Source organism: Cataglyphis hispanica, chromosome 2 (assembly GCF_021464435.1).
Source record: "Cataglyphis hispanica isolate Lineage 1 chromosome 2, ULB_Chis1_1.0, whole genome shotgun sequence".
Lineage (NCBI taxonomy): Eukaryota > Metazoa > Arthropoda > Insecta > Hymenoptera > Formicidae > Cataglyphis > Cataglyphis hispanica.
In genome coordinates, this window is record NC_065955.1 from 8216758 (window position 1) to 9340732 (window position 1123975).

The 1123975-nt window shown below is 33.6% G+C and overlaps 70 protein-coding genes, 1 long non-coding RNA gene and 3 other non-coding genes across 171 annotated transcripts in view; 31 read left to right on the forward strand and 43 right to left on the reverse strand.

Annotated features, from left to right (window-relative positions):
- Positions 1-10513, reverse strand: part of LOC126858737 (uncharacterized) — an 18390-nt gene extending 7877 nt beyond the window's left edge. Inside the window, exons 1-6 of one of the 3 annotated variants that reach the window (XM_050609242.1) lie at positions 10187-10513; positions 8254-8601; positions 5652-6774; positions 4623-4957; positions 3382-3920; positions 2402-2553 (exon numbers count right to left, since the gene is read on the reverse strand). In XM_050609242.1, coding sequence (XP_050465199.1) covers positions 2402-2553; positions 3382-3920; positions 4623-4957; positions 5652-6774; positions 8254-8490 — 2386 coding nt within the window. In that variant the 5' untranslated portion in view covers positions 8491-8601; positions 10187-10513. Of the gene's footprint in view, positions 1-2401; positions 2554-3381; positions 3921-4622; positions 4958-5651; positions 6775-8253; positions 8602-10080 lie in introns of all 3 variants that reach the window. The other 2 variants (XM_050609241.1, XM_050609243.1) reach the window with 2 other exon arrangements.
- A 3108-nt stretch (positions 10514-13621) lies between these two features.
- LOC126858807 (acyl-CoA-binding protein homolog) lies at positions 13622-17319 on the forward strand. 2 transcript variants are annotated; one of them, XM_050609405.1, is made up of 3 exons: positions 13622-13768; positions 16436-16550; positions 16812-17319. In XM_050609405.1, the coding sequence occupies exons 1-3, from the start codon at positions 13754-13756 to the stop codon at positions 16943-16945; spliced, it is 264 nt and encodes an 87-aa protein (XP_050465362.1). In that variant the 5' UTR covers positions 13622-13753; the 3' UTR covers positions 16946-17319. The 2 variants fall into 2 exon arrangements, with proteins under 2 accessions (XP_050465362.1, XP_050465361.1); XM_050609404.1 differs by lacking the exon at positions 13622-13768 and adding an exon at positions 15517-15654.
- A 492-nt stretch (positions 17320-17811) lies between these two features.
- On the reverse strand, positions 17812-24170 carry LOC126858762 (cationic amino acid transporter 2). Of its 2 annotated transcripts, none has more exons than XM_050609303.1 (11): positions 23754-24170; positions 22011-22254; positions 20626-20910; positions 20327-20431; positions 19639-20017; positions 19337-19476; positions 19171-19273; positions 18821-18969; positions 18575-18741; positions 18105-18213; positions 17812-18023 (listed from the first exon to the last, which is right to left on the reverse strand). In XM_050609303.1, the coding sequence occupies exons 2-11, from the start codon at positions 22243-22245 to the stop codon at positions 17902-17904; spliced, it is 1794 nt and encodes a 597-aa protein (XP_050465260.1). In that variant the 5' UTR covers positions 22246-22254; positions 23754-24170; the 3' UTR covers positions 17812-17901. The 2 variants fall into 2 exon arrangements, with proteins under 2 accessions (XP_050465260.1, XP_050465259.1); XM_050609302.1 differs by lacking the exon at positions 23754-24170 and adding an exon at positions 22662-22804.
- Positions 24171-24401: 231 nt separating this feature from the next.
- Positions 24402-25844, reverse strand: LOC126858801 (prostate stem cell antigen). The gene is made up of 4 exons (XM_050609397.1): positions 25685-25844; positions 25498-25617; positions 24946-25124; positions 24402-24867 (listed from the first exon to the last, which is right to left on the reverse strand). Exons 1-4 carry the CDS (start codon positions 25740-25742, stop codon positions 24784-24786), a joined length of 441 nt encoding a protein of 146 aa, XP_050465354.1. The 5' UTR covers positions 25743-25844; the 3' UTR covers positions 24402-24783.
- A 5894-nt stretch (positions 25845-31738) lies between these two features.
- LOC126859080 (protein kinase C, brain isozyme) lies at positions 31739-91325 on the forward strand. Of its 3 annotated transcripts, XM_050610010.1 has the most exons (15): positions 31739-32304; positions 32429-32650; positions 58762-58793; positions 58886-58968; positions 64708-64819; positions 77123-77251; positions 81856-82009; positions 82600-82828; positions 83125-83256; positions 83334-83507; positions 84044-84135; positions 84570-84771; positions 85260-85448; positions 85813-85953; positions 86041-91325. In XM_050610010.1, exons 2-15 carry the CDS (start codon positions 32454-32456, stop codon positions 86191-86193), a joined length of 2019 nt encoding a protein of 672 aa, XP_050465967.1. In that variant the 5' UTR covers positions 31739-32304; positions 32429-32453; the 3' UTR covers positions 86194-91325. The 3 variants fall into 3 exon arrangements, with proteins under 3 accessions (XP_050465967.1, XP_050465966.1, XP_050465969.1); XM_050610009.1 differs by having other exon boundaries at positions 31739-32650; XM_050610012.1 differs by lacking the exon at positions 64708-64819 and adding an exon at positions 70720-70828 and having other exon boundaries at positions 31740-32650.
- Positions 91326-94089: 2764 nt separating this feature from the next.
- LOC126859116 (BMP-binding endothelial regulator protein) lies at positions 94090-129081 on the reverse strand. The gene is made up of 11 exons (XM_050610088.1): positions 128655-129081; positions 109177-109311; positions 103394-103479; positions 100810-100909; positions 100008-100184; positions 99339-99524; positions 98153-98412; positions 97443-97602; positions 97173-97360; positions 96388-96800; positions 94090-96020 (listed from the first exon to the last, which is right to left on the reverse strand). Exons 2-11 carry the CDS (start codon positions 109286-109288, stop codon positions 95762-95764), a joined length of 1941 nt encoding a protein of 646 aa, XP_050466045.1. The 5' UTR covers positions 109289-109311; positions 128655-129081; the 3' UTR covers positions 94090-95761.
- A 17344-nt stretch (positions 129082-146425) lies between these two features.
- Positions 146426-161168, reverse strand: LOC126859078 (protein PTHB1). The gene is made up of 12 exons (XM_050610006.1): positions 160834-161168; positions 160097-160185; positions 155726-155990; positions 154909-155159; positions 154488-154618; positions 152296-152473; positions 151867-152112; positions 151304-151546; positions 149802-150085; positions 149106-149276; positions 147459-147596; positions 146426-146977 (listed from the first exon to the last, which is right to left on the reverse strand). Exons 1-12 carry the CDS (start codon positions 161106-161108, stop codon positions 146747-146749), a joined length of 2502 nt encoding a protein of 833 aa, XP_050465963.1. The 5' UTR covers positions 161109-161168; the 3' UTR covers positions 146426-146746.
- A 1240-nt stretch (positions 161169-162408) lies between these two features.
- Positions 162409-171120, reverse strand: LOC126856989 (uncharacterized). Its single transcript, XM_050606053.1, has 16 exons — positions 170782-171120; positions 170480-170595; positions 170022-170192; positions 169583-169836; positions 169142-169350; positions 168728-169002; positions 168302-168496; positions 166199-166343; positions 165572-165925; positions 165316-165431; positions 164452-164622; positions 163995-164248; positions 163570-163778; positions 163125-163399; positions 162773-162967; positions 162409-162705 (listed from the first exon to the last, which is right to left on the reverse strand). The coding sequence occupies exons 1-16, from the start codon at positions 171118-171120 to the stop codon at positions 162645-162647; spliced, it is 3339 nt and encodes a 1112-aa protein (XP_050462010.1). The 3' UTR covers positions 162409-162644.
- A 2503-nt stretch (positions 171121-173623) lies between these two features.
- Positions 173624-175278, forward strand: LOC126859108 (dynactin subunit 5-like). Its single transcript, XM_050610073.1, has 4 exons — positions 173624-173830; positions 174035-174222; positions 174437-174548; positions 174620-175278. The coding sequence occupies exons 1-4, from the start codon at positions 173783-173785 to the stop codon at positions 174815-174817; spliced, it is 546 nt and encodes a 181-aa protein (XP_050466030.1). The 5' UTR covers positions 173624-173782; the 3' UTR covers positions 174818-175278.
- Positions 174079-227325, forward strand: LOC126859086 (putative inorganic phosphate cotransporter). Of its 5 annotated transcripts, none has more exons than XM_050610029.1 (8): positions 174079-174222; positions 217324-217520; positions 217638-217877; positions 218359-218446; positions 218798-219024; positions 219113-219265; positions 219358-219732; positions 219830-221945. In XM_050610029.1, exons 1-8 carry the CDS (start codon positions 174183-174185, stop codon positions 220013-220015), a joined length of 1506 nt encoding a protein of 501 aa, XP_050465986.1. In that variant the 5' UTR covers positions 174079-174182; the 3' UTR covers positions 220016-221945. The 5 variants fall into 5 exon arrangements, with proteins under 5 accessions (XP_050465986.1, XP_050465985.1, XP_050465984.1 ...); XM_050610028.1 differs by lacking the exon at positions 174079-174222 and adding an exon at positions 188014-188243; XM_050610027.1 differs by lacking the exon at positions 174079-174222 and adding an exon at positions 204893-205399.
- Positions 175477-179584, reverse strand: LOC126859087 (glutamate receptor ionotropic, kainate 5-like). 2 transcript variants are annotated; one of them, XM_050610033.1, is made up of 9 exons: positions 179426-179584; positions 178606-178953; positions 178346-178461; positions 177388-177558; positions 176932-177188; positions 176450-176658; positions 176028-176302; positions 175689-175886; positions 175477-175621 (listed from the first exon to the last, which is right to left on the reverse strand). In XM_050610033.1, exons 1-9 carry the CDS (start codon positions 179543-179545, stop codon positions 175582-175584), a joined length of 1734 nt encoding a protein of 577 aa, XP_050465990.1. In that variant the 5' UTR covers positions 179546-179584; the 3' UTR covers positions 175477-175581. The 2 variants fall into 2 exon arrangements, with proteins under 2 accessions (XP_050465990.1, XP_050465989.1); XM_050610032.1 differs by having other exon boundaries at positions 175727-175886; positions 179426-179574.
- On the reverse strand, positions 226266-229161 carry LOC126859099 (cyclin-dependent kinase 5). The gene is made up of 7 exons (XM_050610056.1): positions 229000-229161; positions 228692-228780; positions 228239-228432; positions 228077-228164; positions 227773-227944; positions 227321-227532; positions 226266-226790 (listed from the first exon to the last, which is right to left on the reverse strand). The coding sequence occupies exons 1-7, from the start codon at positions 229034-229036 to the stop codon at positions 226683-226685; spliced, it is 900 nt and encodes a 299-aa protein (XP_050466013.1). The 5' UTR covers positions 229037-229161; the 3' UTR covers positions 226266-226682.
- Positions 229162-229234: 73 nt separating this feature from the next.
- Positions 229235-232305, forward strand: LOC126859117 (uncharacterized). Its single transcript, XM_050610089.1, has 5 exons — positions 229235-229253; positions 230964-231026; positions 231166-231228; positions 231310-231423; positions 231921-232305. Exons 2-5 carry the CDS (start codon positions 230976-230978, stop codon positions 232302-232304), a joined length of 612 nt encoding a protein of 203 aa, XP_050466046.1. The 5' UTR covers positions 229235-229253; positions 230964-230975; the 3' UTR covers position 232305.
- A 526-nt stretch (positions 232306-232831) lies between these two features.
- On the reverse strand, positions 232832-247615 carry LOC126859102 (orcokinin peptides-like). 2 transcript variants are annotated; one of them, XM_050610062.1, is made up of 4 exons: positions 247414-247615; positions 241376-241457; positions 236398-236506; positions 232832-234416 (listed from the first exon to the last, which is right to left on the reverse strand). In XM_050610062.1, the coding sequence occupies exons 1-4, from the start codon at positions 247486-247488 to the stop codon at positions 234209-234211; spliced, it is 474 nt and encodes a 157-aa protein (XP_050466019.1). In that variant the 5' UTR covers positions 247489-247615; the 3' UTR covers positions 232832-234208. The 2 variants fall into 2 exon arrangements, with proteins under 2 accessions (XP_050466019.1, XP_050466018.1); XM_050610061.1 differs by lacking the exons at positions 232832-234416; positions 236398-236506 and adding an exon at positions 237290-238124.
- A 4798-nt stretch (positions 247616-252413) lies between these two features.
- Positions 252414-256900, forward strand: LOC126859107 (prothoracicotropic hormone). The gene is made up of 4 exons (XM_050610072.1): positions 252414-252494; positions 252923-253159; positions 254877-255017; positions 256513-256900. Exons 1-4 carry the CDS (start codon positions 252414-252416, stop codon positions 256669-256671), a joined length of 618 nt encoding a protein of 205 aa, XP_050466029.1. The 3' UTR covers positions 256672-256900.
- An 8932-nt stretch (positions 256901-265832) lies between these two features.
- LOC126859095 (uncharacterized) lies at positions 265833-268333 on the forward strand. The gene is made up of 7 exons (XM_050610051.1): positions 265833-265993; positions 266384-266670; positions 266776-266895; positions 267212-267267; positions 267352-267430; positions 267510-267638; positions 267844-268333. The coding sequence occupies exons 1-7, from the start codon at positions 265909-265911 to the stop codon at positions 268042-268044; spliced, it is 957 nt and encodes a 318-aa protein (XP_050466008.1). The 5' UTR covers positions 265833-265908; the 3' UTR covers positions 268045-268333.
- A 537-nt stretch (positions 268334-268870) lies between these two features.
- On the reverse strand, positions 268871-341099 carry LOC126859097 (syntaxin-1A). 6 transcript variants are annotated; one of them, XR_007688754.1, is made up of 12 exons: positions 340815-341099; positions 333164-333250; positions 325521-325620; positions 289111-289185; positions 288821-289003; positions 288062-288135; positions 287777-287914; positions 284881-284991; positions 278278-278781; positions 277570-277625; positions 277245-277338; positions 268871-276630 (listed from the first exon to the last, which is right to left on the reverse strand). XR_007688754.1 is itself a non-coding variant. In XM_050610054.1 (10 exons), exons 1-9 carry the CDS (start codon positions 340845-340847, stop codon positions 277258-277260), a joined length of 882 nt encoding a protein of 293 aa, XP_050466011.1. In that variant the 5' UTR covers positions 340848-341091; the 3' UTR covers positions 268871-276630; positions 277245-277257. The 6 variants fall into 6 exon arrangements, 2 of the variants coding, with proteins under 2 accessions (XP_050466011.1, XP_050466012.1); XR_007688753.1 differs by having other exon boundaries at positions 277245-277625; XR_007688756.1 differs by having other exon boundaries at positions 277245-277625; positions 278278-281009; positions 340815-341095.
- A 1003-nt stretch (positions 341100-342102) lies between these two features.
- LOC126859104 (GTP-binding nuclear protein Ran) lies at positions 342103-344948 on the forward strand. Of its 3 annotated transcripts, none has more exons than XM_050610067.1 (3): positions 342103-342365; positions 342929-343414; positions 343630-344948. In XM_050610067.1, exons 2-3 carry the CDS (start codon positions 342983-342985, stop codon positions 343843-343845), a joined length of 648 nt encoding a protein of 215 aa, XP_050466024.1. In that variant the 5' UTR covers positions 342103-342365; positions 342929-342982; the 3' UTR covers positions 343846-344948. The 3 variants fall into 3 exon arrangements, with proteins under 3 accessions (XP_050466024.1, XP_050466023.1, XP_050466025.1); XM_050610066.1 differs by having other exon boundaries at positions 342104-342264; XM_050610068.1 differs by lacking the exon at positions 342103-342365 and adding an exon at positions 342390-342631.
- Positions 344949-345077: 129 nt separating this feature from the next.
- LOC126859091 (elongation factor Tu, mitochondrial-like) lies at positions 345078-347850 on the reverse strand. Its single transcript, XM_050610043.1, has 6 exons — positions 347672-347850; positions 347418-347470; positions 346813-346978; positions 346417-346724; positions 345664-346325; positions 345078-345584 (listed from the first exon to the last, which is right to left on the reverse strand). The coding sequence occupies exons 1-6, from the start codon at positions 347706-347708 to the stop codon at positions 345392-345394; spliced, it is 1419 nt and encodes a 472-aa protein (XP_050466000.1). The 5' UTR covers positions 347709-347850; the 3' UTR covers positions 345078-345391.
- Positions 347851-348000: 150 nt separating this feature from the next.
- On the forward strand, positions 348001-374904 carry LOC126859081 (uncharacterized). Of its 3 annotated transcripts, none has more exons than XM_050610013.1 (13): positions 348001-348397; positions 348860-349143; positions 349218-349465; positions 349543-350213; positions 350745-350850; positions 355700-356291; positions 367138-367300; positions 367641-367772; positions 369067-369357; positions 370503-370721; positions 370901-371311; positions 371857-372111; positions 373608-374904. In XM_050610013.1, the coding sequence occupies exons 6-13, from the start codon at positions 355806-355808 to the stop codon at positions 373622-373624; spliced, it is 1974 nt and encodes a 657-aa protein (XP_050465970.1). In that variant the 5' UTR covers positions 348001-348397; positions 348860-349143; positions 349218-349465; positions 349543-350213; positions 350745-350850; positions 355700-355805; the 3' UTR covers positions 373625-374904. The 3 variants fall into 3 exon arrangements, with proteins under 3 accessions (XP_050465970.1, XP_050465972.1, XP_050465971.1); XM_050610015.1 differs by having other exon boundaries at positions 349672-350213; XM_050610014.1 differs by having other exon boundaries at positions 348860-350213.
- Positions 374905-377844: 2940 nt separating this feature from the next.
- On the forward strand, positions 377845-387563 carry LOC126859083 (uncharacterized). Of its 4 annotated transcripts, none has more exons than XM_050610016.1 (5): positions 377845-378149; positions 380853-381329; positions 383411-383681; positions 383882-384463; positions 384550-387563. In XM_050610016.1, exons 2-5 carry the CDS (start codon positions 381155-381157, stop codon positions 385472-385474), a joined length of 1953 nt encoding a protein of 650 aa, XP_050465973.1. In that variant the 5' UTR covers positions 377845-378149; positions 380853-381154; the 3' UTR covers positions 385475-387563. The 4 variants fall into 4 exon arrangements, with proteins under 4 accessions (XP_050465973.1, XP_050465974.1, XP_050465975.1 ...); XM_050610017.1 differs by lacking the exon at positions 377845-378149 and adding an exon at positions 378968-379240; XM_050610018.1 differs by lacking the exon at positions 377845-378149 and adding an exon at positions 379334-379384.
- On the reverse strand, positions 387174-394957 carry LOC126859073 (uncharacterized). 2 transcript variants are annotated; one of them, XM_050609991.1, is made up of 11 exons: positions 394904-394957; positions 394345-394672; positions 393553-393722; positions 393004-393227; positions 392235-392589; positions 391794-392000; positions 391571-391690; positions 390815-391045; positions 389728-389875; positions 388906-389373; positions 387174-388835 (listed from the first exon to the last, which is right to left on the reverse strand). In XM_050609991.1, exons 1-11 carry the CDS (start codon positions 394920-394922, stop codon positions 388061-388063), a joined length of 3045 nt encoding a protein of 1014 aa, XP_050465948.1. In that variant the 5' UTR covers positions 394923-394957; the 3' UTR covers positions 387174-388060. The 2 variants fall into 2 exon arrangements, with proteins under 2 accessions (XP_050465948.1, XP_050465947.1); XM_050609990.1 differs by having other exon boundaries at positions 389728-389890.
- A 903-nt stretch (positions 394958-395860) lies between these two features.
- On the forward strand, positions 395861-397059 carry LOC126859105 (transmembrane protein 222). Its single transcript, XM_050610070.1, has 4 exons — positions 395861-396067; positions 396306-396516; positions 396591-396718; positions 396820-397059. Exons 1-4 carry the CDS (start codon positions 395865-395867, stop codon positions 396899-396901), a joined length of 624 nt encoding a protein of 207 aa, XP_050466027.1. The 5' UTR covers positions 395861-395864; the 3' UTR covers positions 396902-397059.
- Positions 397060-397523: 464 nt separating this feature from the next.
- On the reverse strand, positions 397524-398943 carry LOC126859113 (uncharacterized). 5 transcript variants are annotated; one of them, XM_050610081.1, is made up of 2 exons: positions 398695-398943; positions 397524-398093 (listed from the first exon to the last, which is right to left on the reverse strand). In XM_050610081.1, exons 1-2 carry the CDS (start codon positions 398695-398697, stop codon positions 397647-397649), a joined length of 450 nt encoding a protein of 149 aa, XP_050466038.1. In that variant the 5' UTR covers positions 398698-398943; the 3' UTR covers positions 397524-397646. The 5 variants fall into 5 exon arrangements, with proteins under 5 accessions (XP_050466038.1, XP_050466036.1, XP_050466040.1 ...); XM_050610079.1 differs by having other exon boundaries at positions 397524-398096; positions 398695-398940; XM_050610083.1 differs by having other exon boundaries at positions 398621-398940.
- A 1686-nt stretch (positions 398944-400629) lies between these two features.
- On the forward strand, positions 400630-499584 carry LOC126859072 (histone deacetylase 4). 11 transcript variants are annotated; one of them, XM_050609983.1, is made up of 20 exons: positions 400630-400924; positions 407457-407580; positions 438825-438899; positions 454456-454765; positions 467297-467356; positions 476068-476234; positions 482117-482221; positions 486130-486252; positions 486750-486832; positions 488129-488238; positions 490115-490252; positions 490978-491075; positions 491185-491322; positions 491640-491964; positions 492188-492622; positions 492931-493200; positions 493593-493939; positions 494208-494762; positions 494891-495030; positions 495158-499584. In XM_050609983.1, the coding sequence occupies exons 4-20, from the start codon at positions 454711-454713 to the stop codon at positions 495219-495221; spliced, it is 3213 nt and encodes a 1070-aa protein (XP_050465940.1). In that variant the 5' UTR covers positions 400630-400924; positions 407457-407580; positions 438825-438899; positions 454456-454710; the 3' UTR covers positions 495222-499584. The 11 variants fall into 11 exon arrangements, with proteins under 11 accessions (XP_050465940.1, XP_050465941.1, XP_050465938.1 ...); XM_050609984.1 differs by lacking the exon at positions 438825-438899; XM_050609981.1 differs by lacking the exons at positions 400630-400924; positions 407457-407580; positions 438825-438899 and adding an exon at positions 442975-443410.
- LOC126859096 (uncharacterized) lies at positions 417828-435183 on the reverse strand. 3 transcript variants are annotated; one of them, XR_007688752.1, is made up of 5 exons: positions 427511-427540; positions 420269-420742; positions 419047-419325; positions 418067-418396; positions 417828-417980 (listed from the first exon to the last, which is right to left on the reverse strand). XR_007688752.1 is itself a non-coding variant. In XM_050610053.1 (4 exons), the coding sequence occupies exons 2-4, from the start codon at positions 420683-420685 to the stop codon at positions 418154-418156; spliced, it is 939 nt and encodes a 312-aa protein (XP_050466010.1). In that variant the 5' UTR covers positions 420686-420742; positions 435009-435183; the 3' UTR covers positions 417828-418153. The 3 variants fall into 3 exon arrangements, 2 of the variants coding, with proteins under 2 accessions (XP_050466010.1, XP_050466009.1); XM_050610053.1 differs by lacking the exon at positions 427511-427540 and adding an exon at positions 435009-435183 and having other exon boundaries at positions 417828-418396; XM_050610052.1 differs by having other exon boundaries at positions 417828-418396.
- On the reverse strand, positions 479777-480880 carry LOC126859109 (uncharacterized). Its single transcript, XM_050610074.1, has 2 exons — positions 480636-480880; positions 479777-480209 (listed from the first exon to the last, which is right to left on the reverse strand). Exons 1-2 carry the CDS (start codon positions 480878-480880, stop codon positions 479930-479932), a joined length of 525 nt encoding a protein of 174 aa, XP_050466031.1. The 3' UTR covers positions 479777-479929.
- Positions 499585-499886: 302 nt separating the features above from the next.
- Positions 499887-502884, reverse strand: LOC126859094 (transcription elongation factor S-II). Of its 3 annotated transcripts, XM_050610047.1 has the most exons (5): positions 502435-502884; positions 502044-502083; positions 501644-501821; positions 501217-501572; positions 499887-501102 (listed from the first exon to the last, which is right to left on the reverse strand). In XM_050610047.1, the coding sequence occupies exons 1-5, from the start codon at positions 502509-502511 to the stop codon at positions 500767-500769; spliced, it is 987 nt and encodes a 328-aa protein (XP_050466004.1). In that variant the 5' UTR covers positions 502512-502884; the 3' UTR covers positions 499887-500766. The 3 variants fall into 3 exon arrangements, with proteins under 3 accessions (XP_050466004.1, XP_050466006.1, XP_050466007.1); XM_050610049.1 differs by lacking the exon at positions 502044-502083 and having other exon boundaries at positions 502443-502878; XM_050610050.1 differs by lacking the exon at positions 502044-502083 and having other exon boundaries at positions 502435-502878.
- Positions 502885-502891: 7 nt separating this feature from the next.
- On the forward strand, positions 502892-507965 carry LOC126859075 (probable RNA-binding protein 19). The gene is made up of 11 exons (XM_050609995.1): positions 502892-503146; positions 503504-503708; positions 503794-504002; positions 504119-504361; positions 504455-504728; positions 504869-505989; positions 506075-506277; positions 506354-506470; positions 506550-506655; positions 506813-506936; positions 507044-507965. Exons 1-11 carry the CDS (start codon positions 503111-503113, stop codon positions 507121-507123), a joined length of 2718 nt encoding a protein of 905 aa, XP_050465952.1. The 5' UTR covers positions 502892-503110; the 3' UTR covers positions 507124-507965.
- A 768-nt stretch (positions 507966-508733) lies between these two features.
- LOC126859115 (serine-rich adhesin for platelets-like) lies at positions 508734-543075 on the forward strand. The gene is made up of 20 exons (XM_050610087.1): positions 508734-509074; positions 521174-521234; positions 524453-524635; positions 525132-525391; positions 525619-525873; positions 525953-526138; positions 526315-526580; positions 526907-527358; positions 527501-527623; positions 527937-528356; positions 528628-528916; positions 529161-529352; positions 529428-529502; positions 529581-529646; positions 529849-529929; positions 530010-530499; positions 534196-538575; positions 539886-540066; positions 540180-540311; positions 541326-543075. Exons 1-20 carry the CDS (start codon positions 509066-509068, stop codon positions 541778-541780), a joined length of 8556 nt encoding a protein of 2851 aa, XP_050466044.1. The 5' UTR covers positions 508734-509065; the 3' UTR covers positions 541781-543075.
- Positions 543076-543306: 231 nt separating this feature from the next.
- LOC126859076 (alpha-actinin, sarcomeric) lies at positions 543307-562956 on the reverse strand. 8 transcript variants are annotated; one of them, XM_050610004.1, is made up of 15 exons: positions 562225-562354; positions 561636-561766; positions 550400-550634; positions 549725-550060; positions 549398-549487; positions 548847-548932; positions 548228-548573; positions 547870-548146; positions 547617-547788; positions 547299-547535; positions 547133-547217; positions 546819-546922; positions 546500-546739; positions 546083-546379; positions 543307-545992 (listed from the first exon to the last, which is right to left on the reverse strand). In XM_050610004.1, the coding sequence occupies exons 2-15, from the start codon at positions 561735-561737 to the stop codon at positions 545834-545836; spliced, it is 2766 nt and encodes a 921-aa protein (XP_050465961.1). In that variant the 5' UTR covers positions 561738-561766; positions 562225-562354; the 3' UTR covers positions 543307-545833. The 8 variants fall into 8 exon arrangements, with proteins under 8 accessions (XP_050465961.1, XP_050465960.1, XP_050465957.1 ...); XM_050610003.1 differs by lacking the exons at positions 548847-548932; positions 562225-562354 and adding an exon at positions 562812-562956 and having other exon boundaries at positions 549402-549487; XM_050610000.1 differs by lacking the exons at positions 548847-548932; positions 562225-562354 and adding an exon at positions 562812-562956 and having other exon boundaries at positions 549402-549487; positions 561636-561845.
- Positions 562957-563082: 126 nt separating this feature from the next.
- LOC126859093 (uncharacterized protein C19orf47) lies at positions 563083-566243 on the reverse strand. The gene is made up of 3 exons (XM_050610046.1): positions 565921-566243; positions 564636-565685; positions 563083-564553 (listed from the first exon to the last, which is right to left on the reverse strand). Exons 1-3 carry the CDS (start codon positions 565937-565939, stop codon positions 564423-564425), a joined length of 1200 nt encoding a protein of 399 aa, XP_050466003.1. The 5' UTR covers positions 565940-566243; the 3' UTR covers positions 563083-564422.
- Positions 566244-566833: 590 nt separating this feature from the next.
- LOC126859088 (RNA-binding protein 39) lies at positions 566834-577739 on the forward strand. 3 transcript variants are annotated; one of them, XM_050610036.1, is made up of 9 exons: positions 566834-567173; positions 567529-567602; positions 570483-570547; positions 572252-572632; positions 573225-573429; positions 573582-573848; positions 574009-574184; positions 574329-574499; positions 574844-577739. In XM_050610036.1, exons 2-9 carry the CDS (start codon positions 567585-567587, stop codon positions 575139-575141), a joined length of 1581 nt encoding a protein of 526 aa, XP_050465993.1. In that variant the 5' UTR covers positions 566834-567173; positions 567529-567584; the 3' UTR covers positions 575142-577739. The 3 variants fall into 3 exon arrangements, with proteins under 3 accessions (XP_050465993.1, XP_050465991.1, XP_050465992.1); XM_050610034.1 differs by lacking the exon at positions 567529-567602; XM_050610035.1 differs by lacking the exon at positions 567529-567602 and having other exon boundaries at positions 570486-570547.
- On the reverse strand, positions 575265-602073 carry LOC126859085 (2',5'-phosphodiesterase 12). 4 transcript variants are annotated; one of them, XM_050610025.1, is made up of 8 exons: positions 601951-602073; positions 581315-581567; positions 580140-580690; positions 579844-579983; positions 579397-579683; positions 579164-579319; positions 578887-579007; positions 575265-578773 (listed from the first exon to the last, which is right to left on the reverse strand). In XM_050610025.1, exons 2-8 carry the CDS (start codon positions 581492-581494, stop codon positions 578511-578513), a joined length of 1698 nt encoding a protein of 565 aa, XP_050465982.1. In that variant the 5' UTR covers positions 581495-581567; positions 601951-602073; the 3' UTR covers positions 575265-578510. The 4 variants fall into 4 exon arrangements, with proteins under 4 accessions (XP_050465982.1, XP_050465981.1, XP_050465980.1 ...); XM_050610024.1 differs by lacking the exon at positions 601951-602073 and adding an exon at positions 581765-581824; XM_050610023.1 differs by lacking the exon at positions 601951-602073 and adding an exon at positions 581765-581805 and having other exon boundaries at positions 581315-581664.
- LOC126857000 (uncharacterized) lies at positions 582194-583640 on the reverse strand. Its single transcript, XM_050606060.1, has 3 exons — positions 583495-583640; positions 582858-582987; positions 582194-582799 (listed from the first exon to the last, which is right to left on the reverse strand). The coding sequence occupies exons 1-3, from the start codon at positions 583638-583640 to the stop codon at positions 582194-582196; spliced, it is 882 nt and encodes a 293-aa protein (XP_050462017.1).
- On the forward strand, positions 583715-656594 carry LOC126859114 (uncharacterized). 2 transcript variants are annotated; one of them, XM_050610085.1, is made up of 4 exons: positions 583715-583931; positions 653606-653742; positions 655981-656096; positions 656188-656594. In XM_050610085.1, exons 1-4 carry the CDS (start codon positions 583907-583909, stop codon positions 656357-656359), a joined length of 450 nt encoding a protein of 149 aa, XP_050466042.1. In that variant the 5' UTR covers positions 583715-583906; the 3' UTR covers positions 656360-656594. The 2 variants fall into 2 exon arrangements, with proteins under 2 accessions (XP_050466042.1, XP_050466043.1); XM_050610086.1 differs by lacking the exon at positions 583715-583931 and adding an exon at positions 602197-602596.
- On the reverse strand, positions 620638-647012 carry LOC126859077 (uncharacterized). The gene is made up of 4 exons (XM_050610005.1): positions 644719-647012; positions 629217-630245; positions 624005-624670; positions 620638-623580 (listed from the first exon to the last, which is right to left on the reverse strand). Exons 1-4 carry the CDS (start codon positions 644884-644886, stop codon positions 622804-622806), a joined length of 2640 nt encoding a protein of 879 aa, XP_050465962.1. The 5' UTR covers positions 644887-647012; the 3' UTR covers positions 620638-622803.
- LOC126859111 (M-phase phosphoprotein 6) lies at positions 653731-660098 on the reverse strand. 5 transcript variants are annotated; one of them, XR_007688757.1, is made up of 6 exons: positions 659761-659963; positions 659580-659680; positions 658854-659189; positions 655249-655403; positions 654946-655068; positions 653731-654732 (listed from the first exon to the last, which is right to left on the reverse strand). XR_007688757.1 is itself a non-coding variant. In XM_050610077.1 (4 exons), the coding sequence occupies exons 1-3, from the start codon at positions 659806-659808 to the stop codon at positions 658868-658870; spliced, it is 471 nt and encodes a 156-aa protein (XP_050466034.1). In that variant the 5' UTR covers positions 659809-659963; the 3' UTR covers positions 653731-654732; positions 658854-658867. The 5 variants fall into 5 exon arrangements, 3 of the variants coding, with proteins under 3 accessions (XP_050466034.1, XP_050466033.1, XP_050466035.1); XR_007688758.1 differs by lacking the exon at positions 654946-655068; XM_050610077.1 differs by lacking the exons at positions 654946-655068; positions 655249-655403.
- A 68-nt stretch (positions 660099-660166) lies between these two features.
- LOC126859074 (E3 ubiquitin-protein ligase Bre1) lies at positions 660167-668931 on the forward strand. Of its 2 annotated transcripts, none has more exons than XM_050609993.1 (16): positions 660167-660356; positions 661567-661734; positions 661947-662133; positions 662223-662411; positions 662630-662751; positions 662891-663127; positions 663223-663348; positions 663477-663650; positions 663738-663995; positions 664232-664363; positions 664658-664929; positions 665054-665207; positions 665422-665535; positions 665816-666218; positions 666570-666664; positions 666797-668931. In XM_050609993.1, the coding sequence occupies exons 2-16, from the start codon at positions 661585-661587 to the stop codon at positions 667076-667078; spliced, it is 2895 nt and encodes a 964-aa protein (XP_050465950.1). In that variant the 5' UTR covers positions 660167-660356; positions 661567-661584; the 3' UTR covers positions 667079-668931. The 2 variants fall into 2 exon arrangements, with proteins under 2 accessions (XP_050465950.1, XP_050465951.1); XM_050609994.1 differs by having other exon boundaries at positions 660168-660356; positions 665834-666218.
- Positions 668932-671183: 2252 nt separating this feature from the next.
- Positions 671184-708433, reverse strand: LOC126859070 (cholesterol transporter ABCA5-like). 2 transcript variants are annotated; one of them, XM_050609976.1, is made up of 26 exons: positions 707965-708433; positions 699555-699735; positions 698321-698618; positions 696636-696757; positions 689194-689367; positions 688501-688682; positions 687729-687933; positions 687146-687221; positions 686912-687065; positions 686573-686759; positions 686179-686322; positions 685770-685920; positions 685480-685553; positions 684801-685253; positions 684116-684465; positions 683395-683801; positions 682852-683109; positions 682113-682380; positions 681687-681861; positions 681079-681415; positions 680518-680792; positions 680185-680331; positions 679449-679831; positions 678962-679169; positions 678348-678687; positions 671184-677797 (listed from the first exon to the last, which is right to left on the reverse strand). In XM_050609976.1, exons 4-26 carry the CDS (start codon positions 696726-696728, stop codon positions 677694-677696), a joined length of 5145 nt encoding a protein of 1714 aa, XP_050465933.1. In that variant the 5' UTR covers positions 696729-696757; positions 698321-698618; positions 699555-699735; positions 707965-708433; the 3' UTR covers positions 671184-677693. The 2 variants fall into 2 exon arrangements, with proteins under 2 accessions (XP_050465933.1, XP_050465932.1); XM_050609975.1 differs by lacking the exons at positions 698321-698618; positions 699555-699735; positions 707965-708433 and adding an exon at positions 697396-697523.
- LOC126859100 (tubulin polyglutamylase complex subunit 2) lies at positions 691339-693130 on the forward strand. Its single transcript, XM_050610057.1, has 2 exons — positions 691339-691590; positions 692571-693130. Exons 1-2 carry the CDS (start codon positions 691347-691349, stop codon positions 693128-693130), a joined length of 804 nt encoding a protein of 267 aa, XP_050466014.1. The 5' UTR covers positions 691339-691346.
- Positions 708434-711861: 3428 nt separating the features above from the next.
- Positions 711862-711955, reverse strand: Trnay-gua (transfer RNA tyrosine (anticodon GUA)). Its single transcript has 2 exons — positions 711919-711955; positions 711862-711897 (listed from the first exon to the last, which is right to left on the reverse strand). It is a non-coding gene; the product is annotated as a tRNA-Tyr (tRNA).
- Positions 711956-712959: 1004 nt separating this feature from the next.
- Positions 712960-713032, reverse strand: Trnar-ucg (transfer RNA arginine (anticodon UCG)). The gene has a single exon. It is a non-coding gene; the product is annotated as a tRNA-Arg (tRNA).
- Positions 713033-713439: 407 nt separating this feature from the next.
- On the forward strand, positions 713440-714611 carry LOC126859106 (COMM domain-containing protein 5). The gene is made up of 4 exons (XM_050610071.1): positions 713440-713630; positions 713781-713973; positions 714057-714203; positions 714339-714611. Exons 1-4 carry the CDS (start codon positions 713531-713533, stop codon positions 714520-714522), a joined length of 624 nt encoding a protein of 207 aa, XP_050466028.1. The 5' UTR covers positions 713440-713530; the 3' UTR covers positions 714523-714611.
- A 292-nt stretch (positions 714612-714903) lies between these two features.
- On the forward strand, positions 714904-716623 carry LOC126859101 (NADH dehydrogenase [ubiquinone] iron-sulfur protein 3, mitochondrial). Its single transcript, XM_050610058.1, has 5 exons — positions 714904-715069; positions 715137-715226; positions 715445-715692; positions 715850-716095; positions 716309-716623. Exons 1-5 carry the CDS (start codon positions 715006-715008, stop codon positions 716459-716461), a joined length of 801 nt encoding a protein of 266 aa, XP_050466015.1. The 5' UTR covers positions 714904-715005; the 3' UTR covers positions 716462-716623.
- Positions 716624-716907: 284 nt separating this feature from the next.
- On the reverse strand, positions 716908-727171 carry LOC126859084 (monocarboxylate transporter 14). The gene is made up of 5 exons (XM_050610021.1): positions 726115-727171; positions 722250-722462; positions 721431-721557; positions 720522-720701; positions 716908-720288 (listed from the first exon to the last, which is right to left on the reverse strand). The coding sequence occupies exons 1-5, from the start codon at positions 726254-726256 to the stop codon at positions 719049-719051; spliced, it is 1902 nt and encodes a 633-aa protein (XP_050465978.1). The 5' UTR covers positions 726257-727171; the 3' UTR covers positions 716908-719048.
- A 5229-nt stretch (positions 727172-732400) lies between these two features.
- On the reverse strand, positions 732401-734369 carry LOC126859110 (iron-sulfur cluster assembly scaffold protein IscU). Its single transcript, XM_050610075.1, has 4 exons — positions 734184-734369; positions 733214-733438; positions 732948-733026; positions 732401-732757 (listed from the first exon to the last, which is right to left on the reverse strand). The coding sequence occupies exons 1-4, from the start codon at positions 734271-734273 to the stop codon at positions 732657-732659; spliced, it is 495 nt and encodes a 164-aa protein (XP_050466032.1). The 5' UTR covers positions 734274-734369; the 3' UTR covers positions 732401-732656.
- A 385-nt stretch (positions 734370-734754) lies between these two features.
- On the forward strand, positions 734755-736453 carry LOC126859103 (uncharacterized). 3 transcript variants are annotated; one of them, XM_050610063.1, is made up of 5 exons: positions 734755-734882; positions 735249-735433; positions 735524-735715; positions 735872-736062; positions 736156-736453. In XM_050610063.1, the coding sequence occupies exons 2-5, from the start codon at positions 735266-735268 to the stop codon at positions 736337-736339; spliced, it is 735 nt and encodes a 244-aa protein (XP_050466020.1). In that variant the 5' UTR covers positions 734755-734882; positions 735249-735265; the 3' UTR covers positions 736340-736453. The 3 variants fall into 3 exon arrangements, with proteins under 3 accessions (XP_050466020.1, XP_050466021.1, XP_050466022.1); XM_050610064.1 differs by having other exon boundaries at positions 734760-734882; positions 735265-735433; XM_050610065.1 differs by having other exon boundaries at positions 734765-734882; positions 735249-735347.
- A 1952-nt stretch (positions 736454-738405) lies between these two features.
- On the reverse strand, positions 738406-742357 carry LOC126859079 (zinc finger protein 665-like). Of its 2 annotated transcripts, none has more exons than XM_050610007.1 (3): positions 741694-742357; positions 740898-741245; positions 738406-740787 (listed from the first exon to the last, which is right to left on the reverse strand). In XM_050610007.1, the coding sequence occupies exons 2-3, from the start codon at positions 741234-741236 to the stop codon at positions 738805-738807; spliced, it is 2322 nt and encodes a 773-aa protein (XP_050465964.1). In that variant the 5' UTR covers positions 741237-741245; positions 741694-742357; the 3' UTR covers positions 738406-738804. The 2 variants fall into 2 exon arrangements, with proteins under 2 accessions (XP_050465964.1, XP_050465965.1); XM_050610008.1 differs by lacking the exon at positions 741694-742357 and adding an exon at positions 741353-741687.
- Positions 742358-742943: 586 nt separating this feature from the next.
- LOC126859071 (AP-3 complex subunit delta-1) lies at positions 742944-749528 on the forward strand. The gene is made up of 14 exons (XM_050609977.1): positions 742944-743391; positions 743524-743619; positions 743700-743828; positions 744212-744622; positions 745210-745283; positions 745519-745962; positions 746039-746266; positions 746364-746526; positions 746677-746859; positions 747018-747432; positions 747515-747780; positions 747950-748522; positions 748607-749032; positions 749252-749528. The coding sequence occupies exons 1-14, from the start codon at positions 743296-743298 to the stop codon at positions 749342-749344; spliced, it is 3597 nt and encodes a 1198-aa protein (XP_050465934.1). The 5' UTR covers positions 742944-743295; the 3' UTR covers positions 749345-749528.
- A 4644-nt stretch (positions 749529-754172) lies between these two features.
- LOC126859090 (proton-coupled amino acid transporter-like protein CG1139) lies at positions 754173-774006 on the forward strand. The gene is made up of 8 exons (XM_050610042.1): positions 754173-754531; positions 763820-763872; positions 764129-764254; positions 765520-765792; positions 766299-766383; positions 772011-772280; positions 772677-773031; positions 773307-774006. Exons 1-8 carry the CDS (start codon positions 754496-754498, stop codon positions 773549-773551), a joined length of 1443 nt encoding a protein of 480 aa, XP_050465999.1. The 5' UTR covers positions 754173-754495; the 3' UTR covers positions 773552-774006.
- Positions 774007-774972: 966 nt separating this feature from the next.
- On the forward strand, positions 774973-788562 carry LOC126859089 (proton-coupled amino acid transporter-like protein CG1139). 4 transcript variants are annotated; one of them, XM_050610039.1, is made up of 11 exons: positions 777888-778036; positions 780283-780473; positions 780758-780828; positions 782616-782718; positions 782937-783092; positions 783473-783745; positions 784301-784385; positions 784567-784839; positions 785302-785480; positions 785725-785894; positions 786160-788562. In XM_050610039.1, the coding sequence occupies exons 4-11, from the start codon at positions 782648-782650 to the stop codon at positions 786402-786404; spliced, it is 1452 nt and encodes a 483-aa protein (XP_050465996.1). In that variant the 5' UTR covers positions 777888-778036; positions 780283-780473; positions 780758-780828; positions 782616-782647; the 3' UTR covers positions 786405-788562. The 4 variants fall into 4 exon arrangements, with proteins under 4 accessions (XP_050465998.1, XP_050465995.1, XP_050465996.1 ...); XM_050610041.1 differs by lacking the exons at positions 777888-778036; positions 780283-780473 and adding an exon at positions 774973-775225; XM_050610038.1 differs by lacking the exon at positions 780283-780473 and having other exon boundaries at positions 777881-778036.
- A 1177-nt stretch (positions 788563-789739) lies between these two features.
- Positions 789740-796051, reverse strand: LOC126859092 (LIM homeobox transcription factor 1-beta). 2 transcript variants are annotated; one of them, XM_050610044.1, is made up of 5 exons: positions 795934-796051; positions 794690-795112; positions 791983-792288; positions 791528-791626; positions 789740-790292 (listed from the first exon to the last, which is right to left on the reverse strand). In XM_050610044.1, exons 1-5 carry the CDS (start codon positions 796049-796051, stop codon positions 790036-790038), a joined length of 1203 nt encoding a protein of 400 aa, XP_050466001.1. In that variant the 3' UTR covers positions 789740-790035. The 2 variants fall into 2 exon arrangements, with proteins under 2 accessions (XP_050466001.1, XP_050466002.1); XM_050610045.1 differs by lacking the exon at positions 791528-791626.
- A 21439-nt stretch (positions 796052-817490) lies between these two features.
- LOC126855762 (protein tramtrack, alpha isoform) lies at positions 817491-827977 on the reverse strand. Of its 3 annotated transcripts, none has more exons than XM_050603660.1 (6): positions 827196-827552; positions 826451-826800; positions 826004-826357; positions 825749-825881; positions 820379-820956; positions 817491-819994 (listed from the first exon to the last, which is right to left on the reverse strand). In XM_050603660.1, the coding sequence occupies exons 1-6, from the start codon at positions 827254-827256 to the stop codon at positions 819725-819727; spliced, it is 1746 nt and encodes a 581-aa protein (XP_050459617.1). In that variant the 5' UTR covers positions 827257-827552; the 3' UTR covers positions 817491-819724. The 3 variants fall into 3 exon arrangements, with proteins under 3 accessions (XP_050459617.1, XP_050459637.1, XP_050459627.1); XM_050603680.1 differs by lacking the exon at positions 827196-827552 and adding an exon at positions 827560-827977 and having other exon boundaries at positions 817493-819994; XM_050603670.1 differs by lacking the exons at positions 817491-819994; positions 820379-820956 and adding an exon at positions 821343-823774 and having other exon boundaries at positions 827196-827551.
- Positions 827978-828845: 868 nt separating this feature from the next.
- LOC126855725 (polypeptide N-acetylgalactosaminyltransferase 5) lies at positions 828846-849700 on the forward strand. 3 transcript variants are annotated; one of them, XM_050603599.1, is made up of 8 exons: positions 828846-829561; positions 842454-843237; positions 843429-843747; positions 844368-844545; positions 846373-846553; positions 847321-847559; positions 847667-847801; positions 847905-849700. In XM_050603599.1, the coding sequence occupies exons 2-8, from the start codon at positions 842616-842618 to the stop codon at positions 848052-848054; spliced, it is 1824 nt and encodes a 607-aa protein (XP_050459556.1). In that variant the 5' UTR covers positions 828846-829561; positions 842454-842615; the 3' UTR covers positions 848055-849700. The 3 variants fall into 3 exon arrangements, with proteins under 3 accessions (XP_050459556.1, XP_050459563.1, XP_050459549.1); XM_050603606.1 differs by lacking the exon at positions 846373-846553 and adding an exon at positions 845002-845182 and having other exon boundaries at positions 828850-829009; XM_050603592.1 differs by lacking the exon at positions 846373-846553 and adding an exon at positions 845002-845182 and having other exon boundaries at positions 828851-829561.
- A 796-nt stretch (positions 849701-850496) lies between these two features.
- On the reverse strand, positions 850497-852245 carry LOC126855917 (60S ribosomal protein L37a). The gene is made up of 4 exons (XM_050603999.1): positions 852201-852245; positions 851304-851429; positions 850922-851050; positions 850497-850673 (listed from the first exon to the last, which is right to left on the reverse strand). Exons 1-4 carry the CDS (start codon positions 852228-852230, stop codon positions 850527-850529), a joined length of 432 nt encoding a protein of 143 aa, XP_050459956.1. The 5' UTR covers positions 852231-852245; the 3' UTR covers positions 850497-850526.
- Positions 852246-852288: 43 nt separating this feature from the next.
- LOC126855893 (SH3 domain-binding glutamic acid-rich protein homolog) lies at positions 852289-856308 on the forward strand. 3 transcript variants are annotated; one of them, XR_007688294.1, is made up of 6 exons: positions 852289-852610; positions 853448-853630; positions 853798-853947; positions 854530-854570; positions 854647-854930; positions 855033-856308. XR_007688294.1 is itself a non-coding variant. In XM_050603961.1 (5 exons), the coding sequence occupies exons 1-5, from the start codon at positions 852566-852568 to the stop codon at positions 854813-854815; spliced, it is 588 nt and encodes a 195-aa protein (XP_050459918.1). In that variant the 5' UTR covers positions 852289-852565; the 3' UTR covers positions 854816-856308. The 3 variants fall into 3 exon arrangements, 2 of the variants coding, with proteins under 2 accessions (XP_050459918.1, XP_050459930.1); XM_050603961.1 differs by having other exon boundaries at positions 854647-856308; XM_050603973.1 differs by lacking the exon at positions 852289-852610 and adding an exon at positions 852686-853004 and having other exon boundaries at positions 854647-856308.
- Positions 856309-856706: 398 nt separating this feature from the next.
- On the reverse strand, positions 856707-862147 carry LOC126855883 (uracil phosphoribosyltransferase homolog). The gene is made up of 7 exons (XM_050603949.1): positions 861868-862147; positions 861574-861616; positions 861136-861285; positions 860866-861010; positions 860641-860771; positions 860466-860529; positions 856707-857200 (listed from the first exon to the last, which is right to left on the reverse strand). Exons 1-7 carry the CDS (start codon positions 861993-861995, stop codon positions 857148-857150), a joined length of 714 nt encoding a protein of 237 aa, XP_050459906.1. The 5' UTR covers positions 861996-862147; the 3' UTR covers positions 856707-857147.
- Positions 862148-866418: 4271 nt separating this feature from the next.
- Positions 866419-887373, reverse strand: LOC126855650 (nuclear hormone receptor FTZ-F1 beta). 4 transcript variants are annotated; one of them, XM_050603504.1, is made up of 7 exons: positions 886928-887373; positions 871474-871986; positions 870907-871325; positions 870228-870569; positions 868527-870146; positions 867952-868244; positions 866419-867818 (listed from the first exon to the last, which is right to left on the reverse strand). In XM_050603504.1, exons 2-6 carry the CDS (start codon positions 871817-871819, stop codon positions 867978-867980), a joined length of 2994 nt encoding a protein of 997 aa, XP_050459461.1. In that variant the 5' UTR covers positions 871820-871986; positions 886928-887373; the 3' UTR covers positions 866419-867818; positions 867952-867977. The 4 variants fall into 4 exon arrangements, with proteins under 4 accessions (XP_050459461.1, XP_050459451.1, XP_050459441.1 ...); XM_050603494.1 differs by having other exon boundaries at positions 871474-871992; XM_050603484.1 differs by having other exon boundaries at positions 886404-887373.
- Positions 882579-1009555, forward strand: LOC126855923 (uncharacterized). 2 transcript variants are annotated; one of them, XR_007688300.1, is made up of 4 exons: positions 882579-882657; positions 926661-926727; positions 1002572-1002665; positions 1005249-1009555. It is a non-coding gene; the product is annotated as an uncharacterized LOC126855923 (long non-coding RNA). The 2 variants fall into 2 exon arrangements; XR_007688298.1 differs by lacking the exons at positions 882579-882657; positions 926661-926727 and adding exons at positions 939213-939720; positions 940273-940312.
- Positions 888215-914062, reverse strand: LOC126855605 (GTPase-activating Rap/Ran-GAP domain-like protein 3). 7 transcript variants are annotated; one of them, XM_050603430.1, is made up of 18 exons: positions 903296-903417; positions 899828-900726; positions 898195-898261; positions 897247-897330; positions 896980-897061; positions 896447-896565; positions 895939-896003; positions 895797-895863; positions 895605-895707; positions 895387-895485; positions 894731-894943; positions 893981-894252; positions 893062-893347; positions 892411-892874; positions 891057-891393; positions 890591-890677; positions 890176-890448; positions 888215-890032 (listed from the first exon to the last, which is right to left on the reverse strand). In XM_050603430.1, exons 2-18 carry the CDS (start codon positions 900133-900135, stop codon positions 889785-889787), a joined length of 3174 nt encoding a protein of 1057 aa, XP_050459387.1. In that variant the 5' UTR covers positions 900136-900726; positions 903296-903417; the 3' UTR covers positions 888215-889784. The 7 variants fall into 7 exon arrangements, with proteins under 7 accessions (XP_050459387.1, XP_050459395.1, XP_050459379.1 ...); XM_050603438.1 differs by having other exon boundaries at positions 899828-900626; positions 903260-903400; XM_050603422.1 differs by having other exon boundaries at positions 903260-903393.
- Positions 918584-945332, reverse strand: LOC126855664 (uncharacterized). 2 transcript variants are annotated; one of them, XM_050603517.1, is made up of 6 exons: positions 945209-945332; positions 931644-931736; positions 925513-925849; positions 924900-925056; positions 923809-924178; positions 918584-923406 (listed from the first exon to the last, which is right to left on the reverse strand). In XM_050603517.1, the coding sequence occupies exons 3-6, from the start codon at positions 925847-925849 to the stop codon at positions 921280-921282; spliced, it is 2991 nt and encodes a 996-aa protein (XP_050459474.1). In that variant the 5' UTR covers positions 931644-931736; positions 945209-945332; the 3' UTR covers positions 918584-921279. The 2 variants fall into 2 exon arrangements, with proteins under 2 accessions (XP_050459474.1, XP_050459483.1); XM_050603526.1 differs by lacking the exon at positions 931644-931736 and having other exon boundaries at positions 945209-945316.
- LOC126855791 (innexin shaking-B) lies at positions 950464-974234 on the reverse strand. 7 transcript variants are annotated; one of them, XM_050603762.1, is made up of 6 exons: positions 973593-974234; positions 965947-967326; positions 956312-956531; positions 954127-954411; positions 953175-953428; positions 950464-952357 (listed from the first exon to the last, which is right to left on the reverse strand). In XM_050603762.1, exons 2-6 carry the CDS (start codon positions 966307-966309, stop codon positions 951989-951991), a joined length of 1491 nt encoding a protein of 496 aa, XP_050459719.1. In that variant the 5' UTR covers positions 966310-967326; positions 973593-974234; the 3' UTR covers positions 950464-951988. The 7 variants fall into 7 exon arrangements, with proteins under 7 accessions (XP_050459719.1, XP_050459710.1, XP_050459729.1 ...); XM_050603753.1 differs by having other exon boundaries at positions 973575-974234; XM_050603772.1 differs by lacking the exon at positions 973593-974234 and adding an exon at positions 970377-970494.
- On the reverse strand, positions 977821-986417 carry LOC126855834 (innexin inx1). Its single transcript, XM_050603836.1, has 4 exons — positions 984810-986417; positions 982416-982523; positions 981369-981524; positions 977821-980676 (listed from the first exon to the last, which is right to left on the reverse strand). The coding sequence occupies exons 1-4, from the start codon at positions 985056-985058 to the stop codon at positions 980098-980100; spliced, it is 1092 nt and encodes a 363-aa protein (XP_050459793.1). The 5' UTR covers positions 985059-986417; the 3' UTR covers positions 977821-980097.
- Positions 993441-998678, reverse strand: LOC126855826 (innexin inx7). The gene is made up of 7 exons (XM_050603808.1): positions 998349-998678; positions 998065-998155; positions 997919-997991; positions 997303-997480; positions 996657-996994; positions 996083-996273; positions 993441-995366 (listed from the first exon to the last, which is right to left on the reverse strand). Exons 1-7 carry the CDS (start codon positions 998437-998439, stop codon positions 995081-995083), a joined length of 1248 nt encoding a protein of 415 aa, XP_050459765.1. The 5' UTR covers positions 998440-998678; the 3' UTR covers positions 993441-995080.
- A 169-nt stretch (positions 1009556-1009724) lies between the features above and the next one.
- Positions 1009725-1012187, reverse strand: LOC126855840 (innexin inx2). The gene has a single exon (XM_050603850.1). The coding sequence runs from the start codon at positions 1011378-1011380 to the stop codon at positions 1010304-1010306; it is 1077 nt and encodes a 358-aa protein (XP_050459807.1). The 5' UTR covers positions 1011381-1012187; the 3' UTR covers positions 1009725-1010303.
- A 3178-nt stretch (positions 1012188-1015365) lies between these two features.
- Trnar-acg (transfer RNA arginine (anticodon ACG)) lies at positions 1015366-1015438 on the forward strand. Its single transcript has one exon. It is a non-coding gene; the product is annotated as a tRNA-Arg (tRNA).
- A 3826-nt stretch (positions 1015439-1019264) lies between these two features.
- On the forward strand, positions 1019265-1021816 carry LOC126855866 (kynurenine formamidase). The gene is made up of 8 exons (XM_050603908.1): positions 1019265-1019395; positions 1019498-1019588; positions 1019746-1019847; positions 1020368-1020502; positions 1020808-1020886; positions 1020999-1021190; positions 1021271-1021406; positions 1021490-1021816. The coding sequence occupies exons 1-8, from the start codon at positions 1019384-1019386 to the stop codon at positions 1021637-1021639; spliced, it is 897 nt and encodes a 298-aa protein (XP_050459865.1). The 5' UTR covers positions 1019265-1019383; the 3' UTR covers positions 1021640-1021816.
- On the reverse strand, positions 1019310-1025541 carry LOC126855686 (uncharacterized). Of its 4 annotated transcripts, none has more exons than XM_050603569.1 (6): positions 1025358-1025541; positions 1024884-1025027; positions 1023542-1024688; positions 1022737-1023405; positions 1021966-1022664; positions 1019310-1019443 (listed from the first exon to the last, which is right to left on the reverse strand). In XM_050603569.1, the coding sequence occupies exons 2-6, from the start codon at positions 1024935-1024937 to the stop codon at positions 1019388-1019390; spliced, it is 2625 nt and encodes an 874-aa protein (XP_050459526.1). In that variant the 5' UTR covers positions 1024938-1025027; positions 1025358-1025541; the 3' UTR covers positions 1019310-1019387. The 4 variants fall into 4 exon arrangements, with proteins under 4 accessions (XP_050459526.1, XP_050459529.1, XP_050459522.1 ...); XM_050603572.1 differs by lacking the exon at positions 1019310-1019443 and adding an exon at positions 1021525-1021651 and having other exon boundaries at positions 1025358-1025540; XM_050603565.1 differs by lacking the exon at positions 1019310-1019443 and having other exon boundaries at positions 1021870-1022664; positions 1024884-1025024; positions 1025358-1025540.
- A 507-nt stretch (positions 1025542-1026048) lies between these two features.
- LOC126855908 (40S ribosomal protein S23) lies at positions 1026049-1027066 on the forward strand. The gene is made up of 3 exons (XM_050603985.1): positions 1026049-1026150; positions 1026505-1026664; positions 1026743-1027066. The coding sequence occupies exons 1-3, from the start codon at positions 1026147-1026149 to the stop codon at positions 1027008-1027010; spliced, it is 432 nt and encodes a 143-aa protein (XP_050459942.1). The 5' UTR covers positions 1026049-1026146; the 3' UTR covers positions 1027011-1027066.
- LOC126855871 (uncharacterized) lies at positions 1027056-1028835 on the reverse strand. The gene is made up of 6 exons (XM_050603923.1): positions 1028415-1028835; positions 1028222-1028280; positions 1028010-1028135; positions 1027757-1027915; positions 1027490-1027675; positions 1027056-1027405 (listed from the first exon to the last, which is right to left on the reverse strand). The coding sequence occupies exons 1-6, from the start codon at positions 1028620-1028622 to the stop codon at positions 1027256-1027258; spliced, it is 888 nt and encodes a 295-aa protein (XP_050459880.1). The 5' UTR covers positions 1028623-1028835; the 3' UTR covers positions 1027056-1027255.
- A 356-nt stretch (positions 1028836-1029191) lies between these two features.
- Positions 1029192-1030503, reverse strand: LOC126855876 (replication protein A 32 kDa subunit). The gene is made up of 2 exons (XM_050603936.1): positions 1030144-1030503; positions 1029192-1029909 (listed from the first exon to the last, which is right to left on the reverse strand). The coding sequence occupies exons 1-2, from the start codon at positions 1030391-1030393 to the stop codon at positions 1029443-1029445; spliced, it is 717 nt and encodes a 238-aa protein (XP_050459893.1). The 5' UTR covers positions 1030394-1030503; the 3' UTR covers positions 1029192-1029442.
- Positions 1030504-1031039: 536 nt separating this feature from the next.
- On the forward strand, positions 1031040-1035323 carry LOC126855676 (N-alpha-acetyltransferase 25, NatB auxiliary subunit). 2 transcript variants are annotated; one of them, XM_050603546.1, is made up of 11 exons: positions 1031040-1031379; positions 1031521-1031745; positions 1031841-1032094; positions 1032227-1032450; positions 1032568-1032877; positions 1033053-1033357; positions 1033463-1033721; positions 1033804-1034049; positions 1034142-1034207; positions 1034544-1034753; positions 1034939-1035323. In XM_050603546.1, the coding sequence occupies exons 1-11, from the start codon at positions 1031319-1031321 to the stop codon at positions 1035158-1035160; spliced, it is 2382 nt and encodes a 793-aa protein (XP_050459503.1). In that variant the 5' UTR covers positions 1031040-1031318; the 3' UTR covers positions 1035161-1035323. The 2 variants fall into 2 exon arrangements, with proteins under 2 accessions (XP_050459503.1, XP_050459494.1); XM_050603537.1 differs by having other exon boundaries at positions 1034142-1034753.
- A 694-nt stretch (positions 1035324-1036017) lies between these two features.
- LOC126855593 (pre-mRNA-splicing factor ATP-dependent RNA helicase PRP16) lies at positions 1036018-1040710 on the reverse strand. Of its 2 annotated transcripts, none has more exons than XM_050603411.1 (4): positions 1040596-1040710; positions 1038604-1040216; positions 1038357-1038500; positions 1036018-1038268 (listed from the first exon to the last, which is right to left on the reverse strand). In XM_050603411.1, the coding sequence occupies exons 2-4, from the start codon at positions 1040170-1040172 to the stop codon at positions 1036598-1036600; spliced, it is 3384 nt and encodes a 1127-aa protein (XP_050459368.1). In that variant the 5' UTR covers positions 1040173-1040216; positions 1040596-1040710; the 3' UTR covers positions 1036018-1036597. The 2 variants fall into 2 exon arrangements, with proteins under 2 accessions (XP_050459368.1, XP_050459360.1); XM_050603403.1 differs by having other exon boundaries at positions 1040384-1040661.
- Positions 1040711-1123975: the final 83265 nt, after the last annotated feature.

Consider the following 1123975-nt stretch of genomic DNA (forward strand, 5'->3'; position numbering starts at 1 on the left):
TAAGTTACATAACACGCCAATAGAATGCTGATTCTTTCGATATATGTAAATATAATTAGCTAAGATAGGAAAAACAAAATTTAATTTTTTTTCTCTATGCATTCTCAATATAAATATTAGTTATTTAAAATAACTTAATGCACGCATATAAATTATATCATATTATTACTTTTCAGCGATAAATGAAAATATATTAAATAATTTATAAAAATTACAATAAAATTAATCTCTTTAAAAAAAAAATGGTACTAATACTATTCTTTTTTAAATAATTGATTAAAAAAGTTGATTGGTAAAATTATTTTCTTAAAAATTTCTGTGATGATAATTTTATTTGTATTCATAAATAATTATTTTATACAAAATAAGCGAATTAAAAAAAATTGATATTGTCAATAAACGTATTCATTCTATAAAATTTAATTCTTACGTTTCAAAATAACAAAAAATTCTCTTCATATTTTAATCTTTCCAAAATATCCATCTTTAATAATAATTGAAATAGACATAAGAAAAAATATGAAAAAGTGTAGCAATTAAGAATTTAATTCAAATGCAATTTTTAAGAATTTTTTCCCATATTTTTAATTTTTGTAGGATAATTGCAACTTGCAAATATGAAAATTATTGTCGTTGAGGACCATCCATGCGTCTGTTAAAATGCGCGCACGCGGTTGCGTAGACATTCCGATCACGTGGCGATGTGCAGCGGAACTCGGAATTAATGGAGAGTAGGTGCTTTGTCGCGGCACCTCGACCTAGCGCGGCCTTGTCTTTCAATTATATTATAAAGGCGATACGCGCGGTGCTATATACACGTCAAGTCAATTATCAAATCCGCCCACTGTCCTTCGAGTACGACGTTGTGAACAATCATGATTGCGGATTATTTCAACTTATTTACTTCTTAAGCAAAACCACATTAGAATCGTGGCCGTAATATTTAAAATATATTGCATCTACACCGTTAAAATAACCGATTGGAATAATGGTCGTTTGGATAAAGTTCTGGCATATCAATTCCCGGACGATGCCAATTCGCAAGCGATGGGAATCCCGAAGACGTGACAACCGCTCTGATGAATGTCTCGCGATATTGGAAAATCAGTATCGTCATCGAGACTTTCTCGAGTATAATTATGGATCTGTCAGAACACAGCGTTTCCAGAAAGTGAAATTCTCATGTTCAATTTACAATCATCAATTCGCTATAATATCCCGCTTGTATATCCGCGATATTAGGATCTTGAAAAGAAGATTGTTATGATACTTTACTTTCAAATAGATGTATGAGCATATCAATATATCGATACATTATATTATTTATCATATTTTTAAAACACACAATAAATAATCTTGAATTTGGAATTGATTTAAAGCGTTATTTCATCTTTCAAATCTATAGGATTAATATATCTTAATAGACTTCTCATACATTTTTATTAATAGGATTCCGATAATTGAGAATTCAATAATAAGATCTTGAGATATTAATAGTTTCACGGTAAGCAATCCATGAATATCTATTGTCGTATATACTAGTATTTGCTACTTTAACACGATTATCTTGATAAATCGATCTATCTTTTATTCGAATGTTTACGGATATGATATTTTATTCTTCTTGAGAAATACGTGTTACGGGCGAATGGCAAAATGCTTGTGCAAATCTTGTCACGTGCGACATGCTCACGCAGACTACATCATCGAGCGATGTCGAAAGTACGAATTGTCGAAACAGTTAGAGAACGTAGCTACTCAAGGATGGAAAGTCATCGGATAGTTTTGTGACGAATCTGTGCGTAATCTGCTTATAAATATCGACGTTGACGATTTTATATCACTAAAGATATTTCTAACATTTTATCTCGCAGTAGCACGATTATTTTTGTTATCTATCAGCAGACTGCCAGCAGACAGTATGTTTCCAGGAAAAATGTTATAAATATGTAATGATCGCAAGGAATCATATACATATAGTACAATTAAAATTTCAAAAAGTATGACACAACGTTTGATATATTATTAAAATGTAAAAATTATTAACTATAGTATTTTTATAAAAAAAAAAAAATAAAATAAAATTATCGTCATATATCGAGGTTTTGGTCACTCAAATTTTTGCAAGCTTTCATTTATGCACGCGCGCGTGTGCGCTGCGTAATAAAATTAATGCACATTGTGCGTGAATTCGGTAGAACCAGTCTCACACGAAAATCTTACATCGAGTCACACACATATGTACGAACGTACACGCGATATTTGTGAAATGCCGGCGATTATAGCGGGAATTCTTCAAGGAGAGGTAGTATATTCTTAGCAAGACGTTATATTACCTGCACACACGCAACATGTGGCGAGCGTTACCTAATAGTAAAATTTCCTCTTTGCCAGTACTCACCGTCAACTGCAGTGTCGTGGGTCGTTCTTGTCATCACAGTCGCCTTGATACTTCTGCGAGATCTCCTGGACCGTTGTCTCCTGGCATTCCGCGACCATCGCTGAGCAAATTTCTTCTTGCTCCATGCGCTTTGCCCATCGGTCCCCTTTTCGCTAGAATTTCACATTTTCCAATTTATAGAAAGAAAAAAAGAGAGGGGGAGAGAAAAAGAGAGAGAGATTTGTAATTACATAAAATTTTTTTTATCTATCAAACATTTTCAATTTGCCTCATTTTCGCGTCAGCGCTATAATTATCTAAGATATGAGAGCATTGTATTCAGCGTGAGTTAACGATTTGTTCATCCTCAGGCGGAATGCAGTGATAACGATCACGATATTAATACGCTGACGTTGCTTTTATTCTTGCCACGCTATATACACTATACATATATATATATATCTCAGCGATGTTGGTCCCCGTCCATATATGTTTTTGAAACACTTGCGTTCATCATATGTATATATTAACCTCACTGATCTAATAATGATTAATCGTTCTTCGCCCGAAGGGAAGGCAATAGCCGCACTGTTTTCGATTCTACTCCGTTATCGCTATAATGAAGCCGTGGAAAAAAAATATGTAGTTTTGAAACAAGTCTTATCTCCTTCACGCGCGCGCGAGCGAATTCCAGCTCACATCAACAATACTTGCGTATTACTTAAATAAAATTTTTCAAAACATGCCCTATTTTTCTTATTACAATGTAAAAGTATTAATATATCACACTTTGCACTTGTTTTCTTAAAACAGCGAATTCTTAAATCGAATAATGCAATTATAATATTTAGTTTACCCTTTCTTGTTATTTCATTAAAATATCTCTTTTTTATCCTTGATTGAAAAAGGTTAAAATATCTAAATATGTCTTTGTTTCCATTTTTAAAATTCGCAAACGTCTCAAGTTCCCCTATTATTATTCTTCCCATTTCCATGCTTACCATGGATCATTGGTCTGACAAGGGCACTGCGAGGCGCTCGAGACTTCTTCCAGGTCCTCCCACTCGGATTCCTTGCCGTTCATCGAGGTCAATCCTAAGACAGAGCCGGGTGCGGAGCCAGCGTAAAGGCTATTGACACGTTCCTCGCTTGGCGGCAGGCCGACGTCGTCATACACACCCAGCTCGTCCCGCTCCTCCTCGCTCAGATGACTCTCGCAGTCTACGCTGGAATATTCATTGTTTATCGACGTGAAATACTGATCGTCCTCGGTTGTCGAAGCGAAACATTGCGACGCATTTGCCGCGCGATCCTTGTACGTCGCTCGCAATTCCATGAGCGGCTTCCTGCTCGATACTCCTTCTTCATCAACCTCCGGAATCAGATAATTGCTCTCGTCGATGACTGTTGTACCGTTCTGTTTAAAGCTAAGCGGCACCACGTCGTCATAAATCTCGTCGCAGTCTTTGGCATCAGCGGTGTTAATTTCTTCTATCTCGGAGCGAGCCATTGGGGGACCCACGTCGTCATAATCGGACTCCTGATAAGAGATTTATTGCTTTACATTCTTTTAATTTGAAGAAGCAAATGATTGTCGCACCTGCCGACAAATCAATATCGTCGTTAATTTTTGTTGCAATATAATACAAGGCGCAAGGATAGTCTTGACAACGAAATTTGAGGAAAAACGAATCAAATTACGCATCATTCGTGATGCCGCATTTCCGTCTCTAATTTGCTAGCACGCAGCGCGCGAATCGATTATTCAACATTCCGTTTCACTTTTGCTGACGGTTGCCAATTTAATGCACGAAATAGCATTTAGCAATTGCAGATGCACGCGGTTCAATTCGCGCATCAATTTTCACAATTTCTTTCACTTAAAAATGAACTCGAGCGAGAATTAAATCGAGAATATTTAAATATCATGTGTGTTTTCTTTCTCGATAAAATTTCTTTTTAACCAACTTCTAGATTTATTTATATACGCATTCAATTTTAATTTTAATAAAAATAATTTCCGTTACTTACTCTGCATCTAATGAAAAACAAATTCTCATTATTCTTTTTCGATATAATTTTCAATGTAATCGGACTTTCCCAAACTGAAACTATCATATAGCTATTATATAGTATACTCGCTTATACATATCGCTTCGCTATTTGCACCGATTACATTAGCGCGTAGATTCCATTTCAGGTTTATGATAACGGAATCGTTGTGCATACGGTTAATTCGTACCGCTTGAGCGGCGAAGTTAGACGGTCCGACATCATCGTATTCCTCGCTATCAACGCCCTCGTCGTTTTCCTTCAAGGCATGGCACGTAGCGGATACGTCGCGCTTATCCGGAAAAGTCTTGGCACGATGATTGCTCCACAGAAAGCTGCAGTTGGCCCGCGGCGGTGCCCGAGGAGAAGTCTCACAGACGGGTTCGTACATTTCGCCTTCTAGCGAATCGGCCTGATTTTCAATCGCGATTTTCACCACCTGGCCAGACTCCAAAACTTTCGCCGCCTGCAAGTCTCTCGAGAAGTTGCTCTTTATCTCGGCGTAGTTGATTCGATCGCTCTTATCTGCAAGGGAATCCATCGTCAGGACCTTATTTCAAACAGAAAGATATCACTGGATGCCTCCGGATATACTTTGTGTGGATAGAAAGATAGTGCCTGCTCGTACCATTCATGTATTATGAAAAGATCATACTATTTATTAATTTTATCATTTTCTATATTTTATGTTTCTAAGAGAAAAAAACATAACGTTATTTAATCGAGCCTAATAAAACCTAATTATTCAAGCTTAATAAAAGAAGCTCTGCTAAAATAGTTATTCTTTTTAAATTCTTTTTAAAGAAATTATGACTCAATTATGAGAAAACTTCTTGTTCTGTATCACAAAATGACATATTTTATCGCAATAACTTGTTTGTATAAAATATATAATAACTATAGAAATATGTATATAATATAAAAACTATGATAAAAACTATGATAATGCAAGAAATTATAAAATGACATTAATGATTACTATTTTTAATTATTGTACAATGTTTTAATAATTTTAAAATTTGTAAAGTAACTATTAATTTTATTATTAAAAAATATTATGTTTCTCATTTATTCAATGCTTTCAATTACTCAATTCGGCATATACAGTTTGAAAGATATGCAAATCGTGCAAATCAGATTGTATTTGTGCAAGACTACATTTGCATAAATTCTTTCACTATTATTAAATTCGACAAAGAAATCCGATTATGTCTCATACCTGTGACACTTTCGAAAGCTGATTGGTTTTCTTTGGATTGCTTGGAAATCACATCGGGAGACATTCCTGCGGTAACCTTGGGCCGTTCAGCGTTCTCGTTCTCAGACTTGCGTCGCTCGTCCTTTCCAACGAGTAGAGGCAAAGATGCACATATCTGCTGATGAGTAATCACAACCTGCTCCAAGCCGAACCCGACGTTGGTGTCGCGAACCAGACTGGGATTCGTGGCGGATGCCACATGGACAAAGTTTGTAGGCGACGAGATGATCACGCCCTTCAGTTCCTCCCTCGATAAGTTTCTGATCCCGGTGCAGGTGCCCTGAGTCTTTGAGAAGGACGTCATTTGCAACGAACTCAGCGAGCTGCCCAGAGCGTACTTCTTTTTCGACTTCTTCTTTTTCTTTGGCTGCTTTACCAAGTGCCGCGGTACATAGTGGAATACGTTTCTGGTAAATCGTCTCTTCTTTTTCTTATATCTCGAGAACGCGTTATCATCCTCATCGCTCGTACTTGATTCCATGTTCTGCAAATATTCCGAAGGATTTTCGTACGTGGACTCTCTGATAGCCAGATCATTTACGGACTGCGACTTTCCGGCTATCTTAGAAGTGATTGGAATATTTTTCTCGATTTTGTAAATATGCGTTAGGGGCTCAAGAATTGTTTCATTTGGTATTGCAGGATCAATTTTAGGTGTCCCATCAAATGTAGATGTTTTATAATCTATTATATCCATTTTTTCGTAATCGCTGGATGAATTAGAGTCTTTTCTTTTGATACAGTATTTTTTTTTCTCGCGTTGATTTTCAGTAATCTTGATATACATACAAGGATTTTTTGGTTCTATCTGCGGATATTTTAAATCATCGTTATTATCACTCTGCAAATCTTGAGTGCAAGATTCTTCTTTTATAAATGGACTTGTAAAGGATAAACTTTCCATAGTCGCTTCAATGGCTTCCGTTTGGGTCTGAATTTCCTCTTTTGGGATATTCTCAATATTGCTTTTGGTACCGGAATCTGATATCCTGGTGGCACAAGTCGACTGGTTCTCCGACTTGGTTAAAGAGAAGGCCTGGCACTTGGAGTAACTTTTCCACTGATGACTCGCTCCGGATTTCACCTAACGACGAGACGGGCGTAATTAAATGACTAATTGAATCGGCTGCTGCAGATGTTATAAGAGAGAAAGTTTTTTACGAGTAAAGAAAAATTCTTGCAACAATCTATTCTTTTTCGTTTCGTTTTTTTTTTATTCTTTCATTAATGCTACTATATATGTGTTTTTTAAATATAATACAATGCTTTTCTAAAAAAAAAAAAAATAACTTTCTGACTGACTCTTCTTACAATGGCCAATTACATTGCAACTGTGATGGTTTGTGTTACATGGGAATATCATTTGTCTAATCAGAGATTTAGAAATCATAAAAGGATGAAAATTCATTCTTAAGATGCAAATTTTTTTTTCACTAATTAATACATTAAAAACCACTGTATTCTGTAACAAAGAAACATAAATAATGTAGATTTTTATAGATTGATACCTTGATAAAAGTCTGTAAAATTTTTTCTTTTAGAAACATACATAGAAAAATGGAATTGAGAAACATAATTCAAAGATTTACAGACATAGAATTAATTCTAAAGAATTTTTGAAAAATAATAAAAACAAAACAATGAAATATTTTTATGAGACACGATTACTGATCGTGACTAAGGTAGAATTTTGCGATTTTATGGAAATCGACACATGTATCGGCTATAAATCGGTTGCTTTTTTCCTCCATCACTCGCATTCCTCATCCGATGGAATGTCAGTGATACGAGGAAATCGTAATTGACCAGCAATAAAACAATATCGTGCAATAAAAGGCGCTCGATGTCGCTTCAGAAAAGTTTTGTTAAGTTTTCGGCAATCTGTGCTTCTTGACATAACGGTATCATGATAATACATATGGTAAACATCAAGTGATGTTCCGTCTTCACGATTCTTATCTCCAATGTGGCCTAGCATCATAAGATACTAACGAGCCACTCCTCCAACTTTAGCATCCTTTTGCTCGCGTATCCGCATGTGCGTATCTCGACTTACGCACATAAGAGACAACATCTTACTCGTCTTACGCAGGCAGTCACGTAAACTCTTGTTTTTAAATGTACATCCGGATTATTTACGAGAATAACTGGAGTCTATCTTTGAGATGATTTTAGCAAACTCATTCTTTTTTTGTATAATAGAATCATTCTCGAGAATGATTCTATTATACAATATAAATCAACAATAATAAAAACTATTAATTTTTTTATCTCTTTAACAATTATTAACAATTTTTATAAAATTGTAGAGATTTAAAGAAGAAAAAGTTTTAAACATTCTAAAATTACTTTTTAAAACAAAAAATAAATATTTGCATCAAATTTTCTAGAATATTTGTATTAAATATTGTAAATATTATAATTAATTATTGTAAATTGGCATTAAATTATTATGTAAGTTTTTAAAATAGAGATCAGATAATCGAACTTTTTTGTGAATAAAATTTATGTTCACTGAAATGATCAGAACAAAGGTGAACGTATGATGCCTATATCGACGTACCTTATAAGTTGGTCGTTTGTTGGGCAAAGTCTTTCCATTGACGAATCGCTTTTCTTTGTCTGATTTTTCCGTGTTGTCTGCAATATTATCGCTGTCCACGGGAAGCAATTGAAGAGGCAATCTCGTTCGCTTCAGAGCTAAGCTGTCAAGTGTGGCGTAAACGACTTTGTCGGAGATCAGGGCAGTCTTGCCGTTCCCATGCAGGAAACTCCGATTTGCCGTAGGCGAAGGACTCATCTCGTAGGGCTCTTTTTTTATCGTTCGATCATTTATGATTCATTCAAGCCCCGTGCGATTTCACATATTACTATTTTATATTCTTGTTTATTGTTTTCGTGTTTAAAATTTCTGTAATTTTGATGAAAAATTGAATAATAATTCACAATTACATTATATTATTTTTCATGTTTTATTCTATATGATATTCTACATAATATCCTTATTGTTATATTTTTTTATACACACGTTTTTTTTCATATCCAAAATTTTAATAAAAAAAATTTAATAAGGGAATTGTTTTGTATTAGATATGTATTATTAAAAATTGTATATCTCCTACAATATTTTTTTTCTATTTTATATATTATATGTTATTGATCGATTAGATGTAGAACGTAAATCGAATATAGGCTTTATATTACTATATTCATAATAAGTATCAAGTTACAATGTGTATTACTGAATGTATATGTTCAGATCGCAGCATAATTTGGTCCAACAATAAAAAATAATTCATTGTCGCGCCAATCATAAGCAGAAGAGGATATAAAGAACCGCAGTTTCAAACGTTTTTCCGCGAAAATGCTGATAAGAGGTTTTAATGTGTGCCCTTATCACGAATACTGCGTGATCGTTGATCACGATGCGATGCTGTCATTGACAATTATAGCAGTTGTTTATTATATAATTACATGGATTATTATTTAATTATATACGATGAATATGTACACGCACATTATATTTATTATGAATATATATAATTTACAGTTTTATATAATTAATTAAATAATTATTTGCTTTTATGAGATACAAAGTTATGAATCAATCGGAGAAACAATGGACAGATAAGTCTATCGCAACTTCCATTGAGACTTTATACTGTATTATAAAAAAAAGAAAAAACAAGAAGACAACAAAAATTACACTATTCGTCTTTGTTTTTCTGAGATGTAATCAAACTCTATTTTTATATTGAAAATTATTATTAGTTTTTTATTATAATCACTTGATAAGAGATAAAAAACTGTTAATTTTATCGATTTTACAAATGTAAAATCTTCTATAATAAATAAATTTCTGCTTTTTTTTATTTAATTTCTCTGCGAATCAATTAAATAAATTATTTTCAATCGATTGAACATACTTTATTATCACTATAGTTTACTTTTGTTAAATTTATTTTATGGCTCTAGCTTGTATATTCAATGATAAAATCGATTTCTGTTTTCATCAATTAAGTAAGTTCATTAAAATCATTGCGTAATTGTGATAATGCAATAAAATTCCAGTAAAGAAAAATAATAATAGTTCCTTTTTTTTTAAATTTTATGATATTTAAATTTTTTAATGCACGATTTAACAATATAATAATTGTTGATCATATGTATATCGATGTAAATAAATATATATAAGATATTAACAATCACGATTAATAGATAATTTTTAAATATATGAAAATGTTGTCAGAAATTATTAATATATATAAATTCATATTTATCAATCATTTTTACTTAATTTTCAAAATTAAACTATATATATATATATATATATATATATATATATATATATATATAAGATATCTTTAAAATATATATCAAGAGTTTTTACGTTTTCTCGTGCAACCAATGATGTGAAATATCATATTCGATCCCGTTTCAAAGTCATGAAGCATTAATATTGCAGTCGCGAAGACGAGCTCGTCGACAAAACATACCGCTTTTCGCACGAAACTGTTATTGATGGCAGAGACAGATTATCGCCGTGCCGTATTTCAACTCGTCAGTCACGTCACGTCGCGCGAAACTTTTAACTTTGCGAAAAAGATCGACTCGTTCCGCGTGGTCTTCCGCTTGAGATCCCGTTGACACTTTGGCGAGATCGTCTCGAAGGCACAATCGTTCGCGTATTCGTATCTCGCGCACTCTTGTCGCATCGCACGTGTACGTCGTGATGACGAGTACGACGAGTGCGACGAAACGCACGATCACGCGGCGCGAAATGCACTGACGCGACGCCGCTAATGATCATCGATCGACGTTGATGGATCGAGAGGCGCGCGCGCCAGCGGCGACAAATCACGCACCACGCTCGCGCCGGATTTTCGGAGCAACTTCACTGCGCATTCGCGCAAGCGGACACGCGTAGTCGACTCCGAAGATCGTCGGATCCGCTCGGGAATACTCGGCGATCCTCGACGGGACTCACATCAGTCAGTGCCGTAGCGCGCGAATCAGCGGATTTTTGTATTGCTCCGCTTTTTTACAACAGATTTATTTTTATTGAGATTTATAAATTACATTGTTATTTTTAAATTTAGTTTACAAAGTTTTAAGAAAAAAGTATTAATAAGTGTAATTTAAATATGATGATAATGATTAGGAATTAATAATTAATAGTAAGATTCTCCCCATTATTTTTCTTTGGAATATGTGTTGTAAGATTTTAATGAAATAGTATTATTACAATCGCAAAGTAAGCTTATACCATAATGATATCAAGTGAATATATTAAAATAAATTTCTAATTATATTTATGAATGTAATTTGTTTCGTAACTTCTCTTATTTTTCTTCAATTAATTCTTTCTGTATTAGTAACGATTGTTCATGATCGAGTGTGTTTTTTGCAAAATATTTACATATCTTAAAATGTTTGTAAAAATTTTACGTTGTTATTATTGATAAGGATTGAATGACATTTTTTGTTTTATTGTTTATTTAATACATGCACATACATAAACACATATCTATATGTGTTTCTAGCGTTCAAGTAGCACTTTACTATTAAAAAAAAAAGTCAATTTCTTCACGTTCTTAGATAAGATAAATTGAACTTTATCTATTTAAAAACTGGGTACTCTAATCTGGTCAGCACCTGTACGCATATTTTCGTTAGTATCAATTAATAATTTCCTACATTGAAAAAATATCAATGAAATTTCTCGTTGCTGTTTATATAGATTTACAAAGTTTGAAATCTTTGGCTTTTATTAGTTTTGTATGTATATATTAATGTAATTTGATGTTAAAACGCGTATTATTTAATTGCTTGCATAAATTAATTGTATATATATATATATATATATGTTATTTAAAGCACATAATCTTTAATTATATTATTAATTATATTAATTATATTAAATATTTAAATATGTATATTTATTGGATATTTAATATATATTCAATAAATATATTTATTATATATATTATACTATATATTTATGCAAATGCAATTATATTTTTTAAATATTTCTTTGATATTTATGTCGGTCTTGTAGCAATGTATCATATATGTATCATTTTGTAGTAAAGAAACAAGGAAATTGTGTATAGCTTTAACAGCATGTTCAACACCTTTGAAAGTTTGGCAGAAAGTTTCCGCATTCTTTTTCCATGGATTTCTCCGTTTTGTTTTCTCCTCTAGTTTTCATAATCAAGTTTTATCTCCTGTGTGCCACGCAACGTGACAATTCCTTTGTGTATTATGCGCTTGCCGCAACATTTTATAATTAGTATAAGCATTATAAATTTTAAGATTAAAATTATTTTTATAAATTAATAAAAAAACAGCTAATTAAATAGATAATATGCAACGTTAGATTGAAACATAATTCTGGACATAGTATACCTAATTATTGCTACAATTCAATCGCACTGATGAAAAATATTGCAATTGCGACATAACTGCGTGATCGTTTGAAGAAGGAAAGAAATCACTTGTATAATAGTTGTTTATTAGCAAAATTTTTTGCTTATCGATTAGAATACAATAACATATTATGTAAACATGATAATTATATGGATTAAAATTGCTATATAAGAAATATTTTTTTGCGATATTTTTTTACAATCAAATAACAATTAAAATAATTATCAGCATAAACGCTCATACAAAATAATTCAGTCATAATATTTTTTTAATGGTGTTGTTTATTCATGTAAATATTGAAAAAAATATTTATGCGACTTGCGCAACGAATAAAATTCATTGCGAAAATCATTTTATCGTATAGAATTGCAAGGACTGTTTGTAATAGTCTCATAAACAGAATTGATCGTGTTTCTTGTAAAGCGTCGTGAGCGCATATATGTATACATACAGGTGTGCACGTAAGATAGTGGTAAAACCATGTGCGTCAGAGGTAACCAAGAATTCCTACATTCCTGCGCAGGTGAGTCTGGGATGCTGATGTGGCACATTGGCCCCGTTCGCTTTTCGCCGAACATACAGCGTGTGCGAAAATCGGCGAAATTATTATTTAGGTTTTTTCGCGTGCAAAATAATGCACGATGAAATATAATACATTCACTATCAATTTATCAGTTGCAGAAAAAAAATGAAATATAAACAAAACAGATAATAAAAGCGTTTATAATTTAATAGTTGCTAATTATTGTGTTATGCAATTTTTTTTAATTTATTGGAAATAAGTAAAAAACTGCAATCTTTAATCATTATATTGTGTATTAATTATAAATTCATATGTATGGCATATCATTTTATGTAAATACAATCTAAGGCACGTATTTGCTATCCACGCATTTTTTCTGCGTCACAAAAAATTCTTAAATATTCTTCTAAATTGAATGTAGGTATTTCTCTAGTCGCAAGTTTATCATACATGCAATCATTATATCGCTTGCATACATTCTTAGATTACTTTAGTTAGCTTGCTCGTCCGTTATCACGTAATAGCTAATTTGGCAGTTAATTTGAGAAACAACTTAAATTGCAATTATGCCTCTGTTTCTTTTTTAATTACATGATTAAATTGCATCAAATCAAATAAAAACTTATTTTTTTAAAGACAATAAGACAGAATGCAATTATTGTAATATATATTTCAAACATAAATATATCATTCTTTTGTTTTTTTTAACTGCTTAAGTTACACATAATTATACACATAATTATCTTTTAAAATAAATTCTTATCTATTTATTACATATAATTTTTATTTTATTTTATCTCGATGTTTACATTTATTGTTAGACTCCTTTAAAAAAATATTTATATATATTTAATTTACAAGAAAGAAAAAGAGAGAGGGAAAGAGAGAGAGAGAGAGAGAAATCAGAATCATTTGCGAATATATGTATTGTATAATGTGTGTAATGTATTCGCGGTAACTTAGAAGTATCGAAATCACTTCTAGATGCGCGCATTCCCCACCTAGTTCATGCTAGAGCAATAAACTCTAAACGATCAGGAAACGTGGAATCATGCTTGCTATGTACTGCCAGTAGACTATCAGCTCGTATTCGAAGCGGATTCACATCGAAATGTCGCTCGATCAGGTATCGTGTTTTATTTATAACAGCTAAATAAAAGGATTAATCTACAGAAATTTATTTTGCAAAATTAATTTCTACAGAATCAATTAATCTACAAATAATCATGGATTATCTGAATGTATCATAATGTTTTAAAAAAGGTATTTAATTTTGTTAGAAGAATTAAAGTATAAACAGAATAATATAAAATAGAAAGAGATTATTAATCAATTTCCAATTTTGAAGATTAAAATTTACGAATTTGTGAAGTAAAAAAGAGACGATTTCTAAGGTTTAATTCTTCTAATTTATTTAATTTGTTACACATACAGTATTTTTTATTAACATATAAAATAACTGTTCAACGTTATTCAGCGTTGATTTTTTCGACCTGTTACACTGAGACAAAAAAGTTGTTGATTTGACTAAATGTGTTCAACTGATTATTATTTTTTTAATTGAAATATTTAAGTATTTAAATCAAATACGTCATGTTAAATTTAATATGTCGTATTTAACTTAAATACTTAAATATTTCAATTAAAGAAACAATAATCACATTTACATGAACACATTTAATCAAATCAACAACTTTTTTTTCTCAGTGTACATAAAGTTTGCAAGGTCGCGGAAATATTTTATAGTTTTTGTAGAATATCATTTTCTCTAACGGAGTTTTTTACGGTTGATCTTAGAACCGTTACACGGTATTGCATATTTATTTAAGTACTCTAGATCTGTACCAAACTAATTTTTATTTTCATATCCTTTCTAAAGTTCCAAGTTAAAGTTAACAAAAGTACTGAAAAAAAGTATATTTAAATTATATATAACTGGAAATATAAAATATATTATTTAGAAAAATTAAGAAATATATAAATAGAGAATAAATTGTTTTTAAATTAATTTCAAATTTTATCAAGTTTATAATACAAAAAAAATTCTAACAAAAATATTAATTTAATTTATGGAAAATTTTGCAAATTGTGCAAATTATAATTCTTCCCGATATCTTCATTTAGAAGAAATTGATGCAAAATTGGGAATATTCACAAATAAGGGTTTGGGATGCTGATGTATATTATATAAATAGATGTTATAGCTACAAAAAAAAATAATATACGAATACATGACAGATATTTTGTGTACTCAGCAAATCGTATCATTCAATTTCGTTTCATAATAACTTCGTGCGTACATACTATATCATATATCATGTGTTGTGGTTTTTATATAGATAAGAAATTTTTTTTATTTTTATTAAATAAAAAAGGGCATTGATTACTCTCTTATTTATAGTTTGTCGCACTCATCAGATATTTACAAATAATATAATATTATTTCAATTAAAACAACATAACTTTTTATAAAAGTATCTGTTGTTTTATAATTTATTAATAATTAAAAATGTTAAAATGATTATTTATGATTTTAGTTTTTGGATCATTAAATATTGATATAAATATTTATATTATATATTTACATTATATATATTATACACATTATATGATCAAAATTATTACACGTCTATTTTATTTCATCAAATCGTGTCAATCTACAATATCTTCAATTTTTATTTTGTCTTGTATTTTTTCTTTAACTGTAAGAACAGTAAACAAATGTATTACGATGCATTAGTTTTCCTTAGGCAATGTTTATTGTTACAACACTATTACAAAATTGTAATGAAAAACACTCGTGAAATAATTATACATATATATGTGCATAAATCAAAAATGTTAATGTTTAGAAAAAAAAGAGGTTTATATCATTCGACTCTGGCTCGCGCGATGAATTTCACGAGGTGGGGATAAACGTTTTTAAGTTGTGGATACATTCGATCATTGGTCACAAAGTACAGTGCTTACAAAGAAATCAGACGTTTTATTATAAGGATGTCTCTCGATCAGGTAATGCAAATATCTCTTTTTTTGTTTCTGCTCTGCTTATCGCAACAGACGTATCTCGACTTTTGCATTTTTACCGTTTTGCATCAATTTTTTCGGAAGTACATTATAGGCAAGTCAATATATCGATAAATTAATTTTAAAGCGGAAATAAGCGGCGAAAATCGGTCAACGACATAGCATACTAATTTCGTTGGTCTCATATTGCGATCGTGCACAATATTATCATATGCATTTCTCCGAAGAGAAATTTGGGGCACTTGATAAATCATTATTTAATCGAAAATGAACTCGTCTGAGGAAAGTTTGGAAGTTATGGTGTGATGGCAAGAAATTTTAAAATTGAGTTCACATTCATTGACTTGAGTGTGAAAATTTTTCAGTATTACTTACAGATTTGTGTGTTCTTCCTCTTTCTTTTTAAAAAATTTATAATTAAGAATTTTAAACTAGCACATATAATATTTAAATTCATAATTTTAAATATAAGATTTTGATTTGTGATTTTGAAATTTGTTAACCGTTTCAAAAACCTTTTTCTTTTAAGATTTTAACGCAAAGTCATCTACTGACTCAAAGGTCACTATTACGACATCTTTTGAGATTATCCATATTTATAAACAGACATAATACGTCGTTGAAATATAAATTAGTGTGCTTAATAATCGTATTTTTTTAATAAATAAAATTTATGTAATATTTTTTTTTTAATAAATTAGAAATTAATGGAATATTTCAAAATTTTTGAATATTATGAAATAATGAGATTGTATTTTTCTTTTAGCAATTTGAAGCAGCTGCTGCAGCTATAAAGGAGCTTACAATACGTCCTACTAATGAGGAGCTTTTGGAACTTTACGCTTTATTTAAACAAGCTACAATTGGCGATAATAATACATGTAAGTTCCTATCAAAATAAATTTCAAAAATTTGATATAAGATATTTAATTTCGCGCATATATTGTACGTGTTTGACATAATATTATATAAAAATTTTATTATATTTGTGAGCGTTAAATTGTTATAAAATATATCAGAAATTATACGTTACATATATATGGAAATAATTATTTATTTATTTAATCAATTTAATCTTATTAAGCCGTATATAAAAAATTAATTATATTATTATATTATATAGTAATATCACAATTTTTCAGCTAAACCTGGTATGCTGGATTTGAAAGGAAAAGCAAAGTGGGATGCCTGGAATAAGAAAAAAGACACTTCGCAAGAAATAGCGAAGCAAACGTACATCGATTATGTCAATCAATTGCTCGAAAAATATAAATAAATTTATCCGTCTTCTGGGTAGTTGTGTTCCTGTCATAGTTATAAGCCAAATACATTCTCATGTATATGATACAGGCCTCATTCGTCTAGACGTTAACATAAATGCTGAAAACTTTGATGATCAAAGTTGGAACAAAAATTATTTATATATATACATCATATATATATATATATGTATATATATATATATATATATGTATATATATATATATGTATATATATATATATATATATATATATATATACATAAAATATATATATTTATAAATATATACTTTTGAGTACACAGACACACTTATTCTTATAGTGCTTTCCTCAATATACCAAGCATCAATGAAAACAATGTAGATACAAAATAAAAATATAATCATGTTACTTTTATCGTTGTTCATTTTATGTTATTTTTTTATAAATTGCAACTAGTATGACAATAAACAATTTATTGTATAAAATATTTCTATTTTATTTTATTTAAACGTATAAAACATTTCTATATGCTACATAATTAATGTTCATGTATGGAATATATTTTTATTTTACTGAGATAGCTTTCTGCAATACTAAATTAATTCTTTATATACATGATATTATGATTTTCTTTCTGTTATAAATTTTATTTATTTTACTTATCAGTATATTCTACTATTTGATTATTTTCATTTTTTTTACTTTGATTATTGATACATATGTTTTACATATGTTTTATATCTCTGATAAAATTTTACTGATATATTGATAATGAGATGTATAGTATATGTATAGTGAAATGATATTTTTGTGATTAATATAAAAAAAGCTAACATTAATTTACTTTGAAATCATATCGCACCAGAGAGTTAATACTTTGCAGGTATTTTAAATGTAACATTATGTTACTTTAAAAGCGTTTATCTCATTGGCAAACTCTATTAATTAATAAATTAAAATAAAACAAGATATTATTGCAAGAAACTTTTTTCATGTGGCATGAGAAAAGTCAGCGTCTTTCCATGAATTATCGTTATCGCTTGATCTCGCTGGCAACTTTAATTGTCGAATTTTACTGTGCCGCACGCCGTACACAAAATATATACCCAAACCTGCGGTAAAACACGTAATATAATTAGATACATTCAATACACTAAGAAATTCATTCATTTATCTCCCTGTAATATACTTACCAACTACCATCCACACAGCAAATCGTACCCATGTCATTTTATCCAACATCGTCATAAGATAAATGTTGATAAGTATACTGATCGCCGGCAAGAATGGTACTAACGGCACCTAATGTAATAAGCATGTAATGATTGCTTAATGAATGTTATGGTCCCATAATAATATTTGCTATTTAACTATTAATTCGTAATATTATCCCCCTCCATATATTAATATAAAAAATGTTGAAAAACATTGATAATATTATTAATTAAGATACGACAATTTTTGAGATAAGATAAGATTAATCTTATTAATTTGAAACTTTGATATATTCATAAATAATATTCAATAACATTGAAAATATAAAAGACATGCACGGCTCTAGATATTGACGTAGCGGATTAATATGTATGATGAAAAATATTAATACAATATTAACATAAAAATCATATGGGTATAAGAAATAGATATAAAAAATATATCATACCGAAAATGTGAGTTTCTTGCCGGAAACCGGTTGGAAATAAATGAAACAGAGAGTAAGCACGAGTGCGCCAGATAAAACAGTGAGTGGTACTATGAAAGTTGGTTTTCCATCATTGATTTCGGTTATATACATTGATAACAAAATAGCGATTCCAAAACAAAGAACGACTGCAAAAGAATTTAGAGAGTAGTGTGCATTAGATATTTTAAGGTATAATAAAATCTATAAAAATACAACGAATCTTACTGTAACAAAATACGAGAGAGGTAACGATCTGCGCCGTAAGTTTCGTGGAATGATTTAATTTGTTCGCGTTCACCAGTTGTTTCATAACAAATATAAAAGTCCTTGGATCACGATCGCCTTTCTTCTCGTATGCATCGCTTTCTTCGTATCTACAAAAAAAAGGTTTTAATTATTTTTGTTAATCAGTGAAAGAGTATAATCTAATTCCTATGCTGGCTAATCTAATTATTATGCTGGTCAATTTACTTCAATTTTAGTTTAATTAATATTTTATCAATTTTCAGTTTTAATTCATGAAAAATCAGTTAAACTCTGAACGTGAAATTAGCCGAATTGTTGTGATTTCTCACCGTAAAATAAGTACGCAAGAAGCCACAATCGAATATGCCAGCAGCGTGCCGATGCTCATCATATTGACTAATTGCGTGAGTTCAAATATCGCCGCTAAAATGCCTGTAATAATTAAACAATTATATCATTTGGTTGATCATATGAAGATAAGATATATGGACGAACCTGTAAGAAGCCCGGCGGAAAGCGTGCCCATGATCGGAGTCTGGAATCGTGAGCTTACTTTGCCCATCCACTTAAAGATTAATCCGTCTGAAGCCATGGCGTAGATCACTCGCGGTAGCGGAAACATCGCGCCTAAGAGACTGAAATAATTGATATATTTAAAATATTTATAGATATCTTTAAAATATTTTAATAATATATGTCTTATTTCTAGTTTCTTTAGAATAGCGTATGTACGATCAATATGCGAGATACATTTTCCTCATTCACTTTTTAATTTAAAGTGTAACAAAGGGCAACACCTGGCACATAGTCCGCAAATCGCTCCGATTGACACGAGCCACTTAGCCCATTCCCACCCTATCGTTTTGAACAAATGGGGAAACGGTGCTTCAGGATCCTGCTCATAGTACGGTAACACAGTGGTGAGTACTACCGAGACGCCAAAGTACGCCAAGAAGACGATCGTCAGAGACGCGACAATCGCTATGGGGATGGATCGTTGTGGATATTTGGCCTCTTCCCCCGTAGTGGCCACGCAATCGAAGCCGATGAATCCGTAAAAGCACGTGGCTGCGCCACTAATGACGCCTGATATGCCATAAGGCATGAATCCGCCGGTTCCAAATTTGCAATCCGTCTCGGTGCACTTGGTCTCCGTTTTCCAATTGCTAATATTAGCTATAAATTATTGCAAATTTTATACATTTTTGTCTATCATTATATATAGTTTAACTTATGAGTTGTATAACAATTTTTCAACCGTTTTATAATACAATATATTAGTATTTTGTTATTTCATTAACATTATTAAATAATACTATGCAGTTATTCGTGCGTTAAGCTACAAATTATTATCGAAAAATATCGCCAGCCTTGTGTGTAAAGTAATCTATAGAGATAATACGTAATTAGTTCTACTTATTATTATTAGCTCAACAATTTTCCAAGACATATAGAAAGAAAAAATAAATTTAAAAGAGCGCTTACCTTTAAAAGAACCGGCAATTATGACGAAAAGTACGACAGAGAGATTCACCAACGTGAAAAAATTGTTTGCTAGCGAAGATTCCTTGGCTCCAAAAGCAAGCGCGACTACGAAAAAAATTGCAAATTGCTTCAGCCATTTTTATTATTGCTATGCGATTGCATAACAAATTGGCAAATTAATAATAGAGATTGTTGAGAAATACGCATTTGAATTATAAGAGGGGACCTCAGGGCTATTTCGCTGATAAAATACACATTTAATTGGATCGATTGGAGATTTAAGAGTGTTTTCTTATCACCTGAGAATAGCAGGGTAATGCCAAACGCGAAAAAGTCTGGATACGACGATAGATGATTAATGTCGATATGCGCCGCCGACTCAAAGGCATTCCTCATGCTATTGTTGAAAAGCGCGTCGACATACGTGCTGAGACCGCGTACCACGCTAGCAGAACCGATGACGTACTCCAATATTAACGTCCAGCCGATGAGAAATGCTACAAATTCACCCATTGTGACATAGCTGTAAACGTATGCGGATCCGGCACGCGGCACTCGTGCACCGAATTCGGCATAACAGAGTCCTAGGAAGAAAAAAGAACGAGTGCATTTAATAGAAACACAAATAATTTAAATAGTAAATACATTGCAAAAGAATAGAAAACGTAGCTCTATTTGTTTTAAAAAATAAATCCAATTTTTTATGAATGAATATTAAAAGCCGATATATGAGCATCGTTTTGAGTCAAGTAAATTTCCTTTCTCTGTTTTTATTATGCATGATAATGTTAACTATAATTTAATCATAATATATTTGATTGATAAAAAATTTTTTTTATTGTATTTATAAAAAAATATAGAATATCGAAGACAAAATTACAACTGGTATTAGTAATTATTAGCAACTAGCTATTATGTTACCATTTTCGTAACATATTCTTCTATCTTTATGTAGAAAAAACTTTTACAAAAAATCGGACTTTATATAAACTTTATATAAAAAAAATTTTATGCATTACTTTTGCATTAAAAAAAATGTAATATAATTCAAATTATGTTTAATTTAATATGAGACTATGAATTGTTCAAACTCTTTGTTTTTTTATACCGATATTTTTTGATAATATATTTAATAAAAGAGATTATATAATTAGATACACGTTTTCTTTAAAAATAAGCTTATGTCAAATTGTATAATAAAATATAACTTTTATTAAAATGATATGTACATACGACATAATTATTTGTCGAATATACGAAATGATTAAATACCAAACTTATCTTAAGATTATCGATTATTTCGTTAAATGGAATATTTTTTTTCCCAAGAATCCTTAAACTAGACGTGTTAATAAATTTATCTCTGTCTTGCAAAGCAAAATGCTGGGCTATTTTTCTGCGTATCATTTTCTGCGAAGATTGCATCATTTCAAGCGCCGGGATTGAGGTTTGCTTAGACAGCAATGGGCGTGGAAATAAGATCGGAAGATAGACACGCTTATTATTTATTCAATATTTAATCTCTTCTCTGCGAGATCCTTTCCCTTATCAAAGTTCTTAAGAAAGGAATAAAGAAATATTCGATATGCTATAATAATTAGATGATTTATAATAGGAGGGAAAAAAATCGATAAAGTTCGTCGAATGGACCCCTTATCACCGTCGAGACGATATAAGTGCATACCTGCGAACATCGATGCTATCGCGGCGATAGCAAATGAAATGACCACGGCAGGACCAGCGGTGGATCTTGCAACAGTTCCTGCGAGAACATATACACCTACTCCCAGAGTAGAGCCAATTCCTAAGGCTGTGAGATCGAGAGTCGACAAAACTCTCGCCAGTTTAGAGTCTTGAGTAATGTCCACTACCTTTTTACGACTAAACACTTTGTACACATCACGGAGTTTCCACTTCATGTTATACAACTGAAAAAAGAATGTGCAATTAGTAATTTAAACAGACACCAGTAATATTTATAAGTTGATTGCTGGAGATGAGATTCTTTGGAATTTTATAATCTTTTCGATAAAATAAAAGGAAATATTAAAATTCACATTATTCACTCTCATTGTAATAATTGGCACGCTTTGAAATAACCGTATTATATAAATAGCTGCACTTATTTAACAAAATATAAATTATTTCCACGAAAAACCACGAACTGTTAATAAGTAATACAAAAAAAAACCTCCTTATATTCTTAATTCTAATTTATTTATATTATTCCAAATAAATACGTTCTCGCTTCGAGAATCGATATTTTTGTAAATGTGTAATATTGTAATATTGATCGGGATAATTCGCGAGACAAATTGCGTAATTGACGACTTACCATGACGAGTTTTGTTAAAGCACAATCCATCTTTTTGCAAGGAAAATATGAGAACGTTCACAAAATGAATTCTATGAAACTGTCCGTCGAACAGTTCGCGCGCGACTAAAGAGACCTAATTAAAGAACTTATATATATAAATCACGTGGCGACGTGCCGCACGTCGGGGCGCCTACTCAATTGGTCGAATTGTCTCGTTACTAGTACAGAACGGCAGCATTATCTCTACAAGTAAAGCAACTGCTTATTGCGAATAAACGCAAATATCTCTTTCTTCACTTCACTTAAACGTTTTCAAGAATCGAATTAAACGCTCCCTAATCTCGATTGGATCCATTCAAATGATTAATATATTTAGATTTTAGTTAAGATAGTATTGGATTTTTAAGCAATTCGATTTATTAAAAATCTGATCGCCGAATGTTAATTAGAAGGTTTAGCCGCAAATTATTTTACTTAATTATTATAAGATATAAAGTTGAAAAAAGATCTGATATCGAGAATGAAATCTCATCAACAATGTTTCTCATAACTTTTTCATTGTCTGACATTGAAAATGATAACTATTATCTTAAAAAAAGTTTCTATTAAGTCGTGAGTGCGATGCGTTATATAAATATCAGATTATTGTGATGAGCATTAACGAAGAAGATAAGGACAGATATACATATCTATTGTGAAGTTTACGCACGCTAAGCAGACTTTATCCTAAATTTGCTAACACATTATTCATTTTTTAATGTGTCTTTGTTCCATGTATCTTTTAAGTATAACACACATATAAAGTTTATATTGTTGTACGCATAGTAATACTACAAGTCTCTTAATTTTAAAAAGTTCATAATACAAAACACCTTTTCATCACAAAATATTTTTCTTAAACTTATTTTAAACCATCTATAATTCACAATAAAATAGAAATCAGAAATTTATTTTTTATTTTATAGGCCGCATAATATTTTAATACTATAATATGTTTAATATTATAATACATATTTTCTGTATCCTAAAATCGCAACGGTAAATTTTATTCTAAATTATAGATCGTCTAAAATAAGCTTAATATGTGATAACATTCATGGTAATACGTACTTATTTGACCGGATCAAAGTGATTCTCTCAGCTGTACGCGAAACCGCTTCCCTGCAATTACTGCAATCGCACCTGAACATCACTCTCAAATATACTGAGAATGTACGGGGTGACGCGACGATCTTGAAATTGTTTTGACGTATGTAATAACTACTCTCTTTATTTTGCTTATCTTTCCGCAGATACTGATTATCCTCTACACATGATAATACGATCAATCATAAAGCAGACACGTCGATATTTTCTTGAGTTCAGCGTCCTCTATTTATTCGTGTATATATTTCGCTTATATGAGTTTTGCTAAATTGTAAAAACAAAAGATTACCCAAATTGATAAGAGTGAATACAATTTCAATATCAGTATATTACTTCTCAATTTCAATATCAGTTGCTACTTCTAAATTTTTATTTCTATAAGATTAAACACTTAGTTGTTAGCTATAAATATAATTTTATTGAAAAATGGACGGATCCTGTATTATGTATATATAACAAATAATATTTGTTAAAAAATGCATAAATTTTTTTACACACACACACACACACACACACACACACATATATATAGACATATATATATATATATATATATATATATATATATATATATATATATAGTATATTATATTATATAACAAATGGAACATATTGTTCCAAATGGACGGATTATATATCTTACAATACAATTAAGAACACATAGAGATTTAAACTTGATAAACATATTTGTGGAATAATTAACTACTATAAAGCCTTTACATTTGGGTGAGTAATTTACATGAATCTAAACATTATTATAAATCTATTATTACAAAACATAATATTCTGAGACAAAGCTGTACATTATAAAAAAAATCATATTTTTGAAACATAATGCATTCAAACATATTAGAAAAATATAAAACTATCTTGTATGTGTAATATTCATTATCGTAAAAAAGAGATTTTATATATTCAGTCTGCAATACTGAGATTAATTTTTTGTCAGCTGACTAAAACGTCAACCCTAATCATTTCTGCAGGATCAATGTCATTAAAACCTTGATGCGCCTAACAACAAGATCAGAGTTGTTATAGCAAATATTCCATAATGTAGTTTTGTTTTGTTTCCACCAGACTGAAATAAGTATAAAGTATATTTAGTTATATTATATATTGTTTCAAATTACTATAATCACAGAAGGACAATACTTACAATAACATAATAGTTACACCTGTCACCTTGACAGCAAGAAGAACACTTCCAATCCTGGTACCAGAGGTGAATACAATCGGGCATGGTGCTTCGTTGCAATCTTTCGCATTCCTTTTTAGTGGCGCATCTTTTAGATACATAAAACTGTTTTTTGGCACCCTGAGTCCAATATGGAGTACCTATAATAAATATCAAACTTGTCATATTACAATATTATTATATATGTAAAAATTCAATATCATACACATTATATCACATATTATATTCAAAAATAATTCTTTAACTTGGCTATTCTCTTGATTAAAAACTTACAAATAAAAATAAAATACTCATATTGTTTGTTATTCTTCACATTGCTATTTAAAGTATCAATATTAATATTTCAATTAATTAAATACTTATTTATTGATTTCAATAAAAAATTAAATAATTTGTTGAAAATAATCAATAGTAATTGATTTAAATTAAAAGACACAAATGAAAAACATTGAGCGACAACGCACATAACCTCAAAAAAAGACTGCGTGTAGAGAGTATAGACAATGAACTTACTGCCCCACTTAATCTCCGTAAGGCAAGAATCCTGTCCCTGTTCGCAAGTTTTAATAGTATTGAGACACTTATCCCGATTACCGTCCTGATCCGTGCAAACGTAGCATTCCAGGGCGTGGCCTGTGATAAAGATCATAGAGAATAACAAAGAGGGAGAAAATGGAGTGATCGAAATTTTATCACTTACCGAACGACACGCACGAGATAACGAGTAGCACGAAATGATATTTCGTGAAATTCGGCATTTCGGAGAACCGAATAGCGCGATTTATATATTGTGGAGCAACGAACGACTCACGATGTCACGATCCGCCACTTTGAACACAGCTGACAGATCTTCGAATCAGTGACGGATTATCGCAGAGGAGCATAAAGAGACCTGTTTCAGGATTTTTGCTGAGAACACGCAATTTAAAAATATTTGTTGTCATTTTATGTAATAGTTTATTAATTATTAAAAAATACTCAAATATAATATTTAATTATTTTGAAATTTTTTTACTTCTGAATTTTTAATAGTATATTAAACGGAAAGCTGATTTGTGAGAGATTTAAACGTAAGGTGATTAAATATTTTATCCCGCCACTGTTGGAAGTTGTCATAGCATATAAAATATATAGATGGAGTCTATTCTATGATAAGGATGAGAATCTGTGGTAAGGAAGAGTACCAACAATTCAATGTGTATATCAGTTCGAAATATTACCTATCAATTACAAATATATATATATATATATATATATATATATATATATATATATATATATATATATATCAAATATAGATAGAGTTTTATCTTTTTTTTTTCTTAAGATATAAAACTTGCGCATGGGTTTTCGAGCGTCGGCCATTTTACTCTTCTTATACACACACTTATAATATATATAATATTATCCATTAGACGCACATATCATCTTGGTAGGAACCTTATAATTCTATTAATCTTTTTCTCTCTAATAATAATCCGCATAAAAATCTGTTGTAAGTCGCGTTGGAGTGACGTACAAATATTAAAAAAAATAAATACAAAATTGAAGACAGATTGAGATTTTTTATATTAATAGCTTATAATGAAAAAAATTATAAATTGCGTTTTATCTTCTTATTTAATTTGAAAAATTAAGAATAATGCTGCCTTGTACAACTTACATTAAAATAAATTTTTATTCTTTCTGCAAAATGACTACGTACATATATTGTTTTGCTGTTATATTACGTGGTATATAAGTTCTTGTACAAACATTCACGTTAAGAGGAGCGATAAATTTCTGGTAAGAACGAATACCTGTGGCAAAATATCTTAAAGTAAGAGATAATCTCTCTGGCGGGATACTTTTTCAAAGATAAATATTTTATTTTATAATTAAAAATGCAATTTTATGAAGAAATTCCCCAAAGTATTAGCGTTCATTCTCAGACATCTATTCACGTCTACTTTTTTAAATAATATTTGATAATGCTTAGTTTTTTAATTTCGAAATATCTGCGAAATTTATTTGGATCTTCAAAATTTAACAAAAAGATTGGGATGTACACTTTATTCTTACCTCTACATTATCATGACTTTACTCACAATCTTGGCTTCTTGAATCGCTAGATCTCTTCTATCAAAAACAATAAACATAAAGCAGCAATTTTTTTTGCTTTTTCAAATTTTGCACATTGAGAGGAATACTTTCTTTTCGTTAATATTGATATTGTATATTCCCTTTAATTTGTTTAATGCAATTAATTGACGGCAAACATTGGCAAATATGATTTATCGATTAGATTCGATAGTCGTGGTCGGTTTGATTATGAATTACATTTTATTTTTATAGGGTCAATGACAGTCGTTTCTCACGTCCAAGCGTCCAAGCTCACATCGGGCGGCATCGTGCACCTAATTGGTTGTTGTCTGTGGTTTGGATTTTCGATATTCTCGATTCTCGATCGTCTTTGAGTCAGTTCGATCCTAGCGAATCGCGTATAACTATTATCGAACGTCTGACGCGCTTTCAAAAACAACGTCGAAATGATGCACCTTGCAGGAATATTCTTGCTGATTTGCCTGCACGTTACGGGTAAGAGAATATAAAATCATTTAATTTGAGAAACTGACCGAAAGAACGAAGGGGAGTGATGTGTATACAACACACGTTCAACAAAAAAAAAAAATTTTGCTTTCGTAGCCGCGGTACATTATATTTTTTGCGAAATGATACATGTAGTCGGATATGTATGTTGGAGAAAAAATGAGAAAAGAAAAAAATTTTGAAAGATAATGATAAATAGATAAAAAAGAAAGAGCGAAAAAAAGGTTGTCTCATTGTGCACGCACACATGTGCGCCGCGATGGACGAGGGCAGAAAAACAAAAATTCTTCTAATAGAAAATAAAATTATCAGCGTCATATATATCATCATACATATCGCTAATTTTTGCAGCGCGCTTCGAATTTTATAGTAAAAATTTAATTATTCTTAATTGTTATAATTTTTATGTTAATGTATAAGCAAAACATAAAATTGTAAAAGATTACAAAAATTAGCACGTAGGAAAGTATGTAGATGAATTTTTGAATTTAAACTAAATAATTTTTCGCTAATCGTTTCTTTTTCAAGCTTTACGAAATCCAATCTCGCTAAATCGCGCACGGTATTTCAGACATATAATCAAATACATACGTGAAAAAACGGATATCATTAATAAATGATCCACCAATCTTTAAATTAGGTCGTAGATTGATAATAAATGCTTATAAGTTATTTAAATCCGTTTAATTGGAATCTTGTTTGAATTCTTCGACGGCTATTGTGAGTTGAATAATGTGTTCCTTTTCTAATTTTTTTACCAATTATTCTAGTACACTTTCTTCTTTATAAAATACATTTAAAATAATTTTAAAATTTTCTTTTTTTAATAGCTTGAATATCTTTTAGATATAATTTCATTATTTTTCGATATTCATCATATATAAAGAGATGGTTTATAATCGTGTCATTACCTGTTATATTATTGTAACAAACAGTGTTTACTGGGATAAATGAGATGTTTTGAAATAATTTTACTGAACTACTTTTTAGCTTTAAAGCGATTCTTTTACTCTTTCTGTATGTATTTCTTTATTCTTTAAAAAGCCATTTAAAATATATGTGCATTTAATGTTGTTATTTTTAACAGATATTTCCTCAAGATATTTTTGATAGAATGCTATAAGATTTGTTTTGTTACATTAACGTAAACATGCAACTCATTGTTTAGCCGTTTCTAATTAATCTGAAATCTGTAATTTGATAAGCTGTATTATTATCGCGTATGAGTAATAGAGAATTGACGAGGAATACAGATGACCGTAGAAGCGCGTATTATATGGCATGCAAATATCTGTCGAGCGAGTTATACAATACAATTGGTAATGTGCTCGATCGAATCACTCGCTATAATCCGCGGAAATTCGTGGAATGAGGATTTTAATGGACGCAGAAAAATGACTGAATCATTTCATGTCGTTATAAATCTATCCCGAAAATCCCTTCATCTCGCAGGATCGCATAATATCATATGGCTTTCGCATGACATAACAGCCATTTTCTTCCTCGTATAAATTCCAGAAGGAAGAATGCGCAAACACTTCTAATCGTTGAATCGGGTGCATGATAAAAATGTCATTACGTTAATGGAACATTTAAATGTCAAGTTTTGGAAATATCCAAAATTAATTTGTTGCTCTCAGTAACTTTAAAAATTCCAACGCATTTAATTACGACATAATTGTTAATATTTTAATTTAATGTTAATTAATATTTATTGTCACAGAGAGAGAAAGAGAGAGGAAGAGAGAGGAAGAGAGAGAGAGAGAGAGAGAGAGAGAGAGAGAGAGAGAGAAGAAGAGAGAGAGAAAGCAAGAAATACGTATTTGTCGGACAATTTTCTAGACGATGACTTGATTTGTGTAAGAAGTATGTCCTTAATTGAAGATGATCTTTTACGCTCGGTAGTTGCGCGATCCTGTAGGATGTCCCTCGGACATTCCGGGACACAGGGCGCGCATGCTTTCCACACGAGTGTATGTGCTATGTGAGCATCCGTGCTCACACAATTTTCTCTCTCTCTCTCTCTCTCTCTCTCTCCGTGCATGGTCAAGTTATTAAAAATAGCTTAGAGGTATTATTGACCCGCGCGTCACAACTTGGGTTACAGTCTTTCCAGTTGATCGGCTTAGAATCAAGCTATAGCTCGTCTCTAACGCGAAGAACATTACAAGCTGCGAGATGGCGACTACTAGCTATACCGACTTCTATCCCATTTTTCTGCGGTAGCTTCCTCTCCTAAACGCGGCTTAGTCCATATTTCTGTGTTTTCCGCAGGGAAAACCGCGATCGATGGGGTGAATGAGTATGGTCGGTTCTCGAGCAAGCTACTCGTCGATGCGAATGAAACTCGGCAGATGAAGCCCTCATGAATCCGTTGCATTATCGTCAAATATGATCGCATGACATTGTTCCATCATTGTAACACGCACGGCCAATCCTCCCTTAGTGAAATTCCGTGTCATCGATTTTATTATAATTCTGTCATTCGTATGTAAAGTCTTTATCTAAACATAGATTTTCCTTAATTTTTTTAAAAATATGTTTCAGGCACGCGTTCAAGAAATAAATACAGTTCTTGAAAATTGCGTCATTGACAATTGTAAAATTATGTACTTATAATTTTTGTGGCTGCATATATACATTTTTATATTCAAGAAAATATTTGAAGAAATTACTATCAAAGTTAGACGTTAATAAAATTAATAATAATAATTAATTAAATGTATAAAAAACATTTTAAATGCATAATAAAAATTGTTAAAGAAGCAATTAAAATATCGGAAAACAAATGAATGATAATGAAGGATATCGCGGTTAAAATAACATGGATGAATAAAGTTTTTAATTAAAATATAAATATTTATAAGATCTATATGTATGTCTCAAGGAAATTAAATATAAATAGTGCGCAACTTTCATAGCCCATCCCCTTGAAAGCCGCGACTGTAGCAAGCTGTGACGTATCAAGAACGTCCGACACCGTCTGACACTGGACGGCGTCTGAGACTTGGACCACCGTTCGTGGCGAACAGCTGACCAACGAACGAGCGCGTCGTGCATTTCCGCGGGCGAGTCGAAAAGGGCCGAGTGATGCGAGGTGATGCTATTCCGAAACAGCGTAAAGTTGCCCGCGTATGCATATTAAACCGCGGATAGAATCGTCCACCCGCAGGGTTTGATCTTCATCTCGTCCCGCGTCCCGGTTATCGGTCCGGCGCGATCCAGCATCCGTGCTACATAGATAAGGGAGAAGAAAGGAGAAAGGGAAAGAGACAGGCGCGCAAAAGTCTGGTTAAACGGGAGGGGTAGCCGCCATCATCTCCCCTTTCCCTCCCATCCTTGAGTATTTCTCACAGGAAAGAGAATAAGGAAGGAATACGATCTGGACACCTTCAGGAAGGAAGGAAGGAAGGAAGGAAGGAAGTGCGCAAGAAAGGGGAAATATATTGTACGCGCTTTTTTTTTCCATCTACCGCCACCCTCCTCGTCGATCTCGCCGCCAGCCGCCACCGCCGCGTGCGGCTCGCGGGTCTCGTGGCCGCCGCCGCCACCGTCGTTGGTCGTATGTCGATATTCGAGTGCGCGGCGCAGGCTGAGCAGTGCCGAGCCGCTGCGCCGAGAGTCTAAAATTATCAGGTAGTCCGCGCGCGCGGCTTTGACGTTACAAGGTGGGGAAAGGGAGAGAGAAGGGAAAGAACAGAGAGGCGCAACGTTCATGACGTTTGTCCCCGCGAAACGGACAAGGATAGTCCGCGACATGAGAAAGGGAGGGCAGATCGCGGGATAGAGCGATACGTCGCGCGACAGCTAATCCAACGCAGGGACGACGGACGGAACAGTGGCGACGAGGAAAACGTGAGGTGATAGAGATAGAGGGAGCGAGCAAGTAGGGGAAGGCAGAGGGAGAAAGAAAATCGTTGAGAAGCGAGAGAAAGAAGAGTGTCGAGAGAGAGAGAGAGAGAAAGAGAAAACTAGCGTGAAAGGAGAGAAGTGGGCGTCGGACAAGAAGTTCTCGGCCGACAGAGGGAGCGAGCAAGCGGAAGAGAGACAGCGTGACGCGCGGTATAATCGGTAGTAATCGTCAAAGTAGAATAGAAGGAGAGGGGAGAGAACAGAAGGAGAAACTAGAGAAAGATAGAGACGAGGTCGGAGAAACAAGCACGGTGTGCGCGAGAGAGAAAGGTAACATAACATGCGCTAAATAAAGTGAGCGATATATTGAAAGAGAGAGAGAGAGATTCCCGCGTGAAGTTGGAGCGAGACGCGATAAATCGGAGCGAGAGCGCAGCGTCTGGTGGAACTGCGAGAGGGAGAGACGACGTCGCCGTGAGATCAAGTGCGGGAGGAGAACCGCCACACAGTGTAGCAGGAGAGTACGCTACCTAGCCTAGCACCTAGGCTCGCGTTGGACGTCGTGGGGCACGCTGGACAGCTCGAGCGAACCGCGCGCGCTGACGTCGACAGAGAGCGTTAGATCGTTCCGTCATCTTTCTCGCTCTCTCTGTCCCCTCCATTCCACCTCATCCTCCCCTTGCTCCCTTCTCCGTCGTCCGTCAAGCATCGCGCGCGCGAGACATACCGTCGTCGGTCGGTGCGCCGTGTGACAGCTTCCGCGCGCGGTCTTCTCTCTGTGCGAGTTCGATCGTCGTCTGTCGTAGTTCTTGTCATCGGCAGCGTTCCGCATTTCTCGAAAGCGGAATCGCGCGCGCGGGCAACCAAGTACCAAGAGAGGTAAGAGACGCGGACTCTGATCCAGATTCCGGAGAGGCCGGCGTCCCCGGCGACGAGCCGCTCGCGTGCAGCTCGGGGCACCCATCGACATCGATTGATTGTCGATCGGTCGTTCGGTATCTAGTAGCAGCATCAGCAGCGGCGGCACCATGGCGGACGATCCGGAGAACAACACGTGCGAGGACTCCCCCGGGACCGGCGATGGCAACACCTATTTTGCCAACAAGTTGCGGGGCCGGAAGGGCGCTCTCAAGAAGAAGAATGTCTACATGGTTAAGAATCACAGCTTCATGCCAAGGTTCTTCAAGCAGCCCACCTTCTGCAGCCACTGCAAGGACTTCATATGGTGAGTGGTATATATGTATGACACTATATTGTTGACTCTTCGTAAACTTCAGTCGTCCTGCGCGACGCGTCAATTTGCTTCCTGTTGCTTAATATCGAATGCATCAGGATGCATTGACTGGCTCGTTGAATTTTTGCCTCTATTTTTGCCTCTACGATACATTGTTCTACGCAATAAATCATGATTGATTAGAATCGATTAATCTATAAAAGAGAGGCGAAACATCATTTCTAAAAGATATTATTGCATTAATTCGAAAAAAAAATTTATACTGAGATGCAAAAAAAAATTCTGTTGCAAAGATATCACTTTAAACAATAAGACAATTCAACTATAATTCGCCGAATTTGCATCTTTCCCGGATTCACCGCGTAACCATGCTTGCACGCTACTATTCGTATTTTCGGCTTTGACTCTGTTATGACTCGTTACTATCATTAGCCTCTTATTATTCGCAAGCGCATTTCCTCAAAGATACAGAGCTGGCATGGAGCTGTTATTCTCCATACGTAAACGTATCCATGCGTCGGATGCGTTCTAGTAACGATCGAGTTTGCATCCCCGGGAGAAGAGCAGGTGAACGCCTCGGGGGGGAAGCTCATCAGGAGGGAATGGCTTGGATAAGCCTGTTTGACTAATAAGAAATGTTTATAAATCCTTCCTTTCTTTCCTGTTGATTTTGTGATATTGGATAATCGACATATTTATAATTTCGACATGACGTTATTTTTAATGTTTAAATTTACGGGTTAAGGAAGGTTAAATTTTTTCAAATTATTCCCAGTCGAAACTATAAAAATTTAATAGTAGCTACAAATATTTTTATAAAATATGAAAATTAAAATTATTTTTTTTTAATTTTGAGTGGTTGGTCGTTTTTATATATATTTTTATATATTTATTTTAATATTAAACAACCAATCATTCAAAATTTGAAAAAATAATTTTAATTTCTTTATTTTATAAAAATATTTGTAGCTACTATTAAATTTTAACTGATTTTAATCGATATGTCATTTTTTTAATATTTGATGCTGATTGTAATGTGATCAAGAATGATCAGTTACGTGTTGACATTATCAATGGCGCTCTAATCTCGTTTATTTATTCTTCTTTGGCTGTGTCAGTCATAAGTTTTCAAACCATGAGTTTTTATGTTCACGGTATTATATGCAATGAAAGATTAATAATCTCTGTCGAATGGCATATAGAAGGATATGCTACCCTCATTCAACAATTAACTGACAATGAGTATCCCTACTTAACATCGATGTACAGTTTGTGTAGGAAGCTTAGTATCTCGTTTTTTTTTCTGATATTATCACGCTGTGTGCGTTAGATAGAATTCTCTCTGTTGTCAAAATCGCGTGAAAATTTTCAGTGTCGTAAAATCGTATCCAGGATGTTCATGATGTAACGAAGGAAAAATGCAGAAGAGTTCTCACTTCGCTGTCTCTCTCTCTCTCTCTCTCTCTCTCACACACACACACACACACTCACTCTCATTCTCTCTCTTTCTCTCTTCGTTAATCTGCTTTTGTGCATGCCGCTTCTATCTTCGGACCTTTGGTGGCATATTGATAATGGAGTTTGGGGTTAATTATAAGTAGAGACACTCAACTCTCTCAGGGCACCGCGGCTTTTTTCCGGCAACCTCGCCCATATTTTGCAACTTAATAAAATTAACGCGTACTGTTTGTTTTTTTTTTTCAATTGCGATCTTTAACAAAATATATACACATATATTGTTTATTAATTAAAAAAAAACCAAAAAAACAGAAAATAATTTTCTTTCGCGAATTCCTTAAAGATGAAATAATTTTTTATATATAGATATTGATTTCTGCATCGCGATTCATCGTGTGAGGAATCGGCTCGTCAAAGGCTCCCTGTTTACCCGAAACTTCGTTGATCTTTTTGTAAATGTTTACGGAATTAATGGGGCCGATGTGTGTGTGTGTGTGTGTGTCGTAACAGCTCTTTCCACGTCACGACGAGATACCGGTCATCTTCGTTTCCCTGTCATGTGGCGAACACAGATCCATAAATTCAGTCAATAATCCAGCTCTCCGGGTCGGCCGGTCGGTCGAGCGGAGCGGCCAATAGTTAAACGCTCCGGCCTTGACGCACTCGCGCCGTTCTTCCTCTATCCGTCCGAATTAGAAACCACTCTACCGTGATACGAGAAGCGGGGACGCCGTTGGGTGGGAAGTGCGCGCGCGTGCATCTTTACGGATGCGTGTGTGCGTGCGTGCGTGCGTGCGTGCATGCGTGCGTGCCGACCTCCCATGAAACGCCCGCGTTTCGGTAGAGAAACCCTCAAACTCACCCTCTTTCGATATCGTACTGATGAGAAAATGTGGGGTCCGTTTCGGTGACGAGGTACAATTGGGTCGTTCGGTGCACGATTGGTGTGAAATTTATCCCTGCCGCTTTCGGAAATGGAACATTTCTCATTTAGTCATAATCGTGAATTTCCCAGCGCTCTATTAAAGTAATTTTCAACTCGCTGCAGAATTATAATAGTGGCGTAATTTTACAATGAGACTCTTATTATTACGCCACTTTAATTAATGTGCAGAGAATACAATACTAAAGAGCGATTTATCTCGCGTATATCTGACTTTTCGAATTTATGAATGTCTAGTTTATGGATTTTTGAATTTTGAAATTTTGTATATTATTTAAATAGCTCACACACATTTTTGTAACATCCATTATTTTGTAACGCTATTAATTGAATCCTTAATTTTTATCCTATATTCTATGCTATCATGCCATGATACTCTCATATTTAATTTTAATGTAGTTTTATTCAGCATATGGCAAATGTTTCTAGGTTTTTTTTGGCGTTGTGTTTTATTTTTTTTTTATATATGTAAAGGAAAAAAGAAGAATGGCACAAATAACATGAAGCAAGAATAATTTGCAGGCGTATCATCGAAATATATTCGTATGAGCAATTTGAAATTTCGTTGACATGATCACAATCGATCTCAGAATTCTCTCTTTTAAAACAGAAATTGTAAAGGATTAAAAACGATTGACACACTTGATTTATTCTTTTAAATCCTTTTTATTTCAAATATCTATAGAACATTGGTGACATCCATGACATTGGGTTCAAGGTATTCGTTTCATGATATCATATATTACGCGTTGACGTCTGCGACGTCAAAACAGATAGAAAATATCCATTTGAACATTCTATATCATATCAATATTCGTAATGACAGCGACCAAAACTATTCATCGTATCTTGCGGATAGAAAAATTGATGATCGACTATTTTTGTTATATTATCGACATTTTTTATTCATAAAATTTTATATACAGGGTGAAGCAGTAAAGATGTTACAGGCTAATATTTCTAAAACTAAACGAAATATGAAATTTTTATTTTAAAATCATTAATTTTGCATGTTAATTGCAGTATAAAATTCCATTTTTGCGTTGATTGTCCGTGCGTTGAATTCATACCAAACAGTTGCTCGAAAATAAGAATTTTATTTCTTGTTTAGTTTCAGAATTATTAGCCTATAATATCTTTAGTGATTCACCGTATATATCTACATATGCTCGCATAAACTTATTAATCATTTTTTAAATTGTAATATATGATGATTTTTATTAAATAACATATGATTGATAGAATATATGATTGATTTTTATTAAGAATAATGATTGATTGATAAGAATACATGATTGATTTTTATTGACAAAGTTCTTACTGAATTTACATAATACACAAAACATTGGAATAATTTTTAACTTTATCATCATCGTTTAGATTATACTTTTAATCACAAGATATTGATTCTCAAAAGATATCGATTGATGCTTTTCATCTGCGATTAATTTTAATCACTGATTTTTCGAATTCACGAAATATCTTCCTTTATCCGAAACAAGGATATCAACTGGACGTCTCGATTCGTACGTGAAGACATGTTGCGACAAAAAATCATGACGTTGCATTCGGCATATATCAACGTTTGTCAATGACAGTTTGTGACCAACGAATCTAATGAATAATGACTCGCAGCGTCAAATTTGTCACATGGCGTTCCGGGATCGCGAGGCGCGCGTGCATCACGATAGCGAGATGCATTTTGCGACGGTGCAACATATCCCGGGTCGCTGTCGTCGTATGCTTGCACCCCTGCGTCGGTCTTTTCGACCAGTCTGCACTATCATTTGTATGTGTGCCTGGTCCATGCTCGGGTCAGGCATGCGTTATTGATATTGGGATCAAAATATAATTTCAAAATAAAAAAAAGTAAAAATATATTTTTGCACGTATACACACATCTGTCTTTTCGAGGATAATTTTAAATAAAGAAGAAAAATGTTATTGTAAAGAGTTTTTCTATTAAAGTAAAAAATATTTTGGTTGTATCAGTGTAGTTAATACAAAGAATCTTGCAAATTTTCTTTTTTTTTTGTAACATTATTTTAAAAAATATTTTTTTTTTATCTACTGTATATTAATATTGAAAACTAAATATAGAGTTTATCAGAATTCTCAATTGTAATTTGTCTCCTTTTTTTCTGGGTGATTGTCCTTTTGGGACATAATATATGTGCCTTTCTTTCTTTTCCTTTTCTTTTCAATATTTTATTTCAATTTTCGCGGAAACTTTAAAAAATTGCTATAGTCGATATTTCATATTGTCGTGTCTTAACTATTTATATTTATTACATTATTAAGATCGAAGTCAGTAATTTTATACTATTTTATGTATAGGATAAAAAAAATAATTAAAAAAAATTAAATGATTGTTTTATTACTTATTTAACATTTTATTCTACATTGCGATTAACACTCTAATAAAAATTAAAGTAAACAAATTTATAATTATTGTGATCGATTTTTTTTCGATATTAGCGAATTCCGTAAAGTTCGCGAATCGTTATTGTGAAAAAAATATTTTGACGATGACTTATTAACTTTATTCATAGATCTTATTTTTATCTTTTCTACCTCTCACTGACATGAGATGAGTAATTCTAATTAGACGCATTGTAACGAAAGGTAATAACGAAGTTCGCGATATCGCGTGTGCGGAGCAGAGCTACGTGGCTAGGATTAATTCTTTGTCGACGTTGCGTAACATTTCGCTAACGAAGCTACGGATATTGGCAAGGAGAAGCGGACTATGCATTACGTAAAAAAGGGAATGGCAGATTAATAGAACCAGTCTGGGCAGATTTATGCCGGTAACCTTCTATACGGATCCAGCGTCTCTGGCCAATTTCTTATTTCTCGGAGCTTGCGAATCTTATTATCTCGACGCCAAGACGGTACAAGAAAAAAATCAATGCCATTTTGTCAGGGAGACGTTTCCCGCGTTCTATCATTCAACGAAGAAACTGTATATGCACACATACATACTTTATACGTACAGCTTTGTACTGCTGACAAGAATGAGCTATTTTTATATCGTACTTTTATTATATGTTACGTATATGTTATATTCCTAAAGTCGGAATATTGAAAAATTAAGGATCATATATATTAGTAAATTTTTATACTGAGTTATAATCAAAATTGACATATGATTGCTATAACAAAGTAATTATTTTAAAAAGACTCCGTTTTTTCAATTAAATTCGAAATATTACGGCAATGAAGCTCTAATAATATTAAATCGTATTATATCATTATTTCATATTTTAGTATCATTAAACGTAATTATTAAATGTAAGAATTTATATTTTTTAATTTAAAACGCTAGTTCTTGAAGCATTTACAATTCTGTGTGAGAGAAAAATATATTCAGTTGACATTTTTCTTTCGGGATATAGAAATTACATTGGTTGTTTTCATTTGCGCGTATTGATCTAATCGCACGTATACAGCTTTCGTACGTACGAGCGCACGATTACGGCGCAAATAAGATTTATTTCCACAGGTTTTCTGGTTTTGTATAGTGTGCTTCACATGTGTCACAACATGCTGCAACGATCGCTTTTCAGCTCGTAAATCGTTATCGAGTCCTGCGGTTTTCGCCGGTCACTTTATCGAAGAGGAAGTCCATATGTATCGTTTGGTCCGCTCTTTCATATCTTGGTTATCGGCGCGAAGCAAAAACTACATGTATTGACACTGTTACGCCAATATTATCTCGCGCGCAATTAATTTTGCTGAATCGTCGTTAACCATCTGCTGTAAATGATTCACGGAAGGAATGGCGCAAAATTAAGTGACGTAACGTAAATAAAACCGATTGAGATAAATGAGGCAATCGTACAGTGACTTTTGAGAAATAAAAATTTTTGTATTTTTATTTAATATCACATTATGAACATTGCGTCATAAAAATAATAATAAAAAAAAATAATAGAAAAATATTTCCAAGTTATTATTTAAACTACTTTTTTCTTTATCTTTTATATATATATATATATATATATATATATATATATAATTTTATTTATTATATTTAAATATACAAAATATCTCATTAGATATGAGATCTGTCATAAAGTGAAGGAAGATGCTTGGTTACCATAATAGTAAAATTATCAAAATATAACTGTAAACTTATTGGAAATTTATTATGCATTGATCTATTTATAGTGATCTATTACGATTAAAGCACTTAACAAAGCTAAGTTGACACTATTATATAGTAGCTCTCTTTTTTTTTCTTTCTCTTTTTTTCTGCACTGAAATATAATTCCTAGTCATTGTTTTTATATTACACCAATAATTCGATATGTATATATACTAGCAAATTAATAATAATTAATTACTAAAATAATAAAATTTCGCAAATATTTTTTTCTTTTTTGATATTTCATTTAAAAAAAAAGTTAATAAAATATCACTCTTTTATATGGCTTTGAGATCTGTATTGGCACAAATTTGTCTCTTTTTTCCCTCTCTTAGATTGCTAGAAAATTAAATTTTCTTTATTTTTCACTTACGTGGTTTTCTTTTCGAGAAGAGATCTCGTTTTCCGCGCTGGTCGTTCCGTCTCTGGTCGTTCATCGTCACTGCATCTATTCTTTCTAACGCTGCTCGCGATAGTTTAAATGCAACCCTGAGGAGTCTCAAACTTTAACGTGCACTTCGCGAAAATATATCGGATATACTGTATAAGTATGAGTATGTATCCACACACACACACACACACACACATATATATATATATATATACATACACAAATACATTTGTATATACCAAGCGCGTCCGTACATATAGGCCTATAAATCGTCGCACAAAACATCTGACCCTTCCGTCCACTTGCCGCTGACAGACTGTCTCATATTTCACGTATATACACGCGGGTATACACTCGGATGCACACGCATACACATACACATATATAACGTTCTATATGATACAAGTAACGAGTTCGCAGTGAGCATAATGTTGACCCACCCTTGTATCTGCCTTTCTGTGATGGAAAATGGTAACGGGAAAATAGGCCGGTGTTTCTCGGCATGCAGCAAAATATGAAATAGAATTTTTGAAAATTTCAACTTATGGTTGAGTTAAATTAATTTTGAGTGCAGAAATCAGAACATTTTTGAGATTGTAAAAGTATTTAAGCACGAATTAATTTCGAATTAAACTTATTTAAATTGAAATTATACGTCCACTGTTTTTGTTCGAACTTCTTTTTCAAAATCTGCAGAGCACGTTTGCGGTTTGAATATTACATTGCAAACTTTGATATAATGAGTTTTCTCACGGCGAGAAGTAGTCGACTTCTCTTGAAGATGAAGATGCTGTTACTATTCTCGTCTTGATGTTGAAATTGACGAAAGTCATTTCCATCGACAACTTTATAGCGGTTTCAGATTCTTCGCATTATTCTCATTAAAATTGAAACAGCCGAGCGATCTGGCGACCATTCAGAAACTTTCAATCTTAAGTATAGAAAAAGCTGACAATTCCTTACAAAAAAGGATACATATACTATTCATTTATAATTTTTGTAGTACTAATTAGAGATCTATAAAGTGATATAAACTTTTTATGATTACCGGTTTTGCTATCGAATGTAATTTCGTGATAATGGCGTTAGCGATAAAAATGAGTTAAGAACGAGGAAATATCTTCGAGAAAAGGAGAAACGTTTTGCGGATACTGTTGATTTATCGGCGCATTTTTCCTTCGACGTATCGGACATGAAATGGGACGTGAAAGAACCGGGTCGCCGCGTGTCCTATCGACGCGAAATAAAATAAAGTCGCTCTCTTTCGATTTATATTGTATTGAGAATTGAGAATTGTCTAAAATTAAGCGAGTTTCATTAGCTGTGCAGATCGCATTTGATCGGAACTCGGGATTAGCGACGCGTGATTGATGATTGGATGATATGAGTGAATTATCCAGGTCGGAGCGTGTTGATGTTTCATCACCAAACATATGCGAACGACACTTCGGCACTCACGTCACGATCCGTTTCGATCGTGGTAAATCGCTAATAACCGTGACGTCGTTATACTCTCGAACCGGATATTGTCTCATTAATATTTGATTAATATAAGAAAGAAAACGTTCTGCGAGACGCGGTCGTTTGGTGCTTTGTGACTGCAAGCGTCGCGTAATTAAGGGGCTCGTTAATTTTTCGTGTATCTCGATTAATTATTTGTAACAATTTTCTTTTTTTACAGATAAATAACATATATGCATTAGCTGATATCTTAAAACAAGTACCATTTTTATATTCATGTTTACGAGATAGAACCTTCAAAATTATACGGAAATCTTGGGAAAATATTTTGTTTCAGAATGTTTTTTTTCTTTCTTCTCAGTAATATATGTATATACAGATGCTAAAACGCGATTAATCGACAGCAACTGATGTTCTAAAAATATATGTTCAGAGAGAAGTATTTTTTTTGCAAAATATTAATGCATAAGCAAGTAACCAGTTTGTATTCAACTGTTGAGTCACACATTGTATTTGATTATCCGTGTAAGATATGAAATTAGCATATTTTATCTTAAATTTATTTAAGCGAAGAAGGCGAGTTAAATCATCGGCAGAATATAAAAATTTCATTCATTCAGAAAAAGAAACAAAAAAAAAAGAAAGAGAGAATATATATAGTAATATATATTTTCTATAATAAAAGTTAAAATAAAACAATAAAATTTTTTACATTTATTTATTCAAAATTTTTTTCTTCTCTTTTTATTATTTTATTTTTTTAGAGTGAAATATATCAATATGTCTCTTTAATCGCACTTATGCAGGGTTAGTTTGTTTGCCTCTCTTTTAAGTTTTTGCTTAAAATTTTAAGCTACAATTTGCATCTAATTCATTATTTATTTTATTGTCGAAAAGAGCGCTTTTACACTCATTATGAAAAATGGTTTACTGTTACATTTCCAATTGCTGCATGCCTCTGAAATTCGCTTGGGAGGATATTTCATTATGTTATAATGTGATGCTGTAACATGTGTGTACTTGTAGGACATGTCGTAAATGTAGTACATGTTTTTGAGTATTATATTTATCTTTGTAACTCGTGTTTTATGCACTCTTTTTCGGGGTTGATAAAATGTATAATACGGAAAGATAATGTGAGTATGAGTAAATATCTAGAGCAGCACATACAACAGGAAACTCCCATTTTACAATAAATTTTTCTAAATTGTTTCGAAAAAATGATTGCGATGTGTGTTCATTCTTAAAAGAAACCTAAAAAGAAATTTGCATGAAAGAAATTTATTTGAAAGTTCTATACCGATATATTTTAAATAATGTACTAGAATAATATACGGAAAATATATAAAGTCTACACATACACACATCAACATAAATTTCGTCGAAAAGTACATTTTTTACAAATGTATATCTTTTTGCGCGCTTAAATGAGTGAACGAGACTGACGTCAATGAAACACGTCAATGCGCAATAAACCTAGACATGAATATTGAAGGGATTAATAACGCGTAAGGCTAAGAAAACAGATGGCTATCAGGTTATCCCTTCTTTCTTTCTTTCCGATAAAAGTTCACGGCCGTAGGAGCTTTGCGGTGCTTCGTCCAACGATTCATCCGTAACGAGATTACGTCGCAACGTTACGCAATTCTAGTAGCTATGACGTTGATCTCCGGCTATTATATTAAGGACTTTTTACGCTGAATTCTTGAGGCTCGTTACATACAACGACGTTGTCACGAAATTGTCGAGAAACGCGACGATGAGCTCCTCGAAGACTTCGCGACTGTAATCGCGTTTTTATCATTCGCGTTATATAAGCAATTATTCAAAATATTTTCTTTGCTCACGGTATATTTGCTGATACTTCAAATACATATCTGAGATACGGATTATATATCGTATTTTATACATATTTTGAATCTAATTTGCAAATGTATACTTGTGAATATCGTATGATATTCAATTGTATCTTGGATTTCGTATTTAAAGAATATCTTCTCGAATATTTTACAATTTAATATTTTGTTTATGTATATGTGTCGAGAGAACATATATTACAATGGTCTCTTATCCAATAATGTTTATCGTGAAAAATCGCGACGTGCTCTGTAAAGAAATACGGAAAGATCGAATATTATATATAATATGTTGTGATTACTTAAAGTTTATACATTAAGCAAGATTATTTATAAATTTTCATTGTACGCGGTAGCACAGTACCCAAAATTTTGTGTTTAACTTACAGTGCATATTCCTAAATTAATTCCCGTTAATTGTGTATATACAGCTGGCATAGGTAAATTCAAATTGCGACAATATTATTGTTATCGTACTATTATTTGTCTTTAATGGCAATAACGAAGAACGTAATCTTGAAGATTTAATTCTTTAATGCCTTTTATATCGAATGGAAGATTGTCGTAATCACAGTTTATGCGCAATCAAATTGATTTATATCACTCAATTTCGCACATTCCTCGATATATGGATATAGGATTTCGTTGCAAGCATCGACGACATGTGTCGCGCGGCGACATTATGACGGAGACAACGCCTAGATGACGGGTCTGCTGCAATTGCGCGCACATTTATCGTCCGCGTCGTAATAATGAAATTAGATTGCCCTGGATAGAGTTACGAGTCGTCTCGAGTGACGATAAATGAATGATCCACTTGCATATCGGTACAATGCAGGTAATCGCGTTGCGTTGGCTCGATCAAAAAAAGAAAGAGGCGCACAATGAGGGTATTAGAAACTCATATAGAAACACACGCAATCTTCAATTTTTTCAATATTGAGCTGTGCAATTGATTTATTATTTCGTAATCATATATTACTTTTAGATAGAAAAATGTATTAAAGCGATATTCAATATCAACTCAACTTATAATACAATTTTGATGGGGATGAAATTCAGAAAAAAATTTTTTCCAATTTGATCATGTAATGTGTTTCGGAGGAAAAAATTTTTTCTTTTATATTTTTAATTGAAATGCTTATACATTTAGGATATATAGTAAAAATTGAAACTTTTGAATGAATAGAATCTGAAAGTTTATAAAAAAAATTTATTATTTTATTTTACGATTTTGAGATGATTACTATAAATAAATAAATATTTTCAATTTTTTTATATGGGAAATTTTTCATTGATAATTGTATCCTTTTGTATTTTTTCACATACATCATCTCAATTTTTGCATATACTAGATGATATATTGCGACATATATTTAAATGTTACTATATATTTATATATCTAGATATTTTTTGCTACATATGCATAACTAGTATAGAAGAAATTTACCTAAAGGAAAGATGAGAGAGAAAAATGGAGAGAGACGAGCATATTCTTATCGAAATTTTATTGTGTTTTTTTTCAAGTCGCAAGATCGCGTCAAAATCTGCCATAGGATTACGTCTTACTGACCAAATGTGTTAATATTTGAAAAGCGTGGGCGAACGAGAGAAAGAGCTCCAGCTCTTGCAACAGTCGATAGTTTGGAGTGACAGGTCTTTAACCCGACGATAGACTCGAGTGGAAATAATATAGTAAAGCGAGAGAAAGAGAGAGAGAGAGAGAGAGAGAGAGAGAGAGAGAGAGAGAAGAGAGAGGCCCTACCGCTGGGCTTCACGGCAATAGGGCGGAACGAAAGGGCGCTTCGTTTGCTTTCAATAAACACACTAGCCTGCCGACCTACAGCTGGCCGTATGAAAGTCGACGCTTCCGATGAGGTAAAATGGAAGCGGCGCTATACGTGTACATCCGTTGCAGCATCCGACACACATAGATACGCGGCTATGTGTAAGTATATATGTGTGTGCGCGATATCTCCTCTCGGATCCGAAAGATCGTACGCGAATCGGCGCAATTCTCTCGAAATTGGCCGTCATTAAGTACAACCTGATAAAAACTGGACGATCTTGTTCGCGCAATTTGTCCGACTGATTGATATATGGTACGCGGGATGTACCGGCGGTAACTCGAATTTGCATAGAAATCTGTACGGAATTGTGTGGAAACTTAATCTCTTTTCCCATCTCTGAAACGAAAGCGGAATAATTTGTTTCAGAACTACTTGGCAGTTTCTTGAATTTATACATTGGGAAGGAGCATGAATTCGGGGTTGGTTTACTCGAGTGCTTTTGCTGGAGGTGTTTCAGAAAATTGTCAAACTCTGAAATATCGCGCCTCGCGGATAGTGATATGCGCTCAACGGAGAATACAAATAGCTTACTTTACAGAACGTTCGTCCGTATTTGCTCTCACTTGATCGTTTAATTTTATTTCGATAATTCCATTACTTGTAACTTGCCATCTGCAATTGTGATATATTTTCGTGATCGCATATTTTCTTGCAAATCGCGATATCATAATACGTGTTTACAAAATTTTTTTTGCCGAACAATGTTGGAATCGGGATTATAATTTTTTTTTTCTTCTTTTACTGTCAGCCTCGTTATTTTCGCAAACAGCGACTGGATTAGCGGGGCAAAAGCCACGGGTCGCTTTTTTCCCACTCTTATTTTCTTTCTTTCTCTTTCTCTCCCTTTCTCTTTCTTTCTCGCTGCTTGCTTTTGTCGACTCGCAGATACACATAAGAGCGGTTTTACCGTGTGGCGTGTCACAGGCTGGCTGCTTTGTGGCGAGGCCACAAGAGGGATGCGGAAGGAGGGCTGCGAATCGATGAGAATCAAGGGTGAGAGGAGCGAGGGGGAAGAGGAAGGGAGAAAGAGTGGCCGAACTCGGGATGAAAATAGCCAGCCAAACTCCGACTTTCGTTGCACTCGTTGCAATACGATATTGTACGTTGCAGCACACGCGGCATCCTCACTCGCTCGTATTATTGGTCCTAAAGTCAGACACAGAGTGTCTCGAAAGATTTACACATTTTCAACTTTTATTAAATATTCGCGTTTTAAATAATTTTCATAGTGAAGAAAGGAATATTACGTTGTGGGAAAAATTTTGTTGAATGCGAATTTTGTAATTTTGAATTTTTAGAACTTGGCTCTTTATGTAAAAAATGCTTCTTTATTTATGAGCAATAAAAATTTTTATTGCGATTATGAGATATTATCTATATTTATTTTTTTTTTATATTATGTATGTATAAATTAAAAAATAAATAATAAATTAAATGTTTTAAATGTCTATTGTACTTATTTATTCAATAATATTTAAAGATTATTTCATTTATTTAATTTTTGTTCAAGAATTAAATTAAAGATCAATGAATTGTTAAATTCATAAAATTATGATTCGTCAAATAGTGATCGATTCTAATTGATTATTTACTTGAAATATTCTCAGTGATGTATTTGCGCAGCGCAAGAATTTTTATTTTATGAATATTTGTTCCTTTTGAAGTACAGCTTCTTCGCTTTTTCTCTTCTTCGCCATTTCTTCAATATTTTACTTTAGTTTCTATAGAAATTCTGAAGAATTGTAACTCGCAATATTTCATATTGCGTCACATCTAAAATATAGGAATTTTTCCAATATGATCGTTATTGACAACCAAAGAACTTGTGACTAACTAAAATATTAATGGACAACGAAAGCCGATCACCGAAGTTTTAAAACGGTTTCTGTGTCCACCGATCGACGACTCTTCGTGTTCCCAGATCATCATCGATTATCGTCAAGTATAGTTCGTGTCAGTCCATTTAGCGAATGGGACGAGAGCGCTTGTGACGGAGAGTGCGATAGCCAGACGGGAAAAAATTGAAACGCTCGCGCAAAGTAAATTATATGGTGTGTTCTCGTCGATGCGCCCTTTTCTAGCTGATTGTAAATTCTCTCGTATATAGACCGCACAACCATGTCGTGGAATCGACATAAAAATCGACATGAAGTGTCATCGATTATTAAACATTTCATCGACCATGGAAATGTGCGACTTAACTTTGTACCTCTTGTATCTGACTTTTATCTCTCGGTAATTACTCGGTGTGACTTTATAGATAGAAAAGTCGACTTTCATTTCTTTCTATCTTTTCGCAAGATTCATAATAGAATCGGCCAGAAGCTGAGGCTTATCCGCACATCGAAACAAAGTTTCTTTGATGAACGTGAGCAGATTCTTATTGGCTTTTGCATAGGCTAATAAATTCGAAAGAAAGAGAGAATTCAATTTTAGGAAAACATGCAATATTTCTTTATGTAATTCAATCGACTACTGAGAAAATTTTATATATTGAAAAAATAGATAAAATTTATATTACAATCTATATGAAATATATATACACTTTATAATATATTTATTGTAAAAGATATTTTTTCTTTTTGTAGAATCGTAAAAACTCATAATAAATGATAATATAATTAAATTTTATATCTAAAACTTTTCATAAAATTTTCTTTTATATATGAAAATAAAGAATTTAACAAGAAATTGCAAGTCTAAAGAGAATAGAGATTCAACTAATAAAGTTGACAAACTCATGCTGAATCTACAGCATATCTAGAACTTATCTTTTTCTTATTCATTATTCAGAACAATTAAAAATTTTAATTAAAAATATAAAAACGTAATAAATTAGACAATAATAAAAATTTTAGTTAATTTTTAAATAGTTAAATTTTAAATTTATAATGGTTTTTAAAAATGTTTTTCTATATTCTTTTTAACAATTCATCTATTCGTTTTTCACATGTACACGTATATATTACTTAAAATTCCATATTATTATAAGATAAAATGGGGATTTCTTTGGTGCCGGTAACTCTACGCAAAAACGTTTTTTATCTCCGCTATGTGGATCTCAGCATCGTGATGAACCGACAGCTACTTTCACCTTTTCGGACGCGAGGATGTATAAAAGACGGATGCTGGATACCGGAAGACGGCTTGTCAGCGTAAAAGGTAAATCGCGGAAAATCGAAGTTCCCTAAGATGACGCCTTCTTCGGCGCAAATGTGTGCAAGCTCAGTCACGGTCAAAAGGTCAAGTCTTTGCTCGTTGGCGTATCGAGATGATATCGTGTTATCCTGCTGGGAGAAGATGCAAGACTACAGCTTGACAATTCGAAGTGTGTCTCGCGGAAAGCTCGAGGGATTTTTTCCTCGTTAAACAAATCTTTAACAATGATTCATCATCATCGGATAAGTCCCCAAATTGTCACCTCTACATAGCAGACCTTTCGAAAGAGATTTGCGTTTATGTTTATCAATGAATGACGTGTATGTTTGATATAAAGTTGAGTGGAATGATTGATATCATTGGGTAAATATTTAATGGCAAAGTTAAAATGTAATAAAATCGTTGAAAGATCGTTTAATATCGACATTTAACAGCACATTTTCCGGAAGAAAAACCTAATTTCATTAATTTTAATTAGATATCATATTGTCCATTGTTTCATTTACATAAAAATTTTAATTATAAATAATGGATGGACAGAAAAAGTAAGGTATGTTGCGCGAGTATAAATTATTATACATTTGCATGTTATGGTTTAGATTCTTGCAATCTTTTATTGAAACATCTCGAAAACTTTTAATATTTATATAATTTACGTATGTTTATACGTCTTTTTAAAATTCATTATTATAATTATTTTCTATATACTTTCTAAAAATTTTATTTATCGCCAAAGATATAAAAATATATTTTTGTCACCTTTGTGAGTTTTATCAAAAATTTATTTTTCTTTATATATTTTTACAAAGTTTGAGATTTCGCGTTCGAATTATCTACTTAAGAAAGTACGCAAAAGAAAGTACGAAAAATGACAGTACTTTAAATGGAACGATGTCTTTCTCTAAACAGATCGCTCGTCGTGTCACTGTTATTCCCGACGGTAACGATAAACGATGAAACATTTTACCGCATCTGATGTACGTCGCAATGAAAGAAGCCCGCTTTATGCTTATATGCATATAAACAAAGCGCAACGACGAGTAACCGTCGTGTCTCACATCATTCGTAAATAGCAAAGCTTATCATCCGCGCATTAGTTTTATCTATGAGGAACGTTGCGTTCCTCCAGGCGTCTTGCTTTCAAACTGCTTACCGAAGAAAAACGAATGTTCGTTATTATGATAATACTCAGATGCATATATATATATATATATATATGGCATCTTTACGTATTCGCTTGTATTCAGAATTATTGGATATCAGGATATGGATTCCCGTAATCCCGGCCATACCTCAGAAATTCGTGAGAATCCTGTCATGTCGCTCTTGTCCTCCTCCGCTCTGGTTTATGTATATGCCGCTCGGCTGGCTGCCGCCAGGATTTCCTCCTGCGCTTGCATAAAGGGAATGGGAAGCAATGCACCGGGGATGCACTCGAGGCTGCCGTCTTCCGCGTTCGAATGACTTTCCAAGATCCCTTGGCCGGGTTTCCGCCTCTTTATATTAATTCAGATATATTTTACATCACGGGCGACGAGCCACTTACATTGCCATATATATTTTCAGAGAGAAATCGGAGAAATCAAATGCTTGGGTTATATTTGTATAATTTGATAGTCGTATCTGGATGTATGAATAATATTCGATCGTGAAATGTAATAATTTTTGACACAGATAACGTAGATTTATATTACCTGAATATCTTAAATGAAACTCAGTTAGAGTTAAAGATTCTGCATTTCTCTAAAGTCCCAAGTTCGAGAATTAATTATTAGCGTGTTTGAGTTATTTTGAATACTTAGAGAAAGATAAGTATTTATTATTTGTGTTAGAAATTATTTATGACTCTTTCAGTCGAATGTAGAGTATATTTTTTGTGGTATTAAATTGAAATGCGATACATATGTCACACATACATATAGTGATATAAATAAAAATATACGTATTTTTAGTTTCTCAATTCGATTTTGATTTCTTTATATTATGAAAAGTTATGAACAGATAATGTACAATATAGTGCATAATATCAAAAATTAAAATAAAAAATTGCAAGAAAAATTTAAAATGTTAACTTTATCTCAATAATTTTTATTTTATTAATTTTAAATTATAAATATAGAATAAAGTTTATGAAATAGAGTCGAAACGACAAGATGTAAAAGATGGAAAAATTTATTTCATTTTGATAAAATTTCTTCAATTGAAAAGGGCTTCCGCCTTTTTCCGATCTATCAACCATGAACTATCGAATATTCCATCAGACCCTTTTGTTATTTTGAAGCCCTTTTGAAATAACGTGAAATCGACATTTTACTGGTTGCAGTGAAATTTCACCGTTATTCTCATCTTTCAATTCGCCGACACGTTTTCGATCTGTTTCCGGGATAATGTTCGGCATACCGTGGTGATTAATAATTTCTTAATTAGAAAGCAGGAAATATTATTTCGGCATAAATATTCGCGTGTTGGCGTTAGGCCAACGAACTGCCTGTTGAGCCCTCGGTTTCCTCGAGAAATTTCACTCAACCATTCATTGTTTTCGTGACTCCGAAGACAGCGCGCGAGTTGGTTGAATCGATGATATTTATATCGTTGAACGAAGGCCAACCTGTGTTATTTCCCGCTTCACCTCGCTGCTATCCAGACTCTTACTCGCGGTTCGCGCGGTATCGATGTTTCGAGTTTACGTCGTATTATTTTCTACAATACGGCTACGTCGCCAGCACTGCACAATGCGAACGATAAATATTTGCGATGAAGTGTATGAAATATATTTGTTACGTTATGTGTTTTAACTGTAATTAAATCACGTGCGCATAAACCGAGTGTAGATGGTGTAATAATTATCGTGAGATGCGTGTTTTTGAGTTTCTAATAAATCTAACATTACTGTTTCACGTATGCAAATACTGGTTAATCAAATTTATTTTTATGTATATAGAAGCATTCTTTCCCTTGCATATACATGTACGTGTATTTTTCAATCTCTGATACTTTTTAATATATGCAACTGGGTCACTTTCTATGCAATACTTTATAAAAGAACTAAATATAACTTGAGTATTACTGATAACCGTTTTTTCTCTCCCTTTCTCGCTGTTTATAAATTTTATAAAACTACAACATTAAATATATTAATTAACATTAACATTAACGTTATATGATATGAACGAATAAGTGAATAAATAATAATTTCGATAATTATTTATGCGTACGTGCTACATGTGGAACAGATGGAAAGAAAAACGCTTGTATTTCAAAGTTAAAATGTTACTATAGCTATAATCACATTTGTATCGTCGGCAATTAGTCTCTTATCGCCATCTTCATTAACTTCACCTCTCACTCTCGCTACTCATGTATCAAGAATCCCAGTATCAGAAGGAAACGAGATATGCCGAACGAGATATAGATGATTAATGCGCGGAGTTTTGGTTTAAAAACAAATTAAAGTAAAGTCCTCTAATTAGACTATCTTATTTTTACTGTTTATTGATTCCTTCTCAACAGAATAACGTAGTAAAAATATCGATATTTTTAATATTTTATTTGAAGTTTGAATCAGAATAGAGAAGAAGCAATTTTCTTGCAGACTCTAATGGCAATATTTTTTTTTTTTTCTTTTTTTTTTTAATAGGAGTAAGTAAATGCTATCATTAAAATATCTCACAATATATTTTGATATGATTTTAATCCAAGTTTGTTTAATTTAATTTATATATAATTATCTCTCTATATAAACTTTATTGCAAAAATCCAAGAGAAAGTAAAGAACATTCTCATTTGCATTATCGAAAAAAAGAGTTTGCATATGTTCGCATTTTTTTGCTAGTATTGGCACAATATAAGCGCGTACTTTGTCTTTTTTATTTATCATACTTTTTGCGTTTTTTATTTTTACTCTATTTAGTTCGTTCGCGCTTTTATTGTCTCTCTTAATCTTTCGCTTTTTCGTGCATCTATCGAGAAATGGGTAGCGGATAATTGCCGCGAGTATCTGGCAGACGGCCAAACCTAACCAACCGCCTGTTGGACCGTCTACTAGACGTTTCGATCTACCGCATTAACGCGAAAACACGAGATTGACGAGTTTAAATCATGTACTACTGGACCGTGCATTTATAATATCCGTTGTTTCCACAACAATAAGACGAAATAATCCCCTGTAAAAGAGAGAGATTTTAATTTTGAAAGAAATCACGCGCGAAACTTCAACATTATTAATGTTCAGGATATTTATCTTCTTTTAGTGTTTAAAAAATACCAAACTTGTGGTTCACAAACGTAATGTTTAAAAAGCAGAGCACATTAAAAATAGAAATGTTTATTAATAAGGAAAAGTAAAGTTTTCCTTGTTTGCATTTTATACTTTATACAATTAATTGATTTCTTTATATAATTGGCGATTAAGTTTATATTTTTTTTTATTTATGATGGTTATAAATATATATATGAGTATAATTTAATAATATTGCGGATATATTATTGATTAACATATTTTTGATGTAACTAACTTATTTGCGAGAAGTTAATATTTTTTAAATATATAATTTTTAAATATTTTTTAAATATTTACATCTTTATGATTTAAAATATATTATACAGGTAAGAAACTCTAAAATAACAGACGTGCGATTACGACCAAATGCTATTAGTTTCGATGGCAAATTAATAGATATGCCCGAGAGAAGATTTCCTCGTGGCCTTAGATAGATAATTACGCAAATCGTTTCATCCTTATTGTTAGTGATTCAATATTGTGATGCGTTTATCCTCAAGCAATAAATATTATGTCGAACGTGACTTGGCAAGGTAGTGTTTATGGAAATTTATTGTCGATTGACGTAAATGATTCTTTTTATACTCGGCGCTCATCGTGCTACGTATCATTAACGGCATAATTAATAAACGTCCGCGAATAATCGGGTTTGCGATGCGGAACGTGGATTGAAGTATAGACCATGCGTGTAGCAAATTTGAATTTCTGCATCCATCGCAGCTATTGTTGCAACGCGATTGCATTCAATCTATGACGAATTATGCATGTACGTTCTATATACGAAAGAATTGAAGATTTTTTTTGAAAACGATTTGTACTATGCATTTTTATCTGTTTGAATGGCAAATTGAACATTTATGAAATTCATCTGTTGTCGGTATTTTGTCGGAAAAAAATAGAGACCAAAAAAATATATCTTTCTATCAACTGACGCGTTTTTATTCTCACGAGTAAACATAGAAATCATTTCTTTAACAATGAGTTGTTTAAAAAAATTGCATCTTTCAAAAAACAATCTCTTCTTAAAAAATAAAAAAGAAAGAAATAGACAAATTTTTTTAAAAATTCTGTTAACTTATTGGAATGACTATAGAGTAACGTCGAAATTTCACCGAAGATAATATTGATTGCAATCCGTTAAAATGGCAGTTAGTCGAAGGTACTCTGTCTACAGAATCTCTGCGTATTATGTATGACCTGGAGTGAATTTTTTCCGGGCGATTCGACGACCGATTTGCCATCCATTTCCCGTGACTCCTCGATTGATTTCCTCCTGGAAATTCGACTACGCTTCGTTCATTTCCCACAAGGCTTTTTCCCGAATGAGAAAGAGTTGCTATGTCTGAATTTACTAGCAAGTACATATTGAAACCGATACAATCTTGCTCAGTTTATATCTCTTTTTGCTGTAAACATACAAAAAGTAATTCTCTCTATTACTTGTGATTACAGAATATGTGTGATAGTTGGCGTAAGAGAATCGGAAAAAAATTTTATTGGTTTTAATTTTTAACTTTTAGTATTCTGAAAATTGAATGCAAACATTTGCAGAAAATTAATAAAACTTTGGCGTCCGCGCGCGGTTATTGATATAAAAATATTAAAGTTAACCGAGATATTGATTCTCAATATCTAATAATATAAATTTGAGCAAAAATCATTGTTTCTCTTGTTTAATTTTCTTTCATATTCCACTCTTTTTTTTTTATATATCGCTACAAATGCAATTTTGAATACGCACACATAATACGACGAAGCCATTTCCGCGCTGAGCTATGTTTGCATTTCGATTTAAGCTCCGCAGCAATGTAGGCTAATCACAGATTTGCCATTCTCATTCCGCCTCGTTTCGTCATTGTCGGCACTTTTCTTTCGGCCCCGACAATAGGGCCTCTGCAACCCCTGGCTCTTTATCTTGCGTGGCTTCCATCTTTCCCTTGTACGAGTTCCACCCTTAACCCTTGACGTCGCGACGCCTGCCTATTGCGTTCCCGCGTTGCATCCCGACGTGCGTCATCGATGTCGTCCATCGTGAAATCGTTTATTTTTGGTACAACATCGTTATCGTACCGTAACTATGCCTCGCGTGATTGTCATCAGCGACACAAAACAATGATTAGATGATCGATGATGAAGTTTAAGTTTGCATTTGAGTATAAATGTAATTTTGATAAATTTGAAGCATTTTGATAAATAATTTTGCAAAATATATAGATACAATATTATATATATAATATAAATGTGTGATATACAATACGTATATGTTTTAAAACACACAATAAATTTTAAATTAATTTTTTTTTTTTTTTTTTTTTTTCACGTCAAATAATTTACTCCCATCATCCGAAATTTTAGACAAAATTATTAAATTTAATAAATATGTAATCAATATGAGTATGTATTTAATTATTTATCAGTAAGAGATTGAAAATAAATCATGATTAATCCTATCAAGTACCGCCTTTAGATCCTTTTGAGCTTTACGTCAAATGAAATATAAATTTTTTCGTGGCGCGCAGATGTGTAATACATTACACGTTTATTTTTATCGCGGATAATACAAGCATATGGGTTCGGTCTCGAGACTACCAATATCCGCGTTAAAAAATTCATATGTATTTCCTTTGGAGGAAAACCGACGCGCAATGAGAAATGCAAAGAACGCGCATGCGATTACATGTTTATGAGGTATAATTTTTCTCTGAATTGACTATATTTATACGATTCGTCGAAGTGCGACTTAATTGAGAGACCAGCAACGACTATGTATCGTCAAATGCACTTGTAACGATTCTTGTCGGTACGAGTGAGACCTTGAAATATTGATTTGTTCGTTGAAGCTGATTTAATTGGCGGTCCAGCATAGAGTCCTCACCCGTTAGTGGCCGTAAACAATGGCCGACATTAAAATGCACTTTTATCCGTCGTTGGAAAAAAAGAAGCATTCTATTATTTTCTGAAAGACCTATCATGTACCATAATTTCGGCATTATTGCGTAGTTGAATTGCCATAATGTTGTTATATCATATAATTTGTTAAAATTAAACGCATGTAAGAGACGGGATAAAGCAGATGTGCTCGTACGTGCGGCTCGTGTTTGATGTATATATTAGATAAGGATAGTAAATGAGACAATGCGTATATTGCAATGTGACAGAGAATTTATGATTGAGATAAATGAGACAAGATGTGAATACACGCCACGTAAGAGATCTGTGTCTACGTAATCACGATATGAAAACATGACATTTTCTTTACTTTGCATGCTATACATACATACACGGAGAAATTTTCATAAAAGTTTAATCAATTTAATTTCGTAAAAGGAGCTGTATATATACGATACAAATATACAGAGAGAGAGAGAGAGAGAGAGAGAGGGAGAGACGTAAAAAATTATGGATATTCAATTAATATACGCGATATAAAAAGCTATTTGCTCGGAAAGAAATCGCTTTATCGACGTTGTATCGATTTTTGAAAATGCGGTGCTAACTTCACACCGGTACGTTGTATAGCTTTCCGGGGATTTCCAGTATCCCAGCCGTTTTGATTTATCGCATTCATAGCGTCCAGTCGTTTCTCGACCAAACATTTCAAATTTACAGCTCGCCCGTATAATTAAGAGCTTCTGGTTGAACGTACGGCTGATATTCTACCGGCCTTTAATTGCGTGCGTGTGTACATGGAACACACACTCGTATATTCGCAGGTGCGGAGAATCGGGTAAATAACAAACTCGCGATAATGCGTAATTCATAGGGCGCGTTCGCGATTGCAAATGTAATATAAATTTTTCCATTAATATATTCAGTTGTTTCAATTTGATGCGCTCTTCACGTTTGATTCGCAGATTAATCAACTCTCTAATTAGCAATTTTCTTTTCACATCATAATCGCAGTTATAACATGGTAACAAGAAAATTTAATATTGAGCGAATTTTGAGAGGGATATATTATAGGCACTATTTCATTTATTTAAAGGTTTCTTATTGTGAGTGATTAATTTAGATTAATTTTAACATACGTAAAATAACAATTGATTTTTAAATTGTCAAATATTAATATATAAATCCAAATATTTTCTTTAGTATTCTTGAAATAATTTTTGCAAAATAAAAGAATTGTATATAATAATAAAAGAATTATTATTTTAATAGATTATAACAATTTAATTAATTTTATTGTTAAGTCAATACTAATAAATAATATTCTCGATATCATAATACACTGCTGCGAGGTAATCGGTCTACGTATAGAGTTTTTCATGTAAGAAGATTGAACGCGGACCTTTCAGCGCATCTACTTGACACTGCAAATATTTACGCACATTATATAATCTATACTCGTAGGTCGCTGCTGCAAAAAATATTGTACACAATATGTATGTAAAGTACATATTGCGTGACTTGATAAGCTGTAGATTATTTACGATTTGATATCGGTTAAAATTACATCGGCTAAAATTACATTGCGATTACAGTGGATGTAATGAATATTAATAGAGACCGAAATTCTTGCAATAATTTAAATAAATTTAATTATACGTATAACAATACTTTTAAATATTAAATTATATCGACATTTTATAATAGATTTTGAAAATAATTTTTAATACCGAAAATAAAAAGATCTGAAAATATAAACTTTATCTTTTTAAATTATATTTTTTTTTTTTCATTTTCAAAAAGCACAATAACACCTTTTGGTGCATCATAAATAATTTTTCAGAAAATTTCTTACAAAATCTTTTACAGTAGTACTGGCCTTGACATAAAAAATCAGTCTTTTCCAATGTAAATACTATTTCGAAGGACATTACTTATAGTCTTTTTACTTGTCAATCTTTTTTCAATTACGTCCAGAAGATCCCGAAGATAACTTGTCGTTCCACTGTATACCAATAGATTAAAATCTTACTAGCTATATACGTCAAAGTCGCGGCAGATTGTCGAAGAAAATGGAATTTTGAATAAACGTCGAAGTAATCACGAAGAATTAGCGGAGACGCCAAGTGCCATTAAAATTCCGCTTCCCACGATAAAGTAACTGTTTTCGCAGGAAGTTTGAATCCTCGTGACTGGCGATTTTCAAGAAGGGAGATCCTTGATGTTATACAGCATCGAGAAACCTAAAATAATTTCTGAGTTTTGAACGATTAAATCGCTATTTCGAGAATCCCTTTGCCAAAGTTTCATGAGAGTTAATCGATAGATGTCGTCTATAGAAACTTCGTCCTGCATTGATATAGATTAGGGAAATCTGTCGGTGAAACCGAGAGAATTATCACTTGTAAACTCTCGTAAACCTTTTTCCGCGTCACTTATCTCCGCTAGAAGAGAAATTTCTAATTCTTAATAACTATATTTACACACAAAAAATTCTTGCTAATTAATATAAACTCGATGCTAGCGACAAAAATGTCATTTACCCGCCATGGTTATTAATATTCTAATGGTTGAATCAATTAAAATATTAAAATAGTCAAAGAATTCAAATGAAGAAAAAAGATAAGGTACAGAAAATATAAGATACATTATACACAATTCCGCTTTTTATTAGATTTACTGTCGAAAAATAATTTATCAAACTTATATATATAAATTTTGTATTTGTCTTTTAATTTAACGTAAGATTATATTATATTTAAATCTGTTTTTTTTTCCTTAAATGCATTATTTTTAAGATGCATTTTTTACAATTAAAATTAGCCAACTTGATACTTTATTACTAATATACATAAAATGTGATATTTTTTTGTAAACATAATTTGTATACATAAAATATGATTTTTTTTTCTAAATTGTCAATTTCAGGATTGTTGTAGAACATTATCTGTGACCACCTAATACACCGCTCTCAAATTCTCATTATTGCGCGCGGCACTAAAAGTGTCGCGTTACATAGTACTGCACTTAATTCGAGGCACATACACTTGGATAATTCTGAAATTATTTTGGCAGTCGACGACAAAATCACGCAAACTCTTCTCGACATATAAATTGCAAAACGAAATTACATTGTGCTCTGTGACTATGCCAATTTTCGCCTTGTAATCCAAAGCATAACATCCATTCTATAATATTTTTCATATTTTTGCTAATAAATCTAAAAGGCTCTTACGACAATAAATATTATATTATTTATTTACTTTAATCTAGTATGTATCTTAATTATATAACTCTAATATATCTATAATTTCTTTTGACATTTGAACATTTTAATAATTTTTAAGTTGTCTGTATATATATATATATATATATATATATATATATATATATATATATTATATATGTATTTAATAATTTAATAATTTTAATATCCATTTTCTTAAAATTGTCTCGAAATCGTGTTGAGTATAAAAAAGAAATTACGAGGAATAATTACTCTTTTTTTTCCGTTAGACTGCGTTATCTACAAGAATCCTATTTGTTTTTCATAAATATAGATTGTTAGTAATAGTTAGTAATACAACAAGATGTCCGTGACACGCGATTGATTCTTTCGCTTATCCAAGATATCCGCTGATGAGTTTATTTCATTTGTTATTGCAGGGGCTTCGGGAAACAGGGATATCAGTGCCAAGGTAAGAGGGTCAGACTGATCTCATCGGCTCTACTACTTGCTCAAGATGTGACCATGAGGAGGAACTTGGGCCACATTTTGCTTGTGTTTCAGTATGTAGTTTCGTCGTTCACAAACGATGTCACGAATACGTGACCTTCACGTGTCCTGGAGCTGACAAAGGAGCCGACTCGGATGTGAGTATCGATATTATATGTAATGCCGATTATGGCTTCTATCTCTCTCTATCTTTCTCTCCCTTTCCTATATCCTTTTTAGTGCGCAGACTATTTTCCCTTTTTTCTTCGTCCTCAGCCAAGGATTCTCCCTTGGAAGCTTTTAATGAGAATAAAATTTCGCGAGTTTTCATAATTCACGCACGAAGCATATTTGTTATAACAACTCAGTTTTACATTTGATTGTACTTGATGAACGTGCACCATAAAATTTAATAAGTAACTTGTTAAATATGCTATAATTTTATTATATATGCAAGAAAGACTTTTACTTCATAAATTTTATGATAAAATTTTCACACTTAAAATTCACATACGTCAAAAGTGAAAATTGAATACAAATTTGAATAGAGAAAGTTTTTAATTCTTTAACCATATCAAAACCGAGAAAACTTTTTAATCTATATTTCTTTTGTTTTTCTTAAGTGTTTTTGAATTTTTTGGTACTAATTATTTATAATTTTCTGATACAATGCTAATTTATCTTCTACAAAAGTTGTTTTAATCAAGATGTATGCTACGCTTCTGCATTAACAAACATTCCGAGGCTGGGTCAGAGGTATAAGAAAAGTCTCTTTATAGCAGAAATAGGTCACCGAGAGTAGCTTGAGGGCTGGTCAAGCTGAAGCCAGAAGAGTCAAATAACTGTTTGACACGTCAGTTATTAAAGCTTCATGCCTCGAGTGGGCACGTAGCTTATCATCACGGCTCTTTGATCTTCGAAAAGTCGAGGGTGTTTCGTAAACAAGAGGGAACGTCCATTGCAATATATCAAATATTAATGTCATTTTAATAAAAAGATGTAACTAAAGCTCGTTGATGGACTGTGATAGATGATGATGTAAAAGATATTCTTGTGTAAGATATCGCACGTCAAAATTTCTTGAAAACGATCCGAGAACAAAATCAAATAGCAGCCAAAGTCTTAATGCTTTTGTGGAATTTATTATATTTTATATTTTATAAAATCAAGTCATTTATCATCATTTTCAAATGTCATAAAGATTGCAATTGAAGCGAGATTATTTGATTATCTCTCTGCCGTAATATGTGATTAATAAAAGCACTAATTTTCTTCGCGCGGATTTAATAAAATAAAACTTTTTACGATGGAGTTAATAGTATAAAAATATATAATAAATTATAATTATAATTTATAATTTTTGGTGACAAAATTAGAAATTAGAAATTATTATTAAAAGAAAGCTAATTACTTAACTTACATATATATCTCTTTCTGTTGTCCGTTTGTTCTTTCTGAATTTCGATAATTATAAACAAGAGTTTGTAATTAAAAAAAAAATTTATTAATTTAATGAAAAGTAAATAAAATTAGCGTAATGCTTGAATTTTTGCATATATATATAACAACCTTGAACTACATTTGTACTAATAAGAGTAATAAAAAGAGAGCAAAAAATGTGTGTTCACATGATAGAGGAATTTTCATTACACGGGTTTGAGTCGCAAAGGAGGATTAAGTTCCGTGAATGTGGGAGAATGAAATAAGTACGGTACGTGACGGCGGTTTCACAAGCGTGGCGTTCAGCTGAGCGTGCGTTAATTAGTTGCTGTACGGACGTTGCTAAACAAGTGTGAGACACTGTCCACTGTCCCGTCGTCGCGTAAGGTGCTAAAGAGTTGATGAAGCTTCGACGGCACTTATAATCAATATCGAGGTCATTTTCGAAGGCTGCGATAAATCGCGCGCCATCACCTTGTAAATGGATAATAATAACGCATATGTAGTGCGCGTTAGTAATTCGTTCGGTCTGCCCCTAAGAGAAGATAGCCTTTACTTAGGCCGACAGAAGCAGATTAATTAGGCTATAAAATCACGAAGAGTGCCTCTTGGCAATTACGGCCTTGCGTCTTTTACATCATCATTTATAACAACACCCGAGAACTTTGTTTCGTTATGAACTGTAGCATTCTTATCTGAAGTTATTAACGAGAATTAGGGGAGATTAATAAAGCTGTAAAATTACGAAGAGAAAGAGTGACCCCTCCTCGGAATTATAATGATATATTTGACAAGTTACGTAAAAATATATTAGATCAAATTACCTTGTTACGAGATACAGTCTATCTTTTAGATTCTAATAGGAATTTTAATGATGGAGTTAATAAATCACAAAGAACACTTAATACTTTTAATTAAAGAGTTTCTGCAAACATACTTAAATATTTTCTCTCTTGTAACATCTTATTTATATTTTCAGCGCGTTCACCATATTTAAATAAAGTTATTTTAATCGTTAATAAAAAATTAGTTTACAAACAAGTTGTTATTCTTGGATAAGAATTTTTGCATCAATATGATGAAAATGACTTTAAAATGCGGAATTTATTCTGTCATCTCTTATTTTCTTTATCACCGAAATACGAAAGGTAAAATTTCCTGTAAGGAGAGCGCAGTGAAATTTATTACGACACATACCGGATAAGTCGTTATTGTATCCTTTTTATCTCTTGGCTAACGGTACTCGCATTAAAGGAGCAACGAGATCGGGACGTTGAGAGATAAGGGGATAATGAAACAAGAAGAGATGCTTGGCTGGGGTAAAAAGGAGGGTATGGGAAGTACATCCATACCTGGCGGCTAAAAGCTGTATTTTCTTCTATCACATTTGTCTGGCACAATGCTCATGCGTCGATCGGCCTAAAGCCACCAGGTCTCCTTTTGCGCTTCGTTTAACTACGCTTGTAACCACGTCCGTGCGACGATCATTGAAGCGATTGGTCGATCTAAATACATCAGGATATTGTTTCCGATGTATTTATCTGGAAAGGCAAAGCGTTTCTAGCTCGAAGCAATTTCTACAAAAAGACAGAGTCACATCCTTTCTATATTGTTCAATGATTTGGGAAATCAATAATAAAATTTTTGTGAAGATAAAATATATATTTTTTACACCTGGATAAAAATATATATTTACGAATATATGTTAATGTATGCTACATCGTGTTCTCTCATAATTGGAGAATTCGAAATTTGACATTTTATTTTATTTTTACAATTTCAAAGCATTATTTAAAAAAATAAAATTTCAAAGCATTGTTTTAAAAAATAAAAAAATATTTATGTTAGAGAAAAAACGAAAACTATTTGTTAACACAGGGTCCAAGTTGAAACTCCATAGTCGAGATCAATGACCCGGAACGGTGTCCAAGCTGTTGTATTTCACGCCGAACAAACGCGAAGTTTTTTATAGAAGATTCTAAAAAGACTTCGACATTCGAGCTGTGAACGTTTTCTGCTTTGAAAAAAGATTTTTACCTATCCCGGGGAATTTCTGACGAATTAATCGAGAGTCCCCGCTGTTTTTCTTTGATCCTGGACGCTGATTCCTCGTTCCACCTTCCCTCTATGCTTCTGCGCTTCAAAGGTAATCCTTTCCACGCCTATTGATCCGCGCGAATATCGGCGATCGTGGATTTCCCTATAAAGCGCGCATATAATGGCTTTTCATTGTTGGACGCGGGTTGCAACAAAAGAGAAAAAACTCGCGCATGAGCGAGTACAGATAGTTTCTTTTTTTCTTCTTTATTCTTCTGGCACGCAGGAAGTCGCGGAGTTAACGAAGGCGGAAATATAAAATCTGCGCGTATTATGTAGTATTTTCGTATAATGTATTATAAATTAGCTTAAGTCTCAAATTTGAACAGCATTCACGCAGTAACGTTTCGTGACATATGATATTATGTGAATATCCGACGAGGCACACATTTGAATCTTTCAGAATCGTATTTTTGTTTAAGGGAGAGATATTTGAATTTTTCCTGAGTTGTTACTTATCACTGTACAGAGTTCAATAATTTAACTTTTGGATGAAACAAAAGAATCGATTCAATATGAATATAGCTTAAAAAATTCTAGGGAAAGTATTTTTCTATTTGTAAATTTTATCGAGTAAAATATGTTCGCATTATGATTATAAAGAGAATATAATAAAATTATATAAAAAAATGATAATATATTTATTAGTAGCTATATCGTTTTAAAATTGTTACAATTTATCTTTTCTTTTTGCTTATTATTTTTCTTAGAGAAAGAAGGAATCAGAAGTAAACGATTCCGCGATCCTGTTCCAATTTCATATAACTAAGCGAGAAGCTACATTTCTTTGCTATAAAATGATTACAATACAAAATACCTATAAGCTGTCGACGACATTATTTACTGCTTCTCGGTCTTCCTACGTCTTTAATGACTAAAAATGACAAGATGTTGTTTCCGTTGTTTGTAAGTCGCCGGACCAGCCGCGTAATTACAACATGATAATGAGTTAGCGAAGACTGGATTAATCGAGTTTCTCATCAGCCGAACTTGTCGCTTCCGAGGTGACAGGAAACACCGGAAGGCTTAATGCACGTTACGAGCCGCGTGGACTCGCAGCAACCACCGCGAACCTAGGCCGCGAAACTTCCTAGGAGCTTGTTTCGGTTTCCGCTCAAACGTTAAACGGAAAGGAGCAGCAGTGCAGAAGCAGCTGCCGCTGTCAGTGGTTTCGGAAAGTTGCCGGAAACATTGGCCGGGCTGCAGTTTGATCCTATTTTGAATTTGAGTTTCGCCACCGCGATTCACAGCTTGCTTTCCGCAAGTTTCAAGAATACTATCGGTCTTTAAATCGCCGTCTCGAGCACGACGTTCGACCTCGTTTTTGCCTAACGATAATAATTAACAGAATGTCAGAGAAACACGTTTAATCATTAAATTTTAAAGAATTGACAGACGTTATAACATTTTCAAAGTAGTACATATATTATTTCAGGGGAAAAGAGAGAACGTACTAAATTGGAAATTTTTTTTCCTATTGGAAAGTTTGCAAACTTTAGAGGAGATTGATGGATATATCGAAAGATCAACGTTTTCGAATTTAAAGAACGATACTTTATCTTATTGAATTAAGAATAAAAATGAATAAAGAAATTCTTGCAACTCTTAACCTTTCAATCCCAAAGGAAATTTCTTATTCTAATTAGATTAAATATTCTCGCAGCGATAAGTACGCTTGCGTAAGTTCGAGATGATGCTTAACCTTTATTCTTTTCTTGAAATATTCGATTAAAATTTAAAATTTGATCACTCTTCAAAAATTTCAATTTAATATATCCTGCATCATTGTTGTTTTGATAATATTTTTATTTTATTATTTTAAAAGCCTAAACTAACACATTTATAAAATATTTATGAATATATTTTAATATATATTTTGTGTCACTATAATTTTTTTTTTTTTTTTAATTAAAAATTGAATACTATATGTTTACAATTAAAACATATTTAGAAATGATAAATAATTTTTTTTCTCAATAGTATTTTTATTAATATTGTTTATGAAATTATATATGCATGTACACATTATGTTATATAAAAATGTGAAAAATTTTAATTTACTTTTAAATGTCATATAATGAAGAATAACTAGTATTCTTCATTTTATCGCAAATGGCAGATCACTGTCACGACAGACTCAGCAAATTTTTCATTTACTATCATTTTTACTTTGTCAAATGTCATTGCTCGAGCAAATCGCGTTGCGTCTAACTTAAGCGGGAAATCCAGCGATGTATGGCCGATCAATCCCTATCAACCACTACATATCTTATCCTTTTCCGCATCACTGTCATTATCATCAGACTCGAGAGTCTGTGTGTGTGTGTGTGTGTGCACGGTGTAATGGTGTAATAACGCAGGACACGCGGACGAAGCACCATTTCAAGCAACACACCTACAACAGCCCCACCTTCTGTGACCACTGCGGTAGTCTTCTCTATGGTGTCATCCACCAGGGCATGAAGTGCCAAGGTATCATATGACGAACGAAAAAGAAAACGAAACGGAGAATCAAGCAATACAGTAACACAGCTCACAATCAAATAACACGCACTCCACTTATATGCATCTGCGGGATGGAATACACTCTGTATAGACATATACATATATATATATATATATATATATATATATATATATATATATATACACTCACGCGATGTACAGAGTACACGTTTTTTCTTTTTCTTTCTGTTTTTTCTTGGCCCAGCGTGGTGTTGCTTTGTCTTCATATTCCTATATTGGTCTATCTTTGTCTTTTTCTCTCTCTCTCTCTCTCCTGCCTCTCTGTAAATAACACTCGTTGTAAATATCCTATAGTGCTAGAGCAGTTTTACAACGTAAAACTCATCCGCCGTCATGGCGCGGAGACTACAATTCCGATTAATCGCGTTAACAATGATCGCAGATGAACGCGACAGTGGATGATCGTCTTCCTTATCCGCGCGCGTTCTGACGTACCTGCTAATGCGATTAGCGGCGCTTTTAATTATATACATGCTATATCCCTCGACGTGGATTATGCACTGATGTTGCACACTGCCGGCTGGCTTTTGTGCGTATTAACTGCGTCTCTCTTTCTGTCAGTGGGGACGCAATTCACACCTGGCTGCGTATGTGTGCGCGTGTGTGTTTTGTGTGTATCATGTGTGGACAGTTATTTTGCATATAATGATGCACCTGCGACAAGAAAGGGCAAGGAGAGATACAGAACGGGGAAAGGGAGAGCTCGCAAACGAATATAAAACTTTTGACGAAAGTAAATCCGAATGATATCCTGAAGAAAATTTTCGACCGAGTTTAGCATTTTTCTATAATCTCATTCTTTCACTTTTGCTCTCTCCTTGTCCATTACATAAAGGGCTACACTTTAACAGTTTTATATAGCCCTTTCATGTATCTTTTTTTTGTTGCCTCTTACAGATATCCTATGGTATAAAAGGATCCTTTGCAGTCTTTTAATATTTTTAGTTTAATATTCGGATTACTTATTCTAGACGATTGTGCTCGATTTAAAACGTTGGCGTTTGAAAAGAATGTCTTTTGTCGATAATTGGATGAACTCACCTTTGAGTATTTAGACCGGTAACATCGACTGTTCTGGACGACACAAAAAAAAAGAGAAAAACGAGTTTGCTTTGACAATTAGTCCGCGAGCCGCTCTAGATATCTCGAGAGCACATATGTAGTCGCTGATATAACGTCACCGAATACACGAGTTATATTTTTTTCTTTGTCAAGTCCATTTCCATCTCCCTTCACAAACTCAACGAAACTGTAAATAATCCTTGTACAGTTATGGCATCGAATTATGGTACCGAAAATATATCGGATCAGATTCTCTGGTTATCGGAATTGTATGCCAATCAAGTTTGCGTTTGTAAATAATATCTGTGCAGTTGTTGTATGATTTGTTCATGATGTGTGTGTGTGTGTGTGTGTGTGTGTGTGTGTGTGTGTTGTGTGTATGTATGTATGTGTGTGTGGGTTCTACGTATATATGTCGGACGATATAAAGTTCTATATATGCCTAAGGAAAAAGATAACCAGAAATCAAATTATACGAATAATTTAAATTATAAATATAATTTTTAAAAATTATAATATATTTGTATGTGAATATAAATTACATAATTATTATTGAAAAGAATATCTGAAATACTTCAAAATTTTTATGGAGTCGAAATAGTGTGATACTTGATTTTCTGTATTTTCTTAGGCGCATGTAGACTTTTGAGATTGATGGATTTTTTTTTTTACGATTGTATATCTTTTTTATTATCACAAGTTTCTGCCGTTGCACCTCAACCGCATAAAAGTCATATTTTTTCGTTGTATTTGCTCGATGTGATTCTCGTTGTATTTTCTCGATGTGATTTTCTTCAATGTACTTCTACGACGTTTCATTGACGTGATCCTCTGTTTTTGTCGTCTATCTCTTTCCTGCTGTTGTATGTTGCGTTTTTATTCTAAGAACCTTTTCACGTGAATCTCGCAATTTCTTACTTTTCGTTTATGTTCTTCGAAGGTCTTTGTTTCCTGGCAGTTTGTGACATTTTTGTGTATCTTTTTAATGTATTCGCTTTGATTCAACTCGGTGAATCATCAATTTCTTTATTATCCGCGATTTATCGGCGTTTTAATTTCGAATTTGATTGTTGCTCAGTTTATATTTGCGATCGATCGTTTGTAATAAGAAATTCGCAACGTATATTCAATTTTAAATATATTTCATCGAAAGAACGCTTTACTACTATTCGCGAATTTAATTTATCATTTGTTTGCAAAAAATTTCGCGATATTTTTCTCCTGTATTAACAATAAGAGATTTAATATAACAGCGTATTGATTTTATGATATATTAATTGTACATTGAAAACTTCTCAATTTTAATTTATTATTAAACAATAAATTTTTCAAGATCGAAGTTTATTTATAGTCTTTTTATTTTATGGTTCTTTTATATATAAAAGAGATATAAAAGCGAAAAGGTAATTAAATCCATTTATATAACAAAACAAAAAAAGCTTGTGTAACATGTAATGGGCATTTCATATTTCTAGTTTATTCTTTACAGATTATTTCATTCGATTCGCTTTTGTACTCCTCGAGTATGTTTATCATTTCTTCATCATGTCGAGTAAAGACATCGCGTTCCGCTAATCTTTTCGCGACAATCAACGACACGCGAGCGGCAATTTTACACGCCATTGATGCAGCGATAAAAGCGACATAGTTAACTTGGCCGTCAAGAGACGCGTGAGCTTAAAGGAGCGCGTTTCGCGACAGCGATGGTTCGATTAGATCTGATATTAGCATAAGCGTGACGACGAGTTGGCGCGCTCGCTCGTTCAACCATCGATGTAATCATCCATCCTTTCCGTCGAAGAGGGAAGAGAGCAGACCGGAAATATAGATGGCACAGTTCCAATATATAAGATATCGCGATGTATCGTTTAATCCCTTCATGTCTGGCTGGCTAGATTTCCAAGTTTTCAGTAACGTTTCATATATATATTGTCGCTCTCTTATTGTTGTCCAGAGAAAAGTGAGAACAATGGCTTTTCTGAAAGTCTCTCTTAAGCGCGCTTATGTCCCATATTTCTCTCTCCTCTACTGGGTTTTAGAGATTGCTGTAAGTGCTCGTGCTCGTGATTGGACTCTTGACAATCATTTCTGTCGCGAAAATTTCTACATTATTTTCCCCAATTGGCAATCAATCTTTCACATCGGTTTTCAGATAATTTTCGTGATTGCGATAAATCAATTTAACTATCCTAATATTTAAATATCAAATATACTTGCACTTCTCTTATACGTGATGTATTATAAAGATTAAATAGATCCAGGTCAGTCGTATTTTTATCAGATCTGGCAAAATAAATTATTTATAAATGATTATAAATATAAAAATTTTCTATATACAATATATGCGTGTCTATATTGTGAAAATTGAATATTCAATAAAAAATATTATATGCGTGAGAAAACTTCATTATTCGAGATAATTTCATTTTTGATGTTACACAGAATTTTGTCTGTCAGATTTAGAGATGTATTATTCATGCGGTTAAAGCGGGTGAGGTCGATTAAAGAGCGCAAAGTTCCTAATGAAGTTAGAAAGCAGTTGTAGCGTATACGTTCGCTATTACATCGCGCTACTTCAACCATTAATCTAATTTTCGCGGTCTATAATTTTGAAACGCTATAATCTCCAACTGTCCCTTTATGCTGTCACGCTGATTTTCGTAGAGATATGTTTGCTCCATTCTATCGAGCATCCGATTTTATCACATTACACAATGGCTAAAGATATAATACGGATTGTATAAATTTCATCTAGGGTTTCACGTTTTTTGCGCTCATCATTTTATTTTTGAGTCGGACCAGAATTTGCGAGCAAAGGAACAAAAGGGATGGAAGGTAAAGCTATAACGAAGATGTACAGGTGCGTTTAGATGATGTTCACGTCAGATGCACTCGTAGAGCCATGACAAAGGTCTATTCTTTTGCGGAAAATAATGATAAAGAGAGAGAGGAGGTTCTCTCTGCAGAGACGAGCTGGCGCCCAAGATGTGAAGCGGGAAAGGGGGGAAGGAGAAGGGCAAAAGACTGGTCTGGAAATTAATTAGATGGTCGGAGTCCGGAAGAAAAGGCTGGAGAAGAGGAGAAGCCTGGCGTTGTGCAAGGATTCTTTGTGCGTCGCGCAAAAGGGAGAGATTCTCAGTTACAAGATGCCTTCGAACAGGTGCTATTCAATTAAATATCGTAGGTATTACTTTGAGGGATTTAGTTCGACAGCTTACAAGAATTCTTGTGTCTTTGATGGTATTTCTACTCGCATTGTTTTCGCTTTATAAGAGAGGTTATAGAAAATCTCGCCGCTTAATGTATATTCCAAAGATAATAATTTACATTTACTTTTTTTGCAAAGAAAAAAGAAGGAGAGTGTTATTTAATTTTATTCAATTTAAATTCATTTATATTTGAGGTATATTAAGTTTTATTGTGATTAGAAATACTCTTTGAAAATCACAAAGTGTGATGCGCAAGTAATCATTCTTGATGAAAATTATTTTGAAAGTCGGAGGCTCTCTTCTCTCTCTCTCTCTCTCTCTTTCTCATTTTGTGACGTAATAGAAGGGTGAAAATTGATCAAGATTTTATAGATTTTATCATCGATATTTGCGCAGTTGACACTGCGTTTTTCTGCTGACGTTCTTTTAAGCACTTTGAGTGAAAGCCTTTCCTACGTCGTCCCTAAGAATAACGTTGGTATTGACCATACTCGACTCGATAATAACTGATGATACTCTACCCACCTTCAAGTCTCGTGAAATAGATTTTTTATAGTCTTTTATGCGAAGGAAAATATTCATAGTAACGACCGGAAATTTCCAATCGACCGTCGCACGCGATCTCGAACCGTAGCGCAACCTTTCAAGTGACTTCACAAGTGACATCTCGTTAGAGAATTTTTGTCTGCTATTGTGTGTTATTCTGCTGTTTTGATTCTCTTTTTCTTGCATACTTTGTCACGAATCTGCATTTTTCTTTGTGCATCGGAAAAATGGATTGAAGTCATTTGCATTCACGATATATTTGATTTAAAGGGAGAGTTATTTTCAGCATCTTCTTGGATGTTCAATCCCAATACATTCAAGAATTCAACTCTGTAAAATATATTCTCTGAGATTGTACGTATATGTCAATGTCATTCTTTATTTATGAGACATTATCGTGTCATAATAATTATCTCGTTGGAGAGATAATTATGACATAATTAAAGGATCTATTTTATGACTGCAACACAAAACACAGAAACATATTTTATATCATTGTTAATAGACGTCTTTGCAATAAAGCAAAAGTTCTCTTTTAATTTATCCAATTGCAAATTTAGCAAATCTTACCTCGAAAAACAAAACAAAAATTATTCTGTGTTTCTGGTTAGAAACTTTGCGCAAACATATCTAGATAGGTCATATCGACATTCACAACGCGCGAAACAGACTCTGTAAAAGGAGTTCAAGTTGCACCTGTGCGACACACTCATCAATGACGTTTCATCGTGATCGTGCGCCACCTTGTTCCTTTACGTTCATCATCGCGTAATCTACGCGCACGTATATACTTCCCTTGTTGCTTCTACCTCACTTCAGCTTTTGGGTTGATGCAGAAAGATTGTAACGAAAAAAAAATAGAGGGAAAGGGGCACAGAATAGGCTTAATGCTTTTTCCTCCGGAAACTGAATTCCCCTCCATTCTTTTGGGATATCGATCGACGTTACTGTTCGTCTCGATCTTCTCATGCGAGATCAGACTGCAAATAAAGGACCGGGCTTTCCCGGGTCTTTATTTCTTGTTCCCAGGCGAGCCAAAAGCACAAATGGGATGTGTTCACGTACCTGACGCCGACCTTCTGCGACCACTGCGGCTCGATGCTTCACGGTATCGCCCATCAGGGACTCAAGTGTTCAGGTAGAGTTAGAAAGCTAAGTCGAAAAAGTCAAGTCCGCGTTGCGCGCGTCAACGAACACACGTCGTCAAATCCATCAAACGGTCTCAGATATCTCAGCACATCAATCCCGACCTATCATTATCACCACCACCACTACCACCAATCACTTTCGTGGTTCCACAGGAATGCGTTTCCCATCTGGGTCGCCTGAATGCCTCTGTCCCGGTAAAATGATCGATTTGACAGCCGATGTCAAAATTTCGGACATTGAATTTGATTATGGAATATTAAACGGCAGTGATTTTCTCCTTGACATAATGTAAAAGCGATAATTATCTTAATATAAAACGATAGTTTGGAAAAACAGTTTTTTTTTTTACTGAAGAATAATAAAATAATTATTTTTTAAGAAAAAGAATTAAACTTTTCATTTGCCGTAGCTATAATATAACAAAGTACGTTAAAATAGCATAATATTGTATCTTTACAAATATAATCTCTCAATTTTCACAAAATTATAGAGCATTTTGAACTCTAAAATTGCATTTAACATCACAAAAATTAAAAGAAATATTAATTTTTATTCTTGTATTTTTTTTATACTATACAATTCACGAATATTACAAGGCAGTAAAGCCGGTTTTGTATTATTGACAATGCGTTACAGTGAAAACACGTAAACATCATGTTACGTTTTCGTTAAAGTATTTTGTGAATGATATTTATTGAAGTCTTTAATGCTATACATATATATTATTATTACAAGAGCAAAGTGAGAAATAAGCCGATAAAAAAGAATATCGAAAATCCATCGACAGTTCAAACAGGTAATTCGTTATATCGCTATTAATAGCTAACATCGATATCGCGCTTCATCGTTGCGCTCGTTTCGCGCGCTTATTCGGAGACCCAGTTAGAGGCTTTTCAGATTACGAGGCCACGCGTGTACATAAACAGTCGGTATATAAAAATACTAGGCAATTAAGTTTTTCTTTGTAGCTTCTATCTCACGGTGCATTAAATTGCTTTAAAATTATCGTGGCTAATTAAAGCATAATTAAAAAAAAAATAAATATTTTTATTTTGTAACAATAAACTGATCGATTAATTTAGCGTTAAGCTGTAAGGGTTCAATACTTATGCCATAGTTAGCATAAATGTTTATTCATTTTTGATTTATAATGTATTTTAAATGAGAGATATAAATATAAAAATGTTTACTAATAAAATATATTCAAGTATTTTTTAATCCACTTAGGCAATATTACTTAAACTCATTTATTTAATAAAATAATGAGAATAAATTAAAAGACGTTTTAGAAACATATATCTTTTTAAATTTTTGTCAGGACATATTGTTTCGAAAGTATATCACATTTCATTCACATTTTGAAAAGAAAGATAGATTATTTGTCGACACATAACACATTTTTTAAACAGAATCTGAATAACTATAAATTTGCTAAATACTTTATAAGAACAAATGTATTATACATTTTTTATTAGAAGTGTGATAAATTTGATTACGAACACGCATCAAGCAAAAGTGTTAACAATTGCCGGACAGAAATAGATCGGGCTGAACCCAGATGGGGCGGTATCGACCTTAGGAATAACAAATGTTCCATAGACTTTCTTCGTCGTTCGTGAAATCCTCGGGAGAGCATCTCGGAAATGCATAGATCAGGTGACTCGAAACTCCGTATCTCCCGTAGTCGCGCGCGCATCTGTTTCGATTCAGGATCGTGTGTCCGAGGATATTTTGCTTCGCCAAGCATTTTAGTCTGATCGTCCGAGCGAACGGATGCCTCGAAGCGTAGATTTTACATGAGCTTACGAACCGACAACTTCCGGTCACCGATTCCTGGAAGGAGCCAACGCAAAGTTATATAACAAATCTTAGTGCTTTAAATTTGAAGAATTTGTCAAGAATCATAAATTATTTGAACGTGACTTCAACAAGAAACCTTATAAAGCTTGTAAAATTAAAAAAAAATATATATTTTTTGTCGTAATAATCGATTCAAATAATTATTTTGTAATTTTGCTTTGCATTTATCTCGTCTTATTAAATATTTTTGATGTAAAAAGTGATTATGGCTAAGTTATATATATATATATATATATATATATATATATATATATATTTATAAACAGGTTCCTCCCAGGATAATCATTTTGGTTATACAAGGTAGTGCCACTCATGCCGCTTTCTAGTTTCGTAATGTTTCTCATTTTCGTTTATACGATAGCCTTCGCATTTTTATGATCATCGAAGGTCAAATAATTCCACGGAACGAATATGATATCATTTAGATAATGCCTCAAGGCGATAACCATCATCAAATTTCTCGGCTAAAAAACAACTATGTTTCTTTCACAATCAAACAGTCAGTTTGTCACGTTTGCTGGCGAATGAAGTCGTTAAACAAACCATCCAGAAATTGCGATTTCACATTTTTTGAAAACAAAATGCATGACCGTTAAGCAAGCAAATTTATACGCATATTAATATCGCTGTTATCAATAATAATTTGGCATAAAAGTAGACCCATGTTTTTGTATTTAACAAATGAGAAACTCCGTATGGGTATAAAACGCGAAATTTATTATAGCGATCGATTTAATTACAAATATTTAATTACGGAATACGAGCGCGGAAGCCCAACGAATATTGTCAGTCATTTCTATGTCATTAACTTCGTTAACAGAAGCCATACAAGAGTCATCGGTAAAGAGGCACAAGTTATCATAACATTATAGAATAAATATATTATAATATATATACATTTTTCTGATAAAAATTATATATTTTTCTATAAATATGCATGAAAATGAAATTATATCTTTTAATTGACAAAAACGATATGATAACATCTTTTCATCAAACTATCTGTTTATTCAAAAACTTGAGAAATTATTTATTTAGATTTCTTGCTCTTTATTAATAGGATTGGAGTAAAGTTATTAATACTTTAACTACTGAATCTAATTTACGAAAAAATTTACTATTTTTACGAATATAAAATTTTTATCTATACATTATTTTTAATAAATATTTGTAATAATAAAAAAATAAATATGTAATATTTTAAATGTGTAATATGTATTTTACAATTCGGAAACTTTTTTATTCAAATTTTTTCAATCAGAGATTGAAATAGATGCGATTTCGGCGGATTTAATTTTCCCTGCTACGGGTACACCAATTATCACGAAAAGCATAGAAATCAATTTCTATAGTATTGCTCATCTCTATAGTACGGAAATGTGAGCTTACCAAAATTAAGCCGCTTTCAGCCTCGATCGGAATAATGAGAAACGTTTCGATTCAAAAATTTGAAAATGTTATAGAAAAAAAAAAGAGATGTGAAATTCTATCGTGATTTTCATCGTATCATTCGGCATTCGCAAAAGGTCTCACTTTAAAATTCAGATCCTTGACACGAGTGTAATTCACTTTTCACGCTCCGACGTCCTCGCCGCGGATTTTACGCGGGATTTAGATCGCGTAATCATCCCCCTGTTGCATCGAAAAGAAGCATTTTTCACCTTCTCCGACCCGGAGACTCGCCATCCTACATTCGGAGCGCTAAATCTCACCACCTCCCCGTCTCTTGCGAGCTCCGTGGAGAAGTTTCCGGACGACGAGATGCGCGATTACACGTCAACTGACACAGAAAATTGTATACCGGGTCGATTGACGATATCCATCTATGTATGAATTTTTGCAATGCGGCAAGAGTGGCACACAGAGATGTATCCCGAGCGGTGATACGAGATTATTAATTTATTTCATGCTTTTGGAAAAATGAGGCGAAACACCTCCGCGCTCTTTGGATTTCTCTTTTCCACTAAATCGTCTTTAAATATAAAACATTATCCGTACGATCGCTGAATTGTAAGGAAAGCCAAGACTACGATCTGCTCGTGATTTGAATGAATGACGCGTATGTTATTTGAGATACATATAATAACACATTATCCACAACGTTAATACAGAGTATTAACGTGACTGGTCTTACGTAGGTATACTTTACTTTCAGCCTTGATACATTTTTAATTGTGTTATCACGAGTATATTGTATTGTGTTGTTGCATCTAGCTCTCTTCTCCTCGTTCTCTCTGTCGTATGGACGACCGTCTCTACCGTACCTATGTTCGACGACAAAGCGCGCGAGCAGAAGCGTATATTTTAATATACCATTCTCCATTCTTTGCCTATTCACCTGCCGCTTATTCACACCGGCGCATTCTAACCCCGCGTCGTATCTATCTCGTCGAGTGTTCAACATCCACCGATGCGTCATCATACGCATCTCTAAATCAGTGTATTGTACATATGTATAGATTATATATATTATCGATTTAATGCATCATCACCCTCTACACACACTCGAATGGAGGAATATTATTATTATAATTATTCAAATAGAATAATTATGTAATAATGTTTATTAATGTTTATGTTCTGCGACTGTACATACAGCGAAATTCTCGTTAGAATAATATTTAATTGGATTTAATTATTAATTAAATTTATTTCTATTTTAAAGAGAATGTCTTCGATCTTAATTTTAATGACAATTTTTTGGATCAAGTTATTTGTAGGAGAAATTTTTAAGGAAGCTATAATTTTTAATTTTTTCAGTTGCGTATAACTTTTAATTTCTTTTTTAAAATACTTTGATATTTATAATTAAATCTTGAATTAAAACACTTTGTGTGAAAAGATAAGGTACGCTTAAGCGAGCAGTGAAGTTTTATGGAATCGCGTTCTATTTATTATTGAAGAATTTTTATATGTGGCTTAGTACTTTTAAGTATTTAATACTCTAAGAATTATGTAGGTATATAATCTGTATATAAATAAATCTGTATATAAATAATAATTTCACTGTATGTATCCATTTAGATCATACGCATTGACGCACGAGATATGAGAATTCACTGTACATATGTATATACACACACACACAAACAATGTTCGTCATGCATGTACGTAAACGTTATATATCTATTACGTTCGTAGATTTATAGCGTCCATTTATCAAAGCGCGTGAAATCAAGTAACCGTATAATATCTTCCTTTTAACGGACATGCGAATCCCTGATTGCATACTGTGTGTTGATCACTTGCGTGATTTTATCATTCGTGTTACTCGCAGTTTAGCTTTCTGTTGACATGTATTTATACACAATCACACAGATCACTATCTGCCATTTGTGTGTCGAACCTTTCGTTATCGTTACACATGTCTACGCGCACTAGGTGGCGAAAAATATTTTGACATATGTACGCGTGGGAATGTATCATTGCCAAACGAGAACCTTTGTTTTGCTATTCAAAATTGTTCTTTTTTTTTTTTTAATTTTTTGTAAAATACAATGCGTTAAATAATTTTATTTTAATATTGGATTATTAAATCCGAATTTAATTTATTAAATAGAATTGGAGAGCGAATCGCATTTTAAAGGCTCATTTATCCAGATATCCATTTACTGCACCATTTTCCATTAACTCTCTTTAGATCGACAAAAAGCAGTTATTCTCATACTGCCTTATCAATGTGCTTCCTTTGAACTGTTAATTTTGAACTCGATTCGTTCTACAATCCCATTCAGTCGCCGTCTCAGTCACGGTGTTGATGTTTTTGTATTGTTTGTATAATATGTATTACATTTTTATCAGCATGTAAAAAAGCAAATATTCTTTTCATATTTTAAAACATTATTTTTTTTTCTGGTATTCAGCATCTGTATAATATGTTCGGGCAATTTATTTTGAAAGTGATACAAACAGGAATATGTATCATCGAAATATGATATTTTAAATAATAAAAAATATAGACATATGCTGATTGTTGCATTTTTATTGTGACAAATAAGAAATAATTTTTTATAATAAACATTTTTTAGATCTTAGTTTATTTAACATAAGAGAATATATATAGTTTATACATGCTTAATTATATTTGAAACCTATCTTTAAGATAGATTACTTTCGAAATAAATGTCTCATTTATATTCTCGAGCCATAATTTAATTATTTTATTAATTTATTTCCCACGCGTATATATGCGCGTGATCGCAGCTGCAGGAGAATTATTTTAGTTTTAAGACATCAGATGTTGATTTAAAAATATTTAAAACGGCGAAGGAGCCTGCTTTTTCCCATAGTTCATGATACAAACAACAGCTGCGGTTTTGCTTGAAATTAATCACACTAAGGATAGATCTGGTCACGATAAAGAGAAAAAGAAAGATTAATTATAGTCGACGATGATATAATCGATAATGATCTAATGACGCAGCATGCGACATGAACGTACACAAGAGGTGCGAGGAGAGCGTGCCGAATCTATGCGGATGCGATCACACCGAAAGACGTGGTCGTATACACCTGCACATCACGTGTTCCGGTAACAAGCTCACCGTAGAGGGTAAGTAGAAAATTATCGATTTATACTTTATTTCGATATGGCTCTCGTTTTTTTTTTTTTTTCCTTTTTCCGATCTTATTGTATCTCAGAATTCACGTTTCAGAAAGCGTTTCTAGTATTTTTTGATATTTTAATCTCACGAATCAGTCAGTTATATTATACTATTATGCTAATATATTTGACACTTACGTTATCGCGATTCTTGATATATTTTGAAATTATATTCTATTTTTGCAGTTATATTGCTATCAGTTCCTCGTTCTTTCTCAAATTCTTAAATTAAAAAGTGGATTATTATATCCCTTAAGAGTTATCTTTCATAATACTATTATTACTAATATTACATGAATTCATGACAGAATATTTTGCTTCTATGATTATTTGCAGCAATTTATAACAATATTTTATGGCGATATAAATTATGTGTTTTCTAAAATATAAGATAGAAGATTAGTCGATTGCAGCAATAAGATAAGAGATTTAGGAATGCGAGAAAATAAGAACATTTAACATAAAACATAATCACTTTTTTAAATATCTTTTTATGGTTCTAGAATTAAAAAATTTAGAGTTTTACATGCTATCTCAAAAAAATAAATCATGCATGAAAGCTAATGTACATCAAAATTTCATTTTTATCGATTTATACCAATAATATTTCAATGATTAAACATATTCAACCTGTTTTTTACATTTTCTATGCTAGTTAAATAATGTTGAAAAATTTAAAAAAAAATTGTTTTCATAATGCTCTAGCCTCGCGTTTTAATATTGCAATATCAAGTTTTTAATTCAATTAACTTTTCTAAACTCTAATAATTTAATTGTGTCACGGAAAAAGTTTTCGATTTAAATTTTTGTACAGTATTTATGTCGAAAGGCCGTTTCATATCGAATCTGTGCAATGATTGTGATGTAATTTTGCAGCGAAATTTTTTGAACGATGGAAAAGCGTTCGTTATTTCCTTTTTAATGAGGTACTGTTGTGAACAAGCAACAACTAGGATTGATTTGTCGATTGCAGCAAACGAGTGGTTCGAAATTCAACGAATTTCTAACGAGCTTGAATTAGAGATAAAGGAAGGGAGAGAGAAACGATCATAATATAAATGGCGCAATATTAACATTATAGTTTATTAATGATTATTCATCGGCTGGACTTACGAAAGTTATTCATTCATTAATATTAATTAGGCAGCTTTCTCTTTTCTTCATTCCGCGATTTAATAAAGCAGGATGATATGTCATCGTTATCCTTTTTGAAGTCCGTCGAGATCGTTCCGGATAAGTAAGGATGGTGTAACCATACGGCGCGCTAGAGTTCTTATTAGTCGTATCATTAATCGCGAGTATGGTAACAATAGACAGTGTAAGGCGTTATTACCGTAAGGACGTAATGGCTCTGAATATCGTTATAACCTGAGAGCGTAATTATTCGCAGCCGGTACTGACAGGCCTATATATATTCGCCGCAACCCTCTAAATTTGCTATGTCTGGAGTGCATTAAATTTTCCACGATTCTCATCAAATCAGTTTATCGAGGCTGCTATGAGTGCCCTCGGCTTAACTTGTCTTAACTTCATCCGATATTAGGTTGAGATTGCACGTTTCGTAATACATTATTATATTTGTCGTCTACATGAATCATTTTGCATTAGAGATATCTTAAAGCGACTGCTCAGATTACAACAATTCGATAAATAACAAGCGATTGTTGACAATTTTCTTTTAGCATCATTACATTTTTAACTAAAAAAATATTAGAGAAGAAAAATATGTTTTAGTTTCTTTTTTTTTTTAAAGAATTTTTGTTTTTACATTTTAATCTTTGTTTAGTTTGATATTCTAACTGGACATATATATATATATTATTGTATCTGATGTCATTTTATTTTGTTTCAAGTCGTATAAAGTCAAATTATAATATGGACTACAAAAAAGGAGAAAATTATGTGAAGTATATAATATTGTAACATATTTCTTATCATTATACATCTGCGAATTTAAATTTTGCATAAATTTCAAACGATTTGTATGCCTTGTAATTAATATTCTGTTTTGTAATAAAATACTAAAATGTGCCCGAGTGAATTATCAAAACAGTCAATAATACACTGATAATAATGAGCTTTATTTTGTAAGCTAGCCAGCTTTGTACACACATATGTGTTTGCACAATAAATCAACGAACGGTTATATTTCAAGATTAAATATTTATATACAAATTTGTCTTAGCTTATTTTGAGACAATTTATCAACGAGAATTATAATTATTTATAACATTTCCATCAATTTTTTTAATAATTATTTTAATTTTCTAATATAATAATGATTAATATAATATTTCTGATATAATAATATAATAGATATAAAAAAAATTATATATAAAGTAACTTTTTTTTATAAATATAAAATTCTTTTGATTTTACATCTGATATTATAGATCCATTAGCTCAAGGTTAAAATAAACAATAATTTAACACTCATTAGTACAATTTGACTTAAACATACATTGACTTGGAAAATGGCAAATTATATATAATTATATTTTTATTAATTACAGAAATAAATGAGCAATTAATTTTATTAAGAATAAATAATAAATTAAATAAGTTAAAAGTTGCTTACCTATAGTTGCTCCATCGCTGTACAATGTCTTCTGGGGCTTCTACTATTTTTCTTCGTTCTTTGCTATTTCTTTGTCACTTACACTCGCGAAAAAAAAAACCATTAATTATGATCGCGCTTGCATTAATTACATAAAATAGAACAATCGTGTAACACTTTGCACGGCACTTGCGACATTAATTGCACGCGACGCTCGCTTTATTAAATTACGATGGGAGAAAAACGCGAAAACTTTGCTCGCACGAAAAGAAGATTCGCTTAGCATACAAATATTATATTAAATTCACTCACTGATATATATTCATAAATATATATTCATTTCAAAATGATTACTATCTTGTATTATATCATGAATAAACGAGTTAAAGCTAAATATTGGCGGATGCTATAATTGGCCGAAAATACATTGTCATGCTGACTATTTACGTGGTAGATCAAATAAATCACATGAAATACGCATTTTAATGAAAATCATCGATATATAAATGCCGAATTTTTATTACACTACTTGTTGAAAAGTATTAAAATATATTTGATTAAATATGATTCTGTTTAATTAAATGCATCGCTCGACTTGAAATCGATTCAATATATCCGCAATATTTTGACCGATTAAAGACCGAGAAATTCGATGATATCGATAATTTTACTTTGATATATCATGCGATATGATATCTGTATGAATCGAAATAATCACTAGTTAAAAAACGCAATAATTGAAAAAATTAATTGATCGCACAGATTGATAATCACTAATTGTAATGATTGTAGGAAATGTTTGCGTTTGGCATGATTTTAATGTTTGTACATTTATATTTCGAGAGATAATACGACGATAGTAATCATTTCAAAACGAAACGACTCGCGTGACTACCTTTTTGCTCGAATCTCACCATGCGAATGACAACAAGGTACATAACATTGTTGTTTATATAATTATTTCTCTCTCTCTCTCTCAGCGGAGTATTATCCTTATATATAGATATAATAATATATTCTTGAATTTAAAATCTGCGTGTGTACTTCATTATTGTTTCTTTACAATATAAACGTTTTGTCCCATGTCTTATCAATTAATTTCGTTGGTCATGGAAGGGAATAAGATTTATCTTTGATATATAATTATTGTTTAGGCGCGGGAGGGTGGCGAAATCTTGCAATAAATTTAGAAAATATTTGCGGCACCCGCTGCGATAACGTTCTTGCCGCGTATCGCAATATTTTCATCTCACTATAAATGGCTTGACAAGCATTGCGGAGAAACGGCGTGTCTGTTCCCTCGAGGCTCTTATCACCTGTCGATTATCTTGAAAATTAGGTTTCTTCAAACTCATTCGCGGCGCACCCGAATGGGCTACCAGGATATTACACTGTCCTCGACGTTTAATCAAAGTTATCGATAAAATCTATTAAAGATTCCTTCGCGCGAAACAAAGCGCGACTTTTCTTCACTTAATTAAATTTTTCTGAGCCATGTTTCATTTCTCTAGCTAATAGAGTATTAATTAATTATTAGATAAAATGTTAGAAACATATTTAGCATTAAACTATTTATTATATATATATATATATATATATATATATATATATATATATTTATTTATTGTAAGGAAAAGTTTTTACAAGTTTCATCTAATTTTTAATAGCTTTAGAATTATATGATGAATTAAAACGATGCATAAAGAATATATAAATATATGTGATTATTAATAGAAAAAATTAATTGGTAATGAATGTTTTTAAAAAAATGTATGGTTAACATTCGATAATCTACGTATTTGTATAGATTGTTTTTAATACGCGAAAATTTATTCATTTGTAATAATATCGATACTAGCATATTTTTCGAAGTATCCTACTACGTAAAACTTGTTTTCCGTATCTAAATATCTGTCCCGGAGCTTACTTGAAAATATACGTATGTCTATTTTCTTCGTGAATTCTTTCCGAAAGAAATTGATTTGTTCGTTCGCAGTGCGAGAAGGACGAAATCTTATTCCGATGGATCCGAACGGACTATCGGATCCTTACGTTAAGCTGAAGTTAATCCCGGACTCGGACAACGTAAAGAAGAAAACAAAGACAATCAAGTCGAGCTTAAATCCAGAATGGAATGAGACACTCGTCTTGTAAGTCGCTTCGTTCGCTTGCCGAGTCAAATTTACGCTGGACAATTAGATATTTATTCTTAGAAATTAAGACGTGTGTTTTTTTTTTACGATTAATCGTTTCAAGATGTTTCCTTCTAATTGAGCTTCATGAATGTTAAATTGCAAAAAACTTAAAATAATACACATTTTTCCTTATTTATTTAATAATTTGGACACACAAACTGTAATTTCGTCCGAAGTGAGTTCAATGCGCGCTATTTAATCTTGATCAAATATTTTTAAAGTTCTAAAAAATATCAAATTATGTAAAAAAATTTAAATATTTTTTTTTTTTATAACTTTACAAAATTTTAATTTTTTCTATTAAAGAATTATAATGACATTTTGTTGACCAACATTATTTGATAAGTCATACACTAACAAGTTAATTGATTTTTCAAATAAATCAAATCTTTATCCTCTCAAGCTCTCTATCTTATGACATATCAAAGAATCAATTACTCAAGTAGGAAGAGAGCGCATCTTGAAATTGAATTATAAAAGAGATTACGAGAATTGCTATCTTTGTGAGATAAAGCAGCGCTTAGCAATCTGGCTTTTATTATTAGTGACCTGAAACCTGAAGATAAAGATAGGCGACTATTGATCGAGGTATGGGATTGGGATCGAACGTCCAGAAACGATTTCATGGGATCCCTATCTTTTGGCATATCGGAGCTTATTAAAGCGCCCGCGAGTGGTTGGTTCAAGCTCCTCACTCAAGAGGAGGGTGAGTTCTACAATGTACCTGTACCTGAGGAAGGCGTCGACCTCGCCGAGCTTAAAACCAAAATGCGGGTATTTACTTACTTGGCAATTTATATTTAAAAAATAAAAGCAGAAATATAAATATTCATTTTTAAATATGAAATGACTGAACATTAATGAAGAGTCTGCTTTTGAAATAATCCTGTGTTTGAAGCTGTGAAATTATTTTTTCGATAAATATAACGAAATGATTTCAAAACAACTCATTAAAATGTTGCATATATGTACTTTCTATTTCGAGCAATAGAATTGCTTCGTATCTATTGTATCTATAGTATCTATAGTATGTGATTCATACGCGAATATATTGCGCGGACTTTATTTAGAAAACTTCGGTGACGAAGAAGACACATACGACCCAGGATAAGGATGTGCCGCACAATATGGGTAAAAGCGATTTAATACGAGCTAGCGACTTTAATTTCTTAATGGTACTCGGCAAAGGCAGCTTTGGCAAGGTGAGTTTTGATGATCTTGAAAGATGGCTACTCGAATTCGACTGCATCTTGACTTCGGGATCAATAATTAATTCAAGGTCTTGCTGGCGGAGAGAAAGGGTACCGACGAGCTGTATGCTATCAAAATCTTGAAGAAGGACATTATTATCCAAGACGACGATGTGGAATGCACGATGGTTGAGAAACGTGTACTCGCGCTCTCGAATAAACCGCCCTTCCTCGTGCAATTGCACTCTTGCTTTCAAACAATGGTACGGATAGTACTTTTTTTGCTAGTCTAGATTACGTAAATTTGTTTACTTATTGCTCGATTATAAATTAAAAAATTAAACATAAATGAAATTTAATTATTTTATATAATCATTATATAAATATAAATTATATATACGAATATTTAGTTTATTTATTTTTATCTTGTAACGTAAGAATTTTATTTGTATATTGTAAATTTTAAGATAAATATTAAAATATTTTGAGCACATTAAAAATTTTCTCTCTCCAAAATAGAAAGTTAAAAAAATTCTGTTGGAGGGCAAAATCCACTTGAAATGTGTAAAAAAAAGTATGTGACATTCTCGTTTATTCACTTTTCAAAATTTGATTCAAACGTTATCAGAATGGAATAATCTGCTTATTAAGTTTTCTATTAAATTTTCTCAAAGAGGGGAACGTTGAGTGAAAAGCACATAAGCTCTCTTATATGCGGGCGATGTGAAACACGAATGAAAGATTAACTGAAACACTTGCTTGCGGCTTACAAAGATCCGCTTTCTGCTTTCCACCTCAGGATCGTCTATACTTCGTAATGGAATACGTGAACGGCGGCGATCTGATGTACCAAATACAGCAGTGTGGCAAATTTAAAGAGCCGGTGGCAGTGTGAGTATTTTGACGTCCGTGAACATGCTCCGCTTTAACTTGCGGATCGATATCCTTAACTCTATTAAAGCGCCGTGAGACGATGACGACGACGCGACAACTCTCGAGCGATTCACGTTGTCGAACTTTCTCAGCGCATACGAAATGAGTACGAAATGAAAACCGATTGTGTCCGTGAGATGTGTCTCGTCAAGGCAGGCGTGCTCGCACATCGTGTCGCTTCGTCGTCGTCATCATTGTCGTCGTGACCTTAAGTTTTGCTCATTAATCATAACTATACAACCGTAACAAAGCCTCGATTATTTGATCTTATGTCCATGGCACGTTTCCACCAAGTTTCATACAAATCTCATTCTGAAAGCTCCGCGATTGATCTCGACACAACGAGTATATCGCTCTCGCATCGATTTACGTGTCTCTCTCCACATTTGCAGATTCTATTCGGCTGAGATAGCGATCGGCCTGTTCTTCTTGCACGCGCGCGGCATCGTCTACCGTGATCTCAAGCTCGATAACGTTCTGCTGGATCAGGACGGCCATATAAAGATTGCTGACTTTGGCATGTGCAAGGAAGGCATTACCGGCGATAAAACTACCAAAACCTTTTGCGGCACGCCCGATTACATAGCGCCGGAGGTGAATGTTTAAACAAAACTTGTAATAACATTGTCTTGTGTGTGTGTGTGTGTGTGTGTGTGTGTGTATGAAATAGTAACGAATGACGGATATACTTTGTTAGTTCTCTAATCTCAAATCTCAAAATCAATTTTCTTTTGCACAAGTAAGTGATGAGATATCATCACTTTTTACAATTTTTTTTAAAATTTTAATTTTTTATATTTCGATAACACAAATTTCAAATTAAAGATGTCTTAAAGTCAATTTTAAGTTATAAGTAATTCTCTTTATTGCTATTTTAGAAGCTTAATTTTTGGTAATTAATTTTTTATTTATAAAAATCATTAACATCTCGCAATTTTTACTACGAAAAATCAATTCTGAATTTTCCAAGAGAAATAGTATCATACATTTTAGCCAATTCAGGAGGATATCCAATAAAATTGAGCTGAAATTTCGGGACTACCTTACCTGTCAGAATTACGCTGTTCTTTATCTCTGCGCAGATTATCCTATATCAACCTTATGGCAAATCCGTGGATTGGTGGGCTTACGGTGTATTGCTCTACGAAATGTTAGTGGGCCAGCCACCGTTCGATGGCGAAGACGAGGACGAACTTTTCTCCGCGATTACGGACCATAATGTCAGTTATCCGAAGAGTCTATCCAAAGAGGCCAAAGAAGTTTGTAAAGCGGTAAGCATGTCTTCTATACCCCAATATTACCTCGATAGCTTCCTGGAATTTAAATAAGTTTAAACGGAGTTTTAGACTTATTTAAACATGTTCTAAAGAGAATAATCTTCCTTAAACTAGCGTAAACTTTTGCATCGTCGATATTAAATAATTAAATAAAATTTCTATTTTTAGCTGAACATTTCATAAATTTGTAAACGATTTCTGATGCGTAATATGACAGAAGTGACATGACCAGCTGAAATTTAATCTACACGCAGAAATATGTATATAGATAACTTATTATTAATCTGTTGTTAAAAAAAGATGTATAAATTTTAAAGACCTATGAATTTTTAATTTGCATGAAAATTACTTGTTATAGTTTCTCACAAAGAATCCAAGCAAGAGATTAGGATGCGGAATGCGCGGCGAGGAGGATGTGCGGATCCATGCGTTCTTCCGGCGTATCGACTGGGAGAAGATAGAGAATCGCGAGGTGCAACCACCCTTCAAGCCAAAGATTGTAAGTATTTGTCGCAGACAAACATTTTCGAATTTATTTGAAACAAAAATGCTTTTATGCTATTGTTTTTATTTTTTTTTTTTTCAGCAACATCGTAAAGACGTGAGTAATTTCGACAAGCAGTTCACCTCAGAGAAAACAGATCTGACTCCCACGGATAAGCTGTTCATGATGAACTTGGACCAGACGGAATTTATGGGTTTCTCATATCTCAATCCAGAGTTTGTGCAACATGTTTAAGCGGAATACTTTATCTCAGGCTCGTACCTATCCTTCACTTCATTCCTCGCCGTTCATCTTTCTCTTTGTCACTCAGGGCTCTCTCATCCCTCTCTTGCTCTCTATCCGTTTTTTCTCTTTCTCTCTCTCTCTCTCTCTCTCTTTCTTTCTCTCTATCTCTGACTCTCGCTGTAGCATTTTCGTGATAAAACGAGCGAGAATTTGGTGCGCTGTCGTTTTTGAATTTCATTAAGAATTCACGCGAGAATCTCAGATGTATTTTTAAGCAATCGCGCGATAGTCGATTGTATATCACTACGCTGTAAGAAAGAAAAAAACAAGCGAAAGAAATACGGCGTAGATGCTGAAGATTCAATCCAAATAATTATCGCGAGAAAAAAAACGAACGAACGGAGAAATAGCACGTAAAGAAGAAATAACACGATAAGACGGAAATTTCAAAGCGATGTCTTCGTTCTCTGCGTATATTATTATGCATTTACTTCAGTAGTCTCTCTACTGTCGCCTTCCAGAGTATATATAATATATATATATATATATATATATATATATATATATATATATGGGACGAATGAATGAATATATATGTGATTATATATACATATACATAATATATATATATATACATAAAGTCATTACGATATATATTACATATATACATAAATAATAATATATATTATACATTATAAATTTCTATCGATATTTCGTTAACGTTGCACTTCTCGTCGGTTTAATCTTCTTAAGTAGCTGATCTTTAGAAAGTTGAGTCCTTAGATTCTCCGGACTCACGACGGGTTAAGAATTTATTAGTGCTACGTTGAGATCAATTCTTATATTGACACATATACACATATATATACACACACATATGCAGATACATACGCACACGTACATGTATACATATAGAAGTACACTCATAAACATTCACAAAAATACACTCGTAAACATTCAGAAACATACAAGTATACTCACACGAACACAAGTGATACATGTATGATATTTTTTCCTTTCTCCCTTGTTCGTTGCGGAAGCACGAGTCTGAAGTGTCTTTTCTAGTTTTTCTCCGTCGTTCTTCGATAGGAACGCGGACACGACTACAGGAACCATGCTCGATAAACTCTCGTATGTATACATTATATCAATAAGTAATGACACAGAAAGCGATTTTGATGCGGGGATGCGCTGAGTCGATCGCGGCCTGTTAACAATAAGTGAAAAGCTCATCGCGTCGAATAATAACAGAGGACGAGATCTTATAACACAACAGTCTCGCATTTGAAGGAGAAAGAGGGGGCAGAATATAGTCGACAATATAAACACCTGCGTGTGCGCCAGCGTGTAAAGTTTTATGTATTCTTCGTTGATGTAATAATACGCCGTGGCGATATTATTCGACACGATAATATTTTACATGCGGGATGCGCGAGAATATACAATTCTCTGCGAACACAGTCTCTCTGCGATTACGTAAAATTTTTTATCGCCCCGTTATATGCGGATTCTCTGATTTTACGTGTGATATTATTATAGATACGACGCGAATAATTTATTCTCGTGTGGTACAATTATATAAGGAGATAAAAATTTTATATTAAAATAATGATAAGCATATTTATCGCTTATGAATATGTTTATCATTATTATGAATAATGTTTCTCATGCGAGCGAAGGATTATTAATTTTGCATTGTCTTGACAATCGAAAGGATCAAGAACAGGGTCTTGGTCCACTTAGCGCTTTCCTTGCGCTTTCCTTTGTAATTACATCGGTGCGCTCGCTTTTCTCGCCGAGTCTCTTTGATTTGTCTCGTCGAGAAGGGCACAATTATCGGAGGGAGCTTAGTGAAACTTAGTACAAGCGAGTATATAACAAAAAGAAAGGCATACTTATGCAATGTTTTTCTCCTCTGTTTCTTCAATGATCATAATCCGCGCGTGCGATCAATAGTGTTGTTAATAATTATAATTGATTAATGCGCATATATAATTATATTGTAGACGTAGTTGATGAGCTCACAACGCGAGTTTCTCTTCATTTTTGTACATCCGGTATTGGCAAATTGACGAGCGATTATTCGTCGAGTTTATTTGTACGATGCAGCTACAATTGTTGTAATTACGGCGAAATATAAGATTGCCAAAGCAGAAAAATAATGACAGAGATTTTTTTGCACTTCGAAGATCAAATCGTTACAAGAGAATAATTGCAATTGCTCGTCGAGTTGCCGCATAAAATATAAAATTCTTAAGGATGAGCTCGTATCCTTTTTTCCGTCTCGTATTTGTATTCTTTTTATGTATAAGCGATGTCTCTTCAGAATTTAATCGCGTATTGATTAAATGATTCACAATTTAATTACGGCAGGATTCAAACTCGCTTCACGATTTTCTCGATATAACGGAATCATGAAATTGCGCTCAATGAGTAATGAAATTTTTTTGTATAAAAGTTATATGTCCCGATATCATTAAGTTAAAAAATATATTATATTTTTTGTTACTATGTAAACATACGCTTTTTTGAGCATCACCATGGTAAAAGGATACGAATTCGCGTTTCTTTACAATTCTGAGAGTATCACTTATTTTATTGAGCGTGTTCCGATAATATAAAAGATTTAATAAAACTCTTTCGCCCTTTTTCTCAACGGGTGATTCTTGTTCTTCGATCGGACGTCTTCGCGCAGTCTCGCCGCGAAATAATATTCTCTTTTTAACGTCGGGCTATCTGATATTATTTCGAGGAATCGTAACTCGCAAATTTATCAGTTGTACCAGCAGAATTTTGTTTTTTCTTATATCGTATATATATATATATATATATATATATATATATATAAATCGATATAGTAATTGGCACACACTAGTTCTCTGCATATTTTGTGTTCTCCGCATTCATTCGTTCGTACCTTTGAATATTACAATATATTTTTTGCTTATCTATGATATTATAGCAACTTTAAGTAATGTAATAAAAAAATTATTGCGCCTGTTAAAATAAAATAATCATTCCACGTTTGTAGTCATAAAAATCTGATGATTTTTGTGAAAGACGCTCGACGATAACATTTGTTGTTAAAAACGGACCTCGAACATCTTTGCAGGAGGCTGCGCGATCTGCGTTCGAAATCTATTTTTGTACTAAAAAAGATGAAATTCAAGGGAGGCTATGTCGCTTCTCTTCTTTTCCTATGTGCGTCTATCTAGTAGATATCTTGTTGTCACATTTGTGGCACTTGTGGCTTTCTAGTCTGTACGTTGATTCAGGCGTTGTTCGTGTAATGATGCAGAAGGCATCATTAAAGATAACTGATAAGTCACAATCGCTGATGCGTCTATGCAGGAGAAAGAGAAGATGCGTGTGGGCTGCAAATTTTGACAAGAGCAAAAATACTATTTTGCTCCATGGTATTTTTTTCATTTTAATCAACTGTAAACTTATCTATAAAATTACGTTATAAAAATTTAATTTTAGACACTTTATTTTATATAAAATCTTTATTTCTGACATTATCTTTCTCTCTATTTTCTTTACTATTTCTTTTCTTATAAAATTGCTGTTTTATTCAGAAGTGTAGACGCTGTTCTTTTCGAAAAATAAGGATGCAGCTAATTGCATAATACATACGAGCACGACATGTTTTTATTTTTACAAATAAAATTCTTTTGTATTGTTTAGAATTAAATGTACAGACGGTGCATTGCGTTTATGTGAAAGACCGACACTCTCAATTTTGGCAATCCGCTCTCGCTTCTGCGTGACTAATCAGCAGCAAGAATTGGTTTGATGATATACTTGAAAAGTGGCAAAATCTTTAATGAGGAACATCAAATAAGCGATAGTGATTTTATAACAATTATGCTGGTTTATTTTTCTTAATAGAGACAGCGTGAGATATCAGTTTCCGCGACAGTCTCTATTGTCGATTTCTCTGTCTATCTCTCTTTCCCTTCCTTTCACTCAATCTTCCTTTGTATTATTCTGTCTGTCTCTTTTTTCGAAACTCTAGTTCTAGGTGTTCAATCTTTTTCGGAAGGTAAGGAGTATATAGAATATATATATTCTTATTGATATATATTATAGTTTCAAGGGAATCGACTACGCGTGTTCGTCTATCGTGGTTCTGAACAAGAAAATCCGGAAAAATTATGTCGAGTCTTTTGGAGATGAAAATCGAAAAAGTGGATATATTAACAAGCAATAAGGGAAATTGATAATTAATTTAAATATTAATATTTTCTTGCATATGTTAGTTTATTATGCATAAAGTAATTAATTATTTTTCCAGCGAGAAAAAAGATAAAATGTAACGATATTGAAGATACGCAAGACGAGATATTTTTCCTTCAGAACCATGGACCGTGAACAATGTTCGTATACGTAACGTATTTGCGGCGATATTAAATTTTAAGACATTTTATGCGAAATGTCTTTGTAGTAAAATGCCAACAACATCTGATTTTAATGAATTACAAGGATTTATTTCACAACTATTAATATAAAATAATATTCTTATAACTTTGTCTTTGTAACGTATATTTATTTTTCCGTAGAGATTTTAACAAATTTTTGAAAAACACATTTACGTACGTCTATAATTACTCGATACATTTTCTAATTTCATTAATAACGTTCCAAATGCGTACGTACCACGCACATAATCGCAGAGCGTAATCGAGCGTTGTCTAGCGCGTTATATTTAGCTCCTAAGTTAAATGAGAAGAGTAGCGAATAAAAAAAAAGAACAAAAAAAAATAAATAAATAAGAAGATAGATAATATATAGAGAGACGTAGAGTAATATATATATAGAAGAGAATAATCGCGCGTAGAGCTCTATTTCATCCTACCATACTGTAATTAAATCTGTCGTTCTCCTGATTACACCCATTAATACACTTATTTACACACATATACGCATATTTTTAAGATGTTTTTGTGCATTTATAATGTCGTAATAAAAGTTCCGAATCTCTCTCGTGACAAGATTTGTTAGAGCCCCTGTGCGACAAAATGTCTTGTCTCTGTGTATCAAATAACTTTCGATATTTATTTAATATTTGGATTCTATTGAAATCTTTTGATATTCAGATGAAATATTCTTAAAGTATAATACATTATTTTACAAATTTATCTTGTTTATTTTATTATATCCATTTGCGAAAATCTAAAATATTATTATACAATATAAAATCCTTCTATTGAAAAAAAATGAAATCAAAAAGTTTGCTAACGAAATGTTTCGAAGGATTGATCGATTGTCAAAGAAAAATTTTTTTTTATAATGAACACATTTTCGCAATAAATTTTTTCTTTCTTCTTCATCGCAGAAATTCGAATAAGTTGATAGACATAAAAATATGACTACGTGTATCTTAACCATAAGAGCGGTGTGTGCAACAAAATTAGAAGAAGATAATAAATAAGAAGAGAATAAAATAGTTGATGAGAAAATTTATTTATCTTTGCAAGTAGCATAATATTTATTTCTTTCAACAAAAAAATTGACTAAATTTTTTACGGTTTTTCAACATTTGTCTCTCTCTCTCTCTCTCTCTCTCTCTCTCTCTTTCTCCATGTCTCTTTCAGTCTTACATTTGAGAAAGAGATGTAGACCCAACAAAGTTTTCTTTCTCTTTCTAAACGTGGCGCAGCGTTTGATTGGCTACGCGCAGTCTGTTATTACGTCTTTGAATTTTCGCAGTTGGCACCACTGGAGAGGACGCCATGTTCGTTTTTCCTTTCCGCAGCCGCTCAAACGCGCGAACGTTCGTCGGTCGATTTTGCGTAAAGTTTCACGGGATTAACGTGATAAAGTGCATCACGCGAGTGAAATAACGATTCGTACTAGTTTCCGGGAACGTGAGATCGCCGTGGAATCGATCAAACATACGCGATCGCTACGATATTTCGCGATCGCGCGTCTACGTCGTCCGCGGCTACGCTTGCTTTTCAAACATACTTTAACGAATTTTCCTCAGGAGCTTCTCGCGGAGTGTGTTGTGTTTTTCGGCGACAACAACTAATGTTAGAGCGATCTCACTTACTTTCTTCTCTTTGGTAAGTGACAACACAAATATTGTTCTCGTAAAAAAAGCGAAATTACAATGAAATATTGAAATCGTATTTGTAGTGGAAAAAGAATTTATATGCGATGTTTAAAAATCAAAATGGCGTGCACGATAATATTGATCTACTTGAATTATCTAATTACGCAAAATATTTACTTCGTATCAAGGCGATTAATTTTTTTTTTTTTTAATTAAAAGCTAAATTTGGCGATGACATTTATATAATTTCTTGATATGTGATATATTTTTAAATTAGAAAGAGAGAGAGAGAGAGAGAGAGAGAGAGGAGAAATAAATTTTTTTTATATAGATAAAACATATTTATGAATATATAATTGATTTATTGTATTATTTATGTTCATACTCGCGTGTGTTCTACGTTATATTTCTACGCTAGAATCAACAAAAATTGGCTAACACTTTGGACTACCCGGTATACAAAGTTGGTTTGATTCCTCTCGCCGAAACTCGTCGGTGATTAGTTATTACAGTATATTTTTCAGCTATGTACAATTTCACTATGTTAAAAAGTCGCCGCGAAAATAGCTCTATTTGAAAATTTCTTCACAAAATTTTTGTAACAATTTGATAAAAGGGAAATAGATAAGAACACAAGAGAAAGGGAGAATCGGACGAAGAAATGGAATAAAAAAAGAGTATAAATGATGAGCTATTAAAAATCGTGGCACGTTATTAGAAATCGTGATTAGTACTCGCTTAATAATCGTGTCTTTCTATGTACAATTTGTGAATGTGTCGCTAAAATTAATATAAACGTCTACGCGTTATGTAAATATAATATAATGTAAAAAAAAGTATACTCGTCGTCGAAGACGAAGCGGGAAAATATTCCCTCCTAATTCTACATGATGAAAATGTAAGAGTCTAACAAACCGCGGATCTCCGTGCATCCAAAGATCTGTGAAAATAGGAATCTATACGGATTCTAAGAATTCGATATCATGTGAATTTACAGATTTCAAATATTCGTGCGATCATACATTTTATATATTTGAAAGATCTGTGAAAATGTGAATTCGTAAATTGAAGAACTTACGAATCCAGCGATCTATAGATTTACGATTTACGGATTGAAGAATCTCGAAGAATAAGAATTTATGAAAACACGAATCTGTGGATTCTGTGACGATGATCGAAACACGGATTTTGAGAATCCGAGAGCCCTATGAAAAATATATGAAGCCACGGATATATGTACTATGAATGCGCGATTAGATCTATGGATTCCAAAGATCCGCGCGGGTCTATACATGTTTATCTATATGTATGTACGTGTATACATATATAATTGATTGATTGCGTTAAATTGGGATGTACATGCTATGTGCCGCGAGCCTGCTCATCGGCCGAAATACTGCACGGTGCTCCGAAACATTACATCGCCACTTGCTGCTACTTACAAAGTCGTTCTCACGATTCCGAGCATACTGATCTCGTTTCATTAATATAAGCCTATTGCTCGATAGGATTCTATTCTTGGAGATACGCGTTTAATTAATCGCATATGCTTCAGTGAAGTGTATATAAAATTCATGAGGCAGCAGTCGCATAATTATTAAGAGTAAAAATTTCTATCTTTCTCTAATAAGACTCGTCGGATTATAATGTAATTAACGATACTTATAATACACTTTGTCAGTTACAATATGTCACATTAATTTTGTTCGCAATAATAATTCAATATTTCACACGAGAAAAGACCTAGCATTAAATGTGTCATTCTCAATTTATGATACACCAACTTACACCTATATAAGATTCAGAAAATTACGCCAATTATTAATTCAGCGCTAAATATAAAATACAATTTTTTTTTTCATTTCGCGACACAAGATCATCCATTTTCCGCTCTACGCACGACCCTGTTAGTTGATTCGCGATGCTCTTTGTCGGATCTATAGGATTCCGCGTGAAATCGTGATACACACACGTGAGATCCATATTTCCAGGCGTCATGGCTGCTGTGACCCGCATGAGATTTTCGTGTGAACGAAATCTAGAGACGAATTACTAGAGATACCCGAGTCAAAGTCTAACTGGAAAAATGAATTATAGAAAATAATTTCTAGATATAGAAACAATTCAAAATGATAATTACAAATCGAAAAATACTTAACGAATTTAAATTCCAAATTGTGTCAACTTTAACGAGCTTAAAATTAAATTATTTACACATTTAGTCCAAAAATACCAAAAAGCTATTTTATTGCATTAAAAGAATAATTCTTTATATTTTGTATTTTGTAAAACAAATTTGTGAAAAAATATTTAATTTCCAAATAAATTTATTTATATTATAGCTTTTAAAGGAACTAGTCCAATGTGAAAAAAATATATTTTGCTTTGTAGTTTTTTGAATTAATATTACAAAAATAAAATAAAATAATCATACACAGCATTAAACTAGATATTGTCAGTGTTTTGTTCTTTTTTTGTAAAAAATATGCAATTTTAAAATTAACATAATTTGCAATTCAAATTCTGTCAATCAACAGGTAAGACATAATTTTTATATAATAGTTTTTTTGGTATATAATTATTATTGGCATAATACGAAACTTGAAATTTTTGATCTTGACAAAATCATGAGAAACTACTACTCTGGCTCGAGTATTTCTCTAGTCATTAATCGACATTACTAACACGGGGGCACAGGAACTCACCAACCTTAATGCATATTGATACGAAGTGGTGACTAGTAGATTTTTGCCGTGCACTCCGCCGCGTCCGGTCTGTATGTTCCCGCCAACAGAAGGAATTTCTCAGGGATAGAAGAAGATTATAGTATCGCGAAAAATATCGAAGAGAAAACTTGCAAAAAAAGATAAAAAATTTCAACGATTTTACACTATATTGAAATAACAGCGATTATTTTCCAATGGCGTTCCAGACATATTTCATTGCGTTGTATTCTTAATATATATAGTGAAATATTTTCTACCGCATTAATAGTCTCATCGTTTCTCATTATGGATGACAGACTTATAAGTACCGCGTGCATATTATATACGAATAAATAAACGTTTATGAATATTTATCCCGAATTAATCCATTGAGATATCTATCAGAGACTGCTAAGAAGTGTGCTTCGTTCCTCGTGTTACTTATGTTTGCTCTTATCGAATATTTAAGTATCGGAAGCTTTATCTCGCTTAATGGAAACATGAAGTTTGATTTCGAGGATCGATTCTGAAAATTCCTGAGAAATCATTTTTTCTTTAATTACTCTGCGCGATCTTTAGAGATATATACATCACACGCGAATTATTTCACAACATCGTATTTCCTTTTCTGTATTATTCGCGATTACTAATATGTTATCTCGGAAAAAAGATAAGAAGGAAGGGATTGCGTATAGAGTCTCTCTACATGCGTACAAAATGTACGGGGAGTTTCATGCTCACATGTGAATTTCTCTGCATATCGCGCGAATTAGAGTTTTTAAAAGCCGGACACGGCGGCGGATAATGTGCGCGATTAATTAAATCTGCGGCAAGTGAAATTCGTCGAATTCGCCAACTGATCCCAAACTGTTCGACATCTCGTAGACTTTCTCCAGTGCGGTAGCTGAATGCCGAGCCGCTTGCACTCGTGCGCATATGCCATGAAGGACTGACAATAACAATGTTCGGTCGGGCACTCGCACATGTCCTGAAGGCAGGCTTTGTAGTACATCATCGGATTCACCTTCTTATGACAAGGATCGAAGATTTGCGATCTCAGTCGATTGCACAGTCTAAAATCGTGGAGAAATAAAATATAGCATCGTAAAAAATAATTTACAAGTTGTTTATTTTAAAAGAGATAGAAGTGAAATTTTCAAAATGTTGTAATGATACCGGGAATGAAAGAATAAAAAGAGAATAATAATTATCAGCCGAATCATATGTATTGAGAATTATTAGTTTTGTAGCAATTTCGCATCACATTTAATATTATTTTCTACAATTGCAAATATTATGAGAATAATAGAATCTTAGAGAAATTATTTTATAGCTGTTGTATAAAACGTGATAATAATTTTTTTTTTATTCTTTTTATATTTTAATTTGAAAAAAAATATATAATATATAAAGAAAAAATTGAAAATTCATAAAAATTACCGGTGATCCTTTCTTCCTCGACAACGTCTCTCCTTATCGATTTCCTGATCTTTGATATTTCCTGTTCTTGCAATTCGAGTGCATGTTTTCTTGGCACCCACGGCCCAAGATTGGCCGAATTTCTGCACATCCTGCAGGAATCGGCCGCGTCGCGTCGTGAAATCGTCCTTGGTCTGGGAATTGAAGTTACCGCAGAGACCGCACAATCGACCTCTGTACGATGTAGGCACGGACACCTCGAGAAAGCTGATACCGTCCCAGAGAACCTTGATCCCGATGTGCGTGTTAACGATCACGCTGTCAGTCGTACAGTTAATATCCAATCGGTTAGCGATGCGATAAGGAAGATCCACCTTCTTCCCGTTTACCTTCACCCTCATTTTTTGACCAAGGTTTACTTTTAAGTCGCTGATCTGTAACATGAGACACGATTAGAACAAAAATTTCTTTTTTCTGCTTGATACGATTGCTTTTGATAGAACAAGAAAGCCTTGCCTCAGGGTAGACTTCGCAAGGTTATTAATCAAGCAGATCGGCAGTCAGAATTTGTACTTTCGGTACATATCATTCGACATCATTAATTATATGTATTTTCAAAAGGTTTGAAAACATTAGTTGTAATATTATTTGAAAATTTGAATGAGATAATGATATGATTTTCCAATTTTTTAAAAATATTTTTAAACATATATTCTATCCCCAATTAAAAAAAAAAAAAAGTAATGTTTAAATTTATTCCACATTATAATTGTACTGACATTTTGGCATTGATTTAATGCACTCACTTTCAAAGCGATGGTTTTAGTCCATGCTGAAGATTTTGTTTTTCTTGCATCGTTCGTCACACGTATGCTAAATGTATGAGTGGCGCAATCATTGACCAATTGATATTTGCATGCCCCCTTGAAGCTGTAGAATTTACCGTCGAATGTACGATAGTGCGGGTCTCCAAAGACCGTGCAAATCCCATCACCTGGAAGAATCGATAATTTTTAGTTCTAAATATCAATCGCATGTGCGATAGCATAATTAAATAATGTATTAAGAATGTTTACTTTCAACGCATCGCGGACAGCATTGACCTTCCGGATGTTCCAATTTTGAGTACGGTGGGCAAGGTAGATTCAACTGCGGACACATAGGCATCGCGCAGCGTACTTTGCCCTGCTTGCAGGTGCACGTCTTGCAGGAATCAAGCTTCCAATCTTCGCCATCCTGCCTAGGACAAAAAAGAACGTTTAAACCAGAACAAGACAAAGGTTTAATCCCGTGAAAAAAATTTACAAAACTTATTTTTACTTAAAAAAAAAAATAGAGAAAAATTGAAACACGATATCGTCGATATTTACTAGAGATCATCGCTCTTATCAGATTTTATCACAATTTTGATAAGAAGTGTTTTTAAATTTTATTTCTCAAACAATTTTTTTTAAAGCGAGAAAAAACAAATTAATTAACAATTGAGGTCTACGTCATTGATCCTTAAAATCAACATATTAAAAATATGCAGAAATTTTTTTATGTAATAAAATGTGAAAATCGTATTTAAAGACTATCCTTGATTTTTTACTAATTGTAAATCATTTATTTTATATATATATATATATATATATATATATATATATATATATATATATGATAAATCAAAATTCTATCATTCTATTCATCATTTTAGTCCGTTTATCGTCGATAATTCTTCGGTCCGTTTGCGTTGCGTTCGCAGAATAATATCATTTGTCACAATGAAGAAAAGTGTGATACTCGCCTGGTAGATTCTTCCGCCATAAGAGCAGGAGGCCCTGCTCTCCTGGATGGCCGGACATTGGGGGCAACAGCGGTTAGGTAGAGTAGTCTGAAGCTCGCTGGGGCATTCCAGTACCGGACAGGTATCCCTGACACACGAGAGCGTCGAATTGGTGCAGGTGCAGCACGTGCATGGATCCGTGCAAAACTGGGTGCCCGACTTGATCATGTGCGTGCCGAGTATGCAAGCGCCTTTCGGAGGCGGAAGGAATCTTCCAATGCCTGCGCAAAAAAAAAGTGCTTTTAACTTGGACATACGCTGTGTCGTGTAAGCGAACGCGCATTATAAGCTCTGACGAATCATTCTCTTTTCACGCGTGATAGTCATATAATTTTTTTTTTACGATTAACTACTTTCATTAACTACTTTCGATTTTAATTTACTTTCATTCTTGATTTAATAAAGTATAAAATAAATAAGGATATTTAAATAAGTATGATACTCTTAAATTTTATGTCAATTTTAGCATTCAGTTATATCTAGAACAAATGCTTGTTTCTTGATGTTATATTTTTATTCGATGCATTTATCGCACGATGCATTTTATGCATCGCATTATATTTGATCGTAAAATTTGAAAGTCGCAGAGAGTAAGATATTATTACAGTTAAATGACAATAGCTATTCTCTCGGATGGCTAGATCATAATGTTATATGATGACAATCGTAATATTACAGTTGGTTTTTGCGCAATTGCGACATTGGAAAATAATCAGATCGCATAAAACCGGTTCGCGCCTCTGGTATTATGCCAGAGAGAGATAGCGGAATGACCTATAAATTCAAAGTGACTTTAATTGTTTGTGCAATATGATCTACTGAAAATAATTCTTTTGAAAAATGATCTCGCGGAATGAAAATCTGATCGTTATTAATCTGCGTATGCCTGGCATTGCAATACTTGCGTAATAAAACAATCTCATATCTTTATGTAATATTACGCCCACGTACAATTATCAAGTATGTCGTAAAGGAACAATAAAATTATCACATGTGGAATGTAAATTGAAAAATACGCGTTTAAACAAATAAGAAAATGGAACAAATAGATTTCTTTTTTCCACGCATCGATTCGAGCGCGCTAAAGTCAGATAATTTCGCGCGCGATATTCATCTGGAATAATGAAAATTATATAATTCCTTTCACCTTGACAGCGTGGACAACACTTGCCAGGATCGCGAACAATCTTCCCGGTAGGACAATTGAGCATCGGACAGGCTAACTTTGCGCAGGTGAGTTGTTTATTGTTGTTGCATCTACAAGTGACGCAAGGATCCTCCGTCGTCGTCACCGACCTATCCGCGGTGACCTTTTGCCCATTCACTAAGCATCCTGTAAAACGATGGAATCGATCATTTTTGCGCGCTTGGCTTATTCTCTTTCTATAATCGGATATGAAAAATTGTCGGTTTAACCGTATATTATATAATAATTTATTTGAAACATATATATATATATATAAAGAAAAATATGAGAAAATATACAAAGAGATTGCAATTATACGATTCGAAGAAGAATGCAAATTCTTACGACATTGTATTACAATATTAAGTTTATGGGAATATATTTTGTAGGAAAAAAAAAAACGTCACAATACAAGCATTATCATCCGTTTGTTTTTCGTCGGACGTGTAGAAGCGACGTTGTAATTTTCAATCATTATCGTTCTTTCCTTACATCGGGGGGAAACATTCCAGAGCCTTAATTGCGCGGCGGGATGCATTGAGGGGGATCGTGAGAAATATTTGTGAGATTGGCGGTGGGGTAATTAACAGCAGCATCGGTGCGCGAGGAAAAAAGAAAAATGTTACGCACCATCGCATATGGGGCAGCATTGACCGGGTGGGGCCGGTTTCGGGTTGGAGCAGGGCGTGTAACACTCTAGCTTTGCTTTGGTTACGACGCTCGCTTTACAGGTGAATACGTAGCACGGATCGTTCTCCTCCGTCCATTCCGTGTCAGATGCGTGATAAACGCCGTCCAGTACGCATCCTGCAATTTACAAAAGCAAAACGTCGATCCTCAAAGTATATAATTGAAATTTTGTAATTCTGGGGAATAGCTCGCACGCGCGTATATATAATTGAATTAGAAATATGTTGATATTTTTAGACGTTATTATTCGTATAATTACATATTTGAGAATAAACGATAAGATAATATGATTATTCCTCGATATAGAAATTGATATTATATATGATTTAATATTATTTTTATATTTTAACCTTTTCTATCAATCTATGTTTTCCAGACAGATTTTATCGAGCAAGTACTACGCGCGAGCAAGCTTACGTCACCATTAACATAATTAATAGGGTACGATAATGGGTAGCGCGCGTGAGCATCTGTCAGCTACGTGTCGTAAACAGAGACAGTCGCGAGAGTGTGATGCTAGAGTTCCTCGGGTTTATCACCGTGTCCGCAAACAGAAGCGTCTTTGTGCCCCGAGAACAATGCTCCGCCGACTGAGCATTCCGCGAGTTCCCGGCCTTTCCTCCTGACCGCCAACATATTCGCTCCATCTTCTTTCTCTTTATCTACCTCTCTCTCTCATTGCTCGAGTCAATTAGGACGATTAGGATAATTAGTCGAATTAGCGGACGGACAAACGTTTTACCTGTGCACTTGTGACAACACTCGTCCTCGCGCGGGTATTGCAACGCGAAGCAGCCATCGATGTTCGGGCACTGTTGCTTCAAACACTCGACGAATCCGTTCTGGAAAAAACGAACCGGGAAAAATTTATTAATTTTTTCTCGCACATTTTTTCTCCATTGGCTCTTTCTCTCTCTCTCTCTCTCTCTTTTGATATCTTATTATTAGACAAAGTGCCAACTTCTAAGACAATCTGTAAAGGAAGAGAAAAATTCTAATGTCGCTTGCAATGTTGTATAAGGAGAGTGGAGGGGAAAACATTCTTCGCTATAAATATGATTTATTATTCACACTATTGGAACATACAATTCGTCACACTTTGTATGAAATAGCGTTCAAAGATGATGATGAGATTTACTGAGATTATCACTCGCGAGATTTCGTCGAGGAAGTAATTTCGTCACGCTTTCGGCACGAAGAAAAAGCGCGCGACGCGTGAGGAATGTGGATACTCTAAATAAAACGCATTATGAATGGGGAATTTGGACGGCGATTGAGTCACGCAGTGACAGTGAAATTCCGGCTTGACTTTTTTTTTCCGGACACGCCGTCTTCCGATTGGAGATCCACGTTCGCGTTATCGCTGTTCCAGTAATCATTCCTCCGGTTTCGTTATCCGGGTTCTATAATTAAGCCTCTTTGCGGATTTATCTTGTGTCAGAATTATGTAAAGTAATTTCAAACGTGTGGATCATACTATCTCTCCCATATATATATCGAACGCGCGAGATGGGCCTAATTAGGCACGCCGAGAGGAAGCTCTCTGTTTTTTCTTTCTTTTTTTAGATCCCCTTGTCTATAACGGATATTTTCACGCAACGCGCTTGATAATTAATTAATTTCTGTAATTGATATACGAACCGAAACAAGCAGTACATCAAAACGGCCGGAGATACGCAAACTTAGAAAAAATAACTAAAAGAACTCGGTAAAGGGAAGATATCTTACGTGACAATTAAAAATTTTTTTTTTTTTTTTTTTCAAAAATATGAGACACGTATTTTTCTAATATTTATATAAACTTGATTTTTGTTTTATTGTTTAATTATTATTTGGTTATCTATTTTAATAATTATTTGTTATTAATATCACATATATATTTTTTTTATATTATCTAGAATGTTAATTATATACTGCAAACTTTATTTTTGTTATACAATATAAATATAAATAAGTGAATTACTTTGCAATAGGAGAAGAGAGATCACATAATTTTTTCTATAAATAGATTAAATAAATAATAAAATAAATTAAATAAATCATATAATAATACTAAAAATAAAGAATATATTTCTAAAATAAGAGAGTAAATAAATACGACGCGTCAGTCAATTCTCTTGCTTATAGTCAGCAAATATTCGTTCGTCCGAGCGACTTATGATTGTCTCGTAAATTGCGGATGATTGATCGCGGCCGATCGCTTCGACGCAACAAACAAATAATTATGTCACACGCTGGCATGCCACTCACATTGCTGCAACAGCATCAACGGCGGTAGCAACGGCAGTGGCAGCGAAGCGAAAACAAGAAGCCTCATCTCGGTCGGCCACGAGTCGACGAGTCAATGAACCAAACGCGCAGATAAATCGCCGCGGTCGCACTAAGATCACTCGTTGATGCAGCCGGGAGAGATGCATCGAGGCTACACGGCGGCGCATCATAAGACGCACACGAGAACGAGCATACGTGCGTGCGTGTGGGTTGCAGACACGAATACGCACGAATCGATCGCGTCGAACGGATCGAAGTGGAAATTCCTCTGTTTGACCTCCCGAACCAGGCCAGGCTACTTTAACCCCTTTAAACATTCCGTCACCACATGGCGATGCCTCGTCGCGTGATAACGACATAATCTGCGAATTGGACTAGGACAACGGTATAGCTTTCCATCTCCCTCGCTCTCTATTCTTTTCTCCCTCGCTCTCTATTCTTTTCTCCCTCGCTCTCTATTCTTTTCTCCCTCGCTCTCTATTCTTTTCTCCCTCGCTCTCTATTCTTTTCTCCCTCGCTCTCTATTCTTTTCTCCCTCGCTCTCTATTCTTTTCTCCCTCGCGATCTTTTTTTTTCTCTAGAGAGAAACACCGTATCGGATTTAATGACAGACGGATTTTTTTTCGCGATTCTCTCGATAAGTCTTGTCGATGTCCCATCAATGAATGTACGCCCTTCTCTTTTGCATTGAAATACTTCTTACAAAGTATAAAACATCTAGGTTTATTGTCTGTATTTATATGAATGAATTCTTGAAAATCCAACTTGAAACCGATTTGTTAAAATCTTGATTTTTAATTAACTTTATTTATTTATATACTTTAATTAATAACAGTCATAAAATGAATTAATGAGCTGCAAACGTAATAAAGAAATATAAGAAAGTCTTGTTTTTCGGCTTCACGAATATTTTAATTCGCAATTTAATGCAAATTATGAAGATATATAATATTGTTTGGAAAGATAGAGTTTATAATACTAGTACAATAAATCTACAATAAATAAAAATATATACACACTATGTCGATTAGTGTCTTCGGATGCACAAGATTTACCTTACAAATGCAGTGAAAGCACCTCGTATTCGGAATCTTGTCGAGGGTAACGTCATCCCCCTCGATGTCGCAGGTCTCTCGGCTTCCTGCAAACGAATAGTAACAGATATGAAGTGAAAAGGACGAATGATCAGAGCGCATTCGCTCTCGCACGCGATACCGGCTTTAAATCAAGTCGCAATATGCGCGATAGAGACGCTGCTACACAATGCAGCACATTCCAATCGATTGATCGACTTTTGTATGCTAGAGGCTTCCTCGTCGGAGCATAACACGTAGAACCGAGTGCTCAAGAATTTACTGTTACGTTTCAGATAGCGATTATGTACAATCACGGATGGAAATCGAAACGGTTCAATAACAACCAGTTTTAATAAGATGCATTTGTTGTTAAATAAACGCAATAAACTGAAATAGCGTGGAAATTATGAATGAAAATAAGTTTATATAATACATATAGTTATATAAAGAGGCGGTAATAATTACTTTCATCCGTATTTTTTTTTCGTAATAATCTTTTGTACGATTGGAAAATATTACAGAAAAAAACAAGCTTACTAATAGTGTTTATATACTTTTTTAAATTTAAGATAATTAGACTTCATTTTTTTTAATTTTCAACGGACAGACTTTGTTTTTCTTTGTTCTCTTTTGCTTTCGTCGCAAGAGTTAAGCGCGACATGGACGTCGTGAACGTACCTTAGGACGCACCTCAGTCGCGTTAAACTCTCCATTTTCCAGCAAAAGTCGCGCTCTGCTGCTAGGTCGTTAGGAGCCACCATCAACGTCCCTCTCCCGGTTCCCTTGCACACGTATTCCTGCACACTTTAAGCAACTTTTCTATAAAATTTTGTTTCTCGCGTTTCTCTCTCTCTCTCTCTCTCTCTCTTCTTTCTATTTACACTTTCGAAGCATAATCCGCCAGACTTTTAAATTTCTAAACGTCGAGTAACGCTCGTTTTCTATTTTCGAATCTTCATTAGAGTGCGTAAGAGACATCACGTAATTGTTTTATGTTACTATATTGCTTATGATTTTATTTTTTTTTTTTTTTGTACTTTTGTTTTTTCAAAAGAAATATCACACACACGTTTTAGGGCAAAAGAGAATATCGCCTTTTTCACTTTTCTTTTTATTTGTTCCTGTCAGTAGAGACGACAAGTTTGTCGTTTTTCTCCTTGAGAAAGCGCTTGGTCTACTCTGTCACTGCTCTCAGAGATTTAACGCATGTGACGTACAGCTTTCGAGGCGGCTTCGCTTCATTTATCTCATCGACCCATTTATATTTCTCCACAAGAGTCGCGAGAGAGAGGAGCAATCGATTGTTCGTTGATGACTTCTCAGACAAACGATTACGCAACTACGAATATTGCCACTTTCTTTCGGAAATGCTTAAAGGCCAATATTTTCATCGCATATTCAAGATTAAATGTAATTATATTTGTTTTACTCTTAATTCCTGTTGATAGAAAACAGACTCCGATATTATAGATTATGGTGTCAAGAATTTTTACAAATACAATAAAGTATGTAGATTTAAAACATTCCTAAAATATTATCATAATAACATATCCTGAAATTATCATAATAAAATTTAATATGCGCGCAACTCTAATAATAACATCAAAATATTTCTGTAAAATATGTACAAGAGAAAAATAATAAATTCTCAACAGCTTTTTTTATAATTTTTATAAAATTATTTAAAATACTAAGATTTATTTTTATGTGAAATTAAAATCTAGAAATTAAACGAGTTCATATGAAATATAATTGCAAAAATCAGACAGATACCAATAAAAATGGAAATTTAATTCATTTCAATCATAACTATTCTAACTTTTTTCCTGAAAATGCATCAAGTATTGATTATCGAAGCGAAGGAGATTAGTTTTGTAACTGTTATCAATGATATCAAGAAATCGCGAAAGTAAGTGGCAATAGACAATCAGAAATTATTCGTTCATTTTCCAAACGAGTTAATTTTGATATTTTTAATATCAATATATTAATTAATATTTTCATGTGTGTTGCTTTTGCTAACTATTTGAAAAGTGTCGACGCATTAATTCGAAGTGCGCAGGAATGCGTGTGCAAGAAAGGACGGAATGTTGGCGCATTAGCGTTTCGTTTTTCCCTCAAATTTCCTTCTTTTTTTTTTCAATTTATCGATATATATTTTTTTCTTTCGTTCATTTTGCCCGCGATTTTTTACGAAAAGACGGTGAAATGCACGTGATAAAACGCGAGATATTTGTACTCATCACAATAAGTTTCAAATAGTCTCGCAAAACAGCTTTTCTCTCTCTTTTCACAATCATTATCTTCGATCACCTTTCGTCATATATCTCTTTTCTTTTTTTTCTATCTCTATTCCATCTTCTCCCATATGCTTCCCTTTTTCTCTCTCTGATACTCCTCGAGCTGGTTGCACGGTTAAAAACTCGGAGAGCAGTCTGAAGAGAGTGCGCTATAAAAGCGGTACAAACCTCGCGCCACTCGTCAAATATATTATGCGTGCAATACATATATGTAGATGATCAGAATATAATCTGCTATTTATACATTCGAGAAAATTAACACTTTGCCTGTCATAGTGATTGCACATGGGCGTAAGTATTTTCTTGGTGAAATATGACAGTCGAAACATTTAATCAAATATTGAAATTGAGTTTCAACAAATTGAACTTAATTCTCTCTAATATATTTTCGATGCTAATAAGGACATTAGAAGACTTTAATGAGACAAAATAATGGCATTAATCTTTGTTCGGTGAATATTTATAGATACAGTTTGCAAAAATTTACATATTTTGGATGCTACGAATAATGTTACTTTCAAACTCTATTTATAATTAAGTTTTTCGAATTTAATTTCAATCAAATTTTATAATGAAAAATCATTAAAAATAGGAAATTTTTACCAAGGAAAACCGTCTCTAAATTCATCTACTATTAAAAGACTTCCAAGCATATATATATATATATATATACATATACATATATATATATCTAAGCATACTTTACAATTAGATTACATTCTAACAATGTCATGTTTTTCTTGACAATTGGCTCTCACTGCCAACTGCGACAGCAGAAAATTAGCTGTTATGGAACGCGATGCATCAATCTATTTTTTGGCATAAAGCTGAAAAAGACACATCATCAATCCTAAACTTGGCAACTACTTGGGAAATAAGCTTATAATAAGAAAATATGTAAAATAGACATCTAACGAGAGGGCGAGAGAGAGAGAGAGAGAGAGAGAGAGAGAGAGAGATAATTTAAATAATAAAAATAAATCAAAATCTTTTATATATATTTATATATATTTCTCTTTTCATTTAAGTTTCTTATCGTATATCGTCCGTATTTTGTAGAATAAAGAGATTTTTATGATACTATATAGATTAAAAAAGATACTCAAATATGAGAAAATTACATAAATATGTATATATTAAATATCAATGTAATATATTAAATCTTTAAAATTACACATTTCAACCGCGAACAAGAACCTACGAGTGCACTTGATAACAAAACACACATACAGTGATATATAATGCTGCCAAGTTTAGAATTAATTATCGGATAAGCCGCAGCGAACTTAATCGATCCCGGACGGCGCTAAGACGGCTGCTCTCGGTCTGAGGCGTCGGCGTGGCGCGGTATCGGAAGCGTTCGAGGAATCGTACTTTGCTCTCGCGATTTCTGCGAAACGGCAAGTCGGTCGTTGATTAGTCTCGAGCATACGGCAACGGGGAATGTGCAGCAATTTCCTGAAAGGCGCGGAGCTCGCCGTCGCGTCGCGTCCTCGATTAACGTTCCGCCGAGGGTAGGAATCACCTCTGCTCGACAATTTCTGCGATGCAATAAGGCTGCCATCCATCGTAGCGCGCTATATACGGTGCATCATTTTTTGAAAAAGGATAAGAAGGGCAGAAATTTACGTATTCTCGGCTTAAGTGGCTGTTTGGGCCGAACTTCAGATTACGCCCGATGCAATTTCCGACGAAGATTGCACGTGTGTAAAAGCATGAGATTATCGGTCTACATTGGACTTTAACAGACTGATTTTGTGCGAAATTGAATTTTTTACTCTGAAGCAGATTATTTTTATTTTCTACGATATGCTATAAAGCGCTATAAGCGATCGTAAATCGCGCAGAAATAAATCGATCGTCAACAGAAGACATCGCGATACGAAAACAAAAATATTATACAAAGATGATTGCGAATTATTGGGATAATTTGCAAAAATTGAACTTCGATTATCGTTCTATGGATTATGCAGCAAAGTTTCGCCTGATCTTAGTCCGTGGTTAAAGTTCGATCTTTTTAATTATCGATTATAAATCCCTCTCTTTGTCGCAAAAATTAAAATATTCAAAGCATTTCATTATAAATACATGAATTTATAAATGAGTGAAACGGAAGTATTAACCTGACACAATCTATTCTGTTTACTACGTGCTGTTCTTGAGACTAAAAAAAATCTATATTTTGCTTTATAGACTTTTTCATTATACATGTACAACAATTAAAAAATTTAACTAGTATTTTTTTTATATACATATTTTATGTACGAATAATATAGATAAAGCAAAAAGATTAAATCTAATAAGATATTAAAACTTAAATCCAACATTTTTCATAAAAGTTTGATCAAGGTCATTGATTGTCGGAGCTTTATTGAATATCAAAATCAATTCAATTAGAAAATGGAGGGAATGCTTTTCTAGGAAAGCATAATTATATTTTTTTCTTTCATATACGAGTTTTCCTTGTACATTCTTCAGATAACTTGCACGAATAAGCTAAAGTGCTAAGATGCACGCACAAAATCCTTAAGAAAATGATCGCGAAAACAGCGAAAATCAGAGATTCGCTTTAAAAGGAATTTGCCTGATTAAATTTATTTCGTCGATATATTGCGCAAATTGACAGACAAATAAAGCGAATCTGGGAAGGATGTATAGCGAGACGGTAATTATTCCGCACGAGCCGCCAGATTCGCGATTCGACTTTGGCGCAAATAGAACAGCAGAGATAATAGAGATAGACTAAGAATAGAATATTTAAAAGAGGTAAATGGAATGCGCGACGGGTCCGCGCATATAGATAACAAACCAGCTGAAATCGGGAATTCAATCGCTTCGGCAACAATATTTCTTGCGCCGCTTTGATAGCACGAATATTCTCACTCATTCGATATCGTGTAAGTATTACTCGGAACAACTGTCATGAAATCTGTGGCGAATAAAAGCGAGATGAGAGTGCTTTTACGTTTTTAACGCGATATTCGCGACATTCCTGATTTATATTGTTTTTTCTTGATTTTCGCATTTTATGTCAAAGTCGAACATCATATGATTATTTTAAAGAAAAACTAAAAAAATAAGAGCTTCTTTTTCTTCTAATATAAAATATATATAAATGTTATTTTTACAAATTTATAAACATTTAAAGAATCTTATAAAGATTAAAAAGAAAAAAAAATAAAGATAAAAACGATGATATTTTTGAATAATGATACTTTTTTTGAGTTTCTTTTTCATTTGATGCAATCGAAAATTGCAACAATAAATTTTTGTCATAGAACAAATGCAATAATGTTATATTACAATTTCAGAGTGCTCTCGTTGATATCCGAATGCATTCAAATGACATCGATCGAGTTTCGATGTTGGCACACTCTTCGCTAAGTCCGATAAGTAGTCAGCTATCAAAATAACACAATCGGTGCGTCGCGCGCGTGCTGCTGCTGCTCTTGTAGTACTCACCTCTTATACTTTCCGAGACGGCACTGCAATGACACGTCGAGAGGAAGGCCACGGCCAAAGCCAAAGTCAATGGTATCGAAAGTAACCGTGTCAACTCCATGTTTAGGTGCATCTTCTCTCTGTCGCAATAATTTGCTGAAGGAACAAACGATAAGATAGCGTCGTTAGTCACGTGCTTCCGAGATGCTGTTTGTCATAATACAAAGTCTTAAAATATAAACAAATTTTTTATCCGATAGAGAAAAACAAGAGTTCCAATATTTATTTATGTATTAAAAATAATTTGTAATTCATGTATATATGTAATTTTCAAACGTAAAGCAAATATTATAGCGAGTCTTATTAGTTGCAGGATCGCAAACAATTTTGAAAAAAGTATTTTGTTTCAATTTAATAAATCCAAGTTTTCAGGATAATTCTAGGAGCAAACATTAATCTTAAGGATTAAACATTCTACTCATAACGAAACGTTTAAAGAGTAGTTTTACGATAGATTTAAAGATATTATTAAACGTATTAACCATCATTAACATTGACACGTAATAGTCTGCTGTATTTCCGCGATTTTCGCACGCTTATTGTTAGACACATAAATAATGTAAAATGTATGCGATATATGTATTCAATCTTTGTTGAGATCGCGCGACTCACGTTTTTATTTAAAGTTGCAATCATTTAATCACGATTTTTTTTCAAACGCATGACGAGAAAAATTGAGGAGGAAAATTGACCGATAGGATAACACTGCGTAACGGAATATGTATAATATATTCGAGAAAACGCCGCCACTTAATGCATTATTCAATTTATTACATGCGTAATGTCCAAATGCATCGGATGAGAACCTAACTAGTTGGCGCATTTGATTAATGGAAATTCTAATGCATTTTCGCGATCGTTACATCGATTCCCGCGGCCGATTGCCGGAGGCGTCTATCCTTAATTCGATTACGAGGTCGATATTTATGCAGGTCGTATCTTTTGTATGCAACGCGAGCGTCGTTACACCCACGAAATGTCTCTACGCCGATAAGGTGACTCGACAAATCTATTAACACGCGGACACCAAGAAGGAGCGCACACCGGCATATCGATAGATGTAATCGTAAAAAAAAAAATGAATATTATACAGCCGGACCGGCAGGATCGAGAAATTTATGAGCCGATTCACTCTCGATCAAGCCGGTCGACACTTCGATGAATATTCTTGCAACGCTTGAGCGAATAGATTGCGTCAAGTGCGCGAAGAGAAGTGTATTAATCATGCTCAGTTTTAGTTACTCGAGATGTTTATTTCGAAAGTCGTCTAGGTCGGCTGAGATATTTGAATCGCTATGCAAGACCACGCCGTGTTTTCATCGCGCTTTTATACAATACGGTAATAAATGGCAAGTTAATGTACGGAAAATGGATATATTAATTATACATTTTTCGCCTTTCGATTATATTTTCACAAAATCTACTTCGACTCTCTCATTATTTGTTGCTTGTCATTTAAGGAAGTTTTATAGATGCTTTATTGATAGATTTTATCAATTTATTGTAATATTCTTTCCAAATTTTTGCTACGAAATTAAAAAATATCCGACTCTCCTTCTTTCTCATTCGTGATAGAGAAAGATGATTAAATTTTGAGGAATATTATCGGCCGATAAATGTTCGCACCTTCTTTGATACAAAAGGAAGGTTCGTTCTGCTTTGCTTTGCGTAATGACGCGCCAACATGATATCGTTTATAATCGCGCGGATTGTTTGCACGAACGAAGGCGCGAATAAATAATGCTCGCGCGACGCTTGTTTACGAAAGGCAATGAGGGAAAAGAGCACGTAGTCTACGTAGCAGGCTGTTTACACACAGACTCGCAGATCTAATCCAAATCGCAGATGCCGACAATGTAATTGGACTACATTTCGCGCGATTACACAGGTTAATTTGTAGCGTGACTTGCCCGAAATACAAGTAGAAACTCTGACACTGTATAAATCCAATTTAAGAAGTTTTTATTTCAACAATGATTTAAACATGATTTTCGAAATTTTTACATATCAATCGAGTTTTGTGCTACGAATTACTTATTTGAGTATGCTACTTTATACAAATTTTAATAAACTGAACATGAATATTAAAAATATAATAAATCCAAAAATTATATTGAAAAATATATGGCTAATATTATCTATCAAAAATAATCTTTTTCATGTTTATGTGTTACATATATGTTGCTTATATCACATTAGAGACGGAAAAGTAACTTCGCGATTTACGCCATATAAACTTGTAAAGAACATAAGCCTCCCAGGGAGATAATACGAGCAGATTGGATTACGCGGGTACACATAGCAGCACGGAAAGTTGCGGGAAGAACACAGAAATTAATGTCACAATAGACACTAAATTAATAATCACGAGAGCTATTCTCAAATTTACAAAAATAAATACGCATAAATTGAATACAAGAAAGTTGGATTTTTATGTACTATTTAGAGAAAATAATTTGCAAAAAGATTTAGTTTTGATTTAAATTAAATGCATAGTGAATATATTTGTACTTTCAAATAATATATGTCACATAATAAATAGTAAACAAAGAGAGGGATAAACAGAATTAAATAAATAATAAAAAAATTATAATAATGTTATTAGGAATATATATATATATATATATATAGAAATAATTTGATTCTTTTTTTATCGCATTTAATAATATTCGTGACAAAATCAGCGAGAGCATTTTATTAGCACATAAACGTTTGCACATATACGGTAGCACATATACGTTTTGAGTATTTCGCGCGATTATTCTCGTACGCATTCGAGCAAGCAGGCAGGCAGGCAGGCAGGCAGGCAGACAGTCGTAAAACATCGGCATGGAAAATTTTCCCGGTGCACACGCACACCGGTGTGTGCATGAAAGTATATCAAATTCATGAGTGGAGTGGAGTCTTAAGTGGAACAGCTCTATTATGGGGAGTGATTAATAAATATTCGCACGTACATGTGCACGCAGGTAGAGGCCGGGGGTCCACCTGATCTGCCAGCTGTGCGTGTACCAACGCGACGACAAATCGCGCCGCCGCTTGTCATTGATGTATTTAGCGGCGACAATGTTGAGCAACATTTAATCAGAGAGAGACAAGAAGAGAGAGAAAGAGTGTCTTGTTCACATATACTATTTTAAGCGTTTATTCAGGAAGGAAACGCGCTCGGCGTGACGGCGCTTGCTCGTACATACAGCCGCGGCTTGTACTCTTGCATACGCACGAGCGTTTAATTACGCATATTTAAATTAGAAATTATGACTCATCGCCACACTGTACATCTCTTCGATGTCTTTTTACCATCGTCGATCCTCTTGGCTCCCTTATTTTCTCGATGCAGTTTTATATTTCTCGACGTTATTCCACGCGCTATCGAATATGATGACATATAATAATATATCAATCGTCATTCAATAGAAAAAAAATTAATATGGCAAAATAAATGTGTTTTATATTGGATAATTTTTTCATCTTCTTCAAAAAGGAACAAAATTTACATCGCCAATAATTTAATTATCGATTGTATGTAAATCTTCTTTTTATTCTGTCATGTTTATTATTATTTCTTATTATTAGTTTTTTAGCTTTATATATTTCTTTATTTCTTTTTTTTGTATCAATTGTGTTCTCAACAAAAGTGCAATATTTACTTCTTTCAGTTCTTCGTGAAATTTTAGTCCATAAAGGAAGCAATATACTATGGCCGTAGATTTTCGCTGTCGTCCTCTTTATGTTCCTTATACTTTATTATATTCAACTATTAATAGTCATTATCATTTTTATTCAGTGCTATTATTACTGTTCCTCCTCTTCGTTAAGAGCAGTGTTTTCCGGCGGGATCGTTCTCATTTTGCTTTGGACTTTAATTAGGATTCCGTCATGATGCGAGCTCCGGACTCCAGCTGCTTCGAATACGTTTTTTTCTGAGCGCATCGCTAATTCGCCGACTAAGCGTTCCGATCGAATCTCGACAGCGGCGAATAAACTCGTATCAAGCGGCGCTCCAAAGGGAAGTTCTAGGCTCGTTGCACCGTAATGCGCTAAATTAGATCGTAAGCACCGTAAAAAGGCAAAGAGGCGTTCGTTAGTAGGTTCCAACAGTTAATAGCGACATTATTATTTTGATAATTGAACGTATATTTTTTTTCAATTATTTGGAGGATATTAAGTGTGATAATAACATTGATATAGATTTCATCGTTTTATTTAAAAACTGACTTAAACAATTGATACCAACATGCAGTTTCTCCTCCATACATGTTATATTTTATAAATTTTATAAAACATATTATATTTTATAAATTTTAAAAACTGTCATTTTTTATTTTCAATTTTTATAACCAATTAATACGATTAATAAAAGATTAGTAAAAGAGTATTGGTTTTTATTATATTCTTCGAGGCATAAATATCACGATAAAAATATCGATACTTTTTTTTTTAAATGGTCATCTCCATGATGCGCCGATACACGGCGGCGACTAAATTATCCATGGTATGCGCCCCGTTATTGGCCAGCCGGACTTGTGCGTGAGTAGACAAAATGTCAAGATTTGATTTACGAGGCGGCCCGATGCGCCAACTCTCGGGGAAATTAAGCGAAGCAGCGCTCGATTAGCCTGGTTCATCCGCCCGGCAGCTTCTTCACTGCCGCTGAATTATCTTCGACTCGAAATGTCTGTGTAATCGTCCATTAACGAGGCAACAAAGTTCATACGGTGAACATATTTGAACATTGGTGAACGCGACGGCGCGCGGAACACGAGTAGCAGATTTCCTCAACCCGCGCCATTTCGATTTTGATGTCGCGTATAATTTATGCGAATTAAAAGCTCGATCAAGCTAATAAATAACGGTATTGACACGTATTGCCATAAGATGTTTGTATGCAACGATTATGGCCTGACAGCGAATTATGTGACAGCGAAACGATGCGCTACCAGCACGGTATAAAAACTCCCGCTTTTTTTTACGCGCTCTTAGAAACTTCTACTTTTGTTTTTATCAACATGATATTACACGTGTTTTATAATAAATTAACCCGTGATAATTAACGGCGCGATAATTGAAAGCCGGATATTCTTCTGACGCAATGCGACACGATTGGTCGCCTCGATTTGCATACCTATTTCTCTTTCGAAGCATTTCTCTTTCTTCGGTCCCGAAAGGCCGCGGCAATTATTCTTATCGATAAACGATATCTTTTTCTCCGCGCGGTTGCTATCTAAAATCAATATTTATAATGGAGGTCCGCGCGTAAGGTGCTAATCGTTGTTAATTGAAGGCGCTAATTGCACAAGTTCCATATCTTTATTACTGCATACGTATGTATGCTAAATTTAAACAACACATGGAAAACGCGAGATAAGAGTCACGCCGCCTAATATTATACCGTCTCACGTGCAAAACGTTACTTGTATTCTTTATGGGCGCTTCTTTCGAGCCGGAGCAAGGAATTATCTGTGCCCCATAGCACAGGGTATCTCTCTCTCTCTCTCTCTCAATGGCATTCCCTCTCGCAGCCCTTCATCTTTTTCCACTCTTCTGCCACATGCCGCTCACAGACACGTGCTCGTGTTTATGTGCCCTCCGCCGCCTCTCTCTGCCTCCGTGTACTTCTCCCATCGTATCTCTTTTTCTCTCTCGCTCTCCATTACGCATCGTTGCACGGTGTACTCATTTGCGCGTCCGTGCGTGCGTGCGTGCATGCATGCTATGTTTCTGTGTGTGAAAAAAACGCAGTAGCTTGCGCAAAAGCGCGGAGCGAGCAATGCGGTGCACGTGCACGTGCAACGGACGGGTGAGAGTAAGGGGGAGGGAGGGGGTGGGGGAAGCAACCGGCAGGTAGCTCGGTCGCGCTTGGGTTTACGAGAAGTGTATCGCGCGGTGGAAACACCTGCACGAGGCTGATTTAAATGGATGTTGGGGATACCCCAACCGTGCGCACCGTCATTTATACACGGATTTATGATTGATCGTCCGACGACGATTTCGAATCACGGAGCGCTCTTCTAATGCAATTAATTATTATATCGATAATGAATGATTATATAAAAAATAAATATCAAAATAGATGTTAAATAAAAATGATTAGTAAATAAGATTAATTTTGTTGTCATTATTAATTAATTTGAAATTAATTGTTAGACGCGAGATAACGTTCTCGAAAGGTAATAGATGTCAGACGTGGAGAGAGAAAGAGAGAGAAATATATATTGTGTATAACCCATGAAACTTTGTATATTTTTTTTTACGATCGTGCGCGCATTCATTGGGACGTTGTTCCGCGCGCGCAACGCAGAATATTGCTGCGATCTTTTCGGTATATTTTTATTACGGCTATATATTTTGCCGAGCGTGCCACGTATCCCCGAGTCAAACTTTGTCGAGAAAATTACGATTCTCTTGCACGTTATTCTAGGAAAGACAGTTACGATGCGCCGCGGGATTGTTCACGCGACTTGTAACTCTTAATCTAAACAGCTTTCGAAGCGCGAGAGAGGAAAAAATTGTACTGCTGGAGAAATCACAATGAAAATGAAGAACGCGCGAGCAAATGTTTGTGTACACGATTTAAAAAAAAGGCAAAGAGAAAAGAGAGAAAAAGAAAGATGAAACTTTTTTACAATTATTATAATCTGATTCAAATAAATTTTGATAAAAAATGTACAAAATCGACAATGTATATTCAAATATTTTTTAAAATCAAGAATATTGATTCCTTCAGAAAGAATATTGAACACAAAGTATACTTCACCTCTTATAGGTGCGTGAATTTTATTTTGATAAATGTTTAAACACACTGTTTTGAAAAAAAAATGTAAACACTAACAGAAAAGCACACATCGTAAAAGTGAGAATATGTATCATTCTACGAATACTTCAGAACCTCCTTAAAAGTTTAATAAAAATTGACAGTATATTTTAAATTATAGATCATTTAAAATAAATAATTCTTTTATAAAATAGGGAATTTTAAAAGTCTCTCTCTCTCTCTCTCTCTCTCTCTTGTTTCTCCCTCTCGTTGGATAAAAATTAATATTTTAACTAATTATCATAAAATTAATTCGCATTTTTTTTCACAATAGATATATTTTTTATTACTCTACATTATGCATCATTGTTTACTATCACGTATGAGGCAATATGCGTTTAATATCTCCGCCTTGAACCATTTGAATTGTGTACAGTACAGCATAGCGCGAGAGAGAAGAGGGAGGAAAAAGAGGCTCGTCGGAGAAGTAAGAGTGCGCGCGATTATATCGCGCCACTTTTTCTCTGCGTTCGGGCACAAGGATGAGCGCGTAAAGTTACGGGATTGAAAATAGAGACTGACGCGCGCATTATTCACGTCGTGACTTTCCAGCGTCGACCGTGTTACGTGCATCGCCGGGCAGTTCACCTTTTTTTTTTTCCAGCCACGGCCCTTCTAAGCCCAACCTTTCTCGTTGTATTTCATTATTTCGACGACAGTGATCATTACTCAGAAGTTAGTCGGTTAGCAGAGTCTTCTTTTATCGTGGTAAAGTATATACATTAAGATTGATTATACGCGTTCGTCTAAGTTTAAGCAAAAGTTTATCTTCTCAGTATTCTAATTCTGTCTCATCCAAGTCTTATCAATATATTTAACATGGATTATATATAAAAAAAATATCTAAACGAGAAAGAAAAGATTAGTACGCTAAGCTGAAAGATGATTATTAAAATTAAGATCCTTTTACTTTGACAATCCTTACATAATGTCTTACATAATGGAATTCGTGGAGAGAGCACTGGAGAGTACGACTAAAAGATGTTTTTCCCTCAGGCTCTCCTCCTTTATTTTTGGATTTAATAAGACGTAACAAAAATTACGTGTCAAAATGTAGCAGATGTGCTTTCAATTGGATCGAGATCAGAGTACTTACTGATAACGAACGATTTGTATCTTTTTGTACCTTTGCGAATCAATTAATCGGCGCATTAGCTATGCCAGCGCGATATATTTTCGGGCGGGCTGTATATTTTCGCGCGCCAATTCGCACAAAAAGAAGAAACGCGCGCCGCGGAGAAGAGAGAAAGATTGTAATTTTTGCGGATTGTTATTCCAAGAAAGTTACGAGGCCTCTGTAAAATCGTTCGAATGAATTATAATTCTCTATTTAAGCGTGCTTGTATTTCGATTCAATAAACAGAGAGGGAAAAAGGTAAGGAGGAGACGATTCAGCAAGATGGCCACGAAAACTTCTTCGTGAACTATGTCTCATAAAAACTAATAACTATTAATGAGGTGATATAACTATTAATAAGAAACAAAAAAGAGAAAACTCAATTTAAAAAAAATTCATTAGGTAAACTCTCTCTCTCTCTCTTTTTCAATAAAAGAAAAGGAAATTTGGAATGTCGTGCGAAATATGAGATTATACAGCAGATGCACGATAGATTCTTTCGAGAGAGAGGTATTTATCATTAGATTGTAGTTACATTACTATGTCGCTAAATCGAGGAACTATGTATATTAGACTTTCATTTATATTTGAATATTGGGTTGTTCGAGGAATTCGATTTTCAATAAATAATAGTCCGACATATATGTCAAAGTTATTAAAAATACGTGATGAGAATTAAGATGACATCTTAACGTGTTTTTAATTAAGAAATTGTTCAAATCAGTTGAAATTTAGCAATGATCTGATGAAAGTAAGATGTAACATCTACGTTCCATTTCTCTCATTTTATTTTTATGTTTAACACTGAATGCATGCGATAAGGTTTATATTTCTTTGCGATTTGATAGAATATTAAATCGGTGATTGTCATAGATTTTCCACATACATACGTCCTATTAAATATGATAAATTTTCAAGCAGTAGTGAAGAAGTTTCATTGAAAAAATTGCATCGAATATTAAACAATAAATAATATCTTGAATAAATGTCTCATCGAACATTATTAATGACAGAAATATTTTTTACTTTACGTGAAAGTGAAATAAAATAAAATAAATGAGCATATATAACAAGATTTTTTTCTAAATTTTATAGGCAATAATGTCGATCGATCGCATTCGCGAATTTTATTAAGTCATGGAATTAATAAAATAAGTCTCCTCGTTAGCTCATGCTATTAATGATAATTATAGTCACTGTTTATATCGAAACGCCGATAGTTTTTTTAGTGAAAGTATCTCATCAGAGAGAGGAAGATATATTACGTCGCGGCGTATACGTCAGGCAATCGACTTTCTTCGTTTATTCCGGCAGTAAAATCCGACGAGTATCAGACATTAAATTAATTAATCGAGAGACCATTTAACTCGGTAATTGCTTCTTGTTTAACAATAATATCGACATGTTTTTATATCAAAGCGGCGAGGAGGAAGGGGGGAGGGGAATAGAAGCGCACAACACATGTAGGAGACTATGTTAGTCACGTACTTAACGCGAACCTATAATAATGAATTATCGTTCGCTAAGCGGTAATAACCGCTTGTCCGATGGTAATTATTGGCCGCGAACGGCGACGGTAATCGCTCATTTAGCAATCGTTTGTTGTAGGCTAATGCAATGCAACATTAAGCCCACCGATATTGTCGATCTTTATCGCGTGTGGCGTTTACGATCTCTCTTCGCAATTGGTATATGGGCGTTCCTCATCGGCCGATAAGACATACGTTTCGGATTTTCCGCCATGCGGTGCGGCAACGGCGTGGCGTTTACGCGCCTGCTATAATTATCGATTATTGTTACGCGACCGCCGGCCGCGATCGTGTTTACGTAGGGATAATGCGCACTTGGGATAATTGACGAGCAATCGTCGTTGGGAAAACGATCGATCGATATCGACAGCCGCTCGTTATGATCATTCCTTATTCCGATCGCGTCTTTTATTTATTTATTTTTTTTTTTTTTCAAAGTTTCAAGACGATCGCAAGCGAAATTAATCAAATTTGAATAGAGTACGCAAGAGTATCCGCGGGATATTTTTCTTTGAAAATAGTTTTATAATACTTGTCAAATTTTCAAAGTCCATCCGCCTCCGGATAATTGGAGATGATTAAGAGCGGCATTTCGAAGACCCCTTTTTGCGCCGTGTATGTAATAATTTATGCACATACAGAAACGCATGGAGCTCCGAACCAGCTCTCTCTCTCTCTCTCTCTCTCTCTGTCGAAGAATCAATATTGAAATTTCAATATTTGAACCGCTTGAGTGCTCGAAGACTGTCATGCCGCTCGTCGATGTCACTTTTTGCAAAGCGCACGGCTCTCACTTATCGCCACGTGTAATAAGAGATTTATAGGATCGTATGGTATTTCATATCTAGGCTTACTTATTGTTAGAAGGCATCTCAATATGACTTGTTTACAAGCATGTCTTTCGAATTCAAAGAATATCTATATCCCGCTGTCATCACGCATTCGAATTAAACGAGCCTTTTTCAATCATATCGTTTCATGTAACAAAATGATATCATGGTATAATAAAATTTTGTCGGAATGTTGTTACAAGAGCAGAGAAATTCTTAAACCGTTATCTTGGAATTAAAATTTCAATACTATAGAATATAATTATAAAGACACAGAAAACAAAATATTTATCTATAATAAAAACAAGTTATATCTTTCTCCTCCTCTCCCATGATATAATTTCCTCTGAAAATATATTAATAATTATGCACCAACCACATACAAAAAACAGGCGAAGAATCAGTTAACCGAAATGCGAAACTGCGACATTGAAGCCGAATCTTAATCGGCGAACAAAACGACGAGTACGCGATCGCGGAGATGTGAAAGAAGATTAGGATAGTGGAGCAGAAAACGGTACAAAGCGATGAGAGATAATTTCGATCTGGGCGCGCCGTATTAATATCCGAAATTCCCTCATCTCCGTTCGCCAGAGAATCGCGTATGAATGGAGCCGCGAGAGAATCGAGCGAGAGTCTCGCGATATCGTGTTTGCGATCGTATATTCGTGCCGGGCGCAGCTGTAGCCGCAGCATCCGCCACTTGTCGATGCGCGGAATTTTTCCTCGACCTCTCGCCACTCTGATCACGCTCGCGTTATAATCATGTTACAATGGCGCTTATATTTTCTCACCACCAGTGAACGAGAACGATCATTTTCGCATAGCATTATAATATGTCGATCGCCACGATTTTCGACACGTCTTGATCTGACAGATCGATCTTATTGAGTAGGATAACCGAGATATTTGATGATTATTCGATAATAAAATTTCTTCTCGATAATAATTTCATATAATTTAATTTTTATTGTTGAAAAATCGATTTATTTTGTGCCTTTATTTATCTCATGATTTTTTTATCAAGTTTCTGATTTGATTTATGATATAAATTTATCTTCTTCGATGAAAATTAGATGAAATGTCATTTTTTTAAATAATTTTCTAAGATTTTCTATATTAATTATTTCGCTGATTACTTCATATATTAAAATTCTTAAAATGCTGTTCGCGTTATATAAGCGGATAAGAAACATACTTTTCTCGCCAGTATATCTCACTTACAAGGATTCCTGGGACGTGATCCGGGGGCGAATCACGGCACTGCCGAGGAGGCATTGAATGATAGAAATAAAACTCGTCGTAAAGTACGCATTACACACGGCGGAAAAATGTTAGAAATGCGAACGGCGAACGTGGAATATATATTTATGTAGGAACGGCAGTTTGCGAAATTTAGTTTCTAATCCTTCGGCGAATTGTATAATTTCAATTTATATTTACGTGAAAATGACTTATTCTATTCACAACTTATCGTAAACTTTTTAAACTGATAAGGCGATCGCTAATTTTAAACGATGACCATTATTTGCCGAACGATCAATGCAATTTAAATCCACACTCGGCTGCCATGAATATTTGTGGAAAAATTCAATCGAAAAATACTTTAGTGTTGATAATTTGTCGAAAAAAAAATCGCGAGAATGACCATTACTTGTCTTTGATGAGCAAGCGAGAGAATTTCGAAAAAATAAAGCTCACGTATATTTATGCAAATAATAAACTTTGTGTTTAATTACATTTATATTTAAAAAAAAAAATAAATTTTATAAACGCGCTTCCAATTTAAAAGTTATTTCAAGTCTCGATATTCGGCTGCAAATTAATCATAAAATTTGTCGTATTAAAACTAAAGACAAAGTTTTATTTTGTACTTTTTCATCTTTTAAATTTGATTATCACAGCAGATAATCTTATTTGATTTACAAGAATTCGGCGAGCAATGTAGTCTTCATCTTCTCCTCGTAAGATGACTTAGAGATTCATGTATTTAGGCTGCTGTTGTACACGCATTATGCGTGCAATCCGTTATCTCGGCCTTCCACGCCCGGCCAAACACTATCTTATGCATCCTTCGCCCTTAATGGACGAGACGAGTCCCGCTTATCTCTGATTTAAAACGGAGGATAATACTTTCCATCGTTTCGTCGTCGTATAAGAATGCATCTGGCGGTCGGTGTGAGTTCGGTGCACGAATAAGAATTCGACCTTAGGTCCGCGTTGCCTTCTTTCGTTTTTTTTTCTTTCTTTCTTTCTCTTAGTCCGCTGTCTGGATGTATAATAAAACGATCGAGGGAAAGCAAATGAATATTAAGACGATTACTTTAATGGATTTTGATTGAGGCGATTTTATCGGGGCAATGAAAGTAAATATCCGCGCCCTCCCTCCCCTTGTCGAATTACGACTTCAACGATTGCATCTTTAAGTTGCACCTTTGGTCATTTATTTAAATTAAATTCATTCGCAAGATGGCAATTACAAAAACAGATATCTCGCTCGCCGAAATACTCGTAAAAGATAATCGCAGAGTAATATTTATTCCTTTTGCTTTTTATTAATTGTAATATAGCTTTAATCTTTATTTATATTAATCTTTTGTTTTATTTTATTTTTTTTTTTTTTTTAATTGAAGGTTATTCGGTCTTTAGAAAAATATTCATGTTCTATACAACTTATGGAAAATTTACTTTTTTCATTATCAATTATTATATCAAGTTACACAATTCAGAAAACCTTTGGCGTTGAAAAAATTTCAATTAAAAATTACATGACGCGACAAGATTTGCATGCTATGGATGTTGTTAAAATGTTGAAATTTATCGCGCACGATGAAACTCATCTAAACTCGCTACGACACGACGACGATGAGGCACGGTGTTGCCGGCAGGTTCAATTTACTTTTAAAAGTCATTAATTCTTGCAAAATTCAATTTCGTAATCCGCTTCGCAAGAAGGCGGGACTTAATTTTCGAAGCGGCATCCGATTATTATCCAGTGCCCATTCAACGTGAGTAAAACGAGACTATATGGACGACACGACGAAGATAAAGCGCGCGCGTTACATGAATTCAATCGAGCCGTGAAAGTTCGACTCTAAGAATTCGTTTATGAAATCGAGAAGTGGAACTAACGGGCCCATCGTGTCATCGTCGATGTGATACGCGACGATAAGTGACATCGTTGATTATTTGAAATATTTAACGTAGTTATATTAGCAGTATAATAATACAATAGAATGAGACATAATATTTCTCCATCCTATAAAAATTGAAATGTTAACTTGAATTATATTTCCTCGATGAAGTTATTGGATTAATTTATGAATAAGTTCATTTTTTTACTTGACTAAATAGTTTTAGTTAAAGTATTTTTACATTTGAAAAGCATTACAATAAATTAAATATATCAATAGATAAAATAATTAGATATCATAGTTAGTAGTATTAGTTTCTCAGAAGAATTAATTAATTCAGTAATTATCTTATGAACTTATTTATGAATCAACCCAATATAATTGAGTAGGTAATATTGTATAACTGAGAAAGATATAAATTACGCAAAATAAAAAAACTAAAAATGTAAACAATATAGATCCGTTCGCTTCTAGTACACTTTCTCTTGCCTGTCTTAAAATTAAGATCAAATAAATCCGGACACTAAATGAAATAATAATCGCGGATTAACAATTAGTGAAACTCATCTCGTCTCTGGCGTTCCATTTTTTTAAATACTTTTCTTAATTGATCGTTGCTGAACTCGATGATCAGCGGGATACGCTGTCGACGATTACGATCGTCGAAGACACGATGACAATGGGGATCGAATTGGAAGTTGTATACAGCGATTATAGATGTGAAATAAAAGATTCCGATAAGCCGCACGAATTTCTTCGCGCAACAATAGGTTGACGACGATAGGTTCGCTTCGCCTTAAGATATAGGTCTCGCTACTGGCTTAATTGAAGTCTAGATTAAAATGCAAATGTCCATTATATATGCGAACTGATGTGACGGCATGCGGCTCTTGACCGATCGAAAAATATCAACGATAGATATCAAGAAGCAATATCGCGTCTTTCTCGAATTATCGATCCCCCCCTCCCCCTCCCCCCGCCACAACCAGTCAATTCCGAAAGAGAAACTACTTTTTATTTCAATTTGAATTTCCCTCTTGTCCCTCTTTTCCATCATTATGTCAAACAATCATTATAATATAGTGTCATATTGATGTTTTAAACGTCGTCACTTTAAATTGTAAAATAAATATGAAGTTTCAGCGAAATGTTAAGATTAATATTTTCAGCTGCAGCAGAAAACATTAAAAATTTTTTGCAGTATTGTTTATTAAGCTTTAATATTATATTTTAATTATAGCGTTTTATCTGTCCACTCTGTGTTTTTTTATAGTATTTTTGAAATTAAACGATCGTATTGAAATATATGTTAAAACATCCTCAATATCGCTGTCGATGATTACGATTTGCGTGCGATGCCACGACCCGGGGTAATTTCGCAAAAAAGAGAGCCAATTCCGCGAAGGGACGTGGAGAATGGACGGTATAATGTATGGAGACAACGATCCGCTTCCTTTTTTACGTCAGTGTCGGGGATTTACGAACATCAAGATCGTAATTTCTCGTACTTGTTGCGGTTGCTTGGCCCTTAAGCGCATCCGGTTGTGCCCGTCGACGGAGTCATTGACGTGTATACGCGACTTGCGACGTTGAAAAATCGGACAAAGCGAGTCAATATAAAATCGCAATTACTTCGAAGCCATACAAAATAAGATATACCGCGACGCAGATGTACGCGTTTTGTTTCTAAATTTTCCTAAAGAAATTTTTTTAGTGAATATGTCCGATCTCTTAAGTATAAATAAGGCTACATTCTTCAAGATAGCATAATTAAATCTTAAATATTTTCTCGATTTTTATTAGACTTATCTCGCACTTTATCATTCATCTTTACGCTTTTCAAAAAAATCTGGCAGTCGATCAAAGTCGCCGCGAATCTGTCTTTGCCGCACAAAAGCGTGCACTCGAGAAGAGACGCGCGCGTGCGATGCAAGCCGGAGAGAGAAACCGTATGTAAGTTGAAAAGCGTGCAGAGAAGGAGATAGATAGATAGAGAAAGAAAGAGAGAGAGAGAGAGAAAGAGAGGCGAAAGAAAGAAAGATAGAACGGCAGGTTCCTTTCGAGAGAGCGGGATGAAGACGGCGAGAGCGAGAGAGGGAAGGCCTCGACCTCGCATGCTCGCTCGCGCGGCTTTACCGGAGTAAAGTGCTCGGAGGCCTCCGAGGAAGAAGCTACTCTCGCGAGATCGTCCTCGGAAGACCGCCATCTCTTTCCTCTCGATCCTTTTCTTCTTTGTATGGTCTTTCAGTGCATTCTTTAGATATTATTCGTGTATTTCCATAGTTATGAATATTAAAATACTTTTCGTATATTCAACATTCGAGGATCCGGATTTATTTTATCTTAATTTTAAGACGGAGAGATAGTGCACTAGAAGCGAACAAACATATATTGTTTACGTTTTTAATTTTTTGTATTTCAATTAGAAATATTTTATATTTAAAGTAATAAAGAATAAATATGCTAAAGAGTCTACGCTAAGCCTCTCCGTGCTCTTTAGCTTATTATATTCGTCTTTTATTATTTCGAAAACAAGAAAGCCTGTGATTATAAATGATAATTATTTTTATTTTATGATCAAATCTATTTATATATGTACTAAGATTATTTATATGCGTTATTGTCAGTTTCTGTGTCCAATATTTGTACATGTTACAAAAATTACGATTGATAATTTTTTAAATGCCGCTTTGTTAAAAAAATCAAATGATGTGATTTTTATTTGCGTTATTTTCTCAAATAACATGTTAGTTTTTCATGTGATTTATACGATTCTTTAAATGATTGATTATATCTATCTTTTATTTCAAATTGTACTATTAACGCTCGTTAAAAAATTCGCACAAAGAGAGAGAGAGAGAGAGAGAGAGAGAGGGTTTCAAACTTCATAATATATAATATTTCTTCCTTCGTTCTCTTACCTCGAGAAGGACCTACTCCCGAAACCCGTAATAAGATCGATACCCCGGATCCGAAAGTAATGTCGCTCTACGACTTCGAAATCGAAGAAGAGAAGCGGCAGATCGAGTTACACTCGCGCGCTACATCTTTTTTTTCGCGTTATTCGTGCGGGATTGACATTTATTTATTCCAGATTGCAGCAGAGATAATTTGCAAAACAAAGAGAGAGAGAGAGAGAGAGAGAGAGAGAGAGAGAGAGAGAAGGAGAGGGAAGTGAGACACACACACACACACACACACACACACACACAGAGGAAGGCAGAGGATGTAATAATTCTACATATTCTATTGTCGCGTTTCACTACTCTACCTGGATCTCTCGGCGGGCTCCGGTCTCGCGAACGGAATATCACGATCGATCAATCTCTCCCCATGCTCGAGGTTCGCGAGCCGGGTCGGCGGGCGAGAAATAGCAAGGTGACGCTACGGCACGCACTGCCGAGAGGTAACTGGAAGTAAGTGGCACGAGCTGTCGCGTGCAGCCACGCCGCGGCGAAACAACAACACAACGTAACAGGTGCGTGCTGGCGAGGAAGGGCCCGATCTGTATACACACAAGCGTGTGTATATACATGTAGACGCTCACGCACGAATAAGCTACAGGGATTGAGCCTGGCTATCGTGCACTGATCTTTCTCTCTCTTCTCTCTCTCTCTCTCTTTCTTTCTTTCTGTCGACATTTGCCTGCATTTTAAATCACTGAGAAATATCTCTTGTGATAATTACAGCAACGGTCCATGTGATCCCGTATATATCGAATAATCGGCAGTTGCACATGAATATCTCCAACTTGTGTTGTGTCCTTATTATGTGCGCAATGTTTCTTTGATAAATGAAATACCGCAAGAAATATTCATTAAGGAAATATAACGTGTGAAACGCGCGATTTCTCTGATATCAATTAATCGTAGTTTGACTAATTCCTTGAATATTTTTCTAGATTGTTACACTTATTATGATATATAGATAATATATAGATAATGTGAAAAAAAATTTTAGTTGACCATGATTAACATTAATTGATTATTGGTAGAGTTGAGTTTATGAAAGATTGAAAATTTCTAATTCGATTTTAATTGTTCTATCTGCAAACGCAGGTAATATAATTTTATTTTTTCCTACTGACGTATTCCTGAAAAAAATTACGTCTGTTTATCTTATTATTTTATTTTTAATGAGTAAAATATTGAATAGCACTGTTATAAGAATTAATATTCTTCAATCTAAATAGCTATTTTAATAAATGATTATTCATATTACATATATTAGTTTCGAAATTATAATATTTCATTATGTGGTTTGTATTGTTCGAGCGATCAAGTGGTCGCGCGAGATTTATCGATTAAATTGTTATCCGCATATCGATTTTGCTTGATTAATTGATTGAATCTCGGTGGTTTATGCCTTTATCGATTAATCGGTCCGTTCCCATTGATCGAATAAACGATTAAATCAATAATTTCTTATAGATTCAATCGGTTAATTGCGTTCGATCAAGTTTTTTCATCTCATTATTAGCTTTGTCTTTATATAGAAAACAAAATGGTTCTCCATTTTTATATTTTTCTGCAAAGAATTATCATAGATATCCTATAGAATATGAATTCGAATATCTTCTAAATCCACAAATTATTATTCATATTCGTAAATTTCTTTCTAGATATTGATAACAAAAACATTCCAAGCCGCCCACGAAGCGGTTCAACACGTCACAAAAATCGATTATACCGATATAGATCGCAACGTCACGAATCGCTGAATTTAATTTTGTAACTGACAAATCTACGTGTTTTTCTTTCTACTCGCACCCACGGGGGCATTTCTTCAGGTGATGAACAGCTGACGCTGATAATCCCACGAATTTCTCCATCGCTCGATTATAGTCTCCACGAGTTCGCACGGATGACGTTAAACGTTATTTTGTTTAGATCTAAACCTCATCGAGATGGAACGCGCGCTGGACGTAAATAAAAATTGTGACTGATACTTTCAACCCACATTTTGCTAAACGTGACTCACAGATCTGACATTTCCAAGACTATCGTCTATCACAAAATATCTAAATACGCGCTTTATTTCTTTTTTTCTATCATCATCATATCAAGTGCTATTTTTGAGAAACAGAAAATTCAGAACACCTGTATTATATTTAAAAAATAACAATATAATTGGCGATAAGTGTCTAACAAAAATATGCATCCTAGAGAGGCAGATTCGCGTTCAATGTGTCAAACAAACGAATCGAAATCTCACGAAGAAGAATCATTATCACCGAATGGAAATCATATCGCCTTCGGCACGTGTCTACTGGCAAGATCCGGCACTCTCGCTAGGCGAATATGTTATGCGGCTCTCGGTGATATCACGTGGTAAAAATCCGCTCGCTAGGCCGATCCATCCATCACGCGTCGTAATCCGCATTCTCCGTCTCGTCATTTCCTCTCTCTCTCTCTCTCTCTCTCTCTCTCTCTTTCTCTTTCTCTTCTTTCATCCATACATTATAATCTCTCATCCCGATACTTTAATTATCCCTATATGTCGCGTTGAACTCCGCGGCAGATCCTTCAAGTATTACGCGACTGATTTATGGAGGAAAATTTCTTCGAACATCCAGATTGTATTCTTAACAATTTTAAATGTTAACTCTTTAATTTTTATTAAATGTTAATAAAGAAAGTAAATTTTCAATATTAAAATATAGAATCGATCAGATAATTATGATATATTCCACGACACGACCGATAATCGTAATTTTTTAATATATTAAATAATATTGTCAATAAAATGATCATAACTATTAATTGCTAATATTACATGTATTTTATAAATTTCTTTTCTTTTCTCTGTATTCCTGTATCCCTATATTATGTAATTATCTTTTTTCTTAGATCTTTAGCTAAATATATTTTTACGTTATTTTTTTACGGGATTTTTCTTGGAATACAATCACGGTTTCTCTTTGACGATCGTCCGTCAATCTGCATCGTATTCTTGAGAATCTCGTCTCTTCGTGAGACGTGAATATGCCACAGTAAACAGATCTTTTGCACTCACCTGCGAGTATTCCCTCGTCAACCTTTTACAGGCTCCTTTCTCAGCAGCCGCCTCGGCTCGCCGTGGCCGCGAAACAGCCAGTGATACACCTCGCCGCGAATCCGCGTGATGACGATAACGATATGCGACGACACACCGCACTGATTGACAATGAGATGCAGCCACAACAGCCGGTAGCAGAAGAGTTCTCGCACGCGCGACGCGAGTTTATTTGCGATACGAGATACGGAGGCAGGCACGCGCGGGCGAATCTCGGCGAAGCTGTCTGGTCCAGCACTGACAATGAGGCGCGTGTATCCGCCGATGGCACTGCGTGTCGCGTCTCGTCTCCTCGTGTCGTGCAGTATCGCGTACGCGGCGCGAACTCTACTGCGGATCTGAATGATTCCGCGTCAGCTGCTCGCCGCAGCTGCACTGAAGTTCCGTTGCGATTTCCACCACCGTGCGCGAGTAACGAAGATCGCGCGCCCGGTCGCCGAGAGAATGAGGGAAGGGGTAGGGAAGACGGAAAGTGGCGATGGTAGTAGTAGTGGTGGTGGTGGTGGCGGTGGTGGCGGTGGCGGTGGTGGTTGCGGTAGAGGAGAAGGAGGATGTTGCGAGTAGTAAGTAGTAGTGGTTTTCCTCTTTGAGAGAGGCGGAGGAGGCAACGTGCGCACCGAGACAGGACAAGACGAGACAAGAGAAAACGGGAGAAGAGCGCGTATGCACGTGCGACGCGCGAGAGTCGACGGCTGATGCAGGTGACATCGTGCCGGAGAAGAAAAGAGAGGAAAAATATATAAAGGTTGAATGCTGAGTGATAGAGAGATACATATATTTTCCTTTCAATCGATATCTCCGTAAGGAAGAAGAGTAAAGTTCCGCAAAATTTCTATGAGAATTTTTTATGTAATTTTAATTATCTTAATTTTTGAAAAAAAAAAAACTACATCCTAGAATTATTATACAATTAATGATGTGACGGATGTTTGTATAAAAAGGTTGAACAAATTTTGAAAGATAAATGTTTAATAAATTATATATATGAATTATATATATTTAAATAATATATTAATAAAGATTGAAATCATTCCTTTTATAAATAATTGACATTTCTATATCCTGATAATTTAATAAATAATTAAATCTATATAATCGCGCGTTTTTTCCCTTTATATTCTTCCCGAGATTATTTTCCAAAAGAATTTTCGATTTATCAAATAGATAACAATAATAAGACAATAATAGTCTAAAATTATGAAAATGTAATCGTTTTGATCTCAAGGTACGATTTAAAAATATACTGCATAATAAACGAGAAATTGCGAGCGTAAGCAGCGGAAAACTAATGTGCGTCTCTTATAAGATATACATATGTATCGCCAAGTTTAGATCGAAGCATCTTGAGACACGATCGGAATGCCACGTGCGGGTCGCACGCGCGCCGATGCAACTCGTTTAGCGATGCCGACATATCCGTAGAAGTATGTATGTACTTGGTGAGCTTTCACGATCCTTGTGTAAGGCGGAGGACAACGGAGATTGTTAGTGGGTTACCCACAAGGAGCTCGGTAAACTCTTTCGCCTCTTCCTCAGAGCCGCAAGAGAGCTGCGCTTCGCTTCGAAGAGAGCGAGACGGAAAGGGTAGCTGGGTCGAGTTAAATGAACAGGAGGAGAAGCAGGAGTACGAAGGGGAGGGATGGTAACCGGGGACATCCGCGTATATACCGGGTGGGAAAGAGAAAAGCTTTATCTTCCACTTTTCGCGAATGGAAAGAGGAAGATAAAGAATAAAGAAGAGAAAGAATAAATATATATATATATATATATGTGTGTGTATGTGTGTGTGTGTGTGTGCGTGTATGAGTACGTCGTAAAGGAATATATCACATACACGCGCGTATTGAACGGAATCACTGATAAATACGAGAGGCCTATCGCACTGGCATGCGTGTGCGTGTTTGACAGTAGCGCACCGCGGGGGAGAGGAGCATTGAGTGTTGTTTCGTTCGTCGAACCGAACGCGTTCGGCATATGGCCACTTTCACGAGGAACATGGATGGATAGTTCATCCCACCTTCGAACTCGCTCCATCGTGATTAGGTAAAAAAACTAGCAACTTGGCTTTCTATACTTTCAGCTCTTGACATCGTATCGTAAGGATAAGTGGCGGTGACAATAAGAGAGATGCAATATATGTATCTCTTGTATTTTTCTTATATTAGTGAAATTAATTGAACGAGTTGCAAATGTAGATTTTGTAAATGTAATATATTTTTCGATATTTTAAATTTTATGTTAAGAGTCAAGGAGATTTTTTAAGATTGAAAATTCTATAATATTATCTCCTGACAATAATTAAACAATTGGTATAGACAATAATTAGAAATATTTTTATTAAATTTCTTTAAGTCTTCAAATATATATAAATCTGTATATAAATCTGAGGAATAATCTCAGAAATTTCTGATGATTCATGAAGCATTAAGTCAATTGACGTATCTAAGTGATAGTGCTTTTATTGATGATAATAAACTGGTTTCATATATTGATAATAAATCGATAATAATATATATATATATATATATATATATATATATATATATATGTTTTGATATGTAAAATATAAAATCTTACTATTGAAAGTGAGAAACAAAATCTCTCTCTCTCTCTCTCTATTCTGTCGCGAGTTGAAATTTATTATTATTAATAAAAACTATATCATTTAAACTTTGATATGTCGGTTGACTCAATGCTCCATGAATTATCAGATTTTTCATTTACCTAATCGGCATGAATCTTTGAAAAATTTTGCAAGCAGATCTCCGCGTTCGGCCCTTGAGCGATGAGATGTGGAAATAAACTGTTTAATGATTGAGAGGTTGCAGCAGAGAGATGTCTGACCATGCAAGGTCAAGTGGTTCCTCGCAGCGGCGATGTCTGAACCTTCTAGAAGTTCATTGATCCGACGATTTGGTTGATGATCGATGAGGTATTCCAATAAGTGTACTGTCTCTAGCAAATCTATGACAAAGTAAATTGACTGTCATGAGATGAGTGAAGATTTCACCAGCAAGCTTAAGCATTCTTTCCATTAGGTTGATCAATCTGAATTGATAAAAGCGCTCCAATTTAAAATATTTATTTATAATTATTTTATGGTTATATATATATATATATATATATATATATATATATATATAATATCGATAATTTTTAAGTTAAAAATTTATTTCGCGAGCATGTTTGACTTTCTCTGGCGAATTACGTATAATATAATTTAAACAATAATAGCATTATATCCTTTTTGATTATTTACGTTATTCTACATCTTTATAAATATTTAAATTTAATTTATATCTATTTTTTACTTTTTTTATATATACCATGTAATTTTTACTATACTTTCATAATTTTTATTTAATGCATCGATTTGGGGACCGATTTCTTAAATTTCTATTTGCGTTCGTATTTAAAAACAATTGCCTAAAAAACAGCTCGAAATAATGTTATCAAAAATTTGAGAAAATTTGATAAGGCATTTACTAAATGTCTGTGTTACTACGAATTTTCATTGAAATCTTTCAATTAGGAACTAAATGGTGTATTTTGGTACCTTTACGAGTCCGATTTACATAGGTATTTGGGTAGAATATTTATGGAATTTAATACAATATGTACAGAGAGAGAGAGAGAGAGAGAGAGAGAGAGAGAGAGAGAGAATCTCTCACATCAGATCGCTAGCGATCGAACCCATCTCAGAACACAGGCCGCTAACAGGATTAGGTAACACGCAGGTCGAAGCGCGGTCTCTCTCGCGATGAAAGATCGAGCTGCGACCAACTCGCCCGGTTATTGTACAACATAACGAAGATACTTATCGAAGGGGACGGCATCCACCGTCTCCGCTCTGTCTCCCCCGTCGAGCTGCTCCCCGCGCGGCTGTTAGCGATCCGAGTATCTACCTGACCGTCTCGTTAGCTCTCTTCGTGGAAGTGCGCCCCTGCTCTCGTCGTAGTAAGAAATCGAAGACAGCCTGAGGAAGGAGGGGAGAAGGGACTTCTTGATCTTTCTCTTTCCCATCTTCTCTTGTCGCGCGGCTATTAAATACGCGACCATTACCGCTCAAAGGTCGGCGTTATGTCTTGTCGAATCGCTTTTATCGCTTTATTATTATATAATAATCGTCGCGTATTCTATTCAACGCGATTAAGAACGATACGAATCGAATCAATTTCGTATAGTAAATCATTTGGGAATGTGTCACGTGCGAGAAACAAAGACAATGTCGATCTCTAACTCTCTTTCAATCGCCGTCGCATATATCTTGGAAATGCTAATTCGTTCGTTCGAGAAAAAAACCTGTTTACTTTTTACTCGCGATGCTGTAACTGTTAAAGAGATGGAAAAAAAAAAAAGATCTTTTATGTCACCTTAAATTAATCACACCTGACACATCGAGAGATCTCGTTACTCCTCGCTTGTGCTGTCCAACGCACTAGACTCAAATGTCAAATTTTGTATAGATCGAGCGACGAAATTCGAGAGACGGGATACGCCGTGATCTCGGCCTCCGAGGTATGGAAAACACGTGAGCTTTCGGAATCTATGTTGCCGTGCTCGCTTTTGCTTTCTTTTCGCGGCTAATGGGCGCAAGGTCGCACGGATTCCGCGCGCGCGTTGTCCCTCGGCTGTGTCACGCGTGTCCGAAACGAAGAGAGGAATTTCACGAGCGTGTCCGTGCCACATTTGTGTGAAAGGGGCCCCCCGCCTGGCCTTTCTTTTTCTCTTCCCAGCGAGAGGTCGCGGTCCCCTCCTCTTTTTTTCTTCTTCCTGACGGAACGAGTGGAGGGTGGTGGGAGGGAGGGAGGGAGGGCGGGGAGGAAGAGATCCCTCTCTCCGTCTCCCTTTCTCTTTCTCTTTCTCGCGGTCGGAAACCGACATTCGGTCGCGCGTGTGCGCGTGTGTGGCCCGGATAATTAATCGCGATTTATTCGCCCCGACATTGTTAATTTTAACGAGCGGCGAAATATTTTTATTGGGTGCTTGAGCATCGCCGTACGGGGATAATTTGTACGCAAATGCGCGTTTAATTTAATTTATTTACGACGCGGAATGCCGGGCGCCGTAATGTCCCGACGTGCTGCACTTTTTTTTCTGCAATTGAAACGTGCGCATCGTAAACCGCGATTCGCCGCCGATTTCATTGCGAGTCGCGCATAAACGCCACGAGGGGATCTCTCTTCTCCGAGAAGATTTCATTGCGATCCTAAACCTTGAGAGAATTACAGGAATTGTGCTATTCTCTGTACTTAAGATTTAGCGTTTTGCTTGACTGTATTTCATACAAAAACAATCTTGTTTTTGATAAGAAATATACTTGACAAGTATCGCTCTCTCTCATATTTGTCTTTTTTTTTCTTCCAGAGTGATGCAATATATTCGACGAGAGTACTTCAGCTGATTTGCGTTCATCGTTAACGCGGTAAGTGATGATTAAGATTTTCCACGGATAGAAAAATAGGGGGAAGGGGAGAGAGCTGATAGTTGAATCAATTATTTCGAAAAAATAGCACATTTAATAATAATCGTATTAATAATAATTAATAATGAAATAATAATCGACGCAAGTGGAATAGCCTCGTCGCTTTATTAAAAAGTGAAGTAATACATCGAAGAATATAAATTTCTCAGAAGAAAGGCAGAGAAGAGAGAGAGAGAAACTTGTTCGCTCGAAGGAATATCAAATTCTCGATTATATAATCTTAATATACGTAGTGAATTTTTGAAACTTTGCGCACGTGGGGAAAGAGATTTATCTTTATTTACTGCGTCCGCCCGTATCTTTTCGATGTAACCAGTTTAATTTTTACCGCACTTAATCTTTCGCGCTTTCACCATTTTTCGCACGCAATGATCTCATATACGCATGCAAATGATTCAGAATATATTCCACGAACAACTATCGTATAATGCCTACGAAAGCGTAATCGTCTTACGTCGAGATGTCCGTTCCGTTCGCATTAACCGCGCAATCTCTGGCGGAATGTGCGCGTGTCACGTAAATAGTTAGATTATTAAAAAGGAATGATATGCGCGACCGGAAGTGATTCACGGCGTCGTCGTCGTCGTGGAGTGACTTAAAAGGAAATCGTCATTAGTTCTAAGGCTTGTTGACAGGTCTCTAACGTCGCAATATGTTTGCGACATATCGATAGTAACGATGCTAATAATAATTGATAATAGCATAGTAACAGCATCTTAATTTTTAAGAGGATAGATGCAAGGAAGGAATTATTACATTTACTGTTAATTATACTCTTTATTTCTTTATTTAATTAATTGATTTTCTATTATCAATTTTTTATTATTAATTATAAATTTATTATATTTATCATCCTTTTTGACCCGATTTTATTATAATTTTGTTGTAATTTTTATATTATTAATTACATAAATATCGTGAAATATTAGATTTAAAAATAGTGTTAAAGTATAACAATAATAGATCGTGGAAATGTCCGAAACTAAATTAAAAAGATTAGATTGATTTATTTTAAAAATTTGCAATCTCGGAATATTGGATCCCGCGAACGATGAATGTGCAGTTGTGTATATACGATATCAATCCTCCAGCTCTCCCCTCCCCTATCCATATGTACGCAATACGTGTACCGCGTACCTTGCTTATGGCAAGGTCGTTTCGGGATATATTTCGCACGTGCCAAACACCTTTCGCAGTCCTCAAAAGGCGAAATCTCGCCTCGGATCATTCGCTTTCGATTCTTCGAGCGTGCTCTTCTACGCCGTTAACCCTAAACTTGGCAGTGGTTTTTTTTATCGAGATGCGCATGGCTATTATTCTATTTTCTATTAATTAAAAAAATTACGTATTTTTTTAGCTCGTTACAGTTTAAGATATATGTAAAGTTTTTTTTTTTATATTCTATCTAAATAATTCCACTGTATTAGTCACATTTTTCAATAATTTTAATTATAAACGACTGCGAACTAATTTAGGAGGAATCAATGACGTCGGAAGAAAACATCGGGATCTCTTTTCCGCATCGTGAAATCTTTTTGAGAAAACAAACTTTTCACATGAGTTATTAAGTATCATAAATATTTACATATATGATCTTTGCCTTGCCTAAACAAAGTAAGATGATGATTAACAGATTCAAGTACTGGAAATTATCAATTATGTTATTTATATATCCTCGAAACAATGGAAATTATCTAGCTCACGTCACAGAGAAGCATTCATTTCACAACAAGTCTTTATCAATTAGAAATAAAACGTGATTCGCATAATTTTATCACGCGACTTTAATTTCCGGGGAAAAATCAAAAAGAGAGAAAAAAAAAAGAGAGAGAAATATCGTGCTGTAATTTTTCGATAGAGATGAAGCACGTGCGCCGCGCGAGAAAAGCGCGCCAGTCTTGCGACTGTAAACGCTAATTTGTTTAAGCGAGAGAAAAAATAAACGGCAGCGCGCGGATAACGTTGCGCAGATACGCGGCGCGAAGCGTAATAGCGTTTCGCTGCCATTGGTGCTTCTTTGAAAAACCTTGTCTCACCGATTACATGTAATAGACGTTACGCCGTTCGATCGCTCGTTGTCTCATACATGGCGCTCGTCATTAACGATCTTCCGCGATGACTCGAGAGTGCCGCGCGACCTGTTCTTTAGCTCCAATCTTCTTTATCGGATAAAAATTTTCGTTATCTCTTAATCTTCACCGAGAGAATCTGCTGTGTAATTAATGGACACTAATAATTTGTTGTCGCGCGCGCTTTCATCATCCGTAATCAATTTTCTTTACACACGGAGGAATATTCGTACACAGCTTATAAAGTTCTTAGATTTAATTAAAGTCGATGAAGTAAGTAATTGAATGAGGAAAATTAAATTAATAGAAACTAATCATCAATTGCTGGTGCGTAAATTTCTGCAAATGAGTCATATAGCGTCTTTTGTAACAACCGATTCAATTTCTGTTCTTGTGTGTGGGACGAAACTCCCGTGTTTACGAAAATAGATAGATGTTCTAGATTTATAGAAAGAAGCGAATACACACATAATTAGCTTGGGTAGATGGATAGCTTTATCCATTATTACGATCGTGATTGCAGTAATTTAGGCAACCGCTCTGACAAAGATAATAGCGGCAATTGCAATTCTATTTTCCTGCGCGTCTCCCGGGCGGAGAAAGAGAGAGAAGGGGGAGAGGTTTAACGAAAGAAATTAGGAGCGCGGTTACTCATCTGTTTACGCGATTCGCGGAATCGCTCGCTAATTTTTTTCAGCGATTAACAGACACCATGCCGTATGTGTTCTCGCAATTACGATCGACTTCCCTGAATAAGTTATTGCCGTCGAGATTTGTTTTCCCGACTGAATCTCTCTCTTGGTACGCAGCGTGCGGTCCGCGTGCGTCGTAGTGCGAAAACACATAATGCATCGCGCGTCGAGGCAACGTCTATTTTCGGTTTAATTGGTTACATTAAGCCAAAAGGCAGGCCAGTTAATTTAACGCAATGGTGGCGACGTTAGTCCGCGCTCATTATTGCGCGGCGATCGAGCGCATAATTCCACGTGCGCGTTTAATTCCGCTCGCGTGTATAGAATTTTTCTTCGATCGACCGAGGGCGACCATAAAAGCCTCGTCGCTTTTGTCCGTTCGCGCTCGGGCGAACGTCTTCGCGGCGAATTGTAAATTTTGCGAGGGTCGCGGAAGTGAGTCACTAGCTCATCTCGTCCACCTCCACGTCTCCACATCTCGCCGACCCTCGTCTTCACAATTTTCGTCCTTCTTGTTCGGCTCTAGCGAATTGAGCGAGCCGCGGCATTTACGAGCCAGATTTACAGGTCATTAAGGCGAAAATGATCTTTTCCTTGAGAACGCTCGGTCAATAAACGCGGATTTCCTCGCCAAGTCGGCCTTGTTCAGACGCAATTCTCTCGCGACACATTTCATAGATGCGCGATCATCGACGCAAATGAGTTTATTTCTTTTACATTCATAGTAATTCATTTAAGATTGTTTATTAGCGACAATAAGCAAAAGATGAAAATATGTAACAATAAATTAATAGACCGAGAAAAATATTTAGAAAAATCAGAATTTTTTTAATTATTAAAAAAACAAAAAAAACATACATTGCTTTTTAAACGAGATAATAAAAATAAGGCAAAAAAATTTTTTTAAATCAGGACAATTTTTATTTTATAATATTATCTGAAAATATATTGAAATTCGCAATCCGCGGATTATTATCTAACTCGTAATGACCGCATCGAGACTGCAGAAAAAAAAGGAAAAAGAAAACGGCCGCTAATCTCGGAAAACCGATCTTCGCTCGTAGAGTTTCCGCGATGAGTAGATGACTTGACAAGCGCGCGCATTCTTATGTTAGTCGTTTCTATTCATCGTTCGGCTTTTTGCATCCAGTTAGGCGGCAAAAAGCGCAACACGATCAGGTTTTTTCCTCACTGAATGATTCAGCAAATTCGAGCAATTAAGTAGACAAACCTTTTAGAATCAATTTTACGGCGCGCCATTGACGGCAGCATCGCCGCTGCGCCACCAATTGCGACTCTTAATCGAATATTATCTATGCGCGAGGGAAAAAAATGCTCGTCGATTTTTTCACATTATGCTTCTCTCGATTGCGCCGCCTGTCGTCATTTTAAAAATTGCAAAAACGTGACGCCAGATCGATGGCTATAAACTGTTTTTTTGCAATTCGCTATTTGTTGCGTACAATAAAGCTGTGCAAAAAGATATCTGTTATGTACAAGCCAAGAGAAAATTTTTTTACATCAAAATTTTTTATTCTTTTTTGTATTTTTAATTTATCATAATGTTTAAACATGTCTATAAATTAAATATTTGAATAAAGGATCAATTGCAAATATAATCATCTAATGTTAACAGAATATATCTTTTTGATACCTGTTGATGATCTATATATAATCTATTTTTTGACATTTTATTTTAATAAAAAATATAGATATTTTATATATCATAAAGAACTTCAATATATTTTTCTCTAAAAGAAAAAGGAAATCTTTATGATAAACAAAATAGGAAAAAGAGGAAAGATAAAGAGCTACGCGAAAACTTTTATCACCATGAAAATTCCATTTATCGCCAAACAGAGTGCCGAAAATTTGGACAAAGATATCAGTCTTGAAATATCTTTTTCGGTTCCAGGTTGACAGGTAAAGAGATAGTTATCGAGGAAGGATCGAGGCGGTCCCGATTCAGATCTTTCTGTAAGTATCGGCTTGCCGTCGATAGGCATATGTTTAGAGTAGGAGTGAAGGAGCGCGGTAATTGGACGGAAGCTATCAATTATCGAAGGACGAGGGAGTCCTGGGAGAGAGAAGTCTCGGCCATTTTCGGTCATTCCCCGTCCTCTTTTTCTACCTCGTTATCCGCTGATTACCGATCTCTCTTTCTTTCTTTCTCTCTCTCTCTCTCTCTCTCTCTCTCTCTCTCTCTCTCTCATGGTGGCTTAAATCCTCAAACATCGCTATTGGTGGTCCCAAGGGTTGCGGGTTTAGCAAGGTGGTCCGGTATTAAATCATAAATGCCAGCAGGAGAATGGCGGGTGGGCAAGGAAAGGCATGGAAGAGCGCATCCTTCCGTCGAAATTTTATTGCAGTGGTAACTGACGTGCGCCGCTGAGGCTCTCTCATGTTTCGCCGCTCTGCGCTTGCCCGAACAATCGACACGATTATTCACGCGGAATGATATTTGATTAAAGTAGCATCTTAATTTTCAGCCGCTCGTAAATCATCCGCTGCTGCGGTATAATTTGTGTTCTTGAGTATATATGTCGTCGAGTTTCTAAGAGAGAGATACATATTCATAAAATGCACTATACATTATCTGAAGATAATCTTGTAAAAGATATGCACATGCGAACGAGAGAGAGAGAGAGAGATCATTTCTTTGAAATTAAATGTCAAAGTTTCGAATTAAAATTCAAAATCAAGTGGGTTTTAATTTTTGGATTTTTTTCTATTTCTTCTTGTTTGTCTTAATCTGTTGACATTTTTAATAACATAAATATAAACATAGAATAGGAAAATAAATTTGTTTTAATTTATTTTATATTGTATACATACAGGGTATTTCCTAAGTAAGTACACAAACTTGAAGGGGATATTCCTTGGCTTATTTTAAGAAGAAAAGGTCCTATAAACATGTATTCTAAAGTGCTTCGTTATCAAAATACAGGGTGTCAAATTTCGAAAATTTGGAAAACATTTAAAGATATTTTATTCAAATTTGGTATGCATGATACTAATGTGATGTAGCCTCACTTTTTATTAGAGAACAGTCTGTATGTAATAATAAAAAAAATGTGATATGTAATAATATCATTTAATCACGCATATTAAATTTGAACAAAATATCTTTAAATGTTTTCCAGATTTTTGAAATTTTCATTTTCTTTGCACAACTTTGACACTTTGTATTTTGAAAACAAAGCAGTTTAGGACACATGTTTACAGGACCTTTTCTCTTAAAATAAACCAAGGAATCTTCAAGTCATCCCCTTCAAGTTTGTGTACTTACTTAAGAAACACTTTGTATAATTGAAAATTGTGTCTCGTGTATATAAGAGACATAATTAGAAAGAGGCATAATTATATAAATGATAAGAAATATACAAAAACAAATTATAGGCAATTATCAAATTTTTGTAATTTTTTTTAAAATTAAAATTTGGTATTATTAACAATCAATATCAAAATTTAATTTTTGATATTGATTGTTAATAATACCAAATTATGTAGATGAAAATTTATACATTTATAAAGAAATAAATATAGCTATATATGAATATTGATTGCAGTCACGTAATATATAAAAAATGCTCCAAACTTGAAATGATTTCTTCAAAGTTGCTGGGCAATGTTTTGTTGTCTTTCTCCACGTTCCTTATTTTATCGCGCGATCTCTCAAATGTTTACGTAATAGTTATTTGTCGGGCGATACAATTTCGATTATGGAGAGGAAGGAACGCTGCGGCTTGTACTTGTCGTACAATCTTGAATCCGTTTCCGGTGTAATGGCGTATTTTGCGGTAGATTTCGAGTAGCTATCGATTTAGAACGAGACGCAAAATTCCTGTCGTGCGAGCTTCACATATAATTAATTAAATTATGTTTAACCGCAAATCGCAACTTTATTGTGCAATCATATACATACACACAATTTGATTATATATACATATATGTGTATGTATGTTTTTTTTAGATTGCAAATTTATATATAACAAGACAAATTTTTACATAGCGTGACTTATTTCTGAGAAACTTAGTTATTTGAATCTTTAAACAGTATATATGTACAACAAATTAATAAATAAACCAATTGCAAATATATTAGAGATTTTTTTTAATTGCGGCTTTTTTTTTAAATACTAAAAAAGTTGCAGAAATAATTTGAATATTTTCAAAGGACAAGGGTAGTTATTTTGTTTTTGATAAAACACTAATAAAATTATTTAAAGTGTCAAGAAAGTATTTGCCATATTGTTTAAGCTGCATTTTCTTGGTCTTTACCTGAAAACATTTTCTTTTTTTATCAGTGATGGATTGTCACGCAAATACAATAGTATCAGGGCGGAAAATTTAAAGATACTGAATGATTTTACCGGAAAGATATCCAAAATCGACCTGAGAACGTCGGGATGTTTTGTAAAAGATTTCGGAGAAAGAGACTCATCACATTATCGAGGAATTAGTAAACGCATATTTTAAGAGCTAAAGATATTGGGTGCTTTGACATTTTAAATAATGGACGGGAGATTTTACAGATGAATGAGTACAAAAAAAATAAGATAAATCTTCTACATCCTATACTCTATACTTTACAATACACGATTCATTTTCTTAAGAGATATAAAGATGACGCTTTTTGCGTCACACAAGCTTTTACGCAAATGGAATTTTTTTTAATAACACCTTAGCTATATGTACGGATTCTAAAAGTCGACTCGAGCCTTTAAGTATCTCGGTGCAATGGCGTTTTTGCGCCCGATGTATTAACTTTCCGATAGACGGCCGCGCGTATCCGCGATTCCGCCTTGTATGCGCCCCATACAATATGCATCTTCATTCGGAACCAGTTTTTCTGCGAGCGAACACGAGCGCGCGCGTGCATTTTAAAGAGTCACCCATCTGGATCGGCGACGGCGGCGGCGCACATTTGCAAGCCGGGGCATAAAAGAATCCTATCCGTAATCGCGCGGCTCCTCTAGGGGCCGCCGTGTTCTCATACCGCGCAGGAAACCGTCCTGTCGGTCGGCTCTCTCTCCAGGTTTCTTCCGGGAAGGTCGATCGCGCAGAGCCGCAGGCAAGTTTCCACGTAATTCCAGCGGGATGCGAACCAGAGGAAGGGATCGCATGCTCTTGTTCGGAATTTAATGCCACCTCTCCTCCCCTATATAAGCGAAGATGCTCGCCCTCGCCGCGCGACATTCGTCTTTTTGCGCTAGCAAAAATCGTTTATTCATGAAGCCTGCTTAAGTTGCGTCATAAGAGCACTGAGAGAGTAAGTTTGTTTTTTTGCAAGCTAAAAATTTAAAAGCTTTGTTTGAACTTTTTTTTTTTTTTGGACCAGAAAATTATCAGAATTATTGCATCTCTCGCTGATTTTATTTATTTTTTTTTTGTCATTTAAGTATGTCATTGTTGAATTTATGAATTTTATATTTCTTTATATTAATTACAACTAAAATCATTATATGACAATTGATAAATATGTAGCATTTTTATTCATTAATTACAAATTTAAAAAAATGCAGATAAATCGAATTAAAGGCTTTGATAAGCCTTTTTCATATAGATTTTCCAGAGATAATATGTAGTAAAACAAAAAACTTGTTTTTTCAAATTATATTTTTATGAGATAAATAATTGATTTTATCATTTACATTCAATCAGTTTAAATATATTATTTTTTTCATTTGCTTGCGCTTTCTTTATATTCATTCTTTAGTATTTTTCTAAAAAAAGATTTTTTGACCTGCGTTTTTCCTTCTTGCCTATCTTTTTCCTTTGAAGTTCATATATCGTTGAATAGATTTTTGTCAAAGATGAACCCATCGGAATAGACTATTTTTCGCTGATTATAGATGTATAAGTCAAACTGCCGATATTGCACGCTCGCTCTTGTTGTTTTTATATTCTCATTTATATTGTCATTTAGTAGTAGTTTAAAGAAAGAGGAAATGTAGAGTTGAAACATTTCTGTGCTTTATCTTGTCAACCTGATTTCCGCCCCAACAGTCTGTTTTTGGATTTATTTTTTGAAAATATTATTTTTTAAATTTCCCATCTACAAATCTATTTTGTATTCTTATTCTTGTAAAAATATTGATTGATACTTTTTCATAAAGACAAACTGTTATGATTGGTCAGCGCTACTCTTTCTTATCTTTTTCATTCATCCCGAGCGTAACGGTCTTTGTCCAAGACAGTTCGCTCTCTCGTGTGTGGCATCGGGTGACAAATACGTGAAACACTCTCTTCAGCACTTCTTCTCAGGTATGTTTCTCGGATTCTCATCTGTCTCTTTCATCGTCTTTTTAACTCATCCGTTTTTCTTTTAAGCGTCTATCGAAGCGGGCGGCGCATTTACACAAAGCCAGCGGGAAGTCAAATGGCTTTTTCAGCAAATAGCAATAAAAGTTGTAAGCGATTAACTTATTATTTGTCTGGCTATTAGCTGTGTGTATTCATGGCATAATGGTGACACAGGCAGCGTTGTTGAATCCTGTTTTCAATAACAATTCTTACATAGATCTAATCTTAAAGTCAAGTGCCTACCGGTGGCTATCAGTTGAAATATTAAAAATTTTTTGGATGTTACTGACAATGAGAATTTTTAATTTTTTAGATTTTCTGTTGAATAATTTATTTGAAATTTTTTTTTTTTTTTAGTGAAGAGATCCATGTAGCAATGTAAAGAGTTTTACAAATGTCAATTTATAAATTTTATTTTTCTTTTTTTTTTATTTCGAGAAAACTTCATTTCAACAAAGATTTATTTGTAGCTTCATTTACAATAGAGTTGCATATAATTTAATGTTACAAAAAGACGATACAATTTTTGTTATAGAAAAATTGATTTCAGATTGAAAAAAATCCACAGATAAAGTTTCTAAATATATTTATTAATACACTGTGTAAAAGTGAAAGTAATTGCTTCCAATAAATTTCTTCAAAACGTCTCTGAACAAAACATCATAGATGCGCAGGATCTATCGATTTTGCATTTCTTGATTGATAGCAAGAGAGATAATCTTTAGCATACTTGCGAGAATAGTATAGCGTTTTCGAGTAAAGTAAATTTTATCGCTCTCAGAGCGATTAAATTCAATTTGCCATAAACATTGTTCGACCGAAAATGAGTTTTGAATCTAATGTAAATAATGCATTAATAACATATAAATAATATAAAATACATCCCGTTTGACGCAATTTTAATTTTAAAGGACAAGGTTTTTTGCCCTGATTAATCAATCAAAAGCTCGAATTATTTCATTGATTAATCTAATAATCCAAATATCTAAAGTAACTCAAGATGGAATTGATGACGTCATTAATCGCTGTTTGAGCGATCAAATTTGCTTCATTCGAAAACGCTATTAGATCCAGCGTCCTTCGTCAGGTAATAAGAAGGAATGTAACTTACGCTCTTCGTTGTTTATGTCGTCGTTCAGAAAACTGGAAACAGCAATATAATGCATCGGACCCTGACCTCCTCGGTGAACTCTCTTCCTTTTTCTCGATGATGGTGACGGCGACGGCGATATTGATGGTGGTGGCGAAATACAAGATAGCTTATACCGTTTTCTTTTCTCCTTCACATTTCCTCCGGCAAAGAAGCGATAATAAGCGATATAATAGTACGGTTCGTAATTTTCCGATGCACTTCCGGAGGTGTCGCCGATTTATTCCGCACGGTTATCGATTTGTCGTTCCTCTTTTTTTCTTCTTCAGTCTGTAACGCGCCTCGGGCGATCGATTGATCGATCGTTTCGTCTGACACGGGAATATTCTATTGAACGGCATCTTTCTGCATCTATGCATCTCTTCGCGTTGCTACGCGAGATAATTGGCCAAAGCCGACAGGCGATCGTTCTCTTCGGATTTTCCGAGGAAGTCTCAAAGATGATATCTGTGTTGAAGATTACTATAAATCGTACTCCTCTTGAGAAACGTGCACAGTCAGGAGATTTATAAAATGTCTTAGACTTTTATTTTTATGACAGATTACTTTAATCAATTTAAATTTCTTCTTATAATTTAAAAACAAAATTAATAAAGTATCTTTGAACTCGTAAGTAAGAGACTCTTAAGCATAAATAGTATATTTAAATTTAAATTTTAATTTCTCAAAAGTTTTTAATTTTATCATCAAAATATTATCAACGATATTTTTAATATTAGATATCGCAAGAAATGATAACGAATGAGAGAGATAAAAATTATTCCCATTTCGTTAGAACTGAAGTAAAGGATTCTAGAGAGAACCTCTCGCTCGCGATCCATATTGACTCTATGCCAATATAATTAAACATCATGCTCGTAAAAGCTTACATCATTGCAACATTGTAGGCTGCATTGTTTACGCGTCGATCGTTCGCGGTTATCCGCCAATGTTACCGCGGGACGTTTATCGGAACCGCAAAGCTTTGCGGCCGCAAATATTTCAATCTGTTACATCAGTGGTCGGCAACGGAAAAGTGCTGCCGTCTAAATATTTGCCGAGCACTTGGACGATGGTTACTCGGGCCGCGTGACTATTTGTTTCTTCACGCTCGTGGGAAGCCGCGCGTACGCATCAGCAGAAGTATCTTTTAGTTTTGTGCGTATCGACTCGACACGCATGTGTGCCACAGAGCGCGATACGAAGTATACAAAGTATCAAACGATCGGGGGAGGGGAAAAAGGTATAAATCACCGTTGAAAAGATCAATAATAAATACAAAATCTATTCTAGTAGATAAATACTTCTAGCTTTTGCGATCCAACGCTATTAAATGATATAAATCTACTGCAAACGCAGAAACATATTCCGAGGAAAACTCGTCGGTTTAGTTTATGAGATAATTTTATTACGATCCTTGGTACAGTGGAAGAGAATCAACAGAGGCGCGTTTTGTAACAATCGCAGTATATAATCGTTCAATGTATGTTGCGTATCTCTTCATTGTCGCGATTGTGGGTATGCTTGCGGAGTCTGAAAAATTCTTACGATCCTTTCCATTTTACGAGGCAGGCACTTTGCATACATTACATAGCGCGCGAACGCTCTCGTAAGAAAATTATCGCGAACAAAGCGCGTGACTGTTATTGCTCCCGCCGAGTTAAACATATATATATATATATATATATATATATATATATATATATATATATATACCCTCCCCCGTCCCCCGTACATTCTTCCCATTAATTAGCTTCGAAAAAGCGGAATCGTGGCGCCAGCCAGTGAATCACTCAAACTACACGTTACGCCGTTCAACTTTGCCTATTTCGATAATATGCCGCAGGCATATGGAATGAAATTATCGCGCCGCAGCGCCGGCGCGTACAGATGCACTTACGTAAACCACGTTTGACTTGATCGTGTTCGTGCATAATATAATACGCAAGCGTCGCACCTGCGTAGTGGCGTATCGATACGTATTACGTGCAATCACACAAGTCGAGATATGCCTGATATATATATGCGCAGGTAATTCTCGAGATTCTCTTTTTTGTGAAGGATAATGAAGCGATCAATCGCGTGTCGATGGAGTCTTTTTGAGAACCGATCTGACAGAATTCAACTTCTGTTTTGTTGTGTATTTAAAATTCCATTTCATCTTTTTCAATAAAATAAAATAAAATGCCATTAAAATGTATTAAAATATCTTTTTTTTTTTTTTTTTAAGGAGACAAGTAATTTTATGAATTGGAATTTTATTTTTTGAAAAAAAAAAAAAAGAATTTTATTCAGGATGTAATGGCTTATGACATGACTTTTTTTTATTTCAAGCACTTAAAGTAATAAATTAGAATTTGATACAAAGATGTCTAAGAAGAAGTGCCAGCTTCCAATTGTTCATTTTCAGCAATATTGGTACTTTCTTGATAACTGTCGAGACGTTCGATCGCGTGAATTAGACGCTTCTTTAATTTTGCGAATTCTTTGGCGGACGTCATCTTGCTCAGTGTCGCGGGCTTCGCGTCTAGATGACCGATGGATTTTTTAGACATAGACCGTAGGAAAGCGCTCAGACTAGCATCGGCGATCTCTTCCCAATCCTGTGGAATCGATCGATCGTACGCTTATCGGAAAAGAAATAGTAGAAGGGAATGGCAGCGACACGGTCAATCAAACGCGCGACAACGATAACGAAATCTCGGTACGATGATGGCGAACATTGGCCAATCTAGCTCTTATAATTGAAGATATATCTCTGCATTTGTATTTCTAATTATGTGCAAAATATGCGATTTTATCATAAATTTTGTACATATAATATATAGATGCATTAAAACAGATTTTGTAATATATAATTTATTTATTATTAACTTTGATATGAAATTTATATATATTATATATGAAAAATTAATGTACATATCTAGAAAATTGATGTCACAGAATTAATAGAAATAAATTAAACGTGTACATTGAAAATTGTTTAAATAATATATTTTTTAAATTAAAATTATGTTTTAGACGCATGTGCCGAGTGTGAATTTTTTTCCGCTTACAGCGGAAAGATTGACCGATAGTACTTACGAGTTCGTCGCGCAGCTGCGGCTCGAATCCGATCGCGGCTTCGAGCATCGTGTACTTATCATCGTTTACATTGAGCCGCAACAGCAGGAGCAGTAACCTCACGGCACACCGCAAACCGTGGCCGGTACGTTCTCGTTCCTGTAACAGTCCAATTATCGTGTTCTGCGTTACGTCAAACGAACACTGGCGGACTGCATATCGTCGATCTGTCTATGCTACTCGTTTTGACGATGCCAGCCAAAATTTGAGTTTTTTCAGAAATTGATATTCAGGTATCGATATGGTATCATTTTGTCAAAAAGTCGGGGATTTTCGATACTTTCTTTTTCTAATTTTTTTCAATTAATTTTTGTCTTTTATAATGTGTAGTATTTTCAGGATGAAGTCCATCATCGAAATTATACCGATTTTAATTCCTCTCAGAATAATCCTCGAGGCAAGATTGATTCTAGAATGAAACTAAAAACTATATTTGTTCGTTAATTCACTTTTTTTCGCCTCTACATATTCTCTCGATGGAAGTAGCGATTATTCTCGCGCTCCGTTTGCTTTCTCTCCAATATAAGAGTTATTAATTTTAATTTGATTCTCCATCGCATCCGCCAATTATACACAGATTAATTTCTGATTGTACTTCCTAAGAATTCAATTGTATAGATGGGATAGAAAAAATTTCAACAATAGTAGCCAGCTTCTTATTACGAAGTCGCAAAAATGCATCGATTACACATGGATTATTTTTAATTTGCCTTGATATCTCGCGCTTTCAAGTCGTTCACAATGATGACGAAACGATATTCTTCTCGTTATTTCTCTCTTCATTATCTGTCTAAACACGGCTCGCGTCCTTTCCCGGGAGTGCCATAAATCTCGCAAATAATAAGCCATTCGAGCGCGACGAGAGGAATCGAGTAACGATCATATGGCAGCAGGTTCAGGCGCGCTGATATGGTTTCGCGAAACCGCGTTGGCGTGATCGCCATCTCCGCTTGCAGATCGGTGGGCGATAAAGCGTGTGGCATACTGTATCGCGATAGCGATCGATGCGGCTCTCTCGCGTATTTTATACGATCGAGATTACGGTCACCGCTCCCACCGTTCGCTGCCAGCATCGAATGAATATAAGCACGAGCAACTATACAGGCCCAATTATCGTGCATAACTTGCGAGCAATATCGATACATTTTTAATTCTAGGATTATAGTTTTAATTATTATAGAAGAATTATTCATCTTTCCGACAAAAATTATATAAAAGTTGTAGATGAAAATATTTTGCAGTTGATCGGTTACGGAAAAATAAAAAAGATTTTCACATATGTACATCGCAAATATTATTTCGACACAAAAATTATAAAAATTTTGATACCAAAGTTAAATCTTATATATAAAAAAGGAGAATTTCTATTGTTAAAATATTAGAACCAGTGCTAACAAAATATATGATACGGTTTTAGTAGTTGCATTAAATATGCAATATGAAAATTTGGTGATGAGAATCAAATTATTGCTTCCACAATTTTATGATAAAACAAAATTGGAATCGTTGAACATATTTAGGTCAAATGATGGTAAGGTCATCAAATCGATTATTCATATATAACGAGTTGCTTGTACAAGGAGAAGAAGATGAAATTCGGTCAATTACCGCTCGTGCGATCGCGAGATCATCCAGAAGCGCGAAGATCGCATGATAGGTCGATTCCAAGAGGAACGGCAGTCCGGTCGCGGCCAGAGATCGGGTGTTTCGCTCCCTCACGGCGCGCAGCATCCTCCTCTCGATGTTTCTCAATTGGGTCGATAGCAGCCCGATCTCGTTCTGTACTTGCGAACAAAAAAGAACATGCCGAGAAGGAGAGATGGGGAGGGTAATTAATCGACGGCGACGGCGATGTTAATGAATCGGACGCCGCCGACGTCGTCATCATCGTCGTCGTCGTGATTGCGAGAGAAGTTGATCTTTAATCTTACGGTAGTGGTGAAAGCATAAGCTTTTGAAGAAAGAGAAAGAAAGAGAAGTAAAAAATAAAATATTTTTTCGAAATCTAACTCAATCAATATACATATATATAATTTTGCGAAAATTTTTAATTTATTAACGCTTTAAATTTGTCGTGCGATGAAAAATGAAATAGAAATTGAAATTAATAATAACAGTGAGAAAAGGATAAAAATGTTAGGATTGATAAGAACACAATTTTAAATTAAAAAAATCAAAATTAAAATTACATTAAAAGTCTCGTCTGAAGGACATAAATGTTTTTTTTTTTTTTAATCAAGCACTATTTGATCATTGCGTATCAATATTAGACGTTTGCATTAAACTCTCATTTAAATGAATTACCGCGATTTTGTCAGCCTCCTGGCGACTACGAAAGTGAGCCTCCATTTGAGACTGAACCAGCTGTATGTGATTTTGCGCGATGGTGGTCGTCAAGTTTCCGGTGGCCTTATCTTTGAGTCTATTCACCAACTGCTGAATCACCAAGGCCATCGAGAGCCCGTCGTTTGATTGCACTCGATATCGGTTGCTGGTAGCACCGGAAACGATTGTCACCACGCTACCAGTTTGCACGTGTTGCAAGCCGAGCGTATTCCAATTTTGTCTCTGCACGTCTCCTGTAAGCTCTATGAAGAATTATTGTAAATTAAGAGTTTTTCTTAGCGAGCTAATTTTTTAGAAAACAATTAGACTAAAAAAATCTCACTGCTCAGATGTACTTTCAAGCATACTTTACTTTTATTACGTATTTGATGTTCAAAAGATATTAATTTTTCTTGAAATTTTTTTTAAGAAAAAAAGATTTGAGAATTCTAGATAGTTGAACAAGCTTGCAATTAAAATTATAATTGCAAACTATAACTATAATTAAAATTATATTCTCCCAGTCTTTGTATTTTATATTTGACATATTGAAACTGGAGAAAGAACGTAGTTGACATTTTTATAATTGATATTTTTGAACGATCGCAGAGAAGGGAAGAAATTCACTTAACGAGTATTTTATCGACTTTAAATTACGAATCTACCAGGTATGCGAGGCTTAAAGTCGAGTGGCCGATAAAAGGAAGAAAATGCGCCGTGATTGAAGAGGTCCGGGTAAGATTCCCGGGGTCCCGCGCGACGTCTGATTATCGTATTAGGTGGGCCGAGGGTCCGCGCATTTAAAGTCTTGGAACGAGAGAGAAAAAGAGCGAGAAAGAACAGGAGAAATAAACAGAGAGAGAGAGAGAGAGAGAGAGAGAGAGAGAGCGAGAGAGAGAGACTGGATTCTTTAATATCGCCGTTCGCAAACGAGACATCCTAATTCTCTTAGCCACAATTTCCTGGCCCGTAATTTCGAAGACGAAGAACAGGGAAGGGGAGGGGGAGAGCGAAATACCGAGGCAATGGGAGTAAAAAAAATTCGTGACTTTTTAGAGAATTCTTGTACGGCGATTGTGGGATCAGGGCGGTATCGCAAAAGCCGCGAAATATAAGAGTCAATCAAGTCATCAGTCTATACAAACAATCAGTTTCTTTTTGATCGTTAATATTCGGGATTTTATCTTTATAAATTTTAAATTACTCGCGCATTTTTATTGCATTAAAAATATTAAACTGCAATGTTACGTGGCTTATGCATTACGTACATATTTCGCTTCTTGCGATAAAAAGGAAATTTTATTGTGAAATTCGTTGCGATATATTTCTCGTTATGATAAATACAAACAAAATCTAAATCTCGAGAAAAGATTTTCGAGGACATGTTTGAAGATATAGTTTTTTTATCACGGTTGCTGCCCTGGTCGCGAGACACGGGGAGAGAAAAGGGAAGGAGAGAGCATTATAAACGATGGATTTACCGGGAAACAGCTGACTAAAAGCGACGAGGGGCTCGCTGCACTTGATGGTCGCCGTGAAGGTGGACGTGTTCTCCGGCGGGCAGACCCTCAGCATCATCTTCAGGGGCAGCTGGGCCATCTTCTGAAGTACGCGCAGGCTCCCACGATCCGCCGTCTCGTAGCTCGCCGTGATTCTCACGACTGATGACAACGCCGGCAGATCCGCGCTCGCGTAGATCATCGTGCGCAGAATGTGCCGGTCACCTTCGCATTCGCGTTTTCGGTTAATTGGCCGAGAATTAGCAGCGATTGCATCGACATTCCAGCAATTAAATCGTATCGATAAAAAATAAGTAAAGAAGCGAAGAAGAACACGCATATAACATATAATAAATTAGTATAAAAAAATATAAGATTTATTATATATATTGTTTTTTTAATATTACATTATACATCGTTTAATTTCTCTCTTTCTTTTTGTATTTTTAGCGATGACGATTTTTTTCAACATTGTTCTGGAATGTCCATTTTCTTTATTTAGACTTGGCGCGTCGTAAATATATAATTCTATGTGACTCGCTTACAAAGATTGGTAATAACGTGGCAATTTTTCTCGGCGACAAACGGCTTCGAAACGTCCACGCACACCTGAACGTCGCGTAACGTCGTGTACGTGGATAATTCTATAGTGATTCTGCACATTAAATTACGACTCTCCGTGTCGTCCTTAGAGTCTTCTCGGTTGCCGCGAGAACAGGGTTCCAGATCCGGAGACACTGTCACAGATATTATCAGCTCGGCGTCCATGGTGACGTTGGTCAGTTGATTGCCTTATAATTTCAATTATAAGATAATTAACGTTTAATAAAAGTTTAATTATATAAAATTCAATTATGCGAAACGCGACGATTTGGAGACTTCGAAGAAATTTAATTATAGATTATTATTCCTTACATGCGTCATCATTGATGATGACACATATTATGGGTATATTGATTCACGTTTATCCATACCGGAAATCTTATTTCTCTTTGCCAATTTGCGGAGCTCCATGAGTTCATCTTCGGCGGCCACGTAATCGTAACCGCGTCGATGAAGAGGAGGCGCGATAAATAACGACGGCTCCGAGCCCAAGTAGCAAGCCTCCAGCTGGCCCTCTTCGGAGAGAACGACGATCACTCCGTCTAAGTGCTAAAAAGAGATATAACAAACTCCGGATTACAAATTGATCAAAGAAACTGGATAAAAAAGAACTGCGAGAAACCTGCAATAGTCTGTGTGTAATACCATAGTTATTATCTTGCAGAATGGCGGAAGAAACTAAAGAGAGCTAAATTAAAGACTTGTCCGTACAAAAAATCGTCTGTCCTTTAAAATTAAAAATTGCAGTTATCTCTGAATTATAGCTATATGCATTTTGATCAAGACTAACTGTAAGGTCTGTCTATTTCAATTTTCAAGAATCTAATGCTAGATTATTTATTTTCATTTGAACGTTTATATAGAAAATTCTTTTCATATATTGACAAGCTGAAAGGCTGTTGACGAATCTTTCTGCTTTTGCAAAATAAAATAAAACTAATCATTCGTCGCTATTTTTCCGCGGCAGATTTAGGCATTTTCCAAGCCTCCATTATATACACGCGAAACAATTCTAGCTGTCACGACGACAGCTTACTGATTAACGAAGCGGAGTTCTCGGTATTAAGCTAATTAGCCAGCAATTCGCGCGCTAGTGTGTCCTCCGGAAAGACAACAATGGCAACCTTGCTGGACGCGCGCTAGCTCTGCGTGTGTGTGTGTGTGTGTGTGGCAGGACGATAAGATAAAACTAGGGTGATAATTGCCGGCTTCTCTCGTCCTTTCCTGCACTCTTGCGATCATTTTTCTCTTTCCCGGTCGGTTCATTGCCGATGTTTCGAGCCTCGAGCGTTTCTCTCGATCGTCTTCACCGCGCGCATTCCTCCCTTTTATCTTTACTCATTTTTCTCTTTTCTGTCTCTCGAATATTCGTTTTGAATGTTTTTAAAAATGAATAAGCAAAGGGAACAATTTATAATTAAACACTATCACTATAAACGATCTTGATTATCTCATCTTACGTGAGCAATTTATGTTCAACAAATAAAAATTGACAGTGGACGCAAGTAGCGTTAAAATCTACATTAAAAATACGGATCTCTCGATATCTCTCATAAAATTTTTAACGAAAAATTTATATTTTTATATCACAAATTCCTCCGAGATATACTTTTTTATGATAGATAAAATAAGATTTTTGTACGATTTTTTCATCTTAAAATTAGAGGATCAAGGATGCTCTTTTTTCTTTAAGACATGATATAGGTATACTATATTGAAGAAGCAAGGATACGATAGATCCGAGTCTGTCACAACGTTGTCGCAGAAACGACGACTGGCGGTGCCGATAGTGCGACACGGAAGAGGAACACCGATATGACGAAGGTCCCGCTCGTTCCTTTGTCAAATGTCATCGGCTCTGATTGCGGACTATCGTGACGAATGTAGATACGCGCGCCATTGAGAGGTTTCCTTTCTCTCTCTCTCTCTCTCTCTCTCTCTCTCTTTTTAAAGAGCAGTTCTGCCGTTTTTCTCTCTTATTACTTACGACATCGTTATCCGGATAAGACAACTTCTCGTTGGTCGATAATCCTTTTTTATCTCCGCCTATTCTCATCTCGGCGAAGATTGATAGGCGCCTTCAGATATAACATTTCAATCATCGTTAAACTTACTATTCTTACCAAGGACGAGGTGATAAAATAAAATCTATAAAATTTGCATGATGGGTTATCAATATGAATTTAACCTTGTAGATGAGGCATTCTTTCTCTGAAAAAATATGTTAACTCCACGCGTTGCAAAAAAGTTGATATATCTTATCTTTATATAATGCTTTTTTTCATATTGTGGCAGATTGTAGTACGTCAAAATCGTAGCACAAATTGTTGTATGTTTAATATATAATATACAATATATATATATATATATATATATATATATATATAATATCAGATATTATTTCTTTATTTTTCACATAACGCACACAACTTGCTATTTCAAAAAGACAAAAATTAAGAAAAAGAGTTAAGCCTTTTTCTCGATGACAAGTTATGACAATTTTTACGAAATAACATCGTGTCGTGTGACAATACGGAAGTTTCAGAATTATGCAATTGCTTACCTGAAAATGCGCTCGAGTTACGGCGACCGGAGTAAGAGGCAGCTGAGCCGACCACTTAAGAGTCGTACCCTCGTAAATCATCATGGTACTCGTGTCAGCGATTACGAGCACCATCAGCTTGCCATCCGGTTCTGTAAGCATCACGCTCAATTAGTACACTTATTTTCTATCCGTTAAAAGTAATTAGACGTGTCGCATCGTGCATCAGTCGTACGAGCACAATTCTCTGTCCTCTCCAACTTGTTTGCTTCTTCTCCCTTTTTTTTTTTCGTGAGAAAAAAAATAGAGAGAAAGAGATATGTAGAAGAAATTAAAATACCGAAACAACGATAACAAGATGAATTGATTCGTCTTTTTTCTTCTCTATTTCTTTTTCTTTTGATAAATTTACAAGATTAATACTGTCAATTAAAATATATACCTATCACGTAGGCTTGAAAGCAGAGAGCCTTATACTCGAATCTTTTCGCGTATTTTAAAGAGACGCAATTGTCCTTTAAACAGTAGAGATTCTTTTCACCAAGCACGAGGATCCCGACCTCGAAACTGCTCAAGGTAACGGCGTCGATATCGAGAACGGCTTCCCCGATATTGTAACTCCAGTCCGGCTCCAGGTTCCTCGGCTTCCCTTCCGAGCGATCCTTACTTCCGAATTCCGCCATACTCTTATATCTGCAAAACGGCGCATATATATATATCTGCGATAATTTTATTTTATTAACATTAAATTCCCGTAATGTGATATAAATAATTCACACACGCGTCAGAGATTTTTCGAGAATGTGAGAAAATACATTTGCAAATTTTTTTGTATATGTTTTAAGAGAGATATTTTGCTTCCCTCTCTCTTTTTCTTTCATTTTGTTATTACCATTTTTTTGCAATGTTATTATTTGCATTAATTTAATTGCTTTAATGTACACAAACGCGCTAAATCAGAATTTTTTTATAGAATTAGAAATAGTTTTAAAAACATCATAATTATATATCTCTTTTCATATATCGAGCTTTGAAGCGATCTTCAGATCTTTGGCTAATTAGAAATTTTTTTCTCATCACACTGCTACGAGACTGTAGTGACTGTCCTATATATCGTTTCATTCGTCCTCTCGGCTCACACAATCCCGAAAGACGAGGCTGCAATCTGATACATCGCGGCCACATTATCTCTATATGCACCGGCAGGTGTTCATTGACAGGTTACTGGGAAAAACGGGTACACGGGTGGAACAACCTGCCTGTAGCATTCGAGGCTCCACGAGGAGCTCGACGTCACGAAGACGTCGTTCCGCGAAATGTAGACAATCGGCTCCGGCAGCAGTCGATTCCCAAGAACCAGGCTGAAGGTGGGAGTTTCCTGCTCATAAAAGAGAAGCGTACTGTCCAGGCACTGGACACAGAGGAAGTCCCGGCCCCGCACGCCGCCGAACGGCCCCGTCGTCAAAGATGCCGGAAATCGCGGCAGTAAATGCTCGTAAACGGCTTCCAGATCGCAACGATCTCCTGTAAAAAAAAAAAAAAACGCGATTTAAAAAGATTTCTAAATTTTCCTTTCTCTCTCTCTCTCTCTTTCTCTCTTATAAGTTGGTATTATAAATTTATTCTATTCTCTCGCGATTTATTATAATTAAATAAATTTGCGTTTTCCGGAGTTTCAGATTATTTCTTAGATTCTGATCTCATATGGACGATGTGAAACGATTTCTCTTATATTATTTTATTTATTGAAATCGATTGTTCGAGAGTGAAGCGATGCAATAGCATGTTTTGCCTTATTTTCGCCAAAAATGATTCGACCAATTGATGATACAATTATAATATATTATGTGCAGTGTATATTTTATAAAGATTTTAACAAGATATATATATATATATATATATATATATATATATATATATGATATATTGATTATACGAATTATTCTCTTTTATTCCATCTATGTCCACTTATTCGATCAATGTGGAGATTTCAATAACAAATTTTTTAAATTCAGAACTTTTATTTGTTTTAATACACTGTAACAATTTCTTTATATTTATTGGGAGTTTTTTTATTAGTCTCGCTTTTGTTAAACGATGAAATGTCGAGATTATTTATTGCGCAATTTATTAAGGTATTCGAAAAAAAAAAAAATACATTGGATTTCTTTAATCGCAACAACGAGAATCGCTGCGCTTTTTATTTCGACATTAAATCAGGTCGACATTATGTATACATGGACATATACAGTCCATAGACACATACGTTGCTGTTAATCGAGGAAATAAATACGCGAGATTGATGTACGAGCTCGGGCAGCGTTAGACAAGCGGCTCGAGCCGGCGAACAATCGTGATTCCTGTCCGTATATAGGTCAAGCCGCAATTCATCGTGGCCGCGTTTAAGCATCCAGACGAGAGTGATCGGTGATTTGCGTATTACATATATCATGACGTCAATGTTGTAATGAGCAAGTGAGAAAAAAGTTGAGAGCGAGATAAATATGGTTTCTTGATTCGAATAACAATACGGAGAGAAAAAAGAGAGAGATGGAAAAATTAAAGATATTAAAAATAAAAAGGGATAATTATTGCTGAATATTATTCTTATATACCTTATTAATGTATTATATAAAAATTATATTTTTACAAATATCTTTATTAATTTTGAATATTAAAATTAAAATCGTGGATTTTTCTCCTTAAAATCTCTGTATTAAATGAAGAGAAAATATCAGAGAAGAAAATTAAAGATATTAAAAATCTTTGACGGAAGATTTTTATTTTTAAACAAACAAGAAATATATCATTTAATGATTTTCATTTCTTGCTTGAATAAGGACATTGTACAATAAAAAGTCTCGGTGGCGTCTACGTGGTGTCGCAGGAAGTAGGCGTTGACTGTTTTCAACGCGATCTCGCAAAAGAAGTCAATCACAGACGACCGTCAATTTACGTGCACGCGAATACAACTCGCACGCAATTTGCGCTCTCCCCGCGAGCATGCAATCGGAACGGAACGGGAATCGGCGTGGATGTTTATTTTCTGTTTTTTTTTTCATCGCGAGGAAGATAATCGGAGCTCTCTCTCGCTTCCCGCTCCACGCCCGTCTAGGGCGCATGAAAGAGATATATACATGCACCACGACGACGTAACGGCGCTCGCGAGTTATTACGAAACGCTCGATGGTCGTGCGTTGTTGTTGCTTGCGTCTAATATCGGCTGGATTTAACGAGATATTAGCTCGAGGCGCCTCTCGATTCCGGATCACAGCGCGAGAGCAATCTTAAACACGAACGATCAAACCGATCATTTGGATCAGTAAATACTTTATCATTTTAAAGAAAAAATTTGAATTTAATAAAATCGTATATTTATACATATAGATTTATTTTGTTTCAATTAATACTAGTGATGGAAATCGTGAAAGATGAGATTTCTCGCGAAGAAAACACAAAGTTCGAGCTCATAAAGTGCTTGCGGAGAGAATAATTTCGGAGGCAAAATTATTATAGTATAAAATATGATTAGGTATCTTTTTATGAGATGTAACATAAAGATTATTTTTTAATATACTGTTGCGTTATTATTTTTTAATATATTGCTACATAATAGTGTTGTATATTATAGACACGATTTGTTTAAGTCTTCTAATGATCAACACTATATCACGATGCATATTCCCCTGCGGTTATATACATAATTTCTCGCATCGCTTGTGTAGAACTGCATTAATCATTACTATTAAGCGGTAAACATTTCTCACGTATTACGGCGTTTTAAGATAAGACTCTTTTCCTTGATTTCTTAAAAAGAAATATTTTTACTTCAAATCGCGCAAGGAATACGTCTAATCAAACGGATTGTGGACAGTTAAAATAGTTTTCCCAGTGTTACGTAAATAATGAGAAAAGGAAAAAAAGAGACTTGTTGCAACGACGTGTAATAAAATTTTCAATCGATTCACGATCGTAATGAGCGAGACTGCGCGACGCGTTTCTCCGTTCTTTGATACGCAGTATCGCGTGACTAAACGATCAGCATAAACATGTAAGATCCGCATTTATACTTCATATTTAGCATTAAATACGATCATCAGCATCATTTGCTGATATGAAGATCATACTCGATTTTATAATCAATGAAAAATCAGGCGATTACATATATATGGGATGTAGATATGGATAAAAAATTGATCGATCGATCGATCGATTTTCCATGTATGTAGCATAAAAATTTTAATTGTAATTAAAAATTCTTTAAAATAATTATAATAATTTCAGCAGCAAGATAAAACAATCGGATGTTTAAATGAGGTGAGGTTTCATTGTTTTAGGTGTCGCAAATTTGGAATATTATATTTTATAATTTGCAAATCTAAAATTAATCTGTTATCTATTGGAGCAAAAAAAACAATCTTTACAAGATATTGAATAAGCTATGAAACTCGTAATTTAATTTTAATGTCACATAACATATCGATATTACGATCGATGTAAAAAAACATTTTCTCATCGTTCTACAAATTTTAAAGCGTCAATGACAGCCTCAATAATTGTTTCTTAGACCATCATATGTACGTAACATGTTTTGTTGCAAGAGAATCCGATATGATATCGCGAAGTGATATCGGTTTTACGACTTGTGTGACGACACACACCGTCAGATGAAAATCATTCTGTCGTAATAGGCATCGACGCATCGCGAGATATTGCCGTAGCGACGTTCTCATTTATATCATTCGCTGTCGAAGAATTATTCGCGAATAATTTAGCGCTCTCGTGATGCGTAACGTTGCGCGGCTCGTTAACGGCGCAGCGCTCGCGGACATTTTATCTGCGTTGCCAGGACCGGCTCTGGAAAGATTTGGCTCAGGTTCTGAATTCTTCAAAAGATCCAGCAAAAAGTCATCATTTTACGTATTCTCTCTTCAAACAACTCATCTCAAACCTAAAATTTATAATAATACAGTAATAATATAATAACGAGATAATATGTAGTTTATAAAAATAATAAGGACAGCACTGATACTATATGTATAAATGGAATCAATGTAATATTTAATAATAATTGCGATAATAACGGCAGTAATAACAATAATGACAATAATGATAATGTCAATAATAAAAACAAAGATATTAAGATAATTGCAAAGTATATCACAAAGTAAAAAGATGTGTAATGATTCATATGTGATGATTCACGTATTATTACGTGTATTTTATCTACGTAGAATATATTTTATTTATGCAGATTTTCGTTTTTATAAATAATTTTTTTCATTTTCTTTTTGGTAAGTTCTTATTGATAAATTATGTTTATTGTTAAATCAGGCATGAGAAATCCAGTCGATCTTTCCAATCAAAGGCTTCATGATAATTTGATCTTATTAATGCCTATCTCTTTTCAAGATTGTCCTTTTGCAAATTTTTATTCAAATTAAGATCGTTAAAAGAACGATTTGTTTATTAAGTACATCCTGCCATTTATTAAATTGAATAGAGAGATCTCTAAAATTAGTCAAAAAGAGATAAAAGAAGTAAGTAAATTGTAAAAAAATCGATGTGTCAAGTTGCTTTTTAATTGGTTATTTTAGAACTTAATGTGGATATCATGTTACGTTACAAACCGTGCTCGTCGGAACCCTCGTTTAAGACAATGCTGTAAATGATGAGTTTTGTTGATGTCAATACCGCAAGTCGGGTATCTTGCGAGCCTCTGAAACAGATAAAAATATAGAATTTGAACAAAGAAATATTTATTGCAAAGTGCATTAATTAAAGATAAAGACATTAGTATTATGTTATTAATTATTTAAATACAGACACAATAAGTATAATTAACAAAAAATATTTATATAGATATAAATCTAAATATATAAAATAAATATTCAGCTATTTCAATATTTGATTCCTTGAAAGTAATATTGGGAACACAAGATTGCTAAAATAAATTATAGACCAAAGTAAAAATTTTTGCACTTTATCTTATTTATATGAAATAATGATTTAAAACTTGAAACTTATTTAAATAATACTCTAAAATTTTTATATATAGAGGGTATTAAAAATAAGTAATTTATTTTATATTTTAGCATGTATTTAATTTACTATTCGCAATTCGCTATTAGGTTTATTCGTGATTATACATAGTTTTATTATTTACCAATTTTTATTTTTATAATTTTTCAACAAAATTTGAAATTTGAGTTTTTCTCTGCATTAATTGATTTTAATGTTTTAAAATTATTTCCCTGACTTTCGCAAATTTTCCTCACAAAAGATCATGCATTTCGGAATTAAAAACGCGCAATTCTTCTCGTCACCGATAATCCTTTCACTTTGCAAGCATCGTGTCTTCACTTACGAGACAAATTTTCCCGCTTTTATGTCGACGATACAATCGCCTATTTGCGTCTCGATGAGCAGATCCGTGGACTTGTAGCCGCTCGGCATTTTCGTCTCGTCTATCCATTGCGATGACGAGCTATACATCCGCAGGAATCCACTGTGGCTACCGACAACGACGATATCTTTCCGGTCGGGGCCGAACAACGGCGCGACCAGGAGACTGCGCCTGTCGAAGGACTCGTCCACTCCGCACTGCGTTCTCCACCACTCTTTCGTCTTAAACAACGACATTTTTTTCGGGCCAAAATCAAGAATTTGGCATCGCGACACACGATGGAGGGTGCATTTATTTACAACTACTGCCGCAACTTTGTCTTATGCCGGGTTTATGTCAGGTTGCTATGACGCCGCGCTACCACAACATATAGTCGTCGATTACATAGGCGGTGCTTATCGAAGCTAAAGCTAATTAAAGATGCATAACGAAATCGCAGTGTAATTCCGCATTATTGCATTAAGTATCGAAGATAGGTATGCATTTTTCGAGGAAACGTTTGCATATTGCGCATCAGCCACGAAATTGTTGCACAGGCGCACAATGCTTCGTAAAAAAATTTGCGTACAAAAAATTACTAATTGCTTAATAATTGTGCTATAATTTATCAAAATTTAGAACTCTTGAATTATTAGGGTTTTAAAGATAGAGCACATTAAGTTTGTTTTGTTTTTTCTGCTGCAGATATATAGTATAGTTAATTGTTAATTGTCGATAAGTTAATATATGTTTGTCAAGAATATTCTTAAAACAAATTTCAGAAGAAAAAGGGTTTGACGTGAAGACATAAATTTCATTTTTTTAAATGTTATAATTTATTTTAATATTATAATTTATCATACTCTTATTATATAGATACGTTATAATATACATATTATGTATGTTATAATATATATACATATATTAACAAACTGTTTAATATAAAAGTAATTAAAAATAATTTTGATAAAAAAAATCTATTTGTTATATATTATGTAATTAATATACAGATTATTAATTATGCAGATTCGCATTTTCATATATCACCGCATTTTTTACATCGTGTAAATTAATGTGTAATTTCATCAGCAGATGGCAGTACATAGTAATCAATATACAAATTAACAGCAGTTGGAATGATAGATTTCTTTACTTGTTATTCTAGAAATTTTGTAATAAATAACCATCGAGAATTATATAACCTGGGTAATTTTGTTTTTTTTTTTTTTGTTTTTAGGATAATTTTCAATGTATAAATAAATTACCAAATATAAATAAAAAAATTGTATTAAATAGAAATGTATTAATAAAATTAGTATATTTTTTGCAACGTTTTGGTATAATCATAATAATATGAACATATAAGAATATACCATAATAATATGAACAATAATCTTTATTAGCATCTACGTGTGATTACAAGTTAATTAATCATTGTATTGTAAAACATAAGACAAGAATTTTATATATTTCAAGAAAAGAGCAATACTTTTTTTCAAGCTGAAATGTGCGATATATCGAGAAAGATTTACCAGGTTTTCTTTTAAACAAGTAGAATTGTGTATGTACCTCCCACTTTTAATTATCATACATTAATATTGATTATCAATTTTTCTTCGCGCGCGCATCGACCCATGAGATTCGCTGTTGCTGCAAAAATATGGATTGAACGAAAAATAAAATTTCTCAATAAATTTCTAAAATCACATTTTAATTTAAAATAAAAAAATTTAGTAAATATTGGTTTATTTTTTGGTTTATTTTTTTTTACGAATGTATATTTCTGCTGGTATTTAAACAGAGAAATCTATGATTGTTGCATCGGACATTTCTTCTCTCGCACGTGCGTTTTGCCTGTAAAGAAAGTGCAACAATAATATACTTAAAGGCACACATTAAGAAAATTTCTATTATACTTTACTTTTTATGCCATAAAAACTCAAGTGCAAATATGATTACGGTGAGAAGTATTCCGTAGCCCATTATGACCAAAGCGAAGTAACATTCCGTGATACCGATAGTGATGAAGCTAGTCTGACTCGAGCATACCGGTTTTCTCATATATAAACGATGCTCCTCGCGATATTTGAGTCCGTTTTCCTCTAATTTTAGAGCTCTGAAAACATTTTTTCTCAATATCGAATTATAGAAGATCACGAAGATCACAATCATATTATATTAAAGTTTAATTAAGAATTTAAGAAATTTTTATGCCAAGTAATTAAAATTTTAACAAACTTTTATTTGCGTAACGATAATTCGAGATATTTTACCCATTTTTTATTATCTCTAAATATGGCGACTGCATTTGTATGACGAGAAGCGGATATACGACTTTTAAGAAATCGATTTCAGTCAGGCCGCACTTCTCCTCTTCCTGATATGTATCTTCCATTAATTGGTAGACCGAACCGAACTCGCCGTGGAATGCGAAGAGTTCGTTTTTTATTCGACTTACACCTTCTTCAATGGACATCCAGTTGGATTTGCGTCCCTTTGGTTCGATTCGCTGTTCCACAATCGCTTTTCTAACAGGATCTTGAAATGACTGCCATTTCACAAAATATTTTTTTATTTTTTGCAATTATTTCTCGTTAATATAACATCGATAACGTAATAAACCTTAGAATATTTAATAATAATAATATAGTTTGCATTATTAATTACCACGGTTTCGACGCAGTTTATTTTACTAAATAAAAAAAAAAAAATACGAACCTTGAAATAATATCGGTTATACACGACATCCATCGCACCCAGCTTTAACGGGCTGTTGAGAAGATCCGAAAGAGTTTTGATAGAATCCGTGGTAGATTGCAGCAGGCCTACGATGTTTGCTGTGTAAGCCGCATAAAGACTGAGCGAAGAGAATAATAACATTAAAGTAACGATTCGAGGCGAGACTCTATACGGTTCGTATGCATATCCTATAAAAGAAAAATTTATAAATTTCATGTTGAACAAAATAAAATGAAAACATTTTATTTGTATATTTGCGAAATAAATATTTTCATCAAAATGTTTGAGTAATGAAATTTAATCTATTTTATCAGAGTTAATTTATCTTAACAAGTTTTTATTATTTTCAAATAATATTCGAAAATCAAAGTCAATGATAATATTGTCAAAAATTAATATTCTACCTTGTTGGGCAAATGCGCCTAAGATAATAAGTAAATTATCGCTGAATGTTTGCTTGCTTGGATTTAGTTGCTTCCAGTAATCTGCTGATTTTGCATTTTTATTTCGATGATATTCCAATTTGATGGACAAATAGAGTAAACAAAGAACCAAAATAAGAAACACAGCGATAGCTGTCCAGACGTTACGTTGAAAAGGTAGGATGAATATATTGCTCACGCTCGATAATAATGGTCGTCGAAATATGAAACGTGAGCTATATAAATATTATTATAAAACATATAATATAATTAGTAGTTTATATATAACTGATTTTTTTTAGTTTGCATAAATATCTATTAGGTTTATTCAAGTAATAAAGGTGATTTCCCGGCTTTTCTTCTAGATCTCTTTTTAGAGAGAGATAGAAAATCGATAAAATGATATTTAAGTTTAATAAATGGTGTTTACCTATCTTACCCAGTCTGCGTGTACAATTGGATATATTGTACAACACCGAGACGCTCTGCCACAAGAAATGTAGCGGTGCCACCGATATCGATCTCGCGTCGCTCCAGCATCCCGATCATTCCGCTCCAAGAGCCATTCTCTGTGCGATATCCCCAACTATTGCTAATTTCGAAACTTATACTGTAACGTGTAAAACGAAACTATGGAGAATTTCGAGTTAGCGATATGTCTAAAAGTATTTTATACATAGTGTATAATTAATAGAAAAAATTTGGAATTATTAGTAGTTTTTTGAAAACTTATTTTTAAATTCGTGTAAAAAGAAATATTTGATATATAGGATAAATATTTCGAAAAAAAACTACAATGATAAAAGTTCATTTTTCATTGAATGTTTCTAATGTGTATTTATATAAATATATTGAAAAAAGTAAAGAGAATTCAGAAATGTCATGATGTTTACGAGTTTGGTGATTAATTCAATATCAGATGAGGTTCAGATTTTTAAGCAGTCGATTAGATATAAGATGACATGGTGATTATGCAATTTTTTGTGGATTGTGTGGACGTTAATTAATTAACAAATATGTCATGATTTATTTAATAATGCGAACGGTTTTATTGTTTATTATTAAAATGATTTATAATTCTTTTTGACATATTATAATCGCTTGGTCTCTTCACTGTGTGACCTCGTTAATTAATTTTAATCGGATTGCGACTTTATTACGTTCTTCTGAATCTTGAATCCACAATTTAAGATTTTGCGAGAATATTCGTCAATTATTGCCATTAACTTTCATTGGCATTCTAACGTAAACGAGTCATTAAAATATTTTGACGTTTTTACGATAATGTCGAGATGAAACTCACGTTGCATTCATTTGATTCGCTAAATGAAGCATCCATGGATATCCAGCTTTCGTTACAGGATCTATTAGTTTATCTTCGAAATCAGTTAGATGATTGATCGTATTGGGATCAGTCATCTGTAATCGCAATAAATTTGGGAAAAATATATTTTTACATTCAAAAACATTTTAGTACAATGTGTTTGACATTTTGAAGCATTACAGTGATACAAAAGTGCCTTGCATGGCAGATGAATACGATAGTATTTATAAAGTACCACGAGAGCAGATTTAAGAGCCGTCTGTTGAAGATTTCTTCTTCGTGCCGAAGCCACGTCGAAAGTTTTCATTCGTAAACCATTTTCGACCGTCCAATTTCCGCGATTTTCCCATATCACTCCTCGCTGTGGACTCGGTCGATATACGGATGTTAGTTGGAATAAATCACCATCGAATCTTTTTGCTAGAACCACATCGCTATCAGGATAGACGGCTAAGTTCTCGAAAATCTCTAATATTGAATCATCATATGTAAAAGTTTTATTGGCATTATTATTGTTATCGTTTAGCGTCCTTCGATCTTGAAGGAGCAGCCATCTCATTGGGGCGACGAACATTCTATTCAAATTCACCTATGCCAGATAACAATCATAATTATTTTGCTTATCGAGAAACAAAGCGAGAGAATTCTTTGCGGCTGCTTAATACTAAAGATTTTATTTTTCATGATAATTGAATGTAATTTAAATTTATTATATATTGTATACATTATTTTGGATGAGATTATTAATATTGATTAACGATGAGAATCGCGGTTTTAATTCTTTTTTTTTCATTTGAGAGCTGATGGCGATATAATTGTTCTCGCGTCATATTCACGAGATGTACGAAAATGTACTTAGTACCTGTCGTAAAATTTCAATAGCGTAATCGCAATCCATATCCAATACGTATAGATTTTGATGTTCCAAATCATTGTAAATTCTCCGGTCGAAACTTGGGATGACATTATTACAGATGCTGTGTGTCAAGTGAAGACTCGACAATTTCCTAGATAATTTAATCGTCTCATCTGAGAAAAGAGGAAAAGTGAAAACCATTAAAATTCTTTTAATTTATTTTACTCTTTCAATCTTTTCATATATGTTTTCTTGCTTAAAATGAAAAGAAATTTTAATTATAAAATAATTTCTTAAGCCAACACACTACAATGATTTATTTTATTTCGATATAAACAAATATATAATTCATTATATTATAAACTGAGATCTTAACAAAATCGTTTTTTACTCATTATTTATTATTATTTTTATTTATTCAGTTATCATTTGTATAAACGCTAAAAATTTCGCTTGTCCAATACGTAAATGGTGAATTCTTGCCATAACTGATGCACAAGTGTAGAGATATCCTTGAGGGGGGGAATAAAATTGGCATCGTATCGATGATAAATTTTAAAATAACATCGTCGATCCGTTGAGAGAATGCGATTATGCCATTACCGAAAGACAATGCAAGAATACACAAGACAATGAGAAACATTCTGCGCTCTCTTGTATCCATCAAACAACTGCGCAGAGATTTCTTCGGCATGATATTTGGGATCGATAATATCGATTATCTGTACACTGTAATCTTTTCGCATTCTATGTACCGTGATTTCGCCTGTAATGAAGCCGCTTATGGGTCCGCGGAAAAATGTAATGAAGGGATAATTGACGCGCAATAAGCATTGCGTGTGTAATGCGAGCGTTACTACTACATATGAAATATTCAATCTTTGTGACAGATGCTACGTCGACGTAATATAGTCTGCAAACTGATTACTCATTACGTATCGCAAAACGTGTAATTTTGAAGCTTTGCCAGCTTTCGTAGTTCTTACAAATTTTTCTTAGTGCAATCATCGAGCACTATCTGAGACGTTGATAATAGTGCAAAGAATCTCGATGATACAGGAAATCGGAAATCTATGTTTTAGTGTGTGAAAAACCACAGCTGGGAGTTATATAGTTTATTGTTGTACTTGAATTGTGTACATTGTGTGGCTATACATAACTGTGTATTTTCCTTTTATTTACAAATATGCTGGTGAAATTTTTATGATGTGTAAGCAATTGCTTTATTGTTTATATTATTATATGTCCAAGTAATTTTATTATAGCAAGAATGATTTGCACAATCTAAATATATTATCATCGTTCACTTTGTTTATGACACTTGTGTTATTAACTCTTTTAGAGTGTTGCGAGGTATTTGCATAAATACTTTATCGCCTTAAGCAAAGAAGATTGCGTTTTGGTGATGAATCTATAATATAATAATAAAAGTTATATTATTCTTTAATCATTTATGCACACGTGCTATAATAAATGATTATCAAGCTATAAGAGGATAACAAACTTTTTTTGCACTGTGGATAATTTCCGCGTCAATTTTATTTGTAAAATAATACACATTATCAATGCAATTAGTGCAAAATGTTAACAAACTGAAAATAATTTTATCGAATATTATAGGAAAAAAAGAAAATCCGATGATAAAATGAAGAAAGGATTTCGGACTTTTGACTTAAAAAGAAAGATGTCTCTTGATTTATAAAGAAAATAATTGCATTTAACTATTTCTACTGATAATTCGCGTGATGAGTCAATGATCGGCACGTGAAACAAGTTTCCTCTCATTTTCTTATCGGTGTTTACTCACGAGATTGATGTTCTCGTAATCGTCGGCAATACGCGCATTTCGACGTTACTTTGCATGTATTCAGAATTAATACGTCCCATTTCGAAAATTCAGCAAATGTCGGAAACTTCTAGTTTTTCTTTGAACGAGCATACGTATATTTCTGCAGATATTTAATCAAAGTATTCAGTGTAATTAATGGTGTCTACATTTGACGTTTCTTCTAACGCCGCACGTGCCTTTTGTCTGCCAAAAAGAAAATTGTAAAATATTGTAAAGTAACATATAAGGTATGCAACAATAAAAGTTTTATTATTTCTTACTTCTTGTGCCACAACAACTCGAGCGCGAATACGATTGTGGTGAGAAGTATTCCGTAGCCCATTATGACCAAAGCAAAGTAGCATTCCATGAAACCGATAGTGATGAAACTAGTCTTACTCGAACATATCGGTTTTCTCGTATATAAGCGATATTCTGCGCGATATTTGAGCCCGTATTCTTGTAATTTTAGAGCTCTGAAAATATCTTTTCTGAGTATCGAATGTTTCAAGAATTATATATTATCACAAAGATTTGCCGATTTGTACGTAAAATGCATTATTAAAAAGAACGCGTTAATAGAATTTTTTCTCGAACTCTTGTAATATTCATTGTGTGTTAGTGTTGTTTAAATATAAAAATATTTCTATGACAGATACTTTGAATGTGAATGTTTATTTATGCGAAAATAATTCGAGATGCTTTACCCGTTTTTTATTATTTCTGAATAAGGCGATTGTATTTGTATTACGAGAAGCGGATCTGGGACTTTTAAGAAATTGATCTCAGTCAGACCGCATTTTTCCTCCTCCAGATATGTAGCTTCTATTAACTGATACAACGAACCGATTTCACTGTGAAATGCAAAGAGTTCATTTTTTATTCGACTTGCACCTTCTTCCATGGACATCCAGTTGGATTTGCGTCCCTTTGGTTCGATTCGTTGTTCCACAATCGCTTTTCTAACAGGATCTTGAAATGACTGCCATTCCATAAAATGCTCATTTATTTTTTATAATTATTTCTTATTGTTAATATAATTTTGATAACATAAAAAGCCTTAGAATATTCAATAATTATACAGTTTGCGTTATTAAATGTCATGGTTTCGATCTACAGACCTTGAAGTAATATCGATTATACACGATGTCCTGTGCACCCAGCTTTAACGGACTATTGAGAAGATCTGAAAGAGTTTTGATTGAATCCGTAGTAGATTGCAGCAGGCCCACTATATTTGCTGTATAAGCCGCATAGAGACTGAGCGAAGCGAATAATAACATTAAAGTAACGATTCGAGGCGAGACTCTATACGGTTCGTATGCATATCCTATAAAAGAAAAATTTATAAATTTGTAAATTTATAAATTTCATGTTGAACAAAATAAAATGAAAACATTTTATTTGTATATTTGCGAAGTAAATATTTTCATCAAAATGTTTGAGTAATGAAATTTAATCTATTTTATCAGAGTTAATTTATCTTAACAAGTTTTTATTATTTTCAAATAATATTCGAAGATCAAAGTCAATGATAATATTGTCGAAAATTAATATTCTACCTTGTTGGGCAAATGCGCCTAAGATAATAAGTAAATTATCGCTGAATGTTTGCTTGCTTGGATTTAGCTGCTTCCAGTAATCTGCTGATCTTGCATTTTTATTTCGATGATATTCCAATTTGATAGACGAATAGAGTAAGCAGAGAACCAAAATAAGAAATACGGCGATGGCTATCCAGACATTTTGTTGAAAGGGCAAGATAAATATATTGCTCACGCTTGACAATAATGGTCGGCGAAATACAAATCTTGCTCTGCAAATGAGGAAAATTCTCTTATAAAATATCCATAATTAATGATAGTTCAAATATATATTTGATTTTTTTTTCAACTCGATTAAAATTATATCATTTTCTTTTCTCTTCATAGTTCTATATTTAGAAAAAGAAGAAAAGTAGAAAATGTGAATGGAATCAAATTTAATAAATGTCTATCTTACTGAGTGTGTGTGTATAATTGGATATATTGTACGACACCGATACGTTCTCGTACAAGAAATGAAGCGGTGCCGCCGATATCAATCTCGTGTCGTTCCAGCATCCCGATCATTCCGCTCCAAGAACCATTTTCTGTACGATATCCCCAGCTATTTGTTGTTTCGAAACTTATTCTGTCGTACAAAATAAAAGTACGAAATTTTAACTTACAGCATTTTTAAAGCATTGCATACACGCATATATATATATATATATTTTTTTTTTTTTTCCAGTTTTGTAAGTTCATCATATCGTGTCTCTTGTTTTTGCAAACGAGAACTATTAACAAAGAGAAACTGTTTCTCAATCAAAATCAAGTTAAATAAAAAAATTATGAAATATTATTAATACTAAACACACACACATATATTCTAATAATGTCTAAATATTTTGGTTTTCTACAGTAATGTCAAGTACTCACGTTGCATTCATTCGTTCTGCTAATTGAACTACAGATGGATATCCAGCTTTTGCAACTGCATCGATAGATTTATCCTTGAAATCAGTTAGATGATTGATCGTATTGGGATTCGTTATCTACAATCATAATAATAATAGAAAAATATATTTGTTCAAAAACATTTGGAATATTTAAAATCAAGGCTATACATTGTGGCATTTTTAAAATTACATTATGTAATTGATGATACATATGTTGTGTTTGCAAATAAAATATCTTTGATATGTATTCGTTGATATGCTAATGTATGGTAGACAAAGTACCACGATAGCAGATTTAAGAGCCGTCTGTTGAAGATTTCTTCTTCGTGCCGAAGCCACGTCGAAAGTTTTCATTTGTAGACCATTCTCGATCGTCCAATTTCCACGATCTTCCCATATCACTCCTCGCTGTGGACTCGGCCGATATACGGATCTTAGTTGGAGAAAATCACCGTCGAATCTTCTTGCGAGAACTACATCGCTATCGGGATAGACGGCTAAGTTCTCGAAAATCTCCAAAATTGAATCATCATATGTGGAAGTTAAATTGGCATTATCATCGTTATCGATTAGCGTTTTCCTATTTTGAAGGAGCAGCCATTTTGTCGGGGCAATGAACATTTTTTTTGAATGTGCCTGCCATTAAATTTGAAATATATATATATATATATATATATATATATATATATATATATATATATTGATTGTTATAATAACTAACAGAAGATTAGTATACAGATAATTTTAAATATATGGTAATTATAATTCCTATCAAAATTACATTTCTTGTATGCAGAAACAGCACGTAGATATTTTTTGTTGCATTTTAATATCAAATTTCAATATTAATATCAGTTTTAATCAGTATTTTTATCATGTTGTAAATAAAATTTATTTTATTTTATTGAAAAACTCAGAGATTTTTACATTTTTAAAACTTGCTACCTGTCTTAAAACATCACTGGCGTAATCGCAATCCAAGTCCAGCACATACAAATTTTGATGTTCTAAATTATTGTAAATTCTTGGATTGAATTCTTCGTAAAAGTTACGAATGCTATGCGACAAATGATTCTTCGATAGTATTCTTGATAATTTAATCGTGTCATCTGTGAGAAACATATATTAGAGTTAATTACAATTAAACATTAAATATTTTTATGCAATTTTTCAATAATAAATAGAGTGATAATAAATAAATAGAGAAAATATATCATTACATTACATATACAAAGTAAATTGTGTAACTTGATTATTTAAAATATTTCCGCCACTTTCGATAACAGACAAAAATGTATAAAGGAGAAGCTATGTATCAGGAAGGGGCAAATGCTATAATCAACGAAACTTTTTAGTCAAGATTATTTTTTTTGAAATTTTAAGATTCTTATTTTTTATTCATTTTTTATATAATAATTGCTTTTAATTAATTTTATTGTTGAAAATTTTGAACATTTTTTTCGCGCTTGGCACATAAATCATGAATACAAAAGTCTTGCCATATCCGATGCATAATTGTAGAGATAGCCTCGAAGGTGGAAATAGAACAGGCGTTGCATTGATGATAAATCTTACAATAACATCGTCGACGCGAGATGACGCGATTACATCACGACCGAATGAAAACGCGAGAGAGAACAGAACAATAAAGATCATCCCGATTGCTTTTGTCTCCTGTAAGCAACTGCACAGGTTTATTGAGATCATCGATAATATTGAGTATATATTCGAATATCATATTTTTGGGACTATAATCTCTCGATATTCATAATAGTTTCAAATAATTTTCATGTAGCAATAATTTGCGTGTAGCGAATCCCTAAAGGAAGTGGAGCATCAACGATAACGAGTATTATTACGACTTTTTAAATATTCAAATGTTCGATGGCTTAGCTCGTTTGACGTAATATAATTGGACATAATCTATTGGCGAATTATTTATATTTTCGGACATTTCTTAAGACACGATTTATAGCCAACTATCCTCGTTCTCACGAATGCTTTTTCATTCCTCCGAATACAGTATTCAAGAGGATAGTGATAGTGTAAGGAATTGGCGTGAGGAGTCTAGAAAGAATCGCAGCTGAGCGATCTACATTTCTTTTATTGTATTACATTCATATTGCGGTTATGACTTTTGAAAGATTATTTTACGTCTATCTTCTTTTATCGCGAAAGAAAAATTTACATTTTTACACTCATGTTTAGTATACTTGTTGTGTTGAACGCGATTTCGATATCAGACAAAGTTGAGTTTGTTTTAAATTAAACATCACGATGCTAATTGAAGAATTGCAAACATAAAAGTTTTTAGTTTAGAGAGTATATATTCGTTTATTATTCTCGCGATTGCTTAACGCGCTTCTTATATCAGATAATCAAATTCGTAAAAACACAATTTTATTTAACGCAATGCGACGATGAAAGAATGAAGAATGGAAAGAAATGATTTGTTATTAGGAAAATAACGTTATTAGAAAAATAAATAATATATTATCTCTTAACCAAATTCTAATGACATTTTCTTTTATGACATAGCTATTTTCACAAATATAATCGTGAATGAATAAATAATATCACGAATTTTTTATAAACAGCCCAAGAGTGACTTTTTTTGTTTTATTCTTCAAGTATAAGGACTTATATTTTAATATACAAATCTTTTCATAATATATATGATGTTTCAGTCCAAATATCTTCATTTAAGATTTGAAATTAATGCAAGTTAAATATTTAATGTATAAATATTTCATGTAGAGTTCTATACGTCCTCGTAATAAATACATGTAAAACGATAATAAATTATTTTGTATAATGTATAAAGTGTTTATAAGACAATGTTCCAAAAATGTTTAACATTGAACGATAAAGAAAATAAAAGGAAATAAAAAATACAAGAGAAAATAATTTTAATTATATTACTTTACAATTTTAATTGTTATATCACTATTAAAGCAGTGTTTTTCATTAAAGTACGTTATTAAAGCAGTATTTTTTTTGGACTTTATACTATCAGCTGTGGATTAAATTTACGCGTGCTTCTTGACGTCGTTGAACGGTGCATGATTTTGTCAGCAGGTGGCGATTCGATTCGTCAGCTGATCACAGATCACAGCTGATGGCAGCTGGAGTGACAGATAAGTGACAGATTTCCGCGTATTATTATTCGCTACTTGTTAGTTAAAGCCATACACATATATATGTTTATGGTTGAAGCGTTGTTTGCTTATAGTAATTTGAATATTGAACATTATACAATTGTATCCTACAAGAATATATCGAAATGGAGCCACAGGATATTTATTATAACAAAGCCGAATACGTTGAAACGGTAATTGATAACTACAATGCTTAAAGGATATTGTTATATTAGCGAAATACACTTATCGAGAATATTTAATATTGACAAATGAAAATATTATAATTATTGTGGCATTGACCAAAGTGATCTAACTAATTTAATTACTTTGCGGTACTTGTCGCATTTGCATATGTCCTGAACGTGACACGTAATCTCACTCTTTCGGCATTTCAGGCGTCAGGAAATAAGGTGAGCAGATTGACTGTACTGTGTGGCTCGCAGAACATTGTATTGCACGGAAAAGTGATAGTACAATCCGACGCTATCATCAGGGGTGATCTGGCCAATGTCAGGACTGGTCGCTATTGCATAATTAGCAAGAATGCAGTCATCCGGCCGCCTTTCAAGAAATTCAGCAGAGGGTGAGTCAAATTTTTAATTATATTTATATGTATATGTCATATTAACGGCTTTTGCTTATTGAAAATCTTGAAACATGTCGCAATAATAGCAAACATGTATATCCAGAGTAGTGGCTTGCGATGTAGCAAGCGAGCACAATTCTGTAATCGCATCAAATTTTAAGTACGATCAAAATATTGTTTCGTTATAAAGTGATCTAAACCCCTTGATTAGGGTTGCCTTTTTTCCTCTAACAATGGGAAATCACGTATTTGTGGGAGAGCGGGCCGTCGTAAATGCAGCACTAGTCGGTTCTTATGTTTACATAGGAAAGAACGCCATAATCGTATGTACAATGATCGTTCAATGCGTGTGAGTTTGCAGTTCTTTCAATCTATTATATTTATTTTGCTGTAGGGCAGACGATCGGTCCTAAAGGACTGTTGTTACATCGAGGACGGTGCGGTCGTTCCACCTGAGACTATCGTGCCGTCCTTCACTCGTTACGCTGGCAGTCCGGCGACTTGTGTCGAAGAACTGCCCGAATGCACGCTGGATCTTATGATAGACTTCACGAAGAACTATTACGAGCACTTCTTACCAGCGCGGGTTTAACACTTATCCAGCGATACACGTAGCCTATGGTACAGGTCATAGGCTATTTTGACCCAAAAGGAGTTCCTTCTTTTCAGTCGAGTGTTATATTAGGAGAATGATTTGTCACTCGTAGTGAGTGAGATAAAGAGGATAGAAAAAACTCAAAGCTGTAAGAAAATACAGCTGAAAAGAATGACTTTAAGATTGGCTACATAAATTTTTGTAAAATTATATTTTTTACTTTGATTAAATAAGGAATTTTATTCGACATTTTTATAATACGACTTAATATAGAATAACTTTTAAATTATCGCAATCTTAAAATTGCTATCTTGGCCGATTTTAACTGTCATTCTATTTATCTGTGACACTTTGTAGGCATTTATTCCGAGATTAAATGACACGCAGTGTCATTAACGAAAGAAGCTATTTATTACATTTTGTATACATTTATTCTATAAATAATTTCATGGTGTGTTATATAGAACGTGTTCGTCATTGTTCTTTTAAATAGAATTGCATATATACTTTCTAAAATAACAATTATTTTACATTGTATTAAATAGTACTGCACATTAAAAAGCATCGACTCACGATTTTTGCAAAAATATGGAAGCATTTAACGAGAAATGAAATTTTTGATAAGATTTTTTATAAAATTTCAATTTACAATTAGTGTATAATATAGCAAAGAAAAAGCAAAAAAATTTAGTAAATATTTGGTTTAATAATTTTTTTTGAATATATATTTTTGTTGGTATTTAATCAGAGCAGTATATGATTTATCCATCTGACATTTCTTCTCTGGCACGTGCGTTTTGTCTATAAAGAAAGTGCAACAATAATATACTTAAAGACACGTCTTAAGACAATTTCTATTATACTTTACTTTTTATGCCATAAAAACTCAAATGCAAATATGATTACGGTGAGAAGAATTCCGTAGCCCATTATGACCAAAGCAAAGTAACATTCCGTGATACCGATAGTGATGAAGCTATTACTCTGACTCGAGCACACCGGTTTTCTCGTATATAAACGATATTCCTCGCGGTATTTGAGTCCGTACTCCTCTAATTTTAGAGCTCTGAAAACATTTTATTTGAATATCGAATCATGTAAGATCAATATATTACATTAAAATTTAAGCTTTCAAAAACTTTTGATGCCAAGTAATTTAAATTTCAACGAACTTTTATTTGCATAACGATAATTTGAAATATTTTACCCATTTTTTATTATCTCTAAATATGGCGATTGCATTTGTATAACGAGAAGCGGATATAGGACTTTTAAAAAATCGATTTCAGTCAGGCCGCACTTCTCCTCCTCCTGATATGTATCTTCCATTAATTGATAGATCGAACCGACCTCGCCATGAAATGCGAAGAGTTCGTCCTTTATTCGACGTACACCTTCTTCAATGGACATCCAGTTTGATTTGCGTCCCTTTGGTTCGATTCGCTGTTCCACAATTGCTTTTCTAACAGGATCTTGAAATGACTGCCATTCCACAAAATGCTCATTTATTTTTTGCAATTATTTCTTGTTGTTAATATAATTTTGATAACGTATAATAATCTTTAGAATATTTAACATTAATAATACAGTTTGCATTATTAATACTGACAGTTTTAATAATCTACAAACCTTGAAATAATGATGGTTGTACACGACATCCTGCGCACCTAGCTTTAGTGGGCTGCTGAGAAGATTCGAAAGAGTTTTGATAGAATCCGTGGTAGATTGCAGCAGGCCCACGATATTCGCTGTGTAAGCTGCGTAGAGACTCAGCGAGGCTAACAATAACATTAAAATGATGATTCGAGACGAGACTCGAAATGGTTCATACGCAGATCCTATAAAAAGAATTAAAAATGCATTTTCTGATTTATAATAAAATTAAAATTTTATATCAAAAATTAAAAATAATTTTATAAATTTTATACTAAAAATAAAAATATTTAATTTGTACGATTTTGCGAAGTAATAACTGTTTTTATTGAATTATTTGAATAAGATTAGATTTAATCTATTTTATAAATATATATTTAAAATTTTTTTTATTTTCTTCGAATAATATCGGAGATTAAATTCAATGATTATATCATCGAAAATTTATTTCTTTTTACCTTGTTGGACAAATGCGCTTAAAAGAATAAGTACATTATCGCTGGCTGTTGGTTTATTTGGATTTGATTGTTTCCAATAAATTGCTGATCTTGTCATTACTTTATCCTGATGATACTCCCATTTGATGGATAAAGAAAGCAAACAGAAGACGAGAAATAAGAATACGGCAATGGCTATCCAAACGTTACGTTGAAAGGGTAAGGCGAATATATTGCTCACGGTCGATAATAATGGTCGTCGAAATATAAAACGTGAACTATATAAATATTGATGTAAAATGTATATAATTAATAGTAGTTTATATATAATTTATTTTCTTTACTTCGCATAAATATCGATTTATTAAAGTAACAAAAATTATATGATTTTCTATCTTTCCTTCCAGTTTTGTTCTTAAAGAGAGACAGGAAATCGATGAAATTTTATTTCAGTTTAATAAATGATGTTTGCCTTACCCGGTGTGTGTGTACAATTGGATATATTGCACAACACCGAGACGTTCTGACACAAGAAACGTAGCGGTGCCACCGATATCGATCTCGCGTCGTTCCAGCATCCCGATCATTCCGTTCCAAGAGCCATTCTCTGTGCGATATCCCCAACTATCGGTGATTTCGAAACTTACCCTGTAACGTGTAAAAAACAAAACTACGGAGAATTTCGAGTCAACGATGTATTTTTAAAGCTAAAGCATTTCATATGTATTGTATAATAAATTTCATAACTCGTCACATCGTATTTCGTTTTCGCGAACATGATTATCTTAACAACAGGAAATTGGTTTAATTTAAAAAATTTGATATTATTAGTACTTTTTTTGAAAAATGATTTTTAAATTTGTAAAAGAAAATATTTAATATATAAGATAAATATTCAGAAAAAAAAACTGTGTGATAAAAGTTTATTTTTTCATTGAATATTTTTAATATGAATTAATATAGATATATTGTCAAAAATAAAGAGAACTTAGAAATGTCATGATGTTTACGATTTTGGTGATTAATTCAATATCAGAGCTTCAGATTCTTAAGCAATCGATTAGATATAAGATGATATAATGATTATGCAATTTTAATGGGTTGTGTGGACGTTAATTGACAAATATATCATGCGTGACTTATTTAATTATGCGAATGGTTTTATTTATACTGTCTATTGTTCATTATTACTTGATTGAAAATGATTTATAATCGCTTTTTATGTATGTGTACTATAATCGCTTGATCACTTGACCTCGTTAATTAACCTTGAAATCGGATTAAGACTTTATTACACTTGTTCTGAGTCTCGAATTCACAATTTAAGAATTTGCGAGAATATTTATCAATTGTTATCAATTGTTGATTTTAGTTGGCATTCTAATGTAAACAAGTCATTAAAATATTTTGGCGATAATATCAAAATGGAACTTACGTTGCATTCATCCGATTTATTAAATGAAGTATCCATGGATATCCAGCTTTCGTGACAGGATCTATTAGTTTATCTTCGAAATCAGTTAGATGATTGATCGTATTGGGATCCGTCATCTGTAATCGCAATAAATTTTGGAAAAATATAATTTTTTACTTTCAAAAAATTTTTAGTAAAATATTTGACATTTTACTTGAAGTATCAGATTGATTCAAAAATGCCTTACATAGCAGATGAATACGATAGTATTTATAAAGTACCACGAGAGCAGATTTAAGAGCCGTCTGTTGAAGATTTCTTCTACGTGCCGAAGCCACGTCAAAGGTTTTCATTCGTACACCATTTTCGATCGTCCAATTCCCGCGATTTTCCCATATCACACCTCGTTGTGGGCTCGGTCGATATACGGACATTATTTGAAGAAAATCACCGTCGAACCTTTGAGCGAGGACCACATCGCTGTCAGGATAGACGGCTAACGTTTCGAAGATTTCCAATATTGAATCATTATGTATGAAATCTTTGGTGTTATCATTATCAATTGATATATTTCGATCTTGGAAAAGCAGCCATTTTGTGGGGGCCACAAACATATTTGTCGAATTTGCCTGTCGTATAATATTAAATATCAAGCATGATTAATTAGAAATTTAATATATAAAGTAAAAATAAAAACTATTTATGACTGTAATTAATTAGAAAATCTGTGATTTTCATTGACATTTTATTGAGATCAAAAATTAATTGAATAACTTTATTTTATATATTGTTATTAGCTATATACAGCAATAATTTAAAAATTCAAAATTAGAAAATACGAATTTAAAAATTCTATATTATTTAATTTTGTAAGCTAAAATTAATCATATTTTGATACAGAATAGTTGAATAGCAAAATAAATTGTGTTCATATGGATTTAATTTTAGGCAAGAATTTTAACATTTACAAGAATAATGAACTCGTGAAGATATAATTTAAGGGCATTATCTTTATTGTTTCTTTTAATGGATTAAGTCAGAATTTTTTTTTTAAATCATATATAATTATTTGCACTTTTATCTGTAAAGAACGTTTATTACCTGTCGTAAAACATCAAGAGCATAAGAGCAATCTAAGTTCAACACGTATAAGTTTCGGTGTTCTAAATTGTTATAAATCCTCGAGTCGAATTCTTCATAAGAGTTACGAATGCTATGCATCAATTGGTTACTCGATAGTATTTTCGATAATTCAAAAATCGTGTTATCTACGAAGAAGATAACGAAGCTAAGATTAGAATCTCCCCTTAAATATTTTTATAAATAAATATTATTTTATTATTTATACGCGTTATTTTTTATAATAAGTGCCATGAAAATGTCACTGAATTTTAAATTTTTTTTTTTTTTTTTTGAAGGATTATTTATTGAAATTTTAGTTTTTCAAGAATGTCTTTTTCTTTAACGTATATTGGTATACATATATTTATTTTGAGTTTATTTGTATCTTAGAAAGAGAGAAAGGAAAGGAAGAGAGAGAGAGAGAAAATTCGAACTGAAAAGATACATTAGTATAAATTATTAAAAATTTTAAAAATTTGAACAATGGAGACAACATAGCTGATAAATTTGTCTGTTGACTTAATTGTTACAGATTTATATCCACATTCTTTTAGACGAGAATTTTAACATTTACAAAAATAGCTCGTGAAGATATGACTTAAGATTGACTCTTCTCTTTCTATTACTTTATATAATATTTATATAACATCAAAAAATTTCTTTTTTAATTTCTTTATCAACTTATTTTCATTTTTTGCAATTAATCACATTATTAATCATTTTTTTTTGCAATTAATTTTGATCGATCATTGTCAAAAATTTCGAGCTGTCGCACTTTCGCAATCGGCAATTAATATATAAAGAGCACAAGAATAAAAGTCTTGCCGTAGTCGATGCACAGTTGTAGAAACAACTTCGTAGGTGGAAATAGAATGGGCTTCCCGTCGACGATAAATCTTACGATAACGTCTTCGATACGAGATGATGCCATTGCGTCATGGCCGCGTGATAAGAGGATGCACAGGACAACGAAGATCATCGCGTTCGCTCCTCTCTCTGTAGAACGACTGGCAAGATTTTCTTTGCAATTGTCGATATAGTATCGATTGTATTCGCGTGTTGTACAGTTTCTATTACATCGCGTAATTTCTCGATATACATAGGAGTAATTTCGTAAGTGACATCGTAAATTCGCGTAGAATTAGGGAGCAATCATCGATAACGAGCGCTATTACGATCAATGAAACATTCAAGGATCATACGATGATCGTTGAATTGATGCAATATCGTCTGTCAACTAGATTATCTTTCAAATATCTTTTGATGACACTTCTTTCAGAGTAAGACTTGATTTAGCTAACTTTTTCACGACAGTATTTTCGTTTCTTTGAATGTACTATTTGAGATGATAATTATAGTGTAAGAACTTGATGTACTTATATTACGAGAGATTAGATTATCTTGCTATATTCTCTTATCGCGAAATAAAGATTTGCATTTGTCTGGACCTAGTGTTAATATTGAATGCGATCGTTGTGTTCACGTCATTGAATTCATGTTATATTAAATGTTATATTACATTTAAATAGAATAAAGAAAAAAAAAGTTTTTGGTTAAAAAAGTATTCTCGCTTATTATATGCTTGCAATTACTCGTGGTTTTCATATCAAATAATCAAATTCAAAATGTGAGACGGTTTCATTTAACATTAAAAATATAATTCTATCAAGGATTTTTTTCAACTTAATTAAAATATTACTTTTTTGTATTTTTTCTTTTTTTATTTATTGTTCAAGCGCCACTGAAATAGACTTAATATAAATTATATTTCTAATGCATACTTTGATGTAACTTTCGATTTAAAATTGAATTTTTTTTTGTATAAATATTTCTTTTTTTTAAACCTATCTGACGAAGGCTCATCTGCATTCTCATGATGGCATGTATAAAATGATAATAAAACGTTTTACTTTCGTCGTTTATACATGTGTTATAACACGGTCATAAAGTGATAAAGATACAACGAACAGTTCATATAATCAGTCTTGAAAACTTCTGTCCCATGTGTATTCAACATGTCATTGATTTAATTCTCCCAGGTATCGAATTGTCGTCACTTAATTATAAGGATTAATCACGCGTTGGTGGAATTGCATATATTTATACACCTGCATTTTCTATTTAGCTTCGAATGAAAGACAGACATTGCAAATTAATGCGTTTTTGAAAATTAAATGTTGATTAAGTATCGGAATAAATTTACATTTATATATAACGAAAATTTGACAGTTGTCGAATTGTATAAATCGGTGAACAGTCTTGAATATTAATAATAAATATTAATAAATTATGAATCGAGTAACTCTTTTTAAATATGTTATAATCCGCATGTGAAACGTATTTGCTGATGGGAAACGTGTTTGTTACCGTATAATATGCCACCAATTAAATGAAACGTCGAAATTAGCGAGCGAATAATCGCGCAGCCAGATGAGAAAAGCACGAGTCGCTCATGCAACAATATTTCACAATGTTTCACAAAAGATAAATGCATGACAATTCGATTTGCAATACCTGACAACTGGAAAAAGAAGATTATCTGTATTATTTTCCTATTTTTAATTTGTCTTTATGTACATTTATTTAAATATAAAATAGTAAAATAAATATTAATAATAAATATAAAAATAAATGAATAAATAATAAATATATGAATAAATGATAAATATATAGGTTAAAAATATTTATTGACTTTTTGCAATTCTTTCTTTGCGATGGATTTGACATCGTTTTTTAAACGCTCAAGGATTATAATGTATAACAAATGATATATATATATATATATATATATATATATATATTTTTTTTTATAATTTGTATAAGATTTTCCAAATAAAAAGAAATTGTTTACAAAATTATTAGCTTTACACTTTTGTCAAAAATAATGGAGTTGGTAAATGCTTCCTAACGAATCAGCCGACCTTGTTGATCGCTTGCATTGGCAGTTTGCGTGATTAGCTAGTGATCTGCACGTGAGACGAGCCCCCGCTGCTTCCTTATCAGCGCTTACTCACGAGATCAGTATCGGCATCAGTAAACAAGTGCGCGACATGCATCGATCACAACATCATACGCAAATCGCACGTAGACTGAATTAGTCTTATGATCCGCGGATCATGATCCGACAAACAGTTTTATTGTCGTGTTAAAACGGCCTGCGAATGTAAAATGTGTGATAGAATATCTCGCTCGTGAATGAGATCAATATAAGGCGTGCGATTTTAATCGCGAAAATCTTCAGCAGATAGGACAGTTTCTTATTATGTGGAATTAAGATTGTGCTCATACAAATTATCCCCTCTTGATTTTATACGGATTTGTGCTGAAGTAATTTGACAGAATCGTTTGGTGTGAATAGTTTAGAGATAAGTCATTAGAGAAATTTAGAAATCGTCTTCTCTCGGAATATATATATAGATTATTACAAAAAAGTAATTTCCTTAAATAGATCATAATTCTATTGCGGGGAAAATCCCGTCTTTATCAAATATTTATCGATTCAAGACATTTATGCTATTCTCTTCGGAATGTCGAGTAATTATTGTATTATCATATATTAAATACGTGTATCGATTCTATCGAAATTTCTATGGCTTATCAGTTGATAATTAATTTTCAGATATGATTATGTATTCTCCGACTGTGAAGTTAATTATTTTGTGTTTCGAAAAGACAAACGGAAGAGAAAGTTCGTATTTCTTTACCGAAAAAGAAATACTTTGATGCTTGCTGGATTAATAAAATGATTAGATTACAAAATTGTGTCGCGTGTTCTCACAAAAAAAAAGAGAGAGAGAGACGGAAATCTCATGAGATGCTACACTTTCTCGCCTCTTGAAACGTTGACCCAGTATAATTGCGCGCTTTCACCGCGGAAACTTTTCATACACGACGAAAAGTTTCCGTAAAATCATTTCATCACACAAAACGCGTCGAGACCGTCGTAAATGTATGTAATTGGCGACGATTTAACACACGATAAAACACACGGACGATGTCGCCGTCGCCGTCGGATTTATTGCATGAATCATTGAAATAATCGCAACGTTAATGAAAACATATCAACGCGATTTTTTTCGACGACTCTCTTATCAAAGACTTTAAAATTAGCAATCGAATCGCGGGATATAAGATACTCAAAATTAAATAGTAGTTTACTCGACAAAGAATATGATTTTTACATTTGTAATATTCTGTTCGTGAAGTTTTATATTTTATATATATTTTTTTAAATTAAGAGATTATTATTATTCGGTTTAGAGTATTTTTGTATTTAAGAGAGTATTTATATGTGAACAATATTTTATAAAAATTTTAGTTTACAATACTCTATATTTATATAAACTAATATTTTTATAAAATATTGATAAATGTGTCAATAGTAACTCCTAAAATTTTATAAAAAAATATAATGATTTTTGGATTCATAACATAAAAAATAAAGCATTTAATTAATTAATTCATTACAAAGAGCAAAGCATATCACGATTTACGATTCTCGAAGCATGCCACGTACTACGTAGTATTCAATCTTTTCATCGCTTGTGTCATTTGAATTTTACGACAATGTTAAGAACCGGAATTGGTGGAAGTGTAAAGGAATTGGTATAACTTGCTATTCAGGAACGGTCAGTGGTCCGTGCCAGTTTGTCAACCCACGAACGAGGTCGCAATGATGGGGTCTGTGGGTCACTCGAAACCCCCCCTCCTTCCCATTTCAATGACGATGATGCGCCGCGAATAAGAACCTGCGGGAGCGTCGCGAGAGTCATTACATCGTGAACGAGTACTCTGTGCCGGGAATGAGTTATGATTCCGGTGTAGAAACGAGACTTTCCGTGCGAATTTCTGATGATGTAGCAAATTTTAGCACGCAGTTATCGACTTTCCGCGGAACCGGTGACGTTAAAAATCAGTGATTTTCCATAGACACTCTTTGGCACGTTTTGCGCACTTCAGAGAAACGCATAATGGATTACTAACATATTATTTGTTCCGATGATTTATTTTTTCCGGTAATTTTCTTTATTGCATCTTCGAATACTTTCGAATTGTGTGACTGCCAAACTGTAATATTAACAACAACACTGATTTTTCAAATCGAATAAAATGAACAAAGAGAACTAATTGTAAAAATTATTTCGAAATTTTAATTTATTAAAAAATAAAAATTTATATCTACCATACCGAGCTGTGATATCCGTTGATATACATAATATTAGGGTTGTTAATTATTTTTGATAATTATTGACATAATCATCTTGATATCGTGTTCCGAATCGATTAAGTTCTCGAAATATAATCGTTATTTGGATTATTTGTTAAATGGTACCATGACAGAAATTAACAAAATCAAAATAATGTTGACTTTGCTTTTTATTTTGATATATTAAATATAATAGACACAATAACAAGATGATTAATTTTCGATTAATTAAATTAAATTATGTAGAATTAATTACACTTAAAGTTAACTTAAAGTCATTACCATCAAAGTCAACAAAATTTCAGTTGTGTTTATCAATCTTACTCGCAATCAATCAATAATTAATAATTATCATGTTGTCTTTTAACGTCTGTGAATGTCTTGTCATTTATTTGAAAAAAAAAAAACGTAGAAAAAACCTGCACAAAAAGAACGGAATATTGTAACAGATTTTTTTTCTGAACAAATAATTGCGAGCTCTTTCGAATTTTTAGACCAGTCGGCCTTGACACTACAAGTAGATTTGGCAATATTTGCGATGCTGCTGGTATAAGCTTGCTGACGTCGATCGTGACCAGTAAAGCGATCACTATTTTTTCAAGTATATCTGAACGCGACTTGTCTTGCATACTTCTTCATTGTTCTTTGCGAATAATCGTTCTTTGTCTTACCGTACGGCTTATGTATTAATTTTTCTCTCAAAGTGGCTCACGTAGTTTTAACGATAAGAAATGTCGATAGTAAAATTGCTCTCTGGAGCAAATATACAATATTTATATATTATATATAATCTTTTTTCAAACTTATGTGATTGCGCATTTATATAGTATGCGTACTTTTTCTAAATTTAAAAAAATTTTTTTGTAATCATATATATGATAGACACATATTTCGTCTCAATGTATATGTAACTTGTTAATTATCATCTTTCTGATAAAATCAAACTTTACAATCTTTAAAACCAAAGAGAAAAAGAATAAAAGAAAATATAAAATAATATAAAATATCATGTTTTAATAATAAATTTGACATCCAAGACATTTTATTAGAAAGCGACCGCAATATTCGGTTCGAATAACTTTTTTATAACGTATAATATATTATTGTTAGATCTTAACGCGAGATACATCGGGCTTTAACTAATCGATTATGCAAATATCCAGGTGACATTTTAAGCAATCATACGCGCTTCTAGATTATGCGAGTCTATCTGCGAATATTACAATAGTAAAAAAATATATAAAAATATATAAAAATTATAAACTTATAATTTCACCATCAGTATCATAGTGCACAGTACAAGTTTGAAAAGATTATTAATATGTAAATATTGTAGTCATATTTTATTTATCCAGAATTTACTAAGCACTCAGTCAGCTCGTGATTAACGTTATTTATTTTGGGGCACATTATTTAAAAAATTTTTCGAGAGATTTCTGTCTTGGAATGCCATTACACAAACCGGCTTTAAGAGCCATAAAATATTTTTGCAGGAGGTATTGCGCGCTGTTGTGTTGGCAGACGTATTAGTCTTATCTTAAAGAGACGCGAAGTTTTATATTTATTCAGCGAAATTAATTCAGCGATAACCAATCGAGCACTCGATCGTTTCAACTTGATTATATTTCTGCTTCTAGAAGATACTATATTTATTTAATTTGAATCGAATATTTTTTGACAAATGTATACTTGATCATTTTATATTTACTATCGATATGTGCTTATCTTTAGTATTCCGATTTTAAATATAATCAAATTTCTTATATCGCTTTGTTATTATTCCAATAATCCTGCTGATATGAGATGTTGATTTCATTTGGACATTAAAGCTACTCGTTCTCGAGGTTATATTCGTGAAAATGTCAATTAAAGCGTTTAATTAATGGAACAGATAATGAGCGATATTGCTGACACATGTATGACATTTATTTATTTTTCTTTTTATCCAAGAACACGATATAATATCTGTGATAGTTTTTTGCTGCTATGTATCTTAAAAGACTTGAATGATTAATATTTAATGGTCTATAACTTATTAATAATTATATATTTTTGATTTATCAATATTTTCGAGTATGTATGTAGCCTTAATATTGTTGATTCGAGTTTAAGTTAAAAAGAGTAATTTATTAATAAAATAAATTACTATTATATTTTTTTTATTTTATTAATATATTTTATTAATAATTTTATTAATTTATTTTATTAATAAATTATATTTTATTTTTATCTATTCTTTTATACAAATGAAACGATTTATATTCTAAAGATTGTGAACCGTATCACAGAGAGATTTATTATCTTTCATTATATTATGTATTTATTAATTAAATTTTTTATTATTTTATAATCTTAAAAGTTAAGAACTATCTTCAAGAGATTACGATTCTTATGAAATGAAGACTTCTACAAATTAAATCAAATATGCATAAAGTATATGCATTATTAATTCATGATAATATATTGTTATTTATCTTAATTTAACTCGAAAATGCACAAATTCTTTTGTTAGATTACAGTTGAGAGATAATTCTTAAATTATGAACGATTACAAATAAAGAAATTTTCGAGATTGGAGCTTAAGAGTCATGAATAAAATTTAGCATTTGATTTCACATGGATTTTAATAGATTTTTAATTTGATAATTATTTATCAGGAATATTTTGTATGTATTGAAAATTAGAATTAAAATTTGTGTCATAAGAAAGTTAAAAAATTTTGACTAGGAAAAGTTTCAGGAAAAGTTTTATCATATATAGATAATAATACAGATAATAATAATAAGAAATCAAAATAGGTTCCTTAAAAATAAATGGTCAAAGTATGATTATAGAAATAGGAGAGAAAGAGGCATTATTTTTTTTTATTAAAAATATTATATAAAATACACATGTAAAATTCTTCCCAATAAAAATTCAATTTTTCCGCATCGTTCAAAAATCTACAGATAAATGATTACAGTTCTTATATGACATTTGTTGTATACACATTGTACATTTGTCTCTGTATCTTGTATCGCATATTGATCTAGAATCTGAAGTTTTCAAAGCATTTTTTTGTCATATATCATCGACATAATTAAATTTAAATTAAAGAAAAAAAAAAATTGTATTTTTAAGTGTTTTTTTTTTTTTTTAGAAATTTCATCGCATTTTTTCTTTTTTTTTTCTTAACCACGTAGACAGATACGATTTAGACAAGCAGATATAGACACGTGAGATTCGGGAAAAACGCGTTGCGTGAGAAAGGAGTGGATGCCGCGCCGGTGGGGCTCTCGCGTCGTGATCTAATTGGCCGATGTACGCGAGGTATATTCGCCTCTAAGTGTTGCGAGTACGACCGTGTTTGTAACAGTGTCAGAGTGACCGTCACGTCGTGTGCTGCACGCGATACGAGACCTCGACGGCGATTTTCCGGACGAGCCGCTTCATCTCGGAGATCCTTCGAGACGACCGAAGGATCCTTCTTGCCGAGCGATCGCGATTTACGTGAACGATAATAAAACAACATGGTCGAGAACGGCATGACCCTGGATCGAAAGAAATCGGAGATTAAGAGACCCGAGGTCTTCGATGTAGAGCCTCCAAAAGGTAGGTAAACAAGCGTTTCTTTCTTTATGTGATCGCGAATTAACTTTGCTCGAGGGCGCGGCTGAATTTCAAATATGTAATTTTCCAGGTAGATCGAATTCGCTATCGGGTAGACAAAAAAAAATGGGAGGATATGAGCAAACAAAAAATGAATTAATTTTAGTCTTTAACTCTTTAAAAAGGCATGAAGTACGTACATTGTACACTAATATTTATTACGTTCTGATTGTTATAAATAAACATGAGTGGATTTTTGTGTGTGTACGTAATGTGTATTATTGCGTATAATTCAATCTTTCTAAGACTGTCGATCAATCTTTATAGTAAATAGTTTTTGCGTTTCGGAATTTGCTAAACAAAAGAAATATAAACACTATACGATTAGCGGTACAAAGTGTAATTTGACTTTCGATGTATCGCATGAAATTCTATGTAGAGTACAAATTGAGTTAACATAAAATGACAAGATTCCATTTTTTTTTTTTAGATACGAGTTTGTAAAAATATGATCTTAATGACTCTAGTTTCCTGCCTTAAAGTACAATTATTTTCGAATAACATTGCTCGAGATTTATAAAAAAAAAAAAGATATTTTTAAATTTTCTTTAAATTAATATGTAAAAAGATTAGAGAAAACAAAAATATACATATTGACAGTTCGAGAAGATTGGACATCACAGACCAATTAAACAGATCATCAATAGTAGTCGATATTTGATTCGATATATTATTATTGTATTTTGAGCTCACACATTAACACATTAACTCATACGTTAGATCGATGTGTATTTAGTTCTATTCATTTACTCTCGCTATTTAATTGTTTTGAGAAAGAGTGATTTTTTATAAATAAATAAAATATATATAAAACTTATGAGAAGTATATGTGTGAAAATATGTAAAGTAAAATTATGTATTTAATCCAGATAATTCTAGATATTTAAATCTAGATACACTAAATAATTTTTAATACAAGAAATATAATTTCTATTTAATCTGTCACAATCTGTTAGACGTAGGCTGCTATACAGGTGTTACTCTCGCCTTTGAATGAAGGTCAATGTTAAAAAGAATGTTGGAATAAATAATTAGCGAGTAACTTTATTGAATTCGTAAATTTCGTTACTTTTTTTTAGTATGACCGGTCGTGAATTATGTAAAATCGCGTACAAGTGATTGCTTCAATTAAATGTCCGTTTGCCGCGATATTTTCACACAATTAGATGCTGATTATCGATTGCAGCTAATAGTATCATTTTATAATGCGTATCATACAAATATTAAATTGCTATTAAATTCTCATTTAATGCAATGACGTCACATATGATTAAATATATTCTTAGAATTAAAGAAATACCCTACATAGTTTCTGGAGTATAACCAAAGTTTATTGTCTATTTAAGTCCATTTACTTAATTGGCCTTTATTTGTTTTATCTTTATTTCAAGTTATAACCAAGTCAAATTATTTAACGTTACTTATATTTAATAGGTGCATGAAATAATGTGTATACGATAATCTAAATTTTCTGAGCAAGAGGATTGATTAGATAACTAAGATTTATGTCTCGTGTTTAAATATAACGTTTTATTTTTTCAGAATTTTTTTTTCAAGATAAATGTTGATTACTCAATGTAGTTTCATGAAATAACGATGGCAGCGTTATCTAAATTTTCTCTTTAAATAAGAGTTATTAATTTCGTTGGACTTGAAACTATGAAAGGAAGAGTGCACATAGCCTGCATACTTTTACATATCTTATATACTTCTATATCTGGATTTCACCATAAAAATTAAAAGAATGCGAGCATATTTTTTTTGCAGATCTTACGAGATAATAATCAGAGTTTGCAATTAATTGCGAACGATATCGCGTAAGACTTTGCATGTCACATTTGTAAAACAAACAAAACTTACGATACAATCCGGTTTGCGCTTATTATAACACGGTGCCGACGTTTATTACATAAGTCGATCGATGCGAATCACTTCGTTCGATGCATTCGCGCGTAACTGTGCCGATCCGGAAATGATGGGATCACGTGACGGCATTCTTTGAAGCTGATGGGATTGCCTGGATAATGACAGTTAAAACGCTCACCGGCTCTTTTACGTAAGATAATTACCAGGGTTTCCAATTAACTCGCTTTCATTACGTAGCTCTCGAATCTCGCGTTGTCTCTGCGGCTTTCAGTGAAAATATAACCCCTTCTTTTTTCTCGCAACTCTAATTTTTTCATATTCCTCTCGCGAGACGTATATCGCGGACTTAACAATAAAATCACGAGTGTGCAGGCAATGCAACAACGAGCTTAGACGAAGATAACAATGAATACAAGTCGAACATTGCGCGAGATAATAAATATAAATTATTTTCTTATCGCGGAGATTTTATTAACACTTACTTCAATTCCGGATATTATTTCTATTTTTTATTTTGTAAAAAAAGCTTTTGTTTGTAAAATAACGAAATTTATTATTATGTTTTTATTGAAGTTTATATACAATCATTAATTAATTTTTTACAACTCTCGGCAATTTCTTGGAATTTAGATTGAGACCTACTTTATTGATAATTATGTGAAAGTCGTTCTTATTCACAATCAAAATTTCCATTTGTAAAAGTGTTTAATTTTACTTAATGAGATTTTTTTTACTGGCATAAAAAAACGATACGTATTTTTGCAAAATATGTTCCTGATTAGTGCAGCTTCGTGGGTTTATATTACATTTCCAATGAGAAAAATGGGGAAGTGGTAACCATAACGAACGGTGAAGAATAGCGTGACGGTTAGAAACCGTAATTGAAAAACGGATAATGTTAATAATCACGACATAAGATGGAGTGGCGAGATTCATGTACTTGCAACAAAGTTCGTATAAACTTTAATTTTTTATTTCTTTTTCACGATCCACTAAACTGTGATGCCGATGTTCTCGTAACATTAAAATCTGCAATTTTCTTTTTTTCTTTTTTTTTTCCCACTTGCGTCTTAAGACGCTTTCCGATTTTCTTTCTCCTCGTGTTGCAACGGTTAGCAAAAAATATTCAAGAATATCTTGAGAATATTCAATCCAATAAGTATTTCGAATTTCTATTTTATACAATCGCTGTCAGTCGCGATTCAATGTAATAAGATATGCATTTTGACGTGAAATTTGTTATTGTTGAAGATTTACGATGATATTAATTTAAGAAAAAATAATTTTTAATCTTTTATTAATTAATTATCAGATTAGATTTCATACGATACACATCTTTTATCTTTGATTTTTTTTTATTTTTTATTTTTAGTTTAAAGTTTGAATCGGTTTATTAACGCTTCCTTTGTTTTTATTCCTGCGTGAACCTACTCTAGTAAAGAAAAAATGGAGCGTTAATCGGCGTTATCGAGAATAGCCACGTTCACGAAGATTGCTCTTCAATGAAAATAAGTGGAACAGTTGTCTGGATTGGAAAGCGGTTAAAAAACGCGACAAGCGTTACAAATCAAGTTAATTTCGTATCTTTTGAATGAATTTTTTAATATCGAACAGATTGAACATCCGTGTGTATTGAAAAGCAACGTTCTTGAAATTAATTATCCAAGCGCGATTTAACACGCTGATTTACGCTCGAAGCTAATCTAACCCTTGATATTCTAGATAACAGGTACAAAAATTTGCTTATTCGAAAATAATGATGAAGATGTATAATCTTGAAAATAATATTTGCTGATAATTCACATCTTTATAATTTTTATTGAAATCGAGCAATTGAAAAAAATAAAAGGCAAACATCAATTACTACAAAAATAATATTTTGAATTATAAAAAAAATTAATTTAGCATTTTTTTTTTTTAGTAAAAGAGACGTTAAGACTTGAAGCATTGATTTAATAAACAATACTTGTGCAAATATATGTGAAACATTTTGATATAAAAATATCATTCCTTTAAATATTTACCTAGAATTCAATTTCCGCTTTTTAATTACATTGAACATATCTCACAAATGACAGCTATATAAAAATATATAAAAATTGCAATTCTTTTGGCATGACACAAGGCATGACAGGTGCAACAAATATTTGAGATGTTTTTGAAAGATTCTGTCATATGCATATGTGCAATGACTTCTCTGAATGAATCATTGTTGTAACATATTGCACGCATGCCACATGAAACAAGCGGAGGTCTCGAATTCATCACCAGTCACCATATATTTTCACGTCTGCTATTAAGCTCTTTAATGTGCATCTGTAGCTTAGAAAAAACAACATAGATTACACATCAAATCTCTTTTGTTATATCCGCCGAGTGGTTACAAGATGTTGCATTCCAAATATTCTCCACTTAGCTATCCGTTATTGCATATATGATTACGTAATGCTTACGTCGCGTTATTTTGTTTCCTTTAATTCTTAAGATAATCAAGATTTAATTGTTAAGATAAATTTTGCAAACAACACTTGAAATGAAGCTGGAAATAAAAAAACCAAATCTTAAAATTAATTTGAATTAATGCATCCTACGATGTAAATTACAGTCAAAAATATGAAATTTTAATTGCTAAATAAAAAAGCATAGTTTAAAAATTATCGTAGAATGTAGCATCGTAGTATAAAAATTATAATAATAATAATATAATAATATATAATAATAATAATTATTATTATTATATAATCCATTATGGAGCTTTGTACATATTTTTATAAAATATTTTGTATACATTTTTATAAAATTTTTACGAAATTATGCCAAATCGTTATAAATTAATCTCATTATTTAACATTATATTATTTTTATTGTATCGTATAACATACACATGTATAAATTGTTTGTCTTCTGTCGTTTACAAATTCTAAATATCTCGTAAACATCTCGCAGCAATTTCTTGTCGTTGACTTGACGTCTTTTTTTATGTTCTTAACCTTGAGAATAAATAGGAATGTTAATGTATGCTCACAATATGTATGCTCACATATGCTTGTCAATGATATCTCTTTCCATAAATAAAGATGTCTATTTATCGCAGTTAAATCATTTAAAAAATTCAATTTCAATTCTTGTTATTGTTTATATTCGTGGTTAAAAATCGTTTACTTTTTGGACTGTTTTTTTTTTTATACATTCAAAATATAAAAATTTATCTAATTCAGCATAGCTTCGTTTTCGATGAAATCTCTCTTTCTCATAACCCTATTTTTCAACAATAATCTCGCTTGGAAGTTCTTTAAAAGTATAATTTAAATTTTCTAGAAAAGAATTTTATATTTTCTTAGAAATGTAATAAATTTGTAAAGAATGTGTTTGTAACGATTAATAACTTTATGCAATAATTAATATATATGCTTTAAAATAGTTAAAACATATTAATATCTCTTTTTGTCTTATTTCGTATTATTATATTTAATTAAGAAACGTTTTCTTTTTTTATCAGCTCACGTTGAAGAATTTATTTTATGTCTGCGAGTTGTTTCTCTCAAATACATGGAAAAAAATATCTTAACTGTAATTTCTAATGAAAGTGATAAATGTATTTTTCATTTCGTTAAAATAAATGTTATCGCGCGTATTAGCAGCATTACTTGTAATCAACATTTCTTGTATCGAAATGATATTTAGATAGGATCTCATTACAGAAGTCTTATCTATCTCTTTATTATCGTGCTCATCAGTTTTACTTACATAAGCGATTTAAAATCGAGCATGTAAGCAGATCTCGTGCTTCTGTAATCGCATGCCTAATCACGTCGGTTTCGATTGCGATTTTCTGATAAATTATTAATTTTTTTGTTATATTGATTAGTAAACTACGATTCTGTAAATTCGAAGGAAAGATAATTTTTTAATTAAAATTTATTACAAAGGAAAAAGAGCCAAATTACTTTACTAAGAATATACTTAAAAATATTTTTACTAAAAAATCACATATAATCGTAATTATTTTCGCAATTTTATTATATTAAAATATATTAAATATATACACATTATAATATTTTTCGCTGAATAAATTTTCAAAAGAAATGAAAATAAACCAACTCTTGCATCAGATTGATTATGCTATATCTGTTATATCATAAATGATGGATCGATGCATAAATTTCTATGCTGACGTATATTTATAAATTAATGGGATGATTAAAATGAGAACAAGTTTTATTAATAAAATCGAAACTCGTTTCATCATTTTGAAACGCATAAAGAATTAGAATCCGTGAGTATGTAATACACAAATAAATACGCAACAAATTCGCGAATATAGGATCGTGTCGTATTGTTTTTCATGAATTACTCATAAAGATTATGAGTTTTTCATTAAGATTATCATTAAGTTTCTCAAAGCACTAGCGCTTTTTACGTCATTGTTATCGATATCGAAATGCATCTTTAATTGTCAAATGCACTTCTATTATATCTTGGTCTAACTACTCGATTACACGTACTTCAATTAATCACGGTAATGAAATAATAAATGTTTTGTCATTCTGTCTGTTATTCCATGTGACATTTTTTTTTCTCGTTATCACAAATGATGGTTTATCATAAATGATAATTTGACCGATCGACTCAATTATCAATTGTCATGTATCAGTGAAAATCAATCATATATCATATATAATAATTTTAATCGATGGCTATTTTTAAAAATATTGCGCTACAGACACGCGTTAGTTAATTTTTGAGAAATTAAAATATAAAAGAGGTTTTTCGAATATGAAATATTTATTATGAAGAAAATAAATTATGTATACATACATATATCATATTATTTAAATTAGTTCCCAATTAATAATAAAGCTCGAGGAAAATTTATAATCGAGCAAAATTATAACTATTTTTAACTCCGGCAATTTCAACGCGACGATTAAGCTTATTCGACATTTGAGTAGCGGTGCTCTAGTATCAAATTCTAATAATAGAGAAAGTATCGATAGCATATTCGCTTCCTCGTTAATTATGCTTGTAACGAACTTATAACATTACAACATATAATTATTGCACACTGGTACAATTTCATTGATCTACGCGACACGAGTAGTACAGTTTACATAATTAATTACAATTAATGGCGCGAGCGTGAGCAACCGGTACGAGACCGGTCCCAGTGATAACTTTAACGTTGGGCCAATTACTCTATTCTTTTTTGCGCACTCAGAAAATACTATAATAGCACGATGCGAAGTAGTTCTACGACGTAATATCACCGGTGACTTGATTATACAAATTATAGTGTGAAATTGTATGTAATTATTGCAATTTTTCAACGCTGACAAGGATCGTTATACTATATTTAACTTTTGTTTTATATTCCTTGCTAAACTTAAACATCTGGAAAAGTTATTATTGCGCAAACATATAGCAAAAGTTTTTTTTTAACGAATGTTGAATATGCTTGAAAATTTTTTTTTTTTTATAGCACAAAGATTAATATATAGTATATAATATTTTATTGTTATGGCTTATATATATGCAGAAAATAAACGGTTATTTTATATATCAAAAATTGTTTTTTTATGATGTATTAAGACATTAAAATTCTTTTAAAGTAAATTGCAAATAAAATTGAATTAGAGATAAAATTTATAATTATTTATTTTAATCGTTAGGATTTGATTAGCAAAAAATCAGTTTATTTTCATTTGTTTACAAATCGTAATTATTCTTATTAAACAAAAAGGTTTCAAGATTTAGAAATTTATGTCAGAAATTTTCCTTTTGAAATTTACATTACATTTCGGTAAAATACTCAATGTAAAAACTTAACAAGTCAAACTTAACTTTTTTTTCCATTCTTGACAGATTATATATGCGTATGAATAATGCAAAAGTGTGTGCCAAAAGTTAGTCGGACACGTCACGCAATTGAAATTTCTTTTTCAAATTTTTTGTTTGCACTAATTGTAAATTAACTGCAACATTATGTTATAAAGACGGAATTAGATAGACTAGATAGAATTACAAAAGAGGATCTCTAATTTTCGTTGGAGAATTTGGACCTTGTACAAGTTGCTGGAAGGATAGGTTACACCTTGCGTCATTGTTAATAATGTATGTCACGTTGTGGCTTTGTCAGTAAATCTGACATTGCGGCGTAAGAAAGAAACATCAGTTTTATTAATGGAATTTTGTTTTTATTTCAAAGTTTCTCATTATATCAAGCGAGTTTCGTCTCGCCGCAAAGCGTCGAGTCGCAGGATGTTTGCGCGGATTCTTGCAAAAAACCACAAAAAACTACAATTCCGAAGACTTTTATCATATTATATGATATGAACAGATGACGTTAAATACTTGAGTGTTAACTAAGCGAAAATCACACAATGTAATTCCAGCGATATAATTTCTTTTTTAATACGTAGGATTATAAATATTATAAAGGATTATAAAAAAAAATATTCTACGCAATGAGTTTTTTTTTATTAATATAAAATCATTAGAAGAATCGATTAATATAAATTATTTCTTTTACGTAAGAAATAAAAAAAATTTCTCTCTTACTTTTAATTCAAAATATTCTTGCGGTTATAAAACGTTCGACAATGAATGATCAATATTTTATCTCTCTTTTATGCAATTAATGTAAATTAATTCTCGCAATGTGCAAATATTCTGGGCGTTGCAATCAAATTGCTATATCATATTTACACTATAAAGAATGATCTGTGTATAATCTTATCGCTTAAGATGCTGAATATTATTATACGTGATTAACGAGCGCAATTAGTAATTTTTTTCTCAATAATGCATATTAATGCGATGCCTAAGATAATTTTTTTCTTCAACTTTGGCGCAGCGCATACAATTATTAATAGATTCTGCATATTGTGTTTTTCCATTGATATTTTACATTGCATTCAAGATGTATCGCATGGCGATTAATCGTAATTTGATTGACATTTATTGAGTTGTATAATTTTTTTTCTGTTTATAAATTAAATTATCTATAAGTTAAAAATAAATTATACTGCATACAAGATAATTTAAAATCGCTGTAAAATCCTCAAATATATTTTTCTAGATGATTCTCATTAAAATCTATACACGTGGTCTATTCTGTCTGTGTCACAAATTATTTATTTGTTATTATTATATTATTATATAATATCAGCAAATATATAAATGATTTTTGTATATGATATTTTGATATGATAATATCAGACTATGATAATATCAGAAAAATAACTTGGCACAACCATCCTGTTTGCAAAAAAAAGCTAGAGATCAAATGAAAAAAATATAAATTTCATTTTATTGAGTACAACATTCCATTAATGTAAAAGTTGCTTGATTGAATTAATTCAATTTTTTTAGAAGTGATTTTCTGGCGATTAAATAAATATCTTGTATTTACAAAAATAAATATTATTATTATCAATCATACCAAATATCGTTAATAATCAATATTTATGAAATTATTTTTAAAATTATATCGTTTTATAATTACGGACAAGAAATCATACGACGATTTAATCTCTTTGAAAGAGACAAGATTATAATTCTTATTGAACGAGGATTTATCACCGCATTGCGATATTAAAGCGATACTTTATCGAGAAGTGGCAGATTTGCAATGTGTTGCGACATGTTCAATGAACCAGCAACGTCACGATTTTCAACGGAATGAAGAAATCTTTTTGAAAACATTATAAAAAATTTGATAAAGTTCATATCATAATGTTACTATCCAACGTACACATGTCTTAACGTGTGTCAAATTGTAATAATGACGGTTTATAAAACAATAAAATGATTTAACCAAACAAATTCCACGGTAATTCCCCGAGATTATATGGCGAGTTTACGTCATCAGCTAAACGAAAAGCCGAGTTCTTGCAAGAAGAAATTGATGCATAAAATTTAATGTCCGCCCACTCATGATTTTTTTATCTTTATCTGACATGAGATTTAAATTTTTTTGCTTTGAGGAATAAATTGAGGAATAAATCAAGAACTCGATATACATCATTTTAATTTATAAAAATTTTAACATTGATAAGTTACAGCCTCACGTGTTTTACTTGATATCACTTTTATTATTTCATTTATGTAAATGCGTATCTTGATTGATGACAATACCCGATTTATCATCGCCCATCAACCTCGATAATCATTAAGGATTTCAATACTGCGTCAATAAATCGAATTTGCATAAAAAAAGCATGTTAATAAAGGGGACGCACATGCGTCGAATTATTTTTACGAACGCGAATTGGTCCGGAAAAAATATTTGAAACTGATTACAATCGTGCAAATAGTCTTTAATACCATTAAAGTTGCCGAAAAAGGAAATAGAAAGTGCCTATCGAAATCTAATGCTAATTCGCATTTCGTGATATATTTTATAACTTCGAACATTGCGTCTTTTTTTATGATGGAATTATTTGAAATAGATTCTTAAGACTTATAGCAAAGGAAAGCGCGAGTTATTTTCTGACGAAATAAGTTCTTATTTTATTAACTAAAGTTTCACTATTTCACAAAACAGAAGTAAATTTAAAAAAATTAATGGAAATTTATATGGCCATAATTAAATATATATTATTCCCGAATTGAAATAAATAATTGATTGCAATCAGTTCTCTTTTTTCTTATTGTTTTAATGTAATAAAAGAGTAAATGATGATGGGATCACGATAAATATTTTGCGTTATTAATAAAATAGACGCTAAACAATAAATTGAGATAATCGAGAAATCATATTTGAAAAATATATATTTTTATTTATCTTACGTACTCTAAAAATTCTTGGCATCCGATTAATAGCTAACAAACCGTTTTGTATTCTGAAGGCGAGGACGAATTCTGGAAACTCGAGTTGCGCCCTCGAATATGACCTCGCGCAAAAATTACGGATATAGTGTGACAAATTATCGATACCATACCTTGACACGGATTGTTTGCATAGTTAATGCATTGAAATCTTTGGCTATATGAAACGCATAAAATGTAAACGAATTATAATTTTATGTTTATTGATTAAAAATATTTTAATGGAATTATTAAAAATTTATAACAGCAAAATATATATCCCTTTCATTCTTTTTGTATTGTTGCTTTTTTCTTAGAAAATAACGAATAATCATATTTTTAAAAATATATCAATTTTTTTTTTATTAAAATAGTTACCATAATTTTTAGAATAATCTCTGTATAAAATAGAATTATCAAAAAATATTAAAATATTTTTTATTACCATGAAAGTAATTTTCACGCTTCTTAAAAATATAAATTTTTTTAATATATTTAAACAAAACACTTAAAATATTTTGGTGCCATAGTTTTCAATGTTTTCCCTTAAGAAATGAAGAGAACTTTAAATATAAAACGAAGGGATTTCGCATGCACTTGGATTTCCTGCTGCACTTTGTATTTCCTCGTGGAATGATTAGAGTTATTTTCCACTTAACTATAATGGATAATGAGTTTGAGGGCTTTCGCGTTTCCTGTTGATGGCACGAAACTTGAGGCCGAGTATGGTGTTAGACTCGTCCGGGTTTAAATGATGTAAAGACCGCGTTTATAACCGTCCACGTGTCACACATTCGCGTAAGAGCGGGCAATCAGAAAATCGTCGACATCCTACTTCTGCATTTTCTACTCTTCCTGAGACAGGAAATATTATGTTCTTTCTGTGAACAGATTTATATATTAAATATTAAATTAAAATTATCCCACAAAAAAACTTAAATTAATAATCTTTAAATATTAAATATTACTTTATATTCAAAATTGAAAGTATTGATGTCAGAAATATATTAAAACGTTAAAAGATAATTAAGCTAAAAAAGAAATAAAATAATGCTTTTATATTATATTTTATAACGATCATTTTATTATGAAAAAACAATATCTGCAAAGACTAATTATTAAATAAAAATTATTTAATAATTATTTTTTAAAGACATATGCAATTTATATCTGGTAATTTTTATACACATTTATTTATGCAAACTTAATATATAATTTTTATATGAGATAAGAGCATTTTATATTTTCTTTTTGTCAATCACAAATTTATCTTCAGAGAAACTTTTATTGCAGGTATCTACTTTACTGCAGAAGACAAGTTAACTTGTATGATAAGTAATTTAGTTGGAAAAGTGTTTATCTGTAGATAGTCTATCTTTTTTATCGACACAAACTTTAATCTGGAAATAAGCAGAGTATCTATGTTACCTACGTTCAGAGTGTTAACTTTTTTTATTATATAAATTTTAATTTCTGTAATGAAACCAAACATATATATAATTATCTATATCGAACAATGTGTCACAATCAGTGATAATATTGACTCGTCATAAAGATAATATCTATGCAGATGGATCAACATCTGTTAAAATACTTAAATACGATAATAATTTAATTATATATATATATATTTGATTAATTTTATTATTTTAAGTAAAATGTCAGAAAATTAGATAGACCATTCGCAACATATGATATTTACGATAATTTAATTATATACACTACGTCAATATACAATTTAAATTTGAAAACTATCAAGATAAAATTCGAATCAGTCCGAGATGGGTAATTTTTTTTTTTTGTAAATTTTGTATATTATTTTTCTCCATTATTGAATCGTGTTACGCGCTCATTTTGCGTTAATCAAGTTTATTAGTCATCGCGATAAGTGCTCATATATTGTATTTGCGAAATTGTGATTCACGCCACGTGAAATTGAACGATACGCGTATGCGATTTACGAACGAAAGAAAATGTGCTACGTCACGAACGAGTCATCAATTGCACAATCAAATGCACGCTTCAAGATCATTCGATATTACGCTTTGTGCAATCGTTTAAAAATCGTAACAAACCGTTGTAAAATATTCGGCGACGTTTCCCAAACAGCTGATCTTCGCCGAAGTTATCGCGATTGGAAATGTCTTTGTCGGAAAATTGATGATGCTCGCTCTTTTAAAGAGACGTATGTGCACAAAACTGCGCGATCCGCGGTCCTTGAATAGGCCGGAAATGCAATTGCTCGCTCGAGAATGTAAACGTTTCTCGGTGGATCATAAAGATAATTACACGCTGATAAAAGGTAGCATTATAAAAAGACTCGATAAGACTCGGTAACGCGATATAAAACTAATGAATTATTTTCGCGCGGTTTTACTATTTAATCAATTTTTTTAATGCTTGAGACATTTGTAAATCAATAGATGCAATTCTAAATTGACGTATATAATACGTTTGTATCTTTGCAAATAAAAATGATGTCATAGATTAATATTTTATTCAATTACACATTACTTGCATTAAATATAAATTTTTTCTATCTTATATTAAATATTTCAATTATCGCAAATTGAAATTTTGTTAACATTTTATTTTAGATTAAATACGTATAATTTTAAACTTAGAAAATAAAGAAAATAAAACACAATTTTTTACATAATTTTTTACATAAAAAAAAGTTTCATATAAAGCACGCGCGAGATTTGACATTAACTTTTGTATTATTACTGTTAATGCTTCAATAATCTTGAGATAAATAACAGTTTTTTATTTAGTCTATAGTCTATGGTTTCTGATAATGACGATAGATATTCTCCACAAGATATTCAACACGCAGCGCCTCGTAAAAGCAAGAGAGAGAGAGAGAGAGATAATTATGGATGAACGGGATAATACCTAATTAAAATTAACTTTAATTATTTAACATTGATTAGAGAGAAAGAGAGAAAGAATCACGGCTGCGTTGCTGTGTCTTCCATTCCGGCGACTTTCTTCTCCTCTGATTTGTACGAATCGTACATTCCTACACTACGCTTTGAATAGCAACATCCTGCTACACATATGTAGCAATCAAATCAATTATAGACAACCAGTCCACAGGAGACGCGACAACCGTAATTCGCACACAGCGACAAGCTTTAAATCAAGCTTCTTGTTGCATTCTCGGCGATATATACTCTTCGCGATGATATATCTGGATGGGAACGCGTACATCCAGAAGTCAACAAATATTTACTTATATTGCATTCTTGTAATTTTCAGCATGGAAAATCCCGCGTATCCTCTATCTTGACAGTTTGATACCCACTGCAAATCAGTGGGTTCCCGCAGATGCGAGAATATCGATAACTTCGGTTAATTAATTAATTAATTTGGCTCGGTGATACTTTTGACATATTATCAAAAAAAAAATCCGAAAGAAATGGTTATATTTTTTATATCTTTTGTTATTATTTTTCGCAATGATTATAATGCTATATCGAAAAGTGTGAGATTCTTATTTGAAGATTATTTTCATGAGCGAGTTTTGCTACACAATTTTCCGTAAACTTTTAGCTTTCAATTGGATTGAAAGGCGCGCAATTTGTGCTATCGACGAATGATTGATATCTGTCTTAGGATTGACATTAATTTTAATATCGATATTTTAATATCGCGCGAGATAAACATAGATATCATCTCGTTTTATTTTTATCGGAAACTGGACATTTATAAACGGAAATGTCTCTAATTTCATCAATCGTTAAAACATGACGAAGTATTTTATAATCATAGATAGACCTTGAGATAAAGTGCACTTTACCGAACGCAAATAGAAAACGTCCACCAATCACGCATCGTCGACATATTGAGATGATCATCGATCATCAGCGGTTCTTCGATGTGATCAAAGCGCGATTGCATCTCGTCATGTATATAACTCCAACGCTGGAAAAGCATCGTGTAAATGCGGTTTGTTTCGAACGTTTCGCGAAACGATAGCCAGGAATAAAGTCGCGCGGTGAGTTATTAATAACGGATCACTTTTTAACGTGCCAAAAATTCTACGTGACTTTATACGCGGTTATTTCGTCCGAATCGATCTGATCGATGTCTTTTCTAATTTGCATTTAATAACAAGCTCGCGAAAATAAATTACATGAAATGAAAGAGTGTAATTGAGTTTTAATTAGTATTAATTGCGATTAGCTACATTTTTCTGTTGAATTAAATGTGCGTAATATAAACTACATTTTTTTTTCAATCGTTGAGAAATGAAATTATTTGATAGCAATCAACGTAAAATCCTACTATTCTATTATGAAACTTTTGACATAGTTGAAAAAAAAGGATTGTAAAAAGGGTAAAAATTAGAATTTTATATTATAATAATTACAGAGTCAAATTATGCATTATGATTCATAATGACATAATATACAATATCTATTCTGATTACTTGTATATAATTATTTAATAGTTTAATAATTTTTATTTATTCAATAAAACTATTTTCCATATAAACATTTTTTTGTCATAAATAATTTATTTTGATTTACTTCATGAGATGAATGAAAGAAAAACGAACATGATTCCAAGAGATTTTAATTTAGCATGCGGAACACTGATATTATCTTGCAATGATTTAGTTCTTTTTCTCCTTACGATATCTGATGTAATCGAAGATATATATAATCTCATACAGGACGCAATATTAATTTAAATTAATTTCAATTGAACTTTTTTCTACAAAGTTTACAAACTTTGAATTTGATCTTATTGTGTACAATTTTTTTCTTCGAAAAATATTGATAAACAGGAAGAGATTTGCAGATCGCAGAAGAAATGAATATTAAGATTTTTCTGTGGATTTTCCTTATTTATAAAATGTGCATACATAGAAAATTTTTTTTATTGGTATAAAGATCCAGTGGCACATGTTAAAAAAATATTTCTCTTATTAGCTTGATATTTTTCGCTGGATGGGAATATGTAGTATTTTGAGGATGTGTGTTTCGATTCTAGGCACATATATTTTTCCCAGGATGTGAAATCGTTTTGATTGATGAGTGAGATGCAATGAATGAACACGTGACACCTAACGCGACAGTAATCTATTTAATTTTCAAGCTCGTAGGTCAAAAGTGAATCATATGGTTTCACAATCAAAGATACCTATGTTGCAAGGAAGTTCGATAGATATTTGTTGCTCGTGAAAACTTGCAGCTCATATATTATTTTTTTTAACATAAACAATTATTGAATCGATCTTATTTTTAATGATCTGCTAAAAACCAATGAATCATGATTTATAATTTTTGTGAAAATAGAATTCTCGAAAAAATTAATAAAATTATTGAAAATAAAAGGTTTTTCTCTTTAAAACATTGATTAAAAATAATTAAAGTTTAATTAAGTATTCTCTTTTTTTTCTTCAAAATAAAATTTTAAAAAATGCATGATCAATTAAACTTGATTAAACTTTATTCAATCTTCAAATATTTAAAATAATTCCTAAAAAGTCTATTGCATGATAAAATCCTTCTCTCTTTATAGCATTTTAGATCTTTATCACATTTTTTCTGAAGTTTTGCTGTAGCAAAATTCGCTGCTAAAAATTACCGTAGAAATATTCTCTAATTGACAAGTAGATTTTATAAGAATTGTTGAAATATGTAAGCTTCGCTATTAAATAAAATCTAATTTCACTTTCTAATTCATAGCAGTACAACTTGTTTTATTAACATAAAGAATGTGAAATCGTGCATTGTACACACATTTTAAAAGATTTTTATCATTATTTTCGAAAACCAGGTGCAAATTAAATTTCGCGCCGACGGTCGTGACTTTTACCGCGCTGCGCTCCGATTGGCCGATCAGCTGATACAGCCGGCCTGCCACGAGTCCAATCGCTCGTTCACGACCGTCGTTATCGTCGCAGTAGCTAACGAGCAACCGGCCGGTCTCGGTACTTTCTCAGATTGTTCGTTAGTATCGTTTCGTATTACGCGAGGACTTAACCTCGTCTTCGCGCGTTTACTTTTGCCATCGTGTCACGCCCGTGAATGTCGCCCGCCGTTACCTTCCCCGACGTCGTCGTCGCCGTCGTCGCCGTCGTCGTGGTCGCCAGCCGACCGGTATAAAAAAAGAACGCAGGCGCGCTCTTTCGTTCCTCGGCGCTTTTCGGCCCGAGTATTCGCGCGAGAGTGTAGAGGAGCCAGTAGTTCTCGCACGCGCGTGCGAACAGTCGGCGTTAACGCGTTAATCATCGTCGATCTATTAGACGATTTTTTTTTTTCCCTCTTTGCGTTCAAGTCTCTTTCGCGGTCCCCGTGCTTTCGAGATGAGCGGCGGCAGAATCAGCGAAAACGGGGGACGAAATGGTCACGTGCTAGTATGGGAGCAACCCGGCCTCGACGAGGAGGAGCGACCCGCGCGAAGAAGAAGAGGTACGTATGTGTTGTACGGCCACGCGTTCCATTTCACGAAGCCTTCATTGATGCGATGCCAGAAAGATGATTCGCGAGAATCACGGACGGGACGAAGAGTTTCGAGATGCCTTTCTCGTATATTCGCTCGAGCTCGAGTTTTCTTCGTCTGGCTTTTCTTTGCTCGCTCGAAAAATATTTCGTCATTGGCATCAATTTGTGTAAGAATAGCCGTGGGCGATTAAACGAGAATAGAGATGACTTTCAGATTTTTCGTGCATTCTCGCGTTGTTCAACTATGCCCGATCGAATGACATATCGTTGATTTCGCGCGAGTTTCTATTAAGTAAAAAAAAAAATCGCTCGAGATTCCAGAGGAGCATAAGAAATTCCATTCGTCCGATCGTTCTGTAATTCTCACGTTGCGAGAGACAGTGTAATTCGAGACGAGTTTCACACGCGCGCGCGAACGGCATTTCGTCAAGACGGCAGAGCGTTATCGGCAGACCACGTGTTCGATCCGGCTGTGCGCGACATGTTTGCGCTCTTTGGTATTTCCCTCCACGAGGCATGCGTCGTTCGAGATTATAAAAGGCTAATCACGATATTGAAAAACGCGTCTCGAAAAGCAACGGTTATCTATATGCTTTTTATACATACGTGTTTTTGTTTTTTTTTTTTTGCATTAAAACAGCCGACTTTTACTTCTTTGTGCGAAAAATAAACATGCCAGAGTCTCGAGCATCTGCACAGCTGAGCTTTAACGTTCACTCGTTATTGTCCGGTAAATATACTTGTCCGATCAGGTTTCGAGAATATATATTCAAGACTTTGCCATTTTTATTTGAGCCAAGGGTCCAGAATACTTCATTACGGAGTAATATATTCATCCCGCAAGTTTATAGTAGATTTATATTATTTTACATTATCTCTTCGTGATAAAAATCGCTAATACGTAGAATACCAAAATTTTCACTACAGTGGAAATCGTAGAACTATAATTGTGTGATAAGTCTAAAGGACAAGTATTCTCTCATTAATGATTATCATCTGTGCAGAGTTACGGAAATGTTCATAATTTTTTACAATTATAAATTATGCTTTACAGTACGGAACAAGTAAACGGAAATTGTACTGAAACTCTATGTCACGTTTTCTGACGGTAATCTACCCAAAAAAAAACCAAATTTATTTGACAAAAAAATAAAGTATCTAAATTTGTCATTTTTTATTTATACTCTGATACTTACGCAATGATTGAGAAAATAATATGTTTTTATTAGAATATTTCGAGATATTTGATAAGTTGTTACTTTTTAACAAATAACGTGTAAACAGTTATAAATATCAATGCTGTAATAATTATTAATATGAATATGAAACGGATTGACTGATCAAAGAGATGTGCTGTATTCAAAAAAGTGTCTCCGATAATATCATCACATCGATCACGTTATCACGGAAAGTTTAAGATAATCTACATCATCTGCTAGACGACTCAATAGACCAGGAAAAAGCATACGATGATAAGAAATAGTGACACTCGCTCTCGCGAGATGATGACACATGGCGAGAAGGACCGTATTACAGATTGAAGTGCAATGATAGACATGTGCGTGACGTGACATTTTACCACGTGGTGCCCGCACGTGTAATCTGTTTGTCAGAATAAGATCTTTCCGTTTCGATTACGAGGAAATTATAACGGGATATTTCGACAAAGACGCGCCTATTCAAGCAACATTCGACAATTCTCGAACGCGCTTTTTCTCGCGCCAAGGTCATCGAATGACTCGTACATTTAATCGTTACTGCCGTGACTAGTGCACGACGTACAATGCACTATACATTCAGTGCACACAATGTTCCAAAGTTCTCGGCATATTGCTCTATTTCTGACTTTTTTGAAAAATTTGGAATTTTTTCTCTTACAAAAAAATGTAATTAACGTTTATTAATAGCGAGTGTTTATATAGAGTTTGATAAAAAGGAAAAATACTTCACAAATGTGAGAGATAAATTTTATCTTTTATCAAATTTTTAATAAATTCAATTTTCGCGAAATCAATTTTAATTTTAAGGAAAATTAAAGAGCTGAAGTTTTTGATAAAATTAAAATACAATAAAATTTTTCCAATGAAAAAATCATTCAATAAATGAAAAGAAAGCGTAGGATTCTTAAGTACTCTATATATAATATCAGTTATTTATCACTTTTGTTCGATTATGATAGCTTATTGCCTATCGAATTTATCTCGAAAATTGCAATGAAGGGGCAATGGGTGACTCTAAATCACTCTTAACGATAACGAAACTTAAATCCGTAGCGATATTTTGACCAGATCAAAGTTCAATCTTTTCGAAAGCAAATTTTTTTTTTTTTTTGGTGATAGATTACTATTTTTACTTCTTCTTTAATCTTTCTCTCTCTCATATAAATATAATTTTCTTATTTAACAAATATATCTAATTTTGTTGCAATTTTTTTCTTTGTCAACGAATAATCGTTCTATCTAATACTATCTAGCATGGAATGATTTGTATTTATATATATTTTAGTATAAAATTATGTTTTAGTTATATGTATGTAGTGTTATATACTTATATATATTACATCATATTACTTCACTTTTTGTAAGCGATCGAACTGCTGAGTCTTGTCAATTAGAATAAACGTATTGAATTGTGATGTCAAAAGCGCGAAAAGAAATCGTGTAATTTTTTGTATTTTATTATTGAAATATAAATTGGTTTTTTTTCATATATTATTTTCATTCAGCTCGTGATAATTGTTAAAAACTATTTATTAATCAAAAAGAAAATACTTGATGTACTTTATACTATTCACACATTTTCGAACACGAGACATACGAAAAGTTAATCTACCTCGACGTATAAAGCAAGAAAAAAATTTTATTTAATTTCTCGCTTCTGACGTCATAATTCGATACGGCTGCAATGAGAGACCCAAGAGTCTTAAGCGCTTCTACTGTGTCTCTATGGGTATGTTTCCGAGAGATAGGCCTTTATCGGACAGATTATGTTCTTCCTATGTGATGAAATGCGACATACCTCATATCATTCGGTTGATTACGTGACGCCAATTGCTTGCGATGTAAAAGTTTCTTTTTCTTAAATCTCCTTATCTTGAATCGTTAAATCAAAATATATATGTTGTTCCATTATATAAACTTAATCATTAAAAATATTTTCACCATGATGCATACATCGTCTACTAATATTACTATTCTCTTAGGAATGACGAAAAATATTTTAATTTTTGTCTAACGTTTCATGAATATTTTTAGAATATGTGGTAACATAATCATTTAACAATTTAATAATTAATTATTAAATATAATTTATTAACATTCATGATATCGTGATATAATATCGAAAATTATATTCAGTAATATTATTTGTTTGGAATGTCACCTTTATGAGATTCTCTTTTTTTGTATTCTGCAAGCTCTTCGCCACTCGTGTAATCGTCATGCCGATGCGCAACGCGGCATGCAAAAGATGCATGCTTTGCTGCTTGTTTGCATTGCTAGGGATGCACAAAATACATGTCTTGTTTCTCGATATTAAATGTGTACGATGAATCTTGTTTTATTAGTACGAGCAGCTTTAATTAGCTATGTATATGTGTGCCAGTCTATCCGAATAATATAAAATTAATAAAAATTTGGTAACGAACATCAATAATTTAAAAATATTAATTAAGCAGCATTAACAAAGACTATATATATATATATATATATATATATATATATATATATATATTTTTTTTTTTTTAAACAGATGTGAATCAAACTCATAATTGTCGTGTGTTCTAAATAAGATAAATATATTCTACTTTCTAATAATTTCTATAATTATCCTTGATAAAATTATTATTCTGTCTTATTGATTATTCCATTAGATTTGCGTATTTTTACATTACATAAAGGCTTATTTAGTTGAACTCTGAATATCGTTCACACATCTATACATATATGTATACATCAGCAGCTGACGCATCGCGTGCGATGCGTGCTGGTGTGTGCAATCGTATTCACGCACGTCACGAGCACGTCAGACGCGTTCACGTGCACGAGATACGGCTATTACACTCTCCCCTCTCCCCTTGTCCTCTCCTGCCAATTCTCGCGGTTTGCCTCTCTCATTTTGCCTCTCCTTCGTCTCGTCTCTCTCTCTCGGCGTTGTCCTTCTCTGTGTTCCGCGCGAAAATGTGACCATCGCGTACACATACATATACGCGCACACAAGCAGGCGATCTTTTATAGTATATGTCGGAGCTATTTCTACCGGGCCCACGTGCTCGACGCCTGCTGACGACGAACGACGGACGCCGTAGGCGCCCGAGGACGACTTGAAAGTGCTCGACAGCATCACATGTGTGTAGACACTCATACTGACTGACTTATTAATCGATGCTAATTCCCTACGTGATTATCTCTTTTTAAGGCGGCGCCATTAGCCTGAATAAGGTTATTGCGATATCATTTTCGCGAATGACACAGCCGATGAGTTTTGCGAACTTCGAATATACAGGCTATTAATTCGTGTAAGAGATCATTTGAGATAATTTGTAGAATTTCTTTACAAAAGAAGTAATTCTCTCTCTCCTATAAATGTCAAATAATTTCTTTTCTGAAATCGAGAATTTTAATGATTAAGAATCTTTTTTCTCTTGAGTTATTTAACTTTATCGTGAAAATCTAATTCTTTACAAATATTTATAAAAGTTAATAATTTTATGATTATATATTAAGTCTACTTTGAATGATTTATATAATTTTAAACAAAAATTTATATAATTTTATGATTTATCTGACTTATATCTTGATACATATTTTGTATATATGTATATATGCATGTGTGTATGTGTTTCATTTCTCCAATTATGTATTATGTAAAATTATAAACAATGCATAAAATAATAAATGCAATTTTGTGGTGAATTATAAATAATTTAAAACGAGTTTTGGACAAAAAATGCGATTCTTTCTTCATTGCATACGTATTTTTCAAATATGGTACATGTACAAACTGAGATGACTAATACAATAAATATGCTCAACGTTATTGGTACAAATATTGTTTCTCACATGATCGATATCTTTGTCAAAGAATGTCTTTTAATGCGACTTTTCTCTCATGCTTGATACTAACACATCAATAAAATTCTTACATAGCAACATTATACGATAATCTAATAATCTCTTACTGAAATTCTAAGCAATCACTTTTCCAAAACATTGCTGATAATGTTAATTCTTTTATGCCTGCCGACGTAATCAGACGCGCTGTAAACAGGAAATAAATATTTTTGTTTATAAATATAAGGCATCAATATCGCTGAGCTTGATGAAATGTAATTCGTATGTCTTTAACTAATCGTTTAAATTAAACGTAATAATGAATATTTACAAAGAATTGTCAAGCATGTATGTGTATTGTATTGTCGCATTAGTTTCTTGCATTTGATATCCGAGAAGAGGCACTGCATGTTTTTTTCGTGATATGTTCGAGCATAGGACAAAGTGCAACACGTCAGAAGCTAGAAAGAAACTTGGAGTGGACACTTCTTTTAATATGACCTGTCAGAGCTAGGTTACGCGCCAGAATAGAGACAGGCCTAATAATATCGAATAATGCATGACCTGTCTCTATTTTCGTTAAATAGTTCCGTTATTATATACGCCACGTTGTTCTATCAGCGTCGTTTAAAGATATCCGGTACTCTATTTTACGACCTATCATCATGTCCTTAAATCTTCGCGATTAGATATATAATACATAAATGAAATGAGATACGAATAAAAATATTACGTATAATTTTATATAAATTATTTTTTATTATTTTTTATAAACTATTTTTTATTTATTCTATTATAAAAATTTTTACAAGAAATAAATAAAAATATATACATATTACGTAACGTTAATGATTGAGAGTGATTGGCATGATTTCATTGATGACATTTTGAAAAGATAATAGAAACTCGTACATTATTAAGTAAGTATAGTATACGGCATGTATAGATGGACCAAGATGGCAACAAATTATCGCTTATCTGTACACTTATAGTCATAAATGTCAAGGATTTTATTTCGTTACAATATTTTTTTTTTTGTAAAAAATCGCCCGATGTCGATTGCTATTTTATTTACGAATTTGACCTGCATTTTTATCGCATTGATTATAATACTTGTTAACATTACTTTAACGTCGCTTAGCTCGCTTTATTTTCTTTTTTCAACGTATGTAATATAGAGTCGCGTTCGTAATGCGATTATGAAGATATTTGTAATATAATTATTTAGAGAACAATATTTTATTTACAACATCAATAAAAGTGGGAGAAAGAAGATATAAGTAATGACAGAGATCGATATTGCATATTAAGTTTGGAAGAGAAATATTTTTTTAAACTTGGTGAAAATTGAATGAGCTTTTAAAAAAAATCATATAATATATAAATATAAATGTATCTTATAAATTTATCTCATAAATTGAGCAATAAACTAATTTTATATTACATCTTTAAAAAAAAAAAAATATTAAGTACACAAAATATTTCAGAAAATGAAAGAGAGAGAAAGGCAGAGATAGATACTTGACATTTAAGTGTAAATATATTTATGTAACATTTATGACAGTTTTCTCTGATGTGACATGAGTTTACGAGATCATAAGTCATTTATTCACGCTTTGAACTGTCATTCATCTGGTCTACATTTTGACTCTTTTTCCTGATCGATTTTGAAATGATCGATAGCTAGATGCAACTAATAGCACAAAAGTGTGCTTGTGAAATGTGCATAAGAGTGCATTCGGCGATGCAGTCACGGATAAAACGCGACTGGATCCGGGCCAATAAACCGCGTTTTGGCTTCATTCTTACTTATCAACGAACGTGCCTCGTTCTCGTCTCGGCTGTTATTTATCAATGATTAATATCCGCATATTTCGGTGCACATTTACTACATTCGAGCAAAAGAAATGTTCTCAGACCCTCGCGTTTACACAGAACTATCCTACTCGATATAATCCCGGTGATATCAATATCTTGGAATGAATTCGATTGACTTACACAAGATTAAATGCGACAATGATATTAATTTCATTATATATACTTACATTATAATCACATATATATTTATACATATATAGATAATTTCTTCGTAAATACAAGATATCTTTGGGAATGGAAAAAATAAGATTATTTTTTACTTTAAAAGTATAACTTCTCTTTATCGAGGTTTTCTTTAGATTAGACGATCAATTTCTATCAAGTATTAAAATTTCATATTAATTTTAAAAAGGAAGATATAATTTCGATGTTTTATGCAGCAAGTGGGTCTCATTTAATTTTTCGAAGTTTACGTTTACGAAGTTTTATAATTTGAAATTTAATTAGTGAAACATATATGTATATAATAGAAGAAGAAATTAGAAATAGAAAAAAGAAAGTTGTAATGGAAGGCAATTAATCAAATTTTTTTTTGAAATAATTGTTTCAAAATTTTGCCGGGAAGGAGAGAGACGTACTATCTTACTATTATTATTATGTATTTTATTTTGTATGTTTTACATCGTAATTTCCAAAGCTTTAAATTCAAGCTTTAAATTAAAAATACTAATGTGCACGCAATATCATCCGAAGTTTAATTTCTAACAAATAGTCGCTCGTTTAATTTTTCACAGTAGTTCATGTTTAAATGCTATTTTTTTTTTTTTTATTATTGAATATCATAAAAAACGAGAGAAGACGCTTAATCCTTGAAACCTAATAGCAACTAGATGATTTTTGAGTCGAAAATTATACAATAAAGTGTCGGATGTCATTAATATTAGTAATAAATGAGTGAAATATTAACAGAAGCTGTTGGATTCATGAAATTAAATTGAAATAATTAATAATTTGTATACAATGATAGTAAAAAAAAAAACATGAGCAGATTCATATAATTTATAAATATAGTAAAAATATTTTCCATAAGTGTCTCCGACATATTTGAGAAAAATTATAACAATATTTGTTTGAATTTTTATTCCCACGATTAATCAGCCCTTAGTTAATGACTTCTAACGTAAATTATGTAAGGTTAACCGTTTGATCCCAGATAATGGGAGATTGCTTTCGAACAACACCGGTATAAGTATATCGATTCAATGATTATCTTCAATTTAGTAAGCAATATGTAAAATAGAATGCAAAAGCTCCTTTGTTATAAATAAATGCAAAATATACGTATACTCGCACGCGCGCACCTTTCCTAACAATAAGTCACTCACGCAACTTCTTTCATAAAATTGTTGATTGTAAAACGTGTGTGTGTGCGAAGGTGCCAACAAGAAATTTTAAGTCCTATTTCTCGTTTGTTTAACGAACATATTTTTGTTCGATCCAGAAAGCATAGAAATATATAAGTTATTTTTACACGAAACTATTTTTCTAATGTTACATAAAATACTTAAAAATTATACACGGTCTTAAATAGCATTTAAAGTCACCACAGCATAAGTTTACGTAAGAAAAGTGTGTTTTATAACCATCGCGGAAAACTGCGAACTTTTGTCATAATAAATAACATTAAGTGAGTGCGAGATGAACTTTATTCGCTTAACAGTCAATCGGTCATCTTAATCGAAGCAAATTGCAACAATCTTTAAATAGGAATCGTCAATATCAAGTAGTGTAAACAATAATTGATAGATGGTATCAGAAATCTTTATTCTAATTTTAATTCAGATCCTTTTTTTATCTAAATTAAATATAATTTCTTTCGCGAGTGCGATTTTTAAGAGAACGTTGGTCGAGAACAGGCTCTGAAGAAGAAGGGGGAGAGGGAATGTGGTAGATTTGGTTAATTTATGCGTGGGCTAAGAGAACTGGTCGATTATAAAACAGCAATCGTCCGATGTCAATCGACTTAAGCTGGTTCGGCGAGCGAGAGTTATAGGTCTCGTCGAAATTTATTCCTAGAAATACTTGCGCGAATTAAAACGAATAAATCTAACGCATGACAGATGACGTTTCGCCGATTCCTTGTCGATTCTTTGCCGATCGTGTTCGCCTTCTATCTTAACTTGGCTCTTCTTAGGAGAACGCGCGTTGCGGCGCTAATCTCAGAGCGTGATAAAAAAAACAAGTCGAGTGTAATCATGAAGGAGTTTTGTAACAAGGGGGAAGAGGGAGAGGGAAAGGAAAGAGGAGTCGCGTTTGTTTTATGACGTAATCTCGAAATAATTGCTAACATAATAGTACATAAAAGTTAATGTAAGACAAGATGATGTGTACACACAAAGTGTAAAATAAGATGGTTGAATGCTCTTATGAGCATTTCTATTCGGGAAGCGTTGCCAGTTTCCGCTTTTTTTAAAATCTCACAATAATTATGCTTCATTCAAAAAAAAGTTAAAAGAATTAGTTTTATTTTATAAAATTTTGATCTTTGACGTTTAGATATTATAATTAAAAATAAATTATCTACTATTCAATTAAATATGTCAGAATTAAAATTAAAAAATTTAAAAATAAATGTAATACTGAATCGAATTATTCCAAAGAAAAAAAAATTGAGATTTTTTTTTAAGAATTTTTTTTTTTGTATAATTATGGTATTCATGATATGCCGTGTATAAAAACGTATAATTAGCAAAACTTATTTCTCAAAGTAAACGATTATGTAATTTATTATATGCGCTAAAATATGACTCACTGTATTCAATCAGTAATATAAACAATTATGATGTATTTTTTGTCGGTTTGTTTAAATAAGAATTTTTAATTCTTTACTAATGTTGTTAGCTTTGACTAAAGATGATAATTTAAGAGATATTTTTCGACGAAGTTTCTTGCAGCGGTCTTACAGAATCCATTGCATTTACGAACATTTATTTGAAATTAATTAAATAAAGCGAAATGTACTTTTGATTTGCATAATGATCAATCAGTCATCTCAATCGAAGCAAAACACATCAATCTTTAAATAGCAATCATCTGACAATCAAGTAATTCGTACAAATAATAATTGACAGACAGTATCAGAAATATCCTAATTTCAATTTAGATTTTTTTATCTAAATTAAAAATTAATTTTTTCTTGAAATATACAACAAGAATTATATTTTAGTATAATTATATCTAATATAAATTAAAAATATTACAGCGAATTGTATGTGTGTATATTATGCGCTTATTATCTTAGGCTTAAGTATCTTGTTAAATTAGATTGATATATTACAGCTTTCGCTAAAAAGAAAGAGACGGATGATAAGGATGATATCGATAACGCATGACGTAACACGACATAATACGTGTGATTATCATGAGCACGTTAAACGGAAAAAACCATCGCGAATCCGAAATAGTGCGTTATATACATTATATCATTGCTGACTCGATTTCGAACCCGCGTGGAAAATTACTGTATCGAGACCGTTCCGTGCAGTGACCTTTAATGTTTTCCTTCCATGGAAACTTGCCACGACACTTGTAAACATACGGAATTACATACACGAGTGCTTCTTGGACATCTTATTTGCAACGTTAATTAATGATCAATTATACGTTGTGATTTATTGATGACAAAGTCGAGCTTGTTACATCGATTTTGATTAAATGCGACGTATAGAGAGTTCACGGTTTATTGATGTACATAGATTGTATTATCAGACTTCTCTTATGTACTTTGCTCTTGTGTACGCATAATTCGCGCGCGAACGCCAATTTTTGGTGATTGTCAACAATGAAATTAGCAATGACACTTATATATGACCGTATATATTTTATATCCGATTACGATCTAATAATTCACATTTTCCATCGCATGTTAAGCATTTTCTATCGCTCACCTGTTGCGTGACAAAATTTCTTAGAATTCGCGTGAAACACGCGTAAATTTTGTCGATTCTGGAATTTAAGCCAATATCATGCTGTGATTTGACTATGAAAGAAAAGAAATGTGTCTTTTGAAAAGAATTTTTTTATTTTTTATATAAATTAGAAAATTATATTAATTACTCTTTTAATTGAGAATTAATATTTGGCCGTAAATTTGTGATTTAAAATGAAAAAAGTAAACTCTAAAAATATAAGTTTACCCATAGATATGTCCAATAACATTTAAAAAACATTTGAATGACTGGGACGCGATGTTTCTTAGTAGTATTTATTAAGAAACGCGCTTTCGTTGATAGTTTGCGGCTTTCAATTGACTTGAGTCATATCTTTTATGGCGTAACCTCGGCATTGATCCCGCCATTTGTCCTTCGGTTATTTCCGTGAAAATTTGGCAAGAGTATCTGTTAATACGCGATGACCGGACATGTTCCGGCGAATATCTTAAGAGTGCCAATTAACGATGTCATAGTTATATTTTCCATTCGATTTTATCGCAATCATATTTAAAAGGCACATCGAAGAGAAAGACAAGTATATTTTAAAATTATTATAAAATAATATAATATTTATACATTCAAGATAATATGCAAAGGATTTCAAAATGTTATGTTGCTTGCAAACATAATGATAGATTCTTCGATCAATCGAGAATCGACATTTCTTTCAATTGACTCTAAAAATTAAATTTAATTTAATTTGATTTAATTTAATTGTAATTTTTCAAAATTTTATTTTGATGCTTGATTATGCATATATTTTAAATAAATATAAAAAATTTCAATAGAAATGTAATGATCTGCTATAATTTAACAATACTTTCTATAAAAGAAAAATTGACTAAAAAGATTAAAGATACAATTTTATGCGTTTTTAGGAATATAGAAGTAATAAAAGAGAAATAAAGAAATATAATAAAGGAATATTATATGAGATTTATTACGGAAATTTATTGGCATTTCATGTGTCTCATAATTAGTATTACATTTGTGGCATGCAATGACAGTTCATATTTTCCTTTTTTTTCAGCTCTGATGGGGAAACGTCACATGGTGACATTAATGATATTCCTTGGTATGGCAAATGCCTACATAATGAGGACCAACATGTCCGTGGCTATCGTCGCGATGGTCAATCATACGTCTATCCAGGACAGCGAGAAAGTGGAAAAAGTCGTAAACGAGTGCGGAGATCTCATTACCAATGAAACGGAAGCTGCCCAACGTGTGAGTACATAAAGTTTTATAATTCTTCCTCTATCCGAGGAGATAGTGTATGCGAGAATTTAGAGAAAGATAATAACTCGAGAATACATCTATATAAATAGTCTTTTGCCCTTACAGAATGCCGATGGACCCTTCTCGTGGAACAATAAGCAGCAAGGCTATCTCTTGAGCTCGTTCTTTTGGGGCTACGTTATCACGCAGATACCGTTCGGTGTACTCGCCAAGCGTTATGGCGCCAAATACTTCCTCGGAATCGGCATGCTGATCAATTCGATTTTCGGGTTGTTGGTCCCCGCATCCGCGTATTGGGGATATTGGTGGTTAATGACCATTCGTTTTATCCAGGGTTTAGGAGAGGTAAGTAATATTTTGAAATACCTTTATCGTTCTGTAGTAACAGATAGTTTGATTGAGACTTAAGAAGAGAGAGCGAAGATGAGAATGTGTGATGTTTTGGGATCGGTTGTCTATTATTTGAGTATATATATTTTTTGCTATTTACAAACAGAATTCATACATTTCATACATTTTCTCGTAAGTATATAATTCTGAATTTATTACATTGGAAAATTTGACAAAAAGAGATATACATTCGCATTGCAAGGGCATCCTTGTGCCCTTCTTTTAGCTCTTCTTCTGTTACATTAAAAGATTTTTATGATTAATAAAAAAAATAGTAAGAGAATCTCTCTATTTATTTACAAAGATAGAGATATTAGTGTGTAGTATTAGTCTTAAGCTTATAAAGGATTACTGGATCCGTTTGAGTGTGAACGTTTTTTGATTGTACGGGTGTATTTCCTTTCCCCCCATAGGAATGGATTAATCCCTATTGCAGGGTCCTATCGTGCCTTGCACGCACGCATTGCTGGCGAAGTGGATACCGCCTAACGAACGGAGCAGGATGGGTGCCTTCGTCTATGCTGGTAAGCTCGTTCAGTGCGATCTTTTATGTAGCGATTTATCGAGCGCGTACCAAGTCGAGAGCTAATCCGCCGCGCGAGTGTCTTCTTCTCTGGAGCAAGTTCGATGCATCGGGTCGCTACTGTGTGCGCGCGCTTCTTGCTGTGACGGGATTTGTGGACCAGATTTTTTCGATTTTTCGAGTTATCTTTTTTATACTTTAGCAACTCTTTGTCTTCCATTCTATCTCTCATAAGATTTTCTTTCATTGATAAAACAAAGAGATAGTCTGGAGAGAAAGTAAGATTCAAACATTTGATAATCATCACTAATCATATTTTTTTGTTATTCTTATCTTTTCTCCTGACATGTAGGTGCACAGTTTGGCACGGTAATTTCTATGCCGTTGAGCGGTTTATTAGCCGACTGGCAATTAGTAGGCGGTTGGCCATCTATTTTCTATGTATTCGGTGCTATCGGTACCATTTGGTGCATTGCGTTCCTCATATGGGTCTACGAGGATCCTGAGCAACATCCGTCCATCTCGGAAGAGGAAAAAAAATATATACTCAGTTCTCTTTGGGGTAGCGCCGGCATATCTGTGAGTTTCTCTTCATTTCTTCATCTTTTTGCGATATTGTAACCGATCGAATGTTGCAACTTAATTTCTTATTTCTTTTTCTCTCTAGTCATCACCCCCCGTACCATGGAAGTCTATTGTAACTTCGTTACCATTCTGGGCTATCTTGATGGCGCACATGGGTCAGAATTACGGATATGAAACGCTGATGACCCAACTTCCAACATTCATGAAACAAATCCTTCATTTTAGCATTAAAAACGTAAGTATATTATTATTAATAAAATATTGTAAATTAGATAAAAAAAAATTAATAGTTTTCAAATGGGATTTATAATATTGTTTGTATTTCAGAATGGTACCTTTTCTGCACTTCCATATCTTGCCATGTGGCTCTTTTCTATATTTATTTCTCATATCGCCGATTGGATGATCTCTTCAGGAAAATATTCTCATACAGTGACCCGTAAGCTTATCAATAGTATCGGCCAGTACGCACCGGCCGTGGCGTTGATTGCTGCCTCATATACCGGTTGCAATCCCTCGGCGACCATAGCCATCATCACAGTGGGAGTCGGTCTGAATGGCGCTATTTATTCCGGTTTCAAAGTAAATCATCTTGATATCTCACCGAGATTTGCCGGACTTTTAATGTCCTTTACTAACTGTATTGCCAATCTCGCTGGGCTTCTTGCGCCAATCACTGTTGGACTGATTATTGATGATTCGGTAATTAAAATTATCTTTTTAAAAATACTGTTAAGTGATTAAGTGAATTAGAATTGTGATCAAACAATAATTTATATATTACTGTTTTATTTTCCAGCCAACGCAAGCAAAATGGAGGATTGTATTTATAATCTGTGCTGTTATTTACATAATATGTGCAACATTCTATGTATTTTGCTCTTCTGGACAGAGGCAAATATGGGACAATCCGGATAGAGACGATGACAGGAGTGAAAAAAAGCAATTGGATGGGGTGCAAGTTATCAGCGAAACTCAACATTGACAAGTAAATATTTTACCGATAAGATAGTGGCGATACGAAAGAAAATCGACACTGTCGACGTGACAATTGTGTCCATCTGGCCGTTTCTGCCTGCGTACATTCATTCCCTCCCTAATATTTAACAATTCAAAACGAATGTATATTAAGATAAAACATTTAATTTAATCTCAAAATTTTTCTTTCTTTCTTTTTTACCATGAAGAGATATAAAATTTTTCACGATAGGGATTATCGCAATCATATTGTAAGTTTTCATACTTTTGTAATCGATTGCAAAAGTTATAAACCAATTGTTGTAGTCTTAGTAGTCTTATAGTATGTATGTTTCAAATGTAAAGGACGATTTGTATGTGTGTGAGAATGAGAGAGAAATATATATATATACTCATAGCTGAGCTGCTATTATAAGCTTAGTCATTATCATTTGTTATATTTTATAATTTATCATTTTTTACATAATTTCGGGTATTATGTATAGAATTAGAAAAAGAATACTAAAAATTGGCATACTAGAGAAATGATAGAAGAGATAATTTTTTAAAAAAAAAGAAAGTGAAAACTATTGCTTGTAGATAAACAAACTTTCATAAATTTGCCCGAAGAGGAATATATCATGACAAAAGAATCAACGCAGGTATAAACGATTGCAAAAATGGCGTTCACGAAATTATTTCTTTAAGTCAATTTATGCAATTATATACATGGATATTTAAGTCAAATTTGTTATTTTGGATATGTAAATGAAAGCGAAACAAACATTAAGCTCTTTAAAGCGTGACGTCAAATTTGTTTGAAGTATGCTTGGTGATGTTTGTGTAACACTACAATAGAATTTATACATTACATATTTTAAAACACAAATTTTGATTTGCACAGTGAGCATTCTATTAATTTATCAGACATTTTTTTGTCAGTTTCATATTTTGAACAAAACTTATCAATCTTAGTCTTCCATTCTGTAATACAGAACGCACATTTTATTATTATAAGATACGATATATACGCGTTGAGATTTGTGTACGAGATAAATTTAAATAGATTTGCCACAAATAATATAGAGGAAGAATCTATTGTAGTGTATCTATGGTTACGTTTATCTTCAAGTTAGATAATTTGTAATCTGACAAACTTGTGGCAGCAGTATTAGAGCAAAGACCCCCTCATTGTTCATCTCTTTTTGTTATATCACTTTTTATCACAACTACAGCCATTTTGTATTGTGCGTATGGCCTGTGAATGAAAAAGGTATGAAAGGAAGATTCCCATCCTCGTTTGGGAGACTTTACCTCGAATCCAATTGCGCCGCGATTAGCACAGTGTGTGTATAATACAATAATGGTGTTTATACATGTTGTAGATATTTGCGCATCGTGCGCATAAAAAGTCTTATTAGATATATATACATATAAGATATGAATATATATTAGTTATTATTATATAGCATAAATATTTATATATAGCGTTTATGAAGGACGGAAAAATGATCATTATCTCTCGATTGTACCAAGAAATAGATGTCGTCAAACAAAAAGATTCTGCTTGTACAGTAGAATGCATTTTTTTTAATGATAAGTATCTCTTCCTTAAAAGCTGCACAAACTAAACAACTTTGACGATGATAGTAAATTTCTTCTTTTTTTTGTACAATTTTGAATATATCAAAGCTATATTTGTTGTAAAATCAACGTTATTGTTGATGACTCGTTGAAATACGTAATTGCGCAAAACGAATTCGATTCCTTTAAGTATATCTCGAACAAACAATTTGTTCTATATTCAGTTTTTAAGTTTTGAGAAAGAAAGAATAAAAAGAATGGTCTGTCTTATACATTATACTCGAGATCTTTTTGAGAAAGTCTTTTTGTGAGAATCTAATATGATTGAAAATTGTCTAAAAATTAAAAGAATTATTAAATATTTATATCAAGAACATTCATCTGTATTGGCTTATTTATTTTGCGACATCAATTTGTATAAAAGCGTTGGAAATAAATTTAGATAGCAACGTACATTAATTGCAAATAGAAAGAAATAATAATTTAATGCAAATATTCTGTGATTGTTATATTTAAAAAAGTGCCTTCAACAAGTTACGTTTTCTTTTTCACGCTTAATGTATTGTTAAAAGAAATTTTTGCATTGCTCTGACAGAAAACTGTACAAAAATATTTGTAAAAATTATTCCAAATATGTTATGAGTATGTAAATTTTCATATAAGCTTGAACAATTAATTATAAATTACTTTACCATATTTCTGATGTGGCGATAATATGAACAATTAATAATTACAATTGTAAATCGATTTGGAAAAACAGATTCATCAGAAGATTCATACAATGAGGAAGTTACCAGTTACCTAATACTAAAATCATTTAATGCAAAATTTTGCAAATTCATTTTTATTCAAATATTTATATATGATGTACATAAAACAAAATACGCGATCTCCTAGCGTGATGTTACATCAAAAATATTTTTATTGTTGGGATTGTAAAATTTGTATATATATATATATATATATATATATATATATATATATATATGATAATAGAATTGCAAGTAAATAAAATAACATCTAAGATATAGCAGTGATAAACTGCTGTTGGCTATTAATAATATTTTGAAATATTTTTATTAAATCCTATACTCTTTTTTTATATAATTACTATTTTTTTCAACAAAACATTTGTACCTTTCTAACAAGCAAAATGTGACATGCCAATTTGCACATGTGTGATTGCGATATATACTAAAATAATAATATATATATGTATGTAAGCACACATGAAGCACTAAATATTAAAAAAATATATATAAAAGAATATAATTTTAATAATGATCGAAAATTTTCATTATTATTAGTAGGATGAAATTTGCGAAAATGCTTTCTAGTTTCAGAGGTAGATGATATTGAAAAGAGAAGACACATTGAGCCGATCATACAGGTAGTTTTACATATGCAGCCAATTATTGATATAAATATTTTCCATCTTATCTTTCGCAAAATAATTTTTCTCCATTAATTATCTAAATTTAATCTTTTTAGTTTTGAAAACTTATTCTTATTCTATTCTATATTTTTTTAATAAATTATTTGTAAAAATTTAAATCGAAATAAATAGAAAAGTGGATTTATATATATATATATATATATATATATATATATATATATATATATGTATATGTATATGTATATATGTATGTATGATCTGTCAAAATCTATGTGCAGTATTATTATATATGAAATATAAAAACGAAAATTAATAATAAAATCTACTTTTAAAATAAAATTTGTTTTTCTCAATATATATTCGCTGGGAGAAAAAATTTCTGAATATTATGTGCGTCCTTTCGTGCGCAAAATCGTTTCTCGAGTAATACTCTACTTTGACTCATATAGTATATGTGTCATTAGCTGTCAGCTGTCAGATATGATAAGTATTGCACATCATATGTGCATTTCTTATAGTATTAAGCGAAAAATTTAATTTTGATTAGTGAAATTTATAAATGTAAGTATATGAACATTATGAGAGAAATGTTTTAATTTTATAGAGCTTTGCTCACACACTTGTACGCAAGTACTTCTCTGTGTGTTGTATTTTAGGTTAAGTATATATACTTGTAAAAGAGTTATAATATTATAATATTCTTTTTGTTTGTTATTATTTATCGTTATTATTTATCATAAATTTAATAAAACTTTAAAATTTTATTTTGTTTATATGTCTCTGTTAAAAGACTATTATGAAACATAATAATACGTTATTTCAGTAATTATTCTTCTGCGATGCAAACTTATAACCAAGCTAATATTTTTGATATTTCTTTTATATCTTTAGCTGCATGTCATTTTTAAAATCCTTATCTTAATTAATACTAATTTACACAATGTAGGAAATGGATTCAATTTAAAAATGTTTTTATCACATTTATTATATCACATACAGAGGAAAAAGAATGTATTTTGTACCTATTGTTTTATTATTTTAATATAGAAATTTTCTGTGATTGATTTTTATTTCTTTGTTTTTATCATTATTTGAAGTGCACTAACTACTTGAATTGTGTGCAGTACGATTGTTGATTAAACATCTCATGCTGTATCAAAATAATATTTTTATCGCATATAAGAGTCCTCATTTTGAAAGTGCACACAATTGCAGGTCATTCATTGGGATGTGAATCATGCTGCCAATTCGAACGTTAATCCATCTCATCGTGCTCGTCACGACAGCGAGATGCAGCAATATAACACCCGCAGTGTTTGGTAACGTGTTAGATGGTATGCCGGCAGCGTTCGGCGATTTCAATTCCGACGAGCTGACAGACGTATTTATGTTGCGTGGAAAACCGAATGAGAATCAGACAGTAGAGATATTTTTGGCGGCCGATCAAGAGCCATTGTTGCGGCCTGCACCACATCTGAATTGTTCGTTCAAGAACCAGTCAGTGACCAGCGTAGTACCGGGCGACTTTGATGGTGATGTCTTCATGGATATCTTAGTGACGACTTTCAATGTCTCGGATAAATTTACTTATGTACACATACTTTGGGGTGGAAGCGGCCATTTGAATTGTAGCAACGAATCGTCTCCACTTATAAAAATGCACGACCAGCCATTGGCATTGGATTACAACCAAGATATGATAATTGATCTTTTCGGAGTGGACGAGTACGGCAATAGAATATTCTGGGTATTCAATGAGAATAGGACGATGCGCATCATCAATATGAGTTGGATCGAGCCGCTGAAGCCTATAAGAACGCCGCATTCCAATGCTTTTCTGGATTTAAACAATGATTTTCTATCAGATCTTGTAGTAACTACGAAAGAGTCCTTTGAGATATGGTTAGGTACCAAGCAAGGGTTTCAGTTTTCCCACAAAATTTATCTTCCTTACAATAATATCTCGACCGAAATTGGTCAAACTCTCTATTTGGACATCGAGCTAACCGGCAAAATGGCTCTCCTTCTACCATTGTGCTTCAACTGTGCTGATACTTGCACGAATTGCACAATAATGATGTACCAGAACGGCTGGCATAATCTCCCAGTGAACTTTCGCGATCCCAATAATGTATTGTGGGGTTTCGTGAGGCCGGATGGTCACCGTTACACAGAGACTATTACCCTCCGTGGTGGTGACTTCAATATGGACGGTTATCCGGATTTGTTGGCTACCTTGCAGTCTTCCACCGGGAAACAGTCATTCCTGCTGCAGAATGTAGCGTGCAAGAATTGTAATGGTTTCAATCGTACCTTCGAGATCAAATGGCAGGCGTTGAATCCGTTCTATAACGAGACCGCGATGGCGGTGTTTTATGACTTTTATCAGGACGGTATTCTAGATGTAATTCTGGTGGAGTCTAACAAGACGAGCAACCAGTATCGCACCGCAGCGTTCAAGAATAGTTTGGACTACGACGCGAATTTTGTTAAGGTGATGGTACTCACTGGACGCACCAACAGCATGTATCCAATTTCGCCGGGCTCGCTCGGCAAGAAAAAGCGGACCTATGGCACCAATTTGCCGGGACCATCGATTGCGTACAGAACCACTACTCAGGACGGTAGTCCTCGCAACGCGATTGCCGCACAGTTACCGCAAAGCGCGCATTTCTCGCTTAATCTGCCTTACACCACCTTTGGTTTAGGAAGAACGCCCAATTTCGTGGATACTCTTACAATAGGGGTATGTGAGAAAACATGGACAATGGCTTGATTCTTAAGAATAATATTGATGTGAATTAAAGTTAATCTAAGCTTAAATAGATTTTGTTTTTTATCTTATAAGTAGAAAACAAATTATATTACATACTTATCACTAATTTAGCATTAACTTCGATTTGCAATTCAATTTCTTAGTGAAAAATCTCGAGTAATATTTATATTATTAATATTACAGGATTTGAAAAAAATAAACATTTTTTTTCTAGGTTGGCGGTAAATCACGAGAATGGCCACAAATCATTCCCAACTCCCAAATGGTCGTGATACCAAATCCAATTGCCGAACCATCGAGATGGAAGGCTCAATTGTTCGTCACACCTAGTAAGTTGATCTTGCTGAGCGCTGCCGCATTAACTGGTACATGCGGCTTGATTACGGCCATTATTCTCGCCCTGTACTGGAAAGAAAGGCGAGAGGATAAAATTGAGAAGCTACAAGAAGCGCACAGGTTCCACTTCGATGCGATGTAGGCGATGTGGACACATGTAAAGGGGTAAAAAAGGGGAATCGATAATTAAGACTTATTTAAGATATTGATTTATTGATATAATAATTATTTAATAAATAAATCGCGCTTATATCCTTAATCTCGCGTAAATCTTCATGTTCATCTTTCCGTACTTTGACAGCAAACCATACATCGTGTTTTTTCTTTTCATAGAATGTTCACTTTCAATACGAAGATGTTGCTGTCAGAGAATAAATTAACGATTTTTATCGATTCTTCCGAATCGTTTTATAAAACAATGAGATATCACCGGTGCCTACTTCTTCTCGCGCGGCAATCACTTCATTTCGAGCGCATATAATATATATATGTATATATATATTAACAAACGATCTTTGCCAGTGTGTTTTCTTCTCCATTTTTTGATCGCTGCGCATCGCATGCTAATGTCCTCGATCGATTTAAGCTAAGAGGGATGATTCGCTATTGGCATCGGTCATTTTTTATGGCAGGGTTCAAGTCGTTGAAGTATGGATGTGTCATCGCTTCCTCCGCCGATAGTCGTAGAGCCGGATTACACACCAATAATCTCTACATTAATCAGATATTATACATACAACATCAATCAAAAACTTGATATAAAAAAACTTGTAAAGATCATAATTTTAGAAAATTGTAAACAATTTTCCAAAATTATGATGTTTACAAGCTTTTATATGTATATATATATATAAGTGAAAAAACAATTTTATACTTTTGAAATTTTTACATGTATGATATTTTCACTTTTTTTTATATCAAGGCTTGATTTGATATTGTAGCTTTGTCTCATATTATGTATAAAATAACAACTGAAAAATTGATCGAAATATTTATACTTCTACAATGTTTCGAATCATCTGCATTCTAGTCTCATTATAATTTATTTCATATTGCTTTTCGTTCGGTTAAAGATTTGTTATAGATTTATTAAAATTGTTAGACTACTGTACAGAAAATTTTATTATGTAGTTAACTGCGTGTTGCTCTAATATTTTCTATACCAAATAGAAGCGCATTTATATGTTTCAAATTTCTGGTGTAATTCTGCTTTAATAATAAATATAAACGACGCAATTTACCTGAAGTAAGTCTTTGCCTCTTGAAGTAAGTTTGGGTGTAACCTGTGCCAGTCCTTGTGTGGGATGGTACTGCGGGAAGGGTTTATAATCGGGAAGTGTCGTTAAATCTGGCCAGGTTTCCTCGGTCGGTGTGCCTAACATTTTGAATATTCTTTTCAATTGATCATCCACATCCGATCCAGGAAAGAGCGGTCTGCCGGCGTTTGCCAATTCTGTGATCATATCGAGACGAAATATATCGATATTTTATTGTATAAAATATAGATAAAATATAGAAAATGCTATTAAAAAAATTAAAAACACATTGAAAAAATTTTCATTAATTAGTATGTTTTTTTGAGAGACAGAGAAATATATTTCTAAATCTTTTTAACGCCATATACAAATAGAAAAAGTTTTTATCAAAAATTAATCTAAATTCTTTAGGAAAGAATAAATTGTCGGACGATTACCAGCGAATATGCATCCCGCGCTCCACATGTCAATGGATGTTGTATATAATTTTGCTCCAAATAGAACATCCGGGGGACGGTACCACAATGTAACAACTTCCGCTGAATAACATTTTACGGGAATACCAAACGCTCTTGCTAATCCGAAATCGGCGAGTTTCAACTCCCCGTTCTGCGAACAATTTTCTACTTGTGATCCAATAATTCTCTCAAACAATAAATATAATCTTGTGTGAAGTAATAATTTTTTCTTACATAAGAAGTATGTACATAAAAGATAATAAATCTAAATCTAATTGTATACCTTATTGATGAGTAAGTTTTGCGGTTTGAGATCTCTGTGCAAAACATTTCGACTATGGCAGAATGCTAGACCTCTTAGCAACTGATATCTGAAAGCAAATATAAATTTATAATAATTTTGTCTATACTGGAATGGATTTTTCAAAAAAATATAGTGCCTTACAAAAATGATTTAACGATGTCCAAATCAATTTCCCCATTTAGACTATCAAAATACTTTTTGAGATCCTGATCACAGTGCTCAAATACCAAGGTAAGTTTCTTATCGCTGTGCAGCACATCATAGAGCCGAACTATATTCTTATGCTTGAGTTCCTTCAGTAGACAGATCTCCCGTAGAGCTGACGACGGTACACCCTTGAGCAATATAAGAAGCACACGAGCGATAAGACACTAATATCAAGGAGAACTTTGTCGGCCTTCATCGAAGGGAATTATTTTCGACGCGACACGAGAGAGCGTTACTTTATATAAATAAAACACGAGCGATCGATTAATTAAATTTATCGGTACAGTAAGTGGGGGACAAGGGGAGAGAGATTATGTGTAAAAGAAGAAAAAAAAAAAAAAAGAAAAAAATACAAAGGTACAAATATCACACAAGCACATCACCTACTTCATCATCATCGTCCAGTCTCACCCGCTTCAGCGCGACGATTTCGTGTGTCTCGCGATTCTTGGCTTTGAACACGGTGCCATAAGTGCCTAGAAAAAAGAAAAGTGAGAGTTGTAGTCAGGAGGTGGAGGCGGCACGGTATTATGTTGTGTTGACAGTAACGCAAAGGGGGAGAGCCCACCGGGCGACCGCGCGACGTACAGACGCGGGACAACGATATGACATGACACGCGAGGATCACGCCGCGACGACGCCCGATGACGCGCACCGCACCGCGTTGTCACGCGCTCGCAAAATCGGAAGCTCACCTTCTCCTATTTTCTCGAGCTTCTCATATTTTTGCATATTTTTGCTGATACCACGGGCGGAACGCGCACGCACGCACGCACAGTCGCGCACAGTGTTTTTCGCACCACTGCGCGGGCCCGACGGACACTCTGATCTGACGCGCGATCATGTCGCCAACCTGAGATCTTATCCCTGAATCCCTAGGGATTACCAACAGTTGCAGCATTTTTACCTATCGAGTTTCTATAACCATAGAGGTTGTAATAATGAAGAGGTAATTATGCCATAGATATCTCTGCGTGCCAAGATAAGTATGGATAAATAAAACATTTTTCCTCTTTGGATGTGCACATTCGTATATATATAATTAACATATAGATAAGATAAATAAAGCTTTATTTATATTTAATATATAAAAATGTTTTTTCTTGTGAAATATGAAAATTTGTTGTAAAATATAATTTTAAATTAATTTTGCATAAATAGTGTTTTAATCAAACTAAAACAAATTATATTTTTTAAATTAATGTTAGAATTTATATGCGATGTTGGTTCAATCATCGAAATTAATTTGACATGCAAGATGGCGCAGAAAATATTCAATATAAATTTATATTACAATACGTTAAATATTTCCAGATGATAATAAATTAATTGTCATATTAGGCTATTGTTTCTCGATCATTGTTAAGACACATGGTCGGCTTGCTGTCATTTGAGCGCAGGATTAGTAGTGCGAGACGCTCCGTATATTGTTGAATTCCTTTTCAAAACGCAATCGCGACAAATATCAGGAAAAAATTTGCTCATTATATTTAATAATTAATCAAATTTCGATAAATCACATGTAACTGTATCGCGATGATACATTTATCAAAGTATTTTTCTGGCGATTTATTCATTTATTATTTCAAGTACGAATAAAAGGGATAAAGGATAAAAATTCTAAGTATTACTTTGTTACGATCTTTATCAATAATAATAATTTTTTTAACAATGCTTGGAATCAAATATATATTTCAACTTTATTTTAAATTTTTCGTCGATCTAAATTTGATTTGCTGTTTAAATTGAGATTGCGCATTAAGATATATGAATCGTAAAATCGAATGATTAATATAACAAAAGTTCTTGTATAATTTATTAATCATTTAATCAATAACTAATATACATAGAATTTAAAAAACGTATAGTATATTTCGCGTATGTATACATATATGATGTGATACATAAAATATTTTAGCAAAGAATTAACTGTTCTCGGCCTTGATGTAGCGTACTATTATTTACATAGCACAACCTTGTTATCATTCTTTTGATGATATTCGAAGGAATAAATAATATAAATTTAATATATTTTTATAAAAACATAAATTTATAATAGTTTATTAATAAATTTAAATAATTATCAATATTTATATTTATTAATATTAATTATTCAATTTTTCACTATAACTCGTTTTTGATTATCTCCACTCAACTTCAGTTGAATCTGGAATTTTTGGCAGATCATTACACGAGGAAAAGAAAATTTCTGATCCGTCATTTTTTGCTGTTATTTGAATAAGATTTTAGTATTTAATAAATCAAGTTTTTCTTTATTGTAATAACGATAATTATGTATCTGATATATCGCTTTTTTACCAGTGTAATTTTTGCGATAATAAACGCGATTATCGTGTTGTACATGTGTCAACGCGTGAGTTGTAATAATTTTTATATTTACATGTAAAATTTCTGAAATATAAAAAAATATTGTGCATATTATATAATCTTTTATTGAGAGAAGAATTGAGATTTACTTTATTTCCAAACATAAGGAAAGGATATAAATAAATGAGAGAAATATATCTTTTTTAATTACATATTTCAATTGCAATGGATCAATTTACTTAATAAATATTATACTTAATATAATATAATTTATTTCATAAATTCTTGGTTGTACATAGAAAGTATATGTAAATAATGTGACATTTTTCAGTTTTTCCGAGTGATGAGAGCGCATTATCGGATTATGGCTGAAGCTGAGAGATTCAATTCGATTGTAATATATATTGCACGAAAGCAATTGATACATTAATTTAATTTACGACTTGTTGTGATTAGTTCGAATCTGTAGTTTGAATTAAGATTAATGACGATTATTTCAAATAATATTAATAAATAATATTATCAACTGATAGATTTCTGAGTCGCGCGCGAGTCTCGATTATATCAGCTCGAAGGTATCCCAGGGAATGGATCAGGTACTTTAAATTAAATTATCTGGAGAGCACAATTGAAAGAATAGTACGACACAGTAATATTTGCTAAAATTGCTTGTACAGATGAAGGAGGACATCGCTAAAGAATTATTTATTACCGATCATTTAACGAAGCTCAGTTCGAAAATAGGATTGCTGCTGCAACGTTATTCCGAGTTGGAGGAAGGATTGATCGAGGTATAAATGATAAACAGAGATAAACATTCAAGCTTTTCTTTTTAAATAAAAGAGGACCTTCCTTATTAATGTATACCTTAGTGAACTCCGACGTGACTTGCGATATAATATCGCAAAACATCGTAAAGCATATATTCTAAAAAAATATTATAAAATGAAATATATATTATATATAAAATAGATAATTATATATAATATATAAATAATTATATATTATATATAATTAAATGGGAATATATATTATATATAAGCGTATTTTCTCTCAAATTTTTTTTTTTCAAAATGTAGAAAAATTTTTATATTTTAGCAAAAATATTATAAATATAGAAGATATACGCTATCGTTGTTTTTATATCAAAACTATCACGAAAAACAAGGAATTGCAATGAAATAAATTCAGAATCCATTCCTCAGCTATTTGACGACATCATATATTTAAATTAGCCAATAATCTATATTGTAGCTGATTAGTTAGCAATTCTGTTTCTCTTTATCAGTTGGTGCGAATGGATCACAACACCAAGAATGTACGGATCGAGACACCAGCCGACATCAACGAGGAAGTCAAGAACATCCTCATGGCGACGAGGAAGAAACAATCTCAACAACAGCAACAACAATCCGACCGTCCGCGAACGCCGAGGAAATTGCGGATATCGACGAATACTTCCATAGGAAATAAGGAGCCACATAATCCAATCGTCGGTTCAAAGTTTCTCGTATCGCCGTCATATAACATTGCCGATCTCTCAAATGTAACAACATCCGAGAGGCCGCGTACGCCCGCTTATCCGGAAGTACAATTACTGAACGATCAGAGAAATCCGGAAACTTATGCAAAACCCATTGGCTTCCGGCCGTCCTGGAAATGCGAAGCTTAAAATAATCATCGGATAAATTTGTTTCGTAATCTTTCTTTTCTTGGTGATTGTCTACTCTTGTTTTTAGAAAAATCACAGAAAAAGTTATGTATATAAAATCAAATAAAAATAAGTAAATAATATTTTCTATATATATTTAATAAATGCTAGTTTTTTAAATTTTTTTTTAATTTCCGAATTTTATATATATATATATATGCATATATATATATATACACGTGTGTGTGTGTGTGTGTGTACAAGAATACGTAATGAAAGAAATAATAATAATGATTGAAGACCGCATAAAAAAGTTGTAAACGTCATAGTTTCACGAGATTATTTTTTACTGAGAAAGCTACTGAGAATCTAACATTGAAAAATACACACCCTATGTGTATCATATAGAAAGTAATTGTATAAAGTCACGAGTTTTATTTTTTTCTCTTTAAATATATTTCGACGTCACTTACTGTTAAATTATATTGCTCCTTTAAAAACTTTCTTAACATTAACAATCTTTTTATGCTATATCTTCAATCGATCAGTCATTGATTATCGTTCTCTTTATTTAGATAGCACATTTTTTACAGAGTGACAGTATATGAGTAGAGAGGACGAACCGCGTAATACATTTTATATGATCTTTAATCGATCATATTTTGTCAAAGTGACGGCTTTAAATTATCTTAATATATGATTAATCGCGAAAAAACATCTTTGCCAGGTCACATGCTTTGGACATAAAGATATCTTGAGTATTTTTTTACGTCATCGAGATTCTTTCTCAAATGAGTTCTCTCAAAGAAGAACGACATTATTTCTTAATCGCTCTTAAAATTTGAGTATTTATAATTTTGCGCAATATAATTCCAAAATTCACACGTTGATTTGATAATTAGTATATACAATTAATTACACAATAACAATATATACACATAGCCGTATATTAGAATGTAAATTAGTTATTTTTTTGCAGCACAGCGTATCTCAAAGAGTCGTCAAAGATTGCAATAGGAGTATATGTAAGAGCTCCTTTGGAATAAATATTTTATTTAACAATTATTTTGGAATCAATAAATGGCGATTAATTTCCTTTGATTCATTCTAAAAATCTTTATCTGTCCAGGTAAAATCTGTCATAGGTTTAATCAAATAAAAGAAGCCCTTTACATTTTTCTGTTTTTCGTTTGATTCACATATTTTATCTATAAGAGGTATTTTAAAAGTATTTTAATCAAATAATCTGGATATTCTGCTAGCTACAGATTTTGCGACAATGAATTTGATTTACATTTAACGAAATTTTTTTGATAGGCCTCCAATTGTCGCAAGCATTTAAATTCTTTGTTATTAAAAATATCTTAAGAATATACTATATATTATTCAAAAAAATATATTTTTTTATAAAAGCTTAGTTAAAATTAATCAAAAACACATAAAAGACTTGCTTATTTATTTTGCAAGAAACTTATAATTTTTTAAATATTAAATATTTTCGTAACTATAAATACTTCGCCATAAAATAATCGCCATTTTTCTGCTAGCTTAATTTCTGAAATTTGTGATTGAAAATACACATCTAGCGATTCTAAACGAGGAAATTAAAAATTATGTTAAACGATCTTGCATCAGCTGAATAATGCCCAATGATCGCGAGAAAAACAATCTCATGAACATTTATATTTCACATCGATTAAATGCGTTCTTAAACGTGCGATCATTAAAGGGCAGCAGAAAAGATGATTTTAATTTGCAAAATCGATTATTAATTTTGCCAAAATTTTACAAGTTTAAATTAAACGAGTTCTCTGAAACGTGCGATTCGGGTATCAGCAATGTCTCTCTCGCGCTTCTCCTTACCCCTTTGCCCTTTTCTCGTGTCCTTTCGTCCCGCTATTCTCTCCTCCCGCCTCTTGCGCCAATTAACGTCGCTGCCTGTCCGCAAGGTAATTATTGAGCCTCTTGACGAATCCGCTCCAACCGGCCCGATCGATCTCGTCGAAGTTCCGTTTGAAGAAGCTATCGAACGCGGTATCGATCTCGTCGATATTCCTCTTGGAGAAACGATCAAACACCGATCGGTCGATCTCGTCGAAATTACCTGGTTGCAAGCTTATCGCGCCGAATCGCCTACAATAATGGCCATATGATAGCATGTTATGCACATATCTGAGAGTAACTTGTTTATTTAAATACTTTACTTTTCAGTCGGATGTAATATAAGATAGAAATATAGAGATGAAATTTATTTTTTATTTTTTAAAAAAGCAATAAAGTTTCAGAGAGAGATATATTTATAAAAAATATAAATTAAATGGACTTTTATCGGGACGCACTTTTTAAAACATAAAAACAAATTAATATGTTAAAAATTGAACATAATTTCCTATTTTATTTCTTTTAAGATAAAAACTGTTATATAATAATATCGCGTACAAGTAATCTCTTGCTGTGAACGGCAAGTAGTTACGGTCAAAAATATTCAGACGAGGAGTTATTGCCAGAACTGGTCAGACATGAAAGAAATGTCAATACAGTCAGCCGCGAGAATCGAAATATGATCGCACAATTCTTTTTTATTCTTTTTTCTTTCAGCGAGATCGGACGAACATAATTGAATATCTGCAATGATATTCTGATATCAGGAATTTGTAAAAATGGCGATTAAACGAAAGGGCGATAGCCAGTAACAAAAGTTTTATCGGGGCACTATCTAAAATAACAAGAGTTTGAAAAATTGGAAAGAGAAGAAACTTTTACACAATTGTGTGTGACGATAGATTTTAAAGGCCGAAAGTGTTATTCAATATCAGAAAAACTACGAATGACGAAATTACTTTTTTTTAAATTTTTCTTTTTTCATCGTTGAATGAAACTTTTGTTATCGCAAAAAGGATTGCGTAAACAATGCGTATTTCACCTCTGATTTTAACGTTTCATCTTTTTTTGCAGGATCAGGTAATCGAATATTTACAACGATATTCGTCGTCTAGCGTTTGTGAAAACCTTTGAACGGAAAGGCAACGATCAACTTCGCGTTTGTGGTAGAGTTGTCGGCAGAAACGCGATCAAAAAAAGCGAATATATCGAATTCGATAAGGAAACTGAACCCCTTGCGTGTGACCCTTTAATAAAACGACACGTGGCACTTTTATCGTTGGGACAGGTAGAAAAATATGTAAAAAAGTGACGAGAGATCGCGAGAGGAGGAATAAAGTGTGGCGAGCTATGTGTATATGTATATAAGTCAAATACAACTGGCAATGTGATGGTTGTTTTATTTCGTCGAGAATAATCTCGATCAAGTGGGGAAAAATCGCGCTGCAATTCTCTTGAAAAAAAAAGGGAAATAAAAATAACATTTACACGCCTGAAATAAAAAATCCCCAAAAAATATTTTTATTCGACGAACCACTGAAGAAACAAATTCAAAAGTTCTCTGTCTTATTCACAGAAAAGATTATGCGTCTCTCTGAAGAAGAAATAAAATTTTTTTATGTGCAACATTTTTATGTACTAATGTTAATAAAAGTATGCGCATTAAATCGAATCGAAATTAATACGCGGTTCTAATTTATAAATTTGAATTAAAACTTTTGTTTAATTAATCGCGCAAATTATAATTAAATCTATTTATATTCCGTTTAATTAGTTTTATTTTGAGTTATCTGCTCAATTTTCTAAATTTGTTTCTTTGACAATTTTTGGATCTAATTACTGATTATGATATTTCAGTCTGTCCGTAAGAATATTAACGTAGACAAAGGCGCGAAAATTACATAATTTTGATTAAAAAAAAATAATACACAAATAATTTTTTTAAAGAAATTTATACATACATATAATCTTTCGATAACGTCTTTTCTATAAAAAAATAATTATATGTCTATTATAGATTTAATTTAAAATATATCTTTGTTTCATCAGATTTTCTCGAAATATATCCTAAGATAAATTCTGAAAGATTTATTTATAGTTTAATATTTAATGAATCAGCCAGACAGATTAAAAATTTGTTTCATAGAAACCTTTCACTTAAATAAACTTACATATTATTATTAAATATCATGTAAATGCAAATCAATAATATATATAATAAATACCGTCTTACCTGAGAGGTACGTATCTTTTGTTTTCACCAAAGGTTGCCCCAGATAAAGAATCCAATCCTCGACGTGTCTGCCGCAGTAGATAACCATCTAAATTGCGGTTGCCTGCATCTTGAACATTTTAAAAAACTGTACTAGATCTATGTATTTTAATGTAGGAGACTGGATAATATATTCAGAAAAAGACACGAACATCAAACGATCTGATTGAAAAAAATATAAATACGTGAGTATATAGAATTTTATATAGAATTATTCTTCCGGCTTTATGTTTGATAAAACAAAAAATAAAAAAATATAATATCAATACTCGAACATTTGTTTTTTTTTTTATAAAATAATCAGTCAGTCCATTTAATGATTATTATGACTAATATATTTTTCACGCATTTGTGGATCAAATGTGTGCATCATAAGTAAATTGAGAAGTTATTTTTAAAAGCAACGCATAATAATTATTTGAGAGAAAAAAAATTCTCATTTAAAAAAATATAAATTAGAAAATTTAAGCATCTTTTCTAATAATGTATTAAAAAAGACATATATTTTCGAATTTAATTTATGAAAATAATTTAAAAATCTTCTATGTATATTATACATATATAAAATTAATGTATCTTGTTTCTATATAAAATATGCATGCGTATATATAAAAAGAGAGAGAAAAAGAAATAAATATAATAGGAAATGTAATGGAAAAAATAATTTAATTAAAATGAAGATAAAAGAGATATTAAGAAACAAAAAATAAAATTATGAATTAAATTTTATATTTTCCATACATTTTCCTTTTCCGGATTTAACTTCCCAATTTATTATTATTTTGTGCGATTTGTTTAAATTTTCAATTATATCAAAATAAAGAGAGAGAGGGCGTGTCTTTCGTATGCATATTTATTGAATATGATTAATTGATTCCAATTTCTTATATAAAGTATACATAATTCTTGAACAATTAGAAAATCAGAAATAATGTCGTAAGGAATAAATTTAATCATTCCTCGCATTTACGATCATTTTTAAACTATTAAATAAATTCTTCCTCTTCATCTTCAGTACATTTCTTTGGATTCAGTTCAATCAGCCCTGCTTCCCACAAGATTTCCACTGTCGATTTACTCAATGTTTTTCAAGCGATTGTTGCTCCTGGCCCGATCCAAACTTTGCGCTAATTGCATCTGTCTTGAGACAGCTGCAACACTCTGTGCAACGGATTGATCAACATTCGAAGAATCGACGCTTCTAACCAGATTTCCACCGCCGATTTGATCCAGATTTCTCACAAGATGTCCACCGCCAATATGATCAAGATTCCTCGCAAGCGATGCTCCGCGGATCTGATCCAGGAAATCTCCATCGTCAATCTGATCAAAATTCCCCGCGAGCTGTGCACCACGAGTCCAGTCCAGACTTCTCAGAAGATGTCCACCACCAATCTGGTCCAGATTTCTCACAAGATGTCCACCACCGATTTGATCGAGATTTCTCACTTGGTGCCCAGTATGATCTAACAGTTTATTCTCTTGATCGGCATTTGGAGAATTAAGGATTTCGTCATGAACAACAATTCTATCTCGGATTGCATCGAGTAATCGTTCATCATTGGCAGAATGTTGAGCCAAGCGATTAGTTAGTTCATCGATTAATAATTTGAGTTGTCTGTCAGTATCTCTCACACGGTATTCATCGACGTGCTGATCCAAGTTTCGTTTAGTTGCCTGATTCGCTCCTATAATAATAAAACAATAATTAATGTAGTTCTGCATCGGGTATCAAAACCGATATTATTTTGGTGAATGCAATACTGAATATTAAAATATTCATACGCTGTTAATTACACCGCAATCTTCAATACTACACATGCATATTGTATTAAAATGATTAATTAATAACTATAAAGAAAGAATAATATAGAAAGCATGTTTTTAAATTTTGCATCGCGATATGAATTCATCAAAATAACATGCTATTGGTTTCAATTTTCGTTTTACATTTATCAGTGATATCAATTTACGCTCGCAATTCATGCAATTATGCTATGCGTTATAAGTTAATGCTTGGAAGGCTATGATTTGTTGAAAATTAAAATCATTGTTTAAATATAATGTTGAAAATATACAAATATTGTTTAGATATGATAATTAAATACGATAATACATGCAAAATTGTCACATTGATTAATATCATCATTTGATTAAGAATCATTGTTTAGAAAAATATCTGTTAGAAACAATACAATCATTTTCTTCGATTTTCTTATCGCGCGATGCTGTGCTATTTTATACGATAATACATGCATACGAGTTATAATACATGCCATTAAAATCGTCGAAGAACCGCGCGTATGAGACAAACTTTATCGTGCAGCAGGAGTTTGAGTAAAAGTTACGGGAGACCTAAGTGCGAAAGCATGCGAAGCAAACATTGTCGTGGCATGCGCGAACGTAGGTGACATTAACGGATTTTCATGCCTAAACTGCTAATTACACGCTTACCTTCTATCAACACCGGCTCGTCGACGATCTTATCGATAATCCGCGTGTACGTCAACATTTCGCACGTGACAATTTTCTGCGCGCTTGACACTCACGCGAATCTCTTTTCGTTGCGTGATTTACGTGGATAAACTGATCGCAAATCTTCCCACGTGTATCATACAATGGATGATAAAGCGAAAATATCAGGGTCGAAAGGGTCGAGATGACAATGTGAATAAATGATGCGTAAATGATTAAGTTAGGAGCATATGACCGTCAATCATATCAATATTTCATTGCTACGAGCTCGTTTATATGTATATGAAATATTAATACAATTCTCAAGTATTAGACCGAAGGAAAGGGAAAACAGGCTTTATCATTATTTAATTAACACGTATCCCATAAGGATATTTGTATCGTACGGTAATCTTACAGAAAATCGATTTAACAATAATTTGTGTACGAATCGATATTCTACATTCTATTTAATTCTCCCAGTATCTATTTCTGATTTATTATTGAGAAAATATTTCTGTGTATATAAATTACTCTTTTTTTTTGCAAGAAAATTCGGAAATTAATGATAGGTGTTGTATGTGATTATTTTGCTAAAACGATGTTGCTTGTTCATGTATTTTTTAAATTGATGATAAAGTTTAACGCTAATTGAATTGAATACGAACAACCAATTTAACGATTACATTTCTCGTGTTTTGTATTTCCCATTAAATATAGATATCTTGCAGAATGACTTTATGTTTGAATCGTAATGCTTTATAATCGAACCATAAAATGCAATCAGAGGGATGATCGCGTCATAAAATCACGTTTCTATGACATTTTCTATCTATCAGATAGCCTTTGGTGCATTCAAATGCTCTACAATCTATTATTTATTGAATCTTGATAATCCGATTTCATAACAAGACAATGATTAGTCGACATAACGTAATGCACTCTATGATATCGGATATTCTAGCGATCATATAAAATAAAACCGCGTTATTTATGAATAATACAAACACAAATTGAAGAAATTTGAATTCTACAGCATTTAATCTTATTAGAAATGTTAGAAGAAAATTTATATTTTATATATCATTTTCTTCCAGCCCTTTATTTCTCTTTCTTCCTTAAAAAGCTTTAATTTTTAACAAAATTTCTTTATTTCTCTTTTTTTCCGGAAAGCATTATAAATCTAGAAGCAGTTTTTAAGTAAATATATATATAATTTTTATGTCTTTTCTGTATAATTATATAATTATATAATTTCTGTATAATTATATCTGCAAAACAAAATATACGATGTTCGGTAAACTGAAAAATTTCCTTTTTTTTTGAAAAGATTTTTTCTTCTTTTAATATTTTCCTTCCGTAATAGTTATATATTTTGTCTTGATTAATGTAATTACTTAATATTAATTCATTCCATAATTTTGTGATATGGTCAAGCTATTTCGGGCGATATGCTAACATAATGGGTCGACACTCCTTTATAATTAATTAATTAAAAAAAATATATATAATATGCTATAAGCAATTAAATATATCGGACAATCTAACATTCCGTTCATAGATAGCATAGTATAAAAGTAATACATCAAAGGGCAAAGGCTCACAGTTTACGTAGAGTAGCCTCAATGCGGTATCGATCACGCATGTTTTTTTTTCCCGGTGCAAAACATAATTCACTATAATTAGCCGATGCGTACACTCGTCAATATATGTATAATATATTTAATATATATTCAATATATTTAAAATAAAAGCAAAAAAATCAATAATAGTGACAAATTACATTATAATACGTCAATCGCGTGTACTTGCAAAAAATTTATGGCCAAGTATAAAACGTTTCTCTCTGAAAGTAGGATGACCTGTGTTTTTCGGCTTTATTTTATTGTGTCTGCTGATGTCCGTGGCGTGATAAGGTGAACGGATTTTAGACGGAATTTATTTATGTATTTATTGTATTGACCAAGAGCAAAGAGAAAGAGAAAATGTATCTAATTTGTTGCAACTGTATATATGGTACAAAAATTATTTATCAATACATTTAAAATGCAGGTATTTACAACTTTTATTTTTATTTCTGTATATTTATTTTATTTCAAATACTGTCATCGATTTTATTTATAAATCCAATCTTCTGATGAAAAGAATAAGGAAACTATTATCTACGTATATATTAAAGACAAGCACGCACGCGAAACAAGATTAAAGAAATTTGGCTGTGACATAATAAAAAAAATTTTTAATTAATTTTAAAAAATGAGAAAAAGACAAAAAACATTGATTAAAAATAATATTCATAATAAATTATCAATATTTATATGTTTTAGTTGATTTAAAAAAACATCCATTTTAATAAGTTGCAATATTTAAATTTTAGAAAACTACTCTCATCATTTATAAATAAAATTTGTATGTCTTTCTGTCTTTAGATATTTTCTCTTCTCCCTTCCTAATGAGTAAGTCAATTATTTTATATTATACTCACTGCGATTTTCCAAGTATCTTGCCACAATTGCCAGATCTGCCGGAGATGCATACGTATCCTGTTGCACCGCGTTTGATACACCCTGTAAGCAGAAAATAAGCAAAACTTTTTAATTATAGCCACAAGCATCTTGGTTTTATTACTAATACAACTATATGTTGTTTGAAAATTATATTTTATACTATGTACATCAACATTCACGGTAAAAAATGTAAAAAGGGCACAAGATTATATAATTTAACTTTATTATTGATATTAAAAAGTCAAGAAATCAGGTAGAAATTTTACATGAATATAGTATTAATAAGAAAAATAAAAGAATTTTGAGAATTTTGATGTATATAAATTATATAAATATAATAGATGTTTTGCTTTATTTCTATATGGTTATTAATTTTTTTTATAATTATTACGATTATTATCATCAGTATCAGTATAATTATCATGTATATAAAATTGTGTGTTTAAAATCACAAATAATTTTTTATGCGCCATGTGTATTAAAATATATTCGTGTTACGGCGTAAAAAAATATGTGTATCTATTTATCTTTTAAGATAACAATTGCAAAATGCTTTGCATCGTGTATCATTTATTTTTTTATTCAAACGTCGCGATATATCTATACTGACAAACTTGATGTATTTAGATGTGGATCAAAAGCGTAGGATTATTTATTCGCAGCAAAACACGCAATTATTCACTTCGACATATATATTTCAGTATTTATCCAACATCGATAGGATTAAACGAGCGTTGCAATACACATAATATTGGCCGAAAAAAGAGAAAATTGATTTGCGTGTATGCATAATGCAAAGTTGATCACGTGAAAAATTACCGACCACGTGCTAAGACCAATTCTCGGCATGTCGACGGCACGTGTTCGTTAGCTTTTTCGCGATATCTTATCGAGCTCGCAGCGAGAATTGCATTATGCTAATTACAATTTCGTTCGTCACTTCACGTTCGTCTACTCGGCCTTACTACCCTACAAACCATCCTTGCGACAGGTGTATAATATAAATTCCCGACCTCGTCTTCTAATTTAGCTTGAATTGAAAGTCCATCATGATGGTCGATATTGTACAGACATTCGCCGAGAATTAACTCTTTCATATTACTCTTTTTATGTATTTTTTTCGTCGTTGTTGATAACGTTTCTCTTTCATATTTTCACCTCTTTTCGTTTGATTTTACTTTATTCACAAGTAGAGTTTAAAAATTGAATTTTGTTACAGTGGAGAGATTAGAAGCTATCCATTTATAAGATATCTTGAAAAGAAAGGAAATTTTTCTTTCCTGTCAAAAACATATGTTAATTAATTATATGTTAGGTTTTGCAAAAACTTTTCTTATTCAGAATATTTTTTAAGTTATATAATTAAGTTACATAATTTATCATTGTATAATTTATATAATGTATCATATTAATTTTAATTTTAATACGTCCTTTGCAAGACTCGAAGCAATAGTTAATTTTTTAAGTCGACCTTGAATGCATCCTATATTTGCAGATCGATATATTACCGCTACGGCTTGTCATTATATCATTTACTTGACTCGCATGAGTAATTACGAACCTTAAGGTCGTATCGAAGGTTTCGTCTTTGTTCGATGAATTGCCTGCTTTTTTTTTATTTCGATCGAAAAGTGTTCTTCCATTCTTCGAATTTATCGATTATTCGCGACCTTAACATTTGACAAAACTGAAAGCCATGCGTTACACGAGCATTGATGTATATTCTCTTTCTCTTCTCCCTCTCTTTTCGAAACACGACACATTTTAGCGATTCAATTGAATTTCATGAAAAAGCTTTTTTTTACTAGCTACGAGGCCTTCCGGAGCAACTGCAAGAGATAGAAAATGAGGTTTCACATGCGTCGTAAAATGTACCAAAGGATAGAAAATTTTACGGATTTAATTTTCCTCTTAAAATCTCGAACGGTCGACGGCGACGGCGTAACTTCGATCGTATCCCCCCGATGAAATCGCGTTTCTCATCACGCACCGTTACTTACAACGCGAGATACGTATATAGTAACTGGCGAGTTGCAGTTCATAATTGAACAGGTTAATGAAGTTTTGACCTATTTTAAATAAATAACGAGGGAGAGCAATCAACAAGAAATTAAATGCTTTCTAGAAATAGCGCGGTGCCGTATCAATCTTATTTACGACAATCGTGAAACAAAGATCGCAAAGGTTTCTGCATAGAATGAAGAACGTTGGTAAAAATTTTAATTTTTCGAGAAAAAGTCTATGTCTACTAAATATACAAAAAGACTGCAACTGCAAACTTTATGAAAAATGATATCGCCGTTATGTATTAATATTGGAATATTAGATTATCTTCGGGGAAATATTTTAAAAATTATGTAAATCTAGAAGGACAGGTTGTATGTGCGTATGCAAAGCGTACAAAAAGATTGTAACTGCAAACTTCATGAAAAATATAATACCGTCATATATACATATATATGTTAGGTATATAATATAATATTTATGTCACGTATATACAAAAAAAATAAAAAAAAGTCTCAGAAATTATATCAAGCTAAAAGAAAGATACACATACATAAATATATACACAGACATACATATATGTTAAATATTTTAGTAATAATTAAAGAAACTAATCAACATAAACATAGTGTTTATACAAGTGCACACATGTTTTCATTCTCAAAAAAAAATATTAAATTCAATTTATTTCTTTTTTGCTTAAATTTATTTCTTGCCCAATTTATTTCTTTTTTGCCTAATAAAAAAAATTTATACTTTTTAGAGTAATAAATCATGAGAATTCATATTTTATTGTATAATGAATCTATTTATAACGTATACTAAGCAAAACTATAACTGTACTTTTATATAATTATTTTTCTGATTAAAAATTAATAATTATATATAACTATATTCTTAAAAAAAAATTACACAAAGTTACATAAATATGCAACATTTCTTTCTGTATGAATCCGTATATAAATTCCATTGTGTGCGTGTACGTATATGAGGAATTGGGATTATCTCTCCGTTGATGCTTAATGTCACATCGCTCAACTATAAAAATGCAAAAGAGAATCACGATTTCTCTTTATGAAGAAGAATAAATTACGAGAACGTATAATACAAATATCGATATTCTGGCGCACACATGCGCCGTCATTTTATAAGGCGAATCCAAATATCATCCCAGGTATACATATCGCGTGGCTGCCTCATGGGCACCATTAGTATGCATGGGAAAACTTTTGCGTGCAGAAACGCATATATCCGGACTGCGACATATATTGTACATCATCCAATCTTTAATCCGTACATCGGATTTGCGAAAGCTTCGTCTCGCGAGCATCTCTTCGTCTCTCAATGTAATCGGCTATCGCGAATGTCCTTGCAAATTACAATCTCGCGTGTACGCCCTGCGTACTTGCTTTAAGTTTTTGCATTAAAGATAGCCGATGGTATCGTCGAGTAAAATATGTAGAAGAAAGAGAGAGAGAGAAAATTTACAACATTTTATAAGAAAGGGAAATATATTATTTCTCTCGATGTCACCCCAAAGAATTTTCTCTCGCTCTTTGGTCAGATTCAACTTGCCTCCTCCTCGCTAGAGATAAATGTCACGGGAACTAAGCTGTTGCTATGACAAGATTCGAATGATAGTAATGTGAAGCTTAAGTCAAAAACTATTTTTTTGCTTATATATTTATATTTTATCCGAAAATACATATAATAATTTATGTTAGTGGTAATAACTAAACAAGTAATTATTAATAAATATATTATAAATACATTATTCTTCATTATTTTTTTCAAGAAAAAATTATGATTAAAATAGAGTTTCTGAGTTTTATTTTTACATACTCTCCTTATTTTTACGATCGATCTTCGCTTATTCCACTTCGCGGCGGCTCGAAAGTGCGGTGATTTCATTTTTTTTTTTTTCTTTTATCGAGAAACGCTGCCGAGATTACTTCAATCTGCGGAAGTGCGAAATGAGAGTGGCAAAGTGCAGCTTTCTTCGATATGTCGCGACTTCGTGGCTTATCCCCGACCGGAGAGAACAGAAACGAGGCGAAAATCATTGAACGCAGTAATTTCGCGTGGATAATGTCGCGGGGAAAGGTCATGACACGAGAATAGCGTGCGCGAGAGAAGACTATTTGGCGAGAAGAAGAGCGCACTTCGCCGAGAGACGGTCCAGATCCGGATGCAACAAGTTGCGAACGCCAACTAGGCGCATCGCGCTCCCGGCATTATCAGCGATAAGAGTAAAAAGAGAGCACAAGAGACTAGACACAAACGTCCAAGTTCTCTCCCGGAGAGGTTCGACGGGTAGGATTAATATAAAGCGCGGGACAATGTAGGTAGATCTTCGAAGCGAAATCGCTCCCGTAATTACACCGTGCAAATTTGCGCCTCTCTTTGTTACGCTCGTTCTTTATAAAAAAAGAGAAAGTTTCTCGCAAAAAAATTCCGATCTCCCTTTTATTTACAGAACTTCTTTATTTAATTGCGCGGCTATTGCCTTTTGCCGGATATTAAATATTGCTGTCGTGCGTAGATAATCTGTATTAAAGTGACATTTTGAAATAAAATTGTAATTATTTTTTAGAGAAATTTAATAAGAAAATAATTTAATACTCTAATAATTTGATACTCTTATTGTGTCGTTATTATATACAATCAATTTAAGTATAATCATAAGCGTTAGTCTAATAATAGTTTAATATTAATTAATATTAAATAAAATTATTGTTTGAATTTTTGAACATGATAATATATAACAATTAATATAACAATTTTTTGTAATTTTAAAACAATAATGTTGACTCATTTTGGACAGTTAATTCCATCATGTTCAAAGCAATGTACAGTGTGACGCCTTTTATCATTCAATTATGTTCGCTATAACGTGACAAGATTAATTATATACCGGTGGCGCGTATTGTCAAATACAATTCAATCTCGTTTGCGTATAATACGCAATTGACGAAATCAGCGAATAAACAGCTATTCCGATGTAGTGCTCATTCATGTTATTACTCGCAATTATAATGATTTGCAGCGTGAATACACGCCTGTTGCATGCGCTTGCTGCAAATTAAAGCATACCAATGATTTCGCGTCTTCCAATTTAATAACCGTATTAAAATTAATAAATTTATCTCTAATGTAAATTTGCAAAATTTCTTTTTGTATCACAATAATAAAATAAAAAGAAAAATACATTTACTTTTAAAATAAATTGCCTTTAATTGTGTGTGTGTGTGTGTGTGTGTGTGTGTGTGTATATGTAAAAAAACTTTAACTTTAAATAAAATAATTTAAAAAAACGCAATGAGGATTGCTATAATTACAATAATATTTACGTAGACATAAGTTATGTGCAAATTTGCGCATATTTAATTTTTAAATTTTTGACATTGTTCATCATTGTTAACGAGATAAAATTTTGTTATTTTTACGGTCTGTTTATTTTTGCCTTGATTTCTTTATTACGCATGCATATATCGAAATGCTATTGCGCAATAGAGAAAATGTCACGCAGATTTTTAGTTAAAAAATCCATCAATACGTGCAAAATTTAATTGATATTTCTAACGTGAATTTTTTTATATATTACAACATAAAATATTATTTTTACATGTGATATCTATATTCTCTTATATAAAATTAACTCTTCATAACTTAAAACCTAATTACGCCTAAAATCTCTGAACAATGTATTTTATTCAATGTTTTCTTGAAAAATTTTTTTTCAAGTCTATAAATATGCTCTCGAACAAATTTCTCTTAATTTTATTTGACGAGAGGTTTAATTAATAACAAAACCATAAAAAAGAATAAAAACATCTTTCGGCTTAATCACGAAATATAACATAAAATCCGTTAAACGTACAAAATGTTAGATTCTGACACTTAAATATTTAAAGATTTTATTTTACAGAGAGTCAAATAAAAATTGCAATTAAAATTGCATTAAATGTGACGCTGACAGGAATAATATATAAATAAATGAAGGGTGCTTTACCTGGACGGGTCCGGCTGCAACCGCGTAAGCGGCCACACCGATGAAAGCGATCGCGATCGATGAGGAAACCGCCATCACGCCGCGTTGTCTGATATATAGGGTGTCTGTGATACCAAAACAAATGCTGGATGACTGTATCTTTAAGAGAAAATTGTGATCTGTCGCTTGGTATCCTTAACCCGTGGATGCTCACGTCGTGAAAAACGCGTGGAGTGCCCCGAGTCTTGTGCTTCCATCAAATATATAGAGGGCTGCGTTCCCCTCCTGTTTAGGAAGGGGCGCAAACGTCGCGCAGACGCGAGCACGCACCTTGACGGCGATTAGACACTTTTTTTTTATTTCTCTTTTATGCAAAAGACGATTGTATGTGAGATTATAATAAATTAATACACACGAGCCTATTTCGAATAAATAAATAATACATGAGTTTAGTATTTTCAGCAACGTAGATATAAATGTACGAAATAAAAATAAAAACTGCGCATCATTTTCCTCGCGATAAAGTTGAGATATGAAATGAAAATCTTTTTAATTATGACAAATTTAATATATTCTGCATTTAATATCAATTTTGTAAAAATTCTCTATCTCTCTTCAATTTTTTTTTATTTCTCAAATATAAAGCGACAATCCAATTTTATAAAATTACTCTAGTATTAAAAAAATAATTGCAATTACAATGTTTTGTTTTCCTAAAAAAAAATAACCATCTTCTATCGATAAAAACCATTTTTTTAAACAATAAAAAGCTTTTTTTCGAAAAATTTGTCATAAACCGATAAAAAAGATTTAAAAATCTTGCTCCTCTAAGAATACAAGTACTCGATAAAATTGCAGGTTTATTTTTTAAGGTTTATTTATTTTATTTTGTTTACTATCAATCTAGAGAAGAATATAATAATATTTTAATAAACTTGTCAGCTTCAGCAAACTAACTTCCTCATCATATCGTTGCGTCTCGATAATGTTAGAGTTATACATTTTAAGCTGTCTAGAGTAAATTAATAATCGTTTATCAAACCTGACGTATTTTCTGACCATTAGTAATTCTCGTCAAATGAAGTATTTTTCGATAACGCATCAATTAATGTCAAACACCGACGTTACATCAAAGTGGCGTTTAAAGGCTTGAGAAGAAGATTAATATTGAGAGATAAACGGAATATGTACAAATTAATATCACTTGAAGGGTTAAGAAAAGATCATCATTTCTCGACGTCTTCCGAAACGTGTACTGAGTATTTAATATATTTACTATAAGAATTAAGATCGAGCAGAAGTTTTAACGACCCTCGAGTAACACATCAAGCGTGAGCTCTTTTAGCGGATCCTTCATATCCGTTTGGATTTATGTTTCAAGATCGTCTTTGCTTTGGGAACCATATGCCCGCGTGAGCTTCCTTAACTTTCCCATTGTAATTAATTATTACAGACATATACGAAATGTTATGTAACTTTGGTAGAATGTTAGCTGAATTTCACAAGAATCCTTTATCAACGATGGAGAAGCCCTCAACGTCGCTTGCAGTGTATAATCCTATCTCTAAGGAGTTGTAAATGATGTAATACATAATGATGCAGAAGGTAGCATTGATTATATATTGAAAGTTAAATATTCTACATGTTTAAAATTCGTTATTTTGAAATAAAATTAAAATTACAAGTTTTAATGAAATATCTATCGATATAAAACTCCTGCTGAAATTAACAAGTCTTTTTACTATTAATATTTATTTTTGAAGCTTAATTCGCTAAAAGTTTGCAAATCATTATTTCTTGTAAATTTTGCAATTTTTTTATTATATATTTTTGCAATTAAAAATTAAATTTCTTATTAATATATATTAATATATATTAACATTAATTTAATGTATTAATTTTTAATGTATTAATTATTAAATGTAATAATAAATGTAATAATAAATTATTAAATGTATTAGTATATATATATATATATATATATATATATATATATATATATATTCTATCTAAAATTAATTAAAAAATATAGTTTTGTTAATCTCTTGATTCTCAAAGTTTAATAAAAAAACTTCTCTTCTTTTTAAAGCTTCTTTATAACTCGAAAATTATTAATGTCAATAATATTGCTAAGGAAAAATCATCTCCAATGTTTATTTAAATCGCTCGTATATCATAAATAGAAGAAAAAAAATGTTTTCTTTCCAACTATGTTACAGGAGTGATATTTTTACGATGATCGATGATAATGGTGGAGAAATGAATGCTGAATTGCGATTATCCTCGCGATGCTTTGTCGTTGCTGCATGACCGATCTAATCGGACGATCCAGTATACGTACGTAAATGGGAAAACCGCGAACAGCCAGCAGAAACGAAGGAGGAGGAGAATGGGTGGCGAGTACCTGCGATCGATCCTGTTCTCATATATCTAGTGCAGAAAATAATTCTTGGCCGTAATAGTTGCGTGTATCTGCGTGCATCGCTTATATGTTTGTCGCGCGTAAACAATGTGAATATGATTCAATGACTATGAAACAAAATTGAGTTATGAAAGTCAACTAAACGCGCGCCGAGAATATACGATATGCTATGATTTGCTGAAAAATACATGCCCTTTCATATTTGCAGAATCATGTACGTAATTTTGATATCGAAATTTTATTTATTTATTTATCTATTTATTGAGAAAGAGAGAGAAAGAGAGAGAGAAAGAGAAAGCAAGAAAAAGAGAGAGACTCTTCTGAAAAAAATTACATTAGTATTTTCTATTAGTATACAAGTGTGTGTGTGTGTGTGTGTGTGTGTGTAATAATTAATATAAAATTATATATATATACACAACTAATACCAAAACTAATCTACAAAAAACATGTCACTAATTTAAAGTTATTCGTAAGATATGCGAGATGCTAAACAATTGTAGATCTGATAGCTCTATTTATCTATATGTATGGCCTTCAACCATCATTTCAACCATTGAATCACATCGATTTAATCATTTGGCATACATCTCGAATATTAAACTCCATAATCGCGCATGCCATTGTTAATGTAATAATACGACATTGTTCATAATCCCTTCATAGACCTTTTGTCGATATAATCTCTGCGACCGGTAAATTGAAAGGTATTAACGAGTTTCTCTTTTACGCAATTCGCGCGATTCCGAAAACGCGTTGCGGATTATTTCGTTACGAATCTCGGGAGCATTAATGGAGAAACGTGCGTTTTCATTACCTCTCTTTCTGCGTTATACCGCGAGATAATAGCGTCATTTCCGTATCGCGCTCTGTTAGCTCATATCAGTAATGCCGCCCCGAAAAGAGCAACCCCCGTTGTTGTTCCGATATTCCGACGCGTCGTTAAAACTTATGACGAGCTCGTTAAAAACAGGCTCCGATTCTTGTGCTTTCCGCGCGGCAGCTATATAAATTCCATTCCGATTGTTCGTCCGAATGTTGGCGTGACATGTCGGTTCGCGTTGATGATAATCGAACACACATCGACGTCGCGTATCAATTTTTCGCCAGTCATCTACGGCAAATTAAATCTTAACGAAAATTGCTTGTCACAATATGACACGTACATCACTGACTTTTAGGAAAATTAAAAAAAAAAAGAATTAAATGACTAAATGTATGATTGATTATTTTCATTTATATTATTTTAGGATGAATATTTCTCATAGAATGAAGACAAAACTGTTGTTGCATAATTTTATATAAAATTGAATGAAGAAAATATATTTTATATCAAGTGTTTCAATTGTTAATGATGCAACTGACTCCAATATCTGACATCGAAACTTTTTAATGAAGAATTGATCACTCTTTCTCATAAAAAACATGAAATAAATGATTTGTTGAAAACACTGCGATGAAATGAGTTTTGATAGATACATCGGAGAGAAGGTTCTAACTAGGACCCGTACTTTAAAATAAAGTATTATAAGAAAAGTACGCTAAAATACTTTATTTTATGAATACTAAGTTTTCATTATCATTTTTACGGTGGATGTCACCGTGTCATGTGATTTATTATTATGAATACATCCATTTCACGCATTGAGCGCATAGATTACCCGGAAATTTATAATTTATAGATTTTCAGGCGATCTATGCGTTCAATGCGTGAAACGGAAAAGCTTTTCTAAATTTAATTAAAAATCAATTGCTAATATATTTAAATTTAAATATCGATTGTAAAGATGCTATAAAAGTCTTAAAAAAAAGACAAATACTTATTAGATATTGCTAAAAAATATGTACAAATAATATAAAAAATATGTACTTTTTTTTTATTTGGTGTACCTTTTTTTGTTCTTAAAAGAGTTACATACGTTATTTGTTTTAAAAAAAGGTGGCAACCCTAGTTCTAACGTATATAACGAATCCAATACACGTCACATACGTGAGAAATACTAAGTTAATACTCGCGAAAAATCTTCCGCAACGTTAACAACTTTGAACTGCTTTGCGAGCTTAGCGTAACATAGTCTGTCTGCTTGAAAACTGCAAATAAATTTTATTTCGCAAGCCATTTCACTGCGCTGACTCGCGCTCCCGAACGCATTTGTCAATTCGATGGTACACGTCGTTTTACGTCACGATAGCAAAACAACGAAATTGAAATTTTATAGGTGTCTACTAGTCAAGTTTACTACGTAATGTCAGTTGAGACAAATAATCCGAACGAAATTGACGGACTTACATGCCGCGATCCCGTCTTGGTGGTAAGGTCGAAAAAAAAAAAACGTTTCTTTTTCGCAATCCGAAGGAAAAGGTACTCTTATTTATGGATATGAATATAGGCACGCGAGCAAGAATGAGACAAAAGACAAGGACTGCGTGGACGCGGCGCGAACAAAGGCAGCTGAAATTCACGCATCCTCTCGAATGGATATCGAGTGGCATTAATGGCATCTTTTGGTGACAAGATATAATGGGATCTCTCACCTATAGGTGTCTCAGACTATAGGGCTCGCGCTATTATTTTCATAATTTCGTATATAAGGAGCGGATGTTAGAGACGTGTCTTCAGTATACGGTGACGATTTGTGCGAGACGTGTCCTAGGGAAGATGAAGCTCCTTATTCTTTGTGTAAGCACTTAGCATTAAAGCAACGTGTAAAAAAAATTAAATAGAGAAAATAGCTAATTTTTCTTTTACATTAAATTTCGCGGAAATGGCAATCATACTACAAATAGAATATTCTATCAGGTTTTTCTCCGGAAATTTTGAGGGAAATCAAAAGTTTCCTATTCATATTTGCATTCATTATTATAATTTTTATAAACGTTTATTAAATTATATAATATATCCAATTGTTTTTATTTACGTAATATATAAATAAAACTACCAAGTGTTTTCTATTAAAAGATATTTTGCCTGCTCTTTATAAGCGTATAAAAATGACAGGTAATTTCAGTAACTTCTCGTGGAACCTTGTATAAGCTTATACATACGATAACAATGGATTTTAATCTAATTACTTTAATTATGCAAAACATTTGAATGCACGAGATCAGGCAATGTTCCACGGTTTGCTGGCGGAGGGTCCAGGACAAGTCCTGTCGATCGGCCGGTGGAAAGAGCAGGTCGTCGCGCCGGAGTTTCTGCTGGACGATCGCGAGGACATCACGAGCAACCGGAATGCTTTCTTCTACGAGGACAAGCGCAGCTTCCGTCCCGAGGGACTCGGCGAGCAGGTTAAGCGGATCGCCGGCGCCGAGGACGTCGGTCTACAGCCGCGTCTTGTAACTAGAGTACGTTTGCATAAGTTATAAGTATTTCTCCCTCTTTCAAACTTTTTATACGAGCAAGTAACATCTTGCACGACGCTGTCTCAGCCGAGTTAAATTACAAATTCATCATTTACACGATGAGACCTGCGATGTAACGCAAGAGAGCGTTTGACTGTCGGTTTAAAAAAAAAACGGGTGTTTTTTTATTTAAATAATTTTGAGGGAAATAAAAAAATGGTATAAAGTCAAGTCTTTCCGATAGAGAAGTCTCTTTGTAATTAAATTATCCAATTGTATATGTATTTCCGTACTTTTGTGTTTCCAGTTTATTAAATGCATATGAATATTATATTCTAAATTAATGTTATTAAGCAAACATCTTTTTTGCATACATATTGTTATAACGCAAATTACGATATCAAAAGTGATCCCGCGAGGGATTCGATAATTGTAACTGTAAGTGCAAATACCATTTTTTCGCGTTATGGAAAAATTGTTTTAATATTTTGCGGTAACAATATAACGAGCAGTTAAATGCAACTCGATACATAAAAGAGTACGCGAGACAGAGAGAATTATTTTTTTCTATTACGTTATTCATTTATTTCACAGACTTCTCTTTGTAATATACGCAGCAACAATGAAACAATTGTCAACAATCATATAAAAAAAACGAGTTCGAAATGTACACAAAAAATATATTATCTTGTAAAATTTAACTGGTATTGAAAGGTCGAAAATAAATTCGTTAGAAAAACTATCGAGCACGTACGGTGAATTCTATGTCATTGCTTCGCGAGCGTCTTTTTGATTAATTAATTAATTCTATTACAAATGATTCTGTTATCTTGATTCATTTTATCTGTCCCATTTCTCTATTTGTGATCTCTATAAGAAATAATATTCCGCGCTGTATAGAAAACAATTTAACTTAATATTCTTACATACGCTACCCTACTTACAATTTTCATAGATGAAAATCTAGAATAATTTCGAGATAAATATGAAAACCGCATTTTCTTTTAAAAATTATTTTCTTTTAAAAAATCATAGAAAGTAGAAGCGTATTTTGAATCGTAAAATCATATAAATATCTTACAATTTAATTTACAACAATCTAACACGTATTCCTTTTCTATTAATATAAATATTTCTATCAGTATGAGATAGAAGATAAGGAAAAGTGGGATTCGAGTTCTTTCCTTGTTCAATATACGATTTAGTTACATTACATTTAATTACATATGATATGGAAGATGAGTTTATGAAAGAAGTGTTTGAGAGAAAGAGAGAATAAGATTTAAAATAATTTTTCCAAGAAAAAATGAATTATAAGATTAACTTGTGAGAAAAATACAGATATTGCTTTTAAATATACATAAACGACATAAAAATAGCGAGTTTTATAATTATTTACTTTCAAATTAACCAAAGTGTTTTGTTATAGAATCACAAAACATGTACAAATTTTAAATAGCTATTCTAACTTCTGAATTGTCGTTTTGTCCTTCTAAGGAGAATGAAATAATTTGATTTAAAATCTAAACTGTAATTATATATAATAGATCAAGTTCAACAATATTGAAGAACGTCATTAATTTATCTGAGAAAGAATACCATCTGCCTGAAATTTCAGAAATTCGTACCCTAATCCATCTCTCAATTAACGCTCCATCCCTCTTGACATCACAATAGGGAGCAATAAAAATCATTTAACGCAAAGACGCATTATTTGCAGTCCCTGCAATGCACCTGCGAGACGCAGTACGAGATAAGAGACCTAGGCGAGGGACATTATCCTAGATATCTAACGGCGTCGCATTGTAAACCGAAAGCCTGCCAGAGCAAGTTTAATCCCTGTCGACTGCTTCACTACATGGTAAGATCGCATGACAATCGATAATCTGTATAGTGTGAAGTAGTGTATTACCGCGTTAGGCGCGTCTGTGTCGCCTAAGTGGTTGTCGAGTACTGTGCAAGTATACATAACTTTAATTAGCGCCGACCGCGTAAGCACACCGGCTTATTGATCAACAAACTTATCACCCCGCAGATAAACATCGCTGCGGTCGTCGCAATAATAATTTACGTATCGCGATAACGCGATACTGAATAATTGTTCATTACTGTTGCAGTTGTGCAATAGAGTTTCCTTTAATTATGCTTCGTGCGTTCGACTTGGCATGCTGAAGCTCTTTGATTATACAATATTAACCTTGTATCTTGCAAGTACACGCTTGTATATGGGATTGAATGTTATTTCAATTGCACCGAATCACTGGAATATAAATTCAATATTGCTCTTCTGTCTCTGATCAAGGCTCGTAATCAATTGTTTTATAATAACGACTTTGTGTCGTTGTAATGCAACCTAAATTATCATATCATGTTATTAACATACATAGAAAGGTGGACATTTAAATAAGCTACTGTTTACACATGTATAGTTCTTTTATTTTCTAAAAAAAAATTTGTTAAAATGTTTATTTTAAAATAAAAATCATAGGAAACAAAATATTTTCTCAATGTTTATAAAAAAATATAAAAAAAGTGGGCGCAGTTCGCAACGGATTGAAAAATATATAATATAAATATTGTTTCTTGCGTCGTCTACGTTTTTTATCTCTCAGACAAGTGAGAGAATTAAGCCGGGATACAAAAACGTGTAAAAATGAAATTGAAAAGAAAATTAATTTATCAAAATACGCGCGTTCGTAATTATACTATTCGCGAAGGATTGAGGATAAAAAGTTTTGAAGCTATTAATATCAAACATTAATTAATCTGTGCGTTAGTTGATCCTTGTTCGTCCAAGATAAGAATTCGCCTGCCGGCTCATCCTAATTAAGCGCATTAATCTACGTGAGTGATTACTCATCCGGGAATTGTTATGAAGCAACAATGCAGTGAAGTATAAAACAACACGGCCGAATGCTTACGTATGTTAGAATAACTGTTTGCAACGTATTTTCCTCCGTATCATTAATTATCCCTCGGAAATATATCTGAAGATTAAATCAAATCTACAGCATTAGCTATCTGTTCGTGAATATTTGCAAAGTAAATTTGCGGGTAAAATTCTGGAAAAAGAGCTCTATGTATAAGAGCCGCAATGTCCTACATCATTTTTCCAAAATCTCTGAAGATATTTAATTATATTAAAAATATTTAAATAATTAATATTTAATTATACTCAAAATGCCTTTTACATATATATATATATATATATATATATATATATATATATATATACGCAACAATAAAAAATCATATATATGTATGTTGTGACATATAGAATGGTTTTTTTTTCTCTTACAACATTCAATAAACCAAAAATCAAGTGATAATAATTATTCCATCTTGTCCATATATAGGTTCATATATTGAGTCAACGCGATTTGAACGGATTAAATGATGACCATTACTCGGACGATAGCGCGCTTCCGGAAACGCCGCTTCCCGAAGCTCTCCGTCACAAATGGCAACTGAAGCCGATGAAAATCCCGGTCGCATGTGTGCCTGCGACAGGATAGAAGAGACTAATATACGTAGCCACTCAGATGTTCCAGATCGAGAAGATAGGATTTAGCAATCTTCGTCAATCGCGTCTTTTATTTATTTATTTATTTATTTTAAGGAACGATAAATATCTGACGAATAAATGCGTACGACGCATATTGAATTTTACGCTTCCGCTTGTAATACATACGGCAAAATGTGAAATATAAAATCGATGAATAAATAATTGAATTTAGAATCGTATATATATAATTGTCACCTCTCTTTAATCAAAATATCAGCCTACGAAAATATATGTAGCAAATTTGCAGTCTTTTAACTGTCAAGTATTAATAAATAAATTAAATAAAATTGTTGGAGAACTAAAATCTATCAAATTATATAACTATTTCTAGTTAAAAAATTCAGATTAATTTTAAAATTATCTTTTGCCTCTCAAATTTTTTACAGATTTAAAAATATTATATTAATATATTAATATAATATTTTTAATAAATATTTTATAATAATATATTATAAAAATTGTTATTAATTCTTTTCAATATATTTATTTTTTAATGTTTTAAAATTCATTTCGCTATGTGCTAACAATTTATAATAATAAAGTATTAATAAATTACTTAAATAGCAGTTGGCATTAACGCAATATGTATATTGCGCAATGTATCTCTGACATAAGAAAAAGAGCGTAATCCGATTGTTATAATTTGGTCATAAATATATGTCATTATACCTACACGAAAAGCGTAGGTTATAACTTTATGTTTTTTTAAAAAATACAAATGGATATCATGATGACTTCTGGCGAAGCAATGCATTTAACAATGCAATTTGCAGTTACAATTGGCAGCAAAAAGATAAGCGCGATAAAAGTCAATTAAAACAGTAACAATGTTGCATACATTTTGCTTTTCAACATCGTTATGAAAATAATTAATATTCTTTAATTTGCTTTCTCAAAATGTATATGTTAAAGTTTAATAAAACTATTTAAATTTATATATATATATATATATATATATATATATATATATATATATTAAATAAATAAAAAAGAAATTAAAAATTTGCATTAATTTACAAATTTGTCCTTTTCAATCTTCGTTATTCTGCTTGTATATACTTCTATACAAAAATAACAATTTTCACAATTTCTATATGTCAGACGCATACGTATTGACATCACGCAACAAATTTTCATTCAACGTGTAAAAAAATTTAAATATTTAAAAGACAAGATCGCTCGCGGTTTACGCCGGATAGAGAAATAGGATTCTAGGGATATACCGAAGTAATCAACGGCGGGAATAAGACGAAACGCAATGAAATCTGCAATATAAAGATCCAATTCCGTACAATTAATCACGCTGTAAAATACCTGATTAAAAAGAGGCATAGCTGCGTACTTTAACGATGGCATCCAACTTTAATCCGTCTGATTTAATTTTCAGTTGTGCCGCGTCGCAATTACGGCATATTCTTCTGACATTTCATAATTTTGACTCTCCGCCTTTACAGAAAGAGAGGTTGATGAAAAATATTATTATTCGTATGTATTATATTGTATTTATTATATTTATATTGTTATTTTCATGTAAAAATTTTAAATTAATTTATTATATAATTCAAACTTAAATTTTATCTATTTATCATTTTTTATTAAAAATTCTTAATGATATCATTCTATTTATTAAAGATATAATTGCGCGTATGATACTGAAAGTTTTCTATACATATTATTACAACAAAATGCAGGAACTAAAAAGTTGAAATACATTATATATTATGTCTGTACTATAAATAAATGAAGTAAAATAATAATTTCATAAAAAAACACAAATTTACTATACTGATTTTTTACTCATATAACTTAAATTAAGTTTCGATCAAAATAACTAATTGAGCACATGCATAAAGCTATTAATTTCGTGTCATGACATTAATAAAAAATGATGATATACATCAACGATAAATAACAAATAATACAGAATCAATTACATACGTCTTGTAAAATGTTAAAAACAAATGATTGTGTAATTTATTATTCGGATAAATAAAAATTATATTCTGAATATATTCCATTTGATAAGAGATCGTTTCTCTGCTTTGCCCTTTGTAAGTTGTTTAAGGGTATTTTTAACCTACACACGCGCATATCCACGTATATATCAAATTCCTAGGAATTTATAGAAATGCATGAGAAATTCCTCTTTATAACTTTTGAATAATATTTACTTGAGCAACAGATATTACTTTAAAAGCGAATCCATGGCGTATCCATACGATTAAAGATTCCGTTCGATTATATGAAATATCGCAAGTATTACGTATTCCTGGTATTACTTGCAATACAATTGAACAAGTTCTTTGAACATGAATATTCAAATAATAAAAGCAAATATAGCTATTCAGCGTTTCTATAAAATTTTTTAAATTACATTGAGTAAGCTGCATGCTCAGTTTTAAATTTAATCAGTTTTAAACAAAAAAAAAATCTCTCTTTCTCTGTTTTTAATAACATAAACATAATATATTTATTTTTTAAAACGTTAAAATTAAATTTAAAATTGACATTAGATGCGTTCACATTTATTTCTTTTCACTGATTGCATTTTTTTTTTTAATTTTATTTAGACCACTTTTTATTTTCTCTTTCTCTCTCTCTCTCTTTCTCTTTCACGAACAGAACTGGCCTTGTTTTTTCTCAGCTTCTCTCCCTATTTAGGAGCCGCTAAATCTCGTTTCGGCGCCCGAGCGTTTTAAGACGGATCCAGCTTGTACTCTTTTAAAAGTTCCATGTATTACACGCTTATAAACGCCGCAAAAAAAAAAAAAATACAAGCTATATCCATAAAAACGACGAGCTGCCTGAACCGGCGGGTGTTCATATCAGTTACGCATCGCAGACTGCGTACACGAAAAACCAATATTGCACACTCGAGCAAGATTCGGTCAGAGCTAAATCTTGAAAGCCAACGGGCCCGAATGCGCCCCTAATCTCATTAGGTACGTACATGTACGTCGCTTTGTCGTTACAACAGCATGATGTGCCACTTAACGACAAACCTCACGTACGAGGAAAACATTCCTGAGAAAGGGTAACAGTATATTGGTTCTCAAAAGAAATGCAATTAATTATCGACTAAGCCTCCCTTTGTTTATTTCGTATTAATTACTTTGGATATGAAACTATTGTGTACACATGTATAATATTGTTGGAGTTATACGTCACATTGAGAAGTAAACTTATCGAGAAATAAGTCTCATTGTTGAGAATAAAGAAGTAAAATCTTATCTCCATTTAGTTCGAACATTTTAACAAAACTTTGTCAATTTTCATCAGATCTTATCGAAAAAAAAATAATTGAGAAAAGTTATAGATTAACAGTGAGAAGACAAGAATACGAAAAGCCTGTATAAAATAATTAAAAAAAAAAAAAAAAAACTAAATAACATGTAATCGATAAATAAGATCAGAATTTAAATTTTAATTGTTTTTATTCACATTGGGATGTGAATAAGTATCCTCTTTTGAATTAATTTTTTAATTTCGTAAAATTCTTTTGGCGCGATTTGCATAGCGTATTGTATCTGAAATAATTTAAATAATTTCTCTCGGACGCAAGAGAGCTTATATAACAATGGAGAATTAAAAATGACAAAGTAAACGCGCGTGATCCGCTTATCGCGCACATACGAAGCCATCTTTCATGTTATCGCGTACGCAACGCAATTTTTCAAATTTTATAGGGGATTTATTCCGGGCCGACTGCCCCACGGTCTCTCTCTGTCGTCAACACATCGTATAAATTACGCGTGCATTCGTCGGTCGATCGAGCATGGTTAAAACCCCGCTTGGAGAGCGTTAACGGTTTCCAGGAGCAAACACTCGAACGCTGTTTGCCCTCTTGCCTCGACAATATTGGCTGTCACCATCGCTCGATGTCGATGCATGCATCTTTATTCTGCTCTCTAACCGCATGTGATCATACAGGAAACATATGGAGAAGAGGGATGCAAAGAGAGAGAGAGAGAGAGAGAGAGAGAGAGAGAGAGAGAGAATACATATACCTATATTTTTTCAAAGATGAGTCGATGAACAAAAGTTATATTCTCGCTTTGCTCGCCCTACACATTTGACGGATTCTTCTCTTTTTCTCATTTCAGTAAATTAGATAAAATAGTTTTAAAAAATTCAACAGATAATATATATCTTTTAAAGTTTTAAATTGAACTAGTTAAATAATCAAAACGACATTATAAGTTGATGAAAATAAAAAAGTTTGATACATATTATTTCACTCCCATAATTTCAGGATCGCATTTTATAGAATCGTAAAAACTACTTTAACAAAAAATTGAACACAATACATTAGTATTCTCATCAATTTTGCTTTTATTGCTGAAAGTTACTTATTATATCACTCTTAAAAGCGTAAAAAGAAAATTATTTAAAGAAAAAAATGACGACATATATGTGTGTACTAATTAAAAATGGAAATAATAATAAAAGAGCGATTAATAAACGATAAATGGAGAGAGAGAGAGAGAGAGACGTAAAGTATTTGAAGTTGATTCGCTTTCAGCCATTAAAGTCTTTTTTTTATTAAAGATATATATTAAACAAATATTTTTACAATTCCCATTTTTTATGTATTATATACATATTTTATGACTTAAAAATTCTTAAATTAGAAATAGCTAAATTCTTTAATGCCGTATAGGACAAAATATTTGCAAGCAACTTACGTGGGTAACCGGAAATGAAGATTTGCGCGATGCATACATTTTATATCTATTATACAAAAGCACTTTATGAACGCGTAGACTCTGACTACAAAAGTTAATAAACAATAATGTCAATCGTAAAGCAGCTTGAGAATAATGACAATGAAAGTTATGCCTGATATTCTCAGAAAAGAAAACTCAAGAGTTATGCATTTATGAAGATTAACTCTTTTTTCTCTCTCTTCTTTTCTTCCTTTTCTCGTCTTTCCACTTCTTAAAAAATCTAAGCGAGATCACCTAGGCCAGTGCAATATACTTAAATATTAATTCCCGTAAATGGAAATTTAACATAAAAAGTGCAGTGAATGCTATATTTCCGGAAAATTTTTCTCCTTTTAAGTAGAGATTCTATATATCCAAGACCAAGGATACATCAAGATACTATTTATGAGAAGAGATATGATTATACGCGAGACAAAGAAAAAGAATTGTTTTTCCCGGACCTTTTTTTCGGAACAAGGGCATACGATATTGTTTAGAGAGAGTTAAGTTTTTCTGGGATTTTTATTTCTGCCTCTCTCACTACGGTAATCTATACGCGGTGTTTCTCAAAACAAGAATCGCGCTATTGACCATTCTCCGTTGTTTTTTTTTACTCTTTTCTGGACGTACGCACGTACCGGGATATCATCACTTTGGGCGACATTCCGGCTCTCGAGTAGCGGATATAGCCACTCGAGTCACTGTGTGTGTGTGTGTGTGTGTGTTTGCGCTCGGGCTGATCTTTCATTTACCTTCTAGGTGGGCGTACCGCCGGCAGCTTAGCCGTACTTTGCTTCCACTATCTATCTGATAAAAGTGATGCTGATGCGCGTCGCGACCGACACGATGAATCGATCGCTCAATGGATCTGATAACACACACACAATTTAACAAAAATTAACCTTCCTTGTCAAAGGAAAGAAAGCCTTAATTTCTTGTAGTTATTTACAATTGAATATAATTTTCCAAAATATATTATTGTGTAATGATTTTGAGTAACTTCCAATTAAAGTTGTAAGAAAAAGCTGTCTCTTTAACGTATTTTACCTGCTACAATATATAACATTGTGAAAAAAATTTTATTTTATTCATAACTTTATATTGGAATTTTTAATTTCCCTCAAAAATTGTGTTGTAAAAATTAAAATTTATAAGATATTTGTAATTAAATATTAGACTCTTTCTCTCTCTCTCTCTCTATTGCTAAAAAGTTGGAATTGAATTAAATTTTAAATGGGGCAGATGTTAAAATTTGTTAACTTTTATATAAATTTATAACTTTTGCTGAATATAAAACCAATGATATTAAAACTGATAAATACATATGGTAGATTTAATATATAAAATAGATAATCTTCTTACAATATTATAAATTCAATATTTAATCGCTTTTCCAAAAAAATTCTTTAAATGTTGAGTTAAAAAAAATTTCAAACAGAAATTCGATACTTTCTTCAAAAAGGTCGATAAAATATAATCATAAAAAAAATTTTATGAGCGATTCTACGTAATGGCCTCCTCTTCAACTGCTCGATAAACGTTCGATAAGATTGTATATCGAAAAGAGACTAATCCGGTATTACATAAAGGCTAGCTAAGTAATTATCCGTATAATACGAAAGTAACAAAAAATATATTTTGTGTATCATTTCATTATTGCGGAATGTCCATAAAAACTCGCAATGTAATTAAAAAAATTAATAATGATCTACTTAGAGATTTTAGGAAAACTATATTATATACATCGCAATTTTTTAATACATTTTATATTAATTATTTTTATAATTAAACATTTCATGATTTCTCTAAGACCTGTATAAAGGTTTGTACCTTGAGCAGTACATAAATCACTTATTTTATGCTATATTATAAATCTTTGAAGAGAGACAGTTCGAGTATGAGCTCTCTAAATTATTTTTACGTTTAAAATTTTTTTTTTATATATACAGCGAAATATCTCGTGACGATCTATCACAAAGATATTATTCTTCATACATCAAATCATCGTTTGCCGAAAATCGTTTTCTCCTAATTACTTACCTCGGATGTAGACATGATTATCCGGCGGACTCGCCAACCTTCCCATGGTCACCATGGTTGTTGAAATCTTGAGGAGGAAAAGTGTTGTTCGTATAATAGCTCCTGCGTGGCACATTGGAAGTGCTTTGAGTTAAGCTCCGACTCAGTCACTTTGTCCCTCTGGAGCTATCATCCAATATCTTCTTCTCGCTTTTATCCGCCACCTTTCAGTATTTTTATCTGTATCACGTTTGGGCTAAATATCCCTACGAGGACCAATTAAAATGTTATTTCTCTCCTATATATACAACATTGGTTACTAATTACACTGTGTTCTAACTTGCAGAAAAATTTGTCAAAATTTTAAATATAAGAAAAAAAAAATAATAAATTTTTTAATATAATATGTATATGTCAAATAAATTTTTCTTCAACCTATATTAAAAGTTTCATCTTTCTCTTTTTATAAATATAAAGACATAAAAAAATAATTCGATTATTTCCCTATTACAGCATAACAATGTCTTTCTGCAAATTATTAATAAGTGAAAAAAAATTCAGAAAATTTACTTTTTATTGTTAAACGTATAAAACAATTGCTGATTTTCTAAAAAAAAAATGAGATTGATCTTCTCTATTTAGAAAAGAATTATTTATTTATTCATGGAAAACAGTTGTTTTTTAATCGTGTAATAACATGTCTCTATTTATTGCATACGTAAATAAAACTCGTTGTCGCGTAAACGCGTAAACTTTGCGACCTCGGCTTCTGCGAACGCCAAGGTCGTTTCGCACAATTTCATCTGCAGCTAAACTGCACATGCGTAGGTATTATCGTGAATTTCATTCTCTCATGGATATTCGGATATCGAAAATGAGGCTACGTGCAATAACATTATTACGTCGCCCCGGCGATTAATAGCGCGCGACATTTAGTGATGTAGTAGCGATGCATTATGAGACCGGACGACTCATAATATTCTAAACTGCATTAATGAATGTGTTTTGCCGTTCAATTTTGGCGCCTATAAAGTTGAATATTAAGCAAATCTGCACACCCACGATACAGTTCTAGCGCAGCATTTAAATACCAATTATGCAAATATTATAACATAAAACACACATGTACATACATATATTCCATATTTATATCCAAGTGCAACACACATTTATTAAACATTTCTGATAAGAAGTATTGAAATAATCTTAGAAATTGCTTTTTAAAACAAATTCCTAAACAGCTTTGTATAAAATGCGATATGTATAAGTTAAAAAAAAAATAAAGCTATCTATGTACGTACGTATAATAATTTTATATAAATAGTTCTGTGTAAAATTAATACATAAGGAAAAAGTTGACAGAATAAGAATTAAAAAATTAATATGCTATAAATATATATCGACAAAGTATAAAGATATTAGGAGAAAAACTTTAAACTGTAATAACAATATAACAATAACAAGAACAATCTGTTAACGCAAAACACACATTCTAAATATAAATAATTGTGAGAAAAGATTTAAACGATGCTTGATAGTACAACGAACAAGTGACTTCGCCATTTGATTAGATGGTAAATGTAGTTAAATGAAACAACTATCGGAAAGAGCGAACTGTCAGGAAGCAAGGTTGATGCAACACTATTGAACGGCGCGCCGAGTTAATTAATCAAATTACAACACGATACGCGCTACGCTAATGACGAGACGTAGCATTACATTGTCCACGACAATGTCCGAAGCCACTCACCGTACTTGGCATTTTTCGCTTGTAAATATCATGGATTCTTGACTGTTTAAATACATTTTCATGGATATTGTTCGATTACATACGTATTGATAACGCCGCAAAATGTACGATATTAATTTTTGATTTAATTGCGAATTTTCTTATTGATATACATATTACTTTTAATGAGAAAATCGAATTTTGTACGAATAAACTGCTTTAAATAATTAAAATATTTATCTTTCACATTATTATATGTCAAATGATGCCATATTGATTAAAGATTATTGCGTCCACCTTTTTCATTCTTAAATACAGTTAAATAAATAATAATTTCTTAGAAAATAAATATTCTCACTCGTATATGTTATGTCATTATATGTATATATAATCTTACAGATTATATATACTTATAATGACATAATCTTACAGATATAAATTTACCTCTTCCATACATGTTCTTTTCGAGAATCCATCATCTTTGAAATACATAGTAGATGACTAGGGATGCGATCCGTTTCATGCATTGAGCGCATGAAAATCTATAGTTTACGTAACATATATTATAGATTTCCAAGCGATCTATGCGCTCTATGCGTGAAACGGAACGCAACCTATATCTTTAGATGCATGTATAGATATAGGCACTTTCCGCTTTCTCTTCGCGCATGGCACACAGTTGATTTGCTACAAGTAAAATCACGGTCTTTGCGGCGAATCATATAATAAAATCATGATGATTCGATTGATTTTCAGTTTCGTGATTTGCATTTTTGTTACGGCGAGCTTTGTGGATACGTATCCATACAAATATAACGGTATTGTAAAAAACTTTTAATAAATCTATATTTTTAATAGTATTTTTTGGCCTTTCTAACCTAAAGTAAGGAATGACAGCTGACAGCTGACAGCTTGTCCAGCGTCCTTCTATAACTCTCCAGTCAAACATGCACATTTTGATGAATGTTGTCCCAATAAAATAAACAATAAAAATTAAAATAATTATAAATTTTTGAAACCTTGTATGAAAAGCGTTTCTTTTTCAGTAAAAATAATGTCTAGCATTAAGAAATAATTTAATCCTTATATTTAAAGAATGCTAAGCTCTTATATTTTTTTCGAAAATTTTGCTAGTTAATTTATTTGTTTTTTAAATAATAAATCGAATTATTCAATTTCTTTGTCATGATTGCTCAAATGTTTTGCAGATAATAATGTACTTGAGGAACAGAATGTGAATCTTATGCAATTGCTAATAGATATATTTCATCGTGGTTATAAACAAAAAGAACAAGGTTATAACAAGGAAAATCGTAGAAATATTGACAATGATCTTGAGAATTGGACTGGACGTTGGATGCCTGATAGACCTGATGATGGAACACCACCACCTAAAATATTGAAGAACAAACGATTATATGAATATGAATCTATCACAGAATTTCCTCACGAGATGTACATGGGCCATGTATCACCAGAATGTGACGATGCTAAGGTTATTATTTTTAATCATATAGATATTGTCCATATTGAAACAGCACCTGAATATTTTTAATTGAATTATATAACGTGTGTATTTTAGTAACAATAAAAATTTCAGACAAACTTAACTATCGATTGGGATCATACTCCAGCAGAATATACATGTTATGGTCATAAGATCACACCAAGCAATATTTCTCCAAAGATCTACTGTGAAAACATTCCAAAGATGTATAAGGTAAAATTATTTTAGACTATTATATGATGTACTAATGTTATATTTATAGCGAATTTGGTTGAAATCTCTAGTGCACGCCGCTGCACATTGAAGACTGTCGTATACAAATTTATAACAATAAAAGTAATTAAAACCGTAAAATAATATTAATATCACACGTTATTATTATCGTTATTTATATTGAATAACAATAACAATAAATTATTTTACTGTTTTAATTATTTATGGTATTGTATATGACGGATTTCAATGTGCACTAGTACATTTATTAAAATTTACTATTATAATATGAATTTTGATCAAAGCATTTTTTTAGGCTCCTCACAAATGTATGAACCAAAAAATCGAATATGACGACGATATTCCTATTTAGTAAGTAAATATTATTTTCTTATGGTTACTTATAAACATCATTATCATCTATATATCCTAACAATATTCATATACGATTTGTAGTGGTCCACATAGACCTTTATGGCCAATTTATGGAGAATACAAATTTTTGCCAAAACAGAGATGGTTACATAATCTTGAGGTAATATCTTCATAATGTATTACATATGAATTTGGTATCATTATTTACGTTTGTTTATCCTATTTTATTCTATTAACAGCATGGAGCGATCGTCATGTTATATCATCCATGCGCGAATCCACTGGAAGTAGAACGTTTGAAAAATCTGGTTAATAAGTGTCTCTGGCGACATATTATCACACCATACAGTTACCTAGACGAGGAACGTGTAAGTATAGAACTGCTTTAATAGTTTCTTTTTAACATTCTTTTCCAATTTTTCTCATCGAGACATCCCTAATTAACAATAATTTATTTATTTTTATATATGATTGAATTTATATTGTTTCATTTTTCTCAATGCTATCATTTCTTAATTATAATATATATTATTCTTAAAAGTTTAGGTATTCCATCTATTCTATGTTTTACAGCCTTTAGCGCTTCTATCCTGGGGCTGCAGATTGACTATGTCTTATGTAGATCCTAAACTAGTAACTCATTTTATACGGAAAATGGCTCTTAAGGCTCCAGAATGGCGGATCGCGGAAGATGGTCAATTTGAGGACGGATTACTCAGTCAATCAGACATAGTATCGGATACAACGGATTCCGTGCTTTGTCCTAATATATAAGTAAATGTATTATATATGTAACACAATGATATTTCTTATATTTCCAAGCTCGTAATTAGTATGTAATTTCTGTTATATTTTGTACATATTATTTTATTGACTACTCAAATAGTCATCGTCTGTTTTCCATTATATATAATATTTAGTTAGATGTGTGAAAAATATTTATTTGCAATATTTTGATTACTTAGAGTAAGTGAACTTCCCTATATAATATATACATATATAATATACGATATCTTATAGGAAGTATATGGAATAATAACAAATGAACTCATATATATATATATATATATATATATATATATATATATATATATATATACAAATACGAGTCCTTCCATTTTTTACAATTGCGTTTCTTTTACCTTTATGCACCTTGCATTTGTAGAGGAGATTGGAGGAAAGGTTTCAAAAAACTTATAACGCTCCTTTTTTTCTTTTATTCCCCATATATTCATATATTCTTCATCCTTCGAGAAGATCATTAAATACATTGAACATCGTGTCGGTTTTTCGAATTTTCCTTGCGGACCGCTTATCTACAGATGTATAGTAACTTCACTGCAGTGCTGATTATAATTTTTATTTTTGCAGATTACTTATCTCCAATGATATATAAAATTAGGGATTAAGACAAGTGTGACACGCTACTGTTGTTATCGATAATGCAAAATATGCTACCCGACTACTCAATTGTTATAACGTAAAAGAATATAGTTATATAGTAAACTTGGCTTCTCCTTGTTTCTTTGTCGCTTTAGCGAAAGTATGTGTGAATGTCGAGAATCATTATTCTTACATTGTCGATGTTTTTCAAGCGTGACACGAATGAAAGCTGACGATTCGCGTCGAAAAGAGCGGAGAAGTCATGTCTCAAAAATTAAAAATTGATTAATTTGCCCGCAAGAATCAATCATATCAGAGAATTATTTCCAGAATAAGGCAATCTCTTTATATTTTAGATGGTTTAATTTTTAAGATCATCCAATTTTCCATAATCTTTTAAGCGTCCATTTTTTTAAATACTTTAGATGTATTAATTTTTTTTAGATGTCTCAATTTCTTTCAGGTGTCTTATTTTTAAAATTGTTTTTCATATTTCATTTCTTCGTACACACAATATAAATTCTCTTTGATATTATATTCAATATTATTATTCGATCTTTTGAGCTCGCAACTTTGAGGTCAGAAATTGCTCTTTTTGATACGAATCGCCGCTTCGTGTCCGATCGAAACAATTTTCTTTTATTTTTCTAATTTATTCTTCGTGACGCTCCGGCGATTTCCAACTGTATTCGGCACATCGGAGATTTTTTTGCAATAAATTTTCTTTTATATCATTTGTGAAATTGCCGTACACACGGTAAAATAATAAAAACGATACTAGTTCTATTCATCGCAAAAACCGTATTTCAGAAGCAATAAGCGTACGAGAGATTAGTTTTTCACAGATGTAGATGTTCCCGAAAGCAGTTGAAATTTTTCACCGAACGCACGGTTAGAGGCCTGCCGCTCACAGAGATTTTTCCTTTGTGCTTGATTACACGACGAAAGGGCACACATTCACTTGATCACATATTATCACTACTGAATTTATCGCCGCTGCACCTGAACAACCCAAAAGTCCAAGAAATACCGATTTTTACCAACTTCAATTTTATATCTGATCTAATCGATCATTGCGGTTCTTCCTCTCTAATTATAGTGCCGAAAACAGATATAAATAATTAGTTAGATCAAAATTAACCGAGATGCTACTTTAAATTTGATGAAATTTGTATAAAAATAATTTTAATTGATTAAATTGTTTTTTAATTTTGAATAGTCGCGTGAAAAAAAAATTCTTTAAGATCATATATATAATTTGAATGTGAATAATCTATTTATATATCCTACCAGCTTGGAAAAATTAAAAAAATAAACAAAATAAAATTATTATTTATATGTAAACTGATAATTTGCACTATCGTTCAATGAAATCACAATAATATATAAACATGTCGATAAAATTGCACCGTTCTTCCTTATCAAATAATTATTTCCCTTTGCAAAAACCTATCTTTTTTTTTTAAATTTGATGATATTTTCAAACACGATCAATTGATGAAATAGATTTTTAAATAAAACAAAAACTTGCTCTTTCTTTCTACAGTAAATTAAATATATTTCTTATATATATTCTGTTTAATTTTATTTTTATTGCTTCTTATTTTGTATCTTTTTAGATTCCAATTCTTTCTGTTTACTGAACAATTAATGTGTAATCGCGTAAGAAAAAACTGAATACAGCACGAATCATTCGCGTATCAACAAGCCTTCCGGACATTTCTTGGACATTTTCTGTTGGTCGGATGTCGTTGGCCTTATTCTCTCCGACTCGTAGGGTTTATCCTGGCTATAGGGCCGGAAGGGCAGGTTCATTCGGAGCAACGAAACGAAACGGAGTCGTTCCATCTCGCTCGTTCTCGAGCGAATGTATGATTACACGAGAAAGGATGTGTTTCAGGGGAGGAATCTCTTAAAATTATTGCCATCTTTGTACAGTGTCAATGATGATGATGATAATATAATAGATGATAATAGTAATAGTAGTAATAGTAGATAATCGTTAATTAGAGACAAGAACGCAAGGATGCCTGATTTTATCGACGCGTCTGCTTTGCTTTGCTCCTTCTCTCGGCTTTTCATTCAGTATTTAGAGTTTCTTCTACATGGAGAAAGAAGTTATACGCTCGCTCACAAAAGCGAACGCAAGATGCTGGTTATACGTTATAGGCAGAAAAAACACCGTTGACTTAGAGTTGCCTTCAGTAAGTATTCTTGTTAATACAATATGCTTTTTTTATTATTTTTATGATTTCTCGTCTATATGAAATATCTATGATAAAAAGTATCCATTATCTCTCTCTCTCTCTCTCTCTCTCTCTCTCTCTCTCTCTCTTACTCTCCTGCACATGCTACGATTTTTATTTTCGTTTTTTTTTTTAACATATATATATACTTCTCGTTCGCTCTTTCTTTCGCACACACATTCTCTCTCTCCCTTTCGTTCCTAATATTTTTTTTTTTCAGTTTCGATAAATTAAGTTTATCAATAATCTCACTTTGCCGCGCGTCATCGGAATTTCGCGCGCGCGACTCTTATTTTTTATGTTAAAATCGTTTAAGATTCTTCTCCTCCCTTCATCGTTTGACGCCGTATCAACTCTTTGTTTTTCATTTATTTTTGTTCTTTTCTCTTAAAACTCTCTCGCAAAATTACGATTTACACTTGAAATTGGAATTGACACTCATAAGGTTATTAAAGTAGCCTGTTTCGTATTTAATAATTGCACCGACATGACATCAATCCACGTGTTCACGGATGTTCAGATCGATCCATTTTGATCACACGTGTCAATATCTACCTTCTTTCTCTTCCACTTCCGCGCGTGTGTCTATAATACATCCGCAAATGGATCGCGTGTTCGAAGATTCTTGGATCGATCTGCAATCTTTTTCTATCCTATTCTACGTACAAATGCAATAAAATAGCTTATTTAATGATTAAACGATGTCCTTCCAGTTTCTTCCCTTCCTCTTTCTCTTTCTTTCTTTCTTTCTACCTGAATTCCCGCGTATATATAACTCTAGCTAATCGCGACGAATAAATATAATCGAGAACACGAAAATTGTGTGATCGGGCTTATTATGTTCGTTATGTTTCTCATAGCTCATACGTCGACACGAGCAAGCAGCTTACGCTCTCGGGACATAGAGATTCTTAGGAAGGAAGACGAGTTAACTTCCGCGATTAGCTACCTAATTGTGATGCTCGCGAGAAAAATGTACGCGAAACGCGGAACGTTTCGTACATTCGCGACGTTAAAAGCCGACCAATGTCACGATCCTAGAATACGAAGGACAGAACTCTGCCAATACTGCGGGGTTCGCCTGCTCCATTTTTTGCTTTCTTGCGTCTCAACTGACGATGTGACGCGACGACGAAATCGCGAGCGCGAAATGAAAGGATTCTGAATGCTAAAACGAGCGAGATCAAAAGCGATTGAAGTCGAAAAGACTAAACGAGATTGGGATAGACGTCGGGACGTCCGACTTTGATTTGAAAAATTCGGATGATCCCGAATGACAAAGGTAGACGAGATAATATCGATCAATTGATCAATAATAACGTAGAGGCGCGAACAATGTTCCTTTACATCTTTAGGCCAGATTCGTTTAAACGTACAATCGGTTGTTGTGCACCGATAAGACTACAATGTTACTCGTATAGAATCTCTTTCCTTCCTTTCATCTAGTAATAAGAAATTGACGACGATAGGTTTATTCAATTCCTACCACGAAGAGTTCGCTATAAAGCTAATGTTACGAGATACGAGATTGCGCGTCGGAGGAGATACGTCCGTGTTGCGGATTTAGTGGGATTTATACCGAGTAGTTCGGAAAAAAACAGACTTCTCGTCACGACGATCTGTTACGGAAAAATGATATATGATTTATAAAATAAAGCAATCACATGCAAGAGAGATAGGACCGCGCTAAAAATCTATTAGGATTAAATGATAGAAAAGGATAAGAAAAAAAAAAATGTTTCTTTCTCGTGTGTGATTTCACGCGGTTAAGCTAATAATAAGTTAGGCGATTCGATGAAGCGCAAGGAAAATATAACGCGAAAGAGGTGGAATTGTAGCTTGAAACAAGAAGGGCACGCTTTCGCGTCCGCGCGATTTTTATACATAGCTTCTATATTTTCCCCAACTTGACTGAAAGAGGATCTTTCCTTCTTTTCTTGTGAGTAACGTGAAACTTTTCAACGATACAAACAAATGCAAAGACATCCTCTCTTCAACGAAATCCATTGATTAACCAGATAATAAATATATCAGAGAGAATAGTGTATCTATATATATATATATATATATGTATATATCGACGACCGTCGTAACTCGTGACAGAGGGATTACGCGATTAAATTTTAGTCATCTTAGTCGTATTGTGGATTATAATTAGATAAGTAGATCGTAATGCTTGCTCTCTACCTAAACTAACAATTATTATAATGCTTTCTGTACAATGCAAGGTGTGATCTTAATATTTTCTTAATTATTATTTAATGTTAATTATTACAGCGACGCATGATTTAAAACGTGCGTTGCATAAATCGTAATCGTTCATCTCCGTTATATCTCATTCTCTCTTCATTTTCTACTTCTTCCTCTTTGCTTTAAACATCAACCCATAATCTTTTCTAGAATGTATGCACCTCAACGTTCGTAATAATTATAATATACTCAACAAAACATTAACATTAACGCCGCCAACACCCGATACATTAATCTATCGAGGAGCAATACATATAATAGGCTGCCGATATAATTGTCGTTATTAATATTGTTTTTCTCTCTCCTCGATCACATGACATTTCTTCCTTTTTCTCTCTATCTATCTATCTAGCTATATATATATTTTTTAATATGTATATATGTATACATGCCGTGTACATACAATATCGTTCATCGCATTGAACTCATTCCTACTCATTCCGCCCCAATGAGATTATATCTTTTAATTATTTTTCCATAACACACCTATATATTATATTATTGCTGCAGCTTAATGGCTCCTTTATGTCTCTCTCTCTCTCTCTCTCTCTCTCTTTCACACACACTCACACGTACACACACAACATACACACACATATACGTACAGTCGCACTATCTTTCACTATTTGTTACCTTCTCCATTTATCATATCTTTTCTTGCTTTGTCCTTGGGGTTAATCGTCTCGACGATGATACATTTTTCGCACATTCGATTTCGAGAACCCTTATATAATTTGAGACAAATTTTGAGAAAATTGCATAGAAAAAAAATATTATAAATTATATTATATACCTCGTAATATTTTATACACAACGTTGATCTCGCAAAGCAACGAAAAATAGTCTGCGCGGTTTCAAGATCCACATGTTAAATAGCAAAAGAAAAAATATGTAAAATTGACGAAAAGTGAGATTACAAATAATTTCTATTGGTTGTAAATTTTTAAAATTAAATCAATCATCTGTACAATCGTGCAAATTTCTAAAACTTGCGAAATAGAGAAACTATACTTATCGAATGTTCGAGGAAATAATGGACAGGATATTAATTTTGCCGAGGGTTCATCGAGATTACAGAAGACGCGAAACAACTGTCATTCAAGGCGCGCGAATTGCGATCGAAGATCTATTATGATCGTCGCACCCAATAGTTAATGGCGTATTGTGCAACACGAAGATCGTAAATCTATCGATTCGGTGAAAAAAATTAATAAATCGACTAGAAGCGAAACGAATCTATATATCTATAAGCGCAATTAAGTCTACTTTCAATATTTGTGACGCGCGCTTGGACAATCGTTGTCGCTTCTTTCAGTCACATTCTGAAAGGAAAAAAGACCGTCTCGCGTCATGCCCATAGAAAGACACAATTACTTTATCTACACCTCGCTATATCGCGATTGATATTCCGCTAATTACAGCTAAATAGAAATACTGGAAGAATTGATTGTTTCTTTCACTGAACACCTATTGGTCGAAATGCCTTCTCGTATGAGCCGTTATTATTATAAACGAGAATGTATGTAACGTATCTTTTTTTTATCTCTATTAAATTACCCGTTATAAAAATCACATTGCTCACATGTCGATATCTTTATCATCGTAAATAAATCGAGGGCTGGTTGCACCAGCAATATTGGTTAACTAATATCTGATTGGCGAGTAATAAGAGAAGTGTAAAAAGAGAAGGAATGCTTAATTAATTACATTATATAGACTCTCTAAAGCCTCTAACTGTACATTATTAAATGCATTGCTGTCTTTTACGTGCGTGAAAAAAGAATTTCACGAATCGTGGTTAACCAATACTAGTGCAATCTACCCTAAGCTACGGCGCTTCTCGAGCAATAAATTTGACACTTCGTGATCCGTTGCTTTCTGTGGTGGAGAAACATCACCTAGCCGATTTCTCACGATCGTCCAGATACAGAGAGGTGTAGTGTAGAGATGTCGAAAACGTTGCTCAAAGTAAGCGTGATATGTTTAAGCCGAGGGTTAAACCGCTGGTCGAGATATTTAATAACAATTAGCAGATGTGCTAATTGTCGTGCTTGAGTAATATCCGCTGTTTTTTCTTTTTGATAAAAACGGTTTACCCGCGCTAAATTTTTTTCTATCTGAAGAAAAGAGTTTACAAAAATTTATTTAAAGCTTGGAACAGTACCATAGAAATCGCTAGAAATTATCCTAAATATTAATATATAAATTAGTACTATATTTATTTAGTAATCTCTATTAACGTAATCTCGTGACTTATTAGCGCGCGAAAATTACGATCTAGTATCTGGATATCGCGTGTACAAATGTTTTGGTCAGCGGTTTATCTCTCGTGTATATAAGCAGATATAAGAGATCGGATTGGCGAGCGAAAAGTTTTCAGAATGTGACTCCGAAGTGACATTCGTTCAAAAATTTCCAATGTTCAAATCACAGTAAAGGAGAATGGTTTTTCCTGCGTCATTTTTTCGTGCGCTGATACTTTCGGTGAGGGAAAAGCGAGCAGCACGTACCACTTGTCACCTTCGCGTTACACAAAAAAACACCATTGGTTGTCGAGCTCGGGCTGCAACGAGGCGGATACCGTGAAGGATGACGCACCACCGTGTTTCCGGCGATAACGGCATTTCATGATATCAGACATGTCTTCGTGACAATCGGCGAGGATATCCGCGGAATGGGAATGGGGAAGGGGAGCGATCGAAAATGTCACTTGATCAACGATGCGTGCGTATCTCTGATCAACGGTTCCCTTTCTAGGGAGACAGAGGCATCTCTGTTTTCTCAGAGCCTGTTCCATTCGCGAAGCCTCCTGTTATCTCGTTTTTGCTGCGTGAAAAGAGAATCAGCGGAGAAAGGGTGAAAGAAAAAAAGACCGATAGGACGTGAACACAAAGAGAACTTAAGCTTCGTTGTGACATAGCGGGTAGAAGAGAAGGACTGGGATTGACTGCTAAAGGCGAATCTATTGGAAAAATTGTCGATCGAGTTAATACAAAAACAAGCAAAACCTGTTTCTTTGGTTTATCTCTTTCTCTCTCTGTCTTTTCTTTTCGCACTCTTTCAATCAAACGCAACTAACATATTATCGGAGGAAACTTTCGAGACAAGGATGACGCAAACGTAACTACGATGACAACGACGACGACGACGACGACGACGACGACGACGACGACGACGACGACGACGATGACGACGACGACGACGACGACGACGACGACGACAACGACGACAATGATGATGGCGATTATCCTTCCTCTCTTTAGTTTCCTTCGCATTGAATTTGGGAGCGTGCGTGATAGATTGAAGGCTCTAGCGATGATGAATGTTACGATAGAAGCGCGCCGATGATGGCACCTTTGATAATGACGATCTCCTCTCGTCCGAATGGCGATCAGCTTCACATATCGGAGTAATATGAGTGAATGCTGACACTGCCGGCGGTTCGGAATTAGGTACACGATGCTGCTGTCTTTGGACTTCTCTGAACAAAAAGATTGTGTTGAGTGGATACAATGGCAAATCATGACAATGTTTGTCATTGCATGAAAATTTTGTCAAATTAGCTTTAGAATGATAAGGTGTTTCGAAATGCTATTGTTGACAATGACTAAAATTTTCGCGTACTTGGAATATATTGCAATAAATTTAAATTGTATAAAAAAATATATTATTCGTGTATTATTAATCCAGGATTAATATATGAGAAACTTTATTTTTATTCCAAAAGAAATTTAAAAAAAATGACATAGAAAAAATCTATTAGTTTTAAAAATATAATTATAAAATATACAACTTAAATTCTCTCTTTCTTAGTCAATTATTTATTTTTTTAATAATTGTAACTTTTAATTAATAGAATATTTTTCTACAGTATTTAGCTACAGTAAATATATCTAATTCTTTAATTTAATATGCAGCCTCTTAAACTCTTATGAGAAACATATACGTATAACATTATTTCGACACGTGGCAATCAAATTATAATCATAGCTACGTTGTTGAACCGCGACGTCAACAAAGAGCAATATATATTCTTATCATCGTCTGAACATTTCTGATATGATAAAATGTCAAATGTCACACGATGGCACGTACCTGGTTTTGGCGTTCACAGTCCAAAGTATCCGCCGATGGTGGTAGCGACGACAACGCCCAATATGGCGAGACAAATCATGATCATAATCTTCTTCTGCACTCGGCGTTAACAGATCGATAAAAATTTAATATAATAAATTACAAGACTTTCTCTTTCGACGCTTTCCCTTAAATCTATTTATGTATATCATTCTCTCTCACTCTCGTTCTTTCTCACTATTTCTTTTTCAAACTCAACCTCGCTTGTGTGCTTGATACCTCTGTCCATTGCTATTATTACTATGCTATACATTACAATTGTTCTTGTCGATCTATTGTAGAGCACCTGAAAAAAATTGCATCTTGCTCGTGACTGGTGTGGACGACGTACATTGCGATGACCTGCAAAAAATTACGAGTGTGTGATTTATTTGACAGAAATTACATCTGAACAGTGAGAAACTGTCTATGTTAAAATTAAATTATATTAACAATCGCAATCATAATGTAATTCTTGATTAAACAAATAACTATAATTTTGTGTCATATGTTCGCGTTACTTTCATAATCTTTAATATACAGAATAATGTTTTTTATCATTTACAAATTCTTTAAATATGTAGTAAATTTTTCTTTAATCCAGAAATTTTTATGAACTAAATACATATATTTTAGAATTTTAAAGACAATATTATTTTTTATTAAACTATATATAAACAGTCTTTGAATGGATTTTAATTTGTTAAAAAAAAATGCCCAATCGAATCTTTGTTAGAAAAAAATTACTCCAATTTTTGCTTTCAAAATGATTGAAAAATTCAGAGATGATGAAAAAGCGCGGAAAGAAATAAAATCAATTATATTAGAATACTAGATATTAATACAATTAGTTTTCAGAAAAAAATAGAAACATTTCGTGACATATAAATAATTAAGAATCTCATGCGTCTTTCCTTATATTTGTAATGAAATAAAAGCAAGGAAATAAAAGAGAGGTGTCGAAAGTTATCAAAGAGATTGGAATCAGTGGTCAAAAAAAAGCGGAGATACAAACCTTTGTTAACTCTCGTCATTAGCGCCCGCTTCCTTTGGTGTTGCCTCTTCCTCCCAGTGCAATTTCAGCCGTGTTTTCTCAATTAGATTCACATTCCTATCCTCTCTCTGTCTCCGCATCAAGCTTAGTGTTCCGTCCAATTTACATTTGGTGAATCTACTCTGAATCGAGCCTTGCGAACGATCGAATATTCGCCTATCGTTCTTGTTCTTCTCTTATAAAAAATGCGCCGCGAAAACTCCGTATTTCCATATTATTTTCAATATCTCATCATATCTCCTCTCTCTATTTATCTTCGCAACTCTATTATCATTTCCTATGCGAGCTGAGCTCGCAAATTCAAACAATCAGTGCTAATTATTCTTACGATTCGTTTCACTCGCGCACTTTCTATTATTTATAAAGGACAATTATTATTTCTTCTTTTTTTTTTTTTGCGAGGCGGCAAGTAAAGACGACAGAAAAAAAAGGCGGCGTGTCGCAAATGATGTCGTCGTCTCCTATCTAACAATAAGAATTTTATTCTTTTTTTTTTTTCTACGCTGAATACATCCGAAGAGAGAAGAAAATTCCTACTACGCTATCGGCATTAATGATTAATATTGTTACTCTTCCTCTTTCTTTCTTATTACCTATTCGTTAATTATTATAATTATTATTATTACTATTATTATCTGCTCTATACAAATTGCAATTATTTATATGTACAATGCGCGCGCCGCATCTGTGTTGTGCAGTCTGCATTGCGACGACGGTGATTACTCGAGTTCGGGCGATCGATATTTGTTCATCGGAGCGTGTGTACCACGTGAGATACGTCGCCGTCGTCGTCGTCACGCGGATTAGCGTTTCGATAAAGAGAACGGAACTCTCTCTTCCTCTTCTCTTTCTCTCTCTCCCTCTTTCGCTTGTCAGTCTAGCTAGAAGTCTAGAGCACTCGGCACGAGAGGTGATGTTGAGATCATCTCCGTCGCATTTCGCTCAGAAACAATCGATCAATTTTGGGACGACAAATCCGGAAGTGAGCTCCGTTACGTCGCCGATTCAGCCGATTCCATGAGATGGAATCAAGGCGGCGACAACAAACAGCGGTGCAATATCGATTTTTGTCAAGAACGAAGATTGATAATGCGATAAGTCGATGATGATCCAAGACAAACTTTAAAGTGTACTCTTTTAGCCAGGTGTCGAGTGATTTCAGCAGAAATTTAATTTCGAAAAGAATTTAACAGACAAATAATACACATGTATATTAATATATATTAATCTTTTTAACTAAGATTTTTTTTTTATACATATATGATAATTTTACAATATAACCATATCTGCAGATAGCAATCCTTCTGAAAATTCACACAATTGTCCTTATGATTTTCTCTCTTAGAGAAAAATTGAAAGATATAATTTTAGATAAAGTTAATTAAATAAAAGTCGAATGATTCATAGCTTAAGTATCGTGCTGATAATTTTTTCTCCAGATGACAATGGTCCAAATCGATTCTCAATATTCTGATGATTATAAGAAGGAAAATTAAATAATTTGTTATCGCCGCACTACTCGAGTAACTGAGAATCTTTCCGTTAAATCGGCGGCGAACTTTGCCCGAAGGCGACTTTCGAGAAAGGGCGCGCGCGTCTCTGGTCTTATGTGTCGCGCATGATTCTTGATCGCGCTATCCGTTGTTTATATTATTCACTCTACCTAGGAAAGATGAAGTGACAAAAATAATACGGAGAAAAATAACAAAAGGCAGTGCGATGGTGATGCGCTCTGGATACAAAGGAAAGTTTATCGATCAAATCACCCTGGAAAGAAAACACCGATCACTTCGACCAATCTTTTCTTGTCTCTTTCGATGTTATTTTTCCGTGTTTTTAAGATTTAATGCAAATTTATGGTGCGCTATAATACCTTAAAAAGACAATATCTAATGTGCCTTTCTCTCGCGAGCATATTTTGAGAATGTTAAAAGTTACCGCTTTGCAAAACTTTCGCACCGGTTTTTTTTAAATTAACATAATATATTATATCGTACACCTTCCGTTGTATCCGAAGCGCAATGAAGGGAACTCCTTATACGAATCTCCGTTCATAAAGTGATTGTTTCTTGGCTTTGTATAGTCGAGCTCAGTATGCCCTCACCGTTTCTGACTTGTTTACAATATTACGACATTTATGAAACATTTTCCGGGAAGTTACTACACCCGCAGGATTCTAATTACCCGTCATACTCAGTATATGTGGTCGATAATTTGCTTACAATTAGTACCGGTATGCATGTGTAAAATCGTAATCGACGATGTGCGTTTTACAAGTAACAATAAATAAACATACAACTGCACGAATTTTATTTAAGAATCGATAATAAATAAATGTATAACGAGAGATGTCTCGCGAGAACTCACAAAATGTACCGCATTATCTCCTCGTCGAAACGAAGATCAATATCGATAAGATCAAGACTATCTCCGTTACGATCCTGACCCATTCCCTTTAAACGGAGGGACGAGGCAAGAGCGAGAGATGACAGATACGTGTGTTCGTATCTGTCAAGAAATATTTTTGTTCTGTATCTTCCTTGTTTTCCCGCTTATACTCAATCCGCCAATACGTTAATTTTTTTTTTCTCGGCATTGTCGCGTGCGCACTTAAATTAACTTAAACTAGCGGCCAGAATGATAATCAGAATGATGACCGCTATCGTCACGCAGATCGCTATCAGGAAACATTTCTGTAAAATAAAATAATTCCGTGATCGTTTGGAAAAAAAAAACAAAAAAAAACAAGAGAACAAAGCGGAACGGCAGCTCTGCGATTGAATTGAAATCGCGACAGTTCCGAATGAACCAGGAGGTGGAGAATGATAGTTCCGTCACTTCGAGCATGTAATTAGAGAAACTTAATTAAAGAACGGTGTTTACGAACATTACTATTACGCTAACATACATAAATATTTACGAAAGAGAAAATATAAAAGACTTTAAATTGCTGCTGAATAAATTACAGCCGTGATTTCATACATACTCGAAGAGTTCGGAATGGAAAATTTTAACACTTTGTGAAATAAGTGAAAAATGAAAAATGCATATAAAATGATAAACGATTTCCGACGATATATGACTGGTCTCGAGTTTCCTCCAGAAACCGGGGTGTTCTCGCGTCTTACTTAGTTTTCTGAGATTAATCACAAGCACGGATTATCGATAGCAAATAAATCCGACAAGACGAGAAGCGAAAGCACGCTTATCAGCGCAATCGAGATCAATGTGATCGATAAGATATTTCAAGACACTCGTAAAGTAACCGGAGGAAACGTCGAGTGGTGTAATGAAGTATACTTAGTGTTAACGAAACGAGCGGATGCGATAAATGCGGGTTTATAATCGTTAATTAGTCGTTCGTTACGGAGATTAGTCGGAGGATTATCGGCGCAAGATTTACGGAGGGACGAGTGTGTGCGTGTGTATTGTGTGTATTATGTTATTAGAATAGGCGCCCGGGACACCCCGTTTTTATTAAATTTGTGCATCATTTCCCTTTTTTATCTTCTTCTCAATTTTAGTACACGTGCGACTTTCATGTTCCAGAGCTTTCACACAGGCGACCGCCACCAATAATTAATTTCCACATCTTCACCCAATCACACTGCACATTCAATCTCATGCGTTTTTTCCGAGCTAATTGCGACTAAGTTTCTGCATTTCATTATTGTTATATATTATCATCATTATATTATTATGTCTTTATGTTGCTATTATTATTAATTATTATTATTATTATTATTTTTATTATTATTATTATTATTATTATTATTATTATTATTATTATTATTATTATTATTATTATTATTATGACATATTTGCTGCCACATTGCACTTTTCCCCTTTCTTTCTCTGGCTTCTCCTTCGAAATTTTCCCTTCCTTCCCCTATTTCTCCCACATTAAAATCACCCTTCTTGGCCGTTTAGGTTGGAAGGAGCCCTATTATTATAGCGACTAGTATGACCGCCGTTATTAGGACGCAGATTATGATGAGAATCATTTTCTGTGGACAGAAAAGCAGAGAAGGCTACGTGTAAGATACACGTATACGCGCTTCGAACAATCGAAGAATCAAAGAGAGAGAAAAAAGAGCGAAAATGTATTGCGAAATAACGTTGTGCGGCATGCCTTGTGAGAAAATTATCAAAGAAGGTGCCAAAAGTGTACTTTTGAGAAAAATCGGAAAATAGAAAAAAAAAAACAAAAAAAAAAGAGAGAGAAAGAGAACAAGAAAAATAATTTCGGCGAAAAAGGGCGACATAAGAGAAGAAACTATACGCGAAATTCTACATACGCGAGTGCAGCGGATCGGAAATTGAAAATTTCAAAAAAAATGCTCGCGAAAAAAAGCGGTGGGAAAAGCGTGTATGAGAGACAAGTGTGAGGTTGCCATGTTCGCTCATGCTGACTTATATCGCCGCATTGCAAATAATGCATTTTTTTATTGACAAATTGCTTCTAAAAAGGAAAAAAATAAATATTTTAAGTCAACTTCTCTCCATATTCCCGTAATCTTATTTATGAATAATAATTAATGGCTTATACCTCTCGTTGGTAATTTGACAAATAAATTCGATTAATACTTATAATATTTATATTGCAATCTATTATTATAATAATTTGATTAATATTTAATTTTAAAGACAAACAGAAACAAATTTACGGTTTGAATGTACAACCAGTGTATAATATCAAATATCTGTAATAAAATCAATACAATAGTTTTTTTTTTTTTTTTCAGAAATATTCAAAAAGGTAAAATACTCTTCAATATTTATAAATAAAAAGAAAAATGAATACGACTTTATAAAGAGACATCGTTAGGTTCTGTTGCTCTCTTTATATAATTTTCTTTATATTCTTTACATTAATTTACTTTATAAACAAAATAAATATTAAAAAAAATTCTTTTTTACACCAAATCATACACTCGCGAGATGCAGAAAACAAAGTCGCGTTAAAAAAATCGTTACTGCTGTAAGTAGTATTATGAACAATCACTTTTTGGGAAGGAAAATGAATTTGCTGTTAAACACAATCAAGCACATTCCTCATACCTCTAATAATGCGGGTGCGTTCACAAATTGGTTAATCACAAACATCAAACCGCTCTATTTGGGCCACAAAGACTTGTTGGTCCGCTACCTTTTGTACTTCATTACATCGTATTTCTATGCAATCTAAGAAACACAGCGCATTCTTCTAACGCTGCACTATGTCTACACTACTCTCGACATCGACTACGCTTCATCTCTTTTACCACAATTCCACGATGGACATCGATCGCGAGATCTATCGTTTATATCACACGCGGCTAGACAGTAACATGATTAGCACAGCAGTGCAATTGTACATTATACGCTAGACACAAGATTACAAGGTCAATAACAAGAAACAAGGATCGGATCCCACTCGATACGAGGTGTCTGATCGCAGGTAGTACCAGAGACGAAGGCAGGAGCAAGAAGGAATTTCCGCAAATCGATGCATCTCTTGAGGCGAGCAATCAAAATTAAATATATTCTAAACAAATTGTTAAAATTAGTCGTTCAGATAATTCTTATACATAAAATATATTTATAAAATCCAATTATCAAATTATTCTTTGCGTGCTATATAAAATTAGGATTAAAAAAAAAAAAAAAACTTTTAGAAACTTTCGTCCCCCCCCTTATATGTGCAAATGTCTATAGTTTCTTGAACAGGAATATTCCTGGAGATCTGGAGAGTTTTACTATTTTTAACACCTATTCTTCGCAGGAAAGTGAACGAGTTTCAATTGAAACGTATTCAAGTAAAAATGTTCGTTCGGCACAAGAGAGGCACAATAACAAGAGAGAGAGAGAGAGAGAGAGGGGTCAAAACTCTAGAAGACCGCGCAGTGCGGAGAAAACGATAACAATGCGAGAAGAAGAATATCACCCCCGCGATAATGTTTTAAAGTTTGCCGTCGCGCTTGATAAAACTTGAAATGAATTTCTCTCGCTCTCTCCGTTGTATAATAGGCACTTATTCCTTTTTGCTCCTGCCTGGTTTTATTTCATTTGGCGATGTCGTTTTTTTGATGAACGTCGCCATCAGAGAAACGATTCCTTATCGAGAGAACTGTACTTTCGAGACCTGCGGTAAAATCCTTCGAACTAACGCAGGAAGAAATCCATTCTTCCCGAAGAATAAATTCCCAAGAAACCGTTTCGTTCGATGCAAAGCAAAATTCGCGATGCCAGCGAGTAGAAAAAAAAAATATAAAAAAAAATATATATATAAAAAATATATTCTTTTATGTACATATCATCATATGTACATTTCTATATATACTAAGTCGGATAAACGTTAATAAATTTCTCTGTAAACGCGATTGCGAGTTAGCAGCGTTCATGTCGACCGAATCGATCCGAAATTCGTGAAAATCCGCTCCGCTGTCTGTCTCTCTACGTGTCTTTTCGTTTCCTCGCGATCATCCGGCGATTAACGCGCTATCGCGTAGAGCAGATTTTCGTCCCGAGTTTCGGCACAAGTTCGGTCGCCCGCGTATGTCTGGTATGTCTGATGTTCTTTACCTTACGAGCTTTGCTTTGATACTCTTCGGCTTTGATCAGCTCGCCCCGAGCCTGGCCCACGTGGTCGCCGGTCTGATTCACGCAGTACTCAATGCAGTCCACCATTTCGCCCTGACGTACCGGGCACGTGGGACACGGGAAACGGGATTCAGGACAGGGACGATCTCGAGGTGGGATCAGATCATCGGGCGGGGGGAACAACAACCTCGGGAAACGGATGCACCCAGGATTACATATTTATATACACATAATCGGCAAATAGAGAGATAGAAGCAGCGATCCCTTGCGCGGCGAGAATACCCGGCGGGATCCCCCGGCGTCGTTTTCACATCGATACACAATCATATACAATTCGTATTAGTATCGACAGCATGGAGATTAGTACGCAAGGTTAGTAGTATGAGTAATAGTAGTAATAGTAAACAGAGCAGTTGATGGACAGAGGCACACAATTAGCACACCCATATTTCGGCAGAGAACAGAGAGCGATACATAGGTATTTGTATAAAGAGAGAGAGAGAACGCACATATATATATATATATATATATATATAATATATATATATAAATGGTATGTGTATAATGGTATATAGAAATGTATATATGTATAGTAGTATAAATGTATAGTAATATATATAAAGTGTATGTATGTAATATAATAAATGTGGAGATATGTACATTTATATCATTGTTTTTGATCAAATACGAATATCAATGACAAATAAAGTGACATACAAATAAACAGAAAGAACCCACAAAGCATCGTCATTAATAATTTAAGAAGGGAGGGAGGGGAGCAAGTGTGGTTGTGGATAATGGATTGTACACCGATTAATACCAGATTGTAGCAAGATACGTATCAACAGAAGCGTAATTAATTAAATATAGCAAATAATAAAAATAGAGCAGACTCGAAGTAAAGAAAGGGCAATGGTGGGGATTGAGTGACGAAAATCAAAATGAGATTTAAGGAATAATGGATCGAGGAAGGTACGAGAAGAAAGGGAGAAGAGAAAAAAAAAGAGAGTGACCAATTAGACGCGAATGAAATGCCAACAGTTTCGGCGGCGTGATATCTGGGGAGAACTCACCCGTCGGGCTTTGCTTTGATACTTGAGTGCTTTTTTGGTGTCCTGCGTGGCCGTCTGCACGTAGTCCACCGCATGTTCCACGTGGTACTCTATGCGATCTATCATCTCGCCCTAATTGTAGATAGGAGGCGCAGCGCGAATCCATACAGCGTAACACAAAGAGCGTAAGAGAGAGAGAGAGAGAGAGAGAGAGAGTGTGTGTTAGTTTTCAGGAATAAAAGGCAGGGCCAGTGATTAAACTGTTCGCTGATTTTTCTTATTGTCATGCATCAGCTCTCACACCGGCATCGATAAACGAGGGAAGCAATTACCGTCGAGAATCAAAACTATTAACAACATAAATGTACAAGTTTATAAAAAAAAAAGATACAACAACCTTCTCTGCAATCATTACAAATTTCGTAAAATTATAATCAAAAATTATAATTTGATAATTTTAATTGATAAACAGCAAGTTTAGTTAATAATTGTGTAAATTATACAGTTAAAATATTGCGGTAATTGCTTTGCCTCATTATAATGAAAAAAGATGGTTGGACTCGTATAAACAAAACCATAATATAGAAAGATTAATAAAATATTATTATTGTTAATATTATTATTATAACTATTACTATCATGCAAAGAAAAAAAAAGCGACGGACTAAAATCTCAAGTTTTTTATGAAGAAATAATTTTAGATAAACATACACATTAATGTGTACTGTAATAATTAGGTGGATACAATTATACATATTCTCCAAGAAGAGCAAGTTTTTGAGATTTCAGTACGCTGAAGAAATTTCCCTTCGATTAACAGATAGTAAACGCGCCAAATTATATGAAACGCCAAGAAATTATGCTGAAGAGAAAAGAAATGTTACACTGCGTCGCGCTACGCTCCTAATTGCTTATCGATCATCGTTGTCATAAAAATAACCGCGGTCAATTAAAAAAATAATTTAATCGAGAGATAAGGAAATGTTCTTTGAATTATCATGTCAATTAAATTAGCAACGCAAACGATTTAAATGTGACTGATTATATCAACCAATCGGAAGAAACGATGCTGCTCAAGCATCTCACAATAAAGCATCTCAATTAAATCTACAGTTTGGGTCCGGAAATAAATTAAAATGTGTATTTGAAAGAGCAATTAATTTTCAAACATTTTCTACTTGTATGATTTAGAATTAAATTCGAGAATGCACTAAACTATTTTTCCTCTGGATTGTAGATTAAAATATAAATGTAATTATTTATCATGTTTAAAATAAATAAAAACTACAAATAAAATGTAATACAATTAAAAATTATATTTGTATACATATAAAGAGAATTTTGAGCATTTATTAATAAGAAAATGAAACGATCCAATTCGCTTGTTTAAATATTTCAGGAAATCAAACTCTCATTATTTATTTCCTTCTCAAATACACATATCAATTAATTCGCGCGTATTTACGATTAGCTATAAACAGTTATCAACTCATTTATGAACTGTCGGAAATTATGTTCATATATGTTAAACCGATTGTAATCTAATGCGAATTGATCCGATTCTACGAGCAAAGCGCGTTTAATTACTGTTACAATTTTCTCATAATATATTAAAAATTAATAATAGATATATCGTTATGATCGGAATTTTATATCAAGATAATAAAAAATGTACTGAAAAGAATCTCTTTCGCGTATAATATTAACTTCGTTAAATTTCATGAAGACAGAACTCTTGTAATCCGTCGAAAAAGGGAAGCTAATGTAATTATTGTTTATTTAAATGGGCAAACGGGGCAAATTTGCATAAAGCTGTTTGACCTTACCTGACTCTCCACCAACATAGCCATGTCCATAAACATGTCGTGCAACTCCCTGATGGAGTTTTCGAGTTTAATGATGTCAGCGTGACGCGCCTCGATGTCCGCAAGGGTCTGTTTTGCTTGTTGCGTTTCCATGATGATCTGTGACAAGCGATAAGATTAATCGAGCAGGTAAGAGCAGACGGGGGGACAGACAGGAAGAAGGCGACGGACAATTATTAAGCTACTTGAAGCTCCTCGACGGGAGTTATAAATACACGCAAGAGAAAGATCGTTTTAAGAATGTACCCCTTGCGTGAAGACGGCTGGATTCCCTTGTTCCAGCATCTCCTCGAGCTCCTCGTTGGTGGTCGTTCTTCCCGCTGAAAATAGAGAGATTTCATCGTCTCTTGGCAAACAGACGCAATCGATTGCAAATGCAGATGCAATCAATTCTCTATTGTGCTGCACGCCTCGCGCGACATTATCATTCATTCATATCGGAGTATGATTTCTCCAATCGTAAAATATCGACACTACTATAAAAACCTTGATTTATCTCACCGTCACAATTATTATTATTTACATTCTAAGCTTATTAAAACTCATTACAATGTTACTGTGCTCATATTATAGTATTGTATAAAAAAAAATAATAAGTATAATATAATAATCAATAAACTCCTATTTTCTATTTGCAATATAGGGTTATATTATCATAAAATTTAGCAAAATTATGTAAAAGAAAATTTTTCTAGTCATCGAAAGATGCTTTAGATATCCTTCTTGATTTCACTGTCATGATTATTAAAATTTACGAGCAACAACAAATCAAAGCTTTTTCTCAATTCTTCTCAAAGAAAGGGATACGAACATTAGGTTGATGAGCATATATTCCAAGAGGATGGGACAGATCCGACAGACGTGACGATAGATTGGAAAGGGCTATTCTGCTCGAACAAGCATTGTGAATGCGGCCAATCGTGATACACACACGCACACACGCACACACACACACACACACACACACACACGCACGCACACACACACACATACACATATACTCACTGATCTCGAGCTGTCGTTGTATTCTCCCCTTACACCGCTCCCTGTAATCGGTCTGTGTCCGATTGTACTCCGTCATCACTTCGACGAACTTCCTGGACAACGTCGAGTGCTGGGTCTTGCGTATCCTCAGATCCGCCGACGATTTGTTCGTGTGCTCCTCCTGCTCGATGTTCTGCTCTATCACTAAACGCAGAAGATAATGCTCGATTGTCGAGGTGCGGAACGTACTTTCGCCAGATCAATTTAAAGTGTCACCGTATCAGGCGCCAAAATCCATACTAACAACTTACCCTTTAATTTAGCCCTCACTTTGTTAGCAGTTTTCTTGATATCGGACATCAGGTCTTCGAGTTCCAGTTTCACCTCTGAAATCGGGAAATTGAAAAGTTATTTACGTGTCACGGATCTCCAGAGTTCGGAAGCACAGTTATTTCTTTGTGTGCAAAAAAAAGAAAAAAAATGTTACTTAGAATATCGTGAACTATCATACACAACAAATCATACACAAATATCACATTTCGAAAGATATATAAATATCGTGTTTTCCGCGCACGTTTTTTTTCTTTTTTTACTCAATAAATAGTTCTCAATAGATTTCTCCGATAATGTAAAATATTATTTTTATAAATACGTATATATACAAACAAATTCGAGATAAAATAAATATATAAAAATATAAATTTTCTACTATATATTCTTGATTACTAGAAACTAAGTCTCTCTCATACGCGGTCAATAATATGCTGCATTATCTCTTAAAATCCATAAATTTGCGAAATCACGCTCGCGACATTGTTCCAGTCGATGCTTCAATTCTGCAGAAAGAAGATCGTACATTCGCGAAGATATACGAGCACATTGTGCAGCATTATATTGATCGCGGAATAGTTCGTGCACAGCTTCCATACTCACTACTACGCAAGCAAACTTTCGAATTTGTGTTAGTCGCCGTTATCTGCTTTTCACAGTAAACTTGCAATCTGATTTTTCTTCTTGTCTATACAATTCTTATTTATTTTTATAACTTTTTCGTGCAATATTCATAGTTATGCCTCTAATTATTTCAACCGATGCGATAAATGTCGTTGCAATAATTCATAATTCATCTCGTGCGTGATTATATGTATTTTATATTCGAGATCAGCGATTTATTCGCGTAAAGGGAACGATAAAGTGTCGCTATAATCGTAAAATATTTGTAATAGACCGTATAAATGTCATAAAATTTTTAATTTTCCCCAGCATGAGTTGATGCGCTTATTATACATGATAATTAATACCTTTTTGTTATTATCATACGAGAAGAAAGTCATTAAATATGTCACAAATGGTTATTGATTGTTGGACTGTGTCAACCTCATCACTAATAAATCAGAAAATAATTTCTTCTATTTACTGTTATCCATGCATGACTTAATTAATGATTTTCATGTGTATATGTATATAATACAAAATCTTTTTTAATAATTTTTCATCATATTTGTTCAAAATTTTTACATGAAGAAACCATTTTGCATTTTCAAGAAATAATTTTCAACTGTCCCTCCCAATAATATAAAGTATCAATTTTATAAAAACACATATCTAATATATATGTATATTATATACAATTTAAAATAAAATAAATAAATGGGAAGTAAAATTTTGCTTTTATTAACCATTAAAAATTTTACATATGCCATCAATTAAATATTATATACACATACACATATTTTTTTTTTTTTTTTTAATGTGTGTTATTTAATGATTCACAATTTTTTTTTTCAAAAATACAAGACTCGCTTGTTGTGATAAATTAGTGCGCCAGTAGATTCCGATCCATACGAATCCCCGATATCTAATTACGAACAAGTATTAGAAGAGGGAGGTGATGATCTCGTAATATCAAGTTCCAATATTCTGCGAAGACATCCCACGCGTATGCACACTCGTTAAACGTGTCCCACGCGATTCATACCACCTACATCCCATGAGAATCTAAAAGCCGCTGTTTCCGATAGATCCTCTTTCTCTCTCCCACTCGATAGAGAGATATTGTGATCAGCTTTTCGTATAAAACGAGATTTATTCGTTTATAAGAAAAAATATCAAAAAAAAAAAAGATAAAGAAAGAAGAACGGAGAATTTATTCTTTCTTTCTTTTTTTTGGCAATTTTTTTCATGTCGAACTTAGTCAGAAGCTGTTCGACGAAAGTGATTAGATTTTAATTGATTTTATACCTCAACGGTATAGACTCAATTAAAATCTTTTTCAGTAAAAAAAGATATTGCGATATTCGAATACAATGTACGCCCGATATTCGCGTGTAAAATGTTACTATCTCGATCGCAAATATTTTTCAAGCGGAGCTCTCTCACATGGCCGTGGCGAAATGTGAGGTTTGCATCAACCCACGTATCATACTACATATTTCCCGAGTGTGTCTAAGCCACCCCGAGTCTACCAAAAAGACGCCCTGGAGCGCCTCAAATCCAGTTGCTATGAGATTTCGCGCTTGCCATAGGAATGACACTACATCTTCCTTTTGGGAGCTCAAAGAAAGCTGTAATAATAAGATGTTATCTCCGAAATCTACGTTCGTCTTTATATTGTCCTTATTATAAATGATGTGAATGGCGCAACACATATTATGGTTTACAGTGTTTTTAATAAATACTTCCATGCAACGCGTAAAAAAAACAGTAAATTAAATAAAAATGTATAAATATATCTGGCAGGTTTATTTGCAAATTTAGCTATTCTATAAAAACTTAATTTTTTAATATAAAACATGGATTTGACACGGGAAAAAAGAATCGAAGCTTTTTTATAAAAGAAGTGATTTCATAAAAAATTTTGTTATACAGATATATATATATATATATATATATATATATATATATATATATATATATATAAACTAATATGTGTTAAAAATATATAAAATATTATATTATATTAAAAATGCTTTCTTTTGTTAAAATAAAATTATTAAAAAATATTTATCTAATAAAAAAATTATTTATTGACAATTTTCCCAAGAATTATATTATTTCTGAATTGCAAGTAGAAAAAAAAATTTATTTCTTACATTTAATAAAAACAATGACGTAATCTCTCTGTACATTTAGTATACAATTTTTAATCTAAATCTATTATTTCAAAAATTCTTGAAAAATTGGTTAAAATCCAGCAGGTTAAAACTTATACCCACACCATTTCAAGTCACCGTTACCGCGTACAACGCGTTGAATATTCTTCGAGGAAGTTCGAGCGCTCGACGTTGCTTAAAATGCAAATTCGCTTCGGATATATTCCTCGCGCTTCTCTATCGGCCGCATCTTTCGTGTAGATTCACGGATACTATCACGCAGCGGCGATCCATTGTTAAAGAGCGCGAGGAAGACAGAATAAAAATGAAGGTGCCTGAAAAATTCGCCCTCACGCGTGCTTTCCCAGTCACGATCAGACACTTAGTCGCAGCGCGATTTAACGACTGTTATCGGACGCGTGCAAAGGGCATCTTTATTGTATCGGCGGTGTAGAAGGTAGAAACGAGATAGAAGTATGTTTAGTTTGATCAATGATGTATGAAGAGAACAAGGGAGGTAGTCTGATTCGCCGCTGTTTATATGATTGCCTCCGGTCTGCGTGTTTTGCGAGAAATTGGCGTTTCGCTTTAATTACGCGTTTATTCTGTCTGATTTGAGATATATTTCCGAAGCTATATATTTCTCCACAGCGTTAACTTATCGTTCGAATCAAAATGTAATAATTGAGATTTTAACTAAAAATCTAATAAAGTATATTTTATTTATTTTAGTATATTTCATTTTAAGTATATTAACAATTTTTTTTTCAACGTCTTGCAATGATTGAATTGATATCTTTATTTACGTTATATAAAAATCAAATTTATTTCTCGCATGTTTCTATAAAAATTTAATCAACCATTCAGTTTCGATCAAACTATAGAAAAACAATTACTGTTGTAAACAGTAGAAACTATTCCTTGAGAGAAACACGTGCAGAATCCTTTTGCACTAATAATCACACTAGATTGGAGATTAAGATAAAACAGAATCTCTTTTTTTTCCCTGTAGTACCAAGCGCCCACATGCGGAAGAAAGCAACGATCAGGGTCGTTTACACGGGAATTGGCACGAAGCTCCACTACGGCGGAGAGCTACCAAGTTTAACCGCATCCGGATGCAACGACCCGGAACTCATAAACTCGCCCTTGTGGTTGGAGCAACGCTCTAACAGCGGGTTTACAACAGGTAAAGGCTCCGGTTGTAATAAAAGCCGCCTGTATTTTCGACCGAGCTTTGTAACGGGATTCAATATCAAAATTTATTTTCGCTTTTTGTTTCCGTCATCGATCGAAAAATCCAGCACAAAGTTAACTTTACATATGAATTATGAATAAAAAGTATGCGTGTATTGCGATAAGCATGATAACGTGATATTGTTTGATTCCATGACATACAATATATTTGCCTCTTTTTAATAATTTTATTAAACCATTTATAATACATCAAATATATATTTAATATAATATTAAATATTTTATTATATCACATATTAATTAAATATAGATATAAAGTCAGTCAATAATTTTAATATTTTATCTAACAAATATTGATGTAATAATTGTTACATTTACATTATTAAAAAAATATTTCAGTATTACAGTATTTCAGTTGTTTATAGAAAGAATATATCACAAAAGCAACTCTAATAGTAATTAATCAAACGGAGAGTACATAATATTCGAAACAAGAAAAAATAATTTTCGTAATAACACAATACACAAAAAATTAAATTTGTCATAATCTACTTTTATGGAATGCAGTCTTTTATATCCTGACATTTAAATAATTTACATATTTAAAAAATTCTTCCGTGCTCGCAGAACGCAACTTGTTCTAATTTCCCTTGCTAAGAACTACATTCGCACGAAAAAGTTTTTCTTTCTTTAATCTGCAAAATTCTCCTTTCTCCAATTCTTCATTTTTAGCCAGTATATTGGAGCAAAAAAGCTTTCAAGCCGAAATATTTCCATTGATATGGTAAAGAAAAGCTCACAGTAGTAATGTTCATAAATAGTCAGCCCGAATGAATGCTGCGCGATAAAGTAATATGTGTATATATATATATATAAAGTATATGAATCTATACAATACTATATATAGCATGTAGAACCGTGGCCAGTGTTTGTGTAATCTGACGGCCAAGATATATAGCTTAACATTCCCCTACGCGGTAACTCTCACAAAAGCGTCCTTCGAGCGTTTTTTTCCAACCCCATAAATCGAGAAGGCACGCGGTACCGAATATAAAACCCTCCTGCCGTTAGCAAGCCTCTTTCATCGCGAAGTTTGGGAGATCCCATTCGCGTAAAACTTTACGCGCTCACCGTTGAACATAATCCGTTAGCATGTTGCAAAATATCTGTGTATTCATTATATTATCTGAATTATAGATTAATGAAATTTGAGCGTCGAACCATGATTCAGCTGTTATAAATATTAAATTAACATTCATTTTTTTTTCCCCTCCCTTTTTCTCATATTTTGCCATTAAAAGTCAATTCGTTCATCTAATCCGTTAAATAAATTTAAGTTAATATGAAAATGATATATAGTTGCAATATTCGCAGAGAAATAATATCTCGTATAAAAATAATATATGTGACTTTTCGATTTCGAGAAATAAAAAATCTGAATCACACACATATACAAATACACATGATACAAAATGCGGGATAGAATAGTTTCAACTATCACTTATATAATCTTTTTAATACATATATATATATATATATATATAACTTAATTTTATATTTATCTTGAAATCTGATCGGAAGTGAGACCAGCTGATATGCGTTGCGTGCAATACCGCTCGTGTTTGATTTAACAGGCTTGGCTTAAGCAGCCCTATAGAGGGGCGGATAATCCGTCCTATCTCGGATTTTTCCCTCCTACGTTTCAGCTCTCACGCCAAGATTCTATTCTCTCGCACGTACCGGCACGAAACTAGTTTTCGTCCTCGGTGATAGCAGTCGAGATAACTTCGATTTCGAAAAATCACTTACCGAAAAGTTTTTTCGATGTAATCGACGGCAGATGTAAAAGATTATAGAGAAATGGAGCAGTTTAGGGACAAGAGAGGAGAGTCGCAAAAAGAGATATATTATGGAAGATTTGGATGTTGGCCAAGTAAATTGCGGAGGAACGAGAATGTCGTTAACCTTTTATTGCGCAACGATCGTGGTGAGAGATGAATATTGGGGCGAGATAAAAAGTGGCGAGAAGGCACATATTTTTGGAATTTAATGTTCTATAAAGTTAAAGTTGCAGTGTTACGTGAAAATGTTACACCTGTGCTTTTAAACACTCTATCACGCTGGATGTATGTATCCGCGTTTAAAATGTGTATGTTTATTGCGCTCTCTCTCTCTCTCTCTCTCTCTATATATATATATATATATATATATATATATATATATATATATAAAATATCGCAGGCAGCTTGGGAAAAAGTTCAAAGTAGGTAACGCGAGTAATGACGCTATTGGGAGTTTTTTCCGCGTAAAGTTTTATTTAAAAAACCAAGACTTGTATAAGCGGAAAATTAGACCCGTCAACATAGAACAAGTTGTTCGTTTCTTGTCTTTCGTTTCTGTCGCAAGTTCTTATCTTAAATTTCACTAACCATAATTAAAGTGCTTATCTCCGTCTTAATGAAAGCTATATTTTTAAAAAGTACATTTAACATACAGTATAAAAAGATAATTTCTTCAATTATATCTAAGCAATATTAGAAATTACATACTAGCATCGAAACGCAAAGAATTGTTTCGTAAATTGTCGCGATTCGCACTTGTCGAATCAGGCCGAATCTCTTATGTTTTAATTTAGCGAATTTTTGGTCAAATGAAAAAAAGAAAAAGTATGTTTGCTCGTGATCTTGTCCAGTGCACACATTTCTCTTTGCAAAATGATCCTCGTATGCAAATTCAACGCGTTTAATTTAGACATCTCGGGAACGTCACGAGCACAGCGGAGCAATTAGCAATTAGTGAACTTCCTTTAATTAGCCGCGATGTACTCTCCTCCCGTCTACCTCCAGAGGATCGTGATCTTCTGACGAAGAAGAATGGCGTTTACTCGCCTCTCGACAAACTTCTTGTACGGAAGATGGTATAAGAGGCGATTAATGTCACCCGGTATATTTAAGGGTATTCGTTATCCTATCCGACTTACGTCCGATTTCGCCTTTGAATCGACTTCGCGCAGCCTCATCGATTTTCCCAAGGGAAGCGAATTAACTTGGCTCACGCGACTTAATCAAGAAGTCCCGATCGGTGCAAATTTTTCATTCCTTTTTTTCTCTCTCGATTCTCGTTAGGATCGTGAGATTATCGCGAGTACGTGTATAGGGCGCTCGGTAAGAAGATAGAACCGACAAAATAGACAGACGCGAGAGATCCGCGAACAAGATAAGAGTAAAAATTGGATTTAATTAAAAGATGAACTGAGATTTCCATTAACATTCGCTTCTTTCTCGGCGCACGTTTAATTCATGATTTCATTAACGAGATATTTAACATCCAAGCAAAGTTGAGTTTTTAATTAAGCTTTGCGAAAACATAAACCTGCCTTGAGACACTATTCTTCTTTTTTCGGAAGAAAAAATTTTACGCTAATAAAAATTGTATTTCAAGTTTAATCGGTCATAACATTATAACATAGAAGAAATTAGAAAATTATAAATTATATTTAAATTCGAGTATTCAGGTAAAATTCTCCTCGATATTTACAATCAGCACATATTCCTAAATTCCTATTTCTAATCGACAAGAGTATCTCAGAACATCCTGAGATGCTTTGCAATATGCGCGAGAAGCGCATGTAAATGCGGCCTGCAATTTGCGTCTGACCTGTACTTGTAAAACTAATTCCATAAAACAAGTTGAAGAGCGTAAAATACACGCGATATAAAAGCGAAAGGAATTCTCTCCTTTTACAGCTTTCGCCGAGACCGGAGCTTGAAAAGGGCAAGAAGCATACTCGAGGGAAGGGCGAATTTTTTGTTTTGCGAGCAAGGTCGGGACATCATTACGATTGATGTCAGGTCGACGTTTCATGTATCGATACATTAAGTGTCGATCGGTCGTTTGTTCCGCGACACCCTCCCTTGATACGAGTGTACTTTTGGCGATAATGACATCCCGTTTGATCGTCAGTCATCGGTCATAAACGCACCATGTGTATCCATTAGTGCATATTACGCGTCGAACGCAAGGTAATAAAGCGCCACGTCGAGTATTATTAGCAGGCTCAAAGCAAAAGTGGTCGAAATTGCGGGCATTAAATAACGGTGATTAACATTTCCTCTGGCCTTTATTCCGTCAGCGCCAAAAGCGATATGATCACAAATCGCTTTCCGCAGAAATGCGGCTAATATCTCGCTTCGTTTGTGTAACCGCTCGGCTGTTGTTGTCAACGAGAGTAATTTGGCGAAACGGCGTGCTTTAGAAATTCAAAGAGTTAAATCACATTTCGCAGTAGCGAATAAAATTAAAAGTTGCAGATTGGCAACGAGTGAAACGAGTAAGAAAAAACAGCTCTGCTTTTGCTTTTCGAAGAATCTAACAAAAAATTTGTAAAATTTTCAACAATAAAAATAAAAATTTTAAAAATTATATGTTACGGATCGTATATACGAATAGAAAGAACGGACAACTGATGGAAATATAAGAGTGAAAATTATCTGTATAAAATCTGAAATATATATAAAATGCAATAAAATATGAAAACGTGAAAAGTATCAAAATACGAGAAATTCCAGTTATACTTGAATCTCTTTAATCCAGTCTCTATAAATAACAAATATTTTCGCTTCATCATTTGCAGATTGTATCAAAGCTTCATTCATTGCGTCGAACTGTTGTAGCATCATCATTTCTGCTCCATAAAGCTAGAGAACTCTCCTAATATATCTCTGTAAAAGCGTACTCGGCTACTTTGCTTACAGCAGATCTTCGCTACGATATCAAACGAGATATCGAAATTCTGATTAAATCTCGATCAAGTCGTGCACAAACGAATATGAAAATACTCTCTCCCTCCTTCTTCTATAAATATTTATCATCTTCATTCCGCAGAACATCGTGAAAAAGGGGGAAAAGGGAATAGGAAGAAAGGAAGGAGGGAAAGCACGAAAGACTAGATCGAGACTATTCCCAAAGATACTCAACAAGATATTTCGCAACATTTTCAGGTGTCCCGAGGTTTCTTCCTGGATATCTCACTGTGTTATCGACTTCGTCTGACCTCGCCAGACCTGACCTCAATGATATCACGATCTGTCCTATCCGTTTTCTCGTTCTATACCCGTGGGTCGGTGCCATACTATCATTCACGTCCACAATCGTTCGAAAGAACTGACAGCTGGCATGACGTGACGCTCGAGTTACTTCCGGTTTCTTTGATCGTTTCGAGAATATTTTTCCAGAATGTCTACTCAAATCTTGCAAAAAAATTCTTCGATCTACCACAGATATTTTTGTTCAAAATTCAAAATAATGTGAATATTTTAAAGATTTTTGGATCAATTTTCTAAAATAAGATTTTGTATTGTACGCATTTTCTAATATGTTTTATTTATACAAAAAAAAAAGGATAAAAGCACTTAAGTTTCAAGTGCAAATGTATTGAGAAAAAAATTGAATAGTTTTCGCAAGATGAACATTTTTCGTTTGCATAACATTTTTGTCTTTTTTATTGCTAAAAATTATAATAATGAATATTTACTGCATATTAAATATTTTGTTAAGTCATTGAATATATATAAACAAAGATAGATAAATATTTATAATATATTTTATACACATAATTCACAACCTTCGCTTATTCGGCAGATTGCTAACTGCTTACAATTTTAAGGATAAAATTATCAAAGAAAACATTTTTTTGAAAAGTTTTCTAGGTCCTAATAAAATCCATAAAAATTCCTTGATTTTTTCAGGTACAAAAAAATCCCTGAAAACTTCAAGTTTTTTCAAGGAATAGATATCCCGAGACGAAAGAGAGAGCTATTTGAGACGCCTTTTCCCAACGAGTTGGCCGATAGTTCCACGATATATATCAGAGTGAACGATTGGTTATCGACAGTTTCCTGGATTTACTAATCCTGGCAATGCAATTTATTCGTATGTTTGCGCGTGTGTCGCGTTGGGAACGTGTGAATTGGATTCACGCCGTGTGGAAACGTGCCAGATCTACTTCCGGGCTATTCGACTGACCGATCGAGCCGGAACAGGATGTCGAACTTTAACGAACTCGCGAAAGTAGCGTAGTCCTTGTCCGAGAGCATCGACGGTGATTTTGCGAGCCCTCGGCAAACTCTCGATCGTCGCTTCGCTTTTTGTCATGCCTGTGTCAGCTCTTCTTGCATGCACCAGTTCGCTGATAATGCAAGTTTCAACATGCAAAATATCGAAGAAAGTGTCAGAGTATACATTAAGCAATATCGTCAAGAAATATTAAGAGACTATATTATAAGTGTATATTGTTTCTGAAAAAGAAAAAAAAATTGTATAAAAATAAAATAAAATTCTATTCCTTACAACTGTAACATTTTGAAATAGATTTTCTGGATTATTTTAATATGAATTTTTAAAATTCTAATGTGATACGAATCATTCTAAGAAATCGAGTTTGTATTAATTATTTCACATAAAAAATTAAAATAATTATCTTGGATAAAAAAAAAAAATTACATAATATATTTAATATTGTATTATCGACATTTCTGTTAATTAAAAAATCATTATCATTAAAATTTACCTTTACACCGCGTATAGTATTATACCTTAGAACGTGTTATTTGATACGATTCTTTGCGGTAAAGTACAATAGATCAATAAAAATTCTTGATAGCTGTTGTGGATCAACTTGCCCTACTATTTTCGTAAAGCGAGGACAACTATATATAGTTATGGTAAGGCCTATTAAATTATCAGTATTCTCAATCGCGGGTGGCCACCAACGGAACAGCTGGCTCGGTCGCACGACAAACACGATCGACGCGATGGTAAACCAACACGAACCAACTTTGAATCTACCAAAGGGAAAAGGCCCATGGCGTGCGTGCACCGTGCAAAGCATCGCCTAGGTAGCCATGAATATGTATCGTAGCACGTAACCTAGGACAGGATTACGGAGTTTATGTATACAGGCATAAATTAAGCCGAGAGAGATAGAGAGAAATACCTTCGACTTTTGTTAAATGGCTTTGACGAGACCAGGGAAACCGAAAGGATATACGAGAGCATGAGGCGGTATCGATTGTTGCCTTCAACGCTTATTTTTCGTGTCAACGTACCGAGAAATAGAAGCACACGTGTGTCCTACTGTTACAAGGAAATCGATCCACGAATTATGAACTGGCTTTTACGAGATATATGCGGAGCTTATTTTTCGCTGTCATGAATTTTTTTTTTTTTGTTACTCGTGAAAGCTCGTTATTTCGTTAAAGGAAGCTTTGAGAGGATAACGATAGATAAAATACGTTCTTTTTTTTTATCGTCATTAATCACGCAAAAACTTCGTATCGTTGCTGTTATAACGACGATTATGGCGAGGAGAACGATATTTATTGCGAGAACGGGAACAAGGTTCGTTCGTTGTTAAAGCGAAATGTAAAACTGTACGATATCGTGATCGAGAGAAGCTATGTCCGGCGATAACCCGACAATATCCACGAGAGCTTTCAGCGTGAAATTTCAATCGTATGAATGATCGAACAATGTAAATATGCAAATATCAAGAAGAGATGACGATCAGAGTTCAACAAAAAATAACTCTCAAACTCGTGCGAAAGAGCAATCATTTTTTAAATGTCTCAAAATATAATAGAGCATTTCGATATTAAAATCATATCTAGCATAAAAAAAAATTATTCTTTATCGTGGGTTTCTTTTTTGTTAAATTATATTAATATACAATTAGGATAAGTTTGTTCAATTATTTTCTGGCAAAGGCGAAAAATAAGAAATAAAAAAAATAATGTATGTAAGGTGAAAGTCTAATATAAAACTGATACATAATTACAGTTTTCAAAAATATGGAGATGTGTAATATTATTCACTTTTCATAATTATAAATTAAGATTATGATTTATTAAACTATCTTTTATTGAAAATTTCACAAGCTTCCTCTATCGGGCTTTTAAAATAATATTAATAAATTTCGAAAATTTAAATCTCTTATTTAATATCCAAAATACGCGAGTATATTTTTTCAATAAAATTGATACAAGTAAAATCATATATTGTATGTTCCTTAACCAAGTAATTCCTAACTTACACGTTCTTGACTACAGCTCTTCTGATAACTTTCTCATACCAGAAATTCTTCAATATATAGCCGCGATTTCACGATACACACGGTGCGTTGAACGCGCTACGTGACAATATTCCTTAATATATTTACCCTTTATTTAATTCTCATACCGCGCGACTTAATTGAACTGTGCGCGAGGAATGTTCGCATAGAGTTGCATAAAAAATCGCGAGAAGACGTGAGCTGCATAGAAGATTAGATCTATCCAGAGCTTTACTCCAGAACGGCGACGAAGAAAAAAGAAAAGATTAACGTGACTCTCCTTTGAATCCCCGACACCTAGCCGTATATATACACGGAGTACCTCGAGGAAAGGTCATAGTTCGGCAAATGATAGTAATCGATCGTTATGAGTAAAAAATTTCCTGTGAACGCATATTTATTTATGAGCAAATAAAAAGTTTTTTTTTATTTTATTTATTTACGGCGATCCAGTAGATGGTATGTAATTCTTTAAGGTAGGAAATTACGGTGGCTTTAAATCTAACAATATCCAAGTATCGTAGATACTTCGCATAGGAACCTTACATAGGAACCTTTTTATCCGCTGTGATCCATACTATCGCCTTTCGAAGTATTGACCTTTCCTTCTGGGACACGCTGTATAAAAGGGGAAACGCAAGAGGAGCGCCGACGGGATAATATCTTCTTTACGCGAGAAAATAGTAAAAGTGTCTGGAAAGCGACATGTGACCGCAATAAAAACGACGAGGCCGCCTACGTCGACTTAAGGGATGCGATCAATTTATATTCCGCAGAGCGGAAGAAAACCCAACCGCAGACTACTGTGAGAAAGGCGCGCGATGTGGAATGAGGTTCCGAGCGTTTCTTCTCTCTCCTTTCCGAACGAAAACTCGACACGATTTCAATTTCGTCAAAGGACGACCTCGTTAAGAAAAATTGCGAGCCTTCGACGCTTTGAAATAGCAATTTACATTAAATGCACAAAATATCTCGTACTTTCAGAATTGTTCGATATGTCAAGTTGTCAAATATGTCAAATTGTCATAATGTCAAACTATTAAATTTGTCTGCATATTGATCGCGTTATCACCGCGTTCAAAATGTCCAAAATGTGCTGCTAATACAAATTGACGCTAAATAAGTATGCCGTTCGCATCATTAAATTATTAATATTATTAATGGAGATTCTGAAACTACGTTGCAAAACGCTGCAGGTTTTTCTTCCTTTCATACTTTTTAAGAAAAACATTTTACAAACTGCTCACCTTTTTCTTTCTAAAGAAACTTTATGCTTTCTTAAAACCTTACCATCTTGCACAAAATTAATATTTTAAAAATTCATGTAATTTTTAAAAATATATAAATATTCTTTATTTTCAGATCATTTCATTCGCGAAATATTTTTTCGAACAATTTGGCATGACAAGTGTAAAACGTACAATAGAAAGATATCTCAAAAATACTCTTTTCTTTAGCCTTCATAATAATGTTTCTCTTAAGAATTCTTCTCAGTTAGATATTACAATTTTCATAACTCCAAAATACACACGAGCGTTAGATTATATGTTTCAGTATAACGCAGAAAATTTGGCCTTAGAATGATATTTCAAGCCGGAAATAATAAAACATTAATTTCCATTTCTAGTCCATTTCTAGAAGAGCGATCAATTATAAATCAGCTTTCGTAAAGCATGTTTCACGTATAATCCGTTTCGCAAATCATTGTTTGGAGAACTACACTTAATATTCGAAATATCAAATGTTAATATAAATAACGAATGTAATCGATAACAATCTTTGTTTCGAGCTTGTTCTCAAAGATCAAAGTATGAATAAGTATAAGATTGCGTGAATTACTTAGTAATTAGGACACCTGGAACAAACTTCGATCCATTAATTCTGGAGTTACTAATCATCGTTTTGCTATTTCCAGACAATCCGATAACTTATCGCCTCTTTCAAAAAAAAGTTTTTATAATTTCCTCGAGTTCATAAATTAAAGAAATAAGGATCTCTCTCAGATGCTAAAATGCGCGTTTAATTACTTTTTCGGATATTTTTCTAATGAAAATTTCCAATAACTTCTAGTATTTTAATTTCAATTTAATTATTCAAATATATCCAACAAAAATGTTTTTACTGGCGTCTTTCTCAGAACAATTTTCTTTGTATATTTTGATTATTTATTGTATCTATTCTAGAACTACTCTGAAGTACGCATTAAATATTCCAACAAATTTATAAACTTAATAAATATATAAATATATATATATAAAGAATATTTAAAACGATATATATAATTACCTCTGAATTATATAATATATATTTTTTTCTTTGAAGTTTTTTTTATAAATTTAATTTTTTATAAAATGTCGCTCTATACGAAAATTTGATGCTTTCTAGAAAGATTAGACTTTTTTAATAAAATCTGTACAAAAATCGCTACATACATGCACGCATACATACGCACCAAAATAAAAATCCAGAAATCATCGAGCACATATACTAGTTTTATGAATGTTACTCCAGCATTATAAATTGAAAAAGTAGACGAGATGCGTCTTTCTGGCGAGCGGATATTTGATTTACGTCGAAAGTTCAACAACGCAAATTCGTCGACTGAAATTCAATCGTTTCTCCACGCTCGTCAACTGCTTGCCGCCTGAATGCAACGTGGCTCGATCGAACGGAAACGCTCCCGATGGATGGTATCGCGAAAGCACGCTAAAGGAGTAAAAGCGAGGTGAGTCGTGGAACGCGGACAAGAACAAATCGGATTATCGCGGCGAATAATTTCCAGCCGCCGCCGCATTGTGCGACAAGCAAACGAGATTGATGAACACGATATTTTGAAAAAAAAAACAATTCAAATCCGAAAAGATCTTCGCAATGAAAATCACGCTATTTTTTTTAAGTCTAGTAAATATTGTAAATATTGATTTTTGAAAACAATTATAATGACTACAATAAATCGCAAACATTAAATTTCCTTACAGATTGATTACCTACACGATATACAAGTACAATAAAAAAGGCAATATTATAAATATTTACTTTTTATTTAAAGATATCGCGTATTCGTACTTTTTCTAATTAGAAATCGAAAAAACGACGGACGATAATTTTTGTTATCGAGAGGCGCAATAATCAGCGGGGTAAACAAAATTGTCACCCGCACTTTCTCATGTCACGTCGGTTGGTCATGATGCAAAAGCTTGTCGCAAAAGATAAATCGTGCACGCGCGCGAAAACTTTCCGCCAGTTACCCGAAGATCCGACCTAGATTCTGCCAGATCTGCAATATTAATGACGCAATGGCGGCAACGGTCGACTATCCAGCTAATTTCACCCCGCGATCATTCACGAACTGGAGATTACCATTAAAAGTTGAAGAAAAATAGCAGAAATAGTAGATTATAATGATTAATCATTCAATACGCAAAAAAAATGTAAAATAATATAATATTGTAATAATATAATAAAATAATCGTCAGAAGAGGAATATTAATATATAATAAATATTAATATTATATATAAATATAAATATTAATATTATTATTACAAATATTATAAATATTTATTATAAATATTAATCTTATATTAATATAATAATAAATATAATAACGATACATATAATAAAATATACAAAAACGACATCAATGAAGAGGGGAATAAAATGTTTTTTTTTTTACAGTCACGTGCATTGCATCGATTATTTTGCAATGTTAAACTTTTTTAAATAAGAATTGCTTTCGGAATAATCTTTAAAAAAAAGTACAACGAACAACTTTGCGCACACACGAATGATTTGAAAGACTCGGTAAAGTTCGATGCGATTTTTCGAGCGAAAATAACTCGCGCGCTTCGGGATATGATCGTTGTTCTCGCTTGTGCGGAATATTTCAACAAAATCCCAGGGGCAAACGCGCTGTGCCGCCATCCATGGTCGATCCTCCTCCTGTACCATGACCCATTTAATCCGCCCCAGATCAGCTTCCGCTGTGCCTCCAATCCCCGTCGCATTCCATCGACTATCCTATATTATGTGGTTTACCGCCCCGTCCACCTTATTAAACTCGGTAGGGAGAGACGCGCCTTAAATATAATAAAGGCCAGCGCATTAAAGGAGCGAAGAGAAAGGAAAGGGAGAGAAAAATTCTCTCCCGACACGCGATTACAAAGTGTCGTCCCCATCGTATACTTTTCAAAGTTTATTGAAAGACGACATAATAATAAAATCAGCAAAGGCAGCATTTAATCGATCAAATATATTAATCTCACAAATCTCTCAATTTATTTTGTAAAAAAAAACACTGTGAAAAGCAAAATGTTATACGGAAGTACAAGAATGGTCAACAACCTTAGTTTCACGACAGTTTAATTTTGACAAGCCTTTAGCCTTTGCTACAAATCGATCGCACGTTATTGCCAAGAGACTGCGAGAGGCAAAAATCAAAATCTTCGAAACATCTCTCTTTTGTCCTCTGATATTTATTCATTCGTTTAATAAAAATACGCGAAGAATTCTTTCCGAAATATTAATTCTGGATAATATAAATTTATACGCATTCAACATCTATATAATATTTTACAGTGTTAATACAGTGCCTCGATAATTTTATTTTGCGTCAAATCTTCAATTGAACAGAAATAAATTCAACGTTCGTTTCAAAATATCGTCTCGTTTTACCCGTTCAAAGCGTCCAATCGAGAGTTCCTTCAAATGTGACATCATCTGTCGACAGATTCGCATATCATTGGATAGTTATGATATTACACCGCTAACGGAAACTGCGTGCTTTATAACGAAGCTGTATTGTTGCATGCGCCTGTTGCGCTCGAAAATGCAATCGGAATACGGTGAACGGAAAAGCGAAGCTGCATCACGCCAAAGCGCGTATATAATATCGTTATATAGCATCTGTAATATAATCAAAGCATGTCTAACAATGTGGCATTGTCGTACTTCGGCGAGCAACAAGCGTATCGTGCGGTAAGTCGCCGCCATTATTCGCGCGATACAATATAATTTCTCTCGTTCGTCCAAGGAACAGGATTACACGAGTCATGTGCCGGATTGCGGAAGCAAGGGGTGACAATAGTGCGCGAGGCGATATTTTATTCGTTTCGTTTGCATTAAAAAAAAAAAAAATTAAGAAGAAAAATATTCGTGAAAATATTTAATGCAAAAATTAACTGCATTTTCTGTGCGTGAGAAGGGGACGGGAGGGGATAGGAAGAGGAGATTCGAAGCACGGGGAGAAGGAGAAGGAGAGTGCTCGCGAGCGCGCGAATTAATTCCGTTCGCGAGAGAGCAAAGCGAAAATTTTTCCCCATTTAAACTCCAGAATACGTCTGGGCGGGTTATCTCATTTGTTTCTCGCAACAAAACAATAGTCGCATATTGTCGCACGCGATCGAGAGATCGCGGTTTTGAATGCATTGTGGCCGGCAATCAATGGTGAAGAGAACAAAACCGCGCGTACGTCCAGTTTTAATCAATAAAGTGTCGTGATTAACCGGAAATTGACGTCCATTCATATTTACGTATGGAACAAATAAAAACGATAGTTTATTAGTCACCGGATACATATGGATATCAGCGCAAAGAACGATAACAATCTTTACCTCGTCTAGTTTAATGTGAAACAGCGATAACGAGCCATTGGATAAAAAAGAAATTTACATTAATAATAAAAATCCTCATAAAAAAATAGAATTTATTAAATATAATATTAATAATAATAAAGAGTCATGCGAGTAAAGATACAGAAGAATCAAATTTCATGTGTACAAATATTTTGGCGTAGTATTATTTTTTAGAGATGTAATATTTATAGAAAATTCCATAAAAAAAAAATCACAGAAAAAGCAGCTAATTTTTGCATTAAATATTTTCACGAATATTTTTCTTCTTAATTTTCTTTTTTTTCTTTTTTTTAATGCAAACGAAACGAATAAAATATGGCCTGCTTCGCCCAACGACACATGCATCATAAAGAATGCGATTTTTCCTTCGGCTCCTTTAGGCGAGGATTACTCGAATGCACTCCGAACACAGAGAGATGACATTCCGCGACGGTGAATTTTTAAAAATCGATTCGCGACTTCCTCTCTTCTCTCGTTCCGAGAATTACATTTTTCCAGCCTAATAATTCCCCGCTTCGATAATAAAAGAGATCCTCAATGATAGAGATCCCGCGCGCATCCGAATTAATTCCAGTGGCTGCGTGGGCCGATCGTCTAAATAGGAATGACGCGGTATAAGAAGACGGGGTGCAAGGGTACGGGGTGTAAAGAACGTATATACGTTATACATTAGAGCGTCAATAATTGAACCGAGTTCCCCCGAGGATGTCAAACATAAGTGCATATTAGCTGCCGGTCATGCCCCTCTCTCTCTTTCTCCTTCTTCTCTGCTTGTCGTTTCTCCTCTTTCATTTTCCTCGATATCCAGCGCCAATTTCTGACTTCACGGCTCGAAATCTCGTCTTACTCCCTCTCGAGAGCGAGCCTTCGTTTCCTTAGAGGCGCGTCCTCTCTCTCTCTCTCTCCCTCTCTCTCTCCCTCTGCCGGCGGCAAATTTCAATCCCGCAGGATCAGTGGACGGAGGGTGTGCCGTCGTTCTATCTATCGACCTAAATAAAGCACAGTCTTGTACTTGAAGGAGGGATGAAAAAAGGGTGATGTCGTTCGATTTCTCGAATCAGCCAATCTTTGCAGCGAGGAGACTACTTACTCATCGCCGAGAAATGTGTCAAGTTGGAGGCGATGTGCTTTCCGCCTTTCTTAAGAGAATGCAGAGAGAAAGCGAAACTATAGGAGAAGCTTTCAGTAAAAACAATCAAGGACGCAAACATAAGAATAAAAGTCGATATAAAGTAGTCGTAATAAAAATACGATTTTCTTAAACTACTCGTATATATCCGTGCTTGTTAAAGGAAATGTGATAAAAATAAAGTTAAATTTTCAATTTAATAAAAAAAGAACTTTGAATGTACACGAGGAAAGAAACAAGGAGAGATCCGCGATGAGATACAAATTATAATCATTTGGATAGCAATGCATATTTTCAATTTATGCGAGAGTATAAATCGCATTTTAAAACGATCGGTGCTAAAACACACAAACCGCTGACACAAAGACTCTCACGTTCTTTGTAAGCACAGTGGCAAAAAGAGAGATGTAAATCTTCTCCTAATTATCGAATATAGGTGAATAGGATTCGCTCTCGAGAGAGAAAGGAAATCGGTTGAAAGCCGGAGAAGTTTGCGACCCACTCTCACGACTGACCCGTCTCCCTTTTGTCGACTATCACGACCAACGAAGCCCTTTATGCTTTATGCTTACACGGCAGGATTACTCGGGAAAAGTGGCCGAGACAGTATAGATAACAGACATAGAGAGGCGGATCCTCTCTCGCGGATTCTCTCCCCCGGAGTTTCACCCTCTCGGAAAAAAAAAAAAAAAAGATAAAGAGAAAAAGGGGCAGTAACGCGCGCGCGAGAGAGGATCCCCTCTCATGTCGTGGATCATCCTTCCGCTCCTATTTGCCGACACACGATTTTCCGGCCGAGCGTGAAGAAATATTCTACTTTGAACCCCTGAGGACGGGAAGTGCGCAAAGCTCGTAGAAAGGATACGAAGTTGGAATCGCCGTGATCGGAAAGATACTTTTCTGGGATCTAGCTTCGATTTAAATAATACATCTGGGTTTGATAAAGATTTTCAAAATTATTAATATATTTGTGTAAAATAATATCAATGCATTGATATTTTAATCTGTCAATATCAATTAATATACCATTTAATATAATATATGAAACGTAATCAATATCATTACAATTCTTGTTTGCTAATTCACGATGATAATTTTAGAATCGGAAGGATAATACGCAAAAAGTTTCCTCCATTTGCAATAAATTATCTCTAAAAAATTGTTAAAAAATATCTCGATATTTTAGTTTAAGAAATACCGATTTTATATTGATTAATTCGTTGGTCAATATAGGAATCAATTTCTTCTTAATTGTAATATCGAAAAATATTATTAAATTAAAATAACTTTTAGAACACAACTTAAACATCTCTTATTGCAACTATACTCATTGTGTTACGCTCATTAAGCTCATAAACAATTCTGATTTCAAATTGTATCCTCGAGGAAAGCTTGGCCTAGCATAAATAGATGTACCTATGAGCGAGAGGAGATGAACTCGGAGATGCACAGGAGACTGCGCGGAGGCGTTAAGTTCACTCCGAGAATGGCACACACAGGAGGGAAAAGCTCCTTGAAACAAGAGACGAGACGACCGCTCGCCCACTTTGAGAACGGAATCGATAGTGCGACGAAGAAAATTTCACCGACTCGTCTGCCCGAAGCTCGCAAAGCAATCGCAACCCCAAGGAGGCAGTACCCTGTGGGTCGATCCTACGTAAGAATGCTATAAGGTATCGAAACCCGATATCACTCACAATCTTTGACTTGCTACCGCAAAAAACAGTCATAAGATCGGCCAACTTATTTTATGGCTAATATGTAGCCAACGAAACGACTTCGTCTCAAGTGGAATTTTAACGGATTTCAACGAAAGAATAAAGCTAAATATAAAGAAATATTTGAAAAATATTCTGAAAATCAGCGATATTAGAAACTGACAGATATTATTTAAATTAATTCGCAAAGTTTCATATTTAGATAGAGTATAGAGATTTTGATTAAAAGAGAAAGAGAGAGATCTTTTTTCTCCATTTTTAAATTATTATCAAATTTTTACACATGCAAAATTAAACAAATTTATATACAAATTTGGATTTTAAAAAATTTGACACTTTTAAATACACGATTCCAAGTTATTGTCTGACATGAGCAGAATTTTAACAATCTGGCTAATTTATTGTGCTATTTTCTATACACAGTAATTTATTCACTCCTGTTCGTTAAAAATATAACCAGATTTGTAACTGTAATATGTTCAAAATAAATGCATCTTTAACTGCATATCCGTATTTAAAATAATTGATTATAGCATTTGTTTTTTTTTAGAAATGGAATGAGAGAAACAAATAAAAATTATGAAAGCGAGAAGAGAATGATAAATCTCGAATGCGGGGACGAGAGGATATTCTCTCGCGATGTAATTTGTTTTTACAAGCGAGCAACAGCAGACTGACTGATCGCTTAACCAGCTACTCCTTCAATCATTTCAGTCAAGGCCATCACCCACGCGATCTGCAACTGCTATCTCCGATACCGCGCGTGATAACATCTACGTCAACCGCAAGGACTGTCTGGTATGCGACCTTTTGACGTCTGGTCGAAAATTTTGAGATGTCGATTGGAACTAGAAGACATAAGATTGAAACCTCAATACATCGATCTTCGTTCACAAAGAAAAACACGTGCATACAAAAACTATAAAACATCATTTTATACAATATATATATTTTCTAACATACTATTTTTAGCAATTATTTAAAAATTAGAATATGTTAATAAAAAAAAAAAATCGAGATCTGTATATCAAAATAGAGTACACAATAGAAATTATTATAAAAATATGTTTTTACAGATGAAAATTAAAGTGCATTGAATCTTTCGTGATTCCATTACAAGAAAAAAAAGTGTATCTAAAGCACTGTTTTATTATTACTAATAATTTCATTACTATATATTCGTGTAGATTAATTGAAAAATGAGGAACTCTATACATAATAATATAATTGGTGATAAATATTAAATATTTTCATCTCAATTACAGAGTGCCCTAAAAAGGTGTACTCGATATTGAATCAGCAATTTCAGTCACAATGTTCCATCTATTTTCCGTCCAATTATTTACGCAAGTAACTCAAGGCAGATTAAATGGAAACGGGACCATCTCGTTCCTCATTATGGCAAAGTAACAGCCCACGCTCATTCCAAATTCATCGATAACATCCGATCGCTCGATAATGCTCCGTCATTTTTTGCACGCCCGTGATTAGAATAAACCGGAAGACATTCAATAGAGTTTACGTGCCCGACTTTCTGAATCGACGACCTCCGACCTTCCATTTCTCTCTCTCTCTCTCTCTCTTTCTCTTTCCCTATCCCACGCCTGATTTTCCCGGGCACTTCCCTCGATTATTTCCCAGGAGTTTCCGGAGCTGATATCGGCGACGAGGTCGACGAGGGGTGGATACATAGGTAAGGCTTAATTGGAGGAACCGGCTCGTAGGACGAGGACATCAAATCAGCAACAGTTGGCTGGCAGCTAATTCAACGTAATGCCACTTGCCCGACCGAGAGAGACCAGCCTCTCGAAATCCCCTAGTTCCTCTTCCTTTTTTTTTTTTTTTTTGTTTGTCGAGTGAACAAATTCGTACAACGCAGCGGAAAAAAGCACGGAGGGTCGCCCGTGGCAACAAGTGTCAAGGCCAACGAATAAATTGAGGGAATCAAAAGTGATGATTCGCGCTATTCTCTGCGTTTAAAAAGTGAAAAAAATGAAATAAAATTAATTACAATTGCAAAATGCAGAAATTAAAATTTTGTTAAATACTTTTTGAACTTTAAATTAAAAAATTAATATTCTATTATTCGTAAAATCTAATTCGAGGAAAAGAAACATTTGTAAGTTTAAATAAAAATTTAGATTAAACTTGTAGACGACATATCTAAGAAATTCTTATATATATTAATAATTCTTTCCTTGCTTTCTTTATAGCTCCAGGGAATGGAGTCTGTTAACGGACATCAGCTGTTGATTTTTGCGCGTCGCTTCTATTTATATTTTTCTTTGAAAATTGCATTTGAGAGAAGCGCAAACAATGCTGTTTTATCATCTTCATGCTGAGACACGGAGGCAAAATCGAGAAATACATTTCTCGCCTTCGGAAAGCCGATGATCAATGTCTTTTCTTTTTCCCTTGCAACTGCAATGGGCTATCTTCTCTCGAAAAGACGGAAGAAAATTCACTGGCGTACCGATCTAAAAATAGATAGACGAATGATGAAAGCCAAATGGATTTATCGACGAGAATCAGAATTCGTAAGATACAAAGTGATACTTTTACCAACGTATAAATGTATCTTGCATGAGTAGCGAGAGTGTATCAATCTTTCAATCCATTAAACAGGAAAAGAAGAATGTAAAATATATGTGAAAAGTCAATCTTTTGAAAGGTTGTGCATAAAAGAAATCTATACGTGTATCTAATAATTTTTTGTTCGTAAAAAGCTGATGTACATTATTTCAAAAATTTTAAAAGATATTTCGTAAAAAATATTAAATTTTATAATATAATTCGCAAAATATTTATATGTGTAGTAAAACATCCCTTCTGATATATGATATCAAATCACTTGCAAGCACGCTCACAAAATTAATTCTAATTTTTTATTAGACAAAATTAAATCAAAGTAGAATAATAAAAAGACATTACAAAATTATTAAATGTATATATATATATATATATATATATATATATATATATATATATATAATAAATGTATGGTAAAATAAATATCTCTGTCTGTAGTACGTAATTACACACTGTTTGCGCACATTTGTGTTTGTTAGCCTGATTTCCGCAAAGTTTCAAAGTTGTTTTTGAAGTTCGTTATCAAGCATACTCAGCCACCATTCCAACTCCAAATAACAAAAACGACAACTTTAAATTGCGTTCTTTGATTTTATAAAGGAAATCGATTTTCCCCACATTTGGCAGATAAATTTGAAATAGCAATAAAATTCGCAAAACAAAATATAAGTTATTCTCGTTCGTTTTAATTATTCTGTTTCGTTAATCTTTTTCATAATCTGCGGAGCTTTCATAAATCTGCTTTTTCCATCGCCAAAAATATGACTTTCCTCTCTCGAAATTTCGATAAATTATTTTGCGTTCAAAAAACATGACATTTACAACCGATCCACGCAGATCAATTCGCCATACGAGTTTGTAATTCGGCCAGCGCACGCATTAGTAAATCATGCGTAACTTGATGAACTTTTGCCCCCCTCTCCCGCCCCGCTCTCAGATATTTATGGAGGACTCCTCCGCTCAATTCCGTAATATCTCACTTTCCACCCTTTCTAGGCTTCCGTACAACCACGCATCCGCCTACGCAGATGCGACTAAACTACTCGTTCATTTTCATTCTCATGGCCATCTCCCTCGAGTGTTCTCTTTTCTTTGGTTCCCGTGAAATTTTTCTTAATAAATATATTTTATAGGGAAATCTCTCTCCCCTCTCTGGAGGTAAATTAAAATTTATAAACTAAATTTCTCCATTTTTGCGAAACTAAGTCGCAATTAAATCGCAGAAATAATTTTGATTTTAAAGTCCGACATTTTTGTTTATTTTCTATCCGGAATTGAAAAAGAATTAAAATTTTATAAAATATATTTTTCCCATTTCACGAATCTAAATCAGAATTAAATCATATATATTCATATTGTCAAAATCTGATTCAAAAGGCACAGAAGATGCATTGTCAAACATGTTATTCTTTTCAACATTTGAAAGTGTGCGAAATTTCGAAAAACTATAATCTGTATTAATTATTATATTGTTAAAGAATATTTATCCTGAAATCAAATATCTCTTTTAGTATTTAGTAATATATCCATAATCAATAAATAATGTCACGCCTAAATTCTTTTTACATCGTAATATAAAATAATACATAGAAGAGGCGCGTCGAGCAATAATTTTCAATCCATTATTGATTATTATTAAAAAAGATTAAATTTAATTAAATGTTCCTAATTACCGTTCGACATTTCAAAGGATTAATGTTAACATTCATTCCGAATGCTTTGCGCGTGAGTGAATAAGCGCAGATACGATTGATTATTTAAACGCCATGAAATAAACGTCAATGCATCGAGATACATAAAGAATAAGTAGAATTGTTTTTCGATCAATACCCCACAAGCTATATTATCAGCTAAATAGCGAAAACGATCAATACCGATTCGATGTGCGAATCGACTATTATCACAGATATCAACGGTCACGATACGTCGGAACGAGCAAAATGGCAAAACATTTCCCGCCTATCGATGGTGTTATATAACGTCGCGAGATCAACGAAGCCGAGATTGTGCCATTTCTATCGAGACAGCCCGACATTTTTCGTTCATATCTTTTCTGTCGTATTGGCGATCAACTCGAAGGAGAGAAAAAGAGACGGCGAACGATATCAAGACGGCTTTAAATTCGAATCTAACCTTCTTACGTCCATTGACAAATTGACATTTTCGCAAAAAATCATTGAACGTACCGAGCATGCGCTGATATGTATCTCGAGAAAAATTGGGGGAGTAAATTAATTAAGTATATTTTACAATATATTTACTTAATAAAAAAAGAAAGAATTTTAACTTATCCCGATGCATTCTAGGTAGAATATCAGCAACCACAAAAAAGAAAAAAAAATATAAAAAAATAAATCTTTTTTTCCCTCTTCTAGTAATAATTAACCGTTAACTCTCTTTTAGTAATTAAATCCCTTTGAACCTAATATTCAGCGTATTAATATATGCCATGAAAATTTTATTACATTATCTAGATAGTTCGTGCGGATTTTTGGATAATATTTAAAGATGATATCTCTCTTTCTCTCTTTATACAGAAAGTTTCAAGTCAAATCAATGAAACTTCAGAGTCTTATAAGAAATTAAATTTGAAACAAAAAAATTCCATAAGTCCGCAAATGCTTCGTTAAAAAGTTATAGCTAATAAACCTCGAAAAATTACGTTTTTTTGATGATTTTTAAAAATAACTTCAAAATTCAATTTCCTATAAGTTTTTTTTTTTTTCTTTAATTATATATGCGTGGTTCAATAATCTTTTACGGCATTAAAAAATTGTTAGATTTATTAGATCTGAGAACTGCTGAATGGATTGTAATTTTTTATATCATCCAATAATACAGAATTTTTGTTGTTGAGAAAATTTTTCGTAAAGACAAAAATACGCGAAAATCCGAAAGTGTAATATTTGATAAACACAACAAGCGAAATAGAACAAAATGTAAACCATTTCTGCTGACTGCACAAAAAGAAACACCAAGTCTTGCATTTTGCCAAAGAAACATTTCTTATTAGCTAAGCTTCTAGTTTCTTATCCAGGATTGCAATCAATTCTTCTAACTGCGAGCAACATTTATCGATTGAGTTTATCAACTTACTGCTTATTTGATTAGTAGCTTGTAATTCTTTTCCAATTTTATTAAACGCCGAACATCATTCTCTTCGAGTAAACTAGCTTGAGGAAAAATTCTCTTCACTTATCTTCTTTGCTGTACATTATAAAGAATTTATCTTTCATTAGCAGTTACCATTGGTTTCAAAGAACGGCGTAATATAATGTTTTCTTCCGAAATATGATACTGATTATTTCAAAATAATCAAGCATGAAAATTGATATGTATAAAAAATTTTCATTTTGTCCAATTATTGCGATTAAACTTTCATTTCTAAAATAAAAAAAAAAAAACCAAGTCCATTTATATTACTAGAATAAAAACTAACATAAGACTTTATTATGAAGGAATCCCCAGGGAATCCACAGGGAATAATAGAGACACGATTTTTCTATTTGAAAACGCCGTTATTCGCCAATAGCTCGAATCAATATGTGACATCTTCCTTTCGAATGTTTTTACGAGGTCGTTTAGATTCTTCTTAACGCGAACGTACCTCCTGTAAGGCCGCGATAACCGCCAAAAGGACGACTCTATCGCGAATGAACACCCTAGTCGAGGGATCTCTTTTTCAGGCGAGAGACGATCGGAGAGATGTGCCAGCACGATTATGACAACATTACGTAATCCCCTGAGTCCCTCTCCGTATATATTTCCTTAAATCTATCCGAAATTGCAGCGTGCGAGATTGACAGAGCTATACTGTTTTCTCATCTTTCAAAACCACAGCGTTTGCAATTCAGTTAGGAATTTGCGCCAGCTAATCGATCTCCTTCCTACAAAATTGTATCAATGATTTTATTTGATAATATCGCTTTCAAAAATATCAATATAGATAGATGAATAATAATAATGTCATGTGCTATACGATATATCTATTTATCGAGAAAGAATTTCTTTGATTATTTCATGTTACTTGCCACAGATTATATTTCATAAAACAGAATAAAAATTTAGAATAAAAAAATTATCAATCATATGAAATTTAGGATAAAAAATATCCTAAATTGAATGTGAAAGAAAAAGCGACAATTTTAAGCGCAACGTCATTCACAAGATGGATCTTATAAAATGATAAACCTATCCAACATGTTCGAGTCCAACTTTATTTTAATCATACAAGATGTGTAAATTGATCAACCACGATGAAGATTAGATGGCACGCGCGTCAGAGAGGGATTAAACGTCGCACTCGATATTTTTTCGACGATACGAGAAAGACACACTATTTTTAGCCTCCTCGTCTTCCTACGCTCGTATCGTGTAGGAGCGCGAAACACATATCGATAACAGGCATTTCAATTATTACACGCTCGATGATACGAGCAGCGCCGGCAGCCACCACTCGCACATGTTCCACTCAACGTATGTATCCAAGTTGCAGCTTCACTCCAACGAGGAGGACGACCTAATTGTGCGCGAAGGTAAACTTCGCTCACGTCGCACGCAAATTCGCTCGAGCTCTGCCAGTCGCTCGTTACAACCTTGAATTCCGCGGAACGAACGCGACGGTTATTGTTACATTGCAAATGCGCGTCTGCAGCTGCACACATTTGCGCGAAAGACATTCTCATTTGCATACCGAGTTACATTTCTCTAGAAAGCGGCGTCGCGGCTAAATTAATAAACTTGGTCAACAAAAAATCCAGTAATCGCGGCGCCGCATTTATAAAACTGTAATGTTACAACGGTAGAGATGCAAAGAGAAAAGAAAGTATATGTGCAAGATATTGTTTAGCAGCTCATGGTATTAATTAATAAAAAAAAATTCTTTTTTATCACTTTTTCTTCGACATGTTATGCTATCTTTCGAAAGTATTTCGATTCTTTTTCTCAGTTTTCGTGAGAAATAAGATTCGAATAAGGCAATTCTTGTAAATAATTCGATCTTGTCTCTATCAACGGTCGAGAGATGATCGATTTCGGTCGGTGTAGCGCGGATACCAATGGCAAAAATTAATTTTTTATAGATGATAAAATAGTGGTAAAAAAAGAAGTCGATCAATCAGCTCTCCGTAATTATTTCGAAATTAATCCAGACATCACAAGTGGAAATCGATATGCCGATGCTGGATATCAAAAGTATAGAAAAGAAGAAGAAAAGAGCGCGCGTCTCGTGTTTGTAGAAATGACCCAAAAAAAGAAATATATTTCGCCTTATTTTTCGCCACACGGGATATATTTTATCATTTTATGACCACATGTTATGGGATCAGCAAAATGCTTTTGCCGGAATGCGCTTTTGCTTTATGGCGCGTTCGATTTCGGATATATCGACTGCTCGTTATTGTGACAGCCGCTGACAAATCTATCACGCGATTTTATCCTGCAATTTTTACCGCACAAATTTTCAAAAAGCCGCATAGTCGATCGCAGAATACTGCGATCCGTTACGGATTGCATCTGTCAAATTTTATATATGCTATCTCAGACGTCTACATGAAATTCTTTTCTTCAGATTTCTGATAGATCCGATTTTTCGATCAATCTTTTTTATCAAAAATATGAGTAAACATCAATATATATAGTTTTAGTATAAAATTATCAACAATTGTGTGAGTATATCTCATATTATTAAACACGTTATAAAAGTTCATGCTTGATGTAATTTTAAATAAGCTTTGTAAATTAACAAAATTTTTATTTACATATAAATTATATTTAATTCTATTTAATAATTATATTATTATAATTATATTATAATTATTATAATTATATTTATTAATTAATTATATATAATTCAATTTCGGAAGTTAATCAAAAGCTAAGAGACACGTGTTTCATTAAAATTTCGCTAAAAGAAAAGTCATCAAATCTGTCGTAGAAATTTTAATCCGAGATAAGAAATTTCATCACCTCGATTATTCACATCCCAACGCACGAGATACAACAATGAACATTATTTACTTAAGATTAAAGTACGATGAAGGGCAACCGGTTTTGTCGTAACTCTCTCTTTCCTAAAGGGGTTAAAGATTAATTACGTTACCAGCACCTTATTCTTCAAAGCGACATTCCGACGTTTTGTATAAAAGCCTAACTACGGGACCCCTCAAAGATTCTCGATCGAAGAGGGGAATTTTCGAGAGAGAATTTCCGTTCGTTTCGGCACGCGAGCGACATTTGCTAGAAAATGAAATTCTCTCGTCGCGCAAAACGTCGACGCATTTGTGCGCGACATATGAAGCCCCGATGTAAAAAATGTCTGATAAAAAATTACAATGTCGCTCCGTGTCACGCGTTAAAATGATTCTTTTGTCAGCGCGCCCCGTACTTCAATTCTACGGCAAACTTCGTTTCCTCCATACGCGAGGGAAGCTTGAGCACCCTTACCGGGAAATATAATAATAAGCTGCCTTTGAATATGCATATGCCTGCGAATAGCTGTTCCCTAAGGTAAACAGAAAATACCGCATTTTCTGAAAATGTGGTCTGTCCGATGAAAAAATGTCGCGTCATCAATTACACTTTCTCGATAATTGTACGTATCGAGACACACTTTTTCACATTTAAAAATTGAAGAAATTAAATCTCTTCGGAATTTAAACACTACTCCTCACGAGTTGTAACGCTATGCAGTGCAGTCATTTTAGCTTTCAATTTATTTTCTTTCTGTTAAATTCGCCGACGAAGCGCACATATAGTGCAACGGAAAAAATACAAATTTTTCCCGTCCTTTTAATTGATCGCGACGCGATACAACTCACCGTAAATTCCATTTCCGTCTTTTCGATATGTACGCCCTTTCATTTCGATTGTAACGCACCGGTAAAACATAAACGGAAAATTTACATTTCCGAATAAAAATGCAGACACGACGAACATTTGCCGGGATGTCGTGGAAATAAAAAACGGATGAAATGTACATTGCAGTTTCTCACAGTAGTATTTCATACGTGTCCTGCATGCGCTCAAAACTTTCTGAAAATTTATTCGTCGAAAAATTGATATAAATATGCACTCGTACTATCGAAATTCTTGTACTTACGTCACACGTTACGAGCGAGATAATTGACGGCGAGAAAAAAAGCTCTTTCTCTCTATGCATATTTATTGTTTAATAATTCTATTATAATTGTAAAGAAAAAAATAGACTTTATCGTTCATAAATTATATCATAATCAAAATCTTTTATACCGAATGCTAAAATTCGATTTATTGATTAGATTATATTAAAATTAAAAAAACACTAATATTAACACATATATAAATATGGAAGAAATTTTTTCATCGTATCGCGAAGCGAATCATCCCATTTTGCAATATTTTAGGAGAGAAACTTCCATCAAATAGATTTAGCTTTTTTTACAAGTGGGCGAATTCCTCGTAAATTCCTCCACGTACGTAACATGTTGGAATAGCGTGCAATTCTCTCGTACACAAGATTAAACCGAGTCCTCCAGGAGGTCGTGCCAGGATCAACCCGGTGGCGTCGAGCATGAATTATTCGTCTGAGCTTGACACGGCAATTTGTCGTATGCGATATAACTGACGCGCCTGGATCTGCCATGTTGACAGACAGCGAGGTGTAATGGTGTCACATCAGCACAAATGTTCGTTGCAAGATGATAGCCGTTCCGTTCCAAATGTTCCAAACGTATCGATGTTAAAATCCATCTCTAGCCAAATATAATATTGGATATTCAGTTTCTACGTCAATGTTCATGTTATTTTATGTCACAATGTTCAATTCATCCTGCCTCGTACTCTAGGAATATATTCAAATATATAATAATAAAAATACATTTGTTTATATATATATATGAAAAGTCAAAATTCTCTCTAACATGTTACTATATCAATGTTGTGATACAATTATATTCTTTTTTTACATGTAAATAATCAGAGAGGACTACTATTGTAATGTATTTGCTGAATATATTTTCAATATTTGTCTAGTAATTGAAATGCTTATATAAATGCAGAGTATGTAATCATGGCTTAAAAAAGATACAAAATATAATTATATTTTGTCACATACATTTTCAAACATTTTTAATTTGACATTCTAATCCGATGTTGTAAACGGATGCTGTTTCCTTCTCTATGGCAATTCGATTTTTCAATAAAGTAAATTGGAGAAGTACGAGAGTACTCCGCAAAAGGCTTGTAAAGGAACATACAACAGTAACTAAGCCCTGCTATCCATCAACGTCAACCTGTTGCAGGTTACGTTAACCCTAACCGACTAAACCTACTTTACTCCGAAGAAAGTCTGTTGGCTGATTTAATCGGTTTAGTGCAATGTCAAACAGAAGATGAGGATTAAACAAGCGTATATGGCGATAAGGAACGGAAATTTCGTTCGCTTTATCGCGAGGAAAAAAAAATCACAATTTAAAAAAAAAAAAAATCTTTTTCTTTTTAAATTATACTCACTGACACTATTCATGATGTGTGCGTAAACGTATTGTATTTTTGTCTAGCACGGCGTAATTGACAGATCTCATATATATTTATTATATATTTATATAAATATTTATTATTATATTAAATTATATAGATATTTATATTATATAAAAATTATTATTTACATAGATATTTACAGTCTCTATCGACGAGTACTTAAGTACTCACAAATATCATGTCGCATGAAAATCGGACGATGGTTTCGCGAGGGCCTCACGTCACAATCGGCCCTCGTGTCAAGAATCGTTCCGTCTAAATGAATCTCGTGGTAAAGGTTCGTTTTTTCGCGCAGTTGCTGCCGGCTTAGAAACGCTCTCATCCGTTGCCGCTGATACATAGCAGCTGGCAGTTACGAGATCGGATCGATCCGCGTCGAGGTAACTCGAGTGCCTCTCCATCGCACTGACTTTTCAGGCTATTTTTAGCGCAGGACTATTCTCGTAATATATTAATTAGCAGTGTCGGCAAGCGGTGCGCCGATGCTGTAACACACGGAGCGTATCGTCCGATGGCGCGTGTTCAAGATTTTTTTTTCTTTTTTCTCTCTTATTTTTATTCACATAATCGCGCAAACTTCGTCGAAACGAACGCAGTCGGGACGATGACTCCTTACGATTGCACGTCGTGAGAAAAAGTTGGTTAATTATGCACCGGAAATGGGGCTGTGTGAGACGATGATTGCTCGGGAACGATTTAATCTTTTCACATCGCAGGTATAATTTGAATTCTTTATTCTCAATCGTGTAACATGACTATTTCACGCAAAGATTATATGAAAATTTGCGCTTCTCGCAGACTATTTGAATAATTTCTTGTTTACTTTTTTCAGAAGTGGCAATAATTAGCAGCAGTTGTTTTTCGCACCTAAATGGCCCGTGAATAATAAAACCATTTAAATATCGCTTTTATTGGAGAAAAATGTATAATAATACTCGCTAAAATACTATATACAAACATAATTGATATAGATAATTGCATGTCACATTTAATATCGATATGATTGTCATAGGGAAAAAAAAAAATCAATATTGCAAATGCAGTGTCTCCCGAGATTAATCAACAAACTGAATGACGAAATTAGAAGAGACGCGGACTACTAATTAAAATCATCGTTTGTCAGAATGCGCGACGTAATGCGATATTTAACGAATATCGTCATTAGCATTGCGGAAATATGAACGCGACGGCTATTCGAACGCGCGAATAATTTCGTGCAAATTATAGAGGAGTTCCGGTAACGATGACGATTTCGCGGCCCCGAGCGCGTAAGTGACGTGGGAACGATCGATTATCGAACCATCCGCCGTAACAAATGCGTAACACCGATTTCGCAACAGGGTCGTCATTATCGCCTGTAATCCGCGCGCGCGCCCGCTCTCGCCTCTATCCTCTTTCCTCTAACGAGTATTCGACACAGTTTTCAAAACCGTTTAACCCGTTTCTCTATCGGATCGCCGCGAACGATGACGGTATCGACGTGCACGAGGCTCGATTATCTTCATCTCGTTCACGTATCGACCGCGCCACGAACAATTTCGTGTATTTCTGGACGAGCGGGTCTCGTTATCAGAGTTGAAAAACTCTCGCAACAGAGCGTTGAAGGAAATAATTTAATTTGCAAAAAAAAAGCTGAATATTTTAAAGAAAAAATGTTTTTTATATATCATTTTTGTGGTAATAATCAAGTTATAATCTTCGATTATTATGACGTATTTTTATGTTTTTCACTCATGCTTGAATTTTTATTAATAATTTTATATATTTTATATTTTTCATATTTATATTTGTATCAAGAAGAGAAAAACATGTGCGATAGATATCTTTTTACTTTGATGTGCGTAATCTAAATAGAGATAAAAAGGAAATAAAAACTAAGAACACTGCTTGAAGAAAAAAAGACACAATTTTCAGTTACCATAAGATCTCTCCCATCGTCTCGCGAGACAACCCCATTCGTTTGCGCTATAAAAAAAGTCTTCGCGATCTGCGCAAAAGCCACTACTATAAACAAATTGACACATTTCTGTGCGTAATTGTGTGTATCGGGAGTAGAGCTGCAAGTTGGATTTCGATGTTTATCCGATAATACACGTGTTCTATCCACGCGTTCTCATTTCCCAGCCGCAGTTTCATTTAAGCTCCGACTAAGTCGCGTTGCGAAAAGTTGCAATAAACGTAAAGTGTCCCGAGACGCGTGCATGTTTATATGTGTAATGCACACGGACGGAGAGAAATCTCTTTGACGTATCTCTCTCTTTTTCTAGGGCTTAGCTGCCTCGCCGTCAGAACTCCTCAGGCAGGCAAAAGAGCAAAGCTGAAAAGAGACCGAGCAAAATGGATAGCTATGGAAATACGCGCGCGTTCTACTATTATGACAATAAACCGATACGAATGACGAATATATAAGGTATTACGTTGACGGAATAAGACGCGCAGTACATACGTATAATAATTGAAGCCAGGCTGAATCACCGCAAAATTTTGATGCGCAAAGTTTAATAGCATTAATTAACAGCCATTGCTCTCGAATGAGATATTATTTAATCCTCCTCGACAGGTTAATCTACTTGAAATTATGGAGTAGCTAGATAGAAATGCATTGCATTTCCGTTATTATTTGTCCGGATTTTTATATAAACCAGCGCACAAAATAATTCTCCTTCTCTCTTTCTCTGACGCGTATTCTGACATTAATATTTTTTTGTAACTTAATTTCAAAACTTTGCAATTACAAATGAGTTATATCCTGGATATGATATATATGATCTCTATGATACATTGTTTTATTTATATATATGACAAAATAAATTATTATATCTACCAATATTAAAAAAATTAGTATAGCTTTAATCAATCGTTTCTTAAAATATTACCAGATTTTGTAATAATATACACATTATCAATGACAGTTATTATTAAATGTCCGGGAGATTGCAAAGTTAACACATAGATTTTTAAAATAAGCTCTCCATCCACATCCAGGAATTATCAGTTATATACGTAAATCAAAATTGCAAAATTAAAATCTTATAAATTTGCAATTTATACAGATTTTGTCTTTTTCTCCAAAAGCGCTCCAGAGTCTAATTACGTTAAAAGACGTAAAGGACATCTTTGTAATCTTTCCTAGAAAAACGTTCCGGAAAGCGAAGTTCGCGAGAGTACTATTAACGATTAATCCGCGGCAAATCCGTTGGCATTCGATTTATATCAACAAAGAGTTAGAAGCCACAGAGCGCGAGGGAATGAAGGTGTAAGGAATGACAATCCAACCCCGGCCGGCTGGCAGCTACAATGGCAACCAGGGCAAGGACGCTTACCACCCGTGTATATACATATCTCTCTCTCTCTCTCTCTCTCTCTCTCTTTCTCTTTCTCTCTACCTCTCGTATCTGCCACCCACCCGCTTATCCTCTCGCGAGCTACCCTGGCCATGCCACAAACACTCCTCCCCTTTTTACTCCCTCCTCTCCACTAGTCACTTTTCAAACTTAACCGATCCCCTACATTGCATTTGCCGCTATTGAATTCGACGGTGGCTCATCGGAATATCGAGACTCGATTATCATCGGCGTGAAACTGCCGATACCTATTGTATTACCCGATTGATTTCTCTCGCAATTATACGCAGAAAGTAATTATAAGCGGGACATCTTTCGAAATTATTTCGCCAAAGTCTTTCCAATGGCTGCTAACAAGCTTTAATCAATTTTTCTCATCGGATCAATCCTTACCACATACGCAAAAGTTTATATATAAGAAATCGTTATTTAATTCATTTCTCGAGTCACGATTGAGTTAATCGTGCTAAATTGTATCAGTTAAAATTGTTTTTAGCTATATATATCAGATATTTCTAAATCCTGCAATATACACATCTGAAATACGATAAATCTTGAATTTCTCGACAGTGTTCGAAATGCAACGATATATTTGGAGCTCGAGCGATTCCCGTTGCATGTCATCCCGTGCTCGAATAATAAAATGTCACTCCGGAATATCGAATTTCGGCGCAATGTGTGTTCGGTGAATGGTTTTTGGCAAGTAACGCATGCGTTTGCGGGCGAATGAAATATTCAATGGACCGACGTCCGGATGAGAGGGATGTAAGTATTCCGGCGAGGAACGAGGGCGACGTGACCAACCGACGTGAAAGCGCGCCGGTGTCGAGTAAATCGACCCCGGGAAAGACGGATAAGTTCCTGAATTATGTACAGTGAGCAAATTTGAATTTGACTCCCAGCAAACCTCCGATAGAGAAGAAATTTTGCGCAAGATCAACGGTTAATCTGAAAACGAAGTGTTGATTCATCTCGGATGACCTTTCCAAATATCATTTTCCTCGCTTCTGACGATTGATATCTTCGAGAAAGTGAATATATATATATATATATACTGACAGTGACAAAATAATTGCCAAACATAAATAAGAGCGATTGATCGCGATAAAATAGGGGTCACGAGATAATCGGGATAAATAATCACATGAAGTAAACAGAGACGTCATTGTTAATATATATGACACGCTAATATTTGAACAAGATTGTCGTTTGATTTAATGCTCAAATCGACCGTTGAATATAACGACAAATTTCCGGAAAAGATCATTTTCACGCTGAACGCGATCTTTTTGTCCTCGGGACGCAACCAAGCTGTCGTTGGTAATATTCGCGAGAATGTATGCACGTACTTGGGCAAGAAGTAGGATAAGTAATATAAGATGATAAATTAAACTCACTTTCGTCGGTCTGCGGCGCGGAGAGAATGGCGCTGTGCTTTTTCTTCACATCTTCCACATTCGTCTGGATCCTATCTATCATTTCGCGGATCTCCTCCACCTGCGGAAAAACGTACACGTCAGAATCAGCATTTGACTCAAACTTTGTCAAATTTATTCATGTTTTGAGCGAATAAAATTTTGTCGCAACATCTTACAAACCATTTATTTTAAAAGAGTTATTTCGAATATTTTGAAAGAATGATTCAAATTTAAAATTTATTTTATTTTGAAATTTATATCTTTCAAAAATAGTTCGCACGCTATTTTTTACACATAATAATGGAATGATTTAAGATTTATTTTTAATATAAAAATTCTTATATATGTGTTATTATATATTATTTAATATGTGTTGCAATCTTTTTAATTGATTCTAATATATCTTTGCATAATATATTATTATAGCATATATTATATATTAATAAAGAAATAAGAAATATTAAAAAATTACTGAATAAAATTATCGACATATTTGATGTTTCATCAAACTGAATTATGAAAATAAATTTCAGAAAAAATAGAAACAGAAAAAATTCGCTCGTTAAAAGAGTAATGAGAAAAAAAGCGCATGATTACACATTGTTGATAAAAGTAGTCAATTTAAGTAGTCGAGGTCAACATACACGTTATACTGGATACACTACTCCACTTAAGTAGTATAACCGTAATTGTGGTCAGAGCGAATAGTGCTCGCCGTAAGTGATGCAAACCGCGCTTGGTCAGACGATCGCACATAGTTTCTCAGAGAAAATCGCGTATACTGCTCTCTTGCAAGTATCTTAAATTTAAATAAAAGGGAGAGAGATATTGAAATTTATATAAAGATTTAAAGAATATATGTACCTTTAAACAATTTTGATTTAAATAATAAATATATGTCTTTTAATCAATAAATAAAATATTGTGGTATCCGTATATAAAGTTTCATAATATAATTATTTCAATATTAATTAAATTTTTCTGTTTACTTATATATGCTACAATAAAATACAGACAACTTTACAAATTACTAGTATTAATTTAGAATTAATTTTTATAATTAATTAATTAAATTAATATTACTTATTAATTTGTTGATATAATTACTTCATACACATATAATTTGTTTATTTTATTTAACAATTTATTAGATTTAATGTATTACATAAATAAAACTGTAGGAAATTCATTTCAACAATATTTACGGATTATTTCCTAACTGCGAAAAGCTTTTCGCTCTCTATCAGCTTTAAGAGATACTTTTAGCAAGACGCCACAGTGGCGATAAATTCTAAAAGCTCTTATTCGTATATACATCTGAGACGTGGTCTTATTAGAGGGACAAAAGAGAATAGCAAATAATATCTCATGAACAAAGGACGATAGATCTGATCTCGGACTGTGCATTGATGGTGCAAGTACGTAGCGTCATAAATTCGAAAGAAATCCCACCGATTCGCAAGCTGAAAAAGGATATGTAATTTTCCCTGTCTCACTTGCTCCCTTGCATCGACCTCTCCGACTCGATGTGATTCCGCCTGACTCTTCGGGATCCCTCCATCGTTTCATCGCACGAAACGACGTCGGACGCTAGCCGTGACGACGACGATGACGACAGCGATGGCAATTTGGAATTTCGCCGGCGAAATTCGCTGAGAGGGAAGGATATCTCGAGAGAGATAACCAACCATCTCAAAGAACGACTCGGTCCGTAAACGTTAACTGCCCCGCTCAAGATCCTGACTTTAATCCCCTTAACAGCGAAAGCGCACGATGACGAGGGATAATTTAGGAAATGACGTAATTTTAACGGTTAATTCAATTGCACGAGCTTGACAAGATTCTCAATTATGAAATCATGGATATGGTTTACAGTGGGCGTGTCAATTAAACGCATATATATCAGCATATTTCTTCGCGGCTATTATAAAATGAAAATAATATCGACGATGAACGAGAGGCTAAATATCCGATAAAAATATTTATTTCGCAAACAAATTTTAATTTAACTAAGAGTGATGTCCTGGAGCAATTTCCGCGTCGCGTAAAACAATCACTTGATTTTCATCAAAGGATAACGCGATAGATCGATACTGAGGAAAGTACGGACCGTTAAGAGCTCTTGCACTGTGTAACTATACCTCTTTGTCTCTCTGTCTCTCTTATCGACAAAGTGTACGTTGTTCAAGGCATACAGGAACGAGCATCTCATTAGCACCATCCTGTGCATCACTCGCGGCGACGCATCCTCGCTAAACGCTCTCACGTCTCGCTCCGCTCTTGTAACGCTCGTAGTCTCTCCACCCGTTACTTCCCCTCTTAACTGCGACTGCATAGTGCATAGACTGCAACGTGTTTACATATACGAGATACACGCGCCTTACGAGGGACAGCGGCCTAATGGCTGCTACGGCGATACACATTTTCGTATCATCCCCAAAACACAAGCGATACATCGTGCACAGCATGTCTGTGTATCGATTTCGCGTTAACCTTCTCAGAACAGCGTTTTTTTTTTCGCGTCATCTAAGTATTTCTCGGATATTGCTCTTATGAAAGAATTTCGAGACAAAAAGGAATTAAAATATATTTTTACAACAAAATGTTGTAATATTATATTTGTATTAGTAAATATATATTACTATCTTTTACTATACTATATTACTAATAAATTATTATATTAACAATATATTAATGCATTATTATTATTATTATTAATTATTGCATTGCATAATAATATTATAGAAATATTATTTTCATATTAAATAAATTTTTTAAATACATTTGATTATTACTTCACTTAACAATTACATTATATATACATTTAAAGTTTTTAGATAGAGAGTTTAAATAAAACGGATGCTTTAAAAATACATAAAACTGATTATTACAAAAATCAAAAAGATTAGAAATTTGAAAAATGAACATTTACAAATATCGGCAATTATGAACCAGTAACGCGAAATTATGATATTGACATGCAAAATGAATACGAAATTATTCAGCATTTCAAACACGTAATTCTCCTATGTTTTCAGATTAGAATTTCCGGCCGTATGCCGCCTTACGATCGAAAATTACAGCGAAAAAGGTATTTATCTCTCTCCGGGCTCTGTCTAGAGAAGATTCCGGAACTTTGTTTCGCGACCCGCTCCCATGCGTAAATTTTGCCTCGAAACTTGGAATATGCTCGCAAAGTTCGCGAAAACGGAAGGGGATATTAACGCTCGTAAAGATGACGAGAATATAAGCTTGCGCGCGATTATACGCGCGAAGGAATTTTGTATCGACAAAATTACAACTTCGTGTTCCGATCCTTTTATCCGCATGAGTCGGTACTACGAGGGTCTTAAGTCGATTTCATTAGCTGATAATATGTGGCAGAAATTCAAATTTAGTCGCGCATATAAATAATTACGGTAACGCACGCGCGACGTTTTATTTTTAAAAGAGACGTCAGTTCAGTGATTATAATTTACATTGATTTTTTAGCGCGCTTGATGTATTTTAATGAACACAACATTCACGATACAAATGTTGACGCATAAAGATTGGTAGATATTTTTTATTAAAAACTTGATCAAAAAAATATTTCCGCATCTCATAAAAGAATTGCGCCCACGCATGCATTTTTTTCGAGAAAATACTTATTAATTATATTATATTAAAAATGAATATTCAATATCACATGTTGTTCAAATAAAAAATATTGATACAAATAAAAAATATTGACATAAATAAAAAATATTGATATCAATTTTCTTAAAGAAATTAAATCTAATATTTTGTTACACACGTGTACAACATGTGTGCGTATATATATGAAGAGAAGAATAATAATTAAGAATAATAATAAATTAAAGAATGATAAGCATACCGAGTTATTAATAAATATTACTTTCATCTTCATATATTCGCTCTTGTTAGCAAAATATTTCAAACTTCTCTTCATCGAGATGATATAATACATAATGAAATTCTCGTGATAGCCTCAAGCACGCAAAAATTGCATTTTGGGATTCATTTTTTATCCCGAAACGAAAAGCAAACATTGCAGAAAAAAAATAATAATATGAAAATAGTAACAATATAGTACATAATAACAATAAGAAAGGCACACGCAATCTCGATGCTATAACAGAAAAATAATAGGGAACTTCCAGATGACTTGATGCTTGTGGAAAAAACAGCGGGGAATAAAGATGCATGATAAAACGAGCGAAATGACAAACGCGAAACGCGGTAAAAATCAATCTAACTCGGCACGAGCTTTTCGCGCGCGCTCTTTTACGATCATCCATTTACATGGGAACGCGCTCTCTTTTCACCGCCAAGATTCTTTCGACTCGTTGGAAAATATCGTGACAGCAGCGAAGAGGAATTTTCACGATATTCGTGTATGTGTTATCACCAAATGGAAATTGCCTCGCCGATGCAATTTTTCCGCCACGCGTTGTGGCTTTATTAGCGACAAAAATATAAATACGATATAAATCATAAATTATTATATATAATGATCGTTTCGATGATTTAAATTTTGCGCGAATGACATTTTTGCGTATGTTATGCATATTTAACGACCGACGGGAGCTCGTTTTTGCAGTTTTGTCCTTTAAAAGCACGTAAACCGATAATCCGCAAATTTTTCATTCCGAAGGATGCATTATAAAGATTTTTCCTATATAAAAAAAATTTATATAATAAATGTGAGTGATGAAAATAATGAATAGCATGTATGCCAAGTAAAATCTGCGTAGGATAAAATTTTATGCAACAACACATCTTGATAATGGGTACGTAAGAATTTCTCTACTTAAATGTGGGCTTTATACAGAGCTTTGTTATGAGTAAAATAAATGAACAATTTATGCGTACATGTTTCCGATAAATACATAAAGCAAAATAGCAAGCTAATATAACAAGTTACAATAATACAATTGTGGCAAGTGGTTTGCAAGTGACGGTATTAAATACAATGAATGTAATGATGGTATTTAATAAATGTAAAGATGAAATTAGCATCTCGCGAAGCAATTTATTCTTGCAGTTCCATAACAAAATTGAATAGAATTTCTGTTCATATAATTGTCTACTGCAAATATCAAGGATAATCTACCAAGTTTTTGTTATCTTATTATTTTTTTGTTATCTTATTATAGTCATGAATCATATCGTTCGCATATTTGTTATTTCATAAAATTAAAAATATACATTTGATTGTCTAAAAGAAAATATATGTACTTTGTGTCGATAAAAAAGTAAATGTATATTTTTCTAATTTTAAGTTTAATTTAAAGTTAAATTTTAAAATGTCCTAATACATAGAAAAATTACTCATCAGCAAAGAATACTTAAAATTTTCTTCTTTATCTTATACATATCACGAATAGTTGAAAATATTTAATTTGAATCGTCATTCGAGCGAGTTCCTCCGCTTACATGACACAAAGCATAAAAACAGTGACGTATAAATGACATTTATCGTCGAAAACACCCGGTATAATGCCACTTTGGTTTTCGCTCCGCGAGCCGCATCTGCATTTGGATTATCTGCGTCTCGATGATCGCGTTAAAATCCTTTCCGCCCGTCTAAAGAATTTCGCGAGCGTTGTATTTTCCGTTGTTGAAATTGAAGATCCTCTCGTAAACGTCAAACGCATACGACCACCAACAACAAGGAAACAACGTGAGAAACACGCGTACTGTTCGCGGTAATTATTATCCAGCTACCAGCGAAATCATACACGATAATTATAGCCGCGTGTAATTATCTTGGCGCTTCTCCTCGTCTCTAATCGACATAACCGGCGGCGAACATGAACTGATCCTTAACGTGGAATACGTTGAAGTCTGGATAAATATCGAGATAACTTTTAATTAATTCCGCCGTTGTTGCAAAATTACTTGACGATAAAGATTATTCGATACTAGATAAATTATGGATAATATATAATGGAAAAATATAATAAGTAAATATAATAAATATAGATGGAGAGGTTATGCTAATAAAAATATAATCTTAAACCAATAATTTAAAAAGATTAAGAGAGAACGTATCTTATTATTATATTTTGTAAAAGTTATCTATATTAAATTATTTGCTTTGCATTTCCAAACATTTATCCATAGAAGAGTCACGTGAATAAAAATGAAACAAATACTGGAAACGAAGGCATGTCCTTCAAAAATATGAATCAAAAATGTATTGTGATTTATATTTCTTATAATCTTCTTATAATCTTGAATCATCTTCTTTTTCACCTAAATTTTCTTTTTTATTTTTATGTTTCTATTGCATTTGTTATAATGTTAATACGGCCGATAGACTGCATATTTATTCGTAAGCAGCAAGAGAAATATAAATTTATAAAATATATATATTTATTCTCTTTTCGCGAATTATATCTAATAAACATCTATATTAATTAGAGAAAAATTTAAAATGTGATATTTGAGTTTGATAAAATAACTTACAAATGTTGCAAAAATAATTTCTCTTATCGTTCCATATTTTTTTTTTTTTAAATTTAATGAATGAAATGGTACTATCGGTACGCGATAATACAAGTTATTCTACATTCCAAATTACATCTCCTATCTACGACAACAAATCACAAGTTTGCGAGAAAAATACTGTATCAGATAGAGAAACTTTTTTGCATTCGAAAGAAAAAGTGAGACCGGCTTATTTTCGCACATACGATAAGATTCGTATACATAAAATCACACGTTCGCTTCCCTATCCTTAGTTCTCGAAAAATCAATGAAAGTTAAATGGATGTAATTTTTTGTTTTCCCAAAATATCCGCGATATTTATATTTATTCTGTAAATGGCGAATGTTCGCTAAATTAACATCAGAGCAATGCAAAAATTAATTAATTTCCCGAAAGACGATTATCCGATAATCCTCAAATAATAATTCACAATTACAACATTTACAATTATCCTCGAAAAATATTTAATACGACGCGCATATGATGGAACATACGATAAAACGGGCGTCGCTTTTCAACATGAATGTATATTTGCGATTCCGCCATAATTCCGTATAAGCTGATTAAACGATATGATTAACGCATACGCGCCATGTACCAATGCTCGTTAGAGATTTCGCTTCAGTAAAGCGCATGCAAATTACAAAGGCATTTCCGAATTGTAAAAATCCACGCTTTAAAAGAAAAAGATGTGTCGCGCAGTGATGCAGCTACAAGAAAGCTGCATCTGGTTACTCAAGCAAGTGCGCGCACACCCACACACGCACTCACATTTACGAGTAAAAACATTTTATCGTAAAATAAGGGAGAGCTCTCGCGAGGCGCGATCAATAGAATAAGAGAATCTTGTGCAAAGATTCCAGCGTGGAATTTTTAGGGAATGCTGGGTTTCTTCCGAGTTATTAAATTTTACATATACATAAGCATCGTTACGCTTATGTATTATCCTGCAATATTCACATATACCTATATGAAAAGAAGCGAGAGAAGGAAACATCCATTGTCCTCGGAACGAACGATATACTCTTTTTCACTGATACTGGTTTAACCTACTTTCGATTGTTGGAGAATCGCGCGCGGCGCCGGAAATGAAATTGCCGTGGCAACAAATTAATTCGTCACTCACCTCCGCGAAAAATTCCGTCATGAAATCATCCGGCGCCCCGACGTTGACGGACACATCGTCCGCCACATCGTCGTCATCCGACTGGGCCTGCAAAAACAAATACAATCATTAGAAATCACTAGAGAGGAAAGTACACTATAATATTAAAGATGCTTTTTTTATATTTTTATAATTAATATCAGAATAAAAACTAATGTGAATACAATGGAAGAATAACAGAATGTAAACGACATAATAAAGAATATTTATATTTAATTCTATTCAATTAAAAAATATTATTTTCAATTTTATATAAAATGTTCCTAAACATATGTATGGCACAATAAAAAAAAAAAAATTAATCATTTTTCCATTTGCAAATTCATATCTCATCTCAAAATAAAATCTCATAAAAAAAATTGTAATATTTCAAACAATTTTTTTATGAAAAATCACTGATTCTGTCACCGACTCAACGATATTCCTATGTATATATTCATTTATTTGTCTCTATCTGCCCATTTAAAAAATATTATTTTGCGTTCAAAAATATACAATAATCATTTCCGCGATACTTAATTTCCCAGAATACAAAACCTTTCAAAATATTTTTTTATGAAAAATCAATTGTATCACGAATTCAACGATATTCCCATCTATATATTCATTTATTTGTCTCTATTTAAAAAATATTATTTTGCGTTCAAAAAAATGAAAATGTCATGCAATAATCATTTCCGCGATACTTAATTTCCCGCAATACTTGGAATAGAATGACGATCTAAAATTATGACGGATATTATACACGAAGCTCATCAATTAAGACTAGGTCGGATATGATTTATTCCAATGCGATAAACGTAAAAGCACAAATATACATGCATGACTAACAAGTTTCATCAGTGATTGCGTCCGCAGACACGTATAGTATATTCGCAATCTCCCATCCTGATAAGACTGACTTCCTCTCGCATAACGTGACACAACCGCTTCCAGTTGTACAATAATGATCTTGCCCTCGTTAGGATAATCCCATATATTGTAATAAATGTTATAAAAAAAAAAAAATAAATCGCGGTTTTCTCATGTATTCTAATACATATTATAAAAAGGATAAATCACAATTTTATTTTACAATTTTGTCTTACATTTCTTATTCGCTGAATAAACAATACTTTATATTAATTCTAGAAAAGATTATAATAATAGATAACTGTGAAAAATGCATAATTGTTTACAAAACTATTGTGCTGTAATCTTATATGGATAATAAATTATATTTATAACTGTGAAGTGCTTTAAATGCTCGTAAAAATAATTTATTGCATTCCTTTCGTCATCTTATGTATCTTTTTCTTTATCTTATCTTGTCTTAATCAAGAAGAAATAAACCGCTAAGGGTATTGTGTGATATACACAGACGCGGAATATTATGTTGTAAAATAAATATACATAACTCAAATTAATATTACGTAATAAATTATATGGTGATTCAAGATTATAGACATTAGTATATTTTAATCTGCGATTTTCTCCTCGAATTTGGCCTTTATCTGTCTGATAAAATAAATGGTAATCATATCGTTATCATAATTATATCGATTTAAATTCCAACCTGAATTTGTTACCAATTACTAATAATTCCATTTAAATAACTAAATAATTAATTCATCATTAAGATCATTTTTACACGTCATCAATGAACTTTACAGTTAAGCTCTTATAGATTTTTCAAATAAATAAATAAATTTTACATTTAAGCAATTTATTTTATCACAAATTGTATCACAAATTAACTTATAAAAAAATAAAACCAACAAAAGTATTTTATTTCATTTTGATGCAAAAGTATTTCGCACGTTGACACCATTGAAAATAAAATATTTCTTTTGCAGCGAATGCAAAATCAAGAAGTGTTGGGTATAATGGACTAATCAAGATTGCAGGAAAATTTCTTTCAACCGACTGCAAACAGCTATAAGGAATAATAGAATTCTTCTTCATTATAAGTTTAATGTTGTTGTCATGAAAATAAAAATCTCGTGAGACGAAGCATCTACGTACGTCATCATATTATATTGTTTTCACCATCTCTCAGATGATTTAAATTTAAAATATATACTAATCAAAGTTGGGAAATATTATACCATATTATCAATGTTTCAATTGTTGAATAGAATATTAGCTCAATTTATATTTTTATTAACTATTTAGAGAAACAAAAGTAATGTTCTTTGATAAGACTTTCTAAAAGAAAAAAATGTTAATCTTATATTGTGTTAAAATAATTATGCATGAAAATAATTATATTAATTTATATCAACTTATGCCATTTTGTCATTCAATAATGTCGAAAATTATGTTTTTATTTTATGCAATATTTATTAAGACAGAAAAAATAAAAAAAAATAAAATAGAAAAATTTTGACTTGTTTTAAAAAATTATATAAATATTCAATGTATATAGAAGACTTTACATAATTCGCGTTTGTGCGTTTGTCATAAAAATATACATGTACAAAATGCAAAAAAAGAAAAAAAGCATCACTGACGAAATTTATGAAATTAAAAATGGATAATTTTTTTTAAAGAAAACTGTATAGTATATAGCGAACATAGTTCTATTTTTCCTCTTTCTAACGTCTATAAACTCTCTCTCTTACTAACAGTTAATACATAATTTTTTTATCGAAACTAACAGACACGCGCACCCCGTGCCTGTTAGTTTCGCGGCCGTGCTCGTTTGTCGATCGCCCTAGTTGTCGCTCGGGTCCTCGCTTAATCGATACGATATTTGCATAGAATTAAGAAAACGATTATAGACACCGCGCGCGGGCGATTACGACAAGAGGACCGAAGAGTGTATCGTTATTCTCTCGCAATCGATATCGCGTCGAATTTCTTGAGCGCGCGAATATCGCGACCAAATAGCAAATAGTATATTCCATATAATGACAGTACACGAGAATATCGGATAAAATAATAACATTATCCAAACAAAGTTTAGCGCGACAACTGCGAGGCGAACTATAATGTTATGTGTGTCCCTCCACTCTCTGCAGCATACGCGAGTTGCGAGTGAAATCGATATAATTCTGGTTAGTTGGCGGTTACGATACTATAGACGCGTAAACACGATGCTTTATGTGTTTATTCGTGACAACGGAAATGAGAGAACTCCAGGTAACTCCAATAATTTGTCCGTATATCTATTAGCAGTGCAGATTGAATATATTCATCGATATTGTAATTTCAAACTTTGCACATTTAATTAGAAAAAATATTTCATCAACAACTCTGTGCTTTTCAATTAATCAAAATATATTAAACTTCGTAATATTTTCCGATAATTTAAGAGATATCGATAAATTTCGCTAACACAATTTGAAATATCGCCGCTCTCTTACTCTATTGAGTTTGCACGCATTTTCGCTGAGACTATGTATACACACTTTTATGCTTTATTTCACATTTTTTTATAATATCTGTACTCCGTATAGTGCCACATATTTAGATGCTATCTTATGCCTAACGTAATTTTCGCGCGATCGATCATTGTTCCCGTTTCGACTCATACCGTGCTAAGGTTGAATCACCAACAGTCCCAGGTTAACTACTTTGGATCAGTTATTTGCTGTATTTTTTTTTAAATTATTTTTCATTGCTCCCTACAATATAAACAGAACAAAAAATTGTATTGAACTGAAATAGTGTTAATCGATTTTTTTCTGCTGCCGGATCTCTATATCTCGTGTACATACGTTCTAAGTTTATAATATATTTATCCCAAAATAAAATACATTTTCTTATAGATAATTCACAAAATGAATAAATGATATAATAATTTAATAATTTGAATAGTTAAATTCGCATTTTTAATATCATAAATTTTGCGTTTTAAATTTAATTAGAGAAATTGAAAGTCATATAATTTCAATTTAGATTCAGATTTCGATGTGAGAAATAGATGAAAATGATCTCTGCGTTTATTCTTGATAATGAGAACGAGACAATTGACATAACATATGTACATATTTCCGTATTTATAGTATCGAAAATCGAGGTTACCGGATTTATAACCGATTTTAACCAGAGAAGCACACATCTAACGTACCAGTAGATTGCTATAAGACAATCTCTTACGGGGAGGCATTTTCAATTCTTCAACAAACTCGAAACATTCTCGCCAATGACTTCGAATTCTAAGCGACAACGAGTAACTTACTGCGTTTTGTCGAGCATAGCCTGAGTACGAGATGTCTTTCGAGGTGATTAGCACGCCTAACAAATCATTATGTAAACGGCGACTATGGTAGGGATAACCTTCGCATACGAGCGAAATCATCAAGAAAATAAATGCGCGCTATCGGTCAGGTCAAGGAACAATCTGAAGAAGAATCGTCCTCGTCAAAAGGACATTTTGTTCCTCTAAATATTACAAAAAAAAATTGCAATTTTTAAGAAATTTAAAATGCTAAAAAGAAAAAAAAAATATTGTGAAAAAAACGATTGTCTGCAGCAGTTGTCAGAAATGTAAAATTTCGTAATTATTATTAATTGCAAATAAGATTCTAAATATTGTTTAAAATTATAAATATAATTAAATATAAAATATGATAAATAATTATTAACTATAAAATATATAATTAATAACAAATATAATAGAATATATCATCTCTCTATATTTTATTATAGATAATATTTTGTATTATATTTGTTAATTATAAAAGTTTGAAAATTATTGAAACAAGTTTGGCATTTTTCTATGTAAAATCTTACAGTGGAAACAATATATCGTAAAATCTTTAGACGTTCGATCTTTCTCAAGTCTTGAGAGTTATGAAGATATGTAAATTGGCATCAAATATATATATTGATATATTTCGAAAGAAAGAAGAAAAATTGTGAGATTGTGTGTCGTATACATGTAATATTCACGAGCATATACCAGAAATCTTTATAGCAAACATAAAAGGTCACGACACACTCTCCAGGAGATACCGACATAACACGCGAATCACAATTGTAATAAACTCGCAATCATTTTTGAGAGAGAATTATCTCTCAAAAATGCCACACGTGAAAAAATGTCTCGCAATTCGTATCTTCTCATAAAGGAATCTCGGTTATTTATAGAAGATTTTTTTATGCAGCGCGATAAGAACGATAATAACCGAGCGATGTAAATGCGGGATGAATTTTAATTTTTTGCGTTTCTTATCTCTTTTACGTCTCTTACTATTATCTTACTAATGAAATATTACTCTCTCTCTTTCTCTCTCTCTCTCTCTCTCTCTCTCTCTCTTTTTCTTTCTCGAAACTCAAAAGTTATAAATAATTATTAAAAAAGTGAAACAGAAAAAATGCGAACCAAACACAGATCATAATGCAAAGAGACAAAGACTTTCTGAATATATGTAATTTATAGATAAAAATGGACATTTCAGTCTCTTCCAGTCAGATTATTCTCATTGTTGAAACATGTCATTCCCGTTATCCTGTTATTTCTTACAAAGTATGTTTTATATTATAATATATTTAAATTTAAAAATCTATTATGTCGAGCATCTTCCATAAAAAAATAGCATCATGACTATTATTATGAAAAATTTTTAAAGCGATACATAATTATATATAAAATAAATTGCCTGTTTCGATAATGTATAACTTCAAATTCTGAGATATTTAAATTTATATTAAATTAAAAAACAATTTTTTTCAAAATTGTTTTAAAATAAACGGTCAAATAATATGCATTTTATAATGTTATTACTATAAACATTATTAGTGTATAATATAATAATAAAAATATTGTTTTCGGAAAACTAATGATTTAATAGTTAATGGTAGACAAGGAAGTCCGTGTGCGTTAGTAATATGGGCTGGACTCTACGCCCATACTTTCCATGAATGCCACCGACTAATGAGTCATCGAGGCATCGAGTATCAGCTGGCATAATTCTGGATACGTATCATGCATCTTTCGAAACAGAATGTATTAATTGAGAGATATTCTTAAAAATTAAGAACGAAAAAAAGAAAGTCCGTCAAATATTTTCCGCTCTACTATTATTATTAATTATTATGTACGATATAATAAATAAAAAAAAACTGTTTAGAAAATTTTGCAAAGTTAATATTTTAAATACTCATACTATCTTAAAAAGATGTAAAATAATAATATAAATCTCATAAAGGTTGCAAAGATAATATATATAAAAAAAAATATTTAATTTTAATCTTAATTATTTTATGTGAAAGAACCAAATATATTCAGATAACATAAAAAGTGAATAGATAATTTACCAGTGATAAAAGCAATCTTTTCGAATTATTGAATTAAAAGCTTGTAATATTTTGTTGTTATTGATATTTGATCATCAGTAATGTTACGCTTTATCGATATCTCTTCGTCTTATACCGGAAGTCATATATTTTGATTGAATCGATATCTCTTCTGCTTTCACACAAAACACGAAGGATTATGTATTGCACATTCGGTACCGCGTCAATGATATCATTGACAAGTCGACGAGAGTCACAAGCGTGACACAACGATGGCACCCACCGTTATCAATTAATACGAATCTTTGCGAATTCGAAACCGGCTTCACGCACAATACATTCGAATATTTGACAGATGCAATCGTGTCGCATTTATGTGACGAATTTCGCTGCATTGAACCATGCACCGTTGCAACATTGTCACAATTAATCTTTTTATTTGACGTGACATTCGTTTTAGTTCACGAATATTTGTCGCGATGATTCATTATTAAAGTCAACTGACAGCTTTAATGGCTGCAGTTTCTTTTGCTTGTGTTCCTTTCGTATTCATGTCTCGTATTCTGTGTCTCGACATTTTACATATCGTCGAAAAAACATCGTAAGAATATTCCGAAGTACGTGTATACATGTTTTGTAAGTCGGAAGAAGATAACGTCCCCTAAACAATTTTGGCAAGCTGCGAATTTGACAGTTATACTCGAATGCTACACAAATATGGAAATATATATATATATATATATATATATATATATATATATATATATCTTATATTGTGCGATTTGTCATGAATGAATGTGGCCTACGATATTCGAACCTTCACCGGCGATGGGGGATACGTTCTCCATTCATCGGTGCCTCGCCAATAAGTGACAAGGTCGGCCATGGTCGCCATGGACCCGGGTGCGACACACCAACCGATTCTATGGTCTCTGGCCGAGAAAATACCATGAAAACCGACGACGATGACTAGGACGACGGCGACGACCTTCAGTTGCCGCTGTGCGGTCGGTTCCGCACAGCGGGAACACCTGTCAGCTCGAGCGAGCGAGCGAGCGAGACGCCTGTCATCCGTGGCCGGTTACGCCTTCGCGATGACGAGCCGAGCCGGTGCTGGCGATGAAACCGTTCCGCTCGACTCGAGCTAAATGACTCCGCTGACACGCCGAGCGTATCGCGAGCAAAGCTTAAGTTTACACGCGCCGTAACTCACGGCAGAGTTGCGGGGCGTGAGTTACGCGTGTACACGAGTGCGTGAGATACGCGTGTCGACGGGGTTAGCTGGTGCATCGTGTACATAGGTAAGATAGAGATAAAGAAAGACAGAGAGGGACTAGCGCAAAAGAGAGAGAGAGAAAAGTAGCCTCTCTCGACGGGATTCACTCACCGCGACGAGGGCTGCTAATCTATCCTTGGTCATGGTGAAGGGTGACGAGGAGTTGCGAGTCAGCGGGCGGTGTACGGAGCGGCGTGTCTAGCGAGTAATCCCATTCACGGTTTTATCCATGTACGACGTGCACGGCCACTAAAAAACTAAAGGAAACGACGGACGCACTAGCACCGCGAGAGAGGCACGATCGTAAAATCGATACACTCGCGAACTCGCCTTCTGCCTGCAGTGCTGTCCCGAAGCGACGCGCACGCGCCGATGACGTCAACTTCGTCTCGCAGGGACGACTTGCCGCGCTATAGCGCCCCCTGAAAGGAAAAAAAACAATGACTAGAACAAGGACGAGATTTTAAATTCCGCGCCCTTTCGCAAAATACTTTTACGTTTCCTTTAACGAGTCTCATACTTTTCCGCATTTTTCTACTAATGTTTATAAATATTGATGTATACATTGATACACGAAAGAATGTTTGCATAGTCACGATAAAATAAAATATTAGAAAATCTATTGTAGCGTACTTTTTAAAATAGCGTAGATAAATATAAATTACGTGTGTCCTAAATGAAATATATATGTATTATCGACAAAAATGAAAAAAGATTAATTTATATAAATAAATTAGATTATTTATGTAAATATAAAACAACTAGATTAATTTATGTAAATAAAAAAAAAATATTAATTTATTGGAATAAAGCTTTAATTAAAAAAATTTCTGCGATATACATTTCTCATTTCTATAACAAGAGAAAATAAAAAAATGTATTGAAAATGACCTGATTATACATGCATACATATATATCGAATAATGCAGGAAAAATTGAATGAAAAATGAGAGAACGCGATTAAAATATCTTAAATTAATTACTTGGATCGAAACGATAAATACCCAACTCATCCAAAACTTCCTCATGATATACGCTTCATCTATCCCAATCCATGTATGTCCATATTCCCGTTTTCCCGCGCATTCCACACTTGAAATAACCAACTTATTCCCGAGAGAAAGAAAACGTCGCGAAGGTTCGCGAAAGCGACAAGTAAAATTCGCGAAATCACTCGAATATTTCCCTTTGAACATTTGCCGCCACGAGGGACGAGTCGCTTATTTGCACCCACTTGGTTTTTTCTGCGCAACTGTATCCTACCGTTTCGTGCACGTCGGTGCACCGGCGACCGGCAACGGAATGGCGCGCAGATGTCGCTGATCGCGCATTTCCGGTGATCAATTGCGAGAATTAAGCGTTCATCGTGAGAGAAGCGCGTGCATTCTCGTCGCGGATAAACGCGTGAAAAATCGAATCTGACTTTTTGCCGTCGATTACGCACCACGTCACCCGCGACCGCTCAACGTCGCGATTCGACGAATCGGCGAAGGTGGCAGGTCGCCTCCGCTTGTCCGCCCCAGAGGAACGCCATTGTGAGCCGTAGCGACTGTGCTGCGCGGTGAGTGTACCGTTCATTTTCACGTACATCAACCGTCCACCCGGGAAAATTTCGTACTCGCGTCGCCCGACACGTCCGCGAAACGCCGGGGAAAGTCAACGGTAATTATGACGGGCCGCGGCGCCGCCGATCGCGAGATACGTCAATCGCGGATAAATAAATTCGGAGGGAAATCTCGATGGTTTCGCGTGCGCGCCGGTCGCGACAGGCGCCATTCCACGTCGTCGTCGCCGTTGCAGTGGCAGCGATATCGCTGAATTACGGTGTTTGAACGGCGTGTGCTTCGACCCGGCTTTTCCCTCCGATTTTCTCGCCGCTACTCCCACGTGCCGTTCGCCGAATATCGTTTATCGCGAGGATACCTCGGGTACGTGACGCGCGTCGGATCTATCTCGATCACGTTTCGAACGCGTGACCGCGAGGTTTTCCCGCAGCTTCGCTCGGCGACGTCCTTGGTCGATTTTTTTCTCGGACCTCTTTCGTCCACGTAATTTTTTCGACGCGATAGATTTCCTTTTCTGTCTCTTTTGTGCCTTGCGATATTCTTCGCGAAGATAAAAATGTTCGAACGTTCCGCGGAAAATTATCTCGCAAAATCCCGCGTGTTTTTTTTACTCGCCATGAAATAATAGGCTAGGAATTTAATCAGTTTCTCTCTTTGCAGAAGCGTGAGATTTCCTAACATCGATCAAGTTTACGGAGAAAATTAACAGTAAAAATGGCAAACGAACCGGATATGCCCACCTTCAAGTGTGTGCTCGTCGGCGACGGTGGTACTGGCAAGACTACCTTTGTTAAACGGCATCTTACCGGTGAATTCGAAAAGAAGTATGTGGCCACTCTGGGTGTAGAGGTACATCCGCTCATCTTCCACACCAATCGTGGACCGATCCGTTTCAACGTCTGGGATACGGCCGGTCAGGAAAAGTTTGGTGGTCTCCGCGACGGCTATTATATTCAGGGACAATGTGCCGTAATCATGTTCGACGTTACATCTAGAGTGACGTATAAGAATGTACCCAACTGGCATAGGGATCTGGTCCGTGTCTGCGAAAACATACCGATTGTCCTTTGCGGTAACAAAGTTGACATCAAGGATAGGAAAGTAAAGGCCAAGAGCATCGTGTTTCACAGGAAGAAGAATCTACAGGTATTTGCATAGCAATATTTTAAATTATATATCTATTCAAATTTTTTTTATGTCTTATGTTCTTTTAATTTTTTTGTTTTATGATGATTCAGTATTCTGATATAAACTGAAGAAATTGCACTGTCCCTCTAATCTGAAATCTAATTATTGTTCTAATCTGATATAATCTTACAGAATATAAAGAGTATACAATTTTGGCATTTTTTACATTCCAGTACTACGACATCAGTGCAAAAAGTAATTACAACTTCGAAAAACCTTTCCTGTGGTTGGCTCGCAAGTTGATTGGAGATCCAAATCTAGAATTTGTCGCCATGCCTGCATTATTGCCACCGGAAGTTACTATGGATCCACAATGGCAGCAACAGATCGAGAAAGATCTCAAGGAAGCTCAAGAAACGGCATTACCAGAAGACGACGAAGACCTTTAGTTTATTTAATACTGTGGATGTGGCCTTTACGGAGAGTAAGGCCTACTATGCGAGTGTCCCTTGGATGTATTGCACACTCGTGTTTCTTCATATAGAGATCGAAGATTCTTTCTTTGAAGAAAGTAATAATTACATATTTACAAAAGCAATATTTAGTTCAATAAACATTATTCTGGATATGTAATTTTGGTATGAGCTTATATTATCATTATCATTATTATAGCCTTAAAGATGGGTCACTTGGATGTGTTAATGTGAAATACACACATGTGTGATTGTGTAATGCAAATCTACCTACACTTGCATGTTTAGATTTTGTAAAAGTCTCATATAAGGGAAAGATGATATCATATAAATCTATAAAAATGGAACAAAGTTAAGGAGCGAAGATGAAACAATTTGTGATAACAGTTCATAGAATACAGCCTGCTGGAACTGTTGGACATGATGTAATATGAAACAATTCAAACGAATTCTCTACATATTTCGATTCGCTCGCTTGTATAAATGTGCGTGCGTGCGTGTGTATGTACATATATACGTAAGAAATGGGAATTGTATAAGATGTGCTGTATATTAAACACAATCGCGTTAACCCTCTTTAAGGCGTACCTAAAATAACGTTATTTATTTTCTATGTTTTGTTTTTATACTTTTCTGACATCAAGTATAGAATACAAACTGCCAATTCTGAAATAGATGTATACAATAGTTCGGCATGCAATGTGATTAGTTTACAAGAAAGAATCTTGCGATATACATACAATTGCAAATTTTTATAAACAAAAGATGAATGTACCATTTGTTCAACTTAAATTATATAAACAGTGTTTCTTTTCTATACAAGAGCAATTTTGTTAAGAATATGTAAAACTGTTAATCCACCTTTTTAAATCATTGTCCCCAATAACAGAAAAAATGAATCACGTGTAAATTACACTGCTGAATTTTTAGCATATAGAGAAATTAGAGGAATGACATTGCAACATGTACATTTAATTCTTGTACACTTCTAATAGCGTTTCATTATTCTGCTTGAAGCAGATTGTACCGCGCTGATGTATGAACTTTAATAAATTATGAAACTGTTTTTAAAGCTATAATATGCTCGGACTTTCGTGAATTAATCGTCGCGTAACTCCTGATATTAATATATTGTTTATTTAAGAATTTACTTAATTATACAATATCTCATATAGATTATCATAGATGAATAAAAACTGAGAAAAAAATGAAAATTATATTTGATATATTTGATAAACGTGCTTACAATATATCTGAATTAATACATGCTACTGTCACACTGATCCTTTAACAAATAAAATTACAAGGATCATAATTTATAATAGAATGGTAAAAATGCTTCAGCATTACAAACTGCACCAGTGTCACATCTTGCATACATATCAAACTAATTTTCAGAGGAATGTCGGATATTTTAAATAAACTCATTTGAGTTTTGATCGAGATCCGACTGATTTCATATATCTTTTTCTTTATTATATAGCATGATTACGATTTATTTTGCAATCAATATTTCTCGAGCCTACTGCTTTTGTTGTTGCTTCAACTCCTTCTTCAATGACTTTTTACCTTCGAGAATGGATACTCGCTCTGATTCGGTAAGCGGTTTTAGAGTGTTAATAACTACACCAGTTCCTACAGTCACTACTCCATCTCTTAATGTAAAGCGTTGCCCTTTCTCTAATACCATTGGTCTTATCAACTTTAATATCAATCTACAATAAAGGAACATGATGAGTACATAAAATAAACAAAATTTCTAAGAATTATACATATAAATAAAATATATCTTACGTGCTGTCTTCTCCTGGCATGGCCAAATCTTTACCCGCTACAGTACACTGTGCTGCAATGTCCCATGTTTTAGAAAACATTTGTAATTGTACCAGATTCGCTATAGGTTTCTTTCTGCCACCTTCCTCCTTGCTCAATATATAAACTTGCGATTCTATATGATCGTGCGCTTTCATGGTGCCAGGTTTGCACATTACCATACCTCTTCTAACTTCATCTCTCTTTAAGCCTCTTACTAGAGCACCAAGTTGATCTCCAGCATGGGCTTCATCTAATATCTGATGAAACATCTCTATACCTGTGACTGTACTTTTCAAAACTTTGTTGTAACCAATAAACTCGCATTCCGTTCCCTTTTTAAGTTTTCCGCGCTCCAATCTACCAGTGACGACAGTACCTCTTCCAGGAATAGAATATACATTCTCTACCGGGAGTAGGAAGGGTTTGTCCAACTCTCTTTCTGGAGTCGGAATATGCTTGTCTACTTCTTCCAACAACTGTAGGATAGCTTTCGCACCTATTTCAGGATTCTTTGCTTCAAGAGCACAGAGCGCACTACCTTTCACCACCGGGATGTTATCACCGTCATAACCCATTTCAGAAAGCAATTCTCGTATCTCCATTTCCACTAACTCTACCATTTCTGAATCAGCTGCATCGACCTGAAAAACATTAAAAAATACAATTTTAATACCATGTCATGTCATCTTTACTCTTTTACTCTTAATAAACAATCTTTCAGATATGTTATACCTTGTTAATGAATACAATGATATGCTTGATACCAATTTGTTTAGCAAGCAGCAAGTGCTCTCTAGTCTGTGGCATTGTACCATCTGTTGCAGCAACAACCAATATAGCGCCATCCATCTGTGCTGTTCCTGTGATCATGTTTTTAATGTAATCGGCATGACCTGGGCAATCTGTATGTCCATAATGACGATTTTCTGTTTGGTACTCAATGTGTGCAACATTAATGGTAATTCCGCGAGCTTTTTCTTCAGGAGCATTGTCAATCTCGCTATATCCCTTAGCTGTTGCTAACTCCTTTTCAGACAATACTGTTTATAATAATATTTCATGTTTATTCATGTTTGTACTCATGTAGTAAATATCATTAATCATTTTGCAAGCATAATAAATGCATACTTTTAGTAATAGCTGCTGTTAGAGTTGTCTTGCCATGATCTACATGACCAATAGTACCTATATTACAATGTGGTTTGTCACGAGTAAATACTTTCTTCTCGGCATAAAATCTCTGACTGGTAACAGTTGGAAGAAACAGCCAACTATTCAATTGATGACGTTGTTGCTAAAACAATATAGTCATATAATATATGATCAAACGATTAGAATTTACAATATAACTGTATATGCAGTGTATATATATATATATATATATATATATATATATATATATACATATATATATATATATATATATACATATACATATTAATTAGTACATTAAATCACATTGAATCTCATACTATATAAAAGATATACATTTAGAAATAAAAATTGAGAAATATCGAGAAAGTTATAGTACAAATATTAATGCGTTATAAAAATATCATTATCTTTTCTTAAAACATTTAAGGTAGCATATATTTGCAAAGAAATTTTCATTGATGAAAATCTATTTGAATATTCAGCCACTGTAACTCGCTATTATTATTAACCCGCAGTTACGAATGCGTGTGGAGTTGACGAGTCGTACGAATCATTGTTGACAATAAATGTGAACCTACGCATTTCGGCAATTGCTTCGTATATATGATCTGCCTGAGGGTTTGTCTCAGCACTGAAACAGAAAGATAGTTACGTGATGAAAACAGAATATTTCATTACTACTTTCGAAGCGCCTAACCACACTTCATCACGTGCGATAATCAAGTCAAGAAAAAGATTCCGGCAACAAGCCAACGTAAAGAACGATCGGCGAAAGTTTACCGAAGAAACCCATTTGATCGTTGGCGCGTACACGTATTTCTTATAATCTTACCGGAATTAAAAATCGCTCTTGTAGAGATGAGAGCCATGTTTCTCAATAATGAAGGGCACGTAATATTTAATTCGCGTAAATCTTCAGCATATGACGAAAACTTGCCGGCCCGAGAGAACAGAGAACTATAGAGAAACTAATAAGGAGTAAACGTAGGATGCGGGATGTGCTGCCTCCTGCACGACTATGGTTGCGTTCCGTTTCATGCATAGATCGTTTGGAAATCTATAATATATGTACGTGAACTATAGATTTTCAGGCGATCTATGCGCTCAATGCTGATACCGAACGCATCCGTTACGTCACATCTGTTATAAGCGCGGTCGAAAAAAGATCTGAATTATCCGTGGAGGCAAAGTAATATTTTCTCTAGCACGAAAATGTGAAAAATTTTACCGATTGTTGGAAGTAGTTAGGCGCACAGAATTCTTACTTTTAGAACCAAGAAAGCAAATCAACGGATCTGCTTTTTTTAGCTTTCTTTGGCTGTTAGTTTAGAAAGCGGGGGGCACACACTTTTGCATAAACGCATAACCATAAACAAGAAATTGATTGGCAAATATATGCATAAGGAAATGAACCAATCAATTTCCTTATGATTACGGCTTATACAAAAGTGTGTTCCCCGCTTATCTTTTTAATACGATGCTTAAATTGTTTGAGTCCGTTGGATGCGCCAGATGGCATGTACACAAATCTCGTTTTTTTTTGTTTCTAATTATATATGTACGTATATATTTTTCAATTTTTATATTTATCTCTTTTCATCTTCATTTTAAGTTTCTAGGGCCACTTTCTGACAAAGTTCTGTCTAATTAATTTAATAAATTTTCTACTTTGAGTAACACCTACATTTTATTTTATTGATGTCATTTTGTTGTTACAGAAAGATGAATTATTAAGTAATTTTTCGTTTGATGCATAGAAAGAAAGATTAGATTTAAGAACGAATTATATATAGTTAGATAGTTAGCTGTAGACAATTTTATCAATTGAATTAATCATTCAAGTTATATATATGTATGTAGTTTGCTAATAATTCTACTAGTTGAATTAATTGTTCAAATTATATAATTGATTAAAATGGCTCTAATATTCTAATCACATAAAATACAGAATGTACACACATGGAACACAAAAAAAATTTAAAGGTGTACGTGATATGAAAATTTATTTAATATATTGCAGAAACAATAAAACTAAAACGCAGACATTAATGATGACAGAGTATAAAAAATTAGAGGAACGTGTGATTCCTATAGAGGAAGAGGAGGCCAAATTCTGGGATATAGATAGTGAATGTGAATCTCTACCTAAAACATATGTTTTGCATAAAGATGGCCAAGCCTGTAGCTTATATGCAACCAGCATATGTAATCCTAACTGATATACCTTTAGAAGAAGGAGAGCTTTTTCACAACGCAGTATGCTGAATGCTTGGAAGAAAACCTAAGATAATACTGATGCAAGTGGTAAATAACCCAGCATTTATAGAGTGCACAGTGGCAAATTCTGTAACAGATCAAATTCTAATATTTCTTGGCAGATATAATAATATTAGTAAAAGGACCAACAGCAAATATTGAGTACTTCTTAAAACAATGGCAAACGATATATGCTACAATGAGCATAGACAACATCTTTGCACCAGAGGGTGCTGTGCCTCCGTCATGATATTATAAATGCATTAAATGCATGGTCAATCTGGACATGTACACAGTTATTTGTGCGTACAAAACTACTCAGCCTAATATTTAAGGAGCCTAAAGAGGATAGACCAGCTCTTATTACAAAGTGTGTACTTAGTCAGATAAAAATGATGCTGAAAAATTTCGGATTAAAATCAGTAAATGTAATATACAGCTTTATAGTCTCTTGTAATGCAGCTATAACAACATCACAAGTAGCACAACAGGCCGTGAATCTCAAACGCACAATAGAAGAACTAAAAAAAATGTATGGTTCTATATATCCATACATACATGTATTAACTCTGACAGGTGCAGAGCGATTAAATTGTAGACTTTATCCTGATCTGTTTTATGCGGCAGTTAAGATTGCAATTTATAACAAACATTTAGAATCAAACAGCAGATTATTAATGGCAAATGTGCAGCCCACGCTCCCAAAAGCGCTAATAGAATAGGATGGCAAAAAGATCGTTAAATGAAGTGCTAGATATAGGGTCTCCCATACAGAGGAGATCCTGGAAACCGAGGAGAGGACGGCGGTAGGCGGCAAAGTGCCCAATCATCTTATTTAATGCATTGTAGTGGAAATTGGTGTTAAATGCATTAATTAAACTCGCGACCAGCAATGTATTAGCGTGTAAGATAATCAAAACATAAATCAAGCTCGTGAGAATTTTAACTGACTATTTTATCATAAAACGCAACGCGCGCAGCGCTAATAATTGAGCGAAATAATTAAGTCCACAAGAATAACGAAACGGGGAAGGATAACATTATGATCATTATACCGCATCCCGCTGATACTCACATGGATAACAAGCAAAATATTTCACGGAGAAAAGATAAATGAGGTAAGATATCGAAATTGTTCCTCGTGCTACTTCCCTTGCATTTTTGATCACGATTCGTATTCTTTATATAACTGTCAAATTATCAATTGTGTCGAAATTACGCAATAACGCTTCTTTCGATCCTTCTTTCGAAAGAAATAAGCATTTATTCGTAATGAATTTGAATATTAGAATGAAAAAATTTTGTTCAAAAATTAATTATCAAAATTCGAGATTTGATTTAAAACTAGAGTTTATTTTAATGTATCTTTTTTTTAATAATAAATCTTTTTTACGTAATTTCCGATTGTTTCTTCTTATAGTCAATTAGACAAAAATAGAATAAAATAGAAAGAAAATTCTAACACTGGTAAAGATGATTTTTAATTTAAAAGACAACAGAATTCGTATCAAATAAAATTTTAAGTTTTAAATTTTAGTTTCTCTCTGAATTATAAAAATAAATTATAATAACGCAAGATTCGATAAAAATATTTGACATATCGTTGTATATTTTTCATAAATTGATAGACTTTCTTCAAATTCCTCTAGAAAGATGAAGATGCTAAGTTTAGCGTTGACGATAATGATGTCGATGAAGTAGCAGGAGAAGGATGATGAAGGAGTTGATTGAGTACGATGGAAGGTCACCAGACAGGTATAAGAGCCATACAGGCCGTTATTACTATATCCGATTGCACCGGTTCCATTATTCGATTATTTGCGATTCTTTCACTTCTGGTACACTCTCACCATCTCTATCATCTCGATTAGTGCCTGGATTATTCTGATTGAACTAATCGATTGGACGTATCGAAAATATTTAATAAAATATTCGTATGTGCAATGGGATTATTGTAATTTCTGTTATCATTTTCCGTAAATTTTTATCAGCCTAAAGTAAACTTTATTCTGATAATAATCTCGAGAAATCAATTATTACTAAATATTATCAAAAATTAGATCTGAAAAGTGTAAATATAATAAAGAAAATTGAAACAAATTAAATTTACATTTTTCTAAAATTGAGTGGCTCTAATCAGATTTTTTTGAAAAAGTTTTTTCTACTCTCTCTCTTGCAGCATCTATTATTCTTTCTTTACAAAACTTAGATGTGAGAAAAAAAATGCCAAAAATAAAACTTGTAAATTTGCAAGTTATTAAAGTTTCTGCAAAAACTTTAACTTTTAAATCTTGAAAATAAAAACATTGATTCTCTTAATCTCGCTCGTGTAATTTGTCAACCAGTCGTTACATCGAGTTTTTCTATTCCATTTATTGCAAATACGGACACAATGAAGCGCGCGTATAACGTGTACAATAATAGGTACTAAAAGGCACGCGTAGAATGACGAAAAAAAAAAAAAATTATATATATATAGCGCGGCGCTTGACCCACGAGCAATTGCATCGATGCACGCGTCTGTAAGCGCGCTACGCGGAGCATTACACCATGGGATTCATGAATGTTTCATCAATGCGCGATAACTGTATATCCCCTCACGGGCCCTTGGATATAACAGCCGCCCGGTATTTCTCGCGCCATAACACCTAATGGAATTTACGATTCGTCACGCCGCCGTATTTCACGGACTTGCACGCGACTACTTTTCGTAAGAACAACACCAATGACACTTTATTACCCCGTCTTTACCTCATCGCGCTTCTTGGCGGGCCACGGGTTTCCCGTTACGAAATGACACGGTGCGTCTATGTTTCGTGGTCACTCGCGTGGAATTTTGCGGGCGACGATGTGACGAGGTTTCGCGCAAGCAACGTACATGTACATTATTACAGATTAGAGACAATACAGAAAGCGGTATAAGCTATCCTATAAGACAAAGTGCTACCGCGTCGCGCTTCTTTCGTGACGCACGGTTCGTTGACTCTTTGCGATTGTAATTCTACAAGTCTAACTCGAAGGACGAATCTCGTACAGTTATAAGTACAGTATTAGAGCGATACACATAAACAAATGTTAAGAGAGGGAGAGCAAGAAATTTTTTTTTCACACTTATTGTCAGAAATAAATGTTGATGTGTATATAGAAATAAATGTATATAGGCATTTCAAATGTTGAAGAGTCGAGAAGTAATTCACTCCTAATATTTTTATTTAAATTATATATTACAAAAATAAAAAAATTTATATATATATATATGCATATAAATATATGTATATACAAACTTATATTGCGTTTAAATCTTTATAAAAAATGTTGATATGTTATATCAAATTTATAAAGGCTTGAACGAGAAGTAATTCAGTTTTAATATTTTAATTAAATTACGAAAATATGAAGGTAATACGATGGTTGAAGCTGACAAGATTTAGTAATTGTGTTAACATAATCATATATATGATAGAGATTACATATAATGATTAGAGTTCATGTATCGGAATAAGAAACATGTGGCTTTTATGCAGCCCGTAAGCAAGCTGAAGCACTCCGACGAGCGGATAGATATTTGTCGCGAGAAGATTGGAAAAATGCATGTACACAAAAAAAATGAGGCGAACCAAGACCATTAAGTCGTTTACGAGGATGTCGCCAGGATGTAAAAAACGGTAGCGTCCTGCGGTTCGCTTGGTCGATTCGAGGCACCTGCTCGGCGGGCTCTTAAGTTACGGGTGAAGAAAACTGCGGCGCGGAATGCTTGTCTATCAAGAAGAAACTCTTCGAGATTTCGTTTTTCATGATCACCGATTTTTCCCGCTTAGCCCTGTTACTATATCGAGATTTTTTTCTCTTTCTGCAATGTAGAAGACGGTGATAGAATTTTAATCACGAAGCAGTTGAGCGGAGAATCTTATTAGAGAAAGTTTCATTTTCTTAAACGCATAAAATAATTCTATTTGCAAAATATTGCTAAATAAAAGCCAAAAGAGCAGAAAAGTAATTAAGATACAATAATTTTTCAATTTGTAACATAACTATTATTTAACGATTCTATAATAGAGTAAATGCACATCAGTAAACTTTGATAAAGGACTATTATATTACACAATGTAATTTTTTTTCTGGATGGAAAAATATAAATATCTTTTCGTATAGAAAATATTAATTATCAGATGCAAAGTCTCTTATTAGGATTAATATAAAACGACAGAAAATTAACAATATAAATGACTTACATTTAATAAATGACAGCTTAAAATTTAATAACCGACATAAAAACATCAACTTTAGTAAAGTATCATTTCTTCATATTCGAGAAAAGTACTTCATTATTTTATGTGATCATAAACGGAAAGAAGACGTAAAACAATTCACTGATTATCTATTCATTATTTTGATATTAAAATATCATATAGAAGAATATAATGATTTCATGAAAAATTATAAAAGATTAGAAAACGTTTTCTTTAGATGACTTCGTGTAACGTCAAAGAAACATTTTGCTGTCTAATACGGATGCTGTCTAATGCTTTCCCTCACTTCTTTCCATTTACTTTGTATCATTGGCTGGCAATTGACGTTGAGACAAAATGACACGGTGGAGATGCAGCGGATCTCTAGACGATGTGTATGGCACATACATGAGAGAATGGGGGAGGCTGAAATCAAAATGTAATAAGCTGAACGGTACAAGATATTAAAACCGCGAACGGAGAAAAGGATATTTTCCATTAGCGCTCATTGGAAGCGCGGGCCTGCCATAATGCATCGCATCGCATCGCGCGTATACGCGTCGATGACGATCCGCATTAAATAGGAGTGCGTGTTTCGTCAGCTCGCAAAGTCATCTGACCACGAAGACGAACACCGTCGGGGTAACAATCGGAACTGCCGGCCGGCTGACTGCTGGAGAATAACATTTGTTTGAAATCGTAACGGTGTTTACGTCCGTGTATCTAACGCCGTGCAAATCTCAGGCTACTGTCTGTCCATAGTTGTTATAATCCGGATCAGGCGATTCGCATCGCGGATTAGCCTGATTTCGGCGCCATCGCGTGCGTACAATAATAATGGGAAGATTGAGAGAGATTGATAAGTCTTGAAGAGAATGAGAAATCAGGTGCATCAAAAATGCAACAAGAAACGATCTTGAAAATTTGTAGCAAATTTCCGAATTTCTTTATTCTTTTCAATATTATTTGCAAGAAATAATCGGTTTCAGGGAAATTGTCATTTCATAAGCCGAAGTGTACCGTGTGCATTTATCATGCCGAGATGAGAATCACCGTGAGAAGCAATTCGATGATCGAGCGCCTTTTATTGACGCTAAAAATGAGCCATTTAGAGATACGCATATACCTAACCGTCAATATGACTAACAATAACCGCTTATTTATCTTGCGTGTAATGAATTGATTACGTTTGATATACGTGTCCCGAGGTAACGATTATCGGGGCAACGTCCTTGGAACCTGGTCAACGATCCGCCACCGATGATCCGCGCTGAGATTCATTGACGGGATAGATCGCGATCGATGACGGTGATAACAGGGAGTAAGATTAATCAAAGATTTATGCCTCAAGATGGGATTGCCAATCGATCCCCGCGCCAACTCTTTCCCGAGCGATTTATCGATCAATTTTGCAAGCGCAGCTCTTATCCGCTCGGCCGTTTTGTCCCTCTATTTCTTGCGGCACATTCGCCCATTCTCCATTTACATTCCGACGTAGTGCACGTAGTCCGCGTCGCTTCCTGTTCGCCGTTCCAAGGCGATGTTCCTTCGCTCCTTTCCACGCCTTTTCAATCTCCGTGTCTTTGCGACGCGTCGTAAAAAAATCGCGCCTCAGCCGGAGAGACCACCGGCCTTTTTCCGCTACTCTTCCGTTCTCGGCGGTTGGCGGTTGGCGGTTCTGTGTCAATTTTTTTGCGCGTGTTGCGCTCTCGAGCAGCGATTATCATTAGAACGGTTTAGATCTCACCGACTTTCCAAGCGCAACGTCGGCTATATTTAGTACGAAAGCCACAATATGTGTTTATCTATATAAATAAAAAAAAGGATAGTTTTGGTCTGTTTGTCATCGTGAAAAAAACAAGAATGCAAGAAGAAGTACTTATATAATTAAAAAGAAGATATAGGAGATTGTGTTGGTCTGTTTGTCACGATGCAAAAAATAGACTGTAAGAAGAATTAAAGGAAGAAAGAATGTACGAAAAGAAAAGAAAAATTTTAATGCGATAAACTGTATTACCAGAAATTTACGTTAAATTATAAAAGAAATATTTATTTATTTATATAGATTATTAAAAAAAAAAAATTATTTAATTAAAGCCATTATTACAATATTTTTTAATAAAAAAATTATATAATAAATTATAATTATAAGCAGATGTCTCTGTGTTTGTTGCGCAAGCATTTGAAAAATATTTTTTCAATTTTCTGTTACAGCTTTTATCATTAAAGAGGCTGATAAATGTTATTCTGTTGACAGCCAGGTTGAAGAAACTTTAAAAAATAAATAAAAGATAGAAAGAGAGAGAGAGAGAGTTTAATAAAATTATGAAGAATTAAACTAAATTATAATATAATAAATATTTAAATTCATCTAGGAATCATTATGCGGATTACTTGCGAAGAATATGTCTCTGAGCAAAGTATCTATCGCCACACAATTCTAAAGAGTCACCGACAAACACTTCTTCGCTCGATTGAAGAATGAAAATTAAAGAAGAAGAGGAAGAAGAGAAAACACGACGGGGAGACCAAGACCGTGGCGAAGAGGAGGTGGGAGCACGGGCCCCACGAATCGCTTTTGCTCCGTTCCAGCTCCCGCGCCGAAAGCCAGGCTGCCCGGGGTCCGTTTCAGTCTTCTTTCAGTCATCCTCACGTACGCGTAGACGCACCGCGGAGGAAGCATTCGCTGTTGCTCGTTTATATCCTCTTCGTGCCGTCGTCACGCAACCCCCGACGCGCTACGCTAACGATTGCGCTTGTTACATCGGCGGGCGCGGTGATATATACATATATACACACACACACACACACACACACACACACACATATATATATATACAGTCAATATATAAGGACGCAGGTGAAGCAGGAAATCGACTTGACGAAGGAGGCCTCGTGGCCAGCAAAGCGGAAATAATGCGCGGAAGTCGTGGGACGATCCTCGTCCTGTGCACGATTAATTGCCTGGTGAGTCTGAATCGCTTCATGGCGAATCACTCCGCAAGAGTATGTCCACCCTTGGACTTTAGCGCGGGTCGTTCCCCCCTCGTGACATAAACAAGAGCGAGCGTCGAAGCGTGGGCGGTTCGCCTTTGACACTTGGAGTACGGCTTGCGCGGCGAGTACGATTGTTTGTAATGCAGGTGTATATCTCGCGTGTAACATGACGCCGTAATCTCTTTACGTGGATCTCATTTCGAGATAACTAAAGTGTTAGCCAGAGAAAGAGAGAGCGGATAATTGACACGTCGTGGTCAATAAATGTCGCAAGTATCTCAAGGACAAAAGACGTCATTATTATAAATTGTTTAAAATACTTTTATTATATAATCGAATGGAAATTTATATATTATTCTACAAATGTATCCTAAATTTTTTAGCCAAGGTTCGAATAAATGGAACGATTAAGTTGTAATGTTGAAGAAAAGTTTAATTTTATCTTGGAAAAGATAATATTAGGATATTTACTTTATTACTTAATTTTATATCTTAAACATATTCAGCATATCTTCTTGTTTATTTTCTATGCGATGTAGTCGTTTTCTTTTGAGCGCGAAATTATTCCATCTCACTCGTCTACATGATCGACAGCTTAAATGATTTGTTATTATCTCTGTGCGTATTCATTCGCGCGTGGGCTGACGCTGAACCGTTGTAGATTCTTTATTAATACACATCCCACGTAACGAACACATACAGGTGGAAGTGTCCTTTTCGCGCTACCGGTAACTCCATCCTTCACCGAGTCAAGGTCCTCTCGAGAAACCTCAAATTAAAATTCTAATTCAATGTCTATGTACCGTAAAGACTTGAGGAATAAAATTCTTCTTCTAGGAAGTTTGATTTACTAAAAACATCGACCGTCAATTTCATAATTTTAGGAGCTTGTCGCATCTTCCGGCAGGATGAACATTAATTTTATCAGCGCGTCATCTTCTACATAAGTAGAATCGCGATAATTCTTCTGCCCGACGTCGCCCAGGTCGTTGGACTCTGACACCGACTCGACCGGCTGACGTCGTCGAGGTGTCGTTCGTTGAATATGCGAGTGGCGTTAAAGAGGAATGCATTCCGGACCGTGGCATAATCCGCCGTTGGATTATCGCGCTTGAGTCCTCCCTCCTCCCCGACGCGAAGTAAATATTTTACTTCAAACGTGCGCGGCTAAAACTGTACGAGTGAAATGTAGCGCCGTGTCCTCACGCTTGAAACGTCTTAACGACTGCCATAAAATATCACGCGTATTGATGGCCGCGTATGGCATGATATAATCGCAATTTTCTCTTGCATTCTTAGCGTCACGCCTTTTATATTATCGCATGTTTTTCCCGCAAGAAAAATGGATAAATTTAAAAAATCAAAACTTTTAAATGAATCGATCTTTTCTTCGAAACATGATATATTAATATATATCGTTCACTTTTACAAAAAGTCACAAATTTTATATCACGATTTTGTTATTTGAAAAAAATTATTAAAACATTGATTATTTTTAGATTCTAGCTCTCTTAGCTAAAGATTTGACATAAAAATTTACGCCCATAATTTACTAAGAACTGTTATCTATTAGAACATTGCAGTTTTATTACGGTGTTTTTAATTTTTTTTGAATAAAAGCTTTTTTTAAAAGCAATTTGAAAATAAGAAATTGGTCAATAATTAGCATATAAGCAAGCAACGAATTATGATTTCCAATCAGGTGCTTTCGATATCTTATTTCTATTAATGCAACGTGCGCATATGCAATTCATTTGCGATTCGGCGCGCCGTGTGGAATATTGAATTAAACATTAGTCATTCTTTTCATTAAATCGTGAGTTCAATAATGGAGGGGAAAAGGGAAGTGTTACGTGCGTGACTCGTCGAAATTTGATCGAAAGACCGCCATCAACTTCCGTTTTTGTATCGTGAAGAAAATTTCGAACGTGCTGAATTACTTATAACGGAGAGAGAATTTTATTCTTTTCAAATGCACATTCTTGTTTCAAATGCATCAAATATATGCAGTCAGACTTTGAGAAGCAACAGGAATATGGTAACTTTATGAAACCTGAATAATTTTCAGTATATCCAAGCAAACAGACGTTGAAAAGAAGTGTATCCCTTTATCTCGTATCCTAAATAAATAAAGCACATAATAAACGGATCACGTGAATGTCAGAATGTGTTTTGACTTTCTTATCTTTTACGAAGAATCTACAAATAAAAAATTCTACGCTGATTATATCATCAGAAATTAATCATAAATCTGATTTAAATTCTTTAACACAATATATTAAATATTTACTAAAAAAGACATATTTTTCAAAATTTATAAAAATTCTACACTAATTCTACACTAATATGGTCATACCAAAATAATTCACAATCTGATTTAAATATATTACACAATATGTTACATACATATTTACATACATATATTACATACATATTTACTACAAATTTATTAAAAATATTTACTAAAAATTATATACTTTTATAGCAATCTATGTAGTTCACTTTACAATTCAGGATCAAAATTCTCAAAAATATAAAATTGTTTTCGTATCGCGTAACTTTTCAGCATTGCTAAACAAAATTATTCTGGAGTGCTCTTCGACCTCGTGCTCGTTCAGCTCGAGTTTCATTAGTTTCCCGTTCGCACTAACAAGAGTCTATTGTTTTCGTGAGCTCAGGGAAAATAGATCAGCCACGACGACCATGGGGGCCAATTTGCAGGCAAACAGAACCTGCCTTCCTCCCGGTTCACGTGCAGCTGTACTCGCAATCCCATCTACAGTCCCGATATGGTTGGATATTGGCTCGTTTCTTCCTTTTCCCTGCATTATGCAGCGTACCTTCGCCTTTCTTGCCGCTGTCGCGGATCTCTATTATTGCGAGCGACTTAATTCCGCGTTCGAGAGAGAGAGAGAGAGAGAGAGAGATAAAGAGAGCAATTTCACGAGATTAATGTCGAATGTGCACGTAAAGGATGCTCAAGAAAATGTCTACACAGAAAATGTAATCAGTAGAGTATAATTTTATCAAACTTCATCCATAAAATTTATGACAAATATACATTTTTTCCTTGAATATCAAAGATTGTTTTTCTATATCAAGTCTATTTTTTTGACATTAAAAGATTAAAGTTGTATTGAAAACTATTTATTTTCAATAACAATTAAATTCGCAAAAAGTTGCACATTTACTTGTTTATAATTCAGAAATTATTTTTAATCTTTTGTAACAGAATATAATCAACTCTAAAAAATTAATCAAATAATTTAAAAAAAAAAGGATGTGTGATAAGATTTTATTCCGATACAGATCTCAAAATATCCTGTACAACTGGAGCATAATTTTCACAGAGATATGTACTTGACAAGAAAAATGCTGCAACATATTTGCATGCAAAAAGATTTATTAGCAGGAATGTGAATGATTAGAGATTAGAGCAAGATTAACGTTCGTCTTTCGAAAAATTGCAGGCAGTAACTAAGAGTAGCTATCGCGAGTCACTTGCTTTCATACTCGTCCGTAAGTTTTTGCGACTTTTCTTGTGCTGACGTGTTTTTCCCACGCGTGAGTCTGCTCTTTCCATCTCGCTCTCTTCGTTTTGCTCTGAATATAATTTACTTACATGTACGGTCCCATGCACCATAGGTCCAGGAGCAGATGACCGGAAAACGCTCGAGTTACTAGATATATGTGTAAGAATATATGTATACCAGTATTTCTTATAAGATAATTATGACCGGTTCGATATTTTTGCGCAGAAAGTATCGTTATACCTTGTAGTAATTAACGCCCAGCAATTATTCTAACGGCAACCATTCGATTTTTCGTCGCGTTTTACAGCCTGCGACGAGGGCGCACTAATGACCGCTAGATGTTCGCGTCATGTTGGTAAATTAATAACGTTGTCACAGGACACAGTTATCCGAAATCGATAATCGATACAATTCACAATTTGATAAAAAATAAATTTTTTCCGAATCCTTGAATAAAGAAAAATTATTTCTCATAATCTTTTTTTTACGCCAAATACAATTTGCCAGTTTCTATCACGTCGCAATTTTGAAAAATTTGAGATTAAAGTTGTAAAAAAGATTATTCAACATATTTTACGATACTACAGCTATGACATGACGTGTTGGAAAAGATTAGAATAAAAATTTTTCTAGAAAGAATACGTCTCACGTACTTGATAAGAAATATAACGTAGTAAATTATCTTGAAATAGCTTTTTTACATAATCTCAATTTTTTCAAAATTATAATACTAGTACGCAATTTTGAGACCAAAATTGTATTGAATCAAAATGATTATAAGAATAATTATTCTCTTTTGGAATTTTTATTTTTGTATAATTTTATGTTATTTTCAAAAATATATAAAAATTATTAAAATTTCTTACATTAAAATGTTTTATTATTGCGAGTACTATAAGAAAATGATAGGAGTCACTAGTTTTAAAAATTTTTTAAATTTAAGTTTACTTCTACAAAATTTTGCTTTTTTAGATCCCAAAAATGGATCAAAGATAGCAAAAATATATATATTTTATGGTAAGATATTAAAAGATATGCAAAAATATTTTAAATGGAATAATAAAAAGAGATAAAAAGACGTGACGTTTTAATTTCTTGCTAACGAAAGACTGATTTCAAATATAAATATCGTATAGACGAGAGCTGGGCCGCAGCTTCTATAAATTAAATAGCGCAATGTACAATAATCGAGCGATTCCAATTCCGCATGTAAAACATTGCGGTCATCGGGACGTTTACATGCGGAGTAACGTTATCGCGTGTACAGGCTTCGAAACGTGAAAATTATTTCGCGCGTTGCCGACCGTGAAATCGTCGGCGTGACAGAGTTTGCGACACGTGCTCGTAAATCCTATCACTCGGGACATATGTACATACATTGTACGTACCCCTCTCGATACGATGCATCGCGTGCATACGATGTGTCGCGCGTGCAGCTGCGACGCAGAATTTACAGGATCGCGTCGGGTAACCGTAACCACATCCAACAATGATAATTAACGCTATCGTGTCGGATTATTTCGCCGGACCTCTCGGTATTTTGTTGATTCGGTCGATTCATAAATTATCGATCGCGATATACGCCGCGGTTATTTATCATGCAAGATTTCGCTCGGCGGTACTTAAGCAATCGACCTTCTTCCTTGTAAGAAGATGCTGCAAAAAATCGGTATAATTGCGAATGTAAATTTCGATCTTATACGCGAGTGTTTTTCCATCTCTTTTAAGAGATGCGGAAATAATTTATGCGATAAGAATAAATTAGGCGAATCTATAAGTAAACATGTATATTTATTATATTCATTATTAGTTTATGGAATCGTCACTTTTGATTTGACAAAAACATTAATACTATCTTATTTAAATAATTAAAATTATAAAAATATATCTACTTCTCTTTATAAAAATTTTATAAAAACATTGTTATAGATATACATATAATAATTATTTCTAAATTTACATTTTAATTTAGAAAGAACATCATCAACTTTTAGTCTCACTTCCTCTCAGAGAAAAAGTCTTTTGTTTTTTTTTTTTATTAATACTTTTCCTTTTATTATTCGCGCTTTTCTCTTTCATATTTTACATGCGTTTGCGATCGTTTTCATGAAGAGAATTATTCCAGCAATATGTAGATCGCGCAAAAGCCAACTATAAGAGAAAATATACTACACATATGTGAGATTCTGCGTGTACGCATTTGCATGCATAACCACAACAATGCGATCGCGGAGAAATAAGCAATTGTAACAATCTGCTTCAATATTGAGCGTATCTCGAAGATGACGATCAATATGAAGCACATTGCAATTGAATTATTACATTACTATATTATATAAAATGATTCGTATCAAGAGACACGATAGTGTCTTGCGCCAAATCGTGCGAAACAACAGCGAGGCACCTCGAGTATCTATACATATGATTAACAAGAAACATAGGCATAATCAAAGGGACACACGCGACAATATCAATATAAACAACATATCAATATAAACAACACATTTCGTCCGTTTCACAAAAACAAACGTTACGGTTATTTTATATTATTGATAATATCAATTGATATTGGAATAATATACTAAATTATTTTTTGATGATAAATTTAATAACAGTTTTAAAAATATTAATAAATAATTAATAATAAATTAATAATTATAAAATGATGACTAATAATAAAAAATCAATACCATAATAATTTTAGCATTATGTAATTTATAAAGGAAAAGAATCTTGGAAAAATAAGAATTTTTCTCAATATTTAATTAAATCATGAATTCAAGAAGAGCCGAGAAAGAAATATTGTGAGAATAAATTTTTTACAAATATAAAATATTATTTATTATTATAGAATATTATTATATTATTGAATTATTATTGAATATCTAAGGAATATTTCATGGATATCACGTATTGCATCTATACAAGTTTCGTATAGTGATTAAATTCCCCCAATTCCTCCCACGCTCACTCTCTGTAAGGAAATTACAGTTCGGAAGGAAGCATACTCAGTCCGCATTCCACAATATCCGTGCAATTATATAACTGAACCACGATTTAATTACCACTGCGAGAAAGGCGCGCGAGAGAATCGCGAAACCCACATCTGTTTGATAGCTGCTCTGTTTTGTAATAACCGCTGATACAAATTTATCCTTGAGTTTTTAAAGATAAAATAAAAACACGTTTTTTTTTTAATATAATAAAAATTCAACAATTTTTATCTTCTTTAAATTTAAACTTGAAAAAGAATTAAGCTTTTATTTAAAAAAATAAAATAAGTAAAACAAATATATTTTTATTCATCTGTTCTGAGACGAAATGAAAGATAATTGCAATTTTCTGTTGCGCTTACTTTCTATCTTATTGTTAATCGAAAAAGCGATTAATGTTGAATGCGCTCATTTCACGCAGGCATGATTTTCATATTTTTATCTTGGCTTCTTATATTATTCTATATCAGGACACATGCGTTTTATTCAAGACATCCTTGAGTTCCATCCATTCTTCGAGGTCGCGATAAAAGCGCGAGCAGAATTTCCGCGTGAGAGCCGGCGTTGTGGATCGCGCGAGCGTTCGCGATGCGCTTCTCCTCGGAGTGGTTGTTCTATCCCGCGTTTAAATTGGCTCGGCTCGTTAGACATAATTAAGAGCCGGCGCTTGCGATGAATATAAAATTCCATCCTGCCATCCCTTAGTGAGGTTGCAGCGCTGGTCTCGCGCGCTGTACTTGCACGTGCACGCAGCGTTGCGTGCAACGCCCGATTAAACCTCTTTTCTCTTCGGAAAGGCGGATTAATTTTCTTCTGCGATATATTCCGCTCATATGCGTGACTACGCAAGCCAACAAAAATTGTTACGAAAGAATGAAATGTGAACTTTGCATTCTTTTTTCTTTTCAAAGAACTATAATAGATAACAGCGACATTCCTTAAAGATTAATGAATAATGGCACGCACGCGCTCCGGCAGAATCAAGCGTGACGCAGACATGCCTTTAGTTCGATCCTGTAGACACCTTAAGTACCGTCGACACCCTTGAAATAACGCGTCCATTCAGGAAAAGTCATCCATTATTCATGGACGTGCGAGCGCGTCCGTTCGACGCGAGAATCCACGGTTCCGCTCGATCGACTTACGGAGCGTTTACGGATTATCACCGGCAAATGTAAAACATCGAATTCAGAATGCACGGTAATTTTGTTACTCGCATAAGATGTCTTCTGAATCTCAGAAACGTATCCCGGTTATGCGCAGATGCATTTGATCGATCAACCGCTCTATATAGTTTGATTTAAAAAGTCTGCCGTATGCATTGTAAATTATTTGTGAATTAATAAATCGAATCGAGATATTTTGGGGGGCTTACAATATTCACGTGTTTTTCAAAACGGAAAGTTTAAAGTAGTCAATATCCGAAAATATTAAGGACAAAAAATGCAAAAATGTCGTCGTTGTTTTAGAATCGTGCTCGTAATTATTTCTTGGGAAATAATAAAAAATTTTAAAAAGAATCCTTTTAAAAAACTCTTAATATTTCTTTATATAATAATTAAAATATTGATTAATATAATTAATATGTCAATCGAGTGTATGTAATAAGCGCGTTAAACTTCATAATAAATTTAAATAGATAAGAAAATTAAAAGAAGCGTTTCAATTTTTCGCTTCATACTTTAATCGGATAATTTATCGTATGTATAATCACGATCTATTTTTCAAAGAAACAGCATTTCTATTTTTAGAAAGCCCCAGAAGATATGTTTTCTCTTTAGTCTTCTACTTGTAAGAATAGCAATAAAACGGAAGGAAAGACCAGACTCTGGTGAGATCGGCAACACAACAATTTCGGAAAATGAGTTAGAGTTCTCCGCGCGGTTTCTTCTCTCCTTTTAGGACGGTAGGAAAAATGTATTTCTTCTCGACGAGCGATAAAAACCCCGATGCATCGGGGATGCATCGTGACATTGGATCGTCGCATCATAAAGTAGACGATTTCGCGCTTCAACATCCTCGCGACGCGCCTTATTTACTCAAGTCTTACCGTTCGCGCGTGATTCGCAGACGATTCTCTTGGAGCAAAATTGCGCGAGGCGAGATGCACGCTGCGCTAACGGTGCATACGCGCGCAACGGATGTCGTGTCACCTTGCGGTGCTTAAAGCGTGCAGCCGCAAATCTACCGCGCGAGCGATTTCCATTTCCACTTCCACTTCCACATGTCGTAGATAGGACTGGACTAGGGTCGACTTCGTGATTTAAGCGGTGCGCTACGTTCCCCGCAGCGCGTTGATGCGTTTCCGCGTTCCCGCAAAAAGAAGCGACGTAAGAGAGCAGGAGAGAAGAGCACGCTACGAGCGATCTTTTGTTTATTATTAATATAAAGCGATATCATATAAATCTTATGAAAATATGGGAATGTGGTTTTATTATTGAAATTTATTTCATTTGGAGACGAGAAAATATTCCGAAAGTTATATATAAAAATCTTATTCATTGTTCTCAACATGAAGATAGATGAACTTGTTATTTCAATAATTCTCGAGCTTTGTTTTTTCTGTGTGCATTTCCAGTCTAATTTAAAACTAATTTTTCCCTCGAAAATTTTATATTAAATTTTATAAATAGAGAAAAAGATATAACAGTATTATATATATATATATATATATATATATATATATATATATATATATATATATATGTGTGTGTATTAAAAAGATGTATTAATTTTTATAAGACACCAACGAAATAATCACGTTGCATCATCTGAGCGCATCTGGACTCGTGGATAAAAATGCACAAGCATTGTTTGCAAATTGTGGGAAACCGGGAAGTGATTAGAGAGAAAAGAAGAGCGAGAGAGAAGTAAAGAAACTGCGTATACTCGCTCTGGCCACCCACTCAATAATATACGTTCGGCGTGAAAGAATAGGCAAAACACGGAAGCTTTTGAAAGGTCACGAGAACTCGCTAATAAAACGCACCTACCGTGAAAAGCGTCGCGATGCGCACGAAGTGTCCTGATCTTGATGCTGGATGCCTCAATTTATATGTGGTTTATGATTGAGCGAGAAAATGAAAACGTAACATTAATTTGACGATTAAATATTTAATTCATGCATGTGGGATTCAATTAATCGATTAAAAGATATACTGTATGACAAAATTAAGTTTGTCGAGATCAACGCGAGATGCATCAAGGTGTATAAAGTTGATTGAAAATGAGAAAATTTTGAATTTTATAAAAGTCTTGCTTTTTCAATTCGAGAATATGCATTTGGACGAGAAATCTACGATGTATATAATTTTATGTTGCACAAATAAGAGTTCATAAAAAATAGAATATAATTTTTTGTGAAGTATCATACATTAATATGCTTTGAAAACGTTTTTTAATCAAGAGAAAAATATTGGAATCGTTATTCTAATCGCCATCTATCACTGGATTGTCTGGTAATTTCTGAAGTTATTGTATGACGTTTTGTTAAATCGATTCGAATCGTCTTATTCGTTAATTTAATGTTATGCTGAATAATTGATTTAAATTTCATTCTGAGAATATGTCAGCTGTATTTATGATTATGGGAAAATAATACATGTATACCCTCTTGGGTATATTCATTAGGCATTCCTGATAAAACGGGGTAATTTTAGGTACATAGCTATATATACCTTCTACATATATCTTCGTGAATGTGTTCACTAAGCATTCCTGAAGAAAAACAGAGGGTAACCTTAGAGACGGCTATAACTGTAATTAAGTAGAGGAATAAACTGCTGGAATTAAAACTCGAATATATTTCACCTTTTTGCAATAAAGGATAAGAAATTCGAAAATCAAGAGAAGGAATTTTTAATTAAAATCCTTTAGAATTAAATTTAACACATTATCAAATTATTAAATTATTTGTTTGTATTATATAATTTTTATTAGTACATCTTCTCTTCTGGAATATATATATTTAAAATTTATACTCAACTACAATTTTATATGTATTAAAACAGAGGTAAAATTCAAAAATCAGCGCAGGCTTGTAATAAAAAACGATACTCAAACATATCACAGAATACTCATTGTAATAGAAAATAATTAATTAACAATTATTATGTATTATTATTAGTTAATTTTTTTTTTTTAAATAAATAGCGATTTTCTATTTGGATAATAAATAACTTATTTCATGTTTCTATCCATTGTTCACAAAAACTCTAGCTATGCTGCTATCTAAAGTAAGATTAGATTATTCTAAGGGAACGCAATTCATTCTCTTCGATTTTCTTATAGAGACTGACCTCATCCTCACCCACTTCGACAAGTGTGCGACTTGGCGATAAGTGCAACCGAGATCGAGACTGCGAGGCTGGCATCGCTAACAGCCAGTGCTACTTGGGTTATTGCCGGTGTCAGCCCTTCTTCGCCGGCTACAATGACACTCAATGTCTTGAATGTAAGTCCCACCGAAGTACCCTCTTACCTTCTTCAACCGTATAGCTCACTCTCGCCGAAAAGCTTTTAGAATATCCGCTTTGTGTCCATTCTTGCAAAAAAGTTTAAAGTAAAAATAAAAAAACTAGAAATTTTTATACTGTGTGATAAATATATATGAATTCGTCCAACCATTTAAAACTGTATATAATATGAAAGAACTGATTAAAAAAATTTATTTGAAAAAAATCTTTTATTAATATTTGTTATTATTTTTAATAAAGAGAAAGAGAGATAAGAAGAAAGACATTACTTCATGCTAAAGTTAAAGATTTGCTGATATCTCCGTTTTAATTTTCCAGCCACTCTATTGGGCAATGATTGTCTTGTAAAGGAACAATGCTCCCTGAAAGTGGCGAACAGTAGCTGCCTCGAGGGCGTATGCAGGTGTGAGGAAGGACACTTGCAGTTTCGCAGACACACTTGTCTGGGACGTAAGTGCATTCTACAATAATTAACATCTTGATTATATAAACGTAAAAAAGTTTAATTGCGTACCATAAAATCAAGCCAATAAAAAATGTGCCGATAAGAAATGCTCGCGCCCTGTTTACGCAATTTTTTTTTATCTTATTGTATTTATAAAAAATATACTGATTAAACTAAATGTACATAAAAAGTGCTAATATTTTATTCTCAATATAGAGAAATTTTAATCAAATTACGATCGATTTATTTCTGTAACAAAAGTAACAAAATTAAAATTATAAATAAACATCGATTTAATTATGATAACAGCAAAGACGATAGCAATGACATCATATTTGCACTTAATTGCTATATTAATACACCGCAACACGGATACGATGCGCGGCATAAGCTAGTCGCTTGAGAGTTCCTCGAGGTTACCGCTGGGAGCTATCTTGGCATGACATTAAGGAGATCATTAGTGACGTAGAGCAACGCACATCGGTGAAAGGATCGATGATGAATAACCAAGCGAAGCGTAGTTTATCATGTGGACAAAATTCTAATTTATGTAGTTTCATTTTCCTCGGCTCACCGGACGAGCATGTTATGATCGTTTATCACGGAAATATTTCGAGGAAAAATCCATGTATACTTTTTTGCAGTCGCTTAATTTATGGAGAATTAATTTTGATTATTGACAACTGTTCCGATATTGCGATCTCTTACGTTAACGATCTTTATTATCATATATGCGAACATAAATGGAAAATATTTTACGCATAGATTATGTTACATAAAAAAATAAGAATTGACAAGATTTTATATCTAAATAAGATTATACAATAATATTCTCGATTTTTTGTAAATAAAAAAGGTTCGTTTATTAATTTACATTCTAATATTATGTTTTTGTGATAAGAACAAATTATGCAATGATTATACAAGAATAATTAAACGAATAGTTAAACAAGAGACAAAATTTGCAAATATTGAAAATATTTATAAAAGATTACGAAAATTATTAAAAACACGATATTAATACGATAATAATAAAGAACAATACAAATTATTTATGATTAATATCTTTTATACATATATTGTGTTAATAAAAACTTTTTTTATATTACAATTTATCATAATTTAAGAATTATCAGTGTAATTCTCAAGTTATGAATTATTATATCCCACAAATCTATCAAAAGGTAAAATGCCTCTAATATTTATTGCTCCAGAGGAAGTTTGGTAACAGAAATTGATGAAATTGACTCGCGATGCGCGTAAATGTTTCGTCAATCGAGAGACTAATCTAATTTGCAGCGGCGAAACTCGGCGAGGTGTGTTACGAGCACGCTCACTGTCGCCTCTGGGATCCCGAATCGCATTGCGATTTTCTCATTCCGGATTTATTTGGCCGCTGCCAATGTACCGCGCCAATGCGCCGTGAAGGGGACGCGTGTCGACTTGATAGTCTCGTGAGACCCGCGCCGCTTCCGGAGCACCTGCCTCCCCCTCAGGAGCCGATAACAGAAAACGTTACAGGGAACAATGGTGATAAGGAAGCTGACACTGAGGAACAAAAGGGCGAGACTCAAGGGGAACAAGATACAGGTATTTTCTAATTGTAATTCAATTCTCTATTAAATTCTCTATGTAAGTACCACGTCCAAGCCTCAATCGGTCTTTCCTTTTTTTTTTGCTAATTGATATTTATATACATATACGTATAGATATATAAATATATATGTAAAATTACAAGAAGATAATGCGCGAAGAAGAACAGCGATAGAGATTTTTTCATGTTTGGAAATAAATCTTTTGTCAACATCAAGAGCCTTTTATCAGATTGAATCTCATAAATTGTTTTATTTATTAGCGATAATAAGCACATTATCTTAAATATAGACTATTAAAAATATTATTTAAAATTATTTTGCTTAAAATATATTAAATGTATTTTTAAAATTGATTTTCCGTAAAAATAATATAATTATATAGATATTATTTAATTTAATAATATTTTGTCTACTTTTTTAATTAATCTACAATAATTAATTAAATTTTGATATTTCCATCCATGTTTAAATAATGTACTTGTCACAAGATTTATTCCGAGCATGCAAATACGTCCATCATTCTGTTTAAAAAAAAAGAAGAAAGCACTTCGAGACTGTCACAGGTTGAAATTGTATTCTAAACTTTGTCCTCCGTCGAGTGTGCAAACTTGTACGGGTAACGAGCAAACATTTGATACCTGACTTCTCCATAAGCCACTTAGCATTCCCTAGAGTAATCCTCGAGCGTTGTATGGGAATTGTATCAGGATGTATCATCGCTCCCCCCCCCTCCCTAGCTTTTGCCTCCCTTCCCATGTTTCACGCGTCTTTTATCCGGTAATCAGCTTTTCCGTGTGCACACGGTCGCAACGGGAATTTGCGGAGACCGTGTGCGGTTTCCAACCCGAATGCGCTCGAGCGGATTAACGAGATGAGACGATTCGCATTCTTAATTAGCGCGATCATTAGCGAAACACGAATGGCACTTCCCTGCGAACGTGAATATACAAAGAAAACTTTGTACTTCGCTTGCACCGTAATCATACATACACACAAATTACACACGAAAGTATTATTACCCTCTAGTACCGCTTTCGAGGATTTTCTCACGCCAGCCTAAAATGCGTTAATTAGATAATGGACAATAGCCATTATTAGTCTTTAAATGACGTGATTTTCTTCGATATTGCCTCCGGACAGGCGTTCAAATATCCTGGCTGAAAAACGCAACGATGCTCCTGTCGACGGAAGCTCCCAGTCAATTGATACCGGTAAATCTGGTGACCAGGCCGTCATTGAACTTGAGACCCGGAAGCAACGATCGCTTCGGACCGAACGAGCTCCCCGACGATGACGATGCCATCGTCATCGAGGCAGAAGTCACCGAGGCTATTCATATCACGACCACCTCGACGTCTGGTAAGAGAGAGATTTTTATAACGTTCTTATATTTTAAAACATATCTCTTATTGACGTATATCTAAGTCATCGCACAAGAGAATATTTCGCACATTTAAAATTGGATAGATCGAAGTATTCGCGCGCTCTCCATCTGCGATACCGTAACTCGATCTAATTTCCATCCGATCCCCTTTCAGCGCCGATAAAGACGGATCGTCACGAGAGCACAATAATGACGGCCGTCAGTCTGGGACTGCCGTGCATCGCCGATCTCGAGTGCCGTATGGCCGATCCGATGTCACGTTGCATCGGCGGCGTGTGCGACTGCAGTTTTCCGACAAACGGCAGTTGCAACGCGCGGCGGACCGGCTGCGCGCCGGGCACGTTCCAGTGCCGGTCGTCTGGCAGCTGCATCAGCTGGTTCTTCGTCTGTGACGGCCGCGCCGATTGCGCCGACGGTTCCGACGAGGAATGCACCGGCCATCGCTGTCCGTTGCAGGCGTTCAGATGCAACGACAGTAACGTCTGCATATCGAGGTCCGGGGTGTGCGACGGAAATCGCGACTGTCCTCGTGGCGAGGACGAAATCGGCTGCAACAATCGGCGAAGTCGGTATCCTCGCGCATTTCTTTTAGTAAATTATTCTATTGAAGCTTGATGTTTTTTTTTTTTTTTAATGTTGAATAATTTCAACAGAGATGGATAATTCTTTTTTAAATCATAGAAAATGGGAACAAGAACATTTCGAATTAAATTTAAGTATACGCAAGCAGTAAATTAAAAAAATTTATTATTTTATTTGTTGTCAACTTTATCGCTCCCTTATAAAGCTATTGGATATTCTTTTGCTAATATTTTTTTTTAAATATTGTTTTTTATTTTTAATATAAAAAAATTATAATTATAATTTGTGTATGTGTGCTCTATTTATTTAAAAATAAATAATTTAAAAAAAACGAGAAAATATATCTCTTTCAAAAAATTAGATCTATCATAAGATTGATTCAACTTTTGTATTCTCTTTTAATAGAGTTATTATGATTCTTACGATCATAATTATTATGGAACTCCCTTCCGGAATGAACGTTTCGTACATTCCATTCATGCCTTCCGCTTGAATTTACATGCGAAATTCCACGATCCATATTTGCAGAATGTCCCGAGGGTTCGTTCAGATGCAACAACGGTCAGTGCTTGCCGGCATACGAATTCTGCAATGCGGTGGTGTCCTGCAGGGACGGCAGCGACGAACCCAGGGTTGCCTGCAGGATGCGAAATCGCGGCCGGATCGCCGCGAGATTCTGCCCGTTCAGGTGCGATAACGGCTGGTGTCGTTCCGACGCGATAACCTGCAGCGGTCGGGACGGATGCGGCGATGGCTCCGACGAGAAACACTGCAGCGTTTGCCGTAAGTATTTTATGAAAATGAAAATCTGACAAAGATGTGACGTGTAAAAAAGTCGTTCTAACTGTAAGCATCGCGCTTTCAAAAAATTATCTTGCATTTTACAAATGACATTCCATTTACCAGGACAATTTTGCTGGTTTCTCTTCTCTCGATGTTTTTATTTTCTACAGTTACAGCTGCTTTTTCGTGTCAATTTTTTAATTTGCAATTGGGTGTTACGGTTAATAATATGAGAAAAACCATACATATTAAAAATATAATAGCCATTTATGAGAATGAATTTCTTGAAAAAAAATACAAGAGGTATATTTTTTCCGCGTTACTTCTTTGAATAAATAAAGCGTTATTTACAAACGTTACATTTTTCTTCCGAGATTTTTATTATTCGCAATTACCGTCTTGTCTGTGTTGGAATTTTCAGTGTATTACAAGAAGTAATCGCGTTCGCGATTCGATGCATCGAACCGTCATTTAAATTCGCGTGCTTCCTAGAATCTAAGCCGGAGTTACGCTCGCGTGTAATTAGAGCAGGATGCATCGATTACGTTCGCTATCTTCCGTAATAATCTTTTTTTTTTACGCGCATCCGGAAGAATAAAGTGAGAAATTACATAAATGAATTAGTCATAAACAAGAGCGCGTATACCTATAATCCCGAGACGGAAATGATACGCGGGCGATTTGGAGGCGCCGCCCGTGCAGTCTCCTCCTGGCGGGTTGTTTCACGCGACCGAGATAGGGGATGACCATGCATTCTTGCGAACAATAGGCGGTAGAATAGTGGAAAAAAAGTGGAACGTTCGCAGAAGCAAGAAAAGAGAGAAAAATGTGGGACGTTGCTTTCTTTCCGCTCTATAAAAGAAATACAACTCTTTTTATATTTTTATGAACAAAAATATTCTTTAAAATAGAACGCATAGTTATAATAACAATATATAGTTAATATATATGATATAAAATATTATCATTCGCTGGATAATTTTTTACTAAAATGAATTAGAGCAAATAAAAATGGCGCGTAGAATTTTTACACAAGTTTTATTGAATTTGAGAAATCTGCAACGAAGATATTACTAAAAGCGTAATATTGTTTTCGAAAATTTAATCACCTTAGATCTTAGATTGAAGAATTTATCGAAGTTTGTCAAAGTTAACACATTGAGTGTTATAGAATTTATTAGCACTATAATATGGACATTAGAATGCATTAGAATATATATATATAAAATACAATTAATAACACATACTACAAATTAGATGAATATATTTCTTCAAATTATGTTAATTTATTATCAAATTAGATATGCCCAACTTTTAGTTTATTTTTTCGTAAATTTATCAAACTTTGCATAGTAAACTTGCATTTAATGTGTTTACGAGACAAATAATAATATATAATTCATTCCCTATCGCTTGCAGACTTATCAAACGCAATGTAGGCACGTTGTTTCATATTAATGTTCGCGATAGGATGTTGATTATCAAGCATGTTGCAGGATGCGAAAGGATTTAATCTCGACCGGTCGGCCGAGATTTCTTCGTCATATGTCGCGTCGCATCGTCGGATAGAAAGGAGAGAAGAAGAAGGAAGAGGAGCAAACTACCACCCGGCTCGCGTCGATGGTTTTCGCGAAATAAGATGTGCTCGAGTAGAAGGGCACGGAAAGTAAGTGTGACCAAAGATCGTTAAGCCGTGTCGCGGCGCAACTTAGGCTCTCAACGCTCCGCGATTTCGAGACTGAAAGCACCGTTTTTACTCAAGCCGGCTCTCTCACCAGAGCACGAACGGCAAGAGAGAATCACCTATCGTCGCGCCTTCCCGCGCGATTCTCGCTCGTTAAACTGAACCGGTCCAGTGACCGACGTAGTGAGTCGTGCACTTGGCAAAGGAATGATTGCGCTCGTGTAATAATGGCACTTAATCGCGTATAATGATACCATAAGAGACGGGGATAATTTGCGCCAAGGGATAATCCTGGTTGCCCCGTGACGAGCGTGCACTCAGGATTTATCTTCTCGGAGTATTCGAATTCTAGACAAAGTATCTCGTCCGAGATCTATTTTAACGAATAAAATTATTAATCTATAAGATTTAAATAAAAAAAAAAAATATTAATTTATACTATTGAATTATTGTAATATTATTCACGTTATTATCGGACATGTGTACTGATTTGTCTAAGTCTAAGCGTGATAAGACAAAAGTGTGGAACGTAGTATTATTGCCCGGGTAAATTTCTAAGAAAATAAAATTTTGGAAATATCAATATTATTGTCAGTTTTGAATTTCGTTCACCCACCATGTATCTAGCACGGAACACGCAATGTCACAAGAAATTTTTATTAAAAAGCGTATACTATATACATATATTAACATTGATGTATAATAGTGTTAATTTAATTAAATCTCTCTAAAAACTTATCATATACGTTCAAATTCAATATTATCGACAAAGTATACGAGAGTGATAATACGTCTTCCATTGAATCTCAATGACGCACGTATTTATTAAAGTAGAGCTATCAGAAGTCGCTCGGAGAAATGAATAGATATGTTATAAGCATCAAAAGTGTACAGATATTATTAATAAAATTATCAAGATGATAACAACAATATATATAACAAAATATGAACAAATATTTTTGTACAATTTTGTATCATTATCGATTTAATTTTCTGTAATACATATACAAGTATATCTGACGTCTCGTCCGGTATATATAATTTATAATCTATATCTAGAAACATCCAATATAAAAAATGTAATGTAATAAATTTAAAGTTTGAAATTACATATGTATATTATAATATTTTTACCTGCGCAATAAAAAATTACCTTCCCATCCGTACAATTTTGTGTCATTACTATATTTTCTGGAATGTAGCAAACTAGTTAGCTCTGTATGATATATTAAAAAAATGAACATACATCTCAGTTATATAATGAAAGCATTTTACAATATGTCATAAGTGTAAATAACGTATCTTGTTAGTGAGTTATGCACGGACGATCTATGATGCAAATCTGATTATCATCTACCTTGGTGATATGAGATTATTTACATTATAAATTATTTTTAATATCTCTCTATCTTCGTTATCTCTCAATAATGTCTTTGCATATCAAATTTCCGATATAATAAATTTTCTAAAAAATTATGATATAATCAAATATATATTTTAGAGATTGGAATTATATTTATCATAAAAGAGATTGTATAGAATGATTATTTTTTTCTCTTAAGTTTAAAAAAATTTTTTTTTACGTAATACGACAAAATAAAAAATTTCCTCTACATAATAGCAATAAATTATTATCTTGAAGGATTATATTTCATTGATTGTAAAGATAAATTTCGTTTTATTTTCTTTAACAATTTTTAAAAGAGGAAACGTATAAAAATTTATTAAAGTGAGTCATTGTACTAGAAATATCGGAGATCGTATATTTAGAAAAAATTATGGAGATACATTTTATGCGGACGAAAATAAGCGAACAAAAATCCCGGTGCACTTCGCGAGCCTCTATGCAATCCAATGTTTCCGCGATATGACGTGCTTTGGTCCCGGGCAATTCCGCGACTGCGTGCCTGGCTTCGCCGGTGCTCGTCGATAACTGTCCGCACGATATATCCCGGAACAACGTGCACGTGCCGCAGCATCAGGTACCCCGTCCAGCAAACGAGTATTCGAAACTCTAGAATGTCACACTGAGATTGAATAAATCCTTTCATCCCTTCAGGACAAAATTTCAACGTTCGACATTCTCTTCGCAAATAATATTTTTGCAACATTTTTTCGAGTCTCCGAAAAATTCTCTTTAACGAATAGACTGCAGGTAAAAATAAAATTAAAAATTATTATTGTCAAAGTTGCCCCGAATCTGTCGGATCCCATGGCTCGAGAATTAATCTTATAGCCGGAAATCGGTACCGTGTGTTCCAAGTAGCATACTCGCGGTCTTCGCGGACGGAAGTTAAATTAAGTTAAGGTTTAATTAACTTTCCACCGTAATTATACATTCACGTCTTTCCTCACTTCGTTCCGACTTTTAATCCGGAATCATTAGGGCGCGGATCGACGTTGAAGGCTCATTTTTCATCTCGTTAACGTCGGAAGTTCGGAACGCAGGAATTACCATGACGCTTATTAATGGCACTGGAAAATTAATCGTGTGCCTCATGCGTGTGTTTTTCTGCAATAGCACTTTGCCTCATCAAGATGAAAAACATGGTTGATTAAAATAATGGCGAGTGGAGTGTTAGAGCAATATTTCATACGTTTAATTTTGTAATTACAAAGCATTTTATAAAAACTTAAATTCGTATACTTAATAGATAAGCAAATATTAATTTTTATTATTGATATAATTATCATTATTGATATAATACATTACGCTAATAATGCGTTATATCAAGACATATTCTAAACAAATCATGTTATATTATATTTTAAAGTAATTTCATTATCTCAATATTTTTTTTAATAAGTCCTTTTTACTTTCAACTATTAAATAATTATTATCGAGTTTCATTATTAAATGATATAGGTATATTTTGGTATCAGTGTTCATCCCGATGAAATTATCTTTGTACACACATTGAAATATTTTGAGATCTTTAAATTAAATTGCAACGTAGTTGCATGAGTAATATCAAATTATAAATTCATCAATAATTCAATTTATTGTCTTATGTTTAAAATAGAATTAATTAATAATAATCCATTTAGCGCAAACAGTAACTTAGCCTTAATAAAAATGTCAACTCAAAAAGAATAGGAAAAGATGTCAGAGAACAAATAGAATAATTTTATCGATGTAATGTATGTCTTATGTCGCATTTCAGTGTTAAAAATAAATCTACAGGAAATGACTCAATATTTGTATCTGATCGGAGTAGAAAGATAGAATCTGACAATATTCAAAAATATTGACAGCAGCATCGGCAATCATCTCTTCTCAACTCTATTTTTGGAAAATTATTTATTCTAATTTCTTCTTTGTAAAATAAAATATTTAAAATCAATTTAAATTTAATTTAATTATAAACTTTATTCGTCAAATCACATTCTTCTCTTTCTTTTCCTAAAATAATAATTTAAAAATAACAATTAAGAATTAACTCATTAATCTAATCAGTTCATTTGTCACTCTAAATAATTATTACTTGATTCTATTAAAAAGATATTTATAGAATTCAAATATCTTACATATTTCACAATAGAATATTAAAATAATGATTTTTCCAAATATTTATATGTTTATTAATGCTGAAATGTTTTGTCTTCATAAAAAGAGTGATGCATTTATAATTTAAAGTGAAAGATATACGAGATATTAACGTAGATTTCTAGATATAACCGCAAAATGTATCTACTTGCACATATATTTTTTTATAAAAATTTGTATGTGTGTGACATAAATTAAGATTATATATATATATATATACACCTTGATACAATCTCCAAAGACACCAATATTCGATATATCTTAACGCTATCCGCTGCCTACAGTATGTAGACAAACAAAACTATGTATCGATTGAAGATTTCCTTTCGGTCAATCTTACTAAATTAAAGATAGTTGTCGAGAGCGTATTTCGGTAAACAGACGTGCGCATCGCGACCGCGCAACGTGGCACGAGTAGAGGATACGTTGGTGGTCGTCGACGGCGACGAAGGCGACGGCGATGACGACGTATGCGCGAGAATCTCTGTCAGTCGGCGACGGAGTTGCCTGCTTGCAGCGTGGGTGGCACGTGCGCGCGTCTCGTCGCGACCCGGCCAGTTCGATTCGATTAAAGGCTTCGCCGCAACCCTCGCTCGCCGCGCGAGCGAGGTGAGACCTCGTGCCTGAAGGTCGTTATGCGTCGAGCGTCGTCATCCCCTAATAAGCTGCGTACGGTGGCATACGCGATACGAGGATATGCGATAAGGATAGCCGGCGATTCGCGTTCTAATGCGTTGAGGAATTGTGACATTGTCATCAACCGTCATCAAGCGTTTAGTACGTCGCGTCAAGAAGCGCGTTCGAGAGGTAATTCGAAAGAAGCCGAGATGGTTCCGCGATTGTTTGCGTGCGCCGATCATGTTTCGAGATATTATTACTTTTGTGCTGACATATGTAAGATATGCAAACCTCGCATGTGTCGCTGCTACGTAAAAATTCCCGGAGCTCTCTTCATGAATTGCGATCTAATCTTTTTGCGCGCGTGTCGACATGTTTTATTTATTCCTTGAGGGACATTGAAGTTTTATATGACAAGTATGCATATATAATCGTAAAAAACTGTCCAGCTTGCATATTTATGCTTCTGTTACCGGGATGACAATATAAACTTCGCGATATTCATCACTTAAAGTTAAATCAGAAATAAGATATTGTTATTCATTTTTACATCCCGTTATTCACAAAAGCTTTAAATTTTCCATAATCGCGATTCATATTCTTTGCTGAGAAAAAAATTTATTCAAAACATTTGCATGTATGCACAGACACCTTGTACATATCGAAATTGATAACACGTTCAATTTTAATCGCTATATCTCTTGCAAATAAATTTTAATATAATATCTAATCTTTTGTAAAATCCTTTAAAAAGTATACATTGTGAAACACGTGTAAGATTATTTATCAAACATACCCAATCTTTTCTCAATGATTTTTCCTTAACTATTTATTTTACATATTGATTTATCAAAATTTGTTCCTCGCTTTGCGAAAAACAGATTTGCCCCATGCTTTACATTTTAACGCTGCTTTTGTCGGCTACTGCAAGCTCATCATTCAATGTCCGATATTCATTTATATACACCTACGCTTTCTACGCGGGAGGGGAAGAAAGGGGAAAAATATTTTATCTGGCCTTTTTCCTCGAATCTACACAGTGTGTTGCCGCGTATCAGCAGAACGTTATCTCTGTTTCCGGACGAATCCTACACGTGTCCTATCTTTATACAAATACAGTCGAAGGTCGAAATTGGTTTCGTGTGTATCAGTCAGTTCGCGTTGGATAGATATATTGTTTCAAGTGTTTGGATTATTCGATTTGATAAAACACAAGCTGTTGTAGGCTTTTTCGACTCATTTGTCACACATTGTGCAACTACAAGATATATATTAACTCGGTATTAAGATATATTTGCGCGTTAAAATTGCTTCTTTCAATAAATCTATATTTAACTGTGATCATAGTTATTTTCCTTTTCTTGTCATGTATAAAAGAGGCAATAAGCTGAAGATGCGCAATTAATCGGCATAGATTATTTGCGGTAAGAATAGAAGAATTACAGCGCGGGCTAAGATATTCTTCTGCATGATAAAGAAAAAAAAAAAGACAAAATATCAATATACAATATTGAAAGAAAAAAATGTTAGTGAAACATTTCTACATTACAATAAATAATATATAGGATTAGATAATCAAATTTGTAATAAAATAATTTAGAAATAATTAAAAAGAATTTTTTAATGGCATCTAAACGATAATATAATTAACTTATTTATTTATTGTAGTATTTGATAAAAGTTAAACAAAAATAATTAAGAGCATTTGTTTCAAAAGTCACATTAATGATCATTATCGAAAGATGAATGTGTTTGAATATGATATTTATCAGAAACGGAAATGAGGTTTTATCGAAAATATGATTGATAAAAGAAAATTTTTGAAGCCAGCTCGAGACGACGACTTTTCATCGCTTTTGATTGCCGACGCATCAAGAGAAGAATATGCAAGAGGCATTTATCTAATCAGTTGGATGTTTTGCCACTTTAACCCTTAACCGGTAACGTGCAAAAAATTCTACGCAATTGGCGATGAGAGGTTTCTTACTTTATTTGTAGATTTATTTAAAAATATTTTTGGAGTATAATAATTTATCTAAAATATTAAGGAATATAAAATATATTAAGTATATATCAAGGAATATAAAATATATTAAATATATATAAAAGAATATAAAATATATATAGAAGAAAAAATTGGTATGTAGTTGCATTGAAATTAACACTTTTAATTATTTATTCAATTTGTGTACAAAGAAAAAGTGGAAGACAAGCTGCAAGATCTGAGAAACCACACGTATCGCATTAAGGGTTAAAGCTTATTGACGTAACACTTTGACGTAACTCCATTCTATTCTATTAGCCGCTTTCTCTCTCGTTGAACTTCGATCTGGTGTGTTTATATAGAGCTAGATGTCTTGTAACATTTAAAGCAAATTAAATAATTGTGTTTATAAAATATATTATAATAATATTTCAATCAATTCTTATGATTTAATTTTAAGAGATTATACGATATATTTACGCGCATGTTAGTTTAAACTATTTTTAGCTCAAAGTGCATTTTTTTCTATTAAGTTTAATAAAGTTCAATTAATTTTATATTGAGTTACTTTGGTTGGAAACAGAAAAACTTTAGCCGAAGGAAATCTGAAAACTAAAAAATGATAGTAGATATTATTTAAGTAGGATCTACTTTGCAAAAATTAAATAAAAATAACACGCGGATTGATTGTGTGAATCATGTGTCATAGATACTGTAAACAATTTTTAGATGGCTTTCTGATGAAATTTTGAGTCATTTGACAATTCATATTTTATCTTGTTGAGAAATACAACTGAAAAAAAGGAGATATATTACGAAAAATTAAAGGGGAAACTCTATCGATATACAAATATTATATTTTCTTTCAAAAGTAGGATGTTTTGAAATCGATTCACTTTTGATTTTAGAACGAGAATCGAGATAGCGAGATAGTCGATTTCGTCTCAGCGTCCTCGCAAAGCTTGGCGGCCACTCGATGATCGCCTTCCTTTCTCGAGAGGACGAGGAAGCTGAGGACGAAGAAAACGGGGCGAGTTGACGTAGAAGGACGAATGTCTACATCGTAATCGGCGATGCCGTGCGAGAGATCTGGGCGACGAATAGTTGAGACGACCTCGAATGAGGGTAAACCGATCGCGAATACAACGAGTCGATTAAGACGCGAGACCGGAATCCTTTGTAACCCCGAGAAAGGCGTGACCTCGGCAACATGATGTGGAAGGCAAAATGGTCACGCTTCACCGAGTGCTTCTGCCGACGACCCGGCCTCGTTCTGGTTCTGCTACCGTGCCTAATTGTCATCACCCTCTACCTCGTTCCCGACGACAACTACGAATACGATATGCTGCAGTATCCGTCCTTCAAGTCGTACAACATTACAGAAGGTGAGAATCATTGTTTTCGTATCTCATCTCGTCGCGATTCATTATTTAAGTAAACGAATAGTATGAAAATCGACAATTTAGAAACTCACGTGTTTCTATTTTTCTATAATTAATATCGCAGTTTATAAGCGAGCTTGATTATTATGCAAATAATTTCGATGCATTTTTAACAAAAGAACATAATATTAATATGTTGACTTTACTTTATGCCTTGTTTGGGGCAATTGTTTAATTTAAATGCAAAAGCAATTGTTTCTAATCGGATCTTGCTTAGTCACTTGAAGCAAAGTTTGCAAATCTTTAATGCTACTTTTTATGACTCAATGCAGTTTTACTAAGAACCAAATAAATCAGTTTCGTGCCTATAATAATATTATTTTTAGTTGAAGTTGAAACATATAAACAATGCCATTTGCTTTATTCATAATCTTTATTACGTCTGTTTACGCGTTTTTTGTATGATACTGTTTATATTATTATTTTATATAGCGTTTTATAAACATTAATAATAACACTTCAAGACCATTATTTAAGTTTTATAAAATATTCAAATCTAAAATATTTTAATAGGTAAAGGCATCAAGTTAATTTGCATATTTACAGCTTTTTTACTCATTAGCAGTCAGGGCTCTTTGTGTTAAATCGGCCTGTGTATCGAAAAAAAAAAAATTGTTGAAGTTTCAACGATTTATTTTTCTCTATAACTTTTTTTATCGAATAAACAAATTTAAATGGCGGTAATAGAGAGACATCTTCTTAATTATAATCTCTTATTTGATAATGTTATATATTTTCTATATGTTTCTAGATTTTTAAATCTGCTTTATTTTTGTCTTTATCTCTTTTACCATAATTTTTATAGTGTTTCTATACTTTTCACTTTTATATTTGATTTATATTGAGTTTTAAGAAGCAATTATTCTCAGATCTTAATTTTTTTATATATATATATATTTGCTCGAAAGAAAAATTTGAAGCAATATTATCGAGTCTGAGAAAGAGTCTAAGTATATGAAATCTATAATAAAGCGGATATAAATTTTTCTCTATTGCTGCATAATTTCGTAATGTTAATGTAAAATATATATCTAATTAAATTAAATATCTAAAATGTACATAGATATTGAACTATATATATATATATATATATATATATATATATATATATATATATATATATATGGATGTAAAAGAGCACCTCATTTACTCTAACACAATTACATTAACACGTTCACACTTCGTTGACTCACATGTGAGATAATATTGTTCCAAGAATCTAAAACTACAATATAGGTATATCATGATAACAAGCATAGTGTTTAAAGTGGAAAACATTTATATTGTTATCATGAGGCTCTCTTATCACTTTTTTTGTGAGTATGAGTGATATACTGACACTTGAAGATAAGAATTATGAATGTGCTAATATTTCATGTATTTTATAAAAAATTATTCAATGCTGCGAGTTATGAAAAATTCACGGGGAGATTAGAATTAAAATGTATATTTGAAGAAATGAGTTTTCTTTGATATTCTGGAAATGTTAAATTAATGACTAGTTTTATCATCGATCGTCACCAATTTATAATGAGCGATATTGTATTGTTTGACAGATGACAAAACAGATAGTTTATTAGAAATAAAATAGAATAAATATTTAAATCTAGTCGTATAAGGATATTCTTTGTATAAGTTTTAATTTTAAAGCATTTGGATGTTAAATTATAGAATCACGTCATGTAATTGCCACAATTTTTTTAAATTTTGCTCTTATTTGCAATCTAAATTTTCTCATGTTTATCAATTCTAGAGGATTTTAACAAGTTAATTTACATAAGAATTAAGCTTCTGCTTCGCATTTTGAAGAGTTGGTATAAACGAACAGTTTCCTATTTAGAAATTTAAAAGAGACATTTTCGGAAGGAAATTTTCTAAATAAAGTATAAATTAAAAAATTAAAAAAAAAATGATTTGATTAAGTGTCAAAGCAGATGATAGATTGAAAATTAAGATCAAAAATAGAAAAAGATTTTGTCTTTATTTAAAATCATCAGAAAATTATGATGGCTTAAATCTGGCAGGCATGGTGGACGGTTACCTCGTGTGGAATCCAAGATGTCACATGCTGTCCAAAGAGCCTCTGGATCCGTCCATCACGAAATTCGTGAGGAAGGAGAAGCTGCAGAAATGCCCGAACGATCTCGTCCTCTCGCAAATTACGAGAGACCCTAACGGCAGCGTGTTTCTTTCCCTTGATTCCACCATGCACAACGATGTCACCTGCTGCTGGTCATCCGTAGTCAGACCTAAGGTGGACAAGCCCAAAAAGAATAACTATGACTCAACAATATCGTAAGATTCATCGTGATACTCTCTACTTTAATTACTACTTTAAAACAATTTATTTTGTAAATTTTGTTAGTACAGTTTAGTAAGAAAAACTTGCCTTTTATTCGCAATTAAAAACTGATTTAAAACAAAATGTTGAAGCTAAAACCTACTTACAATATGTTATTAAAATTTTCTGGAAATTGATCCTCTCTTCTCAATAGAATCAAGCAGTGCGAGAACTTTACGAAACAAGTGGCACTCCCCCGCGAAGTAGAAGTGGCGTATGTATCGTGTAAGGCGAAGACGAAATCGTCGACGGTGTACGAGAATGTTCACGCGATCTTGAATCCGGAGAAGGTGCGCGATCGCAACGGCAGCCAAGCCGGAAACTCATCGAGGAAGCTGAGCGTGCTTATCCTTGGCATCGATAGTGTCAGCCGACTGAATTTTTATCGCGCTATGCCGAAGACCGAGAAGTATCTTCGCGAGGCCGGTTGGATCGGTTTGAAGGGCTACAACAAGATCGGTGACAATACGTTTCCCAATCTGATGGCGATTCTGACCGGTCAGACGCCGCAACAGGCGTACTCGCAATGTAAACCTACGGTGGCCTACAAGCTCGACAATTGTCCTTTCGTCTGGCACAATTTCCGCAATGCCGGCTACGTCACGGCCTACGGCGAAGACGAGACTACTCTTAATACATTCAACTACCTCAAGGTCGGCTTTGTCGAGCCACCCACGGATTATTATCTGAGACCCTACATGCTGGCCAGCGAAAAGCTTCTCAAAATTAAAAAAAGGTAAGATAATTTAATTTATTATCATTTAAGGAGGATGAATTGATGTTTCACTGATTGAAAAGGATTTCAATTTGCGCTGTTTGCAGATTCAACATGAAATACTGCACCGGTCCTGAGCTGAGCTTTGACCGGATCTTCGATTACGCCGTAAACTTCGCCCGAACCTTTGTCGACGTGCCGTACTTTGGTTTCTTCTGGACAAACACCATCAGCCATGATAACATGAACGGCATCTCGTCGATAGACACTCATATGTTGAAGAGATTCGAATTTTTGGAACAGGAGGGGATTTTGAATGACACGATGATAATCTTCCTGAGCGATCACGGTATGCGATGGGGCGAGTTTCGCACAACCTTTGTCGGTTGGTACGAGGAAAGATTACCGTATATCTATATCTGGCTACCAGAGTGGTTCCGCCAGGAGAATCCCGAGGCCCATCGAGCCCTCGCAGTGAATCAGAACCGACTCACTTCTCCGTTCGATCTCTATGAGACCCTGAGGGACGTCCTCATCATCGGAGGAGGCGATGCCGATCCTAGTCCAGGATGTTCCACCTGTCAGTCTCTCTTCGCGCCTGTTCCCAGAGAGAGAGGCTGCCAGGACGCGGGAGTGGCTTATCATTGGTGTACTTGCACGGCTTTCAAACCAATCAATGTCAACGACAAAATCGTCGTCGCTGGCGTGCAAAAGTTTCTGGATCACGTGGAAAGTATTGTGAAAAACTACAAGGACAAGAAGGGCCGACGACTGTGCGCGCGGCTCAAGCTAAAGAAAGTGCATCGGGTGAACGAGGTGATCGATTTCGGCGCGCAAAACCAGACCAGCGTCGCGTATTTCTACATGCTCCAAACGACGCCCGGCAACGGTAACTTCGAGGTTACCATTAGATATTACGGCGACGGCAATTATACTCTGTCCGATAGCGAAGTCAGCAGAATCAATTTTTACGCCACGAGCGCGAGGTGTCTAAATCGTGGCATGAAGCAGTATTGCCATTGTATCAAGTAGACAACGATGAACTCTCAAAAAACGGGAATTTTTCATCTTGCGCGCGTTGTACTTCATTAGCGTTTCGATGAATTGAATCAATCATTGCACCCAAAAAAATCAACTTTTCTTTAATCAGGAAAATTAAAGTTTTTATAAGTGTAGTTGTATTCACATATAAATGGCAAAGAGAATATTCAGATTTTACTTCAAATAACTCTTTGAAGCGAAAAACTTGCGAAATCATTACAAGAAGATTCGATTTTACGTGTGTTTTTCCTGCATCGATTCAATTTAATCAATATCTTTATCAAATGTCTAATACTATGTTTGCCGTTTTATTTTCGAATTTTAAGTTGTATAGGCAAACGCGTGAGGCACAGTTGAACTGATATGCTTAGTACATATCAAACATACCAAATTGATTGCCTCATCTCAAGGAACTAGGGACCTGAGATATATATATGGAGTGGATATATATATATGGACATACCTTCTCGTTTACTGAGAATAACTACGACTAGATTTTTTTAGGCCACTTGGCACTTAAATGATAAACAATAATTCAATAGTCAGTTCGATATTAATGAAGTGAAATCGTTTTTGTTTTTTATCGATACTTTAAAATGAAATCATTATTGACGAATAGAAAGTAAATATGAGCTAAATGTCAAAAATTTCTAGTTACGACGAGAGACGTTACAAGTAATATATTTTTGCACAAGCATATGTTATTACAAAAATATACAATATTAAATTAATAATAAAGTACTTCTTCAATTACGATATTTAAAGTATTAAGCATTCTTTATGTATGTCACGCAATTCTATCATATCAATATCATTTTTGACAATTAGCTGGTATTTGTTATTCATTTTTGTAGCTAATTGCTAGAAAGAAAGATAATCGTGAAAGAAAGCGCATCGCGTGGAAAATCAATTTAATAAATTCCATGCCGCTGCAATTTGTCGTGAAATTAATTGTCACGCGTATCGTATTGCGATATCGTACATATCTTATATCAGAGAGCATCGTTATTGCGGTAATTTTTTCCACGCATCGTTGCATCGATCGCGAATGTATATACCACACGTCGTTTAGAATCGATAAACATTAAAGATTCATAAAAGCATAAGTGTCGATATAACCATACAAGAGCTAAGGACGTACGCGGAAATGCATGAATGTATTTTCGCGACGGCACTCGTTCCGTCTTACCGATGTTGTACTACAAGGCGTTAGCTGTTTGTAAGTAATGCGTGTGCCTGTCTTGCAAGAAGTGCCAAATGCGTTCTGTGCTAACCGAGCGTCAAAAGAAACTTCCTTACTTCCAGCATCGGCGGCGATCACTACGACAATTTTACATGAAAATTAAAAATTTAACGAATAAACAAAATACTGCGTTGATAACAAAAATAAATAATATCATCTCATTTTGGCTCTATAGTATTTTAAAAGCAAATTCTTGAGATAAATTCGTTCTTTTTTTTTACAAAAAATTAAAAAAGATTATTATCTGCTTGTAATGAACGTAAAATCGACTTCGAATTGTTATCCCCTCTCCCTCGAAAGAATTATTCTTTAGAAGAAAACTTCTTGTATATTTTATTACAAAGCGCATGATCGCCTTCGTGTACGAGGAGTATGGAATTTTATGCATAAGAGGAAAAATAAAATGAGAGAGAGAGAGAGAGAGGCCAATGAATATATCGCAACATATATTTTACTACGACATTATGTACGCTTTATTCTAGGTAATGCGAAGATGTAAGATTTAATAATTAGAAGATAATGTAATTAATGAGTACTCCCTATAAGATTGGGATGGAGACTAATTGATCTCCGAAAATCAGCCAAGCCAGATTTAAACGAATTTTCCGTAGGTTAAAGAAATATAATTTAATTGCCAAAAACATTTAGCATCATATTCTTCGAACATAAATCCTCAGATCCTTAGAAGAGGTAGTGTCAAAGACTAACGCAAATTTAATCATTAATGATTTTACAGATGGAATTGTTAATTCGGGAACCGTCTATACAGAGATTTGCGTATATGAGAATAGATTGTTTTTCACAAAATATAAATCATTAAATTATTATTAAACATTACATTATTTGAAGCATATTTTGTACTGTCCCTCTCTTCTAAAAGTACTTTTATAGAATTCAATCTCGAATATAATACGAGATTGGATAATCGCAATTTTATTAGAAAAATTTATCCTACACAGTATCTCCCTTTCTCTCCTCGATTATTACTTGGAGAATTTTTCATCCTTTTCAATAATTTAACCATTTAATCTTTTTAATCTTTGATTAATCTATTTAATGTAATGTAATTACTTAATTTAATTAAAACTGGGAAAAAATTAGATTTGTTTTCAATCGCTGTCAATCATAGACAGAGAAAAAGTTTGTATGATAATAAATCATAAAGTTAATATATGTATTTCTTACCTTCTTTTTTCCTTGATTTTTAAATCAAACTCCTATATGTATATCTCCGATTTACAGGACTATATTCTATTATTTTCAATTATTATTCTCCTGGTCGCCAAAAAATTAATTAAGAATTTCTGTCTTTTTTGCTCTCGATCAAGAACAAATTAATTGGATGAAGCATCCTCATTAGATCGCCAGATGCGTGTACGCACACGTCTCTCTCTTGTTTGACGCGACGTCGCAACTGAATGACGCGTAGGACCGTGTTCCGGAGTGCCGAACAGCATCACGGCGACCGATTGTCTGTGACCGTGGCTAACGTTTATGTTTCTGCGCGCGAGATACGAATCGAGAATCTTGATGCTTTCGTAGAGGCTGTCAAGATCACAGCTGATGTGTCTGTTGCCTGATCGTCGAGATCGCTGGCTGATAACGCTCTTTGGCGTGCCGCTCGGCGTGTTTGCCATCGTGCTGGAATTAGTGGTGCCACCGAGGCTGCTTGCTACCTCTGACACGATCTCGAAATCGTCCTGCAGTTTATCGTAACTGCTGCACGGGCTGATGGTCGAGATCTTAGTGATACAGCTGTCACGAGAGAACCTTCTGCAAGAGTGATGCAAAGTACCGCAAGGCGATGATGCTGCCGTGGAGTTGGCGCTATGAGTATAAAGTGGTTTCATTAACTTAGAACCCAAGAGTCGAACGACGGTGCTTTTCGAGACAGAAAAATCTTCCTCTTGATGATCATCGATTTTCCCCGCGGAAGAAGAGGCGGTCACTATTTGATTGCATTCCAGTTCGCAATCATCGCTTATCGGTGCTGTAGAGATTGATATATTGCTGGTGGAATGATCTTGAACATTAGAACAGTCGATGACGCAGCCACACGCGCCCTCGCAAGAGCAGCTCGCGTTTCTCTCGTCCGATCTGTCAACAGCTCTTGAAAAAAATTTTAAAAATAATTAAATATAAAAAATATATATTTAATACATATGTATGTAAAAATTACCTATCGCTAGTTTCATCGTGATTTTCTTCTCTAACATGTTGATTATTCGCTTTTAATTCTACAGTATTTTCTTGAACTGTTTCTGAAACAATCTGATCCTCCTTTGGGGGACTCTCGAGTTGACAATTCGTATCCGGAACGATACAATCTGTCAGATACGTATCAAAAGTTTCAGCGTCCGTGGACGAAGATAAACGATCGTTGGAAGAGGATTGAGGATATTGCGCACTGCGTCGGAGCCAATTGCGACGAATAGGACACAACTGTTTCATCGATGCCGATAAACCAGCTAAATTCATGTTTCGCAGTATAGTTCCCGGGGGTGTGATGTACGGCGGTGGTGGACTCTCAGGTAGCGCATCAGGTAATCGATCGTTCTCTGATGCTACGTGGGTTGTTTGCCTGCTACAACTGTTGTTCGTGCCTTCCATTATCAAGTAAGTAGAGGAATTCGCGTCCTCGTCGAACCTTAATCGTAAAACTCAAGATTAAGTTCTTGAATATTATACAGAATATTCAGATTATCTATCTATATAAAGAATTGTTCTAATATATAAAAAAAATATCGTGCATAATATCGGCATAATTAAAGATAAAACTTTTTCTTGACAAATTAAATATTAAATATGCAGATAAAAAATAAAATTTTTAAATTTATTTTCAAGTGTTCATTCATTAGAGAAATTTAATACAGAAAGATTACAGCTATTTATATTGGTTGTCATCATAAAACATCGAAATTCATCAAAGAATCTGTCCTTAAAATTTCATCTGCTTTGAAATATCCTGATGTAATATAAGAAAGAACAAGGAGCATCTTACTGGTTTGTAGAGCTTCTATTATATGTTTCGCAATTCAAACATCGAGACTTTTTCGACAAGGCGAGTTTCGCAACCTCTTCGTAGCCTGGCGGAGCCTCGTAACCGGGTGGATCATCCGGCATGGATATTTCATCGATCCGTGCACCGTCTGTAATATCAAAAACTGCCCAAAGTGACGTGAGAGTATTGTTCTTAATTAATAACTAATTTTATGAAATTAACATATATCTTTATGCGCATTTTAAGCTCGCGGTCAATGTAATCCATTAAGTTTCATGTAAACAATTTATATTATATGTATCAATTGTGTTTTTTTATTCCGTAAAAATATGACTAAATTTATAATGTAAATAAATAGGAATTGATGAGAATTTCTAATAAGTAATTATAATTCTTTTCAAGAATAGTGGATGTTAGGATTCCATTATTTTGTCAATATGTTTATAAAAAAGAAACTAATTTTTATGAGAGAGAAAATTCTATAAATTTAAATATAATTCAAATTTATATTACATTTTAATTGGTAAAAAAAAGCTAATTAAAGCCAGGATGTTTTTTTATATTAAATTTTGATATAATCAAAATATTACAATCATAAATCTGTCATTGCGTTTCATATTTATTATTTATTATTCCGCTATGTAATGTCTTTTTATATGTTAAATTTTGATTATATTATTCATTGATAAAGAAGTGGACGGAAACATCTGATTTATTAATCTCTATTATTGTTTTATTAATTTATATTATGTATATTAACATCGCTTTTTAGAACACTATATATTTATTACGCTCTAATATAAATACCGTGTCCGGGCTCCAATTGGCCTTTCCCTTTTTTACTAATTGATATTTATTACTTGAGCCTTGTGTAATTTTTAATTTTATTATATTTTTATATTTTAATATAATTTATATATAGGATATCTTTGTTGTACTTGTTAGAATTAAACGAAATTTCATCATCTTTAATTCTGACTCAATCTTCCAAAATAGATTACTTCTGCTGAGATAATTTTTTTTATCCGAATCTTATGATATTTAAAAGTATTTTCTACAAAAAGAACGCAAAATTGTGAACGCATACCTAAAAGTTCGCTGATTGTCTCTAGACGAGACTGCAGTTCTCTTCGTTGTCTCGCCCCTCCTATTCTGTATAATAGTATAATGAGGGTTGTTATCAGAGTAATCAGGCCGAGACTGCTGGCGACGAACACCAGAGTGGCCGTTTTCAGATCGGGATATTGTTCGATCTTCGGAAAGTAATAATTTGCTTTGTTCATGTGCCATTTCCGCTCGCGCGGCTCCATCTCCCAATCTGTGCGCGATATTTTATTGAAAATAAATTTATAAAATGGCTGTACAAACTTTAAATATTTTATCGATACAATTAACATACTTTAGATTTTAGCAAAATAACACATCTCTTTTTCACTTTTTCACGTTTTGTTTGTCATTTATTATATCTTTCAAAAAATGATATTGATCTTTTTTATTGTTTTATGGTCCCCCCCAATGGCCTTACTGTTATTATAATTTATTTTTATAAATATGAATAAAAAGAGAAATCATTTTCTTTGTTTTAAAAGAGTTTCTTCTAATTATGTAAGATGTAAATGAAGAAGATATCTTTAAAAAATAGACGATATATAAACTATACATAAAAACTAAACAAAAGAAATTTTAAATAATTTCAAATTAGAAAATCAGTTTTTAAAATGCCATTTTGGCAAAGGTAATTTTTTTGCATTAGAAATAATGTTAACACAATATTTAGCTCCTAAAAAAAGTCTCTGTTGTATCAAGTCTTTATAAATTATTTCTTCAAATTATAAATACTCACTTTGGAAACACGTTGCTGGCTCGTCACTATTATCGCCACAATGATCGAAACCGTCACAATTCAACTGATTCGGGATGCATCTGTGATTTTGGCATAGAAAATCTGTATCCGCAAAGCAATCTGCAATGTTCGATCAGAGGCAAATAAACATTTAATAGAAAATTCATTGGAACAAAGAGATTATGTTGCGATCACACACAAACATCGTCAAGGGTAGACTTACTTATGTAGCTGAAGGCCGCGTAAGCGATCGCCAAATGCGAATTTGGACCGAATGTACCACGAAGACTCACGTGGAATCCGCTCGTGACCGGCGCAATATGTTCCCGATGTCTGAAAGACTGCGATTGACTCGATGGATGTCGGATTACTTCCAGCGACATTAAAGCTGAAGTCGGACCTTCTTTGATGATCAATTCCGTATTGCCGGCTGAAAAATAACAACTTTACGGAAAAATCGATTACGCTTTTGACAAGTAGTATTTTAAAATCATTATTTTAAAGTCTTTATATTTGTTTCATTTTTTCCGTATAATTCTACTATGTCGTTCTTGTAAATTATTTTTATTTTGTCTATTTTTTATAAGACGTTTGTAGAAACTTTAATTCAATTTTATTCGAGTTTGCTTGCTAATAAACCTTTTGTCCTCTTTTGCGTACGTACCCATGTCAGCAAAAGCCACTACCTTCAGATACATGTGTGTCTTCATGTGCAGGAAGTTCTTGGGTGGTCTAATTAACCAGACGCAATCGTAAATTTTCACACCTTGGCCGACCATGTTCATCATTGTAATAGCGCCGCCCAGATTCTCCACATATCCACCGCAATCAGTGATCGGTTGTATGGATTTATCGTATGTATGGCCGATCACAAAGGAGTAAAATGCCTTGTAACCCAGACCGGTGCCGCCATTCGCATAAAATCTTACCAGCAACGACGGGCCGGAACTCACTATGATCGGCGGCCGAAATCGGGCGCCGCTGCTCACGTCCAGACGTTGTCCATTCCAATCGTAAAACTGATCGTACAAAAACATCCAAATGTTACGATATTTAAAATTCTTTAGAAATTAATTAAACGTATAAGCCCGGCATTTATAATTTGTCAAAATTTTAAAGTTACTGAAAATTTGTTTCGAAATCGAAGACATCCTTGATTGAGAAATGTCAAACAGTAGAAGAGAAAAGTCTAATACATTTGAATATTTTAAACATTCTTCAGATTTGCAAACTACATATATTATTTGATGATAGTAATTATATTTTAGGAAAATGCTACAAATAATATAAATAATATAAATAATTATACAACAAAAATATCGAAATAAAAATGAAACATATGACACCGCGATTCTTCCCAAAAGTTTTTATCACTATAAGGAGATTTTGAGGGCGTTAATATTATATAAAAAGACAATATATTAAAAATGTACCTCCATAATGGAGACCGTCGCTAATTGGAAGTCGCTAAATAGCAACCTGATACGACAGGAGGGAGCTTGGGTGGGACACGTTATCACATATTCCAGACCCAAGTCACGAGGATATCGAGCTGGAAAAAACGGCGAGGTCAAAATACCATTGCCGGTGGTGCCATTCAAACCCTTTGTTGGCGCTCCCGATGTCATTTCCGTGCCTTTCAAATGCAATCTATTTCCTGCAGCAAAAGCATCGATTATCAGAATACTTTATGGACGCCGCGATATATATAACATTCGATTTTAAAAAATTATCCAGCGCTCTATAAAAAATGTGCAAATAGAATTGAAATTATTGCTAATAAAATGAAGAATTTAAATTTTAGCTCTAATCCAATTAAATCTAAATAAATTATTTTAGTTAGTCTGAAACATTTTATTTAACGCGCACACAAATATTCGAAGATTAAATTATTTTTTGAATTTTTTAATTTAAATCTTACATTTGTAAATGTTTATAACAGTATTTATTAGTACGAAATATTATTGACTATCTCTACTAACTTTCTGCCGTGTATTCGATAGTAAATGCATGCTTATGGGACTGGCTATAAAATAGATTTATAGACAGGGTTCTTGTGCTCGATCTATATGTCACCGGCGTGTATGATCCGCAGAACGGCGTGCCGGAAACATCCTCATAAGGTGGTTCCGAGAGCCACACATAGTCACACCTACAAAAGCGCACATATTCAATTTCAAAGTTCGTGGTGCCGTAATATGATGCGTATATATATATAAAACGCCGAGATATGAAAGCAAGCTATGATAGAATTTCATTTCATAACAGAATTAAATTGAAACTGAATTTAATTTAATTAAAGCTAAGTTAAATAGTTTCAGTTGCAAGGACTTTCTAATTGCCTTATTTAATTAATTATAATATTATAATCATTAATTATATTGCTAATATTAATATTAATATTATACTGAAATTATTTATATGGCAACAATCTAACTTAATCAACTTGAAGCAGCTAAATTATATTAATTACAATAATAACAATAATGTTATATCACTTTAGTATAAACTAGAGTACTAGAATCCTATAGGACTACGCGATTTTCCATAAGAATCAATAGTAATTTTAAACTTAAATAATTTTCAAACCGTTAAGAGAATCATGCTCAGATTTTGGGCAGATACTCAGAAGAAATAGTCTACAAAATTTTCATGCTTTTATTATATTAATGTTTTGACACATTTCTAAAAATTATTGACACATTCTTAAAAATTAATCCAAAGAAGATCAATCTCTACAAAATTGATGCGGTCACCTCACGTATCCGTCTTACCTGCAGGGACTGTCCATCACGATGACCCCGTCGCCGCAATGATGCGACAAGGCAATATTTTTAAAAGTGACAATTATTACGCAAGATGGACAGGTCACCAGTTCGAGGCTGCACTGATGATGGGAGCCGTTGGTGATGGTGGTGGAGTAAAGACGCGGTGCCAGTTGCCTTGGCGAATTCTTGATAAAGCTGACGTTCTTCGCGTAGAGGATGCCCTTCTCGCCTAATTCCAAGTATAGACGTCTGCCATTGTGGGATTCACAAATGTCTTCGTTCTGAACGATATTCCCGGTGGTTGCGATGATCCACCAAAACGTCGCGACGATTACTAAATTTATGCGAATAGAAAAAGAAAATTGATTCGCGAAAGCTAACAGAAGATTCAATTTTCGAGACGAAAACGACAGATACATATAAGATAGAGGGCGAAAAATATAATTTTTTTATAGAAATTAATATCCAAGTCTCCGTAAAAGAAAATATTAATTGATTCTCAAAAAATTATGCAAGTTGAAAACTTTAACAGCAAACGAAAAGTCGCGACTATTATATTTCTTACCATATTTGAAACGATACATATCCGTAGCGCGGAAAGCGACCTTCTGCGCTTTCTGTCAAGAAACCTGACGCGATTGCGTATAATTTCATTAGCGCGACAACACAGTGTTACACTCTTGCTAATATCGAATAAGGCATTTTTATGGCATCTCTCAAGCTTGACATCATATTGTACAGTTTACAGACAGGATTTGGTAAAGTTCTACACGGACGGCCTCGTGATGGAATTTTACAGTATGAAAAAAGTTGCGTGATATGTGTGTTATGTAATTATCTTATTTCTACAACCACAGATTTTTTATCGTCTTCAATAGAGCATACCTTTTCAATATTTTAAAATTATCTAACAATATTGAATCCATAATTATACAAATAAATATAATAAAAATATAATAATAATTTTTTCCTTCTTTTTTTTTGTATACTTCTCATATCTAATCTAATTGGACCAAATATTAAATATAAGAATGCCCTTTTCAATTTTTTTACAATTTATTTTCGAGACGAGTATATATAGCATACACATATATATCATAGCAATTATAACCAAATTTGATTGCCATGCTTCCAAACATATAAAATATAATTTAAGAAAAATCAGAGAAAGAATCTTTAGTTTATTTTTGCAGACAATATTTTTTCTTAATTTAATTTTTTTGATATTTTTTAAATACAAAAAATTATATTATATTATAATATATAAAGAAAACATAAATTTTATATATACATATATTTGCTCATCGTTTGTATAAAAAATTGTATATAAAAAATATATACAAAGAAATATATATATATATATATATATATATATATATATATATATATATATATAAGAATTAAAAATTACATGATCGAGAATGATCATTTCCTAAAGTATTATTAACAGGGCATAAAAAGTCGTAAAGTTCAAAAATCCACGCTGCCAAACTATATACTAGCATACTATTGCATATATTACTATAATGTGTATGTCATATGTTTACTTGTCATATCATATGACGCGGTACGCGGTAGTGTCGCATATAGCACGAACAATGCGGGATCCTGATTTATTGACAGATATTCCAGAACTATCAAATGATTCGCCCGAGATGGATCTCAGTATTCATCCGGAGAGGCAAAGATTCCCTTTTTGTATCGTTTGGACTCCATTGCCATTGTTAACGTAAGTCAGTCTCGATTATATACATTATAATCATAACCTCTTACATATTTGACATTTATCAAAGTGCGTTATTTTTTTTTACTCTATTATATACATATTAACAATTGTCGTATATATAAAGTATTATACAATAATTTATAAAATTTCAGAACTTTTTTCAATAAATAAAAATTAATAACCTATTATGATAAATAAATTACGTTACTTGAACTTGATATATTTACTTTTTATTTTTAAGATATGTTCTGCCATTTATCGGACACATGGGCATTGCAACGTCAACAGGAGTAATAAGGGATTTTGCTGCTCCTTATCACGTCTCTGAAGATAACATGGCATTTGGTAAACCTACCAAATATTGGCAACTAGATTATACTAAAGCCAAGGGAAACATACAGGGATGGGACGCTGGTGTGGCAGAAGCTAGCGAAATTTATAAGACTAGAATGGTAATAAAATTATTCAATTCAGAGGATTTAAAGCTTTATGTATGATAGCTATAATAGAACTAATCTTTTTACAGCACTATTTATGTTATGATAATTGTCATTCATATGTGGCAACAGCTTTGAACTTGATGTCGTATGATAACTCAAGCTGGAATATGATGAAACTTGCTTTCCTTATATTGGTTCATGGGAAATACGTAAGGTAAAATTTATATGTGTGTGTGTGTGTGCGAATAAAAATTTATATATACATATTACATTTATATATACATATTTTAATATTACTTATTATGTTTATTTCAGTTTTCTGGGATTTCTTAAAACTTGGATACCTTTCTGCATAATTGTTACAATTGTTCTAGTATTAAGTCTGGGTCTATATTAATTATAAAATATAAATCAATTTAAATTATAGATTTAAGATATAAGCTTATCCTGATATAATTATTATAAAAATTTGACAAGAACATATTTATAGAATATAACAACAATTTATTATGTTTAATTTTTACAATGTAAGATAAACATATATGATTATATAAATGTTACATGATAATAAAATTAAATTCTAGACATATGGCTTCTGATAACATTATATTCTACACATTTAAAGGAAATAATTTATATTATTTGTTATTTTACAGAAAATTATTAAAGCTGTATGATATTAAATAATCAAAACAACTATTTTTCTTAACTTGCACAACATGTCACAAGACATGCAACATCGAATATATGCTTTAGTAAGATCAAATTAAAAAATAAATCCTAAGAGATATTGTTTTCATTATAATTGATTTCACTAAATTAATTTTCTTTTCAAAGATATTAGACTATATATAAAGATTTAATATATTCCTATTTTTCTTAATAAATTTTTATTTAGAAGTCATATTTTTATTTATTCTAATATAAAAGAAACAAAAACACTTTAAAAAACTATAGTTTATGTGGAATTAAAAAATCAAACTTGACATTTAATAAGTGAGTATTATATGACACAATCATCACTTTAAAAATATGACTTTATTATACAATCAAATATTTAACAATAAGAAATACACACACCTAAGTTTGATTCCTTAATTCATAGAATATACACTCTCTTATTATATAACAATCATTTCAAGTTACTCATCAGTCTGGCTATTCATTTCTGAAATAACTCCTGTTTCAAGAGAAAAATCATAATCGTAATTTTGATTTTCTAATCTTTCAACAAAAGATGATATTTCGCTAATCCGTAGGCCATCTATTTCCAAATCATTATTCATATTACTTTCCAAGTGTTTGCATAATTTAAATGGTACACCACTTAGATAATGCGGAGCATCCGCTTGTTGACTTAGATTTGGTAAATTACCAGCCGACATTGTAGGATTCATTGGTGTTCCACCGATAAATGGATATAACCCACTAGGATAAGGTGTATTTTGCCCATCAACATTAGGTGGCAATGAGGTTCTTCTTCTTTCGATTACTACAAATTCATCTCCTGAATCTGCAGGGGTTTGTTGTTCATCCCTGGATTCGGGAGGTGAATCCTTGTGCTTCTTTTTGCCAAAAAGCCAAGACATCTTCTGCAAGATATTTTGATCTAAAATTCTGTTAGGGTTATATTACACAAATAATCAATTTTAGAGAGACATGCTCGAAATTTAAAATCTTTAAATAAAATAAGAGGTAAGACTACAAAAATATCACACTTTAAAAAGTTGGTGTCGTTTTATGTATACAAGATACTTGTTTATTAGCTGGGAATTAAAAGTTAATCTTACAATAACTAAACAAAATATATACATATATATATATTAACATAAGGAAATATTTCATCTGTAATATTCTTATCTATAACCTAAGAAAATGTTACAAATGATGCACTCTAGTAAAACAAAAATTTATCTTTAAAATAGAATGCACTTTTAAATATTTAAAGATTTTCTTTTAGATTATAATGTTCCCTAGCTTGATGTTGCAAAGAAAGATATTACTTTATAAGATCTTTGTTATAGCGATGAAATGAGCTGTTAACAATATCACAAGTGATAGAAATATTATAAGCCGTGTGATAAGACAGCGAGAAAAAAACATAAAATTTACTCACATGCAAGTAGTCAAACAATTAAAAAAAAAAGGGTTAAAATCAGACTCAATCAACGGCCCACATTAATGACTGACCATATTGCTATTGCTTATTGTTAATTGTTCCTTCGAGACAAATAAATGCGCGTTTAAACAACGCCAAACTGTTACACTTTAGTCGGAAACACGCAAAACATGGAGTCGGTTTTAATCAAAATAAAACAAGCTTGCTCGCATTTCGCTAGATGTCAAATGCGTCAGTTCGTTTTAACTACTGTTTCTGCGCTTAAAACAAAATGTATGTATATTTAGATGTATTTTGTCACTTTCAAGAGAAAGAAATAAAATGTTGAAAGTGTAATTAAAATGAAAAACGATACATAAGTGATGATCATTTTAAAACAAGAGATCGAATCGATAGATTACATTTATAACAATTTTAATTCTTTCGTAGATCTTAATCAAAAATTTATCATCATATTATTTTGATCTTATTATTTATATTTATTATCTCTCTCAGAGTATAGTTTTACTTATAATCATTATATATATGCATATTTTACAATTAAACAATTATTGATTCACGTAAAAATTTGTATTACAAAAGGAACAAAGAGATTCTTTATTTTGACAGTTTATTCTGTTGATCAAATGCTTCGAAGCATTTGTAGCATCAAGTTGACCGCTTCTATTCGTGTTTTTAATACTAGAAATATTTCGTCTGATTGGTCAGTCAAGACAAAAGAAACAAAAGTCTTGTTTTGATTGGTCAACCACTTTATAGCATTTGCTAGAGCCTAGGGGCAGTCGATTGCAATCTAGAAATTTCACTAGTTCACGGACGCCATTATTAATTTTACGAGCGGCCGTCATTTACATCGATCGTCGCCAGATATCAGCACCATTTTAAATCGGCTGCGTTGCTAAGAAAATTAATCAGAGAAATTTTGACAATTATCAATTAAATTAGGTAATAAAAAGATGCTAATATTTTATTTTTAATCGTCGGATATATGTAAAATTGTTCTAAAAGTTCTGATTTTTTTTTTTTATTAAGTAGTGCGATTACTCAACTCATAATTCGCTATTAATTTTACAATTTGCAATTCCGTAAAGTTGCACGTATGTGTATATATTTTTTATGCATTTTTATACATTTAATATTATTATTATTATTGTATATATATTTAATAATATATATTAATATATATTGTATATATATATATATATATATATATATATATATATATTAATATTATTGTTATTGTATATATATTTCTATATGAAATATTTTACAATTACGTGAAACCGTTATCATTCGTACTCATTTGCGTATTTATATTTCGGTCGTGATATTACCCAATGAAGGGCCAATTTCATCACCTTCGGTTAAGTTAACCGACGGTTAAAATCAGCAGGGTGGCAACAGAAAATAGAGATGAAAACGAAGCATTCTTATCATTTCAGTTGCCATCCTGCGGTCGGTTAATCTAACCGAAGGTAGTGGAAATTGGCCCGATGACGTAAAAGTGAATTTTCGCGAATAACGCAGTACGGCTAAATTCTCTTCTATCTTAAATGCTGCGGTGGCGACGAGCGTTCACGAATGTCGGCAAGAAAAAAGCCGAAGGGCCACGCGACCCTTTGTACGTCGCGGGACTCTGTTGACGGACTTTACCGCGCGTTGTTTTCTCGCGCGAAAGACGCAGCGTCTCCGTTTTATTTTCGCGCGAATCTCGTGAAAAGAGACACGCCGCAGCCACCACCATTCGTTTCCGGATCGCGTTTTCCACCAGGCACGCGCGCATGCGTGAATCCGCTAAATGCACGTAATATACATATCGCGAGTGTATAATGTGTTGTGTGTGTGTGTGTTGTGTGTGTCACGTAGTCTCCCTCGGGGGCATCGGTGGATCGCGCTGCGCGGCCGGTCTTATCGTAGTTCCACAAGGCTCGTCGAGGTAGCAGCGCGATCGCATTGTTTTTGTGTCGCACGCACGCACGCACGCACGCACGCACGCACGGCACGCACGCACGCACGCACGCACGCACGCACGCACGCACGCACGCACGCACACGCACGCACGCACGCACGCACGCACGCACGCACGCACGCACGCACGCATGTTCTGTACGCACGTATCCGTAATCCGAAACGCACCGCGCGAGTGAATCGCGTATCCGGCGAGTGAGTCGCGTATCTCCCTTTTGCGTTCCTCGTGTTTTTTTTTTTTTTTTCGCGCTTCTCGATCATACGACGAACGTCCCTCGGCTGAGTTAGAACGAGCATCGTTTCGACGACAGCACCGGGATATAGGTGTGGCGAGTAAGTACGATTCGCTTGTGTATGTATGTGATATATACATATAGATATATATCGCGTATATGTATATCATGCGATAGCTTCAAATGTCAACGGACACCGACACCACGAATTTTCTCGAGCGATTATCGCGCCAATGATCGTTCAAATTCACACAAATACGTACGCAGTCAGTAGTAGAATGACTCCGTGCCATCCGCGATGGCGTGTCTTTACCAAGTCTCGTATCGAATAGCATAATTTTTTTACGCGTCATAATATCCGTTCGTGATACAGCTGGATATAAAGACGGATCGTAGGCTCCAAGATCGAGGATGAATGTTACTTCGAAACGACGTTGATATTACGTACGTGAATACACATAATTTAGATCATTTATTATTTTTACGAAAACATGAAGGGATCTTTCTTTTTCTTATCGCAATTTTACAAGAGTCGATTAAACGAGCGCGTAAAATTGCGTTCTTATAAATGATTGTAATTTTTAATCTACCGATATGCAGTCACTATAACGTATTATTACACCGTGCTCGCTTCTCGAGATAATTGCACGAGCATCCGAAGCAACTGACCTTTAGCGAGTGATGTATAAATGTAAACAAAAGCGTTATCAAGCGCTTGGTCAATATAATTATAATTTTGAAATATTTAGATTTATAAGAGATGAAAATAGTATTCACTGAACTCGAATGACATTTATGTTTAGTAATAATTTTGTAATATATATATATATATATATATTTATTTATTTATTTATCGTCTGTCCTCTTTTCTTTCTGCCTCCTCTCTCTTCCTCTCTCCCTCTCCCTCTCTCTTTCTCTCCTTCCTTTCTTTCTCTATTTTACTCTACAAATTTTCATCTTTGATCTGTATGGGTTTAATTAAGAGCGTATATAAAATCGAAAAAAAAAAAATATTGATTTTGAAAAAATACTGTCACGTTATGCTCTAGCATAATGTATATTTATATAAATACGTATGCAAAGTGTAACGTTTTACGTATGTTATATATTTTTGTTTATATGTTTATTTGTTTATTTGTTTAGATTATATGTTACGAAGCCAAATGATGTATATATTATTGATAATATCTGTGAATATTATCAATCTACAAGATATATTATCTTCCGGAAATCAAAATAAACGAAAACACGATTATAGTGGTAAAAATAAGTGAATAATTACAAATATAAAGCGCATATCTAAACAAATACATGTATAACTATTAATAAATAAACGCGCATAGCTTTTGAAGATGAAAAAAGGAAGAGTATCGTTCAGAATAATATAATAAACTGTATACACAGATATATAAAATACATAAAAGATCTAAAGAAGACTGAAACATTTTTCTCTTCATTTAGATTCCAGGCGAAACGCTTTATTTAAATGTAAATACACATTCAATTAAAAAGAAAATGATAGAAAGAGAGAGAGAGAGAGAGAGAATGAACAGAAAAAGACACGAAAATTCGACTGGCAAGATTACACGATACGACATTCGCGTTTGGATCTGCGTTTATAGAATCGCACGATTTCTCCCTCGTTTCGCATCATCGTCCGTTATCTCTCGGAGCGCGAGATAATTAATCCTCCATTCAATCCTCTCTCTTAATCCGCGTCGCGACTCACCTCGTGCGCATCCCGTGGCGCGCGATTTTTAGAAGCGCACGTTGCGTCGCATCGCGTCGCGTTACGTTACGTCGCGATAAAAAGCGAGCCGCATTTTTTTGCGCACGTTATCATCGTGTAGATTCCGAGCATTATTTAATGCCGGCGGCAGTCCGACAATAACGTGTGTTATACCATGAACGGAACGAGCGAGCGAGTGCGGCGCGCGTGGACTTAACCTTTACATCTTTTTTTATTCGCGTGTGTCGCGGCCGTTATATTTTTAATATTCTTATAGGTCAGAATTTATAGGGAAGCCGGAGTTATTAATATATATATATATATATATATATATATATATATACATATACATATATATCCCGCTTTTATTAAGCAATGAGTGTTGCGTCCAATTAACTCCGTATGGAAGATCAATAAAACGCTTTGCAGCGCGTTTTTAATTTTTTTCTCTCTCTCTCTCTCTTGAATCTTTTTCGAAAATGTTTAATTGTGCGTCACAATATATTATTTTATTATTTTACACGTAAAGAAATTCAGAGCACGTGTGCAAAAAATACATATATTGCCGATGCATAATAATCTCTCTTACGAATATAGCTGTAATTAAATCGATCAATATTTTATATTTATCATTGTTGAATTATGTATAAGATTTTATTTAGAAATTGAATCCATCGTTTTACGTTTCAAGTATGACGCTTCATCGTTTACATCCGTTTGTGTTTTGTGTCGTAAGAGCGATTATCGCGCAAACGATATCGCCTATAGAACTGAGATCCGTGCTGTTTTATCAGCTGTTATTACGCAAATGACGCCGATAGTATAAAATCGTGTAAATATTCATTGAAACCAATATAATTTCGATGCGTTCAAGCAAATTATCTTCATGTTTATTCGTGATAATTAGCTTAGGATACATTTCGTTGCATCTACATGAAAAATTTTACTTATCAAAATTATTAATATTTAAAGAGGGTGCTCGCACGATGACGCAAATTTATATAACGTAACACATTTTTTTTTCACTGATCTTTTTTTTTTATTTTATTCTGATTGTATTGTTGTACAATCCATTTTAATTAACACCCCGGTATACCAATATTCTAGATCAGCTGATGAACACAATTATTTCAATAAATCAGAATTGTATGCCATCGCGAGGGAGATCGCATCGATGATATTATATCCAACTGTCAAGAGCACGAATAGACCCAAAACAAAATCAATAATCACAGATAATTGTAATAATTAAACCCAAGCAATTAAATCCATAAGCAGACAATCACATTATGAGAAGCTTTTAGGAGCATCACAATAATTGTATAATGCCATATATAATTATGTAATGTTACACTTGACACTAGATAATTCTAGTTGTATTTCTTCTGTGTTCTTTTTCTTTCGTTCTTTGTTTCTCTTTCTTTCTCTTTAATTTTATCGGATTTATTTTTATCACGGTTACGAGATATGCTAAACTACGACGAATAAAACATGCGCGCGCGAACAAAGATAAAATATTTATTTTACAAGTGTTATTAGTTTTATCAGTGCATCGACACAGTTTGGTTTATCGAAAACAATGGATTGCACGTTGTGAAATGTTATTTCGCTTTTTGTTCATAAAATTCTATTCGTTGATTATTCCGTTTTGCAAACAACGATTTATTTCGATCATGAGGATGGGAATATGATTTTTTATGACTTTAACGATTAGTACCGGAGTATTACGTTCCACTTATAAATCATTATTATCGAATGACGAATGTGGTGTATCATGTCGAATTTCTCTTTTTATCAATATCAAGGAGACACAGGTAAAATATTGCGACGAGTGGGACTGGAGGTTTTTGTACTAAATAGAGATTTTAGTAGAAAGTGACATGTATTGTTTAAATGAAATATTACGTGAAAATTAAATGTTAAAAAATTACTATCTTCTATTTTTATTTTGTTTATCTTATATTTTCAATTGTTTATTTCTTTGTCATCTTTTAATTGCATGTAAAAATTTATATGAAATGTTATAGAAATCGCTTAAAAAATATATGTGCATATATTTTTCTACTACGAGAAATGTTAGTTATTTAACAATGTATTCTTATATCTTTATTATATTTATATAGTATTGCTAGTGTAAGAATTACTATACTAACTACATTTTTGGTAAGAGGCTTATTTTTGCGTGATAACTTATTTTTTTCAATTAACTATATTTTAATCAATAAAGTGAAACTTATATTGACAATTAAACTAAAGTCAAATGGAGCTATAATGAAATTTTGATTTATACATATTTAGCATTTATACATAAAAAAACATTTCTCGTGTTTGTTACGTTCATATATTGTGTCGATCGAATAGTTTATTTTTATTTTTATATCGCCCGGACGCGAAATAAAGTCAATTTGTCATGAAACAATATCGCGAGATTTTTTTTTATCAAATTATGGAGATGGTATCATCGACGAACGTCATACACAATCTGCCCAATTTAGAATAGACAGCTTTCGATGAGGGCAAACCATCAAATTATTACGGACAGATCGTTATTAGTTGCGTGACCGCTGATTATTCGAGTTCATCTCGCGAACTCGAATCTTAATTAAATTAATTTATTATAGAATATTTTTATATGACTTCCGCAAACGTGCTTTTACCCAAAGGCGGCAATATACATATATGTTTCTCTTGTACAAATTATTTGTAATAGACTTTAATATTGCTAACGTGATGTTTCCTTTGTAAAAGGAAACTTGCCGACTAGATAAAATTGAACACATGTTTTATATTGATGACAGAAAGAGATTTATAATCGTTGATTTTAAATATCGAATTTCGTGATATTTAAAAATTAAGTTTATTTTTCAAATCATAAATAATGAGATCAATTTCATTGATTTTTCTGTGACTTATTTCTGATTTAAGATTGAAGAATTAAAAGAATTATCGTTGATGTTTTTACGATAATAGTCAGATTTAACTGTATCGTCTTTGGTCGTGCTCGATTTGTCTCGGCGTAAATAAGTCAGGAAAGTCCCGACGATCATCAAGAAATCCGACGACAGATTCCTCGTCGCACTATCCCGATCTGTGTTCCGCTTCGTTCTATTTTAGGACATTATACTTGACGACAACTGGGTCAGCTGGTTGAGGTAGTGTCCATTTGATATTGCAGTTTGCGAAGAAAGAAAAGAACAAATTTTAGAATACTCTTTGCCCATTATCTTGTGTTATTTGAATATATCATACAGCTATCTTTTTTTAACGTTTTATTTAATATTATATTTTATTCATCATCTTTAATTTATTCAACGTTTATTTATTTATTTATTACTCGCATATAGTCATTATTCGAATTTGAAACAGTTGTCTCGTTCCGATTTTGCTATAAGTGTAGTTATCAAAAAGCGATTTCGTTCTTTTATCACACGTGTTCTCTGGGACTTGGACATGGTATTGGTTATAATCTTGTCAAATTGAAAATAGTCTCCACGTGTGTCATTTAAACATTTCACAGACCAAGAAAAACGAGGTTTCAAAAAATATTCGTGAAAATACTGTGCAAACATAAATTCGCCACGAGGCAACGTTTTTCTGACAATTCTGTTGGCCACATTTCCAAAATGTTCACGCGCGTTTTCCACTCAGTCAATAAAAATCGAGTCAAATAAAATCGAGAGAGCGCGTGCAATGAAAAATGATTATTCAATGTACTAATGGCGGAAATGGGAAAATTGCAACCGATTTATGCGGACTTTAAACGAGAGCAGCAACAATATATTTTTATATATGATTTTTTTACACTTTGCATTTTACTTTGCCGGAATACAATCATGCAAATTATTCACAGTTCGTATAAAAATGATACGATTTTAACAACACGATTTAATCAATTATCGATGCTTTTTGATCCGAATACATGCAGCGCTAAAAAATAATTCGATTTTTTTAATAAATAAATATTTAGAAAAAGACATTCTCTTCTCTTAAAGACAGATTATGTCCTCGACAAGTTTATGTATTTCTTTTTTTTCTTATTTGCAAAAGTCAATGAAAAAGTGTTAATTAATTATTAAATGTTTTTATTTTTAAATAGATAAATAGATAAATATATGTATTTAGTAAGTAGTTTCTTTTGAAATGAGTGTTCTTATAATCTTTTTTATGCCAAACTTCTTCAAATATAAATAAATCAAAACAAATCGCGTGTCATTAATATGATAGTGTATAAAAAAATGGATATATAAGATAATTATATAATTATAACTTAAGATAATTATATAAAAAAAATATCGGAAATATTAACATAGCAGACTTGCTCATTATAAAACCTGTTTATCGACGAAATTAAATATATAGGAGTGATTTGCTTAGATTTTCTTAATTCATAAACAAATGGCGCTTCTCGTTTTTGCGACACGCTGTGGTGTCCTAATTGATATAAATATATCCAGATGACAACGACGGACTTCCTCCTCTCAGCTCGTGCCAAATAGAAATTCCGGTATGTCATGGGGAAGATCCAGTACGTGTCTCGCAGTTCTCTAATTAAATCAGTGTTAAGATGTAATAACAAGATCGTGCGAATAAATCATTCATCTTTTGCAAAAATCATGTAACTATCGGATCTAGTTATCGTTATGATCCAATATAATAAATTTCCAACTCTTATTTTCGTTCAGTTTTTATTGAATTTAAATAAATATGATTATAATATTTTATATAAATAATCATAAAATTATTTATTATCGCATTAAACTCTGATACATCGACTATATCAATCTCCGTCTTTGCTTTGTTTTTACTTTTCACATTGCATATTAATATCAGCTGTTTTTAACAATATTGTTTGAAATTTTGAATTATTTATATCTATTAATATCGCAGATTTATTCATTTTCAGAAAACCGATACAATGTCAAAGTAAACAACGATTGAATGTCCTGAGAAGGTAAATGTGCCACACAGTGGATATTCACACTCCAGGATGACCAGCGAGCATCCGTCGAAGGCAAATGCGGCAAAAGGTGAGTACAGATGTATTTACATATAAGACAAGAAAACTTTAATTACTTGCGGTGTAACATTTAGTTAATCAAATTGAATAAAATTGAATCAAGAGCGAAACAATGCAAATGAGGATTGTGGCTTCCTCTCTCTCTCTCTCTCTCTCTCTTTCACTTTCTTTTATTTAACTTTTATTTCACTTTCTTTTCGTTAATTTATTATTTTTTGAATAATTATATGATTGGAATTATAGGATTAGAAAGTTGTCTATTAGTAGGAATTTTGATGTTTTTCAATATCATCAAGCTCTATATTAAATGATATTGCAATCAAATTGAATAAATTGTATTATCAGAAAATATAATCGCGCTTTCGTATCTTTTAATTCGTTTTCCTGATTTAATATTAATTACAGTTTTAACTTGTAAAAAATAATTTTGTAAAAATTGATCACGAAAATTGGGATCTTAATTAAAAAAACCTATATGTAACATATTTCCGATGAATTCTCAATTATCGATAAAAAGTCACAAGAATCGCTACATTTGTGTTATAACATTAACATAACGTGTACTTTTTTGCATTTAAAAGTTCGATAGTTGAGCTCATTAAAATTATATCGATTTATATTTCTAAAAAATGGGAATAAATTTTTATGATTGCACAGCACTCAGGCGAAATAAAATGTAAAATGTATGTAAAGAAGATTAAATAAAAATGTATTATTGTCATTATATTTGCAAAACACGCTCGAGATTCGCATAATCGGTCACAATTTTTGCATCATTTGCACGTTGAATAATCATTTTTTCATTGCACGCGCTCTCTCACTTGAAAGGAAAGCGTAACACGCGCGGAAACATTTTGCAAATATAGCTGACAGAAAATGCCTCGTAGCGAATTGATGTGTGCACGGTATTTCCACGAATATTTTTCAAAGCCTGGTTCCGTTTCGTCTGTGAAATATTTGAGTGATGCGCATTGAAAACTATTTCAATTTAAAAAAATTGTAACCGATGCATCACGTATAGCCCGAGAGGACATGTGTCGTAAAGGTCGAATCATTTTTTTAATAACTGCATCTAGCATGTTCCAAGTGAGTGAACAAGTGTCTCAAATGCGAATAACAAACCAAATTTAGATAAATTAAATATGATTAATTAGATAGTGAATAAAACGTTGAAAATAATAACTATATTGTAAAAAAAAAAAAACTATAAAGCATAATTATTTTTATTATGCAGATTCTTTGATTAATTTGCTTTTGTTTTAAATCTTAAATTAAATGTTATAATAGATTTCTTTATATTGTATATTATGTAATAATATTTTAAATATTATTTATGTGTGTGTTTGGTTATTAATTTTACTAGTTTGTGTTTTTGGAGAGAGATTCTCTCTCTCTCTCTCTCTCTCTCTCTCTTTACAAAAAGGAACGAATCTTTTTCTTTCTATTCATATCGTTGTCCTATACGATCGGCAAAGAATCAAAATCTACGGATAAAGGAATAAAATATTACTAGGATCGCGGAAACACGCGTCTGTCGTTGTGCCAGGAATTCCGGAATGCCGCTTACATAGCGCGAATTCCTGATAGTCGCTTCGAAATGCACGATTCGACCACTACAGTGTCGACGACGACGATGACGATGATACGTTTCATATACTGAAATGCAATGCAATGCGATGCAATGTAACATATAACGCATTTATTTTGTAACATTCGGATAACATATTTACAGTGTCAAATTACCGCAAAAATGCGCAAGATCGTTATTCGCAATTTTCAAGCTTCAAAAAAATAGGTAATTATTTTTTTTTTAAATTATTATCCAAAATGTACATAATCATTACATGATAATATAATATCGCGTATTTATAAATAATATTTACTATAATTTAATAATATTTATAAATCAATAAGAATATATATATATATATATTGAATTTATTATATATTTGTTAATATTTCTTAATATTTATCAATTTAATACATCAACTAAACGGTAAGGCCTACAGTGACTTTCGAATTTTCTTTAATTTAAAATTTTTATTGATATTTTTTGTAATATAAAAAAATTGTGCAAAAAGCATTTGCGTCAAGAGTCTCTGAATATCATAGTCAGATTGTACACTCGAGAATATTATTGTCTGGTATTGTGCGATCCAATATTGTACGGTTCAGTGTATTCACGCGCGTTTGTTGCTGAATTTTGCGTGCAGCCGGCTATGCCGTGCTGTGCCGCGTGTATGTACACGGTTGGCATTATATTAATAGAGCATGTACTTTCGCCGCGCCGCGATGACCCGTGCAACGTGATGGAACGCAGCGACGTATCCGACGTTATCGCGGCCCGAGAGGTGCACGTGTATTATCAAATTAGATAATCTTGTTTATCTGGAAGTATTAAGAGGCACACGGTTCGAATAGCGCCAAATTTTTTTGAAATTTTTTTATTTGATTTTTATTATACTTGACATTATTTTGATTACATAGTTTTATCGTGCTTTTAAATTCATCGATCAAAAAGATATCTCTGGAAAATTAAATTTTACATTTTATGTTATGATATTTTATATTTTACGATAGAGCAACGCTTTTTGTAAATTTGTCACTTTTCTACTTATAAACTCCATCAATTATAACAATTTTTCATGGTAGTATTTATTTCGATATGAATCTTCTTAATCGAATCCATTTATACAAGCATACATATTTAAAAATCGAAAAATCTAAAGGCGAAGAAAATATTTCTTACACTTTTTTGCAAGTTTCTTTAAAAATTGTTAAGGCATGAAAAATTTTCAATTATAAATGAATAAAAATCGCGAATTATATTACGTAACCCATCTCACAAAAGATATAATTATCTCGATCTTTTCTAAATTAAATTAGAAAAGATGAAGAATTTAAAATAAAATTTTAAATAAAAATTTATGGATATATGTATAGATTGAAGTTGCCATAGGAACTTTATCAATTATACGTTTATTGCTGTTACTCATATAAATGAAAATTTTTCTAAAAAATTATAGGTAAATATCACGAACGATTTATTCAACATTTTTCCCACGCAAAAGTTAGTGTCAAATTTGTTATGAAATCCTTATCGGAATATCATTCAATGGTTTCAATTTTTCGTATAACATTTAACGAGAGAGGAGCACGAAATATCGTCATTCCGCGCCTCGAATGATACGAGCGTAACGCAGTGTCATTTGCTAGGATCAGCAACATCGACGCTCATTCGTAATGCACACGGATGCATTAAATAACGCAGCCGGTCAGGCTAATGAAGCGCGTAGTGGAGACGAGGTGAGTTTGCACATATCGAGTACGCTACTATTTTTAGCCATATTGCGTTATCCGTTTCGTAACCATTGCCGATACTGGGTGCTCGCATCAACTGGATCGTTTATGTGTGACGTATTCTATTTACTATGCATATTTTTTGCAGATGAATTTTATTCGCGTCGTAATAGCGGCGAACGTATAAGTGATAATAAGTAGCAAGAGCAATGCAAATGCAATGCAAATTTTGGAATATTAATGAATTTTATATCTGAAATCAAGTTTTTAAGAGCAAACTACAAAAATTTGTAATAATTATGTAATTATAGATAATTACATAATATTTATTGATTGCAATGCTTATGATACTCATTATAAACTTATACGTAGCTTTTATAATATATGTATACATATTCAGAAATTGTTCAAAGCAATTTTTTTGCTCGTAAAATTGAAAGGTTTTTACTTTTATTGAATAGTTTAGCAAATATCACTTAAATATTGAGCACTCTAATCATATAATATTTATTTATTTTTATCTAGTATTTTTATCTAATCCTCTTCTCTCTTTCTCTCTCAGCAACTTTCAATTCTTAATCATCCAATTAATAAATAACATAAGATATCTGGCATAATTGTTCTCATAGCTACTTTATGCCTAAATTATCTTTTCTAATCGCTCTATTTCCCACCAACTCATAAGCACAAAATGAGCAGAAAAAAAAATCTATGTATAAAAGCGGGAAAAGAGGATCGTTCAACTCTAGCTGCATCTCCGTTTCTTCTATGATTCGACGATTTTGAACCACACGTGGCAACTGCTCTTTCGATTAATCGCCGGCATCAATGAACACCGAATTACGTCTTCTCTCCGCGACCTCCGATACTCGCGTTCGCGTAGGACGGTCGAACTTGACTTTGGTGGAGCATCCCGTTGATTTTGGCTGGCACGCGTGTTAAACCTCCTCGTTGATTTCATGATAATTTCCCCGATGCTAAATCATTTTGATCGAGCGTGTGAATAATATACGTCATCTTACGTTTTCAGTTTGCGAAACCTCGCGATGAATGCCCGAGATTTGACGAAACCTGTCGCGCTCGACAGATTTCCACGTAACCGCACGTTTGTCGAAATGAATAATAATTGTGGAGGATGAATCATGCAGTTTGATAACCTTGATGATTTCTCTTGTTATTATTGATCTAAATTTTGTTCGCTTCGAGTAATTTGGACAATTTTTGAATCAAAGAACTCGATAAGAGCATGGAATCTCGAGATGATTATAGTATATATTTTTTTATTAATTTTTTTTTCTCCAAAATATATTCAATATTATGTTGAAAATTTTTTTAATGATAATTTTGATAATTGAGTTACGTGATTCACATTGATTTGTACACTTGATGAAAAGAATTGTTCATTGATAGCGCTATTGACGAGATGCATCTTTGATGCATCCGAGGCAGCGGAAAAACAGAAATAACTCGAAACAGATATCACCGGGCTAGGATAATAATATGAATGAAATACTGGCGGGGCCGGTTGGTTAGGTAAGAAGCTGATGCTGTTTCTCGAAGCCAGCTCACGCGTTTCCTTCCTCGTTCCCTGTCCTTCTGCTTTCTGGGAAGGGGGGGGTGCGATCGTACATCTCTTTCCTCGAAATTGGAGGACGCTGCCTGAAGCTCTTCTGGCTTATCTCCACATGAATGAAGAGAGAACGTCCTGGCACTTGGATCCGTGGACCGGTTAAGGTAGCGCGGACATTTAATCCGTGAATGATCGCGACGAGAGAGACCTTGCTTTAAACTTAAAATATCGATATCTCTCTCAAAGTAGTCAAATATATTAACTTTTTTCCCATAAATATAACACGAGACGAGAAATATAGTTTGTATTTAAATATATTTATTTTTACACATTTTTGTGCGAACAAATTTTTAACGCGCGTACTTTAAGTGGGATGTGTTGTTGCTCGTGTAAATATACAGCAATTTCATTCTACTCTCTCCTCCGGGGTGAGAAGGGCCAGAAGTTTATCTCGTGACGATGACAATTATTACGACATGCCGGCAAGACCTCCCACAGATCGAGCTGTCGCTGAGAGAAATATATTGTTTGTCCGATCGCGAGATATGCGGGAGACGTTTACGACTATTATTAATTGGAAGTGTTGTGCCAAGTTGCCGAAATAAACATTGCTCGGCTATCTCTCTCGTTCTGCTTTTGTACACACGGCTTTAAACACAGCGATAACGATTTTATTATGCAAAATCGTGCGGCCCAACGGCGGATTTTAGCTCTGGAGACGAACGATGGCATCGCTTGCCAAAAATAGTCTAACGATATACGAGTTTATTTCTTTTTCTTTTTTTTTATCTAATCGCTTATGTAAATCCGCTTTGCAAAATCTCGCCGAAATTAATGTGCTATGGTAGTTTTATTCACATTTCATTGAGATAACATAACACTCGCAAATTAAAATTACTTATTTTTTTTTTTTAATATAAACAGATGGCATATATAATGTTTCTATTTGTGAAACGTTGAAAATGCAAATAGTTGATACTTCAAGTATAAACGAAAGCATGAATGTAAAATGTCATCTATTCGAGTATAAGATTTTAAAAAGAGCTTAGTTAACAAGAACAGAAAGCGAATTAATTAATGTATTAAATAGTGCATTCGATAAAAAATATTTTACTAAAATAAAATTATTGAACACGTGGGACATTTTTTTGTGGAAGTTCTAGATATAAAAATACAAATTCTCTTGTAGAAATTTTAAACATTTTTAAATTACACAAAAATACTGAAAAAAACACTTTGCGCTCTTTATTTGATATGGCAGATCATATAATAGTCTAATTTTTTTAGCAAAGGGTTGTTCAGAACGGAGGAGTTTCTCACGCTCTTTCTCCATGCGTGGATGAAAGAACTATGCGAGTTATCCTCTTACATAGTTTGATGTACATGTCCGAGGAGGTAAGTTCGATCCGAATAAACGCCTGGAAACGAGACTTTAATGATTTCCTCTCTGTTCCGACCGCGACTCACTCTCCTAGCCTATTAAACTAACTATGTAGACTAACACACATCGACCGTAAAATACCGGCTCATCGATACATATAAAGGTAAACGGTAGAAAAAAGGAATGAGTAAAATGTAGAAGAAAGAAAGAGAGAGAGAGAGAAATAGAGAAGATAGCGTGATCCTCCTCTATTTTAACGAGCGGCCTATGTTGATGCGCGGAAATGAGAGACGGCCGGATAATCGGCCGTGGTTTCACGAAATTGTAGCGCTCGTATAAGCTCTTAAGTGTCGACGAAGGTGTAATTGAAAGTGCCAAGATTTTCTTCGATCGTAGCTGACAACGCGCCGTCCCGGAAGACTCATTTAAGATCGTTAAGTACACGCTCGGGCTAAATTTACCCGACAAGTAAATTCCCGAGAACAAGACTTGGAATTATACATGATAGGAACTTGCTTAGTCCAAGTATTTTGTCATCTAAGAGAAAAACAGAGAGAGAGAGAGAGAGAGAGAGAGAGCGATAATATGAACATGTAACTTCAGTTGCATTTATTCTAAATTTATGTTACTGTTTTCTTGTTTGTTTTTCTTTAATATGCATACAATGAATTTACTGTAGAATAAATTTATGAAACGTATAATATTTTGAATTTATGGAAAAAATGTTGCGATGACAGTTCAATTCTTTGCGCGAAAATTTCCATGGCTTTTGAATAATCAGCAAAACTTTTTCCCAATATTCATTCGCAAAAAGCGTCTTTCAGATCCCGCAAACGTTTAATGATCAAGTATGTCAGTCCTTGAGAATTGCGATAAATACGACTTTGCCCCTTGACAAGTTTACACGGATTCTATTTCGACGGAGGACTATTTTAATTGGAGACTTAGCAGAATCGGCCGGCTACTCTCTTAGCCGTTCAACACGCGGCGGAGATACGCGAATTTCGACGTTTCGCGAGCGTATTTTCATCGCGGCCGCAACCATATGGCCATATTACCGAAAGTGCGGGGCTATTTCCGACCGGGATTCACTATTCTGAGAGCTCGACGTAAGCCCTCTCCGGGTTTGAGGTTTGCCGGGGAGGGAAGAGGAGGGGGAAGGAGAGGGATTTGGCAGCGCGTGAGAAATACCGCGAGATTTCGCAAAACTGAGTGTCTCCTTAGATAACGATGGGCGACGCGTTCGCGTGACGTCAAGACTCGAAGATTTCATTCAAAAGTAGATCCGCTTTTCATCCACGTGTATTTCGCGCCCATTTCGATATATTTATGCATCCGATGCAAGTGATGCTGCGAAAGAGATACTTTCGTTTCTACAAGTTTATTTACAGGCGACTTATGTACGTAGGTTTGTAAGTAATCGGAGCGCGTCTTTTTGATATAATATAAAATATTCAGAAATATCTGAATTTCTTTAATTGAATATAAATAAACACGTCCGACTTATCGTTTTCTTTAAATTTTTGCGCTTATTTTAAGGAGTTATAAAAATATTTTGATTTTTTTTAATTGAATATAAATAAACAAGTTTGACTTTTGCATTTTTCCTTGAATTTTTGCGCTAATTTTGACAAGTTTATCTAAAAATTATAATATCTTAACGATGATGTCACATATTATCAAAATGATCGATGTAATAAAATATGAAACATATTAAAACCGATTCTGCAAAAATAAATTTGTCGAAAGATAGAGTGGCACGTTATTATTACTAGAGTTAAAGTAGGGATAATTAATAAAAATATAAATCTTAAAGATTTTTATACACAAAGAAAAAGAAAGAGTGGCCGAAAAAAAGAAAGACTTAAAGCATTTTACATGATCTTTGATTCCTATATAGTATATTGTTTCTGAAGAAGCGTTGTTCTATATTCCAAAAAAACTTCCATATCTCCAATATGTTGAGATGTTTTCGCCAATACTTGAAAATATAACTTTAACTACTGTTGATGTACACACTTTATTCCTGAACGCTCGCAGCTTTCGCTATTACATCTTCGAGCAGTGTTATTTTGACATTCTTCTTTCGTACATCTTCCTCGTTGACTGTGTATTTTATTCATTTAAAAACAGATCTCCCACCTCTCTTGAAATAAACGCGGTGCGTAGTAAGTTACATATATCTGTACGTGCGCGCCAAAATTGTTTTCCCGTAAGAATAAACCATGATCCATACGTATTTCGATCGAAAACATATCATTTACGTTGACAGTAAGATTAATATGCAAATCGCTCAATTTATTAGTAAAAATGTTGTTGTAGAGAGAGACAGAGAGAAATGTGATTAGCACGCACGTACGTCATTTTGGTCCTCAAAAAAAATAAATTATACAATAGTAATTTTTTTTATACAAGGATTATTTAACGTCAGAATGTCTCTCTTTCTCTCTGATTAATATGACATATGATACATTATTCTATAATTGGGTTTTGCTAATCCGATGCGATTATTTATTTTCTTCAATCTTTTGCTATATAAAAAATCGTTTACGTTAATTTTCTTTAGCCCGGATTGACCGCAAATGACCGGATTATTAATCGGATCCCGTACTCGCGTGTATCTGTAATATCGAGCTTTCATCTCGATTGATGTATTTACGTCGCACGAGAAGTTATTTTTGTTGAAATTACGTTAGCTTTCATTCCTGCTTGCGCGATACTTGCGTCGACATCACATCGGTCTGTCACGCCGATATAGTAAATTCCCAGAGGACGATGATATTTCGAGATATCTGCCACGTATCGCGCCCGTGTTCCTCACCCCATTTTCCCCCCTTCATCCGTCACCATCGCCTCCGGAGATGCATTCAAAAACAGCCCCGCCCTGAGTTGGATAATCTCAACATCGCTTGGCACGTCTTGGCGACGTCGATGCGGAGGTTTCATTCATCGTTCCGTATATTTTCGATTCGTCCTGCTCTTCCTTCCCTCTCATCTCCTCTATCGTCCCGATTTTCTCTTCTACCCGCGGACCTCACTTGTTGCTGCACTGACGCATCATCTCCTATATATAGCCCCTTGTCGAAACGCCCGATATTATTTTCGACATTCTATTTTACCGCTGTCGATCATCGGATCGAGAAGCAACCGACGAGAGTAAGAGAGAGAGAAAGGGAGAGATCAAAAAAAAATAGTAAGACGTAGTTATATACGCAGTGGCCTAAAAATAGGCGGCGAGATGAGGTGAGGTGAGGTGTGACGGGAAAGCGCGGGTTATTACGGGTGAGATAGAAGATAGATGGATTCGCGAAGCGACCACTGGTCATTCCGGAGTTAACGACTCGTGTGAGAGACGACGTTAATGTATGTAGCCCCGCGCTCGCGCGATCTCCTATTTTTAGACGACCTGATCGGCAACTATACGGACATCGTCAAGGCCGCGCATTGCGAAATGCGATTATCGACGCTGGTGCGTGATATATGTATGCTGCGTTGCTGCTACAGTCAGTCGCTGGATCATCCGCGTTCTTTGTGTGACGTCGACTCTGCTGCACGTGTTACCATTCCGGTCCGCGTCGACTTTAACCGCGGCGACGCAGGATTCATCCGAAGCCGTTCGTGTATTTATAAACTGCATTTTTATAAACACGCACGCGTATATGTATGCACTGATGCAACTTTGTTAAATCCACGCGAGCGTGTATTGGGTTCTAAATAAGGATTACTACCGTCGCATCAAGTGGAGTTAAAATTTGCTTCGATACACGGTAAAATTAAATTTAACTTTGCCTTTTTAAATCGAATTATTATAGAACCTGTTTTAAAAAATAATTTACTGAAAAATTAACTTACAACATCTCCTTTTTATATACGAAATTAAAACTTGTAACTAATAACTTTTTTTATCAGCGATTTTTAATGGATGATTTTTATTCTATATAGGTTTAGATATTTTTATTTTTATAAAATTTTTAACAAATTTTTACTATTTACAATTAATCGCTATTCCTCGCATTTACTAGTTATATATACCCAAACGTAGATCAGATGACTGGAAAGATGATTTTAATCTACATCCGTAGTTTATGTTTTTTATCACGTATATTATATGATATTTATTATGATCTTTTTATCAGCCAAAGGTTCGATCAACTTGAATCTGAGAAATATTTGGTATTATATTGTTATTAATTAATTTCAAATCTTTATCACTTTGGATAAAAAATTGAAATGGATTCTACTTACCTATTTTTTTTTCTATATCAATAAATAATTTTTTTTTCATTTCAATTCGAGACAGATATGTTGCTTAGAATATTTCTTAATATTTCTTCATTTTTCCTTGGGTATATATGCGATTTGTCTGGTCCTCAATACCGACCAAGTGGACCTCATATAGTGAACAACTGAAGCCCACAATATAAACCAGGCTCCCACCATTCTGATAAACATCTGTTTGCGTGCGTCAAAATTTTGCGAGGATGTCCAGCTTAAAAATTGAACTAGATCTTTGGCCATTTGCGACGTCGTCGCCGAGGTACCGTCGTCATAGTCCACCGCTCCATCGATCAGATTCTGAACATGATTCAATATTATAATTTATTGTAACGCAACTATCGAAGAGTGTTAGAACACACAATTAAAATTGCAATGATCTAAAACAATTATTAAAATAGATATTAATAAGGTAAATGCATGAATATATCTTTTTCAATAAAACAGAATTCTGCATAATGATTACATTTGGCATTATCTCAAATTTACGATGAATAAATCAATTTACGGAAATAATTTGGTGAATACTTACTTAGTCTGTAAACATTGTCATATACTACATCATGTTATCATATTTTTATTTATTTATTATCTATTTTTTCAACTATTTCTCTCTCTATTTCTCTTTGATGAATAACTTTTTTTTAGCAAGAAAAAATTATCTTTTTCCAATTATTAAAATCTGAGATTTTTAAATTCAATGATAGAAATATAAAGGTTTTTTTTATTTAATTTTAAATAAAACTTGGTAAAATTTTAATCTAAAAATTACAAAAATATCTATAAATATGTTATTAAAGATTGCGGAAATAATAGCCAAAGGTTGGTCAAATTTGTCAAATACTTTACATCAATTGAATTGAGAATTTTGGAAATGAAAAAAACAATACGATTTTTATATATTATTTTTTTTTTAAGCTTTGTACAAAAATGTACGGAATAATATTTACCTGTCCCATCCCGATTACATTTCCGGGAAAATAGGCATTGAAATATTGCTGATCGCTCAAAGATACACCTGCTGGAGGGTCCATAAATCCTGTGAGCACGGAAAACAAATAATTTCTACCGTTCCATTTGCTGAAAATAAAGTAGGTCAAATCCGGTGGATAAGCGCCGAAGTTGGCCGCTCTAGCTGCTTCTTCATTCGGATAAGGCTGTGGCAATAAGTCGGACAATCTTCCAGATCTCGTATAATAGTCTCCCTCTTCATTTGGTCCATCTTCAATCTGTATAGTTTGACATGAATATATACACATATAGAGAGTGCTAAATTTCATAATATCTCGATAATTAAATGAAATGTTCCGAGGTCCGATTTTTTCTAGTTGTATTTTTTCGAGACGAACAAATTTTGATAAAAAAAATTTGAGTTTGAATAGACGCGTCAAAAAAAAAAAACCGAACCTCAATGTTAATTAAATTATCAAAATATTCGGCCTATTACGTTTGAAATTTAGTATTCTGTATATATATATATGTATACAGAATATTAAATTATATATGTATTGTCTCTTTAATATAAAAAAAATTAATATAAAAAATATAAAACTAACTTTCTTCAAAGAGTTAATTTAGAAGAAAGTTAATTTTATATTTTTATATTAATTTTTTTATTAGAAACAAAAAATATCATTTGATACATAAAACCTATTGATTAACATTGTTGAATAATCTCGTATTATATTAAATTGCATAACTTATAGTGGCTCACAAATCGAAATAAAATGGTTGATAATTTTTTTAGAGTGTGGAGCACGTACGGAAGTATATTTTTTTTTTTTTTTTTTTTTTTTTTATAATATTTAAGCTATAAGATAATTTATTTTTATATACGTTGCTTTCTATTATCTTTTTTTTTTTATTATTAAGAAAATTTTAGAGTTTTTTGAAACATTTGATTAATAAGTAATTTAATGTTTCATAAACATTGTTGTTGATAATACTGAACAGAAATCACACACTACATGAAATACTAGTTAACTTTATTTTTGCGTGGACGGAGGATGTTTCTGGCAAGCCTGCTTGTAATTGAATTATACGTCGTCGTGTATAAAGGGAAGTCCGAAATCAATTACGAGAGAGCTACTAGTGAGGAGGAGGTGGCAAAGAAGCGCCTACGTCGAAATACGCGAGTTCGGTCCGCGAAATAAATTCAAGCCTACCATCTACCTCGTACTCGGCGGCGATGGCCTTGACCTCGTCCTCCGTATGCGTCACGTTGATCAAATCCATGAATCGTACGTAGCGTAAGCTGTGACACGTGGAGCACACGGTCCTGTAGACTTGCCAGCCTCGTCGCACGGCCGAATGGTCCAGGGATGTGAGATAACCTTCGAAGTCCCAGGGATACCTTGGCGGGTGTACGATGTATTCCCCGGCTCGGACTGACCGGTCCAGGAAGTATAAAAGTGCCCCGCATGTTGCACCCGCACCCACCAGCACACCCAGAGTGTTCTTGAGGATTCCCTTCCATCCAAGCGACCACCCAATATCTTTGCACCACGTGTAAACTCGACCGGATTGCTGTCGATTAGAGTCGCGTTTCACTCGTAATGGAAAATAGTTTCGCGTCAAAAGCGTAGCCATTTTTTTTTTCCAAAACAACAGTCTTTCGAGAGACAATCGATGCAGCGAGTTGAAGATCTGCGGATATATGTTCACATAATGCATAGAAAGTACCTCGCGCAACCCCGATGAATTATATTAAATTAGTTTATATTAAATTACTTGAAAAGTTAATATTAAGATATAGTTTTATTCCTGAATCTTAATTCACTAAATTTCTTCTGTTTTAATCTCTCGTAAAATTTAGAAATTATTTTGATTGAAGTAGGAAAAAATATTCTAAGGCATAAATTACTAATAGATTAAAATAGATAAAAAAATCTAAAAATGTAGAATTTTTTTGTCAGAAATAATTTGCGAAGAGATTGAATTATTATTAGCTTTAAATAATAATTACTTTACGATGAATGTTTCTTTTCATTGTAATACTATAAAAAGATAATGATAATTTATATAATAATTCCACACTTTCTTTTTTCGATAATTTTTTTTAGAATTTATAAAAAGTCGAGCCGGCAAATAGTCAGGTCAATATGAGTCGATAAGAGAGGAAGAGATTGTTTCGTACATCCATCAATTTATGGCATGCCGGATTACACCCACTATACAGCCGAGTGCAGAGTGCATATGCCGAGAGAGGATGTTGCAACGGTCTATAATTAGATATATTCGCGTCCAAGTATCGTAAATACTCGACTTGGCTAACGTTTCGAGTGGCACCCTGGTTCAAGGGGCTACCTACGAATAAAAAGGCATCGGATCCGCATCGTGCCATTTTCGAAAACTCAAGCGTGGGCAGCCAGATTAGACAAGATGCACTCGGCTTTCATCGAGTGTTTATTTTTTATGCTTTTCATTTATAACTTTTTCATTGTAAAAAAAAGTTACATTTGCGCTGAAATGTGACAATTGTATCTTACCGAGATCATTCTGCCAAGTGACACGTAGTTTTTAAAAGTACTTGAGAGATAGAAGATATAGAGAAAATTCGAATTTATTTTCTTATATATTTCAACATTGACTTTGCAAGTCATGCTATTATATTTACACAACATGCTAGTATCTAATCTCTTTAATCGTGCAAACGACAAAATGCATTCAATGTTTTGAGCGTTAATTACGTCCTTCGCTCTACAACTCCTACCTATATAAATTCGATTGCGTAGTAAAGCCATTGGCAATTTATGCCACGATTGACAACTGCTCGGTTTGTTTTATGACATCGGGAACAGAGATCCTATCGGGATCACAGAGCCAATCGAAATGATCCGAACAAATTAATTCACACATCGCGTTTATATCAAAGTCACTGCACGTGAAATTCTTATCGATCGCGAAAAAACGTCATAATTCACGAGCAGATGAGGGCGTCTCCGACATCGAAAATTGACATTTCCTGTCGTTACTAATATTATGTATATCGGGCTCTCAGGTGTCGCGAATTCTCAGAGTAAAAGAAAGAAGGTAAAAAATGGCAAAGATAAAAAATGAGAAGGAAAAAAAATAGAGAGAGAAAGAGAGGGAGAGGGAGACAAGTGCATATTATCGTCGCCTATCTATTATCATGCAATTACGTTACACAACGCCGTTACACAACGACGTTTTACAATAAAGGCACAAACCGGGTGTATTTCCGCATCGCGTTATAAATAAATCACTCGGTTATGCTTGGCATTATGCATGCGCATATTGGCGCGCGGTTACGTCGCGCGTTACGTCCGTGCGTATGTGTTCGTGGATGCGTGCCCGCACACGCACCGACGAACGGTGTAATGGCAAGCATGGCCGAAGGCGCATCCTGTTGACTCGAGAATAATCTTTCCAGAGAACTTTCCCGCCGGCTCGTATGCGCGCACTTACGGCGCGAGGAGAGATTTGGGCCGTCGCGTTTTACGATTGTCCGCGCCACGCATTAACTCCCTTTATTAACGTCTCCCGAGTCTGCTTTTCGCGATACGCGCCGTTCCTGAAACGCATCTCTATCTTTATCTCCCTTTTTTCCGAAATTCCGTGCCGATCGCAACGCATTCGCGCACCTTCTCCGAGCTGTTTTCGCTCGGTTTCTAAAATTTTTTATCAGCTATTTCTGCGCTTTAATTAAGTCTCCGTTAGTCGCAATATCCAATAGATACAGGTCAGGCTATAATATATTTTTCTTCACTATTTTTTTATGTACTTTAGTGCCTGTTCTATTAGCCAAATGATAAAGGAAAATTGTTCGAAGTGAAGGAAAATAATGGGAAAATTATTTGTGAGATACAACGCGATGAAAAATATTGCGACTAAGGAAGAGTTAATATATTTTTTCTTCTTTTTCTTTGATGTGACTATTCTTCGCGATGCTAATATAAATGCTTTGTGCAGGGATTATTTTCGCGATTAATGTGAGCGATTAAAATGAACACTTATTTGGAGATACTTTTACGAATGGTTAATTTTTTTTCAACAATAATGTTCTTTTAAATTTATATCATCAGATGGCGCGACATGTTTATTACAACATTTGCATTCTCTTTCTAATAAAGAAAAGAAATATTTATTTACAAGCTGTTCTAAAAATAAATTATTTATCTTTTTTTTCGGAGATAAAAAAATAATCCTTTTTATCGCCATAAAATATATTAATGGTACAATTCCCCGCCTCATATCTCTGTTTTATCTTTACGATTCTCTCATATTGATTAAACTTATCTATAAAGATTCGCAATTATAGAATTTCTGATACGAACCATAAAAACATAATGTACAGCGTACACGCGCGAGGGAGTTGTACCGAAATAATTTCGTACCACAGAGGGATTAAGTTTAGGGCTTCCGCTCTCGATTCGATTCCTATCAAATTTATCACATGGCGCGGTCACTCAGCGACAACGAATAAGAGCCGAAGTTAGGCGGTCGGGTTCATAATTAATCCGCCCGTTCGTTCCTTTTTAGAAGCCACGAAGATTGCGGGTGATTGAAAATTGATGCGGGCCGAATTTTCGTCGCGGCGAGGATCGTTTATTTTCGAGGTTTAAGCACACCGACGCGAAAGAAAGATACGTTTGAAAATCACCATGTCGTATCGTCTTGCATAATTTATATCTCTCCGGGGGTATAGATAGATAATATAGTTGGTATATGTCGTGGTCTCGCGGCGTGACGGTCAATACACCGTTGAATAATTGACGTATGGTCGCATTCTCCATTTATTTTCTCGCGGGGCATTTTCGATCGCGCTAAAGAAGGGAATTTGTTGGATCGTGAAAAAGACAAAAAGGAGAAAAATTGTAATCGTCATAACGGTCGAACTAGCGACGATTAAATTGGCTTTTGGCTCTCGTTGCGGCCAATAATTCCGAGCGCGTTAAAAGTGTTTTTCCGCAGGCGACAGAGGAGGGAAGGGAAATCGATGGAACGAAATTATCACGATATCTCGAGACCGAGCACGTTTCATTATTAACGCGTGCCGAGGGTGGTGTGGTTGAGGGATTTTGCGAGATTTAATTCTAACGTCGCGGAAGTTCAACGATTAGTTTGCCGATTGAGTTTCGCATAGCCACCCCCGCGTATCCCACCGCTCTTTATGCCATCTTCTTTGTTCCATCTTGGAAGAGAGTCTCTTACTTGTGTTCTCAAGAGCTGGCTCTTAACGGATGAGCCATAATTTTCGCGGTTGGAATAGAACTGGCTTCGTCGTCTTCGTCGTCGTTCGCGAATCGGCTACAAATACATTTCGCATAATAATAATAACGATCCGTGTGCCGTTACTCGTCTAATAATAGATAGGACAGTATCGATCGACACCGCGACCAAAGACGATATCTTGCCGCGTTTCTCCCTCCCATATCGGCCATCTCTCCCATTCTCGCCGCGTAATCTCGGCTATTCGCGTCCGACCGCACACAACCCGCGATTTTACAGACGCAATTAATTATTTCCTTATAGACGGTGATTATTGGAATTCTCTTTCCTTGAAAATGCACCCTATCTCGATATTAGATTGTCTACTCGCGGCGACGTTGTCGTCTTGTATGTATTTTGTAACATTAGTTAAAAGGAAAGTAAAAGTAATCATTTACTAAAGGATATGAAAACTAGAATTATTTACTTTATTAAATTATTTATTATTTTTTCCTCTTTCTTTATTCAAAGTAATTTAATTATTATTTATCTATACTTGTGCGAAATGTGTAAAGTAGTATTTATTTAAAGAATGTACAAAGAATATATATATATATATATATATTTTAATATTATGAATAATTGTAAATGGTAATTTTTTTCTTGGTGGCTTTATCAATCTTTCTGAAAAAAAAAATAAAAACAGGAAAGATGAGAAGTATGAGTCAACCACATTTTTACGAAATGAAATTTGTTAACAATTCGAAATAAATATTTTTTTCTTTTTTTATTAGATAATAATAACCAGCTACGTTTTTCCTTATTTGTGCGTCTTTTTTTTTCGCTCTTTTATATGCTCTTCTCTACATGATCGTTTTCTATCATTCCTTGTGAAATTTTGATTCTTTTCTCTTTCTCTCTCTCTGTCCGTCTTCTGACTTAATTCGCGGGCGAATAATTTATAATTCCGAAATAAAACGTGGCGACGATAAAAACGGATCAATTCGTCCTCGAGCGGAGCTCGTATCGTGCGACATCTTTATCGGCCGGCCAGCTTATCGAGCCTGTTCTACTTACATCTTTTTATTCGCGGTTAGATTATTCTTAATGAATGTGGCACTAAAAATAGCAGGGCGAGCTCGTCGGCGGTCGTCCCGCGAGAGATCGTCGCGCGCCCGTTGATGGATGGATGGATGGATGGATGGATGGTTGGATGGATGGATGGATGGATGGCAAAATCCATCCGCCCTTATCGGCTGCGGTGTGAGCGCTCACGATAACGCTATTTATATCGTTCCTCTATACAGGACGGTGTCATAGGAAACACATCGTAAAGATCGACCGTGCCACGAAACCATCGTTGCACTTTGTACTCAAACTATTAAACACACTGTTCTCTCCGTTTTTGCGCAGTGAGCTAGATGATTGTAATAACATAATTAGAAGAAACTGACTATATAATTATACATAATAATTAATTTAACATAAATAATTGCTTGGATTTCTTATTCATTATAATTATACGTAATAATTAGTTTAATATACATAAATAATCGCTTTGAACTCTTATTCATTTATTCATATCTTTTAATCACTATAAATTATTTACATATTTTAATTAATTGATTCATTTAAGATATTTAATCAATGATCATTACGATTTATTCTTGAAATTTATGAATTTATTATTATTTTTGTTCCCAATAAAATCAATTTTAAATTGATTAATTAATTTATATAATTATATGAGAAGAGCGATGAATTTAAAGCCATTCTATATCGGGTCAAAATAATTATATAAATCTTATAACCAGTAATTAAATTTTTTATATCGATACTATGAATTAGTAGTATAGATTATTCTTATATTTGCCACACAGTTATTTGATAATATTATTTCATTATTTATAAATTTAAGCGACTGTCAAATATTCTTATATTCCGCCCGGGATAAAATAGAATATTTGATTTTATTTATCTATATTCTCGAATAAAATACGAGCTGTTAATTGCCGTATTGTTTGCGGAACATTGTCGCTTTCGGTCCCGCACAATATCACTTTCGTGTCGGACGTGCAATTTATTGGCCCCTAATGGAGCCTTCGCGCGCGCGTTAGCGGCTCGTATATTTAGCGCGGCTATAACGATCGACGGCTGCGGGGAGACACAAAGTCAGCTGTTGTGTGGCTACTACGAAAGTGCGTGCTCGTGTGTGAGCGACGTATAAGCGTGTATACAGGTAGAATCGGGAAAGTAAACAAATGTGCTCTCGATGCTGGCTCGCATGCTCGCGTCGTCCATGCACATGTTGCATGCAAACTTCTTGGGGTTGCACCCGGAAGGACAATAAAGAATGACAGAGAGAGAGAGAGAGAGAGAGAGAAACAGGTATATAGAGCGGTATTTCATGTCGCTTGCGACGTGCTATTTCCCGAGAGAGCAGCGGAGAAAGAATGAACTGTCGCAAAACGAGACGATCGATGCAGATGCGCGCTTAGCGTGGTTCCAAAACGAAGTGTGTTATGATGAAATATAAATGAATCTTTAACATGGAAGAATGATTCCTAAAATTTTAAAGCGGATTGCGAAAGCGAGAAATGTACAAGGTCCATCTAGAAACTCCGGTACAGCCATTTAAATAAAATGGAAAAAAACTTATGACACGATTGACCCCTTTCCATCTGGAATATGATCACTCTGTATATCGCGTTATGAAAAATAGATGTAGCTATATACTTTATTTGGAACCGATGAAAGATATCTTTAATCCTTTTCGATTTTATGTCAAGATCAATTTAATATAGCATTTTGCGACGATTTTTTTGCCTTCGAATAAAGCAGAATATATGATTATATTTTCATAATGTCCAAGAGAGAAGTTGCTTAAACAAAATTGATTATTATGCTTATAGTGATAACACTTAATGAAATACATTGGCTTATTAAGTCGACCGAAGTTAATTCCACGAGGGAGAAAGGTCAACAGTCGAAAGCTGAGATAAACATTCGGCGAGTTAATCTCGTAAGCCACATCAAATTAATAAACATTACTTGTCACAAAATAAAAAATTTGACTTTTTCTATATAAATATATATATATATATATAAAATTTAATAATCTTTTTTTTATCATATTTAGATAACAATTAACTTGTACCTTTGATTTAATTTGCGCGTCATATCAAGTACTCAAATACATATTAAGCGCGAACTAATGAATTGAGAGTGAGGTGTTTTACTCACCACCTCGTCCACCCCCTTTTTCCCTCTCTCTCTCTCTCTCTCTCACTCTTCTTCGTCCCTCCCTCCCTCCTCCGGTTCGCGTGGCTGTGTGTAGTGTTCCCATAGCAGCATTGACCGCTTCTATTTATATAACACTCTCGTACCTTCGTCGCGCCCCCGCCCCCGCGCGCGCGCACCGTCTTCGCGCTTCCATCCACCCCGCCATTCGACCCCTTGTCCTGCACGCGCTCGTGTCCCGCGTGGACGTACGGAAATATATACAGGTAGGAGAGCTACTTGTGTGTGTGTGTGTGTGTGTGTGTGTGTGTGTGTGTGTATGCTCGCGTACACATACACGGACACGCATATGTATTCGCAAAAAGGCGCACGTGGGCGGATTATTCGCGAGGAAAACATCGACTTACCTAGATTCGAGCGGCGCGCTTGTCGATTCCCATCGATTCGCCCTAGCCGTGCGAAAAGAAAAGCCGTATTCAGGGTGAAAGAGGGGCAGAGAAGAGAGAGCTATTTTCAGCTGTCTTCGCTTTGATAGACGAAAGCGCCATTTTCCGTGAAATATTTTGCACAAATAATAACGGACGCACTCAGCTGTAATTCGGATTCCTCCAAGGCGGCTCGATCGTTATCTATGTTGCAAGTATATTTTCGAAAGATGAGGACGTTACGCTGCTCACACGTGTCGCAGACGCATTAAATTTTTAATGTAAACAGAAAATATTGATAAGATACGTGTAGACTTCGTCTTATCAATATTAGTCTCTTTGTGTGTATGTATTAATTTGAAATTATCCATTATTCATATTAACTGTGACACATATCTAGCTACACTTGATTATATCTGTAAATAAAAACAACTTATCGGATTCCTAGGAGTTATTTTAAGTCGCATAACGACGGTAACTTTTTTTTATGACGGATAAATTCTTGATTATCGGCAAAGTCTGGTCGAACGCTATTAATAAAACAAGCGAACGCGTGCAACTGTCTTTGTACTATTTTTTAATAAACGATAAGCTTCCCGCCAAATATAGCAGACTGTCGTAAAGAAAGGAATAATTTTATTCGGATATTCTAGGATGCGAGATATACTATTCAACCTTGGTTTGATAGCGTAACCTGTGATTTTTATCCTACATACATATATGCTTATAACTTGTATTTATAAATAATCAATTTTCTCATCAACTTAGGACATTTAATTGACTTCTCTAAATATATATATATATATATATATTTTTTGTATTATATGTTAACAAAATTCGAGAAATTTCTGAAAATTCAAATATAACCATATCACTAATAATAATATAATCATTAATTTAATGCTGAAAAAGATAAAGCTATACTGTCTTATGATACGGATTAACGAATCGAAATATGTCAAATCAGTTGGTAAAATTTCGATCTCTTTTTTAAGCAAAATCTTAAATTAATATATTAGAAAACGAGAGAAAGAATTTTTAATTTTCGTAAATTAACAAATTGAATTTTAATTTTTCCCAGAAGCTATCAATTTTTTCTAAGTAAACTTTCGCTATATTTTAAATGAGATAATGGAAAAAGTAGAGAGAGGGATTTGACATATTTTATTTACGACGAATAGTAACTTTCCAGAGACTCTAATAATTTTGGATCTCGAATAATTTATGCGCAAGTATTACCAAGTTATTAGAAGGCATCATCTATCATCTTTTTCATATCCACTTTAACAAACTCTTGTAAAAATATTTAAATTGATCGATGTTCCTGAATAAAATTATTCTGCGAGATTTTTTCACGCTCGAGATTAACTGAAATTTCCATGTAGATATGCCTGCGAAGAAATGCGACCGAGTGGAAATGAAAGCAAGATGGAATTTTGTTAGGCAAGCGTGTTTAGACTTTGCGCAGAGATTAGATCGCGAAAGGACGCCCTTCCTACGGCGACGGGTATAGGAAGGTCAAGGTCTCTCGATGATGGATTAACGCATACACGCGTTGCACGCGATTTAGCAAATTGCCGGGACGCCGGTACACGATGCACATCGCGTGAACATATTTTCCCGCTTTTCCATAATTAATTTTAATGATTTATATAAAAATGGTAAATAATTTTTTCAAACTTTTTTGTTTGCCCAAAATGCATCAATCTACGAGCTCTTTTTCACCTGATATGTGTTTCTCTTTGTTGGATAATGACAAGAATTGCGCCGATATGGTAACAGCAGTCATACTTTCTGCACGATCATTTAGAAAGAAGTAAGTTTTCTTTGAAAAGTAGGTCGGACACAAGTGCACAGTGCTCGCATTACGGTCGGTATACGGTGGAAAAGAACGGGAGCAATCCCGATGGCAAAATCAATGGAGCGAGCGCTCATATTCCCTGGTGAGACATCTTTGATTTCTTCTATAGAATCGTCCTTGTCTTCATATCTCGCGTGGAAACATGCGGAAATAAACTAGCGAATATACTAATCGTTAACTTTGTCAATTTCAAACTTTACGCTAGACGAATTTAATTCCACAAAAAAGCAACTTTTAAAATTTAAATTTCGGTGTTGATATAAAAACGCTATAAACGCTAAAAACTATATAATAAAAATATAACAGTTCTGTTCATTTATGATCAATTCGTCTGTCAAAGTAGGAAAAATGCAATGAAATGGATCAGACTATATTTTTGAGAAATTTTATATGCGATTTAAATATACATCTTTATATAAAAATATTTTTAAACAGCTATTACAATATTAAATATTAAAAATAGTATATATTGAAACATTAAGAAAATATTAAAATTATTGAAAAAATTGAAAACTTTTTATCGTTGCAATTTAGTGATATGAAAAATTTACGCAAATTTATTGCGAAAAAAATATCACATAAGACATTTAATAAGACTTAATATTAATCTTTCAAAAATTTCTTGTCGAAAACGCAACACACATAATTAGAGAAATATAATTATATATTATTGTTATTAAATAATCTTTTTTGAGAGATCAAGATGCAGATTGATAGATAAGTATTTCTGGTATCAATGTGGTGTTTGAAGATAATAATAAAAAAAACAATCATTGTTTTTGAAACATTGCACACGGCAATATCATTGCGTATCCTTGATGTCACGTGACAGGAGGCATCGCGAGCGTCGATATATACGAACAAATCGACGCGTTATTCTGGCGAGCCGCTAGCCTCGAATATTCGGAGCACCGGCACGGATTACACGAACGGCGTGCTCCTCTCGATGTACTCGGGGTGGGATTAGCGAATTTGCCGCATACCTCGCGCGCATGCACACAATCGACCGTACACACGGTTGGCGTTAATACCGACGTGGCCGTCGAGATGCACACAAAATAGCGGCCACGCGTTTATTTTCGTCGACACCATTTATTTTCGCTCTCTCCTGTCTCGCAGCAAGAGCCGTCCTCTCTCTCTTTCTCTTTCTCTCTGATGATGTTCTCTAACCGAATGCCCAATATCACCGTTTGTCGCGAAATTTTACGTCGACTCGTTTCCAATTGTTAACAATTAATTTGCATCATTTATAACAAATATTTGTCGCAATTTATCAGAGAAATATTGTACAAGATGAGTGAAATGGAAATAACAGCATTAAAATGATTAATACCTAGATCTATTTATTTTTTGTACACATGTTATGACAACATGTTCGGTCATTCTTTCTGTACTATTTCAATTTTAATGTTTTCATATATTATTAAATACATTTTTACGTATTTTTATGTATAAAATCTGAATATTATAAGATTATTAACAAGAATTGTTGGTAATAAAAAAAATTCATGGATCGGTAAAAGTATCGTTCCACTTTGTTGACATTAACGTCATACCATCAGTTTAGGTTTAAAGCATTTTTTTCCTCGATTTTTAATGTTAACCGCGCGCATGACAAGTACAATAACGCGATGAGGACACGTTATGTCACACAAAGGCCGCGAGGGATGGACGGGAAAGAAGAAGATGACCAAATGAGCGAGCGAGGGAGAAGAGAGGGCGAAGGAGGATCCATATAGTTGAAATCTATTCAAGACTCGGCTTTGGTAGTCTGCCAATTCTATTTTCTCGAGCGAAGGCGGGTTCGCATTGTGCCCGCGCTAATTTTGTTACAGGCGCGTGTTCTTGTGTGGGTGGTTAATGGTAATGGTGGTAGTGTTGCTTCTACTGTCGCTCGTTGCTGGTCCATGTCTTCGTTTTCGAAGAAATATACGCGATAAAGTCATCACGAAGCATCGTCCTTTAATAAAAATATCAATATCCTTTTATATACATCAATGCGCGACCACACGTTAAAATGAATTTGATATTTTTTTCAATAAATTGCTATTATCTGTGATAAATGGAGAAAATTTCATTGATATTTATGGCGCAAAAATCTCTTAAAGTTATTTGTTATTTATCGCGCGGGAGATATTAAAGAATTTCAGGGCGAATCATGTGGACGAGAAATAATAACAGATTATACTGATTGAAAATGTGTCATAAAGAACAAGTCACCGCGTTTCATCGCTATATTTTGTTAGATGTTTGCAATCATGCGGCGTTTCTTCCACGTAGGAGCCATGCAAGTGACTCCATGTATATCCGTGAGAATTATTTCCATATGCAATTGCTCGTGACATTAAAAGTTATCGCTGGAGATACGCGCTCGTAAAAATTTGAATTCACGGCAAAAGCGCAGCCTGAAAAACACGCCGATTGATCGCGCATGTTTCTATTTTCGTCCGTTGCTGCACCGACCAATGTTGTCATCGATTACTCATCCCGCGTTGCTCTTTGCTGCATTTTTCATGGATAAAATGCTTTCAATACGCGATGAAAAATATAGGCGTCGCCATTTCCTTCCTCTCCCACTCCCCGTCTCTCCCGCTTAATGCAAATCGTAGCGCAAAATTGCACCTCTAAATCTTACCCAAGTAGGGCATTTCAATAAATTTAAACTCTTATCGAGATAGCAATGAAATACTTTTAAACTGCGAGAGATACTTGAGCGTGATGGCGTGATCGGACATTTATTATCCTTTTATGCGGTGATGCGGATGTATACAGGGTATCTCAGAATCTCGGCAAATCCAACAACACCACAAATTCAATGATAAATTAAAAATATTTCTCTTTATATTTAAGAAGAAAATTTAATTTTATTGTACATATATTATTTTGAGAGAAATATCGTTGTACTTTCTAAATATAAGTTCGATTTTCAGGATATTTCGATTTTGTTAAATTGCGATCTATATTCGCATTTCACATTTAATGCTAAATACGGTCGTCCGAGTTTTCTTACATAAAGATTGCATATGTTATTTCGGGCTGAGTATCAAGGTGCTACATTTAGCATGAAGTATGAGTTATTAATACGAATCTATTTGTAGTAGACAAGAACGATTCTTCTTACGACGAAGCCGAAATCCAAAATGGTTGTTTAGCGCGCGTCCGCATCCGGAGAGGTAAGACTAATGTTAGTCGCGTAATAATTTGGCACAAATTATGCTGAATTCCGGGGAATGCGCTTGGCCAAAGCTTTGCGACCGACGCAAGAGTGACAGGTTGCTCGACGTAAATTTAGTCATCGCGCACAATAACTTCCGTTTCGCCATCGAGAGTTTCGTGCGATTAACAGTGAGTGCGGTACACAACAATAAGTTTTTTTTATGCCAATTGATCTCGGCTAGTGATTAAAAAGATTGAAAATGATTTCATTAATTTTTTTTCTTTTTTCTTTCTTGATAGAAATCAAAAAATCAATTTGAAAAGATTAGATCTTTAAAAATTTGCAAATTAAGTAATTTATGTGATAAATTCATTTTTATTCTGAACAAATTAAAAAAAAAAAAAACGGTCACTACTACATGGAAGTATTAAATTTTAATCTATTTCCATGTTTAATTTGATCAGTGTTTTATATTTACTGAATATACAAAACGGAATAAATCGTAATGCGAGCAATATTAATTAAAATTATTCCGTTATAATGCTTCTGCGATGCACATTTCGAGCATTTATTTAAGTATGACAAAATCCATATCGGCTTTTATTGCAAAGCGGAAAAAATATAACCTGGAAGCATAAGATATAATAAGCTATGAACGTCATTATTATAAAATATATCGAATTACTAATTAAAATAGCTTTTTTAATTATAATACATAATTTCGGCTTAATTTGATTAGACTTTTGCTTTCATTAACAGGAATGGCTGCTTTGATCTCGACATATTATATCGTGTATTTACTTTGGTGCTCCCGGCCACTGATCAAAGCGATCGTTCCTTCCATGGTGGAAAGATCGGTAATCAAAGTTCGTTCCGTCGATGTTTCTTTTTCAACGGCGCTTTATTTTTGTATTTACTCTCGTTTCCAATCATTTTGTTTCTTTCATGATTCCACAAACTTTTGCGAGTTTTGAACTTATATTTTGCAACCGTGTACAAAGACCCAATAGTTCCTATTTCATATTCATAAAATTTTCTATTATTATATCTGTTCTTCTTTTTATAATTATTCTGAAAAATGTAATTTTTCTCTCTTTTTTGATTTATATTTTATATTTATAAATTATATACAATATTTGCAATTATATACGATATCATATAAAAAATAACCTTTTCCAAATATTTGATACCACAGCTTGAATATTTAATACTTTTTAAATTAACATAATTTGATGACTTTTATGTAACAATATAATATAAATCTCTTAGTAAATTGATATCTCTAAAAATGCATAGGACGGGAAAATTATGAGAAGTATATAATGGTGATAATAAAAATCCACTGGTAATTTATTAAGGATTTCATGAAAATGATTTACAAAAAAAAAATGAAGTTTATATACATATAGAAGAAATGAAAAAAAAATATAAAATTTTTAAAATGACTATGATTTTGATTCTCGAAATAGGAAGGATGAGAAGTACATATATTTTTCAAGAGAATTTAATAAAATTATATTTTCGGGACATATATAATTGGTGAGAGAAACCATTTCTGTAAATAATAAATCGACTGCTTGTGAGGACATATTTTTTTTTTAATTTCGGACAAGCGTCGTATTCTTCGTTTACTTTTGTAACGGGAAATATACATGTGCGAGAAAGAAAATAGTCATGTGTGCACCCAGGAGATGCGTGTCACAGTGCGTTTTCGCGCGAGGAAAGTGGCAGCGGCGCCGTCGACACGGTCGCCGGGGGCGGCGGGGAAGGGGGAAGAGGACGGGAAGGGGGTAGTAAACATAACCCAGATTCGCGGCCGGTGGCGCCCAACCCAGGAGGAAGATAGAAAGAGAGGAAACGAGGGTGAACCAATAACCTAGCCTAATAGCGTCCTGTAAGTCGACGTTGCCTTTCTCTCTCTCTCTCTCTTTCTTTCTTCTCTTTCTCTCGCAAAGGTCACCCTAGATGAGTCCATGGGCTGAATGCCGGTTCTATTTATAGCGACTAACTCACCTCTCCTCGTTCCTCTTTGCCCTTTGCTTTCCTCTTCACTCTTACCTTCACCACCTTGCCTCTCAGCCGCTTCGCCCTCTCTCGCTCCTGCGCTTTCCCCTTCTTCCCGAAGACCCTAGACTGCCGTCTCTCCCTTGGATTCCTCGAACGCCACCCCTGACACGTTTCCACCTCCCTGCTCGCCACCACCGCCGTCGCCGCCGCCGGTTGTCGCGCAGCCTCGTCCCACTCGATCCTCCCACGAAAGACCTATGATGCTATAAATAGCCCGGGCTCTCCGCATCTTCCCCTCGTCCGCATCCGCACCGTCGCCCTTCCTCACCCCGGCCGACAGATCGAACAGCGGGAATGGCAAAACGGTCCCTACCTGTTAATCTACGACGATGACGACGATGACGACGATGACGGCGCTGACGGCCATCGTCGCGAATGGATGGATTCGTTGATGGAGTGCACGAGAAGCCAAGGGAAAGTGGGTGATCTGTTTTCTAATTTTTTTTACCATCAAAGAAATTTAGGAAATTATTCTTCGTATAATTCTTTCACGCCATTGTATTCAGTAAGTCATTTTTTTATTGTCGTCTTTCAAGACATATTATATGTAGAATAATGCATGAAGTGACAACGATTTATATTTGAGAGGAAGAGAGAGAGAGAGAGAGAAACTTTTGCATTGAATAAAAAATAAGTACACGTTTAGAGGTAGAGGTAATAATTAAATTTTTTCTTGACATAATTATTGATTTTTTTTTTGCATTATTAACCATGAGATTACATTAGGTGAGATTAATTATTTATTGTCGTTAACAGAAAACAGATGAACAATAAAACAAAGCTCAAACTTTCAAAATCAAAATCTTATTTGACGATTTTAATATATTTATCTTCAATTGCTTGAAACTGCGTTATGTATTGTACAATGCACAATTTTTTATAATAGCGATATGTTTTATTTTCATACATAAACATAAAATGATCTTCATAAATACAATATACGTTTATAGTTTTGACATATTTTATTTATACGTCAAAAAAAAAATTAATTTTTCAGAGTGCTCACATATTTCGTCTAATTGTTACAATTTCGCATATTTTAAATCAATGACATTCTCACTTTCTTTTCTTTTCTTTTTTTTTTTTTTTTTGTTGGATATTTATTTTTAAGGATTAATGTTACAATATCAAGATCCGTGAATTCTCCGATGCGGGGATGACGCACTGGCGCATTTTGCGCGATTATGGGTCACGCGCGCAAAATATCAGGGTTACCCCTGGCAACACCACGATCGCGCACGAGGGCGGGCGACGGGCGGCCACCCTTCTTTTCGTCGCATTGTGCGCGCCGTCTTTTTCGTCGTGAGTCAGAAAAGCGGCGCGGGCGCCGCCTCACGCTGTCACGGTGGCGCCAGGCTGCTCTCTCGCCTGGCGATTTTTCTGTCAGATCCACAGGCTTTCATACACGCGCGTATCTCGCAACCGAGAATCGAGGAGTAATCATGATGAATAATACAAGTGCCACGAAATTTCGTTATTTTTAGGATTTCTCAATTCTCATTTTCAAAAAGGCTATCAAATACGAAGTTTCCATGCGAAATAACAGTAATATACAAGAGTTTTTGTCTCTACTTTTATTTTAAACACAATAAATGCTTATAGCTTTTTATTATTTTTTATGGACCTAAAAAAAATTATTGAATTTATTTACTTATGCACAATTATGCTGGACAAAGGTCGCAATGTCGCTAATGACACTAATAGTAGTATATCACATAAGAGAGTTGTCTCTAAAATATATTCAGATTTTTAGAAAATATATATTATAATAAGAAATATTGTAATAACATTTAAGTGCGTTTTCTCTTTTATTATTTCTGAAAAAGATGATAATCTGGTACTTGAATCATTTCGCTATATTATTTCTCATTTTTTAGTATCATTCTACAGACGAAATCTTTTTTTTTTTTTAAAAAAAAAAGAAATTCTTGCGATTAATTATATATAATAATAATTTTATCAAACGCAATTTCTCCAAAATTATTATGAAACAGGTTTTTATATGTTTAACATTTCTAAAATACACCCAACACATTCATGATATCAGATAATAATCCTTACGTATTTAGTAATCGGGAAACGACTCAAGGAATTTAGGACGCAATTCCGAGTCTATTTTCGTGGTTTAAGACAACGCGGTTATCGGCATGATGAAAGAAAATTTGTTTAAAGATGCTCGAGTAAGCTCACTGCACTTTACCGCCTTTTCTCACTTCTTCTCACGCTTCATCCTTCGTTCTCCTTGCTTCGCTCATCATCCGTTAGATTTTTATATTCTCTCCTTTCTTTTTTTTTCTGTTTTTTTTTTTCCTTGTCTAACTTACATGTGTCCATCTTTGTCTGCCATCCGCGCTCGTACGAGCCTCTCTTTCACTATACAGTGGCATGGAAACATCGGCCCGTCGGACGAGCGGCGAATATTAATGCGTGTTTTCACACGTGTGGACGTTTATTTTTGTCCGTATTTTTAGCGGTCGGTATTTTCGAACGAGCCGGTCACTATTTTCGTACTAGTACACACATGTGTCGGCTGTATTACCGCGAGAAAGAGAGAGTGCCCGCCTAACCAGGCTGTTCCCGATACGATACTACGTCCCGTTATACTGTCTTGCACAATAATCAATTTTGTCAATTCAGACAGGTGTCTTATTTGAGGACGAGTACATTACTCAGTAAATCTGTTTTAAATATATATATATATATATATTTAGGCTTACACATAAAAATAAAAATTTATTTTGTGAAATGACATGAATACTCCTTACCTTTTTTTGCTCTGAAATGATGAAAAATATTTTATTCCAAATAAAAAAAATGAATTTTTTTTTATTTTTATAAATTTCTCTTTTACGCTGCGCTTAAAAAATACGATAGATCACATATTGTAAATTGGTTATATCATAGTTTGTAACGTTCTTTTGATTTTCCACGGATTAAAGTGACACTCCGTAGAAACACCCCGAGAACGAGTCGTCTACGATACGCGCTTTTTTAAAAGCGGAACGGTCGGCTTTTTAAAGACGCGTATTTATACGCTCTAAACGACCTCATGCTGAGATCGAGACAGCTCGATGCGATCCTTGTGTCTGGTTTTCTCACATGAACCTACCGAGAGTCTCGTTGTACTTTGCGCTTTCCTAAGATTTAGCCAGAGAACGTACAAACAAGAAATAAAGGCATAATTTTTGTGAATAATACTTTACCGTGAATAAAATTAATCTCTAAAAATGATCTTCGTATTCTTTCCGTCAATGAAAACGCAGTAATTTGTTATAGAAAATATAACTTTTACCGATTTGTAGTATCGAAAATTTTGAGCTTATCGAAATTACAATAGTCATTAATTAATTATAAAAGCAAATCTTCTATAAAAAGTAATTTCTTAAGAAGAGAGAGTAAATATTTATGTTTTGTATGTTAAATATTTTTCTTTTATAGATCACTTTTTCTGATGAAAAAATTTATTTGACATTTATAAAGAATCGGTTTATAACGCGATACACACAAATTGTTTTTTTATAAATGTTTATAAAACTTTTTTTAATGTTTTTTAATTGTCAATAATTTTACACTTTTACAATATATTGTAATAAGTTTTTATAAACTATTTTTATAACTATGTTTATAAATGGTCGATATTAAATATCGATTTCATTTCCTCGCTTCGGGAAAAAAAAACAAAAAATATTCCAATAAAAGTTAATCCATCTCAGATATTGTATAAACATGTTTACCGATTGCATATTATTTTTTTCAGTGTTCAAGTTCATAGTTTCAAAAGATTTACTTTTCTTTTTTTTTTTTCAGGTAAATATCGGCAATTTTCGCGTGCTCAGCTGTCACGAGGGTGTCATGCCGAAGGGGTGAAAGGGCCGTAGCTAGGTAAGCAGCTAAAAATAAAATCAGTACATCATATCGAGCGATCCGCTATAAATAGCCCGACGCAAACGAGAGACTCTGAATATATTAGAGTCGCCTGACTTGCTGCATCATCTTTTGCACAAATTATAAAAATACATCGCTATACATGGTTCGTATATTATTGAAATTGTTGTACTTCGCTGCCTCGCTCCGCGTCTCCACCAGCGCGTGAAAGAAAAAAGAGAGAGAAAATTCTTCCTTGAAAATATTTTTTATCAAAAATAATATATCTTTATCATAAAGTATGAAAATAAAAATATTTAAGTAATTTTTATTATTATAGCTTGACATTATATATAAAGCTTACATGTTTGCTTTTAAATCTGAAATCTTCAATCTTTATAAAATTTATGCAGCATAACATGCATAAGGCAACAGAATATTAAAATATGTACATAAATTGTTTTGGCTTTAATAAATTATATATTGTATTAAATGTTTTCGAGAACTTTTTTCTTTCTATAAAGAGAAAAAAACATAATTACTCTTCCAATGAACGGTTGAACTAAAACGAACCGATTGACGATTTTCTATCTTGTTCGCTTAACAATTGATATTCATGAAATGTTAGTTTTTAATTGACCGATGTGTTAACGGTATCGAAACCAATGGATCGATAGAGTTTAGGGTGGATGGTGGTGAGGGTTGGGCGAGGGGAAAGCCGCTTAACGTGACCTTGTCTGCTATTTTTGGAAGGTAGCACGTGATTGGGAGATGGCTCTGTTTTTTTAGCCGGCGGCTGAGAAAAAAAAAAAAAATTCCACCGTTCGAATTAGATTCACGGGAAAGAACTGCGCACGTCAAAGTCGGGCGGGATGCATGATATTACACGCGAGGAACTCGTCGCAGAGGAGGAGTGACTCTTCTCCTTTAGCTTTACAATACTTTACAGTCGAGTCGTTCATTATCGCCGAGCCTGTCCGCGACTTTCTGAAGGAAACCACCGTGTGATTAACAGAATAGGAGATCGTGCCGGAGCCGCATTTTCTAAACATGACGCATTGAGTGTAAAACGTGAAATAGAGAAGGAATTGGATATAAATATGATATGAATTTTCCTTTCAGGAAAAGTACCTTACAAGGTGTAAGTTTCGAATATGCGTGTAATACATCGAATGTACATGATAATTCTCTAGCTTATCTTTACATTACAAAGAAAAGAATATACTTCAAATTTAAAATACAAGCATAATGGACGCCTGAAATTAACCGCATTTTTTATGTGTCAAAAAGAATCACGTAAAAGAATATCTCATGTTCTCATCTTTTCTTCCTTTTGAAAAAATTTGACTTTATAATCTTACGTTATAGACACACGAGAATGATCGTCACGTTTATTAATGACGATTAGAAACGCGTGAGAAATTTTTTTTTTTTTGTGAAAAATTACACTCTAATGATATTTCGTCACACGCTTCCTGATTCAATCATTTTTTGCAACTTCGAAGCATTACTCACATTGCGATTTTTGATGTCGAATTTTTCGATAACGACGCATTTTGTTCGTCGTCCTTTCGCAAAATGCAAATCGGTATTCCTATAGCCACACGCGCGCCCTGCCGAGATTGCGTCAGAGAGCGCGATCTCGGACCAAATGTCAATTTGCGCAATGTGACATGATTAATCCAAGAACGAGTGAAATAATACTGATTCTGTTTGTTCGGTTTACCAATAGTACGATAAAGGAAATATTGACAAATGGATTTCTATTCCGATTGAACCTATTTGTTAGATACGATACATTAGATTATAATAGATAGAATTTTCTAAAATTGTTTATTCCATAATTTTAATAACAGATCCTTTTACAAGTTTAAAATTTCAATTTTTTGGGAAGAGAAACTATCATTTCTTATCCTAATTTTTTAATAAATAATATTAAATATTTCGATAGTTTAATTTTAAATTTAAATTTTGAAAATATGAGATGTTGAATTTTTTGAAAGAGGAATATTTTATATATTATTTATATAATCACTTTTGAGAAAAATTAATATAAAAGATTTATTACTAAACAATTAAGGTTACAAATTCTGAGATAGTTTGAAGTTGTGCTCAATGTAAAGGAAGCTCTATTTTTTTGGCTACATACATTTCTAAAATTTATCAATATATATAAATTCACACACATACGCATTATAAAAAAAAAATTTATTTGTAGAATCAGACTGAAAGTTTCAATGGCTATAATATGATATGTCTACGTGTCTACTATTTTTTTTCTTCCCCGTACTATGACCGTACGACTCGATAAGCGTAATCTGTGCAGTGTCATTAACGCCGGTGACGCGGTGGTGATTATTGTACGATTTCGGTGAATTAAAGCGGAGAAAACAAAGGGCTCGTGATAAGAGAACTTCCGGGAGCAGCTAGCCGCAGCACCCACGGACTTCCGATAGTGCGCAATGCATTTTTAATCTAATTCAGATTAGCATATATTTTTCATATTGAAACTTGCTTCCTAAACAAGTTGCAATTTTTTAAAAGACGATTAGCGAAAATTAACAGTTATTCTTTTCTTGTAAAATTCTAAATTAATATTATTAAATCATTTTCAAATTTAAATAGTACACTGGAGCAAATCAATGTGTGTGTATGTTACACACATATGATTCATCTTATTATAATTTATTTATTTAATAAGACTGTACAGATTAATTGAAGAATATAAAGTGTATTTGCATAGAAATAACTGTAAGATCATATAGGAAAATTTTATTTCCAATGAAAAAATTTTGCGCAAAATTGAAAAGCTCTTGAAAATGTTTTTTTTTTTTTTTAATTAGCCAATTAAATTTTATCGGTATGATGCATAGCCGTAAAATTAGCAATGCATAGTCACGTTTAACTTTAAACATTGTGACGCGTGATGCGTTAGAAATTTAACGGTTTTCTAGATGGTAGCGGTAAATGGTAGTCAAGTATTACGTTGGTGGACATATTACGTCTCTCACAGAGTAGATGAACCGAGGGGGAGGATATAACTGATTGGGATATAAATATCGACCGCGAGGAAAATATCGATTTTTCTATCGCGTAATATAAGACGAGCCCCTGGGCTTGCTCGTCGGTGATTAATCGGGCCCATCTATTTATGACGAGGAAACAGTTGAATAGAATGACGTACGTAGCGACGTTCGCCCACGTTATCGTAGCGCACGTTTGCATTGCTCCTCGTTCGATCCTCGTGTCATTTGCACAGGACGTTTGCATTGGACACGTGTCGCGAATATTTACAATTGCTTATTTCGCTTGTGTATATAATATTCTTAACGGGAGATAAAAGGATTATTTTGGGAATGCGCCAAAGATAAAAATTAATATTCGATATTTAAAGGTAAACTTTACAATTCACAATAAACTCCTCTCTCTCTCTCTCTCTCTCTCTCATATATATATATATATATATATATATATATATATATATATATATATATATGCGTAAGATAATTATACGTTTGCTTATACGAATATTACGTCATGAAATAAATTCATCAAATAAGAATGAAGAAAATACACGATTTATTAATGCTGAGATATACTATAGATATTTGTATTACAATTTTATTTATAATTATTGATAAAAGTCATTTTTAGAGGCTTTTATAATTAATAATAAATGCAATTTATGCTATATTTTAGAGAAGTATTTTAGAGAAACTGTTTATAATTGTTAATAAATTTGAATTATATAATTCAAAAGATCACATAGATAATATTTTCTTAAATTTTTTGGTAAAATTAAAATTTTTATAAAGTTTAAGATCGCATAAAATTATGCAATTTTCGCGCGAGTAATCCGTGGCGATAAAGCCGCGAGGGGCGATCCTGACGCGAGGGAACGCGTGGACACAACAATGCCGAGATTCTATAAATAATCGGGGACCTACGACGACGACCGCGCGGTGGCGCGGACAGCGCGCAGAGAGAGAAGAGCGGAGCGCGCACGAAGTGGGATGGGAGAGAGCGAGGGAGAGAGAAGAAGAGGCGTGAAGTGGGGAGCGCGCGAAGCGACTGGCGGTGTAGTTCGCTCTTGTCTGTCGTGCGACGTGCGTCTTCGTTGCTGCTCTACGGCTGCCGTTCGTTTCGCGCCCGTCGACGCGACCTTCGTTTCGCGTAACAGCAGCCACCAGCGGCGTCGTCTCTCGGGTATAGTTACGACGTAGCGTCGTACGCCGTCCGGGCAACCGCGGTGCGCGTATTGCGTCTCGGTGTGCTGTCGCAGTCGATGACAGTCCGCGTCGTTTTAAACGGTGTGGTCGTCGTGTGTGAGACGAGCGTGTGCGAAAAGTCAAGTAACTCCGAGGGAGGGAGAGAGAGAGAAAGGACGGAGAACGTTGAACGTACGCGGTCGGTAGTGTAATTCGAGTCTGTCGCCTTTCTTCTCCATCGCGATCTCCACCTTCCTCGGGAAGAACTGGGAATTACGTAGTGAAAGAGGCGGAAAGTACGACGAACGTCGTACGTAAGAGGTAAATAAATAAACTGCTTACTTTGTTTTTTCTATTTTACGCGCTCGTTCGAGAACGCGCGGCGGGCGGTCGTCTCGGCCGCCATATTTCCGCGATTTCGCAGCGGTGTGTCGCAATGAGCGAAGCGATGAGAAGAGAGTTCGCTGTTATTGGCTGTTGCGTTTCTCGTACAAAGATCTATAGATGCAAAATTCAAATCGCGTTCTCTTCTATGCGCTCGTCTTCTCGTTCACTCCACACGCGCGCACTACGCATCTGTATTTTTTTCGCGCCGCTCTGGAAATACCGAGAAAAAGAGAGAGAGAGAGAGAGAATATTTTTGCCGGATAAATTATACATCGAAAATCCGTATCACGCTGTTGAAGCACAAAATGAAGACGTAATGCCTCGAAAGTTTCTTTCTATTCGCTCTTTCTCTCATTAATAGCACAGGCTATAACACTTTTATCAACGATTTATGTTTATGGCATTGAAATATTAATGAATCTCCATTGCGGAGTAAACAGACTGCATGACGTTTTGTATGTTGCGATAATAATAAAACTTCCGCGGCAATATAGACGTCGATGTTTTCCGAATGCCGACCGATTACCATGCTGTCAATTGAGTCCGACTTTTATTTGTTTAATTTCAAAATCATATCATCCGTTCACGTGACGTAAAAATCGGACAACATAAATAATCTCTAAATGCGTGGTATGCGAAGTGATAAGTCTCAGGTCGAATGTGTCGAAAATGTCAATACAACATATATGTTTACAAAAATTTGTTTACGAAGAAAAGTCAATAGAAAGAGAAGAGCGAAGTTTCTCCCTTCTTCTCTCTCTCTCTCTTTCTCTCTCTCTCTTTCTTTCATTTGGACAGCAGGAAAACGCTTCGCATGCAGGAAACACCTGTTGTGTGTGACGCCCACGTTCAGAGTCGATCGCTTGCGCGTTGTGTCGTGTCGGTGGTTTATTAAACATGCCTCTTTAATCCGAATTAACTTCAACAAATGTGTGCGGCAAAATTGTATTTTCATATCAACACAAAATTATGTCTCGATATTAAAATATTTATTATTAATATCATAGATTATGTTATTTAAATTAACAATCAATTGTTTTAATTTGTAGGAATTATTGAAAAATTATAGTCATAATTAAATTTGTTAATTATTTATCTTTCCGAGTGTAAAAGGACTACGTAAACAATTGTCTCATATCTCGTTAAACATATTTCGATATAAGTTTTTGAAGAGTAATAGTAAAATAATATATGTAGTGTTATATATTATTCCGGATAATTATAAATTTTTAAATTATATTTTCATTATTGTTGTGAAGGGGTTAGAAAGAAATTATTAAAATTTCTTATATAAAATTCTTATAAAAAGATTGTTTCCACATCTCTTCTGGAAACATGAGTCGCGAAATAGAGATATGTCACAACATGGTGGCGATTTATACTGCTCGCTATCGATATAATGGATATAAAGGATCACATTTTCATTCACGTCGATAAAGAGCGGCTATATCTATGACGCAGCGAGCAAACGGTTCGATCTATCGATCTCGGGTGTCGTTCGGAGAACGTTGTCGTTGAGCGGTCAACGAACGAAAACGGCAGGACGCGAACGCGTCGAGAAAGATTTACGCACGAGTTGCATCGCGCAATACAATGATGATGATGATGACGGCTTCGAGAACACGTTTGTCGAATCGGACGCACAAGCGTAGAATGAAACGACGATATTTCATCACGCGAGTCTTTTTCACACGCTTCTTCACGCGCGCGAGAACGACGAATACCGCCTGACATTTGCGCCGATTATAAGCGATTAATATCTCGGTAACCTTATCCAAGAGACGAAAACGCATAAATAATATTTTGCGTAATGGAGAAACGTCGTTGTAATAATGTCACGATGTATATTCATGTCTGGTTCCGCGGTCATCGTATCCGACATCAAATTAATCAACTATATATTTGTGCATTCAGGATTGTGCAAGAATGGGTAATCATATATTATTTAATATCTGCTTATTTAATATTTTTTTTTTATTTATAGTTTTTTTTCTAAACATGACTAATTGCAGATTAGAGGATAACATTATTATTAAAAGAATTTTATTATGTGTACAATGAAAACTCTTATTTGAAAATTATAGATAAATGTATTTTTAATATTTTATTATTAATTTATTATTTTTGTTATTTATAAAATATTTTATATAAAACGTGTAAAGTAATGGAGGAATTTTAATTTGATTGCGTAACAAAATTATTAATTTTACATAATTAATAATATACGCTCGCACATAACGTGGATTATTTTCGAAACTAATCAGCAGCTTGTTGAGGTGTATAGTTAATCGGATTAAGCGCGTTCATAAATGCAGTATATCGGATTTTTTCCTAGATTTGATGCACGTGTTTATAATCAAGAAACACGCTCGAACTTGAACAATGCTTGTGCAAGATAAAATTCATTTTATACAATTGCAATTCTCCTAAAAAATATTAAGATTAGATTTACGCGTGTAAATCAAATATATTCTAGTCTCATAGAGTAAAGTACATGAAAAGCCAATCTCTACAATTTATTTATATATATATATATATATATATATATATATATATATATATATGTATCAAAATTCTCGAAGAGGTGCCAAAATTAAATTTTTTAATAATACTATAAGATTCCATAAGTAATTTATAAGTAAAAAACTGTAAAGATTGTTATAATTTGTAAAAAAATTTTTTGTTTTTTGATCACTATTAAGATACTATCCATATTTCGACATTTTTGTTAAGGAATAATTTGTTCAATCTTGGAAATAAAGATCTTCATTACAAATATACTCAATATCATTCTATAAAAGGTCCATAAGGATTTCATAATAATAGATACATCTAATAGATAAATCTTTTATAAAATAATATTACGATCGTCAGACGTTAGCTTATACATATATACATTATAATTAAAATTCAATTTAAAAATTTTTCATATTTTGATATTTCTGTGAATGCAAAAAATTCCAATTTTTTTTTTTTGACAGATAATATGTCACTACTTATATTGTAATGTTTCTATCCGATATCCTTTGAATTATATAAAAAAAAAATTTAATACGAGAGAAATGGAGGGATTAAAATTTCATCTAATTGTAAATCGCATCGCGCTGGTTTCGCGAGTGCTTTCTCGATTCGTATCTTTCTTCGTACACATCGTCATCGATTCATCGCGATATGTGGAAACTAAAGTACCTTACTTTCGAAGCTTCGTCGTTTCCGACGTAAACCGTGTACATCACAAGCGCACGCATACACATGTAAAAGAAAGATAGAAAGAGAGAGATGATATAAAAACTTTCTCCTCGTAAAACGCACGATATCGTGGGTCACTTCTTTCGGGAAGCAAGTTGGATCGCAAGTTCGTTCTCCTCGAATCTCGACCCACATAGCGAGTTCTCGCAACTGTCGCTATAATCATGAACGATCGCCGGCGGTGAACTTGGTAATTAAACCGACGCGCGGATATTATTATTGTAAATTTTGAATTTCAAGTACTATACTTTGCAAGGTCGATATTAATAATTAATCATTTTGACTTAATTTTTTTTATCGGGATTTGTTTGAGGAAATTCTTGAACTTTAAGGAAGTGTTGGAGTGAAAAACATGTGGTTTAATTAAAAGACTCAAGTTCATGGAGCAATATTTTGTTTAATGAAAAGGTTTGCCAGTAAACTTGTAAAATTATAAAAATAAATTTTTGAACAAGTTTTGATTTAATTTCATATACACAAAAAGATCTAGGCCAAATTATTTTTCATTGCAAAGATTAACTTTTTATGTTGCTGCAGCTATAGAATTTTTTTTTTTTTTTTTTTTAATTTTCATTTTTATTCATCATATGAAGGAAAGTAAGCGAAAAAAATCTGCGAAAGATTTTTATTTGTCTATCCTCTCTCTTTATAGAGAGTAGAAGAGTCAACGAACGTTGTACACGCGACCAAAATTTTCCAACATCGATATGGAATTAAAATTAAATGCCATCGGTGAATTGAAACTTTCGCCGGATTTGTCGCACGTAAATTTATGCGGTGCCACGTCCTTATCTACACATTTTAACATCTTAAGAATTCAATACCATACGACGCATGATGAGATGTCCGAGAATTTGCCTTTACATTTGCCGCTCTTGTTTACGCATATATATATGAAACTTTTACGCTGCGGCTATGTGCGAACGAGCATGTCATTCGGGTGCGTGTGTACGCAAAGCTACGCGTTCGTGGAGCATATTATTAGACACAAAAGTGGCGATGAAGTGTGCAAAACGGTGGCAAATTTCGCACGAAATCGCGAAAATAGCGATGCGTGCGAGGGCGAGAAAAGCTGTTGTTTGTCGGAGGTGCTGCTCTCTTTTTTTTTCGACCTCGTTGATTTTTCTCTCGCCTTTGTCACGCTTCATCGCCCACTTGACATACGAGCCCATTGACCAAAGCTTAATTCGATAGAAAACGATTAAAGATAATAGTAAAGATGTGCGAAGAGACGAATTTATAAAAATCTCTTATAATTTTATATTAGAAATTGTAGGCGTATCAATAATACCCCAACATATAGATTTGATCAGTTTAATGTATAACGCGCTTTCGTTTAAATTTTCCTACAATATCTTTTCCACATTATTCCGATTTTTCATGCGATATAATTGTGTCGCGAGTCAACCAATATTATTATTTTTCTATTGATATTATTTTTATACATATAATGTTAAAATATATGTTTTATTATACATAAAATAACGATATAGAATGATACGAATTGATTATAAAAAAATAATATTTAAATAATTTGCTTTTTCTTTATTTCTTTACCTTAATAACAGAGAGAGTCTTGCATCGGAAAGTTACGATCCATCCAAGTGATTTATATCGCGATGGCGATTGACTTACGCATTAAATCTCAGCGCGAATTTCCGTATGCGCTTTTATCGCACGCTATATAACAGCACGTGAAAAGTCGCGGAGGCGTGGCGACGTCGAATTTAGATTCTTGGCGCCTACTCAACGAGAGAAATAGATTCCCGCTGGGTAGGTTGGTGGATAGATAGCCGCTTTTTCGAGAGAAAGAGAGCAAGAGAGAGAGAGAGAGAGAGAGAGAGAGAGAGAGAAAGGAAGAGATAAATGGACAGGTTTCGGCGCACCCGTCACACAAACGTGGAACGAAAGAAATCGAGCGGCAAGAAAAATATATTTAACTCCCCTATCCTTGCTCCCCTTCTCTTCCGTGTTGAATATGGTGTATCTACTAGCGATACTAATTGGAGACTTTGATTTTTGATGGATGGCGAAGTAGCGCGTTCGCTAGATTTGACTCTTGGTTCGCGTTCTACAATCGAGATCGTTAACCTTAAGATTGATTAGCTCAACAGTTGTTGCGTCATTTTCGAGGAAAACCCGTTGACTAATCCCTTCGTGCTCGGGTGTTAGATTAGATAAATAATTTCTGCAATAATACAAAGTAATAGTATATTAAATGGATCTGATCTCCTACCCGATTATATAAACGATTTATAAAATTTATTCGTATATGCGAAAGATTGGGTATTAGTTGAATGAAAATTAACTCAGCGCTCTCTTTATCTCTGATTATTTGACTTTGCGCGATTACGATTTCCTATTGGTTTTCCATTTGGTTATTTCATGTTTCGATATTTCGGTTATGCTTCAAGCGACCAACATTCTAAATATTTATTCTATCTAAATATAAATTTATTATATCTAAATATTTCAATCAGATGTTGACATATCTAACCGCCTTCCACGGTGACTGTGTAGCGTGTCAGTTTCCGGTTCTAGAGAAAAATATCGATTCAATCGCTATAAAGCTACAGTATATCGCGATATGTTGGTTAAATTAATTAATAATACCTTGTCTCTCCTAGGCGCAGTGGATTGGAACACATGTTTATATGTGTATGCGTCTGTGAAATGAACTAGCCGCAACTTTCCTCTATCCGTATTCATATATACATACTTTCTTCGGTCACCTCGAGGAACACGTCACATGATTCCGCATATGCAAAACGTCTATAGCCTTTTCGCATCATATGCCGTGTTTCTCATGGAGTTTCCGCTGTCGTGTCCAAGATATCGATAGGATTTTCAAATCGTTCGATGTAAGAGCCATCGATTCTCCACCTTGATCGCACGAAACGCCATGTTTAAAATGTACAAATTGTTTCTTTAGCCAACTAAGGGCAAGTGGTTTTATTATTTTATTTACTATACAACTGGATCATGCAGATGACGTTCTCATATTATTTATAAATAAATAATATGAGAAAATGTTTTGTACATCAGAGAATTTCTATAACGAAACTTCCTACGATATTGATTCAATTTCCCACATTTAAAAATTCATAATAATTTTAATGAATCACACATTTATAAGTGAATAAAATCTATTTTAAGTATATTTATGTACTTTTATGCGAATAAAGTTGATGTTTCTTGACATTTCCATCATCAATTTGCATATTGTATTAGAATTTACATCGAGTATATATACAGAAAATTAAACTTTTAACTTAAAAATTAAGCATTTAACTTTCACATAATTTTCGAACTTGAATAATGAATAATTCGTATATCTCTCAATCTTTTAACACAATTCCATGTTAACATTGATTCATTATAAGTGTATTCAGCCTCAGGGCTTTAACGGTTACGATTAAATCTATGAGGGGTACGATCCTAGTAGCGGGGGGGTATCCCCCCCCCCGCTTCCCCTCGACGATCTATATTTATCGTATTGCGTAGTCTAAAATGTGCCAAATCGTTCAACACGTGTATCGAGTATTCAAATATCTTTTCGATTTGGATCGTGTAGTAAATTTACATATCACGCGTCATCTCACGCATTCGTAACTCATTTATCTCACTTTTTTTTTTTTTTTTTTTTTAGTATACCTCTCTTCACGGTTGAGCGCCCAATTAAAATTCTGGAAAAGTAAAGATTGCTTGAATTTAAGTTTTATTTAGATTAATAACAATGAGAGATACGAGTGATTAAATGAATTTTTACATTCAATTGGCATTACACATTATATTATATCAGTGTGCAAGAGTTGAATCATTCATTAATTTTAATCAATTTTCAGAGTGGTTTATTTTTATTATTTTAATACTTTTTGCATTTTTGCCATGTCTGTATGTGAGCATTTCTGCATTTTCTTCCAGTAATCTTTCTTTCTCCCTCTCTCCTTCCACCTCTCTTCCCCCTCTCTCTTTCATTTCGGAAATTTTTTATTTATTTTTTTTTTCAAAACGCAATGCGGCGATCATGCGCATCTTCCGTCCGCGTTATGAGACGAAGATCGCCAATGCGCCTTAATCTTCGGCGTGCCATTATAATCGCCTTTGGCGTTCTCGGGGACTCCTTGCGTATAGAGGCGGCCAAGTTGAAGGCAAGTTCAACATCCCGCTAATGGTACCGGTTCCCCGCTGCGACGGGAAGAGCATTCACGAAGTGGTTGCCGCGGCGAAAAAGAGATAAAAGTCGGTCGAACTATCGATAATCTGAGGTGCCGATCAAGAGATTCGTGTCACGTTTATTTTCATAGATCTTTGAAATCTTTACCTTTTTTAGATTGAATCATAGTGCATAACATATCAATATTTTTCTAACAGCAAATTTCCGACTTTGCATGTAACGCTATTTTTTAAATAATTAAAAATTATATAATATAAATTCAAAATTATGTATAATTCAATCTTTATATATATCGGATGGCTTATTTAATAATATCATTATTAATATTTTTAAAATTTCTTGCATGACAAGAAAAATTAAAGATATATTAACCGTTGATTGTAATCTAATTTCATCTTTGTTAAGCTAGCACCTTCACCACAACAAATTAAAATAAAATATGATATAAACATAATAAAAATTAATCTAATTTCTTACTATCATATATTTTGATATCAATTTGCTAACATTAAATTTACTAGTTGTATATAATAGAAAAATAGCCATATACATACACACAGAAATTTGTGATTTTACCTCATATAGTGAAATTCCTTGATCGATTTTTGTCAATTCCTCCTATAATTGCTCGATTTTATTTCACAAGAGAGAATGGATATTCACGATATTCAAGGAATGCCGATCGACTGTTGGCAAGGAATGCAGCTCGAAACGTGACGTGGCCGCGCGTGATTCCGTCGAGAGAATCGAGCCTTTTTCTCGCATCGAATAGTGCGAAGATTAACTGGGTCAGTCGTACGATCCTTTCCATTTCCAACAACGATCACGATGGATCACGCGGATAGTAACGCACAATCATAAATAACCGTACGAATGTTGTCGCAGCCCCGCCTCTTCGTGATGCAGACAAGTTGCTCGACGAAACCCAATATTGCTGCCTCGATAGCGCCGGTTGCTCGAGTTTGCTTATCTCGAAAAAGCGCTTTCGACGCATTGCAACTTTGCGCGTGTGATTTCAGTCGTAGAAAGATCGTATCTCAATTGCGCCATTGTTACATTTATTTATGCAAATCTGCTCTTAAACTGTCGCCCAATAGTCTCTTTAAGCACCGTCGTTTTTTTTTTTTTTCCTTCGGATCAATTTTTTCGCTTTGATAACAATAAAACGTATTTTTATCCTATTAAAATTATTCACAATAATTATAAATTATATGATATTTTTAAATTATTTTAATTTATTTATAAATAGTGAATTATGTATTATTAATCTGATAATTATTTTTATTGCGCGCGCATTATTATTCGGTACCTGGCTGGTTTGCGCAGCGATGTTAAAATTATCGAGAAAATATATAAGTTTTCATCGTGATGAATTTACAACTAATAAAATAATATCGCCGATTTTGCGGCGAGGAAGAAGCTTATCCACGGTCGAAAAGATTTAAAGATAAAAGAGAAGAGAAGGAAATGCGGGATGACGTCATGATAGTCATCCGCGCCACTTAGGCGAAGTCAAGGGATCAATTTACTACATGAATAGTGAACTATACTTGCCTCTCCCAAACATTTCATCCTCTAGTCTCGAAATCTCTTTCCGCTTTCGTTCACCTATCGCTCGAATTGATGACAAACAAATCTATCATGCCTGTCGATAACAGATCGCATTACAGAATCGAATTGTATAACACACGTTGAGTAACAGTAATACATTAAGTAACACATAAGAGCGGAATTTGTTTTCTTTTGCATTCATTCTTGATAAATTCAAATAGTTTTATCAATCAAGTTAAGGAAAAAAGATTATGATAACGTTTTATATAAAGAAGGTATTATAACAACTTATTGCATAAAAATAGAAAAATATATGTTTTTATTTATTTTGTATTTATAAAACATATGTATGGAAATATTTTTTGTTAAACTAAAAAATATGAATTCATTATTAATGATAATGTTGCATAGAATTTGTATTCGACATTATCATTAATGATGAATTAAAGAAAATTGTATTTTTGCAATTATTCATTGTAATCGCTTATACGATTAATAAAATCAGTATGCAGAGACTCTGATATTTATAAAGAGAATAAAGACTCGATTTTTTTATTTATTCAACGGCTATTTTAGCGCGAGAAAAAAAGTGGAAACGAAAATGAAAATATATGCGGCTACGGGAAAAAAGAAAAAGTAAATCTTATCACAATTTCAATAGAAGTAATAACGTTTACATTGCATTTGCAATATTATATAAAAAGCGGAGGAGAGGCGTTTAGCTTTTAGTCCTTTTACGGTTTATATTTATTATGCGGTCATTGATCTTTCGCATCTATATCGAGGCAGATCAACTCGTCTTCCCACGTGCACGATTTCCGCATTTTCTCAACATCGTCTGATGAAAATCGTAAGAGTTGCAAATATTTTAAATTTCTCTCTTCACGTGTATCGATTAGTCTATTCTGTGATACGAGAAATATGCGGAATGACTCATAAAAATTATCATTAGTATTTTACAAATTTGTGGGCACATTATCGAAAGAATTTTTCTCGATGTGAATCTACATCTCTAAAGGTAAAAATTATATTGCTATTGTGCGATTTATATGTCGTAACGTTATGTCAGTCAATACTTTATATGATAAATGAAGACCTGTGACTTATCACGCGACCAATATTTTATTCTCGCCACCAATCGATTGTATGTAGGGGGAGCGTATAAATGGCGACGAGAATGAGATATTTTAATGTCTCGCGTTTTGCTGTTTCTCGACAATGTTTTATCGTTAATCATGCATCCCACGCGCACGTGCGAAATCAGCGATTACATATTAATCAATGTTAAGAAGAGGGAGAGAGGAAGAAAGGGGGAGGGAATTTGGACGCAAGCAGTGCTATTATTTAATCTTTAAATAATCAGCCAGCGTAAAAAAAAATTAATACAATGTATTCGATTCGGCAAAACGATTGATTTGACCACCGCGATCATTGATAAGGACATCTGCACTTATCACTAGGCACAAAATTAGATTTTTATTCTTTGGCATTTGCACGCGAACGTTGCTCACAGTTCTTGAATCCAAAGCTTGTATATAATAATTGCTGTTGTATTTTTAGCTTTATGAATTTCTGCATTTTTTTGCACGTTACATTTATGAAGATATAGAAAAATATATGAGAAAAAATATAAATTTATGTACATAAAAAATGTGATCGAAATTTTTTTTCTGTTGAAAACGAGAGGAAAAATATTCACAAGCAATAGGTAGAGTTAAAAGATACAACCTGAAATTAAGAAGGTTTTTAGGAGAATTGCATAAAGCAAAATAGTTTATTTAACTTTTAGAAAGAGCTTAGAGATATATTTGAAAAAAATAATTACTTTTTTTTTATAATAAGATTTTATTAGATAGTTAAAATAGATGATAGTAAATATTATTACTGATGGATCATTGAATTCTGCTGATCTTATAATCATCAAAAGTAGCTTGTTTACGATACTTGTTCTAGTATATTTTACGTCAGATGAATTGATGATTTTCCTTTATTCTCTTTCTAGATCATCTCTTGGACATACGAAAAAAGTGGTAGAGAGCGACAAGCACAGAGAAAATCTCGATAAGACGAGGTGGTGGTTATAAAAATTATTTGTTTTTTGGAAAACATGAATCCGTGTGTCATGACGATAAAATAATCGCGGTGTTTACGTTTGCGAGTGTGAGAACTGGTGTTAAGTCGGGGAGAGATCCGGATGCTGTTTCGCAGTGGATACTAAATATCTCGGTGGATATACTACTACTTAAGAGTGTAGCATATGGCCCTGGACTATGGTACTACCATTTACAATATGCACCACACGAATCAACTAGGTACGTATCAAAGAACGTGTGCTAGCAATATTAAACATCATTCTTTTTGAGGGGTCTTCAGAAAAATCTTCTTTTTACAAAAGAATGTCCTAAAAAAAAAAAAATTTTGACTTTTTATAATAATTTGGCTCTTAAAGATAGGACTGTATACATTTTTTTTTTTTTTGTTACATTCTTTGCGCGTATATATCTTTATTTTCAATTCTCATACAAATTGTAGAATAGTTAAATATATTATTTATAATATATAATACTAAATTTAATATTATTTATTGAATAATTAAATACTTTAACTATAAAATATGACGAAGCGGAAGAGACGTGAGCACATGTATTTAAGCCCATATTTTAAGAGACAACGTATATAAATGTCATTCTATATATATAGAGTTTTCGTCTAATCTTAGCAACCGACTACCGGCCAGAAATACAAACAAAAAATGTACCTATGACTCTTTCTTTTGTGCCTTAGTCGTTAGAATAAAAAAGAGATTTAGTTCCATAAAGTACTTCATCATCGTAACGATTAAATCTTTATATATTTCCTTAAATAAACGTGCTCTAATTTTAAAAACATTTTATATATATATATATATATATATATATATATATATATATATTTCACTTAAATCTAAAGGATACATCTAAATCTGAACTGAAAAGATTATTTTTATTTATATTAAAGGTATCGTAGTACAAAAAAATGCTTTCTGTAAAATTGTTTTTAAATTATGCAGAAAAAAAGAGATGCGGGGTGATATGAATACTATAAAATCTTATTAATCATTAACAGACTTAGTAATTTTTAAAGCTAAAACACGAAACTCGATTTCTATAAATATATTCTTATTTTGGTTTTATATAGAACTTTTAATTTTTTTAATTATATATATATATATATATATATATATATATATGTGTATTTATATAATGTAATTATAAAGATGTAAAAGAAATTAAAAAGAGGTCACTAAATCAATGAAACTAGGGCTTTCTTTGATGTACTATATAGAAGAATTTCTTGACACCATAATTTACCGGCTATAACCCATCATAGTGCGATCGAACGACCTACCTTTTTTTCTGACCCGGCTAAAGCGGCGAACATAATTTCCCTCGCGTGACAGGACTATCCCGAATCGTTTAATTATGCAGCCAACGTCGCGCATGTAATGGCAAAAAAATTGTAATAGTTGTTGCAATGCAATGTTCCGAGAAAAGTCGATATATCTGGGTGACGGGAAGCAAATGACCGTATGATTACAAATTTATGATGAAGCTCTTGTGGATTTTTACACGTTAATTTCATTTATGAATTATCACATACATTCCAATCTTCGACAAAAATTTTCGCGCACAAAACAAAAATCTTAATAAAAAGTTTTTTTCCACATATTTTTTGACATTTAAAAATCTAAAGAGATGTGAAAGTGAAGATAGTATTGTTCATTAAACGAAGATGCAAATTATCTTAACACGACGGTCGATATAATGCTCTTTTTAACATTCTTGTTAATTTTTATATCAGTATCAGTACTCCCTTTTTTATGTCCGTTTTGTATTTATACGAGTGCATACGAACGCGTCGAATCGTGCTGAGGTTGATAATACACACCGACTTTTTTTTTATTCTTTAATAATAGACTTGCTGTCAGGTCATTGTTGCATGTCCATACGTGAATATATTTTTGCAATATTTATTTATTCGTGTTAGACTATTTTGAAGTATCATGTTTTATGAATTTGACTTTATAATTTGTGCCTTATTATTTATTCACAGTGCACATCTAATTTATCGAAAATTATTTTTGCAAATTTTTCTTTTTTGAATTTAAAGTCACATTTTCTTAAAAATAGTTTTCGAGTTTTTTTTACTGGAATCGCATGACTCTTCACAATTTCAATCTTAATGTTTTCGAACTATTCTTATTAGCTATTCGAACATTAATATATAATATAGCTATTAATACATAATAAGCAAGATTTTTATTTTAATTTAAAAGTAACGGGGAAAAATAGATGAAAGCTATATGAATTTTTTGATAATTTGTTAAATCCATGACTTTTTACGAGACTGTTACGAGAAATGATAGTATCGATATAATTTGGCAAGTTTTAATTTATTTATCTATTTGCACTCCGAGGTCACGGTTTTATCTTCGCCAATCTTTTACAAATGGCTACATTCGTCGTTCTTTCATCGATTTTGCCATCGACACGCCTAATATACGTGTATGCGATCGCAAAGATAATCGAGTCGAGGATAGTGAGAAATCGTGCGTGAAAATTAGATGGCAAACGGGCGAATGGTCGTATCCCTTGCACGAAGTGCGCGCCGAAGTTGATGACACGGGATCATTGCCAGAGAATCGTCGTTTCTCTAGCCAGAATTATCAGTAGGTTGGATCATCATAGAACAGGACATAGAATTCATGAGACTTTAATTCTTTCTTAATAACAAATAGCTAGAATAGAGAGCGGACATTGTTTGTAATTATATATGATTTAATATCTTAATTATATTTTAAATATTATTTATAATAACAGCTGCTAATCTTTTTTTTTAATTTTACGATTTTAGAAAAGAAATGATTTGAAACAATTTGCGAATATGCTGTGAAAATCTTTTTATTATTCTTGAAATTTTTTATATTATAAAATTAGATAAAAGCAATATAAAAATTGAGAGAAGGATGATCTACTTGTCTTGGAATTTTATATTTTTATTATATTTTATTATATTTTTATTATGGGCAAGAATTGAAAGAGTAAACTGTCTTTTGTATCACGATATATTTTTTTTGCTAGTAGCATACACATATACAAATCGGTTAAAATAGTATATCAATACTTTTCTGCTTCTTATAATAATTAATGACAGGTTTATAGATATTTTTTTAAAAAAAAAGCTATTACTCTCCGCAAACTGTGGAATAAGGATTATCGAACACCATGTCGGGATGGGTATGAAATTTATTGTAATCAGTAGTTAGGCGGGGTTTAAGTGCGTACATCCGGAGAGAGGACATTTTGTAGGAGGTTGCTCGTGCGGCGCAATTACCTTAATTAATGTGGGCCCTAATTGTCTTTACTAGTAGTGGACGCGTTGCGCATGACCGGCGTGATGCGAGAAGAGTCGAGTTGCATTAAATAAAATCTACCGGCGCGAGAGATATAAATAACATCGCACAGCAACGCGGCACTTTAATGACGTTTTGAATCTTTTATTTTCACGAAATCGGAAATTATATATTAATTTGTAAATGTATATAATATATTTTTATAAATACAGAAGAGATATTATTTCACATTATATAAAATGACATTAAAATATATTAACATGACGATATTTGACTTAAATACTTAAATATTTCAATTAAAGAAATAATAATCAGTTGAACACATTTAGTCAAATGAACAACTTTTTTTTCTCAGTGCAGAAGATTGCATTTGAGCTCGAAAGCGAGCTAACGGAATTAATATCTTCGAAGCATCGGCGAAATCGCAGTCTCTAGCGGTTTAGCGAAAGCTAGAGACCTTACGCAGTATTGCGAGAAGTCTCGCTGGCAAAATTGTGGTTCGTCCGCCGATGCGTACCCGACACATAAGCGTGCCAATTTTCACGGGAACGTGAGATCGAGGCACGCGAGTCGCGTGACTCGCAGGCGTGCTGCAAACGAAATCGTGCAATTTGTCCCGCACGCGCGAACTGTACGCCACTCGTACACTTTGCACAATCGATCGCGCTCTTATTCCAAGATTCTCCCTTCAGCTACCATTCTTCGTCTTACACGTTTTACAAAATTTTTTCGAATGAAAAATAGACCATAAAAAATGTATTTTTTATAATTCTGCTGATATTTTCTTACGAGTATTATTTCTCATTTTACGTCTATCTTTAAAATGAAAATGTTATTTTAATAACATCTAATTTAATGTAATTGCCACAGTGAGGGGATATGGACTGAGGGATAAATTAAGAAATAAAATTCGAAAATCAAATAAAAATCCTTGAATAAGTAAACAGAGAAGAACACATTTTATATGCACAGGCTCTCAAATTTGATTCCAGGATCGTTTAGATCAAAACTTTTTATAATTGACCGTGCGTTATTTTTCTCCCGCATAATATCTGACGCTGAACGAGGATCGCGAATATCGAGCGTGTCGCGAGGTAAGCGACACGAGCTGCGAAATGTCGCATTCTATTCTTCCCTCGCGTGAGGTGGCAGATGTTAAAACGCGGTCGTTGGTGACTCGCATTGACTCGCCGCGACGGCCAGGCGCTAGGTTTTTAAAAAATGTATGTCGCTCGCTTCACTATCGGCGGCCGCGTTATACTCGCAACGTATGTTTGCGGAGATGGCGCCGCATCGTGGACAAAGTTCCGGCACAAAGGGAACCGGCCGGCAGGCCGTTCGTCGTCGCGCAAAATGCACTGGAATGCGTAGACCGCGATACGAGGACGAACGATGCAGCGCCGGCTCTATGGATACATATGTACGTGTGCCGCCTTTGAATGCATCCGCCGCGATGCGCTTGCACAGAGAGTACGTAGCCGCACCGTTCGATGCAGCCACTGACGTGTGATGCTTCCGATGACTATATAATGGCGATTTCATAAAATTAATTCTACTGGGCGCGCGCGAGCGAAATCTCGTGACAAAATGACAGAGGACGAGTCTGCTCTCGCGAAAACGGAGACGGGAGAGAATCGCGTTTGATGTACATGTAATATTTATCGAGAAGTGTGATAATAAATCTTGGAAGTTAAATTTTTTATAACATTATTTTCGTCGCTATTCCGCGGCAAGATTATCGATTTCTGATCTCTTATCCATTACTATATCGCGTGAAATTTTTATTTCTCAACACATTCATGTTTATGACTTATTTGGCAGTTATATTTGTGATAATATTTTATACAAACATAAGATCTCATTTTTTATTTTATCTTAATCGATATATTATTCGTATGTTTTGATGATAAAATTAAATTTAATATTTGGCTTACATTAACATTTTATGCAAGCATATCTCATGACATGTGCGACATTAAGCTCTTGTAAATGCTGAATTACGAGGCAGCTTTCTGCAAAAGCAATGTCACAATTGAATATAATCGTGCAAAAATAGATTCACGCAAGGAAGATGCCGATCGCGTAATTCCATGTGGAATGGCTGATTACGTGAACTGTCTATAATTATGAGCGATAAATGACCGATTCAAAAACACGTCGCGTAACACTCTTACGTAATGCGTGTTTTGACAATCGACAGCTTGATAAATATGGCATCTGTCATCAATTCTGATTACCTTGTTGTACAATTTCTGGATAAGATAATTACTTAGGATAATTATTTAGCTAGCGCGTATTTACTATATAAATGTAAAAAAGTAATGAGAACATTTTTGCCGCATTTTATAAAAAATTTTTTTAATTTCTTATGTAATCTTATCTATTTCTTATGTAATGTTATCTTATCTTATCAGCTGATGTAAAAATCTTAATTAATAATATTGTTATATATTTTATACATTATTTATATCATCTATAAATTTTCTCTCTCTTATCAAAAAATTTTTAATTTTATCGTTTGTATCTTTATATATTAAGTTGTGAAAAAATTGTGACACTTCCTTTCAGTTGCTTATAATTATAAAATTGTGATTGACATGTTAATTGAAACCTATCAAATATGTTAATTTCAAGAAAAAAAAGAGAGAGTGAGGCAATTAACACATTTCCATAAAAATTAATATCTTGCCGAGGAATTGTTGCATAAGATCTTTCGATAACTTTGCTTGATGCGCTTGATCGCGATTTACATTTTATGTAACTTTGTTCCCTCTCTGTGCGTCGATCGTGCATTTTCCGAGAATATCTGCGAATCACACGAAGTTTCCTGAATAATTTAACTCCTAGCAGCCAGGTATTTCTGGCTTCGGTTCTCCATGTGCATAAGTTTGCGCACGGAAGGCACATATGTGTATGCGATATTTGAACGATTTCATGTACTCTTGTTGTATCGGCAAATTTTTCATCATTAAGTTGATTTTTGCAGATTGTAATTTTCGCGTCTCGGATCTTCATCGGATGGATATCGAGCGCATACAAAATTCGTAAATCTTGATTAATAATATTGACATATTTCTCTCATGGATCTTAAATCTGAATTATGATTAAAAACATTTATAAAAGAAAATTATAATTCAACTGTTATAATGAAGATTCTTATCGAAAATCTTAGCCAAGGAGATAAATATGAGAATTATGTGTTTTATTAATTTATTAAATCATTAAAATTTTTTTATATAAATAATTTATTACATATAATATTACATATAATATTACAATAAATATTTTATTACATAAATATATTATGTTATTAATTAAATTATCGTTTTAATATTTAAATATGATATAATTAGTATACGCGAATTTTTGATTAACTTATCGAATTAGATTCCAAAATGTGTACATCGTTTGTAATAGTCTTTTGATATTTCTATTTCTATTTCTTATTTCGACGTATGCATGTGCAATGTTGTGGTTTTACATTTTACAAAGAATGTCGTAATATCATCAATCATACTGGAAGAAAAATATATATCACTGTCGCGTTACTTTTCCTTTTCTTTCTTCCCCCGTGCAAATCGGTTACTTTTCTGTTGAATGTTTACAAATGCCGTACGTGAAAATTAATGATCGCAATCAAAACGATCAAGTAGTCAGTGATTAGACGCTGTTTTACGCAATAGTCTCGGATATAATGGACGCCATGTCGAGTAATAAGCCTTTTGATTACGCTATTTCCTTCGTCGTGCTGGATGCGCGCGCTACCGAGCTTCATACGCGATCTTGATGGGAAGCGTTGTACATTTACGGAGAGTGAAAAAAAGATAATACGATAAGAGACACGATATCGCAAAATTTTCCGCGGATGTGAATAAATTGAGAGATTGAACGAAATACAGACGGGGAATAGTTGGTCGTCGTAGCTACTTAAGTAACTTTAAATTTAGTAGCTTATTAAATAATGTTCCGAAGGAATAACATTGTAATTCATAGGGAATTTGATAAATGCATATTGAGCGCATATTATCTCTCTTACAATTTCTTGCATTCAATTGCAAATGCACTATGTAGAGTGTGAAAAATGTCAGAGAATAAAGGATAGGAAATTAAAAATATATACACAGTGTTTGTATATACAGTATGTGTCCAAGAAATATTAGACAAAATATTTTAATCCTGACATCAATGAGAATTATTAAATATTAATAATTTAAAAATACAATTTTTTGTTTGTAAAACAATTTAAAACAATTTAAATTATATACTGAAAAAGTTATGTGCAAAGTGTCAAGGTCAATTTTATTTTTGCAAATTGTGTTTTATTATGCGTATCATTTTTTTTATACATATTTTGATATCGCAATTATCAATGTAATATTCGATTTGCATTTGATACATTAATGTATTTCTATTATTGTCACAATAAGATATTTTATTGTAGAGAAGCTATATAAAGATAAAGAATATTGTATCTCTCAATTGATCAAGCTTCGAAGCGAAGAGATGATGTAAATTTTTTATTAGGTAAGAAACATTTCCATCAGTTATGCAATCTCTCGCTTAATCAGTTGCATAATTTTTATAATAAAATTCTTCGTCTTATTTTAATTAGTACAAAAAGCTAGTTTTCAAAAATAACTTCCCTCCATCAAAGCTGCGATATAAAATTGAATATTATCTCACGAATATCGTTGATTTGGACGATATAATTGACAAATGATACTCGTTATAATTTCGATGAGCTCTACTTTAATTGTACTTGTATCATACTTCAATCTCTTATAAACTAAAATTTGCATCAACGATCTTTCGTTATATACTTGGACAAACCGCATGAAGAAGTTGCCCCATACTTTTCCTGGAGAAGAACGGAAACGCGCGTAAGAGAGACTGTACGGTGGCGTGATGCACACGAAAGTAAAGAGAGAGGACTGAACAGGGCGGCGAAGGGGGCCCTCTTCCTCGGGATTAACCTTGGACTTGACTCGAAGGAATGCGCCGTGCAGTGACCTCCGCTCGTATACTCGTTCGCTCCCTCGCTCGTTCACTAACTTACTCCTCACTCGCTAACTCACGGGCGCTCATCTCCGCTCACCTTCCTCTTCCCTCCGTCGCTCCATTTCGCTCCACCGTAGACGCTGCAGCCAGCCTACTGGCCGGTGCATTCTTTCGTAGCCAGTTCGGTTCCTGCCGAGCGATTCGGTGCCGTGGTGCCCGAAAAATCCGGAACGGAAGTTTGAGAGGCAGTCTCCTTCAAAGATTGTTACAGATTTTTCTTAGGTAAATCTAGATGACGTAGAGTAATAAAAATGATGGTAAATTTTTTAGCTAAAAATTAGATGCGAACTTGTCAAGTTCTCCAAAATTTATCTCCAATATAATACTATTTATGAGTCATAATAAATTAAATAATTTATAAAGATGGCGAGTAAAGGTTACGCTACTCGATTAAAAATTGTTCACATCTTTTTTTAATATGGATGAAAATAAATATATTGCGATAACTTTGTAACATCGTTGCAGAAAAAGATTTGCAAAATTTAATGGCAAATTTGATGCGGATATTTTCCGACGGATAAAATATTTTACAAGCTATATTTTACAAGCTTGAAATATTGAATATTAAATATTTATTACATTTATGAATATATTACTTGAAATTATGGAATAAGCCGCTGTTTAATATTAACATTAATTTTTATGTAAGCAAGATCAATAAGTTTTTTAGATCAATTGTCAATTTTTAAAAAAAGCCATGTAAAAATTGCAATTTTTTATTCTTTCAAAATACAGACTGCATCTACATACGTCACAGAGAATATTTATTATTAATATCTATTATTTATTTTCTTATTTAAATACAAGATATGCAGGGTGTCTAGAAAGTCTGTCACTCCCAAAATCTATCTCTTATATTTCGGAAACTTAAAATTATGAAAAATCGCGAAATACATGTTCGATTATTTTGAGAAACTACTCTTTTAAAGGAACTGGTGAAGTTGCTGAAATGATGAGAATATTATATATAGCAAATACTTAAATTAAAAATAAAAGTTATTACAATCTCTTATGGTTATTTTGTAAATTATATACATATATTTTGACTACAGTAATGTATACTATCAATGTGTTTTTTTTTTTTAAATATAATATTAAATATAATATTACTTGAAGATAATTTGAAAAGAGGAAGGATATAAGTATGCTCGTAAAAGTCTCTTTGCCCGACCGTAAATCTCCATTAACCGCGGATTTGCGCAATGATAAGCAGAATGACCGCTTTCTGTGATCTCCAGTGGAACACCAATCAGATTTTATGAGCTTCGATGTTTTTTTTTATGAAACTGGGCAAAGAGTTGATAAAATTCTTGATAAATTCGTGATAATTTTTGATAAATTCTTAAAAATCATTTTGCGCGATTTTACTGGATTTCGATTTTTCTTCTGGATTGTGATAATGCCATTGGGGTCAAATAGGCGCTTTTAAAAGAGTGTCCCAGGAAGTTTTTAGAATCTGATCTCACTTTATCATAAATCACAAAGGAACCCGGACACAATCAGCTTTCCCGCAGTCTACCAGTTTTCTCTCGCATTTAAAATCACCGATATTTCTCGAGATTGACGAGAAATATGCGCGCATGTATGCAGTGATCATTATCGATATTTATTGGCTCTTTGCCTCGCGATAGAGTCATTGTTCTATAAATACACCGCAACACAAAGGATATGTGCGATGACGCTTACACTGCATTTGTCATAACTTATAAAATTATATTTGTCGTAAATTTTTAATTGAATAATTTATGTAAGTGTCATATTATTTATATCATCAAAAATATATTTTTTTTTTCTCCTATTATGAGAGTCAGGTCAAATTTTATTCTTGTCTAATTTATTTAAAAGAAAAAAACTGATGTATTATTAATTTAATTCTGAAGATTTGTCACACAATTAAAATACTTTATGAAAATGTCTAAAGAAATAGAGAGAGAGAGAGAGAGAATATTTGAAAAATATTTTTATTTTTTAACATATTTTTTTGACACTGAATTTGAAGTCCCTTGAAATATCTTTTGTTCATTATAAAGAATTGAAAGGATATAGGGAAAGATTTTTTCCAAATTTTATAGACTCAATATTTAAAAAACATTAATTTATTGATTGTATCTAGAAACATGTGTAAGAGTATATCTAAATTTTAGTATACATTTATTTTTTTTTTTTAATATGGAACTTTCGAAACATTATTGTGTTCCTCAAATTATTTCGCTATGTAATCACGAATTATGCAGGCTATTCAGGTATAACAAGCCCTAGTCGATAAAATGGTGATTAATCTTCAATAATAATAGATCAGAGGCGTGCTTGATGCTAAGGTCATCGCGATGACTGTGCCGGCATTGTGTCGACTATTACGACCTTCGGCTAAAAATAGACCGGGTGACTTTGTGATTATGATATATACGCGTAGATTTATTCGATCCGAATGAACAAAAGAAGCTGCCCAACAATGTCCGATAGATCAGTAAAACGATATCAAATAATCAACAAGATCGTTTTTCAAACTTACTCATACCTTGCATTGAACGAATTTTTTTTTAAATATTTGTCGTTATACAAATGCATGTATATATCGCAGATAAAGAGTCAGTCGCATAATTTATTTTTTGAACAAATTCCAAACATTTGATTCACATTCGCTATCATTCGATGCGTAGATTATCGTGATTTTCTGATATCTAAAATGAAATCAATAGGTTTCACATCGGTCTAATTCCTTTGATAAGTGATTCCTTTAATAAGTCTTTCTTTAATTAAAATATCACGATCGAGAATGAAGAGTATCTTTTGTATGACACGTCTATTAAGTTTTTAAAACCAATTAAATATAATAAATTCTTTTTTCCTCATTTTTTCAAAAATAGATTAAATAGATAAAATATGTTCTTTAGGATTTTTTTAATATACTTGAAAGAATATATCAAAAATATATTAAATTATTTCTCTCAAATTTTAATATATGATATTGAACATCAAATCTTTTCTCTTTTATATAGAAAATATTAAAAAATCGACTTTAACGAAACTGTCAGTAAGATTAATATTTTTAGAAATAGTATTCATATATATATACTATATATAGATATAAAAGCCGATATAAATTAGATTAGATATAAAAGCCGAAAATTTATATTTAGGTGTCTAATCAAGACATAAAGCGCGAATCAAGATAATATAATATATTTATAAGCAAACAACAGATCTTTGCCTTGACGTTATACGAATAGAGCGATTATTGGAATTTGAGCGTTCGAGAAATTTTTTTTATGATCGATAACAAGATACGCACGATAAGGGCCCGATAACTATTACATTTTAAGTCGTCATGATAAGATTCACTATTTATTGGCTCGCCCGTCGCAGCTTGAAATTTGAAAATGATGCGACATCATCTGGGTTTTATTGTAAGCGTTTTAGATGAAACGCACGAAAAGGATGTGATGATGTGCTTTATCTAATCACAAGGCAGCTCAACTTGCGCCCAAGATTAGTACAGAACTGGCGTACACATGCATCTCATGATCATATTTTCTCTCGCATTAGAGAGCGTTCAATAAAATAAGTCTATGGAACACAATTCAAATTAAGAAGATTTTATCTATGCATTACGCGAGGCATAGTTATGAGGAGAAAGATAAACATGTTTTATATAAATAAACTTATCAATTTATGCATTTTTCAGAAATTTGTAGATTGTTTAAAATATATTATTATTAATTTTGAGATAAGAAAATTATATGTTTAATTAATTAATTTTTTTTTTAATTTCTTTCTTATTGATTTCTAATAGATATAAAATAGTCTGACAAAAAAGTCTAGGAAATTTTGAATTTACTGAAACTATATATATATATATATTGAAAATTAATAATTCTTTTAGTTTCCATTTTTACCTATTTCAGATTTTTAATTTAAAACTTAGATAATTTTATATAAAGTTATACACAAAAAGATTGAAATACCATGCTTAATAAAGCCAAATTTTCTTCATTCTTATGAGGTACAAATATAATATTGTGTATCGTTTTTCATTTTTTATTCTATTATTTGCGCGTAAAGAATTGAATGGAAATTGCATACAGTCACAAGAATCTACGATCCAAGATAAGCTGACCGATTGTAATTGAAGTATGCGACGCCATCGCTATCATCAATCGTGATATAATAGTTCACGATAGTTTGCTCGGGGCATCTCTTACCGTAATTCTAATAGGCTGACGTCAATCGGCAGTCTGCCATTATTTATGCACATCAGCGATTTCTCATACAAATTGCAATGTTTATTTGCGGATTAGCGAATTTGCGATTGCGCTTGATAGTGCAACAAGCTAATATGCATTTTTTTTCTATATGTACGTCAGTTTTGTAAAACGCTTGTAATTTGTTTTAGAAGACGTGGGCTACAGAAGTGTCGAGATCACGTCCGCCTTCACGCATCTGCCTCAAAAGGGTAAGCATTTTTTAATGTTCATATCTCTAAAATTTTCGTTGATCAATACAATTTCTCTTTAACGTGTTATGTATAAATATCGTGCAATTTCTATAATTTTAAACTAATTAATGTAGTATTTTTAAATTATCAGAATCTTTTAATTAAATAAAAAATTTTGAGAAATGTGTATATATATATATATATATATATATATATATACATATGTATTTTATATTAGTGAATGGAGGAATTAAAAATATATATAATTTTGTAACTTCTTAAAGAAACATACACATACATAGATTACAGAATCAGCGTTTGATCCACAATGCATTAAAATTGATTTCTTATTAATTCATATTATTTTAAAATTTGACTTTTGAATCGAAATTTTGTCAGAATTACGTTATAGAAATTGTACTGTATTTATGATATTGTGCGCGATATATTTAGACACACATTTTAAGAGAAAGTTGGCAACTAATATTTGGCAATATGTAAATTAAGTACCGGTGAATCATATGTTTTGGAAATGTTGTATGTTAAAACTCAAAAATATTGTTTATAAGAATTCAGATCTAAATATATATTGGGTTCCGAATCTATAACTGCTCTAAAAGGCAGCAACCGCGAAGAGAAAAGGATAAAGAAATGGTGAAAACAGATTTTAGGAACACAAATGTTATTTTCAAGTCGTAATAACTGGAATAACTGGTATAACCGGTATAACCATAATCGACGTGGGAGGTGCATGCGAAGGGAGGAAGGGAGGGAAATATTACCGCCAAACTGTTTCGGCATCTATAATATAAATTTCGAGTTTGCTAAGCCAACCCTCGATTTTGCCACTCGATTGGCGTCGTTGTTTTGATAAACATGATAAGCGATTTTTCTATTCTTCTATTATAAAGCTTGTGTAATAAACATTAATATATCAATGGAAATCTTTTTTTTTTATACATTCAGAGATAAGATAGAATTAAAAAATGTATAATAATAAGTAAAATATATAATAAATAAAAGAAAAGAAGGTATAAAAAATGATAAAGTATATTTGTGTGAATTCTAAAATAATACCATGTATAAAATATTATTAATTATTATAACTATTTGCTGAACAAAAATTATTTAAGGATATTTATTCTAGTAAAATTTACAAATTGACAATTGCCCTGAATTAATTAATTAAATAACTCTCTTGTCATCCGTGCAACGCGTTCCATGCATATTGGTCTACAAAATGATTTAATAAATATGCGATTTATATATATATATATATATATATATATATATATATATATATAAAATATAAAATATAAAAATATAAAATAAATATAATATAATATAAATATAAAAATATAAAAATATATATATATATATATATATATATATATATATATATATATATATAAAGAATTAAGTAATATTTATTAAAAGCACATTACTCACACATAAATAATATATACTACATGTTTAGATAAAGAATTGCAGATAAAGAATTTTATTCAGAGCGTGATACTAAATATGCGACGTATGATTAGCATAATTACACGATTACATTCGCGAAGAGACATATATATCTTGTTATATAATTAAAAAAGGAAAACATCTGAGAAGAAGATGTAATGCGATGAGCGATTAAGATTTAACGTAATAATTTTATTTTGTCGCATGTGCGGATACAAACACACACACATACATACATATCGTTATTTAAGCGTGTTATCAATATAACTAAATTTGCTATAATCTATTAAGACGTCAGCATTTGTATTTCGCATATTTGATGATTAATTTTTACATATCTTTTGACATCCACAGCTCATAGATACGATAACCTTGGGCATCATAAAATAGATTTATTTCATCGTTCTTCATGTGGGTCTCGAACAATAAAATGCGAAAGTAAAGTAAATATATTTTTAGCTATTTTTCCGTCGCCTATTTGCATTTGATCTTTGACATGAAAAGCAAACACACGCCGTGATATTTACGAAAAATGAAGTTATCTTCGGTTCTTTCGTACAATGTAAGCTATGAAATATTGTAGAATGCCTTTTACATCTATATTTTATCATAGATATTCAGAGATAGAAACAACTCCTTGAATCAACATATCTAATTTTGATATTATTCTATATTACAAAATTACTATAAAACTCGAAAAATATAGTATATCAATTTATAATAAAAAAGAGTTGAAAATAAAGAGCAATTTAATTTTGAGGATTATATTTTTTTTCTCTCTCCATGTGTCTACTATAAAATTTTCTTACTACTAGATATTTTAGTTAATCAATAAATTAATATTTACTTATTTATAATTAACTATTTTTTATATTTCTTTTTATATTACAAAAAAATTTTATAGTATACTATTTTTATAGATCTTTTAAACACAAATCAAACTTTAAATAAAAATAATATCTAATATTTTAATTATGTTTAATTAGAAAATTATCTTTGATATCTTTGTAATTAATTTTTTGCGTTACATTTTTGTCACTTATCAGGTAATATACAATTTTCGCATTTGTCACATTTGCATAATGTGATAGAAAAATATATACATATTTTGATAAAGATAAGGGTAAAGGTCGATTTTGAATAGTGAAGTTATGTTTTGAGTAACAATTTGTAAGAATTTTTTTCTTTCGCATAAAGGTTTTATTGAAAAGAATGATTTCGTACAAGAGTAGACACTCAAACTAACTCGAAAGACATAGAAGAAATAGAAGTTAAAAGAAGTAGAAATAGAAGTTTTATCGATTGAATGAAGTATATACATTTTTCATTTATTTAGCCTTTATAGTCTTTTTTAGTAGAGCTTATATTATAGTCTTTGTTGTGGAAAAATAAAAGCAGAGAGGAGAAGCAATTCTTCTCTTGCTTACAAAATATTGTTATTCAAAATTAAATGATAAATAACTTATACAACTACAACTTATACAAAATTTGGATAGGTAGATTTTTGATAGGTCAAATTATTAGAATATGAAGAATTGAAGATGAAAGGAAAAGTCAAGGCAAGAGAGAGGCAACACTACTTAACACGTGGTATTGACGAATAAAAAATATATAAGAGCTTAACGGCAAGCTCTCTTTCCATAGATTGCTATTCGGTACACTGCTAACCCGACAGCTGTTCTATAGACTCTAACAAAGTTGCATATTTTTTGACAAATCGACAAATATGCGCAACGATTTACAGAGCTTACAGCTTTCGGTAACTGTATAGAATAGCGCTCTTAGTCACTCGTCGTTAATTACGTTTTAGCAGCAACTTAATATATTTCTCTCGCGAAAAATTCTTCAGAGCGAGTAGAGATAGAGAGAGAGAGAGAGAGACGCGACCGAAAACGTCATTCTCGCGATTAGCGAATCCTCTCGCTGGCTCCCCGCTTCTCGATGCACCACCACCACACACGCTCTGACAACCATCGCGTATACGATGAGGATTTATCAGAACGTCTCCCGGTCGAGATCGTTCAGTCGCGAGATCGAGGGGACAGTTTCGCGTCTTTTCCGCACCGCTTCTTCCTTCCACCACCTCCTCCTCTCCCTTTCCTCTTTCTCATTTTTTTTTATGTGTCACAGTTTCTCTCTTTCTCTCACCTCGCGTCTTGGCTCGCGTAATCGCTTCCAGCGCACCGGTGTGAAGTTAGCACCGCATTTTCAAAAATCGAAAGTTTTATAGAGAGTTCTATTTGCACCCCAAATAGTTCTATAGTTCCTGATAGGTTTTAGAAATAGTTCCGGCAAAAAACCTAAAAAAATTGCATTTTGAAAATATGAGGTGCCAACTTCCCGTGGCACCGCAAAATGCGAAAAATGCCATTTAAATCGTCGTATCCTATAGTTCTCGAAGAGTTCTACAGTTCCTGATAGGTTTTAGTAATAGTTCCGGCCTCTAAATATTTTTAAACAATTTTTGAATCTCAGAGCTGGCACCTCATCTTCCGCTAAAAGTGGCCAGAACTTTTTCATCTTTGGTTTTACAGCTCCGGACGTTGATAATAATCGATAGAACTCTTCGGGGTGCAAACGGAACTGTCATCAGAACTCCGAAATCCCCCAAAAAATTTTACCCCTTCGGGACTTAGAAATTTTCTAAAAACTAGCACCACATCTTCTATAGAACTATGACGTGCTGGCTATTTTCGCAGTTCTTTTGACAGTTCTCGGCAGTTCTAGCATAGTTCCAACAGTTCTGATAGATTTTAGTAATAGTTCCGGCCTCTAAATATTTTTAAACAATTTTTGAATCTCAGAGCTGGCACCTCATCTTTCGTAAAAGTGGCCAGAACTTTTTCATCTTTGGTTTTACAGCTCCGGACGTTGATAATAATCGATAGAACTCTTCGGGGTGCAAACGGAACTGTCATCAGAACTCCGAAATCCCCAAAAATTTTACCCCCTCGGGACTTGGAAATTTTCTAAGAGCGTATAACTAAAAGTGGCCAGAACTTTTTCATCTTTGGTTTTACAGCTCCGGACGTTGATAATAATCGATAGAACTCTTCGGGGTGCAAACGGAACTGTCATCAGAACTCCGAAATCCCCAAAAAAATTTTACCCCCTCGGGACTTTGAAATTTTCTAAGAGCGTATAACTAAAAGTGGCCAGAACTTTTTCATCTTTGGTTTTACAGCTTCGGACGTTCATAATAATCGATAGAACTCTTCGGGGTGCAAACGGAACTGTCATCAGAACTCCGAAATCCCCAAAAAAATTTTACCCCTCGGGACTTTGAAATTTTCTAAGAGCGTATAACTAAAAGTGGCCAGAACTTTTTCATCTTTGGTTTTACAGCTTCGGACGTTGATAATAATCGATAGAACTCTTCGGGGTGCAAACGGAACTGTCATCAGAACTCCGAAATCCCCAAAAAAATTTTACCTCTCGGGACTTTGAAATTTTCTAAGAGCGTATAACTAAAAGTGGCCAGAACTTTTTCATCTTTGGTTTTACAGCTTCGGACGTTCATAATAATCGATAGAACTCTTCGGGGTGCAAACGGAACTGTCATCAGAACTCCGAAATCCCCAAAAATTTTACCCCTCGGGACTTTGAAATTTTCTAAGAGCGTATAACTAAAAGTGGCCAGAACTTTTTCATCTTTGGTTTTACAGCTTCGGACGTTGATAATAATCGATAGAACTCTTCGGGGTGCAAACGGAACTGTCATCAGAACTCCGAAATCCCCAAAAATTTTACCCCTCGGGACTTTGAAATTTTCTAAGAGCGTATAACTAAAAGTGGCCAGAACTTTTTCATCTTTGGTTTTACAGCTTCGGACGTTCATAATAATCGATAGAACTCTTCGGGGTGCAAACGGAACTGTCATCAGAACTCCGAAATCCCCAAAAATTTTACCCCTCGGGACTTTGAAATTTTCTAAGAGCGTATAACTAAAAGTGGCCAGAACTTTTTCATCTTTGGTTTTACAGCTTCGGACGTTGATAATAATCGATAGAACTCTTCGGGGTGCAAACGGAACTGTCATCAGAACTCCGAAATCCCCAAAAAAATTTTACCCCCTCGGGACTTTGAAATTTTCTAAGAGCGTATAACTAAAAGTGGCCAGAACTTTTTCATCTTTGGTTTTACAGCTTCGGACGTTCATAATAATCGATAGAACTCTTCGGGGTGCAAACGGAACTGTCATCAGAACTCGAAATCCCCAAAATATTTAACCTCGGGACTTTGAAAATTTTCAAAGTATTGAAACTACAGTTCAGAACTGACTGTTGAATTTAGCTCGAAGTTCATAATAACGCATAGCAACTATTCGAGCTCAACGGAACTCGTCATTAGAAGCTCTAGGAGTTCGAAGAATTTTTGGCGGATTTCGGAGTTCTGATGACAGTTCCGTTGCACCGAAGAGTTCTATCGATTATTATCAACGTCCGGAGCTGTAAAACCAAAGATGAAAAAGTTCTGGCCACTTTTAGTTATACGCTCTTAGAAAATTTCCAAGTCCCGAGGGGGTAAAATTTTTTTGGGGATTTCGGAGTTCTGATGACAGTTCCGTTTGCACCCCGAAGAGTTCTATCGATTATTATCAACGTCCGGAGCTGTAAAACCAAAGATGAAAAAGTTCTGGCCACTTTTACGAAAGATGAGGTGCCAGCTCTGAGATTCAAAAATTGTTTAAAAATATTTAGAGGCCGGAACTATTACTAAAATCTATCAGAACTGTTGGAACTATGCTAGAACTGCCGAGAACTGTCAAATGAACTGCGAAAATAGCCAGCACGTCATAGTTCTATACAAGATGTGGTGCTAGTTTTTAGAAAATTTCTAAGTCCCGAGGGGGTAAAATTTTTTTGGGGATTTCGGAGTTCTGATGACAGTTCCGTTTGCACCCCGAAGAGTTCTATCGATTATTATCAACGTCCGAAGCTGTAAAACCAAAGATGAAAAAGTTCTGGCCACTTTTAGCGGAAGATGAGGTGCCAGCTCTGAGATTCAAAAATTGTTTAAAAATATTTAGAGGCCGGAACTATTACTAAAACCTATCAGGAACTGTAGAACTCTTCGAGAACTATAGGATACGACGATTTAAATGGCATTTTTCGCATTTTGCGGTGCCACGGGAAGTTGGCACCTCATATTTTCAAAATGCAATTTTTTTAGGTTTTTTGCCGGAACTATTTCTAAAACCTATCAGGAACTATAGAACTATTTGGGGTGCAAATAGAACTCTCTATAAAACTTTCGATTTTTGAAAATGCGGTGCTAACTTCACACCGGTTTCCAGCGCGAGCTAAATTTAGCGCTGACCGTTGCTTTTGCCGAACGACGTATATAAAGCTCCTCCTCCTCCTCCTCCTCCTCCTTCACCTCGCGTTCGCCATCGTTTCCTGCACGCGCGCGGCCCGAGGTCGCGAGACACCGTCAAGAAAACACGACGACGAGTCCCACCTGTGAAGCTCCGCGCGTGTCTCGCGACGACCACGAGGAGAGAGAGAGAGAGAGAGAGAGAGAGCATTGTGGATATACGTCGCAATCTACGTGACCGAAGCATTCGTATATTCGTGTTGATTCTGAAAGGAGTGCGTCGCGAAGAGCAGCTTGAACTTGTGACTCCCGACAACTGATAACCCGGAATCTGGGAACGCTTTATCGCGGCACGCACGTGTCGGAATTTCGTCACGGCGTAAATTTCGCTCGCTAAGTCTTTAATAAAGCGTGTCGCTTTACCGTGCGCGATTATCGTCATACATAACTTGTGACAGGTCGACGGAGAAGTGTGCGATGATAATTAATAGTGCGCGGAAAATTAATCGTACCGTGAACGTTCGCGTTCAAAGTTTCGAGTGTCTTCGGGAATGACTTCGAGTTTGGATTTTTAACCGAGGAAAATTCGCGAGATCGCGAAAAGAACAGAGAGTCCTCGGTCCTCGTTGGCGAAGAGCCTTGCGTGCAAATCGATCGAGTGATAAACGGCCGTACGTGCACGCGCGTTGCGTATACGTGTGTGCATTGCACGTAATAAACGCTAAAAATAGCCGCGTTATCGCGCCGCGAACGAATAACGAGGCGATAAACATTGTCGCGACACACGCGCGATCGCTCACGAATTCCGCGAGCGCTCTCTCCTCGATTGCCGGCGCGATAACGAGAGCAAGGAGGTGGACGTTATCGCGCTGCTCTTTTCCTTCTCCATTTATTCCCGAACCGGCTGCAATGAGAGGGCCCAAGAAGAGAGAGATCGATCGTTTCCACGAAATTACGCCTCTCGCAAATTACACGACTTCTGTCTCCAAAATTAGAGTCTCGGAGAATAAAAGACAAAAAAAAAAAAAAAAATAATCGCGGAGATTGATATAATCGCGCGTTTCCTAGAAACTAATATTGTTTGAAAACGAATACAATAGGAACGACGCAAAAAAACTTCGGTTCTTTCCATTATTTATGCGCGACAATCTTCGCCTTCCTCAATATTTCATACCTTGACAACGTTTTAAAACCATATTCGACATTGAAGAGAGATATTTAAAGCAAGGATTTAAACAGCATGATATAACAAGAAATTATCATCGTTGATTTTAGTTGCGTGTGTGTGTGTGTGTGTGTTTGTGCGTGTTGATTTCTTTCCGATATTGAAATTAAATGTAAATTGTGAAAATATCGCGGCGTGTGCTGTTGAATAAATATCGATAAGAACCATTGAGACCATTGGCTGGCGACCAGTGAAATATCGCGTCATGTATTATTGAACGAATATTGATAAAAATTATCGAGACATCAGTAAGTGACGGGGAGGGGAAAAAAAAAGCGATCTTTCAGCAACGACGACAATCTCGAGGGAGATTAGATTTAATAATACCAGTTGTTACGACTTTTTAATCCATTAATAAATATTTGACTTCTCAAATTACAAATTTGTAAATAAAAAAAAAATTCTTTATTTGATTCGAAATTATTTCCTCTCGAACGCGGACGATCACAATTTATCATGTCCAATCGTATCGGTGCAAAAATTCGATAATAAAAGAGGGGAAAAAAAAATATATATATATATCGTGTGTAAAAAAAGGAAAGAAAAACTATGAAGGTTTACGTGGAACGAAGGAGCGCGTTCGATCGATATCCGCGCGCGGAAAGTTCGAGCGCGAAGCTCGAAGGCGGACATCATCACCGCCACGGGACAATTGCCCATCATCACGCAATCGCACACGAGAGCATGTTACCGGACGTGTGTTGTTATTACATGTGCGTAGAGATGGCCAGGGATACGCCGGGCTCGCCGATGCCGCGACCGCGAGATTTGGGCGCCGGCGGCGGGGGAGGCGCGGCAACGGCCACCCTGACTTCCAGCGCTTATCACGCTGCAGTCGCCGATACCGCCAGCCTGCACGGCCACGCGTTGCAGCAGAAGATACTCGAGGTAACGTATTTGTGTATATACGTACATATATATGTTATGTGTTAAATCGTTGTGTATACCAAGTGAATTCGGAGTCTTGTGGCATTTCATGAAATACGTTATCAATGATAATAAAATCAGAATGTCTATTCTCTGGAAAAAGATGGAAAATTTGGAATTCTCAGGAATTTCTTTTCTGGAGAAATCAGGCAAGTCTCATGGAATTTCATTAGGATTCAGGAAAATTTTTCTAATTTCTCAGGAGAAATAATGCTTTATCAAAAAAAAATATATATATATATATTTATAAATATATAATATATATAATATAAGCTTATATAAACTATAATAAATTAATATATAAACTTTATATATATATATATATATATATATATATATATATATATATATATATTTTGAATATGATTTTAAGTAAGAAAGAGAGAAGAAAGATCTATTTGTTATTTTAAAAAGAATAGGACATTTATATTTTTTATTTTATATCAAAATTATTTTATATTGAATTCTTTTATTAAACAGAGAGCTATGACATATCGCTCGTCGACATATTAGTACTCGTATGATGTACGAATACTTATATGTTACCGTGTTGAAATGAATTGCAGTGGTGGATAGAAATATACGTATCACGGAAATTTACTCGTCGTAATATATATATATATACGATGAAGTTTAGATTACTGCAACCGAGCTCAGTTCGGAAACACAGTTTCGGGTGAGTCCGATCGATCGTGCGCGCTTTAGTTACATTACAATTTAAGTTCAAGGTCGCCGATACTTTGGTGAAGGCCAAATTTAATGTTTGCGGAGAATCCAGCGGAAAGATAAACATATATCGCACACGATATTTTCTGTAACTGCAGTATTACGTTTCGTTATGTTGTTACATCGGTCAGTTATTGTTTCGCTCTTCGAAAATAAAAGTCTAGAAACAATCTTTACTATACCTATATAAATACATACATAAAATATGGTTGAATATTGCATACACGATGTATTTCGTAGCGTGTAGCGTATATTTAATTCCAATCTCAAATATGCATTTTAATGACGTTTATTTTTTTTTTCAACCGAAGTCGTCTCACAGTCTGTTATTTTACTTTTTTCCTTATTTTTTAAATATTATTTCTCGTTAATTTTCTTAAGCAGAAATTGAATGACACGCATAAAATCTAGCTTGTACGAAAAAAAATGTTTTTTTATAACATCTATTAATTATACATCACATACATTACTTTAACGACATATTTAATAAAAAATTAGACTCTAACATAAATTTAAAATCGATTTTTTCCTAAGGAGATTTAAAAAATATATTAGAAAGAATTCTTTCAATCGTACAATCGCGAATTTTTTCCTTTGTCACTTTTTGTTTTAAGGAATTTGTTATTAAAATTATTATTGTCTAGCGAATATATCTCTTTTTTCTCTGTGCCATATTATGTACATACATATAGGAGAACAGATCAGCCATGCGCTTGTATGTATGTGTATATTATATGTATCGATCGTCTGGCGGAAATCTCGGCGACACACGACGCGCCACGCGTCGCGAGACGCATACCGTGCGTGAAATCGCACGTGCAGTGCCGCGTAACGCGTGTGTTCTATTTGGCGAGTAGAATTCAATTACCATACGTTCGACGGAAAACAATGTAAATAGCGCAACAGAAGAGTAAAACACGACGGGGAAGAGAGAGGGAGTTATTTTCCGCGTCCCTCTTTTATATCGGCAATATATTTGCGACGGAATTCACAAATAATATTGATAGACGATAAGCTTACTTCTAATATTTCGTCAGCTATGATTTGATAATAACTAACTCCATTTTTGAAAAAGATTTATATGTATGTTTACACGCACACTTTATTTATATATATTTATATTTTATTTTTAAATATTTTTAATCCACGTTAACAGTTCATTATGCTTGTAATTTTTTTATTTTTTTAAAATATATTTTATACAAAAAAGATATTGTACAATAGAATCACATATTGTATATATATATATATATTTTTTTTTATCGGAAATGTTTGAAGAGACTGTAATTTTTTAGATGCACCTGTCTACACACACATGTGAATTAGTTTGAATTAACTTTAGATTAAGATAAAATGAAAATGTAAATAAATTTGGACAATCTTTTCGGAATAGATTATCTTTACGAAAAAGTAAGTGGTTATTTGCATTCGCGCATTTCTTTGTCGAACTGGTATTAGGAACTTTAGAGTTTTTCCTATTTTTATACAGTTAAAATGTGTGACGGATTACATTGATAGATTCGCAAAGAAACTTTTGTGTTATAAAATGAGAAAATAATATATAAGCGCAATGATATTTGCAGCTATTACATAACATGAGTTTATTTTATCCATGGATCATACACATAAAAGACGTTTAAACACGTTATATAACTTGTCATCTTATATTTACAAACATATTTATAGAAACAAATTATACATAAGAAAGTAAAAATATAAATAAAAAAAAGCGATCAAAAAAATGCTGGGTCTCGCTCGATTGATTCAACGACGTATTAATGTCATTAATAAAGGAAGTATTAATTTTCTCGCGTTACATACATATCATAGCGTATGTCCAAAAGATTACGTGTACCAGTAGTAGAAATATTTATTTTTTGCATAATTTACGCTCGATTGCCCATTGATAATAATTTATTCACAGTTTCCCTAATTTGTCTTGTAAGGTTTTCCCTAAAAGAAAAATGCTCAGTATAACATTTAGAAAAAAAATTGAAGCAAATTTGTTTGTGTTGTTATATATTTCTTAAACGTCTTAGTACTGATATTTATCTAATGATAAATAATATGAAGAATCTCGCAAGCTAACAATATAACATTTAAAAATATGCCAGTAGAATTTAGATTAACCTATGAGCTTTGGCTTTTGAACTAAATTGCATATGATTAATGCAATGTCATTATCGATAAAATATGGTATTTGTTTTTCCCAGGATGACACTTGATGTGCATATACATCGAATCGAATATCAATATCGTTATTATCACATGCAAATATGTTGCTTTATTTTTTTCTTTTTTATTCGTTATTTATTCTTGCAAATGATAATTAGCAATAAACAATCTTCGGAGGATATCGTCCGTATCTTGAAAAAGGCGATAAACGCATATCTTTTTCGTTGTTGAAAAGTTTCGTAGTGATAACTTTTTGCGCGATAAAATTTCGAAAGTAAAATTTATATTTCCGCAAAAATATGAAGCCTCGCGGCGATCAATCCAACAATTAGGAAGAGAGTCAAAATGTTAAAGAAAAGAGCGAGTCGCGTTTTCAGAAACGGCCGTACCGACATCATTGAACCGCGATGATTATTGTACTCGCGTATCCAGTCTCGCACCATGACGGTGTTTGGGTCTGACATTTTGGGACCTAAAATGGCCTACAATTAAAATAATATATTATCCAAAAGAATTGTATATACAGAGATCATTGTTCTCAATTTTAAAATTTCGTTACATTGCAAGCTTTCAATTACTGTTCCGAGCTATATGTTTATTTCAACGCGTACTAGCTTTCATCAGCTGGGGCGGAAATACAGTGAGACGTAAAACGAAGAAGATAATTTTTTTGCTTATTGTAGGGATATTTTCTATTTCCTTTTTGCTTTACTTTACCTATTACATAATCTGTCCTCATTTTTTATTTTTACATTTCACTGTATTCTAATAGAGTTTGTAGGGCTCGTTATCGCTGTTATCGGTGAAAAATAGTGCGTTGTTATACTAACAAAGTCGCAGGCTAAGGCCACCGAACTCAACGGCGCCCTGCATAATGGGCAAGGTGGCGGCGCAGGTGCTATTCTAACGTCGCAATAACTCGCCAGACATTCCGCGCACAGTAAATGACCGCAGGGGGCTTTCACGCCGATCTTCGGAGCATTTAAACAGATCGGACAGACTTCGCCGTTGTACGTCACTATGGATCTGTCATCACTGTCGAGAAAACGAAAGTGCGTCGTTATCTCTCGTCGTACGCATACAAGTACGCGCTTTTCACATTGCTTTTATCTCAAAAGTTAAATGATCAATAAATGTTGCAGCGTAAACATCAATGTTTAAATATATATATGGTATAATATCAACAGTGTTGCACAGAAATAATTTGTATTTTACACAAATATTATTAAAAAATTTTTTAATTATAAAATATTTAAAAAAAATGAATTTGTATTTATATATAAAAACAAACTTCTATATTTTAGATTTAATCGTATCTCAAAATTATTTGGATGATGTGTGAATTTTACGTAACGGTGATACACGTGCATTATGATGTTTTGGGTTTTTATAAAAATCAATGATCAATTTATAGACAAGGGTGCATTAATGTAATGGCCCTTTTCTTAAGAATTGTTGTACCTCTTAAGCTCTTTTTTTTTGGTACTCGAATTGGCACTTGAGTCGTCTAACTCGGTTTGAATTTCCACGTTCCTCCACCTTCCGCAAAACGAACCCTTCTTTCGGAACAACAGGACGCAAATGCCGAAACCTACCGCGAGCACCGTAGTTCGAAGAGCGTATCCTTTCCATCCCGAGGTCGGACCTTCACTCGGAGGCATAATGAAAGCGAGGGTCCTCGCTTTATATTGTCCCGTAAAATTCATTTTTCAATTTTCTTCTCACAGATCGATTCGATTAATTCAGTACTTTTGCGACGCAATATGCCGATACTTTTTCACGATTTATATTGCAATGTATATCAATTTATTTGAAAATTTCAGGATCGATATTCGATCGGCTTTGGTTAATAGATTGATGTATGAATTATGGCGACAGTGACAAAGCGATATTCACCTGTTAATTATTTAACGGCTTGAAATTTCATTTATCGATATTAACTATGAAAATCCAGTTTACAAAAGTGAATTTTTTTTATATAAAATTTGGATATAACTTTAACGTGATCTGCTTCTTGCATTTAGGACTATTTCGACTTTTGATGAACTTTTCTGTACAGAATCCAACAATTTATATCTGAGAAGAAATAACTAGATAGAATACTAAGAAACGCGTTCTCGCAAACTTAATTAACATTAATTACTAACGTTTAAATTGCTCTCTTTTTTTCCAATTTTGTTTCTAAAAAGAGAATGTTATAAATAAGTCATACACATAGGAGAAAAGTCAATAAGAATCGCAAAATAAATTCTAGAATTATGTTTGTGACTATTTGTTTCATATCGATATCGCGTTCGATTTTTTAAGCAGTCCGACAGTGTAATAAAAATCACATGGTAATAGCGTTCGCACGCGTGCTTGCTAGTAGATGTAACCAATTGGACGAAATTGTTTTGGTCTTCGTGTCAGCTCAACCCACGCATTTCCTTCTGAGAAAGGACGAGTCAAAGTCGCCCACGTGCGACGAAGGCGACAATGAAAAAAACGTTCGAGAGACACGGTGAATTGGATTAAACGGATCAAATGCGCGCGCCATATTGCCGTGAAACTTTACGCTATGCATACTTTCGCATTTTCACTTGACGCGCAACAAAAACTTTATTCAGAGACGCATTGAAAAGACCCCGTGCATAAATCTGCATCTCTGCGTTTGTCTCTTTTTTTTTTTTATTGAATTCCTTTATTCTCTTTGGAAAATCGAAAAAAGATGAATGTCTGCTAATGAATTAATATATTCTGATAAATGAAAAAGAATTATATCGTAAAATGTAGGCGCTTTGTGACGACTTTTCGGTTGAAAGAAGAAATATGTGTCGAGTGATTCTTGTTTTACACTTGAGCGAATTATTCACTCCATATTTCACTCTTCAGATATTTTTTAAGATTTTAATTTTCAATTAAGGGCATTACAATACCCTTGAGATATCTGGATTTGTTTCCAGCTACAGCAGCACCATCAGATTCAACAACAGCTCCTCCGACAGCAATATCAGGCCCAGGAACGACAATTGGCTGAACTGCACGAGCAACAGATGCATCAACTCAAGGTGAGTCTAATCTTAAGGACTTCACATGTATGTATACCGATTTGTTATTTTCTTTTGTGTGTCTCGATAAATTTAGCTCTTTGATCTTATTGCTTATCATAGCACCTATTTGTGAACTTGTAGAATTTATTTTAATTAATTTTATTTTAAAAAACTTCTTTTGTTTCCCTTCTCTCCCCATTTTTTTCCTTTCCTCCCTCCTTTCCTCTTTCCTTCTCTGTATCAAAATTAATATTTTTATAAAAAACTATTTAGCTTTGATGTAGAGATATATATATATACTCTTCTCTATTTTTCTCAAATAATTAAATATACATCTAATTCTTTTTTCCCGAAGATTATCATTTTTCAACATCCTTTCACACTCTCTTTTTCATCTAACAGAAAGATAAATCATTTGAAGATATTTTTTTTTAATTAATTGATTGATGCATCTATTCTACTACATGCCGTTTTTCATCGTGATTCATCTAAAAGAATGCAAAATTGCGCATCGAGATCTCTTATTAAACGACGATGATGATCAACACTTGCATCAGCGGTCAGCAGCAGCAACGGAATATTAGCGTGTATTATCCGTCCATGATAGAGAGGACCCTTCTCTCCCGCTTTTTACCCGATACTTCGTCCCTCCCGTCTCCGTCACCGTTCGCGATGACAGTTCTCTCGAAACGTCATTCTGTGTTGTCTTTTCCTCTCTCTCTTTCTTCCTCTCTCTATGTCTCTGTCGAAAGTCCAACGGAATATTCCTCTCATTGTCGGCGAAACGCGTAACGTGCGTCACACAAAGGAGATAGTAACACACAACAACAGTTGATCGTGAAAATAAACTGGCTACATTGCGTCGCGGAATCCCATGATGATTCTCGATCGACTGAGCTCGCAATCTTCGCTGTGTGTCTATAAAGCTGGCATGGAAACTCGTAAATTTTTAAAAATTCCGTGGCTTTATTTTCAATAATTTTATCGCGCTTGATAGTTTAAATAGATTTTTTATTAAAGGAAATTATCTTTATACGCTAAATTAACGCATGCAACTTTTATTCTGCGAAGAATTTTTGATATTATTTTATATCGGATTAAAAAAAAACCGATTATTTAGAATAATAATTTATCCTACACGAACAAAGATCTCAGTTTTTGCGTAAAAGATAAAAATCAGACTAATTGAAAAATTACTCGAAATATGCTAATTTCTCGTGAATACGAGAGGATTTGTATGAATAGGAATTGCACATAAAAAATTCTTTGGGTAAATTTTTTCTATATTTTAGAATCGTATTAAATGTGCACGAAATTTACTTTAAATGATTAGAAAATATATTTTGTTTCTTCAAATCTTGTATATAAAACGATTTCGACGTGTAAAATTGTGCGGTTCTACTACAAATCGATAGCCTTTCTACTTCACATAACGCGTACGCATTATGACGCTTGTTTCTTGTAATTATGCATGGATTCACGTGTCCTATAATCTTCTAACACATGTAATATCACGTACAAATATTTCAGAAAATTGCTATTCACCAACGCGATATGACGGATAATAAATTCAAATAGATGTGTGTACATGTTTTAGAATAACTTTGAATTAATATTGTTTCATATACACATATAGATAACTCTGAGTATATAAATAAAATCTAATCTAATCGATTTATCTGATCGGACTGGATCACAATTGATCAGCAGTTTATTCAACGTTAATATAGATATTCTTTCATAAATTTAAAAATTTGTATTTCGAAATATGAATGATAAAAGAAGTATATATATATATATATATATATATATATATATATATATATATATATATAAAAATCTGTCGGTGATTCGTTTTTTTTATCTTTATTTTTACATCATTAAAAAAAAAAAAATTGGAATAAAATACGACTCGTAAACTGCTTCTATTTATAAGCAAATTGGATGATTTTTCATGTCAATTTGATTGGACACCCGCATAGACGAAATTTTGCTCTTCAAGTCTACTATTTGAAGTTCAAGACGGCTTTCTTATGGGTAAGCGAGAAAGAGAGAGGGGGTTTTGATTCATCGGTTCGTTTTCCTCGATATCTTATAACGTCTATGCTATTTTCGGCCGTGGAGATACCGTAAACATACCGTTGCACCTGTGGCGCGTGCCGACGTCACTTCCGCCCCCGGCGTATTCCGGACGCGGGAGGTATTAACAGGTGCGCACAGGTGTTTTCGGTTTCGCAGGTGCATTGCGCACGATCGTACAATAACTGTCCCGATTTGCTTTATTGGTCGATTGTGTAAATTTTATATATTATATCAAGTCGTTTGTCAATCTTTCTTTTGGTTATTGATTAGCGCACGATGATGATTATAAGTACGCGATTGCATTGATGGTTATAAGTATGATTTATTATATCATATAATGGATACTAAAGAGATTAATTAAACGGATTTAATCAAATTAACAATTTTTTTTCTTTATTTATTTATGCAATATAATTTGAATTTGAATTTGATTTAGTAATTGATTTATATAGACTCTTGTATAATTCTAACAATAATATTCAAATCGATGATACGTAGACGCAAAGGCGAGAAAACAATTTCGGGCGTAGGAGAGAGAGCGCAGCTTCGTTAAAGCGAGCGGTCCACGTGCGCGGCGAATAATCGACGAATAACGAGTCATTGCGCGAACGAGAATGATGCCAGACGCGTAGAATAGACCCGTGGTGACACGGATGTCGATGAACTCTGCGGAAGGAGTTTTCCTCGGCTAGTCGCGAGATTCGGAAATCTCTCCGAATGATGGCAGGGAGGAGAGAGACGCGATGATCTTATCGCAAGCGAGCGCGTCATCCGGCTTTTGGGAGTCGGATTTCTGAATATATTAATAAATGATTCGATACTCTTGCGGTCGAATCACGCTGTTTCACGCGCGAATTAGATTAATACTTAACGATGTCCCGGGATTTTACGAATCTTCGCATGCGATTAGCTATCCGATTCGTATTACTATCTCTTCCTCGTACATTATTCTGTCGAAGAGTTAAAAGAATTTCTTTTTTTTTTTTTTTGTATATTTCACGTAACGACTATTGACACAGAATGATTCAATTTCTCCTTATTTTTCTGATGCTTTAAAGTCAATGGTGCTTTCTATATTTTATTTTTTCCGTTGCTAGCGAAGATATTCGAAGATTTCTTGCATCATTTTTATAAATCGCATATATTTTATCCTCTTTTAAAAATAGATGAATTTAAAAAATATACATATTTAATGTTTTTTCTTGTTAAGTCAATATAGTCTTACCGTATATAAAATACAAAATTTTGCTTAACGCATTTATTAAAAAATATTACTAGTACAAAGAATATATGGGTTTTTAATATATTATGCTACATGTATCTTGGAAAATGTGATTTCCTTTATGCGATAAGAACAGTAGCCACATAGCATATGGAAAATTACCATCGAATCCCATAGTCATTAACGCCGCGGTTGTATGGCGGTTTCATAATCGAGGTAAAGCCGTCGATATAATAATGCGGAGGACATGGTTTGCATCGTTCACAGACGATGATATGTGATTTGAACTGCACAGGTTACGTGCCGGATTAAACCAATTAAGACGCAATTCCCTGGGGAAAAGAGGGGCGACGGGATGGGGGGAGGGATCTAATAAATGCGCTGCCCTTGCGAGCTTACGCATTATACATTATATATACATTATCGCGATTGCGAATTCTCGCGTAATTGGATTCTGGTTTTGACCGAACATAATTTTCGCCAACTATCAGCGGAAGCTTCAATTTTGACGAGATTGCATTTTATCGGAGAATCTCTGTAATGATAATTTCGAGATGAAAGCATAGAGATATTAAAAAGTAATGTGAAAGTTTTAATGGAACAGAATTTGCTTTTGCCGTAGCTCTGGGAACAGCAGAAGCAGCTAGAAGAGAGACGAGAAAAGGAGAGACTGGAGGCTCTCAGGAAGAAGGACAAACACGATCACAGCGCGAATGCGTCCACCGAAGTCAAGCAACGCCTTCAGGTAAGTTTTCATTTTCTGCTTGTTTGATTTTTTTTAATTATAATATATAAATATAAATTTTTAACTTTCGAATTTTCGATTACCTTTGAAGAAAGTGTACTTATACTCATAATATTATAAATTAAGAAACGATATTATTTTAAAACCAGATGCGTTTTAATAAACATATAATAAATTTAAACATATAATAAACATATAAAAAACATATGATAAATTTTCAGCAATAAAGAGAAAAAAAAAGAGAAAATAAATGATTCAACTTAGATTAAAGATTAACGATTGTTACTAAGTTTTTATTTCTTACGATAATGTAAAACAGCGTGTTGTTTTAATTTTTTCAAAAAACTAATTTGATTAAAGATTAAAAGAATAGAGTAGTTTATCAGATGAGCCGAGTCTAAGCATTGATTTTCCGAGTTTTCACATCGTGAACGACATACACTCTGTCGTGCGAGTTTACGCAATTTTCTCTATTTACAACATGCTTATGATTATAGAGCTTCCTGGTGAACAAGAAGCAGAGAGAGGCAGCCGCGGCGGCGAACGGAGCTGTGCCTGGTACACCCGGATACAGGAGCTGGTAAGTTAATATGTATTCGGGATAAAATAAAATAAAATGAAATTATTATCCTTTGAAATGTTTTGAGAAATGGTTCCAGTACACTTAGATCCGGAAAGATTTTTTTTTCATAAATAAAACTTGTGAAAAACACAGATACGCACATACAATAAATATAATATTATTGTGCATTTAATAGTGAGCGAATTTTATTTTGAAAAAATTCTAATTTGAGATCTGATTGCAGATAGTTGATGTTGAAAATTGATAATCGATTCATTAGAGAAACCTGTCAAATATTTTTTGTACTTTTAAATTTAAGGAAGATATGTAAATGTTATTCTTCTAAGAATGCATTTTTTCTATTATATATAGGAACAAATGGTTAGAAAAGATATATTATAGGCATATTATTCTTGTTAGCTAGAACTTTCAAACTTCACTTTTTAATTTGTGTTATATTAAAAATACTTTTTTACTTATCGCATATACACACATGTCTCTCTTATAATTATAATAGCCATGAATATTTATATTCATTCTCTCTATTTTTAAAAATAGAGATAGGTCGCCAAGTATTATATTATTTCATTTTTAGGATAACTTAAGTTCAAAAGAGCTTTGCTTATCGATGTCCCGATCGGTTTTGCCCGGATGGCACCGAATTCAAAATTTGCACGTAATTTCGATTTTAATGGATCGCGTCGCGATCGTCGTCGTTAGTCTTCGCCGCCGCCGACGAAGTAACGGTAATAGCACAACCTGGCCCAGTTTTCCATTTAGCAATGGCCGATGTTCTCTCTCGACATTATTTCCTTGTCTCCGCCGTTGATAATCCCTGTCTTAGATGTGCACATGTAGTACTTAAAATATCGTTTCTTTCATCTAAGCTTGGGGCAAGACGCAAGAAAAATTATCTCCAACTTAAAAATGTCAATATGACTTATACGAGATAATATCCTAAATATATTATTATTTTACAAAACTGTAATAAAAAAAAAAACATTACAATTTTATTTTACAGAAAATTATGCGTTTTTTATTTCGAAATTTATTTCAAAATGTTTATAATTTAATATAGTCGAATTTATTTTATTTTAATTTAATGTTTATATTTACAATTTTTTAATAAAATATCTTAGCATGATTTTAAATCTTATTGTTAATCTTACTTTTCAAATTGTATGAATCGTGTATAATTAGTAAAAATTGCAAAAATATTTTACATTCTATTATTCTTGATCTGGATGAATAATTTATTTGAATATTAATAATTTTAATATAAACGGCGTGTCTGGAATTTTTCTCTTTGTCCAGGCTTCAACCACAATCGGAATCATCCAGCACCACGAATGCAGCGCATCCATATCGAATGCCGCAGATGCTCCAGGAGAAGTTCGGTGACGATTTCCCACTCAGGAAGACAGGTAATTGTCCTGGGGTGTGTCAAATGACTTATGCATACCTCTCGTATAGGTAGTCTATGTGTGCCGATAGAATGTGTCTACTAAAGCATGGTGTTTCGCTGTCCGAGAACCGAGTTGAATCCCAGAACAGCTTACGCGTCGATATATACGGTGTTTGCTTTTTCCGATTACGATTTTATCCGCCAATATAGAGAAAGACAACGTGTGTTATTCTCTTCTTTAAGACAAAATTCGCTCGATCGGATTATCCGATGATAATACCGACACCATACGGCAAGTCGACACGTCGGCGTGCTTGATCTTTGAATTAATTATTCGCGAATCCCCGAATTAAGATTTCGTGAATATTCGTCTTTCCTTTGTGCACGTGACACTTTTAATTTATGCCTGCTCGGCTTAAAAAAAGGAAAATTAGGATTGTTTCTCCATTCGCTGGCGGCTCTCACTGCGTGCGCACGTGCGAGCTTTGTACTTTACATTGGTCATTTAGCAAACGAATAATTTGCCGATTAACGTGCACTTATCTATATGAAAAAGACAATGTATATAAAGTATATATACATTTGCAAACTTGCATACGGATAAAATTATTTGCAGCTTCCCTAGTGAGGAAGCACGCACCGGTAATCTTGTTCCTTCAGCGATTTCTTTTTATTATTTAATAATAGCATCGTTATTTTCCGCGACACTATTGCATCAAGAAGGTAGACTCCCACGAACTTGTAGAATCGGAAAAGTAAGGAAACCTTGGAAAGAAATATAGAGTATAAATCAAGAAAATATTAAAGGATTATATTTTTAGTCCTGGAAGGTAATTTATAATTTTTTTTTTACGTTTAATTTTTTCTTGTTATAATAAATTATGTTTTTTTATTATATTTGTATTTGATCAGTTGATATTTGATTGTGAAATAGAGAATTAAATGAAAAAAAATATTTTTGTTTGACAATATTTTCATCCATGTATTTTCCTATTATTTAAAAATCATTTTTATATAAATAGTACATACAATGATAGTAATAAATATAAAAAAAAAATTATTCGCTTCTTTGTGTGTACATTTTATCACAAAAATTTTCGCATAGAATTGTAATTATAGTATTGCAATTACAGAATTTTAGAATTTAAATTTTATTTATAGTGCTGCGATTACAGATCTCATAATTTAAATTAAGGTTTCAGTCCGTGAAACAGAGCTTCAAAATCAAATTTGAGGAATTTTCTTCTCATTCGTGTATAATAGTTTTAAGATTGCCTCATCTTTTATCTTTTAACATGCATTTTGTTTCATCGTGCAAAAGGATTTCATCTGCATTATCTCGCGAGAAAGCTTTTTTTTCGCACAAACAAAGTAGAAGTCAAAGTATCAGAAATACTTAGAGATTACAATAAGAAAGGATATCACAAATTTCATTTGTGTATGATTGCAGAATTTACTAATTCGATATCTCAAGCTGCTTGATTTAACGTCTCTTAACTTGCTTATAAATACACACTAAATTAATACATAATACTTCTGCAAACGTACCTCAACACTCTCACTTGTTTATCACTTCAAAAATATCATTTTTGACATTTTAACCGCTTGACATTTAGCCCGCTTTGACTTCAACTTTTTAATTACAAATCGGCGCGCGAACCAGGCGAGTGTCACGAGGAGGCCTCTGAAAATTTTTATCCGCGAGCTTTTTTTTTTTTCGCGATTTAGTACGCGCTATCAAAGCGATAATACGAGCGAGCGAATGCGAGCAGTCGTGCTCTCTCGCGCCTTTAGTCCGAGTCCCTCTTCTCCGATCATCCTTCCTCCACCGTCCCCTTTTTACCCTTCTTTGATATGACAATGACCGACTAACAACCGGCTGAAAAATTGGCCAGCCTCGGAGCCGAACCTGCTGAAGGTGCGACTAAAACAACGCGTGGAGAGGAACATGGCAGCATCGAGAAACTCACCCCTGATGGCACGTCGGAAGGATCGCCTGCTATCGCATCTCAAGCGGAAGTCGTTACTAGCAAGTACGTTCCTCTCTCTCTCTCTCTCTCATACACACACACACACACACACATATACATACGCGCGCATATTCGAGCTTCTTTCGAGAGGACTACCGTGTATCCTAGAAATGAGAGTTCTCTCTATCTTTCCTCTGCGTGAGCATTCGCCGAACATTATCTATCTGTCTCTTTCTTTCTCTCTCATTGCACCCCGAGTGAACGATTAATTGACTGTTGAGTTTTTGACGTTTTGCTTACTTACTTACTCTCCTGTAACAGCATGGATTAGACTTCTCTCCGATTAACATATGTAAATTAGTACTAAAGTACTGTCAGCTGTCTCTCTCCGTTGGTATTTGAGTGAGTCGTTTGACGAGACTCTCCGAATAGCACGACGGATCGAAAGGTGTACCTGAAGCATGTCTTCGGACATACTTTCGAACGCGTCGTGTTTGTTTGGGTCGGTACCTCGTCACGCGTCGTCACGGTCGAGATTTAGATACGTGTTACGTTACGGGTGTGTGAGGAGGAGTCGGATTTATTTTCGGAAGATCTCGTCAAAAGTCACACGTCTGTCTCCTTTTGTTCAAGCGCGTAGTAAGCGAGATTAGATCTCGAGCGTAATGTGAGCGCGCGATCAACATCCGCGCGATTATTTCGCACATTCGTTCTTGTTGCGCAACGAAGCGACACGTATTGTTGTTCCTTCGCTAAGGCTCCGACGTATTAATTGTACGTTTTTACAGATTCTGGCAGCAATCCCGAATCCGGGCCTAACTCTCCCCCGACTGTGAATAATTCTCAAGCCAGTCCCACCGCTGGAAGCAACACGGCGATACAGGAAGTAAGCTCGTCACATATGCATATACAACTTTGTTATGTCGTGTATATGAATTTTTCGTATTATCTATTATGAGAATATTCACGAGAGAATTTTTTCTCATTTATTGCAGGAAGGTGAGAGTCCTGCATATGGAGGACGCCTTACCAGTAGTAGTCAACAAGGCAGCCTTTCGGATCTTTCGCTCTTTAGTTCACCGTCCATGCCTAACATCTCGTTGGGCAGACCACACGTACAAACGAGCTCATCGGTAAGTCTATCTTTCTTGCGGTCTATTCTTCTCACGGTTTTTGTAATTAAGCTTTACATTATTGTATATAATATAACAATGACAATTTAATTTTGTATTTTCTTCTAATATATATTTATTTAAACATGATTTTGTTTTTCTTACTAAAAATTCTCTTTGCAATCACAATACGTGTAACGTTAAAATTCAATTTTTAATGTCATTTGTTACATCCATTTTGAAAACTCGGTACTTTGTGTTCTCAGAAACTAATAGCATTGACAATCTCCGATCAATCTTTTCGAGTATTTAACAGTTGCTATTTTTTTTTCTCGCAGAGTGGGACGAAACTGGCACCGGTTTCGGAAGCGGAAGTGCGCGCCGCGTTCACGGCACGTCTCGGGATGCCGCTCACCGGTCAGATGCTGCACGGCACCTTACCGTTCTATCCATCCTTGACTGTCATTGAGGGCGAGCCGACATACATCCACAAGCAGATCCAACAGAACTTGCAGGAGCAACCGCCATCCGCGACAGCGGTAGCCGGCAGTAGGCAGCATCCGGCGGCGGCTGCGGCAGCAGTGTATCACACCGCGGCGCCGATTACAGATACACAAGTAGCGCACGCGAGACTGCATAAGGCTGGTCACCGGCCTTTAGGTAGTATGTTCCCTCTTTGTCTTCGTAGAAGCTCTTACACCGTGCGCGTGCCCTGTTACAATTGGACAATGGTCTCTTTTGAGTAAAACGATTCTGGAAACAAGGCTGGACAGCTATCCGAAGTTTCTTCAGGAGAGCCATTACCGCGGAACATAGCACGCGCGTTGTTCGATAACCAATATTGTGGGCGAAAGATTTTACATGACTTTTTCTTTCTGTCGCGTAGGTAGAACTCAATCCGCGCCACTGCCCCTGGGTCACCCAATGCTGCAGGGCGGCATGATAGCGCCGACTCATTATGAGGAATATCTCGCTGAGAAGCAGTTACACGATCAACAGCAGGCACACAACTATCTGAAGCAACAGATCCGTCAGACGGTGCTGACGCGAGTGGGCTCGCGTGGCCAGGCCAATCAATTAGATGAAGCGCCAGAAACCGAAGAGTCCGAGGTGATAGATCTTACGGGCAAAAAGGATCATCCGGAAGAGAGCGAAATCTCAAAGCAGCAGAGGGACCGCGAACAGTTTTTGCAACAACAGAGGGATCTTATGATGAGACATACGCTGCAAACGAACGAGTCAACTGTCTACGCTGCAAGTAGGACCTCTCAATCGGCCAGGCCGCTCTCGAGAGCGCTTTCGAGCCCTCTAGTACATTTAGGTAAAGCTTGTAACTCTTTTTGAGCTTTCTTGTAGATGCACTAAAAGAGCTTTGTTTAATAATCTTTGAGTATGCTTTTGATAAGGTATGGTTTTGCTTGATGCGTTGAATAGATTTGCATCTGTTTTCGATCAAACTATACACAATTCGAACATTTCCTTCTTTCAGCTTATATGGAACATAAACTAGAGAAACGATATAGCTTAAGTTTATTTTAAAACTTATAAACGATTTTTGTAAATTTAATCTTTTTTACGGATAATTCAACCAATTTTTAGCTTATAAAATTTGAATATCTGTCTCCGAAGGTCCTCAGGGCAGCAGCGGTGATATGTTCGCGCGAGGTTCTCCACATCGACCCACTACTGGACTAGCATATGATCCGCTGATGCTGAAACACGCATGTGTTTGTGGTGAAACGGTTAGAGGTCATCCTGAACATGGTGGTCGATTACAAAGTGTGTGGGCCAGACTTTCGGAGACGGGCTTGTTGCAGCGTTGTGATCGAGTACGCTCGCGCAAAGCTACGCTCGAAGAAATCCAAACATGCCATAGCGAGGCGCATGCGCTCTTATTTGGTGAGTCTTGCTTTTTATGTTTTTTATTTTCATGTACAAATAAATGAAATAAAATTCATTATAATTTTAAGATTAATAATTATTCTATGAAAAATTAAAAAAAAAATTTTAATTACAAAATTATAAAATTTTATACATTCTTTTATTTCAAACTAACTATGCTATTTAAGAAACAATGTGTTTATAACTGAAATGAATGAATCATTTCTGATTTTGTATAATTATTAAATAAATGTGTTAATATCAGTGTACTGAGTTTGATGTTATCACAAATTAAATCGTAAAGTACTGAAGCAATGGAAGAGAATAAAAAATTATGCTCTAAAAAACACAAAAATGTTCCTAAACTGTAGAGTAATTTATCTATCAATCAATTTGATTTGGTGATGTAGGAACGAATCCGTTGAATCGACAAAAATTAGACATGTCCAAACTATCGCAATTGCCTATCAAGAGCTTCGTCCGACTTCCTTGCGGCGGAGTTGGCGTTGATTCTGACACAACGTGGAACGAACTTAACACCGCGCCCGCCGCTCGAATGGCTGTAGGATGTGTCGTCGATCTTGCGTTTAAGACGGCGATGGGCGATATTAAGAACGGCTTCGCCGTAGTAAGACCACCCGGGCATCATGCAGAGACTAACCAGGCCATGGGCTTTTGCTTCTTCAATTCAGTGGCGATTGCGGCGAGGCTGCTTCAGCAGAAACTCGACGTTAGAAAAATTCTAATCTTAGATTGGGTGAGAATCATATAACACGCATGATTTTGTATTAAACATATTTATGATTTTAGTTTATGATTTTAAATTTATACGTTTTTATATCGCGTGTATATATATATATATATATATATATATATATATATATATATATACATATACATATACGCACACATATAAACGCATACAACACATAATAAATCGACATTGTAAATTGTATTGCAATTATAAACATTTTCATGTTCTATGATATAATATTATGTCATACGATTTTTATATTTTGGAGCAGGACGTTCATCATGGGAACGGCACCCAGCAAATGTTTTACGACGACCCACGAGTGCTGTACCTGTCGATACACAGACACGACGACGGTAATTTCTTCCCTGGAACCGGCGGACCTACTGAGTGCGGCGCCGGCGAGGGTCTCGGCTATAATGTAAACGTGGCGTGGTCCGGTGGCCTGAATCCGCCCATGGGCGATGCGGAATATCTCGCGGCGTTTCGTACTATTGTTATGCCGATCGCCAAGGAGTTTGATCCGGACATTGTGATCGTCTCGGCCGGCTTCGACGCAGCCGTGGGTCATCCAGCGCCGTTGGGTGGCTACAAGGTCAGCCCAGCATGCTTCGGCAGGATGACGCAACAATTACTTAATCTAGCTGATGGCAAAGTTGTCCTCGCCCTAGAAGGTGGTTACGATTTGGCGGCGATCTGCGATTCAGCGCAGGAATGTGTCCGGGCGTTGCTCGGCGACGAGCCTAGTCCGCTTCGAGACGAAGAACTCGCAAGGATTCCCTGTCAAAATGCCATTGACACGCTGCAGAAGACCATCGCCATTCAGGTAGGTTAATTAAAAATGTGTTTTTTTTTTCAGATATGGAAAAATTTATTTTTTTCTATTTATTTTTAAGTTTATTTTATTAAATATAGGTATTTAATTTTGTAACATTTAATGTGTTACATTCTTAGATGTCACATTGGCCTTGCGTAAAACTCGCTGCTCATACAGTTGCAATGAGTGCGATAGAAGCGAGCCAAAAAGAACACGATGAGACGGAAACAGTGTCCGCAATGGCCTCTCTATCGATGCAGCAGCCTACGAACCTCACGTTAGTATTCATTAAGTTCTCTTTTTGTATATTGCTTGTTTTTAATAATATTATTAAATATTAATAACAGTCTAGAATTGTACATATGATTTTATTATGTAAAACCGCATTTATTTGGCTTGCACAGAACCACGCCAGAACATTCCCGAGAGGTTTCCGAAGAGCCAATGGAGCAGGACGAGGCCAAATGAGACACGTGAAGATTATTCTGCTAGATAAAAAGCATAATTCATTGTATGAAACTGTGTAAATGCTCTTTGATTAGAAGTGCATTTCTCAGTACAAATAGAGGGATTATTATATTGTTGTCGCGCACGGCTACTGTGACAGGCGCACGGTCAGCCGGAAATGTTTCACTTGCGAAACTTGACCGACGGCACGAAGTGTAAACTTATGCACAGTCCCAAGTTTACAATTTTTAGTTTATTTCAGGAAAAGACGTAATAGTTGGATAAATAACGGCCAAGTAATAAGGAAGAAGTGATCTGTAAAAATTTCGGGAGATCAATGACAATTTGCGATGACGCATCGCAAACTTATGGATCTCCTAATTTTTTTTTTCTTGTGCTAACATGAAGACAAAAAGTTGTTTACGAGCCTTGCAAATGTTTCTATTGTTCTTCGTGCATTTGAAGCGCGAAATTGTTGTACAATTAGCATACGGATGGCGAATTATATTTGTCGTTCCGTAGAGACTTTTTTTTTATTGTGAAACACAAGGTTTGTAATCTTTTTAAGGAATCGCTATTAATATCATTGAAATAAACTCGAACGCGCTAAAAACAGCTTTCGCTCACCAATTGGATATCGCTTGGCAAATTTTCGAGCCCAGTGTCTTATCGACAAACATCGAATGATTTCGAATCTGATATCGTGTAAAAACTGGAATGCAGACATTTTGCAATGTTATTAGTAAAAACTATTTTTTTCTGGACAGTTTGAAAAAAGATCTCTAGATGATTGTCGTTCGGTAACTCGGTGAGAAAATAAATTGTGATTGAAGATACACATTCTCTTCAAAAATCAACGTTACAGACATCCATTACTTTGTTGAATCATTATTGATAAGTAGTGAGGCGTCGAACTTTCTCACAGCTGTATAAAACAGTCTGATGCATCGTGTTGCCTTGGATAATTCGCAGGAAGAATTAATATTCATGTATATATTTTTGAATGCTAATTGCGATCTTGGGTCTGCTTAGAACAGAACTTTTAATCGTATTTTAAACGAAATATTCAGGGAGATAAGTACAGGGAATTTGAAAAAGAAACTGTGTTAATCCAACAAATGCGTATCTCGAATCGTAGAGATTCCTTTTGTATATTGCGCCTATCGTTACACGAAAGACAACACGCGGCGAGACACATAGATAATACATACATCAATCATGAAGAATGACTTTTCGATATACAAACACTCGCATCCTCTTGCGACTTTCGAGAGCGTCAACGTAAACATTTTTGTTTGCAAACAAATAAATTTTTTTAATAGGAATATATTTTTCCCCTTTCTACAAACTACAGTTAAACAAAAAGAGCAAGTTTAATGATAAGGAAACAATTTATATGTAATTATGGTGAGAGATTGCTGTTTCTCATCTCTCTTTCGTAATGAATAAGAAAATTAATATGCCATTTCGATAATATAGCAAAAAATGTTACTTGGTTAACAAAATATATATTGAATATTTTATATACGCGAGCTCTCCTTTCTCTCTTCGTGATGATTTGAAGAGACCTCCCCATTGAGAACCTATTTATTATAAAAAATTATAAGAATTAAAAAACAGAAGAAAAAGCAACACATTGTTAAATATAATTCTACGTCGAGCACTTTTTGAATAAACTAAAATGCCAATGGTTTTAAAATGTGTGGAAGAGAAGAATCAGATTATCAGAAGGAGAGATGTTCTCTGAATTTTCAGAAATTTTTGCATGTATGTCAGGCCTCTGTTGAAAGAATATCGTGCAATATAATTGGACAAACGTGTATTTATAAAAGATAATAGCGTTAAATGTGTATTTTCGCCGCGATTTATACATTCGAAACGCGTGCGCGTATCGTGCTGGTCACTGGCGCTTTATTGTTTTTCATCGTCCACGATTCGCTTTCCCTGTTCTTCGAGCATTTTGGAGCTTGTAAAAACTGCCTGCCAGTTGCGTGAGCATTTTTTTCGAAATGAGGCGACAATTCGTGATACGTGATAAAAACGAGAAAGAAAACACAGTTGATGTCTATATCCTAAGATCCAATATTATATCGTATGCGCGAATATATATGCGAATGTGTATGTGTGACGGCACGTGCGAACACTGAAACATGAAAAACTAAGATCACTCGCAGTATGTCGAGATCGTTGGAGTTGCTATGACGTTTCTTGATGCAAATTGTTTCATCATATTCGATTCTATTCGGCTATTATCAGATGATACAGTTGTCAAGAACAATAATCTTTAAATCATTTTGCTACATAGAAGAGTTACAAGATTATCCTTACAAGATATAAAAAACAAGTTTCATCCAAATCCTAGTCACACTACAATTTATTATTTATCGATAGCAAAATTTGACTCAAATTTATATTTCGTGATTTTAATAGTTTGATTAACTCAAGCTTTGATTCGCAAGCAATTAATTGTCTGCACTGGATTAATAGAAATTAATGAAATAGTATGTTTATCAAACGGTAATATGCATTGATTAAGATATTTCAAAATATTTAAAATAAATTGAGAGAAGAATTTTAATCATTTAAAATTTCTTTGAAATTTCCAATACATACATGTTCGAAATTTATAAGTATTTACTGTATAAAATTTCTCGTCTGGCTCTGTTATTACGCGAATCACTGCCAAAGATAATTATATGATATGATACATGTTTCTCCATGAGCACGTGCAGTTGCATTTATACAATGTTAAAATATATGTTGTTAATGTTATCAAGTGCGAGAGGACGAGGCATAAAATGAATCGAGAGAATATCGTTCTAACAAGATTTCAACTTGGTTTCTTGCTGCGAACACAAAGGCTGGTGTGATTTTTGTGATATTTTGTAAAAATAAAAAAGAAGCTAAGCTATATATGGTTAATTAAGAGTATATGTTGCGAAGAAGCCTGTATGTGTGTGTATGTATGTAGGAAAAGCAGAGGTAAATATAATTCACAGATACAAGCATTTATTTTTGTGTCATGCATTTTATGAAGAAAAGGATAAAAAAAGAAACAAAGATGAGAATATAAGAAAACAAATCTATTGATAAACGAATTACACGAGAATGCATATATTATATATATATCGTCATGTAAGAAATAAAAAGATATATATATATATAATTCTATATATATATTAAAATATACCGACATATATGTACATTGTAAATCCGTATATCACAAGAATCTCAAGTGTTTGTTACATGTTTGTTCCGATAAAAAAAAATTCACTGAGAAAACGTTGCGTGTATAAAAATCGTGACTCGATGTATATTAAATATAAATATATATACGAGTCCAGCCTATATGTGTGTATACAATAAATTAACAAGAAAGAAAGAGAGAAGGAAGAATGTTAAGAATGAATCGCAGCACACACCAGTCTATCGTTAAGACAGTAAATGACTATTGTAATATTATGGAAGATAATTTTAAGCAGAGAGAGATGTGCATATTTCTCTTCTTTATCATTTAAGAGCGATTTGTGGCCGTTAGCGTCAGTCGTAATTATCAGTCGAGCCTTTTTTGGAGTTTACGAAAAGATATCGTGGGCCTACAAATCCTAGTTAACGTTCTTCATCGCGATATTGTCCCTGATATGTTCCCGATTTGTTCATCTCGTTTCTTCGTTGATCCCTTTATTATTCAATCTAAGCGATTATAAAATATTCGAAAGACACGAAAAGATTCGTACTCGTATTCTGTTTCATGTTAAATGTGACTCTAAATCTGAATTTCCTTTTATACGATTATACGAAGATTAGTACAATTATATTTAACAATCAATTCTCTTTTTGGGGAGCTAAATGTGAAATGTGAATATACAAGATGAAATCTTACAAACGTTTCGTTTAAATTTTTGAGCTTCTATTCATATTTCGTATCTAACATTAAATGCGATGGCTTATAATATCAATACACATAACACGTATACCATTTTCTCTAAAATAAAATTCAAATTGTCGCGTTTAAAAAATAAGACGAAGTACGATTGCGGATCTTAATATTTTAAACTGTTGTATTATTTGAATTAGAATCGACACGTGTTTTGCGCGACTTTTCTTTGGAGCGAAAAGAAGAGAGAGAAAACTTATGACATTCCGGTATCACCATCCATAGCAAGTTGATACAAATTAGATATAAATGAGCTATAAGTTCTTATCCGAAAGCGCCGGGTATAAATGTGAATTTTAACAGAGCTCTACTGTTACGTTATTACACACATGCACGAATATATATTGTCTATATTGCATAAGCTTAATGTAATAGTTATAAATTTTTTATGTATATAAATGTACCTCGTAAACTAATTTTAAATAAAAAGTATAGTCATTGTGTTAATGTTAGTCTTTCTATATATATATGTGTATATACATATATATATATATATATATATATATATATATATATATATATATATATATACATATATATACATACATATATGGAATATCTGGAATTTTTTGAAGTGCAACGCGGCTTGAGAAAAATTGGCTAAGCACTTTTTATTAATATATGGCGATGCAATTTACAAATTTCAATAATTACGAAATTTCAATCAACCACAAACTTATTTACAGAAAATTGAAAAGTGCAATATATTATAAGAAGAGAGGTAAAATCACAGAAAGTTTAAACAAATCTTTCACACGATATACATATCTGTATATTTTAAAGATACAGACGCAATTCATAGCTCTTGTAGACATTATCCAACATTATTCATATAGCACAGTGACAAAATGATTTATACCACATGATTATGCGCTTAAGTGAAAACTTGTAGTGAAGTGACAACAGTCAGCGTAGCACAAATCGCAATTGGAATAAAAAGGATTTAATTAAAATGCCGTTTACGTATTTTAAACAAGTATATATATGCATATATATATATATATATATATATATATATATATATATATATATATAAATTCTCACACTTTGAAGAGATTTAAAACAATCTTCAAAAATCTTGAATTTTTAAGCAAAGCTAAAATCTAATAAATCGATTTCAATATGTACAGAGTGATATGGAAATTGATTTTTCAAGAAAAATGTCACTATAATCAATGGATCAATGTACAATCCGTCGTTCACTATCGTTCAGCATAATTGTGTAGATCTTCAATTAAAATAAATTATCGCAATCACACACAGATAATCCATAAGTCAAGGCAAAATACAATAAAATAGAATTTATATTGTAACTCTTAAAATATAGAGAATTTAGAGAAAATAAAGTGAGAAATATATATATATATATATATATATATATATATATATCTATCTTTTAATGAAAAACCAACAATATTTAATATACGCAATAAGAATTGTGTTATATATATATAATTAATAAACAAAATTCTTTTTATGATCAATTTCATGAAGATCTATATATATATTTTTATAATAATTAATCAACTCGTCTTGTATCGTTTTGTATTCTAGAGGATGATTGAAAAATTTATTTCGTCGCGTGACGATAGCGAAACAATAATCGAGAAACAATAATCGGAGTTCAGTTTAGCAGAACTTCCATCGATTTCCACATTCATTACACAACACGAAGGTAGTCATCGGTTCATCGGCTGAGCGTGTCTGCACCTGATTATACGTGCAGTTACGCTTCTTGCATTTGCCGCATTTGAGCAAATCGGTCTTAGTTCCTTGCACGGTGGCAAGTTGCGCGTCATTGATGGCCTCTTTCTTGAATTGTTCGCGCAGTTGTTTAATTTCGTCGCTTGCCATTTCTTCTGCTGTCATTACCGCGAGTCGAGCGGGCGTAATTGCGCCCACAAGAAAATTCATTCGTAAATTGGGATTCTTCGCGTCGCGTAAATTGGCGACTCTGCTACGTACCTGCAACCGAACGGATAAAATTTTTATTATATCAATATAAATGTAAATATTTTTACATGTATATATAAAGAAGAAAAACAATTATATATGCAAAATAATAAGATGTCTAATTACCCTATTTTTATATCTGTTATCAGTGTTTTTGAATTCCGCATAAATCGCTTCCTCCAATTCTTCTGCCAACTCTTCTGGACTAGCGCAACCATCGATGACTTTCCCATCTACGCGTAAAGCTGCTGCTAATAGTTCTCTGCATTTTAATCTGACTGCATCTGTTGTGGTAGGAGCAGGAAAGGATGCCTGTTTCCTCTGTATGTCTTTGCTTGGCTTCTCTTCCTTCATTTTGATATCACTGGCATCTGTCATATCCTTTTCCTTCTTCTGATCGTTCTCCTCCTTTGCCTTGTCTGATTTTTCATCCTTTTTCTTTGAACTACTCGATGAAGTAGAATCCTTCTCTTTATTGGATCCTAATAACACATTTCTTAATAACTTAAATATGTTTAAAAATCAATTATATATTATAGTAATAAACACATACCAGATAAGAACTTCTTCCAGTTTTTAATAAGAGTCTTTGATAAAGAGATAACTTCTTCATCTCTGCTTGATTTTCTCAAGGCATTCACAGTCATTCCAATACGTGTTTTGGTCAAAAGTTCCAAATCGACAGGCAATTTTTGAAGTATTTTGAGCAATTCCAAAGCTTGTTCCTGACCCTGATTAATTATATCGCATGCTCAAAAACATTCTCTAATATCTTTATTTTAATAAAGATATTAATTTATATATAATATTTATTTATATACAATTATTTATATATAATATTTTAATTAAAAGATATTGATTTTATGCGATATCATAATATTAATATTTTATTTTGTTTTTATTCCTTAGATATTTGTAGAAACAACAAAACATTTTTATAAAAATCTACTTACAACTGATGTAGCATGATAACAGACATTGAAAGCTATACAACTGCATGAGATGTAAGATTCAAAATGTTAAAACTCAAGATCCGTTAAATACTATATTTTTCTAATGTAGCAACTAAATGAGGTGAACTCTTTGTGTGATAAATACACTGTGTATAACTTTTGATATACTGACTGTAATATATAATAAATATATAAATTTAATTTTGAAGAGATAATAAATATATCGCGATATAGATTCGCGCATCTTTCGGTCATTCGCGCACTGATAACGCGATGAGTACTCGACATCGACGCATTGAAAAAATTGCAGCGCCTTCCTTCAGGAAGCTCGCCTTACGCGCGCTCGGGTCTCGGGGGGCCCAATATACGATGCGATCTTTATTTTACTCACTCACTCACCGTCCCGTCACCGCTCGACATTTTGTTGAGCTTCTTCTGGATGCGCAGTACTTCTTCCTCGGCGCTCATCGTCAGGAATCCACACAGTTTTTCACTGAATCACTGAAAATCGCTTGTAAACAGGCGCGAGAGAGGGACAAACAAAACTTCCGTCGACGCCACAGGCCACAGACCGCGATCGTTGGCCCGCGAATAACATGAGATGATGAATTCGAATACGAATTCGCGTAAGCAGGTCAGCCAATAAAACGGCATCGTCTTTGCTAGATATGTCATCTATTCACCATGACGTTTGCGATTGACCGTAGCCACTCACAGCGATCGCTTGGAGTTTTTCTACCAGACCAACCAATCAAAAGATATTGTATTGAATTGACCACGATGACACTTCTTTAACAATATTACGTTCCTTCTCTAATGTGTATAGTTTCGGTTGTCTATGTTTTTGTGTCTATAGAAGGCGTATGTATCGCATATCGTTTTAATTGAGGGATCAGTAAAATCGTGGTCACTGACTATAACAGTTGTGATTTGTAATCCGTGGCGCGTAACGTCTCTCAGGCTTTTCTTTAATTTTGATCCGCGACACGTGGTCGAATGAATCATAAACAGCACGGACAGCACGCATTTTGTGTATAATTTTTTGCTTTAAGAAATTATTAAATAAGATGTCCCGTTTAATAGTGAAAAATTTGCCAAAAAGTGTATGTAGAGTCCATATTTAATATCTAACATTATAATATATACTTTTGTATAGTATTATATTTATATAATATATTTATTATATGTATTTTGTATACTTACATTTAAGAGAGCTATATTTATATTTATATACTTTTATATAATATATTTATTTTAATAAAATATATTTATATAATATATTATAATATTTTATTTTATAATGTAACATATATTTTATATAATATTATATATAATATATACGTTTATTTTTTTAATAAATATATAATAGATATATGTACCCCACATATATGTACATAAAACTTTATTGATAAAGTGAACATTTCACATAATTATCATAATTTCTTATTTGGTACATGTAGGTGACAGACACTAAACTGAAAGAATTATTTAGTCAAAAGGGTATAGTGACTGATGTCCAGTTGAAATATACAGAAGATGGAAAGTTTCGGCGATTTGCATTTATTGGATATAAGACAGAGGAGCAAGCAAAATTGGCACAGTCCTTTTTTGATCAAACATATATCGATACATGTAAAATATTTGTTGAGCAGTGTGCAGGTTTAGGTATATTATCAGAAATAATTATGTTAACATAATAAACTATGAGATTTTTGTAGATTTTAAAGTGATACAAAATGATATATTTTAGGTGATTCCTCTAAACCAAGATCATGGAGTAAATATGCAAATGATAGCTCTTATAAAAAAAGCAGTAAAGCTCTTGATGATGAATCAAAGGAAACATTGACAGATTCTATAAAAAAAGATAATATAAAAGAAAATAAAAGTGATAAAAAAAAGGAAAAAAAGAATGCAAACAAAAAGAATAATGATGAAATTAAGAAAGCACTTGACAAGGTATGATAAATTTTTCTAATCTCTTTATATTTAATAATTCTATATTAAATCTTTTTTATTTTAGTTAAAAGAGATTATTATTATATGTTTATTAAATTATGGTTTAAAATTTTTAGTATAAGGATGATCCTTTATTTGTTGAATTTCTTGAATCACATACTGGTAAAACAGTTTGGAAAAATGATATTGATATATCTACGGAAACACACACTGAAAAAGAGAAGTCTGATGATGATGATGATGATGATGAGTCCAACGATGATAAAGATGACGAATCTAAGGAAAGTAAAGATAAAAAGGAAGACGAGAAAAATAAAAAAGAAGAAAAAATTGCGAATAAAGTTATATCAGATTTAGAAGTATGTATGATATTGTGATTCTTATTGAATATAATGTGTGTACTTGTGTTGATACTAATGAGATATACTATTAATAAAGTTTTTAAATTTTAGTATATAGAGGCATTAAAGAAAAAACAACAGAATGTAAAAAGTGAAGAAAAATCTGTGGTTAACAATGTGCCAAAACATGGTCCAATCACATTCTTTACTGTAAAATTACGAGGACTTGCATACAAACATGTAAAAAAGCATATTAAACAATTTTTTCGTCCTATAAAAGTTGCATCTATACGAATTCCACCTAAAATTAAAGGTATTGCTTATGTGGGTTTCAAAACGGAACAAGCCATGAAGAAAGCTCTCATGAAAAATAAGAGTTTCTTAGGTAAAAACCAATATTAATTGAAATAATAGCATATATTTAATAAACGTATTTTGCTATATATATATATATATATATATATATATATATATATATATATATTACATATAATATTTTTCTTTATATATTTTGAATTTATGCAGAAGGAAAGCAGATATTTGTATCTAAATATGAGCGAAAAGAGGCAATTGAATCTAATGGAAATAATGAAGCCAATATTAAATGGAAGAAACAAGAAGATGCCTTAAAGAATGAAGAGAATATAGCAGAATCTGGAAGAATATTTATCAGAAATCTGACATATACAGTTACGGAAGATGATATAAGAAAATTGTTTGAAAAATATGGCCCTCTATCTGAAGTGAATTTACCTGTGGATAGAGTGACTAGGACACCAAAAGGTTTTGGCACTGTAACTTTCTTGATGCCCGAACATGCTATAAAGGCATACAATGAACTGGATGGTTCTATATTAGATGGTAGAATGTTACATATTCTTCCCGGGAAGGCGAAAACTTCTTTGGAAGATATCGATATGGAAAATTTAACTTATAAACAAAAAAAGGAGCTGCAGAATAAGGCAACAGCAGGTTCATCACATAATTGGAATACGCTGTTTCTTGGACAGAATGCCGTAGCGGACGCTATCGCGAGTCGCTACAACACGACGAAGGAGAAGTTATTAGAAGATGGATCAAATGGAATGAGCGCCGCAGTTAAATTGGCTTTAGGAGAGACGCAACTTGCACAAGATACAAAAGCTTTTTTAGAAGAAAATGGCGTATGTCTGGACGCTTTCAATCAAGCACCAAAGAAGAGATCAACCACTATAATCTTAGTAAAAAATTTACCGGCTCAAACAGAATCGAAGGAAATCCGAGAAATGTTTGCCAAACACGGGGAATTGGCGCGCATCGTAATGCCACCAGCGGGTATAACAGCACTGATCGAGTTTTTAGAACCATCCGAAGCACGCAAAGCTTTTCATGCATTAGCTTATAAAAAATATAAGCATTTACCATTATATCTGGAATGGGCACCAGATAACAGTTTCATCAGACCTGCATCTAAGACTGACCTGAGTAAAAATAATACAGACGAAAGGAAAAAATCAGCAAAGGAAGCCAAAATAGAAGTAATGACAGAAGAATCTAAAGAAAATAAGAATAAGCATACAAAGGAGGATGATGAGCCAGCTGAACCAGACACTACGCTTTTTGTAAAAAATATCAACTTTTCAACTACAGAAGAACAGTTGAAAGATGTAAGTAATTGAAATAATTATATTTATAGGATAACTATTGTTAGTTCTTGTGCATAAATGTGGTAATGTATTTTTATACTTTTAGTATTTTGGTAAATGCGGTCCTCTTCATTACATCACAATAGTCACTAAAAAAGATCCAGAAAATCCGGCTAAGAAGCTATCTATGGGATATGGATTTGTGAGATACAAGAGAAAACATGACGCGGATCGTGCATTGAAAACGTTACAGATGTCAGTACTTGATGGGAAGAGTTTGGAGTTGAAGCGATCTGAGAGAACTTTAATGTAAAGAGAACACTAATATTTTAATTTGTCTTCTCAAATATCAGAAAATCTTAATAATGACGAAACTACTTTTTAGGTCTGATGTCAAAACAGCAAAGAAAAAGTCTAAAATCACCGAACAAACTGGTTCTAAAATTTTGGTACGTAATGTACCCTTCCAAGCAACTCTCCAGGAAATAACGGAATTGTTTAAGTATGTACATTGTATATATGTTTTGCCGAAATATTTATATGTAACATAGAATATAACTTTGTTAATTGTAATTTTGCAGATCATATGGTGAATTGAAGGCTGTACGATTGCCAAAGAAATTGGTCGGCGCTGAGAAGCACAGAGGATTCGCCTTTATCGAGTATTACACAAAAACAGATGCAAAGGTAATTACTTATAATATCTATATTTGTCTAATTTTATATTTTAAATAACTCTAATGCACCCTATATAATGAAGGATTAATTTATTTAAAAATGTGTATAATAGAAAAAAATTGCATTCAATTTTTTTTTGTTAATTTTAATTCACAATTTTTTGTAGAAAGCCTTTAAAGCATTGTGTCAAAGTACTCACTTCTATGGTCGAAGGCTAGTGCTTGAATGGGCACAGGCAGAGGAAAGTATCGAAGAAATTAGAAAACGTACTGCGAAACGTTATTACCAAGGTAACTTATTTCTTATGTCTACTTCAATAAATATTATGATAAATCAATTCGCGTATCGATATGCGATAAAAATTTTATGATTCTGAGAAAAAATTTCTTTTTTTCAGAGAGTTCAACGAAGAAATTCAAGAAATCTACATTAGATCCTGAGAGTGTTGGCCTCGAATCAAATTCGGCTGACATATAAAAAAAAAAAATTTATTAAGCGAAAAAAATGTTAATATGTAAAAACTTCTGTAATTTAATGAAAGTTTTGATCGTGAAGAATTTAAAATTACTTTCTGATAAATTTTGAATGTCATGGACACTATTGAAGTCAATATTTAGCAATGCTATACATATCGATTTCTTTTCACATTGGCAGAGATTCAAATTGATCGATAGGAACTCGAAAGAATTTTTATTGCACGACCTTCGTGTCACGTTTAAACATGACTTTTTCTTTTCTTTTCTACAGAACAATATAGATTTTCAACGATCGATATAATGCGATATGTTTGTGTTTGAATTAAGATAAAAATGCAGCTAACATTATTATCTTAGAATTAATTACACAAGCCGCTTTCGTAAGGTGATAGATTTTGACAGTCCAAATTGCGAAAATATTTGATTATAATATACATGCGATTATAAATACTATACATGTTGCCCTTGTGGAAATCTTTATCAGTGCCTTAGATTTCACAATTTCGTAAATGTATTAAATCAAAAGGGCATTATTGCGAAGAGAATTGCAGTAATTATAAAAGATAAATTTAGTTCATATACATTTTTAATGTAATTCCCGGTCACTTTTTACCACCATCTTGTGTATATGTGTGTGCATGTATATATTATGTATATATGTATAGGGGTATGGGTAAATATATATACATGTATATATATTTTATCTATAATATATGTATATAAAATGCAAAGGGAGAGAGAGAGATGAAATTTATAAAATATTTTATCTTTATCTTTCAACTACTATAATTACAAAATGTGAAAATTTTACTTTCTATATCAAAATAAACTAGATAACTAGACTAATAATTTGCATTGTATACAAATAAACTTTGAATTTGTCAAACATTCCTTAGGAGTTCAATAATAACAGCAATAGGCTCAATACTAACAATTAAATGAGAACATTGACAAATAAAAGCCAAGCAGGTATTGATACGCGAACTTATTATTATTATATTTTAGTAATAAATGTGTTAGATGACATCACAACAATAAATTTTGTGTATGTCAAGTTTTAAAATTGCAATGTAATCTTTATATTTATATCCATACTGAAGTTGGATTAAAAAACGGTCTGAAACGTACATTTTTAATATACATTTATTATTAAAATATAACAATAATAAGTTCACGCATCAATAGTCTGCGCCTTAGCGTTGCTTAGTTTTCCTACTTAATTATTCCTTAGGACTTCTTAATTTTTAGAAATAATCTATTTGTTCCTCTAATGAATTAACAATTATTGAAAGAGCTATTCTTTATCTTATCACATATTGATTAATATTATATAATTATACAAATCAAGGAAAAACAAATAATAATATTTTTTCTTATTTAATGATAATCTTTATATTTATACAATCTTGCATGCTCAACGAATAGAAGCGAACTAACAGCAAGGTAGATATCGTCAGCGAAGAAATGTCTGCCTTTCACCTTCATATCATCCGGAGGGGTTTTCATTGGGGCCCCCAATCCTAGCATCGCGAAGGACTGGAAACGCGGTTCCGGTTGGTGGGATTCAACACCGGTTGGCGATGTTGCCCCACGAAGGTGTTAGCAGTAATATGGGAGACGATCCCCATGAAAGTAATAGTGCGCTTGTGGTCCACCTTCGCCAGGCAAACCAGTCGTACACTCTTCGTCCTGAAGAACGTTGCTCGCGCGATTCGTTCGCAAATAATTGCTATAAAAGTGCCGCATCGTCGTCCTCCTTCAGTGCCATCGTACAGATACAAGGTCACGAGTGCAACGGCGATCGCATCCTCTTGTCATTGTGAATCACGTGCATCATAAGCAAATGCACCTGACGCGCGATGTGTTCAAGCTAAGAAAGACTTTTAATTCTGAAAACAGGCGAGATACCAAAAGTCATCGGGGAATCAGATCGAGCATTTAACATGAACCGGGTAAGAGCAATTTCTTTCTCGAGCCAGTGATGAGTTGAGTCATCATTAGGTCATTATTAGCTCCTTCAATAATTCTAATTGCAATCTGAAGGATTTTAGATTGTCAATGATGTGATTTTCTAAAAATGCGTGTAAGATTGTATGAGTATAAAGATTACGGAAAACTTTGAAGATGTTGCAACTTATTTGTTTTTTCTAATTTGTATAATTATAATATTCGATTAATCAATATGTGATAAGATAAGAATACTTCTTGCGATAATTGTTGATTCATTAGAGGAACAAATAGATTATTTCTAAAACTCCTAAGAAATAATTAAGTGGGAAAATTGGCAAATAAAAGGCAAGATATATTAGTATGCGAACTTATTATTGTTATATTTTAGTAATAAATATATATTAAAAATATATAAATTTTGGACCGTTTTTTGGTCCACCTTCCGTTCTGGGATAATAGAATATCACGCTCTAGATCTGATCAGAGTATGACTGATATAATCATGATAAGACTATTGCATTAAACTAGTCATATAAAAAGCAGTTTAATTTATTTATATATATATATATATATATATATATATATATATATATATATGTATATATGTATATATAAAACTTATTCTAAAAGGATTGAAATTTGTTTAAATATATATTACGTTATACACTTGGGGGAAGATTTTAAGATAATTTCCAATTTTATTTTGAATAGAAATCTGACACGAATTTTTTTTTAATATTTCTAAAAATTTATTTTTTTAAAATAACTATGTTCATTTTTCTCCTAATGATTCTTTGATTGAATTGGAACTGAATCGCTGGGCGATTAGAGATTAGAGTAAAAAGTAGACACGGACTGAAGAACACAATTTCACTCTTACAATAAGATATACAATAAGCCATTATCTGTTTTAATGATAGTCATTTTTCATTAACGGTTGTTACATCAACATTCGGCAAAGGCGATAATGTGCGGTATTTTATAAGAATCATTATAATTGTCAAGAAGAAGCGTGAAAAATCTTCTATTTCGTATTGTATTTATTATCGCAACCACAAATCTTAATTTATCTCCTATTTATTTCGTCATGCAAATATGCATTTAAATAGATTCTGTCATGAAAAGTGGCATTACAAAACTGTGAATAATATATTAATTAAAAGATCTCTTGATTATTTATCTTAAGAGAAAGGAAGTCAATTTTGACTTGTGTTTGATTCCATATCGGTCATCGAATTATGACATTTTGACAGGTATTTCGACATTAGAATATATGTCGAAACATTCGGAAAAGTAACACAAGGACTGCGCTTAGACGGGAACTGCGGACTTTCCTGCACGAATGTATGTTATCTTTGTATCAAACGCAACGCAGGTGAAACCTACGACGAGCCATTGCAGGATTTCGCGCGATAAATAATAATGTTTATTCGGAAAACTTCTTCGGAAGAAAGGGAGTTTCCGCGAACGAAAGAGAGTTTCCGTTACATTTCGCTTAAATTTGCGCACAAAATTATACTTCATTTTCCGCGCACGGATAGCAATTTGTCGTTACGAGAATGCGTATACACCGCGGTATAGATCAAGTTCCGCGCGAGTGATCGGTGATTGAAATTGCATCGATATTAACGAGAAATCGTATACTTGATTGCGGTCGTGATTCGTCCTATATGATTCCACGCGAGTGCGAAGCAATCCACTTTTAACGTGACTCGATAAGGTGAGGTGAGGATAACAGTTGCGCGTCGGAGGTAGAGATCGGATTCCAGGAGAAAAGATCTGTATTCGCGCTATGTTGAGTAACAACATAGGGGGGGAGGGTGGCGATTTGCAACATTTGACTTGCATATTCGCCCCGCGGTATCAAAACGCGATTCACGAGCAAGGAAAAAAACCTTGAGAACCGAGTTGCGAGAAGTGCAAATTTATGGGCACGTTCGTAGGCGTAGGCGCTCGTTCCTTTTTCTTTTTTTTTTTTTTTTCTTTTTTCCTTTGCATCTCACTAGTCACGCTTTCGACGAGTCGACGAAGTTTAATGAGCACGGAAGTGAGAGAGAGAAAGATAAGGAGGGAAAAGGATATCTTCCTAAGCAGGTGTGACTTTTATTCTATTAATGAAAATAATTGATTATTAAATAATTAATTACATTTTTATAATGATTGCTTACGATAATTAATTATGATACTAAGTTCAAATAATGTTGATTTGAAAAAAAAAGATGCACTATGTCAAATTATTGAAAATGATTCAATATTCGGAGGGAGGGGACCAAAACATCTAATAAACACAATTATATCTAAATAATATATTTTTGGTGCCCCTCAGCTAGCGTGTTGGCTCTCATTTGTCAGTTTTATTTCATTTATTTGTGGATATTTATTATTTAGAGCTTAACGTATTAAATTAATCCTTTGAAAGGAAAGGTTCTCAATATTGAATTTCTCAAGAATAATATATGGCGAAGCATATGTAAAAAAGAAAAAGTTGAAAAAATTTAACAATATGGTTGTTCGAGAAAAAAAAGATGGAAAGTGAAAGATAATATTACATAATCATGTTTATTTTCTAATGTCGTAGTTAATTCGTATTCATTCGCTATTTTTTATATGAAGTATTTCACTTTTTAGCGAGTTTAATTTAGTTAGTAAGAGACAATTACAGAGTCGAAATACTATTCTCTATCAAGTATTACGGAATAATATTCTACTAAGTATTACGGTATAGAGCGACGTGTAAAAGTAGTACCACCGGTCATTTGAATTAATTTGAATTAATCTCTCTCGAATTTTAGGCAATTAATTTTCCTGCAATGAAAGCAGGATCAAATTTATTCGCGTAATCGTGTGCTTGTATATAGATGCATGTTCCATATTATAGACGATCCGTGTACTGATGATAGAAATTGAGTTTCTCACGCATACCTACATTTTCTATTCTAGAGTTAAATTTTTATAAAGTTTTCGCAAAAAAAATTTTTTTTTATTATTATTTTAAAGATTACAACACTTCGCAAATTGAAGAAATTAATCGATTACATTTTTTTTTATCCAGCATGCAATATGTTTTACATCTGACACATTAAAAATGCAAACTATTTTTTCTTCTATTAAGTAATTATCTTTTTCTTTTTTGAGGTAAAATTATTTTTTTATTATTTTTTCTTTTTTTTTATTAAATAATTATTTTTTTACTTATTATAATTAACTTTTTATTATAATATACAAATCCTCAAATTGCACTTTACATAATCATTTACCATTATCACAATTGTAATTCGAAATTATTGCATTACTTCGTAATTACAATTAATGCCTTTGTCATTCTTTACTAAAAATAAATAAATAAATAAATATATATATATATATATATATATATATATATATATTTAAATTTAAGATATACGATATAATAATCTTTCATATTTTTCTTTTAAATTTGCATATTTTTCGTAATTAACATCAATATATTGTACATTGAAGAGAGAAAAGATGAAAGATTCTACATTATAATAATAATTCGCTCAATTTCTATGGAGTAAAATAATGTTGAAAAAGATCAATTCAGATTCTGGGAAAAATATAACGAACTTCTTACCGCATGATCTACTCTACTATCTCGGAACGATAATAGATCAGCGGTGCACCTTCTCAGGATTTACGCGCGATTGAACGTATCGCAAGGCTGCAATGGAAGAGATCATTCGAGGGCGCGATCTATAAGCGCATATCGAATACCTGGGAACGACCGTCGGCTTCCTCTCGAGGATGGATGGAAGGAGGGGGCCCAACTCGCAATGCAACTTTTAAACCGTTGCACGCCGCAAAGAAGGAGCGAACGCGTGTGGCAATTCGATTGCGAAATCGAGACTGGGAGGTTGTAACAATCATCTCGTCCGCTTCTTCGCGAATCAACGAGTGCAATTTGCATCATTTCGGTAGCCGCGAAAGAATCGCGCTTCGGTCTAACCGGATAAAAAATCGAACATCGGTGGCGGACTATCGCTTTTGATCATAACGTAAAAATCACAAAAAGATCAGCAAATAACGTTTTATGAATTTACAATTTATTTGTTTCTCTAAAATTATTAATAAATCAAATTTCCAGAATTGTGCTTTAAAACATTTAATTAATTATGTAATTGCATTATTTTTTAATTGTCTTGAAAAATCATTTAAAATTTGGTGATATAAGATAGAAGATATATTTTTCTCAGAAGAAAAAGTTAATTATATAAATTTGTTCGATTTTTAAGTCTTAAAAAAATCTCTGGTTTCTATCTTTCCTGTAATTAAACCGGTTCCAAAATGAAAAATATACATATCTCAAATAAAGTTCAGGATTTATCTCGTATCATACGACGTGCTATGCAGCTTCCGAAGTGAAAGTAAATTTGCACTTTACTCGATCGAGGAGATACACGATTTTAATGCCGATTGAGACCGATCGACCTTGCTGTCGATGACCTTCATCCAATTGGCGGATATTTGCGTGTCCACGAGACGCGTGGAGGAATGCGTGAAAGGAGCTGATGTCCCGGAGTGAAAAGTTTCCTTTACTTTAGAGGAGAGAAAAACGACGAGTCAGAGATAAAAGTTGAAATATATAAGACATTTGTGGAGGATAGACGGCAGTCGACCTTTCGATCGTAGCTCGAGGCAAGATCTTTCGTCGATGGTTAATGCAATTTCATTATTACTACTATGCAGTTTAATGCACTCAGTACGAGGCTATTACGTGTCTTCTCAATATTTATGTATTTTATTAAAGCGATTTTGTCTGTAAATTAAATTCGGATTTATAAGCTAATAAAATTTGAGCTTTAAACTCGCAATTATCAAGGAGACTCCGCAAATTAATTTAGCTGAGAAAACTTTGTTAATTTTTTAAAGTTATTATTATTTTAATAAATTTGTTTATAATATGAAATATAAATTCTATTATATTATGTTTCTGTATTTGATTTTATTAAAATATTTCACCTCCACAAAGTAAACAAAGATATCTTCAGAATCATCTTCTAGTGATTGCGAGACTCTGACATCACCATCATATTAATTTTATTCGTTTATCAATATTCGAAAGCTCTGACATCACCGTATGTTAATTTTATACTTAACCGCAAATGGAATGGAAATGTGATGAAAGCATAGACGGGGAAATATATTTTCTATGTCTGTGGATGAAAGCATTTCTTCATCGATAATAAGTTATTTGTATAAGTTTTCATTGTCATTGGTGTGCGAAATATTTTTATCAAAGAGGGAAAAAAATACTTTATTCAAAAATTATTTATTAAATATATTTAGAGATATTTTATTGAAAAGAGAAAATATATAAACTATATTTAAAATTTTATACAAATGAAAAATAGAAATTAATGAATATCATGTAACACACACACACACACACATTGAAAAGATATATGCAAAGAACAAACTGATATAAAAGGCAATTTCTTTATCACTGTCTTATTAAAGAAAATGAATTATTTATTTATGACACATATTATAAACAAAAAATAGAAATTAATAGATCGATTTTTTTTAAATGTTGAACAAGAGTTAACAAATCGTCAACTGTGGCTTGAATCATTTTCAAAGAAGACTTAATTGCCGGCATAATCGGCCTATTAATTCTCTACGAAGGAGAGCGAGAGTCCGAATGGCCCCAGGGCAAATTCCGTAGAAAGTAAAAGCGAGTGAAGTACAGTCTTCCAGGACGGTTCAAATCGATTTTATGTTTCCACTTTCGAGACGGCAGTGAAATGACTGCGGATCGAAAGTGGCGTTTAATCGATGATAAATCGGTAACGCAAACGTATTGCAGTAACTTTATTTTAATTAGCATCTAACGATGCGTGCGATTAGCTTAAAATTGGAAAAATTTTAGTGCTAATATGTAACGCGATATGCGATAAATACGAATTAAATTACAAGTTTTTTAAAGTTATAAATATTTTATTTAGAATAAAAAATATAATAAATATTACTAATATAAATGTGTGTAACTATCATAGAGTATAAGAAAGTAAATGACTTACATTAAAGTAGAGAAATTAGAATAATTATTTATTTAGAATACATGTTTGATTTTCTATATTAAATTTTACTTTAATGATGTCATTGAAACAGTTACAATTGTATTTATCGTTTACTTCGAATGTAATGGAAATGTAGTCTTAAAATATGGTGAGAGGAGTGCAGTTATACTAATAATTATTTGAGCAAGATTTACGAAGTTTAACTTGAGAAATTCAATTAATGGATTAGAAGGAATGCATGAAAATTAAATTTAATTGCACATGCACACGAACAACCACAAATCAAATCACGATTGTCCGTACAACACCAATATATGCATACCGAGACCGGAAATAAAAAGATTCCAGATCAAGAATGTCGCCTGTACCTTTCATAACGTCAAAGTGTTGTTATGCTCATTACACTGTTATATAGCATTGTATAACCTGATCACTTAATTATATAAATCCGGCCACCGTGACTTTCATTAAAACCAATTATGGCAATTTTTTGTATAATATGAATATTCAAATATCTTGACACACACACACATATATATATATATATATATATATATATATATATATATATATGTGTATATATATATATTTAGATTATATCTTTAAATAATATATTTAAATATATATTAATTAATTATATATTGTTTTTACAGTATTTTCCGAAAAAGGAAACATGTTACAAAAATGATTATACATATATTGTATAACATTATCGTTCGTCTAAGGAAGAGAAATCGAGCAAAATATAAATATGATATAATAACGATACATCAAATGCATTATGTATGATTCTTTCATTATTTTCTCGTAATTTTCTCTTTCGAGGAAGAATGATATTATTTGAATGGTGTATAATTTATTCACAACAATTAGATTTTGTCTGAGGCAAATAATGACAATATTGTCGGCAACAAATGTCTAGAAATCTAGACATCGTGGAAAATTTGGATGTGTAAATTATATATGAAAATTCTTATCAAATATTAGCATATATCTGTGTTACGTATCATTGTGCAATTTAATTTTTAAACAATTAACAAAGGGCACACCGGTAAGATCGTTAAATACAAATATGTTTGCACATACTGCATTCTTGAACTCTGTCATTTCAAAGATCAGTTGATGGCGAAGTAAAAAAGAAAAACCGAGGCCTCTCAAAAATAGCCGGAGAACTGCATTATTGCCGGCATAAGCATAAACAACGACAATGTCCAGTGGAGACAGTTGTTTTATAACCTTGGACGTCCAGAAATCTGGTTCTGGAAATATAGCGCGTAGTATCACGGAAAGGTCAACTGGGATGCTGTATTATTATAGCGATAGCTCCGGTTGGTGAACGAATTCTATTCTCGTATTCTGCCTTCGTCTTTCCGTCTTTCCAGAATTGAGACTGATAAATATCGAGATAACAAAAACGTTAACTAGAAATTCCTTTGCAAAAGATGACGACGTTGTAAAATTTCCGATTTGCATCGGCGAATTATAATTTGGCGTCGTTAATAATATGTAAATCACAAAACGATTTAAATGTCAAAAATACTTGTCTTTAAATTTCGAATATATTGAAAAAAACTATTTGTACAAAATAAGATATTATAATTATAAATAACAGGAAAAAATGGATATTAATGCTGAAAGAAGCAATATAGACTTCATTTGCATATTAAAAGATACGAAAAAGATTTTTACGAAGACGCTAATTAGATTAGCTATTATCTTGAATTTGAAAACATTTATAGTTTTCATTGATAAAAGGCGATTTTAATCTGTAATAAATTTTAATATCAATTTATCGTTGAGAGAATTATCAGCTTGTCATTTTGATAAATACTCGATTTATAAAGTATAATGCCGCTCTAAGTAATCACCGTTTGCGAAATATGATTTAGAAAATATTTGTACGCCATTTCGAAACATAAAGTCCTCTAGAGACTCTAAAAACTCAAATGCTCCTTTCCCTTCGAAAGATACCGAAAAAACAAATTCGTTGAACCACAATGAGAAATTTTCTTCTTTGTCTCTCCTATGCATCAGCTGATCGGACAATTGATATTTTATTCGAAAAAATGAGATGCTTTATGATCCCAATGAGCAGACAATATTTTTAAAAATTTTTGAAAAACATTTTTAAAAATATTAAAATATTAATGGGTTTTTATTCTCCTTTTAATCATTAAAAAAAAAATATTTATATTATCATCCAATGAGCAGTAATATTTTTTAAACGCGTATTTTTAATATTTATTATTATTAAAATGTATTATTCATTAATTGTACAATATATATAATTGTATATATTATATATAATATATAAAAATGTTTTTAAAAACATTTTCAAAAATGTCTTGCTCATTGAGATGTATTACATTGTGAACTTTCGATAATTTCGACTGCACGTATATCAAATTAGAATACAGAATTATCATAACAAAAATTTATAAAAATATTATTTGTTTATTAATGCAGAGCATCAGCTTATTGTCATCATAATTTTATTATCATGTATTATCATCATAATTTTATCAATGATGTAAATGTGAGATGGAGAAAGTATCAGTCGGGAGAAACATGAATGCAACTTTATGCATTAAATAATTCGCATTCTCGAAATGTCTCGACCTTCGGTTATTTCTCGATTGACCGAACGCGGCGACCAGTTGGTATTTCACCGCGGAAAACTGATTAGACTGGTTTATAACCAGTACCGAACATACGAGCGAAATACGCATTACATCATTAGAAAGATGGTTGACAATCGCTGGAAACAATTCGATAAAATATCGGGTTAAAGATGCGTATATATATGAACATTTTGCATAATGTTATTGTCATCGTTATTATCATTTTCCCTTTGTGTATGCAATGCGGCAAGATCATTTACATAATATCGATACTCTGCACGTGTATCAATTATATAATTACAGTTATAGGAATACCAACACGTCTATTCTGATTGAGTGAAACCGTTATCCGTATATTAAATATTTTTAAATATCAATTAAATATTTAAATATTTTATAAAATATCCTGGATATCCAGATTTAGCATTGCTATTATTTGTATTGTTGTGCGATTTATGTATACAAAAATTGTTAAATAATATGTAACTAAGAATAAATAAAATGTAAAAGGTCACGCTAATAAAAAAAGTATTTTAATAAAAATAATTCGAGGATAAAGGAAAGAAATGAAGAAATAATACGACATGTTTGCATGATATAATGAATTTTTTATATTATCGAGATATATTTTATTTTTCAGACGAGAAATGTTTTTGCGTCATAAAATTTAATCGTAAGAATTTGTTTTTTTGACATAGCTTGCGTCTTTGTGCGGCAACAAAAAAATAGGAATATTTATAAATCTGGACATTCAAGTGACATATAGGAATCTCAATCTGATATTTATGCTATATACATGATTGGCTATATGCAGAATCAAATGTTGCGTCTGCCACGTTTAGAATTGCATTCCTATGCAATTTGCAACATCTTGCTCGTCGTAAGTGAATCTTTCTTCTCGATTATAAGAGATTATAAGAGATTATAAAAGATTCTTGATTAACTGACATTATTTAGATAAACGGATGCATTTCGAAGTTTTTTCGCGTTGCATTAAAGCTTACATCTAAGGAAGGTCAAAATTAATTATTCCATGAGAGAGGAAAAGTAATATATGAAACGAAAAATTGGTTAATATAAGTTTCCTTGGCGAGTTGGAGTATAGAAATAATTTCTTTGGAATAAGAGTGCTAATAATTATGGCAGTAAAAGTTATAATACATGTTATACATTATATTGACGTATATAAATTGTATAATGAATAAGATTGAAGCGATTTTCTTATATATGAGCAATTTTAACAAAATTTTATTATCTATTCACAGCTTATGTATTGAATTATAATTGCGAAAAAAATGACGAAATTCCGAAACTGCTTTCACTGGATTATTTTTATGAAGTGACAATCGCAGAGATCATTCACACCCGAGATTCCATGGCGACGAAGAGAGCGAGGAAGGGGGGGGGGATATTAATGGATCGCGCGTCGAAAGCAAACTTCCGTTCCGGTTATGAAATTCCCAGAAAGCCGAAGCAATGACCAGCCTCGTTGCTCGCCAATTGCTGATCGGACGATCAACGTACACCGCGTGTGTGTGCAAATATATAGCCGCGCGAAGAATGCACGTGGCTCTCCCTTGATACGCTCGTTGTATCGTTCGCTTTCCAAGGATCCTCAGCAACGTAGAAAGTTATTTGACATTTAAAGGGGTCCGGATTTTTTTTTTTGACTCACCCTATGCATGCTAGCCGCGTGCCGCCACATACACACATACATAGACAGGTCACTACTTTGTGAAGGGGGGAGGTGGGGGAAGATACGGAGACAAATCGCGACGTATCGTGATGATGAATGAGATGATTTGTCAGCTACACATTGCAGGCAGATGTCTATAGCTGCAAAAAAAGTAAATGTACATTTCGAAACGGCCGGAATTTGCACAATTGCACTGCAATTATTTCGATTAAAAATAACCAGTGTATTGCATTGATATTGTCATATGTTGCTTAAAATGTGAATAAAAAACTAGAAGTTTTATTTAATTTTATATTTATAACAAATTACATACACATTTACTCTCTTTCTTTAAAAGGTACAATATTAATTTAATGTAATATAAAAAATTATGCATGTCATAAATATTCGAAAGAGAGAGAGAAAGAAAGAGAAGATCAATTAAGAGGAAAGTATGTATAACGAAAACGTTACGATTAGACCCGAAATTAAATGATTATTGCATGTAAACATAATTAAAAATGATTGAGGAACGAGATTTTATCAGTTATGTATTTCCTCAAGTAAGACTTTATTTATGGTCGAAAAAAAAGTCGATAATTTTGAGAGATATCCGGTAGTAACATCTTGGATATATTTCAAGTTTCACTGTAATTACACGAAGCCATTAAACCAGCATGCGGCTATCTTTCGCGCTTCGCCCGCGGTTTCCGCAAGCTCGGAATTTTCGTCCGGCTCATTAAGCTTTCAGGGTCCACGAAGGCGCTAATCACGGTGGCGGGCAGCGTGTAGCGTTACACGTTAACAACGTAACGTTAACGTAACTCGCGAAACTCGCCACCCGAAACGCGGCGCGAGAAAGTCGCGCCGCGTTCTTTCTTCTTGCTTTCTCTTTACACATCCGTTATGTAACGGAGGAGTGGTCGTTCGTGTGTATGTGTGCGCGTGCACACATGTGTCATGACACCATCATTCGACATCCCGATATGCGTACATGTCATCGATCTTTATTAATCCCAGCATCACGGACCGCCCGCGATCGCGTTGATCGAGCCGAGCTGGGAACAAGTGCATTTGCACTTTACATTTCTGTGGTTACATAAGCGGTTATAAGTGGCACCGGTTCGGTAATCTCACTTTAATTCACATATCTTATCGATCTATGCGATGCGAATGAACTAGAAATTTTTATTCTCAGATCGATGCATACGTAAAAGAATTGTAATTTGAATTTACAATGCACACACTCTCTCTACACATATATATAAATTAAACTCTTACGCAACTCCTAATTAAAAATTTATTTATGGTTTATTAATTTATTTTTTTCTATATGTCTATACAGTGAATGTTTTGCCATTTGTTTTCTGCAACTGTTTAAAAAAAAAAAAATTTATTTATACACCAGAGTTTTTATTCTAATTTCTCTTGTCAGTTTTTTTTAAATATTTTTTTTTTTTTCTTATGGACTTTTTAAAACATTTTACGTTAAACATAGTTAAATAAATTAGTATATATTTTCTAGCACTTATTGAATTCTTATCGACGTAGTTATGAAGTCACCAACTATCTCCGTTAACTCATTACTGATTCATTAGCAACAGGCAAGAAATTGAACGCCACCAAAGTTGGGAACTCGTGTTATGAATTAATTATCCGTGCGAGAGACTCTCACTTGAGCGAACACACTTTGGCACATTGGTATTATATGCGTCTCCAGCGATGATGAATTATTAATGAGACGCATCGTTTTTTCCGTTGCAGGAGATGCGAGCAGCGTCGCTGATTCTCTGCTTGGGAATTCTACTTACGACGATACAAAATGGTGAGTCTCTCCACGACTTTCCTAATAAAAATACAATTATACTATAAGAGAAAGTTGTAAGATTTAATATTTATATTTTTTAACTATATACAGGAGACTCGATTGTGCACAATTTCTCAACCATCGATTCTTTATTCTAATTTCTCTCTTGTCGGCTCTTTTCAGCAAATAATTAAATGTCACTTTCTTTTCGCTCTTTCCCCAAGTTTTTATGTATCTTCATAATTAAAAAAAAAATCTGCGAATTCTTTTAAAGTGTCAACTACTTGAAATTACGTAAAAAATAAAATTATTTATCTGTATTTTTGAATTTAATAAGCAACTTGGGCCTTCAATTACTTATAATTTAAAAATTATTAATTTGATATTTATCTATAGTTTCTAATAATACCGGAACACTTCGTATAGTTATATATAAATTATAGTAAATTATGTTTTGCGTCGAATACAAACGTACATAACTAAGTCTCTGCGTGTGTCATAAGTCTTCACAAAAATGGCATCTTAAAAAAAAATTTTTACGAAACAATAGCTCGGAAAATTTCGAAGAGCGTCGAAGTTGCGTTTTTCTAAGGTAAATCACAGTTCGCGGAATAAATTATAGAGTATTTATTCGACAGGTATTTATTCGATGTATCCTAAAGTTTTCCCCAGCAAAACTTGTAAACAATAATGATTTTCGCGAGAGTGACCGATGCTGCAAATAATAGTTAGAGAATCGGAGAAGAAAAATGAAAAGACGTGTTCAAATCGTTCGTAAAGTGCTAATTTTTCAAAGCGCATCAAAAACGACCAATAAACGGTGAGACTCGCACTTTGCAACATTCGCTTTTAATAATAACACTTTTCACATCGCGATGAAGGTGTAGAACCTCGTCATTTTCTCATATTCGTCGGCAAATCCGGAAAAACGCGTGATCACGAGCGAGCGTGGATAAGTCTCTTACTCGGCATTATCTGTGCGATATTATGTACCTTAATGCCATTTGTATAACGACGATATACATACAGCGTGGGACTATCATGAGTTCTCGATCGTTGTGCGGTGAACGAGAATCTCAAACATTCCCGCATCGGCGATCTTTACGAGGTGGGTGGAGATAATGGATTTTATGGACTCCGTAAACTACACTATGTACATTATCCCAATTAATTTAAATGATATATTTTAGCTAATTTATTGGGTCTTTATACAACGCATATGTAATCATTTAATCTTGCTATCCTATTTTAATCAATTTACGTTTCAAACGCTATAACTTTGTAAATATAAATGAATAGACTAATATATATAATTTTCAATATTTGTGATATATTATTCAATAATTTTAAATTCTGTGTTATTTTTTTCATTTTAAATATAAAATTATTTTCCATAATAAATAAATAATAAAAATAGTAAAAAATAATATATGTACATAATATATAAAAGTTGAAGTATGTTTAATTAAAAAAAAAATTTACAATTAATACATAATTATAATATTAATTATAATTAACATGCATATAACAGGATTTAATCTTTTCTCGAATTAAACTCGCTGAAATCGTACCGTTTTCAATCCATATATCGATCGGGGATATTTTCGTCGACCTCGCTGAGGTTCTGGTCAGGGTCATCAGCAACGGTCTTTAAGTCGCAAGCATCGCTCGTATTGTTTATACATGATATTCGGCCTCGTTTCATGCACGATCGGTGAAAGCACAGCGGATAATTCATCGGTGACTCGAAAGTACGAGCAAACACACGCGAACTCGGCGAGCCGTCAAAGTCAGCCTTCGAGAACGATTATGCGCGTGCGAAGCAGGGCAACGAGATGCATACTTCTCCCTCTCTCTTTCTTTCTCTACATACGCAGATATATGCATTCGGCTAATTAAACGCTTGGATGATCGCGGGAAACAATATATCCATCGCGTAATATCTTTCGCTTTCGCAATACTATTTTTGATCAGATTACGTGATGTTATGGTTCGTCATAACATTTCACTGAAGAAAGTTGGATTAACATTGTCAGATCACATTTTCTATATTGTAATATAATCTATTTATCTATGTGTGTAATCATACGTTATAAGAGTCTTCTATTTTCATCTTATCTATAAAATTACAACAAATTGAACATTATTATAGAAAATTTTGAGAAAATTAAGAGTTTTTAAAAATAATCTACAATAATGCGAATAATGCGAATTAAATATATTTTATTACAATTTTTAGAAAACAATGTCTTAGATATTCATTGATGCGAAAATGTTAAAATGTCAAAAGCGATAAAAATTTAATTCGAAATTTAAACAAAATTATTAAAAATTTTCTACAGATTATACATCCATATAATTGCTATATATTTTCGAACAAAATTGCACTTAAAAAAAATGTAACTGGTGTCAGAAATGTAATTTTTCGCTTAACAACACCTTACTGCGTGAGTTGAAGAGTCTATATATTTCTTCGTGTATACGTAAACGAAAGTTAATCGCGTTTCAATTTCTCGCCGTTTTCTCTCGCAGCCGTTAACGCGTTCTCTCCGCGTTTAACGCGTGAGTGTGTCATACGTGCGTAAAGTATGCGTAACTATAGGTATATGCGAAACGCGTATTGAATGCACGTCGCGCGCATTCATTTTTATACACACGTATGCATTCATCGACTGCGAAAATGCACGACACGCGTTCGTCGCGACACGAGCTAATATATTGAAAGATGAAATTAAAGATAACGACCGTGGATTCTTTGCAACTTGGCGCGAGCTGAATGCACCGGAATATATTTATGTGATTGCTGTCTCTTCATTCAATAGACTTCTGTTGAAAGTAGGGAAGTAGTTATCATGCGGGAGTAAGAAACGGAAAGTCTTATTTCTTTTCTTTTCAGAAAGAGAGAAACGAAGAACATGAGAAAATTTAAATTAAAGGCTCAATTTTTTAAATACTAATTTATATTAAAATGTTTTTAATAAAATCTATTATTTTTAATAAAATATAAAAAAATCTTTACATTTTACATTGCATCTAAATATTTGTAAAAATTAAATCTTGTAAAATAAGAACATCAAAATTATTATTGAATATATATTAAAAGTATTTAATAATTATGTTTTTTAAATATTTGGATTTAAATATATTTATAAAAATAATTTAAAATTATATAAAATATTTAAAAGTTATGTTAAAAGAAAGTTTATATTTTTTTCTGATTATTATTATTCTTTTAGGAATTGCCGAACGCAAAATCATTTGTTATTACACAAATTGGTCGGTGTACCGACCCGGCACAGCGAAATTCTCTCCTCAAAATATAAATCCGTATCTTTGCACTCATCTAATCTACGCGTTTGGAGGTTTCACGAAGGATAATGCGTTGAAACCATTCGACAAGTATCAGGATATCGAAAAAGGTAACTTAAAAATATATATGATATTTTATTTATATTACTTGTGTGCTAAACTGCATCGCCAATTTACAACGCACATGCAACTTTATTAATGATTATCATCAATTATCAACTTATTGACAAATATATTTATTTCGATGGAATTTATAACGGCAAAAGATAAAAGCTTTCAATTATTAGTCATCAATTGCCAATTAAAATTACAGATTTAGATTCGTAATTTTATAAGCAATGACAGTTACAACTGAATTGTATATATTTTTAAAAAACTGAAGACTAAATGTCAAATACCAATCGAGTGTTGAAAAATATTCTTCTCATTGTCAGTTACTACAAAAGAAATTCTTATATTTAAAAAAAGTGCTATTTTTCATCTACCTGTATAATATCTCAATTTGTTTATCAACGCATTATATTGATAAATTTAGAGGCCATCATGTTCGATGACTTAGCTGATATTTAACTTTCACTGTTCGATTAATATTCGCTCGCTCGACAGGCGGATACGCGAAGTTTACGGGTCTGAAGACTTACAATAAGAATCTGAAGACGTTGCTGGCAATCGGCGGCTGGAACGAAGGCTCCAGCAGATTTTCACCGATGGTAGCCGATCCCGCGAGACGGCGAGAGTTTGTCAAGAATGCCGTCAAGTTCCTCAGGCAAAATCATTTCGATGGCCTCGATCTCGATTGGGAGTATCCGGCTTTTCGTGATGGCGGAAAACCGCGAGATAAGGACAATTATGCCAATCTGGTGCAGGTAGATGTCCCAATAGTTTTTTATCGTTTCTTATCGAGGAAAGAATATGAAATCTCTTGCAGAAATCTTAGTTAAAAAAAATATAAAGAAAAAAAGAATGCAAAGAGATTTATAGATAGAAAAATATGAATAAATGCAGAACGATGGAAAATTAATTGCTTTGTTTCGATCTTCAGAAGCAAATTGTAAAAAATTATTTAAAAATAATTAATTGCGTAAATTGGCAGGAACTTTACGAGGAATTCGAGCGAGAATCCTCCAAGACCGGAAGACCGAGGCTGCTTTTATCGATGGCGATGCCCGCTGGTATCGATTACATAGACAAGGGTTACGACGTACCTAGGCTAAACGAGTACTTGGACTTCATCAATCTGCTCTCTTACGATTATCATTCGGCGTATGAGCCCGCTGTCAATCATCACTCGCCGTTATATCCTTTGGAAGAGGACAACGAATACAATTATGATGCCGAATTGACAATTGTAAGAAAATTTCCTTGCCAGAATCTTATAATGCTATTGCTTGGACAAGTCAATGAAAAATAATTGATTGATCACTTAGGATTATACGATCAGTCATCTTCTGGAAAAGGGTGCGTCCGCGGATAAGATCATTCTTGGAATACCAACGTACGGTCGCTCATATACGTTGTTTAACGAGGAGGCGACCGATCTTGGATCGCCGGCGGATGGTCCGGGTGTCGAAGGAGATGCTACTCGAGAGAAGGGCTATCTTGCCTATTATGAGGTGATATGATGTCAAATTTATCAAAGATTTTTCTTATGCTATGTGTCGTGCATTAATTATATTAACGTAATTAATTTTTAAAGGCATATAAATTTTATACATACATATTATTAATATATATTTTATTTATAAGATTGTATTCAAGAAAAATATATTAAATATTAAGACTATTATAGATTTGCGAGAATATAGCGGAATCCGACAAATGGGAAGTCGTTCAGCCGAATCCCAAAGCTATGGGACCGTATGCGTTCAATGGAAATCAATGGGTTGGATACGATGATGAAGATATAGTCAAACTGAAAGCTCGATACGTGAACGAGAAGAAATTAGGAGGCATCATGTTTTGGTCGATAGACAATGACGACTTCCGTGGCAAATGCCACGGTCGACCTTATCCTTTGATCGAAGCTGCTAAGGAAGCTTTACTTACAGATAATAGGTACGGACTGTTACTCTACTAAAATAACATTAGCTTACAATTGTCGGGAATAAAATTTTAGTTCCATTTATTGCATTAATATTATTAATTCATTTTTACAATATTATTATTTATATTTAATTTTTATTATTACTTTGGTATTTTAAGAGATTAAATTAATAGACAGTACAAAAGTTTGCTAACATAAAATAAATTTTTAAAAAAACATGTAATTTAAAATAATTTTTAGAACGTTTCTAGTAGATATTTTTTATTTTTACTTTAATTTAATTCTCTTATTTTTTTTATTAAATTAGAGAAAAATAAGAATTGTTATTATTACGTAGGAATACGATTGAGAATACAAAATCAGTGGACAGCCGGAAAAAAATTCGTACTCAAGGTATTCAAAATGCTCGTAAGTTAGGAACAAATAGCCAAAGAAGCACCACGTCGGCTCCGATCACTAGACGTGTGTCCTCTTCAAGGCCAAAATACCGTCACATTTTGAAATCAAAAACGAGTGACGCAGATGAGGAAGATCGGGAAGTATCAAGGAGGTCGTACGATCCGTCATCGGACGAAGACACAGAAGGTAGAAACACCGTCAGAGTTACGGAAAAGATCGAAAGACCAAAGAACCGAAACAGAAGCAGAACGCGAAACAGCTCCACCGATCATAGCTCTCGTAGAAAACAGTCTAGACGCAAAGAACAGAATAAAACTGACGAGGAAGAAGGATCTTTGAGCAACAAGTTGACGACTCCTGAACCGCCGACCACTCCTGATCCAGGATCTGGTAAGTTTTCGTGAAAATCGTGAAGTACAAGGTGTGTACTTTTAGTATGAACGGATTAGTTAAAAAATACGAGTCTAGATGTGAGAATAAAAATCTTATCTTTGTTACATAAAGTTTAAGAGCATTGCTTTATTTTTTATAGATTTTAAATGTGAGGACGAAGGCTTCTTCCCGCATCCTCGAGACTGCAAGAAATATTTTTGGTGTCTCGACAGTGGTCCAAGTGGACTTGGCGTGGTTGCACATCAATTCACCTGTCCTTCAGGTAACTTTATTTTTTTATAAATAAACCTCTTGCACAATTGACTCTAAATATGTCCATTTCCAATCTTAAGCGTAATTTCTTCTAATATAAATCATAAAAGAGTAATATAAATATGTAAAAAATTTGTATATAAATAAGAAATGTAGATATAAACAAACAAATATATATGCATATGTATAATAAAAATTTGAATTTTTTACTTGTCACATTTATTATATTATTTTTCTTATAATTTCTTGCTAAATCTATGCTATTAAAATAGAAATCTTTAATTTCTTTGTTGTAGTATTTCGTATCTCTTGAAATTTCGCAGGTTTGGTGTTCAATAAGGCAGCTGACTCTTGCGATTATCCGCGCAATGTGATTTGTCCTAAGACGTCGAAGACATCGGTCGTCTCGACCACTAGATTGCCCATTACAGCTGCGACCAGTCGAACGACTTATTTACATAGCACGACAACCGCAAAGATCGAATCGGAAGAGTACGATTCGGAAGAGGAAGATTACGAAGAGGATGCGATAGAGGAAAGCGAGGAAGAGGAAGTGCGAGAAGAACCAAAAGTCACCACGACGACGAAACCTCTCGTATATAAGACGCTCACTAGAAATCGTCCTAGCACGACAACTACTGCAACGACGACGAAACCAAATGAACGGGAAAGAGCAAGTGATGGCGAAGAGGAGGAGGATCCGAGGGTAATCAAGGAACTGATCGATCTCATAAAAAAAGCTGGCAAGTACAGGTTTACTAAACAAAGTAAAATACCTTTACTTTGTGTATTTTTTAATAATTTTATATCTTAACAATCCTTTATGCAATATCTTTTTAATAATTTTTCTACTTCTATGAATTATTTTTTATAATATTAAATCTATTTCTTTTTTCATTAATACTTTTTTATATTATTTTATATTATTTTTAACATATTAATATTTTTTGTAATAGCAACTCTTTTAGATAAAATCTCTCTTATAATAAATAATTTTTCCAATTCATGTAACAGGCGGAATAGAACATCTGGAGAAACAGTTACTTCTTCAAGAAAAGAATTCCGACATTAGATCGGACAGCGAAAGCGTCACTCCGGCTACGATTAGTCGTAGTCTGTATGAGCGCGTGTTGAGTCGCCAGGCGAACAAGCTCGGTAATAGTCGACCCGTATCATCATCCTCGGAAACTAGTTACGTGAACGGACCGGGAAGAGCACAGTTCGAAGGCTTGGATGATATTCCCGAAGTGAAAAGTCTCAGACGGTCGCAGAAACCACAATATGTCACTATTGAGAGATCTAAGTCAGTCGCCTTATATCTTTAATCGTCAACAAGTTAATACAGTTCATTTTCTTGTATTATCAGGATCAGTTAACTTTTGATTTAATATGTTTTTTCTTTTAATTCTAATCCAAAAAAGATATCGTATAATTAATTAAATAAAGATTAAAATTAATATATAAAATTAAAGCTATGATTTGACATAATATAAAAATATTTAATTAATATATATTTTAATTTTTTACATTATTGATATTGATATTAGATCATCAGTCACGACGGAATCGCCGGAGAACGAAGACATTGATGAGAACGAGGAAGATGACGACAACACCGACGTAGCTTCCTCTGAGGAAGAAAGTATCAGCAATCCGTTAGAAGGAAGCTCGTCCACACAACGAGTAACGCCAAATTACGTGAACATTCGTCGAACGCGACCCTCTACTACGACGTCCAAGTATGACGATAGTATGATTGACAAAATAATTGATTTTATTTCCAACTGTCTCTCATGTTATCTTGAAATTTTCAGAATTGAAAACGACGTGGATGAGAAGGAAGTCGAGGAGGAAAGACCAACTCGCAGACGACGACCCTATGTCTCGAAGTAAATATACATGCGATATTTTTATCAAGGTAATAGAAGCACGCTTTATATTCTATAAATCGTATAATATTTTTTTAGACAACAGAATAATGAAGCAGGCTTTGACACATTGAAATCTTTCCGAAGTGAAGGCTCAGGTTTCAGGTAATTGATATATATATATATTATTTTTTAGGGAATTATATATATTATTTTTTATATTATGTATAATATAAATTGCAAAATATAATGTATAATAAAAATGTAAAATATAATTACATAATAAATACGGGCGTATGCATTTAGTATCATGATATATACATGTGTTAATAATTTTAAAATATTTATCTCTTTATTATAACTTTAGGAATTCGGAGAAGGGAGATGATTCGGCAGGCGTGAATTTATCAACGGAGAAAAACGACGCTTCGCCAACGATCAATTCTAGGTTCCTGTACACAACATTTCTTTTTATCGTAACACTTTTCGCATCATTATACGATTCATATCACTTTTAAAATCTTTTAGATACACCAACATACAAAGGTTTAGAGGCGTCGCTTCGAAAAGTTCGGAAAATTTATCCAGCGTACCTTCATTGGAGATAACCACTCCGCTAGCAAAGTTGGAAGAATACCCAGAAGTACAATCTAGTACAACAGATAGTACAATCACTTTTTCATCGACGACACCCACGACGACCACTTCGACCTCTACCGAAGTCATCACCGTGATCAGTGTTGAGCCGTCGGAAAATCCATTCAGCGTCAGCTCTAAAGTAGGCAACACCAGCTCCACTACGGATTCAATGAAACTGGTGGAAGATTCGGCGACGGAAATTTTATTCACGACATTGCCGGCGACCACCTCATCAACGACGACGACAAAGACGACGACTGCAAGTAGGTCAACGATCGCCACTGTTTCGCAGCCACGACCATTTGGTTTCACTAGACGAAGATTTAGCTCATCAGAAGCAACGACGACGACAACAACGAGCGGCCCGAGTAGATCCAAGGTGAGTATAACGTCGCGAAATTCGACGCGTCCGTCCAGTCCGTTTCTGGGACGAGTTCGATCAAGGACGAGACCGGCTAATCGAGTTGCCGAAGACGAATCGCTGGAACAAGTGGAGACCTCTACGTTTAGCAGCAAAGATTCGAATAGATCGCGCAATAGAGGATCCAGCAGATTTACCCCGCCGACGTCGAGATCGAGGACAAAAGACGTTTCCACAAACTCCGTTCCAAGTCCCAGGTACAGAGAAAGAGGTAGAACGACGATTTCGACGACCGTCAGTACAACTACCATAGACAACGATAGCAAGAAAAAATATCGAAGACCCAGCAGAGTCAGTAGTACGGAATCTATTAAAGCCAATGAATTGGACGACAGTCCAATAGTCAAGATAACTCAAGGTAGTCGCAAAAAAAACTCGTCGCTTCGTTCGCGATCTGAGAGCAGCGACAAAGAGAATGATAATGTAACAAACATCAGAGTATTTAAAAAGCCAACTGTTAACCGTGAATTGTACAACAGAACGAAGCAGACGAAGAAGAGAAACAATGTGCAAGAGCCGTTGCAAAAAGTGAACGTTGAGTTGTACCAAAAGCAAATCACGTCGATAACGCCGAATATTCTAGGATCAAGTACTATCACGGAGAACGATAAAATCGAAAAAAACGATAATTTGATAAACGTCGTCGATCAAGAAGCTGCCAAGGAAGATGCTACTATAGTTGATTCCGCCATTGAATCCAACACCATCGAGCCAACGTACATTAGTCAGGTAAAACCGGTTACATTAATCGACAATACGACTCCCTCCAGCAACAATAAGGTCGATTATACGAGTGATCGACCTGATGACGCTGTCGCCACAACGACCACTCATATCGAGACTCACGAATTTAATCCTAACTTGGTGATAATTGTCACTGAACACGTAGAAAGTACATCGGAAGCGCCGAGGAGACGCAAAGTTATTCTGAGAAGAAAACCAATATCATCGAACAGTACTGTTGAAGCAGAAGAAGAAAAAAAACCAGAAGCGTTTCGCAGACGAAAAGTGTTAAAGCGAAAACGTCCGCTTCAGAACACCTCGCCGATATCAATCGAAGTTTCTCTCGAAGAAGAAGCGTTAGAAGACTCGAGTCTGTTTCCAGAATCGACGACTCCAACAGGAGATAGCGAGGATATTGAAAAAACGACGATCGCTGCTGATCAGACAGAAGTTATTTCGTTGAATAAGGATGCTGAAGAATTGTCTGTTGCCACAGGATTCACGAAAGAAATGCAAGACTCGACTTTATCTATCACAGAAGCCACCGTATCTACCGATTACAATCTTGACAGTTCCACGAAGATTATCTTGGAGACTCCCGCAGTGGAAACTATGACAACCTTGAATAGAGAAGCTACCAATTTTCTCAGCAGCGCTGCTATATCAACGATTAACACATATGCCGATGAAGAATATCAATCGACGAGTGAAATGAATGTTGAAGCTACTACGATGGAATCAACATTGGCGACAGCTACGATTGATAATACTGAAAGCAGCGCACTTTTAGAAGAAACATCGGTACCGGAAGAATCTGAGAACTTATCTACTCAAATTATCACTACACTGTCGGAATCAGATTCTACTCGCGCGCAAATTACTACAGAACTATTCACTGAATCGGATTCGTCTTTGCCTTCAAGACCAAACTTTGAGTCGAGATACGCGCGTCTGAAATTTATTCGCAAAAATCATGTGTTGCCTTCGGAAACGAATGCGACTAATCGATATCCTACCGTGTTATCGTCGACGGAAAACAGTAACCTGGAGGTTCTCTCGAGACGCAGAAATAATTTGTTCATTCGACGACATCCGGTTTCTTCTACTGTTTCTTCTACTGTTAACGTACCACGCGATGATTTCATATATCAAGAGGAAAAGCAGGATACAAATAACGGATCTCATGACTTGATTAAACAGGAAGTTACGGAAGATACAACTCTGAAGAACAGGCCGATTTCTACGGTTGCTCTTTCAAATGATTTTGCGGAATTCTGGAAAAGTTATACTACAGCTTCGTCAAGAAATCAGATAAGCAATTCTTCAATTCGTATCGATGATATCGATGATCGTAAAGTCGCAGAAACAGAAGACACGTATCAATCGACTTTGATTACCACAAGCAAGTCAGAGATTCGACCGCGATATAAGATTCCCGTAATTCTGAAAAGACCTTTTGATCCTGAAGAGGCTTTATCGCCCAAACGATATCATTCGTTAGATTCCGCGCCCGAAGAATCTGAAGAGACGCCAGAAACTAAAGAAACTAGTCTGAGACAATCCAATTTCCGGCAACCGCGAACACGTTACAAACTTCAAAACCGCAATAATAGCAAAACCGATGAGGAACCAACATCGTCGAGTCCAGAATCCACGAGTACTTGGCAGTACTTTAGAACGCGCTTGTACTCGAAACGTCCGTCGTCGACTAGCACGGAAGCAACAATCACGGAGACTTTAATACCAGCGAGAAAATTTGATTATGCCGCCGATGCCTTTCATCGGAAACAACAGTCGTTTAAGACGACGACGCCGAGGAGCAACGATCTTTTCGACTCGCAGAATCTGATCGATTACACGAGCGTGACGACGGCGAAGCCATCGGTAACCCGATTGGTGACCTCCGTGACGGAATCTGGCACCACGGAACGGCAAAAGATCCTCATTAAGACTAAGTATTCGTCACTTACATCGAACACAAGGATATCTGCGGATCAATTCTCATCGTCAACCCCGTCATTGGTCTCGGTGACGGGACCTGACGACGAATCTTTCAACGAGATACGTCAGAGTGTTGAACGATCCACTCTGCCAATCGAGGGCGAATTCAGTTATCATTATGATAATCGATTCACAACGGAATCCCAAGAGCCTTCGACCATCGAAATCGAGTCGGTGTTCAGTAATTTAATCGCCGACAAGAGCTCCGCAAAATAATAGGAGTGTCATTATCAATTATCGTTGCAACCGGTGCCGACAATGTATATAGAAACAGTTATTAAATTAATTAAGAGAAATCTGTCGCAATCACTGATTTATTCGGCGAAAACGATAGAAATTTAATAGACTTTGCACTAGGAATTAATGTATATAGCATTTTACAAACATTAATCATGTTTAAGATCGCTCTACGAGAGATGAACACATTAAACAAATGCCATTATAATCGGAAGAACTTGCTAGCTTACGACGACCGAATAATCTTCACGCATCATTACTTCATCACCAATAACGACGAATCATAACGAGCACCTCTTCATTCGCTTATGTCTCTTAGAGGAACCTTGACTAAGACCTCTGATAACTCTCTCGACGATGTACTACTATTTATGTACTACTTGTGCTGCTACTTACCGCAAGTATAATCATCGCTAAATGCTATCGATGATCCAGGATGACTCCTTATCGTCCGAATTAACGCAGCAAGCGAACACATTCACGGCGCTTAAATAGATAACCAGAGAGTTCCCCTCTTCATATTCCTTCTTTTCTCCTTCAAAACTGGCGCAGCTTACACACAGAAAGACACAAAGACAGAGAAAACAGAAGGAGATAATAAAGAAAAAAAAAATATTAAAAAGACGAAAAGAACAAAAGAGATTCCTGGGGATCCTCGCATTAAAGCGCGCTGCCTTGTTCTGATTTTTTCAGGTCGCCGATTCGAAACCTATCAGATTGCCGACCCTGAAGGAACTGATTGGTTATCCGACGACTTATTACTACGACGATCATATTGCTACGACGCCGTCTGCACTCTTGCACTTGCTGCGTAACGACGTGGATAACGATATTAGTCAGCAGAATGTCGAAGAAATTTTGTTCCAAAAGACGAACGAGTCGCGAGATGGTGAAAGAGAGCAAACAACGAGAGACACAATCGAAGAGGAGACTGGCAACTCATGGCTACGACAAGCTTCGGAAAACAAAGTGAGATCTCGCACTCCAAAGAGAACAGATGTCACTCTTGAGGAACGACCTCTAATCACAAGCATCCCTATTATTCAGGAAGACGAGGATAGACAAAAGAAATATTCGATCTTGATGTATCTGAAACCGACAACGATGCGCGGCATTCCTCTCGTCAGTTTGACTTCTAGTCCAGTAACGCGTGGCTTTTACGTCACCAGAAGCGAGGAGGATCCACCATCATCGACATTGGCGATTGACTTTACATCTTCTTATACAACAATCGACAGTTTCATTGAACGACAAACGGAAACCGCTTTAATTCCAGACATTTCTACAACCGATGAGACCGTCACTGTCACTCATAATAATCAGAACAAACCAGGACTCGACGATAATATTAATGATATAACCGACAAAATTGTCACTCGTAACGATCAAAATGAGTTAGAACTCAATACTTTCAATAATGTAAATGATACTAAAAACAAAGGCGTCGATGACGAGAAATTTTCTACGTTCGATTCTTTGGTGATCTCTTCGGAAAATTCTGATAGCGCCGAGAATCCTTCGACTTATACAGAGCCCGATACGATTACAATTTCTGTCAGTAGACCTACGTCTAAAAGAGGAAAATCATTACGTAATTTTGATTATAATACGACACCTCTTGCTGATGTTCCGACAACATCGACAAGACGAAAAATCGCCATCGCCGTAAGCAAATACAAAGAGGCTAGCATTCCGTTGTGGACGGGTAGGCGTATAGTGACCAGAAAGAGAAACAGGACTGCTGTTTCGTCGATCAAAGAAGCCGAGAGACGAATCGACGAGACTTCTCTACATACCGCAAAAAGTATCTTCAAAAGTGCTTCTGCAACTTCTGAGATCCCTTCGACGTTGACTTCGGCAAAGCGTAAACTTGCCGCAATTTCAACGGTACCGACAATACCATTAATTGTGTCTGAATCTACTATATCTCCCGAAATTTTAGATGATTATAGCGATCTTGTGTATTCAACTGACGGTTCAACCGTCACCGAAGACCCGATCGATCGTACAACTGCAGAAACAACGATTACTGTGACAAACTCGATAATTACAGCGACTCCTCCAATCACAAAAATCGCTTCAATAACGAATAATTCCACAGTTATTTCAACGATCTCTAACGATTTTACAAGCGTAACTGCGATGTCTTCAACCGCAAATGAATCTATAATTATGACTACATCATCATCGACTGTTACAGTTGCAAAAGCTCCCACAGTTGCAAGTGATCAAGCCACAATTACGACTAAAAGCGCTGAAATTGAAATTCCAGTTTCTATGACTACAAATTATTCCATAGCTGCTGTTCCAACAACCGCGAATATGCATGCAATCGCAAATGATTCTGTAATTACATCCACGACTACGAGTAGTGGCGTTGAAATAACTTCTCCAATCGCAAATTATTCGATTGATTTTGCAAATATGATTATACCCGCAACTCTAAGCGATAGGATTGAAATTACTTCAACAATTACAAATTATTCTGATATTGCTATTCCGATAAATACAAGTACGAACGCAATTGTGACTGATTCTGCAGTTACGACTGTACCCACAATTATTACAGGAATCGAAACTACTTCGACAGTCGCAGATTCAGTAGTCGCGATTCCAACGGCTACGAATAAGCAAGAAATCGCCATTGATTCTACGATTACAGCTGCAACTACAAGTACCGAAGTTGAAACTATAATTACAAATAATCCCGCATTCGTTATCCCAGCAGCTACAATGAATCCTGTTACTACTATTTCAATTATTTCTTCTACGAATGCGAGTATATCTGCGACAACGAGCAATCTTACAGATGCAGATACTGTAACTGTAACAGATATGTTAACTACGACTATACCTACAACTATAGTTATTCCGACGATTAGTAATGTAATTACGTCTGCAAATGCAAACGTTCCTTCTACTTTCGCAATCACAGACACTTCGACAATTACGAGTTTACCTAAAACTAATTCTGTAATTTTATCTAAAGATTCCGTTACAAGCACAGATGAAACTTCACTGAGTTCAACTGTGCCTACTTTAACGCTCGAATCTACTACGGCACATTTCAATTCGAATATTTTTAATATTAGCAGCGATTCCGAAATATCAGCCGTCACGGCAACTCCAAAGTTTATCCAAACCACCGAAATTCCCACGACGCTCGAAACTTCCCCAATATTTACCTCGACCGTCGATTCGAGATCTCTTCCTAGTACCAATCCCGCCATGTTATCCACCACTGCTTTCTCGGACCAAACGAGCGAGAATTCGGTAACATCGATGATTACGCAAACTCCTTCAACTCTCTTTTCAATCGTAACACCGGTTACTAACAAAGCGACTGTAGAAAAATCGACACTTTCCGCGACTTACGATGAATCGATCGCGACAAACACCATGATTCAAATCACGGGAATTTATGAACCGAGTTCTATACAAACGACCAGTAAAGAATCTATGGTGACTCCAAAAATGAAGACAGCTTCTGAGGAAGTCGCTTCAAGGACTATACAAAGTCGAAAACAAGATCAGCCTTCGAAACCCGATGATCAAGTCGGTCAGAAAACCTCCAGACGTCGCGTTGTAAATCGGACGAATAATTGGATTGGAAAACCTGTAGTCCAACAAACAGTCAATCAACATCCTCTGCATCGAGTCACGCAGTATCGCGGACGACCACGAAGACCTCCTGGCTATACTTCGAGAGTGGTTGAGGAAAATCGTAGAAGAAGAATCGTGCAAAGGAGAATGAGAGTTAACTTTGAACCGATCAGTAGTACTATCAAACCCGACGATAATATTGTTCAGAATATCACTGAGGATCACGTTGCATATAATCGAACGGGAAATGTAAGAAAAAGAATGAGAATTGTATCGAAAAGAGTCAAGGAAAGAGTTGAGCAAGAGGAGACTACTACTTTACAAGAAACAACATTACTTTTTCAATCATCTGCTGACAATGAGAATAAAACGCATCATGAGAAGGTTAATCGTGAGAATGGAAATGTCGAAAAAGAACGGGAAGATATAAAAGAGATAAAATCTCAAGAAAATCTTGTGACAAATAAAACCAGTGCCGATCTCAATTTGGTCAATGAAAATCTTTCAAGTAATTTTCAAAGCAATCTTCGTATGAGCAATAATCTTTCCGAACAAGAAAACAAGAGAAAAAGAATGAGAGTTGTATTAAAGGACATTAGGCCTAAATCTGAGAAAAAGAATCCAATCGAAGAAGCGAGAGAAGATGCTGATTCTGTTGATAAAAGTTTTCAAGGCAGTTTTTCAACAAATTTTTACGCAAACTCGAATTTTTCCAACAAAGGACGTACAGGAAGAAGAATGAGAATTTTACTGAAGAGTGTTCGACCTACATCTATTAAAAATAATTCCATGATTGAGGAAACAAATGCGGATATTATAGAAAAAAATCTTCAAAATAATCTTAGCACAAGTAAAAATTTTTCTGACGAGAAAAAAACAAGAAGAAGGATGAGAATTGTGTTAAAGAGAGTTAGACCTAAATTCGAAGAGGAGAAAGCGAAGACCGAAGAAAACAGTGTGCATTCTAATTCTAATGAAAAAAATTCGAATGAAAGTCTTCGAGGCGTTTTTTTAAATAATCTTAAAAATGGTACAAATTTTTCCGTCAAATATAAGGACCGAAGAAGAATGAGAGTTGTATTGAAGAGTATCAAGCCCAAATCCGAGGAAAAGAACTCAACAACTAAAGAGACGGATTCTGATTCTACTGATACAGACCTTCAAGGTAGCTTTTCAAATAATTTTCACACAAATGTCAATCTTTTCGACAAAGAAAACTCAAGAAAAAGCATCAAATCCAAGTTCGAGGAAAAAGACTCTATAATTGAAGAAACAAGGGCGCATTCCGACTTTATCGATAAAAATTTTTCGAGTAATCTAAGTGATAATTTTTCCAACCAAGAACAAATATTAACGCATTTTAAATACGGAAAAAAGGAGGCGACAATCGAACGACTGGAAAACACCGAGGAGCCGCAAACTACGGAGACATTTGTTCTGGTCAAGGACACTGATCAGCCCTCGCTCGAGGTCAGTGCAGTTTTATATTGAAGACTCGCTTTGCCTTGATAACATACTGTAGTTCCTTGACCAATCGCATGTTGCTTTAATTAAAGCGAAAACGAAACGAAAAACCGTTGCTGCCTCTTTTCGCCGCTAACCGAAAGATCTCTCGCAGAAACATAATCCTCTCACAGAAAGATCATCATCGCCTTAATGTCTTTGCTTGAACAAAATCGTCTGACTGAGGATATCTTTTACTTAATGTAACATTCTCCTCTTCTGAATCTGCTTCCGGTGCCTAAATTGATATACTACATCGGCCAACGATATCTTCTCGATCGACTAATGCGGAAGGAATCGGTTATAACTATTCGTAACTTAATGGCTTTCTTGAATGTCTACATCCTGACAAGATCATCGATCACTTGCTGGATCTAACCAAAATACCTTTTATGAAATGAGATATTATATGATCACTCTTTATACTCTGCTACGTCATCGCATTGCCTATCTACGAAGATGCTCTCTCTTCTCTGGTTTTTAGAAATATTCTTTATTTCGGGGTGGAATACGGAACACGAATTTGGAAACCTGATCTTTCTCTCTGAGCGAACACTCTGAAATGTGAATGAACCAGAAACATTTTCATCCGTGCTTTTAGTTTTTCTTACAATCTCATTAGAAATTAACAAATTCTTTTCCAAAAGACGCACTGCGCGAGCGTCTAAATTTCGCTTTTTCTGATACGTTATCTTGAATATATTTTAACGCTTGAATTAGTAATTAATATATCTTAACACGCGAAACGTTTCAAACAACACAAAAATTCAAAAAAAATTTGGAAACAAAAAGATAATTTGAAAAAATATTTTAAAAAGATTAAGAAATTTATTAGACACTTTTAATAACAACTAAAATACAATAAAATCTTTTATATGTCTAAAAAATGCCTGTAATATATTAAAATACCTAAACGAGAAGTCTCAAAGATATAAAGATTGTGTGATATAAATAAGACATAATTTAAAAAAAAAAATTTAATTTAATAAGAATTAAATCCAAATTTTTTTTTAATGTTTAAAAGAGGATGGTACTTTAATTATTTGTGTTGTCTGAGATATCAGTATCGAGATGTTCTCAATTCTATTTATCTTATTCTAATTATCTTAAACTTGCTTTGTTGAAATTGCAAACACATTTATATCACACGTGTGTGCATTCATAAGCGATTCATATAATCAAGAATTAATTTATTTCTGTCGCGCTTTGCACTATTTGTAATATATAGAAAAAATTAATTTGTAGTACATGTAAAAAATCCATTATTATTCCAACAGGTAAATTCCTTAAAGAACAGTGGATCCATCGGTCACAAATCAGGACTCTCTAATAGACATAGAAAACCGACGCAGTCGACAACGACCGCGCCGCTAATCAACACCTTTCCAAGCACAGTAGCTATTTATCGAAGCGGTAAACCGATCGAGACCACCTTCTCATCGAGGATAGATCTCGTCGGTGGGTTTATGAAAAAAAAAAAATATGATAGCATAATTTTGATTTTATTTTTATATTATTTAGGCTCTTTTTCAATTTTTCGAAAATTCCTTTCAACATTTCTTTTTTTTTAGACGCGTTCGAGGATACCAGATCGGCCGTCGTCCAGAACGATCAAAAGACGGATGTGTCCGATCAAAGCATCCGCGCCCAAGAATTTGCGGTGACTTTAGCGGATCCACCGCAATCGTCGTCGCCGGACACTGGTACATTATACTTGCTAGAGACCACGCCATCCGACTACTTAATTCTTCTAATTTAAAGTACCATATCATTATATTGCGAGCCTTATTCTTTCGACGGAATAGCTTGCGTTTCAACTAACAATCCTCGATTCATCTCAACACAGCCAGCTTCTTCTCTCGGGTTATTTCTGATAACAGTCTCCGTTTAACGACGATCCCGATAATCTCCTGAAAAATCGCCAACTCATGTCAAAATATGACGCTAATCGTAGAAAAGATTTTATTTTTTAAATAGGAAGTTTTCGCAATAACGTCATCATCTCGATTGACTAATTCATTCATCGCGTCTCTCTCATGATCCATGTTTCTCTCCATGATATTCGCTTCAAACATCTGCCTTCTATCTTTTTACTGTGTTTTTTCTTTCGATTTCATCGTACAATTCCACGATTTATATAGAGAATTTCTTCTTCATTTGTCATTGACTGTACTCATTTATATACTAATATAATCGTGCAACTTCTATGCATCATTATTCTTAGTTCCTTCTGTTTCTCCCTTTCTTTTTCTTGGCCACGTTCATCATTTGCTTTGCTAAGTGAATTAAACACTAATCTTTTAATTCATGCAATCGACAAAATGAACAATACATGACGTAAATCCTTCAGCTGACTTTAAAAGATTTTAAATCGTTGATTGATTAAAGTATCGACCTTCTCAGGAATAACTGTTTCGTACCACTTGCTAGTACTTCAGTATTCATTCTAAATCGTCAGACTTGTCAGTACGTGCTTACACACGTGCTCTTGACATCCCTTACAAGGTTGTTGAGATACTCTCGGTTCCTTCGTCCTTCAGCTTCTACGCAGCCGCTGACTCTCATCATTCAGTTGATTGACATCTCACTAATGAATCTCACTCTTTCTATTTCGTCGCGCTCTCTCACTCTGGGAATCAATCTCATCAACGTGACCCGCTTGTCCCTGGTAAATTTACGTCTAAGAGGCAAAGACTAATCAGGTTCCACACAATTAGGTCGAACGGTGTTAAGGGACGCCGCAAGGCGCAAGATAAGCACCACCGTAGCGCCTAGAACAGATCCGACGATCGACAGGACGATCTTGAGATACAATGCAGACTTCAGGAACCGTCAAAGATCCCAGACGAAAAGTGCGCGACCCACGGTAAACACTACCACGAGACCCAGAAGACCGCCGGTGCTCGACTACGATTATTACGAGGACGAGACGCCGATCGTTATCGGTAACTCTTTTCTCAATAGCAAGCTCTTCCTCACGAGTAAGGGTACCATACGTTGCTTGGACCAAGGCAACTTTCCGCATCCGTACTCGTGTAAGAAGTTCATCAGTTGTGCGCGTATGGTAAATGGCCAGGTGATCGGAACCGAGTACACCTGTCCCGACAAGCTGACCTTCGATCCGATCGGCGGTATCTGTAATTGGTCCGCCGGTCTCGGTTGCAAGGATTAATCAAAGCTCAATATAATTCACTTGATAGTCGAACATAAAAAAAATTCTCTCAGACTCGGTTGCACTTAAAGTCACTTGTTAGAACTTTCTTTGTTCGGGCAAATATATTTAACTAAAAAAAAAAAAAAAAGAAAAAACGTAAAATTTAATTTGACTGAGAATGTCGATACAATTCTTTATCGTTTTTCTTTTTTTGATAAAATTGAATACAAAATAATTTTATATTAATGCGTTTATGTAATACATGAATAATATCTGATCATATTTTTAAAAGATTTCTTCATCTATGTCATTTGTGAGAAAAATAGATGTATGGCTGTCGAATGATTATCAATACATATACATTTTTCTGATACAAAAGACAGATATTTTTAGATAGTAGCAAATTTCTCGGTTTAATATTAAGGGCAATTAGGAGAAGAACGTTTCTAATTTTGCAAAATAAAATTTATATAAATTTTATTTTGATTAAAAATCTTTTTTTTCACGAAAATTTGAGATATTAATATTTCAGACTTTTAAACTTTGCTGTCATCGCAACAAGATAAATGAGAGCATTCTATAAAAATCGTGAGATGACGTTATGACTACTATTATTATTATACGGATAATTATAACAAAATGTTAGGGAATAAGCGTGAAACAAATAGATTGTTCGTTCGAGGAGACTTGAATCGGTCTCATTGAAAAGGCAAAATAACCACATTTTTTTTTTGTCATTTCCGCAAAGATAATTTTTTTGAATATATCGTGACTAATATTATTAATGTAACATATAATGTAACATGAAATAGAACTTCTGATATTAATAGAGTATTTTCATATATATATATATATAATTGTTTCTCTTTATTGCTTTTAAATTCTGTTGCCTTTTCGAAGAAATTGATTCATTCACAGTCACGATGCTACAAAAAGAGTTATTTTCAGGTGCGATTATTTTAATAAAGTGTATCGTGTACTTTTTTTTATACGATCATGTAATAGCCATATATAATCGAGCGAGAACGCAGCGAGAGCGGTGATATTATCATTAAAGTCTTTTTTATGTAAATATTAATAGAATTAAATATAAGAATAGCGTATAAGATAACGTTTTTGTTTCGCGAAGCGTACCAAGTGCTACTTTATCTGTAAATTTTTACGCGCGATTGTCAATAAATCCTCTTTATCTTCTCATGAAAGGTACACATCGATGAATAAATAAGCTTTACTCGATTCATTCATAGACTCGAGTTCGATATTCGAATTTATGTATCAAAAATTTTGAAATAAAAAAGCATCGTTTAACCACACGCACGCATTCGTTGTACACATTTTTAAAATTGAAAGCTAATTCATTAATATAATATAGTTATATATAATATAGTTTCTCTTCTAAGTAGGTATTTCCTAAACACACGAATATAAAGCAGGCGAATTTCATTTTAATTTAACGAGACAAATTCTTCGAAAAGCATCAAGAGAAATATTTCGAACATAAAACGTTTCATCCACGATAAAAAAAAAAATAAACTCTGATGCGATATTTTTTTCAAAGATTTCTTTATTTTCCCCGATATTCTTATCTCACAATGTTATTTGTTATTAATCTAGTTTAGGAAGATGAAATGGGCAAAACAAGTATACAATAATAGCTGATAAATGTAATGCAACGCAAGGCGGCCGTGTTTTTTTTAGTAAGGCTTCCATTTTCAAATTGTCGCAATTTTACAAATACTGTAAAATAATAATAATAATAATAATAATAATAATAATAATAATAATAATTACAATTACGCGTGTATAAATGATAATGTGTATTCGTCTATTTGACAACTGTTCAGTAACAAAGTGTTCGAAGACTTCGTTAATCTGCTGAATATTCGAATATTCACTCTTGAAAGTTCGAAATTCTTTTACAGATAGATCAGATACGTATCAAGATATACGCTTCCCTTTTTGATATCACGTATATTTTTTCTTGTTCAGTGTACATGTACATGTGACAAAGTGCGTGTGCGTGTTCGTTGTTTACCATTATTTAGTGTATACTATTCCAGCAGTCGACGTTCTGCTTTGGCATGTTTCGTACATTAGCAGTCGGCGTTCTGCTTTGGTGTGTTTCGTACATTATTCATCTCTGTGCCCAATATATAATATATCCCGAAAGAGAGAAAGAGAAAAAAAGGAACACAAAGAAATGAGAAATTATGTAAACGGAAAAAACGTTTAAAAAAAGATGGAGACATCGAGAAGCATATTAAAGCGCAATAAGCGAAACGGAAAAAGCTTGTAAATATGCTTTTGCCGATAAAAATAATTGCATTTCACACGCGAGCATTTTTATCGAAAAAAATGATTTCGAGTAATAATAATATAATGATCAGATGACTGACGTCATTTTTGACATATAGATAAGGCTATTAAATGTGATACGAGAAATGGCAGCTGTGGTTCAGAGATTTACATGGTGGACTCTATATTACAATTAACGCCCCTTATCGCGCTCCTCGCGCGATTATTTATAAAAATAAATACTTTGAGGAAAAGTATTTCGTTAACTACCATAAAATCAATACACATATCGGAGCGATATAATAAATAATAATTAAAATCAAATAAATAAATAATTTGCTTCGTTCAGCATATTCGTTTCTCGCGTATCTTTAGTATACGATTTACACAAAGTGTATAAGGTGAGACGCAGCTTAATCTTTAAGGATTCGTAGTGCCGCACTCATTAAAAAAATATGAACATTATTCGATTTCGAGCGTACATTTTCTGGATACTTGGCGAGAAGGTCGATTTATCGTTAAGACTCGCGAAGTTCGTTACCATTACTCTTCTGAGTTTTCTCATCGTTCTTTTCGTATATTTGTGCGAACATTGATCTATGGCGTAAACCGAATGTCAACACTTCGTAACGTGTGCACCCGATATGCGACATAAAATTTGGCAATTTTTGAAAAGGGGAGCACACTCTTTTATCGACAAACATGATACGATTATAGAATGTAATAAAGATATATAATGGATTCTGTCGTCAGTAAAATCCAATACAAAAACATCAAATTCGTGTCACGCTATAATAGGCAAAACCGCAAGTCTAAAAATATATATTTATATATATCTTCCGCTATATAATTATACAAAAAAATGTAGAATATATTGTAGAACTTTAGAATAATATTCCGATACATATAGAGGAAATAACACTAGTAATACTACTAGTAATAATAATAATTCGGAAAGCCTCTAGTATCAATGCACTCACTAACTGCACATATATAAATATGTGAGCTTTTCCTTTTGCCATGCTTCAAGCTTAATAGCTTGATAGTCAATTCCTTTTCGAGACGTTCGTAAAGAGAGGAATCATACAAAATCTTACTTATTGATTGGCACTTGTTTTCCCGAAAGAAAAAAAGGAAAAATCTAAGTTATCTCATTTCAGTATAGGCTACATAAAAGAATAGAAGAATAAATATGTAGCAAAATGTTTAGAAGAGTATATCAATTTCGAACTTGGTGTTATAAATTTACGTATTAAAGAATTTCTATCCTTTTAACGAAAAGTATCCAAATATATCATATTCATTATTGTCGCGTTAATAGACTTATATAAGTACATAATCTTTTTATTCTGTACGTATATTTCTCTGATATGTAATTTTTATCCGTGCGCGAAAGATATTCTGCTGGAAAAGTTAATGTTTACTTTTCTCTGTACGATACATTTAGATCCCTTTGCGTTAAAATGACATCACTTATTCTTTCTTAGTCCCCGATATTTCAACAGCCTCTAAGATGTATGCGCGCGTACGTACACAGTTATTAATATTTAGCACAATGACTGATACCACGTATGTATTGTACTGAGAGCTTCTGTAAACTCCATTTTCGTAAAACATATCGTCAAATACGTCATAAAAATACGTTGAGGCGTTAGAGTATTAAAACAATAGGACAAATCTTTAGGCATCGTTCGCCTGTCAGCTGATGCGTACAACCGATTCTTTTTTTCATTTTTATCAATTTTGATTTCAATTTTTGATATCATTATCATTTATCTACAGATCAGATTCGCCGTACAGGGCCGTCGAGAAGGAGCGGTAATCGAGTGCGCCGGGAACGGCACTCGGTCCTTTGTACGGAGGCATTCGCTGGATGCAATATTCCGCCTGATCGGGCGGTAGTTCCCTCCTCAGTTCATCCGGCAAAATGTAAGGCTAAAAAAATAAGAGAATTTACATTAATTGACACGCTGCCTTTCAGCGTTGTAAAAATTACTGCTGTTGAAAGTTTTAATATTCTCTTACCTTGTCGCCAGCAAGAATGCGGAAACTGTCGATGACTTGTTCCGCCGTGTCGGTATCGGTAGATTCGCGCGTCATGAAATCGAGGAAAGCGTCAAAGTGAACGTAGCCCGAATTGTTGGGATCGACGATGGCTAGAATACGTTGGAAGTCAATGTCGCCTTGCCTGTCCTTTCCGATAGAGTAACCCAGAGATACGAGGCAGGATTTAAACTCGTCTGGTGCCAATCTGCCCGTCCTATTTTTGTCGAAATGATTGAAACTGCTACGGAATTCATTCAACTGTTCCTGGGTGATGCCCTAAAAAAAAAAAAAGAAACAGTAGTTGTTATTCTTGAAATTCCTATGCAGTAACATATAAACATATGACAAACAACATGTGCACTATTTGTGATTTAGAGAAATCTAATTTAGAAATACCTTCGAATCTCTGGTGAGAATTTGATTCTCGACTTCATTAATGTTACGATTGATTGAGGTTAGAAGCTGTTCCCAACCGACACGTAGAGTCTCCATGGTATATTGAGTGTAACGATTCTCGAAGATCATGCCTTCCTGAACTGCTTGATGGATTTTCTCCAATTCCTCGAGATGTGCCTTGTATTGATACACTGCCTGTTCATATTCTTTTAGACGATGTAATTGATCCTCAAGAGTTCCCTAAAATATAGATATAAATTTTCAAAAATCTGAATGTAATAAACAATGTAAATCTTTACATAATGCACACAACTATTACCTGAAGACCGAGGCCAATCGCAGTTACGGCATCCAATTGACGTTCTATCCATGGTCCGACGACATTAGCTTTCTCAGCAAACTGTCGTCTAAGTAGTTCATTATCTATTTTCACATATCAGGAAATATCTTTTGAAATGTATATTATAACAAATGTATATTGATGTTATTGATCATTGAAAATTGTGTCATTGAAGCTTGTAATAAAAATTTTAGTGTAAAATATGCCAATTAATAAATACCAATTTTCAAAGAGATTATTTACATATAGTAAACTAATAAGTACTAATGTCGTATATCGTAAAGCAAGGATACTTTGTTGTTTACGAAGTTCAGCGGCTAGAGTACCATCGCGTTGAGGAACCAATTGTCTAACGTCGCTCCATTTCTTGGTAAGATCCTATAAAAGAAATAATATATTGATTTATTTAAGATTCATTTTTGTAATATATATGTATTAATAATTTATCCTTCAATATACCATGGCAGTGAGAGTGGTGTAAGGATTCTCTAGGCCGCCGGGAATCTGGTATTGCTTAACTATGGATTCAACTTCGCGCACCAATCCTACAATCGAATTATATTCCTTATCCGCTTCGCCAAGGGTAGCCTTAAACGCGGCGTGCGCGTCCATTAAGCCTTGGATTTCTTCCATTGTGTGGACAATAAACATATCCACTAGGTCTTCTCTGGTTCCATCCAACCAATTATTAAACGGCTGAAAATCACGTCAGACATTAGACATTACGTCACATATAATAAAAAAGAGCAAGGCAATATAATCTGCAAATATACTCACAGCAGCGCGTTTGGCAAACTCCAAATGCAAGACGTCTATCTTTTCTAGGATTTTCTCAGCTTCGTCGAGAGCTTGACGCCTACGTTGAGTGAGCGTACCCAAACGATCCCACTGATCGCAAATACGTTGGCACCTGACGTTCACGGATGCGCTGTCGTGATACTCGAGGGTGCTGTAACGATACAAAACGCAAGACATTACAATGATTAAAATAACAATCATCAAAAGTATCGATCAAAAAGTTTGAAATTACTTGAGTTCTTGAGCGATAGCTGCAATCTGCTCCACGCGATCCTGATGCGCTGCGAGATCTGATTCGAAAGCCTCGTGCTTCTTTTTCAGAGCCTTGAGCTCGTTCAGCTTGCATTGCCGGAAATGTTGAGACGTAAGCATCTCCTCTTTGCCTGCGGTCCAATCTTCGTGAGCGTCTGCCTTATGCTTGAATTTCTGCGCCAGATGTTCCAGTCGCTCCAGACGCATCATCTCAGATAGCAACCAATCCTCGAACGTTTTCTCGGCTAACTCCAGACCTAAGGATCATTTTCAATATTCGTTCGTTACTCTATTCAAACACAAATATGCAGAGGAATAGAAGCAAGATAAAATCATACCTCTCCACGCTTTATTTATATCAGACACCATTTTTCCCTCCGTGGGCATATATGCTGGTCTATTGCTCAACCTCAGCTTCGTCTGCAGAGTATTAAAATTCGTTTCCAGTTTAGCTTTCTGTTCGACGCGTGGCGGCTTGTGCTTGCGTCGATACGTCCTGTATTCCTCCAATTTCTTCTGACAGCCGGCGAGGGAATTGTCAGTCTGTCGATTCGCGAGCCATGGCATCGTTCGTCGTATCCATTCGAGCAGATCGGAAGCCAAGCGCTCATATTCCTCCATAAGACGCTCGTTTTCTTGATTCACCTTCAATACCTTGCAGATTCTGTTAGCCGCCGTCTCTGCCTACAATAGAAAATTCTTATATATCCTTCTCTTATAAAAAAAAATTTTTTGTTTATATCTATATATGCGTTTGAAATGTAGAGTTTATTTTAATCAAGAACAATCAAGAAGATGCATGCATTCATGAATATCTAGCATTCTAGAAATGTATAGACAAGTAAAATATTAGTAAAATAAAATTAAAAGTTTGATTTCCACAATGACGTAGATTAATGGTATTTTTACACATACTTGATGTTGTTAACGGGTTAATTCAAAATGCAAGAAACACACCTTTTGAGCACCGCTAAAACAGTGGTAGTACGATGAAACATAGGTCATCACGGCCCTCTCATCAGGCATTGCTGTATTTCGCATATCTAGAAAAACACATTCGAAGAAACTCAAACCATGCGTTGTTAGCGGTTTTGCCGTTAAAATTTGATTAATTTTAACAATAGACGAGTCCAGTGAGGAACATAATTAGTACATAATTTATTATAATAACTCTCAATATATCTATATTTCATAAACGTGATCAAAATATGTGTGCATCGACCTTTGTACATATCATACTGAAAAAATAACACAAAAAATTTTACTTTATAATCATAATCTTATAATTAAAAAATGTTACGTGACAAAGTGCGTAATTGGTTTCAGGCCTGAGAGGTGAAATAATTAAATTAAAATAGTAGTAAGATAATCTATTAGCATGTTCAAACGTCGTTAATGATATAAGCGAAACAATTCATTTAATTACAAGTCGTATTAATGAAGGGTCGTTTTTAACAACAACGGTAGGGGAAAGCAGGGAGTAAAGAGCAACACGCATTTCTTTACGCTGACCTGCTGGGCACCTTGGAACGCGTGGTAGTAGCAGGACACGTACGTCATAATAGCTCGCTCATCCGGCTTGGGAGTGTTGATCAAATCTATATGATATCAAGGGAACATATAAACATTAAACGTTTGATACACGTCAGTTTGATACTCAAAGAAATCCGCGATCGTAGCTCCGTTCTGTGTCCCTAAATTCGACAATCTCTTCGATCCTGTCAATACAAGTGACGCGTATAATTTTCATATATTCCAAAGAAAAAAAAAAAAAATATATGTCGCAAGTACCTAAATACATAATGTTTTAATTTAATCATTTGATTTATACTTACCATCGGGATCTAACATGCGAGGAATGTCGAGGTATTTTTCAGCGACATCAAAGGCAGTGTTTAAGTTTTCCAGCGGATTATCTTTGCTAAGTTTGTTGTAATCGATCAAGTCGGGCCGATGACGATGGATGAGGGCGCAGAACGCGAGACCGTCCTTGAAGGACAGGTGGAAGTTTTGAACGTTGACGTTCTTGTATGGAGCCGTCTTGCGCTGGCACCAAAGCAGCAGACCCTCTTTCGCGGTCATTTCTTCCACGGAGATATCTTGGATCGCGAATCTCAGAATAATGGTCCATATCATTCCCAAGGTCATTTTCAGATTGCCGTCAACAATTTCTGTCCAACAAGAAAATCGTCGATATTTTTGAGAAACATATATCATGCGTGTGAAGACAGATTAATTCTACATTGTGTTTTATTTCTTGCCTTCTATATCATTACATTAAAAAATATAAAAATGAGAATTTAATTAAAATAAGTTAAAATCCTTTCATTTGATAAAGTATGTTAGTGATAAAGAAAACAAAAAATAATTAATATAGATATTATATATCTTATACGATTTACTCGTTTTTATTTTAAATACATGCATCAAAATAACTATGATTGCGTTAGAGGAGCACAATCTAATATTTTTAAATACGTAAGACGAGCCTCAAAAAGAAAGTAATGTACCTTCTGCGCCAATTGAAACCAGCTTGACGCCCTTACTGGCGATATAATCGAGGGCCTTGTTCACGTTGGCGATCTTGTGGAACCTCATTTTGCCTCTGTCGGGTCTCGGAAGGGTCTCGCCTGAGATCACCTCAAGCAGCAACATCAGTTTCAACCCATTCCTGAAATCGTCTTCGATCGATTCGATGGCAGTGCCTGCTTTGCGTAGATGTGAATTGCACCAAGCTGTAAATGTCTAATACAACAAGAATTTATTAATTTAATTTTCTGTCGATAATGATTTCGTGCTAAAAAGATAGCGACTAATGATACATAAAAATGATAATAATTACGAGGCGATAAGAAAACGACAATTTGCTCAAAACAGTTTACTTAATTTATGCCCTAACAATGTTCTCGCATTAATCATAAGCAAATAATCATTTAAAATGGAGGATTGAGTTTCTCTGCTATACTGCTTAGTGTATATTTTAGTAGTCGACCCCGATCCCTCCCGCTATATATATCTTCTGTCCTGGTTCTTAAACCACGTTTCCTATCGTTCTCTGCAATGATTTTTGGATAATCTTTTGATATCTTCGCGCATTTCTAAAGAAAACATGATATTAAATTTATTAAATTTTATGTTTTACATGCAATGATTTTCTTTTTTTTTTTTAAATATTCAAATATTCGACAAATACATGCCAGAAAAATCTCACATCAATTTTCGAGCCAGAAATAATTATTTATATATTAAATTAAAATATTTTCATAGATTATCACGATTCAATTTTTACGAGACATTAGCTTAGAAAGAATCTCCGTTCTTGATAACGACAATTTTCGCGAAATATTATCGTCGTAAACTGCATCTATATTTCAATCAAATCATTCTATCAATTTTGCAATTTTAAAAGTTTCGAAGAAGATAAATCGAGGAGACAGTCCCTGAGATATTTATCTGAATGTTGTTGAATAAAGCGCAGCGTTTAAACGAGATCAATAAAAAATTCAAGGCCGACGATGAAGCTTTCGGGTTGGAAAAATATTGCGTGAAATTCAATACGGGCGGCGTGAAGCACGACGGGCCAATTTTGGACATGAGCCACCCTACATCTCTCTGTGTGTTGCACGAGCTCTAAGATCTATTTGTAAAACATTGACTCCTCCCGCGCCGAATATTAAAGATCATTTCGGAGAGACACATTTTGAAAGTCCACATTCGTTATTTAAGAATTAAAGCGCACTCTCTCTCTCTCTCTCCGCGTTATGTCATTGATCCGTAATCGAATGCATACATCTTTCTTTTCTTCGATAAGAAAAAGACGCGAGTAAATGTCTATATTTACGCAGAAATCTTTGAATCAAATATTGATGCCGATTAATAGAGCAATTATAAACATTTTAATTCATGTTATAGTAAACAAAAAAAAAATTTCATCTTTTTCAACGCGAATATTATATGGACAGAATATAAAAAAATTCAATTTCATTGCATGTACATTAAAAAAGTACGATATTTGCGAAATCCGTAATTTGATACATCGTATGACAATCTTACTACACGTGTGTGTACGTGTGCAACGAATGATATGCCGCATCGATGATAATATAGCTACGCGCAGCTTATAGTTTAAAAGGCGTCCTCCTCATCGCGAATGAAAGAATGCGATAGCCCGATGTATTTGCTGATGACACAATATTTTTATTTCCGTCCGTTTGTGCGATTATGTGTGAACTTGTAATGCGAGCGAAGATTCGCATTTGTTTTCTGGTCTACGCCGACGTGTATGTTCAGCCGTTTTTTTTCCGGAGACAATTTATGAATGATATAAATAACATCTAATATCTTTCCCAATTTACGCTACGTAATTTATGGATTCAATCGATCGGTACTGTCTCAGAAAAAAAAGGTGTACAATCTTTCCGCAAATAGACAGTCATTGTTATTTGAGATTCGGCATTCTTATCTCCTTCGTGAATATTTAATTTATCAAAATAACTGAAGAAAAACAAGTCAATTTAGATTCGTTAGTATATTTTTGATTTGATCATTGAATTGTTTTGTCATATTAGATAATCTGGAAAAGTGATTATCCATTTAAATCAATTTAGATAGAGAGTTGCTTTAAAAATATTATATTAATAGACACATACAATATATATAGTATTTCATTATATTATTTTTTTTTATATTCGTGAATCATCGTCATCCCTTTATAAATACGATACGCACATGTGAAAGATAAACACCATTATTTTCATCATTATTTTCGATACATACTACGTGATTTCAATACCCAATAATTTAAAAATTATTTATCCTAAGATTAAATAACAAATGGAAGTATAATTAGATTTTATATAGTATAATTAAATTCATGCTTATTCAATTCTGTTAATTAAGAATTTGATATGTTTCTATCATTTATTTTGTATATTATTAAGAGAGAGAGAGAGAGAGAGAGAGAGAGAGAGAGAATACAAATCGCATAAATATAATAATTTTCATATAACTCTAAATATATTTTTCGCGAATTTCGTGCGTAAGAAAACAAATGATATATTTCATATCAACGTGTGTACGTTATAAGTTTTTTATTTTCTAATGCTCACTTAGCATGATTTCGTCAGTTTTATTCACGCGATTAAGCTCTGTGTGTGTGTGTGTGTGTGTGTGTGTGTGTATCGACTATAAATAAATACAGTTATACAAACAAAGCAGCCTAAGTTCTGTGCGCATAATTCGTGTAATCCAAGTCTCGAAATTCCGCACACAGTTATGCGCGCTAATCTATTTCTATTCCGAAAGTTTGGCAGTAATTTCCGTTCGCCTGTACAATTCCTATCATCCTTATCGAATTGTTTCGTGTCTTATCGAAATATATGCGCGCGTGTAACCTTCGATATAAAAAGCGACGTTTGCTCGAGGCGAAAAACATTGTCGTTTATGCGCCTCAAGATTTGCGGAATCTTTGCCCTAGATCTATATCATTGCATTGCTTGTTGTCTACCTTCTGCAATCTGAGAATGTATACCTGCATTTAAACTTGGCAACGAAAGAATTTAATTACAAATCACTTTGCAAATTAAGTCCTTCTCACAAAAACATCTTTTTCTCGACGATAAAATAACTTTTAGAGGTGTTAATTTATATTTAAAAAAGAACTTTTTAAATTTAAAAGATAACTTTTCATATATAATTTAACTTTTGCTTTTATATATAAAATATAATTTTTATTTTTTATAGATAATTTAAAAGATAACGTTTTATATATAAACTCCATATTTGTATAACTGAATATTATATATATTTAAGTTTTTAATGTATATATATATATTTTTTTTCTATATCTCTCAAATGAATAAATCCCTTTTCGCAATACATTATTTTAAGTTTACAGCTAATGGAACAGATATGGAATTTAATTACATTATAATTTGAAACTAAGAGATATATAAAATTTTTTATAAAATATAAAAATATTTTTCAAAAAAACTCTCTCTTTCTCTCTAGATTTACTTTAAATTAATATATAATAAATATTTTTCCTAAACATGTTCATATATCTTCCCAATTAATAATTTATTTTTTCAATAATTTTCATCAAAAGATTAAAATAAATGTAGAGCATTACTGTCGAGAAATCGTTATTTAGTTCATACTATCATTGATAGTAGATATACATCTTCGACGAAAAGCAAAAATTGAAAAACGCAATAAGTAACTTGAATCGCGGGTAGTTACGTGGGCCGGAAATGAGATCTGTAATTACTACTACGACCTTTCGAATGGGGCCAATACCTAGTCGAAAATAGTTAATCGTGGGTGTGCAGCAGGATATCTGTGTGATGAATCCGCGTTTGGCGCACGCAGCTGCGTGTATAGTCGAGCAAGTATACTTGCCCAAGAAAAATAATCGCGCTATTAATCCGCGATATTATTTGCGCTTTGTATTTATTCTCAGTATTAGATGTATTTTCTTCTACAACAATTCTAGATTTCTATCATCATTGTTTCCTTCGATATTCTGTAATCAAATCTCGATAGTGTGTGTTCTATATCTACGTATATTTTTTTTCAAAGATGATAAATGTGATAATTTCTATTTAAATGCAAACCAATGTATAATATATGTATATGATATATAAAACAAAATATTGATAGATATTAATAAAATTCATTCATATCGAATTTTTTTCAAGGTATAAAACATAAGTCGTTCTATATATATATATATATATATATACATACATGATATATATATATATATATATATATATATATATATATCATAAATGGAAGATTGAGATATTTTGGATTAGAGCTCGAATTTCGATAAATTCACACTGATATTATTTTCGCATTCAATTGTGAATTTATCGAAATTCGAGCTCTAATCAAAAATATCTCAATCTTCCATTCATGATCCTTGCATAGCTTATTCAACAATGAATGTTACACGATTGTATATCGCTATTTCAAGAAATACATTAAGAAATCAGAATTTCTGAAATATCTTAAACGTATACATAATAAATTGAAAGCGAGACATACAATGGAATATAAAAATTACAAAATATAAGAAACGGGGGAATATAAAAGTATAAAAAATCAAGCTATCATAAATAATCAAAATATCAAAAATATATATTCGTTTAATTCTATATATTTTATTTTTCAATCGCAATTGAAATGCTGTTCAATTTATCCTTCAATTCTTTATATATCTGTATATGTGTTATGGGATTTATATTTCTCTCTTCTATAATAATATTATCTCATCACTTATATTGATATTATCACATTATATCTCTGTTGGCACATCTTATTTTCGATTTACTACTTCACCACATGATTCATCCCCAAATTCATATTACCGCATAACAATGCTCTTAGTCAAAATATGGCATGCGTGGGACATTCGGTTCCAATTTGAGATTTGGCGCGTAGCCGGGAACCCTCCAAAGGTTAACGATCCCCCTGCGGAAAGAAATCGATCGAACGCGGAACGGAATCGTCATCCTCGCCGTTCGCCGCTGACTCGACTTTCACTTATCTACGATTATAACATGAATTACGCATTGCACGGGACTCCGTCATTCCCTCTCTCTATCTTTCTCTATCTTTCGAAGGCGCTAGACGATGGCCCGCGATCTGCCAAATTGGCACGACACACGTCCGTCAAATTCAAGTACGCGAAAAGGAAGAGCGTAGCTTCGTACCGTAAAGTCATAAATCAGCGATATCAAGAATTGTTTTTCCTCGGAAGAATAAAACGAAGTCAAATCTTTACGAGGCAAAGTAACCTTTTTTGACAAGTGGATTAATATTTATTATTCCGCTTCTCGATTTTGTTGGTACTGTAATTGTAGTAATCAGTCCAAAATATTTTGTGAAAATTCGAAAAATATAGGCATGACTACATCTTTATAAAAAATATATAATTAAATGATGTAGCTCAGATTATATGCTAACTGTAATAATAATAATATATAATATTACTTATCATTAAAATATTGTATAGCATTAATTGATAATATATAATTATATAACTCATTTTACATCGCTAGAAAAGTCAAAGCTCTATGAAAAAATATTAATAACCATCACCGTTTCTACTATTTGAAAAATAGTACGGTGGCTATTATATATGAGGAAAAAAAAAAAAAACAGAACTATATGAAAAAAATGTAAAAAAACGCAAAGAATGAAAGGATAAATCATATTCCCGTAATATCGCGGGTAAAAATTCGTGTGGGATGCAAAGCATCCTGATATCCGAAATCTTCGATGTCTGATCGGAGGATGTGTGAATCCCGAATAAATGAGAGATCGACGGCGTACGGTCGCACGCGTTATCTATTTATACGGTCTATTTATACGTAAACGTCGCGCGAACGGCCGAATGAGATGCGAGAGAGTATCGCTCTTTCGAGCGCAAAGTGTTCACGATGCTATTGACCAGGTCGATGTTTGCGTAATAATTATCGTTCACGGCCAATTATCGTAAAATAAATTTCACGATCGAATGATTTAATGATTTAGCCTAGGAAAATTATTTCCTCTCTTTTAATTTTTTTTTTATTTAAATATTAGTATTATTATTATTATGTGTCGCTCTATATGTATATTTAAAAATTCACAAATCGATTGGAAATGTATCCGCTCCTGTCATTAAAATAATTTTAAAAAAATATGAAATAGAAATTTTTATATATATATATATATATATTTTTGCATATAATGTATAATGTGTTAATTATATTTAAATTAAGTTGATTTTATCATAGTTGATTATATTTAAATGTTGATTATAATTAATTTAAAGTTATAATACTTAATACTATTAAGATATACTATTGGGATATTAAGAACTCAACTTTTTGGCGACTTTTACGAAATTCGTAATCGTAAGACATTAATCAAATAGATAGACGTAACGAAAAAGATGACATACTTGCGCGAAGATTATCTATAATTGCCAAAGATGCACTCGTGAACGCAAGCCGTTAGTGTCCGTTAGCCGGCCTAACCGTTCGATTTTACCTAGTAAAGCCGGACGATGATTGCTACGTTTTGTACCGCGAGGAAGATAACATGGGAATTAATCTCGAAGCGAGGATGGGTGAACACGCATCGATAGAGCGCGAATTAATCGGCGATTTCTAATTACGCAGTGAGACCATTCCGACCATGCGCGTAATTGCGGGGGTAGATGAGGGGTCGATAATTGAAATAGCGCGAGAATGGAAAATTAATAGTCAACGCGATAATTGAAGACGCGAATTAACATCGATTTTATTAAAGGAAATATCGCGATACTGCGGTTTAAAATTATTCCGAGTAATCCTATTTTGAGAAACATGGCTGAAGAAATCAAAGCCAATAAACAAAGAATGGAATTCCACGAAGAAAACGCTTGATTTGATACTTTATTTTTCGCAATCTAAAACGAGATTAGATAGATGAATGGATTCGAAGAAAGGGAAATTCTTAATTAAGATCTCATTTGAATATCAATATATTTATGACTTTGACAGTAGATTTATAATATAATGATAATATGTGGATATAAAAAAATAAAGATACCGAGTTGAGAAATTTGATGTTAATGAAAATCAAGAGAGCGATCCATATAAATTGCGTAAAGCTTCGTAAATTTCAACTACGCGACACTATATCTATTTTTAATCAGTAACCTATTCTCTAACGGCGCCAAGATGTCATGGTAAGTCTAAGGAAAGACTTTAACGAGCGCTTTAAACGTTTCGATATTGTGGCGTTCAAGTGTGAATGTCGTCTAGAAAAATAGCCTTCATGAGCTGCGACAATTGCTCGGGAAAAGATTTATGCTCTACACGAATTGACTTGGCTAAGTTACTTGTTACATATATGCGCGACATAAACTTTGCAATAACAATCAGATTCAAGGCACGTCGAATGCTAAATCATTCAAATTAATCAAATGACAACTACACTGCGAAAACATAACTACATATGATCGATGTGCTTTATCTATATGGGCTGATTCGATGAAGCGATAATAAGAAAATATTTATACTCTAAAATAATTATGAGTATGTATAGTAAACATCTGTGTAGTAAGTCACCAAATACAAATACAAGATCACTCGCATGATTATACACGATTCAAAGAGCATTTTTATGATATTTCATACTCAATATTAAATATAACTTGCACGCAGTTAATTATAAATTTCAAATAACGACCGTGAAACCGTATATAAAACATCATATATAATATTTAAATTTAGAATATACTTGAAAAAAATATCAAAAAAAAATATCGCAAAGAAAAAAAAAATTATCCAAGATCCCCAAATCAGGAATGACATTTTCTCTTTCTTAATTTTAACAATAGTGTTAATTGTTAAAAAAAAAAATGATATGAGAGCAAAGAATCTCGAATAAAAAAATTTCGTCTAGCGAAATGTTCCAACAAACGGGATCACTCCAAGATCGGATATGAAGGAAGCAAGGTCTCGAAAAGATCGCGCGATCTGAAAGCTCGAGCCGAGCAGCTGTTTCCGCGGCGAGCAGCCGCGCGACCTATTTAAACGTCGTCGGAGAAAAAGATTCCTCTATCGCCGGAATGCTTCAAGCTGACAACGTGACGCGCGGAGAGGAGGATTTTACGAGAAATTCTCCTGTACAGTTAATCGGCCGGCGCGTGTTGTCCACCTCCTTAATGCGTTTAAACGGTACTGCTAATTGGCCCGTCCCTACCGTCATACACCATCAATTTCAGTTCAAATCCAAGCCGGATTTGAAGGCACGAAATTCGAATGACACGGAGTACTTTGTACCTCCTCGTTTACCTCCATTGCGTCTCGTATAGATGTACATATATATATATATATGTAATAGATACAGATATAAATATCGTGTAGGAGTGAGAAAAGGGGGAGGACGCAGAGTTTCTCACGCTTCCGTAGCGGTAAATATTTTTAATACATTCAGTACACTCGAATCTGAATGAAAATGCACGTCGTATCGCATCATATTTAATAGTTTTTAATATTATGTATCTTTTTTAGTTTAAAGGTTGAAGTAAAAGATCGACTAAAAAATAATATATTCGAATGTAAATAAAGAATTTTACTTATGTGACGTAAAGTGTATAAGATATGACTATTCTAGTCACTTTCAATGACATGGTCTTTGATCAGTTTTATTTTATTATAACGTATAATTATATATAATTTATTGATATAAAAATGTTTTGTCAAAATCAATATTATTTCAAGGCAAAACAATTATTAACTTATATTTTTTATCTATATCTAATGTTTTGTATCTGATTGATATTTTGTTTTTGAAAAAATAAGAGATAGGTATTTCAAAAATTATTTTCTTCTCTGTCAATAAATTATTAATTTTCCTCATCATAAATATTTTCTGAGACTGACATATAAAAAAAAATTTTTTTTTTTTTAAATAAAATTGAAGAGAATGACTTGTATATTCTTTCTCGATATAACATTTTCTTCCGCCTCGAATTCATGGAACCCTATTGTTATCATAGTGTCATATTTGAAAGGGGAAGCCTTCGTAAGAGCTTTGTTCTATGAAACATGAAGAAGTAATAGGCGCGATAGGCGGTTCGACGAATGGAATGAGTTTTCGTTTTCGCCGCCACCGATGCGGCGACGCGAATCTCGGCGGCTTTTCGAACCGCGTTTCCGCACGCACACACGTACACGCGGGTTTCTAAAATTAGAGGCGTTACGAAAAATGCCTGCTCTCTGCGGCGGCGACGGAGCCGCGGGCGCGTTTCATATCTCAGGAACGCGTAAGCTTTATATTGGCGTGCGCGCGTAACTATTATCAACGTCGCTTATCTAATACCTGACTCGACGCCAACGCGCATTCGCGTAGAAAAGGAAAAGATAATGGGAGAAAAAGAGAGAAAAAAAAAAAAACCATTCGACGGCAACACCGAGGAAGAACTCGGCCACGAAAATCGTGAAAATCGTCACGCTCGCGGGGGTGACTCATTGCTCGATTATTTTTGTCATAAAGTCTGAAAATACAATCCGAAGGGCTGCGGTTGATATTTGCGAGAGAGAAAGAGAGAGGCGGGAGAACTCCGGGAAAGCCTTGAACCTATGCCAAAGATGAAGAAAATATTTGCGAACACGTACTCGGGAATGCTATGATTTGTCAGTATCTAATGACGCCACGTCGAATGAAAATTGCGAGTAAGAATAAAGAATATCTAAATGGCGAAAAAAGATTTACTTGTTATACATTTTTAATCAGAAAGATCGCATCTCCAATCTACCTCCTCTATTTTTGGGTCTATAATTCTTGCCTATAATTCTTTCTAAATAGTTGTGTTTATATTACGCTTCGGCAATGTAGCATATTAAGTAGCATATTAAAGTATATTTAAATAACTTCTAATATTATCAGCTTTTTTTAATTCTTCTTAAATGTAAAATGCTTGTCGTTAATTCCCAAAATATCTAGTATTCAAAATATCCTATATTTTGATGAAACACTTATAATTTGATCGCATATGAAAATCCGTTTACATCTAACTAATAATTTATCGAGCGTAGATTACATTCCGCTTCAATATTCATATTTTAAAATTCGATTATAATTCATTATTCGATATCTGTTATTGATAAAATTAATTGACATTAATCTTACGATGAACACTATTTTTTTAACAACATAATTTTTTTAATCGGAGAAAGAGTCGTGAAAAATATTGCTCATATGGCTTATGAGCGTCCATGCAATGAAGAGCAGCAATATTAATATCTTATGTTAATCATGTTATTACTACAATGATTACACAAGAGCGCGCCCCTTTGCGTTTCTACAATGTGTCAATATCTGATAAGATTATCACAGTCTAAGGAAACTGATATAAACCACAATTCTTCATCAACGTTGCTAAATTCTCAGCCGCAAGTTTATCTTATTTTATTTTATTTTTTTACTAAATGATTATAGTATATCTTTTTCTAGCTGTACGCATTTCACTCGTACTTTTTTGTTTTTCTCCCCAATAGCGTTAGTATCACAAATATCGAGAGATAGATTCTTTAGTTAAATTATAAAACAGAGAGAGAGAGAGAGAGAGAGAGAGAGAGAGAGAGAAATAGAATATTTATTTTTACTTTTAAAATATCATATCATTTTCAATCTTTTATAATAGATAATTTGATTCCGTCATAAAATAAAAAATGATTCGATAGTTTCTGCCTCCGAGAGACAGATGTGTGCATGTGTACAAAACCAATGGGGGGGCTCTTATCTCTCTATATCTGTGATTACAATATGTTCTTTAAGCACAAGTAAAGATACAGATAAATAAGACGTAGACTATAGAAAAAAATATCTTTTTCTCCGAATCTTTTCGAGTTCACTTGATCTTCGACCTGAAGATTAAAAATCATTTTTTTCTTTTTAGAAATAAAAAAAAAAAAAACGAAGATGGTTTTTTATTGGCGCGATCACGCACGTAATCGATGTAACCTCTCGACGCAAACCGACAACGGCCGTTTAGTTAAAAATATAAAAAATACAAGATAAAAAATTCACTGATAATTTTTCGTTCTACTTTTCAGAAACGCTCAGGCCTGTTTTGGGCCCAAAAGTGCTCGCGAGTCTCAAAGTAGCGGAAAAAGAAGAGCGAAAAGAAAAGAAGAGGAGGAGGAAGAAGAAGAAGAAAGAAAAAAAAGAAATCTCTCCACTATGATAACACTCGCTCACCTTTTTCTGCTGTTTCTCCCAGGCAGGATCCAAGAGACCCTCCCTCTCCCATTCCTCCTCCGGTGCCATATATCCGTCCCCGTAGGCTTCCATGTCGTTCATCCTCTCGCTCGTATACGTATCTCACGTTCCTTTAAACGCAAACGCCAAAAACGTCCTGTCACACTCGTTACAATGTTCGCCCCGTTACAACGGAAAAGATTACAGTGGCTAAACAGAAACAGAGAAAAGAGAGAGAGAGAGAGAAAGAGACAGAAAGAAGAGAAAAGTCGCGAGTGTTTTTCGGAGAGAAACGCTCGATCAAAGATCAATATGTATCTATCTCCGTGTACGTACGTTCGTTTGGTGACAGCGACGCGTGTACTTGGGGAGAGAGAGAGAGAGAGAGAGAGAGGGGATTGAAAATTAAATAAAAAAAAAAGAGAGGTACGATGAGCGAATTCACAGGGGACGACCGACCGACCAACCGGGACTAAGGGACGAAGACAGCTTAAGGGGTATTTGAAAGAGAGAGAGAGAGAGAGAGGGAGCGAGAGAGAGAGACAGAGAAAGGGAGAAGTGCAACGAGAGACCCAACGTGAAAACGTACCCGCTAAGCCCAGAAAATGTTCGGTTTCGTGTCGTTCTTTCCCTCGCGCTGACCCCTCTGCCACGAGTCTGACATACACGATTTGCTCGCCGGCGCACAATCCCCCCTCCCCCCCTCTCCCCAATCGCGACTCCACTCATAGTGGACGAGGGTCTCATTCGCTCGCCTCTCCATTTCTCACCGAAGGAGAGGGAGCAAGACCCCTTCCACCGATTCCCTTCTAAATTCTCCCTATCCCCTATCGGTCTCTCTCTCTCTCTCTCTTTCTCTCTTTATCGAATGAATGTTCAACAAAGCGAGAAGTCTTTTTTTTACATTTGTTTTGGATATACGGTAAACTCTATGCGAAAAATAATAACGCGAACGGCCAACGTCAAAGTCGTAATGACAGCTCGCGGCTGTCTCGCATCAAACGTAGACTCTTGTCGTATTCAATTGTATATGCGTACAATTCAAGCCGCCACGTTATATTACACCGTGACGCGCGGCTGTCTCGCGGAGGGGTAGCGTGCGCGCTCGCGCACGAGATAACGTTTCATCACGGATCGCTACATACGCAGCAGCCGGGCTCATCGGCCGAAACTAACCTCTGTCCTTCTTCCTCCCTCGCTCGCGCACGTACGTACGTACGCAAGCAAGCCGCACCTCCGTGTAACTCGCCCGCGAGGACGCAGGGGGTGATGAAAATAGCGTCGGAAGACAAACACGCGCGCCGCGACACCTCATTCACCCACACACGCGACTAAAATAGGACCGACGCGCGGTCCGCGCGAAATTCCCGAATCGATCGGGGCGACGCCATTCCCGAACGAGACTCGCGAACAGCCGCGAGCCACGAATCAATCAAATGCGATTTAGAGGGGAAGCGCAGATCGCGAGCTAGTCATACACAAGCTAGAGGGGGAAACGATTCCGCGAATACGCGAGAGTCAAAGCGGTTATTTTGAAAAGACTTGTTTGCGCGGAAACTTGCACGAAATAATTTCTTCTTTCTTTCTTTTATTTATTTTTATTTTCTATTTCTTTTTTCTCGTGTATTTGCGAATGTATATTTTCTCATGTGTTAAAAGTTTATAGATATCGTTAAATTGAGCTTTCTTTTTCCCCAATTTTTTTTTTCATTCGGTTTTAAGATATATGCTGTTTACACAGAAATGCAAATCTTGTAGAAATTAATTAGGCATTAATAATTATTGGAATATTCAAAATACATATTTTTTTCTCTTTTAAGCAATCGACGATACGACGATAGACCTGACAGCGATAATCTATATTAAATTAATGAGAAATACATCTGTACCTTATTTATTAAAAATCATGTCATAGAATAGCAACAAATTGATATAGCATATGTAATATTAATTGCCAATTATAAAAAACGTTTAAAATCGTCAATCTGTTGCAATTCTATCGCAAGTAATATTTTTCAATGATTTAATATATCAAGAAATGTCGAAGAATATACAACTGATCCTGTTATACTCTGTTACAATATTTCTATTCTTATGTATATATTATGGAAGCAAATAAATATTTACGATAAAGGGAAAAAAGACGTTGAAGAGAATATGGGAAATGCAGATAAGAGAACAAATATAATATCTAAATACATAAACTCTATAATTGCTCGTTCATACATTCGTATCATGTAATTATTTCGTGAAGAAGTATAAAAAGACAGTTTTACATAAAAAATTGTTTTTTCGTAAAATTGAAAAAGCTAATATGCACAATTTCTTAATGATACAATTGTATTTCATACAATACAATTGCATTTTTTCAATTTTTATGCAAAATTTAATAATTCTTTAAAAACGTTTAAAGAAAATAAAAAGGAACAATTGCATTATTTTCATTGAAAAATGATATACATCACTCTAGATTAACATCATTATGTCCGAGCAATTCATGGACGTAGCTAAATCGTAAATATAAAACGTCAATGTCTCTTTTATTATATTTACACCATATGCGTTATTTGCAACAACACTCTCGTTGTAGCTTTGCAAGCAATTCTGTTTAGCGATGTCTCTTATCATATCATATCATAACAAAAAAGAAATGAAATTAATCATTTGGTTAGCACTATTCAATGTCAATGCAGCTGGCAGCTGGGGGAATTATTTTATACAAACAGGTTTGATCGCAAATCGCTTATTCACTCGCGATAATGAAGGGAAAATCAAAAGATACCCAACTTAAAGGCCTAAACGACTGAAAACATTTCTCTTGACGTGCGTCACTGTTGCCATTTTACTAAAAGTCACTTGTTTGGCAGTGGTAGTGCCAAGGCGTGCCTTAGCTGGTATAGAGATAAGTCGCTCCGAAGCTGTAACAATAAAATTATCGTTAAAAATAACTTTCATGTTTATATCATTATAATTAAATTTTCACAACATATACACACATACCTAATTTGCCAGATGTAACTGCAGATTTGGTGATTCTTTCACTGCTTGGTGTAACATCAGATTCTTTTTTCACTTTAAATATACGACTTGTATTGTTCAAACCAATCTTCTTGTTGATTTCGTGATCAGCATGCATAGTACCAGTAGTTTTAGATATAACTCTTTTCGTCGTTACAATTGATGTACGTACACTAGGTGATTGTGGATTCTTCAATATACCAGGTGAACTAGTGATTCCTGATCCATTCTTAAGTATTCCTGCAGTAGGTACATGATCCCTCTTATCATCTATGTCGCCAAGACGCTTAAACACACTATTCGATCTTTTGAATACATCTTTACTGACACCAGTAATGTTGAAAGTAGGTGTTGTATCAGCTAAATTGGTGGTGCTTGTAACAGAACTGTCACCTAGTCTGTCAAATACTGTTCGCTTTTGTTCAACAGGCTTTTTAAGAATTTGAGTTCTTACGTTCGATTTTGGAACAGTGACAGTATATTCGATGGCGTCATCCTTGCCATTTGTCGCTTTGACCTTCTTTTCTACAATATTCCAATTATTATCGTCTTCATATACTTCTTCTGATACTAATTTTCTTTTGATAGGGATTTGCTTTTGATTAGTAACATTGTTAGTATTTGATGCAGATATTGGTTTCTTTATGGTCACAATCTTTTTTGCTGTTGTAGACAAAGGTTTAACTATCTTCTTTGTAGAATCTGTTTTTGAAGCTAATAAAACTGTTGTCTTATTTCCAATTTCTTTGACTACTTTCTTTGCAACAGGTTTTGAATTAACTTTTGGAGCTGAAGCTACATCTTCCGTATCGACTAAAAATCTCTCACATGTTGTTTCTTCCACAACTTTCTTGGCATATCTCAAAATAGCGATCATATCACCCATTAATGTAATACCCATCTCTTTTAAACTAGGTTTATCTAAATCTGGTAACATATCTGGTTTAATACGATTGTTAGAGAATACAACCGCATGTTTAGTAGCTACATCTTGTGGAAATCCAGCCCCTTTGAAAAACTTCACCCAATAAGCTATAACAGAATAAGAATTACGATATATGGGACTATAAAATAAACTTTTATACAAGTTATAAAAAATAATGAGATACATAAGTTAGAAAAAATTTTGACAATCCATTAAATCATTTAGAGTAAATAATATAAACAACACTATGTTATTTATAATATTTATTTATCTCTTAAAACTGTGTAAATGAATTAATTTTGATGGTACTAAACTGTTATAAAACATGTTTGTAATTCTCACCTGACAAGGATGCAGCCATTTTTAACAGTTAACAATTAAGTGTATAGTAATTTTTATCCTGTATTTTCTCGCGAACAATTAATCGTACTTCAAAAATATATCCCTTCTCGTTTCTTGTACATCTTGCGAAAAGTCGCTGCTATTAAATTCCAAATTGAGACCATAGAAGGCTATCGTCTCGGATCAGAAACAAATTTACAGAAAACTCGTTAATAGTTTCTAATTGTACCGGCTAATAGTTTCTGGATTCGTATTTCACGCAACGTCGAAGGAAATTATTAATAAACACCAAGATCCCATTTCTGAAGTTCCATCATGCCTACATATACATGTATATATATATACATGTATATATATATATATTTATCAAGATACGTATAAACGCAATTTCGCACAAGTTCATGAACCACTGAACGGTGCACATATGTAGAGATTCTCGCAAACGGAACGCGAGAATAACGGGTAGCCAATCATCTCCCTTTACGTTTTCATTTCTATTGAAACGCGAGGCTGATTGGTTACCAGATGTGCTATTTAGATATTCTTACATTATGATTCAAATTGTCCGATAATTTGAAGCATTTTTTTCCGCAAACATTAAAATTATATAAAAAAAAAGATTAATATAAAATAAAAAAATGACAATTCTTGTAATATTGTGTCAATTGATGAAAAAGTACCGTTGAATTTTCCTTCTCGAGCGACAGTCATGACGTATAAATATCTAGATGCGATGCTTCGAGCTAAATGTAGCCATCTTTGAGCGTGATCAATCAGAATGAAAGGGACAAAGATTCCTTCGCTCTGATTGGCTAATGGAACGTTTCGAAATTTCTGCGTCAAACGGAGCTCATTTCCGTTAATAGAGAAATCTACGGTTGCCAAACGATTCACGTATTGACGGGCGTCACTTCCGGGAGGGAGGAGAGTTGTTGGTTACTGGCCAAGTTTTCGCTGTTGGCCATTTTGCTTTAGCTCGTTGACAACGTCGTCATCGCGTTACGATAGCATTCGCGTTTAAATCTCTCGATCAGTGCTCGAGTCGTTCTATTTAGAGCGCTCGTCACCTGTACGTTATAGCCTATGATAAATAGATCAGTCTCAAGCTCCCGCACATATCTATTTCTCTTCTCGTCGAACAACGTGAAAAGTCTGGTCTGCTAATGCGTGGCGTTTCAGAGAGCTCTCCAACTCGCGCAATGGCGGAGGATTTGGATGTCGAAGCGATGCTGGAGGCCCCGTATAGGAAGGGGGTAAGCTTTGCTTTTTCAACAATTTTATTTCTATCTTTTACTTCTGTCTGTCATTTTCTCTTTCTCTCTCTATTCTCTTTTATCACCATTTTACGACTCGCTCATGTATGTGGATTGCATTATTTGGATGCTCGAGACGTGCTTTTTTTAATACACGCACTCGCCGTGCAGGAGAGAAAGAGAACCGTTCCCTTGTATTCCTCTATATCTCACTTTCGCTCATTCAATTTTTTACTCTTTCTCTCTTTTTAATATATGGATAGTTTATGTATATGTATATATGTGTAGAACAAAGTACGCCCTTGTCTCTGATGTACCAACTATTGATCAACACCTCCGTTTTCTGTACTTATAGATGGTACGTAACATGTACCCTCGCGCTCGTAGGATGTTCGCCAGCAAGTTCCTAGAATGCACTTGAAAGACGAGGTATTAAGATATAGCAATCATCTAACATCATTTTCTATTTGATTATTTTTTTTCTGTCTTCTGTCTCTAGTCTCCGTTCCTTTTATATATATATATTTTTTTTTATTTTATTGTCTAAAGGCATAACGTTTTGTAACATTAGAATGTAGATGATGCATCGTCATGATGACGTTGCATACTGGAGGCAGTTCTCGACAATAAGAAATTTTGATAGAAAGTTTTGGGCAATTTGTACATGTGATGACATTGGTACTCTTAGACAGGAATCACAGAGGTCTTTTTTTATTTAAACGAAAACTGTGAATACGTCTGAATGAATGTGTGAATATGTCTGAATGAATGTGTGCATGTGTCTGAATTTAAGTATGTCTGATTGAGAATTTAACATATTGCGTATTGAAGAATTCTGAATTTTGGCATTTATGAATTTAAAGATAGGCAAACCCAAGTATTGTTTAGAGTTTCACGAATTTATGGTTTGAAGGATTTTAATATTCAAAGTTAAGTGATTATACATGTACAAAAATCAATGCATGCAGTTTTTAAACATATGGATAACTCAAATGTTGTTGCGTTGCATTTAATAATCAACACTTCTCTGAAAGCAATATTACTTTTCTTAGCATAAAATTATTTTGACTAGATAAAAAAAGGCTTATCTTATCTATAAGGTATAAAGAAAATATTCTATATCATACTAAATAATATAACACTCTGGTAATATCCTATTTGCATTCTTCTCTTTCTCTCTCTTCAAAAATAAACTTGAAGAAAATAATATTCATAAATGTGATAAATTTTAGTTATATATTTATTTTATTTTTCTCATTATACCCAAACATATTATTTTTTTTAACCATGTTTTGTTTGATGAATTCTCTTAATCACTTATCTTATTTTTATATAATTATTACATAATGTAATAATACACGCAGTTTGCCAATTTTTAAATATCTTATGATTTATAAAATGTTATTTACAATATTATTCTTGTTTATGTTCATATGTAATGTGTTATCTGTTTATCTTTATATTATGTATTGTTTGAATACTTTTCTCAATTTATTCTGAAACATATTTTTTGGTTTTTATTATAGCAAAGCTATAAAATGTATTTATAAAATATTCTATCAAATAACTAATCGTCAAAATGCTAAATTTCTCTAGTGTGCTTCTATGGAACCTCAAAATGTTTTACTTACATAATGGTTCTCGCATGAGCGAGCTTATTTTCCAAAATACTTAAATACCTCGCCCACTGTTTTCTTGTACAATTTGTAATGATAGCAATTTGCCTTCTAGGTAATGTCATCGATCAGGTATCACAACACTTATTTGCGGTGCGACAGAAGACACGTCAGGCTTCCGAAATTCATACATTGCTTTTAGCAATGCTTATTATATATTTTGTAAAAGTTGACATTCCTGAATTGTTGCTTACAAAATGCCTATCCATCTTGTTGATCCATTATTTTAGACAATATGCATGTACATGCATATAGCTTCAATGTTGAAAAAAAAAATGAAAGCATAGCAATAAGTATTGAATTTGTGAGCAAGTTTTTTTTTCTAATAATATACTATTTTTTATGTAAATGTATTATTGTTATAATACATAGTATTATATTATATACATGTGTAAACATGTCAAAAAATGCGCTGCTTCTTCAAAAAACTGGATAGGAACTTTGTAAGCATTTTGCGTTACATTTCACATGTTGATGATCAGCCACGTGAAAGTACAACAGTAAACTGGTCAGCAAATTGTGTGAAAAAGAAAGTTACAATGAAATTTATCAAAGAAAATGTTGCTTTTGTGTTCTTCGTAAAAATAATTCATTTATCTTAATCAAATTCAATGTTAATTGAACGAATTACAAAATTCATTTTTATATTCCATTATTCATTATTTATAAATATATATTCGCGTTACAAAGAAATTAGAGAATAAAAGAAACATTTTCTCTGGATTTGGCCAGATCGCAGATCTGCGCGAGTTGCATAAATGCTCCCGGTTGATTTCTTCCCTATGTAGGGAAAGAGGTTGATTTGATAAAATGATCCCCAATTAATGAGAGACATTCCATGTAATCGATAAATGCGCGCGGGCAATCGTAGGCAATCGTAGCGATTAGGGTTGCTCACTCGCGTCTCTCTCTTTGAAATCGTGCTGTCTTTGATGAGGGCTCTCTTTTGCAGAAGAAAAAGGATGTGTGGTTGGCCATTGGTAGTTTAAAGACCAAGGCATGCTCAACCCAAGATTGCAATGCTTTCCTAAAACCCGATAAAGCGATTGGTAAGTCTGAGCCAGCTGCATGCGACCGCGTCGCATCGCTATGCTCACCCCTGTCTCTCTCTCTCTCTCTCTCTCTCTCTCTCTCTATTTCTTTCTTTCTCTCTCTGTCTATCACACATGCTCTCTCTCACCCTCGCTCTCTTTTTTCTTGTACCTTTCTTTCCCTTCCTCAGCGCTCTCGGACATCTATATAGAATCCTGGAAAAATAAAACGAACAGAAAAAAAGATGAGAAAGAGCACGAGAATTGACGCCCGACGTCTGTCTCTATCATCCAGCATAAAAAAAAATAGCATTGCTCTTCCGCAGCAAGGAGAAAGGTTGCTACCGTATTAATATCGACAGGATAAGAAATAGAAAAGAGATTCACTCGTTCCCAATTCTTGTCGAATTTGTATTTGTAGAGAACCCAGAAATGAGATATAATAACGTTAATGTGATATTTGTATATAATTTCATATAGCTAAAAAAACATTGTCGTTACAAAATTTACTAACGTTCTACGATTTGCTTTTTGTCCCCTTGTTCGCGCGTCCCTGCCACATCGACTGGCTGGCATGGCATTCAACTGTTTGCTGTTCGTAGGAGCAGGACTCCTCCTCCAAAGACAAGTCCTCCAAGGAGAATGGGTCTAGTCGCAAATCATCAGGGTGAGTAGAACATCTTTTATCAATTATTTAGTTATATTAAAGATTAATTAGGAGGAGAATGTAAATAAAGAGTTATGAAACTCTTTTAATTGCACGATCCTTGTATTTATCTTCAAAACTAAGCAAGATTATAGGTGACCCTAACACGTGTTAAAACCTCAATATCTAAGGAGTGTCTTTTACTAAGATATAATTATTGACCTAATTGCTATTGTTTCGCTTTTATTCGTCACATTTTGAGATTTTTATTTGGGTTGCTTTTGAGATAATAAATTATATCGATACATCTGAATTATGGTATTGAATGTGATGCATAGTAATAAAGGGGTGATTGATAATATGATAAGATTAATTGTGTTTCATATAAAGTTTAATTGTGTTTCATATAATGATTAAAAATTAGAGACACTTTAATTTTTTCAATTTAATTTTGAGGGACTTCAATCATAAAAAAAGATTGCAGTAAAATTTGGATACTATAAAAGATCTATTTTTTTTTTTTTTTTTTTTTTTCATTCAATCTTTTTGTATCAAAATTCTTTTACATCAAATCTTTGTTAGGCTATCCTTTTAACCCAAAATTATACACTTATAAAATTGTATAAGTTGCCAAAATTGTCAAAGTTTGAACAAAACTGTAATTCGAGTATTGTATTAGCATGCTAATTCTGATACACTGCAAATTTATATTCGATTCGAGTTATACTAAAGAGGAAAGTCTTTACTTAAGTGTTATCCCTTGCGTCACTGCTGTGATTTCGCATAACCATGTCTTTGCGCCATAATTGAAGCAGCGTTAGTCATTCGCCTTAACAGACCCATCTGAAGTTTTATTCTCTTTGTTATAGACCCCATACAATTAGTGTAAATGCTGGTTAATTTGATAATTCCAAAGGTTAAACCAGACGATGGTAAGTATATATAGGAAGAATATCTGTATTACAGACTCCTCTCGCGAACTCGAAATGCATATTTTTCTTAATAAAGACAAAATTATATAGAATCACGAGAACGCTTGTTTTTGCGTTATCTTAACTCAACCGAGTCTTGGAAAACTCGATTTAAATACCGAAAATCTATATAGTTGATAACGCAACTTTGTTTTCTGTGACTGAATTAGGTATTGCTGTAGAATTAAAAACGCGCATTTTTGAGCGCTTCATTTTATATGTACACTATCCATACATTATCCATTTCAATTATTTTATATAAAAGAAAAATGATACTATATGAAATTCAATCCAAGTTCACTAGTGATATATATTCTGCAATAACAAAATTTCATAGTTATTATAAACATTGATGAAGAGATTTTTATTATAAACATTGATGTTGAGATTTTTTTTATTCCTAATTATATATATTATTTTATAAATTTTATGAATTATTTTGCAAGATGTTTGGCCTATCTTTAATTTTTTTAGATACTCTAATCAATTTTATCGTTTATTTATCATCTTTTCAATATTTAATCGTTTATGATTCAAATATCTTGAAAATTTGACTTTGACATTCTTTTTAGTTTGGTGTCTAACATAAGCTAATATGTCTGATATATCCTGTGACATACATCTGCAATAACGATTACACATGGATACCTTGTGTCTCCACTTTGGTACACTTAAAGGTTTATTGAATTGAACATTACTCGATCCCCTTCATTTTAAGCGAACCTTTTTAATTGAAGTATTTTTCTTTTTATAGGAAAAGCAAACATCGTTCGCGTTCTCGTTCACGATCTCGAGATCGCGATCGTCGGGAAAAGGACAAAGATCGGCGGGATCGTGACAGAGACAGGGACCGGGATCGCGATCGGGACAGAGATCGCGATCGCGATCGTGATCGTCGACGCAGATCGCGATCGCGAGACAGGCGAGACCGCGACAGGGATCGAGACAACGATAGAGACAGGGACAGGCGAGACAGAGACAGAGACAGGGATAGGGATAGGGATAGGGATAGGGATAGGGATAGGGATAGAGATAGAGATAGGGATAGGGATAGAAGAAGAAAGAGATCACTAACTCCGCTCACTCTTCCCAGAGCCCGACCGCCGTTCGGCAAAGGTCACAGCCCTCTTGGAATGTAAGTATACCTTATACATGTTGAGACATTTGTACTTTAATCAAAGAATATTATATTTGAATAAGGATCGAAATGTTCTGCTATTTATAACATATATTGTAGATACTAAATCATTTGCGTTTATCATTGCTTTTCTTATTTAATCTGTCTATACTATTTAAACTTTTCAAAAACAAGCCATATTCTATTTAATTTATGATAAAATCTAATTAATTTAATTAAAAATTTTAAAGAATGTTTTTTTTTCATCAATTGAAGCATGATACTGTTAAATAATGAGTTATCTTTGCTTCTCAATGATTATATGGCTGATTCTAAGTCAAGATTTTGTAACTGAGAGGTTGTATGTTTTGAAATGCATAATTGACTAGACCCAATCATAAATTTTGCAATCTATGATTTTGGGGGATGTATTTATGCTAAATTAATTTGGATGTGAAATTTCACTTATTTTGTTACTGTTGTGTACATATAATAGTAACAGAAATTAATATTCAACAATATCAAACTTATAAAGCAGAATTTTACCTGAATTTTTTAACATGTATTATGTTCTTTTTTTTATATTTATTGACAATAATTTTGTTTTTAGAAATGATGAATTGACGCCAGAGGAGCGAGATGCCCGAACTGTATTTTGTATGCAACTAAGTCAGCGAATCCGTGCACGTGATTTGGAGGAATTCTTTTCGAGTGTCGGCAAAGTGCAAGATGTTAGACTAATTACATGCAATAAAACTCGAAGATTTAAGGGCATTGCTTATGTCGAATTTAAGGATCCAGAAAGTGTGACACTTGTGAGTATATTTGCATTATTATTTGCAAATGAAGATAACTGATGAAATATTATTTTTTGAAATAATACTGTTTTTTGAACGTTTTAAACGAAATTTTCATGAAGAATCAAACAAATAACTGAGAAAATATTTCTTTATTTTTACATTTACAGGCTCTCGGTCTATCAGGTCAGAAACTCCTTGGCGTACCTATTGTAGTACAGCATACACAAGCTGAGAAGAATCGTATGGGCAACTCGATGCCAAACTTAATGCCTAAAGGACAAACAGGACCCATGCGATTGTATGTAGGATCTCTGCATTTTAATATTACAGAAGATATGCTTCGCGGAATTTTTGAACCATTCGGAAAAATTGATAACATTCAATTAATTATGGACCCTGAAACCGGGCGTAGCAAGGGTTATGGTTTTCTCACAGTAAGTTTTTCTAATATTATCTACTATGCAAATGTGTCTTTTCTTTAAATATATGCAGAGTTATTATTTCTTTATAAAATAATTTGGTCGATATCTTTTAATTCATATAAATGTTCATGTTATATCTATGTAAAACTCAAAATCCTTATTACATTTTCAGTTCAGAAATGCAGATGATGCGAAAAAAGCTTTAGAACAACTGAATGGATTCGAACTCGCTGGTAGACCTATGAAAGTTGGCAATGTAACAGAACGAACTGATTTGATTCAGGGACCTTCTCTTCTCGATACAGATGAGTTAGATCGTAGTGGTATCGATCTCGGTGCAACTGGAAGGTATGTAAAGTATGATAAAAGGGAAAAGACACACACACATACACGAAATAACACATATAAAAGAATATGTACAAATATGTATGAATATGCACATATAAATATAGAAGTATATTTTAAAATATTCATACAATATAATTCTTGCAGATTACAGCTGATGTTCAAATTGGCGGAAGGTACAGGCCTGGAAATTCCTCCTGCTGCAGCAAACGCTTTAAATATGGCTCCAGTCATGACACAACCACAGCCGCCACCTCAAGCAGCACCTCCAATTGCGACACAGTGCTTTATGTTATCGAATATGTTCGATCCACAAAAGTAAGTCGCCTAGATTTCGTTATATCAAAGCAGCATTTACGAACGTTTACGAATCATAAATTGCATATTTGTAGACCTGGTGTCATGTATACTGTACTTTCACTAGGGGGAATATATATGCTAAATAAAAATATTATCATACTCTTAAGCATATCTATAAACAGTCATATGCACAATAATGATAATTTGACAAACTTGTTGTAGAAACTTTTTTAAATAATCATTATTAATCTATTAATATTAACTTTATTAAATATTAAATGTAAATTCGTAAATATTTCTAATACTAAAACTATATTTTTCTGAAAAATTCAAACTATAACTTTTATCGTCATTGATTTCAGTGAGACAAATCCTAATTGGGCAAAGGAAATCCGCGACGATGTAATTGAAGAATGCAACAAGCATGGCGGCGTGTTGCACGTGTACGTGGATCAAGCATCACCACAGGGCAACGTTTATGTGAAGTGTCCGTCGATTGCAACCGCTGTGGCAGCGGTAAATTCGCTACATGGTCGATGGTTTGCCGGTCGTGTCATAACTGCCGCCTATGTGCCGGTAGTGAATTATCACTCTTTGTTCCCGGACGCAATGACCGCGTTGCAACTATTAGTACCAAGCGCGCCGCGAAGAGGAATGTGATAATCTTAAAATGAGCAAGCGAACAACAATCGTCGTCCACTGATGTTTAAATCTGCGTAGTATTGCATTCTATTTTCTATCCATACACATACATTCACTATCATCTCTTTCGCATAAGAATACTTTTTTTTTTTTTTTTTTTTTTTTTTTATTATTATTATTAACGAAATGAAAAAAGGAAGTATCAGTCAAAATTTCCACGAGACGCAACGAGTCAAGATGATCGCACTAAGAATAGTATCACAATGGCATAAATTCACAGCATATCATAAACGCAATAAACTCAAATCATCTCATTTCATAGCATCATGCATCATTCGCAGGAGATTTTGATCGAAATGTAATCAAAATTTGTGATAGTTGGAAAAATACATTAGTTTTTGTTAACATTTTGAATCTGGCTATTTCAAATATAAATCAATTTAGAGGAAAGATGAGATGGACTATAAAATAATTTTTGCCCTATTATATGTATATACATATAAAATAGAATATAAAATAGAATAATACATATGTATGTACATATAATAGGGAATAAATTATTTTGCAGTTCATCTACTCTCCTCTAAATTGATGTATATTTAAAATATATAATATATATAATTTTTTTCTTTTTCACAACATGATGTGAAAATATATATTATCTAAGTAAAATAGATATTATCTTAAATTAATTTTTTTTTGGTTATATTATAATAAATAATATATTGCAACATGAAATATTTTTAATTATATACTTACATCAAGATTATAAAAATAATTGATATTGTGGAAACGGAGTGAATATATATATAATTTCTAAAATATTTTTTCTATTGCATAAAAATGCATCAGCATGCCCCATTTATAAAATAATAATTAAAAAATGAGGGCATAAAAAAAAATTTATGGCGGATTCAAAATGTTAATAGTTTTAATAAAATATAGTTTGTTTTTGTATGAAGACAGTCATTATTTCTTTCAAAATTACAAAATAAATATTTATTGATATGACGCAAAGTTTTGTTCTATATCGACATATTATGTTTTGCGTTCAATGTAGCATGTTTTTAAATTCGTTTTTGTGTCAATGCTTAATCGATCATTTATATGGTCATATTGGATGAGAAAAACTTAATCCTCTCATTCCTAATCAATTTCTAGTGTAAATTACTTAGTAGTAAATTTGTATCTAAAGAATGAAAAACACTAAATATTAAAATAATAAAAAAACATGTCAGTTGTATTGCCTAATTAATTTTAATTCCTTGCTTTTTAGGGTATATCCTCCCTAGATTACATCTGTGACTGCAATATTAAATAAAAAAAACTCATTTAATTAGATTTATTTTATTTCAACTTCTTTGAAATTAAAAAAAGTTTATTAGTATATAGTGATTATTCATTGTCATATATACATATTTCTATTGAGAATGAAAGGATTAAGATATGTTTATAATGGGTATAACAATGATTTATACTAACGAGAATTATGTTAAGTATACATTGGATTTGTTATATTTATATTGAAATTGAAGAACAAAAATGTATGGTGATAAAATGTTTACACATAGAAATCTTTAATTCGGATAATTATTGCATTGATACACGATAAGATTTTCTTTATTTTCATTAATAATATATGCGATTTTGCAATAGATTACCATTTTAATAAAAAATTATTGTGATCAGAAATAAAATACATAATATATATCATATAAAATCTTTCTATGAGCAGTAAAATGCAATTGTAGAATTTTTAGTTATATGTAGAGATACTTATGTACAAAGTTATAACAAAAATAATAGACCAAGTGGAGTATTCTCGTTTTTGGAGTCGCGACTCCAAAAAATTGTTTGAAAATTTTTTTATTACTCTTATATTAAAAAAGAATGAAAAGTTAATAAAATTATTGTGTGTATGGTAGACTCGAAATAATTGGTTAAAGAACAAAATAAATTGTAAGGATTTATTTTGCATAAAACATTCTTGTTTATGTTTGTATATTTGCTTACATGCTGCAAGATTTTGCATAAACAATTGCGTCAATGGAAATCAGAACTAGACATTTTTTTTAGTTGAAATAATTTATTTTTTTAGATTTTTCTTTGATTAAATAATGAGAAGATTCTCTTATTGTTAGATCTCAAAATCTCGCAGTTTGTAAAGTATAATATAATATTTCATGTAGCATTCATGAAAAAGCAGCATAACATTTTTCATTCTTTTCTAAAAATATCTCAGATCTCAGATCTATTTATATGTCAAACATTCTATAAGTAGTTTCGGATTCAGATAGTCATAAAGTATGGAAAATTTCTAAGCGTTACATGTAGACTTTCCAAAGTGTCGATTACAAAATGCAAAAAAATTAATTTTTTGCTCTTATAAAATAAAAGATTCACTGAAAATATTTTGCGTATTGATGTAAGAAGTTTGTAGTTTAACAAAGTTCAAGATTCTTGTTGATCGTTATGATCGAGAAAGAAACAATTAATTTGTATATAAGTTTTTGTAAATTATAATTCTAAGTAGTGTTATAGACACATAAGTAATGTTAATTTACTGTACCTTCGTATTAACAAAATGAATGTATACTTTGATGATTATAAATGAAATTTTGAGTTTTATCGTATTCCTAATACAAAACACATACATACATATACAAAATAAAATAAAATATTTGGGATCCATTCAATAAAGTTGAATGTATTATAAGTTATATAGTAGCTAAATTTTATTAGGCGGATTTTCAAGCATTTTATTTATTTTTCAGAAAAAGAATTTATAGCCAGTATAATAATAGCCTTTAATTTGTTAGCTATCCAGCACAGATTTTTTTCGTATTTCCATTTTAAAGACAATAATAGATTATGAATCTATTATTATACAAAGTTAATCTATTACTATACAAAGTTACATTTCGTCCCAATAGACCTTGTGCTAATTGATCAAAAGATTCACAACTATTATTTATTAATTTACAAATTGAAAAAAGAATCTTACTTTTATCACATCCTATTTCAATATGTAATGAAGAAAAACTAGAGCTTTGACATCACTAACAAATTTAAATATAAAACATTTTGAGATAAAACTTGATTTCCAGAAAATCTCAAGCTTGATCTGTCAACTTAATTTTCAAATGTCAGCGTAAAAAAGGGTAAATGCGTATAAATATGTATAAATAATTCAGAATTATATATCAAAATCTTGAAGTAATGATTATAAACATAAGTTTCAATAATAGTGCTAAAGATTTAAATTTGATAGTTCTTTTATATTATATTTGTAACTGTGATCTGTTTTAATCACTATATATTTAATATAAATGAGGATTAATTCTAGACAATGCCATATGTTTTAAATAATTTCAATATGTACGTTTATTATTCTTTTAATTTTAAATCTGTGCACAAGGATATGTGATCACTTGGAAACACAACAGATGGTAAACCCGTATGAAGAGTAAGCTCCTCCTTACTAGGCATCGGGATTATCTGCTCTACTTCGAATTTATCTCTCTCATAGAATATATAATCTAGACAACCAGAAAACTCTGGCGTGTAATTCGTATACTCTGGCGTGCCACAGGCACTAGACATGCAAAGATCTTGCATTAAGGATACATTTTCTACAGCTTCCTCGGCATCTGAAAAGAAAGATAATTTTATACAATTGCTTCGATCGCGTACACATCGTTTTTAAATTAAGAAATAACTAAATAAAAAGAGCTTTTGTAAATTCATATAAAAAATCACTCACTACTTCTCCAGTCTACACATGTCTCCGGAACGTAATTTTCAGTCATTAGTTGATAAATGCCGCATTCTGGCACGCTATTAAAGTCTCCACAAAGTATTATGCTTACATTATATTCGGGATTCTGTCAACGTATACATCATATAATCGTAATTGCAAAATTATATAATATAAACTTAAAAAAGCGTTTGATTTAAATTTATATAAATGTTAGAACAATTTCCAAATTATATTTTCTTTGAACATATAAGTGTAAATAAATTTTATCACTAAAAATTACCTCTTCTCGTATTTTTTTCGCTACTTCATGCACGTATGTAATCGCGTAATATCCTTGCAACAAACGTATGTGATCTGCATCGGGTTTAAAGTATAAATGCGTATTACCGATGACCAAGATTTCAGATCGGTTCTCTTTAGATCGCAATGTCGTTACCTAAATTATCATTACATTTAGTCTTCTTGATTGATACTAATATTAGTAGTAATATCGATAATAAATAATCTCATTACCTGAATTGTTGTATTTCTACCAAAAAACCTCTCCTTTGTCTTTTCATTGTTGATTTTGGACCAAACAGCGGCGAACCTTGGAAAAGTGGTATTTTGAGCCATTACACTATATTCAAATCCTAATTTCTCGAATCTTTCTTGATTGAAAAATGTGGCAAGTCCTTCGTTAATTTCATTCTTTGTGATAAATACGCCATCGTAATTTAGCATGTACAAAGATGGCAACAAGTCATACTCATATATTTTCCTGTCTACTTCTTGCAGACAAATTATGTCACTATTAAAACCTATAAGAAATGTATTATAAATGTATTATTCTTTTTTTAAATTAAAAAAAAAAATAATATTTATCAACTATAATTTTCAGACAAAATATTTTATAAAATTTTTTTTTTGCATTTGGTAAAACAATATAAATAGTTTAAGAATTATATGCTTGGTTTGTACCTATTATTTCTTTGAGTATTAATTGTTTTCTATAGTCCATATCTAATGCATATTGTGGACAATATGGATACAACACATCCTTCGAAAAATCAGAATCAGCATATGTATCTGCTAGTATATTGTAGGACATTATTCTAAAACTGAAAAATTTGTCCCCTTCATATACTGTATATAAGTAAAATGTATGCTTGATATAATTTCTATTTTGTTGTATCATAAAGAATGTTTCACTTCGTATTTATCACATTTTATGAGTATCATAATTACACATATAATGTATATATGCATGTATATACCTTCTGCCCAATAATTTATGTTTCGTAAATTGATGTCGAATGTCAAATGGACATGGCCCAGGACCAGCCTCCACGACGCTCTTCGACTCTACTTCCATGTTATAACCAGAATCCGACTCATTTCGCGGTTCGCAGTTAATCTTCAAGTTGCAACCAATGTCAGATATGTTTGGTATATACAGATATCCATTTCCTATGTGAGTCCATAAATTTGGCTTGTTGTTAATAGCATCGTTTTTGTACCAGTTAAATATCGACCGTTTCTTGTCAGTGTACAATGATTCAAATTTAGATGGGTAAGTTGGAAAACCCACTAGTATACTTGATGGTAACGAAATATTGATGATATAAGGTGCATTATGTTTCACTAAAAACGTTTTCTCGAATATAACTAGCTTAAGTTCTGCATTATCCTGTAGAAGGCTCTCGCACAACACGTTGCCATCCACTTTGATATCATCCTTAAGAAGCTTGATTTTCCCAGTATCCACGTTATCACTTGGCAGAGAACATGTATCTAAATTATGATCTTTTTTTCTTTTCCTCTCCATCTAAAAATAAAATTCTGTTTTGTTTCTCGTGATTAGATACCTTACTTTTTATATTCTATTTATTTTCTTTTCAATTTTTATATAAAATCTATATTTAAAAATTATAATTTTCAAGTTAATTTCTTTTCGCAAAATTTTTCGATATTTAATGTATAAAGGATATTTTACTTTTTGTAATTATTTTTAAAGGAAATTTTTTTTCAATTGTAATACAATTAAAAAAAAAGTATTGTGAAATATAGAGTACCATAGTAAAATTTATTATATTAATGAAATATAATTTCTTTTAATATAGACTATTTTAGAAAAAAAAAAGCATATACAAATTATTCATTGTTTCATATTGAGAAATTTATGTACACACAATTAACATATCAAATATAATTTGAAATTATAATTACTATGTTTTGTAGGAATAAGAATAATCTATAAAGTATGCAATTAGTTCCAAGTTTAAAATTCAGCACATCAGATTTGAATGTTGCAGATTAATAATTCAACAACTTTCTGTATTTAATGCAATCAATAATATTCATTACAAATGCATAACTTTGTATATATTTTCTACTTTTACATATATCATTAAACTGTTTTAATTTGCAAATGTTATTTCAGCATCCTCACCTTTTTATTTATGATCTTGCAAACATTTGTGTCGATCCTCTTGAGGAAGTTGTTCACGCTCTCTGCGATCTGCCTGGAGAAGTTGAATTGACGGTCGACTTTCATCGTCTCGTCCACGTAGCGGAATGAAATGTCGAACACCTCGCTACCTTTCTCGTAGCGGAGGAAAGCCTCGTTCATCTTTAACACGTGTTTCGGGTGCACGTGTTTGCTGCGGAACGACGTGAGGATCGACGATGAGACCAGATGAGCTCTGTACGAGAACAATTTAACCGCGAATACACTTTGCATTGTAATCACATCTGCGTTTTATTCACTTCGAAACGCACAGTACAGAGCTTCATATAAAGCTATTTAACACGTTAAGAATCAAATTTAATAAAATTAAAGCATGTGTAAGTTGTGAAAAGAAAGTTTCAGCATTGAAAATCAATTTGAGGTTATAAATACCTTTGTGATGTTTCTCTTCGCACGCTTGCAAGAAATTCGGAAATGTAGAGACCTACGTTAATCATGATCATATATAGGAGAACGATTTTCTTGTTTTTATCGACAGATGTTTGATTCTTCTACACGTTAGATGGCGCCATAAAGTATATAAAAAAATTGGCGCTTACGCTGATCTTTATTTAATAAAATAAAAAAATATTTATGTATATTATAAATTGATTACTGTCTTTACGAAAAGTGAAACATGAACACAAAAATTTAGGATAATATCCCTAAATATTATATTTTAGGATATTTTTATTTTTACATAGTCATATTCTTTAATTAGTCTGAATTTAGCTTGTATCTCTCTCTCTCTCTCTCTCTCTCTTTCTTATGAAATAGTGACAAGTTATACAATATAATGATTTTATTTTCTGTTTTCTAATTTTATTTTTCTTTTTTTATATCTTTGTTATTTTCTTGCTGTGTTTCCTCGTGTTCTTCTGGTTTTGTTTCTTCGAATTTTTCTAATTTTGTTTCTTCATATTTTTCTGATTTCGCCTTCTCGTATAACTCTCCTTCTCTCTCTTCATGTTTTTCTAATCTCGTTCCGTCGGATTTCTCCGATTTAGTTTCCTCGTGTTTGTCTTCTTCTACTCCTTCATATTTTTCTAATCTCGTTTCTTCGGATTTCTCTGATTTCTCTGATTTAGTTTCCTCGATTTTCTCTGATTTAGTTTCCTCGAATTTTTCAGATTTAGTTCCTTCGAATTTCTCTGATTTAGTGTCCTCGGATTTTTTCGATTTTGCTTCTTCATGTTCTCTATGTAATTCCGTTTCCTCGAATTTCTCAGATTTCATTTCCTCACATTCTTCTAATACATTTTTTTCATGTTCTTCTAATTTTGTATTGTCGTTTCGTTTTGCAGAGCTGATTTCTTCGTCATTTTTCAAATCAGACTTCTTTTTAAAATCTTCGTTCCTTCTTCCTCTCGATCGTCCCGCTCTTGGATATTTGACGGTCACGCATGTAGGTACTTTTTTTTTAACCATCTATAACTTTTAAATTTTTAGCCATCGCTCACGCAATATCCGCTAAATAATTACTTACCATACGAGGTAGTATTTTTTTAGTTAGAATTTTTCGGGCAGTTATGGTCTTGTCCCAGGCCTGTTTCTCCTTCCACCAAATACGCTGATATTCGTTCGAGAGTAATTGTTCGATACGAGGCTGCATTTCTCTGTGGAAATTGAAAATCGTAAAAAAAATACATATTTTTCTTTGAAAATTGATAAGAAGAAGAAAAACTTAATCTAGACAATTCGAGAAGAATTTTTTATTTATTTGTACTTTAATCTTTATTCATTTACATTCGCCTTTATTTTTATTTGAAATTTATCATAATTCTTTAATATCTTTTAATTAGATATCTTTAAATTTAATTGATGTCTTTAGATTTTTGATATTTTTTTTTTTTGGGGGTATAGGATGTTATTTTCTTGTAAAGAATGACATGAGAATGGATCTGTTCTTTACAGCTGAATTAGTGCAGCCACAAAAAGAACAGATTTAATTTTAATGCGTTCTCTTGGAAACTATATTAATATAATATTCTATGATTAAACAATTCGATTATAATAGTTCAATTTCCCTATCTATCTTATATTATACATCTAGGCAGGATGATTACATGATTATATGTTCGAGCCAAATATTTTGGATCGCGAGTTTTTTTTTTTTCCTGTACCTATTAAGTGCATACAAATATTCATACTTTTCATACGACGGCACGAATGCTCTCGTCGTCGTGTAGCTCGACGACACGATGTTGTCCGGTGCTTTTTGTGGCACCGCGGGGGTCCATCTTTTAAAGCGGACGTCCGTTGCGTTCATGCGGACGATCCTGGAAGCTCCTTCGAACGTGTCTGTCTATCGGCGCGATGTGCGCGAACGGGAGTGTCGGCGATTTTAAAATCGATTCCTTTCGGCAAGTCTTTTTGGCGAAGGTTATCGCAAATCGTGGTGGACAAGACTGGACTTGACAAAGGCGAATCGAAACGAGTGTATAAATGAACGACGAGGGCGGCTCTGGAACGCGATATGCGTTTTCTCGCTGAACATTTTATCGCGAGGTTATCGAACGACACTCATCGATACAAATGGCGGCAAATTTCGCGGGACGAGGTATGTGTGTTCGACAGATTTGGCGAGTAATATATTCGTACTTGGCAACCGCAACTTTTATTTACATTTCCTGTCACGAAATTGGCATAAGCGTAATAAATAATAATATATTGTAGCGCAATAATATAATGAGTATTGCACAGATTCTAAAAGGAAAAGGAGAGAGAGTGCGGTTGGAAAGAATAATATATAGCTTTATTCGTATTCACTTTTTTACTCCTTATTTTCTTTCATCATCACAAACACAAAGCGTTATGTTTATTATTTTATTGTTTCAAAATAAGATACATGCGAATATATTTAATAAGAATTTTTGCAAATATTACATATCTTGAACATGATAAATTTCCACCTTCTTTTCAACTTTTTTATTTACATTGTTTATTTATTTTTGCAAATGTCGATTTCTTTGCGGCTTTCTTAATTATTAAGTTTTAATGCTAAATATCTCGTCTATATAATTGTCTTCTCTTGTTTGTAATTTTCTTAAAGAGTAATAAATTAAGAGCAAAGAATAAAATTTTGCTATATCTTTAATTCTTGCACTTAATTTTTACAATAAAAAGTAAACAAATTAAAAAGAAAAATATATTTTTGATTTTAAAATGAACAAAATATATAATATATAATATGATTTTGTAAATTCCAATTAAACAATTTTTTTTATATTAACTTATAATTTGAGAATTATTGAGAGATTATTGAGATGTTTTTTAATGTTTGTAAATATTTTTATTTCAAGTTTAAGTAAACTATTTGTCTACAAACTATCTACATTTTATACTGAAAATCATTCTTGCATTAGTTTTTTTTTAATGATCTCTTCGCTATCGTTATAATTAAATTCAAAATAGCGCGAAAAGCAAAAAAAAAAAATTCGCTTCTACAGGTTCTACTTTCGTCGATCCCCCGAGTTACAAGTACCGATATAATCAGCTGATTGTAGAAGCGCATGCCAAGCGCATTAGTTGCCGTAAATAAAAGTGAGTTTGGCCGCGTTCAGGTACGTGCGATGACCGTGAACGCCGATTATTAATCTCATGATTTAATACCTTCGCACATGAACGTGCGCAAGCATATCGCGTTGATTTTATGTCCTTTTATTCAGGGGTTAGTTAACGTATCACCAGTTGACGTATCACCTTGTCAATTCCACTCGGATATTCGCAGACATAAATCCATGATGATGCAAATCCAACGTTTCCTTCGTAATGCAGGGTATAAAGCAGGATATATAAATAGCGCGACATTTTCCACTGATACTAATTGATACTAATTAATAGCCGCTGTTTTTTATTGTTAATATATCTTGATATGTATTATATAAATAGTTACAATTTTTATAATTTTATGTAATATAGCAAAGAAACAGGAAAAGAGAAGAACAAGGAGGAAGAGAGACAGAGAGAGAGAGAGAGAGAGAGAGAGAGAGAGAGAGAGAGAGAGAGAGAGACTGATTTGAATATCTATTGATAATTTTTTAAATTAAGAATAAAGAAGCTTATTTATGTTTTAAATATTCTCAAGAATTAAATTTTTTAAATTTTTATTATTGTTTTAATATTTTTGTAATTTTATAGCAAAAAAATATATAAAATTTTTTGTATTATCGTATAATGGCGAATAAAACATAAAGTTCAACAAAGTAGAAGTTTCATCGAGCAAATTAGAAATTAATCGATTAAATCTTTTGCGTTTGTCCAATTAGCATTGAAAATCGTCACTTCATGATCGCTCAAATAAGATTTTCTCGCATAAATTCTTATATATAATTTTCGTCATTTTGTGCTTACATAATTGTAACTGATTCGTCGAGAAAGTCCGAGATGATGAGAAATGAAACCGAAAGTTAGTCCCGTGTCGAAAAATAAAGAAAGACGAAGCGCGCGACGTAAGATAAATGCAGAATCGATACAATCGTGAAGGACAATCGTGTTCATGCTAATGAATTTTTTTTTACTCTCCATCGATGGTAATCGTCGTTATATGCGTATATTACGCGTATTGCGATACTGCGTACACCTTTATTAAGTCGTTTGGCCAAGCCACACCCGTGTGGAATCAGGAACGATCTTTAAAAGTCCGATGTTTTCATACTCGTTACCCGAATTCCGCAAATTGAATGGATTGCATTCGAAGGAAATAAAAGAGAAGTACTTGATTTCAAGCTTCAATCATCGTGACAATGTTTTTTTTTGCTGTAATTATCTCTCTTTTTGTAATTTACATTTTTTTATTATTTACATCTCCCGTTATTTTCTACCTTACATCACTCTTGCTGCCATTGTATAACAAGAACGTTTATTTTTATACGTAATTAAAATATGTTTTATTTTTTTTTTTTTTGCGATATTTTGACTTGATGAAACTTGAATAATTTAGAGAATTATCTCTCTCAACAATGGAAAAAATCTTCAAAATTATTTTTTTACATAACACAAAAGTGAATGAAATTTGTCTAGAGAAAGAGAGTTACGACTTTTACATTATCCGAAAGATCGAAAATATATAACAAATAAGATGAAAGAAAAATAACATTCATAATCAATATCGAAATGGATTTATTATTTTTTTCATACATAAAATAATCTTATTTTATACACACGATTCGATTCGGCCGAGAAGCGAGTAATTGAATTACATCGAGGGAATATCCTTTTATTCGTTTTACGTTATGCAAAAATATCACCATCGCGACCTAAATACTATTTGCAATCACATTCGCAGACAATGCGCAGCCGGCATTTTTTAATTTATCGCGACGTCGGGATCGCGAAGAGATTTCTCGGCGTAATTGCGTTCGTCGTTTCTTAATTGACTTTTTTTTTTTTTATCGGCTTTAATCGGGTTGCACAATGTCGCGCTCTCCGCCACACGGATATCGCGCACGCACGCACGCACCCACAAAATTTGCATAAAGGATATCATGTTCCACGGCCGGAATAATCTGGCCCACGGCCCGCATAATCCCGTCGACTTTCTGGCGGCCGTATATATACACGATTGCGCTTTGTAACAGCTTTGATATGCAAAACCGTGTTTTCGATCGGTCCTGCGCGCAGATATAATTCTTCCATTTAAAACTTCTCTCAGGCAATCTCTGCGGAGCAGCCGGCTTTTATTCCGCCGTCATCGTATCATATTGAGACAAGGTTAGTTATTACTTAACCCTCTTTCGGTATCGAGACCTTACTTATAAAGAGAAGAAATTTAAATTTTTTTATAACTTGTATTTCTTCTGTAGGCAGAATTGCGAAATTTAGAATGTTCTTGAAGTCATCGAACAGAATAGCTGGGAAAATTTACGCGTAGTTTTATATTAAATTAAGTATCCATTTTTCTATTTATTATGTCCAGTTATTAAATTGCATGATTTTTGAAATATAATTATATAAATGTTCTGAGAAAGCAATTGGAAAATGAAAAAACGAGTATATTAACGAGTTCTTTTTAACAGACGGGATATCGCAATTTGTATCTCACTTCTTTACTTGTTATTTCGGTCAAACAGTCAGACAGGTGATTCTGTATAATTTTGAAGAATAATTCAGACCATGAGAGAGCATAAATTAAGAACAGATTTATATTAAGTATACGTTTCGCTTCGCGGAGACACGCGCGACGCGTGTGAGAAGCCCGAAAGAAAATCGAAAGTACGGTGCGCGACGTGGCGCCAGCTGAACTTCAGAGATTGAAGGAAGATCCAACTGGACGAGGATCCGCATGTTACGTGATTCTGGCAAATTGCTCGTATCTGCTTAATTAATGGGAAAAACGTATCGGGCGTCTTTCGCACAGGTGCGCTCGCGCGCCGGGCAGATGCGCGACGCGGCTGCGATTTTTTCATTTACCTCTCTGCCATTTAAACGCATCATCGTGTGTGATTATGGTAAAGCGAAAATCTGGGTCGGAGAAACTTGGACCGCTCTCGTTTTCATCCTTCTCTTTCTTTTTCTTCCCACGGTTTTCTCCCCTCTCCTCTTCAGTTTTTATCTTTCTGCTTGGACGCGCGAGACATCGTCGATAAACGAATGATCTCTGGTATTACAGATGAGCGATCGAAAGTATTTTCATTCCCGAGGATCCACGCGAATCGAGAACCATTTAACGTAATTAATGTGTGATTAATGAAATCAACGTCACGAGAAAAATCACGTATTGCGATATAAATATTTTTGGAACGTAGCGAAGAATTATAGAAAGTTACTTATCGCTTTTATCTTTGTATGTTCATGAATTAATTGAAAGAAAAAAATTTTAAGTAAATTATATCCGCATAAGTAAACGTTGAAAAAATCTTTTCTAGTTCTACCTCATGCATCGCATACTTCTGTTCAACAGAAAGTGAAAAGTGAATATGTGATAAATAGCTGTAGATATTCTACGGGAATTTTATATTGGATCCTTTCGTAGATCGGCGATAGAGAAACCTATTATTTCGTCGTGCCAGTAATGAGTACCGCCGGCTCTCTTCACGTTTTACCCTATCTGATTTACAAATCATCATCATAAATTAAATGCAATTGGGGCATCGAAGGACAAACTACCACCCGACGATTATTATCGCGCACGGCAACGAGCGTGTTTGTTGCTCTGATAACCAAATGTCGTGAAACAATCTTTTTTTAATAGTATTATATTTGGGCTGCGATATGGCTTGTTTCCCCCCACAATGTTTCACCTTCGAAGATTTAGCCGATGGCATCGTGTGGCAAGCGCTTTAAATTTGATCTGCTCTTTGTAGTCAGTTGCGACACGGTAGCAGGGTAATTCGTCATAATAATAAGCTCAGAGGCACGGTAGTTTATGTAACTATATAAAGAATTCGTCACTCACTGCGAAAGATTAATGGATCGGATTACTTGCGTCCAGGAGATTCGCGGGGAAAAGTAAGGCTATCTGATATAAGAAATTTCTCGTCCTCCTTGATTTGTGCCACGGGGGATTTTAAATGACACAGAATGTCTAAATCTGCTCGCAAGGACGTTTCAAAATTATCTGAAAGATAAGGACAGGGAGAGAGAGAGAGAGAGAAAGAGAGAGATTTTTAGATATATCTTTTTTATACCTTTATATTTTTAGAAAAATTCATCGTATATATTTTTATTATAATTCCAAGATCGTTTTATAAATCTCGATAGATCTCAGTTTTCTCGAGCTTGATATTATATTCTTCCTATATGAAAAACATTTACATTTTTAAATACGGGTTTAATTACTTCACAGTATTCTGAAAATAACTTATTACGACATCACGTGTCGCGTAATTACTGCGTGAAAGAAAAATGATTTTCGATCTGATCCGTTAGCGCGCTAACGGATCAAATGCACAACAACAGTTTCCGTTGGAGAACGTGATTCACGATCCCTAAGCATGGAGAATTTATACGTGTAGCCGCCGGCATAGGCTTCTTGCTCAACTATGTTGCTGTTTCTTACTCGTTGTTTCAAAACGGCGATACGCGAGGAATCTTCGTGTTGGCTTCTTGCGTGGAAATTGAAGAAGAAGAAGAAGAAGAAGAAGACAAGGATGAAGAAGAGCTCAAGTGAACGTGAGATTGCAGAAGCGAGCACCTGCGAAGACGTTCACCGACACATACGTGCAGCACGCGATCTATCGATATCGACGATATAGGCATCCTTTGACGTTGAGAAGCGATTCCCTGAACCGGTCGGGGTCGGTCTGGACGCTGCAAACTCGTCGTGCAATTTTAATGGCGTCGTAAGATGTAGTTAACGGGTTACGATAATCCGTTTACTTCCGTACAGGGTATTCCAAAATCGATCGACGATATTTCACAGTAGATGCTCGATCAATCGAAAGAAAATTGTTATGTATATATCGTATAGTAGGGTAATTCCGGGAGAGATTAATCGATAGATCGCGTGCTGCACGTATGGGTCGGTGAACGTCTTCGCAGGTATTCATTTCTGCAATCTTACGTTCACTCGAGCTCCTCTTTGTGTGTCCTCGTCTTCTTCCTTTTTTTTTTTAAATTACAGAAAATAGAAATATGAGATGTTTCAAGTGCATAGAAGAAAAACTACTTTTTAAAAATGTCTATTTAAAATATCAATTTTAATACAACGTCAATTTATTTACATATCGATATAATGTTTTCTTTTTTCGTCTTTCTGAAAGTCTTTAGATTCTTATAGATTCAACTTGTTAGCGACATTTGCATAAAAAATATAAATATAGAAGCATAGTGTTACAAATGTTTTTGTAACTTTTCTGATGGCTGTTATGAAAAATTTGTATTTTGTTTAAATTTAAATTAATATTATTGTATATATTGCATATAAGCTTGGCGATATTTATTAATTTATTTAATTAAACATCAATAAAATGTTAAACAAATAATATTATTTGTATTTTTTTATATTTAAAAAATTTGGATCCTAGTCTATTTCAATCGGCTGTCCGTATCTCCTTTTTTTATATGATTCTATATATAAATTTTAATTTCTATCTGTTTGTTTATAAGATCCCGGAACTTTACGAAATTCCTTTGAGTTTCGCAATCTCTATTATTATGATCGCAAATTGCATCGTATTATAATAAAACTTCTCGCATCATCGTTATATCTAGATTAAAACGAGCGCGATGAAATCGATCGAAACGTTAATCGAAGTGGTGGTTTATTTCTCCACTTTCGTCCTTCAATTGCAGCATTATAGCCCGTTCCGTCCTCGTCATCTTATCGATCTGAAAATTTCGCGAATCATCATTTATAAAAGCATTCGATAAAAGCGAAAAAATTCGTACGATAACGAGAAAAAGAAGTTCATCTTCGTCTTTCTTTTCGTCCGTCCGTTGATCGAAGCCCCATCTCCATGACGCTTTTACGGCGATTATATTTAATTAGGTTAATCTTTTAACTTACGCCTGACTGCTGATCGAGACATCGAGATGTTTAATGTCTGACGAAGTATATTCCTGAAGTATATGTGATCTACTTTCGGAAATGTCCCTCACTTTCGCTCTTGACCAAAATCCCAACATACGCTTGAATAGATGTTAGATTCCGTTTCGAATGATCGATTGCTACTTAAGAAAGGGTGTCGCGAGTCTTCTCGATGTTATTTATGTCATAGATCGAATTTCGTAATCATTGATGTAGAACGTCCAATGGGGACGCATTATTTTTTTTCTATCTCTTCGTTTCTCTCGCGTTTTACTTCGTCTATTTTTTTCGTTTCTTTTTTAGAGCGCACTATTTTTTTTTGTATCAACGATCAATAGCGAGGCAAATTAGAGATTGCTCGATCTATGATAAATTGTAGACAGTTCGAGGTCATAATTGTAGAGTGTTATCTCAAAACTCGGTCGATCCAGTTATTGAATATTTTTAGATATATGATATATCTGCTCTAATAAACATCCACCGGCGCGAACAACATAAACACTTCGACTTGAGAGATTTGCTAAAGAATTTATAGATGATACGTGATTAAAGCGTGTTAGTTTGCAACAGTTTTGCTGTTGGAATACGTGTTAACATTTTGAATTTTATGAATTAATTCTCTTTGTATATATTTAAATTAATATTAATACGTAGAGATCACTATGGCACATATTTTGCTTTAAGTTTAATATTATCTGTAATACATAATATAAATAATTAATTTTTTTATTATGAAAAATTTATATGAAAATTTTAGAAAGTCATTTTATCGATTATATTATTCTTTGCTGCGCGAATAATTAAAGAAATATGCGGATAATAATCTCAAAAACCTTCATATCGATTTCATCTCCTTGATAAAGGATTGTAAAAGTTTAAACATTTGAATTTCTACGCCTCTTCACATGGCTTCTAATCAGATTCCTCGATTTAAATCGAAATAAATACGCGGCATCAAATATTGCTTGAGGTAAATAGAGTTATCACGCAACATCATTAATTCATACATAATGACAACTCGATCTCTTTTTCTTATTTCATTCTCATTTTTGCGAGTCACACAATGTTGCACGGAGAACGCGTCGAGAACAAGTCGTCAGATTTGACGAGGGACCAGCAGAGCGTTCGAAGAGATGGGAAAGGATTTCTAATCGCGGCTCGCGCGAACTATTTAGAAACTAGTTTCGCTACTACTATTAATCCACGATATTGCATATTGCTATAGCTACTTTAAGCTACCTTAAGCGCGGTAAAGGCCGGTTGCGCGCGTTCCCCTTTTCAGCTCGTCTTCTTCTAATTGCGCGCAAACGGCGGCGATGCGGCGCACAGGTGCGCTTAGGTCCGCTCGATAACCTGGCAATTAATAAAATCGTACCGCACGCAATAATCTCGGGCTCCGCTAATGACGGTTAACGCGTAACTTCTGCCTCCGCGCGCATTTCGCGCGTTCAGGTGGTATCTTTTTTGTTTTTTTTTTTTTTCGCGGCGAACACACTTCGGAATCGGCGAATCGATTGGCAAAAGAGAGAGAGAGGTGAGAGAGAGAGAGACAAAAGGGTGCGCCGTTGCACCTGCGATAATTGTCGGTAATTAGTAACGCGCTCGCGAGTGTAATCTCGGATATTTCGCGTTCTAATACAGCGCGGGATAAATCACTTCTATTAATTGCCGGCTTGCGAAAAGAGAAAGAAAATTATTGAGGATTATAACTTTGTAATCGCGAAGGTGTACGACGATGAGGCATTTTCATAATATTGCGTCTCGATATTACGATGAAAATGCTCCGCTCCGTTTCTATACCTTGTGATAGATTCTTTGATATCGTATAAATCTTTAGATCTTTAGATCCAAGGATCTTTACTCTCCTGCGAATTATTCGTACTAAAGATTATCTCGTAAAGCAAAAATATTGATCAATGAATTAATATGATTAGCGGTAATAATTGCTTTTTTCAATGAACGGCTCGATATTTATATATCGAGATACTTGCGGGATTGAAAAAATCACAATCGCTTTCGTAAATAATCGTAAATGCCGGGAAAATCAGGGAAGGAATCAATTTTCTCTTTTGTTAAAGTGATTATTCGATCGACGGATTGCATAATTTACGCGATATATCCCTTCGCAACAGCTGTCAAAATTGTTCTTTGTATAAAAGTCTCGCGAAATATACTCGCAAATTGCTCTTATTTTTTGCGATAACAGCCATAAAGTGGCAGGCAAAACGAGCGGTTAGGGAACGAGTGAGGGTTAAATCATTACGATATTATTCAGTGACAGGGTGTAATCATCGAGGGCGAAGTCATTAAAAGATCCCAATTGCACGTCGATCCCTCCGTTGTGTTCATAACTTTTCTCTATCTGCTCGTGTTGTCTCGTCAATCACGAGTCATTTTGTGCACGAGATGTAGCAACAGCGATCGGATCGCTAAAAGTTTGCTTTCTACAAAACACGCAAAATTTTATAGAATACAAGATTCGTCGATGTGAGGCTGTAAATTCCTACCTTCGCAGAGTGATTAATAAGTATATAATTTTTTTCACGATCTTTTATTCGATAGATTTATATCATTTCTATAATTACGTGAATCCTATAAAGTTTTATTTAAATTTATTCTTAGTACAAGTACAAATTTCTAATTTGCACTTAAAGCGTTTCGAAGTAAAATCATGATATCGCGATCTCGCTATGCTTGACTCGGATCGAAAATCAGGATTCGTCTGCATGCGGTAACTACGTGCTCGTCGCATCTTCCATTCACTCGCAATCCTCGTTCGCGGCTGAACATATATTAGCGAAGAGTGCCGTCTTTCGCTCTTCCTTCGCGTTTTATTATTAGGTACACGTTATGCGAGTCCGCGGCGATTGCGTAAAAGCGTGATCGAGACGAGTTTACACCGATTGGATATTTTCGTTTGATCTGGGACGAGAGTGTTCCATCGTTGTAGACGTTCTCCATATTAAGACACGAGAATTTTAAGAGCGATATTCTCTCCGTCTCTTACATCTACATTGAGCAAGCACAATTTCAAATGAGTAATGAGAACGCCAAGCGATTTCGTTGAGTAATAGTAGATTCGAGTTCTATTGCACCGATTATAATAAATTTCTTTTAATGATAGTTATAATATACATCGTAATAATTTCCTCGCAAAGAGAGAGAGAGAGAGAGAAATATTACAAAGTTTAGAAAGTTTAAAAGTTTTTTTATTTATGAATAAATATTTATAACCATATACTAATCTTTTCTGAAGTAGTCATATTTTTCTTTTTCGTCTTGAGAAAAAAGACATCTTACCTCTTGTTCCATTTGCAATTAAGTCTCAACTATTAGTTTTTAATAGTTAATTAATAAATTTATATATTAAACATTTACAGAGGAGAAGTAAAATATCCTATTTCTCATATAAATTTAAAAAGAAAACCGATTTCTCTCTTTAAAAATATTCATTATCAATATCAATAATTTCTTATCAATAATTTCTTCTCTAAAAATCTAGTTTTGAACGTGTACATACACTATGAACACACGTATTGTCAAAAATCTTTATTACTCAAATTTTACTAAATTATAAATAAATACGGCCGAGAGATGGATATCTTCTTTCATAAATGGATATTAGGGATTTAATGATTGGGCTTGCCTAACGCATCTAAAGTTTTAAATTGCGTAACACGGTCAGTTTATCCGATTATTTGCACGTGCGAATTTCGCTTATGTTCTTGGAGTGGTTGCACGACATGGCCACGTCGGTCGTGGATCACGTCGGGTCGCAACCCCGACGTTTTGTTTCGCACGCGATACCGCGCGCGATTGCGCGGCGCACAAGACGCGGCAGATGGATAATTGACCACGGTGTCGTCACACGTCGGTGGCAGGAGGCGAAAAAAGAAAAAGGATCGGTGGTAACCGGTGAAAGTAAAATATCGTTCGCATAAGGATTAGCAGACGGGATGAAACCGGGAAGCTGACCGACGCGTCAATTCGCATAAGCACACTAACGTAAGTGGTACTTTGCTCCGAGATCGCGTGCACTTTCTACACACATTTCATCCCTTTTTCTTTTATCGCTTCTCGAAGCATTGTGCTCGTTTCGTTTTAAATCGTAGAATAGTCGTAGAAGGTGCAAGGTCAATTTAATATGAATCACTCGTGAAAACTTTGTGAGCAAAATTTTAGATATACCTATTTTATGCTCATCAACATGCATCTTAAATTAATATAGATTGAAGATTGTGCTTGTGTATTGTTGGAACTTACTAATTTTTTTATATGCGTATATCTCGCTATTAATTCTACAAATTCTCGGCTTTCACATTTCTTGTATTTGACTGGCATCGATAAAGTTTTCTGATTTGATCATAGATATGAACAATCTTTGACATTGACATTGTCTTTGACATTGACATTGTTATGTTTTCTAAAAATTCTGAATTTTATACGCAATTCGTGTATAGAGGTATATTATATTTGTACACATGCTAAAGATCTTTCAGATTTTTATAGCTTCTTTTTTTAGAAATCCTCTGTTTTTCCGTAAATCCTTAACTCGGTAAATCTGTATCTTGATCTCAATGATTTTTAAGAATATTAATGATTTACAATTAGAATTATGAAATATATCTTCGATCTTTAATGTTAGATCTTAAAAGATATAGATTGTTCTCGACAGCGTGTAACAACGGACAGTTACTAATCGCGTAATTTTGCACGCAATTTTGTCGCGCGGCGAATAAATTTACTCGGCATGAAATTAACCTTTAATACACAATATGAAAAAAGGCAACCGATATTCCACGGATATTCAAGTTTCATGAATTATGAATCCTCTGACTTTCGATCGGCGGCGACTTTCACTGATCCTTACGCAGGACGAGTATTCAGCACGTTCACTCCGCGAACATTTCCAGCACATATCACACACATTATTTATATTAAATAATTGCGTTATACATGGATCTCTCGTCATTAATAAGAAATATTGCGATAAATATTTTTACATTTAATCGCATGGATTATCAGCTAGTATTACTAATTTTGCGTATTTTTTTATATGTGATTAAAAATATTAATACTATTTTTAATATTGATAGATAATAAATATTTAACGGTAGAGAGTGATAATCATTTTTAATTTTTTTTAATTTCACGTGAATGTAATTAGCATATTAATTCAAATATGTCACTACAATTAGAAAGCTTGGCATAATTTGCATTTTAACAATTATATAATGTGAGCGCTTGTATCAATAGCCACAAATTACATCTTCATGTAATGCTTGAAAGGGTAATGCGTTCTTCTATCGAATCAACATCAATCGTGTATAATCCGATATCACCGCCTTATACTTATGACAGGCGTGGGCAGATGAAAAGTGGTCAAAGTGGTCCAACGTGCATGTTAGGGTGTTCCGCACAAACGAGGTCGAATAGACCCCGATTTCTAATTCGTTTAGGGCATAGCCTCCGGCGAAATTCTACATTATTCCAAAATGCATGAACGTGAATGGAGCGCGCTTTCAAGTTACTACCGTATTGACACGGATAAGGCTCTGCGGAAATTAACTCTATCATTAAATCTATCGCCACTCCGTCCAAAAGACAATTGACTTTCATTGCATGTTTCGATGATTTATCGCTGAGAAAGAATATCCGGGTACGTGAAAGCGAAATTGACAAACAGTTGTTTTATATCTCTTGGAAAAATCACGGTTTACTATCTTTAGAAAATATTTGTTTTAAAAACAAATTTTTTTAATTAATTGCTACATTTAATATATGTATTTATATATTTAATTGCAGCTAATCAAATCTTTAAAAAATAAATATTTTACAGGAATTGGATATATTATTCATTTTTCTATCTTTCATATTTCTATATTTGATATTTTATCGTATTTTATATTTTCTGAAATATTACCTGTCTTAAATAAAGACATTCGCTTTAATCGAACGTAGATGACCCCTGGTGTGTAATTGCAAGTTTAGCTCTTGTCGATCGTTCGGGGCCCGAGGCGTCCGATAGCGTCGATTCATCATCGCGTTCTTTCAGATCTGCGGGAAGACTCGGTTCGATTCTCATGGAGGAGGAACATCGAATGTTGACAACGAATTAATGGAGCGCAGTTAGGCCGCTTCGGATCATTTACTTTGCGGTTCGCGGCTCTTTCACCTCGATCCGACAATTGGCGCGAAATGAATTGCTCGATAAAGATTACGAGTAAGGCCTCCCACGAGGCGTTTACAAGCAATCAGGATCATTGTTCTTCACATTTATCTTTCGATAAGATCCGATCATTTTCTTGCAAAAAGAAAAACAAAGAATTAATATAAACTTTTACAGAAAATTACTCCGTGAAAGAGACTGGATTTCTTATCTCTTTCGTAATCTTATATTCCGTTTACATATACTCTTTAAAACTGTAATATAAATAATTACCTTAATAAGTTGACCGATCCATGATTTATGATATGTAATAATTATTTACTTATTGATATTTCCATGCAGGAATTGAATGATTATATAGAGCCATTATAGTTTATCTTAAACTTATTAATGATAGCATCACACAATACGTTTTTTGCATGACACTTATATTAATGTAATTTTCATTGCGCACATAATACTACCACCACTATCTATGATAACGGCTACTTTGATTTATTATCAACTCGAAGGAAAACTTAACATGAAACATGTTTCTTTTCGTTCTGCAACTCCGTCGTTAGCCTCGATGATAGTTTAATTGTACGAACGATTCGCGCAACTCTGCCGCAATTTTCTGCCGCTGGGGCACGCGGCGTTTCACCTCACGGAAGAAATCGCGTTGCAACGCGAAGCGGCACTGCTCGCGAATCCGCGAGGAATTCACGATGATACGTTGCGCGTGACCTACACGAGTAATCTCGCTTGCGCGGATCAATGCATCTCGCGCAAGCGGAATGCTGCCGATCGTGCGTGTGCATTCCGCCGATCGAGAAAATCTCACGTCAGGTGATTGCCCGCCAATGAGATTTGCCCTTATCCCCGTCCATCTGTCGTGACAAAAAAAAAAGGATGAAAGGTTCATATATCGAGGATTATTCATTATATCTGCGGACTAGTCGCTCTATAATTTTGTAAATTATAAAATTATTAAAAAAATATGCGCATAATTTTTTCTTTTAATTTTTTTTTTTTTTGTATATATGGAAAGTTTCTAAAATCTTAATTACGATTAATAAATGTTTGCCATAAAAAACCTGCCTGCAGTGAATAATAATAGGATATATCTACACATTCTAGAATAGACGATTTTTAAAGGTTTACGTATAATAAGAAAATTACATATCTTTAAGATTTTTATGTAAAATTTTTATGTAAGATAAACATTTTTATCATATTTATGAAACTTGTTTATTTTTTTTATTTTAGTAGTATAATATAATTTCCTAGACTTTCTTCTTAATAAATTTTTATGGATTTATTTCTCATATTTATTTTTATAATTTTTATTTTTACAATTTGTTTATGTGTTTGTAAACATTTTATTTTTTACGAATCTATTTTTAAGTAGAATCTATTTTCAAATTATTAAAGCGTGTAATTTTGAAACTTTCCGCATATGATATAATTTTGAGCTTTTTATCTCTAAAGTACCGACGCGCTGTTCGACGGATTAAAGGATGAAGCAGCAAGAGAGGTTGTAAAACCATGTAATTTTCAATTTGCATGGAAAAGGGGCAAATCATGAAAGGGCAATCCCTTCCCTCCCCCGCGGAAACACAGTGGCCGGTATCTCCGCCAGCCAGGCAGGTCGAGAGCGAGGCTAATGCTGGAGTAAAGGTTATCTAACGAATGAGAGATGCTCGACTCCGCTCGTCTTCTCCTCTATATCCTGAAGGGATACATCGCACGCCCTCGCGGATGCGATCTTTACGCTCGCGGACGCATCCGCCGTCATCCTTGTGTTATCGCAATCTCACCGTCGAGATTCTCACGACTGGATTCTTGGCCGTCATTCCATCAGTCCTTCTTTGCCGTGTCACTTCCGCTATAAAAATCAGGAAGGCGAGACGCGTTGTAAACATAAGTAGAGTGTTCGCTAATTACGTTTATAAACGAGTTGGAAAAGAAAAATGTTTCTTTTGTCTGAAAATATATGTGTGATATATTAATTATTTCTAGTATTACAGCAAATTATGAAAAACATACAATATTATTTTTTTAAAGAAACTAAAAATAAGTATATTCATTTTTTTAAGAAAATTCATCATTTAAGGAAAGAAATCTTTTGTTTTTAATTACTTTTTATCATAAAGCTTAAATGATTTATAATTCACGACAAAATTTGAAACAAAATTTTATTTATTATTTTCTTATTTATTTATTTATTGTTATTATTATTCTATTATTACGTATTATTTTTATTATTTTATTTATTATCTTTTATTATAATTTTATGTATTGTGTAATACTGAAAATACATTTTTTTAAAAGATATAAATTATACACATATATATTGCACACACATATACATATTATGACGGCACATAAAATTATAAAAAAATTTCTATCTTGAAATTTTCTCATGCCGATCGACTATAGTAAATTTTAAAAAAAGAAGATAAATATAAAACAAAATATCTATAAGTTTCTTTTCAATTTTCATTTTTTAGAAAAAAAATATTTATCAGTTTTAAAATTTTATCCGAAATTTTTCTCGTTTTCTTGATTGCCTTATTGCTTGAATTCCCAATCATTAAATCGATCCTTGCGATCGATTCTCTTATGAACGAATTCTCGACCTGAAAGACGGAACGAAGGATGCGCGCGTAGATACGCATGAAGCAAATTGACGACTTTCCATCCTCGCGGTCGCGTGCGGACGCGTCGCGAAATGTCAAGGCATCCTCGCGCGAGTGAAAGGACGCGTCCTGCCGCGCCCGCTTTCCGTTTTCCATCCTCGAATAGAATAATTAACAAATTAATAACCCGTCACGGCTCTAATCGGCCGTGATGCCGATGAAATCGAAAGGAGCATGCGATATCAAAGATCAAACGCGAGTATAGTAAAACGTAAGAGCGGATGTTGTCTTTTTGGAATCTGAAGATAATAATAAAATAATAATAGCTTGCAAGCATCAGATGCAAGATTAAATTGAAAACAGAAAATAATTAAAATTAAATTATATAATTATTATATATTATTATATATTAGTAAAAGGATATTTTTCTCTTATATGTACTATATGTATTTTATCGTACAAAATTATATATACAGTTTTATTGTATATACATATAAATAAGCATGTATAGAAAATTTTTTTACGCAATATATAATTATAAAAAATTGATAGATATTTTTCTTTCTCTTTATTTTTAAAGAAAATTATTTCATGAACTTTCATTGTTAAATTTCATAACGTTCATAACAAATTTGATTAGTTTCCATATAATTCTATCTCATATAAAGCGAGATATTTATTCAGCAGGCTACGATAATTAGACATTTATAATCCTTTGATTTATATCATCTCTTCGATCAATATCATCGTTTGGCATTCGACACATTGTTGTTGAATGAGGGAGGAAAATCGTGAAATGCTTTATACTCGGCGTGAATTGAGTATCGATGCATAAACGTGATTATTTCCGCAATAATTTAATGATAATTACATCGTGATGAAAACGTTCGATATGGCTAAAGCGTAACTTCATCTTATGTGATTGTTCAAACTTTATAAACGTTTTATATTCTTATGAATATTTATTGGCAATAAAATACTAATATAGTATACCGACAATTTTCTCTTTTTATCTAATTTTTATAATAAATTCTTAAATTTATATAGAGGCATACGCCTCTTTTTGCACATGTTATTCTTAATATATTTTATTTGAAATTTATATTAAGATTTTTTAATTACGTTAAATCAGACTTTAAATCTTATTTCACATTTATTTTTTAATTTTGTTATATATATATATATATATATATATATATATATATATATATATAGTTTCCATATAATTCCATCTCATATAAAGTGAGATATTTATTCAGCAGGCTACGATAATTAGACATTTATAATCTTTTGATTTATATCATCTCTTCGATTAATATCATCGTTTGGCATTCGACACATCCTATATATATATATATATCAAAATTAAAAAAATAAATATGAGTATCTGCAGAGTATACTTTAAAAAGAATATTTTAAATAAATACTTTAAAAATATATTAATTTGATAAAATACTTTATAATATAAATATATTAAAATTAATATATTAAGACAATTAATAAAGATAAAGATATTAATATATTAAAAAAATTAAATAAATATATTTTTAAGCTTACTCAATCAATTCGAATCAATATGATCGAACAGTTATAATGAATTCAGAGCAATTCCAGTTCTAATGCGGCTATAAAGGTGTTATATACACTCAGGAGAATAGTATGCAGAGTTGGCGCCGAGAGTTGTCTACTAGGCAACCTTGTACCGACGGCAAAATATAAATCTCGTCAGAGGTCAATGATTATGTAGCGCAGTACCGATAAATGCGACTATGCATGTACCATGATTGATACTTATGATCCATCCATGTCTTATCTCCTATAGAAAATATCGGTTAAAGTTATTAGTTACACGTAGGTGGATGCGTTGATATATACGGTACATTAAAATTAGTAGCATGATTGAAAAGCACATGTTTTTTCGAAAAGCCAATTAAAAAGAGATATAGAAAATATAAAAAAATCTTTTTATTCTTTTTTATTCCGTAAAGAGATTCTATTTTTGGGGAAAAAAACGGTTTAAAAAAAGCTAATCTTTTTTTTTTTTAATTATTTTTTCTACAAAAATATAATCTCTTTACCGAATAAAAAAAAAAAATAAAAAGATTTTCTTATATTTTTTATCTTTCTCTTTTTAATTGGCGTTCCCTATTAATTTGACAGAAATTTTTTTAACAAGATATTAATAAATTAGAAATATATAAATATGTATCAATATATTTTCAAAACCATGTTTTCAAAAATTATTTACATGCAATAATATAGACTGTGTTATATATAAAAAATAATTTACACGAGAATATCCTTTTTTTACAGAGAGAACGATGGCACTTTAAAAGTTGACTCACATCAATCTCGGATGATTGAATCAGGTCACAGTAGACTCTTCACGAAATTACCTCGCCATTATTCTAGGAAATCCTGCGTTCTACGATATACATCTCGGAGATTAGCGAGCGCTCCTCCTGTCGTGATCTTCCGAAGATGACGCTTATCATCCGCGTAGCTGGCTCTTGTCCCACGGATAGGAAACGTTAATGGGTGCCCTCGCGAGCGAGGTGGGCGCCCATTAAAACTAGGATCCGGCGTTTAGAGCCGCTGACAAATGTGACGCGATCCGAGACGCGCCATATCCTCTCGTCGCGCGCTGGCTCATCCGAGTTAATTGTCGGTCGCAATTAAGAGCCGTGTTTTATTGAACACGAGCTCGCGTGAGCGGGATCATGGGAAAGGGTTATATCGTCGTTCAGCCCGAAAAACATAACGCCGCGTAAATCACGCTGTTAATTAGGCCGTCGCGAACGACGACAACGGATCATGATCTCGTCTCCTCGTTTTCGCCTTGAAGATCCACGATGATCCCTCTCCTCCGCTTATACGCGCGGACCTAAGATGATGGCGATGGCGTGATGGTGATCGCAGCTGGTGGTGAACGGACGCGCGGAGAGAAAATGCTAAGAGATAAATGGGTGAGTCGGTGCTTCCTGTTATATCTCGATATTTATGCTATTACTGTTATTTATATCTTTCGCTTGATTGTAATAATAACGCAATAGTCGTGTAATTAAGACACGAGTAATCAAGGAGAGATATCATCCTTGACGTATTTAAACGAAGCCTGATACGTATTTACAAGACATTTTCTCTTCGTTTCCTATCTATTTTCTATTTAGTGTAGCTTGTTATTAAATGAAACATTATTATTGTGTTTTTATGAATTAATTTACACGCGATGAACTGCTAAATCATTCAAAGCTTCAAAGAGAAATAAATTTAATAATGCAATAAAACATAAAGGAGATAAAATCTTATAATCGATAAAATCTCATCCTTTTTTTACTTTGTAACTTGGAGTTGATTTTCGAGCTTTTTGAAAGCGTTTACCTTCGATGGGTTTCGGAAATTCATGCTCGTCTCATCTACGCGGTGGACAATACTCTTAACGTTGCTTACCGCACGAGATGAGAATTTCTAACGAAGATGCGTGCGTGGATAGCTCGTGGTGAATTTCACGTGGGAAAAGTAAATACAACGGCATCCCGTTGTAACACATCGATTTGACGTGTTCCATATTAACTCTTCTATCAATGATGGTACTTCTGGAATTTTTTCAGCACATTTTAAATCTTGAGTAAATAACTCTTTGCGTTTGTGTCCTCTACCATATTACGTTTCGTGATACAAGACTTAAGATGGAAGAGAGAAAAGCAATAATAATTTTTTTTTTTTTTTTCGAAATTGCGTAACACAGGATGACATGTGTGTTTTTAATGACATGTATAATAAATAGAAATGTAGTATGAAATTCAAGAAGATTGGAAATTGAACAGCTGAAAAAAAAAAGATTATTTTAGCACAACACTCTATATATTATATACTACATTTATTTTATTCTCAATTAGCGAATTATATTACACGCCGCTGATAAATTTTTTCATCTTTATATCACGGAAACTCTCGATTATCTGCTCGCATAATTATATTGAAAGAACGGTCTGTGTACTTACGGATAAAATTACGTGAAAGTTAGTTAGATTTAGTAAAATGGGTTAAGTTAAGTACGCATAACTCCCGTCGAGTTTTTACGGAAACGGTAAATTGTCATCATGCCTGGTAAGGAGACAGTCTGGCAAGATGGAGCTAGGCAGATAAGACGAAGACCTTTGCACGCGAGAAATAGATGAGATTACACGCTTTAACATATAAGCACGTTTTCAAGTGCATCTTAGACGAGCAGGTGATTATCCTCATGGAGCATGAAAAAGGCACTGAGATGCCCGATATCTCTGCTCCTAATGCTTCTCTCTCTCTCTCTCTCTCTCTCTCTCTCTCTCTTCTTCCTCTACTTAATTTATACCAACAACTACTAGCGCGTCTACTGCTCCTTAAACAGACTGAAATATTTCAATTAAATCACATAATTTAATTTATAAAGTAACATATTTAATCCTGATTTTTAAATAGATTTTTTTTTTAAAGATGAACATACAATAAAATCATTAACATTTCTTTTTAAATTTAAAACAGCTGCAATTTTGCATAATTGTCGAAATTTATAACTTCATTATTATAATAAATAACACATTTGATTGCATCGAAGAATATTACAAATAATCATCTCAAAATCAGAAAGTCGATCTCACTCTTATTTTTAGAAGAAAAGATTTCAATGAGCAATCGATACTTTCGATCGCGGCAAGCATATGCGTAATTTAACATTTATCTCGTCAAAGTGTACGACTATACAGTCGTGCTGTCAAATAAAATTGCGAATTTAATGTCTCGACGATGTCGTTACGATGAGCGATAAATGTTCGACGCGCGTAATGAAAGCTTCGTTCAGCAAAAAAATTGTTAATTATTGCGCCCTCGATTATTTTGAATCCGCCTACATACAAAAGATCTGAGGCGCGATTTATGCACGCTTAAATCGCGCGTTTAATTGCGCGACGCGGGCGTAATTACGTACTTTGTCGCCCTTTGCATTTAATTTATTTATTTTGCACTGCGCAAGAACGGCTTGCTTCATCCAGATTTTCAGTTTATAACGGACAGTTTATAGCGGATACCGAGAGGATTACCAGGAGGCAAAGAAATTTCGATAATATTAAACACGAGGCAAGTAACGCTTAAAATAAACTGATATTAATTGCAATTGATAAAACAGAGAAATATAAACTTTTAAAAATAAGTTATATATAGCGCGTAAAAATAGATTGTATATTAAAAGAAAATTGTATCAAGAATAACGAAAATAAATTTGAAAAATTATACTAAGCCAAATTTCTTTGTAAATTGCCACATGAGATAAGACGTAGCATTTTTCTTCTTTATTTACTTATGAGAAAACTAGAGCGTAAGAATTTCGTCTCGTCTTTAAAATATATTAGTACTTTAAAGATTTTTTATCAATTTCAAAATTTTTAAAATCGATGGAGATAATTCCGCGACACTCTCGACACTTTAATCTCGCTAAAACGGGAAGATTGTAGGAAAACTGTCTCTCAACTGGGCGTGCTCGCGCTACCGAGTCCTCCTCCTCCTCCTCTCCCTCCCCAGCACAGGAACAATTTGCAGGCGCGCGTGCATTATTGCACACGCGCTTAATGTACGCAAATCACAAGCCATGGCGCTTTAATAAGCGTCGAAGTGCAGATAGAATATTGAGATATACACGCGAAACTATCGACTACGAAGACTCGATATCGCCGCAGCTCCGCGAAAGGTTAAGCGGGAGGAGAAAGAAGGAAAAAGGAAATGAAAAATAAAACTGCACGGAAATCGTTCCTCTTCGCCGCATAATCTTATGCCGTTTGGCGAGCGATTACGCCATTCTGAGAGCTGCGTTTAATATCGGAGGACGCCGACCGATCTCTCGCGTACAACGAATTTTTCTCGAACATATACGCCTTATTGGTCCCGTTTCGTCGTTGCGCAAGCCCTCGGTTAGTACCTATGAAATTATTAAGCTACAAAGTAAATCATGCTAATCCCGTTACTTTCGAAAATCAAACACTGCAACAGTTGCAACACATTACTCATCATTTTCTTTTTTTCTTTATTGCTTTTTTTTAAGTCGAATTTTAAATCGAATCCTGTCACGCGAGCGTTTAGACAGTCTTCACTTTTTAACTTTTTTATTGTTTTTCATTTATTCTTATTATTAAGAATGTGCTACATAATTATTATCGACGGTTGTGTATGCTTAAAAACTGATCTCTGCTGTGTGTACGAATCTTCATCTATCCTTAACTAATCGGAATAAAATAACTTTTTTATTTTTAACATTTTTTTACATCTTTACGTCAAACTTTGGGAGGAATATTATACGCAGAATTTGCCGTTGTCAAAATACCATCAAATCCCTATCTCTATATATAGGACTGTGAGGAGTTACATGCTTCTATAAAAAAAATATATATATATATATTTATTTATAATAACGATTTTTACTTATAAATATTATTTATAAAAAGACGTTATTGCGTAGTTTCAATTTTATGATACGTCCTCGAGAACATTACCCGGAAAACTTTGCTCTAATCGCCTCGGGGACAAATTATTATCCTAAACACGGTGAAAGTCGCTATCTCACTATCCTAAAGCCATCCGCGGATAATCGCAGGTATGCGGTATAAACGAACACGAAAGTATGATATGAATGATTATCGCCCATGCGGCGAGTATGTTAAATACCCAGCTTGATCGAACTTCATACTAAATTTATGTTTTGTTTCTAAAACGGCATGCGGTGAGCGTAAAATGTCGCTTGCGGCAATAAGGCAGGCAGAATATACGTACATATCTGCACTGAGCAATCTCGAAAATGTATTTCAATAAACTCCATATAAACGCGGAAGAATTAGAAGTGAAGACGAGTTTCTTCATCAGAGTTATAGCAAATGATTCTATTTATAAAAATAAAACGTAACGTTATTCAGCGGATATTACACACACTCAATATTTTAGTAACATGTTTCTTATGTACGCAATGTTCAAGGAATTTGTTATTAAGAAAACACGGTGTACATGGCAGTTCCGACAATCCTGTTACAAAGTCGTCTTAAAATTCTAAATCGAGATTAAATATTGTCATTTATTTGATTGTGAGATACATCTTCTCATATTTGCTATTTTGTTCCGCGCAATTTTCGTATCAAATACAGCGCGAACGTGATCGTAATTACTTGGCGCGATAACGTCTCCTAATATAATTTGTAGTGCTATAAAGTCTCTTATTTGTCTATTAAGTAGATAGAACGTAAGCGATAAAATTTCTAATTAAAGAATGTGCGAAGAGAAAAGCGGTACCTATCGCATATTAGTATTCATAAATAATTAATTGTAAGTTGCACGACATTGATGTAGAATAGATATATGAGAATTGTAATATACATATAATGCATACACTATAATATGTATATGTAATATATAATATAATTATGTATATTAAATAATTTAAGATAAACATTATACTAAAAGCTCTTTCGACAGATAATTATTTACACAGATACAGGTAGTTTAATAATTAATGATTATTAATATGTTATTTCACTATCTTTCACAGATTTTTTCATCAATTAATAATCATTATTATTTGAAAAAAATAACGAGAATTAATATTATTGCTGAATATTGATAATAAAGAAAATATTTTTTTTTTTTTTAGTTCTTTAAAATAATAGAAATTTGCAATTAATTGAGGAATAAAATCTTACGCAAAATACAAGCTATAATAACAAAATAAGATACAATTTATTAAAATAATTTTACATTTTTTTACATTTTCAATATAAATAATTAAACTATAAAAATGCTTAAAACTGTATTTTAAGAAATTATAAAAAATATATAATATAAAAATATATATAAAAAATATACACGTGACAGTGCTTTTAATTTAAATTAGCGAGATGGATTTCTAAATATTTGATAACGCGAAAAAACATGATATTTATGCGGAAAATCAGATTCTTTAATAAATGACGCAGTTGCCTCATTTGTTTTATATGCTATCATATATACTATATACATACGTTGCCCCGGTTATATACACAATATACATAAATAATAAGGTACCATACAGCGTATACTCTTTCGCTAAAGATCCGTGTAAACCCGTTTAATATGCTCTTTATGACGAAGTGGATACTAAAGCAATGATCGCGATGTTTGCATTTAACACGCGGCCAAAGAGATGTGGCCGCTTCACTCCATCCATTATCCTTAACTGAAAGTAATTATAGGGGGAAAGAAAAAAAACATATGCACGCGGGTAAAAAACGGGTAACAGGTTCGCGGGAGGAGATTAGGCTTTTTGCGTTCTCCACCGATCTCTCCTTTATTTACATTTCCTCGACACTCTTGTTTTATACATACGTACTCGGAAGGGAATCCCGATTAAAGGAATACCTGGCGATTCGCGGACCGTAAACACATTCGGCGAAAAAACTGTAGCGCTAAATTATCTTATATGTATTATTAGAATGTCGGAACTGCTACCACCGCGTTACAGCAGTTAATGTACTCGTCATTAACATATCTCTTTGATAAGATACTGCGGAAAACGGCAGATTATTGCCGGGAAATATTTCGCGTTCCGTATTTGCTTGCTGCCATTAAATTTCCTACTGCGAAATATTTTTGAGAGAGAGAAAGAGAGAGAGAGAGAGGTATTATTAATTAAAATTATGATTGATTGATGTGTGACAGAAAATAATTAAATAATATATAATATGATGATGATATGATACTAAAAATTTTTGTGAAAAGATCGATGTCCTAATTTTAAAGCAAATATAAACAAAATAATGATTAATTTTATTATATATATATATATATATATATATATATATATGGCATTTAAATTGATTAAAATTATATTATATTTAAAGAGAGTACAGTTGCTACCACAGTTCATTTAAATGTGTAAGTCATAATTTCAAAACATTTCTTCAAGAATATAGAAATGCAACTGTATTTTTAGTTCTACACATCTTGTATTTAATGCTAGTAAAAATTTTTTTATAATACTCCGTATTAATAATCGCGATTAACGTTGTCGATGGGCAAGAAATAAAGTGGCCATTTAATCTCGATAAGAAACAGAGCGCTCCTTTTCGCAGGATGTATAGCTTCGGGCGATGGGAAGAAAGTTTCGCAAGAGCAGTTTAATTTTGCAGTCCGTTAGGCGATAAAACGCAGAGCGAAGGTCTATGACGAGCTTTGTACAAACACGTAGAAGCGAATGGCTACATGTAGTCGCTAATTATTGCGATTGCACGCGGCAATTATGAGTGTCAATCATTAAAAAGAAATAAGGACAATAAAATAAGAAACATTTCTCCTTCTCTTCTTTTCGTTATTATTATAATTAATAAATATAAAAAAATAAAAATTCTATATGCGCTAAGTATCTTTAATTTGAAAATTAATATATATTTTTAACAATTAAATACTATAATTAACAAAGAAAAATATATAATAAATTATTAAATATATAATTTTTGTATTATTTTACGTAACTACGTTTCTCTTTGATATGATTAAATATAACTTTAATTATAATTGACATTTGTGATCGAAATTATCGATCGACGAAAAATAAAGCCGTTCAAGTTTGCAAAACCAAACGTTCTCTTCTTGTAGCTTCGAACGGTCGAAAGTTTCGTAAGTATGATTTATTTCTGCATTCCGTCTCAGAAACGAGAAAACGGATCATGCGATGCGCTGCGACATGAAATTGATTGAGCAACAAGTTCAGAAGCGGTTGTCCTTCAATTGCATGCGCGAGTTTTTGGTTACATGCTCCGTTTGTTACAAAGAGCAGTTTGTCTCTAAAAAAAATTTATCATAATCTCTCTCTTATTTTATGCGATATTCTTATTCTATAATATTTTATTATTCTTGTATTATTTGCGATATCGTTATCTTGTAAAATTATACTTATAACTTTGAGTCAAGAATATACATTAAAGCCATACAAAACAATCTTCGATCCTCGATAAAATCGTTTCAAGTAATCGCGTTACATCGAAATAATCAATTTCTAATTAGTGCATAAAATCGATTTAAATAATAGTTACACTGAAATAACCGATTTCTAATTAGTGCGTGAAATCGATTCAAATAATTATTACATTGGAACAACTGATCGCAAAATCGATAACATTATCTTCGATTTGTGATGTTGAAAAAATTAATATCACAATCAATGGACATTAGCTACAGAATAATCGATTCTGAAATCGCGACATTCTATTTAATAAAAAATACACCAATTGAAAATTTAAGTTATATTAAAAAGATTAGTACATCAAGAGATATTATTTTTAATTTTATTAGAAGAAAGACTTTTATATTTTTCTCTTCCTCTTTCTCTTTACATTTATTTTAATATCTATTGTTGAAATAAACTTAACGATATATACATGATACATGGTTGTTAGAGAGAGCTTGCGTAATTTCATTCAAATTCAAAACATAGATATTGTAATTACTGTTTCAAATTTCAAAATTATTTTTTTCGAGAAGAAAATTTTGTAAGAAAATTAATTTTTGATTTTTTTTTTTTTTTTTATGAAGAACCTTGTATAACCAGTTCGGAAACGTGCTTATTCATTGCCAACTCGTGAACAGTTATAGTCAAATAACACTTGTTTCACATGCTTATTTTATTGACATCTTTCCATTTAATTTGCATATTTGCTTATCTGACGCTCATTTCTCTTCATTAAATTTATACATAGACAACTTTTACAAATGTTTATTATCCAATTTTAGAAATGACTAAAGTAGAAGGATAATGACACGCGCGGAGGGGAGTCATATTCCGTGTAATTCTATTCGCTACAATTCGCTTCTCGTCCCACCGATTGATTAATGATCAAGGAGCGAGTGAGGTTGCTCTTTAACCGTACGGACGCGCCCCGTTTCGCCTGAAATTTATTTGTTTCACACTCGAGCTGCGGGTGTGTCGACTTGCGGAATAACACATAAATCAGCCTTCGCTATACCCGCCGTCCTCTTCTTTTTCCCCTGTTCCCTCGAATTCGAGGCTCTCACGACATGGATCGCTATCTCAGCGATGGATCCGGAAGCAGTGAGAAGTGTCACGGACATTTCGGGAGACTTCGTGAAATTTCGTACGAAGCAATTTCATATGAAGCGTAAAAAAAGTCGAGAGTTACGCAAAGAGATACGTACAGTACCGTAGAATTTCTGCAGAAAAGTTTCTTTTCACATTGACATCAACATTGGCAGCATCTCTGAATTATATACTAATTATCGCGACATGATTTTAAATAAAAATTAAAATCAATACTTTTTTACACATGCATATATATTATATGTATATAACATGTAAGGTGTAAATAAATTATTATTTAGATACATAATTAATTTTTATATTACCACATATATACACACAAATATATACACAAATATACACACATACATGTTTTGCTTTGGTAATTTTTATAAGATTAGGAAGAAAAAAGTGAGCTCGCAATATTCTATAATTAATGAAGATCTTCGTCGCTGATCTATGTTATATGCGCCTCGTCATTCTTTTCCTTTTTTTTTTTAAATAATCGATATTTAATGATGGAACCGTTAACTTGCGTTTAATCCATTGATTGACACGCTTGATCGATTTGCTTGATTAACTAAAGAAAAAAAAAACAAATCAAACTTTAAATAAGTTAAAAAGTCAAATTTGACAGGGGGAGAGAAAGAAGAATGAGCTTCAGATCTGTTTAATATAGAATTGTATGTAATAGTTTATTTTGTAATATACTTTATTAATTTATTGTGGGCGATTCTTGTTTAGTTAGTTTGTTGTCTTCTGATAGCATCCAATAATTAACTGATACTTTCTACTGTGATACACATATATGCGTTGACATTAATTGACAGTAAAGATAGCTTGCAAAATGTATCTGACATATAGATTTCAAGAAAATAAATTGCTTCCGTGCAAAATATTCCGTAACGGCTAATATTAATCAAAATATGTCTCTCATTTATATTTATGAAGTGTTAATGTGTATAAAATATAAATAATTTTTTAAGAATATCAATTTTTTAAAAATATACGTCTATATAATAAAATGTATATACATATAAAAAATAGTTAAGAAAGAATATTTTATAAAGATACATTTTTTTAGATAATAAATAATATAGATAATAGATACTTGTATAAATATTAAAAAATTTTTTCGTTTATGAAACATTAACACAATATCGGAATTATTTAACATAATTTATTTAACATAACAATTGTTTGCATTTATATTATTATTATTCTATGGAATATAATTAGAGTTTATCGTTAATATTGTTGATAATGACATAATGAGTTGCTATTGCACTAGCCCGCCATAAATCATATCAATGATTCATATCATGTGTTAATTATCTTATTATTATATTTTATGACTGACATATATTTGTTATATATTTGTTTTACATGTATAATATTACTCAGAAATTATCAAAAAAATATCAAAATGTATATTAAATTGCGTGATGTGTAACTTGGGTAAATTACGATCAATCTTTCGTGTCCGCAAACGTCTACGAAATGCAACGTGGAGTTGCAAAGTAATATTTCATTAGCAAATATATCACTTGCGGCAACGTGTCAGACTTGTCAATTGCATGGTCAATAATTACCAAGCATGTTTATTGCCGATATTATTCCGAACTATATCTCATCGTTGGATGACGCTAATGACCTTCTAATACGTAACCCGCCCGATGGAACAAGATTTCTTGCACGATACGCATAAATTTTATTGCGCTACCTCGTTTCTTTCTTTTTTTCATTTGCGCCAAGATCGTGGGCGCAATTAAACGATCCAATTTTATCAATGAGGCGATGTTTTTAATGTGGTGATGTGAAGCATTAATTAATTTGTCACCGTGAGAAAAATCAATTCATTTATTTATTTTTCTGAATTTTATCAAAGGCGATATTTAAATTCTGAATAAGAAACAACAGATTTTTGTTCTCATAAAGTTTTCATAAAATTTTATCATTATATTAATATTAATATGTATGAATTATTAATTATTAAAATAATATGTTTAAAAATAAAAATTTGCAAAATAAAAATTATGAAAATATATAAAATATGTTCATATAAATAAAGATGTTTTTTTATTTTTTTTTATTTTATTTTACAATGTAAAAGTTACAAACATAAATATCCGTAATTTTTAACTTGATTAATGAAGTGCATGAGAAATATGTGCTCAGAGAAAAAGATATCGAAGAGTACGTTAAATAATGACTATATTCCTTCGTTGTGAAAGAAATATAGTAACTCTCGTGGGAACCGGAGCCTCTAGTTATGATCGCACGTTGGGCAATAACTTCGCGAACTGGTTTATTTGGTTCCCGGCATATTGCATATCGCGATATTCATTGCGTCGGATCGACGAAATTATATCGACCGCAAATACATGTTGTCGCTGCCCTGTGGCTGCCAAGGCCGCAGATGCTGCGTGTAATCGAAGATTTATTTATTCCCGCCGGAGATTTATTTATTCCCGCGTAACGCGATCTCTTAGTATCGCGTGGCTCGCTTTTAACTCTGTAATTCCCGAGATTCCTGGGCGACTTGCATCTGTCTGGATCATGTCTGGAAAATGTTATCAAAATTGCAATTGATCATTTTGATATCACTTTCCTATTTATTAAACAGAGAAGCAACTATAATATAATTTAATTCGGAAAAAAAGGAGAGAGAAAGAAAAAAATGATTATTTTTATAATATATAATATTAGACATTTCGTATAATTTTTAATTGTATTTGTATATTTGTGCACCTGTAAACAGGAATAAAAAAACAGTTTTTGTTACGTGGTCCCTGCACGCGTTCGAAGCATGATTCGCTCGATGTCCGTCAATATTAATAACGGTTTCCGCGAGCAATAAATCGCGAGTAATTAACATTGGAACATTACGAACGGAAAATCAAGTATATCGCTTTTTCACTTCGCAACATCGAGCCGTCAAGCTTTATTAGTTCGCGAATATTCCTGACCCGATGTATATATGTCTGATAGACAAATTATTTAAGTGATTTGTAACCACAATAATTGATTGCGATTTAAACGTGAACATAATTGTGCAAGAGATCACGTTTGATCTTTCACTCGACGCGAACAAGATTAATTCGCGATTTTGGCGATCTTTGTGAGAATTGCGTCATAGTAAGTCTCATGTGAAAAAATAATTTTAAATTAAAAAAAATGGTTTTTTTTCTCAAATAATATTTAATAATAATATTTATTTAAATGATAGTACTGAGCTTTAATTAGATAGTAAGCTTTGGTAATATTGAGCTTTAATTAGATAGCTGTTAGCAAAATATTCTTATTATAACTGCAGAAACTTTAGAGAAATTCCTTGCAGAAGAATTTCTTCTAAACTTTATCAATTGTTAAATTCGAAAAATATGCTAAATTTGCAAGAATGTAGTTGTCCGTTTCTCTGTATCGAAATGTAATGACTAATTATTGATAGTAGGGAACCGTTAATAATTTAATAATGCGCTCTCCGAGTTTAAGTCGAGCAATTTAATTCGGCGAAGTGAAATTTAATTGATCATAAACGTAACGGCGATTGCAGTTGCCGAACTCGACCAGATAGAGTGTTTAAAAATCATCGTTTTTTTTTTTTATTTTCTGATACTTCAATCAATCTGAATTAATAAAAAATGAATAAAAATTTAATATTGTTTTTTTTTTGCAATTTTTTTATTATAATTAATTTCTCTGATATCTTATGATAATTAAATTTTTAATTAAGATTTAATGTATGAAACTTTATAAAAAAGTATAAATTAAATATTTTTTAATCAAGTACAGACAGTTATCTTTGGACACGTAAAATAAGAAATATTTTAAAACATTGTTGTGTGCCATGGATAACCACCTAATTTTACATGGCAGTCGAATTATATTATTTAAATAAAATTGCGTGGAATCTTATTTTGTTTGTCCCGACAGAAAAATATTTGTCAACATAAGCGACACTTTCGCTCTTTCAGCGATCCGATGTTGCATATAAGTCGTATGTATATACATATATTTCCATACAGATAACTTTAGGTAGGTGTTCGAAACGTAATACCGTGTCGCCATTGAAAGAACAGGCTGGTACTTAGTGCCCATTTATGTCACTGGCGCGTTAGATCGAAGCCTCTCGTAAAACAAGTAGTCCGCACTCACCAAACACATTGTGCAACGCTAATGGATCGAGTTTATTCATGCGGTCATTGTTGAATGACTGCGATCGCTCGAGTTCCACGTGGCTTTCGTCATGGCTTTGTTACACGGAGAAAGTATCATATCGTGTAACGTGACGACGAAAGATCTTGATAAACTGTTGAATAAAAATCAGCGTATCTCTCCTTGAACTTTCCGCAATATTAAAAGACAAATCTTGTCTAAAATTTTGTCGAATTGTAGATAAGAATTTGATAAGAATTTGATAACAGAGATTTGTAAAATATTACACAGTATAGCCATTTTATTATATAAAAGTGATGTCACTTATAATCTCGCATATAGATTTATTTAGCAAATAACAATATTTCGAGATTTTTTATAGAAAAAATATTTAAATTTTATTTAATTTTTTTCTAACTCTTGACGCTTTTGTTAAACAAAAATTTATTTTAATTTTGCTACGGTTAATTAATAAATTTGATCCGTACGATAGAAAGGATCGTCAGGTGTTAATGTGATCTTCGTGACACTTGAACTGACACTTGAGTCTTCGTGACACTTGAACTTATACCTGTATGATGCTTGAATGTATTGCTACTGTAATGAAAGATTAACTCAATTGCTTTGATCTTTTCAATTTTACTTTTATTATATCCTCACTTGAGGTCAAGAGAGAGCACAGCTGTACAACTTTATACAATTAATGATGTCAGGAAGCTCCACTATAAGATTTCCGATACATCGATCTTTCGGTATTACACATAAATAATTATTATCGAATTTTTTATTTTAGTTCATAGATTTATCAATCTTTTTCTAATTCATTCTTCCTTAACTAAACAGAATGTAAAAATTATTAAATCTGTTTATTAAATGTGATGAATTTATTAGGACAGATAGCGTTTTTTTTTTTCTAAAAAAATAACAATTCTTTGTACAAAAAGATTTAAAAATCTAGTTATGTAAACTTGAGGAAAAGTTTGCAAAGTGTAATGCATTGAAATGCTTTAAAATATAGAAACAATTTGATATATTATAATAATTAATATAAGTAGAGACAATAATAAAGAATAGATTGTAATACAATTTACTTTTTAACAAGAGAAAGGAATTTTTGTTAAGAAAAAATTAATACTAAATTATTCAAAAAATTGATGGTCAAAAGGGCACTCGGTGATTCCGGGATACTGTACAAACTATCTGATATTAATTAAGGAAAAGCATTTAACATTCCGCACGAAGAACAATGCCGTTTGCTTTCGTGTTGCAAACTATTAAATAGACGGCGAGCAATTCTCTTGGCGAGATGTAATTTCGTCTCGCGATAGTGCACTTACACGATTCTGCTCCGTGTTTTACGTAACGTTCGCGATTTTTTTTTTAATTAGCCGCGTGTGCCGCGAGAAAAATCTTTTTTTTGTGCACGGGAATCCTTTCGCCGTCCTTCTTTCTTTCTTTTTTCTTCCGTGTGTGCGCAGAAGAAAGTCGAATGATTCGACTCCCGTGATCATTAAGCGTAGAATAGAATCCAAGATACGTTTTATATTGCTTCCCCAATTAAGCGTATTTAGCGACCGCGATTGCGGTCGGTGTCGCGGTTACAATTCAATTGTCAAATGACTTCAATTATACGATTATATTGTATGTACATAGGCGGCTGTTTCTCGTTAAAAACGCATTCTGCGGTGAACTTAGGATCGATTTTCCTTACTCACGCAATTTTTCGCGAGAGACTCAATTATGAATATGTAAATTGACGGTGAACTATAAATGTTATGAATATGTAAATTGATGATTATAAAGTGTGCGCTTTATTTAGTTACGCACAATTTCATTCGCCAACAATTATCTCTAGTGTTTTCAAGAATTTGCTTTCAAAAATTGGTTTATAAAAGCCTCAAATAATAAATTTCCTTAGATTAGATAATTTAAAAAAAAAAAATTATTGGATATAGTACAATAATAATGATTCTACATTTTTTAATTATTTTTTCATGTAGAATTATTTTCTTCCCCATTATATCAATTTATAAAACATTTTGCATATAGAAGTAACCCTCGTTATTATAAATTAATCGGCGAGACAAAAAATGTCCCGTTTCTTCAACAAGTTCCATAATTATTGCAGAATTATATGTTTATATCAAAAATTCTGTACATCATGCTCATACGTTGCTAATTAGTGGAACGGTAATTAAAAAAAAATAACATGGATGCGGTCAGTCAGGTGGATTTTCTCTTCGACCATCGAGTTCAGCAGGTCAGTCGCTGTGTACTTGAAGTGGATCTCGGTCCGGTGCTTATATTCCGTATCGCGCCGAAGGATCGTAATCCACCGTGTCGGTACAACCAGTTCTTAACAGACGTTATCTGATTACACGGCCGGTCCAAACAGATAGTGTCGAATCGGTTGTGCCGATTCAGAAACTCGCGTAGGTCATGGATACACGGAGGTCGGAAATAATTTACCGCTGACAAATAAATGAAATAAAATAATCGATTAAATTATGCGTGACAGTTATGAACGAATTTGACGGAAAACCGGATAAATGTATGAAAATATTAAAATGAATTAATGATTATTAAAAAGATATATGATTTTTCCGAAGCTCTGTAGTCGAACAGTATAAAAGTAAATAATAGAAATATATCTAAAGATATTTAAGAGATTAGATTATTTCTCTTTAATAGTCTACTAAAGATTTAAATTTAGATAAAGATTAGGATTTCTTATTAAAGATATCTGTTTTTTTATTCTTTCAACTTTATAGTTTCGCAACTTGTATTGTTAGAAAAATCTTTAATTTTTTTAAATATTCTTCGTCTTTTATCTGTGTAAATATAAATTTATTGAAAAGTATATTATCTCTCTCGTCTCTCTTTATAAGATTCTATAATGTATCTTTCGATGTTGCGTGTAGTGAATATATCACAAGATAATCATTTAAATTAACTTCGCCAAGGCAATCTTACTGAAGTTATGCTGCTATAAAATATATATGCGTTGCGGTCATTTTAAATCACTCTTTTTTTTACATAATTAAGATTTCTTCTTATCTCAAATTGAATATATTTTTATCATCTAATTGCGGAACAAAATATGCATCGAATATTGTTGATATTTTCGCGTGAGTGTATATATTTGGAACAAGGCCAATTATTTCCGGGATGCAGCAAACGGTATATCACCTAACTCCTAATTTTCTATTAGTTCTAAGCCGAGCGAGAGAAAACTCGTTTGGAATTACTTATATACGCAGATCTCTAGATATCTTTCGTGAAGCTTCATAAAAGGAGCTCTTTCGTCTTGGATATCTTTATGATAATATATAAAATTAGTAAATATTTGCTCAATATATTCTTTAGACATTAAGGGCATTTTACTGTCACATTTTCTATAATATTTTCAGCGATATATAGTAATTTAATAACAATTTAATGATGATTTAGATAGAAGGCATTATGCTTATTACTGCGAAAACTTGTTTCGCCATAATGTTTTTCATCTTTCTGTCATATAGAAAATATATAAAATTTGTGAGAAAGAGAAAGAAATATATAAGATAATGCTTCGTATGTGTGTCAATGTTTAATTCACATTTTTTACTTTAAATGTAATCATATAAGCGAAAAAATCGCGAACATCAAACGTCAAAGATCACAAGATTGTAAGCCCTTAGTTTTAGTTTTGAGATATCGATATGAAATATGCATGAAGTTGTAGGAGATGAGCAAGAAATTATGGATTTGTCTGTGCCGAGAAAATTGCCGGTAAATGCGTTTCTCGAGTGGTTTTACATCATAACTGTTAAGGCAACTTTTGACCTGAGATGAGCAGTTTGTCAAGTTGAGACTTGCGCATCATAAAAAAATTTAATGAGCCATGAGCCTAATTAACGACGCATCGATGATGACTCGACGCTAAGAGTCTACTTAGGACTAGGCATATAATGCCTCAAAAGCTTTGTCGTGTACGTCGTGTCTTTGCTAAGCAGGATCTTCCTCACAAGATCTCCTTCATGACTATATTCTCTGAAGATGCCATTTCTCTCGATCAGATTAAGTGAATGAAAGGCGGAGAGAATCGCGGCAGGTATAATGGTCTATAGTGATAGCAAAAGAGAGAGAGGGGAAAGAAGAAGGAAAAGAGAATGAAAAATAAGAAACGAATTGTTGAATGGACAGAGAACGCATTCGTAATTGCTGTAGCGTAATTGTTCGATTTCTAGCAAAATAACTAGCAAGAGTTATATTCACAGCTATTTATTAAACAAGCTTTAGTCAAAAATAAGAATAATTCAATGACAAGCTAATTAAGAATAGAGACATTCTTTTGAATAGAGACATTAAAAGAATTAAATTTAAATAAAATTTTATGAATACGAATTTTTTGAAACATATGATTAATTTATGATATGTTAAATTAAGTATTTGTCATAGGATCTGTGATGTTTTTTTTCACGATTATAAATTTTATAATAAATCGAGCAATATTATCATCACATTGTAATTCTTACAAAGCAATTTGTATTGCATTATATGCATATACATCCTTTTTATATTTTTGCTTTTTTATTTTTAGATACATTTTTTTAACAAATTAAAGATAATTTTATTTATATGATTTTCTCTTCCATCGATTCTTCAACTCGTTCACAGATCGATCATAGATACTTGCTTGACCTTGCAAATGCTATATGCGATCCTGCGAATCTGTTATTTCGCATCTTGCTCGTCATCCGCTCGCAGCATCTACGCTTCTGCGGATCATATCCGTAATCTGATATGCTGCGAACGATCACGTGCCAGCGATTTGCCATTATTATGCGCATACCTACGATACAATCCAACATTTCTACAAATGTAGGATTGTTTTTTTTTTTGCGTTTTACAATGTAAGAATGCAAAACGGCGGGATTCTCCGAATCTGCAATCGCAGATGGAATTTCAATTTGTTTTAGATACACGCACGTACGCGCATAAATTTCATATCTCGAAATTTTTAAATAGATTAATCAAATTAAATGCAAATGAAAAAATACGTATATGTACTTTCGCACAACATATCGTGCAGGTACTATATATTGCACATATATTTGAGCTTGTAAAAGACTAGAACAACGTCATCGTCACAAAATTGCAAATTGATATCTGGTAGCGCAAAATAAATATTTCGTGTGAACGTAAATACATATTTCGTCTCTCTAAGCATTACGCACGCTAATGGCAAAACTCGTCTTTCTTATATAGCTTTCTTCAAAAATATGATGTATCTCCGAAAGAGTCATATACTCGCAATTCACTTGAATATTAACGAGCGATTTGTGTCGCGTGGCGGGATTTACGATAATTCCACCAGGCAGCTCCGAGAGAGAAACGCCATCACGGCAGCGATTTATCGTCCACATATTCTGCCCACGATGCACCGTTATACTTCAGACGTGCATCGCGATTACGCTTTATTCTAAACACAAAGAGGAAGAGAGAGAGGATTTATTTTTCGAGAAATAAACCATTTAAATTAGTATTTTATTTTTACGGATTGAGAAAAAAAATAATAAACTAATTTATTTATTACGAAATTGCAATAATGCATGTTATCTTGGATATCGTTTATATTTTAATAGTTTATTTTTGGAAAGGGGAGACTTGTTTTCTGATGAAGATAAATAAAACACGCTGATTTCATATATAAATTAGGAAATATCTAAGTATTTCATTTTTTATTGTCTTTATTTTATATTATACTTTGTAGACAGAGATAATTTAATCTGTCCACAATTGAATATAACTGTACAATATAAATGCTTATTTGTATTTTATTATTCGTTAACTTATTACACTTTGCTTTATAAACAGAATATACATGTATTAAAAATATTTTTCTATTAACATGCAATGAGTTTATTAATAAACTATATTACTGTACCAAATAATATATATGATATCGCGCATGCGTGTTGTGTTTTAGACACTTTTCCGAATTTATCACATACCCTTAATTAAGGATATAAATTTTATTCCATTTTATTTTATAAATTTTTTTAATAACATGTGTATAATCGACTTAATTTCAGAATGTATTTGAAAAAAAAATTATATACTTGATATACACAATTTTTATATTTTATCGCAGAGCGATTAGAAAATTTATTTATTTATGTATCTAAATTCGATTTTTTTAATCTATCATTATTTCTTCTACATGCCTTTTTCTTATCATTCAGAGATTCTTTAAGTCCCTCCATTTTTTATTGATATTAATTTATATATCTCAATCGATCTTTAGATAAGAATTTCTATGATTGAATTCGAGCGTCAGATTACTCGCGCGATGCAAAAAAAATTCCACGATAATTTTTATGTCCTAAAATTTTCACACTTAAGTCGTTAACAAAGTTGCTCTGACAATAGATCTTTAAGACCGGTATTCACAGTCTGCTCTTATATTTAAAATCGTTTTAAATGTCTTAAGTTGTTTTAAGGTTCCATTCAATCAACGAAATTCGCATAGCATCTTAAGGCCATATTTGAAATGATTTTAAATATAAGAATTATGAATATCGGCCATAAAGATCTGTGAAGTGTTGCTATAAGAACACTTCCTTAGAAAAAAAGTTGTGTACTATTTACGCTGATATGGAAGTTCTGTTGTTTTGTTCTTCGAATCACCTTTTCTGGCGGCTACTTTCAAATACGAAAAGATACTTCTCTTATAAGCGGTATACTTTCCGATTGCATTTGCAGTTGCCATTTGTGTTGCAATCGACAATTGGATTTCCCATGTTGCAATCACATATTGCAGTTTCGGCGAACGGGCTATTAATTGCTCGATGCAAACGATAAGGAAGCGATCTATTTCTCGATTCCTTGAAATCATTCCCGATATAAGAGCAAGTTTGCTATATAATAATTGAACGAATGCTATGAAGGTAGAGATTTCGATTTTCAAATTTTGAAGTTAAAATATTTACAATATTTGCTGCGCTAATCGATACGTTAATAATGAGTGATTGAGATTGGTGTCGTTTTTCTTTGATTTCTACTTCTATTGTCATCTCTTAAGTCTTTTAATAAATAATTAAATATCATTTAATTTTAAATTTTAAATATTAACGAAGTAAAGTACTTTCTATAAATTATTTATAGATTTAACGGAAATCTATAAGAATTTAAATCAATAAATCTATAAATATCAAGAAGCTGGAAATTTTACAATTTATAATTTTACACTTTACTGATTAGAAATTTTATAAATATCTACTTAAAAAAAAACGAACATACAAGTCATAGATGTGTGCAAATAAATTTTCGGGATCAAGAATCAACAATTTATACAATAAAAAACAAATCGAGAAGCCTTTCATGAAAATATTAATTTGGACGCCCAATTTAACACGAATCTCTCGAATATCAAATTTTATTCCAAATTGTTAATTATTGTATTACGTTAGCATAGAGTTTTGTATATGTACATTGAGATTAATTATAAATACAGGAACTAAATAAGGCACAGTGCAATGATTGTTATACTATATCGATTCTTCAATTACTTCAATTAACTAAATATCAGATTGAAAAAAAGTGCGCAAAACTACGCACAACTGCGTACTTTTTTAAAATTAATTAATGCAATTTCTTTTTCTAATTGCGTAGCCATCTCTAGACGTCCTATAATCGACAACAACTCGATATATCCTAGAAAATGTTTACGAACGTGTACTAACCTCTCGCAAATGTAAAGTGTGAAAGCTCGCAGTCTATTTCCAATTAAATTACTATTGAGAAACACGTTTTCCAAGCGCACCATCTTCCCTCGAACATATACTCATAATGATGCGGTTGCAACAGCATTTTCACTTCATTCTTCGTCAATCTTATCCACTTTCGAAATACAGGTATCTATCTTTTTCCTCGCATCAAAGAGCACCGCTACGTGTTGCCCTGTATCGGCGTCAGGATGCTGGACTCCTGATCGGAGTTAGGCGGCGTCAAGGCCATTTGCGGCGCTACGTTGCCTTCGGCATCGACGCGATCGACGCGATCGACTCTAGTCTCGTCGCCGGACTTGATTAATCCGACGGCGTTGTTAACGATACACTTCTTGAAGTGAGTCCTCATGTTGCTACTCTGCGAGAACCTGCCGCCGCAGTTGGAGCAGGAGTACGGCTTAGTACCAGTATGATAGTTAAGGTGAGTCTTGAGGTGGTGCTTCTTGGTAAAGGCCTTGGAGCACAGGTTGCACTGGTAGGGCTTCAGGCCGGAGTGTAGCCTGGTGTGGAGGGTCATGTTGGAGCGATCGGCGAACGCTTTGTGGCAGACCTGGCACTGGTACGGCCGCTCGCCGGAATGGGTCCTGAGATGTTGCTTGAGCAGCATCTTCCGCGAAAACGCCTTGCCGCATTGCTCGCACTGATGCGGTTTTACACCCGTGTGTATGCGCACGTGCATGTTGTAGGCCACGCGCTGGTTGAAGCTCTTCCCACATTCCGCGCATCCGTATTCCTTGCGATTCCGATGGATCTTCATGTGCGAGCTCAGGTAACCGCGATCGTTGAAGTACTTGCCGCATTCCGGACAAGTCGCGGCAAACTCCCGCGTGCCCTCGTGCACGCTGCGGTGATACTTGTAGTTGCGCAGCTGCGAGAACTGCTTGCCGCAATCGGCGCAGCGAAACGGCTTCTCGCCGGAGTGTGTTCGGCTGTGCACCTGTGTGATGATCACATGGACGAGAGGTATAGCTAAATTGCTTAAGGATGGAACCGAAAATAGGATGGAAAAATGGAAAGAATCGAACGAATGACTTTGAATGTCTGCTTTCTCTCCAATATGACCTTGTAATCAACGCAAAAACGATGTGATCTGACTTTACAGAGTAATTATTTATAACTATAAGCCGAAGAGAAAAAATGAATTTAAAGGTCTTTAAAATCGGTATCTTATTTTTTAATAATAAATTTTTAACGGTGAATAATTAAAACGCCCTTACAGGCGTGTAAAGCCATAAATGACACGAGTGACGTATTAGTTAATAATTAACTCCATATTTATAGAAGCAATGCAAAATTTCCAAATTTTTGTGAAATTTGAGTGAGTTGGAAAATCCAATTAATTCTTTTGATAAAAAATATACCTTGAGCGAGGCTCTCGTGACGAAGGTCTTTCCGCACTGATCGCATCTGTGATCGTCGACCGTTCGTTCGCGTTGAGCCACGCCGATCGTGCTGATGATCGTCTCGTTGTTATTGTTATTATCACTATTAACAAGAATCCTCGCGATGCTCTCCTCCTCATTCTTCTCCGTGTTCGCCATCTCCACCCTCGAAGATTCCATCTTTTCGTCAGACTCGACCGTGTCGCAAAGTCTGCTGATCGGAAGTGACAGTTCGTGTTTCTGCGGCGTCTGCGCAACCGGAATCGACGTCGTGTGTCCGCCGGAATTCGTGATAACGCTTTCATTAATGGCGGGTAACAATCGCGCTACACTAGGTGTGGTGCTGACGTTTTGAAAGGGTGGTTCGTCACTTCTCAACGTGCTCGCAGGCGACGCGATTTGATTGCAAGGTACGAATGAAGCTGGTGGAGATCGATAGATCTCCTGCATGTTTGTGGTCTCTGGACCACCGATTACCTCGCGCGATCTCGTATCATTTAAGCTCATCTCGCAATTAGTAGGAACTTCGACAGCGTAGAATCCATCATTTCTCTGCGTATTCCTAATTGGGGAATGGACCTTCGGGCTCATCGATATTACCGTAGATCGAATTGGTTCTGGAGTTAGAGGCTTCTTCTGAATTTCCTGCAACAAACATCGAAATTATTTTCTTATGTAATTAACCCCACTTTTCTCCTTGAAATTAATTATTATCCTAATTTAAATAACGAATACAATAAATCTTTAAATGCCTCTCATTTCTAAATTAATTACAAAAAAATTTTATATTTTTTTTCTCTCTATATATATATTTTTTTTTATATTTGTTAAAACATTTTAAATATTTTTATTCTATATATTCATTATTTAAAATAATATCACATAAAAATTTTAATAGATAATATGATAAAGGAAAGTTTATTTTTAAATTCAACAATTTCTAAAATTTTTGTTTCTAAATATCTGCAGAGAAGGATATATTTAAATCATCATCTCAATTAATAAAAATATAAATAAAAATGTAGATATACGTATATTAGTGTAATCTTCCAGAAAAAGCATAATTCTTTTTGCACAGTTCAGCGTGTCTGTGCAAAAAATTGAACATTCATTTATAGCAAAATGCAATTGAATAAATCGCATTTATCCATGTTCATTAATTTTGATGAATAGGGGAAAAAAGGCGACCGTGGCGTATTAGGCGTGAAAATTCGAAATCGTTACAGCACGTGCGCTTCAATGAACTAGAAAGCGATATCTAAATTTAAGTACGCCTTTTTTTATCACTTTTAGTTATGTGTTGATTTCAAGTTGCCACGCTCGTGAATTTAGGATGATGCCAAATTAAAATATCACGTGTTTCTTGTGAAATTGTCATCTGACTCTATCTTCTCTATAGTTGCAAATTACAATGATCGTTTCGTTTAAATTCACGCAAGTTATCTTGCGGAAGAAAAACATCTAATGTTCAAAAATAAGCACAAGATGTAACGCTAATTTATGATTAATCTTTTTAATTAATTTTTTTTTATAATTCTTTAATAGGATATTAAAAATAAATCAACTTTGATGAAGTAATTTTAGATTCTTAATATTTATTCTATAGGAAAACGTGTCATCTATTGCATATTTATTCAGACATTGAGAAACAGTTTCTAAACACCTCGATCAGGCCAATAGGGTATAACGCAAGAGTCGTGTACATCAATAGCTTCCCATCTCTCGAATGCTAAATAAAACGGCTATGGCACAGCAATAGTCGCGCTTAGGAATGCGTGCGCATAATGAGCAACTGATAGAAACAGAAGAAAGCAGCAATTAGAAAGTAGTTAAATTGTGACAATTTGATGGACGCTATCGACCATTTGAATGCAATAGTCAAATGACCCTGATGTGATAAGAAAGACGATTTTATTAAAATGCATATTTATTAGCGTCTATTGTAATTGTATTCACATTCAACGGAAAAATTCGATATAAATTATTTGGAATTGAATTTGTGAAATAAAATGTCGAATGTACGATATCGGTTATCGTAGTATTTCCGTGAAATTTGCTTGGATTATAATTTTTATACTTTACACATACTTTTGATCGGTTTTTGCTATCGATCGTCATAATATTTTATATCTGTCTTTTTTTAAATAATTTTTCAGATAGTGTCATGGTACTTTCTATTGCGCTTTTGTTTATGAGAAAAACTTCATGCTGAAAGCGTAGCGTTGCCAATTGATTTCTTTTTTATCATAGAAAGGTATTTATAATTATAACATTGAAAATATTATGTTATCTATAAATAACATATTTCAGTTAAAAATTTTGAAGTTACATTCCTCATTGAGGAAGTTATATGCCTCTAAATGATTAATAATTCTTAATGATTAATATAAGCTATATTTATATCAAGCTGGCTAAAAATCATTAATTTGAATTAAAATGATCTATGTTTAATATATAAAAGACAATTTTTATTACACATGTTATAGTTATTATTCATTATTCTATAAACATTATTTTAATAATTTACTATAAAAATTTAGAATATATACATATATTCGTATTCAAATATCCGTATCTTGGGAAAAAATAATCTATTAAATTCAAATAAAAATCTGATCAATGTTGAGTCAAAATATCTCCAAAATATCAATTAAATATACCGAATTTGAAGACTGAATTTGAATAGAAATTTGAAGAAAGAACTTGAATAGAAATCTTCTCAAAGTTTATCCTCTAATTTTTCCTTTTTCTCTTATGATAGATTGCAATTATGAATATGCACAAGGAAAAATCTCTGACGACCGCGAACGCAACGCGGACTTCGTCCTTATCCGGACGATTGAAATCTCGGCGCAAGCTGCGGCTGACTTGCGCAAGCAGCATAGCCGATCCACGAAATCTGGCACGCATCTCCCGTCGAAAGAGAAAACGCGCGTAATAATGCGACGGACGCGCGCGCAGCTGGCATCGCCAGCTGGCGATGCGCAATCACAGCGCGACCTGATAAACGGCCAGCAGGGAGCGAGCTAACTGATAGCTGCATTAATTGTAAGTGAAACGACATCGTATCCGAGTGAAGGGCGACGACGCACCTGGAAACGGCGGCGTTCTGACACCTGTTGTTGAGACGCGAGCGTATTAATGGCGAACATGTGAATTTTCCGGATTCGCATTCGTCTATACTTTGATGTTTACAACTATCAATTAACTCACTTTCCACCGACGCGCCTAGACGCGTCGTACAATTTCTATTAATCACGTAGCATATTGGTTTTATGTTTCATGTCGGAAAATTGATGTATTTGCAGTCTTCCTTTAATTAATTTATGAGAGAAACGCAGTTCTATAAGCCAGACTTGTTCGTGATTTGTGTTACGCGCAAAAGGCAAAATTTAGGCAGAAAAAAAGATTTATCGATATGACAGAAAAGATTAATATTATATGGAAATCACGTATATTGTATACAGGCAACCTCTATATTTCCTGCCTATCGTATATTTTTATCTATTCATGAGACTACTAGTGCCGTTTTATCTGACACATAAAATTTTAATAACATGCGCATGGTTGAAACTAGAAAATCTTTAATACGCCACTTAAAGCTCGTATTTCCTCATCAACATCATGTTGATTTATAATTTTTGATTCTGCAAATGTGAATCTTTTCATGCGGAATACATTCGGAATAAATTAGTTTCTTAATATGTTACTATTTACATTTGATAATATAAATGATAAAATACATATCGAAAATTTTTATTTCATTTAGAATTATAATGAGAGTCAAATGACATCATGTCTAGTGTCGTGTCTAATTTATTTCGTTCACAAATTAATATTGAAAGACACACGCGAGACATCAAAAATTGCGGATATGCAATTGACATTAAATTTTAATTAATGTGACGATAATCCAAGACAATACATAATATAAATACATTAAGAAATTTGATAAAAACATAAAAAAAAGTTATTGATTCGTACAATTTACATATAGATATATCCTGTCCTAAAATAACAAAATTTTCATCAAGCCACTTTTAAATCATTTTTTTTTTATTTGTTTTTACACGTATTTTATTAATGCTCCAAAAAATTACATAAAACATATTGAAGACTTATTTGTGATAATAAATAAGAGCGAGGATTACTGCAAGGCGGCGATGCTTTTTTTAATGGCGACATTAGAATATGAATTTTTATAATTTACGAGCTACGAATGAATTAATAAGAAAATATAAAGACGATTAAGTATTAAACATCCGTTCTTTTACATTCCTGCATAATAAATTGAAATGGCAACAACGATTGATGCTGCTAGTTTCAGTGGCGCGCGAGAATCGCGGTTTCTATTTAATTAACTTCGCGAGTTTTACCGCGAGCGATTTATAGAGATAGACCGGAATATCAGAACCATTTTCTCTCATTAATCTCGACGCCAGGACGATAACACGGCGAGTGTGTCCGCGTATCCATGTCACGTTAAAATGTTTTGCTTATGCTGCATTAATTAAGGGTTGTAACGGTTTATCTCCGTTCTCGCCATTTTGCGAAAATTGTGGCTGGCTGGCATCGTGAGCCAATTGACCGCGATTCATGTTTCTCGATAAATCTGTAACGGATAATTAAATGCAAATTGTGCAAAAAACAAAAACTATTTTTATGTGTAAACTAATAAATAAAACTTTTTATGTAAATATTTTTATATAAAAGAAAGAGAGAGAGAGAGAGTTTCAATTATTTAAAGCTAAGTTATTAATTTTTTTTTAAAGTATGAAATATTTTTTAGATCTCTCTTTTGAAAAAAGTGCTTCATATTTATGCACGGAAATAAATTCGCCATTTTATTAGCATCTACCATGAATGCTTAAATATATAGCTCTTTTTAAATTATACATACAGTCGAAGTTCTTTTTTCCATCACTCGACGGGTATCATTTTTTATTATCGATTAGGCAAAAAAACACATGTTGTTTGTGTTCGATTGTGCCGTTCAATGTTATTCACCTCGGCACAGTTCCCACCATGGTGAATCCATTACATTTATATTCATGAGAATACGGGACAAGGAGATTTCGATCGATCGAAATCGTATTTGCATCGTAATCGAATATACAAAACGGGGCTATCATCCTTTATCAAATGGGAAAAACTCGATCAATAATAATTTATAAATTCCCCAAGTACTTACGTCATCGACGTGACGTTGGGGTACGACGGACCGCGGGGTTCTCGGTGAATGATGAGGCCTGATAATCTGGCGCCACGGCGACGCGGTGACGCGATTGGCCACGTGTCTGCGGACGGTCCTCCACCTACAACAACTTTCGCCGCAGCTGAGATCCTCGCCCGCCGCCGTCTGCGAACCGTAATCGGTCGTCCTCTCGAACGTCCTTGTCCGACAATGCAAGGACGGCATTGTGCCCTGGTGCCCCCAGGGACATTCGTCGCGTGTCCTTCCGTAAGAATCGCCTCCCGATCCTGCCGCGTGAACGTCCTCGTTCGCCATCGGCTTCTCCGTGGAACGATTCATCTGCGATCTCTCGTACCCCGATATTCTGATTCTCTCCGAAGGATCCAAATTACCGTATCCTTCGGCGAATGATCTATCAGGAAGACAAGCGTCTCGCTGATAAACATCGAAGGACGATTCGCTATTAGGAGCTATCATGCGATTTTTATCGGCGATTATCACTGAGCTGTGATCTTTCTCTGCGGAAGCATCAGCAGCGCTGTCCTGGTATGCGAAACCATCAATTGGCCATCCGTTCGGACTTGGATCAAAAGAGCTGGGACCAGGATTGTTGATTTCACGAAGCGTCCCGACATCCCTGAAGACAGTTCTGTTGTCCTCCGTTGGGAATATCCTGGACTCTTTTCTGTCGAGCGGATCTTCATAGGACAGTCTCCCCGATCTGTACCAAGGGTACTGATTGCATCGCAGGTACTTGGGATTAACTTTGATGTCCTTCACATCCTCCAGTTTACAGTTCGCTTGTACTCGCTCGGCGCAAGTCGTCGTCACTGGCACCGGTGGCAATCGAATTCGTAGGGTCTCGGCAGCACGTAGAAACGCGTCCAGTCGCACTCGCGGAACCGTCGCACTTCCGGTGTACACGAAGCCGAGAAGAGCCGCGAGTTCCGGCGCTTCCATTTCAGCCAGGATCACCGTAATCGGCTCACAATGAACGGTGGCCTTGCTATGAGCCAACAATACCTCCTGTAAACAAAAATGGCATTTGTTGTTACTGAATGAATTAAAATAAAATTATATATTGGAATAAAATTATATACTGGAATAATTAAAATACAAACAATAGTAATAATTATATATATATATATATATATATATATATATATACATATATATATTTCTTTTTTTATTAATTACTTGAAACTATAAAATACTTTGAAATCAAAAATATCGGATTTTAATTTAATTTCCAAAATATCTAATTTTATTGATTACAAATATAAAACACATTCCAAATAGTATATTATGTAAAAAATGAAGGAAATGCATGTTTTTAAATATCAAACATGACTTCTCAGCTCTATCGAGGCTCCGAAGAAATGTATAAAAGATAACTCGGAACCCGGATCTCTATATTGATAAAAATTAGTTTACGATATCACATATTACTTACTTATGCATAAGTAATAACATAATAAAAACATGAAACGAATTAAGAAATGTATCGAGAAATATACGCTGACTGCATAAGTAGGCTAAATTTTTATTAGCGCTCCCATTTTGAAGTTAAAAATCTTCTACGAATTTTCTTGTTTTGCTGGTATATCTATAACGGCAATATCTAAAACTATAAAATCTATTGCCTTGCAAGTCACAGAAATATATCGATGATGCCGTAAATAAGATTAGGAAATTCATGGAGATTTTGTAATATTTTTCTACAACATCATTGAAAACGTCAAATATAGAACGATATTTTTTTAATAAAGCTTCATGTGTCCCATTTTATCAAAAAATTTTGTATAAAAAAACTTTAAATAATACAAAAAAATCACATACTTATATAGATAGAATAATACGTTTGAAGAATAATAAGAATCTCTAAAAAGAAAAAAAAAGTAATAATGAATTCATTGAAATCTAAAGTTGGATTAATAGTTGTCAAAAAATTGTAAAAGCACTTCCGAATTGTTCAAATTTTATTTTATTTTAAGTGCTTATTTTAAGTAAACATTGCGAGTTTGATTTACAACATTCTTCTTGTCGTTATTCGCGCGGATAATGAAACATGAACAATTACGACCGTCTCATTGTTGCAAGCTTGACGACCACGTTGCACCGCGATAACTGTAATTACGCGGTTCCGGCAGTCGATTTGACGGATCTTTTCGATTTTTTAACGCGATAATTAACCACTATTGGCTGATCGCCGAGATCAGGGAACCGATTTGAATTAACCTCCGTCACAATGTTATTGCGCGTGATAAAAAAAAGCCGCGCATTTTTGTCCCATTGCGTAAGATCGCGCGAAAATAAATTGCACAAACCTCTTTGAACTCCACTTTGATAAGATCGCGTGCGATATGTCCATGTGTATAAAGTAAATGTCTTAAAATTATTTCCCCGGGCTTTCTAAAGGAGTTCCCTACATTCTGTATCAACGTAGAATTTATTATACATTCGAACCGAGACGCTCTACATTTCCATAAAGATTAAGCATTTTTTTTTTGTCTTCCGGATTCTTTGATGATATTATACACGAGGTTGAGAGAAACATTCTGGTCTTCAATCATTCTTCTTCTTCGCGCCGCTCTGCAACCATTTTAACGGATCGTTGACGGCGAAAAATGGCGAGAGCATCATTCTTGCACGTAGAGAACGCAAATGAAACGTTAGCTTTCAAACCGGCCCGCGGCTCGGTGCAACAAAGTTGCACCGTTGCCTTCAATGGCATAGGAAGAACTTTCAAATTCTTATGCAAGAAACATCCATGGAGTTTTCATTTCATTTTTGCAACATCAAACGTCAATATCTCTTTTTTTTATACAACTCTATTGCTTATAACATTTTAAATTACATTCTAAAAAGAGCTTGAATTGTAAACTGAATTATAAAAAGAACCTGAGCTATATAAATTAATCTTAAAATAAATATCTACGTTCTAAAATTTTTAAAATTGTTTTCTCTAAGCTATTTTCAGTACCATGTGTCGCGCAAAAAGCGCCATTTGCTATTTGATTTTTGATATTAGAAGTCTACAGTTGATATTTATTGCATCATTTTAGATTTAAAATTGGCACACTTTTATAATTTTTTTTTTTATATTAGCAAAAAAAATAGAAGAAGAAATAGGTTTGTGGGTTGCCTGTTCTTGCTGCCCGCATATTCCTGTTACATTGTATCTATATCTTCTTGTACCGCAAGGCCGTGGGTAGCTTTTTTCTTCCTCCTACTAGAAGTACTTTCTCGGACGCAATTACTTAAGATTAGTATTTGCGCGCTTGAATTAATATATTTTCCCTCTGAATCGTAAATATTTCCGGAGGCGTTGAAATATCTCCGATCGGCGTATATTCCATTGCGCGGATATAGAGAAGAATATATGCATGCATAATCAGATATTAAGTATAGCGCGAGCTTTTTCCTCAACCAATTAAAGATATGAATATGCGCGCGTTTATCGGCGACCTTTGACATAAATAACGATATAAGTATGCTATTATGTTGATGTTTAGTATCTCGCATCTACTTTACAAACTTTTTAGACAATGTTGTTAAGTATACAAATAGATACAATATTTAGGTCTTTCATAAACACTTTTACACCTTGATAGTTTGCACCTTGTATATTTCTTTATCTACATGACAATGTGCTTTTAACATTGTTAACTGAAACATTTTCGAGAAACTAAGCAAAAATAAGGATAAATTTTCTTAAATATACACAAAACTTTTTTTATATATACATTTTATTTTGAAAAGATTTAATTCTCTCTCTCTCTCTCTCTCTCTCTCTCTCTCTCAAGACCTTGAATATTTATTAAGTTTCTCATAAATCATATATTTCAAAGTTTCACATAATTTTTTATCCCATTTTATGTTTTTATTGCCTTATAGATCTTTCGTGAATGAAAAGATGATTATAATCGGGATGCCTAGCAATTTGTAGTTAAAAATGTCTATATCTGCTATCTACAAGTAGTATATAATAAACGATTACTGGTTTCAAGCTGTGAGAAATTTTTAAGCCCGTTTACATCGATTTATACGTCGATTCATCGCACGCGAAACAGCGATTACACCACCAAGATCTATCAATCAATTATAATATTACAAATAATCTACGGGTGTTATCTTTAACCGTTAAATGATACTAAGCTGCGCGAAATTTTTCAGCCCGTTTCCGTAGATTTATAGATCAATCTGTAAATGCATGAAACATTACCGTTGGGATCTATCAATCAGAATCATATAGTGATATTCCGAATGCGCTTTCTATCCGATGCGATCTAAGCTATCCACATATTACAAAATTCAGGGTGCGATGGAGAACGTCGATTAGATTGTCATAATTACAGTAATCGGATATCAATTCTGAAAGCGCATGAATGATTGAATGAATTTTTCTACGATTGATATTAACTTCCTTTGCGAGCTAACGCGCAAAGTTTCGCACCTACTTCGCGTAATTGTAGGGTATTCGATGGCTCGCATGCAACAGTGGGTTGCAGTACTTCTGCAAATATATACAGCTCTTAAAGAAACGCTCGAGAGGAGTCGATTTCCGAGACCTCATATGAAAAGAGCATGATGTTTACTAGGGATACACAATTTCATTCTCTCTCTTGAAAGATATCGAGTTAAATTTTCCAACGCATAAATTTGTCGGCAAATATTTAAGGAAAGATATAAAAATAGAATTTTTTTTTTATTTTTAGCCTCCCTCTAACTGGAGGTTTACAATGAAATTTTAAACTGAAATTTTTCATATTCCTTTAAATAAAAAACAAATTCAGATGAAAATCAGTTAATACAATCATCATTATACTCTTTGATTTGATATTTTTAAATAAAATATCAGATCATGTTAACACAAACTATGAGATTTGTTGAAATGATGACTAATTTAATTTTTTCAACTAACGACCGATTTCCTAAAAAAAACGATAAAAACGAGCAATAAAAACAAAAATAAAATACGTTAGGCTTGCAAGTAGAATAACGTAATATCGTCAAAAAAAAGATATTAGATTATATAATTGAAAAATCACAAGAAAAAAAACTTTCGAACCTCTGGAACTTTTTACAATTTAGCATCTAAACTGTATGAACTACAAGTATCTGATGAGTAAATTAACTAAGCGGACCAAATAGCATGTCAATTATTTTGATGTATAACGCATTACTTAACAGCTGAGAAATAGGTTTATCGATTGAAAGATCTAAGTTTTGGTACCTTTTCTCTAGATTTTTAAAATAATATTGGATTATAAGAGTTTTTAATACATGTATTTTTTTCACAAATATTAATAGCAATATACATATTAAAATAAAGCTTTTCTAGGGAAGTAGACAAATTTGTTGTGTGATGGGACTTTTGTCAACTCGAACTCAATTAGACGGATTTAATGATAATAAGAGCAGAACGATTGTTATATTGTATAGATTCGGCATAGATTCGAGAGATCTCTAATATTTAACGCAAACATTTTGCACAGTTCTCTCATGATCGGTAATGCAAATACCCGTCTTGCATATCCGTGTTATATTACAATAGCAAACGAGTACGAGATTCCATTTTTACGCATTATTACTCTATTCGCGAATAGGTAATGTACACATGTCAATTAAACGCCGCGCTCATGTGACGATAATTATACGATTCGAGAGAAAACGCCGAGAGCCTGATTTAATCTAGCAAGTTCAGCTGGAAATTATTCGGACGTAAGCGCAATCAAAACTAATTACAGACGCGAGGAAGGGCAAACGCAGTCGACGCAGTCGTTAAACAAACTTTGTTTTTGGGTCTATTCACACGATGCGTAACGTCTCACATGTTGATAATGGATGCGATATAACTTGAGTGCAATCAACCAGATTGACTCGTGTTCCACGTAATGGCAAACATCACGTTACACTCTTTTTCTACTGTAATTTAAATGTACTAAAATGTATTGCGAAATAAAAATAAAAAAGTATCTTTACACGAAGGCTATAATATTATATTAATAAAAACTGTTCTATGATCGATTATCGGCAAGTCGCATTTTCGTTTTTCAAGACACACAGAATAAAAATTAGAATGAAATGATTGTGAAAGGAGCGCTTCTGTATATATGTATATATATAGCTGATAAAATCAAAGCACAAGATAAATGATATCGAATTTATCGAAACGAGGAGTGCGAGATATTACGCGAGGGTATATCGGAAATGCGTGAGCGCGATAAAGAAAACGATCATCTGTCGTACAGAATGCGAGGAGAGTTTAAATGTCTCCTATGCGTCTCATACCGTAAACGTGATGAGCGATGAAGCGAGTCGCGGGCATGAAGCGTAACAATTTCTGACCAACGCGGGATATACGGGTATCGCACGGACAATATCGGCCATTAATCATTCCGCCGTATCGATACGGCGCGGATAAGTTATTACGCGAGTAACGCACGATGTTAAAAGCCACGTGCCCGCGGCATTCGTGACGAGATTCCTGGGATCCAGCGTGATTAACCTTAACACAATACGATACTGTTGGAATACAATGGAATAATGGCGAATTGATAAAACGTGATCGATCTTAATCGACATTTTTCGCTATACTTGCGATTAATAATATTAGCACCTCAAGTGTTATATTATGTTCGATCAGGAATGTGATCGTGATTTTATTTTCTCTCTTTATAATTTAGAAAATTTTAAGCTACTTTGATTATAAAATATAATAATTAATTTAATAATATATTTTTTATATTTTTTTATAAAAAACATTTTGGAGGAAAGATATAAAAATATTATAGTATTATATCTAATTTCGATTTTCTTCCAACGATTATTTTGAATGATACGCTAGTTTAATCACGTTGCACGTGATAGCTTAAGGCCTGTGTAAATTGAAAAGGTACAATTGTAACGCCGATATAGATCTCGGAGATATTGAGATAGAGTTTGTAACACTACACTTTTTATTATGTACTGTCACCGTTATTGCAGTTAAGCTCGATTGTTCAGTATTTTTATTTATCAGTATTTTATATTAACGCAAGATATATTTTTAATGACACAATTTATCATTATCAATGTTATGCGGTGTGTCTATCTCTCTCTTTGTGGGATATACAAATTTATTGAAAAGAAAATCAAGTCATAGGATTTGCAAGATCCCGCGATAATTATATTGTTCGAATTAATGCATTATAATTTTTGCTTTGGAAAAAATTAATATTCCAAATTATAATCCATTAGACAAAAATTCCTTCAAATCAGTATTAATTTACCTTTTGTAATCCTCAATAATATGTAAATCTGTTGGAAAGTAATCAAATGGTAATTTCGTTCTCTCGATTGACGTTAACTGGTTTTCCTCCTTTCTTAGCTTTGTGACCTCAAATGCAATTATATCCGGTACGAACACTGACTAATAAGTGATATGGCTCAATCAATGCTAGCATTCACGAGTGATGCATATCAACGTATTTATTTCTATGCGAATTGCATATATATATATATATATATATATATATATATATATATATATATATATATATCGATTAAAAGCATTACATTCGAAGATTTAACTTTGTGGCTTCAAAAAAACTGATGCATATAAAGTTTTTTAATATGTATGTTTTGATGTCTCGAGATAAGACTAATTTTTTCGAATATTTGTATATTTTTATTTCAAGTCAAAATAATTCATTAAATATTATGACATGTATGTGTTGTGTAAAAATAAAAAAAAATATTATAGAAAATATCCATGTAAGGAAAAAATTATATGTTCTCCATAATATAAATACGCTAATAATTTCAAGAGCGCAAGGGGAGGAAGCAATTTAAAAACTATTATTATTTAAAATATATATATTTTTTATATTGAATATTTTGCCTTATTTTTTTTCTTCTGAATATATTTTTTGTCCCCGTCTTTCTGTTTTATAAAATTTGAATAAATTTTCTCACCTTCTAAACGACAGAACAACGGTCTGTGAAAGAAAGAAAAAGAGAGAGAGAGAGAGAGAGAGAGAGAGAGAGCCCGCCTACGTTCTCGCATATTCTCGCAATATATTAACTATGTCTCTGCCTTTGCTGATTTAGCATACCGTTACGACTTACTTTGCTCAATCCGATAATGCGTGATTGATAATATGAGTACTTAAAAATTTAACAACCCCGAAGGGAATGATTCGCGACCGGTTACGCGCGAGAGAGAAAGAGTAGGAGGGCGAAACTGTCAGAAATCCGAATTTACGAGCTTACACACACACACACACACACACATACACACGGATTTTCTAACAGAAAGAGAAGAAAAGAAAAACTGAAAATTCTCGAAACCGGTCCCTAACAATAACAGTACTCAATCATGAAACGCAAAAATTCTATCCTTACACTCTTTATTGTACTTTATGTACTTATATATTTCACATTACGTGTTAAATACTTAAAAAAATCTGAATCTGAAATTTAATTGGCATAACATTTAATTGAAATGATCAAATTTTGCAATTACTTTATGTGTTTATATCAATTTCTTATTAAAAAACTATCGATTCTTAAGATTCTTACAAAAAATCTATAGCTGAAATAAAATATAACGAACATAAGATAAATACGGTACAAAGATAATTTCTCATAAAAATATATGTATCTTTTTATCGGTTTTTTTTTTTTATCGAAATGAATGTCTCAGAAATTTCGATGACAGCTCCAACTTCCTATTTTATAAATTCTCCTGATATATTAAATATGTATAATTAATTTGCTTCATCTCAGCAAAATATTTATGTATACTTTACTCATACCTTATACTTTTTATCTGTGAATTCATCGAATTTACGTACAAGATTTATGTCGCTCGAAAAATGCAAAATATACAAAGTCGGAAGAATTCTACAAAAAGCAAATAGAAAATTAATCGCCACTTTATCGACTTCGTCTCACAAGGAGATTGTATGCGTAAATTCGCTAATTTATTTCATTTATTAAACATGAGTTTCAAGTCAGTGGGATTTCTTTATTTTTTCGTCAAACACGCACAATTTTCGATACATCGATAAAGATAAATAATAACATTTGCATTTAATCTTTTGTAGAGCGAATTGGAGGACACTACCTTGGAGTAATGTTAGAAGCATTCCAGAGTAATGTTAGAGCAGCTTTGATTTGCATGTAGAAGCGATTCGAGTAACGTGCCGAGAATATCACGCAATTGAATTAATTGCCATCGTTGATCGCGGATGATACTCGCTACAGATAAAACGCTCGCGTGCAACAACTTTCTTAAGTCGGCAACATATATTTGCGAGTGATTACGATTGTTCCAATCGTTTCGCTACATATTAAATTTTCTTGCGATACGTTAGCAGTTAAAGAAGTCGCTCTAAGCGAGATAGAATGGGATCGCGTTTTCTATAAAAAAAAAAAGGAAAACCGTGAGAGATTACCGTGCGATTATATATCGTGTACCTATATCGATAAATATAATCACATAGCATATAGTATGTATAACATTTTATCGTTTATTGATATTACTAGTGGCTTTCCCGCGATATCAATTGACCACGTCAATTTTTCTCGGTGTTTTTTGAACGTTTTGTCTTTCTAGCGTTTCTTCTCGCTAAAATTTGGAAAATATAATTTTCTTTTTATCTCAATTTATACATAGTCAGATTATTATATATATGTGGATTATATTTTTTGTTTTTCACTTTACGTGTTTTTTTTTAAAAGTCACGTGTGTGTACGAAATTTTGAAAATTAAAATTATCTCTAAAAAAAAAAAAATATTTAAAATCAAAAATTTTTCTGTGGATTCGATGATGCAAGTGAAAGGGCCCTCACGACGAACAGACGTATTCAAGATCCAGGGGGATTCCTACTGTGAGGAAGAAGGAGCCACTCTTTCACAATGCGTGAATTAATTCCCCGTTACTAACATAAGAGCTATTGCGCTGCTACTAATAGACAGCTCTTGGACGGCCCTTTCTTCCTGGAGGAACTGAACGACTATTATCTTCAATTAACTTTCTCTATTAATGTCTAGTCTACAAGCATTGCATGATCTTTAAAGGGCAACTACAAATTTATTACGCATCGTTCGATAAGATAATCCTATATAATGACTATCCTTTAACGCTATTAAGTATCTTCTTGTAAAATATATTGGATATTTCAGGAATATTTTAAAAGAATTAGCAAAGTGTAATATTTAACAAATTATGTATTAAAATATTGAATAAATATATTACGATGAGATCTAAAAGATAGCTATATATTTTAAAATTTTTTTATAACAAAAATCTTTTTTAAACAACTTTTTACAAGACAAATCGTTTAAAATTATATTTTCAACATTCTATGAATCATTTAAATACTTCTGATGAAAATAAATGATATATTTTTGAAATTCTTGTGTCAATACTTAAAATAATGGCATATTTTTCTTATATAAAATTAATAATTATTATTTCATAATAATTATGTCTAATGATGAATTTATATTATACAACATATTTGTTAAATAGATTTTAAATATATACATATATTTAATATATGCAGAATATTTTTACTAATTTTCTAAATTTAACTAATTTAGTTAAAAAAACTATTGTATTTAAAAATGGAAATGAAATAAAATAAAAAACAAATTGAATTAATTGATTCCTTAATGAAATATATAATTTTTCTCACAATACAAAACCATTTTATTTATATTAATTTCAATCATTTTAATCTTTTCGCAATGATCTCTTGATCTTTGTTGTCTAATTAATGTGAATTTTATCTCCGCATCTCATAATTAGCATTTTAGAACAAGTGGACGTGAAACATTGTTGTGATTAAAATGTATGGATATTCTGCCGTTATATCCTGTCTCCTGTATGTGTGTCATCGTTAACGACTTATAGTTTATTACATTAATCTTGGCTGATTAATGCGAATCGAAGGCACAAGCATGTATCGTCATATTTTTGTGTGATATATGATAACGGCAAAGTTTTGAAAGGTGATATATATTTCCAGTCATATTTCTCTCCTTTCCTGATTGTTTGGACGATCATGTTAATAGATGCATAACTTAATTTGATAAGTAACGTTGTCTCATAAATATGATTTCGCACCTTAATTATTTGAATATTACTTTATATAATATTATTGCGAGTGCATGTAATATTATTTCCTGTTTTTCGTAATATGTTCAAATTTATGTTTAAATTTTTTTTTAAGTTTTTCTGAAATTGAAAGACACATCATATAGTTTCAAAACATATGCTATCAACTTATCTTATCAATAAAAAGAAAATGAAGAACGATGGAGGAAACATTTTTCAAATCATGAGACACGCGTGTCAACGTCGTATTTCTCGATTGACGTATGCAATACACACTGACGTGAAATATCGGTCCGCCGCTTCCTTTCAAGTTAAGATAATCTTAATTAAGCAGTGAATACATGATCTCGTGCTGTGCTCGCCTCTCTAATGATGGGCCCGACTATGAGAAACACTTGCTCTCGTGCGGCGCTTACAAAAAATTTACACGGACGCATCATAATCCGTTCGCCGCAGAAAGCCATAATTTCTCTTCACGCGACGTTTAAAAGCTTTTTGTTTCTATTAGTCTTCTAGAAATAAACCGTTAAATCCTTACATTGCACATTTGTACAACTGGTGCTGATACATATGTAATGTTTTTTTAAATTAATAACGTTGGAAGATATAAATTTTTTAAATATATATATATATATATATATATATATATATATATATAAGAATTTTAAAGGATTTTAAATTATAATTTTATACGATTACAATTATTGGATTTTGTTTTATTTTGAATTGATAAAAGAGCACAGAGTTAAATTGAGTCTTTGTGTTAAATTTAATTATTAATTATTAAAAAATTGTCAATAAAAATATTATGTTTAAGGCTCAAATATATATTTGTTATGAATGTAGGAATTTATAAAATATGATTTATGCGGCTTACAAGAATTTCGCTGTTTTTTCTGATTTATTGCCTCCTTATGGCCTTTTATTAATATTAACGGCACCATGTATATTTTTTATTTACAATTTTTTATTAAAAATCGCTGAGTTATTTTTTGCTCATCCGATAATCACCGTTTTCGACAAATAATCGCTATCTGAAAAAAATTCTTATTTTATTTCTCGTAATATATGACAATTTGTTCTATCATTTTTTAAAACTTTTCGCTCTGTTAAAAAAATGTGTTGAGAATGTTCACTCTAGAACAGTATGTATTTTCTAATTTACTGTATGTGTATAATTATAAAAATTAACACGCTTTGCTAATAATATTATTAATTGGAATACATGATTTTCCATGCTCCGTCGAGATGTAAAAGACAAATATAAAAAGTTAGTAGTGCAAATCAAATTCACACAAAGCGCATAACATACCTATTTCATAACGATGAATCCGTTCAGCATTTATAACACTTTTTACGATTCTATAATTTCTTGTCACAAAAACATTAGTATTACAAAACATTAGTATAGAAAAAAATGTTGTTTTTCCATTTTCTGAAAGCTTTAATTTCAATTTTAAATAAAAATATATACGTTTACATATATGTATGTATGTGCGAATGCATACACAATTATATATACACGTATTATTCAGATTACTGTAATAATTTAACTGACATGTGAATTTTTTTCTAGTTCCACATGATGCAAAAATGATATTCGCAAATCACATAATTCATGAAGCTCATTACGAAATCGCGATTGAATCGTACTTTTCTAACGTACACTCTTTTTCTTCCATTTTACTGTGATGTTTGTTCACAAAGTGAATCATTTCATTGCGCGAAAACATTATTAGGGCAAAGTATTATAAAACCGGATATCAATTCTTTATGATTCTCATTATCAGGCTAATTGCGTGTAACGTGCGTCAATGCAAGGCCAATTTCGAATGGTAAACAAGTTGGATAATTTTCTACATGCACGCTTTTCTTTTGACTATAAAATGATATTTTCCTATTTTTTCCTTGAGCTATGTAATATTTTATATTTATAATATTTTGATAAAGAGAATAAAATAAAATTTATTTTGAAATAAAAGATTTAAATTATATATTATAAAAGAGATTTTAATTATATTTTTTTTTCTTAATCATTATGACAAATTTTAGAGAAATAAAATATAGTTTAATTAATGAAATATACGTAAAAAAGTATGTAAAATATACATTAGAATTTTTTTCAGTCTATATAAAAAATTATATAAAAATATTACCTATATAAAAAAATATTTTGTTCTTTTATTAATTATCTTTTATTTAAATCTTTAAAGATATAGTTAAAATTCATTCACATCCAACTACATATAATTTTTCAAAAATCTTGGCTTTTAAATAAAAATTTTAATGTATTTTGAATTATTTTCTATCATTTCTTCCGCATTTCTTTTAACGGAATAATTTAATTATTTCCTTCTCTTCATGTGACACATGCGGAGGAATGTACGTAAAAAGTAGGAATCTCATGTGGAAGAAGCAGGTCAACTAGGTCAAGTGGCAATAAATCGAGATGCGGCGACTCGGCAATCCGCGAATGGCAATATCGGAAAAACGCATCGTTCCGTGGACGTTTCAAGAACCGCAAAAAGATTGCCTAGCACGACGTAGAAATGCGTCGTACGAGATTTACAGAATCAAAAGGGAATCTCGATGTTGAAGTTAAGGTTACCATATTTGTGTTGCAACAAGAAAACGGATTTCACGGACGTCATCTTTTTTTTTTTTTAAGCATAAGGCAGAAGTGCATGTGTGTTGTATTATTTCTAACGCAGTACGATCGTATAATGATGCTTTATTTTTTATTAAAATAATAGGCACTATAGGCAATTATGAAAATAATTGCGCACAAATATACGAGTAATGCAGAAATTGAGGGAAGTATGTTGCACAATTAATTATTCTAATGATAAGCAGAAGGCAATGAGCTCAGCCGATTAAATCAATTTCAATATTCTAGAGAAATACGAGACATTTTTCTTTTGGACATTCCGATTGCTGGAGTTTAGAAAGCGTATTTCGTGGCACGAATTCGTGGCAACGATGCATAATTGAGAATTTTCACGTGGCTCACGACGCGCGACATTACTTTGTAATTGCTGGAGTGCATCGGAATTTGTTTTCTTGATTTTCCTTTCGCAACGAGATTCTACTCACGTAAAGCTGTGCTTTACAAACAGTGGCAAAAATAATGAAGCGTAAAAAAATAAATCGTAATTTCTAAATACGTAAGAAATTATCGAAAAAAAAGGAGTATAATATATTGTAATAATCTAAACTAATAATCGTTCAATAATTACATAACATTGAGAAGTAAAGAATCTGGAGACGTTGAATTTAGAAGAAAATTAGACGAAGAGACTTTTTGTTATTAAACAAACACAATTTTTATTTCTCAAATTCTTTAAATGAGACACAAACCTGACTCGATGTCAAAAACCGATCTTTAAGAAATACTTGGCTCTCTCTCTTGATGTGTTTAAAAATAGAGGGATATTAATGTAAAGGGAAATAAAATAAACATCCTGTTGCGAAAATCTACATTACCTGTCTCGTTAATTTTTCGCTCATGTTCCAATCTAATGGCGTAATAGTTTAACGATCGTGCAATGAAATGAAAACCTCGACTCGAGGTCGCAACGTACATCGTAATGTAACCGGCGCGATTTTAAGAAATTACACAAGAGTTGCCCGCGATATCTCGCAGTATCTCTATTTCCGTGTGACATAATTTGACGGCATTAAACGCTCGTCAGCGCCTGCATACAATCGATTTATAGCGAGCAAACGGCATAAGCGAACATCCGCCGCAAAATGCACTTGCATTCTTGCAAGTGCAAGATTTACAACTCCGTCGATTTTTATCCCGGTAACTAACTCGCTAATTAAACGGTAACGCAAGCCACGTTCTCCTTTATTGCGCCTTTTATTATGACCGAGGTGGTAATTAACAGTATTATAAGAGCTTCTCTCTCAACTGCGAAATATTAGAAATGTTGTAAGAGTTTTCATAGATCGCCTACAAATCCGATATAATTGCTTCCTCTCGCAGTTCGCACTCTTCATTATTTCGAGATAATTATATATTTTAAAGTTTTTAATCTGATAGTATTAATTATAAGCATAAAATCTATTTCTATGTTTATTTAGTATTGATAAGATTATACGTCATTAATATCGTCAGATAAATAGATAACAGAAAGAGAAAAAGCCGATATAAAATAGCCTATAATTCAGAGTCGAGCTCACGAAACCTTAAATTAATTTAAGTATTTTAATAAGAATATGCGTGTCACTTATCAAACCTGGAAGTAACAATTTAACAAATGACTTAAAAATAATTTTCTCTCTTTCTTTCTATTTCTCTTTTTGATTTAAATCGACTCGTGTTATTTCTGCACAATAATTAACTTAATTATGAATTAGACATTAGACTATGATTTTTTACTGACCTGGAGATAAGGACTCGCTGCTGATAGCACCAGACGATGCGCGAGGAATCTCTGGCCTCCTGGACAACACAGGGCCACGTCGGCGAATCTCTGCGACAGCATAGCCTCTTTCAGGATGTCACCAACATCCGGTGCCCTCCCAGAAACACGGATCACCTCTCCCATCATGCTCTATCCGTGTGTGATCAATGATCGCTCGGGAAAATACGCATTTCTCGATGAAAGTCTTTAATCAAAGTTCACTTGCATGTAATTTTGCGGCATTTGGAAACAATATCTTTGCAATCTTTTCAAACGAATTGTCCTTGTTCATTCTACACGCTATCAGCTTTTACGTAAATCCATCTTTCGGAGAAACTCGCGATGCTCTTAAAAATATGTTTCACTCGCGTATATAAATTCGAGCGAAAACCGGCTTTTATCTTTTTTCCAACCAAATATAATTATCGTTTATAACGTCCATAACGCCATTTTTTGCCGCAAAATCTTTATTGCGGTGTAGTATTTAACTTTAATTATAATAATATTGAATATTTTTGCGAAAGAAGATCTCGTTCGTTTGATAAGTTCTTCCTCGCGAGCGAATTCACCTTAAGAAGTACGCGCGATCGATCGATCGCATTTACAGATGGATGACACTTGTTGACTCTGTCGTGTGGCGCTGAATTATGGCCATGTGATCATTGGCATTTGTCAGCGATAACGGTGTTGGCATTCGCTGTCACATGGTCGCCGCTAGATTTATGATCGACCGTATTTATTTTCGACCGCTCTCAGTTTACTTCGCATTCTCTCACCGTTAAAATTAGTTCGCAGGTTGGCCCGATCGGATTAGTGAACCATAAATCATTCCGTTCAATCTTGTATACATTAATTAATCTCTTTGACTTATCACGCGCTCCTTATCTAGCCGTCGAGATCGAATGATCGGGAACCGAACTCGTAGAAATTCGTAGAATATTTTTCGTAAATTTAACACTATCCTTTAATCCTCTTTTGCATATCAAATTCTATGGAATTATATTACGATAAATATGAAGAATTTTTAGAACTTGATACTCTCAATTTTTTCGAAATAGTTTAATCAAGTTGAATAATTAAATTACTCTTTAAATAAATTATATATACACTGTTGTGTCTCTATTATAAATTATGTCGCGTACGCATTTCACAAGCACAATTAGTTAATAACACGTCTTAATTAACACGTCCGTGTCTTTATCGCGTATATTCTTTGTTGATTCTTCTATAATAAGCTTCCTCTTAAGTTTTTGATTCCGCAATTAAGCACCTTTCACAATTCGTCTATTAAATGATAATAATTCCGTTCAGATTGCCATCGGACAAATTTATATGTTACTTGAATGAAACATTTATCTATCGATCGATTCGCCATTCTATCTTGATCCGATTAAACGATGATCAACTTCTTCCCATGGAGGAGAGCTCTTCGATCATCGTAGGAAACTCGAGACCACCGAGGACATTCACTTTCTTCAAGATGCGGAAATTCTTCAAACTCCCAGTCGATTTTATTTATTGGTGAGCAATTTTTATCGATTATGATGAAAGATATCGTTTGGTTTACTTTATTATGTTGTTACATGTTTACATACATGTTTATATTAAGTATTTTGCGAATCACAAAAGTCTCGATTGAGCGATCGTAGAGATGATTTCTGAATCAGAAAGAATAACAAGGAGCAAAGTTTTTTCTTGTTGATTAATTAAAATGAACAATTATTAGACCAATCATTGCACCGAAAATCCTTTTGTTTTTCAATCAGCAAAAATTGATGTCGCATCAAATTGGACAATCGTTTCACAACAGAAATGTTTTTTTGATTAAATTAGTTTGATTTAATAATTAATTCTTGTGGTTAAATCAATCCAATAAACACAATAATCTCATTAATTGAGTTTTATTTTATTGAAATAAATTTATTGACAATTATGTATCCCTCTTTCTTAAAATCTTAGGCGAGATCTGCGTTTTATCCTCGAGATTTATAGAGACAGATATATCGCGATGATTGTTTCATCGATTTGGAAGAGAATCCGGGAGATCGTCAATGATAAAATCTGTGATTCTCGGGTCCCATCGCGAGTATATTCGTGGATTCGCTCGACATATAAATCTCGCGCGTTCTCTCTCAAGTCTTCCGGTGCTTCGTGAATCTCGTGCGAATCCTTCTCTGGCGAATCGTGCTCGCGGCGCTTAGACGAGGTGAACCCGTCGCTGAACGATTCAGCAGGGCGACTGCCACCTGAAACGCTCAGGTGAGCAGAGACCACCTCTGCCACCGCGAGAGTGGTCTCTCTCCGGAGAGACGGAGAGCGTACTCGCAGGGAACTCCTCCCGTGTCTCGCTGCACTATTCCCCCTCCTCTCCCTCTTCCTTTCGGAATCACCTGCGTGTATTTGTCCCAGTATGTCCATACACATCCAATATATGTATACTATTATGTTTTGCTGTGACATTGATGAAAAACAAAATATTGACATGCGCTATTTCTCTTATTTGATTATAAATAATCAACGTAAAATAAGAATTTATACGCATATATGTGAAATATAAGAAATCAGATTTGAAATAATCAATATACAAGAATTTTTCCCAAAATCTTAAATATTATATACATATTTAAAAAATACGAATTTCTGTAATTTTTTAATTACAGAATAATTTTTATCTAATAGTTTAATCTAATAATTTAGTCTAATAAATTTTTTATCTTCTTTTAAAATAAGATATCCGATAGTTATAAAATACATCAAAGATTTTTAGACAAATTATCAAATAGGCTGAAAATATAAAAAAATCAAAATTTATCTCCGCTTATTTATATTTTTTTTTAGAAATTGTAAACGAATGAGTTGAAAAGATTTCGGTTTGTGTGACGTTGAAATAAATTATAACGCAGAGCACAGAAATATATCTAGCATTCTAATATTTGCATCTGGCATTCTAATTCAGTTACAGGATGATTCATATATATATTGATCTTATATATTATAATACTGTAATTTTAATATCAACGACTTTTAGTTTAATATTATTTCTTAATATCTTCAGTCGTCTTACTTTTACAAATAAAAGAGGAGAAGAGAAAAAATGACACAACAGTTGTTTGATAAAAACATTAAATTTTGTGTCTAACAAAATGACAAAAATACATTTGACTTCCATTTGAAGCACCGTGTATGTATACGCTATGGGATCCTATCACCGCACCGGTAGAAAGGTGAGCGCAGAGAGAGAACCAGGAGTATCAAAAGCAACGCGCGAGAATTCGTGTGCTAATGTCAGCTGTCAGTGAGTTAAACGGATAATCGTTAGCGCTTTATGTTTATAATCGTCGGTATGGCATATAAGAGAACATCGAAAGAGCGAACGGCGATCTTGCGAGATAGTGATTTTTTGTTGAGCGCGATATCACACAGCGACAGCCCATTTATCGAATATAATTGACTAATACATATCATAATATTGACTAATACATACATAATTGATATTGGTATATTGACAGTGTGGACATTTTCATACATCATTTTAGACTTTATATAAAGCACGCGAAAATCTTTTAAAAAATTTAACAATCCAAGATTTTTTCTAAAGTGAAAGATTTTTTGATAAAATAGAAACGAGGGAGGATTCCTATAAAAAACGGAAATATATACAAGAACCTAAATATTTATGTAACTAATATATGAATACAAAAAAGATCCCCTTGGGCGAAAGTAAGATTTAAGGACCAAGAAATCTAGATGTACGATTAGACATTCACGAAAGTGAAAAGTTCGCAATTATGAAACTGATTCGTGTGAATGAAAAAATCTTAGGTATTTATTCCAGTATGAAATTTCATTTTAATATCTGACATAAATCGCATTTCTGCAAATTTTTATAACTTTAATTATGGCTTTTGCTACAAAAAAAAAATTTTATAAGAGTCACGTGAGCCGAATCACACACACATTTATAAACAGCAATATTTCTTATAATTCGTATAACGAAACTGAAAACTAGACATTATACACCTTTTATTTACCTGTCTCAATATAATAATCACGTTCTGTGTGTTTCGTAATGTGTGTGTGTTTCTGAGAATATGATCATATATAATTAATCTGTCATTAATGCAACGAACTGCCCAATAAATTTAAATCTAAACTACTGATTTATTATCGATTTATTTATATCCAAATGAGTTATTTATATCCTAATCGAATTAGTAACCAATTCCCCTCTCCTCTTTTTCTATTTTTATACACATTGAGTTATTCGAAAAAAAAGAAAATCTATCAAAAATCAGATAATTTATAAAATAATCAGATAATTTACAAAATATGTCAGATCGTGTCCCAAAAATCTATAAATTTATTATTTTACTTTTATATCAAATTTATTTTTTCTTTTTAAATTTATTCTACGGTTAATTATTTATTATGCAGAATTTCAAGATTTAACAAAATTTTAAACAATCTAATATAGAAAATAAAATTAATAATTACTTAAGGAATTAAATATTGAACAAGCGCAATTTTATCTTAATTTTCTCGTACGTTACTATCTGCGAAAATTTTCTAATATAACGCGATGATTTGTCGCTGCTAAAATTCTGTAAAACATTGCGAGAGTTGCACATATATATCTGTAGCCTTATCTGCTAAAGAGAATGTAAATCGACGCGATATCGAATTAATAAACAGTGTCTAAGATAGAAATGACATATCATCGGATATTATTAGCTCGGTTTCCTTGGTTCTAAAATTACAGCGATAATTACAGCCCCAGATATAATCGCGTACTGATTGTACGAGATATATGTATACATATTCTACATACCATAAATGCCGAATTATCTTCCTCTTTATAGCTGTGACATTTTTTTACTGACAATTACACATTTCTCGTTGCTTGAAATGCGTATCATCGGAGGCTGCCGCTTATCTGATTAATGAATTCCGAATTTATTCTAATAAAAGGGTGAAAAAACCTCTTCACTCTTCATTCAAATTCCTCAGATCGAAGATAATGCCGTGCTATATTCAAGATAACTCATTCAACAACCGGTCTTGTTCAAAAATTCTGACGTTATCTAAGCTGTTGATCTGATAAATGTAATACAAAGGTTTCATTAAAACATTTCGTGCGTTTATGTCAGTCTAGTCACGTTTATTATAGACACGTGAGAACGCGACGCTACTTCCGGCCGTATTTTAAGATACGTGAAGGAAAATTGATCTCTCTCCGTCAAATTGATGAATCCAGCTTGCGCACACATATGATGGATGGTGATGATGGAAGGCAGAGTTGAAGTTGTTGCCGCTATTTCGAAGTCGTCTTCCAAGAGCGGTAGTATTATAACGGCACAATCGTAAAGATCGAATGTCTTGAGGATATCGAATATCTTGAAGATATCGAGATGTCAAACTAATGATGTCGTTTTTCTTTTTAAAAAAATGTGAACATGAAAGAACTCTGCGGAAGAAGAATTATATCGAAAATGTTTATTAACGTACGATCTAGAAAATCTATAATGTATTAAAATCCTTATTAGATTTGAATTAAATCAAGGCACACGATCTGAATAATTACATGCAATAGTTGTCAAATATTTTTTTTTAAGAAATAGATAAAATAGAATATTAAATTACAAATAAAAAAAATTAAAGCTTTAAACAGAACTTTATGTTTTCATGCTTTAACGTCTTATACGAAGAAAGATGATGATTTTGATAAAAAACAAAAATTCGTTCGTTAAAAATGCCCAGAAATCGAGCGTCGCAAAGTTGTATAAACCTGAGCATCTGATATCACAAAAAGTACTAATAATTGTAAGTGAAAGCAATATGAAGACGCGTTACCGTTCATGTCGCGGTGCGTTTTATCAGGGTCGCGATAATAATGCGAACGGCTCTTCGATCGATTGGGCGAAAGGAAACTGTCCACAATGAAATGAACAATGATCAAAGACTTTGTAGCAGAGATCAATCGCGACTTCGTGTCGGCCTACTTTACTGCAATAATAGAGTTAACATTTCGAGAAGGTAATTGAAAAATTCTTCTACCTATCTAACACGGTTTTCCTGTCCCTGATTTCTCTCTGTATTGAAAAAGTATGTACTTACGAGCAGTTTTAATCCTCTCCCCTCTCCATCCCCCCAAAAAAATCAATACAATCAATCTAATATCTATAAATAATCAATCTATAAATATATATTGAATGTTGAGATATATAATATAATCCTATATATATATTTTTATCTTTTCACATTTTATTCTTAAAAACTATCTTTACAAATTATATATTTTTATATAAAAATGTTTCTCTTTTTTTTCTTGAATTAAAAATTTCAAACTTAAATCTTTATTAACTTCTTTTAATCTCTCTGTGCAATATGTTCTCTCCCAGAATGAATGTTTCAGTCGAAAGGGGCGCACGCGTGTAGCAGTGCTTGCTGTACCGTAATTACACCTGCTGAGAAACTCTCGGGAAATGACGCGTTCCGCAATAAATCTACGACGGATGAAACAACGGGGTCTCCCGCGCGCGTTAGAATTCGACCCGAATTGGAATGGCTCGAGCTTGCTCGCCGCGGAAGATGGGTAACCCGGGACGGACGGGTTTGTTTGTTCATATATGAATAAAAATCCCATCGATCGTTGTCGCGGTGAAACACGACGGGGACGACGCGACACGGAACGGCAAACATTCGTGCAATAACGCGCGTGTACGCTGCGCGTGGAGCACGCTCGTTCGCCGGAGCCGGGCACACACGTGGTTTTGCGTCCTGTCACCGCTAAATCCATTAGCACGTGGAGAGAACGTTTTCCAGACTGGTTATCGGACAAATATTGTTTCGCGCTCAGTTACCGTTTTACCCACATCATGACCCCGCTCGCTGACACTGTTTCGTATCACGTCATGTACTATCAGCTGTCAGGGGTTCCCAAAAGAAGCACCTTTTTTTCTCCTTCTCGGATTAGGATGCAGTTTGACCGTGCTTGCGTAGCGGTTTATATGGCAGGCGATAAAAAATATTTTTTTACGTTTTTTTCTCTGCTCTGTTTTCTTTCATATTTCAAAGTTTATTATATTTAAATATAGTTATTTCATGAAATATTAAGATCATACAATTGCAAATTTAATTCTGGATTCTGGAATTGAAACATGAGTTTGTAGAGAGTACACCTTGAAGCTTATTAATGCAAGAAGCGAGAAAAATAATGGCTCTCTCTTTAATGATATATATTTTCTCGACATGGAAGTGTAAGTTTTGCTAGGAGAAATATCAACTATCTACGTTTGAATATTTGATCTATTTCAGAATTAGAAATATACATACGCGTTTGATGCAAAGCACGGTACGTCGTTCTTATCTTTTCTCGCAATCTTATCTCTTTCGTAGTTTATTATTACTATCACTCTTACACAGTTTGGGAATTGCTGCTTTAAATGCAATACGACGACGCAGCGAGCGTGAATTTCAAGCGCTCGTTGCCGTTTAGCGCTTCTCTCTTTACACGAGGCTGTAACTTAAAAATCCGCTGCTGCGCACAGCTGGGCATGATATCGAGTGTCGACCGAGATCTCGGACTTTTCTTTCTTGCGCGCATTTTACGGATACGATTTCTTCGAGCAACACGGTTCTCTCTTCTCTCCATTTCCTTGAAAGATCTATATCTTATGCAAAAATATATCACGAGAAAGAGATTTATCTCTATCCTTTACTGAGAAAGTTTTTGTCAAGTAAAATATTTTGTGGATTCTCTCGCATATCTTTCACAGATTCTCTCACAAACGGAGAGATGTATAAAATATATATAGATTTTGTTGTACAAATCAATTTTATTCTATGCCAAGCTCTTGTATACAAATAATATCGAAAAATCGAACTGTCGATTTTGATGATTTATATTGATGTATATTTTATATTGAAAGTGATATTAAAAAAGATGAAAAAATATATTTCCATCAATAGATAATAGAAATATTTAATTACTATTTTCTTTTTAATTACTATTTATTATTTTCCGTTAATCTTTTTGTGTCATCGCGATCGTGTATTAAAAGAGATTTTTATCCACGAGATATTTGAACATATAACTTATCCGTACACATTGAATAACTTATTCTAAGGGATGATGTGAAGAAGGTAGACAGAACGGTGCCTTGTTTGCACTTGATAAATGAGCGGCGTTTTCTTCCGCGCTGTATCGACAATGTTTGCTCGTCGTTTAATGCCGACGACAAGCTGACTCAAATATTTAGCACGTACAAGACGAACAACAAGACCACGTCTACCTACCGCGTCCTCTCTTCATAAAACTCTCGACGACGCATGTTCCCCGCTAATGTAAAAAAAAGTAGAATGAACACACCAGGTAGACTAGCGCACGTTCTAAATTATCGAGGATCGATAGTCGCGCAATCTTTGAATCTTATACGCATTATTTTTACACACAAACGCATTATCCTATCAAAACGTATTTATTATTCTGTCTTTGATTCTATAAAATCTATTTATTTTATTTAGGTTCATCACATAATATTGCACGGAAATTAATTAATTTGTTCACGATATCATTAATAAAATTGAATATATTTTTTATTTCATATATCACATTTAGTGATATATGAACATTGATATATGACATTTAGTGATATTTAATAAAAAATATGAATATAAAAAAATGAGTATAAAAATGAGTATTAAAAAAAATTTTCGCCTCGTTATTATCAACAAGCAAGGAAGCAGCATACAATCTCTCCTCCTTTTCTCTGTATCTCTTCGCAAGAGATATACGAATTAATCTCTCATCGCCGTGGCAATAATTATTCTCCAATCAATGGATCGTGAGCTTTAATTGCTTTTTCAGGACAATTATGGAATACCGGACAGGCGCAAGGGGAGCGTTCAACCTTTCCAGGAAGGAAAGTCGCCGCATTGTGTGCCTCCGAGATTCGTATCGAGATTCCGGAGTCATCCTCCCCGGACGCGATTCCAATCATCCAGGTATCGCGCAAATTGTCCGTAATCCGGGCAACGCGCGCGCTCTTTTCTCTGTAAATAATACGTCGCGAGTGCGGAGCAACGAGCGCATCCGCACTCTCGTTGTTAATCCAGCTGCATCGCCTCGCAGTACTTTTATTCGCGGTAGCGAATTGGTGCACGCCGCGCCTTTTGAGGAAACAAGTCGCCGCAGCCGACTTATAGTTGTTACCCGTTCGTTACGACGTGATCGCATTAAACGCAATCAGGATTTAATCATACATTGTACGAGCGGATCAAGTAGGAAGAAGTACAAACGGATGGGCTTATTTTTAACAATAAGTAAAATGAATAGTCTGGTAACAGAGCCTTATATAACTCTTCCTTTCTCATGTACACCTCGTTTCATCGTTGAGAAATTTTTACATCAAAATTAATAAATTAGTAAATAATAGACATAAAAATAAGATTTTTAGAAAGACTCGACCAGAGCCGTTAATTCTCTATTTCTCGATAATCCGGCGCGATGATTTGAAATTATGTGCATCAATATATCTGATTTCAGAAACCGGTTTTTTTTTAACCGCGGTCTTTCTTTTATAAAAAATCACATAAATTTCTTTCTTTATTATTGAGATATATCGTTTGTTTTTGAATTACGATTTATGTAGCTCTTCGGAATAATACTTTAGATTCCTTTTTTCTTACTGGCATATCGATTGGGTTTCGCATTGGATCGTTACATTCGTTTCATCGTAACCAAATCGTGAGACCAAAAATGTTATTGAACAGTATGAGTGATATCTCTTTCGTATATCGAAATCAACTTTGTCCGGTGTAATGGTGTACATGAAAAGTTTACGATCCGAATTTTATCGGGAAGATTTTTTTTTTTATTTTATTGATGCGGTCATCGGGTCATGATTTTCGATCACCAGCCATCCTGCGTTTTTAAAGGGAAGAGCCGTTCAAGGCGAGCCACGTGCTACTGCAATTAACGGTCCGGTATTTCATCTGAGAAACAAGACGAAACAACTTATATTATTGCATCATGATCAATATGACAGCTGTAAGAATACATTAAATCTCGGAAAAGTAGTGCAACAAGCGCGATTACTCTCACGGATAAAGGCGCAGCTGTTAATATAAATGTCATATTTGTACGATTTTTTGTACGGTAATATATCTATATATAATAATAAGATTATTATATGTTACGAATAATACCTGAGTATTTATAAATATGATAATGGTATTTAAATTTTTAAATTGGCCGCACCAATCTGCCAGCTGTCCGTTATCAGATCTCTACTTCTACAGATTTCTACTTCAATTCTGCCGACAGCAATTCTGTCGAATGCGAATATACAAATTAAATAAAACGATATGGTCAATACAAAATTGCAAAATAGAAATGTAAGATCTACTAATGACAGAATAGATAACAGATATTTTATAGAGTCTAAAAATATAGAAAAAAAACATACACATATATACGTATACATACAAACAGAAAGGAGTACTAAATACCAGAAATTATCCAATCGGGTAAATGTCCATTTTACATTATTGCGTAATGTCAACGGTAATAATTAATGCGGTAATTAATTGAATGCAGTATGCAATAAGACGCCGCTCTTTAAACGCTGCAAATCCATCTTGGGAAATTAACTCGTACTTAACACCTGTGGAAATAAATAAAAAACAAACAACTAACCGAACAACTTCATTCGATATATTCTTCGCGTATAATGTTACATCGTCGGGGCGTGCTAGGCCGTATTCCGTTTCTGCCATTCCATTGCAAAACTGATATTTCGTTACGTGTTATCGCGTATTGTATGTAGTGGAAGGTGTATCGACCATAGGGACAATCCCCTTGTATGGAATGACTCGAAGGAGATAATAAGACGCTTCTTGGAAATTTCGATGAAATATCAAGGCAATTAAAACTATGTCATGGAGGAATCTTTTTCCAAAAATTCAAATTGAAAATTTGCAGATTGAAAATCAAAAATATCAGCCAAGTATTAAGGATTACTTCATATCGAAGTTATGATGCAAGAACATTTTTGAATTTTATATTTGCCGAAAAGTACATAAGTTTATTAATTTAATAATGCACAATTCAATTTTTTTGAGAAATTAATGCCTTCCACCATAGATGATTAAAATGACACTAAAATTCGAAACGTCATTTTTTCTATCATGATTCCTAATATAAGGATTATAATTAATTAATATTTGCATTTTTTATGAAAGATGAAGCAAGTACTTGAAATTGAGGAAAGCGTGAGCAAAGAGCAAGAAGACATTGCACGCTCTTGGTACCGAAAATCGCATAATCATTACCAGCCAGCGGAACAAATTACAAGAGAGTAAGTAATATATATGGCATTTGTAAAATTGTATTTGTTTAAGTAAATTCGGAATTCGAATCGTCTTTATATAAAACTTGTTTATACACAGTTACAAAAAGCCTTTCGATAAATTTGATATATTTGGTAAACCCACGAAAAAATTAGAATCACGGATCAGAAGAATTCTCACGTGGATCAATCACGAGCCAATTACTTTAGTCGATCGTCAACAAGCAGATTTCACGAAACGCACTAGATCAATCGTTGGACGAATCAAGTAATCTCCTTGAAACAATAATCGCGCATTACATATATATACTTTATGATGACATGCATTGAAAAAATCTTATCAATCTCTTACATAACAAATTCCTTTCATGCCCTTATGTGAATGAATAAATAAAAAAATGTTGTTGAAATTTATAACTTTATAAATTTAAAACAGAGAATATTTTTAATTAGCTATTTCATATGAATTTATATCTTTCTGTCTATCTATAAAATGATGCGGTTAGATTTTAATAATGATAGAGATAATGAACGGTTAACTTTTTCGTAATAAACAAATAAGAACTTAGTTATTGATAAAAATGACAAATTGTCTCGAGAAGAATAACGAATTTGTAATTTGAGGGACACGAAAACATCACGTCTTTATGCAGATGTTACGTACGATAAGAAAAGAGTGAAAGATAAGTTTGATGCTTCAGACGCTTTACGCGATTCAGATTTAAACGAGCAAACTCTTTTCTGGTGGCAATGTGTACATGATTTAAGGAGTTTTCGTCAAAATCTCAAGAAAAGCGTTCCAGAAATACCGTTCAGGGATATAGAGGATGAACTTTCTTGTCTGGATCAAGTATCGACATATGTCAATTTATTTATATGCTCATAATATTTTTATATATTTGTTTTTTTTATTACTTTTATTATTATTTTATCTTTTATATATTAATTATAATTTCACACATAAACTATTCTTTCTCACGATGATAAATTAAGCAAATTGAGCTTTAAATTTCTGCACAAATTAAAGTGCATGTATTAATCATTAATCAAATTGACCGATCACACACAAAAATTGAAGTTATATTTTTAGAAATCGTATAAAATATAAATTATGAAATTATGATTCAGAAATATGACGGAGTTCTACCTGAAAATAAAGTTTTCTCGATCTTTGAGAGGTATCATATATCTCCGAACAAGGAATTTCTCTTTCCGTTGATGGATACGTTGCTATTACGCAAAGACGGAAATATTAATTACAGAGAATTGCTCAATCTCTTGAATTGGAGGTGCAATTTGCCAGTTTTTCCAAAGACAAAACGTGAATAAATTACGATAACTTCAATATTTCTATACTTCCTATAAATCGATCAATTAGAAAAATTAGAAAAGAGAAATTTTTGTATAATAAATTAATAACTAAATAATTAAATTTTAAATAATTTCAAAATCATATTCTAATTCTTTAATTTATATTGGTAATGATATACAAATATTATTTTAGAAGCATCGTTGGCGAGTTCAGATTATATTACTACATACAGTGACAGCATAGGAACTATTCAAGTAATTGATAGCGCAAGTAAGTTCCCTCTTTAATATTTTCATATTTTAAGAATATATTAATAGGTGTCTTATGGTAAATAAGTATCTGGAATATAAACTTTAGAAAATATATTATAGAAATTCGCGCAGCTGGAGTTCCATATGAAAGATCGGATTTTTCAAAGACAATACTACCATGCGCGGGTATATATCCAGACAAGGAGAATTTAGGCGATCAAACTTCCGTTCATGGCTTGATATCACCCAATATCTTCACGAGATACGGCTTGACACATATAGATCTTTTTAAGGTAGATTGTCTCACATAATAGCAAGTTAATAGCATACTGTCATATCAATATAAATTTTTACTTTTAATTAAATATAGACAATATTAAATTTACAATCAGAGCAAAAAATCTTTCCTCACGAGAAAAATTTCTGTTAATTTCTTAAATAGACTCGCGACAAGAATGAAATACGAGAAATATTCGAAAACGTTGGTTTCGAGTTCCCAGAGGATAGTTTTGATGCGTTATGGCAAGAAGGACAGCAAAAGGATTGCACTGATGGTGTGTGTGTGGAAACATTTCGGGAACTGCTCGCCGCGTCAGATTTCATGACAAAGAAAATTACATGTGGATAAAAATATACAAGTTCTTAAAAGCAGTATAAAAGATGTTTGAGTAAAAAAAAATAAATATATATGTAACTATATATGTGTGTATAAATCATATATTCCATACGTGACAAACAAATAACATTTCACGCGATTTTCTTATAACAACATTATATAAAAATTTAAAGTGACATCATTAACTAATTATGATATAATATTAATAATTTTTTATATTGATATAATTATATTTTTATATAATATAATATTCTTATAAAAATATAAAGTTTTTTATATTGATATAATTATATCTTTATATAATATAATATTCTTATAAAAATATAAAGTTTTTGTATGTTAAGATATACACTTCAATTATTATAGAAAAATTCAAAATTATATAATTAATTTATGATATCAAATTTATGCATCCTAGTGTGTCTCAACTTCAATATTATATAAAACTTCAAGGTGATATCATAAATAGTTTATGATGTCAAATTTATACCTGCTAATGTATCAACTTTTACTCTTGTCATTGTACAAAACAATTTATTAATATATGTAATTATTATAATATTTATACAATTAATATAATTATTTACCAGATTGCAGGTATTCATTCTGCTGGTTTCAAAAATTTTGGTTTCTTCCCTATTGGTTCGTCATTGCAGTCTGTCTTGCTATGTTTCAATTTTCTGTTAGTTTTGTGTTGTGACTTTCTCTGCATAATATTAAACTTTGTTCGCATTTTTTGCCATTGAACAGTCATTTGCTCATCCGATACGTCAACTTCTTCCTTCGTTTCTGTTTCAGCTCGTTTTGCATTTTCTCTTGCTTCCATTAGCTTCTCTATCGCCGGATTCATCCCTTGAAAACTCAATCTACCATTGACAAGTTCCTCGCAGAAAATATAGCTCGGTTCCATAAAAAATTTCCCACTTAAAAATAAAATATAAGTAATTAGTAACGACAGTGGCAAAATAAAATATTTTGGCCTTAATAATACACATTTTAATATTTAAAGTCTATTTTAAATCATTTATAATTTATAACAAAATTTGAAACAAAATTCTATTTATAATTTTATGTATTGTATAGTACAAAAATATTTGTAAAATAATTCAAATATTAAGATATGTAATGAATAAAATTATATATATATATATATATATATATATATATATATATATATATATATTCAAATTTTATCATAAAAGTAAACTTAAGAGATTCACACAGAGGCTTGTTTTTTATTTGCATTATTATCAGTTTAGATATAATATTTTGATACTTTGATACTTTAATAAAATAATGAAAAGTATACCTACGATGCTTCTTTCATACGTGATGTGAGTCTGCTACCAAAGTACTCCTCTCCTTCCTCTTGAAACTGTTGTTTCTCCACTTTGTCCTTCGTCCGTTTCATGAACTGCACAAACAAGCACGTGTATTATCGTACAATAATCTATCTTGTACAACTTTGTTAGAATTTTTTCTTTCTCAACTTACCTTCATGTCCAATATACTTTTTGACAGTGCCAACCTTTTCGAATCCATATTTAATTTTTATAGATATGGACAAGATAAATATAATATTATTCGCGCGAGATAATTTTAAAGACGATAATGAATGCTGAAAAATATCAGATATGCATGTGCATGTAATAAATATACAGAGCTAAGCACCGTAAAATGTAAACAAGATCGACCACCTAACCTGATCTCGCCATCATGCTTCGATCGCAACGCCCTCCGCGAGCAAAGTCGTAAGTACGATCGCTGCATCAACTGTCGATAAGTATCGAGCGAGCTGTAGAATATCACGTCTCTACCGTACGAAAGTATCGTTTTTCTGCGCACACTCGGCCTTCTACTTTCGCGCAGCCGTGATTTCCGTTGGGAAAATTCACATTAGTTCACAAACTGGCGGTTCCTGTCCCCGTTCACGACTCTCGTCAACGAGATCGCAGAAGATGCAGAGACTGAACGCGGCGAACGATCTAGCACGTAAGGCGCGGCACATTGGGGAATGACATAGCGGCGAGGAAAGATCGAGTGCTGTCGAAGGTGGACGTTGAAGATTGAAAAAAATCACACGTACCGAGGTATACCCACAAGTGCGCGCGCGATCAATAACAACAGAATTGCTCTTTCGCGAATCGGAATAATTTAGAAAATCGTAGGTCTTTATGGCGTATGGTAGTCGTCTATGTTTAATGCAGTATGTCTATCCGACGCGATCTGAAAAGAAATTTTATTCTCATTACGTCCATATATTTATGATCATAATTGCTAAATCATAAAATAGAGGTTAAAAAAAACAGACGATATGTTTATTCTGAAGTTATTATTACCTCTTTTCTTTATTGATATAAAATTATATTTATTTCTTGTTTATATATGAGATCGTATAGCTGAAGTCTATATTTGTCACTTTTATCAAATATTGATGGTTTACATTTAATGTTTACATGGATTTTTTTGCTGACACATATTATATTTAACCTCCCAAATCCTGAACATGTATGTTTCTAAATCTCTGCATAGTATAATAATATATATTGGTACTCTCTAACATCAAAAATAAAATCTTTAATTTTTAGCATTTTATATACTCTCAGATTCAGGAGATTAAATGACATAAACTCAGGATGTCTATTCCCTGGAAAATCTGGAATTCTCAGAAATTTCTTTTGTATTTGGAACAATCACGAAATTCTCATGGAATTTTATTGGGAGTTAGAAAATTTTTTTAAATTCTCTTTTTTGATAATGCTTTTATGTTACAAGCAATTTGCCAATAAATCAAGTTGTCCCAGCCATTTCCAGTTTATATATGTTTATATATATAAGTATATATATTTATATATTTATTATATTATATATATTTAATGTCTTAAAATATTAAATATCAACATATTTTTTGTAATTGTAATTTTTAGTTATGAAAAAATGAAAAAGCAAATAAAAAATGTTTTCGACGAAAGCTTTTCAGTTTTTTTCAGTATATTTGCAAATCTCATTTAAATGGGTCTATATTTTTACCTTTGATAAGTGAAAAGCATTAGAAAAGGCATAAAAAACATAATAAAAAAATTATTTTAGAAAATTTCAACAAAAAATCGATTTATTTTTTTTACTTACAATTTTGAATAAAAATATATATATAATACATATAGTACATGAATTATTAGGAAATTTTCTTGCAAGATTTGAGTAAATATCCTATAAATTGTGCAGAAAAAAGAAAAGACATGTTTTTTTTGTTTCAATATCTTGAATGATGAATAACATTGCATTTATCGTTTTTTACAGACATAACTGTTTGCAAAGATGTCGAAACGATCAGCAGATAGTGGGGACACCAGTTCCCAACCAGCTATCAAAAAGGTGCAATTTGAGCCAATTCTGATCGGGCCTATATCCACTCTTGAAGAGATGGATATGAAGGTTCTGCAATTTCAGAATAAGAAGCTTGCACAGGTATAAAAAACTTACATTATATCTGCATAACTAAAAGGAATAATTTATAACTGTAAACATGAAGCAAAAATAAGAAATTAAGCTATAACAAAAAGATGAATATGTAATGTGTATTATAATTATATACTCTCTTTCTTTTACATAAATTATATTTAAAATATTATATATGATTTGCACACACATATATTATCTCTAAAATTTATTTATCTCAGAGATTGGAGCAAAGACATAGAATGGAAGCTGAACTGAGACAGCGTATTGAACAATTGGAAAAACGTCAAATGCAGGACGATGCAGTACTTAATGTAGTTAATCGATACTGGAATCAGCTTAATGAAGACATACGTGTATTACTGCAGAGATTTGATGCTGAAACTGCTGATGAATCTGAAAATAAAAGTAAGAAGTTAAAAGAGATGCAATATATGATAACAAAATTCTTTAAAACATTTTTTTAAACAAAAGTGTTCTTTTTTTTTGTTATGCAGATGAGAGTGAAGCTACAACATCATTTCTTATGCAACTATCTTCCTGGGATAAAGAAGAGTTAGATGAGAAGTTGGCAAATCGTGTTCAAGTGTCAAAACGAGCAGTGTCTAAAGTTGTACAGGCATTTGATCGCTTGTCTCAAAGAAATGAAAAGATTACTCTTGCGCTCAAAGGGGAGTTTGATGGCGGTAAGTGCAATATATTGAAAAAAATTTCTTTTTCTTATCATCTTAGTGTGGTTCGTGAATAACTTGAGCTAGATGCATGCAGTTTATTTTATATAGTTTGTAGTGATACTCTTAAAATGTTCTGAAATTCTGGAGGAATTTTATAGATGTGTTATATAATCTCTGCAAGAGAGATTGTATTACATAATTGATATATGATTATAAATTGTATTATACAGAAGAGGCGCCAAATATTGACGAAGTCGTACGTCGCGCTAATGCGGAAATTCAGATGGAAAATAGAAATCTACAAGTGATAAATCTACAATTGCACGAAAAGCATCACACTAGCTCACTAAAGGTAATTGATTTTTGTTTTATTTATATCAAATTTTCAAATTTTTATTTTATGAATTGTATATTAATGCAATCATTGGTCATTATAAATTTTGACTCAATCGGAGAGGCATATTTGTTATTATATAGATATATTTATTCAGATGTCACGATTGCAAGATACTATAATGGGAAAAGATACTCTTGTGGCAGAATTACGGAATCAAGTAGATGATCTGCAGTACGAATTGAACAAAGTGCGGGCGAGGAATGATAAATTGGAACATCATCTTGGTGAAGCAATTGAAAAGTTGAAAGCATTTCAGCAAATTCATGGTACAGATGAAAAGGGCAGCAATAAGCCGAATACTTTGGTTGCTTCCAGTGTTTCACAGACTAAAGTAAAATTTCGTCTTTCTATATAAAAAAAAAAATTATATGTATATGTTAATTTCATACAGTATTAATTTCTTTGATATGTATTTTATGTTTACAGGTAGAAGACTTACAAAGAGAACTTGAAGAGACACGTGAACTAGCTAACAACAGACTGCAGGAATTGGATAAACTACATCAGCAACATCGTGACACCTTGAAAGAAGTAGAAAAATTGAAAATGGATGTGAGTCAATGATTTTTTTTTTAAATTGTATTTATCTATTATATTTATATAACTTTTTATGTTAGAGAATTATCTTTATAATAAATACAAATAAAAGCAATATCAAATTTGTGCATTAAATATTTCAGATAAGACAACTTCCCGAATCGGTAATTGTGGAAACAACAGAGTACAAATGTTTGCAATCACAATTTTCTGTGTTATATAATGAGTCCATGCAATTAAAAACACAATTAGACGATGCTCGCCAACAATTGCAATCGAGTAAGAATGCACATTTGCGTCACATCGAGATGATGGAGGTAAATATTTTGCATATTTAAAATCTATGCTTATATAAGAATAAAAATCAATGTTTTATCTTTATCAAAATGATATTTTTCTTACAGAGCGAAGAGTTAATGGCTCAAAAGAAATTGCGTGGAGAGTGTATACAACTTGAAGATGTCTTAGCCCAATTACGCAAGGAGTACGAAATGCTTCGCATCGAATTTGAACAAAATCTAGCGGCCAATGAACAAACAGGTCCGATCAATCGAGAAATGCGGCATCTGATTACTTCTCTTCAGAATCACAATCAACAATTAAAAGGGGAAGTGCATCGTTATAAGCGAAAATACAAGGAAGTCTCTACTGAAATACCTCGGGTATACTTATATAATCATATATAGCATAAATTTTACTTAACTTTGCAAATTTTATTTATGCATATACTTATGTCAATCTTAATTTTATCTAAATAATAAAGTTTCAGATTAACAATTTAAATAAGTATCAAGATAAATTTTATATACAATAAAGAATTAGTGTATAACATAAAGATTAGTGTATAACATACATAAGATAAAAATAAAGTAGTTCTATTTTTATTAAATATTTTTAGTTAAAAAGAGAAGTAGAAGAATTGACAGCAAAATTAGGCCAGCAAGCATCTCAAGAAAATAAGGAAGGGAATAATTCAGATGGCAGTGGAAAAGAGGAAGATGCATCAAACTCCTTGCCAGGTTCTACACAGGTATAACAATATATAAACAATATATAAACTTGAAAAAAAAGATAATTCTGAAATTTTTTATGTAATTGTTTTTATTTTCTATGTATCATTTTTAATTTTAATTAAAGTTATTAGTTAATTTTTTTCTGCATGCAGTTTGTATAATATATGTGATAAAGCTTTGAAAAAAGTCTTCCCGAAATATGATTAATATTTTCAACTATTTTGTTCAATTATGAAGATAAAATTCTGTGTAATAATTATTATTATTCTTATATTATTTTCTTATATTAATTTTTTTAATATGATAAATAGATAAAAGAAGAAGGGGGTGTTACAATCAAAAGAGAATCTGGTGCTGACGAAGAAGTGGAAACTATTGAAGTGGGAGAGACTGAAGGTAATAAAGGGACACCAGATTCTATGACGTTAACTTCGCCGACTTTAAAAAAGGAAAAAGACATTAAACGTGAAAAGGATATAAAAAAAGAATCTGTAAAAACCGAGCATCGCGATCCCACACATCGCACCAAAGACGGAAAACTGGCGGAATCAGAGATTGTGAGGGACTTGAAAGCACAGCTCAAGTACGTTCGCGGATATTTAGCAGTCTAAGTGAAATAGAAGATGTTTTTATTACATGTGAATGTTTTTATTACATCAATATATAGTTTCTTGAAGAAATAAAAGAAAATAAATACTTAATTACAGGAAGGCTGTGAATGAAATGAAAGAGATGAAACTTCTCTTAGATATGTACAAAGGTGTTGGAAAAGAGCAACGAGACAAAGTACAGTTAATGGCTGCAGAGCGTAAGACGAGAGCAGAGTTGGAGGATTTACGACAGCAAGTTAAAAAAATTCAGGTATGTTATAGCAATTGCGACATTTTGATGTATGTGATAATTATATAATAAAGTATAATAAATAAATGAAATTAGGAATTACTGTTTTTATATTTAGTCAATATTTGAGTCGATTTCTTAAGAAACACCCAAATATTGAAATGTCTTATTATATAAAATAATAATTGTTGATATTTTTTATCATACAGACTAAATTGTGTTATTGTTTTTACAGGAAAGTAAACGCGAGGAACGTAAAAAGTTAGCCGATGAAGACGCGCAAATAAAAATTAAAAAGTTAGAGGAACAAGCATATAACCTGCAACGTCAAGTTGCTGGTCAAAAACAGGTAGATCACTCTTCATAGATTTGATGTGTATTTTTCTTATAGCTTTTGATGCAATATATATAAAAGAATTAGAATCGTATATATCTTAATTAAAGAGATAAAATTAGTTGCAAAATATTTGACTTGAGAAGATATTTGATTTTATCTCGTTTTTATCTTAATCTTCTTTATTGTACAAGAACTTTTATATCATCTTAAAAGCTTTTTTCAAGTATTAAATGATAGGCAACATAATTTAAGTTATTGTGGCGTACGCGAACGGAGATGTAACGCTGAACAGAATTGTGTATGGCTGCAGGAGGAAGAAGCGCTTCTGAATGAGATGGAAGTAACTGGACAAGCATTTGAGGACATGCAGGAACAGAATTCGAGACTGATACAACAGCTGCGTGAAAAAGATGATGCAAATTTCAAGCTTATGACAGAGAGAATCAAGAGTAATCAACTGCATAAACTCGCAAGAGAGGAAAAGGACGTGCTAAAAGAGCAAGTATCCACGCTGACGACGCAGGTGGAAGCGGCTAACGTTGTCGTACGAAAGTTAGAAGAGAAAGAGCGTCTCTTACAAAACTCTCTCGCCACGGTGGAGAAGGAATTAGCTCTGAGACAACAGGCGATGGAAATGCACAAGCGGAAAGCAATAGAGAGCGCACAATCGGCCGCTGACTTGAAACTCCATCTTGGTGAAACTTTTTGTGCAAATGTTTATGATTGTGTAGAAATCCAAAATGTTTTTGCCAAATCCAAACAGTATTTAGCATATATTGTTCTTGCTAAATAAGCTAGAGAAATAAACGATAAATAAATACTAATTGGGCTTCTGTTCTTTGCTAGTTATATTGAATTATTTATAATTAAATTATATAATTACTAAATTATATAATTTATTTCAATATATTTTGTAAGAAAAAATTTTACATGATTTTTTCTCGTTTCTATTGACAATTCAATAAATGATTGCAATGGGATCAGAAGCCTTAATAAAGACAACAATCTTGCTTGCAGCAAGGATGACGTAATCCTTATTGTTACAGAGAAATATCATTCCCAAATGAAGGAGGCGCAACAAGTTGTAGCGGAGAAAACAAGTTCCTTGGAAGCTGAAGCATATAAAACTAAAAGATTACAGGTATACATTATGATTTAAAATACTACACTAGACCTATAATAGTTACATTCTTCTCTCGTGTGTTCTGAATTATTTATACATGTATTCTCACGCGAACTATTATATTATATATGCATGTAAATTATATTGCAGGAGGAGATAGCGCAACTTAGACGCAAAGTCGAGCGTATGAAGAAGATCGAACTCGCCGAAACATTGGACGAAGTGATGGCGGAGGAATTGCGGGAATATAAAGAAACGTTGACGTGTCCTTCCTGCAAAGTGAAGCGCAAAGACGCCGTACTCACGAAATGCTTCCACGTGTTCTGCTGGGATTGCTTGCGCACGCGTTATGAAACGCGACAGCGAAAATGTCCGAAATGCAACTGCGCCTTTGGCGCCAACGATTATCATCGACTGTACCTGTCTACATGAAGAAGAAGGTGCTGATTTGTTGAAAAGATTCGCCGCCGCGACGTAGAGTAACGTTTTGTAATGTGTTACGTACGCATACTTTTGTTTCTTTTTTATATTATATTATATTGTAATCTTTTATTTATTACTCTGACTTTTTTTATGAAAACGGCGCGATTACACCTTTGATACGCGTTGATATGCGACTCAGAAATCAAGAATTTTCGTGAGTTCTTATCAAGACCACTGCGCATTGAAAAAAGAATATGTAAATCGTAGAACTTAGCGAATAACAATCGAGAATTCTTGATAATGGACGATTTGCTTATCGCTTAAGTTTATTACTTATGTTTTTTTTTATGCATTGTGGTCTTTATACTGCCGACTGACTTAGGATGAACTCTATTTGGTGTTAAAATTGCCGCGAATCGTTTCATTAATCAATCGAGACAAAAGATTTTTGTCTCTTTTGTTGTTAAATTGATTAATAAATGTTTTAATATTTGTAATGCCAAATGGAGTATACTCTTAATATTCTAAAATAGAAAAAGATAGAGTAAAAATGTGTACATGTATATGTGTATGAATGCAAGAGAGAAAGAAACAATTAGATTGCATTTTTAGTCGATCAGCGCGAATATATAAGCTGAGAAGCTTCTAGTTTTATAAGATGATATAAAGAATGATTTATATTTTGATTTATCATTTTGATCTCGTTTTTAAAGTAAACTTGCACGAAGTTTAAATCAATAGTTCCCTATTGAATAATTATTGTCCCCTGAAAAATAATGTTTTCTGTCTAGAAAAAATGTTTTTATAGACATAGAATAGAAACATTCTGAAATTCTGAAATTATTGAAGTGGTGATCATCGAGGAAGTTTGGATAATCACCGATCTAAATTGGCAATCACATTAGGTTGAAACTATATTGATGACTGAATCTGATTGATTGATTTGTTATACATCAATCAGACTCAATTGCTGTTCAAAGTTGAATCTGCCGAACACGAGTAATGTTCAACTATATCCGTATATCATGGAGGATAGGGTTCGCATAATTACTATTCATCTATTTTCATTATCGAATTGAGAAGTCTCGAAAAAATAATTGAATTCATTTTCGATTACATTTTGGAACCAACAATTGGCAATTTATATGATAATCATTATAACTTATAAAAAAAATATTAATTTAATTCATTAATCGATATGGTTTACACAAAAATTCATTTTGGTTATTACTTATAATATACGAGACAGGCAAACTGATATATAAACAGTAATGTCTTGTACAAGATTACTCGATATTATACAATAATGAAATGAATTTTGTTGCTAATCGTGAATATTTTAATGGTTTTCATCGAAAATTGACTATTGGAATTGGAGTCAAATGAAATCAGTGAAATGAAACATGATATATCCTAAATTTATATATTTTAAGAACTGTGTAATAACACAATTCTATATATTTTTAAAAATAAAAAATTAATGAAACATAATAAGAGAAAGAAAAAAATTTATATATATATATAAAATCTCAAATTAAGAAATATATTAATTTCAAAATTGCAAGAGTGTCAAAGCAAACATTGTTTGAACATAATAAACTGTATTATAAAATTGAAATAATTAACAATTTATTCTCCATAATAATTCATATTTTCTCGTTAAATGGTTAAACATTCGATTATTATATTAGCTCATTGCGCATAGTATAAATCATTTTAGAATATTTTTGCTCGTACAGACTAATTATGAATGCAGGCATACATGTATGTATGCATCTCATATAAAAAGAACTATTTAAGTAATTTTAATAAAAATTTATCAGTACATATAACTTTAATCGAATAAAATAATCTGTTTTGTAGATCTTTATTTCATTTGATCGCATGTTCAAAACAATTTTTCTAATTTTGATGAGTCCCAGCTATGTCGTAAGGTAATGTAAATGAATGATAAGTACGAAAAAACGTGTATACAGAGTGTCCTATTAAAAGTGGCCATCTTTTATCTTTCAAATTAAAAAAAAAGGTAGACCATAACAAATATATATCAAATTAAATGATTCGAATTGAACTCTATTGTGATAGTAGTTGCTTACAAAAGCTATTGTAGATCTTTTGCATAAAGATCTACAGTATGTATAATATTTTTATAACAATGTGAGTTTTTCGATACAACAAAACGTGAATTTTATTTGAATACAACGATAAGTGATTTATTGTAAATATATATTATACGAATTTTATCAGTTTAAAATATCGTGAACAACATTTAATTTTTTATTTTCGGCCTTGCGATGTGGTCAACTTCTGACTCGTGCGTTAGAGATTGACGTATATCATGTTGCCATTTGATCATAATACTCATCATCATACTCAAGTCAGAAATTGGTCATTGCAAGATAGTTACCATAAGCAACTATTATACTCACAATAAAGTTCAGTTTAAACCATTTAATTTGTTATGGTCTATCTCTGTTAATTTAAAAATGAAAGGTGGCTACTTTTATTGAAATATCGTGTATATATCATGAATGACTAATGAAATTTTCTGTGGAGAGAAATCTGCTTCTTTTTAAGTCTTTTTTCTATGCAGAAAAAATCATTGGAATGTACATTAATATAGATATGCATTTGTGAAAAATATGACATCACATTAAAAAAAAAATAATTTTTAATTTTTTCATTTTAAAAAAAGCGTTTTTTTAATTACTTTGTATAAAGATATTCTCTTGTTATTTTCATTCAAAACAAAACTGCCTAAAAAAACTGTCTTTTTAGCTGCTTCACGTGAGAGAATCTATAAAAATTGGCGAGAAATACCTAAACTTGTTTTTTCTTATTGTATATTGTGACGATAGTTCTTTTTGAGACACATTTTTTATTTTTTTCTCTTTTTACTTGTTAAATTTTATCAATTAGATGAATTGATAAGCACGTCAAAACAAGAAATAACACTTGTATCCTTTATATTAGAATTATAGAATTAATTAATTGTGACAGCTTTGTATTATAATTGATATATGTGAAATATGCGTTAACTATGAAAGAGATATAATATATGTTTGATAATGAGATCGAGTACAACTCTCAACAATTAATGTATTAGGGGCGAAAAAAATTTCTGCGATTATTATAGAATAATTTGTGAATTTAGTGCTCTATTTTTTAATTTCTAGAAATTAAAAAATGGAACATTTTAATTATGTCTCCTTTTTGAACTAATTTTAATTATATAGGAGCAATATATACACATAATACATACATATTACAAAATAAAAAGCGTATCAAAAATGCGCCATTAGGAAGCAGATATATATTCAATTTCTAACAATTAAAAAATATATTTTTCATTTTCGATGTACCAAAAATATGAAATTTAACACAAATTTATAAACGTATAATTTATAAAATCGAAATTTTTTTATGTCAAAATTATTTGAAAAGAATTTAATATTATTATTTATAATATATAAAATAATTATTCATATAATTTCAAAAATTATTACAATTTATTAATATATATATTAGAATAAAAAAAAAATATATATATATATATATATATATATTAATATATAATATTAATAAATTATTAAATAATAAACAAAAAATTAAAAATTAAACTAATTATTCATTTTCTAATATTTCGAACAAAATAAACTTTTATGCATTTTAACATATCAAATTACTTTGAAATTAGTTAAAAAATAAGTTATATATTTCAAAATTAAGCATGTGTAAAAACACATAATACATATAATACGTATAAGGGTAAATGTACATTTGATGTGGATTCTCAGTTATTATTATAATTCTTGTTCGGAAAATATAAATTAAATGTAAATATATATAAGTTTTTTTAAACACCAATAGCGAAACAATTCTATTATATCAAGATTAAATAAAAAATGCAGAAAGAATGATAAATCATTCTATTTAAATGAAATATCAAATATTAATTTTTCTGATTTCACCGCATGATTTCAATTCGAACGTTTGACTCTTATTTAATTATAAATAGTGAAAGATATTTCGCATAGGATGTTTTTTTCCTTCCCGGTTAGAGGAAAATTGGAAACGGGATACGGAGAGTCACATAAATAATTGTCCAAACCAGTTAGTCGTACGAAATTCTTTCAGATTTATTCTATCTTAAGAAATTATTGTTTAAAATCCTAAGAAACAGTTCTACATAAGCTTGAAAGTATCAACGAGAAGAGCCTAGTTCGATCTAAATCAAATTTTTTTTACAAGATTACCTTCCGTGAAAACCTCCACCGGTCCTGATACGAAGACACAATGGCCACACGGTAAATATTATGGACAGGCAATTTTTTTCTGACGTGTAATATATGTATATATATCGAATAAAACTTCCAAGAGATACGCTAGGAGTAGAAGTATGTATATCTAGTGCAACTCCTGTAAGAAACAGCTGATTTGAAAAAGAAAATTGACAAGAATTCTGTTTCTCGAGGCTGTAATATATTCTAATATTTTTAAATTAATTAGGTATCGTTTACTTTTTTTTTGATATCTTTTATTTGTTCTATGAACTTTACACAACTGTTAAGTTTAACTATTCAATAAGAATATAGTTATAAATATTTTACATTTCGCATATTTAATCATATATCGTTGCATATTTTATACCATTAATTAAATTTTTTTAAATTATTTCTAATCTAACTGTTTATAATGAATGTGAAATGATAGTAATAATTTAAGAATGGAAACAAGAGAATTTTCAAACATTTTTAGTAGATCATTGATCTTCGAAGATTAATAATATAATTTTGTAGACTGAATTCCCGTCAATTTCTTTTAATCTGTCTATTTTTCGCAGGGATGTAATAATGCGGATTAATATTTAAACATAAAATTTTTTAAATCTCCAATCATGATACCTTTCTTTTCTCACAGATAAAATATTCGCACGCAAAGGCTTATTCCTCTGTTTCTTTCTCTCTGCCTTTCTCTCTTTGCACACGACTTATATTTCTGAGATGCAGTATTTGCAACGTTGAGTGAGTAATGTCTTTTAAGGCTCCTGGTCTCTCTTTATGGAAATTATGTAAATTTTTTCTTATGAAATACATAAAAATAAATTGGCATGCTATCACTCGCGTTTAATAATATATAGGTTGGTAAAATATCGAAAAAAATCTATCTTTTCGCGATTTGTGAATTAATTAATAATTGTAAAACTTGATCACATTTACCATAAAGTTATTTTTGCTTGTAATATGTATGTAGATGAAATTATACTTGCATTTATTGTTATGCAAGATAAAAAAGGATATCATGTGAAAAAATCAATTTATTTCGATGTAATTTGCGAGAAAAGAATTTAGGTTTTTCCATTTTCGACGAATCATAATATGATATAATTGCACAGAGGAAACAGGAGCCTTAAAATTTCTCGGATTAAAATACACAATTATACATAATAATAATTTATGAAGCAAAAAGTAAATCAATAAATCATGGCAATAAATTATAGTTTTATAGTATCCCGGAGCTATAATAATAACACAGTTTATGTATTTAAATAATTATGCTAATTATATAATAATAAGTCAAAGTACATGAGATATATGTGAAAAAAAACTTGGAATATTAAATAGAAAAATTAATTAGAGATAAATTGAAAAAAATAATGCCGCTCTACTCTAACTATATCTGTGGAAATATAAAAGTGAAAAATGACAATGAAAATATTGCGAAAAAAGCAGGGATTCTGCAATAAATATTTGATTCCTTATAAATTCATTATATTGTGATAGAGAGACGATCATTTAATTCGATCTTGGATACAATTTTATTCAGTTCGACTACGTTATTTGAAAAATTGGACGATAAGACGCTATCATCCCGAGTATACTTTATAAATCAATAAAAGCGGAACTCTAAAATCTCGATGAACGATATTTGTATAAAAAGCATATTACCTTTCTCTTTTTACAGAACCAAGAAAGTTTATATACATATTTCGTGGGTATGCCTTTCTTTCCAAGTTATTCTATAATGTTGAGACAATTATTAATAATGTTATATATACAAGCTACTCCATACGCATACACTAATTCACTGCATCTCCTTCCTTTTCCTTTTACAAAAAAAAAGCTGTAAATCAGCCATTTTATGAGATAGTCTGAAAAAATGCAAACTCATTTTTTTAACGAATAAAAATGTCATACAATGCAAGGCATAATGTTAAAGGTAAAACAATGAATGGAAAGCAAATATAGATTTAATCCTATCAAATTATTTGCTTGAAAAAAAATTAATTCCAAAATTTTTGAAAGGATATCGTTGAAAGAGAAAGCAGTGAAGTTTTTTAGGGTAGACTGTAAATGTATAATATTTATAACCAATATGTAAATTATTTTTCTCGAATACATCATCATATTCAAATACATATCACAAATAATTTGCTCATTTGAAGGGACTAAAATATTTTCCGATCGAGAACCGATGACCGATCGCATTTTAATTGACGCCCTTTATCATTCATTGCTTTCAATTATGTAATCGTAATTATTTTAATTTTTTCTCGTCTATATTGCTTAATGTTGATCAGTAGTTCGCGCTGATTAAAGTATGCAAAATTATCCTCGACAGAAGATCGGCTTAATTCTTTGCATTTGGACGTTATAATACAACTTAAAAAAATTCGAATAAAATTATTTAATATGATTAATTATTATCTCTTCCCTCTTTTTCTTTCTCTCATTTAACATCGTAGAATAATATTTTTATTGTATTAATTTTGCACTTATTATTTTTATGAATGATTACTATTTAAATATTGTCTTAAAAGAAAGTCATTAAAATTATTACATGTAAATATTACATATAAATCCTTTATATATACAAGCGAATTATTAAATTAGACAAAAAGAGATAAAACAGATATATATGTGTATATGTATATAATTTCTTCTTCATGATAATTAATTTTTTCTCCCATTAATTTAATTTAATTATTTATAAATTTTTTCTTGTAAGAGACAATTTTCTTTTAATAGTAATAATGGAATTATCTCGATTAACAATAAGATCGGTCGAATGCAAAGAATTAAACCTATGTTATTACCCATATATATATTAGCAATATCCTCAATCGCGACTGTTTTTCTCTTGGTGTCATTCGCTGTATCATTCGATCGATGTTTAACAGTAAAGAGTGTCCGTACGACTGTTATCATTCAAGAAAAACACATTCTAGTTGTTGCGCGCTCAAAACTATAAGCTGTATCATTCTTGCGTTTCCTCTTTAGAACTACGGCCCTTTTTAGGGAGTATTTTTTAAATATGTGTATAGAAAATGCGCAAGAGATGTTTGAGAAATAATACGAGGCTTTATACGAGATTTTTTTTTTTTTTAATGAAAAAATTGTATCGAATTTTTGTCAGAAAAAATAATACAAGAAAAGATTGCTACAGCGCTTTCTAACTCTTATTCTGCAGGCGGGATGATTATAGTTGATGTTTATCTTTTTGTTTTTGGTTTTTCCTGAATTATGTATATACGCTAAACTCAAGGCACATTAATCTTCTCGCTTATCAAAAGAGAATAAAATATCGTCTGACTTCTGATTACTCTATACATATGTATATGTCTGTAATATCGGGACATTAATTATTGAGAATGACCATCACACACAATGTCTGCTCTTTTAATTTATATAATCCTTACAAATAACTAATCTGTTATATAAATCGTTAAATTATTTTAACGTTTTTTTTTTATTTCATTCAAGTCTTGTTCTGCTTGTGCTCTCCAGAAAAAAAAATTTTTTTTAATTTTTCACAAATTACAGAAGATATACAAATATTAAATACTAAACTTACACCAATATATTAATGTTTCGTGTTTAAAAATTCAAAATGTCTATAAAACTGGAATTCCTTCATTATCTAAAAGATTAAATAATCACGATGAAAAGTACTTCTCAAACACCTCTCGTAACACTCGATGCCATTACGAGCCCAGCGAGACTCACGTTGTTATCACTTTGATAGTTCGTCTCAAAAAGCAGATAATTTGAAGTTCTGCATTATAAATTTATTTTCAATTTTCTCATCTAATATTTTATTAACATTTTATTTGCAATCTTACGTAGAAGATGTGTATTACTGTTTATAATATATATAAAAATAAACTAATAAAGACTCTTATGAATATATCATACAAAGGAGAAAAAAGATAATTAAAAGCATGATAATTTGAGCTCATATTTTACAATCAATTTACATTGACATAACTAAATAGTGATAGGCATAATCACAAAAAGCATGAAATAATGTGTTACAATTAATATACAAATAAAATCCATTAATATTCATTAGAAATTTATTTTCATTTAATAAAAAAAAAAATGCATATTTTTCTGTGTGTGTGTTTTGTATTTAATCCATTGGGATATTAAATTATTCAATTCCGTTAGAAAATTTAGATGTATTGAAAGAGCAATATGAAAGAAAAAATATTAAAAATTTTTGAATAGTTTTAACAGAGCTTTAACATATTGGAAACTTATATATTTTTGTATTAACTATTTTACGTGCAGAATACAATAGTAATCTTTCTTCGAGTAAGTTGCAAATAAAATGATAGAATTTCAGTATCATGTTTCAATAATATTTGAATGTTTATTAGATAAAGATCTTTTTCCACTGTTCGAAAGAAAAACGATGTGACCAGTTGAAAACTGAAATTTCGCGGGATATTATTTTTTCTCGAACTGTGGTCCATTGACTTGCAGTGATGCCGAGAACAACGTGAACCGTGCGCTCCAATTCCAGTGCAATATATCGATACGAGTTCTATTTTTTTATCTATAAGTTTTTAAATACAAAGTGGACTACCGGTATGTAATTTCGACACTATGCCGCGAGAATGCCACGCTCATTTCTCGCGTAAATGTCTTGTTTACGCCCGACATTTACCCTCGGACACCGAGGCTCGCAACAGCGAGAGAGCTTTTCTCTCGGACACGATGTCACGATAAGACAAAGCCAATGAGAGAAATAGAGATATCGAATAAAAATGTCATGCGTAGAATGTCGAGCGTAAAATTAAGCTTGAGATGACGCTCCATTGTCAAAATGGAGATCGTGCTCGAGCCGCGATAATTACTCCCCCTCCCCCCACGGCGTGGTACCCCACGCGAGACTATTTACAGGATAAATACATAAAATTTTGTAAGAGACAGTCTTCTTTCGCAAGAGAGACGATTTTTTTACGTATGTTCACTTGTTCCATCATAAACAGTAACGCCACCGTCAATGTTTTTTTTCTCCCGTCACTCAACTCTATCACAATGTTCTCTCAAAGCAAAACGATTTATTATTATAGCTTCCTATTTGTTCCTAACTGTTCTATCCGCGATCTTTCAATATTTCGGAACCGGAAGGCGGCCCGTCGCCTCAACATTTTTTCGAAGCACCATCTGAGGGAATAATTTCTTTCTATCATTCTTTAGCTGATTTTTCGACTGATACGTCTCGAAATACACTAAGACTAATAACAGTTCTTTTATTTTTCTAGAGTATCTCAGCAGGATAATTTGCAACAATGAGATGATTTTTCTGTCATCTTGATACCCGCGATTGTTAAATTCTCTATCGTTCTATCATGATTACAAGTCAAACTTTCATCTTAATTCTTGGTTGAAGTTTTGCCTTCTGTTGTCTAACCGCTTTTCCGTCATTTTTCTATGGAGCTGCAAGATGAGAGAGATCTGTGATTTAATACTCCTTTGAAACTCTCGCACTTTAAAACTAGTGGCTAACTGTTCCCTCATAATTTTATCGTCCTATCATCGTTTCGCCAACAGTTTGGAGTTCTACAAAGCGACTAATTACTTTAACACTCCTTCGCAGATCTAAGCTGTGATATATTAGCTATCTTTCATCATTCCTAGTTTTCTGTCATCTTAATACTGCTATTCAACGTAATGCTGAGACAGTTGGCTATCTATTCCTTCACCCTCGTTTTGTTTCGTTCTTGCATTAATGATCTAAAGTTGCAGAGTGACTTTTTTTTTAAGCACCACGCAACCATTTCCGACTAATTGTTTTTTAATTTTTCTATAATTATTTCTTTAATATTTCAGAACAATATTAAATAATTTTTCGTCATCCTAAACGCTATGATTCGGATAATTGTTCCGTTCTGTCTTTCTTCAATTTTCATCAAGTTTTGGAGCGACTTATACGTATCGACTTGACGCAACACTTTAAAATACGATTAAGATTATTGACAACTTCTCTTCTCTCATCTCATACTGTGTTTCTTCATTGACCCTCCAAGGATTTGAAGGCACGAGACGATGTGTCACATTGCTACTTCTTTGAAATATAATACTAGAACCGTTGGATAATCATTTTGTTCATCTGGACAATATCTTAGAACAAGGAGGTGCTGATGAATGTCATCACAATCACATGATTCGCTAACGAAAATAACGGAAACCGTGTTCCCAAAACTTAGCAATTAAAAACATTCGTCATTCGAGCACACTTTTTCGCGTATTCAGACGAACACTTTTGCGTACACTCATTAAAAATTCACTTCACTGATTATCATATAACAACAACACATTAGCACTATGAATTATCATTCCACGGAATTGCCCTCGTCGTAATGCGAGAACTTGAGAAATACTTGTTCCAGAGTAGTTTGACTAAAGCTATATTCTTCTATGTCCAGTTCGAGTTTGGCTGTAAGCAGAAATTTTTATAGAGTTACAGAGGTCTCTATCACAACTGATTTGCAATAAATCTGAAGCCTCAAATCTTATATCAGTCGCAATGAATTTCAAGTTATAATCGCAAATCTTTCATTTTATTAAATCTCTTTTAATCAAAGAACTTTTGATTTTGATAAAAAAGAGCAAAGATTTATAATCTATTACATTATGTAATGTGTATGTTTTTTTAAAACGCTTTTAATTATTCTATTAATTGTGAATAAAAAAATCTTCAAGTTTAAAGTTTTGCAAATTTAAAATTGCTCATATTAAGACTTAAAATTCGACTGTGATTATCAAATAATTGTCAATTGAAAAGCTTCAGATTAAAGACGTTTTAGTTGAAATATTTCCATATGAAAATCAATAAAGCTAATTTTTTTAATTTTTTAACTTCGTTAAACGTTCTTTAGGCATTTTTGAAACGTTTCTAGATTTTTTAAATTTTCTCTAGCCTCTTAGGAAGCCGATTATCAAATTTTGAAGAAACCTTTTCATCAAATCACTATATATTTTCTCACCTTTCTCCAACTGCATAAAGCACTCGGCCAGCGAGTTTACAGCGTGTTGGGGCACGGCGAAGACCACCCGATCGGCAAAGCTCTCCTCCAAAGTGGCATCGGAGAAGAGGCTGGCGACAAATTCTTTCAAGCTAGCGATCCTATCGCCGGAGGGAGTTGTTGGCGTGCAATCCCCACCCTGCAGCTTCATCTCGAGAGTATAGCCGGCACCGTAGAGATTCTTCAGGTGCTGAGTCGAACCAATGCATCTCAGCTCACCCTTCACCATTATACCGACTCTCGAACACAGCGCATCGGCTTCTTCCATAGAGTGGGTAGTTAATATGGCTCCCCTGCCACCCTGTTGACATTTAAGAAAATATCCTTCATTTAAACTTTTATTCCCCATCTTTATCAATTTTCTATATATTCTACTAATTTTAATCTTTTAATTATATTATTTATTCATATATTAATTTTATATTGCTAACTGCTATTTTCTTTTTCTTAAACCTTTCTTAAACATTTTTTAAGTCTTTTAAAAATATTTTACTTTAAAAGTGTGTCGAACGGGAGTAAGAAATAGTTTTAATTATAAAAAAAATATATATATAGTAGTACACAATGATGCTAACCTGGAAACTAGCGAGAATCGTGTCCCATAAGAATCTCTTTGATCTGGGATCCATGCCTGTACTCGGTTCGTCCATCAGAACCACTTTGGGTCCACCGACCATCGCCATCGCGAAGCTGAGTTTTCTTCTAGTCCCACCGGAACATTCTTGAGTCTGCTTGTCGGCGTGTTCGTGGATTTGTAAACCGGACAGATATAGGTCTACAATTCTGTGAACAAGTAAAATAAATTAGATAGTCATATTTATGAGTCTGTAACAAGAGAAATGTGTATGATAATCAAACGATGTTTTATATATTAGAAACATCTATATTTTAAAATTATATTTAATAGTACTATATTTTTAGATATGAGTTTTAACGCGCGCACTAAATAAAAATTTGTTCCAAATATATAATGATTAAGCTATTTATAATTCATTATTTTATATCTAAAAAGCGAATACATTTTATTAATAAGATTATATAATATGAAAAGATCCTTCTCACCTGTCGACATCGCTCCATGGAACCCCGCGAATCGCGGCGTAGCACTCAAGATGTTCTCGCACGGTAATATTTTTCCATTGAGCGTCGTGTTGAGGACAATAGCCCATCTGACGGAAAGCATCCGCCATGTGGGTGTTGATATTATGACCGCCGATCTGTACCCTGCCCCTCGTCGCCGCTTCCTCGGCAATGATGATCTTCATGGTCGTGGTTTTGCCAGCGCCGTTGTGGCCTAGCAGGCCCAAAACCTCACCCGGTTCCACCATCAGTGAGAGATTTCGCACGGCGACTTTTCGTTGCTTTTGCACAACCTCCTCCTCACGCTTCAAGCAGCAACTACAGGATGATACTGCCTCTCGTTGACAGTATTCTTTTCGCAGGTTCTATATTTGTGTATTTTATAGCGTAAAATAACAAATAAATATTTGCTCTAAATTAAAATAAAAATAATTAAAGTAATTAAAGTAAGAGTTTTGTCAAAAGATAATATTATTTGGATACAGATAGAGATATAATCTGAATATTTTAACGTGATGTTTTAAAAGTCAAAATGATAAATTAAACAATCAAAGTTGTCAAATTCTGATTGAAATATAAATATATAATTATTGGACTATCATCGATATAACTATATTGTTTAAACGAAATTTTATCTGCTTTACAAAATTTGCTATTGACAATCTGAGTCGCTATTCATATATTATAGTAGACAATAATTTGATTTATATTAATTTACCTGTACCAATACTACAGGCGGCTCTTGAACGGCCGATGATGTAATAAGATTGAAAACCTTCTGCCGCTCGTTTTTCACATCTGCATCTTCGTGTTCACCGATGTCAGGGTTTTCCATTATTTCTTCACCAATGGAGCCACCATTACGCTACAAAATAATAACGTCTTATTTCCATATAATTATAGAAATATCAAAAATATTTTAAACAATTTTTTAAAATATATTTTTCAAGATTTATTGTTAAGTCAATTGTCATTCATTCCAATAATTTGATTTATACTTAAAATTAAGATTAAGAACAAAAAATGTAGAGAGAGGTAAAATTGTGCTAACTAAAAAATATTTGAAGAATTCGCTGATATTGCCGCCGCTCTTCTTAATGTCCAATAGAAGCAGGACGAAAAACCAGAGCGGGATATGCAACAGCACGCCGAAAGCCATCAATATGATCTCCGTGGTGAGATAATCCGACATGGTAAGATGTTGGCAGGCGGCATTGATAGAGCACATCAGGTAAACGCGATCCACATAATATACTGCTGCATACGGCACATACATAGCATTCAACAGTGAGAAGACCACGTGCAACGCGAAAGCTGCTGTCCCACCTTGACAACGGATAATATAATGTGATAAATAATTTTATAATTTTCATGTTACTCTTGGTAAATACATCAAGTAGATAATTAAATAAAATAATTAAAATTTGCAAAAAAATTTAATTATTTGAAAAATATATGAATAATTTTATAGAATCATGACACATCGCAAATTGGAATTTAAAGTCAAAAGTTTGTAAAGATTTATAAAGATTGCTTAAATTTAAATGTATGTATCTATGAATGTCTAATATGTGTATGTGTGTAGTCATCTAGTATCTTAATTATAATTTACCGACTCCCAACATATCAAGGATCATGACGAGAAGGAATGGTATCAGCCCGAAGAAAGTCGCGATATTCGGCAAAATGCTTTGCGCAGAATCCATCTTATCAAAGATATAGCTGAGGCAAGTCGAAAAGAGAATAGAAGACGGGCAGTAGAGCATGAGAAGGGTGCCGAGGGTGATAATCGCCGGCAACTCCTGTAGTGAAGGCACATCAAAAAGGAATATGATGCCGAGGATACACAGACAGATGAAACTCATCAGGCCAACCAGGACGATAAAATAGCTCAGGAAGTACATAGGAAACGACAGGCCGTTCACACGAAGTTGGTTCTTCGCTTTGATCTAAAAGATTTAAACAATTTATTAAGCCAATGTATTACGTAACATCTCCCGAAAAAATCGCAACATATTTGATGCATATATTTTATATTTTTCGTTTAAATTCAAATAAGTTAATAGATTCAACTTTTGATAAAATATTTAGTGGTAAAAAAAAAATATTGAATATGAAGAGTTTTAATTCATCAAATAATCTATATATGAGACAGAAAAATAATAATTAAGATATTTTATATAACAATGTAAAATCAGAATTTTAAGACGAAACGCTTACCTCGCGATCGTAAACCATATCCACTGCTAGAGTTATCGGCAATAACACGAAGTCCATACCGATAAAGAGAGCACAACTGGCCGTGCCGATGTTGAACTCTTGGGGTTGCGACGTTTGCTGGAAGGGATGCGTTTTGACTTCGATCCGCGTAGGATCGTTCTTGTCTGAGATCAAACTAAATAAAAATTTATAGTTTGTAAAAGTACTAATCAATTTAAAATTTAATTTCAACAAATTTGCTTTCTCTAAACTATGCAAATATATTGGCTATTGCCAAGTAATTGTTAATTTACAATATCATTTTTTTGTCATTATATATTGTCCAAAATTCTTCCATAAAAGAATCTAATATTTTCAGTATCTTATTAAAAAGAATTTGCGTTTTAAATATCTTGAAATTGCTCAATTTTCTTTATTCACTCTTACCTATAATAAGTATTTGAGAGAATGTTTATCAAGATCGGAAGGGAATGTTGCATCGTATCATTGTAGATGACAGTCATGTTGAATCGTGGCAGATTATAATCATTAATATTGAAGGCAGCTATATGCGGCGCAATGTTCAATAAATTTGCAAAATCACCCTCGTATTCTTCGATATGCTTGGCGTTATGAGCTACACTGTCCATCAACTCGGTAATGTCATGGTCGGTGTTATTTATGTAGAGAATCTTGGTTTCTTCGCCGTATGTCTCTGCAAGAAGATAAATTTAATTCATAAGTAACAATGACTCATCGTATTATTAATTTAAAAAGAATATGATTTGTGTTTCGTAAAAATTATAAACTTTCTTATACATGTTTCCTTCATCTTTCATAAATTCGCAAAAAATATTTGAACTTTGACAAGAAAATGGTCCTTTATTCTAAGTTTTACATAATCTCAAAATATATTATGTGCTACTTATTTCATCCGTATTTGCGAATTTATAGATATCTATTTAAACACATAAACGTTCTTTTATATTTCTACAAAAGTCGCAAAAATTCACTCTGTAATTAAGACAATTGATCGATTTACAAAAGATATTTTAAAAGCTGATATATTTTAAGAAGTATATATATATGAAATGTGCAACGTTAGTTTCTAAAGTAAATTGAGTGTGCAGATAAAAAAATGAGTCAAGCGATCACCTCCTACCTTGCATAAGATGCAACCACTTACGGCTATTAAGTTTCAACGACTGCATTTTGATGTCGACAGTCTGGATACTATGCAGATAGAGACCAAGCACTATCAGAGCTAGCGGCATGAGGATCGTAAAGTACAATAACTGGATATTCCTGAGGAGCCTGAGCACTCTTAGACGTAGCATGGCGTAGAGAGTCTGAAGGAAGTTAGGCCGGATCTTGATAGGATCTAGGCCGAGACCGAGCACAGGCGGATTTCGATCGTTATGGACGCCGTCTGGCAAATCGCTCACTGATTCAATAATATTACATTGTTGACTGATGGTGAAATAATATTATTAAATAATTCAGTTAATATCATTTAATATCATTTAATATTTAATATATATTATTATTATATTCTATTATAAAATATTAATATTTAATACTAATTAATACTTAAATATTTAATAAAAATTAATGTCAATTGATAATTAAATATGTATATAAATAATAATTGTGAGTTTAATTCCTTAGATGCAGAAGATAGAATTATTCGTTTGCAGGAATTTTAAGGAAAAACATAATAAAAAAATACCTTTTCCTTGACTGTCACCTTGAACGGTTACTCCCTCGTTCTGCAAACTCTGATAAGACGTACTCTTGGACTGCAACGAGAGCGATCGACTAAGCGCTCGATTGCGCACCATCTTTTTCGATAGATTATCCATCGTGCATTCGGTCTCCTCGTCTTTCTCCAAATGCAGAAACACCTCTTCCAAAGTAGTCATCGACACACCGTAACTACTGATGCCGAGTCTGCTTGAGCGGGTCTGGATCTCATGCTCGATGGCAGTAAACAGTGAAGCAAAGTTCTCCACAGAATTGTGCGGTAGAATGAAGCTCAATTCTCGACCGTGACGTCTCGCCTTCTCCGCTTTACTCACGTGCGACATCACTAATCGGTTGATAGCATGTTCCCTTGCATTACCCTCTAAGACTAAACTGTAATTTTAATAAAGTAATATTCATTAAATCGCGTCGATTTTATCTTATTCTTGATATAAAATAAACTTCACAACTTTTCTTCCAGTGAAGTAAAACCAAGCAACATAATAAAAGTCTCATGTTTTTTGATATGTCGTTTTTTTTAATTAAAAGATTGAATTATTTAGTTTTATTAAATCACAGTTAAAGTAAATAGACGAAATAAGAAAATCTTTCTACAAAACATAATTCTTACTTCAAAATAATAGAATTTAAATTGCATAGAATTGAATGTTTCTGCAATGTAACGAAAAATTGCTAGCTTTTCTTACGTTAAGTGATATCCAATGCCAAACTTGTTCTTCAGGAACAGGGAGCTGCCGCAGCATCGGAGTTTTCCCTTGCTGATTACTGCTTTTCTATCTGCAAGAATATCCGCCTCATCCATGAAGTGAGTCGTCAGCAGAATCACCTTTCCATGTCGTCTCGATTGCAGAAAAGACCACATCTGTCTCCGCGAATAAGGATCCACTCCGGCGGTAGGCTCGTCCAGAATAATAATTTTAGGATCGCCGATGATGGCGATTCCCACTGATAGCTTCCTCTTTTGTCCACCGCTTAGATATTTCGCGAAAGTGTCCGCTTTCTCGACTAAATCGATATCTTTCAGGGTTTTCTTCACCTGACAATCAAATCAATATTTTAATTTATTTATTGCGTTGCCTATCAAAATTTTAAAATTTCAAACCGAATATGCGATACATTATTAATATTAACATTATAATTTCTTGTGATATAAAATAATATTGAATAATAAAATAATTTGATATAAAATACTTAAAAAAGTACAAAATATAAACGTTCTAGTTTTTTCTTTCTTAAAAAAATTACATCTTAATTTACATTAATCTGATTTCTTAACAATGTACTTCTATATTTCTTATATGCATATTAGCCGAGTTATTCATATGGTCATCTTTAAATAATGTTGTTTAAAAAAAAAGCGAACAATCATACCTCGTGTTGTATCATCGAGCGTGGAATGCCGCGCACGGCGGCGAAGAATTCGAGATGCTCGCGTGGTGTCAGCAGATCGAAAAGAATATCGTGTTGCGGACAGACACCCGTCATGCTGCGTATCGCCCGCATGTCGTTGGAATCGCGCACATCATATCCGAATATAAGAGCCGTGCCGGCTGTAGGTGCGGTAAGACCCGTAAGAATGTTGAAGAGAGTGGTTTTGCCGGCGCCATTATGTCCGAGGATGGCGGTAATCTGACCCTCGTAAATAGTAAGATTGATGCCATTCACAGCTTTGGTTTCCGCGCGTCTACACTTGTGATAAGATTTGTAGAGATCGGCTATTCTGATCGCCTCACGGCCTTTCATTTCTCGCACTACCGGCTCCACGTCGCGATTCGTCTCCTCGCCCGGGATAAAAGAATTCGACTCGCCGTTCGATGATGGCACCTGCAAATAAATGTATAAAAACGATGGCCATATTTGATTCAATCACCAATTTCCTCGATTATTGCAAGAAAAGAAAAAAAATAATGCAATCCAAGGAAAAATTTTTTTAAATGTCTTCTAGATGTTTTCATCAAGATTTTCGAACTTTTGCAATAATTATTTTAAACATTATTTTAATAATTTTATATAAGAAAATACAAAAATATCAAAAATGTAATTTATTTACCCTTTGAACCTTTCTCTGACACCAAAATCCTGGTACGAAGCAAAACCAAGGTGGCATCTTGGTTCCATACTCACCTAGAAATTAATCTTATTATTAGATTTTATATAGAGATATGTAAATATCTTCACGCGCGAATAAATCTTTTCAAAGAATATACGCAGAAATTATTAAAATGCAAAAAGTATTCTCTTATATTCTTTCAACATAAGTTGAGTATTTTTGCGCTAAATGACATTAAATTACAATAAATCGTAAAAAAATAAAAAATGATAAGATAAATGGAAACGTACTTGGTACCACAGAGTCGAGATAATAGGCCAACAAGCCATATAGGAAAATATCTAGAGTCATCATGATGAGACTGCCGCCGAAGGGTATCCCAGGGCCAGACCACAGATTATCAAAATTTACTCCCTGACCTTGCAAATCCAATACCAGAGCCTGCACAACACAATGCGGAGCTTTTTGAGATACACGATATATATTAAAAGTCCATATTGAGCTACAAAAGCACATTTGTTGTTAAATTTATTGTTAAATTATTTATATATAAATAATAAATTATAAAATATTTTGTAATATAATATAATACAACTTATTTAATTTTTTCAAAATTATAAAATTTCGTATTATTTTGAGATTACATGTCAAAACTTTGTGATGAAATAAATTATTATCGCAAAGTACTTCGAAGCTTACTTTGTCCATGGCTAAAGCGACTCCCGTTGGGCTAAGTAGAGAGACCAACCAGAAAGAGATCGAGCTGGAATCATCTACAAATACTTGAATGAAGTACATTAAACTCAGCATTGTGACAGCAAAGTTGCCCAAGACACCAGCCGTCTAAAACAAAGAAAAAGATATTCTTATCATTTATATGTATATTATATTTTTTTATTATGAGTAATAGATATTTATTGCTAATAATACATAATTATACATAATTATTGCTAATAATACATAATTATACATAATTATTGCTAATAATTATATATCTATTATATATAAAACTTTTAAACATATTTATACAATTTAATTAAAATGCAATTTGATTAAAATAAAGAAAACTGTGCGTGCGTTAAAAATTACTTACACGGGATTTATCAAAGAACGGCGTGATCATGAAGGCAAACATGATTACGGAGAAACTGTATAGCACCACCAGAAGAAATATCGGCAGGAAATGTGTGTGTTGAAACATTTGCAGGGTGAAAAGCAATATCACTCCGACGGCGGAGAGCAAAAAAACGAAGATGCTATAGATGATAAACCATGACAACCTAGGAAGGAAAGAGATAGAACATAAATTTTTAAGTTCAATAAAAAATAATTAATTAATTTAATTAATTAATTTTTATCAGAATCACTCATTATATCAGAATTGAAAATTAAAATATCTATCGGTATTGTTTGCAGATATTTACAATCTTACCAAAACACGGAATCATTTAGGCCCATGATTTTCATTCCCTCCTTTATCTTATTCTCCTTCTCGCCGACTATCAAAATCAGAAGATAAGTGATGAATTGCGATAGCGCTAAGACCATGTAGAGAGGAATAACAACTCTGAAGGCTAGCATCCAATCTAAAGAAATATCGTTGACACATAAAACGTTTCGCACATAATACATAAATGAATAAAGATTTTTTGGAAAGATTGCTTACCAGCAGTAAAAGCTTCCTTGGGAAACATCTCGAGTTTAATATCCGGTACAGTCACGTCCAAATTTCCCGTGTCCAACTACAAAAAAATAACATCAGTGTATCAACATATATATATATATATATATATATATATATATATATATATATTTATTTATTTATTTATTTTATCTTCTTATTCGGCGAAAAATGTATAACAAATAAATATATAGAACAATAATAGCAATATATAAAACATTTGCAGTCAAATTTCCAGTTCAAAATAATAATCAAAATAATAAGAGTTTTAATTGGAGATTTGAGTGCAAATAACGATATATACCAAGATTTAAAATTCCGATATAATCTTTATATATTTATATTCATGCTAAAGATGGATCAAAAAACCGTCCAAAACGTACATCTTTAATAAAATTTAGCAATAATAAGTTTGCGCACCGATACTTGCCTCTTATCTGTCAGTTTTCCTTAAATATATATAATTGATAGATATTTACTAAGTTTCAAAATGAAAAAGAAAAGGATTCTACTCTTTATCCGATACTTTGTTTTATTGGATGAAAAAGAAAAAAAGGAAAAAGCTCACTCTTATTTTTGTGATATCCATTATCATCTGTAGACCTAAGAAGCCGGAATGTAAGTAATTATTGACGGGACAGGATCCACCGGTCTCTATCGACAAAATGCCACCCATCCAGTGGCTTGTGTCTTTTCGACAGGTAACCGGAGCAGAATACAATTCTGTTGGCGAAGGCGGCGAGGTGTACGAAGGATTCGTTCTAATTTCATATCTGAGCAATATAAAAAGAGTTATATATTAATAAGAGATGCTGATCCTTATATCATATTGAAGATTAGAATTAAAATAGAAAAGTTTCTGATTTTATTTGCGTTTAATCTGGAAACTCTGTAATATCTGTAGCAATTTTTAGCTAACTTCTGTCAATTTCTGTCAATTCTATGGCAATTTTTAGTTTGAAATGTGCGGTAAAATATTAAGGTCTTTGTGAAATAAATACAAAAATGTTTATTAAAAATCGATTGCATCTATTATCAAACTTAAATCCAAAACTACTTTTTCTTTACATTGTCAAAAATTAACCCAGAAAAAGTTTAAATTCTGCAGAGACAATTTTCAATATCTTCCTTCATATATTATTTATTATTAAAATCTTTGACATATTTATTTCTACAAATTATTGATACAAAAAAATATTTGATATGAAGTGAGAAATAAAAATTTTCCTTACTATAGAAAGTTTTTATTTTTATCATGCATCCCTATGCATTTTTTTTCTTAAGGAAAGAATCACGTACCTGTTTTAAATTTATGCTTAATGATGTAAAAGTTATCTTACATGAGACGCTGTGATATCGGTTGAGAATCCTCGAAGATAACTGCCAAGGGTACGCTGTAAGGATCTCTCCAATATGCTGCCTGCAGATCGTCTTTCGTGTCGAACACCATGAAGTTTAAGGGAAGCTTATCGGGATAATCCCACATAGAGAGCCAGAGGGTGTTCATGGAGCTTAAAAAGCTCTAAGAAAATACATTGTTAGCTTCGTATCGTGCGAAATTTCGCAATATTCGACAGAGAGATCACCTTGAAATAGTTTATGCGGAATAAAATTATATATACAATATTATAAAAAATAAATATAATGAGAAAAATTATAATTTATAATAATTTCAAAAAATCAATGCTTTTCAGAAAAAAATATTGTCGTAATTTAACGTTAAAATAAAATCAAAATTTTGTACTTTTGTGTGAAGAAAAGTAAAATTCTGGCTTTTTAAACGCGTGGATTTAATTTTTTTTAACTTTTGCAAGATTGTATTTGACAGAGAAAAGATTATTTGAATAAATAAATTAATTTAATGGAAAATATTGAAACAAGATAAAATAATTCAATGTTTTTATTCTTAGATATTTAAAGTATTTTTCATATAATAATTAAAAAACAAAAACATTTGCATGAGATGCATGCTAATTAGACATTTTAATATTTTAACACTGAATTGGCAGTGATTTTCAAAAGCTAATACTCACAAGGGTTTCCGTAGAATTGGGTACCACGGCAATCGTGTTATTTTGGTGGCCGTTGAATAATTTGAATACATCTCCTTCATGTCTTTGCGTCGTCATCGCGGGATAATTTGGGTTCGGTATCAGGACCTTCACCACAATCAAGATCCCAAGAGTGTACAGGGGTAGAAAGATCTCCTGTGGGCAATCAAGCGATACTGATTTTGAATCGGATAAATGCGCCCTTTATATGGCGTGTCTTGTGGAATCGTTAAGAGTCAGTTCCTCGTTCGTAAGTAATAATTGGATAGCTTTTTTTGATCAAAGAAATCAAGCACTTTCATGTCCAAATTAAAAAAAAAAAAGGAAAAAGCATCTGAATTTCTTTCTAAAAGAAAGAGAGAAAAAATTTAGTAATATATTAATAATTTTAAGCTGTAAGAATATTTATATTCATTTAAATTTTGAAAATTAGTTGGTAGAGAAAAAGATAAAGATTGCGGCAAGATAAAAAATGTAAAATCGAGAAAGATCTTTTATTCTTTAGAAAGCTTATTTCACGAATGTGGCCGTGTAATTACACGGCTTGTACTAAATGAATAAAAGATCTCTCATATTTTTTGCAGTTAATATCCTCAGTATGTAGGAGTTAGGGTGGTTTCCCTCTATTTCCCATTGTGCCCCTAAAAACGTAACGCGTAAATTCTGCATGGTAAGAAATCCCCCGCATATGTGCGTGCGTGCGTGTCCCGTAATTATTCGAGGTTCCGTTCGTGCACCTGCCGTCTGACCGTCTGTTCGCAACACGATACCAAACAATATTCTCTATTTCGATCGCGTATATTTCTTTCTTCTGATAAACTGACGATCTCGTGACAAGAATTTTTCAATATAAGTAATAAAATAAAGCTTTAATAGAACAATTTTAATAATTTAAATCTGCGAATGTGACGAGATTCTCTAAATTGCAATTCTAGGACATAGGACATCCTAAGAACCATCGTCATTTTGTTGCGTAAATTTTTTTTTTCAGCCAATTTGTAAATTTATATTTTTTTTAATAAAAAAATATCAAGATATAATTATAATTTTATTAAATAAAAATTAATTGAAAATTGCAAGGATTGAAAAAAATTTTATACTTTCTCAATAATTTTAATTTATTAGGAATTGAATCATAGCTTTTAATAAATTTTGTATCAATAGTATTTGATACTCAATTGTTACAATATAATATTGAAAATTGAAAGATTGTGCAAAGAATAGTCAGTTCAATTTTTCTTACAAAAAAAGTTAGAAAGCTTCGAGAAAGACTCAAATTAATCATCATAAATAAAGAAGCAGAAGATAGTAAGACATCCCCGTACTTTGTTCGGCAATATTGGTGGCTTCGAGATTGCGTCGTCATGGCGATCAACAAAAGGAAGGAACGCGGTGATTGCTAGAACGTTAGAAGACAGAAACCTTTTTTACATTGTCACGGTCGAATAGTACGTGTGGTGCAAAAATTTGCGTTTTTCCTACCCGGAGGTATCAACACGACGATTACGTAAAACGGATCGATGTAATACCAGTTACGAAAGCATCGTAATATCCAATTAGCGAGCGGGCTTTATATCTCTTCTGTGCAAAGAATGATCGCAAACGGAACAAGATAAAAATACATATGGTAATTGCTTCCATCTGTGCACGACTTAATTCGCCATTCATTTGTTATGTGTTTTAATTTTAATTCATTACAGATGAAAAAAGATTATATAAGAAATTGAGAAAAAAAAAGAAATTATAAAAGTATCGAAAGAGATTATAAAACAATAAAAAATAAAAAGATAAAAAAATGAGTTATATAAGAATAAAATATACATATAATCTACTTATAATATGTTTTCTAAAGTATATATACATTGGAATTATAATTTATGAAATGTTGCTACCAATACAGTAATCTTTGTAATATACTTTTTGTCTTTCTTTTTGTCTGCCTCCTTTAATATGTGACTAATTGTTTCCAAAAATAAATAAATTATAAAAAGATCAAAACACAGTACATATTTTAAACACAAGATATATATTACAATAAATATATTTTAAAATTAAATTTCTTATCTCTTAAAGAGAAAATAAATTTAAAAGTAATTTAATATTTGTAAAAGGCGGAGGGCAAAGATCTCGAGACTATGTCATTCTTCGTGGACATTGTCACCGAAGATTCGTTCTACGAGAATCTGACTCTCGGTGTGGTCAAGGTTCTCGAAAACTCCCCGTGCGTGAGAAACGTGCGAATCGAGAGACGAAACGGCTGCGAATCTGGGACCATCAACAGCTGGGAGCAACGCCATTGCTGCGCGCTCCCTGAAGACGTTCGGAATTTCTATACTTCCATCGATGGCTTTTTGCTGCAGTGGAATCTCGAGATAGCAGGTAACTTCGTAACTATTTTAATCACGCGCTCCCGAATCAACGCATCCAACCTCAATTAATCTTTCTTATCGTTCTTCTTTATTTATTTCCTTCACAATATCCAAAACTATACCGTATAATTTTATATTCTATATTTTATATGTAAATTTGTCTTTATTCATTATATTTATATCCTATATTTTTTGTAAAATTATTAAAATAATTTTAATTTAATTTTATAAATCTATAATAAATTTTTTTATCGTAAAATGCACATCTCTTTTTTATAAATTTAGTATAATTTTTAATTTCAAATTTTTTTATTTAATTGATGTTTAATTTATTAATGTATCCTGCGTTATGATTTCACTTATGTAACACAACTATTATTCTTAAATACAACAATAAATAAAAGAGAATTAGCTGTCTGTTATTTTGTTACTATATATCTCTTATAACAACAGAGCTGTTATGTTTTTTTATTTTTCTTCAAAATTCTTAATAGTAATTATCTTATAAGTATAATTGTTATAATATACATATTGTAAATAAAAGAATATGATGTAACCGTAGCATAAATATAAAAATCAAATAGATAAAAAGGACCGTGTGATAAAAATCGTTCATTCTAATCACTGAAATCATTATTCGTTGATTTCTTAAAAAGCTTGCGTGCCACGGACTTTTTTGTGACATTTGTCAACAACTCTAAATCTATGAAAGAATTTTTCAATCTACAAGCAAAGAAGCAAGTCAAAATATATCATCCAACGTAATTATGACTCAGTAAATAATCCAAATGAGAGATAATAATAGACAGCATAGCCTACATTGAGAAAACATTACAGAACCATCTAAAAAAAGCTTCTGATGTCTCAATGTTCTTTATACATCATCTTCGAAATTTTTTGTTATTTGTTAACAGAATTAAAAAAAGTGTCAGTGCAGCTCGATAACAATTCATCGATATTAATTGAAACAACATTTTATGTCTCATATAGGTGAGGAATTCCCGATAGGTCGCATGGAGATCGGCAGTTTATCGTCACTGAAGAGATACGTCGGCAAGAATCAGCAAACGGGATCAAGCTCGGCGCAAGACTCATCGGGGATGCCAACAGGGAACGAGTCGCAGGAGGACGTCATGTTCACCGGTGATTCGCGCGATTGCAAGCTCTTCGAAATCGGACAATGCTTTCCGGGACCCGAAAATGGCAAGATCTATTTGGCGTATCGTTCCAAGCAAGAGCAAGACTCGCCGAGTATCTGGCTCCATCACGACAGTAACTGGTACCATCTAGCCGACAATTTCACCGCGTATTTTCGCATGATGTTGACCCATTTGGGTCTGCCCTTGTGGCAGTGTTGCGCGGCTGGACTGCCTTTGTATACCTGGGTGCAACAAGCATACTTTTTGGTTGGACCCCATTTGCTGCCGTCCATTGTCGAGCCCACCGAGACCGTATCTGCTTCGTTGTGGAACAACGGGCCCATCAACGTCCTCGATCCGACCATCTTCAAGGCCAAAGACGGCAAGCAGAGAAACGCTCGCAAGAAATAAACTTGCTACAATAATGACGCTTGCTGCTTTTGCAAGGAAGACAAAAGCAAAAAAAGATTTTTGCTTTAAAATCAAGTTTTTTCGTAAAAACAGTGAATTTTGGATTTTTGTAAATATTCCAACCTTCCACGATATATTGGAATATTCTTCATTCAAAGCGTTTCATCAAAGCTGATTAAGTATAGATGACTGACTTAATGTAGCATGAGTAAATAAATAATAATTGATATAATAGTATATTGTTATCTAGATATATGTTTCTCTTTCTCTCTCATTTTTTATAATTACTCAAAAGAATTTTCTCCTAAATATCAGGAGTCCATTCTATTCATCATTGTATGTATAAGCTATAAGTAAATATAAAAGTATATATAATACTTGAGAAAAAATATTTTATGAGATATTTCAAGAGATACGGTAGCTAAATATAAAAAACTAAAACGCTACCAAGTAATTTATTTGAAATCATTCTAATTTTCCTATTTTAAAAACTAATACTATAATAAAAAATCTAACAGTATCATTCTTGCACAATATTGAGACAAGCTTTTAATGGCGACTGATTCAATCAAAATTAATGCCAAGTTAATCCCGAGATCCTTTATTTATGTTATCACCAAAAATGTAACAATCTTTCGTTCATCATGATTTCAATCTCACATATGTACGCAAAAGAATTTCATTTATAAAGATTTTAAAATAAAATTTAGACTATTTCATACACATTATGTGTTATACGATATACGATAATATAAAATAAATCATTACCGCGGAAATAAAAAAATCAATTAATTATACGAGTAACAAAGAATTAATTAAGTTATAAATTGTGCTTGCCTCACGATTGCTCTGTCCATGCTTCCCTGGACTTCCTTTTCCTCCTTTGTTTATTTTTTTTACTATTCCTTCACTCGCGTAGATGCAATTAATTACGATCGCACATACTAATCATCAAATGACTGCGCACGGCACTTTACACGACACACCTGATATTAATTGCACGCGACATGTAATTATAATCTGCTCAAAATTACTTTCTTGACGACAATGGTACATTTGTCGCTAATAAATAAATAAATCTCTCTTTTTTTACATGTTTGTCATTTCATATCATAACATAAGTGCAAATTAAAATTAAAGCTGAAAAAATAGTCGCAAAATTTAATAATAGTATGTTGTCGCACTATTGACAAATTTGTATAATACTTGTACTCGTGCGATAGTTTTTGATCGAATAAATCATATTGAAAATATAACCGATATATGACGAATATTATAAATACATGATTAGACACGACTATTTTTTAATTAAATTAATTATTATTCTCATTAAAATCATGCGTAATATTTTACGTTTCAACAAATAGTCTCATTGTTTCGAAATGTCATTTATACTCTTATTTAATGTACGACTTAATCGCTAATTATAATAATAACAAGAAATGATCATTTGACATCTTCTGATATTTATCGCGATCTCATTTCACGAAATATAAAACGGCATAAGAGACTAAGACAACACCGGCCAGCTCATCGCATGACAAAAGCTCATGAATGACAATACGACTAAATGTAAACCTGTACACTTGAATCTCGCCGCGCGAATGACAACAATATGATTGACATAACAACAACGCACTATACGCAGTAAGAAACGAGTTCCGAATTTTATTATGCATAGCGCGTTGTTGTTATGTCAATCGTATTATTGTCATTCGACGAGAGTTAAACGAGCAGGCAGTAATAACAAACCGTTCCGTATCATATTATTTTGCGAAATATTATCACTACAAGAATATGCAACGCGACCATTAATTGCAATTATTACAATTAATATTAATAATTCATATAAAATAATTCATATCAAAATAAATATATCAAACATTTATTTTGACTATTTATCAAAGCATACCATTTGCGCAATTTACCTATTTTTGAATCAGGAATAATAATTATTTGTTTAATTATAAACTTCAAATATATAATCTAAATATAAAAAAGGCTACATTTTTATATACACATATTCAAACAAAAAATATTTTTCTTGCATATTTTTAAAGATTTTCTATCTCTAATAAAAAAAATCACGCTTCGTAATAAAATTATATTTATAATATTTAAAATAAGTTCTTTAGGTATTAGATTCATACACAAGCAATTTTTCAAATTTAATTAATCGTAATTAAATTTCTTAAATATTTCTTAAATATATCAATTAATTAAATTAAAATTATTCTCTTCTCTTGTCGCGTATAAAATATTTTATCTTTTTAATCGCGCATTAGTCTTATTCTAAATATGAAACATTTTCATACGGCAAAGGCGTGGCAATAATAGTGCAAAAAGAGCGCGAAAAATTCAACGAGATATATAGAGAAGTATCTTCTCTGTCTTCTTCACGATCCACCCTTTGGCCCAGTTGGCATTACGACTAAACGCAAAAACGCCCAATTGGCAACGTAATTGGCGAACGCAATCTGCGGCAAGTCGCAGTCATGCTGTCGCCGTTCTCGCAAATTCTTCATGTCTATCTTTTCTTTCTATCGTCCTTCTATCTTCTATCGTTTAACTTTCATCATTTTTTCATAACAACGTGCAATTTTTACGAATACGAAGCTAGTTATCCCCGTCAAAAATTTTGATATCTAATTACAAAGTTATTTTATCTTTAATAGATTCTTAAAATAATATTTTCATATAACACTATTGCGTTATCAACAAATCCCCAATTAAATTAGTTTTTTGTTAAAGAAAAAAAAATATAAAATAGTTAATATAGTGATTGTCTACATTTTGTCTTATAAAAAAATAACATAAAATTCAAAGATTGTAACAAATCAAGTTTAGTAAAGATAGATAATATAATTTAATTTCTCAGTTATTTTTAAATGGATTTCACTATAGACGCGTTTAACATTAAATTAACATTAGACTTAAAAGCTTTCTTATTGCACGGTTCTCTTAACAAACAGTGTCGTACAAGGTACGTTCGTGTCGTACGTTCTCTCCATGTTGTAGGTATAAAAAATTTATTGATTCAGTATTAATGTGTCTTTCTTTGAAGTAAGCCTTTTTAAATCCTTCATTGTATAGCGATTGATTTCAAAAAGCAGTTTTATTGCTTGCAAAAAAGCAATCTCTTCTAGAATCATTTTGGCAACGTATTTTTGCGTACTGACTATATATATATATATATATATATATATATATATTGCACGCATTCACTTGGCACGTGTCCATAGCATTCCCTGAGACAGGTGCCGATTTTTATTACTACACGTTTTTCTCCGAGAGGATCATCAGTTTAACGAAAGTCGCAAGTGAATTAAGAAATGTTTGGAGTTGTGTCAAAACACAATAGATTCGGACTTCCATTTTTAATTATGTTAAAATCGGAAATCATAGATCGAATTTTTTATATAAAAAAAATCAAGCGCCAATTGTTGTCCTACACGACGGGAATCTCTTTAAATACATTAATATATTAAAGTTAAGTTAGACATACCGCCATCGTCTTCCGCTTTTCGCGTTTCTTAAGCAGAAGATTTCTCACGAGCATCGCCCGTAGCTGGGAAAAGTAGAGCGCGCACGAATTCATCCTGCGAGATGCATTCGCCCTTTCGTCGTCTGTAACAGAAACATGAACGAGCTAAATGGACAGAAAATTTCATCAATATTTAACAAACAACAAAAAATAGAAGCTGAAATTTTGTGCAGCGATTTAATTTAGTTCACTTTTAGTTCAATTTTCAGGCATAGTAAGTCTAAAAAAAAAAAGTTATAGTTTCTATCGACTTTTCCAAAAAAATGGATAAAGACAGATAAAATTCTTTTTAAATATATTTATGATTAATTAAGATTGTACAATATTTCAATATGAATTAAAACATGAATTAAAATAGTTATAATTTTTCTTGCAACATTATTATATAACAAAATTTGAGCTTATAAATGTCGTTTTATAAAGAGAAATGCATACAAATAATATATATAGTACATATATGTATAATAATATATATCTTATATATGTATATAATATAATCTTAATCCTTAGATATACTTTTCTAAAAATTTTGACAAATAGAAATATATTTTGATTGAAAAATCAACGAACTGGATGGATTCATAACAAGCGGAAATCAAATTATAAAGCATTTATTATCATTAACTTTCATTCACGTATGTGAGTAGTGACCTATTGCAAAGATGAATGACAATTCAGGAAGCAAAAAGAAAGCAATACATATATGTAATCTGTCACTTACGACGGAACGTAACTTGTCGCTTAATTAATGTTTCCATAGAAAGAAGCACACAAAGATATCTCGTTCCTTTCCGCTCCAAAGTGCGGAAGACGACGAGAAGGAGAAGCTGTACACGCATGTAAGTATGCGACTGAAGCACGGCCGCGTTCTTCTCGATTAATTAGCTTAATTTGTTTGCATAACTGCGCGACGTGTACTCCTCTTCCTCTCTCCCCTCCCCGGCCTCACTCTCTCTCCATCCTCCTACTCACATCATCAGCATTCACTCCTCTCCGCTCGTGTACTTTACAGTAAACTCACGTAAGAACAATATAATTGAGCGATATCTCGTTCGATATTTACGTTAATTATGTATTCGCGATTGCGCAGCAAATTTTGGAAAATTAAATTATTTACAGTATCTTAATATATCCCTCGTGAAATTTATCCGTGCATAGCGTGCGATATTTAAACTATCCTCTCCTCATAGACAGATTTAAATATGTTTGAGAGATTTTGTAAACTATTTTACAGTATATATAAAATATTATATTGCAATTTTCTTTCTAGATTTATATATATAAATCGTGTAACACCAATAATGACATTCCCTCTTTTCTTTAAATTTTTCAAAGATTTTCATAAATTATTTAAAAATTTTTTTATCCCACGTTTGCGTTCATCAAACATCAATCTTTAAAATCCCGACTTATAAAATGTAATTTTGCTCATGCACAATTCTTTGGATTAAAGAATCAATATTCGCAACCGTTCTTTTTTCAAACATCTAAGTTGATTTTCTTTTTTATTATTAGCCGAACAAAACCTGCTGAAGGAGTATATCTTCCGTTGAAACGTCTTTCTTAAAATTTTCTTACAAATACATTTAATTACAAAGTCTCTAAATTTGTAGGGGAAAAAAAATAACCGATATAAATGTACTCACATTAATTCTGAAGTGCGCCACGTCCGCGTTCAAGAAGATGATTCTAATCGGCCGTACCCTCGGTACCTTGATTGCTGGAGTTGGTTTCGGTGGTGGTGCCGTTCCCGGTGCTATCGTCGTTGCTACGTTGCTGGACGCTGCCGCCGTTACCGACGCTGATCGATTCGCGCTGCTGGGACATTGCCTTACCACGTGACACGACGGCGGCATCGCAGCGACGGACAACGATGACGGTGTGCTCGGAACCGCGTCCGCATCCATTCTCGCTGCTCCTCGCCATGCTTGACGCCGCTAACGGCTGCACCAAAGACAAAGAACGAACTTATTTTCTCAATCCTGACGTTTCGTCCGGGTGTGTTTGACCGGGACATTTTTATTTCTTATATATTTTATTTTATTATGTATATATTTTTTCTTTAACTTTATATATAAGGCATTTTCAAAATTAAAATGTAGGAGGGATAATTATGAGAATTATTAAGGAGAACCTTGCAATGATTTTGTTTTGTGCTTTTAATATCTTTAATTAAATCTTTTTTTCTGAATATTTTTTAGAGGAATTTTCGACTATCTTTTTCAAAAGTATTCAATTTATAATTTTTGTCCAAAATAATTTTTTCACTTTTAATTGTAATACTTCTTTCATTAAGTCACGTGTTTCTGAATTGGATCCTGACTATCAATATTCAATTTATAAATAGTTATCTATATAATAAGCAATATATTTAATTAAAAATTAAAAATTTTATTAATTATTTTGTAACGTAAGTATTTTTGATTTAATATAAAATTCAGCAAATAAAATATGAATTTTAATAAAGCACATCTAGAGGATTTAGTAGGTAAGCTTAAAGATTTCCCTCAGTTGCTGCGAAAAAGCGCTTTGATAAAACTAAAGCTCTTGACAGAGCTTCTTTGATATTATTTACTGAAAGGACTCCAAATATCATAAAATATTTTATACGAAAAATTTACGATGAAAGCATTCTCGATTAATTGCAATAAGTTCAAAAGTAAATAATAGAGATTGAAGATTTGGCGAATTTTGCCGCTGATTGTTTGTGTATATACAATCTAGGCACAGTTCCAGGCAAACAATGGACTAATCTAAGAATGTAATTTAATATATGTAAATTACATAGCGAAAAAAAGACAGAGAGCAAAAATAGGAAAGAGAGAGAGAGAGAGAGAGAGAGAGAGAGAGAGAGAGAGATATAGAATGGAAGGGACCTACCTTCGATTATAACCAGGTCAAACTTCCCTCCGGTCAATGAACGTGATTTAGGAACGTGCCTAGACGAGGGCCAAGGGAATAAACCTTTTGTAGTCTGATTTTCCCGCTCAATTTTCATACAATGTCCCATTCGATCACGTCCACAAGAAAGTTATCGCATAAGTGCAATTCACCATTTCACCTGCGGAGCAAAAAAAGTGCACAACTTTTTCAAATAATTGTATATTATGTAAAGAGTGTTTAAACACTAAAAATATGGCGAGCATACACACGTCTAGATATCTACATATATACAAAAATTGATTCGATTTTCATTTGATTAGCTTGTTGAGTTTAAAGTGTATTACATGTTTCTAATAAATATTTATTATATTACAGAGAGAAAAAGACCGTTGTATTTATTACATAAATGAATTGATTGCGCATGTTACCGTTCTAAATATGGAAGATCGATAGCATAATAAAGTGATTCCGCTCGCGTTCGTGTTCCTATTTAGAAATTTATAAACCATATTTTTACTCGTTACCGGTATTAATGTAAAAAGTATCCAAATATTTGCAATACATCTTTTTAAATATATATAAATACAGTTTCTATCGTGCACATTTCATATATGTACATATATCAAAATTATTTTATTGCTAGATTTTTGTGATCAACTTTTTGCACACAGAGACACTGTTTTAATTAATATCTTATACAACTATTTTTATAAATAACAGATCCTTTTTTTAATTAGATAATACTTTCCTCTCACAAGAATATTTAACTTTAGAAATAAAAATATATTCTTTATAGATGTGCAAGTGTTCTGAGAGATTTGATAAAATATTCACACATTTATTTAAATATTATATAAAAAATGAACCGTCCTCCTTGTATGTTTTATGTAATAAGAACGCCTTGCTAATTTAATTTTAACATCTCATTTAGTGTCTTGCGACATTATCTTGATTAACAATGTTACATAATATTATTACGTACAAATCTTTAATTTCTAACGCACAACATGCAGTTTTATATAGGGAAAATATAATATAACGAAATAGTTTCACATTTGTTTGTGTTCTTGATCATTGATGTATTTTCATAAGAAAAATTTGCTCAAGTTTAATATAAATTTTATTTTTATTACATCTCAGATGATTTTTCTACAATTCTACTTATTGTTATTTTCCATTGCCTATTATAATTATTCAATTTTCTAGCGTACATTTATTACATTTGTGTTTCAAATTTTATATGCAATCAATTATACACAGACTCAGTTCTTATAAATCTCATCGCATATTCAAAATAATTATTTCCTTCAGGAAAAAAGTTGAATTTTGCAATTTTTTGTGTCTTATGATTTTATTTGATATCATATTTCTATCACAAAATTTGATAAATTTAACACATGTGAATATCACTAAAATATTAATAAAATCTTTTGAACCTGCGCTTTTGCATTTAATTTAGCATGTTCTCTCTCTCTCTCTCTCTCTCTCTCTCTCTCTCTCTCTCTCTCTCTTTTATCACTATGTAATAAATAATAAGTACAAAGTGCAAGGGAAACATTGCGCGCAAGCAGACACGTGGGGTTGTCACCCTACAACATAAGGGTCATCAAAGTAAGGAACACAGGCTACCAGACGGGATGTCGCCATCGCGATTGTGACCGTAACAAAGGGTGTATATATGCGTACAAAAAGAGTCCTGTAAAGTTCAATCGCGTTACTTTTCTCTGTAAGTAGAAACTCGAAAGCAAACATCTCCACGCGCACACAAAGCTTTAGATTAAAGTTAATTAATCCGAGTAAATTGATAAGAGATAAGCTTCTCGTAATATTTTTTTTTTTTTTAAGTAAGATAAATTAAGAGAAATTGCAATAAATTTAATAAAATTTAAACGTGCATTTTTAATTAATTTATATACGAATACTTAATCGTGATTATTCTATTTTATGATATCGGTTTATAACGCATTAGGTTTATTTTCATTACTTTTGCTAATCTCTCTTGTTTCTTAAGTACTTATAACGCCATATAATATGATATGCCAGAATGCATTTGCATCATTTTCAGGATTAACTCTTATACCGTATACCAGACATTTAAATAATTTAAATAAAGTCTTGTGCAATATTTCACACATTTTGAAAGTCTCGTTCAGACGACAACGCATATAAACTATTCCGTAAAAATACACATATTTTTTTCATCCTAACTTTATTTGTTCAAAATTTTTCAACCTCTTTTAAATAACATTGCCCGACACATGAGACAACCGTAAATATATATTCCATTAAAAAAACCGTAAATATATATTCCATTCTTTTCATGTTGTTTCTACTATAATTTTCGAAGCAAACGAACATAAATATCGCTCCATAAAGTTTTGAGAAAAGATGACAGATAGAGTGATTGGAGAGAGTTCTACGATTTCAATTACGATCAATTGCATTCCGAATCTCCTTTCCCTCTTCAAACCCCGTCTTTCTCTCTCTCTCTCTCTCGCTCTCTCTCTGCCGATGACAGATCTGCTTAACCGCTTTGATCTCACGCTTTAATCCTTTCCACGATTGTTCGTCTCTATCATCGAGAGAATCTTCTTCTATTAGAGAGAATCTACTTCGGTACTACTATTATATATCTACTCGTGCCCTTCTACCGCCATCTTTTGACATCAAATGCTTTAGCATTTAATGCATACCGCGTCTGGAGAGCACTACTATGCCATTAACTGTCGATTCGCGTAGACAACGAACTCTCGTCCTTGACAGATCAAAAGAATATCAATGGAGATAATGACGATGTGACTCCGCCGCCGTGCCACGCGACCTCGAAGAACAGACCGTTTAATCGCACCCTTGAGTCTCTCAATTTCCCTTATGTCGGTATTCAATGAGCCGTCTGATATACTCTAATAGTTTCGGTATCACGCAAGTTTATTCAGAAAAAGATACGATTCTTTCAAGTATCGTCTTTACATTGCTAAACCTTACGATTTATTATTGTGATTGAATTATGATTATTATTTAAATTATTATTGAATTTTTAACTTCGAGAATAAATGATTGCGAGAAAGGTGATTTTTATTCTTTATGATTATATATATCCTATCAAACAAATTGTTTAACAAGCTAAGATCAAATTTTTATTCAATTCTTGCAAGATTAATTATGCAATTAATCTAATTTATTAAGATGCATCATGTCTCAAAGATTTTAAGTGATAGCGGCTGCGTTTTTTCCTAACATATATTAGAGATAAATCTCTTACAAATCTAATACAAATTAACACAAATTAAAAATTGGCACATGAATATTATTGCCAGAAATTGCAAATGATTAAAAATTATTCATATTAAAAAATATAAATGCAAATATAAATATTAAATGTCTATGACACATTATTTACATCATTTCCTGTTTATATGTCACATACCATTTATGTATATTTACGAAATGACGAATAGTTATTGTGTACTTCACTGGCAAACAAGCGACCTGATTTTAGTAGCGTAACTCTCGAAGCGAAACTCTACCAAATCCGTTTTCCAGCTTGCCCGCCCAAGTTGGAGAACAGAACGAGTTTTGGTTCTCCTTTGTCCTGTCATAGCCTGCTCCAAGATACATGTCCAAACACTTATATCACCCATTATCTATTATCATTTTGCTTGCATTCTAGAAGATCCTGTCATTGATTTTCGCGCGCTTGTCAACATATCGCGGAATACTCGGTATTCAAGGCATCGAATTGCTCGAATGATTCGATTAATCTTGAGAAAAGTAGCCAAATCGTTCAATTAAGACATTGCAAAAAATCAGTTCATGCTTTTATATGTGCCGATACAATTTGTCTAACATTATTAAAAGATTAAAAAAAAATTTAGCAAATTTTACTTCATTTTAAATGCAATATGCAAATATTTGAAATCAAAGAAATATCAGTAAAAATAGTCAACTACTTCTATGTGATTAAAATAGTTTCAGATAAAGGCGATCAGAGACAAAGCAATAATAACTATATTTTTATTTGTGATTTTAATTGTGAATTATTATCGAGAAGAGTATTTTTGAACAATCTTAATTTTTATTGATTGCTCTTTATATTCATTACGTTCTGCTATCGCACTTCATGAAAGAACAAGACAGGGAAAGTATAAGAAAAGAGAGAGAGAGAGAGAGAGAGAGAGAGAGAGAGAGAGAGAGAAATAGAGAGAGCAAAACTGAGTCGAAGTCTATCGACCGAGAAAGATCAGAGGATGAGAAAAAGTCAGAGGTGGAAAAAGGATAGTAGAATTTCGTAAGGCACGTATCCAAATACGCTGGACGATGGATATATAGATGCGCAATCGATTTTTGATTTCGATCTCGGGATCTCCCGATTCGTTCAGCGATTCACAATAGGTGCTCCGTGATAAGTAACAAAACATAAAGAGAAACCTATTAAACATTGAAAGGGAAAAAAGAAAAAAAAAGCGAAAAAAGCTGAAAGAGAGAATAAAAAAAATCAGAAGTGCTTTTCATAAAAATCCAACAATTTGAAAATTTTATATCGCGTTGATAGCAGTCTAGAAATTAAAATATATACATATATGAAATGTATATTTGTAAGAAATGCGTATGTAGGTATATACAAAAATACAAATATGAAAACTGCATATATATCTAAAATCGGCCAGTCATTATAATGTAAAAAATGTGAATTAAAATAAAAATACAATATTAAAACAATATACAATATGAAAATTGCGCGATAATAAAAGCTTGATCAATTATTAAAACAGTAATTTTAATTTTTGTATGTTCTTCTATAAAGAATAACAATTATATATTAATGCCTGAGCTGAAATTATGTTATGGAATTTACGTTATTTTACAGAAATATTATTTAATTTTCTATTTTTTGTATCATAAAAAAACACATTGTTCGTTTCCTCTATTGCTTTAATTATGAAAACCTGTCTCTTGTAACTTTTTAATAAAAAAATAAAATCTTGTATAAAATTTTTTGTAGATCCAGGATTAAAAAACGATTTTTATTTTATTCCACAGTGTTGCAAGTTGCAAAAACTAATGCAATCCAACAAAAAAAAAAAATTTGAAGACCAAAAAAAGGAATATCATTTTTCTAGTTTTCTTGCTGGTTCGCTCTATTACAATATTGATAAATTTGAAATAAAATTTTTGAGATAAATTTAAAATTAAAGTTTATTAAAAAAAGTTTGTTAAAAAAAATTTTTTTTCATAAATTTATCATGCTACACATAATAAATAAATTTTATTTTATTCAAAATTAAATTAAACATATTGTTAGAACTCTTGTAAAATTCTAAAAAAATTACAAAAATTTTTCTTAATATTAATAGTAAATTCTTTTTGAAGATTAAATGTTCTAGCGATGTACTCAATATACAATATTTAATAAAATAACATAAGACATTAAAAATAAATTATTTTTATAATTTTAATTTTATAATTTTAATTTTCTCAAGATAATGAGGTGACGTAGCAATTTAAAAGCCAAAATCATATTTAACGTAAAAAAAACTACGGGAAATGATAATTATCATCTTTCTCTTGTATTTTTTTATGAAATTACATTATAGTATTATTCACGCAACTTTTCCATTTCCGCGACCATTTCGGAGAGCGGAATAGTCGCCTTTAGCTATAATACCTTCGAACCTGAGAAGAGGTTCGCCCCAAGGGGTTAAGAGCAAGCCGTGACAGTTATATCGAGCGGACTTGAAAGTAGACTGAGAAGTCGAGTTGACGCGGTAGCGACTATTTTTGTTCGCGAACGAAGGCGACATTCCTGTTATATTACCGCGAATTTCAATGATTACTCACCTCGGAATGGAGCAACAACCGGGATATGCGCCCGAGAGATAATTTAACGAGATATTTTTCCAAATCGCTTCTTTCAATTCATAACTAATGACAGTTTCTAATTCTTGTTTCACAGAAAGTAGAATTAGCTCCATAAAACGTCGAAATTTTTCCTTTTCAGAAGCAATGATGTTATTTTATCTCATAACTCTAATGGTCGATAAATTTTAAACAATTAATATGCAATGCGAAAAAAATTGAGACGCGATTATAATTTGCTTAAGTGATATAGATTTAATTCCACGTAAAAAAATAAACTCTCTTTTAGAGAAATTAACTCACTTTCAAAATAATCTATGTTTGAATTACAAACTTCAATAATGATATGGCGTGTATGAATAATAAAGATAAATAGAAGACTATCAAGAAGTAGAGAAATTCATAATTTTCCAGTTTTATTTACTTTTTTCATGTATGTGTAATCTTTTATATGAATTATTGATCAACAGAGCAGTTCAGTTAATTATCTTATAATTAAGTTTGTAAAATGACACGTGTAAAGTCGAAAAGTATATTAATTCTTCCATAAAATCGCTATGTTACAACAAAGGAAAGAAGCTTTATTATCAGCTTTATTATCTTCGTATAATTTGTACTTACATGATTAGAGTAATAAATGTGTATGTGTAGAAATTAATAAGTTAATTTTCGTTTATCGTTATATAAATGTATCAAAGAAACATAAAATAAACTACAGTTGTTGAAAAATCTTCTTCATAAAAAGTTAGAGTAAATAATTTTTGAGTCATTGTGAATATTGTTATCAGTGACAAATCAATTCTATCTGATAAAGCGCGTAACATCACCTCCAGGTGTATCAATTTAGCTGTGTATAGAATCGAGTGAGATTGCTTATCGATTGCAAGAAGCAATCGATAAGCAACATAACAGATAAGAACGGAGCGATACTTTTAAATTAAAGACATCTTCAGATATGTATTTATTTGAAAAAAAAGAAAACATGTACGAAATCATTAATATTAAAATTATCTTCAGTAATAATATTGTCTTTATCGCGATTATTAGTTATTTACGAAAGTTATTTACGTAATAATTTAATCGGGAAAGGATTCATTTATTTTTAGAAAAAAAAAGCTATCACATTTTCTAATTCTTCTAATCTCTCATACATAATTGCAAGCATACATGTATATACTGAGAAAAAAGGTGTTAATTTGATTAAATCCGTTCAACTAATTACCATTTGTTTAATTGAAATATTTAAGTATTCAAGTCAAATATATATCATGTTAGATTTAATATGTTGTATTTAACTTAAATATTTCAATATTTCAATTTAAAAAATGGGAATTAATTGAACAAAATTAATTAAATAAAATTTTTTTTCTCAATGTATACACACACCTATCATTTCCACGAAGAAATTCAATATCGCTGAAGATGACTTCGTTAAAAAACAATATACTAGATTATAGTTATGATATATTGTGAGATAATTTGTATATTTTGTAAATAATAAATTTCTATCAAAATTCCGCAAAATTATACTAAATAGTGTCAGGTACATAAATAATCGTTCGAAGAAGCTTGAGTTAAATGCGGCCAATTAATGTCAGCGAAGAATTGTCCACTTATATATATGTTTAATTTAAACACGCATAGTCGTCAGCAGTTTATAAACGAAATGCATAGCGCGAATCGAGTCTACGACTTTACTATACATATACTTAAGTACTTGTAATGCAGTAACGGCTGACACACGACGTGTGCATTACAATCACTTGTATCCGGAGAATTGTCAGTTTACTTTTAACTCGATAACGACTCCGCGCATCGCGGCAGATCGGACGGGACGACGCCGGACCACACATTCGCTACAACTACTGCGGCATTATTAGTCCAATCCCGTGACTAATTCAATCTCCGCGAGATCGAGACCGGAGTCGGCCGGAAGTCGCCGATTCCGAAAGAGGAACGGGATTATTCCGGAAGCGAGGCGACGCGAACCAATCTCGACGATTCACGAGATATTCTCGAAGAATTGGAAATCATTCTCGAAGACACTCTCACGCACTCGAACACACACACATACATATGTACAATTTTATATATATGTACTATATACGTTATGTACACACATATCTCTGTGCTCACGCACACAACGCGCCTCTGCTCCCGTTTCCGCTCGTCCCTTGTCCTACCTCCCTCCCCCCTCTCCACCCCTTCCGCCCCTCGCGAAAATCGATCCGCCAACGGCCTGGACACCAGCAGTCCACGTCGAATGGCTCCGACTTGCACCCTCTCTTCAACGAACGTGAACAGGGGGACAGCCGGAGAGCTGCGGAACAGCGTCGTCCGACACTCCTACATATCCCGCAATCGATCCCCAATCAACGCCATTATGCGATAGAAACCGGGGGATGAAAGGAGGGAAGGGAGGGGGGCGAGACGAGGAGGAAAGGTTGATCGCCGGCAACCATGATCGTCGTGGGATCGGGATGCTCTTGCGTTTTTCCATACATACACACGAGTATGTATGTATGGTTTAGAATAGAACAGAAACTCTTACCTGCTTGCCCTGCGCGACAGCCAACCGACGTCACTCATCCTCACGATCTCACTAGCGCGGTTCACCACAGAACCGCTCGCGACGCCAGGGTGGCATCGGGGCGCGATAATCACCCCCCGCCGGATGCTCCCGCTGGCTCTCCCTGAGGCTCTCTTTGTCACTCACTCGCCAAGCACGGGGACAGGTGCCGGGGGGACTTGCACAAGTCCTCGTCGAGTCGCGCGATTTCCGTTCAGATTCCGGGCTTTATCCACGATTCACAAATCGCGACTCACTTCGCGCGGTGAACCGCGAATACCGATGACGGGTCACTGCTCTCGAAATCCGCTCCGATCGTTACGTCGTTTCGCAAATTCGCGCTGAATTCGACCCTCTCTTCTCGCCGCCCCTTTCGTGAGTTTTCGCGGCTGCGCTCACTCAGAGACCCGGGAACCGACGACACGATGTACACACGCTTTCGTCGCGACCGGCGGCGTCGGACTGCGCGAGATTCGCGAGAAAGCGCTCGAGTCACCCGACGCTACGTTCACGACCCTCTACGATCCCCACTCCTTATCGCGCGTTCAAACCCTACCCGCCGTCCCTACACCGCTGCGGTCCGACGACGGCGACAATGACGACGTTCCTCCCTTCTTCCTCTCTCCTCTCACCATCGCTCTCACGACGCGTCCTCGCCCTCTACCTCCGCTGTCCTTGCTTTGCACAGGCGCATCGTCCGATGACGCGCCGCGATTGCGCGTCAGAGGCACTACTAATTGTGGTGTTCACGATATTATATCGAAGTATCGATAGTTTTACTATTAAAAGAAAAAAAATACGCGTATATACAAGTGAGATAGCTCAGTTATGAATGTTTAGTCTCGCGAAGTAAATATAACTTGCTAAATCAAACATTTGTCGATAAACGATACGATACATTTCTACGAACGTATAAAAATTAAATAAAATCATTATAACGACGACGATTAAGGATGTTTTGGCTATACAATATAGTAGCAAAAAACTGTTAAAATTAAAAAAATATATATATTTCGTACGTTTATACTATTTGAAAAATGAAATAAATAAATCTGGATTATAAAAAGAATTAAAATATCATATACAAAATAATATGATTTTTGACATTGCAAAAAAAAACATTGCATATAATTTTTTTTGTTTTTGTGAAAATAGTTCTCTCGCGTTTCGCCTTTGCTTTACACTTTTGCTTTTGTCAAACATTTATTGATGATATTGACATTCTGTATTTTTTAACTAAATATTGATAACTGAAAAATAGTAGCAAATATCAAAAATACACAATATATACATTTCTGATAGTAAATAAAAAAAAAAAATAAAAAAATGTTGAGCATAATAAAAACATGATCTAATAAAACATAACATGATCTAAAACAGAATAAAACAGAATGATAAACGCGTGACAATATTTATCATATAATCGATATTTAATATAATTTTACGTGTTCTATTAAATAAATATTAATTGCATTTAACAACTTGATAAGAATTATTGGTTTTAAAAAATACTCGTGCGTCACGTACAGTTTCGTAACATAATTACTCTAATTGATCTCGCATGATGAGATCTTTGAAAGTACGTCATTGGTTACAGCGCTATCGCTTCGATAAACCCCGCTGCGACGTATCGTTGACGCGTTTCCATCCCCCACGCTATCCCCAACACCGGATGTCAGAAGGATGGCAGCACATGTTGCCACCCTTTCTCTAAGGCTCCGTTACTCGCGTCGCGATCAACGCAGACGCGATGTTCTCCATACGGGAGAAATCCCCATTTGTAGGGTTTACACACGGATTACATCTTCCGACTGTTAACCCTTCTATTATGAGCGACCCTTCGACTGCAAATTTTTTTTTGCGTAAAAGTTGTTCGGATAATAAAATTAGCAAAAGTTTTAATAATAGCTTATACTGTAATAAATATAATATAATATATAAACATATATTCTAATCATAGAATCAATGTGCCCTGTAAGATAATTTTATTATTCCCTTGATATAACAGAAAGATTAAAAAGATATAATAGAATTAATTTTTAAATTAGATTTATAATTTATAAAAGATTTTTTAATTTTCAAAAAGATGATTAAACTTAATCTACAATTTATAGAAGAAATCGTATAAAATTATGATTGTTTATGAGAATCTTAACTTATTAATGAAAATCTTTAAATTCTCTAATTAAAAAATCTTTAAAAAAATAAATAAAATAATATTAAAGTCTTGATTGTGTATTATTATAAATTAACTATTAAAATATATATATATATATATATATATATATATATATATATATATATACCATATAATTATTCAAAATAATTTAAATTAGTTGGAAAATTCTATTTTGCAATCAAAAGTTAATCTTGTCAGAATATTGAGAAAAAAAAGAGAGAGAGAGGAGAGAAAGAGAGAAAATTGTTGGAGCGAGAAATAAATCGTTGCGCGTTCACTGATGAATTTATACGAATACAAAAGGGGATGTGATACATCGAACGATATATTATATCGACCCTCTAATCTTCACAGTATTTAGTACTAAGTCAAATTTAGCTGGGAAGAAGGAATTAAAAGCTTACGCAAGCAAAAACATTTAGGTGTGGTCTCATGTTAGGACTAATTCACTTTGCTCTGATTAGACAAAAAGGAGCGTGCCCTCGCAGAGTTCCGATCCTCGAAATAGATAAATGGATAAGCATCGAATGGCGCAGGATCAATGAGTGACACGCCAAAAATGTGACGAGAGATTTAAAGAGACCCTTGTCCTGCTTCAACTTCAAAAACAAGCTGTCTATGCTCTCATATCGTAGCACGAATTTTTTTTCTTTTCATGTTCTTTCTATTTTTACTGTAATAAAAGAAGAATAAATTTTTTTATACACTCTTTGCAGACAAGTTTCCTTAATGACAAGTGATAATTTATCTTTTGTAGTTTTATACATACATAGTAATGTATAGATTTTATTGCTTTTAATCTTACCTATCAACGTGACTGAGAATTTTCCAACTTTTTTTTTATTCCATCTATTCTTTTTCTTTAAGAGAAAACATCACTAACTTTTATATATATTAAACTGTTAACAGACAGCCATTTATAATTGCGCAGAATATAATCAGGCTGTCAATTGATACTTATTTTTGAAAGAAAAATTGCAATATTTAATATAACTTTTATATTAAATATACAAAACTTTATATTTATATTACAGCTTTTCCTTCCAAACTAAGATCGATTGACAGCCTGGTTATATGTATTTTGCCCAATTGCACTGGCTTCATCTGTTACATCGCTGTTAGCAATCTAGTAATAGAAGTCTGTGGGAAGCATAGAGTAAATAACACATGATTTGACATACCGTTAATACAACCGTATCTTCATACAACTACTATAAATAATGAATGGGAAACTATTTGTAGACCTTCTGTCTCTTTTTACTATTCTTATTAAATCCACAAAAAAATATGTTCTAAATGATTGATTATGATATATATGATATACATAATATGATATGTTTCATCATAATATTATATAATAAACAAGAAGTTTATTTAATAAAAAATAAAAAGAAAGTTTAATATAATATAAAAGAGTGAGAGAGATATATAGAGAGAATTATACATTTTGTGTGTGTATACTTCACATTATATATCTTTTTAATATAATCTTTTTTATATCTTTTATATATATATATATATATATATATATATATATATATATATATAATATAAATATTAATTTATAATTATTAATAAATAAAATTAATATTAATTTTCATATATATACACGATCTTTTAAATAAATATTATAATATTTCAATGATGTTTTTAAAAATAATTTTACAATAAAGAACTAGAAAATTATACCAAAAAAAAACTCCTTCGAGCCGGATTTGAACCAGCGACCTATGGATGTCTCTTTGTAATTATGCCAACTACAGTCCACCGCTCTACCAACTGAGCTATCGAAGGTTCTTGTTTGATCTTCACAACGAACAGATCATACCTATAGATCAAAATCAGCATTATTAATTTAAAGTTTTTATACAATAAAATATTATAAAAAGAATCACTATATATTTATTAATAATTCTGCTACCAAATTCCATATTATATTTAAATATATTTAATTAATAACATTATCATATATAAATTTGTTATATTTTGTAAAAATTAAAATATATAAAAGTTCATTTATATGCTTGGCATTCTTTTGCAAAGAGAAAGTCATCATTTAAAGGTTGTTAACTTTTCTACTGCAAAATATAATTAATTGTAGAATAATTTTGTTATTCTTTGATAATAGAAATAAAAGGTTAAAAGTTATTAAATTTCTATCGATCAAATGCCACCTACACGTTTCATAATTTATAAATACAAATACAGTATCGACAATTTCATATAATGAATGAATTATAATGACACTATACCACAGAAAATGTTGAAAATGTTTAAGAGTAATGAATAATGTTTCGGGAACCCTCGATATTTCCTGATAATGTCACCAGTATACATATAGATATGAATGCCCTCCCTATATATCCTATATCTTTATCATTTTACATAAGACACTCACATGCACGTATACATGTCGCTCGCTATATCGTTTATCATTATCAAAGAAATGTCTCGATAGATGACTCACTTTATGAAAAATCAAAGATATATGTACAAATCTTCAATCAAATATGAAAAATTCTATAAAATTTTTAGAATAATAAATAATAATAACAATAATAATAATTATTATTATTATTATTATTATTATTATAGAAAAATTGCAATAAAATACAGCATCTAATGTATACTGTAAACTTCTTGATCTGCACTAAATCTATGAAAATATTACATTATATATGAAAAAATTAAAAAGAGCAAACCGGAAGGACTTTAACAGTGCATATGTAAGTATAAAAAAACTTGTAATATATATTTGACACTTTTCATGCATCAAAGAAAAAAAAATAAATGATCGACGACCGTGACAGGACTCGAACCTGCAATCTTCGGATCCGAAGTCCGACGCCTTATCCATTAGGCCACACGGTCTACTGTCTAGTATTCTTTCAAACGAGTATATTAAAAAATTTATTGAATATTCATAGCTTGTATTGACCTACAAAAATTTGTATATAAATGTAAAATGACACAATATTGTAAAAGATATGAGTTTCTCTGTGTCAACATTCATTAACGTTATTCAATTATCCTCAATTCTTTCAAAGTATTTGCTAAAATTTGCCTAAGGTCAGCAATCTTCAATTGTATTCCATCCGTGGTGATATGCCATTCTTCACTTAAATACGATATTAATTGTCGTCGAATTAATTAAAAATCACTAATAGAAATTTTATTTGCAATAATATCGAGAATATCGATTAACTTCTCGATGCACTTGAAAAAGGCAGAGGGTTCAAATAGTAGTTCTTGATTCTCAGTAGGTGACACTACTAGACAATGCGAACACCTGAGAGATTAAGTTGAGTTTAGTTAAAATCACAATCGAGAGAGATCTGTCAAAATTACTTAAACGTCATTAAGATAAAGATGACAACTCCCTTTCAAACGCAACTTTTAAATGCTTTAGGGAGTAAGACAAAATATCTGGCGGAATTAAAAAAGACATTTGCACGTCCATTAATACAACGTGAGGTTAAAACAGATACATATATAATTAAATACGACAAAATTTAACTAATAAATTATTGCTCGAGATTTATAAAATTACAATAAGCATAACATATATTTAATAGTATTGAATATGTATGCATGTTAATTGCAAAAAAAAAAATTGTAGTTGCAGTGAAAGCAATAGAATTGGAATACATAGAAGAAGGTGTACTAGAGCGGATAAGTAAGAAATATAATATACCTGAGGAGCATGTAGATGAATACTATGCTGCTATTCTCTCAATTTTGAAAATACATCTACGTTTACAATGCCATGATATCAAGCCTGTAGAATTCAAGCAATGTTTAGAGGAATTGAAGTAAATTACTAAAACTTATTCATAAAATTTTTTTCTGCATAATAATTGTATACTATTTCTCAGTTGACTTTTATCAATTACAGATTGACTCCAGATTGTATAGAAGATTTATTCTCTGTGATTTATGGTCCAAAGCGATCTGATCTATTATCAGGTTTAATTCAAAGAACAAAATTTAATCCACAATTGATTTCTTGCAAATGGCGTGTGGATATTACAATCTCTTCTAAGTAAGCCTGGATTTTAAAAAGATGTTTATATATATATATATATATATATATATATATATATATATATATACTATGTTAAATAATATAATTATATATAAAAAGATCATAATTTCATATATTATTTTTTAATTACAGTATAATAAACAGAGTACTAGAACCAAGTATTGTGATGGAATGGACTTTCAATACAGGCAAATGTGTAATATTCGAATTGTCTTTGCCAAAATTTCACCAATTGAGGCACACTATAGCCACTATTCTCGTCGAATTACAAACTTTGGAACGGCATAGTATTTTCAAATCTATCCAATCCAGTTGACAATAACTCGTTATTGAAAGACTGACAATGAGATAAAAATGTTAAAACTCACTATCTGTAACTGCAATTCATAAATTTTTTATGGTGTGTGGAAGAATATAATTTACATGCCCTTCTATAAATTTGAATGATAATATTGAGCTTTATATTATTAAACGAAGATTATAATCCATTTGGATTTACAAATATTTCAAAGCGTTAATTATTTTGTTTAAAATTATATTTATATTTTTATTTATATTTATATATTTTGTTAAAAATTTTATACTTGTTTTTAGGAATAAGGTTACGTTTTCACTACCCTGATTGGTTAACCAAACATTATTACGATTGGCTATCGGATAGAGAATTTCTAGGGTTCTGAAGTTTCTGATATTACTCTAGTCCTAACGTAAAAAGTGATAAATGTTAAGAATTTAGGAACTATGATGTTCCACTGATAATTTGTGTTTTAAGATCATATTTGAAACGTTTTGTGACAAGATGACATCAATATTGAGGAATTGTTGGAAGTTGTCGCAAAGTTTACCGGTTGCTACGCCAAAATGTAATGAAATATATTGTATAAATAGCATTTTTCATCGAATTATGTAATATGTGCGTTTGTCTAATAGGTTATGCTGTCGCTTTTCCATCATCTATACGATGCAACACCACGACATCCACGACAGCCAGCGAAGAAACCGAAAAAACTGAGACTCGTCGTATGTACGATTTTATGTTCGATATGTAATTTTATATCTTTAAGTAAATTTTGAGAAAATATGTTATAATTAAAGATGTCTTTAATTGTTAGTAGTATTTGCTTCAATTTCTATCATAAATTGGAACAGATATTAATGAAAAAGTGAAAAAAATAACTCTGGAATATCCTACATATGCATGCAAATATATAGCAGTTTCACCTTAAATATTTTTATAGCCACGGTGCGTAAACCTAGTCATATTGATGTCACCCGTTTGATAAATTTTGGTCGCTATATCTCTGATTGCTTGCCAAAATATATACAACAAGTACAATTGACTGCTGGTGATGAACTGGAGTTACTCATTGCTCCTGAAGGCATTATCCCTACATGTACATTTTTGAAAGATCATCATAATACACAATTTGTTAATCTGTCAGATATTACTGCTCTAGATGTACCTAGTAGGCAGTATAGATTTGAGGTAGGTTTTTTGCTTTATGTATTTTACTTATGTATTGTACTTCATGACTTATACATATACACACATGTAATATAAAAATTTTTATACAAATGTGATATAAATTGACATCATACAACTTTACATATAAACAAAGATTTGCATCGATTTATTTTTATAGCTTGTCTATAACCTGTTATCGTTGCGATACAATTCGCGTATTAGAGTGAAAACATATACCGATGAATTGACACCTGTTGACTCTATTAATAGTGTATTCAAAGCTGCTGATTGGTATGAACGAGAAGTATGGGATATGTTTGGCATATTCTTCTTAAATCATCCTGATCTTCGTAGAATTCTTACAGATTATGGTTTTGAAGGGCATCCACTTAGAAAAGACTTTCCACTCAGTGGATATGTTGAGGTGATTATTCTATTCAATATATCAATTAATTTTAATGTAGCATCAAACGAATTTATCAATAAGATTATATGCATTTGTAGAACTTGTTTACAATAATTTCTATCTCATTAAAATTGGATTTGTTATAATCTAATTAAAATTATATTAAATATTAAATTTCATATTCTCTCTAATTTTTCTCTTATATATATGTTAATGAATGATTTGTTTTAGGTTCGCTATGATGACGAGCAAAAAAGAGTAGTTATTGAACCATTGGAATTGGCTCAAGAATTCCGTAAATTCGAGCTATCCGCCCCATGGGAACAGTTTCCTAAATTCAGAGATGCTCTACCAACTGCCGAAACTATCTCGAAAGAAAAGTAACTGTTTTCACTAGTAGATCATTAGTTATAATCGAAGAAAGCAGACATAAAGTATGTATATTGATAAAATGTAATTTACATTAAAAATCCTCTTTTCTCTTGTTAATGATTTCTGAATATCCAATTCGGAAATTTATTTTGGAAATACAGAGGGTAATGTGTACACCTGTATATTTCCTTATTTTAAAACATATTGCAAAGTTAGTTATTTATGCTTTTCCCACCAATTATTTGTCATTCAACAAGCCATTGACTTTTTCTATGCCTTGTATTATAATTTGGACTATTTTCTTCTTATTTCTAAAAGATAATACTTTTATTTATAATGTAAACCAAAAAATATATAATATATGCATAAGTTATAATATGAATAAAGAGAAAAAAATTTAAACAATTAGCTTTAAATATATAAAGACTTAATAGGAAAATTGTTAATATATTTTGGAGTATTTTTTTTTGTTTTATGTATTTGTGTATAGAGTTATATAAACATAATATATATGTATGTATATATATATTACTTACAAACTGCTTATGACCTACTTGTAAGGCATTATTTCTGGCGGATTTCGAAAGTTTGAAAAGTGGACCGATCGAATTTTTCTTTAATAATTGAAAAAATTCGCAAGACCAAAACTCTTGACACAAGACGATATTTTAACGTTAAAATGGATAAAGATACATTTCATCAGATATATTCTGCTTCAATTGCATCTTATATTTGTCGTGGATTCATTTCATTAATTCATTCTCAATTTAGAAAAATGATAACTTATACCAGAATTCTGGTCTTTGTTTAATAAATATAGTTCTCGTAAATAAGATCCACTCTTCTAGCATTCTAGTCATTCTAACAATAAGATCGCATTTACATATGTGTGTGCGATCAAGTCTTTAGAAATAGATATTGTATTTACAATTGTGTGCCAATTTACTTTATTACTAGATTCGTTTATAGAAACGAAATTGGTACATGCTACATTGTCATTGTATTTTTATTCTGATGCACAACTAGTACCATCATGACAACTGTCTTTTCACTAAATATTTAAGAAAAATTGAATTATTTTTTGTGCCGATGCAAAAATTTTACTTTCAGAGAGAGAATAATTTTTTCTTTCTTGTTATAAGGCAAGAGATATTCTTTCTTTCTAGTTCGGAGAAAAGAAGCGATTTCTCAAAAAAGTTTTTCTCTCGAAAATTGTTTCCCTAAATAATACGCTTTATAGTCAAAAATGGACTACGCGGTGCGTGAGGCCATATTGTACGTCTCATCACCGATACAAGAGCGTATACTTGATGGTAAATGTGATCAAATCTGATATCGCTGACACAGAATGAAATTGATTTTGCTAATTGAAATTTTTCGGTTTCTTGTAATTTAAAACGGACCGTTGTGTACCTATACTCTATACACTATATAGGCCCTATTAATATTTCTCATCCAGTTTTCGAGCGATATATTTTTTATTAATTTCATTCTTAAAAATACAAAAAAAAAACTTATTATTTGCTAATTTCTTATAGTTTTATCATTTTAAGTACTTCTCGCTTTTAAGTACTTTTTACATTTTATCATTTGTAAGTACATTTTATTATAAATATAAACTAAATGTGAATGCATTTTATTTCTATGCACTTATCTCAATTTTTGATATTATGATAATAAATTAAATTTTTATTAAGAAATTAAATTTTATTTCTTATAAAACGATGAATTTATTAAATGACATTCTTATATTGTAATTATGACTTCAAAAATGTAACAATGCATAATCAGCATTCCGTTTTATATTACAAGAAAAAAAAATTCCACATGATAGAATTATTTCTCATTCAGTATACGTAATAATTAAAATTACTGATAAAGACGGTAAACATCATTATATCATATTACTTTTATCAGTCAATTCACTAATGAAAAATGTAATGCTGTGAAATAAAATATAGGCTTGAAATTAATGATTTGTATCAATTAATTATGGACAATCTTCGATTATTATTCAAGATAACTGATAGTAAACTGATATTTGGTACAATAAGATTTTTTCACATTTACCGTTCTATTTGGCGATCAATTATAATTACTATAATTAATAATTATTCGACAGTCATACAATCATACATCGTAGAGAATTTATGCAAAAAATTGTCGGATTAAGCAAAACGCTCAAAGTTTCGCTCGATCCGAAAACTTTTCGCCAGTGTAGCTTCGATACATTACATTCATGCTAACATCACAGTTTAATATTCGGCCACGTTTTTACTCTTTCTCTCTCTCTTACATACATACGTACGTGTATACATGGCCACCTTTAAGCAATTGCGCAATTAAGCTCATATGTGCTTTTTAAGTATCAAGTCATATGTTGCGACTCGTTTATATATATAATTGCTTCTTCATAACTTTACATTTTAAAATTTGAAAATGAGAATAGTTTTCTATCATATATGCATCATAATATGCAAATATAATATGTACTGTCCCAAAATTCAGATTTTAAGACATAAAACTATGAAAAGAGTGTCTAGTACTAATGATAGACAAAAATTGTCATATTTTATATACTTTGCATTTATTTGGTCTACTATACTTTATCTATTTTGGCGGATTTTTCCAACGCTGCTTGTCTTCGTCGGATGAGTGGCACAATACCCCAAAGAGATGCGCCGAACACTAGAATGATGCCAAGTATACTGAAGATCGGTCCGTAGCTGCCAATCTGCTCATATATTATCCCACAAATGGGTGGGCCGACCAACTGAATGACACCGTTGACGAACAATGAGATGCCATAGGATGAGGTAAGCTTTTCCGTTCCCAACATGTCGGCCATAATAACGGCGGTGATGCCAACATAGATGCCAGATGCAAGACCGAAGAAAGCACAGTAAACGGACAGCATACTATATGTGTTGGAGGTGGGAAGAATGGCCAAAGAAATGCCAGAAGCGAGCAGACCGCCAACGAAGTACCAATGTTTAGGCATAATCTTGATGTCGGAAAGAGCTGAGCCGCCGATACGGCCCACAAGGTCGAGCATAGAGACGATCGACAGCAGCAACGACCCTTCCCAATTGTCGAAACCCAGAGACATGGCGTAGGCTGGTAACAGAATGACGAAGTTGGTGTAACTGATGGCATTGGTGGAGTTGGAAATAAGAATGACGAGGTAGATGGGATCCTTGAGCAGGCTAACATCGAAGAACTTATTCTGTTGGTTTTTTTCATCATCCTTGCTCCGCGTCTCCTGTTTGCTGGTTGTCATCGATTTCCTAGCGAATGTGCTGGAAATGGCGTTCAGCGTCAAAGTAGACGCACGTTCCGGATGTAGAACCGATAAGGTGCTACCATGATATGGTGTGCTGACGTAGTTGAAGGACGAGTCGCTGGGCGAATTCAATGGTGATCTCGCGAATGTCCTGGAATATTTGTTGGAATCGGTCACGCTACCACGGCCTTCTGGCACAGCGTGCAACGTCGGCGTACTGTGCATCTGGCCGCTGATTTCGCGTCCGATAGGTGGTGCGCTGATTTTCCGCGTGCGGTTTTGCACCGGTGTGTTTTTGTAATACTCCAGAGCAACGCTTGATGCACTTTTCGGTACGATCGGCGCGGCTTTCTCATTCGATGAATTCGATGATAACAGCTGACTGTTACTCTTCTCGGTCGCTTGCTCCGGGCTACTAGTGACGGTTTCCTCGTCAACACGCACATCATTGTCATCCGGAGATCGAACTGGAATCATGTGCCATTCCACCGGGTGATACAAAAGCGCACTCGCCCAGACATTTAATGTAACGGCACCCATTATTAATACTGCGCCTCTGCGAACAAATAAAACAAATGAATATGTCATCGATTATATATTATATCTGATAATATTTTAACAGGTAATGACAGGTAATTTATAAATTTTTATTATTGCTAACACAGTTGGCCACCAATGATAGAACTATTATTATATAAAAATTGTAAGCATGATTTCTTACATTTTCATTTTCGTAGCATTTATCGGATATTTAGATGATTGATTTAAGTAAATAATAAAGAAGCTCACCTGTAACCATATTCTCGTAAAAGAAAGCCCAAAACGGGTGGAAGAAATATCGAGCCTAACGCACTGCCGGATATGCAGAGTCCGTTGGCAAGTCCTCGTAGCCGTACAAAATAAGATGTTACGATATATACAGTCGGAGGAAACGCTAATCCCGCTCCCGTACCTACTAATACACCATAACTGGAAACAGGGAAAATTACATAAGAAATATTCACTCATTATATAATAAGATGCTACGCAATACCCCGAGATATATTCGAGAGAATTACGGATTAAACTAAAAAAATGGATACGTTGAGTTTCACAAAACTTTTTTTACATTTAAATATTTCTTTTAAATCATCTTTATTGATATCGAATAGATTCACTCAAATATTTGCATTTTATCTTTATAAGTAAAATTTTTTCTACAATTGTTTTTAAAAAGTTTTTTTGTAATTCCTTTGAAAAAACTTTCGCAGTAAATGCATATAATGATATCAATGAATATAAATTAATTTAATTATGAAATCTAATTATGAAAGTTAATTATGGTTTTTCTTAAATCATATTATTTAAATATATTATGTATAAAAACATAAAAGTTAAAAATAATTTTGCTTAAATATAATTATTTTATATTTGACAAAGTTTTACAAGACAAAGTTTTCGTCGCAATTTTCAATAGAAAATATTTATTTTCATTATTCATCTTATAATTATTTTTTTTCTAACCAAAAATTTAATAATATATTTATTTGAAATATTTATTTTTATAAATCTATCTTTCGTATATAACTCTAGAAAAATTACTTTATTCATTTTAAACAAGATGCGATATTGATTGCTGAAAGGTATTTATTGCGCAAAATATAATGATCAAATAATTCTATTTTATAATTCTATTTTAAAAGAAAGGAGAGAAATTACCTTACGCATAGAAAGGCCACAGAGTCCGCGAAATAGCTCAGCATCATCCCCACCGCGGCAAATGTCCCCCCTATTAAAGTTACCGTACGATAGGAATACTTGACCGAAAGTACACTAGAGAGTGGGCCTGGAATGATAAGATATCACAAGAAACGAAAGATGCAAGTAAGTACAGTCATATTTGCTTAGAAATTATTTTGCAGCTAAATCTCTAGTTCTTGGAATTTTATCATGATTTTACCATAGTTTCTCATTCTTAAAAAGACACAAATTGGTGATTCAGAATCACATGTCAAATGTAATCGCGTAAACAATTTGTTTGTTCTAAACTAATAATTCTTAATTTGTTTACTCGAACATATATCAATGTGATTCATAATATACGAAGAAAACTACGCACGTAAACAATAAATGCAAGCAAATCTTTCCATGTTACGAAGTCCATATTATTGTGAACCGCTTTCATCTATCTTTGCCGGGATGTAATAAAATCCATATTTGTATTATGATGTAACGTATAAATTAACATATTCTGATGACCTTATTTTTTCATATTATTATCATAAAATTATAATCAAATCACTGTAAAAACACATGACTTGGAGTTTTGAAATTTTGATAAGGCAAACGAGTAACAGTAAACTGAATGAGACTAAATCTAAATATATTTATTTAATCGTGAATTGTGTAAACACTAGGACAGCTGTGAAGAAAACAAAACTCAACAGAATCCGATGTAGGAAAGATGTCTAAAAATCATGAATACGTTCCCAAAAAATTTAACGATGTAATATATATATATAAAATGATGGTTCTTACCTAGCGAACTGTATAAGAAATAACAGAGCGATGGTATCCACGCAGCTGCTGCTGGTGATGCGTCAAATATATCGAGGAATTCAACGAACAATACTCCAAAGGACTTGATGGTGCCAGGGATGAGAAGGTTCACCATGACGGCGGCCAGAAGCACCAGCCATCCCCAGCCTCCGTCCGGTGGGACTAATTCCTCTTCTACCTTTTCATCTTTTTCTGTAAGGATAAATATGTTTGAGAATTTTTTATTTATTCTTTCGAGAGTTTTTATGTCATTTATAACTTATAGTAATACAAAATAACATCATTATATTGTTCTTTCTATGATATTTTTTTATCTTTTTGTTTTTTAATTTGATTTTATAAGATTTGTTTTATTAAAAACTAGAAATAACTTGATCCTCTCTCGTCTGTTATAATCAATAGCGCATAATTTGCAGACTTCGTAATATATTGCTTATCATATTGGAAAAAAATGTCTATAAATATTTCTTGAAAAGGTTTCACTTACTTGACAAGTGTCTATCATGTGCCTTTTTTATTTAAAAACTGACTTGAAGAAATCGATTCCTATGAATTTATTTAAATAGGTGAAGCAAAATGATAGAAAAGAACATTAAACAATTCTCGTAAATTCTCAATTTCTTTCTAATCCTGATAATTCATTGCAGTGACTTGTTCAATATTTAATTTGGCAAATAAAATACAGGAAAGATAGTATAGTTGAAACAATATGGTTTTTTATCTTGTATAAACATTTTGCGAAAACCTTGAGCAAATAACAGTAATTAGGCAAATAATAAGTATATAATAACAAATATTCTTTCGATGTGCGTTTTACGAGACATGTTGAGTATGAGAGAGTTTTCCTTATGTATTATATGGCAATAATTAGACAGATTCATAATTAGATGGAAATTAGTATGCTAATGAATTATGAACGGTAGAAGAGACTTTGCTACTTAGAGATAATAAGTTATATTCGACGTTTCAAGTGTGCTCAGATACTCGTTCTTGGGTACAATAAATTCATCCAAAACTTAAAAAAAAAGAATGTTAAAGTAGATCGGAAAGAATTTTATAAATACATCAAATAATAATTAAAATATTACCAAAATCTCCTTGCAATGTATTTCAATTCTTTTGTAAAGATTTTCTAAAAAAATTAATTAGTACAAAAAATATTTACATCGTAAATATTCTACAAAAAGAAATTTTTCTGAATAGAAACTAAACGCGGAGCACTTGCAAACAAAGAGGGATCAAAGATCTTAAAATTCCCAGACAACACCACGTTCAAAATCGGAATATAAAAGAAGATGTCTTAAAGACGTTTTATGATATGAATTTTAAAAAATATTTTAATGATATTTTACGTCCCAATTTTGGACGTGATATTGTCCGGGTTCTTACAATATTTAAAAAGACTAGTAGAGATCGAGATTAGCATATCCCAAGTGTTCATTAATATCATGTAATCAATATAAAAATCGCTAGTTCATGTATTAGGAAAAGGAAGAACAAAATAGATATCCCGCTTGTTCATATTGCGCATACGCGTAGAAAGAAAAAGTTGTAATTTCTCCCGTCACCGACAAAGAGTAACGACTCATCGGTATGCAACATTGTAATACCGATTCTGATCACTTCGCATGCGGAAGTCGTTTCTTTTGTGACATGCATTCTGACTTGCTTTTATACGAACATTCACAAACAATGAATGTGAATTATAAGCGATCGAAAGGAATTCGATTGACATAATCGAATTTTTATGAAACAAATTCTTTTTTTATCTTTGATATGCTTTTTTTATAAAAAAAAAAAAAGATTTATTTCGGTTCCTCTATATAAATTAAAATATTCTGAAAAATTTTTATTTTTACATATGTTTTGTTTTGTAACGGAAATACATTTGTTATGCTAATATATATATTATTTTCTATTCCGCATACATAAAATTTTAAAAAGATATTTTTTCATATTATTCATCAAAGATTCAAAATTTAAAATATCATTAAATATATATTGGAAAAAATAGAACAAAACACATTAAAAAAGAGAGAGAAATTCAAAATTTTTAAAAGTAATTTAATATGCAAACTTAAGTTGCAAATTTATATCTTTCTACAAGCTTTTTTAATAAAAGAAATTGTTAAGAATAAAGCTTAGCTTAGCGTGCGTCTAGCACATGCATACACATTGACTATGAATGAATATTGTAACTGAAAAAATTAAGAAGGCTGAACAATTTTGCAATGATATCAGATTTTGGCAAGCGTTTTAATCGTTTATATGTCAGTTTTACATTTACTCAATATGCTTCTTGGCTCATAGGCCAATCTTTTTATATATTTAACTCTTCTATTTATAAAAGTTCCATTTATAATAATTAAACTATGATACCGAATGAAAGGAATGACGGAGCATAAGAATGGAAAAAAAAACTAAAAAAGAACAAAACATGATAAAAAAATTATAAATAAACGTGGTATGAATTATAAAAGCAAGAAAAGAAGAGATAACGACAGTATGAAACAGTGAAAGAGACTGAGAGATATCTATCGGTCATACGGACGTTTCATGATAAGAGACGAAATAAAGATACGAACTACATATCGATATATATCGATACGTGAATAAATTTTTAATATGACTAATAATATAAATTATATGCATTCTTGTTTTAATAAAAAATGAAAAAGAATATTTGGAACTCAATTTGATTTTTTTTCTAGCAGTTTCAATAGGGAATATCTTTCTCAAGACAGAAAACAATAGATGAAAGAATCGAAAGGCATTTTTTCGCTGCAATGTGCAATAATGCTTTTTTTAAATGGAATTATTTGTTTTCTTTTGCGTAGTATTAAGATTCTTTTCGTCATTTTCTGTTAAAAAAAAATATTAAACCAAAGTTAGCGAAAAATAAGTGTCTCATAATTTTATATCAAAATATACACAGAAGATATAAAATATATCATAAAATATTCACTTATCTATTTTATTAATATTCACTTATCTGATTTTATCTTAATACTTTGTATGTAGAATATGTGATATGAAAGAAATCACAAAAATTTATAATATATATAAAAAAATTTTTATAATATATATAAAAAGAGATTACAGTTTTATTATATATTTAAAGACAAAATTGTATTTTGCAGGTGCATTGTTGCGGAAAAATTAACGTTATAAGAAGTTGAACCTTAGTTTTGCGACCTTCAACTTTTTACTATATCCATTTTTTTATCGAGTTTTGTGAGAGATATTTCCTGTTACACATATATACAGAAAAATATAAGAAAAAAAAATGTAATAATTATCATTAATTATTTATCATCTCATTATGTATTTTATCTAGAAAAATTGAAAGACGAAATATACAAATATCTAACATAAGCGGAAGGACAACATGCTAACGATAACCTCAGTTCATTTTATCAGTAATTCCAGCTGGCAATGCTGGCATTAACAAAAATCGTTACGCGTTCCGAAGATAAAAGAGGATAAGAATCTTTCTCGAAACAACGAGAGTGCAAACTCAATTCTCTCAATATTTATTAATGTCTCCGTCATTAATTGTATGTATCAGTCACTTATACTAATACTAACGTTATAACACAATTTTCTCTTAGAAAATTTCGTTTTTATTCAACATAAATGACAAGCTCATGTAAATCATTTGTAATATTTATATGTGAAAAATTGTAAAAAAATTTCAAAGGGCTTTCAAAGAAATTAGCTTTATAAAGCTCTATAAATATTAGAAAATGTAAAATTTCTGATTTCTTAAGACAAAGATCTATCGTGCGAATCAATGGGATTCGCATTTTTTCCGAATGTATATATATTAACTCGCGCGGCTCACCTGGCTTATTGGTCCCATTCAAGAGGTCCTTGTTGTTATCGGTTTCCTGAGATACCAGCCTATAGTCGCCCTTTCGGGATTTACCCGAGCCAAATTTGATGTTGATCCCATTGTCCTGATCTTGAACTCGTTGCATCGTCATCGACCTTTATTCGCGGTTCGCGCGCGCATATACCAAACACACGAAAAACAACACACGCGGTCGTCCATATACACAGCTGGGAGAGATAAAAAACGCGAGGGCCGATCACACCACTCTCGGATAATGTATATGTGAAATATATATATATATAATGCACGTGTATGTGCGCTACCACACAGTAGCACGACAGTTAAATGCAAAACGAAAAGATACCGAAGGCGAGAAAGATGGGGAAATTAAAAATGAGAGAAAGAGAAGACCAAAGAGGGCAACAACCGTTTCCTTCTTCGCGTTTCCTTCTTTTCTATTTCTATCCTGGATATCTATCTGCCTGGATATTTCTCTGCGATACGCTCTTTATCACTCGTTGCGCGCGTGCTCCGGACGAATATTCACAGTGTTGTAGATAACTATAGGTAGATAGATACGTATAGATACCGCGACACCGCGGGGAGATCGCGCGTCAATGCTCCGAAAGACGCTCTGCGTTTTCGCGAAGTGCTCGCAAGCTTGTGTCATGAATCTGAACGTGCCAGCAACGGCGTCGTCGATCCTCGTGCTGCCTCCAGCCTCCTCTTTTCGCACAACCATCCACGGCCTTTCCAGTCATAGACCTCGTCGACCCGTCGATCGACCCGGCCGTTCCGTTCCTCTTCCGCCCTCGTTGAACAATCGTCTCCTCGCGGCGATATCTCCACCCGAGCTGACTACCAACTACCTCGTCGTCTTCGTCGTCCTCGTCGTTGTCCTGACGCATAGAGAACGTGTAGCGACATCGATGCACGTACATGAACCCCGCCGCTTGCTGTCACAATGCCGTCGTCATTCCGTTCCCCCGCGTAAAACACACCCACTCCCTATTCACACGCTCGCAACATACGTGCGCTACGAGCCGACTGATCAGCTGTGTGTCATGACGCAGGGGCGTCAAGTCTTCCCTCTCCTCCTCCTCCTCCTCCCCTCTACTTTTACGCACTATAGACTCTATAGTGTAGAGTGTATCCCTTCCATGTCATGTTCCCTGACAGTTCTATTCAATGCGCATGCGCGCGCCAATACTACAGTGATCCATGATCAGTCTCTTTTCTTTTCCTTGTCTTTCTCTCTCTTTCTATCTTTTGCGGACGTCTTTTTTTTTGTTCCCGGGTATGCGACCAAAATAAGAACGCACTCGTATTTTTTCGACAACAACGTAGTCAGGGCTGTAGCATAGACTCTTTTATTTAAAAATTGAAGGAATAAGCAGATGAAGAATGTATTCGGTCAAAAATATTGTAGAGATATATAATACTTTAATCATTATATAACAATTATAGAAAATTATAGTATCCTACACCAGCATGCCTTATCGTTAGACTTATTTATCAATAATTACAATTGCTGATAAATATCTTTAACTGCGGATAATGGATTAATGTGTGTGTTGTGTGTCCTGTATGTGTGTATATATGTAGTATTTTGAAACAAGGAAAGTGAAAAAAAAAATAAAAATGAAAGAGTAAAAAAGAAGAGACAACAATAGATGAATAAGTATATAAGAATAAGAGGAAACAATTATCAGTATCAAATTACAAAGTATTGCTAGATGTCATTTACATGATTAGTTTCTAAATTTATTCTTTCGAGAAATGAGGATTATATTTACACAAAAGAAAAAATATATATATATATATATATATATATATATATATATATATATTATTTTCAATATTTTAAAAATAAAACAAATTTTATATAAATGTTAGTGAAATTAATTTCTTTTTTAATATCAGAAAAATTTGTTTCCAAAATTTACTGTTTTCCTTTCCATTAATACATTAATAGTTGTAAACTTGCGGAAAAATTTACAAATAAAATTATTGTTAATTTTTTAATAAAAGCAATGTCATTTTCATTATCGGAATTTATAGCGTATATATAATTTATATCAAAAATAATTTTTATTTATAATTTTTTTTTGCGGTGGAAAATAAATTCCATATATTTATTATTATTTCATTTGGACTCGTGTGTGTGTGTATTTGGGAATATCTTAAAACTATTATTCTAAACTATGGTAAATTTCACCGTGTAATATAGTCTACATCACATTTCTAAGAAGCTCTTCCCTCTCCATCTCCCAAATGGAGCAAAAAGAACAAGCTACGGTAAATTTCCATAGACCTTCTTTATTTGTTCCCAAACGTGATATTAAAAAGCAATGAAGAAGTTTGTTTAAGAATTTCATATTTTTTAATTTTACTCTCCATAGAGTAAATAAAAGCAAAAATTATTTTTTAGGATATTCTCGTTTCTTTCATCATCTCGCATACTTCATATTTTTATACTATTTTATTTTGCGATGCGAATGAATATAGGTAGATGAATATCCGTAACACGAATGCCAAAAAAAGCTGCTTCTCATAATTTTCACCACGTATACGTGCGTACGAAATTATCGAATTCGATTTCGTCTTTGTCCGTTTAGCAGTCCAAGTTTCGACCTTGCCAAGCCTACAGGCGCGAAGAGGAGAGCAATAGGGGAATGGAAAATTTCGAGTAACGCAAAGCATAGGATTTCACGCGCCGTAAGATATTTGTCATCACATTCAATCAGTCTTAAATTTAATATTTATCGCACAGCTGACTATCCTATTCCGCGAATTCAAGCAAACTAAATAGAAAACGAGATTAGCGAGACATTATAATTTCTTATCGCGTGCAAAATTATCATGGATCTAAAAAAAAAATAAGACAATTTGTATATTTATATATTGCAAAATTTACTTGTACATTTGAATTCAAAAATATCTTTTTGCTTGTTATATTTTAAGAGATAGTGAAATAATGAGAGCGTTATATAATTATATTTTTCTTCGATTTTCTACTTGTATATTATGATAAGATGTAACTGCTAAGCATTTAAAAGCTTTGTGATAAATTCTATATTTTGCAACTTAATAGTTCTTTACTCTTTGATAAAAGCATTAATCCATAAGTATTATAACATTTCTGTGTGTGTATGTGTGTGAATTGTTAAACTACATATAAATAATCTATAAAGAACGATGTGTGTGTGTGTGTGTGCGTGTACGTACATAATCCGACAAAATACAAGCAGATAATTCAAATGTCGATAATATATCATGGCTATAGTCACTAAGCTTATCTATCAATTTCGGGAAATTTGACTTAGCTTATTTAGACGTCTTTTAAAATGTAGTATCATTTTATACCTCGAGTAAAATAATATCTCATCGTTGAGTGCAAAAATTTGTAAAATTTCAAATTTTGCATCTTCAATGATCGAGATAATATTATCGCTAATTAATCATATACTTCATTGATATGTTAGCATCATCATAAGAAATGTTCGGAGATAAAATTTTCTAATATATATTTATTAATATCGAGACATTGATTACAAAATTGATTAATTGATCAAAATAAAAGAGTAAATATTGTTTGTGCCTTAGTTAATTTTTTTAATAGATTATAATAATTCTTTTAATTCGATAACAATTTTCCAAAAAAAATATTCTGAATGCAATCTTATACATGTTATTAATTGCAATATGTAACAATAATTGTTGTATCATATTACTGTTAAATTGCGATAGTCATTTGATAGCCGACGATCGAAAATTATTCACGCTAATTGTATAACAATATTATATAATTATGCTCGCACGCGCGCACGTGATTCTCTTAATCATTCATATAATCAATATAAAAAGAAGATTACGATCAATATAAGATAATGGAAAAAATTGATTAATTTGCCGATTATTGTTATATATGCGTATCATGTAATTTTTAAAAAATAAATTTAAAAATAAAATAAGCTCAGTGCCTATATGTATCTTATATTACATGAAGTTTTCTAATAAATTTTTATTGAAGCTTCTCTCTCACTGACATAAAATCTTTTGATAAGCGCGAGTTTGATAAACGAGAGAATGACAACCATAGCGCGAGTAGCATATCAACCGAAATAGAATAGTCTCTTGTGACTACGGTTACAACTTAATTATCCGTTAATTAATTAGCCGTTTCCTTTAGTAAACCAAATGGAAACGCATGATCAGCAATACACGTAGTACATAAATTCGTTCTTATTAAGCATTAATTGGTGTCGTCACAAGGGTAAGACAAAGAACGCAATCAATGGTCACTATCCTGTCATATATTCACTTGTGGTTCTCTCTCTCTCTCTCTCCACCTGCCACTACACTCACCACCGCCACGCACACGTACCGCACTGCACACGCACACACACACACACACGCACACACACACACACACATACACACATCATATGTATTATTTTTCAAGTTAGAGAGATAGAAAAAAAAATAAAATAATAAAAATATTTCAAAATTTTTCTGAATAATATATATATTTAGCCAAAAAAAAATTTGGGAAAATATAATATTTTAGTATAGTTATTAGAGTGTAGTTTGTAAACGTAACGCATAGTATTCTCAAGTTCTATTTTATTTAATATTATTTTAGTCTGATTTTCAATATTAAGCTTTAAAAACTCAATAATATAAAAAGCGCTATTAAAAAATAAACTTTACTCTAAATTAATTATAAAGAATAGAAAAAAATAACTTATAATTTACCTTAGAGAGAATACAAAATCATATATAATTAATTTAGAAACATTTAATATAATAATTTATTTATCTCTCTATACTTTAAAAATTCGTTAATCTTTTTCAATCTTTTTCTTTAGAAAGAAAAAAATTATGCTTTGCTTTTCGATATCAAACAAAAAGTCGTCATTTTTCTCATTACGACATATAACTTTTTTTTAGTCAGAAGTATGTGATTGTTTTAAAATATCCTGTGTATTGTGAGTAGAGTTATGAACTAGGAAGAAGCGAAGAAATATGAGCCAGAATTAATTAAAGATCGTCCGTGGCATTCTTCGCAAGAGAGCAACCGTTCTTCTACGACGAACATTCTTCTAATGCTCGCTAATTGCATTGTTCTTAGAAATATTGCAATAAACGTACATTTTTCCGCGCCAAGAGAGGACCGTTATCAAAATGGATTATCTATTGCGAAATCAACGATTCGCATTGTATCATTTTAAGAAATCATTAAGTACATTATTCGCGATTAGATTAAAGACGACGACGCGCTGATTTCAATCTTGCAACGCTTGATATTCGTCAGATTTTCACAATAATTTGTCTAACAATTCACCTCGATTAATTTATACAAAATATATAAATTGTTAATTCAAAGAAGGAAATTACATTTTCTCCGTAAAGTTTAATTCTACTACATATCTACTACTCCCATTTTTTTCAAACGCATAGAAAAAGAGATTGAATTAATATATTATTCAATATAAAATAAATGAAGCATCAAATACACTATATTTAATTATTTTTTTTTGATGGACTTTGTTCTTTAATTTTCAGGATCTGGCACATTAATGTTTAATTAGCAGAACTATATAATATTGAAAATGATAATTTTTCTTATTTTTTTTTTTATGTCAGGGAGAATTATTTTTATCAAAAAAGTAAATACACAGGATAAAAAATAACAGGACACTAACTATTACGCTTTGTAATTGTTCATGATGTAAAAAACTATAAAATATTTCAACGCTTTTGATAAAAAATATTATATTCCAAACGATGGATTAGAAACAAAAATTCGACTTTGAATTTGCAAAAATAAATAAAAAAAGATATAAATATATATATATATATATATATATATATATATATATATATATATATATATATATATATCGATAAATGGGAAGTAAAAAATAAATCTCTTATGCGATGCGAAAGCATAGCTGGAAGCATTTCACAGAACGAGAAGGCAATCGCGTCGTGGCAGCGCAACAGATAAAGACCGTCGCAGATTGAAAACAGGCGCGCGTCACAAAGTGCGTATTTTACGAGTCACTCAATTTTAGGTCGTCGCACATGGCCCCCGTGGCTTTTTCATTGATAACAACATCGATCACACGCTATTTATCGCGTTAGTCACGCACGTGACGTAAGACTACTGTTTTCTAATCTTCTCTTGATATACAATAAATGATGTAGTCAATAAATTTCACGAATGAAAAATATAAATATAAATTGATCGCTATGTATTAAGATAACGGGATATGTATCCGCTTCAAAGTTTAATTAAATAAATTTATTTTATCTAACAAAATATTATAGTACAGGTACAATTTTTTGTCATCTTATTAATATATATTCAAAAGAGAGATAATAGTCTAAGAAATGTTATTATCCCTGGGTCTATTCAAGTATAATGATTATAATAGTATAATGTAATCTTCTTATATAGAATAATAAATAATATCTACAAGAAGAGAAGAGTAAATATATCTATTTTTTTTTTTTTTTACTATTGCATAATTACATAATCAATTTTAATTTGCGATGTTGGTTGCTTCATTCTGCGCTTTCTTCTTCGATTGTTGTTTGATACGATAATCTGACAAAGCAGCCTTAATTGCATCCTCGGCAAGCACTATAATTAAAAAAAAAAATCAAAATTTGAATCATGAACTCTTGATATATAATCAAGTATATATTCAAGTTTTATCTTTTAAATGTAATTTTTTTTTATTTATTCTATTAATACTGTATTGTACATACACAAAAATTCATTTTACTTAAAAAAAAAAAATTATGATTAAAGCAATAGAATGTATATTTACTCGAACAGTGCAGCTTGACAGGAGGAAGGCACAGCTCTTTAGCAATGTCAGTATTTTTCAACATCAATGCCTCATCCACCTAAGAAACAAAATTAAAACCAAAAGTTGAAAAAAAAAACTATAAGATTTTATACATAGAATATTTTATAAAAATATATTCTTTCATTAAAGAAAAATATTCATTAAATAAAAAAAAAGAATAAATATTTCTTTCTCCTAAGCATTGTATTGTGATAAATTGTAGATTATGTAAGAATATCTCTCACCGTTTTTCCTTTAACCCATTCTGTCGCTAAAGAACTCGAAGCAATAGCAGAGCCACAACCAAAAGTCTTGAATTTAGCATCAACTATTTTGCCATTTTCATCAACTTTAATCTGAAGTTTCATCACGTCACCACAGGCAGGGGCTCCCACAAGACCTGTCCCGACTTGTGTATCATTCTTGTCCAATGAACCAACATTTCTCGGATTTTCATAATGATCCAGTACCTGTCACATCATAAAATCGCAATATTCGTCTGTCATTTCAGAAGCATAATAATGTGTAAATAATAATATAATGAATTTTTTCTTAAAATAACCAATTATGATGCGTAATTTAAATAGTAGCCGAATTAAAATAAAAACATCAAAATAACATCGAAGTAACGCAAAAGTGATCAGATTCCGGGCGCCAAACCGTGGTAGCGGAATAATAGACATAACACAATAATAGAAAACCGTGTTCATGTGAGACATGTACGCGGCTTTTAATTGTGTGTATATCTACTCCTCTACCACAATTTTGCTCGTTGCGCATCCTGATTCTGACAGTCTGGCATACGCAAATCGATCTATGACAAATAGATTACGCCATATTGCACCACATAAACAATCAGCTGGCTATTATAGAAAATATATCTCAAATTATAATAAAAGATAATTGTTCTTTACGAAATGCACAATAACCGCTATATATATAAATTTATTCTTTAAGAGAGAGATCCAAGATGTTGATACCAACCATTTAAAACAGTTTAAATCAATCTTGAAGAATTAAAATGCAATATTAATACAAAACAAAATTGAGATCATCTTCAGGATTACATTTATAACGCTAAACTAAATAGAATCATGTGAATATAGATGTAATAATAATAATCAGAAGAAAAATTGTCCTGATGTGTGCAAGACGCACACGTTTAGAGGTTAGGCAACCGGTATGATGATAAGCATGTGAATAGATTATATTTACGTTCACATGATAAAACACGGCTGGAACGCTTCGTGAGATGATCTTGGACGTTGCCCCAATTCTGACGGGCAATGCCCCGAATAATGCCATTTTATTTTATGCGCACTTTATCATAAATCACGATAATCTTGTTCTTGAATGACGAATATGCGATAAAGTATCTCCTTTCTACCTCCCTAATATCTAGTAATAAAATTTAGTAACATCGAAAAAAAACTATCGACGTAGCGATTAATCGAGTATATAAACGTCAGATGAATAATCGCTTTCTTAATAAAAAAATTGATGTTCAAATAATCGAGAGATTTTCACCCATCTCTAAATCCGGATCAACAATAGATGTAATAAGCTTTAAAAAGCTTTAAGCTGCAAGAAATTAATCATATTCGATTATTCTTCTCACATTCAACTGTGGCTACGGTCGGGAAGACGCAGAATGCTTCGAAGCATTACATTAACCAATCAGAATAAAGAAATCTTTGCTCTTTTTGTCCTGATTGGTCAATCAAGTGCTTCGAGGCATTTCTAGCATCTTCTCAACCGCAGCCTGTGATTGATCAATTATAGCTTAAGGCTCCTACTAGTTTTATTGTAGTTTTGTGGTTGTGTCGTCGAGAAAATTCTAACCTTGAAAAGTGTTTTACTTATTTGAAAGTCAAAAAATATTATTAATAAAGTCTACGTATGTACATACAAAAGGTAATATACAGATAACATTTAATAAGCGATGATTTTTATTTTTCAAATCTATATTTTTATGCAAAAAGGTATCGATTAAGTGTATTTTTATCAAAATCTAAATAGAGCGGGTTACTCTAAACATTTATCCGCGTTTAATATTAGCTCAATCTTTTTGAAATTTGTGTTCATTATTTAATCAGATATATGTGATGCTATATGTGTATATATCAGCTGTTAGCTGATCTAAAATCTGATAAAATATGTATTTAAAATAAATTATGATTTATACAGAGTTGAACACTTGGTACTTTTTTATATTTGTAATAATGACATTATTTTTTAAAATCAATATAATTGACTGATTTGAAAAAAATTGATTATTAGCGATTATTATTATCAGAATGGAACATGAAACTGAAGATGTTGATAATATGAAGAAAAAAAATGAAAATATTTCTCAGAAGGATGAATCAGAGGATGAAGGTATAAAAGAGGAATATTGCAGCGATGCAACGTATTTAGCTCGACAAATGACATCAGCGGAGAGATTATGTCAATCAGACTCGATAGTAATAATTTTGAAAGAAATTCAATGTATATTTGTAATAGAATTTTTGTAATGTGAATATAACTATATATTTACTTTTCTTTCATTACAGAAATTATATAACTTGTGTGTGCAACTGAGGCATACAGTGCCACCACAACATGAAATTGAAACACGTGCAGGATCTCATATGCCAACGAAACAAGAAATAGAAAAGTTTGAAAAAATAATACCAATCAAAAAGGGCTTATATTCTTTTGATGAAGACAACATTATTGCTACTAATTGGAAAGCATTTTGTAAGGTTTGTATGTAAAAATAATTTTCTTCTAATATTTATTTTTAACAAAATTGTACATGAATATTTGTTTACGTAAATTTAAGTCTTTTATTATTAAATTTACATATATATTATAAAACAAATGCAAAAACTGCTTCCAATAAATTAATTTTAAAATAGATACATAACTGGGATGTAAAAATGGTTCGTCCATTCTTACAATTAAGAATTGATGGGAGAGTAACATATATGCGTAATACTGCCGAAAGGCGGAAATTTGTACAATTCTTAGCTGATGGTTTACCAAATAGAACTTTATACAGTGTCTACCATAGATTTAGAAATTTATATGAAAATAATGTACATAGAAGGTAATATAGAAAACATATTTATACATATAACTAATTTTTTTTTATAGGAATAGCAGCAATCGATATTTTGACTTTTTAATTAAAACTTTCTAGGTTTAAACCCGAAGAAGATGAAATGATAATAAATCACTTAGAAAATAATCCCTCTCTTGATGAAAAACGTAAATATGTTGATTTGGCTAAAGTTCTTCAGAGAACTAGAAATTCCATTTGGCGGCGTTATCAAATATTAAAGAGAAAAAACAAAAAAAGACAAAAAAAACTTAAAAGCTTCTAGATATTGTAGATATTATCTATATAACAAAAATGTGTATATTATGATGTGGTTTTTAATTATTTGTTTTCAGTATTTTAAATACAAATATATTGATATTTTGATATATGAAAGAAACTATTATTTTGATATGTATTAATTTACAGTGCCTTACACACACACACACACACACACACACACACACAGACACACATTTTCTTATAAAGTTTCTATCTCTTGTATATTAACATTTATATATCTATAAATATATTTTAATAAAACATAATAAACTAACAAATAATCTTACATTGACAATTAGGTTAATAGAAATTATATACATGTTAATAATTCTTAAAAAAAGTACAAATAATAGTTCGTTTATCTGATATGCTTTTGCATATAAGAAATTGCAAATTTTCTCATAATAAATATTCAACTTTGGTGCATAATAGGAGAAAAAATATATACATAAAATTATTATTCGTCGTCAATGGTTCGATCATCATTCATTAATGATTCGAACTTCTCGATCGATGGTTTGACGAATAAGATCGCTTAAAATTGTATTTCTCACCCGGGTGCACCCAGACACTCAGAGAGCATTCAGATTTCTTTGAAATGCTCCTTGAGCAGGATGATTTGAATCTGATTTGAATTTGATAGATTTTTTATCGCCGATTACGAATTTGGCTGTAAAAATTACGCATTACGTCAAGTTTATGAGAAAACTTTAGTCAAAGTTACTAAAATAGGCGTTTTTGATACTTTTGCGTGAGTTATATCTTTTGATGGCGACTACAGACAGCATAATATTGTCAATAGGTGTTAGTAAAGGATCATGCCCTTATGTACATACACGTAAGATCTTTCTATATTTTAAAAAGCCATTTAAGTGTATGTGATAAGATGGAGATATTCATGTTATGACAAGAATTATGGGCTGATTAATATTTTCATATATGAGCAATACAAAAGAAAATAATAAAATAATAATACTAGCTAGGATCTTTATAATACAAATTTTACTTTATTGTATAGAGAATAAGATTTTTACAAGCTTTGTATATCATTAAATATTTAAATGAAAATGATCAGTCTCGCTATGTATATATATTTGTACATTCTTCATGTATTTTTTCTTCGATTTATATAAAATCATTCTCTAATCTAATCATCCATTTGATTAAAAGTCTAAATAAGTCTATATATTCTAATATATGCTTTAGACATATTTTGTTGAAGATACATGTTATACATATTTTTACTGAACATGTTTTTAAACAAAGTTTGTCTTTTCCATTAGATTTTCAAAAATGGATATTTTGTTTTACAAAAATATATCTGCTTATTAGATGTCTAATATATGTATAACTTTAAATTGTTATTGAGATGAAAAATGTGATATATTTTTGTGATAAGATCAGAGTATCACAATAATTATATATTTTGTTATTTTTGTGTGATCTAATTTATTGTTATTTATTGTTATGTAAATTCATATAGTATGAATATGTATGATTATCGATCGTTTAATTATGATGCATTTTGACAGAATGTATAAGCCGACTAAATTTTTAAATGAGTAAAATTTATTCGTCTCTTTCAACTAATTGGTATTTATGTGACAATCCAGAAATTGTACCTAATATTACATTTCTAGCATCACTATGTCTCATATCTCAATTGAAATTTTTGTTTAAAAATCGAGCAGTTAATTATGTCTTTTTTTTATGTACATCTTTATAAAAAATTTATATAATTTGCATTCAAAACTTCTTAATTTGAAACAATGTGTTTTTAATTTCAAGATACAGTCAAGTTTCTGCACATTTTTCTTATCAAAACCAAATCTATTTTATCTACACATTCACTTTATTATGAATGAAGTCTGAGGAAGACAAAGTACTAAAAATAGACAAGTAAATCAAAGCTGATAAAGAAAAGAGATAAAAACAAATGTTAATTATTTCCTTCTAAATAGTGTAGCAACATAAACAACTATCATGTAATATATAGTACAACAAAGTCTGGATTTATATATGTGTGTGAATAGTATAAAAATATATATGTATATATATACACACATGATATATTGATGTATGCGCAGCGCCCATATATTTATACTTATGACATCACAAATAATAAAAAAATAGTTCGCGATTTTAATAATAGCAATTTATTACATTTTATTTGGAAAACTTCATTCTTCATAATGTGTCAATTTCATTATATTTATAATTCAATGACATCACTTATTATGTTTCTAAAAGCAAAACACTAGCATGCAACAGCCTTGTAAGTGCAAAGTATACTCAAAGAATGTTTTATCAAAAAAGAACTGTATGTATATTTACAGAGGATGTGTAATTTCTACATGTGCGCACACTTATTGTTTCAACACATAGGATTTACAGCTGCATCAGTAGCATTCTATCATAATTACTCGCCAATGACATTAAAAGTCTACGCGACACACCGTTTGGTCTTTCTTAGAACATTTGACCTATCACAGCGACTGGTCGTACTCCTGCTCCGTTATTTACGTTATTCATATTCACGTGAATATGAGCGACCGAGTGGGGTATGTGATGATGATTATGATCGTCGACAATCACCTCGCCGTACTGGACGCGGCAGCGCTTCTGATGCGCAAAGAGGCTGCCGCTGTGACTGTACGCGGCGCCGCATGTCTTACATACGTATGGCTTCTCGCCAGAATGGGTGTATGTATGTTCCTTCAGCGTGCTGAGCCGCTTGAAGGCCTTGCCGCACGTTTTGCACAAATAATTTGCTTCACCAGTGTGCCGGGTTAGATGTCTGCGAAAGGCCGAACTCACAGCGAATGCGGCACTACATACGTGACAGACGAACGGCTTGTCGCCCGTATGAATACGAATGTGATTCGCCAGACTCGTCGTCGTCGTGAAGCCGCTATTGCATGTCTTGCACACGTGTGGTTTAACGCCTGTATGAGTTCGCATGTGATATGTAAGAGATGAATTGCTTGGATATACCTTGCTGCAAATGTGACACAGGTATTCGCGCGGCACCTTCTCCTTCGGTTTGTGCGTTCTTTGATGGAGAATGAGACGAGCCTGACTAGCGCAGACTTTTCTGCAGACGTCGCAAGTCACGGGTTCGGCCTTCGGTTTGTGCATTGACACATGCCGTCGCAAACCTTTTTTGGTGGCCATGACTTTGTCACAGTGCTGGCACTTGTATTCCCCAGACCCCTCTTCATCACTTTCCTCTCTCTTGACATTTTCATTCTCTGGCATGGGATCCACTGTGTTATTAACGGGCATATCATCGTCATCCGAATCATATAGCTTATTGTCATCCGCCAGATTGTCCAATAATCCATGTCCATGCTTCTCCGCGTGTTTCTTCAACGTATCCGGCCTGAAGAACCATTTCTTACATACGGTACATGAGTATTTCTTATCGCCGTGCATGAGGGCATGCCTCCTCAAATTCTTCAGAGATGAACAATATTGATTACAAATCTCACATTTGTACAACTCAGGCGCGTTCTCGAATTCATCCGTTTCGTTCGCAGGTCCAGTCTCGTCGTCAGTGTCATCTTCGCTTTTGAGCTCTTTCTTCGGTTCCTTATTATCCTTTCGCTCATTCGTATTGATCTGCTTGATCATATCATTTACCTTCTCTGTGTGAGATTTCAGGTGTCTCACGAGACTCTGGGGTTTCGAAAATGACGCGTGACAGAGTTGACACGCATGCGGCTTCGACGCATGTATCTTCTGATGATTCTCCATGTTTTCCTGTTTGTAAAACATCTTTAAGCAGACGTTGCATTTGTACTTTTTTTCGTGGACCAGCGAATGCTTCTTCAAACCTTTTTGCGTGGCATATTTTTTGGAACAGACCTTGCATTTAAACTTTAACTCTATTGAATCTTGACTGTCGCTGCTCTGCTCGTAATAATTGTCACCAATCTCGTCATCGCTATATGTCTTAGTCGATGCTAATTTCGTTTTTCTCATGGACACACGTTTTTGTGGGATGCTCTCTTCCTCTTCTACATTATCATTGGGTATGTTCTCGCTGACAAACTCCTCTTGTTCTGTACTGTCTTTCTCTACATACTGATCAATTTCCTTGGTCTCGCCATCTTTATTTTGTAGATTCATAATGTTAGATGTATCTTCTTGCACATCTTCCTGCACAATTGTCATCTGGTGAACCTCGCTCTCTGATATGCAAGAATCCTTTGCTTCCTCTTTACTCCCTTCAAATCCGATAGAACATATAAACAGCTTGTCATCTGACATATGAATTTGATTGGTATTTAGATTGATTTCGCTTCTAGAAAACGAATCAGTGGATTGGATGTATTCTTGTGGATTTGCAACCACCTGCATGTCTTGTTTCACAAAATAATCCTCTTCAATATGATCTGACTTTTTCGATAGCACAAGTCTCGTTTGTAGATCCGTCTGTGTGTAAGAATCCTAGAAAATATATATATATATATATATATATATATATATATATATATATATATATCCATATATATTATATATGTCAACACAGATATATACAATGATAAAATGATATTTACCGTAATATTACATTTGGCAGGCTTATTATAATACATGCGTAATCTTGTATCGGAATGTTGACACTGCTGTCTGAACTCGTGTGCAACGCTCGCCTTATAAATACAAACGTCGCATATTAAAGAAGGTAATCCATCCTGTTCATGTATCTCAATTGAACCACAGACTTGTATCTTCTGAGAGAGACCTGAGAAATTGTTTACTTCCTGATTAGTTGAGAAGATCGGCGATAGATTAGTACCCTCGGTGAGACAAATCCTGCACACTCTGTCCATATTAATCGGCAAAGCAAAGTAACTCGAAGTCATTGTTCCATCCAAGATATAACATTCACCTGTCATAAGTCTTATCTGCAAGATAAGAGAATACAATATATAAAATATAAGCGCGTTTCTGTATAAAATATATAATTATAGTTATAACATAGTTATAACAAACGCAATTTGTATACACATACTTAATAGACAAAAGTTTTCTCGTTAAATAACTACAACGAAATATGGAAGACATTGTAGCGATATTTCACATTAATTAATATTACATAGTACGATCGATGAATTATTGTACGATGTAACGAGATGATTTCTCGTGACATCGAGATGGAACAATTTAATATATTTCATGACATGTGTAAATGGATCGAATTTCGGAGCAAGCACATGATACGAGTGACGTGCGATGTCCACAGGGTGTTTCGCGAGAAACGTCCCTTTCCATCGTGCAAATTTTGAAACGTATAGAGAAAAAGAGAAGGGAACACGAAAAGAGATTAATATACAAAATCGAGCGGTTCTCAACCTTTCGGTACGTTTGCACGTCGTCGGGACATGCCACGGTGTTATCGATACGCCTCCAGTGACGCCCAGGCGGATACGCGATCAATCTGACAGTCCCGTCCGTCCGAGATCCTCGCTCGCGGATCCCTTTTCCTTTCTCAGGGCGCTGCGTTCCCGCGACGACCTCGCATCGCACAGAAACACAATATGCGCTGTCGCATGATCGATCCGTTGATTCTCGACGATACTCGACGACGAGCCGGAGCAGGCAAATAGATATTTGACGCTCGACTTGGCTCTTTGTCTCCTCCGACGACGATCGGCCGTGAAAGTTGAGAGCAATCTGAGGACGAATGCTCCGCAAATGGGGGTGTGGGTGGGTCAATACAAAGAACAGTCGAGAGTGTATAGATATGTGCGACGTATGAATTGCCGAGGGTCTCTCACAATTAGTTATAAATTATATTGACGATTTCGATTAATTGTCTGCGCGGTGACTTGCTGTCTCTCTCTCCTCTCTCTCTCTCTGAATACGAAATGAAGGATATATCTGTCGTTTAAATAAAGCTGGCGCTGGCGAGAGCATCGGGGCTCTGCAATTATATAAGACATAATTTGTTGTGTACATTTCATCTAAAAGTTTCTTTGAATATTTGCGGAGAAATCAACCAATCGCCATACGTGTTTAATGACAAAAGACTCAACGACGCCGCATTTTTTTTTTTTTTATAAAAAGATTTAATCAAAAATTAGCTCGTTGCATCCAATATTTCTTTATCATCATTTTCCTCATCAATGTCGTAGAATTTATGTATTATCTTCCTTTTTATATTGTCTAGATATCTACTATACTTCTATATCTTTATTAAATGAATACGATATAGTCCTTTCCTATGCTTTGCAGTGTTAGTTTTAACTGCATTGAAATCATAATTATTAACATTAAAAGCATTAACCAATGTTCTTACTATTTATTCTTTTGCATTAAGCCTGTATCACACTACGCATTGCGGATCGTCGATTAATCTATCCAATCAGAACGAAGTATCAGCAAGGGTCCGGATTATAAATTGCAAAAGTATATGCAGACCTTTTTTCACCTTTATTTTCAATTCCGCTCCGTCCAAATATGAGAATAACCATCGCTTTTATGGTGACAAAAAATAATTCTCGATAATACATACATTTTACAAAACGTTATTTGGCATATCAAATTTTACGATACTTATCTCAAATTTAATTTTTAGAGATGTTGATTTGCGAGAATTGGACTTTCATTGGAACGACCAAACATTGCAACGGAATCGACACGTCGTCCACGTCGATAAGATTACATACTCGATGAGTGAACGCGCGCGAGATAGAATGTTTGTCTACTCTCTTGACACATTTCTTATAGGCATGTTTTTCCGTATAGCCCTTCTCTCTTATCCAGCCCCGATCTGTCAAAAGATGTGAGCGTTATACGGGAGATTGAGATGTGCTTACGAATCTCGATTAATTGCGATTAATTAATCAGGTCCGCGTCCGATTGAGCCGAGACGAGTCTCATCGATGCGCGAGAGAAGGGCCCCTTTAAAGTGATATCGCGAGCAAGGCATTTAATTTTTTTTTTAATGCGGTCATGGCACTCCGCAAGGTAAAGGGTAACTTTGAGCGAATGTTCGATAAGAATCTGACGGATTTGGTGCGCGGAATCAGAAACAACAAGGAAAATGAGGTGATCCTCTCTCCGTTTTGTGATTTCCTTTTTGCTGAAATCTTTATCAAGTCTTAACCTAACCTTCTTTTCTATTTTTTATTTTGCAATCTATTCTATTTAATAAAGAAATTTTATAATTTTGTATATTAGGCGAAATACATCGCGCAATGCATCGAAGAGATCAAGCAAGAATTAAGGCAAGATAATGTGGCAGTCAAAGCAAACGCTGTGGCCAAGTTAACATATGTAAGTTTTTATGTCGGTGTTTAGTTTGATTCAGTTTGTTTCAAGTATTGGCAGAGGTAATTTATCCTTATATTCTACAGCTCCAGATGTTGGGATATGATATCAGTTGGGCTGGTTTTAATATAATAGAAGTGATGTCATCGGCAAAATTCACCTATAAAAGAATTGGCTATCTTGCTGCAAGTCAGAGCTTTCATGCAGATATAGAGGTAAAATCTATTTAACATGTGTTTCAGACATATTTTGTGAAAACTTTTTTTTTTAGACATTCAATAGTGGTGTACCTGCATATTTTTCTTATAATTTTATTTTTAGTATTGTGATTATACTTATATATTGTATTTCCTCTTCCTCTCCTTTATTTTATATATATATATATATATATATATATATATATATATATATATATATTTATCAATTTAAAATTAAATAAATGTATAAACTAAAAGGAGACGATAATAGATGATTACAAATAAAATAAAAATTATATATGATTTATTTATATATACAGAAAACAATGTACAGGTGGCAAACTGTTAAGGATATAGAGAAAACATACCATTTTGTAATTTACTAATGTTTTGTGTTACAGTTATTGATGTTGACAACAAATATGATTCGTAAAGATTTAAATAGCCAAAATCAGTATGATGCCGGCTTAGCATTAAGCGGATTGGCTTGCTTTATTAGTCCGGATTTAGCACGAGATCTGGTTCACGACATAATGACATTGCTGACCTCTACAAAGCCATATTTGCGCAAAAAGGCAGTCTTGATGATGTATAAAGTATTTCTGAGATTCCCTGAGGCTTTGAGACCAGCTTTTCCCAGGCTGAAGGAAAAACTTGAAGATACGGACAGCGGTGTTCAAAGCGCAGCAGTAAACGTAGTTTGTGAATTAGCCAGAAAAAACCCAAAGAATTATTTGAGCTTAGCGCCTGTTTTTTTTAAGCTAATGACAACATCTACAAATAATTGGATGCTTATCAAGATTATCAAATTGGTGAGTATTATCGTTAAATGTAATTAATAGAAGAATAATATTTTTTACATGTTCTTGACAAAACACGAAACATATTATTGTAGTTTTATTTTTTTAAATAATAATTTTGTTATAATAATCTGAAGTACAAAATTTTCTATACACATCTTTCTTATTGTAAGCAATGTTGCTTTTGTTTGTCATACTCAGTTTTCAACTATAACTCTGATTGAGCCAAAGCTGGGTCGTCGGCTTACTCAACCATTAATTGACCTGATTTCAAGGTTTTACAATACATAATTTTTTTATGCATATAGTGGAATTTTATATAAATATATATATATATATATATATATATATATATATATATATATATATATATGTTTGTTTACGCAGTTTATGCATATTGAGAGTAATATATCTGCATCAATAAGCACTTTGTAGCATTGAAACATTTATATTGTATTTTGCGGATAAAATATTTATGTTGATTTTTATTTCACATTTTATTTATACATAAAGTAAGAAAATTAAGTTACTACTTTGCAAGAGAAATTTATTAAAATTTAGTATTTCTTAGAATGCAACATACAACATTGTATTTTCAGTTTGGAGCATTGACACCTCTAGAACCTAGGCTTGGCAAAAAATTAATAGAACCCCTTACCAATTTGATACACAGGTATTTAATGTATTTTATTCTAAAGCATTAAGCATTGTAATGTTATTGCTTGTATAGCATATATAGAGAGCTCTTATCCCTTAAATTTATTTGTGTTTATTTCGATTATTTTGTTCATCATGTGAGGTGCTTATACTTATTTTTATATTGCTAGTTTCATAATTTAGTATTATTGATTTGTTTTGAATCAACTTTTAATCTAATTTATAATATAATACTATTCCCTTTTCTCTAGTACATCTGCAATGTCTTTACTGTATGAATGTATCAATACAGTAATAGCTGTATTGATTTCTATATCCTCTGGTATGCCAAATCATTCCGATTCGATACAGCTGTGTGTTCAGAAATTGAGAATACTGATAGAGGATTCTGATCAAAATTTAAAATACTTGGGATTGTTGGCGATGTCGAAAATATTGAAGACGCATCCAAAAAGTGTACAAGCTCACAAAGATCTTATTATGCAATGTCTTGATGATAAAGACGAAAGTATAAGACTGCGTGCCTTGGATTTGTTGTATGGAATGGTTTCCAAGAAAAATTTAATGGAGATAGTTAAAAAATTAATGGTGCATATGGACAAAGCTGAAGGCACCACTTATCGTGATGAATTGCTATCAAAAATTATTCAGATTTGCTCACAAAACAATTATCAATTCATTACCTATTTTGAATGGTAAATATTAGATTTTTACGACATGCCAAATCTATTCCCTATAAATTATAGTAAACTAAATTGTATATATTTGCAGGTACATATCTGTATTGGTAGAACTTACACGAATGGAAGGCACCAAGCATGGATCACTAGTAGCAACTCAATTACTTGATGTAGCAATTCGTGTACAAGCTATACGAAAATACGCGGTTCAACAATGTGCCTTACTGCTTGAGAATTCATATCTATTAACTGGCCAGCCAAGGGCGACAATGTCCGAGGTTTTATATGCAGCAGCATGGATTTGTGGAGAATTCTCTAGGTAACAAGAATTTTCTCAAAAGTGATCTGTCTAATTGATATAAAATATAATAATTTAATCGTAATAAAATAATTAATAATCTGTTAAATTTAAACAGTGAATTGGAAGATCCTTTGGCGACATTACAATCTATGTTGCGATCACAAGCTTCTAGTTTACCAGGGCATATACAGGCAGTTTATGTTCATAATATATTAAAACTGGCTGCAGCAACATTTGCTAAAGTAGAAAAAGAAAAAGATACTGAAACTATGGAAAAGGTACAAAACACGATATAATTTATATGATCTAGATAAAATTTTTGTATTTTTTTTTATAGAACAAATGTGCACGTACTACAATATTTTTAAATGTGACTATATCTATTGTTAATAAAATATGTAGTTCTAATATAAGATTTTATTTTACAGATTTATGAATTAAAGGACAAAATAGCAGCTTTTGTCTGTAGTGGTGATTTGGAAGTTCAAGAAAGATCAAGTTCTGCATTGGTATTACTCGAGTGTTTAAAAGAAAATCCTGGTCTTGCACAGGAATTAATGGAGGCTTTTGAAGGTGAACTTAATCCTGTTGCACCAAAAGCTCAGAGAAAAGTAGGTATTGATTAATAATGTATATATATTTTCTTATACATATTTTTTTGTTTAAAGATAGATTTTATCTGTATAAATTGGAAGAAAGATTGTATACCTCAACGTCCATAAGCTATTAATTTGTATCTTGTTACATAAAACTTTATAATATGTTTTAGGTTCCAATACCAGAAGATTTGGATTTAGATTCCTGGATTAATGATCCACCTTCAGAGAGCTCAGACTCAGAAGATTTAGATATGAATGATATTTTTGTTAAGGCAGAGAAGCCGAACGATTCATACTCCAAACGGGAATTGAGCGAACCGTCGTTGGAAGAACTTGAGAGGAGGCGTGAAGCGAGAAAACTAGAACAAGAAAATAATCCTCATTACCTAAAAGGCTCATTTAAGACATCTGCATTATATCATAATTCGAGTGCATACGAAGACTTCGAGAACATTCCTGTTGCAGAATTAGATATCCCAATCTCTTTAAAAATTTCAAATAACTTGCATAAATGTCGAGATGTAGATAGCAGTCATAAAAGGCATAAAAAGCATGAAAAAAAGAAGAAGTCAAAGCAGAGTAAAAGTATTTGTTTTATATATAATATTATATTATTAAATTGTATTTTGTTGAAAATTAGAAATTTTTAGTGCTGAGTTGTTTTCAGATAAAAAATCTGCATCAGAAGAGGATGAATTGGATGATAGTTTACCATTACAAATAGTGAATACTGGTATAGGGGAACTACCTCCAGGTGCAGAAATAAGTGACAGTGACGATTATGATTTAGTAGATGCGAATGATCCACATAGAGCTTTGAATATCGACTTGGACATGCCTTTACGAGAGGATGAAAGATTGCCTGTCTTAGAACATAGAGTTATTGAAAATGATACAAAGAAGATTGAGGAAAAAGGAAACAAAAAGGAAAAAGTAAATTTTTTTTTATATTACATATTGTAACATGTTAACAATTTAAATTTGTTTAATATTTATTTATGTAATTTTTTCTTATATATTTCTTATATATATATATATATATATATATATATATATATATATATATATATATATTCTTCAATAACATTCATTTTATTAATAGGGACATAGAAAATCCAAAAGAAAAACCAAGGATGCTATAGAAAACAAATTAAATAATCAAGCAATGAATAATCAATCGTCTGATTTATGGTTGGAAAGTAATTCGTCTCCTGAAAAAGTGCAGTCTCCTGATATTGGAGGATATACAGAAGTGTCCAATGAGTTACAAAAAGATAGTAAACACAAAAAGTCAAAGAGTCAAAGCAAGCATAAGAAGTCCAATGAAGGGGATGCAAAGCATAGAAAATCGAAAAAGTCAAAAAATAAGAAAGAAAATAAATCATTGGATTATGAAGAAACGGCGGGAATATCCACTCCATCGAAAGAGATATTACCAGAGTTGAAGAGCGATATTACGAATTCCGAATATAATGTGAACTCTGTACAGCAAAATATGTCCTACGAAGAATTGGCCAAGAATAAGATCATTTCCATGACATATGAATTGAGACAAATTCCTCATGACCCAAGTAAAGTTATTGTATCAATTTGCATAACAAATATAGGTCAGCCGCTTGTGAAAGAATTAGTCTTTGATATTCCAGATACATCGTTACTCAAATTAGTTAGAAATGTAAGTTTATAAATATTCTAAGTTTATAATTTAATCTGTGGATTAATTATTGTAATTTATTTCTTCTATCGCCCTTTTTTCCAGCCTGGAGATGAATTTGGGATAAAACTGCCGTTTCAACTGCCTCTGCAATCTAGTAAAGAAACTCAGTTTACTATTCTAGTCTCCGATGTGACGTTTGCTCAGAGACTTAGAGGTACTCTGACATACATGTTTGAAAGTAAAAATGGCACGGAACAAGAAAAACTCGATTTTACTGTGCACTTGTTATGTAGCAAATTTATGGTCGGACATCTTTCTCATAAGGACATACTTACGGAACTTCTCAAAAGCGGTCAATTAATATCTAAGATTAGAAAAGAAGTAACAGTTTCTCTGGACTTTGATATGGTTCTAAATATTATCTGCCGCAAATGCAATCTCACACTTGTGGAACAGATTGATGATACTGCATCATTATATGGACACTCTCTGAAGGGACATCATGTGTGCCTTTTGTTAAAATATAATGTACGTTAAATCATATATATATATATATATATATATATATATATATATATATATATATATATATATTTATATATTTTTCTTTTTCTTTTTTTTTTTTCTTTATAGTAAAATAAATTAATTGGCTCTATTTAAAAACATAAATATTAATTAATATGCTGTGAAATAACGATATTTCAATACCTCATAAATATCATAATTTGATGTTTTCCTATGTTACAGAGAGCGACAGGAAATTTAATAATCGAAGGTAAAGGTGACAATAATTCATTACTGTGGGGAATTGGAGAGGAGATATCGAGGATCCTGACATAATACTGATTTAAACTCAAGTGTCTATATTTTACAATTATTAATTCCTACCATACATTAATTACATACATTTGTGGCAGCAAGAGGAACACTTGGGGATTGTATCTGCTATACATAAAGTGCAAACATATAACGGCTATATATATAGCGTGTACTTTGCAAACCCATTAAATATTTTCAGAAAGAATCTTACCTAAACTTTATGTGTAATCTAATCATAAATCATACAGTTTGTTAAATATTTAAGAGATATACATATGTATATTATGCGTACTATATATACATGCATAAATATATATACACATGTACATGTCTGTATCTGTGAAGCGGAGTTTTGAAAGAAACAAAAGGGAAGAGTGCTTATTGTCGAGAATTGAAGGCATTGGGATAAAAGTAGATTAATGTTTCTAAATAGATTTTAAAACAATGGCATTGATATCTGATTTATGCGATTAGAGTTAGAAAAATTTAAATCATTTTTAAAAAAAATTAATTTTACATATTTATTATTGTGATATATTCTGATATTTTCCAATAATTTCTATAAACTTTTTATCTGTACAAAATGTTGCATACTGTATAATTGGATATATAAAGTTTGCAAATAAAATTTAGCTGTTAGAAGCAATTCTTTGCATAGTTTGAAAATAAATGTCATGATAGAAACAGTTGACCTTATTTTATGTTTAATGCCTTCAATTTTTGTATCCAGTTGGTATGATGTAATATTATATCGCTACACACACACACACACACACACACACACACACACATCATACACACACATATATATATATATATATATATATATATATATATGTATATATATATATATATACATATGTGTATATATATATATATATATATATATATATATATATATATATATATGTATGTGTGTGTGTGTGTGTGAGTATTGTTAATATCTTTATTATTTTGTAAAATATATAAAATATTATATCTCGACCGATACTGTCTTGCCTGATTTTTGAAAAGGAGTTATAATGGGCATAGGTGGTGAGCATTGTATTTTGCATGCAACGCTTCCATAATATCGATAATTAATAAGGCAAAAAATTGTGTAAATTTAAAAAATTAAACAAATCGTAAATCATTTATATATAGGCACATGTGAAAACTACTATATATGTTATGTATGGAAGAATATGCTTCTATATTTTTTTTGCAAGGCACTTTAAAGGCTGCGTTCAGAAATATCATCCGTGTACACACGAGCGTCCTTCTCTTTGTTATGTATCAAAAATTAAATAAAGATAGAACGATGCTTGTGTGCATACGGATGATATTTCCAAACGTAGCCTAATTGTGCATCAAATTTTATATCCTTAGTCCTTTCTTTTAATATCTTTCCCTATATCTTTTCTTAAGATGTAAAAAGATTTTTATATATATTTTAATATGAATTTTAGATTCTAGATATTAAACGTGCCAAAAATTATTAAAGGTATCAATGCCTAAATAATCTTTTAATTCCATCTCAAATGATTGACACTTCTGCAATCGATAGTTGTCGCGCGTCAACTGTCAACGTTCGATTCCAATGATAAAATTAATTTTTCTCTGTAGATATGAAACAAATGATATATATCATCGTATAAATATCGAACAAAATATTTTGTTCGATATAATTTTGTAATAAGCTTTATATATATATATATATATATATATATATATATATATATATATATATGCGCGCATTTTGCTATTTTAGGAAAATAATGAATATGTATGATACACATATTCTATTATGAATGATATAAACAGCGCATTTCGAAGAAAAAAAAAACATTTTATTAATCATATATTTTTATTCTTCTCTTTTAGGTTTCAGTATTTAAGTACTTGAACAACTAATACTATAATTACGATAATATCTCGTTATAACTGGGAGTTATAAACTGGTTTGTAAACCTTTATATTATTACTTAGAAACATACTAGCATAGATATCGAATTCAGCAAATATGTACATTTGTTCTAACGAAAATTTTCCTTGCATATGCGTGTAACGAATATAATAGAAAGAGTAGATTTATATATAAGATTTTTATACCAAGTCATAAAATATCCTTATATAAATTCTTCTTGTTTTAAGCTTCATATACGTTGAATTGCTATTTATTTTCATATATACCTACATCGAATAGAGATAATATGTTTCGAAATACATGTTTCATTCCAATGAGTAATGTGTGCGATTCTAAATTTATGCGACGCGCGCATGTATTTAATACTTTCACGTGCAATATTCATCTGGAAGGTGAACTGCGAAGACTAAGGACGAGCGTGATTCAATCAAATTCATCGACCTTATGTTACTCCTACACGAAAGATTCATGGTCGTGTCGCCGTCATACAACGTTTTTCGACGGAGAGTCATCATTTTTTAAGTATCCAATACATTTCGCATTGATGAAAGAGCAATTCAGTCATCCCAAAAAATATTGCTTTTATTGTTTCATATTAATATAAATAGAAAGGTAATTATTTGATTTTAATATGTCTGGGCAAATATTTTGCGGAACGCTCTGTAATGCTAATCGACTCCTGTGTTTTCAGAAATAAAGATAACAAAACGTAAAGAGCTGATTTGACATAATCATGCAGCCTCTGTAACGCCTATGCTCTACTTAGAAAGACAAGGGAAACGGCTATCCAAATTGGTATTTTTCCACGCATATATTAGAGGTTTACTGTTATCAAGATTACACAAAAGTTTTTATTATCGTTTCATTTGTGTGTATGTGTATGTTTGTTTTTCTGTACTAATCCTTTATATCATAAAATATATTTCGTCATACATTTTGGAATGTTTGCGCGCGCGTATTGCAATGTGAAGTACAACACTAAGATATCAAAGTATTAATTTTCAAATAAAGATTATCTTTTCAACGAATAAATTCTTCGTCGATTAGTTTGTCAATGAGAAATTATAAGTAAATGATATTTTTAAAAAGAATACACGCGTGCATCGCGTTTTCATTCTTCTTTTTTTTTCAAATTGCTTGCGCAACCAAAAAATAAGACAGAAGGAAAAAGTTAAAAATATCTATTATTGCACGTGCAATAGAATACTCTAGTCACGTTTCGGTCAGTAGTCAGACGAGCATGTACATTTTTCAAAATTTGGTATCTTGATTCTAAAATCAAGCTCTCAAAATGATATATGTTATGATTTATCGTAGATTTTGGTCCAAAACCCTTTATTTTATTTCTATAAATATTTTTATTAAAAAAAAAAAATAAAAAAGAACTTTTTTCGAAAAACTAACGTGTAATATTAAACTTATTGTATGTCATATATAATCCGTGTGCGATACTAAATTAAAAAATTTACGTAAAAACAATCGAATAAAAAATAAAAAACAAGAAAAAAACTTGATTGGTTAATTTTTTGTTATCAATTAAACGATATCAGCATTCAAAAAAGATAAAAATTGCAATTATATCAACACTTAGAAACGAGAACGATCAATACTTGCACTTTATAAGATATATTAATACGGAGGAAGAAAAATATTTTACAATGAGTAATATTCGTTGGTAAAATATTTTTACTTCGAAATATTACACATCTCAAATTTTATTGATATGTTAGTTTTTTCCACATTTATCGTATATTTAAATTATTTTCATACAATATATCTCACGTTCTTATCTTACTTGCAAATTACTTAGAAATTTACAGCGAAAATAATATCATTTAAAGGATTGAAAGTAGCATGTTATGAATGCTAGATAATAAATATGTATCTTTTACCACAAATGTCTTGTGTTGACACCGGTGAGACCGATTTCAAAGTATTATATAACTCGGATAATATTTAAAAGGGAACACATAAATTAAATTCATTTACAAAGCCCACATGTATGATACACACATCCACCAAAGTTATAAGTTGTAAGTTGTAAATTGTTGATTGAAACAACTTTTAAATAACTATAACTTTTAATTGCGTTATCAAATGTCTTGATGAAACTCAGATTTAACTTTTAATCGAAAAAAGAATATATAATAATATTTTAAATAGTTTTTTAAATAATCTGAAATAAACTTTTTATCATAAAATATTTTTCAAGTCCTTAAGATTTAATTAAACTGCTAAAAAATAAGCGAAAAATACACACACACACCGAAAAATATCTTCATATTTATTATATATGTATAATATATTTAATAATATATATTATATATTAATTTATAAATTTAATTAAATATATAACTTTAATTTGATATATAAATATAATTTAATATATAAATTTAATTTATTTATATTAAATATATTATATATTATACATATATTTAATAAATTCTATTATATTGTATTCTAATAGCTTTCTCTCCCTGCTCTTTAAAAAATTGAACATTGACAAAACGCTATTTTTAATTACAATGCGTAACCATTAAATTAATTATTCATGTTTTAAAGTTATACGCATACTTATTTACTCGCATTCTTGTTTTTATATACTCGTGAGTACATTATACGCGTATAAGGATTTATCTCGTGCATGCAAATAAATGCAAAAGCAAAATATTCTCGCGTAACATAATCGATTGGCTCGGTGACTTGAACGCTCACTTTCGGAGGATATCGTTTTGAAAAATATTAATCGTCCTGAACCAGGCTGGTATTTACTACGTCGTATGGTGTCTACGTGCTTATTCCAAGCTCATGCCATCCATCAATCAATCGATCGGCTGAATGATCGCGGTTTTTCTCGCCGAGATGATACACATAATGATACGGTACATAATGATACCGCGAGCGCGAGTCACACACATGTGCTCTCGCCGCGCGTTGCTATATAAATAATACTTCGCGCTAAGACAGATCAGTCGACTTGCGGCGGCCGTACCTATCACGGTGAATAATGCAACGGACTTATAGAGATTAAATCTTCTCACGATCGTTCGATTTTCTGTGCACCCACATATTTTTCTTTCTCTCTCTCTCTTTCTCTCTCTCTCTCTCTCTCTCTCTCTCTCGCTCTTTCTCTTTCAGTTTCCCGTCAACCTGTTCTCCACAATCTTCTCCAACCCTTTCACTCGGTATCTTCATTCCTGCCATATGCGAATTCACCCTTCGGCGAGAACTTGATTATTTATATATATTGTGATCCATCCTCCAGGATGTCGCATGACAATCTAGGATTTACATCGAGCACGGTGAGTGAAATGTTATAATACCGATAAAATGTCAAGTTACGTTAGAGAAATGATTTTTTTGTATACAAAAAGTACAAGTATATTTTATATATACAGAGAAAGCAAAATCCGTAGAAACCATAATGAAATCTGATTTTCAATTATGATTTTTCTCTGACTTTAATAATTTATCACACATTCGTCTCTATTGGATTTGTGTTATCACGTCAATCCTCGAAATCATTTCGCGCAAATATATATATGTATATATATATATATAAAGTATCTTTCCAGTGTATAAAAAACGTAAACATGTTTTTTTCTTTTTCGAAAATAAAGCAGTGAAAAGTGACGTGTGGCACCTTTGACATGAAAAGGATTTGACACAAATGTTGAAATGTTGAAAATTCTATTGTAATGATGAAAAATAAGTTTGCGAAGATAAGGCGCGTTTATTGTTGCTTTGTTTATGTCAAGCCATCAAAGATCATATTCTTACATACTTTCTTGCGAGAAAGATATGCGTAACAAAGATAGAGTTGGGAATTTCTGAATAGAAATTATTTAATTTTTATAGAACATAAAAAGGATTTGACAACGACATTTTAGACAATAAGACTACAATAAATGTACATTAATGTATGTAATTATAGACATTAGATGTATATAAAATATAAGACGCGTTTACTACTTTATTTATGTTTTGAGTCTTCAAAGAGATCGCTGTATTCTAAATTTTTATATTTTCTTATGAGAAGAAATGTGTAATGTACAAAAACAGTTTGGAATTTTTAAGCAGAAAATTATTAAAATAATCTATATTATAGCTCTACAAATATAAAATTATTTTAAACTATTTTAGATATAATTTTAGAAACTATTTAAAATAATTTTTCAGTAAATTATTTTTTTTTATTGCACAAAATATAAGACCTTACATCCAGTCTCTTAAGACAAGACTGCAGTATACCAATAATGCATATGTGACGTTATACGTAAACAGACTTATATAAGACAAACTATACTTCTCAGATTATTTTATGTGTCATTTATTCTTGTCAAAAATTAATATTGTGTGCATAATTTGATATAATTTTGAAATATTGACGCGGTATTAACTGCGCGATTTTTCAATGGATATATTCCCTAGAAAAAAAATTCTGTAGAATAAATATATTTTCTAAATATAAAGTTATTTAAGCATAAATAAATAATGCACATAAGATAAGATAATATAGCATATGTGTAAGATATCGTAAAAAAAGGTATACATGTTTAGCGCACATTTTGGTAATGGAATGTTTTTATAGAATTTTTGATAAAAAGTAGTAGAATTTTTGTTTTAATAATATTACTTAACAAATTTTGTTATTAAAATTTTACTATATTAATGAGCTAAAAAATAACAGTATTTAAAATTTAAATTAAAATGTTTACAAAATTAAAAAAAATTCAAATTACAAATTTTAACAAAATACTAAAATATTAAAATAAAAAATTAATTTTCGAAAATCTGAATCTTTGCATAAAAAGATCTTTGATTTATTCGTAACATTTAATGAGAAACTTAAATTTAAAGTTATTAAAAAAAAGAGATTTTAAAAATACGAGTTACACGATGGAGATATAACATTCGAAATGAATTGCATACCAATATGATATACTCATAGCAAAAAATAATTCCCTTTAAACTCATTCGTCCGTAGAGCTTATATGTCGATATGTCTTTTTTTTAATAGCAATGAACCATTATATACAGGACATAGAGAGGATAATAATAAATCTGGGTAACTGTTGCGCACTTGATATTTTCGACGGCTTGGATGATTGCGTGATGTTTCGATCATGAGCCCGGTTATGAGAGTGGAAAGTTTGCGCTGATATATATATATATATATATATATATATATATATATATATATATATTTGCGCAAACCGAACTCTCAAACGTTGAAGGACAATCGTTCATTCGCTCGATTTTTTTTTTTTTAAATGCGCTCGTTGACGCCGTCCGTATTTCTTGCTCGTTTATACAAATAATAGTCGGTGATTAAAGCTATTGCACAATGAGGAAATATTAAGTATACCGAGTCGAACTGGTCTACTAACTGATTGTGAATCTAACAACTAGCTTTTACACGAATGTCCTTCCCGCGACTGACTTTGCAATTGCGCCCGCCTCTTCTCTCTCCTTCTCCCTTTTTTGCCGTCGAAGGCAACCAGGATACAATGCTTGTTCTTTTTTAGGCGTGCACAATTATTCGAAAGTATATTTGAATTATTATACGAAATGCGTTTTGTGCCTTTCCCCTTGTACACAATGTAGACTTTTAAACGACCTTGAGTAGACGTGCAGTCGATTTTTTCCCCGGTGTACATTTCAAGGAAGATTTAATTACGAAAGATCTTTAACATATCAAATGCATGTTAAAAAATTTCAATAAATTAAATTAACTTTAGTCCAAGAAAAACTTACTTCAAGTTTTACATCAGAAATATAGACCTACCATTTAAAGTTAACTGAAATAAAATGTAAGTGCAGTAATATATACGCATTATCTGTATGATGATATAATTGTATAAATCAGATAGTTACATCATAATTTTGTCATTGATCTCTTTTATTCTGGAACGGAAACGCTGCACCCATGGTATCCTCGATTGAATATCGAATGCCGCAATAGTTTCCTCTGTCATTTGCCTATCTTCGGTTGAAAAGGGAGCATCTGATTTAATTCTTTTGTTATGACGCACTAAAGTTTGTATAACGTCTAAATACACTTTAATGTCTCTCTCTTTCTCATATTGCTATTGACTTTCTAACATATGACCTGAGCATTTTGATACGTTTTAATTTTTTTTTTTTTTTTTATTTACTTCGACAAATGATGCTATACTATTGCGAATTATTTCTTTCCCTCTAGTAGTAAAATTATATATCCGACTTTAATGATTATATATTTAATCAAATTTTTAATTTTTTAATCGGTAACGACTCGGTGTATCATATGTTGAAAATCATTCCTGTTAACAATTTCGCACGGATTATTCTTGTTGCGCCACTGAAAATGTTCCGCGTATTGATAAGAATGACTTAAATGTACGTATTTGTCACAAACAAGATACATATGGGACAATGAATCTTTCTTTTCGCGAATACGCTTTTTGTATATACACGATTTTTCAACTACATTGTGTAGCACGGTTGTAATGCATATGTAATCATAATGAATATCTAACACGTATACACATACACACGTATATATGACACCGTGGAAAATAAAAAGATCGTAGCCGCATACACTGATTGAGTAGCTCTAAGGCAACCTGAAGCTCTAACACAGAGAATACCGGTTTTATCTCGATTGAGATACAGCTTGTGTAACAGATACATATATTCAATGGCGATGTGTGCGCGCACGTAACAAGTCTCTTTATTCAACAACCGATTACTATATCATACTATACAAAATATATATGTATAAAATATATTCTAAGCCGATAAAATATATTTTTGTGATAGAGAATTTTTTTGCATTTTTGTTTTAACAATATTACTACAAATTCATATTATTAAGAGTTTAATATATTATTAATATATTATTAAATTAAATATATTAATTTGAATTTAATATTATATTAATATTATATTATATTATATTATATTATATTATATTAAATTAAATCGTCAACAAAATATTTGAATGTTATTTTTCGGAAATCTGAACTTCGTGCAATCGTAAAAAGATCTTTTATTTAACAGCAAAATTGATCACAAAATTATATATATATATATATATTTATTTATTTATTTATTACGTGATTATTTTTGCGTATCGTATAAAAATTAAAAATCGATATAAGTCGATGAAATACACGTGCATTCGATATAATACTTATCTTCATGGCTCTTTTATTTTCTATTACATGTACAATTCGCCGCACATGTGCGATTCATTATACCCTCGGAAAAGCGGAAATATACGCGCATGGTCGATGCTTAATGTCAAGAACGACACGCGCGCGGAAGATAAAAGGAATACACGACATACAAAGTTGTCGGTGAAGTCGAAGCACACTTTGCCGCGAAATCTCTTATTGTTAGAAGCGGCGGCGTATTCTTTGATACTAATGCGAGCACATTACTTGCAAAATGATTGCGCACCTATTGCATCCGCTTCAGTCTATTTTCCCATTATCTTTTCATTCGATGAGACACGTGTATATATGTGGAAAATCCGTGGAAAATCCGTGATGCGTTTCGAACTGCTAATTCTTCGAGACCGTCGAGTATCGAAACGACTTCGATATTCCGGAGGATGCGATGTATTGCGTATCGAAGAAGAATGCAATGCGTTTTCAAGTGATTTCAACGAATTCAATTATAGCGTATATGATGATAGTCGTAGCGGAATACGAATTGCTTCACTTTTATCGAGCACAGTCTTGGACAAAATCATTTATCGCAAGTGAAATTAGAAGGAAAACGAACACTCTGATTCGCGTAAATATGAAAATTTATGTGAAAACTCAGAATTTTACGAAACAACATGAATTTCAATAATTATCTGTTCTACGAATTAAACTAATTAAATCAGATTAAGTGATTCTTGCTCGATAATTCACATCGAAGATTCAGAATTGAAATTCGCGATTTATTTATGTAATAAAGTTCTTTATTTATGTTTCAATCTTTTTGAATTGCAATTAGATTTAATAAAATACGAAAAAACTCGTCACAATAGTATGTGAATTAATGTATAAATGTCACTTTTATGATATTATATACATACACAATTTATAATATAATTAAAAATTCTATAGTAATTTTATGTATATAAAAAAATTAATGCCTTATGTAATAATGTAAAAAATTGTTTTTAAGTATATAGTATGATAATACTTGTGAGATATTTCATAAATATGAATGAAAGATTATCTAAGATAAATTGTGTCTGAAGCACTTCTATGACAAACAAAAATATTTGAAAAAAAACCTTGGTACTCTTGATTGAACGATGACTTCAGATTGCGTCAAGAATTTGATAAATAAAAGCTTAAGTTTTATTGACTAAAAAAACAGATATTAAAAGATTAGAGAAGCACTTGAGTTTATATAAAGTATTTCTCTTCTCGACTACATATTGATAAATACACTTTCTATGATATATATATAAAGAGATTTTATTAAATGGAAAAATATTATTATCAGCAATTCTTTATACGATAAAGAGATTGTCAATATTAAAAATATAATTATATTATATTAATTACGTTATTATATTAATACGTTTTTTGAAATATAATTATATTACATTATTTTTTTATATTTTCTGAAATATGTTTTTCTAATATGGATATTAATAAATTTGAATTAATATAATTAGTTCAAATATTTGCAGAAAACACTTTAAAATTAAAAGAAGAAATTGAAAAAGAAAAGAAATCTATTCAGAAAGATTAAAAAATTAAAAAAATTTTCTTTATTTTGCATATCTAGGAAAATTATTAATTGTAAACATTGCAGAATAACATTGCAAATAAAAAAAAAAATGCATGGAATGTGAACAGAAGTGGCAAAAGACTCTTTCAAATTTGATTCATATTGATTTGACTGATAGATTATCGCTCCATTTTTTTATCAAGATTTATTCATCTTATTAATGCAAATCTCATTATCGATTAATAGCAGTCATTAATATTTATTAGAGATTTGTATCAGTTTGATCGTATTTTGCAGAAAGCTATCTATTTATCGGCATATAATATTCGCGAATTTAATTCGTTTAATCTGATATTACGCATTATTTTTGCGATGGTCACGCAATACTTACAAACATGTGTATAAAAAATTATGATAATTTTATAACATAATACAGATGAAATTTGTCCGTTGTGTATGCACAATTTTGCCACGAATAGTTGCAATTTGAACAATTAGCATACTTAGTAAGTGTGCTTATCGTAGAATTCTTCTGAATTCCGTGATATTCCATTCATTTTTTTCATGTTTTCTAATCTTGTCTGGCCGATATCAGAAAACTAATAACTAATTTTTAGATATTGAAAGTTAACACATTAAAATCCGTTGACGTAATACTGCCTACGTGATGATATACACTTAGGTAATACTGTGTTAGTGGACTTTAATGTGTTAATAATTTCGATTTGCTACATCCGGTTGACTAATTACCAACGCAAAACATTAATGAGATTATGCATGTCTGCATAAAATTATTAGGCAATAAAATAAACTTGAATGTTTAATTTGTACATATTCACACTTCATCATGTACTATGGTTCTTCGAATTTTTAAATGTTGAATTTGTTAAAAAATATATATCGAATAGATAATAAAGTTTTTTAAAGAATATACATGAGTTAATTCGAAAAATATGAAATTAATATATGATATTTTATTATAAAATGATTTAACAATAATTTATAATTATATATATATATATATATATATATATATATATATATATATAATTTAGTTTAAAAAGCTTTATGATAATAAGCTTTTATGTAAATTTCATTCAGTTACACAAATAGTATGAACAAATAGTACTGAACTTACTCGTCGAAATGCCGAAAAAAATTTCGTTTCAATATCGTAATCATGTTATTTATCGACGCAAAATATAGATGTTCTGGAAAATAAACGTACACAATATATACCGCGTCTCCCTATGCGAAAAAGAATCAATCTTGGAATTATACCAGATTTCCAAGCATAATACTACAGATATAAAAATCCTTAATTATCATAGTATCGCAAATAAGGGGCTCTAACAAAAGTGTTGACAATAGAAATTTCGTTCTTGGGAAAGATAGGTAGAAGGTGGCTCATCTGTCTGCTTAACAATATTTATCTGTGTATTCCGTTTCGTAAATTGATACTCACACAAATAAACACATAATCCATAATTAATTGGGCGTGCATGGCACGCACTCACATGCCGAACATGTGTGTGATGTGACAACTGTATAATGAACATGTACAAGACAAGAGAAAAACGTAAATAAGGAATGTTTATAATCAGTATTTAAATGATTTTAATTTTAAATTATTTAGCTACTGCTAATTGACACATAATAATAGACGTTTTAATATAATCTCCTTACAGAAGACGGCGAGACAAGGAAACAAGAACTTTGACGCGTGAACGAATTGCATGTTTACTAAAAGAGTTATGTCTTTCTTAGCAATCATTGGTAACGTGTTGGTCTGGTAAATACGTTACCAGACAATTATATTTTCTTTTTAACAACTTGACACATTATTAACATAACAATGAAACATTAATAATTTTTCAATACATAAATTGCATCAAAATTAAATAATTTTGTTGTTTATGGAAAAATGTTTATATCACGAAAGAGACAGGGAGAAAACATACAATTTTAGCAATGTACATTTAATATATTGACTTAATTGTATTGACAAGTACATTATTTATTTATATAAACATTAATGTGCAAAGAATAAATACATAAAATTGCGAATATATTCTTATAAGTAATATTGGAAAATAAAAAAAGATCTTATTATACACATATATACACACACACACATAAAAAGCAGAGATACTATTAGATATGATGTGTCATATTATTGACATATTTGGGTATAATGGAAACTTTTTCATAACGTCTTCTCTTCATATGTTTACACTAGATAGTCTACATTTTTATTTGATTATTAAATAACGTCGAAACAACGTCGACGAGGGAATCTTCCATCGTGTTCGCTATCGCATAACTGTTACGTCGTTAATGACGCATCTCATTACTTTTGTGGGCGTAGTCTTTTCGCTTTGAAGGACGTATTAAATGATTGTATCCGTGCATTATGCAATTTGTGGTTTTTGCAGTAAAATGCGAGAAAATTTCCCGTTCTTGTTGCATTTAGAGCCTTAACTGCACGTAAAGAAGTCGTATCAATCACTTGAAGAGAATTATGCAAATGTCAGCCGACAATTTTCGCAATTTACGGTTTAAGATCGCAGAAAGGTAGAATCATAAAATTTATCCGCGGTTAGACCAATAAATTTATTGAGACGATAGAGTCGTAAAATTTATCTGGTTAGAAAAAATTTATTAATTCAGAATTAAGTTCAGAATTAATTTAGTTAAATTTATTCAGAATTTTGATCTGAATAAATTTGACAATAAAATTTTCAAATATAATATTTTTATACATGCAAAAACTGTACCTCTAGTTATAATTAATCGTGTACAGAATGGATTAAACATACCTTACATAGAGATATCCGAAGATATCGAAGAGAAAAATTGGAAGAGGAAAATTTATCGCGATTGAAATAGAGCGTGAAACAATCATGTACTAATATTAGACAATTGCGCTTGCACGCAATCGATTGAATTATACTAACGGAAAAAACCTAGTGAAGCTTCTTATTAAAATTAATGTCTATAGCTGCGAGCGCGGAATATTACAAGATAATTAAGGAAGACAAGGAGGATACATATATTCGTACGTTTATTTCCAAGCAATTAATCAATGTGTAATCGTGCGTATAATGTATACTTTTAGGGTTATTAATGATATTCAAAATTTTATATTTATGCTAAAGAGAGTTTGCTAACTTTTCGAGTTTGTGCGCGTAATTTCGAAGCTCGTCGTTGAAAAACTCATAAATTACTTACGAGCTCGATGCATATCACGTACGGCATTAGCATGATTATAATAATAATTGTAAAAAGCGCAAAAATTTAAAGATTCTAAAAAATCGTAGCCTGCTTTCTGAATTATTTTTACAATGAATAAACTCAATCAAAGTCTGTAAATTCTATCATTTATTATATTATATATTGTCCTCTAGCATCGTCATATATATAATACACACACACACACACACACACACACATATATATATATAATAGTTTGCATTATACATTGGATAATAAAAAGACGTAAAAGTGTAAGCGTGTGTATTTTGTAAATTATATATAAATGTTTTCATAAACTCATATTTTTTAAGAAATATAAAATAAAATATAAAATGTTTGTGATTCTTCCATACGTAAACAATGTCTAAAGTTGTTAGCTATTAATAATTAATAATTATTATTATACATATTTCATTTTTTAATAAATATTCTAATTTGGGAAAGAGAGAGAGAGAGAGAGAGAGAGAGAGAGAGCTCTATACGTCTATACGTAGAAATTAAAATGTAATGTGCTGATACAAATAATATTTATCGCGATAAATTATCAATATATTTATGTACATTTGTTATTGCTATATATGAATTCATTATTTGTTTTTTTTCTTTTATAGGTTGCTTTGCAGGATTTGAAAAAATCTCCGCCATTTAAGGAGTATCAAAATGGGTGGGTATCATAATATAAGTTTCGAGAATATAAAGAGTTCTATTTATTATTTAAATGAACTATCCAAGATCTCTTTTAATTTTAAGAAAAAATATTAACAATGTAATTTATAAGATTAATGTAAAAAATATTGTTTTATTTATTATGATGTGTGTGATATTCTATTTTTTACTATTATTATATCTCAGAAAGCATGATTTTTTAACACGTGTCTATTTGAGCTTAAGATTTTGTATGAAGGTAGCATTTTTTACAGTTACGGATCGAATGAGAAACGTGGCAATGTTTATTCTTTGGAACTCGAAGAAAAGAGGAAAAGTGTAGATGAGCAGAACGACGATTATGACCCATATGATTATAGAGTAGTGGAGCATCCAACTACGTGAGTATCTTTCTCTAAAATATATTTTTGCGCTCTAATATTTATACAACCATTTGTATATACAACCATTTGTATATAAAACCAAATATAGATAAATTAAAAACAGGAAATATTATCAAGAAACCGCCAAATCTCAATCCTCTGCTATTAAAATTCTATTAGAGTTCTGCTATTAAAATTATTATTAAAAAATGTTATTAAAACTAAGTTAATAGAAAAAGAGAAATAATTAATCACTTTTTTTTTAATGGAGAAATAGAAGTAAATATTTGCGCTTAAAAAATGATAAACACTCAATTGAAAGAAATTAATATCGCATATATGATAATTTCTGATATGAAAGGTGAATTTATATGCTATTGTTAAAAAGAAAATATTTCTGATTGTGGCAATATCTACTTGATACATCTTTTCTGATATTTTATCATTTCGATAAATCTGATGATATTAGAGTTGTTTTTTTCTTAATCTGTATTTGTGAAATCTTTCAATTAATAAAACGGGCTTACCAATTATCGTTGTTACGACATGTTGTTAAAATTATTCAATCAGTATCTTATCAAGAAGCACTTGATTTATTAAGGGCTTAATCAAAGTGAAAAACGATACTACGTGTCATTCTAGGTGACCAAGAATGTTTATGTAATGTGCGGTACTTTCTTTGCATGCGAAATGACGCTTGATTATTCGCCGCACGTTTCACGCTAAGCACCTTATTAACGCAATTTCCTACGTACTCAAATAATCAAATCGAAAGACTCGATGACTCACCTTCCTGGTGAAAACGCGGAATTCTTGACGCGTAATTCTCTGTCATAATTAATGTATAAATTATTACAATCACTACCAATGCGAGGCAATAATTCTCATCAACTTTGACTTAATTAATTCCACATTCAAACATATATACGCGCACTCAATATTTATTTTACAAACATTACTTTAGCTGTACAACATCAATGAGCAGTGTGCGTGTAAAATCATGAAAACGCACGTAAATATATCTAGTGCTTTCTATCATAAAAGTCAATATCATAATTTAATTTGGATTTTATAATTTCGAATATAATTACGAACGTGTTGCAGTGATAAACATCTGATAAACATCTAATTTGGATTTTATAATTTCGAATATAATTACGAATGTGTTGCAGTGATAAACATCTGATAAACATCTAATTTGGATTTTATAATTTCGAATATAATTACGAACGTGTTGCAGTGATAAACATCTGATTTCTTTGCAATGACATTTGAATTTTCAGGAACATGGAAACATTGCTCCACTTGCTAAAAGGCAGTTTAGGCACCGGAATTCTCGCGATGCCGAAAGCTTTTCACAATGCCGGATATATTACCGGTCTGATAGCCACGGTCATCATAGGGCTACTTTGTACATATTGTATGCGAATACTCGTCTTCTCAGAGTATGAATTGTGCAAGAGAAGAAGGGTGCCGTCCATGACGTATCCGGCAACCGCGGAATCTGCACTGAGCGAAGGACCGCTGTTTCTCAGGCCATTTTCCAAAGCCTCTATGTAAGTGTGTATGTGTGTATCATACTTTTCTATAAAATTATATTTTATCCAATTCTAGACACCTTATATATATATATATATATATATATATATATATATATATATATATATAAGGTGTCTAGAATTGGATAAAATATAATTTATAGAAAAAGTATGATATATGATTATATATATATATATGTATATATATATATATATATATATATATATATATATATATTTCATAAAGAAAAAGTAGAGAAAGAAAAAAAAAACATATTTATGTATCTCTTATGTATTTCGCGTGTTTTCGTTACTGATAAAGATAATTAAATAGTACTTAAATTGCTCTAATTTAAGTACTATTTAATTATCTTTAAGGGAGAGCTTTCATCGTATATTTTAAGCAATTAATATTTTATTAAAATAATGAGGATGTAATTAAAAGAAGACAGTCACAATAGAAGCTCTTAGAATAAAAGTCGCACCTGTGTTTTATGAAAGATTCTTGTTTTTCGTATTCGCAGACACATAATAAACATCTTCCTGATGATATACCAGATGGGCACTTGCTGCGTCTACATCGTTTTCATTTCCAGTAATCTACAAATGGTGAGTGTCCCCACTATACTTGGAATACGTAACGCATTACGCTTTCCATTTGACGTCACGGCATTCAATGTTAAACTTTTATCATTGAATTATCATGTAATTGTCTGTTTGTACACGTTGCTCATCCTAGTAATCGGTGCCTACTCGCTATAGATGCGAGATGTACTAAAAAAAAAAACTTGATTTAAATTAATTGGCATGTCATCTTAAAAAAAAAATCGAGTGTTAACAAAAAAGTGAGTTTTAGCGATAAATGATGTTATTATAATAATTGAGTGTTGTAGTAATTATTATAATATTGAGTCATATAGATTTTATAGTATGCGATTTAAATTTAATCTCGCACATATTATTTTCATTTCATGCTCGTTTACACATCAATTGATAAATCGCTTATGGTTTTTCCTAAGTCTTATTTAAAACGCATAGGCAGGTAGAAAATAATCTGGGTCAGGGAAAAATACGCCGCGAGAATACACGAGTAGACAGTCGCTGTAATTAATGTGCGTGCGGTTGATTCAAGGTGATTGCACCTAACGTAGACGGCCGGCCGTCGACATTTTATACAATGTTACGTCAACAGGATCGAAATCGAGAGAGCATGATTCTTAAACCCTTTTTATGCGAATTTATTCAAATACCGTAAAGACAATTCTGCTCTTACAAATTTTTATCTTTATCAATTAAATTAGATAAAGCCAAGGAAGAGGAAAAGATAGATTTAATCAATATAAATTTGAATAAATTATGCCATTAACGATACTTGATATTTTTTTTTACTTTCACATATGATTTATCGAGCAGAATAAATACTGCATGATTTATCATTTTTACAATTTGTTTTGTAATAAGTCATTTTACGATAACAAATATATAACGCTTAGTGCATCGATGTGTTTGTATATGCGTACGCAATAGGCGATTCGGCATATAAAGTTGCGAGAGAGACAATATCATTTGTATATAATGTCTCTATTATAAGGAAAAAAATATATTTTTTTTTATTTGAGCGTTGTTTATTGCGTGTGTTTTGAAATTTTGGCATTAAATGATAAGATGCGCGTCGCGTCGCGTCTCTCGCGCGGATTATAAAAATTACAAATTGACATATTTATGTCAATTTTATTTCAGTTTCATATTCTTGTGTCCCACGCCGGATTATTATGCGAGATTGTACACGTGCGGAATGATTTATTATGAAATTTTATACTATCTCGTCGGTCGCAGGAGATTCTGTTGCAACGCAAGATTCTGTGCGCAAAGCAAGTAGAATCTTATCAAAAGTATAGGATCAAATGGAAACCATCTGCAAAAGTCGGACTGTTAACTTAAGTGCCGTTCACATAACGATTGTATATAGTATATAATAGTAAAATTCTTTAACTATTATATATTTTTTCGAAATTGGACGCAAATTTCAGCGAGCTAATCATGTGGAACGCACTTGATTCATTTTAAGAAATAAAACCTTCGCACTTTTATTTAATGAGTCGAGCAATGTCAATCGTGGATAAAAATAAGTAAGCGGAAGCAATTACTTTCAATGAATTCAATGAAAATCGAGGAATTTAGATTTAAAGAAGCGGCTGATAAAAAATTATTAAAAACATTTCATTTTATATGAAATCTATAATTTACATTAAAAAAGATGTTTGCACGCTTGCTGCAAAATGCAAATGCACTACAACATATTTGTACATTGCAATTTTCCATTAAGATAATTGCTCTAAGCCTTATGTGAACGACACCTTAACCGGCAGCGTTGAAAGGCGTTGCGTAGTACGCAATGTAATAGATAGTTATCTATAGTTACGACACGCGTGCTATTACAGTAAGTAGAGTGTACGTAGTAGATGCAACGAATGCATTCGCGTAAACCTGACGTAGGAACGAGCGTCCTGAGGGGTCGGTTGCGAAGAGAATGCAGCTGAGACGCATAAAATTGATTAATCGTTAATTGGATAAATGTCAAGATAAATATCTCTTTTAAATCATTGAACAAATATAATGTGTATTAGATACTTTTGAACGTAAGAAAATTCTTTATAAAAAAATGGAGAAAGCTTGAAAAATATAAGAAAAAAGAAGAGAAAAAAAATGACTAAATATGAGTTACATATAATATTACATTGGTATGTGTGTATATAATTTTTGCGACTTGAATATAACAAATGTTATATCCAAAGTTGTAAATAGTTAAAATCTGAAATTGAAAATGATATTATCGATGCATAAGTCAAGTTCCTTGGAATTTGAAGAATTCCAAAGGAATGAAACTTAGAATCTTTAAGGATTCTTTTCAAGAATTCATACAAATCTGATTGAGATAAGAATTATAGAGAAATCAAGTTTGGTGATTGCTCGCATGCTCGTACACACTCGTAGTTATATACCCTGTAATAAATACGCTGATGAATTATTTCTATCCGGAAGTTTCTGGCGGGTTATTCACTCCAATACACAAGGCAACTCAACGTGCTTTACGTAATATTCCAGTGGCGGATTTACCAGTAAACTGAATATTTAAGCAGTCACTTAACGTTCCAACTGCTAAAAGATTTTAATCGACACACACTTGAGACACAAATAATTTTTTAAATATTAATATATCTTTAAAAAGAAATTCTTGATCTCTTGATTATATTTTCCTTAAGATCTTTAGAGGCTTTAAATCCGCTCTGGTGCGGTATATAAACTGCAATTTCAGTTTAATAATTATCGAAGAAATAATAGCTTTTCAGCTATTTATTTCAATATTTTTGCTAAGATTTTTTATCTGCGATATTATTATACCAATTATACACACAATACTAGAGTTGCAGAATGTAGTATATATATATATATATATATATACGTGTGCAACAGTAGAAGCATTGATTATCAATGTTAACGGACCGTAACGCTATTTGTTAGTATCTTGATAAGCAGTCTGCTCGACACTTGCACTATCTTGATAAATACATCAGTCGTTTGTGCAATAAATAACAAAGTATAATTAGTATAACAAAGTATTTATAAATCATGACAATATTGTTTTTCTATTTTTCATTATATCATCATGGTAACAAAAGTTTTATTTTTTTATTTTTTATGAATTATTTTTTGATTATTTTAATCGATTCATACAGTTTTAAAATTACAATTACGAGGATAAAAATTTATTATTTTCATTCTTATAACGATATTTTTAATTGACATTAATCTTAATTGAGAATCGCAAAGTACGTATGGCAAACAGTTAATCGACTATCACGAAGAATTAAGTATCGTAATTAATCGCTACAAGAGCAATATTTGGGTAACGAAAAGTCGCACATCGTATCTTCCTATCGTCGAGATGAGACAAGAATTGAACACATTTTCTAAATGGAAATCTTCAAGATGATTTAGATTTTGAGTCACGCTGAAAAAAGATATATCTTGTGACTTTTTGTCTTTGTTATCGAAATATATACATCAATACTAATAACTTTTTTGCAAGCAGAGAAAAAGAGAAAAAGATAAAAATTTTCTATTCATAAAAAATATACATATATCTGTCAATTGAACGATAATTAATAAGGGCATGTAATCGATGACATTGATCTCTGCGCAGAAATATTTCTTTATATTATAAATAGAATTTTCCTAAATGCAGATTAACTTTCAAGGGTGCATTTAATTGACAGCACGTTGTCTGTGGCGCGTCATTGTGTCTATCTTACATAAGACTAGATCCGACAGCGATAAACGACAGGCGTTAGATGATGGTAATGCGCCCATTTCCGCCTGTCCTTGAGATTAAAACATAATAATGACAACTAGTATGCTAAGAGTGGAACAGCAAAGTTGTAAATTGACATCTGATTATCTAGATGAGAGATATCTAGATTATAGATATTTTCAAAACTGCGTGATATCGATGCTCTTTGTTAATTACAAACACTCACAGAATGGTACATAAACGTAAATATATTAATCTTATAACATTCTTAGGAATCGCAATCTTAAATCTTTAATCAATGACGAATAGAAAATTTTAAATGAACGTATATCTCTAAGTAACTGTGACGGTGAAATAATGACTGTGTGATATAAAAAGTTTGTTAACATACGAGATTAATCGTGCATGGTGACATTTATTTTTGACTGCGGGTTTTAATATTAATCTTTTTTTTTTTTTAAGTATAAAGGAGTATTTGATAAAGATACATTATCGTTGCATAAATTAGCAATCTGAGATACAATGACGCACGCACTTTGAAATCTTTTTTCTCATGTTCACGTTTATTTGGAATTATTCAAGAATTGGCAATATTCGTTGAAAATTAATTTTATTTAAAATAATTTTTTCACTTTTTTTATGAATATATTATGTTATAATTACATTTTGTCGATGGAGAACGACTGAAGACCTGAGTTGACGATGTTTCTTAAGCGATATGTAAAATATATTATAATCCACATAGCTCTCTCTATTGGACTTTTTTATTTATTTTTATGTATTTATAATATTTATTTAAAACATTCAAGTCTTTTTTTTTTTTTTAAAGAAACAATTTAACAATCATGAGATAATCAACGCCAGTGTGATGAAAAGTTAGTTTAATAGAATGATAATAAATTGATTTGATAGGGAATTGGTTTTCGCGTCAATATTTTTTAATGAATTTTTAACGATCACTTTTATTCGACAAACTTTTTTCGACAAAAAAGATACACAAATTTAATTTTCAACGAAATTCCGAATGAATGAGAAGATGAGCGAAAAAATAATGTCATCCGTGCGTCGTTTTCAGATGCTACGTGAAATCGAAACACGTAAGTGTCATAAACGGAGATGAACTTTTCGCGTAATGACGGCGAAAAGTTCTCTATTAAGGACACGCAGGTGATGAGATCAAGATCGCATTGACAAGAAAATGGACGGTATGTATAAGCGTTTCGAGAAATCTCTAGTACACGCGATCTAATTGCGAATTCAATGTCAAATGTAAATACAAGACAGAAGTGCTGATTACGTTTCTCTCGACACATGATTGTCAATGTGATTAGTCGTATTAACGGAATTCAGTAGCGTTGTTATTCTTTTCATAAGGATTTATTAGAGTATATTGGACATTCCGTCTTTTTGTTACATTTTTTTATTTATAGATACGACTCGCGTGTGTCGAGGTACTGTTTAACGCGTAATAAATTACGTAACAGCATCATGCGTTTAATTGATTTATCATTAGGTTACAAAACTGAGAAACAAACTTTAAACTTGTTAGCGCCTGCATTCAAACACTGTGCATAAGAAGTTTACGTCATTTTTCTCTCATCCTAAATCATCTTTTTTCGAAAGTTAAAAGCTATAATAAAATTGTGCCTATACGCAAATACTATTCATTTATTTCGGACTTAATATATTTTAAAGTCAAATATATTTCAAAGTCTTATTATTCAAAGATAAATATGATTTTTCATTCATTAAATATATTAAAATAAAATCTTTAATGATTTAACAAATACGCTTGAAAATAAAGTGATTGTATTAAATTTTTCTTAAAGAAAAATCAAATGCACATTTTAAGCTAGAGATGTATTAAAATCAGATCTCAATTTTGCATCTGAATAATTACTTTTTTCCTTTTCTTCTTTTTTAGGCATTGAGTTCGTTTGTTTCAATGGAGTTGGAAACATACATGGCGATTCTGCTGTTACCTCTGATCTTCATTAATTACATCAGGAATCTTAAATTCCTGGCACCGTTCTCGACAATCGCGAATATTATCATGTTCACCGGATTTGCGATCATACTTTATTACATCTTCCGAGAGCCGTTGACGTTTGAGAACCGCGTAAAAATTGGAGAGGTCAAGAATTTTCCGCTCTTCTTCGGCACCGTTCTGTTTGCTCTCGAATCCATCGGCGTAGTAAGTAATCGATCGAAATGAAATAATGTACATTTCACACAAAGCAGCGCTTAATTATGAATACGTGATAATAAATAAAAATATGAGAATATTGAAAATTAATTTTTTCTATTAATTTTTTCTACTTTGTAAATTAAATACTGTTAATTAATATTATTTGCTATTATGTAAAAAATAACACAGTTTCACTTTTATAATAGTTTCAACATTTTTATAATAATTAGGAAATTATTGAGAAAATTTGTCAGTAACTATTTTTTTTTTTGCTATTTTACATACGGCTATTTGCCTTTAAATAAATATTGTAATATAAATATTTTATAATATTTAAGTTATTTTTGCTTTAGCTAAAAAATGTATATATATAGCTCAAATTTATTTATCATTCGTTTACAGATTATGCCATTGGAAAACGAGATGAAAACTCCGAGATCTTTCATGAAACCGTTCGGCGTACTCAACATCGCTATGAGCGTTATAGTCACGATGTATGCCACTTTGGGATTCTTTGGGTACATACGTTTTGGTAAAGACATTTTTGGTAGTATCACACTCAATTTACCTCATCACGAGCCTCTGGCAATCGCAGTACAAATCCTTCTCGCCATCGCCATCTTCTTCACGCATCCTATCCAGTGTTATGTCGCCATCGACATATCATGGAACGAGTATATCAGCCCTCTTCTCGAGAAGTATCGTTACAAACTGCTTTGGGAGTATGTTATCAGGACTTCCATTATTTTGATTACTTGTAAGCATATCTTAAAAATAACATGAAATTATATTAGATTTATTTCTTTTTAATTTATTAGTTTTTTTTTTAACAAAGAGAAATATTAAATCTTATTAATAATGTTTTAGATTCTTGTTCAAGTTAAGATATTATTTCTGTCTTATTGTTAATTAATTTGATAATTTTGTTCAATTAATTCTTTTATCATGTCTGTGATATGGGAAAGCAAATTAGATTAAGTAATCTTACTTAAATTACTAAATTTATTAATTTGTACGCGCAATATGATTCAGTTGGTCTGGCGATCACGGTCCCGGAGTTGGATCTCTTTATATCCTTATTCGGTGCGTTCTGTCTATCGGGTTTGGGACTGGCATTCCCAGCGATCATACAATTGTGCGCCTTCTGGAAGGTGATGGGACCCACAGAGAAGAAGATTATGCTGGCGAAGAACATATGTCTGATACTGATCGGCATGTTGGGCCTGTTCGTAGGCACCTACACGAGTCTTCGTGACATCATCGCCAAGTTCTCGTAAATTGTCAGCTTGACGAACTGTGCAATAAAATTGCCAAGAGCGGGGGCGGAGGAGGATGATGAGAGAAGGATAGCGAACTGGAACAGTTCTCGGATGCGAGAAACAAATCGACGATGTGATACGTAGTTTGAAGTTGCTAGAAGTAAGTGTAACTATAAATAGTGTCGCATTTAGAGGCTTCGGATCGAGAGGGACCGAAATAACGTTAACGTATTACGGCAGAGCTGTGACAATACTTCGGTTTCGTCGAGGACGGAATGAGGTTCCTAAATGCATGTGTCGATTCTGTGCGTTTCAATATTGCAAGTACTGTGTGCGAGTAGACAGATTGTAATAACGAGACGCGATCGAATCCTCGAAATGTTAAATGTCAATGTCAGTATTAGATCAGCGTGAGATGTATAAAAAGAGGTTTTATTGTATTATAAATAAAAATAATTTTATTTTCACACATATACCATCTGCAGCCAGTCCCTCTTCCTCTTCTCTCTTCTTTGATTTTGTTTTTCATTGTATATTTTTCTTCAAAATCATTGATACATTGTGAGCGAATTTAATCATATAATAATTATCTTATTTAATTATACATTTTAATTATACAGTTATAAAATTATACATATATAATATATTCTTGACCGCTGTTTTGTTGAGTTTTAAAATAATAGAAAAAATATTGTTTATATATATGTACAATATATTTATCATGCGACGTTACGTGAGAAAGAATCGATATTTCAGTGATATAAGTTATTGTCAAAAAATGAACGTATTCATCAAGTTTTATCTTCTTCATTTCATATAGATTCGTTTCCAGACGATCAATACTGATTATGTATGTCCAAACAAATATCTTATTATTGTATCCTTTAAACACACGCAGCAAAACATTTTTTTTCGGCCGACAAAATATTTAGTCATGAGTTGTTATGATATCAGTTTTATATTCGACAGATAATTGCATAGAGGCTTCTTTTTGTCAATTATTTTTATAATTATTTGTTCATATGCAGGAGTAGAGAACATCATTTTCGATGAAATATTAAGCTTATATATATATTCTCTTATCTTATTTTCGTGACATAATCCTAATGTAACATGATCATAATTATAAATGGAAAAGAATTTATTAAGACAGAAACTAATTGTGTTACATTTTAATATTTATTTTTCTTTTTTTTTTTAACAATCAAATTTAATTAACTTTATCTCTTTATAGACTTATTATGCAATTTTTACCGTCGATACGACCCACTTTGATCGGTGAGTAGAATCAGCCAAACACTCCATGCGCAAGTCTAGTGGACTGTTTACACTACCCTCTACCAGATGTCCCTGGAAATTATTATTGTATGGATCGCGAAGAGGGTAGTTACCCCCCTCCCCTCCCCGCGTGACCCAAAGGGAATCCGTCTCTTATTTTCGCAGACAGTGAAAGGCGTCGTGGCCGCCGCACGTAGCAGATTTTCTCGTTGCACATACACACACTTAACCGAATGCGTGGCCAGGGGGTTGATGCAGGAGGTGTGTACATTCATATACACACACACACACACACACACATACACGAGTTCGCGCATCGCGTTTTTCATCCCTCAGTCGTAGCCTTATCATATACGCTATAACCTGTGATAAAGTGCCTCGAATGGATTTTACTCGTACCTTATAAGCTCAAACGTAAGTTGCGAAGGGTCGTATTCGTTGACTGGTGCACCGTCATTCGTAGAACATATCTAGCACGTGCTTAGATTAGCGGTTGATAATAACTGCAGCTAATAATAATGCTACTTGCTTCTTATAGGAGTTCTTAAAATAATGACATGCTTCTTCACACATATTGAGAAACAAAGAGATTTGCGAGAGTATTTGATGTAATTATATGCAATTATTTCTAAAATAGTGAAGAAAGGAAACGCTCTTTCTGTGAAAGTATTCTTCAAAAAATTGTTATCAGTTTGTGTCTTTGTTCTCAGTATCAATTTAGAGAGTATATTGTTAATCTACATGTATATATACTTGTCTGTCAAAATTAAAGTCATCGTATCAAAAGAAATAAAAATATATGTATTTAATATTTACATGCATCACTTATGTAAATTTTAATATTATTTATTATATTGTTATAATAAATTAAATTGAGTTCAAATATGAAAGTTGAATTTTAAGGACTTTAAGAAGAATTGAATTTTATTATACACGAGGGGACGATCCCCGGATTGTATCGATCGAAAAGCATGGGAAAATATATCGACAATAATGCGTCTGACTTACGTAATCCCCTTGACGTCAATCTAATGCGAATCTTAAGGAGGGACTGAACGGATCAGCTACGTCAAAAGTTAATAAATCTAATGCATTTGATTCATGAGTTTAAAATTGCGCAGGAAGCGCTTTTAACCTTTTGAAATATAAAATTAATAATTAATTGTAAGTAAAAGAGAGAGACTAACCCTATAGAATATAATTTAGTCTAATTGTAAATGTTATTTTATCGAACTAATACACTGTAGCACAAAAATTTTATAGACTACATAAAAATTCATGAAAATAAAAATTTTAATTTCACAAAACAATCTTTATCTTAGAAATCTTTATCTTATGAATTAATTATTAATTTTATATTTTAAAAGGCTAAAAGTGCTTTGTGTGCATGCGCAATGTCAAGTTCATAAACCTCGAAATATATTAAGTTTATTAACTTTTGACTGATCTGATTCGTCCATTTTTTTTTTAAGAAACTTTTAAAAGTCTATTATGCGAAATCAATTTAAGCTGTTGAATTGCTAGATAGATATTAGCAACAGACAACTTTTAACTTTGCTGGCGTTTAAAATTTTGAGAGACTCTAATCAATGTAAAATTTATTTTGTCAGAGATTAGAGACTTAAAATTTCGATTTTGTATTAAACAAAAGTTAAGTTTCTTAAGAGATTGAGTTCTTCTTGACTCGTTTGTTTTATAAAGTAAGTGTCAGAAATATATATGTGCAACATAATTAAGCTCTAAATAATTTGTAGAGTCTCTTCTCTGTTGTGGAAAAATATAAATTATATATTTATAAAATAAATAATAATTACAAAAGGCGTTTGAACAATCGATATTCGTGCACTACTAATGCAGATTAAATTTTACGTTTCATCTTTGACATATATATATTTTTTGATTATGTTTCACCTGATCTGCCAAGTCGTCAATCAATGAAGCTTCTCTGACTCTAATTTTAGCGGCCAAATGCTTTCCCATCGTTCGAAGCGCAACATCTTCGGAACTTTTCCGAACATTAACCAGCAAATTATATAAATATTTTAGAGGTCAGAAATGCTGCTCTTCTGTCGCGAAAACATTTATGTAACGCGAAAAGTCTCGAGCTCTCGTAAAGATAAATGTTTATATCTTCATGGAAATATAAATTTACGCTTACAGAAATTAACTAGACGCTTATTATGCGAATGACATAACTAGAGTCGTTAAAATATTGATTTTATCTTGGAAAACAACAGTAATAGAAAAATAACAAACTTGTGTTATGACATTTGTCTATACATGTAAAACACTATGCAATATGCGATATGTGTATATATATATATATATATATATATATATATATATAATAATTTAAATAAAAATAACTGCTATAAAAATTTTTCAAAATGTATTAAACTTCAAAATTATTACAAGATTTCAAAATATGAAATAGGTTAATAAGTGTATATAATATTCAATTATATTTTTGCATAAAAAGCGTGAATGATTCTTCGTTACTACTATTGTACTTTAATGTACCACGTGCACTGACCGCATGAATATTCGCATCTTATGTGTGTCACCAACATACACAAAATATATTGTCATGCACATATTGGATTAATTACTTTATTCATATTTTTATTACAAACGCATACTCATTATTATTTTTTATATTAAAATTTTTTAATATATAAATATATTTATATATTATAGTATATATTATTATTTTATATTATGTTATGTGTATAAAAATATTATATTTTTTATAAAGATTTTTCTTAAATTAAAAATCTGCTCAATCAATCTTCAAGCAATTCTGACAAAAAGAGCAATTACTGCGGATTGTCGAAACAGAGAGCCGTTTAAGACTTTGTATAACACTTTGAATCGCACAAAATTAATCGATGCTACGGCGATTCTCGTCCGGGTTTTCGAATTCTTTCGCGGATCCACGATGCAAAAGTACGCAGCGCGGGACCGACTTACGGTGGCTAAATCATCGCTCGCGTGCATTTACGAGAAGTCGTTTTATAACTAGCCATGTATCACGTGATGAGCTGCTATATGTTGCTATATGCCGAATGCGTACACCACAGTGGAAATTGTGAAGTGGTGCGGGACAGTCGCTAGACATCCTCGGTCGCTGACGCAGTAACTGCCAACTACTGGGTAGTTGCTTCCTCGCAGAGAGAATCGACTTGACATCCGTCGAGGATCGCGTTTACGGATGCATTTAATCCGGTAAGTCAAGGTTCCAACGCCCGCGCCAGAAGAAAGCACAAAATTTCTGTCCGAAATGAAATATGGACCGCGCTTTGACAGTAATACATCATCATTCTAATCGAGAAATGCGGATTTTACAGCTTCTCATTCTCTTTCTCGTGTTAAAGCTGATGCTTCTACAACATCGAAACATCACCATAATTGATCCATTTTTTTATAATGAAAATTTTTTCTAATTTGTTAAGCATAGCTATACTTTCAAATATTAACAATCCCTATTATCATTGACAATGTATCTAACGATTGGCTATAATATCATCAAAGATGAGAGATTCTCTTTCAGTGACATTCAAACGCTTGCAAAAGTTAAGGTAATTGATCCTAGACATTATTTATATATAATGACAAAATTTATGTGGTTTATTAAATTTCTTTACTTAATGAATTATAGAATCTTGTAAATGTAAATTTTGTGAATGTGTGACTATGATATCCTCTTTGTGAAATATTTCACAACTGTGAATTGATAATGCTAAGATCGAGAATTAATTTGTAAGGATAAGATATATTTAATGCATCACATTTATATTAATACTTATGTAGATTTACTTAGAATATTTATGAATTTAATCATGTCATTTGATGTAATTCATTGCATGTATTAGCTTCTTCATATATTAATTCATGTAAAATATTTTTGTTTCAATATAAAATCGTATGAGACAGCAAAGTGCCAAGGCTTACATTTAAGAACTCTCGAAATCTATGAAAAAATAAAATTAAAATATATTAATTCCTTTTAGCACACATTCTCTCTGATAGAAAAAAAACTTTTTATAAAAAAGAAATTAAATAAAAAAATAATTTTGTCCGAAGAAATAGTTCGTATGTGCAAAAACAAAAATATATCTCTATTTATAAATTGATCTATTTGACTTTTATAATTTATTCCAATTAATGCAACAAATATTTTCACAAAAATATCGCGTGACTCAACTACATATATAATCGCATTAATAACAATGTTAAGAATAACAATTGTCAAATACGTTTGAAAGCTGTTACACCTATTATAACGATTCAGATTTTTTCTAAAGCTCTTTAATTAAATAAATCTTTATGTTACAAACGATTAAGTGATCATTATTAAGATCGATGAAGTGAACTATTACGTAATAGCCTAGCATTCAACTGTATATTCGATTCAATTGATATTGCGTTGAGGATTCATCAATGGCAGTGACAAATTTTTAAATCGTGCGACAAAAAAACTTTGTCATTGTTTAGCTATTGTATCGTTTTTGCATCATATACTGTTTGTTTCTTATTTTAATAAAAATAATTTAAAAATTAAATTAAAATTAAAATTAAATTTTTCATAATTAAATTTTATTTTACAATTTGGTTATTTAAGTCGACATTAATTTTAACATATCTTAAGTTATCGTCGGGAAAAGGATGTTATTCGTATTAATATTAATAAATCCGTTATTGTATTAATATTGATATTAATAAATCTTTCTAAAAAATAATGAAATAAAATAAATTTCTTTTAATTACGATTGATTTGCTTGAAATCTCGCATTTATGAGCAAACAATTTTAACAATTAGTCTAATTACCATTAAAAAATGCATATTTCTTAATTTCTTTTCTATTCACTTTACATCGGATAAATTTAGCAATGCACGTCAGCGCAGAACTCAATAAATTGAAACGATTAAATGGATGGAAGAGTACTGACTGCAATGCTCTTGATACAATTACATGGGATCGTATCCTAATATATATTATTTTAAGTTAAGCTATTATTTTGTGAATGTCACACATGCATTTCATCTCGTAGAGATTTATTTTTAAATATTTAAATACTTTTTTCCAATTTATTTTTTGTACTTGTTTTGAAAAATACAACTAAAAATATAACTAAAAATGTGTATCGTATAAATGTGCAACTTATCCCTTTATTAAAGGCTACTTATAATAGAAGAATGTTACTTTATGTATTGATCAAGCTTGCCATATGATTTGTTATATGTATATTATTTATTGCATAAGAGCGATGTGTTTATTATTACCTTGGATCTTACAATTTGTGTTTGACTTAATCACTATCATAGTCTATATATTTCACACGAACATATTCAAAAATATTTTTGCAAGAGGGTCTAAGCAACGAAAATTACATATTCACTTATGAAAGTATAATGACATATAAATACGATATAAAAGAATTCGTAAACATATTCTCTTCTTCAATTATAGCGTTGCAGATTTCGTTTATATCCGCGTCACTGTTTCTCACGCTTCTGAAATACCTGTCAAGATAATTCCCGTTGGCAAAGAGGCCCTTCCGATGGTCTCTCTAAAATTAGTACATCGGGCATATTCCAGCCACGTTATCCCAAGCATGAGGCTACATAACTCGCCAGGTCCCCCCGATGCGCGTCGAGGAAGTAAGAATTAGGAGGATTGATTACAATACTTAAACCCTACTTTTCTCTCCTCTATCTCCGCTTCTATGTATTCAATGAGCGTTTAAACGAATATTCGTTCACGCTAACAAATTAGATAATGTGTACGTTTTGTTTGATTAATTATTACGTAATATCTGCGTGTATATATGTTACTGTGTTGAGATATATTTGTATTTTTAAATGTGTGTTCGATGGATTAATCACTATAATTAATGTAAATTGCGTTATACTATCTTAGAAATTTTGTTTGCTTTCCTTTATAGGCATAAACTGCAAACGGAGGAAGTTACAACCTATGCCAGCGATTGCTAAAAGTTGATTAGGACTGCAAAAGGTAAGTGTTTTTTAATTATAATTTAATTTCGAGGAATTATCAAAGAATTTGCAACTAAAATTTAAGTAAATTTCAAAGTAAAAGATAATAAATTTGATGATATTCAGTTAAAAATAACTTGACAGACAATAACAAATATTGATAAAAAATATTTATACAAAATATGACATATAAATCTATAGAAATGATCAAAAACATTAACACTAAACAAAATTATTCTTTATTAATTTCATATACAAAATTGATAAAGTATACATTTCAGTAAAAATTCTATTTATTTATTTAAATTTTTTGTTCAAATGACATTCATTTGTAGTTACAACATTCAACAGTATAATTTGTCTTAACGTGGGTTTTGAACGCTGTCTTGAAACAATCTGTGCCAATTAGATAATGATTTCCTTTTTCCCGGATATTTATATCGCAACCATGACCTTAGAACAGAAACGTAAAATGTTTTCGTAAAATTAGATGTTTGTGTCTCGGCATTATTGAACTATGTGCACGTTATAACTTTATAATGTAGCGCATGACGTTATTTTATATAGTCTAATTAATTATCAAATTTTAATAATTATCAAATTTAATTTCTAAGAATAATTTAATTTTTAAATTTAATTTTTATTTAAATAATTACACACACGTATACGTATTTATACATTAAAATTTTCTCTCTCTTTCTATTCTATACAATAATCCTTATGATAATTAATTCAGAACACATGTATCTATTTTTAAATATCCAAAAATACGTATTGTCGTATAGCTGCTAAAAACGGATACGTAACTATTTTACAAGAATAGACTTTGTGCTCGAGGTGTGAGATCAATCGTTTCGTTCAATAATGCGAAACAGTCAAAGGCGTAAATTGCGAAGTGTGAGGATACCGAATGCAACCTTCAGTCAATTAACCTCAAGTTGCATTTGACCTCAATGCAATAATTAAGAGCAATCAATTCGCAAAGAATGCGTTAAACCCGCATGCATCAAATTCACAATTGACATTTTTCCTTTATTTCATTGCTCCACATCCGCCAATTGATTAAAAGTTTAATGTACCAGATCGTCCAGTTGACGCTTATCACATTTTTGTGTGTCCTAATCCGCGTAATAAGTACAACTAATAATAAATACGATGTGTCTATCACAATTTTTATAATATTTTACGTATAATTTTTTTTTTTTTTTTTCATGTATCTCTAATAAAATATCAGAATCATATAGACCAATAAATGTATGCCAGCAAAATATAATTAATATTTCACTTATCAATTCATGAAAAGTAAAATAAATATTGTTACATCACATGTAATCGTAATGTGTAAGTTGCTTAATTTAAAATATATATAAAATACGTTGCTAGATATATATTTTGATAGCTTAATTTTTAATTATAAATAAAATGTGAACTGAGAGATATTTATTAAAATTAATGTTTATTCTCTATAGATTTTGAATAAGTAAATTGATTTATTTCTGTAGGAAACGCGGAAGCATATTGTTTATATTTCAAAGCTAGCGGAAAAGTCACATGTACGTGTTTGTTATTATAAGAGAACAAAGCAAAGGACTTATAAGACATAGACTTATGTTGTCACAGTCCGTTACAGTTTCTCGTACCTTCTGCTTCGTATATTATTTTAACTTAAATTTATATCAGCCACTATCGCATAATAATTACACAAAATTAATGAGATTACTCATTTACATACTTATGCAATAAGAATATATTAACGGATTAATTGAATAAGAATGAATTTAGAATCTGCGGAAAATGCTCTTCCAGGGCCGGCGGAACAATTGCATGAGGAAGATCGTATGAAGATTCAGAAAATGCAGGAAGAAAATATACGTTTGGAGCTGATCGACTCTCATGAGAATTCTCATAGGTACGATTCAATAAAATAAAACTTCAATTTTTATAATTAATTATTTTTTATAATTAATTTATTTTTATTATTAGAGAAAATTTTTTTAACTTGATAGATGGAAGTAGATGGAAATTTTTATTTTTCTCAATATTTTTTTTTGTTATTATGTGAAAATTTGATATTATTTATTACGTATTATTTGATATTTGTTATTATGTGAAAATGTATACACACAGAGAGGACAAGAAAATTGCTACAGCTAATGCCAAAACCGCATTATCTCTGAATGCTGAAGCCAGTACCGAGACTGCAGCACCTCCAAATTCTCCAGATATCACAGATACGGAAAATTATGATCCTCATCAGTATCGGAATGTTCCAAATCCAACTTCGTAAGTGCAAATTATAATTAATCATTAAAGGTAATATCATATTCAAAAAGAGTAATATAATATATTATCTCTCGTAATAAAGCTTGACTTCATTTCGTAGTGTTGCTTTCCTTTCTTCTTTTTTTATGGATGTTTATTGTGTCTATTTACACATTAAGATACAAGGTCAAAATATAATTAAAATGTAAGAGGCAGTCAAATAATTGAAATACGAACTTTGACTAAGAGTATTCTCTCTTTTAACGCATTCTCTAAAATTTAATCGAGGAAAAAAGATTATATTTAAAATTCATAAAAAAAAGAGCGATATGAAGATAAAAAATAACCCGAACATCTTTTGTAACGGCTGTTGCTTCACAACGCGAGAATATTTTTTTCAGAAATTTCGAAACCTTGGTTCACTTGCTGAAAGGAAGTCTTGGCACGGGGATTCTAGCGATGCCGAATGCATTTTGCAATAGTGGTCTCCTGGTCGGCGTTATAGCTACGATAATCATAGGAGCGTTGTGCACCTATTGCTTGCACGTACTCATAAAGGCGCAGTACAAATTGTGTAAACGGTTAAGAGTTCCTATATTGAGCTATCCAGACAGCATGAAATACGCTCTTGAGCAAGGTCCTCAATTTATGAGATGGTTCGCGCCGTATGCACCGTAAGTACCTCCTGCTTAATCCATAATTAGTCGACACAACGTGGTACCAAGTAGATGAAATAGTTGTACAAAATTATGTCTTATTCTCTTATTCAAGCAATCTCTCAATAAAAAATAATAATTGATAGAAAAGTAGAGAATAATATGTATATAAAACACTCGAACTCTTTATTGCCATGTGTTGAGCAGACAAAATAAATAATATTTTCTTCAAGATAATTATAGATAATTTATATAAAATAGTTGCAAATAATTAGAATTATAATTATATAATAGTCATTGAACGCTTTAGTTTATATTATTGTTTATATTTTGTTTGCAAACCACGCATTATTATCGATTAGAAATATTAATGACACATACACGCATTTTACTTTTAAAATATATTAAATGCGTTGTTTTACCAATGTGTTCGTATAAAAGTTAAAAAAAAAATGATGAATTGCGACATAAAAAAGAGAATTGTACGATTAATTTCATCAGTTTTAATCTAAAAAAAGACATGCAATATAAATTGTAATAAGAATAATCTTGAAAGAGTATTATTATTTCCAGAGGATTCATAGACGGGTTTATGATAATATATCAATTGGGAATTTGCTGCGTTTATATCGTATTTGTAGCAGGAAATATAAAACAGGTAAATCAATAAAAGAATGCAATAAGAAAAATCAAGATTTAGCAATCTGATACAGCGCTATCGAGAAAACATTTATCGCTGACACCAGCATAGATAATTTAATGCAAGCGTTTAACAGAATCATTGTCAAACAGATGCTATAGCAACGCATTTAATTATATTTTTTTCCTCGTGAACGCAGGTAACAGATTACTACTGGCAACCTTTGGCGATTTCGACCCATATGTGCATTTTATTGGTTCCGCTGATATTAATCAACTACATAAGAAATCTGAAGTTATTGGCGCCTTTTTCCACGCTAGCAAATCTCATTACCCTAGTCGGACTGGGTATGGTTCTATCATACATGTTTGACGATCTAGCGTCGATAAGCGAAAGGGAAATGTTTGGTACAATAAGAAATTTTTCCCTTTATTTTGGAACGACGTTATTTGCGTTAGAAGCCGTTGGTGTGGTAAGTGTCTGGAGAAAAATGTATATCTTCGTTAAACAGTATAACCAAATCTCATTTCTCATCGAGGAAATAGAAATTTTTTTATTTATATACAAGAAAAATCGAAGTTGACATATAGAGTGATATGCAAATGTGCCACTAAATCCTACCATGTGCAATTGTTGTGTGTCCTGAGATATTTTTAAAATTTAATTTGTCTAAGAATGTTTTGGCTATATAGTAGTAGCAAAAAATTATCTAAATTAAAAGAAAAACCTATTTCTTACGTTTGCGTTGTTTGAAAAATAAAAAAATGAAATTTAAAACAAAATTAAATTAAATTAAAAAAAAAAAAATTAAAATAAAATAAAATTTAGGATATATTACTCTATTTTGAAATAGTTTCTATAAGAAACAAACAAAGGAAAAATTCGACTTGTCGTCATTCGTTATATTATTCAAAAGAGATAATGTATTGCGTAGATTATAGCTTTGGAAAACAACATGAAGACGCCGCAATCTTTCGGCGGCTATTGTGGTGTGCTCAACATGGGAATGACTGTGATTGTTATTTTGTACATAATCGTTGGATTTTTTGGCTATGTGAAGTACGGAGCTGATGCTAAGGGAAGCGTCACTTTCAATCTACCACAGGAAGACACGTAAGTGAAACGAGACTCTCTCACAATAAGATGACAGACATATTTTTATTCTTGTAGTATCGTAAAGTATCGCTTATTCGATTTGCTAAAATTTTTCCATATGAAAAAATATGATATCTATATGATATAAATATAAAAACTTCTCCAATCTATACATTAAATATATCTAATTTAGGAGCAAATTATTTTTTATAACATTATAAAAGAATTATACTTCTCATATATTTATATTTTCTGTTTGCAGTATGTCTCAAAGTATTAAGATCATGTTCGCGGTTGCCATATTCATAACGTATGCCTTACAAGCTTATGTGCCCGTTGAAATTATATGGAATACCTATCTAGATCATCGAATAAAGAATCGCAAAATTTTATGGGAGTACGTTTGTCGGACTGTCATTACCTTGGCGACATGTAAGTAGCAAAATCTGTATGGTCAATGAATAAAATATTTTATAAATGAATAAAAAAAAAAAAAAATATTGATACTGACAAATATCGATTTCCGTGAGAGAGAAAATTTTTTCGCGATATATGACATTACAAATATATTAGTATAAAATATTTAAATAATGAAAAAAGTAGACGCATATGAAATATTTCATTCAAGATCGATATCTTTGAGGATTTTCGAATAATATCCTTTCTTCAATTTTAAATCATATCTCTATTATTTCAGTCATCTTGGCGATTGCTATACCGAGACTCGGCCTATTCATTTCCCTTTTCGGTGCACTCTGCCTATCCGCCCTTGGCATCGCCTTCCCGGCGATTATCGAGATATGCGTGCAGTGGCCGGCGAAGGATTTCGGTCTTTGCAAAGCCATGCTAATCAAGAACATGCTCCTGATTGTGTTCGGATTGCTGGGCCTCGTGATCGGGACTTACGTCAGTATCGTGGACATAGTGAAATCCTTTCAGTGAATAGCATCAAGTATACCCGTAAAATTTGCCAAGATAAACAGGAATATGCGAGATGCGGCTTATGACTTGACTGATTGGAGATGGTCGTGGACGATGATCAAGCGTACAACGAGCAAACGATGTGCGTTTAAGCTCCATCACCGCCATAAGTTTACTTAGACTTTGTATTAAATGAAAGAAGATAAACGCGCGCTACAGTTGATAGCGATCAATGAAATCTCGCGATAACAACCTCCGATTGTAATCCAATCGGATAATTTTGATCTGTGATTAAAGCTAAGCATCAATGAAGTAATCTTCGCTATGCGTCTCGTTAGAGAGTTTTTATCACCCATGTTGAGCTGCATACATTCGACTGGATCGTATATAGTATAAATATATATATATATATATATATATATATATATATATATATATATTTGCTGTATATACGAACGGTTAATAATATATATGTCATTATGAACGTACGAATGTATATCGAGCGGGTGAATTCACGAATTTCTATTGACGATTATTCAAGATATGTTCGCTTAAACTTTTTATTTCGGTACTTACGAATATTTAGAAACTCGAATACGGCTGGCATATTTTTTTGTATTTTTTTTTGGATGTCGCAACAAAAAGTCAATATCTAATCTAAATTTTAACGTATCTTAGAAATTTGTAGATAAATATATTTTGTGCTTGAATTTATACTAATGAAGAAATAGTAAGTAGATAGTAAAGTAGAAATTATCAAACTGCATCATTGATATTTGACAAGGAAAATAGAACAAATATTTGACTTGATACTGAAATGAGATACTTTATTTCTCTTGTGAAAAAAATAGTTGTTAATTAATATATACAACGTATAAAATTTTCTTTATCAATAATATAATTATTGTGATTATATTATTGCGGCATCCTTATCAGAAATGTCTCAATATTACGTTGATAAGAAATTTTATTCTAATCTCGTAAAATTTTTCTACATTCTATCATTTTATATTTTTATTAAGATTTTATCCTGTTTTATCATTAAGTTTAAAATCTTTAAAATCTTAAAATTTAAGAAAGAAGAAAAGATTGTGTTAAAAAAAATGTTAACTATTAAAATTACCTCATATTATTAAAGACATTGTTTCGACAAAACAGTGTTCAAAAAATTGGAAATGAAAATAATAGTAAGTAAAGTATGTAAAAAATCATATCATATATTTATACATATATGCATATACGTTTTATTTTCTACCATCGAACATGCTCTCTAGAAATGCACGCCGTAGGGTAAATGAAAATATATTTCTAAGAAATATAAGCTTAAAACGAACAAGCAAAAGCAAATTTATCTATGTATACTATTTTAAATTATATTTCTAATATGATCATAAAAATCGGATCATAAAAAGAGACTTTATAATTTTTTATGGACATCTACATATATATAAATCTCTTCAAACAAAATATAATCAGAAAATTAGATAATAAATGAAAGTAATAATTGAAAGTTTCTATAACATATAATGGTGAATATTCCATTATGTCGTTAGCTTAATTTTTTATTACGTTTTACTTTTTCTACGTAATTTTATTCAACGAATAATCGCGCAATTATTTGGACAATATCTTTTTACAGATCATGCAATACATTTATGTATATTTTTGTTTAACGGAATAAAACATATTATATTTTTACTTGTTTATATAATTTTACTTTGTTCAACATCATAGAAACACATGTTATTGTTATGTCAAACACTGTTAATGTGTCAATCAACATAATCTTAGACTGAAAAAATATCTATATACTATATTGCAGTGATAACGTAAAGCATTTCTCATGCAATATCATAACAAAAGCAATATCATAACTCGAAAATATATTCCAAAAATCACAAGATATTATTGTTGACTATTAATAATTATTAAAAATATTTCTAATATGTTACATTGTTGACGAGGAATAGTTACCGAATTATTCCCATCTAAGCAAATTTTAAATTAGTCTTATAAGCGATGAGAAATATAAAATCTTGTTAGTTGGAATATTTATAATAAAAATTGTATCGATATTTATAATGGAGATATATGTTATAAAATAACAATGGCTAATTGTTATTTTATTCGCGCCGCGAGTGCGTTATCATCGACAAATATATATTGCCTCGCTCCGATAGTTGTTACACTAGAATAATAGCGTAATACGAAACACAGAATGAATGAAAATCTTTGCAAACAGCCTATTAGCAGAAGCAAAAACGAGTAGATGCAATAATGACTATTGTACTGATGCAAATTGTAGATTAGTAACGATCTCACGGAACAAATATAATGTACATCATCAAACATTTAAATATACCGTTTTATACATGAAAGATAGAATGCAGTTTTATGGTATAATTAATGCAGTTCTTTATGGTATAATTTTTTAGAGAATATATGTTTTTAGATATTTTCAGAGAAAGTATATTTTTTTTATATAATATAATTTTTTCTTAATTTTTTAATCATACATTAAAAGCCGATAATTATCTGACATAAATTTAAAATCTTGTAGATTTGCTGATACAGTCTAATTCTACTGTATTTATTTTTATTTTATTTTGTTGGCCGAAAAGTACTTGAAAGAAATTGTGAAAGAAAAAAAATATAATATTTCCATTTAAATATTCTCTTTCCTATGCACCAATCAATGGCGGTATTATCGACTTTTGGAAAGGAAAAGAATCTGAGAAAAATCTCAGAAATTAAATGATTTTTATAAATGAAAACACAGAAGCGTACATCGTATATAATAAATATATATGTATGGTATCCTCTCTCACACATGTGAATTTTCTTAAATATGTTCTCGCACGATTATATACGGAATATATAACTATCTCTTTTATACATCGCGCGCTTATATAACATACGTTTGCGAAGAATCAAAAAATTGCAAAAAATATATTAATTTGATTAATTAATTATAATGAGATAATAAAGTTATTAAATGCGTTAATATAAATAAAGCAAATAAATAAATCTACAATAAATAACAGAAATAAAATCGCGTCGTCATGAGAATATATCGTTTTTATTGGCACATTAATTTTTATGCAATCAAGATTATTAAGAACATAAAAATTTTCTGAAAAAAGAACATTGCACTAATTCAACGTCGACAAAGTTTGTTGTTCCTTGCCACGTAATGCGAAATAAAATAAGAGAGGAAAGAGTTTCGTAATAATATTCTCCGTAGTGTATTTATGAATATCTATTTATTACACACAGAGGAATAAATACAGATTTTCATTCTTCGTCAATGAAGAAAAGCAAACAGTTCGAAGAGAACGTTTTGACGTTGCGTCAACACACACATCACGAGGTTTTTAAAGAAATTTACAAAATATTTTGCATATCGCGTAGAAAAATAAATTATACATGATGACCGGAAATGGATTAATAACAAGTCGCATAGAGAACGAAAAATATTTATCTTTATCTCGCTGCGATCATCTCGAGGCAGGAACAAAATGCAATGTCGACTTCTTCGTTGACGCAACAAAGCCGATTGACAGGACACGCGAGGAAAGGATACAGAAAAGGATGGGGCCGAAAGGAGGAGGGCGAAATAAACGACGCGAGATTGAGGAAAGGAAAATTTGGATTACGCGTGATCACCACTGAAGTAACTACTCTGCATCATGAACAGTTTGTCGATGGGATTGTGAATGGCCGCGTGCAAGCTCTGCGACAGCGACGGGGTGTCGTGCGATGATGAGCCGTGATGGGAATGCGAGGCGCCCTGATGACTGCCGTCCGCGCCGCCGCCGTCGTTCTCGCCGATGTCGAAGCCGCCGTCTGTCCCATCCAGGGACAAATCGCTGCTGCAGAAGCTCTCCCCCGAGTGCCCTGGATACGCGTCTGAAAGAAACAAGACGTGATTAATTCTTTTTTGCGAAATTTCGCGCGTTTCGGAAGATGTCGAATGAAATGTACATTCACAGCAATGGAAAAATTCCTATTTTTATGTGAAAATATATTAATATAATAGAAAACTACACATAAGTATAGAATATAATATATTTTTGCAATAATTAAAATTTTCTTTATGTAATTTTTTTTTAGAAATATCCATCTTTAAATTAATATTAACTGAATTTTAATAGATAATATTATCTCAATGATTTTTTTTATTCTCGCTTTTAAAAAGAAAAAAAAGGATATTTGCATATATATATATATATATATATATAAAAGATACATTTTTTTCGAAAATGTTTTGCATATTCTGCTGAAGTAGAAAAAGGAGATAGATCTTTTTTTTATATGTATGTCTAATGGTAGGATATCAAGTGATAGAGTAATATAATCGCAGTTGTAAAAAATGCTAAAAATTCAGATCCGGAATATTCAGAAAAATATCATTGCTCTGTGCTCCATAGAAGCTAAATAAATATTTGCTTTGAACCTGCGTGGGTGCGTCACGTGTGCAGGATGTTTTGAAAAAAAAAAAAAAAAGTATAGCGAAGCTTCTATCTTTGATATGAAAAAAAGTGGTTGGAGTAAACACAGATTTTGTCTCTCAAAAACTTTTTATGAAAGTGTTCTTGAAATTTTTATATGTGTGAGCTGCAGTTGTTACAACATTTTAATATTCAACGTTAAAAAATTCATTTAAATTCTTGAATCTTTTAATATATATATATATATATATATATATATATATATATATATATATATATATATATATGTATGTATGAGTGATATAAAAAAAAACTTAAAATATAAAAACCTTAAAATAATCGGTTTGATTTGTATTAAAAAAAAATCAAACATGTTATGCATTTTTTTCTGTTAAATCCTGTTTTTCCGACAATCAGAATTCCGAAATTTAATTAATCGTCTATTGTCTACTCTCTTATCTTTCAAATATTAGAATTTTTGTCGCTATTTTAACATAAAGGGTTTTCAAAATAAAAATTTATTGATTTTACTAAAAAAAGAGTTAAATTTGTCAAAAAGCCTAGAATATTATTTGCATATTCCGAGATATATACTTTGCATAAACGCCTGTCGGGATGCAAACGCGTTACGCACGTATCGTCTCTGTGACATTAGTGCGTAAATGAATTTCTACGGTGAGTAGAAAGACTTACCGTCGGGCGAGTACGGGTTATTGGGGTTGAGCGGTTGGGTGGCTGAGGGGAAGCTAGAAGATTCCCCATCGCGCATGTTCAGGGCGTTCAAGTAATGACCTGCGAACGAGATTAGACAATTGACATTGAACTCACTCGTTTACCAATGCCCCATTAACCAGTCTTCGCAAATTGGCGAGTCTCCCGACGAGATCGCGTTATTCTCTTCTAATTCTCACGCTAATTCTACATAATATTTTTAAACGACTAAATAATCAATGTAAAAAAAAAAAACGAAATAGATTGTCAAAATTAAAATCGGAATTATTGATTTTGAAAATACATAGAATCGATGATACGTTTTGCATTTCAGGATTGACGAGGAAATTTCAGGAATCCAAAGTCGGTCGTGTTGAAAATATAACTGAATTTTTGACGAAATTCTCCGAAGCGAGATAACATGAAAAGGTACTTACTGTGATCGCTGTGCGGACTTTCCGTCCTTCGCTCCTCTTTCGGTTCTTTGTCGGATCCTGGCTCAGTTTTGGCCTTTCTCTGAAGCTTCTTCATCTTTGCTCGCTGATTCTGGAACCACACTTGGACCACGCGCACGCTGAGACCGGTATCCTTGGCGAGGGCCTCCCGCACCTTTCTGCAGGGTTTCGGGGACACCTCGAAAGACGCTTTGAATTGACGTCGTTGTGCCGACGTGAGTATCGTCCGCGGCCGTTTTGGACCCCGACGACCGTCCCGTGGTCGATTCTCATCCAACAAGTCGTCATCTGACAATATATACGATGCATTTTATATACTTATTAATCATTCGAGTAAAAAAAAATTTCAATATCATCTTTTATCGCTTTTATAAGAATGCTAATAAAATTTTTCAAATAAATGAAGGAATTTGGAATTATATAGTTACAAGAGATTATTTGTGCTGTGACTTTTCACTTTTTAATATCAATATTCTAAAAAAATTATATATATAATAATATATAAAAGTAAATAAAGAAAATATCATATTATATATAATATCATTTATTGTTTATTATATGTTAGCAATTTTCTTTTTTGATTTCATAAGGAAAAAAAAAAACGAAAAGTGGTCAGTCTCTTGCATAACTTCTTGTAAAATATTTAATTGTGTCTGTGTGACACGAAACTGTCAAAAAATAATGAAAAGAAGCGAATAAGTGACAATTTAATTTTATCTCTTGCGTGAGTCCGCGTGTTCCGAATAACGTAATGCCGGCACGACCGATTGTTCGTCAAGCCGTATCGAGCTCGAAGTCGAGCAGTAGATACGGCTGGCTTCGATCAGACGGCGATCCGACAAAGCACACAGGCCAGGCCACGCCTATCGTGCAACATATGTACCGCGGCGCGGCAACATGTCGGCCGCGAACAAACGCACCGACCATACATGCGGATTCCACCCCTGCGCTCCGGAATATTTCAACAACTCCGGGAATTCCATTGTTAAAAATTTTGTTTCGCTTTGCAGAGGAAATGAGCGAAATTGCCGATCAAATCGAGATGCGCGATCGTCATTAAAATCGTCGATATTTATTATTAAACGCATGCAATGAATCCTTAAAAACGCAGATTGGAATTGTTTTGAATTTTTCATGTAATATAAAAAAATTTTTTCAGCGGTTTTTTTATCGCTTTGGGGTGGGGGGGAGAGGGAATTCTCCTCGTGCATTTATTTTAAAAAATTCCATTAGAATTCTTTTCAATATTTGTGCGTAATTCGTACGTTGTTATTTCTGCGATTTCTTGTATATTTTCATATTTCATACGCGTCATGTATATAAGGGAGAAAAGGGATATATATATATATATGTACATAATAAACGGCTCACAAACTGCTCTTTCATCATTTTTTATCGTCACCAATAACACATGAAATATTTCAAAACGCGTGCCATAAATTTATATCGAGATATACCGCAATCGATAAACGCTTTATAAATCAAGATATTTATTATTTCCCACGGGGTATTTTGACTCTACGAAAGATTGGCGAATTTAACAATGTCTATTTTACGACGCCGTGAATATCACGCAATCGCTTTCGAATCATTCACGTTTGATTTAAATGTAATTACCTTGAAAAGGGGAACAGCCCTGTTTCGAAATTCCTGTAGATTTTTACTTTGGATGTCTTTAGATTGTAGTACAACCTGCGAACAATGCAACAAGGTATGTACAATGCGTTTTTCAACGGCGTCAATTTTATTTGATTCATTCGATCGTATTTTCAAGCATTCCGCGCATTTGTTATCAATGATTCGTGAAATTTACTTCGCAGCTAAAAAAACTCGCCATCATCGCCAATCTCGCCAATCTCAATTCTCAAATTATTATTTGAAATCTGCTGTGGAAAACGATGCGATAATCGATAACTCGTTCAACGATTAAGACGATATAAAAGATAGTTGAGCAGTTTGTTATACAGAGAAAATATATGAAAGAAATGGCAGATCCTTTCGCTTTATTTCTCGCACAAGTGAATTATTTTGTGGTACTTATTTACTTAACTAAGTTTCTCGCAGGGTCTCATTCAATTTCCAGAAATGATAATGCTTCTACTATTGGCGACACAGTATGATAGAAACAGAAATTGTAGCTCACATAGAAATGTATACACATTGTAAAGTCGTCTCATGCAAGATAATACACACATTTTTATTCATGCTACTTCTCGTATATTTTATACGGCATCTTTTTCTTGCGCAAGGAAAACGATTATTATATTCGTGCATATGTAACACACACATGAAGCTCTTTAAATTTTTTTCAGTTACAAAACACAAGACTAACAAATACTATCTCTTTATCATATTATCCGATATAAATGTATACATAAAAAAACAAACTGATACAAGAAATAATTAATCATCTCAAATTAACTTTTAACATTATTGTGAAAAAATTCTATTCATGACCTAATCTTACTTTTTATTCTTGGCATATCCTGAATAAAATATATAGAAAAAAAATCTCTGTATAGAATCAGAGCACGATGAGTGAGAAATTAAGAAAGAATGTCACTTTATTTAACGTCAACAAAAAGCACACAGAGCAGAGGATCGAGGAACAAAATTTGACAAGCGAGCCTTATTCGCGCGCACACACACACACACATACGCATATATATTCACAGTATGGGACACTCACCTTGCGGGCTATTTAAAAACAATTCGTGCTCAAAGTCCCGTCTGCAGATCGGCTGGCCCTGCCTGAGGATATAGTGGGCGCCCCTCGGCAACGGCTGGCCGCACATGCAACACGCGAAGCACTCCACGTGGAACACCAGGCCGGACACCGGCCGCATCACCAGATCCGAGCAGCTGATCTTCTCCATGCAACGCGCGCACTTCACCCCGAAGATCCTCTCGTAGTCGGAACGGCAGTAGAGCTTGAGGTCGCGTATGAAGCACGAGTGTGACAGCATCGCGCCGCATGCCGTGCACGAGAGGCACTCCTCGTGGTAATTCCTCTCGGCCACCCTCATCACGTACTTGTCGGCGATGGTGCGGCCGCAGCCGGCGCAGATCGTCTCCAGAAGACCGGATTCCGTCTTCACGGAAACGGACGGCTCTGCGGGACAAACGTGCGAACATTATGCGATTCGATAACGATATTAATTGCGTACATCGATCGTTATCGGAGAAATTTTCCTCCTATTTTCAATTTTCATTTTCTCTTGATTTGACAGGAGATTTTGAAAGAATTTTTAATTTATATAGGAATTTTGTTTTGTATTTCAAATAAACAATAAATGAATAGTTTAAAAGAGAAGTTTTTTGGCAAAACTTTTGTTTCGGAAAAGGATGATTTGACTGTTTAAAATATCAAAGTAGATGTTAGATTAAAAATGGTCATTAAAAATAGAAAAAGAAATTTGATTTGGGGATTGGAATGTTTTGCATCGTGTATATCGTGATTTAAAAGCAATAAAGGAAGAGAAATGTTTAGATGTGGCTATTGTATCCCTTCATTTTTACAAGACAGTCAATACAAAATACAGGATTATCTCGCTTTTCGCAAGAGATTTTTTTGCTTCGCTTTACGACCCATTTCTAAATGACCGATCAAATACGACAAAAAGCTAATTTATATAATATAATAACTAGCAGATGAAAAATATTAAAGTGCAAATAAAAAGATACAATTTAAGTATATAGGATACAATCATTTCTCTATTTTTAAGCTACAAACTAATGTTCGTAAAATTAGATTCGAAGATATATAGCTAAAATATTATTATTAATTATTTTTATTTTAAATTGAAGCTTTTACTGAAATCTTTGTATTGCTTTTTTATTTTATTTTACTGATAGAAAAAAAATAAAAAATGTTTGAAGACATAAATTATATATACAAAATGGCAGAAAATATCTAAGATACTTTCTCTTTACCTGCGTTATTATTATCGGATGTAGGCCGGAAGGGGATAGGTGGAACCGTCGGCAAAGACTGGCCAGGTTCACCTTGACGATTGAAAGAACCAGGCGCCGGAGGATAGAATTCCAACATGGTGTCTATTTGTTACAACCTTGTGTGTGTGTGTGTGTGACACGGAAAGAATCTTCGAGCTGTTAGAAACTTGCTTAAAAAATTCTCTTTAAAATAGTTTTTCTTTTAGATGACACCAAACACTTGGAAATCACACATCAATAAAAATTCTTGAAATGACAATGTCAATAAATCAAATATGCTGCCTTTGATTCTTTCTTTTACTGTAGGCATCTAGTTTTGTTCGAAGCAAACAATTTCCTTTCAAAATTCAACAGAATCTCAGATTCTTCAACAATAGCTTCACTATCGTTTTTATTTCGCCGATCGACGAGCTGTCCTATCAGTACATTCAAATTTTCTCATTAAATTCACACACTATCAAGAGCGATGGCACATCTTGCGTTAGGTATACGTATATATATAAATACAACTTCTGACACTTTTCAATAAATTAGTCCAGGTCGGAAACTATAAATTAGTCCACGTCACTTACACGCTGGTACACCAATCGATTGGACCTGAACGTTTGTCACTTTGGCCAGAAGCCGTGGACCTTCGAGGCTCCGTATGTTTAGCTGTCACCGATACTTCGATACGGACAGCGCCGTATGTTATCCGAGTCTCATGACGAGACACCGAGGATGCCGTGCACGGGTGTAAGACGACGATCTTCTCGGACAATCTCCTCGGGGCTCGAGATGTCACAGCTACACCGCATTCCGGATACAGTGAAGACGGTGAAGACAGATTCTCGACGATTTCCGAGGGCCTATTTCCTCCCTCCACGCCTTCCTCTCATCCACCCTCGATTTGATATCCGCACCGGACGCGTTCTATACGCGATAGTTTCAGTACGTGTCATCCGCGTGAGCTCCGTCGCTTTTTTGATCGGGATCCACCGACTCGCCGACGAGCGAGAGAATCCCATCCCTCTCCCCCGACTCCTTTCTTCATCATCCCCCCGGTATAACGCGGCTTCTCCCCGCCCGTGTCTCTCGTCTCCGTCATTGGAGATAGATGAGGCATCGATGCGAGAGTGAAGAGGGCGGGTTCATCCCCCGCGCTCTTAGCCGCTCGCAAAACTCACGGTGGAGGCTACCGGATTGGCGTCGCCGGGAACCGCCCTTGCCCGAGGGTTGCTAGTGGGGCGAAACGACCACCGAGGGTGCTCAACTAGCGGCGATGTACGAACGGGGATCAATACCCGACCTCAACCATTGCCGGAAGATTCAGTGACGTATCTCGGCAAGCCGGGCGGACATCGATCTTAGACGCCATCGGGATCCTTCTTCTCTTTTTTTTTTAACAAGCAATCGCGTGCAAAGTAGATTAAATCCAATCGGAATTTGGGACGGGTTTGTAAAACGTGATAGAAAAAATATATTAAAAAATAAAACCCAATTAATTTTATATAAAGAATTTTGTATAATTTTGTATATGCGAGTTAGAGATGCTAATTTTTGATACTGTAAAAGTAAATCATTGTGCAAGAAAAACATAACATTATTTTATAATAATTTATATAATTTATTTTTATTTAAAAAAATGTTAATCTTTTTTACATGACAACAAAACTTTATTTTAAAAGATTAATAGAAATTTATCTTATATAATTATTTCTAAACGTATAAAAAACAAGATAAAACCGAGATAATTTTAAGATCTGATTTTTAATAGATAATTTTTATAATGTAATGTTTCTAATGATAAAAGATCGATATAGCAATCATTTAAATAATTTTATATTTATTATATAAATATTACTTTTAATTTTTTATATATTTTATAATAATTATTAACACGTGACATAATAGTCTATCGAGAATACTCTATAAAGATAAAATATGAAAAGAAAATATCCAAATGTAAAGATATTGAGGTACTGTATTGACATAAAACTACTCGTAGACGCGCGTGAGTAGCACTCATAGCGACAATGATCTCCGCCGTTTCCAATTTTTCACGAGGAGGGAAAAGGGAAGAGGGGGCACTTGTCTGTTCCCCCCTTTTGGATGGATACGGCTAATAACCGATGCCGTTTTCGAACCAAGTTGCCTCCGGACATATTTTTGCCCCGAAAAGTCGGTGCGCACGGCGAGTATTTGGCCGTTTGTCAGTCCGCGTAAATATGCGACAATGCCGTCCTTTGTACGGGCCGTCTATCGGCGATGTTTGCCAAATAAAAGCCTATATAGATCTCTTTGTCTCTGTGTTCCTGCGCTGTGCGCGCGCGGTACGAATCCTCCCCCAAATGATACGCCTAGTTGGGAACGAAACTACGGCATGCCCCTCCGATGCGCGATACAAAGGGGCATCAAGTTGGCGGTAATGGTGATGCAAAGTATTCGGGGGAAACACGTGCAGGCCGAGGGGGGGGGCGTCCCCCCTCGAGACGCCCAGTTAGTATTCAGACTGGCTTAATCGTACGCGACAGCGACCATACGTCACGATCGATAGATCTTACAGCCTCACGTTCCAACAATCCCAACGAAGAAGGTCATAAAATGTCATTAAAAATCAGTCCCTCTGTCTAACTGTAGTAAGTGATATCTGAAATTCTTCAATTTTTCTCTTTTCGTATAAGGGTAGTAAAGAAATTGCGAGGAATTTTCTGTGCTAGTCTGTTAATTAATTAATTTTGAAAATCCTCTGTTCCCATTAAAGAAATTATATAAAAATTTTTTTAATTAATTAAAAATTTTAATAATTTTAATAATTTTAAATTCTAATAATTTTTAACAAAATTACTAATATTATTTAGAGATTTCAATGTATAAAACTGACTGTTTCGAGCCAAACGTATTAGTATAATTTTTTTTTTAGAAAGTTCCAAAAAAGTAAAGCCCTTGGAACAAATTCTGACCTTATTTTTGGAATCAGCTTAAAAAAATAAGCTAAAATAATAAAAAAAAATTATTGTTGGCCAGTGTAATTTTTGTTTCATTATTAATTTAACGCGATTTTCAGTACATTAAACTTTCGAGAGATTAGCTTAATTTATACATAATAACTTATATAGTGCTATCAGCACTTTGACGACAATAGGATCAAGGAAGCGTTAGAATCGCGCTCTATTCCAGATGCAACCCGAATCTCGATCGCGAATCCGGTCATCGATCCCGGCCTTATCCTCGGGACAATAGAAAATTAGGGATGCTCAGTGACCCTTACCATTTCACGGCACGTAAAAGCACAAAAGTCGTCAGTGCGTCGGATAAAATATGGTTCCTTGCAGGTGCATGTAACCGGGTTACCCCCGCGCGCGCTTCTCTCCCCCTCCATCCCCTCCACCCTGTCCTTTGCGGGAGCATATTGTTTGGGATGTGACACTAACGCCATCCGTGTAATTATGCCGATACGGTTCGGGCATTATATTTCGTAGGACGGCGGAAGGGTGGAAGAGTGTGGAGGATGGAATCCCCGCTCGCTCGGACTACCTAAACACCCTTTGGTCACGCATAGGGTGGATGCCCCCGCATCGTAATACGCGATACCAAAGACCCCGACAACACTTTGTCTCGCGCACGTCGCGAAAGTGCAGCGTATATTGACATCGGAATTCTTTTCACGGGATATATGGTGAATTCGATTGTCAATCCTCAACGAAACGTGAGTAACGTGGCGAATATTCGGCGTGCAAGAATTAATATAAATTTTTTTTTTTTTTAATGCAGCGTCATATTGGTAATTCAAAAAATAATTTTAAAAATATATTTCATATTCATATTTCTCTTGTGATTTATTTATATTTACTATAGGTACAATATCTATTATATTATTCTTATATTAATATTATATTATTATGTTTGAGTATTTTATATTCAGCCAGTTTCTTTCTCGATATACATTTATTGTAATTTAATATAGTATATATTTCAGAGTATATTTTAATGACTTAAAAAAGGAATAACAGAAAAAAAAATAATTTTTAATAAACAAGACAATTGTTCAAGCTTATTTTTTAGATATATTGAGTTTACATAAAAATTGAATAAAAAATGACATTGATGTTAGGATCTCTATATGTTCCTTCCTTTTTATTGTATTTTAATACGGAAATAAATTTTTAATCATATATACTTGATCCTATATATACTTGAAATATAATATTAATATTTAGAATAAAAAATAATATTGACTACTAATAAGTTTACGTATGGCAATCAGATATCAGATCAAAGTAAAAAACAAAAAATAATGATTGAAATAAAAAGAGCAAACTCCTAAAGTATAAAATGAGAAAACATCTAAAGTTTAGATAGAATTCATATCTATATTTTTGGAGCAACAAGCTAAAACTAAAAACGTCTGCTCTAATATATTATATAACTCGAGTATATTCAACTTTACATTTATTAATATCTCGAGTATCTTTTTTTTTTTTATACACATAGTGCGATTGCACAGCGAGAATCATCCTGCAATTCCTTTTGCATTTTCTCAAAGAATTCGGTGGATCGGTATATTCAATTCGTAATATAAACCTCTCGGAGTCGCGACAAAAAGAGTCGCCGCGACTTCTCCGAGACTCGGAGGAATCCAAACTCGACACCCCCGCGATGACAGCTCGCGGAATGAATTCTAATAACGTGTCCTCTCTATAGCCTAGCGCGCACGAATCCATCTTTTGCTAACGAGGGTGGAAGTTCACGGTTGCGTCCCAGGAATGCGTGATGACTACTTTGTTAGGAATGCAGCGCGGCGCGGTGCCCATACGAAGAGCGAAACGAGAGCGGCGTATGCAATGGCGGAGGATACTCAAAGGCATCGAATGCAAGCTGAGCTTTCGATATCTCCTGCCCAAGAAGGACTGACAGAAATTCTACATCAAGGAAGACAGAGAGAGATTCGAGAATATAGATATTATTTCCAATGATAGATAACAGGTAATCAGACAGTTGGTTTAAAATATATAATCATATATCTCTTGTAAAAAAAGAAGTATAAAATATAATTGAAATATAATTAAATTAATTTACATAAAATTAATTAATTAATTAAACGATAGTTATAAATAAAATACAAAGATTATTGTAACCAATAATTTAACACAAATAATAATTATGTATTACAATTTTTTTAGAATAAAAAAATATGGAAAAACCGCGATTCTGACACCGGGATGGCAGATCGTCTCGCGTATCTCGGCGATAATCCGCCACTGGCTATACGGGAAACGTAGCTGAAACGCGGCTTCAGGACGCGAAGCAGAGCTGAAAGCAGCTGCGCGCCTCCCTGGAATGCGTCCCTGTTATCCGGCACCGGGATGCCGCAGAGGGAAAGAGAGAGAGACCAAGGAGAGCTTATACGTTCCTTCCGATCCCGCTACTCTTTGGCATTCGGGCTTTGGCATCGCACGGTTCAATAAAGGAACGCCCCCGCTCTCGCTCGCGTCCCGGTCGAATTCACTCCTAGTATCACGAATGAGTACCGGAGGTTTTATATCTTTGTGAACGATAATGTAAAATAAGAAAAAAGACTGTATCGCGTCGTTACGCGGAGGATCGTCTCGAAAAATATCCTAGACTTTTGAAAATAGTATTGCCATATATGTTTTGTCCCGCGAGATACTTTCTCTACTCGCGCCAACAAGTTAATATACACACAGATAACAATCTTTTTGTTAATATTCAGTATTCGATTGTTATCATGGATTTTAAATGTTGGATAATTTCTAATACTTGATAAATTACCGACTTGCAATGCATTCTTTAAAATTATTTTTTATGTTGATTTTGATTTTAAAGAGAACAATTTTTTTTTTTTTACTAATTTATATTCTATATATTAATAAAAAAAATCAAAATATTGTATTTCAATTGAATGATTAATGCAAATTCTTGTCAAAACTTTATACAAAGTTATTAATATATGTATTTAATCGATTTCTAGAGATTTAATTATTCTACAAAAATGTTTAAAGTATAAAAAGATTATAATAATAATTTTTTATACAATAAATTACACCGTGTAACAAATTCGAAACAAAAAATTATAAAAATGAATAGATTTTAAAAAAGAACGCTGTTTATTCGTGTTTCTGTTTTAGATTAAATCTATGTCATTGTCTATAGAGTAATTGTCGGTGGATGTTGAACTACTGGTTACGTATGAATATTTATATCGCTATTACGAGAAACGTTTTCTTTCTTGTCGCGCCTAGGTATCATAAATTCAAATCGGAGCCGAGGAAAATTTTTTTCACTCTCGGTTCGCAACTGGTACTCTTGAAAAATGGATACAAACCTGGATAACCCGATATAATCCGCCTCGGCAGGGGTTATACGCGAGCCTCGGAATGTCAGGTATATTGCTATTTATCATAATAACTATTCATATGGCCAGAAAAAAAGTAGATATTCCTTCGTCACATGAAGGGCACACCTGACGACAGAGATTGCATTTTATACGTTCTATGTGTCAGGTATATAAAACTTATGATATTTCGTTATCATCTACAATTTTTAAAACAATCCCAATAATTTATTATGCAAAAATATTATTTAATGTAGAATTTAACTGTATTTTTGATATCGAGTAGGATTTGGCAAAAATAGAATTTGGTTATTATTTTCTAAACTTTTTAATAAAAGATTTAAAAATAAAGAAACAAGATTTTTCTCTGATATTTCGTCGCTTTTATAGCAATATTTAACCACTATCAACGATAACATTGTTTCTCAATTCAAAAATCTGCAATGTATTTTCGACGGAATTGCGAAAGATAAAACACGAATTTTGAAAAGAGATAGGAAAGAGTTTTTATTTCATGTAGAGACCTCTCGGCAATGAAGAAGAATCATCCGAGAATCGCCGTGATCGATTACAATGTCGCCGCGCGGTATTTCTCCGATACCAGCCGAACGCGCAATATAGACGCTTGGCAAACAATTACCTCATCTCACCCCCTCGTTTCCACTCCCCAATTTCTGCGTTCTTCTCTCGCTTCTTCGAACCCCGTTTTATGTTTCGGTCTTTCTCTCTATGAAGAGATTTTGATTCGGGCAGAGAGAAAGAGCGAGGGCGGGAGGGAAAGAGGGAGATTCACCCTCACTCGACTTCCGCCAAAAAATATATCGCTCGGGCTGCCTCGCGACGTAGGTGAGCGTTAGATCGCGATTAACAGCGAATTTCGAGACTTCAAAGAGCGATTTTCCACACGCTTGAGCATCGCGCTCCACGCGCGACCACGCGCGCGCGTGCGCCACGTGCCCCGTCACGTGTGAGAGCGTCGTGTGACGTTACACGATCGGCCGCTACCGGTTATACGCCTCCCTGTTATTCATCCCCTATTGTCTCTCTCTTTCTCTTTCTCTCTTTCTCTTTCTCTCTTTTTTTTTCCTCCGTTTCTCTCTGTCTCGACGAGACAGGAGAAATAACTTGTCGGCGATGATACGAGATACGTCGCGAATCGTTTTGCGAGAGATCAATCGACGAGAGATAATCAGGAGATCCAGATTAATTCGTTCGGGCGATTGCGAAACATCTCGTAGCAAGAGAATGATACTGTACAAAATGTGATTAAGAGTTCCATTATTAAATTTAATTATTATTTGTTAAACTGAATAAAAAATATACAAATAATAGAAGTGAAGAAACAATAGATGAGCCAACTATATATGCCACAACTAGAGATATAAAGATTAAATATTTTTTTTGTTTAAATAATATATTATATTATTGTATATATATATATATATATATATATATATATATATATATAATATAAAATATAATATATATATGAAATGTATGAGGGGACACTTTTATATAAATTATAAATATATCTCATAAATGTAGAAATAGTATGTAAACGCGCAAATAACATATAGATTATTTTAATTTTAGATTCCTTGAATATTGACTTGCAAGAAATAAACATACGTTAATTAAGTTCCATAAAAAAAATAATTTATTATCTTGTTTGATATTGAAATTTTATACATTTGACATATGCAATACTTATACAGTGGAAATATTTCTAAAGGTTTCTGTCTGACCGCGGAATATTTATTATTTCGTCGATCCCAACGACATTTCATTCCGCTCTGCGTAAATTCTCATCCGCGGTCCGCCGCGTTTATTTGCTCGGGAAAATATTCCCAGGTTCACCCAGGTTCCCGCCCCTGTTTTCTCGGATTCCACGTCCAATTTCGGAAACTCGGCCACTTTGCAAATACTCGTTCTCTCGTTTGCGACGCTGCGGCGAGCGCTGCGGAAAGACATCGCGGGCGTTTGCTCCGGTCGGGTACTCCCAAGTGCGTACTATTGACACAAGTCACGTGGCACTGGGCGACGTTCATGGGAAACCCGATTCGAAGGCCGGAATCGACAGATTAGCCCGGCGAAATCGCTTCGCGTTGATGCGCCCTCTCCCTACCGCGTCACGCCGTCGTATATTAACGGCGAAATAAAATTCTCATTTGACATTTGAGAGATGCAAAGTTCAATTGTTATTGAGAAAGCGATACCATTTAGTTATTATCGTAAATTGAATCAATGAAAATATCATTGATTAAAGCAATGAAATAAGATTTCATCAAAGATCAGTAAAATATTCATCTTCTTATCATTCGTAATTTAAACAATCAATAATAACCATTTATTTACAAAATGTAAGCAAATATAATACCAGAGACATAATTAAAGAAAGAGAGAGACAAAAATTTCTGCCAAAGAGTTATACTTTGCAAAACTTTATTTTAAAATTTTACTTTCAGAAAAAAGTTTTATGTGTTTTTCTTCCTCTCTTCCTCTCTCTCTCTGCGATATAAAATATGTATTTAATTTACTTAACTGAACACATCGTTTTGCATTTGACGCGATGTACGAATGAACGTCCGATCGAGTAAGAATAATAAATGGAAAAGTTGGTTTTTGATGTTTTCGAAGGCGATCCCCAAATATGTGGGAAAGTAACGTATAAATATTATTCTTCGCCGTGATCGCACACTGGACCACGCTCTCGATTCATATCCGGTCTGCATATGAGTAACGCAAACTACGTGATTGAGCGTAGGCAATTTTTCATGGATCGCCGTGTTCGTAAAAAAAAAAGACGTAGATTTGTACGACGCGCAAATTTGTTTCGGCGAAAAAAATATGTGCTGTTTTGTTGCGAAACGTTTTAAACAAAGCCGTCAACGTAACATTTGTGTTTTACGAGCGATCGCGAATGTGTAAAATATCGGTAGCTTACGTTCGAAACAAATAGAATGTGTATATATGTATATATATATATGTACCCACATATATTTATATTCAAAGAATTAAAATATCTTCTCAAAATATTTTTTTACCGAATATGGGATGCATATATATATATATATATATATATATATATATATATATATATATATATTCAGTAGAAAAATATTTTGAGAAGATATTTTAATTCTTTGAATTTTATATACAAAAAGTTTTTAAGGAGCTGAATTTTATACATACATACACTACATACCCACATATATTTATATTTATTATTTCATATTATTATCTAATAACTTTGAAGAATATTTTCCATTAAAAAAATAAAACGGTTTATATGCAAATAAAATTTTGAATATAAATAAACATACGATAAAATTTTGCTTTTAGAATAACTTTACAGATTGATTTTAATTTTACAAAATTTTTATTTTAGGATATCCTATTTTTCCGTTTATAAATAAAACAAAATGTTTAATCTCCAAATAAATGAAATATCGAAGCAAAAAAAAAAATGCTTTGATTAAGTATCATCGTGTCTCTTTTTATGTTCAGTTAAATAGCGCTTTAATACAGCTCTAAGTATCACTATCTCGCTGACTGTTTTTCTCAAAGATTTCTTTGAGAAAAGTGTGGTCATCGTAAACTCTCGTTTCTTACGTGCGAAAATCAAATATCCCTAACTCCCTTAGGTAAGGAAACTTTATTCATACGCCGGAGCCGTGAATAGCGGCAATGTTTGCCGTACCAGATATTAACTGTATCTATGCAGTATGCCTACTGGGTTCAGGATATTATGATCGTTCTTGGGGCATAATTAGTAATCCCTGGCACGTGGCGGCCACGTGACTGCGGCTCATACGACGTACACCTTGGCCCGGAGGGGCCCATATAAACGATCGCGGGGAATCACGTAGAGAGGGGGACCTGAGATGGTCGGACGCTCGCACGTGTTTCGAAAAGCTTTTCAGCAAGTATCGCCGGTCTCATTGAATTGTGCGCGTTCCATCATACTGATTTATACATTTTTAACATATGATAATACTTTCGATGCGTTTGATACAAAAATTTTGAGTAAATATCTTATTCTAGAGCCTCCTCTATCCCTTCTCTGATAATACCTAAAAATGGAACGCATATTTAGATTAAATATTTGAAAACAAAATTTGTAAATGTATGATTTAAAAAGATCATTTTTAATAAATATCTTTTCGCGCGCATCATTTTTTATTTTTAAACCCGAAGGATGGATCATATAAGTCTATTGTTACAATTGGATTTAGAAAGGGATGCAAAAATTTTGATGTGCTTATAAATAAAAATACGAGCATTATTTAACACATAAAATACTTAATCAAACTTTACATATATATGTATATTAAAAAATAATAATTTTATATAAATAATATTACATAAACTAAATTGTATTTACTAAATAACTAAAAATTTTTATTTTAATAACTAGTTTACGAAAATTGGATATATTCCATCGAAAGAGTATCAAACTATCTCGATGAAGAAAAATTTAAATTATACATAGACTTATTATTTAATATAAAATGCTTTTTAATTAAGTTATTTGTTGATTTTAGGAATGAAAATCATTTGTCGATGAGGAAATGTAGTATTCTTTATTTCTTGTAAATTAATCCGTATCCCGTGAACCAGATCAATAGCGATAAACGCAATACACACTCGGCTGCTCCCTTCATAACAAATTCAACTCGATATTTATTTCATGTGGAACATGAAATTGCCTTTGCCCATGTGATCCCGATGGTGTGTACGAGAATTTTATTATCGTAATGTGCACGCGAAATTCCTCTCACATAAATATCGGACAAATTCTTCGAATGATCTGTCAACCTTTACTGTCCATCACATATATATTGCTCTATACTTATATATTGCTTAGGAAAAAATGACAATGTTTTAGAGATATTAAATTTTATTCTTTAATTTTTATATTAACCTTTAATAAAACAAAACTTTATAATATTAATCTTGAAATCTTTAACAAAATTATGATTATTCGAAAAAATTATTAAACGTCACGTATACGTGTAACAATATTTTAAGTATGTAAAAATTAGAAAATAACGGCGTAATTTTTTTTTATTCATATATACCTCCAATAAATATTCCTATGTATAAATTACAATATATCTTAATTATTATGTGTATCGCGCACATACAATTGTAACACACGTATTTGTGTGATAGAATACCTCTAACGCTACACAGGTTTACGACGCATGAATATTCCCATCGCGGCAAAGATCATTTTCGCCAAACCGGAGTGTGCAAGCCGCATTTATAACCGCTAGTAAATGGCCATTAATTATTTATGTGCGGCGTGGTATAACGACTTCAGCGCGTGTCGAAGCCTTTAGCGCTTCCACTGGCGTTGTAGTGAAAGCCCCGTTGGGGGCACGTCACGTCTTCTATTCCCGTCCGAGAAAAATGTAGACGGCTTTATCATCGATACATCAAGCTAGTTGGCCGTTCTGACATCTGTATTTTCTCAATAGCTAATTTATATAATTAATATTTTAATTTAATTTAATTTAAAGACCATTATTCAGAGTGAAACAAATTTATTGAAAAATCAATGGTATTCAGAATGTTTGAAGAGCGCAAAGAAATGATAATTATTATTACATATTATCTCTTATTAAATCGTATTATATTTATTTTTACGACTATTTTTAATTTTATACAATACATATATTTATATCATTATTTGATTGTATAAATATTATATTTTAGCAAGACCAAAAGCTAGAACGAAAAATAAATATGGTCGAAGGAAAATTAATAGTTTTTACGCGTATATACAATTTTTAAAGATACAACAAGGCGCTTCAAAGTTTTTATTGACAAGCTATATCGTCGCGCTATCGGAGCTGGTTTAATTAATATTGTCGTGTTCTCGTATCTCATGTTCATAGGCACTAAAAATGATAACAATGTGTGGACAGCCCCTCTATTCTCAGGAGATCAAAAATGTCGCTGATTATGCGCTATCATTCTCAAACATAGACATATGTCAAGATTCCTTGTTGCAAACTAATAAAATGCCGCGTTCTAAGAATCACTTCTGTTTTTCTTTGATCCTAGTAAGTGGATTTTTTTTTTTTTTTTAATAAAACAGATAAGCAAACTTCTATGAATTAAAGGAGAAAAATAAGTCATTTATGTTTCTTCTTAATATTAAAATTTAGAGAGAAAAAAAAAGAAAAAGAAAGATAAAGAGAGAGGGAGCACATAGAGAAAATAAAAAAAAAATATGTTATATAATAGACAGAATTTTCTTTTTTGTAATGATTATCAGATTCAAGAATCTCTTTTTACGAGGCAATAGTAAATAAACATCTGCCAAGAATATTTTTCCTGTATGTTGAATTATGAATGTGTTTCTAGTTTAAAGCTTAATATTTCACGAAATATAAAAAGATTTGTATTGCTAATAAACTAATTAAATCAACAATTTCTTTTCCATGCAATAGGAAATTTTAGTAGAAAATATTTTTTCTTTATTAAATATTCAATTGACATGATTTTCATTTTATTACGAGTCTATAAATTTTTCGAAAACGGAAGTCCGGTAGCAATATGGCGGCTTTTATCTACGTTCCAAATCGCTGTGGATAAAGGGGCTCTAGCTTGGTACAAGGGATCAACATGAGCTTAACGGCAGGCGCCAATATACCTACCTACCTACCCCCCACATACCAACCAAGCCGTCAAGCTGTGGTATTAAACGGGGCATGCGTGAGGTCCAGGATGGTTGGTCACGTGTACGCCTCTAGCTTTCCTTTTGTGTACGTAGATTCTTAAGAATTCTAAGAAAGCTTGCGATATATTTATCCGTCGCATTTATTCGCCTGACAATAGTATTATTAAATTTATCTTGAAAATTGAAAAAGTTGTAGCTTGCATCTGCTTAAAAAGGACATCTTTATGTCCATGAGCGGAGGTTTCTAGGAATTTTACTTATTAAGAAAACGTGTGAAATTTATCCGTTTCATTTGCCTGCAAAGCTTTCATTGATTCGCTTTTAAGGTGATGATCTCTATAAGATGAAAGTGTACGCAGCCAATATAAAAAATTTTAAATTGTCTGACGAGGAGCACAATATATGTGAAATTTTTGAATTATTGTAATTATTATTTAATGTAAAATACTAAAAATTGTAAAAAAAAAAGATAAGTGGTGAAATTATTTCAGACTACAATCTTACTGTTGAGTTTTTCAAATCGCCGTGTATATTAAGTGACACTCACTTTTCAAATATTACATGTTTAATTTATTTATAATAATATCTTAATGTTTATATTATTTGTCACATTATTCCTAATTTTTTTTCCTACAACACCCAATGTGTCCTTGATTAATTACAATCGACGATATTCGTCAGTATCCGAAAATGCATTTTCCTTGATTTCTAAAAGCGGGGTTTCCTTAAAAGGCTGTTAATGCGCGCGTGGGATAAACTACGAGGGTATCTCGGTTCTTTTGAGCGCGATGTCAGCGAGCGCGATGTGTAAGAGGATCAACGTCTGAGCTTTTATCCCTTCGAGTATCCTACAAAGTTTAATTAAAAACGAGAGAAGGAAAGCGTATAAAATATACTTCTGCCATCTTCGTTCGTCATGCGATACTTCATAACGCGTGGTAACGTAGATGTGAAATAACGCACGCAGGTTCTTTAATATTTTCGTTACAATGTATATATCACGTATGTCAAGGAAATCAATAAGAGATATTGCTTTGAAAGAATCTAATTCGATGATGAGAAAACAACATTTGTTTGTTGATAATTTGCATAAAAATGTATCGCTGTTTGAGGGAAAAAAATTAAGAGAGACTTTAGAGAGACAACCTCAGTATGTTTTATTAAAAATTAATATATGTAATATAATATAAGATATAATATATGTATTGCTGAAAAAACTAATAATACAATTAGCTTAGTTATTTTAATGTGCAATTATATAAGATAGAAAATTATTAATTAATTTAAGAAATTAAGAATAAAAATTTCGAATAAAAATCATAAATCTTAAATAATCGCGGGTTAGTAAGAGTCAGACGCGGATGGTAGTGCGACAATTTCATAGAAAAATAAGTTTTTTATGAAACTGATTATGTGCACAGGGTATGAAATTCACTTGGTCCTATACCAAGATTTTTAAAAAAATAATCTCAATTTGAGATTTATAATAATTTCTCTTTACCTCCTTGGAAAGAAAAAGGTAAAAAATTATTATCAATGACATTTATGGATATTATAAAAAAATTTTAAATTGAATTATAAATATTTAGTTTTTTCTTTTCATCTTATTTTGCAAAAGTTTTTTTTCTTTACTATACATAGTTAATTTAACTGATTAACTCGCCTCATGAAACACATCGGGCTCATTTTCACGGGAATAAATTCAGTCGCGAAGTGAAAATGAAAAGAAAACGCGAAAAAAAAAAGAAATCGTAGGAAAATTGCGAGAGACGCGCGAATATTTCTGCAAATCTCTTTCGGTCCTTGGGCTCTAGGCTGTGCTGTAGCATTGTATAAAGCGCAAGCCTCGTCCTGTAGTAGGAGTCTCCCTGCTCCTCCTCACCGCACTATTGACGGGAGTTTTAATAAAAGTACCCCCACCACACAGGAAAGCTAAACGTCGCAGTAGAAGGACCTGGCGAGCGCGCGGAGCCAAGAAGATATTGGGTAAAGCAAAGATCGTAAGGACACTTAGAGACATCGGGGACCCCCGGCGAAATTTCGGCCGGGAAAAATTCAGTTCAACGTGAGCGTTGACGCAAAAATAATTGCGTTCTTCATAGACGATAATTGCGATAAATGGCGTTCGACTGGATGAATATTTCATCAGGCGCTTTTAAAAGAATCTCAGAAGAATCGCCGAACTGTAAATCACCATTGGCGATTGATGCGTCAATCGAAAGCCCGAGCTATGAAGAGTTAATTCTTCGGAAAGAAATTAGCCCCTACGTTACACATAATATCAATAATTTACGATGAAAGAGAAAATAGAGCTTGCAAGAAGATAAATAACTAGATATTTTTTTCGGATAAATAACTTGATATTTTCTGAGTCAATTTTATCATCAATGATAAATCAATTTGCGACATGTAATATATTATGATATTATAAATTATATAATATGTAAGAAAGAGAGAGAGAAAATTATATACATATATTTTATGATTTTTTTAATAATATATTATAGAATGTGTATGTATATATATATATATATATATATATATATATATATACATACATTCTATAATATATTATTAAAAAAAATATATATATATATATATATATATATATATATATATATATATATATATATACATATATGCATGCAGTTACAAGAAAGAAAAGGTATTTTATTATTCGAGATTATATAAACATACTATTAGAAATAAATGTAATGTAGGCAATAAACATAAGAAGAGAACAAAAACGTGTGCACGTGATACGATTATGGTATGCATGTATAATATACGAACTCCCTGTAATTTGCCCTTATATATACTTTTTCGACGATTTAAAAAGTTTTTCGCCCAATTGATCGGCCAAGTGCTATTTATCGGCATAAATACACACACATATATATATATATATATATATATATATATATATATATATATATATGTATAACGAGCATGGGTTTTTACGCGCGTTACGATTGCTCAACGATTTGAAAACGCAAATAGGAGTAACAGTGGGATTAAAACAGTTTGTGGTCAAACACAGAGAGTCTTCCTGCGTGAATGCTAGTAATGGCAGATCACTCGTGCGAAGAGCACACCATACGTATTGTATAGAATCCGTGAGAGTAGGATTTATTTCTATAGGCTCGACGATGCGTTATAACGGCCGGTGTGCTTCTCTCCTCGGCGAGAAAAAGGGTGATGTCTTATTCGTGATTGACGCATATCACATTCCAATAACTATAAATTTGATCGTAGATCTCTTGTGCTTCTTGGCACAAACGTCTCGATGTGCCCCTGTTAGAGAGAGAGAATCAAAATATATAAAATTATCTGACCAAGTGTTCTAAGTAGATGATTGATAAAGAGAGAAACTATTGTTATCCAAATTCTTCTGTCGCATAAACACGTATATATAGTAGACTGAAAAATTTGACATATAAGGTGCAATTAGGCGAATATCTTTTTGTATAAATTTCTACATTAAGCAAAAAAAAAAAAAAGAACAGAAAGAACTATTTATGAATTATTTTTATATTGATTAATCCAAAATATTTTACTCTCGAAATTACGTGCGTAATACGATAAATTTTAAATAGTATATTTGAAATATATATAAAGAGAGAGAAAGAAAACTCAGAGAGAGAAAATTTATATACATATCTATATTGTAATACTAAGAGTCATTGTCATAAATGCGCTTAAATTCTCTTTTCTTTTTTAAAATATATTATACCAAGCATTACATATAAATGTAATAAAATAATAAAAACATTACTATCGATGATATCTTGAATATAGAAGAATATAATTATAATATTACACGTATTATTTTTGCATCATCCTTCTAAACTATTTTCATATAGATGTTTGTTTCAACATTAATGTGGTCTCGATCAGAGATGTATGACGGAGCACGTGCACGGACGTAGGATTTGACGAACCAGAGACTGGTACAGCTAATCGATAGTAATGTCAATATTAAAACTGTGTAATAGCGCGTTAGTACTGTGAGGGTAATCGTCGCGACTTGTCAGCTGTGTCCACATCGTGCTTTACAGATTCCTAATGTCCCGTTCAAAGAGCCACGGGCAATTGATTTATTGACTTGCCGAGATATTACCGCATGACTTATCGCGCCTGCAATTTCGATGGGAGACATTAATGTATCTGTTTAGCGCAACGATGTTTGCAACATTATTTAGTATCAAGTATCATGAAAAAGAAAGTGCAAGTGAGTTTTAATATCATGATAATTGATGTAAATTAAATCAATATCTCTTTGATATTCCTTGCTTATATTTTTAAAGTGACGTGAGTTTATAAAAATGCACGAACAGAAATGTAAATGAAAGTAAAACTGGAAATAGCTAAAGAAAGAAAAAATGAATATCACATACTTGTTTCGTCGATGTAATTTTACAGTGATACCACATTTATTTATTTCTCTCTGCATCAATTTTCAAAATAGTTACGTCAATTATTGAGATTTATTCCTATAAATATAAACAACTCGAAAAAAAAAACTCAACATATACTTAACTTTGTATTCAACTACATTAAATTCTCCGTTTCTCTTTCGCGGGAAAGAAAATTATTTTATATACAAAACAAAAAACTAAAAATATATCACATTTAATTTTAGAAAACTTTAAATGAAAACTGATTTCTAAAATCTATGTATATTGAAATATTCTCAATTTAAAAGGTATCTGACAGAGATTTTTCTCGTAGATTATTACGATTTAATAATGAAACACTTTCGATCCGAAGATATATTCCTCATCGATCGCATGCATATGCATGCACGACGGACGGTTGAGCACCCTTATCAAATATTCTCAGCGCGCATGTCAGCTGATCGGGGGTGGAATATCAAAGGCGCCGAGGGCGGAGCCGCGAGAATGGCTCGCATGGCTTCGCCTCGTCGCCGAAGCCTCTTTTACCGTTCTTCACGAGAACAATAACCTTTAACCTTATCTTACTTAAACGCCAACTTGGCTCGAACTTCCGAATACAGATAAAGTTCATTCAAAGTTAATGTTTCGCGTAAATTAAGTGTCCTTTATCACGAATAACATTTATTCATGGTCTCATTCTCGCCCTTCGCTTAGCTATACTCCTTCATATCCCAAAATTTGTTATTTCTTCCTTGATATAAACAAAAGTTGTGATAATCTTTTTTATTGGTGGAATTGTTAAATGCTTTCTATCCTTTTGGTACTGTGTAACGCTTTACAAGCAATCATAATCGTTATCATTTTTGGTATATTCGTTTTTAAAAAATGTTTATTTTTTTTTTTATAAAAATTAACATTAAGTAAAAATAATAAATGAGTGTTAATAATGACAATAATGTCATTATTTTATTATTATTAATACATTTTTTGTATATTTACTTGTAACTCACAAGTAATTGATTTATAAATAGAAAATATTCTTTTAAATTTATTTAAATAATTTATTTGAAATTATTCTTTAAATTTAGTGAGCGGAGTATTTTCGTTATGCTATTTATAAAAGCACACGATCATTTTAATGCTTTAAAATGTTTTGAAAGAGCCAAACATTTTTTTTGTAACATCAAAATTATCTGCAGTATAATTAAATATGATAACATTATTTAGATATATTTACATGATACATTTATAATATATCCTGCCATACATTTATAAAGTCATTTCCATGCCTATTAAGCAAAAAGCTTTTGCAAAGAATAGTAGACATTTTGTATTCTCTTGCAAATGAAGAGTCCTTTGTAGCGCATAATATTTCTTTGTGACGCCATCGTAAAACATTTTTTAGCTTTAAAATCCACCTGCTAATTGCTATTATTAATATAATTGTTACACGCTTCTCTCTTTCTACTTTTCTTATCTTGTAATTTACATTTTCAAATAAACGTTTACGTCTTCAGCAAATTATTAATAATTTAGCTATTAGCCAGCTACTCCTTTTATTCATCTTTTATTTTCGAATAGCATCTCATTTTTTATTAAAAGTAATATTTAATTTTTATCTTGGTACAGAGATTATTTTTGCATGACAAATTAAATATTGCGATGTTTGTTTTTGTCTGACGCTTTTGAAATTGCATCTTGCTCCTCATTCTACGGTGCATTGCATCACAATGCGATATCACTACGAGTCTCGGGTCTGCGTCTATAGACGGAGGAACAAAACGATGTACAGGGGCGAGAAGAAGGGTGAGTAAAGTGCGGACCCTATGCTAGTATAATGCGATTATGCACAGGGAACAGGGAGAATTAAATATGACTTAAAAAGACATTAAGTAATTTCCGTGCAATCCTCTTAACTATCGTACGCGAGAAACTTTTCGATTCTTGTATAAATAAATTTCATACAAATCCAAGCATCAACTGATAATCAAAAAATATGTAGACTATTGTCGAATGCGGGTAAAGTCTTAAAGTCTTCGTGTAACTCTTTTGAATAAAATTATTAATGCACTAAAATATCATTCTTTCTCAATTTAAGTAAGATTCTATTTATTTTGAAAATTTAATTTTTCAATTGATAATTTTTTCATTCTTTTTATATAAAATTGCAATACACAAACAAAACTACTAATAATATTAATTAAAATACAATACTGTACAATAAATAGAATCCTAATACGAATTATAGCCGCAATATTAACAGATATTAATCAAAATTTATATGCATAATTTTCCTTAAAAATGATTATTCCTTTTAATTTTATTTCTTAATCCGCTCGAGGGCACTTGTTCTATGAAATGTCTAATAAATAATAAATATAATGATGATAAAAATTCAAGATCCACTGTCGACACGTTTTGCCGATGTATCGAAGAAACATCAGCACATCACAATAAGCGTATTCCCGTTGACTTATCCACGTATCGCGCCCGCGTAATGCGCTTTTGCCCTAACGAGATTGACCTCCCGCAAACGTATCGGGGGTTGTTGGCAATTAATCCGGCGGCGGTTCGGATGACTTTTCGTTTCCGCCGAGGAGAGAGAACGATCCCCGGACGCGAGGGGTCCAGCTGTCGACGGGGCACCGGCTGCGCGTACAATATCGCCGTGGCTTTCGTGGGGTGATCCAAGATGACGGCTCCTCCGTTGCACGTTATACGAACGAGGGGTGGACGACGATGGCGGTGGCGTCAGCTTGCGCGAGGAAGAAACGCGTGCTGACCCCATATCGGACGGCGGTCGACTTGAAGAAAAAGTCGACCCTCGCGGCGATTTATTGCGAGTAATGAGTAATGTGTTCGAAGATTCTTGGCGAAAACGCGGAGAAAAGAGGAGCCTACAGCGAGTTCTTTTCGCTTTCGCAGCAATCTTGTGATCTTTCTCGCTGTGCCTCCAGGCAAATCGCGTATCTTGTGTAAACGTGCAGGGAAAGTATAATATTTTGACATGTCGCGAGAATCTTGTATTCTCGAATTGAATAACAATTTTACTAAATGTGTGAAATTGAATAACAATTTTACTAAATGATTTATAACAATTTGTTTACAAATAGCCGCACTTTATCAATCAGCTTATCATCAGTTAGAATAAAAATAAAATTGTTGAATGTCTTCCACAGAATTAAGTTTCTGTCGAACGCCGAGAGAAAGAAAAAGAATATGTCAATATATCACATGTGTAAAGTATAATATCGCAAGCATATAACATTGAGATAACATCTCACATTATTTTATTTTAATTTATACGAATCTCACAGGCTAGATTTTTTACATAAAATATGTTTACTTAATACATACACACATACACACCCGCATGCACGCACGCAACGTTGACGTATGATACATCTGTAATGCCGAGAAAAATATATTGCGCATATTCTACATCTTTTTTTTTTCTACACTTTACATGTACAAAGAGCGCGAACATTCGCGAGGAAATGTTGAGGGAAAGATCGCAGATCGCGGCGAAAAATCCTCGCCTGTCCGTCTCACAAATCGTGATTTATCGAAAAACCAGAGCGAGAATCCAGCCTAATCCATCACCACGACTTTTCTCCCCGATGGAGAAAATCTTCGGTCATTTCTTCGGACTATCGTTCCGCGTGTTCGCGACATGTGTCGACTTCCGACGCTTTTCCGCGATAAATGCACGAGACACATAAAAAATGCTCAAAGTCTTAGAGGAGTCTTGTAGAAGACAAATGGTACGTGAATTTAAGGCGAAAAATTGGCTCGAATAAAAAAAAATGTAAATATACTTAAAATTTGGTAGAAATGTTTCACGAGTATTCCTGCTGCAATCAAAACTGTGTTTTATTCTTAATATCGAAGAAAAATCTGCAATAAAAAAATATGATGCGTACGATAAAATCTATATTATATAATTATATTAATTATATATTAAGAAATTTTTGCATTTTTCTTTCTTGTCAAGTTTCTTCTGTCAACTGTTCTCGACTTATAAAATTTAAGAAATAGTTTTCCATAAATTTACAGAAAAAAGATTACTGTAATAAAATCTTTATTTGTATGTATTTACAAATATATATATATATATCTGAACTCTTTTTTAATCTCATTTACCTCAATTATCTTATCTTTTTATCTCATTTATTTATAAATCCATGTAATAACATCATGTGTGTGTGTGTCACTATTTAATAATATAATAACCACATCACAATTTTGATTTCAGGAAATTTCAGAAAATATTTTACTGCGTAAAATAAAGAATTGGAGTGACATATATGTAGCCAGACTCTTGTTCATGTATTATTTTTTTTTTTTGTTAAAAAAATAAAATTCGCTTCAAAGTAATGTTTCAAAGTAACGTGCGCGTCCAGCGTTCGATTGATCGCGGAGCGAACGGCGACAAATTTACGCGAACGCGTTAACGGCAGAGCGTCGTTACAGGTGACAATAGGGGGAAACTGCGAATGGTAGGAAGTGATTTATAAGAGTACATCCCGAATTCGATCGTTGCACGTGTGTTAAAGCTCTCGTTTTAGCGGCCAATGCGCGCTTCAGCCAGTCCTTCCTCTATTTTTGTGCAATTTTGTCTCGCAATTCACGGTCTCCAAAATTAGTGTTTGCATGTCGCTGTCGAGAAAAATTATTATCTCGATTTCGTAAACGAGAGAGAGAGAGAGAGAGAGAGAGAGAGAGAGAGAGAGAGAGAGAGAAATAGACATACAATATATGAAAAAATCCTATTTCGAAATCATGCAATAGAACGTGATTGAACGATGGGGTGATAAAAAAATAAAATAAACAAATATAAAAATATTAAATACATTAATTCATATATGAATAATACATGTAAAATTAAACATTCGTGTGATGTATAGTGTGTGTTTCCAAATATATAAAAAAATAATTTGAGAGAATATTAAAAATATTAAAATTAAACATAAAAAAATTATAATTTATATAAACTATCTAACTCTCTCTTTTCTCTTTTTATTTTTCCGAATCACCGTCGTTTTCGTCTTTCGAAATTTAATGTTAATCATTCTGATGATAATCTTTCGAAAAAAATTAACAAAATGTATATGGATTTAGATGTATATATAATAAGATGTTTTTATTCAAACTTGAAAAAATCTCTTTGTAAGATTGGACAAACAATTGATAGAGAAATAAACGAAAATTTTTCATTAGCAAACTGAAAGATATTATCATTAAACTCTTTATTATATTTGTGCACTGGATGAAATTATGTCCAGTTATATTAGAAAATGCTTTATATGGAAGAAAATTTATCAATTGCATCAGTGCGCATTAGCAAGGTTGCTAATATTGTAATTTTTACGATGAATGATGAAATTATGAACATAATGTGAACGTAATGTTTACTATGGGTTTAATTAATTTATTCACACACACACACATAAAACAGTATATCAAATAGATTTTAAATAAATTTTATTTTGTGTTTGCTATATTTGTTCGTTGTTTATCCGTTCTATTTATATATATTTTTATATATCATACATTTTGTCAGTTTTTATACGTATGTACAGCTTTTAATGTACACTAATGCGCACTAGCACAATTTGCTACATATAATAATGGAAATATAATACAAAAAAATTTTTTAAAGTTGTTAAATATGTATATATAATAAAAAACTAATAATAATAAAAAAAGAGAAAGAGAGAGAACTGGTATGGAAAAGATTATTTATATATATTCTCTCTAAAATAATGAGTTTTGTTTTACATCCAATCTCGATATAATTTTCTTTTTGTCATAAATTATACCAAATTGTTTGAAAAATGATTTTTTTTATGTATATATTAAAAATAATTCTTTCTGATATTAATTTTGGTTAAGGAAAGGGCTTAATAAAAATATAAATATATACATATAAAATAAAATTGCGCTAAAAATAACGACGTTGCTAAAAGGCATAATAATAAGAAAAAAACAAAAGTTCAATGTCCACAATTATAAACATGCAATCTCATCATTTTAGTATCGTAGCGATAATTTCGTCTACTTTAACAATTATATAGATGCTGTAAATGTATTACGAAAATATATGAAGTCATGAGAAGTCTTTGTACTAGTTGATACAAGTTTCATGATTCACATCAATCGTGTTTAGATGAACTGGTAACGTCACATGTTACACATTAATGATAGACTCATTACTTCGTCACGTCAAAAACTTGCACACATTTAAAGCGCGTGCTCAACACATAATCCGATGATAACGATTACTTATAAAACAAGGTACATTGTATTCTATGTACTTTAGTAGTACGTAATAAATAGAAAAGAGAATTAAACGGAACTAGTTTTTGGTAAGGGTTTCAGTTTGGAAATTAATTCGCGCCGCTGCTCGTGATACTCTTGGAAGCAGGGTACGATGCATAAATTAATCTGACATTCGGGACAATGATACTTGGTCTTTCTACGGAGTATTCTGCCGTGATCGTCTATCGTATTCCAGCAATGATTGCAGCCTAAGGCAGGACCCTGACGTAATACCGGACAGTGACCTAATCGTTGATCCCCCATATTCTCACGAGACTCTCTGCTGCTACTGCTCGTCTAAAAGCAAATATATTAAATTATGTTTACTTAATTTATATATGATACATATAAACTTTACAATTTAAAAATAGATAATAAACTGCACGCAGTAAAAAGAAATAAGAACTGATTTAAATAATCTCTATTGCCGTCTATTAATATAAAAATAAGATAAAGATAAATCTTGTAGATATATTAACAATTTAGTATTTTCTGACATATATATTACGAATAAAAAAATAAATGATGGTATTACAATTTTATATCTAATTTTTAGAATCTCACAAATTTGATTTATCATAACGACTGAACAAAATTAAGCTGCATATACCCAGCTAGAATTAGTTTGATAGTTTCTTCGTGGAAATGTTTGTCCCGCCAGAATTAATTTCACATATCTACCTGCGGCGATGAGGAAGTTCGCCGCAACTCCGTCGTCTTCACTCTTAATCCAGTGGAAGTACCGCCGCCGCCAGTTCCTAGCTCAGAAGGAGTAACCGGAGTCGAGGTTTCCTCGCATCCCTCTTCCTCCGTTTTAAGGATAGGTGCCGGTTCGATTACTATCGACGGACTCGTGGTCCTACCAGGCAATTCCGGATGCGAGTGCTGTCGGTGTATCCAGTAAGTCCCGGATGTGCTCGGTTGCTGACTGGATAGCAATGGATGTGAATGTTGTTTGGTCAAGTAGGACGGCTGGGGTACCGTCAACAAGTTGGGTGACGTTAACGGATTCTGCTGACTGACCAGCTGATTGACCAGCATGGTGTGCGGTGGTGGCGATATCCGCGATTCCTCGAAACTCCTTGACGCTTGGGGTAGATTCAGTGTCGACGCTGCGAGATGACCGGAGGTCGAGACAATGTGAGGAGAGGAGCTCGCCTCGCCATCCGGCGACAAGTGACTCGGCTCCTTTTTCACTCGCGGTTGTCTAATCAGCAGCCGAGTTCTTTTCGTTACTGTTTGTGTCTTGCTATGAAGAGCTATAATAATAAATAAGTAGATTTTAATAAAAAGAATCAATACGTTATTATCGGAGTAATTGTCATTAATAAATCATTTCAGCTTTTTTTACATGTTATATAACAATTTGACAATTTTTATGGAAACAAAATTATTAGAAAACTCAGTGTTGTGAATCTCTTACTCACACAGATACATATAAATAACATATAAATACAAGATAAACAAATACAAAATAGTTCAATAATTCCAAATAAATAATTATTCATTGATTGACATACACAGTCGCTTCTTCTTTAATTGTAGAAGTATTTATCTTCGCAGAGAAATAAAAGATTTATTATTTATCCACACGATTGATGAAAAAAAGGTTGTGAAACATTGAAACAAATAAACAGAAATCCCATTCTTGTTGCAAACTGTTAGAATAATTTTTATTCTTTCAGAATTATTCTTTAATCGTTTATAAGAGGTATATAAATGCTTCTTAACAGTGCAATTAACGGCTATTTTACTAGAGACTAATTTCTAACTTTAAACCACTCAAGTATATATTTCTCGATCGTAGAAAGCTGCTTTATCTTCATTCCGTTGTGACAAAAAGTCTTGAGTTTATAGAAACGCAAAAGTAAAAAGTACAATTCAAATATCTTTCAATTATTTTAAGCATTCGCATTCTTTTTGTATTCAATACATGTATTACTCATCACTGTTCCGAAATTAATTTAGTTATCAAATATACACAACAAACAGTACAAATAAATAAAATAAAAAATAATTTTCGCAAACAAAATTAGAAATATTAGTCTGTGTGCATATAGTTTATATGTATGTATATATATATATATATATATATATATATTCCACTTTTTTATGTCCTAATTTTATTTTACACAATTAATGTTAAAAAATGTTCTCTCTCATATATCTATCATATATAATATTTCACTAGAGAACTAGACTAATATGAATCATTATTATAATTAAACATAACAGAAATACAAATGTCATAGTGAAATAATGTAAATGTACATATATTCATCAATTATATTACGCTTTCTAAAGTTGAATTTCACATTATTTCACATTAAATTTACATTTCAAAATAATAGAAACTATTTTCACAAAGTTTGGATAATATATAGAATATTTAATATATCAAATAATTGCTTGCTTACATTATCCAACGTATGTTTTCGTTAATATGATTTTATGAACAAAAGCAAATGGGTAAAAATATATAAGGGGATATTAAAAAAAAAAAGGAAAGATGTAATATAATGTAGCAAAATAATATATAACAGATATATCTTAATTTCTCTTATATATAATCATAAAAGTATAAAAAGTTAAACAAAAGTTCATGTGTATGTAAGAGGAAAACATATCTCTAAAACGAATATATATGATGATTCGATAAAAAATATCTTACAAAAAAAAGAAATTTAATTTAAATAATTTAATATTATATAACTAATATCAATTTATTGATGTATCAAAAGATATATCAAAGATCGCGCAGTTTCCTCTTACATTACAGACAATTTGAAAAACAAATCGAATTCTTCTTTAACAAAGACTTAATTGGGGAAAAAAAAAGAGATAAAAATAATTAAGTTAGAAAATTTTCAATTCAATGTTATGAGATAAAAAAATCACGGGACTAGTAATAATTCATGAAATTTTCGGTAAGGTAAGAAACAAAGTTGAAATATTTGAAATCATTTATAGCTAGAAAAAAGTGCGGGGCAAATCTGTGATGAGTGATCCTATACAGTATAAAATATATACGGACTTATATATTACATATATCGATTTTTTGAGATCCAAATACTCAAAAATTTCTCGAGTATGTAGATGAAAAAAAAATGTATGTTGGACATTAAAAAGTATTCGACCTTTCTTATTTCGGTGACTTTTCAATACCTCGCGAAACTTTCACACAAAAATCTTGACAGATGTGTTCAATTGTTTATAAGGAACAGGTAAAAAAAGGAAAAGGGAAGCAAGGGAGCGAGGAAAATAATACTTCTCAAGGTCGTCTATACAAATGACTTTCCGGATAGGATTCGTTTCACATGGCGTTGTAGTTGACGCCGTGCAGATTGATCGGCATCGTGGTGCTCGGTATCGCACCATAATCCGTATGCCTGTCAATGTAACCGGTCAGCATCGTGTGGGGACTGTGACTGGTTAGCATGGTGTGCGTGCTATGTGTGCTGTGCGTGCTGTGCGGAGTCGTGGGCGGACCCATGGGAGTCGGGCTCTGCGACGAATTTATGGGTTGCACCGGAGGCGCCTGCGACGGCGATGGTGGCGGCGGCGAGGAGTTGACTTCTTGCTTAACGCGAGACTTAAGACTGGGCCGATTGTTCGGGTAGCCGCGCTTCTTGTATTCGAGCCAGAGTGTTCGGTTATTAACGCCGTACATCCTCGCCGCCTTGCAAAATCCTATGCCGCCGTAACGTACAGCATCGAGCGCGCGTATAAAGTTCTCATCCGCTTGTGGATTAGTCGATCGTTTCCTCTTAATCGCAGCCTGCGGGCTTGCGCACGGGCTCTGGCAGTTACTCAGGCACTGCGCCGATGACGAGGGGCCGCCCGACGACGATGACGACGCATGCTGCAACGTTCCGTGGGAGGAGTTTGGATAGTTCGTCAAGGCGCAACTGGAACCAGTCGTGCTGGTACCAGAGTACTGATCGCTCATGGTCGAGGTTGCTGTTATTTCGGGCGTCGTGAACGCCGACGACGCTTGGATCGACAGATTCGTTTGACACGAGGACAGAGCGAAACGACTCGGATGATATGTGTGCTCCATAATAGTCCATTGTAATCCTGTGGAACAGACCGATTGATCTTTGGTCAGAGCACAGGAATTATCAATCCGTTGATTCTTTACATGATTAAGATAAATGGTAAAGAATGAGAGTAATATGATTATACAATATTACGAATTATTATAGTTTGCGAGCAAACAAATATCTGACTTCGATCTATACTTGGATTTGCTTTAATGTGAAGGTTTTAAAACTTTTTTTCGCTCGATTTTGCTGTATTATGATTAATTTTTATCTATATTCCCACAGAGAAAAATTTATTTCACCTATATTATGTAAAAACCAATTAAAGATGCAACTTTTACATGATTATATTATGCCATTGGTAATAATTTAAACTATAAGAGAAGAATAATGTATAATATATATCAGCATATTTGTTCATATAAAACAAGACATATATGTATAAATATAATTATAATCTAATAAAAAAAATAATTTATTCTATGATATATAGAAAAACGATACTAAGCTCTAATTAAGCAAAAAATGATAGATATTAAAAATAAAATTTTGTGAAAAAACGATATATATGAGCGTATTAAATATGGAGTTGCGGCATGGCACAGATACATTTTTAAGCACATCATTGTTTGAAATACTCAAGTACATGTACGGAATTTGTTACATTTATAGGGCAGAATATAGTGGCACACATATACACTCCGTTAATGTTAAAGGCCCAGTATATTGTCCTTTTCTGGAAATATAACATACTGTGTGCTATGTATCTGTGTACCATGATGATCTTTCATGAAAGAGAAAGAGAAACAATTTTTTTCTTTTTGCACATTCGCATTATTATTATAAAATTTCAATTCCTGAAATTTCGCTCTATTTTCATGTCAAACGTCTGTTGATTCCTTGTGCAATACATTTAAACGCATCTGTGCCAGCATAATATAATGTGTGTAAACTTCGCTTATTAACATGCAATTTAAATACCTACCACAGTCAATAATATATGCATAATTCAAATAACAATTATCGGAGATATTTGCCGAAAGGGGAGGTATCATGCAATTTGTCGAAGTTGTTGGATCGTTACGCATAGATTTACAATGCACAATCTAATAAAGAAAACCATATTATTAAACCTATAGTTAATTCCTCGCGCGGGGCATGTTCCATCAAATTGAAAACTATCTTCAAACTTTCATACCATTACACTTCTATGTATATACATGTATATACATAGTCTTCTAAATTACAAACACTATATCAATCAATCTGTTAATTTATCTGATTTATCTTACAACAATATAAAAACCTAAATATTTGTCAAATAATCAAGTTCAAGTTATACATATTTCCGTATAGTTTTTCTTTTTAATTCAAATTAAGGAAAAATTAGAATATATAATTAAAAAATTATTATATATCTCTGAAAGAAAGATAGTAAGAATACTAAAAGTATTTTTTTTTTTTTCAATTTCAAAAATATATTAATATCATACACATGTATAAGATTAAACATTAAATTATGCAAAAATAATAGTTTTTCTATCATATTAGTTCTCTTGTATATACTCTCATTATATATTATTTTCTTATATTTTTATATACTTTTTAGAAAAGTATATTTTTTTAAGATTACATTTTTATATCATTAATAAAATAAACACCTCATTATAAATATAAGCAAATTATAATTTTACACGAAAATAAGAAAATACAAAATGTAATATATATTAAAAAGAAAAATATATCTAAATAATATCTATCTGTATATAAGAAAATTGAATAATTTAAATTCATAACAATGGTCAAAATTATGCATGCAGCATAAAAAAGAAAAGTAATAATAAAAATATTTGCATTTTTCCGGGCTTTTTATATACTAATTTCTAATATATATCTTTTATTTTTTTTTGTGCATATAATATAGATGATTTATATTTTATTACAATAGGTAGTTGAGTGACTGGATATTTGTAAAGATTTCTACTTAAAATAGGGCACAATATCTTACCTTGATGAGAAGGTGGTTGTGAGGAGACAGAACTTTGTCCAATGTTTCCTCCTGTCGATTGTTGATTTACATCTTGAATGGAACCATCACTCTGAGCTGGTATATTGGTGGAACTAGTTTCCATATTACTCATCTAAAATGCAGAAATGTCACATATCTTATTTATATGTTTAAAGATCACAAGAATTTTGTAACAAAATTAAATGTATGTTTCATATTATTTAGTTAAATATTGAACATATCATATTTACTTACAATTGATATTTGATCTTCATCAATACTGCCTTGAGATTCTGTGCTGGTATTTACTGGTCGCCTTATATTTTCTTCACTTTCTTGCGATGCAATTAGGGGTTCAGGTTTTACAATATTAGTAGCCACTAGTGTTATTTCATTGATTTCTTCCGGTCTGTCGCCAGAACCAGACGTTGAGCCAGTAGAAGACTTTCGTAATCTTTTTCTACGAAAAGAAGGAGATAATGGAGATGGACTGGGTGAGCAAGATTCGCCACGATCCCCTCCACCTGTTTCGCTACTTCCACTTGGCCATTTAGTTATTGATGCTGTATGCATTTCTGCAAGTCCTTTTATCTTTAAGCTTTCTGCCGTCTGTTAAATAAATAAAAATTAAATTTAATAAATAAATATAAATAAAGATTACTGATTAAGATAAAGATTACTGATAAAATATTTTTTTTTTACCTTTAAGATAGACGGTAATTGATCTTGAGATATGTTTACTTCTCCATAGTACATAAAATCTACCATGATCTTGAGGTCCGAAAACTTGATGTCCTTAAGTATAACAATAGGGTGCTGACAAGGATTCACTGTAAACAGCGACTGAAAATATGTACTGCATGCTGACAGTACAACTTTGTGAGCCTGAATTTGTCTGCCTTCTGCAGCAAGAGTAACATCCACTAGAGTCTCATTATTTAATAAGTTGGAGAAAACCGAGATGAAGTTCGGTTGATGATTGTTCCATCGCAAACAGTACTGTTGCATAGACATTATGAAAACGCGATAAGAATCTCTTTTGTAAACTTCAACTGTAACATAAACAAAAACCATAATTAATATTATAGCTTCATAGTTTAAACTTTCTAATAATACGTTTAATATTTATAAATATTGCAAGTAGTGATGATGAAATAAATATCATAAATACACTCATAACATTTTACATAGAAAAATTCTCTCTAAATTTCACTAAACATGTTATCTCATGTTATAAATATATTAATCTTTTTAAATAAAATGAATTTAAAAACTCCATGTAGAACAAAAAATTGCAAAATAAAGTTTATTACATAAAAAAGGAAAGATTTCACACGATTGCAACAATTTTTTTTTTTTTTTAACGAACGCAACTGCGATATGGGATAGGAAAAATCTAAGCTAAGAAATAGTCGATATAAAAATAAATATCCCGTAAATATATGACCTATCCGTTTCCTCTTGCGAAAGCGACGCAGACAGGTGCGAAATGTCACACAAGACGACATGTCGCACCGTTGAGAGGTATGTACGTATATTGCAAGCTTCGACGACGCCGTCGACGTCGTCCAACATTTGTGACACACGGCATTAAACAACGTGGTAAAAAAAAATCTCTCATTAATCCTTTCGCGCGGGTCTAGCTCACGGTAGGATGACGTGAATTAACAATGATGTTGATAATTGTGACGATGTATTGAGAGGAAAACAAAGAGGGGAGAGAGAGAGAGAGAGAGAAAGAGAGAGAGAGAAAGAGAGAGAGAGAGAGATAAAAGAAGAAAGATAGAGGAGAATCGGCGATATGCGCTCACTTTGATCGCGTAGAGTTTTGTCGCCGCGTAATCACTCGAGAGAGACTTGCCGGCCGTCCGTTCAAGGAGCAACGCATCTCGCCACCATGGACCCCGCGACAAAATTTTCCACAACAGACTGAGCGATGACGCTTGTGTAATTCGCGAGTGACGTCATGGGCGAGGGCTTACGTGACTACGACTTCGCCGACGACGACGCTGCCGCTGACGCGGGGGGCTCCGCGGCGGCCAAAAATTCACACGTCACGCGCGAGCCGAGCTCACTTGCCGCGCGCGACAAATGTCACGCACACACGTCGCGCGGATGTAGGTAGAGATAGGTATTGCGTGCGCGATCGAAAAATATTGTGAGATCTTATCAACGCGTCTCTCCTCGCAAAATCCCAACTTGATCAATATAGCGGCCGATTGGCGCCGCCATCTGGTGAGCGATCCGCGCGAGCGCGGAATGTGCACGGTTTTTCGAAGCTAAAGAAAAAAAAGCCGTCGCGCATATAAAGAATAATCGTTTCCTCGATTATACCTCGAGACGATACTTTTTTTTTCACGCGTCTTAAAATTCGCTCTTGCTGATGAATAAATGGCTGGGGTCGGGAAGACGCTAAAAATGCTTCGAAGCATTTGATTGACCAATCAGGACAAAAAGAGCAAAGATTTCTTTATTCTGATTGGTTGATGTAATGCTTCGAAGCATTTCTAGCGTCTTCCCGACCGCAGCCAATGTGTATAGCGCGTTGAAATGTTCTTCTACAATCAATTCGATATGGATATACGTTCGAGTGAAATCTCTGATGATTGCTACAAGGATTGAAAAATATTAAAAATTGGATGTAAAATATATGTACAGGATGTTCCTCCTATATAAAAAGGATATAAAATGATATTACTGTGATAAAACACTTGAAGAAATTTTATTCGAGTTCACATTCAGAAACCACGCTTTGTTGTCATAAAAAAAAATCATTCTTAAATCATCAACCTAAAATATATGTAGAATATGCTGTAGAGTAATATGTATTTCATGTGTACTTAAAAAAACTATTACTCTACCTTTAATTTATATTTAATCTAAAATATCACAAGTTGTCGAACTTCAGTTTGAGGGAAAAAACAAATCGCTAAATGTCGAATGAGAAATAGAATGTAGGAAAAAAAAGCGGGATTGCAGGGCGCGTTGATAAAGTCTCGAGTGACAATCGCGCGTTGCCCGACTATCGATACATCGCTCGTCGAGTTGCCGCGAACGGCGAACAGGTGTCGTCCTGTCACTCGACGAACCACCCTAACCTCGGTGCCGTTCATCGCGCTCGTTTCGCTCCGCGCCGCATCGCGCCATGTCAGGCATATCTTACGAGTTTAAAGTGCAACGACGAACGACGATGTACGCCCGCGAGCTATCTCCTGCACCGCGCCGTTAAATCGGATAAATCGCCGCCGAGACAAAAGGAAGGTGCGTATCGACGGGACGAATCGACCGTCTCCGAATCCGCTGCTCGCTCGACGAGGGGAGAGCGCGTCGTCTCTCTCTCTCTCTCCCTCCCTCTTGTTCTCTCCCCCTACGACGTGCAATATTGTACACATTTTATCGCGGGATCCGAATCGCCGCTCTATTCTCGCACCGATCGTCCTTCTCGGCTCTCGAATTTCGTCGGCCGGAAGGAGAACCGAGCTGGCGAACATCCGAAGAAGCGCGTGTAACGATCGGTCCTCTCCTGTCGAGCACGCGTCGCGATTTTCGCGATCCCGGAATCTATATCGCGCGACAGTCCGCGCTCGTTTCACTCGCGCGCGTGCAGTGTCATTTACCGGGAATCCGTCTCTTGCCGCGCCGGCGTAATTAACGTACACAGCTGTGTTGGAAGTGGTGATACGTAGTCCTGAAGCGATGATCCGAATCGGGACAGTTCATTTCTAGAGGAAGAGCGATCCGGTGCCGAATATCCTCGTCGGCGCGCGACTTAGAGATCCTTATCAAGATAACACCAAGTATCCCACACGAAACGTGAGTGGTCATCGTTCTTATGTATTATCACTGTGAGAAAAGTTCGTGGAAAAAGCGCGCTGTGCCACGTTTAGCGCGTCGAAACGCGAGGGGGGGGACCTCTCTTCCGTCTTACGTATCGCTCCCCCCGGTCGTCTCGCTTCGCTCGCGCGAGCACCGTGTGCGTGCGGATTTGTCGCTGGATCGTTAGCGGATCGCAGACGCGATAATTTTCACTCGGTGCGTATATATGTATTAATCGCGAACCGGGCAAACGGACCGCGATTCTTTTTCTCTTCCGACTGATATCTTCCCGGGGAGAGATACGGGCGAACGAGCGCAGGCACGAGGCCGTCGGCCAGAGAAGCATGCGGCCTCGTGGCTTAACGGTCCCGTCAAGTATGCACGTATGTAGGTACGAGCGTGTGTTAAACTTCACGGAGATTACGCACGAGCGAGTTGCTCATCTCGCGTATGCCTCGAGGCTGAACATCTCGAGAGGGAGTGATAATGCGAGGGTTTAAAAAAAAATTCGAGCTCTCTCTTAAAATTTTTTTCCTCCTCGAAAGGACGTAAACACGTACGTTCATACATACGACAAATTTCGCGCTTGTTCTTTCTTTTTCTACCGCTACTCGTGGCACGCCCTGCGAAAAATACGCTGAAAAAAAGGACAGAGTGAAATAGACGGGGACCGAGAAAATGTGGTTGAAGTTTCCGCAGCCCGGACTTCAAAGATTAAAAATTCAATTGCCGAGATTTAATGTACATAGATGAATGTGTATACATAAATACCGCGTTTTTTCTTTGCGCCGACTTTTCGCGACTAGGAACCTTGTGAAAAATACGCTTAAAAGAACCGAGAAGAAAAAATCCGTCGTTAATAAACCGTAAAGTCAATCCAAAAATTTTTTAAATTTAATTTTAAAACTACTATATATACACAAACATAGTCCGTACAAATTTCCCGCACTGGTAATCATAATAGACGAAAATATGTCAAAACTTTGTTTGCCTTATCTTATCTTATTTTACTATTGTCTTTTTTTTATCTCTTTATATATTAAAAAAAAAATGATGTTTTTATCATTTTTAATGTATGATAAAAAGCAATTCATCTGGACATATGTTAATGCTTATTAAGAAAATTACGTTTTATTTCATGAGAAATTCTACTACTGGATATTCCGGAAAAATTAAAATGCGCAGAGACTTGGAAAAAAAAAGAAAAAATGCTTGCAACATTTTCAAATATTATAAATTCACGAGCATAAATTAGTATCAATGTATCTATATCTAAAAGTTTGTATATTACGTGTATTTTCCTTATCTAATATTTATGTATTCACACAGTCTATAAATATTATTAATTCGTATCTTTAGAATTATCTGTGACATATGGTGGACAGACATATGACGTATGTGTTACGTTGTTGTTGTTTACGCGTACATGTCCGAAGAGAGAAACATACTGTACATTATTTTATTTCTGCTCTACATTTATTGTCTCTAAACGTCGTCGTCCGGTTCCACGTTTCATTCACGTAACAGGTTTGATCTAAGCAGAGCGTCTTCGGGCTACTCTGCTTAGAACTAGCTTACTAACTTATACCACTTAGAGCCATGAGACTCCGTAGCAGTTCCGTAGATTAAGTTCGACCTCAATCTATCTTCTGATCCTTTTGTCTCCTTCTAAATGCATAGAAGTTTTGCAATTAATACTTCTCTTTTTCTATCCATGCCAAGCATGAAATTTTATTCCTATTTCCCAATTTTATTCTCTGTTTATATACCTGCAAACAGTACGCTTCTGCGATGATGATTTATAAACGGTATGAAGATCAGAGCGTAATATTGAGATTAATAATTTAGGTATATTCGCGAAATATGTCGAGTTCAAGATCGATCTATCAAAACTAGGTCACCTCTGCTTCATCCTCGTCTTCATCCCACGCTGTATCATGAGCTAAAAATTAAGTTGAGCAAAACCGAAAACGTGACTTACTCAAGCGAATCGTTTATTAAAAAAAAAAAAAAAAATAGACGGAAGATAAAAGCGATGTTCGTTTTGTTTGATTCTCACAACTTTCTCAACGACATGAAAATTATTTTTTCTGTACCTTTGCAAGTTTTATTTTTTTTTTTTAAATAGATCACTCGATCGATTTCCAAAGCATTTTTTTACATTCCAAATTTTTCAAAAATCGATCCGATTATGTTCCTTGCGGTTAAAGCGGTTTTTTGATTTTCTCGAAAATTGATATCTTTGATATCTCGAAAATTATTTCAGATATTTAAAAATATTTTATACAAAAAATTTTATGGTAAAAATAAAAATAAATCTATTTAACCGTATTAATAAAATTTGAAAAAATGATTTAAAAATTTTTTTCAGAAATCTTTTAAAAATATAATGTGATTAAATAGAATTGTTTTTACTATAAAACATTTTTTGATATCTCGAATAGTTTTCGAAAAAATTTCTAAATTTATCTATTAAAGCCCCCTTCCCCCCTCCCTACATGTCTGTAAAGTTTCAATCAGAATTTTCGGATTCGCGAGGCTCCCTTGTCACTGTGAATCGGATTGGACAATAATAACCCTTTTCATACATCAGTAAATTTGAATAATGCTAATTATGAACGAAAAATGACGTAAGTGACGTGAAAATTTTTCATATCTGCATACCTTTCGTGCCGTTCGTGCTTTCTTCGTATATATGCAAATGAATGCCATTGTACTTATTCTCGTCACTAATAATTCCCTTTCATTCCCACTTCCAGTCTACGATTGAAGAGTTTGATATAATAGCGGTTGGACTCTTTTCCTTTTTTCATTTTCTTTTTTTTTTTAAGAACTTTTCAGAGAGAGAATTCTAAACTTAATCTTCTCGGCTTTAAAGTTGGGAAAGAATTCTCCGAGAAAAGTATCCAAGTTAAAGCACACCGTCTCGCATTAATTGAATGCTTCTCGATTCTCGAGTGAAAGCGGGATTTGGGAAGTCCATTGTTCGTTCAATCGCGTAAAATCGGAGGCGCTGTACGGGGGGCATACGAATGTATCACAAATTCGATTGCGACATTCCCGCACGTATTCGTGTCCCCTCTCTTTTCTCGATTCTCGTTTCGCGCGAAAAACGGAACGAGGCTCGCTCGTAGCGAGACTGAAGTAGAGACGCGCACTCCGTCTTCGTCAGCGTCATCATCGTCGTCGTCGTCGTCGTCGTCGGTGCAGCCTGAGTGCCGTTTAACGGAATGCGGCGCACCTGTCCGTCCGTTATCCGTCTCGCGAGGCTCGTATAAAGCCTGCATCGGCGCACCGGTCTCTCGAAGAAACTCAAGGCCGCGCCGTTTTGTAACGCGCGTCGAGAGCGATCCGTCACGGAACATGCGGATGCCCAGGATGCTCGTACAAAAAGGGGGAGGGGAGGAAGATTGCAATAACGATGCCTCCTGGGGACCGTATTCTCACGTTTGGAGTTTGGAAAGCGTGGGGAGATATCCGAGAGAGATTATTACTGCTCGCGCTTCTCTCATTATGAAGCGGTCCATTTGTGTTAATGCACAGACCGAATGACGTCGTTAAGAATTTTATACTCAGACACACATTTCTTTGTGCTCCATTCCGTTTGCTTTTGCGCGTTCCGGAGAGATTTGATACGCGCTCGAACAAGAATCGTCCAATTGTTAACGTCGTACCTTGAGAATCAGGCACGCTCGATTATTGATCGCTCATCAGCCTCATCCAGATTAAATCGTCCGTGGAAATAACGAAGATGTACTTTGACGGTTAATTAATTGTACGCAACTTCCGTGCAACGTGTTTAACTCTCGTCTTTCGATTAATTCTACTTGTGTACTTTAACTCGAGGCTCGGATTAATTAATTTTGATAAAAGAAGAGCGCGCGTTACGGATAAAAATTTTGATGAAAAAAATGGGTATTTTTTTTTTTTTTTTCCATCGCTCGACGATGGCGAAATATTAGCGAAATCACGCGTTTGCGACATCACACATTGCACTTTCGCGACAGATGGTATTCTTGATGGATGATACTACGTGATCATCGGTACTTGCCGATTTACGTCACTGCTTCTCTCTCACGCGGGATAGAAACGATACTTAATTAGCGGCGCGCTTCGATAGTGATTCACGAAACGAGTGAAAGGTTCTCGCTAGAACGGAGCGATTAGCTGAGATAGACTCAACACTTGGACGCCGATAACGCAAGGACGCTGGTTATAAAACTTTCCTGACCTTTCGTGATATTTTATGTCACGATCATAAAATGCAAAGATATTTAATACATTCGTATACCTGGATTGGACGGAAAAGTCCAATGAGTAGAAGAAACCATGAATAAATTTCACTTTTTATCGTATCGGACTTTATCCAGTAAACTATAAACTGGCAAAAACTATAAAAATAAGTAATATGTAACATAAAAGTATAACTTTATACAAAAAGATATTTTTTATTAATAAATCATACTAATTATTATTAGTTAAAAAAAAATTAAATAAATATAATAATAAAGTCTTTTTTTAATTCTAATTCTCTAATTAATATATAAAATTTTTAAAATAATAAATTTTATTAAATATTATATCAATTCTTACTTTAATAAATAAATGTAATAATAATAGAATTAAAAATTTTTTATTATAGATATACATATAGATATATAATACACGTTTACCTTTCAACATTTAATAAAGAAATAATTTATTTATCGATTTCTAATTTATTATAGATTTTATCTATTTTATTTATTTTAGATAAAGCTTAAATTAAAAAAAAAAAACATTCTTTCGATTTATGTATATTGATGAAACGGTTTTTTATTTATTTTAACATTTTTAATAGAAAGGACCAGTTTTTGCTTTTTACAAAAAATACCGATTTTTATCTCTTACACGGATTTTATCCAAAAAATATGGAATTTTGCCAACCCTGCTTGTGTATCTACACATTTCAGTTTTACACAGAAATAAAGTCAAAATTTCAAATTTAATAAACTTCACCGATCAACTGTTCATTGTGGATGAAAGAATTTTAAAAGAGATTATAAGTATAATAATAGCCACGCCGATCTTTACGGACATTTGCATACTCACGGTATGACAGTTATTGCTTTGCTCGCGAATGATAAGCGCTACTTATAAACGAGGCGCATAACAAGAAACCTGAAGAAAAATCAAGTTACACAAATAAGTACATCGTAAAAAAAAATACTATCAAAATTGCAAAAATCTTATTATATTATATTTCTCTACCACGCGATACGTGCATGGGCTATTCCACATTATCTTCCAGATCTTTTAGCAACAAGGAGAAAATGATGGTCGTCGAAAATTTAATTTAGAATATTTTACTATCAATATTTTCTTGAGCGGGCACACATAAATAATAAAAAATTACCTTATTTACATAGAGAATATCTTTATCTTTAAATTATCTTTAAATATCTTTTTATCTTTATATATATATGTATGAGATAATCAAATATACATATGTATATAAAACACATGGTTTGCGCGGCTATTGCGTGAATATATCTATATCCAGCATACAAGCGGGGGTCAATCAATCACGTTATTAATTAATTGTAAATTGCTCCGTGGCTTGTTGTAGATAAACAATCGCGGTGTGCGTAAGGAGAGTTGACGTTTGCGGGATAACGCGCTGCGCGAGATGTTACTGGCAGTGCGTATGTGTCTCGCTGTTAATCCGCTCTCCATTACCCGGAAAACTTTACGCCGGTTTGTGACCCGTATAAAACGGGCGCGTGTAATAACGGTATTCATGCGATACCGCGATCTTCATTGTATATCGCCCGCTGCGCATTGTTTGCGACCGCTCCGGAATAATTCTAAACACCAGGAGAGCGCATTGTGTGTTCTCCCCCACAAATTCGAACCTGTATATACTTAACCCAGTCCAGCTGTACATATATACGACATGCATATTACAAAATCCCTTAATTGCTGTATTATGTCACTTTCTGATGAAATTAACGATTTCAAGAAACGATCTAAAAGCAATAAATTAGATTGGTTGTGTTACATCTTATTGAATGCCAAAGGATTATTTTTGATATTTAAAAAGACCATAGCCGTTAATGTAGAAAATCCAGTATTTGAAAAGAAATATTTGATACTTTGATTATTGAGAAAAGAAAATAAGAACATGAAGATGGGGACAAGACACTGGCACTCTCTTATAGGTAATTGCGTATAATCATTTATAAACATTCTAAAAATATATATCGTGATATAAAACTAAAAGGTCTATCTTTAACAATGAACGAGATCAATATATTGAATCGATTTGTATGGTTCAGGGAGATTATATTGCGCGTGTAAGTATTGGTGCAAACACCCTATCGCGTTTATAATCGCTAGTAGTGCCTATTTAAATTAATCCGTGATGTCACGCCTTTTAAATTCAGTTCGGTCGTCATTATATTGTATGAAATATTCGATCGCTATTTTATATCATATCATATCGTTAGTACATACATACTCGTTAACCACAATATTGATAATGCACGCTCATTTGTTAAAGTGCACGAGCGTATGTGTTATGAATTTAAGGGAAATTTAATATGTTATCGAACGTGGTGGAAATTTTATACATAATACTTGGCTGCGAAGTGTAAAATTACATGTGTGAATTTCAGCTGGAAAATGTAAAATATTAAAAGTTAATTGATGGAAATCATATAACAATTTGTACACGCATGTTAGCTTCTATATTGCAACAATGAAATTTTTCATCTTTTTCAATTTACCATTATTTTATAAAATTTATATCTCATATATACGATTTCTTTTTTAATTATTCACAAAATTCTGGAATAAAAATTACAGATATCTCGTTTTATAATTTGCTCTAGTTTTTTGTGTTATCAAAATGATAAGTATTGTATTAACTGCGAGAAAATTATTACCTGTAATTAAATGGATGATATAAGACGTTCGTAAAGTTCAAGTACTCTAACGAACGATCGCGTTGCAATTTACGTTCATAATCTAGTTCGGGACGCGCGTATAACAATACGATACTCATTTTTATATCTACTTTATAATATCTGATTAAATAACTTGCGCAAAGAGTCTTCGAGGCATTTATAAAACCGGTTTTTAATGGAGCCTTCTTCGACTGGAATGTGCATAGCAATCATTTCACGTCACGTCCGTTCGAAGAGGAAAAAGCTTTCAAAAGAAAGTAATTGAATTTCGACTGACATGCACGCATTAAAAATACAGGTGTCCTAAAACCGAATATACTTTTAAAAGCATATTCTCTGGTTTGTTTGAATTTTTTCTTAGCGAAAATATCGTGGCATCAATAACTTTCAATAAACCATGTAAAAGAACTGGCTTTTTACAAACTTAACTTATTGCTAATGAAGTTGAAAGATTAATGAAATTTCTTAATTTATTCTTAATTTATCCTAAATCCTTTCTTAGAATTTATTTTAAAAGAGAGAGAGAATTTTAATTTGAAATTTATTGTTAGTTAAATATATAGATATAGTTAGTTAAATATATTAAAGATATATGGAAGAGGAAAAATTGCAAAAAGTAATTTGAACGAAAAACATTTTTATTACGAAAAAAATCAATTTTAATTGACCAGAGAATCTATTATTAAAAGGTTATTTGAGTTTTTGGAGCACCTTGCATTTTATAAATTATAATATAATCTAGTAATAAAGTTTTTGTCTCGAGTACAATTGAATTTTTCCACGATTGTATTTTATGTGAATAAAATGTATGAAATATTTATGTATTATACTCATATTAATATATGATGTGGGCTTTAAACTGAATAGATATGCGACATGCACAGTCTGCATGCATTATGCGATTACAAGTTTCATAATTTCATAGATTACGACGTGTATTACATTAATACTGAGTTCAGCCCTTCCGGTTCTCCCATGTGGTTGGCTTAGTTAATTTTCTCTGTTAAGGGCTTAGATTCATCCCGCGAGACATTTTAACGATTAAGACACCAATATGCACATACATGTGCGCTGTCAGACGAAAATTAAAGTAAATATATTGTCTGATAGAATATCAAACTAAATTTTGCAAACTTCTAAAATTCGAAGAATACCTTACGTTAAATATTGTTCATTAGAGACTTCGAGGAAGAAGAGCTCGGAGTAGATGAAATAAGATCCGATAATAAATTGTTGGCGCCTTCCTCCTCTGATATGATAAACGTTGCAAGTTTTATTATACTCAATATTAATTTCGCGAATACGCATTATGTATACATCATAAAATAATGAGACGAGGAATCGGCTGGATATGAAGCTTCATAAAGTGAAACAGTAAAACTTGTTGAATTGTATATTGTATGCATCGTTAATTATCAGATTTTATTCTTATATTAGGAAGTAAGTTCAATTCTTTTTTTTTTTTTTTGTAAAATAGTTGTGATACTAGAATTCAAATATAATTTGAAATATAATTCAAATATAATTGAAATATAATTTGAAATATAATTGAAATATAATTTGAAATATAATTCAATTTTACGTTCAAACATATACACATTCGACTCTTCGAATTTCAAACAAATTATTGCACAATCTAAACTATTGCAGGGTTTAGATTTTTATAGCGGATAACAAGCTTTTATAGTTGTCTATTGTACGCGGGAAGACTTTCTTAATGATATTACCTGGTGTCGCATTGCGTCAATGTGATATCGGCGGACTTTAGAGCACAATAATTCTTCATTGAAATCGATAGAACTCAAATCTAATTATGTGGTGGAAAGCACTGTAAAAAAAGATTTTATTTCATTACGAATAGTTACATGAAAATATATAGATTATTTTGAAAATACTCGCCTCTATAAACTTAGCGGTGAAGTCAGAATTCTATCAAAAAATTCCAAAATAAGTTGCCAATAATAATTTCACGATATGAAATATTGGATTTTGATAAATGAAATATTAAGATTAGTGTTACTATTATTATTGAACCAAAATATCCAGACAATTAATTAAATAATTGAATGTTGTTTTTTTTTAAAGTAAATATAAATATCAATATCTCAGAATGATTCTGCTTACTTTGATAAATTCGATTTGCAAGTAAAGTTAAGATTAGTACGACAAAACAAGAATTCTATCTTTGATTCAAAATATCAAAAACTAGATTATGCTTTAAATTTCCTTTTTTTAACATTTGTATTTATATAACGCTATTATTTATCTAACGGATGTCATATTGAAACAATAAAAATATCCATGCTACAATAAAAATATCACAACAATAAAATAGTGGCTTATTGACACTCGGTTTGATGTTTTGACTGCACTTTATATGCAATTCATCATTTCGCCACCAGACTAGATACTGTTATAAAGTAATGATTTATCTTAACAATATTAACGTACTGCGGTATATTGATTTATCAATAACGTAGTACATACAATATTTTGTTAATAGTACAGCCATTATCGGTTGACTATTATGATGATGGTTGAAAGTTATCGTAGTCATTTGCCACGTTCGTAAACCGCGAATATTTTGAGGGGGGGAGGGCTCTATTATATTGTTAACTATAAAACATTTCTACAAAGATATATGACATAAAAAGAATTTTACTCTCTTCTTCTTGGAAATATCTATTTCTTTCTATGATGATCTCGTTACGAAAAATAAAATAAAATAAGGTTGTAAAAATAGAGATAAACAAAATACGTTATATTCGAGTATCACAACATTATTTACAACTACGCAATGTTATAATGATTTCTTCCTTGTTTTTATTCTCTTGTTACAAAGAAAAATAATTTTAAGTGTATAAAATTTGAAAAGTTCTGAATATTAAATTTGTGGCTTTTTCGAATAAAATCGCTCAAATAATTCACTGCAAAATTTGATAGATTTTATTATATCGAATGGTATACTCCATTTTTGTGTAAATACCTCATAGCAGTATCATTATATTGTATTAGTTTTATTGATATTAATTTTTATATGTTATTTTTCACACATGTGTGTCATATTGATGACTGACAGTTAGAATTGTATAAATAACAACTGATAACAATCTAGATTATTTTTAAATACTTTTTTAAAATTAGTATTTGCTAGTATCATCTTTGTATTATTTCTTTACAAGAATAGAGATTAGAACTTCTAAATATTGTTTTATTATTTCCAAATTATAAAATATCTTTTGTACGTAATTGAATTTTAATGCACAACAGTTTTTGATTTATTATTTTAATATAAAAGTAAATGGAAAAAAATGTGACTTTATTTTTTTAAATCCTTATATACATGGCATGTAAAACGCACAATCGCATCGAGAAAAGCTGCCATCAGCCGCTTTTTTTTATAATACAGAGTTTACGCGACGTAATATCATCGGGGAATGTCGTCCGTTGTTCTTTGGGTCGCGCATAGTCATTCAACATACTTCCATTTCCCGCTCGTTATCGTGATGAAAGTAAATTATTTAGCAGTCGCTAATTAATTAGTACCATCAGGGGAACAGCGAATGCTGCTTCATCGCGATATAATTTCCCAAGCCGAGCGGTCTCAGCTGCGTGGGATAATTACCTGCGGATCTGTATTTCCGTCGCGCCTTTGAAACATTTTGCTGCAACTTTTTTTTCCGTTGTCAGTCACACCGGCTGGTATCAACATCGATCGCAGCTGATGGTGCTACGCGGTACCAGAGACACCCTAATGCACAGATAAAAGCTGAAAAAAAAAAAATGTTGCATAACGCGTTTTCAAAAAACATTATCGAAACATCTATAAATATGCGTAAACATAATGGCGAAAAATGTTTTCGCATTTTTCGAGGATATTATAGTAATTAAAAATTTCATCGAGATCAAATCCTGCGATAATCCTAATTCGAGTTGAGCTTTTATCGAGAGACATGCAAATAGCGTTGGTGTTTTCGTCGACATGGAAAATTATAAATGCCATGCCTCGCGCACGCGAAATGATGCATGTATATCATCATCTCCGATAATCCAGCAATTGCACTTTTTTTTTGCGTTTTTTTTTTGCATAAAATGCCAAGCTACCGATCGAAGTGGCAGTGAAGACGATAAATAGCGATTTACAGGCGCGACATAAATGTAATAAAGTCTATTACTTACCTGCACACGAGTGAATTTATCGTGTGCAACTATTATTTGATCTGCGCGGACAGGCATTATACTACACACCCGCGCAGAAATGCGTGCGTATGCAAATCGCGTGTCATTATATTGCCAGTTCTATTTGTAAGGGGACTAGTGTGTGTGTGTGTGTGTGTACGAAACTCGTCTTGTGTACCGAGTGTAGTTTATTGAAATGGAATATTCGCCGACATTAAAATTGCATTCTCCTCCAGGATCGATGTGTGCCTCTCATACGAATTAGAGATGCTGAAGTGTTGCAAGCTACTCCGATTACCCTTAGCTGACATAAGCGATTTTCGCTCGCGCGAGTCGCATGTATCTCCATTCGCAACGTATGCGACAATCGAAAGCACTAAAAAGTCGCGTAAAAAATTTGAAAAAGTAATTTATATTATTATTGATGATAACCCTAAAATTAGTTTTTCTAATTGATAAAATTTTATGTCATTTTTAAGAGTGTATAGTATAGCGTTATAATTTATTTATGGATGATATGATGTATGAGCAGTTTTTGTAAATTGTTCTAAATAATAAATATATACGTATAAATGATTATTTGTTATATATTAAATTTAAATTGTGCAATTTTTGCCAAGTCTTTTTTACCTCAACCTGCATGCAATTCATAAATTTTATTCTAATTGAAATTACATGATGTATTAATATATGTATTAATATAGGAAGAAAAAATCCAAGCTTTATATTACGTTGACGAATTAGAATAAAAAAAAAATTTTTTGTCCTAATTGATCAATCAAACGCTATTCTATTTCAAGAAGTAAATGTACATGTATGTATATAATATATGAGAAAATATTTTATATTTTATATTTGAGCAGAGAGAAAAAAATTATTTAGAGTATAATGTCAAAGAGATATAAAATACAAGATTTATTTATCAAAATTAATTTAGAGTATAATGTATATATTTCAATTTATGATAAATTTATGTTTATATAAACGCTCTTTATTTTGAGGATTGCTCTGAAATATAAAACAATAACCCTTCAACAAAACGAACAAAAAAAAACGTAAAATAAATATGAATACCATTGACTCCACAACTCGCTCAATTCACTGCGTGAAAATTTGGCGTGTTTATTTTGTTACATGATGTGTATACATACTGTAGGTATCTTCTCTATCGCGATGCCTCACTGTTGCTTGGCGCGAAACGCTACCGTGTTTCTTAATAAGACAAGAAAGAGGTTTCACAACCGTGAAATTTCGTCGCGATCGATTATTTTTGAGTCTCTTCTCGCTGCGCGCGCGCTTACACTCGTACAAATTGTTCGATTTTTTTAAATTAATTTTTTAATAATTATTACGAAAATTACAAAATGCTAAAGGATTTTTCTCCTCCGTTTCACCTATTCTACCTGCACACGACGTATTTCTATTGCGATATAAATATAAGAAAGTAATAAAAGATATGTCTTAACTGCAATATTCATCATTTCTTTTTGACATTATCGACAAAAGTCTAAAAGTTTCCATGTTAATGAAGCTTTGTAAGCTCTGCGTAAAAATTAATGAGAATAAAAAGCTCAAGCTTTATATTCATAGATCCGTGGAATCATGATAAGCATGCGTAAAGTTGAAGCGATGGATCGATCTACCAAAAGAATTCTGATTTTATCTCTTGGGCAATTTCCGGATATCAAGCCGGACTTTTGAAATCGCGTGTCAAAGTATTAATCAAATTTCCGATAATAAAACCTTCTTTTTTTCTGTTGCAGCGCTGAAAAGTCATGTAATTCTACGAAGCTTCATTGAATTCGGTGTCGCGAAGATATCTCAATCTCAAGTTTCGTCCAAGGATCCAAATCGCGAGTTTGGTCGCGCGGAGATTGGGTGATGAGCAGCTCGTGGTGCAAGCGGAGGACTGCCGTCGTTGAAAGATGTTTCGCTTCAAGATTCGCATTCACACATGTCAAGTGATACTGCTGACGTCGCTGGTATGGTTCCTGATCGACGTTATGGTGCTCATGGTCTATTCGGACTGTATCGGAGGATCCGGATGGAACTGTCCAGATAACAAGCAGCAGCAATCTGGGCTTCAATCCGAGGAACCGTCCCAGGTACATCCAAAGATCCCGATCGAGGAGGCGCAAGCGCTGAAACATGAGTACACAGGTACCAAGAGGCAGTATCCACAGAACACGTTACATTTATGGCGGCCGGCAAAAGTCATCAAGGAGAGTAAAGGTAGCCCCGGCGAGATGGGAGCGGCGGTGCATATCCCGCCGGAGAACGAAGCCAAGCAGCAGGAGCTGTTCAAGTTGAATCAATTCAATTTGATGGCCAGCGATATGATCTCCTTGAATCGATCCCTAAAGGACATCAGACTCGAAGGTTGTAAGAATAAGAAGTATCCCAAATATCTTCCGGATACGAGTATCGTGATAGTTTTCCACAACGAGGCGTGGACCACTCTACTGAGGACAGTCTGGTCTGTAATAAACAGGTCTCCCAGAGCGCTGTTGAAAGAAATCATTCTCGTGGACGACGCGAGTGAGCGCGGTACGTTTCTTATCGGGTTACTAAATATAAATATATAACGCTTAAAGAACATTAATTTTGTAACTTATATTGATTTATTGTCAATCACACACCAAGCAACGGAAGGAAATTTAATATCAAATAAAAGAATCTCAAATATATTTAAAATTTGAAGCTTAAAGTGACACGACGGATTAAATTTTACTTTCCAGAACATCTAAAGCAAGACTTGGAGGACTATGTAAAAACGCTACCTGTTCCTACATATGTGTATCGTACTGAAAAAAGGTCGGGCCTGATAAGAGCGAGGCTTTTAGGGGCAAAACACGTCAAGGGACAAGTAATCACATTTCTAGATGCGCACTGTGAATGCACTGAGGGTTGGTTGGAACCGTTACTCTCAAGAATCGCCAACGATAGGCATACCGTTGTCTGCCCGATCATAGACGTCATCAGCGATGATACCTTCGAATATATCCCAGCCAGTGACATGACGTGGGGTGGTTTCAATTGGAAACTAAACTTTAGATGGTATTGTAGCATTATTGATATTATCCTGAATTTTAATAGCATTATAATTTCTAATAGCGTTATAATTTTAATCGAACCAGTTGAATCTCTCGTTTCTTTAAGCGAAGAAAATTTGAGTTGCAAATACGGAAATCCATATATTTTGCATGAATAATTAGATTAATACATGACTATAAAGCCATATAAAACAGCAAATTTATTGATCGCTACTGATATATATCTATATTTGTATATACATTTATGATTTTATTGTTTATAAGATTATGGTGGAATTCATAAATCCCCTATTTTTTAGTTGTTACGTTCGTAAATTTGCCAAGTTTATTCTAATTTAATTACATCTATATATAATGAGCTAAAATGTAATCAATAGCAGCTTTTCTCTTCCTCTCTCTTTGTTCCATTCATATATAATTACAAACTGTCGAATAATACAAATTGACGAATTTATTACGATATCCATATTCATCGCGAACACATACATATATACTATTGTTTAATGAAATTGAATGTAATTAATTTTGAATCAAATTATATACGTCAATATGACACCTTATGTATAGTATCATAATCAGTATCATTTTCAGATTTTAATGCTACCCTAACTTTTGTTCAATAAGGTATAGAGTTGCACAGAGGGAAATGGATAGAAGAAACGGCGACAGAACAGCACCGCTACGAACACCAACGATGGCCGGCGGATTGTTTTCCATTGATAAAGAATATTTCTACGAGTTGGGTGCATACGACGAAGGCATGGATATTTGGGGCGGCGAAAATCTTGAAATGAGCTTCCGGGTAAGGTTTTTCGTAATACGATAAGAAAGACTATCTATTTGACCCGAATTATCTACATAAATTTTACGTAGCGTCTGTGAATCTAAATTGAAATATCATATAAATTGAATATTATATATAATGAATAAATTAATATATAATCTAAGATTATATATTCATTTTATTCATATATTTATTTGATTAATATCCGAGTTACCGATTTTTCGCGCTTTAAAACAATAATTACGTATATTTTACGCGAAAATTAATTTGTAGAAATCTTGTCTTTATAAGAAATTAATTATTTTTAATATTTATTAGTAATAATTTATTTTCATCTTCTGTTATAAATATATTATATTATATGTATAACTGTATAATATAAAGTATGTGTATTTAACAAAAAGGCCAAGTTTTAAAGGGTATCCATGCATAAATTTTTAGTGTATCATTTGTAAAATTGTAAGTACATTATAGGTGTGGCAATGTGGTGGAACATTAGAAATCAGCTCGTGCTCTCATGTGGGACATGTATTCCGGGACAAGAGTCCATATACATTCCCTGGCGGTGTCAGCAAGATAGTCCTGCACAATGCGGCTAGGGTGGCCGAGGTCTGGATGGATGAGTGGAGAGATTTTTACTATGCCATGAATCCAGGTTAGATAATTAAGTGTATCGTTTAATTAATTTCTGCAATGTTATTGTTAACTAGAATTGCGCTAAATGATGCCATCGTTATGTACATCAATACCAGGATCTAAACCTGATCTAAACAATTATTTAATACATCTTAACGTATACTCTGTAATTTACATCAAATTATTAAAAAATCTAATCTCGAGAATCGTGAAAAGGGGAGTTTTCCATCATATTTCGAAATTTTTAGACAGCTGGGTTCATGTAGCGCTTAGCAACGATGTTATTTGATAAAGCATCTTTTAAAACCGCAATATCAAATGAAACTATATCATACATACATTTGACGGGTATCTGATACAAACCGTATTATATACATAGAAATATTACAATTCATTATACAGCTATGTGACTTGCAGTTGTTTTTGAATGCATTGTGTTCTTGTTAACAAGTTGTTTCTCTCCATTTGATTAATAATTAATATAGCAGTCTTGCGTTGAGAGATATATATTTTTATAAAATAGTTCTTAACACATTATAGTTATATATATATATATATATATATATATATATATATATATATATATATACATATACATATACACAAAGATATACTATAAATTAGTTAATCATCTTCTCTATATGTATTGTGCACATTATGATTTATGTATGTGTGTATTTACTAATATTTCATATATATAACATCAGTAGTTGTATACATTACATCGCTAATATCTCTAAATTAGAATTAAAAGAGAGATGTCTAACTATAAAAATTATCCTCAGTAGAGAAAATTTACGTGATTACCGTCAAGATACTTTACTCCACTCTCACGTTTGTCTTTATCTGATTAAGTAATAAGTATTATAATTTCCATGATGGAATTAATAGAGATAGACGCTAGCACTAAACATGGACATTTCAGAGATATTTTGTTTCTGTATCTCTCGATACAAATGCTGGTGTAGTCTTAACCACTCATCCATCCAGCCGACTAACCGATCGAGAATTGCGCTTGCTTTTAATCGAATCCTCTTGTCAAGCTACGTTATAGGTATATATAGGAATCGCAAGAAGAGAGATGCCAATCCACCAGCCATGAGTCGCAGAATACGATATACATGTTGTTTTTTTCCTTTTTTTAAAATTCTCTTATCGTGTTACCCATCATTGTGACTGCTAACACACTAACAGAATTGAGTTGGTTAGATATGGATGTGTGGTGGGACATTGGAAATTGCGACATGCTCGCACGTCGGGCACGTATTCCGTAAATCGACCCCGTATACCTTCCCGGGCGGTACCAGCAAGATAGTCAACCACAACAATGCGCGGCTCGCGGAAGTTTGGTTGGACCAATGGAAGTACTTCTATTACAACATTAATCCAGGTAGCACTAACACATCTTAGTGTACTAAAAAAAAAAGAAATCTGTTGCTAAGAGCATCTCTGTATACTATTCTTATGCATTAGTTGCTTTGCGAAACGGCGCATGGTTCAACGACTCGGGAGATCTGCATGTCTCCTTATTATTTTTCATTATTAATTCTCACATGGTTGCTTGCTATCTCTCTTTATCAGATACCCGTTAATATTTAATTTTGAAACATCATTGTTACGTTCAACTCTATAATGTGTATTATTTAATAATGTGTCGGATAATATATATAACAGAGGTATAATAGACGAACGAGCGATGTAAATAAATTTAGAGGTGTTACACTTGGAGCAAAATGTAAGTCACGCATGGCATTGAGAGTTTCATATGTGATACAGTTTTATAATTAGAAATAAATATTTCTAAAGTTACTCACAAAACAATTTCGATGCACAATACATCTGTCTCTCTCTGCACGCTGTGTTTTACACATGTACAAAAACAAGTTATTGCATAGATCAATGCTACTTTATAAACCTCTTTACACTTTTCAGATTCCCAGAACAAAACGCTGCATAATTGCACAATTATTTTTTTAGGAGCATTAATATGTATCATACAATATCACAAATATCTTAATTTTAGCACAAAATTCTGCGACAAATCTTGTTTTCGACACGAATTTATCATACGTGTATAAAGATTTGTGTGAATAGGTCTCTCTCCACTTTACAATGATAAAGTTATTATGGTGTTAGAAAATCTCAATTTTTTTCTAGGAGCGCGAAACGTCGATGTCGGCGATGTTTCCGAACGGATAAAACTCAGAGAACGATTAAAGTGCAAGAGCTTCAGATGGTATTTGGAGAACATATATCCGGAATCGCCAATGCCGCTAGATTATTATTACCTCGGCGACGTGAAAAATGTTGAAACGCAAACTTGTTTGGATACTATGGGTAGAAGGACTGGAGAGAATGTCGGAATTAGTTATTGTCATGGATTAGGTGGAAATCAGGTCTGTATTTTGTCTTTGATAAACTGAAATATTTCGAACATCATACTGGAAATCAAATCATTATTTCTACTTAGAATATTATCTCTAATGAAAACTGTATTATTCAGGTGTTTGCCTATACTAAGCGGCAACAGATAATGTCCGACGATATGTGCCTTGATGCAGCTAGTCCACAAGGTCCTGTGAAGATTGTGAGATGTCATGGCATGGGTGGTAATCAAGCATGGGTTTACAATGATGAGGTAAAAAAACAGTGAAAACATGTATGAAAAAGAAAGAAATCTGAAACTATTAGTTTCGGTAAATTGATAATATTGTTCCTGACAAATGTTGTTTCTTTCGCAGACCAAAATGATTAGACATACAAATACAGGTTATTGCTTATCGAAACCTCATTCGGGCGACGCGTCGCAACCCGTCTTGGCGCAGTGCGATGTCAATAATATCGGCCAAAAATGGATCATGCGTAGCAAATTCAAATGGCAAGCTAGCTAATACGAATCGACTTTAAACGCCAGTTTTATACGCAATATTTGTTAATATATCTAATAAATAACCAAGGAGATGTGGACTCAGCACGAAAAACAAAGTATTACAACAAGTGAAGAAACAAGTTTAATATCATGCCTAATCATGATTTAAATGTGTGCATCAAATGGAATTGACAGTGCGCGTGGAATCGAATCGCATCGTAAGCGAGATCATAGTTAATTGATTAAATTCTATAAGATCTGTTCGCTATTGATAGAATAATACTGAAAATCTACTGCCATTCTTCGTGTATACACAATCCTTAAAAGGTACGGCTTGTTCAATGCACATAAGAGTGACAGGAGTGAACTTCTTTGACCACGTGTAGACATGAATGTGGACTAAACGATGAACAAAGTGAACTTCTTTTTCTTCTTTCCTGATTAAAAAAGCAGTAGAGAAGAAAGCATATCAGATGATATTGTTATAACTAAAATAATTGTTAATACAGAAAAGAGACATATTTGATAATTTCAGATGAGTGCAATGACGGATGATTGATTGAACATTAGATCAGTGCGCAATAATAAAATGTGAATATCCTAGAAATGCATCGCACAATGACGGAATGAATGCTCGAATGTTAGTGAAATCGATGTGATTACGCTATCGATAATAATATAGAAGTTATTATTGTACAATCCATTTAATAACTAGGGAAGAGCACTGGATCTTTTTATATTCTAATAGTTCCTCCTCGTTGCATCTCGTTCGTATAATTTAATTGTTACGCGTCGTTTCACGCAAAGAATGTACTTATCCAGATTTTACAACAATGTACAGAGAATCCTCCATCAGGTTTTAGTTAAATGCATGCGATTATTGATTGTCATTCATTATAATAACATAATGCAATTTTTCAATGTTTTTCAGAGTGTCTTCCATGATTAACGATAGCAAGCGAATATTTTTCCAGGGCATAAGCAGACTTAGCGCACACACATCATTTGCGAATTATTTAACTATTTCTCTAAATATTTAATCCGCGAAAATATGCAATGAAAAATTACGCTTCAAAGTAAATAATTTTTATTTTTAGACACTTATGTCATGCAGAAACTAATTGAACCAGATCACATTCTGTTTCAAAGTCTAATATTTTTTTCATCATTTTTTGACATCATGTCTTATGATAAAACGTCTTTTTTATCTTTCCCACAATTATAAAAATTACATTTTTAACTCGATGTAAAGAATTCATAAATTTACAATTCTTTAAAGAAAGTATTTATAAATTTGCATTCTTATGAAATAACTTCCAACACGATTTTAAAAGATCTTCCTTTGTAACTGCGATTGAATAATAAATATACTCATTATTCTTATGTAATCCAAAAGAATATTATGGTGATGGTGCAACGTTAATAGCTTGACATTTGTCTTCTCTAAGACTGTGGTATTTATTTTTGTATAAAACACAAATTGAGACTTATATGTTAAAATAAGTGATGTTATAGTCCACTTTATAAATGATCTATAAAATATCCGTTCGTGATCGAGAAAAATGGTAGTCGATAGTACCTTCTTGCAAATACGTCATTCCTTAAGGGCTAGTTGATTTCGCTTTACGGAAAATGCTACTATTAATAAATAAAACTGCTAATGAACAATTTCCATTTTAATCATTTGCTCAATGATAACTCTGGCTTCACAATTCAACTAATTGATGATATGAACTGTTCAACTGATTGAATGATATGAAATTTCGATTATTATAATAGTATGAATTGTGTAAGCATAATCTTTTGAAGACAATAAAATTACTTGTATGTTCTATTGAGTTAAATAATATAAATATATATATTATGATATTAATATGATTTATAAAACATTTTTTAAATAGATAAAATTTGTAAAAATGAATGCGTACATTAATATTTAAATCCAACTTTTGTTTCTTTTTTTTAAATGTAGTTAAAAGATTGACAAAAAAGAGAAATGTTTTTAAAATTAATTTGTTTATAATTGTTAAAATGGTACCATATAAGTATTCTATAAAACTTTATAGCATAAGCATATAATGATTGATATAATATCTTGTTAGAATAAATAATTAATTTCGTTATATATGTGAAAAAATCGTTGATATTATTTCAATACTTATAATTCCCACACTGAATGCAATAATTTATTATATATTTACTATCATATACTCATGTTCAAAATCATTTCTTAGAATCTGTAAACGAGTTTTTGTATTAATAAACAATTTCTGTTCCATGAACAATGAATCAATAAAGAATGCAATAAAAAATAACTTGTTTTTACATGTACAATCAACATAAGCCTAATATAAAAAAGGGTTGTCACTTTAATGAAATATAATGTAAATTCGTTATTGTATATAAATACACAAATCAATTAAGAATAACCGGTTTACATTAAATGAAACAAATTGACACTAAATATTGACAAAAAGATATTTATTAAATACATTTACTGTTCTTTTACTTCACGTAATCGGCGCACTGCTGATCTTACTGAAGCGGCAGCAGTTGTGGAATATACCCATGCGCCACCAGCAACTGTCCTCTTACATCGTTTGCATGACCAAATTCCTACAACGCTGCGTTTCATTGCTTCCTATCAAAAATAGAACAATATAGCTAGATTTCTCTCATACTCTATTTATTGTGAATCATCAGATATTATAAATGTCATCAGATGTTATAAATGATCTATGATATATTTATAAAATAAAATAAAATGCATTTCTTAGAAAGATCTTAACTCTAAAAAAAATACACAAAGATCACACAAAGATGATTTCAAACTTTATCTTTTTCCAGACATTTTATAGCATTAATTTTTAAAGCATAAAAATTACTTACTTTGCCGCAAAAAGAGCAGGTGTACTTGCTGTGTTGTGTGATTTCCATCTTTTTCACCATTTTCCTAAGGGAGGCACCGTAGCGAGTGCCATATTTACCGGTGATTCCGACCTTCTTCGTGCGTTTGGCCTGTTAAAAAATTCAAACAATTGTAAAATATCTTGCTGAACGTAACTTGACAATATTCAAGCTCAATATAGGTTGCTTCCAAAACATAACCTCCCTATTAAAGTTACAACTTTTACGGTCACGTGGAATTAACATTTTTCGATTAAATATATATATTAAAAGTTTCTCGAAAATGATCACTTCTGTTCAACAATCAATGTCGTGCATATTTCGATACGATTTGATACACAAAGTTTGATGAAAAATATCTTACCATCTTGATTAGTGTAAAACACTTTTGCAAAGAACCGGAAAAAGGTAGAGAGCGATAGAGAGTTGGAGTTGGAGGAAGAGGGGAGAGATCCGAGTCACCCCGCTGAGTGTCAACGCGGGAAGTTTGCTGAAAGGAAATGAATCGCAAGATCGAATTCAACTGAGCGCGGGAAAAGTTTAACAATTCTTGAGATTAATTAATCGAAAATTTTTCAATTATATATGTCGTGAAATTCTAAACGATGTTTTGTCCATGTTACTATGGATTCCATCATTTTCTAAAAATACAATATCTCTTTTTCTCTTGCTGATATATATCTAATCCCGTCTATTAAAAATATAATTAAAGCATATATATGTATATTGCGCAACAAAATGAAATACGTAATAAAATTCATGTATATATAATATAATCTTTTTTTTAATAAATATTAGTACAAAGATATTTCTCGCAAATGAATTATATTTTTTATTATACATATGTATATTTTATGTATAAAATCATGTGATAGTTTTTAAATAAAAAAGAAGTTTACTTAGTTTCTTTTTTTAAGGCCTAGATAATAAAACATTAAGTGAGAGATTATATATTTTTATATCAAATTATAGAGACGCATATTTATAAATATGGGGGAAAAAGATAAATATTTCTCTCTAATTTACACTCAAACTCGTGTTAAACAATACCATAAATTATCGATAAAATTGCCTAATACAGGAACGTATATATACATTAAAGTATATATACATTAATTAAAAATATTATATGTAAATTTTTAATTAATAAAAAATTGTCGATATCTCTGAGAATTTTGACGTATGTAATATTTATCTTTACTCAATTTATTTCTAAAAAATTATTTTCTTTATTATTTAAAAATACTATTGTAAATATTACGTCGCAACATAAGAAAAGCGTGTTATTCATCCCTGGGGTGCGGCAATAGAATAGAGAGAGAGAGAGAGAGAACCGGTCCCCCTGCCCCCCGAATGACGTAGAGACCAGGCAGGCAGCGGAAAGCCCGGACTTGGGCCGGCCCGTCTTTCGCTCGTTAAAATCAGTGTACTACGCGTCAGCGTGTAAGCTAGTGTAATCGGCTAATAGCGACTGGAGCGACCGGTTGTTGGTGATCGGCTACAAAGTTGCCCCTGGTGTTCCCGTACTTCCGTACGTCCGATCGCTAATCGGATCGGAGCGCAGCGAGAGAGTGTACGTCGTCGTGTTCCAGGCAGCCAGCCAGCCAGCCGGTGGTACAGCCAACGATGGTCGTCAAAATCTACATATCGGGTATCAGCGGCAACAAGGAAGTGAGTTTGGGCTCTCGACGATGACGATCACGCGATACTCGATGTCGGGGTGTGGAGCGCCTTCATCCTGACTTGGCCTGACATCGCGCGCGCCAGATCGTCGTCGTCGTCACTGTATCAAGTTACAGCACGAACGACACCGTCTCGCGGCTCCGGAGCGCGTAATGATTGGGGACTGTCATTTGGGATACGCGATATGATATGCGCGTGCATTACGCTTTTTTATCGGTTCCATTAGTCGCGTTCCTTCACAATGGACGCATACGGTGGTGTCATGTAAACTTTATTAACAGCTGATCATCACGGGTCTTGTCGGGGTTCGTTTCAATAAAGTCGGAGCAGCGACGGAATCGCATTTGTTATGTATATTTTAGTTTGACAGTGTTACATGCAGGTATATTTTAGTTTGACAGTATTACAGTATTACAAAATGTTACATTATATGACAAAATGTATCCACATGTTTTTTTTTATTTTTAATTTTTAAATGTATTGCAGATATTTGTTGATAATATTAATTATTATTGTGACAGTTATTATTATCGATCAAAAGTTAATATTTTGTAATAATCTATATATATACTATTATATAAATTTTATTATGAAAATACAATGTAAAAAAATTAGAACAGCTGATTCCATCTTATTATAAAATTGTGTGATACTTAATATTAATTTTTATTTAATATTTATCATTTTTGAATAAATTATGTATAATATAAATGTAGGTTGCATGTTATATTTACAATTAATTCTAATAAATTCAAGTAGCTCCATGTTTGTATTATAAACTAGTGAAAGTCTAAAGTTTTGAATCATATAATAAATACATTACAGGTGAAGAAAAGACAACAACGTGTGACGATGATTCTAGATAGTAAAAATGTGGAATATGAGATTATTGATATAACAGAGCCAGGCAAGGAATTAGAGAAAGAATTCATGCAAGCTAATAGTAATGCAAGAACCAATAAGTATCCATTACCACCGCAAATATTTAATGAGGATGATTATTGTGGAGTAATTACCTTTTCTCATTTTATGCTGTTTATAATTTAATCTTGTTATTTTCAAATAATGCATATTAATTCTACAAATGTGTTATATAGATGCAACATAATAGTAAAAATAATTATCTAAATGAAATATTTTCTAATGCAATACATATAAGCAATTAAATTTTGCAGGATTATGAAGACTTTGATTTAGCAAACGAATTGGATGAATTGGAAAAGTTTTTGAAAGTAATGCCGGCAGTCAGTACTGCAGAAATCACTCTTGATTCAAAATCTCAGAGTGATGGAATCCAAGAGAATGGAAATACTTCAAGTCGAGAGGTAATACTATTTCCTTTGTTAGTTTAAAAGAGCTTTGTTAGTTTGTTTTTCAATTATATATGTCACAAAGAAAAGTATATATACACTTTTGTTTATAAAAGGAAAAATTCGGAACTGTAGATTGCCAAACTATAGATTGCCAAACAATAAATACATGACTATTTCCAATATATAAATAGAAAGTACAATAGAATAGTTTGTTAACATGTATATGTTGTACATGTATCAAACAATAAATACGTGCCCACTTGTTATTTCTAGCAATGTATTTATTTGACACGTGTACAATACATGTTGAAAAACTATTTTTTTATACTTATACTTATTTTTATACTTCTTATATTTAAAAGGAATTGACATATGATGATATATATACATTAATAGATGTTATATCTTGTATGTAATTTTGTAATAATAAAGCACTATTAGCTGTATAATTATTTTAATTTGTCACGCACGTACACATGAGAGAAGACTTTCTTTTATCTATTTCTCTTTTCCTCTCATTTTTTCGATATTCACTTGCCTTATGACTTTGCTACTAAATTTATAATTTCTATCTAACATAATTGTTTCTTTCAGCCTTCTGCGGACAAAGAAGCGGATATAGTACTCTCCGACAGGTAATTGAGGAAAAACATATTATTATAATGTAAAAATATATTAAATTAGCAAAATTTATAATATTATCTTCTTTAGTTTACCAGAAAGAACAACTTTAGACAGCGAGAATAAAGCCTTAGATGACTCTAAACCGACTGAAGTAGATAGCGCGACAAAAATTATCACTAGTGACGAAGGCGAACATGTCGAAGATAATGGAGATAAAAATGAAGAGAAATCCGACGACCAAGAGAAAGAGGAATAGATATGAGAGATATACCCACATGTAAAGTTGGGATATATTCCATACATCCTTCCTTTTCCACCCACAAGCGTATTTTGCAAAGCTACGTTTATTACATTACTAAGGCTGAATGAAGGTACTGCCAAGATAATATTCTGTATTGGAAAGTCTGCTGAATGAACAGTACAAGTGACACGCATAGAGAACATACTTTTATAGAATATACTTTGTATTTTAGATCAAGCGCGTCTTCACACACCAATGTCTTTTCCAACAGGTTTGATTACGTGATATGAGACAATTCCTTCATATTGCTATCCTTATACACGTCTTCACCTTTATTGTTTATTATTTTGCATTGTTTCACATACTGCACTACACCCAATATATTACAACACTCTCGACAATGAAATTAAAGTATATATTTTTCTTTTACCTTTTTGTTTTTCATAAGTATGCAACTTCTCGATTATTATGTTGCAGCGTGCAAATAAAAATATATATATATATAGAATATAGCAACAGAGATGCATACACACAACATACATACAATATTATTTGAGATATATGAGGACAAATATAGATATATTTCTATTATAAATCAAATTTCTTTAGATCTAAAAATATAATTGCACGTTACACATGAGAAAATTTTGACACTTATATTATACATTTAAAAGTCTCAAACATATACAGTATTAAAGATAATTTTAACTTGTTATTTGAATATTTCATTGTGTTAAGGTATGAAAACAGTTTTTTCAAATATGCTGTAAAAAGTCATTGAAATTTTTCTTCAAATTATTATATATTACATATTAAAGAGAATTATATAGTTTTTAGAAAAAAACAGAACAAAAAAGAAGAGATTTCTAGATTTTTATAGCTCAATTATAAATATCTATTTTTATTGTATAAACTTTTATTCATATTTCTATATATATATAACAGAATTTACTAGTACATATGATTCATACTAGCATGACATAATTTCATCGATATGTATGCATATGACTCACAGTTACTACTCAGCATGATCTATCAAAACCTTTGATTTTAATCAATTGTGATTATGGATTTTTTATATTTAAAGAGAGTTCTACTTTAAAACACAAAAAAATTGAAGATTTGAAATGTTTATAAGTTATATTATAATATATATAATATATAAAAATTTACAAAGAAAAAAATTTCTTACAACTGCTACTATTGGATGGAAACAATAAATTCTTAATAATATGTGAGAAATATTTATTTGATATAAATTATAGTTTTAATGTTTTTAAAATAATAGTATATGATAATAGCAGCAGTTGTAGCAATTGAGAGGCCTATATTTCTCTTATTGCTTTAATAACACATTTTCTTCTTGTATTAGATAAGATTAATATCTTGTGTAAATCTCTTATTGCTTATATATCGTTCAAACAATACCATTATCATAAAAAATTCAGCTTTATGCAGCATTTGCTATATACGAACTGCTTTGTTATGAATAAATGAAATAAAAATTATTTTTGTTATTATAATTCTATTCTTCAACACTATGTATTAAGTTTATGGTTGATATATATATAATTTATTGCAATCAAAGGAGGAGAATGGAAAAAAGTTTTATTCCTTGTTAACAATATGTCTTTCTTATTACAAAGATAGGGAAGCGATAACGATAACAATTCAATATATTAATGTTAAAATAAATTTTAACATTTATATTAGAAATATATATATATATATATATATATATGTATATATATAATCATTAAATATAACCATATTTACAAAGATAATATTCATTATACATTATGTATGTATATATATATATATATATATATATATATATATATATATATATATATGTATATGTATATATATATGGATCACAATGATCATTGTTACAAGCATACAAAATTTTATTAATAAACATAATTTAAACTTAAAATTCCATTTATATATCCTTAAAAGATCTATTTTTAATCATATATCACAAAACAATAAAAATATTATATTATCTAAATAGAGTATGTTTTGGGGAATTTGATTAATTCTACTTTTCATTGTCAAACAATGGTAAGTACATAAATATAATATTCAAATATACGCATATTATTTTATAACAAGCCTATATTGATTCTTTAAGCAGTATAAAAACACGCAAAATATATATTTCTTCTTGACATATAATATCTAAAAATATCCTTTTCGAACTAAAACTAAACCTATATAGCCTGAGATTTATCTATAAAAGTTATAACGTACAGTACATTTCTTTTATTTCATAGAATGATTAAATTTACTAATTTTGATTAATTCGATTAAGATTCTCTCAACAATACTATGCAAATATAATTCCTCAATTATCTTTCTCTTGTATATTTGGTGTCTCCACTACAACACGAGTACAGCCTGAAAACAATAATTATCAATGTTTTTTTAATAATATATATTTGGCATATATAAAAGTGTTTATATTTAAAGAAAATATACTTTATAATAAAAAAATTTGCCAATATTTGATTACACAAAAATGTTTATAAATTATGTTCTTGTTACTAATAATATATATAATGTATCATTCATTACATATATCTTTTTTTATAATAGCAATATATTTTAATCATCTAAAGAGAAAATTCAGGATATTTTGGATATACTAAGAAATTATTCATAAGTGAATTCTTTGATAAATTTACAGATAAGTTTTTTGTGATAACTTTTATTACTAGTAATAAAACTAATATAAATTTAATGATAGATTGAAATTGATAAATTGATTAAGAAGATTAGAAAAATGTATAGAACAAAAATTTTACAGTTTACATAATTAATATTAAGTCATTATTTAATTGTAATTAAGTTGTATTATTATAATGATAATGAAAATATGATAAAACATGAATATACTAGATATGTAAGCTTTTTCATCTAAAAATTTTCATATTTAAAAATAAAAAAAAAATAAATAAAAAAAATAAAACATAGATTATCTTCACAAAGTTGCGTTTATTTTACTTATTTGATATATTAAGTAATTAATAATTAATATCATATATATGTATATATATAGCTATATTTATCAATATTAATACAATATATTTATTAAATAAATTTATTGTTGATTCGTAAAAGATGATAATGTAAATAAACTTATAATTTAAGTAGTGTGGACATATAATACATCTCACATCTCCAATAACGGAAATTTACATTACATGAATTATTGGTCTTACTAGGATATTGCTGTAAATATGGAATGCAGCTTTTTCATAGGCACGTTATAAGGCAAATAGTTTAATAAGAGAGAAAGCTCTATAGGCAATCTAGATTTTTTTAAACAATAAATTCTTTTTTTGAATATGTTTTTTTGAAGATATTTTTTTCTTTTAAAGATATTTTTTTTCTTTAAAATATTGCAACTGAGATTTTTTAGCTTTTAAATAAACATGTAATAATTATTACTTATATGTGTTGCAAATAATATCAAATATATTTCTTTATATTACTTTTTAAAACTTGCATGTAAAAGCTGCATAGCTCATTCAATGGGTGTTCAATCTATATATTTTTTTGTTGATATCAAAGATTTATAAAGTTTCAGATGCATATTTCTTTCAGTTTTCAGTTATTGAGTTATAAACTGTATTTTGACTTCACAAACTGTATCCTACATATTGTATACTGAATAGTTTTGTATATGTTGTTACATATACCTTTCTTTGCTCTTAACTGACATTAACAATTAAGATTATCTCTCCCTAATCGCATCAAAATACTTATATGACATTAAGTAAATAAATAAATTACATAATGCATTATACTATTTAATTCTCTTCACATTAAACATTCTAAAATGTACTATATTTTATGTATATTAAACTATTGTAAGTAACATTTGTACCCCTTTCGACTAAAATGTAAAAAGAATATGTATATTATTATAAGTATCAACATAAACAAATATTCGATTAAAAATTACGTATAAAATGCAACAATTAAGAATGAATCAAAATTATTCAATTTTTATAAATTATTGATATAAGCATTTTAGATCACAAAATTGTTTATCTCTTTTCACATGTATACAATATTTCTTTTTATAAGTTTAAAAAACATACAAAAGTATAATTTTTAAATTATTGTAACATTGCATCTTCAGGATTGTTTTAATGCATTCTAACACATTTCAATGCATTTTATCACATTTCATATTATGCTTTTCTGTAAACATTTATATTTATATTATTTAAACAAATTAATTTCTCACAAGATCTCTGTAAGATATATGTAGCAAAAATAATACATATAATGTATTATTTCAAGATACTATGTAACACACATATAATGAGGTATTTATTTTTTCGACAACAATTAAGTCAAATTATAAGTGATAAATTTTTAATATTATTTTAATTAAATTATACTTTAAAAAACGTATTCAATTAATATATGCATGTACTGTAAAATTCAACAAAATTATGCTTCATATTATGTGAGTTAAAATTCATTAGTATATATTAATTTTATTCCATATGAAATTTATATGCTAATACACATACAGTAATATAATAAAATCTAAACCAGATCTGATGACAAAAAAAAGCTGTAATAAATTTTTAGCTTTTTTTCTTTCTGTATACTTATACAAATATTGCACACATGTTGTATAGTATGCATATAGAAAATCTGACATTACTCATTTACAGTACTTACAAATTTAATGTCAGTTAAGATCTTGTTTTTTCAAATTCAGTCAAACGATCTTTTATGAAACAATAAAAAATAAAATAATTTTGAAAATAATTTGTTGTAATGTCTAGCTCTTAATTATTTATCTATCAAATTGTTTTTATTTTTTAGTACGACGGTGATTCCATGAATTTGTAATTAAGAGATGCGTATATACGTATGTGTGTATGAATTTGTATATATATGCAATATGAATTGGTAAGTATTATCGCATGAGACTCAGTTTATTATAAAGCGAGATAATTTATGCAAATATTTTGTATGAAGTATGGCACATATAAAATTCATAATATTTCTATAATGTTTACTACAAGATGCAAAGAGATTAGAAAAATTTGACGAAAAATTGTTGTCTAATAAAAGAGATATCATTGTAAAAATATCAGCTATTTCGGTATTTTCAATCGATTCTAAACATTTAAAAACAAATGTATTACTTACAGTCTTATGGTAAATAGAGAAAATCAAGAGAATGTTTACAGCTAATATATAAAACCACTCATAATAAATATATAATTTCATATGAAACATATATACTAATAATACATAATCTTATTTATATATATATATATATATATATATATATATATATTTTAATTACAATAATCAAAACTAACACTAAAGATAATAAATTTTTGATAAAAAATGGATAATTAAAGAATAAATTTTAGAAATTGTATAATCTCTAGTTAAATTTTTAAATATATATTTAGAAATTATAGAAAAAAAAGAACACTTTTTTAAATGTATCGTAAATCACTATTAAATATAATACAAATGATTTTAACTATTAATTAGCTTGATACAGCATCCATTTATAATTTTTTTAGCATGCAATCATTCTTAATTGATTTTCTCTCGATTTTATTATGCATTATATTTCTTTTAGCGTATTATGCAGTAGTGAAATATAATTAATCCGTACCAAAGTATTTTTGTCCAAAATGATTTGGTGCGACAGTATGGATCTCTGAAGTTAAAATCTTCATCTATAAAAAAAAAAGATGATTTATTAAAACGAAAAGATTTATATTATCAAAGCTAATTGATTTAAATTAGATGTTATTATTATGCAAATATAAATATATGATGACAATTACCTTAGGAAAGGCAGTGACTAGAGATTTGGCCGCAATTGGTGTACAAAACAAATTTGATAGGATAATATTTTCTTCGAGCACATTATGCTCTTTCAGTACAGCTATAGCTTTTATGACAGTATTTCCTGTACCTATATGTGCATAACAAATATATTATAAATGTTTTAATTTAGAATGCTGCATATACATTAGGTTATTGCAATATAAAAATTATTTAAGACTTACTCATTATTGGATACATCAATAAAACCTTTCTTTCAGATATATCATCTGGGAATTTAGCATAAACTACTCTAGCTTCATGTGTGTCTGCATCACTTTCTACCAATATTTTACCAATTCTGATACTACGACAACAATCTCGTAGACCCTACAAAAAACATTTATTCCATGATAGTTTAATATTATATTTAATTTAATATTTCTCTTTTATTCACATATAGATATCTTTTAGATATAATATATGTAATATGTTTAGTATTAATTATATAATACCTGTTCCATAGCCTCTCCGCTTCTTACTATAGATACACCACAATTTCCCTTCTGATATTTTAAACCTTTATATTTGGCACCAGTTGGAGTTGTCACCACACATTTTGTAAAAGGCAATTGGTTCAAACTCTCTTCGATAACTAATCTGATCTAAAATATTTTAGGAGAAATTATAATATAATATTTTTTTCATAAAATAATAGATTTATCAAAGAAGAATCATTTAGAGCAATCAATATACTTATTATCTTAAATAATTACTGGTTTAAACCTTAGACGATCTTGTTTAAATTTTGTACAATAGTAGAATGTTAAAAAAAAAATTTCAGCACAATGTGTTATATCATACACATATATTTTAATTATATTTAGAGTCTAAATACAGTAGATGCTTTCAACAATATGCATATATTTATCATAAAATCAAACATATCTTACCAAACGATCAGCATAAAACTTGAAATCGCTCCTTGTGGTATTCCTATAAAATGAGATCCATTAATAAGCAATTGACTATTTGACGTTTTTAATAATCTATAGAGAATCTAGCATTAAATTATATGTGCATATCCAAATAAAATATACATATATGATTATTGCTTAATTAAATTTGACAAGTATCAACAATATCCTTTTCTGATAACAATAAGAAACTGCAGAAAAGAATTGAAAAATAAAATTTATATTTATATTTGTTAATTATTATTGGAAAATACAGACAGTGTTACTTACCTATCTCGCAAAATGGTTTGCAACTCTTTCACCTGATTGTTGCAGGGTAGAATCTTCAGGTTCATCCCGTATTCCTCGATTTCGTAACTATCGTTCAACAATTTCGTTGCGGTGTCCGTACTTCCCATGATGGTCGCGTTACACCACGTGTCACTGTGAGGATACCGGTAAATAATCACTGTGAACAATAATGCGGCAGGTTACGACGCATACACGATTACTCCGAAATCAAGAATGAAAGCTAGTGAAAGACCTCACAGACACATCGCAGATCACATATTTGTATAGTATTGCATAAATATATATGTATAAAGAAATATCAACCAATCACAATCTATCTAATACAAAGATTACTGCATAAGAATATTAAACATATGCGATTGGTCGATCTCTTTGTGCTTATGTGTTTGTCTTAAAATTAATTGAGATACTTTTCTACTCGACTACCTCGCATTCTATCCGAGATACAGCGATTGATAAAATTTTTTTATAATATATTTTATATACACGAATATAATTACACACATATACATATGTTTTTAATATATATATATATATATATATATTTAAAATTTTTTGAATCTACAAGAGCCAATTTGACCAACACCTATCAAATAAAATATATCTGCATTTTACTGATATTATTCTATCAATGATAGAGAATATTATGAATAGTAAAATTATTTTTATTAATTTATTTTTATTAATTTATTAATTTATTGTTATTTGATGCGCGTAATAAGAAAGATTAAATTATAGAAACGAAGTAAAAGGTGAAAAGTTTGTTGCGTACAATTCTGCCATTGGCAGTCCTTCCTCTACATGCATCGCATACATATTTCGAGAATCGCAATATCGTCTCGTTATCGTTCGCGATCGTTCAAAAGTGAATCTCGCGCGTGTGACAAATCGTCTGTCGCAAAGTGTCAAACGTTCGTCGTGACGAATTACACGCGCATCGATTGTCATTAATGTGGCGATTTCGGTATTGTGTTTTTCATTGTGTCATTTTTATGTGATTTCTTCTTCCCTATTCTTCGCTATTACCATCTCACCGAGAAAATGCAATTTTGCTGCACAATTGATGTGTACATAAATCATTTTATAATTAATTCCGCGACGATTTGCATCTGCCTTATTATTATTAAGAATATTTTCGAAATCCCGTTCTTGAATTTTTATATATTTTAATTGCGTTTCTCTCTCTCTCTCTCTCTCTCTCTCTTAGAGCCAATTTCATCACCTTCGGTTAGATTAACCGATGGCAGGGTGACAACTGAAATGATAAGAATGCTTGGTTTTCATTCACCTCTATTTTCTGTTGCCACCCTGCTGATTTTAACCGTCGGTTAACTTAACCGAAGGTGGTGAAATTGGCCCTCAATGCGATATGTGAATTTTTACATCTCTTTCATACCTATGTCTGAATTAATCAAAGAGAAACATTACAGATAAAAGGAAGAAAATCTTAATTAATTTTTATTAGTTTATTGTTTTTTCATGCAAATAACAAAAAATATTTGATTGCAGAAACAATGATTAGATGGAAAGTTTGCTGCAAAAGGCAATTTTGCCGGTTGGCAGACCTTTTTCTACAATCGATATGCATACTTCGAGAATCGCAATATCGTCTCGAATCGCGGCCATAGTGAAACGCGCCGCGACGGCGATTCGAATCGCTCCGTGGCCTTCGCGATCGTTATCCTTCAAAAGTGAATCGCGCGTGTGAAAAATCGTGTCTCGCGAAGTGTTCAGACGTTCGCCATCACGAATTAAACGCATACGATCATCGATAATGTAATACATCGCGATTTCGGTGTCGTCGTGTGTCCGTTTGGTGTGCCCGGAATCCTCTTCCCGCCATTATTATCTCGCCGAGGATGCAACGAGAAAATGCAATTTCCATGCACGATTTATCGTCAATGTGTACGTATAAATTATTTTATTATTAATTCCGTATCGATATTACTTGCATCTGCGTTATTATTACTAAGGATATTTTCGCCGTTCTCGAATTTTTACATATTTACTTCTCTCTCTCTCTCTCTCTCTCTCTATGCGATATGTGAATCTTTACTTCTCTCTCATATCTGAATTAATCAAGAATAAAAGAGAAACATAAGATATAAAAGGGAGAAAATCCTTAGAAATGACATCGATCTCTCCGCGCGAGAGAGCGAATAAGCAGGAGAATACATTTTGTGTAAAAAGTTTTTCTTTTATTTCGTACTGATACTTTTCGGTGTGTGTGTGTGTGTGTTGCATGTATGTATAAAACTACTTTCTAATTGTATGTTTTCTGTATGGGTAATTATATATTTCTCTATATCGACAACGAAATATTTTCAGTGTATATTGGGAGCGTCTTTATTCTGTCTTTTTCCTTGCGGGTCAACTAGGTCAATAGCGTCTAAAATCGTTTTTTTAAATTTCCAAACGCGTTTTTTTTTCACATATAATCGCGGAATTGAGATCAATCTCGCGCGCGCATATCTACCGTAAATATGTATAATTTATATTATACGTATACAAACCCGCGCGCGCGCGCGTTTGGTCCTGTGATTAGTTTTTACAATATTTCACAATAAAAAAAAATTCGTAATTTTCACGCAAGGACTACTGAACTAGTTGATAGTGGATGGATAAAACTCTGTCGATACTTTTCATTTCCTATATAACATTTCTTGCGCTGTATATTTAATATTTATATGTATATATATATATATATCAATAAGAAATAATATTGATGAATATCCGCAATATTATTTCTAGAAAGGATACGATCTGTTTAATATTACACTGCTGTTTGCCTTACGCCCGGTGTGTTTTTCTCATACTTACAATCGTCCCTCTCCCTCTCTCTCTCACTCTCCCTCTCTCTCTCTCTCTTACAACTGTATATATATTTATATATATATTCATATAATTGTCATTGCAGTCTGTCGTATTTAAGCTCTTTGAATATCGCATAATCCGATTCGTTTTGCACAGCTTCCTCCAAATATTGTCATGATTGGCAAAAAGTTTTTCATTTTTTTGTCAAATTTTTTCCTAATATTATAACGCAAACATCGTTATTCACGCAATGATACCATACTAATGGAAACGGAAGACTCTTCATTGAGTAGTTTTTTTTTTTTTCTTTTTTACGATTGAAGAAAAAATGGATTGAGAATTTTGTTGATTATAATAGAATGTTTATACAGCTAATTACTCTCGCACACGAAAAAGTTAAGCAAATTCCGTCATTGAGTGCGCACACACATACACATACACACACGCACACACACAAATAAGGATAATTATCACTGAGCTACAGCAGAAGTATCTCATTAAAGTATGTAGAAATAGCTTTTATCAAACATAAACATAGAATAGTCATTTTTTAACAGGCAAATATTTATCTTCTTGTAATTCTACTTTCATACTATTACTCTTAAGTCAACTTTTATATGCTTTATTACAAGTATATTATCATATTTGTTACAAGTATACTATCATTCTCGCATTCTCTCCCACTATCTCTTTTTTCTATCCGTTTCCCTCTTTCGACACGCATTCTGTACGTACACACACACACACACACACACACCACACACACCACACACACACCACGCACTACCACCACCACACACACACACACACACACACACACACACACTCGTCACGACAAAATATGATTTTTTCTCTTTATATTTACAGCATTACTTTCGTTGCGTTTCTAGAAGTATATATATATATATATATATATAATCAAACTTAGAATCTGCTTCTCGTAATTTCTGTTAATAGCAATTCAATATTCGCAATATTCAATATCGTTTAGCGAATCGTAGTCTATAAATACTGGTTAATATTTTCTTGTTTTATTATCGCTAGTATTGTGTATATGTGTATATCTCTGATGAGACATATAAATTGATGAGATATATAAATTATTATCAGCGATATTACATATGTTTACAATGAATTGGTGAATTGAAAAGAAGATTGTTCAGTAATGTTACGCGAATGATATGTGTGCGCATATACATTGAGAAGAGGTGATAAGACACTTTCTATTAAAAGAGATGTGGGAAGACGGTTCTTATATAAAATTATCTTTACATTAAGTATTGCGCGAATCAGTAGTATTTTTAAGTGTTTTAAGGGATGTCGTCCCTCGTGTTTTTCTTAAAATATTGACAACAAATAAAAAGACTAAGCAACTGTAATAAAAAAAAGAACAATATGCAATATATATAGAAATATATATATGAGACAGTCTCATTAAAGTACCAACAACAGAGATCAATTTGTTTGTTTTGTATGCAAGCTTATAGCTGCGTCTTTTCAAGCAACATTTATATAATACTTCTCTCAAAATAAATTTTCTCATTTCACATCGATCTGTAATAAAAGAATTGTGATAATTTACAGTGAATAATTTACAATTAATGCACTATATTTTTTTCTGCTATAGCGCAAATATTTCATGTGTTTAAAATTATATTTAAAAATATATTGTATTTTACAAACTCGGATTTAGCAAAGTTTACAGACAAATAAAAATTTATTGATAGTCAACTATCCATCCTTTTTTATTTGTCTATATACATGCATACAACCAGTGTATATATAAATTTCAAATCATATTCTCTCTCAAATATCAGTATTGATTGATATCTTGTATCATATATTTGAGAATATCTCATAACAATAACATAATAAATTTGCATGATTGGCAAATATATTAGTTTTTAAAAATTTTGGTTTTTACAATTATAAAAACATTCTTACTGATAATATAAAATTTGGGTAAATTCTTAATTAAAGTTTGCCAATATATTGAAAGAAATAAAAACTAATATCTTTTTATAATTATATATATAATCGTGCAAAATGATGTATAATATAAATATAAATATATGACATAAACATATATGTAACATATAATTTGATTTGCTATTTTCATTTTTTTATAAGTCTCAATAAAAATAAAATTTTTTCTGTATAAATAAAACGGGAAAACAATATTAACCAATTCTTTTCTTCAAAAAGTAAAAAAAATAACAAAATAAAAAAAGAACATTTAGAGAAAAGATAGCAGCTATATGTATTCGAGCATGACATCACCTCTTGCAAATTTTTCTAATATTTATATCAAATAGTTTTGTTTTTCTTTTGACAAACTGTTAAAATATATAAAGAGAATAAAAAATGTATTTTGTGTGATCGATAAGAACCATGTACTCCATGGATGATATATATATGTGTATGTGTGTGTGTATGTGTGACATATTAACTAATTATTTCATGATTAATTGCTCTATAAGTAGATAATTGGTCGACTGATGTGTTGAGTTTTTTAAGTACACTTTCATAACCGGGATATATAAGGCATGGCTATGCTCTGTTCTTAAGTAAGCGCAGAACAATATGCAATACTGGTGTTTTCTATTATAACCGTTAATTACAGAGGTCAACTTTGTTTATAGATTTCGCGTTTCCTATTATAAAGAGTTGGCGCTCGAATAGGTAACACCCATCTCTAATAAAATTTAGCATTAGCAATTTAGCAATGCCATTTGATACCATCTCACATACAACGCTTATCATTGGAAAAGTAAATGCTCTGCGTGTCTCTGTGTCAATTATACTTTCAGTCTCATTAGCATCTACATGTACACTGAATATCCAGTGTACCGTAGGCCGCTTCGAAATTCTTGTTTCGATATAAGAACACGAACACGCGCGACCTATATGGAAGCATTCTGATGTAAAATAGAAAGTTCCTCTCTCATCTTTATTAGATTAATGCGACCTAATTACAAAGAATGCAATCCCCTCACCAAATACTAATGTCCCTATAGATCTTATACATCTGCCGTTTTTTCTCTAATCTTTCTTACACTTTGCGATAACCTATTATATCCGATTCCCTAAGCTTATGGACCCTATAAGCGTGGAATCTGAAAAAAAAGAGATTTAATTATACAATTCTATATCTGCAAATGCATGTGATTAATAATGATTATTTAAGGTACCTATGTACATCTTCTAGCTAAAACTTGCATATTTTATTTTGTTTATTATTAAACTTACGGCTTGATTTATACTGTGCTGATCATTTAGTGATCTCCTCTCAACAATTCCATTAGAAGATTAAAGGAGCTGCCTTCTCCCTCAGCACGTTTCTCACTGAGCAATTCTTTTCCTGCTTGACATGTTCTTTGTAGATCTGGAATTCTCAATAATAGTTCACCGAATTTGGCAGGCATTTCTGGATATTTTGCGATTGTGTATTGCTGCAATGCGTGAAGGGCTTTTTCTTGAGAAGCTCTGACTTTTTCAGGTTCCTTTAATTCACTTATGTCGGATGTTAACAGCACGATCACCTATTTATTTAAAAGACAAAATAAAATATCGTTTTTAATTTCGTTGCAAATAAAAAATCAGTTGGATTATATAGATTGGATTTTTGTATGTAGTTTGGATTGTATTTTCATCCTCATTTAACATGATATCTTATGCAACTATTTGAGTAATTTAATGTAAAAATGTATTTAATATATTATACAAATGACATTCAATATAATGAAATGAATGATTTTGTGTTAAGTGTTAAATATGCAGTAAAAATGAGGATCTTTAATAACGAGGTAAATAAAGGTATTTACCTTCATAGCAACATATTCATATTGATCTACTCTCAGTCTTCGCAGATTATTTGTAAAAGCGAGCATCCTCTCGATGCAAGTCGCTAAACCAAGCTCTCTAGCTTGTTCTAAAGTGATCGACTTGCCGAGAGACACTCTGATCTCACCGGGACTGTTCATGCTGCGAAAACAGCAAGAGAAGAGTAATAGCTCGCACCAAGAGTTGATTAACAAACAGATTTGATCATCAATAGAGATATTTTTGAATAACGGCAGACTCTTGCACCATTTGACAATCTTATAGAGTCGATGATCCGCGATGTTGCATAGGTTAGACAGAAAGTCCGGATGTTGCGTCGGATTGCCATTATTGGAATTACTAGCGATTTGGGAATTGCTATTATTCACGGTATTGCCGTTCGTGGAATGTTGATCGGGCGCCCCTATGGAAGTCGAGCCGGCGGGGCTACCCGACTCTCCTCTTCTGTTGTTAGTATCGACGTTGTTCGAATCGTTCGACGAACATTCCACCGCGCCTCCGTTATTTCCGATGGTAGTCGCAGTGCCACCGGGTGCGGATGCGCTACTTCCGAATCCACCGAGCAGCATATTGCTATCACCGCTAATAGAGATGCTCCTCGCATTCCCGGATATTCCTCCGCTTGCTCGATCATTGTCGTTATAATGCCAGAGATGCTCCACGTCCATAATGTCTTGCAAGAGTTGCGGCACTTGCATCCTGTGAGAATGATTCGAATGATATCTGACTGAATAATGATGTTCGCTTCCGGCCGGTGCCGGACTGCAATTGCCCGCCGCAGTCAGTTTTTCGTTGCCGGCCATACCGCCGGCGGGACTGCCGACGAGATTCGCCGGTAGAGTATAGGTGCACTGATATGTGCTTCTACCGCCTCTGGTACGATCCTCCCTGATCGCCTCAAGCTTCATACCCATGTTGAGGCACTTGTCGAAGCGACAGGCCGGACATTTTTTCCTCGTGGCCACGGTGACCGGACAGCCTGCGCCTCTAAGGCACACATAGTTCTTGCGATTCTGGACGGTGCGTTTGAAGAATCCCTTGCACGATTCGCACGAGAAGATACCGTAATGAAATCCGCTTATCTTGTCACCGCAAATCGGACAGGGACTATTTATCAATTGCTGTCTGGTGGAAATACCCGATTGCGCCGAAGGTATTCTACAGTCTTCCTGATCCTCCGCGACCGGGTGGCCGTCCGGCGATAATTCCGATCCTGGCACGGAAGAGGATGAGTAATGATGCGTGGCGACAGCGGACGATGCCGGAAGATGCAACGGACTACCTTGCGCCACTTGATGCTGATGATGTTGCGAGTGCGAATGCGGATGTCTCGGTTGTTGGACGGGTGAATGCGTAGGCGGGCTAAGCGAGCCGTAACTGTAACAGCTACTGGAAGCGTCCGAGTTGTTCCTCGAAAGCGAATGTGACAGTGACAGGGAGAGCGAGGAGGTTGAATTGTTGAAGCTGTGCCGAGAGAGGGATAACGATGAGGACGGTATCGGACTGCCCGCTAAGGCGGAGTGCCGTGCAGCATGAGGGCTTTGCGTCGGTGAACTGAAGACGCTATATGCAGAATGAATGGCGGAATCTGGTGACGGCACCTATACAAGAATTTGAAAATATTATATAATAAAACACTACGACGCTATAAATTGATGTTAACACGTCTATTATTAGCTTACCTGCGATCTAGTATGACTGTGCTTGGTTAAATGATGTCGCGGATTGAGAATGGGGCTGTGATTAGGCGTGGAATTATTATATCCGCCGAGAAGCTTGCCCACGAGAAGCGGTAGGTCGCTTTGTTGAGTCTGCTCGAGATTTTCGATACCGCGTTGCTGCTGTTGTTGCTGTTGCAGTTGTTGGTTATGACTCATGGGTAGTCCGGCGTCGTGAAAGGATCCTATTGTGAAAGCCGGACTGGATCGAAAATCCGGCTCTGACTTAATCGGAAATTTCTGTTCCATAGGTCCAGGACTCGTACTGCACACCTGAACTCCCTCCATGGACGTTTCCTCGTTATCCTAAGCCAATAATTAATCGCATTATTAAAATTTGTGTATCTTAATTTTATATATACTAAATAATTTCATCTTCTATAATTAAGGCCAGAATATTCACCTCTATATCCAGAGTTTAATCTTATATTAGTCATTTCATATAGGCCATAAAAATTATTTTAGTATATATTAGGTCTTTGTCGTGCGTCTAATTGTCTGATTGTCAAACAATGACTTCATTGTCTTCGCGAGGAAACAATTCTAACTCTTCTGTAAAAATTTTGGCAAACATTTCTCGATGTGTCCGCAGAATCTTTTCTGAAGTCGACGATTTTAGAATATCACATACGATAAATCCAACCTGATTAGTAATTGTATTGGAAGACATTTCTTGGTCCGATAATTCCCCCTCCCACGACATTGGTCTCTCGGGCTGCTGTTGCGAATTATCGTCGCAGTATCCCGCGCCATCGCCATTTGCCTCCCCGTCGCCGATCTTGTCACCGTTCTGGTTACTCGATACGTCACGTTTCTTCTTCGAGCGTAGATTAACGCCTCTAAAGTCAATCTTGCTGATCTCACCGTCGCTGTCCTCGGGATCGTCGATGTCGGCCGCGTTCGCAGCGAGGATACCGCCGATTCCGATGCCGATACTATGCGGTCCCGTATTCGTGCAGATTCCACTCGTCGGGACGACATTTCCGCATCCCAGCACCGAGGTCGATACCACTGACACTGTCACGCCGTTCTGTCCTCCGAGATATTTACACACTCCTTTACCTAAAATCACATTATTGCTATTAAAATTCGCGAATATTTTTTGTTACAATGTGCCAAAAATTTTACGTAACAGAAGCTTGGCACTGTTTGAAAACAAGTTCATATCCCCGAATGATTGAATTAAAGAAATTCCTTAGAGAATAATTACCATCGTGCATCTCTTGATTGGGCGGTACGTTAATAGTGGTGACGGATACGTTTTTCCCCGTCTCCGTGGAACGGCTCGGGCTCATCGATACACCGATGCAAGACAGGGGCAAACAGGACGCGGACGTGTTGGTCGAGGTGGAGGAGCTCGTCGGTGACGAGCTGGACGTGGCGCAGGAAACGGAAATGGACGCAGAACCTGCTGCTAAAGTGGAAGTTGACGATGAATTCGTCGCCGTCGTCGATGACGATGATGACGATGATTTCCAGGTCTGGGTGGGCCACCAGCCTGAATCCGAACCGGGCCCTGGTCCTGGGCCCTCGCTGGGCCCGTTTTGCTCCGACATTCTCAGCTGATTACGCTGCTGCAAGCAGCTCGTGATATGACTCGCGGCCTCTCGATCTCCGCGAAAGCGTACAGCATCCTTACGGCGGAACCTCTTATTGTCGTGTCTGTGAATTATCGGGAGCTATCTACAGTCAAGTGTATACAATGCCGTGTCGATCGTTCCTTCTGTATCTGAAAAAGAGAAGAATATTTTATATATAATATCTCCCTCTTTTACATACATACATACATAAAAGAATTTGAACAAATAATTTTACGGGTAACTCGATATAAAAAAATATCAATGAGAAATTTGATTGGATGCATTTAGTGCGCATTCAATTAATTAATTATTAATTAATTAATTAATTTTCTATATTCAATTTAATTATTTAAAATAATACAAAGAATTCATTGAAAACGCATTTAGAGCATTAAAAATTCGCTTTATAAGTAAAATTAATAAAATATGTTATATTTTGCTATATTATTTTAACACAATTGCTTGACTACGAAATTAACATTTTATTAATCTTACATAATATTTTATCGTGATCGATTTTCAAAAAAAAATCTCGTTCTTATTTAAATTGTAAAATTTATATAATTAAAAAATATTGTAGCGAAAATTCAATTTTCTTAAAATCTAATTACAGAATCCGCAGAATGTACTTTCTAAACCACAGTTTATGCAACACGATGCGGTTTCGCTAGAAAGTAGCACGCTATTTCGGCTGCCTCGGTTGAAGAGAATGACTAACAGTATATGTTCTCTCGCATGAAATCATTCGCCGAAAATCTAGCCGCGCGATTAGAAGCCATCTCGCGAGCTCTGACACACAGTCTCTCTGTCTCTCTCTCTCTCTCTCTCTCTCTCTCTCTTTCTCTCTTTCACAAGGTTACGTCGATGGCCGTGCCGCAAGGCCAGCCCACTTCCGGTCCCGCAGAACCGCCGAACGACCTTCGCGCGGAAACGCACGCGTTCACTCACGCCCGCACACGAAGGTGCGAAGCGCGTGCGGGACGAATGACAGGATCAATCGCATGACAGATGCTTGTATCATACGAAAAAAGCGATTTGTCGTTAAAAAAAAAAAATAAAATAAAAAACAGATCGACGCGTATGCACATACGCGAAACATGATTTAAATAGGAAACGTTATTTAGATGAATCAAGTTTGCTTCGTCGGTCCCTTCTCAAGCTCTACGAACGTATTGCAAAATCATTCATTTAGTACGCTCTGAAGCGTAAACCTCGCGGATAATTAAAATATTTTACGATTCATGTATATACGGCGTACCGTGTGTATTAACGATTAACACCTAGCGAGAAAATCGCTGATGTGTCCTCGAAAGATATAATTTAGTTCTCACTATTGCGCGACTTTGCTTTCTACTGTGTGTACTGATTATTAATATAACAAGAAGTTGATAAATCAGAGAAGTCGATTTTTCTTTCAATATTTGATTAAATATTATTATCTGTTCTGGCTTCTTCTTTTATTACGAATTTATTTTTCTTTTATTATCTTAAAAATTATGAATTTGTAATGTTTATAATATCTTCCAAAGTTTTAAATTCTGCTAAAAATGTTTGAAATTAATGTAAGAAAAGATAAAGCTGTTGAACTCAATTTTTGCGTTACATATGAAAGACACATTAATTCTGAAGAATAATAAAATTACTTGCGTCTTTTGTGTAAAAATGCGAATACTTTAAGAATGACGCATCTCTAAGATTTTCCTTCGCGCGCGATGTGCATTAATTTTCTTTCTCTCAAGATTATTCTTACATAATCTCCTTTCGTCTCCGTCACAAAAGATACGATACGCGTTAAAGGGATACCGTGGAGCGCGACGTTTTATAATTTTATATGAGACTACGAGCTACCACCGGACACGGTGTATCTCGCTCGTATGCAACAACTCGACGACTACAACGCGATAACCGTACTCTCGTCGGAGAGATCCGTGCGAATCTCACGTTGGACTAGTTATCGCAAAGTTTTGAGAGAACGCGAAACGTTCTCCGCGGTGCGCGTATGGGAGTAGCGTTAACAACGTTAGTTACGAGCCGAGGAGAGACGAGGTCGGGCGAGGCCGAGCGGAGCGCGACGGCGGTCGAGCATATCGGGGACCGGTGTTACGATCTCCTCGCCGCGCTCGGGATGTCGTCCTGCGGCACCCGCGCCTCGCTACTCCCCGTGCAAGGCGTGCGTGTACGCAACGCAGGTAGTCCCTCGCGGGCATGAGTGCAGGCAGATCGCATACCGGGCGTACGCACAGAGTCGGTCTACGTTTTCGGAAACGGGCGTACACAGCCGAGGGAGAGCGCACTCGAATACATACACACAGAGAGAGGGTGTCTCTCTCTCTCTCTCTCTTTACTGGATCTTGTAAAAAAATTTCCTTAAAATTCCCTTATCTTCTAGGTATTTTTGTTCAAAATTCCAAATAAAGAGAATATTTGAAAGATTTTCTTTTTTTGTTATTTTTCTAAAATAAGTTTCTTTCTTATTGTATGTGTTTTCTAATATATTTTTTATTAATACAAAGGAAAAACATAGAGCTATTTAAGTTTCACGTAATAGATTTGCAAATGTACTGAAAAATATTGAATAGCTTTCGGAAACATTTTTACTTGCATAACATCTTTTTTTTAATCTAAAAATTACAATTAAGAATGTATTTACTACAATATTTTGTTAATATATCAACAAGGATAGATATATATTTATAATACATTTTAAACACATAATTCACAACTTGGCTTATCGGCGGCTTGCCTATAATATAAGAGCAAAATTATCAGAGATAGAATTTTTTTTTAAATATTCTCGTGTCTCAATAAAATTCCCTGATTTTTCCAAATACAAAAAAAAAAATCCAGATTTTCTACATTTTTTCAAGAAGCAGACTCTTCGAGAGAAAATCTTCCTTCTTCTTACTCTCTCATCTTTTCTCTTACAACGCAGGACACACGAAAAGAAGCGATTGTGATCGCGATACTCATCATATTCACGCATATATACGCACACGCGTGGTGTCGTCGCCGCAACGCGACGTGGTTTGTTGCGCGTGTGTATGTGTATATGCGTCTCTCGTCTCCGAGTATATAGTAGTCCGTCTACTTGAGAAGGCGAGTGTGGCGCGCGCGATAGTTACGACGCCGGCTTCGACAACGTCGGCGGTAAGTTCAAGGCCCTCCGCGACCGCCCTACCCGGCTCCTATGCACCTTCGGGGTCACGTGACGCGGCTCAAGGTCTTCTCTCCCTACTCCGGGGATCGTCGCGGTCGCGCCGAGGCGAGTCGGACGGACCGGCGGCCCCGCGCTATATCGTTGCATCGTGCACCGGTGTAACGCTATTGCGTTCCTCACCGAGAATCGGAACCGTCGTCGTCGTCGTCGTCGTCGTCGTCGCGATCACATAGTCGGTCAAACGACAGCGGCGGTGGCGACGGTTAACCGTGGGTGACGACAAACGATGACTACGACGATGGAATCTCGTGCCACCTCCTCCCCCTTCTTCCTCTCCTTCTACTCGGGCGTCTCTTTCTCCCGCTCCTTCTTATTCTTGTGCATCGAGATACGGACTCGGGTCAGTGACATCGCGTAAGGACGGTCGGAGGAAGCGTCGGCTCGCCGAGAGAGCCGAGAAAAAACGCTGCCGGGCCCGCCGCTGCTTCGACAGGTAGGCCGAGCCCGCAGTGCGGACAGGGCCCACCTTCAAGTCTTTTGTGCCCTTTACGCGTTACTATGTCGTTATTAGACTTGTTTATTACCGGGATAATAAAGAAAAACGCGAGAGAGAGAGAGAGAGAGACGATGTAACGTATAGCGATACGTAACATCGTAATCGCCACTGCTAAGACATATGCCTTTTATTTGGTGGAAAGATTGTATTGTTTCCATTTGGGAAATTTGTTTTACTCAAAAATATAAATTTAATAAAAATAATTTCTGCGCATGAGATTAATTACAATTTGTATTTACGCAATTATTTTTATGTGATTTGCATACGTGGATTTATATATATGTACGTGTCTTAATACGCGTCTTAATAAAAGAAGAGGATAAGAATGAGTCATACACGGTAGAGAGCGATAGCACACCGTAGTTATCGAAATCCGGTTGGCCAACTCCCACATATATGTTTTTCATAAGCTGATTTATTGCCCTAACGCGTTGCACCTTATCCTCTCCTTGCAACGAATCAGCGCAGCAAGCGCATTATAAAATGTGCAAGTTGTGTCAGCGGGATCTCCTCATTTTACTCCGTCCATATGATATCCGTTTTGACTGACATAGCAGGCTCCCTCGCGCGAACAAAGCAGCGTCCTCCGTACCACGATAACATGAGATCAGGCTTTATCAAGCGATAAGTGCCGTACTACCGAGAAGAATATCACGCCGACAAAAAAATATAATGCTTTTCGAAAATAAACTATCTCTCTCTAATGATCAAACGTGACTGTCGAAATATATCAAATGATTGACTTTTAAAATGTTAATCGTTGCTGCTAATAATTGATAATAATTAATTGCCATAAAATTAATGATTATGACTTGCGAGACAGTTTACTGATACGGAGAGAAAGACGATGACTTTGGAGTCTGAAATTAATTCAAGATTTATCAGCCGTAATTCAATTCAATTGTAATTGATAACAAAAAAGTTATAAATCCATCCAGATATTTTAAAAATAAAATCCCTCTTATTTTTTTGCGTATTTTATTCTAAGTAATAGTATGTAAAAAAATCGCATATCTCTACACTGTGTGTAAAAAATGCATTAAATCTGCGCTGATAATATTCGTGTATGACATATCGTCGAGCTGTTGTCGATTCTTTTCTACAATGACAGTTCTCTCGTACAGACGCGCAGTTACGCCTTTATGTGGTAACGGGCGTAAAAGGTTATTTACCGTCGAAGGCTTTAGTCAATGACCGTTCGATCGGTGCCGTTTCTTGACATCGGCAGCCAGGGCGGGCGTCTCGCGACGCGACAGTGGTTGCGCGCGTTGCACGCGTCCCGCTCCGGCTTCCTCGTATCTTGACACGGGGAGCTGCAGCAGGCGGTATGGCAGGTGATGCGGAAGAGGGATCGACGACCTATGGAGTCTGTGCGCCGGCACTATTTTAAGCGGGTCGCGCGAACGGAGTGCCCCGATCGGCAGCCCCCACGGAATGACCGTGAAAGACGCGACGCGCCGCGTTCGTCTTTCCACGTGTATGTGTGTGTGTGTGCGTTACATGTTTCCTCGTCCCCGATGAGGAAACAACACGTCAAGTGTAACGTTCGCGTGCAACAGTCAACGGAATCCGTGATTCCCGCCGCGCCTCTTATTGTTAGTCCTCGGACTATCGAGCAATTTTTGCGGTTGATCGTAGAACGCGGTCGATTTTACGCCACGTTCGAGATTTTGTTTTCTTTCATCCTAAACTCTTTCTCTTCTAAGATTAAAAGAAATTCGCCGCGAATATTGTATTATAATGATATTTACCTTTAAAAAAGGAAATCGATATAATAGAATTAACGGATGTTAATATGACAAGAATATAACAATCTATTTTGGCTAAAAAAAAAAAAATTTCTATTTGTGATTTTATTATATAAAATGACATATAAAACAATAAATAAATAAATAATTTAAATAAATCTTAGACAAAAAAATTAAATATATTATACAAGCTTAGAAGAAACTTTTTAAAATGATAGATGCCAAGGTTGATGCCTACATACTCCGCAGATTTTAACATGCAACGAGACAAAACAATAATAGTATATGATATCACGCTTTTATTATATTTAAGCGGTGATACCAAACTCCGAAGGTATTAGTATTATGAAAGTGGGCGTCAACCATATTTCACTGTCATCATATTATACCATAACACAACATCGCGACGTATATACAATACATATTTTATTAACGGTAAAAAGTTTGCAATGATTGATATGAAAAGTACATTTGCAATGATTGATATGAAAACTGGATAAATATAGAGAGAATTTTCGTTTATGCAAATTATTTAAAATGTATTAATATTATAAATTTCATATTATATATTTATACGCTAAAAATGCTTTTCAAATATGAACACGGACATGCTCCATTAGCAAGATAAGAGAGAGAGAGAGATCAAAAAATTAAGAATGTCAAGTTTGTTAATAGATATATTCTCTGTCTCCGCAAGAGATACATTTTTCAATAGAGTTTATTCATTACGTCGATCAAACGAGCATTAATTATTTTCTTATTTAAATACGAACGCGAGAGACAGCCGATCGTGCGAACCCGACACGAGTTGTGCATTGAAATAAAACGGTATCTTGAACTGAGCGGTTTTCCTTATAACTTGCATAGCGTTCCCGCTCTATTTCTCCTTAAAGCCTTAACGCGATAACTGACATCTACTCCAGCGGTGATATGCATTTTCCGTAAATATTTTATAGCGTATCATCGCAAAATACACAAATTCGTAACATACATACTTTTAAGGTCTCATTTTTTTCTTTTAAATTATTAAATAATTTTTATTTAATATTTCTATAAATACGATATTATAATTCTTAATTATTAACATTTCCTTTACAAATGATCTAACTCATTTCGCAAGATGAGTTTGAATCTTTTTAATTATGACGTCATTATAAGCGGGAAAAAAGTACTGGACAATTTTGACAGTATGATCCCGGGAGCGAAGATAATGACGATCCGACTCGACTTTCTTTGCGACTGTAAATCACGAAGACCCGGAAGATCCGCACTAGCCGCTTCAAATAATTGTTAGATCGTTATTTAGCGCTCGCTTGGTCATTTACGTGCTCGAACCATAGCGGTATTCCGCGAAAACTCTTCGTGTCCCCTGCGGCGATCCTTGTCTCACCAGCTAGCGGAATCCTTCTCCTTCTGTCTCCGAAGCCGAAGGTAGTAGGCGCGCGCGTTTTCCTTTCACCCGGAATACAGTGTGCGTATATGCACGTGTGTATGTACCTTGTCAAACAGGGCTCGGTCGGTCTCCGCAAGCGCATGTCTTCGACATCGCGCGAAAGCATGTATGTGAGAGGGACTGCCGGAGCCACCCCGACCAGTCAGCGCGGGGTCTTGGTCTGGGTGTCGATTAAAATTATTATTGCCGGCGGAGGGGCGTTCTTTTTTCACCATCGTGAAAACCGGTTCACAGTCGCGCGGCTACCTATATGCGTGCGTTTCCTTTTCGCTGCGACGCGGTCCAGCAGCGACATCGACTAGCGTACGTTCGCCAGAACCGGTGGTAATCGATGGCCGGGCATCCGGGTATTTGACGAAAGTCCACGAGACAAATAGGTACCGTAGAATTTGCGTAGAGCGATTCGCGAGACACGCGCCTAGATTGGATAATTATCGGGAAAGCGTTCGAGAAACAAATAGTTAATCTCGCGATTTTTAGAGATACGCTGGGAGCAAGGTACATATAAACGATATACAGATACTTTAAGAACACGATTGATATCGATTACAATACTTTGAATGATACAAGAGATAAAATATTTCTGAGTAAAACTGATTCGACGATAATAATTTCTGATAAGCAATAATTCCATGATTTTTCCATATATTTTTTGCAAGTAAGTTTATTTTTTAATAAAGTTTTATTAGCAGAAAAAATTTAATTTCATGCGCGATTCATTTATTCCATAATTAAAAATTTATATTCAAAATGGAAAAGTTCACGTACATATTTTTTCAGCTGATACAACTCAATTTAATTCATGTTACGTAATGAAATTAATATATTAAAATCATAAATATTCATGCAACGTTAATACCAAATAAATGCGATATTAAATTTATTCTTAATCAAAAGAAGAGAATATCGAATAAAATCTACATATGTGCAAATCTTTAACACACAGAAGTATATATAACTATGAATGACAATTGATATAATGGTTAAAATTGCTAATAGCTCAGATTAATGGGTATTGATAAGATTCTTAGAATTAATTTCAATTTCTAAGAATAGAAATTATTTGCATGCGATTAAGATATAGATACAGTCAGATCAAATTGCCACATCGTTTCGCATTCGATTCTTGGCTATATTCCAGTCTCCGTTACCAAAAGAATGTCATGCAACGAAAAAACGGGCAGATCGTACAACAATTGGAAGATACAAATGCAGTAGCTTAGGAAGAATTGTCAATCAAGAGATCTCTATAATTTTTCTCATTTATTAATATCCGACAACTATCATTATGAGAAATTAATGCGGCAAAAAAATATTATTTTTTATATAAAAGAACAAAAATGTTATTGTGAATTATAAACTATAAATTAAAATTTATTAATTATACTAAAAAAAACTTCTTTATTACTAAAATATTACTATTAAATATAATTCTTTTGATACTTAAAGAAAGAGCATAAAGAGCATCGCGGTCGATTGATAAAGTTGAAGAAAAACATATCTCAAAAATAATCTTTCGCCTAGAAATACTTGGTAGCAATTCAACATTCTCGATTTGGCAATATCCCAAACGTCTTGCCGATTCCTAGCATACGTCGCAATTAATTCTCAACTAACGCGACGTAGCGTATACATTCAATTCGAAAATGCGGTAATGCAAGCGATTGCGAGGAACTGCCACGCGTTCCTAGATCGAAGCAATGCAATTCCAAAACCGGTATCCAGCAGCGCGACTCCGCCAGCAGTGGAGAAAGAGGGGAGAGATACAATTTCTCTCCCTTTTTCCCGCGTAAGCGCGCGCGAACGGCAGACGGAGGTAAAAGAAAAATTCCGCACCGCCTCGTCTCTCGCACCACGTCGTCATATTCTCTCCATCGACGTACCCATGTATCCAGCCGTCTCGTTTCGCCGCCGCGTTTTGTAATCGTCGACCTTTGAAGAACAAGAGAGAACCGCGCGTTCAGAAGAACGTACGTACATACGTGTTGGCCGTACAGCCCGCTAAGGTGATTCCGGACGAGAGCCTTGGTTGAAAGCATTTTTCAAGCGAGGGTATGAGCTATGCGTGGGAAGACCCAAGCTTTACGGTCGCGATATACCGGCGGATTGTCTCGCGTCATTCGTCTAATATTACCTCCCTCGGACACACGTCGCAGAGGGAATAAGGTCGCCCGCGTTGAAGCGTGAATTCATTAAAACGTAAAACCGCGAGAGTTGATTACAAGAAAATACACTCGAGACCAGGAGTAAGCGCGCGCGATCGTTTAGCACACTTTTCTTATGTCAGAATTTTGAAATAAACTATCGGAATATTTTATAGAGACGATTTTTATGTAATTCTTCGGTTCTTTTCTTTCGTACAATTGAAAATAAATCGTCTTACGTAGCATTGCGTGATTCTGCTTGCAAGTATTGTATATTAATTGGATTATATATCAGTGAATTAAAATGAATTATATACACGCAATTGAAAAGATCCATGTATGCGTAACTTTCGAATATGATTTATTCAAACTCCTACTACTCTTAATATAACATGGCTTATTGTTCGCTTCGCGCAATCCGATTAAAATACTGGTTTAAAAACTGGTTGTTAAAAACAGGGAGAATAATCAGCTGATATCTTGACGTTTGTTGAAAAATATCCAACTAAACATCGATAAACAGACCGAAGGGAACACGATCGTTCCTGCGGACGACAGAAACGAGCGTTAGAGGCGCGGTTCGAGAAAGATTCATCAATATTCATATAAGTCGCTAGGCCTATCCTCCGCGTTGTTTCAAGGATCCAGGGAACTTACCGCAGCGCATACTTCGTTCCCCCTCCCCCTCATCGCCCTTCGTTCACATTCACGGTATTCTTTCTTTTTTTTTCTCCTCGTACAAAGATAAAACACAAAACACATACAGAAGTATCCCCGCGTAGACTATCTCCGTGTCGCATAGATTTATCAAGCGTATAAGGATTCTGATGTTTATATGTGTACGTGTCCGGCACGCTGGGTTGCACGCCGAGCCACGGATACGTGACGGGCGTATTATGAATGCGTGTACGAATACGTATACACACGCGTGCAGTGTACACGTTGCAGCCGACGCGATAAGAATCGTGCCCAAGGTGCTTGCGCAATCTGGAGTAGCGATTACCCGCGGAGAGACATGGAGCTCATGTATGGATAAACCTCGTCGCCATCGCCATCATAAACTTTTGCTCGCACCCCATCGCGAATGAAGGGATGAATATATTAGAATACGATATGATACCGCGTCGTAGATCCCCCCCCCCCTTCCGCCTAATGTAACCATAGGGGGTCAACGGAAGGCGGTTGCATGAATTATTAAAGTATTATTCTCACAGATATTGGAGCAACCGACTGCGAATTAACATTATCTGAGGTTAACCGATTAACCTTTCTGTCTTTTTATATATTTAGGGCGGGAAGCGCTTTAGAGAGAGAGAGAGGCGCGCATTAGAAAGAGATGCGCATATGCAGAGACAATCTAACTTTATCGCTAGCTGCAACTTTGTTGCAATCCGACTTTGATGTTAATGAGCGAAGTGTTTGAATTTGTTTTACATATTAAAAATAATAAGCGTATTCAAAAATAATCCGTAGAGTTTAAAATTGTATTTATATAGCGCGCGCGCAATAATTATTCGCATTAATAATATTTGTGATTATTATAATACATGAGATGCATTTCTAGATGATGCTATTTTCTAAATAATGCAGCATTAGATAATGTGCCTTATACTATTGTACAGTGATTTCCAGAGAGTTAATTTATTAAGTTAACGCACAGGTGATTTTTCGTTGCCCGGAACCCGGGCGTACAGATATGCGAGAGTATTCCCGATTTCTTTTTACGTCAGCTGTAACGAGTGATGTTATTCCTTATGTAAGTCTTTAGTCTTATATATTACTGCGTAATCCAGGTAATTTATTTTTAGCAGGAAAAAAATATATAATATTGTGAGATTGTATTGGTCAATGATCGCAACGATTGCCAATATCGAAATGAATCAATATTTACATCATTCTCCGTGTATATATATATATATACACGATGAATTGTATAGAAGGTATTTCATACGCCATGAAAGTAATTCTCCTTTTCAAATTATAAGAGTTATTTCTTTTTAAGAAAAATTGCAAAGTATTATAATTTCTTATTTTTCGTGAATACCTTGAGTAAAAAGTTACAATTAACTTTCCATTAGAAAATAGGAAATTAATTGAAAAAGGAAACTTTAAATCTTCACCTTTAGATCTTTATCCATCACAGCAATTTCAAAGCAAACATCTTTGTTATTTTCGGCTCAGAAAGATTAATCTTCGATTTTTCAAGAAATTCATTTTCCCAAAATTAAATAAAAATTCTTAAAAAGTATCGCCTTCTCCCCCCCCCCTCCCTACCTCTCTCTATTTATACGTCGTGAGAAATCATATTTTGCAAAATATTTTGTCTGCATGGATAAGCGGATCGAATCGATTCTTTGCGTAAACGTAAATCGTAGTTTGGAAAAGGAGAGAACGCGTTGCGCACGCGGCGAGGTAAATATAGTATTGCTTGGCACGCGAGTGTGTCTCTAACGACTACCAAACGCAGAGAAAGTTCTTCTAAGCGTTCCGTGACCTTTCGTATCATTCCGACGGGTAGGAGGAAAAAAAAAAAAAGAAAAAAAGCAGCGGTCAAACGCGGGAGGGTGCAACGCGCGGACTTTCGCCGTTTCACTCGCGCCGGCGAAATACCGCCGCGCAAATCCGACATTTCATATGTACACACGCGTAGACGCAAGAAACGCACGTTGCAACGCTTAATCTAATCGACGGAGTATTCTTTTTTTCCCATCGAAGGACGTTAGAGCGAAGTCATCTCGTCGGGCCTTTTAATGCGCACAGCTTGACTCACGTACCGTCGTGAATAAACGCAATTGGAGAGAAAAGGAATTTGACAATTCGAATTGAAAATCGTAAAATGTTACAGTTTGATGATATCTTTTACACATAATTATCATTTCTAAAAATCTCGCGTGAGATAATCGCGAGGGATATTTTCACGAAGAAAGAGACTCGACTCTCAAAGAAGCGTAACGTTTTTACGTGCGTTCAATTATCCGATCGCGGCGATTGGATAATTCTAGAACACCCTGTATACCAGGATACGGCGAAGCGAAAGGCGCGAGTATACGTCTGAGTATTCTATCGCTCGTAGGTGGAGCCGCGTCAAGGTGGAGCGCTCGATCTCGGGGCCTCATCCGAGACGGAATCCGGCGGAGAGGACCAGCGTCGGGTCGGGTCGGGTCGCCCCCCGTCTTAGTCGCGGTTACCGATACCATTGTCGCGATCGCTCTCCATACACCGTGGCGTTCGCGTATATATGTGTACAGCAGGCTAACGCCCGTTCGCGTTCGCACATTCGTCGCCGAGAATCGTTCTCTCTCCGTCTCCGACGAGCGATTTTCTCGCCTTCGTCCCGCGCTTCATCTCACATACCCTCCTTCCTTTCGCGGCACCTTTAATCGCCGCCGAGAGCCGCGCTCACGATTTACTGCGCGCTCTCGGTCACTTACTCTCCTACCTTGAGAAACGCCCGCTCAGAGATCGACGGTGATTCTGCGTCCGCGCGCGCGCTGCGAGAGAAAGGAGAGGAGGGGGCCGAGAGCCCGAGCGCCTCGAACCTCGAACGAGACGCGTCGCGATGAGACGAGATCGAGATCGGGATCTCTGGGGAGAAAGAGAGGTAAAAGAGCGGGACTCTCACGGGTTTGTAAGGAGCAGTGGTTGCCTCATCGCCGAGGCCTTCTTAATCTCTCTATTAATCCATAAATCTCTCCGGCGGATCGTAAACGTTCGTGTTATCTTTATATAATTAAAGCTTTAAGTGCGGAACATTTTCCAATATAAATGCAAATTGCAGCCGATGGGTTTTCTTGCGCGAATCTGGAGGCGGTCTTTTCGTAGCGAAGAAATGATAGGGGAACGCCGTGACTCAATATAATGTATGAAATTAATCAGATCGATGGTTGAAGCACCTTCAACTTTTCAAAACACCGATTCCTATGCTTATATTCAGAATTAAAATTTTGGACAAACGGGATTTGATAATTAAAGCGCATCACAAAAATGTGTCAAACACTGATTTTTACAAAAACAAAATTCAAACACAATTATTGTTCATGATTAAGTTATCCTTATACAGGATGTTTCAATTTTCTTCAGTACATCCTCGTATATCATTTCATGCGTTGTATTTATTTTCTGCTATACGACACATAAATGAAAATGTGTGTATGCCTATAGAATCCACAAAATTTGACATCTATACGTTCAGTTAGCACACAAATTGATTCGTAAAAATGAGCAATGTACAAAAGCTTCAATTGAAACTGAGAGACAAAAATGTAACTCGCACATAACTGTAGGAAAAAAGTAGCTAATACATTAAATCAACTAAAGGAGCTCCGAGAAAGCCTAATGAAACAGAAACGTCATGCGTTTGAGCGTCACTGGTGTATAGAATATCGCGCAGTGCGCTCGTAGTAGGGACGAATACGATGGAGGAGAGAAGCGCGGCGAGAAGAAGGGGAGGGAGGGGGGACACGCGGCGGAGGGGAAAGGAGAAGCTCAAGGCCGGTCGCGCTGTCAGAAGGCCTGCGCGCCGAAATATCAACAAGCTTTTTTTTTCCTATTCGAGAGCAAGCGCTCTCCCTGATGATGGCTAATTATTGTCGGATCTGCTCTATTCGCATCTCTCGAAGGGAAATCGCACGCGTTCGGCTGAGAACGTCGACGAAGAATTGCTCGTAAAGTCGTGTTGCGGTTTAATGCCCGAGAGTCAAAAGGAGAAACGAAGAAGGGAAGCGTGTAATATGAAGAGGCGAGGAGAGAGAGAGAGAGAGATAGAGAGAAAGAACGAGTAGAAAGAGACGGCATGCATGCACGCGCGTGCGTTGAGTTTCGGACAGGTGGCACGGACTCTGCTGTGGCGGCGGCTGACAGCTGACAGTTCGCGAAACCCGTATCGAGAGAACTTATGAAACTGACTGTCGCGAGAGACGCGCGAAACACGCGAGACACACGTTAGACACGAGTTAGGTACGTACGCGTTCTCTCCACGTAACGAAATCCTCGCATGTGGAGAGAAAGGGAGAGAGAGAGAGAGAGAGAGAGAGAGAGAAAGAGAAAGGAAAGAACGTAAATGTCTCGGAGCAGATAGATGAAAATCGTTGCCAGGTGTGCGTTTCGATATCGAACTCCATGGGGCACGGGATCTCAAAACTTTAGATCGCGTCGCGTTTTGCCCCGATGACGACGTCCACGCGAAAAAGAACGCAAAAGAAGAGAGGGAGGAGAAGGAGCGGGGAGAGAAAGGGGGAAACAAAAGTACGCGCGAGGAGGGAGGAGAAGGGAGGAGAGCGAGAAGGACGCCGAGAGAAGGACAGATGGAGGGTGGGAAGGGGGAGGAGGGAGAACAGGAGAAGGCGACCGCGAGAGGGTAGGGGGATCAGAGGAGGAGCGAGGAGGAGAGTCGAGGGGTCAACGAGAAACATAACCTCCGTACTTTCGGACTCTCTTGCACGGCGAACGGACTTTAATGCATGTTACCGCCCGCTCTTTCCGGACACACAGACAATCTCTTACCTCGTCCTCGAGCGCGCCGCAGCGCTCTCTCTCTCTCTCTCTCTCTCTCTATCTCTGTCTCTCGTTCGGGATCTCTCCGACCGATGACGGCGAACGTGTCGTATCGTACAAGTCCAACTCGTGCGGAGAGGAAGTAATATAAGGCACTCCTGACAGTCTTTTTTCACGATGACGGCACCGAGGCACCTATTCTATCGCGCGAGCACAGCGAAGAGCGATCCGCGAGCGAGAACGTATCACGTCGCACTGGTCGCACTATACCGATCACATTCGCGTCTACGAGGAAGAAGGAGACGGAGAGAGGAGGTGAGAAAAAGGAACGAGGAGAGCGAGTGAAAAAGAAAGAAAGAAAGAGACAGAGAGAGAGAGAGAGAGAGAGAGAGAGAAAAGGAGACGGCGGCGGAGAGCACCTCGCGCTGCTGCTCCCGGTGGACGACGCGCCGTGTCGACCGGGTCTCGGGTATCGAGAGAGGTAAATAACGAGCGGCGGGCGAACGAACCCGGGGCGCGCAACAACCACGCACCTTCGCGTCACGTTGCAACAGCGGGGCGGCGGGTTACAATGAGCCACGGGCGGTCACGGGTAGCCACAGGCACGGGCCACCTCCGACTCTCCGTCTCCGCTGCTACTCTGACTGGTGGCACCTCCGCACACCACGAGTTCGCGCTCCTCTCTCTCTCTCTCTCTTTCACTTCTTCTCTCCCCTCTCCACTCCCTCCTTTCGTCTCGCTCTCACCGAACGAGCCTTTCGTCTGTATGTGTGTGCGGGGCCCTCGTACCTGCTTCTCTATCCTTGTCTTCTTCTCTGTCTTTCTCGTCGCTCTTTCATGAATTCGCTCGCTCTCCTTTTCTCTCTCGTTCTCTCTCTCTCTCTCTCTCTCTCTCTCTCTCTTTACGGTGACCGTACGCAGCGATGCCGTTGGTACAGTACACCGTCGCCTGATGCCGACACCTCCGCAGATCGCTCCGACGAGACGCGACGCGTCGCCTTTGCCGTTCGCCGGCTGACATGGTGGAGGCTGGATGGTTGCGGAGCCCCTGCCCCGGAATGTCGGGTTACGTATCCGCGTAATAGCAATCGCGCTTAAAAATGGAAAGTTTGCGCGCGATAACGCGTCTCACGTTCTTGATAAACTCCAATATCGTATCGAATCACGATTACGATGAATGATAATCCCCAGATGAAAAAAATACCGTAGTTCTGTTTCGCTTGTAACATTTAGCATTTATATTATTGCAGACTGTTTCGCGTATGATGTCTCATTTAACGTGAAAATCTCGAATGTTCGAAGACGGAAGATTCCGTTAATCGCAATTAGTCTTAGTCGACGTCCGCACTTCGATTATCTCGTGCCCGCTGTTTTATCGAGAAACGCTTGAGGTGATAAAAAATCGACTATAGACTATAGACTGTAGATTCGGATTTCGATCGAGCGTGTATCCAATATCCGCAGATCCTCGTGTCACAGACGAAAATCACATCACGGTTCAACGCTCGACTCTGACCGAGGTCGTCGCGGTAGTTTGCTCTCCTTAGCAGGCTTCTCGATTCACGTTCATCAACTTTGTCAACGAAGAAATATTCGAGACGGATAATGATTCATACACACACACACGTACACATACACATATACCGAATCCTTTAAAATCGAATGTTAACATTAGAGTTATTGAAAATTATTTATAAAAGACTAATTTGTTGAACATTCTTTTCATTTAATTTATCCCGAGGATATGAAATTTATTTATATTACATCGTAAAAGAAATTTTTTATTCTATGTTTCGAGGATAAAAGAAATTGGACTCAAGTTTCTGTTTCTTGTAAATTTAATTCATTTTAACTTCTTTATAAATTTACGTTATCGTGGAATTTGACAGAAATACAACATGACATGATATATATACCTTTTTTTTCAAGTAAATTACTTATATTATCGTTATCGAGTCTAATAATATAAACGCGCGATTCTGTGAAATTTATTTCAAGAAGCAATGATTCAACAAACTGATATACAATAGATAATAATATCAACATACATTTTTATAAAATATACCTACGATAAAACAATTGGATGGATTTATTGATTTAGAGAAATATTATCTTATGTATATATATATATATGATTATAGATCGAAGCGCAATACGATCATAGAAAGAAAGGCGCGAGATAAGTATTGAAAAAATACTGTTTTATCACTTTCGGTGGAAATGCAACAGTTACATATATAATATATATATATATATATATTTTATTTGTTATTTAATATTATATACACACGACGCGTAAACATCGACACTCATTTGCATGTCTCGGAATGTTATGGTTTTCATTCAATGAAAATAAATTCACACAGATGCGAGGAGGAACTCAGCGTGACGATCCCGATCCTCGGGGATCGATTCAACGATCGTCATTCCGATCGGACATTCCTCGCATACCTCCTCCTCTACGTTCGAAGAAATGTATGATTCATCGAGCTAACGCGCATCTAAAAAAAAATGCCCTTTCCAACGCGTATTTTAAGTGCGTGTTGAGTTTGATTCACGGTATCGAGAGTACATCAGAAACATTTTCAACGTTGACTAATACAACGGTAGTTTAGATCCTAGATCCTACTGCTTAAAATCGATTTTATGAAACAATGAGGAACTATGATATACGATGCTCACTTGAACAAAAATCCAGAAGTGAAAAGATGTCAATGTATCATCGTTTTCACGACGTCATTAAACCTCCTAATTACGCGAATGACTTGAAGTAAAATTAGCTTAATTTATTAAAAAAGATGGCTACTTCAAAAACATACATTGTATTATTATCAAAGAAAAAAAAAACTGTAAAATTGAAAAGGGATTAGAGCGCAGCTCAGTATCCAAATATTTGGAATCGCTTTTTTTCCAAAATTTAAATTCTAATCTAGTCTCTTTGTGAATATTAGAGACGCAGGATTAAAATAAATACAAAATATCGCAGGTAATGCGTATTGTAATAAACCAAAAACGAAATAATATATACAAAAAAATAAATAGTAAAAATTAATAACAGTAAAATATCGAAATTAATGTTTTTGAAAAATGAAGAAAAATAATAATTACAAGGCTTCAATGATGAAGGTATTTATCTCCGTCGTAAAATCTACTCAAATAATTTATGCGATATCGCACTTACATTCAAGATATATATGTAACGCGACGCGCTAACAATGCGTAACAATGACAAAGATTTCCGTATGTTCTCTCTCGTACGAGAAGAGGACGAGAAAGTCAGGTACGTGCGGTCGGTCTTTTTTTCTTTTTCTTTTTTTCGCGATCGTTCTTCTGCGAAGGATCGCGAGACTAATGTAATCGATTGGCGAACTCGCCAACAATTATAGCGCTCTATTTGCTACACGACGACGGCAAATTCGTGGTCGGTGTGGGTGTAGGACTGCTGCTGCAGGATCTGCTAAACGCACGCTGCGGCTCGACGTTCAGGAAGGTACGGTCCGTGGTGGGTGGTGCGGAAACGATCTCCGGTTCCGCGGGACTCGGGCATCTCCTCTGGCTGCAGTTGGATCCTGCGTTTCTCGACAACGTCTGCAGAGGTATCCGATAGATTCTTATCGGTTTCCAATCACCCTGACTGTCTGCGAAAGAAAGATTTCTCGGTTGGCAAGAGAATGACCCCAATGCGTTCATTAAACATTTGGAGTAATGATCGATCGGATCGAGGGATGGGGAATTTCGACTTCTGACCGAGACAAAGGAATCGTTGAGTAAGGTCACGTACTTTGAAAAATCGATCGAGATGAGGACGAAGATTGTCCGGTGGGCGGTGGGCTGCACGGCATCTCCTCCTTTTCGAGAGGTTTCGAGTCCAATCGAATTCGCTCACATTTTCCCGGAAAGAATTCCGGAGCCGTGGTCGCAAAGAATATATCCCGCTTCGAAGTGATCAAGCTGATATTTGGCATGGCGATCGTGTGAACCAGATTACCGTTTATTATCAGTCGAATCTCCATCGTGTCGCTGGTGAAGGCGATGACGTATGGAAAGGCACAGGCTATCGTAAAAAGCAACGTCCATATCGTACATTATCGTTATTTAAATAAGGAAAGATTATATATGTGTGTGTGTGTGTGTGTGTGTCTAATGATTAAATATTTTATACAATGTATCGCACAAAAATTGTGAAATTACCGCACCTACGGCTATCGGTATCGAATTCCAGTTGAAGTCGAACTCGGTTGGCGCAGCGTTCTCTTCCATCAGTTTTTGAAAATGACATGTATCTAAAGAGAAAAAAAATCGTTAAATCTATAACGTATTACAAAATACTGCCAAAATTAGCCTTTAAATGCAAACATTTTGGAATTTAATAAATTTAAAAAATACATGCCGATATTCATAGTCCATTCTTATATTTAAGATCATTTCAAGTATGGTCTTAAGATACTGTATTCAACCATTTCATTGGTTGAATGGGATCATAAGACGACCCAAGACCAGACTTAAGACGATCTTAAATAAAGAATGGATATGAATAGGCTTTAGAGATTTCTTATCGCTGAATGTCTTGAAATATAAAGATTATGTAAACTTGAAGCAAGCTTTGAATTATCACCGATTCTCAGAAATCGAAGTAAGAATTAAAATGAAACGGAGACCTACTGTTGTAACACAGTAACAGTTCCGGCTCCTCGTCTTCGCGAAGATCCAACGCCGCTACCAAATTCGGCTTGGGACTCGCCTCCAGATGGATGATCCTCGAAACTCCGCACGCGGAGATCAACTCAAAATGATGGCGGGCGCCACAGCACAACGTCCATTCGTTCGTCGGATCGGTGCTCTCGATCATCGTCACCAACGTAGGTGTTTCGCTCGCAGTGAATTCCTTCAGTGGCAGAAAACCATCGACGGTGTCGGTATCAGCTGACGAGCACCAGATGGTCCAAGCTGCGTTGTGCTTCCATTGAAGGACTGTCAATCGGCGACCGACGACTACGCACTGTTTCGCAATCATATATATTGCGTATTTTTCTCATGTGAAGAGAATTAATTAACGTAGAAGACAGAAAGACGATATTTATAATTAAATGTTGGATAGAAGAGGAAAGAAATTTAACTAACCGCATTGCAGACATTTTGACAGATTTTTAATTAACCATCTTTCGATTTGATTGATGCGATATGTGATATAGATATTATTTTTATATTTTTAGCAATATTTTATGAAATGCGCAATAATATCTACGATAATTGCAAAAGAATGAGAAGATTCTTTTTCTTTTTCTCTTTATTATTTCGCCCGACTTGTTCTGCATTTTCATTCATCAGCCTTGGCAGAATTGGCCGAAAAAGTTCAATGAATGCAAAAAACCATGATATATCTCGGTTTTTACTTGCTCGGACTTTAATGGAATAAATTGGCAAAAACTATAAAAATAACTATATGTTACATGTAACATTAAAATATATTTATCTAACGTTACGCAAAAAGATATTTTTGCTTTAATTAATAAATCATATTATTCATAGTTTTCACTATAGTTTCAAAAAACAAAATTAATATAATAATAAAATCTTTTTTAATTTAAATTAATATATAAAATATATTTTTAAAATAAAAATTTTAATGATATAAATGTACTAAATTTTATATTAGTTTTTTGTACTGAGAAAAATGTAATGATTGTATTCTAACAGAATTAAAAATTACTAGATATAGATTATAAATTACCATAGACCTAATTCGCGTTTAATATTCAATATATTGTAACAAAAAACTAATTTATTTGCTAGTTCCTAATCTCTTACTGATTTTATTTTGGATAAAGTTTAAATTAGAAAAAAATCTTCTCTCATTCTTTCTTTTAATTTATCAATTTTAATAGAAAATATCATTTTTCTGGGAAATCCTGGTTTTTACTACTGATATGGATTTCATAAAAAAAAAAAAAAATGTAAAATTTTTTCTTGGGCGGTTACTATACGAACAAATACAAAACTCGGGACAGTACTTTACCATGCGTAGGTGCGAGCCTCCGGGCCTGGTGATGCTGTACAAGTGACATCCTCGCGTACGCCGTAGTTTCCTCTCCTTGATATGAGCCCGGCTCCTGACAGCCGGGGCGCGAACGCGCGTCCGCGCCCGCGAACGCGTCACCGGTTGAAATCGAGCGGTGGCGCGGGTGAAATTGTCGCACTCGTCGGCGTCATCTTCCTCGCAATCGTCATCGTCGTCCTCGGCGTCTTCGTCGTCGACGTCGTTCTCCTCCTTCTCCCGCGTTTCCTCGCTCTCGCGATCGTTGAACAGCTCGGCGCATCTCGCGGACGCGTCGCTCTCGAACTCGCGTAGCCGGAAAACGTACACGCTGTTTTCTTTGCCCTTGTCGCTGGCGCGGAACAAGAGTATCCCGTGTTGCTCGACCACATCCAGTTGCTTGATCTGCACCGACTCGTCGAAGATCAATCTGTGCGAGAGTCCGTCTGGAAAATTGGAAAACAATCGATATTAAAATTCGTACGCTCGAAAAAGAGTTTTTATTTTTCCTTCGATTATATTAACTGCAACTTTTAATTCTAGTTACACATAATTTTATATTTGCATAATTTTAACGTTAATTCAGCGATCGATTTCTTTAGATTTTCGAAATAATTTACGTCAATTATATACCTTCGATGAGAAACGTGCCATTCTCCGAGGCGAGGATCAGTCTATTCTCCAGCCAGACGTCACCGCAAACGACCTCGTGGGGAAAATCGGGATAGATGCATCTCGGTTCCCATGGTCTGGGTTTCAGGGGACCGACGGTGGCAAGAGAGGTAGGTGCGAGACCGCGCATAATAGCTTCCAGTTTCAAGGCTTGTCCGACTCGCACCATCTCGACTGCACGTGTCTCCTCTCGTCGTCGACCCGGCGCCTCGACGACATCTGAGAGCGCTCGCCGATTTAGCATGCTCTATTGTACAGAATTGTGCCAAATCAAACTTTAAATTCCACGATATATCAAGCTTCTTGAGATTACTACTAAGCATCCTACATTCCTCCGGAAAAATATTTTATTGATTTTTATTGATTATATTATATTATAATAGTAATATTAATAATATTGATATATATTTTTGTTTGAAAATAAATATTTTGATATTATTAATATTATTTTAAAAAAAATTGATATCTATTATCAATCAAATTATGTTACATTTTATGACACGAAATTATTATATATATATTATATATATATAATATATATATATATATATATATAATATATATAATAATGTAATATATATATATATATATATATATATAATTAATTTATTATTTATATAATAAATTTAATTAATTTTAAATATTAATTATTAATTAATTTTAAATATTAAATATTAATTTTAATTAATTTTAAATTTAATTAATTTAATTAATTTATTATTTATATATATTAATTTATATATATATATTATACATATATATATATATATATATATATATATATATATACATTATTATATTATTATATATATATTATATATATATTATAAATCAAAGTTAATGGAACGTGGAAGAAATATCAGCGAGCAAAGTGACTTACGTTGCTCTTGCTCTCCTGCGAGTGCTCCTGGTACATATCTCGCAATAGGGCGTCGAGGGTTCTCTCCCTTTTCCTGGAGAATGTCGGGGTGTCGAACGTAGCCTTCTCGCCGTTGATCAATTTAACGAGAAGAAATTCTCGAAGATTATACGGATCCTCGAATACCGGCGGGCAGGGTAGGCTCGGGCCGAATAGGGGTACGTTATCGTCGCAATAAATAGCGACCCGCCACCCCTTGCCGTTCGCCTCGGTCGTCACCACGGCAAACACGTCTATGTAATGGGAAATGGATTGATAGTCAACAAGTGATCTTTTCTCATCTTTCTTCATATAATTCTATGTTTGATTTTTTTTCTCTATACATTCAAATACACATTCATTGTAATTTACCTCCAGTTTGATTAATTTGCAAAATTAGTAATTAGCAAAAGACGATGAAAAATATAAAATGAAAGAAAGAAAATTTTTAATAATTAAGTGGAAACTGTTTTATTGATAACGGATATAATCGAGAAATATATCAAGTGTGTGAAGTAAATATGTCGCTTGAAGTTCAAAGGAACGCAAATAAAATCTATAGGCGTGCAAAATGAAGGAAAAAAGTATGAAAGGGATGAGAATCACTGTTGTATGGTATTTCAGTATCAATTGTACAGTCCATTCTTTATGTAACGACAATAGACAAGGTTCGATTGATATATTGTAAGATGATCTTATCTAACCTGACGTGTGATATTTTTCTTAACTCACGAGTAAATTGGCTTCTTATGCAGTTCGGATTGAACGTATCCACGGTTGACGGGTCATCCGCGTAGATAATGTTGACGATATCATTGCCGATGTGTCTCTTCCTCTCTAGCTGCTGCGGATTATCTTTTGAATACGGTAACATCGTACTAACGTGATACATAACTTCGTGACCTGCATAAACCGTGTAGTAACTTTCCTTGCCAGTCATATCTCCTGAGAAAACGTACGAATAAAATCATGAAAATGAGAGAAGAGATTCTTCAAATTTACTATGAATGTAAAATATCGCAATTAAATACCATGGAAAGGGTCAAAGAAACTGTGACAGAGATTGATTAAAAGATCTATTTTTATCGACAATTTAATTAGCAATATTTTAATAATATATTATTTTACCATGCGCGTTATATATTTATTTATATAAAAAAATATACATTAATAAAAAAAAAAACAATCTAAAGCAGATTGTTGATTAAAGGATTCTGAAAAGAGAACAAAAAATATTCGAATTCTGTCATTGTAACAATCTGCAAAGATGAGAGAGAGAGAGAGAGAGAGAGAGAGAGAGAGAGAGAGAGGAAGAGGAGATAAATTGCAAACCTCTTCTGATTGCAGATCCCGAGTTTGCACTGTCAATATCCATATTACCAACGTACCTTTCACATCCAAGCCGCCCCTGTATTTGTCCCAGCCTTTGAGCCGTATTCGCTCACCCAGGATCTCCAGGAAGGTCTCGAAGCCCGGACTACCTCTTTCTGCGAGCAATGAGAAACATTTCTCAGCGGGGGGAATCGATAGCGCTATCTATTATCACTTAATTTCCCACTCCACTCTACTGTCTTTTGTTCCCGCTGACACTCCTGACGGATCTTACCGTTAGACAACATCTCGTCGTCGGTGGTCTGACCTTCTCTCGCGTAAATTACGCCAAACTTGAAATTCACTGAGCCTTCTTGTTCCTCGAGCAGCAATAGATCCTGCAACAAGCATCATTGAATTAGTTCGTATCTCTAATGACGTTCATTTGTCGGAGTGTGAAATTGACGTGAGACGCTTGTGAATGTACCTTTTGGAGTTCGGGCGTGAAAACTTCTCGCGGAGCTTTATCGAGTTTCTCCAGACCGAAAAAATTGCTGAAAAGATTAGAGTTAGTAGACTGACGTTAGAAGACACAGTTCCGTTCAATTTGTGGACAGAGAGATAGTTACCTGAGGATCTGCCTGATGGTCATTGTCTTGTTCGCCGAATACGGCAACGATATTTTCTGCGCGCCCTACGCGAAACATTTCTCAATTTATCAACATTGATTTTGCATCCACCATATACTAATTCATAATTTTACACTCTTAATAAAATTACGCGTGCTTATAATCGAGCTCGGATATTATAATATAAAAGTTATAATTCAAGAGATTTATTTTTTGTCATTTCTGTACCGAGCACAAAGTAAATGTAAATGTTATAAAGAGAAATATATAGATGTCAATTTATTTTAATGAGAAGAAGAGTTCTAATACTTTTTTTATGAAAAAAAAATTGAAGCTACGCTTAATGGGATGACATTTTCTGCAGTTTTTATGCTAGTGTAAAAAAGAAGAGAGTTGAGAACATAAAAAATTCCAAATAAATTTGTCTCAAGAGAGAGAAAGAGAGAGAGAGAGAGACACAAATGTCAGAAATCTCTTTTTCTTATTAAATAATATATTATCTACTTACAGTTCGCCTCCATAAAATAACTCTGTAGTGCGGTACGCATTGATCACCGACTTCGCTTGTAACTACTGAGAGGAAGAGAGGATTTCTCTCTTGATCGGAGGCGATGTAATTTTGATGCACTATTCACAGATAAAAGCTTAATTAAAATTCACATACTATTGTTTACCACTTTGAGCTATCTATAATTAAGTCGTGTAAGTAATTTTTGCGGCAAATTTTTTTGTGTACAACTAACAGCTATGAAAAGTACAGAAGGCAATTTCATTTTATGCATAAATTTTTATTAAAAATAAACGCAACGGTGATTAACTCGGTCGAGCGAATAAAGAACATAATTCTATCTGCATAAGTGGACTTGTAATGGAATTTTCCATCGTGTTACCGCAATATCATATAATTAGTCATGGAGAGGAAATCTAATTTAAAAGACTAGGATATAAAATTTATGTGTGGGTAGAAATATTCAAAATAAGATAAATGTATAATTAATGTAATTGGCACATGGACATTGTATCGATACATTCGCAACTTACGTTTGCCCAGAAAGTATTTAAAGTACCAACGCGTTTGGTACTCCGGATTTTCTAGTATCGGCGTACTCGGCGAACCGAACATCTGTCGAAGTAAAATTCGTTTCTCATTACAGGCGTCATTTTGAGGAATAGAAGTGGGATAAGAATAAAAGACGGAATGGGGTGAGAGCGAGCAATTACGTTCACCGCGAAATGGGACGACGAATCTTAAGAGGTGAAAGAAAGAGATTCGAACAAGTTGATCGTTTGATCATTAGGCTTCCTTACCTCTTCCTTTTCTCCAGGGGAGTCCCCGTTCTCCACTCGAAATCTTCTACCATTGTCGGCACCGTCTTGCTCGATCTGCGGCAGCTGAAAATATATTTTCAAAAGTCACGAATTAGCGTGTGCTAGTTTTGATTATTTACTCGAAATTCCGATGCGAGTCAACATGCTCCAATTTTGAGTTTGCGAATCGTAATTCCCAGGCTTCGAGACGCGCACGAAAGCAGAGACGGCAAACTTAATCGGATTTTTTTAAAAAAGCTTGTTATATGTAAATCTCTTTTAGAAGTAATCTTTGATTCTCTGGGGAAAATTCGATATTCATAGAATTTAACTTAACCAAATATACTATAAAGTATTTATTGTAAAAATATCCTTAAAAAATTATTAAATTTTTGATTAAAAATATTAGAATAGATGTTTTTACAAAGGAATAAAAAGAAAATTAAAATAAATATTAATTAATTCGAAATAATTAGAAAATTAAATTAAATCCTTTGCAGAGAGGAAGAAAAAAATTACCAAACATTTTATTATTAATATAAAACAATATTTTTTGCCCTCACAAATTAATTAAAGATATATCATATTTTTGAACAAAAGTGTATTTGATATATTAATTTGCAAGGATTTTTTTTATTTTATTTATATTTTTTTTTTATAAAAAAAAATCTATCGAACATATTGTAACGTCATACATTGAACTATGAGTAAAGCACAATGCAACTTCGGCGAACTGTGATAAGCAAATCAATAGATAAACAGCTAGAGATAGAGGGAGACAATATAATCGGCTTACCGGACGTGTGTCGCGGATTATTATAGGGCGCTCGTACATTTTTATCGTGACGATTAGCATTTACCGTGTCACAAGCTATGTTAAGACCCTCATGTGGCAAGTAGAGCGAGACTCTTACCTAGATGTCCGCTCGTTTTTATCCATTTCCTTACCATTTCGACACTGCCGTAGCATCGTCTCGATAGGACTCCTCGCCTCGTTATCGCGTCCGTAGTAGATCTAAAAGAGGAGTTTTTATATTTTTAGATGCAAGACGAGTCTGCACATTATGAAGATATAATTCTATCTCGCTGACTTTTCGCCGGTGTATTTAAAGATTTAAATATTTCACACATTTGCTGGAGGCATATGATTACGTATTGTTTTCTATTCGTTTGATTTTCTACGCGCTTTTCATTTGCATTATAGAGACACTTTACTTTGCGTAAATTTTTTGTAGCTTTTTTTTTCGCATATATACGAATATTGTTGTGGAATCGTTTATCCTAAAAGAAGTAACACGTCACGGTGAAAGACACTCTTGACCAAAAACACGTACATTTTACAGATCTTACAGTGTACTTTTATTGTAACTGTAACATGTTATTTGCTATTTAAAATTTAATATAGTATCTTATAAATAGATTCGGACAGTCACGGAAACGTTGCCTGAAGAATTTATTTCGAACTACAATCGATTTTGCATTATAAATTAATCTTTAGTCTTACAAAATTATTCGCAACATTGTCTTTATTTTTATTAATCAGATTCTTTTAGAGACTTCAATTCAGAATCTCTTTTTCCTCAACTAAAAAATTCCACCAATAAAAGAGCACCAATAAAAAATTTAAGTCACAAAGATTTGAAATTGTAGAGCTTTTCCTGAATTAATCTTTTTCTTGCTCGCTTAAAGTCAAAGGATTTTATTTCTTAAAAATTTTAATTTCTAATTTAATGAGTACAAAATGTTTAATGTTAAATATATTAAAAACTTACGACGCGAAAAATGATCTCGTTTGAAATTTATTCTAAGAAAAATTCACTTTACGTTCGGCAAATAATCTATAACATAATTAAAATTGAGAGCGAGACGGTCGTAGAATAGCCTGCCATTGCGCTTTCCAATATTCTTTTTTGCGCGAAAGATTAAATGATAAAATTCTGCTATCGGCAGCATAATTATCATTGACGCTAAATGTACTCCGATCGAATACGATCATCCCCTGGCGAACGGATCGCGTCTCCTCTGTAGCGTGAATGTACCATAATGTGACGGCACCCTCCGTTCTCAACCCCCTCTCTCTCTCGCGTTTCTCATTTTTCACGACATGAATATCTGGGTTAACGAGAAGCTACATCGGGGTCAAATTGGCCGGGCAACTGGGAGAGGCCGTTATATGGACAGAAACATAGGGAACAATTATTGTTCAAGATTCGGGATTTGCACGGCTCGTGATCTTTTTCCTCAACAGCGTTTCTCGTGAAATCATTGGTCGATTCAAGTCTGCAAAGTTTTATTGGATTGCGCGAAGAAAATAAAGAAAGATCAATCAACAGGTCAAGTGATAAACGAAGCAGTAAATTCTCGTGCATTCTCCCTAATAGAAATAATAATAAAGGAAGGAGTAGATACGACATATAAATCTCCGTATGATAAACAAAAAGATGAGCAATAATAGCGAAGTACTTGCTCATCCTTTTCGAAAAAAATAGCGGATGATCGGCAATTGAGGGGTCAATAATTCGTTACTTGATTCGGCAGTTGACTTATTCATAATTATCTCATTAGATCAGAGATCACGTACACATGACTGGCGCGTCGATGCAGCTGCCTGAGCTGCGAGGACGGCAGGATCGTCGTCACGCACACCGATCTCGATCTGCTTCTGCGATTCATCTCCTGGACGCTCGAACCGGGTCGCAACAATTCCTCTTCGCTGTCGCTGATCGTAATCGGTATGGCATCGCCGCTCTCGCGTCTCGCTTTCTGAGACTTGTTCCTCTCGGTGGAACCCGAGGACGGCGAAACTACGCTCGTCGTCGGTGAAGTATTAGTAGCAGATGCGGCAGTCCCTCGTAGTCGCGAAACGAGCTTCATGTCCAAGCATAGCATTTTCACTGACCTCTTTCATACGCGATGTACGTCTTTGTATTACGTACAATTTAACTGTATGACTACGCACAACGCAGTTCTGTCATCACGGACAACGTGCGTCGCTGGAGACGGACTCGGTGCGTTTCTCTTCTGCTAGCATCACCATCATCATCACTATCATCGTTGTTACGATGTCGTTGAACTCGGGCGATGATGACAAACGTTGGCACCCGCATCACTCTGCGACTTGTGCAAGCCGAACACGTTGCAAAATTGTCGCAGTGGTGAGATTGAAGGGAACTACGGGTTGTCGTCTATCTCAAGAGTGAGATTGTTCGACGAATCTCGGATTCGTGCTGTTGTCTTTAGATCCCGTTGCGCGCCAATACGTTATATCCAAGAGCGTCTTATCCGAGGAATATCGATTATATAGACAAGATCACTTGCACCGTATGGTAATAGGAGTTCTCGCTCTCTTGACCCGGGTCGAAGTTTGCGTCGGGCGATGGCTTGAATAACGGATCGTTGATGTATGCAGAAACGGGAGAAATAAAACGCGAGAAATAACGCGTTTTATTTGTACATTTATATGCCCCGTTTCCCGCGATCCTTGAAATATTATGCAATAACGTAACTGGTTATATTTGCACTTAATGCATTTTAATTTTACGATAAGTGACATATGTTTTAACTTATATTATATGTCGCAATTGCTGTATCGTTAGAAATAATTGTGTCATCGCAAATAATTATATGTCGCATTTCGCGATATCTAAAGCTTAGTAAACATAACAAATGACAAGGAGTGTCTTTTGAAATGATTAGAAATTTTAGATAATTTCAGAAAACTGCGTACTTTCCTACTTGTTTAATAAACTATTTTTTTGTTGAAGGTCCTTTGTATCTCTCTTCAAAAAGAGAGAAGAAAATATTTAATATTTTAAAAAGTTAAATATTAAATTGATGTTATTTAGAAAAACATTTTTCGAAATGATAAAAAGAACTGAGACAAACTGTATTTTCATAGCAAGAAGTAAACGATGCTAGTATCCCCCCATAAGCAAATGCAGACCAAGCGCATAGGATAGTCCCAAGACATCAAGAATATCGATTCCTAAGATAATGATATTCTTATAGCCTATTCTCGTCTCGGAAATTCTCTATAGCGAACAATAGCCCAAGATAATATACAATTTTTATTCAAAATTTAAACGATCGAAAAATATAAATTAAACAACTCCAAGTCTCTAATTATAATTTAATTAAAAAATAATTATCAGATGTAAAAATCAGATGTAAAAAATGTCGAGATAACAAACAATGTCACAAAGAGAGATTAGTATTTTTAAATAACAAACCTTCGTTAAACAATGTGAAAAGAATATAGAATACTCGCGCTAAAAACGAAGTAATCAAGTAATGAATTGAAATCGTTACTCCAAGAGAATATCACAAATGAATTGATCCGACAAACGAATCACTGAATTGAGTTTACGAATGATGATTCGATGCGGTCGTTCATCTCGTAGTTACTTTATCGGACGGTCGAAGACATCGATACCATCGGGACGACCTTACCGTCCAATATCCGAGATACGAGAAGCCCCCTCCTCCGCTCCCGCTCCCCCCCCCCTCCACCTCTCCTACACCCCCGCGATAAGTGACACGTCAAAGATACCGTATTCACGGGTCTCGTGTCCTACCTTCGGCAAACAGCGGCATCATCGATCTCCCTTTGTCAGTTTTGTGGCTCTATCGCCAAATGGGCAGTTTGCGGCTGACATTGGACGTTTGTTATTCGAATGATGCGAGATGTCGGTGATACCGGGGGGAAAAACGTTATGCTAACTGATATCATCGATTTTTCTTGCTCTCTTGATCACGACCGGGAGACTCGGGCTGAAGGACAACGGATACTGACTCGGACTGATACGGTATAATTCGATAACGAAAACATGGGAAATATATATTGTGTATGCGTGTGCGTCCATACCCAACTACACATGTTGTGTGTTTATATATACAATATATATTTACGCGCTGACAATCTCGTGAAATTATATTCTGTGTGAACTTTGCCGGGACGAATGTCAAATCGCAAAATAATTCGCTCATGTGAAAAATCTCCAATATATGGATAGAGGTTTTGCATGGAATCGCAAATTTTGATCGCGAGTGATTGAAAATGTTTTCGGTTATTTAATACGCAGCATTGCTTGCGTTGAGAAATTGAAAAATTTTATTCGAGTCAATGAGATTGCGAGATTGCTCGTTTATGGGGAGTTTCATGCGGAGTTTCCCACATAAATTCTGCGGTAAAAATATCGAATTTTTTATTTTTATTTAAAAATCACGATTTCAAAGTGCAATTTTACGAAAATTTCCGTCATATCGTACTTTAAATCTACGTGATATATTAGAATGAAATATCTTCGCTACGTTGCAATCGAGAGATCGGATCTTTCACTTCGAAATTTGAAAAGATCAAGTGAAATCAAATTTCATGGCTCAAAACAGGTCAAAACTTCTTCGAAAACAACTCTGCTATTCAAGTCTTTACTAACATCTTCACTAACTTTTTCTATGAGCTTAACTTTCTTTTCTCATCAAACTAAAAAGGAGATACAAACTTTACTCTTTTTAGAAAACTTTTTATCTTAATTGTATCTTTTTTAGAATAATATTACAATGGACAACTTACGATGACATTAAAAAACACGATATAAATCATTTAATTACATCTTAAGTGTATTTATCTTTTTTTATCCTTAATTATCCTTAAAAATTATGCTTTGAATTTTTCCAGCAAAGAGCTTGCCAAGTTTGAAGCTTGCAAAACTTGGCTAGCTCTTTTATCAAAAAATAAATCTTAGTGAAAAGATTCAACCGTGAAAAATGCGTGTTCCCTCAATAATTTATCCTTATCGATGTCGTCAATAAATATACATATCTCTCCCGCAGTTCTCATTGGGAGGTATTACCGATTTCTTGACAGAATAACAAATCGCACATCGAAGCTATAAGAATTTATAAAAAAAAAAAAAAAAAATCATGCAAATCCAATTGCGAAATTCAATTAGATCATGCTTCAAAAGAGAATCACGTGAAGCGTACATCGTCGATCGAATCTCTTGTGACATACATTCATCACCCGAAAATGAGCAAAGTTGCAGCCTACGTCACATCTTGAAAGCAGTCGTTAATTTTTCCCCATAGAATATCTATAGCAAAACACACTGAGACAAGATAGGGCTTGTATCTCTTCTCTCGGCGAGGAGCGAAGGACACCGCTCGCGAAACTCGACGGCACTGATCGTACTCCCTCGCGTCTTGGGTCCGCAACCCCTACTGGCCTCCCGCCCTCCCGTCGCCCTTGCCCCCGCCGACGCGAATTCACGGCGAACTTTACGTCCCGATCCGTAGCGCACCAGCAGCAGCAGCAGCCCCCGCGAGGCAGAGGCAAGTTGCTCGCAGTGACATGGCGACTCGACGACTGGCGCCGCGTCGACGAGTTCGTCGGTCCCCGCGTCCTCCTCCGTCCCTTCCTCCCCTGTCTCTTTCTGTTTGTCGTCTTCCACCACCTTCACCCTCCTGCCCCTCCCCCTCCTCCTCATCGACATCCTCCTCCGCCGTTACCGTCGCAGTCACCCCTCTCCCTCCTCCTCCGCCTCTCTTCCCGTTCATTTATCTATTTGTTCTTCCACGTACGTACGCGTATGAGGGTCCTAACACGGTGTGTACCGTGACGTACACACATGTGTTGTCATCGCTATAACGTATATATCGACGCTTCACTATCGCGATTTCGGCGACGGCGTCGGTGACCCGTATTCCCGCCGACACCGAGGCGCTCCTTCAATCTCCATCGCTGTCCCGGCGATTTTGTCGCTCATCCCCTTCTTCCCCTCTACTCCATCTTCTTCGAAAATTTCGGGGGATCCGTGGGGGGGCTTGGGACGTGATGACTTGGTGCATATCAGTTCGGCAAATTAGCACGATGTTAATCAAATCTTCTCCACCTTCTCATCCCCCTCCTCCTCCCCAATGTTCTCGCGAAATGCAAATAACCGAGAATTAAAATTGAATTTTTATGACGGATAAATTTACACGGAGCTTTGTGTAACTGTTGTTTGTGATAATTGTTGCTAAATTGGAAGAATACTTGTTCTTTGATGAGCTCAAAAGCAATCTAGTCTTGTGCTTAATTTTGTGAAAATCTTGTTCACTCTAAGCACGAGTCAGACGGACTTAATTTAAAGTAGTAAATTAAACGGTAATTGTTGAATTCAGCTCTTTCGGAAATTTAAATAAATAAGATTTGTTCTTTAATTCAATTAAAATAAATTACATTTTGTAAGATTTTTAATTTTATACAGCAACATTTTATATCAAATATTATAAAGTTATACATATATATAATATTTTATGTATATATTTTTAATTGTATTTTAATTGTACTTTATTATGATATTTGAAAAATCTTATTTATGAAAGTAATGACCATAGTTTTAGTCTTGAATCTTTTTCAATTTAAAGAAATTTTTTCTATACATTTCATTACATAAATTATATATTATAATAAAAATTCGTATAGAAATATTTCTTTGAAGAATTCGTTCAAAATCATATTCTTATACCTATTAACATTTTGTAACAGATTTTTTTCACACAATATATATACATTAAAATACATATACATAAAAATAGTATTTATATGCATAAAAATAGTCTTTATATAATTAATAATCTTAATTTATATATATATATATATATATATATATATATTTTTTTTATATATATACATACATATATTCTCCCTTAATAAGAATGTTCTCAAGTAACTAATTGCCAATTAAGGTGTTATGGAGAAACACGACAAGATTTATATCGTTGAGAAAAAAATGTATGTATATAATTGACGGAAATATAGTGTCGTAATGTATCTTTTCGTATCAATCTTCACCTCATTTCATACAATGCGAACGACTCGATGATGAAGTGACGCATAATAGAATTATGATAGATATCGCAATAGATTCTCTTTATGATTGTTATCCCTTGAGCCGACGTTTAGTAACGGCATACCGTTACTTGCAATTTTATGGAGAAAAGCAAACTAACACAGTTGTTACACATATTGCAACACGCGGACATATTTTCATTATATCCATACACAACAGATACGGAGAAGACATTTTCAAATCAATTTGTAAATTGATTTAAAATTAAAAGGAAAATTATATATTTGTATAATCAACATATAAAAACTGAAATATAAATCAATATATAAAAAATAAATCAATATAATATATATATATATATATATATATATATATATATATAAATATATAGTATATAATATATAAAATATATAATATATAAAATATAAAAATATAAATATATAATATATAAAAAATAAACCAATATATAAAAAATGAAATTATCGAATATATTATGCCTTAATCGCGTAATGGTCACGGTAAATGATAGGACGTATCGATGCTCCGTGTCTGTTTTTTCTCACACAGTTTAATGCGGAGCTTTCGAATCGAGTCTCCGGTGTGTTGTTGGCATTTTATCGACTCTCGATAAGCCTAGTTGGCCCCAGCCAATGGTTCCTTATCGACTACGAAGGTGGTTGATTTCATCCCGCGCGACGCCGATAACTGATATAGAGGTCCACGTGCGTAAAAGCTGATAAAATCGCGTGCGACGGATGCGCGCGACCGCATATTTTAATATAGATGTATTAAGGATTGAATTTGATATAGATATAATAAAGAATGAAGAGCGTAAGGCACAGAGATAAGCGATACATTACGGTTATCGCATCGCGTCACGTTATAAATAAAAAACGAAGAAACTATTAAAGTTGCATGATATTATACGACGCTATAAATAATAGAAACAGATAGAACAAATAGCTCTTTTGTGTACTCCAAATATGAAAGGGTTGTGAAAACAGAATTGCATTCGTAATATATTTTCAGAGAGTGCTTTTCAAACTGCGACGATCATTAAAAGCGGGAAACCTCATTAGATCAAAGGCAAAGTAAAAGGAAATGTTGCTCATTACGACAGGCGCCATTTTTATTAAAACAGTGAGTTGTGCGATTTTAGACGCATCCTGTTGCATTTGCATACAATTTTGATTTTGCAGTTTTTTCCATTGAAAATTTCGAAAATGCAAAAGAGCTTATTTTGAATAGAGAACTTTATTTTAACGATGAGAGAGAGAGAGAGAGAGAGAGAGAGAGAGAGAAATAAGTTTTGAAAGCGTGGAATAAAAAAAAGAAACATGATATTGTGTTAATAAGCAAACATAAAAATTATTTTTTTTCTGATATACATTTTTTCTAATACACATTACTCCTAATACAAAATGGTACGCGTTAATCCGCCGGTCGGTCAAATTTTCGTTAAAAAACAATGTTGGAATTACTTTCAGCTTAATGATGGAAAAGAAATTCGTTGCAAATAAAGGATCACATATGTAGAATTTCATATCATGATTAATACTTGTCACATAGGAGTAATGTGCATGATTTTATTAAGCTTGTCCGTGTTTATTATGCTTAAAACGCTTGTGATTGTCTTAAGTTTTAATTGAATAATGCTTTAAATGAAAATAATATCTTTTAATTGACTTAAAACAAAAAGAGTAACTAGATAGAAAGATATAGATTAGCATGCATCTCATGCAAGTGTGAGGGGAATATTAAAATTTGCCGTCAAATTTGTAGCTATCACAAAAAATATACTGTCAATAGACTTAACCAATTTCCGTGAAAGATCGATATCGTTAAAAGATTTAAGCGATTTCCACGAAAATGCTGATACGATCGGTAGATATCCTTGAGTATAATAAAGAAGGTCGTAATGTATGTTGTGCAATTTTATATAAAAAAAAGATATATTATAAATCATATAAAATTTACTTGATTAAAATGACGCGATGCCATATTTTTCCATAATAAAAGTAATAAAATACATCGTTTCTTAATAATTAATATAGTTTGTTAGGAATTCTCTTTGATCTCGCAAACTCTTCTATCAATTATTTTTTCATCCATCTATGCCGTACGTGCGAAGAAAAGACTCCAATGTATGTCGTTGATTAAATAAATTCTAAACCGTATAAAATTACGGAGATACACGTGAAAAGAGGGCACTTGCTCGGGCGTGCGTGGCCGGTTTACCACGATAACAGCGTTAACCAATGTAGTCGCGCGGATAACGCGCGTAAAAATAGATGCGAAAAGCCTCGTCCGACTTTGAAACTATTAGCAATTTATGTCGCAATTCCCTTCCTCGTGGTCTTCGATGTTGTAGCCACCTTGCACGATCTACGCTGTTTCGTTCGAGATCGAATGATTTACTTAAATTTTAATAATTCTTTTTTTTTTGTATTATTGATATTTTGTAATTGCAGTTCTCGTAGCGTGCTGTTTTTGAATGATGTATGAGTGGTAATCTTTCGCAGATTGAAAAATGCTGGGGTTGAAGGGACTTTGTGGAAAGGACAACAAAGAGTAACAAAGGTGACCTCTATAACACGTCCATTTTAATCACGCTGACAAATGAAAAACAGACGCGAAACTTTATTCCACAAAGAAAAGAAACAGCAGTCCTTATGACATATCGTCGTAGTTTTGTAGAGTTTCGCGAGAACACGCTATGTTATATCATATATCAGTATATATAGTATTTTCTGTGAAACTGAGGAAAAGCGTGCGCCATATAGGTACGAAACGTACGCTTTGACAAAACGAGACATGACTGTGCCAGCAGTTTTTCTTTTACATACGAGGGTAATTAGCGTATTACATGTATACATTAATCGAAAGTCACGAGGTAGCCGCGCGTACGCATTAATGTGTATTATACACGCATTCCCGTCGCAGAGACCGCTCGAGCTTTCAACGTTATTATCGCGAAAATGGTAATTTCGCTTTCTTCTTTGGCGACTAGAGAGTGATAAAAAAAAAAGGGGGGAATTATTATATCATTGGGAATTAAAATTTTTATCGAGAGGATGAACATATTTTTTTTCTGCAAATTAACGTTAATGAAATTTTTAGACAAGAAAAAAAATTTTGAACAAATAAACATATAAATTAACTTGTATAATATTTTTTTATGATAGAATCATGGGAAAAATAAAATAAGAAATATACTTTTATTCTCTTTGTAATTTGTTTTCGAGAAGCTGAATTCGACTGTTAAATTTTCTCGATAACGTGATTAATTCTGTTATTTTTTTTTAAGTGAAATTGTAGGTTTTTTTTTACATCTATTTATGTTTATTTATAATTTACCATCATACACTACTATTATTGTGTTTCATGTCTTTGTTCTACATTCACGAAACATTTGCATATTTTAAATGCACGTCGCATATGTCCGGTATGCTTACATAAAATCTATTCATAGCCCCGTAATGAGCGTGACAAATTCCGATGCATATGAGTATTATATCTATCTTCATCGTTTCAAGCGTCTATCGGGAAAGAGGGGGTCAACGACCTGAAAAGTCATCAAAGTAGCTACTAAAGTATCAAAGGGACGGCATCGAAACATCCAATATCCCTGGTCAAGACGAACATCGTCTTCACGTCTCTACTCACGTACCGTGCCTACAAAAGTCTCGTTATGCATCAACAAAATCGATATAGCGTGCTTTCGAATGCAGGCCAGCAGCGCGCGGTGACGTAATTCAACGATATATTCAACGAGAGAGGAGAGTCATCGAAAACGCTGGACTTCTTTCGCGATCATAACATCTCTCGATTAACTCACTCGGCTCACATCGACCCTCCCTCTCCCTCTCTCTCTCTCTCTCTCTCTCTCTCTCTCTCTATCTATCTATCTCTCTGTACCTGGCTAACCGTGTAATGCCGTTTTTCCTCGCGGATTTTTCTCTATTCTCACCTCACCCTATCCTCTCTCTTTCTCTCTCGCTGCCACCTGCTATGGCATCTCCCTTATATGCTCCATATTTCTGTCTCACCCCGATATCCCTACGTTCACCATCGAGATGCCGCGGTCGACTTCCGCTCGATCAAGCATGATCGAGATTGATCGAGCTTGACACAAAAGAGCGGCAGCGGACACTCGGCCCAGTCCAATAGCAAAAGGGTTAATTATAAAGAGCGAGGCACCAAAATCCGATATCGCGGATGCCATTACTCGTCGGCCCGATATTGTTGTTGTTATCGTTGCTGCAACTATAATCTTAGTAATCGTTAAATTAATATTAGTTATCTTAGACCAACCGTCTTTTACTACTTCATAAATATAGCGACGATATCCCGCGAGTAATCCCGTAGATGTTCCGCAAGATTTTAAAAAAATTATAATAATAAATATTTTCATTTAAATTTAAACTAATTTTAATTAAATTTAATAGTCTAATAAAGCAGTCTTAAATCACGCTTTTAAGCTCTTAATATTATTTAAAGAGTGCACATATACGTGTATTCTAATTTCGTCTCCCAAAAAACATAGAGGGAATATTTCGCTGCATAAAAATACGTAGGGGAATATTTTTAAAAATGTTAAAAGGCGTCGAGACCAAAGAGACACGTAAAAGTTGATGTTGGCGGAATTTTAACGAGTCGAGTTTTCCAGTACGTCGGATGTGTCCGTGCACGGATTGTCAGAAATTAGCGTGCGCGGGAAATTCTTTTCGCCGAGATTATAATATTATTGACTTCACGTGAGAAAGGGAAGAGGAGAAACGCTTCGTGGCGAAAACGTTACATGCTTTCGGTAGTTCACGCGTCTTTGCAGGGAGGGTTGATCTCATTATCCCCCGCAAGAGGAGAACAAAGTGGATCATAAAGAAGGCGGTGTTTCGCTTGAACGCTTCGTTGGCGGATAAAGCAATTAAATTTTCAGTGATTCAAATATGATAGAATTGTGTGCGTGGCACACTAGTCGAATGTAATAATAATATCCGCTGGCACACAACGTGAGGGGGATAGGGAGAGAGAAAAAGATAGAGAGAGAGTTTTTGCGATACCTAATTATAATAATGATACATGATGCAATTGGATATATACGCATCATAAAATGTAATTATGAATTATGACTAACTACCGTAATAATGTTAACATTTATCAGTGCTTAATAACAAAGCTTGTTAACGATATATTTCGTTACGTGCTACTACTTCGCTCCTCGTTACGCGAATAAAACTAAATGTTTTTCCATTATTCCTAAATTGCTATTTCATTTTGTTTATATCTGTTTTCTTCGCAAAAACTACAATACCATACAGTCTTTTTCACCTTCATGAAATTCTTCCCTTCTCTTTTATTTACCAGATACATATATTCAACGTAATTGTCGAAGATGCCTCGATTATAACACGGAAATGTTCGTCGTGGAATTAATTCAGACATGCCGCGGTTAAGGGGAGCTAATTAATAGCTAATTAGTAGCCGGCGCGTTAAAAATCGATGACGGAAATGCGCGAATATCGCAGCAGCAGCACCGGGGGCAGTCTTCTTCTTGCGAATTCATGAGAAACAATAGGGTGGATTTCGAAAGGGGCAGAATTATTTCTTCATCTCTTGATAGTTTCGATGAGATCGTATGAAAAATATCCGCACTGCGCACTCGTTTTTCCTCGAATGCAGGAGACATAACTTTTCCTCAAATCATTTTCAAATCGGCCGCTCGTAAATCACGGCATCATGAGCGCGTATACTCGTAACCGTAATACGGTTATATTACGTGATTTACGTGCGTCCGGAGGATTAGAGAGCAATCCGCGCGTTTCGCTTTGCGGCGCCGATTATCTCGGTTTTATTATACGATCGCGTCGCTGTCTCGTTGACGCGATCGGTTAACTCGCGTTCCATTCGAGATTACCGTTTCCACATTCGACTCGATATTCATCAATCGGGATTGACGCGAAGCTAATTGAGCCTTAAAGTCACGCGCTCGAATCTTTGCCAATTAAAAGTTTCGCCGACGCTCAGCCGAGTCTCTCCGCAAAAGCATTGTTTGTCAAGCTGTCCCTGTTGTCGCACCGAAAAACCGACGACGATATAAATAGTTGAGCTCGGCATCCGCGAAAGTCGGGCAAAGTTCTAAAAGTATGTGTACGACGTCGCGTTATATATTATTAATAAAATGGCGACTATGTAAAATTGCGCTATTTGTTTCTTGGAAACTCCCCTGGGCGAAATTTCAGGCATGCATATAATAAGCGTAAGAGAAAGAATTAATGGAGAAAAGTGCAACGCTTATCGAGGCATTTATCAGCACTGGAATACCCTTGAAAATGTATAGTGTGTGTCATTCGAATACTTTCTTAATTTTCCCTCGCATTTTCATGGCGATTTTCAATCACGTTTATATGCATATGTGTTATTAAATAAATGATATAATTTTGTGATTAAATCATTTAAATGATAAAACAGCCTCGTCGGGTGATAACGGGCGAGAATTTTACTTAACAACGCAACTTATGTAATATTAACCTTTCATTTATTCATAAATTGGAATAGCCTTTTTTTTTTGCTGCCGTTATTGCGAAAAATTATATTGCCAACAACAATATAATATAATAAAATATGCAATAAAAGTTTCACATGTTCAAACAAAATGTAATAATTTTCATATTTAATGTAATTTTGAATAATTTACAATTCCGGATTGGGAAGCTTACGATTCGTTTTGTCTGTAAATAATTAAATGCATTTGTTGGCGAATGCGATCGAAACCATGTTTTTCATCAATCAATATCAGCACAAGCGACAGCAGTTGCGGTAAACCAATCGCGGGGACCGCGATTGTTCGGCTTTATACTCGAATTGATTGGTTTTGCTCGTGGCTTCGTCTTAATGCCCTAATCTCAGAATCATTAAACTCCCAAGACGTGACGATATATCCGTTTCCAGTGTCGAATAATTCACGAAGTAGAACATATAAAATTGATTCTACTAAAGAGATGCATTATACGAAGCACTTTCGCGAGCTTATGCTGTACAGTAACTATTGTATCAAGCGCATCAATCCTTGAAATGAAGACTAAAAATTTAAAGTTCTTTTTCTTTCAAGTTCTCGCGCCATAATATATTTTATACTCTCATAAAGTATAAAATTTTATAGGGACTAACAACTTATTTTTCCATTTTTATTCATATAATATAAAGCTTTTAAATTATATTTTATTTATATTATTAATAATAATTTGTAATATTAATGTTATTAATTATATTTTATTCTATATTTATTTTCATAATATTTTATATACAACATTTCTATATATTATAATTATTATAAATTAGAGAGAGAATTTTATTTGTATTTTATATTATTAATTTTTTTTTTTTCCGTTGCGAGAAAATAACGTTAATTATAATAAAATTGCTATTCAACGGTTTGCAAAAGCAGCGGAATAAAAGAACTAGACTAAATAAGAAGACTAGAAATAAAAGTAAAAAGTTTGTTTTCCGGTATTCATAAATATTTTATAACGTTTAATAAAGAGTAAAAGAGATACGCCTCCAACATATATGCGAGGAGAAAGGATCTGCTATCTAGAAAAATGAAACTTCACTCACCTGGTGGTCCATGGTAGCACCTTGTTGCCCTCCAAACTGATGCTTCGCAGTTCGTATTTGGTTCTATATCGCAGCGGCGAAGCCGGCACCGCGTTCGCGTGGGTAACATTCTTCATGCTCTTCGTGGTGGGCCCGGAGAGAGCGTGTCTTCTCATGGACGTGCCTTCCCTCGCCGACTGATTGATTGTCCTCCGCAAAGAACTCATTTTTCGACAACACTCTGTTTGTTCGCGACGTTGTTCACGTGATTCGGTTACGTGACCCTTATTATCGTCATAATATTCGACGAAACAGATGGATAAGTCGTCGTACTGGAAGCAGCGATTTATATCTCCGTCAATGGCCTCTCGGGTTCGCGATCGGCGAAAATTTTTCCGCCAAACAGCTGTTTCTTTCTTTCAAGAACTCTTTTGTCACAACACCGTCGTTCTCCATTCAGCCGGCGTAATCTGCCGCCGCGAGGAAATTTATCCTCACTAGACCCAGTTTTCCGCCGCGGGAACCTTTGGCTCTCAGCTTCGACGACAGTGACACAGCATTCCAGCTTAAACTTCTCAAACAAAGTTTACGGGATAAACACGGATCCCTCTCAGTTACAGGAGCTTCTTCTCCTCTATCTCTTCCTCCGTTTCGCGAAAAAGTAGCTATACTGGAACTCTCATCGAGGGAGATCACAGTTCGTTAATCGAATTCAGTCTTCGTTCGTCGCAAAGAGAGATACTGTTTGTCTCGGTTCTCGTCGCGAGCGTCGCTTCTCGGTGTCACGTCAAGAGCGATCATCCCGTCTGGTTGTTCCGCTCTCCGGATGCTCTTCGTCGTCGCTCCGACTGATCACAGGTGCGGTTTATCGCGACCGTAAATGGCCGCGCTACTTTTCAACCCCACCATCCATCGGCATCGTTCACCACCATAACTCGCGCCGTCCGTTGCCGGTATGCCGCTCATCGTCCAGCCCCACCATAGTTCTTCGATCACCCCACGTATTTGCCGTTGTCATCCCTCGCCATAGACGCTCTCTTCTCTCGTCCTGAAAACACCCTCTCGTCTCTTCTCTACCACCGGTATCGGCTGTTCGCGCGCGAGCGCGCGCGTCCACTAAAGTCTATCGCTCGCGCCTCACCGATCCAATCAACGATGGAGAGAATGGATGCTGGCAATGTGTGTGGCCATCTAATATTGCGATTATTGTCGGACTCCCTTGCGTCGCTACTTTTCTTTCTTCCATAACAAACGCTAAAGTTTAACAATAAAAGCTACATCGTTGAGATTATTAGGATTGCCAAAATATCTTTGCAACTTTTTTTTTCTTCTCTCGGGATACTCGTAGAATTAAATGAATTATTTTGTTGGGATTGAATCTGAAAAAGCACACAATCATTACGCATCGCATTTCCTAATTTCATGTTCAACGGATAGAAATATTACGAGACTTATTTTATAAGAATTTTACTGAAGCTGTGAGAAAAAAATGTCGTATTGTATTGTCTCTTTTACAGCAAACAACACTTTTTTATAACAAACATAGCAAACAGAGTAGGGAGGTAAGTTTACTTTAAACGCCGTTATTGTTATAGTTACTTTAACTATAACAGCGTTATATATAAATTTTGTTTGTAACGGAAAAAGTAACATTGTTACATTTTGGTAACTAATAACAAACATTTAACAATTATTTTTATCGTTATTTTTTTCAAACTTAGTCGGTATAATTTTCAGTATAAAGGAACATAATGAAAAGAGTGTTGAAATACAACATGAAAACTATATTGGAAAACTATATATTTTTTTTTTTGATAACTTGTTTCTTTTTACTTTATAAGGCGAGCACATATAAAATAATATTTAAAAATTTTTACTGTTTAATTTGATTTTATGATGTTTGATCTTATATTTAAAAAAATTATAAAGCTTGTATTATCTATAAAAAAAAAAGAAAACGAAAATTATAACGTCTTGTTACTTGTTGAGTTACTTTTTAAAATCGGTAACGAGTAACGTTAACGAGATACTTTATAGAAAAAAGAAGAATAACGGTAATGAGTTATTTTTATAAAGAAATTTTCTCAACTCTGACAAAAAGTAACATTAGAATTATTCCGTGAAAATTATACGGATTAAATGAAAATGTTTATCGTGTTGCATTATTTTTTTTTTTCAACGCGATAAATATCAATATTATTTTTAACAAAGGAACAAATTAGCAAAGTTAAGATTGACAATCTCGTCGCGAGTCGCAAAGTTTCCCAGTCAGTCTCGAGATATCTCGGATTCGCATAATCAAAGTGAGCTGCAACGAGCGCTACAATGCAAACTGCAAATGTAAGTTGGAAAATTATTCTGCGTATCCTTCCGCGTCTCCTCCCTCGAGCGTGCACGTAGTGTCTATGTATCGCGATGTTACCCGTGTGTAAACGATTACCTACCCTTTAAACGAGTAATCGCGTGCACGAGCCCTTGCTGCGCGTCAGCTATGTACGAACTCACGCATCATAGGAATTCTTCCAGAGCCCAACGCAAGTTTGCGTGAAGAAATATTTTATTTTTTCCTATTTATTCTCCTCCATAAAAGACATTACGCGCATTAAAGCTTTAGTAGATTCTGGAAAATGTTCTTTTAGACGATCTTAATTCCGAGATAATAAAAATTCTACGCATGGCAAATGTCTTGTACGAAAAAATGTCCTTAAACTGACGTTTGCGCGATTTTATACTCAACATTAAATATATCTTGATAATTGAACTTTGTGTTATTGCGTGGGGATGTCAATTAGAGCGTTACACGTGAAAATTAATTGGCCATTTGCGAGCTTTTACTCCGATGGTGACAATTAATTGAAATTTTCCATTTAAACATGCAAATTCATCAACGAGTTGGATGGCGCTATTAAAATTTTTATCCATTACACACGACACGCTGCTAGATTACGCAGACGTTTGCCTTAGGCCTCTATTGATCGTTAAACTTAGTTTTTGCACGCTTCACTTATACGTTATAAAGATAATCGGTTAGCTGCAACCTGATTGCGATCCACGCTTCGTTCCAGCCTGGTACACCTCTCTTTGAAAAAACAATCGCGTAGAAATAAAAAACAAATATGTAAAAATGTGTTCGATTAAATCTCGAAATAGCTGTCAATCTATACAAATATTATTCATTAAAATTCTTTTACATTCTGCATGAAAATTTTAATCACCAGTTATAATTTTGAATACAATTACACATCGTTATACAAAATATAAATTGTTTATATATAACTCGTAATTAATGTGCATGCGTTTTAGGAACGTATTTCATTCCTTCCTTTTATTTAGTTCAGACACGAAGTTGTCGCGCGAGTAAAACATTTTGCAACAAAGTACACTTTGAATGAACCCAACTACTAACTAGTTTGCGACACGACAGGAGAACAATAATCTATTGTTGTATTTTAACATTGATAATTAATCCGAATAACATAATAATGCTCGACGAGCAAATTACGCTTATATCGTCAATGCGTTGCATTGCAAATAAATTTGCAACAAATTCGAATTTTCCATAAATTAAACGATCTCTGCTATTTACGTCATTAACACGATGGGGGATTCACCTTTGTAGGAGTAATGACATTTAACCGAGGCATCTCACGTGCGTTGCAATCATTCTCGCTTACCTCTAAGCCGCACGTGCCGCGCACCGGATGTGCACTGCAATCATCTTCGAGTTATCCCATTACTGAGAGAATGTATTATCACGTTATACGGTATATACCCGCTGTCCCCTATACATATATATATATATATATATTACGTAATCGGGGATTTTTTGCCAAATTCGCGGCTTGATGCGCGCGATTATTCCTCGATCGAAGGAGCGCCCCCGCGGATCGCGAGCAAGCTTGGGAACGACCGTGGAAGACTGCTCGATTCACGGCCAAGATAATTCCGCGAAGGGTGCGCGGGAAAAACGCATGCGTCGATCCGCCCCGCATGGTCGAAGAAGCAAAGTACACATGTACGTATATACGTGCGGCGCTCGGACGGACCGCGTATTTTCGGAAAAACAAGCGCATATATCTCCAAGCTCGAGAAGGGAGCGAGGATCGGGAGGAAGTCGCGTCTTTTTCCATCGAGGAATCGATCAAGAGGAAGACTTCGCGAAGCAATTATAGGAGGCACCCTCGTATATGTGCGCTCCGTCTCTCCCCTTTCTTTCGTACTCACTTTCTCTCTCTCTCTCTCTCTCTCTCTCTCTCTCTTTCTCTATTTCCTCTCCGACGCGACCTCGGGATCATTCGCCATGATCGCCCGGGGCTGCTGTCGATCTCGATGGATCCGACGCTTTTGCGGAGAATTCTTTCCCGGCTCGTAATTAATTTAGACACATTCCTTTCTCCGCTTCGCCGATTGTTCCAGACGGAGAAGAGTGGATGAGTTCTCGCAGGAGATGCGATCTAATTATCACGAGAGACGCCTGTACTTTCCGGCATCTTCTCAAATGCTATTCCTTACCTTCTTCTCTTTTTTTTTTCCTCTCTCTTCTCTGATATGAAATGATAAATTATTCGGAAGTGTATATTATAGGTTGGTATGTATGTATTCGAAAAATAGATTTGGATAGATTCAATTTTAATCTCATCATATCCACACTCTTTTCACGTCCCATGTTTTATCTCTTCTTGAAATTTAAATTTAAGATCGTCTCTTACTTTCCGGAAAATCAGACTGCGTACGCTTATTTAATATGGCACAAATAAAATTATTAAATAAAACGGGGGAAAAAAATATTCTTCCCACAATGTTCCGAAGCCCCAGTAATCTCCTTCGTAAGCAAGATAATGCTCTCCGTACGGATATGATAAGAGTAAGATTTCCGTCCCGGTGAGGTCGTCATAAAGAATTTATTCGATAATAAGGGTAACAAGTACAAGCCGCTTTTAGTAACCAATTTTATTAATAGCCACGTTTCTTCCCGACCTCGCCCCATCATCATATTACACTTTCCATTTATTCGCGATCGCTGTTGAACTTGCGCGCTATTTTATCATAGCTTCGACAACACGTCGGCCCGTGTAAATTAATCTCCCGCGAAGTAATACGAAGCGACGAGGGTTACATGATTTATATGACGCACTCGCAGACCTTGCGATTCGTGCGCTGTCGACATTTGTTAGCAGTTACAATTTAAGGGGCGGGTGGAGGGGGTGGGTGGTTTAGTATACAAACTTATATATATCCGTCGCTTATATCGAAACCGTCAAGTACCGTCAAGACGTATTGGCCATTTGTCTCATGCCATTTTACCAGACTCGGTTTCCCCTTATTTTCCTTTAATTTGATCCCCCGTTATGTACATTCCAATAGCAGCCATTTCAGCCCTTGCGAATATTTCACGGGCGCTTGAGAAAACGAGACCAGTTCACACCCTTTAATGCATCTCGCATCCTTTTACAAAATTTGATATAAAAATGATAAGCCGTTCTTATAAGAATTATTCGTCATGTTAATTTCTACATGTAACAGCAATATAGGGCATTATTTCAACCTTAGTTTTTTCTAATTTCACGCGTCATAATTTCCACGTCACTTTTATTCCCCGTTAATCCTCATAAGTTAAGTACAAGCGTTTCATTAATTTCTCTTATCTGAAGCATTTTTCTCTTCCCTTTCTTCGACATTGAATTTTGCTCGCGATAGCAAGTCTTTGTTGGAAGACGCTTTGAAACGACGATGTAACCGACATCGAGATAAAAATTCGGACGTTGATAATACTTGTTATATAATTTTTCAATATGATTTATTATCTCATTTTTCGCGATTAATATTCCTTTCGTGCGCGCTGAGGCACTTTATGCTTTATCCATCGATCCATATGTGTGCGCTTAACACGTGATATTCATTTCGATAAGTTTCGTTAAGATATAATGCATAACTTTATTATTGATTTTGATTTACAGTCATATGTAAAGAAAACGGCCGCAATAACTGCGTTCTACAAAATCTACAAAAAAAAATCTGTTTAAATGCGATAAATCAATTCCAAGTCCTTGCACGGATTTATCTCGCAAACAATCGACTCGGACTTGAACTATCGAACGATTCTATGAACTTCTTATTTCGCACATCGATTATATTGAATAGTGTATGAATTGAGAGCAGTATTGCAATCGCTTTGCCACACATTGATAGATACCGTTAAATATCATAATTCAACGTACAAATTAAAATATAACGTACATTAATTGTCGATATGCTTGTAGCAGTTGCGCGCAAATAATTCAAACGCGATGCGTTTTTTTGAAAAAAAATCCTGAGAGAGATTATTTATGTACAGCGAATTAATTTTAGGTGCTATTACATATCGTCATTTTGCGTATTGCATGTAAAAATTCGCTGGTGCAATTGTTTGATATTGTTGCAGAAATTAGTTTTGCGTTACCTCAATGTGTTTTGCTCGCGCAAATTTTTGACATTCGTTAATTTGAACGATACGCAAACAAAGCAAGACGGGTAATGTTATCTTTCGAAAGCGAAACATTTCGGATCGTTGGCCATTGTCAAAACAAACATAGAAATTCCCCAGCAATTACGTACGATCGCTATGAGAAGTATAATCGCGCTCTGATATATCAATGTAATTTGCAAGCTCTCCGAATTCCCATTTCGCAGTTCAAGGATTCGGAAGACTTCTCTAAACTCTAATGACTGCACGTAGATAAAGCGCGCTCAGAGGGTTACGCATAAATTTAATACGTGTGTCTATACATTAGCCATAAAGGTACGCCGTATATATAATTACAAATATACCTATCTACGCGAACGTACCGTGTCGGTCGATACGTATCTCGGCCGAGCCCAGGTATACCGACGACAATACATTAAATCGGATAGAAGGCTTGGAGGAAGGGGATTAGATAAATGAAATCTTCAAGAGAGAAGTTTAGCTATCGTAAAGCATATAACCCAGCACCGTGTGTTTCGTTACCTACTTAAGTACACTATTATCGCAGTTGTGTATCGCAAACGGGAATGTTTTAATCGCGAGCTACGTGTGATCCCCTGCGATCTTTGAGAAAGAAAAAGAAAGAGAGAGAGAGAGAGAGAGAGAGAGAGAGATCGGTCGATCTATCGAACGTTAGGAAGCTGAGGACAAGCTGCGTCGCGCGCAAACAACGTTATGTCCTCTCGTGCGATTACGTTGTATTATTTATTATTTTTTATGCTATTTCCTTGCGTTATTTTCCCTGTGGATTGAATCTTAACACATTTGCCAATTAATCCATTTAAATCTTTTGAAGATGTTCGAGTGAGACTGCGCTTCATTCAATTTCGTATTTTGTATATTGTCATAAAATATTTTCGACAATATTTTCTGCGATTTACAAAATAATAAAGTGACAATATTTTGAGAGCGCAGTTACAGATAAAAAACTTTTGCTGCCATTGTACAGGTTTTAATGGTTTAATTTCTGCAAATTGTGTGCGATTCTTTCGATGATATATTTTCGCCAGAATCTACAGACTCACTTGTGGCGAGATAAGCCAACTCGCATGATCTACGTCTACGTTACGAGTGACGTGTGAAGAGACTGGCGGCTGAGCGAGTTTTCGAAAAATCGGGATATTGTAACATCTCGATATCGAAAAAACGATTCGGAAAGTGGTTCGCGAAATTGGGACAATACAAAGTTTGAGCGGTTATGAGCAAGCTGTCGGGCGCGATGGACAGCGAATCCAGGCAGTGAAACAGCCAAGAATTGTAGGAGAAAGTAGGGCAGCGATACAAGCGACGTAAAAAAAGGAAATAGCGAACTGACCGCTACAAATAAATGAATTTTACTCCGCGAAACGTCATTTTATATTTCGCTGCCTGTCCGTGTGCATTGTCATTCTTGGCAAGATATCGATCATGCAGGAAGTCTCCGCTTGAGAGCGAAACAAACAGCGGTGACATCCACTCGTAAACGCGAGTCACGTAGAGTCACCGACCGAAAAAGTGTCCGAGAAAAATATGAGCGCTTGTATAAATCATAATCCGTCATATCGTGACTCGCGACAGAATAGAAAACATGCGGATCTGTGGAAGAGTTGCGAAGGACTGAAAAATAAAATGTCTCCTGATCTTTTAATAAGTCTCCTCCTAGTTCGCGTTCCTCCATTCTTTTTGAGCATTGCTGCTTATATATTTAAGCCATTTTAAGCAATATCTGAAGTTGACATTCTTTTCTGCTAGGATTCTCGGAAGCTCTCGATTTTATTTACAAAATTTTTAAAAAGGTTAATTTTATTAAATATAATATTTATTTTTAAGAAATATTTTTTCTCTAATTAACTGAACCGAGTGAGAAATCAACTCGTTAAAAAAAATCATGTTTCATTATTCAAAAAGGAATGGTATGAAAAAGTTTCATTACTCAAAAAAATGCGGACTAAGAATCTCTTAAGTTTTTCGATTCTGTAAAATACAAACGGCGTTGCCTAATGTCAAAATTAATTTCTTATTAATTAATTCTTTCAGACCTTCGTCAAAATTAAACAATGTCGTCCCTGTATCTAGGGGTTCGAGGTCAAGACCGTGAATTAGTGTATTATATTTTGAAGCCACTTATATCTGCATCTCCGGCTCGGAGGTGTTGTCGTTAAACCAATCCGAGGCCCTCTGACTTTCCGTCACGCGCACGCTAAGTTCCCTCTCGGCGTATCGACTCGATCTCGTGACGGACGGGCCTCGTCTTTGCTCGTCGAAGGAGGCGAGTACCTCCAATCTATCGCCTCGTCTGATCGCCCTCGGTGTAGTTTCCACAGAGCTGGTGCCATCCTCCGCGGTCGCCCAAGGTGGTAGACTGCCGGAAGGCATTCCCCAGTGTTCGGTAAATTCCGAGCCTGACCTGGCCAAGCTTGGCTGGCTGAGCGATCTGACCAAAGAGTCCGCGCCTTCAAACGAACTCAAACTAGTCAGATCGTCCCGATCCATCCGGGCAAAGTCACGGACCGTTATCTCGGACATCGATCTGAGATCGGCCTCGCTGCCGGCACCGGCGCCTCGCGAACGAATAGAACCGCCTAGTCGGCGCGGACGGCCTTGTCCACTGATCATGGTCGTGGCGGATTGTGATGCCTGCAGATGATGACTCTGAGTGCCTAAGGTGCGCGCCGAGCTGCCACCGTCGCTTTCGTACTCGTACAGAGTGGGGAGGGAGGACCGTCTGGACCTAGTATCCCATTCCGATGATTTCGACCGTTTGTATCTCTGTCCATGATTTTTACCGTGGCCGGAAGACGAAGTGGAGCCAGTATGCGTCGACGGCGGGCTCAGAATACGAATAATTACGTCCCATTTTGCTGGTGGGAATAGATTGACGTATCTCGCGTCTTTACGTATCAGCTCGTAATCCTCTTTGACCACCGCCTCGGTTAGTAAAGTGCGTAGCGTACTCTCGGTCGTGATGATCTCGCGCCACTTGACGCGCTCCTCGTCCGTTAATTCGGCGGCGTAACGTGGCTCCAGGACGCGCGCCAGCCTAGTGTACCAGTCGGCATCGGTATCGTCGAGGGAACGACGGGAGGCGGGGGGCGGTCTGCAGGGGATCTCGGCACGCGTGGTGTAAGTCGGCTCGATGCTTACATCCGGCTCGTCGTCCACGCCGGCGTTTAACGGTTCATTCGTGATGGTTAAATTGGAAGCTGAACTGACATCGGAGAAGTTCTCCCATTCTGGTGGCGGAGGCGGCAGATCCTCTGTCGGATAGTTCCTGATGGTCACGTCCCACTTGAGATCTGGCGGCGGTTGCGCCCTGGCGCGATATTCAGTGACCTGGCGAGAGTGACGCTCCACGTCCTCGATCGTCTTCTTCTCCGTGACGGTGCGCAGAAATACATCGTCCACTTCATGGGTCGTAATCTCGGGACGGCGAGGTGCGACCATCTGCGGCTCGACCAGCGGCTCGGTCATCTCCCCGCGCAGCAGACGGTGCTCGCGATGCTGAACGGCGGTGTGAGTCGTGGTGGTGGACGTGGTCGGCGCGATGGAAGGTGGCGGCGGTGGAGTTGGCGCCAAGATACTCGCCACCCGATACTTGGCGTGAGACGCGTCCGTCACCTCGGTCAGCGAGCGAGTTTCGGTGAGCTCGGTGTTCAGGGAGGTGAGGGATCTCGGCCGGCGAATCTCGTGTTGCAAGGGTGGTTGCTCGGTCGTCGGCGATGGAAGTTTCTCCTGAATCACGGTGGTCTCTCGCTCCGCCTGCTTACGCAGAATTCTCGAGTAGACCGGAGGCGTCTGCTGTCGAGAGATGGTGGAAACGGAGGACGCACCACCCGGTGGTCCGTGAAGTTCGGGGACGTAGGAGAAAGTCGTCATTCGATAGGGTGCGCTTTCCAACGAGCGAATAGATTCTTCTCTCTCCAGGATAGTTGTCAGATTTCTCTCGAGGGCGATGCTCGCCACGTCCGACTCCGATGGCAACGGGCTCGGCGGCGGGGGTGCTCTTTTCACTCTCATCTGCACGTCGAACTTGGGCTCGAGCGGAACGGCTACGGGATGACGCGGTATCATGACTCGGGACGCGTTCGCGGCTGTCATCGAAGAGGTCTCCACTTCGGCGGCGACTGTCTCGGAATACAAGGAACTCGAAGTACGCATTTCCACCTGGCGCTGGATCTCGCGATGATCCACGAAGGCCTTGTTGTCGTAAGATCCGGCGGAGGATACAGGTAGCGAACGTTCCTCGTCCACCTAGGAGCACAAGACAGAGTCAATTTGTATCATCAGTTGCGCATCTACTTAACATTTTTCTGACCAGAAGGATATTTAGAAAATATCCTTCAAGTTCTTTGGATAGAATTATGGATTAATGTATATTTAAAATATATATCTGTTGTTGGAAATAGTGGCATTTTTGGTATAAAATTGGTGATAAAATTCTGATATTAAGTATCGAAAATATTACACAACTTTTTTAATCTGTAGATTGAATAAATCAAAATTTATGATACACAGAAGTTTGTATTTATAGCTTGATATTAAAAAGATTAATACGATATTAGATACGAGAACGATATTATATTTGCTCTTATTTTATATTTGCTTAACAAGCTGTTCAATCATCCGCCTTTGCCAACAATTATCGAGACTCACCTCGGAATGGCTCTCGCTCGGATAATCGCTTGGTAACGTGTCCGAATGATCGATCACCAGATTCGCCTCGCTACCGGAAGTCGACGCGGCGGTCGCGTGAAGAAGGGCGTGCGCGCGTGGTATCTTCAGGCCCTCGAACATGGTGATGTTGCTGAGGGTCGAGCCGGAAAGCTTCGTTATCTCGGAGCCGGTGCCACTCTCGAACGGATGTCGATGGACCACGCGGACGTTTCGGCGCTTCAGGCACATGTAGGAACAGCCAAGACCTAGCAGGAGCAGCGAGAGGAATAGGATCGCGCAGATAATCAGCAGGATCTGGAAACCTTTCAGCGGCGGTTCGGTGACCGGCGAGGGCGTCAACGTGGCCAATCTACGGGCGGAAATCAAATTAGAGCGGAAGCGGCGAGTGTTCCCGGAAATGGAGGAAGAGACAAATAACAACGATGTCTAGTGCTAATATAGTGCTACAGTTAGCGGTGCAATATCTCCAAGCTATTCTCGAATGCAACCGAATTACGAGAAATGAAAATGTGCCATGACATGTTCTGTGAATGCAAAACATTCTTCCCCATTTGATAAACATATCAAGGGATATCAAATGAATTAGCTATCGCAGATGCTTAATAATTTAAATAGCAAAGGATCGTGATATTTGTTTCTTTAAATTCTTATTTGTCTGAATATTAATAATATACATTAACATTATAAATATTGAATTTAGTTATTCATAATGCATGATAATGATACATGACGTCAATCACAAAATTTAGCAGCGTAATGATAGTAATCGATGATTCTCTTGAAAGAAAAACATTCGATATTCAAAAATAACAAGCATTATTTCGAGAATCTCAAATGAATTACTTTAACTATTAAAAAAAAGAAAAAAATTTCTTTGGTTTAAAATTTGTAAAATTAATTAATTAATATAAAAAATTAATATGCAGATATAATATAATGATCATTTAATAAATTGGAAATATCAATGTGAAAGTGAGAAAATGATGCAACAAATTCTATCATCGATTTTTGCAAAACAACTGAGATAAATATATATTTCTCGGTAAGCATAATTAATAAAGAATTCTTACATGCTCTCTGGAGGCTTTGGAGGTGCAGGCGCTTGAGGTGGGGGATATCTGCAAACTATAGTGATAACTTCATCTCCGTCCATTTCTAATCCAGGATGAAAGCGAACAACCACGTTATTGGTAAACACTCGCAGAGGATCCTGCTTTGTACCGCATCCTGAAGATATAATAGATTGTTTTCGATAAAAAATTAAAAATTCATTGCGGAGGAAAAATGAGAAAGCTTTCTCATTGAAAAGCAATAAGTTATGATTATATAATATAATATATTTTATATATTATATCCAATTAAAAAGAGAAATATTTCGTATATCAATCGCATCAATTTCAGAGATCGATTTTGTCTTTGCGTTTCGAATAAAAATATATTATTTGTTGTTCTATAAAATTCTTCGATACAATGAAGTTTTACATTAGTTGTAACATTATTGCATTTTTATATATAATATGTGATTTATTTTTGATTTCATATCTTAAAAAATGATTTATTTCTGAGAATGATAGAATTTCATGCTTTTGTGAAATAAAAATTTATTTTATTCTGTTTATTGTGAAATAAAAAACTTATTCTATTTGCTGCAAGTAAATGTCAAATGTATAATATGAAACATACCCTTTAGAGGTAGTTCCAATTTAGCGGTGGTCGCGCCTCGTCCTTTGAAGATGCAGGCGCTGTTGCGGTCAAAGTCGGCGTAGGCAACTCCGTAGAACGGTTCCTCGAATTTAAGCTCGACCTCCATGCTACCCTGGCCGCAGTTTAGATAGGCCTTGGTTCGATTCAGAAATATAATCGGCGAGATATCGTCCAGCTTGGTGACCTTGCCGTCGAGGACCGTGCTCGGCGGCAGTCCCGGTTGATACTCGATGCTGTTGCCTTGCGACGCATAGTTGCTCTGAGACAACGCAATCGGAATTGCCGCCCAGAGCAGGATCGTCAATTTTAGCAACATCTGCGACGAGAAATACGACGGTGATTTTTCAGCAAACTCACAGCGAACATAATAAAAACGATCATTACACGATATCAGATAATGGCGGCAATGTAATTAATCGCAGAAACTTTAATCAAACGAAAAAAGAGTATTGTATATATTAGAAATATTTTTAATAAAATTAGATAATTTGCGCGTTTATAGAACATATCCTTTTATTATGGAATATGATTATGTATGTATATTATTATGTATATATATATATATATATATATATATATATATATATATATATATATGTATAAAGTGATAATTTTCAATATTGTTTTCATTTCTGGCAGTAAAAAAAGTATGAAATTTGTAAACTAGTAGAAATATATATTAGAAATATATATATATATCATATATATATATATATATATATTTCTATTTTTATTTTTTTTTATAAATATTTTTAATTTATGTACAATATAAATAATTTATATACAATAAAAAAAATTATAAAAATTAGAAATATATATTTCTAATACTAGTTTACAAATTTCATACTTTTTTTACTGCCAGAAATGAAAACAATATTGAAAATTATCACTTTTCATTAACATTTTTACGATTTAAATGACAAATAGTCATTATATTTTATAATAACTTTATCTTTTTTTTTATGAGAAGATTTTATTATCGAAAGATACCGTAACGTGTTCGCAGCCCCTAATACACTCTATTATATCCTAATACACGCTATAATAAACTTCAATGATAAACACGACATTGCATGTACGACGTGAGTACGCATGTACTATAAAGATCGGAATCATTATGTTCTCAGGTATCATCCGAGAAGCACGAGGAAGCGACACGACTGTCCACATTCCCACGAGCAACTTCCAGAGAACGTAAGTTTTCCTTCGTGCATTTCAGCTACGTCATTGTTTATAGTTTATACACATCGCTCGATTCATATGTGAATCTATGCGCGTGGTGCGATTTTCCCATCGTAACGCATGTCATCGCGTTCTTCGTACAGGGTGTACCAAAATTTTCTTCCAAACACGGATATTAATAATAAAATCAATAATATATTGATGGATTTCTTCGTCTAATTTAAAAAAAAAAAAAAAATCTTATCTTGTTTTCACATAATTCCAATTCAAGAGGGGCTTGAATTATATAGATATTTATTTATCTTTTCAAGAAATTAAAAGTAAATATTTTCAATGAAATTTTTGAAATTTTTTAAGTAACGATTAATTTAAAATTAATTTAAATTAATTTTAACTTAAATATCGATCAAAGAATCTGTAGCCGAGTAGTACTGACGATTTTAGTTCACCCTATGCAATATCTCGAGATGCACGGCCCTTGAGTTAAGCCGCAGTCCTTTGCCATTCAACTGAAGCAGAGAAAGCCGTTATCCGTCGCGAGATGTAAAATGGATAAACGCAGATTACGTCATCTCGGACGTTTGTCGTATCGACAAATTGTAAAATCCACATCAGAAATGCCGCGTCAAAATTCCGTTACTGTAGACAAAGTTAAATTCTACAAGTTATGGACGATCAATCCGCCGCCGAGCGTGTAATGCTCATAATTCTTGCCGCATAACATGGGGGAGGTGGTTTTTTATAAATTACAAAAGATGACATATTGCAAGTGTAACGATATGTGCGAGAGACGATTATAGCCTCGAGTGAGCCTACTTCAAGATACTGTTACGTTTACCGCCGGTAATTGCGTCGAGTAAACGTACAAATTATATAGCCGTATCTATAAAAATATCTCGTCGTGCGTTTCGTTCATGCACGATCGTACGTCGGTATGCACGATGGCGCGTCGTCGTAAACGCCACAGACGGCGGTAAAAATACTTCTGGTTAAAATACACTCGCGTGGAAACGCGTGAATCACTCGACTGCCATCATCGTTGCCGGCAAATTCACGATTCCGTTTGCTGAAAACTGGACAACGCCTAGCAAGGTCCCCGTCGTTGCTTGCTCGCCCCGCTGTGTATTTAGTAGCGCGTGAGAATCTCGCGAATAGTCCTTCTTGTCGCATCGTCTCGTCCTGCCAGCACTAACGTTCATTGCCACATCGAGCGAAAATATCAGAAAATATCAGAAAAAAGAAATCGTCAACGGATATCATACTCGTCCATCTAGTTGGAATATATTTCTGTTATTCGAAAAAAGAACAGAGAGATTAGCATCGATCAAACAATTTTAAGCAAGCAAGGATAAGAAAAAATAAAATTAATAAATAAAAAATAAAATAAAAATAAATATAAAATAAAAAATAAAATATGAAATTATAAAATAACGAATAATAAAGAACATATTTGAGAGAGAGTGTCGCGCTTCAGATATGCAGATTTTTAAGATCATCTTTTTCACGCGATTCGAAAAATAAGAAAGATATAAGCAAAGATATAAAATAAAAAATAACAAAATAGAAAATATAAAAGATGAAACTATAAAATAACGAATAATAAAGAAGGTATTTGAGAAAGGGCATTGCCGCGCTGTAGATGCGCAGAACGATAACTTATATTATTGAAGCGACTATCAAACACAGACATACACAATCGTTAAGAGTAAAAATAGATTCGAACAGCAATATTTATATCGACGGAGGTCCCTACTCTTAAAAAAACTGCTACGGACCTAAATGCGCGCTGAGTGCATAATTCAAGAGTGATCGACTGAAGTATGATGGTTATTTATTAGTGCCAAACATCGCATGGGCTGGAAATAGTTATATTAATTGCGTGTGACGCAATATATAAATCACATCGGAAGCGATTAGTAAAATGTGTATTTCGAGACACGTGTGAACACAATGAACGTTATAGTAAATTATTACCAAATAACAAGATGTATGGGCCGTTTCAGATTTATTGTTTCTTTTATCGACCGCGAGTCGAATAAATTAATTTATCGTCAGCGAAAATTTGATGGGAATTATTTGTAATTTAAATATAAATAATGAGAGAATATTCTAAACACACACATTTTTACAATTATTAAATACAAAACAATTAATCGCATACAAATAAATAAATAAAATATAAATAAAATTTCTTTTTTTATATAAATAAATATTCTTAAATATACTTGACACATTTCCAAAAAATACGTATATTTTTATACGTCAAAAATAATCACCAAGAGATTTAATTTGCAAAAATATTTAATATTAATGACTCAATACTCACACAAGTAAATGATGGTCCACTTACCAGTGTGTAAAAAATTAATTTGTTACTATGCTACGCATTGTATAAATTATAGGTCGCAAGAATCGTTGCTAAAAATCACAAAATGGCAGATTATGGGACGGCTTGTTAAAGCCCATTAAAGATTTTACGGCTTCGTATTTATCCACGATTGCAAACACAGAAAGTAAGGCGTGAGAAGTCTCATGGCGATTGTAATTCCTGTTTCCTGCATTTCCTTTCTCCGAACGTGCCACAACGAATCGCACGCGGTTACTTAATTATTTAATTAACGTGCTATATACACGTTAAAAAAGAAGGAACAGTTAATAGGAAATAACGAAGTACAATTTAATTGGCGATGCTATACCACGATACTATCAACCCATATCGTCTTACTGCCGCATTAGCATATCGCGTACGAGGAGATTAAAAATCGAAATAAAAAATCTCTTAACACGCGGCACTTAGCTTAAACGATAAATCATATTACAGTCCTTTCGGTAATATTATACCCAGTGTCCCGCCGGCTGTTGAGATACCAGGTACTCGCGCCATGCTTTAAGACCTCTATTACGCAAATAATTTTATAGTCCTTAATTATTCTTGCCCTCTTCGAACGTCTTTGGCGGTATCTCGAAATTGAAAATAAACATCTTGCTACTTATCATGTTTCGATAGAATATCATTAATTCTACTCGCGATATGATGAAGAGAGCGAGTGCAAAAGTGAATCACAAGATGGGGAAATGTTCCATTTTTGTGCTTTTAAGGATAAAAATGAATGACAGAGACATTTATAGAATATATACTATTTTATATATTTTTTATAATATAATTTCACCTTTATTTATTTATATATATTTTTCCCAAAAATTTTCTCCAGTAAATAAATACTTCAATTTGATCATCATCTTATTTTATGTAAAATCTTGACAGATATAAAGACAAAAAGGAAACTAGCATTTTTATTTTTTTTTTTAATTTGATATATCGCAAGAAAAATATCTTGATTGTTAACAAGGATCCTTCACACATTGTAGAATTGCGTGATATACGGCGATAATACGGCGCTATAGTAAACAAACTGCGGAGCTATTATTGTCTTCCCAAATCCACGATATTGCAAAGTATTGAAGGATAGACGCTGTTTAGAAACTTGTTACGGTTCTTTCTTTCTTTCTTTCTTTTTTTTTCTTTTTCTTTGCCGGACACGGTAGCCGGCTGCACGAGGAAGTCGAGATTGCGCCAGCGGAAGGCCGGATATCAATCGCATCTTTTTTAATGGCCTCGCCGCTGAACGGATAATGGCTATTCCAAAGATATCTCAACATATCTCTCAGTGACGTGAGAGGATTGAGATTGATGGATGAGCACGATACAATCATAATAAAGTCTCGCATGTTGCATCGAAATGTAAGCGAATCGATCGTTGAGGAAAGGGCATGACTCGACTTTTCTATGAAAATAAGTTCTATCGGGGATACCGTTAGGGTAGAATCTCAGCGATCCGTACAAAAAGCTTAAAACAAGGCTCCTCTCTCTCTCTCTCTTTATTCGCGGTTCCATTTATTCATTCGTTATGACAAACAATCGCGCAAGAATTTTTTTAGTCTAAAAAAAAATTATATTTCATAATACGTGCCTCTTAATCAATTCACCCTCGCGTTTATTAAATTTATTTCTCAGCGGAAATCGCCCGCGTACAAAGTCATACATGCGTATTTGAATTATAACCCAAACCTTTTTAACGTAAAATCGTCCATATCTATCTCTTAGCTCGCTTTGTCATTTCGGTGCGGATACGAGCGAGGAAAACGCGCGAGAAATTGAAGGGAATATTTCGCAGTCCTCTCTCTCTCTAGCGATGAGTGCCGACAAACCCGTGATGCAGGACCGCGAACGAAGGAGGGTCTCGGGCACGCTTCGATGCACTCGCGTTTGCCGGACCGACTGCACCGTTAGACCGCACCGTGATGATACGCGCTCGCGGTATAACAGAGTGCCCGGTTACACTGACTCGGCTGCATCGAGTATCGTTGTTTATCCCGAAACCTTTCTGCGATCGCGAATTTTCCAATCCTCGATGATATTACGAATGTCAAATAGCGTAAACATTTTCTGTCAAATCTGATTTATCTCGAAAACTCGATCGCGGAGATGATAACTTTTATTGTGCTGTTAATCTGTATTTTTTTCTATTTTTCTCTGTATTATATACATATATATTTATTTATATATAATCAAGATATACATTCGAGATCAGTAAATTATTGCAAATGAATTTATGAAGACGAAAATTTGTTTATATCGGAATAATTTTCAAACATATTTCAACTTTGCTTTTGACAAGTTTTGTTCTCGACAGAGTTTATCTTAAGATCGAGTATCGCTCTTGGAAATAATTGAGATTGATTTTATTTGTTCGCGTAATTACTTATACGAGGATTGATCTTGGAAAACTCTCGCACGCGGCGATTTACATTTGAAAATACATTATTAGATAAAGTCGCAAGAATAAAAAGTTAAAAAACAAATAGACAATTTTTTTTTTTTTTTAAGTAAAAGTCACTCAATCAGGATTGTGTCCTGGTGTACATACCTTGGACGCTTTAGCCGCTTACCGATCGCAGATTCCTCGTCCCGGATCCTCGTTCTTCGTTTCTTTAAGATTGATGACGCATGGCGCGCTGTTCTGAAATACCAAAGTAACATGACGGGAATTGCTTTAGTGAAAGTTATCTCGGCGGAGCGTGAAATACGCGAACATCGCGACAAGACGCGTGCGCGACCGCGATTGATGGCTAATAATACTCAGTGGTTACAAATCCGCGACATGCTCCTGCGTGGCACACAGTGCGTAAACATTTGTGGTCACCTTATCAATGGAGGAAAGAAAATAGGAAAAGAGACACGTCGAGATCTCTCTATAAGGTGTTCCGTACAAGCAGAATATTAGACTAATAGTATTATCATAGGAAAAAAAATATATTATTATATTATATATGTATTATTTGTAAAAAAAATAAGCAACTTCTTCGCAATAAAAGATGCTTATCTTTTTGGGAAAAATAATGATCTCTATACCGTGTTGATATCCAATATGTTTTGAGACACTCTAATAGTTGTCAGTTTGTTGTTGGAATATTACTAATATTTCGACTGTTATTTTATAGAAGAGAACTAACGCGATCCATGAATCACAGAGTTAACAGGAACTTCTACCGGTGAGGATTAGTCGATCTGAGAGCATCGAACCGGATCGTTATATAGCGTGCTTTAGTAGCTTCCTTATATTCGGAGTAATTAATGTCTTTTTTTTTCTACCGAAACATGTTATTACCAGAAATACATAATTAACATCTCTTATCGTTACTCTGTGTTTCTAACATGCACTCCGCAATTCTTTATAGCCCCGCGAAAGGGCTTTTATTAGGCTGCACTCCATAATTGCATCTGAGAATGTGCGCTATACCCGAACGTAAAGAGAAGAAGACGAGATGGGGTAGATGAAGCGTGAGATTAAAAAGGTACCCCGAAAGATTTATGGAGAGACGGCTCTCAGAAAATATTAACCATATTAAATTTTACTTCTTGCCGTTGTCCTCAGCGCGAAAGAAACAAAAAAAAAGAAAAAAAAAAAATACATTGGCTTTGTTCCGAAGATGCACGTTCTAGGAACAACAGGAAGACGCTGCAAACTCTCAAAGTTAGGCAACGTCAACCAGATTATTAATATAACTTTTGCGCAGCGTCCCGCGGCACACTTTACTCTGGCAGAGATACACGCCGGACGCGTAATCGATTCTTCCCTGACACAGTACGATGATGCGTCGCTAACCTTGGCCGCTTCCTGTCACACAACACACACGCACGCACGGATACACATATATACACACAAACACATCGGCGCATTTATTGACACAACCATACGACCAATTTTCTTAGAGTCAGACGTACACTGCACTCGCTCACCGATATTCGATGGCACGTGAGCGTCGTACCGATTACGAGACTCCACATAGGTACATATGTGCCTCGAATACGTACACTTTTACATGTGTATATGGCTCGTGTAAGTCGCGAGGACGCGCTCACGCTTCGCGACGAGGAGGATAATGAGGATCGTCAGCGAAAGAATTCGCGAAGGCTTTCAATGACGGTCAGATCGCGAGATATCCCACGCGATATTCGCCAACGCGATCCTACATTGCATCGCCTTAGTCGCGAAATATAAAGAATAATATAGGAATAAGTATGTAGTCATGCATCAGCAATCGTGACTTTCTTGAGATATTTGTTGAACTATCATAGAGTGAACCTTTAACATTAAAGAGAAAAAAACATAACAGAGATTTTTAATAAATATTGAAAAATGTTGGATATTTAATAAATGTTCTTCCATACATGTTTCAATTGAATTTATAAATATATACGTGAAAAATATGCAGATATGCAGAAACTTTCTCAGGTCGACCAGTCACGACTTTCAATGACGATCTAAATGCATATGGAGAGAGAATAAATTTCAGAGATTGCGAATAAATGAAAGAGAGATTATTCTTACTTTTTGTAATTTCAAATAAACATTGATTTGTATTTTTAGTTACATATATAAAGTTGAAATCTCCTTTGCGGAAAAAGAAAAATCGAATTTTAAATCTTATGACATTGCACGGTCTGGAGAATCAAGAATTTTAGATTTTCAAGAAAATCGCTCCGTGCTCGGAAGAAAGTTGATCATTTTTCTCTTGGAGAAAGACACTTTATGTCAGTTGCTGCCAGGAAATTTGATCACTTCCAATTTAATTTGCTGTAACCTCAAACGAAATAAATAAACTTTTGGTTGATATTTAAATATAAATAAAGATAAATTTAAAAGCATACACTGATATAATCGCAGAAGGAAAATGTGTTTATAGAATACATAATTGCGTTTTTCGAAATATTATCAATTTTTTTAGTGTAGAAGGCCGAGATAGATTTTTTATGCAGCTTTCATATTCAAGCAAAACACGATTATTCAAAGTTGGAGCGGAAAATGTGTTTGAGCGAAGATAAACTTTAACATTAGCAAAGACAAAAATACGTAACAGAGATGTTTAAATTTAATAAAAGTTCTCCCATACATTTCATTTGAAGAAACTTTATAAATATATATGTGAAAAATATGCAAATATGAAGAAACTTTCTCAGATCGAGCGGTCGCGAACAAAATATTATTACAATATATGCTTTGAAATGACATGGCACGTGCATCTCTCAAAAGTAAAAAATAATTTTCAAACTTTTTTTAACGGAATATTTTTAATTAAAAACGCGCATAAAACATTTATAACGGGCGTGGCAGCCCGTCGTAAATGTTCTAACGCAAAAAGAAGGCGATGCATTTAAAAACGAAATGTGAAAGAATATTAAAAATGATCATCTCGATAAGTCGCACCGAAATAAATCACGCGTACGTCTTAATCATTCGCTCTCGCGTGATTTTCCTCTTAAAATAATTCCCCGAGCTATTTAAATATTTGAAGGTTTACGTGTCTCTCGTCGAGTTTATTTCTGCTAGGAAACGATGACAAAACTTTTCTCGTATGCTTGTAAACACGTCGCCGGCAAGATTACTCATGAATGTCGGTGATGCAGTAATGAGTGACTTATATTTTTCGCCGAACTATTACATAAAAAGTATCATTGGCGACGACAATTCCGCGTGCAATAGAAAGAAGAGATGCGCTCGCATGTTTTCGGATATATTTTATTACTAAAAGAGGGCAGGCATGTAGAGAAAGAGAGGGAAGATATTTTTATATTTCTGCTTGCAATCATCTTTTCGGAGATAGTGAATGGAAGGATTCATATATCACGGCAGACAAGTATATATTAATTATCGAGACAGTAATTTAGGAGAAACAAAACGATGGAAGAAAACAACAAGGAGATACACATCTAATATTTCAACGTCTTGCTATTGTGTGGTAAATTTCTTTTTTATGAGAAAAAAATGTCGATGTGTATAATATTCCGAGAAGAACCGTCGTCGTGTGTGACTTACTAATGTCGATCGATATAAAGAAAACATATTAAATTAAAAAAAAAAAATCAAACAGCTGTGGTTATAATTAAGTTAGTAACACTTGGTCAGTGCTTATTCTCGAGAGTTCATAAATTTTTCTCCTGACAGAAAGCTTCACGCTAAAACGTGGAAGAAAATAACACCCGTGAAAAATAAAAATAAATAAAACTATTAAGAAAAATATTAAGAGGAAATAATGCGATCGCGATGCTAATATTTGTAAAGTAATATTCATAATTTAAAATTAAAACAATTTTCTGTAATGTTTGTAAAGTGATATGGCTCAAAATTTTAAAGGAAACTGTGTATCATCATAGGAACAAAATATTAAAGTAGATAGACGTTTAGAAAAAAATCAAACAATATACTATATAATACAATATATTCTAAAGATTGCTTTAATATATTCCAACTTTTTTAAACTCTTATATAAAATTTCAAATTTTTTTTTAACTTTACTAAATTAATTTTTTAATTTTAAAACTAATTAAAAATGTTTAAAAAGCTTTACTAAAAGTAACGTTAATTGAAAGATAATAACAAATCTACATAAAATTCTGTAAAAAATTTCCGTAAAAATACGTGTTATTCAATTTATCTCGTCAAAGTCAAGTTCTAACATCTTCCTCTCTAACTCTAATGACAGTTCTTCAATCGCTCGCGTTCTTGGAAGGGAAGTATGACGTGAACGCCCAGTCACGCCAAATGTCTCGATGCCTTCCTGCGATCGAGCCTTTAAAGTCGAACTAGTATTCGAAGGAGACAACATTGCGATCTCGTTGCGCAAAGTCGCGACTTTCACTGGCCGTCGTCGTCGTCGCGCACCGATACGCGTGCGCGCGCACGTGCGTGTATCCTTGCGAGCCGCAGTACGGGAGAGCGCGCGCGGGAATTGCGCTCCTTCACGTGCATCGCTGAACGCACGAAAAGCAAGATACATGTAAGCGATGGATTAAAGGATCAAGAGGAAAAACGAGGATTATCGCAGCCTTCATTCATAATACGCGAATTGTATACCTTCTCGATTAGTCACTTTGTGATACTGGCTTTCAAAATTCATTTTTTTTTTTTTCCAATATTTGTTTTACCGGAATATGAGAAGAATGAATAACTTGAAATGAAAAATTATTGCTTCAATAAGTAGAAAGCTTGTGAACCTTTTTGTTTTCGAAAGAGGATAAACATATATTGGATTTGAAGCAGCGAAAGGATAATAAATGTCTGCTGTTTAATCCTTCATTTGAATTTAAAATATCAAAAATTAAAAAATGTGTGACAGTTTTTAATCAGCAAGGATTTTAATGTATACCGTGTTTTTGCGAACAATAAAAAATATATATTTCTGTGAATAAATAATCATTATTTCAGTTATTGTTAAAGCCGATTTATATTAATCTTACTGGATTTTCGTATTCAGGATGTAAAGATTGAAAAACTTGACGAAAAAAAAAAAAAAAAAAAATAAAAATTAAACGCATGAATCAGTTCAATAAAAATTATGTAAATGACAGACAAAAACGACAGACAAAAATGACAGACAAAAACGACGGATAAAAATGACAGACTAAAATATCGTTGAGAAAATGTGGCAGTCTGTTTGAAAAACGAAGGACGGAGTAGGTCAATCGGATTAAGGGAACACGATAAGAAAAATCTCACAGATTATTCTGAGCGAGTACATTAGAATTTCCTTTTTCCAGAATCGTTACAGCTGCGACGCAACTGCGACTTCTTCCACTTATACAGTGTAAAAAAGAAATTTATAAAAGCGCATTCCGCAATGTGCAGTAATATGCGCGATTTCTTGTGTATGTATCTTAGTATATATTACATATCATATATATTACACACATAAAACGATCGCCGTGTAATAATCGGCGCAAATCTTGTCTCGTGTCTTGTCGTGCGTCAAAGAAACGGATATACAAACGGGATCAGGCACGAGGAAAAAAAAAACGAAATATCAGAGTGCCAGGGACAGCTGCGGACTGTCTCGCTACAGCCGATGGATTATAGCGATCGAACTTTTGCTATTGCGAAAGCGCGTTTTAACACGAAGTGAATGGTGCAAAGCTACGTCACGGACATGCTACAGAAAAAAAATGTAATGCATTTTTACGATCGCCGATTATACGATTAAGCCGAAAGATTTCGATTTAAAAGTCGAGCCGGTTTCGAGAGGAAAATTTCGTCATAATCATTTTTGACTGACTTTGCATATTTGGGACAAAAGTAGATGACAAAACTGAAAAATTTTTCTTGCTTTTTCAGTTTATCAAACGAGTTCGCTACATAATAGTTTAGCAAGACGATAAATGTTAATAAATCTAATTTTTTATGAGTAAATTTGATTTATATTTTTAATAAAATATAATTAATAAAAGGATATATATAAATATGTGTAGAATAAAGAATATTTATATATCCACTTCTATTAATTTTTATATAAAACAATTAAGAGCAAAATAATAACTGAAAGAAAATGGTTATTTTATCGTCTAAATCCGAAAAATCAATATATAATATTATTTTTGCAAACAAATGATTTTCCAAACACATATACATTTATAAATAAGTTATTAGATAACAAATGAGGAAGAGGTAATAAGCAATAATATTTCAACATCATTAATGTATGCTTAACATAAGTCCTTGCAATTTTTATATAGTTTGGATTATATAGATTGTTTGAATTATTCGATAAAATCAAATATTCGAATATTAACTTAAAACAAAATTATGAAATATAAGCATGCTGATAAGATTTGTATAATAGTCGCCAAAGGGAAAAATGTTTATTATTGCAACTTTTGGCGCAGTAACTATTTTCCATGCATTTTTAAATGCATATTGCATAATGTGCTATTAGAATCTATCACGATGATTATACATAGAAAGTCGTTATTATGTGCAAAGCATAATAGTTATACCCGTCTTTGTGCTCAAGAATTTCATTGCAAATATTTAATTCATGAGCATTTGCATTATGGAAATCGTTAAAGTTTGCAATACATATTACTGACATTAAACAGGCCTGCAGAAATAACTACGTATAAGTATATGCAAAATGATAAGATTGCGAGGAAAAAAGAACATAGAAACGAGTGAAATAAACAACAGGAGAACTGAAAAACATTGCAGTCCTAAAATTTTTACGAAAAATTCCACATTATCTGTTACTATATATTAATTAACAATATTCTTTTTGCTTTTGCTATTCTATATAATGTGTCAATTATATTTTATTTACGTATATAAACTAATAAAATGTGACAACCATTGCTCTCGTCGCACGATGTTTTTTTCGGGTCACCTCTTTTCCTCTTTCCCCTTCTTTTTTTGTTGTTCCTTTTTATGTCGTTGAATTTTTCGCGAAAACACTGTTAATTGCGATCGAGTTAATTACTAGAATACAACGATCGCACGCTATTTTGAACTCTTGCGACGTTAAACGCGCACTTTATTATACATATTACGACACATTAGAGAATATCGCGAAAATTACGTTCGCTCAAAAACGTTTTACTCGATACGCGAAAATTAAAGATAAATATTCACAGAATACAATATCCGAAAATATATCGTTGTTTTGCTGATTACTCGTGCCATAGATTTCAATCACATAAACATACACGTTTCAGTTTACTGATATTAAGTATAAAGGATGTTCCACTATACGGTTGACAATTATATTAAAATATCTATGATTAAAAATGTGATTAAAAATGATTATATTTATTAATTCAATGCGTCGTCATTGCCATTATATATCTATTATATACGCAATGCTTTATTAAAAGCAAGAAATTCAGAAATAATGTCTGCAACTTTCGCTCTAATATCGCGCGATATTACGCGGATCGAATTAATAATGGGTGGTTATAATGCGATAATTGCAAGAATTAATTAATCCCAAGAATTGATGAGAATTTTTTATATAAATAAATCAATAGATATAGAATTATCAATTGATGTATCACGGCATTTCGATACTTTAATCACTTTGTATATTACTCGTCTTTTGCGACGTATTCTCTTGTGTGTATATTGACATTGTTTATGTATGGTCGACCTGTCATTCGTGTCGCGTGACTCGAGCGGAAAAGTAACATCTTGACACGCTACGCATTACCTCTTCAAATTGTATTGCCATCATTTTTAATATCACAAAAACGATTATTCAAGATTATTCATACATTCATTCATACATCACAATTAGGAATTATCAATTCGTGCGATTAATTAATTTCCGCTGTTATCGCGTCTTGATGAGCCTTTAACTCGATTTGCACTCGTATTTAGCAATATTGCACGGTAAAATGAAGAGTAACAGAGATCGAAACGTGAAATTTAGCATTAGCGTGATTCTTAAATGTCGAATTAGCAAATCATAGCATAAGCGTCATTTTCCTGATGTTTTCCGACATGTCGCAATATAAAAAAGCGCGCGTATTATGTGATAAATATTATTGGAGTGCCGTCCGTAAAGTGCGCGATCGTATTCTAGTGCAGACACAATCTTAATTAACCGTTTTCGTGAGTGAGTATTCAGTATCATAAAAGAACAAGAGAGGAAGAAAAGATCTGGAGAGGCGTCGGAGCAACCGTGAGTAATTTATAATTCTTGTTTAATTTGTCATTTGTTAATTTTGTGTAAAATTAATTATTTTATCCGTTTCAAATAATGTGTTTAAAATAATGATCCATTTTATATTAACATGTAATATGATGCAAATGAAGATCTTACTTTGAAAATACTCAAAGTATTTAGTAAAATATTTTTAATAATTAATACTTTTTTATATATAGAGATTTAAATTTATATATTTTATATAAATAAATAAAATATTTCATCACTCATTTAAGAGAGTTCTAAAATTATTTAGATAAAATATATCAGAATTAGATTTTTTTTACTATATTTCATAAAAGTTTTTAACATTTTTATAAAATTTATAAAAAAAATTATAAAAAATATTTATAAAAAAAATTCTTGTCAGAAATTGTATTACTTTTTTTTTTATTTCTGTGGAAAAAATATGAGTAAAGAATTTTCAATTGAGTATATAACATATTTTTTGAGACTTTTGAGATTAATCATCTTTTAGATAATGTTTTAATTTGAATATATTTATGTTTTCATATTTATGTTTCACAGATCAACGCGTATTACAACTCCGCTATTCCGCATTGTATTGGTGAGTGCTAAATTATCTTTTATTTTAAATTCAAAGCAATGGATTTGAATAATGGATTGGAATAATATCAGCTGCAGCAATAAAATATTCCGCATTATTTATTCTCTTATAAATTGCTTATTATTTATATCTATAATCATTCTTACATTAAAAGAAAAAATATTAAAAATTTAAGTTGTTAAAAATGTTATAAACAAATATATCTTATGTGAATCCATACACAAATACATGTTGATTTAAAATAGACAAATTAAAGCAAATTAGTATATAAATATTTAACTTTACAACACATATATTTATTTACATATCAGGGATTAAAAATGCCCGAAATTATTCCTGCATTTTATTTACTACAAGGTTCATTAAAATTCTCTTCCATAAAAAAAAATAGTTAAACTTAAAAGAGGGGGTGCATTTTAATTTTCTGCAAATTAATACAAGGGCGTACAAGTTTGTAATTTTTTCAAGGTCTAACATGGCGAGTTGCTTGATTATTTAATTATTTCCCAAGACGATTTCCCTGGTGAAGAATACATCCGCACCTATGCGAGACGCGTAAGCGGCAGTGAATAAAGCGACCGTGCCCCGTACCAGTGACGTCATCCTCGCCGGATCCAAGATGGCGATCGCGTGTTCGCCAGGCGAAATCGACAACGAGCAACGGCGGCGGCGGCGGTGGTGGCGATTCCAGGACCGGTTTTCGAGGAGGCGGTACTACCGCCGCCGTCGCCGACACCGCGTATAATTTTTCGTCCTTTTGCGAGCCGAAAAACTAAAGCTGCGAAACTGCGCGTCGGCTACCCTACCTACGCAAACTACGTCAAACATTCGCACTTCGGATATCCTTAATTTATGCAAGATGTTCGGGATATCGCCTATATTTCCTTTCAAATACAGCTTCTTTGGATCGATACATTGTATTGATTGAAAAAATATTCGGAATAATTAATAAATTTATTATAATCCGCACATCATATGAAAGTCTAAGAGGTCTCCTCGATATTTCAGAGACGATTAAAGACGTTTCTTAAAGATGCGCGTTAATTTTCAAATTAATATTCAAATTCAAAGATTTTGTTGAAATAAAAAATTTAATTGAGGAAATTTTAATCCCCTCTCCCAAGAAATAAAATTTTATTTTGCAATTGTCTGAAGATTAATTTATAATGCTTTAGCTGAGAAAAGTTTGTAAAAAAACTCTTATACATAACAAAGAGAAATACGAGGCTCCTAGAACATCTTATATACGATCAAAAGCAGAATCTCATTCGGATTCAACTTCGAGTGAGACTTTATGTACCGTAAAATGGCGAGAAATAGTGACGTGGTCGCTTACACTTAAAATCTCCCTGTTGAAGAGGAGACGCGATAAAAAAAGCAACGATCACCCACGTGTCGACCTACGCGATTTTGCGTCGCTATCGTAAACTTTGCGCGCGTACCACATACATTACAAAATTGTCCAGATGATTTCGATCGAACGGCACAGATCTGTGGAAGCGAGACGATCCGGAATATTCGAATAAAGATGAGAGCGCGCGCGATGAAACGATCTCTTCCCTTCGGCGATAGATTTGCGCGAATCGTATCCTTCTCATTTAGCAGCTTTGCGTCGTCGTAAAATTTTCTCGAGCGACTAATTCGAAAATCGATACGAGTCGAGTGACGCGCGCCTTCCCTCGGATGCGTAGCGGTGCGTATCCCGTTCCGCGAGACACGCGCTCGGTCGCGTACGCGCATCTCTCGCGTGAGGTGTAGCAGCGGATATCATTGGCGTAGGGCAGTATTTTTCAAGCTTGTTTTTTTATTAAGAATCCTGCAAATCTATCTTGGCAGCGTGGGCGCGTTTGAAAATAATTAAAATGTCGAAATATTTTTTATTTATATCATTTTCTTTTTAACAAATTTAAGAAATTATTAAGACTCTCAAATGAAGATCACAAATTTAAATAATTGCGAGCTCTTATATTAGCCAGACACGGTGTGTCAGTTAAAAAAGATGTGAAAAAAAATAAGTTCTATGAAACTGATTATGTACACAAAGCACGAAAATAATCCCTCTTTGAAGTTGTTGAATCGAAAATTCGCTCTGATATCTTTCTCGCTTTTGTCTCTTCAAGGGGAGGTGAAGAGGGATTTATTATAAATTTCAAATTGAGATTAATTTACACTTGATATAAGATCAAATAAATTTTCGTGTACAGAATCAGTTTCATAGAAAACTTATTTTTCTATGAAACTAACACACTGCCATCCGCGTCTGGCTTCTACTAGTCCGCAATTATTTAAATTTATAATTATTTTTTTAATATATAATAATTTCCTAAAAATTTTGAGCTATAAAATTGATCTTTAGATATGTCTACAAAGATGTTTAATTGAAAATGGGATGAAAACAGTTTTCTGGGAAACGCTTTTCTATAAAAGCATGTTGTTTTAATTTTTAATATCTCTTTTTTAGAAATTATTGATCTAATTAGTATTATTTTGTTCAATATCTCTGTTTGAGAGAAAAATAAAAAAAAATTATATTTTTATCAAAACAAACATAGTTTGAAACGTAATTTTTAAAAAATTTTTTTCAAAAAAAGCATCGATTAAAATGTAGAAAAGAGCAAACATATGAAAAAGAGTGAAAAAAATTGTTTGCATATGTTAACCTAGTATTGAAAAAAAAGATCGTAAAACATGATTTCGCAATCGCCTCCTTAAATGTCTCAATGGTTCATTTATAGACACTTTTATCTACGAAGCAAAAAATAAGCGATAGCGACGATTCGATGTAATTTTATGCACGTATTGCAAGGAGGCCTACAATGATATCGCGATGGCAATTCAAAAAAATTCCAAGCTAAACAAATATATTATTTTTAATACGAAAAGACAAAGATATTGACTTGTGAAAATTATTGATCGCCACGGCGATATTACGCGCATTGTAAACTTTCTTCGTGCAGGCAGCTTTCAGACTACCGTATTGATATACGATGACTCTCGAGTCTTTTCACCTAGCCGCAATGCGTCGCTTAAACTTTCGAACGTCGATCGAATGCTTTTGCTTTTCCATAGACCTCGCTTGGATCATCGCGATTGTTGAATCACGACACTGATGCCTTCATTCATTCATCAGTATATGCCAAAGCTCGCATGCCGCGCGAAACATCGACAGCGCATTTAAGAGTGCAATTGCAGTTGAGTGTTGATTACATAATTCATTGACCAGTTATTGTACTCGTTGACAATCAAAGGGAACAGTCGGCGAGAATTCTCGAAAAGGATCCATCATAACGTCGATCGATCGAATCGATCGTTTGGCGATTCACGTTTGCACCTATGATCCCGAGAATATATATAATAATAATACTTGCGATTTTCAAGCAAATATCGGTATCGATATCGATACTAGCTTATTAATCCTTAATCGCGCACGTGGTGCTTGTCAAACGCATCATTTGTTCAAAATAATATATTTTGTAATTTTTATCTACTTTAATTTTTTTCGTGGACAAAATTCAAGCTCAATTTTTTAGAATTTATATTGAACTAAAAAAAAAATTCCCCCCAAAGTTTACTTTGACAATTATATGATTATTTATAAAACTGAACTTTTTTAATATTGTCGCCCATCTTATCGGTTCAAACTAGTATAGATTATTTGGTAGAATTATTTGGTATTAAGGCAGAAAAATATTTGCATCGTATACTTGCATTCGTTGTTATGAATTAGATAGCGTACGCGATACTCTGATTTCTTGCTGCCCAGATAAAAGTCTTGATCAAAGGAATTAATATCTCGAATCCGTTACAACAGTAACTCGCGAAAGGTCGATACACTTGCTGCGAAGCTTCGATACCACTCGCAAAAGAGAAAGGAGAAAAAGAGAGAGAGAGAGAGAGAGAGAGAGTACATATAAGATACTCAATATATATTTTTCATCCATAAAAGTAGATGGTCAATTTTACGGATTAACTCCATCGTGTTTTTGTCTCCGCGTCTTATTGCTCGGGACATAAATCATCCTTTGAAATCTGACGGATGATTTTGAAAAAAAGAAAAATTAAAATCACGCAGACTCATTAGTGCTTCTTTTACTCCCCGGAAGCTACGCTTTAACGACAGCGTGTCTTTTTCGTTACCAAAATTGGCGCAATGGAGACTCTCAGTCGGATCGCTCGCTTTCTTCGTATATACTCTCCTGCAACGTCGGCAGGCGCGAAGGTCAACGAGTCTTGTACGTGAGCGGGGAACGCCTATGGCGCACCGACGCGAGGCTTACTCACGCTCGGAAAATTGCTACCGGGCCTGCTCCCGCGGGATTCTCCTTCCCCATCCGTAGTTAATGAGCGCATCTTTCTTCGCTGACAGTCGACGACCTCGCGTCGAATTCTCCTCGGCAAGCCCGCCGCGACCGTATCGCCAGACTCTCGCTCGACCTCGATTTATCCTGATGCTGTCAGCGTTGAGATCACCATTGGGCGCGACAGACGAATGTAAAAGTGAGCGGGAAAACGGTCGTTCGAAAGAAATCAGCTGGAGGTAGCCGCAAAATGAATCGATCGAAATTCTTTTTTGTCGAGAAATCTTCATCGTATGCAACCTCCTGCTCCATCTTTCTCTCTCTCTCTCTCTCTTTCTCTTTCTTCTTCGCTGTATCAAACTGCGCGTTCACCGGTCACAGCTGGAGGAAATCCGCACGAGTGGGAGGGGAACATCGGTCTTTCTATTTATAGAACTTAATATGCTTCCTCTAACGAGAAAACTTGTACTCGGCGCGAGAAATCTCGTGACGTTGTCGATGAAAAACTCCGTATCGCGGGTATTCCGTCCAGCGTGTCCGGTGACGAACGGGTTTACATTTCCGGAGAAACGATAGTAACGCGCGTGCTGTCTCCTACCTCGTCGCCGTGTTGCGTGCGGGTGGGCCCGAGGGGGAGGGCGGCTCTCGAGGGAGCTGCGTGCGGCCGATACGCTCCTGCCCCGGCAATCGCAGGCAGGTAAATATCGTCTAGTGCGATCGCGCGACCACGACTGAGTACATTCTCCTGAGAGAGCGTTTCACCTGCGATGACGGAGCCCCCCGTCGGCGGCCTCGGCGCAAACTGAACCCCGCCACCATCTTTCCGCTCTCCTCTCCCACTCGCGTCGCGATTGCGTCGCGGCCGAACCTTACGCGCGTCCGTCCTTATATCTACCTACCTATACCTGCCTACTATATACACTCCCGTACACCTATTCGGCCACCCACCTATTCGCGCGCTCATGGTCCATCGTCCGATGGGGCATCCGGGAGACTCGCCCCCTCGACAAATCCGTGGGAGGCGCAACATCTTTTTTTCTATGATCAACGAGGTATCCGCGGGACTTGCGGACAGGTGTGATGATAGGGCATTAGGCAACCGAATGGGCAATCTTCCTTTTTCATCCTTGTATATGATCTATAAATCATAATTAATTTTTTTGTGTGAGTTTTCGAGGGATAGCACGTGCTATCTTTTGCTTGGTGGTTCACAAAAATCAATGAATTAATGTACGTGTCAAATTACATAACATCCGGGATATTTTAATAGAAGATTTCTCAAGACAATGTATACATGCACGCGTTACTGTCAAAACTTATTATATTATAGTAAAGAAGTATTTATTTATTTAGTGCCATTATAAACGGAACGAATCGATCGTTAATTAATGACAAATGGATTAGCTCTGAAAGCGATACACTTGTGTCAAAACAATTTCTCGAAGAGAGGTAAACATTTTGCAATATATGGGTATTTAAAAGAATACTTTTGACACTAGAGAAAGAGGGGGAGAGAGAGAGAGAGAGAGAGAGAGAGAGGCTTCTCGACCGACGTCCGTTACTCGAGAGGTGGATTTAATGTCCTCGGGCGACGTACGGGATGCGAACGCGTCTTCCAACATCCAGCAAGCTTAGAACCGCTATTCGTTTTCCCCAAACGATTATTTCGCCGCAAATTAGAGTAATGCATTCTCTCTTTCCGCTCTATTTTGATAGACTCTAGCGGCTGCCATTGCCGTGCAAGAGACGCTCCTTCAAACGCGATGTCATTCGCGAATTTTATCCCGACTCGCGTCTTCTATTAAATGACATTTGTCTCGGATAATTTTCCGCAATGAGAAGAACTTCCAGTTATCTGCGGAGTTGACGGGCGACGATAATCTCGCCTTTGGCGTTAAAGAGCGTACATAAGCCTGTAAGGATGTAAGAGGTGCGAGATATTCTTACATTCTCTTCCTTCGATCGCGTCACGCATTTTCTGTCCAAGGTAACTATTAACGTTACGTCGAAGTCTCGAGTTATATAACATGAATATATAAATGAAATATAATATTATCTCTTTTGCCTGCTGTAATGATTTGAAATACGATTATTCTCAGAAATATATCGGAATAGAAAAAAAAATGATCTCGTACAGAAACCACGGATTTGATATAATTTTTTTCTTCTCTCTTTCTCAAACATTCCTCTTCGCGTGCGAATACAGCAATTTTTCTAGTTTTTATTTCGAGAATCGCGGTTTGTTTGGCCGCGAAGAGACTGTCTTCAGCGTTTCATCATCTTTTTCTCTAGTCTTTCAAAATTATTTGCCGAAAAGGCAAAGAACGCAATTCGGGAAAAGCGAGGGATAGATGATAGACAGAGACGTCAGTGATAAGGAACCGCGACAAAGAGAAGAAAGGGAAAGAGGAGGACAGGATGTGAGAAGCGGGGACGTGGGCGCCTTTGCTGCTCGCCATTTACGCTCCTAATTTCTACTTGAAGAATCGCGATTTGTTTAGCCGCGGAGAGACTCTCTTCAGCTCTTCGATTATTTTTTTCTCTCAAAATTATTTGCCGAAAAAGCAGAACGGAACGATCATCTTGGGCAAAAGCGAGAGACAGATGGCGGGCGGAGAGGATTTTACGAGGATGTCAGTGATAAGGGACCGCGATGATCCGCGATTGAGAGAAGAAAGGGAGAGAGAATGAGAGAAGCGGGGGCGTGGGCGCCCCAAGGCCTTCTGCTCGCCATTTACGGCCCGGCACGTAGCCGGACACGAATGACTCGGGGAGGGAGGGGAGAGGGTAAGGGAAAGAACGGTGAGAAACCCCGCGATATAGAGAAGAAAGGACAAACGCGAGGAGGGGGTGGAAGGAGGGAGGGGTAGGAGGGAAAGGGGGTTGAGAAACGAGGGAGAGGGAAGGGGAAAGATGAAAGGGGGCAGAAAAGAAATGAATACCACAACCGTCAGGCCATTTTGGTCGCGTTGCAAACCGGAAAGACCACTCGAAATTCCGTCAGCGACAACGCGTCCGCGCTATCGGCGACGGAGGATGGGGGAGGGGTGGGAGGGGGTTCCGATCGCTTTTGCGCTCGGCTCGTTGACTCGGGCGCGAGGAGTTCGTCCGTTCGTTGATAACGCCAAGTTATGCCTGACAAGTTTCTCTTCAGTCTTCCGAGATTCCGAACTGTGCGACGAGAATGATTTTATCGCGCGTCAATTTTCTCGCGGAATAACGGAGCTTCCCCTGGCGCATGCTTGTTTAAAGAGAGAAAAGGAACGAAGGAATTTATTATTTTGTAATTTCGTACGATTATCGATGATTAAAATTTAATGGCATTTGCATTAGAATGCATTAGATGCGTCAATTCGCGCTGCAAGAGTTTGGTATTATCATATATCGGGATATGCAAAATTATACGAAGTATTATAGCATCTTGTAACACATGAACTAGCCACGCGAATGTAATTTATTCGCGACGATAGCTAGTTAAGATGTTTGTAACAGCGTATCCTGTACGTAGTGCGATTAATCTGACATAAATCGCTTTCACTTGTTAATTTGAAGATCAAAATCGTATGAAATCTTTCGTTTTCTAACTTATAATTGTAGCTTCGAATAAAACGATAACTCATATCTCAGATACATGTATAAAAAAATTTTCTATTTATTTCTATATCTTATTTTGTTCTCATAAATGTCAGTTACTTACTTTCTCAACCGCAAAATAAGCTCTATAAAAGAGATACGATCACTTCTCGCTCGATATCCAGAGTTAGTTAATTTACGTATCGCATCATATTAAAGGACAGTATAGATTCTATAGATTAATATAATCCGCACTCTCGCTGGCCATTTCCTACGCCACCAAGGCTCGTAAATTCTCTCCCAACGCAGCTCCACGTATCATCCAGGATACGCACGTGATCATCCTTGCATAACATATAATAATAACGATTATGCAGCGTGACTCGTCGTCCCCTTTAAAAAAGCGCTCCCGTTGACGGGGGGAGTTGCTACTCGAAACATTACGCAATAAAGTGCCAAATACCGTGAGAGAGACATATGCGTGATCGCTAGATCGCTGACTTTTTTTTCTCTCCCATCGCAATTTGTCGCCACTTTCGAATCCCACGAGAAGTCCCGCAAAGCGACGACTTTCACAATCCGCTATCACGGAGCGAAACACGATTCGCGCGACACTTCGTGTGCGTTCCACCGCGCGATTTTCCCGCATGCATTCGCGTCACGGTGTACAAGAGTGCGTGTAATACGTGCGTGCAAGCTCGACGCACGTCGGAATTTCGTTTGCTTTTCCCGTAATGTCGATTATCTGTTACCTTAGCCGCCTGTCTACTTGACGCCTTGATGCAAGTTACGTCATTGCTTCGGGCTTAAAGCCCGAATCACGCAATGACCTTTCACTTTTCACGCATGGTATCCTTGGACCAGTTGTGAAAGTGATTCGAACTTTGTCCGGTGGAGGGAAAATAAGAAAAAAATATAGCAATCTTCAGAGATCTCTCGCATTTTTAACGTGCATTGCAAATTGCAGCATTATGCGACTTTAATGACAGATTTCATGACGTCCTATATTTTTCCTTTCGCAATTGTCGTTATCTGTCACAACTTAATTTCCATGGAAATAGATCGACATCAAATTAAAAGAGATAATTTTATTTTCATACAATTTTTATCAGGATTACAAGGTATAAAAATATCTCGAAAATTAGGGATTTTTTTTTTGAGTGATTTGGATAGACACTCTGTATTAAAAAAAAGAAAGAAAGAAGCGGGATAATTTTCAATTTTTTAGTAAAAGTGCAGATGCGGATATTATTTTTAAAGAATGGAATACAAAAATCATATTAGAATTTTGAATCCGAAAGCGACGAAATCTTTAAATTTTTTATATTCGATGCAAGGTCTGCGTTTTTTCGTCTAAATTGACGTGCCGAAATCGGCCGGGCAGTTTGGCGCGATGTCCGGAGCAAATCCTCTTTGGGAGAGAAGGGTAATGGACCGGTTGGTCCTCTCCCTGGCCATCTCCGAATATGGCAACGATGCACCATCGGTGCATCCTGGCAATTCAGGCACGACGCGTATAATTTCAAAGATGCCCGAAGTATTCCAAGAGTCGCTTGGAAATCGTTATCACGCGTACATTGCATGCTCGCGCAAATTGCGATTCACCGTAAATCTGGTCTAATCTGCTTGCATCTGTACGGATATGGAGATAAATTATTTGATAAGTGCGGAATTTTTACTTACCTGATCGCGCGGCGTGTTTATGTTACAGTCGCAGTGATATTATCCTTAATCCGTGTAAAGTAGATGGATGCTAATTGCTGCTTTGGCAAACCACGCTTTGAGAATAAATAGCGGAAAATTCTAGAGAAATTTATACCGCGGGCATCGCGGTAATACTACGCGAATGTAACGAATCGGCCATGATAATTTACTCATAATTCTAAATTGCAAGCTGAAATGAGAAAGATACAATCTTATTTTATGACTTTCTCTCGTTGTAAAAATGAAAACGTTTTCTATTTATTAAGCATAACAATGTGAGTAATTTAATAATTGAGAAAATTATGACAGATTTAAAAAGAAAAGCTTGAAGAAATGAAGCGCTGGTTTAAACACAAATTAATAAGCGAACAAAATGGATAAGAATTTTCTTTTCCCCTTTTAAAAATAGTAAAAATATAGAAATTATGAAGCATTAATTATAAAAAGTGAATAAACGATAGTGTCCAATATTAGCGTCAAAAATTTTATATTGCAAATATCAAGAGAAAAAATGATTAATATGATTTAGAGTATATGTCATAATTTTCACTGCCGCAAAATAAACAATCCTTAAAGTTTCAAGATAATGTATCTTTATTTCTTTACGCTATCTTCGTTTAAATAGAACGAAGATAAATACAGCAAAATCGATATCGTATCGATCGGTGGCAGTGTGTCCGTATCAACAAATAAATTGACGATCGATAGTTACGCAGACGTAGAATATACGATGACTAGATAATATTACGTTCTTGCATTTAATCGCGCATTGAATCGAATACAAGAATCCTTCAAAGTTGAAATCAAACTTTCCAACAAAAGAAATCGTCACAATGGACCCAATATCGCTCGAATATCGCGACCACACAATAACCTTTATTAATCTTTATTTCCCCTTTCCAGCGTTTTCTTATCTAGCACTTATACGAAACACAGTTAACACAATCAAAGTGTTAAAACAATTGCTTTGCGAGGCAATATTATACGCAGCATTTATTTAGCATTCCGGACGCTCTTGCAGGGATCCGAGTATATCGTCACACGGGATTTACTTTGCTCTCCCTTCCGAGAAATATCATTACATTATAATAAAGAAAAAGAGATAGGACTAGTTGGTGTATCTAAGAATTCATAAAGAGAGCTTATTTTTATTCCTCTACGGAGGAGCTCTCATTTATTAATCTCTAATTCTTAGACAGTTTCTTTGAGATCATTCTTTAACAGAGGTACAAAATTTTACCTATGCAAAAATAAAATAATCCCGTCTGACAATACTTTCAATATCCACTCCTTCTCTTGGCGAGAGCGATACGAAGACATAAAGATCTCCGAACTCGATCGGCGCGACGTATATATATATATATCTACGTCGTCATTTTTCAAAGTGTCTTTTAACGAGCATATATATCGCTATCTCCGGGGATAACGCGCACAGCAGAATAGTTTTTTATTTTTTTATTATTATTTTTTTTTGGTCCTTTCCGTCGCTCCATCGCATCTCTGATTGCCGCGTCTCTGTCTTTTCGTTCGCGACTGAAATCCGCCCGAGAGCGACCAGGGGGATCGAAACCGGTATAATTTCGACGAGTTCAGTTCCTCGTGTTACAAGACGCGGCGAAATGCGCCGTAACACGACGTGGTCGTGTCGCGTTTTTCATTTCGTTCGCAGATGGAAGGGGGAGTATGAGATATCGAGTATGGGAAATACGGGAGAAACCGCCGCGGCGTGTGTGATTTTCGCTCCTTTCAGAAATTGTATAAAAAAAACTTTTCGGATGACACAAGTGTGGTTTCGTTACGGTTCATGTTCACACCATTGGAATGCGCGTATTATCTTAATAAACCGTGACGCATGTATGTATGTATGTATAATGAGACACGAGTGTGCATAACACGTAAAACTAAACTAAGACTCAATTTCAAGGAGTCGACAAAAATATATACACACAAAAATGCTGTATCTCATATCCCTGCTTGTCTCTCCTCTAAACGTTAGAGATCATTTTTGCGCCATGCCGGGAAATCTGAGCTCGCCGAAACTATTACTTGTCGAATATTTAATAGCCGAGAGAGTGACTCGGCACGTTGTCACCGCGAATCATCATCCTCGTGTATACACGAGGATAATGAAGGGGTTGAGAATAAAAGGGGGGTGGGAATAAGGGAGAGGAAGGAGACGGCATCTCCGTTCGTCCGGCGCTATCGCTGTCGCATCGCTTCGAGTTCGATGAGCAACAGCTGGCGGAAAGGATAGGCGCGAGACATCTTCGCGAGACCGGATCCACCGCCGCGGATCCTCGAGCAAGGTCCGTCCATCCGTCGTCCTTTCAAGTTCCGGTTGCGATCGCGCGCCTTGCATCTCCCTCGGATGCGTCGAGAATCGCGCGATGCGGACGATCGAGGAGGACGGGATCGCGACGACGACGACGACGACGACGGCGAATCGAGCGTGCCGACCCTCCGAGGCAACCTGCAACAATAATCGTCCTACTCATGGTATGCTAAAGCGAATGCGTAGATTGCATCGGACATGCTCAATTGATCTATGGACGCATCGCGCGTCGGGACACGCGTCTCTTTCTCTTTCTCTCTCTTTGAATCGTTTAGTTATGACAAGTGATATCGCGAGCCTGTACTTGACGCGTATCGTTCTTTTACCAAGCGGGTTGTGCAAATCGTTTGAGACTTGCTTGCGCATTGTTAAGTAATGATTTTAAGATAGCCGATGATTTTAAGATGGAATTACCTCTAATGGAATTTATACATCGATCTTAAGCGATGCAGAAAATGTTGATTTAAAAAAAAAGAACATTCTATTTTTTTCACATTTGAAATTATACCTTTACGCATTGAAATAAATATCTTACTCTTATTTAATATATAAGTCCGATTTCTCTAGAGATCCAGAGCCACGCAATTATAGAGAAGATCATGTTTTTATCGCATTTCTGCAAAATATCATACATCACATACGATACATTTCTATATTTCTTGCGTAAAATTAACATTTCTTTGCGAGACCGGATATACATATATGACGCGTACATCGCGTATATCACGTCACAACATTGCGATTTGATATCAGTTTAATCGAAGTGAATCCGCTTAATGTGTCGACGATACGCGCGCATATAGCACGTAGGCGATCGGCGATACGCGACGAAACGAGATTCTTCGCTTAGGAATTCAATACGTTTCTGAATGCCAGTGTCATAAAGAGCAAGTTATTCAACGGACACCCACGCGCGAACGCGCGGGCGAAAGAGAACAAGGGAAGACGCTCTCACCTCGATCAGGCTTCTTGTAGCTCGCCCTTCACTCCCGGTACGCCATGCTGATGCCTCGAGGCGAGTTTGTTCGCCAAATCGTGCATCACATCTCTGTATATCACGGTGTCCAAATTCTCGCCTAGCATGTAGAGGAGAAACCAATCGCCTACCTTGCTGCGACGCACTATCGTCTCCACAGCGTCCCTCCGTACCAAACGAAATCTCATTCGCAACAGGTAGACCCTCGTGCGCGGCGAAAATATTATTATGATCTGCGACAAATATGATTATATTGGAGATAAAGAAGGAAACTCTTAAATGATAAAATTTTATAAATTGAAGAATGTAATTAAAGAATTGAGAATACAAAAATAAAAAATTATTAATCAGTAATTATCAATTATATTTATAAATTGAAGAATATAAAGAATTGAGAATATAGAAATAAATGTATTTTATTATTTTTTTAAGTGGTAAAAAATGTTTATATATTATTTAAGGGAATATATGTTTGAATTCTCGAAAAATGAGTACATTTTCGAGATATTGTTGCAACGCAACGACTTGATAAAAACTTTTTATTTTTTTTTACAATATTAATACCATATTATTAAGTAGTTAAATAAAAATTTTCAGTGTAAAAAAATCTGCAAATATTCGCATAATTTAAAAAAAAAAAAAAAAATTTAAAGCTGAAGATTTTTATTTAAGGACTTAATAATATTGAATTAATATTATAAAAAAAAAAAAAACTTTATCAAGTCGTTGCGCTGCAAAAAATCTAGGAAAATGTACTCATTTTTCAAAGGTTCAAACAGATATGCTCCCTTAAAAAAATACGCTGTTTCCTTAATTGTCCTCCTAAAAATCCTCCATTAAATATGACATATACGAGCAATTGTATCTCTTTTACCACACCATGGATATATTATTCACAAAATAATAGAATCTTTAGAAGAGTCATACTAACCCTGTACAAAACTGTAAAGAAACTGAGCACGCCGAGGAAAAGGAACCAGAACCAGAGAAAAACATAGATCTTCTCGTTGACGACGTTTAGAGGCAGTATACAAACGGCGTCGTGCCTCTCGACCTCCCCGCTGACGCCGTACTTGTAGAAAGTGCATTTGGTCATACGTGGAAAGACGTAAATCATCGGGTCCACTCGGTCTTCTTGATCGGATTCGAGGAATTTGAGTACGTCGATGCCGAAGGTCAAGAAGGCGCCGTCGAAGAAGCGATTCATCAGAAACATCTGACCTGCGACAATGTGCTCGTTGCTTTACAATTTTACGTCATCACTTGTGCCTCTTTTTCCGGAAGCGCAAATTTGATGTAAAACACACAACTATCTATGATATACAAAAATTTGCATTAAAATAATCGAATGCTTTTTCTCTACATACAGCTTAAAGGGAAAAATTTCTTATCTATTTCAGATTTCTGAGAAAAATCTCATTAAAAATCCCATTACCGTTATGCATGTAAATAATTTTATCTCCAATATCTTTTTACTGTGTCGTGGATAAAATATATGGCGATGCTTTTATGTCAACGTTACTTGAATGAAATTTATTTTATTAATATTATTGAAAGAAATATTAAATTTTAATAAATAAAGCTTACTGATCTCGAAATTCAGGATAATTTAATTATTTAAAAATATTTCTTTCTCAAAAACTGTATATAGATTCATATAATTTCAAATTTAATTTGTATACATTTTCGTAACTTGTATATTTTATCGATCCGCACATGTGAACAATCATACATTCATATTCATCGTCGATTATAGTCTTATCGCTGTTTGATCCGAGAACATAATAGACTTCGCATAAAATTGACGAGCCCATCACATGGTCAATCGGGCGGTCAAGCTTGCAAACAGTTGGCCAGCTGTATCGCTGCCAACATTTACCGTGAATCAGATTCATTCATTCGCTGCTCATTACACGGGTGCTTGTCTTTTTCTCCATGCGTATACATGTCTATGTTTGTGAATCTAATGCAAATAAACTATGTAGAATAGAGCTCATGTTCATTGAACTTTGCTGTCTTTTTTTGATGTGTCTATTAAATGATTACATCATTCTATTAACTATCGATTGACGCACGGATCGATGGCCAATCAATATCGTTCCAATATTCTTGTGAACCAATAGAAAAATCGATAAATTCATGCATCTCTAAATTATGTGTCGTGATCTAATATATTTTATTAAATAATATTGAATAAGATTCAATAGAGCAAGATGATAAATTTGTGATATATTTAAGTGCTTTGGTCGTCTCCATGGAAATTTAGTTTCTTTGTCGCTTTCAGATAATGATGTAATTGCTAAATAAGATTTGAAGCTTAAATAGATAAATATTGCTTAAAAATTAATATAAATATTTCTTGAATTTTAATTTCAGTTTGTATATTATAGTTTGAAAACATACAGAACAAATTATTTTATATACCTATTTAAATATAATACTTATACAAAAGATTCAAAAATTATTTATAATTTTTTATTAATGTAACTTACATAACATATGATTTATTATACTTTAGTAAAAAATATTTAAAATTTATTTATTCATACCCACATGTATATAATATACTTATAAAAGATTTTCTTATATGACATGTTTCTCAGAATCCTTATAAACATAAATAATGACTTCTTCTCTTTAAACTGTATATATTATAGAGTATTAGAATTTTTATCTCTACATTTATTAAAAAACTCAACATATATTTAACTATTTTAATCGCGATGCATATTAAGTATCGTCCTTGAAATCGTCATAATAGAAGAAAAAATATACAATATTGTTTTAAAACTTTAATTTGAAATATTTTAACATATAGACAAAAAATAACAAATTGATCCCAGCTGCATACATATATATCGTATATATCTGTTTTCAATAGCGAAACGACGAAATATTTTAAACATATTTTTCGAATATTTATTGATCGTAAACGAAGGATGCGCGACAAAAAAAAAAAACAAAAAATACTTGCTGCCTAATGGACTCGCGAAATCCGGAATTCGTTCGAGTTACGACATCGCGACCAGACTTATGTTGTCGATGACGAGAAACGCAAACATTGACGGAGGACACACGGCGAACCGAAAAAGAAAAGAGAAGAGCAAACTACTCACCGATGACGTTCAGCAGCGCGAGGACCTCGCATAGGTAGTACCTGTAAGCCCACCAATTGTGAAAGCGTAGGTTCTCCCAAAGGTAGTCGAGCAGCATCTTCTTCTTTTGCTTTTTCTCCACCTCGGAGCATAGCCCGATATCGAGATCCATCATAAGGGCATGAATCTTACCACCCTCCCATCCCTTCCAGAGCCAACGCGGTGTGTAAAAGAGGATCGCCTGCGAGCAAAGTGCGAGTGAATAAACACCGACGAGTCGACCAATAGTTGATATATTACAAAAGAGAGAGAGAGAGAGAGAGAGAGAGAGAGAGAGAGAGGAAGAGAGTTCTGGGGGAGGCAGATCTACTTATATATACTACATAATCAATGAAAGAGTACGTAAAAAGTTATCATTATTATGTCTCGTGTCGATAATTGCTAATTAAAAAATGTTTGAAAAAAAAAAGAAAATTCCTCCTAATTTATGCTTTTAATAAAAAAAAAAAAAAATGATAGCTACCCACCTCCTTTCAAAAGACGGAAAATATTACTGTTTATCAAGATTATTTGTTATATGAAATTGCGTAGTCGATGCCATTACTCATGGCTTAATTGCAGTTGAACGAATTAAAAACAAGATTTAATTTGTGATTATTTTAATTACTACGATAACTTCATTTTGCTGGATTTTTTCTAGACATTATTATCTTGATATTATTGGATTATATGACTGTTTGCGAGAGATAAAAATTAAATTCTATTTCATCAAGTTTTTATTATAATATAATAATTATTATATTTTACTACCACAATCTCTTTTCTTATTTATTATTATTTCAAGATATATATAGAAACCGCGGGAAAGAAGAAGAGAGATATTGATAGTCATGCTAAAAAGGATAATACAAATTAATTAAAATCGAAACAATCTTATCTCGTATTAGAATTTCCGAAACGATGTCAATGCACTTATCGAGATTATGACGTGGGGCTAAACCCTTTCTCACGGTATATAAAGCTCTCTCTGGCTTATCGCCAGGAACCGCGGGTCGTGCTTGCCGTAGTACGCGATCGAATATAGATACATGCGCGCGTTGCCTCTTACGACGTCTTGGCGACTGTTCAGAAAATTCTGACTAAATTACAATTTATGGAAGGTGACATAGGCTCGGGATTCTGATTGTTAATGAAACTGGACGATGTACGTGCTTAAACTATGTCAGAGCTTTAATAGGGTTTCCGAAATACACGCTTTATCGCCGTGAATTACATTGTTTCTGAGAAACAACATAATGTTTCAACTTGGAGACACAAATGTATACATGACGATGTAATTTTATTCTGGGGAATACGACAATTTATTTTTAAATATCATATATATATATATAATGATATAATTTTTCGTTATATTAAGGCAAAAATTTTAAATTCCGTCTTTTATATTTAATGCATCAAGAATTCAATGATTCAATAAGATTTTTTAACGAAATTTTATTACATGAAATATCTAGAAAAATTAATATTTTATTAGACTATTTTAAGCAATTCTTTCGTTGATTTTTGAAATCATATATATATAAAAGATGTGTGCGTGTGAATATGTGTGTGCGCGCACTCGACAACGATTATTTCCAGAAGGTAATTATACGTGAAAAAAAATTATGGCTACTAAAAAGTGCCAGGGGATTGCAAACCACGGATAAAATAAAAATGCAATAAAGATACGACATAATTCGTTAAGTAATTTCAACGTACGTAGTTTATACAGAAGAGCGACAGGAGTGGGTATTCAGAATGGGTGGTCTGACCTCGCTCTTGACAAGATTACGAAGAAACGTAAAACAAACGCGCATGTCAAACCGATTGTACGACGATTCACAGCTTTTAGCATTATCGCGAGGCAACGCCTGCGTGTAAAAGAGAAAAGGAAAATGTGTGACCGAAAATAGATTTGTTTTTCTCCTCGTCTTTCTTCCCTCGAACCAACCAGAATCGAATACGGCACATTCGCTATCCTGTTAAAAGGACATTTGTATTTTGCTGTCAATATCTATTCAAGTTCACAAATTTGCAAAAGTTTCTTCAGATATGTAAATAGATTTAAATATATTGAGATTTAAATATAATATAATGAGACAAAAGAGATAGAGAGATAGGAGATAAGAAAAAGAGAGACAGATGTGATATCTACTCTTTAAAATAATATGTATATATATATATATGTATATATATATATATATATATATATATATATAAGAAAATAATATTAAAGTCTATTAAATTCTAAAAGTTTATTAAATCTTTAAAAACTACTAAATCAAGCCAACGCGGTGTATAAAAGAGGATCGCCTACGAGCAAAGTGCGAGTGAATAAACACCGACGAGTCGACCAATAGTTGATAAATATTACAAAAAAAAGAGAGAGAGAGAGAGAAAGAGAGTTCTGGGGGAGGCAGATCTACTTATATATACTACATAATCAATGAAAGAGTACGTAAACGAGTTATCATTATTATGTCTTGTGTCGATAATTGCTAATTAAAAAATGTTTGAAAAAAAAAGAAAATTCCTCCTAATTTATGAACTTTTAATAAAAAAAAAACATTTAAAAAATTTGAATTTTCACAAAATTATACATTATGTTTATTCGTAGAAAAACAAGCAATATTAAATCCAAATTTGAATATAAAATATATTCAAATTTTTAAAATGTTTTTTTTTTATTAAAAGTTCATAAATTAGGAGGAATTTTCTTTTTTTTTCAAACATTTTTTAATTAGCAATTATCGACACAAGACATAATAATGATGACTCGTTTACGTACTCTTTCATTGATTATAATTCTTGTTTTTTAATATTGAAATATAATTCTTGTTTTTTAATATAGTCTTGCAAAATAAAATAGTAAAGTTTATTAAGGCCTATCTTTCAAAGTCGTCTTTTACAACTGTTGAAAGCTTAACACATACATAGCTCGACTATTCAGTCGCTATAACTCATAATAATAATAAGACAAAACTGAAGAAATTTATGAGATATGTGGCAATTCAGCGCAACCGCTTACTATAATTATATTATATGCAACGTGAGTAATATTCATTTCTGAGAAGAAAGAATCGCATACATGCTTCTCGCCACATGATTCTCGGCCGATGCGTAGCGGCCCATATGTCACGTTAGCCCCGAGTAAATTTAGCTAAACAAGGCGAAAGAGTTACAAGCCTCCGAGGAAAGGAGGACGAAGTGAACAAAGAAGTGTTATAGCTACTTTTAACGCGTTTAAAAATAAACGCGTAATGTGTGTAAGGCAATTAATTTTTCTTTCGATGCTGCGAAATATAAATACTTTCTGTTTCCCCTCAAATATAATTTGAGGATTTTGCGTTGGATATGTTCATCTAATAGTGCGAAAAAAATGGTCTATTTGAAAAAATTATAAAAAGTTTCTTCACATGCATTTTTTAAAGCTAATATTCTCGTAGAATTCTTAGATCATTGATATGTATAGAATGGGCCTAAACGTTCTGGTCAGACTTTTAAATTTTATAGGAAATTTAATAGGAAATTCTGGACAAAAAGTTTCCAATCGAAAAAATTCTCCCTTAAAAAGTTAACGCCTAAAAATCTCTGAAATCACGGTTATTGTATATATTTTTATAAATATAGTAAGTTGTAGAGAATTGAATTACCTTTCCAATGAGATTAAAATGATTGTAATACGTCCTATACGATTTTGAGATAACCAGTTTCAAATGTACAAAAATTTGTTTTTTCAATACTATAGAGCTTTTAAAAAATATTCTTCATTTTAAATTCTCTACTGTGCTATTTTAGTTTAAAAAAAAAAGAATTATTTTATTTTTTTATGAAAGAAAAAGATTTTATTTTTATTGATTTTTTCCAAGTTTCCTATAAAATTTCAAAATCTTATATAAAGTCTAATCTAATTAAAAAATAATTCTCTGCGTCTTATATATATTTTCAATTTCATTAAACTTTATAATCTCTCTTTAATAAAGATAACCGTATCATAAATTTAGGTATTAGCAATATTATAGACGTTTTGTGTGTGTCAAGCTCTCCGTATCTAGAAAGTATATCCGGATGCGTGGTAATCAATCGCAAAATAAAAGGCGGATGCGCGATTAATCAAAGAACGAGAGAGTTGTACGAGCCTCGGACGCATAAATAGAGGACTCGAGGGAAAGAGCGATATTGTACGTGCGCGAAGACGAGTAATACTTGAGGTATGGGAGGCGGAGGTACGATCGAAGAGATAGCATCGAAGGTACGTACGCATTTTAAAGGCAGAAATATATCTGTAACCTGTATTTATGAATTGACGTTATGAACAAGGATTATCAATCACGGTTAAACGAATACACGCATTCGCCGCCGACCGTATATTGCTCTTGTATTGAGTCTGCACTCGCAATTTCTCGACTATCTTAATTTAAATACAAACGCGAAGGATCGTGTCGAGCATTTCTCTTAATTTTAAGTAATTTTATCATTTTTTTATGAGCGCTTCAACTTGAATATTAATTAATATCGAAAATGATATTTTACACATAAATATAAACAAAGAATAATATTCTTCAAGAAAATTGAATTATCCAACAATATTCCTTAATCCAATCGTTGATTATAACGATAAATAAAATGTCATGTATAAAAAGAAAATAATATGAAAACACAGATAATAGAATATTGCGAAAAAATCAATAAAAGAAAAAAAAAAGAGAGAAAGAGACAGACGGGCTGTCGTGTCTTACTTGCAGTAGCAAGAAGAAGATAACCCACTGATAGTATTTGTGCTGCTTAACCAGCGGGTGGGGCGCATGGCCGTGCACCCCGTCGCCTTTGCTGTTGGACACTCCGGGATAAGGCACGGCCTGTCCCATGCTCAAGTTGAACGCGCGCACCATGCTATACGTGGTATGAAGCCAACAGAAGGTCTCCAGCACGGTCTTGTCCACGGAGCCGCTCGCTTCGCAATGAATCGGCGAGCCGGAGAGACTCTTGCAGGCGAGGGTGAGACACCCGGCGAGAAGCACCGCCACCGTGGCGCGATAATGAAGCCGGAATATCATCGAGTCCTCGGCGATTCTGTGTACCTTGAAGAGCGATCGAATCGAGCCAAATAGATCGATCATTTTAAGCATCAGTGGCATATTCGACGATCGGGTGGCGGGAGATCCGGAGGATGGGCTCTTTGAATCAATTCGAGATGATATTCCTTTTCGCGATCCTCGCTCTTTGGTTCTTCCACCGTCGAGAGGAAAATGAATTTGCTTTTAAATTTTTTCGCGTATATTTTCTGGATACTTAAAAGATATGTGAATGGAAAAATCTCTCTCTCTCTCTCTCTCTCTCTCTCTCTTTTGTACAGATTTATCCGACTCTTGGCAAGACAAAGTTAATTATAGTACTTGCGAACTGATTCATCGGATCCGCACTTTCGTTTCATTTTACTATTAAGCTAAAACTAGATCGTGATTATTGTTTTAGCTAAATTGCCGGAAATGAATAACGAATGAATCGTTGTAAGAGTACAATTACCGTCGTAAAAGTGGACCACCCGTGTAGTTCATTTCGTGCCCTGCGTGCGAGTTTTGAGATTGTGGCGAAGACAAAAGTATACATTGTATATGAATTTGATAAGCACATAAACCGACATAAAAATCACACGATATTGTTGATCGATTTTTCGTTGGCTTGCTTCTCTCCCTTCGATTATCTCTTTTCGAGATGTTTTCTCATTCTTTTTTTCTTTCTTTTTTTTCTTTTGTGATCTGTTCTTTTGTGATTCTCTTTGATCAGATAATATTATATCTTCTTTGAAGAGTTTTAAGGATCGTTTATTTGTAAAGTACATTGATTTACTCTTTTCTCTGCAGTTTTATCGTACAATTGTATCGACGAAACAAAAATTGATACAATCATCTCCGCGGCTTTCATTCTAAAAAATGCTTTATGGAGCGCAAACAGATGGTCCTTTACAAACACAATATACATCATACAAAGATATACTTGAAATAAACACTATTTATTTATTATTTTCTTTAATATCTTTAAAACTTACTATTTATATTTCTCACATACACTCACATACATCCGACTGATCGTTTTTGACTTTTTACTTTGTCACATAAAATAATGTATAACCTTATTGACTTATTTTAAATATGAAATAATATTGTAAGAATTTGAAAACTTTTGACAAAATGTAGACGCTTATGAAGAAAAAAATTAAAGACGATAAATGAAGTCGGGAAAGAAACACGCACGTGAGGCTCGGATACAAGCTGTCAGAAGACTGACCGGACTTGAGAGGCATCCCTTGACCTCGATACTAAACATATAACTTATATTATCTTGCAAGTGCCTGCATCGAGTCGGGTTAGCATGGTCAGCCAAAGACTGATTGATAGAACATTAAAGCCTATTATGTATTCAAGTGTATCTATTATCCGTGATCTAATCTATATGGTACGTACAAATGGCACGTGCACATTTCCGGTATATAGCAATAAATAACTTCATTTTCTTTTAAAGTTTGCAGCAGGCTAATAGATTCAATATCACGTAAGAAGATTTGGTAAGATTGAAAGTGCGTAATAAAATAATGGCTTAACGTAACGCGATAATATCATAACGACGACGATTTGCAAAATCAAAGAGTAAATCCTGATGCGTTATATTAGTGCTTACCTTGACGTAAATATTTTTTTTATATAATAAATCGTAGATCGTAAAATATTCGAGACACACTGTAAACTTTATGTACGCATCATTAAATCTCCGCGATAACGTGTTGAAGAGGAGAAGTCTATTTTTATCCCTGAAATCCAAGAGAGAAGAGTTTCAAGTGAGATAATAAACGGCTATAATTTATTCCCTAAAATTCTTTTACTCTCCCTCATTACGTTACGTAACGCGGTTACATCGTCGGATAAGCGAGGGCAACGGGAGGATCCTTGTAAAGCTCATCGCTCTAATTGCATCGCGGACGGGAAGGCGGTTCGACGATCGCTAGCATCGAAAATATATACTTAATAGCGCGTGTTACGACCGCACGTTATTCCGGAGCTACGAAATTAAGCGCGCCATTATCGTGTGTAAAAACACACTTCGATCAACGAAATGTGCACTTCGAAATCTCGCTTGTCATCGTCCGACTCGAACGCCAGAAAAATAGAAAGTAATAAAAAGACGACGAAATCGAAATGAGATATACATTCGTGTTGTAATTAAAAACCGGAATGCCTTTTCGTCGAAACTCCTTTAGCGCGAGCGTTCCAAAATAATTCTCGCCATTAACGAAATTGTCTAGTCAAGGAATCTGGAAGAATTTGATTGTTTTTTTTTTCTATTATGTATTTTTTTATTATGTATATTTTTTTATGTATATTTTTTTATTTATTGCAATTTATTTTATTTAATATTTTAATTTCTTTTTCCGATTTTATATTTTTTTATAATTCATATAATTTATAAAACTCACGCACAAAAACTCTCTCTTTCTCTCTCTCTCTCTCTCTCTCTCTCTCTCTTTCTATTTCTTCTTTAACATAAATGGAAGCTTGGTTACTGAAGAATTGAAATGATTAATGTTACGCGAACGAGAAAGTGCGGTAAAGAAATGTATACGAAATATACACAAGCTGTGAACGAAAATCATTGTCCGACAGCGAAATTAGCTCAACGATAATTATAGAAGTGCCCGTGGGGATATATCGGAGAAAGGGGAGTACACATCAGTGAAAAAAAAAAGCGGCGACTATTCCCTGTTAAACTATACAGTTTGCTTTGAGACGCCGGGTGAAAAAACACACGGTAAACGCAAAGGGAGACGAGGAAATAGAAAGAGAATCTTCGTTATACGAGAGAATTTACGTTTTTGTAAGCTGTCGTCGGACTGAGTTTATTTTGAGACATCAATATGAGTAGCATGAAAGAAAACGCGAGAGAGAACACAAGGAAAAATACTATGGATCGCTATTTCAGGTGCGCGCCACACCATTAATCCGTTTCGTCCGAGCTTTGCCTATAACGTGTTCTCGCCTTCATCGTCGATCGAAATCATCGGTAAGTGTTGAACGCTCGATTTGACGTTAAAAAAAATATTTATGATTTATGCGCAATGATATATTATCGCGGCGATATCGAAACACATTTTCTCAGTAATTTCCGCGTTCTACAGAATGTTTCTAAATATGTGCGAAAAATTATGGGATGATTTTTTAGATAATTGCTTGAGGAAAAGTTTATATACACCAATATATCCCAAACGACTTAGTTTTCCAGATACAGAGTGTTGAAAAATTTTAAAAATATTGAGTTGAGGCAGTCCCATTGTGCCTCGCTCCTCGGTCCATAAATTTTTTGAATTTTTTTTTACGGTCATTTTAAACTCTTTGTTTATATGCGATTAAAAATATTAAAGATTTAAGGAATCGCATAATTGCATCGTGCGAGACAATTTAATACACCCGGCATTTTTGAATGTATGTTCGTCAATCAAAAAGAAGGAGAATAGATTCGCGTATCATGACTGGAAATAGTCATTCCCAACAGTTTCTACAATCTTATTTATGTCAAAATATATTCTTGGAGATCTTATTTTTTTAATTTTTTGAAAAAAAAAACATCTTATAATTCGAAATCTATGCCGTTTAGGATATTAGTGTATACGAACTTTTCTTCAAGAAATTAACCCCCCAAAAGAAAACGTCCCGAATTTTTTTGCTCGTGCCTACAAACACTCTGCATACGTCGTCATCGTCGCAGTAAAGCTCATTAGCTTTAGTAGGTAACGCCTGTCGTATGGTTTAGTTCTCTAAGAAGGGGGTAAAAAGGGTGAAGGCAGTGCGTCTTTGATCGAACGCTGTCAAGGCGACATCACGAACGACCCTCACAATGACTAAGTTTAATGTATTGTTATACTTAAGGCTTCTTTCTTGGCAATGGACTGGACGGTAAGCTGTTGCAAATAACATTGCAGGTCGCTCGAGCTGAGCGAAATGATTGACGAACGAGTAGGAAACGCTTATGAGTGCAGCGCTAAAAGCACCACCGGGTGCCATTTTATGGCCCCGTATGCGAACCGCACATTTGACGTTAAACGTGGGTGCTTGATGTTTGGCTCGTCTAATCGACAGACGTGTATTCAAGAAAGGAACGAGCTTAGACAGTTCAGACAGTTATATTTAATATTTTTTTATAATAAAAGATAAACATGTATATATAAATTTTCGTTAAATATAATATATTCCGTCCTATGTGTGTAAGAGCAGCCATCCTTTTTTAATATTATATAAAATAGATCATGTGTTAAAAGGCAATCGAAAAATAAGATATTTTTTAATATGTGAAATTTTTATTTAAAAAAAATAGAAAAAAAAATGTTTTTAGACAATTATAATCTCTTAATCGCGTTCAGTCAACAGTTTGTCGTTATCATTAAACTATAAGAAAATTATCGGAAATTTAAAATATCGACAGCATCGTATATTTTTATTCTTGGTTGCTTTCTCTCAAGATTGCAATTTTCTCAAATTCACGCGTCAAATAGATATAGCTTGTAGATGAATTCAAGCTAGATACGCCGAGCAGATCGTGAACGCTGAAGAAAGAAAATAAAGTGTTACCTGGAGGAACAACATGAAACAGACCCACTGGTAGTATCTGTACTCCTTCCTCTCGCTTTCGGGATACGATTTGGAATTGTCGATGCCGGGAAAAGGCACTTCCGAGCCTTCCTTCTTTCGATACGCCGCGGTTATAGTGTACGTGCTGTGGATCCAGCAATAAGTGTTCAAGACGTCCTCCGGCAGATCCTTGCTGTGTATGCAATCGATGGGATTGCCGACGTACTGGCGGGTGGTGACGATGAGGGAGAAGGCTATCAGCAGGATCACGGTGAGACTGTAATGCAGGCGAAAAACGGCGCTGTCGGTATGAATATGCGAGATTTTTATAAGGCTCTTGAGGCTGCGAAATATGTCGAGCATCTTGGTATCGAACGATACCAAGAAGAGATCAGGCTACGCCGAGCAACGGCGATCTGCCAGTATAACGTCTCCAGGACTGCGAGTCCCTCTACATCACGCTCTCCTACACCTTCCACCGTTTCCGGTCTTCAAATTGCTCAACCGGGTTGAAACTTCAGTCTCCCCTCCACTTTCTTCACTCTCGTCCGCAGCACTCGAATCCAAAATTCGAAAGCAAGAATCGCGAAAACGCGCAACGGATGTTCGCTAAAAGTCGCTAAATGCACACATTTCTCAACACAAATCCCCCGAAAAAAATTTATTTCACTATATCACTTGTTCCATTTTCTCTGATCGTCGTTCTCGCGATCGTCTTTGATTTACGAGAAAAATATTTTTTTCATTAACGAAAAAGAAGATATATATTTTATATGCATTGCTTCGGTGATCACTCTTTGATATATTATTAGCTATATATTTCGTAAATCCTTTGGTCGATCGAAAACTGTACGAATCACTATTACCTAATTTATCTGCTACTTCACGTCTCATCGTTATCATAACAAATACTGTCTTTCTAAGCTGTCACTATTGTTCATCTTTGGCATTTAATTCTTTGAAAACGTTAGCTTCACACTTTCACAGGAAGAAACGTGGTACAATCGTCCTCCGCGAGACTTTCTCTTCTTTCTTCGCCTTTATTCCATCGTATCTTTGTCTTCTTTGAAGTAAATTGGTCGCACGAACAATCCCTCGATCGCCGAATCATGCGTGATCGGATGCGGGACCCTTCGAATAATCCGTCGTATTTTATGGCAATAGTCCTCCCGCGCATTCTTCTCTTATTCTTATCACACATTCGTATCGTAATTTCTAATGTCGACTGTTCGGGAATATTCAACATTTAACATCATCGTCCTCGATGACACGAGTAAATTTGTCGATCTCGTATATTATCGCGAGCTGTCGATTCGAGGAATAGACCGAACGAAATGTGAGCTCTTAAAATACCTTATCTCACGATCTCCCTTTGATATTCTAAAGAGAAGCACAAGAGTGTCGAATTTACGATTGCGCTGCATTTCAAATATATAAAATTATAGAATATTGCGTGCGCAATCGCAGAAAAATTACGCGCCATGAAATATTGACAAGGGTCCTTCGCGGTTTACCGAAATTTCACCGCGATATTCTCGGAGAGTGTGTGCATGAAAGACAGAGAAGAAAAATCTTTACGATACGCCTCGGGATTTCGCATGTTTCTTCTTATGTTTAATGTCGCGATAAAGTCGCCGCAAATTCCTCACCGTTCTCTTTCCTTTACTCTTATGTTTGAGAGTGCGAAGAAAAGGGAGCGCAAAAATGATTAGTAATATCCGACGCAGTCATCGTCCGATTCGTAAGCGCCGGACTTTTTGAAGCAGTGAGAGAAGCATCTTGGATAGCATCTTGGAAAATTTCGGAGAAAGCGCACGAAAATATCCGCTTCTAACTCATCGCGTTCATATGCGTCTTCACTCTGACCGGAAATCTAAGTAAATCAGTCATTACGAAAAGAGCGTGTGCGTCATGAAAGGCAGAACCGCTCCGTATTAAAAAAAGAGAGATGTATTATTTATTTATTAAAAAATATTACTACACATAAAATATACAATGTCGATATTCTCAATATAGTTCTACGTATTTTCAAATATAACACACTCTGCTCTATGAAAATTAGAATCTTCTTGATTAATTTGTAAAAAAAAAAATCGATTCGTATTCTTTCCGCGTTGTACGAGTGATTCAATTAGATTTGATCGGATTTTTCTCAGCCGCGAGAGAAAATGATTATCAAATTATCCGTTCAGCAAGTAAAAGCGGATTGATTTTATTTGACAAATTTATAGACAAAGTTTTCGTATATACGCGTTATTTTCACGCTGATTTGTTTCTGATTAATTCAAGTACGAGCCGATTACATTAAATTATTGTTCTCTTACAAATCCAAATGCTCGCTCGTAAAGCGACGAAATTGTCGCGTACGCTCCTCGAGGCGACGCTAAACTCGGAAACTGTATATGCTGTAGACGGAATTTAAGTAATTTCCTTGGCAAAAAAAAGAGATAGATATATGTATATCGTCACATGCTTTCAACGCCTGCAGAGGAGGCTCTTTGTTCGATGTTAGGAAAGTATAAGGGTTTTCCTCGACTCGGTAAAATTGTGTTTCATTGGGTCTGTGCCAAGATAGGATGCGCTCGCTGTAACCATTTTAGAGTTGAAACATTTTTGGGAAATAAAAACATTTTACACTTGTTTCCGCGCTTGCTCGCGTGGACGTTTTATCGATGTTTTAACGGGACGACGGTGTGTGGAATAGAAATGAGAAACGTTGAAACGTGCCAAAATTATCAAATGGTTCAAAACATCGAGAAACGATCTATGCTACATTAAGAAAACTTTTCAAAGGCCAATGTATATTCTGAACATTCCTCGCGATGAGTTTATTCATGTCATTGGCACATGTCATTGATGTACATTTGTTCAAGAAAAATGCAGAGAAATAAAAAAAATAGATGACATATCTATTAATATCTGTCAAAATAATATTTTAAAAAAAGTACTGTATCTATGAAGCCAATTGTGTATCTATCACTCTATTATTCATTATTCTCGATACGTGAATACGTACCTGTGTGTGAATCAATTTAAAAAGATTCTCTAAATAATTTTAATCAACAATTATATCCACATATTAATTTATTAGAAACAGATAGATAAGAATAGAAAAATCCGATAGCAAAGCAATATATTTTCCTCATTTCTGACGATTCTGACTATCAATTTCCTGCTAATCTCGCGCGGCGATGGCTAAGCGCAGATAAGACGTTAAATCCTGAACATTAGCGTCGTCTCCAAAGCGGACATCCGGCAGTCCCGCCTTTCTTATTTCATTTCGCGTAGATGAGCATCGGACGCGCGCGGCGCGTAAATACGCGAACGTCGGCAGAAACTTTTTCCAGATGCGGCTGAGCGATAGGGAGTATCGCGCGGATGATAAGTGAGACAAGTGGTACCGGCGGATACACAACGAGCACGAGGATTGCGAAGTCTCGAGCGAAATGTGCTCGAGGGGGCCCTTGCTTTATTTATAACCGACTCCTTGCGTGAGCGCGAGCGCGAGCGCCCGCGCGAGGGGTCTCGTAATGTTTTTCTCGTCTTCTCCTCTCCTCTGTCTCCCCCGAATCCCATTAATGCCACGAGCCGGCGGGCTCGAAAAGCGAAACGATCGAAAACTCCGCGGCAATTAACGCACCACCGGCCACTTCAAAGGCCATATCAGTGCCTCGATTAACTCCAGCCACTCGTGCATCGCGTTACAAAACGGGCGCGGCCGTCCCAAAAATGAACTCGGGCTAAACACAAGAAAATTAGGAGACCTGTGTAATTCTCTCTGTTTGAGGCGTGCGCGCTATTCTATTTTAGCGTTTATCGCATGCGACTGCACTTTGCTACTACATGCGAAATCGCCCGGCGGCGGCGGCGGCGGCGAAGAAGCGAGTGTAAGCTCGGAAATACCTGAGGGCAAAATGAAGAAAAAGAGAGAGAGAGAGAGAGAGAGAGAGAGAGAGAGAGAGAAGAGAGAGAGAGAGAGCGAGAAAGAAGTGCACTCACGCACGGGGAAAATTTTACAATATACAAATTACGTGAAAAATGCATTCCCTTTTACAATATTTATTGTCGCCGATTATTTCGATCGAAAAAAAATCGCAATTTTTAAGATTGAATATTATTGAATTGAAATTTACAATTTTTAAACTGCTTCTATTTAAAGAGATAAAACATTGGTATTCTTAAGCTCGATGCGTATCGGGAAAAAAATGCAAAATTATAATATGATTTTACACGATTTATAAATGGATGTTAATTGCTAGGCGAAAGTTTTCAGAAGAGTTTGCTGCGCGAAAATTTCGTCTTTCACATGTGACATTTATATATATTTCTGTTAAAAAAAAAAAAAATATCTTCTCGAATATTTCTAATGAATTCGATTGCAAGTGAGTGGGACGTATGTGCGGGTATCCCTGCAGTGCAAATCTTAGTACCTTCTGCATCTTCTTGTCCCTTCAAGCTCATCCAGAATGTTTATCATCCGCGTTTTTTATAATGGAATTAAGTACGGATACTATGCCGCGTTCCGGCTTTTTTAGCCTTTAAGATGCCATTGCAGGCATACCTTGGCAAGTACCGTTGGTAATCGTGCAAAGTCCTTCGGATCTTATGCCGGCATTATTCGCCAGATTTTATCCGTCGCGATATTCAAAGAAGCTTTCGCAGAAAATCTAAGATATAATCCATGAAAGGCACTCAATACAAAAATAATATATTGCAAAGAGAATATTAATGAATACATAACTAAAATATTATTTTGATTTTTATATTGATATTAATGAATGTATTATTATTAAAATAATTTGATAAAATAGCAAGGAAATAAAATAGCGTGCATTATATTATATATATATATATATATATATATATATATATATATATATATATAATTTAATATTATTAGTTATATATAATTTTATTTTTATAGAGGTAAATATATAAAAATTTGTATACAACATAAAATTGATTAAATAGAATAAATATAACCGTGAGAATAAAAATAAAGAAGATGAAATTAAATTAAAATAATATCATATTCAAGTTTTAAAGAGCTAATTGTGAAATGTATATAATAAAAATATGTATAATAAAATTTAAAAAATTTTGTTAAAGCTATTCAATTGATAATTAAATTAAATTGTTATAAATTTATATAGGAAGAAATCAAAGCATTTCAATTTTTTTTCTTGCAAGAATTAATAATTATACGTGATATTAGTCTAAAAACTGATTTGACTAAATCAGTAACGAAAATATCTAAAGCTTAATGTGATGACTCCAAGATACTGTCTGAGGTACTTGAAAATTCTTACTACTCTTGAGCTGCATAACTCATGCTAGATTACATATGTTGTAACGGCACTTTGGAATATTTATTAATGAAGAAAGGAGAAGAGAGCAACGGAGGTGATACATCACCGTTAATAGAGATGATACTCAAACAATCGCGAGGGGACTGATATAGAGAGAACGTTCACGATCTCGTAATCGGGGGAATTATGAATTAACTGGCACTTGTAGTAAACGTATTATGGTTTAAATAAAGCTTAGACGACGTTAATTCGATTAAGAGATTAGATCGCCATCGTCCGGGTCCGTCGTCACGTGCTTGCTCTTTACCGCGTGCGAATCAAAATGTCTACAATTACAAATGGAGTTCATGACATATTTAGCATCATGGAAATTAACACGAAGATTGAGATCAACGTTTCAAAGACGGGAATAAAATCGTGCTTTATCCGCGTATTTTGTTCCACGTTCCCTCTTTCATTTTGACGTAACGCACTCTTTTCATTATCGAAATATGTCAAATATAATATTGACAGAGAGACATAGTGAGAAGAAGCGGAAGCAAATAAATTTCTTTTTTATTGTACAGGACGAATTAAATAAACAATTGCTGTAAATATTGTTTCGCGCGCGACCGATTGCAGAAAGAGGATGATCACTACCGATTAAAAACACAAACGCACTTTAAATCGAATATAATTTAACGAACTACGAGAATCGAAAATTCGACTGAGAGCTTGACGTCCGCGCGCTGCAGAGGACCGCGGTGGACTCTTTATTCTTCCTTGTTCTATCATTCATATGGAGATGACTTCTCCTTATTCTTCGAAAATTTCGGTAGACACAATGCTCGTACACCATCGGGGTGCAACAACATGGAAATAAATTACAAATTCAGATAGCAAAGGCGTAGCGAAAGTATGTTCGTACCTAAAGCCAATACAATGCATTTATGCTTCGATGCTTTTTATGTAAAACAAGTTTTTTTCTGAGACTAGTAATCTTAGAAACACATATATTATTATTTTATATTTTTTTCTTTCTTTCTCTGTCTCTCTTTTTTTCATGATAAATGATTATGTTATTCTGATAAAAATATTTATTTAATATATATTTTCTAAAACATAAGTTCAAAAATACGCTTTATGTCTGAATGGATTATAAATTGTATTAATCTCAATTTTTCTGAAGCTTTTACTGTTGCAAGTTGACTTTCTTTTTCCAAAATTAATTTTTTTAATCTGTTTATTTAAATATTGAAAAAATACAAAATATTTATACTAATATCCCATCAATGCTTCCAGATATAAGAATTATACATACATTTATCAAAGTTGATGAACTTAATTTGTAAAATTTTAAATATATTGGCAAAATTTTAGATGTATTAAATATCACGTGAATAATTTGCGTTTCTATTAAATAAATAAAAATAAAAATATAATATTCGTCTTCTCTATTGCCTCGCTTCGCTACGCCTCTGTCAAATAGCAAAAACAAACAGCGGCATGTCTCTATCTCTAGAAATTCGCGTTCGTCTTCTTCTGCGCTTTTCAATCGTCATAAAAGAGCGAGGTTTACTCGATACATCATAAACTCTGCTAAACAATCGCGCGCGAAAATAGAAAAAGTGAACACTTTCACGCGCGCGCTTTCTCTTTCAAATTATTTCTCCACGATTTCTTACAAAGGGAGACCGATAATCCAAACACAGGAATCACCGAACAGAAGAGAGTCGAGGCCTTTTGACCGATACTCCAAACATATACGAACCCAAGCGTGATGAGACCACGCTTGTCGAGTCACTCTCTCGCCACGCGCGTTCACGAGCAATGCATCATCACGAACAAGAGTCGTCCGAAAATATCCGAGGCAGTAAAACCGCCAGCAAAATTAAATATAATTTATAGTTTATGATTTTTCATGTAAAAAAAGAATGCGCATTTTTTCCACCATGTAAATGAAGAAAATGCTCTTCATGCCGATCACATATGCTTTCTTATAAATGTAGATAGATAGCGATCATTTTCGCATATTTACAGCATCGAAATTATATTAATTTGAATAATAAAATTTTTTTTTTTTAAGCATTAATTACACATTTCTATATACAACAAAATGTCGTGTCCAGTGTGACATAAACTGGTGTGACAGTTTCATCCTAAACTTAAATTATTATTCACTGTACCCGCGATATGGCGCGATGTGACATTAGCATTTATCATTTACGTTAAATATGCTGCTGTATAAAACTCCCGATAATCTGGCGCGAATGAAATTTATCTCGATATATATCCGCAATTATTCATAAAATTTCTCTCATAAAATTGTCAGTGACATACGATAGAAGGGGGACCTACGTTCTCCAGTGACAATCAAAATCGACAAAAAAAGGAGACAGAGAGAGAGAGAGAGAGAGAGAGAGAGAGAGAGAGAGCAAGAGAGCTCTCGGAGAGATCGATCGATGCCTGTCACATTCGTCGATCCTATCCCGCGTCGAGACGGTGATCTTAGCCTGGCAACTTCCGCTTCCGGAGGTGCTTCGCGGCGCGTCGCGACGCCGCGGACGAGCGTGCCGTACGACAACAACCATCCGACATTCCGGATCCGTCCGATCCCCGGATGAGAGGTCAATCGCGGATGATCGCGACGCACGCGGCCACGAGCTGGGGGACCGGAAGCGACGGGCGACGGTCCGAGACCAGTCGCGGAGAAGAATCGCGTCGACGGCCTGGCACGCTTGGCGCGACCGCGGCGGCGGCAGCGGCGGCGTCGTCGTCGTCGGCGTCCTGTCGTCGTCCACGCTCTCGATTCCGTCGCACGTCGCGTACGCACATCTCCAACGACAACGACTTCCGCGCGCACACGCTCGACATCCGCGCGGACGGACTCGCACGCACTGGCCTCGCTCCCGTCGCTCGTAGCCGGGGCATGGCACCTCCGGCTTGGCAGCCGGAGACGAGGAGTCGGCCCGCTCCAGGAATAGAAACGCCGAACCGAGCGCCGAGCGTCGTCTCGTCGGAGAGAGAGACTCGCCGCCGCCGCTGCCGCGTACGTCGCGTGTATCCATAAGGTATACGTCCCTAATTTAAGACCGATTAACTATGACGTCGATTAACTTTAATAGACGTCTTATCTTTTCTTTCCTTCTTTTTATCGCACATCAAAAGATGCGGCTTCTAAAAAGGCCAAAAAATAATTTTAACAATAAAATTATGACGATGCGCTATTATGTTAAAATATTACGTTTAAATAATTTGATAATTATAACTTTGAGAATTTCTCTTCTCGCTCAATCGTAATGGCTCTGAATTTACGCGGTTCTTTGCAAAATAAAACGATCACGCGAAAGCCTATACCACTTATTACAGAATAACTTTATGTATTTCATACCTAAGAGCACACGTTCACTATAATTATCATAGCATTTTATATGTTTCGAAGTATATTTTGCAATACAACATGCATGACTTGAAGGAGGGATGGCACGATCACGCGATCGAAGTAAGATTGTTTCGCACATCGGGATTCACAATTCCAACTTTTTTTTCACATTTCCCGCATCGTCAAAAGTGAGCTCCGCGAATCAAGCGATCGAATCGATGTGTCAATTACGCGGCTGACTGCAATTAATTAAATTAATAACCGATATCTCTCGCCCCACTTCAACCTGACGCGTTGTTCGCATGTAATCCAATCTACCGAATATTTCGTATCCACTTTTTTTTTGTTCGTCTGACTAGCACCGGAAATATCGTGGGATATTATCGAGGAACGTCATAACGAATTGATCAAGACACTGCAATAATAAGCCGTACGCTTATCCAATATTCGGATAACTGGCAGAGATTGTTTTAAATCATGAACGACTAATTAATCGAATTATACAATTATCTAACGCAAAAAAAAAAAATGTAGCAACAGCGGCGGTGCATCCGCGATGCATCAGCTTCGTAAATTAATTCATTTATTGATTCTCTTATGCGGCTAAAAACGCTCATTTATTCACGACTGAACGATATCTTTATTTCGCAACGTTGGAAAACACCTCGTCATGTTCATTATTTCGTCGTTAATTAATAAAAAAAACAATTAATTTTATATTTATTCTATAAAATATAGCTTGATTATAGTACGAATATAGCATGAAAAATTTTATTTTTATTTCAGAGAGAGAGATAGAAAGAGAGAAAGAGAGAGAGAGAGAGAGAGAGAGAGTAAACGCATTTAAAAAAAAATATATTTTTAAAAATTTAATCTTTAATTTTTAATAAGTAGTTTAATAAATAGTTTCTAGAATAAATAAAATTTAATTAAATTAAAATTAAATCATTAAATCATTTAATTTAATTAAATTAAAATTAAATTAGATTAAATCTCTCAGATTTCTTGATATTGTGTAATCAAATAGTCGGTAATTTTAATCGAACAGCATGTACCGACGCAGATATCCAGCATGTAATAGATGTTGAACAGAGGGCGCCTATAACAAAGCCATCAATTTTCTTTTATATAGTTTTATTAATTAATTACAAGTATATATATATATATATATATATATATATATATATATATATATATTTTTTTTTTTTATTTACATATATTTCTCCCTCCCTCTCTCTCTCTCTTTCTCTCTCTCTTTCAAATCCAAATTTTAAGAGAACCTAAAATTGAATTATTAAATATAAAGAAACTGTGGCCACGCACAAAAAAAAATAATTTTATTTTAACAAGCATTAAAAATACATGTAAATGTTTACTTTTTTGAAATATATCCATAAACTATGTATTTTTCGATAAAATAAAACTTGCAATTTAATTATTAATAATTATTTAATAATAATTATATTTAGAAATAATAACTAAAGAATATGTTAGAGCGTCTAAATTAAATAAAAAAATCTATAATGCTGCAAATTGAGAAAATATCTGCAATTGATTTCGTTTTATTCTGGCTCTTTGTTTAATTTTATATTATTTTATTACTCTTGTCGACTTTGTGTCAATTTTGCCGCATGTGTCAATTAATGCGTTAAATAATTCGCAGCATATTTAATTTTAGAAAACTCTGTACTAGCGAATTCTCATTTCCCACAGTTCGTTATTACCGATAATTACAAAAAACATCAAGAGCATCATTATCATCGTTACTACACACAGTGGGAAATTTCGATCATCTTGTTTTTTACCACGACATGTATATGTCACGATCGTGATATCGTGCGACTAATAATTCTTACGTCAATCGTTCATGTGTAAACCATATGTACCGTGTGTAAACAATGTCACTTGTCTGTCACGCAACTAATTATAAACGTGCGTGAATCGTTATACCAGATGCGCTCTGTAATTACACGCGTCAAATGATGAAGTCAAACTGATTGGATCTCTGTGAAAGATACGTAAAACATGTCGATCAAATATCTACGTATTTTCTCTTTCGCGAAATAATATTTTAGAGAAGAGAAGAGAAGCACATCGGGACGCATATTTCTCCGATGGAACTGAGGTTTTCGATATCATTTTATTTTAACAATCAACATTTCACTTGGGATACTTGAAAGAAAAATACCGGCACGCTTAAGAAATATATATATTTAAATTATAGTTATAAATTTTTAATATATAAAAAATACATAAAAATTTGTGATATTCAAGACTAATTTATTAAATCTTCTTTGCTATAACATTATAATTTTTTTTTTTTAGAGTTCTAGGAGAATTCCAGAATCATGTTATATACATAGCTATAGTATATACATAGCCTACCTGTGCAATACATGACTTATCAGCTGCTTGAGGTTTAATTTATTCGTAGGCAAACCTGGAAAGTGCGTCATCTAATCGTCTGAATGCGGTTACGCGACGTCTATTTAAATCGCAAATGCTAGAACGTTTTAGAGCTTTGGTTTTTTATGCCATATGTATAATATATGTATTTGGCAAAATACAGACAACCCCATATCTTGACAACGTTTTTTTTACTAGTAGCATAGACTTCTCTCTTTTTAAAAATCTTAATTTTTTAATTTCTTGTTAAACTTGTTACGACTTTATACATATACGAATTAAAAACTCGTTCACTTTCATCATCATAATTTATATATTAAATTCAAATTTGAATAAAATCAATTAAAGAAAATATACCCTATAATTTTACTAAATATATTTAATTAGATTTTAATAGAAAGATAAAATATTATAAATTATTATCAAAAAAATACAAAATCTCCAATATAATATTTGTTAATTTTGTGAAAACTTATTACGTACTTAATATATTTGTTCCTACATTTCATAATATGATGCAACAAGCAAATTCATATCAATTAAAAATTTGCATTAGTATTGTGAATCATGTATCTCGTTTTCTGTTCTTCATAGAAAAATGACGCGTTGTAAAAATTTATTTAAAATTACTTCAGCAATCATCATATCATTGTGAAAGTATTTTATAAATCTTTAGTCACGAATGTGATCTGAATGTCGGTGTGTAAGAACCTTAACGGTGAGTCGCGTACCACAAGCGTGGCGTTGAAATCTCCGCATTGTCGCGCGTATACGCCGGAAGTAGAAAAAACTCTGATGTTTAAATTGTTCAGAATTTAATCTTTACACATCTTGTATAGATATACAATCAGGCTTATGTAACATACATATATATTCTAAAAAGTTATAAACGGAGATGAAATCCACGATTCTAACAATAAGTGGAAGTCTTATCTCTACAACAACACGTGCGTTGTCCGTGGAACACAAATGGGCAAAAGAATCTTGCACAAAGTGCACCGACACCCGAGAACAAACAAGTAATAAAATTTCTTGTTTTTCCTCAATGACTTCTACTCTTTTTTAGACTCTCGAGCGTGTTACTTGTATTTATCACATCTTACATAAGTTAATAGATACAAAATATGCACATTAGTGTAACCGATGGGTGAATTCTGAATTGATTAAAGTAAAAATACTTCTTTACGCACGAAAAAGGCATACTTTTGGTCACCGCGATCTTCGCCCAGTGACCATTACCAGTCGTGCTAGGCCGCGTCGCGGTTTTCTTGCGGTTCAAGATGACGCAATCGTCTGGCAGCGAAAGTATCATACAAACGCATGCATGCGTGAATGCGCCTGGATATGGCTCAATGCGAGAATAATTCGTTCTTCGTCAATTACAAAGAAAAAGATATGTTGTATATAATATCAGATATTTTCTATATGTATATGTAATACTAAAATCCTCGACCTTAATTTCGATGACAGGTTTTATGACAAACTTGCAGTCGATTTTTCTTATGAAATATTACAGATATATCTTATTTACTTTTATTTCCAACTTTCTAATATTCCAGAGATCACAAAATTTTATATTTTTATATGAAAATAAATCATCAAAATTCAACGAGCTTATGGAATACCAAGGTGGATAAGGTCGATGCTAAACTATATCGCTAAAATTAAAAATGAGAGTACTGTGAAACGTGTATCATAGTCAACGAATATTCATATGCGCCAAATTGTCTATAATGTAGCCTCTTCTCCCTTAATTGACATATAGGGAACAACAGTGATGCGTATATCACTGGTAAAGTTGGATAAATAAACATTCGCTAAGAAGTTCGTAACATGCATGTTACAATAAATTGCAAATTCATCGATCGTTTTATGCAAACAAGCAGCGGAAATCGTTTAACCCGATGTTAACCATTAGATTACACGCTGCACTTCTTTCAAGGTTGTCATAATCAACGAACCAAAATCTAAAACACGACGGTGGGAATGAAATAAGAGTCATTATGTTTTGAGCAACCGGCGAATGAGGGTAGTATAAATGTATGATTGTTACACAATTAAATTAATCGTTTATGAAGCAATATAGCAATGGTCCTCAAACGCATTTATGAAAGAAAATCCCAAAAGTTGTCCTTTAATATTTGAAACTAACACTCATCGAATATCGACAAAGAAATTCTCCTCGAATCATAAGACTTAATATCTTAACTCTTATAAAGAAAAAAAAAAAAATGTTATACAGTAAACAAACCATAATCCTGTTTAAAAATAAAGAAAAATAATTGTGAATCACATAACGTCTCCGTCTTGTTTTTCTGCTTTTAATAATGAAAGAATATTTAAAGTAAAAACACCCTTTTTATGTGTCTATTATATTATATACATGACGGGTGTGTTACAATATTGGACTAAATCTCCATTTACGTTTTTCTTGCGTCAAGATTTTGTGTTGGAATCGTTTTTTAAAATACTGCTTTTTGAATGGATCGTCGTGTTCCATTTTATATTTAGCGCGCGCGCTTTACGTGCTAAATATCCTAAATATAAAACTAATTCACTAAAAATCTCATTCGAGACTGAGTATAATCTTATTGCATTAATCTTTTCCAAGCAACTTACACATCATACATATATTAATTGAACTCATTTGAGCAAAATACAGATATGCGTGATATAAAAATTTTTCCGCTGAATGCGAAAAAGTTGAGATACAGTGTCTAAAATGTTGAAAAATGATCATTTGGAAAAGATTAATTGTATACAATATGACTCAGAATATTCTTTTAATTTTTTAACTAATAAACGATTAAAGAAAAATAATGTTTCTTATCTATACGCGAAAGTAATCCGAACTTTATACGAAAATATAATATCTATATGTGAATCCTAGCGCAATGGCGCGAAAATACTTGCTGGAACGCGCGATCAGAAAAAAGTGCGCGTCGCGAGGTGCGAACATCAGTCCGTATTTATCGGTTTTAAACTAAGTAATTCTCTCGTACTATACATACGCGTATACTATGTATCAGCGCGCGAGCGCAAGCTGTATCAGAATACGCGTTTAAGAAGCCGCATTTACGCGTTCATGGACTTCGAATTGGTATTAGCCATCTTCTTCGTGAACTCCATAAGGAAATCCTTATAGAGGAGAGAATCCATGTTGGTCGAGAGGACATAGAGTATCCACCAATCACCAAGATCAACCTTCTTGCTGACGCTCTGGCAGATTTCGATCGGCAGCATTCTTGTTGACAGGTGCAGCAGCCTTGGTCGTATCATCGGCGCGAAAATGATCATCGCTCTGTACACCAAGAGACCGATCAACAAGATGGCCAGTATAAAGAACCAGAACCAGATGAAGATGTACGCCTTCTCGTTGACGATGTTTAGCGGCAGTATGCAGAGGGAATCGTGCTGTTGTATCGTACCCGAGGCACCGTATTTGTGGAAGATGCATTTGGTGACACGTGGAAACACGTAGACCATGGGATCGACACGTTCCTCCTGCGGCGTGTCCGAAAATTGCAGTACTCGCAGACCGTAGCTGAAGAACTCACCATCGAAGAATCGATTCATCAGATAAAGCTGGCCGAATATGTTGATGAGGCACAGAATCTCGCAGGCAAAGTACCGATACACGTACGTGTTGTGACTCTGTAAGCAGCAATTCGTCGTTGAATTAAGGCAAATTGGACTCAATGAGGACGAATTGAACGACTTAACGCAGTCGTTCCCCTCTCTCGTCACATGTTCACCTTCTCCGCTAATATTCCGGCTAAGCGGCACCGCGACATTTCGCATAATCTATTTATCAAGTAAATATAGCATGCTGCATGTGAATGGCAGCAACCTAAATCTGTGCCATGTATCAATAAAATAAAGTTTGTATTTAATATATCGATATAGATCTTTACTAGTTATCTTATATATTTATGTTTATATAAAATCTTACAAAATTAATTTGCATTCTTATATTTTATATATTCTTATATTTTATATACGGTGAAGATAATGATTGGTGGAGATATAGACTATGTCTTTTTTTAAATAATTTATATTCAACGATTATCTACAGATTTAATTTCAATCCCCGAGGATGCTTTGAAAACAATTCTAGAGAGGCGATAAGTTAAATGATAGCAAAGACACGTGCGATGTTGTTGAAAGGTAAACCTGCTAGTTATCAACGACCACCGAGAATGGCAAGATACGTGTTACCCAAGTACGGTTTTTGCTTCTTTCGCTCTTTCTTTTTTCGCATGTTGCTATTTTTTTAACATCTTATCTGCTATGCCGAAATCCGCTTTGTTCGATGAATTGTGTATCCGATTTATATTTATTCTTACCCTGATGTGCTGTATTAAATAATCCATGAGAGCGTTTTTTTTCTTCGTGATATTTTCGTTGGTATCCATGCCGTGATTCATTCCCATGACCAGCGCGTTCATCAGACCGCCTTCCCACAAGCTCCATAGCCATTGTGGTACATAACATAAAATTGCCTAAATAACAAAAAGATAAGTAAATAAATATTGCACAAATTGGAGGGGGAAATGGAAACCTCAATCGCTATATAAATAGCATGATACTAATCGAATTAAAGTTTTCACGAAATTGCGCTACGCAGAATACAATCATGTATCAATCAAACTTCGATTAATACATTTCATTAATCGATTTTAAAATGATTAGCAAATGATCAATTGACTTTTAACCGGGGTTAATCAATTAATTTTTTTTTAAATCTCTAAATTAAGTTTAAATTTAATGGCCTACAAATTAACTCAAAAGTTTACTTAAACAAAGCTTAACTCAGTTACAGTTAAGTTAACAAATTATTAATTCATTAAAGTTAAAAATTAATTCTCTATTCAACAACGAATCGACACAGCCGCCAAATTTATTGTACGACAAATGAAATATTTGCACAATCAATCATTTTCGCACGACTTTAATATTGATGAATTTATTTTAAAGTTGTGAAAAGAAACAAATTAATGTTAATACATTAAAAAAAACTAGTTTAAGTTAAAAATTAGCACATTTAAAATTAATTAAGTTAAGTTAAAAGTTATTAATTTTTTTAACTTAACTTTTAACTGTTTAGTTATTATCAAACCCTGCTTTGAACTTAATATAGTCACAATTTAAACTATATATGTATATGTATTTTTATTAATTGCTGAAAGACCTCCCACGTCTGGGAGGTCCACGTGGGCCGCAGTCGGCCGCCAGATATGAGAGATAAGCGCGGATCAGCGGAAAGACAGACAGATGAACACAAAGAGAGGAGGGACTCTCGGGCAGACTCTCTTTTTTGTCTGCGCGCGACTCGATCCGCACATCACGACGTCGCACGTGTGGTAGATTGCCGATAAAGGGGATCTGCTTACCTGGAAAAACAGCACGAAACAGACCCACTGGTAGTACGTGTAGTATTTCCTCGCGTCGACATCTCCGAAGTCGTTGGCGACTCCTGGATGGGCGACTTCCAGACCGACCTGCGGACACGCGATACTTTAGAGGGATGATAACGATGACACCATCGCGCGATGGAGTCTCATTTGACTCTCCTTGAATATTGATAAGGAGAGAAAAAATTAGCCCTAATCTAAACGTATCGTTATCGCAATATTCTCGCATATTGTAACGAGCAACTGCATAAACAAATTAATTTCATGTTAATTAATTTTTTACGTGACAGTGTAAGAAATTATCCTGTGTAAAAACTATATTTTATGTTTTTTAAAGAGACTCATCGATTTTAAGAGAATTGTATCGCACCATTATATAAAGTTAATCTCCCAAAAGAGATGTAAAATAAATATATTTATTAAAGAATGCATCCATTGATCGTAGCAGTTAAGAATCATTGCTTTCTGCAAAGTTAATCAAGAGAAATTCGCGGTCAATCAATTTATATATATGTATGTTAATTTTTATTGTCTTTTTTCCGGCTTGAAAGAAGGCAACCGCGACTGTGTTAGACGTTTATAAATATACAGATGGTTAAAAAAATTTTCAAGTATAATTAGTGGGGAAAATTATAAAGATTACAGTTAGAAATACTTATATCGTCTAATGTTTTTGTAGGATATGATACTTTAATATTTGTATGCGTACATTTTAATAACAAACTTATAACTAATGGCTTTAGACGACTTTCCATCGATTTCTCTATGCCATTAATATATAGGAGCGTGTATGTATGTATCGAATTCTCAATTGTCTATATTTTAATTAAAATTGACCACCTGCCACATTCTAGCATGCATACATCTTGAATAAATTATTCCGTCATCATTAACCGTGGTCATGGCCATTTTTCTGTCACTTATTATTTTGCATATTTCTCGTAAATATTTATATATATAGGAAAAAAAAGCTAATTCCTCGATATTTTATTTTGATCACAGAACTTAAATGACTGGTGGAGCGATAACTAAAATTGCCGATAATAGCAACTTTCCATGCCGTGATTATTTATTGTTGATTATTTATTTATTAAATAAATGTCATTTTTATATGTAAAAGATATACGTAGAAAATTATAGGCCCAGAGTTACCGCGTATGAAAATTAAATGCTGATTATATTACTCGCTGCTGAGACTTGTTGAATCAAAACTGTAAATGTGACAAATAAAACTCTATAGCGGTGAAACACGATATCATATATCAAAAGCAGTATATAAGCAAGGTGATACGATAGGTTTATTGAGGCAGATAATCAATAAATTCAGAGATTCAATATTAAAAAGATTATAGCGATATATATATTTAGTTATAGTTTTTTTTACAGAGTTGTTATAAAGATTAGTTGTTGTTCAAAGATTTAAATTAAATAAATTGTCGCTCGATGATATAATTAGCACGTTTAATTTCCATATCTATATATTTTTGTATATATAACTTTTTAACGCGCAAATGCTGATGAATGTCAATAAAAACGATAACGTAATTCAAAATTTGATATGAACCATATATTTAGTTACATAACGGCTCATTCATAAATCACTTTTTTTCATTTATCGTAGATACTTGTAGAATAAATTAAATGCGTTCGCTTAAACATTACATGATTAAAAGTCAGTTCAGACAACGCTTATCGGAAATTTTAATTTATAATGTGTGTGCAGTAAATAGCGTGCAATAGTTGAGCTCTGAAAAAAGATGGATTTCGCCTTGTCAGTATGATGCACAATATACGCTGTGTTATAATCACGCTATGTAACGTTAACAGCTTCAGCAACTAGATAGATTTGCGTAAATTTTGACACTTAATTAATTTAGTTTTTTCTTTAATTGATACTGATCCGTCTAAACTGATCCATCAATCATTTTTTCACCAACGATTTCTTAACAAAAATAGAATACAATATGTTTTTATAATTTTATTATTAAAATATTAATTTAAGAATGTAAATATCGAAGACTTAATATAAAAAATGTTAAACCAAAAAGAACTCGGGACAAATTAATTTTCTAAAAATACACTTCTAATTTGCATTATGCATTCAACATTTATCAACAATTCTACTAGCAGTAGTCTTTTTTTAGTGCTGTTTATCTTGACATACTGACTGATCGTTAATGCAGAAATAATTTGAAGGACATAGCGCATTTGCAATCATAATTAATTGAAAAGTTCAGGAAACCGGTAGTGATTCGTATCAGTTTGACGAGAGGAGTGTCAAGAAGCGATGAGGAGGGAGGGGGGGAAGAGGGCGATGGCGACGAAGATCAAGGACGATCGGTGGTCACAGATATTGAATCGAAAATCACACACCTGTCGATTGAACGCGTCCGGCATGGTGAAGGTGGAAGTTATCCAGCAGTAAGTGTTGATGGCGTGCGTAGGCAGTCCCTGGACGATGCAGGAGATCGGGTTACCGACATACTGGGTGGCCGTGAGCACTATCGAGCACGCGAACAACAGCACCGTGGTGAAGTGGTTGTGCATCCGAAACACCATAGAATCCGTAATAATCTCCTGCCGTTTCAGGTAACGGCTCAAATCTGCCAGTAGCTTATACATGATCGCGTCGGTGTCTCGCTATCGTTGCCGACGAGGATGACGATGACGTGTTGACGGCGGAAAGCTTGCCAAATCTCTCGATGACGAGAGGGTGATCACCTGGATGCTATCAAACAAACTCCATCCACCACCGCCGCCACGAGCACCACGTGCGAATAGACGGTCCAAAGTCACCTCTCTCTCTCTCTCTCCTTCCCCGTTACGTAGAAATTTCAATGATGACCACGAAGACTAGTACCATCAACCAGCACTAACGAGCGTAGCTCATCCACCGCGCTCTCGCGCGAACGAAAGCAGCAAAACGAAACAAGAGAGAGAGACACGAGCGTGCACGGTTGTGTCCACGCGGCTTGCTGCTTGCCTCTTCTACCGTTCCCTCCTTTTTTCTCCTCCGTCTTTCGTCTCGCCTTCTCCCGGTGCTCTGCCGCTGCTTCGCTTCTCTCCGTCTGTTGCCCCCTCTCTCTTTGTCTCTCTCTCTCTCTCTCTCTCTCTCTCGCTTTTTCTCTCCCTCCTATTCTGCCCTTCTTTTACTGCCTCTCTTTCTCTCCGTAACCCTCTGTATCCCCGCCGGGGGTCCTTCCTTCCCCTCGGCTCTGCGTGCGAGATAGGTCACCGAACCACGCTGGACGAGTTGCCGACGGGTCCACGACGTGTTCCAATTCCTCTTGCGAAGAGATCGGCGGCTTTTGGTTCACGAGCTCGCGTGAATCATTTTAGCGAGCGAGTAATAAAAACTCGCCGATGCGAGAGAGGGAGGAGACAGCACGCGTCTTTGTCGCTCTTCACGTCCTTTTATTCCCCTCTCTCTCTCTTTCTCTATCTCTGCTTGAACTCTCTTATCCTCGCCGTTTCCGCTTTTTCTTCTTATCGAAGATCTTATCGAATAATTAGTCGAAAAGAATTCGTTGCGTAGTCTTGTATTCTCTTAGGCCTTAGGCAATCTCCTCGAAAAGTTTCCTTCAGTAATTATCCAAGGAATTTCTGCGTCCTGCTAGCGCACGATCGTGCGAGTTCACGTGTAAATAAACGCGGCGTTCCGATACGAGATTCCTCGCTCTCGAACGATCCCCGTTCTTCTTTCCTCTTCCTTTAAGCGCCCCCGATCTCGACCAACGATTATCCCCGATTTCTCAAACCGATCCCACCCTATTCGCGATCGCGGAACGCGCGGTTAAGGTAAACTAAGCTAAGGCCGGGCGGTTTCGTAGACGTACCGCGTTCCCTTCTCGAGGACGTTAATTTCTCCCCTCCCCGCTTTTTCGCGCTCTTCCGTCCTCCCCTCCCTCCCCTCTCTGTTCCCTTCCGATACTCCGGAGAATCGTAACTAGAAGAGCGAACTCAACTCGGCCGAGCAACGCCGTCGCGTATCGAGGAAGCGACACTAACTACCAACTGTCAATCGTGCCGACCCCCCTCTGATTCCATCTCTCTCTCTCTCTTTCACTCGGTTTCTCTCTCTCCCTTACTCTACCCCCATCCCCCTTCTCGACAAAGTCCCCCTTCTCGCTTTCGTTTCCATGCACGCGCAACGCGAAACAAAATTGTGCAGCGACGAGGCTCTCTCGTCTTCTCCGTTCTTTTCTCTCTCTCTCTCTCTCTCTCTCTCTTTTTCTCGCGGCAGAATAAATTCTTTTTTTCTCACAGAAAATACTGTGAGACAGCCGCGGCATCGAGTGATAATACGTGTATGCGCGCGTACGTAGCAATATCTTGAGCGGCAACTGACGAGAAGTCGTGGTTGTTTGTTGTGTCGTCGAGAGGGGGGCGACGGAGAAGCGGGGGACTCTCGGCGAAGGTACCCATAGGGAGACCATAGCGGCCGACGCACATATGGAAAGGGGGAGAGAGAGGGGTGAAGGGGGGTGGGGGAGGGACAGATGGGCCCGAGGATGGGGAATATCGGCGGAGGGGGCCGACGCACGCCTCTCCATTTGTACGCTATAATGCGTGCCGTTCTACAGTATATGTCACTCGCGCGCTCTCGTCCATCCGACGACGTTACTACCGTTACCACGATAGTCCTTTTTCACAGCGGCGCGTTTGGGTTCGGGAATAGGGGACGACCCCGTCTTACGCCAGTATATGCGTATTCGGAGATGAACAGGCCGGAGGGGGGGAGCGGTGCTCCCCTCGCGCGGGTACCCGGCAAGGGAAGTCGAGACACACGAGAGATTTTTGTGTGGTCCGGTCCCTGACTTGCTGTTTTACGATGCATTTTGGGATGCATACGTTGTAAATATATTAATCGCTACACGCTAAAATTTCTTAAACAATATGATGTAATATTACGAAGAGTGTATATGTGATAGATATTTTAATTACTGATGAAGCAATACGCACACCTCGTTACAATATTTTCTTTTCTTTTTTTTTTATTTAGTATGGACTTCTTGCACACAATAAAAGAAGATAAAATAAATGAGAAGAAGATGATAAAATAAATCAAAAATATATATACGTATATAATTGTGACTAATTATAATAATTTAACTCTTTACGCCTTCTTGTGTAAGATTTCATCAGACTATAAGAGTATCTAATCTTGACGGAAAATATTATTACAGTCGTCAGTAATTTGATATTTCATGAAGGTAAATTATTTCAATCATTCGCAGCTTGCAATCGACAGTGCATACTTTTTGTATTTGTCAACGATGCGTGAAAACATTAAAGAGAGAAAGAGAGAAAATGACTGCGCGATAGGATGCGAAAGACAGATTGTAGCTGTACATACAAAGGAACGTACGTTGTTATCGTATAGAATATATTCGAACTGCTGAAATGTACAAAATATTCGAGAATATTGAAATGCTCAGCCACGATGTTTACCTTACCTTATCAAAGGTTGACAGAATTCCCGACGTGTTTTCTTCTAGCGAGAAAACATTCGCTTCGAGAAATATTTATTGGCCTTTTACTCAAGAGTTTGCAAAAAAGCTGCATATTAATAAGAATATTAATAAGCTACGTAAATGAATTTTATGCCTCTAATGTTAGTAAACTTTACATTTATTTTTCTTGTATACAAAATGTACAGTATATAAAAATATTATCAGATGCTCTTTTGATTTTGCCGTAATAAAGGAATGAAATATATATACGTTCTTTTATTTAAATGTCTAGAAACATTTATGGAAGAACAAATTGTTTGCGTAAGGCCCGAATATATCGCGAGCAAGGTAGTTATACATCGGATTACACACACACAAGAATTTCTGGCCTGAAACTTTGTTCTTGTTTTCTTTCTCACTCTGTGCATGTACCCGAAACTAAAATTGTCATTGAAAGGAAAATATTTCGAAGATAACCATAAACGTTTATGGCACATTCTCCCGTCGAGAAGAAAATGTCGGAAGCTCATTCTCTCTTGTCCTTGAGAAACTCCTCGTAAAGTCTCTTTCTTTTTCAGGGAGATTTACACAAGGCAATTTTTCATCTTATCTTTTTTATTCTTTGTTTTTGCATCTGTATTCTTGTAGACTAGGATATTCGAAATATCGACGGCTCTCGTTCTTATCTTTTTTTCTTTCTAGAAACATCCAAGTAAAACAAATGTTACACGAATATTCTATCTATAAATGTGATGGATAATTTTTAAAAATTATTAAAATTTATTATCTATTTATTAATTCTATTTTCAAATTGATATATCTTTCAAATCAACTCAACAAAGTAAACTATCAAGTAACAGATCTGCACTTGTGTTGCATTAACGCGTTTAAATAATTTATAAATATATAATATACTTTTTATGATTTTCATAATATTATCATTTATATACACGGGGTCGTTTTAATTGCGTCAAGAGACAAAAACATTTTGCGTGAATTTTTCACAGAATGTAAACTAGTTTTTAGCGTATGACATTTTTCTCTTACGGAATCTTTATTGTATATTTTTCCATGTAAGATTTTAATTGACTGTTGTATTCCACGATGACCATAATAATTCAACGGTGTCACGCATCGCCGATGAATAACACCCGTCTAAATGAAAATTCAACATGTGATCCGCGAGCTTCGTCGATGACTCATTTACGTAAATGCGCCCCAAGTATGAGAATTACTACGGATTCGGTTTCATTCATGCGAGTTCGCGGATGCCGGTGGACGCTCGTAATAATCTGCACATCCGCGAAACACTTTGTATGCACATCCGTTTTTCATCGTCTCCGTAGCGGCGCCAACCGTAGACCAGATGGTCGAAAGATGACGCAACGAGAAGCAGCGTCGTACGCATCTTATGCAACGCGAAAATGCGCGAGCTATTATTTACATCTTTATGTATCATAAATCATGAACTTTTTTTTCACATCGACTTCTCATTGAAAACATAAATGATAATGATAAATTTCTTGAAAAGCAGATGCCGATTCGAACAAGGAGCACATACTTAGTAATCTCGTATATTCAGCATAATTAACTTCATTGATTATTTATATCGATGATCAAATCGATTACAATATCAATGCTGAAATTGCTGAATATCTTTTGCATTAATTTGTTTTTTTAGTAATTGTATCCAATAATATTCGATATAATTATTAAAAAAACAAATTATATGGGAAAATTGATAGACTCTTGTTAATTATGTCAATAAACAATTTATGATTTGAACTCAAGTCGAAAAATCACTTTCGTTCTTAAATTTTCAAATAATTTAATTCAGAAGCCACTATTATTGAAATTATCACACACAATGTGATAGGTTTTTTCTCTCTTTTCCATGTGCTGCTAAAAGCCTTCAAAAATTACAGCACAACTGATTGATTCTCATCATGGCTGTCGCTCTTTGTGTCAGTTGTTCACGTTGACTGTATTATTGATCATTGCATTGTCCACGTGGATACATGTGCGCGTATCTACGCAAAGAATATTGACAATAAGAACAAAGCCGTGATAATGAATGCAATTTGTATGATTTCATCATAATACGCGTTAAGAACATAATTTTAATTGGCAAATTATGCATATGAAACAAAAAGTATTGTTACATAATTTAATGCAATACGTAATTTTACATAATATCGTGTATTTTACATAATATCACGTATTTTATCTATTAATTTACACAAAAATCAATTCATAAAAAATATAAATTTTTAAGGGTTTTAAATTTATTTTTGAAAATTATATTTTCTGACGATTATAATTTTCGTAAATAATATTTTTTATAGTATAAAAAAATTTTTTTCGATAACAAATTTTTTTAGCGTTTTTTTTTGTAAAATTCTAATTTAATTTTTCTAAATTTAATTGAATTTTCTGTATTATTTCTGTATACACGTAAATTACTTAATGATCAGTATATAAATGAACAACTAGACAAGAATTCGATTTTACCAGCATTTCACAACAGATGAAATTATTATACTCACTTTTTTCGGGATGGTTAAGTTACTTATTCTCAGCGAAACCTTTCACTTCCATTCTCCATTTTTTTTTTTTTTAGTGCGTTGCTTGACGAAGCAATTCGATCTCGACTGCGTAATTCGTCTCGCACACATAAAAACTATTTAGCGTATTTCGATCTCTCAAACGTGGACTATCCAAAAGTGGACCATCGAACCGGTTTGCCGGACAAAGATGATGGAATTGAGAACCGCTTGCGACTCAATCGTGTCAATTATGATGAATGCATGCCAGCTGTGTAGCAACGTTCCCTCGCCCTTATAACGTCTGAAAAATAAATACCCTGGCCTTAAACTTTCACAGAAAGGAAGATTAAAAGTGAAAGTCATTTTCGTTCGAATCTTTAAATGTTAATCCTTTGCAGGCATTTAAAATCTTTCGACAGACTGATTTATGATGATTTTCCTAGCATTTCTTACAAAGATCCGATAAAATATTGATATAGAGATATGATATTTTATACTTGACTGTAAATCTACAATAGATGTAGTCAACTAAGGATGTTATAAAAAAAGCGTTACATCTAAATATCTAGAAGAAACATGTACGAAGCACCATACATCTGGTGTCCTAGATAGATTAAGAGCAACCTGTTGCTCGTATATAGCAACGTTTAATGTTCGTTGTACTCTAAACATGCAGCATATGAAGAGGAAAAATGACGGTACATCATATATCATATAGAAGATTAAAAATTAAACACGCTATCTCTCTTTCCTAAATTCAACAAATTGAAAAACTTCCGCTTCGAATATTAACATTTTTCATTTATCATGCATTTTTTTTTTCAAGGTAAATATTCAAGGTAATTGTCATAATATGTATTATTCATCGAGCGACGGATTTTTGAAAGAATTTATCTCGTGTATCTTTGAGCACACATTTATATGAGATAAACGAAAGTATCGTCTAGACATACGATGCGCCGGAATGTGTAATATACCCATCATTCTACTCGTTCGTACACCAACATTCGTCTTTAAATCTTAGATTTTATCATCTTTACGTGAAGATAATTTGCATTGTGCATGGCATGCGAACATCTCGCGCGCGTTGTTACGATGTATCGCGCGATCGCATCTGAATTTTCTCACCGAGATCCGGTGGATTGTAATCGACTTGACGAAAAACGAGCCACAATTTGTATTGCAATCACGCGTTTGACATTCGACTCCCGCACGTCTTTGGCATAAATATATGTATTCACTGCGATTGTATGTGAGGATGTAGCGTCATCGGTGAGTCGCTTTGTCATCAAGAATCAAGCCCTATAATGTAGCTTAAAACTAACTTTGTTATAAATTATCTACCTATATAATATCGGCACCAATCAGTCTTTATTATCATAATGATTTTGAATAATAAAAGAATTAGGGAAAAATAAGACAACACAATAGAGCGGAGCGTATATATTATTTAACACTAATAAATATAAGAAATAATATATTTTTTCTTTGGAAAAATTGAACTTATACAGGGAAAATTTTGGGATAGCTTATGAAATATCTAAGGAATTCTCGCAAAATTTTATAGGTATATTGTTTTGTGGAAGGCTAGATATAAAATGAATTCATGTTATAGAACAACAAAATGTGTCTGGCTGATGAAAATGGTACAGGATGTTGCAGCCAGGCGATTATTCCGAAAAGGCACAGCTGTTTTCCAGATTTCTCGAGCCTTTCTTTGCCTTCCTTCTCTTCATTTCTAATTTTTCTTCCCTTTTCCAAGAATAATTAACGCGCGCCAGACTTGAGTGACGTTCGTTGAGTTACCACGAAGACTTAAGTTACAAGATACACAAATAGTGCACGTGTTTCGAGCTCAAACAAACGCGCGACGCCATAAAATTTGCATTATTATACACAGCGAGTGGTCGGCAGTAAATATCTGGGAGCAAAGAAGTTGCTTGTCTGTCGGAAATGATTACGTAAAATTATGTAATTAACTGAGAAAAAAATGAAATAGATAATACTATTTTATTTTTTATTTACTGGAACTTTCAAAACGATATATTTTTCTCACTATTTAAATTATATATTTTAAAAATTATATATTATATATTATAGTAAATTAAATATTATATTGAAATATTATATTTAAATATTATATTTAAATATTATATTATATTATATTATATTATATTTATATATTATATTATATTTATATATTATATTATATTTATATATTATATTACATTTAAATATTATATTTAAATATTATTATAGTAAATATTATTATAGTAAATATTATAGTTTTAAATTAAAAAAATTTTTTAATTAAAAAAAATTATATTTTGTATATTATAGTAAATTAAAAAAATAAGGTTTAATATATTTTTATTCAACCTTTTTGCAAGAAAATATTATCTTTAAAAATCGAATACCGATGTCCGCGTCAGTAATTATTCTCATAATCAGATTAATTTGACCTTAAAGGAAATCTATCTAAATCGCCCGTCAAAAAATCTCTACTTAAAAAAATTTACAATAATAATAACAAAAAAAAAAGTAAGATAAAGTGTCGTTAAATACATATTGCCGGTATATATACCCGTTACAGAAAGGTACCCATTGTTTCTCAAGCGTTCTGTTCATTACCTGAGCAGATATCGCTGTCGATTGGTTTCGTCCGACTTTGGACGCGAAAACAAGGAAAATAAGCGGCACGGTTTGACCGGCTTAGCTACAGGTCTAGAGTCCAAGTGCGTCAACTACGCAGGCAAAGCTTCTATTCTTTTTCTGCTCTCTTGTCGTTTTCATCATTTCCTGACCGAGAGAATATAATGAATGGAGTTCCGGTCAGTGACAATTTTCTTCACTCTCGGATTTCGTCTCATGTCAGAGATATGCATCCGCCCGGAGACAAAAGCTCGTTGTTACAGAGACTTAAGAAAATCTCATTTGCAGTCCCTTATTAGATAAAGATGTCATGATTCATATTCGCTGGAATTGTTACAAATATTAGAGATATATATTTTCATATAAATATTTATTGATATATCATTCTTATACACATACACACACACACACACACACACACACACACATACACATTTAAATGTTATAAAAAATTATTCAAATAAGAAATTGATTTTAAAAAAGGTTTAATAATAAAATTATTTAGCTACAAACGATTCTAGCGTGAATTTTTTTTTTTTTTTGTATATTATATTAATCATTAGAGATATAATATTATGAGAGTTGGGAAAGTTACTTTATAAAAGTAACTCGTTACTCTTACCGTTCTTTTTAAAGTAAGAAGTAAATCATTATCATTACTCGTTATCAATTTTTTAAAAAGTAACTCGTTATCGTTACCGTTATTTTCAAGAAGTAATGAGTCGTTACAATATCCGTTACTTTTTTAATATACATTACAAACTTTAATTTTTTTTTAATACAAGATCAAATTAAACACTAAACACTAAAATTTTTTAAACGTTAAAGTAACAATAAACGATATAATTTTACTGATATCGTTATTGATTGACAATTTTATATGTGCTACTCGCTTTACAAAGAAAGAAACAACAAAAAGAACTTTCAATAGCTTTCATGTAATGCTGCATTTCAATACTTTTATGTTCCTTTGTATGAAAATTATACCGAGTAAATTCGAAAAAAAGCAACGACAAGAGCAACCATTAAATTCATTATCGAAAAATGTAACGAAATTACTTCTTTTTTAAAATTTATAACGCCATTACTGTCATAGTTACAGAAAAAAGTTATTGTAACGGCACAAATAAAGCTACTTTCCAACTCTGAATATTATATAAAGTAAATGTGCGTGCCTTTGTCATCGAGTCAATATTTTCAAACGCTCCATAGGAGGTACAGCGAGTGCAATAAAACCTAAAACTCTATGGAATACGACTGTGCTCGATAGTAGGCCACGATGCAATTCCAATCAAAGACCTTAACGACTTAACGATCCGAACTATTGTCGAGTCATTTATCGAGTCGGTATAACGTACGAATGTATTTTTTGCGTATACATGTATGTACTAGTTTGTATATGGGTGTGCACAATGCACACGCAACATATGTACGCGTGTTCTCCGTATGAGATAGTTAAAAGATGATCGGTTATGCGTTTATGCCATGCGCGGCTGCTAACGTGATGCACGCAAGACACATTATCCTACAATTGCAGTCAATCGCGCTAAAGTACCTTTACATACATATAAAAAGAACTATTTTTCGTTTGGCAGTGTTATAATATATCCGTGAATGCGCGCAATTACACGTGCAACGTACAAAAAAATTATATATATCTAGCTCCTTGTCATCTGCTTACTAAAGTTTGCATTATATATTAATTTATGCGAGATAGCCATTTTTAAATATCATTCTAATTTGTTCAATACTTGTGTAGCTACATATTAAGTTACCACTATATTGGCTTTCTGTCAATATCTCCGTGTGTGAATTCTGTGATTTATCAATCATGTATTACGTAGCTTGAGTTGCTGTCGAAAAAAAAAAAAATAAAAAAAATAATATCGATCATAAAAGGATTATGACTGATCTAACATTTTTTAGCTTTCGTATTGCGATGCCACTTACGAACGAGTATTTAACGGTCACTGTATATATTCACGTTTTCAATTTACGGGAATTCAATGGAGGGGTTAATATCATCCCATTTTTTCTTCAGCAATTCTTCCTCGACTTCTGGGGGCAAGATTTTGTAACGCGCATGACGTTTGTTCTCTAGATCCTCTGCCAATTTCTGAAGAAGCTCCTTGAAAACGTAATTGTCTAAATTTTTGGCGATGTAATAAAGGAATAGCCAGTCGCCGAAGTAATACTCGTGAGTGACCTTGAGTACGTTCCACGGATTGTATTTCCCAGGGCAGGCCATGGAAAATACGAATCTATTGAATGACGTGCTTCTGCAAAGAAAAAAAAAAATTAAGGATAAAAGTCACTCTGCGAAGTCGGTATTCATTCGTCATTCGTATAAAAAGCGCTTATCGCGGTATACTATTCGCATTAACTTCGTATTAATAATAATCTTCTTACATCCTTTCCTGTGTTATTTTTAGATATGTACAAATCTTAAATTTTGTTAACATAAAGATCCAAGGCTTCTCAAAGCTTCAACAAGCCATTATATTAAATATTATATAATAATATATTATAGCATTATTTATCGATCATTTTGTCTTATCTAATTCTTGGCTATTTATTATCAGAAAATAATAACCAGAGTATTCTGAGTTTTTGCTAGACGTAAACTAATTATCGTTTACTGATCCGTTTGGTTTAATTAGTTCCTAGCTATTTTTTCTATTAAAAAATACTCTTTTAACAGCACTTAAAAACTAAAATTATCTATATATTCTCTTAGTAGCTAGCTCCTATCTATAAATAGAACTTTATCCATATAGACTTTTTTTACTTGTACAGTAAATTCGAAATGACGAAAACTAAATACAGACTTTTCTGGGTAGTATTGTAATCAATTTTTTTCGGAGATCTTTCTCCTCTGATACTAAACCTGTCAATTGAGAATTTCCAGAGGCGAAATTAATGAACAAATACTTTGACATAAATTTATAAAGCCACGCTGAGGACGGAAAAATATGCAGGGACAAAGTTTAGTAACCTGGCGTGAAGGATCATGGTCAGCATTCTCCAAACCAATCCCAAACCGGTTATTACTGCCAGCGCGACGAACCAGAACCAAAGAAGCGTATAGATCTTCTCGTTAACGATGTTCAGTGCCATCACACACAGAGCGTCGTGCTTTTGTATGGAACCAGAGGGGCCGTATTTATGAAAAATACATTTGGTTACCTAAAAAAATATGATTATATATTCATGAATATGTTGCCAATGAAGTAGTTGAAAGGCATTGATATGAGCAAAGTCTATAATCATATAATGATTAAAGTTGATAAGATCTTGAATTAATAATATAATGAAAGATAAAAATTTTTTTTTATTTTATAACTACAGTTTCCAAGTTTTTTATAAAATTGCGTATTAAAATATTGATTAAACAGAGATTGTAATTTGAATATTTATTACTGTAGTATCGATTATTGCAAACACGACGACCATCAATATTCCAACAGCAATATAATTGATATCATATTAGATAATCGTTATAGTTTTGATTATTGTTATAATACGTGTAAAATATAAAAAGTGGTTTGATATAATAAATGAAATTGTACCTTCGGAAAAACTATATCGAGTGGATTCATTTTATCCTTAGATATTGGCTCAGAGATTGACTGGCCGAGGCCTAGGAAAGCTCCTCCGAGGAACCAGTCGGTCAAATAAATCTGCATGATTACGTTTGTAAAATTCATAATCTCGCAAAAAGTCAGTCCGTATGCCCACGGACGATTCAAGTGCAAGCGGTTTATGAAGCCGGTGCGAATCTGCTGTATTTTCTCGTCGCGCTCCTTTTTCGAAGGTACCTTGATATTGTCATTTATCTTAAGCTCCTCTTCGCTCAATAATAAAGATGCCAAGTGTAATCCCGAAACTAACATATTTAACCGATTACCTGAAATTCAGTCTATTGCAATTTTCGTGCAATTCTCAAAACAAAAGTATGACACGGTCTCAAGTCTTGTAATTCAAATTTCGATTATTATCGATTGATTAATATCGAGGTATTATCGATATGTGATACTAAAAAAAATGATTTTGTAAATAATATACAATGTAACGTTCTAAGTGTGATACTGTATGCAGGTGTTCAATGATTAGATTACGATGGCAAGGAAAGATTAATGATGATTAGCTCGCTGCTTGAGATAAACGCGGTTGTAAACGTCGTGCGATACGTCAACGTGTGTATGCATATTCGACCTTCCATTTTTCGCCATATATAATGCGGCATGTAGAAGAGAAGCGCTTGAAAGAACAGGACAAAAGGCACCCATTGATAATAAGCGTGATGTATGACGGGGTCGTCTTTAGCCACTGGTCCAACGCCAGGATGTGGTAATTCACCTTGCTGCACCGCGGTAGCATTCAAATGCTTCACCTGAACAGTGAATTGATTGATAACGAGCCACGTCTATGGCAGAGTAATGTTTATTCTTAAAGACGGCATTATTTCCCAATTATTTTTAAAACGATAACTTTGTTTGAGCTATCCATTAGTTTCCACAATACGTTGCGTAAAAATATATATAGATATATATATATGTATTAGACATTTCTTATATAAAAATAAATGCCTTTTAGTATCGTCCTTCAACTATACATTTATGATTCTAATATTTAAAAATATATATTATATTTATAAATATATATAATATTTAAAAAATATACATATTTGATATATAAATACAATTTTAAAAATTATCTAAATATCTTTATATTGTAATAATGTGACTGATAAAAAATTATTGTATTGAAAAAGAATATTATACATGATATTGTATTCATTTTTATGAAAATGTCAAAACTTTAAACTTACCACGGTGTATGTGGACATGAAAAAACAGAAGGTCTCGATAACATTGGATGGTACAGCAGTATCGGCGATACATCTTTTTGAAACAACAAAAATTTATTTCACGAACATTATATATATATATATTGATTCCGCGCACAAAAATATACCTTATATGTTCTCCGATGAATTGTCTGGAGGTGACTAGAATCGATGCAACGAGAAGCAACAAAAACGTAATCCTGTAGTGTAGTCTGAAAACTAATCAGACACAGGCATATCTTTTCATATCCTTTCGTATCCAAAATTCAATATGAGATGTATAATTTATACAAAATAGGCACAAGAGCAGATAAATCATGCAGATAAACGCGGCAATTAAATATCTCCAATTATGCATCAGTTATTATTTAATTAAACGCAACGAAAAAATCGGAAGCGAAGACTCTATTACCGAGATTGTCAATGGCTACCGCGTTCTGATTGACCTTGAATTTAACGTGGTCCTTAAGCACCGCGAAAGCAGCGAACACATTGGCCGCCATGCTGGCTGTGATTTTCCACGATTCTTCTATGGGACGTGAGATTAATGTTTTCTCGTTTGTGTCTCGAGTAACCCGAGGTTGCTCGCGCTTTAATTACGTCGCGCCGCTAATAAGGATCACTTTTGCATCTTGGCGAACACTTCGTGGCTGGCGGGAAATCCCGAATTCCTATCTCGATTAATTGACGCGATTAAGATACGCGAACGACGCTTTATATATTCCAGATAGAGTACCGATCAAGAACATACTGAAAACTCCAAAGCAGTAAAATCTCGCGGTCGTTATCAGGAAAGATGATTACGTAGCACCCTGGACGCTCCACAAAACTCGGTATTATCGAGAGCACGCGGTTATTATTGTCAAGACGTTTCATTCGTTCAGATAAGAGCAGATAGCAGAAATTAAATGGCGTAAAGGCATAATCACAAGTCGCAGCGGCGAGTCGGCAAAGAGAGAGAAAGAAAGAGAGAGAGAGAGAGAGAGAAAGAGAGAGAGAGAGAATAATGAGTCTATGTTATACTGATTCACAATTTAGTGATAATATTTTAGCAAAGAATGTGGATTGTTGCGAAACGACCTATGACCTATATGTTTCGTCGTTTTTCATGATAAGGAAGCTCTTCGCAGACACTCTTCTCCCTTTGCGGATAATGAAACAATAGATTTCAATAGGAGGAAAATATCAAGAAGCTTTCTCTCAAGAAGCATAGCATCTCTTCTTGTAAAATTAAAAATAAATGAAAACGATGTGAAGAAAATAATATAAATGGCAAAGATAAGCAAAAATCTCTAGTCAAATTATTTTATTAAATAATATTTTTATATTTAGTTTGAAAAAAATAATCTTTTCACGTCAACATCTTTATTGTAATCTTTTTTTGGAATCTTAATGATATGAGATTAAATTCTTAGATACTTCAAATGCATTTATATATACAAAATATATATATAGTTTTTTAGTCAAAAGTCATAAAGATTTTATTTATGTGTAAATATATTTTTGCACACACAGGCATTCTTTGCATATTTTATATGAATTATTAATATAGAGTATTCTCTTTTAAAAACTAAACTACATTTTCAAATTTCCAGGATGTTAAATGCTTACAAAGAGATAACAGATCGAGTCCAACTGTCATATATATCATAAATAAGTGGTGACAACAGAATTGCTGAGGAAATATTACAGCTTTTATCAGAAACTTGGCATTGTTTAGACATAGCTTAGCCATATCTTTCTTGATAAAATTATCTAGTCTACCTCATATAAAGTACATTAAAATGTATTTTTACTTTTATATGAAATTATTAATCAAAACAGGAAATTTTATATATAATAACAATAATTATATAAATCCAATTTGCGAATTTATACGATATAACATCATACGTTTATTTGCATTACGTTAGTGTCATGAAAAAGCATTCGCATACAGCATCAATAAATTAGAAAGCCATGTGATACAATAATGCGCTCGTTACACGCAGTGTGATTTCACGCATGCCATGCTGTATTTATCTCTAAGAAAATGTTGATCTATGACGAATCGTCGCGAACTAAGCATACATAAAACGCGAGCAGACAGTAATCCGACGTTAACGACTAGATCGGAATAATAAAACGTTGGAGCGGTCACGTTACATTGTGTAACATGACTGACAAGCAGCATTTTCAGAATTGGACGGGGAACGTGAGTTTGCTCATCTTTAGAAGGACGTGAATAAAATTCTCAGTGGAGAATTTAAAATTACAAGAGGTAACGAAAAGTGGCACAACATTTATGCTAGAAATAAAATATCTATCGTCAATCGTTTAGTGAACAAATGCATAGATTTTATTTATAACTTTAATTGTTATTGAATTTTAGAAAACAGATGGAGTTACAAATATGCGCAATACTTTTTTTTTTTTAACATCGTGGTATTTGAAACCTTAAGTAAATTTCTCATTGCGAAATGAATTAGCATATTTTATGGAACGTGATGAGAAGACGAAGAAAGACAGGAAAAAATTGTGGACAAGATAATGGAATAAATTAATCTGAAATAGTTTATATTTGCTCGATCAAATTAATGGCTATTTGACTTATTTGACGATTTAATGGCTACTTAAAATATTAATGAAAAGAGCAAATAAAAGGGGGGAGAGATATTACAATCTTATTTTATTTTGAATTTATAATCATACACGTATTACAGTGTGACGTATATAATGTGACGTAATGTTGGAGATGTGAATCATTTATCAATAAACAGATTCGTGCAAAACAGTTATTTGCTGAGAATATAATTGATTTTTCTGCACGAATAAAATATTATTTCTTTCGAGTCTTTATATCTTTACTAATGGATGGTCCGTATGTAATATTATATCCTATAACATGTCCATTAATTAAAACTGAAATTGCAAGATCTTCGGTTAATTCTTGGCGAATGTATCTAGTTTCCCGGCGCATAACGAGCTCTAATTACAAATCCAGCTATTAACGAACGAATCATAGGAACGATACCTACTCACGATACGATACACGAATACGATATACAAAAGCAACCTGAGCTCGTACGTGCTCGTTGCATGCATTACATATTCTTACGCTTATGCAAGGTGTCAGTTGCTAATCCGAGGCTCGCTCATAGCCGCTCTCGGAAGCCGGCTGGAATTTCTGTCGTGTTCTTTCCCAGATCCCCTCCTACAATGCCCGTTGTAAAGTAAATCTTGATTCATCGATCCATTCCGAGAATTAATATATCAAATATTGGCTTTGAAATATAGATATATGTACATCGTATAAGAGATTTAGAAATTAAGACATATCTCACCGAAATGTCGTTATCACTTCGAAAAAAAAAAAAAGAAAAAATATTGAACCATCGAATTTAATTTTAGATCTTGATAAAATGGTTGCGATTCATAGAGATGGATATAATCATCTCGTCTCTTCAACATTTATATATAAATTTTAATTCGATCAGGATTTATCTCCGAACCGTGAGATTCTCGAACGGATCTCGGGGTGCTCATCGTCACTGATTTGACGAGGCCCTTCCTTCTCCTTGATCAGGTCACCGTGCACAAGAAAGAAGTTCGGACCACGGCGAGTTATATGGAAGACGATGTTAAAAGGGTTGAGAGCTCTTCGCTCGCTATACCAGGCGAAGAGGTGCCCGAGGATGGACACGAGGGGAGGAAGGGGGAGGGCAAAAACTGGCAAACGTCGAAGGTGGGACTTTGACCGGCCATTGGCCCCGGCGAGTCGAGTCGAGCCGCCGGTCAGAGCGAACGAGTCCTCGAAAGAAAGGGTCTGTCCTCGCCCGTCCATGTTGAGCGTGTCTTACGTTGCGTACCGCATGTACGTACGCTCGACGAGCACCGGAGGCTACATTCTACCGGCTCGGCCGGTATTTCATCTAAATCGGCACGGCACCGATTCGAGATTCATCCAGGGACGGATTTATACGGAAATCCATAGAATTCAGGCCGCTCAGCGAATCGGTTGCATCAGTCTTTTTTATTTCTGTTTATTTTCTTATCATATTATTTTGTATACATGTATATACAGAGTGGGTCTAAACGTTTATAGGAAATACGTTCCATGTTTAGAGGAAACGTTTTGTTGGGAATTAAATTTCCCGTAAAATTCCAAAGTTTGGCCGGAACATTTTTTTTTTTTTTTTCCACGTATATATGTATTTTTTTTATATTCCAGATAATTTTTTACAGAAAAGCAGATGCGTTATTGCAAACATTATTGTAAATTAATAGAATATTTGTATCAATTATCGCCGAAAATAACTAAAAAATATTTAATAAATTTGTTTAGTAACTTAACACAAGAAGTCAGTGCAATGGCTCGTAGAAAAAGCTTTCACCGTGAATCATTATATTAATTCTTCATAGATAAATACATACGATAATAGAGATAGATAATTACGTTTTAAGAAAAGATGTTGCAAGAATTTTTTTTCTTTTTTCGCTCATTTACACGTCTAAAATTTATTTGTTTTTTCGAAGTCGCGAATGACTCAAAAAATCCGGATGCATAAATTCATCTGCGCTGAAATATTTATATCCATTTTTTTAAGTCGTATATTTTGTGTAGAAAAATAAATTGGACATATACGTTTGTTTCAGAAATCATCGGCTTCCCATTCTGGAATGTATAATTCCCGTTTCTGTCGGCACTTATCTGTAATTTGTGAGCGATTTGCTGTCGGGAATTCATTAGGTGAGGCCAAATGAATATTACTGGCGATGTATCTTGCATTCCACATATTTATGAAAGCTTTTAATAAAATAACTTTCACATAAGATGCGATTAGATAAAACAAAAATTATCTATGAAAAAAATCGTCTGTAATTTTAATTTATTTAACGGTATTTTCGTACAAATTTGATCGTAAAGTTTTTATTTAAGAAAAAAAAATATAAATTCTAAACTTAATTTTTTTTAAAAGGTAATTACAATGAAATTTCTATTAAAAGATACTAAATTCATTTTTTCTCTTAAAAAAAGTAATTATAATAATAATGCTCTTGCTTTGTTACATACAGAATGACGTATTGGATAAATTCAAGGGAAAAGTTCGAAATTAGTTTTAAGCAAACGCGAACCGTTAAGCAACAGTTTAACGAGTATCGCGTAAGTGGCAATTAGCGAGGGCTAATTAAATAAAATAAATAAAAAACCCAATACTGATAATAATCGCTAATACATATTGACGCTTCGATGTTGCACACCGAAATTGCTCGGCGGAATGTTTCAGGCTCACGATAATTTCCCCCCTTCGGATAATGACGGTCAATTTTGTACGCGAGGGGTGAGGGGGAGGAGAGAGAATTTGGTCCGCTAATGCGGTTCAAGTGCAATAACGCACCTGACGATAGGGCGGGAGGGCCATTTGTGTACAATTGCTTGGACCTCGAACGCGGGCGAGCGATGTGCACTGTCCGGTCCCCGGTTAGTTAATCGCCATCAGCACACGCACGTGCAAAAATCCTCCTCCTCTCGTCACGTGTCCTCGCATTTATGCGTTCGTGACGCGAAGCGTAATGAAATCGGGGCTGTGTAAGTAGGAATGAATCGGGACGCAGGGTCGCCGCAGTTTGCAGTTTACGAACTGATTTTATAGGTTCCGATTATGTCGTTTCTAATAATTAGAGAGAACGGGAGATATATCGGCAGATGTACGTAGCTTTAAGCCTCGATTACGATCTTTATGTCTGTCTTCGTTCGCATCTTAATTATTATTAATTGCCGTAATAATGCTCACGATTATTCGCGTTAACTGCTGGATCGTTTGCTCGGCATTCCATTAATATTGAATTTAAAAGGAAACGCCCGCACATTTGCATTATGCATTTCTTATGGTCTAAAGATGACTGGAATTAAAAGAACTTAAATTAAGAGATTATTTTATATTTTTTACAGTTCGATAACTGAAACATTTTTGTATACGTGTATTACATATAATTTTAAAAATATAATTCAAGTAAAAAATAAAAATGCAAATCATCAAATTTACTTGTGTGATTTAAATTGTTTAAGCTTAAACTTATTTCTATCTTAATTTTAAATGTTAAAAACTTATATTAAATAATGAGTTTTCTCAAATTAATAAATAATCTGTAAATTTCCGAAAAAATCAAAGTTTACAATCAAAGTTGAAAAAGTTTGGAAAATTATATCCTTATCATTAAAAGAACACATATTCTTAACGCATTCTCTATCCTAATAAAAACGAATAATGGATTCTACAAACAAGTTTTCCTCTTTTATACATCCACCCACGTCCTTACTTACCATTGACCTAGTAAATCCGCCCGTCTATTATCATTGCATGAACCATTAGAAGAGGGAAACGAGGTCACCAAGAGAGAAATGTCAAAACAAATGGCAACAAGATGATCATTGCTTATAATCGTTGATGTTTATTAGTTTAACTTCAAGAAAACATTTCGTATTAAAATATATATATATATATATATATATTTATGTATATATATAACATTCATTCCTTAGGAGGGCAGTGTGTTCTCTGGCCGCACATTATAAATATCACGCGTGGCTCGAAGTGCGAAGACGATATTATAATAAGTAAAAGATACACATATATAAGAATATATAATTTCCTATGCGACGGTTGCCCTTCGTCCTTCGAGTGTACGCCGCGATGTGCCCCTCGCTCCTTAATACGTTATTCTTAATCGCGGCGATTGGAGCCCCCGGGGAGGGGTAATAATTTCGAAATCAAATTCCGATGCCGCGCACACACGCACGAAAATGACGCACATACCGCATTTTCGCTGTACGATGGCGACTGGCGTGGAATACAATTTTTTTTTTCCTCGCGTCTGTAGCATCGAAAGTAGAGAATTGGCTTGAATTATACCCCTCGATCACGGACAAAAAACCCGTGACATGAACGTCGTTTAACGACGTGTACGGCTACCGGTTTCTTAAGCCCCATCATCATATCGCAGATAGTATAGGTATTGTCTCTCTTACTTTTAATTATTTTTGTAAATATTTAACGACAAATAAGAAAAAAAAAATTCTAAAGTATAAAGAAGGCAATGCATCAATCTCGCCTTTATCTATAGATTACTATGTGCTCTGCAAATCGATATATTTGAAGATATGTATATACTATACTATATTCATATATAATATATTTATATATATAATTCGTGTATCTCTTTCCGCAAAGAGATACTTTCCTTCTCTCTCTCTCTCTCTTTCCTCTATATATTTATATTATATAATATACTATATATATATTTATAATATATCTTTTTCTTTCTTTTTCAGATATAAATGGAAATTGGGCAGAGTAATGTATGTCATTAATACAGTATCGATGTGTCACATTGCATCTACCGCTGGAAGCGCCGTATCGTAAAATTGCGAGCGAAAGGAAGCGAGAGTTCTTATCTACGCTTGGCAGGATGCAGGCACTTTTGGTGATGAATTATACAATATGTAATTATCTAGTCGCGGGATAATTCATTCTTCTCGTTTAGAAAAGGAGGTATCCCTCTTTACTTGACTCTGTGCAACTGCAGTTTCACACACAAATTACCAAACATTGTTTATATCTATTTTAATTTCAATTTAATTTTCAATATCTTTCATCAAGCTTGATAACGGCGGAATGTTGGCACAGTTTCGCAAACTACACAACCTTTTATTATTATTATTATTTTTTTTAATTGAAAAATTCTATTAAACTGACAATATCAATTTCTGTAAATAAATTTCGCAGAGCAAAAATAAATGAGTACAGCAAAAAGTGCATCATTTCAGAAACAACAGATAGACTTTACTGGAATATTATATTTATTAATTATCGAAAGGAATGTACTTTATACCTAACGCTAACCAGGCACTTATTATTAGGCGTAACTCACATCACGTCTCATCATTTTTCTAGGAAATAAATTGAAGGAATGAAAAGCATATATTGATCAAGACAATTATTATTGCCGCAAAAAATATAAAGCGAGACGAAAAAGGAAACGCTCATTCCGACAAAGGAGAGAAATATATATTAATATTATGCAAAAGATTCTAGCGTTTTTCAATCAAAAAATTAACAAATCGAGCAAAGCAACGCAATATATAATAGCGGATAACGGCGTTGTGTACTGTAATAATAAATCTACATCTCGCGTATACATCTAAAAGTGATATAAAATCATCGGCGACGAGCAAAAAAATGTTTCGTTTACCTGGCAGTCTTACTTTGAGCAGAGATATCTCTCAAAGAGGGAATGTTCTAGATGGCGGAGAAGCGAATAATGTATCTATAAATCGCGTGTGTCACGAGTGTTTTTTTTTTTTCTCTCCCTTCCTCTCTTTAATAAAATTCCGTAGCGCTACAACTATCCATTCGTATGCTTCACACATATTTACCGCGAAAGGCAGGCGTTTACCGCGTTCGAACCAGGACTGAGGCCGTTATAATGCCATGAGATATATCGGAATATCTATATTACGTACCGTAAAAATTTATTCTGACACGCTAATATCAGATTGACGGTTCCTAAAAAACGGAAAATTTTCGGAATTCTTTGTTTTCAAATTGCACATTTGTAAATTTATTGTCTTTTTTTTTTTTATAAAGAAATCTTTATTAAACTTTTATTATACTCTCTGATAAAAAGATATGAGAAATTGTGATGTCATTTTTCATTTACAATTGTGTCTATACAAGATTAAGATAAGAAGACACGAATTGTATTAGGCCGATCGTATCGGTTTTCTACAGTAAATATATCACGAGCTTTTAGTATCGCACATTTTGAACACTAGTACCATATCGTAAACGTTATAAGCCCTTTATAATCATGTTATCTCGATATTGCTATCTTGATATAACTTTGATGATCGTCTTTAGTGCGTTGTCAATGGGCTATCAACATCTTCCACATGCGGTTCCTTACGAAAAGAATCGTCGGCAACGGTACCATAAAAGCTGTTTCGGCTTCTATCTTCGAATAATACAAGCAAGTCAACGTACTCGGATCGGAATACGATATTAGGTATTCCATGCGACACACACGCATACGCATACATGTCAACGGGATATTAAAACGAATACATTGCGCCTAAAAGCTATGTATAAAATATGCGAACAGTAAAAAATAGCGCTTCTCATTATTTATATCTGTACGAAGTATCAAAACTATCGCCTCAAACTTTATGTCGATGGACAAACGACAATTGAATCTTATCATTTATGAAATTACATCTGTAAATTGTTTAGATATAATAATTTGAATATTTCTTTTTACGCCTAAAGATATCTGCGTGACAGCATTGTATTGGAGCGTCGTTACAGTATTACAATAGTACTATAATCGCCGATTCTCACGTGATATCCCAGTCTTATAAGGCGAAAAATGATAGATTTAAGGAACGCTTGTATAAAGCTTGTTCCAGCTTGGTCCCTCCATACGTATCACTTTTACATCATAAATTTGTATCATAAAAGAGAATTAACGAAGAATATCAAACATCTCTTATGTACGTTACAACACGTGGCCCCTCGGTATACATTAATTTTATATTATAAAAAATAGATAGAAAGAATACGGAGACGCAAGAGACAGTGTAACAATTGTAATCTAGTTACGACATAGTTTAATAAAATTGTGCGTATGTCTTTCAGGGCGTGGAATGATGAAATACGAGGAAGACGGACGCGCGTTAATATCTACACTTACACACACACACACACACACACACACACACACACACACACACACATACGCTTGATTCTCCCTCCTCCCTTCTCTTTCTCATTCTCATGTTCTCTCTATGCTCATATACATGTACAAAAGAATTTTTTTTTCTCTCTATTATAGCTATAATATACATATGTTTTCTTACACTTTTAAAATATAAGAAAGATCAAAGTAATCAATAATAGCGTAAAGAAACCACAAGTTAGGGTTTGCGAGGGGCGGCGCATGAGATTCTCTTACATGAAAGAGCGATCGAAAACATGTATAATTATAAATTGTGACAGAGATATAAATGAGAGTTCGTGTAAAGGATGCTGAATCTTTTACGATAAATACGCGAACTCTTCGCAGACACGAATAAGAATCTCTCTGTCTCAGATACATCCTATCCCGTATTCAAGTATTAGATATTTATCGTTGGACAATCTTATCTCTCTCTGTCGAGCTCGAGATGTACATTCAGCTTTCGACAGGAAACCAAAAAAAAAGAGTAGCAAGGAAAATGAAGCGAGAGAATTGATAACGCTAATAAGAGATAACGCGCCGTCCCCCGGTTTATCACACGATCCAAGTCTAACGAACGAAGGTTTCCGAGAGTGCCGGGAGGACCTCGCGCTCTTTTAAGCTCTTTCACAGGTGCTTCTTCTCTCTCTCTCTCTCTCTCACTCTCTCTCTTCTCGTTTTTGTCAAAAGGCAGCTTTTGTCTAGATTTGACGCGGTATAAAGCCGAAAAATGTTCCGAGAAAAGGGACAATGAAACTCCTCTGTCTCTTAGATTTTCTCGTTCGGCACGTATTATTCTTACAAGGCAGGTCGTTCCATCACGAACAAGACGTTCGCTTCGAGACTCGTAGGAATGCAAGCAAGGAACGAATGAACACGCTTACAAGGCGGTGAAGCGCTTCGCGGAAGACCGGGATTTTTATTCTCTGCGTGCATACATATGACCATAGGACGTTCGTGTTACGAGGGGCCTTATCCGCAAACTTTATTGCAACATTATGTACACTTTGCCGCAAAATACACGTGTGAATAAAAACTCGCGCAGAGCAATAAATTGGCTTTTTTAATTTTTTTTTTTTTACTTGGCTATTAATTAGACCAAGAATGAACGAATAATGGAATAATTTTTTAAACTCTCAATTAATTTCAATTACTTATTATAATTGGGTTATATAAAAATATAAATTAAATCGCTGAAAAAATTAGTCGAATCGCACGATTATTTAAATAATGAGTCATTGACAAATGAGTCAAATGATCATTCAACTTGCCTCGTAAGTATATACGCAAAAAAAACCGCGTGTTTTCTGCAAGTGCATTGATCGGAAGTTTGAAATTTATAAAAATAAAGAAGAATAATTTCTATTTTTTGCAATCTATTTATATTTTCTCGTGAAAAAGAAAAAGCTTCGATTAAAAAAAGAAAAAAAAATGAATATTTATTATAAGAATTCAAAATCTCCTCGTCATTACTACGCATATTGCAAAAAACACACGATATATGAAAATTAAATTAATAAGCATTAAACGATAAAAGCTCGATATTAGAGTCGAAACCTTGCTCGAGAAAATCTAAGAGTGAAATAAAATAAAGAAAAAATGCATAGAAACGCATAGAATGGAATAGGCGGATGTAAAATCGATGGGAAACTCTCCGAACGATTGTGAAAGGATCCAAAGACGAGGAGAGTTCGACGCGAAGGCGAAGAGGAGAGGCGAGGAGGACGGGCGGCGAACAGCAACGCTTTGTCTCGACTGTAAACCTACCTGGAATGGAAGCGTGTACTCTCGCGCAAAAGAGAGGAACGGCGAGATATAAAAAAAATCTTGGTCTAAGAGAAAAAAAGAAAAAAAAAAAAAAAACAACTAACTACCGAGACCGAATTGCACTGACGTAAAATGTTTCCTCTTTGTCTCTCATTTCGGAATAAGAATTGTAAGCTCGGGTAAAAAAAGAAAAGAAAGAAAGCGACTTAAACTCTATGTTAATAATAAAATTATTAATTATCTACGTACGATATTGAGAAAGTAATAATTCTTTTTTTTTTTTATCAATCCCAATTTTTGTTAAGCGATTAATCTCAATTGACTAAATCTCACTTCTTTACCGACATATGAATCCTAAAACGCGAAGCCTACATAAATTATTAATCCGATAATGAAGGTCGATCGAACTGATTCAGAATATCCTGGATGATCTTTGTTAATTCGAAAATCTAAAAATCACTGAAAGTAAAACTAAAGTCCGAAATTATCTCGAGATCTTCCCCCTCCCTCTCTCTTTTCTTTATCTATATTATATGTAAAAAATACTACTACAGAAAGAAATAGAAAATAATCAATCTGCCAAGTACGTTGGAGGAAATCCCGCCGGTGCAATTCGGCCTAAGACGCTAATTCCTCCAATCCTCGTCTTCTCAGTACTTGTATCCGCGATAATCGATATGGCTCTCTTTCTCTCTTTCTAGTCTCTAATCTGGAGACGGTCCTACCGTTCGCTTCCTCTCGCTATCGAGCAAGAGGCATTGCTCTAGGAGAAGAGACGAGAAATCCTCCTGCGGAGGACTTCTCCGGACCTCGAAGAGGCCCTTTCCGGATCGAATGGTTGGGCGAGTTACACGTTCTCCTTCCCCTGGAGCTTGGTCGCGAGGTCAGCGATGAGCTGCTTGTAGATCAAGGGATCGATGTTCTTGCCGAGCTGATAGAGAACGAACCAGTCGCCAATCTGGCACTTGTCGCTGATGGTTTTGATCTGGTCCTGCGGCGAAAGACGCGAGCGAGCTCGCAACAGCACCATGCGGAGCTTCGGGCCGAGTACAACCGCCGCGCGATAGAGAAGACTGAGGCCGCTCAGGATCGATAGGATGATGAACCAGAACCAGAGGAATACGTAGATCTTCTCGTTGACGATGTTGAGCGGCAGCACGCAAAGACCGTCGAACTTCTGCACCGTGCCGGACGCACCATATTTGTGGAATGTGCATTTCGTTACCTTGGGGAAGACCCGTGACATGGGATCCATACGCTCCTCGGGTTCCATCTCCGTGAATCTGAGGACCTCGGAGCCGTAAGTGGTGAACTCACCGTCCAGGAAGAAGTCTATGAAGAATATCTGGCCGACGACGTTGACGAAATTCAGCAGCTCGCAGAGAAAGAAGCGATAGGCGTAGAAATTCTGCGAGTGCAGGTTCGAGGTAAAGTAATCGACCAGCAGTTTACGCCGATCGCTTTTACAGTCCTCGCTCACCACCGGGCAATTGAGATCCAGCACCAGCATCTTGATCCTACCGCCTTCCCATGTCTTCCATAGGTAACGCGGTATGTAGAAGAGGATCGCTTGGAAGAAGAGGGTGAAGCAGACCCACTGATAGTACTTGTGATATTTTACCTCATCCTCGCCCTCGACGTGCGCGGCGACCCCCGGCTGCACTAGGTCCTTGCCGACGATGCCGGTTCGATCCGGGATCGTGAAGGTCGAGTAGATCCAGCAGTAGGTGTCCATCACGTGGAGCGGTATCTCGTCTACGATACAGTCGATCGGGTCACCGATGTATTGCCGGGAGGTCACCAGCAGGGAGAAGATGATGAGTCCGATCACGGTGGCCTTGTAATGCAATCGGAACACATTGTTATCAATGCACACCGAGTCGAGCTTCAGCAGCCCCTTCACGGAACCGAACACGTCAAACATGGTGGCGGCTGTTGTTACTCTCCTTCTTCCTTATCTCAATTCCTTGGATTTTTCCTTAACCACCCGTACGTACACACACACAGAGACGCGCGCGCGCACGTAATCGTCCTCGTCCGAGCCACTCAGCGGTCCGGTCACAAACCGAATTCGTTTTGTACGGTCCTTCGTGAAGCTTCCACACGACGCGACGAGCCTCGTGCGCGCTCGGCAGCTTCCGCGCTTCCTCGTTTCACACTCGCCAACCCCTTCGGTAGCGGCAGCGGCGGCGGCGGCGTTAATTCGCTCGGACTCTGGCACACGTGCGCCTCTGATACAAACTCGTATACTACGTAACGGCGGCGACGTTCACGCGCGCAACACAACGGACCACGCTATTGTCGCGTCTACTACACACCACGTTAGTTACAAGCGTCACCGAGCGGTTCTGCCGTAATGGCTGCGCTCGAGACGCGACACAAGGCACGCGAGGACACGGCGTTCCACGAGCTGCTACTCCCTTTTCCCTGCTCTCTCTCTCTCTCTCTCTCATACACACACACACTCTCTCTCTTTCTATTTCACCCTCTCTAGCTCTCCCCCGCTGACTCTTATCCCGTCTCGCTCGCACGCTACGCGATTCTCTCTCTCTCCCGTCTTCTGGCTTACAGGCCGGTCGGGGACCAAGAACTGTCCCGTCCGCGTTGCTTCTGCGGCGCGGCAGGGAGACTCTGTCCCCACCTACACAATACCGACTACTCTCCTGTTCACCCTCCTAACGCTATAGGTCCGTCCTTGTCTCTCCTTTCACGTCGAGGTAATCCCGTCGACGCGCTCCCGCTCTATCCTGTCGACGCTCGCCGCTCGGCTGGCTCGCTCGGTGGCTCTCGGATCGCGTTCGGCAGACTTCGGCGGATCTCGGGCACTGTCGTTCGCTTCAGCGCGACGGCGGCATGACTCTTGGCATGGTTGTTACCATGGCGACTGACTACTGAGGCTGCGGGAGCGTGGGATTCTCGAAGCACTTTATTCCGTTTGCGTCTAATCGATTAGCGCCAATTATGATTGAAATGTTTTGTCAGAGTTCTCTGTGTCTTTATTCTGGATAGATAAATATAATTTTTATGAAATATTATTTTTCCTAATCCCGAATTGATTTATTTTAGATAGAACGGGGAGAAAGAGAGAGAGAGAGAGAGAGAGAGAGAAAGGATTGCATCAATATCGATGAATATTAATTATGAATAACTGGATTTTTTTTATTCATGTTATATAAAGAGAGAAAGAGGCACGATATATTAATCAATATATTAATAATAAATGATCATCAAAACTTGTTTCTTAAACAAGTTTTTTAGTATCTTTTTCTTACTCTTATTTATATTTTACATATTTTAAACTTTTTATCACATAAAATTATAAAAACCACATGTTTTATTAAAGTATGTATAAAATTTAATTAAAATATAATCAAGAGGAAATTTAGATCTTTAAATTTTAAATTTAGATCTTCAAATTTTAAATCAATGTATTCTGAATGAATCAATAGAAAAGGATAAGAAAAATAAACAGAGATATGTTAGCAAGTGTGTCGTATGATATCCTGTTATGCGATAAGGCATAACAAGTTGTTTTAAATTTCCTTCTGTCGGTCAGCGATTGTTACGCCTTAAAATCTGACATAATCCACTTAATGAAAATGGACGAAAAATTGTGCTGCTACATTTTGTTTGTAACACACGCACGTTGCATGACAAAACATGACTCAATAATAATATCTTTCTTATCCAAACGTAGTTTGCCGCAAAACTCTCTCACGCCGTCGTTTGACGTTTATCCCGAAAGATACACGCGGGTCTTACGAAGTGACATAAAAAAGTTATTGCTATTCGTGCGTGATAATAATAATAACGGTGCGCAGCTGCATACTAGATGATAATAAACGATGGCATCTAATAATAATTCTCCGAGGAATTCGGAGAACCCACCAATCCTACTTTCCTTTTCTCTTTTTCCTTTTCTATTTTTTCCCGATACGAAGAGCTTTCTAAAAAAAACCTTTTTTTTTTGTCAAAAAGAATACGAGAAAACCAGTAACCGAATATACGTATAGAGATAACAACTTATATATAATATGAATATTATAAAATAATGGTGTTATTAATAACTTTATGATTTTTGCATAGTTAATTATTTTACAAAAGTTCCATAATATTTATAAAGAAAAAAAAGTATTGCACGCAAATATTTTATATCGACCACAATATGCTTAAATAATTTTTAATTGCATAAGCCTTTAGCTCATTAGCAATTAATAAATATATTTAAACAAAATAGGATATTTTTAATAATATGCAAGGAAACATACGTTTATATAAACATGTAATAACAATTGCTATAATTGTGCATCAATTGTTAATTCCATTCATTTCGTGCACCGAATCGTAAATCATTCATGATTATTAGACACATTATTCTAAATATAGAGCTATTGTAATGAAGCCTCTGCCTCTACGCTGATTAATTATTCTCGCTAAATCTATTTATATTACAGTTTACCGCTTAGGCTATCGAAGACGGATATAAGAATACCTCTACGCGAGACATCATGTTCATATATCGTCGTTCACGAGTATCGTCAGCAGGATAACGCTATCTCGCTAAAGAGTCCTATCGTATTTCGTTGGGAAAGCATCAGACGTTGGAATAATATAGAGCCAGCTGTTTGAGTCATCTCGTAGAACAGCACGTCGAACCATCTCGTTATCTTCCGTTCAGGTAGGACTTCACCCAGGCTCCGGGCACGAGTTTGGATGAATCAGCGAGCTGCACCGCAGAATCGAGGATCTTTAATCCTATGTGGTAGCGCTCTAAAGAAGAGGTCACAAAATGCAAGGACTTAAAACCGGTTAAGTCCGTTTTTTCGAAGCACGCGAATAAATAATTACTTTATTTATCTGTAATATATGCCGAAAAATTTATATTCGGTTTCATCGTATCTATAAAATTGCAAATATTTCGTGCAGATATTTCAATTGCTTTAATTACATAATTGCATATTTAATATATACGTATATATATATTTCTTTTTTTTTATTTTCTCTCTCTTTCACTTGATTAGTACCTATTTTTAATAATGAAAAATATATTGCATACATTGCTTAAAAAAAAAAAAAAAAAACGGAAAAATATTCTGTAAGAAGGGGAAGGTATTGAAATGTGTGTATGTGATTATCTATTAGATGTGATTTATCATTTCTTATACAATCTAATATATTTCTTATGAAAGTAGCTTCTGAAGTAAAAGCTTTTATATTCTTTCTTTATGAGATATGCGATGCGAACTGATTCACACACACAATTGTATGTAGTTACAACTCAGCATTGATAAAAGAATGATATCAATTGATCGTGAAAAATGTTGATATGGTATAAATCATATTTCGTATCGTGCAATCTAGGAAATTATAACTGTTCTTATTGATATACGAAACAAGACCAATAAGATAAAAATCATTATATATATATATATATATATATATATATAAGCTTATAATATTAGATAATATACAGATTGTCACAGTATATACAATAAATATATTACTACATGTAATTTTGCACGTGCTTGTGACTCAGAGATAACATTGAAGAAACATTCAGTTCTATGAGTCTACATTCTTAAAATAATATTAATTTAAACACTACTTTTTTATATTCTTTTGTTCTAATATAATTTGAAAAGTTATATTTGTATTTCAGGTAAAATTTCAAATGTGAAAACAACGATCGGAGAGCCATTATTTTTCGAACAATTTAATAAATATATCATTAGAAGAATTGTAATCTTACATAGAACTTAAACGTGGACAAAATCCAAGGGAATATGTGCTGGATGATCTGAAATCATTAAATTTGACAAATTAAAAACAATGATTTCACTTTATACAATTATAGAGATAATAAATGTATGAATTATTTGACCCATTATAAAAAGCGTACATTCAAGGACGGTCCTGTGGCGCAACGGATAACGCGTCTGACTACGGATCAGAAGATTCCAGGTTCGAATCCTGGCAGGATCGTACAATTTTTTTTGTTAAATTTAAATTATGTAAATATAATGCGCGCGTTATGTTTAATAAATATATATAATGTTATATAAACAAAATAATATTAATAAAAATTAATAATGTTTATTAATATATAAAAAATATGAGATTTTTATCAATATAATAGAAGTAAAATATCTTTCTTTCTAGAAATAATAAAAAATATTTGTTTAATTATTAAAAAATTGTTACATATCTTAGAATATTTAAAAAATAGTTCATTTCCAGATAAGAAAAAGGGAAGCAGAAGATATTTGATAAAGTATAACTATGGTGTGATCTTCCAATATATACGACGCCTTTTCAAATTCATAAAACTCGCTAAATTTAAAATTTTACACACACACAAATAATTCAGCTATGTATTCTATAAATATCATAGACATTAATCATCGACTATCATAGACTATGATTAATATGTATTTTATATTGCATATTAATTAATTTCTCAAACACTGATTTCATATTTTTTGGTATATGATTTGAACAATTTTGTATGTGTGTATATGTGTATGATATATAACTATATAATGTTATCTGTTATAATATATTTATATCAAAATCATTTCTCTATCAAAACTATTGTATTTCACACGAGTAAGCCGAGTTAAGACTACATCGTTTTAGTTTTATATCGTCATCTTATCGCGCATACTTTTGCCGCTATCATAGACGCAATACGTGTAAAAAATACTTATTCAACATCGCATTCAATACTAATTGCTGCCGAGAATATTCACTGATGGGTCAAATAAATTAACCCATCGCCGTTGATTCTTTCTCTGCATGCAAGAAACAGTAGTAAAGCAAGAAGGACTAACTATATTATAAGAAAATCCGACAGTATTCTGATATGTTATTTTGATATGCTTTAATGTTTACATTAATTAAGGATAAATCCCTTTGTGGACTTTCGTAATGTTATTTAATAATTCAAAAATAGATGAAGTAACAGAATTACATGTCAGAGAGAGAAAACCACATTATTATATTAATAAATTTTTCCAATAAATCGTAGAAATTCTTTTTTAAAATTTTTTGAAAAGTTAAAGAATAATAAAAAAGGATATATAATATTTTTAGACTTATTCGTGCTTCATTGATAATAATCTAATTAACGTTCACAATAAAATTCCGGTTGTACGCTTTCAAAATTCAAGGTCAATAATCCTCTTGGTATTTCAAATATCAGGAGTTGTATTCATCTTGAAAAAAAAGCTCGGCCAGATGAAGTCATCATGAACTCTTGTTAATTATGTTATCCCACGCTACCTCCGTTACACTCTCTCTCTCTCTAACACAGTTTTATGAGATATTTTTATCTCGAGATGCAATATATATATATATATATTATAAAGTGCTAAATTTTAACTACATAAATTCAAGAAATTATAATTTTAGTATTTCTACATTTCTACTTTCATTCTTCTACAAATTTTATATTTACACAAGAAAAAATATCTTCGCATTATACAATCTTACATTTAATACGCAAAATGCAATTTTTTTTTACTTGTAATGTATTGTATATATATCTTGTTAATTACATTTTCGCCAATTTTACAGGCTTTTAAACACCTGAATGAGTTATTTGGTATCTTAAAAATAACGGTCATTTCAGGTCGACAAATTTCGAATGGAATTTCGGCAATGCGGTACAAACTGGTGGCCGCATGAGCGTTCCTATGAATCAGCTCAAGAATTTTTGACTGCGCGCGATGGGTTTCTCTTACCTGTGGTCTGCGGATAGGCGTCGACACGGCACGATTCTTGATGCATCAGTTGGCACGGGTACCTGTAGCTCCACTCTATCTTTCTCTCGGTCGAGGGGAACGAGGATAAGACGAAGAGAAGAAGAAGAAAGAGAGAGAGAGAAAGGAGAAAGGGCCGGTTTTTCTGGTTTTCCACCTCCGCAATCCGGTGATCTCTCTCCTGTAGTCTTCTCTCGTTACCTTCGCACAATGAGACGTGTACGCGTCTTCATACGACGGTCCGATAAACGAGAGAATAACATATGTATTTAGGAAAATTTATTAGCATTCTGCTGGCTACAATAAAATATGTCTTGCTCTCTCATTCATTATTTTCGCTGTACATTATATAATATATGTATGCGTATATGGTACCGACAAGAAAATCTAAATGTAGGAATAATGATTTGATCATATGAATCACGACACCATAGTATAATTATAATGGTATATGATATACAATATGAGAAAGAAATACTATATATATATATAACATATATAAAAAAATATAATGTAATATATACATATAATAATAATAAAAATAATAATTTAATTAATACATGAGAAAAAATAAAATCTTATCTCTTAATTTTACACATAAAAGATACAGTGCAAGACAGAACTGCCTCATAAATCATAATTCATTTTATTATATCGCGGTTATCAATAGAAAAAATTTTATAAAACTATGCGTGCACATTTCATCGTAAGAAATTAATTTAGAATGTTAAAATTTAAAACTGCATTAAAGTACACCTGCATATCAAACATATGCATACCATATGCCATATGTAAAGTTCTTGTGTCTACTCGTGACACTAAGGACAAACATAGATAATAAAGCAAGGCTATGATATATCGCATAATCTATATACACTGTATCGCATATGTACACTGTAAAACGAGATTCGATGTAAATATAATAGAATTTCAATCACATAGGATCCTGACGTAACTGACGCTTTTGCAATCAATGACAAGCGGATGCGTTTAACATTGAATTACAAGGTATACCTTTTCATGGTTAATTGTAATTAATACAATTCCCTCGCGAATAACGAGTAATTATTGTGACTTGGCTATATCGAATACAAAGGTTATTTTTGCTTAAACTGTCTGAAATTTTATAAAACAAAATTATAGTACATGCAATAGAATAATCTTAAAACGCAATTGAATAAAAAGAATAACCGTTTGAGAATATTGTAAATTATTATAAAAAAATTGGCCGATTATTTTCTTTTGACAGATATTGTAATATATATATAAATCACTTATATTCTTCATATTGCAGGAATGTTTCACTCTTCAGTTAAATTATATTTTATTTTATATCTTACTCAACGTGAAAATAATCATAGCGTTTTTTTCATTGTCGAGTTGGTGAATAATTTACACACCGATTTATAAAAGATTTGTTTAATATAATATGCATAATGTTTAATATAATATAATATAATATATACATCTTATTTATGTGAAATAATTTTCAGTCTTTATCATGCTTTCTTATGAAGAAACATGCAATTATGGAAAATGTAGAGATATTTTTGCTAAAGACTTAAATGTTATTGGAGAAAAGTGTAATAATTTTTCAGTTGTAACTTTGTTGACTTCACTGAAAATTGGATGTAGCCCAACAGAATGTATCTAAAAATAATGAATAATATCTTAAAATGTGTAAATACATATAGATAAATCTGTCTCCTCTGATAGCGTCGCAGTTTATCTATATTAAATCACGCACAACAAATTTCGTAAGTTACAATTTATATATTTTTTTTTTTTTTGTATGTAATAAAATGAAAAAGTCTACTTCATTTAAAAAAAAAAACAGTTTTGCAGTAATCTTTATATTTTACAGATATAAGTTTCGATTTATATTCTATGATAAGATACAAATTTTTCTAATAAAAAAAGAAACCGATTAGCCGCTATGATAACCACCACACATAAAAACTGATATATGTACACACCTTGTTTTATTATAATACGCCTTCTCTACTTACGCAATGGAATATACATGAGATCGAAATATCCGCATACAGCGACACGCAAAGCCAGGAAAGTGCATGCAATGGTATATCACTGAAGCAGTTTCTAATGAGCTTCGTCGTGAATAACAACCCGCGATACTTCTGAAGAATCAGTAGACAGCTAACCGAGGATGGCTATGTCTGTACGTAGTCCTGTCGAGATTGATTCACGCAATTCTTGCTGAAAAGTACTGAAATGACGTAGTATAATATAAGTTTTTTTAATATTTGTCTTTTTTTGTTAGGAGCTGGAACGGCTATATACTCCGAGTGAATGGAGTAAACGATATGGATCTGAAGAGATGTGTCAGCAATTCTTTGCATTCTGTGCAAAAAGTAATGTAGCAGTTTCATATTAAACTTTTTTCTTTACTGCAAGTTTATATAAAAATCATTGCGATAAATCTTACAAATTTTATAAAAGTTTTTCTGATTTTACAATTTATCCAACACCATTTTATTAAAAGGACTCGAATTTGATTTATTATTGCAGTTACGGAAAAGGTTCAAAAAACTATAAAATGTGAACTTAATGTGCCGTATGGTCCTACAGAGCGTGCAAAGTATGATATATATGGCACCGATTTACCTAAAGGTATGTAACAGTAATTCTATATAATAGAAGATGACATTATTTGAAACCACTAAAAAATAAAAAAATAAAAAAAATAAAAATATGAAAAAAATTGAACTTATATAAATGATGCTTCAAAACTGATTATTTCATTAGAAGGGAAAATTTTTTTCTAATAAATAAGAGATGAAATTCATTTCCTAGATCTGAATGTAAAGTTTTGCAATTTGCATCTACATATATCTATAAATAGATAATATATGACCTATAAATAATTTATTTTTTCGCGCGATATGCAAACAAGATAAATGTTTATATAATACATGAACGAATAATAACACAGTCATTTAATTCACCTAATTTGAAATAAAGTAGTAAGCAATTGTCAAAGTATACTGTTTACGGAAATGTTAATATTCCATTCTATACTTTTGTAAGCTGTTAAATTTGTGTCATAATATTTTACATTCATATCCAATTACAATATAGTCTATTAAAATATTAAAATATAGATATTAAAAGATAATTATGTGTATTTCAGATGCACCAATATTTGTCTTTATCCATGGTGGATATTGGCAGGAATTCAGCAAGGATCTCATTGGATTCTCGGTACCCTTGTTTGTTGAAAACAAAATCAAAGTAATCACAATTGGATACGATCTGTGTCCAAATGGTAAGACCGTAAAAATGGTATAAAAAATTTTATAAAATTTTATTGCTATTATTTTCTTGATCTCAATTATTTATCTATATTTATATTTCATAAGATTATTACAGCATTTACACACCAAGTTAGTCAGCCATTGTTTCAGAAAAGTAATTTGTGCAGCTTAAAGAATTTGGATGCAAAGAATATATGAAAGAGTGTTACAGAGATTGACAAATGATCATTATATTAGATATAAATTTTGCATACAAATTAAAAGATTATTTATATTAAAACAATAATATAATTGATTATATTTTCTTCTATTTCAGTCAAACTTGGAGATATAGTAGAACAGATAAAATCGGCAGTCACGCAAATATTAAAATATGCAGCCGATTCAAGCTCCAAGTACATTGCTCTCATTCTTTAATCATATTTATATCAGATATATATTTATATTTATTTTTATTTATATTTATTTTTTAAAAAATAAATTTCAATTATCAAAATATATATATAGATACATATGCATTGCTGGACATAGTGCCGGAGCGCATTTAGCTGCAACTCTATTGCATGACGACGATTGGATCAATCGCATGACACAACAAGGATATTTTGCATTATTAAAGGAAATTATATTAATAGGCGGAATTTATAACATAAAACCTCTAGTTGATACGAGTTATGCGAAAGCTCTTCACCTCACCAAGTAAGTAATTAATGTATCTCAGTAAATATTTAATACCATATCATAGATACATACGTTACACACCTTTTTCGACATTTTAGCGAGGAAATTAAAAAGTGGAGTTTATCTACCCTTGATGAAGCAAAGGATCGTTATATTAGTGGCTTGAAAGTTATTGTGACTGTAGGGGAATGCGATTCTCCCGTATTTGTGAACGAATCACGTGAATATGCCCAGGTATTGAAGTAAATATTATTGTGCATCAAATATCATTATCTACGAAATCATATCTAAAAGTTACAATTATATTAATGTTTCAGAAAATTATTCCTATAGTGGATAACGTAGAATACCTGTTACTTCGAAACAACATTGACCACTTCGATATAGTGGAGAAACTTTTGGATCCAAACTATCATCTTGCTAAATTGATATTAAAGTGTCTTCAACCCAATGCGAATACTCGTTAGAAGATTACAAAGCTAAAATATTTATTATAAGACGTTATGTTTTCAATATAAAATATATAAAATACAATATTTAAATTTGATAACAAAATTTATTAAGAATTATATTAATGTATTAATATATTTGGTTTATACATATATTTTGTATGATAGATGTAATTAAAATCCAAGTATTGATCAGCTCATGTTAGTTTTCGTGTAACAATGATCTAGAAAGACAGCCCTTACTAAAGGTTCGAGTCATTTGGGTTTCGTCTTCGGCAAATGCATATTTATTTGCTTCGAGACGGATTGTACTGCCGATTTTTTGGATACAATAATCGGCTTACCTTGTTGAATAATTCGTAAAATCGTCTCGTTTCCTCTAAAGGGCACTTCATGTCTCACGGTGATGGGATTTTGTGATTGATTTTGACGAGTAGTAGTTGTTTGAGCAGATGGTAACCGAACACAAATATCGCGTACAGGTGCTATAATTTGTCCAGCTTGTGTATTTACCTTTAGATAATTATTTGTAATATTTTGAACACTGATTATATTCCTATTTGATGGTATAAGCAGTCTTTGATTTTTCACAACAGGAACAACTTTGTTTCCAAGTTGTATAGTGCACTTTGTAACAGGCGATGTTTTATTGGTTACTGGTGCTGGTTTGTTGATCGCTTCATTGGTCAGATCAACTACTTCTTTGAGTTGGTTTGTTATTTTCGACGCATTTTCTTGGGCAATCTTAGCTATTTTCTGTCGACTGTCCACCTCCCAAGTCGTTGGAGGTTTTGCAAATGATCGCACTCGCAGTAGAGGCTTCTTTTCTTCTTCCCGTTGATTCTCGGTCACAGTTACATCTGTTACATTCTCTGTTATTACCTCTGTTTCATCACCTGTAATCATCACTTCCATGACATCTTTCATTATTGGCTCTGCTACAGCTCCAGGTATCACAGTTGCTGCATCCTCTGTTACCATCTCTATTACAGGATTTGTTATCGCTTTGAATATATCCTCTGTTATCACCTCAGGTAGATCTTCTATAACATACACGTAAAAAACATGTATATGACTTCTCTCACTCTTTGTGTGAAAATTTTAAATTCACAAACCTTCAATCCTATTACTTGTGCAGTCTGCTGTAGAACATGTAGTTAATGAATCTATGTTAATAAAATTCTTTGCAACAGTATTGCCATTGAATATTTTATGTACTGTTTTCTCACTAGTTTCTTGGTTTTTATTCTTAGGTACTATTATGTTATTCTCTTTCACAGAAGTTTTTATTTTATCTTTTTTATCATACTTCTGTTGTGATATATCTAGTACAGTTTTATTTGATATAACTTTATCTATATTCTGACATATATTTATTGTACTTATATTACTTGTACCATTTTCTACAAGTAATCTGTTGTCTTTTTCATTTATATTTTCCTCATTATCACTGTCCTCTTCACTTAAACTAGCTATAGATAGATCATCCTTGCTTTTATTCTTATCATTCGCAACTCCACTTTCTTCTTCTTCTTCTTCATCCTCCGATGTTTCAATATCATTTTGCTCTTTTATTTCTTCTTGTTTCTTTGTATATTTTTCAAATACGGCAGCTAATCTTTTTTCACCCTCGGTGCGATTATCGATTAATTTCTTTGCTAAATCTTTATCTTTTATAGCTGGGTCTTCTTCCGTGTTTTCAAGATACAAAGAAAAAGTGTCCCAATAATCATTACGCCTTGTGCGTTGTAAGAGTTCTCCTAATTCTAAGAAAGCTTTCTTTGCTACAATATAAAAATATCAATATAAAAATTAAATATATATTTCATTTATAACATTAATTATTAATTATTTATAATATTAAATTATGACATCTGTATTACATATGCACACACATACATATTAAAATACATATCTTACCCATTTGTTTTTGTTTTTTTTTGTCTAAACCTAAATTTCTTCTATCATTACATCTACTAACACATTCCAAGATGTCTCTGTAATCAGGGAATATTACATCATCTGCAAGAACTTCTTTCTTTTTCATTTTATTTCGTTGAGCGATTTTAGAATTAATGAAATTTGTTATTGCCTGATCAACAGCAACAATTCGGGTTGCGCTTATGTGCTTAGGACGCAAATATACACGTCCCGCATCAGCATTTTCTCCTGTTAATTCGCAATATTTATTATACAGCTCTACCATTCTTTGCTTATATTTTTCAACTTTTATATAAGTACTATCATCTTCTTTATCGAAATCAACTTCTGCTTCATCCAATTTTTTAATTACTGCCTCACATTTTGCCATGGCTTGTAATATCATTTTAATTTTTTTTGTCCGTGGATTTGCATTCTCCTCATTATCATCGTCATTATCATAGTCTGATTTTGCTGCATTAACTGATAAATTATTTGCAGCATATGAAGTAGAGGGAACTGCGTCATAAATTTTATTAGACGGCAAATGATGGGACTTCTTTTTGAACCTTTTTTTCATCTCATTCATTACTTCTTCTATATACACATATATTTTTTTATCATTATACATAATAGCAGCACGCTTTTCATTTAAAAATGAGACAAAATATTCTGAACTGGTGTATTCCGGATCCAGTTCTTCATAACGCCTTTTTAATTTATTTACAATTTTTTCCATATCTTTCTTATCCTTATCCTTACTCCTTTGAAGGCATAAACTTATAAATAACGGAAAGACATCATGTGCAACATACGATATCTTTTTTTTCTCTTTCACAATCAATTTTGGTTTTTCAATTATTATTTCTTGATTCTTATTTGATTGTACAGTATTAGACTTATCAGAATTATCAGATATAAGATATAAATCAGGCTGAAATTTAACTTTAACTATTTCTATAGGCGTATTTTCATCTGTACTCAATTTTTTCCTCTTCTCTATGTTATTTTGAGTTTTCTCTTCTGTATTTATTTTCAACATTTTTCGTTTCAGATTATTTCCTTCTACTTTATCATCATCATTAGATAAGTTTTCTGTCTTCTCACAAATAAGGGAAGCATTATCTAATTTGGTCTTCTTATTTTCCTACACCCCAATAAATTTTAGATCAAATAATATATAAATTCTAAACTTGTATTTTTTAGGATTTTTTTTAAACTAAGACTAAACAAAACTAAGACTACTTTTTTTAAGACTAAACAAAGCGTTATTCTTATACAGTTTATTTTGAAAGTATACAGAGAAAATAAATAGAGATATTTCATTAGAGTTCTACTACACCTTTTGCGAATCCGTTTCATCGTCGGAAGAGAGACAGATAATCTCCTCTTCCATGATTTTCTTCAGGAGTTGAGTGTGAATTCAGACGTTACTACCAAACTACATATAACCTAAAAAGCCTCCCAAACTGTCCTGAAAGACCTCCTGTCGAACAATAACATATTAAGATAATAATATACAATTTTTATCACGAATAACATTTCTGACTCGAATAACACTGCGACTTTATCGAGTATCCGTTCGCAGTTTATGCAATGATGTAATTAACGTTTCGCGATATTTTTATCATCACCAGAAACATATATTCGAGATCGTCTTGATAACGATCTCGCGGCATAAATTCACAAAAAAATTCATTATCTCGAAAGTAAAGTGCAAATCTTGCATTTTGAATTTCTTGGAAACAGTAACTTTAAGAGAAGCTCAAGCACTGAATTTCTGCAAAATAGAGATAGCGAATTTTGCCTTACTTACAATTATATAGTATTTAAAGATGAATTCACTCTTAAAAAATATGGGTGAAAGTTGAAACAAGTATCCAAAATCCCGCACTTTAATGGAGTTGGTACAAAGTCAACAGAAAATAATTTATATATCTAGGTTCAGCAGTAGCTTATATTTCCTATGACAAGTCATGATAAAGAAAAGACGATAAAAGATCAAAAAGTACCGTGTATACAGAACTTTTATGATATTTAACGTCACGATACTGAAGTACGCAAATTAAAATATTACCAATGTGTGAATGATTTGATTGGACGGTTATTAAAGAAATTTCATCTTACAGGATGGTATGTTAACGTGAAGAACAATAGCAGAGAAACAGGGCGCGCCACAACGGATGTATTGATTGGCTGATCACAAGTAACTTTTAAAACTCCAGAAATTCTCTATCCGACAACGAATCAATACATTCGACAAATTTATACGACGTAAAAAAAAGTTACATGATCGACTCTACACATTGAGGATTGAGATCGAAGTATAAAGATTGAAATTTCATCAGGATTTCAAAACAAAGAAATTTTACTCCTTTCCTTTTGCTGTGATTAGTCAAATTCCAATCTTTAATCTTGAATCTTCAATTTTCAATGAATGGTCTGATAGGGCTTAACGCTATCCTTGGCTAAAGTCCCTAGAATGCGAATTCCCTATCAGATTTCAGATTCTGTACAACGGATATGATGCAGTTTGACTTCACCATTCAATTTGCATTTATGCTCATGGACGATTGATTCTTTCCGGTTGCAAAGCACATCAAGCATGGGTATGTTGTAAAGATTTTTCTCTTATATTATTGTATTTTTGAAGAAACGATTATAAAAATATCTACTCTGATGAATTTTTCGCCGATATATTTCTTTCGATATATTTCCTTCACTATTTATATTTATAAATACATGTATCTATATATTTTTCTCGTGATTCGATCGTGATAGCATGCTTGGACCGATGATTGTCGGAGATATTACTGTCGATTATTATGAATATTAATATATTTTTATATTATATTTGAATTTAGATATGTTTAACGTTTTTACTCACAAAGGATATTCGTTTTTATCCAGGAAAATAATATACATAGGATATAACCGTTAAAGTTACTTGTTTTGCATTGTAGGTAAACCTAGAGGTCTTCGTACGGCGCGCAAGCACGTGAATCACAGACGTGAGCAGCGATGGAATGACAAGGACTACAAAAAGGCACATTTGGGAACTAGATGGAAGGCTAATCCTTTTGGTGGTGCCTCTCATGCTAAAGGAATTGTTTTAGAAAAAGTGTATGTAGTCTATATAATTATACAATACATGAAATTTTCACTTAGGATGTCACTTATTGGTATTTTATTTTTTAATAGTGGAGTAGAGGCCAAACAGCCAAATTCCGCTATCCGTAAGTGTGTCAGAGTACAGCTGATCAAGAATGGAAAAAAGATCACAGCTTTTGTACCAAGGGATGGTTGTCTCAATAACATTGAGGAAAACGACGAAGTTCTAGTGGCGGGTTTCGGTCGGAAGGGTCATGCTGTTGGTGATATTCCTGGAGTACGATTCAAGGTGGTGAAGGTCGCAAATGTTTCTTTATTAGCCCTCTACAAAGAGAAAAAAGAACGACCTAGATCTTAAATTGTCTGCTATTAAAAAGATGTATTGACAAATATAAAAATATAATTTAAAGACAATTGTTTTATTCTAATCTTACATCAATCTATATATTTCCCCTTTTATATTATAAAAACTTCTATAATGCATGTATGATAAAATTTCAGAATGGATTTTTCTGTTTGTGTGTATATTACAAATATTTGGATTATACATATATATAAATTATGCTTAATAATTATAGCTAGAATTATATATAAATACAAAAATTAATCAAGGCTATTATTTGTCATACTCCAATTTTCGAGTTCTTCATTATAAATAACTATATCTTCTATAACTTTATTTAAAGGTGTAGTAGTCTTCGGTAATGCTGCTAAATTTTTCATATTACATATCTCGTCCTTTGCTTGCAGCACCTGCATACAAATATAATTGGAGATATACTTTGATATTTATTAACGTGACATTATATAGTGACAATGAATATAAAATTCTGCTACCTTTTTTAAAGTTTTGAAATCAGAGCATATACTTTTAATGTCTGAACAAATGGAATCAGAAATATTTTTGTCTAAATTTCTGATTTGTACTGGCCAAGATGAAATTGTCTGAAATGCTTCTATAAACTTCTCTTTTTCCTTCTCAAATAATATATTCTGTTTATCATTGATTAGTTTATCATCAGTCTGTAATATTTATACAAAATAATAATTTGCACATTATAATTGTTATTATTTCATTACATTAATATAGTCTTTCTTTCGTACCTCTACATATGAATTTTCATCCAAGTTAGTTTTAATATCTCCGCAATCATTACTCAATATTTCTGCTTCACTTTCTTTGAAATATTTAATACTTTCAGTGTAACTTACTTTTGGTTTCACAGAAAAAGAAGATATTTGATCGACATCATCAATATACAGCTAAACAAAAAAAAATACATACATAATAATTACCAATATATTAAATAGATGTGTAATATATGTATTTATTCAATATTAACATACCTTAACATACCTTAATAATGTCATGAAGTGTTTTTTCTGTCTCAATTATATTCACAAAGGGTTTCATATGTATTTCTTTCATAAAATCCAATAATAATCTTAAAGTTGGTAGCTGTTCCTTCAAGGAACATTTACCCTAATATAAAATTAAATATTCTTAATATATAAATAATAATAGTTTATCATCATCTTATATATAACAAAATTATTTTATAAACAAACCAATAATATATCCTTGTTGTTACAAATTCCAATCTGAGAGTAATATTCGAATAACTGATCTAAAAAAATATGTGCTTTTTATATTATTGTATATATAAATATTTCTTATGGAGTAATAATTATAAAAATATAATATCCTAGACTTAATTGTGTTGAAAATAACTGCACCAAGTTACAAGTGAGAGAAAGATACCTTCCAAGGCATCATCCTTCAGCCTTTCCAAATGTGCGTTGATCGATGGCGATTTTTCTGTCAGAAGCCAAGAAAGTAAGCAAATGCGATTTTCGCCACTAAGAATTGTTGCTTCCAAGTCTTTTGACTCTGCGTTAGTGATATGTGGATATCGCAAATGTATCAAGGTGTCGTATATGCTTGTCATAACATCGTTCGTATCATTCATAGTAGCAAAGTACACAGATACACATGAAAAAACTCAGAAAGACATTTAATGATGAATGAGAAAATATGAAGAAATTATAATTATATCAACACGCAACATTCGTTATATTATTTTACGGAAATATCAGTAGAACGCGCGATGCTCCATATATTTAATAAAAATAATGTTGAAAAGTTTCAAACGACAGACATGAATAGTGAGCTTGAATAAGACGAGAGACTCATCTGACATATTTGCTTCGTCTTCGTGGTTCATTGCGCGCCAAAATGGTCAAAGTGGTCGAGACATTTTCTTTAGGGAGATCCTCAAATATATCCAATATCCAATAGGAATTTATTTCCTGGAGATAACTAGAAGACAAATTTTTTTCTTTTATTGGATGTATACGCGAGTCATTAAAAAAAATTATAATAGTGCACATTATAAAAATCGAAATAATTATGTTAATAATGTAATTCCAATTTATTATGAAATCTGTAACTGATAAAAGATAGATGCGATTTATAACATAACTTATATATTAAAATTAATCAGCTATAAAGAAATGTTTTACCATATTTTATAAAAAATATTTTATTAAATATGTATAATATTAAACTATTTTAATTTAAAATGTATACATTTATATATTTGACATCAAATTATCACTTATATTTCATTAATTTGTTGCTGCTATACAAATGGAAAAAAAATATTTTTAATTCTTTATTCTTATCTAAAGAAAGAAAAAAATTATAACAAATATATATGTAGTAAACTAAAAATAGCTTGCATTAAATGTAAATTTAAATAAGGTTTTTTCTTAATATGCAATATACATTTAGGTAGCTTTAAAGAAATCTTCTGAACTGGTTGTGTAAATATGTCCTTCGCAGAGAAGAAAATCTAATATTTCATCTATGCGAGGTATAACATGTTTTGGCAGTCGTGTCAGAATATCACGTTTCTCAATACCACATTCTGCTTCATTTGATGATCGAACAATTTCAAGAACTGCCACTTGATCAGATGACATACCGCTCATTGTACTGTCAAATGTCTGAGGTAAAGAAGGCAAAGATTCTTCGGTAGGTTTTTTAGCCTTCAATATAAAATACATAACTTCCATAAAGTGGCATGTCAGTTCATTTAAATCTTCGAGAGGATGCATACGCAGAATCAGCACATGTTGTTGATTATTTTGATTGCGTAATAATCCATAAACTCGTACATATGTATTAACTTGTGTACAAATACTTTCTGTAGGATTCTTATCTGCCTCTAACCACATGACAGCTGTGACAGTACCTATTATGTAAAATAAAAATCAAAATCAATTTATCAAACAACATAATAATTGTTTAATATTCAAATAAATAATTATATTGTATGCAAGTTTCAAAGATTTTTTAGTTGTAAAGAGTTCTTAATATATATGAATATGAAATTTACTCGTCATATAATATCAATTTAAAAGAACTTTTTGCAATTACACACATATATATACATATTGTCATTAAAATAGAAATAATTCACACAAACCTGAATCATCCTGGATACTGAAAGAGATTTTTGTTGTATCTTGATCAATATTACGTACGATTCCAACGAATGTAAGAGTATTTACAGTTTTGCCGGCAATCTGCAAATCCCCTGTTGAGGATGTGATATGCTTTATCATTACAGGGACGATACTCCTGTCATTACTTTGCGAGCTCTTTTTTCCGGTTCCTCCTTGTGTGCTTTCATCCAAAAATCCGCCTCCAAAATTCGTGGAGCTTTCATTCCACATGATTGCAAATTTGCAAGCTTAACTTTTAGAGCTGGAAAAATATATTGTATTAAATAAAGCTGAATTTGCGCGCGTGAAATGTAAGTCGAGTTCGATTAGGTTGGGTTGGGCTAGTTTAGGTTAGATTAGGAGCGCAGGTTAATATAATGTCGCATTTCCACCAATTTGGCAGATTCATATCTGATTGAGATTGCATACGATTTGACCAATCAAAACGAAAAAAAAATTAAGATTTTTTACGTTCTGATTGATCAATCTCATACAATTAATCCAAAAGCCTATATCAAACTATTTATTGAAAATTGAAATTTTACCAATCAAAACAAAAAAATTTTAGTTTTTTTGTTATGTTATATTTATAATTAAACAAATTTAAATTTTTAATCTTCAACTTCAATGCGTACGAGCACGTAGGTTGTAATAATCTGATACTAGCTTAATGTTAAATAGAGCATTTTATAAATATTTTTTTAAAGATCCTCTAAAAAATAGAGAATCTCTAATTTTTTATAGATCCTCTAAAAAATTAGAATCTCTAATTTTTTCTTTGTCTAAATAAAGTTATTTTTTTGTAGCCACATTATTTTGTAGTCTGCATTATCTATATCTTTTCTCTTTTTCTCTTCAACGCGTGATTACCCACATCTCATTTTGTGAATAAAAATGTAGTATGATGCAGTTACAAAAAAAGAACAGACTTGTAGTATGACTTTGCCGGTCTTTTTTACACACTCATGCTTTTTTAAAGAATAAGAATAAAAAGCATTTTGCGCCTTAGTAAGCACAGCTATTAAAAAAATGATTAGGGGCATAAAGATATCTGAATAATTCGAATCCGCCTTTAAACTCGTTGAAGATGAGTCGAGAAAATCGAGGATTGTTCGTGTCTCCGGTTTGTTGATTTTATGTTACCATAAAAAGTATCATGGCGACTAAGACCCATGTGGACAACACGGTGAACGAACGTCGTTTGCGACCGATTTACGGTACGTATAACTTTATCGACAACGAGATTGGATCTGGTATCCGTCGTATTCATCCCCGTTGAATTGTCCGCTCGTATCCTCGGGATCAAGGATGACGAGGTTATATAACGGCACCTAGTACGAAGCTTGTCTGGGTTTCAGACTGGCTAGATAATGGCAACAATAAGAAGGCACTCCAAGAGGCGGACAAGGTACTCAAGAAACACCCGAGTAATCAATGTGCCAGGGTACTCAAGGCTCTGGCTCTGTTGCGGCTAGGTAAGGAGGATGAGTGTCAAGTTATCATGGATAAAGTGCGATCTGAGATACCATGCGAGGATTCTACTCTGCAGGCAATGACTATCTGCTATAGGGAGATACATCAACGTAAGATTTTTACTTGCTTATTAATTTTGAATGGGAGAGTTATATTATATGATTATCTTATTGTCTCAAATCTTATCTTTGTATTGAATTTATAGCTGACAAAATTAGCGAAGTTTATGAAGCTGCTGCAAAAGCAGATCCAAGTAATGAGGAGCTTTTAACGCATCTTTTCATGTCGTACGTTCGCCTCGGTGATTATAAAAAGCAGCAACAAACTGCTCTTAACTTGTACAAAATGAAACCTAAGAATCCATATTATTTCTGGGCTGTTATGAGTACAGTTATGCAAGCCATTCATGCGGATCAAAAGTTAGCAAAGGGAGTTATTTTACCATTGGCGGAAAGAATGGTTTGTTCATTGATTGTTATTTTTTGTTGCTATTCTAACTAGGATATATTTATATCTAGTTATAGACAGACTATCAATTTATACATAAATAGACATTGTGCAGATGATTACTATAATTTTTTATTACATTAGGTCCTAAAATTAGTAAGAGAAGGAAAAATGGAAGCGGAACAAGAAGTACAGCTTTATTTAATGATTTTGGAATTGCAAGACAAAAATGAAGAAATATTAAATGTATTGTCTAGTCCTTTAGCTTCGCATCTTTCATATGTACCACAACAGAAAGCCACAATTCTATTAAAACTAGAACGTTTTTCTGAGGCTGCTAATGCATATCGCGAACTTATCAAGGAGAAGTGAGTAAAATCTAATTGCATATTTTTTTTTCTCACATACTATTTTACATATCTATAGTATCTTGATAGTATATTGATCTCATATTTATATATAAAATTGTCATATTTATTATATAGCATTGACAATTGGGCATTTTATCAAAGTTATCTTTCGGCGGCCTTAAAGTTTCAACAACCAACAGAATGTTTAGATTTTCTTAACAATATTATTAATACATCTGAAAAAAGTATTCGGGCACCATATTTGGCTCGTTTAGATTTATTAAAACGCGCCCATATTGATGAAGATCTACAATGTAGTTTGCAACCTGTAGACTTTATGCGTGAATATTTCACTCAGTTTGGAGAAAAGGGCTGTGTGGTTGGTGATTTACGATTATATTTAAATCTGCTTACACCCAACATGAAGATTGAATTGTTTGAAAAGGTAAGGAGACTAAATCTTCGATTTTTAAAATTAATCTCTGATAAATTTTAATATATTTATATATGCGAAATATTACAAATATTAAAATTAGATTCATCAGAAAATTTCTTATTTCAATAATATTAACTAAAATACTTTAAAATTGCTTAACATAATACTATTTATGACATTATAGATTGAGAAAGATATAGGTATTACATCTGATGAGTTTCCAACTACTATACAACAGATGCAAAGACATATTCACTTGGAGCAGTTGCGGCGTATTTGTGGTTTTCATCATCCTCCTTTAGTAGACAGAAGTAAACAGGAACAAATAATAAAGAGATTATGCGATTTGTATGAAAAAGGCAATGAATTATGTCCAATGCAAGATAGATTGCCAACTGATTTCTGTCCAGCTGATCCATACATTCTATTAGCTACACATTTATTGCATCAATTATGGGTTGACACTAATGATGCATCTTTTCTTTATAAGTAATAATGTTTTTTTATATGATAACAAAGTTAATTATGATATTAATAAGAAATTGCTAATAATATTTTGAAAACATGCACATTTTTAAAACAATGGACTTACAGGGCAATGTCGTTATTGGAACACGGTCTTCTGTCGAGTCCTGTAAATTTTCACATAAAAATTTTGCTCGTGCGTATTTACTTGGAGGCTGGTCTAGTGGTCGCGGCTGATCATACGTTTGTATTACTTGACGTAAAGCACCTTCAACTAGATTCACTGGGTCATCTCTATGCGCCTCTTCTCGCGCCTCTCGGTAACTTGCCTCTGGCCTCAACAACTCTCGATCATACAGCGAAATTTTTCATAGCCAACTATAAGGATGTATGTGTTTTCAAGTATAATAGATTTAAAAAAACAATGGGCGAGAATCTATTTAAATCTAATTCATGGATTGTTTTTTTAGAGTGCAGATCATTTAACGTTTGCATATAAATACGGGAGTTTTATAAAAATTCAGGAATTTGTAGAGTTGAGAGAACGATTAGATAATTCATTTCACTTCGCTATGACAACAGTAGATAAGATGTTACTTGATTTATGTTGGTGTGACAGTACTGCCTCTTTGATTTCTACTTTAAGTAGTATGCATATACAACCTCATCTTGATACAATTAGATGGTCAGCTTTACGAGATAATCGTGACTTGGAGGTAAATATAGTTGAGAGACGCAGTATAATTTAAACAAGTGTAACACTCCAATTTGATTAATAATAAATTTTATAAATTATGGAATTAAATAGGTTGTTCGAGGATGGGAGCCATTTAACCAGAGCGAAAAGAATCCAAGAATGCAAGAGGAGACACGTGTATGCATGTTAAGACTGCTTTTTGCGAGAAATGCCATATTACGTATTTTGGCAGCGAGTGTAAAATCATCTTCAATTTTTCTTTCTCAAATATCTGCCGAGCTTAAAGAATTGGATGAAGAATTTATTCCGCAAATATTACAAAAATTTGATACGGACGGAAAACGGAACAGACCATGCAATATATTGGTTCCGCTCGATGCTGTAGAAAGATTACGCGAAACTCATTATTCTGAGCAATTAAGGACTATAGCGTGTCTTGCAAATTCACTTTCTCAATCTTCTTGTCCGGACTTTGATTGCATACAAATGCTGCGAACATCTCTTTGCTTACAGACATTACCCATCCCTGAGAGGGATACACCAGTGTCTTTTAAAAACTTCTTACTCAGAGCCTCAACTTGCAGCGAATCTTTAGCGATCATTAGCGCTATATGTAGTATATGTGCGGTACAATCGGAACCGCGTACTTCGCAAAAGAAAAATAAAAAAAAATGTAATAAGAAAATCGAATCGAACATGATAAATGAGACTAATGAAACTAAGGTAATTGTGTTCTTTATAGAAAATTAATTTTTAATATTAAATTAAAACATATTATTGATAATTTCACAACACCTTATATAATATGGAATTAATCATAGCTATCATTAATTATTGAGATAATATATATTTATAAAATTTCAAAAGAGCATAATTAATTTTTATAACGATTATTTATTGTATTACAGGGTTGGAGAGAAGTGGCTGTGTTACTTATTGAAAGAGTTGAAAATTTAGATGCGGTTCTAACAGAATTTGAAAAATATGAATTACATACAGATTTGGATGAGAAAGATGATGTATGCGTCACCATTATAAAACGTGGACAAGCGAGTCTTAGGCAAAGTTGTAGATCTCTCAAGTCTCGGACTCAGCCTATATTAAGGCTTTTAAGTAATTTAAAGAGCTGAAACTATTTGACAATATTTGTACAAAGAACAATATCCGTCTATTTCATAATTTTCAAATAATAACTAAAGAGTTCTGTACATAATTCTTAGCTCCCATCAATTATAAATAATGAATGAGTGGTTTAATGCTCATTAAATCTGATAATATCTGAACCAATCTTTATTTGTGTGTGAAAAGCATTGCATAATTATTTCGATACACTGCCATTCAAATTACTGATATGATACCATTTTCCTGGAGCCTTTCAAAATAACAAGTGTGTGCATGTGTAAAAACTCTAACAAATAATCTAACACTCTTTTAAAGTATATAGAATTTTTACATTAAAAAATGGATTAAGTTTAAAGTATGGCTTATGCATTTTTAATTAATAATGCCGTTTTTTATTAAAATAAAATAATTTTACTTATTTTTTATTTAATTTTTTTTTTTAACCTATATTCTCTCATGATTCAATATTGTGCATTTTATATAATTTTTGTTTTTTATAAAATAATTTATGGATTTAAAACTATATATTTTTTAAAAATTACATCCAGTGTCTTTTCCACATTAATAAATTATTTAGAGATAATAAGTTTAAAACAATGATTCAAACAATCTAGTGGAATTATAATTAGGTAAATGATAAATTTTTTATTAAATCTTTTATAATTGTTAGCATGACTGTAGAAAATTTTGTATTTATTTTATATTTGAGTGTATAATCATTTTAATTAAAAGAGAATGAATATTCTGCTAAATTTTTTAAAATCTTCAAATCTATGTTTATTGATGCGCACATGACTAATGTGATCGAAGATCGGCTATATATATATATATCAATGTTTTCTAATTAATTCATTACACACTAAAATTTATTTATTATTAGTTTTTAATATTTTGTTCATATTACAATAAAAATAATTTTATTTACAAAAAATCTTATAAATATCACATTCAACATTAATATTTTATACATAATACTCTGGTCAATAATCATTATTTAAAGAATTTTTTAATTATCATACATGTATTTTTATCCAGTCTGTATTTAATCAGAAAATATATCATTTAAATTGGAAAGTAATCACTATAATGTAATCATACATTATAGATAAGTAGTTTCCATGCTACAAGAAAAGCATAGAAATCTAATAAAGGAAAGATTAAGATTAAGAATTATATCTAAATTATACTAATGCCAAATGCTAGAAGAGCGCGCCAAAGTGATTGTTGAATTATTGTTGGATTATATTGCCATTCTCTTTCCATGATTTTAATTACAAATGGTTATATATAATTTTAACTATTAGTTGTGCACTAGCAGTTTATGTATTTCCGCGTTATAGAGAAAAAAAATTTGTTACAAATATATGTATATGTACACACTTTTTTCTGGCAGATAATGAGAGATATTTGCAACAATATCGAGTCATTGTACATAAGAAAATTAATTACAATCCTAATCTTCCGGGAGTATTGCGATAGGGGGCGGGGGTACCCGGTTCCCTAATACCAGGCGTTAATATCTCCTTCTTCCGGACCGACGCCTGTTCGCGTTCGAGTTGCTCCTGGGCACGTGCCTTCATCTCCTCTTCGGCTTCCTTCATTTGATGCTCCATCTCATGAAGGTGCTGCATCGCTTGCCGTCGTTTCGCGCGACCACTCCGACCAGTCTCCTTCACACTGAAGAACATGGGACCCAACTCGGCCAGCCAATGACCATCTACCGCAGTGACGCATTGCATGTATTCTTTGGCGGTCATCACGAGCTCATGGTATACGACGTAATCGGGCGTAAAACCCATGCCGAATAGCGCAGAGGTGGGATGAAGATGGCATGGCATTCCAGTACGACAATTGACATATTCGCCGATACCCTTCAAACGTGCTGCTTGATGAAAATAGGCAGAGCAGATGCATTTCCGCACGATATCCCAGTCGGTACCGCAACTGACAACGTCCATTTTTTGTTGCTTCAGAATTTCCTCGAGCTGCGACCGTACCTCTCGCACCTTGCGCATCGCCTTCGCGTGTATAAAGTGATCGTTACACCAGGAAGTCGAATAACCGTTTGCTTTCCATTGATTATACACATTTAAATATGTTAAGTGATCTGATTCCGGTACTTGAAACTTCTCCCGTGCCGAATCCGAATCTTCTTCGCGTCCCTTGGGTCGATAGAAAATTGATGGAACTGACAGCATGGAGACGATAATGAGGATATCCGCGGTACAGTTAAGTTGCGAGGCGACTATGAGCATCTGGCATTGTGGCGGATCCAAAGGAAACTCAGCCATTTGCCGGCCGAGAGCGGTAAGACGTCCAGTGTGATCGAGCGCGCCCAAAATCCACAACTGATACAACGAGTTCAATATATTATCTTGTGGCGGCGGATCCATGAAATGGAACGCCAATAAGTCCTGTACTCCCAATGATTTCAGCAGAAGTACCGTATTAGCTAAATTCGTACGTTGTATCTCGGGAACACCGGTTAATAATAATTCATCCAAATATTGTCTTCGCGTATACAATCTATAACATTGACCAGGACCAGTACGACCAGCTCTCCCTTGTCGTTGGTCAGCGTTGGCTCTCGACACGGGATATACCTGCAAAGCGTCCATACCTATTCGAGGATTATACACCTTCAGTTTACAGTATCCAGAATCGACAACAAAAACAATTCCATCGACTGTCAGCGATGTTTCTGCTATATTAGTTGCCACAACGCATTTACGAAGACCACCCTCAGACCGTTGAAAGATTTTTGCCTGCAGATCCGACGGCAATTGGGAATAGATGGGCAGTATGGAAAGAGATGGTGCTGATTCGATTTCAGCTAAACGTTCCTTCAGAACTTCGCAAGTAACTTCAATGTCCTCCTGACCAGGCATGAAGACCAGTATGTCGCCACTCTTAGGCTGCAAATGAATCTGCATTACTTGCTTGACAGCTGCATCTACGTAATCCTCGACTGGATTCTTCGCATGCAGCACTTCTACGGGAAATGTGCGTCCAGGTATTTGAAATGTTGCTGCGTTACCAAAGAAAGCGGAGAACTTGCTGCAATCCATCGTTGCGGAAGTTACTATTAATTTTAGGTCATGCCGTCTAGCGACAACCTGTAAGTATTTTTAAAGTTAAAAAAAACTGCTTTGGGGAAGAAAATATTTAGATAATACAAAATAAAAACACTTGAACGCGCCATACCTCTCTAAGAAGACCGAATAATACATCGGTGGAAAGCGATCGTTCATGAGCTTCGTCCATTATGACAACACTGTAACGATCTAAATCTCCTTCTCTCAAACTTTCTCTCAATAGAATACCGTCAGTCATATATTTAATGATCGTCTGCAAAAATAACATCAATCATGTAATATTATTAATTATAACATCAAAATAAATTTGTGTAGAAATTTTAAATGTTAGAATATATGTTACTACTATTGCTTACATCTTTCGAAGTACAATCTTCAAAACGTATCGCATATCCGACCTTATCGCCTAGAGCAGTGGCCATTTCATCAGACACTCTTTTTGCAACAGACATGGCAGCGACTCTTCTTGGTTGAGTACAACCAATCATACCATAACGACTGTACCCATCTTCATGAAGATATTGCGTCAATTGAGTTGTCTTACCGCTACCTGTTTCACCTACTATTATAACGACATTATTTTCTCTGATAATGTTTAATAATTCTTGGCGTACTGCGAATACGGGAAGACTTCTTCTTTGATGCTGAATCGATCTGTGTTTAGCTTCCCCCGTTATCTCTCCTGCTCCTATGTGCCGTGCATATTTTTGTCCTGCTTTAAAATCCGTTTCTTGTCCTGCATGCTCCTTGTCGTCCTTACGCCGATCATGTACACCCATAATGTTGCCAATGTGCGTTCCAGCCAATTCCCAATGCTTTTTTTGGGCTTTACGCCTTTCCTTTTGTTCACGATATGCCTTGACTAGTGCCGAGCCTTTCCTCGCTACCAGAGCCATGTCAGAAGTCGGATCGCGTACAGGTACAACTGGTTCTGGTTGTTTCGTGAACACGATGCGACCATCCAGGAATGGCGGGACCACGTTATGAACCAATAAGTGAACTCTCGCCTCACCCTCATCATCGGGATCATCGTCGTGATCCAATGAGCTCACAACTCCCGATGTTAACATACGGTTACGCTCCCACAATTCATTATCTTTATTTATTTGTCGTTGTTGTGCTGAAAGACGTTTCTGTCTCCTGGCCTCCAGCTCCATTTCCTTCTTTCGTGTATATTCCTCGGACACATTGGCAAAAGCATTATTCTCTCCATCGTCCAATGCGTACCATTCCCTATCCAGTCTTTGCTGCTCTTCCTCCCACAATTCTTTTTCCTCTCCATCTATCATTGGAGTGGCACCAGAACGCTTAAAGTCTTTGTTCCAAGGATTGTACTTGTAGGAAGGAGTAAATTCACTTCTGATGCTATCACGACCATCTTTATTATAAATATTCGGTGTTGGATGATCCCAGCTTGATCGTCGCGGTTCTTCGTCTTCGTCATCATCCCAATTACTCTTAGAAGTGGGATCTTTTGTTCGAAATTTGGGTGTCTGGGGTTCATCTTTGAATCTTGGCGTTTGCCTCGTACTATCTCTACCCCGACTTTCCCTGTCTCTTCGTTTGTCTCTATCTCTTTCACGACTCCTGCGTGAATTTCTAGAATCTCTATCATCTGCATTTAATCTTTGACGTTTGAGTCGTGACTCTAATCTCCGTTGTGCTTCAGAGTTGACACCACCAGTGTGAGTAGGAGTTTCTTCTTCATAAGATCGATATCTCCTATCCTTTCCTTCATATTTGTCAGACTTTGAGCTAGTAGGTTCCTGTGACTGTTCTCTTCTTTTTCGTTCTGCAAGCTTTTCGAGGCCTAACAGAGAAGGCTTCTTAAAAGTATGTTCTGAAGCTTTCTTACGAATGATCAAGCCTCCTGCTTGATTTCCTTCAGTTCCATCTAATCTATACAAGCTCGAGTCATCTGACATCCTTTTTCAATATATTTAACTAAATTTCAGTAAAATATTATCTCCTGAAATAAATTAAATTATTTTAGATATTATAATAGAATACATTTAGCTAGAAAGATTATGTAACTGAATATGTAATGAGTAGATTATTTTATTTAAAACATAGACAAATTTAATACTTGATTATTAAATATAAGAAATTAATATTTTAAAAATCATTAACGAATACCTATAAAGTATTTTTGTATAAAAAAATAGATCAACGATACCAATGAAGGATCTTATCACATTAACAATTGTCGCAGAAAAAGCATTATATTCTAAAATTATAGAACGACAAAGCAATCAATTGAAATACACTAAATATTTTACGAATTTGCCAAGATATATTTATATAATATGATTTCACGAAATGAACAGTTCTCAGACAAAATAACCTACAAATGATATAAGATCAACAATATCAAGATCCACTACAGAGCCACTCTACAAAATACCATAGAAAAAATAATCGAGTGATGAAAAAGTTTATGATTTATATTTAGGCTAAGTTGAAATTAGATATTGACCAATCCCGACGCATATATTTGACGCTTATGTTTCACTCTATAGCCTTTATATATTTTTTCTTATCTATGGCCTTAAAATTTAAGCGCGCATGAGCAAACGCGCACTTTGTTGCGCGCCGTGACGTAATGAGTTCAAAATGAAACTACACTTTTCTACTCTTTTCGCATCTTATATTCTCATTAAAAATGAATCGTGCATGCAAATGGACATAGTATTTTCGTACTAGATATGTCTATGAAAGTGTCTTTGGGCATACTATCACTGTTGATCATTAAACGGATTGTAAATCGATGGTGGTAAAGGAAAACACGGTACGCGCATGCGCGTCCGTTGTATTCGCGCAGAATCGAATTCGGAGTTGCGTCGTGAGATCGTGATGCGTAAAAAATGGATCGTACGCACGGATAGAGATCAAGAGATCGATATCGGATCCATCGCAACGTGAATCGATATCTCCGTTCATAATTGATTGATCTCCGCGATCGTCGTTCACGTTATTATCCTTATCAATGTTATATGTTTACATTGCCTCGCGTTTGTATCGGTGTTGGTGAGAGAGAAACGGACGATCTCGAAATCGTTGAGGTACTTCTTCAAATGATTCTCAAGATGATATTTAACATGAGAATTTGTGCGCATCTCCGTATACAAATCTTGGCAACCTGTCACTTTACAAGCGAAACAAAAATTCCTCTTGTTGAATATCTCGAATATACACACCTGAAATCATTACAAGAATATCTTGATCATTATTTCGATGCTGATCGTATTGTCGCGAATCGAGTATCGGGAGTGTCGAGCGAATCATTAGACAAATAATTATCGCAACAATTTTACCTGGTATGTAATATATATATATATATATATATATATATATATATATATATATATATACATATTAGTTTTATTTCTTCGAAATATTTTTATCACATGCGTATAAAATAAATTATATTTCATATTTTCTCTCTTTCCTCCTTCTCTCTCTCTCTCTCTCTCTCTCTCTCTCTCTCTCTCTCTCTCTCTCTCTCTCTCTCTCTCTCTCTCTCTTTTTCTCTATTTATTTATTTATCTATCTATCTTTATCTTTCTCTGTAAGTAATCTTATTTGGCTAAATAATTTAGCTATATAAATCTAATCACATATAGTACTGGCCATTTATAAATTTGTAGTTTAGTTTACAATTGTTATATAAAGGTTGTTAATTAATTAAATATACGCCAAAATTAATATATCATATACATATTGATATTTATGATACATTATTTTATTGATTTAACCAGTCAATTCTATAAACGGGTTTTTGCTACAACGATTTTTAATCAATAAATTATTTTTTACAGCTTTTACGACTTTTTGATGATCTCTTAATTTTCCTGAAGATGTGTTAAGCTTTTCTTTATTTTCATTGCTTAATTTTTTGTTCATCGTTCTTGATGAATTTGTATTTAAGTTATTATTTTTATTATAATTTCTCCAGCAATGTTTAAAATTTACGAAAACATCTTTCCAGATAAATAGTTCTTCCACTGAAAAAATAAAATTAATTGTCCGATTTGATTGTGCATTGCAAGTTTAAATTAGAAAATTATTTTTTAAATTTGACAATGTAATATAAAAAATTATGCTATCACAATAGATGCAAATATTTGAAAATATATGATATTTTACATAAATGTCTTGCTTATATAATATCATAATCATTATAAAAAGATTAATATATAATAAAATTTATATTCTCAAAAAAAAAAAAAAATAAGAAAGTCTTGATATTAAAGGTTTTCAAAAAATTCTTCAACATTTTTACTATAAACTATTAGTACTATAACTTTGAATTAAATAAATCTTTGCCATGTTTATCAATAAAATTTTCTGATTTCAATTTTTTAATATTTTTACCGTATAAAAGCAATGTTATAAATATAAACAGTCCTGCCGGTATGCTTGCATTAGGTAACACATTGTACGCTAATCCGAAAAGAGCTGGTCCTTCATAAAAAGCTATTCCTTCGATAGTATTGATAAGCCATGGCAAGTAAAGATACGGGATTCCATACATATCGCCAATTGTTAGCATTATTGTTGATACCAATGCCGCAAGCATGTCTACCATCAGTATCTTAATTCTTAAATCTGTGTTAAATAGGAAATCATTTTTTATACGTTATCGTATCCCTTTCTCCCCTCTATCGTTTAATCGTATGAGATTAGAATTAAGTTACTGTAATTTCGGCGTAATAAATTGTTAAAGACGGCAGGTCTCGAGACAGAACGGAATGAGCCATATGAACCAACTTCGAAAGCGATCAAGCTTAAACAGTTAGTTGCAAAGCACATTATGCCCAAATATAATGTCTTAGTCTGGAACAAGTATAATAAAAAATAAATATACATGCAAATATTTGAAATATATAATATTTTATATAAATTTCTTATCTATATAATGTCATGTTATAAAATGCTTGATATACATACAGTAAAATTTATATTCTCAAAAAAATCAAAGAAAGTCTCGATATTAAAGGTTTTTGAAAATTTCAGATGAAAATAATAAATAATCGCGTCGATTTTTCATTTGACAAGTTTCAAAGATGCATAAATTAATTTTTGTATTTTGTAGTAATAAAAATATATTCAAACAAAATCTATTTTATCATAGAAGAAAGAGACAGAGAGCAACTATAGAAATATGAAAGTCTCGGAAAAATAATTGTTCACGCATCTGAATTAGGAAGATGTGAATTAAGAGGATTTGCTGTAATTAAAATCAATGAAAAATCAATACATACCTTGGAATTTTTTATGTTACGATCACTATTCTTTATTTTTGTATCTGAACTCGATGTTTCCGAATCGAGAATCATGATTAATTAAAATTTTCTCCGTTAAATTTTTTCCAAAAATTTTCTTAGTTAATATTTCATTGACTACTTAACATCGGCTATAATTGGTTATATATCATTGTATATACATGTGTCATCCATAATTTGTCTAAAAATTTAATGGCGCGAATAAAAGACGGAGCAAATGATAGTATTGTTCAACTTCAGAGGGACTTAAGTATTTTTATTTTTTGTGCTTTTCAAATATATTTCTCTTCTTAATTTATTTATTATATTATCTGATTAAAATATTATATTATCTTTCTTTTTGGTTTATTAAAGCAAAGAAAACCATGTATCGAATAACTAAAATTTGTATAATCATACACGCACTTTTATATATAATTTACGCGCATAAATATTTATATTATACTTATGTATTCTTCTCATTTGCATATTTTGACTATATTTTTATTACACTTTTTAAAAAAATAATTAGAAAAAAAAGAATATGTTATTGATACTTAATTTTGATATATTTGATATTTAACATGATATTTGTAAAACACATAACTGCTTTTTATGTACACAGTTTGTAATAGTTCTCTTTATAGTTATAAATACGACCTCCACCTTTCAAAATCTCTAACGTCATTGCAGAGAAGAGACGATTGGCATCGTGTGCGGCCCAAAGATCCGCTCATTGTTTGTCTAATGCATATTGACTATTAACAGCAAATCCGTTTGCCTTATAGGTCAAGTCGCTGCTACGTCACGTCCTTATTTGCTAAGCAGTCTCATCCCTCCCGATCATCTTCGGCTACCATCCATATTCGGCGGTATCATCCACAGACAATGCCAGTCGCATTCATAAAAGCATCTACCTGTTTGGTGAGTAGAACGCATTAAAGACACAGACAAGCGAGAGGACACTGTCAAATTTCAGCGTAAATAATACGCTCTACGATAGTGTGATGAAACTTCGTTTATCAAAACATTGCTTATCGAAACTATTCGAACTCACATTAGACAGATTAAATCTCGTTCATACAATTGCTCTGTCAACAAAATGATTAGTATTAAATTAAATAGAACACAGGATAAAGTAATGATTCGATTTGTGATATGCGGAAGAACATTTTTATTGCAACTTTTTTTGTTCGGCGCAGATATATTGAAAGATTTAAGAAAGTTATAGAAAAATATAGAAAAACTATAAAATTGAGAATTTGTCGGCGATAATAGATTGTTTCCTCGTATTATTATATTTTATTTATTTCTTAAATAAACTTAAATAACAAAGATAAACAAAAAAATTATATATAAATATTACTCCAATAATAAAAGTACACAATATTTTTCGAAAATAATTTATCTTTTCATTTATTTTAATTCTAGATTATAGAATATTAATTATTTTTTTTTTAAATATATTGAGAAGAATAAATATAATGCTCGGATAAAATACATTTATTATTTATCGAAATCAAAAAAATGCAATGCATGAAAAGACGATTAATTATATAATCTTTCTAATCGTGTTCCATTTTTATCGATGATATGTAATTTTAGATCTTATCTACAATATCTCTCTCTCTCTCTCTCTCTCTCTCTCTCTCTCTCTCTCTTTCTCAAAATAATTCAAGGATAAACTCTGAGAAATCGCGATCGAAAGCGGGCACGCTCGGGAAGACTTAGGGCGTGCCTAGGAGATTACGATCGATCTGCTCTTTAAATTCCTCGCGGGAGCTGCCCTCGATACCACCGTCGCGCAGATTCCCGTCTGACATCCCGGACGATCGTTTCGGCATCGCGAGCCTATGCTGGACAATGAGTACCTATACGCGCGCGTATCGGCGCGCTGATACATACCGCGTACACGCACAGAGTCTACGACACGCGAGGACGTGTACGGGGACACGACGCGAGTACGTGTCCTGCGAGTGAGAGGCGATCGAGGGATAGATGCAGAGCTCTCTGCTTCCGCATGGACGGACAATCGCCTTTTGACGTGCGCAGCGATGTGGCTATCACTTTTGCACCCATTTCTTTCTCTCGATTTCGGAACTTTCCGTGATAATAAACTTCAAACAGCAGCTTTAAAATTTCTGTAAAATAATATCATGATAATTTGACGAAACTTTAAACGTAATATGAAACCGAGGGTAAGCGATAAATTAAGTTTTTTTCTAATATTTTTTCTACTATTTATATTATATATTTTTTTTTATTTTATTATTTTTATATATTTATTAAAAGTTTTCTATTATATTTTTATATTATTATATCATTGTTCATTAACACGTGTAGTTTGTGACAAAAAAATATTATTCTTATATTAAATATTATATATATGTTTCATCGAGATTTCTCTCCGCTAATTCACCGCACAGCTATCGTACTATATACATACGTACTCGTATCCGTATGTGTCGTCCACCGAAGAAAGCTTCTCCGCGCTTGAGTAACGCTACGGGACTCTCGTGAGTCTCTCCTCTCGGCTCTGGATGACCGCGGCCGATCGTCGCTCGCATGAGCATTCGGATCACGCTGCCGGAGCGAGCACGTAACAATTTCTGTTCTTGGGACTGGAGCCACCACTGGATCGTCGATCCTTTCGTTCCTCACTTCGACTTTGCGCCGCGCATTTGCGCCGAAACGATCGAGTCTTCTCGACTCTTAAGCACGTACAAATTTAGGTAAAAGCATGACTACACATGTGGGTGTTTTAAGAGATTTGAATTATCATATCGTGTTTTGAAGGATTTAATCTTCATAGTTTATATCTCATCTAATCTATGCTTTTATGAGATGTATCTACGTATAATACGTTTGATCTTCAAAATTAGAAAATATTTAATTATTTATGAAAATAAAAAATTGAATAGAAAAATTTCATTATTTATTGTTTAGAGAATATTTAATTATTTACTGTTTATTATTCTTTCCATTAATTTTATCTGACCTATTTATATGTTCTCCTCGATATTATTAAATTCTACGTTATTTAATGTGTGCGATTTATAAAAATTTTCATCGCGACATTAATATTTTCATCAAACAATATGTTCTCGCGAAACTCTAAGAGTCCATCTTCGTATCACAATATCGCGTCGCTGCTTTCTTTCTAAATGTGTTCGGATTATTTGGGCGCAAAACGTCGGTTTTAACAGGTCAACGCGTTTCAGATTTCTCGATCGGTGATGACGACGTTTCGACATTCGGATTGCCGGTTGATCATGGTGCAAGATTTAAGTCTTGATTCACCGAGGGGGGCCGATTGATAGGCGCATCAGGCACACGCTGAATTCTTATGCTAATGCGAGAAAGGAGCCGAGAAGACAATACATCCACGCGCGAACCCACCGGGCATCTGTATACACTCTGCGTCCCGTATTCTGTATTCTGTCAAGTGAATTAATACAATCACGAGGACCGCCGGGTGATTTTAGATGCGGTGAGATCGTGATCGCCACCCGGTACTTTATCGAGCTTTCTCATTTACAGAGGGAAAGGGAGATCGTCGCTCGCGACGGCAGTGAAGGAAATGCTTCGTACTTGTAATAGGTCCAGAATTACTCTTGTTAGCTAGAAAGAAAAAGAGAGAGAGAGAAAGAGTATCGGTTAGAAATATTTATTAAATATTATTTCTTCAGGTATAAAAAACAAAATTTTGCAATTGTGTATTAATATTGATTTTCATCGAAATTAAAAATTATAAACATTTTGTTTTAGTTTAATTAAGAAACGTTTTATATGGATTCATGACGTTATAACTTAACTATACAATTCTTACAATAGAGGTCATTTTCGTAGAAAAGTTGATTCATGTTCTATCTGCGATAATCGATTTAATTAAACATTGTATAATTCGAGAGAATTCTTCGCACGATACCTGTTTTTCTTAAATTTAATTAAATTGTTTTAATTAGCTGAGAAGAAACAAACGTTTAAGATTTATTTTAATAAAATTTGTAGTTTGATAAACGGAGTTTTTTATGCTAATTGAAGTAAATTGTATCTTTCTTCTTAACGTGATGCTGACATACAAAATGGGTCAAACTAGGGACTGTCAGTGCACCCATTTAAACTAATGCCTGTGCATGAATATGCAAAAAAACTGTTGCGTTTCTTTTACGTGATCAATTTATTGAATCGCTTGCTAGGAAAGTATAAAGCTGCCCCTTGTCTCCTTTCCCCTTCTCTTTGACAGTTTTGCGATGCACGATACACGTGGATCTTACTTCCGGCTAGTACCTAAACATTACGGTATTGATAATTTCCGTCAATCATAGATGGACAGCATCTGTAAACTATGATCCGTCAAAAATCATCTACAATTTCCAGAGATTTCGCGAAATCTTTGAATAATTATTTCGAGATAAATCCTTTCTATCACGATATCAGTATCCTTTTATTCATAAAAAAAATATATAATAAAATATATACAGGAATAAAGATCATATGTTGTTATATCACAATCTCGAACTCTTTTCTAATATAATAAATATCATAATAATTGTAACCATTTTTATAAACACATAGCTAGATATATATTATAATCTTATTCCATCGTGCAAAATATTTATTTTTTTATGTATATAATGTGAAAAAAATTATAAAAATATAGCGTGAAAAAAAAACAGGTGATTCAGGAATTAAAATTGAAATTTTAGAGAGAAAGAAAGATCTGTAGATTTTTTATCTTTTATCTCTAGTCACTCTTTGATTTAATTAGTTCTTATTCTAGTTGATCCGACGCTAGATCATGGACCTAGTTATACGCATTACATGCATATAGGGAAATTTAAACGCGATTAGCGCTAATTGACGACTGGTGCAATCCGTTCTAAATGAGTACATTTCACTCGAGCGTTCGGGAAGTGCTTTTATCGAGAAATACGCAACAACTTTCCGAACGATCGCGAACATGGGGCATATTAGAGACGCTCAAGCGTGGTTTTCTCTCTTTGATCGTCGATGCAGAAGAGAAGTTGGCTGGCAGAACTTAAGACTGTTGTTCGCGCACAAATTGACATAACAGTATGCACGTGTAGTATACATAGGCGCCTTGTCCAATGAAATCTGTCTAACGTAAGCTCGACATATTGTTGCAGAATTTATTTTGAGTATTTCATTAGTCGCGAGACATTTATATATGTCGTGTGTTTATGCACTTATGTAAATCTGTGTGCGATGAGCTTTACGATGTAACGGTCGTTCTGCTTCGTCAGAGTAGATGAATGTAGCATTTCTCGCATTGCGATCGTAACTGTTCGTTAAATGACAAACCTGAAAAAAAAAAAAATAGATTCTCGGTTATTATATTAATCTTTTCATCGGTTTATGTATATACTTCATTGTAAAGACATTAAAGAATGTCTCTATATATGCATGTGTGTTAAAATTTTATCTAAAGTGGATAATATAGGCATAGTAAGGAGAGAAGAATTTTTCAAGAATTAATTTATAGAAATTATGCAAAAATTCACTTTGAAAATTTTAATAATATTTTAGTTATCATCAAAGTATTATGCGTTTTATGTGATATCCGCTAGGTGTCACATGATTTCTGCGATCTTGATGAATATTCACCGGTGCACGCACGTCGCAAGTGCATGTGTTTTGGCTGGTTACACGCGAGAGTAATTATATCAACTATATAATCGATTAATGATATAAATCATTCTATTGAATTAAGCAAATTTTGAAAACAAGTAATATTAAAATTGTGAGTCACATGCTTTTATTTATATTAAATTAAATGTGTGTAATTAATCGATGATAATCTATAAATCTTTACTTATAGATTATCATTTATAAATTATCATCGATTAATATGTAAACTCATTAGACATGAATAATATTAAAATTGTAATTTTATAACATTGTATATTTTTAATTATTAATATTACTAATTATTAACATTAATTATTAACACTCTTATTTTTTTATTAAATGAATAAAAATCAAAAAAATTATTTTCTTTAACTTGCATAAATTAACTTAAATTAATACATTATATATATATACAATAAATCTAAATATACAAGAGACATATGCTTATATCTTGTATTTATTATTTATAGCTTAGTGTTTTTAAATTACATAAATATAACTTCTCTTTTGTTTATAAATAAAGAAATATAATGTTATTAAATCAAAAAATTAATTGCGATCGCATCTGATTGAACTGGACGGATTAAATGACGTTGTGCAAAGTAGAGTCATCCCCGACGGGCGAGTGGCCCTCGCGTCGGCTGGAGGAGGGAAACCGTAGAAGGTGAGAAACCTCTCGGAGGCTCCCGACTCACTCTCCGAGTCGGGAATTAGCATTGCTTCTCTCCGACATCTCTTCTGTCTCTCGTCTGTCCCTCGTTCTTCTTGCGTCTCGTCTCTCCTCCTTTCCTCTTCGCTGCTCTCTAAACCTCGGTTTCCCGTAATTATTTTAGTCCCCTCGTCTCTTGCGCGCGCGATCCGCCCCTCATGGTTGCCCCGGTCATGGTAACGCTGGAGATGTAATCGTGGGCTTACCGAGAAGAAATGTAACGATTTAATAGTTTACTTTATTTTAATATTATATACTCGGAGAATTGCATTATAGGCACATAAAAAATATATATCGCGATACTTTATGTCAATCACTTCTATGTGGTTCTTTTAGAAACTAAATTATTGAAGAGTGAACTATATTGTTCTATTCTATAAAAATTTATTCTATAAAAAATTATTCTATAAATTAAAATTTTCATCAAACTAACTATTAACTCGGTATTATTAGAAGAAAGATACGCAATGTAATAATCAAATATTCTGTTTTATTTCTTCTACTGTATTATAAAGATTTCAAAAATATAACTTGTGAATTGAATGCATGCATTTTTACAAATATCACAATTTTTATATTGTTTATAATTATGTCTCTAAATTATGTTCTCTCTCTCTCTCTCTCTCTCTCTCTCTCTCTCTCTCTTTGCATAAATATATATTATTTATCTTAAAATATTTTAATCTTATATTTATATTTTTTGAAAAGGAAATTAGAGGATATTAGATATTAAATAATTTTAATAATAACTTTTTAGAATATCTATTTTTGTGAAAGAATATACATATGCTAATTAAATATTCATAAAAAAGTTTCGATAGAAGTTACAAGTTCCTTTTTTATTAAATTTAATACGTACTCTCTATTTTTTTTAACTAAACATTGCAAAGTCGTTTATGATACAGACATCTGTATCACATGCACTGTATCTCGATATATTGGCATATACGCACCACCTGCTACGCACACTCGCTGTTAACCGTCGCGTCGATTGTCCATGTACACCAGGAAATTTCGTTGAGTCGACGTCCGGGATACGAAGTGAAGGGTGGCACGTTGTTTATCTGATATCACTAGGAGACGCAAAGTACTCATAATTTTGTTTCAAGTATTTTTTTTTTGTTTTTGAGATTTTTATATTAAATTGTTAATATTTTGCTAAAGTATTTTAACTGTTGCTATTATATTTAACAATTATTTTTATTAAACATATAATACATAAAAAGAATTGAATTATTGCTTTTAGGACTATTGTCTATGTAATCATATATATTTTTATATTTATGCAAATTTATAGAAATTGTTACAATATGCGAATTATATTTAATTCTATTAAAAACTAAATCCAATTAAGATATAAAGTTCATAATAAAAATATAAAAAAATTCTTTCTGTGCTACTTTCTTTTGATCTAACAAACAGAGAGAGAGATTGCGAAGAAGCCGTAAACGTATTGCTAAGAAAATGTGTGCTGCAAAGAAAAATGCGATTAAGGTTCCGCGATTAAACTCCTAAAGTCTACATTAGTAATTACATTTGTAGAATTAAGGTTGTTCTATCACGAGTTCTTCTCGCGAATTAAAAAGTCGCGTAAACTGAAACAATGAGATGGAAAATAATTACGAAAAATTCATTAAAACGAGAGAGAGATCGTCAAAGAACCTCGACAAGAAAATAAGGAGCGAGAGTGGCTTGGCGATCTCGTGAGTTACGTTATACGTTACTACATATGTGTGTCATGTGCGGAGAGGTGGACGATTGTGTGCGCGCGCGTGTACGCACATACGGGCGAAGGGGACAAGACCGACAGAGATAAAGAGCACTTCCGGACGAGGCGCGCGGGGAGAGACCAAGGTCCGCGTATCTGTTGCTGCTGGCAAGGAGAGGCGCAGGAGAACCCGCGGGAGAGTCACACCTGAGTGCCCACGCTTCCTCTTATCCGTTCCCTCCCTTTTGTCTCTCGCTCGTTCTCTCGATCTCGCTCGCCCTCACGCGAGTCTCACAGAGCTCTCCCTCTCTACCTCTGGCCCCTCACTATCACCTTTTCCTCCTTGCTCTGTATCTCCCTCACTCTCACTATCTCTCTCTCTCTCTCTCTCTCTCTCTCTCTCTCTCTCGGCGGACTACTCCCCGTCCCTGGGGTGCACTATCTCTCTTTTTTCTCTACTTCCTCTGTCCTCCCCTCGTACAAATGGCGCGCACCATCTCTGGCCGTGTCTTGCCCTACGGTATCCTGCTCGAGCGACGAATGTCCCTTTCGATAGGAACAAGAGAAAACTTTACAAAATTACTTGCGACTGTCGGTCTTCTAGAAATGTGAATAAATGTTGATAAAAATAAGTAAGAATAATATTAAGATTTTATTTATATATATATATATATATATATATATATATATATATATATATTTATAAATATTTCTCTCTTTTCATGTATAAATATGACAGATATTTAATTTTTTATTAATTTAAATATAAAGAGCGAAAAGAAAGAATTACATAATAGAATAATTTATATAAAAGGCAACTAATGACAAGAAGGTGAAGATCTCTTTTCAAACAGATACATATATAGTTCACGTGCAGATCCTCCGCGACGTGACATTCCCGTGTTCTTATCGGCTTTCATTCGAGACGCAATTTATTCGCGAATGCGATTCATGGACATATACTATATAAGCAAAATCTGATGCGTAATGAGACGAACGGCTTTTGATCGGCGCTTAGGGTTACAAGTCGTTCAACTCGCGTGTATCAGTTTACACGAATTACACGGTCATGCGCGCGACAATATTAAGACACAGTTGTGACTCGTGTATGTCTCATTGATATCTTCCTTCTGGTAGGTAGATTTCCTGAAAGCGCGATATTGCGTGCTCGCATGCGGTTGTATATGCCACGCAATTTTAGCGGATAAACCTTATACTAGCGCGTTTCCACGACGCGAGAAAGCTTAACCCGAGTAATTTTTCGTGCCGGCCGATTATTACTAATTGCAACTTATTACATGGCAATAAAACTTCAGTTAACAAGGGTGTTATTACGATAAGATGTTTCGATTACAAGTTTAGCGACCGGCTAGACTGAGATATATAATCGTAGAGAATTATTGATTTCCTCGATAAAGTTTTGCAATTAATTTGCGTCGAGGAAAATATACACATGTACTTGCGCGATATAAATATTTTACTCATATAAAGGCATACAGAATTTAAAACTGCACGGCAAAAGCTGTAATAAAGAGAGGCAACAAATATAATTTTGTATATAAGTTAATATTTAATAATAATCTCTCGTATACAATTATGACTGAATTGTAAGCTCGACATCCTATTGAAAAGGAACATACGCGAACTTCTTTTGTCAAACAAATTTTATATTCGGCATATATTTTGTTTCTAATTAATCAACGGTAGCAAGCGCACAAGTGCCAACCTGTGGATCTGTGGAGCATCGGTCATATTACAAACATTCGCTCGTATTTCCAGTGTCAGGGAAAATATAGATGCAAGATGATCTTTCGTTATTCAGCAACTCGATTATCACGTGTTCACGACTGCTCGAAGGCAATTGAGTTTTGGTCTTTAAAAAATATACAAGATACCTGACTTGAAAAATAAAATTAAATATCTACCACAAATATATATATATATATATATATATATATATATATATATATAAATTAAAAATATTATATATATAAAAATAAAATTTGTGATATTATTTTCTAACTGATTCTCTTATCAACATTTATATATTTAAAAAAAAAATTCAACACAAAAAAGGCAAACTCTCTTTTTTTATATTACTATCTACGCATTTACTAAAGATGTTTACCGATACTATATGAAATAAAAATAAAATAGTCAAGAAATTAAGAACGGATTAAAAATGTGACTTGACAATTTGATAAAGATAGTATTGCGTCCAGGACGTAAACAAGATTTGACGCGATCTAATCGATTTTTGTAGTTGAAATAAATCACAGATGAAATAAATCCTTGACACGCGCGCTTCGACAGATTACTGAAGTGTACGACAGAATCTCAGAATACGAGAAGCCCGCGAACAAAGACCATAAAACATTCTCCTTCCCACGATACACGGCAAATACTTGAGGATACTTAAGGAGAGCGATTCCTAGTCCGAGCATCTATCGACGAAATAATTTGTCGGCGTGCAAATCCCCCCGTCCTGGGGCGTTCTCCAGGCTCTCCGGACGTAGTTCTCCTTAATCGAAGGAGGATGTGGAGTCGGTTAAGCCGAAGTCAGTCAGTCAGTTTCATTTGAACGTCAGCTGCCCGGATGTCTCCCCCATCTGTGGGACTCGTGTTGCAGGGAACAGAGGCACCCATGTGAGACACCTCTTCTCCTCCGTGCTCACTCACTCGTCTGCTCACTCAGGTGGACCCACACACGGCGTGCGCCTATGTGTACACGTGCGCGCGTATCACGACGTATACAGATACGTCTGGACGCGATGTACGCATCTGCGTATTATGCGCGTACGATCACCGTCTCCTCGACAAAACTCGTTGCCAAATTGTCGAGACTGTAGGATCCTTCGTTGTAACCTTGTGCGAGATTACGCGATAAAACGTATGACACAAAACTTCCTGTGTTTTATAACACTATTATATACAATTTGGACGCTAACTTGTATCTCTCCCTTGAAGAAAAAAGACGGTAGAGACAACATTCCGATAAATCCAGCGATTAATTTTGGAAGAGTCTAATGAATAATTTACACCTGGCCGGGATAGGTGAAAGATCAGTAAATCAAGGGTCACTCTCATTATGCATTCACTTCATTTTCTATTGGGCTTCTAAACGATCGAATATACATATATACATGTTAATTTCGTGACTAATGTCATTGGTTCATTGCTCGAGCCAGCCGTGCGATCAAGTTTGTAATTTAACGGTCTCTTCAACCACATCTTTTTTTTTTTTTTTTTGAAGTTTTATATATATATATATATATATATATATATCGAATTTAATTTATAATTTAAAAATTTGGTTAAAGCTTATATATATTTTGACAACATAATTCGAAGAGATAGAAATTGACAAATATTATTAAAAATAATTTTTATTATACATATATTGTTATTGTATTGTTCTTTTTTTTTTACATACTTTTTTAAATTAAAATAATCGAGTTATATACACATTTTGATGAATATTTCTTTGTTAATATTAAAAAATGTACATTTTAAATTAGTCATTGTTGGCTCAAACAATCCGAATCTGATTTCAGAAGAAAATGCGTATCTTCTACGTAGCCTGTTTTTAACCTCATTATGAAATTGCAGGTGTTAGCGAGCTAAGCATCTTTTCTGAAGTTATAAATATCGCAAGAATCGCTTGTACAATGTAATCAAAAACCCAGAAATATTTCAGATAATGTATCTCGTAAATATGTATACGTGCATCTTTATTTGTTCTTTTAATATACATATAATATTCATATAATATTCTAATTCTTCTAATTATATTAAAACGCAAAAGCATTAAATTAAAAACTGTACATGTTCTTTTCAAAATCCACTTGAGAATAATATTGTTTTTAATTATTTCTTTATTAATAATTTTATTAATAATTTTACAACATTTTTAATAAATTAACACACAGTAGGTAAATATGTGACAAATACAGAAAAATCATTATGTTTTGCCAGCATTTCATCCGCGAGGATTCATTTCTCGAGAAGCAAGTGGCATTCTGTATGAGAATTCGAGGAAGCCTTCTCGGATTATAATTACAATGCCGTAAAGCAAATGTAGCAGATCACATTGCGCGAAATTTAGTTGACAAATCAGAACTGTCGAATCTTCGCTACTTCATTCGCAAGCGAACGTGACATTTGACGTATCAGATAAACGACTCGAAACGTTTGCAAGAGCATCATATGCATTAATGTTTCTTGCATGAATGACTCTAAATTTTTGAATGACTTTAAATATCCCTAATTTCTTAATTAAAAGATTCTTTAAAACTTTTAGAGCCCTTCTTGAAGAGCTAAAAATCTTTGCACTCTTAATTCGAGAATATATGTAAAAACTATTGGAATTGTTATAAAAAGTCGGGGATTAATGATCCTTCTTTGTTTTCATAATTCTTATAGTCGTCTGTATTTATGGGTAGACGGTTTCGGTACGATAAGAATATCGCGTATATCATCGGCACGAGCAATCGTGAAAGAATATAGGTACTTAGGTGCGTGCGACGCCGACACGCCCGGCACACTGTCTTTGCAATGTAATGAGAAATGCGAAGCGGAGGAAGAGATTTACGAGAAAAGCTCCCCCGGATGCGTGAGAAACTTCATCTTGATCAATTTCCCTCATTAGTGGCTGAGCATGAGTGCATCGCGGAAAACTTGGAAGTGCAAGGACTGTAGAATCTTCTACGCTGCACTCGCTGTGAGCAGAATATTTCAGAATATTCTCTAATATAAATGATTGTGCGATATATGAATATATTTTTAGGGACTAACATAATCCTTGTCGTGAAAATTCTCCCTTGAAATTTTTTGCAAAAATTCTTATATCAGAATTTTTTTTTTTGTTAACGATCAAAATAAATATTTTAGATTATAAAAAATTTCTTCTTATAGTTAAACTCTTGAAATTTTTCCAAGAATGCAGCTTCGCTATTGATACATATATAGCTTTGTTTGGGCACCCTGTATATTCGGCACTCTTTTGTGATGTGGGAAGGGAGGGGGGGGGAGGGGGGGAGTCTCTGTCCTGTCAGCGCCTCCTTGGGTTCAACGATCTCCATGACGGAGTCACGTGTGCATTCATTAAACCGATATATAAAATTTGATTTGAATAATGAGAGGAGAAAAAGGAAAAAAGGACAAAGAAAGATTAGATACGATCTTTGATATATTATCTCGTACAAAAATCTTTAACATCTAAAGCTCGAAGTATCATGCGTATTTATGCACAATGTTAGTATAATGTTATCTCGATAAACAAAAATCTTGTATCTTTATTTTAACTGAAATAAAGGAAAGGAACGCGAAGAAAATTGATGAGAAAGAATCTTTTTACGGGACTGTATCCGAGCGATATTTCTGACTGAAAACAACGTGAAAACTCTCGCGTATATGGCACTGCGCGAGTCGCATCGTTTAAACGCAACAAAAGTAGAGCGCTGTCCACGTAGGGTAAGGAAAGTGAGCGGAAGACAGGTGAGTGCAGGTGAGGAACGAACTCGAGGTGCGGATGTACACAGAGCAGAAAGAGAAGAATCGACTCGCCCGCGGGTACATAACCTGCCGCTGTTGTAAAGTGGTCGAGGGGATCTGAGTAAAGTTTCTGGCCAAAGTAAAGCAATTCTATCTGTAAAATGCATTATTATTGCGTTTATATTTATGTCATTTTGCAAAAGAACAAAACTGAATTTTTTTCTTTTTTTTTTTGAGGCTCTATTTCCATAGTTTGCGAAAACTGTTTGTATCTATTGATAATAATAATATATTATTTAAATAAAATATATTTATATTTTAAAAAACGTACAAAAATTAAAATGATATATCGTTTGATCATAAAAATCTTGAATTTAAATAACTTTATAGAAGAATTCTCGAGTCGATTTCTCGAGCAATAAGATCAATTTGTTAGAGCAAATTATTACAATCTTTAATATAAAAATATCAGTTATATGAATCGGAAAGCATCTAATGATCGAGAAAGATTTGCATATTTACTTATAAATGACCCAGTATATTCAATTTCTTATTTTTCCGTTTTAAGTATGATTTATGATTTATTAAAAATTACGCTATTATTTATAAAAAATGTATATAAAATTACGCTACATTTTCTACATAGAAAGCAAAATACAACACATTTCATCTTGTTATCGCTCAAAATTCAAAAATCTTTATATTATTTTCATACTTTAATCATGATAAATATATTCAACGTATTATATTAATGTTATTAAATATTTTTGTATAAAAATTAAATTATATTATTATATAGAAATGTTTTTATTTTGTACATCTCTTAAGAGAAAGAGGGAGAGATATACACTTTTTATAAAATATATTTAATAATACGGCATTGATTTTTTCTGTAAATGTCGCAATGGTTTTCACTATGAAAGAATGTCGCTCGAGGGAGAAGTGTCGCTTTCAAAATTGCTGGTTTCTCGATTATGTCACAGAGAAAATTGTCATTATTTCTACTCCGATGGACGCATTTTCCACATCTTAACAATCACCTTACCTTCACGTAACAACCGTCACTTGCGATCTCTTACCATTAAAAGATAGTCAATGAGATTAGGGAGGTGTACTCAGCGTCCGAGTGCACATAATTATCTCATGAGTCACTTGTAATCCATTATTATTATGTGGACATATTAATTGTTTTGTTTGCAAAATAGGCAATATGTTTCTAGCGCACAATTTAAATTATGTAACGTAGAGCATTATGATTTAATATTGTACAAGTTATAATCGGCCGCGATCTCTATAACAAAGGAGATTAACTAATCTTCAAAGATCTTAGAGCAAATCTAGTATATACCAAAAAAAATTGTTTATCGTGATGATTAATTACCGTGCAATTTAATTCTGTTATTACATGTATACAATATATTTTTAGATATGCGTAACTGCCATATTTTTATATTAAAATATTAAAATATATTAAAATATATTAAAATATCTATCACAGATAAATTTGTACACACGTAAATGTTAATTTTATAGCGCCGATACATGCTTATAGCATTATGCTATAAATATATTGCAGATGAGAATTTAGAGTTCATTAGATTTCGATTAACATTTTGAATTCTTGAAAATTATTTTTAAATTTTTAATATATATATAATTAATTTTTTGAAATATTATCTCTACATGCGATCTTTAAGAAATAATTGATACGATACATTTTTCCACAAATTAAAAAAGATATTTGCCACTATATTTGTGATTTGTAAAATATTTACGAATTACGAAAATGACAAGTTGCGAATATAAATGAGGATTTTCATTTAATATATAAAATAAGACTGCAATATTTTATATTAAGTTCATCATATCATATTTATTCTATAAAGTCCTTTTCCATTTCACACAAATCTAATCTAAAGTGAAAACAAAAAATATATATAAATAGAAAATTGTTACCGTTTGATATCAAGCACGAGGAGAACGAGAACACCCTTTGAACGTCCCAGGGGCTTCCTCGTGCAGAGTATCTTGTGGTTGTGATTCCGAGAAGCGAGCGGATAGTAACGAGTTAGCTCGGTGGCTGGACACGCAATGTACTGACGTATATGAAAGATACATAGTACGTTCAAAATAGCGAACAATAGAAAGCGACGAATGACGATAAAGTAAGAAGATAAAAACATTTTTCTATTGAAATAGTAGCAATTTTGTATTTGATATTGTTAAATTAATTTCGAGATGTTTTAAATAGAAAAAAAGATAATAATATTATTTTCCAGATACTTTGATAAGCAAAAAAGATTTGGTTATCGTAACATTTGGAAGTAGGCCACCGAGTAGGCTTACGGCCAAAGTTATGACAAGAATTTATGTATGCACGCGGTATACAGACACACAATGCATATATAAACAGGGACGTTACTACGTCTATACATATAGGTATATACAAACGAGGAGACAAAAAAAGCTGTCATATATTGTTTCGTGTTAAATAATCGTTGCTAGTTGCTCGATCTCTTAGTCATACATAAAAGATATTAAATTCCTTGAATATTATGCACCGAAAGATATTTATCTTTCACTGCTGTCATATCTCTGCAAAAGCGTTTATCAATGTTTAAAATTTGAGTCCTCATTTTTGTAAAAAAATGTGCACAGAGATACACTCGAATGTATCATTTGAGTCGAGTGGTTGATTTTATTCCAGGGAACGAGGGAGAAAGATAGCAACTAACGACGGCCTGCTGACACCAAAAATCGTACACGCACGCAGATGCACACAGGCATATATGCACAACTTAATTCGCGCACTGAAATTCACAAAAGCTCGACGGAAAATTGATAAAATTACGCCACATCATGCAAGTCGAAGCTGTCTTTAACACGAGCTCTGCCTAGATACATATCTTTTTTTTGAGCAGGAAATATATTTATACACTGAAAAAAAAGTTGTTAACTTGATCAAATCCGTTCAACTAATTATTATTTTTTAAATTGAAATATTTAAATATTAAAGTCAAATATATATATCATGTTAGATTTAATATATCGTATTTGACGTGTATAATTTTCCCGAAACATTGTCGCTTCCTCTCTGAAGATGTATATTTGATATTTACGTTGTACTATCAGTTATCAGTTATCATGAATATCCATTACTTTAACATAGAGTTGCCTTCGGCATGTATGTGTATCATTCCCTGCATATACACTATTCACGAATCCTTAGTCGAATGTTGACCACGTGGCTAAATCCGCTTATACTCCCACGTTGGCATGTTATGAAAAATCTATGCTATATGTAGCCTTGATACGATACTACATTTGACGTTGAATTTAGTCGAATATTCAGATTCGGATCTTTTTAATAATACGCTACCACGTGTTGAAGAACATCGCGCGGCTGTCAATCGAAAACTTCCTCTTTTAAAAGGAAAAATAACGTTGCTCCCATTCTTTGCGTGTTGAAATATCATTTATCAGACTATCAGATGTTCTTACACGACATATACATATATTTATTTGACTTATCTTCCGACAATACGAGAATTTTTTTATAAAATATTTCAGAAATATTGATTTTTTCCTCTCAAATAAATCATTATAAAATTGAATGTTATTTGATTGGATAAAATCGATTTCATCGAGAGACATAGCTTTTCTGCATCTATACAGTTGATCTTTTTAAAAAAGATTATTATTTTAAGACAGATGATACGTTCGCGGAACGTCAGCTGGCTCGTTACATTAGTTTCTGTGAACGTTATCGGTCACAACGGAAGGGAGAGAATAACTTCCCCTACGTTAATAGTTAAGGTCCGGGCAGTTATCGGGAAACGTGGAAACGACGAGGCGGACAGAACCGCCGTCGTTATCGAGTATCAGACGCGGAGGTTGCGGCGGCGACGGCGGCGGCGGCTCGAGGGTCGAGGGTCGATAGTGGGGGTGACGCGGCGACGGCGGTGGTGGTGGTGGTGGTGGTGGTGGTGCTGCTGCTGCTGCTGCTGCTGGTGTGCCTCGCTATGAGAGTCCGGGGACGACCCGGAGGGTGGATTGAATGCGCGAGCGGGTAGAAGGGTGGGACAGGTGGAGAGAGCAACTCTCTCTCCGCCGCCGGTGACGTTTTAGCTCATGCAGAGGTGAGCCCGAGCGGCGAGGTATTGACCGGTCGCCTCCCTAGCTGGTTACCTGGCAACTGTTTGTGCCCAACACACCTATGAAACCTTGGAGATCTGACTTTAGCCTACAGACCAACCACCCATCCGACCATTACCCGCCCATCCAGCGGGAGAGCTCTGCTTCCTCCCCGCACACCTCGTTCTCGACCACCCTCTCTGACCCTTTATCTCTCTCTCTCTCTCTCTCTCTCTCTCTCTTTCTCTCTTTCTCTGCTTGTCTCGTTCGATCGAATCAGATTCCTGGGGTTCGAGGAAGAAGCGCTCAATCATTAGGGCTTCCCCGTAAGTTCTCGCATTCGTACCTTGGCGCCGTCCCTATCCCGGGTGATGGTCGATGGCGATGGACATGGGAGTGGGTGGATGATCGGCCGTTGTTACGACCACGAAAACGCGCCCACGGGGGGAGGGGGGAGAAAAAGATTCGTGTCGAATTCGATTGCCAAGTGCGGAGAAGTCATCACGATAATCTCTTTTTTTTTCTCTCTCTCTCTCTCTCTCTCTCTATCTTCTCATCATTTTGTTTGCTTTGAAGCTAACCTTTCAGCCAGGGATGCGACAGAATCGTAATGTCATCGCGTTTGCAATGTCTCAGGTGTCATGGGTGTATCGATCGTTTTTGGTACTTTTTTTTCTCTTTTTTTTTTTTTCGTTCTCGGTTACACGTGAAAAGGATGTTATTGCAATTGCATTATCTTTATAATCTTTATAATCATAAAACGATATATATATATATGATGTCATATATTCATTTAATATAAAATATTAAATTTTGTCTTTTTATATTATAAATCTTACACATATTTACGACACAAAACAATGCATTATGCCCACAGTAAATTTGCTACATATATTTTTTTTCAAAATATTCCTTCTAATATTCAAAAATATCTTTAGAACGTGCAATTTTTTATGTAAATCGGGGTAACCTAATTATACCTAATTATCAGGCATTTTTCTAATACATAATAATTGAATTGAGCTTTTATAATTCAATATTAAAAATCATTTTCTCACATTTACGATCGTATCCCCTCGAGAGACCTCGCGAATCGGTGGCCACTAGGCTTAAAAAAAGAAGTCCTACCGCGCGAGAGGAGGAATGCACGCGCGTGGGGTGCCGGGCGGGGGAGAAAAGCCCACCCGCGCGCGCGCGCGCCTTCATGAACGGTCATTAGATGAATAATAAATTGGTGAATCGAGGGTGTGGTTACGCGGCTGTGGAACGAGCGCCCGGGTTGCCTGGCTACGAAAGCACCTACATCGGGATCCTCCGGCCCGAAGTTGGAGCCCTCCGCTCCGCGGCGCGGCTCGACCTCGCACGTGTGCACCTCGGATACGTGTGTGCGGGGAACGCGACCGCCGACACGGACGTTCGTCCGTGTTTGAGTTCACGCGTGCGTATACTGTGTGCGCGCGCGCTCCGGCAACTATAGGCCAACATTATCCGTATATTGCCACACATGGGTGTGTGACGCGCGCGCGCACACACACACACACACATACATTTATCCAGTATGGTCCTCCTCCGGCCGGAGTAAAATCAGCTGGCTAGCAAGCTAAGCGCCGATCAATAACCGGGGACCTCGGTGGCTCTGCTCCGCGGAGTGTCTTCCGTGGAATACAAACGGTCCTCGTTATAGTTCGCATTCTGGAGAAGAAGGTGATTCGGATGAACATAACTTTTCCAAGAGTCGAGTGATAAAATATTAAAAACGGAGTATTTAAAAAATAAACGTAAGCATCTTAACAACAATAAACAGCGTATATGTATGTATATTAGTGAGAGAGAAAGAGAAAAATATGATATTATTTTTCAAGCTTTTACATATTTTTATCATTTTTATCTATCTCTATATCCCTCGTATGCATTGTACGTAGTGTTCGTAGAAAATACTGTTACGACAGATTATATATATAATTAATAAAGTAAAATAATATTTTTAAAACAATACAATTTTTAAAATTTCATTATATAATATATATATCTCCATAATAATAGATAATATTTAAAATAATATTAGATAATATCTCCAAAATATAAATACTAATATAAATAATCAAAATATTCAAAATAATATCTAATTTAATCGCTCTAAATATTTATATAGAATATAAAGCATACAGAGATAGAAAGAGAGAGAATGCTGTCCGTGATGGATCAGGCGTTATCGTTTCTCGATTAATCGATAGCGCGCGTTGTCTCAAACAACGTCTGTCGAGGAGACGAGCGGAACACGAAGCCATTGTACGTGCAGCTTTCGCGAAAATCGCGGTAACACCAGGACTGGCGTGCTGAGAAACCCGTGAGTATACGATGACGAGGCCCGTAGCCGTAATGGCGCCATTGTTTCCCCGCGCTGAGAGAGGAGAGATGTGCAGGAGAATCGAGGTTACGCGAAGGGAGGGAACGAATTGGCATTTGCGTAATAGGAGTACGAGAAATACTGCGACGTTGTGGATCGTACGATGATGAATCTCGAGATGTGCGCGACTGAGAAGATGATAGCGTTGCGTAACATTGCGCGACGAGCGTCCTTTGGATGTTAGCGCAAATACCGAGACGTAATTTTACGACGGCGAAGCAATTTTTCAATCTAAAGAATGCTTCATAAGAGAGCACTTATGCAAGAGAGTAGCTTTTAATGAGAAGGACAAATATCAAACTCATCTGCTAAATTAATTATACAATATTTCATTTTTTTGTGTCTTTTTTTTCAGTGTGAGAAATTATTTGTATAAAGATTGAAAAAAAAAAATAATTACAAAATTATCTTTGCATATATTTTTTAGTTAATATTTTGACAGTTGATTGCTCGGATTAATATTTAAAACTTAATATAAAAATTCCGATTAAATTATCGAGATTTTTAGTTTCTATAAAAAATTAAAGCTTTGTTAAAAATAAATTTTTTTTTTATATTGTATACAATTTAGTAGTTATTATTTGCTACACAATAATATTCATCTATTACATTTGCTTAATTGTAAAAGGACAAAATATTTTTTAATCTTTGTCACTACGAGATCGCAGTCGTCATTGTGTTATCTCGAGACTCCGCTTCGAAGAATAGGAGATATCTATCTCGTCTTAATACGACGTACGCGAGATATATACTTTTGATTTCGTAATGTCGATCGCTATCGGCACGATCGTTTCTTAAAAGAATTTATAATCAATCTACAGTTATTCGCGCAAGCATACGCTATCGCACGGATTATCAAAGCCGCGAGATAGTTCGGAGGTAACGAAGTTGAGAGATTTCTCGTATCGGTTGCAACCGATGCTGATGATCTCTCTCCAGTAGCCAGCAATGCGGAACGGACGCCGACAGTCCTGTGCATTGTTCTGCCTTCTGAGTAAACACTAATACTGCTAACCCACGCTCTTGAAAGATACTACACCAGTTCCCACGAACACGCGAATTCAAGGTACCGCCTGTATTATGATTACGGATATCTTACACAACGTTTATCCGAGCTTCGGGGACCGAGATCCTGAAAGAGAAAGAAAGAGAGAGAAAATCGTGAAAAAATCCTCCCAACTTCTCTATCTTTCGGGGGATTCGTGAGATTTTAATTGGGACAGCTCTCATAGCAATGATACGTCGCATATAAATCTTGTGTCCGCGCGCGCTCTTCACCGACATAAATTCCCCTTTCTAAAGTAACACCAGAGGATAAATGGAACTTTATTCAAGTGCGGAATGCGTGAATTTAAACTTTCTCAACTTTATTTTATATTATCGTAAAATTATTGTAATTAACCCTACTGTCACATTTTTTTTTTATACTTTTGACGAATATCGTGCGCGATAATATCATACCTCACGTGATGTAATTAGGATTATATGTAATAATATACCGAGCAAATTAAATCAAATCCAGTTTAGCTCTGAAACAATTACGGACAAAATTTTACATGTCGAAAGAGTAAAAATATGTATGTATATATTTGAGAGAAACTGTATATGAATTGATTATTATTATCATTTTTTCATCTGTATATTTTTTCGAAAGTGAATTTATTATAGAATATAAGATTCAGAGAGAGAGCGTTATGGTACAGGTCTTGCGTTTCCTTTTAAGAGCGACTCATTAGCGACATTCCACATCGTTGTCTGACTCATCAGCAATACTTCGGTCCGTACAGTTTTGCATACCGACGGACGCAAAGTCATATTGCGATATCAATTCCACTTTACAATCCCAGATCTGTCTTCAGATTAAAGATACGAAAAATATGAATGTCATCCAAAAATTTCTATTCAGTAACAAAGATTGAAATAATATTTAACAATATAATAATAGTAAGTGTGTATTTCTTTATTATTACTTATTTTTATTAAAGAAAAACATACTTTTGATAAGAATATTTAATTAACTATCTTAAAAGAATTGCTAATAGATTAAAATCTTTGCACACCTAATTATAAAATTATATAATCATTTAAGGATATATATATATAATCTCTATTATATCTCTTTTGACTTGTAAAATAATATTTCATGTGACATACAATATATAATTATGTATAATATATGATTAAACAAATTTACTCGCGATTATTCTCGACATTCGACATGAGTAGCTAATAATAGACCTATATGTATCTCGTGTCGTCGGACAATTTATACACACGCGCGAGATTATGTTCTTCGAACGAGAAACAGGAAACCCTCGATTGATAAAGGAATTAGTTTGCAGGGAGATAGGGGATCGCTTATCTACCTACATGTATCGAATCGGAGACTGAAGAAGATCTCCGCATCCGTCGAAGGCGTCGTAACGCGACGCGCGGTGAAACGAGATGTTGCCGCGCGCCGCCGTTGCACCGGGGATCACAATGCCCGCGTTGTTATGGTTTTCGCGCGATGCACTCGTTGCTATTTCGCAGCGGGGCCGGATAACAGGATATACGGTGTCCGATGAACATCCTGCGCGCGCGGTCCGCGACGGGGGCGTGGGGCCGAGGCCGCAGGGGGGAGGCTCTCTCTCTCTCTCTCTCTCTCTCTCCCGTTATCGACCACGCGCGACACGTTTGCGCGCTAATAGATACACGCTTCTTTCGATACTTCAATCCGACACCGGCATCGTCGTCCGCATTAGATAGCATGTTCGCGAGCCTTTACGATTGGCGACCATTCGAGAGCGATGACTCGTCTCGTATATTAAACGCAATAAAAAAAATTGCATTTTTAATATAAAAAAATTTAATAATTTTAAGAGAGAGAGAGAGATCTTATTTCTTGGGGCAGAAATTCTAAGTCTGTATTAAAGAATATTTTTAATTTCTGCAAAATTTGGAATAATTAGAATAGAAAAGCGAGTTATACGCTAACGAATTAAATTTCTTTTGAGAGCAGAAATTGATTTATATATTTCAATTTTTTCTATTAAAATATAGCGGATATATAATACGCAATTATATCTCATGAACTGTAACGAATTCGGTGGTGAGTCAAATCTTTCACGATACGCACACAGGACACACCTATCCGCCGCACGATCCCACCCTTCTGCCTGCTCATCCCACGGGGGATAAAAATGACTTTGTACCGTGACGCAAAGTAACGTGACGCAGTGCACATTCAGTAGCCCGCAACGTGGCTTTAGCGCCGGTGTTAAGTGGTACCCGTCTATACTGGAGGGATGCTGCCTTGACATTTAGGAGCGCGTGGCATTTAGCCTCGGTCTCTCTTCCCCCTCGTTAAACATCCCTATGCAATTTCCTATCTGATCACGGGACGCCAATATTAGGAGAGAACATCAACATCTCCCCTCCCCCCACCCCGCCTTTCCGGCTGACATAATCCCGTCATCAGAGGCGGCTCTATTAAAAGGCGAACTAAGTGGAAAAAAGAGGCGTCTGAGAACTTACGTATGCAAAAATCGCAGTAGCTCGTGCTTACGAAATACATTCTCTCTTTTCCATTTGATTGTAATATAATACTCTATTTTTTATATATAACTTTTATTAAATTGAAACGTATATTTCATTAAAGGCAAATTTTGATAAAGATTTACACATTTATAAAAAAATTTGAATACGCAAGAGTTCAATCTCTTTACTGATTTTCGTGTGAATACACAACACTTAACGTTGCATATCGTTCTATAAATCTAGATATTTTGGCCTCGGGTCCTAACAAGTCTAAAGCCATTTCTGGGGCTCGTCTTTCATCCCCTTGTATATTCTTCTCATACTCGGTTTTAATAGCTCATGCGAGTGAAATCTACTTTTATGTCGAGACATATTTTAGATGGACTTACACACGCGATGATAAAGGGAAGAACCCTCTCTTTCAAATGATATGGATAGGCGTACCAAATATGATATGAACATGCAGTAATCATCGACATATTAATTTCCGCTGATGGATTATTATCTTGCCATTATTATTTCTAAAATAGACAAATCACTTTCAATATGCAAATATAAAATATGCGGTAGCATAATAATTTATTATTATTATTATTATTATTATTATTATTATTATATAAAATATTTAAGAGTTTCTATTTTTATTTTTTTCTTAATATCACTAAAAAAAATTAAAACGCTATTTTATAAATTTTATATTTGTTGAAAGGGAGAATGCTTTGATTATAAATAAATAAATACAATAGATTATGTGTAAATATATAAAATTGTTTTTCAAAAAAATATATTATGAATAATTAATATTAAAAAAAAATTTAATTTAATACGAATCATTTATTATTAAGTCGCGTAAAAGTGGAACGGCGATATAATAAACACAAAACGAAATATGAAGTTGCGATAAATACACTTTATGATTACCACAATTTTTGATTGCGTCATTTGACTGATCCTCTCGATCTCTCTCGAAATCAGCTGCCTTTTGAGTAGCCACCTTCGATGACGATAATAAATATCCATTAATGTAGCCGGCGCGGGTAGGGGGATAGTTATCGCATCGCGAGCTACAGAAGCAGATGACTCGAAGAAGGTCCAGCTGCCTTCGATCACTAGCTTATTGTCGGAACCATCCGCTCTCTCGATGAGATGCGAACAAGCGAGAACAAAAAAAAAAACGTTTTAAAAAAACAGCTGATGTATACTTTGTGGAACGTCAAAAATTTCTACGCGCGATAAAATAGGTGAACACGTGATTACGTGTAATTAGCAATTTTAGCTCATAAAAAATCAATTGGCATGTATTCAATTTGGTAGAATAATTTTATGTCAACTATAAGTGAAATGTTTCAATTGACGTGTATAATTTATATCTCGATATTACATAGAGAATAAATTGAAGTGATATATAATATTTCTTTAATTTAAAGCGAAGAATAATGACGATCTCTCGTCTCGGGACGAGACGCTTTGTCTTCACGATAGTTTACTTCACATTATATATTATCGACCGCAGCAGGTGATATCTGTGAATACTGACTCACATGCACATATACATCGATATGAAACTGGAAACACGTATTTCGGAGAAGAAAACGGATGAAGGACGCGCTGTTGATATTTATCTCATCTTTCATTAACTCTTTTCACTACTAAAGACGGCTGTAAGCCTGTAAGCAGTTTACACATCGTATCCTTCGCGTATTAAGAGCGTCAACAGATAATTACAATGTTTCTAAAAATAGCTACAAGTTTTTTATCTGTGAGAAAAAAAAGATAGCATTTACTTTATATTGATCGATGAAAGAAATTTTTTGGATCAACTTAATTTTTTTTAACATATAAGTTTATTAATAAAATATATATAATATTATATATTTATATATATTGACAGGACTTTTTTCTTCTCAGCGCGATTTTAATATACAGTCTATTAAAATTTGCCGAATTAATTCATATATTATTATCAAGTCATTCAAAAGTATTCTCTTTTATTTTACTGACATTTACAAACAACATTGATAACGTTCAAATAATTGCAGTAGGTTTCCCATTCCTCGTTATGCATTCCTCAGAGAGTTTTTATCGACAGATTAAACTATAAAAAATGCACGGTATCAACTTGGCGACATATTTTAAAGATCATCATTTCAAATGACAAGAAAAAAAGATACAGACGTAGTCTGATCCGGCTGCGCATTGTTATCTCGGATAGCAGGTGCCGCCTTACATGCTCCAGGATGAGCAGCACGCGTCGTAACAAGAAGACTCTTAACTCTTTACACACGCATTCCGCATCTGCAAGATGGTAGACGCGGCGGTTGCAGATGCGCGGACGACGGCTATCTTGAGCGCAAGCGATAATGCTGTTGACCCGATCGATTATTCGGGAGAAGTTACGCAAACGGGGCACACTTACTCGCACATTTTTGAGAAATTTCTTTATTTAAGCTCGTACTTTTGTCATAATTTCTCTACATAAATTATGCAATTTACAACTTACGAGTATTTCGAGTATGGAATTTGGAATTTTAGAATATAAATTCTTGCCGAAAGAAAAAAATTACTTTTTAAAAAAGATCATGTGTTTTTATATTTTTTTTTTTTATCTTAAAACAATGCCGTCGTCATGCGTTTGATGGATCGATTGACGCAGCAATTAGCGGCGATCGATGTATATACGGCGTCAAATGTATATATACGGCGGCGGCATCGTTTCGCCGTCGTCTCCGATTCCCGGAGATAAAAGGGTGAGAGCAACGGCCCAGACAGACGGAGGATCTCGCGGTATTCACATCTTGAAAGCTGCCGGCACGCGCCTGCAGCAAGGTGTGCCTCTCACTTTATTCATCTACCTCCGGTCTTTGGGCGCAGGAGCAGCTGTTGCCGGGGCCGGAGCGCATGGCGCGTGCCACCAGGTACCTATATAATAAACCGGGAGATAATGTCAGGGTGCGTGGCACTACGAGCCACCGAGGACCCTTCGCGGAATGAAGCCGATCAACCAGCAAGAGCGATAGAGAGAGAAGAGGAAGAGAGAGAGAGAGAGAGAGAGAGAGAGAGAGAAAGCGCGCGGGAACTTTTTAGCTTCTACGCGACCGAGGGGAGATCGCTGACTGTGACGTGGCACATAGGTGGGTGCGAAAACTTGATCGCCTTGGATCAGACAACGTGAATTCGCTTGTCCGTCTCTCTAGGCCCAGGTGCGAAGAACTCTTTTCGCTCTTTCCTTGGCTTATGCCTTAAGCTCATCCTGGTTTTAACGCGTTCGTTGACATTAACATATTTCTCTCTTTCTCTCTCTCTCTCTCTCTCTTTCTTTCTCTTTCTCTCTCTCTCTCTTTCTTTTGGTCGATGTTTTTAAACACTTTAAATAAGAGGAAAAAAATATCTCAGCATTTTTTATAATTTATTTGCAAGAAATATCTTTTTATTTGAATATACTAAAAAAGAAATGTTTGTTAATGAGAAAACGTTCGAGATGTATCACAATGCACGGTAACAGTATACGCAAGAGAGAGAGAGAGAGAGAGAGAGAACAAGTATATAATAAATTATATTTATTTAGATTCAATAAATATAACAAAAATTGTATAACAAACACAATTTGTTTTTTGTTTCAAAATACGTTTTCTCTTTTATTGTCAAATAAAGTTAAATTACTTATTCATTCTCTCTCTAATGTAAAGATTTTTAAAATATTATACATGGATATCGAGAGTGTGATTTTTTTCTCTTGTTAACAATACGCGAACATAATTAGACGAGCGTAGAAATGATCTGTCCACACCCATCATTCGTTGCCTAGAATTAATTATCTAATGCCACTGTAACATCTGTCATCATTCTTGCGAGCATAACTTTATTACTTTCATTCATCATTATGATTATACGACATTTGTTTTCGACTTTTGAATCAAAATCTTTTTAAGAGATACATTTTAATATTTCTGTTTGAAGTTGTTTTCCTTTTTCCTTTTTACAGAAGCGAAAATAAGTTTTCATTTATTATTCAATAGCAAATAATCACTTAAAGCTTGCAAGAAAAGTTGATTTTAAAACCAGTTAAATAATAAGTTGATAATAAGATTTGACGGTTCTATGATGCCTACTCTTTATTTTTATTCTTATTCTTTAGTTTTACGCGCGTTATATATATTTATGAGATCAATGAGAAAACTTATATTATTAGTTTCTTCAAATTTAGATGTATATTATTTTTCTTATGCAAACTTTTTTTATTCATCGTTTGGAAAAAAAAAAGAACTTTAAATCATATTTGTTACACATGACCTGTAAGTCGATTTAATCACTCTATTCAACATAAAATTTCGCGAGCCTTCTTCGGTATTATCTTCATTGCCTGGTATCGGAAGAAATGAAGTATTATTTCATATTATATATGGGACATCTCATATTATACGCGCGAGTACCAGCAACAACACCGTTTAGGAATAACTGTAATGTTACTTTTTCACAAGTGAACTAACCGCGTTTGCTGCATATCGATATTCCTTCTATAGTAACCTGCAATAATCATCTCCGGATCTCCGTGAAGATCCCTATTTTTCTTCGTCAATTGATTGAAATTTTCTCGTCGACGATTTTCCACTTCAACTGTAAGACAATTTTTATATAGAAAAATTTAGTCGATTAAGTGTGTCTAATGCAAAATAAATTTATTAATTATTTTGATCATCCGCTGGGGATAATTTTTTAATAATATAAACTTTTTCAGTAATTGACAATTTTATCTTTTTTAGATGGCAAAATTATTGCAGGCTGGATTAATAAATTAATATTGAAAGTCTGGGAAATCAAGTTTAAGAAATCCGCAGGTTTTAATTATCGGATCGATAATGTATAAATTTTGTCTTCAATTCTTGACCCCTTGACCAAGAATCGAGGGATTGATTGGTCAAGAGACTTCCGTTACTGCGAAGTAGGCCTGGCGTGACAACGATCTTTTTTTAAGTCGCGACTGCTAGTCGACCTGCCATACAAACCAAGATATCGGGCCACGACCGTCGCAGCTTTACATCTGGCGAATTTGCAAAATGATCACGCAGTGCGATTCTGCAGTGCGTTTCACTGGCCGATGACATCTCTTCGCGAGCTTAAGATAGGAGCAGCGTGATTTGCGTTTCGCGCGCTGTCCGACAAGCTGAGGAATGTTAAAAAAATTGCATTGATATGATTCATTTTGATATGATTACATATTTTGATGAAATTTGCACATCAGATGCAATTTTATGTGGAGTAAAGAGTAATTTTGCGAATATATCGCGCATATAATGTAGAATTTTTTGAAGCAAAATAATAATATTAATATATTATTTTCAAGTTAATATTATTTAAATTTTTTTAGCTCTATATATTGACGAATATTTTCTTTTTAAATTAAAAATTACGGAAAGAGTCGATTGTTCGAGACACAAGAGATATTGTAGCATGCAAATAATTTTACTTGGTGATTTTTAAATTACTTTTTCTGTTTTTTAATTATTCTCAACAATTGACAAATAATTATGTATCAGATAACTATGTGGTATATGGAATATTTATAAATTAACGAAAAAATGATTGTTGTAACGAACTGACGCTCGCCGCATCAAGAGGGAATTGGTTTTTAAATCCCGTTACTATTTTAATTTCGGACGTTTCGTTCGCGCACCAGCATGGAGGCTTCCGAACGCGTGCGATGACCGCTCATGCGGGTGCCGACGTTTACATTATGCACTTTGGAGCACAATGTTAATGATTACGCACGCGCTGTTCCAATATATCGTCGTGTTCCCTTCACTCTAACATAAAAGACTGGGCTGCATACAAAATCGAAATTACTCTCTCTCTTTCATGGAAAAAAATAATTTACAATAAATAAAGAGCAATATAAAAAAAAGAGAAAAATATTTTACCCGTCCTTCTAAAAAAAAAGAAAAAAAAATTTCCATGACTATGACAACATCGAGATAAATTTTAATATAATATTCAAAATAAATCGATAAGGTATCATCCGACGCAATATTCGACGTGTTAATCGCGGGATCGAGCGTGTGTCCGCGCGAGAATTTCATTCGGGGAACACAAATGTTCCCCGTTTCCTCTCGTGTGGTCCTTATGTTATCCTTACCGCGGATTTAAGGTAGCGCTGAAGGACTCGCGTGCGCTCGCGTTTGATGCCCGGCACGAGTCGCGTGGACGCACATAGGTGGAGGAGATAGGTGGATTTAGCGGGCAAGCAAGCAAGCAGGCAGGCGAGCGAGAGCTGGCAGGCAGGCAAGCAGGCAGGCAAGCGGGCAGGTGCAACGCTGATGTTGCCTGAGGACTGAAACAGCTGTCGTCTTGCCGTGCCCTACTGCAGGCGCACGCGCCGACCGCATCCGCATTTACATTACCTTGCGTTACCATTCTCGTTCTCTCTCTTCCTCTCTCCCGGTTTTAATCGGCATCTTCGCGTAACGGTCGTCGATCCCGCGGCGGATGAACGTTTCCTAGAAAAACCGACCCGATCCCGCCCGATGCGTCGCGACGCGACGTGCAGAACGCCCGCGTCTGGTCACGTCATATATCGATCGACTCTCTCTCTCTGTATCTGTATGTTCTCCCCCTTCTTTTTTTTCCTCCGGCTGGCTGCTGTCCGCTCACGCGAGAGATACCTATTTACGTACGTATGCGGATGTTTTTTTTTTTGTTTAATTATGCATTGCACGTCGGATGGAGGGAGTTAAATTTTGAAATGATATATATATATATATATATTGCGAAAATGTTGTATGCAGAAATGTAGATAGACTAATGATTAGTCTGATAATTGTTTGCTTTAAAGGAATGATAGCTTTTATGTATTACGCAGAATACAATCTAATGCAGTATTTGTTTAATATCATTTAGACTCAACAAATTTTATTAAACTTTTTCGTTCGATATTGTATCATTGATCTAAAATTTTGGTTATTTATGTGCGTGTGTGCATTTGTATTTTTCTTCTTTACTCATTTACTTAGTACTTTTTTTATATTGCAATTATTTATATTTTCTCTTTTGTATTCTTATCTATATTTTTTATTTTTTTTTTAAATTGCAAAAAAATACACGATATTAAAAAATATATGTGATATTGATTACAAATTTCATCTATTATATTCTATCTCATCATACTTTTGAATATTTTTTAATTTGTAATTTGAATATTTTCGTGAATTAAAATTTTTTAGTACATATAAGAATGCTTTTAAAGCTGTCACTATTACACCTGCGGTTCTCTCTCAGATTAAAAATTCCATTTAGAGGTTCATTGACTGAGGAATAGCATTCCATCCCTCCATAAGCGCGTTATAAGAAAGCAAGGTGAATGAAGAAGGCCTTTTCAAGGGCTGTCGAGAATATTTTTGCTATGAAAAGGGAAGCGAAATGAGTGTAACTGAAAAGTCATTTAGGCTGTTTTGTGAGGCTTTTTACAATGTATTATAAAATTAAAATTTCGTACGTGCAGTATAACGGTCCTCGATCCCTTAATGAAAACAAGCAAACTTTTTCTCATTTATCTTCATGTCCCATAGTGGGGATTTGGAAGGCTAGAACGGTCAATGAACCTTTCTAAGGATTTTTTAACGGGGGAGGACTACAGGTGCAATGGTGGCAGCTGTAAAATGATCCTTACCTCGAGAGTTTTGAAATTTGCAACTTATTATCATATTCAAAGGATAGAATAGAATAAAATCTTTAAATATCAATTGTATGGTATTTAAACGATTGTTTAGAATAAAATAATTACAAGTTTAAATAATTGCTGACTGATAAGAGCTAGATATGGACGATAGTACGTCAGTTTTATAGAAAAATAATTTGTGAGATGTGATTTTTATTTGAAAACATTAATAATTTATTTGAAGAATAAAATAAGCTTCGATATAAAAAAAATACAAAAGGAAAAGGAAATAAATACCATTTTCAAGCTCTTAATTTTATTTTTTTTTTTTAAATTCTATCTCTTAAAAAAAAAAGCCATACATGTTTCATTATTTGGCGGAAAGAAGAAAACTACGAAATATGTAATAAGAATATCTTTGACGCCTTCTCGTTAGAAACATTATTTTGAAGCTATATAAACGTTGTAATCTTTCTTATCAAATCTAATTTTCGCCGGGAGAAATTAACAATGTGCACACAGCTGGAGAGAACGCGCGCGTTCGAACGTAAAGAACGCAAAGTTTGGTAATCGCAAAAATATTCTACCTCTCTATATCAGCTGTGTTCTTTCCGCGTATGTGCTTATCTGCCGCGTTGATCATGCTGTTACGGTTTACGTATAGCGAAGCATGTGAAATTAAAGCGAAACAAGGCAGCTTGTATTTTGTACCGCGAACTTTACGAGTGGAGTTGTTATTTTTAACTATCAGTGCGATATTTTTTTCTCACACAAATTGATAAATTATCGAAATGAGAAAGTTCCATCCGTCCATAAAGTGTCATTGTTTTATACAAAATCCCATATATCTGCGGTTCGCATGCACTTACACCATTACATTTTTGTGGAAATTATAAATTACGTCGTTCAAATATTTTTACTCGCGATTAGTGTACTTAAAGTACACGCTATTGTAGGTAAGGGCAGTTATATTTATAATCTTTTTCCATGTATGTGTTTTTTTTTCAATATTATTTAAAAGTTTTATTGTATCAACAGGTAATTTTACAGACAATTTTTTTCTAAACAAAGTTATCCGGAGCAAATAATTTAAACACATCAGCATATTATCAAAAAAAAAATTATATTACAATAAAAGACACGTGGAAAATATATACAGATTCGAATACTTCTCTCCCGAGAGCGTTGCTCCCGATTTTGATTAGCTGACAACAATATCCGGGCGTGACCGGTGAAAGGATTAGCGCGGTTGCGTTTCCTAGAAAACTTTCCATGAGAGAATCAAAACGGAGTATCGGAGCTACGTGGAAAGCCATTATGCATTATGCAACGTATGGAGGAGTCTCGCTCGCGAGACCCGGGGACAAAAGGAAAAAGGGAACGAATAGCCGATATGCCGTTTATCGCTATCGGGAGCGAGCGTCTTTCTCCTCCTCCTCCTCCTCCTCCTACGCCTCTTGCCGTGCAAAGTCGTCAAACGAGAATACGACATAAGCATCGGTGCTCTTATCGGCGCTTACCTGCCCCTGTTTTCCCTATAACGATTATGCTTACGACCAGCTGGACGACAGCACTCTTCTCTCTCACGGATATGATATATATTTCTTTTTTCCGTAAAAAATCGTGGAGAACGATGTCCACTTGCCCTACGGTAATACGGTCGCGATATCGCGCTCTTGATTTCGAAATTATTGTGTAACTTGAAAATTATTGGATATACGTTATCTGTAGCCTATTTTCTCCAACAATATCGTTATTTTCTATCGAATATTCACAACAGCTTTTTATGTCCCGCATAAGATCATTTTTCCATCATTATATTTTACTTAATGGGACAATTGATCTTATTTTCATTTTTTCAAGATTCTTTGCGTTTAACTTTTCGCCATTCTAACAACACTCATTCTCACGTGCCTTTCGCTTTCCACGGTGAGGCTTGCGCAGAAAAACTCTATAACTGGCGCGCTCTAACGCGTCATTAAACGGAGATTCCCGAATCGTACGAGGCAATGTTTTGACACCGTAACCGGCCAGCAGGTGTAAACATGGCGAAACATGCCTTCTGGAAGCAACACAATAGCGGGCGGACAGTAGCTCGAGCATCGGCAGTAGCGCGATTCTTCATGTTCTCTCGCGGCAGACAGAGAAAGAGAAAGAGGGAGAGAGAGGGACGCGCCGGTTTCCTCTACCTGGTGAAAAAGGAAAACCAAGATCACGTGGCATGTGCGGAGTGAAAGCGCGGAGAGCTAAGGCTGGATGCGCCTTAGTTAACGATCGGCGTGGCCAATAAGAGATGGAAGTAAGGGCGCCGCCGCTCATCGGTCATAATATATCACGGCACTACATACATATTGCAAAAATCTCTTGCGTGCATTCAGCGCGACTGTTGCAATCGCAACTTGAATTTCGCATTGCGTCGTCGCAGCAGCGAGCGTTTGATCGAATAAAATAAGGCCAACAACATAACGTACGTTGCATTGGTAAATTCAATCGCTTTAAACGAACGGTGAGTGATACTGCGAGGTGCTTTAATCTCGCTGACGTTTCTTTGATGAAAGAATAAAACGTTTCATATATTTGATGCATCCATAATTAGATGCACATGTCGTCATGATTGAATTCTAAATTATACGTTTTCGCGCAAAATACAGAAGCTTCCATAATAATTAAATACTTAACAAAATATCAAAAGATTTTTATTATTATATTATTTTTAATATTAATATTTTACTAGTTTTTAATTTTATGTACGCCTGTTTTCTCTTCAATCAATAGAAGAATTATACATTACATGTATAGCAAAATTATATCACAATTTAAATGATTTAATATATCTTTATAATAATATAAAAGAGAGAGAGAGAGAGAGGGAGAGAAATTATATATATTTTTAATATAATATTTACACTTTTCTAATTTTGAATTAAACGCCATCGATAGTATTTGATTTCTACGAATCGGAGATGCGAAAATATCTAATAGAAAGAAAGAAAGGAAGAAAGAAAGAATACACAGAGCAGAAAAAATGCAGACGCGCGCTTCGCGCGTCCCTGCGCGTAAGCAAGCAGCGATATTTACATAACAATCGCGGATCACGTAACCGTCTTTGCCTTCTCCCGTTGACGTATGCGCGTCGGTCGGTCTATCTGGTAGGTGTCACGTACCGATATTCCGTATACACGCGACTTGGAAAGTCAAGTAAACGCCTCCTCTTGCGCGAATCGCGTTATTTCAGCGCGATACAATCGAAAGTACCAGGCCTCGGACACATAAACAAGAAAAGAAGAACCGCGGAGTGAGTCGTATCATTAACGAGTCATTTTCAATATAAATATGAATTTCTATCGACATGACGAAGCGTTTTATGATGATGATTTCCACGATTATCCGCACAATTTTTATATATGCATATATATACGTATATTTTTTTATTTTATTATATGACTACAGGATATAAACTTTGCGTATTTTGAAAAAAATAATGAAGGATATATAATTTGAATAGTGTATCTCTTTATCAATATTCTGTATGTCTAGACTTTTCCGCATATTTTCTTTTATATAATAAAATGATACTGCGAAAGATGGATTTTGAAAATAGCGAATCTGTTAATAATGCAATTATCTATATCGCTATATTAGTAGCTATTTAAATATGATGATCCGATTAATAAGCCGATTAATTAATAAACTGAGCGCCGAAAGCGGTTACACGATTATAGAGATAAGGGTGTGATTATCGGTTTTAATTGCGTTATAGCGTTATTGCGTGATGAAGCGGCAAAACACTTTAGATGAGCTATGCGAACAAAGTCGACTATTCGTGGCGTGTGAGCTTGAACTTGAGATCACATTCCACTTAACGCAGACATATATACATAAGGCTGAGTACGCAATAATACGAGTACGGCGTAGCAGATAAGAACTTATCGCGTGGACGAAATCGTTCGATTGTCCGAATTTGCAAATAAACGCTGCATCATTACGTCGATACTCCGCAGTCAGATATTTTGCTAGAAAAGAATACACAAGTATAAATGAAAAAGTTGATGTTCGCAAAAATTATAAAATTATATTTTGAATGTATCGAATTATTTGAAAAAAAAGATACATGTCTTTCTAAACATTAAAAAATATTTAAATGCAAATATATAAAAATGAAAGTTTTTCTATTTCTATTATTTATAAATCTATAAGTAGAGAATTTATTTGGACACCGATTACCTCACCGATTACCGCAGAAATTGTACTGAGAGATCCACAAATACGTATATATGTAATATCTTTAAACATATTTTTCCGTAGTTAATCGCGTAATTTCTATCATTAAAAGGAAGCGCAGTTGGTCAAGGACTCTCGATGTAATAGTGACACACGCAATGATGTAGCGACAAAAATCAATAATCTATGACAGGATAATGGGGACTTAAGCTACCCCTATTCAACATCTTGCATAAAAATTATGCTATCTTTGTTCTCATTGCACACTCGCGTATAAGAGCATCCTTGTAACATTCAACTCTAAGAATATGTTAATAAAAGGTAACAAAAAATTAATAAAAATTAAAAGCATTCGTGATTAATCGCAATTGAAGTGCTTTATTATAACACTCTACTTAGTCGTATGAGATACATAAAATAAGTGAACATATCAGACTCGCGCAAAAACATCATTAAATTCTATCATCGCGTTCGATCCATCAACACGAGCGACCCAGTATGGATCGTTAAAAGAAATTAGAATAACGTGGCCATTTGCAGCCGTCCATCGAGGACACAATTCGAGGAAAGAAATAACGAGAGGGCGAGAGGGCTTTCCGAGGATATTAACTGTCCCGGGAACGATTCATCGCGAAAAGGGTGGCGATTCGTAAGAGAGAGAGAGAGAGAGAGAGAGAGAGAGAGAGAGAGAGAGAGAAGAGGAGGAGGAGGAGGAGGAGGAGGAGGGTGTCGTACAACAACCGACGGCAATATCCTGGGATAAAATTGATTCCCGCATGTGTAGCGCATCAATGGCCCCAAACAAATCGTCAAAGTAATTTTATGTTGTGGCCGGTATCGCGATGGCAACCGGCACGGCCGTCATGGTAACGCTGGCTGGCTCATTCGAGGGCTTTAATTCACAAACGTACGCGGACGCCTCTATAATAGCGCCTTTCGTTTGAGATAGCCCGCGTACAGCAGCGTACACTTATTTTTCGCCGCTTTCGATTCATGGCGAAAGAGGTGGAAGGGCGAGGGAACCGACGAAAAAGGGGCGTATGAGATCGAGGGCGAGAGAGAGAGAGAGAGAGAGAGAAAGGGTGGGAGAAGAAGAAAGAGATACGAGTGGGTGGAAAGGGGAGAAAAACGGCGGAGAGGGCCGCTCGAGGGGTGGGGGGAAGAGGGATGGCGACGGTGAGGGTAAAAAAAAAAGGTGAGCTGCTACACCCCACGTGTGTGTTTCTCTAAGCGTCGCCATGACGACTCCTCGGCGTTCGTTACAGTAATGGATTGGGAGAACACTGGGCCGGGAGACGCTCGAGTCTCCCACGCTTGTCGGGGACACCTGCTTTAACCACGATTATCCCGTTGAAAGAAGGAGAGACGGCTCTATCAGGCGAGATTTTAGTCGATCCACGCTTTTTTCTTACTCGTACTCGCGTCTTTACACATTCTTACGCGACGTCGCGTATAGTGATCTTGATGAATAATCCTTCGAATCAGCGTGTTTTTAAACTGATATAAAAAAAAAATCATCTAATATGTTAATCGAGCTCTTAATGGAATAATAAGAGCTGCTGCATGTTACGTATTCTTTCACGAATCGACTTTTCCTCGATAATATAAACCCGATTACAATCGCTATAATAAACTCACATAGCATTTTTTATTAATAAAAAATAGTTTTTTATTAATAAAAAATTCCACACGGTTACGAGAGCTTATCTTACATTACAAAAATTTACTATTTTTTTGTCGTATAAATAGATTAGAGATTAAAAGCTAACTTCTTTTTTTAGTCGAATGGTAAAAAATTATTTCTCTTTTTTCCTCTCTTTCTCTTTCTCTCTCTCTTTCTTTTGTCTATCGAAAAGCAAGATTACAGGCATTATTAACTTTTTATATAGAAAATTTATATTTGAAAAATTGTGAATAAACTTTCAAGACTAGAATAATGCCCCAAAACTCATGATAAAATAATAGCGTGAACATTTTTTGTAGACGCTACTGTTGAAGTGGCACATTGCGGAAATCCATGATCGAAGTAGCGACATGAAAATCTCGCGTGACAATTTTTATCTGAAATCGCGAATATTGCCATTATATCCGAAACGTGAGCTCGTGCGAGAAATTGTAGGAAGATAACTTCTCACGCATCGCACACCGTTAGACTGTAAAAATTGCTTTTTGTCTCCTCGTGCTGATAATAAATATCGATTAGAAACGTTTACCGCGCATTTGAATACGCGGTTTTCTTAAGCGCATCCGTTGAGATCGAATAAATTATGCCCATTTACATCGAATCTAATTAAATGAGTTTAATGCAATAAAATTTTCTCTGTTTTTCTCTTTTTTTCTTTTTTTTTGCAAAGACTCGCAAAAAGTAGGAAAAAAGATATAGAAACTATTCCCTATATCTTTAATATATTTTTCTTTATAATTTTTATATTAAAAAATATTTTTTATATTTTTTCAATATTAGAATCGATTTGTATATAATTAACATAATTAAACTATATGTATAACTAAAATATCTTTTGTATAATATAAAGAAGAGAGAGAGAGAGAGAGAGAGAGAAGAAAATAATTAATTATTCTAATTACTTTACATATACATAACGTCGTGTCCTTAAAAGTCCTCTATCATGAATTTTCTAATTTATCTCTCTTACTTTTCTTCCGTTACGTTTCACCTCTCATTACCATTCACGCAATTACTTGAAACGCTCGAGTATCGCGATCTCGACGCGACGCAAATAAAGTTAGCATATCGTCAACCACCGTTACGAGTTGCTTCCTGACGTCGGGCCTGCTCGCGATTACGTTGAAGCGGGGCGTAGTGAACGAAATGGATTCGCGGCTGACCAAAGTGGGTCTCGGCGGGCACGCGAAAAGTCCACTTCCGGTCCCTCTCTGCCTGCCCCACTCTTTCGTGCGTCAAAGAAGAGACGCGTGTTCACCAGCTCTCGGCTCGATCCCTCGTTATATGAGTATTCGTTTTTTTTTTGCACGACGCTGCCGTTGCGGAGTTTCGACTCGGCCTTTCCCACACGTGGGATTGTTTGCGATGACCTCTGACTCCGTTCGGTGCGCACGTCGCAACATCATCGTTACATTCACGCAAATAGCCGCCCGATACTCGAGGCTAATCAGGACTCGGCGCTTTTCCTCTCCGCCCCTGTCTCATGAATCCGCATGAATATTAATCGTCGCGAGCTTGATCATTCATTGATCTTCGGGGTCGCCCAGAATGCTCTCTACGTTGCTCTGTTTATATACGCGTATTGTCTCCTGCTCGCTTTTAACTTAGAATTCGCGTGAATTTTCAAAATTTATTTATCGATATATTTATGATTTTTTTTTTTTCTTGTCGATACAAAAATATATATGTATCAATGTAATAATTATAACAATTGCAAATTGTTTATTTCTTACAAAACATAAACATTGAAAATATTATAATTTTACTTGCCGTAGATTTTAATTTATATTTATTATATTTATTATATTTATATTTATATGTATTTTTTATGTATGTGTGTATCTCACACTCACTTTCAAAAGTTCTCTGTTAAGATCTACATACGTAGATGAACATATGCAAATTGAACAACCAGGTGTACAGTCAAGTATTCTCGATTGTAAAAAAATAAGTAAATACAAAATGTTGATTTACTTACGCTTTACGTTTTACCGCTCTTACGTTTTTCTACACCATCGCTCTCACACGATAAATGAAATTACAAATAGAATTCTATCTTGAATTTTATCACGAATTATAGATCGTCTGAAATGGACTTTAAACGTTAGCTTTATAAATGCTGTGCGTAAAATTTATTACGTAACGATATCGTAATTAGAATTTAATGCGTGCTGAGAATCTTAACACGTTAAGATTCTTAATCGGAATAAAAAAAAAAAAAAAAACTATGATTTACACGCATATCGCATATCGTTTCTCTCAAATTCTAGATAATATCGCGAAATATGTTTTTCCTTATATTTTTACATAGCACACACACACACATGCGCGCGCGCGCGCGCGTGCTCAGAGACGGAAACCACACATTCATATGAACATTCAGTATTTAAGGATCAAGCGTATGCAAAAGAGTTTGTTACCACGCAGATAGCCTGTTGCGTCACAGGGCAGCACACCGGACGTTCGGTCTGCAAATTTATGTTAATGGGAACGTATCAGTGGTTCTGGAAGCTTAAACAGACCAACGGCGACGTTTGGCTTTATTTTCGTCTCAGTGACCAGCAATGAAACGGATAAACATTGCGATGCTGCACGTGGGCGATAATATATTTATGCGCAGTAATGCGACATAATTTTAATTTCCAAGTAAAAATTTTTTACCCCAAGAATTGGCCTATTATTACAAAATTATTACAAAAGTAATATTTTATTATTACAAAATTTTATTATTTTATTATTACAAAATTATTAGAAAATTAATATTATTACAAAATTAAGTTGCTTAAGAATAGTGATAACTAATATGACAGCCTTGTATGGATGGTCAATACTTAAGCCTTTGATCATGTATATTCGCGAGTTTTCAATTTTGAAATTTAAAAGAATATTAATAAAATAATCACAAAATAGAGGAATTTTATATGTTAAAAAATTTTGCCAACAAATTACAGGCATTTAAAAAAATTAACGTCATAATTTTTATGCGCCCTTCAAATCGTACGTTTCGTATAAGATATAAATGGAAAGACTGAGTCAGTCTTTCTCACGCCGATGAAACGCAATAAGACGTAAGAGATATTCTCAGTTCCCATAATACCCATCGTGGACAATATCTGTGGACCGTCCGCAGGTTATTCTTAACAATGGTCTCCGCATCTATCGTTTCGCACCGCAGAAACATCTGGAAACACTCTAGGCAGGTATATCATTTTAGCGTTAATTCTACGAAAGGTACTCGCCGTACTTTCTTTAAGAGAGAATAATATTTTTTATATTGTTTGAACTGAAAAATTATATACATTATGAATATATTTGAAATATTTTTATTCAGATTCAGAAATATGAAAGTTATTATCATAAAAAGGATGCGAAATTTCTTTGGCCATCCAAAAAAATTATATAATAAATCTACAAATAATCATCTCTCTCTCTAACATAAGTCGAAAAATTTAACACAGAAGAGCATTTTATAAATACTTCTTGCTCCAACAGAATCGCAATTCATTTCACACGCTTCGGTCTTTTGGGATCAAATTTGAAACGCCATCCGAAGCGCGACAATTGTCCTGACACACAGGTAAATAAAAAATCCGCACTCATGGGAGAGAAATCTTCAGAGATCCCAGAGAAAGGGTTGTGACATATTCTAATTCCAAGATTGTCGAGTGACCCCGACGAATGGCCAATTTTCGTGATACGTATTCCCATGGACGCTGGCTACCTGAAGATTTTTTTTTTCCACTCGCAATTCGTGGCCAGTAACGAAAATTTTTACCTGGACAATGTCCGCGCCGCGACGAAAGAGAGGCAGGAAGAGAGACGAAAGAAAGAGGGAGAAGACAGACCTATTTAAATCAGGTCGAAAAAATCCGTTAGGCATATGAGTGACCTTCTTCGTGTCCAGCTCCGATGTGTCTAACGAACGGCCAGCGCGATGGCGGTCTGGGAAAAACTATGCTCTAATAGATTCTCGGACGTGGTCGGCCGTTGAGGGATGCGCTAAGGTATCCTTACACCTGGACGAGGCTGCCGCTCGATATTGTGATATTCCTTGCTGTCCGGTACGGTTTCGTTAACTGGAGCAACGGACGATCGTTCCTTCCCTCCCTTCTCCCCCATCACAATCGACTAACCGCGATGGTATATCGGTTAGTTAGACATGGAAAAGCCATCGTAAGATGCAAAAGAAGAAACTCGTTTTAAGCATCATTATTGGCTTGAAAAATAGTTTTCTTATAAATAATATTCAGGAAATATAATTTTTGCGAAAAAGTCAATTAATGGATGAAAAATACACGTCGACATATTTTCTTTCAACTTTATTTCAACAAATTAAAAAGAAATTAATATTATAGGTGATATAATAATGATTTACACACAAACATAACTGTGTTAAAGTGACTGTGAAGAGGGAAAATTTGCAAGTAATAGATTACAAACGATGACATCTGAATTATGCAAGTCGACGCTTGCATGGTAGGTTTGTGACCGTTAAAATATCCTGCCCGACAAATATCCGTTGGTCAAACTTGACATTAACTAGAGCATCGCACATGCAAGGCCCCACCACTTTTCTTAAAGGCCAGCAAGACGATTGGGTCAGCGAAAACTATGAAATATTTTTTTATCTGAAAACTGGTATAGAAGAGAATAGTTGAGTGTAACGTCTAGGGCATTTATGAGTTAACATCTCTAGAATAGTACTAACATATTGATCAAGTTTGTCATAAATTCTCGCATTGGTCGAGACGTTAGAAAATTTAATATATTTTTACAAAAAGTTGTATGTATTGAAAAAAATTAAATTATGAATTAAAAAGAATCATATTTGCATATATGCATATCGTCCAAAAATTTTCAAAATTTTATTCTTCAATATTTCCTGCAGTCTGTGTAGACTGAAATATTTTTTGTCCAGGAAAATAAATGCAGATAGATATTATTCATAGATTCGCCGAGACGTAACGTATCGTCGTCATGTTTATAGGGAGATTTCGTTCTTGAGAAAATTGAAAGCGCGATATCACTTTTTTATATCGAAATTCAATGCTACCGTGATGGAAAACAAACTTAAATACAATGAGAAGAAATTTAAATCTGCATTTATTCGAGTCATTCGATGCAATGAGCAGAAGCCATTAAAAATAAAATATTGATATATAATAATTTTGGCGTCTAATTATTTTCATCTAAAACACTTTAAATGTTTCTACAAATGGGGTAAAGGGTTAAACAATAACAATTAATATTAAATAGTGATGTAAATACAGTGTAAATGTATCCATATATCGTTGTAGGTTTTCCTGGATAATACGCGAGTTACGCGTATCTCTATAGATTGTTAAAAGCGCTCTCATAAGAATCGTAAAATGGCTGTCACTATTTTTATTTCTCTCGTAAAACGGGGCCCGCTCGATAAAAGACACTCGCGCTACCGTTATATAACGATATATACTCATGGAGGTCTTTTTTTATCATTTGAAAGATATTTATGAGGCTCTCATCAATAGCGTCAACTGCGTTTTAATTTCCCGATAATATACATTTTCTTTGAGAAAATGGAAAAGATAATGTAACAAAAATTTGCAATTATTATAAACCAACTTATTTTTTTTTGCTTCCCGCAAATCTTTTCCCCGAGTGTTAATCTGCAATTTAAATCTTTAGTTTGCATCAATTTTTTCAAATTAAATTTTCCATTAAATTTCTGGTTCTTATTTTAATTAAATCAGCGTAACCTAATATGACAATTGATTTGCCTTACATATTTTACGAATATTTCAAGGATATACAGTCTACAATATATTTTATGTTAAGAAAACTGTGGAGTACATATTTTAACTTTAGAAGACTGATAACTCACTAATTTTGTACTTTACACATATTTACATCTTATATTTTTTTTATAAGTAGAACCCGAAATCATCATGCGATTTATAAAAATTTGCATTCTCGGATGCAATGTATTAACTGGCGAAAGTTCATAGTTATGTAATCATTGAAAATAGTTTATTAAGTGATCGAAATATTTATGTGTGTAATAATTGCAATTTAAATATCTTTAGAATAAAAAGTAAGTTTTTAGGATAAAGCATTTTTTTTAAGTCGTAAAATCCTTTCAACGATCTAGCGAGGTTTTTTCAAAATATAGCATCTTCAAAAAGTTTAAAGATGATTTAAGTGTAAATCTGTATTTTATCTGAATTATTTATCATTTAAATAACTTTATTATGTAAAAATGATAATTGATAAAGTATCCAAATGCTATAGACTCTTTTCAATCTTATCTTCGAAATTCATGACTATAAAATGGCTATAAAATTCATGCATAGTTTTTGCAAAATTAAATATAATCTGCCTCTTTAGTATGCAAGTATATATGCAATATATAAATTGATTTTAATTATACAGGTATTATGTTATATAATATGAAATATATTAAATCAGTATTCATGTATGATGTAAAAAATGAGCGACTTAAGATCGTAACGGTCATCGTTCGCAGCCGATGCAAAATGTTCAAATACACCAATCAGCAGGTAGATCTCAACGGAAACAGCGCGACACGATGCCGCCAAAAGACACGTGCATCATATTTTATCGTTGAGCTTTCCTCGCGCCGCGTCCAGCCGGCACAGGGTAAGGGCGTTTAGGTGGACCCACGAAAGGGTTATGTACCTGCGCGACCCTCACGGCTGTTGCCCCGATTCCGTCCGGATGCCCGATTCTGACCTGCGAACCCCGAGGATCGCTCTTGTCCACAATCCCTTTAATTCGCGCGAGGTCCCAAACTGATCCCGCGGGAATCAGGTTTTCCACGTAACCCTCCTAACGAACAGGTAGACACGCAAGCGCGGACATAAGTGGGGGTATTTACGCGATCCCGTAGGAACGTGCAGGTATACGACCTTTGACCCGCCGGACCTTCCCTCGTCTGTAACCTTCATTCACCTGGTCATAAGGGTAAACCGGTCGTCCAGGTTGAAGCACGGCCGGTACTATACGCGTTCGATGTGCGTTTAATTTTCGCCTAGAACGTTAAAGAGGGAATAACGAAATTAAATAATTAGGAAGTGAGAAAGCTACACATGATTTAAATAGCGCCTCTTTTAAAGACTTTAGCTTACGTACGTGCAAAAGAGTACGAGAAATACTTGAAAAACAAGGGAGATGAGTTTTAGAAAATTTTTTTCGAGAAATGATTAATAACTTGAAATTTTTATGTATATGCAAATTTGATTTAAAATTAAAAATAGTCCATATTTTGATTAAGTTTTAATTTTACATATTATAGTCAAGTATTTAATTAATTAATAAAAGATTTCTAATTACTGGAAGATAAATAAATATTTCAATGTTGATTCAATAAATTGATGCAATGGATCTTTGTATCTATTTTTAAAATGTAAATTAATAAAATGTTTGTGAAAATGTTAATGAATTAATTTAAACTCATAACTATTGTAAAGCTATAACGAGGTTGCAAAAAAAGCAATTCTTTTCGTTAACAGTTTTGTGATGCAGTTGAAGTTCGTCCATCTCTGAAAGTAAGTCGCGGGTCGAATGTCCTCATCGACCGGACGTGTGCACGGTTGAGAGAAAGAAGGAAAAAATAAGACAATTTCCGCCTGTCCGATGCAAGAGATGTGCTTTGATTTGTTTTTGTAGTTGTTTCCGTCGGGAAAAGGCTCACGGATAAAACTTTGTAAAATAATAATAATCGTGCGTTACGAGAAAAGGGTGTGAAATTTTCTGCTTCGTTGGGAATCAAGAAGTATAAATAGCTCGTTAGTGCGAAAAATAAAAATTATTTATCTCATGTGAAGTCATTTATTCAGTCAAAAATTAATTCATCAATAATATTTATATTTGAAAATTTTTTTAGCTGTGCCATCATGTGTTCTTAAAGACATGCTTCAGTGAATAAAAGGATTTTTAAAAATTTTCTTTCAGCTTCAGACAAAAGTTTTTCAATATAATAATATTTTTCAATATTATTCTTATATTTGTCAATATAATACATGAAAGTTTGGATGAGCTTTGATACATAAAGTCGAAAATTTGAACATGTAAGAAATTAAAAAAGCTAAAAGCAAAAAAATTGCTCTGAAAATGTACTATATATATTTTATGATATTATCAAATCTTGTCTAGTTACAACTTGATAGTGTTCTGTAAAACTAAATTCGAAAATCACATTTTATACATATATACAAATTTTTACAAGAATATAGTTTTGAAGATTTTATTACAGGAAAGAATTGTGATAAATAGCAGATAACATTCTATATAATACACACATACGTACATTCTAATATTATTCTTATCATAAATTTATATTTTCACACACATTATTATTTATACATATTTAAGTAAGGTTTATCTTTCACTTAGCGATGAGATGAAAGAATTAGAAAACACTCTGCGGGAGGCTGCGCAAACGTAACATGCTTGCTCTCTATTGGCCTCGTAATGCTGACCAATGAAAGTAAGGATATCCCTACCAGTTTAAGATCTTCATCGGTGGTCCAGCCTTCGTCTGGTCTCAATTGTGTCGCATCAATATAATGTGTATATATATATATATATATATATATATATATATATATATATATATAGCTTGTGTGCATTGCCTTTGTATAGGTCTCTTAATTTTCCACGGGATATTAAATAAAAAAAGTATCCTTTCCTGCATTCTTAATAATAAAAAATTATTAATTAATTTTATACAATTTACGTCTTGACAAATAATTATAAATAAAATCTTTGACGATTCAATAAATATAGCGTTTTCTTGTTGATTTTTATGTATATCTAATTGCTTTTTTTATAGAAAATTTTGATATCTTTATTCCTTCAAGATACACTTTACGCGTTTCTCTAATTTTTTAATAAGATGACATTTCTATTTATTTTGTTTCGTACGTTAGAATATATATTTTGATGCACTCATTTTTCTACGTATAAGAATAATTGTTATAATATTATTTTACACTAGATAGAAAAAATAATAGAAAAAGAAGTTTTTTAAATGTATGCCGATATAAATTGCGTTCTATTTCCGAGTTATATCAACTTTTAATGAATCTATCATGAATTATGCATTCGTGGAAGATTTGAGACGATTTACGTAGAAGATTGACATAACGGGCACCTTTGCGCTTCTTCGACGATCTTACTTACTAATGAAGTTGCGTCCTCATCGGCATCGAGGAAACACGATGTCTTCTTATCATGCCGGGCGATAAGGCGAAAAGTATCAATGGTTAGATGTCATTTATGGTAATTCACAGGCTGCCGCTGTCAACATAACGCTCTTGAACGAAAAATATTTTGCATTGGAAGAGGAAAAATTATTTATATGTAAAAAAAAAGTATGAAAAAATTTTACATTCTAGATAAATTAATAATAAATCAAATATGCACAGTTAATATGTTTTTTATTATATAGATTAGAGGAATTTTGAGAAAGTTTGGCTTTTTCGAGCAGAGAAACATTTAAAAAAATAATTTCTATAAAACAAAGTTTTTTTTATGACTGTCTAAATTCGTATAATATCGCTGTATTAGAGCGGTCAATAAAATAAAATTGGCACGATAAAATTTTGTATAAGACTAAGTTTTATAAGATAAAGTACACGTCAAACATACTCATTCGTATTTCTCGAAACAATTTCTCATTTTCGTTTAAATGATTATTTTAGGCAAATCTCGAGCTTGCATACATGATGATTGAAAGTATTCCCGCTGTCAGTTCGGGATACATAAGTCATGATCTAAAATTCAGAGCGCACTATTTTACATGCAGAAAGACACAATGACTTTCAGCTGTATAATCGCCGCGTAAGTAATGGTTGACTGCGCTTATCGTTGCGATGATAATAATGCGAAGGATGACAGTGCTCGATACGATCTATGACTAGGCTTCTCTTGTTTCAAGATATAGGCGGCGAAAGAAAATATAGATTTCTCGTAATAGCAAAATTACATAGTACAATCAATTACTCTTGTTAATTGCTAATAATTAATTAATAATATATTGAAAAGCTGCACAACATTATTGAAAATTATATTCCACCAACATATTGGACAGACGTAATGATAAAATTTAATTGAAAAAATTCTGGAGATATTTTTCAATAGTGGAAAAATATCTCGCGCCTCTTTCCAACGTGCGATATATATCAACATCTCGGATATCGATTTAAAAAAAAAAGAAAAATAATGTTTTGGTTAGACAGAATTTCTCGAGGCACAATATTATTGTTGAACTTTTGTAATATTGCGTCGTCTTGCTCGTCGCACAGTATTGTTAATGAGCCGCGTTGTTTCAACGATATGCAGAAACAAACGTAAGTGGATGAGTCCGCTCTCCGATAATCGCGTCTTCCGTTGGCCCCATTAGCCGTCTCGTTAGTAGCTTATTCCACTCTCGTTTATTTACTTACCAGCCTTAGCGCGATGCAATTACGTGTAATTTGCGCATTAGCTGTCTCTCGAAATTTTCGAATATAATATATCGAGATATCAGATGTAAACGACTAGAATTTTCTTTGAGTCGAAAGACGAAGAATTGGAAGATATAAATTTTTATTTTTTAATAATTTATAGGATTCAAGATTCTTGTCGCTGATGTCAATTTGTGTAATTCTAATCATTTAAGACCATTGGATATTATATCATAATTCATTATGTTACTCGACGATAAAATAATTGCTATAATAAATTTTCTCTCCGCAGAATAAATAAAATTGATATTTTATTTCGATATAATTTATCATATATATGTTTAGACATAAATATGTAATTAGATTAGATTGGAAACTACAATGTTATCAAGAAGTAATAAATGATAATATGCGTGACGCACGTCATAGGAAAACTTGGCTGATTCCGCTTTTGTCTGTATGAATCTTATTATATTTGCATATATGCGGAGAATAATATAACGTAACTTAGCAGAGATCATGGTTAAATGTTTCAAATATACTTTTTAGTTTGAGATATTCTTGAAATATTAGACACACATGCTTACTCTTATACAGATACATAAGTTATATTATAATAAAATTAGTTATTAAAATATTATATTAAAATTTATAGAAATATATTGTAAGTATTTTATATTATAATGAAAATTATCATCAAAATAAATTACATCGAATTTATTCTTCATCATATTTTATCACATTGATTGTAACACTGTTAAAAAACGATCCATCCATAAAAGTGTCACAATCTTTGACATTCACTTTTCACGTTTGTCTTTTCGAGTAGCCAGTCTAGTATGTACGTTAACAGATGATAACGACATCGCGTCGAGGAAAGGGGTTGTGGTCTCGGTATTAAAAAAAAGTTGGCCCAAATTTAAGGGCCAAAGGATCTGGCCTGCCATTGGCCCATAAATGGAGCGAGACCTGATGAAGGGTGGATCTAATTCTCTCGATCTCACGTCGCGTGCTGAGACTGCGCGCCTCCGGTCGCGAGGGTTTCCCCTATTATGATGCGACTCGAAATTCTAGACCAACGGCCGTCCGAAGCACTTTGAATCTCCGGTTATGGTACCTGGTACTTGGAATTCAGATCGTTTCTGGACACGGTCCAGGAATGTGCAAAGCGCTCACGTACGACGTAACGGTGAAACGATCGCGCGCCCGAGAGAGGAATCCCTCGCGATCGTTTCGGCCTTCTGTCATCATCTCTCTTCGCAATCTTACTTCTCGCAGTGCTATTCATCTTTAATCGATCTATTGCAGATGAGAGACTGACGACCATGCTCAAACTGGCTCAATTGAGGGAACGGAGGTCGAATGATGTGGAAGAAACGGCGGGAGCAATAATGGGTGAGTACGCCGCATGATTCTTTTAATATGCGACACGCATGTTGTGCCCGCTTATGGTGCTTGTGTGGTGTGTATAATATATGGAAATTATATTATATATATTATGCTTGGAAAATTAATGTCGCTTTTCATCGTACGCTGATCAATTAATAAACTTATGCATTGTGTTGTGAAAAATATGATGAAAATATTGATATAAATAGATGTAAACCATATTTGAAATTTTTAAAGATATGGAGGCGCGTTTTATGAAAAGGAAAAATTTTTATTAGAGTTTGTATCTTATTAAGATTCATTTATCATATTTACTCTTTATATCGTTTATATTTATTTTAAATATTACATTTAAATATTACTTAAAATAGATAAGAATTAAAATAGATAGAGATAAATATAAATATAATAAGATAGAAACATCCTGTCACTTAAAGAAATAATAATATTCGTTAAGAAGTTACGGATTTTGATAAAAAGCAGAGAGAATTTTTAAGACTAGATTTTTTAGTTGCCGGAAAAATGAAATTAAAAGTTATTGAAAAAAAAAAAACAATACGTACGTCATCGAATAAAGATGAATCTGATCTAAAGATATAAACATTATCTTTGATAAAAATTGGAAAAATCGCTTTTCCGAATTATCGATATTTAGCGAATATTTCAGCGGAGTCCTTTAGAAAATTTCGCGATGATTCATCGAGTACCCCACAAACCCTCAACAATACTATTCGTGTCTCGATATGCGTGCGAACACGCACTCCGGAAAGCACATGATTCATCGAATGAAACTCACAATCGGGCAATCTGCATTAACGATGCACCGTCTGATTTTGAGCCCGTCGTTCCTCCCTGCGTCTCTCATCCTCCGCTTTCCTCTTCGGCCTCTCTTCTTTCTCTTCATTCGTCTCTCGCGTTCCTCGCTCCTATCTACCGTTTCTGCACGATTGCCCCGTTAGACGCTGACACGGCCTGTGACCACGTATACCGATTAGCGATATCGTACGTGAAAAAAAATTGATTTCTATGGAAATATTATATATATATATATATATATATATATATATATATATATATATATATATATCAAAGAAAATTAGCCGCTGTTTCGAATTTATAATCTGTGATTTATGTTTTTTATTTGCGCGAAAGGTACAATTTAAATAACATATTTTTCAAAGTAGGATTGTTAATTTAATCTAACATCTCATTATTTGTTAAAAGATTTTATTATCTTGTTTAGTAGAACAATCTTTTCTAAGATTTAATAATTTCGTAATTTATTAAAGTTAATTAATTTAATTTAAAACAATACCTATAATATAGAAAAAAAGTTCTTGATTATTAATTTTATTATTAAATTAGTTGCAGGAATATTTATGTGCCTAGAAAATTATTGATAATTTAATATTTATGTCGACGATAAGTAACGATATAAAACATAAATGAAAGAAATTTTTTTAGCTAAAGTTTAATATGCATTTGGATATCCAATGCAAAATGCAATTTGGAAACATAATTTTACTGCTACTAGTTTTTAACAAGAATTTTCAGATTTTTCAACCGAGATGATCTGACTTTTCTTAGGGTAATAATCACTATACTTGAGATCATTTATCGTTTGATTATTTAGTCTTATTTATTAGTTCAATCTTTTGCTTTTACTTATATAGGAGGAAAGTATACAAATGCTAATAGATACACTTAAACAAATTAATTGTTGGGGAAATATATTAAAAAGAAATATTAAATTAATGAGCACAAGAAATAAAGTATGGTTAATAAGAATTTGAATAGCAATGCGCATAAAAATTCAAAACAAATACAAATTAATTTATGACTTGAAAGTTGACTTGAATATGGATTTTGGCAAAAAGGCAAAATGAAAATTATTTGCTCTGAAAAAAGAGAAAAATAAGAAGGTTTCCTATGATAAAATAAAAGTGAAGTGTGATTTATATTTTTAAGCTACGTTCCAAAACGTACCACTCAAGGAAAATTTTAGTGAAAAGCTGTCCTGAAACTTTTCTGGTTGATCAGTCATCGACTTAATTTTTCTTTCGAGAGAAAATTTCTGTGTTGGAACCTAAAATCTAAATCTTTTATACTTTTTTAGTTTTTACATCCTTTTTAAATGAACAAGAATCTTATTGTATCTGTATTCGGGGAAATCTCTTTTTACGTCAATAGAAAAATTAGAACACACAAAAGGCTTGAATTTTAATGCAGCAATATAAATCACTGACAAAAGGAAAAAGAGAATATTTCTGTATCCTAAGATATTTGCTCGAACAATATAGATTTTGAAGTTTTTTTAAAGTTTTTTTTTTTTTAATATGCATTTTTGAAGTTTTTTTTTTTAATATGCATTTTAGGAGACTTATTCCTAATTCTTGTTCTTAATGTATATGTTGTCAAGATTGATGACTTTGAGTAACATCCAAGCGGTTTTAGCCGTCGCTCCTTATTTATTAAAAAATTATTAACAATTAAATTGTACGATAAGAACAAGTATTAAATGCAATAATGTAAACTTTTATTTGAAGAACGAATTTTATATTAATTGCATATTTTTAAATATTTAAGTAAATGCGTGGGCTGGGAAGAGTCTTCGCCTTCCTAATCCAAACCAATTTCTAATATTTGAATAAAAATTAGATTTTCATTGAATTAATTTCTTTTTTAAGATGAAGGTGCAAAGGAAGAGGCGGAGCCCTTATCTCGCCTACACACTTACTTAAATATAATTAATATAAAATTCGAATTCGGACAAGTTTAAATTATCGCATTTAATAACTTTTTAATTAACAACGAGCAACAGCTAAATCATTTGGATGTTATTCAGGATCATGATCTTGACATATATTGTCATAATAAAAATTATTTTACATAAATGGATAAATTCTCTAATATCTACAATTACCATTTTTTTTTTTTAATAAGTTTTTTCTCTGTCTTTTCACAAAAATATAATTCAAAGGATTTTTGATATACAATATATTTAAAGAAAGCAAAATTTAATTTAAAATTTAATTTTCTATGTAAAAGATATACAAAATATGTATGCTAGAAGCAGTCACGTATAAGAGCGTATGCTTTGATGTCGTGAAGATCAGATGAGATTCCGCATCTCTGTAGACTTTCTTCATAGCCAAATTCCATTTGCCCAAAACTGGATTTTTCAGATAACGTAACACACGTTAAGATGCTCGGAGTTTTATGATTTTTATGACAGTGGAGTGTAGCAAGGCTTGTGTTACAGATCTAGTTCCTTCATAACGAATGAGCAGAAAGCATCCATGCACTCTTTTGTAAGAAATCCAACATAGGGACAATAGGATTAGCGCGACTGTTTCAAAGGATTATTGAACAAAGATAAAAGACAAAAATCAAGCTATTTGTAAATACATATTATATATAGCATTATTGGAACAATAGTCTCTAAAAGAGAGGGAGAAAGAAAGGAAGCAATTATCTAATTATCGCTAGACATTTTATTATTGATCATGCTTTATTATTCATCATTTAAAAATTCATGTTTGCAACAATAAAACTATTACTTAATAAAAGCATGATTAATTAATAAAAGAATAATATCTTAAACATTTTTTTCTTTTTTTCTCTCTCTCTCTCTCTTTCGAAGCATCACTGATTGAGCTGATTTGTAAATACATATTATATATAGCATTATTGGAACAATAGTCTCTAAAAGAGAGAGAGAAAGAAAGAAAGCAATTATCTAATTATCGCTAGACATTTTATTATTGATCATGCTTTATTATTCATCATTTAAAAATTCATGTTTGCATCAATAAAACTATTACTTAATAAAAGCATGATTAATTAATAAAAGAATAATATCTTAAACATTTTTTTCTTTTTTTCTCTCTCTCTCTCTTTCGAAGCATCACTGATTGAGCTGATTTGTAAATACATATTATATATAGCATTATTGGAACAATAGTCTCTAAAAGAGAGGGAGAAAGAAAGAAAGCAATTATCTAATTATCGCTAGACATTTTATTATTGATCATGCTTTATTATTCATCATTTAAAAATTCATGTTTGCAACAATAAAACTACTACTTAATAAAAGCATGATTAATTAATAAAAGAATAATGTCTTAAACATTTTTTTCTTTTTCTCTCTCTCTCTCTCTCTCTCTCTCTCTCTCTCTCTCTCTTTCAAAGCATCACTGATTGAAACGTCGAAACGAACATTGCAAAATTGTTCGTGCAGAAATGGTCGGTGAACGTACGAGGAAATTTTCCGGGAAATAAGCGCTTCTCTTGGCCATGGCATCATGGCGAGTCGATCCGGAAGAGAGAGGCTGGGCTCTATTCGATGCTTGCGGATATGATCAGTACACGTTCTCGGTATATCACTATAAACAAAATGTGCAAACAGAAAAAAACTATATATGTATAATGAAATATTTTCAAAAATATGCTAAGCCAAGAACTTGAATTTATGTTTCTTTTAATGAAAGTTGCAAAATTGCAAAATTTGATAAAGAATTTCGAAAGTCTATGGGGGAATATCATTATTTTGTGAACATTTTGAAATTAAGACAAATTAATTTAATGGACAAAAAAAATCTTTTAAAGATGAAACGATATGCTTTTGTAGATTTATAAAACTATTTTAATATAATATTATGTGATAACACATACACGTACAATAATATTATAAACATGCGTTAAGAAAGATGATTAGAAAGATATAATCTGGACTAAATCAAAATTTATTTTGATATCCAATATATAATATTAACATTTTAACAAAATATTTTTTAAATAATAATAATCCGCTGCTAAAAAGATTCTAACTTATATAATAACTACATTGAAACTCCACGTAAAAAGGATCCATCCATGGATGAGAAAAGTCGAGGAAAGTCTCTGGTGAGATTATTTCAGCAATCTTGATGCAGCAGGACAGATTGGATACGCCATTAATGAGCGGCATATCCGCGCGTCGTATCCGCGCGAGTGTCCAGTCCGCGATTACGTAAAGCTAGACGCGTTTATTGCACAGCAAACTTTTGCTAATTAGCGCGAGAGAAACCGGCGACCAGCCAGCCGAGATACTCGCATACGCGAACGCACGCGCGAGCAAGCGTACTTGTAAAACGGAATACCTACGGGAGGAGGAGGAGGAGGAGAAGTAGAAGAAAGACATACATATGTATACGGTCTGTCTCACACAAAGAGCAACATCAGACGCACCATCAATTTGACGCGAAAGATACAGCAACAGTTTCAAGGTGTAATGTTAATTTACTCTATTAAGGAAAATATATATTTCAGAATTCAGGTTAATTGAGAGAAAGAGATAAAGATTCTTATTAATTTTAAAAGTGCCTTAATTCACTAGAGGTCCGAGTTGATTTTTTTTTTTTTTTTTGTGTTGAATAACTTAATTGTAAGTCGATGAAATTTTCGACGAGAGAGAGAGAGAGAGAGAGAACATCTGGTGCGAATTATGTACGTACAAAAGGCAGCGTTTTACACTACCGGGATATCTTGTATTTAATTTAATTTTTTCCCGCGCACGCTCTCGCGATCCGTTATAATATATACGCACCTTTTTATTAGCGTTTACTCGAGAAAGCTAAGGAGATGCTTCTTGATGCCCGCGCGACTTTGCGCACTTGACAGAGAGAGAAAGCTAAATCGTCGGCATTAAAAATAATTCACGATAATAACTGATATAAAAGTATAGATTACGATACGTATTTCAATTTCTTATGATCTCAAGGATTTAATTATTATCATAAAATAAATGACAAATTTTAGAGATGGGGAAAAATCATTTCGAGTAGATATTGAAAACATTTTTGCCCAGAAGAATTGATATTTATTTCTAAAACAACAATTAATACGTTATTAAAGATATACTGCTTTTATGACAATTTTCCGTGATTTTACTCTCTTATTTTATGAAGGGTTTCTACTAACCCATATTATAAAATCCACATCGACGGATAATGACTTTCGCTCTTTCTTTGGTACCGATCTTAATCCACGCCTGCTCGTACATTAGTATGCGTGTATATGTATTTTTATGTGTGCTCGTAGGTAGAAAAAGCGTGTCGGTGGATTGGTACACAAGTAGAAGACGGGTATATACGTAAGAGCATCACGCAGGGTGGCTCATCGGAGAGGAACTAGGAAAGTCTCGAAAATGATGAGGAAGCGCTTTTATTTATGACTTGAATTTTGTCGGATAAGGAAGAAAGGCTTCATGATTGACCGATAAGGCAATGATGAAGTCCGAAGTGATCCGAGTGAAAGAGATGCCGCGCAAAACTTTTTCTTTCCTCTATTTATGATTATATACATATATCGTGAAAGGTAACGGTATACAAATCCTGACATCAATATATACTTTGTCGTATTTAATTGTCGACAAAAAAACAATATCAAAATTATTTATATAAAAAAAAAGAAATTTCAACAACACTGTTTGAAATTTATACAAAAATATATATAGTCGTATTTAAATATATTATTTAATTATTTCTCTCTCTGTAACAATATTATTAATTATTATTATTATTATTATTGACTTTCTTAAAAATTTTTCCACAGCAATATGTTTTATTGCCTAACAGTAAGTACTGATACGACATATAGGAATGAATTATTATAATATTGTGCGAGATAATATAACGTTTCATGAAGGAAACAATTTTTGTTTTAATTCTCTTTTCTCTCTCTCTCTCTCTCACTCTCTCATCAGAGAACGAAGCGATCCATTTCAATCTAGATGTATCTATTTATAAGCGAATTGAGGTACATATCGCGATCACGAAGCAGGTACCTGCCGCTTTTTAGAATATAACTTGCCCCTTCCGGTAAGGAAAAGAAAACGCGCCGCTGATTTATCTCTGGCCGCTCATTTCACTCTCGCCGCTGCAGCGCGCGTTTTACATAGATTCTCACTGCTCGCTAGACTCGCAATTAAAAGGCGCATTGAAAGGCAACGCCTCACTTTGATTCCCATATTCGCGTAATGTCCGCCGTATGATGCTTTATATCGCTGGCTTTCCGATTAATTGCTCCGCAACTGCAATTATGGCCTAGCGAGAAGTGCCTTCCTTGCATTGTACATCAAATTATTTGCATAGTATCAATTGATATATATTTTCGAAACTCGTAAAGCAATACAAATGATGATTTTTTAATTATTAGGAAAAGATTTTAAGATGCGAAAAATTAATATTGTAATATTGTTTATTTAAAGATGATTTTAAACTCTTTGAATCTAATAGAAATTAAATAGAAACTAGATAGAAATTAAATTTTTGTTACTTAAATAATTAATCAACAATATTAGTACAAATTGCGATTAATTTATTACAACGTGAATTCGTAAATTCGCAAGAATGATTAATCAACGTATAATGTTATTTATATATTTTGCTGAATAATTACATTTTATTTTAAAAGACTCGCATCATACATTAAATTTGTATATTCAGTTATTGACATTTCATGATTTATAATTAGTCTTACCGGAATCAACAAAGTGACAAAACTTTTATATACTTAAATCTCATTAGATTTATTTGCTTTACAGCGAATAATTTTTATCACTTTCAAAAGAATAATCGAGCACACAAACGATGCAATTAAAATTAATAGTGAGTTATAAGATTATTAATTTCTCATACATTTCTTAATTAATGGCAAAATTTTTCTCCTTTCTTGGAAAATATCTTAATCCTTGAAAAAAAAAAAAAAAATAAAAAATAAATGATAATTAATTTAAATACAACTTTTGTATTATGAGAAAAATATCTCTCGCAATATGAAACTTTTATGAAATGATCTTAATTTTGTGACACTGTATATACAGGATAGACCCAAACGTTTTGGCCAAACTTTGAAATTTTATAGGAAATTTAGTTTTGAACAAAAAGTTTCCTATAAACATAGATCGAAAATTCTTCTTTGAAAAGTTAGCGTCTAAAAATCTCAGAAATCAGGGTTCTTTTATACATTTTTACAAATATCATAGAAAGTATGCAGTCTTAACAAAAAAGTATCCAAAAGTTGTAGAAAATTAAATTATCTTTTAAATGAGACTAAAATAATTATGGTACGTTTCATGGGTTTTGAGGTAAACAGTTTCAAATGTACACAAAATTATTTGGCTGGAATGTTTGGCCTACTCCGGGTATACAAATTATATCTTGTTTATTTGTTTGTTATTTTACATGTGTACACTCATATATATGTTTGCATGCGTATGTGTATAATAATATATTCAATAATGTATACAATTACCTTTAAACTAACTTAATATAAAAAAGAAAGACGTAAAAATCGATAATGTCAAATCGACCTTCTTTCGCACGTGTATCTCTATGACAATCTAGTGCGTGAGCAATTATCCCACGCCCAAAGATTTGACATCGGGTCTGGGGAACAGGTAACTTACGTGATAATGCGAGCACTCTTGCGACATACGCGCGCATATAGACTCGTCGCGCGATAGTAAAACTTGCGTAAACACGCGAGTGAAAAAAAGAACGTGCTGCACGACGATATGGCCGGCATGACACACGGGCAAATTAGCCGATCTCGTTATAGGTCGGCTCTCTTTAAAGGTCGGCGCCGAGAGCGAGTTTTAAGAAATTTAACGAACCCACCCGAATATACCCACGTAAAGCAACGCGATTCTCTCGCGAGTACAGGCGAGAAACTACATAATTCCATAATTAAATTTTATTAGAATTAAGCTTCCGCTCGTCGTACAATGTCTCCCCTTCTCCCCCTCTTCTCTCTCTTATGCCATTCTTTTCCCCGCAGGAATTATTCGGAGATGATAGCGAGTGGTTAATAGCGTTTACTGAAATAGCGTTTCTTAACGAGACCTGTCATCTCGCCTAATTAATACATCTCGCGTTGTATGTGGAACTCGTCTTACGTATATCATCAATTTAATCAAATATCTAATCGATTTAGATATAATAGGCTAATAATTCATTTTTTATTAGACAAATATTTAGTTACTTATCTCTCGATATAAATTTAATATACGTTTTTATAGAATATATCAAATTATTACTAATAATATCTCGTATTATCGAGATTATTTTTCAAGCTTTAGAAGAAGTGAAAATCCGATAAAATAAAAATTAGAAAAGATAAGTACACAGGATGCGGTAATCTTCAAAAACAACGTGCTTCATTTCGAACAGCGTTATCCAGATGATATAAAGACAAGTCTTATCATATCGAATAACAATAACTTTGCGATTTATCAAGACATTCTTTTGTTCATTGTTGAAGGCATTCAAGTTTGCTACTCTATACAGCTTCATATAATAATCGGACATCTATTTGTATCACTCGTATTTTTTTTACAGAAAGATACAAAAATTTTGACAGCATAAAAAAATTTTAATTTATTTATTTAATATATTTTAAATTTTGATATAACAAGATATAAAAAATTATAAATAAAATTTAAAAATAGAAATTTACAAGATAATAAAAAAATAAAAATTGATTTATGTAATGAGAAAGAAAATTGAATGCAAAAGATAATAAGACTCCAAGACTCGGAGGAGAAAATTTTACGTCCTTACGTTTCGGTATTTTCTAAAACAACATTCAACGGAATTTTTTTATCTTAAATCCGGAGATGCCGTTTGTTACGCGAGAGCATATAGCCGTATCGTACGTAGATAATATATCCGAGAGATCTCTTACAAAACGGGACCGGTCGCGAGGAATAAAGACATTGAAAGTAGAAATACAAGGAGAGGAAGGGGGAGAGGAAGTGAAGATGTATGGCTCGCGAGCACGTGCATGCCAAGTGTCGTACCCTTTTTATCACTTCGCTCGACCTTCTTCTCCCTCCTCTCGCTGCATTATCACTTTTCAATGGACCATTTCTCTCAAATTAGTGCTTCGTCGATCGAATAAGCATCGCGCGACATTCAACGCACACGTGCCGCTTGACCACTTTATAATTTTCCACCACTTCCTGTCCGTCTGGTTCGAGGTGGCTCCTCGTGTCTTGTTTCTCGTCTCGGCTTCCTCTTCCTCGACTTCTCCAATCCCCATAGTCGAGAAGAAGGAAATGACGTATCGCGCATAACAAACCGATACCGTCGGTCTTGATACCGTACTTATTCCGGTGACGTGTCGCAGGGAAATCCGTAAATTTGGCGAAATGATGATCTCCTAGTTTTTTTTTCCTCGATATTAAAAAAATTAATCTTTTCAATCATTAAAAATAAATATTGAATTTTTGATTTTGAATATAATAGAAGCAAAAAATAATAAAATCTTTATTTGAATTTGTCAAAATTTTAAAAGTTAATCTTATATCAAGCTTTCCTTGATATTGAATGTTAAAAAGTTGCAAACAAAAGGGTGAAATATTATATTTAATTAATCCTAAATCAAAACGGGAGTATATCGAAAATTTATTAGGCTTTTAAGGCTGACGGAAGATGTAGATAAAGCAACAAAAGCTTACAGAGAAACAGCTATTCATATTCGAAAAATAGTTCCGCGAATATCCTTTTCTCATTTATTGTTTACTATACATACTTCCACTCTCATCCGTAAAAATGCTATTTGTTCTTTCTTCCGTGCGGTTCCTTTTGTCGACGTTTTCTAGCGTACTTCTTCTCGACAGAGCTTACAATCAGAAGAAGGAAATGACGCTCGGCACATAACAATCTATTGATGCAACGTCGCTCCGGGGCATTATGTATGTGTGTGTGTGACTTTTCTCCCCTTACAATTACTGTTCTACGAATATTACGCAATGGCCGATCGCACAATATGTTGTCTCTCGTCGCTTCTTTCATGAATTGCTTGAGTGAATTAAAAATTTATTCCATCGAGGAGCAATCTCGTAACAATTGCAATTGATATTATCAACATTATATCAAATAAATATTTGATGTAGAGATATTTTTGCTGAATAATAATATTTATTAAATTTAGAGAATTTACTGTCAAAATTAAGAAGTAAATGCGCTGATTTATAACAAAATCGCGTGTTTTTTACATTTTATAAATTACCATTTTCATAAGTTAAAAAAAAAAAAAGAAAAGTTTTTTTGGACGAAACAATGAACGCAATAAATTATGGGGAAAAAAAAATATAGCCTTATCTCATCTTGTCATTTTCATTTATCTTACAAAGAAATCTTTTTCAAAAGATGCGAAAGGCGAAGAAGGGCTTTCTCTGTCCATAAAAATCCGAAGAATTTCACTCGAGATGATCGGTTAAAGGTAAAATACACTTTTAAGGAGCAAGACATTTTTCTACTGAAATGGATGAAATGACGAGATTCAAGGTGCGGCAATGTCCCGCGACCGATATGTCTCTTCCGAAGAAGAGACTTGTAGCAGAAGAAGGAAATGACGCTCCGCGCATAACAAAACATCAATACGTCAAGCCTCTTGGCACCGTTGCTTTCTACAAGCGGCATGTGACACGCATTACGCGACAGATTGGTATGGACGTGCATATCGGAAATTTTATGTCGATCATCGATGATAATCTCATGGCACTGAAATGTACATAGCGGATAATTGCATTACGTATTGCAGGCGCCAATTAATCGAGATAAGAATTTAACGACGCGTATAAATATAAATAATCATTTTTTGACAAAGAGAAATTTTATGTTATTGATTATTGTTATTATATTTGCCATTAGAAATTTATCGTATTATTTTATTCGATAATAAGTATTATTATTATTACATCAAAGCGTTATTAAACTTTCGAAATTGTTGCATGTCATCACAGATTATATTTACACACAGTGCTGTTTTTGTATTGATTATTAAAAAAAATGATGACTTATTCGATTATGTCTCTTTCTGTCCATGTGTCATTCTATATACGAACGTGTAAAGTATAGCAAATACACATCACAGTATGGGCATTATATCTACACGGTACTTCGGTTACTATTCAGAATATTTTTCCTGAAAGATGACAACATTGAAAGATCACGGGCGGGCTTCCTGTTGCCAGCGCAGCGATACCGTATCATCCGAGATCAGTGGATGCGCGACGCTTCAAGTGTATTGTTTCGCTGTACATCTCATGACGTACAGATCAAATGACGTGGATCTTGCGCAATCTGCGGCTTCGCCTCGTCTTTCGGCTTCGGGATGCTCCGAAGGTCCGGAAGTCGCGGTCTTCGGTGGAATTCGCTTATGCGACGTCGCGGACGGTGCAAGAGAATAAAAAAGAGAAAAAAAAAAAAAAATCGATGAGAGCGCGCGATCCCGTACGTACATCGACACACGCACGTCACATTCACGCGCGTGCCTGCTTTCTGGTGCATCGGTTTCTGGTTTCCAGCCGAGCGACCGCAATCTCTTTCAATTAATAAATCTCAAAACGTAATCTTGCATTCTATGCAGAAAGATCGCTTAGAATATAAATTTTAAAATTATATTATACATGCATTATCGTAAAATAATTTTCTTAACAATAATAGAAAGAGAAAGAGAGAAAATTTGAACAATATACATTATTCTTATTTATTTCTATTCATTCTTATTCTTATTTCTATTTTTTAATTTTTTTTTTTCTATTCTATAAATTCTTTTTTAATTTTAATTTTTCATTTCTACTTTTGTTCAAAGAAAATTTGATCTCAAAATTCCCCGAAAATTGTAAGAAAAAAAAATGCCTTTTATCATAAAATATGATAAATTAAAATAAAATGATGGATCTCATATTTCCTTCGCGATATGCGAACATCGACTATTTCTCCTTCATCTCTAAAAGCTTACGATAGCAACGCATTCAATTACATCGAGTTCTTCCCGCTCGCCCAAAAAAAAATCTCGGCACAATATTTTGCATCGTCCGGTATATTTCCATTTTCATAATTTCTACAGTCATTAAATCGCTCGACGAGAAGCGAGACGTTTTTCTCTCCCTCTCCCCGAGATTGCGAAATCATCCGTCGCGCGTTGTCCGTTGTCGGTTTCAGATTTCCGAGCGAGTCAACGCAACCGAGCACTTTCTTCACTCGCGCATAAAAGCGCATCGTGCACGCGCGTCAACTCGATGCATCGCGCGGGTGTGTATGTATACGCGCACGAATTTATCGTGTTGTTTTATCGTGCCCCGTTGCTAAGGAAAGTATTTCAAAATTGCGCAAAGCGCCTCGTGTGTCTCGTGTGACAATGCGGAAAGAGAACGGAACTCGCGAGAATCGAATCGCCTCGAGGGAGCCTCACTGCAACCGATGGCGAAACGTCCGAATTTTGCATTCGAACGAATTCCATTCCGCGCCGCGAGGTCGCGATCGGTATGAGAGAGACGCCGAGCGAATTCTCAAAATCGTCGGCGGGAATGCATCAAAACGACGATTTCCTAATCCGAAGAAAGTAACGGACGAAATTGAAGAGCGTATATGTATAATCGCGTGTCGAAATTCGTACGAAGATGACGAAATGCATAGCGATGCAATTATTCTGATCTCATTTACATTGTGTGAGTTCTTTTTTTTTTGTAGCAGAAAAATTAAAACAGCCCATTTGAGAGTCAAATTAACTTTCTCCGACAGATTTAGGGAGAGCCGAGCATTTCGTAGAATTGGCGAAGAGTATCGTGGTGCGAACGCGATATAAAATTCGTCCGATTCCTCCTGATCTGATTTTTGAAGCATCTCGGATGCATTATTAAGCGAAATAACCAAGTAATAGTGGACAATGTCAACGATTACCCGCTTTCTACTCTAGAACATTATCTTATTATCTAATCCCGTATATATGCCAAAGATTCCCCGAAGATACAGATAAGCTGCGTCGGCTGCGATAAAGGTATTTTATTTTTCTGAGGGACAAAAAGTAAAGAAAAGAGTAAAAAAAAAAAAAAAAATAATAGCAAGAGCAATAAACAAAATTTGATTTGAATTTCACCAGAGACGACGTAAAATTTACACGTATCTCGGGATTCGCAAGATGAAGGAATTTCGCGTATATATCCGCTGTAATATGTGTGCGTGCACGCAGCTACTCTATTACCGTAATAACATGTCTCGCGAATTTATACGACAAGACACATTTGCGACAATAAGTAACAGAAATGAGTGTAACGTTACGGTAATAACGACGAGGTATACATATACGCTCGAGTAAGGCAGACAGAATTCGCGGACACGAAGATGACAGAGAAGCCTCGCGTGCAAAATGTATTTTCCGAAGGCAACTGTGTGTTAGTGTTGTTGCATTATCGGGCTACGCGATCGCGCGTAGGCTAACAACGCGAAATTGCCGGGATGAAATAGATTCGCACGATTACGATGATAATTAACATCATAATCGACGCGACAAAGACATCTCTTTTTTTTTTTCCTCCCCCTTTCCATCACGCACGTCACTATTTTGTCGGATTAATTTGACGAATTATCTCCTGTGCTAATTAATCTTTAAATGAATAGTTATTTGCAAGCTTTTTATATGAAAACATGTGCGTAGAATGTATTCCCTTCGTCTTTCTTCTGAAAACAGAAATTTATTTAATAAATTCTTTTTTACTACTCAACATTATATAATATGATTTTATTTCAAGTAAATTGACGGTAAAGGTTTAATTTCATTGATAAATTTTTTTCATAAATATTTTTACGTCACACAAATTTAAAAATTACATATTTGATGTCTTATTTAATTATTAGTCAATTACGAGACAAGCGTCAAATGTATGAACGCCCTAATTCATAATGCTTAAATTAAAAGATAGACTTGTGTGTGTGTGTGTTTCCTTCCGCATATTTTATTTTATCTCGTAAAAGGAGTTGGTAATATAGTACCGTAATATTATAAAAAAGTTACGAGCACTAAGCTAATGAGAAGGGGAAGCACAGAACAGAATCTCTGACCGTGAGAGAAGATCGCCGTAATCGTAATTAAATGAATTTTAGCATTTCGTATATCTTATGAAATCTCATTTTTATCCACTCAACACGACGTTGTCAAGGTTACGCACTTTACGACATAAAATATCACACACACACACACACATATATATATAATACTAATAATTTTGTTTAAAAATGCATACAAAGAAAAGAACGTGGGATCTCTGCAATAATCTCACATACATTCATTATATGTCAATTATCATGTTTCATATTTTGCTTTTAAACTTTTTAACTCCTTTATATGGCTAAGCTTTCAGAATTTGATTTTATAAATAAAATGTATTATATATCGGTTGCAAAAATTACAAGGAAAATTACCAATATTTGCTGTAAAGTAAAGGTAATGTGTGTGTTTTATGCGATAGCACACAATTTTTATCATCTTCAATTATAATTTATTATCTTCAATTCAAATTCAATTCAAACTTCATTTTCTTCACGTAGTTATTTATTCATTGCACGTGTGTGTGTGTGTGTGTGTGTGTCTCACCTTATTATCTCGCAGATGTATAATAACTCATTAGAGCGAGTTATTTCCTTTGGATTAAGATCATATCTTCGATAGAATCGCGGCCGAACATCATCAACTGACAATCATCTCCCTCTCTCGCTGAATTTCCGGTGTTCATAACGCTCTCTAAAACATATATCCGCGATATCGTAGCAGTCTCTTGAAGATTAGACGTTAAATGTATTTGTACACTATATATATAGGATATTTTGTTTAACAAAGTTGATCCAAAGACTAGGGTCATCTTGCGGTCTCGATTTTGATAGAAATCATCACGATCGAACACATTACACACATCCTTGGACGCGGATAAAGAGGCCGGGAATTGATGAAGATTCGCGGTACGGTTGCGCGAGCTAACGACAGAAGGAAGCGGAGAATCATACCTCTGCCGGAGCAGAATCTCCGGGCGTGAGCGGAAAATCGGCGTACCGTGAACACACACATCTCGCAAGAGTGCCTCTCCCTCTCGCCCTCCCCTCCCCCCCCCTCTCCCGCCTGAAGCATCATCATATGCGAGCAGCTCGCATGGGCACGAAGAATTATTACATCTTCGCGGTCTGCTGCACGAGCGACGAGGCAGCACTGCTCTTAGTCATGCTATAGTCCAAAAGTGGAGTCCGAATAATTGACGGTAAGGCCGGCGCGCGTCGCAGGAAATCATCGCGAATTGCCGGGAGATGCATCTCTTCTAGAGATATATTCGAGATATTTTCTCGAACCGCGCGAATCAAGAGATACCGTCCACCTGAAAAGTCACATTTCCTCTAAACGCGAGCATTTAATTTCCGCTAAATTTTCCCTCTATCAACTATCGGGAATAGTTTCAAAAGAGGATTATGTAAGAATGGAGGAGAGAGGGAATATAAAAAATTATATATTATTTTTTAAATATATTTTTTTATAACAGAGGATAAGAAAAAAGTTTTCGATGTGAAATGCGCATCATGATCGCTACTGCCTGTGAGTAGATTGTGTAGAGAGAAATCTCGTCGTTATATTTTCCTACACAAAGGCATTATTGCACAGGTTGAAAAAAAAAAAAAAATTTATCTTCGATCGCTTCGTCAAATCGACGCGACCGCCGAGCAAAGTTCGTGAAAGCCAACGGATGACAAAGGCGTGTTCTTTCGTTTAATGACGACGCGTTCTATAATTTGTGTTTATAGAAAAGATCGTGTCTAACGCCGAGGGCTCCAAGAAATTAAAAAAAAAAAAAACGGAATAACCCAAGCGTGAAACTTCTCTCCGATCGTTCATCGGTTAATCGAGCTAAACCGGGCGCGATACGATAACGCGCTCTCCGTAAACTGTACAATAACGTCCGGCCCGCGGTTCTTACGATTAGACGCAGCATCTGCGTGGCCTCCTCTCGGCACCTGTGTACACGAACGTCGCATTATCTTCTCGCGGCGAAAGAACACGCCTTTGTCATCCGTTCGACAAACTCTCTCACACACACACACACACACACACACACACATACATACGCGCGTATCTCTTCGATCGCGTATCTCTACGTGGAGAGCAGCCATTTGTAACGATGAAGTCGATGACGAGTGTCAAAATATTCCTGCGAACGAGATAAGGTGATAATCGCGCGGGATGAATTTAATCGCGAGATTGCCGATTCTCGTTACGGTGCAATCTTTTCGCTCGTCGCGCGATCACGAGAAGCTCGTAAATAAAATGCTCGCCAGAAACAAGTGGATTACAGATGTGCAAATAGCCGGCGTGAGGAGAAAATGAGAGAAGCGACGAGAAAAAATTATATGAGAGAATTTTTCGATACCTTACTAGTCCCTAAAGGTCGGATAAATTGCAACCGCGTAAATAAAATTGTACGCGAATTTCTTAAACGCGAAAGGTTATAAATTTTATTATCGTTATTGATATAACACGATAATCGTAAGATTACGTTGTCATAATTTAGATGCTTAATACGAAAGAAGGAAAGATTATACACGTATCATATGACGATCATTATTTCAAGAATTGAAGAAGGTTTACTTATTCTGTAAGATTTGCAATATAAATTTTAAAAGATTTTTTCGATTTACGTCAACAATGGTCTGTATTATCCTGCGGCTTTCTTTTATAAATGACTCTTCTTTATTCATCTCATCGATCTTCCTTATTCATTTTTATTTGAAAGATTTGGATGGTTTCGAATTATTTAATCGCACTGAACAATTCATTCCATGTCAAAGTTGAGTGAAATTAACTTTTTTCTACAATAAAATTTTATTGTCTTTTGACATGTTTTTTTTAAGCATTTTTGAAAACAACAAAAGTCTCATTGTCAATCGTTCAGTTGTCAAAATCCATTCTATCCGGAACGGTTGACAATAAGACTTTTGTTTTCAAAAATGCTGAAAAAAAAACATGTTTTTAAAGAATTGAACAGAAATGGAAAATTTGTTGAGAAATGAAAAAAATGTCAGCAGAAGAAAATTTCGAAGAAGAAAAAAGAAGTATGTAGAAAATCATAGATCTCTATATTATACTTAAACTGCTAACTCGATTGTCTCATATAGTGACATGTGAAACAAGGGCAGCTATTTATGATTAGGAGGCAGATTGGAAGTGTACATAGAGTGTATATGTGTAAATGTAAGTGTATGTGGCTTCACCTGTCATATCGCTGTTAGCAATCTAGAGTCTAGATGTAATATGCATATAGAAGTTTTGTGAACAAAACGCAAATAAATGACATCTATTTTATTTTTGAAAACAAAAGATACATATAGAGTATTTTTTTTTTATCCACTGCATGAACACGATAAATGTTAAACTTCCATCGCATCTTTTTCGTATTTGTTATTGAAAAATCTGTAAGAATAAATTCAACAGACGCCTATACGTCAGACAAGAATGAAGTTTCCGCTAATTTAAGATAGAGTTAATGTACGTAAATGTATGCAAAAGGAATTAAGAAAAGATAAGATGTCGCAAAAAGAAATGAATTATTCCGAAAGGAGCCTACCACTCTGCCAAATTTTAATGCACACTTTAATCTATCAACATTAAAACATTTATCTCGTATATAATGTTTGTATACTAAGAAAAAAAAATTATTAATTTGAGTGAATCCGTTCAATTAATTACCATTTTTTAATTGAAATATTTAAGTATTTAAATCAAATACGACATGTTAAATGACATATATTTGACTTAAATATTTCAATTAAAAAAAATGATAATTAGTTGAACGGATTTAGTCAAGTCAACAAGTTTTTTCTCTCAGTGTACAGCGCGTGGAGAAAAAAAACACGTTGTCTTGCGTTACGAAATATTTACATATATTCGTAAGAAAAAGCGGGGAGTAGAGGAGACGTTGTTGCCATAGCGAGAATAGCCGGCGCGGTCGTGGATACACAATAGGAGTAGTATTTTGTTTCTGTCTCTCTTCCCGTATCGTTCTGTACCATTCTCTCTGTCCTCTGTACGATCTCTTTCGCAGTATATAACTCGTCTGCGCGCACAAACGGGCTCTCTGCCAACAGGTACAATGGTCTCCGCCGGCCGGAAGCGAGCTACCTGTCTCCCACGTGTGATGCAGCTTCCCGACGAGACCAGACTCTCGAAAGTCGATACGACACCGCACAGGTACACATACTTGACATACTTTTAATACTCGGAGGGAAAAAAAATTAAGCTGTGAAACATTAACCTTGAATGTCTGAAAAAGGTCACGTACTCTTAATAGCTGCTTAAGAGAAATAGAAGAATGTCATGCGTGAGTTTCTTTTTGACGCACATTTTATAAATCGCAGTATTTTACAAATGCATTAGCTGTAATTTTGAAATTAGAATCCTGAGTGATCGTTGCATAAAAATCATTTTTTTTCTTTTTTTTTTAAATTATTTTGTTAATCAAAATCTTTATCGGTTTATTTTTTTATATCCTAATCATCGCAATAATACGAATTATTATATTTATAAATAGCTTGTTTATAAATGAGAAATATGAATTTGTTTTTAAACTCTATTTGCAATTTTTTCAACATTCTTGCGAAACAAAATATAGGCTAATTATTAACAAAAATATCAGATAAATATTGAATCATCATTTATAACGAAAGTCGAATGACATATGTGAAACGCCTGAAACGTAAAGAACGTATATCGAGAGATATCAGGCTGGTCTCTAATTCTCTCTCCGTTTCTCGTGCATTTCGTATAATGGTCCCTACCGACCGGAAGCGAGCTACCTGTCTCCCACGTGTGATGCAGCCTCCCAACATAATGTAACGCGACGTCGAGAGTCGACACTGTCGTGCACACAAGCGGATACACACACACACACACACACACACACACACACACACACATATATATACATACGGTTAATCGTGTGCGTACACATGTTATGTACGCAAATGTATATGGAATGTAATATAATATATCGTATCGACTCGAAGAGCACTATCTCGTTTCGATTGATGAATTCAGTATTGTTGCATCTTCTTTATAATGCACTTTGCATTACGTGTAAAAATATGATGTTATATATTTTATACGCATATATTTATATATGCAAAAAATTTATTATATTAAACATTATGACATTCTTTAATCTGTGAAGAATGTTACTCGTTTTCTTTTTTATTTCTTGCAGTTGATTTTAAAGAGTCATTCCACGATCAAAAATTTTTCATAAATTTGAAAAAATTTCATAAATGGAAAAAATGAGAAAAAAATATTAATTATAACTATTTTCTTTTACAAAAATGTCAAAAACTATATTATTTTGACAGTTTTTTTGCTACTATTGTAGAACAAAAACATCCTTGATCTACCTGATTTTTTTTTTTAAATAATTAACCAATAACAGAATATTGCTGTTACTTTTAATTGCGAAAGACAGACATTTTGAGATTTTTGAAAACGCGTAGCATCGCGTATCACTCTTATCTTCATGCTACCTTGCGTATAATACTGATACGGATTAATCATTCAACAGCCAACAAACCGCTTTCCACCGGTGAACGTTTCATTGCGTAGACAGATGCACACATCTAAGCGCGAGTGTGCGTAGATGAGGAGCAGATTACAGATCACGTCTCCACAAGTAACACAAGCTTTTTATGCTCTCCGTGTATCTCTTCCGAAGTTTCATTCATCCGCAAACGAGACGTGCCGGCACTACGAATGAACGACAGCAGTCATTGGTCCGCCCAAGTTCGTTCTCCTCTCTTCGTGAATATGCATCCACGATCTCGAGATCAAATTTTTTTCATCTTAAATTCGAGGCGGCGCGCAGTTCACTCGAGGTTTAAAGAAATTTTTCTTTTATGTTTTTCTTAAATAATACGTTTAAAGATTATCGCACAAATTATTTCGTCACGCGTTACGGTATAAAATACTGATCGTAAATTTTTGTAAAGATTTGTATGTAATAATCTTAAACGCACAAAGAAAATCGTAGTAATGCTTTTGTTACGTTATGATTTTCTTTGTGTTGACTAAAGCTTAAGATTATTTATGAATCATTACAATCAATACTCAACATAACGTAACGCGTTACGGAAAAGCTTGTGCAGTGACTCTAACAATAAGTATTAAAAAAAGACAATGAGAAAACAATAATGAGAAAATCTTTCAATTCTTGAAATTTTTTCTAAACAAGCTATTGTTTATTTTTTGTGATAATCCTATTAGATCATTAAAAAATCGCATCAAGTAGAAATTTATAACTATAATGTACAAATAAATGATCCTTTTTAAGAACGGACAAAAGAATGAAAGTTTAAAAGGAATTATTTCACATTTGCTGAAAATACTAGAAAGACAAAGACCATGGTAAAAATTAGTTTATATTGATCTTTGTTCGATTTGTAATTTTTTTCTTTCAATTCTCAAATTCTCTTTTGCTTCTCCGTTATTCCGGGAGATACGACGCTATTCTGTGCGAATATTTCTCGAAGAATGTGTCATTGTGCTTTCTGTACTTCCGGCGCAAACGGGAAGCAATTATCGCGATCTCATTTCTGATTTCATTGATCTTTTCTCTATCGTCGGCGACACCGCAAGTTCGTGACGGAAGTATCTCGGACAGGTGGTCCGCGCGCTGCCTCTCCACCTAGCCTGTCGCTCCTCTAAGGTTTCTCGCGCGTCGTTCGTCACCATAGAGGTTTCCACGGCATCATTCATACGGCAAGGTCGCTACACACCCCTCATCAGAAATATGAAAGTTTATCTTTAAAAATCATTTTGAGTAAAATGCCTGCTTCTTCAGAGATCGATTCTTAAAGAGCCGATCTATATCTCATCATAAATTAAAAATTCTTATCTGGCAAATTGCCATTTAATTTCCGATAATTTCTCTTGCTAAAGAAAATTTATACTTTTACTATAAATATTTAACACGTGTTAATTTTGAAATAATCTTTTTTTTTTTTTTTTTTTTAAATCGACACAAAGTATTTAACTTTTTATTTTTGATATTAAATTTGTTTCTGTCGATGTCACATGTATAACTCAAATAATGCGCATTTTATCGTCAAAGTGAATTAATAAGAAATCAAATAAATGTTTGCTGCAAATTTAAAATAGAGTAAACACAGCGAGGAAGCTCATTTAATTTCGTCCAACGAGAATTCGTTAAAATAAGTTGGGCAACAAACCGGCGGTTTGTTGTCAGCGAAATTTCCGCGGCTCGTAATTGCCGCGGCATTATTAGACACGCGACACATGGCGTATAATTGCACATACATATATTGTTCGCGTGACATACACACGCGAATACGTATCCGCGTGAAACAGAAACGTATACATATCGTACATACGATTTGCGAGCGCCGTAGAATCCGGTAACTCGATGTATAGCGAAATTTTCATTCGCATTTTGCCACATCACGCATATTAGTCATTGCGTTGCGTTCAGAATTGCGGAACGAGCTGCCTGCGATTAGACGTTTATATCTGCGACGACACATTACATTCGCAATCGTACTGATTTAATGACAATGTCATTAACCAATGCAACGTACACGCAATTCCGATCGTTATAGGTGGACTCGCTTAAGCTTAACTCCCTTTCCTAGTTCGTGAAAAAAGATAGTTTTTTATTATTATTATTATCGATTAATTGTCAACGCGTTACTCGCGTACATTTACTCTTTACATATTTCTCTGAATTTAACATTTCCGATGATACGAAAGGCGACTTAATCTTCACGTTATATGCATTCATTATCGCTTGTCACCAGTAGGTTAAAACTGCAACGATAAGCTACCAGAAAATCGATAACAATCCCCGAGTAAGCGAGCGCGCTGTGATAAAGCGTAGAATTTAACGATTTAACGGTAATCACACACTATGCCGGATAGTCGGTGGGAACGAGACGGAGATGGCGAGCAGCGCGTGCTCCTTGCGTGTATGACGTGCATTAATGATACATACGCCAGTACCCCATGGAAGGTCGTTGATGAGCATATAATGGTGCTGGGAGAACACCGAAGGTTCTAGCTGTCGTGGAGGTAGGCTAGACAGGTATCTATATTGATACAAGCCGCGCGCAGACATCTGTTATGCATTTGTAGTGACGCATCCACGTATGTACACACACACACACACACATATATATATACATATATACGGAGAGACGGACACAGAGAGCGGATTCGACCTGTCATCGGAGTTAGCTACTTATGAATCCGAGTTAACTCGATAATGAAACACAAGCGAGATTCGCTATATACAAAGTGACCTATTTAACTGCCAATGTTGTATGTGGAGCGTGGTAAATGCATCATCTTTTCCCGAGTGTTGGTTGTGATGTAAGATACTAGTTTTTTTTTTCTTTTTTTTTTTTTTATCAATCTCGTTATTTAATATTCTAAAGAGCACGTGCGAATTGTAAGATATGCGTGCGCTCATAAGAGATAGAATCTCCACGTTGAGAAAGAGAATCTCTCTATTTACAATATGCCACTCTATATATAGAGTTATTGTATGATATATAATATATAAAATAAATATGTGTGATTTATATATTTAAAAAATATTTTTTTTAATTTTATTAAAGAAAAGAAAAATTAATATTATACAAATTATACAAATTATTAGAAATATTTATAATTTATTTATAATAGTATCGCAAATATTATCGAGGCTTTCGCGTTACTTATAAATAAAGATTAATAAAATTCTTTGCAAATTTAAAACAGAAATTTTCAATCCTTTTTCATTTTTTTTTTTTTTTATAAAAACATTTGTCTACTATTATTTATTTATCATTTATCAGTGGATGAAAGATTGAAAGTAATTTCAAACTCTAATCGTGAAAATATAAATAGGAACCTATATTTTGATATTACTCAAATCTTTATAATTTCATGATTATTTTTATAACTCATGCAAACGCAAACTGTTTTAAAATTTTCTCGTCAATGTGTTAAGGGAAATAATAGAACTCTAGTTTGTAAATTCTTGCGCCATTTCGGTGATGTTTCAGATGTCTTTGTGGGCTTATCAGAATTTTCGTTACAATTGATTTAGAGAATAAGCTTATTGGAATATTTCTTTTTGTCATCTTTTTTTTTATATCTAATCATTTCTGTAAATTCTCGATTCTTTTATATATTATTCACATTTATACAAATAATATAAAATATATTATACAAAATTCTCTCTCTCTTTCTCACTCACACAACAGAAGAACAATAAATAATTTACAAAATATAATAACAGTCAGATAATTCTATCACTGTTATCAACTTTATGATTTCAACTAAGCCTACCATTATATTTTATGTTAATGAGTTGCAATCCAATGGAGAAAGCAACGGACGATGAATCAACCGTAAAGATCAAGAGATAGATGATGTTTGTTTTTGATATCGAAGCAATAAAGGATAGCGATTCTACTCGTTAAAGTCATTATATTATCACATACGAAATTTTTGATCGCTGCATGCTGAGCGTTAGACAGGAAAACGTACGTAATATTCCAGATGAGATGACATTAATTCTTTCCCGCACTGTCTCAATCTCTTTTTAAAACAGTACTTCCAATTGCTGGTCATACTCTAACGGATAACCTACATTCGAGGCGAACTGATAGGCTCGCGACCGTCCACGTGGATTAGCTGGGTCCCTTTCGTATGCAACTTTCGTAGCTTCCTCTCCTCGTACACCTTTATCCGCGCGTATATCTACGTGAGGGCGCAGAACGTGCGTGCGTGCGTACGTACGTGTGTGTGTACTCAGATATGTTGCGACTCTAAGTGGGTCTCTCGTACCGGTGTGTCCCGCGTTAAGTTGAGCAAGAAAAAAAGTCGAGTGAATAAAGGTCTGTCTCGGTGGCATCTGCTTGATCGAATTTTGAGGAGAATCGAGAGAGGGCTGTACAAATTGTATTGTACGTGTGAACTGTCATCTCTCTTGCCGCGTCGTTTTCACACCATCTGTGCCACGAGGCTCTTGCTCTTTTCCGGTCCGTGAAGGTAATCTTCAAGTTTCCATAACACGTGACAACGTGAAGATTTCGTAAGAGAGGCTGCTTTCGTTGCTCCGACGTGCTTTTAAGCCAGTGTCATTTATCTCCAGAGGCTAAATGATAGATTTATCGAGATAGATACGTACGCTGAATAATTAAATCAAAGTATAATATATAAGGAAAAATATGAATTTTATTTTTACAAATATATTCCATATTTGCGATAATTTAAAGAAATTAAAAATTTCTAATGTTTTAGCATAAATTATTTCGTAATTTGACTTGCACGAATTCTGAATCTAAATTTTATAATATAATAACTGAAAAGATTTCTATGACTTAAAAAATAGATTGTAAAATACTTTTTTTTTTTTAATTATCGTTTCTATATAATAGCGGCTTGTTACTTTTCGTTTCACGCATAAAAGCGATCATTATTAAATAAGTTTGATAGATAAAAAAAATTAATGTTATTACACGCACAGGATATATCAAATTATGCTAATTATAATTACAATTATATTAAAATAATTGGGTGCATGAAGAGAAATCGCAAAACAAAAGATTTGACTTTTGCTTCACGCGAACAACCGTGATTTAATCTGATTCATTGAATCTGATAGGAAAAATGTGACTATCCTTTTCGAGTGATCGCGAGATAGTGAGATACAACATTATCTGAAAGTGAGATATGAGAGAATATTTTTCGGCTCTCGCACACGCATGAGACATAATTTTGTACATATCGATTTTCATCCACAGCTTCATCGTTTCTGTCAATTTTTCATATATTAATTATTATGTTTGTTTCTTTTGGATGTAGATATCGCGAAAAAATATAATCTTCGCATCCATTTTTTTGAGCAGAAGTAAGAGTTAAATTATTTTATATATTTTAATTATTTAAAAGTATATATATATGTAACGTGAAAACAATTTTCATTTGACGCAAGTATGATTAAGAAAAAAAATTTCTAACGTAAATTTCTAATGTAAATTCTTAACGTAACCAAAAACCTAATCTAATAGAAGAGAATCGAAGAAACAAATATTCATCATTTTGAACAATAATGGACAATTATGAATAATTTTGTGACGGTCATTAAGCAATCGACGACGTAGATAGAAAGCGCTTCTCCTTCCGCGATGATGATTATCATGGCGTGAGCGCGTGTGAATTGAGCCGCGTCGCTTACGATTGCGGCCGTAATCTAATCTGGACCACATGGACCACTAATTACCTGCGCCGTGCTTTATCAGCGCCGTTTCTGCGTATCCGCAGATATGTATCGTGACGGCGCAGACCAAAAACGATCGTCGGGACATGATTTTTATCAGGAGCGCGAGACTTTGACCTAATCCGTACCGGATGGACCATCACCGATGACATCACCGTACAAATATGGGCGAGGACTCGGAGAAGCAAACAAGAGCGATCTAATCGCGACGACTCGTTGTCACTTATCGGCAACTCCGGAGTTTTACGGAGCGGAGAAGCTATTGACGTTGCAGCATCACTGTCGGGCACCTTACGCATCTCTCTCTTCCTCTCTCTCTCTCTCTCTCTCTCTCGTTCTTTCTTCTTCTTTCTCGCTCTTTCTTCTTCTTTCTCGCTTTCTGTTTCAAGGATCCGATTAGTGGAAAAAACGTCGCGTCTTCACGCACAACCGATAAGGTCCGATCACGTGCATTTCGATAAAATTCCTCGAGATTTTATTCGTGAGGTTTCATTTTTCGAAATCTCATAAGTTTTTCTTCGAATTTATCTCGCTGTAAATATTGCTGCTGGCAACAGCCATTTCCAATGGCTTTTAGAAATTTTATGGCTACATGGGATCTATATGCATGTGTATGTGTGTGTGTTCTTTGTATCACGCATCAAACTGAAAATGAGAAAGCGCATTTTCCAAACTCTAGGAAGACATTAGACATTCCTCTAATGAGTTTCTCATTCTAAGATAAATATTTAAATTTGAATAAATATTTGTTTCCCAATGAACAGGATTCTTTAATCTCCCAATAAACACTTTCTTTAATCTCTAGGGAGGCTGATTCACAGAGAAAGCGTGATAGTAAATTAAATTGTATCGTATATATAAATTTCCAAGCTGATTATATTTTTGAAATATATAATAGATGTTGTACGTGGAACGAGAAAATTTTGTAGTCATCAATCATTAAACGTATTTTATCTCCGATTGTATCGCTCATATTGTCAAGCGTCGTTTTCATCTATAATTCTCATAGATAAAGCTACAAAAATCACTAGAAATTTCTAACGTCATAGTTAATTTATTATCAATTTCAGAAATTGTTCTTGAGTTCTGCAGTTTTTAAAAAATCAAAAAACGAGACAAAAACATCCTTTTTGGATCTTATTTTAATGTTTGGTTCACGATTATTATACATAAACATACATAACATACACACACATATATACAAGGTGGGCCCAAACTCTTCATATGTTATGATCTTAATTAATTTTAATGTTGTACTTGTTCTTACTTGTTGATACAATCATCATAGAAGAATGAAAGAAAGAGCAGAAGTTAAAAAGAAAATGAAATAATAAGAAACTTAATAATTTCTTGGAAAAAATCAATAAAAATAAAAATCTTTTGCTTTTATGAAAATAATACAATTATTCTTTTTAAATAGTACTAAAATATTTTTTAAATAAAGGGTATTTTTAAAAAGGGTATTTCTACCGTCGATAGCCGAAAAAAACATTTTTTTGTACATTTGAAACTGATTTTCTCAAAACTTATGGAACATACTATAATCATCTTGATCTTATTTGAAAAATAATTTAATTCTTTCCAACTTTTATTTGAATATTTTTTGTTAAAAAATGCATACTTCCTCTGGTATTTATAAAAATGTATAAAATAATCATGATTTCATAGATTTTTGAGCGTTGACTTTTTAAGAATCATTTTTCGATCCATGTTTATAGAAAAAATTTTCTTCAAAATTTTATAAAATCTGAAAATCTAGCCAGAACATTTGGCCTTGTATATATCTTGTTATTATTAAAAATAGTTAAATAAAGAAAACGGTGTGTTGAAGTTGCAATCAGTAAAAATCTTTTTATTATAAAATACAAAAATTAAAAAATAAGATTGAAGATCCTGTACAAGAGAAAATATCAGGAATTTATTTTGGATAAAATAAAATCATTTTAAATAAAAGTTTTTTCTTAGAAATATTTTAATGATTTATGCGCTTAAAACACAGAAGACTTACAGTTATATTATAAGATATAGCGGGGAGTCTCTTTTATCTCAAAATAGAATGATAGTATGCTATAGTATAGACAAAAGGGACACGTTTATATTCAGACAGCTTTTCAATAAGAGAAACTTAGAAACATTAGGTACTTCAAACATCTCCTTTCTTCAGGTAAAGAAAGTTTTTTTTTTTTACGTTATTGTCCATATGATCCATACCTTCACTTCTAAACGATTCTAAATGCGAACAATGGCAAAGGCTGGCTCTTTTTAGAATTTCGGTCCTTTGAGTTTTCTTTAGGTCATCTAATCTTCTAGTGTTTAAACCAATAATAAATACCGGCGTTAGAATAAGGCGTGGTTGGACGATCGTCCAGGATGTCAGATCAGTAAGGATGTTGCTAGGTCTCTCTTAATTTTTTCTCAATAATTTCCTGCCCTTGAATGGTCGCCAATGCTGCTAAAACCTACCAATAATAAAACTGACATTCTCAATTCATTATTCATAATAAATATTCTTATCTTAGACATTGTTTTGTGCGCCGGACAAAATTTTTAGCTATTTTTGAGAATTATTTGCCAGATGTGCGTTCTTGTATAGCGACACTATTGTAATGAACAGTATAATAGATAGTAAGCGATAATAAAGAAAAGAAAAATAAAATGATTTAGGTAACTCAATAATTTATGTACACAATGTCTTATCTAAGGAAGATTTTACTGATGACTATTCCGAAATCTTTTCCGAAGTATTTCCTGATCGATTCTGAAGTCCCAGGCCAGCCGTAGAGTAAAATTTTCTCGGAAAAATTGGAACATAATCCTAGATAATAACAATTCAATTTGAATTTTCTACGGAGGAGATTAAAGCTATTACAACATTTAAAAAATTCTTTTTTTATTTATTATTTATTTATTATTATTTATTATTTAAATTTATTATTAAATTTATTTATTATTACAATATTATCGTTAATTTTTTATTATTTTTATTGATTCAATTATTTCTGAATATATTTTATTCAATAACATATGCATGCATTTGTACTGAAAATAAAAGACGCTTATTTGTCCCCCTCTTTTTCTGTCAAGCTATGCGTTGACAGATAAAACAGCTTTTTTATCTTTTTTTTGTTTTTTTTCTTTTTATAATCATAAATGGCGAATCGGTTAATCCATCGGTTTTTCCCTATTATGTCTTGGTGAAACTCGCAAGTTCGAGCATACATTATCTATGAAACTTTAACGCTCGCAGTCATGCATCCAATGACGTTGACCTTGTGTCTTATCGTGCACATTTGCCACGAGCGGTCTTGACGATTTGAATAACGTTTGACGTGTCACCGCTGATCTTTCCGGTTGCATTCGTGTATCGGTTATAAAAAAAAGAAAAGAAGGCTTTTTATTCATTCGGTCGCCTTTTCCACCTAATATCCCTGACTAATTCTACCGCCGCACAATGCTGCACAATACTGCTCCGAAGTAATCTCATTAACTTGACAGCGGCAAAGGTAGGGAGATAATGGCGAAGGGAGGGAAGAGAAGGTAACCTGGTTTTTCTAGAGATAGGAAGACTAAATCAGATGAAAGATCGATGAATCGGTGCCGCGGGCTCGCCCATCGTTTCCAGGAGGGAAGCATCGCGCGTCGTCATCAGACGCGGAGCACGTAGATGGCAAAGAGACGATCCATCGAGGGGGGTGATCGTGTATTAGTGTGGGTGGGTAGATGCGTTAGGCGCCGACTCGGCTTGAACCGAGTCATTCGTGTAGTGGTGGTACGTCGGCGCCTCTCTGCGAGATAGAGAGAGAAAAGAGAGAGAGAGAGAGAGAGAGAAAGAGAGGGGACCGGGTGCGCGAAGAGGACGAGTGGGGGAAGAGGAGCTAGGACGGAGATCGTTGCGAGCGAGGAGAAACGGCGGGGCGAGAAGGGCGAAGGTTTGCTCCGCTGGAAAACGTACTTGTACATGGGCGTCTATAAGAAGGGGCAATGAGACAGTCGGTTATTTTCCCAACGGTCCGTTGAGAACAGACATCTTAGGGGAGGAGAAAGAGAGAGAGAAGATGAATATACGTTTAACATAGCGTAGAATCTTGCGGCTCGAGACGCACAGTCTTTCGAAGATGCATGTCCTCAATGATAGATGATAAATTAATCGGATGTTAATCACGTGAATGATGATTATTAATTTCTCGATCAACTGTCACGCGTCACTAACGGAGAAAACAATTTTATTTTCATGTGAAGATCCTCGCACACGTTGTGTGAAAACTTTTTATCTCATATTTGGGAAAGATTTTTTTCTTCTTGGTTTCTTTGAAGTAGATTATGATATTTGTACATTGTATGGATACATTATAGTTGCACAAAACAAATAGATGCGAAAGCTTTCTCCTATATCTCCGATAAAAAAATATTTACTCGAACATATGTATGCGTGAAAGAACGCATGATGAAATCGCATATCTGAGATTTTTCTTTCTCAGATCAGTTAAAAACGAGAGGATTAAAGATTAGAGAGGAAGGGAATGTAAATATTTTCCGTAAATGCTAGAATCTTTTTCTCCTATCTCAAGATAGAGAAATAACATTTCAAAGTATTGTTGGTGACGTAATTCTTATGGCAGTTAGTAATTATGATTTGCACGTTATAAAGTAGGGAACGTAAATATATGGATGTAAAGCACGTGTACCTTAACGATATATTAAATTATGTATTAAAAGACATTCAATCAAAAAAACATCTTGTTAAAACAATTGTAAAAGAATTATGATCGAATATTTAAGCATTTTTTAAATACGAGATTAATCATGAATGCGCAATTTCTGATATCTATTTCGAAATATCTATTATCTATTATTTATATACTAAGATATAAAATTCTATCATCATAATTATAGTTTTAATATATCGCAAAATAATTTATCATTTATTAAATTCGTATATATTTGAAGCTATCATTTTTCACACATTAACATCTTTTTCAAAATTTATTTTTATTTTACATATTTTATTTTATATATTTTTTTATCATTTTTCAAACATCTTCCTTATAAATATCAAGTTATAAAATTAATATTCGCTGCTTTTCTCGATCAATTAGATCGTATAGAAACTAATTTATTACCTCATTATAGTAATCTAATAAATGTTGTATCAAGATTTTCTCAAATTCTTTTTCTCAAATTCACAATAGAACCAAAAAATATACTCTATATCCTTGAGATGATACATGTGCTATTAATATTCGCGCACTATAGACAATAAGAAAAAAATGCGATGGAAAAGAAAAAAAAGATCCACAACATAAGGTCAAGGGCGCAAATATTTC

Bases quoted from the DNA above. Each gene is read 5' to 3' on its own strand.
- LOC126859104 (XM_050610067.1), top strand. From the start codon at position 342,983: ATGGCAAACGAACCGGATATGCCCACCTTCAAGTGTGTGCTCGTCGGC. The intron at 343,415-343,629 runs GTATTTGCATAG...TTTACATTCCAG, and splicing joins ACAGGAAGAAGAATCTACAG to TACTACGACATCAGTGCAAA.
- LOC126855908 (XM_050603985.1), top strand. The intron at 1,026,665-1,026,742 runs GTATGTAGTCTA...ATTTTTTAATAG, and splicing joins GGAATTGTTTTAGAAAAAGT to TGGAGTAGAGGCCAAACAGC.
- LOC126859110 (XM_050610075.1), bottom strand. From the start codon at position 734,273: ATGGCATTATTCGGGGCATTGCCCGTCAGAATTGGGGCAACGTCCAAG. The intron at 733,439-734,183 runs GTAAATATAATC...ATGATGTGACAG, and splicing joins CCGTGTTTTATCATGTGAAC to GTACTGGATCATTATGAAAA. The intron at 733,027-733,213 runs GTGAGAGATATT...TTTGTTTCTTAG, and splicing joins AATGGGTTAAAGGAAAAACG to GTGGATGAGGCATTGATGTT.
- LOC126859097 (XM_050610054.1), bottom strand. From the start codon at position 340,847: ATGACCAAGGATAGATTAGCAGCCCTCGTCGCG. The intron at 325,621-333,163 runs GTGAGTGACGAA...GTTTTTCCGCAG, and splicing joins TGACGGAATTTTTCGCGGAG to GTGGAGGAGATCCGCGAAAT. The intron at 287,915-288,061 runs GTACATTCTTAA...CGCTTGTCACAG, and splicing joins CAGCCGTCTTCACGCAAGGG to ATCATCATGGAAACGCAACA.
- LOC126859111 (XM_050610077.1), bottom strand. From the start codon at position 659,808: ATGGATTCGAAAAGGTTGGCACTGTCAAAAAGTATATTGGACATGAAG. The intron at 659,681-659,760 runs GTAAGTTGAGAA...TTGTTTGTGCAG, and splicing joins AAAGTATATTGGACATGAAG to TTCATGAAACGGACGAAGGA. The intron at 659,190-659,579 runs GTAGGTATACTT...TTTATTTTTAAG, and splicing joins TCACGTATGAAAGAAGCATC to TGGGAAATTTTTTATGGAAC.
- LOC126859094 (XM_050610047.1), bottom strand. From the start codon at position 502,511: ATGAGCGCCGAGGAAGAAGTACTGCGCATCCAGAAGAAGCTCAACAAA. The intron at 501,822-502,043 runs GTAAGTAGATTT...ATAATTAATCAG, and splicing joins GTTATCATGCTACATCAGTT to GGTCAGGAACAAGCTTTGGA. The intron at 501,573-501,643 runs GTATGTGTTTAT...ATGTGTTATTAG, and splicing joins CTGGAAGAAGTTCTTATCTG to GATCCAATAAAGAGAAGGAT.
- LOC126855791 (XM_050603745.1), bottom strand. From the start codon at position 961,467: ATGCCACTGATGCTTAAAATGATCGATCTATTTGGCTCGATTCGATCG. The intron at 954,412-956,311 runs GTGAGTAGTTTG...GTCGCAGGTCAG, and splicing joins CGCGCTGCTGAACGTCATCG to ATGTTTCTGATGAATCGCTT. The intron at 953,429-954,126 runs GTTAGTATGACT...TATTTGTCGCAG, and splicing joins TCTTTACAGTTTTGTACAGG to ATCATAATAATATTTTCGCC.
- LOC126859107 (XM_050610072.1), top strand. From the start codon at position 252,414: ATGTTAGAGACGTGTCTTCAGTATACGGTGACGATTTGTGCGAGACGT. The intron at 252,495-252,922 runs GTAAGCACTTAG...GCACGAGATCAG, and splicing joins TGAAGCTCCTTATTCTTTGT to GCAATGTTCCACGGTTTGCT. The intron at 253,160-254,876 runs GTACGTTTGCAT...CATTATTTGCAG, and splicing joins AGCCGCGTCTTGTAACTAGA to TCCCTGCAATGCACCTGCGA.
- LOC126859087 (XM_050610033.1), bottom strand. From the start codon at position 179,545: ATGCATAGCATTCGTAACTCTTATGAAGAATTCGACTCGAGGATTTAT. The intron at 177,559-178,345 runs GTAAGTTCCATT...TACACGTTACAG, and splicing joins ATAAATCGGATGAATGCAAC to GGTAAGTTTCGAAATCACCG. The intron at 175,622-175,688 runs GTAAAGTATAAT...CTTTCTTTATAG, and splicing joins GAGTTTTTATGGCATAAAAA to ACAAAACGCACGTGCCAGAG.
- LOC126859073 (XM_050609990.1), bottom strand. The intron at 392,590-393,003 runs GTACATTTTTAA...TTGTACGATCAG, and splicing joins CGACGGTCTCCATTATGGAG to TTTTACGATTGGAATGGACA. The intron at 389,374-389,727 runs GTAAGATGCTCC...TTTACGATTAAG, and splicing joins AATAGAAGCTCTACAAACCA to GTTCGACGAGGACGCGAATT.
- LOC126855686 (XM_050603565.1), bottom strand. From the start codon at position 1,024,937: ATGGAAGAGGAGATTATCTGTCTCTCTTCCGACGATGAAACGGATTCG. The intron at 1,024,689-1,024,883 runs GTGTAGTAGAAC...ATTGGGGTGTAG, and splicing joins ATGAAACGGATTCGCAAAAG to GAAAATAAGAAGACCAAATT. The intron at 1,023,406-1,023,541 runs GTAAGATATGTA...TTTATATTGTAG, and splicing joins AAAAAAACAAAAACAAATGG to CAAAGAAAGCTTTCTTAGAA.
- LOC126859086 (XM_050610031.1), top strand. From the start codon at position 219,328: ATGGGATTTATAATATTGTTTGTATTTCAGAATGGTACCTTTTCTGCA. The intron at 219,393-224,257 runs GTGGCTCTTTTC...CACGACAGCGAG, and splicing joins GCACTTCCATATCTTGCCAT to ATGCAGCAATATAACACCCG. The intron at 225,714-225,957 runs GTATGTGAGAAA...TTTTTTTTCTAG, and splicing joins TGGATACTCTTACAATAGGG to GTTGGCGGTAAATCACGAGA.
- LOC126859088 (XM_050610034.1), top strand. From the start codon at position 567,084: ATGCGTGGCGTTTCAGAGAGCTCTCCAACTCGCGCAATGGCGGAGGAT. The intron at 567,174-570,482 runs GTAAGCTTTGCT...TGCTGTTCGTAG, and splicing joins AGGCCCCGTATAGGAAGGGG to GAGCAGGACTCCTCCTCCAA. The intron at 572,633-573,224 runs GTAAGTATACCT...TTTTGTTTTTAG, and splicing joins GGTCACAGCCCTCTTGGAAT to AAATGATGAATTGACGCCAG.
- LOC126859117 (XM_050610089.1), top strand. From the start codon at position 230,976: ATGAGAGCGCATTATCGGATTATGGCTGAAGCTGAGAGATTCAATTCG. The intron at 231,027-231,165 runs GTAATATATATT...ATCAACTGATAG, and splicing joins CTGAGAGATTCAATTCGATT to ATTTCTGAGTCGCGCGCGAG. The intron at 231,229-231,309 runs GTACTTTAAATT...TTGCTTGTACAG, and splicing joins TATCCCAGGGAATGGATCAG to ATGAAGGAGGACATCGCTAA.
- LOC126859103 (XM_050610063.1), top strand. From the start codon at position 735,266: ATGGAACATGAAACTGAAGATGTTGATAATATGAAGAAAAAAAATGAA. The intron at 735,434-735,523 runs GTAATAATTTTG...CTTTCATTACAG, and splicing joins TATGTCAATCAGACTCGATA to AAATTATATAACTTGTGTGT. The intron at 735,716-735,871 runs GTTTGTATGTAA...ATTTTAAAATAG, and splicing joins ATTGGAAAGCATTTTGTAAG to ATACATAACTGGGATGTAAA.
- LOC126859092 (XM_050610044.1), bottom strand. From the start codon at position 796,051: ATGTTGGAATTCTATCCTCCGGCGCCTGGTTCTTTCAATCGTCAAGGT. The intron at 795,113-795,933 runs GTAAAGAGAAAG...TTTGTCCCGCAG, and splicing joins ATCCGATAATAATAACGCAG to AGCCGTCCGTTTCCGTGAAG. The intron at 790,293-791,527 runs GTAAGTCTTTCT...TGTTTCTTTCAG, and splicing joins TAACCCGTACTCGCCCGACG to ACGCGTATCCAGGGCACTCG.
- LOC126855876 (XM_050603936.1), bottom strand. From the start codon at position 1,030,393: ATGTGGAATGAAAGCTCCACGAATTTTGGAGGCGGATTTTTGGATGAA. The intron at 1,029,910-1,030,143 runs GTTTGTGTGAAT...TTTACATAATAG, and splicing joins CAGTATCCAGGATGATTCAG to GTACTGTCACAGCTGTCATG.
- LOC126859101 (XM_050610058.1), top strand. From the start codon at position 715,006: ATGACATCAATATTGAGGAATTGTTGGAAGTTGTCGCAAAGTTTACCG. The intron at 715,227-715,444 runs GTATGTACGATT...ATATTTTTATAG, and splicing joins CGAAAAAACTGAGACTCGTC to CCACGGTGCGTAAACCTAGT. The intron at 716,096-716,308 runs GTGATTATTCTA...GATTTGTTTTAG, and splicing joins CACTCAGTGGATATGTTGAG to GTTCGCTATGATGACGAGCA.
- LOC126858801 (XM_050609397.1), bottom strand. From the start codon at position 25,742: ATGCCGAATTTCACGAAATATCATTTCGTGCTACTCGTTATCTCGTGC. The intron at 25,618-25,684 runs GTAAGTGATAAA...TCTTTATCACAG, and splicing joins TATCTCGTGCGTGTCGTTCG to GCCACGCCCTGGAATGCTAC. The intron at 25,125-25,497 runs GTAAGTTCATTG...TATTTATTATAG, and splicing joins TACGGAGATTAAGTGGGGCA to GTACTCCATATTGGACTCAG.
- LOC126859081 (XM_050610014.1), top strand. From the start codon at position 355,806: ATGAAAATTAAAGAAGAAGAGGAAGAAGAGAAAACACGACGGGGAGAC. The intron at 367,773-369,066 runs GTAAGTGCATTC...TCTAATTTGCAG, and splicing joins CAGACACACTTGTCTGGGAC to CGGCGAAACTCGGCGAGGTG. The intron at 370,722-370,900 runs GTAAGAGAGAGA...ATCCCCTTTCAG, and splicing joins CACGACCACCTCGACGTCTG to CGCCGATAAAGACGGATCGT.
- LOC126859075 (XM_050609995.1), top strand. From the start codon at position 503,111: ATGTCCCGTTTAATAGTGAAAAATTTGCCAAAAAGT. The intron at 503,147-503,503 runs GTATGTAGAGTC...TGGTACATGTAG, and splicing joins TGAAAAATTTGCCAAAAAGT to GTGACAGACACTAAACTGAA. The intron at 506,278-506,353 runs GTAAAGAGAACA...ACTACTTTTTAG, and splicing joins CGATCTGAGAGAACTTTAAT to GTCTGATGTCAAAACAGCAA.
- LOC126859074 (XM_050609993.1), top strand. From the start codon at position 661,585: ATGTCGAAACGATCAGCAGATAGTGGGGACACCAGTTCCCAACCAGCT. The intron at 661,735-661,946 runs GTATAAAAAACT...TATTTATCTCAG, and splicing joins AGAATAAGAAGCTTGCACAG to AGATTGGAGCAAAGACATAG. The intron at 664,930-665,053 runs GTACGTTCGCGG...ACTTAATTACAG, and splicing joins GACTTGAAAGCACAGCTCAA to GAAGGCTGTGAATGAAATGA.
- LOC126859084 (XM_050610021.1), bottom strand. From the start codon at position 726,256: ATGACGATGCAACGAGTTCAAGATCAGGACAATGGGATCAACATCAAA. The intron at 722,463-726,114 runs GTGAGCCGCGCG...TTATCCTTACAG, and splicing joins GAATGGGACCAATAAGCCAG to AAAAAGATGAAAAGGTAGAA. The intron at 720,702-721,430 runs GTAATTTCTCTC...CCCTGTTTCCAG, and splicing joins GTGGCCTTTCTATGCGTAAG to TTATGGTGTATTAGTAGGTA.
- LOC126855605 (XM_050603430.1), bottom strand. From the start codon at position 900,135: ATGCTATGCTTGGACATGAAGCTCGTTTCGCGACTACGAGGGACTGCC. The intron at 897,331-898,194 runs GTAAGGAAATGG...ATATATTTTCAG, and splicing joins GCTACGGCAGTGTCGAAATG to CTGCCGCAGATCGAGCAAGA. The intron at 894,253-894,730 runs GTGAGTTAAGAA...CCCATTACATAG, and splicing joins CATAAGAAGCCAATTTACTC to ACGTGTTTGCCGTGGTGACG.
- LOC126859115 (XM_050610087.1), top strand. The intron at 526,581-526,906 runs GTACGGACTGTT...ATTATTACGTAG, and splicing joins GCTTTACTTACAGATAATAG to GAATACGATTGAGAATACAA. The intron at 540,312-541,325 runs GTACATTATACT...CCACACAATTAG, and splicing joins ATCGTCGTCGCCGGACACTG to GTCGAACGGTGTTAAGGGAC.
- LOC126859096 (XM_050610053.1), bottom strand. From the start codon at position 420,685: ATGGCTACGCTTTTGACGCGAAACTATTTTCCATTACGAGTGAAACGC. The intron at 419,326-420,268 runs GTAGATGGTAGG...CAAACTATACAG, and splicing joins CCATCGCCGCCGAGTACGAG to ATTGAAGATGGACCAAATGA. The intron at 418,397-419,046 runs GTAAATATTATT...AATCATGTTCAG, and splicing joins ATGTAATCGGGATGGGACAG to AATCTGATCGATGGAGCGGT.
- LOC126859114 (XM_050610085.1), top strand. From the start codon at position 583,907: ATGGCGGCAAATTTCGCGGGACGAG. The intron at 583,932-653,605 runs GTATGTGTGTTC...TTGCTTTTTCAG, and splicing joins GGCAAATTTCGCGGGACGAG to GACAATTATGGAATACCGGA. The intron at 653,743-655,980 runs GTATCGCGCAAA...TTTTTATGAAAG, and splicing joins ACGCGATTCCAATCATCCAG to ATGAAGCAAGTACTTGAAAT.
- LOC126859071 (XM_050609977.1), top strand. From the start codon at position 743,296: ATGGCACTCCGCAAGGTAAAGGGTAACTTTGAGCGAATGTTCGATAAG. The intron at 743,829-744,211 runs GTAAAATCTATT...TTTGTGTTACAG, and splicing joins GCTTTCATGCAGATATAGAG to TTATTGATGTTGACAACAAA. The intron at 746,860-747,017 runs GTAGGTATTGAT...AATATGTTTTAG, and splicing joins CACCAAAAGCTCAGAGAAAA to GTTCCAATACCAGAAGATTT.
- LOC126855650 (XM_050603504.1), bottom strand. From the start codon at position 871,819: ATGTCGGAGCAAAACGGGCCCAGCGAGGGCCCAGGACCAGGGCCCGGT. The intron at 870,570-870,906 runs GTTGGATTTATC...TTATTGGCTTAG, and splicing joins CCAATACAATTACTAATCAG to GATAACGAGGAAACGTCCAT. The intron at 868,245-868,526 runs GTAAATACCTTT...TTAAATAAATAG, and splicing joins ATGAATATGTTGCTATGAAG to GTGATCGTGCTGTTAACATC.
- LOC126859085 (XM_050610023.1), bottom strand. From the start codon at position 581,605: ATGCAAAGTGTATTCGCGGTTAAATTGTTCTCGTACAGAGCTCATCTG. The intron at 580,691-581,314 runs GTGAGGATGCTG...TTTTATTTTTAG, and splicing joins GCAAGATCATAAATAAAAAG to ATGGAGAGGAAAAGAAAAAA. The intron at 579,008-579,163 runs GTAATTTTTAGT...ATACGTTGACAG, and splicing joins CGAAAAAAATACGAGAAGAG to AATCCCGAATATAATGTAAG.
- LOC126855917 (XM_050603999.1), bottom strand. From the start codon at position 852,230: ATGAATAACACGCTTTTCTTATGTTGCGAC. The intron at 851,051-851,303 runs GTAAGATATTTT...ATTTTTTAACAG, and splicing joins GTTTTACACTAATCAAGATG to GCCAAACGCACGAAGAAGGT. The intron at 850,674-850,921 runs GTAAGTAATTTT...TATTTTTGATAG, and splicing joins CCTGCTCTTTTTGCGGCAAA to GAAGCAATGAAACGCAGCGT.
- LOC126859100 (XM_050610057.1), top strand. From the start codon at position 691,347: ATGTCATTCTTCGTGGACATTGTCACCGAAGATTCGTTCTACGAGAAT. The intron at 691,591-692,570 runs GTAACTTCGTAA...TGTCTCATATAG, and splicing joins GTGGAATCTCGAGATAGCAG to GTGAGGAATTCCCGATAGGT.
- LOC126859099 (XM_050610056.1), bottom strand. From the start codon at position 229,036: ATGCAAAAATATGAGAAGCTCGAGAAAATAGGAGAAG. The intron at 228,433-228,691 runs GTAGGTGATGTG...ATATTGCTCAAG, and splicing joins GACTGGACGATGATGATGAA to GGTGTACCGTCGTCAGCTCT. The intron at 227,533-227,772 runs GTAATCGTCCGA...ATATGATCACAG, and splicing joins CGCGGGATGCATATTCGCTG to AATTGGCAAACGCCGGCAGA.
- LOC126859109 (XM_050610074.1), bottom strand. From the start codon at position 480,880: ATGAATTTTACGGGACAATATAAAGCGAGGACCCTCGCTTTCATTATG. The intron at 480,210-480,635 runs GTACAACAATTC...TTTTCTCGACAG, and splicing joins AAAAAAAAAGAGCTTAAGAG to TGATGACAGATCCATAGTGA.
- LOC126855664 (XM_050603517.1), bottom strand. From the start codon at position 925,849: ATGTTGCTAAAATTGACGATCCTGCTCTGGGCGGCAATTCCGATTGCG. The intron at 924,179-924,899 runs GTAAGAATTCTT...TTCCGCCCGTAG, and splicing joins CCAAAGCCTCCAGAGAGCAT to ATTGGCCACGTTGACGCCCT. The intron at 923,407-923,808 runs GTGAGTCTCGAT...TTGTGCTCCTAG, and splicing joins CGAGCGAGAGCCATTCCGAG to GTGGACGAGGAACGTTCGCT.
- LOC126855866 (XM_050603908.1), top strand. The intron at 1,019,848-1,020,367 runs GTATGTAACAGT...TGTGTATTTCAG, and splicing joins TGGCACCGATTTACCTAAAG to ATGCACCAATATTTGTCTTT. The intron at 1,020,503-1,020,807 runs GTAAGACCGTAA...CTTCTATTTCAG, and splicing joins ATACGATCTGTGTCCAAATG to TCAAACTTGGAGATATAGTA.
- LOC126858762 (XM_050609302.1), bottom strand. From the start codon at position 22,691: ATGGATTGTGCTTTAACAAAACTCGTCATG. The intron at 20,432-20,625 runs GTGATAAGAAAA...TTTTTTTCGTAG, and splicing joins CATTACCCTGCTATTCTCAG to TCGCGCTTGCTTTTGGAGCC. The intron at 19,477-19,638 runs GTGTTGCCCTTT...CAATTATTTCAG, and splicing joins ATTTGCGGACTATGTGCCAG to TCTCTTAGGCGCGATGTTTC.
- LOC126855762 (XM_050603660.1), bottom strand. From the start codon at position 827,256: ATGTCGTCTTGTGTGACATTTCGCACCTGTCTGCGTCGCTTTCGCAAG. The intron at 820,957-825,748 runs GTAAGATATTGT...TTATTATTATAG, and splicing joins ACAACCACCTTCTCATCAAG to CTCTTCATAGCAAGACACAA. The intron at 819,995-820,378 runs GTAGATATGTGA...ATTTGCTTTTAG, and splicing joins GAACTTCCTCATCGCCGCAG to ACGAGCAGTAGCAGCAGAGA.
- LOC126855826 (XM_050603808.1), bottom strand. From the start codon at position 998,439: ATGGCGGCCAATGTGTTCGCTGCTTTCGCGGTGCTTAAGGACCACGTT. The intron at 998,156-998,348 runs GTAATAGAGTCT...GTGTCTGATTAG, and splicing joins GGTAGCCATTGACAATCTCG to TTTTCAGACTACACTACAGG. The intron at 995,367-996,082 runs GTTACTAAACTT...TTTTCTTTGCAG, and splicing joins ACCATGATCCTTCACGCCAG to AAGCACGTCATTCAATAGAT.
- LOC126859078 (XM_050610006.1), bottom strand. From the start codon at position 161,108: ATGTCGTTGTTTAAGACGAAAGAGTGGTGGAGAACGCAGTGCGGAGTG. The intron at 152,113-152,295 runs GTATGGATAAAC...TGAAATTATAAG, and splicing joins AAAGAGAAATAAGATTTCCG to GCAATCAACTGACCAACGTC. The intron at 146,978-147,458 runs GTAAGTACTATC...TCGATTCCACAG, and splicing joins CGCAGCTGCGCGACGAACTC to GATTGGGAAGAGATCGCCGA.
- LOC126857000 (XM_050606060.1), bottom strand. From the start codon at position 583,640: ATGAACGCAACGGACGTCCGCTTTAAAAGATGGACCCCCGCGGTGCCA. The intron at 582,988-583,494 runs GTACAGGAAAAA...CAATTTCCACAG, and splicing joins TATTTGTATGCACTTAATAG to AGAAATGCAGCCTCGTATCG. The intron at 582,800-582,857 runs GTAAGTAATTAT...TAAAAGTTATAG, and splicing joins AAAAAATACTACCTCGTATG to ATGGTTAAAAAAAAAGTACC.
- LOC126859083 (XM_050610016.1), top strand. From the start codon at position 381,155: ATGATGTGGAAGGCAAAATGGTCACGCTTCACCGAGTGCTTCTGCCGA. The intron at 381,330-383,410 runs GTGAGAATCATT...TAAATCTGGCAG, and splicing joins GTCGTACAACATTACAGAAG to GCATGGTGGACGGTTACCTC. The intron at 384,464-384,549 runs GTAAGATAATTT...CGCTGTTTGCAG, and splicing joins CTTCTCAAAATTAAAAAAAG to ATTCAACATGAAATACTGCA.
- LOC126855593 (XM_050603411.1), bottom strand. From the start codon at position 1,040,172: ATGTCAGATGACTCGAGCTTGTATAGATTAGATGGAACTGAAGGAAAT. The intron at 1,038,501-1,038,603 runs GTAAGCAATAGT...TTATTTTTGCAG, and splicing joins AAGATTGTACTTCGAAAGAT to ACGATCATTAAATATATGAC. The intron at 1,038,269-1,038,356 runs GTATGGCGCGTT...AAATACTTACAG, and splicing joins TATTCGGTCTTCTTAGAGAG to GTTGTCGCTAGACGGCATGA.
- LOC126859076 (XM_050610004.1), bottom strand. From the start codon at position 561,737: ATGAACGACATGGAAGCCTACGGGGACGGATATATGGCACCGGAGGAG. The intron at 547,789-547,869 runs GTAATTTCAAAC...GTATCGTTACAG, and splicing joins GCTATCGCTCAAGAACTCAA to CACCCTCGAGTATCACGACA. The intron at 545,993-546,082 runs GTAAGAGAATAT...TTATTTTTTTAG, and splicing joins GCATTCTTGCTGGCGACAAG to CCTTACATTTTGCCGGATGA.
- LOC126859077 (XM_050610005.1), bottom strand. From the start codon at position 644,886: ATGATGGGAGAGGTGATCCGTGTTTCTGGGAGGGCACCGGATGTTGGT. The intron at 630,246-644,718 runs GTCAGTAAAAAA...TTTTGTTTACAG, and splicing joins CAGCGAGTCCTTATCTCCAG to GAGGTATTGTTGGCTCATAG. The intron at 624,671-629,216 runs GTAAGTACTTGG...TGTTTGTTGCAG, and splicing joins CCCAACGTCACGTCGATGAC to GAAATTCAGAAGAAGCCTCT.
- LOC126855893 (XM_050603961.1), top strand. From the start codon at position 852,566: ATGGTCGTCAAAATCTACATATCGGGTATCAGCGGCAACAAGGAA. The intron at 852,611-853,447 runs GTGAGTTTGGGC...AATACATTACAG, and splicing joins GTATCAGCGGCAACAAGGAA to GTGAAGAAAAGACAACAACG. The intron at 853,948-854,529 runs GTAATACTATTT...TGTTTCTTTCAG, and splicing joins GAAATACTTCAAGTCGAGAG to CCTTCTGCGGACAAAGAAGC.
- LOC126855725 (XM_050603599.1), top strand. From the start codon at position 842,616: ATGTTTCGCTTCAAGATTCGCATTCACACATGTCAAGTGATACTGCTG. The intron at 843,748-844,367 runs GTATTGTAGCAT...TTGTTCAATAAG, and splicing joins TGGAAACTAAACTTTAGATG to GTATAGAGTTGCACAGAGGG. The intron at 844,546-846,372 runs GTAAGGTTTTTC...TGAGTTGGTTAG, and splicing joins ATCTTGAAATGAGCTTCCGG to ATATGGATGTGTGGTGGGAC.
- LOC126855883 (XM_050603949.1), bottom strand. From the start codon at position 861,995: ATGGGAAGTACGGACACCGCAACGAAATTGTTGAACGATAGTTACGAA. The intron at 861,011-861,135 runs GTATTATATAAT...TGTTTTTTGTAG, and splicing joins GCGGAGAGGCTATGGAACAG to GGTCTACGAGATTGTTGTCG. The intron at 860,530-860,640 runs GTAATTGTCATC...TTTTTTTTATAG, and splicing joins TAGTCACTGCCTTTCCTAAG to ATGAAGATTTTAACTTCAGA.
- LOC126859102 (XM_050610061.1), bottom strand. From the start codon at position 247,488: ATGGCGGTTTCCTCATCGATCGCGATCGCTTTCATCGGTGTGGCCGCT. The intron at 241,458-247,413 runs GTAAAGCACCCT...TTCTGCTTACAG, and splicing joins TTGCAGCCGGACCCGTCCAG to GGTGTATCAAACGCGGTGCA. The intron at 238,125-241,375 runs GTGAGTATAATA...TTATTATTATAG, and splicing joins AAGATACTTGGAAAATCGCA to GAGCGAATCAGGCAACTAAA.
- LOC126859095 (XM_050610051.1), top strand. From the start codon at position 265,909: ATGATGATTCGATTGATTTTCAGTTTCGTGATTTGCATTTTTGTTACG. The intron at 266,896-267,211 runs GTAAAATTATTT...GCATTTTTTTAG, and splicing joins ACATTCCAAAGATGTATAAG to GCTCCTCACAAATGTATGAA. The intron at 267,431-267,509 runs GTAATATCTTCA...TTCTATTAACAG, and splicing joins GATGGTTACATAATCTTGAG to CATGGAGCGATCGTCATGTT.
- LOC126859116 (XM_050610088.1), bottom strand. From the start codon at position 109,288: ATGCACCTAAACATGGAGTTGACACGGTTACTTTCGATACCATTGACT. The intron at 100,185-100,809 runs GTAAAACGTTTG...TGTAAATTGCAG, and splicing joins GTGTTGTCACAAGTGCACAG to GATGCGTACTGGACGGCGTT. The intron at 97,603-98,152 runs GCGAGTATCACA...TGTCCTAGGCAG, and splicing joins ATGGCGGAAGAATCTACCAG to GATGGCGAAGATTGGAAGCT.
- LOC126859070 (XM_050609975.1), bottom strand. From the start codon at position 697,513: ATGCGTGTACAGCTTCTCCTTCTCGTCGTCTTCCGCACTTTGGAGCGG. The intron at 683,110-683,394 runs GTATTTTTTTAT...TTATTGAATCAG, and splicing joins AGGTGACAGTCAAGGAAAAG to TGAGCGATTTGCCAGACGGC. The intron at 679,170-679,448 runs GTGAGAAGGATC...ACTTGTTCACAG, and splicing joins CCATGGAGCGATGTCGACAG to AATTGTAGACCTATATCTGT.
- LOC126859093 (XM_050610046.1), bottom strand. The intron at 564,554-564,635 runs GTATGTGTGTAT...TTATTGTTACAG, and splicing joins AGTTACATCTGGCAAATTAG to CTTCGGAGCGACTTATCTCT.
- LOC126855871 (XM_050603923.1), bottom strand. From the start codon at position 1,028,622: ATGAATGATACGAACGATGTTATGACAAGCATATACGACACCTTGATA. The intron at 1,028,281-1,028,414 runs GTATCTTTCTCT...ATATTTTTTTAG, and splicing joins GAAGGATGATGCCTTGGAAG to ATCAGTTATTCGAATATTAC. The intron at 1,027,676-1,027,756 runs GTACGAAAGAAA...TAAATATTACAG, and splicing joins ATGAAAATTCATATGTAGAG to ACTGATGATAAACTAATCAA.
- LOC126855676 (XM_050603537.1), top strand. From the start codon at position 1,031,319: ATGGCGACTAAGACCCATGTGGACAACACGGTGAACGAACGTCGTTTG. The intron at 1,031,380-1,031,520 runs GTACGTATAACT...TCTGGGTTTCAG, and splicing joins TCGTTTGCGACCGATTTACG to ACTGGCTAGATAATGGCAAC. The intron at 1,032,095-1,032,226 runs GTTTGTTCATTG...TTATTACATTAG, and splicing joins TACCATTGGCGGAAAGAATG to GTCCTAAAATTAGTAAGAGA.
- LOC126859079 (XM_050610007.1), bottom strand. From the start codon at position 741,236: ATGACAGGTGAATGTTATATCTTGGATGGAACAATGACTTCGAGTTAC. The intron at 740,788-740,897 runs GTAAATATCATT...TATATTTTCTAG, and splicing joins CTGCCAAATGTAATATTACG to GATTCTTACACACAGACGGA.
- LOC126859108 (XM_050610073.1), top strand. From the start codon at position 173,783: ATGGAGCCACAGGATATTTATTATAACAAAGCCGAATACGTTGAAACG. The intron at 173,831-174,034 runs GTAATTGATAAC...TCGGCATTTCAG, and splicing joins AAGCCGAATACGTTGAAACG to GCGTCAGGAAATAAGGTGAG. The intron at 174,223-174,436 runs GTGAGTCAAATT...CCCCTTGATTAG, and splicing joins TTCAAGAAATTCAGCAGAGG to GGTTGCCTTTTTTCCTCTAA.
- LOC126858807 (XM_050609405.1), top strand. The intron at 16,551-16,811 runs GTAAGTTCCTAT...ACAATTTTTCAG, and splicing joins AATTGGCGATAATAATACAT to CTAAACCTGGTATGCTGGAT.
- LOC126855840 (XM_050603850.1), bottom strand. From the start codon at position 1,011,380: ATGTTTGACGTGTTCGGTTCCGTGAAGGGGCTGCTGAAGCTCGACTCG.
- LOC126859105 (XM_050610070.1), top strand. From the start codon at position 395,865: ATGTGTATGTCATATGTTTACTTGTCATATCATATGACGCGGTACGCG. The intron at 396,068-396,305 runs GTAAGTCAGTCT...TTTATTTTTAAG, and splicing joins ACTCCATTGCCATTGTTAAC to ATATGTTCTGCCATTTATCG. The intron at 396,719-396,819 runs GTAAAATTTATA...TGTTTATTTCAG, and splicing joins GTTCATGGGAAATACGTAAG to TTTTCTGGGATTTCTTAAAA.
- LOC126859080 (XM_050610009.1), top strand. From the start codon at position 32,454: ATGGCGGACGATCCGGAGAACAACACGTGCGAGGACTCCCCCGGGACC. The intron at 83,257-83,333 runs GTGAGTTTTGAT...AATTAATTCAAG, and splicing joins GCAAAGGCAGCTTTGGCAAG to GTCTTGCTGGCGGAGAGAAA. The intron at 85,954-86,040 runs GTAAGTATTTGT...TTTTTTTTTCAG, and splicing joins CACCCTTCAAGCCAAAGATT to CAACATCGTAAAGACGTGAG.
- LOC126856989 (XM_050606053.1), bottom strand. From the start codon at position 171,120: ATGTTCATTGCCCCGACAAAATGGCTGCTCCTTCAAAATAGGAAAACG. The intron at 163,400-163,569 runs GTTCGTATTTTT...GTGAAATGGCAG, and splicing joins ATAACCGATATTATTTCAAG to TCATTTCAAGATCCTGTTAG. The intron at 162,706-162,772 runs GTAAAGTATAAT...CTTTCTTTACAG, and splicing joins GAGTTTTTATGGCATAAAAA to GCAAAACGCACGTGCGAGAG.
- LOC126859091 (XM_050610043.1), bottom strand. From the start codon at position 347,708: ATGGCTCTCATCTCTACAAGAGCGATTTTTAATTCCG. The intron at 347,471-347,671 runs GTAAGATTATAA...TTTCTGTTTCAG, and splicing joins AAGAGCGATTTTTAATTCCG to TGCTGAGACAAACCCTCAGG. The intron at 346,979-347,417 runs GTAGGTTCACAT...ATATTGTTTTAG, and splicing joins CGAAGCAATTGCCGAAATGC to CAACAACGTCATCAATTGAA.
- LOC126855834 (XM_050603836.1), bottom strand. From the start codon at position 985,058: ATGTATAAGCTACTGGCAGATTTGAGCCGTTACCTGAAACGGCAGGAG. The intron at 981,525-982,415 runs GTAAGCAGATCC...TTTGTTATTTAG, and splicing joins GTTTCGTGCTGTTTTTCCAG to GCAATTTTATGTTATGTACC. The intron at 980,677-981,368 runs GTAAGAATAAAT...TGCTGCTTACAG, and splicing joins ATTTAATACAGCACATCAGG to AGTCACAACACGTACGTGTA.
- LOC126859106 (XM_050610071.1), top strand. From the start codon at position 713,531: ATGACAACTCCCTTTCAAACGCAACTTTTAAATGCTTTAGGGAGTAAG. The intron at 713,974-714,056 runs GTAAATTACTAA...TATCAATTACAG, and splicing joins CAATGTTTAGAGGAATTGAA to ATTGACTCCAGATTGTATAG. The intron at 714,204-714,338 runs GTAAGCCTGGAT...TTTTAATTACAG, and splicing joins GATATTACAATCTCTTCTAA to TATAATAAACAGAGTACTAG.
- LOC126859072 (XM_050609978.1), top strand. From the start codon at position 475,896: ATGAAGGTTTACGTGGAACGAAGGAGCGCGTTCGATCGATATCCGCGC. The intron at 486,253-486,749 runs GTAAGTTTTCAT...TTATGATTATAG, and splicing joins AAGTCAAGCAACGCCTTCAG to AGCTTCCTGGTGAACAAGAA. The intron at 488,239-490,114 runs GTAATTGTCCTG...AAAATTGGCCAG, and splicing joins TTTCCCACTCAGGAAGACAG to CCTCGGAGCCGAACCTGCTG.
- LOC126859090 (XM_050610042.1), top strand. From the start codon at position 754,496: ATGTCGCATGACAATCTAGGATTTACATCGAGCACG. The intron at 754,532-763,819 runs GTGAGTGAAATG...TTTCTTTTATAG, and splicing joins TAGGATTTACATCGAGCACG to GTTGCTTTGCAGGATTTGAA. The intron at 772,281-772,676 runs GTAAGTAATCGA...ATTCGTTTACAG, and splicing joins CTCTCGAATCCATCGGCGTA to ATTATGCCATTGGAAAACGA.
- LOC126859089 (XM_050610037.1), top strand. From the start codon at position 782,582: ATGAATTTAGAATCTGCGGAAAATGCTCTTCCAGGGCCGGCGGAACAA. The intron at 782,719-782,936 runs GTACGATTCAAT...GTATACACACAG, and splicing joins TCTCATGAGAATTCTCATAG to AGAGGACAAGAAAATTGCTA. The intron at 784,386-784,566 runs GTAAATCAATAA...TCGTGAACGCAG, and splicing joins TAGCAGGAAATATAAAACAG to GTAACAGATTACTACTGGCA.